Source organism: Sphaerodactylus townsendi, linkage group LG11, assembly GCF_021028975.2.
Source record: "Sphaerodactylus townsendi isolate TG3544 linkage group LG11, MPM_Stown_v2.3, whole genome shotgun sequence".
Classification (NCBI taxonomy): Eukaryota; Metazoa; Chordata; class Lepidosauria; order Squamata; family Sphaerodactylidae; genus Sphaerodactylus; species Sphaerodactylus townsendi.
In genome coordinates, this window is record NC_059435.1 from 19,083,822 (window position 1) to 20,227,394 (window position 1,143,573).

The window sequence follows — 1,143,573 nt, forward strand, 5'->3', positions numbered from 1 at the left end:
GGGGGAATCAAAGGCCCTGACTCTCACATTTTTACGAGTGGAACCCATGTCTAAACTTCCTTTATTTCAGGGATCCATCACCAACTTAACTCCATGTTGATTTCCCATTACTCAATATGAAAAAAACAGTTAATACTGAACAAGTTCATATTGTATTTTTTTCATATTTAAAAAGTTATAAATAATAGTATTAATGAGAAACAGGCAACATTTCATGGCCGTTGCACATCAAGTCTCTGGGAGCTGTCTCTACCAGCTCACCCTGTTCCTTCTACTCCTTCCCAGCCTTGCCGCCCACCTGCAAGAGAGTTGCAAAGCACTTTTGAGTCCCGGCCCAGTATGAGAACCTTCGGGATAATGGGCTTAGTGAAGCATGAAGAAAAAGAGAATTTTATGACACAGAGAGACATTTTGTGCTGGGAATATCACGTGCCTGTTGGGAAACTTGGACGGGCTCGCAGTACCTTTCGAGCAAAGAGCATCTGCAGAAGTTGGGATACAGGCACCTCATTTTCTGGCAATATTTTGAAGAAGTATTACATCTCTCTCTCCCTGCGTCCTTTTTTCATCCACCAGAATTTTGATACAGCACAAACACTGGGGCACACAATAACTAAGCTTCCTAAATTGGGTCACTTCAGAAGACTGTCTAAACTAGGTTAGGACGATCCCAAGAGTGATCGTAAAAGTGATCGAGACCTCTGTCCAAGAACAGACAAAAAACATTAAGGATTGTCTTGCCAGATCATATCAAGTTTAGGGATGCTTGAACATCCACCAGTTTGATTTGCATCCTGTTTACCAGTTGTGAACAGAGATCTGATTTTTTGACGATCAGTTCAACAGTTTATTAACCTGTTCATAGGATTAAGGCAGGTTGTTCCACTATATTCTTTACTATTTGTGAACTACAGCACAATTGGCTTTTTGCACACGCATGTTTGCACGCAGCCAGATTGAGTTCTAACGTCCTTCCAGACATGCTGAATAACTGCTTCACTCTTCAGGCAATTGTTTAAACAGACAATCAGATCATTTGCAAATTATGTAAAAACTCATCAACAAATGGTAAAATCTTGCCCTTTAGTTTTCACCTAAATAGTCCATAGAAACACTAATGGTCAGTGATCAATTTGAACGGGCAGAGTCTTTTTACATTATGTGCAGTTTGGGGAAAACATGATGCAAACCAGTTTGAACAACAGGATCATATCATATTGCTACCTTCCAATAGGGTAGGTTTGACGGCTGCACAGGTTTGGGGCAAAATTGGCAGCATCCCTAATCAGGGTTGATTTCGCACAGGAATCTGTATCCAACAGCAGTCAATCGGTTACCTCTGAAGGGTCACAAAGACAGGACGAAGAGAAAGGCCATCTCACAAACATTGCTTCCTGGAAATGGTAGTTGTAATTGGACCTCATCAGATGATATATTACTTCCTTCATGCGGCTGTGATTTAAAGTGAAGATGCAATGTGTTTGCAGCAAGAAGCAAGTGAAATTGACCAGAGAAGTTGCTTTTGCAGAAGGTAATTGACAAGGGACTGCTGAAGTTAGCTCCATGCTGTGCTGGAGCAGCTCCTTGTCAATTTCCTCCAGCAAAGGCAACATCCCTTGTCAATTTCACTCGTATAATCTCATGCTTAATCTTGCATGGGGGACTACTGAGGTACTCAAACACATCAACCTGAGGAGTATCTAGTCGCAGACGGTCTTTTTAAACCTGTAATTGGTAAAATTAGTGACCAAGGACCGAATGGACCTAAATCTTGGAACTGGTAAGTAAGTCTTAAGAAAAATCACATCCAAAACTGCCCCAAATGAGCACTATCTTCTGAAGAGATTGTAATTGTGATATTTTTGTATTGATTACCCAACCCAAATTGATTAACATTTGGGAAGCCAAAAAGAGGACACATTTCAAAGGTAGGAAAAATCCACAAACAGCCAGTTTCAGATAATGATACACGGCATAGTCCTTTGATGTTACGAGTGTAGTTGGTTAAAATATGAGGAGCTGTAGCTAACTTAAAAGGTAACACATTAGACTCATAGTACTTACCCCATATTCAAACCTTAAAACTTTGTATGTGATTTGTGGATAGAAACATGAAAATATGCATCCTGGAAATTCAGGACCTCAAACCATATGCCTTCAAATAACAAAGGATATCTGAAAGTGGCAGCTAGGGTTGGTCAATACTAAAAAAATTCGGTAAAATTCGGATTTGGGTATTTGGGGGCATAAAATGATTTGTATACCCAAATCCGAATCATAGCCGATTCGGAAATGCCCGAAATTTCGGGTAAATCTGAAAAATTCGGGTCCGTTTTATTATTTTTTTTAATTTTTGGTGTTTTTACACGTTTTGGCCTGCAGGGGACGCAGTTTTAAAGCTAGCGGCACTAAACTTTCAGGATATCATATGGGGACTATCCTGATGATTCTCCCCAAGTTTGGTGCAGTTTGGTCTGTGGGGCAAAGTTATTGACCCTCAAAAGGGGTGCCCCATTCCCCATTGTTTCCAATGGAAGCTAACAGGAGATGGGGTTACACTTTGAAGGTCCATAACTTTGACCCTGAACCAAACTGCATCAAACTTGGGAAGTATCATAGGGACAGTACATTTATGATACCCCAAAATTTGGTGACAGTAGCTCTAAAAAAGTGCACCCTCACAAGTCCACCCAAGCAAAGAAATTTCCCCAGATTCTGTGCTCTGTAGCGGCTGGTTGGTTGGCTTCCATTGTTAATGGGCTTTGGAGGGCTGTGGAGTGCACATTTCTCATGGTAAACCCACAAAACTTTCAGGGTGTCTTCAGTGTAGCCTCTTCATGAAACCATCCAGGTCTGGTGACCTGCTTCCAAGGGTTCATCGTTATGGGTAGGTCCATCTCCCACTGCCCCATAAGCAAAGTTCTCAAACCTGATGGTGTCATTCGTGAGGCTCCCCTCCGAAGATGTATTCTGAACGTTTTGTGACTGTGTACCTGATAATTGCACCCCACAGCCCTCCACCAGAAATTACCCATTGACAGCAATGCAGAAGTCACCGCAGAAAAAAAAAAAACAATATTGGGCAAAATTTTGGGGGGCAGATACTCGTACGCGATTTTAGACATATCAGCACCGGTAAATATCAGGGTATCATCACAGGTGATCTGTCCTGATGACACCCCCCAAGCTTGGTGAAGTTTGGCTTAGGGGCCAAAGCTATGGACTCTCAAATGGTAGCCATCTCCTTTAGCTCCCTTTGTAAAACAATGGGATAGAGGCTAGGTCTGATAATTTGCCTTCTCTGAACCAAACTGCACCAAACGTAGTGTCAGGGACAGTCTCCCTGATGATACCCTGAAATTCGAAGTCACTAGCTTTAAAAATCTCCGGTTTTCATGTTTCACCGCCTCCCGCACATGAAGCCTGCTGGAGGAGTGAGGCCGGTGAACACGAAAACCAGCATTTTAAAGCTATGACACCAGCCAGGGCATCATCAGGAGACTGTCCTGATGATACCCTCAATAGTTTGGTGCAGTTTGGTTCAGGGGAGCCAAAAGGCGGACTCAAAGGTGTAGCCTCATCCTCATCATCTCCCATTGTCGGGGGATAGTTGCACCCCTTTGAGGGTCCATACCTGAACCAACCACCAAACCTGGTGGCAACATCAGACAGTCACCTTCTGATGATACCTCTTTCTGATAATTGGTGCCGATACATTAAAATGTGTCCTCGTAGGTATTCCTCAGAATTTGCCTAAGATTTTAGTGGATCGAGCATTAGCTAAAATAATGAGGACTTTGGTAGAGGGCTGTGAGGCATATTCTCTGAAGAACACTAGGTATTAGAGAGTCTCTGGATGATTAATTATCCAGGTTTGGGGAATTTTGCTTCAGGGGTTTAATTCTATGGGACCCCAAAAGGTAGCCTCCCACTGCCCCTGAAGTAAAGTTCTCGAAACCTAGAGGGTATCATCCAGAGACTCTCCTGAAGATACCCCGGAAAGTTTTGTGGGTTTTACCATGAAATGTGCACTCCAATAAGTCTCTATCAGAAATTCCTTATTGACAGCAATGCAGCTAAGTCACTGCAGAACAAAAGAATCTTGTGCAATACCTCTTTAAAATTTCGTAGGTGCATTTGTAGATGTATCAGTACCAATATTTCGCGTATTATCAGGAGACTGGTCCGATGATGTTCTCTGTTTGGTGCACGGTTTAAGGGCAAAGCGTGGACCCTCAAAAGGGTAGCCTCATCTCCTTAGTTCCCATTGGAAAGAATGTGGGATAGGACACCACTTTGGGGTCTCATAACTTTGGCCCCCCCCCTAAACCAAACTGCACCAAATTGAGGGTATCAGGACAGTCTCCGATGATACCCTGAAATTTTAAAAGCCGATATGTTTAAGAATGCGCCCCCTGCAGGCCAAAACGTGAAACAACACCAAAAAAAATAAAATGCATTCGAAAGCAGGATCCTCAATCCCATGATTCGATCTAATAGATTCGGACTAGGTTAATAATACTAAAAAATTCGGTAAAATTCGGATTTGGGTATTTGGGGGCATAAAATTATTTTGTATACCCAAACCGAATCATAATGATTCGGAAGGAAACGCCCGAAATTTCGGGTAAATCTTGAAAAAATTCGAGGTCCGTTTATTATTTATTTTTAATTCTCCTTGAGATACTTTTACACGTTTGCCCTGCAGGGGACGCAGTTTTAAAGCTAGCGGCATCTGGAACTTTCAGGATATCATATGGGGATTATCTGATGATTCTCCCCAAGTTTGGTGCAGTTTGGTTCAGGGGGGGGCAAAGTTATTGACCTCGTCCAAAGAGGTGCCCCATTCCCCATTGTTTCCAATGGGAAGCTAACAGGAGATGGGGGCTACACACTTTTGAAGGTCGCATAACGTTGGACCCTGACATCAAACTTCACCAAACTTAGGAGCATCATAGGGACAGTACATTTATGATACCCCCAAAATTTTGGTGACAGTAATTCTAAAACTGCACTCCCTACCATTGTCACCAAAGAAATTTCCCCAGATTCCCATGCTCTGTAGTGGCTGGTTGGTTGGCTCCATTGTAGCCATTGGGGAAATTTCTGTGGGAGGAGCTGTGGAGGCACATTTCTCATGGTAAATTCATTAAAACTTTCAGGGGTAGCCTTCAGGAGAAAGTCTCTTCATTGTGACATACCATCCAGGTTCTTGGCACGCGTTACTTCAAGGGTTCCAATAAGCCATGGGTAGGGTCCATCTCCCACTGCCCCCCATAAGCAAAAGTTCCTCAGAAACCTGATGGTGGTGTCAATCCAAAGATTTCCTCCTGAAGACAATTCTGAACATTTTGTGACTGTACCTTGATAAATGTGCGCTAACCCCACAGCCCTCCGACCGAAATTCCACATTGACAGCAATGCAGAAGTCACTGCAGAAAAAAAAGAACCTTGGAGCAATTTACAGAAGGGTACCTATGCAGGGGCACGGACATATCAAGACCAAAATATCAGGGGTATCATCAGGCGACTGTCCCGATGACATACCCTCCCATGCTTGGTAAAGTTTTGGTTTAGGGGCCAAAGTTATGGACTCTCAAAATGGTAGCCACCACTTCCTTTAGCTGTCATTTGGAAACAATGGGGGATAGAGGCCCCTTTGAGTGGTCCACTTAACTTTGGCCCCCCCTGAACCAAACTGCACCAAACTTGGGGTGTCGCCAGGACAATTTCTGATGATACCCTGAAATTTGGATGCCAATTAGCTTTAAATACCTCTCCGGTTTTCTTGTTTCACCGCCTCAAGCACATGAAGCCTGCTGGAGTGAGTGAGCCGGTGAAACCACGCCAAACCAGCATTTTAAAGACTAGTGACATGAAACTTTCAGGGGGGTGATCATCGGGGAGACTGTCCTGATGATGTTCTCAACAGTTTGGTGCAGTTTGGTTCAGGGGAGCCAAAAGTTATGGACTCCTCAAAGGTGTAGCCCCCATCCCCTATCAGTCTCCCATTGGAAACAATGGGGGGAATAGTTGCACTCCTTTTGAGGGTCCATACCTGAACCAAACTGCACTGAAGCTTGGTGGGCAAACATCAGGACAAGTCACCTGATGATACCCCCCCCTGATAATGTTTGCCAATACATCTCAAAAATGCATCCCCTGCAGGCACCCCCCCAGAAATTCTGCTCCAAGATTCTTTGTTCTGCAGTGACTTAGCTGTATTGCTTTGTCAATGGGGAATTTCTGGTAGATACTGTGAGTGCACATTTCTGGAGGTATGGTCACAGTCTTTACCGGGGTATCTTCAGAGAGCGATTGACACCATCCCAGGTTTGGGAATTTTGCTTCAGGGGGTTTAACACTCTATGGGGACCCAAAAAGGGTAGGGCCCATCTCCCCACTTCCTTCGAAGTAAAAGTTCCCCAAACCCGGATGGTGTCATCCAGAGATTCTCCCTGAAGATACCCCTGAAAGTTTTGGTGGGTTTACCATGAAAAATGTGCACTCCACAGCCCCTCTCAGAAATTCCCTTATTGACAGTTAAATGCCTAGCTAAGTCACTGCAGAACAAAGAATCTTGTGCAAATTCTGGGGTGCCTGCAGGGGGGTGCATTAATGTAGATGTATCAGTACCAATATTCTTCATTTCAGTGTAATATCAGGAGACTGTCTTGATGATACCTCCAAGTGCGGTGCAGTTTGGTTCAGGGGCGCCAAAGTTATGGACCCTCAAAAGGGTAGCCCTCACCTCCTTAGTTCCCGTGGGAAAGAAGGGGCGATAGGGCCCCCCCTTTTGGGGGTCCATACCTTTGCCCCTAAACTGCAAAACTGCACTAGAATTGAGAGTATCATCATCAGGACAGTCTCCTTGATGATACCCCTGAAAATTTGGTGCTGATATGTTTAAAAATGTCTCCCCTGCAGGCCAAAATGTGAAAAAAACACCAAAAAAATAAAACGCAATTAAAACGGTGCTGGTAACTGAATCCCATGGATTCGGATCTGTTAGGATTTCGGACAGCTCAGATTCGGCCCCTCAGCCTCGTTCGGAATCCGTCCGAACTGCGTGCAGATTCGCAAAAAAATTTGATTAACCGTCTGGAATCTCCAACCCTACCGATACGATTCGACCTGCTAACCACTGGCCCAATCGAGATGCAGATTCGGTAAAAATCCAGATTCGGACTGTCCGAATCTCCAACCCTAGTGGCAGCATCCTAAATTTTTGAACTTTAAATACTGTTCTGAATGATGAAGGAAGTACCTCTGCTTAAAACCTCCAGAACCCTGGGAGGTGATGCTTGAAGATTTTGCAGTACATCTATCTTTTCCATTCCTATCAAGGACAGCATCACTGAAGATAGCCTCTCGTGCTGCCCCACTTCATACGGGCCAAAAGCAGCGGCCCGGCCTGGGGATGGCAAAACGCTCTCAGGGCCACTGTTACTGCACAGGCGGCACTGCTGAAATGCAGCAGCGCCGACCACAGCTGGCTTCCCTTCCTCAGGCGATGCAAGGCCAGCGTCACCCTCAAAAAACACCCGGGCTTAAAGAGGTTATGAACGGCACCGCTGGGAACAGCTAAAGCTTCCCCTTCCTTTTCCATCAGCTTGCATCGCTAGTCAGCAGCCAGTTGGCTCGCTCCTAAGCCCTCCCACGCTGCCCTCCGGGAGGCCCGGAGGGCATGTGATCGGGCTTAGGAGGCCAGCAGGGCTTTCGGCTCCAACAGCCACGCAGGTGCGGGTGGGAGAGGCTGCCCGCGTGCGGAGTCGCCTTCTCTGGGCGCCGCCTCTGCTGGGGCCACTCACACGCTTGCGTGCGAATGGCCTCCACCCCCACGCCGGCAGAATTCTTGCCAGCGTGGGGGCGCATAGAGGCCCATGCGGAAAGGGCCAAAGAGAAAGTATTCAACTCTAGCCCTAGTGTCAGGGGTAAGGAGGAAGCCCTGAGTCAAACATGTCTTCTGGAAACCACTCCAGATGCCACATCTCTGCTAGCTCTTTCAGCCATATGTCTGCTGTTTACCCTTCTCAGCTATGGGGAAGCAGTGCATGCATAAAGGGCCCTCATCTATCTCCTCTGGCTTCTCCTGTACCCCATTTTCCCCTCTGCAACCTGATTTTACCTCTTAACGCATACTCTTAATATGCCTTTTAAATGCTTCCATAAGAAGCACTCCTCACCCTGCCTGGATTCTTTATTTGAATAAGCCATATATTCCAGACCCTGAATCCAAGAGTCAGTGACCTTGCTCTGAATCCCAAATGTACAACACTTCAGGTAACTCAAAAGTATCTACAAGTCCTTACCCCTCCCCAGAGGCTTTGAACAAGGAATCCCTTCTCTGCGTACAAGTAAACAATCACAAATGCTCAAAACATTCCTGGGCACTTTTGAATTTTTCTGGCCAGAGAACACCCTCTTATTTTCCCAATCATGAATAATGCTACAGTCTGTCCAGAACATGGCCTTCTAGCTAGAAGGCACAAAGGGAGCTGCTTCCCTTGCAATACTCAAATCGTTGGACTCCCAGATACTCCAGGATCTCAGACTTCCATGCAGTTTTGGCTCAGATTTTTTCAGCAGAGCGGAAAATCCAGGAGTGGAGCCAGCTGCAGTCAGTATGAATTTTTCCAAGGCATTATCTGTAATTCCACATTATATGTATAAAAAAAGCATTATGTAAAGATCTCATTAGTGTTAGTTACATTTGCCATTTTTCCCACCTTAATCGTTCTAGATTAAATGCCAACTGGTGCATTCAGCGTTTTGTCTTGTTTTTACATCAAGGATTATTTCAGAAGTGGTCAAGACAAGCTACCATGGTAGTTTGGATGCAGTACACTGTACTTACATCACTCCATAAACTCTGTATTCAAGACTGGGTCTTGGATCTAGATTCATGTTTTCATGGGCACAAGGACTTCCAGCTGTGAAATGTAATGTCCCCTCCTTGCCCCGACAGTGGCACAAAATGCCTCCTGAAATCCTGTTCCAGAATAGGGTTGCCAGACCCCCAGTTGGGGGCAGGGAATCCACTGCTTTGGGCCTACTCTGCCCAGCACCATCCAGCTGCCCGGAGGGGGTCTAACCAGGCTTAAAATGAAGAAGAAGAAGAAGAAGAAGAAGAAGAAGAAGAAGAAGAAGAAGAAGAAGAAGAAGAAGAAGAAGAAGAAGAAGAAGAAGAAGAAGAAGAAGAAGAAGAAGAAGAAGAAGAAGAAGAAGAAGAAGAAGAAGAAGACGACTTTATTTACAGTCAATGACCAAATATATTACAAATCTACAAAATATCTACAACAAAACAAGAATGCAGATCTCTCTCCCGTATTCCAGCACTATCCATCTATATATCATTATACTTTGTAGACACACCAAACAGCATAAAATTACTAGACAAAACAAAAATATCTAGGGCTTAAAATGAGGCCCAGGACTTGACATCACCAGAGGTGACATCATCATCACACATGAGACAACAGGGGAGACACTCTGGTATTTGGGCAAAACTCTATGATAAAAACAGCTTTTACCATGCAGGTTTGGCCCAAATGCCAGAGTGTCTCTCTCACTGTTGTTAACGTGATGGCTTCACTTCTAGATATGAGGTCATCCCAAAGGTGACATTGAAGTGTAGTCCCTCTAAGCCTGGTATGATCCTCCCAGCCTGCCTCCCTGGCCAATGGCCAGAGGAAACCTGGCAACCCTACTCTTAAAAATCTGCTGCTTTTTTTGCCCATTGGTTTTAGGTTGCTGCTACCACCCTTCTTTATGTTTTCTCTTACACAGAAAGTTATGAGTAAGAGCCTTCCATTGGCCTATTTCCTCTCAAATATGGTTCATTCCTGTAGGCCTGCTTCTGACAGGAATTAGCTGCCTTTCAAGTTGCTCAACAGTATCTACATTTCCTGCCATGACATTCCTGGCTCAGCCTAAAGGAAAGAGTTGTCTCACAAAAAGTAATCCACTGCTTCCACTGATGAGCCCTTCCCTCTCTATTGTTTTGTTTTCTCACTAAACAACAGTTTTTAATATCTACATCACAGTCCAAAATTCCAGGGGTACGGCGGGAGGCCACGAACGTTTGTCTGAGGCTGTACTGACATATGTGTTTGGAGAGGCCTCCATCTTTATAACTTCTTCCACCTCACACTTACTCAATCCTGCCAAGTAGGGAAGGTGAAAACATAACTGTGGTCATTTGTGTTTGGGAGGAGATAGAATATGATAGATTTATCATCAAGGAGCTGTCATAAACAGTCATCAAATTTCCGTGGGGACTGGTTTTGAACCACACATCCTCTGGCAGCAATTGTACAAAGAGCGATCTCTTTATTTCAGCTCCCCCCCACCCCAATCTTTCCATCCCCCCATTAAAAGTATTCAAATTCCACTAGGGAGGAAACTCTTACAGACTACCCAGCATTCCCTGCTCCTACAGGCAGCATCCTATAAGTAGGGACTAGGAAACAACAAAATAAAAGTATTTCTGGCACAAACAGGCAAAATCAGAGAATAGAATAGCTGTTAAATATTTCATACTTTTGCATATGCTTTCAATTATACAATGTCAAGTCATTTTATTATTTGATAAAACCAGTCCAAGGAATAAGGCTTTATTTCATGCCTTGAAATCTCATTAAAACACATACACACATGGATGCATATGAAAATAGTCACCTTTTCCGATTAATATAAATATATGTTCGCCTTTTGGAGTGAAAAAAGGACCGAAATGTTACCAGGTTTCCATTAGGCACTTCCCAAGGCTCTCTGCACAGCACTGTTTTTGGGAAATCTGAATTTCTCTAGAGAGACTATCAAGAGAACTACAGCTGAGAAAAGGCAAAAGAACAGGAGGAGAAATAAATGGAAAAACGGACCTTTCTCAAGCTTTAACTGATGGAACAAATAAAAATGCTTCACTCACAGTCATATGGCAGTTTTCATCAGAATATTTATACTTCACATGTATTATCTTAGTAATCTTCACAAAAACCAGTTAGGGTAAATCAGTAGTATTATCCCCATATTACAGATAGAGCACTGCAATCGCTTCCATGTCTAAAGCCGTCTGCTGAATTCATTACTCAGGTGAGATTTAAACGTCATTGTCTTAAAATGCCATCCTAAACAGAATTATATCCTTCTAAGCTCATCTGAGAATATATAACCAAATATGTTCTTTGTGGCAGTGTGATATACTTCATTTCTCCCCAGCCTTGGTAATCAAAATGGAATAACCTTGTCTACTCAAGAAGAAGAAGAAGAAGAAGAAGAAGAAGAAGAAGAAGAAGAAGAGTTGGATTTATCTCCCCCCTTTCTCTCCTGTAAGGAGACTCAAAGGGGCTTTTAAACTCTTTTCCCTTCCCCCCTCACAACAAACACCCTGTGAGGTAGGTGGGGCTGAGAGAGCTCCGAAGAACTGTGACTAGCCCAAGGTCACCCAGCTGGCATGTGTTGGAGTGCACAAGCTAAGCCTCCACAGCTCTGGCAGCAGAGCAGGGAATCAAACCCGGTTCCTCCACATTAGTGTACACCTGCTCTTAACCACTACACCATGCTGTAGAACCAAGGAGACAAGAGATAATGAAACCAATAACCTTTTGATGTTAAAGATTAATCCAAAGACTGGGGAAAAGTTTTATTTTAGAAAATAAGTTCTAAGCTAGAACATAGGACTACTTAATCAGGATGGAATCTGGTGAACAGAATCCAGAAAACCGACAACTCCCCTACCCTCCTGGCTGAGGTGATGTGACCAGAAAGGTAATTTTATAAACAAAAGGACAAGTCAGACATTGGCACTGACTCAAAAAGTTTATGATAATATAAGATATAACCAAAGATAAGCTCCAACCAGGGAGAAAAAGTTTAGAAAAAGGCAGGGAGTTAAAACACAACCTTTTTTTACCCGTTTGGAATTTATTTCGAATAGTAATTGGCCTAAGTTGTTGCAGTGAATGCAGCAATCAAATTCCAGTTGCTTGCTATCTAGGCACATTTATGACACCATTGTGCCCATGCACCCAACAGAAACTAGCTTTAGTGTACTATGGCTTCATAAAAACAGAAGGGATGGGCCTTTCACAGAAATTTATGTTATTGTTGATTTATTTAAAGCATCGTTTAGCTGACTTTCTCCCATGTGGAACTCAAGGTGGCTCACAATACAATAAAATGATTCTAAAAACTACTATAAATAAATAGGATAAAAACAACATAAATTCACAAGAACAATTATTAAAATATTAAAAGATGGTTCTGGATGTTGAAAGGCAAACTCTGTACTCTCACGCATGCAGGGTTTGCTTGCTGTTGAGTCTTGGAATAATCCCTGCTCATGGAACTCTTTCCTCTTACTTTACCCATCTTACATCCCCTCAGCTCCAATGATCTTTTACGTTGACTAGCCTTAATATCCTCCATACAGCCATCCTGTGGGATCGGTATCTACACAAGCTGAAACCCCAGAGCATGTGCTGTTCCATTTCAAGTTTCATGTACCCCTGCATGGAACATTTATAAGATCTCTGCTTAAAAGGGGTACCTCACTCACTGATAGGGCAATAGCATGCCACCTTCTAGGTGATCAGCATTCCCCTACAATGGTGGAGGTAGTCAAGTTTCTCTCGATTGCTGTGAGGATATGTGTCTCAAAGTGCAATACTCTGTAACTTTTAACGTTCAATGCCAATAAAGGTTGTTATTGTTGAGAGGAGTTTAAACACAGGGACAAGGTTTGTTAGATCTCCCAAAAATCTTTTGGAGTCCGCCGCTGAGAAAAGACAGCCAGAACCAACCGGAACACAGAACACAGAAACTGCAGCAAAGTGAACCTTGATAGAAGTAGTGACCAAACCAGTATCTTTTAAATACAACAAATACTGAAAATGGCAGATAAAGGACAGGCATCAGGGTATAGAGCCTGGGATTGTGCCCAGTGGACAAACCACACCCACGTGGAGTTATAAGACTTTCGTGTGGAGGATTCGCAGGATGCTAGTAACACTTCCAGAAGCCTACCTAAATCTGGTGTTTGGGCTGGGATTAGCCACACTGTCAGGTACAGGGAGGGGAGGTTATGATGAAGAACGGTCCCTATTATGAGGAGGTTGTTCTCTACTGGAAGGGTCATGAAATTCCCTTGAGATATCTTTCACCAATAGGGGACTATGATGATCCTTGTGGACCAATCTGAGACTATCTTTGCCATGGTTTTGTGAATGAGACAGAAAGGAGGGAAATCATGATAGAGGCAGCCTGATCAGTGGAGCTGAAAAGTATCCTTCTACGAATTCCTGCCCATATCTGCCCTAGAGCAGAACAAAGAACACTTTGCATTGACTCTAGTGGCAAGCAGATCCACAAGAGAGAATCCCCATTATCTGAAAATAGGAATTAAATATTGAGGGTTGAGGGACCATTCATGAGTGGATGACACCCATTTGCTCAGGACATCCATGGTAATGTTGCTGTCTCCCAGCACATGGATGGCTGAGAGAAAAACATTACGTTGCATGGCTCACTGCCAAAATCAGGACGTCTTGGCACAGGAAGACACGGAACCACAGCAATAAGTAGATTTTTATTGTGCACGTGGCTGAAAGAGATGCAAGAGAATATCTGATTGTCCTGATTTCTAAAATGTTCATATGCATGTTAGAGTCACTCTGTAACCAAAGACCCCAAACTTGCAAGGATGTGTAGGAAGTCCCCCAGTCTGATAAAGAGGCATCTGCGTAGATTGTAAGATCATAGGGAATTGTGCCCAGGCCAACACCTTTAAATAAATTACCTGGAGATGCCCACCAACTAAGAGACCTGAGAAATCTTCTGGATATGGACAGTTTATAATATTAGGTTTGAATTTCCTAGGTTTGAATTTCCTAAGAAACCAGTTTTGTAAACAGTCTGGTGTGAGGAACTACAGAGGTAGTTGAAGCCATAAATTCCAGAAGTTTTTGAATGTGGATGGCCTTCTGAAAGCTATGAGAAGAGAAAAAGTGAATAAGGACTGAATGGCCTTCAAACTGTAAAAATTGTAAATAAGATTTTTGTGCAGCGGAATCCAAAACCTCTCCAATGACCTTGATATTTTGTGCAGGATGTCAATTAGACTTTTCTGTATTAATTTCCAACCCCAGGCTAGTGTTTAGAAGGTGAAGGTCAAATCACGCTCCAACGATGGATAGGAAGGAGTGACAAATAACCAGTCATCTAGATAGGGATGCAGCACAAGCTTTTGATATTAAGAAGGGATACTCCCACATGACCCTTTGGGTGGGAAACCAGCCTGCCATTAGCTCTGGATGGGAGGGGGGGAAGCACTCTAAGCACTAACTTCTTGAAGTCTTCTTGTCAGTTCTCCACAACCACCCTGTGACTGCCACCCTTCTCAAATTTTAGCTAGATTTTACTGGACCTAATAATACACACAGTCCTCAGTATGGTTTTCTCCTGCTGCGGAGAACTGAATTCTAGAGCCTCACAAGTGAAGACAGAGCTGAGTCTACACTCCACAGTTTCCTGAACCACACTCCACTGAAGAAGGGGACCATGCCCTAGAACTGATATTCACCCTCTCCCTCCCTCCCCGCCCCCCAGAGCTCCTACTGCTGCTGCTGCCAGTGGAGGAGAGAAAGGATTGTTATTTCAATATTCCTTAGTATTTCAATTTGCCTGTATTAGATCTATCATTATTTCAATAAATCTAATATGGTACAAATGCTCAAAGTTGACATAAAGTTTTAAAAAGCACTTCCGGTTATTGGGGAGTGTGGAATTAGAGGAAGGGAGGTAAGGTGGAGCAAACAAGCCTGAAGCAAAGAAGAACACAGGGCCATTTGTTACATCTTCCCTGCGAAGTAGGGAGGGAAAGTCGCTCAGTGGAGATTATGGGATCTGCTTTGCATGAATGTGAGAGCAGAGAAAATGCATCTGTAACAGAAGCTCTGTCCTGAAGAGAACCTCCATTCAGCATGGGGCAAAAAACCAGTGAATAATCAACCAGAGACGGACCCAACATATTTCATGATTGAGTAGGCCTTTGAACCTGAGTCTCTCCTATCCTAATCCACCACTTATATAGAGACCATTAAAGCTGCACCATCAGAGGGCAGAAAAGTTTGGATTTATACTCAGTTTTCTCTCTTGTAAGGAATCTCAAAGCAGCTTACAAACTCCTTCCCTTCCCCTCCCCATAACAGATACCTTGTGAGACAGATGAGACTGAGAGAGTTCAGAGAAAACTGACTGGCCCAATGTCACCCAGCAGGCTTTATGTGTAGGGCTGGGGAAATAAACCTGGTTTTTAACCACTACACCATGCTGGTATGGTTATTAACAACACTGATTAAATTTCCTCAAAGTTAGTATCCCGAAACTAGACAATTTAAAAACTGGCATGACAAAGACAAGAAAAGGCAGACATTGCAACCCTAAACATTTTTCTAAGTCCACTGAAGTTGATGGTCTTAGATGGTGTTTAGGATTACACTAATGTCATGACCCAAATCCTTATTATTAAGTATGACAAGTCACTAGGATGTTGTGGGTTTTCTAGGTTGTACGGCCATGTTTCAGTAGTATTTTCTCCTGACGTTTTGCCTGCATCTGTGGCTGGCATATCGAGATGAAATACTACTGGAACACAGCCATACAACTCAGAAAACCCACAACATCCTAGTGATTCCGGCTGTGAAAGCTTTCGGCAATACATGACAAGTCACTGATTTCAAAGGGATTTTGGCACGCTTCACTTTCTCTGGATTGAGCCCAGTGCTTGTAGAGTTCAGACAGCCGAAAGCAGCCGCTCAGGCATTTCTTAGACACATGGAACACTTGGAAAGTGTTTACAATAGCCGATCCTTTCCAGTTTCAAATATGCTGTTAGTTTCAGCTGGAAAACAAGAGGAGGATAATTATGTCTGCTGTGCTCTCGCAGGGTATTATCCTTCTGGGTCAACTGTCCCATAAAACGAAAAGGAAACCAAGGCAGAGCACAAGAACTGGTAAAGAGGTCAAGTCAAGGATGTCTCAGTTCTGAGAGTCTCAGGAAGGTACGCGTGTGTTGGCCTGCCAATGTCTATATGAGAAGCAACCTCTGAGGTAAGAAATGGGAAAGCTTGGCCTTGGCCCATGGCATTTCTCACCTCATAAAGAGATGCCCTGGAGAATAATAATCCTATCATTACACACTGGGCAGCATGACATTTAAACCTCTTCTCAAACAAGTTAATAAATGCTCAAAGAAGAAAGCTGCTTGAGGGTCTCGTTCCAATAATAATGGAGATGAAGTTCAGTAAATAACAAAAAAATCTCACATTTGTTCATCGTTACAGCTAGAGATCCCACATCTTCTCTGGAATGAGATCTTATTTATCATTCCAGATCTTGAACCATAAAGCAGTCAGACAGTCAACACATGCTGGGTCTTCTAGTGGAAAGACTACAATAAACTGGAATGAGAAGTGATTCATTTATCATGAATTATGATAACAAAGATGCTGGGGGTGGTATTTAAAGGGTCATTTGTTTTCCCTCTTTTGCTGAAGCACAGATGCACAGCCCCAGTTATTTCAAAATAATCACCCCCAGCCATCATCCAGTGGGAATTGAGAGGATGATCTAGAACAAGGTTTTCCAATATGGTATCTGTGGCCACTGTAGCACCTGCTGGTACTTCCTGTGGTGTCCACCAAGCTTTTCAGAATGTAGGTGGAGTCACTATGAGGTACAGCTTATTATTGGCTTGTTTTGCCATCAATTCACAGCTGAATAATGGAGTCCAGGTAGGGTTTTCAAGGCAAGAGATGTTCGGAGGTGGTTTACCATTGCCTGCCTACACATCATGACACTGGTATTCCCTGGAAGTCTCCCATCCAAATACTTGCCACAGTCAAGGCTAGGAGTGCATGACCATCCCATGGCCACTCAGCAAGTTTTCAAATGGGGATTCGAACCTGGGTTTCCCAGATCCTAATCCGACACCTTAACTGCACTGGGTCTCTGTTACTGACTGCCCTCATTCAAATGAAATGACTATCCACTAAAGCAGTGGTTCTCAACCTTCCTAATGCCACAACCCTTTAATACAGTTCCTCATGTTGTGGTGACCCCCAACCCTAAAAAACCATTTTACAGATGGGGAACACTGATGAAGAGAGTCTTAGGCGACCCCTGTGAAAGGGTCATTCGACCCCCAAAGGGGTCCCGACCCCCAGGTTGAGAACCACTGCACTAAAGGATCAGGAGGTCTAGTAAGTACTTGAGTTTTCTGTAGAGGTTCTATTATCCCTACATGCTTTTCTTCTTTCCAGGAGGTGTGAGATGTTCCATTCAGCTCTGCCACCTGTGGCAGACATTTTGAATTTGGCTCCATCTCTTGTGGCAGTCATTTTGGAATGGTGCTCCCGACCCCCTCCAAATGTGCCTGCAGTCTCAAAAAGTTTAGGAACCCCCAATCTAGAACATACTGAGCACCCTTCAGTGGTTACACATCAACAGATATAGTTACAGGGCTTTCAGGGAAGCGTGCCACCCACACGGAACTGTTCACTGAGGAGCTCCTGGTAAGTTTCTAAGAAAGCTGGTTCACTGTTCTAAAATAAAATCTGGATATTTACAACACCAAATATAATATATGAGCAGGTCTGATATGTATTTAAGATTCTGAGTAGTATTACTTGGAATTACTCTAGACCAGGGGTCTCCAACCTATGGCCCTCCAGATGTTCATGAACTACAATTCCCATCAGCTTGGCCAATTAGCCATGGTGGCAGGAGCTGATGGAAATTGTAGTCCATGAACATCTGGAGGGCCATAGGTTGGAGTTCCCTGCTTTTGTTGTTAGATTAGTTAGGTGCTGGAAAACGAAGGGAGAGGTCAATGCTGTACAAGACATACAGGCTCCACTGCTGGCATTCAATATGAAAAAAATCTCAGAACAGCTTTTAGCTAACATAAAATTAAGTCGCTGGGTCCAGATGGCATATACCTGAAGATTCTTGAGCAACTCAAATGTTAAGGGGCTTATGCCCTAACAATACTATGCAATTTATCACTAAAATCAGCCTTCCTATCAGAGGATTGTAAAACAGTAAATGTAATGCTGGTTGGGGAGGAAAAGATCTAGGAAATTACACAGGTCAATTAGCCAAACATCTGTTCTGTTCTGGGTAAATTGGTGGAAACCATTATTACACATAGAATTATTAAGCATATAGAAGAGTTTGAAGAAGAGTTTGGATTTATACTCTCCTTTTCTCTCCTGTAGGACACTCAAAGGGGCTTACAATCTCCTTTCCCCCCACTCCCCACAACAAACAAAGGTGGGTGGGGCTGAGAGAGCTCCATACAGAAGTGACTAGCCCAAGGTCACCCAGCTGGCGTGTGCTGGAGTGCACAGGCCAATCTAGTTCCTTACATAAGCCTCCACAGCTCAAGTGGCAGAGCAGGGAATCAAACCCGGTTCTCCAGATTAGAGTGCACCTGCTCTTAACCACTATACCACTGCTATTCCTACTGTGGTAGTATCAGCATGGTTTCTCTAAACAGTCATCTCACACCACCAACCATTTGGAGTTCATTGTCAAGCATGTAGTTAAAGGAGAACTGATAGACATAGGCTTCCAAAAGGTTTTGTCAAATTCCCTCATACAAAAGCTCCTTAATAACCTTTGCAGTCAAAGGGGACAGGTCCTCTTGTGGATTTGTAATGGGTTAAACTTTTAAAAAATAAAGGACAGGAGTAAATTGACAGTTCTCTTTATGCAGGGAAGTCATCTGTGAGGTCCTCCAGGGATCCATATTAAGATCTATTAAATTTAATTCATTTATAAATTATCAAGAATATAGGGCACAAGCAGTGAAGTGGTCAAGTTTATTAATGACATCAAATTACTTAGGATTTTGAAAATCAAAGATTGTGAGAAGTCTAAGATGATCTTTCCAGATAAGGCGAGTGTAACCCCCATGCTCAGAATGGGTTGACCCAGTAAGGGGTGGAGACCCAAAGCAGGAGGAGGCTGCACACCTCATGTAGTTGGAGGAGACAAGGCTACCAGACTCGGACCTTGGTTGTATAAGCCCTTAACACCTTGTTAAGGTAACTGAAATATTGTTGGGAACTACTGGGAGGGTAGTTGTTTATTTTTGCTATGTTGTAAATGTTGGAGTTTATTGTTTCAGGGTTTCTTTTTGTGTTTGTAATGGGTGAGAGTTCTCCTGGAACCCTTCATCATGTTGAATCCTGTTCATCAAGCCCTTGGAGTCTTCAGGAGCCAACTCACTTGCAAAGAAGAATTGGACTTGGCAGTATCAGTAGACTGTAAATATAAGGACTTGAAAATGCAACCTGAACAGGACCTTGAAATGTGATGTTAAATGTTGATGTTATATGTTATGTGTTAAGAAAGTAAACCGTATTGTTTTTAAAATTTGGTGTTGCAAACTCATTCCAGGTTCTGCCCCACAGAACCCACAAGCTGAGGTTACACGAGCAGGCAACAGCATAGCAAATTCGGTATAATAAGTAAGGACAATGTATGGCACATTGAGCTAAAAAGTTAAAAAATTAACCAAACTTTGCACATACAATGATAGAATCTGGTCTGGTAGTTACAGACTGGGAAAGAGATCTTGAGATCACCACAGATAATGGTGTGAAAATGTCGTTGCTCACTTTACCTTTTGACCTCTTACCTCCCTTCAAAAGTAGAATAACAGCACCATGTCTGAATGCTTGGAGCGACTGACTATTGAGATGGGCTTCAATGAAGGCATGGTATTACTATGACTATCAGAGTTTGCTACTTTTCCAGATAGTAGTATCATAGTTCCTCTCAAAAACTCTCAGTAACTCTAGTTTCTGATTTCACTCTACCTGGAACTTCAGTATTCCTTCAGAGTTGCATAGGCACCTCACTACTTCATCCAAGACCTCTTCCAGCCAGCACTCTCTGTATGCTGTAGGTATGTATGGCCACGTGGCTGCCTTATTGGTGCCATATAGATAAGGGGCCACCTGACAGAGAGAGCTCTCCTGGGCAGCTCAGATCTGCTCAGATCTGCTCAGCCATGCAGCACCAGGGAAGGATTAGAGGGTAAGTTGCATCAAGCTTTTGTGTAGGCTATTGCCTAGAATTGGAACATTCCTTTATGGCAGGTATACAGCCTAAGCTAGCAGCTTTCTAGGTTTGGACTGACAGATGATGGGAGGAAGATTTTTAGACTCGTTGGCACAAATTTGGACCTAAATTGAAAAGTTCACACTGACAAGTCTTGCAATCACCCAATACTACTTCCTAAAAAGTAAAAGCTACAGAGTTTTGGTTTTTTTTCAGATTTAGGAAAAATGTTCAGGAAAAGGTCCTGGTGGTACAGCTGTCAACATTTGGTGGAAAATACTGCCCCTCCTTTTCTATGAAAGACTGGAGGAAGAATCACATTTGATGGAACTGGCTGAAAAATTCATTGTTAGCTGGCTTAATCAACCATACAATTAATCATCTTCAATTTCTAGCCGCCCACAAGCAATGTTTTTAGAGCAAAAGATGTACGCAATTCCCCAAACTGAAAACTGAAAGGGAAAATCGATAAATTTTTATATCAGTCATATTTAAAATTTATGCTCAACCCATCCTAATAGCATATTCATCTGACTTAGAGCAATGAAAAGAGCTCAAACGCCCTTCATACCAAATGCAGCAGCAAAATTGTAAAAGATTTTTCATATTAATCTGGTAGGATCCAGCTTTTATGTCACATTAGTTAATGTCGTAGAATTTCAGCTGCGAGGACGGATTCCACATTTAGTTCTAATATTTGCTTGTTTGTTTACTTATTGATTTATTGCATTTCTTTCCAATGGGGCCCCAGTCTACATCGCTCTCTTCTCTTCTGTTTTATCCTCAAAACAGCCCTGTTAGGTCCATCAGATCAAGAATGTATGACTGGTCCAAGGAAACCCAGCAAACTTTCGTGGCAGAATGAGGAATCTACCAAATTCTAGTTCCAGATCCTAGCTCTAACCACTACACCACACTAGCTCTTGGCCATTTAGACTGATTGATTTCTATTTATAGTCCACCTTTTTCAGTGGGAGTTCAGGTAGACCAGTGGTGGCGAACCTTTAGCACTCCAGATGTTATGGACTACAATTCCCATCAGCCCCTGCCAGCATGGCCAATTGGCCATGTTGGAAGGGGCTGATGGGAATTGTAGTCCATAACATCTGGAGTGCCAAAGGTTCGCCACCATGGTGGTAGACTATGAGTACACAAGGACTAATCAGTCAACTAGTAACCCTCTTGCAAAATGAATGATAGCAACATATAAATTTAGCAGCAGAGATTCCCAGAAAAACAAGGATAAGCTTAGAACCACTTTGTTATGTGAAATAAATTCTTCATTAAATGGCACAGCTAAGTTGCATGTGGCATCAGAAAGGGAGAAAAGCCAGGTCATGAAGCTGACTGCCATATTTGAAATTGTGCATGAGCAAAGGTTCTTGTAAAAAGAATTATCTAAATTGTTTTATTTATGCATGCCTCATTTTCTCAATTTCATTCCTGTACAAAACATTCCATGTTTAATGGACAGTTTGGGCGCTCTTTCAGTGCATTAGGCAAGTATTTGAAAAATGTGTTAACTTCCTGTCTCAGAATTAAACATTTTTCGGGTGACCTTGGACAAGTAGCATTCCATCAAAAAACTACATGATAACATTCTTCCACAGAGAAAAATTGGAAAGGGCCTGAATCAAGCTACACCATAAGAGACTAAGAAGGGGAAAAAATACAGCTCTTCTTATTCTGGTTACAGCACTTTTTATTTTAATTAATTTTTAAATCTCCCCAATAATTGAAAGAACAAAGAGCAAGGAACCAAAGACACTTCAATATAAACATTGTCTATTCCACTTGTATCTTACATTTTATCCAAAGAGCTTAGGACACTGTACATAATCTCCCTTCTCAATGTATACTGGTAACAAGCATGTGAGTAGCTTAGGTTGGAAAAGAAGGGTTACTTCAAGGTCACCCAGTGAGCAAAGTGGGGTACAATACTCAAACTACTAAACCATACTAGCCACTGTTATGTTAAAGAAGAATGCAAATGAACCTGCATGAACCCATCATGTTAAAGAAGAATGCAAATGAACCTGCATGAACCTGCATGAACCCATCATGTATCCATCATGTGGAGCCAGCATGGCGTAGTGGTTAAGAGCGGCAGACTCTAATCTGGATAATCAGGTTTGATTCCCCGCCCCCCCACACACACACACATGAGCAGTGGACTTTAATCTGGTGAACCAGGTTTGTTTCCCCACTCCTACATATGAAGCTTGATGGGCTAGTCACAGTTCGTTCAGAACATTCTCAGCCCACCTACCTCACAAAGCGTCTGTTGTGGGGAGGGGAAGGGAAGGTGATTGTGAGTTGCTTTGAAATTTCTGAGAAAATCGGGGTATAACAACCAACTCTTCTCTGCACCATTCTAATATATCCTGGTTACCTTTTCTCTCTAAAACAATTACAAGAAATGGCTGCCTTTCAAATGTTTGTGCTTAGCAGATGTCATTACAGAAAAGCTGGATGATGACGGGCAGGAAGGGCACTAGGCAAGGCCTTAAGTAAACAGCGTCAGCTGTCACTTGGTTGGCTCCTCGTGGGTTGGACGACACACGTTATATCAACATTGTGCATTGTCCTTTACATTAAACATACAGTAGGTGTTTTGTATTTAATTTCCCAATAGTTCCCCCCCCCAAAAGGAAAGAGAATGGGAGAGATTCATGGAAGGTTATAAAACACACATTGTGTATGAGAGAGACTGGAGCAGCTCTTTCGGAGCCTTTGCAGTCTCCTGGGAAACTACGTAATTAGGCCGTTTTTTAAACATGTGTATTATGTACTGAATTACATGTATTTATACATTTCTCAAAGGAGTATTGCTTACACAATAGCCTGGAGCAAGTCTTTTGGAACCATTTGGGTCTATCATGTAATTATGCACTTACAAGCCATTTATAGTAAAGTTTGTCCTGCACACATAGGAGAAGGCTTTTTTAAAAGGTGAATTTCAGTGCGTTTTTTAAGGTGCTAGAGTGACAGACCAGGAGACAGAATTCTTCCGATTTTTCCACAGAACAGGTAATACAAAGCTAAGAACTGTAAAGTGTCTCCCCAGAAAGTCTCCTTGAATGCAACTTGAATAAGGGCAGCCACGGTGGGTGAGATCATTGCTTCTACTAATTCAAGTACGTAACCTTCCTGGTAATAATGAAGTCTTGTAATATCCATTTTAAAATGCAACACAAACTTGGAGTGTGTATATATATATATATTAAACCATGGTTCTGAATTATATTTGACTTGCATCAAAAACATATTTTTATTTCACACTTATATTTCGAAGGTACTTTGTGGCCTGGAGAGGGTTTCTCATATATGAACCATGGTTTAATTTTAACTGTGATGCCTTCCACTCAACAACAATTATAGGTGGCTTCTCCATTGACACTGTAGCTGCTACATCTGTGCAGTGGCCATGGGACTTCCTTGGAGCAGCAGTGGCGTAGGAGGTTAAGAGCTCATGTATCTAATCTTGAGGAACCGGGTTTGATTCCCTGCTCTGCTGCCAGAGCTGTGGAGGCTTATCTGGGGAATTCAGATTAGCCTGTACACTCCCACACATGGCAGCTGGGTGACCTTGGGCTAGTCACAGCTTCTCGGAGCTCTCTCAGCCCCACCTACCTCACAGGGTGTTTGTTGTGAGGGGGGAAGGGAAAGGAGATTGCAATTCCTTTTGAGTCTCCTACAGGAGAGAAAGGGGGGATATAAATCCAAACTCCTCCTCCTCCTCCTCCTCCTCCTTCTTCTTCTGGCAAATTTCTCCAGATTTTCCCAGTCCCTGGCAGCAACCATTCTTCTCTCCTAAGCCATCAGTTGACTTAAAAAACCCATCATAAATGGTCATTATATGTCAGTTACCAGTTTTTATAACTCTGAAAAGCACCCCCGGTGGTGCAGGTGGAAGAGGGGGGTGCTCTCGGTTGACTGAGGCAGGGAAAAAGGTGCTGAAGTTGGGAGCTTTGGAAAGATCTGGACTTTCCTAGCAGTCCAAAAGAGATGAGTTGGGAAAGACTGCAGCAAAACCTGGGAGAGGCTGGGAAGCACCACGATGCTACAGGGAAAGTGGGGAGCCAGGGAGGGTGACGTGGCTTCACAGTAGCTTCCAAGGCAGGGCAAACAACCAGTGTGTAAATGACACACGCTTATTTTGTGAAACTAGATTTCAGCTCACAAATGATCACTCAAATCCTGGTTTTCATTGACAAAAAGTGGTTTCATTGCCTTTGTTCTGGCTGGGGGGTGGGGGATGGCTCTACTCTTAAGGAGTGAATGGAATGAGCGTGATGACAGGGAATGGACCAGGATTATCTGTCTTTGCACATCACACAAAAACATTGTTAAGACTACCTGTGGCCAATAAACTATCTTCAAAAGCTGCTTTATAACTCCAACTGTCCATCCTGAATAGACTGACTCATGTTCTAACAGTCATACTGACTATCCTTTGGTCAATTAGACCATGGTTTCAGGTTATGTCAGTCCTCAGTCGTGGTCTTACCAGATCTACAGTGCCATCCCAAACAGAGTTACTCCTTTATAAATCTATTGACTTCAGTGAACTTTGAAGGATGGAACTCTTTCACACACAGCACTAAGGGATCTCTCTCGTACTGTATGTATGTGTGTGTTCTGCAAACAGGCAAAAAAACCCTCCATTTATGCCTACTTCATTGGGACTTTGGGCGTTTCCCCACTCACCACGACCCCCCCCTATGCCGTGTGCAGCTCTCAGCGCGCGTCATTTCTGGCACACGCCCGGGCGTCCCCACGACCCCGCACTCTGCGTGGGGTCATCAAAAGGTGCCGTTTACAAGAGCGCCAGGAATGACGCGCGCTGAGGGGGCGCGACAGCAGCAGCGTCGGGGCGGCTGCGTTGTCACCGCCCCTGTAGTGGGGAGTGCCGGGGGACCCCGCGCTACTTGAGGAAAGTAGCGCGAGGCTCAAGGTAAGTGGGGAAAGGCCCTTACTCCCACTCAATTCAGGGAACACAAAGTTTTGACTTAAAATCATGCTTGTATAAAATCAGGCTGCCTAGCATCCCTGAGAACTGAGTTTTTAGAAACTGCTGAACGCTCTGGATCCGGACCATCTATTACATATCTGGTTTGACCCCCAGAATGAACAACGTGCAGCTAACTGCAGAGTACTCTCTGCTACTAAATTATAAAAGAAAGGGACAAATAATTATCAGGACACTGGAACGAATACCAAAGAACACCATTTGTTAACTCATGACAAATCTCATCATCCTCTGTTTCAAGCCATTCCTTATAATCCTTTCATTTCCCAGCCTCTATCTCTGTGAAATTTTTCTAATGATGCCAGCATAACTGCCATGTAAAATGAGACACTTGGGTACCAACATCAAACTTCATGGTCAAAAAGATCTAGAGCTGTACCATGAAACTCTGAAATTGAAGACCGAAATGTATTAAGGAGGCGCCTTTTCCATGCAAGAAAACTGTGACACAATTATAAGTGTCCTTTTTTTTTTTTTTTGGATTTCACTTGTTTGAATCCAACTTATTGGAAAAAGTCGACACTTTTGCTATCAACTATTGAGCCAGTCCATATGGACAACAGTGACCTGAAAGCCTTCCTGAAAACCTAATGTTTGCCCAGCTGCTGAAACACGGAGAAGTAGCAGACAGTCTTCTAATGAGAGGGCACTCCAGACAGGGAGAGACATTCCTTCATTCATCCAGAGGTTGCCCTACATGGTATTCTACTCCTTGTTTCTTCTATTTTAACTAAAGGAATTTAAAAAAAATAATTTTCAGATTGGCAATTTGCAGTTTTTGGTTCTGTCAATTCATTTGCAGCCCTTTTCACTTATTTCCAAAGGGCACATGCACACATTAATAAAACTCTCTGCACAGAGCAATCTTGATGCAATCAAACATGCAATCACATTAAGATTCTGCTAAGTTCTTCTGACCGGATTGTTTAATACAAGGAATTTTGATGCTTAGAATTAATAATGAAATTTCCTCCTTTGAAGAAACCTAATTAGATTCTGACAGTCAGCAGAACCTTTTTTAAAAACTATGTGACTAAGTTACGAAAGATAGTAAAAGGTGGACAATATTGTAATCTTTTTTTCCTTTTTTCCTTTTTCTTTCCTTGTTTATTATGGAAGACTAAAACCGGTCATGTGTATTACTTTCCGTGTTACTTTTGTATTATATGAAAAAAAAATTTATATACTTAAAAAAAAAAGATTCTGCTAAGTTGTACCAACCCAGCATAAAGGCACATGTGCAACTGGAACGATTACATCAAGATGGGGGGGGGGGGGGCGTGTTTTCTCTATGTGACATTTTCAGATGGGGAAAAGAGAGAAAAGAACCAATGGGAAAGAGCAAACCATGGAGAACAACACTTTATCCAAATTTGGCAGTAAAATGAAACACTCAAGGATTCCTAATGCACTGATTGTATTTCAGGGAATGTGAAATGTACCCAAGAGATTCTGGGAAGCATCCTGGAATGCATCCAGAGGAGGGCAACCAAAATGGTAAAAGGTATCTGGAATCCATGCCCAACAAGGAGAGACTTAGGGAGATGGGTACGTTTAGTTTGGTGAAGGGAAGGTTAAGAGGTGAACATGCTAGCCATGTTTAGATATTTGAAGGTATGCCATGTTGATGAGGGAGCAAGTTTGTTTTCTGTTGTTCCAGAGACTTGGACCAGGAGTAATGAGTTCAAGGTGAAGGAAAAGAGATTCTACCTAAACATCAGGAAAAACTTCCTGACAGGGCTGTTCAACAGTGGAATGAACTACCTCAGAGTGTGGTAAAGTCTACCTCCTTGGAGGTTTTTAAAGAGAGGCTGAATTACCATCTGTCAGGAGTGCTTTGATTGTGAGTTCCTTGTGCATTGCAGGGGTTGGACTTCCAACTCTATGATTCTATGAATTCCAAATGGCTCCCATCATAAAGAAAGTGCAACTCCATATTCTTACAGATTTTATATCTGTGAGAGCTGTGATATGGGGCATTATATCAAGGTGGCAGCAGGGAGGAATTTATTAAAGGAGAGGACTCTAAAACCATATGAACATAATCTCCAGCTCATTGAACTGGTCCTGAATACATACAGATGGCCTGTGCAATTTGTCCAGAAATAAAAATGAGATCCTGCCTTCCAAGCTGGGCCCCCATGCTAAAGAGATGACCTCCTCCAATGTGTCACTGTGGAATTAAAGCTCTTTTAAATACACCATATATGTATCACCTCTGGTGCATGAGATTGAACAGAGAGGCATTCTTGGTTCTCCATTTAGAAATTCTTTTCTCCTAGACACTTGCCAAAGGCCAAGCATGTTTGTCTTCTGGAAGCAACAGAAGTCTTTAAAGAACATGGCTTTTGATAACTAGAGAAAAGGAGAAATAGGAAAGAGTAATTAGCATAGTGCTATCTAACTCTACAGCTGCCTAGATAGCATGGTGTAACCCAAGCTTGTCAGAGCTTGGGGTGGACTACTGTGAGAAGATAATGGCAAACTGTCCCAGCAGCTGTCTTGTCTGGAATGCTTCAGGACTGGGGGTCACATGAATGTGGCCCCTTCTGCACATGCAGAACAATGCACTTTCAACCTGTTAAGGTGGTCCAGAAAATTCAACAGTTCAGCATTAAAATTCACAAACACCAAGACAACCTCAACAGGAAAGAAGAGACTCTGAGAATTAACAAAGGTTGGCTACCAGTACTTAAAAACACCAAAAGCAAACCCCAAGGGCATGCTAAGTTCATGAACAATGGACTCCACCCAAACACAGGATTTGCATTCACCAATGCTGCTGCTGCTGCAGGACATGAAAAGGTGAACCACTTCCTGGACTGAAAAACCCCACCCGTAATACAATACTATCAACCACATCTTTGCATAGCAAGTTCCACCCAAACACTTACTGATTGGTTCCCCACCCTGGGACATGGACAATATATACCCCACTAAACATTCCCCTCTCACTGGACACAGTGTGTAACAGACTTCCCTCTGAAGATGCCAGCCACAGATGCAGGCGAAACGTTAGGAACAAGATCCACCAGACCACGGCCACACAGCCCAGAAAACCCACCACAAACAATTATGAAACTGGATTGAAAATGCATTATTCTGCATGTGTGGAAGGGGCCTCAGTTCTGATTTGATGGTACATTTTATCCCCTCTGAGCTATTGGGATGGGGAAGACTATTATGCCAATCTCTAACAGGTAGAATGTCCAAGGATCAGACTGAACATGTATGTATGCTTTCTGCATCTTGATAATACTGAAGAGTTCTCAAGGATTTCCAATAGCAGGACACCAATGAGTGTCAATGCAGATAGAAAACAAGCACATCTTATTTGAAAAATGAACACCGAAAAAGGATCTCTGAAAATTCAGTTGAAGACAGAACTGCCATTTGCTGAAAAGTCAGGAATTAGCTGTAGCTTTAAGTACTTAATAGTTAAGTACTTTAACCACAATACTTACTTTAGTACCTAATCCTTTAGTAGTGGCAATTAATAATTGAAGTACTTAACATTGCAAGCAGTTGAGTAGATGGATGGGCCGGTAGAGCAAGCTGCACAATGCACATTTCACAGCAAAGGGGAGGGAAAGCCTGAGTAGTATAATATCATTCAGTTATAGACGGAATGGCCTGACCTCTTGAAACAGATGTTATTTATGCTTTTGTTAGAGGCACTAAATAACCATAATAACCAACATTATGTACAGGGTCTTTTTTTAAAAAAAATACCAACCCTCAGTGACTCAGAATTGCAAGGGTGCCTCTTCATTTATTTAAGAGGCAGAAGGAAGTTTTAAATGACATTAGTTATGCACTCAGGAAACTACCAAATCCTTTAATCTCAAGTACTACATCCAGATATCCACTTGATTGCAGGTCCCTACATTTGCAGTATCAATCTTAAGGTCTGGCAGCTACTAAAGCACAATTATTCTTGAAGGCTTTCATGGCCGGAATCAATTGGCTGTTGTGGGTTTTCCAGGCTGTATGGCCTTGGTCTGATAGTTTTTGCTCCTAATGTTTCACTCATACCTATGGCTGGCATCTTCAAAGGCATGTCACAGTAAGGCCCCTTCCGCTCATGCAGAATAATGCACTTTCAATCCACTTTCAATGCACTTTGCAGCTGGATTTTACTGTGCGGAATAGCAAAATCCATTTGCAAACAATTGTGAAAATGGATTGAAAGGGCATTATTCTGCATGTGCGGAAGGGGCCTAAGATGTGTTTCTTTTCCACCCATCTTATTGTGAAATGTCTCTGAAGATGTCAGCCATAGATAAAATGACAAGAGATAAAACTACCAGACTATGGCCACAAAGCCCAGAAAACCGACAACACAACTATTCTCTTCCTAAGATAGCTGTGTATTTTTACAGATTGTGCAGCAAATCAAATCTCTGGGCGGGGAGGGGCATAAAGATGGGAATGAAATTTCTGGAATGTTCCTGCAGAGGGTGCATTTTTTGATGTATCGGCACCAAAATTTCAGGGTATCATCTGGAAACTGTCCTTATGGTACCCCCAAAGTTTGGTGCAGTTTGGTTTAGGGGGTCCAAAGTTATGGACCCTCAAAGGGGGTACCCCATCCCACATTCTTTGCTAAGGAGATGGGGGCTACCCTTTTGAGGGTCCATAACTTTGGACCCCCTAAACCAAACTGCACTAAACCTTGGGGGTGCCATCATGACAGTCTTCAAATGATACCCTGAAATTTTGGTGCTGATACATCCAAGAATGCCCTCCCTGCAAGAACATCCTGAAATTTGCCCAACAATCTTTGTTCTGGATTGAGTTTTCTGCATTGCTGTCAATGGGGGTTGCAGGCTGGGAGGGCACATTTGTGAAGGCACAGTCCCAAAACTTTCAGGGTCTCATCAGGAGACTTCCCTAATGATTCCCCCCAAGTTTGGTGCAGTTTGGTTCAGGGGGACCAAAGTTATGGACCCTCAAAACTGTAGCCCCCATCTCCTATTAGCTCCCATTGGAAACAATGGGGGATAGGGGCACCCCATTTGGGAGTCCATAACTTTGGACTCCCTGAACCAAACCTCACCAAACTTGGGGGGTCGCATAAGGACAGTCTCTTGATGATAGGCTGAAAATTTGGTGATGCTAACCTAAAAACTCCGCCCCCTGCAGGCCAAAAGTGGAAAACCACTAAAAATACCCAAAAACGAACCCAGCATTTTGATGCCCCCTACAAGGTGATGCCCTGGGCAGCTGCCCACCTTGCCCAATGGGCATTATGCCAGTGCCTGGACTCTAGTGGTTGGGGTGGAACCCAGAGACCACAGTGGTGCAGTTCTGTGCAGAGCTGCAAGTTTGGTTGGGCTGAGCTGGGCTGGGCTCACACCTCTGCATCTGCTGTGGCCTTCCCGTACAACTCGAACACTACTGCAGGGAAGTTCTAAGCACAGCTGCAAGCCAAACTTGGCTGAGCCAAGCTACATCCACCAGAGAGGGGAATTGAAACAAAATGGCAGTGGGAATTGAAAAAAAATGGCAGTGGTACCGAGGCAGCCCAAATCATGCAAAAAAACCCAAAAACCGGCATGATCTGGGAAAATAATATAAGAAAGAGCTGACGTTTGGAGGTGAGATCATTCTGCCTCCTGGTGGTGTCCAGAAAGAAGAAGGGCCTCTAGACCCAAAAGGTGAAATATGTAAATAAATCTGCTGAGTTTTTTTCTGGGAACCTGGAGGATCTTCCTGAGATCAGTCATTGTAACACACACGTGCCCATGTGACTGAGGATCATATGGAAGAGGGGAGGAGTCAAGGGTGAGAATCAACAGAAAATACAAACTCATCTAAGGTACACTGCAAAGTATGCCTACAAACTGCACCCCACCCCCCAGCTGAGGAGATGGCAGGAGGAAAGGGGAAGACAGCCCAAAATAGCAGATTTAGAGATGCTGCCTTAGAGATGTTACTATTGTGGCACAGAAAGCCTGAGTATTAATACTGTTTTCTGTCTGTACAGAGCATTTAAAATGTTTTAGAAACATTTTGAAAATAATAGTTTTGGAAATGTTTTGGAAAGAATGGGTTTTGTCCTCATAGCTCAGAAGAACAAAATGTTTCAGTTAAAAATGGTTTTTTAAAAAACAAACACACACATTGACGTATCTTTGAAGCCATGGAGATTCGAAATACATGCAGCCTTGCTGATTGTGATACCATATCTATGTAGTTTTGAATCTACTTCACACAAAACAGAAAAGGACGGGAAATGGCACATTTTCATATAATCAGCAGGCAATAGTGCACAACAATAACTGACTTAGCAGGCAGCTGTGATGCCAGTTTAAAAAAAGGTCCATATGAAATTTCAGCCAATGGTGGACAGCATGGAAAATCTCTGAAGCGGCACAGAAAAGAACATGAGAAAAAAATGAAATGTTTTCTGATCTCCACCCAGCAAGCAGGAAACGTTTTGAGAAAAACGATTGCTAATTATCGTATCCAAACAAAATGTTTTGAAGCTGAAAAAAGGGGGTTTTTTGGAGAAAACCGTGCAGAACTCCTTCAGAAAACACTTTAATTTCTTACCTCAAAACATTTTATTGGAAACTAGCGGGGCCCGGCCACACGTTGCTGTAGCAATTGTCCTTCTCATCACAGTCCGCAACCCACACAGTTGTCCATGCAGGTCCAATGATCCGCAGCATAGCCTTTTGGGGTGGTCAAATGGAATCCCTCTTTCCCTTTTCAATTCACTTTGTTATATGATGGTGTCTTGTTTTTTTTAGTATAAGGTAACTCTTTCCATTCCACAATTGAACTGTCCAGAGTGCGCATCCTGCAGTCCATGAGGCTGGTTGACACGCACAGTCCTGGCTTGGGGAAGGCAGAACTGGGGCAAGGAGGCTATCCCAGTCAGGCAGCAGAGGCAGGGTGGTGAGGCACTCAGATCGAGGCCAGCTCCCTGGGTTCTTAAAGGGCCACGTGCAAAAGAAGTGGAGCCGGTAGTGTTGGTTCGCCCCCACCCTGCAGATTTTCTTAGAAGAAAAAGGCAAGCTCCAGCTCGCTTTTAGTAAAAGAGAGGTGGGTAAGTGGTGGAGGGAGGGCAGAGTGAGGTGTGTGATGATGAGCTGGATGTGTATGAGAGTATGTGTGTTGTGTGGTAGCAGTGGGTGAGGCACAGAGAGTGAAAGTTACCTGCGTGTGGGGGGGACCCCACCTGACGTCTCACACGGCAAAGTGTGCATGTGTTTCACTTCCACTTGTATTACCTAACAGTATTACCCATTTATTGTTTTCACTGCTCATCTGTGGCCATCTGCACAAACATTCTAAGGGCATACCAACCCCTCAGGCCACAGACATGCTGCGCGAACATTCTGAGGGTGACAGTTAAACACAGCCAGCTTCATGGCCTGGTGTGCTAGGAAAAAGACGTTTTACTTGGCTCAGGTATGGACTTTCGGCGATTTGAAGATCCGATTACCTGCCTGCAATGGGGAGGAACGTCAAGTGAAAATTTGGGGGGGGGGGGATCCGTCCAGCCGTTTCGGCGTTAGGGCATGACTAACAAAGTCACTGTTAGCTTTTTATATATATAGACTATGGAAAGTGTCACAGGCCCCAAGTCTAATGCTGCAATAACCTTAAAGGTGTAGAATAGCAAATACTTTTTTTTCCTTTAAAAGCCTTAAATCGTTTTAAAAGCCTCTCTTCTGTTTCTTCCACGACACAAAAAAATGCCAGTCAAGTCGGAAATGGAAAACTGACCAGTTGGCAACACTAAGCGTTTTCATGGAGCTGTATGACATTTCAGGCAACAAATTCAAGAGGGAGTGTCATTTACCATCTTGATATGTCATTGATAAAAAAAAGAAGCTGCTTTTTTTAAAAATAAAAAGTGTAAGTCTAATGCCACTTAGTGCAGCCTACATTTGTAAAACGCTGGACTTCGATGCAGTCAAAAGCAACCCCTACCACCAGCTCATTTGACAACTCCGGTCCGGCGGCCTCTTTAATTTCAGTTCTTCCTAGTGACCCATCTCATAGGGTTGTTGAGAGGGCAAGCGCATAAAAAAGTTATCTGCCCCTGGAATACAATAAATAACGAAGAGTACAGTAACCAGTGTTCATGGCTCAGTGAGAAAATGAAAAGTGACTTGCAGAGTTTAGCTTGTCTCCTTCGGAAAGAAAGGCCTCGATTCTTGCCAAGACAAACTACATTTCTCCTGAAGGAATTGCTTTGCATTAGTATTGTCCAGGAATCACTTCTTCTTTTTTTTTAAAAAAAGAATCTGAAATACATCAATAAATTTGACTTGAAGTGACTCGTGTATGCTTAAAACTCCCCTTCTTTTATGAGTTAAATGTGCCTGAATGTTTAGGACACTCATATCCTGTGCCTTCAGCAGACAATTGGACATGTTACATATAATTCTGGCATAAACAGTGAAGTTTCTGGATCTTCTCCCTAGGAAAAACTGAACTATAAAAAGGTTCTTTAACTAACTTGTACAAACCCCATCATGTCTAGAGATCCAAAGGACCCCCTTTCAAATCTCCAGTCATTCGCTGAGAGACAGGAATGTGAAATTTCCTTTATCACAGGCCTCAAATTCTTTCCCCATTTTAAATGGCATAATTTTATAAGAGCTTGATTTTATAAGAGCTAGAAAATACTTCCCTATTCTCCTGGACTGCTCCAGCAGTCTATAACCTTCTTCCTTTTAGAAACTGCTCTTCCAGCTGCCTGGTTCAAACTCACTTCAAACTTGGCCAAAGTTTCTGTTATTGGCTGAAGACCATTTCATACCATCCTGATTGTAATTTCTTAGACTTCCTGTTTAATAATTCTGATGATCAAGGAGAGTTTGGATTTATACTCCGCCCTTCTCTCCTGTGAGGAGACTCAAAGGGGCTTGCAAACTTCTTTCCCTTCCTCTCCCCACAACAGACACGTTGTGGGGGAGTTGGGGCTGAGTCCAAGATCACCCCGGAGGAATGTAGGAGTGGGGAAACAAATCTAGTTAGAGCACTGTCTTGCAGAATGAAGGTTCCAGGTTCCTTCTCTGCTATCTCCAACAGCCCCATCTGAAGCGGGAGCGAAATTGTCACTGGGAGTGGTGCTGGACCTCACCAGCAGATTTGCCACCCAGAGGGCACTTGCCCGAGTGCAGGGGCAGATCTGTCAGTGGGCAGCTGCTGCAGCCGTCCACAGTGGTCAAATGTGGTGCCCTGCCAGTGTAGCACAGGCTGTCTGGAGGTGTTGCTGCGGGAAGAACCAATAGTGGTTTTTAAAAATTATTTATTTATTTATTTATTTATTTATCTATTTATTTATTTATTTATTATTTCGATTTTTATACCGCCCTGTCCCTGAGGGGCTCCGGTCATTGCTTCTATTACACTGGTACCGGGGGGCTTCGGACTTATACCACTGAAAAGGTGGCAAAAGTTAATTAAGCCCAATGAAGCCTTTCTGGTGGCAGGGAGACTATTTTGTGTTTTTGCCTCCCCATGCCATCGAAAAACACCCGAAAGGCCCCTTTCTGGCACCTGTTACCAGTAAGGGTAAGAACATAAGAACTCGCCTGCTAGATCAGACCAGAGTCCATCTAGTCCAGCACTCTGCTACTCGCAGTGGCCCACCAGGTGCCTTTGGGAGCTCACATGCAGGATGTGAAAGCAATCACCTTCTGCTGCTGCTCCTGCTCCTGCTCCTGAGCACCTGGTCTGTTAAGGCATTTGCAATCTGAGATCAAGGTGTATCAAGATTGGTAGCCATAGATCGACTTCTCCTCCATAAATCTGTCCAAGCCCTTTTTAAAGCTATCCAGGTTAGTGGCCATCACCACCTCCTGTGGCTGCATATTCCAAACACCAATCACACGTTGCGTGAAGAAGTGTTTCCTTTTATTAGTCCTAATTCTTCCCCCCAGCATTTTCAATGAATGCCCCCTGGTTCTAGTATCAATGGTTTAATCAAGTGTAAATTTCATAAGCTTACTGGATCAATATAACAAATAAAACCATTTTCCAAAAAAAGCAGAGATCAATTGGTACTTCCAGGATCATTCCCTGACTTTGAGTCTTCCAACTTATAAAATGACGCAAGACAGACAGCAGTGTAAACCTCAGCCAAGATCAAGAGCTTGGAGGATTTGTTTTCAAGCTTTCAGTAAAAGAATACAAAGAGCGACGTGAATCTTCCTCAACGTAGCCTTTCCCAGAGATCTCACATATGAATAGGAATAGAAGAACAATACTCCCACTTAGTGACCTTAAAACATAGGAAGATTTTCACTTTGGTGTGCCTAGACCACAGCATTTAGCCTTCCATAGGTCCAAACTAGCACCACCAAAACATCCCAAAAGCTAACTGGCAACTAAAGCAAGTAAATTAAAATTGAATTAATATGTCCTGTTTGGGAACGCTTCTGAATTTCTCCTCACCCAAATTTCTCCTCAGATTTACTCCTGTTTCTAAATTGGTACTGATACACTAGCCTCCATTTTTCATTTCCCCATTTCTGACTTCAGTACAGAGTGCTGCCCATTTGTGCTTTATGAAAGTATTCGGCTCCATTCATATATTTGTGGGTTTTTTCTCCTTCCTCAATACCAAATGAACCCATTATTACAAGACTACCTCCATCTTTATTTTCTTCCACAACTTTGCCCTCTTGGTGCTGAAACATTTTTTGCCCCCACATTTAGCATCAAAGCAGTCAGCAAATCTATGGCCATCATACAGATAAAAGGCAGCGTTTGGAGGAATTGGGATGGCACCTAATTCCATCATACTAATTGGAGTAGAATAATTATTCCAGAGAGAAGCCTGTGCTTGCCCAGTATCTAGGAATCAGACTATTAATCAAGAATCTCCTTGTAATTAATCAGCGTGCCTGTCGCCAGAAGCTGAACCTTGTCACATTAGCATTTCCCATTACTTAAGTACAGGATCCGTGCCCAGATCAGGACAAGCCTCTTTCCATTTCCAGCCTGTCCCAGTAATTCAGTTTCGGCTATTTGAACTGCATGCCAAAGTCTCACTTTATTGATCAGGCCAAGATTTCTTCCCAGCTACCCCTGCTTGTTCTTGTGCTATAGAGAGTGTCTTAACCTACTGCATCTGTCTATGGTTCTCCAGTTGCACAGTGGCAGATAGGAAAGCGCTCCAAAGGGTGATCACTACTGCACAGAGGATTATCGGCTGCCCTCTCCCCTCCTTGGAAGAACTCTATAATTCCCGAAGCCTAAAGAAAGCCCAGAATATTCTGAGAGACCCGTCTCATCCAGCACACTCTCTTTTTGAACTGTTACCATCCGGCAGACGATACAGGTCTATCAAAACTAGGACAAATAGGCTTAGAGGCAGCTTCTACTCTAGTGCTGTGGCTATGCTAAACTCCGCGGCTTTGTGTTGATGTGTGTGGGGCTGTGTAGGGATGGGTGGAGGAAGGGGAAAGTGAGGATGGGGAATGAGTCTGAAATTGTGTGCATCGAGGAATGCTGCTGTAAATTTCGTTGTGCGTGCACAATGACAATAAAATGCTTATGCTTATGCTTTCCTTTCTTCTAGGTTATTCTCAGGACCTGCATTGCCCCTTCCTATCTGACCACTCAGGTTACACACCTGAGCCCCCACCAGGTTGCCTTCCCATATTTAAGCTTGGAAAGAAAAGGGGATGTTATTCTCGGCTATGCCTCCTATAACTGGGACCAGAATCTGCCAGCACATATGCACTTCTGCTGACTTCACACCACATGGTGTTGCATTGAGGCAGAGCCTCCCATTCGGACCACTCCCATTCGGACAAATCCTGCTTCCTTCCTCTGCTAACTGGCAATTCAAGGATCTGTGATGGGTAGATGATACACAATCCTGCAAATTACGGCCGCCCCGCCCCCAATATGAAAAAAGTAAAAATTGGAATAAGTATAAAATGCAGCCTAATGAGGAAGCCAAATTTCCGTCGGTGTTGCTTTCTTCCCAAGATATGCATGGAAGGAGTGTCAGAGGGTTGAGCCAGGGTGGAGACTAGTGTCAAGCAGACCTGGAGGCAAATACAGTGAGAGAGAGAGCCCACCAGTGAGATCTGAAGTGATTAGATTTTTGAGCCACTCTTGCCAAGCACTAGAAGAAGAAGAGTAGAAGAAGAGTTTGGATTTATATCCCCCCTTTCTCTCCTGTAGGAGACTCAAAGGGGCTGACAATCTCCTTGCCCTTCCCCCCTCACAACAAACACCCTGTGAGGTAGGTGGGGCTGAGAGAGCTCCGAGAAGCTGTGGCTACCCCAAGGTCACCCAGCTGGCGTGTGTGGGAGTGTACAGGCTAATCTGAATTGCCCAGATAAGCCTCCACGGCTCAGGCGGCAGAGCTGGGAATCAAACCTGGTTCCTCCAGATTAGATACACGAGCTCTTAACCTCCTACAACACTGCTGCTCCTAGAAGACTTAAGCAAGGATTAAGTTAACATACAACTTTCATATGTAACAGGATTCCTTGGGAGGTGGAGGGCTCTCCTTATTTTTAAACAGAGGCTAGGTGGTCATTTGGCAGCACTGCTGATTCTGTGAACTTAGGCAGATTATGAAAGGGAGGCCAGGAAAGGTTGGGCCAATGAATCCTTGTGGCCCTTTTGTACGTCCAAGTTAATGCTGGTGGCAACTTTGGGAACAGGACACAGATTTCTTCCAGGCCACATTGGTCAGGGATCCTGGAGGTTTTTGCTATGGAGCAAGGGTCACTGGGGGTGTGGGTATGAATGTCTAGCATTGTGCAGCGGTTGGACTAGATGACCCTAGAGGTGATTTGTAAACCTACATCAACAAAAAACCTGAAAGAACTCTTATCAGGTTTTCCAGGTTTTTTTTAACTAAAAAAAAACATAAGGCTGTTTGGCTGAGCCAAATTAGCCTGGTGTCTTAAAAACTGAATAGGTTTCGGCTTTTTCAGCTTTTGCTTGCAGAGAGTGGAGCTCTCTGTTCTCTGCAAGCAACCCTCCTCCCCAATCCCAAAGCCGGTTACCAACTTTGCGATTGTGAAGGGGATCAGGGTACTTGCAGAGAGCGCAGCTTTGCCCTCTCTGCAAGCAACCCCTACCCCTGCATCCCAAAACCAGTGGGGAGGGAAACGGGCGGCTTTCAGAAGGTGGACTGCTTTCCCCACCATCGCTTTTCAAATCCATGTGGACTTGATGGGTATTGGCTTTATTCGGCTTTACCGAACATTTCTATGTTTTAAAAACCCGAACCCGAAATTTACCAAACACAATTTGTGCTCAGCCCTATTTCCAACTCCATGCTTCCATGAACTAGGGCCAGTAATCCAACTTGAGATTCCGGTTTGAGGGATGCTAACTAATAGTGCAGTGGGCCAGAGAATCAGTTAGTTCAGCATCAGTTAACTAAATTAAACCATGGTTTTGCATCCAGTCTGATCCATGACTAGGAGAGGCATGACCAAACCCAATGCAAAGCATTGATCTTTGGGACTGCCTTTTCACATATGCTCTACAGAGAGCACCATGCTCTGCAAACAACTTGTTGGTGGTCCCTGGCGCTAAAGCTATCTGGCTGTCCTCAACCAAGGCCAGAGATTTTTTCAGCTCTGGTCCCAGCTTGGTGGAATGCTCTGTCAAATGAGTCGCAGGCCCTGTGAGGCTAATCACAGTTCTGCAGGGCCTATAAGAAGGAACAGTTCTGCCAGGTCTTAGGTTGAGGGCAGCAATAGTTTTCATCTGGCTGGTCTCCCTTCCCTTTTTTTTCTTTTATTACTGTTTGAGGTTTTTGTCTTATACACCCAAACTGAGACACATGTAGGGCACTATGGTTTTAGAAACCGAACAGTTGTATATTGTTTATTGGAAGTCGCCCTGAGCCCAGAAGGGGAAGGGCAGACTAGAAATTCATATTATTCATTTTGTACATCTTTTATATTTCTTTGAAAAAACTAACTTTGAATTTTAAATTATTGCTAGGATTTATATTTTAATGTTTATCGTTATGGAATATTAATATGTTGCAACCCGTCCAGAGCCCTTCAAGGATGGGGGAGGATATAAATCCAACAAAATAAATAAATAATCCCAATGGAACTAGATTTGTAAAAGTAGACAAGTCTGTTTTATGATTGTTGGTCCATCTTCCACAATACTGTCTATGGTAGCTGGCAACTGTTCCTCAAGGCACTTATTCCTGCAACTGGAGATTCACTTTGGCTAGGCCATGCCAGAGAATGAGCCTGGAGACCTGCAAACCAAGTGCTTGTCACTGAATTATGGCCTCTTTGGAACGACATTTGGGTACAGTTGACAATGAGAGCTTGTGCGTGTTGTAGCGCTTGTGGTTTCTCCGATGTTAACATTTGAAAAGATTGGGAAATGGTGCTTAAATTGCCCTCTTTTCAATGATTCACAGAAACCAGCTAACAAGTGCAACCTTCTTACTCCCCCCGCCCCCCAGGAGATAAGTCAATGTTTAATATTTCCTGAAACACGAAGGGCTGGACCCATTTGCCCACCTTTTCATCCCCTTTACGTGGCCGTTTTAATAGGTCTATTAGTCAAGCACTAAAGATAAAGGAACATAAGAATGTCATTTGGAAAACAGAAGAAGTCCTCCCGTCAGCTGACAAAAATCCCCAAGGGAGATGTTTTCAACATCTATTCAAAAAGCGAATGAAAAGACTCTGTGAGCAACAGCTGAACCATTCAATTCCTGGTTCAGCCTCTGGTCTGGCTTTCTGTGCTAGCCCTCCCCTCTTTCTGGGTCACTAGTAACAACACAGGGTTTTTCCCCCCTAAGCCTCATATATGGTAACTTCATGACGTGGGATATTTGTCCCCAGGATTGCAGCAACATCCTGAGTCATGAATCCCCCAGGTCTTGGCCTGCTTCCTACACCGTGGTAATTTAGCAGTGTCAATACACAATTGGGGTTGTGTTTGACGCCTTATTTCGCATGCAAAGAAACTGGATTTCTGGTTAAATTCCCAGTTGCTTGCATTTGGATTTGGTCATGGCACTGCTACAGAAAACAAATGCCCTCCTTTTTTTTTTCTTTTTTCATGAAAAGCTAATTCCTAGGATGACGGCTGCCAGAGGAACTCCTGCAAACAAAGAGGGAGAGGTTAAGGGTAACCTTGCACAGTCAAGCTTGGCACACAACCCAGTGGTTGCTCAGCATTCTTCTGAGATCACCATAGGAAAGCAAATAGGGGGCATGCAATGTCGTCAGAGCGAGGCAGCGGTAAACCATTTCACAAGGGACTTGCTCTGCAGTGAGAGAATCAGACCAGCCTGGAAGTTTCTGCCAGGAGGAACGGGATCACATTTCCATTGCAATCAACATACCTCTGCCAGTTTGCATCCAGTTGAGCTGTGGGCCATGATCCAGACCTGCACAGGCCTCTGAGGGCTTTTGATTAGTTTCCTGTGTGGAAACTAATTGTAGAATGATTTTAACCTCTTCTCGTATTTTAAGAGAAGAATCGGAGGTTTTTAAAATTTTATTTATCCCTATACATAATTGAGTAAGAGCCTGGCCGGGTGGAAATGATGAACTTCTAACCAATCACTCTACACCGGTGAGGCGCATGTTGGTGGTGAGGCACACGATGGTGATGGCTTCAACTGCTGAGGTGCAGGACGACGCTGACAATTCACTCCCCGTTCCCAGTCAATCACTGCGACACGATCCCAGCCAATTGCTGCATACACGGATAAGACACACAATGGCTTCACAACACGCAGGTTGGGGGTGAGGCGGGTGCCTCAGAGCTGACAGTTGGCTGCTTTTTCATTCCTTCCGCCTTTTCTTCCTCTGCCCATTTGATCAAGATATGGGCCTAAGCAGGGCTGGGGTGAGGGGGAACTGTGCCTGAGGCACACATGCACCCTGCGCCCCTGCCACGACTCACCACGCCCCTGCACCGGTGCGGGCCTGGTGCGTCGAACCCCCGTCCCCTTGGCACTACGCCACTGGGTCTGAGGCAACATTTCGAGCACAGGAGACAAACCAAGTGCAGAGCCTGCATACATGGAGGGAGGGACGAGGACAGAACTCAGAGCAGCAAAAGAATAAAGTGGTGGGGAAGAAGAATCCATTGGTTTCCCAATGGACTGAAGTCAGTAACAATGAAGGCAACCATATTTAAATCTGACTTTAAATCTATTTAAATCTGATATTTAAATCTAACTGGACTTGGAAGGTTCAGTTTCCTGGGTATTTCTTTCCAGATCAAATTCTGATAGAGATAGAAGAATATAAGTTTAAGAAACAGCTAGTCTCCTGAGAATGCTGATGCAGTTGAATTCACACTTCTGAACCCACCTTTGCCCTCTGCTTGAAAGCACTGCCTTGTATGTGCATTCAGCCCCTCATTTATGATGGCACTAACCCACACACCTAGACATCCTGATTTAAAATCGAAATTTAAAAAAATATCCAAATATTTGGTGAAATTCGTTGCTCGCTCATCAAGAAACAAGATATGTTTATCAAAGCAACCAGAATCTGTAGCAGGGTCATGTCCAATATTGAAATGTAAATATTTTTACTGCTACACAGTGCTAAAGTTTATAGATAGATTCTTGGCTATTAAAAACGCAGGAGCTTCTGGCAATATGAATCTCTGACTGCTGTTCTCTTGGTCCTAATCTCACTGAACTGTTAATATGGAGAAAATGTTACGATTGCCAATCTGGTACAAGAGAAAGAAAGCCAAGACGTTCCCACGCTGGAGCCTGTTCACTATCTGAAAGACACGTCTCTTCTCAGAGGGTACTGCTTTTGAGGGTGAACTCTATGGCATTATATCCCACTGAGGTTCCTCCCCCCCTCAGCCTTTTTCGGGCCCCGCCCCCAAATCTCCAGGAGTTTCCTAACCCATAATTGGCAACCCTAAAACAACAATATCCAGTCGAAGGCTTTCACGGCCGGATTCAACTGGTTTTTCCAACTGCAAGGAGTCTCAAAGCAGCATACAAACTCCTTCCCTCCCCCTCCCCACCACAGACACTTTGTGAGTGAGGAGGGGCTGAGAGAGTTCTAAGAGAACGATGACTAGTCCAAGGTCACCCTGTGGAAGAGGGGAGAAACAAACCTGGGCTTTCAGCACAGCTGAAGGGAAGGCCTGATACCAAGCCAGAGTAAAAATCTCTTTCCTGTTTAGGTACTTCAAGATTAGTTAATAGCAGAGATAGAGTACCTATTGAATTTCCTTAGCAAAAAGGATATGCCGCATGCTATTTAACTGCTTCTTTGGCCTGTTCATAGCCCGTGCTGAATAGGAGTTGTGGAGAAAGGACCAAAGTCATTTTATTTCACCTCTGCTGTATAAATTCCCAGGCCACACTGAACAATTTTATATTTCCATGCTGCTCACAGATACCAATCCTGACATAACATAGAATGTGGCCAAGTTCTGTGCAGCAGCACTTAAAGGATGATCCATGCAGTAAAGTGGGCTCAACCAGTGGTGGGATCCAAAAATTTTAGTAACAGGTTCCCATGGTGGTGGGATTCAAACTGTGGTGTAGCGCCAATGGGGCTGGGCTGGGCTGGGCACGATGGGGGCGTGGCCGGGCATTCCGGGGGCGGGGCATTCCTGGGTGGGGCTGTGGCAAGGGCGCAGCCGCTGTGCCGGTCCTTGGGCAGGAAACGAATGCACACAGGCGCAGGCTGCCACACACGCCGGTGCACCTCCTGCTAGACTGCTTCAAGTTCTGCGCACTACTGCTGAGAGGAGGGGCGTAACTAAGGCAAAAATCACGTGGCAAAATCACCAATTAGTAACCCCCTCTCAGCACACACAAATAATTAGTAACCTACTCTCGGGTACCTGTGAGAACCTGCTGGATCCCACCTCTGGGCTCAACAATTTGATAGTTATGGCCTTCAAACTACCAATGTTATTATTTAGCATGTCTGTCCCCCTTTTATCTTTTTAAAGCATTTATTCTCCTTTAGTATTCATGCTGTGTCTTATAATGTCTTGCAAATACAATATTATATTATAATATATTGACATATAATACAAAATTATATGTCTTACAAATAGACATGTGTTCAGAACAGAGGAAATATGGGAGACCTTTCCTATGTCCTATACTTGGTTGATTTTTTTCACCCCCTCAGAACTATAGGGACTACTTCCCCCTAGTTTCTTTCTTTGCTGTTTTTCTATATGCAAGTTGGAGCCAGTGAGAAAGTTCCATCAGCTCTATATTCAGCTGTAGCCTCTATATTTATTCACAATCCATTGTATTGCAAACTAATCTCATGAAGATATGAAAATTGCACCACCCCCTATTCCACTGTATCCTCAGAAGCTAAGGTCTGATTGCTCTGTTTGTCCAGGAATTTCCTCTTTCCTCTGCTCAGCAGTATTTCTGTGAATGCTAAGTGCTACGGTTGGCCTTTTTCACAGTGCTCCTTTGAACATCTGATCTAGCTTTCGGGGAACTAAGTGACCCGTGAGATGTGTGCAGTGAATTCCTTGTGAACAGTTTTGAAACATTCTCTGTAAAAGAACCCTGCAAGTGTAAAACAGAGCTAGGTGAATAATTAGTCACATAATATTTATCTGGCAAGCCTTACCTTTTTGGTGCTCGAGAACTGATTGAGACCAGATCGCAGCCTTCTCCAATGTATTCGTTATATGTAGTTACTTGCACCATCAGCAAATAATTCTAGATTTGCGGATCACTCATGAATTGGGAATATTCATAATTCATGCTGTGTTGCTTACCAGGGGATTTAGGCAAGTCTCATTTCTGGTTTTGAACTTACTGACCTATGGAATAAGCCAACTAGACCTGTGCAAATTGGCCATTTTGTGAACAGTGCATCCCAACAGTGAAATTTACTTCCAGCCTACACTAGAAAGAACCCTTTAGAAACAGAGCACAACCCCTTATGATACACACATCCCTCTAGGAGTCTTTCAACCTTACATAGACAGGTTACGAGTGGTGGACTCTGATCTGGAGAACCGGGTTTGATTCCCCACTCCTCCAAATGAAGCCTGCTGGGTAATCTTGGGCTCGTTACAGTTCTCTCTGAATTCTCTCAACCCCACCTGCCTCACAAGGTGTCTGTTGTGGGGAGAGGAAGAAAAAAGGACTTATTTGCTGGCCTTTGGCCGTATTAAACTATCTATTAAAAAAAAGACTTTGTAAGCTGCTTTGAGACAACCTTCAGTTGAGGAAAGTGGGTGTAAATCCAAACTCCTCTTCTCTTCTTTATGCAAATTACTCGGTGGGTCAAAGAAAGGCACATTGTGATTCTTCTTCCTCTCGTGATAAGAATTACTTTAATGACCCAGGTCCACAGAAGGATCTCCTCACTCAGCAAAGGGCTTCCCAAAGAATAGGGAGCGATGTAGTCTCCTCCTTTAAACTGGCAGGTGAATATTTGTTGCAAGTGGACATTTTTGCCTCTTATTGAACCAGGTGATGGGAATGAAAGGACTAGTCAAAGGAGGCTTCCTATTGTGATTAGCATCCATAGTAATCCATAACAAATCGACTGTGTGTTGCTAAGGCCAGACATCCTGATCCACAAACCCTTAGAGTACTATTATGCAACACATTAACTCAGTTTAAATGTGTGCAACAAGGCTTAAATAATTGGTTTGTTTACCTAACTAGGACTCCTTAGTCTGGAAGTGTAAAGAGAAAAACTGTGCAAAATCCTTATATTTTGACAGCTCAGCAGCTGCTGGGTACAGGAATCACATGGCGAACTGATGTTGTGCAGCCATGTTTGGATGATCGAGGGGAATTCCTTCATTTTCTGCCAAATTCATTCACATAACTAAACTCAGCTTGGTCCGCATTACTATCACCAAGGAGGTTTCGTGAGACTTCAGAATCCTACTCAGCTGTATTAAATGTTCTTTGCGCTCTTAGAATTGCACTGACAGCCATTAAATTGCACCATTAAAGACTTGTATTACTGAAGACAGATTCTCCCATTATTGGCAGTAAATCATCTGATTTCATGTTTTGTTTTGCACATGAATGTCAGTTTCCATCACACTTCAGAGCCGGGGAGCGACAATAGGACTATCAGCAGCCAGAGTTTGAGGCTACTGTGGGGTCAGATCTTTTTTTTTTTCAATACTAATTTGACTTCTGTACTGTATAATAGATTTATAATGGCACCCCAAGCTGGCATTATGCTTTAGAAATCCAAACAGTGCTCTTCGTACTTTGTAAAGCAGAGAATGTCGCTAATAAATATTGTACACAAACAGACAAATGCTGGCCATCATTATGAGCATGCTATTTTGCCTTGGTGTTTTCACTTTTCTCCAATTTTTGGGGGGAAGAATGGTGTTGCAATATATATTTTTCATGGGTCCAATAGGAATTTTGATATTTTTAAAGTACTGTGTGCAATCTGAGTAATATTTGCGGTTGAACAATTTCTGGAAGTCTTTCACAATGTAGCAACTGAGATGGTTATGCTCAATTTCAGTAGACAGAAGGTTTGAAACCTGAGGTTTCTGATGTTTGGGGTTTGAGACCGTGAGACTGGGCACATACTGAGTAACAATTTACCATCTGGGCAGGCATTGCAACTCTATGTGTTGGTACCAATTTTAAAAATTACCTAATTTTTTCCAGACTGTGACATACTATTCTGTACCCGCTGAGAGTCGAACCAGACCTTACAGTAAGATTTCACTTGCTGAAACTGACTGAATATTGTGGTAGACTTTTGGGGTGGTCTCCAGTCATCCCTATCTACTAAATGAAGGATTCCCCATTGGAGGAAGTTTCTTCCTCTTGGAAAAAAGAATCCTTCTGTTGTTGGAAGACTCCTCCTGTTGGAGGAAAGTCTTATTATTCCAATGGAATTAGACTCCCTCCAACAAAAGATTCTTCACATAGCAGAAGGGCATTATTGGATCCAAACCCTTGGCCCTCTCTGAAATGTCGCCTCTATGGGTTGAATCCAATCAGCTCTTCAACTAATGAGAAAGAAAGAGGCATCCTCTTTAAGCAGTCGAAAATGCTGTGGTGAGAAGAAGCACAGGACCTGCATGGACAAAAGCTACATATTGCCCCGGTAGGCCCCTCCGCTCCTCAGAAGAGGACCTACTCATGATCCCTGGCCCAAAAATGATCAGGCTGGCCTCGACGAGGGGCAGGGCCTTTTCAGCCCTGGCCCCTACCTGGTAGATCAGGCTCCCTAGGGAGATCAGGGCCCTGCAGGACTTACAGAGTTTCCGCAGGGCCTGCAAGATGGACCTGTTCTGCCAGGCGTTTGGCCAGCCTGGTTAAAAATATATCTACCATGTCATCTGGCCTCCCGTGAGCACAAGGGGGGGGGAAGGGGGTAGCCAGACGCCAGCCACATTTTTAAATGGGTTCTGTTTTTAGGTAACTGATATTTAAATTGTGCTTTAATGTATGTTTTAACCTTGTTGTGAACCGCCCTGAGCCTCAGGGGGAGGGCGGTATATAAAATTAATAATAAATAAATAAATAAATAAATAAATAAATAAATAAATAAATAAATAAATAAATAAATAAATAAATAAATAAATAAAGGGGGCCAGGGCTGTAGAGGGTACAGGAATTACATGTGATCGAGCGAAAAAAGCCAGCTGGGTCCATCCCACGGCATCCCTTCGTCAGATCTCACATGCACTCCCTTACTCCGCATTTTAGGTCCCATTCTGACTGGGGTATGAAACTGAGCCTTGGATAATATATATACAAAAACCTTTATTACGCATCAAATAGATACAAGGTGTAGCAAGTAGGATAAGTAAAACAGTATAATTTTAAAAAAGATGTCAGGAACATACATACATTGTTCAATTGGACCGGGGGAGGCGCCCAGAGGGATGCTCCACAATTTGTACAAAAAAAATAATTAGCCACTATTTCCAGCATCTTAGGGTCCTGGTTGTCCAGAAGATAATTTATTTTGGCGTTGGAAAAGAGCAAGCTAACCATAATTTTTTCCAGTTTTTCTGGAAAAAAACTAGGTTTAAGTTCTGTGAAATTAGGGCAGACAAGTAGAATGTGTTCTAAGGGTTAGGGTTGGGCAACACATAGAAGCATGCATCTGATGTAGTGCTGACTTAAATCTCTCTGGTGATAGGGAGGGAGGGGAGCCTTTAATAATACTACTTTAGGCAGCAAGGAGAAACTTCCATGACAGATTTTTTTAATTAAAAAATCCCTCTCCATAGAAAGCTAAATGACAGGAAGAAGAGTTCCATCTTAGCCTTCCATTTCAGACGTGAGAGGCTAGGAAAGTAACTGACTTCTCTTTTGGTAGTGGCAGTAGGACCACAGGCAAAATGAAGACAATGGGTTTAATGCTCTACTGCACAGGTGTCAAACTTGCGGCCCTCCAGATGTTATGGACTACAGTTCCCATCATCCCCTGCCAGCATGATGCTGGCAGGGGATGATGGGAACTGTAGACCATAACATCTGGAGGGCCGCGAGTTTGACACCTATGCTCTACTGGGACACACATTCACACCAACTCTGTTCAGAGAAACTGGGTTTTTAATCTGTGACATGATAGCTTCCACTGACCTGGACTCTGGGTAGTATTTGGATGGGGGACCTCCAAGGAGGTCATGATGCAAACCACCTCTGAAGGTCTCTTGCCTTTAAAACCTTATGAGGTCGCTGCAAGTCAACTGTGACTTGATGGCAAAAGAAGTAGAAAAAAGCTCCCGCTGAAGCTGTTTTTTGAACACAAAAATATCTGTCTTAAAAAAAAATTAACCTTGCTGGACGCTCTCCACCTAAAGAGACAGTGCTTCATGCCGCCACAAAACCGACCTACCCACATCCGCCCACCCAAAATTCCCTTTGGTAGAAGGTGGACATTTCTTCAAGGTCACTATCATTTTATCACACTTCAGTGATCCCGGAAAAAAAATCCCTCTTTAGTTACCATGGGCTGGATCCCACTTGCTTTTCTGCTGGGGAAGCGGTGGGTGGAGTCCTCTTGGAGCACAAAAAAGGCTATACTGAAAATCATGGAAGCTGTATATACAAAACCCACGTGGGGCAGAGGCAGTGGTGGGATTCAAATAATTTTACAACCGGAACCAGGATTCAAATAATTTAACAACTGTTTGTTTGCAAGCACCATTTTTACAACCGATTCTGCCGAAGTGGTGCGAACCTGCTGAATCCCACCTCTGGGTGAATTCCCACTGCCTCCTTAGCACGGTTTCGGGCCACTTACTAACACGGTTTCATCGACGTCCTCCCCATGGCTTCTGTGGCAGCAACCGTTTCTGACGCTCGTTCGCCCTGTTAATCCACATTCTGGCAGAACCTGGATGCAAGTGGTTCAGGCCCCGTTATCACAGTTTACGGCTGTTCCGAGGGGAGGAACAAGGTTTGGAACCTGGAGTTGTTCCCCGCCCCAGAGCGTGACGTGCATTTTGCGCAGCCAATCAGATTGATTTGACCCTTGCGCAGTCTACTTCCGGGTTGATGGAACGATCATGTTTCTGAGCATGTGCAATACAAGTAAACGGTCGCCTGGTAACCGATTTAACAGTAAAACTTTCAGAAAATAGTTGCTTTACAGTAAATGACAAGTATTCATAGTGGTTGCACTTCAGTGTTCGCACAGGTTTTTTAATGGGTAAAAATGGGTAGTGTTTCTGAAGTGGCTAACAGGTCCCGCCCAACTGAAAACCGACCAATCAGATTAGGGCAATGAAGCACGATCACATGGCTGTGGGGATTGCAACGATGCCTGCACCCGGGAGTGTCTGCTGTGTGCTCGCTGTGGTGGGGAGGGAGAAACTGCGATGAGGAGGACACGGATCCACAAGGAACAGGTTTGGATCCGCTTGCAATTTCAAGTGGGGATTCGCCCACTGAGACTGAGCTGGCAGGATCTAATCTCACTGACTCTGGGAATAGCAAAGGTGCTTAAGGGTGGGGGAGAGGCAACGTTAAAAAGTAATTATTGATTTCAAGAAGCTATTCATTATAAGCAGATAATGTTTTCTGAGCTTCAGTAGCTTAGTAGCTTATTCAACATTTACGCTGCTAAAGATTTACAAATACTAAAATACATAGAGGCGCTTGGGACAGCTGCCTGTGTTACAGAGGTTTCTTTTGGTTTTATGAGGAAATCACAGATTTCTACCTAATTTATGTTAAGCCTCACCTGGAAAAATGTGAGCAGAAGGCTGGATTTTACCATGACTGGCAGTTCTGTTTTCCCACTCCGTTTAATCCCAAACCTTCATTTGATTAATGGTAATGGCCAAAAAAGATATTAATGTAAAAATAGAAACTTTAGTATCCCAACGTAAAGAGGCAGTTTCATATATTAGTCATACGTTTACTTTGACAAGCTAAGTGGGGTTTGTAGACCACCATTCCAGATGTTCAGAACTCCCAACTGTGCACCAGGCTGCTAGGTTATATTGGGAGGTGAATTTCTCTGATTTGCTCTCCTATGGCAGATCCTATCACAGCCTGCGTAATTCCACGAGGGGGTTTCCTGACCCCTGGGGCAGTGTTTGGGGGTGGCATGATGGGCTACAGTGAAGAATGAGCCAATAATTTCCATACTAAGAGCAAACCTCTACTTTTGGATCATTTGGTTCAACCCACAGTAATTATTTTCTTCTAGCAGCTAATTTTCCAAGGAGTGGGTATTAAGATCATGCTGAGGACTTCTTGCCAAGAAAGACATTGTTTTGCAAAGAATTATCAAAATTATTCTTCCACATCCTTCAGTACACCCCGGTTTCCCTGTGTGTAACCTGAGGATGAAGTAAGAAGGGGCTGTGGCTCAATGGAAGTGCCTCTGATCTGCATGCAGAAGGTCTCAGGTTCAATCCCTGGCATCTCCAGTTAAAACGACCAGGCAGAAGGGGACATGAAAGACCTCTCCCTGAGACCCTGGACAGCTGCTCCCAATCTGTGTAGACAATACTGACCTTGATGAACCAATGGTCTAGTTCAGAGGTCTGCAACCTGCGGCTCTCCAGATGTTCATGGACTACAAATCCCATCAGCCCTTGCCAGCATGGCCCATTGGCCATGCTGGCAGGGGCTGATAGGAATTGTAGTCCATAAACATCTGGAGAGCCACAGGTTGCAGACCCCTGGTCTAGTTCAGTAGAAGGCAGCTTCATGTGTGGCAAAAGCAATAGCTGTTAGAACAGGGGTCTCCAAACTATGGCCCTCCAGATGTTCATAGACTACAATTCCCATGAGCTCTACCATTTGGCCATGCTGGCAGGGGCTGATGGGAATTGTAGTCCATGAACATCTGGAGGGCCATAGTTTGAAGATCCCTGTGTTAGAAGAATGATGACAAATTTGGTAATTGTTTCTTGATGTGTTTCAAACTTCAGTGTCCTTCTCAGGGAAAACTACTCAACACGTACTAAAAACTGAAGCAAATACAGTCAGTCCTTCAATATCAAGTAGATCAAGGGTCCCCATTCTCCAATGTTTTTAAGCCTGTGGGCACTTTTGGAATTCCGAGACAGTGTTGTGAGTGCTGCCATAAAAAAATGGCTGCCACAAAATGGCTGTCACGGGAAATGGAACCACAAAACGGCTACTGCAATTCAGTTACACAGTGAAGGTTTTTCTTCACTGGTGGCAGCTTCTAACAAACCACCTTTGAAAAAAATCTGCACAGCCAATGAAATCTTTAAATCTCAACTCTTACCCCTGCTCATCCCCTTTGGCACTCACGAAGGACTTCAGATCCATCAGAGGCATCTTTCTTTGTAATGCTATGTTCATGAATGTCATGCTATGTTCAGCATCAGGGTGAAGCGCTATTGACTCTGGTATGGAGACTGCAATACAACAAACACATACGCACATGTGCAGGGAGGGGAAAAAAAGATTAGTAGATCAGAGAACGAGAATGCACAAAGATACACTAAATAAGCTGACAAAGGAAACCCTCACCACAGAACTTCAAACACAAGCAACCGCAGCACAGTTCTATTTCAACATAATTATGTAATAATTTTCTTTCCCTCTCCTGGAATGTAATCTATAGCTGTGAAGTTCAAATCTAACATGGAGGATGTTGTTTGTTAAGCTGGAAACAAAGTGACAGGCCATTTAGAACGGCAGGCCTGTTTCCGATCCTTTGAGCGAAATATGTTCGTTATTTGCAGAGTGTCAGTTTGGGTTAGTTTTATTTAGTTTCATGGAAAGGAGAGCATTACTCCGCTTTAGCCAGATGCGCGCGCACACACACATGCACACGCACACACAGAGTTTTGAATAATCTGGCTCAGAATATATTTTTGATGTAAATTATATGTCTCTGAGATTAAGAATCATGGGTCTCCTTTCCCCAACTCCGCTCCTAAAGAAATGGCACGATATTTTGCAAACATAAAGTGGTTTATTTGTGTCATACAACCCAATTCTCCTTTCCATTGTCTCACAACAAGTATGAGAAAGTGTGGGGAGAGGGCAGTAAAACCCACTCTGTTGTGCCAGTCAGGAAAAAAGGTAGAAAAAATTGCTTCCAGTGTTGCAAAAAGAAAATTTTCAGCAACGTAAGGAAGCAAAGCAAGGCCGAAGGAAAGCAAAGGGGGAAAAGTAGGGAAACAGCCTCCAGAGCTAAGAAAAGAAACCACTATAACATAGTTCCCTATCCGTTGCCATATAGAGATCCAAGCACTATGTTGACAGTGGCCAAGTACCTCTCTTCTATATTTTCCTTAAAGAAATAAAGGCTTCCTAGCTGCTGCTAAAGATCACTCGATCAAAGGAGCCTGAAAGAAAGGAAAATAAACCACTTCATATAGCAAACTGTACACCAGCAACACCAAGAGGAGAGCCAGAGTGGAAAACGCTAAAATCTCCACAGCTATTCTGCAGTGTCTGCAAAGAAATGGGCAGAAAGACAGCTTCGTGGCTGCAAGAAAGGGGAGGAAAGCAGAGAAGTTCTACTCTAGCACTGTGCATAGCATACTTGCTGCAGGGGGAAAATATGTGCGCTAGGTACTTTGCAACTGTCCCCACACCTTTTCCTAAAGCTATATGAATGTCCTACTTACAAGTCTGCAATAAAAACCCCTGGGACCCAGCAACTATGGTTCCAGTTGATGATCTCAGCTAAGCAGAGGCTGAGATGGCAAGCTGGATTAATAAACCGGAAAGGTGGAAGCAGAAGGAGGACTAAGAGTGCAATCTGGAGTGGGGGCTGAAGCTGCATTGGAAGTGGTGGGCATCCTACACTGACACAGAGGTGTAACAAAGGGGGGAAAGTGCTCGGTGCACTCGTGTGTCCTACACCCCTGCCCCCCGGAATGCCCTTGCCACACCCCCACAGGGGTGTGCACCTGGTGCATCGCCCCCCCCATTCCCTTGGTGCTACGCCTCTGCACTGACATCCATACCCACTGATCCACTTACCTAGGTGCTGGCGGCCAAATCCAGAAGTTGCCCCCTGTGATGACGGCCCTCCAATGCAACTGTCTGTGCCGGCATCATGGGGAGGGGGGTTCTTGGGATGTCAGAGGGAGGAGGGGGTCAGAGGGCAGCTCCCAGGTACAAAGAGAGGAAAATCCCACTAAGAGATAACATACACTCAGAGAGATATAGCATCCCCACTGCCCCCCCCCCATGTCCAAGCATGTTGAATCACTCTCACTCCAACATGTTCAACAAATGAAATGGTTCATCAAATCTACAAGAACCAGGTTCAAAAGACTGGAAGAACTTTGGAGCAATTCTGTCATTACAGGAGAGGAATATTCTCCATTTAGAAAACTATGAAACCTGGAAAGAACTTAAATTGCACTTATCTAAAAGGGGGAAAAAAAACCAATTGATATTAACCAGCATAAAATCAGGCAAAAAGAACAATATTGGCTACAAATCTGGGAACGCTTGATTGCTTTGGGCAGAGTTCTTGGCATGTAAAACTTGGTATTCTGTGAAAAGTGGTACAATACTAACAATGGACATTTTTGAAATTTGTATAATAGTTCTTTTTGCTCTACTTATGAATGAATATTAGTGCAGTTAAAGATGAAGAAACAATTGTCCGCTATTTAGAAAAAGATAGCCAAAATGAGTTTATACAACTTCTAGCAGATGCTATAAAGCAGAAAAATTTAGCCCATGCAAACTCAGTCAAATACTATTCAGTTATTCTGGATGGCACATCTAATGTTAGCCATATTAAACCAATGCCAACGATTGTATGTTATATCAGTGTAATCAAACTATTAGATGAGCTTCTGAGCCTGAGGTTATGACAGAAGAACATTTATTGGGATTTGTTTCACTTCTACAGGTGCCTTTATGAAAGAAACTCTTCCTGGGCAGCTTGAGCAATGGGAAAACCACTTGAGAAGCTGTTTGGTTAAGGTTACGGTAGTGGGAGTAACATGAAAGGCAAAGAAAATGGCGTACAAGAGGGAGACGTATCTTTTTTGAGCCCTGCAATGCAATTTTTAAACCTTGGTAGCCAACGAGGCCACTAAGTGTTGTCTGGAAACAACTAGTTTCTTCAGTTTGGTTCAGCAGAACTATAATTATTTCTCTGCATCGACTCAGCACTGGCAAATTCTAACTAACCATGTTAAGCCATTAAGTCAAACAAGATGAGAAAGTTGGACTGACACTTTGAAACCACTGAGATATCATCTTGGTAATATATAGGATGCTTTAACAGAGATCTTTACTGAAACAAGCTTAAAGGGTTTATCTTGAAATGCTTCCCAAATTGAAGCTAAGACCCTTAATAATGCCATTTGTAAGTTCAGGTTTGTGGAATCCTTTGTTACATGGTAGAACACCCGTTAGGACATTAACGAGCAAACTACTACAAAATAAGGAAGCTGATTTAAATTCAGCTGCAAGCTGATTTCAAGTGACCGAGGGTCACCTTGTGGGCTGCAGGTGCGATGAGAGTTTTCAACAAGTTTTGATAAATGCTACTGAGATTGCAAAGGAGCTAGAAATGCTGACAAACTTTGAGACAGAACAAGTTAGAAAAAGGAGAAAGAAACAGTCATTCGAGAATGAGGCCCAAGAAGAGGCACCAGAAGATTCAAGGTAAAACTTCAAGGAAGTTTCTATTATGCTGTCTTACAGCCCCATCCAAAGCGGGACAGAAGGCAGGGACGACACCACTTTGGTGCTGCCCTGCCCTCTCCAAAGGCCTTTTCTGTGGTCTGGGGTGCCCAAAGATGTAAAAAAAAAACCAAGAATCCCCCATAGGGGATTACAGAGATATGCCACAAAAAGACATTGCATATCTCCATTGTCAGCTCTGCCATTCAGTGGAGACTGGGTAGGCAGTGGAAGCCAACTATGGTTGGCTCCACTCCCTAGCCTGCCCCTGAAATGCCCCTGGCCTTGCTGGTGCAACATTTTGACCTGGCTGACCTGGGGACAAGCAGTGGCTTTAGGAGCAGGTGCCACAGAATTGTGCAGTGCCCAGCCACCCTGGTAAGTAACCTCCAGCTGGTGCATTTGCCCTTTGCACCAGCAGGGTGGGCACCCGTACCAGCACAGGGGTATGTTGGCTCCAGAAAGGTATTTGTCCCCTCCCCTTCTGGATGGGACTGTCTGACATGGCTATACAATCTGTAGGAGAGAGATTCAAACAGCTGCAACAGCATATGTCCATTTTTGGCTTCCTGTATGATATATACAATATGAACAAAAAAATCTAGAAGGTGTGTGTAAGGCCTGTAAGAATTTGGACAAATCATTGATGCACAATGGAAACAAAGGAATTGATGCTTGAGATCTGTGCTGTGAACTTATAGAAATAGCTCAAAGACCTCCCCCATGAAGGCCTTTTGACAGACAGTATTTCAATTACCAAAGGGGTCAAACAGGGCTGCGTCCTGGCCCCCACTCTTTTCAATCTTTTCTAAAGTGACCTCCCCTCTGCTCTCTCAGCAGTGAACAGCCATGCTGTGTACATCCCATGTATCAATTCTGCTCTATGCAGATGATGCTATCCTTCTCTCTCGATCCAGAGTTGGCCTCAGACGCTTAATGAAGCGCTGTGTGGATTAATGTGAATCCAACAGACTGACAATTAATTATGAAAAAAACAAGGTTTGGGTCTTCTCTAGGCACTTTAAGAAGCTCACTCGGGCAATGAATAGTACCCTAATTGAACAGGTTAAGTGCTATAAGTACCTCGGCCTTTCATTCATTGTGATACTGCTCACAAAAGTGCAAAATCAATCCCATACGTAATGAAGGAGAGAATTTAGCAGCTCTTAGGGCTTTTTAGCTCTCAGCTGTGATTCAAATGTGTTCTCTTCTTCGCAGAACCACAGAAATGCAACACTCTGGCATTATTACCACAACGCAACTATAGCTTATCATTGACAGGAAAATACACATTTTCAAAATAGAAGCTAGTTAATTTAATTTAAAAGTGGTTAATTTTATGACGGGCTCTTTCTTCAGGCTTACATTAGTCATCAACAATGTGCTCAGCATCATATTAAAATTAATTGTGAAAAGCATTCAATTTGTTCACCCTATTAGTTTCATATAAGAAAAGTGTTAAGAAGCAGATAGCAAAGAAGATACAAGTTTTCCAAATATTTGATCCTTTCTGTGTGTCTTTACGGAAAGCTAATACTAGGGATAATTACAATTCTGGTACAAATTACATTCTCTAAAGTGATTAGCTATATAAGCATTTGGTAACTGAATATTACCAAAATATACGGTGGTACCTTTAAAGCAGCAAAATTGGATTCTTTAAAGGGGGGACCCTTACAGACTGATATTTTATGCCAAACGTTATTCAGATTATAAAATAGGACAACTTAATCATCCTTAGGTTGTCATAGTGGAAGAGATCCTTGTAGGATTCAAGCAAGATTCTTCTCTATCAGAAATGCAAGCCAAATCCATTTATGTGAATTCATGTTGAGTTATTACTCTGGAGTTGAGCAGTTCTTGTATGGCATCATCCTTATATTCCAGAACAGTCTTCAACACATCCACTGTATGTTGACCAATAAGAGGAGGTGGCTTTGGTTTGGAGACTTCAAACTGGCTGTACCTTACAGCTGGGCCTGTCAAACAAGAAAGATGAAAGGAAATAATTTATTGTGAATTGTGTCCTCTTCCTGTAAAGAGCAGTCCTGACCCATTTTATTCATACAGCTATTTTATTTAACTAGTATTAACTACTCCATTTCTAACCATGCTGCCTTCCAAAGATCTCCGGGTGATATACCCAGTCCTGCCCACTTTCATTTTTATCTTCACAGAAGTCTTTTGATTGGCTGAAGAAAGAATGACTTGCTCAAGGGCACTCGGTAAGTTTCACAACAGAAAGAGTTGGGATTTGAACCTGTGTTTTCCCAATTCTAGTCCAACTCTATGAGGGCTCTTATTTAATCAAGTAATCCTTCAAAGAGTTCACATGGGCATTCATGAGGTAATTCTATTTCGTCTTCATAGCAACTGCATGAGGCTTATTCAGCGCAGAGTAGCCCAAGCTACAGCAAGAGGCTGCAAGGACTGAGAGAGACGACATCTTTCCTCTTCCTGTGCTATTTTCCAGGTCAGTCCTCCCATATTTCATCACAGCTGAAACAACACAGCATTTTGTTGGGATTCTAACGTTGCAAACGCGGCAGCAATCAAAAGTAGACAATCTATTTATACAAGATGTACAGTATCACACAGGTTTTTTTGCCTACCAGCAACACACTTAAATTGAGTATTGGTTAAGGGAATGCACTCTTGCTCTGGGAGACATTTGCCACCAATGTCCAGCAGTACTGCAAAGAAGGAAGATTTTAGAAGCCACCATCTAAACATTTAAAGTCAACATACAGTTACTTCCTTAGTGGGTTTGAAGGCATTGCGTTTGCTGAGTCAGTCACAAGTTATGAGTTTTCAACGGATCCAGTCAACTGAGACGCCGAACTGATCTGAAGATGTTCCAAGCACAGCATAAAATGAACCAAGTGGAACAACACAATTCTGTTCTGTTACCCAGCCCAGAGGATGAATTCATTACATGTGTGTTTTACTTGTCACTGCAACAGCCAATGATGACTAGCTTGTGTGAAAACAGCTTTCCCAGGTTACAGCACTACATCCAGACATTTATACTGGCCATCATCACTGCATTCCTTCCACAAAGGCAGTTCACGGATTCAGCTGTGAATTTTTCACGTGTAACGCATGAACTGGCCTTATACTGAGTCAGATCACTGATTCATCTAGACCAGGGGTCTTCAAACTCTAGCCCTCCAGATGTTCATAGACTACAATTCCCATGAGCCTTAGCACTTGGCCATGCTGGCAGGGGCTGATGGGGATTGTAGTCCATGAACATCTGGAGGGCCAGAGTTTGAAGACCCCTGATCTAGACAAACATTATCTGTTTTGACTTGTAGCTGCTCCACAGGTTGTGGCTTAGAAAGCACAGTGCAGGACTTACCTCATGCCACTATTGCTGCCCTGGGAGTGAGGAGGCCACAGGCTGCCATCTGCAACAGCCATATGGCACCTGGAGGGCAAGGCCAAAAGAGGCTGGTGTGGGTTGATAAGGTGGAGTGGGGGCAGAGCCAGAGAGCATGGGACCATATATGGCCAGGGGAGGCAGCACCTCTGCCTCTTCTCCCTATGCTCGATGGCCAGCACCCTAATGGCACCCACTGACTTGCTGCTTCTGGTTCCCCCAGCACTGGACTGGAGGAAGGTGTGCATGGGGTTCAGCAATCAGGATCCGTCCCCTATGCTGTGCTCTGCTTCCTTTGCCAGCAGTCAATAAAACCAGCAGTGGGCAATTTTATTACCACAAAAGGGTTTATGGCCTATTTATTTTGCGGAGTGGTTGCCGCCCTCCCCTCCTTGGGTGGCAAATGCCTTTTCCAACACTTGCCACATTTGATCCTTTAAATGGAGATGCTGAGGATTGATCCTGAGTCCTTCCAAATGGAAATCAAATGTTCTACTGCTGAACCAATTGTTGAATATGTTGAATAACGAGGTGCATGCAGCAATCAATTGGTCCTAATAGAACACCAGTAATGGAAAGTTGAAGTCGCCAATGCTAATGTATGGTGCTCAGACTAATAGCTACGGCCAAACTACCAACATAGACAATCCTAGAAGCTGGTGGAGTTGCTCCTGCTTCTCTGGCAGTTCATACAATCAGGCCTTCCGAAACAAGTGCTTGCTTACATCAGTCTGGAAAATGCTGCACACTTATAATATCAATATACACATCTATCTTCAAGCCAGAGCTGAAAGTTTTGGAGCAATTTCCCTAGTTCCTGTAGTAGTTTATGCGTCCTTCGGAGAAAGTTGCATGCTTTCATCATTGCAATCAGAGCTTCGTATTTATGTTCAGATAAGGAATTAAATTGCAAGAGCGCCCTTGTGTTTGTTTACAGTGTAAAATGAAAAACAGTCAGTGATCATTTAGTGAAATGTTCATATCCTTCCTTCCTTCTTCTGAATTTTCTCACAGAGCCTTTCTGGGCTCATGCATATTATACAAAATTCCTTATCTTTCTCTCTGCTGCCATACAATATTGAAATCAATGTACAGATTTGCTGAGCTAGGATCCCTTATAGAAAACTGTTCAACACAAATGGCATGGCTGTGGAAACGCATTTCTGCTTGTGCTTTCCTTCCTTCCAGCGAGAATTGCAGAAGGACATTTTGTACACAGATTTATGAATCAGATGTGCTAAAAGACGGGAAATGTATCGGTCCACAGAATTCCAACATAACATGCTCAGTTACCAGCTTTATTGACTATTCTCCTGCAATACAGCATTAAAATCTCAATAGTCCAGTACTACTTCTGGAGCAACTGAAATTTCTGAAAAGCCAGCAGGTAAACTATTGCAACAGATTCATGGAGACTTGGGTATATGCTCTTTGAAGGGTGAAGAATATAACAAATCATAGATTTGTCGAAGGCTTTCATGGCCGGAATCACTGGGGTGCTGTGTGGTTTCCGGGCTGTATGGCCGTGTTCTATCAGATCCTCTGAAGATGCCAGCCATAGATGCAGGCGAAACGTCAGGAGAGAATGCTGCTAGAACACGGCCATACAGCCCGGAAACCACACAACACCCTAAATCATAGATTGCCACAATGTTATTACCCATATTGGTACATCAATATTATTGCTAAAAACAATGGGATAGCTTATGGGTTGGATCATCAAAAAAGGCCACTCTGAAAATCATGTGACTTGCATGTAAAAAAGCCATGAGGAACAGAAGCTGTCCTACATATGAAAGAGAATTATGGCAGACTGTGTGCTGAGTCCAACCTCAGCTATAACCATTCCATTTATCCACACAACTGTGAACTAGGTTGGGCTGGGTGAAAATTATCTGTCCAAAGCAGTGACCTTCGTGGCTGCATAAGGCTTTGGATCTAGGTTTTCCTGTGTCCAATTGCAACAACTGTTCATGGCATCACACTGGGTCTCATATGCTTCAAAAGCTGTGCATAATGATCAATATGAAAAAGACTGGTGTGTGTGTGTGTATGAGAACCAGTATCAATCAATCAGTCTTTATTTGTTAGCCATAGGCCTTTCAAATTACATGATAGATCCACAGATTGAGACACAAGCCATTTTAAAACCAAATTATATACACGAATGGTAAAAACATGACCTTAAGGAATTTACAAATTTTCAGAACTTACATCTTATAACTTATTCCTTAAACTACAACCTTTCTGTGTTCTAAGTTTGGTAGAAAGAAACATAAATGTAGCTACCCTATGTGTAACTTCCTCAAAAACATCGGCCATCATGAAACACACTTTATTCCCTTCAGTACCAGATAGTTTATCAAAAATATTTTTAAGATATATATACCTAATATGATCATACGTAGGACAGTGCAAAATGTAGTACTTGACATCTTCTATTCGGTTTGAGCCACAATCACAAATGCGTTGTTCCTTAGGACTCTGATTGTATCTACCAAACAGATAGTTTGGTGGAAAGGTATGAAATCTTAAACTGGAGAATGCTTTTCTTAAATTTGAGTTCATTAAGTATGAAAAATAAAGGACCTGATTACTATTTTTTTTTAATTTTTGGGAACCAAGGGATGAGAACCAGTATTCCCTCCTGTAACTATGTCCCACGCTCTCTTATTGGAACTAAAACCACATCAATTAGACTCTGACTTGCATTACTCCAGACTGCTTTCCAAAATATTTGTCCAAAGTATAGTATTGAGACAGACTGCCATTTCAAAACCTTTTCTCTTTGTGTTGTTTAGAAGTTCTAATCTTCATTGACAGGCAACTGAACTCTTTTTTTATTATTATTTTAAAGCTTATCTTGGTTACCTTAGTTGCAAGATAAATCCTTGCCTGGAACTTTGGTAAATGTCACTATTCTTTGTGTCTGAAAAATTTGGGACTTACATGCTCGTTTTGTTGAACTCAAATACTGTTATCAGTGTTAAGGCTTTTAACAAAGAGACAAACCAAATAAACAGTGATTTGGTTTTGCCTTCTCCATCTCACTTTCACTTCTCAAAGACTCTCATTTGGGATTGCTGGAACCCAAATTGATATGATATCTTCTTGCTTTCTTCATTCTTTCTTGATTTCCTGAGAAGATACTCCCCCAGTTTGGGCAAAAAGCCACCACAATATTGCCAGTTCAGCTGTGTATAGCATATGATCAGTAGTAATCCTGTTTGTCTTTCTATGGTTTAGTAGAGAGCTCGGCTTTTGATTACTGGGGCTCTGAGCTAAGCCACATGTTAAAAATTAGTGAAGTTCATCAAGAAGACTAGTTCTACTGCAGCCACAAGTTCCTGACAACAAACAACAACAACAACAACAGGCCTTTATTAGGCATACAAAGTTCCTGATAGCAAGTACACTTAGTAGTACCACAGGGGCCCAATTCTGATTGGAACCACTGCATGTGGGGAGGAGGGGCTCTGCCTTCACCCCACAACATTTTCCCAACCTTAATGACAAAGGGGGCATTATTTGCCAAATTGGGGGAGGTCTGTGCAAGCATTAAGGGGCTCCTCAGTTGTGAATGTCTCCAGCATGGTGTAAGGGTTAAGAGCAGGTGGACTCTGATAAGGAAAACCAGGTTTGATTTTCCACTTCTCCACATGAATGGCAGACTCTTATCTGAACCAGATTTGTTTCCCCACTCCTACATTCCTGCTGGGTGACCTTGGGCTAGTCATCGTTCTTTGGAACTCTCTCAGCCCCACCTCCCTCCCTCGCCTTGAATCTCCTTACAGAAGAGAAAGGCAGGGTATGAATCCAAACTCTTCTTCTTCCTCCTCTGTTGGGCTCAACTACTGGGAAACTGACTGTTCAAACAGCCCTCAGGGCTGGGCTGAAGGGAGTGGGCACCTGCGTAATTATGTGAAAAGGAAACACAGGCTTGAAGGCTGGGTGATGCAGAGAAAGAAGCAGACTGGGTGAGGGAGTGCGGAATATCTCTCTTTCTCTCAGGATCTAATATGGGGATTTGCCTTAGAGCAGCGACTCTGTGGGCCATGCCAGTGGTGTATTTGCCTAGGGACAGGCTATACCCTCTGTTCCCGGGTGCCACTGATCTGGTCACGCAGGGGGCGCAAAATCACCCCCCATGTGACCAGGAAGACGACAAGGCAGCAGAACTTGTTGTCTTCTGGCACCCTCGGCCCCGTCCATGTCGTCATTGACATGGGCAAGGTCAAGGAAGCCAGAGGACCCCCCCAGCCTTGCCTCCTTCCTGGCTGCTGGCTCTCCCAAGCCCCACCCCCTCCTGGCTGCCAGCTTTGAGCAGATGTCTCCGGGCACCATTTTCCCCCAGTACGCCTCTGGGCCACGCTAAATGTCATGGCATATTTGTGGTCACCACGAGGACATGACTGCCATCTTAAAGTCATTTAAAAGCTGCAAGTGCAGGTCATGATTGGACCACAGCACAATGTTCCTGTTCCCTTCCCCCATGTGTCTTCAAGTGCTGAGACAGCCATGGAGGATGGGGTGGAGCCATTTCAGCACTTGAGAAAGTGCAAGGATAGAACAAGAGCACCTCAGTCAGCAACACTGCTGGAATGATCAGGATATGGCCTTCATGGCCTTTATCAATTTATTTAAAATAACAGCTGTGCTTTTTGTGGGGACCTTGAGGATGCCATCACGTCTAGTTGAACATTCTCCCTACATTTGTGTTCTACCTGCATATTTGTGCTGAGGACCTGAGGAATCTACGGGCTCCCTGTCTCTGAACACAGCTAAGGACCCATGCTAGATGTCTATGAGCCAAAGCAGCAGCACATGGGGCACCCATAAGGCAAGGTCTACTGCTCCACTGCTTGATAAGGAGTGGCTTTTTATCAGTCCACTGAGCAGATGGGATGCATCCTTGAGTCAGTGGTGTGGATAAATGAAGATGAGTCGCAGCTGGAATGTGGGGTCCTCAACTACAGCTTCCCTGCAACAATTGCTCAGACTCTAAGGGGTGGAGCCTCCAAATGGGCTGGCCCCAGAATGAGCCAGACCATTCATAAAGTAAAAGGAAATAGGTCAGGGAAGACACATAGACCATTTATACACTTCTGGTCTCCTCTGCATTGAGAGTACACCCCCTTTGGATTGGATTCTCAGTTATGCATACTTTCCCCATCTTCAGAACTCACTCAGATCAGAGAGTCTTGGTAATTTCAGAAAGACCCCGAAGTGCAACTTTTCCTCTCCCTTCACAGGGAATGCAAAGGAAATGAGCATGCGTTTTGCTTTCTTGCTTGTCTCACTCTTCTTTGCCTTCCTCCACCCACATAGCAGCAGTTTCTCCTGCTCTTCTGGCCACCACTTCAGAAGGATCAAAAGGACTATTTATTTCCCATGCTGACGGTCTATCACTGAAGCAACAGACCTTTGAAACTGAGATAAAAGTTACATGGTCTAGTGAATTAATGCTATACCAAAGATGGCACACACACACATACAAAAGGCAGTAGGAAGCCTTCTCAGATGGAGGTTGCATGGGAAGGACTAGGAAGCGGGGGCAGGCAAAATGGTGGACCAGCTCAGCTAGGGACACTTTGCAGCAGGAGAATCCCTATGAATTTTTTTTAAGTAATGCATGCACAAATGGCCACGGGCTCCAATTCCTGCATTTGAGAGGAGCAAGGTCAAGAGAGAGCTGAAGAACCAGAATGATGGAATCCTCCTTCTCTCTTAGGTCTGAAATCTGGGCCGTTAAGACACAAGTGTCCCCTGCTACCATGGATCTGCCAGGACTTTCACTATTTGTATATAAAGCAAATAATCCAAACTCATCAGAATTGCTCTCTCTTCCAAACAGAACCAACAGGTATATCCTAGAACTTCTTGCTGCTTGGAGAAGTGAGGGACGTGTGATTTGCAGGAGAGATGCAGGGGAGCAGCAGGTTGTGGATGTGACCTGTATTCAGTGTACATTTCAAATCTTCTGTGGAGTGACTCCAGGAGACAATGGCCGTCATGTATCTAAAAATGCAATTATGCAGCTCCTCATCTCCTAGACTGGACACTTTTGGAAAGAACAATCCAAATTTAAATGTGATCCTAATTAGTGGCGAGATCTGACTCCTCCTTTCAGATTTCTGCCTTCAAATTGCTTTCTCTAATCACCGGACTAAATCCTGAAAAGCATTTGTATTAAGTATAATTTTCTCAGAAAAGCATTGATTGTTAATATCTTATATATTTCATATAGTTTTAATCACACCCCCGAAATCTAGCCCTGCTGTATACTTAGAACAGCTTGTTAACTATAAGTGCAGATGGATCAAGACAAGAGCAAGGTGCAACTCATTCCCCTCTGTCTATCTTCAAGGTCGTTTCCTTAACATCCCACAAAGTGAGCGTTGCTGTTGGTACTGTCCCAATGCTATAGACTCAATCCCTCATATCCTGCTTTACTGTTCGAGGTATAATAATATTAGAACCGATCTGGGAGCTTTACTACCTCTAGAATTTATGTTTCTCTCAGACAAACTAAAAATGTCTAAGCTATTGAACAGCCCTAATGTAGAAATTTCTGAAGCAGTTGCTACATTTTTAATCCATGTTCTACATGATATATAACAATGATCCTGTTTTTGTATTTGGAATGTATGGTACTTCTGGTTTATGCCTAATAAAGGTTTTTGGATTGGATTGGATATAGTTTTAATGTATTTTATATTTATTTATTGTTTTATTCAAATATTTTATACTATTAAAAATTAAAAGAAAACAAAAAAAATTACATTTAGTTTAATTCTATTTTATATTCTTGCTCCTTCCATGGGAATTGAGATTCTCAGGAGAAAGAGGGGAATATATATATTTAATGAATAAGCTAAATAATAAAACCTAACATCATATGCGAGCAATAACCAACAGCAATTTTCCTATATGTAAAAGTTAGTGCATTGAATGCTTCTATTTGACTTCCCTGTCAAGTTGTTATGATACACGCTTTATCGCCAAGGTGTCATAGGGCAACTGGTTGGATAAACATTATTTCAGTTTCAGATATAACCAAACTGTCTCCGAGTTTTCCTTAGTACTTGAACTCCACATCATCATAATAAATTCTGTTTATTTGGCGCCTCTCTGCCATAACATCTCAGGCGCCGAACAAAGCCATAAAGTTAAGGCACATAAAATACATTAAAACATAAGATACAGAAGACAGATAAGACAGTGGAAACATCATTTTGTTACATGAGGACCCAGGAAGATTAAAAATTATTTTTTTTTAAAGCTTAAACAATCTTCAGGAATTTATGGTGCATTTCTCAGATGAAAGAGTAACAAGGCAGAGAGGTACATATGGGAGACACTTCCCAAACATCAACAGATGCCTCACGGTCAGGATTAATGGCTACTTTTGCATTCACCCTTAAGCCTTTCTAGAACAAAAAGGGTTAAATGTTACAATATGTAACAGAAATCTTGTTCACACATTCTGGGCCTGCAAGCCATTGTTGTTCCCCACTGCAACCAGCTTGATCACAGCTCGGAGGGCAGAATCATCCTGTGCCTCTTCGCCGCTCCGTTCCGATTGGCTACTGTTCTACGGCCATGTTCTGTCTATCCCCACACATGTTATAAAAAAAACTGCCACAGGAATGGAGGGACGAAGGTGGCGTTTTTTGATTGGCCAGCTGTACGCATGCCCGAAACACTCAGCTGTGATTGGCTGAATGGGGGACTCCTGGGACCAGAGATTCTGCACTTTACTGGAATCGAGCTGTGTTCGAGCGTGGTTCCCTGAAAAAGTAGTAGTTCCCAGCTGGAGTCGGAAATTTGACCGTTACATGGGGCGAAGCTGGTACAAAACCACGTCAATCCCAGTGGTTGTGCGGAGCACTTAGGTCGAACGCAGCTTGAATTTAGGTAGATAACGCAAGTGCGGAATCGACCCCAGTGCACCATGCGGTTGATGTTGTGCCCACAAGTCAGCAATCTTGTGGAGGCAAGAGACAGAACCAGTGTGCTCATACTTCTCTTCTTCAGTATACTCTGACTGAATGTGCCAAGGGGTCATGTGTAAAGGGTAAACACTGGAAATCTGCGCTTTTTAAAACTTATTTGGTTTCTCGTTATATTCAGATATTGCATCTGACAGCTGGAAATGGGTACTTCTAAAAAAGCACAATGTGCTTGCATTTCTCTTAGCATCTCATGTATTAGCACAGAGATAAGGCTACTGCATTCGTCACTGAAGACCGTAAATCGCCCAGTTTTTGTCTTTTTCCTGAGTTTTTTGAGTATTGGTGGTTTTGGGATTTTGAAGTGTGGACAAATTCTGATGACACAATGTTGCCAGACGTTCCTCATGACCAGTGGCTAATCTACATACTACTCTACCCATGACCCAGTTCATTCCTCACGGTGAGTTTCCACCAGCCCAATATAGTATAAAGAAACACCATGTAGTTGCATTATCATCAGATAGTGTGTTTCTCCACCATTAGCAATAGCTGTCTTTGATGTGAAGCGTGCCTTTGTTCCTTGAAAGATAGCTCCATATCACAAGGTTTCATTTATACACATTGTGATAAAGACATGGAAACTCATCACAAGGGACTGTTAAATGTACTGGTAAATTTATACCAAGACCAAAATATTTCATCAAGGTGAGATATTCATGCTGTTCACTTGCTCACCTTTTCAAAGATACGCTATATAGCCATTTTGTCTTAAATTCAATGACAGAAACCGTACCCTTCTATAAAGATGCAACACTTCTTTTAATCTCCAATTTCTATTGGTTGTAATTGATTTGTTATTGGGTTTAACACTCTGGATGCAGATACAATCCTTCACCAAAGAAGCGTCGCTACAAATCAAAGAGCTATTAACAAAACATCAAATGGATGCACATATACGCACTAGCAAAATAAAAGGTAACACATGATTAATTTTCTTATTTTCAGTATAAGGGGTGATTTGTATTTCTTGGTTCTTGGGACTTGCAGGTGGATATGTAACTTGCTTTCACTGAAAAGCACTGTTTTTGACATCATGTTAGGAGACGTGAACATTTTATCTTTTGCCTTTGATATACAACATTATTTCTGGCAGTTGCATAGTGGATAATATGTCAAAAAGCTTTGTGTTCGTACTGCAGTAATCATCATTTACCTGTGAAGTAAGTCATTATTATTACGTTAAAGCCTATTACAGCCCAATAGTGCTAGGCAAGGGAAGGAGTTGGAAGGACCTCTAACATTCCCTACACTAACATTTTGCAAAGTGTTGTCAAGAGAGCCTCTAGCCCCAGGCATGTCAAGAGAGCCTTTAGCCCCAGTCACTGTATCTCCTGTGCCAAGAAGGCATGTAAAGTGATAGTGCATCAAGCAACATGCTACCACATGGCTATGCCACCATTTTCTTAGCACAGGCCGCCATTTTGTTTGCAACGGTGCAATCCCTTCCCTGCCAGTGTGGCAGCTGAAGCCCTACAGTGCGTTTGACTGCCCATCTGTCAAGCTGCTGCTAGTCTCCTGCAGGTTCCTGTTCCAGAAAATCATCTGTTTTGTTTTAATTTTAAATTCTTAAAAGACTACTCAGCATTTGGATCTGGGCAGAATAATGGAAGGGCAAATTCCACATTTGGACCCTATTCAGATGAGTTTGCAACTGACAATTTGATCAATACCAATGCTGTATGAAGGGCAAGCAATTGCTTTGGCTTTTCCATTGTCTGTTGCCAATCCCTGTCATGTGATATTCCGTTCATCTAAGCTGGGAAATATCAAAGCAATATGGGGCATCTGAACCTTGTAAACCAAGCAGCCTATACGTTGAGTCGCTTGGGTGTGCGTGCAGAAGCCAAATAAGAGTAGATCCTGCATCTGAAGTCCTTGCGGCTGCAAACATTTGCCAGTCTCCAGTGGGGATTTAAAACAAAAATTCTATTCCATGAAAGGCGAAGAAGTCAGAAATTGCCTTCCTCTGCCCGTAAAGGAAGACTACAAAACTGAACTGTAAGAATCAAGACACGCCCAAGAAGAGGAATGAAGTATAAGGCTAGGATGCTCTCCAAAAACCCCTTTTGCTTTCCCCCCCTTTCTAGACAGAGAAGACTTTGCATCCAAGAAGACAACTAAAAAGCTTGAGAGCATAAATTAGAATCAGATTGGAACCAGCCATGCATAAGCAATATTCCATCTCAAATGTGCACAGATCAGTTTCATTAAAGCAATTCCCCATTCTCCCTGACTTTTTTCCACCTCCTGATGCTTTGGAATAATTCCTTTTTTATTTTTTAAGATGTTCCCTTTAACGGTGGAGCAAAGTGCTTTTACTTGCTCGGGTTCGGGATTTTGAAGTCCTAATCGTAAGCAGCAGGTGCTTGGTTTAAGTGGGATTTTTCCATCATGACTGTCTGGGATCATCAGCAGCACCTTCCTCCCACACTCCCCATCACCTTTGATCCTTTGCCACTCGCACTTGTGGGTTTCACATTTGACTGACTTCTTTCTTTCCAGTTTTCTTTCCCTTCTGCATTATCCACTAATGCGTCTTCCTTTTGCCATGACAAGAGAACCCAGCCTTTGATTTCTACACAAATAAGACTGGGAAAAAGTTTGAACAAAGTGTTCTCAAGGACTGTGAAGGTGGTCATACCACCCTGGAGCTCATTCCCCTGCCCTCTCCATAACAATGCAGTGACACTTCATGTCCTACTCCTGCAAGCAGCAGCCGTTGATGCAGAGGAGAGACAAGGAAATACTAAATGCTATTATATTACAGTGTAGGAGCAGCAGTGGCGTAGGAGGTTAAGAGCTTGTGTATCTAATCTGGAGGAACCGGGTTTGATTCCCCGCTCTGCCACCTGAGCTGTGGAGGCTTATCTGGGGAATTCAGATTAGCCTGTACACTCCCACACATGCCAGCTGGGTGACCTTGGGCTAGTCACAATTCTTCTGAGCTCTCTCAGCCCCACCTACCTCACAGGGTGTTTGTTGTGAGGGGGGAAGGGCAAGGAGATTGTAAGCCCCTTTGAGTCTCCTGCAGGAGAGAAAGGGGGGATATAAATCCAAACTCCTCCTCCTCCTCCTCCTCCTCCTCCTCCTCCTCTTCTTCTTCTTCTTCTTCTTCTTCTTCTTCTTCTTCTTCTTCTTCTTCTTCTTCTTCTTCTTCTTGGTTAAGTGATCCCACATTTTATGGGATGGGAAATCTTGACACAGGGATGATTTGGGGGGGGGGGCAGCACTGCATTTTCTGTAAAGCGTAGTTCTGCTCACAACCATTTCCTATATATTTTAGAGTTGTATCCAGCCATCTCTTCCATTCAACCTCACCCATTTCCCCTCTTATCCTACAGCCCCCACTGCGCATGGCGTTTGTCCATGTAGTCAGCCCTGCTTTTTTTCAGGTAGTCAGAAGACTGCTCCTTCCTTCATTCGCCTGCAGGAAAGCTGAGTGAATCCCACCCTTTTCAGTTCAAAATCAGCAAGTAGGTATAATAAATTGATGAAACTGCACCTTTAATCAGCGGTGGGATCTAAAAATTTTAGTAACAGGTTCTCATGGTGGTGGGACTCAAACTATGGCATAGCACCAATGGGTCGGGGCGGGGCACGAGGGGGGCGTGGCCAAGCATTCCAGGGGTGGGGCATTCCTGGGTGAGGCTGTGGCAAGGATGCAGCCACTGCGCTGGTCCTTGGGTGAGAAACGAATGCACACAGGTGCAGGCTGCCACGCACACGGGTGCACCTCCTGCTAGACTGCTTCAGGTTCTGCGCGCTACTGCTGAGAGGAGGGGCGTAACTAAGGCAAAAATCACGTGCCAAAATCACCAATTAGTAACCCCCTCTCAGCATACACAAATAATTAGTAACCTACTCTTGGGAACCTGTGAGAACCTGCTGGATCCCACCTCTGCCTTTAATATAACAAAGCCTGGATATAATGTCATGTCAGTTAACCTATGTTAAGACAGTTAAAATTCACAAACAATGAGTTATTTCTTTGGTGCAAATAACATTTTCTTTGCATCCCTTGCCAATGATTGGAACTGTCCATAACATCTGAAGGGCCGTGAGTTTGACACCTGGGCTACGGAACAGAACAGGGCAAAGAAGGGACATCAGTGGGAGAAATACAGCATTGTACCTACCTGTAACTGAGGAATCTGGTCAAAATTGGCCAGGGCAAAACATACTTTTGGCTTTCGCTTTCAATTCAACTAGGATCTTCTGAATTTTAGCTGAACAAAACATGCCCAGGTTCCCAGTAAAATGCTGTTAGTATGTGGCCTGGCTTCCTACAGTGCTTTCACACATGCTGAACAATGCACTTTCAAACTAATTTCAATGCATTTTAGAGATCATTTGCAATTGGATTTTGCCAATGCACACGGGAAAATCCACTTGCAAAGTGCAGTGAAATTGTGTTACTCAGCATGTGTGGAATTGCCACTAGAATAAGACTTTTCAGCAAAAAAACACAGCTTGCGCTTTCTACCTGATTCATCCCATTTCTGACCCAAAAAACCCAATGAGTGACAACTTCTTTTCAAGGGGACTGGACAGACATTATCCTGGACCCTGTCAGAAATGTTTCAAGAAAGAAACACAGGCCCCTTCCGCACACGCAAAATAATGCGTTTTCAAACCACTTTCACAACTGTTTGCAAGTGGATTTTGCCATTCCGCACAGCTTCAAAGAGCACTGAAAGCAGTTTGAAAGTGCATTATACTGCATGTGCGGAATGAGCCACAGAAAATTCCACAAGTGTAGCAAGATGACACCTTAAATAAGAGAAATGCATATTATTGAAGCATAAGTTTTCACAAGCCAGAACAGAAGATGTAGGAAAGATTTTTAATGTCTAATCTGCTCCTCCTCCTAAGAATTCACAAATACGATACTGTGAAGCAGTAAAATTACTCCCAAGACCCCAATACAGGTTTGCACTGAATGTCTGATTCAAACATGGCTGCCGGCTTGTAGGTAGTTAAGAAAGACTACTTCCACCTGTACAAATATGTGCTTTGTCCAGAGCTGCTCTTCAACCCAGCCAGGGTACAAAAATGTTTAATGCGAACTTGAATTCCTTTCCCAGATTGCTCTGATTCTCATGCTGATTTCTACACCAGCTGTTTTCTGCTCAATTCAATGTACAGACTTTATCTTAACGTTCTGGCTATTCCCTAGTTACCTGCCATATAACAGGATCTTACAGGTGGAGGGCATGTTTGTAATGCTTGTTCATCCACTCGCAGGAGAAAATGTCATAAAATAAAACACTTCGGGTTGTGTTCCCGGATTCAAGTGTGTTCCCTCCAACTTTTCAGATACTGTATCAATCCAAGAATGCCAAGAATTACTTCACCCTTTATAAATGTACCTGTTGCAGATTATATTCATTTGAAAATTAATTTTTAAACCAGCTGTTGTTGTTGTGTGTGTGTGTGTTTTTGCATTGAGAAGTTCACATTGCTATGTGTGTCAGACCAATTCTGACAAATGCATTGTTTGCTATAATATGTTTGCTAAATTTATATCTATCTGGATTTTTAAAGCTCTGTTCTTCCAGCTGCTTTTTGGGCTCTGTCTACTCTCCCTATCATATTTTAGAAAGTAATTTTAATAAAGAGAAAGAATGCTTCAATGCTACTCCTTACTTCCTGTGACCCATGAGATAATTGATGTCATAAGTGGGACCTACAACGAACAAGAAGAATGGAAAGGACAAGTAAAAACTGAACCCAGGTTGAGGCAATCCTACCTGAGTTTCTGCCAGCTCCACCCACACAAATCTCTCAATTCCCGCTGCACCCTCTGTCCATTTAAGACCCTCTTACTAAATGAAATCTCCATGTTTGGAGGAAAACATATACCTCTGAACCCCAGACACCAGGGAAAAAGGACACACCGTTGCCCTTTTGCCATGCTTGTAAGTGTTGGAAGAAAGGGACTTTACGCTGTTTCCTGCCTCATCCTACAGAGGGGTTTTTTTACTAGCGAGTTAGTGGCTAGATAGGGACTTAGGAATTTGTCACCTTTACTCTATCATGCTGACTCTATCCCTTTGATGTAGACTGATACTCTTAGGGACTTCCTCCCTTGCTTCTGCCTTCTTCTCTGACCCTCTCCATTTTACCTTCACCATGCCTAGGGAGAGGATGTGTCTCCTACGCATCCGCCTCCATCCAGCTAGATTAGACTAGATAGTGAACCTATCTCTCCACCTTTCTATCCAGAATGTAGTTCACTAATAAATACTCTTTTCATTAGATTAGAAACTACAAATGACTCTGACTTTCTTTTGTGTCTGAAGTTCTCTCTAGCAAGCTCAGCCACGCATGTGTGCTCAGGTAAGCTTCCCTGTGTTCAGCCTCTGTGCCGCTCTGCTACTTTTCAAGGGAAACACACGCACCAGGTGTGGTTCTCCCAACAGTAAGCTGGCCACTGTTGGAAACTGAATGCAAATCAAGATGGAGACAAGACCACAAAGTACAAGGCAGAAAATTTGACACACCCTGCTTCAGTGCCAGAGTACGTCAGAATCTGAATAGTTTCTCCATCTCTCAAGTATCCCATGAATTGGATGCTGCAGATCCCTCCATACCGCTACCAGTAATGCACTTTTTCAGTACAGATTGCCTTCCCCTGATTCCAGAGTCTTTTGTTTCAGGAAGAAGCCTTGCACCAGAAGAAGGATCTATGCATAGTAGAAAGGATCCATGGAATCCAACCTTGTGTTTGCAGTTGAACATACCCAAGTATCAGCACTTGATCTGAAAGAATTAGTGACAACATTTGCAAAGGAAAAAGGAGATTTTGATGTGCTTGAAATTGAGACATTCAAGAGATTTAAATTTTAACATCACAATTAATAGGATCATTCAAAATGATTTGTATGCTAAAACTGTTTTGTATTTGAGAAGGAAAATCAAAGTTAGCTGTATTGCTTATTCTTACAATTTTAAAAAAAATAGCAATTTTAATTTTTGTGCTAGAGGGAGAACAGCAGATCCAGACAGCCTCAGAGAGCTATGCTGCACACAGTACTTCTTCAAACATTTCACAATTAAATATGTGGAATTCACTCCCACACAGTTTGGTAATAGCAGTTACCAGTGGCGTAGTGCCAACGGGATAGGGGTGTGTGCGATGCACTTGGCGCGTGCAGGTGCAAGAGTGTGGTGGGGGCATTCTGGGGCATAGCAGGGGTGGTCATGGGCATGGCAGGGGTGCAGGGTGCATGTGTACCCTAGGAGCAGTTCCCTCTTACTCCAGCCTTGTAAGTTATCTTCAATGTCTTGAGATAAGACATGGAGGGTTGGTCTCTCCACAGCTGTTACTTATGGTAGCAAAATGGATCCTCCATGTTCAGAGATGGTGCTGTTGAATCCAACCACTTTTTAAATGGTGGGGTAAAAGGAAGGAGGCATTCTCTCAGAACCATCCAAAAAGGCTTTACTGAATGTGGTGTGACTTGCATATACAAAAAAATCATGTGGGGCAGAGGTTGTAGTATGGATAGTAGCAAGATTGAGTGAAAAAGATGGCTGGATCCAACCAGTGCTAGGGACAAACCATGAAAAACCATCAATGATGTCCCCTGTTTGTAGGTCTGGACTTTTAGAAACCATTTTGTTTGGGGCAGGGGTAGGGAACCTGCGGCTCTCCAGATGTTCAGGAACTACAATTCCCATCAGCCTCTGTCATCATGGCCAATTGGCCATGCTGGTAGGGGCTGATGGGAATTGTAGTTCCTGAACATCTGGAGAGCCGCAGGTTCCCTACCCCTGGTTTGGGGGAAACCCAATGGGGAAATTACTAGAGGGAGGGAATCAGTAAGATATTTGAAAGGATAAATGAATTAGGGGGGGAATGGAACAGGTTACCAAGGAGGGAAATAAATATCTAAAGACAGGAAATATTTTCAGGGCATGTGGGGCAAAAGCAGTATCCACTGGATTTGGTTCCTACTAAAGAACATCAAGAAAATCTGGCTGGGTCAGACCCAGATCCATCAAGCTTAGCCTTCTGAGTCCAACCATGACCAAATGGGAGGGCCCTCCTCTTCTCTTCCTCCCTGGAAAGTGCAGACCCACCCTCTCCCCACACAGCTGCTGCATTGGCAAAGGACTTCTGACCGTAGAGGAAGCCATTGCCCTCTGAACAGTCCAGATGAGCACAGCTGCACCTGGCTGAGCCAAGGAAAAGCAGGAACACAAAGGGCTTTCACTTGCCAAAACAGCCTGCTAGGAAAGCACAGCTTTATTATTTTTTTGTTTTAATCTGGAACTTTCCATGCAGCTTCCCACACATTCAGCAGCTTCTGGTTTAAAGGAAAATGAGAAATATGCATTAAGTGATGGTGGGAGCAGAAGGAACCCAAAGCAGGTAGGACTTACTCTTTTTTTTCAGAAAGTGAGAAGGTACAGGTCATATTCTGCTCTGCCAAAGTGATAGCAACCATCTTTGAAGTCTGCTAATGACAAACTGGGGAAAACTCACTGCTAAGATTATAGGCAGTTAAACCTCAGGGTAAACTGGAAGGCTGTGTTCATCGCCTCGGGCTCCCGCAGAAAAATGGAAGAAGCTCAAACAGTGCAGACCTTTTAAGGTCAAAAAAGAATTTTAAAAATGGAGCTGGAAATTGGGTAATTTGGACATTGTTTTGTATATTTGGAAATATTAACATGTTTAACTATGTTTACATGGATAGAATGGAAAGATGCGGGTTGGCAACGTAGCTTACCTGGTTCATTGTTTCATGTGTACATGTACTGTTAATTTTTGTGTACTGAAAAAAAAAGAAAAATGGAAGCAGCTGGAAACAGCTGGAAGGCACATGACTGTGGACCAGACATGGATAAAAAAGCCAAGTTTTTATCCTGAGGTCCCAGACTTCTTCCCAACTACAACTTGCACAGCTCTGCTTCCTTCCACGTACAAATGGCTTTGAAGTATGAGCACAGTGTCCCAGGGTCCCCAGTTTTAATGAGCTTGTCAGAGCTTTGGGATGTGGAAGGCTGGGAGCAAGTTCCACTACAAAATGCCTTCCATGGCAGACAATCTCAAAATTGGAGATGACAAGGCAAATATCACAGCTGTTTCTGAATGGATACTTCCTCAAGACCCCTTGATCTCTCAGTGGCTTTTGATACCATAGTCCATGGTGTTTTGCTGGACCAGCTCCAAGGAATGGGGTTGGGGGGGCACTGTGTTACAGAGGTTCTTCTCTTGCTTTCAGGGTCAGTTCCAGAAGATAGTGCTGCAGTCCTGAGAGCTCTCTTGTGGGGTTCCCCAGGGCTCAGTCATGTCCCTTTTGCTATTTAACATCTACATGAAGTTGCTGGGTGAGGTCATCAGGGGATTTGGAGTCAACTGTCATCAATATGCGGATGACGCCCAGCTTAATCTCTCCATTTCATCAGAGTCAGGCGAGGCACTCCATGTGCTGGACTATTGCCTGGAAGCAGTTATGGGCTGGGTAAGGACCAAAAAACTGGGGCTGAATCCGGACAAGACGGAGGTTGCCTGTGTTCTCGGCTCCCAAGTCCACGAGATCAGAGGGCACCCAGTTCTGGATAGGGTTGTATAGCCCCGGAAGGACTGGACACAAGATTTGGGGGTGCTCCTGGATTCATCATTGTCCTTTGAGGTTCAGATGACAGCGGTGGGCATGAGGCCTTCCAGCAGCTCCTTCTGGATTGCCAGCTCCACACAATTTTGGACAAAGGGGACCTGGCTACAATGATATATGCTCTGGTTACCTCTTGATTGGACTACTGTGATGTGCTCTACGTGGGGCTGCCCTTGAAGATGGTTCGGAAGTTGGAGCTGCTAGGCTGTTAGCTAATACATCTGGCTGAATGCACATCACATTGGACCTTAAGGAACTACACTGGCTTCCAATTTGCTTCTTGGCCCAGTTTAAAGTATTGTCATTGATGTGCAAATCCCTAAACGGCTTTGGCTCGGGATAGCTGAAGGAGCTCCTGCACCCGTGTGTACCTGCCTGACCACTGAGGTTACAGGGGAGGTGCTCCCGGTGGTTCCTCCCCCCAACCATGATGCAGGGGACAGGGGCATGCAGGAGAGTGTTCTCCAAGATTGCCTCCAGGCTCTGGAATACTCTTTCCTTAGAGGTGTGCCATGTGCCTACCTTTTATGGATTTAGGCGCATAGTGAAGATCTTTCTTTTTGCCCAGACATTTGTGGGTCTGGGGGGTGGGAGTAATAGAAAGGTGGTTGGGTTTAATTTTATACTATTTTTATTGTTTTGTATGAATCATTATTTATTTATGATGTTTTAATTGGGATTTAAAATTGTTTTTAACCTACATATGCTGCCTAGTGTGGGATGGGGCATAAATATTTGTAAATAAAATGTGAAGCCCCCTTGGTTTATTTTGTTTGCTTACTTATTTGGAAAATATGTATACTGCTTCTCGGTACCTGCTCTGAGAGGCTCACTACACTAAAACAATACAGAACCCCAAAGTCATTAAAAACAATACAGAATCCCAAAGTCATTAAAAACAAAGCAATAAAAACATATCACACTAATAAAATCAAACCACGCCAACAAAATAAATGTGAAAAAACAAGTCAACAAAACACATTAATAAAAACAAGCTGAAGCATGAAAGTGCATGAAAAGAGCAGAACAGTCTAAAACAATGTTGATTAAAGAGTGTTAAGGCTAGAAGCCCCCCCAAAAGCTACAAAAGATAGAATACCCCCCCCCCCATTAAGTCCAATGCCTGGTCAAAGAGAAATGTTTTGACTTGGTATCTAAGGCCGTTTCCGCATGGGCCAAAAACGGCAGCCTGGGGGCGGTAAAAACGCCGCCCCCAGGCCGCCGTTCGCACAGGCAGCGCTGCTGAAACGCAGCAGCGCCAACCTGGCTGCCCTTCCCCTCCTTCAGGGCGGCGTCAGGCCGCCCTAAAAACAACCCTTTAAAGGGTTGTTTTTGAGGGGACAGTGTCTTCCCGGCAGCGCGGTGCAAACAGCACCGCCGGGAACACGCTGTTTCCCCTTCCCTCTCCCACTTACCTCTCGCTGTCGTCGTCCTGCTGGCCTCCTAAGTCCCTCCCTCGCTGTCCTCCGACCCCTGGAGGTCGGAGGGCAGCGTGGGCGGGGCTTAGGAGGCCAGCAGGACGACGACAGGGACGAGGTGAGTGGGAGAGGGAATTACGGGCCTCCACCCCCACGCCGGCAGAATTCTTGCCGGCGTGGGGGCGCATAGAGGCCATGCGGAAACGGCCTGCGGAAAGTGAAGTAGGTTCCAGGTGAACATCAAGAGGAAGGTCAGTATCAGAAGTGAGGTGCAGCCACCAAAAAATCCCTGCTTCTGGCTGCCACTTGATTCATCTTTGCAGACAGTGCTTGAGAAGAGGTTCTTCACTAGTAAGCTAGACAATATCAGAGGATGAGGTCCATTCACTACTTCACTATTTGAGGTGTTACAGGTAAGAACTAGCAATTTAAATTGTTCTTGGAAACAGATGGAGAGTCAATGTAGATTTTTCAACAGAAGGGTGTTACGATTCCTATAACATGTCTCCTTATAAAGAACTTCTTGTTTCAATTATATGGAGGAAACATTCTACACTTTGAGTTGAGAAAGATAGTTATGTTGAAGAAGCAAAGAGGTGCCAGCAAACACGCTGATAGGCACCTCACAGGGGATTACTGCCCCATGAGGTCATGATACCTAAGTCCCAAAATCCCCGATACCATGCCTATTTCTAGATGCGGTGCAGAGGTTCAGGACATGCTTCATGTTATACAGAAAAAACCCCAAATTCACCACTGAACTTCTCAGAGTTTCCTCACATACTTCTCCCTGTTTCTTTTTTTCTGATGTCCTCTCTATGAGAGAATCTCAACCCAATTTTGGATCCCAGCCTACAGTTTGAGGACCGCTACTTTAAACAACATGATCCTTAATACACAAGTGAAACAAAATGGCTACTGAAGAAGAATCTGGGGAAAAGTAAAGTTGATAAATGGAATATATATATAAATCTTCTTAAAACACACACACACAAACACACATTAGATAGTCAGCTCTGATGTTCAGTTACACAGTCACCTCCTTTGAATTGCTCATAAAACACCCCCTCCCCAACAAACCCTCTGTCACATTTTAAATAGGCCAAGTAATTATACATTGTGCAGTCAAGCAATTCTAAAAAGCCAATCATTTAGGCACAGCCAATTCTTGTCTTCTTTGTTCACTTTTATTTGTGGCCCAGAGAGATCCTTGCAGTGTGGACCTAGCCATAACTTCTGCTACACAGTCAGTACTTTACAGGATGTGCTGTAACTCACATGTTTTCAAGCGTCTGCTGGAGTAAGCTTGGCAGAAAAAAACTGAGTAACCCTTAAAAGTGTCAGAGCAGTGTGAATTCAAGCTGGAAGAGGCAATGCCTGCTTAATTTCTAAAGCATGTTCTTGAGCAGATTGGATGGCTGACCACACACAAAAACAAGAACACATTTTGGAGCAAGAAAGGAAAATATTAAGACACACACATAGATTTTGGAGGGCTCAAATCAAGACAGAATGCTTTCACACCTCTGGACCAGATTTTATGCTATTCACGGCATTCCAATAATAATTAGTGGAATTATATTATTTTGTTTGGTGATGAGAGCAGTTAGCAGTGGTGCTAATCACATTTTAATCATTGCTGCACTGTCTAGCTTGCTCAGTGAGTTTAGTTATCCAAGAGACATTTTCTTACGGCTTAGCATAGGAGTTCTCACATTTGCAATTTGTTCTAATAAAAATAATAGACACAGTAGGCCAGGACAACAGCCTGTATGACTCAACCTCCCTATGGTCTACTGAAAGCCACCAAGAAGTTCACAAGCAGGACATGATGTTATTATCTGACCTTCTAGCAGTCAGAGACACAGGGCTGCCTGTGAAAAGCCTTTCCAGTTTTCAAGTAACTGTTTAAATTTCTCCCACTGAAACAGCATAAAGTAAACTGCTTAAATTTCTCCCACTGAAACGAATCATACGTGCCACCCACTTCTATCCATATTTACTTGCAAACATCCCATCGTTTTCAAAGGGGTATGCCCCTGCTACAGATGGACTCTTAAAGAACTTAATTTTATTTGGCTGATGATCGATACCCTTCATGATTGACAGCTGTGTTAGTCTGTCTGCAGCAGTAGAAAAGAAATGTTGTTAAAGGGTTTTTTCAAAACAAGGGAGAGTGGGAAACAAAGGGGAACTCCATGAAGGAAATGTTTTATTTCCAGTCTGAAAATGTTGTAAGTACCTTGCACAGAAAAAAAACTATATAAAGCAAGTTTATATACTATATATATAAGTGTACACTTACACTTGGATAGGATTGTATTGCCTCTGTATTGCCTTTTAACTGATTCCTGGATTAATCAAGTATGTTGCTCTTCTTGTGTATGTTCCCAAAACTCTTATCCTTTAGGGGATGTTGAAGGCCATCAGAGATAAATCACAATTATCGCTTACATCTTTCTTTGACGTTTTAGTCCTATACTTCCACCAAGGAATTCAGGGCAACATAGACAGATCTTCCCTTTCACCGCTCAAGTAAAAAGTAAGTAATGTAGTAAAGTAAGTTACTAGCAATATCTTTATTATTGCTAGCTACAGAGCTGCCAGTTTTGGTAGACACAGTTACAAAGGCTTTGAGATGCCAAATAAAATGTTGGACACAAAATCATTTGCAAATCGACATCCTACGTTTGAAATGAAGGTTAGCAATATAGATGACAATGTGTGGAAGCAATCTCAGACTGAATCCACCATACACTCAAAAATTCTGTTTATAAACCAGTTAGAAAAATCATGTGTATGTTAAAAGTACAGTTTCCCTTTAAGGGATGAAATCACCTAAACCAGAACCTGCTTGTAATTTGGTATAGTAAGCTACCTTGAATATGGCTATAGAAAGATGGGATATGAATACTTGTAATAAATAAAATCAAGTTCTTTAAGAGTCCATCTATAGCAGGAGCATACCCCTTTGAAAACTCCTCACTAGTCAATTTCAACATGCCACTAATATGTATAGGACTGAGGAAGTGCTCCCATTTAGGAAAGGGGAACACATCAACCTTTCTCCCATACATTATGCTTATTCCAGTTATAAATGTTGGTTGAAGGATATTATTGCTCTGGGAACAGTAAAGGGGAAGTTGGCGCAATCCTGTGCAGAATTATTCCATCCTAAACTCACTGATTCTAATAGCCTTCAACCGGAGTAACTGCATAGGATTACACTAAGCAGTAAGCAAGCAACATCCAATGTTTTGCAAGGAGTTCTTCTGAACAAGTACAGAGAACTGTACTTTCTAGTGCAGGTACATTGTATTAATTTCCTACGCAATACTTCCACTATACTTTTAAAAACAAAGGCTTCATGCAGGGATTTCCTAAGATTATTAAATACTCTGCCTTAATCCCTCACTGCTTTAGTTTGACAAAATTAATAACCTACAGGATACACAACTCCGTAATCCCATTGGGATTTCTTTCTTTCTTTCCATTTATTTATTTATCAACTGTGTTTGACAAACTTTACAGAGCAGTGCTTTCAGAGACATGTTTGAGTGCTATAAAGCTAATCCTTAGCAATTTCCTCTTTTCTCAAATACCCCAAATATCTTATGACTAGTGAGGAGTTTCATATATCAGAAGAAAATTGCCTTCTTATGTATTGGACATTCTTGAGGAAATGCATTTTAAGGCAGCCGAGGGGCTGGGGGGTGGGAGAATCCAACTGTTTACAAGCAATTCATGGGACACTCTTCTAATTACAACAGCTTGCAATTAGAGTCAGGGAAAGGCTGAGTGGCAGGAGATCTGGCTCCTGTTTCCATTTCTCCTGCAGATTTCTTTTGTCACCTTGAGCAAATCAACTCGGGCCTGATTTTTAGTGGCGCGAAACAGTCACTGCGCAGAGGTCCACAGACTTCCCTTCCATCAGAGACCACGCTGACAATTCCGAGGGATAAAGAAAAACGAGGGCTGTCAGCCATTGAAATACTTTTAAAGGATTGATCACCTGCCTTTTAACTGATTCCTGGATTAATCAAGTATGTGGCTCTCCTTGCGTACGTTCCCAAAACTCTAATCCTTTAGGGGGATGTTAAAGGCCATCAGAGATAAATCACAATTATCGCTTACATCTTTCTTTGACGTTTTTATCCTGTACTTCCACCAAGGAGCCCAGGGCAGCATGCACAAGCTCTTCCCTTTCACTGCTCAAGTAAAAAAGACTTCTCAAAAGGCAACAAGTGAGCGAGAACCAGCCAAATCTAAGTCAAAACAGAAAGGAAAGGAATTACGCTGATGCTGAACTCCCACCATTGACATCAAACAGATTTAAAATGATTTAACCGATATAACTTTGGCTGGATTGTACCCAGTTACTGTTAGAAGAGAGAGACCATTGTTGGTATTTTCGTTTCAATATCCTATTCAGATGGGGGCCAGTCCAGATGGGGAGGGCTGTGGGAATTGTGCTGAACTGAGCTGTTGCTTTTTTGGCCTCCACTGGCACAAGGGGCACTCCTGCTGGTGAAGAGGGCAGAGGTGCCGGCGACCTGGCACCCCTCAACTCTGGAAGTGGGCAGTCTGCCATGGAAGAATGCTGGCATCCAATTGGACACCAGCACCGGGGGGTGTTCCTGGAGGTGGAGTCTACTTCAGTTGGTTTCCACCCAGGTTGTAGGACTGGGAATGTCACAGCCAAGGCTTTGAACTCGGTTATGCCCTATGGAGGGTTTGCAGGCAAGCAGGATTTTTTCCCCCTATTTTCTGCAAGCCACACCACCTGGAAGCACTCTGGAGGCAGCACAGTGGCACAGCAGCAGTGTCATCCCTGGCCGCCTCTGGCTGTAGATTGTGTTGTAACACACATACTCCTTTCTGGCAATAGATTAGCAGCACATGAGATACAACAGGCTACGTTCACACTGCACCACTCTGGCAATGTTGGATAATTAGCATGGTGCACTGGTGCTTCCCCTGCCCCATCCTGTCCTGGAAGACCCCTGCCCCGGAACACCCCCCCCCCCAGAATGCCCTCGCCACACCCTCACAGGGGCGCACGCCCAGTACATCGCGCACCCCCTAGCCTCTGGCATGGTGTAATGGTTAGAGCATGAGACTAGGATCTAGGAAATGCAAGTTTGAATCCCCAATCAATCATGGAAGCTTGCGGGATGACCTTGGGCCAGACACTCTCTCTCAGGTTAACATACCTCACAAGGCTGTTATTATGAGGATGAAAGGAAGTAGGGAAGAATGATGGAGTAAGCTGCCTTGGGTCCCCAATGGGGAACAAGCAAGGTATAAATATCTAAACAAATTCATGATTAATAATGTACTTGACTCAAGGGAATCCACAAAGATCATCCTTCCCTGCCTTTTAAACAGTAAGGGGAGAATGTCCAGAGATGTTCCTGTAAGTATTCCTCGGATACATTAGACATTCTTATGGAGGTTTTAAAAATACGAAACAGAAAAGAATCCCCCTCTGCCTCTGGGTGGAGGAGAGATATTGCCTCAAATTAATTAAAAGAATGGATCCAGAATCCTGAGGGTCACATGAGAACATATTAAGGATGGGGGTGAGGGGGGAGAGCCAGTGTAATGCAGTGGTTAAGAGCAAGTGGACTCTAATCTGGAGAACCAGGTTTCATTCCTTACTCCTCCACATGAGGCACACTCCCCCCCTCCGCCCCCCCCCACTGCAGATAGCCAGCAGGCCAGCAGGAAAGGGGGCCGCAGAGAGGCTTCCTCATGGTGCGGCTGGACACGCTTCTCCCTCCGTCCCCATGAGAATTGAACAGAACAATGGTTGTGACTCCCTACTGCTCTACTGTTCATGGGGCAAATATAAAAGACCCGGGTTGTGTGGAAAAAAACTGGAGTATTACCTCCTAGTTCCGTGGTGGCGAACCTTTGGCACTCCAGATGTTATGGACTACAATTCCCATCAGCCCCTGCCAGCATGGCCAATTGTAGGGGCTGATGGGGTGTAGTCCATATCCTGGAGTCTCAAGGTTCCCTCCTCCCTAATTTCTACCTCGGCTCCTGGGAAGAAGCGGGGACCCGTGCGGAGGCAGACAGATAAAATAGTCCCAGTATGTAAGTTCCCGGTTCTACCCAGGGATATTTTGACCGTGCGGAAACAGCCCTGGTGTGGAGACAACCTTGGTGTTTGTACCTGATGTGGCCAATCCAAGGGTTTCCTACATAGCCCACGAATTGCCAGGGATGATCACTGCACACCTCTGATTGCCCCCTGCTCTTTAAACGGGGCTCTGCTCAGTTCATTGTAGATTTCTAAGCTGGGTCTGATTTCTGTTCAGGCCAAAGAGTACCTGCAACTGGGGCGGGAGGGAATCAGCTCCCAGAGTCAGGCTGAAGCCCCCTGCCCTCCCCAGCTGCCCTCCACTGGCTGCATATAGCAGAGAACTGGATCTGACTCCGCATCATATTTTCCCACAAATATGTACACATATTTTGGTTTCTGCCATTTATACTCATGGACAGTCTAGTTTCAGCCGGAACAAATGAGAATAATTTTCTCAATTCTCTCTCTTTACATATGTAAAAGCCCTCATCATTTCTAATGTTATTTGACCAGTAAATAACATAACTTTTTTTTTAAAAAAAAAACCATATTGTTTACAGCTGGGGGAAAATGAAGAACAGTATTTCAGTCTGTGTCAAGGCCATTCAAAAACATTCTTTGGAAGAGGGAGAAAATTTTCTGAAAGCACCAAAACAAAACCATCACCACTGCCACACAGAATCATAAACAGATTAGGTTGTTTTAAAATACCTGTATAGAGATGGGAAAAAACAAATCTTTCCAGGCTTATGTAGCATGTGCAACCTTATTTTGGGGAAATGATGGAAGGGAGACCGCCCTCCTTTCCAGTTTCTTACCACATGTGATTATTCACCTATATTTTTGGTTGATTAAAGATATAAAATGCCACCGTATCAAATGATTGTAATGCTTCTTAAGAATTTACAGTGCAAGCCTAAACAGAGTCACACCCTTCAAAAACTTTTAAAACCCTTCTAAAAGGGATTCAGAAGGCTGTTAGTGCTTTTTAGGACTGCCTTGCTAATCTTTAAGATATCCAAGAGTGACTCATAGCCAGAGCCGTAGCGAGGGGGATCTGCGCCCGGGGCACGTGTGTGCCCTGTGCCCCTGCCACGCCCCTGCCTGCCCCCGCCATGCCACGCCATGCCCATGCCTAGGGCAAGATGCCCCCTCCCACTGCTCACAGCCACATCCAAAGAGCCAGCTGTTCTGTCCCACCATTCCTGAGGGGGCTTTCTGGTGGCGTGTGAGGTATAAAATGGAGAAAAGCCTCCTTGCTGCCAGAAAGCCCCCATTGGGCTTAATAAAAAGGAGGAGTAAGTCCAAAGCCCCAACTGCTGGCATAACAGAGGGCATATATAAGAATATATAAGGATAATCCGCTTCTCCCATCCAACTACAGACCGATAAGTCTCCTCTCCATGGCTGGCAAGCTAGATGCCTCTCACCTATTAAATAAATTATGGGACTGGACCATTCCAAATAGGATTTGTCAAAGGCCACTCCACATATGACCATTGTCTGGTTTAAAACCATCTAGCTGAGAAATACAGTCACCACCATGAGGGGAAACTTTACAAGGCCTTCCTTGACCTCAAAAGTGCCTTCCATCTGCTCTCCAGGGATCTATGGGACAAGTTGCTACGTATGAAAATAGATCATCATTTTTATATGCTCCTACGCAGCCTATACTCCAACACAGTACGGTTCGTTGCAACCCTGAAGGTCATTTAGCCCAGGAAATTCCATCTAATAGAGGGGTTAAGCAGGGATGCATCCTAGCCCCCTATTTGTTTAACCTATTTGCTAGTGATCTGATAGGTCATCTCCTGACAATCAACGGACACTGTCCCATCTTGAATTCACAAAAGATCCCAGCATTACTTTACATGGATGATGCAGAAACAAAAATAGGTCTTACCTAACTTCTTCGAGCCTTTGCCACCTACTGCAAACAGAATGCCTTGGATATAGATCAAAGATCTTGGTTTTTGCCAAGTCCTGGAAACCTGGAAGATCAATGGACCTGGAAGATCAATGGACACCCCATCGAACAAGTGCCCTCCTTTTATTATCTTGGGGTGACATTCCATTTCAACCTAAAATCGTCATTCCATTTAAGGCAATTAAAACACTCACAACCTAACACCAATGCATCAAGCGGTGGTTTTTTTTTCACAAAAGGGAGCCAATTAGTTCCATCTGCAGCCAAAATTTTCAAAACTAACCTACTTCCTAAGATTCTATACGGAGCTCCCATTTGGTTTGGTGGCTTCATCACAGAACTCAAGAAAACCCAATCCAATTTTCTCCATCAACTACTGGGTGTTCCCAACTGCGTGGCATATGATAGTATCTGCCTGGAGCTTGGCCTAAACCTTGTTACATCTAAAATCTGGATTCTTACTCTCAAATACTGGTTATGTCTCCATTTCAGAGCTAAGCCAGACAGTTTGTTATTGATTATGCTGGCCGACACCTTCCGCTCCACATGGGACCACCTAATCATCAACAAAATCAAATCCCCAGAATTCTCCTTGGACTATTTTATAACCTCGGATGTGCATCAAATACTCAAAACCCTAAAACAAAGAGTATTTGGCAGGGAGTACCAAACACTCCTATCACAGGCCAACAGAGTTTGTTCACCTCTGAGATATGGCATTCTGCCCCTAAGAGGAACACTGCCAACTTATCTCATTAACCTAACCTCACCAGTCATGCAACGTGCCTTTATGCAGGCTCGCCTAAACATTCTTCCCTCGGCGGTCACAAGGGGAAGATTTTTCTACATTCCCTTGTAAGCACATTCATGCAATTGCTCCCTCAAGCAAGTCGGGACCACTGAACACATTCTGTTGTACTGCACCAACCACAAAAAGCAGAGAAGACTATTATTGAGCCTCATATCAACAGATGCTTATCTCCAACTCAGACAAGATTAGGCTGCTTTTAAATTACTGTAATATCAGACGAACCAAAGATGTGGCTAAAATTCTTTTCTCTATTTTACCAAATGTATATAAACTGAACAATTGATGTTAATATCCTTGATCTTTACCTATGCCATTAAAGGTTAATGAATGAATGAATGAATGAATTGACTGATTGACTGATTAATTAATTAATTGCATAACAGAGGCAACAACTGGGTAGAAGCCAACTGTTAGCTCCTTCTCTGACCATGGCTCTGGACCATCTCCACTATGTCATCAGTGTGGATGCAGGGACATTGGCGCAGTGTGCAGCACCATGTTTCCCCACTATGGAGGGCTACTACAGCTGCCTGCTGGTGGATCTACTCCTGTCCTAGGGAGGGCAAATTCACTAGCACGTCCCCGCACCGCTCCCAACAGTGGATTCAGCTCCCCACTTTGAATAGGGCTGCTGCTTATTAATCTCATCTGTTCTCCTACAATTACATTTCATTGTCAACCACCTTTCCCAAGGAAAACTGAAAGGGCACCAATATATTCAGATGCGTAGCAGCAATGGGGACATCCAGGGCAGCTTGTCCCGGGCGCCGTCATTGCTGTCATGTGTCGGGGCAGGGGTGTTGAGGGGGCGGAAGGGAGCACGTGGGCAGCTCATGCCTCAGGTGCAGTTTTATTTATTTAATTTATTTATTATCAGTTTTTTTATATCGCTCCTCCCCCGGAGGGTTCTGGGCAGTGCACAACATGGAATATAACAAAAACACACACACAAAAACACATAACCAAAATACAAATTATAAATAATTGGCTCCATTAGCCATAAATACTAAAAATCCCATTAAAATACAGTGTTCAATACAAAATTTGCGGCATCCAACATTCAAACCCCCATAAAAACCCCTCCCAATGGGGGAACGCTGGGCCCCTCAGATGTTAACGGGACCCAAGATGTATGTATTGCATCTGAATTTTACATAAACGTCTTTAAAATTAAGCTTCTAAAAGCACTGAACACATGAAGCTGTCTTACCTGATTTGGACCATTGGTCTATCAAGGCCAGCCTTGCCCTGGGTCTTACATACTACCTGAACTCTTGCACTGGAGATGCTGGGGACGGAATCTGGGGCTTTCTGCATGCCAAGCAAGTGCTCTGCCACTGAGCCACAAACCCTTCCTCAACATCGCTAGACTACTACATACGTGATATTCAACCACCGGATCAAACTGCAAGTCTGTAAAATGATTTTCAGTCATAAGGTTGCTGTTCACTGAAAGATACGGGCCATCTACTGATGGAGGTGCACCACTGTGAGCACTGAACTGCTTACACCTATCTATCCAGCCATCAGCCGTTTGGCTTGGTCTGTGCAACCCAATTGTGCAAGAGCCTCACCTGTGTGGCATACAGTTCCTGGTAGTGACTCTTTCAAATGGAGAGGCTCAGGTTTTATGACCACCCTGGTAGGGCCCTGATTTCATCCTGGGCCCTGCCTCTCCTCCCTTCTCCTTTGGCCTTTAGACCGGGCGCCTGTGTGTGTGTTTTTACACAACCTTGTTGTTTAATCTGTATTTATTGTTTTAATTGCTGCTGAATTTTAATGAGTTAGATTTTATGTTATATTGATTTACTGTTCTGGAAACAGTGATGTTGTGAGCCGCCTCGAGCCCTTCGGGGATGAGGCGGCCTATAAATTTAATAAATAAATAAATAAATAAATAAATAAATAAATAAATAAATAAATAAATAAATAAATAAATAAATAAATAAATAAAAATAACTGGAGGAGGAGACACATTTACAGAGGGTTAGCTGAGGCCTGGTTAATTAGTTGGCTGTTGTGTCCCAATAAACACACTTCTACCTACTATTGTCTCCAGCACTAATGCTTTTTTCCTCCATAAAGGCATAACAAGCTGTCTTTTGAAGAGGTAACTGCTGCTCTCAAAAATTACAAGGCTGCCCAGGACTGGTAGGAACATAAGAACATAAGAACTAGCCTGCTGGATCAGACCAGAGTCCATCTAGTCCAGTATTCTGCTACTCGCAATGGCCCACCAGGTGACTTTGGGAGCTCACATGCAGGATGTGAAAGCAATGGCCTTCTGCTGCTGCTGCTCCTGAGCACCTGGTCTGCTAAGGCATTTGCAATCTGAGATCAAGGAGGATCAAGATTGGTAGCCATAGATTGACTTCTCCTTCATAAATCTGTCCAAGCCCTTTTTAAAGCTATCCAGGTTAGTGGCCATCACCACCTCCTGTGGCAGCATATTCCAAACACCAATCACACGTTGTGTGAAGAAGTGTTTCCTTTTATTAGTCCTAATTCTTCCCCCCAGCATTTTCAATGAATGCCCCCTGGTTCTAGTATTGTGAGAAAGAGAGAAAAAATTCTCTCTGTCAACATTTTCTACCCCATGCATGATTTTATAGACTTCAATCATATCCCCCCTCAGATGTCTCTTCTCCAAAAAGAGTACTTAGTGAGTTATCCCCAGTAACTTTGAGTGCTGGACGATTTCACTACCAGGAACTGTGTGCATTCCATTCTTTTGAATACATGGTTTGCAATCCAGCAGGTGATGCGAACATACAGGATTTTATTTTTTTAAAATAAAATCTAAACCGGGCTTTTCTGAAATAATAGGTTTCTCGAAGTCTAAAAAGAACTGACCAAGCTGAGAAACCTAGTGTGATCTCTCTGGAGGAAGGTGTTCTGTACACAGTTCACAGTGTTCCCAAATATCAGACTTAGAAGACATTATCTCATTTCCATTTCATTTGTAGGAAGCGAAGCAAATCCTCAGTGCTTTCTGTTTTCCACACTGTAATATCTATTGGCAACCATTCATAAGGAAGCTTTTGGAAGTAAAAAACAAAACTGATTCCACATGTATAGAAAGATTCTTCTTCTTTATCCTTTTAGTCGTGTCCAACTCGTGTCCAGTCCCCTCCATGCTTCCCTGTTTGCCACAACTTCTTTCAATTGGTTGATGCTCATGCCCATGTCCCTCTTAATGGTGTCCAACCAACGAGTCATTGGCCTACCCCAGTTCCATTTGCCATTGACCATTCCGAGTAGCATCCCTTTTTCTAGTGAATTTGCCCTCATCACATGTCCGAAGTAGGTCAGCTTCTGTCTAGTGATCTTGCCCTCCAGGGCAGCTTTGTTGGTGACTCTAGCTGTCCATGGGATTCGTAAAGTCTTCTCCAACACCACAGCTCAAAGGCACCCACTGTTTTTGTCAGTGTCCATGTCTCACAACCATATATCATGATTGGGAACACGATGGCTGTTACCAGTCTTTGTTTGGTGGTGATTGAGACATCTTTGCACTTCCATAGTTGGTCCATACTCACCATAGCTGTGTGCCCAAGGGCTAAGCATCGCCTGAGCTCTGCTGTCGAGCCGCCATTAAGATGAATGAGGGATCCAAGGAAAATGAAGCTGTTAGCCACTTCTATTTCTATGTTGTTGATTTTAATACTGACTTCTTTGTTGGCAGTGGTCATGATCTTGGTCTTTTTGATCTTCAGCTGAAGTCCCATCTTTTTGCTTCCTTCTTCTAGTTTCATTACCAGTTTCTTCAGGTCCTTCTCACTCTCAGCCAGTAGGGTTGTATCATCTGCATACCTCAGGTTGCTGATGGTTCTTCTGCCGATTTTCACCCCAATATTTAAGACCAGCTTCCTCATGATCATTTCTGCATAGAAGTTGAACAGGAGAGGATGCATCCTTGTCTAGTACCCTTTTTGATCTCGAACCAGTCTGTGTCCCCATACCTGGTTCACACTGTGGCTTCTTGGTTATCATAGAGTGATTTGATCAATTTGATCAGGTGTATAGGCACTCCTACCTCTCTCGATGCTTCCCAGAGTGTGTTGTGCTCAACACAATCAAAAGCCTTGGTGTAGTCAATGAAGCATAAGTAAAGCTTCTTCTGGTACTCCCTTGCCTTTTCCATAATCCATCTCAGGTTTGCCATGTGATCCATGGTTCCTCTGCCCTTGCAGAATCCAGCTTGGACATCAGGAAGTTCTCGTTCAATGATGTTGGCCAATTGCTTCTGTATGGTCTTTAAAAGTATCTTGCTGGCAGGGGGGATTAGGGCAATTGTTCTATAGTTGGAGTCGCCTTTTTTGGTAGTGGAATGAAAACTGATCTTTTCCATTCCTTTGGCCATGCGCAAGTCCTCCAGATCTTCTGACATAATGCTGTAGCTCTTGGGACTGGTGTGAGCAACTCAGCAGGAATTCTATCAGTACCAGGTGACTTGTTATTTTGCAGCTGCCTCAGAGCCCACTCCACTTCACTTTCCAACAGGTCTGGTTCTATTTCCTCTTGATCCAGTTCCAGTTCAAGTCCCTCTGATCAGCATTGTTGCCAGCATATAGTTCCTCTGCATATTCTCTCCATCTCTTCTTGATCTCCTGCTGGTCGCTGATCTCCTTCCCATTATAATCCTTCATGGTTGTCTGATGGGCAGAGAAAGGCTTCCTCATCTGTTTCACAGTCTTAAATAATTCTCTGGTGTTGCCCTTCTTATAATTTTCTTCTTCAAGAAAGATTACTATATTTCAATTACAATCATCCTGCAAAAGATAGGTGAACTCCTTCAAGTTTTAAAAAAATAGAGATTAAGAGCATGGTGTAGTGGTAAAGATCTAAAGATCTGAGTTTGATTCCCCAGTCCTACACATGAGTGGCAAACTCTAATCTGGTGAATGGACTTGTTACCTTGCTCCTACACATGAAGCCTGCTGGGTGACCTTGGGCTAGGCACAGTTTTCTCAGAACTCTCTCAACCTCACCTACCTCACAAGGTGCCCGTTGTAGGGAGGGGAAGAGAAGGGAAGGTGATTGTAAGCCACTTTGAGACTCTTTAAAAATAGAGAAAGGCGGGGTATAAAAAAGCCAACTCTTTTTCTTCAAGAAGGGAGGAAAAGTTCTTGAACAGGAATGCAAACTCCAGCTTATTATATATGACCACACTGAATTGTGGCCATGGGGTCAATCTGTGCTAATTTCAGCACACAGAAAGGTCAAAGGATCTATCAATCATAGGCCGTTTCGCCGCGGCCGTGGCGCCCTGGGGGCCGGGATGTCACAGTCCCCAGGGAGCCATTACGCTGCGGCGGCGCTGCAACGCAGCAGCGTTGACCTGACTCTGCTCCCCTCTCCCCAGGGGAGGCGATTGTCAAGGCCGCCCTGAAAACAACCCTTTAAGGGTTGTTATTCCCTTCAACAGCTGATGTTCCGGCGGCAGCGGTGCGAACAGCACGCGGGAATGCCGCTGTTTTCACTTCACTCACCGTGTCCCGTCGTTGGCCTGCTGGCCGTCGAAATCGCCCGCGCTGTCCCTCCGACCCTGGAGGCCTGAGGAGGGGCAAGCGTGAAGCGAGCTCGATAACCAGCAGGCGGCTTTGGACACGGTGAGTGGACGGGAAGGGGGAAGAGGCGGCTCCGTGCGGAGCCGCCTGCCGCCTGCCGGCCTGTCTGGAGGCCGCCCGCATGCTTCCATGCGAACGGCCTCCGCCTCCACGCTGGCGAGAATTCTGCCGGCGTGGAGGCGCCTCCACGGCCGTGTGGAAACGGCCATAGTTTTATTTTGCCTTTCCTCCAAAGGGTTTAGGACAACATAACAGATCCAGATGTGACAAGTGATCACGTTTGCTAGTTGAAGTCTACAGCTTGTTTTATCACCTCAGAGATTCATTCTGCTTCATATCTCTACCAGGCCTTAGTTTAACCTATGTCGCAGGGTTGTTGTGAGGGTAAAGCAGGGAAGGCAGAACCATGTATGCTTATCTGAGCTCTGTGAATGAAGGGTGACATAAAAATGGACCAGACAAACAGATGCAGGTAAAATGGGGAGTGGGGAAGCTCCGTTTTGTGCCTCTGCTTTGTTGGGAAAACGAAACCTTGCTCCCTATTTAAATCACATGTAAAACTAGAGTCTTCTCCCATATAGATGGGCTCTTAAATCCTACTGAAAGCATAATCTTAACAGTCTATTTAGAGATCTTGATTTATTTATTTCAGTTCTATTTATTTGTTTTTCATTGGCCTGGTAATAATTTTTCACATATATACATGCCCTCCCTTCACTTGCATTTACTTAAGGGTTGTCAGCTGACTAAAATACAACCTCAAGCTCAGATATCACCAAGTCATGGAGGATAAAGTCTTTCCTGGAATTAGTTATTTAAAAGCAAGAATCGCTGCCCAAGATCAGCACAGTAACAAATCTCATGATGAAATCCTAGTAGTGCCTATATTTAATTTGAGAACAGTAACCTATCACAATAGTTAAATGGAGTTTTTTGACTGGAATTGCTCAAACAGCACCCCCACGCTCTACATGCAAACCTCTGCTGGAGTTGAGGGGGGGGGTGTTTTGAAAGCAGGAGGGGAATCATAGAAAGATGGCTGTTGCTTTATAGGAACCAGGCTGAGTGGCTCACGTCTGTTGTAGGGGCCTAAGCCTGAGCATGACTTTGGATACAAACTAGTGGGTGAGACCCTAAGGGCTCTTGGCCCTTGCCTGTGGCTCTGATCCCTTCAGGGGTATGTGGGTTATAAAATGTTTCAAAATAAATAAGTAAATTTTCGTTTCCAAATATAGTTTCAGCCTTCTTAAAAATCATCCAGTTTGGTAGTGTCACTCTAAGCCAGGGGTCGGCAACCTTTACCACCCAAAGAGCCATTTGGACTCATTTTCCATGACCCTAAAGATCTACCGAGCCAGAGAGGCAGCTCCGCATGGAGCTGCCTCCGGTTCGGCCCCTCCACTCACCTTTCCTTCCAGTGCTGCTCTGGAGGGCTGGAGGAACACGCCCACGCTACCATCTGACCTCCAGGCCATGCGGAGCCGCAGTATAAGGCTGAAAGAGCCACATGCGGCTCCAGAGCCATGGGTTGCAGACCCCTGCTCTAAGCAGAGCTACATCCAAGTCCGTTGACATCAGTGGGCTTGAAAGGATATAACTGCTTAGGTTGGAACTTTATGAGTCCTAGTGCTTGTTTATATTCAGAAGAGAAGACAACTCATCCTTAGAAAAGCTGTAGCAAAGACAGCAGGTAATTCATGGGAGGTAACACTAGCCCCAATAATTGGCGCCTGATAAGGTTAATGGTAACAGCCTGAACCTGCTTGGATATCTCCAGTGGTCTCTTTGAACCAACTATACCATATTGTCCTTTTTAAAAAGCATGCTGTGCTGTTACACAATTTTGAAAATTTTGTTTCTTTTTCATATTTAATTTTTTTAAAAAAACTTTCGTCTCGGAATCTGCCTGCCAATTGCTCCCGAAACCTCGTGAAAAAGAGCAGTCAAGCCCATCTCCTGCAGCAGCTTGTTACATGCAGTAAAACAATTCTCCAGTACCCCCTCACAGCCCTTGTTGCTCTCAGCCTTGCAGACACTAAGCATGAATGAAATGAGTGCTGCTACTATGAATGAGTGCGGCTACTGTGAAGCTCCTGTGGCACATCAGTGTCAATGGAAACCATGTGCAATTCCCACTTAAGTCAATAGAACGTTTCCTATTTATATAGGGTCATTTCCACAGTTACAGTTCCTTCCTTGTATTTTTAAAACTTTGACCTTTTCCTGGCTGTTTTCCTACACGTTTTTAAATTACTATCTGGGAAACACAACAATGAGAGCATGCCAGATAGATTAGACACTGTAATATGGCCTTGGACTTAATCTGTTGTAAGGCTTTTGCCTTAGAACATTCATTACTTTAGTCCCATGATCCGCAACATGATGCACACAGATGTCATAGCCAATGCCAATATGTTTCCTGGTGCTCATTTGTTTCTTTGATAAAGCTTCTTTTCTGCAGAGCAAAGAGCCCTGGTTTCCTCCTTGTCTTTGGTGCAGGACATGCTTCAGAGAAACCAAGGAGCACTCATTTAAACAGTTGCCTCCGTTGTAGAAGGATCCTTGGTTTGCAGCCTTCTAACATGGTTCCAGAATCCCATGCAACCAAGACTTCCCTCTATGATACACCTCTGAAGATGCCAGCCACAGATGCAGGTGAAATGTTAGTAACAAGATCCACTAGACCATGGCCACACAGCCCGGAAAACCTACCAGAACCATTATGTGACTGTCTTCTGTGGCAGCCATTTTGTGGCGGTGCCCAGTCCTTGTTTGGAAAATTCCAAAACTGCCCACAGGCTGAACCAAATTGGGGACCCTTTTTTATTCAATGGGTCTCAGTTATGATGATGCAGTTCATATTGGCCCTTCCCGCACAACCAAAATAAAAGGTTTTGAAGCAGGAAATAAAACATTTCCTCCAAAGTGTTCCACATAGTGTTTACCCCGAAATGTTTTATTTCCAGCCTGAAAACATTTTAAATGCCTCCTCAACATTAGTGATTCTTTTGCTGAAAATATTTTCAAAACGTTTTCACTTGCTGTCTGATCTCTTTAAACTGTTTCCCTGAGTCTCTGCAGTCCCTGGACTTCCTTCTCAGAGCCATTTTCTAAGCATGCGCTGCCGTCTCACCTATTTATTTTCATCATTTAGAAAAAAATCAGGGGTGAAATTTGAAGCTTCAAGTGGGGAATCATCCCACTTACCGAGCGATGTTGCGGGTTTTGCCCTCATGTAGCTGATTCACTTTCTCATGTCTTGCTCTATTGCCCAAAATATAACATAAGAGCTGATTTGGCTGCTTTATTACCGCCAGATTCTCTCAGATAAAATTATCTCAGATAAAACAAAAATGACTACCAGTAAGTTATTGAACAACCCTAATATCGAAACGTCTGAAGCTGTAGCCACATTTTCAACGCGTGTTCTACATGATGTGCAATAGCGCTCTTTCTATTGTAATTTTGATACATGATGGTTTTTACACCTAATAAAGGTTCTTGATTGATTGAAGTGAGGAATTGCAGCAAGAGGTATTGAACCATGGAAGCATCGAATCACTAAGAATTAAAATAAACCCACAAGAATCACAAAATGGCGATCAGGAAGCGTTTCGAAGAGGTTAGTGCGGACAAATGGAGAGGATCAAAAATGTTTTCCAAACATTTTCAACGACTTGTGTGGAAAGGGCCATTGTTGACTGTATGACCGGGGGACAAACATAAGGGTGCCAATGGTAATCTTTTAAACAGAATAATGTTATATGATTTCCTTATAAATTTATGTAAACCCATGTAAATTTGCAATGATGCTATCCTCTTCGTTGCTCAATGTTCTCCTGTAGCAGTATTGCATGAGAAATCCATATACAGTCTCGTTATGCACCCTGAGTCTGCTCTCATGAGTAACTGGTCAAGGCCAATCCATGAAATAAAAGAAAACTTGTCACAGGAAAAGACAGCAACAAGAAGTTTCAAAATTAGGGGAGATACCCCCCCTCCAAATAATTCAGCAGCTATTAAGATCAAAGTATTAAGGCCCGTACCAAAATTTGGGTTGGCTCCAGTCAACATTTTTGTTTAATAATACCCATGACCCTTCCATATTAAAGCCGCTGTCCTACACATACATGCTTTTGTATATGAAGATCCCATAAATCTCAGCAGAATTTTATTGGGTGGTCACAAGGTACCTCTCTTTCCATTTTTCAACAGCTGATTGGATCTAATCTGCTGAGTAAGTGAAGGGTACAGGAGGATAAAATCCATCCTAATATGCTGGCAAGCGCATTGTTTGGTCAACTTATCAAAGACATTATATCCTATCCTCCCATTCTGAAAGTTACACAATTAACTGGCAATCAACTCAACTGCATGTGTTCTTCTGATAACGGCTTCCTCAAAATGCACAGAAACTATTGTAGTTTCTGTTTTTCAAAAGCAAAACACCATGAACTTCCAGTCCTGCCAAATCTTCTTCCCTGCCAAGTCCCATTAGCATAAGCAAATGGTTTATTTTAAGAAATGTCTGATAAATTACTTTGCACAATCAGTAATGAGGATACTGTCGGCAAAGGAGAAGAATTTCCAAAATTTACTTGGCACCATCGTGTGGTTTACTCTACATTGCAGTCATATTATTTGAACTTGGTCTTGCTCTGTTGCAGAAATCTGCCCGACCTCTTCTGGGGGAAAAAATGGCAGCTTACTGAAAGGGCAAATTTGCATCTTTTGCTCTTCTTAAATACAAAAAAACTTGATACATTCAAATGTCTTTTCCAAAAACACTCACACATAGGCCTAGGTAGCAGACTATTGACAATTGGCAAAGTTATGTGCACTGTACAAAAAAATGGAAACCAGGAGAAAGCTAGGACCCAGGACTGTTCTATAGAGGAGGCGGGGCTCTGGCTTTGCCTTCAAAGCTGTGTTCCTGAGGGAGAGCTTCAGCAGAAGGTACTGGAGACTGGGGGTACAAGCTCTAAGAGTGCAAGAAAAAATGCAAGAAAAAAAGAGCGCAAGAAAGAGTAGCCTTACTGAAGATACTGTGCAAATGCTAAGGAATTCCAATAAAGAGAGAATAAGTTGTTAATATTTGTTTTCACCCACTTTTTGAAGGGCAACAGGTATATTTGGTATACAATCCTGTCAAGCAAAATAACGGGCGGAAATGTGGATTGTGCGGCATGTCAGAATAGTTATCTGTCAAAAGACCAGCCGTTTCACCTCAGAAGTTCATGAAAACATAAGCAGAACTTTACTTAACCTGAGAGAGAGATATACATTATATACACAGTATCACAAATAATAGTTACATGCTAATGGTTTGTTACATTTTGGTTGCATTACAATATCTTTTAGTCAGAGCACTATATATATATCATTTGGTTTACAGCAATATACAGAGCATCTTTCTTTTAGTTAGTCAGTCAGGCAGTACATGACGCCGACCCAACCCCCACAGGACCGTTCGCATGAATGGTCCCGGTAACGACTGGGAAGACGGAGCTGCGCCGTCGCCCGATCGACTTACCGTCCCTGCGACCGTCCGGCAGTAAGTCGATTGGGCAAGGGGGGAGGGATGGAAGCCGCCGTTTTCCAAAAACCTCGCTCGGGGAGCGAGGTGGGAAAATGGCGACTTTGCGCCGCTGGGGAGGAGTGAGGGCGGCGCAGCTGCAAAGAAGCTGCGCCCCCCATGTGAACAGCTCCCTCGGGACGGTGTTTTTGCCATCCCCAGGGTGCTGTAAAAGGCCCGTGCGGAAAGGGCCTGTCTGTGGGAACACAACACTACCAACAGATTTTAACTGTCACCTTTAGAATGTTCGCGCAGCTTCCCAGAATTCTATGCTTCTCTTGCTGCTGCTGCATGCAAAGCAAGGCTGGAAATTCCAACACTTTTTCCTTAATGCTGTTTTAATTTTATCTTGAGGGAGAATATTTACTTTGTTTTGCCTCTTTATGTAGTTCTTGCCTTCATGCAAGTAGTATCTGCAGAATCATCTTGCTTTTCAAATTGGTAATAGGGCCTGTCATGTTCCTGATATGTTCAATATGCTATAAATGGAACTGCTGGCACCAGTTCAGCCCTGCTAAAAACTTGCCATCCTTCCAAACTGCAATCTATTCATGCCTGGTATCTCTGTGTCACGCCAGAAGAGTGTTGAGTTTTGATATTTTATGTTATTGCACAGGCAAAGAGAGTTGCAGTGCAATCCTAAACAGAGTTAAGGCTAGCCTGGCTTACCCAGCTGCCCTTCTTATGGGACACCACTCAATAAAGCAGTGGAGGAAGAGAAGGAGAGAAATAGACATCATGTCAAGCTCATAACATCACTTCCAGTGCAAATGTGGAAGTGATGTCATTGTATTGGCATGATGCTGTAGGATTCCCCCAAAACTCTATAATGAAAAAATTTGAAACTTGGTGGAATGCAAGAACATTGTGCCAATGTGATGATGTTGATTTCAGGTTCACATTGGAAGAAATATCACAGTTTCAATATGAAGGCTTTTAACATATCTCCACCGCACTATCCCTCAAGATAGTTTCCATTGCTTGGCCTGGCAACCCTAGTTATTCCCATTGACTTAGAAGGGAATAACTCTGTTTATGATTGTACTGTAAGTCGAGTCAGTCTTAAGTACCAAGATGATAAGCCAATATAATACGGAGGTTTGTATATTCTTTGGCTACATTAGATGTCCATTTTTTTACAAGAACACCTGTGCTATTGCCCAAACTCTCCGCTTAAAAAATCAGAATAGCTCATGACCTGTGCTGATTAAATTTCTCTTATTAGTTAGGGGTGCTCAGCCTGCTACAGAAATTAAATGTAATAAATTTAAAACTCAACTGCCCATTGCCAATAAACCATTTATTGTGTTTTTAGTCATTTATCCCATCAAGTTCCCACCCTCCACAAATAATGGCCTCTTTCAGATATCCAATCCCTACAGACCTCTAATAAGGCCTACATCATGCTTAATGCTAACGTATTTTTCACTTCCCTAAAATATCTAATGCGATTTAGATTAAGTCTGCCCTGTTTTTAATATCCTTAACACATAAGGTAAATTGTATACTTCATCATTTAAGATTCAGGGATTATATCCTTACAGGCCAGTATACAGTACAGACGAATGTGAAATTTTGCTGTGAAAGGATATGCTCTGATCTTTCCGGAGGGGACCACTGAGAATCCCACCTTGTTTGATAACAACAAATGCAGTATGGTCACTTAAAATCAACACTACTTTCCTCTCAACAGCAATGAGAGCGTGGGGTAGTGCAGAATGAATTCTGGAACGAAAAGGCCCTGCTGGTTGACAAACTATGAACAGTTAGGGGAAATGCCCTTGATTTAATGCATGTTATAATTATCGTAATCACCTCAAAGAAAACCAAGTAAAGTATATGAAAGAACCAGCCCTAAATCAGAAGGCAAACTTGCAGCCTCACTTTAAACTCTTGCAACACCGTGCAGAGTCTACAACGTGTCTGTGAGCCGCAACAGTATATTTATGCCTATGTCAGCATTAGGGATGTTCCAATGCCTGCCAGTTCACCTCAGTTCCTGTTTGCCAGAGGTGATCAGGCTGCCAGTAAATCAGCAGGCCTTTCCAACCTGTTTGTGAGCATCTGCAGCCATTAGAAGCTGCCTCCCGAGTCATGAGGGATCAGCTGAGACTCAGTTTCTGATTTCCCGCTGGGAAAAGTTTTGTTCTGTACCTAGTAAAGTTTGCAGGTCCATCTGACCTCCTACCCTGAAAACTTTACAGCTTCCCGAACTTGCTGAAATGTAGCAGGTTTAGTGGATAGGGGGTAATCAGAAGCCCAGCTGATTTCCCTTCCCTTCTCCCCACTGCAATCTTGGGTTGCACAGAAAGGGAGAAAAACCATCTCTCTCTCCTTTCTCTTTTGAAAATGGGGAGCTCAGAAGCATTCTTTCTGTCCCCATCCACCTTGTGTGATAGTTGGGGGGTGGGCTGTGATTTAAGGGAGTTCTTTCTCCTCTCCATTTTGCAATACAGATTAAAAACACTGCATCTGTTCTCTCCAGCATTGGGGGGGGGGGGCTGTAACTCTTTCTTTGAATTTTGTGATACTGAGATCAAAAGCATTGCTTTTATCCCCACCAGTTTGGAGGGGAGAACAAAGCTCTTTCTACTTTTACTTTTGCAATTTCACTGCATAGCTGTTTTGCTAAAGGCGGGCCGGGGGGGGGGGGGATCAGAACCCAACTGTCAGATGATTCCCCCAATCAGCTAGGAATTGGCTTCTGACCAACAGTGAGCTGCAGGCTAGTTGGGCATCTGTTTGAGATCTTCAATGCAATCTGAACATATGCCTGATTGGCTCAGGATCTGATCATGAGTGTTGAATAAAATACATTGAACTGCCAAACATGTCAGCTGAGAAACTCACGACATGGCTAGTCTGCATGTGTCCCATAATTACCTTTGGAAATGACTCTAGCAATGCCAAAGTAACTGGGTTCTATTTTGCTTGCAAGGCCTGACATATGCCTTGGGAATAGAACGTAAGCCTAGCCTTGACCCAGGAGCATGCTCAGTCTGCTTTTCTAAACGAACAGAAAATAGATTGGAAGTGACTTGGTCGCATTATTTTCCTCAATGAAATTTTTTTACTTTACAATGACATGAATCAATTCAGCCTTTCCCTCCACCCCCTTTTACTACAGCTTTAAGATTACATAGTGGGAGAGCGTTGCTGGCAGACAAACTATGTATTCATTATATCAGGAAGTTTAGGACAAATCTGTGTTTTATGCCAACATGCTTCAATCATTACATTTCACAGTTGCTGTATTTAGAAAAGATTGGAAATCGGAGACCGGTGGAATAAGCCAGAACATAATCAAAACTCATAAGTCTTTCAGAGGCTGTTTGAATGGAACACAAATTACATCTGTCTACCCAGGAATAACCATAGTATTAAATAAAACTGCCTGCCTGTGATCGAATGATTGGCTAATTTAAAACAGCGTTTCAGGGCAAAATGGACATTGCTTTGTAAACATTTGCAAACCATGCTGGTTGCGCTTACGAGATCAGAATTTTTTCTCTTTCTACCAGGTATTAATAAACAACTCCTATAAACTTCTATAAAATGAGAATGCAGAAATAAAAAAAACAAAATCAGAAAGAAAGGGCGACTAAGAAAGAAAGGGCGACTTTAAGGAACAGGATTATATGAAAGTCACTTGCTTACTGTCAGGAAATCCTAAGAAAAAGGAGGATTTGAAGAGCAGCCTATTAAAAACGTTTTCAGGTTTAAAATGAGGCAATGAATGGATCCTACAGCACAGTTTATAGGGACTTTGATTTGTGGAGCAAATGAAAGCCAGGAAGTAAAAATTCTCTTTCAGGAATTAAACCTCTAAACTTTGACTAGCAAGCTAGGAAAGTAGCAGGAGTAAATATATTGCCACTATTAAATCCCATGCCTCGTCCTTAGCCTCTAGGTTCCCAGGAGTAGCCACAAGCACAAAAACCTGAACACTAGCCATGATAACCCTTACTTTTCAAACATATTGAGTCCAAATGTGACTTTGTCTGTAATGTGTACAACTTCTTAAACTATCTGCAAGTACAAATGAGATCTCCGTTGACAGAACAAATACATTTCCATACCAACAGATTCCCGGAGTAGAAGCCAGCACCAAAGCCGCCAGAAACCCCAGCCCTGAGAAAAGTTCAGCTTGCCATCTTCTCTCCCAAAAGGGCCATGGGTCTCCATTACTGCTTGGAGATTGATTGTCATGGTCAAATAGGTGTGAATGCCCCATCCAAGCTTAGATTGTGTTTTGGGAAAGGAGGGAGAGGCAGAAAGCTACAGTTGAAGCCCTCGTGTTTTCTACTTCGACCAGAAATGGCAGCTCTACAGGATCTCAGGTAGAAAAGTTTTCAATATCAGGTGGAAAAGTCTTCCGCATCCCCTGCTTCCTGAGCCTTTTAATGAGAGATGCTGGGATCTTCTGCATGCAAAGGAGATGCTCTGCCACTGAGTCACAGTTCCTACCTGGCAAATGGCAATGAGCCCTCTAAACAAATGGCAGTGTGGCCTCTGATGGGCTGCTTGGCTTGCTATATGTACCTTACATTGGTTAGTGCTATATGGCTAGCAAGAAATCAAACCGCTGGGTAAAGGAAAAGTTCAACCAACCTCAACAGGAAAGCGCGGCAAAAGGGGCTTAACCCACTTTACTACGGTTCAGTGCATCCAATTCCGTACACTGACTATAACATTATGGCACCGGCTGAAGTCGTTACGGGCGACGCAATGAAGAGACGAGACGCAGCAATAACATCCAGTGGAGAGAAGCCAGCAGCAGGCTAATCTGCCGAGCTGCGGTCCCTGGCACCTTTTATTAGGGTTTTGGGGAAGGCAGGAGAGCGGGAGAATGTTGCACAATACATGACTCATAGGGGCTGCGTACGTGCGGGAGGAAACGTTCCTGTCTGGGCCTAATCTATACCTGGGGGTATGTACCTTTTGTCCCTTTGTCAAGGGCATCTTGTGACCCGTGAGTCACGGGGGTCTTGTGACAGGTGAGTGTGTGCACCCAGAAGGCAACAGATGGCGTAGGCATTCCTGTGCTCTGTCTGAGGCTCTGCTGGGTTCGCTGGCTCACCCCTACAACAGGTCAAGGCCTGGACCAGCAGTCAAGGCTTCTTTGGTTTGGGAAAGGAGGCATGCGCGGGCACGACCATCTGCCCACCTGACGGAGCAAGCTGGAAACCTTCGCTCCACCCCATTTATTTATTTATTTATTTATTGTTGCATTTTTATACCGCCCTCCCCCGGAGGGCTCAGGGCGGTGTACAACACTAACCAACAAACAATAAAACAAGATAAAAATAAATTAAGATTTAAAATGCAGCATTCCATTCCATTCCATGCGTTGGTGATTCAGCTGGAAGAGAACGACATCCCTGCAGTGAGGAGCGTGCAGCTGCTACAATCAATGATATCAGATTTGGACTCCACCACCTGCTGCGGGAAATGATAATCTTTTGGTCTCACTTCTTGGAGAGACGTGTCTGGAGGGGAGCTTTGGACCTGCATCGGATGAATGGAGCCAGAGAGAGGACTTGCCAAGCAGTGACGCGTTTTGTTTGGGGTTTTGGGGGGCGGGAGGTTTCACATCGGGACATCTCATTTAAGGAAGAGACTCTGTATAGACAGGATGGGGTTCATTTATTTTCTCAGGGCATGGACTTATGGTTGCATAGCCTTAGAGCGGCATTGTGTGATTGGCTGAAAGCATAGGAGCCATTTGGTGGGAACCGGGGGAAGGGTTGCGCATGGGGGTGGTGGGTTGCGCATGGGGGTGAGTAATCCGCTGGCAAGGGGAGCTGGAGGAGCTCCCCTGTTCATTACACCTCCTTAAGAGGCAGGGGTGGAGCAAGACCACGGTTGGGACGCCCCGCAGGGGGCTAAGGAGCTTGCGGCCATAGTGAGGGTTGGAGGGGGGCTCCAGTCATGGGCACTTCGCCGTTCTGGAATGTCTCACTCCAATCTTTTGCTTGGTTATATTCCTCCAGCAGGCGGGCTGGAGGAAACGGTTTAATCCGGGGGACAGCACTCGGGCTGCCCAGATGCCTGGAGCACACCCCATGCTGCGCCAATTTGCGTTCCTGTGCTTTCTGTTAATAAATTCTTTGGCTATGGCCGGTTTCTTACCCACACTATATATGGTCTGGTGTATTATTATTGTGAACTAGGTTTTACCCGGCAGGAAGGGCCACACCTCTGCCTGCAAATGTTTTCTACATATGCTGGAATGTGTTTCCATTAGCATTGTATGAGAAATGTCTACTTGCAGACAAGAGCTGATTTCGTTCACATCTTGTGCAGAGCAGAACAGCACAGCTGCTTACTGATTTAGGCAATTAGGTTCATGAGCAGATTTAGTATAGAAGGAGGTACGTAGGGCAGTGGTGTGTGGTGGCTACAGCACAGTGTAAGGCCAGTGTTCAACCCCCAACTCTGCCATGAACCTGACTTGGGTGATCTGTGCCTGTGAGCCAGCATGTGTAGTGGTTAAGAGTAGGTGGACCCTAATCTGGAGAACCGTGTTTGATTTCCCACTTCTCCACATGAACAGTGAACCAGATGTGTTTCCCCGCTCCTGCATTCTTCCTGGGTGACCTTCGGCTAGTCACAGTTCCTCCAGAACTCTCTCAGTCCCATCTCCCTCACAAAGTGTCTGTTTTGAGGAGAGGAAGGAAAAGGAGTTTGTAAGCCACCTTGGGTGTCCTTAGAGGGGAGAGAGGTGGGATATAAATCCAAACTCCTCCTCCCCCTCTTCTTCTTCTCTCTTTCATAGACCGTGTTGTTGTGTGGACAAAATTGGGACCTTTATAGTACTAAAAATATTCTAGAAAAATAGTAAGTGAATCAGTTAAGAATGGGAAATTCCATACTTCAGAATTATAATAGTCTGCTGAAACAAGTATTTGTTTCATTTCAGATCCTTCTCCTCCAGCCCCATCAGCACTATGGGGTTTATAAAAGTGGCCTTCCTTACAGTTCAGTTCAGTTCAGTTTTATTATGGCCATTAGGCCAGCAAAAAAGAGTAGAGAAGAACAAGAAAAAGGAAGAACAATAAACAAAAGAAAAATCGAATTTGTACAGCATCATCAGCATACATGAGAATGGCTATACTCTTATCAGCGGTAAGGATAGGTGCATGAGTATCTTTCGTATGAAACCCTGTTATTAATGTGTTGACATAAAAGTTAAACAAATGGCCTTCCTTACAGGGCTACCGTAGGCAATGGAAGGTATTATTGTCACAGGGGGGTGAAGTAAATGTCAATAGTCAAGACAGCAAGCAAGAAAAAATAGTTTGGGCTCAGTCCAAATAACTGTCTCTTATTTGTTTACCATGCAGAAGAGACTTTTTTTGCATAGATTTTTATTGGGAACATAGGTTGTTTTTAAACAGCTTAAACATTATAAGCTCTCTGCTTTATTATGCCCTGCTTACATTTAAAAAAACCCCAACCATTAGTGAGCAAAGGAAATAAGGTGGGAATAAAACTTTAAGCCAGTGCAACATTTTGTAAACGCACAAAGATCTGTGTCCTGTAAATCATGTTGGGTGATTTGCCTTCTTAGGGGAAAGAGAGACTGTGATGAACTCCATTAAGAAGAAATATGTGGGGAGTGCATGAAAGAATGCACAGAGTCAACCTCAAGTGTCTTAATACTTTAGGAAAATTATCTAAATATTGAAAACATGTTCTTACTTTTATTGGAATGGAGTTTCACTGCAGCCAGTGGAAAACATTTTCCTACCCCACTAATTATGAAAGATCATAACAATGCTTTAAATTTATGTGTGCTGAAGGAATTTGGTCATTTTACAATGCACGGGAGACACACGTGCATGTTGTACAACGGCCCATGGAGGACCATACAAGCACCTGCTAGAGCCAGTCACAAGGAAATGGAAGAAAGTACTTGACAACAGGAAAACAGAGACCAAAATCTAATGTACGAGCAAAAAGATGAACTGTGATGGCCAAGAGGCAGCAACATCACACAATTCGTTGGCTGGGAATACAGCGAATCTTTTTAATATTCAAGGATAGCTATACTGCAATGCTCCTTATGTAGATGGTTTCAAACCCAATACAATAAAAATGTTAACAGTATTTCAAAAAGTCAGCGATTCATGTTGCTGACAGCGACGCCAGAGCAAATGTTTAGGATCAAGGTGCTAGTCTATTACAAATGTTTACTTCTGAAGAACTTGATTCCAGAGGATAAACATTCCTATTGAACTCGTCGTCTTCAGCGGGAGTGCACCTCCACTTGGAAACCTGTCAAACAAATCCAGCTTGCTTGGTTTTATTAAGATATAGAACCCAGCAAACCACAACAACTCTTCTATCCTAATCTGCATCACTGGAAATGTGGATAGTTCAACGCAAATGGTAACGTTTCAGGGATTGGCAGAGAGATGGCATATGAAGCATATGAATCGTGAATGGCGATTGGTGAATCCAGCTTAGGCAACTGACAAACACACTGCAAGAGAAAGTGTCATCAACTTGCGCTCTTTCTCTGCCTGCTCGTTTAGAATTAATGTCCTACCAAAATGTGAGGGGAGAATGGTCCTTTTTGCCTAACCCAAATTAACTGTCTTGCAGACATTTTAAAAAGAACCGGTTTGGCCTTTTTTTTTGGTCCGAATAGTACAGACAAATAAAGCGTTGGCAGGGAAAGCGGTTCTTTATTCCGCCTGCCTCCCACAGCTCTTCATTTCAGTTTCTGAGCAGCTCATGTCCCCTGTTTTCTGCCCGCTTCAACAGCTTTCATGCCGCCCAGCTCCCATCTGCAGAGCCATACGTGTTAGCAAGACTCTGGGGGTGCATGCAGTGGTGGGATCCAAAAATTTTAGTAACAGGTTCCCATGGTGGTGGGATTCAAACTGTGGCGTAGCACCAATGGGGCTGGGCAAGGCACGACGGGGGCGTGGCTGGGCATTCCGGGGGTGGGGCATTCCTGGGCGGAGCTGTGGCAAGGACGCAGCCACTGCCCCGGTCCTTGGGCAGGAAACGAATGTACTCAGGCGCAGGCTGCCACGCACGCCGGTGCAACCTCCTGCTAGACTGCTTCGAGTTCTGCGCACTACTGCTGAGAGGAGGGGCGTAACTAAGGCAAAAATCACGTGGCAAAACCACCAATTAGTAACCCCCTCTCAGCACACACAAATAATTAGTAACCTACTCTTGGAAACCTGTGAGAACCTGCTGGATCCCACCTCTGGGTGCATGTATGCCTGCCTGCGTAACTGTGCATTGGTGGGAGGTAAGTAAAAAAAAATACACGCCTCCACACGAAGGAGCGCTGGTGACCCACGTTGGCTTCGGGGTCGCCCACAAGGAGGTGTCCGAATTGCCCAGGGCTGCACCAGGCTCATGTACCCCTGCTGCACCCTGCTTTGCTTTGGCCATGTGGAAAGGGCCAGAGTCTTCACAAGGTGAAGAGTAACATACTGAAAGATACTATATTAAGCAGGTTCACAGATCATAACGGCCTGGACACAACGAAGCACATTACTGTTGCAACCCTTCCTCTGACTTGTTGACTCTGCGTATTCTAACCCTCGGATCAGACCTCTGACACTGAAATTGCTTCACGGACTCTCCGACTAGACTCAGCTCTCTGCTGCAACTTGATACCTCTGTCTGGCAGTCTAATCCGGGATACTTGGGTTCAAGATGGAAAAATGGTTGCAAAACAGAAGGAAACGAAACTCTACCACAGCTAAAGCACAGCTGCAAAGCTGTTTGAGTCAGATGGTGGAGAGGTGAGGAGCGCCACGGTTCAGCTGAAAAGTAATTGCAGATGTCAAACACAGTATGTTCGCCTACACAACATATCCAACACAAAGCTTGTGCATCCCTGATTAGTATCTTAGTTTAGAGGGACATGGTTTGGAATCTGAAATGAAATTGGCCAAAGCTTCCTTAGCCACAGAGTTGGCCACCGACACGAAATGTATGTATATGCCATCAAGGGACATTCAGAGGAAGTAAGAAGCAGAGTTGGTTTCCCATCCAAGTACTGACCCTTCTTAGCTTCCAAGATCTGATAAGGTTGAGCTACTATACCATCCAACCTTCTTTCTTTGGGAAATATAGAAACTAACAAACCAAAAATGGACACCCAACCCATTCCATGAATTTATTTTTCTGCATTGGATAGAAAATAGTTTTGGGAAATAACAACTGAAGCAAAGACCCTGCAAGTACGTGCATACGCAGATTATTCATGATCCAGATAGGCCCTTCCTATTAATGAAATGGAGAATCCTAAAGGAACACAACTCTGTTAACGGTGTATTTTCCTAAAAATTAAACAGGTAGTTCTTCAAGTTGAAATACCAGATGTTTTACAATATTTTACTGTTTTCTTATTGTTTCTCAACCAAAAATGTTCCAGAAGCAGCTACAAACGTGTACTAAATATTAAATAAGCAAAGAATTTTTAAAAATCCATAATTAACATCAACTAAAAAATCTGAAGATGGCAAGAAGAATTTTTTTTTTAAAAAAATAGGAAGTTTAATCCTAATTTCTCTCTGAAATGCAGGATCACTAATCAATGTCAGTCAACTTATTACTTCTTTATTAAAGTTCCTTTCCCCACCAACTTCCTTCCCCCAGCATTTAGAGCCCTGCCAAATGAGTTGACATGCATCATTTCTGCCGTGTTCCTGAAAAGGTACTGAATTCCTTAAAATTGAAATCAGCCCTGCGAATGTAAAAGACATAAGCAGTCAGGACTGATGACTAAAAAAGATGAATGAAGTAATGGTTGCGCTGGTGAGCCTGTTTGTCTCCAATGTGCCATAAATAGTGGAGCGAAATTAAAAAATTTCTCAGGCAACTTCAGCTATGCACTAAAAGAGAGACAGGGAATGTGTGATGAGAAGCAGACAGGATCAGAAATTCAGGCCGAGGAGCTCACTGTAAATGGAAAGGAATACAGAAGAACCCCCCACCCCCCCCCCACCCCCCAACCAAACTCTGTTGTTGTTGTTGTTCCTATTGTGTGAGATCTCCAAGCTGCAGGAAACTGTGTCATGGAGTGCAGATTTCCTTAATTTCCTGCAAAATCCCTCAATGGAAGGCAACATTTTTCAAGCGACATTCCTCTCTGTATGTATATCTCATTCTTCTGGGCCTTTCCCCCTATTCCTTACCGTAACCATTCTGGCCTCCTGCTGCATTTGCTAAAAAGCTGATAAAGATGACCTACCATGCACAAACGATGGTCCATTCTGCACCGCACAAATAAGATATCCTGAGGATGCAAAAAAAGGTGTATCGGGGAGGAACTCCGCACAGCTTTTCCCCCCAAGATGTCCTCAAACTGCATTATTTCTGCACTAGCTGCTCTATTTTGAAGACGCTTAAAGTGCACCGTTTATTTCCTAAGCTGCCTGCAAGACATCCCCTGCCTGGCTGTGCAGAATGCAGAGCTCATGAGGTGTCTTATTTTTCCTGCCCAACCGTTAAGCTCTCTAGTCAGTTTCACCCTCCACTTGTATCCGACATTTTGTGTGCTTCTAAGAACATAAGAAGAACATAAGAAAGAGATTCTGAAGAGATTCTCCCTGCCTCTGTTTAGAGAAGGTTGTCCCAGGATATTTGCTCTGCTGGATCTAACCCTGGGCGCTTTTCCAGCCTGAAAAGTACATAGTTGTATTCAGCTATTCCTGTCGATTTCGGCAATGTATGGTCTTTCTTTTTTTAATTTGGGGGGGAGTTGTATTCGAAAAGAAGAAGAAGAAGAAGAAGAAGAAGAAGAAGAAGAAGAAGAAGAAGAAGAAGAAGAAGAAGAAGAAGAAGAAGAAGAAGAAGAAGAAGAAGAGGAGGAGGAGGAGGAGGAGGAGGAGGAGGAGGAGTTTGGATTTATATCCCCCCTTTCTCTCCTGCAGGAGACTCAAAGGGGCTTACAATCTCCTTGCCCTTCCCCCCTCACAACAAACACCCTGTGAGGTGGGTGAGGCTGAGAGAGCTCAGAGAAGCTGTGACTAGCCCAAGGTCACCCAGCTGGCGTGTGTGGGAGTGTACAGGCTAATCTGAATTCCCCAGATAAGCCTCCACAGCTCAGGCGGCAGAGCTGGGAATCAAACCCGGTTCCTCCAGATTAGATACACGAGCTCTTAATCTCCTACGCCACTGCTGCTGCACTGTAACCAGATACGCGTGCGAGAATCTTAGCCCCTCTAAGGACTTCCACTGAAAAGCAAATGCTTTTCAATGGGAGTCCTCTGAGCGGCTAAGATTTTTGCATGCATGTCTGTGCACCTCTGAATACAGCTGCTCCAAAATAATTTTTAAAAGGAAAACTACATATTGCTGGAATCGGCAGGAAGAGCTGAGTACAACCACCGGTATGATTGGAGCCTGCAGAACAAATGTCCTGGAGCAACCTTCAGCAAATGGAGGGAGGGAGAATCCCTTCAGAAGCACGCAAAATGTCAGGCGCAAGCAGGGAGCTAACTGGTCAGGCAGGAAAAAGCCTCTTCCCTCCTCTGATGCCTGTGCTGTCCAGAAAACAAATGAGAGGTGTCTTTTTAAAAACCGTCCTTGGATGTCTTATTTTGTGCGTGCAGAGTGAAATTAAGAAGTCTCCTCTTTTTAAGACGTCCCCTAAATGCCTTATTTGTGCTGTGCGGAACGTTTTTATTAAGAATATACCTCATTAAGTTCAGTTTCTCTCCTCTCTTTTTCAATCTACTTTAGCTATCTGGGGACGAATAATTACAGCTAACAACTCTAGCAGGCAATAATAATTTTAAGTGTAGTGTTAATTAACCTTAGTAGAAATCTCATGAAGAGCTCCCAAAGTGTGTCAACATGTCATAATTCTTTCAGATGTGCAGACAGGAACTGGATTTCGAGGGACTTTGGATGAGAAAAAACCCACCATGCTGTAGCTGAGGGGAACAGACTCTTGTTCCCTCAGTAAAACAAAAACCTAGGATTCTTCTTTATGGGCCTTATTGGCATTTCCTCCCTCTTTCTAGGCTTCTACTGCCTTGAGGTGAAGTTGCAGCCTCTGTCTGCTTTTAATATTAGAACCAAGAGCTCATAGGATCATCTGTGGTAATCTGATGTTTGAAAGAAACCAGGTGCTAGATCTGCTTGCTTTTAGTAGAGGGATGACATAGTCATTCTGCAGATAAGGCTTTATTCTCCAGCAGGTTCACTGATCACTTGTTTAACAATTCCCTAGTCAACCCTACAAACTTGCCCCATAATTGAGCATGTTCCCTGAGGGGGAAGGTGAATCCTGTTACTTGAGACTCTTTTGCATACGAAGTTATTAATCTTCTCCCTTCTTTCTAATTTGGAGTCAGTCAGCAATGACTACGTATTCTTTTTACAAATCCCTTTCCAAGGATAAATTTATACACATAGTACTATGGAACCTGCAAGGATTTGGGGGCATACCTCACTATCCTATATCTTTCTCTCCATACTTTCCCGCCCTCTTCCTGGAAACCTCCATATGTTCTTCCCTTTCTCTGCTTCTCTGCTTCCTGCCCACCCACCAGTCTACCTTTTATCCGCTCCCATCGTCAACATTTATTTATTCCAGTATACCCAGCTTTTCTATGCAATCCAGACCCAAATCAGCTTACAGCATTCTCCTCACCTCCATTTTATCCTGACAATAACCCTGCAAGGATTAGGCAAGGCTAGAATTATGTTAGGCTGATAGTATGTGTCTGGCCCAAGGTCACCAAGCCAACTCCCATAGCAGAGGGAAGATTCAAACATGTGACTCCAAAATCCTGGACTTAACTGAGCCCTTCGGGGATAGAGCGGTCTATCAAATCAAATAAACAACAACAACAAACTCCTCTAACCACTACAGGCTTTTGTGCAGTGGCTCCTGCTGAATAGCAGCAAGCAACCAGGACTGAGTGAATCACGCTAGTTGTGTGACATAAAAAGCCCATATAAAATTGGAGCCTGCATGAGCACAAAATGATGACAAAGAGTAAAAGAGGAAGCCCACAGGGCACAAAGAGTGTGCTTTTGCTGCTTGGTTTCCAAAAATCCTATTGCTGCAGGAATCCTTCGCAAGAGGCTCATTTTATTCCCAGACCCTGTTCAAGATTAGGGACTTTACACCAGAAGCATGTGGGTCAACTCCATTTTGGCATGACCAATTTACCTTGAAGGCAATTCAATCTCATGGTTGGGCGATCAGGTTCTCCTGAGAACTGCAATACTCCTGGCCTAAGGTGCTGTCTTGTGCCTGGCATTATCACCAGTGGTGGGATCCAAAAATAACAGGTTCTGATGGTGGTGGGATTCAAACAGTGGCGCCGCCGCACACACGCACCTCCAGTCCCTATTGGGCAGGGAGGTTGCTTTAGTAAGCCCTTCTCGGCACTCAGAAAAAATTAGTAACCACTTCTAGAGAAGTGGTGAGAACTGGTTGAATCCCACCTCTGATTATCACCCTAAATTCAATTTAGAGGACGACCAGAGCTCGTCAAGCAATTAGCAAACATTACAGCATACTTAAAAATTCAAAATAAATAACTATCAGGATAATCTAGCTGTTTTCTTGAGGCATCAAAGATAGGTCGTTTCCTGCCGTAAGTTCTGGAGCTGTTGTTGGTGATGTAATTTTTGAATCTTCGTAACTGCCCTGGACCCAAAATCCAAAAATTAAACAGACCGGCTCTTAGCCAAGCCAATTCATATCCCAGCCTTTCTGCACATATACTCCTTATCCCCTGCTATGGTTTTCTAAATCCCAACAGATCCATCCACTTCAGTCTCTTTACTCCATCCCCACTCCCTGACTTCCCTCTGAAGGTTAGCAGAGGGCCTAGCCCTCTTCACTTAATCTCACATCCCTTCGCCCCATGCGTCTTCTAACTTCTGCCCCAGTCCTTGTAGCCATCTGCTTCGATACAACAAGACCCTCACAGAAGTCTCTCTAAATCAGAAACCATCAGAGACAAAAATGATTTATTTCAGTTTCACCTTGCTGTCACTGATTTTGAGTTTTAATAAAGTTTAAAATAACTAAGGTTTGGGCAGCATTGCTGCTTACCAATGTGAAAATGGACTTTGCTGCTAGTTCTCCCTACCTCTGCTGACAGCCATTAGAACATTCATTTCATCTCCTTCCTCTCTGGGCAGTTTAACCGTATCCCATAAGGGGTATTTTCTTTCACAAAGATAGATTGTGGGCTGTATGTAACAGGAAAACTTTATGTCTCTTTCCTGTTGCCATCTGAAAGGTATTTTTACTTGATATATAAAATGTACCAATGCTCAGTTTTTTAGTTTACCTTATCAACTCTAAACATGGATAATATAAACAATCAAAATATATTCCGCTCTTGATGCAAAAAGCATTTTACTTGCTGGAGTAGATAAGTGCCCCAAACATACAGCAGCTTTGCACCTATATTAATTGTTTTAGAGAAAGAAAAATGGATGGTTTTGGGTAACACAGATCACAAGATCGAAGCACAGAAGCAGAAGTTCTGGACTCTGATACCTGCCCAAGTTATCCATGGTAGTTACAGGCAGAGAACAAGAACCACAAGGGACATGAAAAGCCAGAGAAGCATTCAATAAACTCCGAATGGTATAAAGCATACATTACTGCTCTGCCTAGAGTTCAGATGGCCTAAATACATCATATGTACATTATGTTGTGTGTGTGTGTGCGTGTGTGTTTTAGCTTGTTGCTTTTTTCAGTCAAGTCAAAGCTGACTTATGGCAACCCCGTAGGATTTTCAAGGCAAGAGATGTTGAAAGGTGTTTTGCCATTGCCTTCCTCTGCATCACGCCCCTGGTATTCCTTGGAGGTCTCCCGTCAAAATTCTTGTCAGGGTTGAGCTTGCTTAGCTTTGAGATCTGACAAGATCGGGCTAACCAGGGCTATCCAATAATGTACATTATTATTATTATTTATTAGATTTATAGGCCGCCTCACCCCCGAAGGCGGCTCACAATACAGCTGTTCCAATAACAGCACATAAAATACATAACTAAACTAACCACATTAAAACAAATTTCCACAGCAGCAATTTCTTAAAATTTAAATAACAAAGTTAAAAGTTAAAAGCAAGCAAAATTAAAGACAGGCGCCCGATCAAAAAGGCTGGGAGGGGAAAGGCAAGGCCCAAGATGGAATCAAGGCCCTGCCAAGATGGAAAACTGGCAGCCTCAGTGGGGGGCGGTAGATCTGCGGCCAGCCTCACCAAAATTGCGCACCAGCTACTGTTTCTCCAACACTCCACAGCATTCAGTATTGGACAGTGGAGTGCAAGGGAGTGATGAACATTAGATGCAATTCCCAATAGATTTCTTGTCCTACGTTAAGCCACTGCACCTAAAATTTCATGAAGCAGTTCAGGACCAGAAAACACATACATACATACATACATACATACATACATACATACATACATACATACATACATTCATTCATTCATTCATTCATTCATTCATTCATTCATATTTTCGATTTCTCAACCACCCTCCCCCTAAGGGTTCAGAGCAATGCACAGCATAATTATAAAAACATTAAAACTATTACAATTTAAAACCATTTAAAACATGGTCTACTCCCACCTATTCTCCCTAAAAGAGTGCATGTATTTAAGAGGATGATTTGCCATACTCTATCCAGTTATTAAATGATAAATATAATTATGGTTAGTACTAATCTGCTCAATCAACAAGAAAGGATGCAAAACACTGTTTACATCTGAAGTAACTGTTTCCTCGTTCTGCTCCATATTCCATGTCTATTTTCTGTATCTCTTCAAGTAATCTCGAAATGTAACAATGTAAAAACACTATTTTCAGAAGACCAACCTCAGTCCTTTTCTTCCCTGTAAATACCATCCCTGTTATCCAGCTATATTTTGCCATTTCATTCAAACACATCAGGGCACCGTTTATGTAAGGTTCAAGGTAAGCCTAAAACAAACACAGATGTGCATATATGCACTACTTTCTCCCCCGATTAGTCCAACTGACTCCAGGGTAAGCAATTAACTTCAAAGGGACTAATGTGGAATAAATGGTTTGAGGATTGCCATCATAGATGGTTTAACAGAAACATTTGTAAAAATAAAGAGCGACCATTTCATCAAACTTATGCTCAGATTTTCTTCCCAGATAAGGGTTCCAATATGTTGTAAAGGGGAGCTTTTCATAAAGCCAAGAAGTTAACCTGGTAGGACTGGCATTCCCCTCTCCTCAGCAATTAGGAAACTTGGCCTTATAAGAAGAAGATACCCTGGAATGGAAAGGAAGCTAGACTATAAGACAGTGATGGCGAACCTTTTTGAGACTGAGTGCCCAAATTGCAACCCAAACCCCACTTATTTATCGCAAAGTGCCAACCTGACAATTTAACCTGAATGCTGAGGTTTTAGTTTAGAAAAAAACTGGTTGGCTCCCTCTTCCTCCGTCCCACCCGCTCGAGCAGGGGCCAGCCTTCCCCAACCATCAAGTCATGCGCACACCTCTCTGTGCCTCTCTAGCATCTCTGCCTCCTCTGTGCCCCCCCCTCGGGCAGCAGCTGCCCAGAGCACAGGCACCAGGCCCGTCAGCCAAGTCCTTCCTGCTCACCACGGTGCGCGCACATCGTGCTCAGTGGCCAGGCTAGCCTAGATGTGTGTGTGTGGGGGGGTGATTTTTCACCCCCATGACAACCTTTGTGTGTGCTTGCCCACAGAGAGGGCTCTGAGTGACACCTCTGGCACCCGTGCCATAGGTTCGCCATCACTGCTATAAGACCTTTTCCTCACACTGGGCTTTCTTCTACTTGTGCTGAGATCAGAAGCCCCAGCTCCAACTTAGCTGCTGTCATTCTTCACGGCAGCCTTTTTTATGGGTTCAGGTTGGAGCCACGGATTCAAGACTTCCCTGCTAACCATCCTGAAAAAGCGAGGGATTCAAGCAAAACCTCCAAACCTAAAGCAGAATCAGCCAAGTCAAGTCTGGATAGCTGACTGAAGCCTGCAGTTTTAAAGAACCAAACTCGTGGACTTGTTTTAAAACAGTCTAAATATGGTTTCATTGGAGCAGCAGCTGCAGTATTCTTTGGCAGTCATGACTATATAGATCCAATTGACTTCAGAGGGTATAACTGTAAGAGTCTGTTACTCCAGTCAACAACAAGATTCAAGGAAGGTTCAAGAACTTTATTGGAACTGAGTCAGCGCAATGGCCAGATAGCCGAAACTGGGGTTTGGCTCTCTGGCCCCTGGTATATACCTGTGGGTTACAGTTAGACTCAACCCATAATCCCCCCACCCTCGTATTCCCCCAGTATCAGCATGTGAAAGGACAGTGGGAAAGAGACATTGTTTTGGGGACAGGGAGTTTACTCCCTCAGGAAGTCAGATAAGGAGAAACAGTTAAGCACTATTGAGCTAGTTACTTGCAAGCAATAGGAAGAGGCCCCATGGCCTTGGGTGATGATAATAGCTAGGCCATCTGCATCAGAGCTGTGGACGTGCGAGCTGCCAGGCCAAGCATGGCGCAAGTCTTACAATAACTGCCTAAGATAGTACTATAAATGTTTTTCAGGAGGCATAAGAGTGTGCAGAGTATAGGAGCCTGACAAAAGATGACAATGGGTCACTGGGAGGACTCTTAACATACGTTATGTTCCAAATACAATTCCAGTTACTGTGACCGCCACGTGTTATACCTGAGGCAAGGTTTGTCCACCAAACCTCTTTTCCGCCAACACTCTCACACTGCAACATATGTATTCATGTCCCATATCATACAGGTATGCACAACTGCAATACACAAATAAGAGCACTGATATCTTGTTTTCAGAGGGGGAACGGATCCAAATCTTTGTGTTGTGTGTTTCTGCAGTGCTGCTTCCACAAATGCCTTGTCCTTCACTGAACAAGGGCAGCAGTCTCTGAAGCTGACTTTCACAACATACTGTTTTGAGGAAAGGAACTAGATAGGCCTACCTGGGACCGCTATCTCACCGGCTGTTGGATGAGTCATCTTCATGATAAGTCTGTTGTGAAGAACCTAAACAAAAACAACAATAGCAACATAAACAACTCTGGTTTTTGGAAGCATTACACTAATTAGAATAATAGAGTCCAACCCCCTGCAATGCAGGAACACACAATCAAAGCACTTCTGACTGATGGCCCTCCAGCCTCTGTTTAAAAACCTCCAAAGAAGGACACTCCACCACACTCCAAGGTAGTGCATTCCACTGTTTAACAGCCCTGACAGTCAAGAAGTTTTTCCTGATGTTTAGATGGAATCTTTTTTCCTCCACCTTGAACCCATTACTCCTGGTCCTAGTCTCTGGAGCAGCAGAAGACAAGCTTGTTCTAAACTAAACATACCCAGCTCCCTCTCTCCTCGTAGGACATGGATTCCAGACCTTTTACCATTTTGGTTGCCCTCCTCTGGACCTGTTCCAGCCTGTCAATACCCTTCTTGAATTGTGGTGCCCAGAACTATGCACAATATTCCAGGTGTGGTCTAACCAATGCAGAATAGAGAGGTACAATTACATCCCTTGATCTACTTCTATAGATACAGCCCAGAATCGCATTGGCTTCCTTGGCTGCCACAATGGATAACTAAAATCTTAGAATGGCAGGATGCATTAACAATGTGCTTGGAAAGAAGTTAGTGAATCATCCAGTAATCTACTCTTATAGCTGGTGTGTTTAACTGTTTTGCCACTAATACCAAAGTACATTTGACATATCTGTAAATAATGGTGGAAAGATTCTTATACCATTCATCCCACAACATGTCTCTTTGCAAATAATATGGGTTGAATAAACTCTGCCCTGAATGATATTCTTACACACTTCTGAAAGACAATTAATGAAGGTCTAAGCTTCATCTTATCCATTCTTCAATGCTCTTGTGCTTTGCTTATCCCTTTAATTAGGTAGGAGGTAGAAAAAATGTTTAACATTCAGTTCTGGCTTTTAAAAAGCCCTTTATTTCTAGCAAGAAAATACACAACAAATATTGCAATCCATAAAGTAGTCATCCAAATTCAGTGCAACCGGGCATGGTATCCCAAAATGTTATATATTTGCATTGTTACTGTATTGCTGAGTGTCCCTGGTATAAATGCTAATAGCCATACACGTTTCCTAACTCATTTCTTTTAAGATATTTTAAAACATCAGTTTATAAAAGGAAGAAAACTAAGGCCGTTTCCGCACGGCCTTTTTATGGCGCCCTGGGAACGGTAAAAACGCCGTTCCCAGGGAGCCATTTGCACAGGCGGCGCTGCTGCTAAGCAGCAGCGCCGACCTGGCGTCGCTCCCCCTCCCCCAGGGCGGCGTCAGGCCGCCCTGAAAAACAACCCTTTAAAGGGTTGTTTTTCCCGCAACAGCGTGTTCCTGGCGGCGCGGTGCGAACAGCACCGCCGGGAACACGCTGTTTCCTCGCCTGAGACATTTTCTGTCCGTTCAGCCTGTTGGTTGCCGCTTGGCCATCGCCGTCCCTCCGACCCCTGGAGGTCGGAGGGCAGCGTGGGCGGGGCTTCTACGGCCAGCAGGCCGATGACGGGGACACGGTGAGTCGTACAGGGAAGGGGGCAGAGGCGGCTCCATGCGGAGCCGCCTGCCGTCCGCCGGCCTCTCCTGAGGCCGCCCGCACGCGTGCGTGCGAACGGCCTCCGCCTCCACGCCGGCAGAATTCTTGCCGGCGTGGAGGCGCATCGACGACCGTGCGGAAACGGCCACACTCAGTAGAGACAGCATGTATAGCACCTTCCTAAGCAGATCTACACCCTTCTCTGCAGGTTGACTTTAATGGTCTTAGAAGGATGAATTCTGAATAGGAGGGTGCTGTTAAAAAAGGCAAGCAGTCCCCTCCAGAACAGACCAAGTCATGTTTATTTCACCAAAACACTTATATCATGAGTCAGATAACATGCTCTGCACAGTGGCCAAGGATAAAGAAGTGTGTGTGTGTGTGTGTGTGTGTGTGTGTGTGTGTGTGTGTGTATATATATATATATAAATTAAATATATATGCAATTTATTTAATTATTTATACACCACTTTTCTCCCCTCTGGAGACCCAAAGTGATTCACAAAATCAATTTCTCCTCCTCCATTTTATCTTCAAACCTTGAGGCAGAGTGCCTGGCCCGAAATGAGTTTTCATAGCAATTTGAGCTCGGGCCTTCCAGATTCTAGTCTGACACACTAACTGCTATCACATTGGCTTTCCACTAAATTTGATAATAAATTTATCCAACAAATCATAAATTTGATTTGCAACAATGAACTTTCATGGTCAATACTCTTGTCAGAAAATCAAACCAGGAGTGAGAATGTGGTAAGAATGCAATGTGTAGGTCAAGCCCTACCTGATTATGTTACTTCTGATGTGGAGACATTAAAGCATGTTTTGTTTGACTGTAAAAATTACACTTGGGTAACAGAGGGTCTTATTACTTCTATTATAACCCATTTCGCAGGAAGAGAAAGGATTATTATCCTTTCAATTAGGTTAAATGGAACAAATCAGGAAATTACTTACAACGCAGTTGAATTTGGATAAATAGTGAGCAAAATTAGGAAAACATGGGTCAGTGCCTTATAGATAGGTACATCCATTATAATCTGCACCGGTTGATTATATTTTAAACTTACTATTTATGATATAAATTTTAACCTACTGTGTAAATTTTTATATCTATTTTATATCTATTTTGTACTGTTTTATTCTTAAGTATCACTTATATTGATATTTTAGGTTCTGGTCAAGGACCTTACAAATAACTGATTGATGATGATGATGATGATGATGATAATGATGATGATTTTATTTATTTATATTTTCAATTTATTGGCCGCCCTCCCCCAAAGGGCTCAGGGCGGCTTACAACATAATAAAATCATTATTATTACAATCAGACAAGGAAATAATCTAAAACCAGAGTAAGGTCCACAACAGTTTGGCTGGCGATAAAATCCCACTCCCACCCCCACCCCAAGCCCGCCCGAGGCCGGGACGATTTAACCGCACTCAGCCCGGCTGGCCAAATGCCTGGCGGAACAGGTCCATTTTGCAGGCCCTGCAGAAACTCACTAAGTCCCGCAGGACCCTGGTCTCTCTAGGGAGCCTGTTCCACCAGAGGGGGGCTAGGACCATAAAGGCCCTAGCCCTAGTGGAGGCCAGCCGGACGTGTTTTGGGCCAGGGACCACTAATGATGATGATGATGATGATGTGGTAAGAGATACTGGTATAAGAAATAGCAAGGTGGCCATGACTTCCCGCAAGAGTATAGTCTCCCAACACTAATGGAGATGTAGACTTAGACCACCAGGAGGAGTTGCTTGTATTTATTGTGTGTGTGAAGTGCCATCAGGTCACTTCTGATGTATGGTGTCCATATGAATTAATGTCCTCCAAATGTCCTATCACGACCAGCTTTGCTCAGGTCATGCAGACTGAGGAACGTTGCTTACTTTACTGAGTCAATCCATATCATGCCGGGTCTTCCTCTTTGTTGTACCACCCCCGAAACAAATGAACTGGGTCTGAAAGTATTTTTCCAGATTATGCGAATCATCACTGATCCATGAGATTCCCCGCTGCTCTCATTAATGCTTGCAAGTTCTCAATTCGCACATCGGTGTATCAAGTGAGAGTAGTTGGGTCATGCTGGGTTTCAGATGCAGGGCTGTCTGCTGCGTGCTGTAGTTGGGATGCACTAGAGGGGAATCAAGTTACTACTTCCAAAAGGTATTTCCATTGCTGCAAAATTTATGCATCCCAAGTTTGAACCCTAAGCTTTCAGAAGGCTGGTGGGCAGCCAAATTGCCTCTCAGTTCAGCATGGGCTTATTTACATGTAAAACATACAAAAGAGGCTAATTCAAACATCATTCATAACATGAAGGAGCAGTGTCCAAAACTAAAAGTCCAGTTCCATGCTCGTGGGACTGGTTGCGCTGTATTAGGAAATTGAATTACAGGGCCCTTTGCACAACTGTAATTTTACATGACATACGCCTGTCTCTTCGTGTCAGCTAGAACCAGCGTTTGGTTGTTAACCTTGAAATATCATGCAAAACCATGTAATTTTTCTTTGTTTTTCCTCGTGTTATTTTCTGTCTGTCTTCACATTATCCACAACAGTTCTAATTTAAAATGTCCTCCTTGGCCTTTCCAATTAGAAAATAACAATTCCCCAAAGCGTAACGTTTTATTGTTGACATCTGCCACATTAGCAAGGTGAAGAAGAAAACTTTCAGGGATTATGAACCACAGAATCCATTCCAAATGGACGAATGCCACGCTGTTCGGTGATTTGCAATCGCAGTGAAATACTCCAAGCCTTCATATTTAACAAAATCTGAGAAATACAACATTCTTTTCTGATTAGAACATCTCATCCAGGTTAGCGCATCCCACAAAGCACAACACAGAAGAAAACCAGGCAATCTTGCTATCAGTGTTATAACTATAAGAAACATACTGATGACTCTTCGGGGCAGTTTACTTCAGTTGTATCCCATTTTTCTCCACCATGGGGACCCAAGGAGGCTTACATCATTCTCTGCTCCCCCATTTTATCCTCACAACAACCCTGCAAGGGAGGTTAAGCTGAGAGATTGTGGCTGGCCCAAGATCACTCAGCGAGCTTCCACAGTACAATTGGTGATTCGTGCACAGGATTCCCAGATACCAGTGGGACCCTCTTGATCACTGCATCACCCTGGCTTGTCGGCCATTAGGTAAACTTGTGGGGTTAGGAATAAAGCACCACTGAGAAAAGCCCATAGTTGGGTCAAACACAATACTGGAGAGGACATGTGGTGGAGTGATAAAAGGGAAAACAGGGTTCGAATCTCCACTCATGCCATGTACGCTTGCTGGGTGGCCTTGGGCCAGTCATACACTCTCACTCTAACCTACCTCAAAGTATTGTTGTAAGGACAAAATGGAGGATAGGATAACAATGTGAGCCACTTTGGGTCCCCATTGGAGAGAAAGAAGGGGCATATATGAATTAATTAAATACAATTCTCCTAAAGTTTTCACTATGCAGGATGTCCTGATGGACACCTACTGAAAGACAGGAAGCTATGATTGGGAAAGTAGGACAGGGAGCTCACTCATGCTTCATCACCTGGGCCCACAAACTTTTGGAAGTAGCATTGTGAACCAAGCAGCTTAAGTAAGTTATCATACCACCTTTCACAAGTGTGAGTGCCCCTCTGCTGGCCACCCCTGGAAGGCAGGCCAATTTGGTCTTGTAGGGACTCAGCCACCCTTCCAAAACAAACAAGATGCAATTCTGGCTTCTACTCATAGGCTCTTTACTTTCATCAGGCAGTTAATAGCACCCCTGAAATCCTGAGCCCATGAACCACACCAACCTAGTCTCTCTTGCCCTACAAGTTCCCTCCCTCCTGGGAGGTTCCCTTACTCCCTGCTCCAGTCTGCTAGTGGTTGGCGAGCTATAGGATGAGCCCTGCTGGCCTGGGACTGACTCTTCAGTTTTCCTGGCCCTTCTCCTTGATTGCAGCCTGGCTGGGGCTGTGTTGGCCCCACACTCTACGGCTGCAGAGAACTTCTGATTACAGCTTGGTCAGGGTTGTGCTGCCTTCACCCTGTTACCTGGAACTGTAGAGGCCTGATATTTCTGCTTAGACCCTCCTGCCATTTCTGAAGTTTCTTCCAGCTTCTGGCTTTTTGGTGGTCCCTGCTCTTTTTGGTAAGTTCAGGAGTGGAGCTGTTGGTTTTGGGTGCTCCAGGATCCCTGGGAGGGTCTTTGTGATGAGGAAGGGGGGAGTGGAACAGCCTGCTGTATGCTGAGAGACATCCCTGTCCCTGGACAACAAGAACATTCAAAATCATGCCATAAACTACAAAGGCATTACCCTACTGCTCAGTTACTCAATCAGAGGTGTCCAATTTTTGAACAAAAAGGACTGTATGCTTCAGAATACATTTGCCTAGAGGGTAGATCATTCTCTCATCCTACAAAACGGGACTCTGCCAGCACCAAGACAACCTGAGATTCTTTGAAGAACCTAGAATCACTGTGAATAGTAAGAGGCTAATCCTTCAAGTTTGGGAGAAGACATTATTCTTGAAGGAAGAAGTGACTTTTCCCAACATGGAATAAAAACAGTGCTGCCCAGAAGCTCTGGATTTTCCTAATTGAGACAAAACCATTTTTAGGATGATGCAGATTTGACCCGGGCCCAGGCTAGCCTGATTTTCTAGATCTCAGAAGCCAAGTGGAGTCAGCCCTGATTAATATTTGGATGGGAGACCACCAAGGAATACCAAGGTCACCATGCAGAGGAAAGCAAAGGCAAATCAACTGTGTTAGTCTCTCACCTTGAAAATCTCAATGGGTTGCCATACGTCAGCTGTGACTTCACTACACTTTAAGAACATAAGAACATAAGAACAAGCCAGCTGGATCAGACCAGAGTCCATCTAGTCCAGCTCTCTGCTACTCGCAGTGGCCCACCAGGTGCCCTTGAGAGCTCACATGCAGGATGTGAAAGCAATGGCCTTCTGCGGCTGCTGCTCCCGAGCACCTGGTCTGCTAAGGCATTTGCAATCTCAGATCAAAGAGGATCAAGATTGGTAGCCATACATCGACTTCTCCTCCATAAATCTGTCCAAGCCCCTTTGAAAGCTATCCAGGTGAGTGGCCATCACCACCTCCTGTGGCAGCATATTCCAAACACCAATCACACTTTGCGTGAAGAAGTGTTTCCTTTTATTAGTCCTAATTCTTCCCCCCAGCATTTTCAATGAATGCCCCCTGGTTCTAGTACTGTGAGAAAGAGAGAAAAATTTCTCTCTGTCAACATTTTCTACCCCATGTATAATTTTGTAGACTTCAATCATATCCCCCCTCAGACGTCTCCAACGTCGTGCATTCCTCTACGCCTCTCAAGCGGGGCAGAATCTAGTATTCAGAGTTATCCAGAAGCAGAAGTTTCCTATTCTATATCAGAAACTTCCTTGAAACCTTTATAGCTAATAGCTGCTGATGCACCTACCCGCTCCACAAATCTGCATGATCCCTTTTTAAAAAAAACAACAGAAAGCCATCGCCTACATCTTGCGGCCACGCATATGACAGCTAACAACGCACCATCCCGTGACGTAAGGACAGCTTTTCCGTTGTGCTTTTTGGCCAATCTTATTTCAGAAGCGCATGTAGGAGATCTCCACATATTTTATATCCCAGAATATTGTCCAAACGGCACGTATACTGCTGCTTTGAGCCCCTATTTGGATTGAAAGGTGGCATATAAAGGTTTTCAGTGAAATTTTTAAAAAGAAATTCAGCATTTAAAAAAAATATAAACTATCATTGGCTATGAATGTAGAAATGAAGAGATGCCACTCTTGCAAGGCTAAACTCCTTCATCTTTGCTTTGGATTCAATGCATGGATTTCTAAACTGCTGACTGTTTGGAGACACGCTGACGTATATCGTATGATAACCCAAGCGCATATATATTTACTTTGGCTTAAAAAAAAAGAGGCATGCATTATTACAGGTGATACTAAATATGCAATGTGCAATTGGATTAAAACTCTGCGGGGCAGTCAGGTTCTTTACGCACACAGTCCATGGGCTATCCACAAATTAGACAATAATCCACTTTTGTTTTTATAATATGGAATATAGCAATGAATGTACTTACTTTGTTTGTTGAACTTTGCAATTTACTTGTGAGTATTCCCTGGAGGCAGTATTTAGCTTAATCTTCCTATCTGGACTTTCCCACCCAATCAAATGGTCACCGATTAATTTACCGCAAAGAATACATCATCCAATATTACCTACAACCTGACTTGCACAATATTTATTTCACTGAACCTTACAGTTGATTTAAATAAAGCACAAAGGGAAATCTAATCTATTTCACCATGCATGTTATCAACTGTTTCATCATTTCTTCTTGGCTTGTGATGAAAACATCCATACGGATATATTACTTCAACTGGAGTGAAACTAAGAGGGAATGACTAGGGGATAACCACGTCAAAGGCTAATTTTACTGTTTCCCTGGACAAAGGTAACGATTGTATTTTTAGAATCTTGCTACTTTTGCTTTCAAAAAAACCATGGAAGAGAAGTCTCATGGGCCTGTGGACATTCATGCATATATAATAAATATTTATTGTAACTTCTTGTTCTCCCTCATTCCTCATCTTTGTTGACAACAAAGAACAACACTCACCAAGGGCGATTCCGCACATGAGTAAAATAGGTTTGACCCAGTTTCCTGAGAAGGGTACTAACCTAGGTCAAAGCCATTGTTGTTCCCCACTGCAGCCAGCTTGATCCCAGCTCGGAGGGTGGAATCATCCTGTGCCTCTTCGCCGCTCCGTTCCGATTGGCTACTGTTCTACGGCCATGTTCCGTCTATCCCCACACACGTTATAAAAATACTGCCACAGGAATGGAGGGACGAAGGTGGCGTTTTTTGATTGGCCAGCTGTACGCATGCCCGAAACACTCAGCTGTGATTGGCTGAATGGGGGACTCCTGGCACCAGAGATTCCGCACTTTACTGGAATCGAGCTGAGTTCGAGCGTGGTTCCCTGAAAAAGTAGTAGTTCCCAACTGGAGTTGGAAATTTGACCATTACACGGGGTGAAGCTGGTACAAAACCACGTCGATCCCAGTGGTTGTGCAGAACACTTAGGTCGAACGCAGCTCAAACTTAGGTTGATAACACAAGTGCGGAATCGACCTGAGAATGTTAAAGCTGTTGTGTTGTATCCAGTCAACTTGTTCAGTGAATTTCACCTACTTACCCTTCTAACTACAGCCCTGACCTATAGGTTTTCTGTGGATGCTGGTCCCAGCATAGCCTTTTTAGGAGGTAAAATGAGGTGTCTCCTTCCTTTTCCACCTGCTTAAAAGCTGATCAAATCTAACCCAATGCTTGAGATCTATTTGGTAACAATTGTTATTCAGCCTGTATAATATGAATGCCAGCCCCTTTAAATGCATATGGTCCACTGGAAATAATTCATTTTATAGATCAGCTACATACCATATTTCTTTTTGCAGAAGCAGAGTGCTATGAGAAACATTCTTATGTGTATAATATAATATTGTGACAAAGATCTTTTTCAAAAACAGTTCTTTGCATTCTTATGCCAAACTTTTAAACTACCGGTACATTTTCAAGAGGTCCTGTAAATGTGTGGTGCTCTGAGAACACTGTTTTACACCAGGTTGGATATAGAAATCAGTAGCAGGAGCTGGAAGATAATAGATTTTGCTGAATTTCCTCCATGCAGGCAAGCCCTTCTGATCCTGGGAAAGTTGATTTCTGTGTTGCAACCATCTCAATCATGGGGATTAAGAATGAGGAGGGGACACAAATTGCCCCTCCTGCCTCTTTCATCAACTGAGCAACACTTGTGGAAGAGGGGAGGAAGGAGGTGGTAAACTCATACCTCTGTACTACAGCCTCTCAAATCATGTGGCTGCTAGGCACATAGGTCCTGTGATCCCAGGAATCCACTTTCCTGTGGTCAGGACTGCTGGGAGATGGGAAAACAGCAAATTTCTTCCACTGATCACCACACTGGATCTCCATCAGTCTGTAAAAGGGAAATTATGCACATATGCAGTTGCAATGTCTGAAAAGGAAGGAAGATTTAACTCTTCCAACCTTGCTTAGTTTTGATAATCAAAACTGATCTCTCCAAGTGGTTATTTGTCTTTTAAAGGAGAAAAAAGACTTATTTCTGGGGGGAGAGAGTATCTTTTCTCTTTTCAAATGCTAATAACTCAGTTATGATTAGCAAAACCAAATCTGGGATTGAAGGGTTAAATCTCCACTCACTCCCGCACATAGTCCCAATCTGAGTCCAGACTACATGTGTAAATTGCCTTTTACAGATGTGCCGAGAATCACAGCCTTCCTCGTGTCTGTTTGTGCTTTCAGAATTCTGCTATAACAGCTGCGAAAGAAATCACATGCAACTTTTTGTATATATGTTTGCTATAAAAAACACCCATTTGCAAAAGAAATACAAATCTCAATAGTCAGGAAGTCTTGAATACTCACCAACTTACTGCCTGACCTGGAGAGATATCTGTATTTCTTGTTGCGTTGTAGATATTTTTGCTAAATTGGAGATTTGTAATATATTTGGTCATTGACCGTAAATAAAAGTATTCTATTCTACTGCCTGACCTAATAGCAAGCGAAGGAACCAATCACAAAAGCACTGCAACATTTGTGTGCATATTTCACTGGATTTTTGACAGTCCACAGAGGCCTCACCTGTTCCTCCATACAAATAGTTTATATAACCAGTATACATTATCCAATGCTGCACACTGCAGCACGTTCCCAAGGGCCTTTTCTTTAAGTACTCCAACCATCTTTCACCTGCCAAAAAAGCATTGTGGTTCGCTTATATATCATTTATGGTGCACTAGAGCCAGTGTGACAGATTCAGGGTACCCATGTTGTCTCACTATGCTGAAAACGAATGGGAAGTGGATCAAGCCATCACCGTGCCTAAGATTATGGAAACAGAAAGTAGGATCCAATGAGCAGTCCACTGAGATTCTGCACGGATTCCGGGGCTTCTGAGGTCCTCTCCCCATATTGCTGACAAGTGAAAAAAACAGAGAGCTCAGATGGATAAGCCGCAGAAGCAAAAGGGGGCACCAGTTTCCTATATCTTGGCTATGGCCGTTGTCTCAGTTACTCTTCGGCTGATTCCGCATGGGCCAAAAACAGCGATGTGAAAACAGTGTGTAAACCCTTGTATATTGTTTTAAGTCATTTTACACCAGTTTCACATAGCTGTTTTTGGCCCATGCGGAATCCGCCTTCCATTCTGCAGTGGTCTCCAAAGCCTTCTTGGAAATACGCAGATCAACCTAATTCGGCTTACATAGGCTGATTCCGAATGGGCCAAAAAAAGCAGTGTGAAAATGGTATGAAAATGATGTAAAAAATGTTTAAAATGGTGTAATAGGGTTTATACTGTTTTCACATCGTTTTCACACCGCTTTTTTTTGGCCCATGCGGAATCAGCCATAGATAAAGTAAGACAAAGTAAGACAAAGTAAGACAAATATTCTCTTCACATACTTCAGTGTATTCTGATGACAGTAATCCCTGGCAGTAGCTTACAGTTGTTTCATGCAATCCTAATTCCAGTTTTCAACTTCATTTGCAACATAAACTTCTGGCTGAGGCCTGGTGACAACATCATTATTCTTTAAGTGTCATATTAAAACCTCTTTTTAAAAAAACTTGAAATTTGTTTTCATAGTCTGCTTCGACTTTCAATGGATGCTTTTTTTTTTAAAGCTTGCTGTCATTTTATTCTGTTTCCTGGCTGGTTTTAACATGGGCAGTTTTTATGGTTGGCGTTCGTTATGATCACATTGGCACCATTTTTAACTTCATTGGGCTATCTTGAGTATGTCTCTAGAGAGGTGGCATATAAGTTTAAAATAAACAAATCAATACAAAGTTAAACGTATTTTGGACTTCTAGTGTCAAGCGTCATGACATGACATGCCTCCAGAAACAGGGGAGCCACTGTGATGCAGCAGTTAGACAGCTGGGCTAGGCAGAGCCCTTGACAGCTGGGGCTGGCACCGTTGTCCTGATGTTTCCAGAGGGGTTTTTGGCAGTGCACAGTAAAACATCCCTGGCACTGAAAAGCCCTCCATTGGGTTCAATGAACATACGCCACCCAAAAGTGCGGCATATGACCAGTGGTGGGATCCAAAAATGTTAATAACAGGTTCCGATGGTGGTGGGATTCAAACAGTGGCGCCGCCGCACACATGCACCTCCAGTCCCAATTGGGCAGGGAGGTTGCTTTAGTAACCCCTTCTCGGCACTCAGAAAAAATTAGTAACCACTTCTAGAGAAGTGGTGAGAACTGGTTGGATCCCACTTCTGCATATGACTAAGCCTGCATAACCAGAGGCAAAGCCGGGGTGGAAGCTGACTAACCTTGGCTCCACTCCAGCCAAGCCTCTGGAACACCCCCACTTGTGTTGGCAGGGTCTGCAATGCCGCAGGGATGCTGACATGGCACTCTGTGCCACATCTGGCAAGTCTGACCTGTAAATCGTAAGGAATAGAGTATCTACCCAACTCCCGCTCCCTTCAAGTTTCTCCAAACTTTAGGATCACTTCACAGTGTTTGAAGCAATTCCTCCTTAGAACTAGGGATGGGTACTCTTCTCTCACACACAACGTAAATTTCCACTCCTGACCTGAGAATGGTCCCTCTCTCACTTATTCTCACAATCTTTCACTTTGCCAATTCATTCACTCTGTCCAGAAGAAGAACTAGCCCTGTTCATAGAACCTGGGCTAGGAATTCTTCTCCCCTTAATAGATAATTCTCCTCTATGGCTACAGTATGGTCCTTTCCCACCCAGTACTCAATTCCTGCCAACAGCACATGTCTATTCACAGACACTGTTCATGGTTGAACACTCTGGATATCAGAGTTCAACTCCTTACATTCCTGTAAGAAGCTGTGACAACCTTCCTAACTCCACCCCACAGGCATATCTACCAGAGGGACATGTCTAATTCACATGTCCCCAGGCACACACCACCTAACCACATTTTGGGGGGGGGGGGCAGATCCAGCCCATGCTCTGGGCGGTAGACCTGGGCACCTTGCTGGCTCTGGGCAGTAGGCCTGGGCGCCTTGCTGGCTCTGGCAGGAGACCTGAATGCCTTGCTGGCTCCAGGTGGTAATCTGGGTGCCAGTGCTGGGCAGTAGACCTGGGCACCTTGCTGGCTCTGGGTGGTAGATCTGGGTGCCGGGCAGTAGACCTGGGTGCCTTGTCCAGGCGGTAGACCTGGATGCTGGGGGGAGGGGGAATTCAGATTTTGCCCCCAGGCCTCATTTTCACTAGTTATGCCTCTGCTCCACCCACTGAGGCTCTGTGAGTGATTAACACTTTACAGTCAACTCTTCTGCTTCTGCATGCTGATTAGATCTGTCACAGTGACCTTGAGTCCCACAGCCTAGCCAACTTCACAAGATCGTCGTGAGTATAAAATGGAACGAAGAATTGTGCATATTGTCCTGAGCTCCTTGGAAGAAGAACACTGTGCACTATTAAGAAAATAATGCACTCAATGCCAATACTTTTAATCCAAAGAAAACTGAAAATCCTCGGTAGCGTTCAACGATACCTGAACTGCATCCGTAAGAATTTTCATGAAGTTCTGCTACAAAAAATCCTTCAGTCTAGGAAGCCATTCCTTATATTCTTGAAAAAGTCTAAAATCATAATTTATATTAACTGAAGGTAGTCTTCTCTACTCCTGAAAGAGTAGTGAAATTCCAGTGAAATACAGTCATATTCTGAGATTAGACTTTTCCCTGGCTTGCAAATACCAGAAATATATCAATTTTTTGCTTTCCTGGAAAGTCTGGAAGGGAGTAAAAGTTGAGTGCTATCATACATTTTGAGGAAATAACTGCTTACATATGATGAGTAGTATATATTTGTTTATTGCCTGCAGTAGTCTAGACATTACACACATACCCAACCCCGCTTCCCCGCTCCTCACCAGATAAGTTATGGCCCTTGCCCTATTTAACTCTCTACAGTTCATCAGTATGTGATCTTGAAGAGCCAACACATTATCTGCCCGTTTTATTGTCTCCCATATGGAGACCACATAGGAATATAGTCATTGTACCTGTATCTGTATTTCACAGCATGACACATATTACATTTGAAGTCCATATATTTTACTGAACCAATTTATTATTGTTGTTGTTGTTTGTTTGTTTCATATACCGCCCTCCCCAAAGGGCTCTGGGCGGTGCACATAAAATACAATAGAGCAGATAGAGCACATAAACAAAATACAAAATATAAATATATAATATAGGCTCCATTAACCTTAAATACTAAAAACCCATTAAGATACAGTGTTTCAATATTGTCGGTGTCCAACATTAAAACCCTCACAAGAGGCGGGTCCCATTGATGTTAAAGGAACCACAAGATTTAAGGAGAAGAACGAAAGGAGGGGGTGCACCAATCAGTGGCCAGCTTCCCCACAAGCCCGGTGGAACAACTCAGTCTTACAGGCCCTGCGGAACTCGCCAAGATCCTGCAGGGCCCGGACAGCTGGACGGAGAGTGTTCCACCAGGCAGGGGCCAGGGCTGGTGGAGACCAGCCGCATTATCGAGGGGCCTAGTGTTCGATCCCATATTCGCTCAGCAGGGCATATAAAATATTGTATAAATGCAAAAGCACATGCGGTTACACATGGCATGTTCTTTCTCCATCCCCAAACATGCTTATCTCTCCTTATTTCCTTCTCTTTGGATAGACTGGCTGCAATCCAAAAGATAGCTTCCTGAATGACAGAGAACTTTCTTCTCAATAGACATGCTTAGGACTGTTCCAATACATGCTAGAAATTTATTTGAAATGGACATCGCTACTGCTAAAAAGCCTTGGAAATCCTGGTTTGCCATGAGTGCTATGATTTCCTTTATAAAACACCGCATTTTCTCTTTCAGAAAAGGATAATGTCCAAATCTTTACATTATTAAGTAGTATAGATATGTAGCATCTCCTTTTTCTTGTATTGTGTCATAAGATTTTAAGAGCTCCCATGGCATGGTATTCACCCAAAGTGTGAGCCTAGATAACTGTTCCTGGAATGAAATCATATGTTGAATTAGCTATCGGCCTCGCCCAGCCGTTTGTGTACAAAATAATATAAATTATATAAAATAATATTAATTTATATTAAAATATTTATGCTACCTCTTTCCCTTATGAGAGCAGCAGTGGTGTAGTGGTTAAGAGCGCGTGCACTCTGATCTGGAGAACTGGGTTTGATTCCCTGCTCTGCCACTTGAGCTGTGGGGGCTTATCTGGGGAACTAGATTAGCCTATGCACTCTAACACACCTGGGCAACCTTAGGCTAGTCACAGCTCTTCAGACCTCTCTCAGCCCCACCCACCTCACAGGGTGTTTGTTGTCGGGGGGGGGGGGAGAAGGGAAAGGAAATTGTAAGCCCCTTTGAGTCTCCTTACAAGAGAGAAAGGGGGGGGTATAAATTCAAACTCTTCTTATGCCACAGGTGTCATGGGGGAGGAGGAGAACTGGTAGAATGACCCAGTTACATCAAAGTTCCAGCTGGCTGAGCTCCAGGAGCAATGTGAAGTCTCACAGGAAGGAAGAGATGCACATCCACAGAGCGGCCAAGAGCAAGGGACAAAGGGCTGACAGAACCACCCCCAGCTATAGATGCCAGAGCCAACAGACCACCCAGCTCACCTGAATTGGTTAGGCAACTCCAAGCCCATAGCTGTGAGCTAAATGATGCAGTGGAAGACTAAAGGCTCAGAGATGCCTTAGGCCAGGAATACTCTTAAGTTCTCCCAGGAGCCAGACTGAGCAGAGGAAGAGACTCACAAAAGATAGATGAAGGAATCTGAGGATTGCAGGAGTAACTTGGTTAAAAGTCTGTGACTTTCTGCTGCACCTGCTCTCAGACAGCTAGCTCTGGACCGGATTGCCTGACCTGAACTATGTTTGACCCTCGGCTGTGTCTTCTGACATGCACTAGACTTGTTCCTCTGGAACTTCCAGTAAGCCTTTACTTTCCCTCCTTCCTGGCCGTGCCTGCTTCCAGCTGTAATTTGACACTCCCTGAACTCAGCGGGCCAGGACATTAGGCAGCTTACCACCAAATCACATTAACCCCCAACCCCCCCCCCCCCCCACACACACACACAGCCTCAAGAAAATACCTGCAGTTTAATCCCCATTGAAAGTCCTTGTAAATGAGATTTCTTATAACCTCCTAAAGATTGTAATGGAGAAGTAACTCCTGAGATAAAGCGGAGAATAGCATTAGGACATAGCGCAATGCTGAGCATGGATAAAATTTGGAAAAGAAGAGACATCAGCATCAAAACCAAGCACAGGCTAGTCCAAGCCATCATCTTCTCCATAACCATGTATGGGTGTGAAAGCTGGACTATAAAGAAAGCTGACAGAAGAAGAATAGACGCTTTCGAGTTGTGGTGTTGGCGAAAACTACTGCACATACCACGGACAGTTAGGGTGACAAATGCAGAAGTCTTGAGCCTCATAAAACCAGATACATCACTAGAAGGAAAAATAACCAGGCTCAGACTTACATACTTTGATCATGTGATGTGATCAAATTCGCTAGAAACATCTATGATGCTCGGACTTGTCAATAGTGGGAGAAGACCTAGACGCCAAAGAACACGATGGCTAGATACCATAAAAGCTGATACAGGCATGAGCATCAACCAGCTGAAGGAAGGAGTACTTAATTGGAAAAAGTGGAAAGAGCTTGCATATCGGGTCGCCAAGGGTTGAGAATGACTGAATAGATAACGACATCAAAGACTGTCCCCACTCACATCCTCAGGGTACCTATCCCACAAGGTGGAAACCACCATAGCAAAGGAATGAGCTCAGGTAAGTGGCAAGAGGACCAGCTTAAGTGGGGAAATAGCTAGAAGGTGGCACAGATGTACATTTATTTATGTCATGCAAAACCACACACACACACAAATATCATTGCAAGTATTTTCCAAACACTGGCCAACAGGAACCCTCCATAGATACATTTTCACACTAACATATACCAAGAGGCAAAACTGGCTTTTCGGGGCTTGCCCTTGGACAGAAAAGTGTATGGTTCCACTCAATGCACTGAAGATGCTTTCAAACAGGCTTCTCTGCTCCACAGATGTGATGTATGGATATGACCTTTATAAATTTTACCTTACGCCCCCCCCCCCTTATGCTGCAGTGCCAAAATAGGCCTGGTCATTGGTCAATCAAAGCATGGAAATGCAGAGTTTGTGACAGTTCTAGGTTTAGTTTTAGCGACAAAAATAAACTCGTGCAACGGATTAATCTTGCTGATTCAGTATACTTGTTTATAAGGGTTGCTACCTTCGGAGTAAAGATTTTAAATTTCAGCTATGTATAGGCTTCAGAACAAAGTTTTCCGCATCTCATTCCCCATTAATACATCTAGCTTTACAGAGCTTTGTTGACAGAAAGATGACAAATGAGCATCTTACAACCTGTGCCAAAAGGATAGTGCTGGAACATGCTTCTGTCCAGGAAGAAACGGGTACTTAAAATCCACCCTAAAGTACTACTTCAGTAATATGCAGGTAGTCTAGCCAATGTAGAGCATCTGGGTGTTCACTCCAGATGTTGTTGCACTTACTGGACTTCTGTAAAGCCCAGGTTATAGAACAAGGGCCCATTTAAACGTTCTTCGCTCTTTTTGCAGTACAAATGAATTGAGCATATGCTCTTGACCAACTTGTGATATTTACGGAAAATAAATGCTCCATGAAAACAGAGCCAATGATATCTCAACAAGAACTTCACATGCTAAAAAAAAAAATCCTTCAACATTATCTCAGAAAAGAGGGAAACAAAATTAAAAACATTCACTCTCTTCTTCTTGATGGACAGTTTCAGAAAGAATAGTCATATTATCCTGATTTTTCAATTTTTTTTCTCAGGGATTTTTGTTTCTTCTTCATCTACCTTTACTCTCATTATTAATCTATAAATAATATGAACACATTTATGTTAAACCTTTTTTTCTTCCTTTGAGGTCTAATACTTTTTTTTCTTTTTCACAAATGGACTGAAGAAGAAGAAGAAGAAGAAGAAGAAGAAGAAGAAGAAGAAGAAGAAGAAGAAGAAGAAGAAGAAGAAGAAGAAGAAGAAGAAGAAGAAGAAGAAGAAGAAGAAGAAGAAGAAGAAGAAGAAGAAGAAGAAGAGTTTGGATTTATATCCCCCCTTTCTCTCCTGCAGGAGACTCAAAGGGGCTTACAATCTCCTTGCCCTTCCCCCCTCACAACAAACACCCTGTGAGGTAGGTGGGGCTGAGAGAGCTCTGAGAAGCTGTGACTAGCCCATGGTCACCCAGCTGGCGTGTGTGGGAGTGCACAGGCTAGTCTGAATTCCCCAGATAAGCCTCCAGAGCTCAGGTGGCAGAGCCGGGAATCAAACCCGGTTCCTCCAGATTAGATACAAGAGCTCTTAACCTCCTACGCCACTGCTGCTCCACTGCTTAGAAAGGCATAACTCTTTCTCTGTATCTTTGTCATATATCAATACGGGGTATCTAGATCTCATGATAGCTGCTGGACTCAATGAGAAACAGTGTGTAGATCAGATTATTCAATATTCTAAATAATGAATTGTCTCATCATTGAGTCTTCTCTTTGCAGTTATACCAGGATTTATTGTCTGAGAGTGAGAATGAAATTTGTGCTTCCCAATGTGACATACTGTCTTAAGAACTACCGGTCCAAGATTCATGAGTCTTCCAGTTTTAACTGGAACCACTGTTGACAAATGAAGACAATTTCTCATACCATTCATGTAAAATTATAGGGACTGATTTATGAGGAAAGAACACGTATGTGTTTGAACGCTTTAGCATGGAAAAAATTGTAGCTTGCAGATATTTAACAGCTGTCAGTACACAGGCAGAGAGGAAATATTTGGTTTGATGCATAAGGGTATAAATAAGATAAGTAAGGTGAATGAGTGTAGAAAAGGCCAGAATATCAGAACACTATTCTTTTGTCTGTAATGTATTCAGCTTAACAGATAAAGCCTTTGCAGGAAGGTTCATTTAACCCTCTCCACATTGACTGTTTAGAATTATATGACATAGAACATAAATCCTCCATCCCCTCCTCCAAAGACAGAAAAACTGTTCTGTGAAGGAACTGCCAGCTATGCAGACAGAACAGCACCGTAGGCTCCAGGACTTTGTTACCTTGGTTTTACACCATGACTGTTTTAGGAACCTTTATTCAATATTCATGAAAAAAACCCCCACTAGTTCAATATCCTTCACACCTACCTTTATATTACCAAAGTCCTTTCAAAGGCATTCAGTTTTGATACATAAACCATCCATAAAGGGATCATGCGCTACACACAATCACTTTCCTATGTGGAGTCTCATTTTTGTTTTAACAGAGCATTTTCCAGCTGGGTGCTGGAATCATGAGGGTGTGCATTTGGGTTCAGCAAAGCTATCCACACATGAAAGAACTATGCACATTGCATTAGTCAAGTAAAATGGGAACAGCCAATATCAAGAGGACCATGAGTGGCCTAGTATACCACTAGGCATGGACAGAGGTGGGATCCAGCAGGTTCTCACAGGTTCCCGAGAGTAGGTTACTAATTATCGGTGTGTGCCAAGAGGGGGTTACTAATTGGTGATTTTGCCACGTGATTTTGGCCTTAGTTATGCCCCTCCTCTCAGCAGTAGCGCGCAGAACTTGAAGCAGTCTAGCAGGAGGTGCACTGGCGTGCGTGGCAGCCTGCGCCTACGTACATTCGTTTCCTGCCCAAGGACCAATATCAAGAGGACCATGAGTGGCCTAGTATACCACTAGGCATGGACAGAGGTGGGATCCAGCAGGTTCTCACAGGTTCCCGAGAGTAGGTTACTAATTATCCTTGCCACAGCTCCGCCCAGGAATGCCCTACCCCCGGAATGGCCAGCCACTCCCCCATCGTGCCTCGCCCAGCCCCATTGGCGCTACGCCACAGTTTGAATCCCACCACCATGGGAACCTGTTACTAAAATTTTTGGATCCCACCACTGGGCATGGATGGTGGTAGAAAGTGATTTATGGCAATCCCATAGGATTTTCAAGGCTAGAGATGTGGGTTTGCCATTGCCTGCCTCCATGCATTCTGTGAGATTTCTGACAGAACTGTGACTGGTCCAAGGTCACCCAGCAGCCTTTGTGTGGAGAAGTGGGGAACTGAACCTGGTTCTCCAGATTGGAGTCCAACAAAATCAAGCATCTGAAAAGGATTCATGTTACACATTCATGGCGAGTAGAACTGGCATGGACAATCTGGCTAATATAAGATGTGACATCACATAACATTTTGCTCCTGAAAAACTCCAGAGTTGGACAAATAGTGATGGCAGGACAGATTGTACCTCTTCAGTTTGGAATCCCTGAAACAGCACAGTCCATTACAATATTGGCTTGGCACATAACTGACAAATCACAACATCTACTTCATAAAAATGTGAATGGCTGCAGACTGGTTCGTTTACAATGCAACATCAACCCCCCCAGATAGGTGTTAGTGCAAATATATCCATGCAGCTTTAAAAACAACACGTTGTTCAGCATCTTCTGGGCTAATGGGACGAGAGAGACAGTTATTTAAACAACTGACAATAATCAAGAACTGGTTTGAAAACCTGAAGCGGCTGCCTCTTCCTCCCCACTCCCTGGTCATGGGAAGCCAGCCAAAACTGCTAACGGTTCATTTTTCAGAAGGGGGAAAAACATATCATTTTTGATGGATTACAATTTGGAGAAATGCTACAACTGTATTTTGAGAATGTATATGTTTATACAGTGTAACACAACACACACTAATACATCAGGCTCATGTTACCTCTCTCAGCCTGCGATGACTTTTGAAGGATGTTTTTTTTCCCCTCCTGTTAATTAATGCCAAAACTTTTAGATGAGCTAAAGCGTGGACAGAAAACCATATGCTATTACTGGAAAAAATTACAATACGTACCTGTTCGTCTCTCGCCATTCTCTTTTTTTTTCCAGCTGCATAACTATCTGTTCAAATTGTTTCCAAAATCATCTGACAGATTTAGCAAAAGAATCCAATGAAGACAAGGGGAGTGAGTCCAAAAATTGACATTAACAAGTTCCGCAAGAAATGAAAGGTGAACGGCTGATGGGGAAGCAGCAGCCTCCAGCCGAATGAAACGGAAGCACGAGCCATGCATCAAAAAATCAGCAGTAGAGCTCATCCATCCATCTCAATGATTAAAAATACAAAGGCAAAACAATCACTTCGTCTCCTCCATCTTTCCTGAACTCCCATTTTTAACACATCGCTGCACGCTGCAGGAATGGATGTTTATTGTTGAATGTTTATTTTATGTTTTTTATAGGTAGGCTAGAGCATGCTGCCCTGACCTGGGTAGCTCCTGATCTTGTCAGATCTCCAAAGCTAAGCATGATTGGCCCTGGTAAGGGTTTGGATGGGCAACCTCCAAAGAATACCTGGGTTGTGACATGGAGGCAGGCAATGGCAAAAACCACCTCCAAATATCTCTTGACTCAAAAACCCCACCAGGGGCTACCATAAGTCAGCTGTGACTTGAAGGCACACACAAGCTAATAATTTATCCTTGCCTTTCCTGGTTTGGGATGATAGACATGAATTCCTTGCAGTTAAGGTGTTCACCAGTGAACACAGAACACATTTATTTGGATTGTTAAATGATTTGCCAAGTTCTAACCTCCGCACTATTAAAATCTTCACAGAATAGGTAGCTCCAATACCAATTGCCCAATTTTAGACGTAACTAAAAATCGTGCGGAAGGCTAATTCTGAGAAACCCCATTTCATAATATCTCCTGACTTCCCTGCGAACGCTCCATCACCTAAAAAGCTTTTCAACTTGGAAAGATGCTAAGAACTTCAGTAACACCACCCCTCAGTATATCTGAATGCAAGCATGCCAAAGGTTCTTGAATTACATGTCTGGATCTGTAATCTGCAATCTGTATGGTTTCATCAACTCGTATACATACAAGATACTGCTGGAACCTAGACTCGATTCCAGTAGCACCTAAGAGACCAACCAGAGTTTCAATGTATACACTTTCCAGAGTCAAAGCCTCCTTCATCAGACCCAAAGAGAGTCTATATGGAGATGTGATTCTTTTATCCTAGTCCTTTTATCCTAGTCAGAAGGTGGAAGGGATTTTGTGAAGAATGCTGTAAAGGGTGCAAAGGTACAATGCATATTGTAATTGGCTCCTTCAGAGCAGCAGGGGAATGCCTGGGGGTAGAAAATCAGCATCTGTGGCGAGATAAGAATCATATGTCCCTATTCAGCCCTGGGGGGTCCATTGTTCTGAATCTGTGAATCATCTCAATCTCCGCAATTTTATCTAATTTCCCCTTGGAATTTCTTTGTTTGAGGACGACCATGCTTAGGTCAGCGATGGAATGACCTGGCAGATTAAAATGTTCTCCCACTGCCTTCTGAGTGTTGCGTTTTTGCAGAGAGCTGGAACTGTCCAGTGCCGCCAAAGGCACAAACAACCCTTTCAACCTCACTGACTCCGATGAACTTGGTAGGATGTGATTCTGTTTAAACCTGCACTGACTGCTTACATGAAACGGGCAAGGTATGCCAAGTTTATAAGGGACAGAATTTTGAAAAACTACCCACACAGATTTTATACACAGCGTGATGTAAACTTTAGGTCTTGAAAGCTGGTATTATCATAACATTAGTATTTGGATGGAAGGAACTGTGTTTGCACTGGAACAGCTTCATGTTAAATAAGAGCTGTTAAATCAAGAATCAAGTGACCAAAAAAAAACATCTAGCCAAGAAAACAGAGAAGGTGACACTAATTATTGAATTGTTCACTACGGCTTGTTTTGCAACCTGTACTTATTACTGTAAAGGTAATTTTCATCAAAGCTCTGCTTTGGAGTTCCAAACAGGGAAGGAAGATTCTATGGCTATTCAATAAACTAACATTACAAGGTAGAAACCCTTTTTGACAGTTGAACACTGCCATCTCCTGAGCATCCAATAGCAGTATGTTTCAGCCAGACTTGATACCCTGGTGACCAGGCTCCCATGATACAGTAATCAACTCATCAGAAAGTATGAAGAATCCACCCATCCATCTATCCTAGAAGGGCCTTGTTCAACATTCTTTGGACTTATTAAAATTTGGGACAAAGAATGCAACTTGCCCTGTGTCTGAGCACGTATTACATTAGCACTTTAAATATTCTGACTATGAATAGGCCCTTTGAAATTGGAAGAAGAGGAGTTTGTATTTATACCCCACCTTTCTCTCCTGTAAGGAGACTCAAAGGGGCTTACAAATTCCTCTCCCTTCCTCTCCCTACCACAGATACCTTGTGAGGTAGGTGGGGCTGAGAGAGTTCTGAACTAAATGTGGCTAACTCAAGGCCACCCAGAAAGTTTCGTGTGTAGGAGCGGGGTAACAAATCCAGTTGATCAGATAAGAGTCCACTGCTTAGGTGGAGGAGTGGGGAATCAAACCCGGTTCTCCAGGTTAGAATCAACCTGCTCTTAACCACACCACTACGCTGGCTCTCACTGAAGACAGATAATAGGTTCTCCCTACCCCCTTCTCCAGGAAAGAATGATGGAGACATAATGTATTTATTTTATTTAAATCCCACTTTTCTGGCTTAAAGTGTATTTAAAACAAAGCAAATAAAATTGCATTTTAAAACTAAATTTAAAACTGTGATAAAATACAATTCTCGGTGTTAATGATCTGGTTAAAAGTTACAGTTGGATCTTACTTGTGAGGAAGTTCCACAATATGGGTGGCAACCCCCCCCCCCCCCAAAAGAAAGCTCTGTGGGCACCAGTGATGGTGGCAAATGAAGTAGAGTTTCTCCTGATTATATTAATGCATGGAGCAAAGTCTAAGCCACAGAGGACTTAGAAGCTGAAAGGTATAAATTATGTTGGGAAGTCCACTGACTGTGTTGTGCTCACTCACACCACTATAATCTCTTCCACAGATTTTTTTACAAAACAACTCCAACCGCTACCCCAGCCCACCCACCCCCCGGCAAAAATAGGTTGGATCAGAGAAAGAAAAAGAAAGAAGTACAGACATCATGGGCAAAGACATCTTTATCATGCCATCTTCAGCTCCCCCTGCACAAGCTCTGATGTAACTTTCCTCAATCTTTCACCTCCTATAGCCTTTTGCATTCCCTGAAATTGTGCTCCTCCAAGTTGATGGGGCCCCCTGAACAGTGTGAGGGCAACCTGGAAGTCTGCAGCAGGAGAATCAGCAAAAATCACCTCTCTTTTTCTGCAAACAGAAATCCCACTCTATCATAGGGTCTGTTTTTGTGCCAACGGCAAAGCCACCAGACTCTTTCAGTACTACCTCTGATTGAATGTGAGATGACGGGCAGTGCTATTTTATTTCACCACACCTGAGAACTGGACTGCCTGTTACAAAAAGCAAACCACCTGTGTTTCTTTCTTTCTTCACCTGTAATGTTCAAAGTGGGATCCACCCATGATTAAGACCCGTGAACTCCAGTGCCTAGAGCTTATATGTGTTACAGATCTTACTATGAGTATCCCATTAATATGGGAAAAGTCAACTCACAATTCTTTCTCTACCTTTTCCTAGCATATGGAGTGCCCAAATAGAATATCATCCATGAAAGCTACTGTTGATGAGAGCTAAACATGAATGTGGGTGATACTGACTTAACAACATGCTTATAATATCATCGTTACGGGAACACCAAGACCTTCAAAACAGAGAGCACCACGACGGCCTGCAGTTGGAAATAGCCAAGCATTTGCTACTAGACATACTTACCATCTTGACACACCTGCTCAGCAGCCTCCTCAGAAAACAGACCTCACAAGGTTTTAGCAATATTTTCAACACCTGTAAAAGTGTCACTATACAGTAATGGAATATTTTACCTCTGCGGATCTAATTTTGCGAATTGTACAAAAGTCCTTAAAAACTAGAGAAGAAATAAAGTAGCAGCTTGAAAGAAAAGAAAAAGGCACATGGTTCTCATTTCTGCCCGCCCCCCCCCCTCCCCCACACACACATATACTATGAAATGTACTTTCTGCTGCAGGCAATACTGATGGATTAAATGAAAACTATATGAACTTTAACATATAGTTTATAAAGAGCATACACTCTATAAAGTTTTCTCATAGCACCTTTCTCAATAATGAGCTTTAACTAAATCCTGTCAGCAAGGGAAGTCATTCATATGTTTTAAGATGTGGCTAACTTTTACAAATCCAGAAGCTTTTCCTCAGATTCTTCCAGTCAACTTCCAGATGGACAGAGAAAGAAAGCTATTCATCCTCTCAGCTTCTTATGACTCCTGGCCATGGGCTTGAATAGCATAATGGCTCCTGAAGAGAATTACTGGCCATTTTGATTTTGTGTACACAAACTATTGCCCATGCAGATGCATCATGGCTGGTGTTCCTCTGATATGCAACATCCAATACAAAATGTATAAAACAAGAAAAAAAACTTTTAAAAGTATTGCATCATTTATTATTATTATTTCTTTATATTTATAAGCCGCTGTCCCCCAAAGCCGCTCAGGGAAGTGCGAAACATGATAAAACAGCATAAAACAGGATTTATTCAGAATTACAAACAGTCCCCCTTGCTATGAGGGGCCACCATATTTTCATGTGAGTGGTTTTTTTTCTAATCTGCAGAAGCCGCATTTACTGAGTTGGATAATCATTTTTATGGTCGTGGTCTTCAAATTCTCCTTTAGTGAGGGCAGGAAATGTAAATACGAAACATACACGATGCCTACACAGATGTTCTTTCCCTCAGTGGTAATGCTGATTAAGACTCTTCCCTTTGTTCGCATGATATACAGGGAAGGAGGAAGGGTTTGGTGGAGTGGAAGTCAGTCAGTGGGAGACTGCATTTCCCCACCTAATCTAGAACTGCTATTTATCAGAAATATTTTTATTCTTCCTCCTGCAACATGGCCTAAGATGGCTTACAATAATTGTAAAACAAATAATGAAAACCAGCACAAAAATATTAAAATCCAATAAATGACATAAGTGGCCCACTGCTGTCACCCTAGTCCAGGGGTGGCCAACCTATGGCACCCCAGATGTTCATGGACTATAATTACCATCAGCTCCTGCCACATGGCCAATTGGTTGGCCACCATAGGTTGGCCACCCCTGCCCTAGTCTATAGCAAAAGACAATTGTGCACCCTACAAATGCTGAATTTGCCACTCATGTCAGGCTCCAGCAATTTTTCATTGCTTGTTCTACCTCACCATGGTATAGTGGTTACGAACGGTAGATTCTAACCTAGAGAACTGGGATTGAGTACCCACTCCTCCATATAAGTGGCACAATCTAATCCAGAGAACTGGGTTTGACTCCTCAGTCCTTCACATGATGCCTACTGGGTGACCTTGGTGACCTCTCTCTATCCCACCTGCCTCACAAGGTGTCTGTTGTGGGGAGAGGAAGGAAAGGTGACTGTAAGCTGTTTTAAGACTCCTTAAAGATAGGGGCAAAATGGGGTATAAAAGCTAACTTTTCTTCTTCCCCATTCTCAGCCTGTCCCCACTTCTGCCTCCAAAGCTTAGTGGCCACAATAAAATGTCCTAGCTGCAGTGGCGTAGTGCCAAAGGGGTGGGGATGGGGGTGTGTGATGCACCGGGTGCACACCAGTGCAGGGGCGTGGTGAGGGCATGGAAGGGGCACGGCAGGGGCATTCTGGGGCATGGCAGGGGCGGGCAGGGACGTGGCAGGGATGCAGGGTGCATGTGTGCCGTGGGTGCAGTTCCCCCTCGTTCTGGCTCTGCCTAGCTGCATCACCCATATTAAATAAACCATATAGAAACAGAGTTGCCCTTGTGCAAATAGAACTCTGTATGTAAGTGGAAATACTTCTGTGTGTACACAGAAATCACTGTGCGTACATGGAAGGCAATGCATTGTTTCAGTATTTGACATTATATTGGCACTTCTGCTAGGAAGGGCTTGCTTTCACCTAAATGTTAAAAAAAGGTATTTTTCTATGTCAGTTTCTTTAGCACCAAACAAATACCATATCTACGTGAGGGTTACAAAAGAACTCATCTAGTGATAAGCAAACACCACCAATACATTTAATCCCAAATAATGTTACCAATTTTTATTGCACGCAATCAGTTATGGAAATACTTCCTTCTTGCATGATAAAGGTCAAGACAGATTACTGAGATTAAATGGCAATAAACTATATAGTATATAATATATAATACATAGTTTATAATATATAATATACAATAATATAGTTTATAATATATAATACATAGTTTATACAGCTGAAGTTTGATTGCCTACAAGGATAGGTTCTTACGATGCATTAATTTACAATGCAACCCTAACCAGAGTTTTAAGAGACCGTTTCAAGTCTCATGAATTGTTTAAGTCCATTGAAATCAGTAAGTGTTTAAGGAATACACTTTAGTTTCGATGGAAACGGCCTGGCTCTAAATCATCAAGAAGAGGCACAAGTACTACCAGGAATCAAAGTTTTGAGAGTATAACAAAAGCCAGGCTGGGGTCTAGATTTAGGCTTCCAAATTATTAGCCTTCTGTTCAAGTATGTGGTGAGCCTAATAACTCTAAATGGAGTCCTTTCTGAAACCTTTATTGGCTGTTCCTTGAGTGTTAAAATGCTCTCCAAGTTCTCCCCATTCCCAGTTTGTTGCCTTCAACTACATGTAAGCTCTTTCAGAGTTCTGGCTATCTTTAATTTCTTCAATATCCTTCACGTAGGTAATGTATAGGCATTCTTACTAAGTCATGAAAACTGAGGAAAAAGATACATTTACAGGAAAAATCCCTAACAAGGAATATACTAATATAATTTTTACTATGGTAATAGCAGTAAAACAAAATAAAATAGGACCGCTACTGAATCTAGTTCACTCCTTTATAATTCTATTAAACATCTACATATATCATGACCAATAGGATTCCTTCAGCAATGAAACACGCAGAGAAATCTAAGTGCATTGAAAGATGACCAGATTCCTTATACAGACTCATAGTTACTTGCATACACCTTACATACATTCATAGTTACATGCTTATGTTGTATTGAGGAGAAATACATAGATATAGATATAAACAGGCAAAATTCCAACCCAGGACAAGACTGATTGGGTTATACAAAAGATCTCGCTAATTTGAGCTGGGAAACCAAATGAATGCATATATTTGCACTCAAATAAATAGGAAAGCTCATGTAAATGAGAAAATCCACACACCCATTAGAACATCTATATTCATTAATGATTATTGAACAAAAGGTAGTATATGAAACTCATGGTCCAATCTGGGGTAGAGACAACTTCTGAGAGTGGTGAGCCCCTGGGTACTTTCCGGGACTCAGAGGACTCTGATACAAAACTGGACAATGCAGTGCAGCCAGAGTTGGCTGCTCCTGAGGAAGACCAGGCAGCAAAGCCAACTCCCAGCCCTTCCCTGCCTGATGTTGTGCAGGTAGAAGAGCTTGCAGATTTCCTAGGGCCTATGGAACCCAGTAATGAGGCACCTGTGCACAGGAGGCAGAAGCAGAGGCAACTGCTGCAGGAGCAAAGGAGAAGTGCTCGCATTGCAGAAAGATATGGGAAGATGATGAGGATTAACTCCTTGCAGAATCCCAGCCCCACGGACAAGGCTCTGTATATAAGCCTTGCCTTGAGCTTGGTTCTGCTTAGGTGCAACAAGTGTGTTATCTGTCCACGTGGCTGATTTATTGCTGATTCCCAGCCTGCTTATCAGTTCTCCTGTACCACGACTTGCGGACTGACTCTTGACTGTTTTTGCCTGCTGCCTGCATCGACCTATTGGACTGCTTTCTGACTATGCTTGTGCCTGCTGCCTGCCTTGACTTATTGAATTGTCTTCCCACAACACTGTTGCCTGCTGTCTGTTTGGCCCTATGAGGCTGGACCTGACCATCCCCTGCCTGCTGGCAGCACACTCACACTGACACATTTGCCCCTTGCACAGGCTGAGAAGGAGAAGGTGTTGGTGCAGCTCTCCATCACTCCCTATGGCAGTCAGCCCCATTTGGATTGGGCTGTAACCTTTATTGCTTAAAGAGAGGATCTGAATAAATGATTGGGTAACTGGAAACCTCTAATAGATTATACAGGCAAAATAGAAAAAAATTAACTTATGACTACTGGTTTTGAAGCCTAGTGAATTTTAAAATTAAGAATCAAGAGAGAAAAGTGTGGTTCATCAATTCATCAGTAGCTAGCACTAAAGCCCGTTGTGCTGAACAATACAATGGGCTCTACACAGCTGTTGGTGGCAGGATCTATAAAAATCTTTAGTGCACATTGTAAAATTTCTCCGTATACAATAGTTTTTGTGAAGATTTTTTTCAGAATGGGGAAATAATACCCCCTACCTTGCTTCCCAAGGCCCGCAGGCTGTCTCCTCTGCATTTCTTTCCAAGGCCCACAGACCTTGGGAGGCAAGGTGTGGGGAGCAAGACATACTGGCCCAGCTTTCTAACCAGCCTCTCATTAGGGGAGAAGGCGGCCAGTAAATGGCTGTTTGAGCAGCCCAGCATGTACAGCCAGTACAGCCAGTACAGCCACTGGAACCTTCCCCTACCTGTGTGTGCTGGAGCCTCGTTGGGGATTGGCTGGGAGTGAAACGTCACCATTCCAGCTCAATTTGCTCAATTATAGATGGAGGTGTTTATAGAGATATAATTTTGATTCAGTTATTAAAGAAAAGAGGTAGATTTGTTGGGATTAATACTTGATACAGGCAAAAGTGGGAGTCCATATGATAGATAAATATACCTATCGATATTTGCAATTGTTGTAACTTTGTTAAGTTGTTTTTAGGTATGAATTAAAAATTGTTTACAAATTGGTTACTACTAAAAACTGGTAATATTTTATACAATTTGAATGGCTAAAGGCTAAATATCCTACCTGGCTTGCATTAGAACACAGTCTGTCCCAATGTTTAATGATTTTATTGAATTTTTAAAACTCTGTGAGCTACCTCAACCAGTTGTCAGAAGTGATATAATTTTTTTCCTGACAAATCTATTTGCAGACAAAATTAGGAAAAATGAGCAAAATTTCCAAGCGTAGTACCTAGAAGAAGAAGAAGAAGAAGAAGAAGAAGAAGAAGAAGAAGAAGAAGAAGAAGAAGAAGAGGAGGAGGAGGAGTTTGGATTTATATCCCCCCCTTCTCTCCTGTAGGAGACTCAAAGGAGCTTACAATCTCCTTTCCCTTCCCCCCTCACAACAAACACCCTGTGAGGTAGGTGGGGCTGAGAGAGCTCCGAGAAGCTGTGACTAGCCCAAGGTCTCCCAGCTGGCGTGTGTGGGAGTGTACAGGCTAATCTGAATTCCCCAGATATGCCTCCACAGCTCAGGCGGCAGAGCTGGGAATCAAACCCGGTTCCTCCAGATTAGATACATGAGCTCTTAACCTCCTACGCCACTGCTGCTCCCAGACTAAAAGGTCCAAAAATGGATCCCATTATTCCTTAGCTCTGCAACTGAAACCATAGTACATCCCTCCTTTTACATCCCTAAACCAACCGGACAATGAGGGAAAACACTGAAACAGAACAAATAAAATCTGGTTGCTCTGCAATGCAGTAGGACTTCTCACCTCCAACGTAAGACGAAAAGGAAGCCACAAGGGACGCTGGTTGCAAAGCCCAACTTACACCTTTAAACACAGGATCATCCAATCTCTGATCACGTCTCGTTTTATTTTCAGTAACAAACTGGACTTCATTCACCCTCTAAACTCATTAGTGCTGCATGCCAGTTTCCCACCCATCTGTAACGGGCAGTCCTTGCAGCCCTGAAATCATTTCAGATGGCACTTTTTCAAGCAACTGTGTTCAGAGAAACCTTTCAATTAATAACACCCCCCCCCCCCCGCAACCCTACATTCCAAGGCACTTTTCACTAATTGATAATTACATGCTCATTCTGCTGCACAAAGCCTGGGGCAAACTGGATAATTTTAGAAGTTGTTTTACTTTGATTGTGCCTAAATTAAATGTGGGAAACTCTTTTTCCAAAAAGGAAAGCTACTCGGAGCCATCTCCACCTCCCCACCGCTCCTCTGTGGGTTTCTCAACAGAGATAGAAGATCAGTGGCCCCACTCAAGGGTTATCTTAGAATCACCTCGTGTGATTCTAATTCTCACCACCGTGAAAAGGTACAAAGTAGAGCAGCACCAGCCTGGGGGACCTTCTGGATGAGGAGAAGATAAAGATATGAAGAAGAAGAAGAAGAAGAAGAAGAAGAAGAAGAAGAAGAAGAAGAAGAAGAAGAAGAAGAAGAAGAAGAAGAAGAAGAAGAAGAAGAAGAAGAAGAAGAAGAAGAAGAAGAAGAGGAGGAGGAGGAGGAGGAGGGGAGGAGGAGGAGGGAAGAGAGAAAGAGGAGGAGGAGGAGGAGTTTGGATTATATATCCCCCCTTCTCTCCTGCAGGAGACTCAAAGGCTTACAATCTCCTTGCCCTTCCCCCCTCACAACAAACACCCTGTGAGGTAGGTGGGGCTGAGAGAGTTCCGAGAAGCTAAGACTAGCCCAAGGTCACCCAGCTGGCGTGTGTGGGAGTGTACAGGCTAATCTGAATTCCCCAGATAAGCCTCCACAGCTCAGGCGGCAGAGCGGGGAATCAAACCCCGTTCCTCCAGATTTCAAGCCACACTGAAGCTCTTAACCTTCCTGACGCTATTTCACCTGCTGCTCCTTTTGAGCAGCTTTTCAGTTTCAAGAAAAGGTAACTGAAGGGGAACATCCAAACCCTAGAACCCTATTCTAGGACCAACCAAATAAGACATAATAATGTGCAAGATTTTGAGTTCATCAAAACACTTAATTAGGCTAGATGTTTGTTTGTTTTTTAAGGGGGAGGAAAACACAACAACAGATGCCTCAGACCATGATGTTAAGTCCTGTTTATATCAGCTGCTGAGCTGGCTTGCAGATTCAAACTGCTGCTGCAACAGATTACTCCCTTTCTCTGAGCAACAAAAGGATTTTCTTTCCATAGGTAAAACAAAGTCCAACCAATGCTTCCATTATTCCTCTAAAACCAGGTGAGTTATACAAATACCTTAGAGTGAAGAAAATACTCGATAGTCATTGAATTAAATCTGGAGATTTAAGGTGTTGCACAAGGTGTTGTTAATTAAGGTCAAACTGGGTAGTTTTACCTCATGTTACATTCTCATATGCACGGTCTCCAGCTGGTCACAATGTCTTCCAGTTGGCACATACCTCTATGCGTTAACAGAAATTTGTAAAAAAAAATGCATAATGAGGACAGAGTAAATGGACAGGATTTCTCCCTTTCTTACAATACCAGAAGTTGGGAGCACCCTTTGACGTTGATAGCCACTATCACTAGGACAAATATGAGAAAGTGCATCTTAATGGTGTGGATTTCACTGTCAGTAGATGCTGGGATAGCACCAGAACAGCACACAGTCTTCAAAAGAGGATTGGATAGATTCATAGAGGGTCGATTCATCATTGTGTCTTAGGCCGTTTCCGCACGGGCGAAATATGACGTCGTGGAAACGGGAAAAGAAACGTCAGAGCGAGAGCATTCACACGCATAGCGGCAGAGGTGCGCAGTCGCAGTCGCGTCGTCGCGAAAACGCTTAATCGGCGCGAAGACGCCGTATTCAAAAAACGCTTCGAAGCACTCTTTTCCCACAGTCGTGAGAACCGCCGCCACGGAGCCGTTCCCAACAATGGCGACTGCCAAAAGGCCAAGCTTGGTCACCCCCCCCCCCACACACACACACGTTTGTCCCTGGTGATTTCCCTGTATGGTCAAGCACCTTTCCCAGATCCATGTCGCCTGTGCAGATGGTGGCTGCCCATACACACTCTGGTCTCACAGGTAACATGAACTGGGACTGACAGTAGCTGGGAGGGGAGGCAATGACAGATGGGGGACGGGCAGGACATCAGGGCAGTCACATCAGCCAATTGCGCTGCTTCGCGAGTGCGCAGCCGCAGCGGAGCGTGGCGAGACGCCGCTTCCGCAGCGCCTCCGTGCGAACCGGCACATTTCTGCGGGACTGCAGACGCCCGCAGCTCCGCCTGTCTGTGCGAACGCTTTTTTTCAGAGGCGTCGCAATTTACGACGTCATCGCGTCGCTCCTTTTGTCCGTGCGGAAACGGCCTTAGCTAGGATGGTGCACATTTACCTTCTGCTGTCTTAGAAGGGAAATATCAAAAGATACCTTATGCTGCAAGGTTATGTTCTTGCTCTCTGAATTCTGTAGAAACTATAGAGCATATGTTATAGAGCATAAAGTGTAGAAACTATAGAGCATATGTTATAGAGCATAAAGTGTCCCCTTTATGAGGAGGCATGGAAAAAATGCCTGTCACATCTACTACACAAGATGACATATTGTTCTGATAAAGTTTGTTGTGAAAAACTATTACAAGATAAGAAGGAGAATATTAATGGGTAGCAAAATTCTGTCTATTCATTATGAAAAAGAAAAAATGATCTGAATATGGCATCCCCCTTAGATATTTTTGTTTTGTCTAGTAATTTTATGCTGTTTGGTGTGTCTACAAAGTATAATGATATGATATGTAGATGGATAGTGGTGGAATACGGGAGAGAGATCTGCATTCTTGTTTTGTTGTAGATATTTTGGAGATTTGTAATATATTTGGTCATTGACTGTAAATAAAGTCTTCTTCTTCTTCTTCTTCTTCTTCTTCTTCTTCTTCTTCTTCTTCTTCTTCTTCTTCTTCTTCTTCTTGTTGCTAGGATGACTAAACAGGACATCCATGTTCCTGGCACCTAAATGTGGATAATGATGGTGCCAGACACATCTCAGATGTTACAAATAAATGGCACTACAACCAAAAAGGCCCTCTTCACTAGTCACCTCTCATTTTGCCTCAGATGGTGGCATGATCAGGCAGGGGGTCTCCACAGATGTAATCTGATGAACAGGCTCATGCTACTTGCAAGCAACCTGACCTGTCTACTGAAATATCAGCTCTCTTCTCTTGATGGTCAAGCAGATGTGAGGCGAGCTGGCTCAACAACTCTAAACCCACTGAATAAACTCAGGAACACAATAAAAAAGAAGAGAGCAATTCAATTGGCATTGACTGATCATGCCTCACCCCCACCCTTTCTCCAATCATCCCCATTTGGTGTGGAGGGCGGGTGGGGAGAGACACAGCTCCGAAGTTTAAATTTAATACCTTTATACCGTATCATGAGCACATGATTCTGCCTTATCTTATAATGGTAATCTCAAAAATGCTTTTGTCATTGCAGGGCACAGCTTGAACGGGCTTTCATCTTAGCAGCTGCCCAGCACAAAGTTCCTGGGAACAGTAATGAAGTGAGGATGCTGTGGACTTCCCTGAGCTAGAGATTTTCCAGCCTCAGACAGGTAACTGCAATATCCATCACATCCATCACATCAGGGCAATTACTTTTCTGAATGGAAGGAACCTTCTCCCTCCCTCCTTCCTTTCCCTTACCCCTCCCAGCTAAGTTTGCACTTTACAATCCAGAAATTTGCAGATAATATTGTGACTGTGATTCTCAGCCTAACTGGTGCTACAGGAAATTGAACTGCAAGACAGCAAAGTATTTTTTTTTAAAGGAAACTATTTGCAAAGCTAAGTCTGGGAAACAGATCACGGAAAATGTTATGAATAAACTTTTAGTTCTTTATGTGGGGAGATGGTACTCCTATCCCAGCAGAATAAGCTTTCTGAAAGAGTCTTTAAGGCATGTCAAAAAATTAATGTCTAAATTTAATACCCATATACTTCCCTTGCAAACGATAGGGAGGGGAGTGAGGGACACACTGCGCATGCACAGATGGAAATTCTGAAGGCCCAGGACTGAAAAACACATTGCTGCCTGTGCGCTAATTGAAGCTGAAATAATAAAAGAGTCTGGTGGCACCTTCAGGACTAACACATTTCTTATGGCATAAATTTTCATGAGCCTCTTCATCAGATTTTTGAAGACAGACTGAAAATCTCCAGCATACTGCAGTGTTTCTTGTGCATCCAAATCAGATGGAAACAAACACTTTCTGAATTATCATTTACAATGCTCCTGAGTACTAAATAAAAATATGAACCACTGGGTCTGACCTCCTTTACCCCTCCATGCAAATAGTCTTAACCTCTAATTGTAACAATCAACCATAAGGAACCTGTTTCACCCTGGTTATGGACAAAAACAACATTCACATAAAGGTGAAAAGTTAGGTGATCTATACTGAACCAGTGCAAAAGTGCAAACAATTCTAACGCTTTAAATAAACATACAAAGAACAAACCATCTCACTGTCACACACATATATACAAAGCCCAGAAAAGACACGCACAGAACACAAATGAGGATGAAAATAAATGCTGCAAACATCAACTTGTGAAACAGGCAGTTATTGGAGACCCTGTCATTTCTAAGGACTCCTGGCCGCAACGGTATCCTTTCAGTGCCTTTTGGATTGGGTTCAAACATTTGTGGCACATACAGAGATTTTGATTGCAGCATTTATTTTTGTCCTCATTTGTGTTTCGTTTGTGTATTTTCTGGGGTTTGTATTTGTTTGTATGACAGTGAAAAGATTTGTTCTTTGTATGTTTATTTAAAGCATTAGAATTGGTTGTGCTTTTTGCACTAGTTCAATATAGATCACCTTACAGCTTTATGTGAGTGTTGTTTTTGCCTGTAACCAGGGTGTAACAGCTTCCTTGATTGTTACATTTTTCAGTTACTCCCAACATGTAGTTGGGCATATATTCATGTGAGGAAGGGAAAGGGGCGCACACTGAATAGTGCATGCATACCATCATAGTGATGTACCTGAACAGGAGAAAAACAGGGCCTCAAATGTCATAAACAAATAGTTATAATAATCTCACAGCTAGGTAAAGTGCTGCTGCACCTCAGAAAACATGTCTGGCTGTCATGAATTCATACAGGCACTTAGCTCTTTCACATGTCTGTTCCTCAGTGAACTTGTGAGAACTGGAGTTCACACTGGAGAAACTTAAGAAGCCAGTTTGGGGAAGCCGGCATGTAACACAGCAATCTCCAAATCTCTTTAGCCAAAATCACTTAGCAGTTCCAGGCAAGTTGGCTTCAGCAAACACCTCTTTCAGGTGGGTCTGATTAAGTTACGTCCTATGATGCTTGAGACCAAGGAGTTCTTGCTGCCGCTAATTGTTCATTCATCAGTTGTGATTATTCTCCATTGACTAGCAGGCAAAGCCAACTCTCCAGAGAGGAGGCTATCTCTTCACTTCGTATCGTAGAGCAACTTGAAGTCAGGAACAATATAACAAGTCGGGAATTCTTTATAACTACATGAGTACAAAATAACTATCAGATACGGTACCAAGAGAAATCTTGAAATATCAGACATACGGCCAACTGCTGTCCTAATATTCTGGCTATGTTATCACAAAACAGATTTAAAATGAACCTTTCTTGCACTGAAAAGGCTGTCTCCATGCCCTTCCCACCTGAGACCTATGTCTTTTTGACACCTAAAGAACCTCTGACTTTGCTTGGATGAAGCTATCTTTTGAAATCACATTAGAATCCTGCAGTTACATCAGTATTTCCCTAGATCAGGGGTAGGGAACCTGCGGCTCTCCAGATGTTCAGGAACTACAATTCCCAGCAGCCCCTACCAGCATGGCCAATTGGCCATGCTGACAGAGGCTGATGGGAATTGTAGTTCCTGAACATCTGGAGAGCCGCAGGTTCCCTACCCCTGCCCTAGATGTTTTCAAGTTACTTGGTTGCCATAAGATTTCTAGGAATACATTCATAAAGGTTCTTTTTGTGAGCCTCTGACTCTTTACACTCTGTCAATGAGTAAGGAACCATGATTGCAGGATAATAATTGACCTTCCCAGAATTCTCTTTCACAATATCGATTTCTCTGGGAGTCTAATCAAATGCTCAGGAAGGACTATCCGCTTATCTCCTGACGATTGTCAACAGGTCTGAGCCACTTCTGCCACCAAATTAGCCCAATCATTTGCTACCAGACATATCTTCCCTTACCATTAGAACACCTACTACAGGGGTCTGCAACCTGCGGCTCTCCAGATGTTCATGGACTACAATTCCCATCAGCCCCTGCCAGCATGGCCAATTGGTGTCCTTTTAGTGCCTTTTGGATTGGGTTCAAATATTTGTGGCACATACAGAGACTTTGATTGCAGCATTTATTTTTGTCCTCATTTGTGTTTGCCAGCATGGTTACGGCAGCAGGTTCGAAATTATCCAACAATTGCTTGCATTTTGACCATTGCACCAATGGGGAATCAGATACTAAATTTCTATCATCAATCAGCTAGTAATAACCTAAATTTTACCATTGGTTTAATAGGAGGTGGAGACTCTCTTATATCTCCAGATGTTATGGACTACAATTCCCATCAGCCCCTGCCAGCATGGCCAATTGGTCATGCTGGCAGGGGCTGATGGGAATTGTAGTCCATAACATCTGGAGTGCCAAAGGTTCGCCACCACAGGCCTAATGGATCCTGAAATTTGACCCAGTATCATTGTAAACATTCTGTACTAATTTTGGCCAAAAGCACTGTTTCCCATATTCATACCTGGTTAAATCCAGGTGCATAAAAAGTCCCTCCATTTTGCATTTTTATATTGCTCGTAAGCAGCCCGTGAATCTTGGGTCTAGTGAAACTGAAGAGTCTGACTTTGCATAAGATCCCTACAGTCAATGACTGTTCTCATCAGCTGCCATCTTTAGACTGAATTCACATCTGCTTTGTGCCCACACAACAAACTGTATTTTATTATGATGGAAAAGTGGACAGATGTAAGTAAAAGATGTTTTACATCTGGAAACCCCCTCCTGGGGGCCATACCTTATTCACACTGCAGACTCTGAGATGGATTGATCTGCATGGGAATGAAAGAGAAACTGGACAATATCATCCACAGAAATAGCTCCTATTTTCTGTTCCAACTATCAAAAAGATGCCTTTGTCTTGAGCAAATGCAAAAATGAACAAGTGAATTATGAAGGAAGAAAAAGATCCCTCACTTAAGATTCACGAACAGGCTATGACATAAAACGGGGGACATGAGGCACTCCGGCCTTGCCAAAACCCAGAGACATGGGGAAAAAGAGGATCGAAAGGGGGTAACGAAGAGTAGCAGCCTTACTGGGGAGGAGATGGACATTTGGCTCCTATCGTCATCTGTTTCCACTGAGCAAAAGGAAAGGCACCTCACAAACAATAACTTACCTGGGAGTAACATCCTGTGATGTTTACTCATGAGCAAGGGACTAGAAGTTGAACATGGGCATAACTGGGGAACTGCAAATTCAAAGAAAATTATGGAGGACTGTGGTGTTTCCTAGCCTATGTGGTTTGAAAAGGAACCCATAGCTCAAGAGGAGAAGGGACAAAGCATAGTTACCCATTTTTCTCTAGCTGAGAGACCAAAAGGGGAAATGATTTGCTCCACCACTCTTCTACACAAACAGAAATTGCTATTGTGGAATACCTTCTAATTTAAAGAGGGAAACAGCATGGACCCAAAAACTGGAAAGACAGCTCAAGATGCCATTAGCACATGTTGTAGATAGGTAGCCCCAGTACCACAAAGTGGTTTTACTCAGTCTCACTGAGTCCAATTTAAATGATCCTAGGAACAGTTAGGCAGGAAAGTGGGTCTGAGACTGTACTACCACAGGCTTAAAGGTCCTGGTAAGGCATATCAAGTTTTCACTTGCCTTCACAGCTTTATTCAAAGGCCCATCTCAAATGTAATGCTGTATTTACTATTTGCATTATCATTGTATTTACTATTTCTCATTTAAACTAATTCTCATTTTGAGAACTACACTATATATAACTTCGAATCCCATGAGTAAATTCTCCAGTAATGCCAGGATTATCCGGTCAGGGCTATATCATACCAAGTTATCTTGTTTGTTTTTTACTAGAGCATGTTTACAGTTGCAACTGTAGGTCATGATGAAAGCAATAGAAATCTGAAGATACCAAACTGCAATGAGCTAAATGAAATAAACTGGACTTCTGAGAGAACTGGGAAGAAGATTTCTAACCAGCCAAATTCTGTTTTGAACAACTGAAGTCAATGGAACAACTTCAATTTACACCAAGGGTCTCATACTTGCAGGGGCGTACCGGGGGTAAATGACGCCTGGAGACAAATTGTCTCCAGATGCCCCCCCGGATGCTGTCAGCCCATGGGCCCAGCTCCTCTTCACTGCTGCCAGGTATGCCTTGACTCCTGCCTCCATGTCGACATGACACACATGGGCGGGCATCTTGAAGACTATGCGAGGAAGCAGTGGGACTTCCCTTTGTCCCACGCGAAATATCGCTTAACTGCATACTTGCAAGTTGCAAATGTTTTCTAGTGAGATAAAGGATATTTTAAATCATATGTGAGTAAACTGCAATTCTAGACTGCACCTGAATTTTTAATCATATTGATAAGAACCACCATTTGGCCAGACCTCTGGGGCCTTGGTTTTGCCATTCAATTTATGGGATTATCTTGGGAGAAATTGCCTTGTATTATTATACAGTGGCCTGCATTCCAATGAACTAAGCAAAGTCTAGCTTAAGGAGTCTAACTTCAATTTAGGCAGTTTTTCCTTCAACAGAAAAACGCTTTGAGTTAGAGGAAATTTTCTTAGCCTTCTGGAACTTCCTGCAACTCAAGGTAAGATACCATCCAGTGTTGTTGAGGGGAGAAAATGGTGTAGGTCAGTGACGGCGAACCTTTTCGAGACCGAGTGCCCAAATAGCAACCCAAAACCCACTTATTTATTGCAAAGTGCCAACATGGCAATTTAACCTGAATACTGAGATTTTAGTTTATAAAAAAATGGTTGGCTCTGAGGCGTGCGTTACTCGGGAGTAAGCTTGGTGGTAGTCGGTGGCTTTGCTTTGAAGCAACCGTGCAACTCTTCCAATGGGTGAATCATGACCCTAGGAGGATTTACTCAGAAGCAAGCCCCATTGCCAGCAGTCAAGCTTACTCCCAGGTAAAGGATCGTGCTTTAGTTCTTTGCATGAAAATCAGTGGGGTTTAACAGCACTTAACAGGGTTACCTACAGTGCTTCCCCAAAACTAGGTCTTAGGTTTAATGCTAATAATCGAGCCCAGTGGCACAGGCCAGCCTAGATGTGGGGGGTGGGGGCGGCTCTGATTGTGTGTGCCCACAGAGAGGGCTCTGAGTGCCACCTCTGGCACCCGTGCCATAGGTTCGCCACCACTGGTGTAGGCTGTCCTGAGTTGCTTGGAGAAGGTCAGAAGAAAGGGAGGGGAAAAAAAACCTTGCTGATATTACTTTTCAGTTAGTATAAGTACAAATTCAATCCAACAATGAGCTTGCAGGTCAAAGCCCCAGAAGAATATCACGAATACTGATGAAAGCTGCATGTGCTGGATTTTGCATTTGGAGTTTTTGAATGGGCTAAAGAATGTGCAAAAATCACATGGCGATCAATGGCTCCCCAATGAATGTACATCTGACAAGTCTCCTGTGCGTTGTTTATTCCAGCGAATGCTGCATATGGAATGTATTGCGCGGTTCCAAGCTCTCTTAATAACTTCAACGAGGACTACAAGGGGCTAACTTAAAGTCGGCTGAAGACAATGAAAATCTTGTTAAGTGCGCTGGATCATGGGCCCTGTGCGAATAAACAGAGTGTTGGTTGAAAACCACAAGTACCTGCGTTTGTATTCTTCTGTTTAGAAGGTCGTTGGAAATCTAGCAGTCCTACATTTTTTGACCTGACAGTGCTGTCAGTCCAGTGGAAACATATGTTTTCCCATAAATAACAGATGTGAAGTTGGTAGTGAGATCCGATAAACAGAGCACAGTCCACAGACCATGTTAGCATCTTGGCTACCCTGAGACTTTTTTCCTATGAGAAGAGGTTCTCTCTCAATGTGAAGGGTTTAATCAAGATCATATTTCAAAAGACAAAAAAGGAGCCCTCCTCTCAACATTAACTAGACACTTTCTTTGACACACCAAAAAAAAAAAAGGAGTTTAATCACCCAACATGTAACAAGGGCCATCATTCACATGAATGGTGTTCAGCCAAATGTAACTCTGCAAACAGAGAAAAGCTTAAATTACACACATATTTTTTTTCCAGAAGAAATAAACCCAGCTTCTGGCAAAGTTGTCTAACACAACATTGTGAGTATCTGTTGATGTGCCAACAAGGGCATTTGGATGCCTCTTGTCTGATCAAGACTGTCGCCTTTCGGGTCCTTAGGGAGAAGACAACTGCCATGCAATACAATAAGTGACGTTTGATCAGACAAGGTGCTGTACCTTGTCTATTAACATCAGTTGGGGTATCTGAAACAATCTGAAATAATCTTTCCATTGAAATGCAGATGCTGTCGTAATGGGGAACATGATGGTTAAGACAGGACCTAAGTCTAAGAAGAATATTACATAACAATAAGTAAACATAAATATACTAAATACAATGGACTGCCCTATGGTTGATCATTCAATCTTTTGTAAAGAAATGGCATATGGACTTGTGCCAATGTGGGTGCCCACCCCACTGGTGTAAAGGGCAAACATGCCAGAGGAGAGCACAAACACACAGGTAGGCAGGTATTGTGCAGCTCCGTGGCACCTGGATCTGGAAGAGCCCACTGCCCTGCAGCTCTGCCAATGCATGAGGACAAGCCAGCACAGCGGGGGTGGGCCGGGGGTGCTGTTGACTGTAGTGAGCTTTCATTGGGCTTTCAGCCAGGAACATGCCCCTCCCCGGCCGCAGACTTACACCACCAAAAAGTGTGGCATAAATGTTTTGGAGCAATGTGTTTTTTCAGCTGATTTTTTTATTTATTTATTCCCTTAGGACAGTGGTGGCGAACCTTTGGCACTCCAGATGTTAGGGACTACAATTCCCATCAACCCCTGCCAGCATGGCCAATTGGGAATTGTAGTCCATAACATCTGGAGTGCCAAAGGTTCGCCACCACGGCCTTAGGAGGTGGTGCAGAAGCAGGACTATCTCTCGCTGCTGCATGCCCTGGATTGGGCTATAAGAAAGATGAATCATGCAAGTAATACAAAAGGGAAATGGCTGAAACTTAAATTTGAGTTCAAGATTAGTTTAGTGCACAGCAACATAATAAACTTCAGCAGGATACTGGACTTATCTGTTTAAGTCACTGTCTCAAAATGCAGCCGTCAATATGCACTTGCAATAGTAAGCAGTGGGAAACGTTTCAGCATTGTCAAGATTCAGTATATTGCCCTGTATCCAGTAGTGGGATTCAAATAATTTAACAACCGTTTGTTTACAAGCACCATTTTAACAACCGGATCTGCCAATGTGGTACAAACCTGATGAATCCCACCACTGCCTGTATCCAACTCTACTGTTCAGTATATTGCCCTGTACTGTTTCTCTGACAGAACAATATTTCCATTTGTAGAAGAACAGAAATGATTTCCAAGGATTCTGTATGCCACTGCAGATCCCTGATTTGCGGTCTATGCTCTGCCTGAGGGTTTGCTGATCCCAATGAACATCATTTGGGGGGCTCCATGGGCTGCAGAGAGGAAGAAGAGGAAGTAGGAGAAAGTCTTGCTCAGCAAAATCCACAAAGGATTGGATTTAGAATCACAGTCCAACCCCCTTCCATGCAGGAACACACAATCAAAGCACTCCTAACATATGATTATCCAGCCTCTGTTTAAAAACCTCCAAAGGAGACTCCACGCTCTCCGAGGCAGTGAATTCCACTGTTGCATCCCTGACAATCAGAAAGCTCTTCCTAATGCAGTGACGGCGAGCCTTTTTGAGACTGAGTGCCCAAACTGCAACCCTAAACCCACTTATTTATCGCAAAGTGCCAACACAGCAATTTAACCTGAATTCTGAGGTTTTAGTTAGAAAAAATGGTTGGCTCTGAGGCGTGCATTACTCGGGAGTAGGCTTGGTGGTAGTTGATGGCTTTGCTTTGAAGCAACCATGCAACTCTTCGAACGGGTGAATCACAACCCTAGGAGGGTTTACTCAGAAGCAAGTCACATTGCCAGCAATCGAGCTTACTCCCAGGTAAAGGATTGCACTTTTAGTTCTTTTCTCGCGATGAAAATCCAGTGGGGTTTAACAGCGGCTTAACAGGGGTTATGTCTAAGCACTGCTTCCCCAAAACTAGGGTCTCTCAGTTTCAATGCTAATAATCCAGCCCAAATTGGCCCAGGCCAGCCTAGGGGATGTGTGTTATTGTGTGGAGATTTTCCTCCCCACATGATGAACTCTGTTTGTGCGTGCCCACAGAGAGGGCTCTGAGTGCCACCTCTGGCACCCGTGCCATAGGTTCGCCATCACTGTCCTAATGTTTAGGTGGAATCTCTTTTCCTGCACCTTGAATCCATTATTCCGTGCTTAGTCTCCGAGGCAGCAGAAAACAAGCTTGCTCCCTCTTCGACGTGACATCCCTTCAAATATTTAAACGTGGCTATCATGTGCCTCCTTAACCTTCGCTTCTACAGACTAAACATCCCCAGCTCCCTAAGTCTTTCTTCGAAGGACATGGATTCCAGAACTTTTACAATTTTGGTTGCCCTCCTCTGGACACATTTTGGCTTGTCAATATTTTAAAACACAATGCACCCCAACCACATAGGAAAAAAAATTAGTGGAGGTCTTTTTGATAGCAACAGAAACGTGCAGGTGGAGAGTTATCCCACTACCACACTTCAGCACTCTATGCCCCTGTAACTGTGTCCAACTACAAATACGTCTTCCTAAATAAATTCTAAAGTTGCCTACTGTTCTGCAATGGTGAAAGGATCTTTCTCAGATTACAACAAAAGCAAAACTAAAAGAAGTTTAACAAGCTCCTCTTTTTATGGTGAACTTTTTAATATCTTATTAACAGCACAGAAACTGACCAAGACTTTTATTATTTTTATTTATGTACCACCAAGCAACGATTGAAAGCTGTACATGCCTGTGCTACTGAATAGGCAAAAAAATTAAGCCTTTTTTTCAATTAAAAAAAATCATACTGTACATCCACGTCCAAAAGATACTCTTGGCAAACCGAAGGCCACTAAACCTTAGCAGGGGATGGAGGATGATAGATAGTTCTATTAACATGATTTATAAGACATATTTTTTAAAAATTGCATCAATAAAAATAAGTTGGTTAAATAAACAAAAGGCCAATGAAAACTGTGATCTAAGAAGAGAGACAACAATTTAACAGGGCACAGCAGAGCTATGAAGGAACAGATTCTCATATATTCAAAAATTACTTCCACGTTTCACTGTGCACACACCAATCATATGTCTGTCCCCCTCCTCCAAATTCCTGAAAAGAAACATTATCTTCTTGTTTGCATGTGTATAGTGGGTGGGAAGTCCAGGTCACAGGGGACTGCAGTGTGGAAAGGCAGGGTGTTATTAAAAGAAAATATAAGAAAGAGGGCCAAAAAGAAGCAATTCCATGGAGTTACAGCGCATTCCTGTGCAAAGTTCCTCCAGTCAAGACCGACTGAGAGCAACAGAGTTTGACCAGAACAACTCTGTGTAGGATTGCAGGCACTAAATAGCCAAGATCCTATGCCAAAATATAGACCCCTCCCCTACTTCTGGCAGCTTGCATGCATTGAGGAGTGTAGAATTAAATGTTATTGTTCCTCTACTATGGCTCTCCCCTAAGTAAGTAAAAGTATAAATCCATTTATCAAAAAGAAGATGGGGGGAAAAACGGGGGGGGGAAATCACAGGTTAATATCGTGACCATATGCAGCAACTTCCACCCCCACTCTTCAATGGCAAGAACATTAAAAAAAATAGGAAGCAAAATATTCATTTCCTTTTTCTGTTGGAATACTTTCGATTTCTGACATAAGGAACCGTCCTTATTACGCAGTAATTTACAGTGCCAATTTATCGTGCAAACATGAAAAAGCTGAAGGTTAAAACGCAGGCATTTTCAAAATAATGTTGTCTCAAGCAACGAAACCTGTACAGTGAGTCCTAACAGTTTCACAATCCAGCTTTCGTCTTCCCCTGCTCTTAAACAAAGGATATCAGAAATGAGCCAATCGTGTTTGCTTTGTAAATCTAGTATGGAACAGAAAGCACCTCTCTTAAAACATGGGGTCTGCAACCTGCGGCTCTCCAGATGTTCATGGACTACAATTTCCATCAGCCCCATGGCTGATGGGAATTGTAGTCCATGAACATCTGGAGAGCCGCAGGTTGCAGATCCCTGAATCACATGTTTTCCAAGGCACAATGGGCATTATTTCATTACTTTCTTGCTACACTTGCCCTGAGTTCAGAACCACACATCACAAGAACTGCAGAACTGTTGTCAAGCTGATCTCCAGCACCATCACAGACATACCTATGTCTTAAAATGCAACTAACCTATAGAGCTGCCACCTGCAGTTGGCAACCTTTCAGGAGAAACCTGGTGGAGGTGCTAGAGTTGTGTCAATCCATGATATCACTTCCAGCAGAAAACTGGAGTTGTCATCAGTACATAGGGAGGGAAATCCGACAGCAGCACTCCAACATGATGATGTCACCTCCAGTTTTGCTCCTAAAGTCATATCATATGTCAGTGTAATGCTGGCAAACCCTCTTCATAACTCACCCTTCAACCTGTGAAGTAAGGGAGGTAAAAAAGAAGCTACTGCTAGGAGGCCTGATTTACAAACTTATCTCATGTTTTGATAGCATCATGTTATTTCCCTGTTCCCACCAGTCAGCAATTTTGGAGGCAGGGCAAATAGTCAACGTTAGGGTTCCCCAATCTACTTAAGTCTGTCGTCACTCTTGGAATCTTGAGGACAGGATGTGGGCACCAGCCCAAAATGGTTACCATTGAGCAATCATAAAATAGCTGTCATGGGTTCTTTTTGAACAGCACAAATAGGATGTCCTGGGAACACCTTTCAAAAAGCTGCCAGCTAATTTTTTTTGTCTGGACAGCATGGGGGGGGGAGCATCAGAGGAGAAAGAAGCTCCCCCCCCCCACTTGCCATTGCCTTCCACCCAAATTTAAAGCTCTCATGCTTGACATTTTATGACATCTTATGGTGCTGCAGTGATTCTCTGTGCCTCCAGTCATTTGCTGAAGGTCTCCCCGGGAGGTTTGCTCTGCAGGTTCCGCTGCTGGGTGCCTTTCCAGTCCGAAAAGTACAAAGTTTACTCAGTTTGTCCTGCTGATTCCAGCAATATATAGTTTCCCCTTTAAAAAATCTTCAATGAGCTGTCCTCTAAGACATGCAGACATGATTTCAGAATCAATGCCAATTCTCATATTGTGTGTGTGTCTTCGAAGACAACTCACTGAAAATTAAAAAGAGAAAACTGGAATCAGCAGGAGAAATTGAGTATATAAACAAGTACTTTTCGGGCTGAAAAGGCATCCAGCAGTGGAACCTGCAGTCCAAACGTCCCAGGGATACCTTCAGCAACAAAAAAATGGTGGTATAATAGAGAATCTGAAACTGCAAGCACCATATAAATGTTGGGCGAAAGCAGCAGAGGGAAATTGGACAAGAGAGAGCTTTAAATGGCCCAGCAGGTAGGAGAGATGACTTTGCAGATCTAATTTCAGGGAAAAAATGTCCACATTTTATCAACTTCAAAAAAAGGCACCCTGAGCTGAAATAAGGGAGAAAAGGTGTGCAGAATTCCTCCCCAAGACACCTTTTTTCCATCCTCAGGACATCTTATTTGTGTTGTAAAGAAAGGGCCACGGTTAGCTGAGGTTGTACATGAAATGTTGGGAGACCACAATTGAAGCATCCTTCTACAATACAATACAGGCAACTGTGGCTAAATTAGTGTTCTCTTGAGTTTTTCTGAAGCACCTTTTACTTCAGTGAGACTGAGGAATTCCAGGGCTAGTCTTCGTTTTGGGAAATGATGGTTTGTCAGTTAAGCAAGTGCATGCCAAGAAACCATTTGGTGGGTAAGAATGTTATATTAGAGCTGGGGAGCCTACACTCACCCAGGAAGCTCACTGATTGATATGAGAAGGTGCCATATATATTGAGGCAGATGGTCTATCAAAATCAGTACTATCTACTCTGACTGACTAGTTTGGCTCTTCAGGGTCTTCGACTGAGGTTTTCCACATCACCTACCACCTGAACCTTTTATGTGGAGTTGCCAGAGATTGAATCTGGAACGAAATACAAGCATGTGTTCTATCACTGAGGCACTCAGTTTAACCTATGATACAAGGTTGCTGGGATGATAAAATGGAGGAATGGAAAGCTATGTCACTCTAGGCTTCTTAAGGGAAAGGTGGGGTACACATATCTATATATATAAAAAGCTAACAGTGTTTTTGTTGATGATAGTATAACTCAGTAACTGCTGGGCCAATTCCTCTGAAAATTCCCAGGAACTATAGTCAGCCAGGCGAGAGTGTTTTTAGATGTTCACATACCTGAAATTTCACACCTGGCCCAGGTAAAACGCCTATTTCCTGGCGCTCCATGGTGAAGGACATGCAGCTGCCTGTGTGTAACTGTCACCCTTAGAATGTTCGTGCTGCTTAGAATGTTCGCTCAGATGGCCAAATATGAGCAGTGGAAACAGTACATAGGCAGTAACTCGAGTGGAAGTGAAACACATACACACACATACACATGAGGGAGAGGGAAGGGAGGGAGAGACAGTGAGGGGTGGCATGCAAGGGAGCGGAGGCAGGGGGCCCAGCATCTTGATATGACCCACCCACCCTAGCAGAGGAAAAGGGAAGGGAAGGAGGGGGAGGGGTGGCTTGCAAGGGAAGAGAAGTGAGGGAGGGAAGAGAGTGAGGGGCGACATGCAAGGGACAGGACGGAGGGGCCAGGCACCCTAGATTCCCTGAATACTGCGGTTACAGTTAAGAAAACCAGGCACGCATTACTCAGGAGTAAGCTCGGTACAGCAACCGTGACATACTTTGAATGGCTGTGTCGCGCCCCTCAGAGGGTTTCCTCAGAAGCGACACCCATTGCCACCAACCAAACTTACTCCCAGGTAAAGGATCATGACCAGCCAGCCAAGATGTGTGGGAGGGGTGCCTTTCCATTCCCCCCCTCCCAAGGAATGCGGGCACACACATCAATGACATTGCATAGTATCAGGCTGCATGTTTGCATGAGCATGTACTGCTGGCCTCTGCAATTGATTTGCTACTACTGTTCCTTTCCCATTTCACCACAATAAGCCACAGCAACACGTGGCCGGGCCCTGCTAGTACTAAATAGATTTTCACTGTCAGCCCACTTCTCCTTGTATTGTATACGTTTGCCCTGAGTCTTTCTTCCTCCTAAACTAAGCATTTTCCTGGAAAAAGCTGTCTATTTCTTCCTTCACTGGGAGATCTGTGCTAACTGGAGAAACATAGCAGACATAAGAAATTACTTATTCATCCAAACACTCTTGCCCTTTTCTACCCTCAGACAGAGCTAGATGTTTTTTGGGCACACCACTTGCCACTTGCACACCACTTGCCATTCAAGTGCACATCTGAGGTTTCACTTCTAACAATGAAGCTTATACTAGCAGTAGCTGGATTTTCAATCATTTGGTATGCTGAAAATGAATACAAACAAGAAAAAAATGCAGCATAGATTGATGGAATATGTATTAAAGTAGTTCATGGCCTTCACAAACTGTCCCACTTGCAATGAGTTTTAAAGAAATCTTGAATGTGGATTTCAGCACCATGCAATAAAAACATCTTATTTTTTTTCCTTTCCCAGTTGCCAAACACGCATAAAGCAAATTCCACCTAAAATCATATTTCAGATCCACTGCCCTTTAGACTAAGCTTTTAACGAATTCCTCCTCCCAAAATAATTGGTGCAACTATCACATCGTATCATTCTGGTGATTTAAAAAATTAGCCAAAAAATTAGCCAGTAATTTAAAAAACGAATTCCTCCTCCCAAAATAATTGGTGCAACTATCACATCGTATCATTCTGGTGATTTAAAAAATTAGCCAGTAAATATTATTTATTTATTTATTTATTTATATTTTAGATTTATAGGCCGCCTCTTCCCCAGGGGGCTCGATTAAACTGTAATACAATTGTGCCCAAATGCAGTTAAAGCACATCTTTGTAGTGAAAGTGTAATTTTTAATTTGGTAGAATTAAGATGCATCTGTTGCATCTGTTTTTAGATATCCTTTCACTGCATATGAGTCATCATTACCTGTCCTGTCCAATCACAGATAACAGTAGTGGATTGAGAAATACATATATACACACATATAAGTAAGATATATACCAACTACCTGTGCACAAGGTTTCTGGTATGGCTCGAGGGAGAAAAGCTGTTAGGAGACGAACAGGCTGGCTTCCGAAAGGGACGATCAGCAATGGACCACTGCTTGATTCTAAACCATCTGATTGACAAATATGTTAAACTCCAAAGAGGCTCACTATATGCAACCTTTATCGATCTCAAGGCAGCCTTTGATAATGTGCCACGTGAACTTCTATGGGCCAAACTAGCAAACACCAATATTGGACAAACGCTTATTGCACATAATAATCCAACTGTAATTGAGAACACCTCTCTTTATGCGAGTAAGGGTGACAATAAGAGGGACATCTAACAATCTTCATCTATACCAGTACACAGAAGGGTATAAGGCAAGGGTGCCTTCTAGCACCATTACATCTATTCAACTTTTATGTCAACTCCTTCATAATGAGATTTGCAGTATAAGGGACGCTGTCATGCTCCTACACACTTTCTCAGGGAAAACTACCCATTCTAATGTAATCATGATCTATATTGTCGCCCTCTCACTCAACCACAAAGTAGGGATTAAGAGATTCTAAATGCAATAACCCAAAATGTGCTGAGGAACATCTAATAATGAATTATTCTAAAACCAAAATAGTACATTTTTAAATGCCGACAGGTTCAAGAAGCTGAAAGATGGACAATCGAAGGGCATCCTAATCGATCAGGTCAAATGCTTCAGATACTTGGGGGTAATTTTTCCAGTATATAATGGCAAACCTACAGCTCATATCCAACTCCCTTGTCCAATCTGCTCTCGTGCATTTCCAAGCAATACTGAGATTCTACCTGCACTCCAGGGGAGGATACATTCCAGCTGCTGTTAAATTGTTTACAGCGGTAAAAATCCATTCCACAATTAACATATGGAGCCCAACTAGGGCAAATATCATATATATCCAACTTTACACCTCTGGAAAAAGTTACAACAACATTCCTTAGATCTCTATTCAATACACCAAAATGTACGCCCAACATAGTATTGAGACATGAAGCGGGAATAGCTAAAGTGGAAACCATAGTCTGGAAGAGAGCCGTTAAATACTGGATTAAAGTCCATATACACTCCCAGGGCCTATTACCAGCATTTCTGCTCGGAACATCACCATTGGCCCAATCTCTGGTCGGAGAGAAGATTATCCTTGAAGCTTAAACAGATTGGGCTAGACGCACCTGCATGCTGATGCTTGAATGGGACTCTTGCCCTTAGCTCTTAAGATGGGTATATCAACGATTGGACGGTACATTGACTACCAAAATGATAATGCTCCTCATTTCCTGCTCTATATAGACCATTGAAATCTGGTAGTGGTACAGTAATGGCTCTCCTACATTCAACATATTACCTATAGCCAAATAATCGATGCGGCCTTTTCTAGAGCATCGGTTTTGACGATTTTACCACTCATCTATGCTTATAGGCAGATTTGGGAAAACCCCTTGGCCTTTGAGGAAATGTGTTTGTAACTCTGGGACGTTGATTCTATGATACATTATCTTTGTTACACTGCATGCCGTATAAGGCAGAAAGAGAGCTCTTTATTTCCACTTCTGCTTGTGCAACACAAAGCTTGATAATTGCATAGCGATCCCGAATTCCGCGAGATCAGGAAAATGCTGTTGGAAGACAAGGATGCAACCATCTCCCAGCAGGTAGCAAAGTTCTGTGCATTGGCGTATAAAAAACGCAAGGGCCTACTTAATCAGGGATGAGCTGAAAGCCAAACATTCATGTAAATGGTTAGCTGTAATAATTGTTGTAATTTGCTGTTGTGAATGTGTGCTGTTGTTTTGTTTTGTCTTTGCTGGCCTTTGGCCATATTAAACTATCTATCTATCTATCATGTGTGTGTGTGTGTGTGTGTGTGTGTGTGTGTGTGTGTGTGCAATTTTTTTTAGCTGGGAAGGGGAAATGCTTTCATATAACAGACATAATTAATATTATACCAGAAAATGGACATTTGTAATATTAAAGTAAGAAGGGAGATTAAATTCATTCTTATGATACTCTTTCTACAAAAAACATGTGTATCAACTCTTAACTTTTAAAGGTGCTTGTTGTTTTTATTTCCCGTGCATATATAAGGAAGCATAATAGGTAGGATCTGTTACACCCACTTTATTTAAGTTGAATAACAGACTACTTTTGTGTAATTTCACTGTCTGGTAGCTGGGAGATTTTGGCAGTTGCACTAACCTGAGACACTTTATATGCTAAATAGCTCAGTATTTTTGTTCCTGGCCAATAATGGAGGAGACGACACAGATTCAGTTCTCAGGGCTCACGTCTCACGCCTCACAATACTTACTAACTCAAGATTGTCCAAGTAATGGAAGCACTTTATGTAATTGAAGACAATTTATGACTTTACAGTGGAGTTTTCTGCCTCATCGTATGATTTATTGCACATTATGAAATGAGAGTGCTCATGTTCTGGACTAATTACATTGGCCACTGGTTCACACAAACTTTTTTTGAGGAAAAATGGTCTCATCTGGGTCCCTGCTTGATTGGTAAATGATATAGAGCCGTGGTGGCGAACCTATGGCACTCCAGATGTTCATGGACTACAATTCCCATCAGCCCCGGCCAGCATGGCCATGCTGGCAAGGGATGATGGGAATTGTAGTCCATGAACATCTGGAGTGCCATAGGTTCGCCACCACTGATATAGAGCCATGATAATTGATCCATCCAGATTTAGGACCACCTTTAATTCCCACAGCACAGTATAAGATCTGCTGAGCCCGTCACATGACATATAAGTGAGGAAAGCAACCGTCGTGATCTCACTGGTGTCGAGGCTAGGACCATGAACAACCGACTATGAGACCTAGGGACAACAGCAGCTGTAAGGTGAATGACAAAAGGCTTGGTGGCTGAGTGGGTAGATGGGGAAATGAGGGGTTTCTGCTGGGCCCTGAGGAGCATTGTTGGGTTACTGCCAGTGCTCTGCAGGGCCCAGCTTAGTGTTTGGGGGGGGGGAGACCAAGGGCAGGACCTGCGAAGCATCGTTGACTTACTGGCTGTGCTCAGCAAAGCTCAATTTGGCGTTTGGGAGTCAGTGGGTGAGGGAATTGTGGGGGGGGGCTTCTGCTGGTCCTTGAGGAGTATCATTGGGTTCTGTCAGTGCTCTGCAGCTCGGCTTAGTGTTTGGGCAGGGGGGAGGCAAAGGGATGGGGAATGCGGGGGCTTTTGACAAGCCTGTGAAGCATCAGCAGCTTACTGGTGGTGCTCAGCAAAGCTTGAGTTGGCAATTGGGGGAGTCAGTGGGGGGTAATGGGGGGCTACTGTTGGTCTGTATGGCACATTGGTGCTCTGCAGAGTCTGGCTTGGTGGTTGAGGGGGGGAGTGGGCAGGCAGGGAATGAAGGGGCTTCTGCTAAGTCCTGCGGAGCACTGGCAACTTACCAATGGTACTTAGCAGGGGCTGGCTTGATGTTTGGGGTGAGGCACCTGGTTAGGTTTGAAAGGCTTTGGGTGGTGAGTTGGGAGCATTACAGTGATGAGGGAAAGTTGGCCAATCGCTGTGCAAGACTCACAGGGCTTGGCTGAAAATGAGTCCTGTGTGGCGATTTGCTAGGGGGGTTCGTCGTTGGGACATTCGAAGGTTTAGACAATTATAGGTTAGGATTAATTAGAAACAAGTAGGCTACATAGGGCTACAAAAAGAAAGATTTACAATCCAGCACACTTCATTATTATGGAAATCATTCATTGATTCCTGGCCAAAACCACTCTAACTAAAAGTATGAACCCTATTGCTTTACTTCATCTGGACGTGGAAGAAAAAGAGAGGGGAAATCAGGCTTTTCGAGATGCAAAGACAGTTTCTTGTTCACAATGTTTATGAGCAGCGGATAGTCTTTCAAATGTTCCACAACTTTACTAGTTTTCAGTATTCAGGTATACCTTTGTCTTTTTCAAGGAAAATGCTAGAAAAAAATGTTTCTATTCTTTTTAAAATTGTCTCTCTGTGTGTGAAAGATCTCTTGCAAACATTTGGTTTGCATATGGAAGGGCCTGTGATCTAAAACTGGCTAAATCCATCGGACAGGTTTCCAAGCTTTTAGGCACATCTGAATGGGAATTTTATTAAACTGCAAATGTAACGATTCCTTCCTTTATAGACCTCTGACTTATATTAAATATTTTCTTCTTGGATGAATTCATACAGAATACTGTGCATTTAATAAAGATGCAAGTTAACTCGTTATCAGGTCCGAAATTCTCCCAACTGGTCCAGTCATGAACGTATGAAGCTGCCTTACGATGACTCAGCCAGGGGCTTCAGAATATTGGTCTTTCACATCTTCTATTACTGAAGATGTCATGGATTAAACTTGGGACAAGAAAATGCTTCTAATTAAGGCTAGCAGATTCTCTGTGGGGATATGATAGACAGTGCTTCTTGCATTTTATTGCCATTGGACAAAACAATTTACTTTTCTTTCAAATATGTTCATGTCACATTTCCTTCTTTGGATGAAGCAAGGAATATCAAGTCCATGAAAACAAATTTATATCCAGGATAGGGATGCGATATTCCCACTTATGGTAGGAGATCTCCTGCCCATGGCTGCTGCCTGCAGAGGCGTAGCTCCAAGGGGACATGGAGGGGTGCATGATGCACTGGGGGTGCCCCGTGGGGGTGTGGCGAGGATGTGGCGGGGCGTTCTGGGGCGGGGTGGGGCATGGCAGTGGCGTTCTGGGGCGGGACAAGGGCGGAGGACACACCGGTGTACTGGGCGCTTTTCCCCCTTGCTCCACTTCTGGCTGCCTGGTACCACTCAGTTGGCAGTGGAAAAAAATGGCTAGCAAAATGAAGGGGGAAAGCACAGTGTCCCCAAAGTGATGAGGTGACTTTTGGTGCGACCTAGAAGTGACATCAACAGAGATGCTCTAGTGCCCAAAACACTATGGTTAACCCCTATGGTGATATGAAGTGATGCCATTGTGTCAGGGATGCTAAACGTCCGCCTCTCCTGTAAGTTCCTGCCTCTCCCATCTCCCACCAAGGAGGCCAACTTTAATCCTGGTCTTCTATCTGCAAATAAACACACAGGGCAGGCTACAAAAAAAGTAAAACAGCACTGATAAAATTAAAAACACAGATACACACAAAGCAATGAATCTGTGAGGCACCCGACTTCTTTTAACCATAAAAGTCAATATGAAGCAAGCCTTTATTGGCATAGAAACCATAACAGTCAACAATATTATAACTATCTCCCACTACAACCATCTAGTACAGGGGTCTGCAACCTGTGGCTCTCCAGATGTTCATGGACTACAAATCCCATCAGCCCCTGCCAGCACAGCCAATTGGCAGGGGGTGATGGGAATTGTAGTCCATGAACATCTGGAGAGCCACAGGTTGCAGACCCCCGATCTAGTAAAATCAGCATAATTTTTAAAACACACACAAAAAAAGCCAGTCTAACTGTTAAACCAGTGATTCCCAACCAGAGTTCCGTGGTACCCTGGGGTGCCTTGAGCATGTCCCAGGGGTACCGCGGCAATGCTACCAGCCCCCCTTACTTTTGCAGTGTCTTCCGCTGGTGCCAGCAAGGACATGGAGCTGGCACAGAGGGCAGGATTCTGCTCAATGTCACAGTTACCTCTTCACACTGAGGAGAAGGGGTGGGGTGGCAAAGTAGGCACTGGGAGGGGAAAGTGGTGAGGGTGGCAGGCAGGCAGGCAGGGGCACTGGGAGGGGAAGGTGGGGGGTGGCAGGGGTACCGTGAGATATGAAGAGTGAGGTCAAGGGTACCGTGACGTCAAAAATGTTGGGAAACACTGTGTTAAACTGACGCCAACCAGTAAGGGCACAAACAAACAGTACTAACTTAAGTATGGGATACAATGCTAACAAACATGGAGTAAAGCAAACTTCATGGAGGGAAGCCTAAAAGACAGCCATGTAGCTCCCCTCTAACGCTGCTGTCCTAAGATCCTTTCCATAGGAGCAAACTACTCCCAAAAGACCTGAATAGGATCCTGAGTAGTCATGCTTAGGATGGAATTGATAGCAGTGGATCCCTAACTACTGTCCTTCCACTGTAGAAAGTTTTACTTTCATTAATATGTTTTGAGGGCAACAGAAAAATTCCACTATTAACAACTTAATATACAAATTTAGCAGCCTCCTTAGAATTTGCAGACTGGTTTGTATTTGGATCATCTGGACAGTAATAATTAGGTTCTTGCTACTTTAGGTCAAGGTTAAAACAGCATAATAGGGGTTCGTACCTGAATTTCCGCGGACTACAATTAGCCCCCGCCGTCAGCATGGCCAATAGGTCATGCTGGCAGGGACTGATGGGATTTGTAGTCCATGAACATCTGGAGAGCTGCAGGTTGCAGACCCCTAGGGTTACAAACCAATACCAGGAAACTGTGGCTTGACTTCTGCTCAAACAACCACAGCCACAAGGGAAGCCTGATGTTGCTATCCATTCTAAGGTCAACACAGGCCATCTTGCATTCACAGGGCAGGGGAGTAGTTTCATGGCAGCAGCCAAATGAACTGCACTGTAAATTTTTAGGGAGTATGTCGATCGTTCAGTTCCTGAACTCGAACCCTCAGGAAGCCAATCAAAAGCCCCATGTTCCACTGAACGCCCGTTTGTGCTGGCAGGGGGTCCTGTGGCAGAGAAGCACCAGTGACTGCGATGGAACTTGGGTGACACAGAGTTACACGGTTTCATGGCACTGGTGTCAGTGGCCTCTGCCACAGCATGACTGCCACTTTCAGTGGATGGACTGGTAATGATGCTGGTGCTGAGTTCACACTGGCTCCACAGCCCTTTAGCCCTCCCTTCCCCCAGATTGCACCATAAGCCAATGTCAAAAGATCGGTTAATGTCAACATTGAAATTGTCGAAGGCTTTCACAGCCGGATTCAATTAGTTCTGGTGGGTTTTCCGGACTGTGTGGCCGTGGTCTGGTGGATCTTGTTCCTAACGTTTTGCCTGCATCTGTGGCTGGCATCTTCAGAGGTGTATCACAGAGAGAAGTCTGTTACACGCTGTGTCCAGAGAGAAGGGAATCCGCCACAATCAACATTGAAAGTTTATTTAGCTAAGGTGGCAGCTGAAAATTCTACAGAGGATCCCTGATGAAGCAAATTGTGAAATGTATAGGGATCAAGAAGAGCTAAATAAAATTTCAACCCTGCACCTTGCTTTCCTTTTATCTTCACCTACTCACTGCTGTGGCCCTTTTTTTTCTCCCGTAATGTCAGCATTGACATGTGAAAGCCAATAATGTTGGACAGGTTTAATGAACAGAGGCCCCTTCCGCACATGCAGAACAATGCGCTTTCCATCCACTGTCAATGCACTTTGCATCTTTGCGGAATAGCAAAATCCACTTGCAAACCAATTGTAAAAGTGGATTGAAAGTGCATTATTCTGCATGTGCGGAAGAGGCCAGAGACACACCTCTGAATGCTGACTGCCACCCAAATACAATTGAAGGGCATTTGTATATGTCTGAAGAAAAGTCAAATGTTTTTGAGCCTTTACAATATTAACCTGAGATTTTCACTCACACACACATGAATGATGACATCAACCAAACGCCGAGTGCTTGCTGTAGCTTAATGCATTTTCCTCCTCATTCCTTCCCTGCAAACCAGAATGCCGTACAAGCTGAGTAGGAGAGGGAAAGAGTGAACCTGTTGCACGTATGGCAACAGAGGTTGCTTCATCCTTCTTCCAGCAGGCACAGCAGCAGAGGTGAGTGAGTCGCCTCTCCCCACGTCACACACATTCCATATTCTGTTGGAAGGGGCCAGCACCTCTCTCACCTCGACACACGGCTACTTTTATTCCTCTCATATGTTTTCCAGATTTCTGCTTCTCCCCCACCCCTCCTTTCGACTTCAGTTGTTAACAACTTCTCAGTTCCCAAAAGCCCTGCCTGCGTTTCACACAAAAGAGCTAACATCTAGGATTTGAAGCCACAACAGACCAGAACTTGTGCTCCCCCCCCCCGCCCCCCGGGCACCACTTCCATAGAGAAGGATAAAAAAGCAAGCCCATATGAATAGTGAGTCAATTTGCTTTCTTTTGGAAACTACCAGCAACGAGGGGCAATCAGCTAATATCATTATTAACAAAACCTGGCATGTAGAAAAATATCACAATCAGTCATTCCTTTTTTTAAAAAACAAAAAAGGCGACTGTAAACAAAGAATCTTACCACAGAGAAGGAGGTGGCGGAATGCACCATCCACACCTTCCTATCTGATCTGTAGGTCAAAAATCCGTTCCTTGTTCCCTCACCCAGAGCTCATTCCACCCTATAACAGTGATGGCGAACCTTTTTGAGACCGAGTGCCCAAACTGCAACCCAAAACCCACTTATTTATCACAAAGTGCCAACACGGCAATTTAACCTAAATACTGGAGGCTTCCGCTTAGAAAACGTTGGTTCGAGGCATGCTACCGAGTAAGCTTTGGTGGTTGTGCTTTTGAAGCAACCATGCAACTCTTCCAACAGGTGAATCACCTAATTCTAGAGGGTTTACCGATAGCCCCATTGCTGTGCGCAACCAAACTTACTCCCAGGTAAAGGATCACGCTTTAAGTTCTTTGTATTAAAATCAGCGGGTTTAACAGCGCCATCAGGGTTGGCCTACACTTCCCCCCAAAAACTAGGTCTTAGGTTTAATGCTAATAATCGAGCCCGTATTCAGGCCAGCCTAGGATGTGTGTACATCACTAATACGGAACTCCGCGGCGCAGTTTCCACAGAGAGGCTTTCCTGAGTGCCATCTCTGGCACCCGTGCCATAGGTTCGCCATCACTGCCCTATACCACCTAAATTTTACCTGCTCCTCTCCACTCTTGGCTATTCCGTCTACCTTCCCCCTGGTCTTTCACACTCAGTCTCAAGTGTCGTTCTGTTCACCTGGAACGCTCCACTGAACGACTGAGTCACTTCCTCCCTTTCCGTCTCACCTTCGAGTCATCCTATTTTCTCTAGCTTAGGGGCTGTTTCATGATCCTGCGCGTTAAAAGCATGTGAGAGATAGAAAACACATGAGTCGCATAGCTGTCTGTAAAGAGATTTGTGGGTGAAGAACAATTTACAAATCCGAGGGATAAAAAACCTCACAGGTGTTCTTTTGCAGTCACATGTCACATAATAAACATGAACATTTTATCCAGAATGCTGGGGGGTTTTTCCCCTCAAATGTACATGACTCATAAGGGGCTGACACCTGTCAAGTGGCCTGTAATATCAGTTACTGACATCTATAAAGATGCATGATTCGCATAGTAGAAACCCACCTGATTTCCACTGTCAGTGCTTTGTGAGTCTCTACGGTCCAAAGATTAATTTTCAGGGGGAAATATTTGGAGATGACTTTCTGGAACCTCTGGCTGTGCTGAACATACACGTTACACAGTTTTGGAATCCACACCCACTGGAGATTAAAGATGCTTAACAAAAAAACCTAAACTAAGAGCCTTACTGTACGCTGTTGAAATCTCCTCAGTCTTTCCCCTCCCCAAGCCAGAGTTTGGAATTACCTGTCAAAGAACAAAGTGCCATTTGGGTACTGAAAGAATGCATTATTTACCAAGAGTGACTATTTCACAGGGAAGCTTTCATCACAGGATACGTGCTGTAGAAACACACAGTTCACTTTTGTAGCAGGAGCCGCACCCCTGTTATTTGGTTTCTGCGCAGATACTTAAAAGCACCTTGCAAAAATACGGGACAACGATGACTGTAGAAGCAAACTCTGTAAAGAAATTACTACCACTCATTTCTTTTAAAGTGTACGGAACACAGCACAGCAAAACACGGTTTGGCATATCGTGTACTGCTCTGGATTAATGGTTGCATCTAACAACAGGATTAATGGTTGCATCTAACAGCAGCAACACCAAAAAGTTTTTTTTAAAAAAAGCTATACTTGCAGTAGCAAGAAATTTTCACAGAGCTTCAATCCCATAAGGATTCTAGTAAGTAAGTCATTTTATTTACAGTCAGCGACCATTAGTACAAGATCAGGGTACATCAGTTTCAAGGTACCATTACCATAGTATATATATAGACAAAAGAGCACTAGAAGCACTATTCAAATGTTGCATAATCTATAATCTATAATAAGAGTACTAAAATCACTATACGAAATATTACATAGTCTATGGTATTTACAAGAAGGAATATTTGTGACACTATTATAATTATTATTGTACTTATACATAAGGATTCGCAATGGACTTATTCAAAAACTAGGACCTTATGCGTTTCAAGCGCAGTTCCTCATCTGGCTATCAGCAGCAGGTAGCATATAACCCAGTGGTGTGTCAACTGCACTGGCTAACTTTTTGTGTCTAGGTTCAATTCAAGGCTCTAGTTATTACCTTTAAACTGTTCTTCATAGCCTACAGACCACATACTCATATAACTACAGCTCCTTGTATAAGTTCTGTGCAGAGGTGGGAGCCAGCAGGTTCTCACGGGTTCCCAAGAGTAGGTTACTAATTATTTGTGTGTGCCGAGAGGGGGTTACTAATTGGTGATTTTGCCACATGATTTTTGCCTTAGTTACGCCCCTCCTCTCAGCAGTAGCATGCAGAACTTGAAGCAGTCTAGCAGGAGGTGCACCGCATGCAGGTAAGTGCCCGCGCCAAGGTAATTCGCCCATGACCGGCGAGAGGTCAAGGCCCTTGCCACGTCTCGTCTACCTAACGTCTACCAGGAATGCTCTGTAGCCACCGTCGCGTCTCCGCCCAGTCCCATTGGCACTACGCCACAGTTTGAATCCCACCACCATGGGAACCTGTTACTAAAATTTTGGGATCCCACCACTGGTTCTGTGCCAGTCAGTCTCCTCCTTAAAGTGCCCTTTCTTAAGACTGTCCATACAGCTGAGATCACGGGTTTCTGCCATGGTCTTTTGGAGTATTGGAATTTGAATTTGAAAATCAGACCTCTTGGGTCTATATCCAAGCGTCAACACCTATAGGTGGTTATTAGGGGAACCTTTTTTAACACTCAAAGATTATTTGGACCTCGCTTTTCCACGGAAAAGAAAACAATTCTTGAACCGGGAAATAATTTTGACATTTAAAATAAAGATAACACTATATATATATAGGTTTACCTTTTACCCGGCCATTCTGAGAAGCGCGATGATGCGCCTCTGCTGTCTGGGTAGGTGGGCAAGGATGAAGCATCTGCAGTATGGCAAGGATGTGAAGCCGCCCCGCCGTGGAGCCACAGTGCAGGGCAGAAGACAAGATAAGCTCGAAAGCAGCAGGTTCTACCCCGACCCAGGGACATCACCTTGGACAGTATCTGCATGCTGAAATGCTCCCATTCCAATAAATGCATGCCTCATTCTTTCCTTTTCTCTCTCTCAAGCATTGTGGTATTTGCACCAGATGAATGGAAAGTGCTGTTGTCATCTCTTTTTAAAAAACCTTGTGGCCTCACACCAGATCTGTTTTCTAAAGCCAGGAATACACCTTCAGGGTGTGTGTGTAAGTTCCAAGAGAAAAGAAGTAAATAAATGGTGGCAGGCAATCACACACACATATACAAAAATGAACGATTCCAACCTTTTCCAAAATATTCCCACAACTCTGACCTTCAAGTTGCAGGTGCATGCAGCACAGTTCGGCTATGACAAGGGCAGCATATCTCTTGTAAGCAGCGCTTCACATAATGATGTGTGAAATAAAAGCTAACTGGAAAGAGAGGAAGAAAAGCCAAGACAATCCCAGATGACAGTAATATACAGAAGTTAGGACACTAGGGGCCGCAGGGGAGGGGAAGAGAGCAATTACAACGGCTTCTGTTGCCCGGCGGAACTCACCTCTTCCCCCAAACCTACCCCCTACCCTGAAACGTGTATTGTTATCAGGATGTTAACAGGAGCGTGATCTGCACATGAATAGAATTTCCAGTTCACAAAGTTGTGCTTGGGGGTGTTTGTTAGTTACACAACAGGGAAGCCGGCAGCAGAATTGCTAAGCGAGTAGAAAGGTCTCCGGGGAGTCTAAAAGGGAGTGAGAACACACAGAGAGGCAGAAATGCCTCAAGGACAGCTGGGATGCACACCGAAGAGCACAAATTACCAAACGAGGCTCAAAATTTCACACAGGCCACATAGCCGCGAGCAACATTTCATTAGATATTTCGACAACAGAATACTACTGAGACCTCTATTTCCTCCTCCTAGTCTGGAACAGAAAGCCAAAACTAATGACTAGTACACTGGCGTGCATTTCGAACCTGCTGGTAGGAGGTTAACATATGCATTGCAATGCAAGGTTATTATGATTCGGTCTTCTTATGGTCTTATGTGTCCTAAATGCCCTGCTTAGTAGAGTGGGCTGCCAATTTCCCCTCCAGATTTTCAAGTAGCTCTCTTGAAACACAGAACATTTGCCTTAAACTGTCTGCATTTTCTGCACATCCTTCACAATAAATGTCACCTTTAACAAAGAGTGCCATCGTAAATTCAAAAAAAATGCGTCAGAGTTTCACCTAAAAGCTGGATGAGATCCTTCCTTTAGAACCCACTCCGTTGCCTTTTAGGTAGATGGCGTGCATATTCGTAAAACTCCCACTCACTGACGTTAGAATTTACCACCAGCATGGCCAATTGGCCATGCTGACAGAGGCTGATGGGAATTGTAGTTCCTGAACATCTGGAGAGCCGCAGGTTCCCTACCCCTGACTGGCTGGCATTTTGCATCATCCAGGGGACATATGATTATTTTAGCAATGTTACCAGAGGAGAAAATACAAGAATTTTAGATATGCTATGCTTAAACCCTTCATGCAAGTGTGAGTTTCCAGTCACTTGGGCTCAAGGTATCTTGAGGCTCAAGCACAAATAAAGCTTCTTATATGGGGCCATATCAAGGCTCAGTATCTTGAGGCTCAAGCACAAATAAAGCTTCTTATATGGGGCCATATCAAGGCTCAGTATCTTGAGGCTCAAGCACAAATAAAGCTTCTTATATGGGGCCATATCAAGGCTCAGTTTGGGCTCTTGTGTAAGCCAGTGTTGTGATGAATGGGTAAAAAGGAGCTTAGAGAAGCTAGGCTGACAATTCATCTCTTAGCCCAGGGGTGCCCAACCTACGGCCCTCCAGATGTTCATGGACTATGATTCTCACAAGCTCTGCCAATTGGCCATGCTGGCAGGGGCTTATGGGAATCATCGTCCATAAACATCTGGAGGGGCACTGTTTGGACACCCGTCTTAGCTCAAATGTAGGCTCAGATGAATCAGGAAGGGGCATTTCCCTAGCAATGCTCTGTATTGTTTTAGGAAAGCCTATGCCTCATTTTGATAAGCGTATTCCCAATACTGTTCTTGCCAACTCTATAGTTCAATTAAAATATTCTCAATTTTCTCTACACATTCTTCTATAACCACTTGGAAAATACTGAAGAGCAACAGCTTGTTTGATGGCACCAAATAGAAAAGGTGTTGGATTCAGTGACTTTTCTGCTAGTGAAAAATGAAGGAGGCTACCCCAAGGAGGTCTCTTTGGCCATTCCAAAGGCTATGCTTAGAAACATGGGACCTGTTATGTATAAAAGCTGGGTTTTATACATAACAGGTCCCATGATTCCAAGCATAGCCTTTGGGATGGCCGAAGAGGCCTCCTTGGGGTAGCCTCCTTCATTTTTCACTAGCAAGAAGGTAGAAGGGACTCTAATGAGGGTAACTCTACAAGGGACTCTAGGGCGGGGAACTGGTTGAGAGTGTGTAAAAAACTTGCTTCCATCAACCCATTAAATATTATGTAGCACCATAAAGATATATGATTAAATTGTTGCCTGAACTTTGAGTTCATGCCTTCTTCCTCAGATAAGGTTGACCGGGGGTGTGTGTGTGTGTTGCCTGCAGTGTAACAGGAAGAGAAAGCACCCGTTATCTGAGATACTTTTTTAATGTGGAGATATCACTGGTCAAGTCTGAGATCTCCTACATGAAAGGTCTGTACTATATCTTGAAGCCATAACCTCTCCTCTGAGCAAAGCCATATGGGAGACTCTGAGAAGCATATGGCATTGCGTACTAGAGCACCAAGGCACAGACAGAACGAGTTTGCAACATTAAAAGCATATGATAGTCCTGCTGTGTAGAAGCAGACTGCTTTCAACATGTTTCCTTTTCTCCCAACCAGTGGTTGAAATGGTTGGTTCATAGTTGAGCTTTCTAATTCAATATTGGGCAGCCCAATCCAGAGGCCACCACGGCTGGGGAAGGTTCTGCTACTGTGCAACCTCCAGAGGGCTTTCTGGCAGTATTGGGGTGCAGCAAAAAATAAAGGAGGTCACTTAGAAAGCCCGCCATAGGTCTGAATGGAGCTACACCATCCCTTCAGGTGCTGCAAGTTCAAAGCCCTAGCTTCGGCATTTCCAGCTTGAAAGCCCAGCCAACTACAGTTGGCACCATTCCCAGGAACACCCTGCCCCACCCCTCCAATGCATTGGCATCCACTTAGAAACCAGTGTAGTGCATGGCAGTGCCAACTTCCGGGTTTCACGACGTCAGAGCTTTGGGGCACCTGGAAGCTGGTGTCTTTGCCCTCTTTGCCGGCAGAGGTGCCTCCTACTCCAGAGGAGGGGGTAAATGTGCCAGCGTGGCACTATGCCAGCTCCGTCAGTTCATTCAACACACCCCATAGGATTGAAGAAGAAGAAGAAGAAGAAGAAGAAGAAGAAGAAGAAGAAGAAGAAGAAGAAGAAGAAGAAGAAGAAGAAGAAGAAGAAGAAGAGGAGGAGGAGGAGGAGGAGGAGGAGGAGGAGGAGGAGGAGGGAGGAGGAGTTTGATTTATATCCCAGGAGACTCAGTTGCTTACAATCTTCCTTGCTCTCACACAACAAACAATTCCTGTGGTATTGGGCTGACTAGCCTGGGCATCACTGTGGGCGGTGGAGGTACAGGCTAATCTGAATTCCCCAGATAATAATAATAATAATAATAATAATAGAGGAGGAGGAGGAGGAGGAGGAGGAGGAGGAGGAGGAGGAGGAGGAGGAGGAGGAGGAGGAGGAGGAGGAGGAGGAGTTTGGATTTATATCCCCCCTTTCTCTCCTGCAGGAGACTCAAAGGGGCTGACAATTTCCTTGCCCTTCCCCCTTCACAACAAACACCCTGTGAGGTAGGTGGGGCTGAGAGAGCTCCAAGAAGCTGTGACTAGCTCAAGGTCACCATAAGCCTCCACAGCTCAGGCGGCAGAGCGGAGAATCAAACTCGGTTCCTCCAGATTAGATATACGAGCTCTTAACCTCCTACGCCACTGCTGCTCCTGTTAATGAGCTGTTAATGTACACTCTTCAGCTTGTAGATTTGCAAAATGAAGTTCATGCTTGGGATGCAATGGTGTCGCTTGTTCAAATGAGTTTGAGCATCACACTTTCCCTTATGCTATGCCTTCAGTTCCTCTCTTTATTAGATCCATACAAAGCATCCTTCATCCTTCCTGTGTTTTGGTTAAATGGGATAGTTTCCGAAGCATCCCCCGAAACAGGATTTTTTTTAAAAAAAAAAGTGAACAGAGAAGCAAAAGAGAATTTATATTTTAAAATCCCTTCTGGAGCAACTGTATAAATGTGGCTACTTTCGAGTGACTATCATAATGCATCTGATTAAGTTATGCTGAAATAAAAAGTCTTCAAAGTAACTACTGGAATCCTGTTTAATGCGTCTGTTCAGAATGGCACCGTCAGTATCAAATGGCTTCTAAGACCAACATGCCAACCACACTTGCAGCAATAACATGTGTGTGTGATGTTCACATTGATGACAAATGATTCTGTTTGCATAAATTTTAACAAAACCATTAAGACATCTGGTAAAGGTTCTTAATTTTTTTTTAAGTCCAGGAGGCTGTATGAAATCATCAGCTGCTCACATCTGCTCTTGGAACGACACAGTACAGTAGTATATTTCTCATTTTTATATCAAGGAGAATCCATGACAAGTTTATAAAAGTTAGAAATTCAGCAGGAGGATACACCAGAAATGGCAAAAGGCTTGCACATAGTTCTGACATTATTCACACAGCTGGAATGTTTATAGTCAGAACAGAGTGTAACAAGAGCAAATGCTCGACCACATCAAGCAGTTCCCATGTCGTGCGTGTCATTTAAGTATCAATTCTATAAGGGCGTTTGCTGTGTTCTTCGCGTACAGAAAGACCACAACTAAGTGCCTAAAAATATCCCATGAGTTTTTAAAAAATGTGGACAAACAACCCCTTTCCTTTTGATAATTCCAGCGCATTGTTTTGCCCTGATGGCTTTGTAACATCTGCTGTTCCAGAAGGGATTAAAAAAATGTCACCTCTCCTTTGCCTCTCTGCTTAACCCCCCCCCCCCTTCCTTTTTTTTGGAGTTCACCTTTTGGAGGATGCTTGGGGGGAAAGTCCTGCTTGTACAAAACACAGGGTGGAAGATGCTTGAATCATTCTTTTCTTTGGAGTATGGATCTAATAAAGAGGGGAGCTGAGGGCACAGCGTAAGGGCAAGTGTGATGCTCAAGCTGTGTTGAAAAAAGCAACAGCACAGCATTCCAAACAAGCAACAGAAAAAAAAGGGGGGGGGAGTTACAAAGAGAGGTCAGTATAAACCAAGAATCAACCCAACAGCAATCAATCCATTCAGTCTGGATTAGAACCACTCCCAACTGTTGGAAGGACAGGGCAGGATAAAATAAACATAACATCTAATTATGTCAAATACAGCATAAGACACATTCAATAGATGCAGCAGAGTAATTCAGAGACCATAAAATGCTTCAGCGGAATAAGTTGAAATCCGAGTGAATGAGCTCAGAAGGAAGAAATTCTGCTTTGGTTGGCAAATACTGGCACACACATACTTGGCAGTTGGTTGTTGCTAGATACAGTAATACATCCTACCTGTTGGAATTTGTAACTCAGACATGAAAAGGTTAACTGTGTGTATGTTAATTAGTTACTGAAGTCACAGTTTTATGACCAGTCTATTGATTAGCTATTGGTCAGCAAGTTAGACCCCAGCATCGTGCCACTTATCACGTAGGCAAAAGTTATAGTATGTTTCTTGGTTAGAAAAAAATGCCCTCTTAGACACCACAATGTGACTACACAAGGTAGTCACTATGTAACTAAGCATAATGCTAGAATAGAAAAGTGTTCTTATTTTCTTTCCATGGAACCCTCCCCAAATAGTTAGTAAACTCATTTATATAATCTGCAAGCAACTGAGTATTGGTCTTCTCTTCTGCTGCTCTGCTAAATTTGTACAGCACTAACCCAACATATGCCTTCTGACAATCTATGGCTGCAATATGGGGACCCAGATCCTAAAACAAGCTCAGTCAATCACCCTGTATTTCTGCATTTGTGGAGAGTCATCCCCTGACGATTAAACTCAATATTAGCCCAATCTAGGGGGGTGGGGAATCTAACCAGTGATGGGATTCAGCAGCACCCCTTCAGCAGAACCGGTTGTTAAAATGGTGCTTGTAAACAACCGGTTGTTAAATTATTTGAATCCCACCACTGGATCTAATTGGTTCTTGGAGCTGGCGTGTAGCTGCACAGGCAAGACTGCCCACCCTACCGGCATATGTGGCACTTACACTGGCAGGGAAGGCAAACTGGGAAGAAGAAGAAGAAGAAGAAGAAGAAGAAGAAGAAGAAGAAGAAGAAGAAGAAGAAGAAGAAGAAGAAGAAGAAGAAGAAGCTAAAGAAATAAAGAAGAAGAATGTACGCCAGCGAGGAGGAGAGGAGGAGGAGGAGGAGGAGGAGGAGGAGGAGGAGTTTGATGTATATCCTCTCCTGTATATCCCCGCACCTCTCCTGCAGGAGACTCAAAGGAACTTTTACAATCTTCCTTGCCCTTCCCCTCTCAATAACAACAAAACACCCTGTGAGTAGGTGGGAGCTGAGAGAGCTCCGAGAAGCTGTGATCATGCCCGTCACTCCGAAAAGCCATGGCGTGTGTGGGAAGCTGGTACAGGCTAATCTGAATTCCCCAGATAAGCCTCCTCAGCTCAGGCGGCAGAGCGGAGAATCAAACCCGGTTCCTCCAGATTAGATACACAATCTCTTAACCTCCTACGCCACTGCTGCTCCAGTGGGGAGTGGGGAGGCAGGGGAGTGCCGTGAAGTGGGGAGGCGGGGGAGTACCGTGAAGATCCACAGAGTCCAACCTAGAAGAGTTTGTGCCCCGCAAAGCCACACCAGCCTAAAGCTGTAGGCTGGCATGGCCGGGGACGTTCCAGGAGTGTTCCTGGAGGTGCAGTAAAATTTAGTTGGCTTCCACTGGGTTTTGGCACCTTGATTCAACCCTCAGACTTATGCACAAAAACAGGGTGTAGGTCTGTTTCCTCTATTGGGCTCTTTAAACAGCAGGAAGGATTCTGAATTTATCTCCTGCTTTTGTTGGCCAGACCTCCTTTGGAAGTGGCACGGCACCACCTCCACTGCGCTGTCTCCAGACACAGAGCAACTCCCCTCCCATCTGGATTGTGCTGTAAGTCTTGCATTGTCCTCTTTATACAAAACCATGGTCTAAATTCCTGGATACAGCGTTAGCTGACCAGAATGGTATACAAATAGGTATGCTTCCGCCCAATACTGACTCTTATATCATGCACGAAGTATCGTTTTTGCTCTGGCTGCAAAAAAGATTGTGGCTATATTTGCCAAAAAAGGAATAATTTTAGAAGGCAATTTTATCTTTGCGTTGTTTTAAGTTTATACACATTCTTTTCTTTCTTTAAGATTTTTGGCCCCATCCAAAGGGTGGGGCTGAATCCACGGTTGGGAGTGGCGTGGGGTGCGCTGGAGGACTTGCCCTCCCTGGGGCATTTGCCCTGGCAGAGGGGCAAATCCATTGGTGCACAGTCGCTGCGGCCCTCCCTGGTGGCTGTGCCAGCATCCATGCACCCCCACCACCGCAGTGGGGGTTCTTCAGAGGTATGTCAGGGGAGTAGCCAACACTAGCTGCCTCCCAGCCATCCCCCCTGGTGTGTCGGCAGCTGGGACTTTGAACTTATGTCACTTTCGGTGGCATAAGTCCATTAAGCCCAATGGGTACTTTCTGGTGACAGGGAATAATTTCTGTGTTTGTAGCCTCCTGTCGCCACCGGGAAGCCTCCTTGGGTGCGGTGGGCCAGCACAACCATGGCGTAGCAGCTGGGCACCCACCCTGTAGGATGGGGCTTCCCATCACATATATTTATGGAAATGTTTGTTTTACAGCACTTCCTCCCCTTTCTCTCTCTGTGTGTATATATTTCAATTGACCTGATCAGTCCATAACAACTGGAGACAACTGTACCTTTATTTCCCTCTATAAAATACGGAATCTATGCAGCCAGTTCTATAAATTGGTTCTATACGGATTCTACAGAGATAATTTTTATGGGACCACACCCTCGGTGTTGTGGACCATCAATCACTCTGTAGGAAACAGGAGCTCCAGTTCAAAGCTATTGCCTGGTTTTAATTGAGGCCACTTTGCACATTGCCAAATCCCTACACTGTGTCCCTTCCACTGCACAGTGGTTTTTCTCAGCGTCATGTTCCTTTCCCTTTCATCAAGCCAACTGCTGCCAAAAAAAGCCCATTCTAAGTTTTGTAAACAAAAGCAACTAGAAGCTGCACACACACAAGATCTCATTACATAATGAACCACTTGAAGAATCTGAATTTTTGTGAGGTCCGATTTGGGGTTTAGAAAGAAATAAACAACAGGGCTGCACCTACATGGCTTTTAATCTTGTGCTATTGTTGCACTATAACAGTAATTCACAAGTGGGTTTTTACAGTGATGAACAAGACAATCCAGGAGGTGAATGACTGCTGTAGTGCAATGGTGGTGGAATATCCATTGATGAGTGGATGAGTCATGTGTTTCTTGGAGGACACATCCTTGCTATTATTTATTTATTTATTTATTTATTTATTTATTTATTTATTTATTTATTTATTTATTTATACTTTAGGCTTCTATACCGCCCTGTCCTCGAAGGGCTCTGGGCGGTGTACAGCATATAATAAATACAATCATAAAACCAGCATAATTGACTAAAACTTATAAAAGCAGCGAGACTAACTAAACATTAACATTTAATACAAGCATAAATATAAACGTAGGTGTGGACATTAGTGTGGACATTATTAGTGTGGACATTAGCTGTACAGAAAGATACAGTGCAGTTCTAACCACAACTATGCCTTTGTAAGTACATTGTAGTCCATGGGTTTGGAAGACTATAACTTTGATCGGGACTGCACAGTTGCCTCCTAGTGGATTCTTGTCTGTCCTTGTCATTAACAGAGTGCCACTTTGGATTAAACACTCAACCAAAAGCAACAGGTTAATTCAGATGCTGGAACAATGAAATAATGTGGGGCGTAAAGGCTGCTCAGTAATCAAAGCAACCTAAGTGGAAACACACATTCCCATAACAATGATGTGCACATTGAAGAAACATTTGCTTTGCATATGTTTAAACACGGGCATAACGTGATTTGCAGAACCCTGAAAGAAATAACCTGCATTACCTCTACAAGCTTGGATTAAATTGCTAAAAAGTAAAAAAAAAACACCCTAATTGCAGTAAATGGAGCACATTTGATCTGGATTCTGCTGGAAAATAAACAAGCTCTTATTACAATGCCACTTTTCAAAGGAGTGCTATGTTTTCAATGTATTAATATTTGTGATACCACACTTTGAAAGATGAAACGGCACTGTAGAAAGTACTATTCTCGTCATCAGGTGCTTTGCCCACTTGAAAACAATCTTTTTTTTTTTCCTTTGGAGATCATTTAGTACTTATATGCCAATTGTTTACGTTTGTGGCCATATTTCCACAGCAACTTATTATGAGTGATGGAGCATTAGAACATCAAACAAAGGAATAAAAGAAAGAGCCAATGTATCTTATCAAACGAAAGATTATTCTCAAAGCAGATGCTCCATCTTAATGACAAAGAGAAGAAAAACACATACACAACACAAGCATTAAGAACTCAACTTTCATACGGAGCCAGATTTTCGACAGATCATATATTTATCTAAGGAAGAATGGGACACAGACGCGCTCATGCACGTGCATACACCCTTACACACACACACACACACACACACACACCTCCCTGCCAAGGCATATGTAGCTTGAAGTACAAATGCCATCTGAAAATTCTTTTTATACAAAACGAGACAGTTACAGCAGCTGATACAACACACACAACACACAAGTTCAAACTGGTCCCGTTTGCTGAGAATTTCAGAGATTTTCCACGCTACTGATTTTCAGTCATTCTAACGTGAAGGAATCCTTTCCACATCAAACTGTCAAGGAATTCCTCCTACCTGATTACTGAGAAACTTGTTGCAATTGAAGATTATTTTGGAACCTACCCTCAGCTAGTATACAGATGGAAACGGCCTGGCCTTTTTAGGCATAGCTGTTGCCTCACAGAAACCAAGCCTGACCCAGTATGCTCCAGTAACCATACACTGACAGAAAACAAATATTAATTTATGCCCGTTGAAGGAGATTGTTTTGAGCCACAATCCACATTGGCACTAGTTTAGGTAATCTAATGACAGACACCACTCACCTAGAAATGGTTTTGGGGAAAAACAGCTTTGCCTTTCTGGACACCCTTAGAGCAGATACATTCATTCTCATCTTTCAAAAAGAATTGCATGACTCAAATAAAAAGGAGTGTCCTCCTGGCATCATGGGTATGGAGTGATTGTTCACCCGAGGTCTGGGGATTTGGAAAAAAAAACTCTGGCAGGATCATGTCCTGGGACATATGGAAGTGGGAAACTACCTTAGGCCTAAATTCTGAACTAGGATCCTGAACGTCTGGATGAAATCTTGTGAATGGAGAGTCTACTCAGATAACACCCCTACTCTCCTGGTCAAGGTGATAACGACCAGTAAGGCAACCTTATAAGACAAAAACAACAAGTCAAATGTTACCAGAGGCTCAAAAAGGTTTATGTATAATCTATGACAATACCAAAGAAAAACTCCAAACAGGGCGAGGAGGTTTAAACACAGCACAGGGGTTAGTTTAGCTTCTCAAACTATCTGAATCAGGTACTGAGAATGCAGAATAAGAACCAACAGGTATGCGGAATGCAGAAATTGCAGCATGGTGAACCCTGAAGTGACTAAATCAGTATCTTTTAAGTATATAACAAGTATCTAAAAATGTCAGATAAAGGCTAGGTTTCGGGACCTAGACTTTGGGACTGGGATCAGCAGACAAAGTGTGCACGTGTGGAGAGTCTCGCAATGCTATATCTGCACAACCCTGTCTTTGTTTAATAAACCCCGCTCAAAGGAGGGCTATAATGCTTGCCAGGTTTAATGTTATTCTTTCTTCCTTGTTACACAGTAGATTTAACAATCAATAAAAATCTAATAGGTTGTGCCCGTGTTTTGCTGGCTTAGTCAAACCTTGCCCCACCAATTATTACACTTCCCCAGATTCAAGTAAATCAGATTCAAGTATGTGAATCTTACTCCCTTATCCTCAGCTGATCTCCCTGATTTATTTAGATTACACTACTTGCTGAATAATCCATATCCTTCCTTCTGTGTGACAGTAGCAGACTTCCTCTTGGAAATTATTAAGAGCCAGCAGCAATATTGTACTTAACTTTCTATTCTTTGCTGAGTGTATCCATGTTTTTTTTTACCAATTTTATCCTGTTGTATTTATTTTATTGTTTACCATAATTGCTTGCTTGCTTGCTTGCTTGCTTGCTTGCTTGCTTGCTTGCTTGCTTGCTTATATTTGTAAACCGCCCCATCCCCTAAGGGCTCTGAAGACAAGTCTGGCCCTGTCTAAGGCAGATTCCGCATGGGCCAAAAACAATGGTTTGAAAATGGTGTGAAAACAGTGTAAACCCTTTTACACCGTTTTAAACCATTTTATACCGGTTTCACACCAGTTTCACACTGCTGTTTTTGGCCTGTGCGGAATCTGCCTAAGTCTGGCAGATGGACCAGATCAGTCACACTGTTAGGCGTAGGAAAGGCATACTGTGGTGGAGAACAGACCCTGTCATGAGAAAGTCATCCTGTATTGGAAGAATGACAGATATTCTGAAAAGGAGGAGATTTTGACTGACAGCATCAAGGAGACACCTCAAGGAGACAAGGATTGACATTGGCAGTGGACACTGGACTGCCAAACTGGGGAGTCAAATTGGAGCATTGGGGTCAAACCTGGCATCAAGGCAACTAACAACATTGAGAAGAGACCTCCAGTGGCCAAACAAGGAAGTTTGGATGTGGATTAAATGACAAGTCCCAGACTTGGCCTGAGAGGTACTTTTCAACTTCTTTTCAGCCTTGTAACAAGGGGGCTCTGAAGCTGTATCCCATGTTACTGGGCGCCACCCATTTGATCACTTGGCATGGCCTCCGATAGAGGGGGGGCGGCAGCAGCCGGCACCGGGCCAGGAGCCTGTCACGGGCAAAGCCTTGTTTTTGTGCCCCCCACCTCTATTGGGGACCGTGGGCACGGAGGTGGGGGACGCAAAAACAAGGCCTTGCCTCCAGTACGCCTCTGCCTTGTGCCCAGTAAAGCCACATTAGATGACTGCCCAGACCAAACTGCAGGGTCTGAAGACGCTGAGAGAGTACATGTCTTCTTCAAAGACTTCATGAAGGGAGCATCCACTGAAGTGAGAGACTTTTCCAACAAGGCAGCCTTAATCTTTGAAGCCCGTACCTGTCTGGTTTTCAGAGTGGAAGCCAGTAAAAAGGGCATATATCTGAAACATAATTCTCACCAAGACAGAAGAGGCATTCTTCATGCTCATCTTTCTGAGCCATTTTTGTGTCACATTTGGAATAAAGCCATTGTGAAGGAAAGAAATCTTGAAATAAAAAAGTGCTCAGCAAACAGGTCCTTTCTCCTCAGTAGCGAAGGGACAACTGAGGAAGGAGTGCTCTCCCCACCTCCTTTCACTTAGCTGTTTGGGCAGGAAACCAACCCAGTCTCAGTTCCTGAGGGGAGTGCTCAGAGGCCTCTAGAAGCCTTCTGGTCAGATCTCTCTGGCCGGCCTACACCTGGGCAGTCCCAGATGGGACTTCACTGAAGACACGATGATGAACTGTTGTTTGAACTAGTCCTGAGCATGTGCCAATATGATGAATGCTACTGGCTGACAAATGCTACCTGTTGAACAGGTGCAGAGGCAGGACAGACAGTCAAAACAGCATGAATGTGAAATCATTCTTGACTTGCCCATTATGATCCAGAGTCAGACGTAATCCAAGCAAACCTGTAAATTGTGAGCTTGCACCCACAGAAGTCAGCCAGCCAGCTTCCATATTGCGAGCTGCCTCTGCACAGATGTAAAACTACTTAAAAAGTTGTTTGTTCTGAATTGCAAGTAAAACATCAAAGCAGTCTTTGCTGGACTTGAGGCGAAACAGGCGTTGCAATCAAAAGTAAATTTGAATTTCAAATACTTCCTTTTGCTAATATTGAGTCATGTATATTGTTTCTAGAAATGGGCTTTGAAACTAATCTTTGTAAGCAGCTCAGTGTAATTTGGTTTGAGCCTACAGTTAGGTGGAATTGTAAGGGTAAGTGGAATGAAACCAGGGATTTGAGGGTTTTTTTTTCCATTTCTAAATTATGCTGAGAATAACTATGTTTCTCATTAGAATAGGTCATACCTAAACACCTTATTAGACCAACCAGAATTAATTATGAAGTTAGAAATAACTGGCACTAATATCTAACTCCATATAGAATCTAGTCAGTGCTATACCCTTTTCAGGAGATTTGTGAATTCATCTGCCATTTTCTGGACCATTTTTGCTCTAACTTGCTCCTCCTGGGTCATAGTGCCTTGGGGACAGAACTAGGTAGGCAGTGGGACCCAAGCAGAGTATTCTGGAACAATGACAGTCCAGGAAATGGCAAATGAATTCACAAATCACCTGTCATCTTTATCCTGAACAGGGTATAGTCTAAGACAGTGATGGCGAACTTGGAGCCCTCTCTGTGGGCACACGAATACAGAGTTCGTCATGGGGGGGGGATCACACACACACACACACACACACACATCTAGGCTGGTCTGGGCCACTGGTCTGGGCCACTGAGGACGACGTGTGCGCACTGCGGTGAGCAGGGAGGACTCGGCTGGCAGGCCTGGTGCCTGTGCTCCAGGTGGCTGCTGCCTGGAGGGGTGGCGCAGAGGAGGCAGAGATGCTAGAGAGGCACAGAGCAGTGCACAAGGGACTTGCTGGAGGCTAGAGCAGGCTGGCCCCTGCTCGAGCGGGTGGGGCGGAGGAAGAGGGAACCAACCGTTTTTTTCTAAACCAAAACCTCAGTATTCAGGTTAAATTGCCGGGTTGGCACTTTGCAATAAATAAGTGGGGTTTGGGTTGCAATTTGGGCACTCGGTCTCAAAAAGGTTCACCATCACTGGTCTAAGACCTCATATCTGAGGAGGTTCCAAATGGCCAGTGGGAATTACTTTGATTTTCTATTATGTTAGGATCCAGTTCTGCTGAGGTCAGGGATAAAACATATGATTGGACTGGATTAAACCTTTTAAGAGTATTGTTAATTTTCACCATGCAGTAGTTGTCAAAGATTTCTTATCTGTTTCCTAGATGTCCAAGAGCCAGCATGGTGTAGTGGTTAAGAGCAGGTGGATTCTAATCTGGAGGACCGGGTTTGATTCCCCACTCCTCTACCTGAGTGTCAGAGGCTTGTCTGGCGAACCAGATGTGTTTCCACACTCCTACATTCCTGCTGGGTGACCCTGCGCTAGTCACAGTTCTTCGGAACTCTCTCAGCCCCACCTACCTCTTAAGGTGTCTGTTGTGGGGAGAGGAAGGGAAGGAGCTTGTAAGTCACTTTGAGTCTCCTTACAGGAGAGAAAGGTAAGGTACAAATCCAAGCTCCTCCTCCTCCTCTTCTTCTTGAAATAATGTCCATTCTCCCATAGTTTTGACATCTGGTACCCTAACAGGTACTTGAGGCAGTTGTTCATAAACTGATTAGGCTCACATAGACTCATTCCGCACATGCAGAATAATGCACTTTCATGCTTTCAGTGCTCTTTGAAGCTGTGCGGAATAGCAAAATCCACTTGCAAACAGTTGTGGTTTGAAGACGCATTATTCTGCATGTGCGGAAGGGGCCATAGTTTACAGGATGCTTAGCTGATCAGAAAGGCATTAACACTGTTTTGTCCTGCCAGTCTACAGAGCTTTCCAATGAAGGTGTTAAGTAGGTCATGAGAGGTCCTGAAGCTTGACAGGGTACCCCGGCTCAAACAATTTACAAACAGCTGAAATCATGCAATCAATTACCAAAGTTAGAAGAGCCACTGCATGTCACAGCATCATTCACTTTGCCAAACACTGTGGGGATTTTTTTTTTGCTAAACAACTGTCCTGCATTATACACTCAGACAAGTAAATCAATACACTGAAAACAAGATAGAAAAAGCCCAAGCTTGTAATTTTAATGCAGTGCAGTCCTAAACAGACTCACACCTTTCTAAATCTATTGAATGCACTATTTCACTATTAGTGCAGCATGCACTAATAGTGCAACATGCACTATTGAAGTAAATGGGCATAGAAGAGTATAACTCTGCTTAGGTTGGCAATGATGAACTAGTACAGTGATGGCGAACCTTTTCGGCACCGAGTGCCCAAATTGCAACCCAAAACCCACTTATTTATCGCAAAGTGCCAACATGGCAATTTAACCTGAATACTAAGGTTTTAGTTTAGAAAAAAACGGTTGGCTCCGAGGCGTGCGTTACTCGGGAGTAAGCTTGGTGGTAGTCAGTGGCTTTTCTTTGAAGCAACCATGCAACTCTTCCAACTGGTGAATCATGACCCCAAGAGGGTTTACTCAGAAGTAAACCCTATAGCTTACTGCCAAGTAAAGGATCGCGCTTTAGTTCTTCGCATGAAAATCAGTGGGGTTTTAACAGTGCTTAACAGGGCTACCTACACTGCTTCCCCAAACCTAGGACTTAGGTTTAATGCTAATAATCGAGCCCAGAGGTCCAGGCCAGCCTAGATGTGTGTGTGTGTGGGGGGGGGGGGGACTCTGTTTGCGCATGCCCACAGAAAGGGCTCCGAGTGCCACCTCTGGCACCCGTGCCATAGGTTCGCCACCACTGAACTAGTAGTTCTTTTTGAGAATCATCTTTAAGCCTTGCAACACAAAAAATGTTATCTCACAAAATCTGGAATTTCTGGCAATCCAGAGAAAAAAATTAAATTAATCTACCAAGTCCAATATCATGAAATTTGCCAGCGAAACCCTCCCCTCTTAAAAAAAAACTCCCTTCTCTGACATAAAGTAGTTTTGTGCATTTTATCTTTAGAGCAATGCATTACAGGTGACCTGTACAGACTGGAAATAGGATTACATCAACAAGCCTTTAACTTTAAAGTGCTGGATTCTGCAAGATGAAAGAGTGCCCTCCCCAACACTCTTCGCTGTGCTACTGGCTCAGGTTTAAAGAAACTATGCAACACAGGATTCATATCACATTCCAGTCTCTGAGACTGACATGCACATGAAAAGCATAGTCTTTGAAAGTGATACATTTGTGTGATGGAGTAAACCTGGAGAGCTCTTTACAAATGGAAGTGAGAAATGCACAGATAAGGAGATAAAAGGAAATCTCCACAATGAACATTTTTATGCCATCAACTGTAACTTGTGTCTGCTAAAAAGAAAGTGAGTTAGCATCAGATAAAGTCGATACTGATGTTTGTAGAGCACTTAGTACCTTCTCGTTCCTGGAAAGTTTGCAAAAAAAATCCTCTTTTTTTTTTGCCAGAGGCAACGCATGGAGATGCTATGCTATTCATTAACGATCTGCATGGTTTACTTTAGTTCAGCTTTTCAAGTCCCAAAATTAGGCTTTACCATGACACTCTTTTCACTGTCCTATTTGATCTCGTTAGCTAGCCTAAATGTATGTATGCATCTATGTGTCTACTAAAAGCACTTATGCCAATCATTCTTTAAATGAAATAAATAACTTCCCATTGAGCAAAAAAAAAAACATTATTTAGTTCCATTCTCATACTGAAGTGGTTTGCAAAAGGAACTTAAAAAAAGACAAAAAAAGTTAGAGCATCTAGTTCAGGGGTAGGGAACCTGTGGCTCGAGAGCCGCATGCGGCTCTTCTGCCCTTGCACTGCGGCTCCACGAGCCGAGCCACTGGCCCCATCCTTGCCCGCCCTGCAGGCAGCAGGGTGGGTGCACCAACTGCCCGCAGCCGGCTGGGCCACACCGCGGGCTTCCCCTCTCGCCTGCCCCATTGGAGCGGGGCGGGCGCTTTCCTGGCAGCCGGTGAGGCCGAGCCGCTGGCCCCATCCTTGCCCGCCCTGCAGGCAGCAGGACAGACGCATCCATGCGCTTCTCAGAATGAGCGGAGTAAAAGGTTAAAAAAACCCAATATATACAGTGTTATCTTTATTTTAAATGTCAAAAATTATTTGTGGCTCCAAGTGTTTTCTTTTCCCGTGGAAAACGGGTCCAAATGGCTCTTTGAGTGTTAAAGGTTCCCTACCCCTGATCTAGTTGGAAGCAACTCACCATTACGGATGTGATATTTGAGTCCCTTGAGCTTGTTTGGAGGTTCTAACAGGGGAGCGCAGCTATCGTATACCCTTGACTGAAGAAGGGTACACTCCTTCTATCTGGGATGGTCGTCCTCTTCCACCAAATGCACAGCTTTCGGAGGGACACACATGGAGCGATGAGGGAGGTAGGGGATACCTGCTTAGTCAGCCAGATCAGCCAAATCAACCCTGGCGATCAATGGGGTGACAGATGTCGCAGCCAGATCGCCCTCACATCCACGTTCATTTGCAAGAACCATTATGCAACTGCTCTCTCAAGCAAGTTGGGAGCACTGAACAGATTCTATTGTACTGTCCCAACCATAAAAAGCAGAGAAGACTATTTATTGAGCCTCATATCAACCGATGCTCATTTATCTCCGACTCGGACAAGATTCGACTGCTTTTAAACGACTGTAATTTCAGACAAATCGAAGATGTGGCCAAATTTCTTGTCTCTATTTTACCTAACGTATATAAACTGAACAATTGACGTTAACACCCTTGATCTTTTATCTATGCCATTAAAGGTTAATGAATGAATATTTGAGTCCCAGTAACGGTGCATAATGCCTAGCACAATGTCAGGTTTGCACCTGGTTAACATGAATAGAATGAATATATTCCTGCCACAATTTCACAGCATACAGTGCTGTATCCCCAGTGCTTCAGGTCGCCGTTTCTCAAATTAAATAACAAATACTTGTTTCAGAGAGTTGTTATGCATCGAAACCAGGAAAAAATTGAACGGATCCCGCAAATTAACCACACTGGCCCTTTCTGCACAAAACTTTTAGAACGTTTTGAGGCAGGAAATAAAACGTCATGGAGTTCCAAATTGTTTTTCCCCCTTTATGCCCTGAAGATGTTTTATTTACAGCCTCAAAACATTTTTTTTAATCTCATTTTTAAATGGTTCTTTCATGGAAACATTTTACACACCTCTGCGCCGTCCCTGAACTTTCTCCTTGACACTATTTTCTGAGCTCACTCTGTTCACCTTTGCCTGTTTATTTTCACCATTTCTGTTGTTATCTTTAATTTTGTGGGGTAATCTTGGAAACATTCTCTACATGAAATATAGAGAATTGCAGCAAGAAGCTGTGAAGCGTGGAAGCGCTGATTCAACAACTACCTCAAGAAAAGGGGAAGGGAATCACATAATGGCGGCCAGAATTGTTTTGAGGGGGAGAATGTGGCCGTACATCGTGGTGAAGTGCGGGCATTGAAAACATTTTAGAAATGTTTCAGGTAATTTGTAAGGAAAAGGGCCACTGTCTGCTATCATCCTACAGAATGTGTAAAATGGAATTGATCAGGAGGGCACACCTACAAATGGAACCGGGTTGTCATTTATTTCACTGTCTATTGTATATGCTTGTTCTTAGCGGAGTGGGGAAACCTTCAGGGAGGGCAGCAGGGCTCAAGCCCCTTCTGGGATTTCCCAGAGGGAACGATGCCCCGCCCCAAGCAGCCAGGTAGCATCATGAAGCTCCACAGGCCGTCAAGTTCAGTCAGTTCTGTTTGTCTTAGAAGAAATTTAGTGAGTTCATATGAAAAACAGGGCTGCTTTTGAATAATTGTTTTTGTAAGGATAAGAAAAGGAGGGACCTTCAGTGGATAATACTGCCTGTGAAGAAACAATAAAGAGCGAAAGAGTGGGCGAAGGGAAAGAGTAACAGAACTGATGGAATCCATCTAGCAATCAGAAGGCCTCCACTGACTGAAGAATGTATTCCCATAGCCAGCAACCCAAACTCTGAAGTAATGGATCAACAGAATTATGCTATGCCTTAGCAGATGGGATAGTAATAATTGCAGTATTACTGTATATGGGTGGTCCCTGCCTTGGACAAATTTGATTTTATTATTATTATTTTTTGTTATAGGTATGGGAAGAGAAACTACTACCTTGGTCCTCCTTTAAATCAATAAATGTTTTCATCTTCATTTTATACTTGGCCTAGTAGGTCTGTAGGGTGCAAATCCTGTTGCTCAAATGTTGGAAGTTGTGTGTTGGAGGGGGATAGGTGAAAGCCTGTGGCCGAACAATGGAAATTAAGTTTATTTTGGTAGCCTGTGACCTGCCTGAGTGAAAAAAAAAGGAGGAGATCAGACTATCTCTGCTTCTGGAGGGCCCAGAGAGCAGGATGTAGATAGAGGATCACCACCACCACCACCCCTGAATTACATGTTTGAAGAAGAGGAGGAGGAGTTTAGGTTTATACCCCACCTTTTTCTCTTGTAAGGAATCTCACAGCAGCTGACAACCTTCTTTCCCCTTCCTCTCCCCACAAAGGACACCTTGTAACATAAGTGGGGCTGAGAGAGTTCAGAGAGAACTGTGACTAGCCCAAGGTCACCCAGCAGGCTTTGTTTGTAGGAGCAGGGAAACAAATCCAGTTCACCAGATAAGAGTCCATTGCTCATGTGGAGGAGAGGGGAATCAAACCCATTTCTCCATATTAGAGTCCACCTGCTCTTAACCACTACACCATGCTGGCTCTAAGATTCTTCTAAACCTAATACTTTTCATAAGAATTAAATATAAGAAAACAGTGAGCAAACTTCCAAGTTAAGCACAACTCTCAGGCTTTGATTAATACAAGATGTGTGTGTGTGTGTGTGGGGGGGGTGTTTCAGGGGTGAAAAGGTGCTTCCTCCCCAGCTTGCTGTGGTTCTCATCACTCAGAGCATGTATGCGGAGAAACGAACAAGTCTCCCTTCCTCCCTCTTTCCTCAGAACTGAGACCATCATTGGACTTTATCACATACCATCAGGACGCAGCTGACTTCAGAGGTTTCAGAGGTTTGGAGGGGTTTGCCAATGCCAGCTACCGTGTCATGACCTGGTATTCCTTGGAGGTTGTCCATCCAAAAATTAGCCAGGGTCAGGGTTCAAAGTGTGTGAGTGGCCCAAGGCCACCCAGCAAGATCCCATGGTCCAAGTGGGAATTTGAACCTGCATTTCCCACATCCTAATCTGACATCTTAACCACTTATACCAGTGATAGCAAACCTTTTCAAGACCGAGTGCCCAAACTGCAACCCAAAACCCACTTATTTATCGCAAAGTGCCAACACAGCAATTTAACCTGAATACTGAGGTTTTAGTTTAGAAAAAACGGTTGGCTCCGAGGCGTACATTACTCGGGAGTAAGCTTGGTGGTAGTCGGTGGCTTTGCTTTGAAGCAACCATGCAACTCTTCCAATGGGTGAATCACGACCCTAGGAGGGTTTACTCAGAAGCAAGCCCCATTGCCAGCAACCAAGCTTACTCCCAGGTAAAGGATCGCGCTTTAGTTCTTCGCATGAAAATCAGTGGGTTTAACAGCGCTTAACAGGGTTACCTACACTGCTTCTCCAAAACTAGGTCTTAGGTTTAATGCTAATAATTGAGCCCAGTGGCCCAGGCCAGCCTAGATGTGTGCATGGGGGGGGGGGTAATTTCTCCCCCACATGATGAACTCTGTGCGTGCCCACAGAGAGGGCTCTGAGTGCCACCTCTGGCACTCGTGCCATAGGTTCGCCATCACTGACTTATACCAAGGAAACAGCTCCATGTACTTGTGTGAATGAATATAGAAGACATTACGGCATGGATGTTTGACCAGTGTTGCCTTTGAAATATGGTTTAACATACAGCTTAATCCAGTCCCGAGAGGAAAGCCATAGGTTCTCTGTTAGGACTCGGAATAGGTGGCAGCCTAGCTCTTGAGGCTAATTTAACGCATCACATTTTGAATTGCGTTAGCAAAAACATCAGGTATAACAGCATCAGTTAAGGGAAAAGAATACGTTCAACAACAAAATATAGCAAAAGGGGAAATATATACAACCAGTGAAAACACAATCCAGTGTGAGTTGATGGGACCGGCCTTTGGTTTTCTTTTTTGGTTTAACAGTCCAGTAATATAAAACTGCTGCTAAAGGTAGAAAATCATTTTTCAATTTCAGGAAACATCATTACTAGCTGCCAAGAACCAAGCTATATAATAACAACTATTTGCTAAAACTGAACACCTGCAATTTTATAGAAAACCTCTCAGGACATCTGCAACTAAGTACTTTAGTCTTCTGATAAAGCAGCCAATCAGAATCTTAATCTTTCGTCTAAGAAAATAATACATTTTGCTGCCCTCTCCTGCTAGGAGGGGAGGAGGTTTTACTTCACAAGACAATATCAAGGATTGGAATGGAGACTTTGTCTGACAATATGGTTTCCCACAATTTTTTTTGGGGGGGGGAGGGGGAAGGCTCTTGAAAGCATCCTAGGATTCTTGGAGTTTGCCTGTGGCTGAGAGTATTACAACAGATCCCACTGCTAAATTGGGATGTGATTATTTTCAATAGTTTGGATGAAATGCATCTTCTTATCCCCATGACACACAGCTTACAAGCAGTCACTCTCATTAATTGCTCAGCCGAGGCTTTCGCCATTAAGACCTTTCCGAATCTATTAGCGAGGCGATTTGTCTTACTTCTGGGTAGAATACAAGGTGGAATCCAGTTATTTGCGGCTAACTTTAGATTCCTGGGAATTTCACATTTGGTGGCCTTTTCAGACAGATTGATGTTTGCAGATGTAAAGGCAGCGATGACATAAGTCCTCCAAGATTATTCATTTCATTGGGTTTTTATCTCATCCTTCCTTCCAAAGCTAAGAGGTGCATACATGGTCTGCTCCTCATTAGATCTGCATAACAACTGTGTGAGGTAGAGTAAGCTGAGAGAGGGAATTTCAACACAGGTCTTCCCATCATATCCCAGCATTCTAACTACTACACCATAGTGGCTGTCAAGGCAGCAATTTCTAAAAACATTGTCACCTTCTTTTTCTCAGTGTTCCAACTCCACTCTGATTCCCACGTAATGCTTCCACATAGCTCACTGAACACCATAGCTACTACCATCACTACTCTGGAGGAAGATGTACCATTAGGTTTGGTCTAGGAAGCTACCTTAGGCTTTTTGTAAAACTAAAATATTGGATTAAATATTTCAACACACGAACACAAGGACTAAAAAGCCTAACAGTCTAATCTTACACATACTGATTCAAAAGTAAGTCCCTCAGAGTTCAATAGGAGTTCCCTCTTTCTAAGTACGCTTAAGACTGTATCAAAAGGGTGTAATGGATCAGCAAGATTTTTCTATAGTTTAAGAGATGGTTAACAATGATGGAAGAGGAGCATAACTCTCTCACAAAAGCGGAGGGCAGGTCCAGACAACAACAGCCCGTGATCGCAGTCAGATGGCACAGAAAATAATCAGAAGAGGGAGGAATCAAAAACCAAAACAAAACAAACCCCAGAAGTTATTCCTGAAAAATCACAAGAGGAGGCCAACAATACCAATGGTAGAGCACACATTCAACACATCGTCTTCCCGCCAATTAGGAACTTGTAACAGAAGCTTAACATAAGCTTACCATAAACTGCTGCCTCAAGGGAGGCAGGAGGGCATGTTTTGAGTTCTCCCCTTCCATCTAGTCAGGATCACTTTGTTATCATTGCAGGTTCTAAGATTTGGGTCTCCTCAGCAAGATACTATATATATAGGCTGACCAGACGTCCTGCTTTTGGCGGGGCAGTCCCGCCTTCAAACAATTTGTCCCGCGTCCCGCGGGTTATTTCAATTGTCCCGATTTTTGGGAGGCTGCCGCACTGCCTTCTGGGGCGCAAGGCAGTGCGGCAGCCTCCCGCGCGCGTGGCCGCAGAAGCACAGCCTTCTGGGGCACTGCCGTTTCCCGCCCTGTCACAGGGCGGGAAACGGCAGCACCCCAGAAGGCAGTGTGCTCCTGCGGCTGCGCGCGCATGCAGGCGCGCCACACGGCCGCCTACCCCCCGTCCCGGTTCACAAAGGTGACCATCTGGTCACCTTCTATATATACCCCATGCTGCAATCACTCCACACTGTGTCACTGTGTCGGCAAGCATGCCTCTGATGCCAGACATAGGTGCGGGCAAAACATTAGGAGCAAAAACTACCAGACCACAGCTACACAGCCTGAAAAACCCACAACAGGCAATACTGTCTATCTATTATAATTTAATCCTGCTCTTCCTTCCAAGGAGCTTTTCTGTTACTCCTTGTGCTTCAAGAACGTGTCACAAAGGTAGGTCAAGTGTCAGGCCATTGTATTGTTGAAGGCTTTCATGGCTGGATTCAACTGGTTCTGGTGGGTTTTCCGGGCGGTGTGTAACACAGTGTGTAACAGACTTCCCTCTGTGATACACCTCTGAAGATGCCAGCCACAGATGCAGGCGAAACGTTAGGAACAAGATCCACCAGACCACGGCCGCACAGCCCGGAAAACCCACCAGAACCTGTCAGGCCACTGTTCAAACTTTTGCTCAGTCTCCTAAGTGCCCAACATCCCATGAGACTCCTCTTCAAAAATGACTAGAACAGCAGTCATTGAGATAGAACAATTACACTGCTTCAGTAATGGCTTCGGAGGACACAGTTCAAGACAGAGTCAGTATTATTATTTTTTTGCAGCTCTCTAAGTTTCCCATGGTGGTCTTCCATCCATCATGTACTGACCAGCTCATCCACCAAAGCAAATGTTAACCCAGCTGCAGCTTACTTAGTAATGTTCGTTTTGGAAAGCAGAGCTCTCGGTGGAGAGAAAGAAATAATAGAGCTGTTCTTTCATCTCTGAAGGCACTGCAGCACTTTCTAATGAAAACTGCAAGGATCCATTGGAAAAAGCATGCACAAAATCCCCCCAGAATTTTTATTCAGAGGTCTGGAGTGCACACAAATTTGATACATGTCTTCCTTACACGTTTGAACGGAATTAGGTTGTATCCTGAAGTTTCACATACTCAGCACACAACAACAAGCAAACTACAAGGGAGAAAACAAATATGAGTTTCAATAAAAGGATTAACAAGGATACAGGTGACTGAAGGCAAATTAATCATATGGAACCAGGATTTAGAATTTGCTTTCCACTGCTGTTGCAACTTTGTACAGAAACCATGTAGCAAGGGAAAAAGTAATTCAGCTGAAAAAGTATCTAGGAACTATACAGGGTAACTCAGATCCAAAAAAGAAAGAAATGTCTTCGATGGAAACCAGTATTTCCTTGTACATTGAACAATATATTTCACGGAACATGTAAAGCTCTTTGTTTCATTCTGCCTTTGGTTAGTGTTACGAACTGGGGAGCTGGACAGTTGTTGTAATCTTCTAGATTGCCTTTTCAAGTTGATGTTTTAATTGGTTTTATTTGTATTTTATTGTATTGTATTTTAAATTCTGAGTCCCCTGTGGAGAGAGGGTGCGGAATATAAATAAATACACACACACACACATACATACAGTGGAATTGGCAGGATAGAATATAAAAGTTGCTGACAAAATGAACCGTATTGTCATGGGTTTATTGATAAGTGTGACTTCTGATATCACCCTTGCTGTTACTTGCCAGCAACACCTTTTAAAAGTTGACAGGAACCATTCAGGAAAGGTCTCACCCAAAGTAAATGAATGAACACAACTCATAATTTACAGATAGAATGGGGAATAACTGAATCTACTTCTACTTCCACTTAAATAAACAAGCAAGTCAAAGAATAGTGGAAAGATATTAGTTCCAATTCATTACCAAATTCAATCTGTTTCTCATGGTTTGAATAAAGTTTATGGATAGTTTTCTCTTGATGATACTGAGTTCTATTTTTCTTATTCGGCTCAGTGGGTTGAGACAGTGGAGGCATTAATTCCGTGCCAGGAGTCAACAAAGGCCAACAAATTGAAGCTCAGTCTACATGAACCCATGAAGATGCCTCACACTGAGTCAAATCCTTGGTCTATCAAAATCAGTATTGTCTGCTCAGATCCCAGCAGTTCTTTAGGTTTCAGTCAGAGATCTTTCACATCACCTGGGCCCTTATGAATTTAACTGCAGATGCTGCGAGTTAAACCTGAGACCTTTTGCACTGAAATCAAAGATGCTCTACCATTGAATCACAGCCTTCCCAGATGGGTCTGAAACCTTGTTGATCAATAACAATGTCAAACACAGATGGGCAGCCTAATCCAGAGCCCCCGGCGACCAGGGACAGCACCACTGCCACACCACTCTGCTGCCTCTAAAGGGCTTTCTGGTGGCATGGGGAGGCAGAAGAATCAACCCCTCCCCCCATCAGAAAGTCCTAAATGGCCTCATTACTGGTCACAGTCATATCGTGTTTCCCCGAAAATAAGACAGTGTCTTATATTAATTTTTGCTCCCAAAGATGCGCGAATGTCTTATTTTCAGGGGATGTCTTATTTTTCGGTGTTCTGTTCGTTGGGCATGCTTCCAAACAAAAACTTTGCTAAATCTTACTTTGGGGGGATGCCTTATATTTCGCACTTCAGCAAAACCTCTACTATGTCTTATTTTCAGGGGATGTCTTATATTTGGGGAAACAGGGTAGTCTCAGGCTGTGGCATGACTGGCTGCAAATGGGGCCACCACTGGTGGGAAAGGGCTGAAGTAGTGCTCGGTGGCCCATCTGAGCATGCCAGAGGGCCACAGCATTTGCCTGCTGGCATGTTTGCCCCTCCACTGGGCTAAAAGCCTCAGAAAGGGCAAATCTGCTGGCACAGGGACATTTATTTATTTATTATTTATTGTTGTATTTATAAACCGCCCTCCCCCGGAGGGCTCAGGGCGGTGTGCAGATAAATAGGTAGAGCACATTAAAATCAATAAAACCGAATTTAGATAAACATTAAATAATGGCTCTACGTCATTAAAACCAACCCCATTAAAAGCAGCGTTCTAACAACAAAATATCAATGGCGTCCATCTACTAAATCCCCTCGGAGGAAAAGGAAGGGGGGGGGGAAGGGACGGCATGGTCCATAGATGACATAAGAGGAAGGGGAAGGGGGGAAGGGGGGGAGCCATCAGCGGCCGGCCTCCCCGAAAGCTCGGCGGAACAGCTCTGTCTTGCAGGCCCTACGGAAATCATTAAGATCCCGGAGGGCCCGCGTAGCTGGAGGTAGAGCGTTCCACCAGGCAGGGGCCAGAGCTGTAAAACATGCCATTTTCACAAGTGGACCCCCCCCCCCCACCATCACCTTGATTGTGCAGTCATAGAATCAGGCAGGGTGACACTTAATAAAATGATAAAGGTGCGGTTGTAGTGCTTAGAGTGCCAGACTAGAATCTGAAGGTCCAGGTTCAAATACCCACCTCGTCATGGATGCTGGCTTGGATTGGTTTTGGACACCAAAGCATTGTTGTTACGAAGATAAAAAAAGGTTTTGAACCCACTTTTCTCAACCATAAGGAGTCTCAAAAGAGCTTACAAATGCCTTCCCTGGCTCTTCCCAAAACAGAAACCTTATGAGCTAGGTTGGGGCTGAGAGAGTTCTGAGAGAACTGTGACTAGCCTGGGGCTGCCCAGCTGGCTTCATGTGGTGGAGTGGGGAAACCAACCCAGTTCACCAGACTAGAGTCCACTGCTCATGTGGAGAAGTGGGGAATCTTCAGATTAGAGACCACTGCTCTTAACCACTACAACACTCCTGGGGCCCAAAGCAGGTTATGATATTGTTTCCCCCTCCTCTCTAAAATGGAGCTGGACTGGTTAGTCATAAAAATTCCACTTTATTGCATATGGAGCAAATATTTGCTTTTTAAAAATCAAATGAAGTAGAAGTAGTGTCAACAACCTAAAATAAGTTTGACTCACATTTTCTAGTTTTGCCGTTGCTTTTTAAAACCACTTAACACTGAGAAATATTAAATGCACGGATTTTGAGCTTGAAATGCTTCGTAAACGATGATGTAATTACAACCGTAGAAATGACTGGAACATTCTTATGGAATCTGGACAAATATCACTCATGACTAGTAACTTATTCAAGCAGCTATGCCTCACCCACGTTCTATGCATGTGTCACCTAATTTCTCCTCTAATGTTCCCTTCAGCGTAGAAAAATCGGTTGTGATCCTCTCACAGTGGCTTTAAAAGAAAAATAATCCAAGTTTGTTTTGACCATGAAATGCCTCACTTTAATTTCAGTTCCCCCTGGTGTGCCTTAGGGTTATGAGTCATTATTTTATTCCATTTCCAGTTTCCTACCATTCATTCCCGCCACTTAAATTTATGGATTATTCATTATTTACATGACAATAAATCAGCCTTACACACATAAATCACATACATGGTATATAGTGTAGATAATAATGCACTGCGCACATATAAAAACCATGTATCATGAATGCGCAACACAAATAAAGTCAACAGTGGAAAACTCAGAACAGCACCATTCACAAATATTATATTATCAAATACCAAATCAAACATTATATGATCAAATAAAATTGAGCTGTTCCAACCGGCTTTTGGGAAGGCTGGCTGCAGACTGTCATCCTCCTCCTCTTGATGCCCCGTATAGAAGAAGAAGGAGGAGGAGGAGGAGGAGGAGGAGGAGGAGGAGGAGGAGGAGGAGGAGTTTGGATTTATATCCCCCCTTTCTCTCCTAAAGAAGACTCAAAGGGGCTTACAATCTCCTTGCCCTTCCCCCCTCACAACAAACACCTTGTGAGGTAGGTGGGGCTGAGAGAGCTCAGAAGAACTGTGACTAGCCCAAGATCACCCAGCTGACGTGTGTGGGAGTGTACAGGCTAATTTGAATTCCCCAGATAAGCCTCCACAGCTCAGGCGGCAGAGCGGAGAATCAAACCCGGTTCCTCCAGATTAGATACACGAGCTCTTAACCTCCTACGCCACTGCGTATACCATCTATGTTACCATCTTTGGCAAATTGCCGGTCCCCTCCTGCCGAGAGTACGGGAGTTGGGGTCCGGAAGCCTCCCCAAAATGTGGGTTATAATGTTGCTGCTGTTTAATAGGATTTTAATCTATTATTTGTTGTACTGTTGGATTTGCTGTATATTACTCTGTTGCTGTTGTTTTACTGTTCACTGCCCAGAGCCCTTTGGGGAATGGGCAGTATACCAAATCCAATAAATAAATACATACATAAGTATGCCCAAAATTCATAGATCTCAGACCTAGTTTGTTTTTTTCAACACCGGCTTACTTATGCCCTCCATATTCCAAATTGAACCGCCTCTTGAACAATGAGGATCCCAGGCAGCTGAAAATGGTGGCCAAGTTCCTGCTCGATATTGTGAAATAAGTCTCCTGCTCTCCTTTTATTCACTTATTTTCTTGAAGTTTGTAATGTATGAACTATGAGCAGTTGTTTTACTCCGTTAAACTCTGGATCATACTACTGCACAGTTTTATCTGTATTTTCTCTTGACGCCTAATAAAGGTTTTTGAATTGAATTGAAATTGAAGTATTTATAAATAAATAAGTATAGTCCAGTCTTGCCAGATTTCACAAGCTAAATAGGTTGGTACTTGGATAGGAGCACATCACGGAAGACTTGGTGGAGGAGGCAACAGCAAACCACCTCTGCTTCATCACCTTCTACGAAAACCCCTTGATGGTGTCACCATAAGTCAATCACAATCTGACAGCACTTGTGTACCCATGAGTACATGCCAAGTCCGCCCCTTCCCCCCCAAACATACACAACACTATGATCTAGTCCAGTTATGGTGATGCTTTTGGACATGGCATGTCAACAATTCAGAAAATGCTAACTTGATTCTGCTGGGGTATCAACTCCCTGCCCCCTCCGCTCCAAAAGAAAGAGAAACAATTCTTTACATGACGATTTGTATTTAGAAATACAGTCCAATCATGTGTTGTGCTATGTATTATAAAAAGGAACGTCAAATAATTACAAAAAACGGCTCAGACGGAGGGAACAGTTGTTGTCAGATGTTGGTGAATGGTGGTGTATCACCCAAAACATCATGGCACGTCACCTTTGACATGCGTGTCATAAGTTTGCCATCTCTGATCTAGTTTATTGTTTTCAGAGCAGAACATCATGCCACATTTTAAAATTTTAAATAAAGGGGGAAAACCCTAAGCCCCCATCCCTTCATGTTAATTATCAGCTGTAAAAAAAAAAAATACAGTCCTAAAGGCGCTGACCCTGCTTTGGCACAGCACAGAAGCATGTGCTTAATGTATACATCATTTAACCGCTCTGTAAATTTCAAATTTACAACACCAAACCCCTCACAGGATGGAGTCTGTGGTGAATAAAATGATATTAAAGCACAGTTGAACTGAACAGCTGTTTGGAATATGCACAACGCTCGCAGATACTTTTCAAACCAGTAACAGTTTAGACAAAACCCTTTTAATGCATATCATTACAAAAATTTATGGTGGTCATTGTTCTTTAGCAATTTATTACATTTCCCTCAACATTTTTTTTTTGCTCTTTTAAAAAATCAGCATGGATTCCTCATAGATGCTATAAATATATTTAGAATGATGTATCATCTTTATCTTTCCTATTTTTCCAGAAAAAAAATCTATGCTTTTGGCTTAGATATTATATCTTCTTTTTCCCTGTGCTCTTTTTGGCTTCTTAGCTGTGGAGTGCATGTTCCTTGGGTATTTCCAGTCTTGCCTTTCGAAGAGCTGAAAAGCCTTGAACATGAGAGGAATGCATTTTGCAGCAGAAGCCTGCCTCCACAACAGATGAGCAGGGCAAGAAGAAAGAAGGTATAGGACCCAAGCCTTTATACTAAATTGCAACCACAGAATGGGAATGCTTTGTGGGAATGCTTTGTGGCCACAAGGCAAGGTGTCGACGGAGAAAGAGGCTGTCACATTCTCTGCTGTGGCCGTGGGTATTTGGCCGGCCACAGCAATTCTTGGGGCTTTCTGGGTAGCCTTCTCAGTAGCCAGCCAGCCACTGACTGCCTAGGAATATTTCAGAGCAGAGAGAGTTTAGAAGCAGACCTGGAAGCCCAGGCTTCATTCTGGTCTGCTCCTCCGCTTCTCCAGCTACTCCTTCTCTTATCCTTCTTTCTTTGGGTTCCTACAAGTCACCTATAAGTCATCTGCATCATCAGCCAGAGCACTGTGCACTGGACAGGGTGCTATGCACCTTCTACAGTATGGGGGGGGGGGGCTCTTTGGGGCAGGAAAGCCAGCTGTGGATCTTGTGGATAGAACCAAGAGGAATGACTGGGAGGTCTACCCTGCCAACTATATTGTTCACCTTTGCTTTCATGGGCCCTCCAGATGTCCTCACTATTTAACTGGGTAGGAATAACCTTCTCAGATGGAAAGGGTGACCATTTCTGGCCATGGTTGTTAATTTGCAGGTTCTGTGTTCTCAGCTCCAGCGCAGGCAGTTTTTCTGGTCAGAGATGCTTCAAAGGCAAGTTCAGTGGGTTGCTTCTTCCCCTGGCAATGTGAATGTCACTAGGAAAAAAGTATGATGGCTGCAGGAAGTGGAGTTGGTCAGTGACTTGGTGATTCAGCCCTAGACTTTTCCTTCAGGCAGGTGGTCCCTTTCAGGGCTGATGTAGTACACTTGTCCTGCTGGGGCCAGGACTTGTGGCTACGTGGGATTTGTGATGGCCTCCTTTCTTGGTCGCAGCTGTAGGAGCTTTGGCAGAACTCCTGTGGCAGTTTCAGGCACTGGGCTGGATCCATTTGAGGGGAGGCTATTCCAGCATGGTTGCCTCCTCCAGGTGGGGACGTGTTTAAAAGGTCTTAAAGTTTGAGCCCTGCTGTGGTCTGCCCGGCCTCAGGAGTGATTGCCCAGCTCCACTCCCAGTTGGGAAAGAAGCAACACACAGGCTTCCATCCATATAGGACCACCAGTTTGCCATTCCAGGTTACCCCCAGGACATTGGTTGGGGAAGGGTCCATTGGCCAACAGCTGGGTTGCCTAATTTCTGGATAAATGCCCTCTGCCATACCAATGCTCATTGGATACAATCAGTACAGCTGTGAATGTTTCACTTCATGTGGTTTCTTGGTGTGTTTCACTGTTCTTCCTTTATATCCCTCTTCTTGACCTTTGGAGGCAAATACTGCAGGATTGGTACTGGGAAACTGTGGGGCAGAACATGTGTTCCAGACTCCTCTATAGGGCAAACTGCAAATCAGCCTACCACTCAACCCTTAGGCCTCCCCCTTACTTTCCTCTTGGGCACAAGAACCTGCTAACATGAAACATAAACATATGTAAAGAGAACAAAAGTGATATTAGAAAGGCAACAATATTCTATTCTGGGTTTTTTGTCCCATTGTGCAAAGAATACTACCTTTCCGAGTCAAAAAGATAAAGGTAGTCCCTTGTGCAAGCATCAGGGCATTACTGACCCATGGAGTGACAGCACATCGCCGTCACCACATCTCATCACCACCTTTCCAAGTTAGAGAATGAATTTCACCTCTTTAATATATATATATGTATATATGCACAAATCCATTAATCGAAACCCAGAAAAAATCAAATTAAATCGAGCTGAGATTTTCACACAACTTACTTCAAGATGATACAGATCCTCTGCTTTCACTATGTTTCTAGTCTCTAGTCATCTCATGGAAAATTGTGTTCATTTCAGAATGCAAGTCATACAGAAAAAAATGGCTCAATAAAACAGCTCATGGAATGGAAAGGTATTTACAAAAAAAAGTGAGCAGTTACTTATTTACAACTACTGGTTATTTTTTCAAATCCCATTAAGTAAATTTAAATGTTCTGTTCAGGAGGACACTATAACAAACCCAGGTTTAGTCCAAAGAACTGAGTGTGGAATAAAAATATCCATTTACATTGCTCTGAAAACATTTGTGCAGCTGTAGTGGACAGAGTTTATTTGCACTATTACTAAATAATACAAGGTACAGTCCTACACAGAGTTACTATAATCTTCTAAACCAACAAAATGGGCTTAGAAGGATACAACTCTGTTTAGGATTGAACTGACAGTTTCTTTTTTCAGTACTGGTGTAGTCAATTACATCTCATTTCTCTCTCATTCCATTTGAACCAATGTGTTTATCAGGCTGGAACATTTAAGTGATATTCTTTAATCTCTTCATCCTGATTGAAGGCAGACCCACCTTCCTTACATCACCACAACCATGCAGTAGAATCTGTTTTTCTTAGAAGAACCCATCATGTTTTTGTTTAAAAGAGAAGAGGATCCCTCTACAACATGTGCACGCATAGTGCATCAATATATGAGGTATCCCACACACTGATATGAGATGTCCGTGGCATACCTGTAGGAAATAGTGGTCAGGGGCAAGTATTGATTGTGCAACTCCCCCAAAATTGAGGCAGGCCACCAAGCAAGCATAGAGGGGGAACGGCAGACAGGGCGGGCGAACGATGAGCAAGCCAAGCGGTGGCAGCTGAGTGGCAGCAGGCAGTGGCCAAATGTGTCCCTCACATGACCCAGGTGAGTGGCACCTGGTCTCAAGCCCCCTTATGCGCCCCCCAGTACGCCAATGAAGGAGATATAAAAAAAGAAGAGGAATGATGAAATCCAGTGTTATTGTTTTTAAAGATGAATTAATCTGATCTGGAGAACTGGACTTGTTTCCCCACTTCACCACATGATACTTTGGACTGGTCACAGTTCTCTCAGAACTCTCTCAGACCCACTTGTCTTGCAGATTGTCTGTTGTGGAGAGAGGAAGGGAAGGCGTTTGTAAGCTTCTTTGAGACTCCTTACAGTTGAGAAAAGTGGGTTGTGAATCCAAACCCACCTTCTTCTTGTAGTCTTTACTACAACTATGACGAACTAGGAAACCACTGGCTCTACATTGTGTCTGCAAAGCAGTCTTTCAAAAATTCTAGTACTCTATTTGAATGCTGCAACAGAGCAATCTGGATATTTGCAAGAGAAATGACTGAATGCAGTGACTGACTTTTTTAGGTAGGGGAAATAATTTTACAGATGCTTTTCATTGCACAAAAGAGCTTTATGAGTACTGTATGCTAGGTATCATGGGATGCTGTAGATTTTGTTCTTCTCTTTTCATCCTTTCCCAGGGTCAAAGATAGAAGACAGCAACATTCTTGGAATAACATTCCTCAATATAATGCTACTTATTATAATACAATGTGGGCATATAAACAGCCCCTTGAAAGCAAATGGAATTTGCTAAAAATTAACATTAATCCTACTCAACTAAAAACTATATTTCTGTTTTCAGATTTCTAGTATAAAATAAACTTCTTATTTTATATTTTATGTACTCTCTAAGGAAAAGCGTTTTGCATCAAAACATATGGGTATTCAAGAGACTTATGTTCAATTACAATGCACAGAGCCCATAAAATTTAACTTGTGATCCAAGGAATTCAAAACAAGGTGTGTAACAGCAGGGTTTTTAAAAAAATGTCCGCAGTCTCAAAGACAGATTAAACTGCTCGTATTACTCAGCATATATCAAATTGGGAAAACGGTTGCTATTTAAATTGATATCAGGGCTTTTCCACACAATTCATTTAAAATGTTTTGAGGCAGGAAATAAAAAAGTTTCCTCCATGGAGTTCTGCATTGCTCTCACCCCCAAACATTTTATTTCCAGCCTCAAAACGTTTTAAATGAATCCCCTTTTAAAGCGATTCTCTGGCTGAACAGTTTTGAAAATGTTTTCAGTTGCTGTGTGATCTACTGACTATGTTTTCCACACTCCTCTGCTTCCCTGAACCTCCTCCTCGGTGCCATCTTCTGAGCTAATTCAGTTCTCCTTTGCTTGTTAATTTGCAGCATTTCGTTGTTTGTTCTTTTATGGGGGGGAACAATCTTCGAAACATCAAGTAAATGAGAAGTACAGAATGTAGCCCAAGGCTGTGAAGCATTGAAGCTTCAATTCAACAGTCACAAAATGGCAGCCAGGAATCATTTCAAGTGCAAACAAAAGAGGGTGGGAAAGACTGAAAATGTTTTACAAACGTTTTGCAAACATTTTAGGAGATTGTGATCTGCTTTGGCTGTTTGTATATTGGGAAAATGCCAGTGTTTCCAAAGCTAATCGATACTATTTTAATACTCTGCTTCATGGGGTTTATTTATTGCATGGGGATAATGTGAAAGATCTACTGGAAAGATCCAGTATATTAACAGATCTACTGGAATCAAAGTAGTAGTTTTATCCACTGATACTTTATTTTCATGCTGAAGGATAAAGTGAGGAGTTTTTTTAAAAAAAAATGCACTTGCTGTATAATCATGAAAGCTGTGCAACATCTTATGGCAACAAACAGGGATTCCACAAATGTTGTGGTGAACGCATTCAACAAGCAAATGCAACAAGCAAATTTGGCTGCGTTGGCCAGATGCTACACAGTTACCAAGCATGCTCCATTTCGCATTGGACATTTGTGAAATAACCTTGCACTGGATTTTTGCAAAAATGTTCATGCACAAAAAACACTTTTGATCCAAACAGCAACCCTTGACATTTCTAAGTAATACTTAAATGGACACAGAATTTATATAGAACTGATTTCTATGACTGATTTCACTATATAATCTAATTGCCAAACAATCACAGTAAAGAGGGAATAAAGCAGAACACGACACCAGGGTCTTTGATGCTTGTATGCTGAATCATTCTGAATGGGTCAATGAATAGATGAACCATCTATCAAAAAACTAGCTTCCTGTTAGCAAAAAGGACATGAGCTGAACTGATAGATGTTCAAGCATCTCTAGCAACAATAAGCCTAACATCTTCCTAAGGTCTGTCTATCAAATCCACAAAATCAAGCAGAAGAAACTCCTCTCGACCTCTGAAACGGGCGAGGGGGGGGGGCAGTCAGTCGGATTCTAGTCGCCATCATTTTTAATAGCTATTTATTCTACTGTTTACGTGGCCGACGTTTTTATAGTTTTAATGTTTAATATTGCATTATTTGTTTGATTGTGCTTCACTTGTTGTAACCCGCCCTCAGCCCTTTGGGATGGGGTGGGATAAAAATGTAAATAAATAAATAAGAGTCTTTTTCTGACTACATGTGTGACTTCAGGTTGCCACTATATCTGTATGTGCAAGAGTTGCATATTTAAAATACTCTGCCATGAAAAAAGGCATCCAAAAAAATTGGCCCATGAGGAAGGAACTGAACCCTACTCCTGAGATGTTGAGCAGGGCCATCTTAACGCATGAGTACACTGGGCAGTTGCCTGGGTGTTCCATAAGCATAGGTGCCCTTTGCTAATATATACATGTAGTAACTTGCTGTCAATAAATATATAAATGTGATACTAAAGGTTTTTTTTCTTACCCGAATCACAGAAATTGAGTGGACATTTACAGAAATATTGTTTCAAGTGAGGCAGGGGAGAGTGTGACCTCTGACTACTCAAGGAGCAGAAGTGGCATAGTGGTTAAGAAGAGGTACGTTCTAATCTGGAGGAACCAAGTTTGATTCCCAGCTCTGCCGCCTGAGCTGTGGAGGCTTATCTGGGGAATTCAGATTAGCCTGTGCACTCACATGCCAGCTGGGTGACCTTGGGCTACTCACAGCTTTTCGGAGCTCTCTCAGCCCTACCCACCTCTCAGGGTGTTTGTTGTGAGGGGAGAAGGGCAAGGAGATTGCAAGCCCCTTTGAGTCTCCTACGGGAGGGAAAGGGGGGACATAAATCCAAACTACTTCTCCTCCTCTTCCTCTTCCTCTTCTTCTTCTTCTTCCAGAAGTAGATCACTTTTGACGTTTCAGCACTCAGGGCTGCCCTGTACAGCATCTCAATACCTCCGCAGAGTCCTGATTGACAATTTGAGAACTCAAGAGGACTACTGGAGTACTCCTTTGAACTTTTACAAAAGTTACAGAACAAGTTGCAAAGGCTTCTCTCATCCATAGAACAGGCGCTGGTTGCTTAGTGGCTATGGGGCTACCACAGCCTTCCAATTCTGTGGCAATGTCCTACAACTACAGCTGCATGACATTAAGGCCAACATGATTTCTGTAATCAAGTTTTACTGACAGGACTTCCTCCCCATTCCTCTCTCCATGTCCAGTATCCTCATTATGAAAATGGGGATGCTTGGCTGTTTTCTCAATAGCAGCAACACTTGCCATTTCTAGCTTAGCCCAGAGAGGTAGAAGGCCCAACATTGCTACCCTAAGCTTCAAAATGCTTGTAGAAAGGTTCCTGAATTCAGCTTACTGCAATTTCAGCCAGACACAGTGGGAGAGAGCTGTTAAAATGTCACTTTCCTCTTTAACACTCAGTCCCTTCTTCCGCTGCTTTCCTGCGACTGACTCTCCCCCATTTAACCTTCTCTCCCGCTCCATGATTTTGCTCATTTTTTAAACCATGCTGGGGATAGGATCCCTTGCCTGCCTATTCAATTGAAAGCCCCAAGCAGAGTACAGCTGAAAGGAAAATGAGAGCTTTCCCCCTCAATCCTCTTCAAACAAAATCCTTTATTGTTCTGCTTTCAGCTGCTTTTGATTGTATTGTGGCTATTTTACATTTCTGAAGGTATATACATATGGCTACCACACATTACCAACTGCAGTAACTTTGGGGTTTTTTTAAAGGTAATAATCACTGCACTGGTCTATTCCCTCTTCAGACTCTGTGAAGGGCATGTGTCCGACTGCCAAAACTACCTTGAAGCTTTTCAAATCCCTAAAGCCATCCTAGGGGAGACATTGACATAGATCCCCTCAGAGCCAGCTGACTTAAAAGGAACATCTAAAGCTGAAAACAAGAACCAGAGATTTAAGAAATGCATTATCTACTTGAGGGTCTTCATGATTTTTGGCTCTGGAAATCTGGATTTCTATTGGGAGATCCTGAGTTTTCACATTTGCTGCTCTGTTCTTGTGCTGTGACCACAACCGCTGCCTTTTAACCTCCGCTTTGCCGCTGCCGAACTCCCATTTTTCTCCAATATAGCTTCCCTAGTGGTAATGAATTGATTTGTTCATTAACATTTTATTCCCGGACATTTCATTGCGACTCAAAGTGGCGTACAAATCCAAATTTAAAATACTCAAAGTACAACAAAACCAGTGGTAGGATCCAAAAATTTTAGTAACAGGTTCCCATGGTGGTGGGATTCAAGCACTGTAATGAGCGTGATAGCGCCAATGGGTCTGGAAGCGGAAGGAACACGACGTGGGATGGCCGGGCATTCCAGGGCTGGGGCATTCTGGGGCTGAGGGGCTGGTGGCAAGGACACAGCCACTGCGCCGATCGCTTGGGCGAGGAAACAAATGCAGCGCGAGGCGCAGGCTGCCCACTGCACGCTGCGTAAGTGCACCTCCTGCTAGACTGGCTTCAAGTTCTGCTGGGCTGGCTACTGCTGAGAGGAGGGGCGTAACTAAGGCAAAAATCACGTGGCAAAATCACCAATTAGTAACCCCCTCTCGGCACACACAAATAATTAGTAACCTACTCTCGGGAACCTGTGAGAACCTGCTGGATCCCACCTCTGAACAAAACCACAAACAACTCCTACCTTCCTCTAACAAAATGGCTGCAGCCTGCACCTCACTGAAAAAGCTATGAAATGAATGGCCTTGAAGTACACCCGAAACATCATTACAGACATCCCCCTTCTGCAGGGACATCATAAGGCTATTTCAGAGAAATCATGGAGTCTCGTCGATGCCAGCAGGGAAACAACTAGTAGGTGGCAGTAGGACCCTAGTTGGCACACAGGATGTGCCAATAGTGAAGACTACAAGCAGAGAGGCACTGAGGGTAGGAAGCAGGTGACAAGGTGAAACAATGGAATCTACAGCCACTTTCAGCTACAGAACATCAATAGAATCTGCTTGTGTTTCACCTGAAGCATACTAAAAAAGGAACAGAGGTGTGCACAAAATACACCAAAAGAAGCTACTACACTGTGACTGCAGGTTACAAGAAGTAAGCCACAACAGAACAAAACTAAGCAATAACATGCTGTATTTAACAGTGTCTAATAACCCTTAAATGTGAGCAGAGTGCATAACATACATACAGAGTCACAAAAAAAGACACAACGTGCAATAAAAGTCCTGGTACTATAGTCTCAGGCAGAATACACAAAGCATTCACACATGCAGAGTTCTCATGTGGTACAGTCTTCTCAGAATGTCTGAGGCAATGGTTAGTTTCTCCTTAGGGGAGACTAGCCTTCCTATTTGAATCTCCTCTAAATTAATAATGAAAAACTTGAGCTGCTGGGTCAAAGCACAGCTTACTCCATGAAGAAATGTCCATATTAGAACTTTTTTTAAAAAAGGAACCGGGTTTGATTCTCAGCTCTGCCGCTTGAGCTGTAGAGGCCTATCTGGGGAATTCAGATTAGCCTGTACACTCCCACACACGCCAGCTGGGTGACCTTGGGCTAGTCACAGCTTCTTGGAGCTCTCTCAGCCCCACCTACCTCACAGGGTGTTTGTTGTGAGGGGGGAAGGGCAAGGAGAATGTAAGCCCCTTTGAGTCTCCTACAGGAGAGAAAGGGGGGATATAAATCCAAACTCCTCCCTCCTCCCTCCCTCCCTCCTTTCTTCCTCCCTCCCTCCCTCCCTCCTCCCTCCTCCTCCCTCCTCCCTCCCTCCTCCCTCCCTCCTCCTCCTCCTCCTCCTCCTCCTCCTTCCTCCTCTTCTTCTACTTCTTCTTCTTCTTCTTCTTCTTCTTCTTCTTCTTCTTCTTCTTCTTCTTCTTCTTCTTCTTCTTCTTCTTCTTCTTCTTCTTCTTCTTCTTCTTCTTCTTCTTCTTCTTCTTCTCACCATTAGCACAAAGAGTGCCAGATTTAGATGAAGAGTGGCCCTAGGCTATTCCACTTGTGAGGCTCCTCCAAGGACAAAATCAATACAGAAATCAATGCTAGAGTCGAGTTATCAGTTTCAGACAGTATTACTCTGAAACAGAGTGCAAGAAAAATTACCGAAGGGTTGTTTTGGAGACCACAGTGTGTTACGACAGCATGTGTAAGAAAGGCCTATGACAGTGTCAAAAATACTATACACCTTGGCCGTAGACCCTGTAGATTTTGAGTTGCTAGGCTTCAGCCTGCCAAGCCTATAGGCAAATCTGGCACTGAGCACATATCCCTAAAAGCCACTGGATGTACAATAAATGTGAATAAATCAGGCCACCATTGGCCAGAAGGGAGCTGTATGCATTGCTCTTTCCAGTAGAGGGAGTTCTGCCACTGAAATCCACACCACCAGCTGATGCTCCCTAGTAAGTAAACCTGGCTGGAGTTGTTACACTGGCTCAACAAACTAATCTGGGTCACTGCACAGACTTTCTGTCCTCCAATGCTCTATGTTCCCTTTGTTGCGAGATTCTAGCTTACACTGAGGTTTTGGTTGACTTCCAGATCTCGGTCATGCCAACTCTGTAAAGAAAGGCGGTCAAAGGGACAGAAGGATGTATTATTATTTCATCCCCAGTTAGGCGACAAGAGTGTGGCTGCTCCGAGGGAAGCGGAAGAAGAAAATTTAACCCTGCTTCTTGTGAGACCTGACAGGCAGCTCCTGAAATACACCGAATGATCTGTTAAAAAGACAGCAAAAGGGCTTGATTGCAAAAGGAACTTTAAAAAAAAGTGCACCTGCTTTAGTTGACGGAGAGTTGTCATACATTCAAATAGGCAGCAGCAGTATAACATTAATGCCATCAGATCACACGGTTAATAAAGCTCAGCAAGTCAAGAACTTTTGCAAACAAAAATTATCCTTAATGGCCTCTGATTATTAGAAGCACGGGACAGAATCAGGAACGGCATCATGCCCGAACACCGATCAGATTCCTACGATCAGGTTTATGAGCAGCGCATCCTGCAGTTTTTGCCAGTTTGTTGTTCCGCCTTATCTACTACATCAGGCCTTCCGCAGTCGTCTCACAATCTTGTCTGCACTTTCCTGAAACATCCTCATAAAGTTTACGAGCAACGGTAATAGGATTGCAGAAAGCAAGCGTGGCTACCCTGGCTTACCTGTAACTTGGCTCATGTTGTCCACATCTGTTTTGGCTCAGCAATGCGAATGAGATATTGGCGTTAGCAAAAACAGAAGGAAGAGATGAAACAGCCGCCACATGTGCTTCCAAGATTCAATCAGTCGGATTTAAATTTTGAAAAAGTCATAAAGACAAGACTTAAAATTCAAGCAGTTTCATTAAGTAATTGAGGCATACCAAAATTAACAATGTAGATTTAGTTGTTAATACCATGGATAGGATACAATACCTAAACCTGCACAGAACATATTGTTGCCCAACCCATCTTGGAAAGCAGAGGTAAGTCTTTTCCTTAGTTTATCTTCTCCAATTATACTCTTCCTACTTCTTATCCTTGGCTTGCAGCCCAATCCAAACCCCTTGGGTGGTGGGATGCAGAACCGCTGCAGAAGCGCTCCACCACCTCCAAAGGGTTTTTCCATGGTACAGAAAGCCCAAAACAACAAACCCAAACCCAGCCAGCCAAAATCTCCCTAGCGGATAATGGATGTATGCCATGCAAAACATGGCATACATCCCAGGCTGGATGCGTCAGCGCGTGGGGACAGGAAGGCCGGTGGAAGTTGACTAAGGTCAGTTCCACCCCTTGGCCCACCCCCAGGACGCTGCCAGCCATGCCGGCACTTTTCTGCGCCAGCGGGGCTGGGGAGTGGCAGCAGCTTCCAGGTTGAGCAGTACAACACTGCGCAGCACCTGCCTGCACATCTCTCCCCATCCACCAGCACATTTGCCCCTTGTACCAGTGGGGTGGGCAGCTCCACTGGCACACGGCTGTGCTGCTTTCTTAGGTAGGCTCTGTTGGAATAAGCGACTTCTGCATGTCTGGACACTGGGGGGTGCTGTGTATATTACTCTAACTGTGATGTTGCCTCTCTTGTTTGCCCTCCTTGTCTGGGCCAGGAGACCGCCCACTAACTTCCTTTCTTCCCCATACTGGTTTCACTTCTGTTCTAGCCTTTGACCTGAGCCTGTTCAATGGGGCTTTCCCATTGTAGCATTCTCTTACCTGCACACACGTGATGGCGCGTTAGTTGTGCCCACTTGTCGTAGGGAAAGTAATCTCTTTAGACTAGGGTTTCTTTCTATCTACCTTTTTCCTGGAACAAAACTGTGAACTGGAGATGCTTGAATAAATGTAAGTTTTACCTTTTACATTTATCTCTTGGGAAGTTTCTATAAACTGCACTCACACACACTACTGGGCAGATCGATGACTCTAAACTAAATCTAACAGGCTCCTCCCCCCCAGGATCGGGCTGTTAATCAGTTGTCTGATCTAGCTGCTCTCTGGCCAGGTGTGTCCTGTTATTTGTTTCTAGTGTTACACAATATCATCAAGATTTGCTCAGTGACAGCCAGTTATGGTGGTAGTAATAACTTTATAACCAGACATGGATTATCATGCAGATGATCTGAAGGCAGAGTGTTCCAACACACAAGACTATTTAACATCCGACAGCTTCTCGCGAGGGGCCATGCCAGATGGAATACTGGGAACTGCATGATCGTAGCTCCGCAGCATGATTTAAAGTTTAATTTTCAGGGACATAAAGGCCATATTCTGACTGGGGCCACAAATGGAAGGGAGAAGCATGTGAGCTTTTCTCCTGTGCCATTTTCCTGATTTACTGTTGGGGCAAACATATTCTGTATGCCAGGTATTTTTAAAAAAAATGCTGGGACCACTGAAAAACAGAACTCCAGCTGTCTTATCTGAGAACACACAGGCAAGAATCTGTGTATGAAATGTCATACTATATCTTATTCAGTTCTGTTGGGTCCTTTTGCCCATTTTCATTATTCTTCAGAGAGCAAAAACTACTGTATTTATTTATTTACATGATTATAGCCTGCCTTTCTCACTGGGATTCCTGAAAGAGTAATTACAAGCAACAGGATGGAATATCCAGTAAACAGTGCAATAGGATTTGGATTGTAGAAACCTGAAACCGAGCAGAAGAGTAAAACAAAACTGAAGCAAACTGTATTACCATGACAAATTAACCTCTGCAGAAATTACATAGGAGGATCATATAGCAACAAATACTATAAACCAGCGTTTCCCAAACTTTGTTTCCGTGGCCTAAATATTTTAATACCTCTCCTCCATGACCCACTAAAATGTTTATCATCTAACACAGTGGTTCCCAAACTTATTTGGCCGACCGCCCCCTTTCCAGAAAAAATATTACTTAGGGCTCCCTGGAAATTAATTTTTTTAAAATTTTAATAGCAATTAAACAGAAAGATATATGTATCAATGTTTCTACCTGTGGCCATCACCGCCCCCCTGGATCGCTGCAGCACCCACCAGGGGGCGGTGGCGCCCACTTTGGGAATCACTGATCTAACACAACGGCATCAGAGAGGCTCTCCGGGGTGACCCTTCTGCTTTCACCTCCCTTGTGGAACCAGCATCTGACATGAGCTGTGGCTCCATCCCCAGCCCCGTTCTGAGTGGTCAGCTGGCCGGGGAGGAGCCTCAAAACTGCTGTAATCCCAGCTGGTCCGGCTCCAGGTGGGTGGTGCCCTCTGAGCAAGGACGGGGGTGAGGTGGTCAGCCCCAACCCTGGACATTAGGTGACCAAACATTTTGCTTTCATGACCTGGTGTTGGGTGACGACCCACCATTTGGGAAACGCTGGTGTAAACTATACACAGCATAGACCACACTCCCTAACCATTTACCCAAGTATCTTTCTTAACCATTTTGTTACAGAATGGCCCTATTACGCATGTAGAAAAGAATTCAACAACATCCTCAGACAACATCCAGGATTTAAGATTGGCATTGGTATAATCTCCTAGATACTCAGAACTATTACTGGGGGAGAAGGGGGGAACTTCCATCCTGTTTGATAAATCTCTGACTTTTTGTCTAAACTACAAGTCCAGCAGTTGTTCTGATCATTTATCCACAGAAAAGACAGCTCAGTTCTTTAGATGCTCCACAATGGCTTATTGCACAATAACAATGCAATCCTATTCAGAGTCACTCCAATCTAAATTTATTGCAATCAATATTTGGAATCAATAAGTTAGACTGCAGCACTCCTACACAGGATCAGGTTTAAGCCTGTTGATCTGTGAGGTGCCGTTTGTTTTTCCTGGAATGAGTTTGCCCATACTGATAAAGAGACCACAAGGGATATAAATTAAAACCTAGATCAACACTATATAGCTTTTCAAAGATCCATTATTTTGAAAACAGAGGATTGTTCTTTAATCTGCCAAACTTGTTTCTAGCCCTGGAAGCTTTCATAAAGAGGTCACACAGGAACATTTTTGACCATCCCCTTATTTTCTTTGCAGAATAACAGAAGTGACGATGACCAGATACATATCAAACTCTTAGGAAGGGAACACAGCTGAAACCCCTCCATAGGGATTCTGAGTTTTCCAATGTAAAAAAAAAAATCCATTTGTAACATGAATGTACTCTGCTTCCTCTCACGAGAATTGCCACAGTTAAATTGTTCAAAGAAGAGGAGAGAAGGGGAAAAAATTACACTTTTCTGAGAGGAGAAATGGAGAAAAGGAAAGAGTAAAAATGTTGTGGACTAATTACTGAAAAAAAGGATCACAGAGTTGGGAAAAACATGATGGTGCTGGACCCCAACTGTCTGCCCTGAAATGGGATATTCTATACCAAATGAATCCGTGACAGACGCCCATCCAAACTTTTCATTAAAAAGCTCCAGGAAGGGGAATAATCTACCAAATTCTCCAGGTAGTTCATTTCAGAGCTGAATTGCTTCAACACTGAAAAATTCTTCCTCTTATTTAACCCTAATTACTTGTAGTTTCATTCATATATATGCAATTTACATGGGAGGTGGAGTGCCATTTCACTAAGGGCCTTTCCCCACTTACCTTAAGCCCAGCACTACTTGAGGAGAGTAAAGCTGGCAGGGGTCCCGAGAGCACTTTCCGCGATGACAGAGCAAGGCGACAGGCGCCAGCCACCTCCGTACGCTGCCGGGCTTGTCGCCCCTCAGCACACAACATCCCTGCCGCTCTTGTAAAGGGTGCCTTTTGATGACCCTGCGCAGAGCGCGGGGTTGTGGGAACACCGGGCATGTGCCAGGGATGCCACGCGCTGAGAGCACTGCGAGGCATAGGGGGGATCGGGGTGATTGAGAAACGCCCTAAGTTACAGGTAGCCATGGTGGATTATTACGGGGAAAAAGTCCACAAGCAGTAGTGTTTACACCTCTCAGTGCAGCGTTGATACCTTTTATCAGGACCAAAAAATGTCAAAAGGTAACAATTAAGCTTTTGAATTCCTTTGAACTCTTCTTCTGGCTAAATTTCAATAGAAAATGGGATGGAAGAGGGACAAAGAGATGTTGCAGGGGCTGGTGGAACTGCCCCACAGCTCATACTTTGCAACTGCCTTGAAGATGGGTGTACAAGAACTGAGTTAGACTATCCTAGATACAAACCATAGTTCAGGATGAACCACAGTGGAACGAAAAAACAAGCTTGTCACTTTAACCTTTAGACTGCTGGGGAGTCTTGATAATGACTGAGTTAACGGTGACAATTTTAAAAAAAAGGATGATGTATTGTCGAAGGCTTTCACGGCCGGAATCACTTGGGTGCTGTGTGGTTTCCGGGCTGTTCCAGATCCTCTGAAGATGCCAGCCACAGATGCAGGCGAAACGTCAGGAGAGAATGCTGCTAGAACACGGCCATACAGCCCAGAATCCACACAACACCCAAAAAGGATGATGTTTTAAGGCTTCGATGGAAAGAAATTATCTTTGCAAGAAACTGATGGGGAAAGCTATGTGTCTGCTGGCTTCCTTCCATTCACACTTTCAGTTTCTTTAGAAATTTCTCCCCAAGCTAGGGAGCTTAATTTTAATTCACACTTAATTTTGAAATATGTTTTTAGGGGGTTTAAACCAAGCCTTACAGGTATGTAAATATAACCACCTGCAGCACTGAAGAAATTATAAATGATGTTCTGATGCATTACCAACTGGGATTGTCACCAGAAGAACAATGCCCGTTGCTAAGGTTTTGCATACTATCAGTTCATCTAAATTCACTAAACACCAAAAACCCCTTGAAAATGAGTGAAGCACAGCTGTTACAACATCCATCCGTTAAGTTTGCCTAGCCTAAAACAACACCAACTTTATTTTAAAAGTATGTAAGTTTCCCTAACCGATATGAATTTATTACTTTACATCAAAGAGGATAAAGCAAATAATGCTACTTGTTGTGAAAGAAAGCAATCAAGTGATTCCCTACAGGCAAGTATTCCTGGCTACATTTTAATATATAACAAGTTTCGGAATACTATTCACACAAAATGCACACTCAGCATACACAGAGCAATTTGGTCCCAATACCACGGTCATTCACAAGCAGGATTGGCCACAGTCCTGTACAACATTATTTATTCACAATTCTCTTCTCAGACTCAAGGCCTTATCTTTTCAGACTCAAGGCTGCTAGCAGAACAGCTGTGAGAACACAAATGCATCATAAACACCCAGCAACAAGTTGTAAACTATTAAAACACACACTTAAAACCAACACATATAGTTACAAATGCAGCTGGATCTGCAAAAACTGTTTTTCACTAAATGCCCTCTGGAATAAAACCATCTTACATGCCTTCTTCATAAACATGGCAAGCAAAGGCGCTCGCCATACCAAGAGGAACCAATGTTAAGATAGGAAATGTCTGTAACCTAAATGTTGGCAGACAATCCGAGGCGAACCTGCAATCAGGCAAGGTGATCTGAAGAGCGTAACTGGTACACGGGATAGGGGTACGAGTTCGTCAATGCCGAACTAAAAAAACCTTCCGAAAAATAATTTATTGGTATTTTTCGAGGTATGGGGTTCTGCCAAATCTAAAAGGAGCCAAAAAAGCAGATCTTGAATCATGCCGAAAAACATGCCCTGTTTGGTCCAGATGGAGCCAGAGTGCAGCTCTGTGGCTGTCACCTCTTTCTGGATAACATGTGGGGCTCAGAGGAGGTGGGCAGAGTACAGCAGCGTGCCCAGTTCAGCACAGCTGAACCTGGTGTACAGCTCTGTGCCAGCCACTGCCTCCAGATTCCCCGTGGAGCTTGGATGCTGCCACTGCCACCATTGGATTCAAGATAGGCAAGGGAAAGGGGAGATGGTGATGGGGAGAAGGGGTGGTAAAATTCAAATTTAGGTCTAATGGACCTGAACTTTGTCAGGAATGGAGATATTCCTGATATGCGGGTTCAGAAATACCTGGGTTCCCTAAAAAATGTCAGGTCCATTAGACTTGAATTCAAAATTTCCAAAAAAGATTTGCACACTCCTAGCATGGAAGTATACAGAGAGATGAGTTTCAATAGGAACGAACCTTCCAAGTCATGAAGGGAATGAAAAATGATAACTAATACTCTGATTTGGGCTGGAAGCAAGTAGGTAACACTGACACAGCATTAGAAGAAGAAAAAAAGTTCTGTGCCTTTAACGGAGGCTTAATGTATTTGCAGCGGACTTGAAGTTCTCCATGGCAAGGAGGTAACTTCCATCACTTGTTCAATTATATCCCACCAAGCCTCTATCAGAGTGGCAGGACCCCCCCTCCCCCCGCACCAGTTAACCTTATGCAGCACTGGAGTGATACCTCCAAGATATCCAATAAAATCAACTGACGCATACGCATACTTAACTGTATTGTATACAAACTCATACATAAAGGTTCCTTACCTTTCCTACCCTTTTATGATTAGAGTTACCAAAAAATATTATCTGAAATAAGATGGGAGGCCACGTAGGCCAGAACTTTATCGATGGTGACACCCAGTGGTGGGATCCAAAAATTTTAATAACAGGTTCCAATGGTGGTGGGATTCAAACAGTGGCGCGGCCACACACACGCACCTCCAGTTCCTATTGGGCAGGGAGGTTGCTTTAGTAACCCTTTCTCGGCTCTCAGAAAAAATTAGTAACCACTTCTAGAAAAGTGGTGAGAACTGGTTGGATCCCACCTCTGGTGACACCTCAGTTGTGGAACATTATGTTAATATTGTGGATTGTTTCAAATGTTCTTCAACTCTATCAGATGCAGGAAACTGTCTAGGGAGGTAGTTGGTCTGTTGGATGATAAAAGAATGAAAGGTTTGCTTAAGGAAGACAGAAAGATGGCAAAGAAACAGAATTAATTCTATCTGTTTTCACTGTGGAAAATGTGGGCCACAACCCAAACTCAAGCCGCTAATTGGGGAAGGGTCTCTGAAAAGCTAAATCAATGAAGGTTGATGAAAGATGAAGCTCTAGGACTACCAAAGAAATGAGAAAGAGTCCCACCTTGTGGGGGGGACATGAAATCACCCATCGGAATGGCCCATAGCTGCGCCAGCAGATTTGCCCTACCTAGGGCTCCAGTGGAAGGGCAATTTTGCCAGCATGTGGCTGCTGTGGCCCTCCCTGGCACTGGGATGCAGCACTGGACACCAGCACCAACATACCAGTGCCCCTGCTGCTGCTGCTGCTGCTGCTGCTGCTGCTGCTGCTGCTGCTGCTGCTGCTGCTGCTGCTGGCGTAGTGGAGGTGGGCTGGGGGAAGAGCTGACATTAGCCAGCTTCCCCCTAGCCATTTGCCACATTACACAGGTGGTCAGGGCCTCAGATTTACAAGATCAAAAAGGGTGGTATAAGTCTATTCCCGCCAAAGGGGACTTAGCAGCAGGGAGACTCTTTGCTGGGAAACCTCTTTGCAGGGGGTGGGGGTGGGTGCAGCCTGGCATGGTCATGGCACAGCGGTTTGACACATGGTCCCTTGAATGGGGCTGAAAGTCTCCAGGTCCAGATGCCATCAACCAAAGTTTTAATGAACTCAAACTTGAAATTGTTAATCTACTAACTTGACATTGTTAATCTATCATTTATTTATTTATGATATTTCTAGTCCACCTTTCTCATTGAGGCTCAAAGCAAATTCACAGTGTAAACTGATACTATCAATATGAACAGACATCTAATAAGCAATGGACCAGAATTACAACTTGCCTCTAAAATCAGCCTCTGTGATGGGCAACTGAACAGTAGAAAATGTTACACTAATTTTTAAAAAGGGGTACAGAGGGGATCCAGGAAATTATCGGCCTGTTAGTCTAACAGATAAATTAGAAGAAATTGTTATTGAAAAGAATTATTAAGCATATGAAGGAACAAAATTCGCTAAGGGAAGATTATCATGGTTTCTTCAGAGGGAAGTCCTGCTTTGCCAATGCAGTTCTCTGGGCAGGTTAACATGTATGTCGATGTGGGAGATTCAGTATATGTTATATACTTGGAGTTCCAAAATATATTTGACAAAGTTCTCCACCAGAGGCTCCTGAGACAGTTTAGCAGTCATGGACTAACTGGACAGATCTATTTCTATTGTTCTATTGAATATTCTCCTATCAGTCAGAAGGTAAAGATACTGGCCACATATTCAAGATTTACCCGGATGTGAATTTCCCTCTCTCTTAGGTTTCAGAAGGACCAGCAATTTAGGGGATGTATTAATCCATGTAGACATCAAGAAGTCCCAAAAGAAACCTAGAGTTACCACTGGCCATTTTAGATGCAGAAGAGGCGCCGCTTTCACAGAATGGAGGAAAGTAGCAAAAATGTGGCAATGTACTGATTTGATGGGTTTGTGTGACTGCTTTTAAATCATATGTTAAATTTATTTGCAGTGCTGTCACATATAAAGTTACACCCACTGAAATAAGTGAGCATAAACGGGTGCAGCTCTTTTTAGGACAGATAATTATTGTAATGTTGCTTTTTATGGTGTTTACCTTGTTCTTATTTATATTCTACCTTCATATTTTATTATTTCTCTCCTTTTTGTAACTTGCATTGGTCTTTAGACAAAAATAATAAATCCTTTCAAGTCCTAAAAAGAATGTGGCATTACTTGCGTTTATCTTATGGCCAACAATTACCAATTATAAATAAGAAAATGATTTTGAGTAAGGACAAGGACTACTGTTTTGTTGAATGAGGAACAGAAAGGAAGAAACCAAGCATCAATGTGCATGATAAAAAAAAAAGTGGGATTCCTAAAATTTAAGAATACCAAATAGAAGACTTGCACAAATGTTTTATAATGGGCAACAGAACGCTGTGACGAACTATGGAAGCAATTCTAACAGACCTACTTGGAAGGACGTCTCATGTAATTCAGTGGAGCTTACTTCCCAAAAAAGGATTATCAAGAGTGCAAACTGAAAGTCCTGCCTGGAAACTGAGCAAGCAATAAGGGAGGACAGTTTCAAGCCTTGGTGTGATCTGAGTCAAAGTATTTGAAGGAAGAATGGGACAAAAGTTATGTGATAATCTTTTAAAGGCATGGAGGAAGTAGGGTACCAGGTAAGCTGGATGATAATGATATGGTAGCAGCTCTGAAGGTCAGGTTTTCCCTGGAAGGGAGATTTTCCTGGGATCTTTTGTATGTAGTCTTGAGTTCTATAATGGAAAAAGTGAGCCATAAATGTAATGAACGGAACAGGCTGAAGCCAAATTTTCTGCTCCCTTAATAATGGTGCCTTTCTTACATGCAGAAGCCTTCGTCTGGTAGAAAAGACAGGTTCTACTCAGAGATGCTTGCATTAAAGGAAGGTTCTGTGTTCAGTGGAACAGAAAGTCTGGATCCAACCCCATTAATCTAGCTCCGTGGTGGCGAATCTATGGCACTCCAGATGATCATGAACTACAATTCCCATCAGCCTCTGCCAGCATGGCCAATTTCCCTTCCAGGGAAAACCTGACCTTCAGAGCTGCTACCATATCATTATTGTCCAGCTTACCTGGTACCCTACTTTCTCCATGCCTTTAAAAGATTATCACATAACTTTTGTCCCATTCTTCCAATTGGCCATGCTAGTAGGGGCTGATGGGAATCGTAGTCCATGAACATCTGGAATGCCATAGGTTCGCCACCACTGATCTAGCTAAATCACTGCTACCCATAGTATAATATACATTTAAGGCCACAAAAACAATTAGATTATTTTCAGTTACAAAGAACCTCTTCATGACATTGATATAAATATCTTTTCTAAGAAAATGTAATTTATCTCAAAGCAATATTAAAGTATAGAGAATCAAAATCTACCTTCAATTGAATATCTGCAGTAGACATCTTATGCAGATAAATGAGGAAGAATTAAGAATCTGATTAAAACATGAATATGAAGAAAAATCTGTTAAAGGCTATGTTCTGGAGGACTCCTCTTTGAGCTCCCAAAAAGGCTATGCTGTGAACATGGAACCTATGTATCAAAAACTGATATAGTCATGGAGGTTAATTGGGGGAGATTGATCGTAAAAGCTGGCTAGATCCATTTCCTCCTGTTTCTCCTTCCAAGGACCACAAGGATGTTCAGTTATCATCAAACTGTTTTTTTCGGGGGTGAGAGGGGTGTCTTCTCTTATTTTTAATTTTTTTAAAATATTGATGGATTCCTCCAAATATGCAGAAATTAACTTTTTCTGCCTGTATCTCCTAGTCATAAATGTCTAGATAAATTTATGGAGTCTAACGGGTGGTTTTTGAGCTTCTAACAGTCAAGAAACCAGAAACCATTTAATGCCGAAAAGATTGAGCGAAATTCCAACGAAGTTTGTGGGAGTACTTCAGGACAGCTTGATTTCTAAGTGGTTTGTGGACTGAAGTCACTAGGGTTTAACAGTTTCTGCTTATTTTCCTCTAACCCAGAAACTAGTTCCTTTCGCGGATTAGGCTTTTTATGTTATTAGCTAAATTTCAATCACGCCTAAGGATTCATTCTTTTGGCACTGCATTTTCATATCCTGTTTAGTTTAGTTTTTTCACTTTTTTTGGTAAAGTACTACAAGATGTTTGCAAGAAGGGCATTCAGTCAATGAGTGCCTCTAAAGCATACATCTACCGTGATGTCTATAACCACCCTTCCTAGAAAACCCAAACACATGAGCGAGTTTTTCAGGTTCTCATACAACATTATACATTGCGCTTAAACATGGAAAAATTACCCATCACACTATAAATACTCTCTCAAATTCCCATCTATTTTTATGTTATAAAACATCTAATACTTCCAGATGTATACATGGGAGGGGTAGAAGGGTCCCTTTAAAGAAAGCAGCTCCACAAAGCTATAAAAAAGAGGAGATAAAAGTGACTAATTTAATACAGAGACAATAATTTCAACTGGAAAAAAAATCCCATCCTGGCAAGGAAGAAGTCCCTCCTGCTTCAAAAGTCTCCCGAGAGAGTAGCCAACGGATCCTGAGCTACTTTTTTCACAAAGCACAATTTCCTCATTGTTAGCAGCTGTTCATTGGTCAGAATTGCACAACTGGCCAGGTGCACAAGGAAGGGAGTGAATCTGGAACGGACAGCTTCCTCTTAAGCATCGGATTTAGTAACAAGATAGCTTACACACGTCAGTCACTGGCCTACATGTTGGGCTGTGTCTCAACCATGTTGTGAACTAAAGACATCACTGTAAGGTTGAGGGTTTCTCCCTCTCAAGCACCTGTGATGTAACTGGTGTTCTTGCCTACTCTTGCCCTGCAACACCAAAATGCAGTTCTGGGACTTGTTTGCTACAAGAAAATGGACCTTGAGAATCCACTTCTGTGGGAAGAAGGTTCATTCACTCAACACAAAAGCAGCTGGTTCAAAAAAATATCTGATCTCTCAGCTAAGGATAGGTTTGTGTAGGAAAATGTGGAAAAAAGAGATACACACCTTATGGCAAATAGTTGCTGTTGATCTCTTCTTCATAATAAAAAGAAAGACAGTGAGAGGAACCAATAATAATGGGCAGAACTAGATGCAATGTTCAGTACTAAGCCCTCATCCTCTTCCCTTCTCCCGCCTCAGTTCCACATAACTGGCTGCTGAGAGCAAAGAAATAATTTGGGTACGCCTGCCTTAACTACTCAGTCCTTCCACAGAACTGGCTACTCAAGATCTCCATTCACTATAAAAACAAGCTCTAAAAGGATTTTTAGCAGACATATAGGTGAATGGACAGACTACAGCAATGACCTACTTGGCTACCAATCTTGATCCTCCTTGATCTCTGATTGCAAATGCCTTAGCAGACCAGGTGCTCAGAAGAAGCAGCAGCAGAAGGCCACTGCTTTCACATCCTGCATGTGAGCTCCCAAAGGCACCTGGTGGGCCACTGTGAGTAGCAGAGTGCTGGACTAGATGGACTCTGGTCTGATCCAGCAGGCTAGTTCTTAAGTTCTTACTTTTTAAAGTAACAACCCTGTATCAAGTGTGACATGTACTCCATTTTAGCACCATGACTGAAAGGAAGATCTTTAGAGTCGGTACAATGTCAAACACAGACAGTTTTGCTTTGTTGATCAGCACGTCTTGAATTATTCATCACTTACTAGCATGGCTTTGGACGCAAGTCAGACAACACTCCTATTCTGCTGCAGTTCTTCCAGTTTACCAAGTCTCCCCTATTCAGAGGAAGAGAACAATGTAGTAGGAATCAAAAGAACATATAAAATCACTGAGCCTGCTTGTTCTGACTCACTCCCTCATCTCTCCATTGGGGATCTTTTCCATCCATGCCACCCATTTGAAAGAGAACTGAGGACCTAACGTACGCAAGATGTGTCCTCTACCACCAAGTTATGATCATTTTAAAAAATCTATTGTTTATGTAGAGCAAAAGTTCAAACCAGTAATGGCGAACTGACTGCCCATCAGAACAGCCTGGACTGGGAGTCCGACCAAACTTCAATTAACATGTAGTATAAAATGTTGCAGGGGAAAAGGCACTCAACATCTGTATATTTCATGTACATGCTATTGTACGATTATCTCAGTGGGCTTCATGGAAAGGCAAAACACCAATGCAGATGAAACTTGCTGGATCACATCTAATTAGCCCAGCATCCTGTTTTCAACCATCACCAGCAGAAGTTTCTGAGAACATAAGAACATAAGAACAAGCCTGCTGGATCAGACCAGAGTCCATCAAGTCCAGCACTCTGCTACTTGAAGTGGCCCACCAGGTGCCTTTGGGAGTTCACATGCTCCCAAGCCTATAAGAAGCTTATAAGCAGGGCAGGAAAACAAGATTCCTGTTTGATTGTCTACAGTTGATTGTCTATACCACAGGTGTCAAACTCGCGGTCCTCCAGATGTTATGGACTACAGTTCCCATCACCCCCTGCCAGCATTGTGCTGGCAGGGGATGATGGGAACTGTAGTCCTTAACATCTGGAGGGCCACGAGTTTGACACCTACTCTATACTATAGCAGTTAATATTCAGAGGTATGCCTCTAAAGGTTCCATTTAGCTACCATTTGGGGTGGGGCTACAGATTAATGATATACTACTTACTTTGCATACAGAAGGTCTGAGGGTCCTACTCGGCATCCTCAGTTAAAAGGAACAGGTAGCTGGTGATATACACTACTTCAGCATGGTACAGTGGATAAGAGCAGTGAACTCTAATCTGGAGAATCAGGTTTGTTTCTCTCCTCCACCACATAAAACCTCCCCATGAAACCTTGGGCTAGTCACAGTTCTTTTTAAATTCTCTCAGCCCCACCTACCTCACAAGGTGTCTATTGTGGGGAGGGGAAGGGAAGGTGATTGTAAGCTGCTTTGAGACACCTTAAAAGTTGAGAAAAGCGGGGTATAAAAACCAACTCTTCTTCTACCTGAGATCCCAGAGAGCCACTTCCAGTCAGAGTAAACAGCATTGACTGACCACTGGCTTGACTCAGTCAGTATAAAGGATTGCACATATACCACAGATTTACAGCTATTTGAAGAACCATTTAAATGGGTTTGGAAGTCCACAAACAACATGACACACATACATGAAGCCTGCGCTATCATAGTTCAGCCATCCCACTGTTCCTCACTGTTTTCGGATGCCAAAAAAAGCCTCAGGACAGTGAGAAATGGCAGCTCCCCCTCAATCCAAGTGCCAAGCTGTCTTTCCTTGAGTCAGACCTTATCTTGTTCACAACAAGCTCAACTTCCAGTGGACGTTCTGCCCTTTTCCCCTTCAGTCCTTTTTCCACACTGTTTTCAGGATGCCAAAAGCATCAGAACAGAGAGAAACGGCCGTTCCCCCTCACACCAGGTGCCAAGCTGTCCTTCCAAGTCAGACCTTATTTCTTTCCAGCAAGCTCAGTTTCCAGTGGATGTCCCACCCTCTTCCCCTTTCAGTCCTTTTCTGCTCTTTTATCCTCCTAGTGACTACACCAATTACAGCATGGAGTACTAATCCACCTCCACTGAATCAAACACACGAAGGATGGAAGCAGGAGAGAGAAAATACGAACTGTGGGCTCGTTTGCATTCATGTAAAACAATTCAGTTCTCTCCCTATTTATCTTTCATTCCTGAATTAACATGAATAGAAGTGGCGTAGGAGGTTAAGAGCTCGTGTATCTAATCTGGAGGAACCAGGTTTGATTCTCCGCTCTGCTGCCTGAGCTGTGGAGGCTTATCTGGGGAATTCAGACTAGCCTGTACACTCCCACACACGCCAGCTGGGTGACCTTGGGCTAGTCACAGCTTCTCGGAGCTCTCTCAGCCCCACCCACCTCACAAGGTGTTTGTTGTGAAGGGGGAAGGGCAAGGAGATTGTAAGCCCCTTTGAGTCTCCTACAGGGGAGAAAGGGGGGATATAAATCCAAACTCCTCCTCTTCTTCTTCTTCTTCTTCTTCTTCTTCTTCTTCTTCTTCTTCTTCTTCTTCTTCTTCTTCTTCTTCTTCTTCTTCTTCTTCTTCTTCTTCTTCTTCTTCTTCTTCTTCTTCTTCTTCAATTAGTGCTTTGGTAGAACAAACTTTTTTTCAGTTAATTGTTGTGGGTTTTCTGGACTGTGAGGCCGTGGTCTGGTAGACCTTGTTTCTAATGTTTTGCCTGTATCTATGGCTGGCATCTTCAGAGGTGTATCACAGAGAGAAGTCTGTTATACACTGTGTCCAGTGAGAAATGTTAAGAACAAGATCTACCAGACCAGGGCCACACAGCCCGGAAAACCCACAACAACCAGTTGAATTCGGATGTGAAAGCCTTCGACAATACTTTTTTTCAGTTAATTCATAACAAAAAAGCAAAAACAAAAGATTTGCAACTCGCTACTTGTTTTGAAAGTCTGTTTGCTTTTATATATTTTTCTGTCCTGTGTGTGCAGAATTCCTCTAAAAAACTTCCAGTGTAATAATAATAGTAGTATGATTAAGAAAAAAACAATTCTTCTGAAAAGAACCAGTAAACAGCTGGAAAAGCAGCAAGGAATTTGTCCTTCTAGTAGCACCAAAACAGCTGATGACTAGCCTCACAAAAAAAGGCAATTCGGAAACTGAGGATTAGACCTGTTTACATTTGGGTCTGGTAGACCAAATTCACTCTTCACTAGCAAAAACACTAAAGGAATGTTCACTTGGAATGGACATACTGCATTGTCAATCAGCCAAATAAAGAATGCTACGAAAGCCTTCTCCAAATAAACTATACAACAGAGAAACTGATAGAAAAGAAATTGTAATGCATGCAAGTGTGACCCCCATGCTCAGAATGGGTTGACCCAGAAAGGGGTGGAGACTCAAAGCAGCAAGAGAAGGCTGCAGAGCTCATGTAGTTGGAGGAGACAAGGCTACCAGACTCGGACCTTGGTTTGTATAAGCCCTTAACACCTTGTTAAGGTAACTGCAATGTTGTTGGGAACTACTGGGAAGGTAGTTGTTTATTTTTGTGTATGTAAATGCTGAGAGTTTTCTGGGAACCTTCAACACCTTGAATCCCGTTCACCAAGCCTCTGAAGTCTTCAAAACCAACCACCAGCAAAGAAGAATTGGACTTGGCAAGATCAGTAGACTGTAAATATAAGGACTCGAAAATGCAAACTTAACAGGACTGTAAAGTGTAAATGTTAAATGTTTTTAAAGTGTTATTTGTTAAGAGAAGTAAACTGTTTTGTTTAAACTTAGTTCTTTGCAACTCCTTCCAAGTACTGCCCAACAGAACCCACAGAAAGAGGTTACACAAGTATTACGTAAAATGAGCATAATGTTCATAGCACTGAGCAATCATGGGGCCAACATCTTAACATCAACCTCTTCATACGAGTTCGCTAAAATATCAACATTTGTCCACTCAATTGTACATGTTGGATTAACAGAGTTCTTTCCCCATTCATGATCTCATTTCAATGGTCATGTAAATTATTTCATTCCATTGATGCAGAAAAATTTTGCAGGCTAATTTTAGGCATACATATTGGAAAATTCACTGTGGAGCCCCTGCTGTGTTTTCTCTTCATTTGATCTCATACATAGAACATCAACTTTTAGGGACATCATTCTCTACCCCAAACCCGAATGTTGGTAAATTCCAGGAAAAAAGTGAGTGAATAACCTGCTGAATTCTATTGGAAGTCATTCATGTTAACTTCACAACAAATTTTAAACCATGTTCAACAGTTTTTAAAAGCAGAGAAATACTTAACCTGCCTGGTTTCACTGAACAATCAATTATTAACATTGAGATTTAAAACCCAATCAGAACATTGGCGCGTTTGCTATTGTTATTAGTCATGAAGCAAACTGTATACATCTTGAATTTTGTACTGCTTATTACCAAGTCACCAAGTTAAACTATTTTGAACTTCCCTGCGGTAACCTTTCCAATCCTACAGCACTTTGGGGGATTTAGGACGTAACTCACTAGACGTGCTGGCTTCCACAAAGTTGTGTTTCATTTATAGAGGCTACAAATGTCATAGAAGTCTGATTACCACTCGACATTAATTTTTGTCCGAAAGCTGAGTACAATTTCCTTGCATTGTAGTTACTACCAAAAATTACCCCTCTGAGGATAATCTATTTAATGATCTCTTTGCCTCACCTAGAGAGAAATAACTGCCCCCAAAGCACATGGTAATCAGAATAAGGAAATGAAAGTGATGCCTGGTCTCTCATAATTTGCTTTTAAGGAAGACCATTAAAGCAATAATCACTCTCACAAACAGGAAGTCAGCAAAAATCTCTTTATTGTTGCAAAAGCCACAGCCCAACCCTTATATCCAAAAAAAATCAGAATAAGTTGTACAGTGTTCACCAAATTAATTATGGGAAAATATGCTAGGTAAAGACCTACCGGGTTATGGACCGAAAACTATTTGAGATGTCTGCAGAGTTCATTAGTACCCAATAGCAAATTATTCAAAGCTGTCACTGGCGTTCATTCAAAACATTGCTGAGTGCTGCAACATGACGACAATTCAAAAAACCCCTTAGGTGTATTCGAGCAAATGCGACTGTTCTATCAATTACAGAAATAGCAAACATGCTAAAGGGATTCTTGAGACACCAGAGCATTTAAGTGCAAAAAAGGAAAACAGACTTTAGAACTCAGCAACTAAGGAGACAGATGGAGAAATGACCAAAAAAACCCCACCAAAACACCCCAGTATCTGTCTCGTACTTTTCACTTCAGAGGTGGCCGCAAGTTGTTGCAAAATCAATACTTTTGTATGCGCCAAGGCAACGGGTAGGGCTGTTTAGCAGTCGCATCCCCGCACCCAACTTGAAAATGCCTCACAATTTGAAAGCAACATCTGAGAATGCTTGGAAAAAATTCAGCATTTCCAAATGATTTCATTGTTTTGTGTACATGCATGTTCACGCTGCCCTGACCTGCTTGCCCCAGCCTAGCCCACTCTTGTGAGATCTCAGAAGCTAAGAGGAAGCAATCATCAGTCCAAGGTTTCTACCCAGAGGGTGGCAATGGCAAACTACTTTTCATGCCTAGAAGACCCTGTGGGGTCTGTATAAGGCGACTACAGTTGACAGCACTTTCCACTTCCATATTCACACTGCAGTTTCAAAACTGTAGCGTAAGAGTCAAGGCAATTGAGCAAGTTGCCCAGGTAGCTTCTGGGCTCACATCGCCTTTTTAAAAAGCAACTTGTGTCTTTAGGTATTTTTACATTATTTAGTTGGTTTGTTGTTCACAACAAGGTTTTCAGCTTCCCAGATAGATCAGACTCTTGTTTTTCAAGTCACATTTACTTAATTGGAGATAGCGTGATGAAGTAGTCAGTGTTGAATTCCAGCCGCAGAGACCATGGTGTGGCCAATTATGGAAATTGTCTAATTAATATGTGAGATATAACTGTCATTTCTGCCAATGTAGAGGGGAGGAGTAGCTCCTCATCTTCATTTGCTTAATCAAAAGGTCATTGTGCAATTCTCAAAAGGATACAATGTTCTATACAAATCAAAATGTAAATACATCCGAACAGAGTTAAGCCATGATGCTTTGTATGCTGCCACTCAGCTCAGCTGAGTGCAAAGTTACCTTCCTCCAGAGGAAGACCCTCTTCCATTAGAGAAAGTCTCCTTGTGACGGATAAGTTCTCCTAAGAAAAGAAGAAGATAGGGTACAACCAGCATTTAGATCAGAGGTGTCCAACTCTGGCGCTCCAGATGTTCATGGACTACAATTCCCATCAGCCCCTACTGGCCTGGAAATTGTAGTCCATGAACATCTGAAGCACCAGAGTTGGACACCTCTGATTTAGATAAACCCATTTACAACATCTGTGTGGGGAAAAAAAGTTTGTTTAAGCTACTGTGTGACGTGTAGAAAAGAAGAGCCATCTTGGCAAAAGGATGCATCATTCATTTAATCTATCGGCATGTTTTCCTAGGAGATACGTACATTCAGCAGCATGAACAATTACAAAAAGTGACCTGGGTCGTGGACTGCTCAGAATCACAAGATCTAGTTGTAGTGGAATTTATAATCAAAGGTAACAAATGGCTAATATGGAACTTCCAACTTTAAGCAGATCTCCAGAAAATATTGTGCCGCCTCTCAATTGCTCTCTTCTTGTACACCACTGGCTACAGAAAGCAGGCATATGGGGTGCAGAACTGAGCTCAGTCCTGCACCCTAAATCTTGCCCAGCTTTTGCCCATAGCCCATTCCTGTCTCCGCCAATCATGACTTTTGTCTACAAAGGTCCCTTGCATAGCCTTTAGAGGTAGTCAAAGAGGATTCCCTCCTATCGTTTCTGTCACAAGAAAGGAGTGCTGGATCCCACCCACTCATCTCATAAAGATGCTTTATGCATACATCACCAAGTCAAAATCAACTATAGCAGCCCACCATATCTGCAAGCCAGCAACAAAACCCATGACCTTATAAAATCAGCAAATATGAGATAGTCATTACGTTATTTCCACTGACAACAACTTCTATAACATTGCAGATAGCATCTCGGAAGTGTAATAGTTACAGCATGGCCAGGAAATGAAAAGCAAAGCATGGTGTTGAATCATTTCAATTTTAGATACAGCAAAAAAAGTGTAATAATTACTTCCCCTCCCCCAGCCATTTAAAAACAGTTTAAAATAGAGTCATGTAACCTAGACACATACCCCTTTATACAACCATTAAGGCCACAAGTAGTTTTGCAAGAAAAATAGTCAGCTCCCCCTCACCATGCCCAAAAGCCCAAAGTGTTAACTTGGGTCTTCTTGAAATCAGAAACTCTCCCCTGAGCACTGGTTCAAAAGCCTTCGATTTAAGAAGATGGCAGCTAAGCCAAGATGCTTTTATCGGATGTCAGTGTTTATAGAAGCAATACAAAACAGGCTTTTTGCTGAATGTATATATTATGCCAGATCAAACTATAAGCTGAAACATCTGTGTCCATGTTAATCTTAGATACAGCACAGAGATTATCTGAATTGTGTTTCCTTCTGTGATCATTGTTCGAGGTGGCTGATTAAAATCTGGGAGAAAGGGGCGGGGTCAGGGTTTGAAAGGAAGAGATCATTTTCAAACACTTTCGTTATCTACTCAGTAATGCTAGCCGTTTACGATTACATACATGCACACACACATACCCACAGACACACAGAGAGAGAGACAGAGAGAGGAGAACAGCAAAGATCCTCAGTAATTTCCCAGGGATACTAAGGGAGCTCTTAAAAATGGAGTCATATAACACAGAGGCGTGTAGTTTTCTACAAGCAACAAGGCGACTTGTGAAATGAATGTGAACTAAAGCTGCAATTTATGAGTATTTTGTCAGACAAATCAAGCCAAACAAAGCTTGCCAGGGGATGGGGGCATGTCACCTGGAAGGCAACTGGCACAAAAGTGCGTGCACCTTGGTTTGCACATGGTGCTCATAAAAGATTGAAGGACTGTATCCAAATCTGAGAGGCATAAAAGAAAGGAAGCAGAACATTGGCTGAAGATTTTATATACTTTTGAGAGATTAGTTTTTCCATAAATACATGTCACGCTTAACCAATAGAGCTGCAGTTGGGAGACTACGAGCCCAGGCCAGTGGTCCAAATGCATATGGTTTTGCTGTTCTTTTCTGTGCTCTTCGCATGCACAGGGATCGCCCACTGTGCTCCAGAGGCACAACAGATGAGAATGAAAAGCAGAACCTACAAATGAACGAGCCACTCTCGAAAAGCAATGAGCAATAGAAAATCCTGCCCCGTGTCTAACAAAGCATGGGGCAGCTATCCACTAGACTGCCTACTTGGAAGCACATGACTCCCTTGCAGGATAGAAGGTACCAAGGGCGAAAGGAAGAGCCTGAGCCATTTCCTGATCTCTTGGCAGAGGGCAGCACTTTGGCACTCAATGGAAAAAGGTGTCTCTGGAGCAGCTGAGAATAGCAGAGAATTCAGAGTAAAGGACCTGAAAATGGTGAATGAAGGTTCACACTCTCCCATGCTACTCTTGGGACCAATAAGGCAGAAGAAGGCTCACAATATTCTCCTACAAGTGCCAGAATGCAGCCTATTAAAAGGCAATTATTCATGGGGTTTGTCATAGTAGCCCCTTAAATTAGACTAGCTTGGGTTGTTTGGGAAGTAATACCAAACCCCAAATCCTCTGGCTCTGAAATGCCATTTCACATCTACTGAAAGTCTTTGGTGGTCACCGGTTGATGCTTGGTGGTCTCCATCTGGATCCCAGAGAAAAGTATACCTCTGAGGAGAGGGGCATTGCCAGGGCTGGCAGTGAACTAGAAATGTCCTCATTAGGTAACAGGCCACAGACCCCTGGCTCTGGACTGAAGTGTGCTACAGCCAATATCCATATATCAATTATCTCTGTTGTAAAGACAATTGCAACTGCTTTTGCCTGGACATGTTTCAGTGAAGCAGATGAGATTATTTATGTGCGCAAAGCTTTTCCAGATGTGGAAAGATCAGCAGCCTAAAAATAGAGAGTGGATTGCAAATCTCCCTATCGGAACAGGAGCTCTGTGGTTCATTTCCTCTCAGTAGTCTCCTCCAGAAGATACATCCCTGCTGGAAAAGGGAAGTATGTGGCCTACAGCTCCCTTTTCAAAGGTAAGCCAAAGAGGTCTTCTCTCCAAGGCTAGCAGACAGTGCAAGGGAGCCACCCATGGGCTTATTGGGTTTCATATAAATTTTGGTTCAGGGAATGCATTCTTTGACAGGAGGAGGATTACAGCACTCCGCCCTTCAACTCCCTTTGTTGTTTGGAGAAATAGGTATGCATGCTCTGAAAGTCTCTGGCATCATTTGACAAAAAAGAAAATCACCTCCAACCATGCTCCTGTGAACTCTGTTTTATGTAGCTAGAAGGCTGGGGAAAGGAGACCTACAGATTCTATTGCATGACTATTACATCATGACATCCATTGGACCGTGTGAGAAAATCCTAATATAAAATACTCCAGATGAACCACTTGATTATACATCAGTTCAAATTTTTATGTGTGCATATAACATGGCAGATGTTTTATATCTCCTGTTGTACTTCCACGTTGATCAAAAGGGGGTACAAAGAAACCAGATCGCAAATCTTGAACAAATTTAGCTGGGGGGAGAAAAAACTGATGGTTCTTAGTGGAGACTCACCCCCCTCACACACACATTTTTTTTTCACTTCTGTGTGTGCCAAGCCTTGAAAATGAAAGTTGGAAGTCAAGGAAAAATTAAGTAAATGAAGGAGAAACTAGTGGAAGAATGAAGAAGCCATGAGGGTCAACTCTGTCATGTCAATTAAGACATAGAAAAAGTCCCCCATTGTTGCCATTAATGTAGACAAGGTTTAACAGAATTAGCAAGAGAGATCTGTCATAAAAACAGAGCGACACAACCTTTTTGGCCCAACCAATCTGGTGCAAAGAGTACCTGTGAAGATGATGGGGTTCTGTCAAACAAAGGAGGAGGAGGAGCATGGAGGTTGAACTTGACCAGACACATTGCATATGTTTTATATAGTTCTAATTTATTATTTTGGATGGGAGTACGGGACTAAAATTGCACTGCTTAACAAATGTCACTAGGAAACGTAAGGGGTTTTGGCAGAGACTTTGGGATGTGATTGCAACGATACCAGTGGGTGACAGTTCACATGAAAATTTCCGATTTCAGAACTACCAGTCACCCAAATTCAGATTTTGAAAATTATTGCTCAACGGAAGAGGACTACTTCTCCAGGTCCTGTTGGCGTCTCGCCTTTCCTCCACCTATGACCTGAGCCTGGCCTTGAATATCTTTCCCATGTCCCATCAGCCCCCATTTCAGGAGTGTAACACTGAAGTGAAATTGATTATGGGAAAGGCACACTTGCATTTCCAGACCTCCTTGTGTGATGCTTCTTTGGAGGCGAGCAAGACTGTGTTTTTCCAGTGTTACAGCTGAATGGTTACTGGGTGGTCAAAGATGGCAGCAGTTAGAAGTGCTTGAGAGCTGTGGTGGATGGCAGATGACCACCTGGACTGAGGTTATACCTAACTATGTGTCTCTGAAATGGATGTTTAGCTAGACGGCACTGGCCTCGGGGAACAGACAGCTCTCCTGTTCCTGTATATTTTAAAGGTGGTCTTTGGGAGCTGTAAAAAATATATATTCAAGTCCAGTAGTACCTTAGAGACCAACAAGAAGGGAGTTTGGCTTTTCAAAGCTATACCTTGAAAATCTTGCTATTGGACTCAAATGTAACTGGCTGTTGTGTGTTTTCCGGGCTGTGTGGCTGTGGTCTGGTCATTTTTGCTCCTAAAGTTTCACCTGCATCCATAAATGGTGAAATGTTAGGAGCAAAAACTACCAGACAATGGTCACACAGCCTGGGAAAACCCACAACAGCCAGTTGATTCTGGCCATGAAAAGCCTTTGCCAGTACAACTGTTCTATTGCAGTCCAACATGACTATCTAAGGGCGAATTCCCACTTGAAAATTGCAAGCGGATCCAAACTGTTCCTTGTGAATCCGTGTCCTCCTCATCGCAGTTTCTCCCTCCCCACCACAGCGAGCACACAGCAGACACTCCCGGGTGCAGGCATCGTTGCAATCCCCACAGCCATGTGATCACGCTTCATTGCCCTAATCTGATTGGTCGGTGTTCAGTTGGGCGGGACCTGTTAGCCACTTCAGAAACACTACCCATTTTTACCCATTAAAAATGGGTAGTGTTTCTGAAGTGCAACCACTATGAATACTTGTCATTTACTGTACAACAACTATTTTCTGAAAGTTTTACTGTTAAATCGGTGAACAGGCGATCCTTCACTTGTATTGCACATGCTCAGAAACGTGATCATTCCATCAACCCGGAAGTAGACAGTACTGATTGGCTGCGCGAAATGCACGTCACGCTCTGGGGCGGGGAACAACTCCAGGTTCCAAACCTTGTTCCTCCCCTCGGAACAGCCGTAAACTGTGGTAACGGGGCCCAACCCACTTGCATCCAGGTTCTGCCGGGACACACATTAATGGGTAAAACGAGCGTCAGAAACGGTTGCTGCCACAGAAGTCATGGGGAGGACGTCAATGAAACCGTGTTAGTAAGTGGCCCGAAACCGTGCTAAGGAGGCAGTGGGAATTCGCCCTAACTGTTCTATTGCAGTCCAACATGACTACCCTGAGAAACTTCTTCATAATTGTACTTTATATCTTGCTGTTGGCAAAACTGGATTTGAAATTTGGAAAAGATACCACAAGAAGATTGAATAGATTCAATGATACTGTCACAGCCGTACTAATACATTTAAACTTAGAGATGAAAAATCAGAACAATGGAATATTTATTCCATAAAGCCAAGGAAAGCAGATCCAGCAAGCTTTTCCATCCAGAGACTGAGATTTCAAAGAAAAAGAAAAGAAAAGAGAGTTTTATGGCAAGAAAATAACGAGGGATTACAATGAAAACTCAAGCAAACCTCAGTTGAAAAACACCACCATACAAACTCTTCAGAGTTATTAGGTGTTTTGGTTTTAGCACATATTAAAATATTTTCAAAAAGCTCAGAAAAACATCCAAAAGCACTTCTGGAATGTGTTTAATAATACATAAATTCGGTTGCTCTGGTTATCACTTTTTATGTAACAAATGTTGTTGGATCAGGCTGTGGAGTGCTACACAAACACACTAGCAGAAGAAACTACAGGCCTGTCCAAACTATTTCAAAGTCATGTTATATCTTTTAAAAATCCCAGGGAACAGAATTGGAGGGTTACAGCAGTCGATCAAATAACACTCTGGTTGCTAAGCAGACTTGTATTTTATTTTTCCCAAACATTTTTATTCTGCCTTTCTACTTGATCGGGCATGAGGGTCATGCCCGATCATGACAGTGTGCACTCAGGAAGATGGAGTGTGCAGCCAGATCCTATATACCAGGGGTCTGTATACACCATATACTATATACTATATAAACTATATACTATATACAAGTTGGCCATGCTGGCAGGGGCTGCTGGGAATTGTAGTCCATGAACAGCTGGAGAGCCGCAGGTTGCAGACCTCTGCTATATACAGTCGATTCTTCTGTGCTATTAAAAAAAAGAAGGCGCCGTCTATCTCAGTATGTAACCTTTTCTTAAAGGAATCATTTTACCTCATGATCATCTTCCTTTCAGGCCAGTGCAGTAGAAGACTAGTTGATAGATCCACAGGGACAACGGGAGATGTAACATGTGGATTACACTAACTTTCTTCTCAATATTTCCATGATTTCAAAGCACTATAAACTTCAGTCTTCTTATTTGTTCCTTGGGCTAACGCTAACCATTTGGCTGGCTGATTTTATTTTTATTTTATATTTACTGGTATATCCCACTTTTCTTCCTGATAGGAACCCAGAGTGGCTTACAGCACTGTTCTTTCTTCCTTTGTTTTATCCATCCAACAATGAACTGGTGAGGCTGCAAGTGATGGGCTCCAGGTCACCCAGTGAGCTTCCATGGTAGAGTTGGGATCCAGACCTGGGTCTCCCAGATACAAGTTCAACACACTACACTATGCTGGCTCTAGGTGGAAGATGTATAGAATCCTAATGTGATGGGATTTGTAGGGTCACAGCTCAAGAGGTTCCATGCCAAAGGAAGAGTGCAGAAATCACACTGAAGGGGCAAACTAATTTGGAAAGAATAATGGGTACAGAGACTTCCCCATCCAGCCTCTGATGTCTGGAGAGCTCTTCCCCTCACCCAGATAAAATCCCAAAAGTGATTGCATGATTTGAGCCCACTGAATTTGGCTCCATTTGCACTTGATGCACAGGGCATCAGAGAAGGTACAGACGTACCTAGTGAGTGAAGAGTTCAGGAGCGCGCTTACTTTCTGCCTTGCTCCCAACCTAGAGTTGGACACATTGTCTGAACTACCCCTTTGCTTCACATATTGTGTAACATGAAACTATGAAAGAAACATATAAAGGGCCGAGTGGCAGAGGCTTATCTGGTGGACCAGATTTGTTTCCACACTCCTACATCCCTGCTGGGTGACCTTGGGCTAGCCACAGTTCTTCGGAACTCAACCCCACCTGCCTCACAAAGTGTCTGTTGTGGGGAGAGGAAGGGAAAGGAGTTTGTAAGCCATCGTGGGTCTCCTTACAGGAGAGAAAGGTGGGATATAAATCCAGACTACGACTACGACTCTTCTTCTTCTTCTTCTTCTTCTTCTTCTTCTTCTTCTTCTTCTTCTTCTTCTTCTTCTTCTTCTTCTTCTTCTTCCTCCTCTTCCTCCTCTTCCTCTTCCTCTTCTTCCTCCTCCTTTTCTTCCTCTTCCTCTTCCTCTTCCTCTTCTTCTTCTTCTTCACATCTCCAGTTAAAACGACCAGGCAGCAGACGAGACTCTGCCTGAGACTCTGGAAAGTGACTGCCAGCCTGGGTAGACACTACTGGCCTCGATGGACCAAGGATCTAATTCAGTGTTAAGGCAGCTTCATGTGTTTCAGAGATTAGTTTTGGGATTTCTGCAGACTATGATGAAGAGTTGGTTGCAGTTCCAATAGTACTGGATTCTTTGGCACCAACTTTTCTAATAAATCTGTTTGCACTTGATCATTCATCCTGGGGTTTTATTGTTATTTTCTTTTTAACTTCAGCAAAGTAAAGCAGCACACTTCCAGAGCGGTGAATTCTTAAGAGGATATCTAACTACTGAACCCAGTGTGGCGCAAAAGTTAGATTGTTAGTCTAGGAGCCGGGAGACCTGGATTTTAAATAGAGCTTACACTGGTGGAAATATTTCTTTCACTCTTATTTGAGATTTCTGTTCTTCCTTCCTTCGAGAGAGAGAGAAAAAAAGATGTTGGAATGTTTTAAAGTTTCAGCTTCCAGTCTACACTATTTGATCAGTGGGGCCATATATTAAAGAAAATTCTACAAGGATTTCCCGTTTTTGTTTAGCAGCACTGCAATCACAAGAATTATTTATGTGCATGGAAAACTCTGGTGGCTGAATTGGGACTTTCTAAGAGAAGAAAGAGTAAGAGAAGCCAACAACTATCAATTCATCCTTCCATCCACAATAAATACTAATTCATGCTTTGAAAAAAAACCACTAGCTCTTCTCCTTCTCTTCTCCTTCCAGGTACGAATGATAAATTCAAGGAGTTAATATACAGAGCTCAGTGAATATGCAGGGGAAGTTAGACAAGGGCCCTTTCCCCACTTACCTTAAGCCCCGCGCTACTCTCCGCAAGTAGTGTGGGGTCCCACTGCACTCCCCAACAGCACAGCCGCCCCGATGCTGCCACTCTTGCGCCCGCACAGTGCGCGGCATCCCTGGCGCTGACGAAAACGGTGCCTTTGGATGACCCCGCGCAGAGAGCGCAGGGTCGTGGGGACGCCTGGACGCGCGCCAGGGATGCCGCGCGCTCAGAGCAGCGCGCAGCGGCAGCAGCAGCAGTGGGGAAAGGCCCATAGTTGGTTCATTTGCACGTAGCGCTTCAAAAAGGAAAAGGTGAAGGACTTTCTGTGATAGATATCACACACAGAAAATTATCCTCGGATATGGGGGTTACTGAGAGCACCCTTCTGAGCAGCTCCACAAAGACAAACAAAGCATCTGTGATTGTCGCCATCGATTCGAAAGCCTTTATTGGCATACAAAACTGACTAATTTAAAATACAGTTAAAATAGTAAAGATAACTTCACATTGATCAAGAGTTCAATTTACAGACCTCAGCCAGGAACTTTGCCACTGTGATACAACCATTAAAATCACTACAGTTTAAAAGAAGAATTACTTTATCAGACTCTAGGACAGTGGTGGCGAACCTTTGGCACTCCAGATGTTATGGACTACAATTCCCATCAGCCCCTGCCAGCATGGCCAATTGGCACCTTTATTGTATTGTGGTTGATCTGTAAATCGACCCGAGTCAGTTCTGCAAGGGGCAATTAAGAAATTTGATAAACAAATAAATATGTGGCCATCACAACCAGGAAAGCCAAGTGAACAGTGGGCCTTTCCCCACTTACCATAAGCCCCGCGCTACCTGAGGAGAGTAGCGCGGGGTTCCTCCTCCCTCCCCACGGATGGGCCGCCACAGCTGCTAGCCACCTCCGGGACGCTGTCAGCTTGTCAGCGTCTTAAGGTGCAGCATCCCAGGCGCTCTTCCGAACGGCGCCTTTTGATGACCCCGCACAGAGCACGGGGTCGTGGGGACGCCTGGGCGCGTGCCTGGGATGCCGCGCGCTGAGAGCAGCGCGCGGCATAGGGGGGATGGAAGGGAGTGGGGGAAAGGCCCAATGACTTTACGACCATCCCAGCTAAAAATCCTACACACCCTTCACATTAAAATCCTTGTTCTTTTCCCTTTCAAAGATTTTGTGGCATAATCTATGGCTCAGGGACTGAAATATAGCAATGTCTTGCCCAATTCTTCTAGAGCAAAAATCCATTTGCTCCACATTATAAAGATTTTCTGTGACTGAGGCATAGGTTTTGCCCTAGCAGAATTGGGCATGATTAGCACATTGTATGACACTTTTTAGGAGGAAATAACTTTGTGTGGAGGACCTGGGTGCCAATCTGAGCATCTTTCCAACAATTTATCTGAGTCATAACAACAGTTTTATAAATGTTGTTTGTTGTCTGGAAGCTTGATGCCACATTAACTTTGATAGACTGTTCGTTAGGGTCAAAAAATGCCCTACTGGATCCTTGTATTATTTTGTATGTATGAGGTAGGCTATTGTAGACTTTATATGTGTAGATGATTTAGCTATGTAATAAATACATATGTGGTTTTAACATTCAGTGATTTCACATTTTTTTTTAAAAAGGTAAAGTTTCCCCTTCAGTCGTGTTTGACCCTAGAGTACCACTGCAAGCAGTGCTTTTACAGGCAAGCCATTTTTGTGGGGTAGTTTGCCATTGCTTTCCCTGGCTGTTCTTTACCCCCAGCTAGGTGCTAGGTGCTCATTTACCGACCAAGGAATGGATGGATGGCTGAGTTGACCATGACCCAGCTGCCAGGATATCTGACCCACAAGGGAGTCGAACTCCTGACCGTGTGAGTGGCAGTGCAAGCACTTAACTACTACGCCACATGGCTCAATGATTTTACATTTAGTGGCCCTTTAAACATTTTCTTGACCTTCTAGGTACATTTTGCAGGGTTAAGTCTCAGCTCTTTTGTTTGTTCAGTGGCAGACTGCCAACTTCACATGTAGTGACTCCCAAGTTCAATCTCTGGGCTCTCCACTCAAAGGATCATCTCACATAGCTGGGAAAGACCCCTCTTGCTCTCCTGAGCAGCTGCTGACACAGGAGACACCGGGGACAGATTGGTCTTATTTACCTTTGAACTTACTGGGAAAATTCCCAGTGAGCCATTGCTTTTGAAGAAAAACAGGTGAGCCGTTTGGCTCCTGTGGTGCTGGACAGCTGAAGGGATCACTTGTCTTAGAACCATCAGGTGAATGTCTACACCTTCTGCCATTACCAAAGCACACGTTCAAGCCGAGGAGACCCCAGGTGGTACTGCCAGCAGCTAGTGGGGCCATTTTGCTTATTTTGCTCTAGGGCTATTTTAATGACCCAACCTGCCTCTGGGAGACAAAAACCAATTGGGATGGATCCATGCTTGGTATATGGCCACATCACATGTCCACATACATTTATGAATGAGATGAGAAAAGAGAATAACATGTCCAGCAAAAACCGTATCAGCTGCAATGCTTCATTATGTCCATTAAGTAACTGGTTCTCTATGTCTAATAAAGGTTTATCTATCTAAAAAAAAAGTAACTGGTTCTGCTAAGAACATAATATTTCGTTAATTCTAAATATCTATATCTATCCATATATAGCATACTGATAAGATACTATGTCTTTAACAGAACCAATTTCTCATTGGATATTTCCCTGATAAAATAATGCAACCCTCCCTCATGTTTTCTTTATGAAACAAAAGAGAATGAATGGGATGTTTGGAAGAAGAAGAAGTCTTAGCCAATATATGACCTTAGCAGATGTAATCCTGTAAGAGTCCCACTACATTAGCCTAAGGATGCTTATGCAACCGTTTAAACATAGCCACTAAAAGACAAAACAATAGATGTTTTAAGTTTTATTTATTGCTGCTCCTCAAAGCATTTCAAATGGCATCAGACTTCCACAGCCAGATTTAAATGAGATAGGGTTTTTAAAGGGAAAAAGTATTCTTTGGAGGAAATGTTAGAGCTCTATAGAGAGGTAGAATCTTAGAAAGATGACGGACCTGGCCGTGGATCAACTTGTTTGAAAATCCAGACCAAGAGGACCCAGAAAGAGCTTTTAGTAAATCATAAAAATCCCGTCTTCCATCTTTTGCCTTTTGTTCTGGCATTCAGAATCCAAAGAAGTGCTTCTTTGCCATTAGCAGATTATAGCAAATTCCAAGCAAATCCAAACAATTTTCACAAACTCTAATCGTTGCATTATTTACTCATGTTTATCCCTCTCCTTTTCAGCTGCAAGCAGTTTGATATGAAGAGAACATTCCGAAGACCTTCCTTTGCTGCTTGTTAATGGCCCAGAAGCAGGACATAACTCACTGCTTGCTAAAATCCCTTCACTGATTTAAGAATCTGCTTAAGGTTAAGGTTAGTTAGCACAGTAGCTACGTTTTTTTTAAATTTCATGATAAAGCCCATAAAGATGTGTCACGTTGACCACTGCAATATTCTACTTGAGCAGTAGCTTTCCAAGGACTTTGGTCAACCTGTCAACCTGCAATGGAAAATGTAACAAAATGTGCCTTGGACTTTGTACACACAACACTGTACTGATAAGATATGGGCCTTCCCCTCGAATAATCTAGTAAAGGAGTATCAAATTCATTTGTTATGAGGCCGGATATGACATAAATGTGACTTGGTTGAGCCAGGCCAGCTTGCGAGGAGGGGGGGCTGCCTTGGCTGGTGAACCCCCAAAAGGCTCATCAGCCCAGATAAGGCTACAGCAGGCTCGCCAGCCCAGAATAGAACTGGGGAAGGTGATGGCCCTGGGAGGGGTGGCTGCCTCAGCTGGAGTGTCCACAGCAGGCTTGTTAGCCCAGCCCAGCACTGGGGGAGGTGGTCAGCACTGGTCCGCAGTGGACTCACTAGGCCAGATCAGGAGCACGGGGGGGGGGGATGCCTCAGCTTGCTCATGAGCCTGATAAACCCACTCAAAAGGCCAAATCCAGTCCAGTACATAAATCTTTTACATAGTCCAGTAAATCCTCTCAAAGAACCAAATCTGGTCTAGTACACATTGATAAAATGAGTACTCCTCATTGATAAAATGAGTACTCCCCACTGCTCCTGCTTTGGCACTGATACAACAGAGCTCCTCATATTGAGGGGCCTGCCGTCCCCCCCCTTCTTGGGGTGGGTTTTTAAATTGAGCCTGGACGCCTCTTGTTTAATTTGCTAATTGTTAGCCGCTGTTTTTATGTATTTTAAGATGTTTTATTGACGGAGCCTATGTTTGTATTTTACCGGATTTGCTCCTTTTTATTGTTTATATATTATGTTGTTCACCGCCCGGAGCCCTTTGGGGATCGGGCGGTATAGAAATTGAATAAATAATAATAATAATAATAATACAAAATGAACACATCATCATGGCTTACAAAAATGGCACACTAAGTCTGAAACAGTAGCATTAGCCAGGTTGAATCTCCTGTCCTATGTCTCTGTTACCTTTCCACAGGATCCTGGCCATGCAGTCTGTTACTGGCCAGTCCTCACAAGCCAAAACTGCAGGTGTGCCAATGGTATGGATTCAGTGAGCAAATGTTTCATGAGTACCTCACAGATTTTTACAATCAGAGAGAGCAGAAAAGGAAAAGAGTTATGCAAACCATGAAAATATGCTCTTGCTGTTATATACTTGTTCATTTGGAAGCCGTTCTGTTGCAAGATCATTGCTGTATGAATGAACCCCCCCCATAACAGACACCCTAAAAACCATAACACAGACAGGAAGTTGTCCATGATGTTCTCCTGTTCTTCTGTAAAATGCACTCAGACAGAATTATCTGAATTACCAAGATGTAGATGATGCTCAGATCTATTTTAAAGTTTCCAGTCGATCCCAGGAAATCTATAGAAACTCTGAATCAGTGCCTGGAGGCAGCTCTGGGGTAAATTCTAGGTCCTCTTCCTCCATGTGTGAACTGTTCTGTAAAAAGATATTACCTCAGTACATCAGCTAAGAACCACTAGGAGACTGACTTTGGGACAAGGCTCTCAAATGAACTGACAGAGGAAAGTGTGATCCACCATAGATATTCTTAATGAAAGAGGAAATTAATTATATGAGGATACTAAAACAACTTATCATTTTGATAAAGTGAAGTCAGGGGAAGAGCGAGAGAGAGAACAGGCAGCATAAATCCTAACAGTGAGGCAACGTCTGAGACAAAGACAGACACATTCTTTAATTTTATCTCTTTTAAAGAGACTCTCTGGAGGGTTGGCCAAGGGAAGGGAATAGAGTACAAAGCCCTGACTCAGGAATATGATTTGGCATTCTGCAACTTCAGCTGAGCCAGAAATTCATTCTAAGCCTACAGCTAAGGGTTAAGTTCTAGGTTATCCTTTGTGCATCTTACCACACTTGGAATCATTCAGCCATGCTGACAATGAGGATAAACTAAGCAAGTACAAAAGGCCCCTTGAAAATTCTAAATATGATGAATGAACAACGAACTGAACACTTCCATCTGGACTGGAGTGTTATCTCTCTGTAGTGCAATGTGTTTGCAAAAGACCAAGGGCTGCTTTGGACTTTCAGTGTGACCCCTCCCCTCTCTTTTTTTAAAGGAGTTTGATAGGTCAACTTGTTAGCAATTATCAATGCAAGGAGCTGACACACATCTGCAACATGTGCTGTAGTATCCCACAGTACTTTCCGCATGAAAAATATAATTCCTGTGTTGCTGCCATTATAGTGGGTGCCTATTATCATCCAGCTACAACTGAAGGGGCTGCTTTTGACCTACCAATCTCTACACAAGCTTTATGTGGCTAAAGGGCTGCCTTGAATCACATTGCCTTCCCTTTGCATTAATATCTTCAGCGATGTCTGATTCTTTGTCTCCCACAGATCTTCCATGCACTGTGCGGGAAGCTCTAAATTCTTCCTTCCACTCAGAGCCATAGTGAGGGACAACTGCACACGGGGCATGTGTGTTTCCTGTACCCCTGCCATGCCCCCACCTGCCCCTGCACGGGTGCGTGCCCGGTGCAAGTTGCCCCCCTTTCCCTGGGTGCTACGCCACTGTTTCCACTTCATGCTTAGCCTCAGATATGACGGCAATTGTTAGTCACCCTGAGCAATGGCACAGAGCTGTTTTTCCTCAACGACTTCCCTCTTTTGTTCAATTACTGTATGGAAAGTTGTGCTGACCCCCACTCCAAAGCCTTGCTTTCTCTCAGACAGTGAAGCATGGGTGCTACTTCAGTTGCCATAATAATCTAACTAGGATGCCACGAGGTCTGGACCTCAAGCTTTTTGGTCATCACTGTAGCTTTGGGGCAACATGTGTCTAACTGAGGAGTGAGTTGGCTAATCTTCAGCTGGTTCATATCTCAGTCCAGGCTGCAGGAAAGAGATCTACTCCAAGTTCATATCATTAGGGCATGAAGCAAGACTCAATCAAGGTGAAAATATAGCTACAGCAGTACAATCGCATATGAATTTGGTCAGGGGTTATGATTGTTAGACAAAAGGGGCTCTCCTGACCATCTAAGCCCGTGGTGGCGAACCTTTGGCACTCCAGATGTTATGGACTACAATTCCCATCAGCCCCTGCCAGCATGGCCAATTGGTTCGCCACCACTGATCTAAGCCCTCTCCTACCTGTCATTGGCTTCCAGCCACAGGGATTTCTCCTCCCCCATGCAGCCAGTACTGGAAGTGAGCTTGGATGAAAAAAGGAAGTGAGAAGAGGTTACAAAGAGGCCAGTGTTGGGTTCAACTCCCCCCCCCCCTCCACTCTAGCATCCCTTTTGCTTCAAACATTGGACCCCTAATTTATTCCTGGCTGGGTTTAAATACCATCACAACTATCATTGATGGCTTTCATATTGTGAAACTCTCTCTTTCCAAAGGCCATTTGAGCTGTATAGATTGAGCTGTTCAAAAGCAATGCAAAACATTTTTTTTCAATTATACTTCTTTCTTTCTTTTCCTCAATGGATGAAACATCAACATGTAAAATAGTCAGATGGTCTAAATACACAGCACTGAGGGCACATCAGGCTTTGTGTTATAACTAGAATTCCACTATAAAGCAAAATATCCATTTTACATTTAACTCCCCATTAGTGTTAGTTAGTATTGGTCTGCAGCAACAAAATTAAAGACTAGTTCAGTAGCACTTAAAGATGTATTGTGGTTTAAGATTTCATAAGTCAGAGTTGCAAAAAGCTTATGCTGCAGTAAACTGTCTTTAAGATACCACTGAACTCCTGTTTAACAATTCTGTTCCGAAATTCTTCCTGCAAATTTCTCAACAGTTTTAAACAATTTTGATAAAATGTTTTATTCTTTTCACCTTTAAATCAGTGTATTTTCTTTCCAGTGCTAGGCTAACAGAGGTCTGGCAGCAACAACGATATCTGGTACCAAAACTCCTCATTATACTAAATAAAAATAATTCAGAACAGAGTGGCATGCTAAGTTCTGTCTTTATTGAAATAATGTTCCTAAAATACTGATGAACCATACGGAATATTCTTAAAACATATGGGGAAAATATCTTTATTTAACCCACATTTCCAATAGATATCCAATCTGGGATCATTAAATATAGTTTGTTGACGGCATAATGATATTTCCATATAAAGTAATTCAAGTAATTTGAGAAACATTCTCAACATTCTCTTATTGTTAATATTTTTTTTGCACATTGTTAACAACAAAAAGATTTTTTTAAAGCTGGAACAATAGAAAACATCTGCCTTCAGGACATCAAACAATTTCTTTACATCGTTTGATACCATTTTGCCCTATTTTATCATAATATGTATCCATATTGTCTTCTCTCCAAAGACTTCAGTTCCAAAGAAGTCTGTATTATAATGAGTCAGCGGGGAAAACAACTTGCATTTATCCCAGAAACCATATACATCAATTATCAAATGATGCTGGATGCCCATGGAATTAATAACAAAAATATATTAGGAAATCCTACACCTTATCATTCCAAATCATCCCAGTAATTGGTATTGTTAATTTTATTGCCCCCTGCTCTGATGCATGATCATTTGACAATACTTGAAGCCAGCAGGGGGATGGGGGCTTGCCAGTGTTTTGTACTGAGTGTCACATGTATGACTATCTGCCACTAGGCCAGAAGTCGTGGGTGTGCCCTCGCTGCAATGAGCTCCTGGCACTCAAGGAACGTGTCCGTTCTCTTGAAGCCAAGGTGGCAGACCTGGAGAAGCTTAGAGAGGCAGAGAGGGCAACAAACAAGGCTTTCAGGGACCTAGCAGCCGGGTCCCACTCCCAAGGTGACATCTCTTCAGATGTCATGGAGAATGAGAGTCTGGGTGACAGAGGGTGCCAGTCTGAGGTGGGGGAAGATGTTCCCTTAGATGGGACCCCTCCTTAGCTAAGGGTCAGATATCCTCTCGCGACTGAGGATACCCCTCGGGAGGTGGGGGCCTTGTAGTGGGTGATCTCGATCATCAGGAATATAGAGAGTTGGGTTTGTGATACATGCGGATGACCGTGATGGTGACTTACCTGCCTGGTGCGAAGGTTGCGATGTCACACTGGGCCTAGATAGGCTGTTAGACAGTGCTGGGGTGGAGTCAGCAGTTGTGGTCCACATTGGTACCAATGACATTGGGAAATGTAGCCGGGAGGTTCTGGAAGCTAAATTTAGGCTGCTAGGAAACAGGTTAAAAATCCAGGACCCCCTAAGGTGGCATTCTCTGAAATGCTACCTGTTCCACGCTAAAAGAGGGCGAAGCTAGGCAAGCTGGAGATACAGGGTCTCAATGCGTGGATGAGAAGGTGGTGCAAGGCAGAGGGTTTCAGATTTGTCAGGAACGGGGAACCTTTTGGGATAAGGCAGGCCTGTACAAAGGGGACGGGCTTCATCTTAACCAAAGAGGGAACTTACAAGCCAACATTAAAAAAAAAAGGTGGCAGAACAGCTTTTAAACTGATCCCTGGGAAAAGCCGACAGGAGCTGAGGTGACTTCTGGTCTGGAATACAGAGTCCATGGGGATGCAGACAGAGAAGGAGGTTCTTCTAAATCAACTACATACAAGTGAGGAGCACAGCAATGTGATAAGTGATAGTGTCTACAAAAAGGCTAGAGGGCAAAACACATAAATCCCAGGTTAGGGACAGAGACAGAGTATACAAGTGTCTCTATGCTAATAGTAGAAGCTATATCTGGACCTAAAAAATGGGGGAGTTGACAGAGTCTTTGAAGGAGGACATTGATATAGTGGGTGTCACAGAGACATGGTGGAATGAGGAGAACCATGGTGTGGGATACTGTTATCCCAGGTTACAGGCTCTACAGGAAGGATAGGACAGGCGTAATAAAGTGGGGTCTCTACATTAAAGAGAGCATAGTGTCACATAATAGAAAATGCAGGGGGGAGCTGATTCCTCTACAGAAGCACTGTGGATATCAATACCAGGGGTGAAGCATAGTTTAACGTTAGGGAAGGAGAAGCTATCATTCCCTGACCAAAGCGCACAAGAGGATTCTGAGATGGAAAAAAGAAATTAGAGAGGCCAACAAAAGCAAAAAATGTCGCGGGTAATGGGAGATTTTAATCCATCCCCATATAAACTGGAAAATGCATGTTCAGGTCATAGTAAGGAGAGAACATTCCTGGATATGCTAAATGACTGTGGCTTAGGAGCAGATGGTTGTAGAACCAACCAGGAGAGGTGATCCCCAGATCTAATTCCTATGTGGGACCCAGGACCTGGTGCGCTGGAAGTCAGTGTTGTTGAGCCGATAGGGAACAGCCACCACAATGCTGTCAGATTCAGTATCTCGCATGGTCAAGTGACAACTACTAATGTAGTTACATTTGCCTTCAGAAAGGGAAATTTCTCAAAGATGAGGGGGGGATAGTCTTAGGAAGCTGGAAAAGGGAAAATCAAGAGAGTCAAAAATGTCCAAGATGCTTGGAGGTTATTTAAAAACACAGTCTTAAAAGCTCAGCTGGAATGTGTTCCTAGGTTAGGAAAGGCAGCTTCAGTCCAAAAAGAAAGCCACCATGGTTAACAAGGGACGTTGAGGAAATTAGGGAAAAAAGATGTCTCTTAGAAAATGGAAGTCCAACTTAACTGATAAAGAATACCAGAGAGAAACACAAATGGTGGCAAAAAGAGAAGCAAGTTAGCTGTAAGGGAGGCAAAAAGGATTATGAGGGAACGCATGGCTGTGAACATCAAAACCAGCAACAAACAGTTCTTCAAGTACATCAAAAGCAGGAAGCAAAGCAGCGGTAGGCCCGTTAGATGACAAAGGAACAAAGGGTGTGCTAAAGATGACAGGGAGATTGCAGAAAAGCTGAATGAATCTTTGCATCTGTCTTCACCCAAGAGGAGGTGGTGAGGGAAAAATTCCTGCACCTGAACCAAGCTTTAGGAGGCGGAATCCGAGGAACTAACGAAGATAGTGGTAGACAAGCGAAGAAGTTCTGGCAGCCATTGATAAAACTAAATGCTTACCAACCCTGGCCCAGATTGCATTCACTCCAAGAGTTCTTTAAAGAGCCTGCATGAAATTGCTGATGTTCTCACTTTAATATGCAACTTATCCTTGAAATCAGGGCTCCATCCCTGAAGACTGAAGAAGATGGCCAATGTCACACCAATCTTTAAGAAAGGGAACTAGGGGACCCAAGGTACCATAGGCCAGTCAGTTTGACATCTGTTCCTGGCAAATTAGTAGAATCTGTCATTAAAGATAAAATTATAAAACATGTAGAAAAGCAAGACCTGCTGAGAAAGAGTCAGCATGGCTTTGCAGAGGCAAATCCTGTCTTACAAACTTACTAGAGTTCTTTGAGGGATGTAAACAGGCATGTGGATAAGGGGAACCAGTGGACATTGGTTCTACTTGGATTTCCAAAAGGCTGTTGACAAAGTTCCTCACCAGAGACTATTGAGAAAACTCAGCAATGAAGGAATAAGAGGGGAAGTCCTCCTATGGATTAAAAACTGGTTGAGAAACAGGAAGCAAAGAGTGGGTGTAAATGGGAAATTCTCACAATGGAGAGATGTAGGGAGTGGTGTCCCCCAAGGATCCGTATTGGGACCAGTGCTCTTTAACCTATTCATAAATGACCTGGAAGTAGGGGTGGGTAGCGTGGTGGCCAAGTTTGCAGATGATACCAAATTATGTAGGGTGGTGAGAACCACAAAGGATTGCAAGGAGCTCCAAGAGGACCTTGATAAATTAGGTGAGTGGGCTAAGAAATGGCAAATGCAGTTCAATGTAGCAAAATGCAAAGTGATGCACGTAGGGGTAAAAAATCCAAACTTCACATACACGCTACAGGGGTCAGTGCTATCAGTCACAGACCAGGAAAGGGATTTGGGCGTCTTAGTTGATAGTTCCATGGGAATGTCAACTCAATGCATGGCAGCTGTGAAAAAGGCAAACTCTATGCTGGGGATAATTAGGAAAGGAATTGATAATAAAACTGCAAAGATTGTCATGCCCTTATATAAAGCCGTGGTGCGACCGCACTTGGAGTACTGTGTTCAGTTCTGGTCGCCACATCTCAAAAAAGATATTGAAGAGATAGAAAAAGTGCAGAGAAGGGCAACGAGGATGATTGAGGGACTGGAGCACCTTCCTTATGAGGAAAGGCTGCAGCGTTTGGGACTCTTTAGTTTGGAGAGGAGACGTCTGAGGGGGGATATGATTGAAGTCTATAAAATTATGCATGGGGTAGAAAATGTTGACAGAGAGAAATTTTTCTCTCTTTCTCACAATACTAGAACCAGGGGGCATTCATTGAAAATGCTGGGGGGAAGAATTAGAACTAATAAAAGGAAACACTTCTTCACGCAACGTGTGATTGGTGTTTGGAATATGCTGCCACAGGAGGTGGTGATGGCCACTCACCTGGATAGCTTTAAAAGGGGCTTGGACAGATTTATGGAGGAGAAGTCGATTTATGGCTACCAATCTTGATCCTCTTTGATCTGAGATTGCAAATGCCTTAACAGTCCAGGTGCTCGGGAGCAACAGCCGCAGAAGGCCATTGCTTTCACATCCTACATGTGAACTCCCAAAGGCACCTGGTGGGCCACTGCGAGTAGCAGAGAGCTGGACTAGATGGACTCTGGTCTGATCCAGCTGGCTTGTTCTTATGTTCTTATGTTCTTATGTTCTTACTTGGAAAGCAAAATTGTCCTTTAACTAAATTGTATTTTGTATTTTCTGAGACCAAAGATGCAACAAAATCTGCAACTTTGCAACCTAAATGTATGTAAACAAAGCAAATATATACCGGTACACAAAGTAAGAGCAAACAAAGGGAGTAATGATTGACCCAAGTTGTTCACTAACTAAAGGATTTTCCCTGATCCCCAAACTGTCCTCTTGCTGAAAGCAACGGGTGTGGGGTTGTGTAAATATGCCCTGTATCCCAGTATTTTTTTTAAAAAAAGGTTTACTATAAATGGGTCTATTATTATTTATTTATTTATTTATTTTTATTGTTTAGTTTTATATACCACCCTATCCCCGAAGGGCTCTGGGCAGCGTACAAAAAAGTTAAATCATAATACAACTAAATACAATCAAAAACTAAACAATTAGATTCCAATATAAATTACTAAATCCCCATTAAAACAGCAGTTAATACAAAGTTTAAAGTCTACCCTTTGCATAGAGGTTAGTAGGTACATTCTGCTAGGTGACAGGGCTCAAGAAGTGCAAGTCACAAACACGCGTCGCTAAATAAAGGAAATAAAGCCCCATCCTTAAAAAGAGGTATGAACCAAGACGGTAGTAATTTCCACAGGAAAACAAAGCCTATCCTTACTTTAACTTCTTCTTGATAAGTAAGATCAGAAGACTTTTCATTTCAATTGTTGCTGTGTCTGCTTTATCAAACCCTTTTATAAAGGGAAGGTTGCTAGTCTGGTTGCTGTAATCATTCCATGACCAGTTGAGACTCAATTACCAGGAAGAAACAAGATGGAGAAGGGAGAGGTGATCCGTCCAGGGAAGCAGAGAAGGGGAGTGAACCCGAATGGCTGGAGGACTTTTTCTCCTCCGCATGTACAGCTGGCAAGAGCCATTTTGCCACAGATATAAAAAGCTTTTGAGTAGATGGTGGACTTTTCTAGAAACTGGGAAGACGGGTAAGAATCCAAATGCTCATCAAAAGGGCTTGGACAGATTTATGGAGGAGAAGTCGATCTATGGCTACCAATCTTGATCCTCCTTGATCTGAGATTGCAAATGCCTTAGCAGACCAGGTGCTCAGGAGCAGCAGCGGCAGCAGAAGGCCATTGCTTTCACCTCCTGCATGTGAGCTCCCAAAGGCACCTGGTGGGCCACTGCCAGTAGCAGAGTGCTGGACTAGATGGACTCTGGTTTGATCCAGCAGGCTCGTTCTTATGTTCTTATGTTCTTATCACAGCACCACCGTCAAACATCACCATATTTGAAATTGTTCTATTAAATAATTACATAATACAGTCTTGAAGCAATAATTGGGGAGCTCAATTATTGGGTGTCACGTAAACATTCTCCAACCAGAAGTCCTCCATCTGGCTGTTCAACATAATGTTGGTCTCTGGCACAAAAACGTTATATCCATTGTAACCAAAAAGCTAAAAAGAAAATTAAGCATTTTTCTCCCAGCATCTTTCAAGGTGCACGTGTTTTATAAAAAGGCAAATATTGCTCAGAACAATAGTGCCTGGGGATTTTCTGTTTGAGAAAAAATGAATATAATTACAAAAAGTTGAAGTTGTGTTACCCATTTTAGTGGCATACCACCGTTTAAATTTTATTGAGCGCTGGCAGCTAAAAGACAAGAGGAGGAGAAGAAGAAGAAGAAGAAGAAGAAGAAGAAGAAGAAGAAGAAGAAGAAGAAGAAGAAGAAGAAGAAGAAGAAGAAGAGAAGAGTTTGGATTTATATCCCCCCTTTCTCTCCTGTAGGAGACTCAAAGGGGCTTACAATCTCCTTGCCCTTCCCCCCTCACAACAAACATCCTGTGAGGTGGGTGGGGCTGAGAGAGCTCCGAGAAGCTGTGACTAGCCCAAGGTCACCCAGCTGGCATGTGTGGGAGTGCACAGGCTAATTTGAATTCCCCAGATAAGCCTCCGCAACTCAAGCAGCAGAGCTCGGAATCAAACCCGGTTCCTCCAGATCAGAGTGCACCTGCTCTTAGCCACTGCTCTTAGCCACTACGCCACTGCGAAGAGGGAAGAGGGAAAAGAATGCTTAAACACACACACACACAAAACACATACATTAGTAAAAAAATTCTTAAGAGATGTCATTATTCTTCATTACCAGCCTACTTACAGCTGATGTTGGTGCAATCAGCGCTTGACACCTCTATGCTCCAACACATGTGTTTATGTATATATTTAAACACACAGCCATATACCAAGCTAGAGAATCTAATATTGTTACGGCACAGAAATTTTTGCTGTGTTTACTGGTTTGCTGTACACACGATTCCTGATAGAAAATAGACCATGTCTCCTGTTTAAAGGGATGATGAAGACCATCTGTTTTCTATATCTTATGCATCTGAGAACTTAGCTTACTTTCCTCCCCCAATCCCAAATAGCTGTATTAATAGCACTGAACTGAATATACCTTCCCAGCTAAAGCTGCTAGCAAATCTGAATGTGCTCATCTCTGAATGGGCAAATATTCATACCAGAGCCACATATCTGTAATGATGCTGAGAAGGAGAAAGTTCCATCTGCGAACAGAATCCCTCCTGTAATCAAACGGCTTTGTTTACCAAACGAATCCAGCATTATGTCACTTTTCTTACAGAGAGAAAAGCTTTGAAGAGGTAGTTTATTTAACATCACCACTCTGCCCTGTGTCTTAATGAAAGCTGTGTGGAAATTTATTCATAGCAAGCCCTCATGCAAAGCAGACCCTTTCCAGTCTGGGTCACAGGGTGTGTCTGAAGGAAATACCTATCTCCCTGGCCTTCATGTACCTATTTGTTATTTGTCCAGGCAGCCAATGCCTTGCCCCTAAACCCAACCTTTCAGCAATTTTCCTGTTGTACACAATGATCTGAGAGGTGCATACAAAACCAGCCAGGTTTCTCTTGCAGAAAACAGATATGAGTGGCATAATCTTTGATATGAAACATCTACTGTTATTGGTTCCCTCTTTTTATTTATTTTTATTAACCACTCACTCTGAAGGAGCTGTGGCTAAGTGGCAGAGCATCTGATTGGCAAGTTCCTTCAGTCCCCGGCATCTCTGCTTAAAAGGACCAAGTGGTAGGGGATGTGAATGGTCTCTACCTGCTGCTTTACCCAGAGACCCTGGACAGCTAGAGCAGTCAGTCAGAGAAGGCAAAATGACATCAACAGGCTGATGGGTTGTCTTCATATAAGATGTGTTTTTGTGAAGAAGTTTTCAGAAGAAAGCTTGGGCTCATTCCGCACATGCAGAATAATGCAATTTCAAACTGCTCTCAGTGCTCTTTGAAGCTGTGCGGAATGGCAAAATCCACTTGCAAACAGTTGTGAAAGTGGTTTGAAAACGCATTATTTGTGTGTGCGGAAGGGGCCTTGGTCATCGCTTTGCGACATTATAGTTGTATCTATTAAAAGATTCTCTAATATTGCTTTTGGATGATATGACACACTGAGTCCCACCAAATTTTCTGCACATATAGCAGGGGAGGGATTCTGAATTCCTCATCCCATGGTGGACATAATACTCTCCAAACTATTTTTAGGGTTCCCCATTTCCTTGTGGCAAAACCTGGAATTCGGGACTGCTGTAGAGCAATACTGGCATCCAATCAAATGCCAGCCGGGGGGGGGGGGGGGGGCCAAGGCATTCCCAGGGATGAAATCAATGGCAGACAGCTTCTACCTGGGGTTTAGGGCAGCAAGGCACCCGAGCCCTTGGACTTACACCACCCAAAGGGTTGCATGTCCATTTAGTCTTATGGAAGGTTTTCTGGCAGCAGGGGGCTTTTATTTTAGTTTCTCCTGCCTCTCTGAGCTGCTGAAAAGCCCTCTGGAGGCAGTGGGGCAGCAGCACCATTCCCACCCACTTCAGGCTTTGGATGGGGCTCCCCAAAAGATAGCATAGCTCAGAGCTCAAGAAATACAACAGAGTATTTTAAAAGGATACAGCGCATATGTTGAGCCATGTGCCAATATTGCTACTGTTTTAAAATGGGCTGCTCTATTACTTTCAAGTATCTTGGATCGATCCTCCTAACATGGGGTGGTTGTTGTTGCTATTGTTGTTGTTATTGTTGTTATTATTATTATATTTGTATACCGCCCTACCCCCGAAGGGCTCAAGAGCTTTTGGACTGTGAGTTCTGCAGCTGCTACCCCATACTTATACCACTCATGATGGCCTTTCAGCAGAATGTGAAGTTTTTTTGTTTTTTGATGACTCTCTGCGCCACCTGAAAGTCCTCCGGAAGCAGCGGGGTGGCAGGGCAGCAGTTCTGTCCCTGACTGCCTCAGACTTTGGGTTGCCCAAGTTGAACTGCATACTCCAAAATATATTGTTCTTATATTTTAAGTAATTGTTAAGTAAATTCAGATAAGAGCTGATCTTTCAGAATATCTGAAGACTCTTGACTGTTGTAAGTAGGGAGAAATTGACTCAACATCCTGAAAACGCTGCCATTAATTATGCTTTCCTAAGATGAAACAGTATAATTCCACAAGCTGCGGGAAACATTTAATGATGAGATGAAAAAATGACGGCTACATTTTAGCCTGGAACTATTGAAAAATATTTATGGTCCTTTACACTGGGATGTGTAGTGGAATAAGAAAACAATGAAAAGATGTAGATGAAAGTTCACTGGGATCCATGAGGGAATGAAACCAGAAATTTCTCTTTTTTTCCCCCACATCCAAATCTGTCTTCAAACAAAAAAGGGATTGCAAGAAAAGCCACTCCCCATGAAGAAAAGATTTCCTGCATTCCTGTTTACTATTTGTTTGTTCAAGTTTCACATGGTGGGGGTTTAATGTTCCATCAAACACACATTCTTCTATTTGGCATCAGGCAGTTCTTCAGTCCTCTTTTACAGGATTCTAATTGTTTACAGAAGTAAATTAAAAGCTGATCTTCCACACCCTGTTCCCATAAAAAACATCAGCTGAAGTGTGCAGGGTTGCACTAAAACAGAACTGATGCAACAGGGACGCGGACTGTGAATGAACACTTAAAACTGACAATGTTTTGAGCAAGTTTGGCTTCGACTTGATGATCTACATAAGACTTGAAACTGAGGGATAATTTTCATAATCTCCTCTCATGCTGGACTACAATGTATTTGCTTTAGAAGATATCCTCACTTCAGAAACCATGGGAGAATCTCAACAGGGAAACAGTAGCAATTAAGTGGTTAATAAAAACAGCATTCCCGGAGATAAGCCTTCTAAAAGTTTGCATCTGCAAGTCATAACATAACTTTTTGTTCTGAGTGTCCCCTTAACAGAAAGTTTCCAGGGCAGAATTCTCAAAACCACAGGATGTCAAACAGATGTATCCCAACCTCAAGAGTTAAAATAAGGAAGTATGCACTTGCAGCCTGTATATTGTATCCACAACATGTGTGTGTGTGTGTGTGTGGATAGAGTCAGAGAGAATATGCCTTAAATGTTGTATATCTTTGTGAAGAAAGGCAAGCTCTGGCAAATCAAGAAGAATAACTTTCTCCACACAGAAGGGTGATACCTTCAGAAGTCTAGTAGATCTCAAAATCCCTATTGCTGACATGAGCACAGTGGGCAGTAGCCAACTGTCCATTCACGCCATTTTCCCCAAATTCCTCTTTGTTCCTGCAGCATTTTCTTTGGGTCATGAGATCCTTTTTGGGGCACAGGATCTACATGGATACTGACATTGTGAATGATGCACTTTTTGTGTTTTGTACCTTTATGCACTGCTGCTGATGTTATTGTTGTTTTTTAATTGTGATAATTGATTATATGTATACGCACCTTCCTTGCCACTGAGGCTACACGCAATGAATTCGGGTATCCTGTGTGTGTAGCAGAATTTTATGCAGAAATTTTATTGTAGGAATACTGGTAATTTCTTAATCGCTGATCTAAGTCTGTAAATAAAGTCATTTGCTTTGATTTGAGGTTGCCATCTAAGGTACTTCAGCTTCCCCCAAGTCTACTCCAATACATAGTACTGCCGGCCATATGATATTTCTGTCACAGAGGACTGCAAAGCCAGAATGATGCTTCCTAGCACTGCTTGCTGTCCGAGGGTGGAACTCCCTGAGCAACTCTTTTATCCAATGATCACACCACACTCCTGGCTGGGGTAAATTAATTGGCCATAGCCATTCTTTATTAACTATGCAGAAGCGTGAGGTCAAGCAGGGGTCTTGATCTGGACAACTAAAACATCATAGCGAAGCTCCCGCGGGCGGATGCCCCATACAGGTGCTTTGCTTTGGTGTGGGGCTCTGCCGGGTGGACACTCCTGGCAAGAGGTGCTCCCCAGACGCCCTGTTCGGCAGGGTGGTTGCCTCTTGCCGCTGTCTGTCATTCCCGAGGGGAGGGGGTAGCTCCTTAGCTCCCTTCCTCTGACCCTTCCAGATCAATACCCATGCGCCAAAACCGCCGATGGCCATGACAAGTTAACATGCATTAACAGTTTCTGAAAATGGGGACAGTTGGGTGGGCAAATCGCTAGCCGGCCAAAGCACATGGCTGGCACAAAGGATAGCTGGTTCCTTTAAAGGCTTGGTCTAACCCTCCCCGCTCTGATGTGACCAGCCGCTGCGCTGTTGCTTGCCCTCACTTGGCATGGCTACTTGCCTGCTTCCGCCCTTGCTGAGGCCGGAATCAGCTCTTGCCCTGTCCAACCCGAGCAGCAACCGTGGCCCGTGGTGACTCACAGCCGTCTTTGCTGTAAGTTTCTGACTCTCTCTATCCCAGACAGAAGCATCTCAGGGAGAATGATGTTGCTCCCTACTATGTGCCCTCCAAGTTGGCTTATGGATATATTAAGGTTGGACCCCCACAGAAGTCAGTGAAGTAGGATTTTCTTGCTTTACTTCTTCTTCTGTAGTTCAACAAGCTCCCTGAGATTCTGCTCATGAGGGCCAACGGAGGAAAAGCATGTGAAGCCAAGTCGGGATCTGCATGGGGGAGGAATTGTCAAACATCACCCTCCTCTCCCCTCCAATGGAAGTGCCATTCAGCTGGCATGCTGGAGCATAATAATAAAGTAATGCATTGTTGCATGGTTCGGCATGAAGCAATGACAATTTATAGCACACACACTCGTAACCAGGCATATCCCAGTCCCAGATTTCTCAGTGAAGTTAAATTTACTTGCACCCTTGTGTGTGTGTGGGGGGGGGGGGGGGGGTTGTCCTGAAGGAGGAGGGAAGGCATCTACCCATCACTGCTATGCTGAAAGCTGAATGTTATTTAAAACAGCTGCAACACCTTTTCTAAATTTCCTGTATTGTGAAATGACAGCAGTGTCTGATTTGGCAAAACCCACCCAACATTGTCTCCTAGTCAACTTGTAAAGAAATAAACCATCCCCAGATGCATTATTTGGTGTTTGTTTTTCCATCAGCTGCCTATAATGAGAGGTAGAGAAAGTTTGTACAGCGAGAGGAACAGTGCCTGGGTTTAGCTCCAACGCCATAGGACAATGGAGCGGCCTGCAAAAAAAAAGCGAGAGAGCTGTGGGGCCAGACACTCTCTTTCAATGAACCAACTATTTGCCACTCTTTTGATGAGCCAAGAGCGACACGTGGGAGAGAGCCACATATTTTCTCCATTATGAGCTGTTTCTTTTGTGCCTTTGATTTCAATTAGAGGGACGAAGTTTACTTGATCACATTGCGCTCTTTTTTTCAACATCATGAAAAGAGCCTATTTAGGGACCAAAGACATGAGTGATTATTACTCTGAGAACCAGCTATTTTCAACTTTCATAACGGCAGCCAAGTGCTACGCTGCTTTGATTCGTTCCAGGTGCTTTTATAACTGACACCATTTGCAGCTTAAACTTAATTACTGGGTATCTCTGAGACCGTGAGAAGAATAGGTAGTTCAAGGAGCCAACGTATCCTTTATTACGTACATCAAAATAAAGAACGTGTTTGTATAATCAGAGTAAAGTAATTATTCCCAAACCCTCGATCTTAAGAACAACATTACATTTCCAGTCTAGTAAGTTTCGAACTCTTATCTACAAGTAGAAGCAAAGCCTCTTCGGTCCCTTACTCTGCTCCAGTCTTTTGGAGTGATCAGAAGCGACATAGAACAATTTTCCTGCAGAAGGAGGATTTTCATTAGGTGCACATGAGTTCATCAGTGTGTAGGAAGCATCACATGCCAAAATACTCTCTTCTACATAATTGTTAAAGGGAGCTCCATTCTCTGGTCTAAATGGTCACCCTATGAATGTCCCAATGCTGACAGCATTGCAAACCCTCGTAGAATTCATAACCATTCTCATAGGTTTCTGTAGTTTATTTGGGAATCACTGCCCTGGAGTCTGTGATAATACTGAGTATTTTTTTCCTCCTTAAGATTTATATTTTGTTTTCTGTTTTTGATCAACAAGTAAATGAGACAAAAATAGTCCATCAAATATAAACCTGCCATAATCCAAAAACCTCTTTAAAAAGCATATAGAAGAAACTGGAAGAACATCTGTTACGGTAGAAGAGTTTAGGGTTCATAGAATTAAAAAATGGTCCATATACATTCTGAAACTTATCCTCCATCTCTCAATAAGCAAATGCCACTCTCTCTTTTTTTTTTGGCATCAAGATCAAGGAGATCCTCCAGCCTTTGGGTGGAGTTGATGATTTTCAATTTCAAAATACAAATTTTGGGCACAAATTTTGGGTACAAAATACAAATTTTGACACTAAAATAATTGGTGCACTCATCATCTACTGTTTTTGCGCTGAACGCAAAATGAATTAGATGAATTCACATAGCTGCTAAAACAAAGACGTTCAAGCAACCACTTAGTTCTCCTCCCCTACTGAAGCCAAGGTTAAGTACTGAGATCCTACAGGAAGGCTGAAAAACACATGGTTCACTGGCAGAGCATCAGCATTATAGCAAGAAGGTCTCTGGTTCAATCTCTGGTCTCTACAGGTGAAAGAATCAGGTAATCAGTGATGTGAAAGAACTCACTATTTTTTTTTACCACCAAGTCACATCTGATTTATGGTGACTCACTAGGGCTTTCAAAGCAAGAGACATTCAGAGGTGATTTGCCATTGCTGCCTCACTATATAACAACTTTAATCTTATCAGAATTCTAAGGCCATTGCTTTCATCTCCTGCATGTGAGCTCCCAAAGGCACCTGGTGGGGCACTGCGAGTAGCAGAGTGCTGGACTAGATGGACTCTAGTCTGATCCAGCAGGCTAGTTCTTATGTTCTTATGATAGGAGCTGATCTTTCTCAGCATTTCCCTTCCCCCAGCTCTTTCCTTTGAGGCTACAAAAAGACATTTTTGAGGGACAGAGGACCCTTGCAGAAAAAAAGAAAAGAAAAACTACACAGCTATGGTAGTTGTGAGGCAAAGAATCAGGTGATCTACCCCTCCTTCCTCTTTTATCAGCAGAATGCAAACAGGATCCATCCCAATGTGCACATGAACCTGTCTTAAGGGCTAATTCTAAAGTCTTGTCAAATCCATAAAAAGTACTTATCTTTAACACCAGTGGGCCACAGCATTATACAAACTGAAAAACAGTAAGGCATAAAGAGAACAACAAATAATGTCAGCACACTCAGTGGTGAAGACATCTGTTGCATGTTATGAAATATGACCTTTTTAGCCCAACCACAATTGAGGCTGTTTCATAACTAACATTTAAGAACCCCACAGAGCTCTGGACCATTTGTCAGTATCATTTCTGGGGACTGATTCTGTTGGAGTTTCTACATGAAGAGCCAATGGGTCCAGATTTTTGCAACTGCCTACATTTGGCCACTCCTCTGTGCAGCAAGGTAGGAGTAGCCAAAGAACTGCCCCCAATCCAAAAACCCTTTACAGGGTTAAGTAGGCAGCGTTACAGAAAAAGAACGTATAGGAGACCAAAGTAGAAAAACTAACATTATTTCCCCAGCTGATCTTGCTCAGCTTCAAACTCCCCTATTAGACATGGAGGCGGGATAAGGAAAATTAGGAAGAGGATTAAAAAATATTTGTATGTCACCCCCCCTCCCCCAATGCTTCAAATCCACAATTCTAAACTTTCAAATCCAAAGAATATATTATTATAATGGGCCGGCAGTGATACACGGCGACTGTATCTGGAGGGACAACACAGCCATAGATATACTGGCCTTGTCCTTTTCCTTAATGGCAGCTGATTGGGAGCTAGACTAGCCGTGCTGAGATACTGCCGGGCTTTTCACAACCTTGTAATTACAACCATCCTGGCACGGCTTTTTTGTCCCCTCCAAACAATATCATGGGCAGCTTATGATCCCTTTGCTTTTCTTCTTGGGAGGATTAATCATGTTCTTCCCACTAGCAGGTGGGATGGATTATTGTAACTCGCTCGATGCTGGCCTGCCCTTGAGACTGCTCCGGAACCAGCGGTGGGATTCAGCCGGTTCGCGCCACTTCGGCAGAACCAGTTGTTAAAATGGTGCTTGTAAACAACCAGTTGTTAAATTATTTGAATCCCACCACTGTCCGGAAACCACAACTGGTCCAGAATGCGGCAGTGAGAGTGCTCACTGAGACTCTGGTGGGGAAGTTTATAAGACCTGTATTCTATCAGATGGACTGGCTATCGGTTGATTCCGAACTGTCTTCAAGGTTCTGGTGTTAACCTTTAAGGCCTTGAGTGGTCTGGGACCATCGTATCTTTGGAACCTCAATGTCCCATACTGCCCATGCGGGACCTTTTGGTCCTCTGACAGCAATCTCCTGGTGATCCCTGGCCCCAAGGACATTCAGCTAACTTCCGCAAGAGCCAGGACCAAAAAGGCTGACTTTCACTAGAACCAGAGCCGAAAATTCCTCCTTGGTGGAATTCGCTACAGATGGACATTAGGGCTCTGCGGGATATTAACCAATTCCACAGACCCTGTAGAACTGAGATGTTTCGCTGAGCTCACAACTGGAACCTTATGGGCCATATTGTATCACGCTGGCCCCCAAGATTGTACCCCCTCCTCTTCCGCCCACACAGGATTTTATAAAACTGGGGTGAGGGCGGGGTTGACATATGGGCAATGTGTTTTGCTAAACTGCCATCTGAGAAATTATTTCATATGCTGGAACGTTTTGACTATTAAATTATTTAATGTTTTTAAGATTGTGACTTAATTATGTGTGCTAACCACCCTGAGCCCAGCCTCGGTTGGGGAGGGCGGGGTATCAAATAAAATAAAATGTGCACTGCAAATAGCACAGCTGTACATGGGAAACCACAACACCTGGCAGAGTCCATCCCCCCCCCTTGCAAGTTACAATATACCTCCTGTGTCATCCCTAACCATGTGAAACTAATTTGGATCATCTCAAAGGTCTCTTTAATCACAGATCAAGTTTTTTTAAAAAAAATCTATGAATCACATTTCTGTTTTTTATTTTTAAGGATTAAAAAGCTGCGCTTCAAAGCGCAGTTGATACCCCCAATATATCATTAATAAAGACCTATGTAAACACAAATAGAACCGAAGGAGAAGTATCAGAATGAAAACTGCTTCCAATTTAATTTAGGCTTGCCAAGCAGTCTGTGGAAGTCGGAGGGAGAAGATTTCAACATGTGATCAAGGGTGTTGACATATGGAAGGCTGTGGGAGGGTGAAGGTCTCTTCATGTTTTGCTGCATAATTTAGTAATGTTTCTGGCACCAGGGTCTAGCTGCATGCTTCTAGTGAGAAACAGTTTCCTGTCTCCATATAATTCATCAGCTGTGGATTAGAACAGAAACACAATTTTGAACAAGCACTACCAAGACTTTCACAGGGCCGATGTGCCGCCTTCAGTCCCCAAAAGTTTTTCAGCTTGACAATCTATAGCCGTGGTGGCGAACCTTTGGCACTCCAGATGTTATGGACTGCACTTCCCATCAGCCCCTGCTAGCATGGTCAATTGGCCATGCTGGCAGGGGCTGATGGGAATTGTAGTCCATAACATCTGGAGTGCCAAAGGTTCACCACCACTGATCTATAGGGATTGAATGTAGCCTGAAAGGGAAGCAAGAGGAGAATTCACCTTCAACTTGCAACATCTTCCCCATGTTTTTTGCATACAGGTGAGTTTCGATATGCGTAATTGCAAAAATGCACTGATACTCAGCGTCCCAGGAGCCACTTATGGCTTTTCTGAGCACTATTCCCCAACATAGTACCTGCCCAGAGATGCCAGTTGCCTGCTCTGTGCAGGCATTCTCCTGCCACTGGGCCTTCCCCACCTGCCCCAACATCTGAGTGTACAGGCAGAGAAATGTAAAAAAACACAACAGCAACACTGCATGGGAGTAGCCAACTTCCACCTATGTTTACTAACCACCCTTTGAAGGGAAAAAAGCGTTTTTTCCTTCTTGTCACAAACGTGGTAGGCTGTGAGAAGGATCAGCAACCACTACATCATTTACAACAGAATTCCTTCCATTTTCACTATTCCCTTCTTTCTCAAAGAGGTTCAGGGTGACACATAGTCCTCCTAGTAGTGACTGGTTCAAGATAATCCAACTTGCTTCATGGCTGATTTGGGATTTCAACTCAGGTCTCCCTGTAAACCAATCTAGTCAATACTATTCCACAATATTGGAAAGGGAAATGCTAGCTTTGTTATACTCTTCTCACAGAAAGATGAAAGTGAGGTCACTAGTGGTGCGGCGGAAGTGAGTGCTTCCACAGTAGAAAATAATCCTGAAGGACTATGAGCAGGTGAGCAAGCGAGCAGTGAGTTGGGGAAAGAAACGGGGGAGGTGAGCAGGCCTGGTTTGGTGTTTGGGCTGGGGGGAGGGGGAGAAGGAGGGGGAAGCTGTTGCCAGGCCCTGCAGGAGAGCAGCAGCTTGTCACCATTGTCCCTGCCTTGGAGTTTGTGCTGGGGAGCAGCGGGAATGAGGACGCTGTTGCCAGGCACAGTGGGAGAAAGGTGGTTGCTGCCGCTTTCTGGCTGGTCCACCTTGGTATTTGGGCTGGGGGGGGGGCGCACACTAGGCACTAGGACCCAATGAAAGCATTCTATAAGAAAGGAGGTCAAAGAAGTGATGGTGAATGAATTCAAAATCTCCTGAGACCTTTTGGTGAGACACAAGGACGTAGGTAAGGGTGGGTTCTCGGGTTTAACTCCCACATTCATGTCCGAAGCTCTGCCCACCCGTTTGTGGGTTTTTAAAACATTTTAGTTTTTTTGGGTTTTGGCCTGCAGGGGGAGCATTGTTTAGGCTAGCAGCACCAAACTTTCAGGGATTGTTTAGGGGACTCTCCTGATGATACTGCCCAGGTTTGGTGAGGTTTGGTCCAGGGTGTCCAAAGTTATGGACTCCCAAAGGGGGTGCCCCATCCTCCATAGTTTCCAATGGGAGCTAATAGAAGATGGGGGCTACACTTTTGAGGGTCCATAACTTTGGACACCCTGAACCAAACTTCACGAAACCTGGGAGGTATCATCAGGAGAGTCTCTTACTGATACCACCCAGGTTTTGTGAAGTTTGGTCCAGGGGGTCCAAAGCTATAGACTCCCAAAGAGGGTGTCACCCAGCCTCACCCCCGAACCCCCCCATAAAAAATCTATACCTATGTCCCTGGTGAGACAGAGTATAGCTACCTTGGGTAGCAATATAAGTAGAAAGGTGAGATACAAATGCTGCAAACAAACAATAATCTTCACAACATCAAAGAATTCTAATCTAAAGTTGACATAGCCAGCAATGTGCCTAAAGCAAGATGGTACCAAAACAACTTTGAAATACTATTCAATAATTTCCATCTCCGGGAACCAATTGAAGAAATGCCAAGGAAGTTTTTCAAACAACCTCTTATAAGAGTTTCACCCCGATCCAGAGAAGCAGACCTGTCATGCGAACTTCTGAAAGCTTCCTGGCAATTTCCCATTTTTATTTGAAACTCTGGACGTACAAAAATATTTTTGGTGGCCCCCCAGAGAAATATGATAAATATTCTTTAAAAGATATTGTTTTCTAGGAAGGAAATTTATGAGCAATTACCAAAAACAGAGGAATGCAGGGAAATATCCTGTATTAACAACACATTCGCTTCTTTTTTTAAAAAAAGTAATTTCTCCCCCAAAGCCTCAACTTTCATACTGTGATCAAAAACAAATGATACGATAATGGAAAACATTCACAAGAATATTGTGTATATGTATTGCCACTGATGTATCATTTTCCTCTAGTGTACTCATTTTAAAATGCGGGCAGTGATCTACCATACAACACTAATCCCATGCATTTCCATAGGCTTGAATTACTCTATACTATGGTGGAACTGGCTTATTTTGACCTGCAGGCCCTATTCCACCCAGTCCACTACCCAGCTTCTCCTGAAAGGGGCTTCCTTTCTCTCTCTAGGGCAGGGGTCTGCAACCTGCGGCTCTCCAGATGTTCATGGACTACAATTCCCATCAGCCCCAATTGGCCATGGTGGCAGGGGCTGATGGGATTTGTAGTCCATGAACATCTGGAGAGCCGCAGGTTGCAGACCCCTGCTCTAGGGTAACTGCTGCCACCCCTGACCTTTGTAAGAACTTCTTACTGGGGAGGGTAGCCCCCCCCCAGCTTCCTTTCCAACTCTGAAGCCTAGCCTCTGTGTCTCCCACTTGCCCTCTCCTGGGTGCCACAAGGACGGTTTATGGCCCAATGAACTCCTGGTAAAATAGCTGCCTGCCAACTGTCAGCCTTCCTCCTGGCGCCCTCCTTTTCCAATAGCGTGTCCAAGGCAATGGAGGTTTATGTGGTACAGAGGACTGCTACCAGTATCCAACATTAAAAAGGTATTTATTGAAAAGAAAATGTTTACAAGCAGACTTGTATCGCAGCACCAGATTGAGTAAGGGATTCCAAAAGGAATGAGAGATGAACCCAATTCCTCTATCCCTTTCTCTGGCCAAATCCCCACTGAAAATTTAATCTAGATACAACCACGTTTCAAAAGAATCGACACCTTTTCATCCAGGTTCCAACATCCTCACTGCAGCATGTTTGTAGTGAAGACATCCAGGCCTGCCCCTTGGGGTGCAATTATCTAGTGAAGACATCTAGTCCTGCAATCAGGGGTGCAATTATTAAGCAAGCAGCACCAAAATTTCAGAGTACCTTTAGGAGACCCTCTTGATGACACCACCCAGGTTTGGTGAAGTTCAGTTCATGGGGCCCAAAGTTATGGACCCTCAAATGTGTAATCCCATCTCCTATTAGCTGCCATTGGAATGTTTTTTCTCTCAAAAAGCTGCATATATAAGCAGCTTCAGGAAAATCCTGTGATATGGGGGGGGGGGGGCGCCAGAAATGGGACTGATCTGTGTTCCGCGGTTCAGCTGTGAGGAGATCTCGAGGAAACCTGGATATTTCGGGTGACTATCCCAGGATTAATCGCCAGCAGGAATTAGCCCTAAGTACATACCCCATTAGTTGTTAAAGTAGGGCAGGTTCTTAAACTTAGAATATTACTGATTTCACAGATTGTGCCAGCTCCCCAATCAAGCACATGGTCAAAGGAGGTGCCCCCTTCCAGATTCCAGTAAGAGATCTGCCTCCTTCAATGATCCAGCCGAAAGGGAGAGTTCCTCTTTGCTCCCAAGGGGTTCCCACTCCCCACCCTCTTGAGCTGGTCAGTCTGGGTCAAGAAAGCTTTTCCAGCTTGATCCAGGTAGCCTTTTCCTGAAACCCTTCTCTTCTTTTTAAAACCTCCAAATCAGAGACACCTGCTTGGAGAAGGAGGGGGGAGTGAACCCATCCCATTGTCTCTTACTTATCTGTATTAGCAACTCCAAAGGGTGGCTGAGTGGGGCTGGCAGTCTGTTTTTTTTTTTAAGTTTAAAATGTTCCCTCAGAAAGAGGGGGGGGGTGCCATTTCTTCACATATGGATCAAGCTTATGTATTTAAACAGAAATCCCAATAGCAATAAACCGTGGCTCATCCAAAGCGAGTCAGGAGAATTTATAAAGATATCAGACACGCATGCAGTTGATATGGTTGTTTTTCTGAAAATCTGAAAATGAGCATATCAAGAATTATGAGGATCAATGCTAAGGCATTATATTAGGCGTTATATAGGGACATACATATGGGCAGAGTTGTGTCTCTGACTAGAGCTACCAACTCTGTGTCAGCAAATTCCAGGAGATTTAGGGCAGTACCTGGGAACTGTGAACTATGGGAAATGGACCAAGTTCAGCAGGGATGCAATCCCAAATAAAGTTCACCCTCTGAAGCCGCTATTTCTTCCAGAGGAAACGATCTTTTGGTCTGGAGAAATCCAGGCTGGAAGTTGGCAACCAATATTTCACACACAGAGAAGGGATGTGGAAGTAAGCCTGCTAAATATATTTGAGTCATAATTAAATGAAAAGGGAAGTGGTAAGTTTTTGTTCCCCTACCTACAAGCAATCTTTTTGATGATTTATATAACTATTGTCAATTCTACCCTTTATTTTCCTTTTATCAATCTAATCCTCTGAGGGGGAAGAATACTTTATTGTAGATGATTTGCGGATTCCTTTGATGTTTTTGGAGTTAACCATTACAATTAAGGCTGTGGCATGTTTTTACAACTGTGTTTTGCAAGCGCTTTAAGATTACTGGCGCTCTGAATAAACAATCTGAATCAAGTTAGAACCGCAAAGGAATTCCATGAGCGGGCCACATCAGATGAGATGACAAAGGGACATATGAACTGTACAGTCAGAGGAGACAGGACCTCTCAATCAACCAATCAATTCATCAATGCGATATGACTCTCTAGCCAAAAGACTTGCCCAGACAAAATATTAGTATCTGAAAACCTAATAAATAACGGGGTGGCATTTGCCTTCATACAGAGTTTTAAAAACTGAATTTGAGAACAGAAAAGTATACATCAAGATAGTTTACATCAGCAGACAACATTCACCTGGACAGCAATTTTGCAAGTGATCAAGCAGAGACATTTTCTAGGTCACTAATCCTGGTTCTGCAATTCACCAAGTAGTCAATCTTTTGATAGACCTACAGGTGATTTTATCAACAATGAAGCCAAGGGGTAGAAGACAGGACCAAACAGACATGTACAGACATGCAAGGGAGGGGAGGGAGGGGGCCTGGCATATGGACATGGCCCGCCCACCCTAGCAGACAGAGAGGAGAGGGGAGGGGAGGGAGGGAGGGGGGAGGGGGAGGGGTGGCATGCAAGGGAGGGGAGGGAGGGGAGGGGTGAGGGGTAGCATGCAAGGGAGGGGAGGGAGGGGTGAGGGGTAGCATGCAAGGGAGGGGAGGGAGGGAGGGGTGAGGGGTAGCATACAAGGGAGGGGAGGGAGGAAGGGGGGAGGGGTGGCATGCAAGGGAGGGGAGGGAGGGGAGGGGTGAGGGGTAGCATGCAAGGGAGGGGAGGGAGGGAGGGGAGGGGTGAGGGGTAGCATGCAAGGGAGGGGAGGGAGGGGTGAGGGGTAGCATGCAAGGGAGGGGAGGGAGGGATCAGAATGAAATGTTAAGAGCAAAATAAAATGTTCTAGAGGGAGAACAGCAGTCAGTGGAGTCCCCTCAGAGGTCCATATTAGGTAGTATGCTGATTAGACTGCCAGGTAGGGATCCAGGAGACAGTTCAAAACTGCCAATAAGCTTGCTAGGTGACCCTGGACCAATTTTCTTCCCTCTCTCTCTCATCGGTCATTTTTTTTTTCTGTAAGGGCTGTATTCACACAGAATATATTCATTTCATGCTTTATTACCTGTCTTCCCATTTTATAAAGTCCGCAAGTCAAAGATTTTTGGCAATATTGTAGAGAAAAGGCTAATTTCCCTTGGATAAGAATCAGCAAGTATTCACTAATAACAATGATGCAAAGGGTAGTCTGCAGTTCCAGAAAGAAAGAAACTGTGTCAATTATTTGCAGCTTTCACCGAGCATCCTTTGAATATTCCAAACACAACATGGGGTACACCTCCCTCGGATACATTATACAGGACATGCCATATTTGGAATACTTTAGAAAACAACTACAAAAGGAGCAGAAAAAAGGGTAAACAAGGATTTGGAGAATATTTTGGCTTTTAAAGGACAAGGTTCTTCCGCACATGCAGAATACTGCCCTTTCAATCCACTTTCACAATTGCTTGCAAGCGGATTTTGCTATTCCGCACAGTAAAATCCAGCTGCAAAGTGCACTGAAAGTGGATTGAAAGGGCATTATTCTGCATGTGCGGAAGGGGCCCAAGTCCATCAGTCGCTTTAGCCACAATGACTAAGTGGAACCTCCATGTTCAGAAGTACTAATGCCACCTGAATACCAATGGCTGGAGAGCCAACAATGGTGGCGGGAGGGAAGACTGGATCCCCCACTCTGTTTACAGGCCTCCTGGTTGGCCAATGAGTGAAACAGGGTGCTAGAATATATAGACCCTTTGTCTAATCTAGCACAGTTACTGCCATGTTCTCTATGACAGAAGGCATTTGGAATATTTCAGGTTGGCAAAAAAAAGTCAACCAGTAAAGGCCATGTGACAGAAGTTTAAAAAACTATCCACAGTACAGAGAAAACAAAGATTTTTTTTCCACTCTTTTCTAGAATTACTGAACACATAGTTACGCCCTGACAGGCGGTAGATTTGGGACAGACAAAAACAAAATATTCCTTTGCACAACACATAATTAATGTACACAGATGACTGAGGCAAACTATATTGATGGCTACTAAGCTCAGGTGGCTGCAAAGGGAGATGGAACATATAGGGCAAAAAGGCCTCCATTTGTTTATTTAGAGAGCTATATCCTGTGTTTCTCCCCAGTTGGAATTATTAGCCATGATAGTTAAATGAAACATTCATCTTTGGAGACTGTCAACATGCCACTACTAGCAGTTGCTCAGCAGCAACAGTAGGGACAAGCACACATGAGGAAGGCAGGATGACACTTCTGTCATTTTGCAGCATGTGAAAAACAGAGTCCGAAGTTAGTAGAACTGGTGAAAACCCCAAAAGCTTTTGTTGCTAATATAATGCAATAGCATTGTGGTCTATTGCAATGCATACTGTATGTATCACCTTGCTTTTACTGCGTGGCCTTCCACCTCTGTGACCCAGTTTCTGCACTGTCATGCCGTTGAGAAGTTGCTTGTTTGCCTTTGTCTGAAAATTCTGTTAATCACAGTCCTACTGCATTGTTTATTGGATGGCTTATGCTGTCTGGTTACCTTTTAAAAAATATTTTGTAATCTGCTTGAGTCTTGTTGAGAGAAGCCGACCCTATGTGAAGCAAACACGTACATTGAGTAAATATATCTCTGTCCAGCTTGTAGGCATCTGAGTGGTCACTGTGATAATGAGAACATGAGAACATAAGAACAAGCCAGCTGGATCAGACCAGAGTCCATCTAGTCCAGCTCTCTGCTACTCGCAGTGGCCCACCAGGTGCCTTTGGGAGTTCACATGTAGGATGTGAAAGCAATGGCCTTCTGCGGCTGTTGCTCCCGAGCACCTGGACTGTTAAGGCATTTGCAATCTCAGATCAAAGAGGATCAAGATTGGTAGCCATAAATCGACTTCTCCTCCATAAATCTGTCCAAGCCCCTTTTAAAGCTATCCAGGTGAGTGGCCATCACCACCTCCTGTGGCAGCATATTCCAAATACCAATCACACGAGAATGTTGTATAAGGCGGATGTTCCTTCAATCTGACCCCGTAGGGCTCTTCCTGTGGTTGCTTTGGCACTTACTGCTCAATGTTCCATTGAGCTTTGGCAGAACTGAGAGGGCCAGGCTTACCATGAGTCAGTCTGGATAACAACATGCATTTCCACTTCTGTCCTTTATTGTGGTGTGACATTAAAAATCCGTGTGGGAAAACACGGAGCTGCATTGAAAGCCAGAATGGTCTAGTGGTTAAGGCTGGGGGCATACACTGAAAATGCTGGGGGGAAGAATTAGGACTAATAAAAGGAAACACTTCTTCACACAACGTGTGATTGGTGTTTGGAATATGCTGCCACAGGAGGTGGTGATGGCCACTAACCTGGATAGCTTTAAAAGGGGCTTGGACAGATTTATGGAGGAGATTTATGGCTACCAATCAGATTTATGGCTACCAATCTTGATCCTCTTTGATCTGAGATTGCAAATGCCTTAACAGTCCAGGTGCTCGGGAGCAACAGCTGCAGAAGGCCATTGCTTTCACATCCTGCATGTGAGCTCCCAAAGGCACCTGGTGGCCACTGCGAGTAGCAGAGAGCTGGACTAGATGGACTCTGGTCTGATCCAGCTGGCTTGTTCTTATGTTCTTATGTTCTTATGATGCTAATCTGGAAAACCAGACTCCTCCACATGTACAGCAGACTCTAATCTGGGGAACTGGATTCAATTCCATGTTCCTTTACATGAAACCTGCTGGGTGAGCTTGGGCTAGTCACAGTTCTCTCTGAACTCTCTCAATCCCACCCTACCCTACAAGGTGTCTGCTGTGGGGAGAGGAAGGGAAGGTGATCGTACCCCACTTTGAGACTCCTTATGGTTCAGAAAAATGGGGTATAAATCCAAAAAGTCTTCTTTTGACGGAGAACATGGGTCTATCTAAGCCAGCACTGTCCGTTCTGACTGGCTGTGGCACGCCACGGTCTCAAGAAGAACACTTTCATATCACGGGTACCCAGTGGTAATGGTATGGATTGAAACCAGAGTCTTCTGCATGCTCTTGCCCTGAGCCACCGGCATGTGCCTGTGTATGTGTAGTGGGGATTGCTTCCATTCCAGTGCAAAAATGTTGATGGCTGTCCCTGTCATTGTGAAATACACCAATACACTCTGCCTACACCAAGCTCATATTTGTTTCCATTTCCTTCCACACAGCCAAGGAGGAGAATGATCAGGCCAGCAAAGGCTGTGCTCTTGTTATGTCTGGCTTTCCACTGTCAGGATGAGGACATCCAGAGGGGTGGGGAGAGTAGCTTCCTGCCTTTCCCAAGGACACGTTCCATACTTCCCCAGATGTGCAGGCCACCGCCATACAGATGTGCCCTGACAAAGCAACAGGTGATGCAGACGGGCTTAAACCCAGCCAACTCACTCCAGAACTTCCCAGGGATAACACAAAAGGAAAACAAGAGAGACTTTACAGTATTCAAAAACTTTACGGCTTCAGCTGCGTGGTTATTTCTGGAGTGTACTTAGCCTCTTTGGTTAAAGGAACTGAACTGGACTTCTGGGAGAGGAAAAACACGATTCCTGTACTTTAAAAAAAATGTTAAAATTAATTTTTATGGCAATGCGAAGTCAGGGAAGTGTTCTTAAAGACTGGCTGCCCGCCACAGGGTGGAGCTTTGTTTTGGTATCCTTTTAGAGCTTGCAGGTGTTTGGCATGAGCTGGAAATCAGGACAGCTGTGATGGTTCAGATCTGCTATTTCCCTCCCCATATTTCTCAGAAGTGATGCAGTTGTGGTGATGTCTTACACCTGATAGCCTCAACTTGTGTGGTATGTCTAACCGAGTTGCTACAAAAAAGTCTTCCCCCATTTTACGGGCTTTCATTTTTATTTTTACAAGCTCGCGGCAGAAAAGTGAGAGCGAGCGTCAAAAGGCTTAGATTGGGGGGGGGGGGGGGGTTGTTGTTTTAAATCTGGAAAGGACCCAAACACAATCCATGTATCCAAAGCACGAGGCCCTGTCAATCCACTGTGTCATTTTCTTATTTTGTTTTCCACCCTGGCCCTCCACAAATGAACGCAATTGCAAAATGCCCCCCCCCCGCCCCACTTCTACAGAGATCAAGATATCTGTTTGCATTCCACATGCTTGAAAGTTAAACATCTTGATGCTGCAATGGTGCACAGTACCTGCTTTGTTTGGTTTCTTGTTCTGTTACTACTTTTGGAGAGAGAAAAAAAATGGAAGAATGTCTATTTTAAATTGAATTTTAAAAGGACACACACACATACACACAGAGAGTTTGTTTATGTTCTGAAAACCTGAATTCCACATTGTATATCATGCACAAGTTCCCACGAGTACACTGAACAGGCCCATATTGAGATCATCTAACAAGTGTTTAAAACTTTTAGGGAATTCTTTTAATGCAACACACAATCTTGGCTTGATTAAAAGGATCCCCCCCCACCCACCCCCAAATGAATGAAAGCTTGGAAGTTGTCTGGCTATAAAAAGCTGTTTGAAAATGGCCAACATTGCTGTAATTTTCCTGATTGCAAAAAGTTCTGCAAACACATTGTCTCATTTATATGTTAACCAAAATAAGTTCTCTTCAATTTGTTGGCTTTTTTCTTTGATATTTTCCCCCTTCCAACACTACTATGTCACTGAACCTTTTTTTAAAAAAATGCCTCTTTTAAAGTCACAACTAGAAAATGCATTTCCAGTTTATTTACAGACCCAAATAGGGTTGCCAGCCCAGAGTTGGTAAATTCCTAAAGATTTCACAGCAGAGAAGAAGAAGAAGAGTTTGGATTTATATCCCCCCTTTCTCTCCTGCAGGAGACTCAAAGGGGCTGACAATCTCCTTGCCCTTCCCCCCTCACAACAAACACCCTGTGAGGTAGGTGGGGCTGAGAGAGCTCCGAGAAGCTGTGACTAGCCCAAGGTCACCCAGCTGGCGTGTGTGGGAGTGTACAGGCTAATCTGAATTCCCCAGATAAGCCTCCACAGCTCTGGCGGCAGAGCTGGGAATCAAACCCGGTTCCTCCAGATTAGATACACGAGCTCTTAACCTCCTACGCCACTGCTGCTCCTAGAGCCTAGGGAAGGTGGAGTTTGAGGAGGGGACAGACCTAATTCTGGTTATGATACCAGCTGAGTTCACCCCTTGAAGCTGGCATTTTCTCCAAGGGAACTGATCTGGAGATCAGTTGTAATTTCATGAATAAAACCAGTACATATTTTGGTATTTTCACTTCACTAACCATTACACTAAATCACAACCTCTTTTTTTTAATTTTTTTTTTAGTTTGGCTGCTTGGTAGGAAGAGATTGTCTGTGTGGTCCTTGAGGAAAGCAGCCCTTCATCTGCATTGTGCATGGCCTCTCGCCAGACATCTCTCTATTTCTGTGACATTCTCTAGGGGGGACACATTCAGAAAGTATTCATAATTTTATAAATGGAACTTTTCAGAGTTTCGCTTAGAAAAACAAACAAGTCCTGCGACGCCATTTAGATGCCAAGAATATTTTTCTTCTACTTTTTATGATAATTATACCCAAAAAAAATTCAAAAAGGAAGAAAGCATATTCCAACTTCAGTGCCCCAGCTAACAGCCTTAGGCTTAGTTGGGGTCAGGGGAAGAGAGTAAGACAAACAGATAGGGAATTTAACCCTCAGGCAACATTGCATTTGGAATATAATTTCCACCCCAAGCCAAATTCCAAAGTATTTTGGGGTAGAAAAATTATCTCCAAACATTTTTGTTTTGTTTTTGTGTTATTATTGTTAAGAGATTGGACAGCAAGAAAAGAAACAGTACACAGAGCCCCCCTAAGGGGATGGGAGTGTGTTTTAAACAATAAATAAATAAATGATAGTAAATAAATAAATAAATAAATAAATAAATAAATAAATAAATAAATAAATAAATAAATAAATAAATAAATAAATAAATAAATAAATAAATAAATAAATTATAATGTTTGCATGAAGTCCAGAACTCCTGAAGGTTTACTTTCAGAACCCAGTTTCCTCCCAGTATGATCTTTAAGTATGAACTTTCAGAGTATTACAGATGCTTGTGTTTCACAGCACTTTGAAGTCACGCAAGATCACAGTTTTAGCACCAGCGTGTGAATAAACCACTAACGAAACTCTTGTAAAACTAATATCCTTTAAGTATTCACAACCAAGGCTTGAATTGCTATGAAAGTTCTGAAATGAGAAAGCTGGCTTCCCTACTGACCACAAGCAATGCCAGAAATGTGCTGTCTTATTCATTACTTTGCTGTCCTTTTGACTATTTGCATGGACACATGAATAACATTTCTTTCCATATGTCCATGTGAGCTAAACACAGCCTCCTAGCTGTGACCTCCTAGCTAGTGTGGTGTAGGGCTTAAGAGCAGATGCACTCTAATCTGGAGAACTGGTTTCAATCCCCTGCTCTGTCACTTGAGCTGTGGAGGCTTATCTAGTGAACTAGATTAGCTTGTGCACTCCAACACATGCCAGCTGGGTGACCTTGGGCTAATCATAGTTCTTCTGAGCTCTCTCAGCCTCACCTACCTCACATGGTGTTTGTTGTAAGGGGGGGGAAGGAGTTTGTAAGCCCCTTTGAGTCTCCTTACAGGAAAGAAAGTGGGGATGTAAATCCAACTCCTCCTCCTCCTCCTCCTCCTCCTCTTCTTCTTCCATCATAATCATAATCATCATAATCATAAGGCAGCCCCACTGGAATCTATCAGAGCCTGTTCCTTCTCAGTAGTGGGCCACATTCTTTCGTTGGCTTTGTTCTGTTGCTGGGTCTTTTCTCCTTATCTGCTGGCCATCCATAGAGAAGGGGAGAAGTCTTGGGGCAGTGACCAAATTGGAAGCTGATGATTGGCTGTACCTGTGCATGCCACTCACAGGTGAGTCACCAGCTGCCATTATCTGATTGGTGGGTGTTGTCTGGATTGCTGTGGACTCCCATGTGCTTACTATATCATCAGTGCCTTGCTATTTGTTATTTGTTTGGTATTCACCAGAGCAGACTATCCACTGGAAACAAACAATTGCAGCCACTTTTCCATTGGCAGCTGGCCACCACTGTCACAGTAGCCTTCAGGACTGAGCTGCCAATGAACTTTGACCTATAGACACATCCTTTGAGGGTCAGATAATGAGGTTTAATTTTTTGTATGGATGACTTTAATTTAACATTCTAAGCTGCCTTAAGCAACAAAGGAAAAGCAAAGTCTAAATATTTACATAAATACATTTATAACAACAATAAACTGGCAAACATCAGAGCTATAATTACTTGTGTTGATTGATTCTACAATCAACATGATTTACCCTAGCTGTTTTTACTGTGTACTGAGTATTCTACCATATAATTGACCAGAATATTCCAATTTATATCCTAGTCAGACTTTGCTGAATACTTGTATTGTATTATGTGCATTATCTACAAAACTAGCTCACTTTGTATCGTAATACAATCTGCATAATTTGGGATAGTAATTGTTTTAGAATAATTAATGCAATTAGCTTCAGAGGAAAAACCTCGGTAATGTTCTGATACTTTTAAAGGGGTAATTTTGAAAAATGCCTTCATTAATGCAAGCAATTTTAATGTTTCAAACTGTATGAATAATGCAAAAAAATGCATTAAAACTCTTTATTTATTTGTGAAATAAATTAATATTTTGTAGTCTAAATGGGACATTTTAGCATTGAAATAATATGCAACATCATGCAACAAATCAAAGGATAACTCCTTTTAGAAGAGTTTGGATTTATATCCCCCCTTTCTCTCCTACAGGAGACTCAAAGGGGCTTACAATCTCCTTGCCCTTCCCCCTTACAACAAACACTCTGTGAAGTAGGTGGGGCTGAGAGAGCTCCGAGAAGCTGTGACTAGCCCAAGGTCACCCAGCTGGCGTGTGTGGGAGTGCACAGGCTAATCTGAATTCCACAGATTAGCCTCCACAGCTCAGGTGGCAGAGCTGGGAATCAAACCCGGGTCCTCCAGATTAGATACACGAGCTCTTAACCTCCTACGCCACTGCTGCTCCCTTTTAGGATATCTAAATATATTTGCAGAAGCCAGCATGGTATAGTGGTTAAGGCAACAGCCAAATTCAGTTCCCCACTCTACCATGTGAAGCCTGCTAGGTGACCTTGGGACAATTACAGTTCTCTCAGAACTCTCTGCCCACATAGAGACAAGCAATGGCAAACCACCTACAAATGCCTCTTGCCTTGAAAACCCTACAGGGTCACTAGAAATCAGCTGTAACTCGATAGTACTTTCCACCACTAAACATATTTGCCAGTGAAATTCTGCATACAAATTTAAATTAAAACCTGAATCTCTGGCCCCTTCCGCACACGCAAAATAATGCATTTTCAAACCACTTTCACAACTGTTTGCAAGTGGATTTTGCCATTCCGCACAGTTTCAAAGAGCACTGAAAGCAGTTTGAAAGTGCATTATTCTGCATGTGTGGAATGAGCCTCTGTTTATACTACTGTAGTTGATGAGCTTTTACACAGATTCAAGTTTTCTCCATTTTAACAACATGAAAACATTTAATTAACTCAAGAGGAACTTTTGGAACAGAACTAGAGATATATATAAGCAACAAAAAGAATCTCAAAAATTGGCCATTTTTGATAACTGAGTCCATCATCCAGCATATCACAAGCTCCCAAGGTAAGTAATGTGGAATGGTACTGATCCACGGTCATGGAGCACACCAATCCAAGGTTTGCAAAGCCAATCCCTGTGCTCTAAAGTTTTTTCCTAAATGCAACCACTTTCAAGCTCTGATGAAAAGTTGTGGTAAATGATAAAGAAAGCAAACAGTCCACAGATCTGACTTTTAAAACACCTCCAATAATTTAACATTTATTAAACTTCTTTGTTAGTTTTATTAGAAGCTTATTTTATTTGTTTGTTGTTTAGGGAATTCATATGCCACTACTCGACACTCTTGCTCAAAGCAGCTTACAAGTAGAAAGTCATAAAAACACCACAGTTTTCACTATGTTATGTTATGTTATGAAAACAAGCTATTAAAAAAGCATAAGACCAACAATAAGCACCCATCGAAGTGGACAGCATTCCAAAGGTAAGGTGTCATCACTGAAAAAGCCATGCATGGAGAACAGGGTTTGGGAGACAGATCTTAAATTGCTTCCGTAACAACATTAATACACAATAAAAGTCCATGACAGCAGCAAGCATTTGAGCATCAATAAATAAACCCAAAGGACTGACCTGAGGATCCGAGAACACCTGCTGCATGCTATTGATTGGACCATATGGAACACCACTGCCTTCAAAGAGTTCTAACCATTTGGCAGTCTCTTTTTCCAGAAACCTGGAAATAAAGGAACATTTCAGCCAACATTTTTTTTTAAAGGCTAGCTCCTACCCAAACAGTCAATAATAAAAATGTTCTGCACATGTTCCTCGGAAACAGTGAGACCAAGCCTTGGGGGCAGAAATCATGGTTAGGCTTACTTACAATTCTATCTGATTTTCTGATGCAACCCAGCAGTGATGCAAACCAAAATTACCAGCAGTTTAAATGTAAGCCAGTGCATTTCCTCCCATTCTTAATTATAGTAACAAGCTTCACATTTTAAAAAAAAATCATGTCTTTATTTCACAACAAAAAGGATAGATGTGATGTGGTGTGCATGAAAAAGCCGTCTTATTTTTAAACACAATGATCCAATTCAAAGCCTCACCAAAGTTTTCTCCACTGATACATCCAAAACACATGTCTCAATTAACAACCACAACTGTTGGTCAGATAACAACATTGATTACATATTTACATGTTGTATGATTGTAATATCTGTCCTGGGGTCATCCGGTTTTGCATATGATATACTATACTTATCCTGTACAAACTGGAATTCCTCGGTTTACTTGGTTGCCTCCTTGAGGCCATTTAGAGAATCCTATTTTACCACTATATTCACATCGTTAGACATACATTTCTTGTTTTTGTTCGTACAATTTTTAGTTCTCCTCACTGGTCAGAATTACTTAGTGGCAGTGCACAAACAGTTCTGAAAAAATACAAACAAGAATCAACTTTAAAGCAAACCATTTATATTATTAATGCTTTTCTCCTCTCTTTTTGACATTCTGAGTCAGAGGCAAAAACTGGGTTGGGATTGTTTGGTTTCCTGCATCATGTTTCAATCAAAGAAACAAAGCTGAAGGGTTACCAAATCCTTCCGCATGTGTATAAGCTACTTCATTATCTTGTGAGCTGAAGATGTAGAACAGGGCAACCATCATGTTACATGCAGTCTTGTACAAACCTGGAGATGTTGTTGAAGAACTTGGCCAAGTTCTTGTGTATAATCAGCGTTTCAGTAAGCAGTCTGGACTGCTGGAATGTACTTGCAAAAGGGCAATAATGCTGATATGTTTATATTCAAGCACCACCACACATCAAAAGGGAATGTCCAGACAACTGTGAGCAAAAACTGTGCACTCATTAAATTTATATTCTGCCTTTCTTCCACTGAACTCAAAGCAGTTAAGACAGGGTGTCCAAACAATCTCTGATCCAGGAACTGCCTAGACCCAGATCTGCTTAGGTCCAGCCAAAGTCTCTGTACAAAGATGTACATTTTCCAGAAAAGTGGAAGCAATAGAGAGGGAAAGTTTTTCTCTGGGGTGGGAGTCTAGAAATCTGGAGAACAATTAAAATACAAAAAAAAGTCCTTTTCTTAACTAAACCTAGGCCCTTTTCTATCTTAAAATAAAATGTACCGTATCTTTCATAACTTCGTTAGCATATAAATGGTACTTCATACCATATTGATGAAATTTAAATGTCGAAATAGCTTCGTTTTGATTGAACAAAATCACAAATGTGTCCAATGTTAAATAAAGAGAGAAAAACAGAGAAGGAACTGCAAAATAGATGCAGCTGGGCCTACATAATAGATATATTTTAGCCTTTGCCATCTAAGAAGTAGGAGGGGGCAGTTTAAATCAGGAACCATAAATTTTATAGTAAACAAAAGGAGATTTATTATTTGGCTTTAGAGACAGTCTGCATACAGTACCAGGATTCTCAGCACATATGGATCTGGAGTTAAATAGAAGACAACACTGACCTCTTGAATAGTATATTATCATTGCACACATTGTATGCCCTATTAATTGTGGACAAAAATTAGTCATATTTGACCGATACCAAAAGATGTTGTATGTTTCAACACAGGAATTGTCTTTACCTACCGTAATTGATACAGATTGTCTTACATATGAATTTTCTTACTGATATGGTTTTTAGAAAATATTTTAAGTAAAACCAACGGCATCTCATTTATTCCAAAAGATAAAATATTTCATCGCAGGGCTTTCATAAATACCCCAGTATTCTAATTGGTTAGAAATAGAGAAAACTGATATTTATAAAAGTTTCCTTGACTGCCCTTCACAAAAAAACTAGGCTTGCCATTTGCCCACTGACAGCAGACAATCCTCTGCCACTGATTGTGATACTCTAAACTAGGACGTTCCACAGTCTCTACAGACCATAGAGATAGGAGGAATCAGAGGTGGGATCCAGCAGGTTCTCACAGGTTCCCGAGAGTAGTTACTAATTATTTGTGTGTGCCGAGAGGGGGTTACTAATTGGTGATTTTGCCATGTGATTTTTGCCTTAGTTACGCCCCTCCTCTCAGCAGTAGAGTGCACAACTTGAAGCAGTCTAGCAGGAGGTGCACTGGCGTGCATGGCAGCCTGCGCCTGCATGCATTAGTTTCCCGCCCAAGGACTGGCGCAGCGGCTGTGTCCTTGCCACAGCCCTGCCCAGGAATGCCCGGCCATGCCCCCGTCATGCCCTGCCCAGCCCCATTGGTGTTACGCCACAGTTTGAATCCCACCACCATGGGAACCTGTTACTAAATTTTTTGGATCCCACCACTGGGAGGAATTCCTAGAAATGGTGAAAGTTCCAGAAGCCTGGAACTGATGCCATATCTCTCCAATACTCAATCTGCAAGTGATATCACATACTCCGTGTCATCACACCTCTGAAACTCAATCACTGTCATTCTTACTGTCATTCTTACAGCAAAGAGCCAAGGCCAGTTCTGTTTCCTGGGCCCTCTGAGCAACCTGAACTGCCCACAGCAACACAGGGAGAAGCCAGCTCTCAACTTCCCATTGGACTTTTATGCACTGCTTTGGCATAAATGCACTTATGCAGAGTGACCAACGGGAACTTCCATTTTCTGGTTATGCAGGTGGCAGTGTTTTGCTGCGTTCTCTGAAGAGTTGCACTTTATAAATTTTATTTTTTGATCAGCTGATTTGGGTGTCTTTGTTTCCTGTCTCTAGATAGCAGCCTTGGTAGGCTTGAGTTTCTTTTTTACCCGCGAAGGCGTTTTTCTTAGTGTTTATCAATGTTTGCTTTGCTAAGATGCTGATGTGCTTTAATTAGCTTTGTTCTAGGGGAGGGTACAGCTGGGATATAAATTAGTAGAGACAGAACTATTTCCTCTACTCCATAGATGCAGGCTGTTTATTATTTATCCATTTATTATTACTTTAATTTAGTTAATTATTATTACTTCTGAGTGGGGCTTAGCTGATTTGTCAGGCTGAGAAGGGTGTTATTGAGCCAACTGAAGCCCTCTCAGGCTTCACTTCCTTTTAGTGAAGATATCTGATAAGATGCTGGATGTGCCTTAATTAGCTTTGGTTCTGGGGTGGAAACAGCTGGGGTTAGGCAGAGATAAAGCCTTCCAGTATATTCTGTTTTATCTATTTATCTATTTATTTACTTATTTTATTTAACTGTTATTATTTTAAAGGGGATCTTCGGTGGCTAGCCTGGCTCAGAAGGGTTTTCTCTGAGCTTCCGTCTTTTCCAGACTTCTTCTCTCTTGTGTCTCCACTTCTTACAGAGAGGCAGGAGGTTTCGTTATGAATTGAGCACAGAACTTTGAAATTGATAGATGATTACTTTTTATTAGTTTAAGAACTATGCTGATTGAAAAGAATTGGTTATTATTATGGGGAGGAAAAGAAATCGCCCTTTAGAGGAAGCCTCGGCACCCCAAAGAAAACAAAGCAGAATGAACAATTTCCTAGACATTAGTTCTCCCACTATCTGCTCAAATCATTATTTAACTTTGCTCCCCAATGATAAAGCTACTATTAACAGATACAAGCATTATTAATGAGACTAAAGTATCTGCTTCCTCAAAACCTAAACCAACAGAAACTGATTTAACAATATTTAAATATTCATTCTAAGGACTTCGAATTCTTAGCTTCCTGAACACCTCTAATAGTTCAGCCTGTGAGTAAAATCTATGAGAGCTTGACCCATTACTCCTGTGTTTTTGTAAACAGCCTGGTGCCTCAGACTTTGTAGTTTCAGAACCAGAGGAACAAGGAGACTTGCATCCTATAAACAATTTTTGGAGTCAACCCCCTTATTTATTAAAAGAGAACCAATCTAGAATAGCATGCGTCCCTGAATTTTCCACCTTATTGACCTTAGTACCAAAATTTATAGTCCTTGATATACATTTCAGGAATAATGGATGCAATAGATGCAGTTGTATAATGCAAATGTACTATTCCAGCTTGAACATACCGATGGAACGGCAGAATTGAAATTTTAATCAGAATCCCTTCCATAATGACAAGTAAAATAATATTGAATCATGAGTAATGACATCATAACCCAACAGATAACAATGAATTAACAGAATGCTAAAAAGGTACATATTAAAAAAGTAAAACTGACAATCAAATTATGATGTAGCAGTGAGATGTCAAGGGAATTACTTTCAATGCGCAGCTGTTTATTTATAGTGATTTGACATGAACACCCTTGGTCCATCAGTCGGTATTGTTTTATACTGGTGGAGGTTCTCCAGTTTGTCAGACAGAGCTCTTTCACATTTTTTAAAAATTCCATTTAAATTTTTAAAATCTAGGGGGTTTAATTTTTTTAATTGATTTTATCCACCCTGTAGATAAGCAGAGGTACATTCTTCAAAGTCCCCTGAAATCAATGGTCATAGAAGGTCTGCCTCTCATGTTTGATTGTGACACACTGTAAATGATGTAAATGTGGGACAAATTGTACTGCCTGTTTCGGACAAAAGAAATAACCGTTGCAATCAAAGCTACTACACAAGACCAACTGTTTGTTTAAATAGACTTATTTGTCTAACAATCATGCAACATAAATTTACCACAGAATTTCAGAATGTTATTCAGATAAAAGATAATATGCACAAACATTAAAAAGTGTGAAACACATTTGCACATGTTGAACCACTTTCCATTAATTTTGGTGTACAGGAAATAGACTTTTCAGAAGGCTAGTACGACATGGGAAGCCCAATCCAGAGGCTGCTGTGGCTAGGGACGGCTCTGCCACTGCACCACTTCCAGAGGGCTTTCAGGCAGTGCAGGGGTGTAGCCAAACCAGCCATCTCAAAGCTGTCCATAGGCCTATGCCACAGCATTCTCACTCTAAAAACCAACGATAGTTGGCTCCACCCCCAGGAACATCTCTACCCCACCCTTGCTGCACTGACAGGGCTATCTGTGGTACGGCTGATGCGGTGCCCAGTGCTATGCTGTCTGCTTGCTGGAGTTTTTGCCCCTCTATTGAGGTGACTGCCCTAGAAAGTGCAAATTCGCCAGCATGAGCCCATGATGCATCCAGAAATCAATTCCTTCCCACCTCCGGATTGGGCCATTATTCAATTTATCCTCCTGGGTGAATATCTAACTAGATTTATGGCTACTGAGGTGGATCCAACCATTCTTCAAGCAGTCTCCCTCCAATATCGTGCCTCTTCCTTCTGTTTAAGTTCATGAAAAGTTCCTTATGCTGAAGGAATGTTTCAAACTTTGGCTTAGTAGAATGATCACAATTAGAGCAAGTAGTAACTTCTTTAATTAGTGGAAGCCCACTTGAGTCAATGTAGTCACTGGCACAATTGCAGATGAACTTGAGCACATCAAGTTCTCTTATGGAAACAATAATCTTATTTTGTTTGGCCTCTGAGATACTTGTAAGAATCATATGCCAATTTAGCAGATTTTTCCACAAGGAGCCTTGTCAGATGTCTACGCTATAAAGGATATTTAATATTTATTAATCAACTCAGCTGCTTTCCTTGTGACAGTTAATTTGTTTTCCACAGTGATTCTGTTTTTGATACTGCGATATGGACTCTAAGGAATATTATTTTGCTTGTACCAACAAAGAGTAACAAGTCCCATGCAACCTGTCTTTCAGAATTTACCATGTAAAATGTGATCACTCTACAAATGATGTCTATTAGTTACTACAAGCCAAATTACAAAGCAAGGGAATGGAAACATATGACTCTAAGATCATAGATGAAGATTTATATTACAATTGGTCTTTCTTTATTGAGTGCCAGATTCATTCAAGCTAACATGACACTCAATAAAACATGTTTTGCCATTAGCATATGAAGTACAGAAAGGCTCTATTCTCAGAAAGGGTCTGTATAGATAGCATCTGCAGTTCCCCCGGGATTTCATGAAACCTCTGCTAACATATATTTAGCAAACAAGCTGAAGCAGAACTTGAGACAGTAACTAGGGCCACCAAATATCAGTTCCTATTTATATAAAGTGAATAATAAAAGGTTGTCTTTCACTAAAAAATCTAGCTGAGACTTTGCCAAACAATTAGATAAACTTGTACCACTTTCCCTAGAACAACTTGGGGAAATAAAAACTGGACAAGGGTGGGCATATGCAGGAAATGAGACAGTATTCAGCACAAATGGCAGGTAACCCCTAGAATCACTGCCCAAGCAACCGAAGTGAGATGCAGGCAGTGCCAAGAGGCTGTTGGTGAGGGAGAAGGCAATGGGCATGGCTTATGCCCATCATCATGTCCTGGTCCCATGCAGGATCTGAGGTGCTGGCTGGATTATGAGGGCTCAGCTTGCTCCAATGATGTCCGAGCAAGCATATCCAGTGGTGGGATCCAAAAATTTTAATAACAGGTTCCAATGGTGGTAGGAGTCAAACAGTGGCGCCACCGCACACACACACACCTCCAGTCCCTATTGGGCAGGGAGGTTGCTTTAGTAACCCCTTCTCGGCACTCAGAAAAAATTAGTAGCCACTTCTAGAGAAGTGGTGAGAACTGGTTGGATCCCAACTCTGAGTATATCCTCCCAGCAGACCCAAATCTTCACAGATAAACACTACATACCCCTGACCACTGAAATCATCTAAGAAATTTGAGTTGTATAATAACCTTGCCCAAAAGCAAATTATGTCATTCCTTGACGGTCACAATAAACACACAGTGTGGCCAACAAAAAAGTCAGGAGAAAACTAGGACCCTGCACTAAAGATAGAAAGTTTTACAGAACATTTATGCCCCAGTTCTAACTGTTGAATTGCCAGAAATAACTACAGAGAAGTCTAAAGTGCAAGCTCAGAACAAATGCAGTGCTTTGATGGCATTCACGGAAGGGCAGCCACATCCACAGCCCTCAGTGCTGAGACACGGTGCCACTGCTCCACCACCTCCAAGAGTGCTTTCTGGCAGTGGGGGAGCAAAAAATTACATACACACCCCAGTCCTTGGAAAGCTCTTCATAGGGCTTAAAGAACTTATGCCACCCAAGTGTAAGTCCGAGAGCCAGGGCACCATGCTCCCAGTCCTAAAGCTCAGGAGGAAGCTGACTAATGCCAGCTGTGTGCCTGGGAATGCCTTCCCCCCACACCCCCGCTGATGCCAGTGTGGCCCTCCAGCAACCTAAATGTTCAGGTTTGCTGCTGGGTAGCAACCGGTTGCTGGCACGTCTGCCTCCTCCACTGTGGTAAGTGCCCGGGAAAGCAAACATGCTGGTGCAAGGTTACTCCACTCCTCCAAGCCCTTTCACCTTCTCTTAGGCTCATTCTGCACATGCAGAATATTGCACTTTCAAACTGCTTTCAGTGCTCTTTGAAGCTGTGCGGAATGGCAAAATCCACTTGCGAACAGTTGTGAAAGTGGTTTGAAAACGCATTATTTTGCATGTGCGGAAGGGGCCTTAGTTAGTATTACAAGCAAGTGTTCTGTTCTAAAGGTTTCAGACCAAGGTGCCAAAAATGAAGGACACAGAAATTATTTTCTCTTGGAGATCCTATCTCTGCAAAGCGTGAAAGAAAAAAATGCAAGCCACCTTCTCAAAAGAATCCCACCCCTTTGCCTTCCCATGAAATATTTCTTACACTGAATAGCTGAAACCTTGTCAGACTATTAACACAAGTAACACAATATAGTTCAATTGATCCTATAGAGAATTCTGTTAATGGAATTCCCCCTTACTGCTACAGTTACAGACCTTATAAGGTTTCTAGGGGTCCTCAGGAACCAGCGTTCCCAGAAACATTACAAGTAGCAGCAGTAAAATATTACCAGACAGACTCATGGTGGTTAGAGGAGGCCTGTTTTTAAGATAGCAGTGTCTCTACCGATCCTGCCAACCTTAAGGGGTGGCCTAGGAATGTGATGCCAAGATGGATGCCATCTACTATATTGACTCAGTGTCACCCATAAGGATAGAAAATGTGCCTGGACTAGTCTCCCGCCAGCATCAACTTGCAAAAGAGCCGCCTTTGTCCAGGGAAGATTAGGGTCACTTAGCATAACCTGAGGCCCAATTTTCCCCTATTTCTAGCCTGCTCACCCAGCCCCTAGTGTTCAGTACTTCCTGTCTTTGTGTTCAGTACTTCAGTCTTTGGTTTAGTCATACTGTTCTGTTCAGTATTTTCCTGGACAATGCTCTGTCTGGTTAATACTATTCCCAATGTGTTGCCTTCAGTTCTTCCCCATTCTTCTACAGGAGCTTAGAGTGAGTTGCTGAACTCTGCTGAACTCTCCTCTTCTAGATGAGGTAATTATTGCCTTTATTCCTCCCAAATCCCTTGCTGTTCCAAACCTCTCCCCTCACACTATCTATATCCTAGGACTGTGTGAATTCTCTGTGTTTTGACCATTTGTGTGTTTGTATTTTTATTATTTTACTTTTCTAAATTGTTAAAGTTTTACTCCTAATTCCTGCGGATTTCTTGTGGAAACCACCTCTATAAACTACAGTGGAAAAGATTCTGCTTACTCCTCCTCTTGTTCAGTCTGGAATGACCCCACTAATTCCCCACTATAGGGGGCAGACCCCAACATTTAGGGTAACCAAAGCAAGAAGACTTTGTTCCACCAGCGGAAATCCTTTCAACCAATGGAGATTTACCATCCAATCGGAGCCAATTAATTCTCTAGTTAAAGAATAGAAAAGGCACACATGGGAAAATACACCTCTGTATAAAATCCGGAATGGACTTTGCAAAAAGCTAATACACAATCACAACTGTTAACACAAAAAGTTAAAAATTAAATTTGGAAAACATACCTGGCTGATAAAACTTCAATGAGTTCCTTCCTGTTCAGCACACGCTGGTTGTTATTTTTATATCGGGAATCATGGCTGATGTGAGACAAATTCAGGATCTAAATTGAACAGAAGGTACTCATTAACACAATAGTGTCAGAAAGAACAAACCCTATAACTCCAATTCTGCAAAGTGCATATAGTGAGTATCTTCTGTCCTGTTGCTCATACCTCTACATTAGCACCTGATGGCTTTTAAAGCTTTTATATGCAGTTAAAATGAAAGCAAGAATTGCAGCTAAGGATACAGAACTGAAAAACAACCTAAGCAGTTAATTACACATATTCGCAGAGCTCAATGGAACCTGTGAAGCAATTCACATAATTATAGTATATGGTTGTCAAAGCTATGAACAGAAAGAATCTGAGTGGAGAATGGCACATAATCTAAGCTGGGAATTCAGTGAAGCTGATTCATTATGTCATAATGACATAACAGTGCAGCTGATTAAAAAACCAAATGAAAACAAAACCAGTGTCCCTATGAGGGAAATGCAGCACAGTGGCTATCTCGCTGTTTTTGTTGGCATCAGTTTGTGGTGGCAAATGGGGGTGTTCCCAGGTTGAAATGACTCAAAAAGCTGACTAAAGCCAGCCCTGGCCCCAGAAATGCCTCCTTCAGCGATGACACAGGCTCCTGCACCGGAAGAGCACTGCCACTGTGGATGCATAGGCACACAGGCATTGTGCTACTAGGCAGCTCCCCAATGCCAGTATAAGTGTCCTGGCACAACTGTCCCTTACACCAACGCAAGTGACATTTCTGCCAGCACTGGGGTCATACTGCCTCCTGAGCGGCTTATTTATTTATTCATTCATTCATTCGATTTGATAAACCGCCCTACCCCTGGAGGACTCAGGGCGGTGTACAACAACAAACAACAACACAATAAAACAAATCGAATAGCCCCGGTTAAAATAATACAAAACCTTAAAACTATAAAACTATAAAGCTATAGCAGCAGTAACCATCAGTAAGTGATTAATAATAAGAGACGTCTGGTATCAGACCCCAGTGGTCAAACCCTGGGAGGGAGGGGGTTGGCAGATGGTCAAATATAAAGCCAATGCGCAGGGCAGCAAGAGGGGCCGGCTCAGCGGCCAGCCCCCCCAAAAGCCCGGTGGAACAACACAGTTTTGCAGACCCTGCGGAACTCTCCAAGGTCCCGCAGGGCCCTAACTGCTGGAGGAAGAGCGTTCCACCAGGCAGGGGCCAGCCGCATCATGGAGGGGCTGGGGAACACCAGCAGATTTGCCTTCGCTGAGCGGAGGGCGCGACTCGGGACATATGGGGTGAGATGGTCCCGTAGATATGAAGCCCCCTTAGGCCCCCTTCTCTTTGGATTGCTCTGTAACATGGGGGTTTTTTTAAGATGGAAATTTATTTTGAAAACAGCTGTTTTTCAGGACAGTCTTTCTCAAATAAATGATATCAAGCAAGCAGAATGGATGGTCATATGCATGATAACCAGCAGAGATTGAAATTCGATTCTATAGGAATCAATATGTAACACTGAAATATTTAACAATTGGTCATCAGTGAACGTCTCCTGTCAATGATCACAAAGCCCCAAACTTTTCCCGATGGGGAAGTATTCTTTGAGTGTTCCTACCTTGCAAACAGTAATAAACTGTTGATCATTTCCAGCTCCCACTACAATGTAGCCATCCTTTGTTTTGAAAGCCTAGAAAAACAGTGAAAGGACATCAAATTGTAATGAAATAAGCATCGTGATACTTTCTTAGTAAGCCTTCTTTCCCCTCAGGCAATGGCAAACCACTTCCACATGTCTCTAACCCTGAAAATCCTATGGGGTCACCATAAGTCAGTTGTGACTTGACAGCCAAAAGCACACAAACTTGTAAATGACAATGCCAGGGGCCGAACTTGATACCTTCTATATTCATAGTATGAATTCTATCACTAAGATACAGCCCCAACCCTAAATTCTAATTTTGTTCTGACATTCTCAAACCACTCTTCCTCCTCTTCTTCTCCCTTGCCCTTGTGTGTCTTTTCCCAATTTGAGTTTCTGAACCTCAAGTCAGGGCATGCCTCTCTTTTCTTGATGTAAGTTTCATTTGGAGGCAATAGTCTGGAAAGCAGCCACTGTATATATTCAATAAATAAGAGGCAAATGAGTGTTTTTTTAATTATCTTTAGAGTATGCGTGGGAAAATCTAAAATGCAATTTGGAAAAAGCAATAACCATGTCACCTTTGCTAAATAGTAGAGTTGTAAAAAGCACGGCAGTGTTTCTCTGCATGAAATTTACTCCCTTCTACAGCAAAGTAGATATTCTGGGCTCCCCCAAAAACACACATATGCAAACTCCACAGCTGATTACTTGCCAGTCATTGCTGCTGATAAAAGCAGAAACCTCCAAACATTATTAGCACAGCAATGCCCCCAACATTTACAAGCGTTAACAATGATTTCATTCATCACACAGAGATGTATATAGACACCAAAAGTACTGTCTGGTCACAGAAAGCACTGCTATCTTTTTATACAAAAGGAAATACAGGGTAAAATGCAGACAGATTTTAATGAGATTTTGTTTTGGCAAAACTGCTGTCTGTCAGTGAATTGTTTTAAAATAGTGCATTAAAATCTGTGTTCAGTCAAGGCAAAAGTCCTTTTTTGTGGATAGCTTTTTGTTTGATAAAGAATGAAGGCTTGCAATAGGAGGAAGACAAAAATTGAGGGCAAGATCCTCTACAATGTTGCTGTTTGTGAGCTCTTGGGGTACAGAGTAGGTGAAGACAGGAAGCACCATCAGAAAACAAAGAAAATAATGTCAACACGAGTTAGGGAGAATCAATGGAGATGAAAGATGTTACATCCCAAACATAGCTCTGTGACTGGCTAGCCCAGGGGCCTGCAATTGGTCATGCTGGCAGGGGCTGATGGGAATTGTAGTCCATGAACATCTAGAGAGCCACAGGTTGTAGACCGATGGGCTAGAGAGATACAGGAGGTTCTGCTGAAACAATCCAAATACGGTGTGTAAATATGCTCCTGAAAAACATTTTGGATAAATAAAAGAGCAAAGCCTAGCGAACGTAAACAGTTGGCTTGGGGTAAATATTATAGTACTTCCCCAATTATCAGCATGTAAATGGATGGGAACAGCTCAATGCCATTCCTCTTGACAAATGGCTAAGGAAAGCTCAATGCTATTTAAACACTGAAAACAGTGCTGCTGAAAACATAATCCCACTGTAATGTCTCTCTTGGTAAACTGATTCCTGATGTTAAATTTCTGATGATTACCTTACCATCACCAGCTGATAGGTGCCTAATGTGAAATGTTCCTTGGAGCTGAAACGAATCTCACTAACAATAGAACACACCAACTCCCAAACACACTGCAGAACAGAGTTATTTTGTGCCCTCCGTACGAAATCACAGAAATCACAGCAAAGTACAATGTTTAATTATGGAATGACAAGGAACACAATAGCAGCAGGTTGTCAGAATGCTGACTTGCCAGATTCTGCAAATCAATGCCCCAAATTGCAAGAACTCAGTGGTGGGATCCAAAAATTTTAGTAACAGGTTCCCATAGTGGTGGGATTCAAACTGTGGTGTAGCGCCAATGGGGCTGGGTGGGGCATGACGGGGGTGTGGCCGGGCATTCCGGGGGTGGGGCATTGCTGGGCAGGGCTGTGGCAAGGATGCAGCCACTGTGCCGGTCCTTGGGCGGGAAACGAATGCACGCAGGTGAAGGATGCCATGCACACCGGTGCACCTCCTGCTAGACTGCTTCAAGTTCTGCACGCTACTGCTGAGAGGAGGGGCATAACTAAGGCAAAAATCACGTGCCAAAATCACCAATTAGTAACCCCCTCTCGGCACACACAAATAATTAGTAACCTACTCTCGGGAACCTGTGAGAACCTGCTGGATCCCACCTCTGCAAGAACTCATGGTCAGAAGAGGCTAACAGGGAAATGCTGTACATTGCTGTGAGCAGTAGAAGTGAAATTCTCATTGTGGGAATGGATACATAGTGGAATTCCAAAGCAGCCTGGTCTTTAATGGAAATAGGGAAGCAGCAGATGGGCAATAGTTACACCAGTTCCTCCTTTACACTGCACACCTTTTTTAAACAATGGCATTGAAGCTCTACCGCTGGAGAAATGTACCCTCTGTAATGTAGTGAAACAATACATCAAACATGATAGATTAAAGATGATGAACAAAAAAAGGTGCCAAAAGGGGGGTGGGGTGGGAGGAAACAAGCTAGGAAGTGGCAGACAAACAAAATGGTGGATCAGTTTGGATCAGCTGGGCAAGGGTCGCTTCACAACAGGGTAATCCAAACAAACTTCCACTGCAAAGCACAAAACCATGCCACAAACAGTAAATAACCGAAGAGCCAGGGTTACAATTGGAAAGATATTTAGGGCGATGGGATGGGGAATATTGCTGAAGGTGTCTACTGAGTTCAAGTGGAAGGCATGTGGTATAAGCTAGCTGGTAAAGTTAAGTGGATCTGGATCTCAAGAGAATCTAGATGAAAAATCTCTAGGAAACCATATGTATGCTGGATGGGAGACCTCCAGGAAACCAACCCAACCAAGCAAGTTGACTTAAACAGATCTGGATCTCAACAGAAACTGGATGGGAGACCTCTAGGACACCATTCATCATCTCCATCGTGGAAGATGGGCTACGCATATATTTAAAATATATAACACAGTAAGCAGTGACAGCCCTGATGAGGATTATATCCCATGCCAGAAGAATCCATAGTGTTAGAAATTTCACACTTTGGAAGCAGCAAGGATTAAAATTATTGGAAGAAATCCACACAGAACTGAAATAATTAGTGGAAGAACCATACAAAATATGAAAAATAAACAGCACATAATGTATATATCATGTGGAAAGATTCATGCTATTTCACTTGTGGATCAAGTTGTTTATAAATCCCAGAATTTTGCCATATATTATGACATTAACATTTTGACATTTATCTTTCTACCAGGGGCTTTAAAATAATATATCTTCTAAGTATTAACTTCTGGAATAAAATACTTCCTGTCCCTTTGCCTATCAGCTTTCATGGCTTTCCCCCCACAGATACATCTATATACCAGTTTAATCCATACTAGTTGACTTTAGGCAAAAATTTTACAGCAAAAATTGTATTATCTGATTTGGTGATAACTATGAAGAAACAGAATACACAAAGCTTGCATCTGGATAAAACTTATATGCTGACAAAGCTTGCATTTGCAGAACATTTTGCAGATAATCAAGACTGGTATCGCCAATTGGTTAAATGCATTGAGAAAAAGTTCTTCCACCAGAAAGAAATTGTTTCTGGGTTCTATTTTTCCATTCAACAAGGCTTGTACACAGCAGCCCCTTCCCTCCATACAAGTTATTGACATTTTGATTGAAGCAAAGGTAATTAAAGCTATGGAGTTGTGGTGGTTAATACAGCCTTGCAAATACATTTATAGCCCAATCCAAAGTGGGGTGCAATACAGTAGTGGCAAGGAATGATGTGACAGCGGCACCCCCATACTACCTCCAAAGGGGTTTCAGGCTGCGCAGGAAGGAGAAAAAACAAAGAAAGACCTGGCCACCTGAAAAAATCTCATAGGGAAGACTGGCTTACATCACACTCTTGGGTGGCATAAGTCAGCTTTCAGTGTAGGGGTCTTCACAGGCTGAAAGTCCATTGGGAGACACCTAACATCAGCTCCAACTCCAGAAATGCCCCCCATGACACTGGCGTGAGCAGTTGTACCAAGGACCCACTGCCACAGGGGCCAGCTTCTCAATTTGGCTGCCATACATCTGCATGGCAGTCCAACGCTGAGGTAAGTGTCCCAATGCTGGCATCCATACATGGCACAACGGCCGTGAACGTCAGCATGGGGCTCCCCCACTTTCAGTGCAGTTTCAGTCCGTCCGTCCCCCGCCCACCTTGGATTGCACTCTTATAGTAGTTACTAGCCTAGCGAAATGCCCACCTGCCAGTTAATTCATGAATAAAAGAGTGAAAGGCAACATTCTAATTTCAGATATTAGAAAAACTGATAAAAGCACACAATAAAATCTTTAAAAATGCTAATACTGTAACTTTATCATCACAAGTAAATTTGGGGGGGGATTATAAGTGATTTTAAAAATTTAATATTTCATTTTTACATTTTGTAATAATGCTTTCCTTTTTGCAACGGATTTTGCCACCCACCCACCACAAACATCAATGTACAAGAACAAGACTTTGTAACTAAAGCTTGGCATCTACCCCATATCACTATTTTCTCACAACATGTCATGTATGCTCTTAATCTGTGCCACATTTTATCCCTAGAGCAATTCTGATTTCAATACCAAACTGAGTCACTAATAATACACGCTCTTTGGACCTTCTAAACATATTCAGCAAGCAGGCCCTCCACCCTCCACAGAGTAAATAGCCACAGACCTCTCCTGTTGATCAATTGAAGAAGCAGGTCTTTCAGGAGATGTGGCATGATTGGCAAGATCTTCAAAGAAGATTTATGCTTTTGAGCTCTAACATTTTCCTTTGGAATTAAGCCCTGTCATCTTGAGCATATACAGAATTTTCTTCCCACGTCACACCCAGAGAAATATAACCCTAATTAAAAGAGAAAATTGAACACAATAGTTTGTTTCTGGTTCACTTTTCATATATCAGATAATCACTTACTAGTTTAGCAGACAACAGCTTGGGAGGGGGTGACTATTAGTGACAAACTTGGGAGGGTGACTATAAGTGACATAACTAACCATGAGTAAACCACCTATGGCATTAACATAAGGAGGCTTCCAAAGAAACTTACAGATTCAACTTGCTGCTATTCAACACTTAAGTTATCTAGTGTCTAGAGCAGTGTTTCCCAACCTTTTCAAGGTCAGGGTACCCTTGACCTAACTCTTCATATCTCACGGTACCCCTGCCACCACCCTCCCCCTCCCCCTCCCATTGCCCCTGCTTACCACACCCCCCACCTTCCCCTCCCAGGGTGAAGGGAAGCACTGGGGGTGGTGGTGGCTGCTGACCTTGTGGCAGGCCCTGCCCCATGGGCCAGCTCCATGTCCTTGCTGGCGCCGGTGGGAGACACCACAAAAATGAGGGGGGGCGGTAGTGTTGCCACGGTACCCCTGGGACATGCTCACGGCACCCCAGGGTACCACGGTACCCTGGTTGAGAATGGCTGGTCTAGAAGATGGCAGTAGAAGCTCCACTGTGCTCTACAAAATGGGACGCCTGTAATTTGCCCCCTGGACAAAAATATATGTGACTCTTAGCTCTTCTTATTCTGCTCTCAGAGACAAAAATCCCTTTCCCTCCAAGAATACACCAGAAAAGCATAATTTGTAGTGTTGAAAAGGTATTCTCCATCGATAGAAAAACACTGAAAATCTGAAGTGTTCAAATCTGAGTGACTGGGACAAACAAAACAAAAAAGCAGAAAGATGTTCAGAAACAATTCAGCAGCAGAAAATGAGCACACCGCCCTACTGCCGCTGCCTCTACAGCACAGGTGTCAAACTCGCGGCCCTCTAGATGTTATGGATTACAGTTCCCATCATCCCCTGCCAGCATCAAGTTTGACGCCGATGCTCTACAGCATCTAAGTCAAAATCAGACACACCATACCACAGTTCTTCAAGACACACTTCAGAGAAAACCATCATTGCTGCAGCTTCTTATGATCGCCACAGGCAGGAACCAAAGCCTTATCAGTAGCAGTTCAATGTAAGAACGCATAGTGAAGCTGCCAAGATATATCAAAAGGTTGGATTCTGGAAACACCCTGAAGATCGTAATGATCATGGATTAATGACAGTATGGCACTGTTGTCATCAATCTGACCATGAAACAGTGCTTGACTTGAAAATGGGTGTGTGTGTAAGTGATGCCAAGTTGCTTCTGACTCATGCAGGGCCGGAGCAAGGGGGAACTGCGCCCGGGGCATGCACGCGCCTTGGGCCCCTGCCACGCCCACATCCCAGAATGCCCCCTCCACGCCCCTGCACCGGCGCACACCCAGGGTGTTGCTCCCCATCCCCATTGGCGCTACGCCACTGGACTCATGGTGACCCTATGAATCAATTTCCTCCCAAACATTCTATTGTTAATAGCCTTGGTCTGAGCCATCTCATTTGGGGTATTCCTTTTTTCCTGCTGCCTCTAACTTTTCCTAGCATTATTGTCCTCACCAGTGACTCTTGTCACCTAATTTTAGCTTCTAGGGCCGTGGTGGTGAACCTTTGGCACTCCAGATGTTATGGACTACAATTCCCATCAGCCCCTGCCAGCATGGCCAATTGGCCATGCTGGCAGGGGCTGATGGGAATTGTAGTCCATAACATCTGGAGTGCCAAAGGTTCGCCACCACGGTTCTAGGGAGAGTTCAGGCTTAATCTGATGAATGATGAAAATATGGCTAAGCAACCTTCCTGACACAGAGACATATTTTCAAGCTGCTCAAAATTAAAACTCTAAGACCAACTTTTTCCACCATGCTTTGGCTTATTTCACAGATGAAAGAAATCCCACTGCTGACTTGCTGCATAAATCTTCCAGGATGCAGAAGTGATTGAGTTCAAAGATTGAGTTTAAATGAAAAATATTCCACCATTAGACATGGACCTCAAAGCCACAGTAAGTCATTTTAACAAGTCTGATGGCAGATATAACATGTCCATGAATTGCAAGAAGTGTTTGAAGGAGCAACTTAAAACTACCTGATATACTAGCTGGGAAAGATCACTCTGAAGCTTGGACTGGACGGCTTTCTAGCAGTTTTGTTTATTGCCTCTCCAAGCCACTGGAGGGCTCTTGATTGGAGAGTTGCATCACATTTCCTGAGGTGTAAGAATTAATCCCAGAAGTAGAGTCAATCAACTGAATCCCAATCTAACCCTACCTACCAGGTGTCTCCATCCCACCTCCCCAGGTCTGCTTCTGCCCTCCCCAATAACCGGGAGGCCTTTTTACAACTTTATTTCAAACAAGACTGAATTGTAAAACAATTTTTCTGGCTGCAGCAGTGGCAGGAAGAGAGAGAGAAAGAAAGAGCGAGTGTTGAGGGGGAGGGAGGAGTCCCCTTCAGCAGCAGCCTGTGATCCAGGGAATAGCTTTGCCTCTTTCTTTTGAGGGCAGCGTTATGTTGGGAAGGAGGCTACAAAATTGATATACCTGCTCTCACAGGTATATCAATATAAATGTGATTTAAAGGGCTTTAACAAAGCACTTTATCTTGCAACTACTGGTGTGATGAGATCTGTGCCTTTAAGAAGAGTTGACAGGCAAGTTAAGAGAACCCATGAAAAGCTGCAGAAGCCCATTCAAATCACCAAGCTAGCTTCGAGGCATATAGAGAATGGCTCCTTGTGTGTAAACGGAAAAATGCGAGGAGACCCCTCTGCAAGCCCACTATGCACTAAAGAGCCCCAACGTAAGAGATGCATACACAACGGGCTTCAGTACTTGGGAATCTAGAAACTTGTGACTGCAATGCAGATCAGCTCTATCCCATGCTAAAGTGCTAAAGAAATCTACGAAACTTACACACCAGCAGCTGAGGGCTGCCTTGCCTTCCTTTTTTTAAAAAAAAGAAATCCCATTCCCTTAAAGGTGGAAAAGGTCTTATTTTTATACACCCTCATTTTGGGATACCTATTTCCATAGATATATTTTTGGTAAAGGTGAGAACAAATTTCAGTCAAATAAAATTAGATTTGTATTACTTCATCTAAAAAGCCAAGCAGGTTGTCCTTGTTCTTTACATTTTCAAATGCAGCAGAAAGAAAAACAAGACCAGGCTGAGGGTCCCTGTGGGCCTCCCTTCCAAAACTGCCATCAATGCTTTATGTTAGTGTGTGCTTCAGCTTCCAAAACACGTGATAAATATGGATGGACTTGAATCACATCTGGACCATCCCAAAGGCTGACAGCATTTTAGTCTGGGATTCTTAGCTGAAATCCACCTTTGGCAATGAGAGAGATGAAATGTGGTGCCACCGAGACAAACGGTTGCCAAGAAAAAGTGGAAGTAGGAAGTGAGACAATCGTGCTGAGTTTAGCAACAGATGCTTTAGTGACAAGTTGTGTTTTCAAGCTTGTATTATAAGCACAGAAAAGAGACCTATTATAATAAGCAGCCAACTTGTTTTTTAATGTAATTGCCGGCCAAATCTTCAGCAACATAAACTTCATAGAGACTCTTGTTATTATATCCAGCAGACATCTCCTGTCCTTAAACCCTGCCCTTTCCAGCCCTCCTGCCCACCCTACAAATAATATCTGGCCTCCTGTGGGGGCAGGGAAGAGAGAGAAGGGGAAAAAGAAAAATTTCTGATGCCATCAACAAAATAGGTTTTTAACTTTATGGGGGTGAAATGTTTTAGTAGTTGGTTAATGTTTTAATATATTTATTGATGTGAACCGCCCTGAGCCCCTATGGGGAGGGCAGTATATAAATTGAATGAATGAATGAATGAATGAATGAATGAATGAATGAATGAATGAATGAATGAATGAATGAATGAATGAATGAATGAATGAATGAATGAATGAATGAATGGGCTCACCCAAATGACTCCTTCCTCAAAGGCCAAAATATGCTTGGAAAACACTCTGCCCCTCTCCCTGCCTTTTACTAACAGAACCAAGACTTGGGATGCTTTGGTTGCCTAGTAACAGCCACTGAGGGAATTCACTGTTTAAAGCTTCAGGCACCCTTTTATCAGTTTTGGTTGTTTTTTTGCTTTGTTTTGTTTTAATTCCACATTTCCCACAAACATGGCACCTTTATCAGGTTTGTAGAAAGATCCATCTTGTCCATTCACAGATCTAGTCACCAGATTTAAGTGTCCAAAGATTTAGCCAATGTCAATATTAGGATACAAGATGATACACCTGTATGTGAGTAGAACAATCAAATGGCAGAATTACATGGGTCTTTCCCATCCTGTCAGACAAAAGATGTCAATCACTTGGGAAAGATAAAGTTCATCAGTTCTACCTACAGGACAGGATCCAACAGTTCGTTACACTGCCACATAACTGGTGTCACATGTTGGCAGTTCAGTGGGTCTCAGGCATGAAAGGCTGAAGATAAAAGACAGCTGTGAATTACCACAGGCCAAAGTTGCCGAGCAAGGTGGGCAAGGCAGAGTTTCTCTGTTCCGTCCACATTGAGGGTGGAAGCAGGGGGTTGGCCATGTTGGGGCAGGAAAGGGGAGGGTAGCTCGAGACTTTAAAAGGCCAAGCCATCCTTTGTGCTGGCCTGCCCACCTCACCCTTATTTTGCTTGGCTTTGTAAATGAATGCTAGATTGTCATAGCCTTCAGCGGTTTGGCGCATAGGTATTGATCTGGAAGGGCCAGGGGAAGGGAGCTGGCGAGCTAACCCTTCCCCTCAGGAATGGCCAACAGCAGCAAGGGGCTACCGCCCTGCCAACAGGGCGTCTGGGGAGCACCTCTTGTCAGGAGCGTCCGCCCGTGGGAGCTTTGCTGTGATGCTTATATGATCAGATCAAGACCAATGTTGCGTCTCACGCTTCTATTTGATTAATAAAGAATGGCTATGGCCAATTGATTTACCCCAGCCAAAAATGTGTGGTGTGATGATTGGGCAGGGACTTTGTCCTGAATGAGTTCCACCCTCAGACGGCATAACAAAGCACCCCGCAACTCGCACGAGGCTCAGTGAAGGGGGATAAGTATTACTAAACAATCGCACTAAAAAAAGCTCCAGTTACAAAGTGAGTAACCATCATAATGTCAGCATTCAAAAAAACAGAGTATGCTTCAATTACACATCATATACATACATAAGCCCCCCGCAAGATTGAAAACGTAGTGTTTACAGCAGATATAAAGTGTCGCATACAGATTCATATTCTCCATTGCCACATTACTTTTCCATTAGTAACAATGAAATTACACACACACACACACACAAAGAGAGCTGTGCAAAATAAACAACTTTTAATCACTGTATCTTGCTGGAGCCAGTGCAATTAAGTTTGTGTCAGTGTTTCCATTTAGACCACTATGCTCAGGAGGTTTATGACCAACTCATAAAATTTCAGTCCCACTGAAAAATTAAGCAAACAAGGTCTTACACATTAGGCAATATTTTCAGAAGAAAAGCACGCACACACAGTATAGCCATTTGCTACTTACAGGAGAGGTAAAATCAGAGTTTACGGGTTTTAGAGGGCACCACTGAACTATTTTTAAAGCATTTCCCCCCCTCCAGTATTCATAACAATGTACTGAAAGTTTGAAACCAAACTTTGTTTCTTTCCCCTTTTATCTCTACACAGTGCTTATTGTAACAGCCCTTGTGATTGGAGACTGCTGGCATTATGTTTGTGTTGATTTGAAAGAAGAAAGAGCAATGGAACATTCCCTTTGGAAAATCAAATACACACCATGAGCCACAACTCTTGAGGGCTGGAGACCGTGTGCTATAGAAATCATAATAATTACATAACTTTGCAGACATTTATACTTGAATTTGGCTGGCCGCACTTGGATGGTAAAAGCAAAATTCTGCTTCCAGCCACATTAGGGCGAGTTCAGTATACTTTTGTTAAGTGTATTTTGAGGTGGGCTACAGCAGAGTAACAGATTAGAATTTCGACCATTGTGGAAGCCTCTCTTTTTTCTTGGCTCTCGATATTCCCCATGGAATCTGTTATAAGTGCCTTTCCAAACAACCTGTGTGTAGTCAATTAGAATAGCATTTCAAGATGCGGAACGGTGCTATCCAGAGTATGTCCTCCAAAACTTACATCACAGTCAGCCAATTTATTCAGCTTCAAGGTCATGCTCTAAATTCAAAGAGATGGAAGTTATATTTCTGTCAGCTTGAAGAATAGATACCCTCAAAAAGGGTAGACCTAGACCCCAGAAACCTATGTTACATGAACATACAAACAAACTGTGTATAATATATTCTCACTCAAATTTAAAAAGCAGTTTAGGTGTTAGGCACGAAATCTTCTTAAATGGAAACTGAATTCAATATGTCTATGATTCTTTCCCCCAAGTTTCCGTTTAAACAACTCCCACACTAAACTCCTTGCTTGTCAAATAAAAGAATTAAAAATACAGATTCAGGAGTTGAAACCAATTCTCCAAAAGCTTTGGACAACATGTGGTCTGGATTAACCTTGTTGATTCAGTAAAGCTGAATCAGTAGGAAAAAAAAACAGAAAAAGCCCAATTCTGCCTTTTTCGTGCTTTATTCTGCCCAGAATACAAGCCATGACAACAGCACCACCACCACCACCCCCGGAGCCAAATGCTTAGAAAACCCAATAAGCCGAATCTCTATTTGGCTTATTGGGTTTCGGCCATTTAAAGTTTAGTCTTCCACAATGACTAACCACTTGGAGTCCCTTTAAACTGGCTTGAAAAACATTTTCTTTTTTCAAACCAGAGAATCCCCCTCCCATTTTACTTACCTTTGCTGGGTGACTGTTGGGCTTTCTGTTGGAGTCTGGGGGTTGCTTAAAGCCCACCCTTCCTGCACTACTGAAGCAAGGTTGGCTGTAGCTACTCTCTCATCTCCTTCCCTGGCTGCACTCTTTATGCCCTCAGTGTTGGTTTCCAGGGCAACAAATGGGAGAGCTCCCTGGAGAGTCTCGCCTAGCCGATGACTGGCATGCATTTCTGCTGGGAGCTATTGCTCCCTACAAAGTTTTCACACCTTTCGATAGAGGAGAAGGGAAGGGAAAAGTAAGCTGCAGTATAACTGCAAAGTGCAAACACTACTGTTTGGATAATCAGGGAAGGTTTTATTCCCTGGAATATTTTAAGTCTCTGGATTTTGGGTGCCTGGCTGGCTCAAACAGTATACAGTGTGGGTTCCAGGCCTGCCCACTGTGTTGCAGACTGAGGTAAAGTGATAGTTCAAGATTTTCTTTGGCTCTTGAACGTTCTCCCTCTGCTTGGTCTTTAGGCAACCTGTCTTTGTGGGATACCACCAGTTCTACAGAGAAGACATGCCTGGAGAAGATGCTGATGGGTCTGACTGACCCAGATTATTTTTTTAAAAAATGTTGACTTTCAAATTTTTCATTGCTGTTTGTTTAGTTGTGCTTTGTGGTGGGTTGGTGTGGAGGGAGGATGAGGGTTTAGGCCCAAAGGCTTAGGGCCCAACACCCAAGCCAAGGGTGGAGTGTGGGGGAACTGTGCCCGGGGCACGGGCGTGCCCTGCGCTCCTGCTGCGGTGGCGGCGCCCATCCCCATCCCAGAACGCCCCTGCCACGCCCCTGCTGCAGCACCACCCAGGGCATTACCCCCACCCTCACCCCATTGGTGCTACGACAGCAGCCCAGGCTAAGCCTACACAGGCCTAATTTGAATTGTTTATATAAAATTTACTTTAAGGGAGCAAACTGCTTGTTTTTATTTGTTCTACCCCTTCTGTAAAAGTTTGATAATTGATTGTTATTGCATTTTTAGGAGTTCTAAACATTTTTTTATTTAAGATTGCTGTTGTTTTGCTGTTAAATTTGTGGGGAGAACTTTTAAGCTTGTTTATTTATTTATTTATTTTTATTTATTGTTGTTGTTAAATCTTTCCTCTCTCTCTCATTGCTGCTGTTTCGTTCTGTGTTTGAGTCTTGAATTTTGGTTGGGTTTGTTGCTGTTTGAATTTTTTTGATTAAGATTCACCATGTTCTACAGTTGAATTCCCCTCCTGTAGAATTCCCCTGCTATTTCTGTGTTCATTGGTTTTATGGTTGGTTATGTTGCAGTTTTTTTTAAGGATTACCTGATATTACAGCTTAATATCTGAATTGTCTTCAACAACCCATTTGGTATTTTTCCTTCCTATTTGTTCTGTGTTTGTCGGGTTTCTTTGTTTACTTTTGAGGCTGCTATTGTTGTGGTCTAGGTGGGCCTGTGGGTCTCCCCACATTAGTCTATAGGAGTTTTTTGGAGGGGTTGTTTCTCTGATAAGAAAGGCCCCCACCAGAGCCCCCAATACCATCTCCAGCATATTGCAATTGAAGCAGAATAGAAAGCCCCATATAATTCTGTGGTAGGAAAAAAGTAATCATTTTCCCCACTCATGTCTATGGCGGGAACTTTTCTCACCATAAATAGTTTCTGAAGTCTGCCACATTCTTCAATCTTGACTTGGCTCCATTGTAGCCAATAGGGAATTTTGGGGGGATGTCTGTAGGGGGTGCATTTTTAGGTAGAGGCACCAAACTTGCAGGGTGGCTTTGGGAAATTCTCTTGATGAGAATAGCCAGTTTTGGTGAAGTTTGTTTCAGGAGGCAATGGTGGATGGGGACCCATCTTTGAGGACCCATAGCACTGCCCCCCTGGGGGGGGGGGGGGGGCAGGTCTCACTAAGAACATTTCACGAGGTTGAGGCCAGGCCCAAAAATGCCCAGGCCCTGATTGAGTCAAGTCGAACATCTTCCAAACCAGGGACCACCAGCAGATTTTCACTTCTGAATACTTGGGGAATGCCCTATCAAATCTTGAAAGCTATACAGGGTTGGCCCTGGTTAGTATTTGGATAGGAGACCACTACAGAATCCAGGGTTGCTAGACAGAGGAAGGCAGTGGAAAACCACCTCTGTTCACCTCTTGGATTTATGTAGATTTCATTATTTCAATCCATCTACCCTTACGTGCTAGTGTTACTTTTAACAGTCCAACCCTCGTAAGGGACCAAAATAGATCACTGGCAGCCATATGACAATCCTATGCTAGGTCACTCTAGTCCAGGGGTAGGGAACCTGCGGCTCTCCAGATGTTTAGGAACTACAATTCCCATCAGCCTCTGTCAGCATGGCCAATTATTTCTCACTGAAGAGATAAACTTGTATCTGGGGCTAAGACCAAGTGTTTCTCCATACAGAATACCCCCACCAAGCATATGACATTAGAAATTTTGGGCACCACACCAGGATGGAGGCCAATGACATTTAAGCATGACATATGAACGAGGAAGAAGGACTATGCATGCAAACTATTCCCTTCCTAAAATCATGCAAGAGCCTAACTGTATGTAAGTAACTGTATGTAAGTATGTAAGGTATATATACTCCACTTGCTTTCTTTTCCTACTATCAGTTCCTCTGAAGATGCAAGCCACAGATGCTGGCAAAACGTCAGGAGAGAATGCTGCTAGAACACGGCCATACAGCCCGGAAACCACACAGCACCCCAGTGATTCCGGCCGTGAAAGCCTTCGACAATACATTGTATGTAAGTCGGTTTTAGACGTATAACCGCAGCCCTAGAAAAAAAATCAGGGTCTCTTCTCATTCATACTATGGAGACATCTTGTAGAAGTTGTGCTGAAATGTATGTTTAAGGAGTGGGGCCAATCCCAATGGGCACAATTCTCTTTCTCATATGTACACTGACTGTATACAAAACAACAACTGTGTCATTCACAGATGTCAAAGGGAAGGGGTCTATCCTAATCCCTGTCATCTACTTCATTATCTGGAGGGTCTTTTTCTTTCTTTTTTAATGGAAGAACATTCAATTCTGTGAGCCTTACTTCCAAGACACACATTTACCACTTCAGCGAGAAGTAGGCCTTTGTTCAAGGCATTTATTGCTGTAGGAAACAACCTGTTTGAGTAATTTTCTGCCGATATAAATTCTAAAGATATAAAACTGTCCAAAGAACTCTCAGGCAAGTCAGAAGAGTTATGCTACTTTAATGCGAAGATGTAATTTCCGCCCCCTAACCCCCGCTCCCCTCCAAATGTAGTGGCAGTAATTCAGAAGCTGATTCAGGCTGAAGGTTTTTTTCAGCATGTGAGATCTTTATTTATGATCGGGGGTTACTACTGTAATCTATTACTGAAGATCTGTCAGACACTTTTTGGTGCAAATTATGACAACTGGGGAGGCTCTGAAACTAGTTGGTTGTTGTTCGGGTATCAATTCATCCTGCTGGCCAGCGCAGTCATCACCCTGAAGTTCTCATGTGGCCTTCCCCACCCCACATATTTTTTGGGAGGGAAACTGGAATTCAACTGAGCCACAGTTTTAATCAGTCTTACAAAAAAAGCCATGCTCTGTTGCCCCATTTCTAAAGCAACAAACTCATTAACTTGCATTTTACCTGAAGATTTTGAGGTGGGAAAGCCTGCCATACTTTACTGACCACTTTACTGATCTTTCTAGTTGTTATTTGTTTTCTTTAGAACTATCCCCGAATGAAGGATACCATCAAAAGCAACCGAACAATCACAGCAGCAGCAGCAGGAGGAGGAGGAGGAGGAGGAGGAAGAGGAGGAAGAGGAGGAAGAGGAAGAAGAGGAAGAAGAAGAAGAGGAGGAGGAGGAGTTTGGATTTATATCCCCCCTTTCTCTCCTGCAGGAGACTCAAAGGGGCTTACAATCTCCTTGCCCTTCCCCCCTCACAACAAATACCCTGTGAGGTAGGTGGGGCTGAGAGAGCTCTGAGAAGCTGTGACTCGCCCAAGGTCACCCAGCGTGTGTGGGAGTGTACAGGCTAATCTGAATTCCCCAGATAAGCCTCCACAGCTCAGGGGATTCAAACCTGGTTCCTCCAGATTAGATACACGAGCTCTTAACCTCCTACGCCACTTTTGCTAAGCAAAAGTGCAGGACCTCAACTGTTATCTCCTTTACAAGCACTCACACTTCTCTCTTTCTAATTTTTGATAGTGTCCAATGAGCATGTACTTTCCACACTGTGTGGGTTGCTAGTATTTATTCAAACCCTCACGGCTGAGAATTGGGCTACTATCCCCTACATCAAGACAGGAGCCTATTCCATTATTTTCTGAGCAAAATGGAATTCGGGATGCACCCAACCTAAAAAACACAACCATCAATGGTTTGCATGGAGTTGCCACCGCCAGGTTGGGAAATTCCTTGAGATTTGGGGACAAAGCCTGAGGAGGCAAAATGGGGAAGGGCGCTCAGCAGGAATGTGATACCAGAGAGTCTACCTTCTGAAGCTACCATTTTCTCCAGGGGAACAAGGGAACAATTTGTACAAAAGCAGCTTTGAAATCAGCTCCATAAATGACACTGTGTCACTCTGAACTGCAGTCAACTCATTACTCATGATCAGGGGTAGGGAACCTGCGGCTCTCCAGATGTTCAGGAACTACAATTCCCATCAGCCCCTACCAGCATGGCCAATTGGCCATGCTGACAGAGATTGATGGGAATTGTAGTTCCTGAACATCTGGAGAGCCGCAGGTTCCCTACCCCTGATCATGATGAACAGATGAGCTAGCAAGCCAAGGTTTACCATGCAGAGGCCCTGCTGTTGAACCTCTAAAGAGAATGTTAACCACTCTGCACTTTTGTCTAAAAAAACATTTACTTCTGGACTGGCAACAAAAGGTTCCGGGAGAGAAAGCCAAGTACAGCATCCAAGATGTTAGAGGGTGAAATGGTTTGACTGAAACTGCTACAGTGCATACAGTACAGTAAAACTGTACGAGCAGCTATAAAGTCTTATTTCCTCCCTGGAAAGATATGCCCAAGTCAGCAACCATTAGGTTTCGTTTCATTTTATTTGGTCTCCCACTTTCCCAGCACAAGTTTCATGCAGGCGTGTTTCCGTCTCCTGAAATCGTAGGTTCAGTTTAAAAAAAAATCACAGAACACTGCTTAATGTTCCCAGGGACATTTGTATGATCCAACTACACCATGATGGAGTGTGGATAACACAAATAATCCTTAAAAATAAATTCACAATAATAACTAGCCTGAAAACAAATCAGGAGCCAAAATACTGATAACAAACATGTACTTCAGAAGCACAGCAATCTCAGACTTCAGGTAAAAATCTGTCCAAAGGCAAATCAAAATTGTTTTTGCCCAAACTACACCCATTTCCAGAACATTCCTCTCCATCCATTTTGAGCAGCTGACTAGATCACAACTTGCTCTTACTACCAGGGTGTCATGAGCCAGCCCCTCGGTACTTACCACGACACAAGGGACTCTGAGGCAGAATCTGAGGACACAGTGCAGCTGGACTTGGCTGCTTCTGAGGAAGATCAGGCAGCAGAGCCAATGCCCAGCCCTTCCCTGCCTGATGACACACAGGGGGAGGAGCCTGCAGATCCTCCTAGGGAACCCAGTGGTGAGCCAGCTGTGCATAGGAGGCAGAAACAGAGGCTGCTACTGCAGAAGCAAAGAAGGAGTGCTTGTTTGGCAGCAAGGTATGGGAGTTTAGAAGTCTCTACATCTGATGAGGATTAACTCCTTGCAGAATCCCAGCCCCTTGAACAAGGCTTTCAATATAAGCCTTGCTGTGAGCTTGCTTCTGCCTGGGTGCAACAAGCGAGTTACCTGTCACCACTGGTGCCTGGTTCTTTTGATTCCCAGCCTGCTTCTCAGTTCTCCCATGCCTTGACCTATTGGACTGTGACCTGACTATGTCTTGTCGGCCACCAGCCTTGATCTATTGGACTGTGACCTGACTACACCTTGCCTGCTGCCAGCCTTGACCCATTGGACTGTGACCTAACCACATTTGTGCTCGCCATTTGTTTGCCCCTGTGGGGTCAGACCTGGCCACGCCCCTGCCTGCTGGCAGCACATAGGGCTCAGCCAACAATAGCATCCATAGTAAAATGCCCATCTTACTCACTGAATAATCACAAGCAGTCTGGCCTAAACTGATAAATAGAACTGCATTTATGGACAGTTTCCAAACTGTTTTCTCTTAAGGTAAATACAACAAATGAGAATAGGTGATTAGAATTCACACCTTTCTCCATGATTCAGTCTCAGGACTCAGGAAAGGTCGGCAGAAGCAAAGAGAAAAAGCTCCTTCTGAAGACAGAGACTACACTCACAAAGCACAGACAGTCTGTAATGAGAAGTAACGTTAATGTACTTGGACTTGAACAAAAACGTACAAGCAGGAGAAAGATAAGAAAGATAAAGCAGGAGACTTCTAGCATGAAAGCACTGGCACAAAAATTAACAACAATTCAGTCAGCACTAAACTCAGTGGCCAACTTTTAAAAAGAGATTGGCCTCTTCCATGCAAGAGGTTTACATCGTTCCATGTCATGAAAAGCCTTGTGTTGTTGTTTTTTTCATTTCCGCACATGTTTTCCTGAGTTTGGTTTTCAAAACATTTTTTCTCTTTGTTTTGCTCTGTTTCCTCCAGTCTCTTTAACCTCAATGTCTTTATTTCACCCATTTTTGAGCCAGCTTTCAGTGCTCAATCAAAATTCCTCTTTTTTTTGCTCCAACCCACCAAATACCCTGCCCTTGTTCACGCCCCCATGTTTGGATTGGTTCTGTGAGTGAAGGCTACACTCACCATTCATGCATACAACATACACTCAACATTCACTCGTTTTCCTCTCCCCTCTTTTTATTTCTTTTCCCTTCCCTCCCTCTTTCCCCCTTCCTTCGGTACCATCTCAGTACCCCATTCAAAAATAAACAGTTTTCTACTATTGGGCATAACATTTGTCATGAATACAATTTTGCAATACTGGAGAGCAACATAGTGCTAGGAACCTTGGAGGCTGAGCCACCATAATTAAAAATAAGATTACGAATATATAGCTATTATTAAGTCCAATTACACTTTGAAAGAGCTAAAAACATAAACCTCAAAAGGTAAGCTTCATACACATGAGGAATCACATTAAATAGTTAAACTGGTTGCACAATAAAAACCACCAAGATCATGTGCATTTCTGCCCATAGGGCCCTCTTCAGTAGTCATGCTACAGCGTATACACACATCTATATTCAATAAATAACATAATCTTTGTAACAGTGAATGCAGGTTGCATGTGAAACCTAGGGTTGGAAAAAATAATATAAGAAAACATATGTTAGTAATATGGTTATAACCAAATTGGAACCTTTGTTGTACCAAAAAAAAAATTTTTTTAAAGTGAAGGATGCTACTCACAGTTCATTATTGGATATAGAAAAACATAAAATCAGGCCGGAACTCATCCTGGAACTCCCATCGATCACATAAATAATTGAGATGCAACTTTGCAGCGCTGTAAGAATTTATGAACCTTCAAGGTTCATAGTTTGTTTTATGGGTTGGGTACAGCTCCCTTTGTTTTGTTGGTACCAACATAGCGCAATAGAGTTACGATAATTTTGTGAATGAGCAGAATGTATGCGATAAGCAATCCATCCTTCACATCACCAAAATGAACAATTTGCTGTTCAAAAATCCTCCATTTCAAGATCTCAAAGACAAAATTCAAGTTTGCAAACTGCAGAAAGCTTTTCTATAAAAAGCTCTTTGCTTGTCAGTTACAAAAACAGCAATTCCATGCATGAAAATGGGCTGCATTCGCTGTGGATGCTGGAATTTGGAGAAATGAAGCAGCCAGGATCCAAGGTAGACATCTTATGTTGTATTCAGAAACAACAACAAAAATTACTACTGGAATATCCCGCCAGGTCAAATTACATCATTGGCAGTGCTGTACAGCGCAGACTTTTCCAAAGTACAAGTAGAGAAGGTACTTCATTCTGTAAGGCTGTGAAATGTTTAGCATTATGAGTCCTGAAACTTAAAATCTGACACAGGAGGAGGAGGAGAGGAGGAGGAGGAGGAGGAGGAGTTTGGATTTATATCCCCCCTTTCTCTCCTTGTAGGAGACTCAATGGGGCTTACAATCTCCTTGCCCTTCCCCCCTAACAACAAACACCCTGTGAGGTAGGTGTGGCTGAGAGAGCTCCGAGAAGCTGTGACTAGGCCAAGGTCACCCAGCTGGCATGTGTGGGAGTGTACAGGCTAATCTGAATTCCCCAGATAAGTCTCCACAGCTCAGGCGGCAGAGCGAGGAATCAAACCCGGTTCCTCCAGATTAGATACACGAGCTCTTAACCTCCTACGCCACTGCTGCTCCTTGCAAGTGGTTCCGGCTCTGCAGAATTTGCTAAAGCTGACTGGAGTTCTGTAAAAAAAATTTGGCAAATGGTAGAAATAAAGACCCACTGCTTATTCTCCTTGCAAAAAATATCACTGAGACAGAAATTCTCCACAAGGAAATATGCTGTGCATATGGAAGATCTTTCTTAACAGAAGTATCATATCTCCTTCATCAGATGAAGACACCGACACAACACTACAGCTGTGTGGGTTTCCATGCTGTTAAGAAAAGAAAATTTCCATCTAATGATGGATGCAGCTGTGGGTGATAATAGTGCTTTATGTGTTCTTTCATCTATGACGTATTGAGACATTACAGACTGAATCTGTCAATGGGAAAAATACTGCCCATCGCATACACTCTCAACAGCTGCTTCAAGAGACCACCAACCTACTTCTGTTTTTCTGCTCTCTTATGGGATGAGTCAGTTTCATATTTTGGAAAAGGATGAAGAACGTTCAGAACACATGGATGTTGCTCAGAGACATAAATATGGCATTAAATTCATGATCAACCCTAGATGCATGATGCTGGCATATACTGAGTCAAATCACTAATCTATCAAGGTCAGCACCATCTGCTCTACTTCTTGAGGGTCTCAGGATGAGGCCTTTCACATCATCTACTATTTGATCCTTTTAACTGGAACGGCTGAGGATAGAACCTGGCACCTACTGAATGCCAAGCAAATGTACTCTTACTGAACTACAGCCTGCACTCTGACCATAATATCAAGTGCACCAATCAGTAGTTGTAGTAGTTTATTAGATGTTGTAACCATACACCTTAACACCACTACAATACAGCCTGGGGCCCTCATACCTGCAGGACCGCCTTACCCCATATGTCCCGAATCGACCTCTCCGTTCGGCAGAGGCGAATTTACTGGTGGTCCCTTGTCCCTCCATGATGCGGCTGGCCTCTACCCGGGCCAGGGCTTTGCAACCCTGGCTACGCCTGGTGAATGCTCTTCTCTCCATCTGTTAGGGCCTCTGCGGGACTCTCGGGGAGTTCTGCAGGGCCTGTAAAACCGAGCTGTTCCACCGGGCCTTTGGTGAGGCTGGCCGCTGAGTCCGCCCTTCTTTGTTGCTCTTTACAGCTCCAAATGTCATCTGCTGATTGAATATCAGCCGGTCCTCTCCCGGGGGGGGTTAATGCCGGACATCATCTACTTATTTTAATTGTGAATGATTACTGCTGCTAGTGTTTTTATGTTGAATTTATTTTTTGTTTTAATTGAAACTATTTGATGTATTTAAATGTTTGATTGTTTTGTGAACCGCCCTGAGCCCTTCGGGGGTAGGACGGTCTATTAAATTGAATAAATAATAATAATACAATAATCAGTGATTCTTTCTTTGCCCTAATTCAACCGGTTGATTAATTATCATTCTAACCCTCTGCAAGTTATGAACTTCTGCAAACAGTCACTGAAGATCGCATTTTCTAATAAACAAGTGAGTAAAGTAGTATCGGAATGCACATTTCAGTAAGCAAGGTTGTTCCTTAAATCGACACACACTACCACTGCCACGTTGTCTGAGCACACATTTAGTTATGACATCTTCAAATGCCACATCTGTAACCAATGCCTCATGGAGGACACAGCTGTTGACCTTATCAAGTGGGGAATGTTAAAGAAGTGTTCTGAACCCTTAGTACAACCTGTATAACCTATCGCACATCACATGGAGCTTATATACTGAATGCACTTTGACAGCACACTATGAGAAATAATAAATCAATTCTTGTTGGACATACAAAAGCTCTTGGATGCTCCAAAAGAAATATTTGAATCATGATTGAAATTAAAGCAATAGTAAGTGCTGAAAAGGGTGCATGCCTTTTCCTTAATACATTTAGAACTTGATTAAACTATGCATTTAAATCTTAAGCAGAGTCTTTGCTTCAGGACCACCAACCGATAGTCATGAGCCTTGGTAAAAGCTTTATTGGATTATGATGACTTTGCCATGAATTCTTTCCCTAGGAAAACTCACCATGCCAGCCCAATCCTGGCCCTTGGAAAATCTTTCTACGTAGAAAGGCCTGCGTTCTGCTAGGGATTTGGGAGAACTGATGGTAAATTGTTCTGCGGATGGAGCTGATGGCTGTTTTAGCCCCATCTGCCTTAATGCTGCTGCAGATGTAGAATTTCAAAGATGGAATTTTCAGTGTCTTTTTTCCCCGAAGGGTCAACATTCAATAAACCAATAAAATATTATGAACTCTAAACTTTTTTGACAGTTGCATCTGAATACACGAAAACAAATACAGAACTCTTCATTATTATGAGTGTTAATTTTCTTCTACCAATGTAAAATATTCTTTTGATTAAGATTACAAATATATATTTCTTAAGTAAATATAGACTTAAGTAGTCATGAAAAACAGTCACAAGCACTAAACATATTCAGCAATAGATTAACAAAAGCGCTAAGTGAGACAGTCTTGTATTTCCTATGTGATGCTGTGCAATTAAGACTCACAGCTGTTGCTTTTGTTCGGCACGGAACATCTATTTTCCAGCATTTGACACTGTGCTGGTGTTCTATTGAGGTTTCTCATAATATGAATCAAATTATGACTGGTCTTTTCTCAACATATTCAGCTGACTTGATTTCCTGATGTTTGGTTTATATCAAAAAACCCAAATTAAAAAAAACATAGAAATTATTCTGAAACTGATGTGTTTTATTGCTGGAAATATTAGCCAAAAATCTCGACATCAAAGGAAGACAATCTCTCTTGGCAAGCCAAGTGTACTGAATGTCCTTTAGACTAAATAATGAAAACCATAATCTTTACTTCGTTATTAATGGATAACAAATACAAAGCACAAATCACAGCGATAACCAAGCCCTTTAATTAATGAGTCAAACAAATGCAATCCATTAAAATAAAACAGCATGATTCCCAAATTTACATGCCTTATTTGATAGATCTGGTCTAGACAGCGGAGGAAAAAAAATACGAAATGTTCCAGGGAGTTAAAATCTGAAAGAAGTCTAGGTCACAGTTTGGATGGTACTGAAGATTATGTTCAGGGGGGTTCATTCCTCCAAAACACATATTGAAGTACACTTAATGTCATGGGCATAGTTCTACTTGCACAAGAAGATCTAAGCCAGGGGTCTGCAACCTGCGGCTTGCCAGATGCTCAAGGACTACAATTCCCATCAGCCCCTGCCAGCATAGCTAATTGGCAGTGCTGGAAGGGGCTGATGGGAATTGTAGTCCTTGAACTTCTAGAGAGCTGCAGATTGCAGACCCCTGATCTAAGCCAAGTGAGAGGAGCCCACAACATGGCTGCTTCACACCAACATTCTTGTAGTTATTATTAGTATTGGGGGGATCTATCATATCCTATATCAGTGGTGGCAAACCTTTTCCAGACCAGGTGCCCAAATTGCAACCCAAAACCCACTTATTTATCCCAAAGTGCCAACACGACAATTTAACCTGAGGTTTTAGTTTAGAAAAAACAGTTGGCTCCGAGGCATGCATTACTCAGGAGTAAGCTTGGTGGTAGTCAGTGGCTTTGCTTTGAAGCAACCGTGCAATTCTTCCAACGGGTGAATCATGACCCTGGGAGGGTTTACTCAGAAGCAAGCCCCATTGCCAGCAAATCGAGCTTACTCCCAGGTAAAGGATCACGCTTTAGTTCTTCGCATGAAAATAAGTGGGGTTTAACAGCGCTTAACAAGGTTACCTAAACTGCTTCGCCAAAACTAGGTCTTAGGTTTAATGCTAATAATCGAGCCCAGCAGCCCAGGCCAGCCTAGATGTGGGGGGGGGGCACTATGTTTGCGCGTGCCCACAGAGAGGGCTCGGAGTGCCACCTCTGGCACCCATGCCATAGGTTCGCCACCACTGTCCTAGATTCATGTGGTCTAAAATATGCCAATGCTAGGTTAGTGGCACAACAGAGATACTAACTGCAGTAGCATCTATGTTGCCTTGGGATCTCTAAGGTTTAACCTCTCAAGCAGTCAATGCCTCTGCTTACCTCCATTCCATCTGCTACTTGTATGAAAAGAAGATAGAAGTGATTACTTGCTGCAGCTTGGGGTTTAGTAAGCACAGCAAAAACAGCTAGAACGACTTCATATGCAAGAAAGCTTGAACCACAAGCAATTACAATCATGGAAGCAATACAGACTTCCCTTTAATGCTAATAGTTACTTCCTTCAGTGTACCATGGTAGGTGCTTCGGTATTTTACCAGGAGCAATAGGAGAATCTTTGTACTTTTGTAGGAACCTTGCAGTTGGGTACCATTATCAGCAGAAAACTGTTCCATGACTCTTCTCCATGTTCCATTGAAAGTACAAAACTGTCCCTTGATTCTTAAATTCAAGGTTTTGTAGGAACCTTGCAGTTGGGTACCATTATCAGCAGAAAACTGTTCCATGACTCTTCTCCATGTTCCATTGAAAGTACAAAACTGTCCCTTGATTCTTAAATTCAATAAGACGTACTTCAGCACTGCAGCATGAGATCATAGCATCATACCTATAGAATCTTATGAGAGTAATAGCAGATGACATTAAGCAAGTTAAACAAATAAACTGATATGTCAGAAAGGCTGATTCTGCATGGGCCAAAAACAGCAGTGTGAAAATGGTGTGAAAATGGTGTAAAAGGGTTTATACTGTTTTCACACCTTTTTCACACCACTGTTTTTGGCCCATGCGGAATCAGCCAAAGTTTCAAAAACTAAACTTCTAAATTTAGAGATATTAATAAATCAACCACTCATTGTTCATGCTCGCATCTCCTAAATCATGAACTATAAAAAGGGAGGGGGGGGGGAAAGCTACCAAAATGTAATGCCCAATTCAAAGAACAACGACTAGCTAAACATATGGTGACCAAAACATGGAGTAACTTCCCACAAAACTATTCAGTTCACCTTCTTTAAATCCTGATCTGGGCAACAGTTTACCACATTGATTCAGGGGAAAAAGGTTTGGCTATATGCAGAACACCTCTAGGGTCTAGTCTGTAACATGTTCTGGAGAGTGACATAAGGTCTGCCTAGGATATTTTGCACTATTGTTGGCTGCTAAAACCATTAATATGCATTTGGTGGTGGCAAATTTTTTTAATTGTAAAATTGTGTTCCTCCACGGAGGGCTCTGACAGTTCCTTATACCCTGAGACATTGTTAAGTATCTAAGGAAGTTGCAGATGCCATTGTTCTGAGAGCGAACTATAGACACATAGATAGCTAGATAATGCCCTTCTCCCCCAGTGGTTTCCAACCAGGCCTGTGAGGTCAACAAATACTAAAAAAAAAACACTCTTATAATACAAACATTCGGACTGCCTCAGGCCAAAAAGATCATGTGAATTCACCACAGAATTCCTGAGATGGATTCCTGAGGTGACGAGCTAACAAATCAATCACATGTGGTGACCTTTCAAAATGAGCAAGTATATCACATCACAACAGAAAACTGAAGATGCCTTATAGTAAGTCTGATCATTAGTCTGTTGGATTCACTGGGTTATCCAATGTGGTTGGCAACAGCTTTCAAGGGTTTTAAGAAATGATCTTTCACATAGTCTAGCACCTGTTTCTTTTAACTGGAGGTGCTAGGAGTTGAATCTAGAAATTTTGAAACCATTTGCAGGGTGGGGGTGCTACTGAATCCCACTGCAGCCCAACTGGCATTAAGACGTCAAAATTTCACCATTCATCAACAAGCAGATGTAACGCTTCAATATGAGTTATTAATCAACAGAGCACTGAAATGTAACATACAAGTTTTGTGTCAGGCATTCTAGAATAATTGAGTTTCTAAGGCCAGCTCCACACAAGAATAATGTATCCCATCTAAAGCTAATTATCTTGTTACAGCCTGCTATTCAGTTATTGACCAGAAACACAAGTTGATGGTCTGTTTTGCAAGAGTCCACTACAACTGCTTTAAAGGGCAGCAATTACTCATCACCAACAACACTTTTCAGAAGTCTGCAAGCGAGCCATTAAAAAAAGTAAAGAGATGAAACCACGGAAGGCTCCCTTCAAAAGGTTCAGCCCCCAAACATTTTTGTTTAATTTGATTTAAATTAGACTCTTCTAAAGTTGTAACATGAAAACATAGCAAGCTGTGTGATTTATTTATTGTGTTAATCTTTGCAAAAGAATCCTTTCTGCTAAGAAAAATTGCAAGACCAGTGAAAGAAAGAGCCTGCTCAAGCTGAGGTAGCCCCACCCCAGTGCCAGTCTGGCTAGGGAGTCTGCTGGGGGCTTGCCAGCCAAAGCAGCCACCTCCAACCCTATTCGGGGCCTGGCCCCACCCAATCACATTTACGTCATATCTGGCCCCCATAACAAATTAGTTCAACATCTTTGGGTTAGAATGTCACCTTATGATCTGGGAGGGTCAGGTTCCAATCCCTGCTCTGCCATGAAAGTTAGTTAGGTGATTTTTGGGCAGTTTCTCTCAGTCTAACCTACCCCACAGGGTGGTTGTTGTAAGCATAACTGGTGGAGGGGAGAATGATGTTGTAAACTGTTTTGGTCCTCATTGGGGAGGAAAGGCAGATATAAACATCTAACATAGGTTAATTAATTATTATCTGGGAATTTGGACATTATCCAAAATGTGTTTTTGAATGTAGTATTATTTGATTTCCATATTTGCTTTTAGGTGTTGATATCTGACAGTATTTAACTAGTGAATGTGTTAACGCTGTTTAGTTTTTGACAATACTGAGTACAATACTGCAAATGACACTACAGCAGGTTCCCTACTTCCTACGTTCAGGAAACATCTTCCATATTAACAATTACCTGCGGTATTACTTTCAAAGTGAATCCATTTCAGTGTCAATGTGCTAAGGAATCCATCCATATTGCCAAGGAAATGGGGTTCCCAACCTACAAGTGAAGGCTGGAGTCCTTCTGGAATTTCAATTCATCTCCAGACCATCCACGAAAGGGGTTACAACATATTAGTAGCATTCAAGCTCAATATTTCTAACCACATATTTTTTCTTAACTACCCCATATAACTAAAGAATACTTCTGTCCAGAACCAAAAGTGGTCCTGAAGCTCCTGGGCTCAGTTACTCCAGCACAGCGTGTCCAAGCACACAGGACCAGAGTCCACCAGCATGCCACAGATGGTAGAGGTTGGCTGAGGAGGGAAGCAACAGACCAGAAGAAGCCAAAGAAGACTTACCTAAGGGAGCCAGGGAAGAGGACTTCCTTCAGCCAGCACAGCAGAGGCCAGACTGGGTAATTAGGGGCAGGGTTGAAAGCCCAAACTGACCAGAGCTAGATTCCACCCAAATCAGCAGAGCTATCATGTAGATTATCAGCAGCTGCACTTACACAGGTGAAAGGGGGATTTGCAAGAGGGCTTTATAGAAAGCAGCACCTGGGGTTCGGAGAACGGATAGTAAGAGAGATAAGGCAAAGACAGACAGGAGAAGGACCTAGTCCCAAGGTGAGCTCATTCCTGGCTTAGGCAACCCAGGGAACCAATGAAGGGAAAGGCAACCCCCTTAAAAGAAGCCAGAGTCTGAGACCTAAGAAGAAGTAGCTGGGTTTCTCTGTAATAACCAGGGAGTCTTCCAGTCAGAGAAGAGATCTGCCACCATCTCTTCTGATTCCTCTAAGGCAGTTTAGAGCTGGTTAAGCCTGCCAGTGAAGTCTCCATGGGTGAAGCCAGGGTGGCAGAGTCACCCACACCTTCCCTTCTCACCTCTACTCCTAACACTTCAAAGTTCCTTTGCTCAGGCCTCCTCTGCATTTGTTTCCTTTCCCTTTCAACTACCGGCTCCTTTTCCTTGTTCTTGTTAATCTTGGTAAGGTATGTAGTCTATTTTTAGAAATGAGCCCAGGTGAAGTGACTAAGAAACAATGTGCAAATGTTAAAGAATATTAACCTTTTTATTAATAATGAGGGCCATTGTACACTCAATTTGGTTCCCCCATTTACCTGGAAGGATACTTTCTGTAAATTTTGCCATAGCATTGCTTAACAGGTTGTCAGGGTTTAACAAAAGACTACTGATGTCCCTTCATGAATGAGATGTTCTCCAACTCTGAAATATCTACCAGGCATTAGGGAAAGTGACTGTCAAGAAACTGAGTTCCACTATACCGTTTCCTCTTCCTTTAAATATTGGTTCAGGCTTTTCAGCCCACACTCAAAATATTAAAAGTGGAAATTAACTGTGCTGAACTTCAATGTTAACAAAGCCCTGACCGTTTGAAATTGAGATAACAGACCAAGTACTGAGAGTGAAACATGGATTCAAAACTTGACTCCCGATGTCTCCAAGGCCACAGAAAGGTGGAGTCACATTCAAATTAATTAAACTGATTGAATTATTGCTTAAGGTGAGGGTTTATGACTGAAGATAAATCCTACCTTGCTGTCTCACTCTGACCCTTTAGGTTACCTGGTTAGCAACTGAATTGTGTGATGAACTTGCACGATCAGGCATGGATTTGATTGATCAGTGGGCCCTGGCCCCCTTCAAATCTTCTGCTCATAAAGTTTAGGATCTTCAGTCTAACAAGTGTGCATCTTTGTACCTGGCTATGGTTCCTTGATCTACCATTTGGTCCTGGAGAACCGTGTTCTTGGTGCCTTCCACTGGAACACCATGGCTTAAGAGCTAGACAGAATGGCCTTTCCTGCACCAATGCTATTTTTACCACATAATCAATCCCTTTCCAGTTCAGGTTTCATTATTTTAATCCTCACTACTTTTTGCTCTCTTGATTATATTCTTACACAATTCTAATAAATTCCTTAAATCACATTTCAGTATTTTGTGTTTAGTTGGCTCCAGTCTAATTCCAGTCCTAAACCCTCATGGCTATACCTATCAGGTTAACTGTTTAGTGAAACTCATACTGTAAGTGATCTATCTTGCAGGAGTGATGTTCTTAATCGTAATCCCAGGAAGGCTGGAAGCTTGCCCCATGGCTTCTGGCTGTTTGGGTAGACAAAGAAGTGGTGGCAGCTACTGTCAAAGCTGGGGTTTGTGGAGTTAGCTATTTGGCAGTGACACCCTTTAGTTGAAGGGGAGAACTGTGTGTTTATAAATGTTCTAAATAATAAGTACATTTTCTACGTTAAAAGACAGATAACATTTTGAAGATATTGTCAAAGGCTTTCATGGCCGGAAACACTGGGGTGCTGTGTGGTTTCTGGGCTGTATGGCCATGTTCTAGTAGCATTTTCTCCTGATGTTTTACTTGCATCTGTAACTGGCATCTTCAGAGGATCTTCAGAAGATGCCAGCCACCACATTTTGAAGATAGATGTACAAGCTGAATATGGGAGAACTGTATGATTCTAGTCAGAGTTAGCTAAAACAGAGGTAAGGCCTTGAGAGGAAGGTACTATCATACTGCCTTCTGTGGGTCTAATATACAATTAGTCAATTACCTATGTAGGAATGTATGTTTGCTTACATTATGCTCTGCTTATACATTTTTAAGAAAAGCAAATATTACAAAGAACCTGATTCTCTGATGTTCCCTTATATAAAGGAAAGGAAACAGCATTGTCCTTAAGACTTTCATTTGGGGAGGTAGGGAACTGTATCAAAAAACACACTTCAAAAAAAATGAAATTCTAACAGTAAGAACAAGTAGCAGGACCATAAAAAGGCTCATCAATTACATTAAAAAATATGATTGGATTTTTACAGACTCATTGTAATGCTAAAGCTAAATGGGATTTATTTCCAGGTGAATTCTGTTAGATCTATCATAATTTTACAAGCCATTATCATTTCCACAGGGTTGGACCTAGTATTTTTTCCACAAGAGAAAGATTTCATACAATTCTATCCTCATGGTAGTTCTTCAAAGATGCTTTCTTATTCATATACATCGTGCAATCTTCAGTATGGTTGGGTGGGGCAGGGGGAGCAGCTTCTTGTTTCTGTTTTCCAGTCTCTTTCCTTATGTGCTATGCCTCTCTACTGTTGTAGCTAGTGGGATCCAACTCAATGGGCTTTTATGCATGCAGCGCTTACCCCGTGGTTTTCAGCTTCACAGTGGGTTTTCCCTCCTTTTTTATTTAAATAGGATTCTTCTGCTGCAAAGTGTCCCCAGCTGAACCTGAACCCATTCTCCCCATGCAACCCATTCCCCCCATGCAAGATGGGGAAGTTTCACGTATCCTTCACTTTCCCTGCGAAGGAAGAGAAAAAGTTGTGCTTTCAGAGGTTTTGGAACCATGGGGATTCTTTGGTTCTGAAGGTGGGGTGATTTCAGGAGAGGGAGAAATGTGTATGTTACAGAGACTGCCACCCAAAGGGAATATATGCTCAGTGAGGAGGAGACCACAATAGACCTGGTGATTCTGTAAATCCAAATCATAGAAAATCCCCCTGAAAGCCATATCAGCTTTTTTCAGCTGTTTTTATAGATTGAAAAAAAAAACGGTGATTTGAAAATCTGGGGCTTTTAAAATCTCTCTCCCCTCTGCCACCATTTTCCAAGAACTGGTGGGTTTGAGAGATAGTGGAGGGGGGTGGGGCAGAGAGATCTCCATAAGTGAAGTATCGAATGGAGGATCTGTCCCATACTAGAGCTTTTCAAGCCCTGTGGGATTTGAGAAGCAAGAAGGGGGGTGGGGGAGAGAGTCCAATCATGGTTCCAAAACCCTCTGGGAAAGCAATGCTGGGTGCAGTTCTCCTTCTCTGCCATTTCCTGTTTAGGGCACCAGGTATCCAGAGCTTCAGGCTCAGATGCTGGACTACAGTTCCCATCATCCCCTACCAGCATCATGCTGGCAGGGGATGATGGAAACTGTAGTCCATAACATCTGGAGGGCCACGAGTTTGACACCTGTGCTCTAGGGGGACAGCACTGAAAAATTTCTGGTTTGGGATTTTTTATCCCGAATATTCTCAGAAATATCTGAATAAAGCCGATGGCTAAATGGTCAAAGTGTTTCTTATTCTCAAGAGCACGTGAAGATCTTTATTTTGTGACTGTCTGAATGAGCTAGAAAAAGCTGATCAGAATTCTGCATCTTTTCCATTTTTATAGCCAACAATACTTGCATAAGCACCTGTTTGCAAGGTCACTGTAACATTGTAATCTAATAATTTTTTTAACTGCCATATTAGAACAACAGGTCTGGCCACATTTATCACTTTGGGTTCCAAATTATGCAACCTCATGATCTTTCATATAAGAATGTTTTGTTTCCTTCTTGGATACGCATACCATTGTTGGAAGCCAAGGGAACTGCCACATGCAAGAATAATTTGTAAAGGGAACTGTGATACAGCCAAATGTTATTTTTAAACGTTTTGATGAGAACCACTTTGCACCTTTCAGAGTTTAATTGATATTCCTAATCAGCAGGGAAAGATAAGCAGATGTTAAATGCATAGATTTCCAGATGTTGAGTTCATTTGTAATATAAATTTGGGAAGGGAGAGTATGGACCGATTCTTCCGCAATCCATTGGTGAGAATTTTTCCTCACAAATTTTCTTTTCGCTATAATAACACACGAAAACGTTCAAAGAAAGTTCTCACTGACTGCATGCCACCAATGAAGTGGGCTCTACAAAAACAAACATCACAATAGATCTTTTATGCTTAAGATGCTATAAGACTCCTTGTGTTTCGTAGTGCTTCCCCTCTGGAATTTGTGGGCAGAAATAATTGCTGCAAATTTCTCAGGCACATGCTCTTCCCTCTCCCAGACTTTCCAACTCAATTTATTATTTTATTTATTTAAAACATTTATTAGCTGCCTTTCTCCATTGTGGAACTGAAGGCAGCTTACAACATAATTAAGTCAAATACAAAAAAATAAAAACAACACAGATAAAACAATATTTATTTTATAAAAGTCACAATTAAAAAACTCCAGTTAAAACAGTCAGTACATAAAAAACCAAATCAGTCAGATACAGTCTGAAATAGGACTGTCATCAATTGTCTCTTGAAGATCAACAGGGATCCGTTGTTCCATAATGGTGTTTCATAATTGTAGGACTGCATTTGAGGAGGTTGTTCCATAGTTGTGGGGCTGCACTGAAACGGCCCTCTCTTGTCTAAGCACCAGCCAAGTTTCTTTGATTGATAGAAAGTCAGGAGGGCCTCTCCCTGTGATTTTAATCCCAGGTAGGAATGCATGGGAGAAGACAATGCTTTAGATAAACTGGTCCAAGCTATGTAGGGCTTTAAAGGTCAAACCCAACTCTTTGAATTGTCTTGGGAGTAGATTGGTAGCTAGTCTAACTATTGGGTCATATGCTCCCGACTGCTGGGCCTGATCAGCAGTCTAGCCACAAGCGATCTGTACTAGCTGCAAGTTCTGAAGACTCTTCAATCTGTACTGGCTGCAATTAGAGCCCTTTGCAATAGTTCTGTCTAGATGTAACTCAGACATGAATCACTGTGGCTAGATCTGACTGAAAAGGAATGGGAATAGTTGATGCACCTGCCAAAGCTAGGCAAAAGCATTCCAAGCCACAATAGCCACTTGTTTTTCTAAAGTGACGACTGTGTCAAACAGCACTACCAAGCTGTGAGCCTGGCTTTACAAGCAGATTATAACGTCATCCAAGACAGGAGAGGTGCCGAGGGCCTGGTCTGCCTTTCTGCTAACACAGAGAACTTCTTTCTTGCCAGAGCTGACTTTCAGTTTGTTCACCCTTATCCAGTCTATCACTGACTCGCAGGCCTACTACTCATTCACCTTTATTTATTTCAACAGTGTTGAAATCAAGCAAATACACTCATGCTGGAAACCACACATATGCTACCTGCTGTGCAGAACTATACAAACTCTGTTTTTTTAACAAAGAAGGGGAAGCAGTTTTTTTTAAGGAAACACAAGACAGCTCATTTATCTATTATATTTGTATATGGCTCCCCCACCCCACCCCCAATCTGGATAGCCCAGCCTAGCTTGATCTCATCAGATCTCAGATGCTAAACAGGATCAACCCTAGCTAATATTTGGATGGGAGACCTCCAAGTAATACCAGGGTCATGACATGGAGAGAGGGCATTGACCAGACATGCAGCTAGACCAGACAAATTTGGTGAAATGTCACCTTTCTCCCTGCTCCCCAACCCCCATGGGCCTGCAAATGGGTCCAAGGTACGTCTCAGGCCCCTGAGCTTCTGCTGGTGGAATAAAGGCCCCTTCCACACACGCAAAATAATGCGTTTTCAAACCACTTTCACAACTGTTTGCAAGTGGATTTTGCTATTCCGCACAGCTTCAAAGAGCACTGAAAACAGTTTGAAAGTGCATTATTCTGCATGTGCGGAATGAGCCATAGTTTTTGTTGGAGGAGGAGGGAAGGCTGATTTTTGCTGATTCCTTTCTCCCAGTGTAGACTCCCCCTGTGCAACAGCAATCTTCCTAAATGTCCCATGACTTCCATGAGGTGGCCTCAGTCAACTGCAGTAGGAATGGGTAGGTGGGGAGGTACCACTCTGCCATCTTTGCTTTACACATTAGTGGTTCTACTTTGGATCCAGCACAGTGTGACTCTACCAATGGTGACACTCTTTGGAGTACATCTGAGCACTGGAGAAGATGCTTTTTGAGCACTGTTCCCTCACTGGCCTGAAAGAATTTCTGAGGTAAAGAACGATGAGTCTTTGCTTTAAGCCATTCGTGTTTGGAATACCAAGCTGAAAAGATGCAGATGTTGAGTTATGATATCAAATATTTTTTCTATTAACTGTAAATTTCTCTCTGTGTGTGTGAGTGAGTGAGTGAGAGAGAGAGAGGGGGGCGGGGGAAGACTGCCTTAAAAATCAAGATTTTTTTTAATGAAGAAATGTTCACTAGATAGAGCCAGTGGTGTTTGTATTGCTATGCTGCGTGTACACAGAAACAAATTAGCACAACGAACAAAGCATCTGTGACATATGGCTAGATATCAAGAAGACACCTCAATAATTTCTAAAGGATAGAAGACTGGAAAGACAAATCTTTGGTGAGTCATAGCAGTGGATATATTAAGACCTTGATGCTAAAAAAGGTAAACACATTTTACATTGTCTAATTGCCATTTCAAAAAATATGGAACATTATATAAAGGATGGGAAAGGCCTAACCATATATCATTATGTTTAAGGAAGGGAATAAAATTATAATGAATGAGCTCATATTTCATCTGAGTCTCAACATTCAACATTCATATTATTCATGTTTAGCAGACATGTATCTTATACATATTCTAATATCACAACAATGTAATGCTAGTAGGATAAAGCCAGGCTAGAGAATGCAACAGCATGACCCCAACCATAATTGCTACAGCATTAAGAAAGACCCTAGTGCTGGGTCTAGTGCAGGGGTCTGCAACCTGTGGCTCTCCAGATGTTCGTGGACTACAAATCCCATCAGCCCCTGCCAGCATGGCCAATTGATGGGATTGATGGGATTTGACGGGGTTGATGGGATTTGCAGTCCATGAACATCTGGAGAGCCACAGGTTGCAGACCCCTGGCTAGTGCTTTAGAAATCATTCAGACAACCACGTTTATTCTTCACTGTGGATGCACAGGGTTGGATCCAAGCTAAATGTTACATCAGCAAAACAGAAGTTCCCTTCCTCCTTCCCCACTACTATGCAAAGATTTCTTCACAATGCTGCTCCTGGGAAAACAGGAATCTGAAAAATGACATGGAAGGTCTGCAGCAGAGCAAAATATCTGTTTAGTCTGGATCCAATCTAGTCCCTAGAGAGCACAGATCTATTGTCTGCTACAGTGACTACTTGTTCAGCTGGGATACTGGGATGGGGATTTAAAACATAGGGGTGAGGCCACAGATCAGAGGTCTGCTTGGAATGAAGAAGGTACCATGCTCAGAACCCAGAATCTCCACTAAAAAGAGTAGATGAAGACCTCTTCCTGAGACCCTGGAGAACCACTGCCAGACTCACCTTGGTGGACAGATGATCTGATTCAGTACATGGCAGGTGTACGGGTACATGTATACAGCAGGGAGCAGAGCCACATTTTCTAGGACACAGCAATAGATACCCAAGGTGCCAGTCACTCCTTGCATTTGTATAGCTCTTACCAGCACCTGTGGAAGGGTCTCTGCAAGAGATTGGAGTGCTGGGACATGGGAGGTGCAGCATCGTGGGTGCCATGACATCACATCTGTGGAAACATGGCAGAGATACCTGGCAGCTCGAGGAATTGCCAGAAACTCCTTGGTAAAACAATAGAGTTTCCAGTGATTCCTAGAGCTACCCAACATAATTCTAAGATATTCCTGGAAATGGTATCACAGCACACACAATGCCATTTTTTTTTTAAAAAAAAGCTCCTGCTGCTGCTCCAAGCAGTTGTGGGTAATGAGCCCTGCTGGCCGGAGGCCTGGCAGACCAAGTGAACACAACCATCCTGACAGAAAAGTTTAAGAGAGTGAACACTGAAGAAAGGAACTGGAGATTTTTGAGGAAAATACTTATTACTTTGTTTTGGGTGTTGAACTTGCAAAGAGCATCCATATCGCTGTCCTCTAAAAGCTTGCTGTACTAACTGAGTCCTAGTTTAATGTGATAGATTTCCTTTACAATGATTAAACAACCAATGTGGTGTAATGGCTAGAAGGCTGGACTAGGGGCGTTTCCCCACTTGCCACACCCCCCTATGCTGCGCGCTTCTCTCAGCACGCGTCATTTCTGGTGCGCGCCCAGGCTTCCCCACGACCCCACGCTCTGCGCGGGGTCATCAAAAGACGCCGTTTGGAAGAGCGCCAGGAATGACGCGTGCTGAGGGGGTGCGACAGCGGCAGCGTCGGGCCGGCTGCGTTGTCATCGCCCCTGTAGTGGGGAGTGCCGGGGGACCCCGCGCTACTTGCCTACAGTAGCGCGCAGCTACTGGTAAGTGGGAAAACGCCCTAGGATCCAGGAAACTCCATTCTGCCATTCACTAAGAGACGTGCCTAACCTACTTCATACGGGTTGGTCTGAGGATAAAGTGAAGGAAAGTTTTAACTATAAACTGTGCCCTGAACTTGTTGGAGGGAAGATTCGATTTTTTTTTTAATGATAATCTTTGCAGTCCAAATATTCCTGCTTTTCAACATATGTGTGTATAATGTTCATGGGATAAATGATTATGGCAAATTGTCTGGTAAATCAGATTTGTAGTATTTTACAAACAAGTCAAGAATACATTTCTGCCATTCTTGCTCTGAGGCTACAGTCCTATAAAATAATGTTCTTATTTAGGAAATGGAGCTATCCTTTACAAATAAGTCATGCCATCTGTCTTCGGGCTGGATACTCTTTTTAAAAACTATGTGCTCACCATTTACATGATGGATAGATTTTATTAAAAAGGAATTTAGTGATTTATAGAAAACTGCTGTTATAAAGCTTTTGCAATTTATTATTAACAGAATATAGACCTTATTTGAAGAACTGTATTTTATTTCTCTTTTATCTCCCAATTCCTTTAAAGCCTTTTAATGGGCACATGTGAGGAATGGAAAACCAGCATCAACTACAGTGCCAACATAAAACTAGGCAAGTGATGGGGTAAAGTTGTGGAAGTATTTAATCCTAGTGTTGGGAGTTTCTGGGAAATATGCCAGCCTTACAGTGACGTATGACATTTGGGAGAAAATACACTTCCTCAGATTCAAAGTAGCCAAAACAAACTTTCTATAAAATTATGGAGAGAGTTGAACCAGAGGTGTTTTTTTTTTAGCTCCCAAAGAAGGAAGCCAAAGGGAGTACAGTTTCATTAGTTTCAGTGGAAATCAAGCCTGAGTATTGATCCATTTGCTAAGGTTCTATTTCCCAGACTCAAACTCAGAGCCCTGGGTCAAGAGTTCCAAGTTCATGTCGTAGAGCTGTCTCCATGCAAAGGCAGCTGCCAGGATACACAAAAACAAAAAGAGGGGAAAGTGTAGACATAAAACAACCAATTGCTGTCCAAGGGTGGATCACTTCTTGTGCGAAGCCCCTCTATAATGACACACATCACACCATTGCTGGGGTAATAAATTGGCCATAGCCATTTTATTGAGCAGAAGCGTGAGGCTAAGCATGGGTCTGGATCTGGTCATGCGGGTACGTGCTACAGCTCAGCAGGGCGGGTGCCCTGTCCCGAGCTTCGATTTACTGTGGGGCTCTGCCGGGCGGTCGCTCCTGGCCAGAGATGTTCCCCCTTTCGGCCCGGTTCGACAGGGTGGTCGCCTCTTGTCGTTGTTGCCGTTCCCAAGGGGAAGGCGCGGCTCCATAGCCCCCTTCCCCTTCCAGATCAATACCCATGCGCCAAACCACCGTGAACTAGGCTATGACATAACAGCATGCATTTAACATATAAAAGTAGGGTGAGGTGGGTGGGCAAATCGTCGGCCGGCGAGCACATGGCCTGAACAAAGGAGGGCAAGCCCCTTTAAAGCCTCGGCTCACTCCTCCTTTCTTCCGGTGATGCAGCCCCTTCCCACAGTGGCTCCCTTTCCAGTTCCACCCTTATCTGGGCAGTGTCAGCTGGGCTCGCTCTAACCCCCACCCCGATCAGCAACTCCGCCTCGTGGTAATTCACATGAGCCTTTTAACAATGTAATAAATGAAAATTAATGAATAAGTGAACAAAAACTTTTCTCCACTGGCTCAATGGTACAGTCATATGCAAAATGAAGTCTGAAATTCTAAATCATTTAACCTCTTCTTGGCACCTTCCCTCAACTTTTTAAAAAACATGGCATTTTAAGAAAAAGTTTCCTTTTACAAATATATCACTTGCAGACAATTTGGTATTGAATCAGAGGTGGTAAAATGCTGCCTTGAAATGGTTGACAATAAATTCTCTAAAATTTCAAGAACTGTTATATAAAAATATGTATTTGTATATATCCAAATTGGGCAGTTCTTTTTGCTATCTACTTTTTCAAGTGCACAGCACTATAAAAAGGTGCTTCCTTATTCCTACAGTGACATCCAAAACACAGCTGCTACAGTAAGCCAAGTGAAATCAATCGGCTTACAAAGGCCTAACTTTGTTCAGGATTGCGCTGCTAATTACAGTAATGCCCCCCCCCCCATTTATTACCACAGCTTTGAGTTATGACAAGCTGTACCTGCCACAATAATCATAAGAACATAAGATCAAGCCTGCTGGATCAGAGCAGAGTCCATCTAGTCCAACACTCTGCTACTCGCAGTGGCCCACCAGGTGCCTTTGGGAGCTCACATGCAGGATGTGAAAGCAATGGCCTTCTGCTGCCACTGCTGCTCCTGAGCACCTGGTCTGCTAAGGCATTTGCAATCTGAGATCAAGGAGGATTAAGATTGGTAGCCATAGATCGACTTCTCTGCCCTGCAACTTATAAAAGACAAAAGATCAATCAGGAAAGGAATCCTCCTTTGGACACTGTATTTACAGCCTTTAGTCAACAGCTTCTCTGACACATTTCCTTTCAAAACTTATTTCATAATTGCAGCACTTCAAAACATATTTTATTTCATTTTAATCCTGACCTTCCTCCAAGGCAAGGATCATCATTAAAGAGTCAAACAACATCAAATTTCAAAACAAAGAACGAAGTATAAGTTCGTTTGCGTAACTGAAAATATACATCTTAACATTACTGAAAATGGACATGTTCATTATTTACCTATTTTATTTACTCCATTTATGCTTCACTTTTCTCCCCAATGAGGACCTAAGGTTGCTTAGAACATTCTTCCCTCCTCCATTTTAACCTGACAATGACCCTGTGAGGTATGTTATTCCTGAAGCATGTCACCAGCCCAAGGTAACCCAGTAAGTTTCTGTGGTAGATCTATTATGCACTTGTGGTCTGCCCTGCAGTGAACACATATTCCCTTCAGGGAAGATTCTTGGTTGCAAACAATTTTTCCCCTTTCGGAATTCACTGTGAGGCAGATCAAAGAAACCTTGCAGCTTCCAAAATCTCTTTCCGTACAATTTTGCCGTTCTCTTTTCTGAAAAAGTATCTGTTGTGTGAGCTCAGCCCACTGCGGCTTTAATCGGTTCTCCCACCTTCTTCTGCTTATCAAACAGAAGTTCCTCCCACACTCAGTAAGCACAGCAGCCCAAGGAGTGTTATTAAAAAAGAGGGAAAAAAGCAGCAGGCAGAAGGACAAGTGGTGGGTAAAGAAATGGTGGTTGGCTTGGCTGGGTTAGGAGAACCCCTGGTTAGTACTGAAAACCAAAGGGGAAACCCACTGCAAAGAAAAGAGCCACGGGGTAAGCCCTGCATGCATCATAGGCCATAAAGTCAGGGTTCAAACCTGAGATGCCCAGATTTTAGTCCAACACACTAACCACTACACCACTGGCTCTCCATCAAAGGACATTCTATAGTGGAGGTTTAAGTTGGCTTCACTGTCAATCCCACTCTCTAAGGCTGATTCCGCATGGGTCAAAAACAGCAGTGTGAAAATGGTGTGAAAACAATATAAACCCTTTTACACCGTTTTAAACCCTTTTACACCATTTTCACACTGTTTTCACACTGCTGTTTTTGGCCCATGCAGAATCAGCCATAGTAATTCTGGAAACTACAACTCTGAAAGGAGGATTAAGAATTTCCAACAGAGATATTTCTCAGCATGCTAATCAAGGTAACATTCCTGGAAAAATGATACAATATATAATGATATAAATATAAAATGATATACTATATAATGATATAAATGATATAAACTGGCTCAAAACTGATATATTTGTAGCCTCGTTTGAAAAACCATATATGCTCCTATGGATATGCTATATATAGCTACAGAACCTTCTCTAAAATGCACGTATGTACAATCAACAGCTATATTTGGATTTTCTCCAGTGAATCATCATTCAATTTTAAGATTCATGCATTAGAAATAAGGTTCATAAATTACTGTATTAATACTAGTGAAGTATTTTGAAACATATGACTAGCAGATAACACAATTTCAGGACAACTCTGATAATAAAAGGGAAAAAAGGCATAACATTTCTCACTTTACACAATTTTTCTGAACACCTTTCACATAAAGACATCTGCTAAAGCAATTACTGTTTCTAGTTACACCCTTTAGTTAGAGCTGTTGAAGGCCATAGTTTGTCAGCATGATATATCAAATTCTAAACTTTTCTGAAAATGCCACAAACATGACTAAAAAACACACACCTCACCATCCAATTTAAACTGTACACCTGCTTTCACCCTATGACATATCATAGGGTGTCAAGCATTATGCTGACCATTAGTTTGAATCACATCTAGATATGAATAGAATGTTTTCAAACTTGGCTTAAGCTGGGTTTTCAACTTCCTAAATTCATTAAAACAATAACATCTGAAGATCTGTAAGAAGTTTCATTTGTTCCACAAAACCATCTTAAATGTCTTTGCACAAAATCAAAATTACAGGTTGGATCCAACCAGTTTTTCTGTTGGTGGAAGAGGGAGTTCCCTTTGACTATCAAAATGGATATTCTGGGGATCTTATATGTAATGGGAGGAGGTATAGTAAAGAGGAGAATTAGGTGGTATTGAGTGAGGAATCTGGCTTCCAGAATAACCCACACTAGAATAACATGCTTCTAGAACAGGGGTCTGCAACCTGCGGCTCTCCAGATGTTCATGGACTACAAATTCCATCGGCCAATTGGCCATGCTGGCAGGGGCTGATGGGGATTGTAGTCCATGAACATCCGGAGAGCCGCAGGTTGCAGACCCCTGTTCTAGAATAACCCACACTGAAGGTTCTGCTACTTTCTCCCTCCCATTTCAGTTCGAGGTGATATGATTTCTGTGGCATACATGTCGTGATCAAACATGAGATGATCAAAGCATCTGTTTGCTTCAACACAAAATGAGTTGAAAGGCTGCTGAAAAAGTTTGCATCAGGTTTGTACAAAACTGAGCCTATGTGAAAATACATGGATCCAAACAGAGCAGCAGCAATTAACAATAGGGGTATGCTCAAAAAAAGGGTAAAATTTAGATTTAAGTTTAATGGACCAGAAATTTTTCAGGAAGCCTAGATATTTCTGAACCTCCCCTATCAGAAATATCCATTATTCCACACACAAAAATTGGGTCCATTAGAGGTGAATCCAAATTTTAGCCTCCCCCATCTCCCCGTCCCCTCACTTACCTCGAGTCCAGAAGTTCAGCACGGCAGAGGTCATCCTGAGTCCCATGTGGAGCCAGGAGGTGACGGTGGCAATGAGGGCCAGCACAGGGCTGCACACAGTCTAGCCTGCAGCTTTGCACCAACCACCACCTCCAAACCCCACGTGGAGCCAGGAGGCTGCAGAGGAGGCCAGCACAAGGCCACAGACCAAGCCCAGCTTGCAGCTCTATCCTGAGTACCATTTACAAGCCCCACACGGAGCCAGAGGCAATGGCCAGCACAGGACTGCAGATGAAGCCCAGCTTGCAGTTCTACGCCAACCATCACCTCCGAGTCCCATGTGAAATAGGGAGGTGGCAGGGTGGCCAACACAGGTCTGCAGGCTCTGAATGCCATCTGGAGCCTGGAGGCAGGAGCAGTGGTTAGTGCAAGGCTGCATGTCAAGCCCAGCTTGCAAGTCACCACCACAATATATTCGTAGGAATATTGGCTGCATTGAAAACACAGGAATTTCCTGAGAACAGGTTAGGTGGCAATAAGTAAGCATCATGTAGATCCATCACGCCAAGCCATGTGTTAGGAACCAATCACCTGTCAGGATAATGTATGAAATCTGTGGACCTTCAAATAGTAATTTCAGTTGCAAAGATAAACAATGTTTGACTGACCAAAAAGTATCAGGAAAACAGTCCCCTATGGGCATGCTGAGATGTGACTTTAACCACCACCCCTTTACATAAAAGCTCCTCCAATTCCTCCAGTAGCAGCAGTACTTAATTGAGCAGAAATAAATTGAGACTCCGAATGAGATGGGATAGATTCAAGTTCCAGCAAATAACCCAACTTTATTATTGAGAGGACCCAGAAGTAATATTCTGCCATACAGGAAAAACTGGAATAAAGTGCCAAATTGGGCACCGCTAATCACGCTGGGCATTTCTGGACTGGGAAGATGAAGGGGACCAGCTCTGTCATTTGTTTTTTTAGAGCAAACCCCCTGCCCCCTCTAGGTTGATTAAAAGAGGGTTTTTGCTGCTGCTGCTGCTGCTGCTGCTGCTGCTGCTGCTGCTGCTGCTGCTGCTGCTGCTGCTATCTACCCATTGAATAGTACAAGGATGAGCGTCCATGGTAAAGCCGTTTGAAAAAATACTTGAGCTTAGTGATAGGGGCCACAATGCATTTCAACCAGCACCACATCATCATTCAATATCTGATGGATCAAAGCTGCAGCAAAGGTAAGATGGGCTCTGCAGACGTTCTTTGGTGCTGAGATATGCTGACCTCCACATCGACACCAACTGAGGACCCCAAAGATGAGTGCAGGACCAGATCAGAATGATGCAGCTCTGGACCTGGTGGGACTCAATGAGAATCTGCTCCAACAAAGGCTTTTCACAGATGGCAGCCAACATTTGAGTGTCAGCCGCACATGCGCCAGAAGAAAGTTGTACCACCTCAACTTGGGATCCTACCAGTGAATGACTGTGGTTCCCGGCACTAAGAGCAACCATGCTGAGTCAACCACAATGATGTCAGTGAGGAAGTAGAAGGGGACCAGGGTCAGCACCGCATCGGTTGGTCCAATGGATATCATGTGACTGGCCTTGATCTCTTGGCTTTGGCTTTGCCATTTGCCAATGCTCCCTTGTCCACCACCGAAGAAGTAGAAGGGCATTGAACAGAATGGCTAATTTTCACCTCCAGATCAGGAGCTAGAGATTTCTCACAGAGGACAGCTTTTAAACGTCACACCCTCATAGTTCTCTGGGATGTGTGCCTGCACTCAGTTTGCGGCAGCGAAAAGAGAACTGAGGGGAATGGTCTGCCCTCCCCTCTGTATCTCATGACTCCTGGGCAAGAAGTTTTCCCGCCTTGGAGATGAGCAATGGGTGGGGGAGAATTCGGGAGAACTCTAAAGAGTTTGAGAAGCTTGACAGTCTTCGACCGCGGGAGGCTCTCCACAGAAGGCCATGAGAAAGATGGTGTGGTTACTGCAGCTCCAGACAGACAAAGAACTAGACTTACTAAACAGTGCTCCTGTTTGAAACTATGCTGCCTCCTCATTTTGATGCCTAGCATTAAGGACACAACACGGGGTTACCATTTTCAGTGGCAGTCTGTGCCAAGTGATTTACTGAGTCTTGCCACAGTGAGAAAGCAGAATGTTTCATAACATACTGTAAAAAACATATGAGGAGGATTCACTAAAAGCATTTAAAGTGAAAAAGCCAAATCATAATAAAACCTTCAAGTATTAAGATCAACATCACTGACAGAGCGAACTTTTATTCAAACCACATTTTTCATTCCCCTTAGATACCCTTTCTCTAACACTTCTAGCCCACATTACTTTAAACATGCACCCCAAAACAAATGACCAGTTTTCTTGTTTACTTAAAACAATGACAGTTTATCTGCAAAATACAACTTTTAAAGAAAGAACAAAGTGATCTGTAGATTCTTCTTTTCTTTAGAACATAAAAGGCAGTGGGATTTGATTACACAATTATTTTATATGCAAATAAATTGGGAAAGTCTTATCTCTGATGGCGTTCTAACAATTCGAAAACTGGGAGCGATTGTGGAAGGTAAAGCAGTACTTTATCTTTGGGAAATGTTAAATGCGATGGTTCTCACAAGCATGGCTTCATAATAATTTGCAGAAATATGTAATAGCCTGGCAACATCCCAAACATGCACATTTAAGCAGTGGTAGAAGAAATAATATCTAGCAAACGAATATGATGCCTTTGCCATTATGATTAATGTTATATAAAACTTTATCTACGAGGAAAACTTCAACGGGTTAATCTTTATCCTGTTTCTGCTTCCCAGAAACTTTGTGACTTTGCTGCACTTCTAGAGCATCCTCTCCTAGTTGCCTTCACCTGAACTAACCAATTATTTTACATGTGTTGACCAGCTGTGAAATAGAGGAGGGGGGAGCACGCAGGGGAAGAAGGGAAAAGCAGCAAAGCTTTCAAGTTTGAAAGCAGAAAGCTGAATTTTCTCATTCACCCCCTTGGCCTATTTAATGTCTACAATTAGGTGCTCAGGAGAGACAAGTAAATTACACAGGAGCATACGTTAAACTTCAAGCCACAGATTACGTCCATACTCGGATACTGGTCCTCTGGCGGGGCAAGACAGTCTTGATTTAGAACCACATTCTAGGTAGACAAGCTTTCTCATTTTTAGTTCTCCCTGTGGTTCATGACTGTAGAGACTTGGGTATCTCGCCAGTAGCTTTCAGGAAAACATTCCACAGCAGTAAGCTGATACTCTCAGTCTCATGGATTATGAAGCTGACACTTGAAATTGCTGGGAGATAATGCTGACCTCAAAGCACAGGGTTTTTTTTCTTATTCACCTTCAATTATTCATTTTTTAACCTTACTATTCAACCTACAAGTGGCTACTGAGACAGTTAACAATAAAAGTGATTAAAAATTGCAGATATATTGGACAGATTCAGGCTTGAAACCCAAACTGTTAAACTTTTGGAACTGGAACTATCATGGTCTTCTTGTTGAATGACCTAATCTTATTGGATGAGATAAATAGTTAAATCCAGTGGAACGATCTGCACAAGTAAGGGGTAAGAGAGTGGAATTTCACCCATCCCCCCCCCCCCACACACACACACACCAGTTGTAGTCCTTCAAACTGTCCTGTCCCTTGGCATTTGTCCTTTGGGGAAGTACCAGATTAACTCTTGCATCCATAAATTCTAATCTAACATCTCCTTGAACCTATTGGGAGAGGGTATCCAGAAATATGGGATGAAGTTTCATTAGTATGCCGACAACAGCTTTATTTCTCATTTTCAGGAAACTCAGATGAGGCAAGAGCAATGTACTGACGAGGGTGAATTAAAAAAAACCACAATACAGACAAGATGGAGATATTCATGGTGGGGGCAGAGACTAAGGATCTTTTCACTAGTTTCAGTACTGCCTTATCCACCTACACATACAATTCTATAACCTTACACATACCATATATAGTGTATAACCAGAGGTGGGATCCAGCAGGTTCTCACAGATTCCCGAGAGTAGGTTACTAATTATTTGTGTGTACCGAGAGGGGGTTACTAATTGGTGATTTTGCCACGTGATTTTTGCCTTAGTTACGCCCCTCCTCCGCTCCTCAGCAGTAGCGCGCAGAACTTGAAGCAGTCTAGCAGGAGGCGCACCAGCGTGGGTGGCAGCCTGCACCTGCGTGCATTCGTTTCCCACCCAAGCAACGGCACGGCGGCTGCGTCCTTGCCACAGCCCCGCCCAGCAATGCCCTGCCCCCGGAATGCCTGGCCACGTCGTGTCATGCCCCGCCCAGCCCCATTGGCGCTACGCCACTGTTTGAATCCCACCACCATGGGAACCTGTTACTAAAATTTTTGGATCCCACCACTGGTTACACCCCACCCCACCCAAAAAATCTTTTTCAGATTTTAGGCATCTCAACAAATATTAGTTTCAGTTGCAGTCATTAGTGCTTTTAAATACTGAACCTGGGCTAGTGTAGCAGCTATGACTATTTTAGAAAATCATAATTTGGATGCAGTTTTATATAACATCTGTTGTAGGCTACCATACAGGGTTGCCAGTCCCAAGCTGGCAACCAGTGGGAGACAAGTGGGGGCATCAGCAAAGATGTGATATCGCTTTTAGGAAAAACATATAAATGGCATCATATATTGTTGGGGAAAAGATACTTATAGAGCAGACATGTAATAGTCAAGCAGCAAGCTGGCTGATGGATCTAGCTAGTTAGAAAGATATTTCTTGTTTTCTTCCAAGTTACCCTTCCCTGTTAGTAAGTAAACTTTATTTCAGTAAAGCAACTGTCTCTGACTCCTTATTGCACTAACTCTGCTCTATAAGTATATTTTTCCCAACCTATATCTCTAGGAATCATGTAAATATTATGGTAAAACCACAGAGTTTTCAGTGGTTCCTAGGGAAAACCCAGAAGTGATGTCACTCCGTTGGCCTGGCAGTCTTTTTTCCCCTTCCCACCACCATCCAAAGCATGCATCATGACAGCAGATTGGCATGCCCTATGGGAAGTTGATTTTAAAGACAGTCTCAAAGCTTAATTGATTCAAAATATGGCAACGTCAGAGGTGGGATCCAGCAGGTTCTCACCAGATCCCGAGAGTGGGTTACTAATTATTTGTGTGTGCCGAGAGGGGGTTACTAATTGGGTCTGCTTTTCCGTTAGAAATTCCATTAGGTCCAAAAATCATAAAGGCCTGTTGTTTCCTATGTGGCTGGTTAGCGAAGGTAGAAAACGGGATCATTCTCCCTGTTGGGCTGTTTTAAAAACATGTTTTAGAAATATGGTAAAGTTCCTTGTTTAAGGAAAGTATCCTTCTTTTGATTTCTAGAAACAAAATTAAGTATTTGACAGGCAGTCAATTAGAGGAGAAGTAGTTGTTTCTGTTGGCAGTAGACGATAGGACTTGCTATAATGAGTTTAAATTATGGACAGAAAGATACCAGCTGGAAATTAGGAACTTTTTTTTTACAGTAAGAGTTTTTTACAGTAACAGAGAAATTATTAATGCCCCGCCCCTGGAATGCCCGGCCACGCCCCCATCATGCCCCGCCCAGCCCATTGGCGCTACACCACTGTTTGAATCCCACCACCATGGGAACCTGTTACTAAAATTTTTGGATCCCACCACTGGGCAATGTATTTTAATTGTAGGAGGAAGCCATGGATCTGAAACAGCTACATTGGCTCAATGCATTTCCAGCAGCAATGCAAAACACTAGCTTTTATTTGAAAGCCCTAAGCAGCCTGGGTACAGGTTAGTTAGGGAAGGTCTACTTACTAACCAGCCTGAACACCAAAATCCTCAAATGATGCCCTATTCAAAGCTCCTTCTTTATATGAAGAGTGGAAAGAAGGAGAAAGGTTTTTCAGTAGTGGTGTCTCTTCACTGAAATTCTCTCCCCAAAGAATTTACCAGGGCACTTCTATCTTCACATTCTGGAAACCAATTAAAATGTTTTTTTTTTAATTTTATCATATATTCACAGAGTGAGGCAGACTACTGTACTACAAGTCTGATTTTTTTTAAAAAATACTGATTTAACCATGGAGTCTGCTTTATTGGGGAAAAATGTGCTACCACTTTAAAAATTGATTTTATTGATATTTTCTGCTCGACTATGGTTTTTGTAAGTCTATTGGGATCTGCAGGCAAAGTAGACGTACAATAAATAAGTATGTAAAACCACTTTGTTAAGTCACGTAATCATGATTCGAACACAAATAAAACCTGCTTAGTCAATTAAAACAACCCATTTTACACAGCAGCTGCCTGCTAAAATCAAAACTGGAGTCCTAAAAGCCTTTATCCACTTTCCAGGTCTTTGAAGGAACAGAATACAGGGGTGCTCGCTTATACTCAGGGCAAACATTATCAGTGGACAACTTGGCGTGGTCCAGGGTAAATAAACTCTCACTGCCCTTAGCAACTGCTCGCTTATACTTGAAAGAGTCTGTCACTCATTTTAAGAAGGAGCATAGAAAGTCGTTGAAATTCACAGTAACCTCACTATGCTGTGATCAGTGGTAGTACAGTAGTGCTACAACATGTTTAAAATTTGTCATTACCAAATTGAAGAATAATTGTTTGGTCAATGTTGGCCCATTTAGGAAAAAAATGTTTGGCCTTTGTATGGATACAGAAGAAGTGGTGTTTGGATTGACGCCTTGCTTTTCTCAACTGTAAGGAAACTCAAAAGCGGCTAACAAACTCCTTCTCTTGTTCTCTCCACAACAGGCACCTTGTGAGATAGATGGGGCTGAGAGAGTTCTGAAATAACTGTGACTGGCCCAAGGTTACCTAGAAGCTTCCTGTGGAGGAGCAGGCTATCATCAAATTAACCTACCTGTGGTTAATGTACCTACAGGATCTATCAAGGATGCTACTAAGAACATAAGAACATAAGAACTAGCCTGCTGGATCAGACCAAAGTCCATCTAGTCCAGCATTCTGCTACTCGCAGTGGCCCACAAGGTGCCTTTGGGAGCTCACATGCAGGATGTGAAAGCAATGGCCTTCTGCTGCTGCTGCTCCCGAGCACCTGGTCTGCTAAGGCATTTGCAATCTGAGATCAAGGAGGATCAAGATTGGTAGCCATAGATTGACTTCTCCTCCATAAATCTGTCCAAGCCCTTTTTAAAGCTATCCAGGTTAGTGGCCATCACCACCTCCTGTGGCAGCATATTCCAAACACCAATCACACGTTGCGTGAAGAAGTGTTTCCTTTTATTAGTCCTAATTCTTCCCCCCCAGCATTTTCAATGAATGCCCCCTGGTTCTAGTATTGTGAGAAAGAGAGAAAAATTTCTCTCTGTCAACATTTTCTACCCCATGCATAATTTTATAGACTTCAATCATATCCCCCCTCAGACGTCTCCTCTCCAAACTAAAGAGTCCCAAACGCTGCAGCCTCTCCTCATAAGGAAGGTGCTCCAATCCTTCAATCATCCTCGTTGCCCTTCTCTGCACTTTTTCTATCTCTTCGATATCCTTTTTGAGATGTGGCGACCAGAACTGAACACAGTACTCCAAGTGCGATCGCACCACTGCTTTATATAAGGGCATGACAATCCTTGCAGTTTTATTATCAACTAGTTCATTAAAGATGCTATTGCAAGAATGATCTGAATCATTACACAATATTTTTAAAAGTCATAGCATGCTCAGAATAAGTCAGTGCTTAGAGAACATGGGAAAGTAGGCAATTCCACCTAAGCTGGGTAGACTTCAGGAAATTTAACTGATCCAATACAGGCTTTCTTGGACTGGAAATAAATTATGCTCAATCCAAATATTACTAGATACATCCCCGGCAAAAAAATCCACAGACAGAAAGATTTATGCCTGCAGGGAGTGACTTTCTCATCTCCATGTTCCAGTTACAGGACAAATTGCCCTTCACAAATTCTACTCATAGGAGACAAGACACCCCAAGCCCCCAATATGGGTCCAATATGTGTTTCCATTTTCTTATAAGAAGGGCAAAGAACTTCTTAATGTAGTGATTTGACTATAGATAAGAGAGTGCTATCTGGGAATATTTAGTCAACCCCCCACCCCAATACACAACAAAGGATGGATTCGAAATGAGTGAGATGAGATTAGCAGATGTTGCAGAGATGTTTCAGAGAAAGGAGAATATAGATATAAAATGGTGATTAGTAATTTCAGGGTGGAAAGTAGAAAGACATTTCTGAGCACTGTTAACAGGAAGTTCATTCTCTACTGTTTGTAGAGGCAGAACCACAAATCCAAGTCATTTAAGAGGAAGTATGCTTGAAAACAGTCTTCTATAGGTCAGAATCCCGATATTTTTAAAAGCATAAACGCACCACTGAATAAGAAGAGGAGCAGACAGTAGGCAAGTGAATGTGCAAAGATGCATTTATAAACTGGAAAAAAATTAAAAGATCACCGAGCAGAGTAAACTATGTTTTTTAAAAAATTACTTTTTAAAAAACAGATAGTTCCTTAAAAATAAAAAGTCCTTACATTACGAAAGGCAAAACACTAATTCTACTCACAGGCACTTAAGAACTGCCTCAAAATTCTCTTCGCCGGTAATTTAAAAACCCCTAAATGTAAGAACAAAAAGGATAACCAAGGTCTTAACATGTGTCAGCACAATAGTTTAAAAAGGTAACTCTGATCTAAGCTCAGCATAATAAATGTTTCAAAGGAACCCAAATTAAAAGGAGCCCGATTAAAACTTTCCGTCACAGTCACAGCAGTTCATTCATCATTCATGTGAGACAGTTAATAAATATGCTATCTTGTATATAGTGTGATATAGTGGTTAGAGTATTACAATAATGACATGAAGATCTGGTTGAAATATTCTGAGATGCGGCTCACTGGGTTCACTCTCTCACTGGGTTCAATCTTTCTCTCTCAGCCTAGCCTACCTCACAGGATTGTTCTAAGGATCAACAGGGAGAACCGTGCATGCTGCTCTGAGCAAAAAGACAGGGAAAAAAATGTACTAGACAGACGTCAGAGCTAAATTTCAATGGCTTTTATCTTCAATTTAATGGAATTTAAATTAAACACATAGCCCACAACATTCTGCTTATACTGTCTGTTTTAGCCATTATAAATCAGACTACCTAATGGGCATACGTATACCCTTTTCAGGACAAAGATGACTCCAGATCTGAGAATCCATCCACCATTTCCTGGACCATCTTTGTTCTAGAATGCTCTGCTTGGGTCCTGGTGCCTACCTAGTTCTGTCCCCAAGAGGACCCAAGCGGAGCATTCTAGAATACAGACAGTCCAGGGAATGGTGGATGAATTCTCAAATCTGGTGTCATACTTATCCTGAAAAGGGTATAGCTGCCTCCATTCGTCTATCTACATCAGTACTGTCCACTCTGACTGGCAGTTTAAGCCACATTTCACATCATTTATTATCTCATACTTTTAACTGGAGATACTAGAGACTCGCCCTGACCTGGACACCCTAGGCCAGTGGTGGCGAACCTATGACACTCCAGATGTTACGGACTACAATTCCCATCAGCCCCTGCCAGCATGGCCAATTGGGGCTGATAGGAATTGTAGTCTATGAACATCTGGAGTGCCATAGGTTTGCCATCATGGCCGTAGGCCCGTGGTGGCGAACCTTTGCCACTCCAGATGTTCATGGACTACAATTCCCATCAGCCCCTGATGGGAATTGTAGTCCATGAACATCTGGAGTGCCATAGGTTCGCCACCATGGCCCTAGGCTAACCTGATCTAGTCAGATCTCAGAAGCTAAGCAATGCTGGGCCTGGTTAGTATTTGGATGAGAGACCACAAAGGAAGTCCAAGATCAGTATGCGGAGGAAGGCAATGGCAAACCACCTCTAGACATCTCTCACCTTGAAAACCCTACTGGGGTGCCATAAGTCAGCCAAGACCTGACAGCACTTTCCACCCCCACCCCCAGAGATTGAACCCTGAATCTTCTGCATCAACATCAGACCCTCTACCCCTGAGCCACGGTCCCTCCTAATTTTCTTTTCACACCAGTTCTGCATCTGATGTCCAAGCTGAGCCTTTCAATAACCACTCTAAACATCAAAAAATGAAGTCTTGTCTTGTATTTCAAGCTGAAGTTCCTAGTACAATTGAGGACGCTTCTGTTCAATTACCTAACATCATACTATTCAATATTCTCAGGCTGAGACGAAATAATTAGTGGAATGATATTCATTCGCTCATAATATATCATTTCAAATTTCAAGTTGCGTTATAAAAAGCATAACAAACAAACAAAAAACCTCTGGTAAGTCTGTCATTGCCTTGATTTAAAAAAAAATCACAACCCTGAAACATGCTACAATACCAGATTACATGAATGACATCTAGTGGGCACATTGCTTCATGACAATTAAGCACACGTTAAAAAGGAGGCAAATTGTTTCCAGATCAAAGTTAAAAACATTTTAAAAATTGGGGAGCAGATCTCTTAATAGTCCACCTGTCCAACCACTTGAAAAAGAAAGGCGGGTTTCTTCATGTTTAACGTTAACAAGACATGTTTAACGTTAACAAGAAAATGAAGGCAGTCGGCTGCCCATATAACTGTTCCTCTTATTCAGGCACTGGTATCACAGCTATCTACATTTGGATCTCAGATAAATGTTTATGTTGTACAACTCAGTTTGTTTCACTGTTAATTGGACTGATCCACAGCAATCCATCCTGTATCATCTCTGACAGCTAGGATGGGATTTCTTCATCAATAGTTATCCCAGTTTGAAAGATTGTTCCAGCACTTCAGTTACATAGAGACAAACTACAGCAGCAGAATAAATATAGATGCAGCAAGGCAATCCAACAAAAAGGGGGGAAATTTACAAAATATTTGCACTTAATTTATAATAAATGCCTGTTTTGAAAGGTATTGCTCTTCTCAGAGCAGTAGGCAGTGGTCTCCTGCCTTGACAGTGTTCTAACATGACCACCTGGTTTGGATTAAGAGACTTAATAAATGTCCACCCTTTTGATACGGGTGGAAAACAGTAGTTTAAGCGTAATCTGCAACCTGGTAAAGCCACATAAGTTTGGCAAGAAATCACACCCATCCACCTGGTCTTTATTTTTGGCCTCGTAATCCTTCTCCCCTGACATGAACCAGATTCTAAAAGCCCTAGGCTTAAAAGACGGTGAGGAAGAAGAGGAGACCATGCCAAAAATAAACACCCTAGCCATGCATATGCACTTAGCAGGGCCATCTTAACAGCATTATAGGCCCCCAGGCAAAGCAGTGCAGGAAATACATACACATGTGATTGCAGAGGTGACCATGATACTAAATCAGAGGCAAATGCCAATGTCCACTTGTTATCATAAAAATTAACATTAATATTGTTCATTATCTTTTGTAAAATACATGCTAAATATGCATTTTCCCATAACAAATATTTAAAGTTTAGTATTGCATGGTATTTATTTATATATCAACAGCAAGTCACAACACACATAGATTAGCATGGGGTTCCTATGCTCATGATCCCCCCTCCCCGGATAATTGCCCAGCATGCCCATGTGGTGAGACAGCCCTGGCATTTAGAATATACAAGACAGTAGCTTGAAGATTTGGTCTACTTACTCTAATGGCCTTACATAATACTGAGCTGACAGCCTAAGTTTGTTACAAAAACAAGGGGTGGGCAATTCCTCAGACAGTCATCTCTTTGCTGATCCCTGACACCCAACAAAACAGTGAAGGGTGAATCTGGAACTGACAGGAACCTCCAAAAGCAGTTTGCTGCTCAAAGTCTGCTGTTCAAAGAAAAGAAGAAAGCAAAGCCACTGATCAGGACGAAGCGTCAAGTCTAAGATTGGGGGCCCAGCAGAGGTGGGATCCAACCAGTTCTCACCACTTCTCTAGAAGTGGTTACTAATTTTTTCAGAGTCCCGAGAAGGGGTTACTAAAGCAACCTCCCTGCCCAATAGGGACTGGAGGTGCGTGTGTGCGGCGGCGCCACTGTTTGAATCCCACCACCATCGGAACCTGTTATTAAAAATTTTGGATCCCACCACTGGGTCCCAGCCTATGTCCAAACCCATAGCCTGACCCAATTCTAACTCTGCAGGATGAAAATGAAAGTGTGGAGTTTATTTCTAGAAGAAAACAAGACTTCTGCCCTCCTAGGAGAAAAAGCAACTTCCACACTGAGCGAGAAGACTTATCACTCTGTTTTTATTCTGTTCTTTGTTGAGTCTGGCTTGAGAAAGTACTAACAACCATTGTATCATATGTTAATAGCAATCCCCTGGGATCCACCTCAAGGCAGAATACAGAAACAGCCAAGCAGCTGCGATCTCTGGTGGTGCACGCAACACTACAGAGTGTAAAGTTTCTAAATGGCTGACAATACTTTGGACATTCTTTATTTAGCCAGGAAAGTCTTCCCTAGTACAAAAAGATAACCCAAAACAAATAAAATCCTGGGGAGCGGTATGAAATGGATCTAGAATTCAGGACACAGATGTTTTCCTCAGCTCAAAAGAGCTACCATGAGCAAACTAGCCAATGTGGAAGATTACTGCTACTTCACGGGAAATGGAAATAGAGAAGGTTGCCATAAATTCTGCAATGGAAAATGCTTCTGATTATTTAAAAAAATCGAGAATAACTACTGGTTGAGTAGCCAATGCGCTGTGTCTTCCACTGGTCATGCTGATCATAATGGGAACACAAAGTCCTATTCTTTTGGCAACACCTCTATACGTTGTATATTTCTTCCACACAGTAGTTATAGCAGCAGGTCTGAATGGCTTCAGACCCTTTCAAGTAGGTTGTGGAGCCACAGCTACTGGGCATGAGAGGACTACAGAACCCTGCTGCTGGTGTAAAGACAGCAAGGCGACAAGAACTCTTTCCTCTCCCTGAATCCTCTCTGACAGGAATAGCAGGAGAGTAATGGATAGGAGAGTGATGGATAGGATTCCTTCAAGGGTCCAACCCTTGGCTTGATCTTCACTACAATATATCTCCTGATGCTAAAAATATATTTCCTGTCCCCTTGATCTGCTGCTACGGTCCTAACAGTGACACAAACTCTGGATGCCATCACATGACTGTGATTTTCATGTATTGATGTCATGTGCTTGTAACTCAACAATCCCCTTCTGTAATTTGAGGGATAAAGGTGAGTTCCAGTTCTGGAAAGATGGTAAGCCATTGTCCCTTCTGCACCCAATATTCTTTTATAGGCGCTATTTACTTCCTACTGGAAATTGGACAGTGTGGACTTTAGATGCTCTGCAAACTAAACACCACCAACATTAACCAATGGTCTCCATTATCTTGAAAAAAGTGTTTTCACACCCTTTTAGTCTAATGAAGATTATTTGATGGGAAAGGCTAATGCCTTCTTCCTCTTCTCCAGAGTACACTGTTGGAACCAAAATGTTCCATCTGATGGACCTTTGGTCTCGCTGAACAAGCTGGTTTCTGAAAGGACAGCAAAAGATGGTTTCTGAAACAAACCCTCAAACTCTCCACCCAAAGGATGCTGAAGACTTTTTTTTTTAGAGGGGCAGTTATTTTATAAGTTGTTATAGAGCACATCTTTTCACTCAAAACGTCCCCAGTTAAAAGGATCTAAGATAGTGGTGGGTGTTTGTAAAGAGAGCTTTCACTGACTGAAGCTCTAGGAGTTACTGCCAGTCTAAAGTCAGTAATAATAAGCTGCACCAGCGGTCTTCAACCTTTCTAGATGTCACTTCTACTTTTAACAAGAAGAGGAGGAACTGAAGCCCGTCCATCACTGTCATTCTGCCACTCTTCTTAGCATGTGGAACCCAACAGAGATGGAGAGCACCTTTGTTTCTTGGAGATGCAGAATAGTGGTCAATCCTTCTCAAAATCAACAACAAAAAAAGGCAGTTCTATAAGGGCACACAGCCCTGCAAATGGGGCTCCGCAGCCCACCTGACGGTTCTGACCCATAGGTTGCAAACCACTGCACGAGATGGGTCAGCTTCATGAATCAGCAAAAGGCAGCCTCGTACATTCATAACTGATCACATCACACACGCTAAAACAGGATGAATCCATTTAGGACAGAGCTTTTAGCCTGGAAACAACAACCGTTATAAAAAAAATAATGATATCGAGCCAAGCAGGTCTGCAATATTATTGTGTGAGAAAGTTCCATTTTTATCCCAAGACCACTCGTGGCATTTTGAAGTGATGAGCAGGACTGGAAACACCTTGTAAATTGCTTTGCAAAGAGAATCATCTCGCTGCTAGCCTGACGAGGGAATATGGGATTGCAACTATCATTTTCCCCCCCACGAGAGGGACAAATCATATGGCAATAAAAGGAAACCAGAGGAAGCCTTGCTTGTGAAACGGGGGTCTCGCACAACAAGACTAATGCTCTGCTGGGTCTAAATGTAAAACAAAATTGGGGTGACCATTGAGCAACGGCTCAGGAGGACTGCGATTGTCAGAAAGATTGCAAACAGCTGCATGCCTCACAGCATCTGGCAGCTTAGATCCCCAGCTGATGCACTGTCATTTCAACCATCCTAAGCCCTTCTTCTTCCTGGCTGGGATACGTTATTACAGACCGAGATGGAAATAGGCTGCAGTCGTATATATCCATTTTATATTCCCCGAGTGATATTTGAAGAGCTAATTGAAAGAGCTTCACAAAACGATATTATGCACTGACAACCCCACTTCATCAAAAACAAGTGTTTAACTAAAAGCTTTCAACGGGCAGAAAGCTGCGGTTAACTGTGCAGTCTTAAGCAGAGTTACACCCTTGTAAGCCCACTAAAGTCAATGGACTTTGCACTATTAGCAAGCGGCAGATTTCTTACTGAAATGTTGCCGGTGGGAGGGAGACCCTACGCAAGGATAACAAACAGTTTGTGTACATTTTCCAGCTCTGGCCTGGGAAACTCCAGGAGATTTGGGGAGGTTGCAGAGGGAGTTCATCTAGAATTTATGATATACTTTGCAGACTGCCCTGTGAAGCTTTCCTTTTCTACAGGGGAACTCATCTCCACAGACAGGAGATAAAGTTGCACTTACCTGTAACTGTTCATTCAGTGTCTTCTGTGCAGGCATGCATGGGACAGTGCAGGTGCAGGCCAGCCACAGGGACCTTCAGGAAGCTTCAGCACCTCAGTAGTGCTCCCCCTCCCCCTCCCCTTCGTCCAAAGCCAAGGGATGGACTTTTTCCCGCCTAAATGATCGTGTAATGGTGGCAGGGAAAGCACTTCTTCCTTATTTCTCCAATTGCTGCTCTGGGAACATCAATGGTCAGATGCCCACAGGAGGGATGGGAGACAGGGATGCATGCCTGCACAGAAGGCTCCAGATCAGTGTTTTCCAACCTTTTCGACATCATGGTACCCTTGACCTCACTCTTCATATCTCATGGTACCCCTGTCATCCCCCCACCACCTTCCCCTCCCAGTTCCCCTGCTTGCCACCCCCACCTTCCCCTCCCAGGGTGAAGGGAAGTATGGGGGTGGAGGGGTGGGAAGTGGCTGTTGACCTTGCAGCAGGCCCAACCCCCTGGGCCAGCTCCATATCCTTACTGGTGCCGGAGGGAGACACCGCAAAAGTGAGGGGGGCCAGTAGCATTGGCGCGGTACCCCTGGGACATGCTCACGGCACCCCAGGGTACCACGGAACCCTGGTTGAGAATCGCTGCTCCAGATGAACGATATGTATAGCTAAGTTCATCATTATGTCTTCAGGGAAGTCTCACATGGGGCAGTAGCAAGCAGACTTTCTTGGAGGTGGGTGTGGCACTGGTCAGCAAAAAATTAACTGTAAAACTGCTCTCCCAACAGCTGCTTCGTTCCTTGAATTGACATTTTTCAAGTAGCCCTTCATGAAAATTGAAGGAGTGGACTACGTTGCTGCTTTCTAGAGGTCTTGAAGGTCTATCCGGCCAGAAACGCTGCAGATTAAACCTGTGTTTAGATACAAAGGGAAAAGGGCACTCCTATGTCCTATGGATACCTTGTACTGTGCATCTCAGGAGCAGAAAAGTGAGCACTTGACATTTGTCTATGTTGCAAATGGAGCTATAATAGGAAACTCCCACTCTTGGAATATGGACTGAAGATATTTGCAGGTCAGAAAACACCCATGTTCTGTTACTGTGTCCCTGTTTAGAGCATCTGCTAGCACTTTGTCCAGTCCCAATATATGTACGGCTGATAGGGTGATAATGTGCTGAATGGCCCACAGCCACAGTCTTGTTGCACTGCTGCAAAGGGTTAGAGAACCTCTGTCGCCTTGCTTGTTGACACAGAACATTTCGGTCATACTGTCTGTGGCAACCAGCAGGTATTTTTCTGACAGCAAATCTGAAAAAGAAGTAAGGATATACCAAATCATTTACAATTTACATCGCCACAGGAGGTGGTGATGGCCACTAACCTGGATAGCTTTTAAAAGGGCTTGGACAGATTTATGGAGGAGAAGTCAATCTATGGCTACCAATCTTGATCCTCCTTGATCTCAGATTGCAAATGCCTTAGCAGACCAGGTGCTCAGGAGCAGCAGCAGCAGAAGGCCATTGCTTTCACCTCCTGCATGTGACTTCCCAAAGGCACCTAGTGGGCCACTGTGAGTAGCAGAGTGCTGGACTAGATGGACTCTGGTCTGATCAAGCAGGCTAGTTCTTATGTTCTTACAATTCCAATGGATTAATATGCATATTGGCTTCCCTGTTTGATCATAACCCTTAGGTCAAATAAGAGCTAATTTGTGCTCCCTATTTTGACAGTGAAGCACTCGTGTAAAATATTAGGTCATCTGGAATAGTACCCAAAGCCACAACTTTCAATAAATTTGAGTCTAGGGACCACCGATAAAAAGATCTAAGGATAGACCTTGGTACAGTTGTCTTCTGCCACTATGGATCCACAGTAATGGTGAAATTCCTAATGAACCAATTCTGCAATTTTCTCATATGTAATCATGCATATGGTACAACCGCAGTAGTGGGTGCCATAAGTCCTAATAGTTTCTGTATGCAAATGGATTTTTAGAACTTTTGTTTAGTAAAGAAACGTGTTCATTTTTGTGGCCATTGGTGAAGGAAGATATGGTGTGTTGAACCTGGCTTTCAGCATGGCTCCAATGAAGTTAATATTTCGACCCGGTTGCAACTGAGACTTCTCCTGATTTACTTACAGGCCTCAAGTCATTGTAAACTTTCATGGCCAGTCGTAACAGAAAAATCAACAAAGCCCAAGAGCTGCCTACAAACAGCCAATTATCTAGGTCTAGGTAGATGTATAATGTTGAAGCCTCAGGTGGGCCATCACGGCCAAGGGACGTTTTGTGAACACACAAGAGCCATGGCAAACCCAAAGGGCCATGTAGTGTACTTGTAAAGGCATCCATAATACTCAAACCTCAAAAACTTCCTATCCAGTTCATGAATACTGATATGGAAGTATGCATCCTTCAACTCTTAACACAACAAATCTGGAATTTGAAGGAAGTAGCAGTAAGACTTCTTGTAAGGATAACATCCTAAGGAATGTATTGTCGAAGGCTTTCACGGCCGGAATCACTGACGTTTCGCCTGAATCTGTGGCTGGCATCCTCTGAAGATGCCAGCCACAGATGCAGGCGAAACGTCAGGAGAGAATGCTGCTAGAACACGGCCATACAGCCCGGAAACCACACAGCACCCATCCTAAGGGATGCTTAGGAGTGTTGACTGATTTGTTAAGCTTTCTCTAGTCCACGATGGGCCTTTTGCCACCTAGGATAGAAACCTATCTCAATCTTTTTAACTGAAGGCTAAATAAACACAGACCTGCCCCAAATTCCTTCTGCTACATTTCTAATGTCTTTCATCACCAAATCAGGGAACTACATACACTCATTATCAGGTCCAATGCTTTTGGATACGGGGTGGACAGTCAAGGTTCAAGGCCCTTGGCTTTGAATGGAGAGGAGGGGGAGCTCTCCTGAGGCACAGAAGCTTCTAGAAGTTTGTCATCAGTGCCCTCAGGCTGGTCTATGCCTGCACAGTCCCATGTGCGACTGTACTGAAGACACAATGATGAATGATTGTAACTCCAGGAAAACTCCAAGCCCCACCTGAAAGTTGGCAACCCTAAGCCCAAGCCATCATTCATTCATTCATTCATTCATTCATTCATTCATTCATTCATTCATTCATTCATTCCATTCCATTCCATTCCATTCCATTCCATTCCATTCCATTCCATTTCTACCCCACCCTTTTCCACATTGGGACCCTGAAATTCTCTTCTCTCCTATTTTGCTCTTGTACGTTTTCTTCATATCAAAAAACATGACATCTAGGACTTGTTTCCAAGGTTAGATGGGAGAAAGAAGGAAAAGGAATAGCATCAGGGAGTAACTGACAGGATGGGGAAAGACTTGGTATGAATATAACGTTAGCATGGCCACAAATATGGAACTACTCAGTGAAGAAATTATATTTCAGCTGGAGTCAGTCCTGTCAGTTAAGAGATTTCAGACATGAACTGGCAATTACAGAGTCTGAAATAAGCTGCTCACACCCCTGCCTTGGTGTTACCTTGCTGCCCATACCCAGGAATCAGAGCAGATAACTCTCGTCATTCCATATGTACATTAAACACAACATGGCAAGAAGCACAGGTACAAAAGGGCCCCCAGTAATCTTGGGAGAATGTGATGAGCATTCAGGAAGCCCTAAAGGCAGTGGTGGGATCCAAAAATTTTAGTAACAGGTTCCCATGGTGGTGGGATTCAAACTGTGGTGTAGCGCCAATGAGGCTGGGCAGGGCACAACGGGGGTGTGGCCAGGCATTCCGGGGGCGGGGCATTCCTGGGCGGCGCTGTGGCAAGGACGCAGCCGCTGCACCGGTCCTTTGAGACAGGAAACGAATGCACGCAGGCGCAGGCTGCCACGCACGCTGGTGCACCTCCTGCTAGACTGCTTCAAGTTCTGCGCGCTACTGCTGAGAGGAGGGCATAACTAAGGCAAAAACCATGTGGCAAAATCACCAATTCATAACCCCCTCTCGGCACACACAAATAATTAGTAACCTACTCTCGGGAACCTGTGAGAACCTGCTGGATCCCACCTCTGCCTAAAGGGCTGTGATGTTTGCAACTGCTTGTGAATAGGATCCACCTCAAGGCAGAATGAAGATTAGCTCCTCAGAGGCTGACAGCAGTAGGGAGGAAGGGCTGGGGCAGAGGAGCCTCTGCCCCACACTTTGTTGAGCCTGCCCTGGTTCCATGCCACATTTTGCATCACCCAATTTCTATTACAGTTTTCACTAAGCTTTCCCCAGTTTAGGGAAACTGGAACCAAGACAGCATTTCATATGAAAAATGGAACGTATTCCATCATATCAAGGACTAATTAGAGCAAACACAGTTGCTAATTACTAGCACATTTCAAGAGTTAAACAGTGCTAGAATTGGATACTTTTCTCGTATGACACTATTCAGAGTTGTCATGTGCAGGGACACAGATGTTAAAAATATTGACTTTTTAAAACTCTCAACATCTGTTAAGAAGCCAGTTCCAAAGGTTTGCCTAATCCTCTATGATTTAACGACATTCTGACATTCTTAAAGTACCATAGCAAAGCTGACATCTTTTCACAATTCTAATTTAAAACTTTTCTGAATGCTGAGGTTCATACTCACACAATTTTAAATAGTCTCTAGAAAACAGACCAGTTCTCTTCTGAGTTTCTTACTGTGGAATCCTTTACAGAGTTTTTTCCGGTCTAGCCCCATTAAAGTAGAATGGAAGAATTGTGGATAGACTTGTACCGTTAAATTTTTAAAAAGACCTTTACTGCGACATGTTCTACATAATTTGATTAGTTCATTTGAATTTTTTTTTACCATCTCAAAACTGGAGGAAATAAATGTCTTCCTAGAAGATGACAATCTTCAAACACTATATCATGTTTCAGGAAGCAAAAGATAGTGTGCACTGAATCATATCTTTGGGGATTTTAACTACATTTCTTCTACAGTTCTTTTCCAAAAGGCGCAAGACTAACTCATTACTTTGTCTGGTCACAAACTCATTGAACCTCAGTATAGCCATCTGGTAAAAGAATGCAGAGACATTTTAATCTAGGTCAGAGGAAGCATCTATCTGAACCGCAGACAAGAAACCTGCACATTCTCCTGCAAATTACTGCACCATGCTCAGGCAGTACACACAGCGCAACTTTGGAAAATATGTTCTGCTTCCAAAGTAATTATGTCTTCTTCTCACCTTCAGAATCTATCGACATTCATTTTTATACCAATATGATCTGATAGGATGTTCTTCTCTATGGCCATTTATGTATGCAGCAGGTTGCTTTGTAATAGGGTTTTCCCTTTTTTTGTTTACACAGGGATTCTCCTCTTGCAAAGCATCACTAGGTGGAATTCCGAATCATCTTCAAGGTGTGGGTTTTGACCTTTAAGGCCTGACATTACGTCTGACCTGGGACCTCTCGCACCTGAGAGAGACCGTGACACCCCATATAAGAGCCTCCTACTCTCGGCTCCTAAGTCATGCTCAGCAGAGGCCAATGGCCCTGCTGGTGGTCTCCTTGGTCCTCTCCATGATGCGGTTGGTTTCTTCTCACACGGGCCAGGACCTTTACGGCCCTGGCCCCGGCCTGGTGGAACACTCTCCCTCCAGCTGTCCGGGCCCTGCGGGACCTTGGTGAGTTCTGCAGGGCCTGTAAGACTGAGTTGTTCCGCCGGGCCTTTGGAGTGTCCAGTCACTGAGTGGTGCCCCCCCTTATGCTTTATGCATTTATTTACCATCTTAATTTTGGTTCCATCTATGTTACCCTCCTAGAGAGGAGTCTGGCCTCTCCTTCTTTTTGGGGGAGATTTAATGGACTGGGTTATAGGACGCCTCATTGTTATGCTAACCACTGTTTTAATAGATTTTAATGGATTTTAGCTATTCTATTGGTTGTTGTGTGGTCACTATTGTAGACCCTTATTTATTTGTGTGCGTGTGTGTATATATATATACATATATACATACATATATATATATATTGATGTTGGGCACTGCCCAGAGCCCCTTGGGGATGGGGCGTTCTATAAATTGAATGAATGAATGAATGAATGAATGAATGAATGAATGAATGAATGAATGAATGAATGAATGAATGAATGAATGAATGAATGAATGAATAGGTGAACCGCCATTTTGTCTACCCTCCCACCACTTCCATTCGGGGAGCTTACCTATCACTTGTGCGTGTGTGTGTACCATCTCTGGTCCAGCATTACTTCACTAGACCATGTCAATTTCACAATTTCAGCATTTTTTTTAAAAAAAGAGCATTTCTGTTCATTTTGAAATGGTAGCCCAAAGAGTGGGAGAAACATCTGTTGTGGGGGTGGGGGAAAGTGAGGAGGAGAGAGAAAACTTGAAGAAACTTTAACACACCGTGATCTCCTTCAATTTCCCTGGAAAGAGAGAGAAGTTGTCCTTGAACAAGTTTCAGAAACTGCGGGGATCCTCTGATCTGAGAGTACAGTGAGTTTCGAAGAGGGGAAAATGCAAACGTAACCAAGAATCCAACCCGATGGGAATGTATACTCAATGCGAAGGAGACCCAAGTGCGTAAATGGCCTGTAGTTTCCCTGCAACTTTCTCACCTGCCCTTGAAATGGAAACAACCTCCACAGACAACATTCCAGGTGCACATACTTAATTTATTGAACAATTCTATGGCTGATTATGCTGTGCAATGGGGGTGAATGTCTGTTGCTGCAAGATTACTTGTATGGATGCATTTCCTCAAGTCCCATTTTTATTTTTCATTCTCTCTGCGGCAAGCAACACCACTTCTAGCATGACTTTTAATTTGCTTCACTGCCAATGAAGTGGGCAGATTTGCTAGTAAGCACAGCTTTGCCCCAAAGATTTTCCCTCCCCCTACAACCAACCTATCTAGTCCCACCCTTCCCATTCCCGCACATTGCTGTCCACACCTTCCCCCTCTTCCCCCCTTTTCATGTTGCAAGCTCTTTCCTGTTTCTCTAAATGCTCACATTGAGATATTGATGTCTCAATATAATACCGGTAACAGAAAGTTGGCTTTTCCAAGGAAAAGTACAAGTAGAGTCTTTTTTTTTTACTCCACCCCACCTCCTGTCTCTACATCCACCTTCCCTGAGGACCGGGAAGACTGTTTAAAAATTTATTTCAAACAAGCCTTTTTTAAAAAAACAAGCCTCTCTCTTTTCCTACGACAGCAACAGCAGCTGTGGGGGTGGGGGAAGAGAAGAGAGGAGGAGGAGAGAACTGGAATCTTTAGGCTATCACCTACTCACTGTTCCTCCAGCTGGATCTCTGGGCATTTATCAGAACCTCCAATCATAGCCCCACCCTCTGGAAAAGGCTCCCAGAGGAGGTGAGGGGGGCATTGCCTCTGGATACTGTAAGGAGCAAAACTGCAAGCAAAATTTCATTTACTGTGCTTTTTTAATGCATCAATCATTTGCAGAGAGGAGATTATTTGGTTTTTACTGTACCATGTATGTTTTAAATATAAGTTTGAAAACCATCTTGAGCCACAAAGAAAAGGCCCGGTATGAATATTTTAATGAATAGGTAGAAATATAGCTGTTCCTTGCTATTTGGCACTTCACATGCGTTACAAAACGCATTCCTCTATGCAGCAAAGTTGGTATATTGCACAGGTCTTTTACAGTTGGTGACAACTGAGAAACAATTTTAAACTCTCTACATTTAACCATCTCCTCCCAAGAGCATACCCAAAATATTGTTATGTGATCCAAATCTGCTGCCAGCGCAGTCTGTTTCACAGATGGTCCACCACATCAATCATACGGAAAAGTTCTCATTCTACCTAGAATGGTTTGGACATGGCATCACCTAAAAACTTTGCTGGCAATTACAGTGCCTGCAATGCTCATTAGGAATTGCACTCGAGTGATAACTCAGAGAATTTTCAATAATCTTTTAAAAGAACTAATTCAGTGGTTCTCAACCTGTGGGTCATGACCCCCTTTGGGGGTCGAATGACCCTTTCACAGGGGCCACCTAAGACTCTCTGCATCAGTGTTCTCCATCTGTAAAATGGATAAATGTTAGGGTTGGGGGTCACCACAACATGAGGAACTGTGTTAAAGGGTCGCGGTCAGTGGTGGGATTCAGCAGGTTCGCACCACTTCTGCAGAACCAGTTGTTAAAATGGTGCTTGTAAACAACCAGTTGTTAAATTATTTGAATCCCACCACCAGAACCAGTTGTTAAATTATTTGAATCTCACCACTGGTCATGGTATTAGGAAGGTTGAGAACCACTGAACTAATTGGACTCACCCTGAATAGATCATAGCTCCACTAGTGAACAGAGTCAGGAATCGAAGTCCTAAACACAGGGCTCCCCCGTTGATGATCAGAAAAGAACTCCTGAGAAAGCAATCAGGCTTAGCTATTTTGTGAGCATGGAAGATCCACATGGCTATTTTGCTTTGGTGTCCAAAGTATAGTAGTGTTTTTCAGAGGATTCACACCAGAGGCGTAGCTGGGACAGAGTGCGCCCGGTGCGCACTCTGGCTTTTTCACCCCCCACCCCGCGGCGGCGCCCCCCTCCACTCCCACTCCCACTCCCACTCCCACTTACTTTAGAAAACAGAGCAGGCTGGAGAACAGGCCTTCCTGTTCTGGTGGGAACTACATTTCCCAGGAGATCCTTGCGCCCCCCCATGTGACCCAAATTCGTGCTCCCGGTGCGTCGCGCACCCCCCCACCCCCTGGGAGCTTCATTGCTGATTCACACACAATTAATCATCTCCTGTCTGGGCTTTTTCTCCTGCTTTGCTATGACCTTTCCTGAAAGACTGCAGTTAAAGTGGGTTCCCATGCCACGTGGAGTGGGAAGTGTGCATTTTTTAACAACTCGCCTAGGTCTGCACCATTTTATCCATGCACACCTGTCATTCCCCGTGCCATTGGAGAGCTTTCTTTTAAAACAGTTGCCATATATAGTGGCTATTTTTTAAAAAAAACAAAATCTATGAAAAGCCCTCTGGTGCCATTTCCACCCAGTACCACCAGAGGGCTTTTTTGTTGACTCTTTAAAAAGATTAGCTTTTCAAAGCTATCCAGTGGGTCAGAGACAGGGATGCGCACAGGGATGAACAAGGAAAACTCAAAGAATATCCCCATATGGGCTCTCTGTTGCATCTGTGAATTCATGTTTGGCATTCAAAGGGAACCGCAGTTGTAGTGACAGTTTTTGTACAATGGAGAATCATCACCAAATTGATGCAGTTCTAGTTAGATACTGCCAGAGGATGAAGAATGTTGCACTTCTTTTACCTTCTTGGCTCACAGGAACACACAAAAACTGCTCAGGAATGTATTCATTTAGTTAAAAACTTATGCCCTCCTTTTTGATTAAATAAAATACTGAGGAACATATATCCTGTTTCCCCGAATATAAGACATCCCCTGAAAATAAGACGTAGTAGAGATATAAGGCACCCCCCAAAAGTAAGACGTAGCAAAGTTTTTGTTTGGAAGCATGCCCAACGAACAGAACACAGAAAAATAAGACATCCCCTGAAAATAAAACATAGCGCATCTTTGGGAGCAAAAATTAATATAAGACACTGTCTTATTTTCGAGGAAACATGGTAATAAGTTAAAATCATAGCACAGAACAAAATACAAAAGATCCTCTGAAGATGCCAGCCACAGATGAAGGCGAAACGTCAGGAGAGAATGCTGCTTAGAACACGGCCATACAGCCTGGAAACGGCACAGCACCCCAAAATACAAAAGAAACGGAACCAAAAAAGCAGTGACTGAAAGCAGGGGATAAACCAAAGAGCTATAACAAACCAAAATCCAAACTCACTGCAAACTAGTATTAACAGAATGTCAATGCCACAGTTACTCAAACCAGAATTCCAAAATCTCAGTTATTTGGCTAGCAAGACTCACTCATAAGCGACTGTGTGTCAAACCTCTGATGAGGATCGAACACAGAACAAGGCTTTCTTCAGCTGATGTGAAAGCTCAAGTGTGCCTTAATGTACCCTGCCACGGCTTAGCAGCTCCATCCACAGCTGTCAGGCGGACGGTATGGGATAGCTTTGGCGCTGCTCCGCCCACACCAAAGGGCTTTCCCATGGTGCAGGAAAACAACAACTCACCTTACACTTCCCCATAGTGCAGATTAGAGATATGCCACAAAAATCATGGGATATCTCAGCGAGTGGCTCCACTGACGGAAGGCCCGAACTGGGTCTGGAGGCCAACTATGGTCAGCCTTCCCCCCTGGTCTGCCCCCAATATGCCTCTTGCCAGGCTGGTGCAGCGTTTTGCACCAGCAGGCCTGGGCGACAGATGTTGTGCTGCACCCACCTGGGTAAGCACCTCCTCTGCATTTGCCCCCTGTGCTGGCGGAATGGGCATTTCCACCAGCACAGGGTGCGCTGGTTCCACAGGTGGATTAAGCCCCCTCCCCAGATGGAGCTGCCCAGCTTTAAACACCAAAATCAGCACTTCTAATTTGGACACAGAAACGAACTAGAAACCAGTGAAACTGAATCAATGGCAGGATAACAAAACCGAGGAAAGTTTTTCTCAGTCAGTCAGCAATCATATAACCATATCCTGAACCAATTACAATTTCTCAAAACTTTTGAAAGGATTGTACCACCCAGAGCACATTATAATTGCCCAGCATGGAAATCTCCAAGGCATATATAATCATGGCAAGATTCATAGTTTAGTGAGCGTACTTTCTGCAGAGTCCAAGGCCCCACGGTTGCAAACATTCATTATTAATTAATTCCTGGGGAAAGGCTGTGGTTCAAAAAATGTTGATGCAATTATCTTTGGCCTTTTTGCATACCTAATATGAACTAGAGCAATATTACCAAGACAAGACAGACAAAAATATTTGTGGGATCCAGTGTTATTATCAAAGCATGTTGCTTTTTTGATATTTGACCAAATAACTTTGATTACTGTACCACCAAACTTACCAAAATAACTAGAAAGGAAACAATCCTTTCAAGTGATGATCTTACATAGCAAAAAATAATGATGTATCAAAATCCTATCACCCGCCCACAGATGAATACTTGTCTCAGACAGCAGCCCTTGTATCCTGAGAAGCAGCCCTTCAAGCAATTGCAACTCCAGCAATAAAGCTGCTATCATAAGCTTTGGTAGGACAGTCTGGACCAGTGTTTCCCAACATTTTCAATGTCACAGTACCCTTGACCTCACTCTTCTTATCTCACGGTACCCCTGCCATCCCCCCCCCACCTTCCCTTCCCAGTGCCCCTGCTTGCCACCCCACCCCCACCTTCTCCTCCCAGGGTGAAGGGAAGCACTGTGGGGCGGGAAGCGGCTGCTGACCTTGCGGAGGGTCCTGCCCCCTGGGCCAGCTCCATGTCCTTGCTGGCACCAGCAGAAGACACTGCAAAAGTGACGGGAGCAGGTAGCGTTGCCGTGGTACCCCTGGGACATGCTCACGGCACCCCAGGGTACCATGGAACCCTGGTTGGGAATCACTGGTCTGGACCTTGTCTCTTATATTGTCCCCAATCCCCCCTCCCCCCAAGATATGAAGAAAAAGCAATGGGTGTAATTAAATGAGAAATGATGGATGTAGGAGTAATTCTCCATGTGGCTGTATAAGGACCATAAGAACTTCATGGACTCGTTAAAAGGCTAAGACTGCATCAGGCATATGGCTGCAAGTATTGGTTTGGATAAATGCACCCTGGCCTTGTACTTAGAACTCTTGGCTTCTTTTAGAACTTGGCTTGCATTAACAAGCAAGCAAGTTTATTGAGAAGAGAAGAAACTAGTGCTCCATCTAGTTCATCATCCCTCCCGCCCTCATACCATAGCCAACTATCTTCCCTGGTGGACCAAAAAGAGAACATCAAGGCATTCCATTGATGTTGCCTCCTAGCTCTGTCATCCAGAGATCAAACAGCTTCAGGATTTGGTGGTTCCCTTCAGTCATCATGGCCAGTAGCCATATATGGAGCCTATCCTCCATGAATCAGCCTAAGCCTCTTTCCAAGCCATCTGCATTCATGGCCATCACTACATCTATGAACTATGAATTCCATAATTTAATTATTCATTACTATCCTGCACAGTTATAGAAGAACTTTTTCAAAATCTTTGTGAACCCTCCCAAGATGATGCAGGACTTCATGTTTTTTCCCCCTGTAACCTCTAAGAAAATCAAAGAAGTTCATTCACTTGCAGTCTATGTGGCAAAAGGCCACACAGTCATTAGTACATTTAAAAACGCACATCAGCTAACTTCTTTGATCCATTCAAATGCTATTTCTTATCACTAGTCTGCAGTGTATAAATATATAGGCAAAGTTCAAAAACAAAGAAAGAGAACAGAATCTTTTTTCTAATAGGACAATAAAGGATTGTAGAATGGTGTAGGTCCTGGAAAGCAAGATATTTCTTCATGTAGACATTATTTTAAAATGCACAGCATTAGAAAAGAGAGACGCAGAAAGATTCCTATTTACTTACCTGGTAAGGAACGATACTGGCATGAGCCGTGCCCCATCGTTTTGGTTCTATTTGGCAATTTAGAAAATTGCTTGCTATGTAAGTAAGACAAGCGACCTGCAGGAATATGAAAATGCCCATTAAGACAAGCGTTAGTGTTCTACTGATTTCCAACACACACTCAATCAGCATTTTAAATTCAAAATCGCACCTATGCTCCAGATTCTGGTCAAAAAGCATTAATTGTTGTCTCAGGGAACATGCAAAAAGCAAAACCAGGATTCAGCAAATGCAGAGCTCAATAAATTGTGTCATAGAGAAAGAAAAGCACAAGCACTTCCAACAAGCCTCTATAAAAGAATTATTGTTAACATGCCTTTCACTGGAGTCACCATCAGATGTTGTGTTTGAAGGACAAGCTAGGGTTCGAACCTCTTGGGCAAGCCATGCAGAGAAGAGAAAACAGGAACGGTATTCTCCTCCCGGGCACGGCTCCATTCCATCCACGTGACATATTAGCCTGACTATAAATGCTTCCAGATCGAGCCTGGGTTTCTTCTTGGGCAACAGCTGGACTGATCTGTCTAGATCCCTAGGAGCTCACTAGAAGTCTCTGCTTGCTCATTCACTTGCCTTTCAGGCATTTTTAAAGTATCTCAGGGAATACTGAAGTCTTTCAGGGAACATGCCCAGTTTCACTTGGTTCATAACATTTTTTTTTAGTAACGTGCAGACTCATTCAAGGTTTTTTAGATTTGTGAAACTCTCACAGATCTTGCACTTCTGAGGATATGTTTTCTCCCAAGAAAAAAATTACAAAATATTTTGCCCCTAAAAGTACCTTACACTAACCTGGATAGTTTCAGGCTAGCTTGATCTCATGAAATCTCAGAAGCTAATCAGGTTTGGCCTTAGTTAGTATTTGCATGGGCAACCTTCAATGGATACCAGGGTCCTGATGCCAACGTAGACAATGGTAAACCACCTCTGAACGTCTCTTGCCTTGAAAACCCTACAGGGTAGCTATAGGTCAGATGTAACTTGATGACGCACAGACATAAGGGTGTGCGTGGAAAGGAATAAAGTCAATGGGCATCCTTCACCTTCTGTGTGTGTTACAGGGCTCAGGGGAAGTGCTTTCAACCAAACACTACCATTTTCTGAAACACCTCCCTGAATGAGAAAAGATGGGAAAAACTGACAGGACAAGTCAATGTGTTGTTCCCTGCCAGAAGAAGATAAGAAGGTTTGGGGGGTGGGGGGATGTTACAGTTGCATTTAGATAATTTTGTTAAATTGACCACAAAGAGCACAGTTGTAACATGTTTGATCTTCCATGGCTATTAACTTAAACATTGTGTACATTATTAATATTTTGTTTATTTAGCCGAAGACCTAAATAAAGTGCTGAAAACTCAGTTAAATGCTTAAATGTCAAGAGCTGAAATCCATCTCTTCAAACACTTAATTTGAACCAAAAATTCCGTATTAAGGAAGTAATCAGTCTAGGCTATAATAATAGTATTATTAATCTCCGTATCTGGCTACCTGGCCCTTATATTTAAGACTAAAAATTACTTTAAAAAATCCTTTTCAGCTAGTTCTGTGATGCACAGAATCATCCGCAAATACAAGTCTGTATTCCTTAATTGCTCTATTGTGTCTGCTGCTTGCCACCTACAATGCTGAGAAAACCCGACTGTACATATTATCATGCTCAACTACAGCTCAGTCTGAAGCATTCGCACCTGTTCCTAAGCTTAATGGGAACAGGTGTAGCGATATACATTTCTAGCAAGGTGGGACATGTTGCTTCCTTGAAAGTATAATGAAACATATGTTTATATTATTCTAAAACTGTGATTTTAAAACTGTGCCCTGCAAAATGCAATCAGGGACAAATAAGCTCCCCTAAAGACAGCCAACTCCAACATTATCAAACTCATAATGCAATCCTATGCCGAGTTATTCCAGTCTAAGTTAAACTGAAATCAATGGATTTAAACTGGGGTAACTATCAATAGGACTGTTACCACTGCCAAATGCAGCTACATTAAAATATTTCAGGGTACCCTTATCGCATGTCAGTCAACAGATAGCCCCCTGAAGCCCCCCCCCCCTCCATCCCCCCGGTAAATTCAGAATAAACTCTAATCTTGTTTTACTTTGAAATTTTGTCCTGTTTTGTATGCCAATAAAGGCTTGCTGTTATTATTAAAAACTCTAAATTGCACCAGAATTCTCTTTTAGCATCTGTCATTTCTTAGGCAAACAAGCACGAATTAACTGGAAAGTAGACTGATGGAGCAAAGCTTTCCTTGAAGATAAGACAAAGCAGTTTGAACTTCATTGCTGTGTGTGATAAATAAAAACTGACAAGTAGGGAAGTTATCTACTGATTTATTTACTTCATTTATGCCTCACCTTTCTTCTCAATGAAGACCCAAAAATGGCTTATCTCTCTCTCCTCCATTTTATCTTCACAATAACTTGTGAGGTAAGTCAGGCTGAGGAGGTGTGTGAATGGCTCAAGGTCATCCAGCCAGTTTCCAGGGCAGAGTGGATCCCCCAAGAATTTAGTCTGATGCTACTGAATCTAAGGCTGCTTCCGCACGGCCATGCTGGGGTGTGTGTCGGCGTATACCACGGCGACATCCCCCCGGGGCCCTTCGCACGAATGGTCCCAGTAAAAACAGGGAAGACGGCGCAGCACTGCGCCGTCGCCTGATTGACTTTCCTTCCCTGCGACCTTCCAGCGCATCGCTGAGGCCAGGGGACACACACCCCTGCCCTGCGCGACCGCTCTGGAGTCGCAGGGCGGGGGCGTGTGTCCCCAGGCCTCGGCGATGCGCTGGAAGGCTGCAGGGAAGGTAAGTCGATCGGAAAAGGGGGGGGATGGCGCCTTCCAGCTGCTGCTGTTCACACGGCAGCGGCTAGAAGCCGCTGTTTCCAGAAAACCTCGCTCGGGTAGCAAGGTTTGGAAACAGCGGCTTCGCGCCGCTGGGGGGGATTGAGGGCGGTGCGGCTGCAATGCAGCTGCGCCCCCCATGCGAACAGCTCCCTAGGGACGGCATTTTTGCCATCCCTAGGGTGCTGTAAAAGGCCCGTGCGGAAAGGACCTAAGCCTTTTATTTTCTATGCAAAAAACAGATGTGAAAATAAGTCTTCTTGCTCTTTAGCATATGTGTTCCTCGTGACTTGATTCAAGGCCACTCCTCTAGCTGCTAGCTGCCTCCTGCCATAGAGCCGAAAGACAGCACTGAAGCTCATCAGTATATCCAAATGCTTTCAAGAGAGAAGACAAAATAACACATCTCATTTCCAAACGTTATTTAGTCTGCAGGTAGTGCTGTTTTCTTTAAAGCCTACGAGGCATGTTTTATTTCTGTTTCAAGCAAAAACCCCACAAGGGTGGCCTTCAGACATCAAAACAGATGTTCCCCAAAGATACAATCTCAGCATTCATTCACTGGTGAAGACAGAGCTACCTCCTGTAAATATGTATTATCACATCTGTCTACATTTTCCTAACTTTCTCAATACAGTGAACAGAACACACACATTTGAATTCTTTTGTGTGTGATCACAAAAGATAACCAAGCAGCACACTCAGTTTTATATATCCGGTAATACTAGGGCAATATGAAAGTACAGCTTCACACAATATAAAACTCCTCTTGGCTGAAACCAAAAATCAGCCAAGGTAAGAGGATATGAATTGCCTAAGGGAAGACTGAACGGAAAAGAGGGATAGCTTTCCAAGAGGTTCTAAAAAGCAAAATTACAGTAACCAGATTGATCCCATCAACTTAATAGATATGTAAACCACACCAGTTCCAAAACAAAAGTGTGAAAAACAAGTTGTGAATAATATTACATAGGCTATTTTCTTGTTATTGACTCCATGACCAAAGACTGCCTCGTGCTCCTTCCTGTGCTCACTTGAAATAACAAGGGCTCATTCCGCACATGCAAAATAATGCACTTCCAAACTGCTTTCAGTGCTCTTTGAAGCTGTGCAGAATAGCAAAATCCACTTGCAAACAGTTGTGAAAGTGGTTTGAAAACGCATTATTTTGCGTGTGCGGAAGGGGCCAAGGATTAGATCCAGCCAGCTTTTCCACTCAGCTTCATCCAATTCCCCTCCATACTAAAGCTCCCATTCCACACTGTTTTGTACATGCAATTCTTAACATAGCTGTTAACAGACTGAGTAGTCTCAGATCTGGGGTCCTAGTCTGCAAACCAGGAATTCCCTCCCTAGTTCCTCACTAACTGCCCAGACAAATAGATACAGTCAATCAATATGGAACCTTTATTGGCATATAAGTTTAAACAAGGTTATTAAAAAAAAAAGACTTGAGCACAACAGGTATAAAACAGTCGACATTAAAATAACCATAGTGCTGATAATATAAAATTAAGACCGTTTAAGGATTCCAGAGCAAAGCAATTTCGCTGTCTGTTCGAGAACACCTGTGACTTCATTATTTCAAAGAAATACAGTCTTTTCTTGCTCAGTAAGTTCACTGCTACCCAGAACTAAAGGTTCAAGCAACCCAATCGTAGCCGTGCTGTACAGGGAGCAATGATGTAGGACGTGATCAACTGTTTCTTGACTTTTCATCTTGCAGATGCAGTCTTTCATGGTGAGGGATTTTCAGTTCCCTCCCCTGCATCCTTGTATATCCTCTAGATTTGTCTCAGATACAGCAATCTGGGGATCCCCTAGACCTCTGCGCTTTCCCAGAATTTACACGCACAGGCCTTCAGTAATTGCTTCCTTCTTCTCAAAGTCCCTGGAAAGTCTTTCAGTTTCTCTTGAGTCCTTGCCCCAAAGTCCAACGCCCTTTTCTAATCTAATACGCTTGCACAGTCCTCTTCCATCTGGCCCACGGTCCTTTCTCTTCCCTCCTTGATTTGCCCTCTCTGGAGCTTTCCATCCATTCACACACCTGCATGAGTCTCGGTGGCCCCTTTTAAAGGTCCTGGCCATCTATTGGACCCTACCCTCCCTCCAACAACAGCCACTCACCCCCAATATCTTCAGTTTCACCTGAACAATGGAGAGTGCCCACTGCTGCATGGTCTGTTACAACTGCCTTTGGAAGAAAACTCCCCCCACCCCAAATTTTTCACTAGCAGAAAAGCTGGTGGGCTCCAACCAACTTTTTTTTTTTGCTTCCAGCCTGACAACCACACTTGACAGCACAAAGACATATAAGCATCTATCTAATAGTCACATGTTGCTCCCTTCTGTGGATATCTAAATCTACAAACTGGGCCACACCAATGCTAATTTTTTTCCTCCTTGTAAACCCTCCAGGTTTGCAGAAAAATCTGATACCTTAAAAAAATTGAGGGGATTAAAATCCTCCCAAACATAAAAGATCATTCTCTGCACAAATGCAGAGAATGTTCCTATCTTCTGGGCAACTGTTGTTTCAGCAACTCAGAAACCACACAGGTGGTGGCTGTGGTAGAACTTGAGACCTGTGACACCTGTACTGGAACCTGAGAACCATGGATGGGTCAGGCAGCAGCTAAACTGGACCCCCAAAGGTAAAGTTGTACCAGAACCCAGGAGCCATGGCAGGCCCAGTGAGAAAGTGAGGGGTATTTGTGTGGAAGAGACAGGATTCCCCTCATTGAGTCTCACTGGCCCACATTTCTTGAATGTCACAGTTCTCTCAGAACTCTCTCAGCCTACCGACCTCACAAGGTGTCTGTTGTGAGGAGAGGAAGGGAATGAGTTTGTAAGCCACTTTGAGACTCCTTACAGTTAAGAAAAGTGGGGTATAAATCCAAACTATTCTTGTTCTTCTAGTTACTGACCAGAGTTCTACAATATTGTTTCAATTGCACAAAGAGGACATGAATCATTTTTATTGTATGATATTCTTGGATCATGTCAAAAACTCGGGGTGCCACTCTTAATAATGTGACACTGGGGTTAAATTTAGAATGTTTAACTTAGATCTTCTGTCTTGTGTGTTACATTCTCTTGCTGGTATGCAGCTAATTCAAACAACACTGCAAGATTGCTGCGAAAAACTGCTTACAGATGGTTAGAATTCTGGTCTAGTGGCTGCAGCAACATCTGTATTTGGCTATTGTCAGGATGCCATTGCTAGGAGGTGAGAATTGTTGGGGACTGCTTTCACATTTGCAGGTGCTGCTTTATCTGTTTCCCTGGTCTTGGAGCTCGGCGGCTGGGACGGGCCTTCAGGCTGGACTTTTCTAACTGTCTTGGGTCACATGTGAGGTTGGGGATTTGCTACAACATATTATCAACTGCTTTGGCGCCTTTTCACCAAAACTGTCTTCTTCTGTCTCTCTCATGTCTTCAATAAAATCCTTGAACCCTTCAAGTGAGTTATTGTCTGAATGGGGAAACTGACAGCTAAGAATAGGTGTTTATAAATCATATAGGAAGTACCTATACCAATATCGCCATCTCCCAGGGAATGGCTTATAACTACAGTCTAAAAGAAACTGAATAATATCTAGGTGGTACCAAAGAAGACTTTCAGATTAAAACCAAGATAAAGAAGCATGAAGGTTTTCATGCTCTAGATCAGTGATGAACTTAAGAAAAACTTGTGTCAGCATTTCCATAGCATGTGTCTTTATCAGCGCAGAAATTCAGATTGTTTCCATTAATCTGGCAACGTCTTCCAATAGTTACACATCACCAAAGACCAATGAACCTTCGCTTTAACCTAAACACCTTTTAAGAGAAATATTTCAGAAGACTTTCTAAAGACAAATCTGCTTTCAACTGTCTGCGCCACAGTATGGTGCTACAAAGTCTTGCTTCACACCATAGGCATACAGGAAGAGAGATCAAGGAAGTACAAGACATTCAAGGCAGTCCTACATTGTATTCGCTGAATGAACAAAAAGTAGTTTTATAGCTTAAAAGGCACTTGAAAGTAACCTATTATGGAGGAGTTTTTCTCCTGTTGAGCTGTGGGGTAACACAAAACTTATCTCTGGAGGCAAGTGAAATGTATGAAATGGAACATGCTTTTTTAAAAGTGAGAAATTCAGTTTTACATCTTTGCAGCATTGATGAACACCCACTGTTCAACTCCTATTTCATATTCCTTTGAGTACTTTGTGTTGTCTTCAGAACAAATACAGGGCTCAACCGTACAGATGTCAAAGATAGCACTGTTCAAAGAAAAGTGTCATCTAAGATTCAATTCGATTTGGGAGATAACTGAATAAATATTAACTGTCTGTGCATCTAAAGTCAAAATATATCCATGGCATTTTTCAGTGACATCTCTTTTGCCAAAGCCTCACATTATCAGCAACAAAAACAAAAATGGTTGTCATGCTCCTTTCAAGCCTTAATTTTTTTCCTTGCCAAGGCATTTTTCAGCTGAAAAGATATAATTGAATAATATTTCTTGGAATTCCCTGGATTTCTTTCGGCAAAATGCTCCAAACGCTGCAAAATATAAACTAATAACTTTACATTTGATCCTATTGGACTAATTTTGTTGTTGTTTCAAAGGATTGCCCGAATGAATCATGTAGCCAGAAGTCATGTCTTGCTGTTATTTTTTTAAGCATACTTTTGCATATGTGAATGGGAGAAAGAAGAGAGAACTGAGTTTTGAAGGGATTCAGGAGAGAATGGATTGTATTGTACAGCTGTTCCCCTAGCACAGGGGTAGGGAACCTTTAATACTCAAAGAGCCATTTGGACCCGTTTTCCACGGGAAAAGAAAACACTTGGAGCCGCAAATAATTTTTGACATTTAAAATAAAGATAACACTGTATATATTGGGTTTTTTTAACCTTTTACTCCGCTCATTCTGAGAAGCACATGGATGTGCCTGCCCTGCTGCCTGCAGGGCGGGCAAGGATGAAGCCGGTGGCTCGGCCTCGCCGGCCGCTGGGAAAGCGCCCACCCCGCTCCAATGGGGCGGGTGAGAGCAGAAGCCTCTCGCAGTTGGTGTGCCCGCCCTGCAGGACAAGGATAGGGCCGGCGGCTCGGCTCGTGGAGCCACAGTACAAGGGCAAAAGAGCCGCATGCGGCTCTCGAGCCGCAGGTTCCCTACCCCTGCCCTAGCACAAGAAGGAAAAGGGATTATCTCATTCAATTCTCCTCCTCATTGCAGCCCCCTGTTCTGCATGATGTTTGTTCACGTGTTTGTTCACAATATTTACTGTAGCCTGAAGCCTTTGAGTGGTGGGAGTGTCAACAGAAACTCTTCCTATCTGTTGCAACAGCAGAATAGGCGGTAAGATCCAACCCAAAGGTTCATCTGCAAAGACCCATATATCTGCATAAATATGCAGAAAGACAAGTAAAAGGACTAGAATGCACACACAGTTGTGCATGTTTGCACATATGCTGTATGTTCCCTTTGTGGACCACAGAGTTTTTCAATGTAAAAGAAGAAATGTTTAGTGGAAAAGAAAAAAGGCCAAAGGCTAAGGGGAGAAATGTTTAAGAAAAATATATTTGTTTATAACTTCGTGGTAAAACTGCAGAGAGTTTTGTTTGTTTTACTTTTTATTACAACAAGAAAAGCTATCACATTTGGGGGTTCTATACCATATACCATATATAAGTATATATACCCACACACAAACTGAAACACTGATTAATTGCTTGCAGGATAGATTTCTAATTGGATAAAATATCTTTTGCCAACTGACAGTTCTAATATATACCAATAAAATTCTTAGTAAGGGTAATAAATGTACTGTAAACTGCCAGAATTCCCCAGGGTTACTGTATAACCAAAAGAAGATATTACATATATTTTAATAATGTAAACTTGTTTAGATTCAATAATTAGAAGCAAAGAAGAGGCTTAGCAGCAATCATGTAACACAAACGATATTAACCACGGACTAAAATCTCAAGAGTTCCTTGTGTGTATCAAGGGCCTGTGCATGCCCAGTACTTTTTGATTTTTTTCTCTTGGAAATCCCATACTACACTACAAACGTCTTGCAACATTCACCTGAATTTTAAAAGGCAGCTTGCCTGTAGCATAAGGTGAATGGAGAAATCTGCTGCTTGAAAATTATAAAGTGAACCCACGTGCAAGGAGAGCCCTTACCATTGCGCGTTTTAACTTTATGCCCTCTGCCCTATTAAAGGGTAGGTTCAGCAATTTAGATAAATCCGCAAGGTTATGCAGTTGCAAACTTAATGTGGTTGAAACCCTGACTCACCAACTCTTGCACTGCACCAGATTTGATAACATCAGATCTAAATATACCAACCTACACTTTTTCTTTCAATCTGGGCTGCCTGATCTGATTAGGTTATCTCTACTGTTAAACAACTCGGACCCCGGTCTTTGTGAAGAGATCGCCAATTTCATTGCGGAGATAGTTGAGAGTTCCCAGTAGATCGTATTTGTTGTGCTCCCCGTGGGGCTTTTTATCTATCATGTACCCATGCAATTGTTCCTGATTTATGTAACTTTTTCTGTCTATGCCAATAAAGGCTTATGTAAAATTATAAAGTAAGCATTTACAGGGCATATAAAGTCAGAAGTGTGGATGAATGCCGGAACCTTCTATGTGTACAGTTGAGAAAATGCACAATACGATTACAATCTCATAGGGGTGGCCAGAATTTCAAAGAGTCCTGTGGCACCTTAAAGACAAAATTGCTGAGATCATAACAAGAGCCTTGTCTTACAATCTTATTTTCCATTGTGTTCAACTAGTTACCTCCAGAAGCCAGGCAAGAAGTAATTGCCCTCTAGCTACTGGTAGTCCAATATACGCTGCCTCAGAACATGAATTGTACTTTATGGAAACATAACGTTTCTTGCTTAATGTCAGACGAAGACAAACTAATTTGTTGCAGGAGTTTAGGATAGCGTGGACCTTTTTTTTTTTTTTTTTTTTTTAGTTCATTGGTTCCTCAACTGGTTATAATCAAACGCAGGACTGATGTAAAAACTTCCAAGAGATATTTTCAGGCCACAACAGAAGACATCGATCAGTTTATAATTGGAAACAAGTCCAGAAACCGCTTCCTTCTTATTTACCATCATCTAAAGATTATTGTTTAGATGCTGACGCTAAAAGGACTGGAACTGACTATCCTAAATCAAGTACAAGCAAAAGGTTTCAAAGGAACTTTAAGTCAAAGGGTAAAAGTTCATAGTCAAGAGACCATGAAATGTCGGTGCCCCTTGAAAACCCATAACTATTCATTTAGGATGGACCTTTTTCTAAAAAGGATCTTGATTTCATTCTTTTTTGTAGATAAGGTATTGACCCTTAGTAATTAGCTACCATTCAGCCATGTTTTGATTTACTAAATCCACATAAACCCAAAATCTCTTACAGACTAGTGGCTTGTACAGATATTTTTGAAAGCTGAAATAAGAATTTATTACCTCTGCAAAAGGCAGTTAAAATTAGCAAGCAGTTTACACCTTACTCTAGACAAATCTTCAAACAGCAAGATTGCCATTCACTTTTACATACTTATAGTTAGCTATTAATGTTAAGAAAATACACACACAAAAACCCCCGACATGAAATAAAGTGGCTGTAAGGATCTCACATGGAACTCTGGTAAATCTTAAAATACTAAAACTTTCAGACTTCAACCGAATATCTGATGAAGGGAGCTTTGACTCTCAAAAGCTTATACCCCAAAATTTTTCTTGGTCTCTAAGGTGCTTCTAGACGTGAACATGGCTGTTCTGATGCCAACTAACATGGTTACCCTCTGAAAGGATTGTTACTATATCCACTGAATACATTCAGAAGAACATTCCAGAGAAAGTGAGATTATTCTATTTGATTTGTTTTACCCTGTTCTATCTCTGTAGGCCAGTGGTGGCAAACCTATGGCATGGGTGCCAGAGGTGGCACTCAGAGGCTTCTCTGTGGGCACGCACAAACAAAGTGCCCCCCCCCCACACACACACACATCTAGGCTGGCCTGGGCTGCTGGGCTCGATTATTAGCATTAAACCTAAGACCTAGTTTTGGGGAAGCAGTGTAGGTAACCCTGTTAAGCGCTGTTAAACCCCTCTGATTTTCATGCGAAGAACTAAAGCATGATCCTTTACCTGGCAGTAAGCTCGGTTGCTAGCAATGGGGCTTGCTTCTTAGTAAACCCTCCTAGGGTCATGAGTCACCCATTGGAAGAGTTGCACGGTTGCTTCAAAGCAAATCCACCAACTACCACCTAGCTTTGAGTAACTCACGCCTCGGAGCCAACCGTTTTTTCTAAACTAAAACCTCAGTATTCAGGTTAAATTGCCATGTTGGCACTTTGTGATAAATAAGTGGGTTTTGGGTTGCAATTTGGGCACTCGGTCTTGAAAAGGTTCGCTATCACTGCTGTAGGCTCATAGTAGCTCAATTATTTTAACAGGCCATCATCTTGGGCTTCTCTTTTTCTCCCAACCACTTTGGTTCCCTTAAAATCTGTTTTTCACAAACCAACAGTGATAGGGCAGGACTACCTCCTCAGTCTCCTGAACAACTAGAGGCAATGGGGAAAGCCATGCGAGATACACACTCTACTTGACTCCTTAGTCTGAACAGACTGTTCATGCCATACCTTCCCCTTTCCAACAACAACAACAAAGGCCGGGCTGGCCAGAGAACATGGTCAGCACAAAGGCCAGGCTGGTCTTTTGTAGGCACTGGCCGGCCTCTCCCTGGTGACGCCGCACATGCCCTCAAGGGCCTGGCTGGGAGGACCCCCATCCGCCCTTACTAGGGCGGATGCCAGGGGCTTCCTCCTGCCCTTCCCGGGCAGCAACTCCCTTCCCTGCCCTTCCCGTAATGGCCAGGCAATAATGAAAATGATGCTGTGGATTGATCATACATAAGGTGACCAGATGGTCACCTTTGTGATGCGGGACGGGGAAGCGGCCGCGCGCACATGCGTGGCCGCAAAAGTGCACGGGCTTCTTGGGCTTGCCGTTTGCCACCCTGTGACAGGGCAGCAAACAGCAAGCCCCAGAAGCCTGTGCGCTCCTGCGGCCGGGCGCACGGGAGGCTGCCGCACTGCCTTGCGCCCCCAAGGCAGTGCAGCAGCCTCCCAAAAATCGGGACAATTTGTAGAACCCGCGGGACGCGGGACAAATTGTCCAAAGGCGTGATGGTCCCGCCAAAAGCGGGACGGCTGGTCAGCCTAATCGTACACACTGTCAGGGGAGAAAATGTGCTTGGGTGATTTTGTACCCTGTCAGGCACTCAGACAATCTGCCTGCTGGGTGACCTGCACAGAATGGCAGGTGGGCAGATTATCCCTGAAAGTGGACAGCATAGAACTTAAAGTGAAAGGGTGGAAGGGTGGAAGGGAGGGAAATAAAGCATCTCCTGTTTGTTGTGTTCACGCATTAGTGCCTCCAACGCAGGGCTGTGCAAAACGATTGCTGGTTTGAGATTTTTGAAAATCCCAGGTTGAGGGGAATAGAACAGGCCAAACTTGTTTTGGGAACGGGACCTGAGAGAAGGTTCCCATTTACGTAATGTCCCACCCATTTACATAATGTCCTATACCCGTGGTGGCGAACCTTTGGCACTCCAGATGTTATGGACTACAATTCCCACCAGGGCTGATGGGAATTGAAGTCCATAACATCTGGAGTGCCAAAGGTTCGCCACCACTGTCCTATACCCGTCATGTTTGGCCTGTGCAGAATCTATCAGAGTGTGGCAAGAGCAAATTAATGACTAAGCTCCTGAAAAGCATCCCAGTTTCTGAGGAGGAAACAAACTCCACTTTGCTCGTGCACTTGCATTTGAATGTCACAGATCAGAAAAGTTTAATCACTCTAGGCTCACAAGGAGAGGAGGGAGAGAACACATTGGTGGAACACCAAGCTTGGTGAGACTAAAAATCCCATCAGTTAGCATTCTGATAGAGCATGGGTTTCAAAACTTTCAAAATATATATATGAAATGCCTGCAATACTTTCACACAATGTAAATATGTGGTTGATTGATGCATAGGAGAGGCTAAAATGTTCTTATTTTTTTCTTTTTGTATCTTTTTAATTAACCCCCCCTGCAGACAAATGCAAACTCTTTATCTTGGGTGAATTTCACGGCATGTTCCAAAGTAGACAATTGCAATACTGTTGGGGCAATAGCAGTGGCAGAGCAGCATTTCTATATGTGGAGCAAGCAGGGCAGTTTCTGCTGATTTCCCTTCTCACTACAGGCTCCACTTTGCACTGCATACTGTTCCTTGGGATCTACTGACCCAAAGAAACACAATTTGAGGGGGATGCGGAAGCCTGTGGTGGGAGAAGGGGGGCAGGGGAATTGCCTTCACTGAGTTTGACTTTGCTTATGTTCAGAGGTGGGATCCAGCAGGTTCTCACAGGCTCCCGAGAGTAGGTTACTAATTATTTGTGTGTGCCGAGAGGGGGTTACTAATTGGTGATTTTGCCACGTGATTTTTGCCTTAGTTATGCCCCTCCTCTCAGCAGTAGCGCGCAGAACTTGAAGCAGTCTAGCAGGAGGTGCACCGGCGTGCATGGCAGCCTGCGCCTGCGTGCATTCGTTTCCCGCCCAAGGACCGGCGCAGTTGCTGTGTCCTTGCCACAGCCCCGCCCAGGAATGCCCCGCCCCCAGAATGCCCGGCCACGCCCCCGTCGTGCCCCGCCCAGCCCATTGGTGCTACGCTACTGTTTGAATCCCACCACCATGGGAACCTGCTACTAAAATTTTTGGATTCCACCACTGCTTATGTTATTTCAGTCCTCTGCATTAAGATCCAAACAGCTAAGTAAGCCCTTACCTGAGAGGACAGCAAATTGCAGTCCACATGCATCCCCTTCCCTGTTTTATGGCTCTGAAGAAGTGCAGCCATTATTGCTCCATACACATAAAGGCCTGTAGCAAGATCAGTCATAGCTACTCCAGGTCTAACTGGCTCACCGCCCTAAAAGATGCAAACAAGAGAGGAAAGAAGAATCGACATTTCAATGCTGTCTATCGTTTCAGTACTCTTTACTGCTCACTGTAATAAAATCTTACTAATACCATGTCAGACACTGCCATGATATCAAGAATTGAAAAGGACTACATTGTACCTTGAATCATCTAGGAGTACAAACAGTGGCCTCAGTCATAACTGTAGTGATCAGAATTGCCAGAATAAGTTCTGAGGGAGGGTGAACAAATAAATAATTAAATCTCTCCACATGTTTATTATACATCTGGCACATTTTTTTTTGCATCTCCCACATCCAGTAAGTGTTCAAAGTCCAAATAGGAGGACAGCTTGCGCATCTCCTGAGCACAGGGTGGCCAACACTGGATTGGGAAATTCCTGGAGATATGGGGGTAGAGCATAGGAAAGATGGGGTTTGGGGACAGGAGGGGCTTCAGTGGGGTATAATGCTGTGAAGTCCATCTTCCAGAATAGTCATCTTCCCCAGGGAAACTGATCTCTATCATGTGGAGATCAGCTGTAATTTCTGGAGATCTCCAGACCCCACCTGATGGTTAACAACTCTATAAAACTGGTTGTTAGGTTATGGTGGCGACTTTGGTACTTGGACTGATACTATCAGTTCCCTGCCAGCATGTCCAATTGGCCATGCTGGCAGGGGCTGATGGGAATTGTAGTCCATAACATCTGGAGTGCCAAAGGTTCGCCACCACTGTTGTGGGCTTTTCGGGCTGTGTGACCGTGGTCTGGTAGATCTTGTTCCTAATGTTTCGCCTCCATCTGTGGCTGGCATCTTCAGAGGTGTATCACAGAGACAAGTGTGTTCACACTTCTGAAGATGCCAGTCACAGATGCAGGGGAAACATCAGGAACAAGATCTACCAGATTATGGTCACACAGCCTGGAAAGCCCACAACAACCAGTTGAGTCCGGCCGTGAAAGCCTGTGACAACCCTATACAACCCTATAGGTGACAACCCTATAGAACATTCAGATTTACTGCTCCCTCTGAAATTGCTCTCACTTTATTTTTTGTTCAATTGATACCACATTTTTCCTATTAATTATTTACTGAAATATCGTTTTTAAAATACCAAATTAGACAAGAACAATAGCCCCCTTTCCCAGCCCATTAGAAAATAACCACTTTGTTTTCAGTCATCAAACTCCATTTACAGCACCTACAAGCTCATCTCCAACTATATATATATATTTGTATAATGGCATAATAGGCATAATGGCATAATATATATATATATATATATATATATATATGTATAATGGCATAATAGGACTATAGATCCATATAATAGGGGGGAAAATGTCTATTTAATTTTTAAAAACCAAGGGACACACACTCACACCCTAGCAGAAAGCACGATTGGGATGTGCATAAGAGAATTTTGTTGTCTGAGCAGCTATTAATAATAGCCAAATTCCAAAAAGGGCACATATTAGATTAGATTGGATTAGTGCACATATACACACGTACACACTTGTTTATACAGCACTAAGGCACATTTAAGTCCATGTAATAAACAAGAGAGACCAGTCCATTCAGTTTCAATAGATGCCATGAAACTCAATCTAAATTTTAAAAATTGAAGTAGATAGAGGAGGTAAAAAGGGGGGGTAGAAAGAAGAGTAACAAAGACTGAAAGTAAGTCAATGCTTACACAATGCTTTACACATACTTAGGGTTTCATTCAGATAGTTGATAAGAAGCACGTTGAGCAAAATGATTTTGTGGATAAGGTAATCTGCACTTTGCTTCCCTGTCTTACACTCGAGTCATCATTCAGGAAGTCAGATTTAAAAGCCAGTTTCATCTCAATCCCAGCCCTGTTTGCTAGCCAACAACACACATGGAAAGGAAAACTAGTGCAACATGGGAAGTCATGATTGTTGAGACTGGAGGACTTATTACTACTTCAAGTATATGGTATCATTCAAGTCGTATTCCTGTGAGCTGTTCTTAAATGGCCAGGTACCAAACAGAGGCATCTGCAGCAGTAATGTGGTCATCTTCATTATTAAACAAGACTAATCATCTTAAAAAGAAATGATGAACGTTGCAACCTATTAGTTATTCATACTGTGATTACTATAGGGTAATACACTCCTAAGTTAATAACCTCCTAGTACCACTAACAATAAAAAGCGCAAGAAAGGTAACCTTAAAAGAAGAAGACTTGGAAACTGTTAGTAATTTTCTCTTCTGGATTCATTGCAGTCTCAGTGTGCCACCATTTTTCTTCTTCATGCATTTTAGACTTGGACTTTAATCTTTATCCAATTTTTTTTGGCCCAAGATCAAAGCTTTGCAGAGAAGCTTGATAACCAAATGGTAATTCCAGATGCAGCATCATCTGCACTTCACCTAGAAGTCTCATCCAATTCAATAGGGATCAGTTCTAGTTGTTTTGCATTCAGAGTTGCTCAAGATTTTTACCCTCTTAAAAAGTTCCCTGCGCTAGCAAGATTACGTGTGGCATACACACAGAAAATTGTATTACATTTTTTCAGTGGAAAACCTCTCAGCTTCAAGATGTACAAAAAGCACAAGATACATAATTTCATAGTAATGTTTTTACATTTTTTTTCTAAACGGCGTCAAAATTACGTATGATTAGATGGGTTTCCAGCATATAGAATGAACTATCTTCTCTATTCTTTTATAAACACTGTTTAGAATGCCACATGCCTTTGTTAAACGTAGATCATCAGTAATCATCTCCATATATGCATGAACTACATTTCTAAACAATGAGATGCAGGGAAAAAAGAAGGGCTAGTCACTGTACAAATACTTTCAAGTTGGGTTGCTGTCGAGGGTTGCCTACCTGCAGAGGCCCACAGCTGGACACAGAGTCAATGCCAATACTTGACACACAACCCAGAGCAAGAAACACAGCTGGTGATGCAGAGGAAGCAGAACTGGGTTCAGTGGCATCCTCCAGGTGCTGAGAATTGAAAAATGGCTCCAGAAGTCCCTGCATCATTACCGGGAGGATAGGAGGAACAGCACACAGAGGATAGTATGACTCCTCTTATACACATTTTAGTTCTGTTGAAATCAGCAGAACTAAAGCAAGCATAAAACGCTTGCTGCTCCACTGCCATTCAGGGCTCCTCCTACCAGAAAATGGGGGATTCTAATAGGGTTTCTGTGCTGGCTTTCCCACTCTTTGAGGATTTCCTCTATGTCACAGGCCAAGGGCTGCCTCTGGCGCTGGGCATGGGCAATTCCTTCTTAGCACGTGGGCCTCTGGAGCAGTCCCATCGAATTCCCCACTTCGCGCTGCGCCAAGGTCACCAAAAGGCACATGCTTCTCCTTAGCTGGCTCAGCGGCAATGCTCAAGGCGCTGCTGGAGGGGGGCTGGGGCAGAGAGCGGCATGCCGGGCGTGCCACGCTTGTCACGCCTCTGTCATGGGGGAGTGTTAGGGACCCCGCGCTACTTGAGGAGAGTAGCACGGGGATTAAGGTAAGTGGGGGAAGGCCCCAAGATAATCTCCCATTTACTTATGAAAAGGGAAGCTGGAGGAATCAGAATACAACTTCTTTAACTCCTTTTTGACTAGTCAATGGTCTTTTCCACATGGTGGGGTTTTTTTTCCAGCTTCTACTACTTTGGTTTATCTGCTGATTTCCACATACATTTCGGAATCTTTAGTTTTCATTGAGGGTTTCTGCTGTCACACTGGCTGGTCCTTTTGGGATCACTTTTACCTCAACCTTTTTCTGGAAGAAGAAAAAGAGTTTGGTTTTCGCTACTGTAGGAGATTCAAGGCAGCTTACAAACGCTTTTCCTTTCCTCTCCCCATAACAGACATCTTGTGAGGTAGGTGGGGCTGAAAGAATTCTGAAGAACTGTGACTAGTCCAAAATCACCCGGCAGGAATGTAGGAGTGGAGAAACAAATCTAGTTCACCAGATAATAGTCCACCGCTTATGGGGAGGAGTGAGGAATCAAACCCAGTTCTCTAGATTAGAGTCCACTTGCTCTTAACCAGTACACACAGCTTTCCCCGTAATGTGTAATGTTTCTGTTGATTTTCTTTGTCTCACCCACTTCCACTCAACTCCAGCTCATTATTCAGTGATTGGACTACTGTCATTTCAACCATGCCCTCTCCTCTCCCGTACCCTGACGACAAGTGATTTCAAATGTTTATATTGCAGTCCTATGCAGAATTACTCCAGTCTAAACCCACTGAAATCACTTTGCACAGAACTGCACTGTGTCATGACAGCATGCCAAAATTATCCTTGCCAAATGCTGTTATTTTAGCTCATCCTTCTCTATCTCCAAACCATCATATAGGCTGCCTCCTGCCCTGCACTGTGTAATCATGCGCCACAGCAAGGTTTTAAATGAGAAAGGGTGGACCCCACAAAATTTGCAGTAGTATACCTCAGGCCCTGTGATATGCAAGAGTCCGGAAACAGCAGCTGCAACAGAGTCATAGCCTGCTCGTTGAAACTTTGGACCAGTTTGACCGTAGCCTAAAATAAAAACAAGGACACTATTAAGGTGGAATATACAGAAAAAGAAGAAGAGTCGGTTTCTTTGCCCCATTTTTCTCTACCGTAAGAAGTTGCGAAGAGAATTGCAATCGCCTCCCCCTTCACACACACAACAGACACCTTGTGAGGTAGGTGGGGCTGAGAGAGTTCTAAGAGAACTGTGACTGGTCCAAGGTCACTTATCAGGCTTCACGTGAAGCAGTGTGGGATCAAACACAGTTCTCCAGATTAGAATCCTTCACTCTTAACCACTATACTATGCTGGCTCTCAGAGTAGCGATAACTAGACTTTTCAGTAAACATGTCTCAAGTCAACTAGAGTGGATGGATTTAAATCACCAGGGGAAGGGGGAAGGTAGATTTAGTTTCCCACAAAATAGCTTTCCACAGTGAAATTCATTAATTTCCTGAACCAACATGGAAAATTTGTAACTATGTTTTAATCATTAATTTAACTGAAAGAGGAGACAAAATTTGCTTTGATCAACACTGTATGCATTCAGGGAGACTGAGGGAAGTCACTGATTTGTACACTAAGACTGCAATCCAACGCACACTTATTTGGAAGCAAATCTAAGTTAATGGGGGAAAATGAGATTTATTTCTGAGCAGCACTCAACGCAGCAATCCGAAAACATTGAACATTACTGAGCCATCTAGGAAAGTTCTCCCCTGCTGGGCAGCCACTTATCTGCACAGCAGTAATACAGTGGCCATGCAGCTCCACACACACGCAGCTTACATGAAATGTTGCTCCTGAGTTATCATGGCTAAGAGAAAAAGAAGAAGAAGAGAAGAAGAGTTTGGATTTATATCCCCCCTTTCTCTCCTGCAGGAGACTCAAAGGGGTTTACAATCTCCTTGCCCTTCCCCACTCACAACAAACACCCTGTGAGGTGGGTGGGGCTGAGAGAGCTCCGCAGAGCTGTGACTAGACCAAGGTGACCCAGCTGGCGTGTGTGGGAGTGTACAGGCTAATCTGAATTCCCCAGATAAGCCTCCAAAACTCAAGCAGCAGAGCGGGGAATCAGACCCGGTTCCTCCAGATCAGAGCGCACCTGCTCTTAGCCACTGCTCCTAGCCAGAAGCAAGAACTGAGCAAAACAGTGTTTCAAATGGGAAGTTTTTATGCTCCCTGCTTAGCAGGGTCATAAATATTCACAATGTGATGTTGAGTGCTACTCTAGATATTGTGTATGTGAAACCCCTGCATGCTGAAATGCCTCTGCCTCTGGCTTTCTGAACAAAAGGGGCAGACAGCAGCCCACTGTGAGAAAGAAAGACCTAATGCTGCCCGCACTGCCTGCAGCGAACACTGAGAGGTTTTGAGGGCATTATTTCAGAAGGATGGAGTTTGGGCTGAAGATAACTTGAGTGATGTTCTAGAGATTTCCACAAATAGCTGTATTGTTCCCCATGGAGGATGGGGAAATTCCTACAGTGTCACTGTGGAGGACTTTTCCAGACATTTTTCTCCTGTTCCTCTGTTTCTCAAGGGTGGAGGATTGGGGCCAAAGATTGGGGTTTACCCACCATATGCAAGTAAATACCAAACTTGGCACACAGGAGTGAAAATCTGATTCTGTATCCAACCTTTGTTTCTCCTGGCTAGAAGGAACAAGAGCAGGCTACAGAATCACTTTACATTTCTACCACTTGTGGTCCTCCTGTCACAAACAACATCCACAATTTTTCAAAAAGTCCTTCTGAGCAAACCCCATAAGAATGAGCAATGACCTCACAAATGTGCACAAATGTGACCAAATTGCTTCCTACGTACAATTTTGCCTACGTAGCAAGAGAGACTGGAGAGATGAAGATGGGTTTGGATTTATGCCCTACCTTTCTCTCCTGAAAGGAGACTTATGGTGGCTTACAAACTCCTTTCCCCACAACCAGGTGCATAATGGCAATTGGGACATCTGAGATGGCTTGTCCAGGGTGGCGCCATTGCAGTCACGTGGGGAGGGGAGGGGTGTCGGGGGTGGGGAGGGTGCACATGGGCAGGGTGCAGTTCCCGCTCCCTTCGTCACTGCCCACAACAGACACCTTGAGAGGTAGGCGGGGCTGAGAGAGTTCTGAATGAACTGTGACTAGCCCAAGGATGAGTGGCAGGAATGTAGGAATACGGAAACAAATCTGTTCACTAGATAGGAGCCCACCACTCGTGTGGAGGAGTGGGGAATCAAACCCAGTTCTCCAGATTAAAGCCCACCTGCTTTTAACCACAACACCATGCTGGCTCTACCCAAGGGCAGAACACATCATTTGTAAAGAAGCAAACGCATGCATAGTTTGCAACTGTTAACAAAATGGCTGGCCTAGCCCCTTTTTATTCACAGCATCCGTGTATTTTTAAGAGAGGTGACCGGACATTAATTAATACATGGACACTACAGTTGATGCAACACAAATCTATTTTATATTGTGGGATCATTACACAAGTAGTTACACAAGAAGATATTGGACATCTAAAGGATATTTTTCAGGGCAAACAAATTTGATGCAGATATTTCTGCAAACAGGCATGTGTGTATCATCCCAGCTTTAATCCACATAGCTAAATAATCCTGTTTAATACTAAATTAATACAAAACACCTTTAAGACCTGCTCTGCAGAATATCATCCTTATCCTTTATGAGCAGACTACATCTTTCTTCAATAAAGATTAATAAAATAAGGAAAAACTCAAGCAATGGATCCCTGATGAGGGAAACCATATTCTAAGTAAAGCATCACATGCATCTTTATAATTACAGAGCTGCCAAATACGTTGAAATGAAAAATTGCTTTTTAAAAAATGCGGGTCACATCTTGATCTCTACAAAGAACACGCAGAATGTTCTAGAAAGGCAGGACTTAAATATCACCAAACAGACACAAGCACAATGAACCAGAGATGAAGTAATGAATAAAGTGTAACCTATGGAAAAATTAATCTGGGTTTAATTTGAACTAGGGCAAAATCAATGATATGCTTTAAAAGCCAGGCCTCAGCCTTGTGATACCACAGCTGGCGTGGTGCATATGAGCTGTGACGGGTTGGTAGAAAGTCACTCTGAAGGAGTAAACAGGTTCCAAGCAATTTAAAGGAGTTTTCCTTTCCTATCCTGCTCTTTAAAGGTACTGCGACATCTTTTCTCCTCTTTTTCATTGGGCCTTTCCCCACTTACCTAAATTACGGGGCTACTTGAGGAGAGTAGCTGGGTCCCCCCGCACTCCCCACAACAGCGGGCGACAATGCAGTCAGCTTCACGCTGCCACTGTCGTGTCTCCCCTCAGTGTGGCATCCCCAGGTGCTCTTCTTAAGGCGCTTTTGATGACCCCGCGCAGAGCGCAGAGTCGTGGGGACGCCCGGGCACGTGCCTGGGATGACGCGCGCTGAGAGCAGCGCGCGGCATAGGGGAGATGGAAGAGAGTGGGGAAAGGCCCATTAATGCAAAGAGGGCATATGCACAAATCTTTGCTTCGGGAAAACAACAGCATCTCTTCTTTATGTGAGCACACGTACAATCTTGCTCTGGAAAGGAACTGAATGTACTACTGACACCCCTACCCTCCCATCAAAGATGCTATATGCTTCTTCCAGGGAAAACAAGAGCCCTGGTGACAGGTCACAATGAATACACATACACGCCATACATAGTACAACTTGCGTACAGTGTACACTTGACTGTTCTTTATTAGGATTTCTACTCTACAGGTGGTGGCTAGAGATCTCCACTATTACAACTCATCTCCAAGAGACAGAGACCAGTTCACCTGGAAAAACTGGTCATTTTGAAAGGTGGACTCTATGGCATTACATCTCCTACTTCAGGTGGTGGGAGCACGAGACACTCAGATAATGGATTGCTGGCCTTTATCAGCCCCTGCCAGCATGGCCATGCTGGCAGGGGCTGATGGGAATTGTAGTCCATAACATCTGGAGTGCCAAAGGTTCGCCACCATGGCCCTACCCCATTACACTCCCCTCTCCAAACCCCATTCTCCTCAGCTCCACCACCCAAACGTCCAGGTATTTCTCAACATAGAGCTGGCAATCCTATGTTTTATACATGCACTGAGTAATTCTAACGTTAGTCAATGCATTATACAGCTAAAAAAACAAACACATTTATCCATGTACTGGTCCCTGGTTTCATTTGAAAAGTGGAACAACTTTGCCGCTTTCAAATACATTTTGTAAATTAAAATAAAGTACACACGCACAGGCAGGCTGTACGCTCGCTGTGTAACATCCTCAGAGGGCAAGTTACAATTTGGTGTATGAGCAGTTTGCTCAAAGGAAAGTTTTTTTTTTCTATTCTGAAATGCTGTAATTCTGGGACAAAGCGCCATTTTGTGACTAACTCCACCCACTGCGCCCCCATTTTGTGACTGGTAGCTCCTGAGCCTCTTTGGGGGAAAATTAAGTAGCTCCCAGAAAGATAAAATGTTCCCTTTCCTGGGCTACAAATGCGGCAGAATGAGGTGACAGAATTCTGAGATAGCAGAATGGAATATACCACTTCAGTTGGGGGGGGGGGTCACATTACAAATCTGTTGCTCCCCATGTAATTACACCCTGCAAATTAAAAGACTTGCTGGCTCTAGCCCTTTATAGTGCTGCAGTAGAGAATTACTAACATGGAAGAGCTCTAAAACATTTAATCCCACCCCTGAATTCTAAAATAGTAGCGTCCATTCTATCACCTCAGCACTCTCTGGGGCAGACCTGAGGAAAAACTACCATTTGTGACTTGATTTCTAGTCAGTGCAATAAAGAAGAGCTAGCTTTATTACCTTATAAATTGTATTCCCTCACGCATACACAAAATAATATAAAAGAAAGACAGACACTCCCCTCCCCCCACAAAGAAATCTAATTATAGACCTTGGCACGTGAAAGAAACGCTGGAAGGGTGGCCAGAATGAAATTCTTCATTTTGCAATCTATGTATTTACTGAACGTTTGGCTGCTGTGAAAAAATGTTGCTTTTCAATTAAAGAGAGCCCCCTGGGCAACCCAGGGGCAGAGTCTGAAACAACCGGCCGTGCACATCACACGCACTGCAGAATTATTTCTACTTAGCAAGCCCTGTGGCACAGAGCTGTAAACTGCAGTACTGTAGTCAAAAACTCTGTAATTCCAACTGTAATTCCAGGAGATCTCCAGGCTCCACCTGGAGTTTGGCAACCCTAGCCTTTCCCATCCCATTCCGGGAGCAACCATGGGCTGCTTCCACATAGAAGTTATTATCTGTGTAACTCTTGTTGTAAATGTAGAGGTGTTTGCAGTGGCATGGGGGTATCGAGAATGGACATAGCAGATTCTCTCCCATTTTCCTTGTTTCAGCCTCTCGCACCCCAACACCCTTTCTTCCCTTTTTTAAAAGTGCCTTTTTAAAAGAAGGACTTTTTAAAAAGCGGGAATTGGTTGCTACATCATAACTACTATATGGTGGCAATAGATCATTGGGCGTTTCCCCACTTACCTTTTCTGCCCTTTGCTGCGCACTACTCTCAGCATGCGCCATCTCTGGTGCGTGCCCGGGCATCCCCACAACCCCACACTCTGCATCAAAAGGCGCTGTTTCGAGAAGCGCCAGGGATGCCACGCGCTGAGTGGGCACAAGATCGGCAGCGTTGGGGCGGCTGCATTGTCACCGCCCCTGTAGTGGGGAGTGCCGGGGACCCCGCGCTACTTGAGGAGAGTAGCACGCGACTTAAGGTAAGTGGGGAAAGGGCCATTATTATAGTGCTACAGTGATCTTTTCAAAAATATTATGCCATACTAGGGTTGGGAAAGACTGCAACAAAGCAGGAGGGAAACACAGAAAGAGGACAGAGAACCATTAATGTCGTATAGATCCTCCCACAAACAGCACTGTTGCAAGAAAGCCAACCTTGATGCAGGAATAGCCCAGTACTATTCTCTTTCCCTTTACTCACCAATGAAGAGGAAGGAGGAGAGTTTGGATTTATACAATTCGTTTCTCTCCTTTAAGGAGACTCAAGGCGGCTTACATCTTGAGAGGTAGGTAGAACTGACAGCAATGGAGTAACTAGGGGGGGCAAGAGGGGGCAGACGACCCAAGCATCACTCGCCTGGGTCCAAATCAGTGCTGGGATACAACTGGTTGTTTACAAGCCCCATTTTAACAACCGGTTCTGCCGAAGTAGTGTGAACCTGCTGAATCCCACCACTGGTCCAAATAGGGACATTTCACTTTTTTTGGCATTTGCATATAGCTTCAGTACATATGAACCAGAACCCTGAAAAATCCAGTGGTCAGTTTGCTTATGCCGAAGTGCACTGTCCTGGTTCAGGCAATATGACAACCAAAGACGGATGTCAGCATCCTGGTGGGACTTTGGGATCCCCCAGGATTACAATTAATCTCCAGACTCCAGAAATCAGTTCGCCTGGAGAAACAGATGCTTTGGAGGGTAGACCAGTGGTGGGATCCAAAAATTTTAGTAACAGGTTCCCATGGTGGTGGGATTCAAACTGTGGCGTAGCGCCAATGGGGCTGGGCGGGGCATGACGGGGGCGTGGCCGGGCATTCCGGGGGCAGGGCATTCCTGGGCGGGGCTGTGGCAAGGACGCAGCCGCTGCGCCGGTCCTTGGGTGGGAAACGAATGCACGCAGGCGCAGGCTGCCACGCACGCCGGTGCACCTCCTGCTAGACTGCTTCAAGTTCTGCGCGCTACTGCTGAGACTAAGGCAAAAATCACGTGGCAAAATCACCAATTAGTAACCCCCTCTCGGCACACACAAATAATTAGTAACCTACTCTCGGGAACCTGTGAGAACCTGCTGGATCCCACCTCTGGGGTAGACTCTATATTACTACATTGTACCCCACTAAGATTCCTGTCCTCTCCTGGTTCCATCCCCATACCTCCATCAGTTTCCCAATCTGAGGGGACCTAACCACCCTACAACCACACATATTGGAAGGTTCTACACACAGCTGGGAAGTTCCTGGTATGCACTTATGTAAATTCTGAAAAGGTCACATAACATGACCGACTATTAACTTTCCCCCTAGGTCCTATATGAAAGTGAACCTCAACATTTGGTCAGCAAGTTAAAGTTTTATCTGTGGAACTCTTGAAAAGCACAAGCTGTAAAAAAATGCCTCTCAGCAGCTTTGCGAGCCATTCCTTATATTCCTCTGGAAACTGATGCTGCTTATCATCAAAAATATCAAAGCACATTTGGTTTCTAGTAACCCTGAGAAGCATCATCTATATTAAAATCTACTGCTGCGTGCCAAACAAGTTAGCTCCTTAGCAGAACAGGAACGTTGTTTATCTTTCTCTGCCAATATGCATTACCAGATGTAGGGTTTCATTTAACAATGAGAAGGAGCAAATCAATACAAGGAACGAAAGCAGCAGGGTATGATTCAGAGTTCATTCAGCTTATAGTTCCCATAATCATCCTTTACTAGTCTCTCATAAAAACAAAATGCACAACGTTTATCTGAAGTGTAGACAAACAAAGCTGTATAAACGCTTCAAGATAAAGACACTTTTCTGCATCATCTTGTACGCCAATCGTTAATTGCTACGCACTGCACTACTTTACTGCAAGCTGGATCCAAAGACTCTTTTTCCCTCTAAGCATGAGCTTTCTTCTGTCTAAACATGACTCTTCTTCCTCTCACTTAAAGTGAAAAGAAGAGCTCAGTCTGTGCACACATCTGGAATTCTGACACAGCATGGTGGCCGCACAACAAAATGGCTGCCATAAAATGGTTGCCACTGGTGATGGGCCCAGCCACAACATGGTTGCCACGGTTTAGCTTCAGTAACGCACTGCAGATCCTTGCTCTATGGTGGCAGATACTGTCAAAGCAACAGTTTTAAAAAATCTGCACAGCCAATAAAATCTTCAGTAGTCAGTCAGAAGACATGCTGCACAAAAGCCCACTCACTTCCTAAAAACACTTGGCAGGCACTAAAGAAAATATTTGGATTTAACCTATAACAATCTCTTTTCCATTGTTTGATAATCCCATTCACGCCTAAAGTTCCTTATGTCTCAAAAGAGAGACTTTAAACAGTGGTCAGGTCGTCTCTTCCAAGCAAGATTCATTTTGTTCCTCGCAAATCTGGTATTTCCCACATTGTTCGTGGTATTATAGATATTAGGAAACCATCCTGGGACACGGTGTTACAAGCCCACTAGCCCTTGTTTTTAGAGAGCTTCAGACATGAAATATGAGAGTGGCAGTTCTGCCTGCAGACACTCAGGATGGCAGGGCTTATCACCACCCTCAAAATGGCAATAATAGTTGCCAGCATCTCCCCCTACCCCCCAATCCCCTCAACGGGGCTGTTTTCTGGCTGTTGTGGGTTTCCTGGGCTGTGTGACTGTAGCCTGGTCGGGGGGTTTTTCCTCGTGTTTCACCTGCATTGGTGGCTGGCATCTTCAGAGGCATACCATGGTCAGGTGTGTTTCTCTCCATGGCATTGGGGCAAGCCTTTGACAATACAGGGCCTTTTTTCTTTAACAACTGAGCCATGGTTGAGTTGTGATTTATGGGTTAACAGTTGGGTGAGGGCGGGATTGCTGGGCTACCAGGAGGCCTAGGGGGCCTGTTCTCTAGTCAGTGCTTTTTCACTCAACAAACAGGTAGGGGTTGGGGAGAAGGTTGAGGATGGGGCACGTGGAATCCATCTCTGCATGCCCCTATCCCACTCACTGCTATTTCCACAGCAGGGGAGACTTCTCTCACCCTTGCATGGATGCAGCTGTAGATATAGTTCCTCCAACCAAATCCTGTTGCAAGTTCTCACATACCTACTTATTTATTTACAGTTGGACAGAATGGTAGACTTGTATGGTGGAGTCTTGCCAAACCATTAGGCCCTGGCTAGAGAGGGGATGTCCTAACCTAATGGCCCCGGCTAGTCCAATCTTGACATCTTGGAGGCTAAGCAGAATTGGCTCTGGTTAATACTTGGAGACAACCACAGAAGTCCATGGTATCTGTGCGGAGGCAAGCAATGGGAAAACACTTTTGTTTGTTTCTAGCTTTGAAACCCACCAAAGATGTGACAGGTCAAGAATGAGTTTGAACGGCACTGGTGACCACACACTGTCATCAAATGGTATTTTGCACAGAGCTACTACGGTTCCGAAGATCTTACAGGGATCTCACAAAACCAGCTGTCCTGTGCTTATTATTCCTATGGATAAGGGGAGTGGTTTTGTCTTCTTTTCTTCAAACAGGTATTACATCCCGCTTTTTTATGGCTACAGTGAGAACTTTCCAATGTATTAATGCTGATAAAGTCAAGAGGACGCTTGGTAATGTCTGTCCTTTATGTGAAATATTTCGTATTGTCTGTTTTTAAAACCTAATAAAAGTTTTAAAGAAAGAAGAAGAAGCATATGACCCACGGCATGCTCACAATCCCCAAAACATGAATCAGAGACAAAGGATTAACACTGCCAATGACTAAGAGAAGTGTGGGACACAGAAACAGGTTATACATGTGAAAAAGCAGTACTGTTCTCATCTAGTACGTATAGTTTAGGACAACCACAGCCATGTGAAACCTTCCCCATTATAATATTAAAGCGATAGATATTTGGGCAGGTCAAATCTTCCTGGTGCTGTATTCATCTTTGAAGGCTTGAAGCCATCACCAATGCTTTATGCACATGAAACGCTCACAGCCCATCCACAAAGGAGACAAAAGAGTCCCTCCTGCGTCTCTTAAGTTTTCAGCTGAGCTCCATGCCAAGGGCAGCAGGAAAAGATGAAGAGAAGTCTTCTTTTGGGGGAGAAAGGAAAGTCAGGTTCTTATCTGCGCTCAAAAAACAGCTTCCCCCAAAAGAATTGTGAGATACTTTCATAGAAATAAAAAAAGACATGACTTCCAAACTATATATAATTCTAATTTTTTTCCCAAAAGATAAAGTCAAGATGATGTGTATTGAATCTACAGGACAACATGTAATGTGAATGTTGACCATAGTGTACAGGGAAGGTTGTACAGGAAGGTTGGACTTCAGATGCCTCCTATCAAAGCACTCCACAAAAGGGAGATGAGTATCTGCAATATTTCTTGATCCACAAAGAGACGAACAGAAGGAGAAATGGCTTAAAACAACTGCAGTAAGAACAGCAACTAAAAGATCTGGTACAGCAGACCAAACCTTGTTCTGGAACTATGCCACATGATCTTAGGGTAGTCCTCAAAACTACCAGTTCACTTACACTGTCATCTATCAGGAAACATCTCTAAAGTATAAGCCACATGGTTACAGTATTACCATTATATATCACAGGTGGGGGATGATGTAGACCTGAGAGCATAGTTGTTTTCCCAAGCATTCCTAGTGAGATCGTAACACAGGTGAGACTTAATCTAGAGAATTCCAGGCTCACAGAATCTAAGTCCTGGACATGAGATACTAATTATTAGCTCTGGAGTAACACTTGACTCCAATTCGGTTTGTGATCCACTTTACAACTTTCTTGTCTGTCCTGAAGTCTAACCAGTTGAGACTTCCACATTCCTCCAACCATGCGCTAGTTTTTTTATGTATTTATATTATGATTTACCTAATTTTATGAATATAAACACACATACCTTTTAGAGATCCTGAATTGGATAGAAAAGAGGCAACAATTGTTTTCTATAAACAAATAATCTATACAACTTCACTTGTTTTAGTTGGGAGCATCATTATTTGAAGCTGTCCCTCTACACTTTATAACTAAAGATTATCCCCTATTTTTAGTACACAGATTTACTTTCCTTCCTTAGTTTCTAATTAAACCAGATCTTACCAACTAATTCCTTGGCGACCATCTGTGGGTTATTGTATCTGGACAAACAAAGCAAACTCAAAACCAACTTCAGCAACTGTCATATGATATTAAACTAACACTACTTCTAAGATTACTCCTAACTGAGCCAACCGGTGAGTAAAAATAGGCAGAAAGAGCCCTGAGAACATTCACAAAGCTGGAAGACTGCCGGGAAAAATCACAGAAATTCTAGCATTGGAGCAATCATCAGTGCAAGGGAATATGGAGATTCAATCAGGCTTATTTAGATAAAGCATTTAAGAGTTTACTAATCAAAATTTCCAAAATTCCAAAAGGAGTTCATATTTGGGTTACCAAAACAAACTATTTTCCCACACATGATTTCCCTACGTATCTTTTAGGTGGTCAACAATTACCACCTTAACTCTTACAGAGCAAATAAAGTAGAAGTGAACCTACCCTAAAACTTCGTTAATCTTGTTCAGTTGTTACTTGCACAAGCAATCCTTCCAAATGTATGCTCACTGTTTCTCCCAAAAGGTGCAATATGCATATATTTCAGATTCAGAGCACATGTATCAGATCCCAGTTTAGGAATCTACTATGCATGTGCCAAGGCAAAAATGCACACATTGCCCCTTTCAGAAGAAAATGTGATCCTGCCTATTGGAAAGATCATGTGTGACATACCTATTCTGAAGTACTGGGAATATAACAACTAAGAAGGGCTATTGGTCCATTCTGCACAGGACAAATAAGACATCCTGAGGATGCAAAAACAAGACCTCTTGAGAAGGAACTCTGCACAGCTGTTTCCCCAAGACGTCCTCAAGATGCCTTATTTCAGCTGGAGTCATCCTGTTTTGAAGATGCAAAACTATTGGTACTGCAACTACATTTTTTTTGGCCATCAACAGCTGACTTCTGGCAACCCCATAGGCAGGAGTGGCCAACCTATGGCACTCCAGATGTTCATGGACTACAATTCCCATCAGCCCCTGCCGGCATGGCCAATTGACCATGCTGGCAGGGGCTGATGGGAATTGCAGTCCATGAACATCTGGAGTGCCATAGGTTGGCCACCCCGCCATAGGGTTTTCAAAACAAGAGATGTTCAGAGGTGGTTTCCCATTGCCTGCCTCTGTGTCACCACCCTGATAGTCCTGGGAGTCGCCCATCCGAATACTTGCCAGGGTTGAGGCTGAAAGTGTGTGAAGGGCCCAAGGTCAACCAGCAAGTTTCCAGCGTGTGAGTGGGGATATGAACCTGTGTTTCCCAGGTCCTAGTCCAGTGGTGGCGAACCTTTGGCACTCCAGATGTTATGGACTACGATTCCCATCAGCCCCATCAGATCCATGCAATGGTCACCTCCAGGTTGGACTATTGTAACTCACTCTACGCGGGCCTTCCCTTTGTGGCTGATCCGGAAACGGAAGCTGGTCCAGAATGCGACAGCGCGACTGTTGGTGGGTGGTTCTTTTTGAGAACATATCACCCACATGTTGCGTCCCCTACACTGGTTACCAGTGGAATTCCGGCCATGCTGGCAGGGGCTGGTGGGAATCGTAATCCATAACATCTGGAGTGCCAATGGTTCACCACCACGGTCCTAGTCTAACCCCTTAACAACTACATGCTGAATCTCATGCAACTGCATTAGAAGTCAGAAAAATTGCCATTAACTGGGTCTTAAAAAGACAGAAAGTCAGCAGGGATAATATTGAGATGCAACGATTTGGCAGCAGTACTCTCTGAAGTCTTTGTAACAACTGAGTGAGTGTTGTCAACAAAAGAAGACAACTGAAGGGAGATTAGAGCTCATACAAACCTAGCTTAATACTTAATGAGAGGGATTCCCTGGGTCCCTTTAAAATTCAGACACACAGGGGATTTTGCTCTAGCATTAAAGATAATAAGTTCTTGCCTCCACCAGATCACTATCTTGTTTTTTCACAACCATATTACAAACAAGAACTGAGGCATTTTTTGAAAAGTTGAAAATGGGGTTTTAAAGGCGGATTTGCATGCCTAAAAGCTGCACAAGTTCTTTTGCTATGACATGAGGAATCCTGTTCTAGTAATCAGAAGAATTCTTTGGGCTGGCACAGCCTCTACGGGATAACCACACCCTTTGAAGCATCAAAGCAGTAACTGGACCAGACTCCTCGGCACCAGTTCTTCTCCCTACATACATCTGCCAGAGTCATGCTGACTGCCCAAGATGAGAAACCTCCAAAGTTGAAGCAATAAACAACAGACATGCACCAACAACTGTACACATGAACGGGAAGACGTCCAGCCCAGAAGAGTTGTCAAAGAAGATAGATGAACGCTAAGACACATTTTCCTGCTTTCATACATGGCACTAACTTTGGAAAGGAGGGCAAGCAGCTCCGGGCTGGAATAGAAAAGAAAGAACCAGGCCAGGCATTCAGCGTGATATAATACACAGAAACCAAAATTAAAGGGGACAGACAAAAGCAATGTGCCTAAATCTTGGCTTTGTTCATCTTCTGATGGCTCCAACATCATGATTAAACAACAATAATGGGCTGATACAAAAAGATCTGCATTGCGCCTCTACTAACTGGAAAGGGAAATGGGGGGAACATCAGTTGAACAGACTTGTATGCATTATGAAGTATGTTTACAGAGCACTGGTACACAAGATTCCATGATTCCATAAAACACTTGTGTGTATTGTTTCCTTTGATTTAATACAGCAAAAATGAAGACAAACAGGGCTCAGGCACTTGAAAGCACTATGGACTCTCAGGCCAAAAGCACCAGAGGGCAGAGAAGCAGTAAATGCTTCCACAAGTGCCTTGGAGAGAAACACATCTTGCTGTGACATGCCTCTGAAGTAAGGTGACCAGATGGTCACCTTTGTGAACCGGGATGGGTGGGTTGGCAGGCGGGCGGCCGCGCCCCAGAAGGCTGCCTGTCACAGGGCGGGAAACGGGAGCGCCCCAGAAGGCCGTGCACTCCTGCGTCCGTGCACAGGAGGCTGCCGCACTGCCTTGCGCCCCAGAAGGCAGTACAGCAGCCTTCCAAAAATCGGGGCACTTGAAAAAACACGCGGGACTAATTGTTTTAAGACGGGACTGTCCTGCCAAAAGCGGGACGTCTGGTCAGCCTACTCTGAAGTCACCAGTCTTAGAGGCGGGTGAAACATTCAGAGCAAAAACTACCTGCCCACAGCTACACAGCCAGAGAAATCCATCACAACCATCTTCCACAAGTACTTTGCCGTTAGCGATCTCACACTTTCCATGGATCAACTGGGATATAGCAAGATCAACACAACGAATCTGAAGATTGCAAAGGACTGAGGGCAGGCTAATGCGAGAAACACTGCCTTGTGGATACCCCACCGCCGATGTGAACGCCTCTGCATTTGCAGCAGCAGTGAGAGCTACAAAAAGAATAATCTCTCTGTGGAAGAGTCCTCAGATTCTCCTCCTTTCCCCAAGTCTAGGAAAAAGAATTCTATTCCATTCCAAAGCCTATAACTGAAGCCAGAATCTATCCCCAAAGTGCACTCATTCTCTGTTCTGCTGCCACGTGCCCCAATTTCAGCTCCCTTGTTATGATCAGTCCTGCCTTGTATGACAAACTCCAGTTCCTTCCTACTCTCCATTATCTTTGAATCTATTCTTGATTTTTTTTTTCTTGTATCTCAGTTAGTGCTGAATTAAGATGAAGAAAGACCATATCACAGGTGTCAAACTCACAGCCCTCCAGATGTTATGGACTACAGTTCCCATAATCCCCTGCCAGCATCATGCTGAACTGTAGTCCATAACATCTGGAGGCCGCAAGTTTGACACCTATGCGCCCCTCCCAATCCCCCACTCTCACAACTAGGGGAAGATGGAAGAGAGTTTTAACAAAATTGAGCAAATCCAAGGATGAGAAAAGGTGTTTAAATTCTGCAATTCACAATTTCTCTTCTAAAGGACATGAGGAATATTGTGGACGCCTGGAATATTGTGTTCTGAGCATTGCAATTCAAGAAGGATATTGACAAGCTGGAACGGGTCCAGAGGAGAGCAACCAAAATGGTAAAAGGTCTGGAATCCATGCCCATGAGGAGAGACTCAGGGAGCAGGGTATGTTTAGTTTCGTGAAGAGAAGGTTAAAAGGTGACATGCTAGCCATGTTTAGATATCTGAAGGGATGTCATGTTGGTGAGGGAGCAAGCTTGTTTTCTGCTGCTCCAGAGACTAGGACCAGGAGTAATGGGTTCAAGGTGAAGGAAAAGAGAGTCCACCTAAACATCAGGAAAAACTTCCAAACAGTAAGGGGTATTCAACAGTGGAACACACTACCTTGGAGCGTGGTGTAGTTTCCTCCTGTAGAGGTTTTTAAAGAGACGCTGGATGGCCATCTGTCAGGAGTGCTTTGATTGTGTGTTTCTGCACTGCAGGGGGTTGGGCTGGAGGGCCCTTGGGGTCTCTTCCAACTCTATGATTCTAGTGTTATTGTTAAATACCATAGTATTATTATGAAATGGAGTGCAAGGAAAATTGCTAAAGGGTTGTTTAGAATTCACAGTGCACTATGACAGCATGTGTAAAAAAGGCCTATGACGGCGTCAAAAATATTACGCTTTTTGAGGCCCTACGCTTCAGTCTGCCACACCTATAGGTAAATCTGGCACTGATCTCAGACTGCCTCTTTCTCCCCTGACTACACCCAATAACAACATTGAAGAGTGTTCCAGTTGATACTTAAGGCTTGCATTAAGGTTCTAATTACAATTTATTACAGTGTAATAAAAATATAGCCAAACTCCATCTTTAAGCTCATGTCAGAACAAAAGCTTCCCCGCTAATTGACTGTAAGCTTTCCTGACACTGGTTTTCTGTGCAGGTAAACAGAAAATGAGTAAATACTTTATCATTGAGCCATTACACAAGTTAAAATACCTGTAATTGAACAGTAAACAATATGAGGGGCAATCTTGTCAACGTCTTCGTACCCCAAGCCCATTTCAGCCAGTTTCCCAGGGACGTAGTTTTCCACAAAAACATCACTGACAGCTGCGAGCTAAAATAAAAGGTGAAGATGAGTCAGACTCTTAATGAACTTCAAAAGTTCAACAAGTTCCACACATAACTTAATTTAAAAATTTCAGTAAACAAGATTGTTCCAGCATAGTTGTGGTGTGCAAGTCAAATATGTCTGACATAATTAAAATTTACAGTCTTGAATAACTGTGTGTGCATGTGTTTTCACAACCTAGACAATTACACAGCAGACACAGTGTCTGCCTTTGAGGGGGGATCCTACAGTTAAAATGTGGACATTGTCAAACACACACTGTCTCAGTGGGACAACTGTGGCAGCATGCCATGGGGCTGTCTCCAGCTAACAAGGCTAGTGCTGACATAATTGTCAATCACTGTACCAGGAGCAGGTGGAAAGAAAACAAAGCATCTATTAATGCGCCTTGCTGATTAATGAAAAGGCTATTATTAGCAATAGCTTTTTAAATAGCACAGCTAGCATTTTCAAAGAAGATAATTTTACCGTTGTGTAAACTTGGAGATAAGCTGCTCTGAGTGCAAAACTGAGTAGCTGAACGCTTAAACAAGCCACAGACACAAGATTGATGTTTGAGACGTCAACAGTCAGATCCAACCAGTTTTTTTCCCCTCTATCTACCTCAAATCTCTTGCTTTTTACAGCCTCAATTACACAGGCTCTTTGTTCAGGCAGCGTCCACATGCTCCAAAACTGGCTCCCTTTTTCACCAGCATAAAAGCTGGTTGGATCCAACCCGAGGCCGTCTGAATCCAGGCAACTTCACTGGCAAACAATCAAGCCACATCGTAGTGCTAGCATCAGTAAGGTTAACAGGTTCCAAAACCTCACGGAAAAGCACAGGTGGGTCTAGTTCAGATTAACACAATGCAGATGGTGTTCATTGCTAGTAGGTAGACATGGCAGGGGAGATACCACAACTCTAGGGCATGCTGGGACAGAATCACCATAAGCCTCTGACGACTTATACTGAAACCATCTTCCAGGTTGCTTCAGAGGGACTGGTCTCCTTTGAAGCCAAAGAAGAAGGTGCTGAGAAGCAACCCTGTTCATCTCACTTTTCCATCTGGTTTCAGGCCTGGGGCTGTGACTATGACGGCAGTTTGAGGAACTTGTGGATAATTTCCATCATCATATCCAAGCACATAGGTAAGGGGGGGGGGTTCTCGGGTTTGAACCCCCCCATTCATGTCCAAAGCTCTGCCCACCCGTTTGTGAGTTTTTAAAACATTTTTAGTGTTTTTTGGTTTTTGGCCTTCATGGGGCGCATTGTTTGGGCTAGCAGCACCAAACTTTCAGGGATTGTTTGGTGGACTCTCCTGATGATACTACCCAGGTTTGGTGAGGTTTGGTTCAGGGGGTCCAAAGTTATGGACTCCCAAAGCGGGTGCCCCCATCCTCCATTGTTTCCAATGGGAGCTAATAGAAGATGGGGGTTAAGAACATAAGAACATAAGAACAAGCCAGCTGGATCAGACCAAAGTCCATCTAGTCCAGCTCTCTGCTACTCGCAGTGGCCCACCAGGTGCCTTTGGGAGCTCACATGTAGGATGTGAACGCAATGGCCTTCTGCGGCTGTTGCTCCCGATCACCTGGTCTGCTAAGGCATTTGCAATCTCAGATCAAGGAGGATCAAGATTGGTAGCCATAGATCGACTTCTCCTCCATAAATCTGTCCAAGCCCCTTTTAAAGCTATCCAGGTTAGTGGCCATCACCACCTCCTGTGGCAGCATATTCCAAACACCAATCACACGCTATGGAAGAAGTGTTTCCTTTTATTAGTCCTAATTCTTCCCCCCAGCATTTTCAATGAATGCCCCCTGGTTCTAGTATTGTGAGAAAGAGAGAAAAATTTCTCTCTGTCAACATTTTCTACCCCATGCATAATTTTATAGACTTCAATCATATCCCCCCTCAGCCGCCTCCTCTCCAAACTAAAGAGTCCCAAACGCTGCAGCCTCTCCTCATAGGGAAGGTGCTCCAGTCCCTCAATCATCCTTGTTGCCCTTCTCTGCACTTTTTCTATCTCCTCAATATCCTTTTTGAGATGCGGCGACCAGAACTGGACACAGTACTCCAGTGCGGTCGCACCACTGCTTTATATAAGGGCATGACAATCTTTGCAGTTTTATTATCAATTCCTTTTCTAATGATCCCCAGCATAGAGTTTGCCTTTTTTACAGCTGCCATGCATTGAGTTGACATTCCCATGGAACTATCAACTAAGACGCCTAAATCCCTTTCCTGGTCTGTGACTGATAGCACTGAGAAAGGGTTACTCCTTTGAGGGTCCATAACTTTGGACACCCTGAACTAAATTTCACCAAACCTGGGTGGTATCATCAGGAGAGTCTCTTACTGATACCACCTAGGGATTGTTTGGTGGACTCTCCTGATGATACTACCCAGGTTTGGTGAAGTTTGGTCCAGGGGGTCCAAACCTATGGACTCCCAGTGACCCATCCTCCATTGTTTCCAATGGGAGGTAATAGGAGATGGGGCTACACCTTTGAGGGTCCACAACTTTGGACCCCCTGAACCAAACTTCACCAAAACTGGGTGGTATCATTAGGAGAGTCTCCTAAAGATACCCTAAAAGTTTGGTGCTGGTAGCTTAACAATTGCACCCCTGACAGCAGGCACCCCCCCAAATTTCCTTTTAAATCCACCCCCTTCGGCATGGATTTAAAGGGAGACTCTGAGGTCCTCAGTTCAGAAGAAGAAGAAGAAGAAGAAGAAGAAGAAGAAGAAGAAGAAGAAGAAGAAGAAGAAGAAGAAGAAGAAGAAGAAGAAGAAGAAGAAGAAGAAGAAGAAGAAGAAGAAGAAGAAGAAGAAGAAGAAGAAGAAGAAGAAGAAGAAGAAGAAGAAGAAGAAGAGTTTGGATTTATATCCCTCTTTCTCTCCTGTAGGAGACTCAAAGGGGTTTACAATCTCCTTGCCCTTCCCCCCTCACAACAAACACCCTGTGAGGTGGGTGGGGCTGAGAGAGCTCTGAAAAGCTGTGACTAGCTCAAGGTCACCCAACTGGCATGTGTGGGAGTGTACAGGCTAATCTGAATTCCCCAGAGAAGCCTCGACAGCTCAAGCGGCAGAGCAGGGAATCAAACCCGGTTCCTCCAGATTAGAAAGCACCTGCTCTTAACCACTACGCCACATTGAAAGTTATGCTATTTCACGGTGGGGGATAATCCACCCCCAAACAACATCACTTTCAATGTTATTTAACCGGGGACCCCAGATTCTCCCTTTAAAGTGGATTTAAAAGGAGAATTTGGGCTCTCCAGTTTAAACACCATTGAAAGTGATGCTGTTTGGGGGTGGATTCTAGCATCACAGCAGCTGCCCGGGGGGCAGGGTGGGCGGGGACTCAGATTTTGCACCGGGCTCCATTTTCCCTCTACGTTTCCTCCCAGAGGGGAGGGCAGAAGGAACTGCCAGCTGCCGGCTGGGAGCCCAGCTGGTGGGGGGCAGGGGAGGCAGGGCGGGGGAGTCTGCTGTCCCTGGCCTTGGAGAGCTGCTTTTATAAGCGCTAGGCCGTGGGCGGGGCTTGGGGAGGCATGGCCACGCCCTAGGGGCGGGTGGGGGTGTGGCCCTACCCTGAACCCCCCCTAAAAAATTTATACCTACGTCCCTGATCATATCAAGAAAGAGAACAAATCCCTAATGTTGTTAGATTTGTCAGCAGCCTTTGATGGGGCAGACTCTGGTATACTTCTGAGACACCTGGAAAAATTAGGTACATTGAGTGGAGCCATCTTGAGACAGTTATGGTCTTTTCTATCAGGCTGTTCAGAATACATTTGCAATTCTGATTCCGAATCATCTTGTTGGGAGCTGCGTAGGTGCCACAAGGATCGATTTTCATGTTGATCAACCCATGTTGATCAATATCTATATAGAGTTCCTTAATGACATCATCCAAAAATCATCCAAAAATCTGGAGCAGGTTGACATCACCACTTGCTGCTGAACGCATTACCAACTTTCCTGGCCCAGTGTCTCAATATGGCAGCCAACTGGCTGAGGAAGAACAAACTGAAGCTGAATCCAGATAAGATGGAGGAGATGTTGCTGGCTGGAAAGCCCACTGCTTTAAATGGAATTGCACTTTCTTGCATCTATTTGACTTTTGCGAAAAGATTCTATGAAGGGCTTGGTCTCCTGTCAGAGAAACTGGTGTCCAGGGGAGTGACAAAATGTTTCTTTCCACCTACATCTAGTTAGGAAGACGGTTCTCTATTTTTAGGCATCTAAGGTGGTCATGCTTCTTCATATTTCTGCAACCTTGAGGCTAGATTACTGTAACATGTTCTACATAGGTCCACTCCGCACGGGCCAAAAACAGCGCCACTGGAACGGTAAAAACACCGTTTCAGGGGCGCTGTTTGCACAGCTGCTGCCTCTGCATTGAGGCAGTGCCGTGCTTTCCCCCTCCAACCGGCAAAAATGCCCATGTGTTTGAGCCTTTTCTTTGGCTACCCCATGCCTCTGGAACAGCCCCCTGAACGAGGTTAGCAGGGCTCCTACTTTCCTCACCTTCAGGTGAGGTTGCAAAACAGAGCTGTTGCAGACAGCTTATGAGGCAGTGTGAGCCCAGGCAGAGAGGAGAGACCCACTGGTGAGGGTCCTGAGATGCTCAGGTTAAAGACAGGTATACTAATCTTTTAAATAAATAAAATAATATCAGAAAAGAGGGGACTTATAGCTGAGTAAAAAATTCCTTCTCTTCCTCTTATGCTGCTTCAAAGCTCTGATCTTTCTGGGGTTCTTCCCTGGCTGTGTTCCCTTTGGTATCTGACATAGTAGCCCCAGGCACACATGCTCTTCTGGGTTTTGCAAAAGCTCCATCCCTTATTACTCTGAAAACATCAATGCTTTTCTTCCCAAAACAGTGATCTGTTATTCTAACATTTCAAGGCAATCCTTCCCACTTCTCAAATACCTTTTCTATTCAATGTATGTGCACGAACACACACACACACACACACACACACACACTCTAAAGGTCAGACTTTGTTCAGTAGTTACATGTTTTAGATTATTTTAAATTGGCCAAGGAATCATACTTTTTGAAAATATCATATATCTGGCTGATTAGTATGAATGAATTGGAACTGGTCCCCATAAATTCATGTCATCGTATCAGCAATCACAACTCTTATTATTCTAGCTAGTGGACTGCATTGCTGCCCTTAAGACTAAAGAACATGTTTGGTTATCAATATTCAGAGGGGCAGAAACAAGTCAAAAGCAGGGTATAAATTAAACATATTATTATCATTGTTTAGTATCATAGCTGCCAGTTCTTTAGCTGGTTGTTGCTGGCCTTTCATTACACCTCAAGCCTCGCCCAGAGGCCTAGGACGTTGTAATGTATTGGCGTAGTATTTCTGTGGATCCCAGCAGGGCTGCCTTCTGAATCTTACAGATGTTAATGATGATGATGATGATCAATATGTTTAATTTATACCCTGCTGTTCCCACTGCAGCAGGCTCAGAGCAGTTTACAACATAAAATACATCATAAAACATTAAATATACAATAATAATATAGAAGAAGAAGAAGAAGAGGAGGAGGAGGAGGAGGAGGAGGAGGAGTTTGGATTTATATCCCCCCTTTCTCTCCTGTAGGAGACTCAAAGGGGGTTACAATCTCCTTTCCCTTCCCCCCTCACAACAAACACCCTGTGAGGTAGGTGGGGCTGAGAGAGCTCCGAGAAGCTGTGACTAGCCCAAGGTCACCCAGCTGGCGTGTGTGGGAGTGTACAGGCTAATCTGAATTCCCCAGAGAAGCCTCCACAGCTCAGGCGGCTGAGCTGGGAATCAAACCCGGTTCCTCCAGCTCTTAACCTCCTACGCCACTGCTGCTCATAATACATAATAAACATAATACATAATACATAATAAAATATTATATGCTCTAAAATCTGCATATATGGCACATAATTAAATCCTGATGGAACTTCTGGATGTCCCAATTCTACCTCAAAACCCACAAAACAACAGAAAGGAGGGGCAAAAAGGAAGGACAATAATAACCACGTCTTTATTGGCATTATAGGACAATACAGATAGGATACAAAAAAAAAATTTAAAACAATCCCCAGAGAAAATAATGATAGAGAATTTCTTAATAACAGAGTGACACAACAAAATTAAGAAGAACAGAGCTATCCTTTAGGGTGTATACTTTCTAGTAAAAACTTGGCCACCAATTCACAAACCACAAGAACAGAATTATTGAGGAAGTATAAGATCTTTTGAGTATCTGATATCCTATCACAGGAAAGGGAAAAAGGAGGCTAGCTACGATGGAACCGTAACCCGTTGCTGTCCTCGACTATAGGCCTGGTGGGACAGCTCTTGCTTACAGGATCTGCAGAACTGAGACAAGTCATGTGGGGCGCTGGTTTCATCTGACAGACCATTCCACCAGGCCTATAGCTGATTTAAGACTAGCTTAGCTGCCTCAAGGAAAACAGTACTATCCATGAAGAAGATTTATATCCCCCCTTTCTCTCCTGTAAGGAGACTCAAAGGGACTTACAAGCTCCTTTCCCTCACCCCCTCCCTCCAACAAACACCCTGTGCAGTAGGTGGGGCTGAGAGAGCTCAGAAGAAGTGTGACTAGCCCAAGGCCCCCAGCTGGCGTGTGTGGGAGTGTACAGGCTAATCTGAATTCCCCAGATAAGCCTCCACAGCTCAAGTGGCAGAGTGGGGAATCAAACCCGGTTCCTCCAGATTAGAGTACACCTGCTCTTAACCACTATGCCACTGCTGCTCCTTGGATGAATACATAATTCCAGTATTCAGATGTCATGGCCAAACAAAAGGTATGGTCATAATGGACACAAACAGAGGTTGTTTCTGTGTTTTAGATACACAAGTTGGTCCTCTCAGTTCCTTCTTCCCAGTGCACAAGGAGTACAACTGAAATCTTCCTAATCTGCGGAGGCTCAAATCAAACTCGTTTGCATGGCTGTCCAGATAGAAGAACCAGCGTAAACTAGTATCTGAGTTCCCACTCCTCCACTAACCAGAATTACACAACCTTCAGAACACTGATACATTGGTGCAGCTCAGCTATATCAACATCTCAGATGGAAATTCTGAATGTTAACACAGTTTGCAAATGAAAGTGTTGTTTTCTGCTGTAGAGGTCAACAAATGCCTGTGGTTAATATTTGAGCTAAGCCTTGGTTCTGGGTTTCATAATTGGAACATCTGAACACAGCTTGGGAAGAAAAGTTCCAAAAGCACACATTAACCATCCTCAGACCGCCAAATTGAACAAGTAGAAGAGTGACTAATAATTCAGGAGAAGGCAATCTTCCATAGCATATTAACTAGATGCTGCTTGGGTCATGAGCAACCATTTCGTAACTGAAAAGGAACTTCAGCTACAACAGGATAAATATAGGAATTTTTTAAAAAACATCCAAATCCAAATCCAAAACCTTTATTAGGCATAAAACCGGAGTGTGTCATGAATTCCAAATACAATAAAAAGATCATTATTGCACAACTTGCAGTACACAGAGTAAAAATGTAGCAACAGCTTCAGAGATTTCAGCATTAGAGTTATTTAGAAGCTTAGCCATTTTTATCTTATCAGAAAAGAGCATAAATCCTGTTGGTAATACAGTTCTCAAATCAGTTCTGATGTTGTTGTATTTTGAACAGTGAAGCAGAATATGAGAAAGTGAATCAGTTGTATTAGGACAGGAACGACAGCAACGCTCATTTTGTGGGATATTAGAGAAGCGACCTTGCAGATGTACTGACGGAAAAGAGTTACCCCTTGCTCTAGTCATGACCCATCTGCAATTGTAATTAACAAGATGTTCCAGGTATATAGCAGGGCTAGATTTCTGAGGGATAATCCCAAAGAATATTGGAGAGCAAGAGCTTTGCGCTTTGCTCAGGAGAAATTGATATTCTTGATCGAATAATCTAGACTTTAAGCGATGGTAAATCTCAGGAGCGGTGAGCATTTGTAGGGCCTCCCAAGAGAAGCCCAAGGAAAAGATCTTTTTTTTCAATATGTAGCCACCATTTCGAAAGCTGAAGCTCTCTCATTTCTAACTGGGACAAACTGTTAGGGTCAGTGCAGAAACAAAGACGCAGCCAAAACTTAAAAGTAACAACCCATGACCTTGTTTCTAATAAACGTTGCCCTGATTCCAAACAAAGAACACCATAGGGGACACAATACGGGGTTCCAAAGATCTTATATAGGAAATTGGATTGAATGCGTTCCAATTTCTGGTACAACAGGATAAATATAGGAATTTTTTAAAAAACATACCTCTTTAATTATCTTTGCTCCTTTGGGGTTCTTCATGTTAACAGCTATGCTCTAATAATGAAAAAGAAATCCCATGTTTTTGTTATGATAACAAGTTCCGCCACCAGTTATCATTACAACAAGAAATCAGTCCTGGCACATGTTTAAGATGCAGCCAACCATTAATATCTGTTCTTATTAATGCTTGTTTGTAATTCTATAACAAGGGCTGCACAAACAAAGTTTTGAAATGCTTCACACTATCAGAAAACCATTTTTTACCTTTTTATTTCTGTTCACGCTGAGAAAATAAACACTTTCCGTTCCAACGAAAGGTGGCCCCCAAGATCTTGTGTCATCCCCAGACCCTGGAAATGATAAAGGCACATTTTCAGTAGGGTCCTGAATAGAGTTCTGAGGCACAGAGTGGGAAGCTGCCGTACTGCAGTCAAAGCTCTTCTCACAGCCTGAATTCGATCCTGATGGAAGTCAATTTCAGGTAGCCGTCTCAAGGTAGACTCAGCCTTCCATCCTTCCGAGGTCGGTAAAATGAGTACCCAGCTTGCTGGGGGGATTGTAGACAACTGGGGAAGGCAATGGCAAACCACCTCATAAACACAGTCTGCCCAGCAAATGTGGTGATGGGACATCACCCTATTTATTTATTTATTGGTTGGATTTATAGGCCGCCTTATCCCCGAAGGGCTCGAGGCGGCTCACAACATACTGTGCACCAACAATCCATAAAATGCATAATAACAATCTCATTAAAACAATTCATTAAAATAGTCAATTAATTTAGGAATAGCAGCAAATTACTTTAAAACTATGGGTCAATAGTGGGTCAAAGGAGACAACCTTCACCTTTTACCTCAACTGCAGTTCAAACTTGTGAAAACCGCAGATGCCATGTTCTTATTCCAACCTTATATTTAAACATTTTGATTATCCATCTATATTCTTCCCTAAGCAGAATTGTGCCCTTTGAAGACCACTGGATTGGATCCAGCCAATGTTTGCAAATGATCTTCTCACCCAATTGCCTTCCATAACACAACCCCCATTCTACATAGCTTTTGTACATGCAGGTCAGATGACTGTCACCTTCTGGTTGTCAACAACCTATAGAAAAAGCACCTAGCCCCCTTAATAGAGACTTCATGTGTAAAAATGGGCAGCTTAAGCTATTCTCAGAACAGAGGAAATAATATTGCCTGGTAAATTATCCCCCTTAAGGGCTCTGTTAAAGGGGCAAGACATTTTTTTCATCAGGTTGCTGGCAACCCTACATCACCATAGTCTTTTGGGGTATGGATCTCTCCTTTCCCACCAGCAGAAAAGGTGGCTGGATTCAACCCAGTAATTCCCATCCCTCCACCCACCCCCCAGCTGAGCCCCTTGTTACAGTGGTTGTTGACTTCCATTCAAGACATGGTGCTCCAACATTCAAAGGCCCAAACATGTTCCAATAATAGAAGTGAGTGTTGTTTGATGCATTATTCTGATAGACTAGCACCAAGAGCTAAAAACAAGGATGTTCGAAGCTACTATTTCTTCTTACCTTGACCTCACAAAGAGACATTTATATTTATTTAATAAAATGGCAGCCATTTTTCAGGAGGTTTATAGACACACACCTAGCCCCACACCTCTCAGTTTTACAGGGTTTCTTGTATCCTACAGTTTGGAGTTTTCCTCTGGCCAGAGTTACTTCGATTGAAAAAAGAACAGAAAGGGATTTTGAAGCTGGTAAGGGAGCATACAAGAAAGGATTTTATATAGCTAAACTGCTTTTCTACTTTAAAAAACTTGAAACTGCTTTTCGACCTTAAAAACTGCTTTTCTACTTTAAAAGCATTCTAAACAGTCATGAGTATTAATGACACAATAATATGTAAAAAACAAACAAACTTGTAACCAGAATACTGAAGAAGCAATTTAGTACCATGGGTTTCGTACAAAATATTTGCATATTTCTGGCTGCTTGTATTACATTTTAAAAGTACAGCAAGCTCACAAACAGTTTGTTTGCAAGGAATCTGCTCTACAGTATACAGGAAAGATAATCTCTGACCCTACTCATGCATGAACACTTCTGCTTATAGGGTTATTTTCCTAATATATCATCGAGGGGAAACACCTGCTTCCCCCTAAATCATAGTAATGTGTCTTACAGCGTATGGGCATATATTTTATCAAACTGAAATACATGTTCAGATTTATATTCTTTTATTAACAAAGCCAGGAAGAAATCAGACACAGGTGGTTGCGGGAGTATGGCATTATCTGTACTTCCTCGGATTTGTCAGGAAGGGGAGGGGGTGGGTGGATATGGCTGATTTTTACATCTTTCAGGTAATGCCTATATATTATTTTATTAATGCTTCCAAAAATATACAATTGCCAGAACTTTAAAAAGAAGGGTAAGGAAGAAAAAGAAACAAACGTAGCATATCAGTCCATTTATTAAGAAAAACATTAAAGGCACAGTTACGTGACAGTGAAAGTCACATTGGAGCCAGGAAATAGGCACTGGTAATGCTTGGTTTAAAAATCATGATTAATTGGATACCAAACACAGAAGGAAATTGAAATACATAATAACAATAAGCAAATGGTTTAAGCAGTGGTGGGATCCAAAAATTTTAGTAAGGCTTTTCTGCGCATGTCCGACAAGGATTAGACGCTTTTCGACACCCTCCCGGCAAACAACAAAGATTTAATGGCATAAAAGAGAAGATAAAGACTAATAATCAACTTAAAACAGAGAACTCAAAAGAGAGAACACCGGACAGCTTTGAAGAGACGAAAAACAAACCGGTGAGTCCAATTAAAATACTAAAAAGATAAAGGGCGAAGCAAAAACATGGCGCCCAAGGAAACTTATGTAACTAAAACAGATTTGTCAGAGCTAACAAATCAGATAAAGGCTTCCTTTGATGACTTTACTAAGACAACACAGATCAACCTGATTGCAATTGATAAAGACATACAAGACATGTCAAAGAAACTTTCTAACACTGCGGAGAGAGTGATTAAAAACGAGAAACAAATAAAGAAAAACACTGACGATATTGACTTCTTGAAATCAAAAATAGCCTCTCTCTCAGATAGACAAAGACGCGCAAACCTTCGTTTAATTGGAGTCCCGAGAATGGAGGACGAAACAGATATAAAACCAATTAATCACAGTGGCTCAATTCTATAAACATTCCAATGACACCGGAATCGATAGATAGAGCCCACAGAGGATTTTCTCAGGGAAACAGAATCCCAGACATTATTTTCAAATGTACCACAGAAGAGATCAAAGAAACACTATACAAGAAGCTGAGAAATGCTCAGCCTTTGATGTATAAAGGCAAGAAAATTTTTGTGAGACAAGATCTCTCACCAGAAACGCTGCAAATCAAGAAAACACTAATGCCATATGCAAACGCTCTATTTAAAGCAAATAGAAGATTTTCATGGATATTACCAATGGCGATCCTACTTTTTGAAAACAATCAGAAATATATAGCAAGAACCCCAAGAGAGGCACAACAACTTCTGGATAAACTGGGTCTCTCCTTGGAAGCTGCAGAACCTCAGACAGACAGTGATTCAGAAGAAGACGACATGCAGGACCAGGCTGCGACTTCACAAGATACCAGACGTTCAAAGCGCCAAAGAAAAATAACATAAGCCAAGACTTCTTCAAAAATTCTTTTAAATGGCTATATAACATTTCACTCTAAGTACTAATAGAATCTAACTGAATAACAATCACTAACTAAAATAACTCTTGTATGTAGTTTTTGGAAGATATTAAAACAGTAATCTGCTCTAACATTGTTTACTTTAACAATCTGGGAAAGGTTCCCAGACATTTGTTTTGAATAGTATTATCTAGCTTTAACACTGTTTCAGTAAACATCAAAATGGGCGGAATGCCCAGACAGAAAACTCTCTTCTGAGGGAAAAATAGGTTGTAAGATGCAATTTAGTTGATATGTATGTATTTAGAAGTATCTTTTATTGGAATGTTATAAGAATTTTTAAACTGATTGATTGCCATTAACAGAGAGAATTGACTAAGAATATATGCTGGAGAGAAGACCGCAGAGGCCGAAAATCCAAGATGTGGGAGGGAGGAATCTCTCCTCAGAACATCTGGGAAGGGGAGAAGGGGGGAAAATGAGGGGAAAAAAGAATGAATATGAAACAGCAGCAGGCCCGAAAATAGTAGACAAAAATCATTACTTATGGCAGGAGATTTAAAACTTGTATCTGTAAATATTAACGGATTAAATTCCAATTTCAAAAGATTTAAACTAGCCAAACTAGTTAAGAAAGAAAACTGGGATTTGGTTTGCATCCAAGAAACACATAAAAGAAAGAGAGATATTGCTCCTTTAATAAAGCTACCGGGCTGGAGAACCTTATGTGAATCAAGGGCAGAGGGAAGGAAGAATGGTGTTGCTATTTTAGTGAAAAATAATATAAACATACAAGTGCAAAAAATATTGAAGGATCAAAATGGGAGATGGATTTTGTTACAAGGTTTTCTTAATGAGATACAAATAACACTAATGAACTTATATGCACCTAACACAAGCAAAAAAGAGTTTCCTACAAAAAAACAATTTAACAGAGTACAAAGGGAATATAAAGGAGAAACATTAATAGTGGGAGACTGTAATATGGATTTGAGAACTTATAAGGGCTTTTAAACAATGGAATATAACTAATATGTATGAGGAGACGGGAAAACCACAACAACCAACTTTCTATTCTAACAGACATAAAAAATTTACATACATAGACTATAATTCTGACAAAGAACATGGAGTCTATACAATGTGTAGAGATCCAGACACACAAAGAGTGGGTTTCAGACCATGCTCCGTGGTAGCTACACTCAGACTGGCAAAAGAGGACAAACAGTATAGATGGAGATGTGACAATATTATGATGAAGAGTGGAAGAAGTAAGGAGATGTTACAGGGAGGGCTGAAAAACTATTTTAGAAAATAGAAACACCGCCTCTGACGGGATGTTGTGGGATGCCTCGAAGGCAATAATGAGAGGGTATTGTATAGAAATACAAAAAAGACAGAAAAGGCATTAAATAAGGAAAAATATCAATTAGTGGAAAAAATCAAAGACTGCAGAGACAAACTACAGAACAAAAATAATATAACTGACTATAATGAATTAAAACTACTAAATAAACAACTGGAGGAATTGGATCAATTAGAGTTATGGAAAAAAGACACATGGGTCAAAAATCAATTTCAAAGAACCAATATAAAGTCAATGAAACAACTAGCCAATTATTTAAAGAAAAGAAAGAAAAACAAAGAGTTAAATCAATAATAAGTGAAAACAAAGAAAGAATAACAGGAAACATAAGAATTAGACAAAGGTTTGCACAATTTTATCAAAAAATTATTTAAAAGGATAGACACAGAAAGGATAGAGGAAATACATAAAAAAGATCTAACACAGGAGGAGAAACAAAGTATGGAGAAAGATATAACACAAGAAGAAATAGGCTTAGTAATAAAAGAATTAAAGACCAACAAGTCTCCTGGTTTAGATGGATTTACAGCAGAGTATTACAAAGAAATGGCAGAAATATTAATACCTGAATTACAAAGGTTATATAATAAGATATTAAAGGGACAGAAAATACCAGAAACATGGAGAGAAACAGAAATAATCACTATATTAAAACCAGGGCTAATCCAGAACCGGCTGACTCATACAGACCCATAAGCTTATTAAACAAGGATTATAAAATATTTACTAAAATATTGTCGAACAGAATAAAGGCAATATTACCAAAAATAATTGGTCAAGATCAATACGGATTCGTGAAGGATAGAGATATTAGCTATCCCATAAGAAATGTATTGAATGTGATGGAACATGGTAAGGATAAAAAATATGCCATGATAAAATTAGATGTCTATAAAGCATTTGACACAGTTAGCCACGCATATTTATTCCAAATAATGGAACAGACGGGATTTGGAAAGGGATTAATAATGATATTAAAAGAATTATATAAAACAATAAAGCAAAGATTATGATAAATAATGGATGGTCGGAAGAAATTAGGATAGAAAGAGGGGTGAAACAAGGATGTCCACTTTCTCCATCATTATTTGTAGTAGCAATGGAATACTTAGCGGATAGAATTAGAAATAATGGTAGGATCAAAGGCTATAAAATCAATAAAGAAGAAATAAGATTAAACTTATTTGCAGATGATTTATTACTTCAATAACAACTAACCCTGTAGAAACTTTAAAAGAATTAAAATAATATTAGAAGACTTTCAAAAGCATTCTGGTTTGGTGGTTAATATGGAGAAATCTGAAATCCTGGGAATAAATATAGAAAAAAAACTACTAGGAAAAGAAATGGTGAAGAAGAAGATTAAATATTTAGGTATAACATTAACAAATAAGAAGGAAAAGATGTTTAAATATAATTACGAAGTAATATGGAAAAAAATAACGAAGCAATTAAAGGAGTGGCAAGGGAAGAATCTATCTATTTCTAAGAGAATAGTAGCATTAAAAATGTGTATAATGCCAAAACTCTTCTATCTATTTCGTACTTTGCCGTTGGAGATTAAGAAAAAACAATTTGAAGAATGGGATAAGAAAATTAAACTATGGGCATTTAATCAAAAGAAACCAAGAGTGATGAATAAAATAGTCTATATGTCTAAAAAACTAATGGGCTGGGGGCTCCCAAAATTACAGGAATATTACGAGGCATTTCAAATAAAAAAGTTTGATGGGAATTCAAATAGATAAAAGAGACAGATGGATGAAGTTCGAAAATGAAATAAACTTGAACACGGGTAGCTTTGGAATATATTCAAGTTGTTCAAAATAGAAAGACAAAAATTAAAAGGCCCTAGAAAGGTGTTAATGGAAATCTGGGAGAAATGGAAGGGAAAATGGATGCCAGGGCTATTGGTGCACCACTCGCGAAAGCATGGTTGGACAGGAAGGAGCACAAACAATAAGATCCCTACACAGACAAGGAATATACAAAGTAGCACAATTGTACAATGAAAGAGAAGTATTAATACCGCTTCCAATTTTTATAGAGAAAGGAGGTAAAGAAAACTGGTTACTATTAAGAGGAATCTGGGAAAAGATAAAAGCCTCCAGGAGGGAGGAAGAGTGTATAATGAAAAGTTGTATAAAAATATATGAGGAAAAGAAAGGACAAATATTAGGAGTTATATACAAAAAACATGATAGAAGATCAAGAATTCATGATAAGAATCATAATGGAAAAATGGCAACAAGATGGAGTGAAAGACATAGACCTTATTAAAAGGATTATAGATAATATGAATAAAATAAAAATAGATAAATATGCAGAACTAGAGAAGAAATTAATATTAAAATGGTATAGAACACCTAAAACAGTTGGCATATATGATAAGTGGGCTCAGTCCGAAATGTTGGCATTGTGGAGAAAAAAATGCAATATATACCCATATGTGGCTAGAATGTATAGAAGTAAAAAATATGTGGGAAAATGTGATAAAATACATAGAAAAATATGTAAAGGTAAAAATAAAGATAAATATAGATTTACTATTTATAGGTATAGTGGATTATACTATAATAGAACAAAGAAAAAGAAAACTTTTCAAATTCATGATTAGAGCGGTCCATGCAGTAATAGCATTGGGGTGGAAGGACAAAACACCTGGACCATGCAGAAATGGTTGGAATATCTATGGGAGCAAATACAATTAGAAATTTTCATTAACACAATGTCAAGAAATCAAATACATGGCAAGAAAAGCAAAAAAGGATATGAAGGAGATTTGGATGGAATTCAAAGCACTGAGCTAAACGTAAATTGGAATTACAGAAGAAAAATGGACAAGAGAGATTAGAAAAGAATGGACCTGTTAAGCCAAGATCTAAAAGAGAGAGAAGAAGAAGAGAGGGTGGGGGGAGAAAGGGGGAAAAATGATATGGAGGATGTATATAAAGTATACAATATAAATCTGTAATAATTCCGAAATATCAATAAAAATATTTAAAAAAAAAAAAAAAAAAAAAAAACAAAAATTTTAGTAACAGGTTCCCATAGCGGTGGGATTCAAACAGTGGCGTAGCGCCAATGGGGCTGGGCGGGGCACGACGGGGGTGTGGCCAGGCATTCCGGGGGCGGGGCATTAATAATTTCTCTGTTACTATAAAAAAACTCTTACTGTAAAAAAAAAGTTCCTAATTTCCAGCTGGTATCTTTCTGTCCATAATTTAAACTCTTCATTATAGCTTAAAGTCCTATCGTCTACTGCCAACAGAAACAACTACTTCTCCTCTAATTGACTGCCTATCAAATACTTAATACTTTCAAATACTTAATTTTGTTTCTAGAAATCAAAATAAATATACTTTCCTTAAACAAGGAACTTTACCATATTTCTAAAACATGTTTTTAAAACAGCCCAACAGGGAGAATTATCCCGTTTTCTACCTTCGCCAACCAGCCACATAGGAAACAACAGGACTTTATGATTTTTGGACCTAATGGAACTTCTAATGGAAAAGCAGACCCAATTAGTAACCCCCTCTCGGCACACACAAATAATTAGTAACCCACTCTCGGGAACTGGTGAGAACCTGCTGGATCCCACCTCTGGGTATAAATAAATGCAACCCTTCCTCTTCTACTATGTACTACAGATGGGAAAAATCACGATGGAAACTTTTAATGGCTAGTTGTTCAAACAGAAACAAGCCCATTCTGAGATGAAAAATATACTCTGAAGCTTTAAAAATCTTCATATCTATATTTAAGATTCCATATTTAAGATTCCATCATATTTAATATTCCATCAAGACTGAGAATCTCTTCTACTTTTCTTCAACTGTACAGCATTTTTTAATTCTCCCTTAAGCCATCTGAGACCATTCAGCCTCAGTAAATCACATGGCGTTGCACTATGTCACAGCCTATAAGATGGACTATGACGAATATATTTTACTTCAGTAACTTGGTGTACATAAGTTCATCAGAATCAACACGTTTATCTCGTAGTCAAAGCACAGGATCAGTCATGGGTGGTGTATAGAAAAGTTAAGAGCTCGTGAATGTTTTCAGAGTATCAAGTGGTACAATCCAGATTTAGTGTTCAAGGGCACCTGTGCATGTTCTGCGTCATTGTCACACACACACACCCAAAAAAACTTCTGTACTTTCTGGATGAATGAAACCATGGTGTTATGAGATATTCCAAGTGAGAGATGAAAGGCAGATATATATATATTTTTTTACAGAACATTTCCCAGAGCTTTATTTTTCTACGGAATTTTTCCTATTTCTAAAGATTAATTGTTTCATATAATGAAGAAAAGGAAGAATTATTTTTATACCACACTCTTCTCTGCCTTTAAGGAGTCTCAAAGCGGCTTACAATTATATTTTCTTACAACAGACACCCTGTATGGTAAGTAGGGCTAAGAAAGTTTTGAAAGAACTGGGACTAAAGGTCCCAGCAGGGTTCATGTGGAGAAGTGAGGAAACAAACCCAGGGCCTTTCCCCACTCACCGTTTGCTGCGCGCTACTCTTGCCAAGTAGCGCGGGGTCCAGCGGCACTCCCTACTACAGGGGCGGCGACAACGCAGCCACCCCGACTCTGCCGCTCTCGCGCTCCCTCAGCGCGCGTCATTTCTGGTGCTGCTGAAAACGGCGCCTTTTTATGACCCCACGCTCTGCGCGGGGCAGTAGGGAAGCCGGGAAACACAATCCCCGCACTAAAAAGGTCCACGCCGGATGAAACCGATGTCATTTTTAAAAGTGGGGAAACGGCCCCAGTTCTCCAAATTAGAGTCCACCAGTCTTAAGCACTATACCACACTGAATAGATGTCATAGCCAAAACAATATTTGGCAAGTGTGGCTATAACAAAGTATAATTCATGATGTTTCAGTTAATTATTCTCAGGAACTGTGTGATAAAAGTTGTGTATGTTTCACTGATTGGTAAAAGAGAGGAGTAGAAGCCCCATAGTCCAGAAAGACAAGCTGTAACGTTGAAATCAATGCTCTGCTCACAACCTGAGTTCGACCCTGACAGAATTCAGTTTCAGGTGGTCAGCTCAAGGTTTACTCAGCCTTCTGTCCTTCCAAGGTTGGTAAAAGGAGTTCCCAGGTTGCTGAGGGTAAAATATAGAGGACTGGGGAAGGCAATGGCAAACCACCATGTAAACACAAGTCTGCCTATTAAATGTCATGATGTGACAAGTCTCATGGATCAGTAATGACCCAGTGCTTGCAAAGGGGACTATTATTTCCTTTAAAAGGGAGGGGGAATTAAACCACAAAAATATTTAAAGTATCCCCCCCCCCCCCCCAGACAAGTTACAAATTCACTTGACTGAGTATGCTGGTCAAATCAAAGCTAAATTCTTATTCGTTTATTTTTTCTCCAAGAAGAATATTATGTATTTCTCTCCTGTATTGTAATCATCAAGCTAATATTGCATTAACATGTAAATGATGAGGTGCTCCAGTGATCTCCGTGGATGAGATTTAAATTCCTTCACATTAAATTCCTTCAATATTAAGAACATCTTAATATTAATATGGAGATCTGCTTTTTTCCTTCTCAACAAATTTCTCCCCATCTTTATCCTATTCCCCTGAAAAGTTTAATGAAATTCTAATGTTTTATGGTTGATCTCTGAAAACCCTCTAGTATGATAAACTCTGAGATCAAACACAGGAGGGAAAAAGAGGAGATCATCTCAGTTCCTTAAGTCGATTCAGTTGTACCTTTACTTTCATGAAGTACGAAGTAAGACAATTGAATAAAAAAACCCAGAAGATTTTATATATAGTAAGGTTAACCCACAAGAAGATAAGAACAACCAAATTTCAGAAGAATAAGGGAACATTCCTTCCTATGGGTACAGGGGAAGCAGATGATACCCCAGCGTGACAGATGTTTCAGAAAGTGTTCTGATTTTAATATATCCAGAGAAGCCACATCTCTGATGTTGTCTGGCCCCCATAAAGTTCTCCTTCTTGAAAATGACATTCAAATCATGGTTTGCAATTTGGAGGGGAGCCACAAAATACAATTTGCCAAATGTTGATTCAGATGAAAGCAACCAGAGGTACCACAGGATGAGGAAGGGAGCAGAAAGCATGTGAGCTTGAGGCTTACGCAACCCTTTTACAGATGCAGAAAAAAAATACTTTCAGTGCACTTTAGCAAGTCTTTACAATCGGTGCCCTTTACAAGAGGCTCGCAAACAGATTTCATCATTTCACACAGTAACCCCTCGTTGCAAAGTGCGTCGAAGGTGGTTTGAAAGTGCATTAAATAGTGAATGTAAAAGTGGGTGTAGTGGTTAAGAGCAGGTAAACTCTAATTTGGAGGACTCGGTTTGATTCCCTACTCCTCCACATAAGCGGCAGGCTCTTATCTGGTGAACTGGATTTGTTTCCCCCCTCTAACACATAAAGCCTGCTGGGTGACCATGGGTTAGTCTCAATTCTTCAGAACTATCTCAGTCTCACCTACCTGACACGGTGTCTGTTGTAGGGAGAGGAAGGGAAAAGGAGTTTGTAAACCACCTTGAGACTCCTTATAGGAGACAAAGGTGGGGTATAAACAGTGGTGGGATCCAAAAATTTTAGTAACAGGTTCCCATGGTGGTGGGATTCAAACTGTGGCGTAGAGCCAATGGGGCTGGGCGGGGCACAACGGGGGCATAGCCGGGCATTCCGTGGGCGGGGCATTCCTGGGCGGGGCTGTGGCAAGGATGCAGCTGCTGCGCCGGTCCTTGGGCAGGAAATTAATGTATGCAGGAACAGGCTGCCAAGCACGCCAGTGCACCTCCTGCTAGACTGCTTCAAGTTCTGCGCGCTACTGCTAAGAGGAGGGGCATAACTAAGGCAAAAATCACATGACAAAATCACCAATTAGTAATCCCCTCTCGGCACACACAAATACTTAGTAACCTACTCTCGGGAACCTGTGAGAACCTGCTGGATCCCACCTCTGGTAAATAAATGCAACCCTTCCTCTTCTACTATGTACTACAGATGGGAAAAATCACGATGGAAACTTTTAATGCAAAGAATCCCTCAAACATGCGATCTTCGCTCTGCAGTGATATAATCCCAAGAGGCCTCCCCAGGAGGATCTTTTTGGAACACACAGATCAGCCCTTCAGATGGTAACTGGAAGACCAGGATTCAGTAAAAAATATATAATGAGCCAGAGACAATATCTAATTTACAGAAGGGAGAAGAACCTGTCTGGCTCTAGTGCGAACGTTAAAACTCTATTTTTAATTAAAATAATTAAAACATTTATACAACAGACCAGGATATTTATATAACAGACCCTGCTGTGTCTTTGAACTTTGCTGAATAAAGGATAAATAAATAACAGTTTATATTCTAATACTGTTCAAAAGACTTCTCCTGTAGTAAGTGGAGTTACGTATTGATGTACATGATATGAGATGTGCCCGCAGTGACCAGTTAGACATCTGGAGAACCAATAGGTAACATATGTGCAATTAACATGCCGGAGCAAGAACTTCATTCAAGGCAGATGTAAGCACAGGTGGTGCATTTGGTTTCCAGAGGTCACAAGAGTGTTTCTGCTGTATTTTCTGGCCAAGGAAGGAGTACTGGAAATACAGCAAGGATTTCTGGGACAATAAAGCACAAATGAGAGGATATCGGCTCATATAACCTAACAAGGTAAAAACAGCAACAATAATTTATTACTAGCATGATTAGTTTTGCCTTTATATTTGTAAGCCAACCAACCTAACATTTGTAACCAATTTTTTGGATTTGTAGTTAGATTTGTCAGATTCCAGGGCAAAACCAATAGCAACCATCTGAATTATGTCACTGACATAATGTGTCAAAAGACGGCTGGATTTCTTTCTCCTCCCATGTTAGTTTTGTTATAGATGTTATAAAACCAGTAAAAAGACTTGGCTGAATGACAGCTGAGGCAGCCCCACAATTATGGAAAACCCTCCCTAGGGAGGTACGCCTGGCCCCCTCACTTTCAGAGGCAGCTAGCAGTCATACATCTGTTCTGCCCAGCACAGAAAAGATGTCTCCATTTCTCCGGAACCAAACAGTCATTCCATAAACCATGCAGCACTGAAGAAGAGTAAACGACATAACCTTACCGGGTTTTTCCACTTTAATAACTTCAGCTCCGAGATCTCCCAGATTCATGGTAGCAAAAGGTCCCGCGAGGACTCTGCATAAAAGAACAATCACTTTAATGTCATCACCACATCAAGATACTTTAGTAATCGTGCTCGTCACACAAATCAGAAGACAAATGCACCTACCTGGTTAGATCGAGAATCCTCACACCATCAAGTGGCTTCACAGTATTCACACCTGGTTATCAAACAGAGAAAAGGTAAATCAATCAGTTCTAAGGCTGAACTTTCAGCGTGACAGTCTTCCCAATTTCCTTAACAGAGGAAGAACAGAAAGGACAAAAACGAAGTGCACGAATACAAGAACATACGTCAGAAACAAGGGGTATATCATAAACTGCAAATTGAGAATACCACCTGAACCCACAATGCAAACTAATCAGCAGGGGTTACTTTTACTTATCAATTTTTTTTGTTAAAACATTTATAGCCCAACTCTCCTTGTGGCTCAATGTGACTTTGTTTTCTTTTTCTTCTGCATCACATATAGCATGTGCAAGAGACCTTTCTTGGATTCTTGTTTTGAACTGGAGGCTGTTATGAAACCGAATTAGTGGGATAACTGAGTTTTTTTTTTTATGAAGATGCAATCGAAACAGAGTTTGGCTGGCAATCTGTAATTTGTCATGTGTGCTAACTCCTTTTCGATGCAATAAGCATTCATGGTGTTTGTTTTTCTGTGTGTTTACACACTTGTTATTGGTACAATTAATATTGTTTAAAACTGTATACTTATCACATGTGTTCATACTGTGGCTCAGGTCATGTTTTCAATGTGCAGCTTATAATGCACCCCAATTTTTGAAATACTTTCTTTTATATTTTTAAGTAATATTTTTTGCTGTCAACTCACAACCAACTTAGGGGATCCCAGTGGGGTTCCAAGGCAACAGATGTTCAGAGGTGGTTGGCTGTAGGCCTGCTTCGGCTTGACTTTCTTAATGGTCTCCCATGCAAATACAGAAGAATAGGAAGAAAAGTTTGGATTTATACCCCCTTTCTCTCCTGTAAGGAAACTCAAGGTGGTTTACAAACTCCTTTCCTTTCCTCTCCCCACAACAGACACCTTGTGAGGTAGGTGGGGCTGAGAGAATTCCGAAGAACTGTCACTAACCCAAGGTCATCAAGCAGGCTTCATGAGTAGGAGCAGGAGAAGAAATCCAATTCCTCAGACAAGAGTCCACTGCTCATGTGGAATCAAACCCAGTTCTCCAGATTAGAGTCCACTGCTCTTATATATAAAATCATAGGTGTCAAACTCGTGGTCCTCCAGAGGTTATGAACTACAGTTCCCATCATCCCAGCATCATGCTGGCAGGGGATGATGGAAACTGTAGTCTGTAACCTCTGGAGGGCCACGAGTTTGACACTTGTGAAGTAGTTCTTAAAACTAGAATGTTGAATCTATCCTGTCAAGAAAGATTTCTTTAAAAACATTTGTCATGTTTTTGTTACACTCCCTCATGTAACTCCTTCACCTGACAGACACTGCTGTATATATCCATTCCATTTCACTTATACCCCACTTTTCTCTCCAATGGAGACCCAAAGCAGCTGACATTGTTCTCCTTGCCTCCATTTTATCTGTGAGACAACTCTGTGAGGTAGGATAGGTGGAGTGTGCCTGACTGGCCAAAGGTCACCCATTAAGCTCCCATGGAAGAGTTTGGATTCAATTCTGGGCCTTCTAGATCCTAGTGTGACACTCAACCAGGCATGCCAACCTCCAGGAGGGACCTGGGGATCTCCCAGAATTACAGTTCATCTCCAGACAGTTCTCTGGAAAAAAATGAATGGAGGGAAGACTCCATGGCATTATACCCCAGTGAGATCCTGGTCCTCCCCAGGGTTAATCACCAAATCTCCAGAAGTATCCTAATCCAATCCAAAAACCTTTATTAGGCATAAACCAGAAGTACCATACATTCCAAGTACAAAAACAGGATCATTGTTATATATCATGTAGAACATGGATTAAAAATGTAGCAACTGCTTCAGAAATTTCTACATTAGGGCTGTTCAATAGCTTAGACATTTTTAGTTTGTCTGAGAGAAACATAAATTCTAGAGGTAGTAAAGCTCCCAGATCAGTTCTAATATCACTGTACCTCGAACAGTAAAGAAGGATATGAGGGATTGAGTCCATAGCGTTGGGACAGTACCGACAACAACGCTCACTTTGTGGGATGTTAAGGAAATGACCTTGAAGATAGACAGAGGGGAATGAGTTGCACCTTGCTCTTGTCATGACCCATCTGCACTTATAATTAACAAGCTGTTCTAAATATACAGCAGGGCTAGATTTCGGGGGTGTGATCCCAAAGTATAGAGGGGAACAGTAGCTTTGTGCAGCACTCAGGAGAGACTGGTAATATCCTAATCTAGATATAGCATCCCTACCCCTCCATTCCCTTTCAGTGACCAGGGGGAACTGGCAACCCTACTCTTACCATACTAGTTCTCATAAATGATAGTCACTAAGGAGGAGTAAAACTGTTTTCCTGTCAGTGCTACCAGAGCATGCAGTATTCAACTGCTTCACAAAAGAATGGGAATGGAATCAGGATAAGCCTCCGGAAAGGCAGCACAGCAATCAACAACCCAAACCTTAAATGACGTAAAAACCACAGAGGATCAAATATAGCCATTGCTTTAAAAAACAACAACACAGCACCACAAAAGAGAAGTAGAGAATAATTATGCTAACATTTTCACATTATTACATATAACAACAGGTACAATTCACAACACAGCATCTTCTCTCAGCCCACAAGTATTTCTTCAGAAGGCTATACTGTTTTATTGCAGATAATCCAGTCCAGAACAGAAAAGGTTCTGAATCAGACCAGTGGTCCATTTAGAACAGAGGCTAACTAGATCCCTCAAACAACTCAGAAACAGAAATTGACCTCACTAGACAGTGCCCCCAGTAATCACCACTTACATCTATATTACTATATTTCTGACAGCCAGCATGGTGTAGTTCAGTGGTGGCGAACCTATGGCATGGGTGCCAGAGCTGGCACTCAAAGCCCTCTTTGTGGGCACGCGAGCTGTCGCCCCAGTTTGGCACTTGGCAGTGGCATAGCGCCAAGGGGGTGAGGGGTGCACAACGTACGGGGCGCATGCCCCTACAGGGGCGTCGAGAGGGTGTTTTGGGGGCAGGTGGGGGTGTTTCGGAACATTCCGGGGGCATTCCAGGGCAGGGTGGGGGCATGAAGGGGGCACAGGGCACACACGTGCCCCAGGTGCAGTTTCCCCTCGCTCCGCTCCTGGCACTCGGTCTCTAAAAGGTTCGCCATCACTGGTGTAGTTGTTAAGAGCAGGTGGACTCTAAACTGGAGAACCAGATTTGTTTCCCCACTCCCACCCTGGGCTAGTCACAGTTCGTTCAGAACTCTCTCAGCCTCATTTACCTCACAAGGTGTCTGTTGTGGGGAGAGAAAGGGAAATGAGTTTATAAGCTGCTTTGAGTCTTGTTATAGGAGAAGAGGGCCGGGTGTAAATTCAAATTTTATTTCTTTTAGACATGGAGGTTCCATAACAGCAACCACATCCAATAGCTGTTGACTGACCTACCCTCTGTGAATCTGGCAACACTCCCCCATTTTTAAAGTCACTATTATAGGAGCCATCAGTGTCAGGTGGCAGTGTGTTCCACAAGCTAATTATGCAGCAGGTGAAGAAGTGTCTGAACAATTACCACCATTTACTTCTTTGCTCACAACCATGAATGTGTTAAAGAATCCCCTTTCCACATTGCACAGAAAGAGAGCAAATCCCTAGGGGCCTTAGACCCAAAGCAAGATTTCATCTCTGTATATGAATAGGGGCACTGAAAGGTTTTGGAAAGAAATAGTCTCCCTGTGTAATTTACGGCTTTAGATGTATATTTCACATGCAATTTACGAGCTAGGCTCCAAGTGTTTATTTGGAAGTGATTCACACAGAGTAATTTTCTTCTAAGTAAGTCTACTCAGAAGAAAATATCACTGCATTCAAAAGGACTTACTCTCAGGTAAGTGTGTTGCAGCCTATGCACAACATAAAGGAGAGGATTTTATTTTTTACTTTGGACTTTTTCCAGCAAGTAGTAAACAGGGCTACAATCCTATGCACACTTACTGAGGAGCAAACAGCGTTACTTTTGAGCAGACATGCACAAGGCAGTGCTGCAACTGCTCAGCAATCCTAAACCGAGCCGCCCCCATCTAAACCCACTCGAGTCAATGTCCTCAGCAGGTTCTCACTCCTGGGTTGCAAGTGTGGCTAAAACTTGAGCGAAGCGTTGACTTTCCCCCGCTGACCCAAGAGCACACTGGGCACGTGTGAATGTGTTTGGTACCCTCCCTACAAGCATCTGACGGTCTGGGTGAATGGAAGAATGGTAAAAGCGGCTACCTGCACGGGGGCTGCTTTCCTGCTGCAGTCCCCTGAAGCTGCCCAGGAAGGAGGGAAGTCTCGGGGACTGGGGGCACCAAAGGGGAAGGAAGAGGGAGTGGAAGCTCCTGAGTAGAGCCGGACACAGACTCTTTCCGAGACCCACGTAGCGGCTCCTCCTTCCCAGCACAGCAGTCAGCATTTCTGCAGCTGACAGGAGCCCACCAGCGAACGAGACCCTCCAGGCAGCCACTGGCATCAGCGCGACTCTTGGACTCCTGGACTCAACAACTTGAGGCGCGCACGCGCGCTAAGTTAGTCTAATTTATCTCTCAACTCGGCGCGGGGGGGGGGGGGGCTATTAAAAAAACAGTGCGCAAGCGCAAATGTCGATGCTGTTGCTTTTGGAAGGTGGTGTCAATATGTCGATCCGGCTTTTCCCCTTCCCCCCCTTCTGTTGGATCGTATGGTTGTCGGGAGTGTGTGCTCTAGCTAGCTGAATAGATGCAAATGTGGTCCTTGAACTACAGGAAGGAGCAACAAAGAGGTACATCCTCCCTGCATACAGTCCAATCCTATACTCTTACTGCTCTGCAGCAATTCTTAGGATTCTGTTAATAGAAATTTTCCTCTGTGTACCCACAATTCAGAATATGATACGTGCCTTACAGATCTCTGCCTTTGCTTTTTAGATCTGTCTTTGTATACATACGTCTCCCTTATAAAACACTGATTCTGAAATTACTATTTGATTTTTGTTCAGGTTGCCATCATTTGCAGGAAAAGAGGTCCCAGGGCTTTAATCAACTGTATGGCAAACTGAAACCAAGAGGATTCCTATATCTAGAAAAGCTTCAGGTTAAGAGTTTCCAGATGTTAAAAGGTGGGGCTGTTTTCACACTTGTCACCATATCTAAGCAAGAATGGTCTGCAAAAGACAGGCATGAGTAATTTTTTTAATTGATGGAAATGAGATGCCAAAATATGCCAGTCTTATGCACTCCACATGTATTTGGAAATGAATCCTAACAAGTTCAATAGGATTTACTCCGCTTAATATTTATTTAGCTCACTTATAATGCTGTGTTGTCACAGAGACTTAAGTATCCCAGACTGAGATGTGCAAAGGAGGAAGAAGTTCATGCTGGACAGACAGACCCTTTCTGAAGTAATTCTAACAGCAGGTGTCCCCATCCTGTTTAATTTGTAACAGTACAGCATGATTTGCATGCTCTCTTCAGCTTCTGTATGTGTGGTGAGCAATTCACAGTACAACTGTACTGGCAAGAGTAAAAGGAGTTTCACTTTTCCCACTGAAACAAATAGAGTACAAATTAGCTGCCAGTGTTTAATACAGTCAACCAAGTATCTGGCAGCCCAGCTCCAATCCTACACAATGGGACTAATCCGTAGAATCAAACAAACTTCACAGAGGAACACTTGCAAGTGTGGCAAAACAAAGTCGCAAACATGCAAATGTTTATTTATTGACAGCCACATTGGTGGACAAATTATGTGTGTTGGTGATGTACAAGATGGACTTTTTAGTATGCTGTTTCCAAAGCAAACTTCTCTCATCTTCGTTGTTTTATTCTACTGATGTTGCATTTTTGAAGATTTTATTGCTGGGTGGATGTGTGGTATGTAAGCCATGCTGTAAATATTTGTAGAAACAAAAAAAAACCTGAACTCAGTGTGAATACTGAATGAACCTTTAGGGATGCAGCTGCTAACTGAAAACACCATGTTTGTGAAAGCCCCATCAATCAAACCTATCAACCCAGCCAAGTCAGAAACAAACAAACAAAAAAGTCCTGTTGCTCTGTAGCTTCTAGTCCAGTAGCATATCAGAGACCAACAAGATTTTGGTCTTGTTGGTATAAGCTTCCCAGCTATCAGCTTCTCAGTCAATCTCATCGTTTGAAGGTAGCCCTTCTGCACCTCATAACAACTCCAAAGGGCATCAAACACTTTAAAAAATTAGATGCGGCCCAAATATCTCATAATTATTTGGCAGGGTCAGTTTTTAAAAGGGGGGGGAGGAAACTGAGGCTTTTGCTCCCCCATTTGCCGGTTCTTCACCAGCCCGTCGCCAAAACAGCCTCTGACTTGAGATTCCGCGCAGCAGATTTATAACGAAGTGCGACCGTTCTACGTGGACTCGTGTTCCCTTTTCATAAATGGAAAAAAGGAACTCATTTTTAACCCCTGCAATTCGTTATGCCTACGCTGCGCAGGACCCACTTGCGTGTTCCCGTTTTTCTTTCCGCCCGACTTCACGCGATGTTCGGAAACGTTCCGCGCGCGTTTGTGACGTCAGGTGCGCGGGGCGGAGGGGCTTTCCGAGAGTTCCGACACCCACAATCCTTTGCGCCCTCGCAGTGGAAGCGCGACGGTCGTCGAGAGTGCCGCCGCCGCCGCCATGTCTCGCCCCGGCTTCCGGCCCCCGACGCCTCAGTCCTTGGCCGGCGGTGGGTTCCGGAGCCCTCCATCCGGAGGCGGAGGCCCTTCGCCGACCTCTCCGCAGGCCTACGGGAGCCCCCGCCACACTCCCCCCTACGGACACCGCCCGCGGCCATATGATAGTCCCGCCAACTTCCAGCCATGCGGCGAGCGGCGCAGGCCCCACAGTGCCAGCCCCAGGTACTCGGCTCCCTACAGCGGCGGCTGGTCGCCCGGAGGAGCCGCCCACCAGTCGCGGCCCTACAGGCAGCCCCACTCGGGCGGGTACCAGAGATACAGCCAGGTATGGGCAGGCGGGGTGGAAATAGACGATAAAAGATCTGCTTACTCGCAAGTAAAGCCAGTAGGGGCAGATTCAGCAGAGTCGCTACTGTGGTTTAGTAACAAATCCTTTTGAACCTACCGTAGGATTCTGTAGAGCAGGGGTCGCCGACCTATGGCCCTCCAGATATCAATGGACTACGATTCCCATCAACTGGCAGGGGCTGATGGGAATCGTAGTCCATGAGTATCTGGAGAGCCATAGGTAGGAGACCCCTGCTGTAGAGGCTCCTGCTGCTGCGTCCAAATACACGTGGTGCGCATGCCTACATGCTACATGAGTAGATAACTTTGTGTTGTCTTCCTAGGAGTAAGTTCTTGCCGAATTCAGTGGGCCTTCCTGGGAATCGTGTGTAGGAATTGAAGGCTGAATTGGGAATGAGTTCGGTTATTATTAAGTTCCTATTACTGACCCTTCTTTTTTGGGCTCAGGGAGGTTTACATCAATAAATAAAACAACAACAAAATAACTACAGAACAATCTGAAAACCAGAAAGAAAAAGCAGGGAAGACACTTTAGGATGAAGAAGCTTTGGTGAAAGCAGGCAAGCACTCTAGAGATTAGAGTGCACATTGCACTGAAATTCTAGCAACTAAATGCTTTTTGGGTGTTTGGCACAAGGTTCTGCGTCTGATTTTACTGTGGGTGCACAGAACCATGCCCTATGAATATCAGTTACAGAATTCTGCTCTGTGCTCTGTAAAGCCTGCCCCAAAGGGATTTTCTATATGTGATTTAGGCTCCTGTGCATGTTACAGTGGGTGTATGTCAGTGATGGCGAACCTTTTCAAGACCGAGTGCCCAAACTGCAACCCAAAACCCACTTATTTATCGCAAAGTGCAAACACGGCAATTTAACCTGAATACTGAGGTTTTCGTTAAAACGGTTGGCTCAGAGGCGTGCGTTACTCGGGAGTAAGCTTGCTGGTAGAAGGTGGCTTTGCTTTGAAGCAACCATGCCACCTTTTTGAGCAGGTGAATCATGACCCTAAGAGGGTTTACTCAGAAGCAAGCCCCATTGCCAGTAATTGAGCTTACTCCCAGGTAAAGGATCGCGCTTTAGTTCTTTACATGAAAATCAGTGGGGTTTAACAGCGCTTAACAGGGTTACCTATACTGCTTCCCCAAAACTAGGTCTTAGGTTTAATGCTAATAATCGAGCCCAGCGGCCCAGGCCAGCCTAGATGCGTGTGCGGGGGAGGCGCGATTTCCCCCCACATGATGAACTCTGTGTGTGCCCACAGAGAGGGCTCTGAGTGCCACCTCTGGCACCCGTGCCATAGGTTCGCCATCACTGATGTATGTTAAAGCCTGAAAAGGACTATGGTGTAAACCTGTTGCCTTGTAGAAGTGGAGGGGATAACCCATTTAAAAATACACTACAAGTTTGGATGTTGGTTCACCTAATTTTTGAAGTGAAAGGCAGAGAAATCCCTGTTTTGGTAATGAAATCTAGCCACAAGGCAGCAGAATCCATTGTTTTAAAGTACAAAAAAAGTGAATGGCAGGCTGTTTGGCCTAGATCATGCCATGCTACATGTTTTTGTCATTCAGAAGTGTAATTTCAAACTGATTGTATTTTTTCAGGTTTGCTTTGGCTCTTACTACACACACTATATTGCTGCTGCCAATTAAAAACGAGCTAGATTGCCTGCCACTGTAGTCATTTAAACAAGTCCAGTAGCCCTTTAAAGATCAACGGGAATTTCAGGATATCTTTTATTGGTTCTGGTGGGTTTTCCAGGCTGTGTGGCCGTGGTCTGGCCACACAGCCCGGAAAACCCACCAGAACCAGTTGAATCCAGCTGTGAAAGCCTTCGACAATACATATCTTTTATTCGTTTTAGTAAATTTATATTCTGCCCTCCCCAACCAGAGCCATACTGGACCTTTAGTAAGACAATTCAAGGCTACTGAGATTACATGCTGTTTTTCTCAACTGGAAAAGATAACTCAAACACAGCAGGTAACTTGCAGGGCTGCTAGCTCAGTAGTACCTCGTTCTCAGTATGCAGTCTTGTTAAACATAAGATGGTTTTTGGGGAGGAGGGTTCAGGCCTCTGCATTTCCCTTCTTCCAAGAAGTGAAAAATCTGATAGACTTAGGAAGAAGTATGGTAAGTGGATAGAAAGTGCATTATCCTGCATGTGCAGAAGGGACCCCAGTTGGTCAATCGGGGACGCCAGGGTTACCCAAAGCATGTGCTTTAAGGTTCAGTGGGTTAGCACTGTTAAGGCTTCCATACATATTCCAATGTTTCCAATACTTTATTCTGGAGTCCCTTGCATCTCCAAAAATGGAAGTACTACTGTAAGCAACTTCAGAGTAGAAGCTGTAAAATTTTACATGCATGCTACAAACAAGCATTTGGATTTTTAGAAACCAGTCATTTGGTTCTGGAAGGCTGAAAGATGCAACTATATATACCGGTAACCCAGACTTGCTTTAGCATAGGCCTGCTTTGAACATATTTGTTCTAGTACAGGGGTCACCTACCTTTTGAACCAGTGGGCACCTTTGGTATTCTGACACAGGGCAGTGGGCACAATTACAAAATGGCTGCTGCAGGAGGCAAAGCCAACCATAAAATAACTCTAATATTACCTCTGCAACATATTAGGCGGAAGATGTTTAACTGGAAGCCTTTTAATCTGCTTAGCCAGTCAGAAGCCCGGCTGGGTAAAAGCCCAAATTAGCCCTGCCTGCTTTCTAAAAGGACATGGTTGGAACCAGAAAAGGTATTGGTGGACCCCATGGTACCCAGAGGCACAATGCTAGGGACCCTAGTATTTTTATTTATTAGATAAATAAAAAGCAGAATACTTGTACAACTGACATGGCTTTGCAGAGAAAGCTTGTGATGAGCCTATAGACCACTGGTGGCAATCCTATGGCACGGGTGCCAGAGGTGGCACTCAGAGCCCTCTCTGTGGGCACATGCGCACAGAGTTCATTGTGGGGGGGCAGAAAATCCCCCCTCCACACACACACACACACATCTACACTGGCCTGGGCCACTGGGCACGCCGTGTGTGCACCGCAGTGAGCAGGGAGGACTTTGTTGGTGGGCACGGTGCCTGTGTTCTGGGTGGCTGCTGCCTGAGTGGGGGGGGGGGGCAGAGGCAGAGGAGGCAGATATGCTAGAGAGGTGCAGTGTGTCTGGAGGCTAGAGCAGGCTGGCCCCTGCTCGAGGGGGTGGGGTGGAAGCACTGGAGCAGCGCAGGGCAGAGCTGCAGGGGGAGTTCAGACATGCAGGGGGGCGTCTGTACATGCAGGGTGTGTACAGACACGGAGGCGGGCCGTCTAGATACACAAGGAGGCCGTCCGGACACGCAGGGGTTCCTGGGCCATCTGGACATGCAGGGGGGCATCCGAACATGCAGGGGGTGTCCGGAGGCCCCCCTGCATGTCCAGACACCTCCCTCAGTGTCTGGACTCCCCCCGGGTGTCCAGACGCCTCCTTGAGTGTCCGGACAGCCTTGCTGTGTATCTGGACTATTTCACACAGGGGGGCCATCCCTGCATGTCTGGATGCCTCCCTAAGTGTCCGGACACCCCCTGCGTGTCCAGATGCCCCACTGCATTTCCAGACGGCCTCCCGTGTCTCCACCCCCCGCGTGTCTGGACAGCCCCCTGATGTTTCCAGATGCCCCTCTGCGTGACCGGATTCTTCCCTGCGTTTCTGGATGCCCCCCCTGCATGTGCGGTGCCCCAATACGTGTCCAGATGTCCCTCCGTGTCCGGACCGCCACATGCGTGTCCAGATGGCCCCCCTGTGTGACCAGACGCCTCCTTGAGTGTCCGGACTCCCCCCTTGGGTGTCCGGATAGCCTCCCTGAGTGTCTGGACGTCACTCCTGCATTTCCAGATGGGCCCCCTGCATGTCCGGACACCCACTTGCATATCCGAACGCCCCCCTGCATGTCCAGACATCCCCTGTGCATGTTCGGATGGCCTCTCTGCGTGTCCGGACACCTCCCTCAGCATCCAGACTTTCCCCCTGAGTGTCCGGACAGCCCCCTGCCTGTCCAGACGGCCCCTCTGCATGTCCCCAGTGGGGGAGTGCAGACACTGAGGGAGGCGTCCAGACACACAGGGGCCATCGGAGCACATGCAAGGGGGCATCTGGACATGCAGGGGGGCAGTCCGGACACGCATGTGGGGGTCCAGACACGGAGGAACATCTGGACACGCATTGGGACACCGCACATGCAGGGGGGCCGTCCGGACCTGCAGGGGGGCCTTCCGGACCTGCAGGGGGGCATCCGGACACTCAGGGAGGTGTCCAGACACCCAAGGGGGAGTCCGGACACTCAGGGGCCATCCGGACATGCAGGGAAGCATCCAGACACGCAGGGGGGAGTCTGGACACTCAGGGGGGCGTCTGGAAATGCAAGGGGGGTGTTCGGATACAGAGGGAGGGGTCTGAATACCCAGGGGGAAGTCCGGACACTGAAGTAGGCATCTGGACATGCAGGGGGGCTGGAGCAGGTTAGCGGCTGCTGCTCTAGGGGTTGAACAAACAAAACATGTGCCTTTCCAAACACTGGGGAAACGCTCAGACTTAAGTTTTTTGCAGATCGCCTGGGCAGATCAACCCTAGGGAGGAGAAACCGAGATGTATTTAGGATTTTTTAAAAAGCACACCAAGGTCTTTGCTAGAACTGCTTTTATTTTTCTGATCCTGTTGCATTTTTGTGGGACGTCAAGTGCTGTGATGAAATGTGAAGGACCCCTCCCCCTTCCCCCGCCAGGCCCCCAGTGTTATAATAGTGTAATTATTTCAGGGAGATTATTAGCATTAAACCTAAGACCAAGTTTTGGGGAAGCAGTGTAGATAACCCTGTTAAGCACTGTTAAAACCCACTGATTTTCATGGGAAGAACTAAAGTGTGACCCTTTACCTCAGGGGTGGGCAATTATTTTTTCCATGGGGCCGCATAAGAAACAGAAAATATTGTGGAGGGCCAGGCCAAAAGGCAGGGCGGCGAGGCGCTTTTAAAAGCCCTGCAGAAGCCGGCAGCCAAGGCAACCAGCAAGGCAGGGGGGCGAGGCACTTTTGAAAGCCCCGCAGAAGCCGGCAGCCAAGGCAACTGGCTTCTGCGGGGCTTTCAAAGGCGCCTTGCTCCCCAGCAAGGCAGGGGGGCCAGTCAGGGTCAGCCAGCGGGCCGGATGTTGCCCACGGGCCGTATAATGCCCAGGTCTGCTTTACCTGGTAGTAAGCTTGGTTGCTGGCAATGGGGCTTGCTTCTGAGTTAACCCTCCTACAGTCGTGATTCACCCGTTGGAAGAGTTGCACGGTTGCTTCAAAGCAAAGCCACCGATTACCACCAAGCTTACTCCTAAGTAACATGCACCTCAGAGCTAACCATTTTTTCTAAACTAAAACTTCAGTATTCAGGTTAAATTGCCATGTGGCACTTGTGATAAATAAGTGGGTTTGGATTTGCAGTTTGGGCACTCGGTCTTGAAAAGGTTTGCCATCACTGCTATAGACATTAAGCCTTTCAAAAGAGAAAAAAAGTACATGATTTTACATGATCTAGAAGATCTTGAACACGGGGGGGGGGGGGGGGAAAATTGACATTTTAATTATGTATTTTCTTTTGCCTCATGACTTCCTTTCCCCCAAAGGAATCACCCAGGACATCGACTCCATTTGGCACACCACGTGGCAGAGACATAAGAGTATCTAATGGTGTGGAAAACTATTTCAAACCTTCAATGCTTGAGGACCCATGGGCTGGCCTAGTGCCAGTATCTGTTACTGATGTTAATCAGCAGTTTGGCAAGGAGCAAACCATATACACTGGTAGAAAGGGGAGGTATTTCAGCTAGCATGTCCAGAAGTGAAATAACACCAGCTGTGAGAGACTAGGTCAGAAATCTTCATACTTCAGGACCAGTGATCAAGGACAGAAGCGATGCTTTTATAAGACCTCTTCATTCTTTTATCTTACAATTTTTTACCACATTGTGTATTTTTATGAGTGCAAAGAAAGGCGTAAAGAGATATCTTTATACTCCTGGCCGTGTGGAAGGGGCCTTCCAGCTGTGAAGAACAAAATATTCTTTAGTCACCAGCAAATTAATTTGCAACTGTGTTTAATATCTACCTTTTCTGTTCCGGATTGTACAATACATTTGTTATTGTTAACTCCTTTAGAAAGTAGCATTCTTTTATGTTTCAACATTTTTTAGGGAAAAAAGGCATATTTGAAATAAAACAAATGTTTTATAGTATGTTCAAATATTTTACTATTTTTGTTAAGTCATGTTTCAAATAATAGAACTGAAATTGTGTTTTCTGTAAACTCTTGTAGGCTATGGTAAACGTTTTTATACAGCTTTGAACATTCTAGTGTTAAATAATTTTAACAGTCTTGGCAAATGTATTCTCTTAAAGGTTTGTAATTGTATATATTTGTATTTCAAAGTTGTATTTAGAAACTACATGTTCACTTACAGCAGGATTCTGAATTGTACGAACAGTTAAATTCAACCTGTATCCAATTATCCACGGATAAAAAATTGTTAAGTTTTAACATTAATTAAACCTCCTGGTAAATCAGTATACATTTTACCTGGCTGAATTAAATAACTGCAGGTTTATTAAATAGTAGTTTTGTGGGCATTTTTTGGACAAAGCTATTAAGAACGAAGTGTCTACAGACCTCTCCATCTCTGTATTGTCGAAGGCTTTCACGGCCGGAATCACTTGGGTGCTGTGTGGTTTCCGGGCTGTATGGCCGTGTTCTAGCAGCATTCTCTCCTGACGTTTCGCCTGCATCTGTGGCTGGCATCTTCAGAGGATCCTCTGAGATCCTCTGAAGATGCCAGCCACAGATGCAGGCGAAACGTCAGGAGAGAATGCTGCTAGAACACGGCCATACAGCCCGGAAACCACACAGCACCCAACTCTCCATCTCTGTCAGGCAAAAATATCAGCTGAGATAATTGCTCAAAAGGGTAAGCCTATGGTGAGCATATAATTTTTGTATAAGCTTCATTTGAAAAGGTGTTTTCTAAGGAAAAATTAGTTAATTGGAAAATAATGGGAATTATGTCATTTACTTAAAAATTTAATTTACAGTAATAACAAGCTTTGTATTGGCTCGTTGGCCCTCAAAAAAGTAGACTTTGCTGTGGTGAAATATTGGCAGTATACACACCAGAAATCACAGTTGGTTCATGATTCCGGTAGCAACCAGCCTTTAGGTTTTCAGGCTCACACAGCAAACTGAAGGTTTCTTCGACCAGAACCAGCCACAGGTGCCATCCAAACATGCCAGCTCAACAGTTAGCGGTTTGTTGATTGCCTGGGTATATTCCTTGTTCAGAATCCCAATTTGTAGGCAAGGAACAAATAGCAACTTGTTGACTGGCACAAAAGTTTGTGGTTCTAACCAAGACAGTTCTCGATTTTGACACGGCTTGCAAGAGAAGGAGGAAGAGGGCACTCAAACCCTGAGAATTGGAATAGGGGTTCCGAATGAAATCCAAAGTCTTTCATACGTCTGTGTTAGTTAAGTCTCGTTCTTTGCAGTTATTCCAGCCTAAACCCACTGAAATAGTTCTACTGAGGATTGTACTTTGCGTGTGTGTTTATATATATATATAGAATTTGGGGGGGTTTTACACATACCGAAACCTTCCATTCTGTGATGCACATTTTCCACTAAAATGTGCCATGGCACATTGCCTTTTTTGATTATGTGCACTTGCAACACAGGTCACAGTCCTCAGTATAAAACATGCAGACTTTACTTAAAACATTACCTTCTTATGGAGTATCTACCATGAAAGGAAAACTGCTTAAAGTTTTAACTTCTTAAGCATTTTATTTACTAGTGAACTCATTACATCTATCAGACAACTTCAAAGTCCGTTTTGGCATTCTAAACTGATCCTTAAGAGTAGAAACTACATTTAACACTTAAAGGACTCACTATTTTAAAGATATTGTAGCATTCATTGTACTTCATTCTTCCTTTCTACTTCTGCATATTCTAATTCTTGCATAGTCTCCATTTAAACATTAGCCAAACATGCGCATTTACATTATTCCACCAGTTTATATTTGGACAATGGACCAAAATTCAATGTATTTTCCAACATAGTTCTCAGTGTTGCAAAAAATGAGCCATGTTAATTAAGCAAAATAATGGTCTTATTAAGCAAAAATAGTTTTGCAATTAAGCAAAAAACTGCCTAAGTTAGTTTCTAAATGCCACCTACCTGCATCTAGTGTTTGCAACAAAAAAGCTAGTCTTTGCATTGAAGCAACAAAAAATTCCCAATGCAGCCTTTTAAGTCTGTTGAAAGAAGGGAATATATGAAACTTGCATACATAAGATCTACTTTAAGTGTAAAGTATTGGCATATAATTTTTTTAAAAATATTTTGTTCCATTTCCCCCATGTTAGTTTTAATTTTCTATGGCCGTTTCCGCACGGCCCAAAAACGACGGCCTGGGGGCGGTAAAAACGCCGCCCCCAGGCTGCCGTACGCACAGGCGGCGCTGCTGCAACGCAGCAGTGCCAACCTGACTGCGCTCCCCCCCCTAGGGCGGCGTCAGGCCGCCCTAAACAACAACCCTTTAAAGGGTTGTTGTTGGGGGGGAAGCGTCTTCCCGGCGGCGCAGTGCGAACAGCGCCGCCGGGAAGACGCTGTCTCCCTTCTCCACCCCACTCACGATGTCTCCGTCGTCGCCTGCTGGCCGTGGAAGCCCCGGCCACACTGTCCTCCGACCTCCAGGGGTTGGAGGGCAGCGTGGGCGGGGCTCCCACGGCCAGCAGGCGACGATGGAGACATCGTGAGTGGGGCGGAGAAGGGGGAAGTCTGCTTGGCCTGCTCGCACGCTTGCGTGCGAACGGGCTTGCGCCCCCACGCCGGCAGAACTCTTGGCGGCGTGGGGGCGCATGGCGGCCGTGCGGAAACGGCCTATGGTTGATGCTACATAGCAGTGCAGCTTGTTACCTTGTTTCCCCGAATATAAGACAGTGTCTTATATTAATTTTTGCTCCCAAAGATGTGCTATGCCTTATTTTCAGGGGATGTCTTATTTTTCTGTGTTCTGTTCGTCAGGCATGCTTCCAAAAAACTTTGCTATGTCTTACTTTCAGGGGTTGCCTTATATTTCGCACTTCAGCAAAACCTCTACTATGTCTTATTTTTAGGGGATATCTTATATTCGGGGAAACAGGGTAGTAACAACGAAGATCCTGAGTAAAAAAGATTTTGAAATGGACAGAGCAGCCATTGAGGCACTGTCCAAAGCAAGCTGCAAAGAAAAGATGGGTTAAGTGTTTGACTTGCAAAAATGTACACCATTTCTTAATTATATTACTTTGAGTCTTGGGTTAAATATGGGAACTATAAATCATGCGTGTTGCTTCATGGTTTTAATTGACTGGATTAGATCCAATGTTTTCCCTTCTGCTGAGTGTAACAGTGGCCTGAACTTTTTCTCCCTTCACATGTCTTATTTGGGAGGGGCCCAGTGAATCCAACCTGATGAAAGGGTGAAGCAACTTCAGGTCTTCTAAGCAAATTGATAGCTATCAAAACCCTACTGTGGAATGTACAGTTGCAGGAAGTCCACACAGCCATAACGGACCTTATTTGCACGTCAGCCGTGCGTTTTTCCAAGCGGTCGCCAACATACATTGAGTTCAAGTTAATTTGACAACTAAGGGATTTTATTCTAAACTAGTATATTCAGAGTTCTCATAGATATCTAGAATACTTACCATTGCACTTACCTGCTTTATGCAGACTTGGACAGTTCTAAGGACAGTAAAATGTGCATTTGACTAGATTGTGAACCAGAATCACCATGAAAATACGTTTCCATGGTTGGTTGTTTAACATGGAGGTCATTACTCCAACATTAAGAAATGCTGAGAGCCTTACTCTCCCATCTGTGCTCCTGAGTTCAGAGGTAACCTTGCTGAGTCTCTTGACGTGAGAAAAAGCATTCAGAAGAACTGGACTCTTTATTCGCCCCTTTAAGAGTAAAGCAGCTTGATTCAGCCACTCGATGCAAGATTGCCTTTTGACTCTGCAGTGTTCTGTGATTGAAGGAGTTAAAAAACTAAAGGCAGAGGATTTGCATATACTCTAAAATGCCCCTTCCTACCAGTCTTTGTGCTTCAGGAAAACTCACCACAAAAGGTCAGGAAATCATCGGAAGTCAGCTGCCATGCTGCACGAAACTGCATTCCAAAAAGGCCAGAACATTGCAGGGTTGAAACACACTGGATGCAGGCTGTATTTTGGGGTGGGGTGTGGGGTGGGGTGTGTTTCTGATCCTATTCCCTTTGAGTTTTAATTTTGGCAAAGAGATGTTGATGCTGCTCTCTCAAGTGGGCCTTAATCATATGTTACGCAGGAAAGTTAGAAAACGAAAGGTGAAATGCCAACACAAGCCGGTCAGATGACATTTTCTTCCAGTTTAGCTGTTTTTATTTTCAGTCAGTATTCTCTAAATGATAGTGATGGCGACATCATGTCATTTACAGGGAAGTTTCAACAGAACTGATACCCTACAATGCAATATCCACTTAGAGTGAAGAATTTGAAGCAGACAATTTTAGGCGCTCTTTTGGAAGATTCAAGTCACCGCCAACAAGACTACAGTTGTGATTTAGTTAATAGAAACATTACATGTTTTAAAAATAGCTACATATGCACTAGCTTGTCAACTGGATAATCAGTTGGGAAACTTTTTCCAATATGGGCATTTAAAAACATTTCAGTGCATGGAAAACATACCCAGCGCCCTAAACTCTGCACGCAAGACATTCTCGCAAAACAAGTTTGCAATGCTGGAGAGCATCATCCTCAGAGCCACAGTGATATTTTCTGGAACCATTTTTGCTGTTAAGATTGAACATGTGATGGAATTGTTCCAAAACAAGTTATCAAGTAGCAAATTATCAGTGGAATAATTTAATACAGAATTGGTTGGCACAGTTTCCCAAAAAAATTAACTGCTGCTTACACCTCTGTTCCACTAAATGCTGGTTATGTAGCCTCAGTTAACATTATTTGGAAAATAGCAATTTTCTAACACAAAACTAGTTATTGTTGCTCGATGTGTAACAAAATGCTGCTCCTTTATAAATAATAAGACTGCGTAAAACAGGACACTAAATTTTATTTGGTAAAGAAAATTGAACAAGCTCATACAGAAAATTGAAAGAAACCTACTTTTCGTTATTTGTCCACACATTCTCTATTTAGTACGGGAAGGTAATCTGAGGAAAGAGAAAGCTAAGTGTTTCTTAATTGGACTCACCTATAAACAGTGGCATGTGAGAAGCCATAAAAATGCCATCTATCCCATTTGTCCATATATTACTATCAGTGTAGTGTAAATATTACTTCTTTGTATTAAACTACAAAGTACCTTTTAAACAGCTTTTTTTTTAATTTAATGAAATGTTTTTTCAGACCTTAAGCTTACATTAAGGCACTTACCATTCAAGTAAAACAGTTTTTTTTTATACAAACACTGGGAAGATGGACAGGATCATTTACTAGATGAATGACGGACTTGGGAGTAAATCAAATCAATGCCAAAATATGTATTAAAACGGCTGTGTCAAGAGAGACAGTTTTATTGTCTGAAATGAGCACAAAGAACACCTTCCACAGATAACACTGAAAGCAGTGCAAAGACTGACAGTTTTTGAATCAAGGTAGTTTTGTAAAAAGAAATACCAAATAAATCAGTGCCCTGCTTTGATTGTTGTAAAATCTTTACATAAAAGTTGGTCCAAACTTACAAAAGAAGCACAAGTGTGTGCATAGTTCAGAACTGACAAGAGTGCCATAAAAAGCTGATGTCCCTAAATTTAGCATTGACTTAAAACTGCCAAAATATAAAAATTCATAGCTAGGATTTGCAAAGATGTACAATCAATTAATCTGGTTTCCTCAGAACAGCATGAATTGTAAGCAGTTTTCCTATTGTACGCAAGACCCTTTCCACATAAAAATAAAGCTGTTGAATTAACATTATTCAAGTCTGTTGGGTGCTGCTTTGAAATGGCAGCTACAAAGTCTTTCCAGGTAAAAACGATGTGCCTGAGGGGAAACAGGGAGAAAAACAAAACGGGTGCTCAATAGGGCAATCCTCGGCCCCGACCTCTGACTGTTGATGTGCCAATGTGTCCCCTGTATCCTTGTGAATATCCAGGTCCTTGGATGGGAGAAGTCCAAGCTTGTCCATGCAGGTGGCTGACACTGCCCGGGGGCTCTTGTAAATTACTTCCATAGGTATAGTTCTGCATCTTTGCGGACAAAGAATGAGTACTTTCTGACCCTGCAGAATTGTCACCACTGTTACCCAAAACTGCAATAGGACCATGGCTATATTCAAATCTGTGGTCCTTATCACCACTAAACAGCATGGGACCAGTGTTGAGGTAAATGTCTCCATAACCAGTTACTGAGCTGTGAAATGGTTCTGAGAAGGCAGGAGGCGGAGGAGCACCACTCGAGTGAGATGAAGCAGCGCTGTAGTTCTCTAAGGGCTGGACCTCCGAGTTTGCGACAAAATTCCCCCTTTCTAGTGCCCCAGACGACCCACTCCCTATTCCGTCACTACTACGGTAGTACGCAGAAGAGAATGTAGATGATACAAAGCTATCCTTATAGTCTGGAGCTGCTATAAAGGAGTCTCTTGGCTGGAAATCCACAGTGGAGGTTGCTGGCTGCTCAGTTGTTGTTTGAGCCTGATGATGAGCCAGCAGCTGCAGAAGAGCCGCTTTTACTCCAGCGTGAGGATCCATCCCTGAAGAGCCACCCACAGAAGACAAGTGTTGGTTCTCTGTCCGATAATCAAGGTCTTCTTCTGTGATAGGTGGCGGTTCTGGCGGCTCAGGAGGTCGCTGGTCTGGGGGCAAGATACGAGGCCGTTCTTCCGGGGTCTGAGGCCTCATCTCAGGCTGCCTGATCAGCTCGTCTTGTCCTAAACGGATTTTGAAAGGCATTAGAGCAAGACATGAAATCAGGAATTCAGACTAAAAACACTACATTAGAGCGGGGAGGGGGAGGAGTTTGGATTTATATCCCCCCTTTCTCTCCTGTAAGAAGACTCAAAGGGGCTTACAATCTCCTTTCCCTTCCCCTTCACAACAAATACCCTGTGAGGTAGGTGGGGCTGAGAGAGCTCAAAAGAACTGTGACTAGCTCAAGGTCACCCAGCTGGCATGTGTTGGGAGTGCACAAGCTAATCTAGATTCACCAGATAAGCCTCCACAACTCAAGTGGCAGAGTGAGGAATCAAACTTGGGTCTCCAGACTAGAGTGCACCTGCTCTTAACCACTATGCCCCTGCTGCTCCTTGTCATGAAGATCAATGTTCACTCGCAGATACATAATTGGGATAGCCTGTACTATAATATAAGTGATAGTCTTCTCAAATTACTGTAGCAGAGAAAGTTGCATCCAAAAGTTTCCCAAGATTAACATTCGGTATCTCTTCCCAAGGCCTTGTTCTTTGCAGATTTGTGGGACCCTGCCAATCATCAGAATATGCATGGTATTTGACTACAATGATAAATTACACTATGCCTAAGATCTGAGTTTTTTGGACATGGATGGGGAGGGGGCTGTTTTGGCCACCTATGCTGCCTTCCAAGGCTTTTTAATGAAAGTGGAGACGCTCAAAATTGGCTAGCAACAGAACATGGGGTTCAAAGTTTTTTAAAAAATCCCACAGTGACAACTAACCTTAATTAACTCCCTGAGCCTCAGCCTTAGCTTGTCAAGCTTACACAGTTAGGGTCACATTTAGCTTTAAAAGCAGCAGCAGAAACAAAGAGGAAAGACATTCTCAAGTTGTGCACATTTTCCAGTGCCAAAGACCATCGTACCTGCACATCCATACAACGAGTTGATTAGAGGGGGATAAATGGATGCTGGAGATTCTGGCCCCTCCCAGTTGGTAGACACAGGTGTACTTGGCTCTGGCGGCTGCAGGGGATGTAACCCCATTTCGTTTCCCGACCCGTTCTCCTTTTCTTCCAGCGCATTTTCTTTTTGCTTCCCTTGCTGAGTCTTTAATAACTGCGATAACAAAACAGCAAAGGCACTCTGCACAGCCGCTTGAGTGACCTCAGTGTCAACTTTCGCTTGGCTCAATGGAGCAGGCTGTGCAGAAGGCTGAGGGGCTGCCACTTGTTTTACAGGCTCCTGGTCTGGGGATGGAGTCTGTGGTGGTGGTGGTGGCGGCGGCGGCGGCTGTGGCGGTGGCTGTTGCTGTTGCTGCTCCGGCTGTTCTGCTTCCAAAATGCCAGCTGGAAGGTTTATTTTATTCAACTGTTGCTCAGTCTCTGGATTCACCTTAATGTTCAGTACTTGAGCAAACTGTGCCATGTTCACACTGGTTTTAGACTGAAGCAGGTTCAGGAGAAGAGCGACTTCGTTTTGATTAAGCGGTTGTCCACTGCCTCCTTTCGCTAAAGGCAAGCAAAGAACGATTAGTATGCTTCTACTTAAGGCTCACAGCAAAAAGTTAACTGATCATCAGGTGTTTGGGTTGCCTTACTAGCACAGACCTTTGGCAATAAAATAAAGTATTTTTGCAAACTGACCATGAAAAATGTTTTTTATAGAGAGAGAAAAATGACCCAGTACCATGGAAATTAATTACTGTCAGATTCCCCGTTCAGACAATAATTTACTTGATGAGTTCAAGGCTTTTATTGAAGACATGTCAGGAACATAGAGAGGTCTGGCAAAAACCGCACCAAACTCTTGATAATATGTGTGCAAGATCCCCACATGAGAAGCAAACAGTTCACACTGTCCCCACATGAGAAGCAAACAGTTCACATTGTCTAGCCTGGAGTCTACTCCCAGCCGCAGACTTCCAAGGCCACAGCTAGAAATAATAAAACTGCACCTGCTAAAGCGAAAGTGAATCCCCCCCTCCGCCCAACAGCACCATCATGACAATTATACATATAAAGGTCTACAGAATAAAAAGGACACCTACATTCAAATGGGTTTCCACTTTAATACGTACAAAAAACCCTTTAATATTTGCTGGTCTAGGGGTAACCATTTGCAAAGTATACATTCCTAACCTCAAAGACGAGAAAGAAATAGCTCCTTGAACTGAAAAGCCAGCTATGAAAGTTAATTAGTTTCAGGAAAAACATAAAACAAATTTCTAAGGGGTTACTCGCATATTCTAAATGAAAAATGGAGTTTAATGTGGATACCCAATATTTGAACCAAAAGTATTCATGATCAAAAATACTGAAAAGTATCTGAAATCAGTTAAAACTCTGGCCCAAACAGAACAATGCTTGGGAGCCTCAGCAAAATAATCAGTTAAAAGTTTTTGTGGCTAAACAATAAATCCTACATTTCTAAAATGAGGGTCGCTTTGAAGTTGGGAAAAGCAGCAAAACATACAAGATTTTTTTCCAGTAAATCTTTTGATTAAGACAAGGATGACACTTCCAGCTCCACAGCACAGTTATGACTAAACAACAAAAACTTAATAGTGACTCAGACCCATCTGCCGTAATTTATTTACACTGGAGAAAATACCAAAAATATTTGGGGTCAAACAGACGTAATCTTCACAAATGTCCCAATCCTTTAAAAAAATCATCTGAATGTAATGGAATATGCAGTATCATACATAACCATGCAATAGAAGACTACATTTAGTAACCCTCCAGAAAGCCAAACTATATAAGTATCACCGAAATATACTTAGCAAAGGAATATGCAATTAAGAAAAAAGAGTGTTACTGACCAAGTGCCATGTTAGAATTGCCTGGCATCTTCAGCTGAGAAGAGGTCTGCATGCCCTGAGGGGTGTTGGTTCTGCTGTCATCCATGCCTAAAGACAGATCCTTCCTTGGAATTTTAGTGGCATCATCAGTCATCCCCATCTGCTTCTGCCTTCGGCGCTTTTTACTCCACAACTCATGACAGTCCTGCCATAATGGGAGGCTGTAATGGAAATATTTATTATTAAATAGGGTTCCATAAAATCCTGGCTTTAGGTAAACCAAAACAAAAATGCACTCGCAGGCTTACAGCATTAACTTATGCTATCTTCTTTGTTAAAGGATCGCAACTATCTGACACAATAGCCACTAGAGAAGTTGGGACTACAACAGGGAGGAAATTCCACCTTTAAGCAAAAGCCAACCGGTGATAAATTCTGCTGATCCTTAGTCTTCTTATTTGATAATCCAAGAAGAAAATTATTGCTCTGATCATGGTTCCATGATTTTATCAGTTCTCTCTTTGGATTGGGGATACAGTAAGACAATTAAAATTATCTTGTTGTAGGAAATATATTTTAAGGTACATCTTCACCTTACTAATACGAATGGGCACTTAATCTGTTTACAAAGATGTTCAGCTGCCAAGGAGGACACTCTGAAAAAAACAACACCTTATGGGACAATAAAGTTACGTAAGAAGCTGTACCACTGATATTTATCTGACAAGAATGCCATTAGTATCATTCCTTTATGAGAAAGCAAAGACTTTACATAAATTATATTCAGTAAGCTGCACCAGAAACATTCATGACAAGTATTTGAAACATACACACAAAAGTTACTAAGCCTCTTTTACCATCTGGAAAATTGTAAACGTGATATATGTCTATCATATTATAATTTTATACTAGCATACCCTTGGCACAGTCACCTGTATATCTCTTCCTAACATTTATTTGCTAGTACACTAACATTAACATCAGGACAAATTCTTACCATAATATGGGATGTGTTCTTTTCCATATGGAATGACCATTAAACTTGGTCTGTTTTCAGGAAGCTTACCAAGATAATTGCATTGTAGCTATACAATGACCTGAAGTTCCGCTGTTCGGTTGTGCTGGCAAAGCACTACAACCTTGTGTAACAGAGGAGATTAAAAAAAGGATACTTACTCTGGTGGAGGCATCTTGGAAGGATCCACATCTCGAAGAAATTCACACTGAAGAGCCTGTTCAGCCGTGCAGCGCTTGCTGGGGTCCAGAGCAAGCATGTAATCAAAGAGGTCTAGGGCAGCTGGGGGAATACTGTCAAGAGGATGGAGAAAGTGAAGCCAGGAAGACATGCTGTTTTTTGGAGCTTGTTTTTATGCATTATCGACACCTTTTTAAAATGCTGCTCTGGAAAGCTTAATTTTAGAATACACTTTTCTGGCTGGCCAACCTTTCTCTAGAAATCGATGCAACATACTTCAGACTGAAATGTTGGTCAGAGATCTGGATTGGTCCTACTTAACGTGAGGAAGTACATGCAAAAGCAAACTTTGTTCTCTCTTGCAGCCTACTGTGTTTCCCGTGAAGGGCAGATACCCAGGGATGGTGTGCAGAACAAAGAGTCGGGGCAGAACTGGCTCAAATTATATAGTACCCAACACAAAAGTTCGACTTCTAAGAATAAAAGAAGAGTTGGATTTATATCCCCCCTTTCTCTCCTGTAAGGAGACTCAAAGGGGTTTACAAACTCCTTTCCCTCACCCATCCACCCCCAACAAACACCCTGTGAGGTAGGTGGGGCTGAGAGAGCTCAGAAGAACTGTGACTAGCCCAAGGTCACCCAGCTGGCATGTGTTGGAGTGCACAGGCTAATCTGAATTCCCCAGATAAGCCTCCACAGCTCAGGCGGCACAGCAGGGAATCAAACCCGGTTCTCCAGATTAGAGTACACCTGCTCTTAACCACTACACCACTGCTGCTCCTTATGCTAGCAAATTCCAACGCTGAGTTACGTTACGAAACCCAAATTCAAAGTAATATGTGGCCCTCTTTTTGAAACTAGTAGAAAGTGTAATAAAGCTGCCTCAGACTGCACACAAAAGCTGATGAACCTGGATGCTCCTGCATATCACAGGACATCAGGGAGGTAGTTCTAAGCTAACCTCCTCCCAGACATGCCAAGCTACAGATCAAAAATTGCAGTTGGGGCCTTCCACATACCTAGCATGTCATCCAAATTAGCTGGCCTTGCTTGAGCAGAGGGGACCTGTTGGCTGGTCTCGTGTTCTCACGCAGCAGCTGGAGGCTTGTCTTAAAAGCCAGCTGTGTGAGAAGCAATACCAGAAGCCTTGGCCCTATACACTGTAACACTGCTTTCGAAGGCAGATTCAAAATAACCGAATAAAAGCAGACCATTTGTAATTTCAGAGTCATACAAGAAGGTCCTGTGACACTATTTAGGAGGCCTGTCTTTAGAAGAAAAGAGACTGCATACATTAAGGCACGTATGTCAAACCACAATCCTCGTTATTAGCAGATACATCAATAGAACATCAGGAGTCACGTTCTCACACGGGAGCCAAACTGAGGAATAAAGCCCTGAACTGCACAAACCCCGCCGATTAAACAGCTCACTCCTTACAAAGCAAATTCTTCTCTCAGTCGTCGACGGTACTGCTTCTTTGGTTTCATGGTGTTGAAATATGCCAGTTTTATCACATCAGGCCATACTGCAGGACAAGGACTCCCACAAATGCGGCTGTAGGAAGAACACCGGAGTCAAACAATTGAATGTATGTAGATATACAGACACCAGGCGGCATTAGCTCAAAAAAAAAAACCCCCAATAACAAACTTGTCAAACCACCAACAGTGCATGAGTTTTGGTGGGTGTCCTCATACATACAAACTGTCTTTTCCCATTAATGCTGGATCTGCCTGATTTGTATACCAAATTTGTATATCTGATTTGTATACCTGATTTGTATACCAAATTGTATTCAGGGAACACCCAAAGGCTGCAGATTCAAACAAGTGTTTAATGATGACCATGCCCCTCAATCATAAGATTAGGGAAGAATCATAAGATTAGGGAAGAAATGTAAAACAAAGACCGAATTTAGATGGCAGCAATATCAAGTTAGCAGGAATCGGTTTTGAATTTGGCCTGATAAGTCTGACATCCAAGTAAGAAACATCTTTTCTTCTGATTGAAAATCTGAATGTGCCGAAGGAAAGGAAAGGAGAACTTGACAAGGGCCAGATAATCAAAGTGGTAATCAGGCAATTGTCTCCCATGCAGAGGAATCGTCCACACCGATGTTGTCTGCTAGATTCAGAAATTTGCACGGTTTTAACAACACACACAGAATATGCCAGGGCTTCCATGTGTGGATTTCTTCCGTATTTAACACTGTGATCTTGGGCACATTGAAACCAATGAAAATGATATACAAGATAGTTTGTTTCTATTAGTGTCGACAGGTATTTTACACACAATCTCATCTAAACCTCCTTTAATCTATGATGTCTTCTGAGCTAGCAGAAGAGAAGACACAAAGAGCAACCAGCTGATCTACCGTTCTCAGATTTCTTTTTTTGGCACTAAAGAGAGTCACTAAAATTAACATAACTACAGTACACATTTAAAGTGGTTTAGGTACATACCTTAACAAAATTGCTAAAATCTGCTCTGGCTAATAATGCAGACACTTTCTATTTTTAGTGGGCGGGGGGGGGGGGAGAATAAGCTGTTTTGAGTGAGAAAACTTACACAGAAAACCAATACATTTTGAATGTTCTGCTACCATCTAGTGGTCGTCGCTAGAATTAGTACTTTCAGATATAAAAGGATTTCATTTCATTTAGAAGAAGTACCCAGCTTGCTTGGGGTAAAGTGTGGGGAAGGAAATGGCAAACCCACTGCATAAACATAGCTGGCCTAGGAAATGTCATGATGTGATGTCACCACATGGATCAGGTATGACCTGGTGTTGGCAAAGCTTTACCTTTATCTAAAGAAGCAACAGGGAAATTTCCCTCTTACACACCAGTGTGAATTTTCTTAATACAGACATATGCACTGGAGCCTAGATTCATATTTCATGCAACCTGGAGAGGGACCTAATGTAAACTGTAGTCGGCAGACAAGAAGTCACTGCTGCTAAAATGCAAAAATAATGGGTCCCTCTTCTGACACGTTTATCAGTCAGTGAGGGGGAAATTATCCCTTCTTCTGCACGAGAAGCCCAAGAACAGTTACACAAAGACCAGCCTCGGACTCTGTTCAGAGTTTCCTTATTTCTAAACATGATCTGCATCTGTGATGTGCTTTCTAGGTCAGGGGTGATGAAGGGCACATATGGGGCATGTTCCCCTCGCTAAAAGATGACTTCAAGCCACAAACCAAGCTGGCTCCACTAAGAGTTTAGTCTACAGTCCCCAAAAATGCCAACCTCCAGTCCTGTCAAAATCATCATGGGATAAAAAGCTGGTGACTATCTGCTTAAAAGGGAAGCTTCTCAGAGAATCCATGTTAGGCAACACCACTGACCTTATCAGTTCCAGCTGAGCAAGTTCCTGGTTTGCTTGAAATATTGGCTTTTTAGTGAACAGCTCTCCTAGGATGCACCTGAAAAAGAACATGCGGCAGTTTCCTCATCAGCCTGCTCTTAACACACCTTGCTTTGTTTCACAACCCCCTCTTGGAATCAAAAAGCTTACCCGCAGCTCCAGACATCAATGGCAGGTGTGTATCGCTCCTCTCCTAGCAACAGTTCAGGAGGGCGGTACCATAACGTGATCACTTTGTTGGTATAGGGTCGACTGGAAAAGAAAACAAAGCTGAATTTTCTCCCAGACAGAACTGCCGCAGGGTTCAAAATATCACAAAAGTGAAACAATATCAGATAGGGCTCCTGACCCCAGTCAGAGGATGGCTGGAGCTGAATGGAAACAGATACATCCTTCACTGAAGACCGTGGCTTTTCTACCACAATCTGTCTTTTGGAATTAAAAGTATAAAATGGCAACTGGCTTATCATGGTTGCCGTTTTCTCCCGCAACACAAGTTTTAATCCCTAAACAAATCACACACAAGGCACAGAAGCCTATCCTGAACAAGGATGGGTCCGCAACATCTCGAGGTTAACTTCTGCTGCTTTTGATTGGCATTTCCTGACACCACTTGGTAGGACCTGTCGCTTGTATTCGAATAATTCTATACACCTACAGGAAACGAACAGAGCTTTCTCTTAGTGGCACATAAACACAGGCTACCTTGAAGCAAATATTTAATTCCCCATGCTGATTATTGATGGAAAACATAAAATTGCTGGACAGGATCACTGTCTGGGGTGGGGGCAGCAGAAAGATAACATTACTCTTATGGCATACAGTCAGGAACTATAAAACTGATTTTAATCATAGTACTGTCTGCAAAAAAACCCCCCTCCAAATGTAACCTGTTAATGACTTGTGCCAGTCACAAGAATGGCAGAAAACATCACAGCTGATCATAATCACTCCCTTCTGTATGCCAGGGTGCCCGTATGCCCACCCAGAGGAGGCAGCCCACTCGCCTACATGATTACAACTCAGTCTTTGTTTCCTTCCACTAAGCCTCCCACTTAAGCGAGAAATTCTGCAGCACCTCTGCATCAAGGGCAATCACAGCTCACTACCAAAAGACACAATACCATTATTTGTGCTTAGAAGGAGGCTGCCTGATACGCCCAGGGACACTCCTGCTCTCAGCTTCTGTCCTTCAATGTGAGCAGACAGGCTCAGAGCAGTGGATCATGCAGAACGGGTTAGTTCATGTTTAAAAAACAGCCTTTTTGAATGCAAGAGTGAACCAGGACCCTAATTTTAATGTAAGGGCTGGTGCTGTTACCAGAAGCTTGGCGAATACTGGCTCAGTTTTAGTGAGGCAATGAAGCCGCGTCTTGATAATACCACATCAGACTGCATGTACGAAATGCTTCGGCATCCACGTTAAAAAAACTGGACATACAGAAAACATGCCAAAAAGAGAAAGGCAAGGCAAGGGTAGAATCCTCCTGCTTGACATTCAGCTGCATCTGGGGATGGAATTTTTGCACAGAACAACTTTCTGTCACATAGTCAGGTATGGTGAAGTCCAGACCCAGGTTAATCACCTCAAGGACAACTATGCAAGGACTTGAGGTCTTGATCAGTGAACAGTTTTTGAGCACTGGCACTCCATTTATGTAACGAACCAAAGATTCAAATGAAATTTTATCCAGAGAACCATGTGATATTATTTGCATCTATTCCCCACAATTCTACTAGAGTGATCTGTTCTATCAATTTCAGAGCTTAAACAGTCTACAAAGCAAGCAAATATTAATTCTGTGCCCCTGCAAGATCCTTTGTTTTAGTTTTACAAAGGTAACAACTCAGAATACAAAATATCTCCAATCTTAATGGAATTGTATCATTGCTTCACATAGAGAATAGGTTAACTTGGTGTGAAATTAGCCAGCCTACGTCTGCTGTTAAAATCATGTACATAAGCAAAGCACTTGAAGGGATTAAAAATTTAGTGATTAGAACAGAATTTTAAATATGTTTATGAAATATTCCTCAGGGAATGCCCACAAACTGCAAACATATTGCTTTTTAATAACACTTGTCTTACCTCTCCTCTGAGCTATACAGCCGGGCAAGCCCAAAATCTGCAAGTTTGATCTGCCCTCTAGTGGAGAGAGTAAAGATTTTACACACTTTTTAAAAAAATAAAAAGAACAATTAGATCAATTGTCTGCTGTCAGGACATAATTCTTAATTGTGTAAACAGCTATTTTGTATGCTTCACAGTGTTTAGCTAGGCATGCAGAAATTACATTGGAAAATAAAGGATGTAAGAAATCTCGCTTGCTAGTACAAATGTTGTAAATTAAATGCAACATTTATTTTAGCACACAACACAGTACAGGGATTAGATGCCATTCTGAGCTACTCTTTTTACTTCTCAGTGTGTATCTTTTTTGTGACATTAACTAAGATTTTCATTAGCGCATCTGCAATTTAATGTATTAAGTGTATAAATTGTTTTTCAAATTTGCTCCCAAAGCAAGAGTGAAACAACTTTCAGAACAATGAATTTTTTCTTAGCAAAAATAGTATGAAAAAGCAAAAAACAGGATTAACTCCAGAAAACAAGGCAAAACAAAACCACTTTTGCTTCCACAAAAAATGTTTTCCCAATCCCAAAGTCTCCCAGAATAAGATGTGGGGCTGGCTATGGGAATAAAGAGAGCTACACAGGATCCCACAGTGCACAGAAGGGAAAGGAAGGGGGAAGATCCACTTCCACATGCACCCCATTACCACAAGAAATCTGTGTGAATTGAGAGTTCCTCTGTAGCACTGCCAAATGCCCAAGAATATGCACATGCTACTTGACAATACACAAGGCATGCACACCAGAGTAGGTCCCTTCTATTAGGCACCAAGCAAGGCTCCTAACTTTGCTGAAGAGAGTTACAAGATCCAGCCTGTTAACAGTGGAGGAAAACCTAAGGCTTGCTCCTGTATTCCATTGTTTGTGGACACTGAATGCAACTGAATCTAAGCAAAGAACGACCCATTGGATACTCACCGTGAAGGGGTCTTCTCCTGGGTGGATGTAGGCCATCTTGTTTGGGTTTGCTTCCAACGGTCTTTGAAGAGGCAGGAAATATCTGTCGGTCACTTCCTGTTAGCTGAAGCGGCCATCTTAGACCCCAGTATCTGACGTAGCCGAGTAATAACTGACACAACGTTAACAACAAACAGATAGAACACACATACAACACCAACTGCTAGAAGTGACCGAACCATTAAACTGTAAAAACTAAGTCATGAGCTCTGTCAAGGTCAGTTCACCCACTGACATCTGCTGAACTACCGAGAACCACGGCCTCCTCGACCAGAAGAAGGCCACGAGGATCATCTCCCTGCGCTGTTGCTGGACCCGTCTGACCAATCTGGACAACACCGGCAGGGGAGGTAAGGCATAAAGCAACCCCGGTGGCCAGGGAACTGCGAGGGCATCCGTGTCCCAGGCCCGATGGTGATGGAACCTGCTGATGAAAACTGGAACCTGAGCATTCTCCGGGGTGGCAAAGAGGTCGATGACTGGAGAACCCCACCTTGTCACCAGGCATTGGAATACTTCCCTGTTGAGAGACCACTACGAGTGTGATATTCTGTTCCTGCTCAGCCAGTCCGCTTCCATATTTAGACACCCCCGGACATGCTCGGCCCAGAGAGAGACCAGGTTGCTCTCGGCCCACCGCAGGATCTTGAAGGCCTCCCTGTGAAGATTGGATGACCGAGATCCTCCTTGGTGGTTGAGATAGCACTTTGCCGACATGTTGTCTGTATGGATGACTACGTGGGAGTTGTGAATCGTGTGCTGGAACTGTCGAAGCGCTAGGAATATTGCCTTGACCTCCAGGAAGTTGATAGGAGCTTGGGCCTGTAGGTTGGACCAGAGACCCTGGGCTATACGTGTGTCGAGCTTGGCTCCCAAGCCGCTGAGGCTGGCATCCGTGTAGATGTGAAATTGTTGCGACGGTGCGAACACCTTCCCCTTGGAAAGATTGTTCTGACAAGTCCACCATTTCAGGCCGAGGCGTACGGAGGGGGAGATGACCAAAACCTGAGGATTTGAAAATTATCTGCCTGGCAAAGGGCCGAAGAAAGGTCTGCAAGGTTCTCGCATGCACCCTCTCCCACTGGATGAGATCCATGGTAGAGAGGAGGAGGCCCAGGAGACTGGCTAGTTGAAGGAGCGTGGCGGAGCGGGCTGCTAGCACCTGCAATGTGGCCTTCTGGATCTTCTGCACCTTGGGGCTGGGGACGAATAAAGTGCACGCCGTGGTATCAATCGAGGCTCCCAGATGTTCCATTCTCTGAGAAGGGGTGAATACGCTCTTCTCCTGGTTGATGACGAACCCGTAGGACGAAAGGAGGTTCTGGACTAGGACGACATCCTGGGCTGCCTGGCTGTGAGATCTGGACCAAATCAGGATGTCGTCCAGGTGCCTGCAGACGGAAGAAACGGTGGATCCCCTGTTGCCTCAGGAATGCGATGGGAGCCACAAGGACCTTGGTGAAAACCCGGAGTGCCGGGGGTAGGGCGGTATACAAAACCCAATAATAAACAAATGCTGGTCCAGTCCTCTATCGAGAACCGAAGGTAGCGGCAGTGGATCAGGTGGATGGGGACGTGCAGGTAGGCTTCTGCTAGGTCCAAGGAGGTGAGGAAATCTCCCTGCTGTATGGCAGCAACCGTGGACCGAAGGGTCTCCATGTGGAACCGGAAACGTCGAAGAAAAAGGTTGACATGGCGCAGGTTGAGAATGGCCCTGACATCCCCGTTCTTCTTCAGGACCGTGAAGAAGTGTGAGTAAACTCCTCTGCCCCTCTAGTCCCTGGGAACTGGTTCAATGGCTCGGATGGAGAGGAGGTATTCCACCACCGACTGCAATCGATCCCTCTTCTCCTGCTGGGAGCTGCCTGCAGACAGAAGAAATCTGTCCCTTGGCAAGTGACGAAACTCCAAGGAGTAACCGTATGAAACGATCTCTAGTGTCCAAGAGTCCACATGTAGACCTGTCCTGAGATGGCGAAAGAACAACAGCCGCCCGCCAACCGGAATGCTCTTGCAGTCACACCTTGCTGGAGCCTCCGTTGTTTTGGTATTGGATCCAGCCCAGAAGGATTTTCCCTGTCTGCCCTGGCTGCAGAAGTCGAACCTCTTCCAAAAGGAAGACGGCGGTGCCCAGTTGGATCTATTGTCATCCCAGCTGGGACAAAAGGAGGAGTGGAATTTACGAAAGGCCGGCTTGGGTGCGAAGCGGGGTTTGTCAGACCGAATGAGCTAGGCATGGTCTTCCTAATGTCCTTGGTCTGAACCAGGATGCGGTCTAGCTCCGTGCCAAAAAGAATTCCGGCCTGGAAATCGAAGCCGGCCACCACATTCTTTGACTGCGTATCTGCGAGCCAGGGTTTGAGCCAAAGGACCCTGCAGATCACCGAAGAGGTGACCATGGTTCTGGAGGATGTAAGAAGTGCGTCTAGGGAAGCATCGGCTAGAAAAGAAACTGCCATGAGCACCCTTTCTGTTCCCTCCCTGACCTCCCTGTCCTGGGGTGGGATGATGGAAAGGAGCTTCTTAAGCCAGACAATGGTGGCTCTGGCCACCGAGGCAGAAGGGGCAAGGATCCTATGTAACATGGCTAGGCCCTCATGCACTCTGCGTAGCAAAACCTCAGATTTTTTGTCCATGGGACCCTTGAGATTTCCCTGGCCGTCCCTGTGGACAAGACCCTCCGAGTGCAAGGCCGAAACTGGACCATCAATTAACGGGGTCTTTAATAAATTGGAAAGGTGGTCGGGACCTACATAAAGCTTTTTGTAAGCTGAGGGAAACCCTTTACCGGAGGCTGGGTCCAACCACTCCTTCTTGATCTTTCTTTCAATGGATTCAGGGAGGGGGAAAAAAAATTTTGCGCCTCCTCTTCCACCGGAAATATGGAAGGAGTCCCTTTGGGCAGCCCTTGATGGGCTTGGTGAAAGAGGAAGCCTCCTTAGCACCAGGTTCCTCCGTTTCTGCAGAGTCTCTGAGGTCCAGAGCCAAAATGGTCTTGGCCATGAGGGTGGCTAGGTCCTCTAGTTTAAACAGGTGTTGGGAATGCTCAGGGGCCTCTTTAACTTCCCCCTCTGGTTCTGAAAAGTGTTCAGAGTCCAGATCTACCTCGCCCTCACTGACATCGCTTATGGTGGAATATGGGGAATCATAACAAGACCTGTCCCCGAAGTCTCTCCTGGGAGACCTGGATCTGGCTCTAACCAGGGAGGAGGATTCTACCCCGGCGTATCTGCCGACCTCCCTTCTAATGGAGGCATTCATGAGAGCCACTAGTCTGTCAGGAGTGAAATTTGCCCATTCGGAGGGCAGGCCAACCACCCTCCCTCCAGCGCTCCCAGCCATATCGGCCTCTTGCCTGCCAGATGGTCCCTCTGAATGGCCGCTGTGAACCTCCGTGGAACTGCCCACCAGAGCGAGGAGTCCCGGGAATGACACAGCGACTGGAGAACACGGTGGGGAAATCTCCACACGGCGCTCCAAAAAGTGGCTTTCCGCGCTGCTGCTCCAACTGCCATGGCGTCGCACGCTCGGCTCCGCCGAGACCGCGCACCTTCGCCTCCTTCCTCTGGGCAGTTTGTCCCTGCTGCCAGATGCACAGCCGGACTGAGGGCGAGACGGAGAATCGCTCCTTTCAGCCCTGTGGCTGCTCGTGGAGGAGTGGAAGAGTCTAGCTGATGCCCTGGTATTCTCAGCGGCAGAGTGGCAGAACTCTTGATGGGAGGGCGCTGTAGCCATATTCCCTCAGGAGCGGGCTGTTTTGGCGGGAAGGGGAAAGGAGCCACAAACACCAAAAACGCCACAAACGAAGACTCAAAGAGGGCAACCAGAAGACAAACTAGACAAAAGACGCTCAATCACACACTGGTCACAATAGGAAGCCCAAAAGTGAGCGAAGACTCAGAACTCACGACGAACACTGCTCTCTTCGACAAGGCAGGAAGGTACTGGGGTCTAAGATGGTCGCTTCAGCTAACAGGAAGTGACCGATAGATATTTCATGCCTCTTCAAAGACCGTTGGAAGCAAACCCAAACAAGATGGCCTACACCATCCAGGAGACTATAAGAACTACCCTGCTGGATCATAACAACAGCTCGCCTAGTTCAGTAAGTCTATAAGCAGGATATGAAAGCAACATTTTCCCCATACAGTTCCCTTCCCTTCCCACCCCTTCCATTCTTCCCTGCATCCGCTACTCAAGTTGTACTAATGCTGAATGGAGAGGTTCCACTTAGGTGCCACAGTTGCTCAGAGTCAGATCATGTGCTTTGCTTTGAAGAAAACACTCCTACAACAGTGATTTCCTGTTTTTGTTGTTGTTTTATATTACTCAACTGATAGCTACAATAGCTAAAAATGTCACAGAATGTTACACAAACAAAACTTTTAAGTCATTTTACTAGGCTACAGCAAGGGCCAATTCACCTCCTACGTTTCTTGCAATAATGTAATGGGTTGAAAAGTATGTTCACACCACCTACTGTATCACTGGCTCACTGGCAACAAGACAACCTGAACTGCTTTTCAAATGAGACAAAGTACATTTTTAAACAACAGACTTTTCAGACAGAGGGACTGCTCTCTGTGCAGGAAATGCTAACCTGTGAAGCAGACGTCAAGGAATGGCACTTGGGGAAAGCAAAATCTGCCTATTAGAAAGAAGGTGTGAACTATTCTGAACTGCTGAATCGGGACACATACCTGTTGTTTAGTAAGATATTGGAGCACTTAATATCCCTGTGCAAGAAATTCTTCTTATGGCAATAATCCAAGCCTTCCATCAACTGTCTCATGAAGGATTTTATATGATTTTCATCAAAATGAACCAAGCCAGATTCCAGGAGTCCCATCAGGTCATGATCCATATATTCAAATACAAGGTAAAAGGCGCCTGGGGGGACATTTGAATACTTGATTTTAGAGTACATCCACAGTGGACTTCACACATTTACCATGAATTAATGAATTCCCTGCATCTAAATCAGGGGTCTGCAACCTGTGGCTCTCCAGATGTTTATGGACTACAATTCCCATCAGCCCCTTCCACCATGGCCAATTGAATTCATATAAAAACATTTTACTGAATTAACACCAAACACACAAAACATTTGCTATTGCAGTATCCAGAAGCTGAGTCCACTCACAGAAACACATTCAGTGCAGAAACACATCAGTTCCATCAGCAGCCTTTAACTAGTTACAGAAAGCGACGACTGTAGCTTGGCTGTTCAACTGTACTATACTGAGAAAGAAATTCTGAATACTTTCTCAACCTGCTTTTTAAAAAGTGAGTTCAGTCTCCCATTAGCTGTCCTGAAGCAGCTACTTTGGATGGACACTCCATGGCACTGATGAAATCAGTTCTGATTCACAAAAGCTTATGACGGAATAAATTCTGTTAGCCTGTCACGATGCTACTGGGACTCTCATGTGATGCATCAATTGTGGATTCTACAATTAATCGATTTGAGAAGTTCTTCCAGTCCTATAAATTTAAAGGCTGCCAGTTGTAAAATTGTTTAATGCATACTGTAAGCCAATCAAGGGGGGAAAAACCAAGGGGACCGAGGCAGTGGTACAATTCATGCAGCCTTGAGAACACAGAACGTTGCCAAGGAACACAAGAAATGTACATAATTCCTTTAAAATTAATATAACCCTTACAACCCTTTCCCCCGATTATTTATAGCAGTTATCCATACTGTAAATAGTATTAAAATTAATATTAGACTTCCACAAATACTCTAAAAACAGCTTACAAAAGATTTTACAATTGAATAACATTAACACACACACAAAAATAAAAGCCAGCATAGTGATACAAAGCACAACTGATAAATATAGAGCGCATCAAACCTAGAAGGTGCAATTTTACATAAAGTACTGATGACAAAGGCTCACAATAAGGCTTCTGCTGAATAAATATAGGGTTGGAAAAATGGCCACAGCTGGTGCAGAGATATTATGACTAATTCAGGATTCAGAGCTCTTCAATCTTCAGCAAAATAGACCTCTCTCATGGTTATTACATTTGGAATTTGGTTTACCGATGTCTTTGCAAAAATGTGACTAGTCAAGCTCATGTTTTGATCAACTGAAGAATGAGTTTGCAATTCCAGATGAGCAGCATTGCAAATAATTTCACGTATGTGCAGTGACTATATTTGACACGGTATCTGGTCGCATAGCTGCTAATTACTATGTTATCATCTTCAGATGACTCCATGAAAAGTTAGGTTGTATTTCCTGCTTTTGCGCCTGCATAGCTGGGGGCAGTCACCAGCCAGCAGCCCAAGCGCCTTTCCTTTTTCTTTTAATGTTCATTTCTCAACAACGCATTCTTCAACGGCTAGAAGAATCTTGGTCAAATTCATTTCGGTTTCTTCGGCTTGAGAATTTCATCTCTGAATCAACACACAAGGAGTGCTAACTGAGAGTAGGTTGAAGATGGAATTGACAAATGTTTTCTAACGGTTACGAAAACCTTGCTCAGTTTCATTTTGAGTGCAGGTCTCCAGGGGAGCTTAGAAATTTGAAATGATCAGGCTATCTTAGCCACTGACGTGCTCGTCGTTGAAGAATGCAGAAGCCAAAGGAAAGCAAGGATTTCTGCCTGCAGAAGGCATATCTCTAATTAAGTAGCAACCTGTTTTGTAAGTTAAAATGTGTGTGTGTGTTTTTTAAGACAGAATAGTTTTGGGGAGGGAATACCCATGTCAAAGTTTCATGTAACATGCTGATCCAGTTCTGAGTTGTTGTTTTTTGTTGTGTGCAGGAGGCTTTGCTTAGTGTTTGGGGGTGCTTATCACAATCTGTGATCTGCTTGTGATCCAAAGAACCATCCTTATATGGAAGGTTCCTTATATTGGAAATCCATGATGTTTGAAATGGTTCAAGATGTCTCACTGACAGTGGCATGTGCAGTCATCTTCATTGCTGCAACTATTCATTAGCTGCAGGCAGAAGAAGAGCTGACTTGTGTTTCTTGGAGAAATCTCTTGTTCATAAGGGGAAGCGGCTTGTGCCCTGAACTGGCTAGGCATTTTGCATTTCTGAAATGGTGTGCTTTGATATTGTTTGTGAGACTGGCTAATAGCAGAAGGATAGAGATCGTAGGTCGAACCAGGGGAGCGGATGGTTAAGTTTTTGGAAGAAACAAAAACTTTTTAGTAGATGTTTTGGTTGCATTGATGGCATATTTTTCATACTTTTAATTATCTTAATTTTAAAAATATATTATTTATACCCTCTTTCTGCTTGTGGCTCAAGTCAGCTTACTATTCCAAGACAGAAAAAATACCAAAAAATTTTTTTCAAACCTTTTAACTGCCCTCTCCAAGAAAACATTTGCAAAGTAAAACAGCTTTACAGAGCCCTACTGCAAATGGTGCCCCTTATTATCCCAGGAACTTTGTTGTACTATAGAGGGAGAACAGGTTCTTTTGCATGCCAAACAGGCTGCCTTAAGCTAGAGAATGGTAACTGCAAAATGACATTTGGTGCATGGGGAATGTATGGGAAACAAATGGTCCTTCTGCTATGGAAGTCCTAGACTCTGAAGGCCTTTACAGATCCTAACCGGTACCTTGAATGGAACTTGGAAACCAACTGTCAGTATAGCTGTTACAAAATAGGTGAGATGTTTTCCCATTCTTTAGATTGTAACAAAACTTGGGCTGCTGCATTTGGAACATGTGGTAATCTCCCAAGTTGTCTTCAAGAGCAGCCCAGCATAGAGCAGGTTACTGTAGTAAACTGCTAGGTCAGCGGTTCTCAACCTGTGGGTCGTGACCACTTTGGGGGTCAAACGACCCTTTCACAGGGGTCGCCTAAGACTCTCTGCATCAGTGTTCTCCATCTGTAAAATGGATAAATGTTAGGGTTGGGGGTCACCACAACATGAGGAACTGTATTAAAGGGTCGCGGCATTAGGAAGGTTGAGAACCACTGTGCTAGGTTAAAGTGTGGCCGGATCAGCTGAGTTTGAGAAAGGAAAAAATCAGCAAACCAAGCACAGATAACATACATGCCATCAACCTGCTTTTCACATAGCAAACCTTGTTGATTACTCTTATCGTTTTTATCCCAACTTTACCCTGGAGGCCAGATTTGGCCAATTTCTAGCAAAATGCTACAAAAATGAGAATGGCCCAGAGATTGAGACCCTACCAGAAAGAAAATTAAAAACGGTATTGTTAAAAAGCCTCATTAGTGATATCTGCAGCTTCTCCCATCCCATAAAACTGGTTTTAACTTCAAACAGGAAGTCTGTCGTAAGCACAGAAGTGACCCCTTCTTCGAAGTCAAGAAAACATAAAATGGGAAAGTGTTTTACATCTTCCTTCATCATCAAATAAATGTTTAATACACATTTTTTCTGTACCACTTCCAGAGCAGGCACAGGGGCCGACAATGAAACTTAATGGCAGACAGAATATTAGGCTATAAACATACATACAGCGTTGAGTCCAAGGAAAAGCTTTCTCCCTCCAAAAGGACACTATGAGATTTCAACACCAAAAAAAGCTATGCCAAAAATTGTGTGACTAAAACCACATGGGACGGCAGCACCAGTAAAAAAGAGAAATCCAGCAAGATTGAGCAGAAAGGTTGGCAGGGAACAAACTCAGCTGTGACACCATCTTAAAATGCTCAAAGAAAATATCACAATAAACCACCATTTCCACAACAGGCACAGATATGGCTTGTTTCTTACCCTCACACCCCAGCACCATTTAAACCAGTCTGTGAAAAAGTTTTAAAAGATTTCACAATACCAGAAGTTTGAATTAAAGGTATTATAAAGCCAACATGAACGACAAAGGAAAGCATCAGTGATGATTAGCCACTAATGCAGCTGTTTTTCAGGGGTTACTCTTCTTACCCCTAAGCATACATCTAAAATGGGGTACGCCCACTGTTTGAATCAACTTACCAACAATTTACATCTCACATTAATGCGCTCCTGGAACAGCTTCTGTCCCACAGCATCACACAGAATGGTATAAAAAAGTATCCTAGCGACATAGTATTCTTCTGGAGCTGTGTTAAGCCCTAGATGATTTTATGTATACCAAATGAGATGTATAAGTGACTGTACTCTGGGGACATTGTTTACTAATGTATTGGAGCCAATGTCCTATAAGGAACAGATTGTCAAGTCACTTTGTTAGGCACCTCCCCCGCAAAAGTACACCTAGGATGAAGCCTTTCCCATTATTTCCAAAGTGCCTTTAGAACTCTAGTTCTGACACCTATGACTATGGCTTTATTTGGACTTTGTTCTTTCCTTACAAACAGTAATGGTAATGCAGGGTCACAACCTGGTGGCTACAGTTATATGTCCTCTCATACAGCTAGCAACTTAAAAAAAATCTCCTCTTCTCTACGTGCCACTTTTGAAACTCTAAGGCATAGGTGTCAAACTCGCGGCCCTCCAGATGTTATGAACTACAGTTCCCATCATCAGGGGATGATGATGGGAACTGTAGTTCATAACATCTGGAAGGCTGCGAGTTTGACACCTGTGCTCTAAGGAGTCTCAAAAATACTTCACAATGCAGCCTAATGTGACATGGCTAGGGAAAAGTAAAAAATTTGGGTCGATATGTTAAAAACACTATATTCCCGCCTCCATTCATGTTCGCAGTACTACTGAATAAAAACATCTTAATGACTATCCAACCGTCAGTGACCGTGCATTCAACAATCTCCAACAGATTTTCCAAGAGTTCTGAGAGACCTGAATAAAGTAACCCATGAACGACAAGAAGAGAAAGACAACTCAGTAATGAAGTGTGTTCTCTGAGGGTTACATGACTGCTGTCAGAGAACCTTTCCTAGCTGCAGGCTTACAACACCCCACTACTAGAAATCTGCTTGATGGCAGAAGAAAGCAACGCATTAAACAGGGACCAGCTTCCACTTCGATTCAAACAACAAAGACTGAAAAACCCTTTAAGGAGTAAAGGCACAGAGTTCCCTTCAAAAACTGCCAAAGATATTCACTTCACTACCATGATGGTAAGCTTGACGCTTTGGAATGAAGTTGAGATTCGCCTTCTGCGAACAAGAAGGGATTGAAGATTTTTATGGCAAATGAAGCAACGACTGACAGATCTTTCCCACAGCCCAAACACACAAAAAGTGCATGGAACATGGCAAACAGACAAGCTAGACCAGAGTTAGCTTCAAAAGCAGCTCAAGAATGATGGCCACACTGTCCTTAAGTCACACAAGGGAAGGGGCAATGTAACTATTCAGATCAATAGCTTTGGTCAGACTGACATTTACACCATTAAACCTTCATGACGATATATTAAAAAGAAGCATTCAAGGAACTGCTTGACAGCGTAATGCTGCCAGTTCTGACTTTATCAGCTCACATTATTTTGATGTGAAATAAAAGCACTAAAAGACTACCACTCCACACACAAAAATTTTTCCCAAATAAAATAAACTGATTTCAATGTATTGTCGAAGGCTTTCACAGCCGGATTCAACTGGTTCTGGAGGGTTTTCCGGACTGTGTGGCAGTGGTCTGGTGGATTTCCACCAGACCATGGCTACACAGCCCGGAAAACCCTCCAGAACCAAACTGATTTCAGTTTATTGATAGAAAATGCAAATATTATTAGACACATCTATACATACTTTTTTCATCCGGGTCTTTGATAGGTTATGTTTGATATGATGCAGCACAGACAATGTTATTTTGTGCAGTAATGCAATCAAGGATTCATACAACTTCATTTTATAGGGGGTAAAATTATAAGGAATTTATTTACTTCTGTTTACTAATTAGAAGGAATTTGTTTACTAATACTAATTGCACCCTTTACACTTGTTAACCAATGCAAATGGTTCTTTCTCCCACCCTGGACATTCCACAGGTATATATGTATATATTCCACTTGCTTTACTACCATCAGATCCACTGAAGATGCCAGCCACAGATGCAGGTGAAACGTCAGGAGAAAATGCTACTGGAACACGGCCATACTGCCCTGAAACCCCACAAGTTATTCTCATTACAACTCTATGAATTATCCATATTTTTTTCACAGCATTGTTTAAAATCACTCATGAGCCTACCTTTGTCTTTCTTGAAATCTAAGGCATCTTCCTTATCAGTCACTATTTCCTTCATATTGATTATGCTTTGGTGAGTAAGTTGTCGAAGAATCTTAATTTCCCGAATAGCTGTAATTGGAAAACCTTCCTTCTCGTTATCCAGTCGTACCTTCTTTAATGCCACCATTTCCCCTGGAGAAGGAAAAAAACATTGCCAAGTGACAGAATGCACTCAAATGAATGTCAGGATATTCTGCAGTTTAATTGTAAAAAAGTATAAGACTAGCAAAGCTCTCTTTCAAACCAGAATATCATTATTAGTTATCATAGCCACTGAATGTACAGCACAGAAATGAAGTTATGAATACTTGACACACCCAAGTTTCAACATTACAATTTGCAAATAAGTTTAAAAAAAAAACACTCAGCCTCTGCAGAACTTCTTCATTTTCTTTTAGAATCTCTGGTATGTTGTAGATTACTATGCAATAAAGCATAATAAAAGAAGCTGTTTTACACACCACTGTCTAGAGATAACCATAATTCCAAAAATCCCTTTAAGACCTGTCTGCTTTCGCTTGATGTTGTGCCCACATTTTTATGCATCCAGTAGAAAAAGCCAGTTTATGGTGTGGAACAGGAACCCAAGTCATTTTAGAGATGAAAGCCTTTGCAACAATGAATCATGTATTCAGAAAGCAGGCTCACCATCACAGTTCCTTCATCAAATCCAGGATCTGAACCTGGTTTCATCAGATCCCGTTTTTGGTTAATGGCCCACAACACGATACATTATTTTCCCCCTACTACTAGATTAATTTTAGCTGAGGTGTTTCTCTGTGCCTTCCATCTGCGTCTCTCACATAAGACAAACCATTAGCCAGTTTTACTCAGATAAATAGTTTTCCATGTGTCACTAAGTTCTTGAAACTATATTAGTTCTACAATTTGTTCTTTTTGCATCATGTCTTTGTACTGGGAAGCCAATGCCTGGGCCGTGTGGATCTGAGCATTTATTTGACCTAATTATATATAGCTTCCTGCCAGAGCATCCAAAATGGTTTGTAATTTAAAAGTGCACACAAGTGCACACACAAAAAATAGAAGAGATCATGCAGGAAAGTGAACAACAAGCAAACACTGTTATAAACTAGGGTTCTGTGGGTTTTCCGGGTTGTATGGTCATGTTCCAGTAGCATTTTCTCCCGACATTTTGCCTGCATCCGTGGCTGGCATTTTCAGAGGAAAACCCGCAAAACCCTAGTAATTCCGTCCGCGAAAGCTTTGATAATACACTGTTATAAACTTTTAGATAATTTATAGAACTGTACCATGGTGACCGGATGGAATTGCCTGTGCAGCAGAAGAGGAAATGACACTGGGTTCCAGAAATTTCAATGGAGGGAACAGTTAACGTATGGATTAATCTTCATATTGCCTTTCCAGAGCCCTGAACTCACATCTGCTCCTGGTGGAATACCAATGCCCATACACACCTTTCTTGGAAAACAGTGGCCTAGCTTGTTGAGGGAGACACTTTACCCATGCTCAGCAACAGACCTGAGGGATGACTTGTAGCTCTGGAGATTTTCATGTATGTTATCTCAACAACAAGAAAAAAACCTGTTCAGCTCCAGTGCTCCAGTGAAAACCACATTTTTTGCGCTTACCTGTATCTTTATCTCTTGCTTTGTAAACTTGTCCGTAAGTGCCTTCTCCAATAATGCCAATGATGTCAAATTTATCGACACAACGTTTCCCCCAGTCAATCTCTTTTTGTTTTGTTTCACCATGGCGTGGTCCACAAATTCTAACAAAGCAATTAACAAAACACTATTTTTATGGCTGGGTTTTCATATTTTCTCCATATAAAGCATGTTCTGTCTTACAGCCCAAGCATCTGTTCAAAAGCAACATGCACTTTCAGTCTAGGCCACAGGTGTCAAACTCGCGGCCCTCCAGATGTTCATGAACTACAATTCCCATCAGCCCTTGCCATAATAGCCAATGCTCATGTTGGGAAGGACTAATGGGAATTATAGTTCATGATCATCTGGAGGGCCACGAGTTTGACGCCCCTGGTCTAGGCAAATATCATTCACAACCTCTCCCACTGGTGATGTCTTTCCTGCGAGATAACTTCACGGTTCTCATAGAATGAAAACAGTACATTAAAGCTTGCATTTATGATACAGTAGAGGAAGAGAGGAAGAGAGAAGAGAGGAAGAGGAAGAGAGGAAGAGAGAAGAGAGTCTGCATGTGAGACATAAAGTGTATCTACTCTTACTGTAAATATTGCTGTAAAGAATGTATTTACTCCTACAACTAATTTCAGAAGGTTATTACATTTGAATCCTTTTTAGTACAACACTGAAAGTCTTGCTGCAAAATTCTAATGATGTCCAGCAATTCATGACCCCAGAGCATGTTTTGCTCCAAAACCTTCCCCCCCCCCCCCATTAGCATGGCAAATAATTTTTTGAAATTGAGGGGATTTTTAAAAAATGATGTGTGATAGTGAACAGAAATTTGCTTTACAGACAAAAAGAAAGTAAGTTTTCTGAGTATGGCTAACCACTTGGACATATAACCAAGCAGCTCCTTGAATCCCAGTCACAGATTTTGAATAGTTCCATTATACATCTGCCAGATGTCTCAATCTTTGTATCTCTCCTATTCTTTCCTTCTTATCAAAAAGCAGCCAGAACCATACAATGTTCTGGAAGAACAGAAAAAGAAAGAAGTGATCTCACAGTAACAGGCATTTTAACAGGCCAAACACACAGTGAAAATGACAGAGCTGGAAAACATTTTGTTGAGAAAATTTACATTTCCAGAACTAAAGCTCAACAAAACAACACACAGCTATAGATGCAAAACAAAGAGGAAAGCCCTGGCATGATGAAAAGCAGTAAATGGAAGAGGACAGTAAAAGATACACGGTAAAAGTATGAAATTATCTTCTTTAGAACTTAAAATCTTAAAAGGTAACTTCAGTATAGGTGGACCTGAGGTAAATAACTAATTTACCTTATTGATTCCATAGAAGACTTTAGTGACTTTAAACTTATGCTATGGTGTATACAACTAGTGCAAAATAGCATGCAAAAGGAAGACACACACGTACTTTGGCCTCTTTTTAATGTGGGGCTGCGTTGGTGTTTTCTTCTCTTCAGGGCTTTGGGACAAATCGTCTCCTCCTGGCAACTCAGGGGGCAGTGGCAGGTCTGCGAGCAGGTAGCGCAATTTCTTCTCCACTTCCTTTTTCACGGCTTTCACAGAAATGCTTCCTTGCAAGCTGCACAGACAAGGAGAAACTTGAAAATCAGACCGGAAAGCCAAGCCAATACGCTTATGTTCTCACTCTGTATGTCTCAATTAGTGTTTTGAAAGACACTGATTTTGGACAGTACGAGGGCTGTACATGGTACTACTCAGTGGCATATTTGCCTAGGGGACATGGGGACATGTCCTCGGGCGCCCCCCAGTGGAGGGCGCAAAAATTTCAGGTTTGTGGGGTTTTTTGTTTCTTTTAGTGTTTTTTCTGTGTTTGGAATGCAGGGGTGCAGTTTTTAGGCTAGCAGCACCAAAATTTCAGGGATTTTTCAGGAGACCCTCCTGATGATACCACCCAAGTTAGGTGAGATTTGGTTCAGGGGGTCCAAAGTTATGGACTCCCAAAAGGGGTGCCCCCATAAAGATACCCTGAAAGTTTGGTGATGCTAGCTTAACAATTGCACCCCTGATAGCAGGCACCCAGATTCTCTTTTTAATCCACCCCCTTCAGCATGGATTTATGGAGAATGTGAGGTCCACAGTTTATATATTGAAAGTGATGCTGTTTCAGGGTGGGGGAGAATCCACCGCAAAACAGCATCATTTTCAATGTTGTTTTAATTGGGGACCCCAGATTCTCCCTTTAAGGTGGATTTAAAAGAAGAATCTGGACTCCCTAGTTTAAACACCATTGAAAGTGATGCTGTTTGGAGGTAGATTCCACTGGAGGTGTTTTGTGAGAGATGATGCTGACATTTGTTTGGTAAATATTTTTGTGGGGGGTGATTTGTGAGAGATTTACATGCTTAATACCCACTCGGCCTGGCTTGGTGCTGTTTCTCAGGCTAACAACCTACCTCATAGGGTTGGTGTGAGGACATAATTAGGAAGGAGACTTGGTGAGGAGAGAGTCATGTATTTTTGCTGGGGGTGGGAGGTGTTTTGTGAGCTGGTGCAAAAAATCACTGTTTGGTCGTGGTGGGGGAGGGTGGCCGCCCATACGGGGGCAGGGGTGCCAAACTCAGGCTTTGTCCCCAGGCTCCAGTTTGCCTAACACCTCTGGTACTACTGGCTGCAACCAGGCGTCTGGGGACTCCCAGAAACATTGAGGGTCAGGATTTGGAGTAGGAACCAGTACAGGTTTTTTTAAAGCCTGCATAAGAGAAGTACTCTTTAGTTACAAAGGAGAAAATATCCTTTCTTTTTTTTAAAAAAAGTCAACCCATTTAGTATTTTCTTAAAAACAAAACAAAATAAAGTCTACAACTTGAATCTGGGCTTTGAAATGTTACGACTCACTTATCTGTGTCTTTATCTTCAGGCAGCATAGGAGGAAGGGGCAAAGGAGGCAGCGTGGAAGTCACCAGTGTAATATTCCGCTCCTTTTCCTTGGGCACTGCACTTTGCGGGTGGGGCTTGTTCTTCTCTTTTACAGCAACAGGCTGTGGGGGCGGCAGAGGCAGGGGCTGCTTTACCGGGGCTGGTTTACTCTCCTTCACCACAGAAGTTTTTTGCTTTACCGTTTTCTCTACAGCCAAGCTGTTCTCTCCCTTTGTCTCTGGAACTGGGACTTTTGTCTTTGTTTTGTCATTTTTCAAGACTGGAGCTCCTGAAGGGGCAGGTGTGTGCTCCGTTTTTAGCTTCTTCTGTTCCTTCAGGTTGTTGGCTGGTGGTTGGGTCACCCCAGCATCAGCATTTCCCTTAGTAGGCGTAGAGGTGTTTGAAGCTTTTACGTTGGCTTTGGCGGCCTCGGCGGCCCTTGCCTTTTTGTTCTTGTTCAACTCTGCAGCCAGGCTACTTTTGAAAGTCAGAGTACTCGGAGAAATACTCGACTGCCGGCTCCTGGATCTTGATAATCTGTGCCTGCTGCGAGATCTGGAGTGCCTTGATGTGTAAGGGCTTCTACTTCGGGATTTTGCTGATCTTCTGCTTAGAAGAGTAAAGATTGAGTCAGAGATTATTTTCTTAAAGCCTACTTCATATATAGCTGACTTACTCTTTGGTGTCATTAAAATCCTGCAGGATAAATAGATTCTTTGCCAGAGTCATTTAGCTAGTAGGAATTTATTTGTCATCAAATCTACCCAACAACTGGGGATATTTAAAAGTTCTGGACTATTTTAAAATCTTGTTCACTATAAGCCTCACTTGGGAGGGTTTCACCTCTAGAACCAGTGCAGCCTCGTGCCGGAATGGCTGCCCACCCCACAGGCAAATGTGCCAGCGAAGGGGACAGGTATAAGGGTGCCCAGGAGTCACATGACCCCAGAAGAAGTTGCAGTTTTCCAGCCCCGGAAGCCCAGGCTGCTGCACTAACATGGCCAGGGACGTTCTGGAGGCATTCCCGGGGGTTACTCAGCTTTCCCTCTGGCTTGGCCTCCTGGGATGCCAGCCCAGGACCTGGACTTACACCATCCTTTTGGGTGGTGCAAGCTCACTGAGCCCAATAGAGGGCTTTTCAGGGGTGGGGAAGGTTTTGTGTGCGTTTTGCTTCCCCGTGCAGCTGAAAAGCTGTCTGGAAGCAGTGGGGAAGCACTGCAGTGGCGCAGTTCCTGGCCACCCCAGGGCTCTGATTTGGGCTGCTCATCTCACATATTATAAGTTTGACTGAAAATTAAGAGCATACCTCAATTTGAAAACCTTATGGACAGAAAATCACCTAAGAAATTGACATTTGCTTCACAGTTGTTTTTAGTACTAAGAGTTTTCATTTTTCATGGACTGCAATTTCAGACTATTTATGTAATGCAATCTTTTAGCTCCCCCCCCCCCAAGATAAAATACTTCAACTTTTGAATAATTGCTGTAACTTCAACTTCAACAGACCTTTATTAGGCCTATCAATAAAAATAAAACAAAATACATGACAGAGCGGGTGTTAAAACAAGACATAAAACTGGACAAAGCATGTAAGGCTGGTAAGGAAGAGGTGATCAAGCTTCCAGTAAGTCTTTGACTTGAGCACTTCTAATAAAAATTCAGCGGTTTTTCCAGTTATCCCGCTGTCGCTTTTATTCAGCAGGTGAATAGTCTTTGTATGCTCCGAACAACTTTTTTTATTCCTTAGATCCGGGACAAGTAGGGAGAGTCTAGGTAACGTGTACCTCGGGCAAGAAAACACAATATGCTCGAGGGTCTCAACTGTATCCTGACAACATGCACATGTTCTTTCTAGAAGTGGAATATTCAACTGTCGGCGCTTAAGAACGGCAGAGGGGAATGTGTTGCATCTAGCTCAAGTAGTGATCCATCTCTGCCTGGACTCTGACAGTTGGGATAGATATTTAGCTGTGAGGCTAATTTCAGGATAGATTCCAAAGTGCAAGGGAGAACAAGATATCCTGACTGCACTCAACAGCAACTGGTATTCCTGGTCCAGTAGCCTTCTTTTTAGGGATAGCCAAATTTAATTTGCAGATTGCATAAAAAAGGTTTCAAAGGAGAGACCTAAAGAGGTTATTTTGGCCTCTATAGATTTCCACCATTCGGAGGATTGCAATTCAGAGAGGGCTAAATAAGTGAGGCTTGAGAGCAGAATTTTAAGGTAATCAGCCACGCTCTGGTTTCCAACAAGTGCTGTCCTGATTTGAGACACAGAACAGCATATGGAACACAGTGGGGTACCCCAAAAATCTTGTAAGGAAATTTGGATTGGACTCTTTCTAATTGCTGTAACCTGCAAAGATTTTTATACAACAGCAAATGAAAGCTATTCACACAAAAAAGAAGGCAAAAAAATCTGGCAGACACAGCAGTTTTATTTTCAGCTGATTTTAAATTGCTTTTGTGTTCAGCCATAAACTTTTAAAAAATAATGTGCATGAAGCTAATAACTATCTAACGAATTAAAGTAAACCTTATAATATTAAAACAATCAATCACTCCAAGGTGACCCAACATCATAAAAGCTATTTTTCTACATACAAGAAAGAAACAAGCAAGAAATTCTTTTTATTTTGAAGATGTAGCTACAAAAGATCACCCACTGTATTGTGGACTTGATGCTGAGTGCCAACGTTTGTAAAGTCTTTACAAATGTTGGGATTCAAACCACAGATTATATGATATAATCACATCTTAAGACAATGTATGTACAGAAAATGTATATACATGTTCTCATAGTTAACAGTTGTAAATTTCCATGGTTGTAAGTCATCACTGTTTGGTAGTAAATCATCACTGTGATGCGGCATATCAAGTAATTAGTAAGTAGTTCAAAGAGGAATAAGGTTGGTAGACTGGTCAGCTGTCTTTGTATTATGTAAGCAGGAGCAAATATATAATGGCGTGATCTTGATGGCCCAGGCTAGTCTGATCTCACCAGATCTCAGAAGCTAAACCAGGTCAGCTGTGTTGCCGAATAGTGGATGGGAAATCCTCAAGGTTGTCCAGGGTTGATAAGAAGAGGGAGGTAACAGCAAACTACTTCTGTTTGTCTCTTGCGTTGAAAGCCCTGTGAGGGATCGGCTGCGACTTGACTATAGTTTCCACCACCAGATGTACAATGACATCAAGAATGCGGCTGCATAAATGGCAATTCAAAACAGTGCCAATAAATATAAAAACAAATCCATTAGGTGTGCAGGCTGCCATTTGAGGGTTTTTTTGTTGCTCTGGAAAGACTACTGCTTTTTAAAAAATAAAGGGCAGGGGATAAATGCAAGCAAATAAATAAATAAACAATACCAAGCTTTTCCCAGAACTGGAAAAATCCTTTTGGACCAGTCAAATGCCCAACCCGAAGTAAAAAACCTGGTTTAAATCAAAAGCTATTAAAATCACTGTTCTAGAGCAATCCACGATGACTTAATGACAGTTCATTCTCAAACACCTTTATTCTCTTCCTTATCAGGAACCACCTCTTTATTGAAATACAGTTACAACTTGATTCTACATTAACTAAAATTTGATTTATGAAAGATTTGTAACAAGGACTATATGTTTCAAGTTGTTGCTACCGTGAGATATTGACACGTATCGATTAACAAAACCATAGACCTATGCAAGACATAACAATAAATTACATGATCAACCATTTTGGTCAACAATTTACAACTGCACAACACATGGCCATCTCAGATCAATTTGTATATCCTTGATTTCTAATATTGCACAAGCACAGAGCAAAAGCCAGCTGATTCAAGGGTTCAGCCAAATGATCTGCATATTTATCTACAAAGTATCTGCAGGTGTACATTTTAAAAGGGCTTAATCATGTCAACAACCTCAATTGTCAATGTCTTCCTCATCTAATGCCTTTAACATTTACAGCTTACTCAAAATTCCTTCACTCAGAAACATTAAAAATTGCAGGTGGCCTCGTTCATCTATAAAAACCGAGTCAGAGCACTGGTCTCTCTAGTTAAGTACTGTGAACTCTGAAGGGCAGCAGCTTTCCTGAAGCTCAGTCAGAACTTTTCCCAACACTGGCTACTCGTGGTCCTTTACCTAGTGAATGGGGTCATCTGCCGACACACAATATGCCCTTTCAGGGTCTGCAACCTGCGGCTCTCCAGATGTTCACGGACTACAATTCCCATCAGCCCCTGCCACCATGGCCAATTGGCCATGGTGGCGAAAAATGAACTGCGGAACATATCTGTGAGCGTGAACCCTTCTACACTAAACTATGGCTTGTCATCCGCAGAAATAGTATAATACCTTTTATTAAGACCAATGTCACAAAATAGCATGTGTTCACGTTTTCTAGAATTCTTTATCAGGTTGGATGTTGCAACACAATAGTAGGATAGAACGTGTCCTTTTCCCAGTCTCAGCCCCACTTTTCTGAACCAAAGCAACCTGATAAATGGAGGAAAGAAATGTGTCAGGACATGATTCCCTTCCCGCCCACTTGCTGTAGTGAACAGCCAACCTGAGGAAGATTTCTGAAGAACCTGTAATAGTAGCTGAGCCTAATAAAATAATGTTAATTATTGCACCTTTTGGATTACCCCATCCAGAGCTTATTCGGAACATGTATGTTGCAACATACTTAACAGTAATCATGAACCTTTTTGAGATAGTGGACACCTGTGGAATTCCAATACACTGGGGTGGGTGCAGCCACAAAATAGCTGCTGCAGTAAGCAGAGCCAGCCATAGAATGGCTGCCAAAGCCTACCTTCAGTCACACAGTGAAAATCTTTGTGCTGTGGTGGCAGCTGTTGCAATTAAAAAAAATTGCAAAGCCAATCAAATCTCCAATGGCCAACCAGAAATCATGCTGGGCAAAAGCCCCACCTACTTTCTAAACACACTTGGTGAGAACCAGGAAAGGTGTTGGTAAGGGTGACACCCACAGATATCGCACTGGGGAATCCTGCTCTATACAGTATGAGGCTAGGACATTTTAAGGATCATCACTCTCACATGGACATGCCTAATTATGTCTGAAATTTACTGGAGGCGATTATAAGCCATGCAGGAGCTATGGCCATACACTAAGAGAGCTTTACGGGACATAAAGGAAGTCCTGTTCTCTTCCTTCCCTGTCAGCACACTACACTATTATGAGAATTTTGAGGACCTGTGCATACCTTCCCTGTAGATTTGGAAGGAGGGACCTTCAGCACTTAGGCCTCCAATTCCACATAAAGTGCTGGTGCATGCACCAATGGAAGTGAAGGAGTTGCATAGTGTCTCATCTTTATGGTGCTCTTCTAAATGTAGCAGTATCATGTATGCAGTTTTAACGCTTTGTAAATAAAGAACTTTGTTCTTGAGAACTTGTGTTATAATGTGGAATATAACATTTAAAAACAAAAGCCGTTGATATTTAGCAAACAAAACTGAATATCATGGAAGATCAGAACTATACTTATCTGGCCAAAAGCCTCCCTCTCCCTCCCAAATATAATTTCTGAAAAGCAAAGCTGCACTGCCGATCAAAAATAAATGCAAAAGGTAAGAACAATTTTAAAACCTACTACTTCTTTTTAAAGAAAGACTAGTGTGGGCTTGTTAGCCATTTTAGTTCTGTTTGTTTTTAGTATACGGAGGCAACTCAGATGGGTCAAATTTATTAAAACTGAAATCATAACTTCCACTACTTTGGCAATACGCTCTAATTTTATTTTATAAAAATCAAGCTAAACCACTCTGGCATTATAATATAATGCGTTGTAAGAATGGGACTCAAACATGTGTACATGGCAAAATCAGGATACAATGCAGAGATCAGTTCCTACAGCATTCGTTGTGACTTGCGTAAAATCAGATTCCATGTGACTGAGAGCTATTACACTGAAATCACTGGGAATTGGTTGGACGGTGACCAACACTTGCAACGCAAGCTAATATTTCAACAGGAAGGGCTGCAGAGGAACAACTTTCCTGCCTTCCCCAGCAGCCACTTATCACGGAAATGGTGATGCCACAGGCTGAGACACCCACATGGACTAGAGCCACGCAAAATGAGTACTGCTTTTTGCATCCGAACAACCCCTCCTGCCAACGGAATGCTTCTAGCTGTGGCAGAAAGGAGGCGTATGATCCAGCCCAAAGTACTTTATACACTTGTGGGCTGATTCATATAGACGTAAGCAATTTTAGATTCCAAGCTGTCCTTTAACCAACATGCTCAAGAACAACGCCATTCTCTTTCGTAAGGCAAAGCTAATACGCAAATGATTTTCAAAAATCAAGTTCACAAATCAGATCAAGCAGATTAGATATAACAATGTTAAATCAACATCAGCAGAGAACAACGACAAGCACAGTACTGTGCTAGTACATCAGAACACTTCTACTTATAGCAGTGATGGCGAACCTTTTTGAGACCGAGTGCCCAAATCGCAACCCAAATCCCACTTATTTATTGGAAAGTGCCAACCCGGCAATTTAACCTGAATGCTGAGGTTTTAGTTTAGAAAAAACTGGTTGGCTCCCTCTTCCTCCGCCCCACCCACTCGAGCAGGGGCCAGCCTGCTCTAGCCTCCAGCAAGTCCCACGCGCACCGCTCTGTGCCTCTCTAGCATCTCTGCCTCCTCTGCGCGCCCCTCCCCCCCCAGGCAGCAGCCACCCGGAGCACAGGCACCAGGTTCACCAGCCGAGTCCTCCCTGCTCACCATGGTGCGCGTACATCATGCTCAGTGGCCCAGGTCAGCCTAGATGTGTGTGTGTTGGGGGGTGTTTTTCCACCCCCCCCATATGACGAACTCTGTGTGCGCGTGCCCACAGAGAGGGCTCCGAGTGCCACCTCTGGCACCTGTGCCATAGGTTCACCATCACTGACCTATAGCAAGGATCAGGTGGCCAAGATACAGCCTTCTCTTACATTATTGCACCAGTTATCATCCATGGGAATGCCCCTAGTTCAGGGGTAGGGAACCTGCGGCTCTCCAGATGTTCAGGAACTACAATTCCCATCAGCCCCTACCAGCATGGCCAATTGGTCAACAATGAAGAGGTAAAGAAAACAGATTTTTCAAAAGTAGAACACTTTTTTTAATGCACTACAAAGCATCTCTGGGTGGGTCTTCCCACTAGAAACTCAATTTATGACTGGAATATGGTTACCTTAAATGTTACAGAACTCTATACAAATAAACACACTATCATTCTAGTTTTGATACTTTAAGATACATCCTGTGTATTGAATAGAAACAGTGATGTAGTTATTTATGTGGGAGTTGGGAGTTGCCCTCCATTTCATTCCAACAATTCACCTTAGATGACACAGCAGAAGGACAATCGATCTGGCACACTCAGGGCACTCCCAGGTGAACTTCAGCATCAGTGGTGTAACATTTATTGCCACCAATTGCCACCCACAAGTTTGGGGATATGGGGAGAATAACTGAGGGAGGGCAAGCTGAAAAGTACACCTACCGAGAGACCACTGTTGGTAAAGAATGTGACAAACCCAAAGAGACTGTTTGCAAGAATTCAGGGTACAGAGAAATCAGTTGTCATGGTGAATCCTCTACCAACCGCCAAATGTGAGACAGAAACATCAAACACTCTCCAACCCACAAGCAAAATTCCTGAGTGACAGCCCCACCTTCATAAGTGTGAAGGCCCCTCAAGATGTACAGGTTACTGCTGAGTGGCTGAGTGGACTGTTAAGAATCACTTTCTTAGACAACAAAGTTGCACTTACCTGTGGCAGTTGTCCACTGAATGTTCTTTTGAGCAGGCACACATGAAATTGCACAGGTGCAGGCCAACAAGGGAGATTCAACCTGTAAACCTCCTGGAAAGATGGAGTGCTTCCTTCTCTGCCCAGCCTCATGCCAGAGGCACTTCCCACCCAAAAGGTCCTGTGGCAGAGGGGGAGGGAGTGCTCCTTCCTCAGCTCTCCTTTTGGTGCTGTGGAGCAATAAATGGTTTATATACAGGAGTCCGCAGCGGGGAAAGGAGGGAGGGGCGTGTGCCTGCACAGAGACCACTCGATGAACAACAGTTACAGATTAGTGCAATCTTGTTTTCTTTGTTGTGGCTTCTCTGCAGCTCCACATGGGAGAGTAGCAAGTTCATTTACCAAGGCAGCAGGTATGTGATGGTTCAAGGAAATAATGGTTGGAGATCTGCTCTTCCAACAGCTGCCTTGTTCCTGAAGGCCATGTCAATAAAATAGTGCCTGATCACCATGGAAGGTGTTGAGGAGGTTGCCGCTCTGCAGATGTCTCAGGGATCAATGCTGGAGCTGAAGGCCGATGAAAGTTTGTGCCCTAATAGAATGGGCTTTGAGCTGTACAGGACACTCTACACTCATACTACAGTAGGCTAGTCTGATAGGAGAGGTCACCCACCTAGAAAGGGATTGAGCTGAAACCACCTTTCCTTCATTTGGATCCCTAAAGCAAACAATGAGGTTGTTGTCTCTTCTGAATGATGCTATACCAAACATCTAATGAGTTCAATGCTGTTTTAGCAGTAGATTTTGGTTGTAGGAAAAAAAATTGGTAATACTATGTCCTACGATACATGGAATTAGGATACCACTTTGGGAAGGAAGTCTAAACTTGGAATAAGGCTAACTTTATCTCCATGAAATTTTGTGAATGGAGGATCATGCTAGAGGGCGCAAAGATGTACTCTGCATGCTGACATGACAGCTACAAGAAAGGCAGTCCTACATGATTGATGAGATAGGTTGCAGGAGGCTAGTGGCTCAAGAGTCTATGACAATACACCAAACAACATACATTAGTTGAGATAAAACCAAAGACAATCTCTACTAGGGCAAAAGTGGTTTGAGGGTGCAAATTATTTAAGCCTTTGAAAAAAATTTTGAATGAGAATCGGAAAACAATGACAGAGTCAGTGCCAACACAGAATGCCAAATGTACTTCAATTTTAATTGAAGCATTTGAGTGTCCTGTACCATTAAGAGTCAGTAGGCAGCAAAAAAAATTGACAATGAACAGTCATATTTAACATTTCTGAGATGCCTACAGAGTAAAACAGCACCATTTGGCAGCGCAGGATCTTCGAGTAGCTAGTTTATGGAAAGAAAATAGAACATTGGCTACCTTATCAGACCAAAGGTTGAAGGTGCCATGCTGTGAGATGGAGTTAAGCCATGTTGAGGTAACAGAGAGGCCCTATCTCTAACAAATCCTCGTGAGGAGGAAGGTGCATATAATTCCCCTTGACTAAATTCCAGAGTGTAAAGAATCAGACCCTTCTGCCGAATAGAGGGTTTCTAGAAAACAGCTCATTCTCCTGGAGTCTGTTGTATAGTGGAAAGAGGATGCCGAGCGTAGTCAGACATGCATTCTTGATTTTAAGAAAGCTGATTTCAATAAACTTAGCAAACTACTGGGTGTGATCCCATGGTTAAGAATACTAAAAGAGAAGGGGGTGTATGATGGATGTAAGTTTGTTAAAAGTGAGATCTTGAAGACACAATTTCAAATAGTTCCAATGAGGAAGAAAAATAGGAAGTGTCTAAGGAAACCATCATGAATATCTAAAGACCTTTCAACTGACCTAAGATGTAAAAGGGACATGTACAAGAAGTAGAAAAAGGGGGAAATCACCAAAGAGAAATTCAAACAAATAGCCAGAATGTGTAGGGAGAATGTCAGAGAACTTAAAGTGCAGAACGAGCTCAGGCTTGCTAGAGAGATTACAACAATAAAAAAGACATTTTTGGTTATGTTCGTAGCAAACGGAAGAAAAGAGATATGTGACTGAGTGGAGAAGATGAAAAAATACTAACAGGGAATGGAGAAAAGGCAGAACTACTCAACCCCTTCTTTGCCTTGGTACATGAACACCTGGAAACTTTAAATAAATTCAAATCTGCAAGGTCTGATGAACTACATCCCAGGATATTAAAAGAACTGGCAGAAGTAATCTCAGAATCACTTGCAATGATCTTTGAGAATTCCTGAGAACAAGCGAAGTCCCAGCAGACCGGAGGAGGGCTAATGTTGTCCCCATCTAGAGCAGATCATTAAACAGTCAGTCTTAAGAACTTAGAAGGGAATACTGTAATACCAGACCAATCTTATCTTTTTTTTGATAGTATGACAAACTTGGTAGACAAAGAGAATGTTGTGGATGTAGCATACCTTAACTTCAGTAAGGACTCTGACAAGGTCTCCCATGGCATTCATGCACGGAAACTGGTAAAATGTGGGCTAGACAATGCTACTGTTAGACGGATTTGTAATGGGTTGACTGACGGAACCAACAATATGCTCACCAATGGCTCATTTTCATTCTGGAACAGGGTGTCCCAGGGTTCTGGCCTGGGCTCAGTGCTATTCAATATTTTTTATCAATGACTTGGATGATGGAATAGAGGGCATGCTAATAAAATTTGCAGATGACACCAACTTAGGAGGGGCAGCTAATACCCCAGAGAACAGGGTCAGAATTCAAAATGACCTGGACAGATTAGAGAGCTGGGTCAAAACTAAAAACAATGAATTTCAACAGATATAAATGTAAAATACTACACTTGGGCAGAACAAATAAAATGCACAGGAATAAGATGAGTGACACCTGACTTCACAACAGCACATGTGAAAGGGATCTGGAAGTCTTGGTAGACCACAAATTGAGCATGAGTCAGCAGTGTGATGCAACAGTTAAGAAAGCCAACACAATTCTGGGCTGCATCAATAGGAATGATAGTGTCTAGATCGAGGGATGTAATATTGCCACCCTATTCTGCATTGGTCAGACCTCACCTGGAATACTTTGTTCAGTTCTGGGTGCTACAATTCAAGAAGGATATTGACAAGCTGGAATGGGTCCAGGGGAGGGCATCCAAAATGCTAAAAGGTCTGGATTCCGTGCCCTATGAGGAGTGGTTTAGGGAGCTAAGTATGTTTAGTCTGGAGAAGAGAAGGTTAAGGGGACACACGATGCCATGTTTAAATATTAGAAGGGGTATCATGTAGAAGAGAGAGCAAGCTTGTTTTCTGCTGCCTCAGAGATTAGGACATGGAGTAATGGATTCAGAGTGCAGGAAAAGAGATTCCACCTAAACATTAGGAAGAACTTTCTGACAGTCAGGGATGGCCAAACAGTGGTGGAGTCTCCTTTTTTTGGAAGTTTTTAAACAGAGGCTGTCAGAAGTACTTTGATTATGTGTCCCTGCATAGCAGGGGGTTGGACTTGATGGTCCTTGCAGTCTTTTCCAATTCTATGATTCTAGGAGATTGTGTCCCTTCCTATCGTTATGTCTAGATTGGCATTTTCTCCCTTGCTGGGAAAGGAAAAACAAGAGCGGTATTGGTTTTACTGTAGATAAGGAAGGTCTGGTGCCTACAAGGCTTCTGAAATTGATGCTCTTGTCTTTGAAAGTATCTCTGTTTATAGTGATCAGTTGATGTAAACCCAAGTGCTCTTGCAGTAAATGTGTTCTTCCTGACCCTGTCTAACACACCATCAATCTGATCACTAAAGAGGGTTTTGCCTTCCAAAGGCAGATCTTTGATCCTTGCTCTAGTCTAGTGCCAAGCATAAGGGTCAAGGCCCTCAACCAAAGGTGTCTTCCAAGTGCAATGGATTAAGCCATTGCTGAGATGTATTTAACTGCTACTTACCCAGACACATGCCTTCTGCCTGAAGGAATTTTGATAGGGGCTTCTTTTCCTCTGACAGGAAATCTATCTATTAGGTCCCATGGTAACACTTGATATCTATCCATAATGGCCATGAAATTAGAAATTCTAAGGCAGAGGACTCCAGATAAGTGGATTTTTCTACCACGTGCATCTAGTTTACACCGTTCTTTGTCTAGAGAGGGAAAGTGAGTGTCTGCTCTATGTCTTGAAGACAGCATGTCAGTCACTGTAGAACTTGCTAGAAGGTGACTGAACAAAAAAAAATGCAACCCTCCTGTTTTATTCTATAAAGGTTTTCAACCTTCCTGATAAAAGCATTTTCTGATGGTGGTCTAGACCAACTGTTATATACTATATCTAAAATCACTTTAGTCAGCAGCATACAAGACATCCGTAATTGAACCTGATGGCCCTAAATTGAAAGCCTCATAATTAATATTCAGTGCTTATGAATGAGTTCTTCAGAATAGAGTCTGGCATTCTTCATTGGTGAAAGCAGGATAGGGTCAGGGTTCCCCACCACATCATCTGAGTATGGCTCCAAGTCCAATGGTGGGAGCTCAGAACAAAGTGGAGGCAGTAATTGAAATGTTGATGGACTTCTGGGATGGATGTCATGGGTGAAGATGCAGACTGGCAGTGCAGGACAGGGTGAATATGGTCCCAGTAGGCCAAGGTGGAATGCAGAACTGACAATTACAAGGACTATGAGGATACCACTGAGCGCTCTACATGTTGTCTGGGAATGTCTGGAAGTGTTGGTGAGAAACTCCTTGTCGAAGAGGATTAGCCAGCACTGAGAACCTTGACAATGTTGTTGTTGGATGCCATAGAACATGGTTCTCTAAGAGATGGAGAGAGTGTGTGAGGTTTCCTCAACGTTGAGGCAAAGGGCTACAGAGATGGGATGCACCCTCAGTGTGAAGATGACTGACTTTGAGAAGGAGAAGGCATCTGACACCAAGACAATAAAGGTTGTCAGCATCAAGGAGACGGCAGACTGTAAATGCACAAGGAGCCTTTCTGATGCTGAGGAGAAAGTGAACATTGGTGCCAAAGATGAGGATTGGTGCTGACCCAGAGCAAGTGAGGTACTTAGGGGAGAGAATGACCACTGGAATTGTTGCAATTTTGAAGAGGGGGGGGGCGTGCCACAAAGGATTTTGCTTTAGGCTTTTTCTTTGCCTTTTTTGACAGCAGTTCCACTGTAACCCTCGATTCTGAGACAGGCGGGACTGAGAAAGATGTTGAGGTGACAGGGGCTGAAGCAACCAAAGGCATTTAGGCCCTGTGACAGGCCAGACTGGCACAGTAGTTAAGAGCAGATGGACTGCAATCTGGAGAATCAGGTTCACCCAGTCCTCCACATGAGCAGTGACCTCTTCTCTGGTGAATCAAATTTGTTTTCCTCTTCCTCCATTCCTGCTGGGTGACTTTGGGCTACTCACAGTTCTTTGGAACTCTCTCAGCCCCACCTACCTCACAATGTGCCTGTTGTAAAGAGAGGAAGGGAAAGGAGTTTATAAGTCCCTCCTGTCTAGCCTTCAGGATGAGTAACCCACAAGCGCAACAAGTTGACAGGATATGTCCTTCTCCAACACACATAAAGACAGCCTGAATGCTCATCATTTTGTGCCATCTTTGTCACATTTTTGACATTTTAAAAATGTAGCTGTTTTCTTACTCTCATCTCTCCTCACAGATACACCAGAAAACAGTCAGAAGTTGGCTCTATACGTAACAATAGGCAGGAAATAATTAAGTGGAAAGGGGAACTGGGTCACAGCAAAAAAGTGAACGGTGCCTTAACCGTGATGCAGATGACCACTCTCAAATCCAACAAGTTTTGACATGGTCAACACTGATTGAACAGCGTACTCAAGGCTATAACATTACAATCTTGACAGCAGCTGTTGCTGCATTCCTTCCATCCATATCATGCCCCATTCATTAGGTAAAAAGACTTATACTAACAGCAGCTATCCTCACTCACATGTAGTAGATCAGTAATGTAACACATTGAATGTGGAACACAGAACTTAATGATAAAAGAAAGCACCTTGCTAGACAGCTACTACCTTTTTCAACAGAACAACAAAAATTAACTAGAAATTACATAGGTTTTACCACATCAACCATAAGCTGAGGTTTAAAACTAGCTATAAAATGTGGTCAAGCAATAAAATACACAAAAAGAAAGCACAAATCAACTTTGAAGTATTAATTTTTAAGACATATAGAAGAGCTTGGAAGATCACAAGGATCTAATTCTCAGGACTGGTGATCGTTAATGAGTTGAAATGATTGAGTACTCCCTAGGAAAATTTAATTACAGGCCTACATGAAATCAGTTTAAATATCCAAACAAAATATTGCACAAAGTTTACCTCTATGGCTGTTCCGTAAAAAGAAGAAGAAAGGTGATTCCTAGCACAGTTACAATGCACAGTTTTACCGAAGTCTGGAAAAACTAAAAAGCAGGGGGGGGGGGGGGAGCAGGCAAAGGAGCAAATGGCAACCACAACAAAATCTCTTCTAGTCATGTCAGAATATAGGAGAAAGATCAAGAGGCACTTAAGCAGCATCAGTTGGAAGATTAGGCAGTTAAAAAATCTTTCAAAGTCAAAGCACCTGCTGGATTTCCAATATAGGAAATCAACAAGTTACTGCTCTACAGGTGTGGCTATCTCAAAGCCTGTTTAACTGAGGCTACAGTCCTATGCATATTTACTAGGGAGTAAGATCTATTCAACTCACTAATACTTACTTTGAAGTACACATGCACAAGGAAACACCACATTTTTTTAGAAAATTTCTTGCCTTGTAATTGCTATCTTCATCTTATGAAGCCACTGAGACTTTTTTCTATATAAGCTATCAAACATAACATAGTCAAAACTGCACATTAATCACAGACTGTTATCATAATCCCTTAGCTCAGAGAACTTCCCAATTCCAATACATCTATGAAGATATGTCGTCATTATTTATGCTCTTATTCAAAGACTATGGTATTACTATTACAAAATATACTTGGGTCATTCAGATATGACTGAGAAATTTAAAGTTAAAAGCAAGGAAGTGATTTGTAAAGCAGTGAAATCTGAACATCAGATGCAAAATCCACCTAGCTGTTTGTTAAAAGTCCCAGAATATCAGTAACATCAGTAAATATAATATTTAAATAAATATCTTAGCCTTAAAGCCTTCAAGTTTTAGGATAGTAATTTTTAAAATCAAATTCTAAAACATCAAACAACGAGTGCATGCTAGAGCACTTAAATAATTTCAGAAAGCCTTATTTTTAAACATCCAATTACTAGACTGCATTTTTCCAAAATCTGTCAATCCAAAAGTTTGAGTTTTCAAAGGAACTTTGCATATTTTCAGTAACATCATTACAACATGTTAACATTTGCAAACAACCCAAAATGAGATCTGCTTTACCAAGACCCTCATGCTAATTGTGGCAGTTTGTAACTGACACATCAGTTTACCTGTCAAGAGTCAGGGGAAAGTCACATTTGTTAAGCAACACTGTAACAAACAATGGTTCAAAGATTAGAACGACAATGATCAGTTTTGCCCTCTTTCCAACTAAACGTTCCCCAGAACTACAACAGGGATGAAATAGTCTCAGTACTAAAAGCATGAAACAGACACCTGAAGAGTAGCCCCACTGACAGCAATTGCTTTAAACTGGTTTGTCCATCTCTCCTGCTGGGGCTGGAGGACAGGTGTAATCAGCTACAACCTTCAGGAAAGATTCCTCCCACCCCCACCGGGACTCACCTGACGGCGGGGCTGTAGGGGCTGCGAGACCTCCGCCAACTGCTGTAGGGGCTGGGCGACACATCGCCGCCTCGCTCGTAAGAGCTGTGCCGGCTGTAGCTGGGCGATCGCCGCCGGTAAGGGCTGAGCGAAGAGCGGGGGCTGGGCGACTTGCGGCTTCGCTGGCCCTGCGAGGCCCTGTGGGCAGGGGGGCTGTCATCCCGGCCAGGGCTGGCGGAGGAGCGCTGCCGCCGGTAAGCCCGCGGCTCCGCCTTGTCTTCGCGGTAGGCTTTGGGCGGGTCCTTGTAAGCCGAGGGGGTCTCCTTGGCCGCTTTCGTCCGGCTCCGGTGGGCCTTGCCGTCCCGCTCCTTCCTTCCGCTGCCGGGCGAAGCAGCCGAGCCCTTCCTGCGGCCGTCGCTGCCGCCGCCCCGGGGGGCCTCCCGGGGGCTGTGGTTGTGGCGGCTGCGGGATTTGGCGGAGGAAGAGGACGAGGCCTCGGCTCCCCCCCTGGCGGCCGCCCCCTCCTGCTGCGCCGCCGCCGCTTTGTCCTTGTCCTCCCCCCGCCGCCGGTGCTCCCGGTGCCGCTCCCGGGAGCGCCGGCCGCTACTGCTGCGGTGCTCCCGGCGCGTCCGGCGGCTGCCCCGATCTGTCTCGGAGCGCCCGGGCCGCGTCTGGCTCCCCCCGCCCGCCCCGGGAGAAGAGGAGGAGGCCGGGCTCCCCCCGCCGCCGCCCCCCAGGCCCTCGGACTGCGAGCTCACGTCGTCGTACTCCTCGGCCGCCGCCTCCACCAGCGGCGCCAGGCCCCGGCGCTCGGAGCCCCCCGCCAGGCCGCCCCCCGCCAGGCCCGCCCTGCCCCGCCGCCGCTTGTGCCGCGTCCCCGAGCGCCGCTTCCCGCGCGGCCGCTTCCGCTCCCCCCCTTCCCCGCAGCAGGACGAGGCGGCGCCGCCCGTGGCCGCCAGGAAGAGCAGCGACTGCGGCGGCAGCGGCGGCTGCAGGAGCGACGGCTGCAGCAGCGGGAAGAGCAGCGGAGGCGCCGCCGCGGGAGACGCGGGCGGTGCGGCCGAGGCGTAGCGCTTCCGCCGCCGGTGGTGCGGCCGCTTCTTCTCCGTCGCTGGCGGGGACTCCGAGCCGGCCCAGCCCCGCACGCCGCTGCCGCCGCCTCCGGACGTCGCCTCCGAGGTGCTCGGCATCGGGAAACCAGGACCCGTCAAGGCGCCCGCGTGGAAGGAGAAGACGACGGGGAGAGACGGAGGAGGTGGGGCGCCATCCGCGGCGGAAGGCCTTCTCCGCGCCCGGCAGGACGAGTCCCGGTCGCCTCACATGGAAGGAGTCGCCGAATCCGCTCCGCCTTCAAGGGCTCGGTCGCCGCGGCCTACCAGCCGCTCCGGAGGCCGCCGAGTCGCCTGACACAAACGCGTCCCATCGCCGGGTCGCGGCCTGCGGGCCCAGCGTCTGCCTCCGACGGCGCCTTAGTTTCTCCCGGCCGCCCCTTCTCTTCACGATCCGCGGATGGGGGGGGGGGGGAGAAAAGAGCGCCTGTCGAGCCGCCTCCGCCGTCCGCGCTTCTCCCTCACGCGCACACAGAGAGCGAAGGGAGACGGCCGGCGCAGCTGCCACGACTGCGCCTGCGCGAAGGAGGACGGCCGGCGCAGCTGCCACGACTGCGCCTGCGCGGCCGCGCTGAGCTGAGCAGACAGAACCCTATCTCCGAGCTCCAGGCCTCGCTTCGCTCCTTCCCCGAGCGCAGCGGCAACGTCTCGCGAGACTTCTCGAATCTCGCGCTGCCCCCCCTCCCACCGCGTATCGGAAGTTCCTAAGTCGACTTCCTGCCCTAGCCTGACGGTTAGAGGTCACGGCTGGACGCTTAATAATGTCGGTAGGGAACTTCCGCTTCCCGGTGAGTAGATGCTTTCATGCGCGTGGCCCAAACGGTGGCCGCACAGACCTGACATATGTATATTAGTACCTTTTTAAAAATTAAGGACAGCTAAAATGAGAAATTTTGCCATAAATATTTCAAAAAGGTATCAGCATACCTTTTGATTTTCTCCCCCTTTTGGAATAATATGGCTATCTGGAATAGGTATAAAAATGAAAGTAAACTGTTAAATGAAACTAACAAAGTGAAAAAGTTTCTCATTCTTTGGAAGAAAGAATCAGAGATGGTTTTGTTAAACTACAACCTCAATGAGAGTTATTCCAGTCTAAGTCCATTGAAATGAAGTGAAACAAAAGCAGCTGAGAGACAACTGACTTGCTGGACACTGGGTGTATCCCTCCTCGACCACATCACCAACGACATGGTCCAAAAACAATTTGGCATCACACCCATCAAGACAAAAATGTGAGAGGCGCGTGCACTGATTCGGCCATGTCCAATGAGCAACCCCAGACACTGTCGCCAGCATCACCTATCACATTGAGGTAACTGGTCGGCGGCCACATGGATGGCCAAGGCAATGATGGCAAGATACCATCAATGTGGATCTGACAATTACAGACCTGCAACCAGACATCGCGCTTGATCGAGAGAAGTGGCGTTTAAACATTTGAGCAGCGCACCCTGCATTAGTGGGACAACACTAGGAAGAAGTCCATTGAAATGAATGGGCTTAGACTGCAGTAACTCTCCTTAGGATTGCAGTGACTGTCTTTTGCAACCACAAATAAACAGGATTCTTACATAAGGTTGCCAACCTGCAAGTGGTGGCTGGAGATCTCCTGGGATTACAATTAATCTCCAGGCACTAGAGATCATTGCATCTGGAGAAAATGGTAGGGTGGACTCTATTGGATTATGCTTCACTTAAGTCTTTTTCCAAACCTCACCCTTCTCAGGCTCTACCACCCAAATCTCCAGATATTTCCTCACATGGAGCTGGCGACCCTATTTTTACGATACTTCAAAGGCTAATAAGATTTTAGTCCAACCATTGTCCATAAAAGTTGGTGCCAGAATCGGGGAAAGTTTTGCAGAACATATCATAAGAATGTTGGATTAGATTTAGAAGAAGGTGGTGCGAAAAGTGCTGCAAGGAACATTAGTTTGATATATGCTGATGATGCCACATTAATGGCAGAAAATAGCAAAGACTTGAAACGACTACTGGCGAAAGTTAAGGCAGAAAGTGCCAAAGCAGGACTGCCACTAATCAAGAACACAAAATTAATGACTACTGAAGAATTACTCATCTTTAGGGGTAACAATGAGAAAATTGAAAATGTTCAATACTTCGTATTCCTTGGCTCTATCAACAGTCGAAAGGGAGGCTGCAACCAAGACATCAGAAGGAGGCTGAAACTGGAAAGGGCAGTCATGAAGGAGCTAGAAAAGATTCTTAAGTGAAAGGATGTGTCACTGGCAACCAAGATCAAGTGTATTCATGCTGTAGGTGTTCCCTATTAATACCTATGGGTATGAAAGTTGGATAGTGAAGAAAGCTGACAGGAACAAAGTAGATTCCTTTGAAAGGTGGCAATTGGATTAGAGTTTGACAAACATCATGGACTGCCAAAAAGACAAATCAGTAGGTTATAGATCAAATCAAGCCTAAAGTGTACCTAGGAGGTAAAATGACTAAACTGAGGCTATCATATTTTGGTCACATCATGAGAAGACAATACTCACTGGGGAAAAAAGTAAGGCTAGGAAAAGTTGAAGGCAACAGAAAATGAGGAAAACCCAACATGAAGAAGAATTTGGATTTATATCCCCCCTTTCTCTCCTGTAAAGAAACTCAAAGGGGCTTACAATCTCCTTTCCCTCCCCCTCCCCAACAAAAACCCTGTGAGGTGGGTGGGGTGAGAGAGCTCTGAAGAACTGTGAGTAGGCCAAGTCACCCAGCTGGCATGTGTTGGAGTGCACAAGCTGATCTGATCCACCAGATAAGCCTGCACAGCTCAAGCAGCAGAGCAGGGAATCAAACCCGGTTCTGCAGATTAGAGTGTACCTGCTCTTAACCACTACACCACGCTGGCTGGATTGATTCTATCATATAAAGGAAGTTTGCAAGACCTGAGCAAGGCTGTCAACTGTGGGATATTTTTTATTCATGGGGTCACCATGAGTTGGAAGCGACTTGTCAGCAGCAAAGACGCAAACATTGGGAAAGGCCTCATCCAGCAAATTTCTTCCTTGGCTAGCCTTTTAACGGCCATGAGAGCTTCTCAGCTGAAGCCTAATATTATTTTGAAGTCCATGAATAAATATTTGGTGGGCCTTCCCTTGCAGCTCTCTATATAAATATTTCAGTTACAGCAGTATATATTTAACACACACCTCACTCATTTGTTCAGTAATTGCATTTTCTGGTCAAGTCACCTTTTTGTTCATACAACTCCTTTTTGTCTCTTGGGAAAAATCTTTGTCTATTTTTTTTGAAAAAATATCTGTGCCTAGAGTATTTTTTACTACTTTATTAACTATTTTTGTTTGCATAAGCTACTGCACTTTAAATTTCCCTCTTTAGCCCTCCATGGGTGATCTGTGAATGGAAAGATGGTCTCGAAATTTAAATGAATTTGCATATCACCAATATTTCAGTATCTGGTTGAGGTATCAGAGATGTAAAATAAGTTACAAGTTATATTCCAGTTCAATATGTATTGTAAAAAAGTCATAAGTAAAACTTTTTAAAATTGATAACTGAAACATTTTAAATTACCCTTCTATTAATCTACTGGCGTTCTCAGTAAAATAACATGGGGAAACCCTGTGCACATTTAAAATATGGTATTAATAAAAAACTAATTATGGGATCACTTCTAGTTGTTAACCATCATGTTATTCTAATTTCTCCAGTGCTTAACTCTGCACATTCCAAGGAACCTACAAACTCAACCACTGGTCAGAAGTCCAGTGGTCACTGGTTAGTTGTGCCCTGCCTTCTCACTTCAGCTATCACATCTGGTTCCTTCAATGCTATAAGAATTGTCTCCCTATGCCGCTCACTGATCTCCCTTAAATTCTCTTCCTGTGGGAAAGGGACTATTTTGAAAAGTCCAGGGGTTTGCAGGAGGAGGACGAGGAAGGCAGAACGGTCCATTGGTTCACTTACCGTGAAGAGGCCTTCTCTTGTGAGGCAGAAAGGCATCTTGTTGGGTGCTTTCCACCCCGGCTCAGGGAGGCAGGAAATAGAATTATGTCACTTCCTGTCGAGGCTTGGAACCCGCCCCTTGCCAGTATTCGACTGACTGAGCAGGTGGAGTAGAAGAAAAACTTAGAAATAAACAACGGCCAGACAGAGACCAGAACATGTATAACAGCTCTCTACCCTGAACAATGATAGGCCCTAAACAATTAGCCCTTAACCGCATAACAGGCGTGAGAAAATTCCCAACTATATATACATGACTCCTCGGAGTCTGACTGATGATGATGACTGGAACTAATGACACAGCAGCGGCTAAGGGAGGGGTCAAGATGCCTTTCTGCCTCACAGAGAGCCTCTTCACGGTAAGTAGAACCAATGGACACGCGTTCTCTTGGAGGCAGGCATCTTGTTAGGAACTACTCAAAAGCAGTGTCCCCAGTAGGGAGGGCTGTCACGTTCACGGCTTCTACCTATGATGTGTTCAAGGACCCTTTGCCCGAACACAGTGTCCAGCTGCCCCCCAAGACTGTAGTCTATAGTGATTTTGACAAAGGAATTAGGGGTAGGACCAGATCGCTGATTTACAGATCTGTTCTACAGAAGCATTATGTCTGAAAGCAGCATTGGTAGAAGCTGATCTGGTGGAATGTGCGTTGATTCCTTCTGGTACAGGGAGGTCCTACAGAGGCCCTGTAAGCCTCCACACATACATAATCTAAGGTTGGAACTAATGGAGAAACTTTGGACATGGGAAGACCAATCTTGGGATTGGAAGTGTTGATGAAAACAGTGTCTGTGATTTTCTAATGGACTCTGTTCAGAATTATGAAGCATAGTAATGGCCCATCCTAGCGTCCTAGTGTGTTAGCCAAGGCGTTCTCTGGGGTTGAGCAACGGGCCAGTGGACAAAAAAAGAGGGTAGTACAATGTCCTGTTATTTGCAGGTGAGGAGAGCCGTTTTAGAGTTTTAAAGGTAGGGTCCATTCTAAGAACCACTCTGTCATCTATGGAATATACACAGGTTGGGGTCAATGGAGAGTGAGCTGAGTTCGAGACCGCTTCTGGCTGAGGTGATGGCTATCAGAAATAATGTGTTTTCATTCTGAGCCATCTCCAGATTGATGTAGTTTGGATATGGGCTCAAAGAGGCTGACTTGGTGAGAGTGCGAAAAAAGAACAGTGTGTGTAGTCTCTCCAAGATTGGAAGGCGATGACAGGTGGGAGGATTGTGATTGTTGGACCCCTTTTAGAAAGCGGATAGCGTCCGAGATGTTGAGTTGCTGGGGAGAACCGTGGAAGGGATGCCACCATACACTGTGGATAGAGGCAGCGAGCCTGTCTCTTAGCAAGAGTGTGTTGCTTTCACCGGAGTCCGACTCAAAACCTTCCTGAAGGAAGTCTAAGACCGAAGATAAGGGGTGGATCTTCTGGGTCAATGTGTTTTGTTCCTGGCCCAACTGTGAGATTTCTTCCAGGTGTAATTATAGATTCTGATGGTGGGCCGGACGTCTAGATGCCATCAGGGTGGAGAGTCACTTCCTTGGAGTAGCCTTTGCTGGTTAGTTTTCTCCACTCAGCAACAACCAGGCGGTCAGTTTGACGCCAGTCTGGAGTTGGGATGCAGAGATTGAGCCTTGATGGAGAGAAAGATCCCAAGAGACTGGGAGAATCTGGTACCGCAGGGGCCTATGGCCAGTTCACAGAATTATAAGAGAACCAAGGACGCCGAGGCCAGGCGGCGGTGCCACCCTAAAGATCACCAGCGCCCTCTCTGTATCATGATCTTCGAGGAGAATTTTGGGAATGATTGGAATGGGCGGGAAGGCAAATAAGAGTTCCTTGGGCCCACAGGACTGAGATAGGAGGCATCTATCGCTTCAGAGACCTTGTGATGAAGGTAGAACCGGGACATGAATTTTGGAACTTGGGCGTTCTGTGCAGTGGCGAACAAGGTCCACTTCTGGTCTGCCGAACCCGGCGTTCGATGTCCTGAAAAACTCTCCTGTTCAGGGAGTCCCTCCGCTGAGGTGCAGCCTTGGTTTGCCCGAGCTCAGCCAGTGTCAGCGTTGAGGTTCAGAGATCCTTTGATGTGTTCTGCTCCTGATGCCCTGAGCACGTTGAGAGTTCCTTGCCCAGTCCAATATCAGGGGAGGCCTCACTTGTGCCCAGAGCAGGAGAGAATGCGTGGAGCCTCCCTGGTTGTTGATGATATCGCAGACTTGACTGTGGTGTTGTCCGTCCAAATCAAGATGTGATGTCCCGCTATGAGGTGCTTTGCTTGAAAAAAGCTTGTGAAGAGCTAGGAGGATAGCCTTCACCTCCAGCACGTTGATTGGCAGATTTGGATAGAGTGTTGTTCCCACTTGCCTTGGGCATAATGTTGGTTGAGGTTGCCCCAACCCCCCTGGAGGCTGGCGTCCGTGAAGATCTGTAGCTGGTTGGGGGTACAGGTAAGGTTTGCCCTGGGTCAGGTTCTGTTGTTGAAGCCACCATGGCCCGGGAGTTGTTGTTTGGTGGACTCTAGCGGTACCCCATGATGGGATGGTCCCGTTTAGGAAGATATCCCGTTGGAAGGGCGAAGAAGTCACGTTGGGAGGGGCAGCGGCGTGGAGATAAGCCCCCACTGGACCAGATCCATGGCAGCTGATCATCGTTAGCTCAAGAGGCTTGACTAGGAATAGTATAGGGGAGGCTTTGTTCTGGGGAGCATAATAATAGAGGTGAGGTCATTTTGGAGTTTTTTGGATATCTTCTCTTCTGGGAGAAAAGAGAGGGGCATTGTTCCTGGAGTCTATTAGGGCTCCTAAATGCAAAGATTACCGTTAGGAGTTGGAGTGAGAATGCTTTTCTCCCTGTTGATTAAAGGAACCCATGGTGCTGAAGGGTTTTGCATCACAATCCTCGAGGTCCTGTATGGCTTGCTCCTTGGACTTGGACGGAGTTATCAGGTTAGATCCAAGTGCGGGTGTATGTGAATACCCCGTTGTCTTAGCAAGGTGACTGGAGCCAAGAAGAACCTTGGAGAAAATGCGAGGGGGAGCTGGGGAGGCAAGCCCGAGAGGGAAAAGAGCCCTGAATTGGTAGTGTTGGTCCGCTATGGAGAATCTTAGGAACGCTTCCTGTCGCGAAGGCCTGATGGGGAATGTGCAGATATGCTTCTGCCAGGTCAGGGGAAGTCATAGAAAGAATCTCTCCTGGTCACAGGGAGTGCCTCGAGATGGTAGTCGGAGGGACTCCATCTTGAACCTTCGAAGCTTGAGGAATTTGTTCAGGGTCCTGGGAGGGTTGAGGATTGCTCTCCAGTCCCACGTTCTTTTTTTTGGGGGAGGCCGGTGAAAAAAAGTGTAGTAATGCCGGAAAATGCCTCTGCTTCGAGGGAACCATCTCTATCGCTCTGATAGATAGGAGGTGTTCCACCGGCCGTAAGGTTCGTGCGGCCTTGTCTTTTTGCTTGCTGAGGGGGAAGGAAGAAATTTGGAGGGGGGAACCGAAATGAATTCTATGGCGTAGCCTTGTGAAATGATCTCCTTAGGTCCAGGCGTCTGAGTGAGTCTTGATTCCATGCCTGTTGGAAGAGGGGGGCGACCTCCCCACTGGGGAGGAGTCAGGACTTAGAGGCAACGCCCGGTCCCTATTTGATTTGCCGAACTTTGATCTCTGAAGTTCCCTCTGCCACGAAAGGAGTGAGATTCTCTGTTCGTCCAGGAATTATTCTTGTCATATCTGGGGTTCCAGGAAGTCGATCTGCCATCTCTGGAAGTCCTGGGAAGCGCCCTATGGGAACGAAAGGTAGAGGGCCTGGACCAGGATTTGTTACTGTCCGAGCGAAAGAAATTTTGGAAGGACCTTTTTTCTTTGTCCCTTGGTATGCCGACAAGGATGTGTTTGTAGATCCTCACCAAACAAGGATTTGCCTTGGAATGAGTAGCTGGTAAGCAAGGTCTTGGAATGTGTGTATCGAGCCTGCCAAAGATCTGACCCATGCATCGTTCTTGGCGTGCCACCAATGAGGAGGCCATGGCAGCGGGCAGAAGGGATCACCAAGCATCCCTAAGGTAGCATCGGTGATGAAGGCTGCGCTACCCTGTTTTGATGCAGTCTAGTCCCTCTCTGACAGCGACTCAGTTCAGGTGGTAGGAGTTCTAGGGCGGTCTGCCAGCCCCAAACTGAGGAAAGCTCTCAGCGACGGGTCGATGCGCTGGGCCAGGAGGCCTTGATGGAAGCAGAAATGGGATTCATGTGATCTTTTTCAGCATAGCATCCGAGCGCTTTGTCCAGGGGATCTCTGATGTTTCCTTCACCCTCCTTAACCAGTAAAGGCCTGCTGGATTTGGATGGCCATTGGCAAAATCTGCCTGCCCGGGACTTGAAGAATAGAAGTCCCACACATACTCCTCGTACTACAAATAACGCTTCTTAACTGAGGCTAAGGTATGTTTGTTAGCCGCTGGTGCTTCCCACTCCTTCATAATCTTTTTTGATGAAGCATTCTGGGATGGGAAAGACCAATTGTGGGTCTTCATCCTGAGGTAGGAAGTGTGTGCTTCCTTTGGGGCATCCCTTAATGGGCGGGAGCCGAAGCTGCAGCCCACCTGGGGACCTGGGCATCTGCTGCGTCGTGTAGGTCCAAAGCAGAGATGGTTTTGGATATGAGGAAGGCTAATTCCTCATCTTTGAAGCACTTGGGAGAATTGTCTGGGATAGTTGGCACTTCCTCAGAGTCTGAAAAACGTTCTCTGGAGGGATCATCCTCCTCTGCACTGTCTCTCTCATCTCCAGGGAAATGGAGGGTATCCAATGTCGGAGATGGGGATCTGGATAGAGATCTAGGGTGTTCATGTGGAGGATGGTTCCTCCTGGAAGATCTGGTTCTACTAGAAGTAGGTCTGGGAGAAAATTCTTCTGGAGCTGGCGATGGGGAGCTAGGGTAACCCCTAGACCCATGCGTTGCTAGCACAGGTTGAGAATTGGGCCCCTGGGATGGACAGGGTGGAAGAGGCAAGCTCCCCAGCCCTGTGGAATTGCTGCAGTTTGTCTTCAATTGCCTTGTTGAGGAAATTGGCAAAGTCTGAAGGGGTGAGAGACTGCCAGTTAAAGGGGGCCTCAGCATCCACCAAAACCTCCCCGTCCTCCATATTGCAGGGAGCTCCTCCCTCTCTAGCGCGGTCTAGTCTGCTGGTGCCTGGGGAGGGGTCTGAGCTAGAAGCGTCGTTGGATCCCTGCTGTGGCGTTCCGTCGGGAGAACGAGCCTGAGAGCGTTCTCTGGGCCGGCGGGAGGGGGAGGCATCGCCAGAGCGACTCGATGTGAGGACGGGAGAATTGGTAACGACCGGTGGAGCGCTCAGGGGGCGCTCGGAATGCGTCCGCGCGGGTCGTATTGTTGGCGCCGAGGAAGAGGGGGCGGAGCCGGAGCTCTTCTTTCTGGCCGGCTAGTTAGTCAGGGCGCGTTCCTTATCGGTGCGGCTGTAAGCCGTTCCGCTGATCCCGCGGTTCAGGTCTTGAGTCTCTAAGGACCTGGTGGAGTTGGAGCGTTTGCGCGCGGACCTGGTAGCTTCGGCTGCTGATTTATGAAAATATCCCCTGGGAGGGGAGAAGCGTTGGTCGGCCATATTGGTGGCTTTTTGGCGGGAAGGGAAGTGAGGGGGGGGAACTCCGAGGGAACCCTCTATAAGACCCCCTGGGACCCTTAAACACTTACCCCTGCCAATAGAAGTAACAGACACAAGACAAAGGTAAGACAGGAAGACAAATAGGTTGAATAAGAATCGTCAAATGGAATTCTGTGCAGAGAGCCAGAATTTCGTGCACTCCCTGGCGAAGGCAGGAAAGAATACTGGCAAGGGGCGGGTTCCAAGCCTCGACAGGAAGTGACATAATTCTATTTCCTGCCTCCCTGAGCCGGGGTGGAAAGCACCCAACAAGATGCCTTTCGCCTCCAAGAGAAAAACTCCTTTCCATTAACGCAAAAGAAATGGAATTTTGGAAGGCAACCCTGCGTCTCTGATTAACGTGAGCCGGATAGAAAGACACTTGAATGTAAAATAGGATATAAATAGATCATCTAAGCTCTGTAAGTCAGGGCTGTTATTGAACAGAGATAAGTAAAATTTCTTAGGGTAGCCATGTTGGTCTGTGGTAGAAAAGCAAGCTTCTAGTCAACACCAACAATATTTTTAAGATATGAACTTTAAAGAATCAGTGTTCTCTGTCAGCAGTGCCCCATCCCCCACTGTTTCCAATGGGAGCTAATAGAAGATGGGGGCTACACCTTTGAGGGTCCATAATTTTGGACCCCCTGAACCAAACTTCACCAAACCTGGGTGGTACCATCCAGAGAGTCTCCTAAAGGTACCCTGAAAGTTTGGTGCTGCTAGCTTAACAATTGCACCTCTGACAGCAGGCACCCCCCCCCCAAATTTCCCCAGATTCTCTTTTTAAAACCACCCCCTTCGGCATGGATTTAAAGGGAGAATCTGAGGTCCTCAGTTGAAACACTGAAAGTGATGTTGTTTCAGAATGGGGGATAATCCACCCCCCCAAAAGCATCACATTCAATGTTTTAACTAGGGACCCCAGATTCTTTCTTTAAGGTGGATATAAGTGATGTTTGGGGGTGGATTCCAGTATCACATTGGCCGCCCATGGGGGGGGGGGGGGCACAAAACTCAGATTTTGCACCAGCCTCCATTTTTCCTAGCTACGCCTCTGCCCAGAGGGGAGGGCAGAAGGGATTGCCAGCTGCTGGCTGGGAGCCTGGCGGGGGGGTGGGGGGGTTGGAAGGGGAGTCTGTAGTCCCTGGCCTCAGAGAGCTGCTTTTATAAGCACTGAGGCCGGGGGCGGGGCTTGGAGGTGTGGCCACGCCCCAGGGGTGGGTGGGGCATGGCCTCACCCCCGAACCCCCCATAAAAAATCTATACCTACGTCACTGAGAGCGTGTATCACTGAGCCACTACACACATTGCAGCCTGAGAGCCAGCTTGGTATAGTAATTAAGAGCAGGTGGTCTCTAATCTGGAGAATGGACTCTTATCTAGTGAACTGGATTTGTTTCTGCACTCCTACACATGAAGCCTGCTGGGTGACCTTGGGCTAGTCACAGTTCTCTCAAGTCTCTCAGCCCCACCTACCTCACAAGGTGTCTGTGGTAGGGAGAGGAAAAGAAGAAGTTTGTAAACCCCTTTGAGTCTCCTTGCAAGACAGAAAGGGGGATATAAATCCAACCTCTTCTTCACCCTTCACAGCCAGGAAAATTAATCATAAAATAAATTCCACAGATGGGTGTTAACTTTAAAGTCTTTGCTGTTGAAACCATGTGATCCAAAAGGGATGAGTTCCATTTAAATTCTGATTTGTTGAGAACTGACAGATTTGGCTGCAGTATAAAATACATAGTTGAGTATATATGCTGTTTTTCTGTCTTCAGCATTGTAGCACAGACTCCAATGTCATATTACAAACCGTTTCATAAACGACAGTCTGCTCTTTTCCTGGCCGTAGTACAATCCTAGAGCCACCATGCCCCCAAGTAGGAACACTTCATGTTCTAAACAGGTGGCATAGAGAGAAACTGGGGCAAATAACAATACAGAACATTGATGTTTTGCAAGAGAGAGGCGGCCTCTTTTTCTTTCAGTAGCCCAATGAAATATGCAATGGAACTTCAACAAGACAAGCTTAAGTGAGATCTTAATAATTGGCAGCACATTCCTAAGGAGAGTTACCGCTATCTAAGCCCATTCATTTAAGTAGATTTAGACTGGAGAAAACGCATACGATTGCACTGACTCACACTGCCTGTGTGGACTGTGCTGCGCGTTTAATTTCTTCCCCAGAAGCCTAACTGGCAAAGTACATGTATTTATTTTGGCTTATAGAGAACTTTCTTGCCAGCTGCTTGAACCAGTTGTTTAAAATAAACAATAAGAGGATTATGTTCAGGTCTCTTTGTAACACAAGCAGATGTTGAACCATTGTCTGTCAAAGCTGACTGCCAGTCTGTTACTTTAATCACAGTATTTCTCAGCAATGGGTATCAAGACAGTTATAACTCACAATGGCCAGCAGGTGGCAGCGTATTTTAGTCTTATTAATAGTTAAAATATATTGCCAAAGGCTTTCACAGGCGGAATCAACTGTGCTGTTGTGGGTTTTCTGGGCAGTGTGGCCACGGTCTGGAAGTTTTTTCTCCTAAGATTTTGCCCGCATAGATGGCTGTGTTGGCTTCTGGATTTACTAGTAACATACATGCAAACAAAACATTAAGAGCAAAAGCTACCAGAGCACAACGACACAGCCCAGAACCACTACATCAAACAGTTGGAATACTTCTTTTAAACAAGTGACTCTACAGACACCCCTTGTTTCATGTCTCCAATTTCCATCCCCAGGGCCAGTCTTCTCTGGAGATTCATGGTAAGGAAGTTGGATCTAACTGAATGCAACCCTGGAAGCCTCCTTCACAACAATCTGTTTGCAGACCTGACACCATTGGTGTTTGCCGTGGCCTAGAAAAAGCACATTGGTCTCAAATAAGCCATCGGTGTGGCTCTTCAATCCAGACTAGCTGCGTCAAATTCTGAAGCATAAACTCTTATCCTACCAAATTTCTGTTCAAAAACCAAGGGATTAAACCTAAATTTGACATTCTGCTGGTACATGCAAGGTCACTAGATGGCTTCTGGATTTCTAGTAACATTCATTGGCAGATATGCTCAGATACGAAGGACAAGCTCTCTCAACTAACAGGCACTAAACTATGAAATTATTTTTTACTTCTCCATAGGAATTATTTTACTTCATTCAAATTTGAGATGGATTTCTGTACTAAAAGACACACTGCATTGGATTACTAGATCCAAAGCATGGCACTTGCCACATTTTGGGGCACAGAGGAATGGTTGATTTAGCAAAACCTTTGTTGAATGGATATCTGCATGTAGGTTTGAAGCATCCTGTGTGTATAAGTGAATGCACGTCCAGCCAGTGCCATCTTTGTGCTCCCTTGGATGTCTGTAGCCTGCATGCAGGGACAACTGCAGAATTTGTGTCAACAGATAGGGAGGGAAACGCCTGCCAACTTAGCACTGAAACAGTATATAAAGTAAAAAGTAAAGTTTCCCCTTCAGTCGTGTTCGACCCTGGGGTACCACTGCAAGCAGTGATTTCATAGGCAAGCCGTTTTTGTGGGGTAGTTTGCCATTGCTTTCCCCGGCTATTCTTTACCCCCTAGCTATGTGCTAGGTACTCATTTACCGACCAAAGAATGGATGGATGGCTGAGTTGACCATGAGCCAGTTGCCAGGATATCTGACCCACAGGGGGCTCGAACTCCTAACCGTGTGAGTGGCAGTGCAAGCACTTAACCACTACGCCACGCGGCTCCTCGAAACAGTATATACGCTTTCATAATTGTGCCTAAGGTAGGTGTCATTAAAACATCTGGTTAATATAGTTCTTAAAACTGTACCAGTATAAGAAACACATCTCTGCTCCCAAGGCTGCTGTAGCAACAAGACACCTAGGTTGCTCTTTTCATCTCCACACTAAAAATTGAATGGACGTCTGCAGGCAGGGCCCATTTGCATAGACCACAGATTAGTTTGCAGATGGTTTCAGCTGCAGTACGGAACAATGTTCAGTTATTTTGGCTGGGGAGAGGGCCTAGATGGAACCTCAAGCAAAATCATGAGCTATACAAGGCAACATAGCTGTCTGCTGTTCACTGTGCTGTTAGCATAGTATTTTGCCATGTGTTAGCATGTGTTACTTGTAGACTGACTACCTCATAAGTCTGTTGTGAAGATAAAGTGCAAAAAGGCCATTTTGGGTCTTCACTGGGAAGTGGGGGGGGGGGTATAAATTAAATAAAAACTAGTTTCCACAGACACACTGCCAATTAAGGGCTTCCCTCTTCAGTCTCCAAAGAACCAGTGGTACAACCTCTGCCATACAACCTCCCGGCTATCAGATTCAATACAACTTATGCCCTGGACCAGTTTAACCGAATCTGTGACGCTGTTCTACTGGAATAGAAGGGTTATAATTAGCATTCCACAAAACATTTTTTAAAAAATGAAAGTTTATTCATAGTCAATGGCTCAAATAGCAAATAAAAAGAATCTTATAAGGCATCAGCCTATGACAATTGCTTCTGTGTGTCCATTGGCTTCATAACACCTTGGTTCCCATTACACAAACAACATTACAATGTTAGTGGTTAAACTCCCTGGTTAGACAGACTGGAAATGGATACACGCTAAAAATGAGGACCAACCTGCTTGGCCAGGCACGTCAAGAAACTAGTTCCGCACATGGTAGCATCTACTGGAGAATGTACATACAAAAAATCCTGGATAAATATTAACAAGAGTGTTTTCTAGAGCCACGTTCCTAATCTCTACTTATTAGCATGTTACATACATGTGATGGCAAGTTCACTCAGACACACTTTCAACTGTCAGTTTAAGTTTACGCAGGTATATAAAAAGTAAGGTGTTTTGGAACCGATCTAACTTTCCTCCAAAGAGGCTTCAAAGTCTCAAAAGATAGTAATGTCTTTAGGTCAATTCCACACACTAACAGTGTGCTAGTATTTTCAAATGCACTAGAGTTTTGATGACAAATGAATTTTCAATGTACTGATGAGGGGTTTTGGAAGCACACTGTAAATCTTTCTGTACTGATGAGCAGGATTGATTGTTCAATATTAATGAGAAAGATTTTTCTCCACTAAGAGTTGAACAGGTAACATTACAACAGTTTTAGCATTGCTACACTGTGTTCTTAAAGGCTTAGAACGAAGGTCCTAAGGAAGGGAAACAGCTTGTCAGAATTTCACGAACATCCCTAAGACAACCCCGTTTGCGAAGACTGAAATGTCACACTGAATATCCAGCCCTAGAGAAATAATCTTGCCGAATATCTAGGCATTAAATAATTGCGAGAGGACAGGTTCTTAATATTTGCACATTAGGAGAGACATGCTCAGTTCAGAACGAAGTGTGCTGTATCACCCTCTTCATTTTCAAATTAAAAATGTCAGATGCATATGGGTATGTCGGCCCTTTAAGTTTAAGCTCTGTTTCACTTATCACAGGTAACAGTATGCTCTGGATTGCTTCCAAGAACCAGAGTATGGCACACTTTTCTGATCAGAGATACTGCTAGCAAACCGCTAGTTTGTAAGATTACTCACAAACTGCACTCCATCCAAAAGGATATAATTTCACAGCGTGATGCAGATATATCAATGCATCACAATGAAGTTACACCCGTGACATTAATATATTTTTTTAAATTAAGGCATATTCAAATATCCTCACATGAATCTACATACTATTTGCCTTAGCTAATTCCATGTATACATGATTCCCGATAGAAGCATCAGAGAACAGAGCCCGGTTCTCTTCTCTAATTTGCATAATCTTATAACAGCAAAAGAAAAAGTTATACTACCTTTGCTTAGTTTTGACCACCGCAGTAGTTTTCAAGGCAGTAGAAGACAAAAGTGAAGATTTGGTGATGTAGGTGATGTACACTTTAGGAGAAGCCATAAAAAGAAATGTTTTGTTTACAGTTCAGGACAGACTGCCCATATGGGAAATACTCTACATTCAGAAGAACCGTGATGAGAGGCAGAAAAAAAATATGAAAAGGGGTGAATTTTGCTTCTCTTGAAGCCACATTAAAAAAAAACCTTTCAGGGAAATACCTTCAGTGCTGTCCCAATTCATGCTTTAAGTGGTACAAGTGGTACCCTACAATTCCCAAACTGTTAAGAGTAATTTCAGTCATAGGAGCCTTCAAATGGCATGCTTATAAGTTATGGATTTTATTAGGATGGTGAAAATAGGAAAAGAGTTTGGAGCTTTGATTATAAAATGCAACATCTTTCTCTGATCCTCTTGGCTAGGCTTTTTCTTTTCTTTTTCCCGTTCTTCTCTTTGCTGTCTTCCATTTTTCTTGCTCTAATTTCTCGCATTAAGTCAAAAAATACCTAGAAAGATTAGACAGATGTCAGTACACATGCAAGAACATGACACTGCATGGAAGTCAGGCCTCCAACTGTGATTTTAACAAGTTAGTAAGTCAATCAGAAGTCAGTTAGACAAGAGGGTCTTCCCTGTCCCTTTCCCCACAGTGCCTGGGAAGCTTGAAACTCTTTCCCGGTTCCTCTAATATAATTCCTTAGAAACCACGAAAAACTCAAAAGTGTGGCTGGATTGTCAAACCGTTCTACTGCGGTTACAGAGATGTGTGTGTGTGTGTAAAGTACCACCAAGCCACAGCCAGCTTATGGTGACCTGGCAGGGTTTTCAAGACAAATATTAACAAGGTGATTAGTCATTTCCTTCTTCTGCCTAGTGACCCTGGTATTCCTTGGTGGTCTCCCATCCAGGTACTAACCAGGCCCAATTCTGCATAACTTCTGAGATCTGACAAGATCAGGCTAGGTTGGGCCATCCATGTCAGGGCAAATACAGATATGGCAATATCCGCTGAAGCCCACCCTTCTATGCGGCTATTTATCAAATCCCCATGAGCCCCATTCTATATTTATTTTGGCATTCCTGCTCACGTTAAGGCATGTCACAAATCTTTCTCCATTTGCTGAAAGTAATATAGTATCTACTTGTGTTAGAATCCTTTAACATTTATTCATCTATACCTGTGTAGCCTATTCTGCATCAAATAAAGCATAAAAAGATGCAATGCTTCCATGAAAACTCAGGAGATGTGAGTGCTTGCAGTATAGAAACAAGTATGGTTCAGGATGGTTTCACTTATTTGCCCAGTGAGCTGGCACCATCTAATACAAGCTTGAACAAAGGAGGTTGAGACTTAAGAACCCGTTGCTCCAGTTACCAGTTTAAAAACAATTTCTAGGAAACAGTGGTTATCACAATACAGTTAGTCACAATTCAGCTGGGCAATGTTCAGAGTAACTAAACCAAGTTACGTTTTGCTGACCCAGTTTCTCACACGCGAGTTTTTAAAAAGGACTTTCCAGTTATGCAGCCAGGTTTGTATGTAGGTCAGAAAGGAGAGGTTTGCATATTAAACCACTAAGCCCCTTAACCTTCTGCCATTCAAACAGATTTTCTTCAAGGCAAGAGCTGGTACGTTGAACTACAGAATTATGGCGATTCGAAAGATCTGTAGTTTTTAAAAATGTAACCGAAAACTTTGTGCTTGCATTGAATAAGCAGATTAAATTCCAGTTCCATGTATCTCTAAGTCAATGGCACTATACTCTGCCTCACATAAATATGTTAGTCAGTTAAGGTCCAGCAGCTGAGAAAATTGTATACTTCCGTACTGGAATATAGTCCTGAATGAATAATGAGAATTATCATTCATTTTTACGTGCTGTCTTTGTCAAAACCATTATTTTGTACATTATTGAATATGGTACTTTGACGCAAGAGCATTTATAGTTCATTGAACAACTATAATCAAACTTTCAAACAGATGGGGGAGCAGGGCTAGGTAGGCATCAGAACCCAGGCAGGGCACACGACAACAAAGAAGGTCCAGCATGTTGAGTTCTATGGCGGAAGAATACACAATCTACTATAGTCTGTCTCAGGGAAAGATGACAGTGCGGTCTGTGATCTGTGGCAGAAGTTACAGCAGCGTGTTTCCACTGCTGAAAATAGTTCAGATTCTCTTTTTAATCGTAGACCTTTGAAAAAAAGGGCACGTATGTTGCCCCGGACGGCTATTAGCAAGACTTGCCTTTTTGTAAAGTTGTGTCATCTGGGGCAATATAAATGCTCTTTTTTCAAAGGTCTATGTTTAACAGTGCAGGCAATAATGGTTTTGACGGAAGCAGCGCTTAAATAAGATTCTTCAATGCAAAAAGAGAACTGGAAGGGGGGGAGGCTGTCACTAGGACCCTGGGAAGCACTGGAACACTGGAAAGGTCCAGGAGGGTGTAGTGGATTAATTCACACCAACTTAGGGACAGACTACAATCTTTCTGTGAGACGGAGTATAATATTCTTAATGGGGTCAGTACTCAAATTATTTAATTTTAGAATGTGAATGCTGCAGGGTAATGGATGAGTCCACAGCTCCAGCCCAGTTTACTTATGCTTTAAGTCGTATTTCAAGTGGCTGAAGAAAATCAGAACCAGTCCTGTGGAGAACTGCCACTAACTCTGCAACTTCAAGATTAGGGCTGATATTGATATCACACCCATATCAGACGCAAACAGCCGGGATGGCATAGTTGTTTGAGTGTTGGACTAGGACAGGGATCCCCAAGGTGGTGGCCCTGGATGCCATGGCATCTGCCAGCTCCTTTCCTGGGGGCCCCCAAATGTTTTTAGTGAGTGGGTGGGGCTTTTGCCTGCCAAGGCTTCTGACTGGCTACTGAAGATCTGAATGGCTGCACAAATTTTTATAAAAATGTTGCTTTGGTGGCAACTGCCATCTCAGAACATGAATCCTTAGCATGTGACTGAAGGTAGGCTGCAGTTGTTATTGTATGGCTAGCTCCGCCTCCAATGGCAGCCATTTTGTGGCTGCATTCATCGTGCTGTGCCAGAAGTTCAAAGGCGTCCAAAGATTAAAAAAGGATGGAAACCCGTTAGACTGTGATCTGGGAGACTCAAGTTTAAATTGTCACTCTGCTGTAGAAGCTCACTGGGTGATTGTGGGCCAACTGAATATTCAGCCTACCTCTCAGGGTTGATGTAAAGCTAAAATGGAGAGGAGACTGTCATAAACTGCTTTGGGTCCTCACTGAGGACAAATATGAAGCGCAAACAAATCAATCAAGTCCATAGAACATGGAAGAAACTCACGGCTGAGAAACACAAAGTTTACCTATTGCTTATGTATGCTACGATTTGCAATTTGAAGAATGAATGATCCGTAAATTAGTCAACTCAGGAGTTGTTCGTAATTCATTTGTCTGGAAATCATCACATAAATCACTAGCTTTACCAAGAACGATGTACTTAAAGAGAAAGAAATACCAGAAGTTTATAAAAATATACTTGGAAAAGTTCCAGTTATACCTTGTCAACATTAGCCCGTGTTTTAGCAGATGTTTCCACGTAGTTAACATTCCACTGATCAGCTCTGTTTTTTGCTTCTTCTACAGAAACCTGCCTTTTATCTTCCAAATCTGATTTGTTACCAACTAGCAAAAACGGAACGTTCTCATCTTCTTTTACTCTTAAAATTTGCTCTCTGGAAAAAAAAGAGAAAGAAAACATTTCAGATGTATGCAATTTAGCCCTCTCTGATCAGAACATGAATAAGCAAGATGACAACTTTATTACAGCCTCACTGAAGTAAAAAGACTGTCCTATTTATCATGAGTTTAATGTCAACTTTGTGCTTGACATGCACAGTAAGTGGCACAACTGCTCGCTACAGCAATTATAATCCAAGACCATAAGACAATAATGGAAAATTACGATGAAAATATGGAAAAATATAGATAAGAATATGGCTGTCTAAGTAAGGAGACATTTAAAAGAATTTGATTTTATGGATACACAAAACCCATCTATGAAGTCATGGGCGCTCCAGGAAAGGCAGCGGAAAAGCAGAGGTGGAGGGCAATACTTCTGCTAAAACAGGCATCTGTTTGGCTGCTGCTTGCCTCTGAAAAAATACCCCACATTCACTGGGTAGCTGATACCACCTGACAATTTGAGATCTGAGGCACAATCTGACAGGCCCACTTCTGCATACATCACATACATGCTTCCTATTCTGTTAAACATGCAGTCTGGCTCACTTAAAAGATCTGGAATTCACCAAACTTCTGGTTGCACAAGCCCACAGAGGAAGAGATGGGCAAACTTCTGGTTGCACGTGCCCACAGTGGAACCTTCAGTTCCTTCCAAAACAAGAATCTGTGGCAGCAAGTTAGTCGCCTGTAGTAGGCAAGGAGGGCAAGTCATGCGAAAGCACAGATGACCCCTCTGAGAACAACAGTTCCAAGTAAGCAACCTGCTTTAACTTTGTGGCCTCTGTACAGAGCTGGGTGTCTGCTCCACAGAGTTCAGGAAGAGGAATCCTCCTGCTAAAAAGGAAGGATGTGGCAACAGCTCAGGTAGACTCTTCCAAGTTCCAGGAAGAGGTTTGTAAAGCTTGATCCAGGTGGCTCAGGCACTGCAAGGGCACTGTTGCCCTTTATTTTAGCATGAGAAGAGCTTTGGGTTTTGTCAGGAAGGAATTGTGCTTAGTGTACGAACTGAAGAATGGAGAGCCTTCTCTGCTTGTGAGATTGCAACTGGGACCATGACAAAGCCCTGGTTTCTATACAACCCCAAATCAGCTTTATGCAGGGAACTGGTAATGGGATGCAGGAACACCTTATCCTTGCAGTTTTATGGGTAAGGAGGGTCTAAGCAAGAAGTGCAAAGTTCACTGGCCCTCTTTGCCAAACAGACTGCCTCTAGGAACAGTACTTTTCAATGGCTTTCAATGGCTTGCCCATCAGTTTCAATGGCTTGCCCATCAGCTAAGTCAGGGCAAGCTGTAGCTGTCATGCCAGTGATGTTGCCTGACTGGAACGCACAGGTGAACAGGACCCTTGAATTGAATCACTGTGTGTGAAGACTGAATGATTCAACATGAGAAAATGAGAAGCAAAAATGACAGCCAGATGGACTGTAAGAGATAAGCATGCTGACCTACAGAGCAGAGATGGATGATGTGCTCTTCTGATGGTGGTCAGAAGAGTGGTTTCCATCTCTGTTGAGAAGAAAAATAACTTACATTTGCACTCATTGGACTGTAGGGCAAAAGGCTTCCTGGAATTCTTGTAGAATTTTGGGTTCTTTTAGAGAACACTGGGGACTTCGTATGGTCTGCAGAAACTAACCCAGTGGTGGCGAACCTTTGGCACTCCAGATGTTATGGACTACAATTCCCATCAGCCCCTGCCAACATGGTCAATTGGCCATGCTGGCAGGGGCTGATGGGAATTGTAATCCATAACATCTGGAGTGCCAAAGGTTCGCCACCACGGAACTAACCAGTCTACTTGTTGTTTGTTGCGGTGCAGTGTGGTTGTTTGTGTGGTGCAGTGTTTAAGAGCAGGTGGACTCTAATCTGAATATCCAGGTTTGTTTCCCCACTCCCAACACATGACTTTGGACTAGGCACATTTCCCTCCTTTCCTTCCTTTCTCAGCCTTACCTACCTCACAAGGAGTTTGCAAGCTGCTTTGATACTTAGAGGAGAGAAAGGCAGGGTATAAATTCAAACTATTTTTCTCTTCTTGTAGGTGCCTGTTATTCATTCGTTTGCCATAGCCCTATAGCCACTGACAGAATTTGACAGAGTGTCATCCACATTACTGGTGCCACAATGCTCTGATGCATCAAACACATCATCTGTTCCATATACATCAAGGGAGGTTCAGGGTGACAGATAAAGTTCTGCCATGTTTTGTTCATTTAATTCATAGGGCCTGGGTTTGCCTGACCACCCACGATATTTTGCCCTGCAGCCTGCAAAGAAAGGCACTAAGCCACTTGTAGACAACTAGCTGCAGGCGACTGAAGTTTTCTTTCTTGTAGAGAACATAGTTGACTAATGGGCACCCCATCTCCAGAGGAAAACTTCACTCATGAGTATCAAATGTTGCAGAGGCAGAGTGAAGGGAATACTGTAGCTCAAATGATCATAGCTACAGTATCATCAGATCATAGCACCATCAGATCATAGCACCAGAGTCAATGTTTGCAGACTTGGATCTTGCGAGCCCTGCAAAGGCTGAACCAGCCCTGTACAAATCTCTTCTGCAATCCTGCAAAATGCCCCATGACATTAGATGTTGCTACGAGATGCAAAAGTCACTGAAACAGTCTTATTATCTGTGCTGGGCTGTGGAGAAAGCAAAATGCAATGTTTACAATGGTGCCGATTCTGTCGGGGGTGGAGGGGATCACTATCTCCAAAATGGAGTCTAAAGCTGCCCCAGCGAATTGGAAGAATTCTTCACCCAAAGGCTTAGAAAGGTCAGAATGTGCTGAGTATTTCCCATGTAAAAAAGGTGGGCAAAACAAGAAGGCTGGATCAGAAGCCAGGTTATAATCCCTTGACGAAGATGTGCAGCAGCCACCAGCTAAAACCCTCAGGATGACAGAAAGCCTGAGCAGCAATGCCTTGAACCAGCAGTGGCCATCTCTCACAGCAAATGGGACAAATTTGCAATGATGAGGCCAAACAGAGATGTGCAAATAGGTGACTCTAAGGTAAAAATGAACCAGGCCCCCAGTGCCAGAAAAAGAAGGGTAGATGCTGGAATCATAGTCAAGAACTTCTTTGGTTCAATGTACCTGTTGATGCTATCTTCTTGTGGGACAGTGAAGAATTTGGAGTAGAACACCAGGTCCCTTTGAGGTAATGGAACAGTTTCCATCACCTCTTCCCACAGGTAAGAGTTCATCTCATGCAAAAGACTCGGTTTGGGTTCGTCTTGAAAAACAGGGGCCATCCGCTTGCATCATTTGATCCGTGGTCACGCGCAGATGATATTTTCACCTGTGAGAGCACCGATGACATGGCATACATTCTACCTTGAAACACACGGTAGCAAATGATACCCATCTAGCTTCCTGCCTTCTGGGACAGAGTGAAGCACTGGCTTGTCCTTGCCTTTGGGCACTTCTGCCGTGACACAATTTGATGGGCGGGTGGACAGAGAAAACTCTGTAATCTTCCTCCTGCTGCATTCTACGGAGATTGTCAATCTCATTTCAAGGCAATCAGGGTGAAGGCCGGTTTTTGTCAAGGATCTTTAGCCAATTTCAACACCACAGAAAACTCAGCAAATCCTTCTGAAACTTGTGAGTCAGAATCTGTGAGTCTGAAGACTAGATGAGATTGATGTGTGATTCACAATTCTAAACATGCAGTGAGAGAGCTGGCCTCAAATATTCAGTTGATGAAAGACTGCAGGTCTAGAAGGGTGACGAATCCAGAACACGATGACAGAACGAGAATGGACATTCAGGAATCCACGAGAAATCTGGTACAAAGACCGAAGCAAGGTAATCATTTAGATCAGGGGTGTCCAACTCTGACCCTCCAGATGTTCATGGACTCCAATTCCCATCAGCCCCTACCAGGATGAAGCTGGTGGGAATTGTAGTCCATGAACATCTGGAGGGCCAGAGTTGGATACCCCTGATTTGGATAATACAAGAGAATGAACCATGGAACCCAAAAACGAACCTGGAATTTATGTGCCTTCAGAGTGACATGACATGGAGTTCTTATGGGTCAAGGCCTGAAAGACTGAAAAGGCGTCACTAATGGAAAAGTTGCCAGTGGAACTTGTGATGATTTTGAGGCCTCAACCGTCCCCATTGATGCTACGAGGGTTTTCTCCTAAAGTGTAGCACAAAAACTAGAAGCACAATTCTATGTTGTCAGTCTCGTAGATTTTTGGCATAAACGAACTTCATGCTGTTTGTCAAGGCAATAGAAATTATTGTCCTTAGAAGGAAATTTTCCTCTACTCTAGCAATAATATTTGAACACAATCTTCTGTGTCATAAACAGCTAGAGCATAAAGAATGATGAATGAACAACAAAGCAGAGAGCAAAAGGGCAGAATTTTTTTAAAAAAATCTTCTTTTGGTGTGAATACAAGAAGAAAAAAGCCTACCTACTCAGAAGTAAGTTTCATGGAGAAGTCCCCTCACACTGTTGCTACAGACAAAAGGACTTACACTGGGAGGCACAACTATCCCCTAGGACAGGGGTCTGCAACCTGAGGCTCTCCAGATGTTCATGGACTACAAATCCCATCAGATGTTCATGGACTACAAATCCCAATTGGCCATGCTGGCAGGGGCTGATGGGAATTGTAGTCCATGAACATCTGGAGAGCTGCAGGTTGCAGACCCCTGCCCTAGGACAAGCACAATCACAGCTGCATCTGCCTAAGAGCTAGTTCTAGAAAATTCCCAACTGTGACACTGCACAAAGCCCTCAGAGTGATGCACCAAGACCACAAATAGGTAAGATGGGGAGGTATTCTCCAAACACACAAAGCACAACGATTTTCCCATTTATGTCTTACTAATTTGTATCAATGCTCCAGGGCCACTGAAATCTTCTATCCGTATATTGTCAAAAGAAATAAGTTCTAAAACATGACTAATATCACAAGTATTCAACCAATGAGTTTTGGGGCATTTGCTCACAAATGAAGAAAAAGTAACTGCTAGAGTGTCACAGAGTTTCAGCAAAACAGATCCTGCCAAATATCTCTATTAGTGAAAAAGGAGGAGTTTTGACCATCAAAAAACGTTATGCTGTGGATCATGGGACCCACATTTACAAAAGCCTAGTGGATGGGACGTATTATAGAAGGGAACTGGGTGAAACTGAATAGGAAAGAACAGGCTAGATCCAACCCAAATTGACTCACTATCCCTCCCTCCCCTGAAACTTTGCTCACAGTATTTATGAAACACTTCAGCAAAGATTACCAGGAAAGTTTCTGTTCAAAGCTTAAAATGTCAACCCTTCACTCCAATGCACTGTTTCCCATTTTTTGTCTAGCTGCCAATCCAGCAATTCATTTTTTTCCAACCTACCATTACGAAATAACCACATCAAAAAGTGGTTCAGCGTAATGTTATTTGGGGTGTGCCTTTTCACAAGGTATGTACCTGCACACCCACTGAAGTAACCGGGATACTACTGTGTGTCCACATATTGAAGCTAGGTCTGAGCCAAGAACAGAACATTCTAATTTGTAGCACAGTGGAATTCTTTCCACTAAAGCTCCGCTGGTGCCAAGCTGACTTTTAGGTGCTAGGTATTGTCACAGATATTTTAAACTCCACTACAGTTTTGTTTTTATACTAGCAGGCCTACATTCACGTTTAAATTGTACACAAATGAGAAAAGAGGGTGGTGCGATCAATGTATCAACAATACACAGTTCGCACAAAAAATGGCTTGCAGCCCAAAGACTGAGTAATCAAACAGTTTACTAGTCAGTGATGTGAACCAGGTTTACTTTGGGGCTACCACGTGCGAGAATAGATACACCACACATCATCAAGTTGCTTCTCTAAGCTAATCTGAAAACCCACTCACAAGTGACCAGAATCTGGTACTTATCTGGTTTCAATAAATCTTTGATGGCTCGTGTATTCCTTAAATGAATGCGCGCACACAGCAACCTCAAGGACATGTTGTGGCCAAATATAAACTGTGCAGAGATAAGCGTGGTCTAATTTGAACAGTATGAATGAAATCATTTGGAACGATACTGAGGAACAGTGGAAATACCACAAGTACTTGAGCCATCAAAGACTTATTGAAGCCAGATTAATACTGGATTTTTCCTTTGACCATGCTCATGGTGGGTTTTCAGTAGGGAATCTTGTTGATGACGTAAGATTTATCTATTCACATGTCTGGTGAAGGGCATGATTTGTACCATAGCCCCATGGTAGACCTGGTTCACATTGCTAACTAGTAAACTGTTTGATTACTTTGTCTTTGTACTGCAAGTCATTTTTGTGCAAACTGTGTATTGTTATGTCCAATGTTGCAATTTTAGTCTTTTAAGGCTGACTTCACAAACCTGTGATTTTATCTATTTCACTTGATAAGTGTTACTGTTCGCAGTTTTAAATCCAAACCACGCCATAATGTTATATTGGTTTTATAAATGATATAAAATGGATTTTCATTGTTACATTAATAAGTTGTAAGGCACCTCAGTTACCAATTTGTGAAGGGAAAGGACAGGTAACTGATATATTCTACATTAAGGAAAAAGAAAAGAGACTGCCTGCCATAAATTGGCCACCAGTCTATTTCCACAACACTAGGTGTAGCTCCCAATTCCTGCTGTAACACAGGTACTTAAACTGGCTAAAAAGTGAGTCACCACATAAAGTCTGTTTCTGTAATTATTGTTGACTCAGTAATTCTGGTCAATTACTCACCAGCATATGGTTTCTCATATCTGCCCTTGAAAAATGATCCACATACAAGAACTGCATTATTCAGCAGGCACCAGCTGTATGGTAGTTTTGATGAAAAAACTAGAGATCAGCTGTTGAATTTCAAACTATGCAAGGACATTATTGTCAAGGTGCAGGAAAGCCCAAATGCTGATTGTACGCAGAAGTACAGCCATCAAGGTACACTGTAGTAACATGAAACTGTACAGTTTAAAAATCAAGTTTCCTTGATTTAACTATTTTGTCACTCAAAAGGAAAACCAGATTGGCATGAAGCTTCAAATGACTGGTTTCCATTAGAAATGAAAGGGGAGGGTTTGCTTTAATATTAGACTATTTCAGCATCAAAAAACTTTGCATATACTCTCTATATCTAAACACAAACAGGGAAACTTTTCCTCTACATGCTCTTCCACTACCAAAATAATTTTGGCAAGGATAGGATGGATACCTTCATGGAATCTTGCAATGTGCGAACTTGTATAACAAGCTAAAATGGAAGGATGACCAAGTAACTTTCCATTATATCTGCTGAATTTTAAACCTCGAATCTGCTTTCTAGGAAGAAATATGACTTTAATGAGCAAGAGCCATAAAGATTTTATAAAGGATGAATGAGACTCATACAGATTGTATCATAAGCCTCACATCCCTATCAGGCTATAAACAGATTCCCATAACAGTAAGATCCCAGGAGATTTGTTTCTTAGGCTCCAGTTGAGACCAGTGCCTCACCCAAAAATAAGCTATGGATAGATCAAAGCCAGGAATTTCTCTCATATTAACATATGCCCTTCCTTTAAAAAAAAAAACCCATACATAAATACTTCAGGTTTAGAGTAAGAAAAAACCCCAAAGCTTTCAAAGATCTTTGAAACTGATTTCTGAAGGCCATCTTTTAAATAATATCTATGAAATCCATAGTTGTGGTAATACCTTATCTACATCTGAAACACCGGTGTGCAAAAGTTTTATTTGTCCTCCCACTGAGGAATGTCTTGACACAGCTGACCTCTGTACAGCCCCCCAGGGAAAGAATTTTTACAGCATAGTTGAACATAACAGAATGGTTCACAGAATGTCAGAGTTGGGATCCACTCCTTGCAAACAGTGCCTTTCCCATCTAGGGTAGTGAAATGGTTCAGGAGTAGTGTACACAGACACTGAAGATGTTCGACACAACTGAAAGTCTGCTCTTTTGAGCAATTCACAACAAAGATCCAATTTAGAGAATGAGATTTCTCTTGAGATCTTCCTCACCTCCCTTTACCATGGCCTTCCTCCTTAGAACGAGATTAGGAATAAGTGAACTGAATTTATTGTAGTTTTAACAATAGCCTTGGGTATTAAGAGGTTGCAATTTAGATTATTAAACTAGAACACTCACAGGCGAGCTCACTAGAGAAAAAGTGGATACACATTTAAGAAATCCAGACAGTAATGTCATCCATTTCATGGCAACTCAGGACTCACTGCCAACAGCAAAATACCTAAACAGAAGAATGGAAGAAATTCCGCATACACATGGCTTGTAGAAATGACAGCCTATGGCCGTATATGGGTAGAGGCATTTTAAGAGATAGCAAAAGGCAAATCTGAAATGGAAAAATGGTAACAAAAAGTGTCCCAGCCCATAGGGAAAAAAATGAACAAATCAGAGTCATTAAGATGAACTAGTTACCCTCTAATTACCTGAAGTCTGCTGTAGCTGCAAAAGATTCAAGCTCTGTAATGGAAAACACACAGAGAAAACCCTCTCCGCTTCGGAAGTAGTTGTCTCTAATTGCGGCATAATCTTCTTGTCCTGCTGTATCCAATATATCTATCTGGACTTCTTCTCCATCAAGGACTACTTTTTTCCTGTAGCTGTCTGCTTTGGTGGGTTCGTAGTCTTCTACAAACTGGCAAGGAAGGAAAGAGTCAGTACTCTAGGTACAGTAACTGTGAGATTACCAATACAGAATGTTGGATCCAGAGTAGCACATATTGTGCAACGTTTGCAGGACTCCCAAACATTGCAGCCAGAGGCATAGCTGGGCCATACTTTGCCTGGTGTGCACCTGTGTTTTCCGCCGCCCCCCTCCGCAGTGCCCTGCCCCCCCCCCCACCTTACCTTAGTGAAACAGTACAGGCTGGAGAAGCGGCCTATTCCTTTCAGGCTGAAAATGGCCTGGTGGGAACAACACTTCGCATGAGACCTTGGGGCTTGCAAGGTCTACTGGGAAGCATAGTTCCCACCAGGCTGTTTTCAGTCTGAAGGGAATAGGCCGCTTCTCCAGCCTGCACTGTTTCACTAAGGTAAGTGGGGGGGGGGCACCACAGGGGGCAATTTTCTACCCTCCCCATACCAAAAAGATTGGGAATCACCGATCTAATGCTCCCACACTAGGTTCCACTCTCCCATTCCTAGTATGCTTAGCTGTGTAATTACCATGAATGCAAAGCAAGACAACATTATACTATTTGGATGTCATCACATTTACATTTCAAAGTCAGTAATGTACAGCAGTACTGACAGTGATGTAGGTATAAAATGTTTATGGGGTGGGTTCAGAGGGCGAGGCTCAGGAGGTGGGGGTCCGCCCCTGGGTTTGGCCACACCTCCCCCAGCTCCACCCCCGCCCCCCAAGCTGGAGGGAATCGCTTCAAACTCTATGAAATTTAGGCCAAAAGAATTTTGCATCAGATTTCCCAAAGCTGTACCTGGACTAAATCAAAGCATCAAGCAGTTGAAAGGAACTGGCTGCATCTCTGCCCGTCCTCTTTCAGCCTTCAAAAGCTTTCTTTAAAGGGTGGGGTGGGGGCTCTTTGATCTCTTTTCTGTTGCATTTAGAAGGTTACTGTAAAGTGGATTTTAAATAACTTACTACTAACATGTAATTAGTTTTGCTAGCCTGAAAAATCACGACTCCCTCCCAATCTATTTGGAAAACCAGGAAAAGAAAAGATGAACCTTCGAACGTGGCTGTTTGGCCCACCGCGAAACATCCCCATGTTTTTTAGGGAATCATGTCCACGGTCAGAGGCATACCGGGACCAAATGGCACCCGGTGACAAACCCACCTCCGGGCATCCCCATGTGTGGAGCCCTGTTTACTTGCGAGTAAGCGGGGCTCCAGCCCTCCTCCCTGCCTAGCAGGCGGGGAGCGAGTTTCCCTCGTTCTCCAGCTGCAAGGGAGGGAGAAGGCGGAGGCGGCCCGTCTCCGTCACCACCACCTCCGATTCCCTGCCAGTGCCTAGCAGCAAGGGCCAAGTTTCCCTCGCCCTCCAGGCAGGCTGGTCTCTTGTGAAGCCTTCACATATTTTTTAAAGGGGCAATTCCCCAAAGATTGCTTAAAGGGGAAAGTACTGAAACTCAGTTTGAAGTCCTTTCCCCTAAGCAATCTTTGGAGAATTGCCCCTTTAAAAAATATGTGAAGATATAATGGGGGAGTTGAACCTGTGAAAACCACCTTTCCCTACATCCATGAGTGCTGACATGCTCCTCTATGAACTTTACAGCAAATTAAAATTCACTAAATAAAGAGGAATATGAAATTAACTAAAATTAAAACTTGATCACCTCAAGTTTCCTATAGTTTTTAAATCAGATTTTAACAGCAATTTCTGGTTCATTTTTAATTTCCAAAAAAAAATGGGTTTCTACTAGAATATTACTGCTCATAGTAAGAAATACTGCGTTCTGTACTGGAGAACATACATCCAATCTACGTACATTTCATTTTTAAAGGTTTTTTAGTCCAAATCTCTTAGTCTTAAACCAAAATCACTTCAGTCATTACTAAAACCGAACAAACTGTAACAGAATTTGCTTGACTCCCTGGTTCACATACAACTTGACAGCATAGTCAACTTATTAACTAAAAATACACTTATGGAAATTAGGTTCTTACCTCATCATACATGAACTGCAGTGTTAATGCAGATTTTCCTACACCCCCACTGCCTACCATTATGACCTTGTGCAGAGCCAAAGAATTTTGACTTTTGGGCTTATTTGCTGCCATTTTTGGACTGCAGGTATTTCACACAAGCCGAGGAAGAACCTGGATAAAACAAAAGTTTTATTTGCATTAATGAGGATTCAGTTCAGCAGTCCAAACACAAAATGCTAATAGCCATGAATTTTTATACCACATGTCCTTTGCATTTTCTTCAATTATAATGAACCTAGGCACAACCTCCTGTTAGTTTAATGTGCTGTGGACTCAACTTTTTTCCCAAATAAGTGTTTTCAGCTTGCTGGATCTGAGAAAAATTCTCAGGCAATACAGCAATAACGAGTAAACCTCTTTCCCATACTTAACATCAGAACTACTGAACTGTGTCTTACAAATAAAGCTGAAGGATGCAGTAAACCTTCAATTATAAATGCATAAGTGTTAGTGTATATGATGTATTTAACTAGAAGTCTAGCAATTCTGGAATGCTGAAGCAAAATACGCCTCATCCTGAAGCTTGTTATTTATTTATGGCCTAATTCTATTACATGCTGCAATCACATGTTGATGAAGCAAGACGGTTCAATCAGTACAGCGATTTAGGACACTGTATCTGCACTATGTACAGCCTTCCCCTAACTAGACCAGGTAGAGAAGAGGGTGGGGATCAAAGAGGCCGTCGCAAATACCAACCCCCACCCCAAATGGGAACAAGGGCTCCTTGTAGCAGCAGAGTATTCACAAGCAGCAAGAACTGATACAAAAAGATTAACAGCAACATCGATGCCCATAATTCAAACGGAGCTAACGTTGATACAAATAAGGGTCCTGTATGGAAAGGCAGATCTAATCTGTTAACGAAGCGCTTGTGTTGCAAGTAGCACTGAACCATTTAGGAAGCATAACAATTTTGGGAAGTTTCAATCAGACTATAGACCTACTCAGACCAGCCTGGGAGTAAGCCCTACTGAATTCTGAGGGACCTCACCTCTGAATAAACATGCTGAAGAGCATGTTGCAGCACACCCAAGATAAGCAAATTAAATTAGGAATAAAACTATTACAAATAAATGAATGAAAACCAAGTGGCTCAAAATTACCTATTAAAGAATGAACAATCTGAGCTGTGCCAAATACAGACACCCAAAGCATTCATTTCTAAACCTTCTTTCAGATGATCAAGAATGATCTATGGACCTGCATGCTCTTAGGATGGCCTGTTTTCTTTGTTTCGTACTAACCATAGTTAGCACTTGCTCACCAATTCCAGAAACCGTCATTTGAAATAAGTTTAGAAGATAGAGTGAACGGAAATATTCCTTTAGAAGTAGAAGAGGGACAGTGATTTTTATTTTATTGGTACAGTTAAAGCAATCCATTGCAATACCACCCCGGTGCACAAAAATGTTCAACACAGGTGTTAAGGTTCAGTTTTATTTGCTACCATGTAATTCTAGGGAAAGGAAAAACAAATGATTACGGGTTCAATCTGATTCAGTCAGAATCAGCTACCTTCCATTGTTCCAACGAGGGAGTACTTCGTTAGGTCGTGTTCCATATTATTTTAGTTCCATCCACAGTTTTATTTCATTGACGTTGCTGCATATTTAGAGCATGTGAGGATGGGCAACTGCAACGTCACACCGTTTTATTCATACAAGCATCACTGTATACAAGCAGTAGTGATGCATTCCCAACTATCTTCGTACAACTGGCATCGCTTGAGTCAATTTGCATCCTAAATAGTTCATTATATAAATACATTTAATAAATGCTGTTTAAGTAAACGCTGTTTAAATGCTTGTAATGTGCAATGACATGCGCCCTTGTACTATTTCTCCTGCCTGGCTCCCTGAGGAGGTTTTTTTTGCACGGCTGCTGCTTGAAAGTAGCACTTCTTTTCCTATGTGAGTGATGTGTGTAGACCTCCTCAAAGCTTCTGTCATTCATTGCTAGCACTGACAGCCTTAGCGTCAAGCCTTGCACAACTGCTTATAGTGAGATTTTGTGCTAGATCAGGGGTAGGGAACCTGCGGCTCTCCAGATGTTCAGGAACTACAATTCCCAATTGGCCATGCTGGTAGGGGCTGATGGGAATTGTAGTTCCTGAACATCTGGAGAGCCGCAGGTTCCCTACCCCTGTTAGATGAACCATTCCTTCAGATGCATTCCAGGGATCTTACTATGATGTAGGCACACCTAACTCTTAGCCACCTATTTCATAAACCACACACAAAGATATAATGTGAAGATGGGTATTGGAATATTTTCCCTAAATGCTACCTGGATAGAATTGATAGGAACAGAGGCAGCTAGCATTTGACATCAGCCATTGCTTACTGAAAGAAATAGACTGAGTAGCACAAGAGGTTACTAATAGCATTTTCCAGGCACTTGGCTGCTAACTTCTGTTTCCTGTTAATCATTGGGAATTCTAAATTCCTAAGAGGCCTTAGAATATGCACATATGGCTGTGAAATTACTGATAACAGATCTGTGACAAAACGGAAATATTTCTGTAATCAGTAAAGCATTCACTAAGTTATTTTGAGAACGCAGGCGGCTAAATATTGGCAATGTTTAAAAGCTCTTATGCTATTACATATTCCCTCCAATTCCACAAGAGAGAACACTACCAAGATTAGAATTAACTCACATAATGTTAGACAGAGAGGAGCACTGAACTGAAAAGTTCAGTTATCGCATTTGTAGACTGAGTCCATGTGAAGTATTTCTGTCAACCACAGAATATAGCATCCTGAGAATTTTTCATTCTATACAGAATGACTCTCCATTTGTTAAAGTACATTAGCTTACCACACACATTACACACACACACTCTCTCCAACAGTACATGCATCTCCATTTCATGAGTCAACACAGTTGTTTTTTTAAGGGGCATTTTTACCAAATTGGTCCATTGCACCCAAGAGACTTTTATAACTTTGTAAGAGCTGCATAAAGATCTGTAAAATATTTCAGGTGCCTCGTAATATGAAGCTAGTATACATGGGGGAATTTTTATTACCACCTGGAACTGGCACCTAAAGCTTGGATGCTTGCAAATTTAAACTATTTTCCCAATCCTAGCTAGGGTGCGAACAAGCAATCAACAGTATTTGTTATGAGTAGTTTTGGTGAAGGCAACTTATGTCAGCAAACATTCAGCAATGGCAGGAAAAAAGCAGGTAGATGTATGAACTGCTGACCAACCTGATATTCTGTGACCACAAAGTATACGCTTATCATTTTAGAAGATTAGTTAAGCCTGGTTGAATATCTAGAAATTGGTGCACAGCCCAATTCCGAGTATATATTAGTGTTCAGATCTTGCTGATTAGCAAAAATCACAGTCAAGCAAAACATTCAGTTATCACATTGCAAGTGAATAGCAAGGATGAATGCCTACGCTCCAGGAATGCTTCAGAGTGCCAAATATCGTCAAGACCAGGCAAAGAGAGAACTACCATCAGACATCTAGTGATTAAAGCCTATACTGTAATTCTCCACTATCCGCTTACTTTCCCATCAGAGGCATCTAAATACTTGTGGCAATACTGTGAAAGAACTATACGCAGATAAAAGTGCACTCTATACAAAAGATCACCATTATGAACAACGTAGTATGATCTGGGTAAAATACAACAACAGATCCAATGATGGAAGAGGAAAGCCCATAGAGAAACTACTTATTTGTCGTGCTTGACTGTGCTTTTTACATGTCCCAGCTGGTCTACTGTACCTCTTGACTTAACAGTAATTCTCATGGACAACTCAATCTAAAAGTTGCAGAAAGAAGGAATCTGAAGGACCACCTACTGGAAGCACAATAAAGAGTAAGGAAAACATCCTGCTTCCAAGGCCTAAAAAAGGAAATATATTTTGTTTCACGTCATGGAAGCTAAGGAAGTCAGCATTCAATTTCCGTCCACTCCCCCCTCCCCTCTACTTTAAATGAGCATTATTATTCAAGCAAACAGAAAATAAAGATGACCCTCAAGTGCGCTCCAGCTAGAAACAAATCAGCCATTGAATTTCTGCGGCTTATGTAGCCACTCATCAATGAAATGCAGTACTTCAAGGAATATAAAAACACAGCACAAACTGCCACATCAAGAATTATGTTTATGAACTTTGTGCTTCGAGAAAATCTGACAAGTCAAGCACAGCATGCCACTACACAATCAGCATGCCATTACACACAATCAGCATGCCACTACAACTTTAGCCATCCTACTTATCTAGCACAGATACCTCTATAATACAGATATGTCCACCTATCTGCCCAGTGCAGCCTTCTCTGCTATGAAAACCTAGAACACTATCCGGAAAAGAGGAAGTGCGGTGATACGGCTATCAAGCTACTCCTGTTTGGCAACAAGTCTGAAATACACATCTGTAATTTGTTTAGGACAACGCTCAACAAATGATTATACCCAGTGCTCCAGAAGGAAGGTTCCAGAGACACAGAGCACGTAATATTCATTAGCATGAATATAGCTTTTTCAAGTACTCAAAGCGTCTCACATAACATTATCTTGCTAAAATAGTTATAAACAGCTCTAAGCTAAATCAGTGTGATTTCCATAAAGCACATGGGAAGCTTAGAGAGGAGCTACCTAGAGGCCACACACTGAGTTTATGGCAGAGGTGAGAACAAAATCTGAGAATCCTGAGTCACCGTGCAGCCTTGCACACTATCCAAGAGAGATGAATAAAAGTAAACCAGAGGTCAAATTTATCACACATTTATTTGCCAGCAGCTTAACAACTTACCAACCACTGAAGTGATAACCTCAAATCTTCTGAGTAGTACTTTGAGAAGGAGTGAAGCAAACTACTTCTGAAACCTCACAGATTAGCTCTTACAAAGACAGTTATGACCCCAAGTAACTGTGCTGTTTTCTCACCAAAACACTCCAATCACATTACTGCTTTGATAAACGGAAGTAAAATTACAGGAGACGTTTACTGATCAGATTAAGTCTGTCGCTCATATCCTGCAGCTGAAGATCCACGGTGAATCATTACATCTATGTTGATATGAGCGTGCCCTAGGCAGGGGTGATCACTATGACAGTTGTAAAAACCATCACTTAAGTAACATGTTTGGTAAATTTACGCCAGGACTGCCGTGCTGTACCTGACATTAAAATCATTGAAAGAGGATATCCTTCACACACATTTTAAGAACAAGATGCAATACCAAAGTCAGCAGCTCATGAGGGAATTACCACGAGAGATTCTAGCAAAATTGGAAGGAATATAAATTCTTTACAGATGTGCTGAAGAAGAAACATATTGTTGGCTTATATGGAAGGGATTAGGTTTCACTTTTAATGGAACATATCAGAAGGAAGAAAATTCTCCCACAAGAACAAAAAAACTAGTCAACAGGGAAATGCTAGGTTGTTTTTTTTCATTTAGTGTTATACTAAAGAAATGGCAAGAGGTTAACTAGAGAGGTGGGAGGGAGGGATAGTAGAGTATATGAAAAAATAAAGAGATAAGAGGGGTAAATGGGAAAATAAAACAAATATAGAATTTAAAGAAATGGAAGTATGGGGGAAATGGAAGGGGTATATTAGAGAATAAAAAGCAGTGTATAAAATATATTAAAGGGCAAGAGAGAGAAAAACAAGTTTGAAATAGCTAATATAAGAATAAAGGGAATAAACATGTTTAGATTTGTTATGTATAGGTTGAAGGCGAGATGGGAGTCATGCAGGTTACTTTTTTCTGGTTTGTACTTTGTTTTTCTCATGTATTCATTGTCACTATATGGGTTTTGGGGGGTATTTTGCAGGGGATCAAAGTTGATAACTGTATCTTCCGTGTTTCTTTTTTTGTTCACTGGTTCTTTGTAGGGTGGCAGGCCCACCACTGTTATAGTTTGGTAGAAAATTAAAACACAAAAAAACCATAGCTTAGGAATCACATCACAATTGTCACGGCAGCACGAGCACCCCCAATATTTATTAAAGCAAAATGGAAAACATGAAATAGCACCATGCATCCCAAACATTCAACATATTCTCACTGTGAATCTCCAACTCACTGAATGTTTAGAGATGTGTATCCTTCTTTCACACCCTGACCACAACGAACACTGCCATGCCTGGACTTGCCATATGAACCATCAAATACAACCCATGCCTACGTTCTTAGAATCCAGTTTCTTTGTTAACTGCCATTATCAGAATGGAAAATATTCCTGCAACTGAAAGAAGCATGAGAACAAAATAAAAATATTCTTCACAGAAGATTACAATGGCAAACCTGCTCTTAAGATCAACTGAAGGGGCTAGAATTTTAGAAGTAGGGGTTAGGAAACGGGGGGAAGACAGACAAAGAAGCCTCGGTAGAAACAAAGTACAAAAGTTTGGGACAACTGGAATATTTACTGCGTACCACAGATTTATGGTTCTATAGCTCTAGCTTGCATACTGTCACAACAACAAATCCAAGCATACACTCATACACACATGTGTTAAGTGTTCAAATGCTTAGAAAAAAAATGTCTTTATTGTTGCTAGCAAGTATAGACGTTGACAAGTTTTGTCCCGGTCTGCATTCAAAGCCAAGCATAAGTCAATTCACTGTAAATGCAATTAAGTGAAACTATTTATAAAGATAAGCACTAGACCTGTTTAATGTGCATTTTGAAAACATCAGCAGAAACTCTTAATAGAGAAACAATGCTGTGGGAGACTATCAAAAAACCATCTAGTTTGCTAGTTAACAGCGAACATACTTCAAATTAGCCTTCATTTCCTCTGATTCAAAAGACCACGTATGTCACAAGATACATTTGAGATACGGTATTATAACCATTGCTGTAATGTCACAGTGTTCCAGGACATACTGTGTCAGAATGGCTTTTTGACATCTAACCAATTTTAAATGCATATAGACAGAATCATTTTCAAATGGAGACAATTTTCTATCTTGAGAGTTTCTGTATTTTATTATGTTCTATAGAAACACACCTCCTAAATAACAGTGATCTGACAGATGGGTATAAAATAGAAGTCCGATTTCAAATCCATGTGAAGCAAAAATGCAGATGTGGGCCTGATAATTCTCAGCTGTCACTCTATTTCTGTCCTCCTACCATAGAGCAAAGACAGATGTAATGCTACTATGAGAATAACAGGGATTGGTTAAATGATGCAATATTAAAGTAGAGTGGGCTGCAACTCTAAATTTCCGCAAACAAAATAGTACCAACCCACCCTTCTTGCTGTTACTCATCTCCCAAACTGAAACTTCAAACCAGGATGACAACTACCGTATATACTCGTGTATAAGTCGACCAGCATATAAGTCGAGGCACCTAATTTTACCACAAAAAACTGGGAAAACTTATTGACTCGCGTGTAAGTCGAGGGTGGGAAATGCAGCATCAATTGAGGCATCAGTAGGTTAAATGTTTTTGAATATTTATTTCAAAGAAAAACAGTACACTGGCTCTGTAAGTGGAAAAGAGGGTCAACAAGAACAATATGGTATCAACAATAACTTTAAAAGTACAAAAACCTTAGCTCAACCAGCAACCAAGCTAAAACACAAGAGTTAAAATCCTTCAAAACTGGATTCCTCATCATCATCTGTATGTCCAAATGTAACCCAACTTAGATTTTAAGAGGGATATTATCAGAAATGAAAATCTACTATTAGCTTCCATTGTAAACAATGGGGATGGGGACCCCCTTTGGGGGTCAATAACTTTGGAGCCCCTGACCCAAACTTCACCAAACATGGCTGGTATCATAAAGAGACTCTCCTGATGAGACCAGCCAGGTTTTCAATGGATTTGGTTCAAAGAGAGATAAGGGCTATCAGACCCCTCAAAGTAGCCTATAACTCCAACAATGGGGAATGGGGACACCTCCTTTGGGGGTCCATAACTTTGGACCCCCTGAACCAAACTTTACCAAACTTGGCTGGTACCATCAGGAGAGTCGTCTGAGGGTTAACTGAAATTTTGGTGCCTCTGGCATAAAAACTGCGTCCCCTGCTGGCCAGCAAAGTAAAAACACAAAAAATTTTAATGACCCGCATATAAGTCGAGGGGAGCTTTTTCAGCATTAAAAATGTGCTGAAAAATTCGACTTATACATGAGTATATAAGGTATCAGGAACCCTACAAAACATTGTTTTTGCCCACACACACACACACACACCCCTCCTGGCAGAAACCACATCTACAAAACATTAGTCCTTTTTCATACTTCCCCAGCACAACATACAATGTCTGCCTATTTGTAATATAAAGACTGAAGGTATGGAAGCAATGTTTTTCAGGAGATTTGCGACTCCACAAAGAAGCTTTTCTTGAATTCTATGAGACAAAATATTGGGAAGCTCAGGATGCAAGGAAAAAATATGCTAAAGAATCACAGAACTTATCACCCTATAACCCACCCCACCCCCAACAATTCATATTAATAATGATCAACTCAGTGCCTTCTGTGAAGTGGTGACAAAAACCATGCGCAGACAAGTAATGGGTCTCCTGCTGGATTACTCCAAGAACATATGCATATGGCAAGAAATCAGAGGCGTACGGGGTCCAAGGCACCTGAAGACAAAACCATCTCTGGCCCCAAGGAGTCCCCCTACATGACCAGATGGTGTGCGCCCAGAGACATGTTCCTGGGCAGATACGTCACTGCAAGAAATGTGACTTTGTAAACTAGGAAAAGCTCAAAAAACAGTATATGAAGACTGAATGTGCTCCAGAACAGACAAAATAGTCTGTTGTTCAGAGAGCTTATAAAACCCCTTCCCCTCCCTCCCCTCCCTTGCATGCCACCCTCCCTCCCTCCCCCCCTTTCCCTTGCATGCCACACCTCCCTTCCCTCTCCCTCCACTAGGGTGGGTGGGCCATGTCCAGATGCCGGACCCCTTTCCCTACCTCACTCCCCCTCCCTTACATGCCACACTCCCTCCCTCCCCTTCCTCCCCTTCCCTTGCATGCCACCCTTCCCTACCTCTCCCTCCAGCTAGGGTGGGTGGGCCATGTCCAGATGCCGGACCCCTTTCCCCTCCCTCCCCTCCCCTTGCATGCCACCCCTCCCTCCCTCCCTCCCTCCCTTTCCCTTGCATGCCACCCACCCTCCCTCCCCTCCCTCAGGGTTGGGTGGGCCATGTCCAGATGCCGGGCCCCCTTCCCCTATATAAGATATTTGGCACCCCACATTGTGTCCCTTACGGTGTGTTTTGTCTGGAATCAGGGCAACATCATTTTAAACTATAAAGTTTGACCTTTTTAACTACTAGCTTATCTCAGATAGGGCAATGTGGATCAACCTGCCATGGCTTTACAAGAGTTGTAAGAAATGTAAGAATCCTGGTTGTTGTTTTTGAAAAGTTCAATCCAAGGTAGTTTGAAACTGTCAGCAGCACTAGAAGTTGATCACACACAGAGAGAAATTTAAGCAATAATAATAGCTCAACATTTGTTGAAGTGTCATATTTTCTAACCCCATTGCCGCCTGATGATAAATACTTTGAATGAAAATACCAGAACTGGTCACTCAAATATTTACATATGAAGAGTTCTTCAACAGATGCCACAGAACCCATAAAGGAATTCACAGTGCAACTCAAAGTGGATGTAAACAAAATTTACTAGCTGTGTCAGTCTCGAATGAGGTAATCTCAAAATCTAAATCATTACACAAAGCAGTAACTGTTTTGTATTTTCATTTGGCTAAACGAGAAAATGAAAAACAATGCTTAAGGGGATACTTACACATCCTAGGCTTCAAACAAAATGATTCTTGGTGATTATGAGAGACAATTTGCCAAAAGATACCCAGTGTGATTAATGTGAGAACCTTAACAGACTTACTTAAATTCTAGTAGCAATCAAGCATCCAAGTATACAGTGTTCAAGTCAGGCTATGCTTTTTTCCACCAAAGGATGAAGATGTGGTCAGTAGTGCTGAGGTGGGAGAGAAAGTAATTGTGCTTCACAGCAAAAATAATCTCAAACGACTATCCTTATACATAACTGCCTATGGCATAGGTGTCAAACTCGCAGCCCTCCAGATGTTATGGACGACAGTTCCCATCAACCCCTGCCAGCATGATGCTGGCAGGGGATGATGGGAACTGTCGTCCATAACATCTGGAGGGCCACGAGTTTGACACCTGTGGCCTAAGGGATGGAATGTCTAACAATAAATGTCCCAATGACAAACCCCAGCCAATGAGCGTGTAAGGCTCACAACATTCCATTCAGTGGTGGGATTCAAATGATTTAACTATCGGTTCCGGTGGTGGGATTCAAATGATTTAACAACTGGTTGTTTACAAGCACCATTTTAACAACCGGATCTGCCGAAGTGGTGCGTACCTGCTGAATCCCACCATTGATTCCATCCCATCCCCACCCCCTTCCTGCAACCCAAGAGCCTCCCCCGCCCCAAACAATACGGAGGGAAGGAGAAAGAGGGGGGATTCCCCACCCTACTTCCTTGAGTCCATTTTATTTTAATTTACAATTGACTTTAGTGCTAGTGAACGCTATTATTCATTTTTAAGCGTAGCCTTTGGCAAAACCATATTTCTGTGCAGTATTACTCATGGTACTTTGGTATAAGAGCATTTCTAGCGTATCGAACGACTATCAGCAAAACTTGCCTTTTAAAAAAGCATCTGCAAAATGGCTGACGGAACATCCAATGGCCGTTTCACCATAAAAAGTAGATGAATGAAGTTTGTTTTTCCTGGCGATCCCATGCATGTGTTGCTTTTTCCTCTTTTTTTGTTTTTGAATGAGATTATCTTCAAAGCATCACAGCTATTCAGGGGGCTGGTCTACAACCCAGTAAAGCAGCAATGGGTAGACCAGGCATCCACATAAGTCAAATCTAATTACTTTCAATTGCAGGTAGACCTGTTCTTCAGAGGGCTGGACCACCCATGATTGAAAGTAATGTAAGTAATGACGACCCGTTGCTTCCTAATGGTAGCCCTGCCCTCCAAGCAGCTGCAATTCTCATATCGACTCTGTGACGATTCAAAGATAATCTCATTTCAAAAGAAAAAAGGGAAAAAACGCAGGTGCGCAGGATCGCCAGGAAACCCAAACTTCATTTATCTTCTTTCTATAGTGAAATGGCCATGAAATGAGCTGCAAGCAGAGGAAACTCCTGAGAACATTCTACAAACGGCAGGGGAGCACAAAGGCTCCTGAAGCTGGCACAGAATGGTGGGTCCCACAACAAGGAAGATAAGAGCTCTAAGGTGGGGGAAGGGGAATAATGAAATGTTACTTTGTGTGTACCTCCCTGGGCTAATCCTCATTAACCTACAAAGTCATAATGACAAGGGGTTTTTTTGTAATTTTTGCATACGCATGGAGGGGGTGGAAACAGAACAAAGCAGGCACTAGGACCCAAGCGGAGCATCCTGCAACAAAGAAGGTCAAGGAAGTGGTGGAGGATGAATATACAATTCTACTTCAATCTTTTGGTGAAAAAGAGTACGGTTAACAAACAGACTCTTTCTGTTCAGCAATGACAGCAAAGGACTCCTTAAGATGATGGTTCATTCGCTTGTTCACTTTCCATTGTTCACATATGTTGCTCAAATGCCAGCACTGCCCTTCCACTTCTCTAAAACAGACAAACTGGTCAGTTCCCACGAAAGAGAATGTAAATCCAACATTTAAAAACTACAACACTCAAAAACCAGTGGGAGAACACTGTACTCATCCAGGTAATTCCATTGCTGACCTAAGAGAAGCAGTTTTCAAACAAGGAAGCTTCAAAGGGAAATTACAATACCCAAGTCCTGAGGTTGAGTTCATTCACAAGTTTAGAAGAATGGACCCCCACTTCCCACTGCTGAATAGGGACATAGGATTTTTTATCTCACTACAGTTGAGAATTTTCAGCTCCCCAAGCATTTTCCCTCTGCTTTAAGCAAGCTGATTAGTATATGGATTGTATGTTTGCATTCTCTACAGCACCCCTCCCGCTGTCATCCTATGACTCTGAGATTTCCATTCCTACTGGTGTTTGACAGAGAGTTTTGAGTCTCAAAAGCTTATACCATGAAAATCGTGGTACTGTGCCACTGGACTCAAAACTAAGTATTCCACTGCAAACCAACACAGCTACCCTCTAAAACCAACTTTACGAAGGTCTATCCGCTATATCCCCTTATGGAGCTTTATGATAAATGTTAAAAGCCTCTCCAAAATGAAACAACAGTCCAGTCAAGATGCATCACAACATACAGATACATTTCAGATGGCATGATATACAAATCACCTAAAACAAGCATTGCCCTTTATGTCTAGGGAGTGATACTTAAGGTCCCCGTGTGACATGTCTTTACAAACAGTAAGTGTATTACAAGCAACCCTTGAGAGCCACATAAATGTTGCAAATTCTTATATTTAGATCCGAGTCATCCTGTTTTCATGTCAGCTTTGGATTAAGTGAAGTAGCATTAACCAAGTTAAATGGTACAAGTGGGATTTATAGAAACACTGAAGCAATCTGGGCCACTGGTTATCTTCCTGTCCTCAATATGAAGACCTGAATGTTGTCTTTAATTTACGAAGCTTCAAATGCATGATATTCTTAGGGTGTTTTTTACTGAGATATTTACCAGATATAAAGCTCGGGAGTGATTTCAGTTACTCCATACCACGGGACAGATTCTGACTGAGAGACAGCCTGCTCAAACTCACAATATTTATCAGGCAATTAGAAATTACTTATTAGACCCTTCAAAAAGGAGACCAGACAGACTCAGACTATCAAACAGAATCCCTACATTGAGAGGGATACTACTTTTGGAAACTAGTTACTCAGCCAGGACAATTGCAGTGATGTTGCTTTCATGTCCTGTTTGTGGATTGCTATTCTTGGAAAAAAGGAAAAAGGACTAGACTAGTTGGCCCCTTGGGCTGATGCAGCAGGGCTCTCATCAAGCAGGAGTGTCATCCATCACACTGACTATCCTTGACCTGGGGCAACCAAGCCTAGGTATCTTGAGTCAGGTGTGCCGACAGCTTCTAGGAAGCTCCAGAACTAGGCTAGTCAACTATCGGAAACAGGAAAAAAGGGCCACAACAAGGGCTGTTTCCTTCATGTCTTCCTTGTGGGTTTCCCGGAAGCATCTTGCTATTCATTCCGGGGAACAGCAGGCAGGTGGCATCAAGGTGGCTCCTGGGGCTGATCCTCTCGGTTGTCACCTACCACGATGCATACCGACCACTGACAACCAGACACCTCGCCTAGAGAGTGCCCTCTTCCCCACCAGCGAAGGGCAGGCGGTTGACCATGCAAAAGGGCCTGCGAAGGAAACAGCAGAGGGAGCGAGCATCCGGAGCTTCCCCACCCACGTTCACACGACCCTCGGGGAAAAAAAAATGCGGATTTTGCAGCCCCTGCCCCCGAGCAGCTCATCCCAGACGCCTCTGATACAAACCGGTGGCGCTCACCCAGGGACAGGCAGGAGGGAGCGGCCCCAGAGCGAAGAAGCCAGCACAAGAGGGCGGGAAAAGGGGGGACACGCAGACGCAGGGGAAGGGGCGAGGAGCAGAGGCGGGGGGGGGGGAGGGGAGGGGAACGAAACCGCAGTTGGGCTGCCTCTGCACCCCCCGCCCCCCCCCCACGGGTTTCTCCTTCTCCCCCGCCCCGTCAGACTCCTCAGTCACACCCCGAGGCAGAGAGGCGAGGTCCGGCAGGGGCGCAGCTCACCTGCCGGGGACAGGCCGGAGGGAAGGCGACCGAGGAAGCGAAGCGGCGGCCAAGCGCGGAGCCGGTCCTGGGGGAAGCTCACGCGGGGCCTGCGTCGCTCTCGTTCGCTCCGGGCTGGGCGCCGCGAGACCCTCCTCCTCCTCTTCAGGCGGTTGGTCCCAAAGGCGCGGCGGCGGCGGGGAAGAGACTCTCTCGCGCTCTCGTCAGGCGGCGGCGCCTCCTCCTCCTCCTCCCTCCGGGAGAGAAGAAAGGCGGGGACGGGGCGGAGCCTACAAGTCGGCCCGCTCCTTCCGGGGGGCGCCCCTGGAGAGGCGGGGCTTAGAGAGAAGAGGGCGGGGCCGGCTTTCGGGCGCGTCCCGGAGCGGGCGTGGCCATAGAGGCGAACACTAGAGCGGTCGCCAGCAGGATTGCGAGCCGAAAGCTGCCATTGGCCGTACGGCTGTGGCAACGATACGCTCTGCGGGTGCCGTCTCGATGGTGAGTCCCCACCCCTGGACGTTTACAGAAATGATTAGTTGGTCTTATAATTGTAGAATATTTACTCTCTCTGGATGTGTGTCTATATCTAGACAAATAGGAACATAGATCTGTGAATACATACTCATATAAATGGAACAGTTGCTCTTCCTGTATTATCTGTATTATTTAGTTTGGTCCTATTTGGGGGGGGGGGGGGGGGGGGGAGATCTTGGTTCCAGTTCCCAGTTCTTGCATACTAACTGAAACTGATGGTTGTAAGACTTGCTTCTCTTGTAAATAAAAATAATATTCCGCTTTTCTCTACCTTGAAGAAGAAGAAGAGTTTGGATTTATACCCCCCTTTCTCTCCTGTAAGGAGACTCAAAGGGGTTTACAGTCTCCTTTCCCTTCCCCCCCCCCCAACAAACAACAAACACTCTGAAGAGCTGTGACTCACCCAAGGTCACCCAGCTGGCATGTGCTAGAGTGCACAGGCTAATCTGGTTCACCTCATAAGCCTGCACAGCTCAAGTGGCAGAGCAGGGAATCAAACCTGGTTCTACAGATTAGAGCGCACCTGCTCTTAACCACTACGCTACTGCTGCTCAAAGTAGCTTACAAACTCCTCCTTCTCCCCACGACAGACAGCTTGTGTGGTAGGTAGGGTTGAGAGAGTTTAGAGAGAACTGTGACAAACCCAAGGTCACCCAGCAGGCTCTAACCTCAGACAGTGCCTGAGTGAGTCTATATAGCCCAGGGGATACAAGAATGTCTCAACCTCAATCTAAATGGATGGAATATTATCCCATATGACACCTTTGCCTGTTGGTTGCAGTAAGGTTGCAAGGTTGCTGACGTTACCAGCCTCTGGTCTTGGGTCTTCAACAGTACCTTGATCTGCAGACACTGGTGGTGGAAAGAGCCAAATTAATGTAATCCCGTGGGGTTGCCAGGACAACCAATGAGATGGTTTGCCATTGCCCATCTTTGCATAGCAACCCTGAATTTCCCTGGTAGTCTTCCATCCAAGTTCTTACCAGGGCCGCCCCTGCTTTAGCTTCTGAAATCTAGTGAGAGTAGGGTAACTTGGCCCATCCAGATCAGTGCCTGATGACACTCCCAGACAGCAGTTACTCATCCCCATGCCAAGAGATTGCACTGACCCTGGATAGTCCAGGCTAACCTGATCTTGTCAGATCTTGGAAGCTAAGCAGGATAGGCCTTGGGTGGTAGTTGGATGGGAGACAAAGTATTAAGGTCGCTACAGAGGCAGGCAATGGCAATTCTCAGAGGCAGTCACTTCTCAATTAGTATCAGACTAAGATAGATGCCGAATCTTAATTCTAGACTTTGATACTAATGGGGGAGGTCAGTTTTACCATTGCCATCATTATGTCTAACACCTGCTTTCTAGTGTAGCCTGGTCCTTTATATGAAAGGAAGCTTTTCTTGCTTTAGTGTTATTGTACTGATTTATGATGTTTGATTTTTTAAAATCATTAGTCAGACAGGTCAGTGAGAAGTGGCATGTGTATTTTCTAAATCAATACTAGTCTGCCCAGAAGTTATTCCCACTGAGTTCAGGAGCTACAGTCCTAAACCTCCCCGACAGGACTTTCAAGGCAAGAGATGAGCAGAGATAGTTTGCCATCGGTGGTCTCCCATCCAAGTACTCACTATGGTTGGCCCTGCTTACATTCTGAGTTCTGACAAATTCAGGCTATTCTGGACTATTCAGACGATTAAAACCTCTATTTAGTACCTCCTAATCCCACCCTTCCCTTACTCCAAGAAGCTTGGGATATCCACAATTCAGACGAAGTACAGTTTCTGTTGTTCTGTTTCATGTCTTTAAAGAGAGAGACAAAACGGAATTCTTTTTCAGTAAAATAGCTGCTAATTGGTTCGCCCCATTGCAGGCAGGAAAGGCAACAGCTAACAAGTACAGCCCTGTCCAGTTCCAGCCTTCCTTTGCAGCATCAGACTCTTGCTATTACTGGAACTCAGCATGGCATTGTATAAACACAGTTGTGTGCTAAGTCATAAAAAAGAGTGAATCATAGTGCTAGGAAATGCTGCTCACCTTCTCCCCAGCAATAATAGACTGCATTGTAACAACACCGTTCTGTAGAAATGCCTCTCCACCCACAGAAACAGCAGATGTCTAATTTATACATTTGCCGGTAGGACAGGAGCATGCTGCCCGCTAAAAGTGGCTGCTCCCTTTATCAATCCTGAAGAGGGGGGAATTCTACATAGCAATGCTGCTATGTATCTAAGCCACATTTTCAGTGAAAGATCTTTTTTTCCATCTATTGATAATGCTGCAATACACCCAGGAAAAACCACAATCTTTAATTTATCCATGCCTTTTTGTGGGTTTCAAGGACAGAGGTTTCTAGAGACAAAGCCCCCCCCAGAGACTTCTGACTGGGCTTTGTGGAACAATTTATACAATACTGATAAAATAGTTATTCCCCATTCTAAATGCTGCATCATTTGCTTCTTTTTATGGCAAGATTTTGTATTCTACCTTTCGTTATAAAGGACAGCCCCGCGGGTGCACTGGACAATATTTCCCACTGCTGAAGCTTCTTGGCAGCAGGAGGTGGAAGGTTCCTCTGTGTCCCTTATTGAAAGAGGAGGATGCTGCTTAGGAGCATCCCATACAAACAAATTAATTCCCTCAAGGCAGAAGGATGGTATAAGCAACTTGTGAGCAGAGGTCGTATCAGACTGTTGTCCTGGTGTTCTGCTATATCACAGGATTTGTGGGGCTAGGGCAGTGGTGGCGAACCTATGGCACGGGTGCCAGAGGTGGCACTCAGAGCCCTCTCTGTGGGCATGCGCAAACACAGTGCCCCCCACACACATCTAGGCTGGCCTGGGCCACTGGGCTCAATTATTAGCATTAAACCTAAGACCTAGTTTTGGGGAAGCAGTGTAGGTAACCCTGTTAAGCGCTGTTAAACCCCACTGATTTTCATGCGAAGAACTAAAGCGCGATCCTTTACCTGGGAGTAAGCTCAGTTGCTGGCAATGGGGCTTGATTCTGAGTAAACCCTCCTAGGGTCGTGATTCACCCATTGGAAGAGTTACACGGTTGCTTCAAAGCAAAGGCACTGACTACCACCAAGCTTACTCCCGAGTAACGCACACCTCTGAGCCAACTGTTTTTTTCTAAACTAAAACCTCAGTATTCAGGTTAAATTGCCGTGTTGGCACTTTGCAATAAATAAGTGGGTTTTGGATTGCAGTTTGGGCACTCGGCCTCGAAAAGGTTCGCCAATACTGGGCTAGGGTGTCTGCTTTCCTAAGAGAGGCTTGTCCAGAGTGCCTCCATTTTGGAAGCGAAAAGCCCGGAAAAATCTTTTGTCTCCTCTCATGAGTTATCAGAGTTCAAATGTGCAGGCACTGTTTGTTAAGCAAGTGCTTCTCAGTTCAGGGTTGTGAACGTCATGGTGTCAACCTAGTTAACTGGTATCCAGCTGAAACCAGTTATTCTGCAAACATTGGAAGAAGTTTAGTTTCGGGGGGGGGGGGGCACACTCAAAGTTAATGAGGCCCAGAAAGTGTGCCCTCATTGGTCAATCAACGATCGCCTGTTGTGTTTAGCTAAAACCATATATTAGTATTCACCAGTTACCCTCTCCTTAATTCTTTCTCCTTACCCTCCACTCCGCATGCACTGCAACTGGGATGCTGCACATGTCCTCGAGACGTCTAGTACTTCCTGCTTGTGACAGTTCACTGTAATATATAGAATCGAGTCTTTGTTGTTCTTTTCTATTTAACCGTGCAACTTTTATGAATTTCACTGTTGTTTTGAGTTTGTATTTCAATCGTTTTACTTGGACAATTTTAAAAATAATTTTGGTGCTTAGAATTTCTGGTTTAGCGCCCAGAAGTGCTACCACCCCGAGGACCAAGTTAAGTCCTTGACAGTCAATTCACAGCCATTGCCAAGTGAAAGCACGCTTCCCCACATGGTAGAAGTAGCAGAGGCTATTGTAACAAGATCAGTTTCCTTATGAACTGGGACTGCTTGGAGCACTCTTGTCAGATCTCAGAAGCTATGTAGGGTCGCTGTGGTTAGTACTTGGATGGAAGAACATTGCTACACCAAGGCAGGCAATGGCAAGTCACTCCTGTTCACCCCTTGCCTTGAACACCCAATGGGGTCACCATAAATCGGCTTCAATTTGACAGCACTGTCCACCCCTGGACGATTACAGTGTTTCAGCAGCATGCATTTGTTTCACTTTGTCTCCCTGAGAGCAGCTACCTGAAAAAGATTTTACCCTAGAACTGGCTACCTGGGATCCTGTTAAACCAAGATGTTAGATCTAACCTGAGGTGTTCTCCACACTAAGCATGCCCTGAGCTATGAATTCTCCTCTAAATCTTTTCCATGCCAGAATTTTGAAAAGTATGAGCTAGTTCCATACTCTTGACATGTTTTTCTTTATGGAGATCATTTTATTTCCATTCTGAGGAGTCCTGCTTTAAACCGGACCTTCCTTTGCAACAGAAGATTTTGCTCCACTTAAGTTTGAACATAGGTGCAGGCAAGCATCCAGAGCAATACTGACAGTCTGTAAAGCTGTGTATACTTGTAGACCCCACATCTCCATCAACATACAAGACTGCCTTAGATCTTTGGTCCAGTTAGCCTTGTGTCTGGCAGATACTTTGCAAGATCCCAGGCAGAGAAAGTAATCTGAGTCAGGTGGTGGCAGCACCACAGAAACCACAGCATCATTTTAAAAAGCTCCTTGGAAAGCCAGCATGGTGTAGTGGTTAAGAGCAGGTGCACTCTAATCTGGAGAACCGGGTTTGATTCCCTGCTCTGCCACTTGAGCTGTGGAGGCTTATCTGGTGAACCAGATTTGCTTGTGCACTCCAACACATGCCAGCTGGGTGACCTTGGGCTAGTCACAGTTCTTCAGAGCTCTCAGCCCCACCCACTTCACAGGGTATTTGTTGTGGGGGGGGGGGAGAAGGCAAGGAGATTGTAAGCCCCTTTGAGTCTCCTTACAGGAGAGAAACCGGGGATAGAAGTCCAAACTCTTCTTCTTGTCTTCTTTCTTCCCCCCAGCCTAGGTGTAAGGTGTGTTCTCCCCCACCTTTTTGCCACAGCCTGGGTCTTCGAATGGCTCCTGTGATAATACCAGAGACACAGGCCATTTGAATATCCCAGTCTGCTCCTAGCCAGGCCAAGATGCTCTGTAATTGGGGCATCACAGCAAAGGGTCCACATCTGAGAGCAATCTACCTAATCTCTGAAAGTGGGGACCACGTTTCCCTTTGGAGAAGTAAAACCAATTGAGTACAGTGAACAATTGAGTGCAGTTGCTTCTGAACAAACATGCATAGGGTTGGGTTGGGCTGTATGAGTTCCAGAGTAGCAAATGCTGTAACGCCTATAGACTTAGCAGCAGCTGCTGATAATCACCGTCTGCTGGCCTTTATAAATACCCCATCGTAGGATTTTGAGAAGAATTCATCAAAACGATGTAATTGGCACTAAAAAAAAATCAATACCGATTCAGATGCTCTTCAGTTGTTGCTAGGGAACCCTAATCCTTTCAGTAGACTCTCGCCAAGTTGCAAGGAAATTGTTCCTGAAATCCCTGCTGCTGATGGGGGGAAAGTCTTAATAGACTGAAACAACTACCAGATATTGAAGAAAATACTATTTTTCCACTCTGCTGCACTTCGTTAAGTAGAAGCGAGCCCTTTTTACCTGTAACAGTCAATTGAGCCAAGAAGAAGCCGGGCTCAGGAAAGGCTGAGAACGATACGCTTACCAACCAAACTAAAACCAGCCAGCTTTTAATCAACATCTGCACATATTTTTCTCCATGCCTGCAAATTAACTTCCCTATAGATTTCTGACTGCACCTGCGGGATATGTTTTTAATTTTTAAAACAAATGAATATGTAAAGAATTGTTTCGGTTTTGTTCAAGGTGGGGGCTGTGACATGCCAGAAGAGTCCAGTTACCGGTAGAAATTTTGGATATTTTTGAAACGCTGAGCCCAAAAGGTTCACCATTACAAGATGAAGGTCCGGGTTCAGATTTCCCCTGTGCTGCGGAAGCTAGCTGGATGACTTTTGCTCAATCACCCACGTTTAGCCTCATCTGCCTCACAGGGTTTTGTGGAGAAAATGGAGAAGAGGAGAACCTTGGAAGCTGGCTTGGCTCCTCATTGGGTAGAAAAGTGGTATCCGTTAGGTAAATAATGTGTAAAACTGGGATTACAAAGCTGACTAGAACCTTGAAGGCCATCTAGTCCAGTGATGGCGAACCTATGGCACGGGTGCCAGAGGTGGCACTCGGAGCCCTCTCTGTGGGCACACACACACAAAGTTTGTCATGTGGGGGGCGGAAAATCACACCCACCCACCTACATACACACATCTAGGCTGCCCTTGGCCACTGAGCACGACGTGCGCGCACTGCGGTGAGCAGGGAGGAGTCAGCTGGCAGGCCTGGTGCCTGTGCTCTGGGTGGCTGCTGCCCAGGGGGAGGGGGGACGCAGAGGAGGCAGAGATGCTAGAGAGGCACAGAACAGTGCGCACGGGACTTACTGGAGGCTAGAGCAGGCTGGCCCCTGCTCAAGTGGGTGGAAGAGGGAGCCAACCAATTTTTTCTGAACTAAAACCTCAGCATTCAGGTTAAATTGCCGGGTTGGCACTTTGCAATAAATAAGTGGGGTTTGGATTGCAGTTTGGGCACTTGGTCTCAAAAAGGTTCGCCATCGCTGATCTAGTCCAACCCCCTGGAAACCCAAACTGGAGGATTCTTGGTAGTCCATCTTTGGAGTTAATACACCTTCCTTAATAAGGGAAAACATTTACAACCTTATAATTCAGCTGATAAATTAAAGAGGCAAACCCATCTGGCCTCCTGTCAGGAGCAGATTTAAATGTCCCTTCAGGCCTCAGATCCAACTCCGAAGCCTGCTGTCAGTTATTCCTGTGACTTCTCGGGTTTACTAGGTGACTAGTTGATTTTATTATAATGAGCAACTTTTTCCACTTACAGAAAAACAATCTGCTATATTATCAAGTTCTTTATAAATTATCTGCAGTGTCTCTGTAATCAGATTTGTCTGAGCTACTAAAAGACTTGACTGATCTACCATGCTGATGATAACTAACGCAGATCATGATCCACTGTACGGTTGTTGATGGTCATTAATTCCTCTGGAGTGCCAAGAGTTTCATCCTGAGATAGACAATCAAATCTATGTGGATGCTTAAAAGGAGCAGATCAGTCTTCTGGCTTTGTTTGCTTGCTCAGAGGCATTGGACATTCCTCTTCAAATGGATAAGCTCTTTTCACCTTCATAATTAAACAACTATATTAACATAAAATATGAATTAAAATAAACCAAGCAATCAAGACTCTTGCCTTTTCTTTTATCTACGCGGATGCCATTTGTCGATTCGAGGGAAGAGCTCTTCCAGGCAACACCCAGCACAGCTACTTTGGCTAATTATCCCCTAGTTAAGATTTCCTGGCGAAAACAAGGCTTCAAAGTCAAAACTTCCACCCAGGCAAAATGAAAATTACCCCCCAACCGTTAACAAAACATATTTGAAGGCTCTGCATTAAATTCTTTTAGATAAAAGTCAAAAATATTATCTAAATTAATCTAAAACAGGTTAAAAAAAACAGAGCTCTAGATGCATGCTTCCAACAGACAGTCGCCATTTTCCCGAGTGCAAGATTTTTGACAGGTGGCTGTCCAGCATCAGCTTGTAAATTTCCAGAAAGGGAGACACCACCGCCACCCCCTACGTAATTGGCTCTACTGTTGATAGTTGTCTGTAATGCAAAAGGTAGTTTGCAATTACAGTTCCATGGAAAAGGGGACCCACCTTAATCCAAGGATCCTATGGCAAGCTTGAAGATATGTGTTTATTGGCAATGTTTGTTAGCTGACTCTCTGTTAAAAGTGCTTGAGGAGACTTACAATATTAAAAACAAGATAATGGTCAAATTTCAACAAGCATCCTAAATCCATGAAAATATAGTTGGATTCCACACAGGAAAGACCTGTATGATTCCCCTGGTACTGCTGCAGCTGGTAGTACAGCACAGTGGGAACAAAGGCTTCCACATGGCAGGTTTTCTCACCTCAGTCCCCCAGCAACAGGCATAACCACTCCTGGCCACGGGGGCTTTTTCATTTTCATTGGCAATTTCATACAGTTATAAAGCTTTACTGTTACAACAGCAAGTGTAACAGTCCAATTCTATGCAGAGTTAACACCAGTTTAAGTGCATTAGACTGGGCTTAGACTGGAACTTAGGATAGCCCTGAAAAGAGGTTCTATTAATTCGTAGCTTTCATTTTTTTAAGAGTTAAGGATGGAGATGAGAGTCGGCGTGGTATAGTAGGTGTATTGACTAAGGTGTTGGACTAGGGCCGTGGTGGCGAACCTTTGGCACTCCAGATGTTATGGACTACAATTCCCATCAGCCCCTGCCAGCATGGCCAATTGTAGTCCATAACATCTGGAGTGCCAAAGGTTCGCCACCACTGGACTAGGGTCTGGGAGACCCACATTCAAATTCCTAGTCTGCCAGGGGCGAGCCTTGCTGGGTGACCTGGGGCCAATCACACGCTCTCAGCCCTGACCCTGGCAAGTATTTGGATGGGAGACCTCTAAGGAGTGCCAGGGGCATTGTGCAGAGGCAGGCAATCAGAAACCATCTCCCTTGCCTTGAAAACCCTATGGAGTTGCCATAAGTCAGTTATGGCTTGATGGTAAAAAAAGGGAGGAGATACGTTTTTCCCTGTATATGGAGTCACCATGAGTCAGCTGTGACTTGACAGCAAAAAAGGAAGGAAGGAAGGAAGGAAGGAAGGAAGGAAGGAAGGAAGGAAGGAAGGAAGGAAGGAAGGAAGGAAGGAAGGAAGGAAGGAAGGAAGGAAGGAAGGAAGGAAGGAAGGAAGGAAGGAAGGAAGGAAGGAAGGAAGGAAGGAAGGAAGGAAGGAAGGAAGGAAGGAAGGAAGGAAGGAAGGAAGGAAGGAAGGAAGGAAGGAAGGAAGGAAGGAAGGAAGGAAGGAAGGAAGGAAGGAAGGAAGGAGATATGCCTTTCCCTGCAACAGACTTGGCTGGCAACTTTTTAGAATGAAAGCAGGAAGTCCATAGAGCAATGGTTCTCAACCTTCCTAATGCCACGATCCTTTAATACAGTTCTTCACGTTGTGGTGACCCCCAACCATAAAATTGGTATCTATAAAATATAAAAAGACCGTTTTCTGATTGTCTTAGGCGACCCCTGTGAAAAGGTCGTTCGACCCCCAAAGGGGTGCCGACCCCCAGGTTGAGAACCACTGCCATAGAGCCTCTTACACTTACTGTTGTGGAAGTATTTGAAGAACTGGCTGCGGTGGAGCAAGGCCAGGGAAAATAACCTATATGCAGATAGGAAAATTCAAATTTCTCCACCCACACAGCAGTCCTCTGGGCTTTACTACAGTCTTTCCCAAAACATCTCAGCAAAGCAAGTTTAAGAAAGATTGGAGAAAAGCAGGGAAACCCTTAAAGATGCACAAATGCACCAGAATGCTTTTTTTTTGGGGGGGGGGGGGGGATCTCCTTCTCAAGAGCACTCAACATGGGAAATAGTCACAGTCTTAACAACTGTGAAACAAAACTGAGATTTTTATTTTCAATTAAACATTGTTTAATTCTAATCCCCTCCTTATACAAAGGGAGCCCTATGCCACTAAGTCGCAAACTGCGGTACTGCAGTCAAAAGCTCTGCATGCAATGTCAGTCCAATCCCAACAGATGTCGGTTTCAGGTAGCCAGCTCAATTTGACTCACAACCTCTTCCAATGGGCTGGGCACCCGGCTGCAGCGTGCAACTGCGCCAGCCCGCCACTCCCCAGAAAGGCTAGTTCCCATTGGCATGGGGCTTAAAATGCAAGAAAGCTTGCCTGCTGCCAGATGCTTCCATTGGGCTTAATTACACCACCATAGCCCCAGCTGCCGGCACAGTGGGGGCAATGGCTGGGAGGAAGCTGACTAACACTAGCTCCTCCCCCAGCCACGCCCAAACACCACTTTTGCATAGCAAATTTTAAAGGACTGAGTCATGAACACAATACACCTTTTTTTTGGTCTGAAGCTATTTTGAAGTAGTAAAACAACTGGAATTTCTTTTAATTTTTTTAAGGGAGCAGGAATTTAGAGGGTTTTCAAAAGTAATTGCCAGTTTAAAAGCTGTACGGTCACCAAATATGTTGCACTCCACAGTTATTTGTAGGTAGATTTTAAAACATTATTATCAGTGCTGTTCCAAAGAATGGTCTTTGCATAATGGAATTTTCCAGTATTAGCAATTTTGCGTCTGGCCAGAGTCTCCGGCATGCTGCACCAAGACGCACCTAGAAAACATTTAAATACAATTTGAAAAAAGTAAACATACCATTTGAATACGTGAAAATGGAAGAAAACAGATCTTGCATCATTTTTAAACAATGATTGATAGGTTTTCCCCAATTAAACTAGTTACTTTTCATATAGAAATTTAAGGTAAAGTCTATAACAAAATAGTGAAACGCTTAATACCGGTTGGTCATTAAGTCTCTCTGGCTGATTCCACATGGGCCAAAAACAGTGGTGTGAAAACGGTGTGGAAACAGTATAAACCCTTTTACACTGTTTTAAACCCTTTTACACCATTTTCACACCATTTTCACACTGCTGTTTTTGGCCCATGCAGAATCAGCCTCTGTGATAGTGCTGCTGGAGTGTCTTTAGAATCCACAGTAATACTTAAGGGATAAGAAGGTGGATTTTAAACTACACATGAAAGGGCCTTCCTAAGGTATCATTGAATAGCCAAGTTTTGTTAATACTTCATTAAATATAGTCCAAGCAGAAGGTATGCCAGATACTTCACCCGGACTGTTTTTGGACTACTTTGACACAGTTACTGTGATCGACATTGGCTTCAGTGTGGGAGCTGTTTTTTTAAAATATATATACACAAAACTTTATTAGGTTTTCAATATCACAAACAAAATAAAAACAACAAACATTACAGACTGGAGAGAAATAACACACACAAGCTAATAAAAGAAAAACGAACCTCCGGGAGGAGAAGAAAATAGAAGAGTGAAGAAGTACGCATCAGAAAGAATGACTAAAGAAAGAATAGCAGAAGAAAGAAACAAAGGGTAAGAAAAGTTTAAAGGGGAAAAAAGGATGCATTACATTAATCACTACATTGTCAATTCATAAAATATAATTAAATAATACAGGAATTATGTCATACTTTTAACATTCCCATCTACGTTGTTCTAAGTCACAATACTACATGGTAACTACTAATGATTCTACAAAAGGTCTTACAGGGTTCACCAAGGTGCAGTCATCCAGCATACTATTCAACTTCTCTGTAAAACCTTTAGGATAAATCATCCATAGCTTTGGAATTAATGTCATCAGTATGCAGATTATTCTCATATCTTTCTCTTCAAATCTTGCAGTGATGCAGTAGAGGTCATGAGCAACTGCCTAATTATATTTTATTGTATGTTTTAATTATGATGTACACCGCCCTGAGCCTACTGGGGAGGGTGGTCTAAAAATATAATAAATAAATGAATAAATAAATAAATAATTTCTCTGATCAAATGGCTGAAAGTGAACAAAACGAGAATGAACCCAGAAGTGATGTTGGTTGGGTGGACATCTTGAAGGAGATATTGTGCTTCCCACTTCTGATGGGGCATAGCTAACTCTCACTAACTTAGTTAAGAGCCTACCTAGGAGTTATACTGGATACAGTTAGTTGCCAACTCTGGATTAGGAAAGTCCTGGAGATTTGGGAGGTAGTGCCTAGGGAGGGCAGGGTTTGGGGAGGGTAAAAACAGCCCAGTATGATGCCACAGGGTCTACCTCCAAAGCAGCCATTTTCTTTAGGAGAACTGATCTTGGTCATCTGGAGATCAATTGTAATAGATCTCCAGGTGCCACTTGGAAGTTGGCTACACTGGATGCAGCATTACTGCTGGAGAAGCAAGTTAATGCAGCTGGGGAAAAAAACCACTTCCGATTCAGTCTAGTTCACAAATGGCCTCCTATTTTGACACGTCTGATCCGGCCACCAGGATCCACACCACAGTAACATCAAGACTAGACTACTGCACTATGCCCTACATGCAGCTCCTCACAAAGTCAGTTTGGAGACTCCAGTTGCTGCAGAACACCATGGCTTGATTATTATTCCCATTCACAGTCACTCTATCGATTGTCCATCAGTTACTGGGCTCAGTTCAAGGAACTGGGGTCACTGATCACTCACACATGGATCTGACCTACTTACCTAAAAGGTGACTACAATCTAGGTTTATAAATATGAAGGCCTTGCCTGTCTAGCAAGGAGTCCAAATCCAAGGCTTGTGACAAAGCTGTCTTCCCACGACACAGAACCTTGAATTGGAATAACTACCTCCTCCTCGCTTTTGTTGAACGTTCGCACACGCTGGATAACGCACTTGCAATCCACCTTAGTGATCCTTTGCAAGTGGGTGTTCCTATTTTGCACAGAATGCAACACTGCATTTTGCTAAATGCGTGGAAAGCACCCCAAGCCGTCTTAGAAACTCGGAAACTGGAGACAATCTCTTCTCTGACAGGCCCGGCCAGCTGCTGACCGCACAAACGTTAACTGCCTTGCCCATCCCCAGCGGCCTTTCATGTCTATTAACCCGAAGTTGGGAACGGGAGCGTCAGCAACTCATGCGCGCATGCGTAAGGCTCGCCGTTCTCTGTTCCGGAAGTGCCGCTCTCGACCCGCCTCTTCCGCTAGGATGCTTGGAGAAATGGGGGGCTGACCTTCCGTGCAGTTTTATAACGACCGGCGGGTGGATCGTAGCTCGGCTTGTCTTGTCTTTATTGCTTTGTCCGACGTAGGCGCGATCTCCCACCTTACTCCCTGGCAAATGGAGGTGTCACTTTGTGGGACTACAAAGTAACGTCAGAATCGTGCCCGGGGGGGGGGGGGGGGGGGAGCGAGTCCTTACCTTTAGAAAGCGTTTAGAGTTCCTTCATTATCGCTCGGCGATGTGGATCTGCAGCTAGGCAAAGCCACGCGTCTCCCAGAGCTGTCTTTTGTTCTGTTGTCTTAAGTGTTGGCCTGAATGTGTAAAACGCGACTGGCAGACACGTGTCTGCAAACAGGGATTCATCAAGCGATGCGCTTTCCGGGAATTTAAGAATGCCACTTAGAAGAAGCCGTCTTTTCCCCTCTGTCGTTGTCTCAGGTGAGATTGTGGTCAAATGATCATGTTTTATTCTGAAGCCTGATTGTACTTTAAAATTCATCCCTATTGGTAGATTGCTTATTAAATGTTTTGAGCCACTACAATACAATTTGTGTAGATTAAAAAATGTAAATCATATCCATGTTGATTTGATACATCTCATCTGTGGTTCTCAGCCTAGGGTTCGGGACCCCTTTGGGGGTCGAATGACCATTTCACAGGGGTCGCCTAAGACTCTCTGCATCAGTGTTCTCCATCTGTAAAATGGATAAATGTTAGGGTTGGGGGTCACCACAATGTGAGGAACTGTATTAAAGGGTCACGGCATTAGGAAGATTGAGAAACACTGTGGAAGACGAATTAAGAGGAACCAAAAGAGAGGCTTGGTTTGCATGCCCATTCCCTTCAACACTGCTGGTATTTCACAAGAGTTTGGTGTAGAGAAGACCTTTCCTTAAAATCTTCCTACCTTTTGCAGAAAGTTGAGCCTATTCAATTTTGAAAGAACAGAACAAGAGAAGCTGTGTTAAAATCTCCCCTTCCCCCAGTCCTAGCAACTGCCCATCAAATTTGTTCTTCTGCATAACAATGTAACTGCATTGCTGAATTGTTTCGCATAAGAATGTGATCACATGGCTAGATCCAGTCAAGGATTAGCTAGTACAGTGTTATGTTCTAGTTAGTGGCCAGACAGATACTTCTGGAGGTTCACAGACTTGAACCTCCAGCATGTCTTTTGGAAATAAACCCAGAGGGGCCAATGTCCATTTTTCAAATGCATTTCAAGTACACTCAAACAAGTAACTTGAAGGCAAAACGTTTGTTAATTTTACTTTCAGAAAAATCAGTATTTCACAACAGCAGTGTTTTAAAAAAATATTAAACTGGCATTTTTTACTCATTTCTGTGAATTAATGATCACTGTAAATCATCAGAACCTGCTCTTGTTGAAGCTATTTTCTTCCATCAGTATTATTTCTCTGCAGGCTTTCATCGCCTCCTTGGAGTTTCCATGATGCTGTTTTTTAAAACTCCGTGTTAAAAGCGCAGACAAAATGTCCTGGGTACAGTCAGCGGTGAGCCAGGCCAATGAGGATGTGTTCGATGAAGATGCAGATGAGATGGGCATTGCACAGAAAGAATGGAAAAGCGCCATGGAGAAACGAGTCAAAGTAAGTATAGCCATTAAACTTTTATCATAGCTTTTTATTTACAAATGTCCGCATGGTGACCACCTGCCTGTTCAGTTAGTTGTCAATCGATTCTGTATGGTATACTTTCGAGGTTGCTGCGTGTCACCTAATGTAACACATGTGCACTTTTCCATGATCAAGGCAGGCTTTCTTTTAACAACCACATTATCAGCTCAGCCACTAGATACAACCATTTTTAACAGTAGACGAAGATATTTCATTCATTTGCATAAAGCAATAAGATACTGATGTATATTTGCTTTTAAGTATTAAACTAAACTTTGTCTCTAAAATTGCTGTCCCTTGGCTATAAGGAAGGCTATCGGGAAGGAGTTGAAGCTGGGAAGGAGCTGACACTTCAGAAGGGTTTTAATGAGGGGTATGAAGAAGCAGCAAAGATTATGTTTTCCTGTGGCCAACTCAAAGGGAATGTCAGGTAAGTTCTAAAGCTTTTTTGAAAAATTGACAAATCTCATAGAACAAATTCTTAAATTGAAGACAAGCCTCCACAGTGTACTAAATCCATGTGCCTATGATTATATAGATGGCTATTTAAATCAGGAGTACGTCTATCCCTGTGCTGATTATAGTTGCCTCTCCCTAAACACTCCAGTGCCCTGTTGAACATAAGCTGGTGGAGAACAGGATTGCTCCGCTTCATGGAATACTCAGGTTGCTGCCCTGCTTACAGCTCCAGCCTACCTTTCTCTCCGCTAGGAGACTTTTCCCAAGGTGGCGACTCTGGAAAGAGCCTGTATCTTTTTTGGAGCTGATATAAGTGGGATCTATCCCTAATGCAAACCCACCTGCATTGAGCTGTTAAAATGCACTGAATGATGTCATATTTTCTGCTGGTGAAAGCGGGAGGTGGGGCCCTTTCTGATCCCTGAAAGACAGAGCTGGGGTTGTGAGATTCACTCAGAGAAAAGTTGTTCAGTAGAGAAGGCTGCACTGAAAAGTCAGGTATCTTCTAGAAGAATGCAATAGAGACCATGATAGTTTCAAAGCTATGTGTCTAGAGCAGGGGTAGGGAACCTGCGGCTCTCCAGATGTTCAGGAACTACAATTCCCATCAGCCCCTACCAGCATGGCCAATTGGCCATGCTGACAGAGGCTGATGGGAATTGTAGTTCCTGAACATCTGGAGAGCCGCAGGTTCCCTACCCCTGGTCTAGAGCGAGCGTGATGTAGTGGTTAAGAGCAGGTGCACTCTAATCTGGAGAACCGGGTTTGATTTTCCACTCTGCCACTTAAACTGTGGGGGCTTATCTGGTGAACCAGATTAGCTTGTGCACTCCAACACATGCTAGCTGGGTGATCTTGGGCTAGTCACAGTTCTTCTCTCTCAGCCTCACCCACCTCAGGGTGTTTTGTTGTGGGGGGTGGGGAGGGAAAGGAGATTGTAAGCTCCTTTGAGTCTCCTTACAGGACAGAAAAGGGGGATATAAACCCAACTCTACTTCTAGAAATTGAAACTGGAATATGGAACTATTTGAGGCTAATAGTCTGTGTGCTCTAGCAATTTAAAATCTGAATAAAAATGCACACACCATTTGTTACATTTGTGTCTTGAAGCCTTGTTTTAATTTTGCATCTGGTCTCAAATGTCCATGTTTTAATGTTGTTGTTTTTAGTGCTCTTTTGTCTTGGTGTCACAAGAGCCCCTGCGATTCTGCAGTGCTGAACACAGTTACGGATTTGCTGAACGACATAAACAAATACGAAGAGGCTACTATTAAGGATCTTAGCTGTACCCACCCACAATCCTCTCTTGCGGACTTAATGGATACGGTTGAGGACATGGACCTTGGGCATGAACCTTCCCCAGAGGAACAGGCAAATGGAATTGTAGAACCACCAACTGGTTTAAATGGTACACAGTTTTGTGGATGCCATTGCACCAATGGTGGGACTGATCCTCCAAAAAGTGAATGTTGTAGGAGACAAAGAAACCACACAGCTGGGGTGAAGCCAACCCTTCCTTGGCTGAAAGAAAGAACTGTTAATTTAATGGAACAACTCGGCTTGTCTCCAAGCACGCTTGCACATATCTAGGAATTGCAAAGTTAATTTATCACAACAAGTAGGCTGCATTTATTGAGAATAACGTGTAGTCTTTAAAAGAAGCTATTTTACATGTCCTGAGATGTGTGGAGTCAGTGCAGATTTGTGAGAATAAATATGGCTGTTATAACCAAACATTGAGCCTTTATACACTATAAAACGTTCATCTTATACAATCTGTGTGCCTTTTGTAGGTCAGAATTATATCTGCTGGGAGAACAACATGTATACCCTTGATAGTGGAGGATATTGATCCCATCATGTTAGAGCTAACCCAGATCCCTAAGTAAGGAGGCAAGGACTGCAGAGCTATTCACCTTCATTCAGAACTGAGATTTACTTAACAAAGTAGGATTTAAGTACAGGGTCAGATGAAGTGTCTAGAATTTTCAGAATAAGGATCTCCAGCATCTGCACAAGACAGGAGATGGACAGTATGTCCATGTGGGGTGGTATATTCATAAACTTCAAGCCAGCCAGCTACAAGACATTAGTGAAGGGGAGGCATAAAACAAAAAGCCCAGATCACTCAGGTGGTCCCGGCATTAAGTACAAGAAGGCAACCCAGCACCTGTGGCCCCAAAACAAAGCCTGCTGTCTGACGGACAGTTTTAACGCTGCTGTATTTAGTCAGTTGAAAACCTTGTGATGCAGTAAAAACACGTCGTGTTTAGCACATTCTGAAAGGCTTTCTAGAAAAAATGGGCTACGACCCGGATAGACCCAGGCTAGCCTGATCTCATCAGATTTCAGAAGCTAAGCAGTGTCTGCTCCGGATGGGAAGCTCCAAGGAATGCCAGGGTCCTGACGCAGAGGCAGGCAATAGTAGACCACCTGTGAATGTTCCTTGCCTTGAAAGGCCTGCGGGGTTGCTCTAAGGCTCATTCCGCACATGCAGAATAATGCACTTTCAAACTGCTTTCAGTGCTCTTTGAAGCTGTGCGGAATATCAAAATCCACTCGCATCCAGTTGTGAAAGTGGTTTGAAAACGCATTATTTTGCGTGTGCGTAAGGGGCCTAAGTCAGCTGTGACATGATAGCATTAAAAAAGAAACCAGGATGTCACCATATGAGGCATTTTCCCCTTTGTTCCATACCTAAGAGAAATAGGATCCAGTGATCCGTGGCTACAGGACTCTGTTCTTGCTCCCCTTCCCCATAGCCTTGCCCAATCCAGGAGGTTGCAGGTCCCACGTAGGTTGAGGGGGTCTGGTGAGAAGGGGGGGGATGACAGAGTCAGAAAGGACTGCTAGAGGAAAACCAGGGAAAGAGCTACATCTGTCAGTTACTTCTGCTAGCAGATTGCTACATGTAGCAGTTAAGATGGCATCAGTTGCAGTACATTTTGAATGGCTTTTGTCTCCTGCTGTGTTCTGTGCATGTGGAAGTGTTTAAATTTGATCAGCACGCATGATTACAGTTGATTGAAAATAGTAGGACTGTTATCTGTAGTTTGATGTTAGAGGGTATACTCCCCTGATCTGTGGGATAACATCACATCACTACATTTACAAAGCAGGCTGTTTTTAAAAGGTAGTTTGCCATTGCCTCCCCCAGTCGTCTACATTTTATGCCCAGCAAGCTGAATGCTCATTTTACCTACCTCGGAAGGATGGAAGGCTCAGTCAGCCTTGAGCTGGCTACTTGAAACTGACTTGTGGCAGGATCGAACTCAGGTCCTGACAGAGCGTGGACTTGAGTGCTGCATCTCACCATTCTGCATCACAGAGCTCCTAAGTTTGTGGCGTAGTGGTTAAGAGCAGGTGTACTCTAATCTGGAGGAACCAGGTTTGATTCCCAGCTCTGCCGCCTGAGCGGTGGAGACTTATCTGGGAAATTCAGATTAGCCTGGCACTCCAACACACACAAGCTGGGTGACCTTGGGCTAGTCACAGCTTTTCGGAGCTCTCTCAGCCCCACCCGCCTCACAGGGTGTTTGTTGTGTGGGGGGAAGGGCAAGGAGATTGTAAGCCCCTTTGAGTCTCCTATAGGAAAGAAAGGGGGGATATAAATCCAACTCTTCATGTTGGATAGTTATAATTTAGGTAACTTTCAACTTAATTATAACTATCCAGCATACATTAGTGAAATACATCAAATTAGAAATGTTAACAGGTTACCTTTTGAAAAGCTACATGTTCAACTTTAAAGCTACTTTCTTTTTAAAAAACTTATTCTCATTTTCTGGACAGCAAAGTAGTCTCAGTCTAGTGTCTGAAACTTCATGCAGTTATAGTTCTGACAACCACAGTTGAAAATAAATTATACGTATTCAAGAACACACAAACAGCCATGTAGAAAGAGCCGAGTCAGAGTTAAAAGCTAGCTAAATCTTAAAACAGCTTTCCTTAATATCCATATGCTTATCAAGAAAAAGAAGTTTGGATTTATACCCCTCCTTTCTCTCCTGTAAGAAGACTCAAGGTAGCGTACAAGCTCCTTTCCCTTCCTCTCCCCACAGTAGACACCTTGTGAAGTAGGTGGGGCTGAGCGAGTTCTGTGAGAACTGAGTAGCCCAAGGTCACCCAGCAGGAATGTAGGGTTGCAGAAACATCTGGTTCACCAGATAAGCCTCTTCCACTCATGTGGAGGAGTGGGGAATCAAACCCAGTTCTCCAGATTAGAATCCAAGAGGTAGATTCAAATCCAGTGGGACCCTGGAGATTTAACGCGGTTTTGACTCTCAAAAGCTTACACTCTGAAAATCTTGTTTGTCTCTAGACTCAAATCTAGCTGTCCGGTGAAAGTATGGTTGTATCTGCTGCACATAAAACTACAAAACTATTTTGCAACATGTACATGCTTTGGTATTTAACATTCATATAGCATTTAGATGAAAGACACAATCTTCTGTACCTTAAAACATTATATTGTTTATAACAGCAGCCAAGAAAGTTTGAAATGGAATAGCTCCTAACTGAAATGCTTTCACGTAGCTGGCATGGACATTCTTGTTGGCTAGCTTCGATATATAACCGAATCACTCACGCATAGTTGTTGGTTGACGATCCAATTAAGAGTCTTAGTTTATACGCCTGTTGTGCCAAGATGCTGGAATATTAATACTAGCTTTAGCAGATAAGCTTCAGATTTTGCTTTGAATGGATCCTAGACCAGGGGTAGGGAACCTGCGGCTCTCCAGATGTTCAGGAACTACAATTCCCATCAGCCTCTGTCAGCATGGCCAATTGGCCATGCTGGTAGGGGCTGATGGGAATTGTAGTTCCTGAACATCTGGAGAGCCGCAGGTTCCCTACCCCTGTCCTAGACCTTAGGTAGCTGGGGAAATACTTGAGACCTTGGACAGCTACCACACTCCAAGCAGATAACTGGATTAAGCCAGATTCCTTTTCTGCTGTAACACATTAACACTTCAAAGTTTTTATACAGCTCAAGATAAGCAACAGCTGCACAAGTATGGATAACCTCTTTTTCCATTTTGCAGTGCCTAACTAAAGCACTTTCTTCTGGCAGTTATTCCTGCCTGCAATCTCTTCTGTGAACAAAATTTAGTTGGATCAGGGGCAATTGAGCATTTATCTTCCCATAAATACTCTGCTTCAGCAACAAATGGTAATCCCCTCCTGTAAATCTGTACAGATTATATAAAGAAATAAAAGTTTTTAATCCTTTGAGGCAAGTGACCTAAAACTAACCGGTTTTTGTAATCACATTCCGGTTTGTGCTCCCAAATCGTCTGTTTTGCTACAAGGAAGTAAACGAGGATAATGACACAGCAGCCAAGATTGTATCTTTCTAATAGCCATGGGTAGCCTCTGAGAAGATCTTCACAACTGGATTAAACAGGGCTAGGACACAGGTTTCTGCAAGTCCAGGGAAACCCCAGTATTTGCACACACACACACACACACACAAAAGCTTTGAAAAACCAACCCAAAAGTGTATTTAAATTTCATCCCCAAATAGTTGCAGCAATGTCTGTACATGCAAAGATGTTGTGAAAAGACAATAGGACCAATATGATTTTGGGCCAAGGATGCCACTGAGAGATGAGTAGGAAGAAAAGGATGGGGGCTTTGAGCGGGAGAGAAAAGAAGGAGATTATGCCAGCAAGAAGAAGTAGAGACAAAAGCAGGGAAAGCTGAAGGCAGCCAGCAGGGGGAAGAATACGTTTTCCTCTGCCTGCAACTCCTCACAGGTCTCCACTTGTTATACATGTGGTCAGAAAACCAGACTAGTAAGTTGCTGAGGTACAAAATCAACCCAAGAATTCCTGTAAAGAAAAAAAATCTCTTTATTGTAACTTCATGCCTCACCAAGTATTAAAAATCAGGCTTAAAGATGCTAAGCCTTCTCACTCGTATCTCCTTCAGAATGGTTTTCTTCTGGGCTGTGAAGAAGTCCACAACTTATCCGTGGTGCTTTCTTCCGCCTTGTCTCCTGAAGAAGTAGCCTCGCTAGTGGAAAGCTAAATTATATCCATGTCCCAAAAGGATGTCAGCAAGCTACTAGAGGAAGTGTTTGCTTCTGTGCTGTCATCGGAAGATTCCACAGACGGGCTGTTTTCTTCTGTGGTGCCACTCACTGAAGCTTGGCTGCTTGCCTCGGTAAGACTTTCTGCAGTGCTGGGGCTCCAAGTTTCACAAGAAGTTTCCTCATTTTGCAAGCTATCCCCACTGCCTTCAGAGACAGCCAACTCGGAAGCCTCCGGTGAGGTTTGATCAGACAGTTCTTCCAGGTCTTGCACGGTTTCATCAGGCTTTTGTTTAGGAGCTTTCTTGAAAATGGCTCTCATAAGAATGGGGATAGACATGCACCTGAAAAGGAAGGGTCAAAACAACCATAAGAACATCAAGGAACTCATTAGTATATCCTGGCGGTGTCATTGGTGGCCTCCTGGCTTATAGAACATTTCACTGTTTGCCACCATCCCTAAATTAACTGAAGTTTGGTGTCTCTTCTGCAGTATCTTTCCCACTGGGCAATTGCTACCTGGCCTCTCCCACTGAGACTCCAGAAAATGGCCAGCCATTCCATAAACTGAAAAAAAGGTAGGGATGCAAAGAATGAACAAAGTCATTTCCATTCATTGACCTGGGTCCAATTTCTAGCTGTCTGTCTATCAGTGGCCATCTGGTTTCTCAGGAAGGAGAGGAGAAAGTCAACGAAGTCCCTTCCATTACCCAAACCATTTATGGTTCACACTGTTATAAAAAGAAATTCAAAGTAGTATATACATAAGAACATTATAATTCTGTGCCAGGTAGAGTGGCGTTCTGCTGTCTATTTAGTGCAGAAATTCTACATGCCTTTACCTGGAAGATCCAGATTAGCCTGATCTTGTCAGATCTTGGAAGCTAAGAAAGGTCTTAGCATTTGGGTGGGAGATTCTCCAACTAATATTAGGGTCATTACCCAGAGGCAAGCAATGGCAAACCACCTCTGAATGTCTCTTGCATTCAAACCCCATGGGAGCTCCAGATCAGCTGTTTGTACAAGCTGAGAAGTTTCCAGGGCATTAAAGCCCCAAAACCCCATTTCAATTTCCAGACTGATGATATTTCAGCAGTTTGTGGGGTCAGCATGGTCCCATTATACCCTGAGCAGAAGACAGGTGGCTTCAGCTTCTCTTCTAGTAGCCCATGGAAAAGTGGGAGATGAGAGACTACCACAGTTTAGGCATCAGGAGTTGGCATGGTCAGACATCTGCCAAGGTTTGTCATGGCAATGTGCCCACCACAATTGGAAATACTGAATTGATCTCCCAGTTCCCAATGGAAGCCAAGGTTCATTACCACTTCCAGGTACCCACCACAGTTGAACACATGAAGCTGCCTTATATTAAACCAGACCATCAAGATCAATGTTGTCTTCTCAGGTGTTCTCCAGGGTCTCAGACTAAGATCCTCCACATCGCCTTGTACCAGTGGCGGAGCGGCAAGGGGAGGGGGGGAGTGCGTTGCTCACCAGGTGCACGCCTGGGGATGGAAAATCGCACCCAGCCCCTCCCCCTTTTCCTTGCCCCCCCCCCCCCCCCGCCCCCTTCCCACATTTACCTTAGTTCCTTTTCTTTTTCTAGTACTTTTTCAGGCTGAAAAAAGCAGCCTATTTACAGTTCAGGCTCAAGAACAGCCTGAGGGGTGTGCGTTTCCATATTAAATTTGCAGAGCTCCCAAAGAGTAACAGCGGCTGGTGCCATTCTGTGAATTTGGCCATTTGCTTGGGAGTCAGCCTTTGACTGTTTGATGGGATGTCACCTACCGCTTCAAAACTCTGGTAAGAAAGTCGTTGCTAATGTTTAAGTCACAGTCTTCAGAAATTGTACGAAGAGTACACCGAACTTCCTCTGAACTGAGAACTTCAATCACCACTGAACAGGAGAGAAAGTGACCAGAAAATGCAATTAGGATCTTCTGGTAACAGCAGCTTGGAAATTAAACAATACAGTTGATTTAGAAATGTTAAAGAATGAGTGAAATCACTAAACCATGCAGGTAACTGCTTGATATTACAGTCAACAAGTCATGGGTGTGGGTGTTCCATCCAGAGAAGAAAGGTAGGCAAAAAGAAGTTTTAACAGCCCTTGGGAGAACAGATCTGGTCATATGTATGTGTCCAGGCAAGAGAATACCTTAACCAACAGTAATCAACCATGTGGTTTTCAGAACAGAAGTGGCAATCCCCTCCACCACCCTTTGCTGTTTACACATACCACAGGCTAGATTTTGATCCCCAGGCTGCTGAAATGTAACCGAAATGCTAGAGGCTTTCTCTGGACGAATTTCAAAATGAAGTAGATCTGAAGAAACTGGAAGGGAGTCATTTGTTAAAGATTAGATTCCACAAGAAAAAAAGGAGAAAGAGAGAGAGAGAGCAGAGAGAAGTACCAAAGAGTGAACCACTAAAAAAAGACATGAACAAAATGTTGTTCGTTCAAGTCAAGCGCGGCTTGTGCCGGGCCCGGCTGTCCCGCAATGGCGGGCTGCGGTTGAGCCGTGGCTGTGAACAGAAAGCCTTTATTGGCATGTTAAAAGAACACCGCAGCTACAAAACAAACCAATACAGCAAAACACATCCAATACAAACCCGCAAGATACAGTCCGTATTCACATCTTCAACAAAAAGAAGGCCACCAATTCACATTACACTGAGCCCGAACCACCCAACAACGAGCAAATTCTGTCTGCATCACACTGGCCATGTTTGTTATGATTACTATTAGCAAGAGACAGAAATTAAGACACATATTAAATCTAAAATTAATATCGCAGATAAACATTTCAGAGCTGCTACAGAGGCATGCTAAATTCCAAGGTTAATATATTGTAGTATAGGAATAATGTAGTAAAGTAAGGTGGTGTAATAAGGAAGAGAGAAGTTAATTGCTTATGCTCTTAACATAGACCCAATACTGGATTATTTGCATTCAATTATTTCAAGGAGAAAGTTTGCCACAATCTCAGGGTTGGTATTATTCAGGAGAATTGGAATTGCAACCGAGTCAGCAGGGGCCATGGTGAGTAGTGGTATGGAATGTACATATCTATCTCTGACTCCCTTGGTTCTCAAGCAGTGAAAAAGAGAATGAGCTATTGGTTTCAATCTGGGTTTGGTTGCAGGAACATAATCTTTGAGTTTTATCAAGATTATTGAACCTGCCACGCAAAAAAGCGGAGGGCATAACATTAAATCTGGCAAGCGTCAAGGCTCGCCGTTGTGTTGGGTTAACCAGAGTAATTAGATAGTGGGCCATTTGGCCTTGGATCGGGGGTATTGCTAGATTAAGGGGTGAGCATGTCCTTTTCGCTGCCTTGATCAGTGTTTGAAATTCCACATCAAGCAGTTTCCCTTTCAGGGTGTTATAAGCCTCAGTTGAGCCGTGGCTGTGCTTTAATGGCATACATTCAAATGAAAGAGAACACACACACTACAGTCACCAAACATGAACCTACAGTGACCAGGCAAAAAATGATTAGGAGCGCTTACTTATAACAATACTAAGAAACCTAGCTGTTTGCTCTAAAGCTGCACCCAAATAATTATTCAGAAGAAACAATGTCTTTTGTTGATCAGTCCAGCCTACAGAACCAGCCAAAAAAGGTAGCAGAAGCTTTGATCTAGCTGTCTTGCCTAGAGGGCAGTGTAACAAGACATGGTGTATACATTCCTCACTATTTAACCTGCATATACAAAGTCTTTCATGATGCGGGATATTGGTACCTCTTCCTTGTCTCACAGCAGAAGGTAAGACATCGCAGCTAGCTAAAGTTAGTGCACGGCACAGCTTGGGGTCAGGAAGTAAGAACAAATATTTGGCCATGGCCCAGGAGTCGTATGGAATACCTAGGAAAATTGGCAAGAAGAAGAAGAACAAGAAGAGTTTGGATTTATATCCCCCCTTTCTCTCCTGTAGGAGACTCAAAGGGGCTTACAATCTCCTTGCCCTTCCCCCCTCACAACAAACACCCTGTGAGGTGGGTGGGGCTGAGAGAGCTCCGAGAAGCTGTGACTAGCCCAAGGTCACCCAGCTGTCATGTGTGGGAGTGTACAGGCTAATCTGAATTCCCCAGATAAGCCTCCACAGCTCAGGCGGCAGAGCGGAGAATCAAACCCAGTTCCTCCAGATTAGATATACGAGCTCTTAACCTCCTACGCCACTGCTGCAGTACTTACTAGCATGGGCCATCAGGCAATTTTCTTAGCTTGCCAAATCAAAGTGTAAACTTGACACAGAGGACTTAGTACTGTTTTGAGTTTGTTCTCTTTGAGTGGCTTCTGCTCCATTACTAATCCAAAGTTATGATGTTCCAGGGGAATCCCCTTTCCTCAGGAGCACCATTTTTGGTCGCAGAGGGAAGGGGATACTGAGGAAGCTCTCCAGCAACAATGGAAACCCAGTCTGCCAGTAGAGGTTAATCACACAGTTCGAACCCTAAATATATTCCTTAAGGACCCCATTTGGATCCCACATCTGACTATGGCCGTGGTGGCGAACCTTTGGCACTCCAGGTTCTCCAGCATGGCCATGCTGGCAGGGGCTGATGGGAATTGTAGTCCATAACATCTGGAGTGCCAAAGGTTCGCCACCACTGCTCTATGGTATTTTACCCTGCTGAGGTACTTCTCCTTCCCAAATTCTGCCCTCCCCAGGCTGTACCGCCAAATCTCCTGAGACTTCCCAACTCCAACTTGGCAATCCTGTGCCTTTCCCCTAATATCTCTACAACGAAAGGAACTAGAGAATTTTTTAAAAACAAAAGCCAGGAATTCAGAAGAGCTGAAAGAATGATATGATAGTCAATTAAAAAAACACTGGAAAAAATAGCTGATGCAGAGGACTCAGACAGAGCAACCTGTCATATGGAAATTCCTGCCCTGCTGCTGTGTATGCTGATAGAGCAGTGTTTCCCAACCTGTAGGTCAGGACCTAAAAGTTTCTTAGAATGAGTCACAGGCAATCTTCCCTTAACAGCTGCTCCAGCCTTTTGAATTGTTTTTTTCCTTCTTCCTCCTTGCAAATTTCTCAAATTTTCATCTCCTCTGTCATTATCAACAACAACAAGAAGGGAGGAGAGAAAGGCACAAGCACACATCGGCTGTATCTTGGTGCTTAGCTCCCCAGTCAATGGCTGGAATCTGTCCTCCATGTGCAAAGCCTGTGAACTTCCGAATACCCTCTGTGTTAGTTTCTGGCTGGCTAACTGAAGGTCATCATATTAAAAAGGTTGGGAACGAATGTGATGCAGAACAATAGGAGAGCCACAAAAAGTCTGCTCCTGTGCAGGAGATTCCATTGTATTGGCCCTGCATGCCACTAAGCCAGAAGTTAAATCATTTTCAGCATTTACATGTTGGTCTTAACCATTACCCTTAAGTTTCACGGCCAGTAGTTAAGAAGATCTTTAATCCCCCTCCCCCATCCCATCCTCCCTCTCAGCACTTGACCAAAAGAAGTACGAATGAGTTACCTTCACAGTTAGTATCCCCAGAGATGCAGCTACTAACAAGCGTGTTATATGCCGCTTGATGCCGGAAAACTTTGATCATATCAGGCACACACTTGGGGTGAGTGAATGGAAGTCTTCTGACCATGGCACCGGGAAAACTAGCGCCGGTATCGTGGCCTATATAATAACGGTGCTTTGGGCAATCTGGAAGAGACTGAATAGGCCGTACATGTTTCAGTCACAGAAGAATGTCAAGGCTCACTTCCAGCGAGCAAACAAAATGACCCCCAGCTTTTAACATAGTGCAAGCAATAAATAGAAAGTGGTACAGTAATGGTGCATCACTACCTCTCTGTCCCCTCCCCTGCAAAGGAAACATTCCTTCTAAGACAGACTTGTGGTAACTAAGAGTCTCTTTGCCTTTGTCAAAGCAACACATAAACAACTAAACTACAGGGCTATAAGAAGCTGATTAGATTCTTCAGTAACCAGGCTTTATAGGCCATTTGCTCTTTGAGTGAAGAGATGTCAGAAGTTTATTTATTCCAGATGTCCAGTTAAAACTTTGTATCCCAGCCAAATAGCCGTCAGGTTATCTTTTAAGATGTTTATCTATTTAAAATTAATATGGAAGAATCACAATGATACAAAAATATTTGCATATGCAAATGAAATAAAAAAGAAAGACACCCCTATCACCCTTATCAGTCCCAGGTAGGGGCAGCATAAAAGTTAAATTGTGTACAGAATTGCAGCTGTGTCTAGAGTCATGGTAGATCCTGCAAATGTAGAGGATATGGTTTGTCTAAGTCAGATGTTATGACACTGTGCGGTAAAAATCCATTTGCCAAAACTACGTCTGATTTTGTACAATGTGCTTGCTGCACAATAGGGGCGAATGTTCATCGCAGAAAGATTTCTGGTATAGATGTATTTCCTGAAGCCCTGCTCTCACTTTCCATTCTCTCTGTGGCAAGCAAGACCACTTTTAATTTGCTTCACTGCCAGAGCAGGGTGATTTGCCAGTGGGCACAGCTTTGCCCTGGAGATCTCCCCTACAGCCAGCCTTCCCTCTCCCTTGCGCCGCTTTTGACACCTTCCCCTTTATCCCTCCTTTCATGTTGCTGGCGGCTTCAACTAACAGAAAAGAAGCTCACTCACTCACACAACACCAACCTCTAATTCTCTTGATACTTCCAGATATCAATATAGAGAGAGTTTGGAAATAACAAGTCTCTGACTTTCGTGGCAACAGCACCAGCAACAGGAAATGTTGTGCGGAGGGAAGGAGAGGGGGAGCAAATATCTGCTACAGGACGGTCCCCTTCTTTAGCAACCTGTAGTACAGGGAATTGCTTTGTCTCTTTCATGGTGTGTGTGTGTGTGGGGGAGGGAGGAGGATTACTTTTGGAACAGCAATATCAACATAAGCACAGCTTAAAGAGCTGACCCAGCAGTCTTGGCTACTGGGTGTAATGAGATCTGTGCCTTTAAGAATAATTTGATAGGCAGAGTTAAGAGAATCAGGCCTGGTGAGCTCTCAGCAGAAAATCTATGGAGAAAGGAGGGAGTATCTCCTTGCATATGAACAGAGAAATGCAAGGAGACCCCTCTGCAAGCCCACTGTGCAGAGGAGAGCCCCAAGGAAAGTGTTCCATGCATAATGGGCCCATATGTGGCTTTCCAAAACACAACAAAGTCAACCCCAAGCCTATCTGATTCAAACTGGTAAGTCTCTGGTAAATTCAGCCAGCTCTCTGACCTTATGAGAAGTCTACTCACCACATGAAAATAGTTGGTCATTGTTGGATCTTCTTTATGTTTTTCAGAAAGGGCTTGTTGAACAATCAATTCATGCAGAGGAGCTAAATTCAATTCATTTATCATAATCCCTGAAACAAGATTATTTGCTCATGACTATGTTTAGGTCATAAAATAACATGAAATCAAGTGCACCTTTATTAGAGTTACTAAGAAATTGCAAGTGAATGGTCTGCCATCATTCAGACCAAAAGCAGAAATGTATACACATCTTTCAGTGTTTCTTTTCCTTTGTCTATTCTCAGGACTGCAGCCTGAGGCTCAGGTCCACTCATCAGTTCCTCTATCAGCATGGCCAATTGGCCATGCTGGTAGAGGCTGATGGGAATTGTAGTTCCTGAACATCTGGAGAGCCGCAGGTTCCCTACCCCTGGTCTATCCTTACAGATAAAGTTTTAACTTGTCTCTTCTATAAGCATTACCTGGTTCTTCTCCTCTGCCTCTCCCAGATTTTCTTTAACAATATTTAGCCTCATGTCCCCTTCTTCCATAATTAAAGCAAATTACTTCATTAGCACAATCTAGTCAGAGCATCTGTATGTCTTAGATAATTCAGAACATAACTCAGGTCCAATGACTCTCTGGCCTCAAGCACAGATACTTGGTTTTCAAAACTTTCAGGTAGAAACCCCAGAATTACAGAAGTCACATCTTCATCCTCCGAAACTTTTCCAGCTGCCCTGATTTGCATAACCATGTCAGCCATCCATTTTAAATGCTCATTCAAATTGCCCCCCTTTTCATCCTTGCACTGTAGAACTTCCTCTTTTGAAGTCTTATTTTTTAACTGATTTTCCACAATATGTTTCTTCCAACCCTTTCCAAAAACCATGAGCAAATTTGCAGCTCATAATAAAGGCACCTCCCTCATCCCTTTTGTTGAAGACAGGAGATAGCATGCTTTGGAATCAGCCATTTTAAACCATTCCAACTCATGGGGATTTGGGGCCATTTCTTGCTCAATCACATGGTAGAGATTCTGAACAGCAAGAGCATGCTTCATACAAAATTTCCATATCAAAACATTACACTCATCCAACCAAGGGAGAGCATATTGGTTTGGGGTTTGTACTGCACTCACGTTTGCTGAAACAGTGGTCACTGGGTTAGAGGCACTGACTGAGACTTCTTCATCTGATATCTTGCTTCTTTAAGAGCTTCCTTTATATAAGCAACTCACTTTGCATCAGGGAGAAAAGTAAATGCAGGGGAAACTCCTATGCCCATAACCTTTTGTTGTATTGCAGTGAATATTAGGATATATAATATAGCAGAGTTACAAGTGAGTTGTTTTGTAGAACTTTACTGGATAACAAGTGAAGTTACGCTAAATATAGGAACAGCAAACTATCTATGCAAGTGCTCAGTCTGGGTGTCTGTGCAAACTACATGTATCTGTGTGCCTGTCTCTCCTCTTTTGCTGAAAGAAGCAGAGATCTTTCCAGAAGCTCATGTAATTCTAAGCATGTTACTTCAGCAGTTAACTCTTGCTTGACTGAATGAAGCAGGCACTCGTAAACTCCTAACACTAGGACACGATTGTTTCCCCACTGTAAGCAGCATTTATTGTTGCTGTAGAAACTGCTAGTTAGGTTTTCCTGGGATAGTCTTATAGGCAAAACACAGGTCCTCCCCACATACCAACATTTGGGTTAAGAAAGACTTCATTAAGGAAGCATTGACCAAGCATGGTACAACCTGCTTCAACATCATCATGTAGGAGGGAAGGTGGAGAAGAACAGTTTAAAGTACTAATTAAATCAGCCTGCCTGTAAGTTCCTGTAGCTGGTGGATGTTGGATGAAGACATTGGAAAAGGCTGGTGGAACTTCAGGAAGAAGCAAGCCAAGGATTTCATGCAGAGCTTGTCAGTCAGGGGCAAGAAGACAGGGTGGCTGGAGAGCAGGGGTGAAAAGGGAACAATGGTCAAGAGGAAGCTGGTCTAGTAAGCACCTGCGTAGCACAACCTAATGCCATGATACTTTGAAGGATGCTTGCAGAAACAGGACCTTTACCTCTGGGAAATATGTTTGCAACAATGTGCAGAGTGAGGCTTAAAAAATAACTCTGACAGAAAACAGCTTATACTGCACGGGCCCTTTCCCCACTTACCGTTTGCTGCACACTACTCCCCCCAAATAGCGCAGGGTCCAGCGGCGCTCCCCACGAGTCTGGGCAGTGACAATGCAGCCGCCCCGACTCTGCCGCTCTTGCGTCCCCTCAGCACGCGTCATTTCTGGCGCTGAAAAAACTGCACCTTTTGATGACCCCCGTGCAGAGCACGGGGAAAGCAGGGGAACACGACCCCCGCGCCAGAAATGACTCGCGCTGAGAGTAGCGCGCCGCAAACGGTAAGTGGGGAAAGGGCCATGCTGATCTCCAACTACAGAGACCACTTAGCAAAGACAATTGAAAATGCTTAAGGGTATGCCACTCACTATAAAAGTAGACAGCCCATTATACAAACACAAAGCTCAAACGCTGCCTTCCATCAACGAACCATTGTTAAGAGATCTCTTCAGGCTTATTGAGATGTTCAGTTAAAATAACAGCCCTATCATATATTAGCATTGGCAGGATACTACTGTCAGTCCCAGGTCAGGCTGTCCACACTGATAATTTCCCTTTTCATGGCTTTGTCACAGTAACGTTGTTTGCAAGTTGTACAGATTTTGGAGTGGACTGGCCACTGAACATATAGGGAAATTTCCTGGTGGGCTGCTAGTGGCCGGGGGCAAGCAGAACAAACCACCAGCAACTTGCCAGCACCTCAGGGGTCACGTGGCTTTGACCCTTTAGCACTGATACTGGGTCACCAATTGCTTTCTCCTGCACTGCCATCAGTTTGCAGAAAGAGGCACTGGGCTGGGTGAGGTCATATCCCTTGCAGGTGTCATTGAACTGAGTGGCCCCATCAGTACTACAAGGGCCACTCAGCTTGGCTTCTCCTAGGACCCTTTTCACTTCCCAGTCTGCTCCCAAGTCAGATTTGGAAAAGCTTAGCTGTACCCAAGCATCATAACATCCTCCAGTCTTACCCAGCCTCTTCTGTCCAAGAATCCACAATCATTGGATAGAGAGGGAGTCTGTGAGTTATATCTGACCCTCCAATTGTTACAAACGCCTTCATGCCAGGGATTTGCAAGCCTGGTGGAAAAGAGAACATAAGAACATAAGAACAAGCCAGCTGGATCAGACCGGAGTCCATCTAGTCCAGCTCTCTGCTACTCGCAGTGGCCCACCAGGTGCCTTTGGGAGCTCACATGCAGGATGTGAAAGCAATGGCCTTCTGCGGCTGTAAACAAGTAAGTAAACAATCAGACCAGTGCATACTTCCTTAATTAGGCACAAAAACTTTGAAACCTATGGCTCAGGGCAAATTCTATTTGGAATTTTTAAAAATCCAAGTTTTGCTTAAACTTCCAGTCAAAGGTTGCAAGACAGAGCCATCTTTGCCCATATATTTTGTGTATTCAGTTAAGTTTTTTTAAAATGACTTGTCTGGGGAAAGGGGCAGTAGTAGAGCATCTCCTGGCATGCAGAGGATCCCAAGTTCAATCTTAGCATTTCCAGTTTTTAAAAAGGGTAGAGTAGGAGATGATGGGAAAGAGCTCTACATTTGACTCGGGAAATCTGCTGCCAGTCTGAGTGGACTGTATTGACCTTGATAGATCAATGGTCTCATTCAGTAGAAGGCAGCTTCAGAAGTTTTTTTTTTTTGGGGGGGGGTACACACACACTAGAACAGGGGTAGGGAACCTGCGGCTCTCCAGATGTTCAGGAACTACAATTCCCATCAGCCTCTTTCAGCATGGCCAATTGGCCATGCTGGTAGAAACTGATAAGGGGTGTTCTAATTATCTGAGCTCACTGAGTCCCACTAGAAGCAAGACAAAAGTCAACATAAAAGGACACCTGACACAGATATGAAACATGTGCATTCAGTAAAGTCAAACTGCAAAAACTTGAAATGTAACTTATCAATATTTTTTAGGGTTCTTTTCTCCTGAAAAAAAAATTGACAGATTTCAGGGAGCCGAAAAGTGGATCTTGAAAAATGGCAATTAAAAAATGGGGGATCTCCTCTCTCCCTTCCCTCTCCCCCCTGATTTACGCTGCCTGATTTACACTTTGTGCTGATGCTCTTGAGGTCCACATGGATTTCAGTGATGTGACAAAGTTGAATACTGGGCTCAGCCTGTCTGGGCCCTGCATTTAGCTCTGTGGCATCTTTGCTGAAGTCCATGTGAACTTTGGTGGTGGTGCAGAGTTGGATGCTGGCCTTGGCCAGATTCAATGTTCAGCTCCGAGTCACTGCCTCTGAACTCCATGTGGGTCTCAGAGGCAACAGGTGACATATATTCAGCTTTGCTCTGCCTGCTTCCTGTAAAGGAACCCTGTGAGGAATTCAAAGGCAGCAGGAATTTCTCAGGTTTGGGTTTAATAGATGCCAAAAAATTCAAATTCCTGAAAAACTGGCTTTTTTTTCAGTTTTGTTTTTTAATTTCCAGGACTATTATCTGATATAGACCCATTTATTTCATCCAGAGCTTCACCTTTTCCCCTGACTGCTAGAAAATTATGATCCAAATATAATATCACTAAAAACTCTAACTAGATTATTTTTAAAAAAAATGCTTTTTACTAACTGAATACTATTTATCATGTTTTAGTGGATTTTGTTATATCATTTCTTTGGATATTTTGTATAATGTATATGATTTATATTTTATGTATTTAACTTTATATTTACTTTGTTATATTTGTATTTTATCTATTATGGCAGCCTATTGCAATATACAATTCAATAAATTCTACTCTACTCAATTAAACTCAAACCTGAAGAATACCTGCCAAAATGGCACGCTAATACTTAGCAGCTAATACTTAGAACACCTGTACATCATTCATACCAAATGAATACAGGAGACACCACTGACAGCAAATTTGTTTTGACTGCAGTTGAGCTTCAGAATGAAAGAAAGCAAATGTAAGTACCAATGGATGTATGCACAAAGGTCAGTACCAACTCACTTCACAATTTTCAGCTAGTCATTTGGCATAGTTACCAGTCTGGACCCACTTTGTGTGGAAGACTCCAACCAGCTGTGATCAGGTTTTTTTTAGAAGAAGAAGAAGAGCTTGGATTTATATCCCCCCTTTCTCTCCTGCAGGAGACTCAAAGGGGCTTACAATCTCCTTGCCCTTCCCCCCTCACAACAAACACCCTGTGAGGTAGGTGGGGCTGAGAGAGCTCAAAGAAGCTGTGACTAGCCCAAGGTCACCCAGCTGGCGTATGTGGGAGTGTACAGGCTAATCTGAATTCCCCAGATAAGCCTCCACAGCTCAGGCGGCAGAGCTGGGAATCAAACCCGGTTCCTCCAGATTAGATACACGAGCTCTTAACCTCCTACGCCACTGGTTTTACTGTTAAACCTCACATCCTTCATCAGATCAAGCATAAACCCTTAACTAAGAAGGCAATCTGAGATATAATTTAAATAGCTACATTCTGATACAATGCCAAATCATGGTTTGGCCTCCAGGAGAACTAGTCTCTTCCTGAGCTGTAGTAAACTGCAGTTGGTCATTGCACTGAAACAAATTACAGTTTTTATCCAAACCACCACCTATTGATTTGAAATAGTGGCCAACTATTTCCTGCAAACAAAAATCTGTCAGTTGCCAAACCACATGCAAGGGTGTGGCAGGGAGAAGCACGCAAGAACAAGGACTTCTAAAGGTCATTGTTACAATGGGAAGCCATGGATCACCATTGTGTCTGAATGCAACTTGTCCTCAAATGGATGCCCCTCAAAAGTAGCAAGATGAGAGGGCTACCAAGGAGATCAGCACTACTCTGCATGTTTCAGTTGGTTAGCAATTTTCTCCAGCTTTGTCTTTAACTTGTTATAAATCCAGCTATGATACAACCTGCTTTTTTTCACGGGTGTTTTGGTTTTCATAGAACCCGGAAAAACCCACAACACCCTAGCGATTCCGGCCATGAACGCCTTCAACAGTACTACTTTATTTCATTTACCATTACCTGGAGTGAGCTGTTCTTCCAAGATTTGGGAGGGTGACAGATAAAATTCAAGACTCATAGGTGTACCTAAAAGATTTGTTTAAAAAATGGAGACTGATAAATCATGGATGCAATAATGCAGCTGTGAATAATGCGACAATAACGTATCTGGGAAAGTCATCCCTGCCAAGGTCCCTCTCTTGGTTCACTTTTATAAAGGTAAAGGTAGTCCTCTGAGCAATGGGTCATCAATGATCCATGAGGTGATGTCACATCAAAATGTTTACTAGGCAGACTATGTTTACAGGGTGATTTGTCATTGTCTTCCTTAGATCTACACTTTCCCCCAGCAAGCTGGGTACTTATTTTACCGACCTCAGAAGAATGGAGGGCCAGGTCAACCTTGAGTTGGCTACCTGAAACTGACTTCCTTTGGGATCAAACTCAAGTTGTGAGTGGAGCTTACCACACTACATCACAGGGCTCACTTATATAGATTCTGGGAAATAGCCCTAATGCAGGGTTTTGAGTATCTCAATATTCAGTCAGTTCATTAGTATTTGGACACTCCCAAACCTACAACAGAGAGGGTAACCAAAGAGAACATGCATACCATGGACAACAATGTTTTTATCTACTGCCATGGATTAATTCACTGGACCATCTACTCCTACAACCCCCCTCAGATGTTTGTCTTCAAATTACATCTGATTTTGCTTGCTTCCAAGATTTGCTCAAATCTACCTTTTAGAAGACTTTTTAGCCCTGACCCCTGGTTTTGTGAGATCTCAGCTGCTAACCCTGGTTAGCACTTGGATTCCAGAGCTGCTACACAGAACCAAACATTGGCAAAACACCTCTATTCAGCGCTTGCTATCAAAGCCCTACAGGGTCACCATAAACCAGTTGCAACTTAACGGCACTTTGCACAACCTCCTTTTAGTTCTGAAGTGGGTGGGGACATGTACCTCCAATTCTTGACCTGAGGTAGCCTACTTTTCCACAGAGTATTTTGGTGATTCTCTTCTCATTCGGGACCCTGTTTTTAAAGAAAACACAGTGAGCAGTGAACAGTGAACTTCCCAATTTTATTCTGCAAGGGCAACGTTGGGCTTTGGCCGTCTTCAAGAAAACTGCGATTTGGGGCTCAGCCCAGCTGCTCTGCCCCCTCCCCTTAACAGTATGCATCAGGCCCTTCAACTCCTCATCCCCCCTAAAAAGCAGGGAGAGAAGAAACCACCCAGAGGTCTGTGCATGCCATTCTTTGAACCCATAAATGTAACTACAGGTACCTTTAAAAATAAGAGACAATTAGATTTGGGCTATGGTCCTGGGGAAGGAGGGCTTAATGTTTGTCTCCCACTGCATCACTTCCTCAACAGGAAATGCCCCCCCCCTCAAATTAAAAGCAACTGGAGTGGCAAGATATATGCTCATATTGTGTATGTGTTGCCTTCTATACTGAGGTTTAAAGTAGCGGGGTGGGGGGATTTTTGATCAGTGAAACTGCATAGAGAAGAAAAGGCTTGGTGAACATCCCTCCCCCCCCCCCATATCATGGTTGTTTCTAGTGCCCCAAAACACATTTGGAGTTCCAGTCACAGCAGCTGAATGTCACATATATTAAATTAGCTGCAAGGCAGCAACAGAAAGATCACATTATACACACTGGAAGCAACCCAAAGTTTTGGCAAATCCAAGAAACCCTATACCCATGGTGGCGAACCTTTGGCACTCCAGATGTTATGGACTACAATTCCCAGCAGCCCCTGCCAGCATGGCCAATTGGCTGCTGGGAATTGTAGTCCATAACATCTGGATTGCCAAAGGTTCACCACCACTGCCCTATACAATGTAGGACTCCATTGCATACCCACTCACCCTGGGAAAGAATTTTTTGGCTTAGCTCCAGCCCCTCCCCATATTGTGCTTAGCTCCAACCCCTCCCCATATTGACTGCAGGCAGAGCATCCATGTGGACATTTTGACTGCAGTTTCTTTGACCCTCCTCCAAAAGAGAAAGCCCAGGAGGCCCACAGGAAACATGATTTCATGTGGAAGCTCCCTTTAAGTATGGAGGCATGTCGCTTTCCAACTGGGGAAGTGCCCATTGGTAAGAATAAAATTAGACTTTCAGATTTCAGGTCAGCATAACAAATGCTTGGCAATCAGCAGGGGACCAGGATAGCGGAGGACATAGAGAAAGCACCATCAGTGATGCTCTGGGTTTTTCCTGGAAGTGACACCACAGCTGTGTAGAAACCACTAGAACATGGGTCTGCAACCTGCGGCTCTCCAGATGTTCATGGACTACAAATCCCATCAGCCCCTGCCAGCATGGCCAATTGGCTGATGAGAATTGTAGTTCATGAACATCTGGAGAGCTGCAGGTTGCAGACCCCTGCACTAGAAACTCTTTGATAGAACCATAGAGTTTTGATGATTCCTAGAGAGGACTGAGGTCATTTCTAACTTTTCCTCTGGAAGTAGCATCACACTTGTCTAGGAATCACTGGCAATTCTAAGGTAAAATCATGGAGTTTCTGGTGACTGACGTAATCTCTGGGTTTTTCTCTGGAAGTGTTTTTAGATTAATTTCCTCCTGCTGGCTGTAGTGGTGGCTGGAAGGAACAGGAGTCAGGGAGGGGATCTGGCAACTGTAATAGCAGCTCATGGCACATACTTGCCTCCATTTTAAAGGTCCAGGAAGGTGGCAACACACCATAATAGAATATTCTCATTGACCAGAGATGAACCCCAGTGGGCAGTTGGCATTTAAAATTGAAGACATTTCTTCATTTGAAATGCATCTGCAATTCAACAGCTGTTGAAAATGAGCGTGTAGAACAGCCATTCTCAACCAGGGTACCGTGGTACCCTGGGGTGCCGTGAGCATGTCCCAGGGGTACCGTGGCAACACTACCGCCCCTCCCCCCTCATTTTTGTGGTGTCTCCCACCAGCGCCAGCAAGGACATGGAGCTGGCCCATGGGGCAGGGCCTGCCACAAGGTCAGCAGCCACCACCACCCTCAGTGCTTCCCTTCACCCTGGGAGGGGAAGGTGGGGTGTGTGGCAAGCAGGGGCAATGGGAGGGGAAGGTGGAGGGTGGCGGCAGAGGTACCGTGAGATATGGAGAGTGAGGTCAAGGGTACCCTGACCTCGAAAAGGTTGGGAAACACTGGTGTAGAAAGCTGAAAAAGAGTAGTAATACACAATCTGGATCCCCACAAACACCTTCGGGGGTGGGCGGTTTATCAAATTTAATTAATAATAATAATAATAATAATAATAATAATAATAATAATAATAATAATAATAATAATAATAATAATAATAATGACCTACATTTCCAGCCAAGTGAAGCTTCTCTGTCTCTACATACATTTCACCTGCAAAATCCAAACATGTATGATGCCATTCTCTACCACCCAACTTACCTGTCCAAAAGAGAAAGTGAAGTGATATCTTTTTCCAAAGACTGCAGGGCAAGATACATTCTGGCTTTGGTTTCTCTAACAAAGAAAGAGAGACTTCGTAAGAAGGGGACAGCTTTCAGAAGAAAGATAATGCATGAAGTAATGAACTAACCTTTTCCCTGAAGTCTGGTAAAGATTGACAAGTTCTTCCAAAACTTCTCCAAAGGCTTCATAGTTTTTCGTTCTTAAAAAAAAGCCTGACGGTTAGTATTAAAAAAGTCAAAGAGCTGGCTTGTTCACATCTTAAAAACTATGAAGCAAATATAATTTGACACTAGACTAGCATATGGAGGGATGGTCATTCTCTACTTGATTCTTTAATTTAAACATCTGCCTTGGACCTGCCACCATGGCTCTAGGTAAAGGTCATGGAAAAGGATGTTTTTATGATTCCTTCCCAAATTATGGCATCTATGGAGGACCACAATAGAACAGTTTATTATCTCTGTGTGTGTGTGTTGGGGCGGGGGGGGGGGGGGGGGGTATCCTGAAAATGTACAAAGAAGTTCTTGTTATATACCACCAGAAATAGTCTGGCAATGGACGCAGAAAAGATTCTTTGGTGTCAAATATATACGACGGCAAATGCAAGAATCTACCTGACAGGAACACACATACCTTAGAATCAGCAACATATCTTCGTAGATCTAGAGAACAAGAGAATAGAAGTTGCACAGTAATTCTAGAAAATCCAATAACAGTTATTGATGCACAGCAAAAGGGGCAAACTGCACAAGCTAACGTTAGCTGAACAACCTGAATGGCCTAGCCTAGCCTGAGCGTGTTGGAGCTGGAAAGCTAAGCAAGATCAGTTATGGTTTGTACTGGAATGGGAGCTCACCAAGTAAAACCAGGATTGCTACGCAGAGGAAGGCAAAACTTCTACTCATTTCTTCTACTCATTTCTTGCCTTGAAAGGTGGCTATAAGTTAGCTGTGACTTAGCTGCACTTAATAAACAACAACAACTGAGATGGAGGACAAGAAAGTGACCATCGTCAACATAGCAATACCAGGTGACAGCAATGTCATTGGAAAAAAAACATTAGAAGGTCACTATATATCATGATTTGAAGAACGAGATTCAGCAACTGTGGCACAAATCAACTGAGGTTGTCCCAGTGGTAATTGACACTCTGGGCACCATTCTGAAAACACCAGGACTGCACTAGAAACACCTTCAAATTGACCAAATCAACATTTGTCAGATTCAAAAGGCAGCCCTGCTGGGATCCGCACATATCCTACGCCAATACATCACAATGTCCTAGGCCTCTAGGTGAGGCTCGAGTTGTAATGAAAGGCCAACAACGAGCAGTTAAAGAACTGGCAGCTGTGATATTAAACAAAATTTTATAATAATAATAATAATAATAATAATAATAATGGTTAGCTTAAGAACATAACATAAGAACAAGCCAGCTGGATCAGACTAGAGTCCATCTAGTCCAGCTCTCTGCTACTCGCAGTGACCCACCAGGTGCCATTGGGAACTCATGTACAGGATGTGAAAGCAATGGCCTTCTGCGGCTGTTGCTCTCGAGCACCTGGACTGTTAAGGCATCTCCCTGAACCAGAAGGAAAGGTGAGGGATAAGTGTTAATGTATAAATTTAAGAACCCTTGGGATACTGGTCTTTGTGGCTAAGTTACTACATAGCTGAATTGTTTTGCTTTAGGTAGATTTCCAGGAATTTGCATTTTTCGAGCTGTGAGTAGGAAGCAGTGTGGGTGTGGTCTTCCAGCTCCACTCTTTCCCAATTTTGGACTGAATCATTGTGGGTAGAACTGTATGTGGGGAGAGCTGAATGAACAAAGAGCAACTAATACTGTCCAGGGTTGCATTGATACAAAAATGCAGCCCAGGAGAACCACCGTGGCGTAGAAGGTAAGAGCAGAGGACTCTAAGCTGGAGAACTGAGTTTGATTTCCCACTCCTCCACATGAGCTGTGAACTCCTATCTGGTGAATTAGTTTTGTTTCTCCCCTCCTACCTTGGGTTAGTCACAGTTCTTCAGAACTCTCTCAGCCCCATCTACCTCACAAGACGTCTGTTGTGGGAAGAGGAAGGGAGAGTAGTTTGTAAGCTGTGTTGAGTCTCCTTGCAGGAGAGAAAGAAGATGACTTTGTTTATACCCCACCTTTCTCTCCTGTAAGGAGACTCAAGGCAGCTTACAAACTCCTTTCCCTTCCTCAAGGTGGGGTATAAATCCAAACTCCTCCTCCTCCTTCATTTTCACTACCAGGTACCTTTGAAGAAAAATGACTGGTTTTGAAAATATGTTTAGCAACTGTGGTATATTTTCTCCCTATACCTACAGGGAGAAAATGACTGATATGACATGCCATAGCTGAAATTTAGGCCCTACCTACACTGCACAGTATCTTCTTATTTTGCCCAGCAAGCACATATCTGTAAGCACATCTCACAGGGGGGAAATCAGACTGTTCACCATGTGTAAAGGAATCACAAATATGGTAAACTAAAGACACAATTATGTTCTTAGACCCAATGTACATATTCAGAACAATGAATGAGGTGGTTTTAGAGTTGCCAAGCTCCAGGTGGTAGCTGGGTATCTCCTGGAATTACAAGTGATCTTCAGGCAACAGAGATCAATTCCCCTGGGGGGGAAATGGCATTATACCCGACTGAAGTCCCTCCCTTACCTAGATTTCACTCCCAAATTCTCCAGGAATTTCCCAAACCAGAACTAGCAACCCTAGTTCATTCTCAAAATGTATTTTGCAAATAGTGGTACAGCAGTTTAGCCAACTGTAGTAATAGCAGCAGAAAGCCACCATGGTATTGTGGTTTAGGTGTTGGGTTGGGATCTGGAAAATCAAGGTTCACATTTCCACTCTCCCATGGAAACTTGCAGGGCGACTTTTTTTTTATTTATCTCCCCCCTTTCTCTCCTGTAGGAGACTCAAAGGGGCTTACAATCTCCTTGCCCTTCCCCCCTCACAACAAACACCCTGTGAAGTAGGTGGGACTGAGAGAGCTCCGAGAAGCTGTGACTAGCCCAAGGTCACCCAGCTGGTGTGTGTGGGAGTGTACAGGCTAATCTGAATTCCCCAGATAAGCCTCCACAGCTCAGGCGGCAGAGCAGGGAATCAAACCCCGTTCCTCCAGATTTGATACATGAGCTCTTAACCTCCTATGCCACTGACCTTGGCCAGTTACCCACTCTTAGACTCACCCTGTCAGTATTTGGGGGGGGAATACCAGAGATGTGATGCAGGAGGCAGGCAATGGCATACCACTTTTGAACATCTCTTTCCTTGAAAACCAATAAATCAGCTGTGACTTGATGCTCTTCCCAAAAGTAATAGTGGCACAAGGTGGATGACCTACATAAAAGTAGCCATCTCTTATTTTTATTCCTCCATGGAATTTATTAAATCAGAACACCGTTACTAATATGTAATTGTTACCTGAGGAGATTCTCCAGGTTGAATCAGTTTTACCTCCAAGACGTCTCCGTCTGCTTTAAATTGAATCTCTATGCAGAACATTTCAGATGTTATATAGAAAGTTGTCCCATCGGGGCTAACACGAGAGTGAAGTCTAAAGAAAGAGTTGGGGGGAAGAGAATGGTGTTGTTTTGTCAAAATTTATGGCACATGAAGCAGCCTAACTTGTTTCTTCGTCTTGGCTCCTACTTTTCCAGTTGCCATCAGAGCTCCTGTATTAAACTTCAGTACCCAGGTATTTTGTTTCTGTACTGTTTGAAATACCACTTCAATGAGGAACATGCTTAGTCATTTTTGCTTTTAAGTGAAGTTGTGTTCCATAGTGTGTGCAGAGTGCTGATGGTTTTGGAAAGGACATTCCAGCCAACACTTTGTACCCAAGAGATGGAAACACATTCAGCTCCCAAACTGTTCACATTGTCCTTTTCAAGGATATTACAATAAAGAATTCTGGATCTTTCAGCTGTAATTTAAATATTGAATATTACCCAGTTAATGGGAGCTTATACAGCAACAGGAACACATTTACCAGTGACAAGCCTTTAATATTCCACATTCCCAATCCACATTCCAGTATGCCCCTAATAAAGGTAAACCTTTCTGCTCTGTCTATTCGTCAGTCATTGTTTTGTTCAAGTTTTTGAATGATGGGTTTGGGAATTAGTGTTGCCAACTGGGAAATTCTGGGAGATTTGGAATTGAAGTGGGAGCCATTTTCTGAGGAGAACTAATCTCAATCTTCTGGAGATCAATTGTAATTTTGCAAGATCACCAAGTTTTGGGTGGTTGGCAACACTGTATAGGAATCTTTGGAAAATACTGCCATTCTCAGTCATACTGAGCACACATGAATGCTGGAAGCACCATGAGCTAATCTTTTGTTTGCATGCCATACCTTTCACAGGTAGAAAGGTCCCTATAAGACAGTGATGGCAAACCTTTTTGAGACCGAGTGCCCAAATTGCAACCCAAAACCCACTTATTTATCACAAAGTGCCAACATGGCAATTTAACCCGAATGCTGAATTTTTGTTTAGAAAAAACGGTTGACTCTGAGGCATGCGTTACTTGGGAGTAAGCTTGGTGGAAGTCGGTGGCTTTGCTTTGAAGCAACCGTACAACTCTTCCGACGAGTGAATCATGACCCTAAGAGGGTTTACTTAGAAGCAAGCCTCGTTGCCAGTAACCAAGCTTACTACCAGGTAAAGGATCACACTTTACTTCTTCACATGAAAATCAGTGGAGTTTAACAGTGCTTTACAGGGTTACCTACACTGCTTTCCCAAAAGTAGGTCTTAGGTTTAATGCTAATAATCGAGCCCAGTGGCCCAGGTCAGCCTAGATGTGTGTGTGTGGGGACTCTGCTTGTGCGTGTCCACAGAGAGGGCTCTGAGTGCCACCTCTGGCACCCGTGCCACAGGTTCGCCACCACTGCTATAAGACTACCATTCCTTGAGGCCCACAGAACCCTGGAGCTGGCACTGGGCATTGAGGCCCCACTTGATTAGTGGAATTGGTTCTCCAACAGATTTTTCTAGGAACTGGAAATACCAGAGGTAATCGAGGACAATTGTGTCAGTTCTAATTGGTATTTGAATTGGCTGTGTTATGCAACAGCACTAGAAGGTTTGATAAAGCATGAGTTGAAGAGTGGCCAGGTCTTCCTTGGCCACCAGGTGGGTGGGGTGGAGGAGGTGAGGTGAGGGTTACCAGATCCAAGAGATTTGGGGATGGAGCCTGGGGAGGACAAGGAGCATAGTGGGGTACAATGCCCTGACTTCCACCCTGCAAAGCATCCATTTTGTCCAAGGAAACTGATGTCTGTAGTCTGGGGATGAGCTATACTTCTGGGAGATCCCCAGGTCTCATCTGGAGGCTGGCATTCCTAGTTGAGGTTGATCAGACAATAGGCCTCTCATGACATGTAGTTTGGTTTGTTAGGTTTGATGCACATTAAAAATAAACTTACCGCTTTTGTTTAGATATGACTTCCAATTTGTTCATCACAGCAAACAGAGATTCATCTGCACACATGAGAAGTTATTGAGTTGGATTCCACAGTAATATATTTCATCAATCCAGAATGCCTCATGTATTCTGGAGTAAGCTTTTGGCAATACCCTCTCTTCAAGCACTACTTTAATATAAAGACTCACCTAGATGATCAGAGAATTATGTTCTAAACTGCTATAGAAACACCAGCTCCATTCAATTAATTTTCCCGGGGTTTTACTGGACATCATCCACCTAATTTATTAATTATGGAAGGTAATTGCTGTTACTGTTTTTATTGTATTTATTGTTTTAATTGGGATTATTCGATTGTTTTAGTTGCGATGTATTGTGTCTGGTTGCCTGTAAACTGCCCTGAGCCCTTCTGGGGTAGGGTGGTCTAATAAATTGAAATAATAATAATAATAATAATAATAATAATAATAATAATAATAATAATAATAATAATAATAATAATAATAATAATAATAATAATAATAATAATAATAATAATAATAATAATAATAACCCCCCACCGGGTGCCGCCTTGTCGTTGGCGGGGGGCTTAACTGCTTCTGTGATGTTGAGAGCTGTGCTGGCAGTAGTGCAAACTACCGGCAGGTTCAACCATGCCAGAGTGGTCTCAATTGAGGAGAAGGACTAAGTGCACCCAACCCATTAAAAATATGGTGAAACAAACTCAAAAGAAGTCTATACTGGCCCGGTCATTTCCCAGGATAATATGGACCGCAGAAGGGCGCTTGGTGAACCTGGGCATCCGGCCGGTCAAGTGGGTTACAGGAAACTTGGTGACCCATTGCTGAGAATCCAGGGCATAATTCTGCAGGGCAACTGGAAGCAAAACAACTACCAAAGCGTACTTTCACGTCAGAGAATCGAACTGTCGCGAACTGCTACCATAAATCGGAACCCCAAAAGCGCATACCAAAAACGGATGTAATCGCCAGTGGAAACTCTCAATATCCAGATTCAACTTTAACTGCACTGAGAATTGCTGACAAGAGGCGACTCATAACCAGGAACAAGGTAACGAAAGTGAAGCTCTAACTTGAAGAAATAATGAAAAATCATGAAACAGCAGAACAGGCAACTGTGGAGACAATTGCAGGAGTTCTAATAACATCTGAGAGTCCCCCGAACAATTTGAGCCAGAAGAAAATGCAGAAATTTGGCATGAAAAACTCTGTGGCCATTTTTTTTCGCATTACACCTGCCACATTGACCACAAGGCAACAAGAACTTAAAGAGAAAATTTTGACCTATGCTGCATCAAAGGAAGAAAGGCAAAGACTGCCAACATTGAAAAAACAGTACCAAGAAAACATCTGGCACCTCTAATGAAAGATGCAACGCTGCACTCGCAACTATCCAAATAAATATCAATGGAAGAAACTAACTAGCTTGCATACAGTGCCGTTATGATTGTAACACAAGAATTGGGGATACAAAAACTGAAGCCCGCAAGAAAAAAATGACTGGAAAACCAAAATGGAAAATCAGGTTGGAGTTAAAAATCAAGAACCTATGATCAGATGCAAGCAATCTGAAGAACACGAAGGAACAAAAACTGAAAAATGTCAAAATAAAGAACAACTCGATTAAAAAATACTGGCTGAACACAAGAAAAATTGAAGAAGAACTTGAAATTGTGAAACAACAAATCACAGCAACAGCCAGAAAAATTGAACGATATGATGCTAGAGTCATCCAGTACAAACAAAATCAACTTTTTCAATCTGATCAAAGGCGGTTCTACCAGAGTCTGAATCAGCAGGCAGCTAAAAGCAGAATGAAAAACCAGAAAAAACAGCTACAAATTACACATTCTGGAAAGATTTGTGGGAAAACAGAAAAAGGCTGAACAAAAAATGCTGGGTGGATAAAAGACTTTGAAAAGAAATTTTCAAAGAACAAGATGAGAAACTTCGAAATAACAACAGAAATGGATCAGTAAAAGAGTGAAGAAAGTCAAAAATTGGACATCACCTGGCAAATGATCAGTTGCATGGATTTTGGCTCAAATATCTGACCAGCCTGCACTCAGTGATGTAATAACTCAATGAAATGCTGCAACCTGGAAACACTTCAGTGAATGGATAGTAAATTAAAAAACATATTTGATACAGAAAGATTCAGCAAAAGGGACAATACCAGGAAACTATTAAGGCCAATAACGCATTTGCCTACAATGTTCCGGGAACTGCTGACAGGCATAATTGCTGATCAAATCTAAGATTACTTGGAGGCAACAACATCTTGCCAGCAGAACAAAAAGGTAATAAAAAAGAAGAAGTAGGGGCACCAAAGATCAGCTTCTGATTGATAAAATGATACTGGAGAACTGCAAAAGCCGCAAGAAACAAAACCTGCATACAACGTGGATTGATTGAGCAAAAAAGCATTCGACTCACCGCCACACAGCTGGATCATCAAATGCCTGGATGTCATTGGGGTCAGTGAAAATATTAGCAAGTTTACTCCTCAAAATGCAATGAAACACTGGAAAACGGAGTTGTTCATGGGCAACCAAAGCTACGGAACTGTCAACATCAAAGGAGAGGAATTTTCCAGGGTGACTCACTGCATCACCATTGTTGTTCATCATTGCAAATGATCCCATCGTCAACAATTCTCACAAAAAAACAAACCCTGGGCTATCAAACTGGCAAAGAGAAATTCACCTCAAAAAATTTCCCTTACTTTGGCTGTACATGGATGATCCTAAAGCCATGGAAAATCAGAAACTGAAATCTCAGTCACTGACCAACACAGTCAGAAGGTCTTCAGCAATGACATTAGGTATGGAGTTCGGCTTGGACAAATGCGCCACAGTGGCATTTTGAAGAAAAGGAAAATTACTGACAGTAAGGGCATAGAGATGCCTAATGGAAAAACCATAAGAAGTTGCAATCAACCTAAGATCCTATAAATCACCTGGGAATACTACAGCTGGACAACATCAAGGCATGGACATGTGAAAAATGTGGTCAGCAGAGAATATGTCCACAAGAGGGTCAGAGAAAAAAAAAAATTTTGAACAGAAACAAATTAAATGGCGAAGGAATACGATCAAGGCTATCAACATTCCTGGGCTTATACCCGTCATCAAGATACACTGCTGGAATTGTGAACTGGGCCTTAAGCAGAGCTGGGATTGATCTGGACAGGAAAAAAACAAAGAAAAAAATCTGATGACAATCCACTGCTGCACCACACCCGCCAAGTAGTGATGATGACAGACTTTACCTACCCAGAAAATCAGGTAGAGAGCTTCTGCAAAGTGAGAACAAACGGTGGAAGAAGAGAAACATGCACTGGCAGATTATGTGAAAAACAGTGAAGAACCAACATTGATGGGAAGTCAACAGTACAGAGAAAACTGCTCAAAGTGCAAGACAAAAAGAGTGAATACCGGTAAAAAAATACCACTTTTTGCAGAAAGCAGAAGAGAAACTGGCAAAAGAAGGCTCTCCATGGACAGTTCCTAGAAAAAATTGAGGAACAAAATTGACAAGGAAAAAAACCTGGTTGTGGCTCACAAAGTAGGAACTTTGAAAAAAAAGGAGACTGAGAGCTTGATTCTTGCAGCCCAAGAACAAAGCAATAATTCGAGACAAAACCATATCAAAGCCAGCAATTGAAAAGTCAACTAACCTATGATCCCAAGTGCAGACTCTGCAAGGGGAAGCAGACAGAAACAATAGATCATACATACTTTAGCTGCTGCAAGAGAGATCAGCTTGCGATGAGGCAGGATCTTCACAAGCAGAGAGGGCATAATACTGTTGTCTCCAGATGATTCACTGGAACTTGTGCTTTACAACTACAATCTGCCTGCTTGACAAAAGAGACTGGGTGGAATCCACAAACCTGAGAAAGGTCACTGAAAATGAATGCACGTGAAAACTACTCTACCGGGACTTGCGTAATTCAGACTGACAAAGTTTTGGAACACAATAATACTCCTGACCTCCACGTATTGTGGGAAAAAAAAAGAAAGTGTGGATGAGTTGATGTTGCAATTCCTGGTGACAGCAGGATTGATGAGAAGCAACTGGAAGAAACTTTACATGATAAAGAGGATTTAAGGATTGAACTACAAAGACTCTGGCACAAACCAGTAAAAGGCATCCCAGTGGTGATGTCGGCGCACTGGGTGCAATTACACAAAAGATCTTGAACGGCACTTAAAAACAATTTGCGCTGACAAAATCACCACATATGTCAGCTGCAAAAAGGCCACCCTACTCGGCTCTGCACGCATTATTAGTACCGATACATCACACAGTCCTAGATAGTTTGGAAAGTGTCCCATAGGCGTGTGATGTAATACAAAATCCAGCATATTGATCTTGTTTGCTGTGTACAACTGTTTTGTAATAATAATAATAATAATAATAATAATAATAATAATAATAATAATAATAATAATAATAATAATAATAATAATAATAATAATAATAATAATAATAATAATAATAATAATAATAATAATAGGCCAGTGGTCCCCAAAGTTTTTTCACTCGCATTCCCCTTGGCAACCCATTTCCCTAAAATTTTACCCCCATATTAGCAAAACCATTATGTAGTTTTTCTTGTGTACCTCCAAACTCTCTGGTGCATACCCATGGGGGTAACACGTATCCTAGATTGGGAAGCACTGAATTAGGTCCACCCATAGGCAATTTATGCAAGCAGTGTTTATCTAATGGCTATGTGATTCTCAGTGAGTCTTTCCCATGGCTTTCTATTTTGATGAGTTTCTCCGACTGCAAAGTGAACACAGCTGAGCCAATCAACCCTTGTGCCTGTCCTTCACTTCCTTATTCTATCCTTGTGAGGAGGAACGGCTGTTATGTGGATGGGGAAAGCCAAGAGGAGAAAGGAAACCCAAAGAGAGCAACATTCATGCTAATTTTCCTGCAAAGGAGTGGGGGGAGAGGTTTCCTGTTTTCCCAGGTTTCAAAAACCACAGGACTTCTCCGATCTGCAGTATGGTGAGTTCGTGGGTGTGGGTGGGGGGAATGTGTGCACAACCAAAGAATCTGACCCGAAGGGAATGTATGCTTTCTGTGGGGCATACCACAAGTGCATAAATGGCCCCAGCGGGGACCTAATGGAGCAGGACTTGCTTGTTTTTTTGCTTCCCATTGTAGCCCCCTGGAATTTTGTTCCTGGGGCAGTAGACTTCCATAAACAGCATTGGAACAGAGTGGGGCTCTGCAGTGGGAGGGGAAATCAGTAGAAATTGCCACCCCCACCCCCCTCACTGCAGAAGCATCCTAAAGTCTCTGGAACAACATGGCTGCATGCAATCCAGACTGGAAACTATCTGGATGTCATGCATAGAAAGTGACAACAGCACATATATGAACATGAAAATGGCCCAAGGAAAGGCTTATCATATTCCATGGTCAACAGAATAAAGTACTCGCTAGGACATTTCTTTAATTCAATTACCTTTTATGGCTCTTTGCAGTTTCTCCAGGCAAGATGTTATAGGACTCTTTGATATGGTTGTTGAACCAGTCTTGGGTTTATCCTTGGATAAGAGTGCATGAAGGAGGTAACAACAACATCAGATTTTTCACCTGTCATACAAGAACTGTACCACAAAAGCCTGCAGTAAAGAAAACTAGTTGGTTCAGTCAAATTTAGCTGTGTTTCCGCAGCATTTCTAAAGGAGCATAGACCACCAGAAGACCCAAAACACAAGTGTTCAGTTATCTTCAGCATACTTTCTGAACTCCAAAATGAGAACAAAAACCATTCACTCATGTATACACACTTCAGAAAAGTGGTTACATTAAACTTAAAGAGCCTTTCCAATAAATCTATGTCCCCTGTCTGTATAGTCTTTCTCCAGTTTTAGTTTTTGCTCCAGAGGTTTTTTTAAAATCTTGCATTCCTGGAAAGTAAGCACTCAACCTTAATTCCCAGAAGAAAAAACAGAAAATCACAATCATAATTATTTTAAAGTGTCTGAACAGCAATATACCATGAAAGTAACTAAAACATCAGTCTTATGTCTTACAACATGAGACTATGAGAGTCAAAGCTGCTCCTTGATACCCATTGTGTATTTAAGGTGCAGGACGTCTTATATTGAGACATCTGGGTCATCCATAGGGTTGCCAGCTCTTGGAGATTTGGGGGATGGAGCCTTGGGAAGGACCTCAATAGGATACAATGCCGTAGAGCCGTGGTGGCGAACCTATGGCACTCCAGATGTTCATGGACTACAATTCCAATTGGCCATGCTGGCAGGGGCTGATGAGAATTGTAGTCCATGAACATCTGGAGTGCCATAGGTTCGACACCACTGTCATACAGTCTATCCTCCAAGCAGCCATATTCTCCAGGTGAACTGTTCTCTATAGTCTGGGAATGAACAATAGTTCCAGGGGAAAGGGTTCCCGTTCACCCACTTTGAATCCTTCTAGAGCAGGGGTCTGCAACCTGCGGCTCTCCAGATACTGAGGAATTATTACTCCTACTTAGTCTGCCTAAAGAATGGCCAAGGCCATGCTAGCAGGGGCTGATGGGAATTGTAGTTTCTGAACATCTGGAGAGCCGCAGGTTGCAGACCCCTGTTCTAGAGCAGTGATGGCGAACCTTTTAGAGACTGAGTGCCAGGGGTAGAGCAAGGGGAAACTGCACCTGGGGCACACGTGCACCCTGAGCCCCTGCCATGCCCCTGTCCGCCCCGCCCCGCCCCGCCCTGGAATGCCCCTGGAATGCCCTGAAACACCGCCACCATGTCCCCGGAATGCCCTTGCCATGCCCCCACAAGGGTGTACTCCCAGTGGATCATGCACCCCTCACCCCCTTGGCGCTATGCCACTGCCAAGTTCCCAAACTGGGGCAACAGCATGCGTGCCCACAAAGAGAGCTCTGAGTGCCACCTCTGGCACATGTGCCATAGGTTTGCCACCACGGTTCTAGAGCATTTTCACAGTCTGCTTTGGTGTCTTTGGCAAACTTTGCTACCTCTTTACTTATGCCCAACTACAGTTCATGTTCGCTGCACACTGGAGTAGCCATATGGATGTTGTGGGAGCATGAGAAGCTACACCACACAATGTGATCTTAGTTTAGATATTGGAAGCACATGTCCCCCACCACCTTATGACAATAAAACTGGGGGACCTTGACATCAGGTTGCACACAATCTTTTATCAGCTTAGCCAGGGAAATTTTTTTTGCTGAAATGGTGAACTGTGTTTAGTTCACACATTAACAGATTCCCCAGTCTATTCCTGTCATTAAAGCTTCGCACACGTCTACAACACTAGCACTTCCTATTTGGCAATGAAGATATGACTTTATAGACGGCAGCAAATTCATCTGTTTGCTTCTACCTCTTTTCAGCTAGCGCTATAGCAACCAACCAACAGGAACTGTCTTTGTTAACATTAGCCAATCATGTCTACTTAGAGAAGGCGTCATGGAGGGGAAAAAAATCCCAATTTATTTTTTGCTAGATCACGATGTATTAGACAGGAGAAACTGGCAAACCTACAAATGGTTTTGTAGATTCTTTCATCCTCCTCAGTCATATAGGTATAAAAAAAGAAAAGACATCTATCTTTATATGTTGCAAAATTAATTCTCACTCTTAAGGCCCACAACAGAGCTTAGTTTGTACCACTTCTTACCATGCAGGCACGAACAAGTTTTCCAGTTTCACTCCACGGTTTCTGTGAAAATTTCAGACGCAGCCTTTTCATTACCGCTGCTGTAGAAATAGGTTCAAAAGAACCTGGAAGAGTTAAAGAGCATCTCTATCACCAAGTGAAGCACAGTTAATGCTTTTCGACAGCTATACATGAATACTGCCTACAACAATGCTGTTCTTTTATTTAATATAATTCATTCCCATATAATTTGGGTACCTCAGATTAAGCAGGTTCAGTGCATGGCACCTTCAGTGAAAACATCACATTTAAGATATGTTGGGTAAGATCTTTCTCTGCCCAAGAACTACAGCCAGTCAAAGTAGGGCATGCAAAGATAGACCAGCGATAGAAGGTGGAATCACTTATAGTCATAAACTGCAAATGGAGTGCATGGAGAAGGTCATTCGAACCTTTAGGAGGAGCTGTAATGCTATTTTAATGGTATGTAAGTTGCAGGCATTTTGCAATTTGTGTGTGTGTGTGTGTGGATGGGTGTGGGTGTGGGGGATTGCAGGTTTGTTGTTATATGATGTGGTTAATTACAGATTACAAGGACCTTGAGTTTTGAGGAAAGGTGGGATAGAAAAGTTTCAAAAAATAAAATTGATCCTATTCACACTCCAACTGCCAAATCTCTTCTTTTGTGTGTATCTTGGGTTCCGTCAAGTAGCTTCTGACTTATGGTGATCCTATGAATGAATGACTTTCAAACATCCTATTGATAACAGCCTTGCTCAGGTCTTCTACACCGCCGGCTGTGGCTTCCTTTTTATTGAGTAAATGCATTTCATGATGGGCCTTCCCCTTTTCTCCCTGCCTTCAACTTTTCCGACATTTGTCTCTTTCCAGTAATGCTTGTTATTTAGCAGTCTTTTCCATTCTAGATCTCTTTGGAGCAATAATATTGAAATGATACTAGAGACTCCAGAAATATCTTAGATCCTCCGTGAAAAATTTACAGCCTAGGTCAGTGATGCTCCGCAAAATGCCACTTGGGGCTCTTCTAAGCACCTTTTCCCCATTGGGGCACCTGGCCCATGTTTCAGGAAAGGGAGCAAGGCTGCAACCCCCTTGTCATATGGGATTGTTGAAAAAGCTACTAGAAGAACAGGAAAGCTATGAGCCTCCCTCATACCAGGGATGAGAGTACGCGTGGCTGTTTAGATTAAAGGCAATTGAAAACATGGCTCTGTGTGAGCTGTAGAATGAGGATCACTGGTCTAGCTTCCCATGCCGTACTGGATTGAGAGTTCAAAAGAAAACTACTTGTCTGTAGTGCCACAGTGGCCTGAAGATAAGATTGCCAATTCTGAATTGGGAAATTCAGGGACAGAACCTGCGGGAGGATGGAATGTGAAGAAAAAGAACTCAGCAGGGATGTGATGCTATGAAATCTACCCTCCAAAGCTGCCATTTTTCTCCAGGGGAACCAATCTCTGCAGTCTGATGTAATTTTAGGCCTTACCTGAAGACTGGCAACCATACCCCCAGAGGTGACCACCTTAAAATCTTAAAATAGCATAGTACCATAGCATAAAATAGTATAGAACTGCACCCAAGAAAGCACCACAAAACACAAGAGAAACCCACCCCTTAAATATTGACCTGTTTTAAGAAACTCAGAGCTTAACCTGTATAAACTCCTTAAATAGCCTCCACATTTCTACTAGCTTCTTAGTTACCCATTTCTTGCCATTCCTCCAAGGCCTGAATCTCAGACACAGAAGGGTGTATGCTACCGTCTTCCTCTTTCATAGGTACAAACAGTGCCATCGCTGTTCTCTCACTCTGTCCCCCAAGGATAGCAGCATCCACACCTAGCCCAGCCCTGATTACTAGGAATTTAAATGTAGAGAAGTCACATGACTCTCTGAAAGTCTTTTTGGTTGCCAACTTCCGTTTTATTGCTGTTGCTCCTGTGTCTTCTCACAACAGCTTGAGATACAGAAGACAAAGAGCTGATGTTTTCTAGGCATGCAGCATAAATACTAGGAAAAGCCTTACCAGTTTGATACTGGAATGCCAAGTTGCTGCTAAAGGCATGGGGGCAGTAAAATGCAGCTACTAGGGTTATGACCAGTGCGTTGTAGTCTACACCTATATAGCCAATACGAAGGCAACTACACAAGCTGCCAATTGGTTTCCTGATTAAATTGTAAGTGCTGGTCTTAACCTTTAACACTGTAAATGGCCTGGAACCATTATGCCCAAGGGCTGCCTCTCCCATTACAACCCCACATGTTGCCTGTGAACTTTGGCACACAATCATTTGACAGTGCCTGTCTCTCAAGTGGCTCACCTCTCCTTTACCACAACAAGGGCTTTCTCTGTGGTGGCCCCAACCTGGTGGAATGTTTTATCAGAAGAGACACATGCCTTGTGGGACCTTGTTAGCTTCCACAGAACTTGCAAGACAGAACTCTTCCAACAGGTTTTAATTAGTCGTTGCTTATGTCTTGCAATTCTTGTATTGCTTCCGCCAGATCATTTTCCTATTGGGTTGTTGGATGCAGCTATGTTTCAATAGAAGATTTTTTACAGCTGGTTTTAAACTGTGTTGTATATTATGCTTTCATTTTGTTTATTATCACAGCTGCCAGTTCTTTAGCTGGTCGCGGGCTTTTCATTACAATTCGAGCCTCACCCAGAGGCCTAGGACGTTGTAATGTATCAATGTAGTATTTGTGCAGATCCCAGCTGGGCTGCTTTTTGAAACTGACAGATGTTGATTTTGTCAATTTGAAGGTGTTTCAAGTGCAGCCCTAGTGTTTTTGGAATGGTGGCCAGGGTGCCGATTACCACTGGGACAACCTCAGCTGTTTTGTGCCACAGTCGCTGTATCTCGATCTTCAAATCATAATGTTTAGTGACCTTCTCATGTTCTTTTTCATCGACCCTGCTGCCCCCAGGTATTGCTATATCGATGATGGTCACTTTCTTGTCCTCAATTACTGCGCTGTTTGGTGTGTTATGTGCCGACACTTTGTCCGTTTGGATTCAAAAGTCCCACAAGATTATTGTCTATTGACTTGTATTTTACTTTGTTTTAAGTCACCCAGAGTATTCCTTGTCAATGGAGTGGTGGGGTATACATTTGACAAATAAACAAAATAAATAAGTAATAAATAAATAAAAGCAACTCTTCTCCATTAGGGTTGCTAAATTGTGTGGAGAAGAACACCCTGTCCCTTCAGATAAAGCAAACAAAAACCATGGCTTCCATTTTCACAGACACAGTAAATTTTAACTGCTCACAACAGATGATTAATAACTGGAAATCTTAAGGCAACCACACTCTGAGGCATGTGTTGTTTATGGTTGCTACTGGTTTTCCGGGACAAACATACAGTGCCTTTAAGAGTTGCCTGGTAGGTATAACACAGGTGCAATCTTACCTGCCCAGACAATGTTATGGTAACTGAACCTCTTCACTTTGGCCTATCATGCAGTTGTAAAGGCAAAAACTCCTTACAAGGATAAACACACGCACTCCAGCTAGGGGTACCAACACCAGGTGGGGCTGGCACGCCCCCAGAATTACAACTGATCTTTGAACTACAGAGATCAATTCCGATGGAGGACATGACCACTTTGGAGGGTGGACTTTACACTCTGACTCACATAGCCCAGGCTAGCTGATCTTGTAAGATCTCAGAAACTAAGTAGGATTGTTTCTAGTCAGTACTTGGATGGGAAGCCACCAGGGAATACCAAGGTCACTTCAAAGAGGCAGGCAATGGCAACCTGCTCTGAACATCTCTTGCCTTAAAAATCCCTACGGGGTTACAATAAGTCAACTGTGACCTGATAGCAATAACAAGACCCTCTATGGCACCATATATCTGCTGAGCTCCTTCCTTCCTTCTCCAAACTCCACCAGCCACAGACACTATGCCATAATCTCCCATAAAGCCTTCTTATTCTCAAAGCTTCTTGAATTGCCAATAAACGTTGGGCTGAGTCCCTGTGCCTTTAAGGATAGAATTCCTTTGAGGGCCGAAATTCTCTTCTGCTTCCTTTGTATAATGTATTAAGTGGATGTTATTTTGTAAATTATGTATATTCCACCCCCCCCCCCCACCTCTCAGCTAAATGGCTCCTAAGGCAGTACATGCATTATAAATAATAACTCTGCTATGTTATAACTTTAGGTAATTAATATGAGAGATTAAAAATTCATTGGAGGAGGGAGACATTTTCAAGTGGCCTGTAGAAAAAATGTTTTGTCCCTTTCCTAGTGGATTAGCAAGATGTTATTTAATCAGTGATGTTATTCACCTTCATGTCTTGAAAAGCTTCAGCTGCCTGTTCCATACATCAAGCTTCTGTTAAAGAGACAGGATGTTTTCCTCCTGGCCATTAGCAACCATACTGTCCATACCTGCATGTTAGGAATTTTTTTACTGTTGAATTTTTGCTTGTCCTTCACATTTCTGCATTTTGAAAATGGAAACAAGACATGATGCAGTAACTTGGCATTGTTATGATTTAAAAACTGTTCTATTTGGTGAAAAACAGGCTAGAAAAATATTGTTGTCCTGCCTGCTGTTATCAGCAGTGTCAACGAAACTTCACTGGTGTGTAAGATCACTGACTCTGTGCTGCATCATGGTTCATGCATGTCCATTTATACATATGTGCATAAAAGATACAATTGCCATTCTCTGCTTAGGGCCAAGGCTATATCCACATGGAGGTTTTTGCTCAAATGTGGTTCCCAAACCAGCTTTTTCTTTCTTTCTGGAGCATCTCCGTATGACCTCATGCTGTAATTGCCCAGTTCCCATGTTTTTGACAGCTTCAGAAAGTTCTTTCTCAAATTGGGTCTTGTTTCTAGAAAGTATGTTAGCAAGCTGTCTGGATGGAGAACTGCACATTTTAGAGGGTTTAACTCACCTTGGTACCACCTGTTTTGTCTCTGCCCTGTGCCCAACATCTCCTCCCCCGACTCTGTCCCACCAGAAGGGGGTTTTTGGGGGGCTGTGGGGAAAAAAAGGTTATTCCCATATTATATAATGTTAGTTCTATGATGCGACAACATTGTAATGACCTGCTGCCCTGACTTACTAGTTCATCTGAATTCTGAATGTTTTTTAAAAATGTAAGCATCCCTTTTCATTGGAAAGACACAAGGGGAAAGGTAATTGGGGAATAGAACATTATAGCATTATTGTGCTACAGCCGTGGTGGCGAACCTTTGGCTCTCCAGATGTTATGGACTACAATTCCCATCAGACCCTGCCAGCATGGCCAATTGGCCATGCTGGCAGGGTCTGATGGGAATTGTAGTCCATTACATCTGGAGTGCCAAAGGTTTGCCACCACTGTGCTACAGTAATTACCAGTTAAATTGAGCCCTCTAATGATGGAGCCAGGGCAAAATGGTAGTTGACACAGAAAAGCATGCACAAAAGTTCTGTGTGGACATTCTGTGATAGTGACAAAGAAACGAAGAGTCTTCAATAACTTCATGAGGCTCACCCTGCAAAAGAAATTCAGTCTCAACGAATGACAACTTGTGCTAAAAAAAAAAGCACTGTTGGACTGTATGTCAATGAAGAAGTAACTCAATTTTTTTATTCTTTTATTTCATCATTGTTTCTCTTTTTCCTTCTACCAAGGGAATTCTCTTTGCTTAGTAAGTATTTGAGGTTGTTTTTATTTGGCTTGCATATCAGTTCAAAGGGCATTATTTTATAGTTGCCTGTGAAACTTTCTCAGAAACCGAGAAAAGACTCTTTAGAACACAATTTTCTCTCAGGACATTTATACTAAGAGAGTCTGCAGGTGTTTAGAGACATTCACACTAGTGTCTCCCCATTAAAAGTCTCTACATACAAAGAAAAACAAAGGTCTTTCTTCATAGAGAGTCAGCCAACTTGGGTTTCCTAACATGGCACTGTAAAATAATTTAAGACTGCAATTCTATCTGTATTGTATCTGGGAGCAAGCCTGTTGAACACAGTGGAATTGACACATAGGATCACCCTATAAATTATTTTTCTAAGGATGCAGCAGGTGGCCAACTATCCCATTAAAATAAATAATCATTTCCTATTGAGCATTTTAAAAAAATAATGACGTATAATGCAATTAAATTGCTCAGTGTATTGTCGAAGGCTTTCACGGCCGGAATCACTTGGGTGCTGTGTGGTTTCCGGGCTGTATGGCCGTGTTCTAGCAGCATTCTCTCCTGACGTTTCGCCTGCATCTGTGGCTGGCATCTTCAGAGGATCCTCTGAAGATGCCAGCCACAGATGCAGGCGAAACATCAGGAGAGAATGCTGCTAGAACACGGCCATACAGCCCGGAAACCACACAGCACCCAAATTGCTCAGTGTTTATCCAAAAATGTCCATATTGGAGGCAACTGAACATGTTAGTACACAGGCAAGAAATTAAAATGACATCACTATGGCAATAATACCATCATTCTATGACAGATTTGAATAACAATCTCATCAGAGTACAAAATGCATAAGGCCCTGAAACTCACAGGCAATACTTCCAAGGTTTACAATTTGGTCTCAGAATGAACACACACACACAAGCTGATTCAAGCATTTAGTAATATTAGTTTACAGGACAGGAGTTTCTTCTTGTAGTTGGCTCAGGGTTATGGGGGTGGGGCTTGGGGAGGCGTAGCCATGCCCCCAGGGCAGGGTGGACATGGCCACACCTTCCCAAGCCCCACCCGCCCCAGCCACAGTGCTTATAAAAGCAGCTCTTGGAGGTTGAGGGACAGCAGTCGCTTCTGGTCTCCCTGGAGGGGAGGGCAGAAGGGAATATCGGCTGCCGGGGTGGTGGTGGTGGTAATGGTGGTGGTGGCAGTCGGCTGGGGGGGGGTGTGTGGAGCCCCACCCCACCCTCGGGGCAGGGGGGCATTGTCTCCTGGTGCCATTTCCCCCAGTACTCCTCTGTTTACAGCCTGCCTTTCTCACTGATTCTTAAGGCAAATTAGAAACTATCAAAATCAATTCAATCAAACAGCAAAGACCTCCAATAAACAATGTAGTAGGACTTAGATAATAAAAATGGGGGAAAATGCAAACAAAAAACTAAGGTAGGGGTGTCAAACATGTGGCCTGGGAGCTGGAGCTGGCTCCTTGAGAGAGATTATCAAGACCCTGAGGAAACCCCGAAGTGGCGGGGCTTTCCTCAGCTGACTCATGGGCCTGATAAGCCCTCTCAAGGGGTTCTGATCTGGGCCTGCTGCGAAGTGCACCTGTGTTTGCCAATCCTGGATTTCCTTGGTGGTCTTCCATCCATGACAGAGACCAGGTCCCCTGGAGAAGATGACTGCTTTGGAGGGTGGAGTCTATGTAATTATATTCTTCTAAAATTGTTTTCCTCCCCAACCCTCACCCTACCAAGACTCCACCCGTAAATCCCCAGGAATTTCCCAACCTGGAGCTGGCAACTCTAAGGGAGACTTATCTGTTGGGATTGTGGGAAAGTCACTGCTGCCACTGCTGCTGTAAAGAGGGGGAAGAAGCAAGCGGGGGGCTGGGACCACCACTGTCACTGCTGTGGGAGGGAGAGAGGAAACAGGTGGGAGGCCAGGGGGCTGATGTGGGCCAGGAAGTGACAGCGATGGTATGGGGGACAGCATGAAACAGAAAGAGTGATGCAGTGGGGGCAGAAAGAGAGAAAAATGTACAGGTATGGAGGTGAGAAATAATAAGATACAGGGTGTCAGGTGGGAAAAAGAGCGAGAGACTGAGAAAAGGAGGGGTACAAAGGGGAAGCGAAGGTACGGGGAATAGGATAGCTGTTCCCACAAGCTTCTTGCCGATCCCCGTTCTATATATTAGTCAGTCCAGATAATTGGACGGAGTAACATTGTTTTGGTAAAAGTACCCTCACCAACAATGGCAAAAAGCTATCTGGGCAGTTGCTGTCACTTACCACGAGGCCCCTCCTAATGAAATCCGAGGTCAAAAAACTGCCCTGTAAGGAATAATTTCTCGTTAAGCGAAAGAGAAAATTTATATATTCAGCGTGCTTCAGGCCACCTGTTACTTATGAATCTAGTTTTGTCTTGATCTCTGTTCATGTATCTCCACATCCATACAGAGTGTGAGTATTCTAGAAGCTGCGAGCTCTCTCTGGGGATTCCCCTCCCCCAATTATTATTATTTATTTAAGGGGTTCCTTCAGTTTGATGATGCCCTCATTGTTCTACAGCATACTTCCACAGACTGAGTTTCAGCCTTTATTTTTCTGACATGCCGTGTCTTAGTAGTATAAGAGAATCTCATGTTTCATTGGCTTGTTTGGGGGGGGGGGGGAACTCCCTCCACCCTGAGATAACAAAGTCCATTTCTGCAGAACATAAAACACAAATCTATATTATTTTCATCATCTGTGGCTTGGTTGTGGTGTAGATTCCTTGCAACAAACATCAGAGCATGGGAAAAGTTTGGAGCCCAGCTGATTTTGAGTGTGAAGAATAGACAGGATTATAGATTTTTAAATTATTTACGTGGCTGCGGTATCTGTGACTTTAAATTATTGATGCCAGCGATAGCAACTGTCTACTAGACAAAGACTCCTCTGAAGGGAGTGACAGCAGTGAGCCATACATACCGGAGACTAGTTCAAATCAGTCCTACTCATCTTTTCGTACGCAAGCAGAAATTGTGTTGTTCCTGCGTGTGTGGAGGGGAACAGAAGAGAAGAAGCAGGTCACCATAGTGGAAGAACTTTCTAGTACAGTCTACAAAGATGCTGCCTAGTTGCTAGATGCCCTGGACTTGTAATGGGCTGCTAGTAATCTCAAATAGGAAGAGAAGGAAATTGGTTTCAGCATATTCTACATTCCCTCTAAAAATGAGTTCAGCATCAGGGTAATAGGATAAATTATTGTGTAACATAGTGTCACACAGTAGCAAAAGGACTAAGCTTATGTACCTAGGAGTTTCCAATGCAGACCTTGCCTTTGCCATGTATTCACCTAGGGCTGGGGATATCCATTAAGATCTAACTAGTTCATTAACATAGTTATATATATTTTTTAATTGGACTGACTAATGAGAGCAAGTGCCTGACCTGGATAGCTGAGGCTGGCTTGATCTTGTCAGATTTTGGAAGCTAAGCAGAATAGGCCTTGGTTAGAACTTGAATAGAAAAAAATCTACCCATCAAGGAAATCCAGGAATACTAAACATAGGTGGCAGTGGCAAAACCTCGTCTGTTCATCTCCTGCCTTTAAAACCTTTCAGAGCCATCATAAGATGACTGTGACTTGATAGCACTTTACAAACATACACAGCTGGAGATGTTCAGATGTGGTGTTTGCTTTGCTGCTTGGCTTGGCGCTCAAGAAGATTAGACGGAGCACAAAGAGTGAAAGGAGAAAGGAGATAAGCATCTGACAGTGGTGTTGACCAATCAGCAGTGTTACACACTTACGTCAAGAGGGTTATGCTATTATGTCCAAAGCAATGCTTATATCAACCACACTGCCAGCTCACTGGGTAGAGAGCTTGGATTTCATTCTGTAAAACCACTGTTTTCTATTTACTTGCTGTTTCATTTCCCTGGGGCTGTGGATGGTTGGCTCAGCGGCAGACTTTTTAGTTGTAGGCACCAGAAACAAGGAAGCAAAACAGACAGGAGAAGGGAAGAAGGTAAATATTACTTCCCCCACAGATATCAGGAAGCATTTGCCTTCGTATGTATACATTGTTACTTGCAATTAGTAAACCAAGAAAGGCAGACACACAGCCAAACAAACCCCCAATGAGAAGTTAGTGACAAAGAGCTGAAATCTCCCAAAATCTTTAATTTTCTTTAGAAATCTGGCAGGGGTAGATGAAGGTTTTATTTATTTATTATTGTTTTATTCACAAAATTTGGTATCTTGCTTTTCTGTCTTTAAAAGAGCCACCGTTTAAAACATTGATGATAAAATCACATTTGAAAACAACTGAAATCAACCTTTCCTCCAAAACGTACAGTATTGAAACAATTTAAAACAGTGTCATATGTTAACATTCAAGGTAGGTCCTGAATTTGTAAAGGTGGAGCGGGATTTAAATCAGGACCTTGCTTAGCGTCTCAAACTAAGGCTGCTGTCTGCACTCTTCAACTTGGAGAAAGCGGGTGAATTTACTCCCAGAGAACAATTACAGTCTAATCCAGGGGTCTACAACCTGCGGCTCTCCAGATGTTCATGGACTACAAATCCCATCAGCCCCTGCCAGCATGGCCATGCTCGCAGGGGCTGATGGGATTTTTAGTCCATGAACATCTGGAGAGCTTCAGGTTGCAGACCCCTGGTCTAACCAGTTGACTTTTTCCTCTGTGGATAGACTTCCTTGGTGATTATGCTTCTGAAGGGGTTCAGACAAGGAACAGATCTTCACTGCAAACACCAGATGGCGCTGGCGTCCTTTGGATGTAGTACTGAACTACAGCTAGACTCCAAGACTGCGTTTCATTTTCTTTTTTCTTTTCAGAATAATTTTTATTATGTATTTTCCAATCAAATAACATCAACAAAATAACACACTTCAATTGCAATGAAAAATCACGAATTCATACTTATTGTCACATCAGCATTACGTGAACCAATCAGATTTCTATAATCTGTTCAAATTTGTATAGAATGTTAATGACAGGAAAATCTAAACTCTTCGTATCAAGTACTGTCCTAACGATTCTTTGACCTATGCAAACTGCGGATGGGATCCCACACCTCTGCTCTGTTAATAGTTGCGGCTTGTCGCCATTCACTGAACAAATGGGCAGGATCAAACCTTTCTCAATGCATTCCTGTCCTCAATCAGTAGTGTGTTGACAGTATTACTAAAAATTTTTTTGCAAGTTTCATTATAACTTCTTGAGGCCGAATTTCTTCCTATTCACTATAAAATAGCAGAATAGGCTGTGTGTGTTTTCTGTCTTGAGGAAATTAATCTTCCTTGCACATTGTTAGCATGTAACAATATACATTGTTGGGAATCTCTGAATGGCTGATGGTGCTGGTGATGTAAAAATTATGGGAATTTTTGAAGCCACAGAGGAAAAGCTTTATTCCTTTAAAGCCCCCTCCCCAATTAAAAATAATTTTTCATTTAACATTTCCAGGAGCATATACTTTAGTCCTCAATATTCCTGGTATTCCCAATGTGTACATGCCTGGGGAGGGGATTTACATGGTTATTAGATATATAGATAAGAACAGTGGTGGGAGCTGAAAATTTTAGTAACAGGTTCCCATGGTGGTGGGATTCAAACAGTGGCATAGCGCCAATGGGGCTGGGCGGGGCACGATGGGGGGCATGGCCGGGCATTCCGGGGGCAGGGCATTAATAATTTCTCTGTTACTGTAAAAAACTCTTACTGTAAAAAAAAGTTCCTAATTTCCAGCTGGTATCTTTCTGTCCATAATTTAAACTCATTATAGCAAGTCCTATCATCTACTGGCAACAGAAACAACTACTTCTCCTCTAATTGACTGCCTGTCAAATACTTAATACTTTCAAATACTTAATTTTGTTTCTAGAAATCAAAAGAAGGATACTTTCCTGAAACAAGGAACTTTACCATATTTCTAAAACATGTTTTAAAAACAGCCCAACAGGGAGAATTATCCCGTTTTCTACCTTCGCTAACCAGCCACATAGGAAACAACAGGACTTTATGATTGTTGGACCTAATGGAATTTCTAACGGAAAAGCAGACCCAATTAGTAACCTCCTCTCGGTACACACAAATAATTAGTAACTCATTCTCGGGAACTAGTGAGAACCTGCTGGATCCCACCTCTGGATAAGAAATATCTTCACAGCATTGATTGAGATTAAATTAAAAACCCTCCCATGGTTCTGTGGAATTAGCTCGTTCTGCACAGATCACCTAAAACATTTGTAAAATGTTTTCAATCCCTCCCTTTACCATGATATATGTCTGCACTCACCCCCTCAAAATGATTCATGGTTGCCATTACGTGTTTTTACCCTTTAAAAAGTTGGTGAATTGATGCTTTAATGCTTAACGCATAGGTGTCAACCTCGCAACCCTCCAGATGTTATGGATTACAGTTCCCATCATCCCCTGCCAGCATCATGCTGTCAGGGGATGATGGGAACTGTAGTGCACAACATCTGGAGGGCCGCGAGTTTGACGCTGTAATTCTCTACATGACATATTCAGGTGAGGGGTCAGCTCAGCGATGGGATAAAATGGTGCCGAAAATGGAAGTTTTAGGGATGGCACAGAGGTGTGGGAAAAAATATAAATAGATCGTACAGCAAGTGACATTATTTTAAAAACATTTCAACCAAAGAATCGTTTTAAAAGGAAACGTATTGAGGCTGGAAATAAAGCATTTTCAGAACCAAAGGGGGAAAGATCATTGCAGAACTCCATGGAGGGAACATTTTATTTCCTGCCTCAAAATGTTTTTAAAAGTTTATGCAGAAAGGGACATTGTCATAACAAGGTTTTGTTCATGTGGGAAATCAGGCTTGTTAGGTTTTTGTCTGTTGTGTGGCCTTCTAAAGCAGAATTTGCTGTCCCTGGTCCTGACCAGATTTTGTCATTACCGGTCAGAGGCGTACCTCCCATTGGGCAAAGTGGGCAGCTGCCCTGGGCGCCACCTTGTGGTGGGCGACAAAATTGCAGGTTTGTGAGGGATTTTGTATTTTCAGTGTTTTTCCGTTTTTGGCCTGCAGAGGGCGCAGATTTTAGGCTAGCAGCACCAAAATTTCAGGGATTTTTTGGAAGACTCTCCTGATGATATCACCCAGGTTTGGTGAGGTTTGGTTTAGGGAGTCCAAAGTTATGGACTCCCAAAGGGAGTGCCCCCATCCCCCATTGTTTCCAATGGGAGCTAATAGGAGATGGGGGCTACACTTTTGAGGGTCCATAACTTTGGACCCCCTGAACCAGACTTCACCAAATCTGATTGGTATCATCAGTAGGGTCTCACGAAGATACTCTGAAATTTTGGTGCTGCTATCTTAATAATTGCACCCCTGACAACAGGCACCCCCTAAATTTCCCCAGATTCTCTTTTTAAATTCACTCCCTTCCCACCAATGCTTGTTTTCTTTCTTTCTTTTATTCTCTCAGTGCCTAATAAAGGTTGTTGTTGTTGTTGTTGTTGTTGTTGTTGTTGTTGTTGTTGTTGTTGTTATCAAATCTACCCCCTTCGGCATGGATTTAAAGGGAGAATCTGAGGTCCCCAGTTTAAACACCATTTAAACTGATGCTGTTTGGGGGTGGATTCCAGCATCACTTGTTTAAACTAGGGAGCCCAGATTTAAATCCACCTTAAAGGGAGAATCTGGGCCCCCCCCAGTTTAAATAACATTGAAAGTGATGCTGTTTCCCCCAATTGGGGGGACTGGATACAACACCATAAAATGTTTTCATAGCAGTAATAAAACGTTTTGAAAGCATTTTGAAAATGTTTTCCAAATATTATTTCGGCTGTGTGGCATGGCCCATTGCTATGTTCAGATTTGTGAGTTGGGGGATGTTCTATAATGTGATGGTGACTTTGAAACGACCTGGTGGAAAAAATCATTGTTTGGTCATGGTGGGGGAGGGTGGCCACCCATGGGGGGAGGCATCAAACTCAGGTTTTGCCCAGGGCTCAAGTTTGCCTAGGTACGCCCCTGTTACCGGTACTTACTAATGAAAACCTGAGCCTTGATTTAAGTGCAGTTTGAGAGTAGAAGAAGAGAAGAAGATGGGTGCTGTGTGGTTTCCGGGCTGTATGGCCGTGTTCTAGCAGCATTCTCTCCTGACGTTTCGCCTGCATCTGTGGCTGGCATCTTCAGAGGATCTGATGTTGGAAAAGCAAGTGGAGTATATATCTGTCCAGGGTGTGTAGGGAGTGTCCAGGGTGGGTGGGGAAACCTTGTCTGTGAGTAACAAAGGCGGCAACCAGGTCAATAGTTGAGGGCATCTGAATAGAAGTATGAGTAACAATGAAGACTATAGCCTGGGAGTAACCCTGTAGATAGCAAGGTCACTGGTGGGAGCATCTGAATAGAAGTATCCTGGTCTTTGTTTCTTTGTCTATGGTCATCCTGTGTTTGTGTGGAGCTGGTTTGACACAGTCTTAACCCTAGTATTTTCTTCAAACACTGGCAGCCAAGTTGCCGCCTGTTCATTTCAGAGTTTCTTCCTTACTGTTAAAAATTGTCCATGTGCTTATGTAAGTTCTCAATTGTTAGCCTCTCTGTGTAGTCTGGACGTAGTGGCTTCTCATAGAGTGGTCCAGAATTTCTGTTTTTTTCTCAAATAATATTCTATGTCCAGGTTGGTTTATCATGTGTTCTTGCTATTAAGCTGATTTTTTCTGGCTGAAATAGTCTGCAGTGCCTTTCGTGTTCTTTTGGATACGTGTCTGCAATGCAAAAGGGCCATGCGTTTGAGTGGTTCCTATGTAGATTCTGTTGTTGTCCACAGCTGCATGGTATGCGATAGACTCCTGCAGTAGCTAAAGGATCCCTCTTATCCTTTGCTGAACGTAGCATCTGTTGAATTTTCCTAGTGGGTCTGTAGATTGTTTGTTGGTTGTGCTTCTTCATCAGTTTTCCTATGCAATCAGTGGTTCCCTTGATGTATGGTAAGAACACCTTCCCTCTAGATGGCTCTTTATCTTTGTTCATGTGGCTTGTTCTTGGTCTTGCAGCCCTTCTGATTTCTGTATTAGAGTAACCATTAGCCTGTAGAGCCCTGTTTAGCCTTCGACAATACAAAGAGAAGAAGAGTTTGGATTTATATCCCCCCTTTCTCTCCTGCAGGAGACTCAAAGGGGCTTACAATCTCCTTGCCCTTCCCCCCTCACAACAAACACCCTGTGAGGTAGGTGGGGCTGAGAGAGCTCCGAGAAGCTGTGACTAGCCCAAGGTCACCCAGCTGGCGTGTGTGTGAGTGTACAGGCTAATCTGAATTCCCCAGATAAGCCTCCACAGCTCAGGCGGCAGAGCTGGGAATCAAACCCGGTTCCTCCAGATTAGATACATGAGCTCTTAACCTCCTATGCCACTGCTGTAGAGTACTTTCTAGCGGACCTATGCAATCGTGTGGGGTCTCTTTTCAACCAGGCTGCCCAGTTTAAAACATGATGCTGTGTGAGTTCCACATTTTCCACAAACTGTTTGTCCCCTGGTTCAAATTGTGTTTAAATAAAGCTTGAACTTGCTTTAATGGGAGAGTCAGAAGATCAAGGGACAATGTAGGCTGCTTTTTCTAACCCAAGCCCACCCAACTGGTGACCCTCCAACCTCAGTGTGCCTCCAGCCATGTATTGTGTCCTGGCAGATACATAACAAGTCACTCTGTTTTTGTAATCCCAAAAACCAACTGTCCCTACCAGAGCTTTATCAGCCTCTGGACTCAGAAGCCATACAGTTTTGCTGTGACTAAAAAAAATTAAAAGAGAATCTGGAGTCATGACTAGATAGTTCCCCTCCCTGCAAATAGACCTTTTCAGTAAGCACAGTGTATAACCAAGTATAAACCTGTGGTATCTTTGAAATGTGACAATGTACATGGTTTTTCTTATATCCTCAGGGCAGTATTCAGTCTTTCTCACTAGGTGGGGCTGTCATGTTTCCAGGTGGAGTTTCAAAAAGATGAATGGAGAATCGGTGATTTTTTTTTGTACCAGCAGAAGCATATGTCATTGTACCGAACCCAAAGACCTATGTGTCCCTTGAACTCTGTTGAATTGTTGCTGTCAGAATTTTTTTTTAATTTTAAGTTCAGAAGTGTCCACAATGAACTTGTTCCTTAAAACAACAACAAAATCAAGTTATTACATATTCCAAGGCACAGGAGAACCTGTGTGTGCGGCTCAGGGGAAGTAGACTTAATGTCACATATCTTACTGCATTGCAAGTTACATGAAGGTGAAAGGAAGCTGTTGATCCAACCATTGTTAACTCGTCATGTATATCCATTCATAGATAACTCAGATACGAATTCTTTAAGAATATTATTAGAAGATCGTGTTTCTGCCATTTCACAGAAGGTAGCTAAATTTTGTATATTGGTACACAACAAGCGTAGTTCCTTATTAAAACAAAGAGCTGCACTGTGTGATGAGGACTGTAATAATGCCTGAAGCTAATGTTATTTATTAATAGATTTTATAATGGATTTTAATTTATATTATATTTTTGTATAAGTGGAGTGCTATGTATTCACATGTACTCTGATTTTAAACTATTGGCCAAAAGGCCGTAATAATAAATATCTATCTATCTATCAAGTTATTACTACCGCCTAGTATCATGCTATGCTCAGAGTTGCAGTAAGTGAAGAAGGGCTTGTTTGGGGATCATTCAAACATAAGGCCACGAGTTATTTTGAATCTATTTTGAGCAAGATAAGTCTTGGTGGGTAAATTGGATGGGGGAAATTTGAAGGGGGGCAAAAGCTGTCCGTGATTTTTTCCCACTGTTCTGAAAAGTGGGTCTTATAAATGCAAGTTGTAACATAATCATCCTAGTCTTCATTGCATCAACAAATACGCCGTAGCAACAACCATGATTCCAGCAAAATAAAACCAAGTTGTAATATAATTTCACAAGCATATGTTTCAAAGATGCTCTTGAGGTGAGCTGTTCCTGGCTGGGTGATACATGTGCTAGCCCCATTCTGACTATGGTCTGCCCTGGAAGGAAAATACCATGGGTTACTTTTGATTCAATCCCCCCCCCCCCCCCCAACTCGGCATTAGAATCTTAAAACACTTAGACCAGTATATAACAATAAAAATGCACAATGGTTCCAACCAAACTCATGTAATAGCAAATATGTTCATAATAATATACTCTGAGCAAAAAAGACCTGTGAAACAGAATCAATAAAATTCTTTTTAAAGCCATCAGGCTGAAATTATCCAGCATTTGTTGTTTTGCTGAGGGCAAAAAAATGGAGGGCAAAAAATACTTTCACTGGTGACCTAATTATCTCTGTAGAATCAGTAGACAATATGAATTCACATTGTTTAGGGTGGTGATCAACCTGTCAGCCGTTTCAAGTTTGGCAGAATCCAGCACATTCTTATTGACTCGTTAAAAACTGCTGTCAGACTGCTAATGCAGTAAATTTTCAGTTGTTCCAAGGACAGATATGAAAATGTCCTTACTAACACGAGCAATCTAGTGTGGTCAGCTCTACTTCCAACTTTTAAAGTAATAGTGAATGGTTGGAGCCAGTGGACTTAATCCTTGTCTCCTACTTAATGCTGCACTCCTAGCAGACAGCTGTTTGTATCTCATATCTTTTTCGATTACTTTTCCACCCTACTGTTTATCCCACAGTTCACTACCCTCGTCCCTGTATCATTCTTGGATCCAAGCAGAGCTACTGAGGCCACCAGTGATCCCTTGACAAAGATGCTCTCTATCATGTTCAGGAGAATGTTCTCAAGATGTTTAGAACAGATATGTCACTTCTGTCCCCCAGAAGCATCTTGCCTGATTCCCTCCAACTCCAAATCTTGGGATCTAGTTTTGTGTGCCCCTAACCCATCCTCTTTGTTATGATGGGGGCAATAATACAGAACATGATGTGCCTATTCTGCCGTTTTCAATGTGCAGATGCAAAAACGCTCACTATGAGGTGTTTTGGAGCCTCTTCCTTCCCTCAAAGCGGAAGGAAGCACATTGCATCTGGCCAAAGTGAGGGCACATCGGTGCTCCAGATCAAAAAGAGCAAACAAATATCTGGCCACGCCTAGGCAGCCATATGGGATGCCAAGGGAAGTGTGCTGTAGTGATTAAGAATGGTGCACCAAGTTTGATCTGAAGAACCAGGTTTGAATTCCCACTCCTCCACATGAGCGGCAGACTCTCATTTGGTGGATTGGATTTGTTTCCGCACTCCTATGCATGAATCCTGCTGGGTGACTTTGGGCTAGTTACAGTTCTCTCAGAACTCTCTCAGCCCACCTACTTCACAAGGTGTCTGTTGTGGGGAGAGGAAGGGAAGGAGTTTGTAAGTCACTTTGAGACTCCCTACAGGAGAGAAAGGTGGGGTATAAATCCAAACTCCTCCTCCTCCTCCTCCTCCTCCTCCTCCTCCTCCTCCTCCTCCTCCTCCTCTTCTTCTTCTTCTTCTTCTTCTTCTTCTTCTTCTTCTTCTTCTTCTTCTTCTTCTTCTTCTCAGATCCTTTTAAGAGTCAATGTTGAGAAATGAAGCTGGACCCTCTGCATGCTAAGTAAATGCTCTACCACTTATACATTGGACCCATTTTAACCTACTTGAGAACCAGTGTGGTGTAGTGGTTAAGAGCAGGTGGATTCTAATCTGGAGGACCAGGTTTGATTCCCAACTCCTCCACTTGAGTGGTGATGGCTTATCTAGTGAACCAGATGTGTTTCCACACTCCTACTGTTGGGTGACCTTGGGCTAGTCACAGTTCTCTCAGAACTCTCTCAGCCCCACCTACCTTACAAGGTGTGGGGAGAAGAAGTCTCCTTACAGGAAAGAAAGGTGGGGTATAAATCCAAACTCCTCCTCCTCCTCCTCCTCCTCCTCCTCCTCCTCCTCCTCCTCCTCCTCTTCTTCTTCTTCTTCTTCTTCTTCTTCTTCTTCTTCTTCTTCTTCTCCTCCTCCTCCTCCTCCCTCCTCCTCCTCCTCCTCCTCCTCCTCTTCTTCTTCTTCTTCTTCTTCTTCTTCTTCTTCTTCTTCTTCTTCTTCTTCTTCTTCTTCTTCTTCTTCTTCTTCTTCTTCCCTGTTTCAAGTCTGCCCTGCAACACAACCCCTCTCAAACTCCTGCATCCATTCTCTTAAAGACAGGTGAAGCAACGAGTTCCTTCCATGCATCGCTAAAGAGAAGAAGCAATAAATGGAACCCTATCTTGAATGTGCTCCATCCAGAAAATGGTTTACACAAGGACACTGACCACAGTGGACTGGGGGGGGGAGGGGTTGATGGAGAAAAAGCAAACTTCCATCTCTAGTGTTTCCCTCAGTAAATTCCACCCCCTTGGTGTCCAACAAATGTAATCAAAGAGGTCTACAAGATTATCACTTTGGTGGGATTACATGCAATAGGCAAAGCAACAGGAATTCACTTCAGTGTAATTAAGGTCATGCCCTGACCTGGATGCCCCAGGCTATCTCCGTCTCATTAGGTCTTGGAAGCTACAAAGGGTCACTCAGCCTGGTTAGTCCTTGGATGGAAGACCACTAAGGAAGTCCATGGCTGCTATGCAGAGGAAGGAATGGCACACTACTTCTGCTCATAGCTTGCCTTGAAAACTCCATAAGAAAATGCCACGATTATGACTTGATGGCGCTTTCCACCACTGATTAAGTTCATAGATTCATGTAGACCTTCTGACCCAATTACAGTTCATGTACGGAAGCCCTCAAGAGGCACAGAGCATTTCTTGTTTTGTTTTGTTCCTTCTTCTTCTGATAGTCTGGAAGATTGTCAATATACTTGGTAGGCCTTGACCACTGGACTGATTTCACCCTGGTTGGTCACCAGTTCTGCCAGAGATCAGTTCCATTGCTTTCAATGGATAGGTGCGCCTAACTTTGTGTCTGTATATGTGCTTCAATAAAGCTTCCTCTAATCTGAACCACAATAGACCTAAGTGCATGTTTCCCCCCCATAAATTAAACATGAAACAACAGATTCTGATTAGGGAAGGGGAAAATATCGATCAAAGTGGAAACAACACTTCAGAAAGCAGGCAGGAAGACACCACTGAGTGCTACTATCTGCTGTGTTTCTTATTATTGCATATTCTGTCAAATGCGCTCTGCAATGGTATAAGGGAAGCCCCATAGATAGCACTGGTGCGCTACATAGCAGTAGACTGATGCACTGATATTGCCAAGCTGCGTTAAAGATGGCTGGGAATTAACCTGGGCCGCGGTTGCTGCTCGGGGTGGGGGAAGGCAAAACCAGCAGATGCCGCCCAAGCGAGGGCGGAAGGGGAAGGAGAGCCATGCCTGGCGAGGGCTAGCGTCACCGGAGGAAAGGAGGGGCGAAGCAAGGCTCAAAAGAGCTCGCCCTTTTTTGTCTTGGCCATGTGCTCGCCAGCTGACGATTTGCCCGCGCACCCTCCCTAATTTTCTTATGTGTTAATGCATGCTTCTTTTGTCATAGCCTGATTCACTGGCAGTTTGGCGCATGGGCATTGATCTGGAAGGGCAAGGGGAAGGGAGCTAGGGAGCTAGGCCTTCCCTTTGGGAATGGCGACAACAGCAAGAGGCGTCTGCCCTGCCAAACAGGGCCAAAGGGGGAACACCTCTTGCCAGGAGCGGCCGCCCAGCAGAGCCCCGCAGAAGAGTGAAGCTCGGGTACGGGATGCCTGCCCTGCGGAGCTTCAGCGTGTTATTGATTGATTGATTGATTGATTGATTGTTTAGATTTTTATACCGCCCCATCCCCAAGGGGCTCTGGGCGGTGTACACTATAAAATCTCAGTACAGTTTTAAATATAATTGCTAAAACCTTTAAAAAACAGCGATAAGAACAGTAAGAGGCGTCCAACAAAACGCCATGTTTAAAATCCTCCCCAAGAGGGAGGGATGGCGAGTCCCCTTAGATAAAGAGAGGGGCCCAGATGTAAAGAGCCACATGACCAGATCCAGACCCATGCTTAGCCTCACGCTTCTGCTCAATAAAATGGCTATGGCCAATTTATTACCCCCGCAAATGGAGTGGTGTGTTTTATTGGGAAAGGGTTTCACGCAGAATAGGTCCACACTCGGACAGCAATCGGGATTATGTGGTGCATATTTTTATGAGCAGGTGCAGCATTACACTCATACACAGCCTAGCAAAGAGGATAAGGAAAAGGGATAAAGATTCCTCTGGCTGCAAATTGTTCTGAAACCTGAAATGTTCAGGTCCTTAGAGATCTTTTCATGTGTATAGGAATAGCCAGTGCATCAGTTAATCTCAAGTTGTTTAACTTCACCTCTGGTGTCCGCAGCTCCCTCCTGTTATAATACAGGTAGACTGCTGTGACTCTATTAGTTGTTCTGCCTGGAATTTCACTACAAAATGATTGCCGGAACAAGCTGTCTGTGTTGCAGGGGGGTAAAGAGAGAACCTGGTGTGGATGCTCTTGCTGCTAAGATCTGCCCAGGTTCATCTCAAATCAGCAGCCTCCGAATTTCTCATTTCCCCAGCTGAAACAACACAGCCTGGTTCAGATATTCATAAGGCCTTTGTGGTAATGGTGAGAATAAAGCAGAACTGGAAGGGATTCTCTTTGGAGTTCAGAGGTTATCCTTTGGGACTGGGTAATTCTTGAGGTTTGCAGCGTTGGCTTGAACTCCCTGTTCAGTTTAGTCTTTTGGTGCCATATTTTTTCAAAAGAACAAAAGATTGAAGCGACCTGTTAAGTTATATTTTGTGCGTCCCCTGAGTACAGAAATTTTTTTTTATGATAGTGATGGTGGTTGAAGTACCTTTGGATTATTTTTTCTCTCTCCAGGAGTTGGAGCTAATGAATAATTCCTACCAAGAGTTTGCTCTGTTGCCCAGTATTTTATTTCTTGTAGCTTCTCTCTGAACCACTTCTTCTTGACCATTCTCCCCATCTTTTGTGTATCTGAAATTACACTTCTCTCCAGTCATCAAAGAGACCCTTCTGGTAAAATACCAAAGCAACTTCTCTCTGATCTCACTATCTTAAATGTTTCCTCTGCTGAGCACATGGGCCTGCTAAGTTGCATCTTTCGTAGGACAGATTTGCTTCCGGTCTTGTTCCTCCAACAATTCCTCTGACTGGTACCTGCTACCCTAGCCTAGCTCCATTTACCCTCAGAATTCTGCCACTTGTTTCCTCCTTTTTTCCTTTTTGTAGATGACCACATTTAAACTCCAGCTCCGTATCTAGACAAGCAGTAATGATGGTTTGAATCCAACCAGTTTTTCTACCGGTTAAAAAAAAAAGTTTGACTTTGGCTATCCAGAAAGACTACAAAACAAAACCATTCTGGAACTCATGGGGCCCCTTATCTTGAAGAACCACGAAGGATGGATGTTGTAGTAGGGAGAGGAATTGAACAGGACTGAAAGATGGCTGGATTCAACCCAATACTAGCCCTAAGTTAACTTGTGAAGAGGTGTTGGGTGAATATATTATGTCATTAATTGACATCACCAACCATGGATCTGATTGGCCAGTGGACCCTGACCAACTCAGACCCTGGGCCCTGACCATAAAGTTTATAGTTTCCAGCTTAGTTTTTGTGCTGTCTTGTTGCCTTCACCATGTGTTAGGATTTTACAAGCACCTGGCTTCATTCAAGCGAGTGAGTCACATTCCTGGAATCACACGAGCTTCTGGAAAGATCTCTCTGCTTCTTCTTTCAGCAAAAGAGGAGAGACAGACACCCAGACTGAGCACTTGCACAGATGGAGTTTGCTGTTCCTATATTTAGCGTAAATTCATTTGTTATCTAGTAAAGTTTGACAAAACAACTCACTCTGCCGTATTTGCTCTACAGGATTTTAGCTGAAATGGTAACAACAGTGATATTCAACCAATGCTGTTTACTGTGTTGTTAGTCCTTTGTGGGTTAGCCTGCATTGTTTTAATTCTTTATATATATGTGTCATATAAAATTTATATATATATTATATAATTTTATTTAGCTTAAAATATTACATACATTTTTGATATCATCACTTTCAACCAGTGGCATACCTAGGCAAACTGGAGCCCTGGGCAAAACCTAAGTTTGATGCCCCCCCCCCCCCATGGGCAGCCATCATCCCCCACCGTGACCAAACAATGATTTTTTCCCACCAAGTCGTTTCAAAGTCACCATCACATTACAGAATATGCCCCAACTCACAAATCTGAACACAGCAGAAATATTTTTCTGAAAAAAAAATCAAAATGCTTTCAAAATGTTTTATTACTGCTATGAACACATTTTATGGTGTGGATTTAAGGTGGATTTAAGGTGGATTTAAAAGGAGAATCCCCCCAATTGGGGGAAACAGCATCACTTTCAATGTTATTTAAACTGGAGACCCCAGATTCTCCCTTTAAGGTGGATTTAAAAGGAGAATCTGGGCTCCCTCGTTTAAACAAGTGATGCTGGAATCCACCCCCAAACAGCATCATTTTCAATGGTGTTTAAACTAGGGAGCCCAGATTCTCCTTTTAAATCTACCTTAAAGGGAGAAACTGGGGTCCCCAGTTTAAACAACATTGAAAGTGATGCTATTTTGGGGTGGATTCTCCCCCACCCCGAAACAGCATCACTTTCAATGTTTAAACTGGGGACCTCAGGTTCTCCCTTTAAATCCATGCCGAAGGGGGTGGATTTAATAATAATAATAATGATAATAACCTTTATTAGGCATTGAGAGAATAAAAGTCAGAAAGAAAACAAGCATTGACAGGAAGGGGATGGATTTAAAAGGAGAATCTGGGGAAATTTAGGGGGTCCCTCCTGTCAGGGGTGCAATTATTAAGATAGCAGCACCAAAATTTCAGAGTATCTTTGTGAGCCCCCACTGATGATACCACTCAGGTTTGGTGAAATTTGGTTCAGGGGGTCCAAAGTTATGGACCCTCAAAGGTGTAGCCCCCATCTCCTATTAGCTACCATTGGAAACAATGGGGGATGGGGACACTCCCTTTGAGAGCCCATAACTTTGGACTCCCTGAACCAAACCTCACCAAACCTGGGTGATATCATCAGGAGAGTCTTCCAAAAAATCCCTGAAATTTTGGTGGTGCCAGCCTACAGTACAGTGTTATTAAAATACTGTAATTATATTTTGTGGTGTTGCATCTTCAGTTCCAGTATCTAGGCTCATGTGGCTACACCTACCAAGTTAATTGTTTCGTGAAACTCAGGCTGCATATGCCCTACCTTGCAGGGGTGACTTTCTTGATTTTAATCCCAGGAAACCTGGAAGCTAACCCTTGGCTTCTGGCTGTTTGGCTAGAGAAAAGGGGCTGGTGGTAACTACCAAGACTGAGATGTGAGGGTTAATACTGCAGGGTTTTTGCAGTTTTGTGTTTTTCTAATTCCCAAAATCTCTTGGACTAGAGGTTTTGACAATAACATCACTGTAATACCACTGAATTTGCCACCTGGGCTTGGGGGCACATGGCCCTTGTGGGTACATGTAGTGACAAGTGTACACCCCCTCCCTTCAACCCAGCAGAAATTAATAGTAGACCTTAAACTCTGCCGCTTCTGAGAATTTGTAGTTTTAAATAACCAGTTATTACAGTGAGCAGACCGAATTTTTAAGAGAGTATGTTAAACCCTTATCGGACTGAAATCTTTCTTTGGCATGTCTTTTCTTTGTAGATGTCATTCCTGTTTGAACCACCTGCTAGTTGTTGTATTTAAAATGGCAGAAAGTGGTTAAAAAGGAAGAACTCCGCAGCGGTGAAATGTCCCAGGCTCTGTTTGATATGAAAATAAAAGTATGAAAAATACAGATCCAAAGAAAAGTTTTTTAAAACTGTCAGCTAATAATAGCACATTCTTCAAGACATCCCTAGAATTAAGTATTTTTGTCAATTATTCAGTAAGTGCCTAATTTGCTGGTGCTTGGGAGGAAAATGACATGGTTGCTTCTAAATTATTAAACAATATTTTGATAGCATTGACAGAACAAGCGGCGAGGTATTGACTGGAGCCATCACGCTATAGACAAATTCTCTTAGCGTTTCTTTCTAAGTGAAATTGGAGAGAAGAAAAATATCATTAACTTATGAACTCTTATGCACAAGCTGTGATGAGAAGGTTTACTGAAACGTCACCTTTCTTGAGGAGATGGTGTTGAAAATTAAGCACTCTCAAAAAAATAATGCAGAGCTAGTCCGAAAGCTCGCACATGGTCGATTGTCTGCTAGATTTGTATTTTTGTCCTAATTGATGGCTTTGGGCTCTATTTGAACCCACTGAAAATGTCCCCCCCCCCCCACACCAGCACTGATAGCATTGAAATAAATGGGTACCTGGAAAAATAGATCAATTTTAATTCAGAGCGGTAGTTCCAGAGGTGGGATCCAGCAGGTTCTCACAGGTTCCTGAGAGTAGGTTACTAATTATTTGTGTGTGCCGAGAGGGGGTTTCTAATGGGTGATTTTGCCACGTGATTTTTGCCTTAGTTACGCCCCTTCTCTCAGCAGTACCACGCAGAACTTGAAGCAGTCTAGCAGGAGGTGCACCGGGGTGCGTGGCAGCCTGCGCCTGTATGCATTCGTTTCCCGCCCAAGGACCAGCGCAGCGGCTGCGTCCTTGCCAAAGCCCTGCCCAGGAATGCCCTGCCCCCGGAATGCCCGGTCATGCCCCGATCATGCCCCGCCCAGCCCCATTGGCGCTACGCCACAGTTTGAATCCCACCACCATGGGAACCTGTTACTAAAATTTTTGGATCCCACCACTGGGTAGTTCCCAACCTTTTTGAGCCTGGAAGCACATTTGGAATTCCGAGATGGCATGATGGGAGCAGGAACAAAATGGCTGTCCCAAACATGGCCGACAAGGGATACGGAGCCAGCCACAAGATGATCCCCCCAGCTTAACTTCGGTAACAACCCTGCAGACGGTTGTGCTGTGGTGGCAGCTGCTGCTAAAGCAACATTTGAAAAAAATCTGCTCAGCCAATCAAGTCTTCAATAGTCAGTCAGAATCCTTGCTGGGCAAAAGCCATGCCTGGCCATCAGTGGTGGGATTCAGCAGGTTCGCACCACTTCGGCAGAACCGGTTGTTAAAATGGTGCTTGTAAACAACCAGTTATTAAATTATTTGAATCCCACCACCGGAACCGGTTGTTAAATTATTTGAATCCCACCTCTGCTGGCCATGCCTACTTTCTTGGTGGGCATCAGGAAAAATGTTGATGGGTACCATGGTGCCCTTCCCATGTATGCGCAGTTACCACATAGGCAGACTCTCCATTGATTTCAACAGACAGCATAACTGTATATGTGGACTGTTTTATAAACTCCTCCTCTTAAGGCATGGGAGAATTCTGGGAAGTTGAGTGAGTTCCATGGATTTCTTGCCCTGTCAAGGTGGAACTTGACCATAGTGTTTGTCTTAGGCATCAAAGCAGCTATATGCTGCCAGTCACTGATTTATCTTTTGGGGTGAAATGTATGATTTCATCAAATAGAACAATTCACCTCTGACAAGAGGCTGCTTACAACGCTAGTTTTGTAGGTGGGATTATAAATATGAAAAAATGTAACTATGATGTGTTAGAAGCAAGACTGGAGTGTTAGTGTGGAGAACTACAAAGGAGAGGAGGGAAAGAAGGAGACATTGGGGGAACAGAAATATGACCAGAAAAAAGAAAGTCAATTTGGTAACATAGGCATGGATGCTCCAACAACTGGCCAGTTAGGTCTGTGTCCTGTTCTCCGGTCGCAAAGAGGGAGCTGATTTTTCAATTAGCAGTTCAACTGTATGTCTGCCCATTTGTGACCATTTGGCAGGTTGCTTCACTGTATTCATTCAGAGCAGTTGGTCTTTTGCACGGGAGCGTTCTCAAGCACCTCAACTGCATTCTACCGTCCCCCTGTCCATGCTGCATCACCGTTTTGCTCAGCAGGCAGCTGTTTAAAGAGGGAATTAAATCTGTCACAAATCATATAAGTCAGTCATAAATAAATCATGTGCTCTAACAAAATGAACCCTCGGGTGTTAATCGAAAAAGTCCCTGGAGATGGTGATGGTTAACAGTAGGTTTGAATCAGCACTGTCTTTGCATATGCGAGGTTTTGCTAAAACCCAGCACAAATCTGCTCAGCAGACATTCGTGGGTGTTGGCGTGAACTGGCAGGATGATCTGGTCATATCTGATTGACGCCTTTAAACGTGTCAATCAAGCATGTCAGTGGTGAAGTCTGCAGCTTGCCTTAGTGGTAGATGGAATTTTAGGAGGGAATTCTTCCACTGGAAAGTGCAGTGGATGAACATGGACCATGTGGATCGTGGTATTCATCTTGCTGTAAAAAATCTCTGTATTGGAGTTGATACTTTTTGAGGGAGTATTTGCACTTTCCAAAACTGATTTAAGGAAGTCAAATGGTGGCGTCCTCAGTTCTTGTGTGAGCTTCGTGATAGGCAACATGTTAGAATTTTACAAGTCCCTGATTCTTTCAGTCAAGCAAGAGTCAACTGCTGAAGTCACTGAGCTTCTGGAAAGATCTCTCCTTTCTTCTTCCAGAAAAAGAGAAGGAGATACATAGACACTTATAGACTGCACAGACACTCAGAATGAACACCTGAATTGATAGAGTTTGCTGTTCCTATATTTAGTGGAAATTCATTTGTTATCTAGTAAAGTTCTACAAAACAGCTCAGTAGCATCTCTGCCCTATTATTTACTCTGCGAATGCATTGCAATACAACATATTTGGTTTGAGTGCCAAACAACCAGCGCCAATGGGGATGGGCGGGGCATGATGGGGGTGTGGCCAGGCATTCCGGGGCAGGGCATTCCTGGGTGGGGCTGTGGCAAGGATGCAGCCGCTGCGCCGGTCCTTGGGCGGGAAATGAATGCCCGCAGGCTCAGGCTGCCACGCATGCAGGTGCACCTCCTGCTAGACTGCTTCAAGTTCTGCACGCTACTGCTGAGAGGAGGGGCGGAACTGAGGCAAAAATCACGTGGCAAAATCACCAATTAGTAACCCCCTCTCGGCACACACAAATAATTAGTAACCTACTCTCGGGAACCTGTGAGAACCTGCTGGATCCCACCTCTGCAAACAACCCTGCAATATCCACCAGCTTACAAAGAAAGGAGGGCAGGGAGAAGCATTGCCAGCTCTGGGTTTGGGAAATACCTGATGATTTTGGGGGTGGAGCCTGGGTAAGGGTGGGGGTGGAGCAGGGGAGGTCAGTTCGAGATAAATCAATAGAAAGAATATAGAAGGGCAAGCCCTGCTGAACAAAATCCAGCATGGCTTTGGCAAAGGTATGTCCTGTCTCACTAACCTTTTAAAGTTTTTTTGAAAGGATCAATAAGCACGTGGACTGATCCTGTGGATATTGTGTATTTGGGTTTCCAAAAGGCTTTTGACAAAGTCCCCCCAACAAAGACTGCTAAGCAGACTTCATAGTCTTAGGATAAGAGGATAAGGCCACTTATAGATTGAGAGCTGGCTAAAAAAAAATGTAGGCAGTGGAGGATAGAAATAAATGGCCAGTTCTCCCAGTGAGCAGGGAGTGCCTCAGGGATCTGTGCTGTGACTGGCATTTTTCAGCCTGTTGATCAATGACCTGGAGCTGCAGGTGAGCAGCGAAGTGGCCAAGTTTGCAGGTGACACCAAATTATTCAGGGTGGTTAAAACAAAAACAAAAAACAGACTGTGACTTGCTCCAAAAGGATTCCTCCACACTGGAGGAAAGGGCACTAAAATGGCAAATGAGATTCAATATGAGCAAGTGTAAAGTGATGTGTGCTGGGGCAAAAAAATCCCAATCTCATATGCCTTCGCAGGGACAGATGGGAAGCTGCAGTGGGGACATCTGGGGTGGCTTGCCCCGGGTGCCGCCATTGCAGTCATGTGTCGGGGTTGGGGGCATTTGGGGGGGGCATGGTGTTTTGGGGGCGTTTCGTGGTGTTTTGGGGGCGGGGCAGGGGCGGGAGGAGGTGCGCGGCCAATTCATGTCCAGGGTGCAGTTTTCCCTCTTTTCATCACTGGGCAGGGTGGCCAACCTATGGCACTCCAATTGGCCATGCTGATGGGAATTGTAGTCCATGAACATCTGGAGCACCATAGGTTGGCCACCTCTGCAGGCCTAAGGGGTTTCTATAAGTCAGCTTGGACTTGACAGCAAAAAAAAGGTACGTATGTAGCTGCCTGATACTGATACAGACCCCTGGTCTATCAAGATCAATATGGTCTACTCAGAGTGGCAGCAGTGCTCTGGGCTTCAGGCAGAGACCTTTCACATCACCTACTATCAGATCCTTTTAATAGCCAATGTTGGGAATTGAAGCTGGACTCTCTGCATGCCAAGTGAATGCTCAACCACTGAGCCATGCCCCCATTTTAACCTACTGGAGAGCCAGTGTGGTGTAGTGGTTAAGAGCAGGTGGATTCTAATCTGGAGAACTGGGTTTGATTCCCCTCTCCTCCACTTGAGTGGCGGAGGTTTATCTGGTGAAGCAGATGTATTTCCGCACTCCTACAGCTGGGTGACCTTGGGCTAGTCACAGTTCTCTCAGAACTCTCTCAGCCCCACCTACCTCACAAGGTGTCTGTTGTGGGGAGAGGAAGGGAAAGGAGCTTGTACGCCACCCTGAGTCTCCTTACAGGAGAGAAAGGTGGGGTATAAATCCAAACACTTCTTCTTCTTCTTCTACTTCCCAGGGTTTGTGAGGATAAAATGGGGAGAAGAGAACCATATTTTCTACCCTGAAATCGTTGGAGAAAGGTCAGAATAAAACTACTACTTCATGATGATTCTATGACCCTGGTTTGGTTATTGTTTACTGCTGTACAACCATTTTCAATTAGTCTAACACAAGAATACAAGCAGATTCTACTTGATTCTTGTATATTGCATTCAAACAGGAAGCTCCCTCAAGTGAAAGAGAAAAGGTGGCAGTCATTTGCCTTGTTTGCCTACTCCAGGACCCAGTTCTGATTCACAAAATCACAATTTGGTTTATCCCCAGAGTATTCCAATAAAGCCACCATAAGTGACAGTTCTCTGTGCTTCTTAATACAAGGTCTAAACACGCTTGCCCAAGATTCCCCACCGGGTGAATTGGATGTCTTTCTCCACCTGCAAAACATCTCGGCACCAAGAGGTTACATTCACCTTGGTAGATCTGTATTAGACAAATAACACATATCTAATGCCACGACCCTTCTGTTCCACACATTCAGCATGTTTTTACACCAGGGGTGGCCATAGTTCATGTCCAGAATATATAAACGTAGAGATTAAAATGCCCTTTTTTGTCCTAGAGGTCAGTTCCTTCTGTGGAGGAGATGGGGGCAAACATTCCCGGGAAACAAGAGCAAAGCCTACCAACGAAGTTCTTGGGTGAATTGTTATTGAAAACATGATAGGAAACCTGGAAATGGTAAAACCATAACTTGAATGTCTCTCTTACAAGTTTTTCTAGTGGGGGAAACAACACACCAAACAAATTACGCTTGTCATTAATATTGCAAGCCTCTTTTTTACTCTGAAAAAAAATTGCCTGCTTTATTTTAAGTTTTTTTTTAGTGTGGTTTATTCTGAGATTCAGAAAACACAAGAGAATCAGGTCTTCCAGACAAATGCATTTGCCTTGACTGAGTGCATTTGCAATAGCTTTACAACAATGATCCAGAGAATACTTGCAATTCACATTGGACTTATTTTTATGTTTTTTATGTGCTTTTTTTTTTGTTGGTACTCAGAAAATGGACCTGGTTCACAGGCCTAATTCTCAGTTACCACACCTACTTTTTTCCTGCCCAGAGAGCTCAGAGAATGAATGGGTCAATCACCTGACATATTTCCATCCAATTTCAAGGGTAGAATGTGTTCATTTTCTAACTAATGGCATGTCATTTCGCAAAAGCCTTTGGTCGCGAATTAATCCTGGAATCAAAACAGATTTTCCGGGGAGCAATCTTCCATCAAGTATTGATTTTTTTACACTCATGGAGCCTGTACTCCCTAATTTAACCTGACAACGATTCTGCACAATGGTCTGGGAGCACCTTGGCAACTCGCAGAAGGAACTTTTTGCTGTCTGTTCTGTCTTTGAGGAGAAAGGGGAGGGGAGGGAGGGGAAGAGGGAAGACAAAAGAAAGAAGCCGCCCAAGTGCCGAGGGAGAGGTGGGGGGGGGGGCCTTTGCTGGTTCCTCTTCCGATTACAGCAGGAGGGTGTGCAGGAGTGGGTGGGAGAGGCAAGGATTGCACATCACTTGGTGAATTCCAGCTTCCAGGTGGGAGTTGCAGGCGGGAATTGAGCCGTGCCAGGCCAGACAGGACTTCCTGCTCTTCAGCAGAGTCGCTTTGCATATGTTTCTCCCTCCATTCTTTGCATTAGCTGTTTGCTAAGCAAATAAATTAAAAGAGGTGCAATGATTTTTATATGTTTTTCTTACAACAAAGAACCTTTATTGGCATAACAACATTATATACATGCACCCTCCACTTAACCAAGTAGAGGGAAGCTAAAATAAATGTACAGGCAGGGAGGCTGATGTTCAGGATTTGCTCCTAAAGCGCTGTTTTATATACAAATCCAAAAATTTGGTGACTGCATCGTTTGCATCACTACTGGGGCTGTCCAACAGAAAGGTAATCTTTTGCAAGTCAGATGCATACTCTTTTTTGAGTAGCAGGGGTGACAAGTATTTGACTCTGGGTACTGTGTAAAGTGGACAATAAAGTAAAATGTGGTCTATAGCAGTGATGGCGAACCTTTTCGAGACCGAGTGCCCAAACTGCAACCCAAAATCCACTTATTTATCGCAAAGTGCCAACACGGCAATTTAACCTGAATACTGAGGTTTTAGTTTAGAAAAAAATGGTTGGCTCCAAGGCGTGCATCACTTGGGAGTAAGCTTGGTGGTAGTTGGTGGCTTTGCTTTGAAGCAATTGTGCAATGCTTCGAATGGGTGAATCATGACCCTAGGAGGGTTTAGAAGCAAGCCCCATTGTCAGCAACCGAGCTTACTCCCAGGTAAAGGATTGTCTTTTAGTTCTTCCCATGAAAATCAGTGGGGTTTAACAGAACAGGGTTACCTACATGTCGTGCCCAGCGGCCCAGGCCAGCCTAGATATGTGTGTGTGTGTGTGTGTGTGTGTGTGTGTGTGTGTGTGTGTGTGTGTGTGTGTGTGTGTGGCAAAAATCTGTGATGAACTCTGTGGATGCGTGCCCACAGAGAGGGCTCTGAGTGCCACCTCTGGCACCCGTGCCACAGGTTCGCCATCACTGGTCTATAGCAGTGATGGCGAACCTTTTCGAGACCGAGTGCCCAAATTGCAACCCAAAACCCACTTATTTATAGCAAAGTGCCAACACAGCAATTTAACCTGAATACGGAGGTTTTTGTTTAGAAAAAACGGTTGGCTCTGAGGCGTGCGTTACTCAGGAGTAGTCAGTGGTAGTCGGTGGCTTTGCTTTGAAGCAACCGTGCAACTCTTCCAAAGGGTGAATCACGACCCTAGGAGGGTTTTTCTCAGAAGCAAGCCCCATTGCCAGCAACTGAGCTTACTCCCAGGTAAAGGATTGCTTTAGTTTAACAGTACTCAACAGGGTTACCTACACTCAGTGGCATACCTAGGCAAACTGGAGCCCTGGGCAAAACCTGAGTTTGATGCCCCCCCCCCAACAGCAACAATAACCTTTATTAGGCATTGAAAGAATAAAAGAAAGAAAGAAAACAAGCATTGGCAGGAAGGGGGGGGATTTAAAAGGAGAATCTGGGGAAATTTAGGGTGTGCCTGCTGTCAGGGGTACAAGATAGCAGCACCAAAATTTCAGAGTATCTTCATGAGACCCTACTCATGATACCACCCAGGTTTGGTGAAGTTTGGTACAGGGGGTCCAAAGTTATGGACCCTCAAAGGTGTAGCCCCCATTTCCTATTAGCTCCCATTGGAAACAATGGGGGATGGGGGCACTCCCTATGGGAATCCATAACTTTGGACTCCCTAAACCAAACCTCACCAAACCTGGGTGATATCATCTGGATAGTCTCCCGAAAAATCCCTGAAATTTTGGTGCTGCTAGCCTAAAAACTGCACCCCCTGCAGGCCAAAAACAGAAAAAAACACTGAAAATTAAAAAAAATCCCACCTGCGCCCCCCACAAGGTGGCGCCCTGGGCAACTGCCCACTTTGCCCAATGGGAGGAACGCCTCTGCCTACACTGCTTCCCCAAAACTAGGTCTGAGGTTTAATGCTAATAATCGAGCCCAGCGGCCCAGGCCGGCCTAGATATGTAGAGGGGGACTCTCTGTTTGCGCGTGCCCACAGAGAGGGCTCTGAGTGCCACCTCTGGCACCCGTGCCATAGGTTCGCCATCACTGGTCTATAGAGTCAACACAATTCCCGTTGCATATGCATAGCCGTTGATGGTAAGGGGTTTTAGTGAATCTCCCTGTTGATACGGCTGATGGAAGGGCATTGCAACGGGCCAACATCATTGCTCTACGGAGCCTGGGCACGGTTATCTGGTGCAGGTATTGAGCCCCCTTATTACCAATGTAGGTGATACCTAGAGCCAAAGGAGAACAAGTCCTGGAAGCCTTTTCGAGTAGGATCTGATGTTCCTGGTCAAACAGCCTTCTCTTCAGAAGTTGAAAAGTCTCTTTAGATGGTAGCATGGCCAGATAATCCAAAGAATAGCCTAATTTGTTAATTTTTGTTTCTATAATGCCCCACCATTCCGAGTGACAAGAAGTCTTGAGGGCTTTTCATGACAAGGAGGCTGCATCGCGGTTGAAACAGATGCGCAGCAGCCAAAATTTGAGCGTGGCAAACCATGCTCTTGTCTCTAAGAGATGTTGCCCAGTTTCGAGGCACAGGGTGGCGTAAGGCACGCAGTGAGGCATGCCCAGAAGTTTAAATAAAATATGCTTTTCTTTTAAACCCCCTGATCTTAAACCGAGGTCTTGAAGAATAAAGCCATAAAACTTAAAGAAGACCTATGTGTAAAAAAACACCTCTCTGGGAGATTTGTGCATACCTGAGAGCACAAATGGACAAACTGCGGTTGCCAACCTCCAGGTAGGTCAGGAGCTCTCCCAGAATTATAGTTTCTAGACCTTGGAGATCAGTCATATGGCTGCTATGGAGCTGTATCCCCCGCCCACCCTCCCTCCGCAGGCTCCACCCCCCCAAATCTCCAGGAATTGCTCAACCCAGAGTTGGTAACTATAGTATAGGAGGAACCCTGCTTCAGTTGTAATGGCTAAGGTGTGTGTTTTTGTTTGCTCTTCCTGTCTCCACACATGACGTTTGGGTATAGTCACAGGCATAATAAGCTCTTGGGTTCAAGTCAAACATGCACCCTCATATCACAGGCCCCTTCCGCATGGGCCAATAAACACGGGTTAAGGATGGTTAAAAAAAACATTGGGGGGAACTTTGCATGGATCCTGCCCCCTAAAACAGGTCTGCCCCATGTTATTTACCCCAAACCAGGTTTTTTGGGAATCGCACTATTTGCAAGTCTTTTGAAAAATCCCAGGTTGCAGCCACTTGCGAGCGAATGTCTGGGCAGGAAGTGCTTTATTTGCCTCCATTTTCCTTTTTTTTAAAAAAAATCGTGGCTAGCATCTGGGTAGCTACGCAGGTGCAAATGGTTGTATTGTGAGATCTCAACATGCTGTAGGGGGGGTTATTTGTGCATCCTACGCATCTGTGGGAAGTAAATTAAAAAAAAGAGATGCATTTCCGTGCGAAGGTGCGACGGCAACCTGGATTGTTTCCGTGGGCTCAAATCGCACAGATGCATGTGTCCACAAAAACAGGCAAACTCTATCCTGACTGCAACCTGCTATACATGTGCAGAAGGGGCCATATATATGATATGCTGTGTCTGGAAGAATACAGAATTATATGTAAAAACAATCCTATTATATCAGAGCAAGACTATTAAGTTCAGCTTTCTGTTTCCCACAACTCATACTCAGATGCCTCCAGGAAGCCTACAAGAAGAACATAAGAATAATCTCCACTCTTGCCTCCCTTAGCAAATTATTATTCTGAGGCCTCTAGAGAATTAATGTAGCCATCATGGCTAATACCTGGTGATACATCTATACTCTATGTACTTGTGTCCTTACACAGTCTTCTAAACTAGAAGCCAGCACTGTCTCTTCTGGCAGTGAATTCTATTAATTTATTAATGTTGTATGGTATGTGCAAGTGATTTTTTTCTTTCCCCCAGATCTACTGCACAACCATTTGATTGGATGTCCCCCAAAGACAAAGCTGGGCCTGGTGGGCCACAGGCACCAAGTCACCCTCTCCGCCAAACCTGGCACATGCCTCCCCACTCCCCTCACCCACTCCAAAGAGCAAGGCAAAGACTTAACTGGCTGCAGAAACAGGTAAATTGAGGGGCAGTGGGAGAAACAAAGGAGGGGGCAGAGAAGGTGGGTGGCCAAGAAAACTCGCAATCCTCCCACCAGTCCAATCACTCCCCCACCCAACCTCCGCCACCCCCTATCGAGAGCCCATTTTATTTTACTTTAAGATGGGCTTTACTGCTAGTATGGGGATAAATCCTCAACATTAGACAACAGCTATGATTCTCAAGTTTATTCTTCTCATCATTCTCTGTAATGGGTGAAGAGTTAGCTTTAGATGGATGCTCAAGCACCAGGGATGTAATATTAGATGCAAACTAAAAGTCCCAATAAATACAATCAACAATAGTTCCCTAGGAATGCGAACGGTGTCATTCTATCTCTTTGATGACACTGTTTTATTTTTGTCAGAAATACCAGGATGGCTGCTGTGTCAAAGTTTCTTCCCCTCCTCTGCTTCATCTGAAAGGTTGCCATTTAAATGAAGGGCCCTTGTATGAACAGGCAAGAATGGCAGACTACGTTTAAATTGTTACAAATGTTTATGGAAGTGCTTGTAAGTAGAAAGGTGATGCCTTTAATCATGCATCACGGCATTTTAAGATAGCTCTTCGTATTGTTAAAGAACGGCTTTGCAACCCTTAAGCTCCCCCCTCTCCCCCCCCGACTTTCATCTCATTTCCCAAAGACATTTTGAAAACGGGTTGCTTCTGTCTTACCTTGTTTTGTGAAAGCGCCTCAGTGCATTAGCAAAGTGCTTTAATAACATGCACTTTATAGAAGTCAAAAGTGCTCTATTATGTGTAAGTGCCATAGAAGTAAATAGTGCTTGTCTTAATAGAAAACTTCAAACTTCTACAGCTGCCAGCATATCAAAGACAATGCTATGCACTTGTTGTCAGGGTTTGTGAAATCAGACAGGCTGCTTTGGCTCTTTGAAGAAATTTCAAAACCTACCGTTGTTTGATCTTAAAGGCACTTTCAAATGAGGGATGCCTTCGAAGGCCTTCGTCTGGTTAAAATACACACGATGTTAATAAACCTCTACACCTGGGAGTATCAGAGAAGTCTTACTGGGTCAGAACAATCTAATCCAGTGAAACAAACTTCAGAGTTTTCTTTCTTTATTGTCCACAAATCATTCCCAACTCCCTCTGGCCGAAACCTTGGTGATTCACTTGGAGATTCTACATATATTTAGTCCCTTTCCGAGAAGGTCAGAAATGGATATTTAAAAGCAAAACAAAAACAATTCTATTCCTTGTTTACAACCCATTTCTAAATGTCTGCCCCGAAAGGGTCGGCCGGAGCGGGGGAGGGCTGCAGGAAAGAGGGGGAACCAGGTAAAATTGCTTCCTCTTTTTTCTTAGAGTGCAAGAAATTACATTTGCACAGAAGTGATGCTAAGCTGATAACTCCTCCTTAGAGAAGCCCCTCCCCCCCGCCTACACAATTTTTTGTCCATATGAATCCTCTAAACACTAAGTTCAATGTTTTGGAGGTCCAAGATCCTTCCAGGGGAAGAGGGAGGGGAGAGATGCATCCACAGACATCGTTACCCGTCCATTCTATAGGATTTGTGTACCCCAAACTAATGGCCAACTTGTGACAATGATTTTCTCAAGTTGATTTTGAAATATTGCTGTTTGTTCTCAGTCTTTGTCAGTTTAATTGGGTGATTAGCCCCCTCCCCCCCCCCTGCTCTAGTAATACATGACAGAGAATAAATTTTTGTTGACTGGTTTGTATCTTACCAGCTTTTTCCACTAACAAAAGCCAGAGGAGAAAGACTGGCAATTTAAAAGGTTATTTAAGGCCCCTTCCGCACATGCAGAATAATACACTTTCAATCCACTTTCACAAAATTTGATTACAAGTGGATTTTGCTATTCAGCACAGCTTCAAAGTGCATTGAAAGAGGACTGAAAGTGTATTGTTCTGCATGTGTGGAAGGGGCCTAATAAGAGATCACGGGACCCATGTGGACAAAAGTCACATAGAACTGAGGCCACACTGAGGAGGTGATTGGGAAGAATCTGAAGAGAACAAGCTTGGTAGGGTCGATCCAACCTTTTCTCAAACAGTCATCACTTTATAAATATAAATAATGCTTACTTTAAAACTGAGGAACCCCCCCCCCCTCCCAGTTTGAAAACAGACAACTTTTCCCCATATAGAAGCTGATTCAGTCACTTGGTCATTTTAATTTCCTCTTTGGTACCCTTTCCAAGTCTTCAAATAAGCAAGTACTATTGTTTAATTCAACATGGTCCCTCTTTTCCTATCATGTGATTAAAGAATAATCATCCAACTTGAACTATGGAAAACGTTACAGTTTTTATTGAATAAGGATTATCCCAATCTTTGTGCAAATAATTATCCTACAGCAGTACAATTATCCCTTCTACACTATGACTTTCCCCATTGTGGTTTTGATATATTGTGGGTCAGAATAAGAAATTGAACAGGAATTTTTGGTGTGTTCTGCGGAAGCCGCAGATGACATGCAAAGGCCAGCAGACAACACAGGAAAATTCTAAGTCAGGGATCCTAACTACAATGTTCAGGGAGTGACATTTTGTAAGATAGGGCCAAGAGTCTAAGCTTATCCCAGAGTTCCTGTCTTCCTGGTTGACAGGGATCTCCTGCTCCCAGCTCCTATGTCTGCCACTGCCCAACTAGATGGTGGAAGAAAATGCCAGGATGAAATGGGGATGCATGACCAGTATCTACTGCATGACAATGTTGCTTCTGGTATGACCTGGAAGTGGCAATGTCATGCTGGAAGATGTTCAAACATTCACCTCAAACTCTATGGTTAAGACATAGAGTTTTGGGTGAATGCTAAAGCATCATCCTGGTATGATGACATCACTTCCAGATTGGGTCAGAAGTGACATCACGGCACCAGCAATGCTGAAAAAGTTTAGAATTCAAAATGAAAACAATAGTAAATTGTTATTTTATATATAAATATATACATATATATGTATATTTTATATATAATATACATATATGTGTGTGCGTATGTATTCTAATGAATAAATATAATCATTTGTATGAAACAAAGCACCTATTATTCCATTGCTTTCTTGCCTTGAAGATACATACAGTTTTAGCTTACATGAATCAAAGATGCAAAATAATGTTTATTGTTGCTTACTTATAACTTTATTGATACTACAAAAAGTTTTCTCCTGCATGTTTTAATTGCAAAGTCTTTGATCATATCCTCAAAATTAATCTGACATAACAAATCTGTTTCAATACTTTGCAATACTTAGAACCCCCCCCCCCGCCCCCGGCATATGGGGCCCTTTTTACTTGTGGGCCTAAGCATGTGCTTATTTTGCTTAATGGTTAATCCAGGGCTGCTGTCTAGTTTACTAAAGTGACAATAGGTCTCCTTGCTGCTCGTTTTGATAGAGTGAAGGGGAAGGGTTGCTTAAATATGGGGTGGGAGACAGTGGTGGGATCCAAAAATTTTAGTAACAGGTTACCATGGTGGTGGGATTCAAACTGTGGCGTAGCACCAATGGGGCTGGGCGGGGCACAACGGGGGCGGGGCGGGCATTCCAGGGGCGGGGCATTCCTGGGCGGGGCTGTGGCAAGGATGAAGCCGCTGCACCGGTCCTTGGGCAGGAAACAAATGCACGCAGGCGCAGGCTGTCACGCACGCCGGTGCACCTCCTGCTAGACTGCTTCAAGTTCTGCGCACTACTGCTGAGAGGAGGGGTGTAACTAAGGCAAAAATCACGTGGCAAAATCACCAATTAGTAACCCCATCTCGTCACACACAAATAATTAGTAACCTACTCTCGGGAACCTGCGAGAACCTGCTGGATCCCACCTCTGGTGGGAGACATGATTCAGCCCATACAGTACAGGCATGGATTGTACATGGCTGCCATCAAAGTCCATATCTATGATGTCATCAATTTTTATATTATACTTTCCTTCCCAATGGACATCCAAGGCAGCTTTCCATATCATTATCCACTTCTCCATTTTGTCATCACAACAATCCTGTAGAGATTCAAACTATACTGGGGATTCAAACCCCACAGCTTACATTATGCTGGTTTCCCTGAGACATCCTTGGCACTGTGAGGTACGACTCTGTGGAAACCGTATCTTCTCCAGCCTTCATTCTGTCTTAGGAGTAATATCTTTTCAGCTCCTGTGAACCTAGCTTTCTAACTAGTTGTTGGTCTAAACCAAATTTCTCCTCGCAAGTAAGCAAAAAGCCACAAGAATATGAAAACATGCCAAACTCTGTAAGGCGTAAACAGCAACAAAAATGCCCATTAGAACTTTATTTCTAAAGAGTCCTGAAATATATATGTCAGACTTGGAACTGGTATGTCTGAAATGTCAACATTTTAACATCTCCAGAAGCCATCCACGTTCAAGATGAGAGAAGACCTTACTGCAAATGTATTTGAAATGGCAGCATTCTGTTACCTGTAAATGTTTAAAACATTGTCTAAGAGCTGACAAAGACAATCAGTAGATGGATGTTTTAGTTTGTTAGACGTTTGGCCCCTGAAGACCTGCTCTGGATCACTGGCTTTGTGTTCATCTGAAGCTTTTGTTCCGGATGCCAAGAGCTGAGGTTGGGCATGAGCCATTAAAGACATGCACCCCGGGGGGGGGGGGGGGGGGGGGGGGGAGAGAGAGAGAGAGAGAGAGAGAGAGAGAGAGAAACCATGAAAGCCTCAAGACAATCCATTTACTCCAACTGTGGGTGGTATTTATGCCTGAGTTCAGGGGCAGAAGAAACTGTTGTGGAAGTGGATCCATATTTGCCTTTCCTAGGTGATGCATTAAGGGTTTCACAAAAAGTAATCCTTTTTTTGTGTGTGTGTTCTCATTCCAGTCTTATAAAAAGTAAATGCAGCATCCAATCCAATGAAAAGTCCAGCAGAAACAAATAAGGGTGAAGCAGCCACATCTGTGAATCCCCATCAACCAAACTAAGCAAAATAAAAAAGCAGGAATTTTCAAATCCATATTTTAAACGGCTGGTGGTATTTGATGACAAGTATCTCATGGAAATGGATTTGAGGAATGTGGCATCAAAGTACAGTCAATTCCGACAAACTGGCATTATTTTAGTAGCAATGAAAGGTATTGGGCTTGCATTCAGATCAGAAGTCCAATATGCAATCCTATGTATGTGATAACAGATAAATACATATTTATTTATTTGTTTGTTTGTTTGTTTGTTTGTTACATTTATATACCGCCCCCCCGAAGGCTCAGGGCGGTTTCCAACAAGAATAAAAGTTTAAAACATCGTATATATAATTTAATAAAATACATAAAATACTAAACTATAGATGGCTTCAGCTATTCTGTTCCCCTTTTTATGAACCCACAATATATATGCCTCCCTCTTCCATTAGTGGTCAAGTAGGGAACAAAGCAGGGTTTTTGGGGTGGTGACCCCTTCACTATGGAATTATTTGCCAAATTATTTATTTCCTGCCATAGATTTTGACTTGCAATAAAAATAATTTTAAAAAGTGCCTCCTATTGCATCTAGCTGCTGCCCCTTAATCCTGAGCCACCTTCATCCTCAATAGATGGTCCATGAAACACCTCCCTTACCTTCATATCAACACAAAATTAGCAGAAAGGGAAGAAGCATGTAATATGTAATTTCAGAAGGTAGCCATGTTGGTCTGCAATAGAACTGTTAGAGCCGAGACCAGTAGCTCTCGGTATGTGTGTAAAATGCCACCTTTGAAACCAACAAGAATTTCAGCGTACACGCTTTTGAGAGCCAAAGCACTCTTCATCAGTAATGCAATGTGTAATTTATCTGAACATCCAAATTTGAAATTTAAATGCCCAAACAATGTGCACAGGTGTCTCCAGAATTAGAACAAAGTCGTGAATTGTGTCGAGCAAGCTGTCGTAGACAGGCCCTCAGGAACCAAGGATAGTCCACACACAGGTCTTAGCAGGTTCATATGTTCAATGTGCACAAAGCAAGGAATCAAGTTAAGACAAGAAACAGTAACCTGTAAACTTAGCCACAATGTTGCTGCCACAAGCTAACTCAACTGCAACCTCTCTTTTATAGCCAGCCTCCCATTCCCTTGTGCAATAACCTCTTGCAGTTGGGTTACTCTAGTTTGGCTCCTGAAAAGACTCTGCATCTACTCTAGCTCACCCCATAGCTTGTTAACCTGCTGCTGCGCCTCCTTTGTTGAATGCTAGCACATAGTCTCCTCCTGCGTTGCTCCTGGAGCTCTGGAGACAGAGCGGACATGGGAGGGAGGGAGCTGTCAGAGTCCCCTCTGGCTGTGTATCAAGGGGCTGAAGAGTCTCAGAGCTCAGCTCTTGCTGGGGAATCTCAGGCCGTTTCTGCACTGCCCATTTATGACGGCCTGGGGGGCAAAGGAAAGGCAACTCCCCAGGCCGCCACGTTCCACCTGGCCGCTGCTGCTTGCGAGCAGCTGGCGGCAACCTCTTCCCTCCCTTCAGGCGTGGCGTCAAGCCGCTTCCTGAAAACAACTAACCCTTTAAAGGGTTGTTTGTTGTTGGGAAGGAAGCGTCTTCCCTGCGATTAGCAGTGCGGGACAGCTGGCAGGCAGCTGTCTCCGTCTCGCCAGACCACGCTAGCCGCCGCTTGCGGGTGTCCCGTCCTGCCAAATTCGCCTGCGGGCGTGCGCAGCCCACGCCACACTGTCCCTCCCGACCTCCAGGGGTCCAGAGGCGTATGGGCGGGGCTGCTGACGCCTTAGAGGACGAACCGTGGAGCTGAAGCGGCCACCCAGGGAGGGCGCAGAGCGAGGCTCCCGTGCGGAGCCGCCTGCCGTCTGCCGGCCTCCCCTTCGCCTGCTCGCACGCTTGCGTGCGAGCAGGCTCCCGCCCCCACGCCGACAGAACTCCTGCCGGCGTGGGGGCGCCTCCTGGCCGTGCGGAAACGGCCTCAGGACTTGGACCTGGTTGTGGATCCCAGCCTGAATGCTCTGCCTGAGCCTGGGGACCTGGTCTTGCAAGAACTTCTGGCTGCTCGGACTCTGCAACTACAGGTAGTGCCTGCGAATCTGGAATCAACACTGTTCTCTATCTGAGTCTTCCTTCCATTCAGACCAGCCTCATTTAATCTAAAACTGCTGTTGAGTCTGAACTAATCTAAATACGTTATTTTTGCCTCCAGTCCACCACGTCATGTCAGTGAGTTGAATCCAAAGTTGCCATTCTGCTGGAGGGGAGATGAGTTTTGTTGATTTTCCTCCTTCCCCTAGACGCCCTCTCCTGATTTTCCTCTCATTCTAGATCAGGGTGGTTTCAGATACCAGAACTAACCCATCAAGCTCGTCAGCATGGCCACTGGCCATGCCATAGGGGCTGATGGGAATTGTAGTCTGAACATCTGGAGAGCCGCAGGTTCCCACTCTGCCCTAGACGCAGGGTGAGACCTGCAGCTCTCAGATGTTCCAGGACTCTGATTTCTCAGCCTCTGTCAGCATGGCCAATTAGCCCATGCCTGAGTAGAAACTGATGAAATTCTGAACATCTGGGCTCCTGATTCTATACCTTTACTTCCATGCTAATCCCAAGGGCCCCTTGACCTTAGGAGCAGAATTGGGGGGGGGGGATAATGAGCAGTAGCAGGAAGGAGGAAGCTGAGAAGCAGTGGCGTATTTGCCTAGGGACAGGGGGTACCCTCTGTCCCCAGGCACCACTGATCTGGTCATGTGGGGGGCAATAAATCAGCCCCCCATGTGACCAGGAAGATGGCAAGGCAGCAGGAAGTCCTGCTGCCTTGTCGTCTTTTGGCACCCTTGGTTCCTCCCATGTCGTCATTGACATGGGTGGGACCAAGGAAGCCAGAGGACCCCCCCCAAGCCTCACCCCTCCTGGCTGCTGACTCACCCAAGCCCCGCCCCCTCCCATCTGCTGGCTCCTGCCCCTCAGGGGCATGGTCCCACCCCTAAGCTTATAAAAGCAAAGACCCCACCACGGAGCCTTGCAGTTGCTTCTTTCCTCCCCTGAGAGGAGGGGAGAAGGGACTGCCGGCTGCCGGCTCAGAGCCAGCAGCCGGAAGGGGGCAGGGTTTGGTGGGGAGGGGCAGGGGCGGGTGGGGGTGGGGGTGGGCCCCACCTCATGCGTAGAATGGATGTCTCCAGGCACCATTTTCCCTCAGTTCACCTCTGCTGGAAAGTCCTATCCAGCTTTGGGTCTAACTGTCCCCATGCTTTGAAACCACTCATAGCAGCACTATTAATAAAGGACTATGAACGCATCACCTGTGACACTGTAGGTCTCTGGTTCAAATCTTGGACTTGCCATGAATTCACTATGCAATATGGGGATACCTTGTAGAAATACCAGCCAACCTTACTGGACTATTCTGACAATAACCAAGATAAAAAGTGTGAAAAGATTTGAACTCTTCAACACAAGTATACTACTTATAAATGCCCCTTTGTGTGGAAATCATTCGATGCTACCCCCCCCCCCCCACCTCTCCTTTTTGGCATGGGAAGTATTCAGTTCTTTTCTTTAGGAAGTAAAGAATTCAAGGACTTTGGGGAGGGGGGCGGAAGGGTTATGTGGTTTACTTTATGAGCTAATTTCTTTTTGCCACAGGCTGTGCCTGGTAAAAACCCATCCTGTGTTCATGTGGAATAAAAAGGAGAAATCCCTAAAAACAATTAACTGTTTTATTGTGCTAGTTACCATTTTTAAACACACACACACACGTAATGCTTCAAAGGGATACTGACTGATTTTGTTCTGAAAAGTACTTATAGTTTGCGTTTTATTCCCCAAACATCCAGGGTTCTAATTTAAGAGTTTAGTACTTTGCAAATGCAACTACGCCCAAAAATAACATAGAAAAACCATTTCTTTTAAACAAATAAGTGGGTCAGCCATCAATTGAGGAATGGATTTCAGACTTAGCCGGCCACATCTGAAAAGGTCATATCTCTCTCACTGCCTGTTGGTCTTGTACAGTGTATGTTTGTGCGTGCATATCTCTGATAAAATGTAAAATCTATTTCTAAAGACTGTAGAGACTATAAAGATGGGGAAGACTTTGGCTCAGTTTAAAAATGCACAGCACAAATAAGATGACCTGGGGACATCTTTTAAAAAAGCCTCCTCATTTTTTCTTTGGATGGCAATGACAAAAAAGGCCCCAAACGTTTTGGAAACATTTCATTTCACCTTCAAAACATTTTATTTGAATCCACTAAATAATCTTTTCCCCGCAAAACATTTCCTGCTCGCTGTGCAGAGATCAGGAAACGTTTTATTTCTCTTGCCTGATTTTGAAGTTCTCACTTTCGTTCTCTGTTGCCTGCCATTTTCTGCTGCTTCTGTGATCCTCTTTGCCATTTGCTGAAGTTTCCTACAGATATTTTGTCATTTGGCGCCACAACTGCCTGCCATTTCCATCATTGCTGTGTACTAATAAAATCATTTTGCTTGCCGATTATGCTGATGTGCTGGTTTCCTTTTAAGATTTTGTTGTGTGAGTCTGTAGTTTTGAAGAAACATCTCTCTGTGTATGATTTTTAAGGACCTTTTAAAAAGAACCTTTTTAAAATAACCATTTTCAACTGAAAAACTTTATTTTTCTGGGCTATACAGACAAAAACGATTCTTTTCGAAACGTTTCTAAAATGTTTGGCAAACATTTTATAGGCTTTGTGCATTAACAGCCATCATTTCTAAGGTATGTTTGTTTATTGTTTGGCAACATTTGATTTGACTATATACCTTAAAATATTTGTTGAAGTTAAATTAGACAGTGATTTTTTTCCCGTTTCAGTTTTGCCAACTGTAGTTTTGAAAATCCCTGGGGAATTGGAGCAGTGTCTCGTAAGGGTAGAGCAGGGGTCGTCAAACTATGGCCCTCCAGATGTTCATAGACTACAGTTCCCATGAGCCCTACCACTTGGCCATGCTGGCAGGGGCTGATGAGAATTGTAGTCCATTAACATCTGAGGGCCATAGTTTGAAGACCCCTAGGGTAGTCTTGGGAGCAGAAGGTGCTCTGTGGAATGTGATGCCATAGAGTTAGGTGGACATTAATCTGGAGAACTGGGCTCAGTTCCCCACTCCTTCACATGAAGCCTGCTGGGTGACCTTGGGCTAGTCATAGTTCTCTCAGAACTCTCTCAACCTCATGTACCTCACAAGATGTCTATTGTGGGGAGGGGAAGGGAAGCAGATTATCATGCCCCCAGAGACACCCTCACTACTTTCTTCATTTAAGCCTCAGTTATACCCTTAGCTAGAATGGGCTTAGTTGTTTTTTGTACAGTTTTCTATGGAAGGGAACCTTAGTTAGATTCTGTCCCTTTAAGAAGCCCTCTAGAGGCAAAGTACCATAGCATTCTTATTGGTTAGCAGTTTCTGTTTTACAGTTTTGTTTTTAGTTTAGGTGTCTGGGGAAGGCTGGAGACAGCAATATCTCAGACGTTTAAGGTATACCAGTTCCATGATATTTTAAGTAATCCCGTTTCAACAGAATTGCAAGGAAACAGAGTCGAAGCAGAGGGCACCGGGAGATCTCAGAAGCAGTACAAGCAGCACAAACTTCCTTAGAAGTAGTTAAGGAAAGAGTTGATGTCTGCAAGTTCTTCAAACCATCTCCAAACGTTTCCAGCATTGCAAGTATTCTTTATTTAGATAGACTTCATGGAAGGAGTCAGAGTCCTAAAACTGTTACTGATTTGTCTGAGGGTCTCACACTCTTTTCTGGCCAAGTGCAAGGCACCTGATTTTTAGTTTGCTTGGGGAACAGAGCACAGATTGTAAGCCATTTTGAGACTTAGATATAGAGAAAAGTGGGGTGTAAAATCCAATATACTTCTTCTTGAACAGCTGGAGGAAGGGAGGCGAAAAATGTATGAGATAAGTTCAGTAATCCTTAGTCATTTCCAAGAAGGTTACATCTCATACTTGCGTTTCATATTTAATAAATGTAGGCCAGGGAGAGAAACCCAGCATGTTTAGTCTTTACTCAGGCTCATTTTGCACATGCAGAATAATGCACTTTCAAACTGCTTTCAATGCTCTTTGAAGCTGTGTGGAATGGCAAAATCCACTTGCAAACAGTTGTGAAAGTGGTTTCAAAATGCATTATTTTGCGTGTGTGGAAGGGGCCTCAGACAAAGGTTCTTCCATCCTTGTAGCACTGTGATGGTTAAGGTTGCCAGCCTCCAGGTGGCAGCTGGAGATCTCCTGGAATTACAACTGATCTCCAGACCACATATATCACCTGGGTATTTATTATTTGTTCATTTAAAACATTTATTCCGCTTCTCACGGCATTGGACCCTCCCAAGGTTTCTCCCTTCTTTAAACCCCGCTCACTCAAATCTCCAGCCATTACTGAATCTGGGGAGAGATGGCATCACATTCTTTTTCCTGGGATATGACTCTAAGAAAGGCACTGGAGCTAAAGATCAATCAAAAACTGGCAACCATGTTTGTATGTCCCTCCTCCTTAGGTATATAGGATCGGACAGACTGTGTATTATATTTTAATACACTTTTAATAAGTCACTTTTATGTTACCTCCTTTTGTAAAGATTACAGGTAGCAATACAAATTTCCCATTAAAGGCATTAAAATTGGGTTGCTGACATATCTCGGGGGAAAATCCCTGTCCTTTTAATATAGGATTAATGAGTGGAAATGAACAGTTGATGTTTTTCATGGCATGAAGGTAAATAACAGCCTATGAAGCCTCCTTTAACAGGACAGAGCATCCCGCCCCCTCCAACAGTCTACCCTTAAATGGAAAAAAGTGAGGAAGTTCTACAAATTACATACGATTCTGCTGTCTGGCAAATAGATATCCTTTTCCAACTGGTTAAGGGGGAAAGGCTTTTGGTTCAGGGGCCACAGAAAGAATGAGTTCTATGTAGAACGTGTGGGTACGAGTATGAGGAGAACCCATTCCTCCCACAATGCCTTGGGAGACAACATGGCGGCTTCACTGTGGTTCTATAGGTTATCTCTGAGGGCCTAACTATATATCACCATGTGTAGGGGTCTGCCCTGTGTCCTGGCAAGTGCTGTGAGTTCCCTATTGAATCATACATCCTCAGACATGTTGCTGGGGGATCTAATTCAGATTAGAACCATGGCAGGAGGTGAGAGGGCAGCTTAAGCTTTCCCCTCCCTGTGCCATTTTTCCACCCTGGAATGGCCCCAAGGCAGTGCCGGATTAACCCATAGGCTTGGCACCAAAGACTAGGGTCTCAAAATCTAGGGGGCCTCCATACAAAATGTATAATTTTGGACACTGTCATAGGCCTTTCCTACACATGCTGTCTTAGTGCACTGTAGTCTCTGCCCTTCAGTAATTTTCAATCATTGTGATATTTAACAATAGCATCTTATGTCCTCTAGAGGAGAAATTGTGGATTATAGAATTTTAAACACTTGCCATCATCCTTGGCATTATTCAGTTTTGTCTTCCATCTTCCTCGAGTTGTGGGGGTGGGGGATTGGGAGAGGCCTCACAAATGGAATAGCCTAGGGCAGTGGTGGAGAACCTATGGCACTCCAGATGTTCATGGACTACAATTCCCATCAGGCCCTGCCAGCATGGCCAATTGGCCATGGAGTGGCATAGGTTCGCCACCACAGGCCTAGGGCCTCTCTTCATCTAAATCTGGCACTGCCCCAAGGAGCTTCTGTTGTTCCACAAAACTTATGTGCAGCCCTTCACACATGCGCCATCAGAATGCCTTCAAAATGGCAGGGCTAAGACTTATACTCTTTCCTCTTCCAATCCTTTAAAGGCCTTTTGTTTAAAAACAGAGAAACTAAAGCATGGCTCGAAACGTTAGTGGGGAAGCCCCTTAAAGATATTTAAGGGGGAGGGGATTCTCAGGCTGTGGGGTCTGCCTACCCAATGTGCAGGCATAAGAGGAAAGAGCTGGTGCTGTGGGAGGGAGGGAGGGAGCATTGTACATGGTGGCAGAAAGGAGTGTTTAGACTCTGGGCCTTTCCCCACTTACCTTAAGCCCCGCGCTACTCTCCTCAAGTAGCGCGGGGTCCCCCTGCACTCCCCACGACAGGGGCGGCGACAGCGCAGCCGCCCCGACGCTGCCGCTGTCGCGCCCCCTCAGCGTGCAGCATCCCTGGCGCTGGAGAAAACGGTGCCTTTTGATGACCCCGCGCAAAGCGTGGGGTTGTGGGGATGCCCGGGCGTGCGCCAGGGATGCCGCGCGCTGAGAGCAGCGCATGGCATAGGGGGATCCTTGTGAGTGGGGAAACGCCCTCTGTCACCACATCCCAATGCTGGGGACGGGTCGGCAATGGCCACATGCCGGTGAAATCACCCCCACCCCCACCAGGGTAAGTGCCCCGGGGAGGGCAAATCTGCATCCATTGGTGGATTCACCCTCCCCCACCCGAATGGAGCTCTTAGTTACTAATATTTATTTGAAGAAGAGAAAGAGGAGGAGTTTGGAAGAGTTTGTCAGTGAGCAGCAGTGGCGTAGGAGGTTAAGAGCTCGTGTATCTAATCTGGAGGAACCGGGTTTGATTCCCAGCTCTGCCGCCTGAGCTGTGGAGGCTTATCTGGGGAATTCAGATTAGCCTGTACACTCCCACACAGGCCAGCTGGGTGACCTTGGGCTAGTCACAGCTTCTCGGAGCTCTCTCAGCCCCACCCACCTCACAGGGTGTTTGTTGTGAGGGGGGAAGGGCAAGGAGATTGTAAGGGGGGATTGTAAGCCCCTTTGAGTCTCCTGCAGGAGAGAAAGGGGGGATATAAATCCAAACTCTTCTTCTTCTCCTCTTTAATTTTTAAAAAATGTTAAGCAATCTGTGCAACCCATTGTCAACTCTTTTCAATCTGTCTCCAGACTCACTGTGGAAATCTGACTTTAAATTTTTTCCCTCACATTTTAAACTTTCTTTCTTTTTTTTTGGTTATCGAACAGGCATAGAATTACAGGATCGCCGATCGCATGAATCATTCATGAGATTTGAGACAAACCGGGGGAGGAAGCTTATTTTTCATGTCAAACAATTCTTTATTTCTTTTAATGGTACAAATTAAAAGTGACAGATCTGAAGCTGTTAAGAAATACACAAAGTGCAGCTTTACTGACCATACAGATATTGCTCTAGTTTAAGTACAGTTTTTTTTGTCAGTTTTTGTAATTATTTTTTTTTAAACGTTACGCAACCTGTGCAGGTAAATCAGCTTTGGTTTCAAAGTCAGAACAGTAAGGAAGCTTGAAGTAACCAGGTCTGGGGTCTTGGTCCTCCCTATCAACTCCTTTGATTCTTTTTTTCCTTTAAAAAACAAACAAACGCAGAACACAATACAGCCAGTCCGTTTCATACTCTGCCATCTTCCCTGCCACATGTGCCATCCATGGAAAAGCAGGTCTCTTTTGCAGTGCTTCATCAGTGACCCTGGTGCCCATTCTGTCGATTACGGGAGCCAGATAACCCAAGCGCTGCTGCTGCGCGACCCTTTGCATCCTCCAAAGAGGCAGCCGTTGGCGGGAACTGTGTGCCGGCCCCAGTGAAGGGAATGGAGCGGGCACAGCAGCAGTGATTGCGGACTGCACCCTGTAGCACATAGGACCAAAATATATTTATATATAGATATAGATAGTTATTAAAAAAAAACAAAAAACAAAGTTAAGAAAGGATCACTTCCTCAACCATAAATAAACAAATGTGCCCCACATAATCTCAAGTTGGAAACGAGCAAACTACATGACAAAAAGGCTCAGTACAAAAATGTTACTGAAACGGATTTCTTTTTACAGTCAAAACATTTACATGGAAATTAGTTTCCTTTTTTCCCACCCCCTCCTCTTTTAAAATTCCTTAATTCAGTGTTCTCATGAGCTGGGTACAAGTAGAGCGCTGAGGTAAAACACTGATGAACAGTTTCGTTCTGTATTTCTTCTTCTTTTTTTCTTAAAATATTAACAGTTTAGTATTGCAAGATTGTCAGCAACATTTAGCCATATCTATACAATGTGCATATACCTACATACATTGAGCTTTGGTCCAGCATCGAGAAGACGAGCAAAGGCATTATACATATTTCTTTTTGGTAATAGCTTGAGTACTTTGACACGCCTCTACTTGTTCCTTCTTAGCTCCTTATTACTTTCTTGGTCTACTTCCTTTTGTGTGTGTGAGTGTGTGTGTGTATATATATAGTGATGTCTTTGTATCATTAGCCCAAATGTGTAGGTTGTTTTCTCTGCTTTGATATGAGGATACAGTGAAGTGGTTTGTGATGGACAGCTGTTTCAGTGCTTTGGTGTCTCCGTAGTCTTTTTCTAGGGCAACAAACTGTAGGATCAGACTATTAGAGGGGTAAGAGGAAAAGGAAAGATAAAGGGTTGGATTCCAAAAGACCTGTTCCTCCAGCATGAGAATACTTTCCCCTGCCTCAAAGAAGACCCTTTGTACAAGAAGAAAATGCTTACCAACTATATCCCGTCTCTCAAAAATATAAAAGTAGCATTGTAACTTTACTTGCCACATGCTGGACCGTCTTTGTTTTAGAATGCCCTCTTTGGATCCCAGTGCCTACCTAGTTCTGTTATGTTGGCATCAGGACTCAATTGGAGCTTTCTAAAACAAAGGCAGCCCAGCACATGGCAAAAGAAGTTACAATTTTACTTTTAACTTTTGATGAGACAAAGCATAGTAGGACAAATATTTGGGATCCAACCCAAAGCCAAAAGCTTACTCCATTTGACACAGATGGTAACATTGATTTTTTTTTGGTTGGGTAATACTGACATGTTGAAGATGTGGGTTTTGTCCTTGATGGATCACTCATGATCTATTTTTTGGTCACTTGGAAATGTCAGAGGTGGGCACTGGTATCATGAATAAGTATGTGGTTTGGCGCTCGCTCATAGGGAAGCTAAGGCGTTTCAAGGCGCATCTTCTTATGCTGCTGCTAGAATCTTCTGGAAGACCACTCTTGAGGGTTGGAAGAACCTCACGAATGGCACCCAGTGTATTATAAGAGATTATAGTGAAAAGGGAGAAAATGTCAGAATCCCTATTACATGTGTGGTAATCCTTTAGGTGCATACATGAATATCTTTGGAGCCAAGCTCATAGTTACAAGTGGAAACTGTACGCATTGTTTGAGGAGTTAGCCTGCACCCTTTATGAATTTCTTCAGGCACTCCCTATGCCTCTAGGAAAAAACATTTTTTTTTTGTCAAAATGAACATAACATCTTTGTCTTTTATACATCACCTATAAAAAAACATAATGCACAGCTAGAAAACTCTTAAGTCAAGACTATCACAACATGTGAATGGTTTCAAGAGTTCACGGGTGGAGATCAAATTCGTTCCACGCTGGCAGTTTGTTTCATTCGTGTTATCACTTGTCACCTAACTGCTGCTACCACCTTTTTAAGGATTTTCAGAATCCTCCATCCAGTCTTTGGTTAATGTTCCATATTGGAGATTTCTTTTTAAATTCCATTACAGATTTTACAGCAGTTCCACAGAGACTCTCAAATCGGTTTGGAGCAGCAAATGGCTGATACATTTTTGCTTCCAGGAAGAGGTGCTGTTTGAGAAAAAAAAAGTGTGACTATCGAGGAGTGTATTCATGACAATGTGTGTAAGTCGCTCATTTTTTTAAAAAAAATCATATTGGAAGGAGGTTAAAGCTGTTTGGAGCTTGAAGTTCAAAATTCTTTCAGGAAATGGTGCCTTTTCTAGCTGCAGCCAAACCTCTTGGTCATTGCATGGTTTTAATTTTATCCACAAATAACTAGCTAGAAGGAACAAATGCTAGGTGCTGAAGAAGAGCGTTTTCCCAGTTAACCTGCTATTGATAGATTTGCATTATGGGTCACATCAGGAGTTTGGGTTATTAGACTTAAACCCAGTACTAACCACTGGGCTCTCTGCTACTCTTTACTAGACCTGCAAGGTGGAGCTCTGGACGGGGACTTAAAGTGTGGCAAGCAATCTGTCAGATCAGCAAGGATGAAGATACCATTTCTGGTTCTGGGGTGAATCTAGCAAGCATTTTCAACCAATCTTGCCCTGTACTCGTTAGTACATAGCCTATCCCAGGTGGATTTTGTACATGCAGGTCCCATGATTCTCATCATAGCCTTGTTTAGTGTTGAGGATCCTTTCTTCCTTTTCTAGCTGTCAAAAAACTGATTCGATCCAACCCTTTATACATGCTAGGGCCCACCAAAAACACCAGGGTGCTTGCCACCAGCAATAGGATGGTGATCAGGTAATGACTGTGAAGATCCACCTGCTCCTTTTTTTGTGCTTGAATGCCCACTAGGTAAGCTCAGTGGGTTATAAATCCCATCCACAACCCATTAAGTTACACGCTGAAACTCTAAAGTTGTATATTAACAACAGGAATAGTCATTTCCATGATCTGATTTCTAAATTATGTAGAAATCCATGATTACCGGCAAAAACAAAACAACCTCCCCTCAATGTTTTCCAGGCTTGGTGGATATTGACTTGTTAGACGTCCAAGCTATAATGTGCATTCGCTTCTGTCATAACTATTTCTGTGGAGAGCACAAGTGTCTTGGAATCCTTCCTTCCTTCCTTCCTTCCTTCCTTCCTTCCTTCCTTCCTTCCTTCCTTCCTTCCTTCCTTCCTTCCTTCCTTCCTTCCTTCCTTCCTTCCTTCCTTCCTTCCTTCCTTCCTTCCTTCCTTCCTTCCTTCCTTCCTTCCTTCCTTCCTTCCTTCCTTCCTTCCTTCCTTCCTCTATACTTTTCTGAATACAACTGAATTCACACAATCATATTATCCTTTCTGGTTATCCTGCAACAGGGCTCCAGAGAACTGGTCTTGTGAGTGGGAGTCAGCAAGTATTCGGCCACCAGTCAAGAGTGCGGTAATTGAAAATGGCACATTAACGGTTTCACAGAATCTTCCGATCTCAGGTGTTAATCTCTCTGGGAAGTTTCCTGTGCAAGCTCAGTTGAAATGACTGGTAGATTTGCCCTTCATGAGAATCTAAAGTTAACTGCTTCTGGAAAAATGAAGGGATAAAACTGATGCCTGTTGAAGTCTTTGTTGCATTAACTCAGATTTAAGAGCTGCTTATGGCATCAAGCTGCAACCAACACAGGGGACTTTTCAAGGCAACAGATGAGCAGAAGTACTTTCCCATTGCTTGCCTCTGTGTAGCAATCCCAGTCTTTCTTGGTGGCCTCCCATCCAGGTACTAATCATGGCCAACCTTGCTTAGGGTCCAAGCCCTGGCAAGAACAGGCTAGGGTGGGCCATTGGGCTGGTTCCAAAGCAAGAGATGTTCAGAGGTGGTCTGCCATTGCCTTCCTCTGCATCACACCCCTGGTGTTCCTTGGAGGCCTCCCATCCAAATACAAGGTTGAGAATGTGTGGCTGGCCCAAGGTCACCCAACAACCTTCCACGGCAGAACGGGGATTCAAACCTGGGCTTCCCACCACACTGGCTCTCTATCAGACTGGTTTAGCTAAGCAATATAATTAATTCCTCTTACATTCTGGTGAGAGAGGGGACAACCTGTGAGAGAACTTGATCCACTGAGGTTACAGATTCTGTGACTAATTTAACCCTTAGATACACCAGAAGACAGAGTTATTTCAGATCAGGCTCAGGTAGAGAAGTCTATTGCCGTGGTGGCGAACCTTGGGCACTCCAGATGTTATGGACTACAATTCCCATCAGCCCCTTTCAGCATGGCCAATTGGCCATGCTGGCAGGGGCTGATGGGAATTGTAGTCCATAACATCTGGAGTGCCCAAGGTTCGCCACCACTGGTCTATTGTATGGATACAGCAAAATCCTGGATTCAAAACTCATTTTAGGAAAGTTGATTTATAAAAAGCGGCATGAAGATTCTGGTATGAAACACTGGGAGGTGTTTGGATACAGATATGGATTTTATGGGTCTGGCTTCCCTCTCTTGCATACAAGGAATCAGTCACTTTATGTATGTGACACTTTATGTACCTAGGTTTGCTAAGAGACAGGGATTTCATAGGTGTCAAACTCGTGGCCCTCCAGATGTTATGGACTACGGTTCCCATCATCCCCTGCCAGCATCATGCTGGCAGGGGATGATGGGAACTGTAGTCCATAACATCTGGAGGGCCACGAGTTTGACACCTGTGGATTAGAGGGTCCAATTCTGGGGGCCCTGGCCATTCTGGGTGGCATGAGCTCTCCTTGGAGGGCTTTGCCTGAAAGTCCCTGGTGGCTCTGACTGATCCTATATGCCAAATGGCCATGATATTAGGTAACAGCTGAGCTGCATGTTGGGTGATCCCTGATTCCAATTCCAAAATCAGGTAAATACATTGTTCACAAATTCTTATTCTTAGCACATCCAGTTCTGGCAGTACACAGCCCTGCAAATCATTCTCTGTGCATGCATACTCCTGAAAGTAGCAACTGAAAAGTAGTAGGAGAAAGGAAAATAAATAAAGGTTATCAAGAGCCAACAGCAAAACAAAACAGGTGCCCGAGCCGAAAAAAAGTCCGTGTTACTTTAATCCGTTTGCCATTAGCTTGCTTTTCATTAGAATCCCAAGAAATTTCTTTGGCTATCAGACTTTGGAGAGAAATTGCTTCACATAGAACCATAAACACGGATGCGGAATGTTGGACCAACTGTGCAGTTTATATTTATGTTACAGAAGTAGCTTTGGTAACCTTTCCCAGTTCGTGGCCGACGGACATAGAAAGAGGCAAGATGCCCACCGAAAGCGAACATTCCAGTTGCCTGCCATGTCCTCGTAACGTGATTGTTATCCTGTGTATTCAAAAAAAGGTTCACAGCTTTCTAAGGAAACGTAAACGGTTTTGAGATGGAGAAGGCAGTCAAGATGAAAGATGAAAACCAAACCACAAACTAATGAACTCTTTTAGTTAAAAATGGGGGAAGCAAAAACAAATCCCACAATCCACAGTTTAGAGAAACAGTCATTTTGGCACACAAACATCTGAAGATCACAAAACGGTGTATGGCAACCGGAACGGTTGAACACTGTAGAATGAATCAGGAGTCGTTACTCACGTGCTGTGAGAAAGGATGGGGGGCGGGGGGGGGATTTCTGTATTTCCCCCCCCCTCTTTGCAAAGTACAAATGTAAAAATTCATAACGCAACATAGCACTTGTAAAAGAGTAGACTAACGATCTAGTTTGCAATCCCTTGTTTCTGACTTTGGTTATAGTTTTCGTAGTAAAGAAGCACTTGATACCTGAAAGACTACAATCGCTCCTCCAGGTGGCAGGCTTGTACTCTCTCTTTTTTGTCCCTTTCAACAGTTAAAAGGGTCTTTGTGTTTGTGTGTGAGTGTGTGTGTATGTGCTGGATTCTTTTCCCATAAAACATGTTCACATTTTTATAATATACAGCAAAAAGTGAGCAGTTATTTGGTTTACTTTCAAGTCCATTTTTTTTTAAAAAAACAACTGGCATATTTTGGAACTAGTTCTATGACACACACACACCCTAAGTGCTGTGTATTTTTGTGTTTTTTTTCCTCAGTTTGTTTTTATCTAGGAAAACCCACAGAGTTGTCTAAATAGTCCTGTCCATCTTGTAGGTTTCCCAGTCTTTTACTTACAAGGGTGACGAAAGAGCATCTTTACAGAGTTCAAACGTTTAATTGTGTTTTGTTTTGTTTGTGGTGTTTGGTTCTTCCTTCCAATATATCCGTTTAAGAGTTTTCTTCCAGAGAGTCTGTTAAGGGCTCCATCGGGACTGCTGAGCCAGGCTCGTGCTGTTTTAGGCGTTTAATTGTGTTCTTCAGTGCTTGCCTCTTATTGCAGAACCAGACTCTAACTACTTCCCGGTCATAGTTCAGTTTCTCTGCAATTTCTGTCATTTCCTGCCCAGAGGGATGCGTGTTCTTCTCAAAGTGGGCATTCAAGATCTCAAGAGCCTGTGGCGTGAATGAGGTGCGCCTCTTGCGCTTTTTGGATGGTTCGCTCCCAATAAATTCAGTCAGGTTCTGCATACCTGCCCGATGGCGGGCCTCAGCCTCAGCCATCCACCGTTCAAGCACCGGCTTGATCTTCTGGGCACTTTTAGGGGTGATGTCCAGCTTTTCAAACCTGGCAGGATACAAAAGGCCAGGGTTCAGTTTGGCTGTCAGACTGCTAGCTATAGTGTTCTCTTGGGCTTCCTGTGGTAGGAAAAAGTGGCTTCTCAGGATGGTGTGTCTGAGGGGAAAATTGAGAAAGAAGAGTCTTACACTGATGCTCTGCCAGGGTGGGACTTCCTGCCTACCTGACTAAATTGACTGGCAGAGGTAATTGACAATGGATTACAAAAACTGTCATGTCTACACACACACACACACACACACACACACACACACACACACACACACACACACACACACACACAGTCATATTTACACACACACGCATGCACATATTTTAGCAAACAAAAGGCAATCAAGTAACACATTTCTGTCAGAAAGCAACTCAGTATAACCAATTGCTCCAAAACGAAGATCCAGGTTCATTCTGAAGCTAGCATGGATCTTTGGTACACGGATCTCCATTCACTTCAATGGAAGGGCACCGGTCACATGCACGAAGGAATGCATATGTAGATTCTTTTCCTCCATTCAAGGGAACAAAGCTCTCGTTGTGGGAGCCTTGTGCATGCATTGAAGCTACTACTCTTAGAAGACATTACGGCTAAGAGAACATTTTCCAGATTTCAACGTTTCTGTTTTCCAAACCCTGCATAATGATAAAGCATAATGCAAATGCTAAAAAACAGGAAATGACATCAACAGCGTTACTGGGCTCTTGTTCCCTTTCTGTAGCATACTGCTCAAATGCCTCTATTTTAATTTCGCAGTGAGCTCTGAAATCCAGGTTCCCTTTTCCTTTTTAAGCAATTTTCACTGTATGCAAGTGGTCCCTTCTGTGGGTATTGGGGGGGGGGGGATCCCCAAAGCTGCAGCAGTCTTCGGTTCAAACAGCTGGACACATGGTAATTACCTTGACTGCCCCCACAAGTAGAACTGCTAAGAAGAACTCATGCCTTTTCAGATGAAACCCAGCATAATAGTGCACTAATATGCTGTGGCACCAAGCTGGGCTTATTGTGGGATGTCTGCACACTGTGCCGAATGATATCATTTCCTGTAAATGAGGTCCTCTACGTATCATTTTGCCATCAAAAGTGCTTTGCTATACCAGATTTTACAAATACTGTACACTATCTGGAGGGGAAAAAAATCTATACCGGGGTTTTATTCCCTTCAAAGCAAAGCCCGTTTCAAACATTATCCATTGACTTAGCAAATGGACCCTTTTTAAATTTCATATATATATATATATATTTTTAAATGGAGTTCTGTAAAATATCCAGCTTACATTTCCAAAACACTTTTGCACAATGCAGGGCTATCAAAAATCATGAATAGTCTACAGGGGTCAAAAATAACTTACATTTCTCACCAGTACTGTCAGTCATGGGGGGGGTTGAAGTAGAACATGGAAGATACTACCCTGACCACTTTGTTACCTGTCCTGCAGGCCAGACCATACCGATTTCGTTTCACCATTGATAGCCTTTTAGTTCTCTGGCTCAATCCATGCTAAAATGTCATTGCTTTAGGGCACAGGTGTCAAACTCGTGGCCCTCCAGATGTTATGGACTACAGTTCCCATCATCCCCTGCCAGCATGGTGCTGGCAGGGGATGATGGGAGCTGTAGTCCATAACATCTGGAGGGCTGCGAGTTTGACACCTATGCTTTAGGGAGAGCAAGTGACAAGAAACTTTTGCACGCTTGTGAGAATTCTTGCTTATTTTCTCAGTGACAACATCCACATAGAGGCAAACCTTCAATGACTAGAGGGCCACATCATTTATAATTCCAAGCATTCAAACCCTTCATTAAATCCAGCATCATAAAAACATGCAAGGGGGCTGTTTTTGACTTCAAAGGGACGGGAATTGCCCCCCCCCCCCGTGTGGGTTACCTACAACAAAACCCCTGGAGAAAACTGTTCCACGCTCATGCAAATCTAGCGGTGTTAATTTAAAGTATTATGTAACAATGCAATTCAAAAATACTATGCACCAACAATTGTGTGGTTTTTTTTTACACATAAACCCCCCTCTGTTTAGTTAAATCCCTTTTAACAAATGATCACTCAGATGAAATAAAACAGAAGTTAAATATTAAGAGCTGGGGAAAATAGTATTCATCGCATTTACACGGCTTGTTAGCGCTGGTGCTTCAGTTTGTGATGTTTGGTATAACAATATACAAGCCCTGAAACAAATTTCTCAGCAGTGGTATCCTTGTGTCGGCTGAATAAAGGTTATTTTCTACAGGGAGGTATCTTATAAGAAAAAACAGTAGGGGAGACCATAGAAATGAGAGGATCCTATGGAGCCTTTTTGTATTTAACAACAATCAATGGGTTTTATGGAAAATCATTGAGCAAAATGTGAGCTGCAAGTCCGCTACCCCATACTGATGTTATTTATAACCTTAGTCTTAAACTGCAGGAAAAGTATACTTCCGTTCTATGGGGAATACATTAAAAGTATAAAGAGCAGATAAAAAGACAGAGCATTTCATGGATCACCAAGAACAAAATCCACTTAAATAAGCTTAGAGTTGGTTTCTTGGCTTTCGCAGATGGAGGAGGACTCCGAGGCATATTGCCCAAGAGGGAAAAGCTGTTTCCTAAGTGTGTCTCGCTATCTCATGCATAAACATGGGATTAGTGTAAAACACATACATGAAGACACAGTGGCTTCGCTCTCCAGACCTTTCACTCTATCACGGCTGCCTTGTTTTCATTATTTTGTCAGGCTGGGGGTATGACGCTCCCTGCTCTGAATACATCATTCCTGCTAAATACTAGAGAGGGATGGACAATTAATCCTAGAAAGTCTGTGAAACAACAACAACCCGGCGTGGTGGCATTTACCGATGTTTCCAGCCCCCTTCTTAGCATCGCCCAGGGGATACAAAAATCATTGTTAATATCTTCGGTGTGAAGTGGAAGCAATGCTACCAAGGCTTAAAACTAGCAGGGAGGCGTCCGTGAAATATTCGTTCTGCTACCCCATCTGTAGAAAATGGCACAGTATGAAGAGGGTCAGCTAGCGCTTATGCGACAGCAGCAGGGCCTCCAGGTCCACTGCTGAATTAAGTCTCAAGGACAGTAATGTATTTATTGTTTTCCTACTTGTTACAAAAAAGGAAAGGGATGAGGGAAGAGATGAAAGTTATTTTAAGGACGTGGGGTGAAAAAATATTTTACCAGCTGCACACCAATCACATTCACTCATCTTTGTCTTCCATACAAAGGGGCTTTCCCCCCCTAAGGGCATGTAATTAAAATACTTATCAAAACAGCAAGCAGTAGCAATGAACTCCATACGTGCAGTAGGGGGTACAAGTGGGTACAGAGTGAGCATTTGCTATGCCTTTTGTTACCTGCAGATGGCAGACTGGCTGTACGCTGGACCTTCTGTGGCACTTAGAGCTTGACCAACTTGCGTCTGGGTGAGACCAAGGGACAGGCGTCGGATTTTAAAAGCTTTGGCAAATTCCCGGATTTCCTCGAGGTTCACCCCATCCACCTCGCTGGAGGCTGTCTGGGGATCTGTTGAAAGGGGAGAGGATGATTTAAATTAATTATAAAATTGAATTGAGCATGTGAATTCCCCTTCCCCCCCCCAAAGGACTGCATAATCTCCTTGGCTAGATGAGTTTGGATGAAATGCCTAGCAAGTCAGATGTTCTAATAGAGTTTCCAATGGCTGAATACACAAGAAGGCTTAAAAAATATTCCCTGGACTGAAAGAAACTGTTCTTGTGCTCCTGGAGCTATTGAGACCATCTCACATGTGTTGCTACACTGTCCTCTACTCATAGTAGCTAGGTGTGGTATATTGGGACCTCTTATTAACTCTGCTATCTTATGCTCCGGTAATTACATTATTTTGAAATGGTTGTTTTCAAACAACGTGGGCTGGCTGAGAGCTGTATCCAAATTTCTTGCACATGTTTTTAAATGAACAGTATTTATTGTTTTGTTGTATTTTTTCATTTTTGTTTTATTTCTAAACCTACCAACCTATGGCCAAAGGGACTGAAAATAAAATAAAACTGGAATTTGATAGAACGGAGTGGCAACTTGGCCTGCCTTGTCTCCAATCCAGATGGGTATATGAAAGGAGTGAAACTTTTAAAAGTTAGATGGGCTGGTAAAATAAGTTGTGAGTGGTATAAGAGAGCTGGGACCACTCTGGGAACTCTTCCCTAAAGGGGCTATTCAGACATTTCTGCCCAGTGTTGTAGGTTCTAGCATTCTGTTTGTTTGTGTGTGCATGAGCTTAAAAGCTGTCCAACTGTTCTTAATTTTGGAAAGGATATATTTTGGAAAGGATATATTTCAGTAAAGACTCTTTGAAACACCTGTATTTTAATTTTATGTTTTCAGAACTGTAAATAGGATCTCTTTCCTTGTTTTCATGCCGCATCCTTCCATGTGGTTGCTAGCCAAGGTGCTGAATATCGGTACACTCATCCTTCCTACCGTATGCTAATATTGAGGTGGGTTTTATTTTATTTCTTATTGGACCCTCCAAAGATAACGCTTATGACGATGAAAGAATAAATGGGTCTTTTTTCCCTTGGTTGCAGGGCACTGATACTACTTTTATCCCCCAAAGAGTGTATAATGGATTTATCTGCCACAGGAAGGCTCCATTGGTGCTGGATAATGCAGTCAATTTAGGACTTATGAAGGGAAATGACACAATAGCTGGAAAATAGATTCCCTTCCCCTCCTCTGCATTGCTGATCCCAAGCTAAATGAAAGCATTCTCCAAGCTAGTGGAGACAGCATGGGACTGGGATGGTGGAAGATTTCAGCGTTGTTCAATCCTTCAGGTAAAGAAGCCATTCGCCTGACACAATATCTCTACATTAGGTATGGCTATTCATACTGTACACACTCCAGAACTCAGAACAGAATTTCCCCCATGATATCTCTGGAGTTATAGGAGAATCAGCAAAAACTGTCAAGAAAATGTCATTTCAAAATATCATTCCATTTAACAATAGAAGAAAGAGTGTTGTTGTTTTTATACCCCGCTTTTCTCTGCCTGAAGGAGTCTCAAAGGAGTCTCCTTTCCTCTCCCCACTGCAGGGGCCTTGTGTGATAGGTGGGGCTGAGAGAGTTCCGAGAGAACTGTGACTGGCCCAAGGACACCCAGCAGGAAGAGTGGGGGGATCAAAACTGGATCTCCAGATTAAATCCCACCACTCTTAATCACTATACCATACTGTCTCAGTGCAATCCTAAACAGAGTCTGTTCACTTAGAAGGCTGTGAAATCTGCTTTGGATTTTAGTCTTGTACCTCACTCTCCCTCCAAAGAGCTCAGGAAAACTAAGAAGCCTGCAAATGATACTCTTTCTCTGATTCAGGCAGTCTGTAGGGGTCTCACCAGCTTAGTTTGAGCAGTAAACCTTTAGCCCATTCTTTAAGCAATTGTGCCTGGTAACCTACCATTTGTTTCCAATGAAGGAAGAACAGTTTTGTCATTGGAAACAGGTATGAGGTGGGGAAAGCAATTTCTGATGATTGTCCTCTCTGCCCTCTCAGTTGTTCCTATCCCACCCCCCACCCCCCACCAGGAACCAAAGGTTCAGAGGGCTCAGGGGGCTGCAATGGGAGGACAAGCAGAAAGTCCCTCTCTGCACACTGTGGTCTCCGAGGGGATCTTACAGGATACCAGTCTGTGATAATAATAACTATAATCCTTCCTCCCAAATGTGTGAACTATGGTTTTTATCTTTTGTACTTATTTTAAGCTTCAATTTCAGCTTTTTCAAATGGCGGCTTTTCCCGCACAGATAATTTAAAAACATTTCAAGGGAGGAAATAAAACGTTTCCCCCATGGAGCTCCGCATTATTTTTACCTCAAACTGTTTGTCTGCTGCCTCAAAACACTTTCAATGAATGCCCCTTTAAAACAATTCTTTAGTTGAAACGTTTTCAGAATGGCTTCATTTGCCTTTATGACATTTGCCAAGCCTCTCTGCCTTCTCTGTGCTTCCTCACCAGTGCCAATGTTCCAGTTCACTCCTTGCCCTTCGCTTGTTTTTCCTGCAGGTTTCTTTATTGGGGGGGGGGGGGCTACTAATCAAAGAAAGGACTCTAGAAAGTGCAGAGTATTGCTGCCCAGAAGCAACATTATCCAACAGAAAAGGAGAAGAAAGGGGGAAATCCCAAAATGGCAGCCAAGAGTCGTTTGGAGGGGATGAGTATAGACATACAACATGGTAAGAGGGGCAGAACTGAAAACGTTTTACAAATGTTTGGGGGGATTTGTGCACAAAGGGCATCAGCATCTTTGTGTTGGTTTTAATGGCTTTAATGGGAATATTTTAATGCAGCCATTCTCAACCCGAGTTCCGTGGTACCCTGAGGTGCCGTGAGCATGTCCCAAGGGTACCGCAGCAACACTACCGCTGCTCCTCATTTTTGTGGTGTCTCCCACCGGTGCCAGCAAGGACATAGAGCTGGCCCATGGGGCAGGGCCTGCCGCAAGGTCAGCAGCCACCCCCTCCCCCCAGTGCTTCCCTTCACCCTGGGAGGGGAAGGTGGGGGTGTGGCAAGCAGGAGCAATGGGAGGGGAAGGTGGGGGTGGCGGCAGGGGTACCGTGAGATATGAAGAGTGAGGTCAAGGGTACCCTGACCTCGAAAAGGTTGGGAAACACTGTTTTAATGTATATGTTTTGATTTGTTAGTCACCTTGATGGCTCTATGGGGGCAGAAGATGGGTTAAAATATTGCTAATAAATACATACAATAAATAACCAAATATCGAGTATAATTTTGATTTTTAGATTGGGGCTTGCTGGCTTTTAAATAAACAAACAAACAAATAAATAAAATAAACAAATATCAAGTATAATTTTTCCTTTAAGATTGGGGCTTGCTGACTTGTAACAGATCGTTTTGAGATTCATTTTAAATTGTTGGAACATGCCGTACAGGGGTTAGGGTCTGACTAGGACACCAGATTTGAATCCCCACTTTCAAATCTAGTCTACCTCACTGGAGTGTTGTGAAAATAAAATGGAGGCCGGAGGAGTGATGTAAGCTAATTCATTCCCCATTGGGTAAAATGGCAAGATACAAATAAAGTAAGTAAGTAAACACTGTAATTAATTAATTCTATCTTTGAATTGATTGTTAGTTACGTTAATGCCATCTACAAAAAATAAATATATAAATGCCTATACTTTATTTTTTCAAAACAATGGCGGGAGAGATGTAAATTAATATGATGCATCTTCCTGGACCTTTTTGTGGAAGAATGCTCTGCTGGGGTCCTAGTGCTTGCTTTCTCCCCTTTCCGATTTTTCAGGAAGACAAAAGCATCATATTTAAGGGCCGGGTCCTTCAAGAAGAAGAAGAAGAAGAAGAGGAGGAGGAGGAGAAGAAGAAGAAGAAGAAGAAGAAGAAGAAGAGGAAGAGGAAGAGGAAGAAGAAGAAGAAGAAGAAGAAGAAGAAGAAAGAAGAAGAAGAAGAAGAGGAAGAGGAGGAGGAGGAGGAGGAGTTTGGATTGATATCCCCTCTTTCTCTCCTGTAGGAGACTCAAAGGGGCTTACAATCCCCTTGCCCTTCCCCCCTCACAACAAACACCCTGTGAGGTGGGTGGGGCCATTATCTTTCGTAATGTGAAACGTAGCACTTCATTAAAAGAGCATTTATAGTGCTTTGGATGGCTATCAGCAACACTTCTGCTTCTACAGAGTTGCATCCACCATTTTGTTTCTCATGGCAGTATGGAGCCTACAAAATGGCGGGTGCAACTGTACAAAAGTGGAAGTGTTGCTGATAGCCATCCAGAGCACCATAAATGCTCTTTTAACAAAGGGCTAAGTTTAACATTGCAAAGGATAATGCTTTTGACAAAGCTGTTGCTTAAATACAATTCTTTAGTCCTCACAGAGATTCGGAACCCCTTTGACATGTGGGGGCACACGCGTTCGGCTTCTGCTGAAGCATGCACAACTGAACTGTCTCCTTTTGGTAGAAAAAGTTATAACTCAATGAATAAACAAAGGCAATAAAATAAACATCTGACATGGCCTGGAGCATACAGTTGCAATTCACTACCAGAAATGGCCTTGTACTGCAGCAGAATGGGGGGGGGGATGTTTGGGGAGGGCTGAGTCTGGGAAGGGTCCAATGTTTCTTCTGGGTGACATTCTACGTGACACCCAGGTGAATCAGGGAAGGGTCCAATGTTACTTCTGGGTGACATGTTAGAGACCACAGAAGTTAGGGAAACTTCCATTATAGAGGACATTTTTTTCTCCTGTTCCTCAATTTGTCAAGGACAAGAGTCTGGGGCTCACGGCACTGGGCCTGGGAAGTCTACCTGTAAAACCACCATCCAGAATGCAGTCCTACAGTTGCCAGTTGTGTGTTGGGAAATACCTGGATAATTTTTTTTGTGGGGGGGAGGAGGGTGGAACCTGAGAAGGAGTTAGGGAGGGGAGGTATTTCAGTGAGTTCTAATGCCATTAGAGTCCACCTTTCAAAGCAGACATTTTCTCCAAATGAACTGATCTCTATTGCCTAATTATTTCCAGCCACCACTTGGAGGTTGGCAACCCTAAGTTTTTAACTTGTCCATACTGCACATCTATCACTACTTGGTCCATTCCCAGCAGTCTTTTCTTGATCTAAAGTAGATCAAGCAGTATAATTTCTCCAGTTTAAGGAGCAACCCTTCAACTTCCATCGGTGGAAGAGCCACTTAAATTGGAAGAAGATTCCTTAGGCTGGAGGAAGGCTTCAAACTTTGCTGGTGAAATGGTAGTACCTGGGGCACTGTTTTGTTTTGGAAAGCTATACTCTGGGACACCTTGTAATTGCCCCATTTCCTCTCCAAACCATGTGGTGGTGTCTGAGGTCTAATTCACATATGTACAAGTATCATTTGATAACTTTTTCAATTAATGGCTCACTACTCAATGGCCTATTCCGCACATGCAAAATAGCGCACTTTCAAACTGCTTTCAGTGCTCTTTGAAGCTGTGCGAAATGGCAAAATCCACTTGCAAACAGTTGTGAAAGTGGTTTGAAAACGCATTATTTTGCGTGTGCGGAAGGGGCCAATGGCTCACAGAGGAACATGTGAACTTCCTCTGCTGAAAACTTTTATGTGACATGAAATCTCTGTCTGATGGTATTGAATCTTGATGTCAGCTTCACACATGACTGCAATAAGCAAGCAATGAATATGCACATATGAACTTATCCAGAGATGTACCATGTTAGGCCACAGTGAAACGTAATAGTTATTGTTAAAAGATTGTTGAACTTGGCCTAAAGTTCTCTTACAGGGTGTTTGTCTGCACCCTTGTATTCTTTAGAAGTCAATGGCTTTTTGAATAAGAAGAGGAGAAGAATTTATATCCCCCTTTCTCAAAGGGGCTTACAAACTCATTTCCCTTCCTCTCCCAACAACAGACACCTTGTGAGGTAGGTGGGATTGACAGAGTTCTGAACAAACTGTGACCAACCCAAGGTCACCCAGCTGGGATGTAGGAGTGGGGGAAGAAATCCAGTTCACCAAGTAAGAGTCCGCCACTCAGGTGCAGGGAATCAAACCCCATTTTCCAGATGACAGTCCACCTGCTCTTAACCACTATGCCATCCTGGCTTTGTTGACGTTTTTAGCAGAATTTCTTCAAGGCAGACACAAAAACAGGAAACAAAAATATGAAATGAAAAGCACAGGAGGGCAATACTTACTACTGACTAACTGGCCAACACTCAGAGCTGAAGACGAGGAGGAGGAGGAGGAAGAGGAGGAAGCTTGACGCACTGGGCTTTGAGACATCGATGCCTGACTGTGAGCCAGATGGAGAAGATTGGACTGTGGAGCTGCTTGTCCCACTTGCGTCTGTGAGGGTTGATGAAGCTAAAGTAAAGTTGAAAAAAAATGAAAGCCACATAATGTGAACAAAGAGATAAGTACAAAGAGATATCTTCATCAGACATAATGCATAAGAGATTGTCCAATTGGCCATGCTGGCAGCGGTTGATGGGAATTGTAGTCCACGAACATCTGGAGTGCCATAGGTTCGCCACCACTGTCATAGACCCTATGTGGCAAGGATCTCTCTATGGGGTTTTCCATGTCATGAACTAGATCTTTACTATCACCACAATGGCGCCCTCCAATTGCAGCACTTGACCTTCTTAAAGGTCTGCTGGAACGTTTTGATCATGGTGGATCCAATTCCATGCTAGAAAGAGAGAAAAAAGCTTTGCCCCGCCCCTAACATGGCTGCCAATTGTTCATTTACCTCATGTCCTAACAGGAGCCCAGCAGAACTGAGCCACCTTCTATCTGCACAGTTATGTCTTCGGTTTTCTTTTTTGATCACACCAATGCATGATGGCGGAAGAAGGGAATGAAACGGAATGTTGCCAACTGGCACATATGTGTCTTTTTCAAGTTTCCTTGTCTGCAATTGTCGATAATGGCAGCGTTTGAGGTAAAAATTAATATGAAAGACAGTACTGATGACTCTAGCAAGGTTTTGATCCTACATTCTCATCTGTACAGCTGGAGTAAATGTGAGGTTGGAAGAGCAGAGAGTTCTTTCCACGTGGATGGTGTAGGCTACGTCAAGGTTTGAAGGATGAGCAATCCAAAAAGGAATCAACTGAAATTTTCTAAGCAGATTATTTATCTGGATGCTTTTATACGCTGGAAAAATTTTCTCGTTGTGATATCTGAAAACAGATCTCACACAAAGGTACTAGCGTGTTAAGTCACAGAAGTGCCCCTTCAGTTTTCAGAAGTCATCTCTCTCAAACTTGCTGTTTGCCGGTGTTAAAACTGGCTCTTCTTTTGAACATGGCAGGTTTTCAGACCCATTCTTGAGACTTTAAGGTACCTCATGTTTTCCTATGGTATGAAAAACTGCTACAAGTCGATTCACAAATCACCAAATCAATAATCTTCTACAAGTTGCGAGGCAGTGGGTTTTGGTCATGTCCCCAACTAGCATTATTGATTTGGCCATTTGTGAACCACCTCTTAGTCATTTTTCATTCAACAGAAAACCACAAGTATCCCCGAATGCACACATACATGCCCAGTATTTGCAAATCATTCTGGTTTTTATCCTGAGGGTTGACATTGGGACATTTGAGTGGATGTGGATGTATGAAGCTCAGATCACAGGTGATGTCCAGGTGTAAAAGAATGCAGGCTTGAGAACTCTGTGAGCTGGCCTTCTTAGGGCATTTCTTGAATGTGTCTAGCTCAGGGGTAGGGAACCTGCGGCTCTCCAGATGTTCAGGAACTACAATTCCCATCAGTCCCTACCAGCATGGCCAATTGGCCATGCTGACAGAGGCTGATGGGAATTGTAGTTCCTGAACATCTGGAGAGCCGCAGGTTCCCTACCCCTGGTCTAGCTGCACATAATATATAGTATTATACAATTGAGTAGGCAGCAGGGTGCAGACCATGGGTTGGATCCAATCAGCTTTTCTGCTGGTGAAAAAGGAAGGGGGAAGTGATATTAAGACTCATGAAACCTTCTTGTGCAAGCTGTGACACAAGTGGCCGTAGTGAGTAGGAGAACTGGGCGAGATCGAGGCCCTTTCTGCACAAACCTTTTAAAATGTTTTGAAGCAGGAAATAAAACATTTCCTCAGTGGAGTTCCATATTATTTTTACCCCCAAATGTTTTATCTGCAGCCTCAAAATATTTTAAATGAATCATCTTCTAAAATGATTCTCTGGCTGAAACGTTTTCAATATTACACCAGAAATGCCCGTGTGGCATGGATTCTGTGGAAACAGTATCTCATATGCTGTTGGATTGTCCTTTTTATGAGATAGGTAGGAAGAAGCACATAATCCCCTTCCTGCATGGAAGTGAAGGCATTACAGATAAACAGAAGGTTATATATCTTTTAAACAGCCACAACTAAAAGCTGTTGGAAGCAGTGGCTAAATTTTTTTAATGGTGTTATTTTAACTCGTCAGAAGTTGTAAAGTCGTAAAGGCTGTTATTATCTTGCTAACTTAATCTTAAACTATTTATATGCCATTAAAGGTATTCGAAATCGAAATATTACACCAATGTGTATTCCAACTCACTAGGTGAGTATCATTTCAACATTATCTTTTTATCACAAATATACAAAAAAAATTCACTGGTAAGTACACCGTCAGGTATGGCTGTAAAATGGTATGGCTTGACAAAGGACTGCCGAAATAAAAACCTAATCTAGAGGTTTTGTAGCCATACCTGACGGTGTACATACCAGGGAAATTTTTTTGTATATTTGTGATAGAAAGATAATGTTGAAATGATACTCACCTAGTGAGTTGGAGTACGCATTGGTGTAATATTGTGACAGTACCTGTTGTACACCTGCCTTGATACTTATGGTGAAATGTTTTCAAAACATCTTCAGCTGCTGTGCAATGTACTGTCTGTTTCCCATGCTTCTCCCGAACTTCCTCCTCGACACCATTTTCTGAGCTCACCCAGTTCCCCCTCGCCTGTTTTTTGCAGCATTTCTGTTTTTGTTTTTAATGCTGGGGGTGGAATCTTTGAAGCATCAAGTATACGAGGAGTAGAGAATCTCAGCATGGGGCTTTGAAGCATCAATTCAACATGGAACTATTAAAAAGGGGGAAAGCATGTGATGGTAGCCATGAATCATTTCAAGGGGATGACTGCGGACATACATTGTTGCATGGGGGAGACTGAAAACATTTTAGGAATGTTTTAGCTAATTTGTGCAGAAAGGGCCAGAGTGAATTAATTTTGGATTTGAAAATGCAGTCTTTATATACTTGTATGTTTGATACTTCTCACACCGAGCATGATCCAGCCAAAGTTAAGCACTTTTAAATTTCATTATTTTAAAAGTTAACAGGACTATCCTAAACATAGTCACACACTTCTACATTGGGCTTAGAAAGGCATAACTCTGTCTAGGGCCCCTCCCACAGATGCAGAATGATCCACTTTCAATCCACTTTCAATGCACTGGATTTTACTGTGCAAAATAGCAAAATCCACTTGCAAACAATTGTGAAAGTGGATTGAAAGTGCATTATTCTGCATGTACGGAAGGGGCCTATGCTTGCACTATAAAGCCTCTTCCAGTTAAATCAATAGAATTCAAAAAGTGGGAAGTTTCAGCTAAGTCTTACCTTGCTTTTATAGATCTCTATAACTATCTTTGTGCTGTTCCTAAAGAAAAACTTGTGCAAACTGTTAGCCTTATGACTTTCCAATATGAATGGAACAAGAAATGAATTCAGACAAGGGCTTCCTTCTAGCATCTCTCCTTCTGCCCGAAGAATATGACTATCACAACTAAAGGATGATGGATTGTAACCCGAGAGACAACATACGGTAACATGCACAGACAATTTAATCTGCGTTTTACTAATTCAATATAATCCAAAGTGGCTAACTGGTTGCTGTGGGGGAAAAAATGCCAGCTTTTTAATGCATTTCTTGAACTGCTCGGATATGGACTTATTCAAGCACAGCTAGTCAGATTACTTTGCGAATGTTTTAAAACAATAAATACAATTTATCGAGTAATCAGAACTCAGAGTTCAGGATAGGAATCCACAATTCCCATCAGCCTCTGTCAGCATGGCCAATTGGCCATGCTGGTAGGGGCTGATGGGAATTGTAGTTCCTGAACATCTGGAGAGCCGCAGGTTCCCTACCCCTGGTGTAAATGAATCTGGATGCTTTTTAAGGTGACAACGTCCCCTTCTGCACATTTTTGGTTGATTCCCTCTCCCCAAGGAGCAATGTTTAGGGGGGCAGATATCTCTTTTATATTCAGACCTCTCTGGTGGATTACGCCAGTAAAAACAGTGAGAGCCAACGAGAGTATGACACATGCTCACGAAATCAGGAAAAGCGTGAAATGCGTACTGCTTCTCAGGACCTCCTTGCTGGTGGAGTAGCTACACAAATAACCCGAGTGTTGTCCTTGCTCCATATAATAGAGGATAAAACACAACTGTACTACCTGAATATTCCCCCAAGTTTAACTTGGTTAGTTGACAGTGTTGTTGGTGAGTAAAAACATGGTTCTTTCCATTGCTTTCCATTGCTTTTCAGATTATAGGGTCAAATTTTACCTGTTGGCCTGGTTTGAGTGGTGAAAGTGTGATTCCCTGGGTGTTGATCACTGGCAATATCTGGTTCCCAATGACGGTTGCGATAATTTGCCCGTGGGCATTGGTCAGTAACTGCGGTGTAATTGGCTGCACTTGAAGGCCCTGAGCTCCTCCGGCTGCCTGATTGGATGAGACTGGATTAGGCATCAATGGAATTGTTCCAATAATCTGAAAGAAACAAAACATGGGAAGCCTGCAGGTTACAAACATAAATAATGAATTTAATTCTTAAAAGTTGTAGAAATGGGGCCAGTATACTTTTTTTTTTACTCAAAGCACATGTTTTGTCCAGTACAGAAGTTGGACAGTGTCATCAATAGTTCTGGTTATGGCAATGTAAATGCATTCGCCAGGAGTTTGCAGGCATTTTTCAGATGTGTTTGGGGAACCCTGAATTCTTTGGATACTCTCTTCTGCACTATTTGCGAAAGAATATTTGGCATACTTTAAGCGCAGTCACTCAGGTTAACTGAGTACGCAAAAATTGTTTCCTGAAGACACATGCTTGAAAACCAACAACATGGACCATAAGATACTTTGGTTACATCTGCTGGGTGAAAGAGAGCACAGAGGTATCATACTATTTATTTATTTATTTATTGCACTTATATCCTGCCAATCTCCCAAAGGACTCAGGGCGGCTCACAAGAGCAAATAAAAACAATACAATACAATAAGCATAAAAATATAGCATTATAAACTTTAAAAACAGATTACAACAGATGGTGTAAAAAGTCTATCTGGGGACATAAAACAGATGTGTGCACTGCATTCAGACGAGGACCAGACATGATTTTGGAAGAATTTCAGAGGATGCCAGTCACAGATGCAGGCGAAACATCAGGAGAAAATGCTACTGGAACACGGCCATACAATGCAGAAAACCCACAACACCCTAAAGTAAAGTAAGTTTGGCATTTTACACAGGATTCTTTACCAAGATGAGGGCCTTAACTTAAGGACCTGACAGGTCTCCTTTTTGTTTTTTAACATCCAGCTTGATGAAAAGTTCTACAGAAGTTACAAGCTGTATTTTGTTGTTTTGGTCAGTCTTAACCAATAATGGGATCATACTACCAGTAAAAGGGATTACACTTTTTTTGTTGTTATTCATGTTTCATAGGGTATAAACACTTTATTGATAAAACTTAAGGCTAAAAGCTCATGGGTTTTTTTAGCTTTCAGGTTCAAATAGGGTTACCACTTCCAGGTTAGGAAACTCCTGGAGATTTGGGGGTGGAACCTGGACAGTTTGGACTTTGAAGAAGAAGTTTGGATTTATATCCCCCTTTTCTCTCCTGTAAGGAAACTCAAAGGGTTTTACAAACTCCTTTCCTTTCCCTCCCCACAACAAACACCCTGTGAGGTAGGTGGGGCTGAGAGAGCTCCAAAGAATTGTGACTAGCCCAAGGTCACCCAGCTGGCATGTATTGGAGTGCACAAGCTAATTTGGTTCCTCAGATAAGTCTCCACAGCTCAAGTGGCAGAGCAGGGAATCAAACCCGGTTCTCCAGATTACAGTGCCCCTGCTCTTAACCATTACACCACGCTGGCTTTGGGGAGGAAAGAGAGCTCATGGGGTGTGTTGCCATAGTGCCTGCTCTCCAAACCTGCCATTTCATCTACAGAAATTGGTCTCTATAGTCTGGAGATCAGTTGTAATTCCTGGAGATCTCCAGGGCCCTCCTGGAGGTTGGCAACTGAAGGGTGAAAAAATTGTCTATTGCAATCTACTATTGTCTGCAATTGTCTACTGCAGTCTACTGCAATAGATGCAAACATTTCAGAAGGGAGAACAGAAATTATATTTCTGGCCACTGAAACTATGGCTAAGAGCTGTTGAACATAGTGGGACTTACTTTTGAGTAGGCAGATTGCGCTGTAAGTTTTTCAAACCTTTGTTTAGAGGACTGAAGCTGTGATCCTGCTCACGCTTATCCAGGAGCAGTGGGGCTTACATTGGAGTAGACATGCCTGAGATTGAACTATTCCCTTTCCAATTTGGCTTCAGAACTGAAATAACCATGATGAAAGAAGTCCTGAGCCCTCCTTTTATTTCCATAACACTCAATAAAACACTTTATTTGAGACTCAAATGAACAAGTTTCTTCAAAACTGTGAAAGGGTGAAGCTCTTAGGGGAATCGGACCCATCCTTCGTATTTGCAGTCTGCAGCTTCAGCAAAAAAAGGACTTCTACGGGAGTAATCCTATCATATGTCAATTAAGGGAATTCTGGTCATCTGGAGACCATCATAACCCACAGAGCAGAGCCTGAAGCGTGAGGGCGAATTGTGAAGTGGGAGGTTGAAATGGCAACACTGAGGCGTGGCGCTTATATCCAAGGGGATCATGCAATGAGCTTCTATAGTGAAGATAATTGGTCTGGGGCACAAGGACAGGCCGATAGGCCAAGAAGTTTCAGGTAGAAAGGAGGGCTCTTAGCCAAAGGAAACCCAAGGTGCAGGCTGTATGGATTATGAATGAAAATACACAGCCTTAGGAAAAGGGGTAGTGGTGGGGAAACTAAGCCTATCACTGACCCTGAAGTAGTATAAACAATTCCTTCAGGATTCCGGCTCTCTAAATAATTTTGGAGGGAAAAAACTCTGTGCTAATTCGAGAGCATGGTATAGTGAACATGGAGGTGCTATCTGGTTAACATCTTGGGGTAGATCCCTTTTCTGGTTAGTTATTTCTACAAACATGGATGGTGGGCATGACTTTCATGGATTCGGGGAGGCCCATTTCCAAATTAGTTTCTGGTAAGAAACAGTTAAACGATGATAACAAAGATAAAGTCCATCTGTAAGTTTAGAGCTTCAGAGCTTCTGAAATATGAACAAAACCAAATATTAGAAGTGAGCAGTCGGCAACCTGACCTATTTCGTGCAGCACATATCTGAAGCCATTTTAGGGGTCAGTAAGGGAAACATCAGGATCAAGCAAATCTTAAGGAATGTCTGTCTGGTATCTTTTTATCATGGTTAATTTAGACAGCTCAGCTGATACCAAATTTAAATTATCAGTACCACTTAACTTGGAGTTCCATTGTGGCCAGTAATAATCAGAAAGCCTCTGGAATATAAGACAGTGTCTATATTAATTTTGGTTCCAAAGATGGCCATAGCCGGTCAGGGATGTCTTATTTTCTGTGTTCTGTTCACGGGCATGCTTCCAAACAAAAACTTTGCTATGTCTTACTTTCGGGGGATGCCTTATATTTCGCACTTCAGCAAAACCTCTACTATGTCTTATTTTTTCGGGGATGTCTTATATTAGGGGAAACAGGGTAGTATATGAATTCTGTATTCACTTCAACAAATGCTACTGAACAGAAAGTATCATTATTATTATTATTCTTATTATTATTATTCTTTCTTTCTACACCGTCAGCAGAAGCTTTGCTTGTTTTTTTTAAAAAAGGATCTTTGCTTCACAAGTTGCAAAGGACATGGCCTTGAAGTGTCACTTCTGGGCCTTTAACTTTGGCCCAACAGGGCTCCCATCCCCACAAGGCAAAATATTGCTGTGCTAGTTGCTTTTATCAGTAATAGAAATGTTTGCATCCACATTGAAAATGCATTTCTCGGATTGCATTTGGGCATTTTTGACAACGGCTCTGCTGAAGTGAACAGTTTGTAAGGTCAGAAGCAAAAGAGTGACCTCCTGTATTGATGAGTGTGGGTTTTTATTAGGAGTGATTTAATTGTATGCATATGTGCCGTGGAGGGGTGCCGGGTGCCTGGTTGTTACAGCTACAAGGTCATACCTGCAAATATATAATGGATATCTTTTAGGCTAACAATTTTCCCCTCCCGCCTCAAAATGCCCTATCAAAATGAATGGCACTTGGAGGAATGGCGAATATATTAATTCAGACAAATGTTATACATAACTTAAAATAGGTTTGGATGATTTCCGATATTAAAAACAACAATGGCTTCCTGTATGTAGGAAAATGAATCTGGGGAAGACATTTTTTAATGTGGTGGCTTTTGCTATTCATGGGGAGCTTGCCACTACAATAAAGTGGTTCACTCCAAGAACAATGGTAGTCTGGGAAATATTTGAATATAATTCAGCAACATTATTATAACCTTTCTGGCTGACTTTCACTCTATCAAAAGCTGTCTCTGTGCTACAATACGCACACGGGCTGCTTTTGTGCATCTACATTGCTTATTAATTTCACTAGCAAGACCTGTAGTATTTTTTTTTACTCTATTGAAGCCTTTAAATCTCATATTTCTTTCCATACAGGACCCCAATGGGGGCAATAAGCTGTCTATTAAAAGCCAGTAGAGAAAGATTTTTCAAAATTGTCAGCATTGTACTAAACTATGGCCCTGTTCTGCCCCCCCCCCCCGTGAATCTGTTTTTGGTGCCCTGTACTTGGCTAGGACTGAGAGAGACACAAGCCAGGTTCAACAGTTCAACAATAGGTTTATTACTTACGAGAATAAAGACCCTAACTCCTCACTTGGGTTTGTCTAAATCAGAGTACTTGCTTGTCTTGAGCACATTTGAAGCTGTAGACTGTGTCTTGTCTTGGCTGCTTGCAAGAAAGTCCACTGTGTCTTGCTTCCTTTCAGCTCTTTCAGTCCTTGTCTGGTCCTAATTGCTGTGAACCTTAGCTTGTGCTCTATATATCACCGTAGACTACTATGGACCACCATATACATCACGAATATTACAGTCTCCAGCTACCCTTGGCACCTCGCTCTGACTGACTGGCTAGAGCTAAAACAGGGGATTGCTGGGAAAAGAAGGAAGACTGCCTCTTGGGAAATGTCTTAAAGAGATGGGGGCTAACTAACATTCCCTCCCTTAGAAGACTTTACAATGAACTAAACCCATGCTAACTATGGGGAAACTGAAGCTTAATGGGGAAATAACAAAAGTCTCTGTGGGGACATGACAGGACCTTTCCACACAAGCCCCTGAAAATGTTTTGCAAACATTTTCAAAAAAACCCATTTGTCCACTCACTCCCTTGAAAACATTTCCTGGCTATTATTTTGTGCTCATTCCATTTTTTAAACGTCTTAGATTCATAGCTATGAAGCTTCAAAACCTGGTGCTGTGATTCTCTCATGTCTGTGTAGCTATGTAGACACGACCACCCAAAATAAAAAAAAAACCCAAACAAATGCAGAAAAAGATGGCCGGCACAAGCTCAGAAAATGGGGCTGATGGTGCCCTGTACTTGAGAAAATTCAGGGACTTGGAAAATGTTCTAAAGAGATCGCATAGCAAGCAAAAACCCTTTCAAGATATATTCACAAAAAGAATCACTAGGGAACAGCATGCAAATAAAATATTTTCAGGCTGGAAATAAAATGTTTGGGGCTAAAAATCATGCATAACTCCATGGAGGAAACATTTTATTTCCTGCCTTAAAATGTTTTATTTGTGTTGAACGGAAAGGGCCTATACCGTATGGATTACTAGCCACTGACATTAAGAACAACAAAAGCAAAACAAAACAAAAGTTTACCACATATTGACACAGCACTCTGCCGCAAATAAATTAAATGCTGAATGTAACAAAACCTGCTGTCTGACTGTAACTCACCAGTTCCCCAGGCAGGTAAACATCCAACTGGGAGCAAAGCCTCTGAGGCTGAGCCCTCCCTCTCAAGCTCCTTTTCAGGAACTACAGGGGCACAGTCAGGACCCAATGAGGCAGACACTCCATTACAGGTAAGCTGGGCAATGGGTACCACAACCACCTTCCACCTTCCCTCCCTCCACAGGGGCAGAAAGCTCTTGTGGGCCAGGTGGCTCTTGTGCTGTTCTATGCTCTACAGCAGCAGTAGTTCTGAAGCCTACATGTTGCATGAGCCCTCTGTACCTACCAGCAAGGGGATGTGATGCTATGGGGCGTGGGCAGAATGGGGGGGGGATGTAACAAATGGTCAGCTGCTTCCATCCCCTGCAGTACTGGGCCATTTCTAATGTCGTGGGGAAGGTGAAGGGGTGAACAACAGTGCCCCAGTGCTAACAATCAATACTAACAGGTCTATGTATCCCCCTAGCAGGACTCAACAAAGATCATTGGCAACTGTAACAGCACCAGGCATGAGTTGGAGAGATCACTGTGGCCAAAGCAAACCTGTGGCACCAGTGCCACAGACTCCACCCCAAAGTCAGCCATCTGGACTGGGTGAGCCTCCCAGAGGAATTCTCATGTGCCCATCAGGAAGCCCTAGGTATCCTTCTGTGGCTGGCTATGCATGTTCTTTTTCCAAGAGAAGCCAACCAACAGGTGAAAGGTTGCATGCAGCTGGCAACCTGTCTATCCATCCTCAGGCATCCCTCCCCCCCCCCCCCAAATGGATCAGGCACTGTAAAATCCATTGGAGACCAGCCTATTGGGAAGACACTGCAGGTGTTAGTGATATGAGAGCTCTCAGCAGATCCAAAGATGGATACAGTGGAAGGAGGCTTTCATGGGTGTTGAACACCACCCTCTCCCTCCAATGAAGCGCAGTTGGTTGTGGCAAACATACATTTGAATCTATGTCAGGATGGCTGGGTCAGTTCATGGAGGGATCTAAAATGGTTTGGCCTACATAGGGCACTGCAGTGGCTTTGCCTGTAGGGCTCCTATCCTTCTCCAGAAGGTGCTGTTTGAGAAAAGCACATGGCCACCCCTGATGCCAACAAAACTTCACCAGTGGGATGGCAGCTCAGGCTTGGCAAAGCCCTGGAGCATGTGGGGGGTTGAGGCTGAAATTGGCAGCGCTTGGGGATTGGAGAATGTAAGTCCATGGGGTCCCCTTCAGCAAGAAGTAGATAAGTCATGATTGTCTTCATAATCTCCTCAGATCATTAGTCTCACAGGGTGGCTGAAAGTTTTGTTTATACAGTACTAACCTTTTTTTTGTCCCAAAAAACCAAATTGTAAACAGTCAAGATGTCTGTGGGCTATTATTTGTACAGTAAATTATTCAGGCATAGCTCACAGTAAAGACTTTGTTTTATATCGTTGGGTTCCTTGAGTTTATTTAATAATGAAGGCTTGAGTCTTTAGCTGTACACACAGGTATTCAAGAAACACATTCTGAAAGAGGAAAAATTATGAAGTGCGAAACATGAAAGTGATGTGGGATTAACCCAAATACGTATTTTATCGCTTAGTGCTCTCTTAAAAAAAAAACAATTTAGCTTGATAAGTGAAATTCGGCACGATGCGACTTGTTTGAACTGGTTGATAACATTTTAGACCATAAATATGAAGCATAATAATCCATTTGCTTTCTCTGAGGCCCAACATTTCAAATTAATCTTCTAATTAATGAGAAAGCATTGATTACTAATGATGGCTGGAGACCATCATGGGAAATAAGTATGAGGCATAAGTCATTACTTACATGATTTTCAAGGCAGGCCAGATTGTGCTCAAAATAAATAAGTAAATGTTCTGCACTGAGGAAAACATTCTAAACTCAGACTAAAATTGTGCAAATCGGTGCTCAGATTACAGAAAGGCATCTTCTCTGCTCCTAAATGAATGAATAATCCACACCCCAAGGTAGCAGGGGATGGCGCCACTGCTCCACGGGGCATTCTGGTGATGTGGGGAAGCAGGAAATACAGAAAAACCGTCCCACCATTGGTCTTAATGGGCTTCTGTCACCTGAAAGGTCCAAGTCTCGGGCTGTGACGTGCCTGCCCACAAACCCAGGGTGGAAGCTGACTATCTTTGGTTCCACCCCCAGGAATGCTTCCGGCGTGCCCCCACTGTGAGACAGGGCTGGCAGTGACAAGGGAGCACTAATGCAGTGCACAGTTACTTTAGTTTAAGTCTGATAGGAGCGGTTCTTAGCACTCCAGGATGTTGACATTCATCAGCCCCTGCCAGCATGGCCAATTGGCCGTGCTGGCAGGGGCTGATGGGAATTGTAGTCCATAACATCTGGAGTGCCAAAGGTTCGTCACCACTGGTTTAAGTCAATGGATTTCAGTGGAGTTGCTGGAGGATCTCTGCAGAGGATTATACCATCACCCCCCCCCCCTTTTAGGGCTGTAGGGGCAGAGCACAATCCCTCCTTCCATAAAATCACATTTCTTCGATTTAGCTGCCATTATTTATAGCAGTATGTCATTATAACCACGCAATGCAACCTACAACATATTTTGTTAACTATAACTTAGAAGGTCTCATTTAGCATAATGAAAGCTTTCTGCAATTCACTATACGATGGGCTCAAAATCACCGGGATTAGATAAGAATTACTGGGTTTATGGATTAGGGGGTTGTGAAATCAGCAAGCTTCTCTTTTTATTATACCCATCATAGCTGTACCGCTGTTCTGATGCTCGAATAATAAAATGAGTCTTGGATTATAAATGGGATTTGATGGTTCTCTATGGCAGGACTTGTGTGGGTGATTATGAAGCTTTACTCCTAAAACAGATGAGATCAAACTTCATTTCCCTGATGTAGCCTTTTTTAAACAAATAGCCCATGTGCATGCTGGTGTCTACTGTGGTAAGTAAGGATTCCATCATATAATCCCAAGCAACAACATCTTTATTGGAGAGATTTCACAATAAATAGTAAATGACTCTTGACAGCTCACAAGCGTATTTCTTATGCTGTGGATCTGAGTCATGTATGCTTACAAAACACTGAACTAGTGATGACGAGGTCAGATGGCTATCCAAATTGACAGAACCCATTTTTGGAATCTTTCTGATGATGCCATCCGTCCTCATTCACTGCACCATCCCAGTTGGCCAAGCAGCAAAGTGGTTCTCCCGATACAGGTCTATCAAAACTAGGACAAAGAGGCTTAGAGACAGCTTCTACTCTAGAGCTGTGGCTATGCTAAACTCTGCGGCTTCATGTTGATGTGTTTGGGACTGTGGAGGGATGGGTGGAGGAAGGGGAAAGTGAGGATGGGGTATGAGTCTGAAATTGTGTGCATCGAGGAATGCTGCTGTAAATTTCGTTGTGTGTGCACAATGACAATAAAAAATGCTTATGCTTATTTTCTTTCCCAAACCCTTTTCATCTTGGTTGCACACAATATTGGGACACAAAACAAAATTATTGTAATGCAGTCTTTGTGCGGCTGCCGCTGAGGCATCTGGAAACACCAGAAGCTCACTGGGTATAAAAAAAAATAGAAGTACATTAGACATGGTCTGAGAATCATACTGTCTTTTGAGAGCCAGTGTTTAAGAGCAGTGGACTCTAATCTGGAGAATAGGGTTTGAATCCCCACTCCTCCGCAAGAGCTCCTCTAATCTGGTAAACCAGGTTTGTTTCCCCACTCCTACACATTTGTTTTCTGCTGGTTTAACTACAATTGATAATATAATGTAGATTTAAGCTAAAGTGGTCCCACTGTCACAGTCTCCAGCGTTCATAAGTTATATTGTTCAAATGTTCCCATGCGTTGACCTAGGGATTTGTCCTAGTTCCTGTATAAAACTGCAAGCATGTAGAATGGCCAACATTTCTCACTGCTCCAGCAAATTGAAGTTTTAGCCTTGAATGGACCACTTTGACATAGGAACAAATCAGATCCATTAGTTTTTCTTCCATTGGGCAGCTAGACAGGGGTCTGTAACCTGCGGCTCTCCAGATGTTCATGGACTACAACTGGCTATGCTGACAGGGGCTGATGGGAATTGTAGTTCATGAACATCTGGAGTCGCAGGTTGCAGACCCCTGAGCGATGGCTCAATGCTCAGAAGAACATTAAAATGCATGGAACAAGATTTGACACAAGTATTCCTTGGTACAGTATCACTGTACACCCAAGATACTCCCTAGTTCTAATCTGACACTCTACCCATCCCGCCAACTTCATTGTGACCACTATTTTCCTTCAGATTTTTCCAGCCCATCTTTATATCAACAACAAACATTTAAGGAATTGACAATAACAAAGAGCCAGGAGATGAGGGAGGCAGGCAGGAGGGGATAGTTTAAAAAAAAATAAAAGTAGGTTATCAAATATGCATTTGTTTATCACAGTCAAGTTTTATGATTCAAAGCTGATTCATATATATTTTATGAAGAGAATATCCATTGTGGTGGCAAAATTAAATATATTTTGAAACTTGTAGGTGACATTTATCTGTCTGCTCTATCAGAAAAAAGTTGTCATATTCACTCTAACATATATTACTTTTTCAATTTCCTGCTGGTAATGTTTCTTTAATGTTCTTTAGGGCGAGACCACAGGATTTCTCATTTCTCACAACAAAGACCATAACTCATTATAATGATGCTAATGGGCTTTACTCATGAAAAACTGTATCACCCTTTTCATAGGTGAACAATCTCTTATCCATGGCCATCGCAGCATTTTCTCAGACTCACACACACGCACACACCCTGACAGTGTAAAGGGAGCTCCACGCATCCTTTAAAATCTCTTACACTCTTGCACTGTTTCTCTAACCCTCCCTTCAGATGTTCATCAGATTAAAAAAAAAGTTTCTGTGATGATTCAGGCTTCTTTGGGTTGTGTATGCAATGAGATAATAGAGATAGCCAACCTATTGAAGATGATAATCTTCCATCTTCCTTTGTGAGGTTGGGCTCGTGACTGCATATTTACGGAAACCTGAAAACTGAAGAACCAGCTACGCCTTTTGTAAGGGGCATGATCCAGCTCGATTGAGGTGCACTTTCCTCCCTGATTTCCTGGAGGAGTTAATCTCATGCTTCACTCTCATGAGCTAAAACCAGTGAGAAGTTCAATATGAAGAAGGAGGGTGGGTTTTTATACCCCGTTTTTCCCTCCTGTAAGGAGTCTCAAAGTGGCTTACAATCGCCTACTCTTCCTCTCTCCATAACAGTCATCTTGTGAGATTGGTGGGGCTGAGAGAGTTCTAAAAGAACTGTGACGAGCCCAAGGTCACCCAGCAGGCTTTTTGTGGAGGAGTGGGGAAAACAAACCTGGTTCACCAGATAAGAGTCCTTTGTCCTTGTAGAGGAGCAGAAAATCCAACCCAGTACTTCAGATTAAAGCCCACTCCTCTTTATTGCTACACCACACTGGCTCTAAGGCTGAAACAAGTTAAGCATTTTTGCCTTTAGAATAATTCATCTTTCTGAAAAGGCCAAGTATATGGTAGTCAAGGGGAAAAATTATGTCTGAGATCATCAAAAGTCTAAAGACTGATGATTAAAAATTAATTGGAGCACCCAGATAATTGCATGGGAACGTCTTATATTGACTCGTCAGGAATCTGTAGGAACGTGTAGAGCTTCATGGAAAGGGCAACTATTTTTTCCCCCTGACTTTAAAATTGTAATCTGTTAACTGACACTCAACACTATAAAAAAAAGATGAAATAACCTTAAGGATAACATTTTCTTCTGCTGTTTAATGAGTCCTGCTCTATTAACTTCAAACAGTTTGACGATGTTTGCTTTCCCCATAGTTAATTTTTAATTTCTTGATATTTGGGGTGCCGTGACCCTTCTAGGTCTCTGTCTACACAGGAAAAAAGAATTACTCTGAACCATTTTGAGTTTTATCATAGTGATCACAGAAGAGAAGAAATCCTTTCCTCTTCTCGAAAAGAAAATTTCCCAGAAGGGAATACTCTCCATACAGTTCATTCTTTGATCAAAGAACAATATGGAAAACACACCCCACATTCTGGGGACATATTGGACCAGCTTGATTATAGCCATCATGCCTATATTATAGGAAAGATTCCTGAACCCGTAAATTGCACCACATGAACTGGTTGTGAAGGGAAAGATTAACAGACAGAATAGACCAACAGCAAGAAAGAAAATTTTGATTGGTAGTGTAATGGGAATCAATCAGTAGGACAAACCCACTGTACAAAGAGGCTATCCACTGCCAGTCCAGATATTCTCAGTGCTAAACTATGTGAAATCATTTTTATTATTATTATTATTATTATTATTTTGAACTTTTATACCGCCCCATCCCCGAAGGGCTCTGGGCGGTGTACAGAATAAAAGGAAACAATATAAGCAGTAAAAACATTTAAAAGCAGCAACGACCATAAAACATTTCTAATAAATATAATAAGTTACAGTAAAATAGATGGCATTCAGCAGTCTACTATTATGGTTCCCTCCCCTCTCCTAAAGGGGGGAGGGATGGCGTCCTATATTCCAGTCTAAAAATTCCCTCCCCCTTCTAAAAAAGGGAGGAGTGGCGAGTCTGAGATGGCAGCTGGCCCAGATGTCGGGGGCCGGGGAGGGGGCACCATCAACGGCTGGTTCCTCCAAAGGCCCGGCAGAACAGCTCCGTCTTACAGGCCCCATGAACTCAGCCAAGGTCCCGCTAGTGAGGTCCGGACAGCTGGGAGGAAGAGCTGCCCACCAGGCCGGGCCACAGAGTCAGAAGGCTCTGGCCCGTGTGGAGGCCAGCCATATCGCCGTATGGGCCAGGGACCACCAGTAGATTGGCCTCAGCTGATCGAAGAGGCCTTGTTGGGACGTAAGGGGTGATGCGGTCTCGAAGATACGATGGTCCCCAAATCTATCCATCCATCCATTCTGTTAAATAAATCATGTCACAGCTTAATAGAAATATTTGTGGGAGGACCAGGCCTCCAACAGCTATGACTAACAAGTTAAAATTAAACTTTTCCCTCCCTCCATTGGGGCTGCAATGCCCTATTTATACATTTTTTCCCTTGCCGGCTTCATCTATATATTTTTTATTTTAATGTTTTCCCTGGTAACTGGCCTCTCTCTCATCTCTCTTTAAACTGTCTCCCCGATGTCCTGATTCCTCTCTGATCTATTTCTCTTTTCTTATCTCCTGGGTGGATGGTAATATGACACATCCAACCTCTAAAACAAACCATTTATTTTGAGAGCTGGCGATGTCACAGTATTTGATGTATCAAACATTAAAATGGATGTTTATTTGTATATTGGGTACATTGTGCCTGGATAAAAAATTATGTGGGATTATTTTTTTTTTGAAAGATGGGGAGCTGTTTTTCAAATGCAGAGTTTCTGTGTTCTGTTCTTTACTGTAGGGTTTTGTTCTGTACTGCTGTTAAGAGGGATTACGAAGGCAGGAATGCTTTGCGGAATGGGAAAGAGAGACAGGATCGAAGGGGATGGCTATGGGGTCAGTATATTCTTGACAATATACAACAATATACACAACGTGGGGCCTGTAGGCACCACGGCATCTGCCAGTGTATTTCCTGGTGCCCACTTCGTTCTTCCCCAAAACATCTTTTCCTCAAATCAAACAGCCAACCTTGGCTTTTCTTCAATTCAATGGCCTAGGAGGGATTTCAGAAGACTCTGGAAGGAATCATCATAATATCTGCAGGGAGAACCCATTTAGAAACAGAATGGTCCCCCATAAGGGGATACCTTTCTTGGAACTTCCCAACATTCTGTCGTTGGCCCTGTGGCAGCCATTTTGCGCTTGATTTCAAAATTCAAATGTGTCCACAGGCTCAACCAAGTTGGAAACACCTGGTATACACTCTTGCTATGGGTCACATATGTGGAACTGACTTCTGTATGTGTATCCCTAGCTTGATCACACAGGCAAATGGCTGCTGCTCATGTGGCTGCCCTAAAGGTAAAGTAAAAGGCAAAGTTTCCCCTTCAGTCGTGTCCGACCCTGGGGTACCACTGCGAGCAGTGATTTCATAGGCAAGCCTCTTTTGTGGGGCAGTTTGCCATTGCTTTCCCTGGCTATTCTTTACCCCCTAGCTATGAGCTAGGTCAGTGCTGGCGAACCTATGGCACGGGTGCCAGAGGTGGCACTCAGAGCCCTCTCTGTGGGCACGCCCCTGGGCTTGATTATTAGCATTAAACCTAAGACTTACTTTTGGGGAAGCAGTGTAGGTAACCCTGTTAAGCGCTGTTAAACCCCACTGATTTTCATGCAAAGAACTAAAGTGCAATCCTTTACCTGGGAGTAAGCTTGGTTGCTGGCAATGGGGCTTACTTCTGAGTCGTGATTCACCCGTTGGAAGAGTTGCACAGTTGCTTCAAAGCAAAGCCACCGACTACCACCAAGCTTACTCCAGAGTAGCGCACGCCTTGGAGCCAACTGTTTTTTTCTAAACTAAAACCTCAGTATTCAGGTTAAATTGCCATGTTGGCACTTTGTGATAAATAAGTGGGTTTTGGGTTGCAATTTGGGCACTCGGTCTCGAAAAGGTTCGCCATCACTGAGCTAGGTACTCATTTACTGACCAAGAAATGGATAGATGGCTGAGTTGACCATGAGCCAGCTGCCAGGGTATCTGACCCACAGGGGGATCGAACTCCTGACCACGTGAGTGGCAGTGCAAGTACTGAACCACTAAGCCACGCGGCTCCTACCCTAAAGGTACAGCTGCATATCCAAAGCTCTGGACAGATTCTCTAAATTCTGCTGCTCAGCCATCTAGGAAGGAGAGCAGAAGTTGGATATACAGCAAAATTCTAAGCAGAGATATGCCCTTTACCCATTGTATGTTAAGTTTCCTCACTTTACTGCAGCATCCAGGTCAGCAGTGTATATGCTGGGTCTATGGATGCATGCATTTGGATCTGCCTCAGTGTTTTAAGCATTTATTATCTGTTTACAAAATTTATATCCCTCCTTTCATCCCTAACAAGGGCCACCAAGGCACCTAACATGCAAGCTAAAACATACAAGCTACAATACATTACAAATCTATTAAAACAAATCTCTGTGTTTATCAATGCAGAGAAAATAAGTACTCAGTTCAAGGTGACATCTTTCATGCCTGAGTTTCCACCTTTCTCACCAGAGGGACATGTCTTTTTAATCAGGAAATTAACAACTGAGATTAACATTATGATACCAGGTATATATCATTTGTCCATGGATGCTGTACTAGGATATACATTTGGCTATGATTACCAGGATATGGAAACTAGGTAAAGGTATTCAAACCGTATTAGTTACTAAAAAGCAATCAGCCAGTAATGCTGCTATGGAAGCAAAATGGAAAAGTACAGAGGAGAGCTGGGAGCTAGTTCTGGGCAACCACTTCTACTAGGAGTAATTTAAGGAGAAGAGAAAACTTTAACTTTAGGACTTGTTAGGAACGGCGGAATCATAATCTTCGATTCTGTCCTGTTGAGCAACACGAGAATGGTAATTGGCAGATGCCATTTCATATGGAAGGATTAAATCAGTGCCCCTTAATTTACCAGTTGCAGTATATATTTGATTTCTCATCTAAAACCTCTCCTACATGATGAACAGGAGGCACAAAAGACATGAAACCCATTGACAGTATTTCCAGACTGCAGACTGGCAAGTGCACTCAAAGCTATGGTGTACAGAAAGATGCGGGGTCTGAGTCTGCTAGGTCCTAAAGTTACTCTACTTCTCTTCTGTTGATTTCTCCTGGCCTGATCTGGCAGTAAATATTTCCTGGCCTGGGCAAACAGATTCTAACCTTTCTTGTGTGACTTCCAAAGTTTGCTGCCAGGCTTTCGGTCTATCAGTCTGCCCTTCTGTTCTCAATCAGTTTCGCTATCAACTGGTCTGCCCTTCTGTCTGCATACCACCTCATTTGTCTGGATAGATTGCTTGGTTCACGCTATGACTTGTCACTGACTCTGTCTTCAGATGGACCCTTGGTGAACCTGTCCCAGTTCTCCATGCAACAAGTTTGATCCCTGCTCAGCCAAGATTTGAAACTTAGCTGTTATAGGTCCACAGCACATCCATAAAATGCAAGAGCTCATGGATGCTTTTTATGAGTCTTGTGGAAATGTGCACAGATTCAGTTTCCTACAACAAATATTACAGTTCTTACTGTGTTAGTCAGTTCTAGAAAAAAAAAGGCATCTTATGGCATGTTAAAGAGAGGCTGGATGGATCCATAGGTTCCATTCCACTAATGTTGGAGCATTCCTCCAATACAAAAATCCTTTCTCTGGCCTAAGCAGCCTTTTACCAGAAGAACATGTTTCTCCCACTAGACACATACCTCTTAAATCACAGAAGCCTCCATTGTTACCAAAATATATCTGGATCCAGTCTAACAAATTTATCATGTCATAACCTTTCCTGGACTAAAGTCCATTTTGTACTTCCTTACCAAACTACAATTTCATTTCTTACAGCCATGAACGTCACTGGTCCTGTTCTACATTTTATTGTGTTCGTCATGTTTGAAATGCATAAGCAATGGCTAATAGGGGTGTGTGTTCGGCCGAACCCAAACTCAGAAACACCAAATACCTTATCAATATGTTTCAGATTTTTTTCATCTGAGAAAAGGGAGCAATTTAAAGGAGCTGAAAAGTGGATCTCAAAATATTCGGCAAGATTTGGGCCGCTTTAGATCCAACACTACTACCTCCCAGCTCCACGTGGAGCTCAGAGGTAGCAGGAATTTTTCAGGTCCAGATTTAATAGACGTGGAAAAATATTTTAAATCCCAAGAAACCGGTATGGAGATTTGGCTTTTTTCAGGTTTTCTGGAAATTTCCAGGGTTATTAAACCCAAACCCGAAAAAAACCCCAAAATGGTGCATAACCCAAGTGGCCAGTTTCCCCAAGTGTCTGTCAGCTCTGTTTGGCCACATGAATGTTCTTGTACAAATTGCCGTGTCTTCATTGTTCACGCTTCTTCTATAAACAACCTGGGTGGAAGCTAACTGCTAGCAATAAGATAGACAAGCCTTTATTGGCATTCCAAAATACAATAAAACAATTGTCCATAAAAGACAGATAAATACAACAACCATTCAGAGTCTTATCAATAGTTTAGTCCAAATGGACTCATCAAAAGTGCCATTCCCATACACCTCTCCACAGACCAGACTGAAGACCCACCAACAGAGCCCAGGCATCACAACAGCATACAGTATCAACACTCAACTATAAAACACAGAGTTTTTTAGAGTGGCATCTAACACAGAACAAGGGATAGGGGGCAAGGAAATGGGCGAACAATTGATTTTACTCCAATAGGTTGCCACAGCCTTCAGTTGTCACACCATCTGGCAATCAATAACAAAACTACGACATCTCTCAATGAATCACCCAAAGGTTATTTGACTTTGGGTGGCCGTGAACCCACAGGTTACTGGCAGAGGTAGGTACAGTATACCAGTAGCAAATAGTTAATGTAACCAACATTGTTGTTGTTGTTGTTGTTGTTGTTATTATTATTATTTATTGGGTTTATAGACCACCCTCCCCCGGATAATGATAGCAATCTAATGCTTAGTATCCATCTAGCATTGCATCTATAATCTTTAAAATATATTTTGCTACACTTTCGCAAAAGTGAGGATCAAGATTATCTAAGATTAAAGGAATCCTAAGAGCATCAGTTAAATGATTGTATAGGAGTGAAGCAATGATGGGTTGGGTCATTCTGATCTTGGCAAATCTTGCACAATGAAACAGAGTGTGCTCCAGTGTCTCTATGCTAGCAATAAAATAGTTAGTCAAGGCCAAGCTGCACATTCATGTGTTCTCTGAATTATAAAATTTGTTTAGCATTGGGTTTTAAATAATGTAATAACAAGAATGGTCTAAAACACTCTGCCTTTCTTCATCTTGTGGCTGGCTCCATTGTTGGGCATTGAGGCGAACACCCAGCAAACCTACTATTTCAATTATCGTTCCTACCAGAATGAAGACATTGTAAATGACCTGTTTATGAGGAGAGATTCAAAGACTCTGCCCCACTGTGGAAGCTGCCCAAAACCACTCCAGAGCAATGCTAGTTATATGTTAAAACTTTGTACTGTGTGTGCTGCCCAATCTGGCAGGAAGTTTTCTAATGAGTGTTACTTCTAATTAGTAACCATTGACCGTTGTACAGTGGCTCTTTCAGTCCCATCCAAACACCCTGGAGGTGGGCCCGAGTGCTGTGCTGCTGCCTCAGAAGGGCTTTCTGACAGTGCAGGGGACAGGAAAAGGCCCTGGTGCTGCCGAAAAGCCCCATAGAATGGAAAAGACATATGCTTCCAAAAGGGCTGGTGCACTGTGCAACCAGGCCTCAACCCTGGGAACACTCTGGCCCCGCCCCCTGCCCTTTGGCATCCAAGCAGGATGCTAGTGCAGCCCCGCCACGGACCAAACTTCTGGGTTTTGCAGCAATGGGGCTGTGTCTGGGGGATGGTGAATACACCAGTGTGGCCACACACCATTTCCACGGGTCCTTTCAGCACCCCCCTTTGGATGGGGCTGCCCGTGTCAAGACTCATCCATTGGCTTCCATTCAGAGCACTATTACACATAATTGTTTGGCTTCATCTTTCCAGCTGAGTACGCCAAGTTTTTAAAAGAGCAGGCTAGCTGAATAAGTTCTTCAGAGATCTAAACAGGGTCTTCATTCTGTTCTCTTGGAGCAGTTGCCTACTATCCATTGAAGACTGATAGCATAATAGATTATGTTCCAAAGGTAAGTTACTCATTTTACTGTCAACACTATCAACACTGATGTTGCTCTGAAACAATGTTGGCCCTTGTTTTTATCTGTGCGATCCTTCCAAACAGAACTTACCCAAGGGGTAATAAAAAGAAATCAATCTCTTACAAGAATTCTTCTCGATACCCTTAATGTCTATAGACACAAAATCAGCGCAAAAATCCCAAGGCTATTCACAAACACCAATAGACAGTGTTAATTGTAAACTATCTTCATCTTGAGGAACCTACTAATAAACACATAAATATTTATGGTAAACGACAGGCAAGTAAAAATGGAGAATTTTTTGCTTAACTTTGCTTAGGATTGCGCCATCAAATGCTTTAAAAACCATCATCTAGTGGTGCAATTCTAAGCAGAAATCATGGCACTAGATTCAACTAGGCCAGGCATGTCAAACTCACAGCCCTCCAGATGTTCATGAACTACAATTCCCATCAGTCCTTCCCAACACGAACATTGGCTATACTGGCAAGGGCTGATGGGAATTGTTGTTCATGAACATCTGGAGGGCCGCAAGTTTGACACCTGTGAACTAGGCCCATAATTGTGACAGGGGGCAGAACATGTGGTAAGAGCTCCAGAGGAGGAGCATGCGTGTCTCTGGGCTGGCCGGGCGGCTAGCGCACGTGGGCATAACAGGGTGGCGCATACTACCTATATAAGGCAGCATGCGGTGGCTTCAGCTCCTTTTCAATGCCTAGTAGCGAACTGACCCACCCGCCCGCCCTGAAACAAGGAATGGGGATTTTAGCTTTATTGTCGCAGCCCTTGTGGGGCGGTTTTGGGCAGAGGAGTGCATCTTTGGGGGGGGGGCAGCTTGCATGCTGGACCTCCCCGCCTAAGGGGGCCTCCATAAGAGGCTTGGGGAGGGGCGAACTCGGAGTGCATGCCGCAGAGGCCTCTGCTAGTAAGCCCTACACCCCAGCAGGGTGGGGCCATGAAGAAGGGGCAGACGCCCCGTGGCCCTGTACCTCTCTGTCCTCCCCAATAAGTTTGGTGTTGAAGCCAGGATCAGCCATGGATTCTGACTGGCAGATAAGGTGTGCTCCTCTTGCTCGCCCAGCTTCGGTATAATAATTATATTAATAAAGGGCTGAGGCCCATTTCAATCCAAGCCATGTCTGTAGTTATTACAAGAACATAAGAACTAGCCTGCTGGATCAGACCAGAGTCCATCTAGTCCAGCATTCTGCTACTCGCAGTGGCCCACCAGGTGCCTTTGGGAGCTAACATGCAGGACGTGAAAGCAATGGCCTTCTGCTGCTGCTGCTCCTGAACACCTGGTCTGTTAAGGCATTTGCAATCTCAGATCAAGGAGGATCAAGATTGGTAGCCATAGATTGACTTCTCCTCCATAAATCTGTCCAAGCAGCTTTTAAAGCTATCCAGATTAGTGGCCACCACCACCTCCTGTGGCAGCATATTCCAAACACCAATCACACGTTGCGTGAAGAAGTGTTTCCTTTTATTAGTCCTAATTCTTTCCCCCAGCATTTTCAATGAATGCCCCCTGGTACAAAGTAGCCTCTGCACATCTGGCCGCAATTAAACTCTTCTAAGACCACTATGGGCTTATAAGGGTGTAACGGTTTAAGATTGCAGAGTAGGTTCGTGATTCTTAACAGCAGGTAGTCTCCGTTGGTTCTTATCTACCTATTCAGATTAGATACTTAGAGCATTGGAGAGCAAATGAGGGCATTTGGAATTTTAGGCAGCTCCCTCTCGTCACTTTCAGTGGCTACTAGATACAAATTGTTTGATACTCTCATCCAATACTGAAGATCAAATTCAAGATTGTAGAATGGAAAGGTTTCCTCCTTACCTTTATGAATATTGCCTTAGATCCCAAGCTGCTTTAGTGCTTGTGGTAGCCACTTGGGCTCACAAAAGAGCAGCGAGGCAATTTTGCTAATCTCTCCCTCTCACTGCACATCTCCTATTTTGACTACTGTTGTGTTCCCAGGAGCCAAATGACTACAAGGGACCAACTTTATGGATCACAGAGAATTGCTGTGGAAAAGGGGGAAGCGGGAGCATCATGATACACGCAAAACAGCTCTGCTTGTACAGCGTAGGATCCAAGCTGTGATGTTTAAGAATGCAGTAGCTCTTGGAATTTCCTTGGCCCTTGACATGACTTTGATGTTCATGCCACGATCCAGACTGGGCATGAGGAGGCTGTCATGGAAACACCCAGTCATTAGAGTACTGTTGATTATCCCATCACTACATCTACCTGTGGAATTTAACTGGTGGCAGCGGTGGGGGGAAATAAAATAAAAATAAAAGGCCAGTGCAGAGATTGCCTAAGGCAGGGACGGTGAAATGGGACAGAGTTGCCTTTAAGGCATTTCTGTGAGGAACTCTGCCTGAGGTGGGCATATTGATTTTAGTACTCCCTGAAGGACAGAAAGAACATGGACACTGCTAAGCTCCTAAAGGATATATTGCATGTTTTCTTTAGACATACTATGTGATTCAGTAGACGGTGGACCACGAATGAGTTTATTCCTCCCCGCATATTAAAAAAGAAGCTAACTCATAGCCTTTGAAATGGCACCAAACAACCCTGCTATTTTGGGGGCATGAAAAAAAAGGTTGTCTTGCTTGACTGACGAAACGACAGATTTTTCTCCTAACTGCTCTTGTTTGTCCCAGATTCATAGAAAAAGAACTTCTTATCGAGACTTTCTCTAGGGATACAGCATTCATTTTCTTTAAACTACCACTCCATTATGCTCCAGTGCTTATGAAAACCAATTAGTTACAGAAAAAAAGTTTGTGAAAGGTCACTCGTATACATTTAGTTTGATGAGGCGTTCTGGTGAACCTGAAAGCTTGCACACTGATTTGTGTTACTTTGACTGGTCTTAATAAAAAGAGTTTTTAAAGCTTACCCACTTTACTTTATTGGTTCTGCTTTGCCTTTCCCAAGTGTTGACTTGTGCCTCTGTCCTTAACTATCATGTCTAATAGCCATGGATACACTTATGCTCCATCAATTTTTCTAATCCTCAAAGCCATTTATTCTCTACCCATGCCAGCATCTATGACAATAAAGGTATTTAAGTGTATTCTGAAGAAATACTTTTGTGTATCCAGAACTTAGATGAATACATCCTCTCTCAATTTTGTCTGTGGATTTTGTTTTCAGATTTTTCCGTTGTTCTGTGAATACTTGAATATTCACTGAAAATGTCATCCTATGGTATTTGTTGTTCTTGAAATTTGATTTTGATATTTTTATGTAAGACAGTATTTTATAATTCATATGCAGTTGTATTTAATATTTGGTTGGCATGCAACAGTATTTAGTATTTGACAGTAGACAGCATATAATATTTGAAGTTCACCTAATCAGAGACCAGGAAGTCTTAAGCACCCTACATTTATTAATACATTATATTTCAACATTAATTTCACTTATTTAAGGTATTATTTCATTTTAAATTTTATTTATAAAGGTAAAATTTCATATTCAAAATATGAATTCAGATTACAAATTGGTTTCACATAAGGAAATCGGGCTAATTTTTAATGTATAATTAATGCCCCCCCCCCAGATAATAGGTAGAATCCTCTGCTAAATGAGAAATCTTGTTGAGTGGAAGGGGTGTTTCTTTGGAGGAGTGTTTCTGTGGATTCCCCGAAGATTCCTTTATTCCAAATTCACTTCTTGATTCTGTTGATATTCTACCTTTCCCCCAATAGAGGTTCAAGGCTTCCTCCAGAGCAAAATTCCTAATTGCAGTGCATCTGTTCTTTATCCTATTACTTGGGGGGGGGGGGAGAGTCCATGTGGTATTGGCCAAAGCATCAGCCTTCTCCACCATGGCTCTTGCTCTATGGAATCGACACCCTGAAGAGGTCAGAGGACCTCCTCCTTAGATACCTTCCACAGGCAATGTAAGGCCTTCCTGTTTTCCAGGATTTTTAAGGGGGCTTGAATAAAGGGATCTTTTAAGGGTGGGAGAGGGAGAGATCTGGTGTTTACTATTTTATTTTTGGTTTTAACTGAAAAAGTTTTTAACTATTATTGTAAACCACGTCGAACCATTGAGGAAAGGTGAAATATAAATGTTTCAATAAATACGATAAAAAAAAATAAGTCAACACTTTCTGCGGAGTAAGCCCCACTGGACAGAACTGAGTAGGATTCTCAGTTAACCCGCTTAGTATTGTTCTTAGGATTGGATCTGGACACTTTCAAGTATGGAATTTTAAATATTATTCATTTGGTTATTCATTTGGGCAGTAGCCCCCTTAGAGGTACAAATAAATTATATGACATTAACAACAACAACACTAGGGCAGCACTTGAAACATCTTCAAATCGGCAAAATTAACATCTGTCAGATTCAGAAGGCAGCCCTGCTGGGATCCGCACAAATACTACATCAATACATTGTAACTTCCTAGGCCTCTGGGTGAGGCTCGGATTGTAATGAAGGCCAACAACCAGCTAAAGAACTGGCAGCTGTAAAATCAACAAGTAATAATAACAATAACAAACAACAACAACAATAATAATAGACTCGAATTGTAATGAAAGGCCAACAAACAGCTAAAGGGGATGGCAGCTGTGAAATCAATCATAACTATGATATAATTAAAAACAATAATAACAAAAGTACACCAGACATCACAGTGATTGAGGACAAGAAAGTGACCATCATCAACACAGCAGTACATGGTGACAGCGGGGTCATTGAAAAAGAACATGAGAAGGTCACTAAATACCACGATTTGAAAACTGAGTTTCATCGTCTATGGCACAAACCACCTGAGGTCATCCCAGTGGTAATCAGTACCCTGAGCGCCAGTCCGAAAACGCTAAAGCAGAACTTGAAGCATCTTCAAATCAACAAAATTAACATCTGTCAGATTCAGAAGGCAGCCCTGCTGGGATCGGCACAAATACTATATCGATACATTACAACTTCCTAGACCGCTGGGTGAGGCTCGAATTGTAATGAAAGGCCAACAACCAGCTAAAGAACCGGCAGCTTTGAAATCAACCATAACAATCACAATTATTATTTCATATGCCTGGGGAAAATGTTGCAAAGTAGCCCTTAGAGTTGCTTCTCACACTATTTTTTCCTCACCATCACCAAGGTCATCCACTGTTCAGATGGCAGGAAAACATGGTACTTGTCATGAGCCAGCCCCCTGGGGACAAGGAACTAGATGCAGAGCCTGAAGCCACCATATGTCAGGAGATGGCTGATGGATGAAAGCGGCAAAGCCAGGTCCAAGCCCTTCCCTCCCAGCCAAGGCAAAGCCAATGACAGAGCCAGGTGCCTTGCAGTTGGGAGAACTGTCAGCAGCCCCAAATGAGTTGATTAACGAGTCAGGTGCATGAAGGAGGCAAAAACAGAGAGAGCAGATAAACAGTAAAAAGAGAAGTGCCCGCATTGCAGTTCGATATGGCATAAGGCTCTGTGAACTGGAAACATCAGCATCAAAGGAAGACTGAGTCTTTTCAGGATTCTGACCTCATTCTTATATAAGCCTTGTCTTGGGCTTGGTTCTATCTGGGTGGAACAAGTGTACTTCACTACATCAGCAGTGGCCTAGTGTCTAAGAGCAGGTGCACTCTGATCTGGAGGAACCTGGTTTGATTCCCCGCTCTGCCGCCTGAGCTGTGGAGGCTTATCTGGGGAATTCAGATTAGCCTGGGTACTCCCGCACATGCCAGCTAGGTGACCTTGGGCTAGTCACAGCTTTTCGGAGCTCTCTCAGCCCCACCCACCTCACAGGGTGTTTGTTGTGAGGGGGGAAGGGCAAGGAGATTGTAAGCCCCTTTGAGTCTCTTTCAGGAGAGAAAGGGGGGATATAAATCCAAACTCTTCTTCTACTCTTCTTCTTCACTGGGAAGCTCCATGCACCTGGTTCCCTGCTTGGCTCCTAAAAACTTCTGCTCTTAGCTTGCTTGCTTGCCTGCCTGCTTGAACTCCCAGACTGCTTTGACCTTTGACTGCCTGTGCCTGTCGCCTACCTTGATTTTGGACTGCCTGACTACACCACAGCTGACACCTGTCAGCACAAAGTACCAGTGCATATGTGGAAGAAGCTGACTTTTGAATGACTTCTCTTTATTACAAATATGCATGTTTTCTGACATACAAAACAGACACAGATGTAGTATAGTACAAATAAGAAAAGCAGCTCTGCATCTCACTGACTCTTTGATGAACAGTATGAGAAGGGGATTACATAGGATTTCTTAAAAACCCAGACGCTTGAATCAAGCAAGCTGGACTTACACATTGGGAACTACATCTACCTTTATCTAAACTAGATGGCGAATAAAGTATTTTGTGAAGAAACCACTTCATTGGGAAGGAAGTTTTGTTGGGTTCAAACCTATTCCTGAGTCAACAAGTCAAAGATTATTTGAGTCAGCATGCCTAGGTTTAGCTCAATTTACTGCCAATTAAATGGTTTGCAACTGTCTGTCTTGGTTGGAAGAGCATCTCTCCATGGAGAGAGTTCCAGAATTTGGGTGCCACAACTGAAGTCCCTCTGCCTGGTTGCTGTGGGCTGGAATAACTGGCTGCTATTTAGTTATGTTCCACTCAACTTTAAAAGCGCTCTCAAAATCACCTTCAGGTTTTTCTCAATGTGAAGAAGAGTCCACTCTGAAGACCCCTAGGAAGATACCAGCCAACAGCAGCCCCATCGTTCTCTCAATTCCTAGCAGGCCTCAAGTGTCTCTATAGGTAATTAAACCATAGAAGAAGATGTTCTAGGGATCCATTGTCTGTGGCCACTCTGGAGCTTCTGTTTCTCCTAGGCTCCTAGACTCTATGGTACACCAAAGACTCCACCCAACAAAGCTTACCATTTTCTCTAGGAGTAGATCACTTGTAATTTTGGAAAGATCCATGCAAAGCTAGTTTATTTTTAGAGGGTACAAGCTGGGCCCCCACAAAGAATCACTGCAAGAGGATGACCCCCCCTCCCCAATTTCTCCCTTTTCTTAGGGATTAGGGCAGGAAGATTTATTTCTCCACCACCCCTTCCTTCAGCTAATGCTCAACTGCTGTGAACGTTCCTGAAGTATATTCTGTCCATAAAATGCTTTGCTTATGAGGGATATGTGCTTGTATCATACCATCCTTTAAGATGTGGGAAAGTGTCACACAGGGATCAGGGATATTATTTTTCTACACACAGAGTAAAAGTTGCCCTTAATTGTAACTTAATCAACAGATTTTACTCCAAGGATGTACCTGCCAGAGGGACATGGGGTAACCATGTCCCCAGGTGCCACCTATCTGGTTACATGGGGGTGCAAAATGCCCCCCCAAAGACTGAAGCCTTCCACAGCCTGCTGGGTGCCCCTCGGCCCAGCCCTGCAAAAGACCGAAGATGAGGCAGCAAGGGCACCGCCGATGGGGGTTGGAGGGCCTGCAGCAGCCAACGGGTCACGGGAATCTGTGGGCCTGCCGGCTGCTGCTTCCACTTCCCCTGCTCGACCTCCATAGGTGGTAGCCCTACTGCCTCATCTTCAGCCTCTTGTGGGGCCAGGCCGAGGGGTGCCTGGTGGGAAACAGAAGGCTTCGGACTTTGGAGCAGGTGTTGTCCCTGGGTGCCATTCCCCTCCCTCCCGATATGCCTCTGTTTTACTCTAAGGTATCTGTTCTAGGGATGCAAGTCATTTTAGAACAAGCACTATAACCTAAGTAGTGTGTGGATTGAAGTGTCAGGGTGTAGTCAAACGGTAGTTTTTAGGGCCGACAGAGGCTTTCTTGATTGATTGGTTGGTTTTATATGCCACCTTTCACCCTGTAGAGCTCAGGGAGGCTTCCACCGCGCATAACAATAAATGCAATAAAAACAAATTAAAACCTAATCTAAAACAGATGGCAGAGTGGCAGCTCTTCTCATAGCACACACAACAAACATACCTCTTTCTGTCCTGCTGTTTCATCTGGTCAAACAAAACCTACAGGTTTAAAAAAAGCTTGTTTCACTGATGCAAAAAAAAAGGGTGTTTAGTGTCTGCACCGTAAGCGCTGATAAATTTTTCACATTTGCTTCAACTCTGAAAAACAATTACGGGGGTTCCCTGTAATGGTCTTTAATACCTTGAAGATGTCATCCGGAGTAGTCTCACACATTTTTCTGGGATGACTCCATTGTTGAGGTTGTGTTCTCCTTTATCCAATAACAAATGTTCGGAGCGTGATGAGAAATAAAGCAATCGCCAGGAAATAGTGGGCCTAGGTACATTAAAGAGAGGCAGCCCTGTCCTTTTTTTCAACAGAAACGCACAGTCGGTACTTTACAAATCAATCCAGATCAAGAGTCGGATCCTATTTTTCTAATTCCATCCACTCTTTTTTTTTACCGCACATGACACGCTACGTTGCCCCACGCGAAGCATGGTGACAAAAATCCCCAATCTTATTTAGTGGTGATCCCTTTGCTGGATCCAAAAGGGGCTGCTTTATCTCCAGTTCTGAAAGGAATTTGCTAGCTCTTTAGCTGATGAAATATTTTATTTTATTAGCCAGAAGTTGACGCTGAACCAAAGAGGAGCAGAATGGGGGGCGGGGGGAGACATTATATATATATATATATATGAAAAGGCCTTTGGCAGTGTTATGAAGGCCTGAGACTGAATAATACACTTTAATAATGAGGGATGGAGTTACGGCTTTCGCTGATGGCTGTGACCGGCTCCGTGACCTGATTATGTCGCAGAGTATCAGCAGCTGAGACACTACAAAAGCGAGTGCATCCCATCAAATCTATCTCCATTGTAATCACTCTTGCCGCTGAGAGGCTTGTTAGGTGCACAGAGCCCATCAGGCCTTATTAGCACCATTTACCATCAAGATGCTCAAAAGAGCCAATCGGTGCCCTCTCATCAGAATAATGAGGACCAAAGGACTCCCATTATCAAACTCGATCAACAACACCACGCTGCCTACTTAGCCGGCCAAGCTAATTGTGGATTAAAAGTCTTGGAAGATAGCTACGTCGGTTAATTGGTGGGAGCTGGGTGTGCCACTCTCTTCTCTCTGCAGAAAAAGATTGTCCTTTCTCTGAAGGAGGATGTGTGTTTAATGCCAAAGAAGCCCTTCGGCTGGTTCTTTTGTTTGTCTGTTTGTAGTAGTGGAGGGAGGTCAGAAAAATACCTGGAAAGGAGCCATCATAATTAACACTTCAGTTGTGATTTATGTAGAAGTTTTAAGATCTGTTGAGCCCCCCTTACCAGAAAAACAAGGAGGGAAAACCTGCATGGAAGCAGATTGAAAGCACAGAAAAAAAACCTGTTGAAACTTGGAAAAGTGTGACTGAGAAATCCTAAACAGACTCACAAAAGAGCAAACTCCTAGTGCTCCCTTTGGCAAAGTTACACCTGTTACAAACCCATTCACTTAGGTGTATATGATATCTTTGTTTAGGGGAGCACTATGAGTTTCCTCTGTCAAATGCTAAGAAGAGTCTGGACGCATCAGCGCTTGCTTTAAATTGCCTGGGTTGGTTTGATTTTTTTAATAAGTAAAAGAATAGCGTCATCCTTTGGCTGGTTATTAAACGATGTCCCAGTCCTGAAAATTCACTGTGCATATTGTAAAATATATTTCATTGATGACTTTTTCTTTCTGTTGATTGTTAATTACAAAATAAGGGATTCTAACAATACATAAACTGCTATACTCTGTCCCACCAAAAGGGATGGGGCAGCCCTACTCTTAACAGCTCAAAAGATTTTAAAGATTAATATAGAAATGAAACCAGAGCTTTCCTTTTGGGACTTATGCACAGATATTGAGAAGAAAACATGGAACTTTTTGGGGGGCAGCCCTACACTTAGCAGCTCAACATTTTAAAAAGTTTAATATAGAAATGTAATCAGAGGCACATACTCAGATATCGCATAACATGGAACTTTGCTTTCGTAAATGACAGCAGCGGCAAGAATATTATAAAGTGGCGTAGCTTCCACGGGGCAGGGTGGGGACAAATGCTCCAGGCAGGTGAAAAATTGCCCCCTTTCCCCTCAGTCAGACCTGGTCCCACCAGGCTCCTCCTTCAGCCAGCGGGGCGGTCTAGCGGGCCCGCCGCAGGGCCCCCCTCAGCCTGGCCCCGTCCCACCTGGCCCAACGGAGGCCGCAGCCAAGTGCCCCTCAGCCCTTCCCCCCAGTCCCACCCCGGGTGCCATTTCTTCCCACTATGCCTCTGATATACACAAAATGAAAAAGTTCTTCTGTACCTACAATAGAAGAAGCTTGTGAAGTTGTTAGAATTAACTGAGGTGGCCCAGCTCACTTTGTTGCTCAGAGAAAATAACTTATCCAAATTTCTGGATAATTGGAAACCCTTGATAGACTTTTTGGGTAAAACAGAAACATTATTAGTTGAGGACTTGTGGATTTGAGGCATAAAATATCATAAAAAGATAAGAGTTAACAGAGAAAAGTGTGAAGTTTATCAGTAATAACGACCAAGAACTAATTTTACCTAAGTTATCAAAGGCCCCTTCTGCACAGTAGTTGCTGTCATGATAAAGGAACCTGTTTTCCTGTTTCCCCGTTCACATGCGTCCGTGCAAGCGGTGATTGGAAGCCAGGGAGACAATCCAGATTGCTGTCGTACCTTCACACAGAGATGCTTCTCTTTTTAAATTGTCCTGCAATTGTCCCCTGTGCTTCTCAGCCGCCTCCATCCCCCTAGCCTCCACTCCTCCAGCACTTCCCGGCTTGGGAAGTCTCCTCCCCGCTTGGGGAACCCAGGGCGGGGAGGAGAGCAGAGCCGGAGCTCTCCTCCCCGCCCTGGGCTGGCACTAAAAGCCCTGTCACCGCTCTTTCTCCCAGGGTAGGGGGAGCGAGGGGGCTTTTTAACAACAGGGCAAACCAGCTGAATCCCACCTCTGGGTGGAAGGGAGGGAAATAAGGCTCCTCCTGCTCGCTTGGAAGCAGCTCCAACCTGGGATTTTTCAAAAAATATTGCTTGTTTAGCAATTTTCAAAAACCTGGGTTGGGGGAAATGAAACGAGGTAGATTTGTTTTGGGGGTGGGACCTGTGCAAAGTCCCCACCAGAAATGGGTTATATAGCATCCTACACCTGTGTTTCTTGGCCTGCATGGAATGAACCAAACAGTGATATCTTTATGTGTCACTACTCACTGCATGGGAAATGGGAACCCTTTTCTCCTTGGCGATGGTGAGCCTTTAAAAGGGTAAAAAGTGCAGGAGGAAACCATACTCCCATCCTTCCTCCATGGTGTGCTTCTCCCTACCAGGGCTAGGTCCCCGTGGTGAACTCTGAGGAACTTTCTGCCTGGGAACATGGGACAAACTCTGTGAAGCCACAGCTGAGCCACTTGCAAAGTTGGGGGAGCCTGCTTCTGAGTGTGTGGCAGGGATATGTAAGTAAGCTTTATTCATTGGATAATTAGGCTAGGTTTTCATCATTATCTGTGATAAATTGTAGGGCCAGCGGGAGAGAATAGGCTGAAGGGGTTGGCTCTCTTAGTGGGTGCTGTTAACCCACCAACAGTTTTTGATGAGCTGTCGTATTTGTTCATACAATGGGCTTTACTGCTAGTGCTTTAATAAAAGCTTAAAATGGAAGCACAGATTCTCTAATAGTGTGTACTTTTCCTTTAACAAGCCTAAAATGTTCTTGAGGGATAATCTCTGGCTAGAAATTACAAAATTATCTGATACAGGAAAGCTAACAATATCTTGAGCTTCTCAAGTGCACACCTAAATCTACATCAGGCCTAATATGAGTCCTCCAGGACACCTTCCACCACCTTGAGGAGTCTTCCACAAGTAGAATATGCCACCAGCAAAAGGCTTCTCATTCTGTAAAAAGTCACCACTATTACTGACACAGAATATTTAGGTATAACACTAAGTTCTTAGTTTCTGCATCTCTGCAATTATTGAAATTCAGAGATATTCCTTCTGTCCAGTAGAAATTATTCATGGTATGACTGGATTTATTTTTGAAGCCGGGCCTTCTTTTTTGTATTTTAAAATGAAGCTAAATCTGCAAATTAATTATCAAAGGAACTACAGCAAAGTATCTCCTTTAAAAGCCACAGAAAGGCTAAAACGCAAGTAACTCTGGCACCTTTTAATGTAGCTTTGCAACCCCTTCTCCATTGCAACACATCCTAGGGAGGTAGCACTGTGCAGCAGGCTAGGGGCTGTGATAGAAATGTTCAAACCTTCCCCTGTCAACCATTTTTTTCCCTTGAAACTGGTATAAACTTAACACATAGTTGAACACTAAGATTCTTCTTTTGCGGAAGGTACTCGAAGGCTGAAAAAGAGTGAACGTGGATTTCTGTTTTAGGGCTGTCTACAACTTTGCCGTCATAATTAGGATGGGAATTTTTTTGTGTGATTTTAGGGTAAGGAATTACGTTTTAATTTGATGTTTGATTTTATTATCGTTGCATTTTATTCTTTTGTAAGGCACTTTGAGAGGTGCGGTAGAAATGATTTTTAATAAAATGAATAAAGATGTAAAGTATTGGCCAGCTTTACACATGTTCACGCGCATACACACAAAGAGTCATTGCTGTATCTTTCCTTTGGGGCTGCAGAAACGTGAGGGCAAACAAAGCAGAAACCTTCACATTCTAAAGAGGTTTTTTTTAAAAAAAAAAAACCCTTCACATGTATAGAATGTGTGTTATGTAGCGTGGACAGCATCCTGTTCCATGTTTTGCTGAGATACTGCAAGACGAGGAGCCTGTGCTCCCTGTAATTGGACTTGGTATACAAAATAAATATTCAGTTCTGCTGTGGAGTCCGGGGTGCCTTTTTATTCTTGCAAAGAACTGATGTGTTTGGCCAACAGTTTACCTACCCAGACCAATTACTTCCCTTCTTGGGAAGTCAGAAAGAGGTGGGGGAAAACTCCCTTCTGCTGACAAACTGTCATGGTTTTATATCTCAGAGGCTTAAATTTACGTCCTACGCGTCTCATGCCTCCTGTAAGAGGAGAGTTTGCACTATTTCTGAAGCACAGATATAAACAAGCAAGCTTTCTAGATGGAGCTGATCTGACTATGAGTTATAGGCATTATAACCAACTTTTCTTCCATTCCATCCCTAACAGAAATCTTAATGGGCTTTTGAGAGCCTCCATTTAAAGCTCGCTGCATAAAATGATCCTTTGATGAAAAGGGATTGAAACAAGGGTTAAAGTAGACACTGAAAGGTTATTGTAGAGGGCACGGTGGTCATGCAATCCTCCTTTAATATGTGTGGTGTGCACCTGCGATAAGATGATTCATTAGATAAGGCCTCACTTTGACAAGCTCCATCGTTCAACCCTCGGGGTGGTGATGGAACAATTCTGTACCCGCCCAGTAAATATAACAAGGTCAGCAATTTTTCCCCCGTGGGACTCAGATGAAGAGCACGAGTTCAGATTGCATCTTTGTTTATGCTTTATGTTAATGACGACGACAACAACAACAACAATTTTATTAGTGTTATTTTAAAAATTAAAACCCCAAATAAACATTATGTGATCATCCTTTGCAAAAATGAATCACTAAAACGAAGAATAAAACAAGTGCTACCTGCCATCTCAACTACATGTTTTGGCGATTTCAAATCATGGAGAGGTGAAGAATTTATAGTTTCTCCAGTTTTGAATTATATGTCAAAAATGGAGAGAGCGCATATTTCAAGAATGATGCCCGTTTATAAACGGAAGCTTCTTATTTCAAAAGATTAATGTTGCTGCTTTCCAATATCACTTTTAATAACAGGCTCGAGAGGCTGTGGGGTATTGGTGACTATTCCTTGGTATGGGCGACAGAACATTTTAAAGTTTAATTGGTTGGCTTCAGTATTCATGTGAATATCTTAGGTAGTGAAATAAAGGCCAGAGTTATATGACAGATTAGGGTTACCTCCTGCTGATTGCTGTGGAATAGTGGTAGGATTTTTTTTTAAAAAACCCTGCTGGGTTCCTCTGTGCTGGTATATCACTTCTGGATATAACCTGGAAGTGACAGTGGGGAGCTCTAGGAATAGCTGGAAACTCTATGGTAACACCACAGAGTTTTTGTAACTTCTTAGAGCTATGTATTGTTGCTGATGGGTTAGACCCAGAAGTGATACAGTGACACACATTGTCACTGATGTCACATGCCTCCCATGTTCCTACCCCCAACCTATGTCAACCATGAGGTCCCTTCATGATTCCTGACTCCACCTGCTCCTTCTTCTCCAGGTTTCTCTTAAGAATGGGAGTGCACTTATGGGAGTTCAAGTGGAACAAAATCCGATGGATGTCCTGCAAGGAGGAACAGGAGGACTTTGCTTTAAGCACATGGCCAGGTCACAGCGCTATACTAACTCAAGAGGCCATCTTGCAAAGTGGGGTCAACCCAGACTTCCAGCTCATCTTCAAACTACGGTATACTAAAGAATCATATTTGATATCTACAAATCTACACACCTTCTCATTTGCTTGAAGGACTGGTAGCATCACTGTTTTGTTTCTGAATTCTTATGATTAACAGGAAAAGCTAATTAAGGATACATATTTTTAAAATTAGCAGATAGAATCCCACTAAAGCAAGGTACTTTCAATAGCTAAACTTCAGACAATGGAAGTAGTACCACTGAATTTCCTATAGCCCTTGCTGAGAAGCAAGCCAACTCCCTAGGGCTGGAGACCTATAGGAGTAAGTCCCATTGATCTCAGTGGGACTTACTTCTGAGTATTTCAATGGGAGAGTTCAGAAGAGCAACGGCAGGGCTTCAAAGTGGTCAGGCTTTGCCAGATCCTGCCTATTAGTAACTAGTTTTCAAAGCACTTCAGGGCTAACGCTAATTTCAAAAGTTCTAAACCTGCACGGTGTATTCCCAATAAAGAAAGAAACACTGCCTAGTTCCTTTATGCTATTACAATGATTCATAAGCCCAAATTGTCAAGTGCCAACACTGAAAATCCTGATGCCCATTTCTGAATTTCTTTGCACATTTTGATTTTTTTTAAAAAAAGGATTCTTCCAATTTCACCTCAGCAAGTCTTTGTTCTTCTTCCCTTTTGCCAAGAAACATTATTTATTTATTCCCTCTCCCAATGTATGTGCAGCCACAAATTGCTGTCATGCATAAGGTATTTGCTCCTCAGTCCAAGATCAATATGCCACAGAAATTCACTCTTCCTCTCCATCTTCCACTCACCTGTCCTTGTGCATTAGTGACTAGTTGACCTGTGACCCCCTGAAGGCCGGAGAGTGCATTGCCAAAGGCCTGCGAGCTTGCTATAGACCCCATGGCTGCTGCTGCCGCTGCCGCTGCTTGACTTGCTAGGGGATTATTAACCAGCTGGAAACAGGAAGAAAAGAGCAAAGAGTCAGGGCTGTTGATAGCCAGTCAAGTGCTACACACTAACAAACTGCTATACTCTGTTCCACGTAAAGATGATAGTAGATCTTTTTTTACTGTACACCACCCTGAGCCCTTCGGGGATAGGGCAGTCTATTAAATAATAATAATAATAATAATAATAATAATAATAATAATAATAATAATAATAATAATAATAATAATAATAATAATAATAATAATAATAATAGGCACACTGGGTGCAGTGCCTAAAGACCTTGGACGGCACTTAAAAACAATTGGCGCTGACAAAATCACCATATGTCAGCTGTAAAAGGCCACCCTACTCGGCTCTGCACGCATTATTCGTCGATACATCACACAGTCCTAGATGCTTGGGAAGTGTCCGACGTGTGATGTAATACAAAATCCAGCATATTGATCTTGTTTGCTGTGCATAACTGTTTTTGTATCAATATAATAATAATAATAATAATAATAATAATAATAATAATAATAATAATAATAATAATAATAATAATAATAATAATAATAATAATAATAATAATAGAGCTGGAAAAGATCACAAAATACAAGGACCTACAAATTGAAGTTGAACGATTGTGGCAAAAAAGAACAACAGTAATCCCACTAGTAGTCGGTGCTCTAGGAGGAATCCCAAGAAATCTTGAAAAACATCTGGAAAGCCTAAACTTGGACAGAACATCAGTCCACATGCTGCAGAAAGCAGCACTTCTAGGAACTGCACATATTCTACGCAAATACCTCTAATATCCTAGGTCCTAGGGAAGGACTCGATATTCAGAGATGAATTCCAGACACTTGTGCTGTGCTGTTATGTGTATAATAATAATAATAATAATAATAATAATAATAATAATAATAATAATAATAATAATAATAATAATAATAATAATAATAAAGTGGCCAAAATGATCCATTGGAATTTATGCAAGAATTACAACATAAGAACAGCTAAGAACTGGTAGGAACATTGTCCAGAGAAAGTAATGGAAAATGAGAAGGTCAAGTTCCTGTGGGACTTTCGAATCCAAACGGACAAAGTGTTGAAACACAATACACCAGACATCACCATGATCGAGGACAAGAAAGTGAGCATCATTGACATAGCAGTCCCCGGCAACAACAGGGTTATTGAAAAAGAACACGAGAAGGTCACTAGATACCACGATTTGAAAATCGAGCTTCAGCGTCTATGGCACAAACCAGCTGAGGTCGTCCCAGTGGTAATCGGCACGCCATCCCGAAAACACTAGGGCAGCACTTGAAACATCTTTGAATTGACAAAATCAATATTGGTCAAATTCAGAAGGCAGCCCTGCTGGGATCCGCACGAATACTACGTAGATACATTACAACTTCCTAGGCCTCTGGGTGTGGCTCGAATTGTAACGAAAGCCAACAACCAGCTAAAGATCTGGCAGCTGTGAAATCTACAATAATAGATTGCACATTCCTCTGCCACAGAACAAAGCATGCTGGACTTTCTTTGTTGTAGAATGTACTGCCTGGGCCCTAGTGCCTACCTAGCCTTGCTCTACCCACCCATTTGAAAGTCTGAAAGTAAAAATCCATTTTGACATAAATGCTCTTTGTATCAATGTACCGTGTTCAATAATGCACAAAATAATGGCTTTGACAAAGGCTGCGTATAAAAACGAACGATAAATCTCATGTGTTCGGAACTATATTCTAATGTGGAAGCATACAACTTTCTGAACCACTGCACCTTGACTGACCGAACTATCATCTTTTTGTGAAACAGAGTATAGTTGACTTCAAACTATCAATAGAACCAAAAGGTACCAATGAAAGCACCAGTCATTTTCGAAAGCCTTTTTTGTTTGAGTGGAGAAACTCCTTTGATGTGCAGAGTGGGTAGCATGTTCCTTAAACACTTTAAGAATCCCTCTGATATCAAGCCAAACTCATTCTGTGTTCAGTGGATAATGGGCAAAGTTAATTTGGCCAAAGAATCCTTTCCAGTTGCAGGGAGTTCTTTACAAGGGAGTATTCAGATGTGCAGGCTGTCAGATGGAACCCACAGTGACAGAGGTCCAGGCTGGAGTGTACCACATACAAAGAGCCAAGAGTAAGTGGTGAAAGGGTCAGCCCAGAGTCAGAGAAGCATGGGCCAAAACTAATTAAGGGCAAACCATTTATGCTGTTCTGAGCTCTCCAGAGGAACAGCGAAGTAACAATAAAATGGATGACAATTGCATTAACTCAGGAGACATAAATACTTTGAAAGGTTCTTTCTTACTGAATAATTGTATGCTTGTTATAATTGAGAAATCGGCAAAATTTCTGAGAGGTGCTATAAAATTAAATCATGGAAAGATCTGAGAGGCTACTACTAGAACTCTCTCAGCCCCATCTGCGTGTCTTTGCAGGAAGGTGTTTCGCAGACTTTTAAAGACATTTCTTGGTTGCGCCTGTGTAGCTACACAGGCACAACAAACGGAAAACAAACAAAACAAAAAACTCCATGCGGGGCCGTCTGGCTATCACCAGCCAGCGGGGACTCTGCTGCCAAGCCTTGGGGTGCACCCTTAGGCTCCTGCAGAGCCAGGCGGCTGGCAACCATGCCTGCAGGATTGGCAAGTTGGCTGTGAGCTGCTGCTCACAGAAGCACCATTGCAGGAGGAGGGAATAACAAACCCATCTCCTGCCTGGCCATTTGCTTGGTGGCGGTTCACAGCCGGGTGTTTTCCGAAAGAGTCACATTTTCAGCGACTTTAAAAAAAACCCGGCATGGCCGTTCAAACGCAGCCTGACTCGTGTGGGCAGGAACTGTGCAAAGTCACCCCCAAACACTTGAAATAGTGGCCTACAGCCGTGTTTTTTGGCCTGCGCAGAAAGGACCACTGTTTAATTTTCATCTTCTGAGCTTCTAATTTTCATCTTCTGAGTTTTCCATCCAACTATCTCAGTGTTATCTGCAAATGAGATGTTTGTACTAGCCTTCTGCTTCTTGCAGCCCGCTGAGATTAGGAAAAACAGAAAACAAGGAGGAGGTGAAAGATAGAGAATGAGAGAGTGACTGATCGGGTGATTATGGAGGAAAATTTATTTGGAGTTGTTTCAAATTATTTTTGCAGGGGTAGCTAATGGAAGTAAGGAAAACTTTGGTTAGGGAAGTACTCGGTTGCATGCTAGGCAGGTCCCTCTTCCACAGTGCTGAAAAACATCTTTTGAAAAGAAATGAATCCACTGTTGTGAAGGGAAGGCATTCTGCACGCGCAAAGAGGTATTTTGGGGCGGCGGGGGTGTGTGTGATGATGCTTACTTACAACAAGAAAAAGGGGAGACAATTGTAGAAAAACCAGGTTTTAATGAAAATGTTGCTAAGAGGAAACGGGGAGGCATAGAGGAATTGATCATTATGTGGAGGGAATGCAGTACTCCTGATCTTTTGTTGTAGTCTGAAGTGAATTGCAACTCAGAAACCTCTTTAAGATGACACTGGATATTGTTTTGTTTTGTTGATATCAATAACCCCTCCACAGTTCCTGGTCTGGAGAGTGGGGGAGTGAGTGCAGGGTTTAATTTTATGATATTTTTATTGTCATGTTTAATTTTTGTATTTATGTTGAACTTATTGGTATGTTTTATTTTCAGATTTTATTGTGAGCCACAGAGGCATTCCTCCCATTCGGCAAAGTGGGCAATTGCCCAGGGCGCCCACTTGTGGGGGTGCGCAAAAACTGCAGGTTCATTTGTGGGATTTTTTTGTATTTTCAGTGTTTTTCTGCTTTTGGCCTGCAGAGGGCACAGTTTTTAGGCTAGCAGCACCAAAATTTCAGGGATTTTTCGGAAGACTCTCCTGATGATATCACCCAGGTTTGGTGAGGTTTGGTTTAGGGAGTCCAAAGTTATGGACTCCCAAAGGGAGTGCCCCATCCCCCATTGTTTCCAATGGGAGCTAATAGGAGATGGGGGCTACACATTTGAGGGTCCATAACTTTGGACCCCCTGAACCAAACTTCACCAATCCTGGGTGGTATCATCAGTAGGGTCTCACGAAGATACTCTGAAATTTTGGTACTGCTATCTTAATAATTGCACCCCTGACAGCAGGCACCCCCTAAATTTCCCCAGATTTTCCTTTCCTTTCCACCCCCTTCCTGCCAATGCTTGCTTGCTTGCTTGCTTGCTTGCTTGCTTGCTTGCTTGCTTGCTTGCTTGCTTTCTTTCTTTCTTTCTTTCTTTCTTTCTTTCTTTCTTTCTTTCTTTCTTTCTTTCTTTCTTTCTTTCTTTCTTTCTTTTTCTCTCAATGCCTAATAAAGGTTATTATTATTATTAAATCCACCTCCTTCGGCATGGATTTAAAGGGAGAATCTGAGGTCCCCAGTTTAAACATTGAAAGTGATGCTGTTTCCAGGGTGGGGAGAGAGATCCACCCCCAAACAGCATCATTTCTTTCAATGTTAGCGCATTGGGGACCCCAGATTCTCCCTTTAAGGTGGATTTCAAAAAGAGAGATCTAGGCTCCCTAGTTTTAAACACAATTCATTAGAAAATAATGCTGTTTGGGGGGGTGGATTCCAGGCATCACTTGTTTAAACGTAGGGAGCCCAGATTCTCCTTTTAAATCCACCTCAAAGGGAGAATCTGGGGTCCCCAGTTTAAATAACATTGAAAGTGATGCTATTTCCCCCAATTGGGGGGACTGGATACAACACCATAAAATGTTTTCATAGCAGTAATAAAACATTTTGAAAGCATTTTGAAAATGTTTTCAAAAAATATTTCTGCTGTGTGGCATGGCCCATTGCTGTGTTCAGATTTGTGAGTTGGGGCATGTTCTGTAATGTGATGGTGACTTTGAAACGACCCAGTGGGAAAAAAATCATTGTTTGGTCACGGTGGGAGAGGGTGGCCGCCCATGGCGAGGGGGGGGGGGGCATCAAACTCAGGTTTTGCCCAGGGCTCCAGTTTGCCTAGGTATGCCACTGGTGAGCCACCTTGAGATCTTTGTACAGTGTAGGGTAAAATTCTTCTTTCTTTTCTCTTCGTTCTTTTTCCTCCTCCTCATTTCTGAAGGGAGGTAATGCTGGATTCTAATCTATGGATTTAATCTTGCTTGGTCAATCCTGTTCCTTAATTCAAAATTATGCCCTGTTGGGACAAAATCTTTGCCCATGTTAAAAGGCGCATTATTATTATTTAACTTGTTTCTACAATTACGCAAGGGTAGTTCATGGCACAGCTGTGGCTTCGGAGTTGCTCAGCCTTCCTATCCTCCCTCCTCCCAGTGAACTGGACATAGGCATTGCCCTGTCATCAATTCAAACTGATGGAAAGAGGAAACAGGGGAGAGCTCTACTACCTGTCTGAAACTGAGACTGAACAAGTGTGGGGGGGAAGCAGGCAAAAATCTCAGAGCTAGAAATCTAGTCTCCCCAATATCCAACCAGAGTCACCTGAAGACCTGAAGATCACCATCACCAAACTCCACTCAACGGAGAGGCAAAGAGGTTTATGATGTCAGAGCTTTCTGCTCTGTTCAAGACCTCAGTGAAGTGCAGCATCTGGTGAAATAAGCAGTCTGCCTTGGAACTAGATGATGTCCGGCAGTTCTGTTTTCATCCAAGCCTGTGTTTTTTGTGCTGCAGCTGAAAACTTGTCTGTCGTGATGCTGCTAGGGTCTGCTTCTGAAAAGACTTGGAAAGCTGATACATCAGATAGAAAATTAGGCCAGAAAGATTCTCTGCTTTCCACGTTACTGACACGCATGGAAATGTAGACTTTGGTGTGCTTTAAAACTATGCCCTTTCCCACATAATGATTAAAGTAGACTTATAAATTCTTCCACCAGATGCTGGACCTTCTTTGTTTTAGAATGCTCCGCTCGGGTCCCAGTGCCTACCTAGTTATGTCCTTCACCCATTTGAATGAAAAAATAAAAATAAAAAACCCACCAAGGAAGAGGACATTCTGGAGTTTCTTCTTCTAGCCCTGCAAATCAGAGCCAGAGAGAGAGAGAAAGAATGCCCATGGGCTCTGGAGAGGCACCCAGCCTCTGGCGCCAACGTGGATGGGGAGGGGGACCTGGTTTTTGGCGTGGGGCTGCGTGTGGCCTCTCTTCTCGTTCAGCATCTGGGGGAATGCAATGGTGCTCCAGCTTATCATGGGCACCCCTCCAGACTTGAGGGACAGAAATTTGTATCCAACAGAGAGCTGCTGCCCAGAGACCAAACGATCCCCTCTGACAGCCTTGTAGGATGGAGAATTGGATTCCATGTGATGTGACTCTTCTCGGCTGCAGAGTGACCCAGAGCCAGGTCAGCTGCTGCCATTGAAGAATGATGCAAAGGCAGACCCCTCAGCTAGTCCAAGCCTCACAGGGGCCACAATGCCCGCCCAGTTGGCAGCCCCTTCTGTCCAGCAAAGAGAGGCCTCCAACCCAGCTTGCGGTAGAAAGCAGCCTGCCGCATCCAAGCTGGGCTCGGTCACTCCCAGCTATTTTAAAAAGCCAAGATTTTATGATAGTCGTTCAATGCCACTATAAATTATCTTTTATCAAAATACGTTTAATTCTGTGAAGAATAATGATTTTGACAAAAGCTAGGCTTAAAAATGGATTATAAGGGCAACGAGGATGATTATAAGGGCAACGAGGATGATTGAGGGATGGGAGCACCTTCCTTATGAGGAGAGGCTGCAGCGTTTGGAACTCTTTAGTTTGGAGAGGTGACGTCTGAGGGGGGATATGATTGAAGTCTATAAAATTATGCATGGGATAGAAAATGTTGACAGAGAGGAATTTTTATCTCTCACAATACTAGAACCAGGGGACATGCATTGAAAATGCTGGGGGAAAGAATTAGAACTAATAAAAGGAAACACTTCTTCACGCAACGTGTGATTGGTGTTTGGAATATGCTGCCACAGGAGGTGGTGATGGCCACTAACCTGGATAGCTTTAAAAGGGGCTTGGACAGATTTATGGAGGAGAAGTCAATTTATGGCTACCAATCTTGATCCTCTTTGATCTGAGATTGCAAATGCCTTAACAGTCCAGGTGCTCGGGAGCAGCAGCCGCAGAAGGCCATTGCTTTCACATCCTGCACGTGAGCTCCCAAAGGCACCTGGTGGGCCACTGCGAGTAGCAGAGAGCTAGACTAGATGGACTCTGGTCTGATCCAGCTGGCTTGTTCTTATGTTCTTATGTTCTTAATGCTTGTAGTCATTTGGGACTATTTTCCTACAGCGGAAGCATGCTACGTTCGCTTCTGCCACACCACAATTGACTGCACTTTAATCTTTATGAGGAAAAAAGTATAAGTGATTCCCCCACATGCATTTGGAAGTGGTACAGACTGTACTAGGAACCCTTCTGAAAGTTTTGATCAACTGTAACAACACATCTGTGAAGACAAAATTCAAGATAAGAAAAAGCAATAAAATACGATGGAATCATCTGGTTTCTCTTCAGATCGTATAAATATTTCGCCTTTTACTAAAGATTTCCGTGGAGAGGAATCTTTAATGTTTGTGAAGTGAACAGTGTTTCCTTGTAGACATTTGTGATTAGCTTCAAGGATTACAATGACCAGCTCACAAATGAGTTAATGTTTTCCTACTAAACTCAGGAAGCCTACGTGTGTGTCAAATTCAATAATATGACTCTGAAATACACACACCGCTGGATCAAATGGTGCTAACTCGTCAGGGCCTTTAAAAATAGCTGGTTTTTCAAAGCTATCTGCTCATTACATACATTTGTCGTGCTTGAAATATTGGCTGTCCAAATCTACTTAAAATCAAATCTACTGGTCTCAAGAAGAAGTACTGATATGGATATTGCTGATGGAACCTGACTTGACTCAATTCGAATTGACACAACCTGAGGTGATGGGAACATCATATCTCCTCACTCGCATCCTGGATTCATTCATTATGTAGCATAGATTATGGATTGTCTCATGCCATTTTGGTAGTTGGTATGATCAAACGAGGAAATATAACCTTATTGTTCTCAAAATAGTAGACATAGTGAAGGCTTATCAGTAAAATGCAGTTAAAACAGGAAAGAGCAGCCGCAATATATATTTTTTTAAAATGTATTTTTCCCTGACTGCTTTATGAAGATAAAATCCCTCAGATGAAAGAAAGTTAAGGAATGCGTTTGAGATCCAGTTCTGTCTCTCTGTGGGCGATTTCCCACTGGCCATTAATCCTGGGATAGTCACCCAAAATATCCAGGTTTCCTCATGATCTCCTTGCTGCTGAACTGCAGAACACAGATCAGTCCCGTTTCTGGCGCTCCCCACCCCTCCCCACCCCACCCCACCCCACCCCATCACGGGATTTTCCTGGACCTGCTTGTATGTGCACCTTTTTGAAAAAACACTCCAATGGGAGCTAATAGGAGATGGGACACATTTGAGAGTCCATAACTTTGTCTCCCATGAACCAAACTTCACAAACCCTGGGTGGTATCCTCAGGAGGGTATCCTAAATGTACTCTGAAATTTTGGTGCTGCTAGCTTAACAATTGTACCCCTGACAGCAGGCACCCTCCCAAGGGGCAGGCCTAGATGTCTTCACTAGAAACATGCTGCAGTGAGGATGTTGGAACCTGGATGAAAAGGTGCTGATTCTTTTGAAACTTGGTTGTATCTAGATTAAATTTTCAGTGGGGATTCGGCCTGTGTCCACAGAAAAGGGAACTTGATAACCAGGCTCGGGCATGTTTGCTGGACAAATATATAAGGTGGTAAAATGATTAGGAAAACAATGATTTTTTTCTTAGACTTCTATAACAATCTTATAAATGACAGTCCAGTAAATAAATAGCATAGTAGGTAGTAGGAAGCTGTTCTTATTGTGCTGTATGTCATCCCCCCAAGCCTTGCAAAGTACAAGTATGGGATCTTTTTCTTTCAAGCAATTAGACTGTATCTTGATTTATCTGTTTCTATCATTAATACACTGTGTTTTTTTAGTGTATACCTGAGGGTTAAAATAGATCTGGCACAGGAGATAAATAAAAGGGGGTGTTTAACTCTTTCCCTCGTCCTGCTTCCTCAATCTAAATTGTTTTCTCCTCCAGAAAATGTTCTTCGGCCCCATGAGAGAAAAATGTGTACGTTTTGTATATACCAGCTAGCAACACGGGGTGGGCTAAACTGAGATGGGGAACTCCAGAGGTGGGATCCAGCAGGTTCTCACAGGTTCCCGAGAGCAGGTTACTAATTATTTGTGTGTGCCGAGAGGGGGTTACTAATTGGTGATTTTTGCCACATGATTTTTGCCTTAGTTACGCCTCTCCTCTCAGCAGTAGCGCGCAGAACTTGAAGCAGTCTAGCAGGAGGTGCACCAGCGTGTGTGGCAGCCTGCGCCTGCGTGCATTCGTTTCCCGCCCAAGGACCGGCGCAGTGGCTGCATCCTTACCACAGCCCCGCCCAGGAATGCCCCGCCCCCGGAATGCCCGGCCACACCCCCGTCGTGCCCCGCCCAGCCCCACTGGTGCTACGCCACAGTTTGAATCCCACCACCATGGGAACCTGTTACTAAAATTTTTGGATCCCACCACTGGGGAACTCCCTGGGCACATTTTGGGTCTGGTCTCTTCTGCTTTTCCTCTTTTCCCTTCCATGGGCTGTCTCTATCCCTCTTGCTAGGCTGGCTCTCCTTCTAGTTCTCGTTTCCATTCTTTCTCCTGCCAGTTTATTTATTTTATTTTATTTATTTATACCGAGGGGCTCTGGGCGGTGTACAACATAAAACATGAAAATAAATAAATTATTAAAACTTTTAAAACAGCGATAACAATGGCAGTAATAATAATAGTAATAATAGAGGCGTCCGGTCAACCCCACCTTTAAAATTCTCCCCAGGAAAGAGGGGGAGGAGGGCGGCGAGTCACATTGGATAGTAGACCCAGATGAAAAGGCCAGTTCTTGCCTGAACTCTCTCTCTCTCTCCTTATTTTTGTCTTCCTCCTTCCTTTTCTTTCTTCCTCTCTGTCCCAGCTTGCACAGAGCCTTCCCCTAGTCCCCTAACGGCCTGTGGGTAATCAGTTGGGCTCATCCAAGCCCTGAATGGGCCAGTAGTGTCTTGGGCCCACCCTTCCACTGGCCCCAGAAGCTGTGGGAGAGGATGGTCAGTATCAACTGTAAGTTGTGGTCCACACCCCATGTTGCCTGGCCAGCTCTCAGTTGGCCCTCTGGCCAAACTGGGTGAGGCCAGAGGCCTTGGTAGCAATGGGAACCTGGGCAGGGTGGGTGCAGTTCAGGCTCAGCTGAGTGAAGCTGGAGTCTGGGGAGACAGCTGGAGCCAGGAAAGGGCAGGAACCGCAGAGGCTGCTGGAGCCAGCAACCTGGTCGCCTGTCTTGAAGGGCATTGAGGTCCACACTTCCTATGCAGTTCAACTGACCCCTGCTGACTCTTTTAAGAGCCTCAGGCTTAGACTGGACCCAACATTATTGCCAGAGGAACAAGATAATGCAGTTGCAAAAAAGGAGAGGCTTTTTTTCCAACTGAGCCTAGCTTGAAAAATGGTCCCCTACTTGATACAGCTGATTTGGGTCACTTGGATTCATGCCACAGTAACATCAAGACTAGACCACTGTAATGCCCTGTAAATTCGTCTCCCATCAAAATCAATTCGGAAATTTCAGTTGGTGCAGAATGCTGCGGCTCAGCTATTATTGGGAGCTAGACAGAGCGTGCATATTACTTCCATCATGCAGTCACTCTATTAGCTGACCTTGGACCGTTACTGTCTCTCCTCCTATGCAAGATTGTCTCTCCCCCTATGAACTGCCATGACAGCTTCGCTCACCTGCATAGAGTCTTCCGCAGGTGCCAACCTACAAATGGGCAAATCAGCAACTGCCCATACATATGCCTTCTATGTGGTGGCCCCCACCCTGAGGAATGGTCTTCCTGAGAAGGTCAGTAAGGCTCCCACTCTCATGGCTTTCCTCAAACTTTGCTAAACTGAATTATTCATGAGGGCTTTTCTACCCAGGCAACTGGGTAGCACAGTACAAAACAATTCACAGAGTTACTTGGATAAATTATTAGGGACTGCAGACTATAATACTTTGTATAGTTTCTGTAAGTTGGATCTGCATATGTAATTTTGCCTCATTTAACGTGTTGGTTGGACAACACACGTTCTATTTCATTGGTTCTTGGATATCCCATCCTGTTAATTGTAACGACTTGCTTCAGGTAATGTTCCTTGAGTCCCAATGAGAAAGGCAGACTATTAAAAATGTAAATAAATAAATAGCATAACATAATGCATCCAATTGCATCATAATACCAGGTGGCCAATCAGAACTGGTTACATGATAATATCAGTGAAGGCAAGTGAGGTCACTGTAAATGAATAAAGGACTAATTTCCTCAGCGAGGGTTGAAAAATGCCTCCAAAGCATAGTATGGAATAGTTGTGGAGAATCCCAAAATATATAATGGGTTTTGCAAAACCAGAATATAACATTTGTTTTGGTTTTACGTTGTCACAGGCTGCTTTTATTTTGTCGTACGCTGGAGGACGCACACCAACAGGGACTGAGTGCCTACGGCATGCCAATGATCCTGCTGCCCTAGCATTGTATATGAAAAGAATGTCAAAGGATTAATACTGTAAGGCAGTGGAAATTGTTTTCGCCGAGAGCCTCTCTTCCCTTTCTACACACTTTCGTGCGATTCAGTGCCAGCAAGCCACCTACTGCCCAAATGAGCGGCAAGTCCTGATATAGATGCATCTCTGTCGGGGTCTATTAGGGATGCTAGAGAGGGCTGGGAGAGGGGGGCAGTTCAGTTTCAACCCTTAACAGCAAGATAATTTTAGATACAGTTTTGTTAAGCTCCTTAAAAAAAGACAGCAAACAACAAAGCACTGGAATTCTGGATGCTATTGAAACCTTGTCATTATCAAGCCACTGCTCTTCAAAATGTAGCAGAGGTTCCTGGGTCTTTCGCTCCTCCATATTTTGTTCTATTCTATTCTACTAAATTTTTGTTCAGTCAAAGCCACTCATTAGACACTAATGGACAATTTCAACAGAAAGGAAGAAACCATGAAAATGAACAAAACTTGGCTACCAGTGTTGAAAAACACTAGAGTCAAGACAGTGACTAATCAGCTCCATACAAACACAGGATTACTATAGACAGTAAACAATCAAAGGGAACAAGGGCCAGGCTACTTCTATTCAGGTGCCCTCACCTATTGACCTTGCTATCTTCATTGTTACTCACATGCTAATGGGTGGATCCCACTCAACACATGTAAATCTAGCTTGCTAATTGCACCCTTTACTTGTTAATAGACAATGGTTCTTTCCCCCACCCTGGACACTCCAACAGGTATATATATTCCACTTGCTTTCCTACTATCAGATCCTCTGAAGATTCCAGCCACAGATGCAGGCGAAACGTCAGGAGAGAATGCTGCTAGAACACGGCCATACAGCCCAGAAACCACACAGCACCCCAGTGATGTCACACTGTTTCTCAACACCACCTTCCAAATCCCTGCCCTCCAGTTTCCTGCTAAGTGCCAGCTGCTAGCACGCAACCAGAGGTGGGATCCAACCAGTTCTCACCACTTCTCTACAAGTGGTTACTAATTTTTTCTGAGTGTCGAGAAGGGGTTACTAAAGCAATCTCCCTGCCCAATAGGGACTGGAGGTGCGTGTGTGTGGCTGTGCCACTGTTTGACTCCCACCACCATTGGAACCTGTTATTAAAATTTTTGGATCCCAACCCTGCACGCAACTCTAGGCATTAGCGATGTGGGCATGTCTGATGTTAGTTCAGCTCCTATCTTCCCAGGAGCAAATGCAAATGTTCATTCCCTTGGTTTCAAAATATCTGCTATGATGGCAGCATCCCCTGCACTGGCAGAGGTAATTAGCTACTGAGTTGCACAGACCTGGTAGTGAAGAGGATAGTTGGAGGGACTGACTGATTTTGAGGGTTTGGGGATGGAATAGGGCCTGCCTGGCCTGGGGTCAGTACTCTTTTCTGTCCCCAACTCTATCATCAAAGTGGCTACTTATATAGCCTTTAACCAGGTCTTGCAGAATCTTGGGCCACTGTTTTAGAGTTCGTTGTTCCAGAAATGCTTGCTAATCCAGGGTTAGCTAGGCCAGCAGGAGGCCCCCCTGGAGCACTTTCTGTGCAGAGAGGACAAAGCTGGCTGGGACAGCCCACCCCCCACCCCCAACAAACCAGCCACTGCAGTCATGTTCTTGAGTCCTGCTCATTCTTTGGCAGAAAAGAACTCTGATAGAGGGCACCTCGGCTTGCCCTCTTACTCTGCCTGCTCTCACAGTGTGTGTTTGTGTGATGTCACGGATGTGGCCAAATCACTTCCCATCACTGCATCTGTGACTCTCCCCAAATCTCTATGGTCCCAGAAGTGACATCACTACATCATATGATTCTCCCATGACCCTTCTTCATATACTTCTGGGGTCAAGAGGGATTAAGCTAGACTACCCCCACTGTTTGGCAGGGATAGGTTGGGTTGTTCAGGTGAGGTAGGGAGAATGAGCAAGCAAGCACCCTGAGGCATTGGCAGAGGGTCATTTCTTAAACAGTCTGTCACATTTCTTTCAGCAGGATGAGCTGGGATTGGGAAGGAGCAGCATTACCCCAAACCAGGTAGTGCTCATGGCACAATAGGGCAGGGAGATGAAATTCATGTTGTGGTGAGGATAAATAAAGCTGGAGGAGTCACTGGCCAAGTTTATAGCCAGCGTAGATTTGCCCAAATAATGGCAGCCATGATAAGGCTGCCTAGCAATGACATCCCCTTAAAATATTAGCATATTTTAGTAAATCATGATACAAACCAGCCATTTAAATAAACTAGTTATACCAAGACTTTTGCCTCATGTCTTTATCTGGGGCGCGTGTGTACCTAGGACAACATCTTTTTCGTCAGCAAGTGTGCTAACAACCTGAAAAATCTGTAAGTTTTTCATTAAATCCTACATTATTGCCTCCCGGTACACAGAATCGTGCCCTTCCATAAGGCATTGTTGATAGATGAATTTCTTCATGTATCAAAACCTTCTCTACTTTTATCTGTTGACCAGAATCACACAAAATATTTATAGAACCTTTAGGCGATCTTTTTCACTTTATAAAACAAGGATTTTTGGGTGGTAAAAATAATATGAGGTCTAAGCTTCTCTCAGGTCTGATTCTGATCTCTTTTCAGACGGGAGGAAACATGCAGCAAACACAACAAAGCCAGTGTGTTTTTTCCCCCCTTTCTTTTAAAAATTGCTTGAGTGTGTACTGAACGAGGCTGCTTGGTCTCATAAGTACTATAGATAATAGCACAGCAGAGCCATTTAAAATCCTTGATGAGTTTCACTTTTTACTGGCATGTACTTGCTATTTGTCTATGCTCAGTGTGGTTCCTCCACCTTTTGGTGTACCTCAGAAATAACTCTTACTGAGACACCAGTCTAAAGCCACCAACAACCTAGTAAAATGTTAGGGCTTTATTCCGCTTATTAAGGCCTTCACAGTACTGTAACTCCATGGACTTCAGTGGAGTTAAATCACTTGGATATGAGCACAAAGGGAGATAATTTTTACTGTGTGAGGTGCTGTGAGGGAAATCATTTCTATCTCAACCACAGTGATGTTTTTCTATGGCTCGTGGTCTACATGGAAATGGCAGTCGGCCCATGCACTTTTGCCTTCCCCTCTGAACTCTTTTTCACTATGATGTGTGGCCACGTATTCAGACCTGAGGTGTTTTAAAGACTTATGTTTAAGCAAGCCATGGATTTTTCAAGAAAGGAAACCACATAGCAAGTGGTGTACATGTAAACATTGTTATGCCATTGTCTACATCGATTTCAGGTTCAGAATCCTTGACACACAGTAACTTGTACAGCCTCAATTATGCTGGTGAGAGCTCACTAAAGGCAGGCTTTTGCAACAGAAATTGCTTGCTTGTACAACAGTTCAAATTCTTTCCTTGTAATGCAGAACAAGAATCAAATTTTATCCTCTGAAATCAGAGGAGAACATGACCCTGTGCAGTTAACTGAGGGGGGTGGGGTGGATTTTGAGGTAACACTCTGAAAACAATGCAGAGATTCCTGTTGAGAACAGCTTCTGCCTTAGATAAATTTCCTTTTTATCTTCCACAATTCTGTCTCTAATTATAGCTTTCTGTAAAAGTAAGGCTGATTCCGCACGGGCCAAAAACATCAGTGTGAAAATGGCGTGAAAACAGTATAAACCATTTTACACTGTTTTAAACCCTTTTACACCATTTTCACACTGCTGTTTTTGGGCCATGCAGAATCAGCCTAACTGACACAGAGGCTGCATGTTTACAACCAGCTAGAGTTAATCATAGTAACACCTTTTTATGCTAAGGCTCTACTTGACAAAAACCTTATCCCCAAAATGGCTGTTGATTTTGGTCAATTATGCACGTGTTTGCTGTAAAGTGGGTGAATGTCAGTCACAGCAAGATATCTTGAATGAATTTATTTCTTTGCACCCTGCTTTCAGTTTTTATTCTCTCTGTGGCAAGCAAAACCACATTTAGCATGGTTTAATTTTGGTTTGCCGCCAAAGTGGGCAGATTTGCCAGTGAGCATAGCTTTGCCCTGAACATCTCCCCTCTGTCCAGAGCCAGCCTTCCCACTCCCTCCCACTGCCACCCAATGCCTTCTCCCTTGCCCCCTTCCATGTTGCCAGTTCCTTCAAGTGAAAGAAAAGAAACTCACTCACACAGGCTTAGCCAAAGCACACCGACTTCTGCATTCTATTGAGATATTGAGATATCGACATACCGGTAGTAATAACAGAGGGTGATTGGAAATAACAAGCCTCTCTGTGCTTCCATGACAGCAGCAGCAGGGGGTGGTGGGGGTGAGAGAATATTGGCTCAAAGGCATGGACCCCTTCTTTAGCATCATGTGGTCAAGGGAGTTGCTTTGACAGGCTGATATTCAAATACTGACCCTTGGGTTCCAGTTCTTTTATTTTTTTAATATAAAAGTAGCATTCAAAATTCCAAAGCATTATTCCATTATCCAATAAAAGCCTCAATGTGATCAGTCTTAAGCACTCTTTCTTAGAAGCAATTGACCTTAGCAGTGTAAGATTAGGAGTAGAACTACTTGGGGCTGCTCTCACACTAAAACTTCCCCTTTTTGCTGATAGAGGTTACACAAAAAGCTTACACCTACTGGTATATTTGTTATGGGGATCATAAACTCTTTTCATTACATATCACCAAGCCCAGAACAGAATAAAGTTTAACCAGAATTTTATAATCTGATAATGGAAGGAAAAGCAGGGTTCTTTGAAATATTCTAGAGCCCTCCAGGGAAATCCAAATAAATACGGAATCCAAATAGATAGACAGACAGACAGACAGACAGACAGACAGACAGACAGACAGACAGACAGACAGACAGACAGACAGACAGACAGACAGACAGACAGACAGACAGACAGACAGATAGATAGATAGATAGATAGATAGATAGATAGATAGATAGATAGATAGATAAATATTTTTTTCCACTTAATGCCAATGTCCTATAGGTGTAGCCACATAAGAAGAATCCTGAAATATTGTTCTTTGGTGACGGTGCTGAAGATTAATTTCTAATGACATTCCCACCTCATTAATTGAATTCATGTACCCAAGGTATACTTGAAAGATGTAATCTCCTTTATACTAATTTTACAAACCCTTTGTTTGTTAGTTATTTGTCACAATTAAGTCTACATTGTCTGGGTGTCCAGTTCTGGAAACAATGCCACTGTATGCACTTGTTTTTAACCATTGTGTACTTTAACTCCAGTAGATTGTGTGTGATGGGGACACTGAAATGTCCTCTAGGATTGGAACACTGATGTAGATATTTTGTTTCTGAGTGGCGGTGGTAGAAAGTGCCATAAAGTCACAGCTGACTTGTGTCGACTCGGTAGAGTTTTCAAGAAAAGAGACATTCAGAGGTGGTTTGCCATTGTCTGCCTCCATGTGGGTTGTGTGTATTCTGAGAGAACTGGGACTTGCCCAAGGTCATTCAGCAAACTTCATGTGGAGGGGAAGGGAATGAAACCCGGTTCTCCAGCTCAGAGTCTGCCGCTCTTAACTGCCACATCATGTTCACTCTCTGTTTTTGAGTCCTACCTAAAACAAAATCTTGCAGACAATCATTATTATGTGGTGTGGCTGAAGAGACATTGTTTACACTGATCCCAACCCATGTAATATTCATTTGTTGCAGTTTAAAAAACTACTATAATCTATTAGTCCCATTATTTTTAATATGGAAGTTAACTAGATGCTACTAAAATTAATGGGATTTCCAAGAAAGTGGAACATACCTAAATTACAGTAGTTTCACAGTATGAACCTGATGCATTAAAAAAAAAATTGACCTGTCAGCTAAATGTTTGGTAAACAAATTTTTCCAATACCTGCTTCTACAACAAACAGTGGAACCTAAATATATCGTTGAAGGCTTTCATGGCATGAATTGATGCTGTAGGTTTTTGGGATTGGCTAATGTACCATAGAGACAAAAACAACTTGCCATGGCATACCTCTAGCTAGTCGTAGATGTGGACACAATTTTAGGTGCTAAAGCTAACAGACCATGGCCACACAGACTGGAAAATCCACAATAGTCAGTAGACCCCACACTTTTATAAACAACTTGGAGATTATTTAGCAAATTTTATATCGTTATTTTGTAAAAACAGAATGATATCTTCTCTCTTTATTGCTTCCACAGGAAGACAATACAATTATGCCAAGCAAATAAGTCAGAACCTGATGAAATCAAATCCTATTCCAATAAAAAATAATCCTGCGATCTTCTGAATGTCTCCTTAGTCAACACTTTGAAGAACTTTGCTAACTATCATTCAAGCAACAATAAACCAAAGTACCTTGTAAACAGCTTATTTTGGAGAGAAATGTCTTTACATCTAAAATCGGATTCACATTCTGCCCAGTAATCAAGTTGAGAGAACCTACTGTGTAACACTAGCGATTTTCCCTTCTGGTTTTTCTGCTTTTCCTAGAGGATTAAGGTCTGGAAACTCAATTTGTTCTTCTAAATGTACGATCAATAAAAAGTGGCCTCTTCCTTGTAGGAGCATCGTTTTGCCAAATGTCAAACCTTTAAAAGCACCCATTCATTTACTATGTGCAAGTTATCAGTGCCAATAGGAAATAAAATCTACATTCAATTAATCAAATAAAAAAGTTTGGTTTCATCATTACTTTCTGAAACAGTGGTTGAAGCTCACTACATTATAAAAGGAACTGTTTTATTGTGCACTAGTGAGAAACCATTCATCAATTTGAAAGGTAAAGAAATTGCATTTTACTTTTGTAACATTTTAATATGAGGACTGATAATTAAGAAATATAGCCTTGGCTAATGCTTCGTACATAAGGCTTGGTCCTCATTTAGAGATTTACGTCCAGATTTGCAAAGGAATTTCTATGTGACCTTGGAAAAATCCCTGATTACCTTAGCTTTCCATTTTATGCAAGATGAATAGCAAAACTTTTTTGTCTAAATTCTCTGCATCAAGATCTTTCATTTGGATTCTTAGGGTTGGCAATTAAACTATTATAAGTGATAGTGATAAACTCCAAGAGGTAAATATTGTATAACTCTGTACCCTTTTCAACAAAAAATACCCTAAGTAGAACTGTAGCTTCATCTATTACATACTGGACCCTCTTTGTTTTAGAATGGCCCGCTTGGGTCCTAGCGCTTACCTAATTCTGTTAGGTAGGCACTGGGACCCAAGCAGAGCATTCTAAAACCATGTGGTAGATGAAGTTACAATTCCACATCGTTCTTTTTGTTGAAAAGGATACATCCAGCCAGCGCAATGGTTAAAATGGCACTGCTTCGCCAGACTTACAATTGAGGCAGCAACGGTGAAAACCAATGACTTTCCATCCATCTTGGCCTCCTCTCCCCCTACTGTCAAATTGTTTTGAATTTTAACTGGCATCTGAATTTTAATTGCCATCTGTTTTAGGGTTAGGAGTTACTAGTTTTAATTCAGACAGATCGTATTTATTGTTTTAAATGATGGAAGCTGCTCTGAGTCTGTAAGGGAATCATACAAATAGAAACGAATGAATGAATGAATCAAAAATGAATTCCAGTGGCAGACTCTAATCTGGAGAACCAATTTGACTCCCTGCTTCTCCACATGAAGCTTGCTGGGTGATCTTGGGCCAGTCACAGTTCTCTCAGAACTCCCCCAGTCCATGTGGAGGCAGGCAATGGTAAACCACCTCCGGACATCTGTTGCCTTAAAAACCCTATGGGTCACCATAAGTCTGCTGTGACTTGACGGCACTTCCCTCCATCACCATTAGCAACCTACCAACAAGATTGTTTAATACACTTGAAAAACTAGTGTTTACATTATCAATTGCTATTCCAGTCCTTAACAACTGATCTGCTATGTAATGGCTCAGGCAACTAGTTGGAACATAAATATTATCCAGTGGCTCATCCTTCTACATTCTAAAACAACTACTGTTATAAGGGTAGCGTCATATCGGGATGAATAGAGAATAGCGTTTTTAAAAAAATGGAAGGAAAATCTGGATGTTCATATATTTAGAGAATAATTAATTTTAAAGGAATTTCCTTTGGATGCAGTGTATGTATATATTTATTTCAAGGGGCTTTTAAAACCATGCCTTTGCATCTTATAAGGCCTTCAGGGCAGTTTACAAAAGCCATAAAAATGACTACAGATTAGCAGTTGCAATATTTGCAAGCTGGTGGACTGATGTTCTAGTGTGTTCTCTCTTCAGTTCTCATGATCTTTCAGTCATTTTCATTAAGAGAAAGAAGTCTGGTTCTTTTATGCTTTGTGGCAGGAACCTCTGACCCACAAAGCTACATGTAGTAAATGTGAGGCACTTGGCTTTGCAGCTCTACTGACTCCACCGGTTCCACCTATCACAAGCTCCTCCAACCTGCTGTAGTCCCCACCCAACTAATGGAAGACTTCCTATATAACACGACAGCAAGATAGTTCTACCATGTTCAGGAGTGGCATTCCTCTGAATACCAGATGCTTTGCCAACCTGCAGAAAAATGCTGTTGTCCATATGCCCTTGTTGAAAGTTTGATACACAATGCTGGCCTGGAAGGGAGAAATGTGATCCAAGGTCCACAATGAATATGAAGCAAAGACCAGATCCCAAAGATCAAGGCATTCCATTTAAATTGTTAAAAGAATTAACATTAGAAAAATATGAGAAAATAGTCTACCTGGTTAGAATTTATGAAAGAGTAATATGGCTCAGATTTACTCGCAGCTGAGTTTAAGTTTCAGAATGAAGAGGATATTGATTCTAGAGGATGTCGCATTAGTTCAGTTTCCTTTCAGTTTTTTACTGTATTTTTGATTTTGTATAGGATACGAATTCATTATTGTAAAGACATCTATTAGTCAGAGAAATGGAATATAAGATAGCTATTGTTTGGATGGATGTGGAGATGGAGGTCAGAACTAGTATCGACTAACTTATTTTTTGTTGTTCTTCTTTTACACAATTATATGTAATTTTATTGAGAATTAATAAAATTTGTATAAAAAAAGCCATTCCATTTGACGTCACCTTTGCATGTGTACTATTTTATTTATCAGAGCCAAACTATTTATACATAACTTCTTTATTATAAGCTCACCGGCTTTTATGTAACAGAAGCAACAAAAATTGCAAGCTTCCCTTGCAATCTAAGTGATAGTGTCTAGGTTGAACTCTGGCCGTTCCCACACAGACCTTTTAAAATGTTTTGAGGCAGATAATAAAACATTTCCCCCATGGAGTTCTGAATGTTTTTTTTCTTTACCCCCAAACATTTTATTTGCAGCCTCAAAGCATTTTAAATGGATCTCCTTTTTAAAACGATTCTCTGGCTGAAACATTTTGAAAATGTCTTCAGTTGCTGTGCGACCTATTGATTATCTTTCCCATGTTTCTGTTTCCCTGAACTCCCTCCTCTGAGCCATTTTCTGAGCTCACTCAGTTCCCCTTCGCCTGTATATCTGCAGCATTGCTCTGTTTGTTCTTTAATTTTTTGTGGGGGAGGCAATCTTTGAAGCAGCAAGTATACGAGGTGTATAGAATGCAACATGAGTTTGACAAGCATTGAAGGAGCGATTCAACACAGAAGTAAAAAAAGGGGGAAATAACTTAATGGCAGCTAATAATTGTTTTGAGGGAGTGAGTGTATCAATCACAAGCCTTTATTGGCATAAAATAAACATACAAAATCAGCATACAAAATTTGCCCATTATTGCTCACAATTATAGACACTGGTACTAAAATACTAAATACTAAAATATATACATGGTCCTTCTGTAACTATAGGACATTCCTTCAGCTAAGTTAACTCACTTAAACGTCATCGGATACTGACAGAAGCTAGAAAAATTACTGCTGGCTATATGTGGTCATAATACATAGACTTTGGTTGGTATTCATCTAGACTTCACGCCTATTATTAGTTAGGCAAGAAATTTTGCTACATTCTCACACACACCTCGTGGGAGCCATGTTGTTCAAAAGCATACGTATCTTAAGAGCATCAGTTAGATTGTTATACAGAAATGGGATAAGTAGCAGCATTGTCAGACATGGCCTCTGATTTTTGCAAACCTTACACAATGAAAGAGGGTATGATCGAGTGTCTCCACCTGACCCATATTGCATGGACATAGCCTCCTCTGTTTATCAATTTGTTGATATCTGCCATAGAGCAGCATAGAAGGCATTAGATTGAATCTGGCCAGTGTTAAAGCTCTTTCCTTTAATTTAGGGTTGGTGGATCCACTGTAAACAATTGGCCATGTGTCCTTTGTTCAATTGGAATAAGCAGGGTCAGGGGAACACGTTTTCCTCAAGAGCTGCTTATCATATCCCCGGGACATACTCTTGTTCTTAATAGCTTAGTTTTCAAGGTAGCTATATGCTTCTGATAGGGGAAAGAGGGACTAACGACTCTAATGAAAAAAGCCAAGAGTGTTGATTTTTCCCTCAACTAAGGTTTCAGCCACCTAGAATTTGCAGGCCAGTCGGAAAGCATGAGGTGTAAATTAAACTGGAGTGATCCTGCAAATAGTGGGATAATGTGAGCCAGTATCTCGACAGTTCTCAGGCCAGGCCATCGTGGCATATGCGATATTTGGGTTCCCTCGAAGTTCTAAACATAGGGCTGCATATGAAGCACAATTTGGGTAAGCTCCATAATTTTGTGGAAGAAACGGACTGGCTGTGTTTATATTTCTTTTGTTTCATAGTTCTTATCCAAATAGGGTGCTCCATAGAGGAGCTGAGAGCCGCATTTAGCATTGAACACCTTCAATGCGGATGGTATATACTGGTGGCCCACAGTGAAAAAGAAACGCTGAATTGCTAGGGCACTGTTGTTAGCTGCAGCGAGTGCTAATTTCCTATGTACTGCCCAATTAAGGTTGCTAGTAAGAGTTATGCCCAAATATTTGAACTGGTTAACTTGTTCTATGGGTCTGTTATTGATGGTCCATGTATGACTAGGGGGTCTTCTAGCGAAGACCATTATTTTGGTTTTTTCATAGTTAATTACCAGTTCGTTCCTCTTACAATATTCAGCACAGCAATTTAAGAGACGAGTGAGACCAACGAGGGAGTGAGTGCAGACATACATCATTGTAAAGGAGAGAGATTGAAAACGTTTTAGAAATGTTTTAGAGGGTTTGTGTGGAAAGGGCCTCTATCACCTCATTTTACTCAATGCGCAGTCCAATTCTCTGTAACATAGGAGTGACCTCTGTAAGTCACGCTCAAACTCTTGGAGACCAATGAACAATGGAGATTGCCTTTTTTTCCTAAATGGGTGTGCAATTGACAGATTTATATTCCTTGTGTCCCTTGGCTGTTACAGTAAAAGTTCACCAGCACAACAGAGCGATGGCAAAGTAGCAGTGGATTTCTGCAGTCCAGTCCCATTATGTGTTGGGGTTTACTCCTGGAGTTGTAAAGATTTTCAGGTTTCTCAAAACTATTGGTTATCACCTGAGTTAACTGCAGGAGAGTAAATGAAAATATTCCTCCCCAAGAGAAGAGAACCATGTGTCTACAATGGCCAGAAGCAAAATGCCATTGCTGTGATGATAACAAAAGTTTTAAAGTACATTAATGTCATTTCTCAATACACTTGCCTCCTGACTACAGGTCAGATGGTGCCAAAGTCCATGTAATCTCCCGAATGGGAAAAAAAATTAGATTCAAAGTGTCAAGTAGATGCCCACAACATAATCTCCAGTAAAACAAACACAGTCCCTCTATCTGCCTCCATCCCAACACCAAATGCTTTGAGAAATAAGAGAGAAAATTCCAGTCATTTCTTATTACTGTGAAGGTCAGCCTAGCTGGGAAAATTGTTTCGGCTTTACAATTCTCCAAACTGTAGAAAGCAGTTAGATTTCTGGACAAAAACTAATGTTGCATTCAAAGGGAAAAGAGGCTGATATGGCATTGCTGCAGTAATAAGAGAATTTTTTTACTCTTTCCACTTCCCTGTGAACCTAATCAACTGTGACATGAGAAAATACACTGGGCTCACCCAGCTAGAATCTGACTGCCACCTGAAAATGTCCTCAATATTCCACTGTTTGGGCCTTTACAATGATCCTTCCGACATCAATTTTGTACATGTACATCAAAATGCCATTAGAAATGCTTACAAACACCTCTCTGCTCACAGGCCTGCGCTCGGATGCCAATCGAAGCTGGGCTGTAAAACGCTCCCCAGCGGTTGGCAAAAGGTTCCGTTCGATTACTGATAGGAAAGGATTTGGTTATAGGGAAGGCGTAATGGGGACACTGGGAGGAGATCTAAGGATCTTCTGCCTGAGCCTCTGTGATTTCTTTGAAAGCAGCAGATAAGGAGCCTTGAAAATGTGGTTTATGCACTTGCTCTTAACTGCTGACTTATGTTCTTTGTTTCCCTCAAGATACATCAAGCAGGTTATATTCATTAATGGCTAAGAATAAATATTGCTGATGAGTAACTTTGTGTATGACACCAAGTTTGATGACAATAAAGAAAGAGGTCCTTGTGACTAACGTTGTTGAGACACGTGAACCATGTGTTTAAACAGCTGCACATGTGTCTCCAACATGTGTAGGGCAGACGTATAAATGAAGTTAGACTTCCTTCATAAACGCATGGCATGCTTAATAAAACTTTTGATGACAGTTTTATTATCTTTTCCGTGATGAAAAGCTGGACCACTCTAACTTGACTGCACACAATAGTATTATGAACCTCTTCTAATATTTACTGGAAATATTACAAGTGTTTGACATATAAATGGGGCATTTGGCTGACTTTAATAACCATGTGATCAATAAGAAGTGATATTTTTATAGCTTAAGCTCAATCTGTAAAGGGCCACGGGCGGCAAATCATTAGCAAAGCAATAAGGCTAAAAAATTTGTATTGAGAGTCCAAATTTTTTGGGGAAAAACATTTGATTGTAGGTTTAGGATTTTAAGTGTAATCAAGATGTCTCAGGTGAGGCTAGATATCCCCAAAGTAAAGGTTTAACAATGTTTGTTTATCTACTGACAACTTATTTTAAGTACAGCATCTATATGCTGGTGTATATGACAAAGTACAACAAACATGTGATATAATTTATTCATTTATACATTACTTTCCTGTTTCTTTTTACTATTTCATCCAGCTATCCTATATACATAGCTTAGCTGTTTACCTTTGTCAGATTTCACTTGAACAGTTTCATTTAAACACCTTGAAACACTGTAGCTATGGATTATTTTAGTTGTGATCACGGGTTTGTTCCTACTTTTGACTTTTCTTAGCAAAGTATCTCTGGTCTTGAAATTCCCCTCCATTTCAAATGTGGACAGCCTTGCAGCCTGACAGGTGGAGGACCCTATTCAAAAAACACAAGAGACCTACTGAAGACATGGGACTGGTTGCACAGATATTTGAATTTTCACCTACAATATGATATAGATTTAAAAGGGGCTTGGATAGATTTATGGAGGAGAAGTCGATTTATGGCTACCAATCTTGATCCTCTTTGATCTGAGATTGCAAATGCCTTAACAATCCAGGTGCTCGGGAGCAACAGCCACAGAAGGCCATTGCTTTCACCTCCTGCATGTGAGCTCCCAAAGGCACCTGGTGGGCCACTGCAAGTAGCTGAGTGCTGGACTAGATGGACTCTGGTCTGATCCAGCTGGCTTGTTCTTATGTTCTTAGATTTATTCCCCACCCTTTACAGCAATCTCAGGGCAGGTTACAACTAAAACCATCATTAGGTCCTTTCCAACACAATAATAAAATCGCTATACAACCCATTCCTAAAACCATTAAACGTTATAAAAACTCCCACCCCAACCACCCCTAAAAGTGTGTGAAATAGACAGGACACCTCAAGCACCCTCCCGCCTCTAAAATCCCAGTATGGAGGGAATTAAACAAATGCCTGGACAAAGAGGCCTGGAGGGGAGGTGCCTAGCAGACCTCTGGGAGGAGGGTATTCCACAGAACAGGGGCCACTGTTGAGAAGGTCCTCCAGCCCCCCCCCCCTCTGACAGCCAGGTGAGCCTTGCCCTCCGATCTCAGCAGCCAGGCAGGAATATATGGGCAGATGCAATCTCTCAAGTACCCAGGACCGAAACCATTATTACGTGCATCTTTTACCTCACATTTTTACAGATATGACTGAAGGAATCAGCCCTTCTGAATGTTCCTTCTTAGAAATACAAGAGATTTGTAAAGCAACTGGCTACAGACATTTTCTGCCTGTCCATGAAAAGAACTTAGGGCTTAACCTGTTGGACTGACATGGAGATATTAAGAACGGAGTTGCTATGTTCCTAGTGTATAATTTCAGTCGAATGGAGCTCCTTCATCCAAAAAAGGTTTCCTGTGACATCTCATAACCTGACTTTACTGAGGGCAAGTTCCCATTAAGGGGAATATGGATCTGGTCTGTTGGGCAGGGGCAACTTGGACTAAAAACTCATTACTTTCATAAAAAGATAAGGTCCATTATCTTGAGAAACACAATGATTTTTTTTTAAAAAAAATGACTATCATCTAATGGGTTCACGGTGGGGAAACCTACATTGCAAGTTTCTCCTGGGCCCAAACAAATAATGTTTGGCCCCTAACTTTGGATAAATTCCCCTGAATCTACTCTCAACATGGGGGGATTGGATAGTAGCCTTGGATACTAATATTTGCAAGCAAATTAATTTTTACTATACTTTTAAACCAACCCAAATGCAGAACTGATTTGTTCCCTCACAAATTTGATATAATTGGAATGAATTGACTGTAGGCTGGAATTAGGGCTGTTTTAGGCTGGTATAAATGCACAGGAGTGCTATAGTCAGTAGAGCTGTCAATTCCCTGGTGGAGGTGTAACCCCCATGCTCAGAATGGGTTGACCCAGAAAGGGGTGGAGACTCAAAGCAGCAGAAGGCTGCAGAGCTCATGTAGTTTGGAGGAGACAAGGCTACCAGACTCGGACCTTGATTTGTATAAGCCCTTAACACCTTGTTAAGGGATTTTTATGTTTGTAATGGGTGAGAGTTCTCCTGGAAACCTTCATCATGTTGAATCCTGTTCATCAAGCCCTTGAAGTCTTCAGGAGCCAACCCACTTGCACAGAAGAATTGGACTTGGCAGTATCAGTAGACTGTAAATATAAGGACTTGAAAATGCAACCTGAACAGGACCTTGAAGTGTGATGTTAAATGTTGATGTTATATGTTCAGAAAGTAAACCATTTTTTCGTTTTTAAAATTTGTTGTTGCAAACTCATTCCAAGTTCTGCCCCACAGAACCCACAGATAGAGGTTACAGAGGCAGGGGTTGCCCCTTTTCATGTCCTATTGCAAGTGGTGACAGGGGGAAAATAAAGGGGGAAAAACAGCCTTGTGTACTCAACAGAAGCTGATAAAGAAAATGACAAGGGTAGCTGTAGGCATCACTGGAATCTCTATTGAAAACCATAGGACTTCTGGTCATACCTCAAGCTCCAGAAATTGTGAGAAATTCCAGTGCTTTCCACACAAGATATCCTTCTCATTTTCTGCATCAAATTCCGGTGAGTCCTCGAGGCTGTATTTTTACAAAAATTTCTTCCATGACATGGTGCCCCTCCCCACAATGCTCTACTGTAGTGTGGAAGTTGATTTCAAAACTGACGACAATTTTCTACTGATGTAGACACGTGTCTATTTTAGTAGCCATTTTGATTCCGACGTGTTACTGTAACAGGGCCAGTGCCGTGGGTCATGGTAGGGCATCTGCTTTGCACGCAGAAGGTACCAGGTTCCATTCCCAGCATCTTCAAGTTTAAGTAGCCTTTAATTCCCTCCTCAGGTCATGGCTGATTTTTAAATAATCTCCCTCTTGAACAGTGAACATGTTTGTGTATATACAATAAAATAAAGACATGCAGCTACATAAAATGCTGATGTTTCAAGTCAATGTCTTTTTGTTTTGGAATAATTGTACTTTCATAGGCAACTTCAACTTTTTGCTGACACCATATTCCCTTTGACTTGCAGTCCCCTTGGATAAATTACCCAGGGGATGTTTTTTTCTGTTGGCCACTGTTGGCTAATGACTTGTGAAAGTGCATGTTTATGTTCAGAAGAATTTACATTTTACTACATTCCCTTATAAAAAGGTTCTCATACTAGTTCATGCAAGTTATGCCTGCAATAAAGTAATACCACATATATCACAGATCAAGAATGCAACAAACTCAAATTATAAGCACTTATTGTCTTTTTGACATGCCTGAGTAATGTCATTAAGTTGCAACCATGATTGTATTACTCTGTGATCACTATTGATCTGTACTGTTTACTATGCCAATAAATGGTTTTAATTTGAAATATGGTCTGAGAGTTAAATGTGTTCATGGCACAATTTTCATCCTCTTAATTAAGATGCTAGTCATGAGCGAAGCACCCATTACTACTACTGATTGTCTCTAGAACTGAACCGAAAGGGAAACTTGATTTTTCCCAAAAAAATTTCAACAGCACAAAAAAGTGTTTTTCACTCCCCATGATGATTTTTTTGGGTAACGTTGCCAAAGGGATATAAATATTTGCATATTTGGACTGCAAAGCTCTGAATAGACTTTGTTATTGCAATCGTACTATAATTAGAGAGAAATAATGAGAATGTAGATAATGTTTCCTGCACTGATCCTATCAGTAACAAAAGCCAGTTAGAAACGTAACAGTTCCATCCTGGGCATATTTTTACAATTATTTTAAATCTTAGTTCACATACTTTTTTGCAAAGGATATGTTTTTTAAAAAAAGTATCCAGGAATGTGGCTTTCTTTAAATAATAACAATACAGCAGGCAGTTATCAATAGACAAAGCTCTCCTTGGCATGGAAACAAAAGAGTGTGATTTATACTCCAGTATACTGACATGCAGTGCTGCTGTCAATGGTGGAAGATCTAGTGAATGCTAATAAGAATGAGGTGCCTTGGATAACTGAATTTCGCAAAATGAGGTTCTGCAGTCATAATTGTTTTGGATGACCCGCAAAAATAGCTCTGTCCACAATTGAATAAATAAGAACATAAGAACTAGCCTGCTGGATCAGACCATCTACTCCAGCACTCTGCTACTCGCAGTGGCCCGCCAGGTGCCTTTGGGAGCTCACGTGCAGGATGTGAAAGCAATGGCCTTCTGCTGCTGCTGCTCCTGAGCACCTGGTCTGCTAAGGCACTTGCAATCTGAGATCAAGGAGGATCATGATTGGTAGCCATAGATCGACTTCTCCTCCATAAATCTGTCCAAGCCCTTTTTAAAACTATCCAGGTTAGTGGCCATCACCACCTCCTGTGGCAGCATATTCCAAACACCAATCACACGTTGCGTGAAGAAGTGTTTCCTTTTATTAGTCCTAATTCTTCCCCCCAGCATTTTCAATGTATGCCCCCCTGGTTCTAGTATTGTGAGAAAGAGAGGAAAATTTCTCTCTGTCAACATTTTCTACCCCATGCATGATTTTATAGACTTCAATCATATCCCCCCTCAGACGTCTCCTCTCCTAACTAAAGAGTCCCAAACGCTGCAGCCTCTCCTCATAAGGAAGGTGCTCCAGTCCCTCAATCATCCTCGTTGCCCTTCTCTGCACTTTTTCTATCTCTTCAATATCCTTTTTGAGATGTGGCGGCCAGAACTGAACACAGTACTCCAAGTGAGGTCGCACCACTGCTTTATATAAGGGCATGACAATCCTTGCAGTTTTATAAACAAACATGCCTTCATTTTACATGGAGGTGGTAGACAGTTTTAACAGCAATTAGGTGTTTAGAGAAAATATGAAGTATAAAGGCTTACTATGCAAACGAGGGAGGAGAGGTCTCATGCAAACTTAATTATATTAACTGGTTTGGTCTAATCTGGTACTATCAAAGTTGGAGGTGTCAAACAACCTTGTCTTTGATGTTAAATGATTTTTTTGTTTCCTTTCATTTGGAAAAGGTCTTAGAAATCCTAAAAGCCATTCCAGTAATATGGTTAGAAGTCAAAAGAGTGCTCTATCAGTTCACACCCATTTCTGAGAATGTAGTGTGTGTTAGGAAGTTAGGAATGCATCTTAATCACCTAAATACTGTCCCCCTGACATGTAAAAGGTTTCCCCAACCAGCCTGTGTAAATAATCTTTATGGTTTCTTTACTGTTTTGATCCTGCTGTTGCTTGGTGGTATCTCTCTGAAGGCTGCTAGGGGTAGAAGGCACTGAGGAACAGAACGGGATTGCTCAAAATTTAATCTTTCCAGTGTTCTGACATTTCATCTCACTTACGTGCTTCATGGCTCTGGAAAGCAGTTAATTTCAGTAGTTTAGCATGGGAATTATAGTGGTGGAATTAACTGGGCCCTAAACTGATCCAGTCACCTCAACATAACCTTCTTATTTGGACACTCGGTCTAATTTAAGCAGACCCACACAAGGGCATTAACTAGATGTAGCTCAATTTTCAATCTGATTTCACCAAATGGCTCCCAATTCTGTATATGCTTGCGGCCCTTTAATAAATTGTATTGTCGAAGGCTTTCACGGCCGAAATCACTGGGGTGCTGTGTGGTTTCCGGGCTGTATGGCCGTGTTCTAGCAGCATTCTCTCCTGACGTTTCGCCTGTATCTGTGGCTGGCATCTTCAGAGGATCTGATGTTGAGAAAGCAAGTGGAGTATAAATACTGTGAGGTCAAAAGGTGAGGCCCTCTGAATAGAGTAGCCTGGTATGTGAGTCACAAAGAAGTCTGTAGCCTGGGAGTAACAATGAAGATAGCAAGGACAATAGGCCAGGATACTTCTATTCAGATACATTCACCTATTGACCTTGCTATCTTCATTGTTACTCCCAGGCTACAGACTTCTTTGTGACTCACATACCAGGCTACTCTAATCAGAGGGCCTCACCTTTTGACCTCACAGTATATATACTCCACTTGCTTTCCATTCCTACTATCAGATCCTCTGAAGATGCCAGCCATAGATGCAGGCGAAACGTCAGGAGAGAATGCTGCTAGAACACGGCCATACAGCCCGGAAACCACACAGCACCCTTTAATAAATTGTTCAGGAAAAAAAATCATTCCAAAGCATGCCATTTAGCTGAACCTGCCTTTTACCGTTCTCATTCACTCATGGAATTCCACAAACTTCAACCCTTACTGGGCACTGGAAAAAGAGTGGTGACTTGTAAACCATGCAGAGTAATGTTGTGCACATCAGGGCAACGTGGTTCACAGACTGTCAGCAGGAAATGCCAATTCCTAAACCTGGACGTGAGCATTTCCCAAGTACTGATGGCAGAGTTAGTGAGATATATGCCTCTGGACTGAGCCCACGTAGCCCGATCCAGCTAAAGAGCACGCACATGGAAGCAGGCATCTACGTGCATATCCTTAGCTGGATGAGGAAATGAACATGCAAGTGTGTGTTGCTCATCTAGTTACAGTGCAGATGCAGGGCTGGTATGCATTAAACAACACTGTGGCCCCTTCCGCACACACAAAATAATGCATTTTCAAACCACTTTCACAACTGTTTGCAAGGGGATTTTGCCATTCCGCGCAGCTTCAAACAGCACTGAAAGCAGTTTGAAAGTGCACTATTCTGCATGTGCGGAATGAGCCTGTGTGATGTTAAGTCACAACTGACTCATGGCAAAGGCAGAATCGTGGGGTTTTCAAGGCAAGAGACGAGCAGAGGTGTTTTGCCATTGCCTTCCTCTGCACAGCAATCCTGGCCTTCCTTGCCGGTCTCCCATTCAAGTACTGACCAGGGATGACCCTGCTTGGCTTCTAAGCTTTGACAAGATTGGACAGGCTAGGCCAGGGGTAGGGAACCTGCGGCTCTCCAGATGTTCAGGAACTACAATTCCCATCAGCCCCTACCAGCATGGCCAATTGGCCATGCTGACAGAGGCTGATGGGAATTGTAGTTCCTGAACATCTGGAGAGCCGCAGGTTCCCTACCCCTGGGCTAGGCTGAAATTTAAGGCCATTATAACTGCACATAAACCTTTCAACAAAAATGATGATGGCTATTCGGAAATGGGTGGAAGTAGGTCCTTTGCTTTCCTCTCTCCATTGAAGTGCAGATGAGCATGTCTACAAGTTTACTGAATGGGGTATATGAATGCATAGTTGGGCAGGGAACCTGTCAATACATTAAAGTTTACAATAGCAGGAGGGGGTTATAATATTGATCTGTAATATCTCTTCCAACAGTACTTATTTTATAGGGGTGAATCTTATTTTCTGTTTTCCACCGACCTTTAGAGAGCAATCCTAGTCAAAGCTTCACTTTTCTATGCTCCTTAATCAATTTAGGGTATAACTCTGTTTGGGATTGCATTGTTATTCAGTTTGTAGAATATTCCTTGATGTATTTGGAAAGTAGAAACTAGATCTTGTAATCTTATTTGTGATCAGCAAATTTTAACGTACTAGCATTCTGGGAATAAGATACATAGTGGAGTGATACTTGATTCTGACTCACATATTGGTTCATGGGTGTGTCAAAATGGCCACTGTACCTCCACAGGAAGCTGAAATTTGATTCTTTGAGTGTCCACAGCACCCTGATGAGAAGGAAAATCTGATCTCAAAATAGTGGCCATCATTTCAGAGCAAGCAAACTGCATGTATATTAAGGAGTGAGAGGTAAAATAATAAAAGGCAGGAGAGTTCCTTTCCTATATTTTTCCATTCAATTCAATCTCACATTGAGATAAGGCCATAAGTAGTGGCAGACAAGATTGTTAAATCTGAGATAGAACATGTGGTTGGATGGAGCTGCTCTGATCTCCCTTCATGCATCTTTACAATTATGAAATTGGAGGGCCACTGGTTTTGAGTGGTAGCTGGGAAGGTATCTATGGCTCATTCCACACATGCAGAATAATGCACTTTCAAACTGCTTTCAGTGCTCTTTGAAGCTGTGCGGGATAGCAAAATCCACTTGCAAACAGTGGTGAAAGTGGTTTGAAAACGCATTATTTTGCATGTGCGGAAGGAGCCTGTGTTTGTGGATTTCATATTTTTTTGCCCTGCTATGCATTATGATTTCTAAAGATATAAGTCTTTATCTGGGGGAATTATGGGGAAGTTTATGTTGAAGCTGTTTGGAAAAATTTGACTGCATGCATGAGTCTCATCCATTTGACCTGCTCATTGTTACTCTGTTGATAACTGAATGCCAGCAAGTTGATCCATTGGAAGACTTATTCCAGAAAGATAGCATATCAGTCTATTACAATAAAAACAACAAGTCTTATGGCACTTTCCAGATTAACAGAGTGAGTGTGGCATAAGTATTTGTGTGAACTAGAGCCCATACCGTCATATGGAAGGTTGGCATAAAGACAGATTTATACAAAAATATGGTAAACAGAGATGCTAGAATTCCATGAAGTTCAAAAGTGGCATAGCGCCAAGGGTGCAGAGGGTGCACACAATGCACCGGGTGCGTGCCTGGGTGGAGGCATTCCGGGCTGTGACGGGGGCGTTCCAGGGCAGGGCAGGGACTCGGGGTGCACGCATGCCCCGAGTGCAGTTCCCTCTTCCTCCGGCCCTGGATTTCATGACCTCTGGGACCCATCATTACATTTCTTCCTTTATATATATATAATATGTATATGTATTACACACACACACACACACACACACACACACACACACACACACACACACACACACTGTATTAGATCCAACCAGCTTTAACACAACCTCACCCAATTCCCATCCATATTACAGCCCTTATCTCACATGGCTTTTGTTCAAGTAGGTCCCATAATTCTCATCAGAGAATTTTCAGGAAGTGGGGATCTATCCTTCCTTTTCACCAAAGGAAAAGCAGGTACAATCCAACCCGATGCATTCATCTATCAACCAATTAACACTCCTTGCTATGTCAGGAGAAGGGTTTATTCTTTGACAGCTTATGCTACAATAAAATACAGTAAAAGTGTCAGTCCATGGGCTTTTTCTGCACAAGTCCCCCAAAACATTTGCAAAGTATCTGTGTGGAAAAAGCCTATAAAATGCTGCAAGACGCCTTCTCGGGCCTCATTATTTATTTAAATTCATTTTGACCTTTATTCCCCACTTTTCTCCCCATTGGGGACCCAAAGCAACAAAGAAGATCATTGTCCCCTCCTCCGTGTTACTCTCACAACAACAACCTTATGAGGTAAATTAGGTTGAGAGAGAGGGTGACTGTAAACTTCCTGGCAGAGAGAAGCCTGAATTCTGAGTCTCCCTGATCCCAGTCCTATTCTGTAATCATTACACCACCCTGGATCTCTATTGTGCAGAGGGGTTGTGGTTTCATAAAGGAAGGATGTTAGAATTTTACAACTGCCTGCTTCATTCATTCATTCATTCATTCATTCATTCATTCATTCATTCATTCATTCATTCATTCATTCATTCATTCATTCAAGCAAGAATTAACTGTTGAAGTCTCATGCCTGGAATCACATGATCCTCTTGAAATATCTCTCCCTTCTTCTTCCAGCAAAAGAAGAGAGGCAGACCCAGGGACATATAGACACCCAGACTTAACACTTACATAGATAAAGTTTGCTGTTCCTGTATTTGGCATAAATTCATTTGTTATCTAGTAAAGTTCTACAAAACAACTTGCATTTCTGCTCTATTCTTTTGCTCGGCTAATGCACTGCAATACAAAAGGGCACAAAAGTATTCACTGCATATAGTTTTCTCTCTGATGCAAAGTGAGCTGCTTATTTAAAAGAAGCTCCTAAAGAAGCAAGATGTCGGATGAAGAAGTCTCAGTCAGCGCCTCTAACCCAGTGACCACTGTTTCAGCAAATGTGAGTGCAGTACAAACCCCAATCCAATATGTCTTGCCAAGCAGTCCCTCTCTACCTGCTCTCCCTCTTGATGAGCAAATGTTTTGTTCTGGCAATTTTGTGTGAAGCATGTTCTTGCTATTCAGAATCTTTCCCAAGTGACTGAGCAAGAAATGCCCCCAAATCCCCATAAATTGGAACTGTTTAAAATGGCTGATTCCAAAGCATGCTGTCTCCAGTCTTCAACAATAGAGGATGAGAAGAGTGCTGCAAATTTGCTCATGATCTTTGGAAAGGCTTGGAAGAAAAATACGGTGGGTTAAGAAAATAAGACTTCTATAAAGGAAGTTCTACAGTGCAAGAATGAAAGAAGGGGCAATTTGAAGGAGCATTTAAAATGGATGGCTGACGTGGTTATGCAAATAAGAGCAGCTGAAAAAGTTTTGGAGGATGAAAATGTGATTTCTGTAATTCTGGGGTCTTTGCCTGGAAATTTTGAAACCAAATGTCTGTGCTTGAGGCTAGAGAGTCATTGGACCTGAATTTTGTTCTGAATTATCTTAGAGATACAGATGCAGAAAGGAAAGCATCAAATTTAATGAAAGGCTTATCTGTAATTAGACTAGATCCTGCCAGTGAATTAATTTGCTGTGGAAAGAAGGGGACATTTGTTTAAAAATTGTTGTGAAAGAAAATCAGCTAGGGGAGGCAGAGGAGAAGAACCAAATAATGCTCATAGAAGAGGTGGTGTTAAGAAAGACAAAGAAAAAGAGAATGCCACTTCAGTTAAGGAAAAGGGGGAAACAACAAAAAGATGTGCATATATGATTGCAAATGACTGCAACAATAAAATAAATTTGTTTCTCTTGGACTTTGGATCTTTTCCACATGTTTGCAATAATGAAAAATATTTTAATGAATTGAAAGAAATTGAAGAACAGAAACTTTTGCAAACTGATGGTGAACCACTGAAAGTATATGGAAAAAGTACTGTGAGAATTGATATTTTGAGTTGTACTGGAGAGACGGTACAGTGTGACCTAATAGAGACACTGTATGCATGTGATGCTAGTTGAAATTTAACATCAGTGCCTAGATTGCTGAATGGTGGAAACAAGATTATAATGGATGGAGAAATATGTCGCATTGATAATCCAAAACTTGGCATGCAGTTCAAAGCTGAAAAGACTGGAACCTAAAAGATGTTGAAAGTACTGAAAGAATCATTTATCACATTAAAAAGGGAGACTGCTCTCACTCCAGTTGTGTTTATGGTCGGCATGTAAAATTAGGTCATAGAAGAATGGACTCAGTGAGAAAACTTATAAGAAGGACTGTGATTTAAAACTAATTGAATTTGACAAAAGTACTGAATGCTGTGAAATATGCATTAAGGCCAAATGAACTGTTCTTTATCATTCAGGGCATCAAGGAGCAGAAGAAAAGGAAGTACTAACACAAGTACATTATAATTGAACCTAATTGGGTTATTCTTAGTGGAAACAAATACGTGTTCAGTTTTTGGATGCAGCAAGCAGATTTGCCCTGATGTATTTTCTTAGATCAAAAGATCAAGTATTAAATAAGTTTAGAGTTTATGTAGCACTTGCTAAAAACAAGCATGGAAGAGCTCTAGGAATTTTATTTTCAGACAATGGGACTGAATACAGTGCTAGTGAATTCCAAAATTACTTAGAACAAGAAAGTATGCAGCATGCAAAATCAGTAATATACTTGCCTCCTCAAAATGGTCTAGCAGAACGCTTTAATTGTACAATACTTGAAACTGGACACTGTTTATTAATGCAGGCTGGACAACCTGATACCTGTTGGGCAGAAGCTGTCAATACAGCTGTATATCTCTATAACAGAACACCATGAAAACCTATTGGAATGATTCCTTTTGAAATATGGCATAAGAGTAAACCTAGGCCGTTTCCGCACAGCCACGCTGGGGGGTGCGTCAGCATATACAACGCCGACACACACCCCTGGGACCATTCGTGCTGTAGGGGCAGGGAAGACGGTGCAGCGCTGCCCCGTCGCCCGAATAATGTACCTTCCCTGCGACCTTCCGGCATGTCACCCAGGCCAGGGGACATGCCCCCCTGCCCTGTGCGACTGCTCTGGAGTCACAGGGCAGGGGGGCGTGTCCCCAGGCCTGGCCGACACGCCAGAAGGTCGCAGGGAAGGTACATCGTTCAGGAAAGGGGGGATGGTGCCTTCCAGCCGCTGTGTCCAGAAAACCTTGCTCAGGGAGTGAGGTTAGGAAACAGCGGCTGGGGGGGAGCGAGGGTGACGCTGCTGCGATGCAGCTGCGCCCCCATGTGAACAGCTCCCTAGGGACGGCGTTTTTGCCATCCCTAGGGTGCTGTTATTGGCCCGTGTGGAAGTTTAAAACACTTGAAGCTATTTGGAGCAAAAACTTCCCAAAGACAGAAGAATAAAACTAGATCCAAAAGCTGAAGTTGGAATATTAGTTGGCTATAATCCAAATTCAAGAGGTCACACAGTGATGGATTTTAAGGCCTGTGGTGTCCAGATATGCAATGATGTCCACGTAGATGAAAGAAACATTCTACATGCTTCAAAACAAGATGACTCCACAAAAGAAAGCAAACATGATATTGAAGAAGTCACATTAACAGGGTGGATAACAGCGCTGCCTGCCTATATGGCAACCCGACAAGAGACTTCCCAACCCGAAGGGAAAGAAGATGGAGCCAAACCACCAGAAAGAGAAACTACAGTAACTTTAAGATGGTCAGAAAGAAGCACAAAGGGGGGGTGGGACCAAAAAGATACATATACTACATGAATGTGCGAAGCCATAATGGAACCTGAAAGCTGGGATGAAATGATGGAGTTGCCTCCACGTAAGAAAGAAAAAGGGTTGATGGCAGTAAAAGAAGAGTTAGACTCTTTGCACAGGAAAATGATAGTAGGCATACTGATAAGACCTCTTACCAAGATGAAATTTGGGGATCTCGATCAGAAATGATGCCTGGTTCACTTCAGAAGCTGACACTTGAGAAGAGGTTTGTTAGAATTTTACAAGGGCCTGCTTCATTCAGTCAAGCAAGAGTTTCGTTGAAGTCACATGCCTGGAACCACATGAGCTTCTAGAGAGATCTCTCCCTTCTTCCAGCAAAAGAGAGAGGCAGACACCCATGTAGACTGCACAGACACCCAGACTGAGCGCTCGCCTAGAGTTTGCTGTTCCTATATTTAGTGTAAATTCATTTGTTAGCTTGTAAAGTTCTACCAAACAACTCACATATTGACCCTATTATTTATATGCAGCCCATGCTTTCCTCAGATCTGGACTGGATGGAAGAAAAACTGAGAGGATGTAGGAGAAACAATGCAACACTAAGCAGAGTCTCATCCTTCCAAGCCCACTGTCTTCGCTGGTTTCGGAAGGGTATAATTCTAATTTCAGTGGCCCACATTAGTCTGATCTCATCAAATCTTGGAAGCTGAGAAGGTCAACCTTGATAGGAATTTGGAAGACCACCAAGGAATTACAGGGTTGTCACACGAAGGTAGGCAATGGAGGACCACCTCTGTTTGTCTCTTGCTTTATACCCTACAGCAGCGATTCCCAACCAGGGTTCCATGGTACCCTGGGGTGCCGTGAGCATGTCCCAGGGGTACCGCGGCAATGCTACCGCCCCCCCCCCTCATTTTTGTGGTGTCTCCCACCGGCACCAGCAAGGATATGGAGCTGGCCCAGGGGGCAGGGCCTGCCGCAAGGTCAGCAGCTACTTCCCACCCACCCCCACCCCTGCTTCCCTTCACCCTGGGAGGGGAAGGTGGGGGTGGCAAGCAGGGGAACTGGGAGGGGAAGGTGGGGGGAGGATGGCAGGGGTACTGTGAGATATGAAGGGTACCGTGATGTCGAAAAGGTTGGAAAACACTGCCCTACAGGGTTGCCCAAAGTCAATTGTGACTTGACAGCACTTCCCACCACCTGTTCTGTTTAGGACAGCACTGCTATTTGACAGCAAACAGTTTATAGGCATACACTACCCACATCTGCCATAACATAGGGCAGTGGTGGCGAACCAATTGGCCATGCTGGCAGGGGCTGATGGGAATTGTAGTCCATAACATCTGGAGTGCCAAAGGTTCGCCACCACGGACATAGGGGATCAAGATGCTTATACTGGGAAGTTCTCTTGTCTTTTGTCTACGCAGACACTGAAATGTTTGGGTAGAGTTAAAATCTTGTCGTTGGGAAAATGGGTAAATGGTTGCCTTGCCTGCTTTTTTTTTGAAAGCAAAGGTGTTAGCAGACCTTGAATAAAAGGACTGAACAGTTCAGTGCAAATACATCTTGCATGTAAAATATCATGTTGCATTTGAAATCTGATAAATATTTATTATCAATGCTGTTTGCTTTTAATCTCTTCTGGATATCATTCCTCCAGCTTTTTAGTACTTAAACAAAAATGGCATTTACATTGCAATATTGCTTGCCAACAATCTCATTTTCTGGTTTAGGCAGCAGCCTTCATGCTTGATTAGTCTTTAATTATACAAATACCTACATATTAAAAAAAAGTTTTCTTTTTTTCCATACTTTGAACATGTAATTATTTTCTCTTGCATGCAATAACCTTTAATTTTAGGATTAGGCAACTGATTCTCCTTAGTATGGATGGGTTTTTTCAAGTGTTAAAGTAAATTTGTTTATTGTGCCACGAGTGGGGAAATTAACTTTAGGAAAACCTTTCATTAGCACATGTGACAGCGATCAGCTCTTGAGAGAAACTTCAAAATATTAATACAAGGGGAAACAAATTACGGTCTGATCCTGCTTCTAGACAGAGACTTCCAAAGATACTCCTTTCCTATCCCAGTCTGAAACTGCGTCTACATGGAGATGCTCAAAAACATAATGTTGGATTGGTTGGGTCATGTTAAAACTTGTTAACCAAGGAGAAGGCCCTGCGAGCCTTACAAAACATATCGAGATGCTGTTGCAGAGAATCAAAATACCCCGCATCATGGTTTTATTATTTAGATGCACGCATTTACATCAATTTTTTTCTTCAAGGAGATCCGAAACAGGTCAAAGCAATAGCAAACAAATGTAGCACAGATAAACCAAAAGCAACCAAAAGCAACAAGCATGGTTCAAATGAGCTGGGAATCAACTGTTGGTACAACCACATGTACCATCTGTGAGCCATGAGTCAAGAGCTGAAGGAGGAAGAGAGCCTTTTGGGGGAAGAGAGCCTCTTCAGAGCTGAAGGGGGAAGAGAGCCTCTTCAGCTCATGGTCAAAGGTTTGTGGTACAAACCTTTTTCCATGCCAAGTTTAACAGTACCTCCTGGAAAAGAAAGCCAAATTTAGTCCAAATAGAACTCAGGTGCTCCCTCCCATCCTGCCCAGATGTTGTACCCTCATTCTAGAGATACAATATAAAACAAGGGTCAAAATAGTGACCATATATCAGCATGATGCAGCAGGAAAAATAGGCTAACGCAGTTATGAGGTTCTATCAACAGGGGCATAACATCCAAATCACAAGATGTCATAGTTCCTCTGTACACCTCATCAGTCAGGGCACACCTGGAGTACAGTGTGCAGGTCTGGAGGTCTCACTTCAAAAAGGACGTGGACAGAATGGAGTAGGTGCAGAGGACAGTAATGAGGATGATCAGGGGTCTGGAGACCAAGCCCTACCAAGAAAGGTTGAGGGACTTAGGAACGTTCAGTCTGTAGAAGAGGAAGTTAAAGGGGAGCATGTTTTTGCCTCTTTAAATGTTTGAAATGCTGTAATTTAGAGGAGGGCAGGGAGTCAGAGCCGTAGTGAAGGGGAACTGCACCCGGGGCACGTGTGTGCCTTGCACCCCTGTCATGCCCCTACCCCACCCTGGAATGCCCATACCCTGGTGTGTGCCTGGTGCAAGACACCCCTCCGGTCCCCTGGGTGCTACGCCACTGCAAGGAGCTGTTTCTGTTGGCAGTAGAGGATAGTACTCACAATAATGGGTATAAATTACAAGCAGAAAGGTACTGGATGGGCATTAGGTATTTTTGTTTATATAGTACGATTAGTTCAGCAGTGGAACTGGGTACTTAGGGAGGTGGTGACTGCAAGAGGAGGGAGACTGAGACAGCAAGAGAGCTGCCCTTAACCAGCAATCTTTAAGCTAGCATTTCTAATTTGTATCCAGAAATGGTGTCACAAAGCTTTACTAATTTCCCCATCATTAATGAAAACAAAACAAAACATCGACATGAGCAAACTCCTAGAGCCTCGTGATGGTGCTTCTGGGCTCAAACCAGGAGTGACATTGTAATGCTGAATGACACAGGCCCCTTCTGCACATGCAAAATAATGCACTTTCAATTCACTTTCAATGCACTTCAAAGCTGGATTTTACTGGGTGGAATAGCAAAATCCACTTGCAAACAATTGTGAAAGTGGGTTGAATGTGCATTATTCTGCATGTGCAAAAGGGGCCCTAGTGCAACATTGCTCCTCACCCACCTCAGCTCCCAGTGCTGGCAACCCTATTTGAAACACCACTTGGAATGGGTCATTGTAATTCACACGTCTTTTTTTAAAAGCTTGAAATTAACTCCAGATGTGCTGCAAGTCCAATATCCCCTATGTCTACTCACATGTTTGTTTGTTTACTTCATTTGTACACTGCCTTTCTCATCAAGGGTCAAGGCAGATTATGCAATTAAAAAATTCAATAGGAACAGTATAACACAATTAAAAACAGTATAGTGTTAAACAAATGAACGAACAAATACAATGCAATGAAACCAGATATCAAGGTTAACAACACACTCCAAGCAGTGTAGTAATGGGAACGTGGTTGCTGCCCCTGAGAGGATGAAAACCCTAGCCGCAAATCAATCTTCGTTTCAAGATCCTGGCATATATGGTAATTTTCATTTCATATTTTTATGTTTGCCACAGAAAATACACTACAGGCATGGGCAGTGGTGTAGCGAGGACGGGAGCAAGAAGGCTGGAACCCCTGGTGTCACTTCTTTGAGGGCGCATTGCAGGGCTGTGCCCCCCTGCAACTGCATGGGAGGTTAGGATAGGTGTGCAGCTGAATGATGATGAGAAAGGTTTACTCCATCTCCAATCCCCACATATGGAGGCAGTTTGGGGCAGGCCTGTTTGATGCGAGCCTCATCTTGCCAGCCATTTAAAGCTGGACCTGGGCAAGCATCAAATGGGTCCACTCCACCCCTGATGTGGAGATCAAGGGCAGAGTGAGCCAGCTGGCTCCATTCCTGAACTAAGTGCAGCTGGCCTACTCTTGAGCTCCATATGAAGTTCAATGGGGCGCAGCTGTGCAGGGGGTCATAGCTGTGGGGGAGCATGGCACCCAGGATTTGTCCTGGGAACCATTTTATAAAGCTACACCTCTGACCATGGGCTCAGAGAGAAGTGAGTTGCTAGCTGCACATGAGCAGCTAGATGGCTACATGCTATTTGGTGACGCTGCAATACGCGTAGGAAATGAGGGTTCAATGCAATGCCCGCAATTACTTCCCTTCCTAGTCCTAGCAGAATGTTTGTATCAGTGGTTCCCAACCTTTTTGAGGACAAAAACTCCATTTTATATCAAAAAATTTTGAAGAACACCCCCACGCCAGGATTGATTGACTGATTTATACTCCACTCTACTTCCAAAGGGCTCAGTGGTTGTAGTATTAGTATCCATTGATAGAGAAAATGCATAATGACAAGAAAATCAAAACGGCAATGCACAATCAATGCTGATTGTTACATGGGCACAATCGATTGTGCCCATGTAACGATGGCTCAGTTGAATCTCTGGCCCACCAATTACTTCACTGTCTCAGTTTCAAGGAAATCAGATCCCAAGTATGTGAATCTCACTCCTTTACATTTACCCCATCTCCCCGATTTAATTAGATTACACTACTTGTTGGACAACCCTGATCCTTCTCTCTGTATGATAGTGGCAGACTTTCTCTTGGAAATTACTAAATGCCAGTAGATTTCCTAACATGTATATCCTGTATTGTATATGCTTTTTAATCTGTTCTTATTATTGTTGTACTGCTGTCCATGTCAATAAAGGCTTGCTTAAAAAAAAGGCAATGCTTAGTGGACAAATGTATTTGAGGAGCCCTTGCAATCATTCTGTGCCCCCCTCAGTTGTCCCCTCCCCCCAGAATGACAACTACTAGTTTACATGAAAATGAGGCAAATGTTTCCAGTGACTTCTTGGATCACACTCCTCTTGACCCCTGGGAGAGACAGCGCTCACATCATCTCCCCCCCCCCTTCTTTGTACTGTGATGGAGTACATGACAGATCTATGATTTCACAATGAATTTTAGAATCAACCAGCTGCATGAGATGTCAGATCTGATTATTGATCTATTATCTTCCAGAGGGCTCCCATGCATTATTTTATTCATTTCTAGTACTCCCTGTTAGTTTAAAAGCTTCGGTTCTGAAAAGCTTCGGTTTCTTCACCAGGGCCACACATCTTGTCACTGTGACATTTTGATCTTTGTACAAATGTGCGCTCTTTTATGGAGTGTACATTAGGTGACTGTGTGTTGTATATTAAGAGTATGTTTAAATGTGTGGGTATGTGTAAAAGAGTACCAGATTTCATATTTGCAGTATGGCCAGGGGGGTAAAAGGCTATTTCCTTCTCTCTCTCTCTCTCTCTCTCTTTATTTATTTATTTTGTCCTTATTTGTTTCTAGTTGCTGCACTGAGGTCAGACTAAGCCAAGAGAACGGATAGACTAAGCGTCCTGATGGGCAGCCCGAAGCAGGCTGGTGTTACGGATCAGCGTAAAACCAGCTTTTTTCCCTGGGCCGGGGCCGATGTAACTCACTGGAGTGGCAAATTACATCAGACCTACAGCTGTAACCCGACATTATGATTAATTTGATCAGTAATTTCTCCTGTTTTTCATTTTAATCGGTGTGACTAGTCTGCTGTGGCAGGTCTTTCAGATCTAATTAAGATAAATTTCAGAGTAAAAGACTTGGCAGAATTTTCAAGTCAAATCCGAGCGTCAAGTGTGAAAGACCTCCAGCGCCAGTCAATCAATTTCTGGGAGGGAGCGAAGGCAGGCTCTAAACTTGGCAATCAACCCATTAACACTTAAGCAAATTTCATGAACTCCTAGAGCACTTGGTCACTCTTTCAAAATATCCGGGCTTTAAGAAAATTATATGAGGGCCATAATTAATAATAATTTCTTCAGCATTTATTAATCAGATAAAAAAGTAATTGCACCAGAATCCACAAGTGAACATGATACATTACTTCTATCAGTTTGCTGAAAACAGTTTTCCCTACAGATTTTGGAGCAAAGCAATGTGTCTCTTGGAGTCACAGGAGAGTCACAGAGTTACCAGCGGGCACATTCTGGCTCTTTGAAGAGTCTTCAGCAGAGAGAAGTGTTACATAGTTCATAGTGTAATTCACAGTGCAATAGATGTTCATACTGCAGTTCATAGTGCAATAGAAAAATACTATGTGATTTTTTCCCCTGACCCCCGCCCCCCTTCACTGATTGACAGGAACTGCGTAAGAAATGTTGTTCCGATAGAAATTTTTTCACAGCACATAAAAACAGAGGGGAAAATTACAAGGGACCATTAACAAAGGATACTTTGCTACTGTGAAAATATATGCACTCGGTAGAAAGGTTCTTCAAGCTCATCTTCGCTACGTCATGGAGCACAGTCCCCAGGGTATACCATTATCACCTGTATCATCCTTAACTAAGTGGTAAGGAGGATTTCATCAATCCTAGACAGAGTTATACCCATCTAAGCCTGCCGACTTCAACCGCTTTGTAACCGTGCTAACTCTGTTTAGGATTGAACTGATAATGTACAGGTGAGTGGTAAAATTGTCCTTTGTAACCACAACCACAGCAGGCCTACATTTTATTATGGCCATTTATGCACTTTGCGGTCTGCTTTGCAGTGAGCATTCATACCCTTCGAGATTGATTCTCTCTAACACATGTGTTTTAGCCTCTTCAGAACTCACCGCGCCTCAGATCAGACTCTTGTTGGGATTTCCAAAACCTGGTAAATCATCACTTTCTCCCCAGCTTTGTAGGGAAAGCGAAAGGAATCAGTATATATTTCTCTTTTCCCAGGTTTTCTCACTCCTCCTAGTTTTCCCCGCCTGCCCAACAGCAGTTCCTTCGGCAATGATAAGGAAGGGGGGGACATAAGAACATAAGAACATAAGAACAAGCCAGCTGGATCAGACCAGAGTCCATCTAGTCCAGCTCTCTGCTACTCGCAGTGGCCCACCAGGTGCCATTGGGAGCTCACATGCAGGATGTGAAAGCAATGGCCTTCTGCGGCTGTTGCTCCCAAGCACCTGGACTGTTAAGGCATTTGCAATCTCAGATCAAAGAGGATCAAGATTGGTAGCCATAAATCGACTTCTCCTCCATAAATCTGTCCAAGCCCCTTTTAAAGAAGCTACGCCCAGGTTAGTGGCCATCATCCACCTCACTGTGGCAGCATATTCCAAACACCAATCACACGTTGCATGAAGAAGTGTTTCCTTTTATTAGTCCTAATTCTTCCCCCCAGCATTTTCAATGAATGCCCCCTGGTTCTAGTATTGTGAGAAAGAGAGAAAATGTCTCTCTGTCAACATTTTCTACCCCATGCATAGTTTTATAGACTTCAATCATATCCCCCCTCAGACGTCTCCTCTCCAAACTAAAGAGTCCCAAACGCTGCAGCCTCTCCTCATAAGGAAGGTGCTGCAGTCCCTGCTGATCCACACAACTGGGGGATGTTTAGCAGCTGAAGACTTCCCTAAAATTGGCAAACCATGGGAAAAAAACCAATATGAAGCACATAGGCACAAGGGAAGTGATAAGTGCACAAAAAGCCCTTTCACCTTAGATTTGTACCTAACATGATAAACAACCTCCTCTACATTTGGAGTTTCTCATAGATCACCTGCATGTTCTCTTTATTGGAGTTTCTCATAGGTCACCTGCATGTCCTCTTTATGTTACCATTCCCTTTGCTCTTCCATTTTCAAGTCTAGTATGGTAAAAATATCTTACACGACAGGATGGTGTGGATTGTTCACAACTGCACATATCTTTATAATCTTTATAAACTTGCTCCTTTCTGTAATGTAGGCTGAATTTATTGTGGGCAAGGGAGACAGTCAACATTTGCACAGGAACAGTGTTGATATGTCTTTTTCAGAGTCCTGAATTATAGAAGTAGGATGTGTGTGCGTGGGGAGGGTGGGTGGGTGGGGGGAAACCAGAACACTCCTTTCCTTCCACACTCTTCAGAAAATTATCTAGCAAATGCTTTTTGGTATTAGATTCAAGGTGAACCTCTTGGGTGTTAATAATGCCAATTGTTTTGCTAGAAGATTAATTTCTTTCACTTTAAATGTGACTCACTCCAATTCTCGCTCGCATCTAAAAATAGCAGGACCTGCAGAGAATATACTTGGATGGAGCTGGCAGGTAGAGAGGAGATTTCCTTAGGGAATGGAATGATTCTTATACACATTCCCTTTCCAAACCCCTTAAACATCATTTTATTCTGTTTAAATGCAGGTTTAGAACACCTTGCAGTGAGATGATGTAGTAGACAGTGAACCCAAACAGCAGCATGGAAGAGGTTTGCTGACAGAGATAAGGTGGTCCTTTCTTGTTCTTTTTTTTGTTCAAGAAGAACCTTTTGCCACCAACACAGGGCAGGATCTAGATTCCCTGGATCATACTGAGGTAGTCTGAAAAAGCATGGGAAAAACTGGGTTTGGGGGATGTAGAGCAGTGGTGGGATTCAAATAATTTAACAACTGGTTGTTTACAAGCACCATTTTAACAACCGGTTCTGCCAAAGTGGTGCGAACCTGCTGAATCCCACCAGTGATGTAGAGTAATGGACAGCACACAATGCTAAGTGTAGGGGAGGAGGAAAAAACATGCAGTTAAGAAGTGAATGTACTGCAGAAACCCAGTGCAGAAAATTCCACTGATAAGACGCAGATAGTGGCATCCTATTCAGATGTATTCAGTTAGGCTTAGGTCCAGGAAAGGGTTTGCACTATACCTTATTAGGTTGGAACCCACATTGACAAAAGCTATATGAGACAGAGACTGTTGTAAGGAGAATTGAAGAAGAATGTTCAGAAAGTAGTTTGGGTCCAACCCAATACTTAGAAAGGGGAAACTGATTTCAGAGTAATTTTTTTTGGTTCTGGTGGGTTTTCCAGGCTGTGTGGCCGTGGTCTGGTGGATCTTGTTCCTAATGTTTCGCCTGCATCTGTGACTGGCATCTTCAGAGGTGTATCACAGAGGGAAGTCTGTTACACACTGTGTCCAGAGAGAAGGAAATGTTTGGGGTATATATTGTCAAATTCTCAGGGTGGGGAACCAATCAGTAAGTGTTTGGGTGGAACTTGTTATGCAAAGATGTGGTTGATAGTATTGTATTGCGGGTGGGGCTCATCAGTCCAGGGAGTGATTCACATTTTCATGCCCTGTAGCAGCAGTAGTATTGGTGAATGCAAATCCTGTGTTTGGGTGGAGTCCATTGTTCATGAACTCAGCATGCCCTTGGGATTTGCTTTTGGTGTTTTTAAGTACTGGCAGCCAAGCTTTGCTAATTTTCAAAGTCTCTTGTACCAACCGGGCTACAATAATTACTTCAAAAAATTTTCGTCTCCCACTGGAGTAGCAATTTATTTATAAGTAACCCAAATAATTTTACAACACAAAAACAAAATGTTTGGGAACAATTATTACATCTCTCCCACTGGAAATTAACCAAAAAAATTATTTTGGTTACTTATAAGTAAATTGCTACTCCAGTAGGAGACAAAAAATTTTTTTGAAGTAGTTATTGTAGCCCGGTTGGCACAAGTTTTCTTCTTTTCACACATCATTGGGGATGCCACAAACTTTGTGCCAAACAGTTGAATTGATGACATTTGACTATGGCCCCTTCCGCACGGGCGGAATATGGCGGCCTGGGGACGGCAAAAATGCTGTCCCCAGGGAGCCATTCGCGAAGCCAGCATTTCCCAACCTCGCTTCCCCAGCGAGGTTTTTGGGAAACGCCGGCTTGGAGCCGCTGCCGTGCAAATGGCAGCGGCTCCAAGGCGCCTTCCCCCCCCCTGCACTTATCTTGTCTCCGGCTGTCCGGCGCGTTGCTGAGGCCTGGGGACATGCCCCCTTGCCCTCGCGGCGGCTGGAGCAGATCGGCGGCGGATGAGCCTGGCATGGGATAATGCGGTTATCTCCAGGCACTCGAACGATGTCACCCGAAGAATAATAGCGACATCACCCGGGGTCAGCTGGGGCGTGAGGCGCTCCGCCGTCTTCCCGGCTCTTTCTGGGACCATTCGTGCGAACGGTCCCAGCGGCATTGGGTCAGCGTGGAGTACGCCAACCCAAGCCCTTCCGCCTCCATGCGGAAGCGGCCTATGGCAATCAGACAGGAGTCGACAGCAGGTCTATTTGGTTTGGCACCAAATGACCTCAGTGATTGCAGTACTTTTGCAATAGTTGCAATAGTTTTGCAGAGCTGCAAAACTAACGTTGTAAAGGATTACTCGGACAGAAATGGAATGACTTTTTAAACACAGTATTTATTGATGACTGCTTGATATGATCTGCGACTGATTTTAACTGCCTATTTAAACAACTGCCTGCTGAGTTGAGCAGGGACACAGCAAGGATTGGGAAGGAGTACAACTTCATCAGGTTGTGTGAGAATGCACATATGCAGAAAGACAACTACACTGTACTGTACAGTTGGAAAGGAAGACACCAAAACAACTGGCAGAACAGTTACGAAGGTCAACAAATAGGCAAACAGTCACTCGCTGATTGATCATATCTGCTGGACATAGGATTGCCGTTCCCCCAGGGCAAGGGATCCCCTACTTTGGGTGCCCTCCCTTAGTACTGTCCAGCTGGCTGGCGGGGTTCTCACCAGGCACAGAATGAGGCCTAGGCCTTGACATCACTGGCATGATATTACTTTTGGAAGTAACGTCATCACATCGGCAATGTCAAGGGAGATGCCAAGGTGTTTGGGCAAAACTCTACAGTAAAAGCAGCTTCTACTATAGAGTTTTTGCCCAAATATCAGAGCATCCCCTTGTCATCAGCAGCATGATGATATCACTTTCAGAAGTGACATCATCAGATTGGCAAAGCTGAGGTCTAAACGTCATTCTAAGCTTGATAAGAGTCCACAATCCCTCCCTGCCAGTGAGTAATGACAAAATGGACAGGTGTCAATTGTGCGCTTAATGTCTTAAGGTCTGGGGTCCCTCTGGGTTGCTGAATCTTGCTATTCATTGCTTCTTTCTCTCTGTGTTTGCAACTATAGATAACAGCAGCATCTCTGGCCTTCTACGCATTGGGAGAGGTGGCCAGATGGCTCCATATCTTTCCCTACACCTTGGGAAGGGACTTTGGCTTTCCCTCGCTTTCCCTGCTTTTACTTTGCATAGTTGGGGGCAGGGGATGGATTGGACTGCGGGAGTAGTGAAGCTATTTTGGGTGTGGGTGTTTGGGGTGTGGGTTAGAACTGGCTTTGCCAAAGCCAGGGGTTCAATGTTTGTTCCAATAAAGACTGCTGACTGAGAAAATCCAAAGCCTATCATTGAATGAATCATAGACCTGACAACGGGATGGGAGCTGAACCAGTAGGTGCTCAAGTATCCCAATTCATGTTCTTTAAATCACCCCCCCCCCCAAAAAAAATTCTGATCTGCTTTATGAGGCCCTCTTTCACCTGCAAGTAGCTACTGAGACACTATCGAACCCAGGTTGAACCCAGGTCGATTCAGCAAGTGGGGAATCCAGCCTCCCCTGATACTTCAGGTATTCACTTGACAGAAGAAGAACCTGGACATCTCTCAGGTCAGCCTCAAAAATACTATATTCTGAAAAGCTGGGCATCTAGCCACCCTCACTGAACCGTGAATTTTCCAGAGCAGCTCTTAAGCTGCCTCAAAATTGATTAGGCATAAGTAAACACAGAAGGATGCAGCCTTCAGACAAATATGGACAGAAAGAAAAGAAAAGGGGTTGACTGTACACAGTAAATTAATTTTTACCTGCCACTCTCAAAGCAATATAAACTTTGTTGTTCCTTCTAAATTTGAAAGGTTTGTAGTAAATGCCTGGAAATGTCAGTAAATGTTGAATCAAGCTTTTTAGAAAGTAGTTTATCTTCAAAACAGAAGAAGAAGAAGAAGAAACATCAGTCCTTGCATGCAGGAGATTTTTTTTCTTCTATTTTACTTTTATGAAGCTCCTGCGCTCCTTGGGCATTTGTGCAGGTGCTGCTCCTCATTTAGGCCCGCGCTTCCCCACATCTATCTTCCGTTGCTATAAAATATCTAGGTGCCAGATATATTATTTAAGATTAGCATGAAAATTTAATCTGAAGTAGAAGCTGATTTTTGCCATCCAAGGCCTTGCTTTTATTTGGAATGTTTCTGTTGTTTCTGTCTTAATGTCCCCCATCTCTCTGCATTCCCCATCCACCACCCATCCCCATTGCCTTTTCTTTTTATTTACCCATCATGATCCGTCTTTGGTGTTGCTTATTTTGTGTAGATCTTGACAACAAAAAGGTGCTTTTTCACCTAGTTCTGAAAATGGTCAGAATATTTCAGCAGTCAAGGCAGCCCTGGGGGAATCTCCTGTTTTTCTGTCGATCTTTGCAGGTGAATAAAATAGCAAAAAATCATTTCTTTTGCTGCCTGCTGTACAGATTTCTCTTCGTGCAGCAGATTTTCCTGATCTGTGTGGTTCAGACATGTGGATGGAACTGAAATGGAAGCTAGCGTGGTATCAGGTGCCGGGGTATGGCGGTCAAACAATACATCCTCATTTCCCACCCATGGATCCACACATTTCATTTTCTAGACTTACACTCCATATAAAATATTTCCAAAGCCGAATAACTCAAAAAATGGTGTCACAGAAAACCCGGGAGCCATGATTGACTGACAGCGCTGTATGTAAATATTCTAACTAAATAAAAATAAATAAAAGCCTGACAAGATATTGGATTTTTATATTGGCCATTTTCGCACAGATCCCCAAGAACATTTGCAAAACATTTTCTATCCCCCTCTGTTCGTCTGCACTCACCCCCTCGAAACAATTCCTGTCCTCCGTTTTTTTTTACAGATCTGTAGATCCAGTGCTATGAAGCTTCAAAACCTCTTGCTCTGTCGTGTATTCAAAGCCTTGTAGACATGATCCCCCCAAATTAAAAAAAAACACTCGTGTAAGATGTAAGATGGCTGGCGTGAGCTCAGAAAATGGTGCCGATGAGTGATATGTTTTACAGAGCGCGGCACAAGTGAAAACAGTTCCACAAAAGAATTGCTAACTTGAAAATGTTTTCAGAAAAGAACTGCTAGAGAAGAGGATTCATTGGGCGTTTCCCCACTTACCTTTGCTGCCCTTTGTTGCGCGCTACTCTTAGCGCGTGGCATCTCTGGTGCGCGCCCGGGCGTCCCCATGACCTGGCGCTCTGCGCGGGGATCATCAAAAGGCGCCGTTTTGAGGAGCACCAGGGATGCCAGCTGCGAGCGCTGAGGCGGCTAGCGTCGGGGCGGACTCGTTATGCGCCCGCCCTGTAATTAGGGAAGAGATGCCGGGGGACTTACGGCTACTTGAGGAGAGTAGCGCGGGGCTTAAGGTAAGTGGGGAAAGGGCCATTTAAAACATTTTGGGGCTGAAAATAAAAACATTTTGGGGGGAAAACCATGCAGAATTCCATGGAGGAAACATTTTATTCCTGCCTCAAAACGTTTTATTTTGGTTGTGCAGACAGGGTGATTGCTCCTATTCTTGCTTAACTGTCATGGTATCCTGAGAACCATAGTTAGATTAAGAGTGTTAAGAATTCTCTGTTAAAGTTCATTAGCACCTATTTGTCATGATGTTCTCAGGGTTCCCTGATGAGAAGGAAAGAACACTTCAGGGACACTTTAAATACAATCTGCATTGAGCTGTGATATGAGATGCAGACCTGAGAAAAGATTGTTATTCTGTTAATGGCACCATCAAACAAGCCGCTTTACAGAATAACCAAAGTAAAAATCATAGGTTTGGAACGAGCTTACAACCAACATTTTGGCAGTGTGATAGGCAACAGAAAGAAGGGATGATGATGGCGAACAAACAGTAGAGAGAGCAGTGGCGTAGTGCCCGTGGGGTGGGGTGGGGTGGGGGCACGATGCCCCGGGCGGAGCAGCAGTGGAGGTGTGGCTGGGTCATCGAGGGTGTGTGGCAGGGGCGTTCCGGGGCATTCCAGGCTGGGGGTGGACAATGCTGCAGCAGGGGCACAGGGTACGCACGTGCCCCGGGGCAGTTTCCCCTCGCTCCGTCTCTGAGAGACAGTAAGAAAAATTGGGAGACGCAGTAGTAGCAAAGGGAAGGGTAAGGCACACTCAGCTTCACAGAAAACAAGCAAGATACAGTGCCAGAAGCTTGAGAAAAGATAGTGGGAACCACCACAAGATTACTTGTCATGGAGGAATAATCATCCAGAAAATGGCTGCCAGGGCGTTAATGCCAATTAAAAAAAAGTTGGTAGATTCCAAGCCAAATGTCTTCCTTGATGAGGTGGCTGTTTTGAGGGGGTACTCCCTATGCAAACATAAAGGTGACGCCTTCTGGGTTCTTCTGAAGAACCTCCTGCTCTGTTGAGGAATCAAGAATTGGCTTTTCACTTTGGGGAAGAAAGTTGTGAACACTAACACACTGATGGGCTTCTACACCCATGGGCACCACACTTCAGAATACTGCACAATATAGACAGAGTGAACAAATATAGCGATGTTTATTTACATTTTGTATGAATTAGGGATGAAAACTAAAGAATTACGTTAGACCCTTCATGAATTTTTGAGGATGGGTTTAAGGGAGTAGAAAAAAGTGAAGGTGCTGGAAAGGGGATTCTAGTATAAAGATACTGGGCAGAACCACTGAGGAGAGGAGATCTGAGGGTGAAGTAAAACCAGATTCCAGGAGAGTCATGATTTAGGGTCATCACAGGTGTAATGAACATCAGGGATCGTTATCAGATTACAACAATAGATTTTGCAGATGTGCAACCATGGTTTGGACTAGAGCTGCATGGGAGGGGACAAAGAGATTTAACCCTTGAAGTCCATGTTACTTTCAGTATCAAAAGTGGGTTCCCCACACAGTTATTAGCAGCTTAATGGGAAAAAGATGTGTCCTTGAAAAACCCGTCTTTCCCTCTATTAAAATGGTAGCAATACCACGGGGAATTCAGTTCTGATTGGCAAAACTGGGCAGGACTTGAAAGGTTAAATCTCCCCTTCCAAAGCAGCCTCAATCCAATTTGTGGCTGTGCAGGCACTCCATCTACTTCTTACAGACTGACAAAAATCCACGGTCCTTGCCAGGTCTGGGCTAACCCTTTGACATCAAAGGCTCAAGGCTACCTATGATGTTATGTTTTACTGATATATAATTTGAGTCCCTCTAGTCCCTCTAACTGTGTTGAGTCCCTCTAGTCCCTCTAACTGTGTTGAGTCCCTCTAGTCCCTCTAACTGTGTTAGGGAACTGTGTGGAAATTGCCTACCTCTGCATGGAACTGAGCCACCTGTGGGAGCTCCGCCTACAGGTGACCCCCTGAACTGTGGTCTGTGTGGCCATATGGTTGTTTGAGACTCATGCCTTTCACTACCAACACACATATTTGGCACAGTGGAAAATGACATTTTTTTGTATCTTGGGAGTGAGTCGGACGTGTCGGGATCCATTCTTCTGTTTCATTTATGTGCATTTTAGTGCATGGTTCCTGACTTCATCTCTGTAAGTGTAACTTTACATGATCCCTTGAATCTGCCGCCATCTCGTCAACAAAATTTCCCCTATCTAAATCTACCCACATGAATCTATGACTAAGAGTGACTCACTTGTGCATTTAGCAGACTGTGGAAGCAGCCCCTTGAGTAGCATACTACGGCAAGGGCTCTCACAGATTTCCTATATAACAAGTTCCATGAGCTTGAAATTCTGGTTCCAGAGCTTGCACAAAAGCCCTGCTCCATATATAATTCTGTGCTCATAAGCAAACTATTCACATGAGTCATTTAAATGTGCAAGTAAGCCATAGAAAGGTAACACATCATGTCTAGTATTTAATGTATTTGTTTTTCAATTAGTGCAGAAAATTTGAAATAATTCCACTTGGCTCAAGGAAAAAGTCCAGCAGAAATGAACTGCAGCCAATCTTTCTGGAGTCTAATCCCAGGCCCACCTGACATCACATTCTTTTAGCTTCATCATTTTCTTTCCTGCCACACTGCCTTATAACTAAAAAGAGGAGGCTCTGTTTTTTTTAGCTTTGGTGGACAAACTGGTTTTAGAGTGAATCTCTTTCCTCACCAATTCATGTGGATCATGAATTTATGAATCATAAATTTTAAAGTGCAGACTGTACTCAGATTTTGAATCAAGGTAGGAAACAATGTACTGGTGGTAGCTGTAGAGCACATTAAGAACATAAGAACATAAGAACAATATCCCCACACATAAGAACATATCCCCACACATGTTATAAAAACTGCCACAGGAATGGAGGGACGAAGATGGTGTTTTTTGATTGGCCAGCTGTACGCATGCCCGAAACACTCAGCTGTGATTGGCTGAATGGGGGACTCCTGGCACCAGAGATTCCGCACTTGACTGGAATCGAGCTGAGTTTGAGCGTGGTTCCCTGAAAAAGTAGTAGTTCCCAACTGGAGTTGGAAATTTGACCGTTACACAGGGTGAAGCTGGTACAAAACCACGTCAATCCCAGTAGTTGTGTGGAGCACTTAGGTCGAACGCAGCTCAAACTTAGGTCGATAAGTGCGGAATTTATTGGTCCAAGTGCAGAATCGATAAGTGCGGAATTTATTGGTCCAAGTGCGGAATCGACCAATAATGGGTTTAAATTTTGGGTGAAAAGGTACCAGCTGGCCATTAGGAAAACTTTTTTTTTTTGCAATGAGAGTTGTTCAGCAGTGGAATCAGCTACCTTGGGAGGTGGTGAGCTCCCCCTTTCTGGCAGTCTTCGGGCAGCAGCTGAATGACCCCTTGCCAGCAATACTTAAGACTGATCCTTGCACTGAGCAGGTGGAGGAGTGGGTTGGATTAGATAGCCCACATGCCCCTTCCAGCTCTACAATTCTCCTTGCCTGCCTACATGTTCATCAGATTGCTCCAATATGTGGTTAGTAGATTCTATGGTTCTATTCCATGATTCATGAAAGGTCCTGAAAATATCACCAAAGTAACTGAATCATTGTAAAGTTCAAAATGATGGCTAATTGGTGAGAAAACATTTAATCCGTTGACTTCCATCAAAAGAGATACACTCACAGCTGCCCAAACACAGCTGCATTTATCATGGTATAAACTGCCAGCCGCTGTTATATGGTAATAATTTTAAAGTACCTACTAATTTATATCTGCAGCAGATCCATATATTTGGACAGAGTGAAAAACTAAATCTATTCTGAAAGGAAGTATGGGCAATGCTGTCTAAACTAATAGGGTAGGCAACGCCACCGCTACCTTCTCTGTGTTTGCTGGGCTTGCTGAAAAGATTGCGCTAGTTGTATTGTTTTGAGTGAAATTTAATTACTGTAGCTGGATTTTTTACAGCAACAAATTGAAAATAAGGTCTAGCCTCTAAAACCCAAGTCCGGTTAAATAAATCATGGGAAAGTAAAGTAACATCCCGCCAAGTTAAGCACTTTTTAAATCCCATTATTCCATCTGGAGGGCTTCATCACTTGTTTAAATGGCTCCCACTTAAATCAATGGGAATTAAAACTGTTTCACTATGGCAGCAGTATGCCCCATGTTTGTGAATAAAATCAAACAATTGAGAGACTTGATACTTGAGGAAGACAACACTAACAGCAACTTAGAAGTTATTTATTTGGCTTTGAATCAGTATATGTCGATTCTTTTGTAGCCATCTTCTGTCAGCGGATGACAACATTTTTGTTTTGTTTGCCATTTCCACAATGATCCCTCCTTCCTTGCCAATGTCGTAATTGTTGTTTTGTGTTTGCATGTGTTTTAACTTTTTTTAAACTTGTTTTGAAAATGTGGGTTGGGGGGTTTGATTTTAATGGTACTCAAATATGATTTTTTATGCTCTAAATTTTTAGCTGCCTCGGTTGCAAGGGTCACAAGACAGGAAACAAATATGGCAAATAAGTAAATAATAAATAATCAAAAGTGTTGGAAACCTCAAAGCATATCAGGTGGCATACAGTGGGGCAAGGCGGTGCTGCTACGTCTCCTTCCAGGGTTGTGTCCAGTTCGCCACATGTTACCAGAAAGACTGCAGGTTGGGAAATACCTAGAGCAGTGGTGGCGAACCTATGGCACTCCAGATGTTGATGGACTACAATTCCCATCAGCCCCCGCCAGCAAGGCCAATTGGCCATGCTGGCAGGGGCTGATAAGGACATCCATCAACATCTGGAGATATATAAGAACATCCATGAGCACCTGGAGAATAGGTCCGCCACCATGACTAGAAATGGGCTTGAAATGCAAGCCTTTGGGAAGGGGAAGGACTTCAGTGGAATATAATGTCATAGAATCCAGTTTCCAAAGTAGCCATTTTCTCCAGCTGAACCGATCCCTGTCACCAGGAGATTTCTAACTACGACTTGGAGGTTGGCAACTCTGTTCTTCAAAAGGGGATGCCCTATAAGTAATATGGCCCAGAAAGGACCACTTTTTCAATCCCAGTCACAGACAGGCAAATTCTGAGCCAAGATTTTGCTCGGGATGGGCCTTTCGCCACTGTGTACTACAATGTACGAACAGTTGTTTTTAGAAATAAAATTATTGTTGGGTTTTGAGGATCCACGTGAAGAGTCATCTTGAATTGCCTGGAGGCCTTTTTCAGGGGAAAGGCAGATGAGATATTTAAATAAATAAACACATCAAAAACAGGCCTACTAAATGAGGTCAAAAGAAAAAGTATCATTCAGACGTGGAATGAATCAGGTTATGAGGTAGGCCCAAAACTTGGTTACAGGAAAAAATGAGGAAAGGCGACGTTCTCCACTGAACTGAGTACAGACTAGTAATAAAATCAAAGTGTGATGTAGAGAAATCTGACACAAACCATTCTGAGAATTTTTGTAGCTACGTTTGTAATCCAAAACCGTTATTAATTTTGAATCAATCCAGGGAGATAAAATACCTCAGTTAGGTATATGTAACGAAGTTGGTTTCATTTAATATTCTGTGTGAAGGCATGACAGCCCCTGTACATTTTAAGTTATAATTGTTGTTAGCCTTTAGCGCCTTATGAAATAAACACAATCATCCTGTATTACCAGCTTCTCTGTGACAATCTTTCTAAGTTGTCCTGTTCTAAACCAATATCTCTCGGACAGCCGCTGAATAATGTAAGAGGATAAAGCCCACATGTAAAATCAAGAATTCAGAAATGAAATTTAACCTGTCAAATTTTTAACTTAGTTGATCTTTATTCCCTTCATATCCTTCCCAACCAAAGCTGTTTTGTTCCAGTTCATAAAGACCATTTACCTTGGAGGCTATTATTTCCATGAATTTAATTCCAAGTCAATATTTTAAACATCAGACAAAAAACGCTCCTTGTGTTCTAAAAAGTTTTTTTTAAAAGCAACTTGTGACAAATGCCCATATTTGGGAAGTGGTTTCCAGTGAGAGACTGCCCTGAAATAGTTAAGTCCTGCCCAGTCCTGATTGGCTGGAGGAAATTGCCTGGGAGAAGAAAAGGAGGCAGTAGGAGTGCTGAGAGGTTCTTTTCCTCTGGGGAGAGTTGGAGTGAGGGAGACTCCAGAAAAGGGGTCTGAGCCCAAAAACCTGTCAGGGCTTCTAAAAATATAAAATTAGGAAGATTCGAGGCAGGGACCCACTGCTGGCCATAGGACCATTTGAGCAGTGGTGGGATCCAAAAATTTTAGTAACAGGTTCCCTCGTCAGCCCCCCCCCGCCAGCAAAGGGGGCAGAGGCGTACCTCGGCAAACCTGAGCCCTGGGCAAAACCTGAGTTGGATGCCCCTCCCCCATGGGCAGCCACCCCACCATGACCCCCAAAATTTTTTTTGCATCAGGTCATTTCTAAATCATCATCACATTATAGAAAATGCCCCAACTCACAAATCTCAACACAGCAAACACACAGGTTCTTTGATAGAGACTGGTGAGATAAAAGGTACGAAAGGCTGAGAATCAATGAATTGCAGTACCTGAAAGGGATTAACCCAGTTCATGGAGTGATATTATTAGTCGTAATTGCTATATGGAACCTTCACGTTCAAAGGCAGGACGCCTCTCGGGAAGGCGAGGGCGTGGAGACGGAAAAGCAGACCCAATTAGTAACCCCCTCTCGGCACACACAAATAATTAGTAACCCCCTCTCGGGAACTGGTGAGAACCTGCTGGATCCCACCTCTGCATTTGAGAGTTTAAAAGAACTGTCTGAATGACAATACGTACTTCTGTGTTGTTGTTTTTTGTTTATGTTCTGCAACCCTACCAAAGAAATGTTTGATGTTACCATTTATTTTAAATAAAACCTTTTGTTGTGGAGCTGTAAGGCAATATGGGCTCTGGTGCTTATTATTAGGGAGATCCTTAAAGTCAATAGGAAATAATTCCTGAGGGAATACCATATATACTCGTGTATAAATCGACCCGCATATAAGTCGAGGCACCTAATTTTACCACAAAAAACTGGGAAAACTTATTGACTTGTGTATAAGTCGAGGGTGGGAAATGCAGCAGCTACTGGTAAATTTCAAAAATAAAAATAGATACCAATAAAATTACATTAATTGAGGCATCACTAGGTTAAATGTTTTTGAATATTTATTTCAAAGAAAAACAGTAAACTTGCTCTGTAAGGGGAAAAGAGGGTCAACAAAAACAATCTGGTCTCAACAATAACCGTAACAGTACAAAAACCTTAGCTCAAACAGCAACCAAGCTAAAACACAAGAGTTAAAATCCTTCAAAACTGGATTTTTGGTCAGGGGAGGAATGTTTATGTTAGCAGTACCAACATTTCAGAGTATCTTTAGGAGACCCTCCTGATGATACCACCCAGGTTTGGTGGAGTTTGGTTCAGGGGGTCCAAAGTTATGGACCCTCAAAATGTAGTCCCATATACTATTAGCTCCCATTGGAAACAATGGGGGATGGGGCACCTCATTTGAAAGTTCATAACTTTGGACCCCCTAAACCAAACATTACCAAACCTGGCTGGAATCAGCGTGAGAGTATCCTGATGATACCACCCAGGTTTGGTGAGGTTTGGTTCAAGGGGTCCAAAGTTATGGACCCTCAAAATGTAGCCCCATCTACTATTAGTTCCCATTGGAGGTCCATAACTTTGGGCCCCCTAAACCAAACATTACCAAACTGGTATCATCAGGAGAGTCTCTTTAAAATCCCTGAAAATTTGGTGCCGCTAGCCTAAAAACTGCGCCCCTGGCGGCCGACAAAGTGAAAACCCTAAAATATTTTTTAAAATACACCTGACTCGTATATAAGTCGAGGGCAGCTTTTTCAGCACAAAAATGTATTGAAAAATTTGACTTATATGCGAGTATATACGGTAGCTCCCTGAGGCTTGGAACATGTGAAAGGGGAATCCTTTCCTTCCTTCCCCTCTGTTTGTGATTGTGTTACACAGCTATGTAAAGCAGCATTGGGGACTTGCCACATGTTGTTAGGACTCTTCTTGAAAGTAGGGATCGGCAACTGGAGAACCCAGGGCCAAATCAGGCAGCTGAATGGCCGATCCAGAAGCTATAGAAGCATATAAAGGGGGTGACTGCTTTGCTAATAGGATCATGAATAACAGTGGCTGATCTCCTTACCTTCTGCCCTCTCTTCAACATGATCTTCCCATAAAACTAATCTCTGATCAGGATGCTTAAGGGAACAACGAAAACATGATCTTGTCTTGCAGAAACAGTTGATTTCATCTAATATTCTGTGCGAAGACATGGCAGCCCTGTATATTGTAAGTTATAATTGTTCTTAGCCTTTAGCGCCTGAAAGTTTTCATAGATATGTATTTAATCTTGGGATTTAAAAAAAAGAAAGAAAATTAAAGATACAAAAGCTAGACTGGTCGTTAGCAAGCATTTTAGCATAGCTTAGTATCAAATGCACTCAGCTCTGCTGGCGTGGCAGCAGCATTGAGACGTTAAAATGTGACAGACGCTCCTCTGAATCTATTTTTGCATCAATAATCTACATATTAAAGAGTCCCTGAGCTATCGCTAACACGATAGACTGCTCACTTAGCTTAAGTAGCCATTGACACTAGAAACGGAAAGTGCTGCTCAGGGAATCTCATTCAGGAAGCAAGGAGCTTTTGCAAACTGAAGCCTGGTTTTTGATGAGCTAAATAAGGAACCACCTTTGCAGGTGACGCAAGAGGAGAGCTGGTGAGAGGAGGAGGAACCATGTGTGCTTGAACCGCTTCCCCTCTCCCTCTAGAGCACAGGTGTCAAACTCGCGGCCCTCCAGATGTTATGTACTACAGTACATAACTGTACTGGCAGGGAATTATGGGAACTGTAGTCCATAACATCTGGAGGGCTGCGAGTTTGACACCTGTGCTCTAGAGCAGCGGTTCTCAACCTGTGGGTCGGGACCCCTTTGGGGTCGAACGACCCTTTCACAGGGGTCACCTAAGACTCTCTGCATCAGTGTTCTCCATCTGTAAAATGGATAAATGTTAGGGTTGGGGGTCACCACAACATGAGGAACTGTATTAAAGGGTCACGGCATTAGGAAGGTTGAGAACCGCTGCTCTAGAGCCACATGGGGGACAGACCAGGACCAAAGCAATAAGGAGGATGGGGCTGGGTTCAGGGACCCAGCGGCACCAGAATGACTGCTGTATGTGCCATTATTTGGGAGTAAGGTCCACTTGAGTGTCATGATATATAAAAAAGAGAAAGGTTCACAAAAAGGTCATCTTCTAAGTTAGCAGAAGTTTGCCAACCCAAGGATGGAGACAGTCAGTCTAGGGGCAAGAAGTAGCAACAATTGACCTTTAACATGATTGGTGGGTTCAACTGTAACTCTAGACCAATGAGAGGCTGTTGCCTGGGCCGGGAAAAGTATCCTTGTTGGATGTATGCATTGTATATGCTATGCTAAGTGCAGAGATAGAGATAGAGTGAAGTTCAGTGTGTGCTGAACTTTGTTCTTGCTGAAGAGTTCTGTATAGCTTTATAGTATTGTATAGTATAGACTGTATAGACTGTATATTGTATAGTATAGACTGTAACCTTGCAACTGCTAAAGTAAAACCGTCCTATGGAAATAACATCTTGTGTGGAGAGTATTCTTTTCCAAGTGTGATAGAAGGTTGCAGTGAGTACAAGAAGAAGACCAAACCTTCTCATCTTACCAGAGTTACTCCGCTTCAAACTCTGCTGATATTGAGAGCCCCATGAATTCTCTGAATAGTTATCATAAGATAAAAGCTGCATTGCAATAGGTGTCTGAGTGCATTTGAGGTAGCTTTGATTTCCCTAACAGATACTGGAGGTCCTGCTTATAAAACCATGGGATAGGTATTTTCCTGCCTTCTCTACATTTGTGCCTTTTCATTTTGCAAATAGTGCTGTCAATGTTGGCCTCATTTGCCAGGAAAAAAGAGAGGCATGTTTCCCTCTGCAGCAGAGAGCAACATGGGAATGCCCACTGTCTGTTTATGTTTTTCCCTCCTTGCTTGTGCGTAATGCTGGTTTGATTCAGCCTGCATAGAAAAGATTGATTTAAATTAGCTGACAACTATCAGCATGCTTTTGTAGCACTCTCTGCAGGGTTCAGTTTGCTTTCCCTGTAGAGAGTGGATCATTGTCTTCTGGAAGAATCAAATTGACTCCGTATCATCACTGAATGGACACTTCTGGTGTCTTCCTGCTGGTTATGTTCACACGGACTGCTGCTCTTAAAACTTTGAACTTGGCGCAAGCTAGGGATGAAATGGAGACCATTCCCACAGCAGAAAATCACGCAATAATTAGGTGCAGGGAGCCTGATCCTCTGCAGGGCTGGGAAATGATTTTGGTGGACCTCATGGCCCTTGGGAATCACTACAAAATATGATAGGCTGGATCGCCTTCTCACCTAGGGAGGGTCACAAGGCAGTTGACTCCAGTACCCCAGACCTCTTAATAATCTGAGCCTGTTTAGCCCCTACTATACAACACATCTTGGGTCAATGAGGTACAGTGACCACTAGACCCATAGCGGACAAAATCTCCAGCTTGTCTTAGAGTCTACTTTGCAGACAGTGAAAAAAAAGACTGCTTCCATAGCATCTACTCCAGTGATGGCGAACCTTTTTGAGACCGAGTGCCCAAATTGCAACCCAAACCCCAGTTATTTATCGCAAAGTGCCAACCCGGCAATTTAACCTGAATGCTGAGGTTTTAGTTTAGAAAAACCCGGTTGGCTCCCTCTTCCTCCGCCCCACCCACTCGAGCAGGGACCAGCCTGCTCTAGCCTCCAGCAAGTCCTGCACGCACTGCTCTGTGCCTCTCTAGCATCTCTGCCTTCTCCCCGCCCCCCTTGGGCAGCACCCACCAGGAGCACAGGCACCAGACCTGCCAGCCGAGTCCTCCCTCGCGCACGTTGTGCTCAGTGGCCCAGGTCAATGGTGTGCGCGCGTTGTGCTCAGTGACTCAGGTCAGTCTAGATGTGTGTGGTGGTGGTGGTGGTGATTTTCCGCCCCCCACACGATGAACTCTGTGTGCGCATGCCCACAGAGAGGGCTCCGAGTGCCAAGTTTGAGAACACCCTCGATCTGCTGACCGTAGGTTCGCCATCACTGATCTACTCAGAAATTCCAGCAGAGAATTTCCATGCGGTTAAGAACCTTTGACAGATGCCTGTAATTTGCTGCAAATTGGAGGATGTAGGGCGTAATCCTAAGCAGGTCTAGTTGTAAGTAAGTCCCATGTTATTCAATGGGCTTATTCCCAAGAAAGTGCCCATAGCGTTGCAACCATAATTATTCACACATGCCCTGATTGTGATGCCACCTCGAAACGGAAACACAACTTGCTGTTACTGGACCAATACTGTCGTTGCTTGGATGAATTTCAGAGATTGCAACTCCAGGAGGCAGACCTGGTGACTAGAGAGTCTTGAGGCACAGTTTGCTCGCTCAGTAGTTGCTCCCCTCAGTTAATTACACCTAGTGAAAGGGAACCAGCTAACTGGGTCCAGGTGGCTGCACATGCATCCTTGAAAGAGGATGAGCAACTTGAAAAATGGCTTCGAAATTTCAGCTGGTTCAAAATGTTGTCTTGGGAGTAGTTATGATGCAGGCAGCATATTACTCCTGCAGTGAAAGATTTGAAAGACCATTTAAGATCTTCCCAAGAGGCTTTTCTTTCGGTATTCCTGCCTGCTGAGATGAGGTGAACGGTACCTTTTTTAGAAGTGGAACCATGTTTATGGAATTTTTTCACCCATGACGGTTATCTAATTTATCATTGCTTGCATTTAGATAATTTTTTGGTTGCCTTTGCAATTGGTTTCACCCTGATTTTGATTCTGCAAATCACTTAGGATTGCTTATCCATTGCTTGTGCTCACCCTCGATCTGCTAACCGTAACACTGTTATCTATTTTGGGTATGTATATGACGCCTGTTCTTTTCCTTACAGGGGTTTAAAGCAGTCTGGAGAATGGATGGTCTTGTGGACATACAGTTTGAAGAAAGATATGGAATTTTGTTTTTATATCTGACACCGGCAGTGAGAATATTATAGGTGCAAACATGGAAAACTTCGTCTATACCTCCAATAGAAGAATGGCTTGTGAAGATACAGGAATTGGCTCAGAGGGCTATGTTTGTTTCTTTGATTGGAGAAAAGAACTTTTCTAAGTTTATTGATAATAATAAACCTGACAGACTTTTTGCTTAACACAAAGAAACAAACAAATCAACTGGGAAAAAAAATCATAAATGAGTGACAGCAGAAAGAAATTTGTGTTTTAACTTCCTATTTATAGGGACAGTCAGATGGAACTTATTTTTATTTACTTCATCTGTACCTTTTGTGAAATGGGTTAGACCACAGGTGTCAAATTCACGGCCCTCCAGATGTTATGAACTACAGTTCCCATCACCCCCTGCCAGCTGTCACTCATTTATGATCCCTCTCCTTCCACATGGTGGTGGAGGGTGGGTTGTTTTAGCAGACATGAAGCATCTGAACATTGTTTTTACCTGGATAACAATGTACACAGAGATCATGGGATGATACATATGTGTTGGGTGTCAAGGCTCAATTGATTTATGGCTTTCAAGGCAAGTGGGAAGCAGAGGTGGTTTGCCATTGTCGTCTTCTGCAGAGTCTTCCTTGCTGGTCCTCCATCCAAATACCAACCCTGCTTACTTCCGAGACCTGACCAGATTGGGCTATACTGTGTCATTCTACATCCTCTTGGGATGATACCAAACGAAAATAGTGCATCCTGGTGCCTTATTGTTATGCACACAGTACCCCGAAGAGTTCTGTAGCACTGGGGGGAAGCTCGCACTCACTGTGCAGGACTGAGCAGCAGTGAGAGCTCCCCCTGCTGGGTGGCTGCCCAACCTGTGTGGTACCAATATGGTGCCTACGTGGCTGTGCGCCTTAGAGGGAACGTTGCACATGGATATGTGCCACAGATAAGCTACTCTCACCGCCACAGCTCTGCTTTGAGGGCCCTTACTGAACAATGAAGAGACACCAAAAACATTAGAATCAGTGGTGACTTTTGTCAGATGCTCAGGGGTCTTACCTGGAGTGGATTTGGTGGTGTGAGAGGCGAGGGAAGGCCATGTCCTGGTGACTGGTTGGGCTTCTGAGGGGAGTTTGAAGGTGGCTGAGCTGGTGGCGGTTGACTCTGGTTCTGGGACGGGGTGTGCTGCTGGGGCTGCTGCTGGGGCTGCTGCTGCTGGGGTTGTTGCTGTGGAGGCTGCTGTGGCTGTTGCTGCTGCTGAGCTTGGTGGGGCGGTTGGCTCGCTTGGCCCTGCGGCTGCTGGCTTGTTTGGCCCTGTTGCTGCTGCTGCTGCTGCTGCTGCTGCTGTTGGTGTTGGAGCTGTTGAAGATGCTGAAGCTGCTGAAGCTGGGAATTCAAGGATGAGGTAGCTGCAAGTGAAGAAAGGCAGACTGGAATTATCAAGGGTGACAGCACAGTGATATACAGCTGCCAACCCCCATTGGGGGATCTCCAGAAACATTGTGGTTTTACCACAGAGTTTCCAATGATTCCTAGAGCTACCCTGTCCCTTCCAGTGAACACACAAGGCTACTTTTTTAAAAAAAACTCCCATAATGCTATGCCCCCCTCTACAACCTTCTTGCCAGTTGCCAAGCAACCTTTATGATAGACAGTGGGTCCCTATTTGAAAAACAGAATAAAGGCACCAAGGATCTCTCAATTTGGCTTGTGGCTAGGAAGGAAAAGCTTGAAAGCGCCCATACAGTACTGTCTCCCCCTCATAAATACATCCATTTTGGGTACACACGACACAAAGTAAAAAGAGACCTCTCAGGAGATTTGGTCTTCTCCAGTTTAGCTTCTGTAAGTGAGGAAAGGATTCCATCACAAGGAAAATAGATACTGGTGATCAAGTCTATTGAAGAAAAAAATCTGGGTGGCATGAAGGTCAATGGAGTCAGGAGGCATACAGAAAACCAGAAGCCAGGCCTGTGAAAGCAAATAGCTTAGCATCTATCACATTTTTATTCTGTTCATGATACAGGGTTGCCAACTTTGGTTTGGGAAATTTCTGGAGATTTGGTAGAAGAGCCTAGGAAGAGGATATATCGTCACATAGTCTACCCACATAGTCTACCCTTGTCATTTCCTCCAGGAGAACGGAGCTTGGTCATCTGGAGAGCATCTGCAATAGCAGGAGATCTCCAGGGGCCACCTCCACGTTGGCAACCCTACAGACTACATCCAAGCTTCTGTTGCATTCCACACCTGCTCATGAGCCCCGTCACTTTGTCTAGGATTGTCAGTTCCGGACCTGGAAATTCCTGGCGATTTGGGGGTGGAGCCTGGGGAGGGTAGATTTTGGAAAGGGGAGGGACCTCAGCAGGGTACAGTGCCATGAAGGTCATCCTCCAAGGGAGCCATTTTCTCCAGAGAAACTGATCTCTGTAGCCTGGAGATCAGTTGTAATTCTGGGAGATGTCCATCTCCCACCTGGAAGTCTCATCAGGGTGGCACATTGAGTCTGTCTGTTTTAGCCCCTTTCCACACAAACCTTTTAAAAAAATCGAAGCAGGAAATAAAACGTGAAGTACTGCATTGTTTTTACTCTGGTTGGTTCCCAAAACATTTTATTTGCAGCCTCAAAACATTCTTTGGTTGAAATGTTTTGAAAATGTCTTCAGTTGCCTGTGCGATCTATTTATGACATTTTCCACACCTTTGTGCCATCCCCAGACTTTCTTCTTAGAGTAAGGTGACCAGATTTTTACAATCGAAAAGCGGGGCGTGTGCCTTCTGGGGCGCTTCCCTGTTTCCTGACGGGGAGCGCCGCCGCAAAAGGCAGTGTGCTCCTGTGGCAGCGTGCGCGCTGCCACAGGAGCACATTCCCTAACCGGGACAATGTCAAAGCCCGGCGGGACGCGGGACACATCGCGCAAAAGCGTGAGTGTCCCACGAAAATCGGGACGGCGAGTCACCCTATCTTAGAGCCATTTTCTGGGATAATGGAATGGTGGCCAGTGCCATAGATCGTTTTGAGGTGGTGAGTATGGACATACATCACGGAAAAGGCCGGGGCCTTATTCTCACAACAGTATGATTCAAGTTAGGCTGAGAAGCAGTGGGGCTTTGAATCTTCCCAGTCCACTTGAATCACTACTGTACAATCCCTCCTCTCAAGCAGCATCTACTTGTGAAGATGTTGGTGTGCTAGCAAATGGAAGCAGAGAGGTTGTACTTGGCTAGACCTATATAGAGGAAGTCTATAGATTCACCTTCAGCTTGGCTGGTGGCTGTGTACGTCTGGGTGGTGGTGGCAGACATACCATATATACTCGTGTATAGGTCGACCCACATATAAGTCGAGACTCTCCTGATGAGACCGGCCAGGTTTGGTGAAGTTTGGTTCAGAGGGTCCAAAGTTATGGACCCTCAAAAGGGTAGCCTCATCTACTAATTGAAAACAATGGGGAATGGGGGCACCTCCTTTGGGGGTCCATAACTTTGGACCCCCTGAACCAAACATTACCAAACTTGGCTGGTATCATCAGGGGTGTCCTATGAGGGTACCCTGAAATTTTGGTGTCGCTAGCATAAAAACTGCACCCCCTGCTGGCCGGCAAAGTAAAAACACACAAAAAATTTAATGACCCACATATAAGTCGAGGGGAGCTTTTTCAGCATTAAAAATGTGCCAAAAAATTCGACTTATACATGAGTATATACGGTAAGTCAGATTGATTGTCTTCTCTCATGCCTCTGGTCAAAACAATGCCTGGCTGCATCAGCAGAGATTGGGTCTGAGTACTTTCTCTTGCATCATACCTTGCTTCTCTTGCATCCTGGCCCTCATCTCTTGTGGTATACCCAAAGCTGGCTGCTTTTGCTGCCAACTTTGCTCTAGAATAAGAGGTGACATCAAACATCCAAAGGGCCATAATACATGCTTGATGGGCTTACATTTGGTTCACAAGATACAAAAACTGGCCATGAGGGGACTTGAAGAAAGTCACTTTCAAAGCAGGAAAGTTGTGCTTTAAATTGCATGGCAGTGAGTTTTCAGCAGTCTGTAGTCTGCCAAATAGCACAATGAAGCTGGGAGAAAGATGTAGGTTCTAATTCCAGCTTTTTAGACTAGTTTGTGCTTCACATGGTAGCTCTTGGCAAGCGGGTATCTTTCAGCTTTAGTTTCCCATATGTAAAATCGAAATGCCAATGCTTCAAGTTTGTTTTGGTGAAGGGATGACTTTTAAGTACTTTGTAGAAGTCTTCAAAGTAGTATATAAATGTCAAGAATCAACCGCAAGGTGAGAAGGTAATTCCTAAAGGCCTCGTTGCACAAATGCATTGAACAGCCTAAACGCGTTACGGCTGTTTTATAGCGACAGAGCTCTGCATGCTGGCGGAGGATATTAAAAGGAATAAAATAAGAGCCAGTGTTTAAATTGCAGAGTTGCCCGGAGGTCCTAAATGATTATACATGAGAGCATATGCATGGTGCCAAAGAAATTAAGATGCACGTCAGAAGGAAACAAATTAAGACAGGGGCTTCAGCACAAAGCAAGGACCCAGGAGATTAGCAAGCAACTGTAATATCATCACTGGACACAAAGGCAAGCTCTTTCAGTTCCTGTTGACTTCAATGGGAGAAAATTAAGAATGTACTTAACTCTTCCCCCACTGAAATTGATGGGGTTTAGACATTCCGCTCTTCTGTAATTGAAAGCATACTCATATTTGCCCCCAGGAAATGCTTGAGACATTTCATTTTCAGCATGTTTGCAAAATTTAGGAATTTCCCCATTATAAAAAAAAATTCTGTGCATTCTATAATTTTTCAGTACTTTCCATACGTCCCATGTCTGCAGCCCTCTGAGTCCCAATTCTGTGGTACCCATCTGGGCCTAGGGTTGCTATTAACTTTAGATTACTCTGAACAGCATAATTCGGGTTGGGATTGTACTGCAGGAATGCACTTTACTAATCAGCTGTGATCCCTTACCCCAAACTCTTTGAGTTATAGTCTACTAATCTTCATCTGCCAGGAGAATTACAGACTTCAAGCCAAGAACTTTAGGGATACAATCCTACCCCAGAGGGCCCTTTCTGGGAAAAGTGATAACTAGTTACCTATGTCAATAGCTGGGTCAGGATAGCATGGTGTAGAGCAGTGGTGGCAAACCTATGGCACGGGTGCCAGAGGTGGCACTCAAAGCCGTCTCTGTGGAAAGAGAGTCCCCCCCCCCCACATCTAGGCTAACCTGGGCCGCTGGGGTCGATTATTAGCATTAAACCTAAGACCTAGTTTTGGGGAAGCAGTGTAGGTGACCCTGATAAGCGCTGTTAAACCCCACTGATTTTCATGCAAAGAACTAAAGCATGATCCTTTACCTGGGAACATGCTCGGTTGCTGGCAATGGGGCTTGCTTCTGAGTAAACCCTCCTAGGGTCATGATTCACCCGTTGGAAGAGTTTCATGGTTGCTTCAAAACAGAGCCACTGACTACCACGAAGCTTACTCCTGAGTAACGCGTGCCTCGGAGCCAACTGTTTTTTTCTAAACTAAAACCTCAGTATTCAGGTTAAATTGCCTTGTCGGCACTTTGCGATAAATAAGTGGGTTTTGGGTTGCAATTTGGGCACTCGGTCTCGAAAAGGTTCGCCATCACTGGTGTAGAGGTTAACAGCTGGTGGACTCTAATCCATAGAACAGGGTTTGATTCCTCACTCCTCCACATAAGTGGCAGACTCTTATCAGATTTGTTTTCCCACTCCTACATTCCTGCTGCATAATCCTGGACTAGTCACAATTCTTCAGAACTCTCTCAGCACCACCTGCCTCACAAGGTGTCTGTTGTGGGGAGAGGAAGGGAAAAAGAGTTTGTAACCCCCTTTGAGTCTCCTTACTGGAGAGAAAGGGGAATAAAAATCCAAACTCTTCTCCTTCTACCCACATCCCCAAGGGCAAAGATCAATAATTCTTGACAAGATTAAATTATCGGGCCTCAGCATCTTGAGCTTCATCTCTGAGCAGGGATCTGAACTCTGCTCTCCCGAGTCCAATTCCAGCCCTACCTGCATTTCTTCTGCTCAGTGAAGATGGAAAATATTAAGAGCCAGCAGTAATCAGCACTGGCACACGGCATAAAGTGGTAGGCAAAGATGACGGAGCCAGCCAGGCTGGATTCAGGCTGTGGATCTGGGTCTGTCTTTGACGTAGTGACCAATATACCAGACAGCTACATACAAGATAAGGAGTGAAAGTCTGAGGAGATATACATTTATCTCATTACAATCGATAATGTGAAACCAACACCACTGTTTGTAATTTCTATAAAGCTTGTCAGAGGCACTTTGATCGAGTAACCTGAGAACTACATAGTAAATAAGGCCCAGAGATTGAAATCGAGCATTTATTCAAATGTACAGTGAGCCACAAAGCTTGAACAATGCAAATGTGGTAGAGCCATATACCAAGATGGCAGACCTGGTCTGGCCATGTACCAGGGATGACCTGAAGCATTTTTCTGAACCTGAACACAAACAATTGTCCAGAGGCTGTGCGCTTAAGGAAAGTTCGAGCAAACTGACCCAGTCAGGGACAACTCATTATCAAAGGCCCTTTCCCCACTCAACGTTTGCTGCGCGCTACTCTCGCCGAGTAGCGTGGGGTCCAACTGCACTCCCCACTACAGGGGCGGCGACAACGCAGCCGCCCCGACTCTGCTGCTCTTGCGCCCCCTCAGTGCGGGTCATTCTGGCGCTGCTCAAAACGGCGCCTTTTGATGACCCCACGCAGAGCGCGGGGCAGTGGGGAAGCCTGGGGAACACAATCCCCGCACTGAAAAGGTCCTGGACCAGACGAAACGGACTCATTTTAAAAGTGAGGAAACGGCCAAGGACTCTGTGCCACATTTTGCAATCTTTAGCATCAGCACCCTTAATTATCGTATTATCAAAAGCTATTTCTTAAACCAAGGAAAATGGGATCAAGTTTCCTAATGGGGATCAGCTCTGGAATACTTAACATGCTACTGCTGAATAACTCTGGACCACTAACAGCACAGTCCTAAGTAGGGTTACCCTGAAAGAATGGCCAAGGTTTGTTTGTTTTTCAGAACACAGACGTCACCGTTTTCTGATCTAGCAGCACACATTTTATTTTATTCCTTATTTTTTATTATTTAAGATATTTTTATTCTGCCGTTCTACCCAATTAGGACTTTTAAGGAGGCAAACAATTTCTCTGTCTGTCTGTCTGTCTGTCTGTCTGTCTGTCTGTCTGTCTGTCTGTCTGTCTGTCTGTCTGTCTGTCTGTCTGTCTGTCTGTCTGTCTGTCTGTCTGTCTGTCTAAAGGATGGCCTGTAAAGCAATAGCAAATAAAACAGCAAAAAAATCTTAGAAAGGAACAGATGAATCTCTCTGGGGATGGAATTCCACAGTTCTGGGACCATAACCTTTGCCAGGTTGACACCATTTTAGCCTCAGATGAGGGGGGGCAGGATCCCCAAATATTAATGGTTGGGTAGGCAGGGCTGCCAAGATTAGGGGAACAAAATTCTGGAAGCCAAGGTCTCAATGGAGACCCACAGAACTAGGCAAGGTGTGACTGCAGAACAGTAGCAGCACATGTATACTAATCAAACATTTTGTGTGTATTCTTCTGATGGGGAGAAAATGATGTAAAGAAGGGCCCAGAAGGAATCCTGCCCTAGCACCTCTTGATGACTCTCAGCAGCCTTGTAAGTAGGTGGGATTGGGCATCCTTAAGGCATCCTTTTCCAAAGTTGTATCTTAAAATTATTTATATGGGTTAACATTTTGAGTTAATATAAATTGATATTCTAAATTAATCTGGACTCAGATTGTCCCAGTTTAGTCAATTTATGATCCACTTAGAAAAAAATATGAATTGAAACTTTTTAACAACCAACACAAACCATATATGTACTTTAAGGTGATACTACTAAGGCAATTATATTAATGTGCTTTGTAATCCACTGTTAAAAAATATTTATAGACTTCTAATGGTTCAGTGATGAAGAGTGATTCACTGTTACAGCAGATTATATAAGTCTCCCAACTTGCATATGTCCTTATGTTCGGGGGAACTCCAGTCTGAAGACTATTGTAAACGTTTACAAAGTTTTGACAAAAATCAGAAGGAACCTCAAAGATTTCTTTTGAAGCAGTGGAGTCCCTTCAGTTCTCTTTGAAAATCACATCCAACTTCTGAGGAAGCAGAGAGAGAAATGAGGATTATCAACTATGGGACCTTGTAATGGACCTTTTCATAATTGGACTATATAATTTGCTTTAACAGTAAATAGCTCTTTATTGGTAGACTAATAGAAGCCTATAAATATTTTGTTTAACAGTGAATAGCAATGCACAATAGTAGTATTGCCTTAAAGGACATCTATGGTTTGTGTTGTTTCAAATTACATTTTCATTGTGGAGCATGAATTGAATGCATTTGGTGATATAAACAGAATAATACACTGGTAATTTTTTTCTTTTCTTTTACCCAATACTTTCCCCCAATTCTTTCCCCCAATATCCAATATTTCTTGGGTACCACTCCTCACCCTTCTTTTTGTGGACCTCTTTCCTTGCTCAGGTTTGCCAGCTGCTGAGACTGAACAACAGAAGAAGTCCATCAGCTTCATACATAGCTTGTGAGAGGCACCTGGCTGAGACATAGGATGCTGAACTAGACAGTCATCAGTCTGATCCAGCAAGGCTCAAAATAGGCCCAAACTAGATTGTTTTGCTCCTAAATTGCTACACATAAGTCAGCCATATTCTGTCTGATTGGGGTTGTATATGTTTGGCAGTGGGTATAAATAATACGGAAGTGATATGTCAAGCATGTGAGGCAACCCTGTTCCGTGTACTTTACTGTGTCACTTGTCTCTGCCATAATTGTATAGATGTTGCACAATAATGCCTCACTATGAAATAATGCAATATACGATGGGCTAAAAAAGGAGAAGAATCATTCATTAAGCCTATTCATATTTGACTGAGCAGAGAATTTGACTCTTGCTGTTTCAAGAAGACAAACCCCCTTTTCCACCTCCCTTCCCAGCAATGGGCAGTGGGTTTATATATTTGCCTCAAACTGAAAAGTGTAACTAACTTAAGCATCTGGGCCTGTGCGTAGATCGGCATGGCCTGCTTTTCTGATCTTGTTTATCTTTTAATGAGCTATGCGCCTTTTCTTTTCCTTGAAGTAGATTTCTAGAGACTGAGTGCACACGATGAATAGGCTAATGTATGGCTGCATTTACACTGTCTACCATTATGTAATGAGGCTTCCAGCAATGGCTTTCCCTGCTCAAATATCTGTTTTAAGGGGTGAAATGAAAGTTGCTGGAGTGTTTTGTTTTTTTTACAAGCTTTAGCGCCAAACACAAGAAAGAAAGAAAAAACGCAAGGATAAGGATGAAACTTGATGGCTAAACAGACTAGAAATGGGATATAGAACATATTAGTTTTAAATCACCGATTTAAATCCAGTCTAGGGCCTTTATGCATATTCACCTTTTTTGTGTGTGTGTTCGAACTGCAGGGTTCAATTTTGGATGTGTCTCAGATTCACTGCACTCGTTTTCCCTTCCATGACTGAGAACTCCACATTGTCTTGTTTACATGTAGTCGTTTGAGCTGTGTTATATTCTGCAGGCTGTACACCCCAGCAAATTGTCATTCTACGTCAACCATCATCCCTCCTTTTATTTTTTTTGCGCATGGGCGCTAATGAACCAGCACAGTAGTGCTAATTGTTGAAGTGGTGACCCTGTTATGCTTCCCCGCCCCTGCCGATGCTCTTGCACTACAGTGATTTCCTGCCTGCACTGATGTTTCCTTATTGGCTGATCACTATTTGTTATCTTGCTGTGGATTCTTTATTTGGCACTTGTTATTTTGTAAACCAGACCACCACCTCTGTACTACTGCAGGCATATCTCTGTCAGAAAGCCATGGGTCTGGAGCAAGCTAGCTGCATTACATATCCTTTGCTTTTAGAAACTCCATAATTATATTTTAATTGCACATGCATCGGCTGGCTGATGATAATGATTCATCCTCAAATCAGTGCTTCAGCAGGTAATGAGAAAACAACAATCACAGCCAGGATGCAGGGCTATGCACTCTCACTGTCTTCGCTGGCATGCCCTAGCACAGTGGTTCTCAACCTTCCTAACGCCGCAACCCTTTAATACAGTTCCTCATGTTGTGGTGACCCCCAACCCTGACATTTATCCATTTTACAGATTTTACAGATGGAGAACACTGATGCAGAGAGTCTTAGGTGACCCCCGTGAAAGGGTCGTTCGACCCCCCAAAGGGGTCCTGACCCCCAGGTTGAGAACCACTGTTTCCCTGTGCCACATTGGTATGTGGAGTTACCTAGAAGCAGGGATTGGTGGGAGAGCTGTGTGACAGAACTCTGGGGTGATGAGCAATGGCTGTATAATGTATTGTCGAAGGCTTTCAAGGCCGGAATCACTGGGGTGCTGTGTGGTTTCCGGGCTGTATGGCCGTGTTCTAGCAGCATTCTCTCCTGAAGTTTCGCCTGCACCTGTGGCTGGCATCTTCAGGAGAGAATGCTGCTAGAACACGGCCATACAGCCCAGAAACCACACAGCACCCAAATGGCTGTATAATTTCTGCATGATCCATCAAACATTCTATGAAATTGTTGCTGCAGTTGAATCTTGGCTGTGTCAGAGGACCCACGTGTGAGTCAAGTTGTGCAGACATGTGCATGGGGATACCTTGAAATGATAATACATACCGTGAACTCCGGGAGCAGTTTGGTGTTGGATTGACCACCATCACAGACAGATGTTTGTTTTGCCCTTGAGATCAAGCTCTGCTGGAGAACTGCACCATATAGGTCCCTTTCGCACAGAATAATGTGCTTTCAATCAACTTTCACAATTGTTTGCAAGTGGATTTTGCTATTCCGCACAGCTGCAAAGTGAATTAAAAGTGGAATGAAAGTCCATTATTCTGCATGTGCAGAAGGGGCCATAGTCTGCAGTGGCTAGGGACCCCCAAGTGGCCGGTTACACCCACTCTCCTGAGCAATGCAGGATCAAATTCAAATGTGTTCATAACTGCTCCAGAAGCTTGGCAAGGCATCCCCAGGGAAAGTGATCGCCTACCACATTTTCCCCTCCTTTTGCAACTATGGGAAGCAGTGTGAGCCCAGGAGGGGAAGAATGCAGGTATGAAGGTACTTGTTGGTATAACAGTATTAAGAACTATCCGCTTTGATTTTTTTAAACAAAATACTCCTACACAGATTTTTTTTTAACAAATTACTCCTACACAGTGACACTGGTTAAGAATGTTTTCTGCAATGGGGAGAAATTCCCTCAGTAGCCCAGTATTTATTTCTTTTATTTATTTTAAAAAATTGGATTATATCCTGCCCTCCCTGACTAGACCTGGGCTCAGGGCAGTGTATAAACTTATTTAAAAACAGCTTAACGAGCACATAAAAGAGAGTTTCACCTGGCTGGAACCAAGGTAGAAAAAACCCTGGCTCTGGTTGAGGCCAATTGCATGTCCTCGGGGCCAGGGATTACCAGAAGATTTTTAACAGAGGATCTGAGCATCCTCTGCAGGCAACATGGGGTGAGGCAGTTCCAGAGCTACAAGGGACCCAGAACACTCAGGGCCATGAAGGTTATAACTGAAACCTTGAACCTAATTCAGAATTCTGCTGGCAGCCAGTTCAGCTGCTGGAGCATAGGTGACCTCCCTCACATGCTCCCTCTCTGATGCATTGATGAGAAGTCTAGCACCTGCATTCTGGACCCGTGTTAGTTTCTGAGTGAGTCTCAGGGGCAGCCCACACAGAGGGAGTTGCAGTAATCTAGCCTGGAGGTGACTGTCACATGGATCACTGTAGCTGAGTCAAGGCGGGATAAATATGCCCATGTTTCATGGGTTTGGTCCACTGTAGGTAGCAAGAGGCAGCCATTCAGTTTGATTTAACTAATCACAAGTTTGATGGATCCCTACGATGGACAGTCAGTTTATCCCCAATGTGGTTTACTGCTGTGTTGTTGGCTTCAGTTGTCAACAGTGATGACTTGTCCTGTCCTGTCCTGAGAAGTCTCCTAATGCTGAGTTCCCCATGAAAATCATAAAACAGTGTTTCAGCACATATCAACGATGCCCATTTTTGTCTGAGAGTCACTGTGGTGCAGTGGTTAAGAGCAGGTCAGCTCTAATCTGGAGAACCAGGTTTGATTCCCCACACCTCCGTGGGAAGTCTGCTGGGTGACCTTGGGCCAGCCACAGTTCTCTCTGAACTGTCTCAGACTCACCTACCTCACAAAGTGTCTGTTGTGGGGAAAGGAAGGGAAGGAGTTTGCAATCCACTTTGAGACTCCCTTACAGGAGAGAAGAGGGGTATAAATCCAAACTCTTCTTCTTCTGATTCTGTTTCAAATGGCAACTGCCCACAGGGTTGAAACTAGCTATCAAGAGCAGGAAGAACAAGAGGAACAAACCTTGCAAGTGGGTTCCTTGGAGGAGGAGGAGGCAGTGCTGGAGGGTGATAGCGAGGGAGGAGAGGCATCTGCAACTACAACAATACAGACACCTACAGCCACAAAAGGCTGCATCTGCAACTACAACAATGCAGACACCCCTAGTGGCTAGTAAGTTATGTTCAAATGGTTCAGACAGTCACATTCAATAGGAAAGGCAGCATCCCAACCACCCAACCACCTTTCCATGCAGTGTATGCACACCAGCAAACATTAACCGGTCCTGAGGTTTTGCTGTTCTTAAGGTACACTCACACATTAAATTATTTGCAACTTTTACTGTCTGTCTCATTTTACAGCCAACCAACATTCAATAAGCTTCGTTTGACAATAAGATGGCTGACACAATAAACCGCATCGTAAACGCTACAAGTCCAAGCAAGGCCTCTTAAGGCCTGCAGATGCATTCTTGATATTGCCCAACCTCATGCTCAGCCTTGATTTATAGGGATTTTCCTGGATATTGTAGAGGAGTCTGCATCTGTGTTACACCTGGTGGAATGATCTTCAAGGGTCTGTACTTTGGACTGCCTTTGGGGCAGACAGCATGGCACCTGCAGTGCTTTTCAAAACATCTACAGGGGACAGCATAACATCTATGTTCTTCTCCATGCTCTGCTGCAGTCCCTCCAGCATTTCGTTGTGCCTCCTCTCCTGCGTTTCCAGCATGTCTTTGTGGCACTTTCCCCCCCCTTCAGCCGTGCTTTCATGGTGGCATCTTCCTCACTGTTGGCCCAGGGCTGCGTCATCTGCTGAGCCACATTGTCTCTTCCTGCTCCTGGCTAAGGTGGTGCATCTAGCAGGAGACAGCTCTTCCAGTGGCTGCTCCTGCTGCTCATCAGTTGGTTCTCCTGCAAAGTGCAGTTTCATAACTTAACAAAGGAGGCAGGATAGGGGAAGAATGGCAGTAGTGACAAGTGCTAACAGAAGCAAGAGAAAACTCCCATGTCTAATTTAGTACTGACAAGCGGTTACCCAGCAATGCATGCAGCGTTCCGGCTATGAAGGGTAGTTCATTATCATCGCCATGTTACTGAGCACCATTCATTTGATTGATATGAACCAGGATTTATCCGATTGCAGATCATGCAACTCAGCTCCCTTATTACCTTTGGTCATTGTGTCTTCAGAACAATTTTCTACTCTACCCTAGAGTTTACCAGGCTATTCCTTTCTCTGAAGGCTACTACAGCTTACAAAGCCGCCATTTTGCAGAGGTGAACAGACCTTATTCTTAACTGATGTCTTCTCCAGCAATCATCTGGCAATTGTCATCCTCCTCCCTCCCACATGGCATCCTATATGAACCACAAAGAGTTAGAACATCTTGAAAATCCATGACAACCAACTCTTTTGCTTTGTTTCACCTTCATCTTGCGAGATTGGTGGACGTCCAGAATCTTCACTGGACAATTATGTCTGTGCTGCTGGCACTCCATTTTCACCTTGAAACAGATATAAAATGTATATTAGTGCTTCTGTTTTTGGAGGTGGTTCTTGAAACTAAGGGGAATAGTTATTTGCATCAATGACAGGTTCGAATAAGGTTGTTCCTTGGGTTCCTCACGCATTGACATCTGCTAAAAGTGACAATAAGACCGTTTGAGCAGGGGTTTGTTGGCCATAGGCCCCTTTCAAATGAAGGAATGACTCCCTAAATATGTTCCTCCAGGTGGCCTGTCCGCTGGCATGGAAATATTGGCACCATTTTTTGAGTTGGTCACCAACAGACACCATTTTTAACTTAATAGTGACGAATATGGTGAGATCGTAACATAGCTCAGTTCTCTAAAGAAAAAATATGTGTAAATTGCTTCCCCTAAAACATAGGTGTCAAACTCGTGGCCCTCCAGATGTTATGGACTACAGTTCCCATCATCCCCTGCCAGCATCGTGCTGGCAGGGGATGATGGGGACTGTAGTCCATAACATCTGGAGGGCCACGAGTTTGACACCTGTGCTCTAAAAGCATTAATTATTATCAAACTCGTCAAAATCTACCTGAGACCTATTTTGGGGGGTGCAAATGTCTTCAGTGGATTTTTGAAGGCAAAAGTAGGGGAAAAAAGAAAGCTAACCTTAACTTAACCTTTCCATTCCCCTGAACTTGCACAAGCGCACTTTTGCTAGCAAAAGGAATTCAAAACATTATTAACGGTGTTGCAGCAAATGCCCACAACACAGTGTGGAGGTGGATGGTTGTATGAGAAAAAAAATAAAGGGTGGAGGAGGAGAGCGTTCTTTCCCCTACCATGAGCCACAGCACAGCACTGAGATTTTCACCACCCAGGGAGAAAGCTAACATTCCATCCACCCAAGATATAGAAAGGATGAAAGAGAAGCAGAAAACCAACCCTGACTGGTGTTTCATCAAGGCCCTCAGAAGACACACGGTTGCTCTCCCCTGGAGTTGATACAGCCATCAGAGAATCTGCATGAGACCAAAAGCATAGAAGATTGAACGACAACGATCAAGCGCAGAACAGATTCTATTTTAAAGAGCACACTGAGAAACACTAACCAGCAACAAACGGTGTTCAGCACTGGATGTAGTCTCTGTCGATGGTGAGAAGATCGTGCGAGCCATAACCTCCGCAGGGGCTCTCTGCTCCTTCACTGCCACTTGCAAATTGAGGCTTCTGGCCTTGGTTGAACATGTGTATCCCCTTCCAGAATGGCTTGTAGCTCTTGGTAAGTAGGGGCATGTACTGGAGGAATTTCCAGAGCAGCTGTTATGTGCCACGACATGCTTGTACTGCTTTGTTTTTGTCCTGCACTCCAAGGTGGTGCATTTGTGTCCTCTGGGAACCATCTGTTCTGCGATCCATTCAAGAGCATCTGTTTTTCTATGTGAGGCAGACACAGCAGTTCCTGGACCTTCTCCTCACCCCAGAAGAAAAGCAAGTTCTGTGTTTCCTTCTCCCTCCTAGACACTCCATTTCTGCCATTATCATTGCGGCTTCCATTAGATTTCCTATTTGCGGCTGTGAGGTTCAGTGTCTGCAGACCAGCCGCATAATAAGACTGATAATCTCAGTTTAAAAAGGGTGTGCCTGTATGGGTATTTCTCCTGCAATTAGGGGTTCAAAGTTGCTGCCAACAAGGAATATTTGCTTTTAACTGGACACTTGATTGGCGAGACCGCAAGGAGAGGAACTACGGGTGGCTTCTCTAATTTGTCATTTGCTTCCCAGGACACTGGGGCAGCTGGTGAGCTCCCAAAGGCACCTGGTGGGCCACTGCGAGTAGCAGAGAGCTGGACTAGATGGACTTTGGTCTGATCCAGCTGGCTTGTTCTTATGTTCTTATGTTCTTATGTGTAAAACCGAACATCATTGGAAGAGAATACAAAAGTGCTCATCTGGCCTGATCATGGAGCATTATCACTGTGTCTCCATTTTTACACATTCGCAGCTGATTTACCCTTCTTGGTAACCTGAGCAAAATACAAAAAGCCTGCCCTCTGTCCCTGCATTCCTATTGCTCTCACCCAATCCTGCCCTCAGCAAAAAAGTCCGGAATTCTATCTCTGAATATGGAGGTTGGAATATGGTATTAGAAAATGCTTTAGGATGGCACTGTCAGTAACTTGGAAGTAACTCTGTTTTGGATTGTGCTGTAAACTCTTCTTGTACCCAAATTGCCTGGTTTCCGAAACCTAACAGTAAGTCAAAGACTTGAATTCATGTGGACAAATCTGCTTCCTCCCATTAATCGCGTAAAAATTAACGGAAACAAAAAGGAAGCATTCAAAAGACAACCATGCTTTATAATGAGTTTGGTGTGCTTTAATGTTGTGAAGTCGGTGTCTGTGTGTGCTCTATTTAAAAAGAGGAACCCAAAAGCTCCACAAATATGTTTGAAGCTACTCCCACTTGGATAACTTAATTGTTTTCTTTTTTTCCTTTTGGTTTAGGACAGTATTTTTGATTCAGGCTCCCTGTGTGCGCTGTAAAAACGGTACTAACTTACTTTAAATGTCCAAATGCAAGAAAACAGCAGAAGAAATTAGATTTTAATACAGTATTTGCTTCCTCAGTGCAAAAGGGAATTAAGGCACTGTATTGTATAGAAGGCTATAACATAATTCTCTAGATTGGTTTGGCTCATAAAAAAAAGGTAAAGGGAAAATATTTGGGGGGTTTTATGACTGTCAAAAAACACAAACTCACGTTTGTTTAGTTCAGTTGATTCCATCTCAGAAGCAGGAGACAATGGTTCAAGGCAAGAAGCATACAGTAAAACAGATTACTGAATTAATATATACATCATGTATATATTAATTCATGACTTTCATTCAGCCACATCTGAATAGCATCCAGTCTACGGTTGCCAGGACCCCTCTGGGGATGTGGGGTAGGGCTAGGAAACTTGTGGAGATTTGGACATAAAGCCTGGGGCGGAAAGGGACTTCAATGGGGTACGACGCCATAGAGCCCACCCTTCAAAACAGCCATTTTCTTCACGGGAACTGATTTCTGCAGTTTGGAGATGAGCTATAATTCCTCAGATCCCATCTGGAGGCTGGCATCCCTAATCTGGCCCCTGATAAACCCCAAATAGGCATGCATGCAACTATTTCAGTGGGCCTAGCCCAGTGGTGGAGAACCTATGGCACGGGTGCCAGAGGTGGCACTCAGAGCCCTCTCTGTGGGCACACGTGCACAAAGTTCATCATGTGGGGGGCGGAAAATCACCCCCCCCCACACACACACACATCTAGGCTGGCCTGGGCTGCTGGGCACGACATGTAGGTAACCCTGTTAAGTGCTTTTAAACCCCACTGATTCTCATGGGAAGTACTAAAGCACAATCCTTTACTTGGGAGTAAGCTCGGTTGCTGGCAATGGGGTTTGCTTCTAAACTCTCCTAGGGTTGTGATTCACCCATTTGAAGCGTTGCACGGTTGTTTCAAAGCAAAGTCACCGACTACCACCAAACTTACTCCTGAGTAATGCGCGCCTTGGAGTCAACTGTTTTTTCTAAACTAAAACCTCAGTATTCAGGTTAAATTGCCGTGTTGGCACTTTGCAATAAATAAGTGGGTTTTGGGTTGCAGTTTGGGCACTTGGTCTCGAAAAGGTTCGCCATTACTGGCCTAGCCAAACATTTCAATTACAATAAAGGTAAAGTGTCCCCTTCAGTCGTGTCCGACCCTGGAGTACCACTGCAAGCTGTGATTTCATAGGCAAGCTGTTTTTGTGGGGTAATTTGCCATTGCTTTCCCCAGATATTCTTTACCCCCTAGCTGTGTGCTAGGTACTCATTTACTGACCAAGGAATGGATGGATGATTGAGTTGATCATGGGCCAGCTGCCAGGATATCTGACCCATAAGGGGCTCGAACTCCTGACTGCGTGAGTGGCAGTGCAAGCACTTAACCACTACGCCAAGCGCTCCTCTCAATTACAATTACAATAGTCACTATGTATCCAGAAGGGCATTCTTGTGCAACTTAGCTGTACCCATGGAAGCCCGTCTCTACCCATTGTTGAACTGGAGTGCTTTCATGTGGCTGCTAATGCCATTTCAGACAGAAAAGCTTATAGTACTTGCAGAAGGCATTCCTGTTCCTGCAGGGGAGAGAACTGTTCAGGAAATTCCACAGCTGGGGTCCAGCTAGGCTATCTGTGCCTTTATTGTAATGATTTGGAGAAGATGTGCAGATTTCTTGTTAGCTCTCTGAGCCCTGTCGGCATGGTGGGAGAAACGTTTTAAATAAAAATAAATCATACAAAGAAATAAAAATGAGTTTTGAAGTATATCGAATGTAAGCCATTAAAGACATGACAGAGAAAAATACACTAGATAAATCTGAATAGTGAGCAAGCTGTAAAGAAGTTCCTCTTGCCAACCACCACAATATTTTTTTAAGCTGGATTTCTGGTTTGTGAATTTCTGGTTTCAAGAGCTCTCGGGAAATCCAGTTTGAACAAGACAAACACATTGGATCAGTTAGTATAGGTGACACAAACAGCACACAGCATACAGATGATGTACTAGTTCTGAACGCTCCTCCCTCTCACTGAATACCATCTCCTCATCCCATTTGACTGTATGGGCTGACCAGTGCGATCTTCCCAAATTATAAACATGCCCACCTGTGTTTTGTTTTTATTCAGTGCCTTCATACCACACAAATCTTTAGGACCTTTCCTTCCCTCTCACAGTTCCTTCTGGAATATTATCTTTGTGGTTTGGGTTGTGGCTTGAGGAACAAATCTCGTCCTACCTGCACAGAGTGGCTAGTGACCATGACACATTTTTCTTGTTCTATATTCAGTTCTCCTGTACCATATGACTTGGCTCATGTGCTTCAGTAATCAACAGCTAGACCTGATTCAAATGACACATTGTGGCCTATTCCACACAAGTGCCCGAAAACATTTGCAGAACGTTTGCAAATTACTTTTGATCTCTCTCACCCCCACCCCGTTTGTCAGCACTCACACTCTTGAAAGGATTCCTGGATGCCATTTTGTGTGGGGTTTTTTTTAGTTTTTAAAAATTCTCTGTGGAATCAACGTTCCAATGTTTCAGTGCCTTGTGCTGCAATTCTCCACAGCTTGTGCAATCAAAGCTTCGAAGATTTAACCACCTCAAATTAAAAAACCCAGAAATTGTGAAAATAATCTGTCGAGAAGGAATGAAACGAGCGCAGCAAAGTGATAGAAAATGGTGCCGAGAAGGAAGTTTGGGGATGACAGAGAGATGTGGAAAACCTATTAAATAGATCACACAGCTCTGAAAACATTTTGAATGTTTCAGGCTAAAGAACTGTTATGAAAGAGAATGCATATGAAACGTTTTGAGGTTGCAAGAAAAATGTTTTCCAGGATGTTTGGGGGTAAAAAAAAAACATGCAGAACTCCATGGAGGAAGCATTTTATTTGCTGCCTCAAAATGTTTTATTTTGGTTCTGCAGAAAGGGCCTGTGTGGATATGTGAAAAACGTCTGTGTTGGGTACTTGGAGTCATGGCTAAGTCAGGTTGCTATGCCCTGCATGCATTACCAAGTCCCCAAATCTTTGGCATGCTAACACAGGAGCTGGTAACCCAGTTTATAAGGGATGCAGATATTATGTTGCACAGTTGAGGTTTTTTTAATGCACACCCGGCATGCTTAAATTGGGCTCAGTTTTGCTCCAATGGAAGATGTCAGTGTGATGGTTCAGTTTTGCTCCAATGGAAGATGTCAGTGTGATGGTTCAGTTTTGCTCCAATGGAAGATGTCAGTGTGATGGTTCAGTTTTGCTCCAATGGAAGATGTCAGTGTGATGGTTCAGTTTTGCTCCAATGGAAGATGTCAGTGTGATGGTTCAGTTTTGCTCCAATGGAAGATGTCAGTGTGATGGTTCAGTTTTGCTCCAATGGAAGATGTCAGTGTGATGGTTCAGTTTTGCTCCAATGGAAGATGTCAGTGTGATGGTTCAGTTTTGCTCCAATGGAAGATGTCAGTGTGATGGTTCAGTTTTGCTCCAATGGAAGATGTCAGTGTGATGGTTCAGTTTTGCTCCAATGGAAGATGTCAGTGTGATGGTGCAGTTTTGCTCCAATGGAAGATGTCAGTGTGATGGTTCAGTTTTGCTCCAATGGAAGATGTCAGTGTGATGGTTCAGTTTTGCTCCAATGGAAGATGTCAGTGTGATGGTTCAGTTTTGCTCCAATGGAAGATGTCAGTGTGATGGTTCAGTTTTGCTCCAATGGAAGATGTCAGTGTGATGGTCCACGGCAGCCTGTGACTTGTATAAGCTGAGTCGGGTGGAGCAGCCAGCAGCTGAAAAATGTTCTACCTTTTATGAGCATAGTTTCAGTGGTCTGAAGTAGAACAGCTACAATAGAGTCCTATAGCCCAGAGGCGTAGCAAGGAAGAAAAGAACCTGGTGCGTCCTTCACCCCCGTCCCGCCCTGGAACACCCTCGGAATGCCCCCGCCATGCCCCCGGAACGCCCCCTGCCACCCCCCCACAGAGGCGTGCACCTGGTGCATTGAACCCCCCCTGTCCCCTTGGAGCTATGCCTCTGCTATAGCCTCTAAGAGACCAACAAGACTGTTGGGGTATAAGTCTAGGTCCGTGGTGGCGAACCTTTGGCACTCCAGATGTTATGGACTACAATTCCCATCAGCCACTGCCAATTGGCCATGCTGGCAGGGGATGATGGGAACTGTAGTCCATAACATCTGGAGGGCCACGAGTTTGACACCTATGCAATAGACCATTCAATCTTCCCATTTTATTAAATTAAGGGTGCTATTAAATGGTGACAAATGGCAGCCTAAACAGCTTTGCTTATAAAGTGCTCTCAAAGTTCCTGGCTGTGGAAGGCCTGGTGAAATATGTTACTCAAAACATCACTGCTTTCAAAGGGATGATGGGAATTGTAGTCCATAACATCTGGAGTGCCAAAGGTTCGCCACCACGGCTCTAGGTGTTAGACTCGATTCTAGCTATTTTGAGCAGGATCTTGAATGAGATGGGGCATTATTTGCTCTTTCTTCCTGTTCCTAGTAGAGTAGAAATATTTATCCAGGAGTAACAAGTATTTGCTTCTTTTGAACATCAGTCATCATTACAAGTGTCTTCAAAGAGACACTTTGAAGTGAATCATCTTTCTCCTTAAGTAAAAGTGAAGTTCCTGTGAGCAAAAACATTGTTTTCAGCAATCCAATGAGATGGTGGATCAAAGTGTTTTGAGGCACAGGGGAAAAATTGAAAAGGGTGGCCTCAAAGTCCAGTTTACCTAAGAGAGAGCCCTCCCCCCCCCAACAAATGACAAAGAACGCTGTTGTCACATAATAGCAGACCAAACACCTTCTTCAACAAAGATTGAAATGCAGGGAATTGTGCCTGAGAGATGATTTAGACTGGTGAAATGATTGATTGAAGAGTCCTTGTTATGTTTGCGCATTGACTCCTTTCTTAACGTCAGGCTGCTAAGCATCTGAATAAAATCAAGAACCCACTTTATTTAAACATGTGCATTTTCGTTTTGTTCTCGTCCCCCCGCCCTCATCTCATGCGTGTTAAAGTGGCTTTGAAATCACAAGCAATGCTCTTCAGACTAGGAAGTGCCTCATGCCATTAATTTGTACAAAGAACAACACAATGGGTCCTTATCACGACATGAGCCATACATGTGGACACAATACAAACTCGTAACCACCGCAGCATAATTGAGAGGGAGTCTAGCACAATGAGTTGTCTCCCATGCCCAAAATCAATGGTATGTCATACATCATGCCGGTGTATAGATATTGCTTTTGCCCTGCTCTTTCCCCCAACTTTTGAAAAGGTATGAATATCTACAGCTGTGCATGAATATTATGTGTGGGAAAGAACTCCTCTATTTCACTTACACAGTCAGCAAAGTATCTAATTAAATGCAGTAGGATACTGCCCGTCTGACAAATTATTCTGCATCTCCTGAAGTTCAGGGCCGCAACCAGGATTTGTGTGGCATTCATAGACAAATTTCCTTGTAGGTTAATCTAGAAATGCCTCTGAGAGCAATTAATTAGATGGTCTTTAAAAGGGAGAATTGACACAAACATGTTCACTAGTGGAATAGCAATTGTGTGGATGAAGGACAGGTATACAAAGGAATAATGCAAATGCAAACATGTCATTAAAAACAGCCACTATTACTGTCATATAATTATTTAGGGATTATTTGTTAAAGATCACACATTTTTAATGACCACAACCCCATAAAGGAAGCAGGGTGACAGTCTAAAACCCCGATTTAAACCAGACTAATTTAGATGAGGGGTTCTTCAATTTTGTTTACCAGAGACTACTATTGTTTTTTTGATGAGAGCTACACTTTCTTACCTTACAGCACTAACTGTGGGAGAATGTTGGAATGTTTCTTTGGGCATCTGCTGAAGAATTTGATTCCCTAATACAGGGGTGGCAAACCTATGGCACGGGTGCCACTCAGAGCCCTCTCCGTGGGCACGCGCAAACAGAGTGCCCCCCCCCCCCCACATCTAGGCTGCCCTGGGCCGCTGGGCTCGTTTTTTAGCATTAAACTTAAGACCTAGTTTTGGGGAAACAGTGTAGGTAACCCTGTTAAGCACTGTTAAACCCCACTGATTTTCATGTGAAGAACTAAAGCACGATCCTTTACCTGGGAGTAAGCTCAGTTGCTGTCAATGGGGCTTGCTTCTGAGTAAACCCTCCTAGGGTCGTGATTCACCCATTGGAAGAGTTGCACGGTTGCTTCAAAGTAAAGCCACCAGCTACCACCAAGCTTACTCCTGAGTAACGTGGCCTCAGAGCCAACTTAGTTTTTTAGTTTTTCTAAACTAAAACCTCAGTATTCAGGCTAAATTGCCATGTTGGCACTTTGTGATAAATAAGTGGGTTTTGGGTTGCAATTTGGGCACTCAGCCTCGAAAAGGTTCGCCATCACTGCCCTAATAGCTCCAGTTCAGCATGGATGTGTCCTTCACTCTCAACATATGGCAGAGAGGGAAAGATTTTAGGCCCAAGCTTACGTGTTTTGCCCTTAAGAACACAATTCTTTCTCGTTGGGTTTCATCCAACATCCTTCTCCTATGGCTGACTCGGGACATTAAATGTCAAAGATGCTTGGGCAAGCAATGTCCCTCAAAAAGGAAACCTTATTATTAGGAAATAGTGTTAAACTAATTATTCACTGCCATTTTTCACAATCATTTATAGCATCTCTTTGAAATGAAAACTTATGCCAGTTTGCATTAGGAATAAAACATTTGTAAAAGCCCCTTTGTACTTTGATCCTAAACAGTTTTGCTCTTCAGAGCAGGACCCTGAGGAATCAACACAGAAATAATCTAAATAAAGAAATAAAAGTAAAGCCATTTCCACATTTCTTGGGCTAAGTTCAGTGCTGTTGAAAGCAGGTTATATTTCCTAATTCCTCACAGCATCATGGTACATTCGTGGGTCTCTCCAACTGTTCTCCCATCTTTCTCAAACCTGTTTTGCTGAGAAAGATTTCAAAATAGCCTAGATGACGGCCATGCAGGTGGAAAAGTTTGGATTTTCCATGCCCTAGTACAGAGCAACCATTGCCTCAGTCTCCTGTTCCCAAAGGACCTTACTTCCTCCCCTTTTCTAAGAGGCTTTTAAAAAATTGACCGGGACTATTGTTACATCATTATAACTATATTCTTTTCCATGGAAAGATTTAAAGTAGAATTGTATTATCATCCGCCACATGCAGAACCTTCTTTGTTACAGAATTCTCTGCTTGGGTCCTAGTGCTTACCTAGTTCTGCTCCCCCTCTATTGAAACACAAAAATAAAACAAAAAACCCCCACCCCAAGGACCAGTGGTGGGATCCAAAAATTTTAGTAACAGGTCCCCATGGTGGTGGGATTCAAACTGTGGCGTAGCGCCAATGGGGCTGGGCTGGGCATTCCGGGGGCGTGGCCGGGCATTCCGGGGGCGGGGGCAGGCATTCCTGGGGCGGGGCATTCCTGGGCGGGGCTGTGGCAAGGATGAAGCCGCTGCACCGGTCCTTGGGCAGGAAACAAATGCACGCAGGCGCAGGCTGCCACGCACGCCGGTGCACCTCCTGCTAGACTGCTTCAAGTTCTGCGCACTACTGCTGAGAGGAGGGGTGTAACTAAGGCAAAAATCATGTGGCAAAATCACCAATTAGTAACCCCCTCTCGGCACACACAAATAATTAGTAACCTACTCTCGGGAACCTGTGAGAACCTGCTGGATCCCACCTCTGCCAAGGACTTTGTTAATTCTAAACATGTGATTGGAGTCACCAGCAATGACGGCAAGAAGGAGTGCAAGCCTTTATCATGGGTACATGATGAGGGCTGTGCAGGCAGCAAAAGAACATGTAATCCATGACATGCAATGAGGCTCCACAAGTTTGCTGGTGAGTGGCCTCTCAGCCACTCCAAGACATTCCCCAAGTGTGTAGCGGAAAGAGGCGGTAGATACAATGGGGTGGGTAATCCAGCTCTCCTCTCCCGGTGCGCAACTTGTCCAGCCTGTGCCTGGCCTCACTCCAGTGACCGAAAAGCCTAGGCAGAAAAGAAGGTGGTCCTGCACAAGTGCTCTGAGGGGGAAGAAGCTCGCTGAGGTTATAAATACAGAAGCATGTAATATGAGGGGGGCTGGCTTAACGGCACGGTGTTGACCACATGTGAGCTGCCAAGCAGCCACTCCACCAGCGACCTGTGTCTCCCCTCACCCTGACCCCAGCTCAGTCTTGTCTTGCGATGCTCCACAGGGGACAGTGAGGGGCTCACCTGAGGGGAGGGGGAGAGAAGAGTCAGCCATGTCCCCTCCTGTTCTCCTACCAAGCGCTTCCTGTTCATTTTAACTCCTCTCCATAGGAAGACATGCCTGCTCCCGCTCCGTCAGCCATTTTGACGTAGATTTAAAAAGGCAAGTATTGCTGATAGTCATTTGACACACTATAAATGCTCTTTTACCATGTTTAATAAGGCACAGAATAATGGTTTTGACAGACAGCACTTAAAATTAATGTTAATTCTCATACTCATTCAAAACTATTTTCTAATATGGAAGCATACTATTTTCTTTTCCACTGCACCACAATGGTCCACGCTTTAATCTATTACCACAACTTCCCACACTTTAATCTATTGGTGGAAAGTATATCACGTTCCCTGAATTCCCCCTTCCATTTTTTAAAAGAATAAATCTCTATCCCCTTTCATTATGGAGATAAGGCAAAAGACATATCTCTGCTCTGAAAGGGTCTAAAGGCTTTAAAAAATGAAAGTGGGGGATTCAGGGAATCTGATAAATAGATTGTTATAACGTAGCAGTACTTAATGTTGATTTTTTTAAAAAGACCTGGAAAAGGCCTGGTGGCCTGGAGAAGAGAAATGGCCACTGGTAGGGGTGCGAGAGAATGGATCCTACGAAGAGCTTTGCCACATGAAAGCCCTGTTGCTGCTTTGCCATCATGTCAAGAAGTCCCTTAAGCCCAAGGGAACTCCTGGTTGCCAAAACAAAGCAGCCAAACAGCTTTGTCAGGTGGACTTAGTTTAAGGTGACCAGATGGTCACCTTTGTGAACCGGGACGGGGTAGGCGGCCACGCGTGCGCGCGCGCAGCCGCATGAACGCACTGCTTTCTGGGGCGCTGCCGTTTCCCGCCCTGTCACAGGGCGGGAAACAGCAGCACCCCAGAAGGCAGTGCGGCAGCCTCCCAAAAATCGGGACAATGGAAATAACCCGCGGGACGTGGGACAAATCGTGTGAAGGCAGGACTGTCCCGCCAAAAGCGGGACGTCTGGTCAGCCTAACTTAGTTGGTTAACTGGTCAAGTGGTTCTAAAAGGTCCATTGAATTTGTACTGAAACAGCAACAGCAACAGGAGAACAATTCATATCTGATTTCAGTGGCTCTTACTTCCGTGCAAGCAAATTTAATATTGTATTTGCATACGATTTAGCTGTCTTTATTACTGGAACTTGATGCTGGTAAACATTTTCTCAATTCTATCTCTATTTTGCCTTTAAGGGCTTTTGGGGATTAAAATAGTTAATGAGAATTGCTATTGTTGCTACCCTTCTTCACAGATTTTCCACTGTTAAGTCTCTTGGTAAGGCAGGGATGCAACTTGACTAATATTCATGGACACATGCCTCCGTATTTCTTCCCTTCCATCTCCCCTTCCTTTCAAATATTCTGATTATGGATGGCAACCCACCATTTTGGAAATGGGGACAATTTCAACAGCAACACAGCCATGTGTGATGTCACTTTCACCACAAAACTGGAACAGGTATCATCATGGCAGTGCAACATTCTAGGATTCACACACAACTGTATGGATGAGGTATTAACGTTTGGGTGCATTATAGAATATCAGTGCAACACAATGGACGGTTTTACATGTCGAAATTGCTCTGTGGCTTATCCGGGGAGCGTACCTGCTGCGGGGCTTCTCACCCTGCTTGTGGTTCCCCACTGCTGCCCAGCTCTTTTCTTTGCTTGAGTCAGGGCTGGTGAGGGAAGCCCCAAATGGTTCCCCACAAGCCTAGGGCTTTCCCATAAGCACCGCTTAAGCACCACGAGCTCCTCCGCAGTCTCTTTCACGCATGCACGGGCAGCCTCCATTTCCTGCGTTCAGATTGGCTGAATCTTGCCCCATTCCCCCCACTCACTTTCACTATTTTAGTTTTAAATGGCTCTAAACACAAAACAGGTGTTGAGAATCGGTGCCCTCACCCCCACCCCACTCCCCGGTCTAAAATCCTTGCATGTGCGATGGGATCGCCGTCCTCCACCCCCTCCATTTAAAATCTAAATCTTAAATCCTTTCATGTGCGAGAGAATCGCCGCCCTCCTGTTTTGCGGCACCTGCACATGCCGCTTTTCTGCCCAAGGTTTCTCTCTCCTTTCCAAAAATCAAGTGAATGTAGAGGTGTAAGTAGTATAAAGGGCCTAGTATAGTATGAAGAAGAAGAAGAAGAAGAAGAAGAAGAAGAAGAAGAAGAAGAAGAAGAAGAAGAAGAAGAAGAAGAAGAAGAAGAGGAGGAGGAGGAGGAGGAGGAGGAGGAGGAGGAGGAGGAGGAGGAGGAGGAGGAGGAGGTGGAGTTTGGATTTATATCCCCCCTTTCTCTCCTGCAGGAGACTCAAAGGGGCTGACAATCTCCTTGCCCTTCCCCCCTCACAACAAACACCCTGTGAGGTAGGTGGGGCTGAGAGAGCTCCGAGAAGCTGTGATTAGCCCAAGGTCACCCAACTGGCGTGTGTTGGAGTGTACAGGCTAATCTGAATTCCCCAGATAAGCTTCCACAGCTCAGGCGGCAGAGCTGGGAATCAAACCCGGTTTCTCCAGATTAGATACACGAGTTCTTAACCTCCTATGCCACTGCTGCTCCAAGTGAATGTAGAGGTGTAAGTAGTATAAAGGGCCTAGTATAGTATGAAGAAGAAGAAGAAGAAGAAGAAGAAGAAGAAGAAGAAGAAGAAGAAGAAGAAGAAGAAGAAGAAGAGGAGGAGGAGGAGGAGGAGGAGGAGGAGGAGGAGGTGGAGGAGTTTGGATTTATATCCCCCCTTTCTCTCCTGCAGGAGACTCAAATGGGCTTACAATCTCCTTGCCCTTCCCCCCTCACAACAAACACCCTGTGAGGTAGGTGGGGCTGAGAGAGCTCCGAGAAGCTGTGGACTAGCCTCCAAGGTCACCCAGCTGGCGTGTGTGGGAGTGTACAGGCTAATCTGAATTCCCCAGATAAGCTTCCACAGCTCAGGCGGCAGAGCTTGGGAATCAAACCCGGTTCCTCCAGATTAGATACACGAGTTCTTAACCTCCTATGCCACTGCTGCTCCAAGTGAATGTAGAGGTGTAAGTAGTATAAAGGGCCTAGTATAGTATGAAGAAGAAGAAGAAGAAGAAGAAGAAGAAGAAGAAGAGGAGGAGGAGGAGGAGGAGGAGGAGGAGGAGGAGGAGGAGGAGGAGGAAGAGGAGTTTGGATTTATATCCCCCCTTTCTCTCCTGCAGGAGACTCAAAGGGGCTTACAATCTCCTTGCCCTTCCCCCCTCACAACAAACACCCTGTGAGGTAGGTGGGGCTGAGAGAGCTCCAAGAAGCTGTGACTAGCCCAAGGTCATCCAGCGGGCGTGTGTGGGAGTGCACAGGCTAATCTGAATTCCCCAGATAAGCCTCCACAGCTCAGGCGGCAGAGCTGGGAATCAAACCCGGTTCCTCCAGATCAGATACACGAGCTCTTAACCTCCTACGCCACTGCTGCTCCAAGTGAATGTAGAGGTGTGAGTAGTATAAAGGGCCTAGTTTTAATTTCTGAAGTATTGTAGATAACTACAGTGATCATGTACAAAGGTTGGAAAGTTTGGGTGGGGGTTAGAAACTTCCAACCACTTTTTTAAACCGTCGATGTGAATTTTGCTCTGATTGATTTTTAATGGGAAAAAAGCGAGAATGGTGCCGTGCCTTTCAAACCGTCAGAACCATTGCAGCAATGCAAGAAGCGAGGATTTCGCCAATGAGCGCACTGAGAAATCTGAAACCACTAAAGTTGGGTTTGTTTTGCCAAGTTTTAACTAAATAGATGCAAAACTGTTTTCTTCGGGGGACACTGCCAAACAGTTTTTCTTTCCTCTGTTGAGCTTAATAGCCTGCTTGGAAATGAAAATTTCTTCCCTCATCAATTTTCCATTTGGCAATCATGGATTTCTTCCCCCCCTTCTGTCATGTTTCCCATGAAGCTGAAATTAATACAACTCTTGCTGGTTTTGTTTCACAGCACCACAGAGCAAGGGGGCGACCCTCCCTGCTCTTTAGACAGTATCAAGCCAGGGCGGATTTTTTTTTTTTTTTTTTGCAGACAAAAACCCAGCAGGCCTCTGAATAACTTAAATCACTGCTGTGTCAGAAAGCTTCAATACTCTGGCACTGGAAGAGATTTTAATCTGGAGAACCGGGTTTGATTCCTTGCTCTTCCATATGAAGCCAGCTGGGTGACTTTAGGCTAGTCACAGTTCTCTCCCAACTCCCTCAGCCCCAGTACCTCACAAGGTGCCTGTTGTGGGGAGGAGAAGGGAAGGTGATTGTAAGTCGCTTTGAAACCCTTTAAAGGTAAAGAAACATGAGGTATACAAACCAACTCTTCTTCGTAACTATACTTTTTATTGTCGTCATGAATTCTTCAGAGAATTTGGAAGACATCTAGGTAAACAAGGGGGTGAAAACAGCTGGCCGTTTACAACAGGGTAACCTGGCATAGTGTGTAAGCTAGTTGGCTGAATGAATGCAAGGGATTCTTGTTATTACCAATTCTAGTATGTTACTATACAGCTGAAACTGATATGTGGTCGAATCCCTGCAGGAGACTCAAAGGGGCTGACAATCTCCTTGCCCTTCCCCCCTCACAACAAATACCCTGTGAGGTAGGTGGGGCTGAGAGAGCTCCGAGAAGCTGTGACTAGCCCAAGGTCACCCAGCTGGCGTGTGTGGGAGAGCACAGGCTAATCTGAATTCCCCAGATAAGCCTCCACAGCTCAGGCGGCAGAGCTGGGAATCAAACCCGGTTCCTCTAGATTAGATACACGAGCTCTTAACCTCCTAAGCCACTGCTGCTCCAAGAACAAGAACACTAGGTAATATAGAACAAAATCAATAAAATAATGATATAATAAAACAACCATAAAATCACACAGAACCTGCAATGCTAGGCAGGATTATACAAATAATCAAGGCATTTTGGAGGGACAGCTTCCTCTTGGGATAGCCCAGTTATCTCCATGGGCTCTTTCACTGTGTCAAGTGGTATGGAGGATGTATTGCCCCACCCACCTCACAGGGGTGAAGGGCAAGGAGGTTGTAAGCCCCTTTGAGTCATCGTCGTCTACTACTACTACTACTACTACTACTACTACTACTACTACTACTACTACTACTACTTCCTCTTCTTCTTCTTCTTCTTCTTCTTCTTTTGGGGTGGTCAAATGGAATCCCTCTTTCCCTTTTCAATTCACATTATTATATGATGCTGTCTTGGCTTTTAGTATAAGGTAACCCTTTCCATTCCACAACGGAACTGTCCAGAGTGCGAATCCCGCTGTCCGTGAGGCTGGTTGACACGCACAGTCCTGGCTTGGGTAAGGCAGAACTGGGGCAAGGAGGCTATCCCAGCCAGGTAGCAGAGGCAGGGTGGTGAGGCGCTCAGATCAAGGCCAGCTCCCTGGGTTTTTTAAGGGCCACGTGCAAAAGAAGCGGAGCCGGTAGTGTTGGTTTGCCCCCACCCCGCAGATTTTCTTAGAAGCAAAAGGCAAACTCCAGCTCGCTTCTAGTAAAAGAGAGCTGTGGCAAATATAGCTGAGGAAGTGGGTAAGTGGTGATTGGATGTGAGGGAGGGCAGAGTGAGGTGTGTGAGGATGAGCTGGATGTGTATGAGAGTATGTGTGTTGTGTGGTAGCAGTGGGTGAGGCACAGAGAGTGAAAGTTACCTGTGTGGGGGGTGGGAACCCCACCTGACATCTCACACGGCAAAGTGTGTATGTGTTTCACTTCCCCTCGTATTACCTAACAGTATGACCTATTTACTGCTCATCTCTGGCCATCTGCACGAACATTCTAAGGGCAAACCAACCCCTCAGGCCACAGACATGCTGCACGAACATTCTAAGGGTGACAGTTAAACACAGCCAGCTTCATGGCCTGGTGCACCAGGAAAAAGACGTTTTACCTGGCTCAGGTATGGACTTATGGCGATTTGAAGGTCCAATTACCTGCCTGCAACAGGGAGGAACGTCATGTGAAAATTTGGGGGCCATCTGTCCAGCCGTTTCAACGTTAGGGCATGACTAACAAAGTCACTGTTAGCTTTTTATATATAGATAGATTGTATTCCCCTTTACCCCTTTCCCCTTTTGGGATTCTGTACTTTTCCCTCCCCTTCCCCACCCCAATATAGAAATTCTTCTTTTTTAATCAATAAAGTATATATATATATAAAAAGAAATGCCAGAAACACCTGTGCATTTACCAGTCGTTGCTTTTTAAGAAATCCAGTATGAAATGATACAAAAGTATTACATTTACTGTAAAAAGACATATGCTTCTGAGTAATGGCCAAATATCATCCTTGTTTCTATCCTTTATTGGTAAATGTCAACATTTACTAAGTCAGATCCTTGCTTGGCAGAAGAAGCAAGCGTGACTACTTTGCTGAGCTGATCCAGCCTCCACTAATATCATTAATACAGATGAAATTAATTTTGAAAAATCCTTAATCTTACTGCTAAGTCTCACAAGCAATTTACTTTTTCATAATTCAATCTCCTTCCATACAAGTAAATTATGTAAACGAGAATGAACTTACTAGTACATGCCAGACATGGAAATATCATCAAGTTGGTTCTTGACATCTGTAACATATCACTTTAGCCACACACAAAGGTCCCTTTTGTTTTTGACACGAGCTTTTTGACGGTAGTGATTGTCTATACCACACAGTGATTGTCTATACCACACAGCTGTGATCATATGTCAGACCTATTATGCATGCAGGGCTCTCCCCCATGGCTCTTTTCTTCACAGTGGGTTTCCCCCACAGTTTTCAGTGCTAACTGGGGATTTTCCCACTATGGAGCTTCCCCAGCCAAGCCAGTCGCCATTTCCCTTACCCTAAAGTGACCAGATGGTCACCTTTGTGAACCAAGACGGGGGGTAGGCGTTGACTCTGCAGCTGGTCTGCTAGCCGCATGTCTTGGGCACCCAATGCAAGTCAGGAAGCGACTGCCAGTTTTGGGGCTTGCCATTTCCCACCCTGTGACAGGGCGGCAAAATGGCAAGCCCCAGAAGGCCATGCTCCTGCAGCCGCGCGCAGGAGGCTGCCGCACTGCCTTGTGCCCCAGAAGGCAGTATGGCAGCCTCCCAAAAATCAGGACAATTTGAAGAACCCGCGGGACGCGGGACAAATTGTTTAAAGGCGGGACTGTCCCGCCAAAAGCGGGACGTCTGGTCAGCCTACCTTACCCGCCACTTGTCTTGCTGCCTGCTGCTTTTTTCTCCTAAAAAAAGAACACTCTTTGGGCCGCCCTGTTGGCTGAGTGTGGGAAGAGCGACTGCTGGGTGCGTGGGGGAAGGTGGGAGGAGCAAGCAAAGTCACAGCAGACTGAGCACATACAACAGAAGTTCGTTTTCTTGGTGAAGAGAATGGATAAATCATTCTTGGCCCTTTCCGCAGAAACCCTTTAAAATGTTTTGAGGCAGGAAATGAAACGTTTCCTCCATGCAGTTCCACACTGTTTTTACCTCCAAATGTTTTATTACCAGCCACAAAACATTTTAAATGAATCCCCTTTTAAAACAATTCTCTGGCAAAAACATTTTGAAAATGCCTTCAGTTGCCGTGCAATCTATTTACCACATTCCACACACTTCTCTGCTTCCCTGAACTTCCTCTTTGACGCCATTTTTTAAGCTCACTCAGTTCCCCTGGCCTGTTTATTTGCAGTGTTTCTCTGTTTGCTGTTTAATATTTGGGGGGCCAGTCTTTGAAGCAGCGAGTATACAAGGAGTATAGAATGCAGCCTGAAGCTGGGAAGCATTGATTCAACACAGAACTCAAAAAAGGGGAGGTGGGATCATGTAATGGCATTTCAAGTGAGTGAGTGCAGACATACATTGTTGTAAAGAGGATGATTGAAAATATTTTAGAAAGTTTTAGGTGATTTGTGTGCAAAGGGCCACTAAAAGAGGTTTTGAAAACTTCAGGGTTTCTCTGATCTGCCTCACACTGAGTTCCGAAGAAGGAAAAAAATATGTGTGCAAGAATCAGTCCTGAAGGGAATATATGCTCAACACGGGGCCATAAGTACATAATAGGCCTAGGTGTTCAGGAAATGACTGTACCCACATACTCTATTCAGCTGAAATTACTTGTCCCATGTCTTTCCAGATTCAGTATGTATGACAACTGGAATTCACTTCAGCGTCTGAGATATTTTGGATGAAAACATAATTAAATATATAATAAAAAATAATTGGCGATGGGGTGCCTCCTGCTTTACTTTACCTCATAGCAAGGCTAGATATACCCCAAGCATGTTCATTTTCTGATTTCTTCACACAGAGCTCTGTGCATTCATGAAGAAGCTTAGTGGGTGATCTCTCTCTCTCTCTCAACCTGATCTACTTCACAGGGATGTTTTGAAAACAAAATGGAAGGAAAATCCTTGTATGCTGCTTTGATCTCCACAGAGGAAAGAAACAATAAAAATTTGACAGATGAATGGAACCAATAAGATATCACTTGCTTGTTTATTGTATTCTTGCTTTCCTCTGGGACCAAACACTCAATAGCTTCCACTGAAGAACATTTCCAAGGAGATCTGTGAATGATTTTTGTTTGGTTATTTACTTTAGTGGAATTAACCGCCTTCCCCAGACACTCAAATATGTCAAGCACTTTCCAAAAGCTCTTAATAATTAGGCTGTCCTTTAAATCTGACGCAGTGTTGAGAAACACCACGTGGACCTGAACAATCTGAGGTTGTAAAAGGTATCAACCAACGATTCAAAATTAAAACCTTGCCCGAGTCTGCTAATTTACCACATACGACTTTTCCTTCAGGCACTATTCAAGATTGCTAAGTACACTCAACTCTTGATAACCACTTTCAAAAATACATGGGAACTTCTCTTTCTCTCTTTCACTCACATGTACACACTTCACTTACACCACCCCCCACCCCCGGCTGCTATCACAGCAAGTGCAGCTGGAGAAAAGCCAAAGATGAGAAAAATAACAAAGAGACAAAAACAAATTCAAGGGGAATAACTATGAGCCCCAAGTGGGCTAATTATATCAACAGACTGAGGGTAACTACATCCTTCGACTGTGGTAGTTCATAAATTTTGTCATCTTGTTAAGACTGTAAAGACCTCTGACCTCACTTCCTCCATTAATAAGGCTGCCCTGCTTTACTCTTCTTTAAACTTTTTTTGTTACAAACAATGCACACTGTATCAATGTCTTTTATCCCAGGCCATGAAGCTCTTTGCTACAAAAACCACCAACTCAGGAAGAAATTGACATTCACACTACTAGAAAGCTCTATGGAAAAGAATGAAGTTGAGAAATATGGGGGCCAGTGTACATTATAGGCACCATGAGTGTCCTTTTCAGTCATTATGTTTTACCACACACATGGCCAGAGCAGGAAGGGGGTGATTTGGCTAGATTTCCAGCTAAGAGGAGGCCTCAAATTTAGACACTTGTTAATGTTGATAAGTTCCACAACTTTTTTAATGCACGTCCCTACTGGACCACAATGGGACCCACGGTCTCAGAGCTGCACATTGAAGCAAATTTCAGGTGGATAGCCATGTTAGTCTCTAGCACTAGTACAAAATTTGAGTCGAATAGTACCACAAAGACCAACAACAATTTTTTTCCAAGGTACAAAGTTTTGTGAGGTAAAGCTTATTTTGTATTGTCGAAGGCTTTCACGGCCGGAATCACTTGGGTGCTGTGTGGTTTCCGGGCTGTATGGCCGTGTTCTAGCAGCATTCTCTCCTGATGTTTCGCCTGCATCTGTGGCTGGCATCTTCAGAGGATCATGTTCATCATCTTCATGTTCATCATCTTCAGAGGATCATGATCCTCTGAAGATGCCAGCCACAGATGCAGGCGAAACGTCAGGAGAGAATGCTGCTAGAACACGGCCATACAGCCCGGAAACCACACAGCACCCAAAGCTTATTTTGTGAGATTCATGTCTGATGAAGTGAGCTTTGACTCATAAAAGCTTCTGGAAATTTTTGATGGTCTTTAAGGTGCTACTGGGCTTAAAGTTTAAGCACATATGCAATGAGTTTTGATAAAAGAGATAATTTTTTTGGTTAACTGATATAGATTTTATCACTCTTCTTTTGGGTGCATTATTTTGTTTTTATGTGATGTCATTTTAATTTTTTTCTGATGACTAGGGACTTCAAATGCTGGAAGTAGCCTGGGCTTTCTGGACCTCCGAGAGGGCCTAACCACCAATATAGGGAACATGTTTTACACACAATCTTCTTGACATATCCAATTGCCATTTTGTCTGAAATGAACAATGTGGGTATTTGGCCTATGTGTTGGTACCAGAATTCTGATTTTTTTTTCAAGATTTTGGTTTGGTTGTATGGAAACTAAAAATATATAAACTGTCACTTTCACATAACATGGTGATCACATATAGGATGTTCTTTTCATATGTGTGTTAAAAGTTAACTGAAAAGGGCTGTGGAGGCTACCACAAGTAATTGCACAGGACAACTATAATTGTGAGACCTTCATAAGCAATGATTTGTCACAGAATAAGGGTGATTGGTCCATGCCAACTAAGGCAGAAACAATTGTCCTGCCTTTTCGAACAAGTGTGGTCATTTGCCATCTTCTGAAATGTTTCCTAGACAGGTTTGTGCTGGCGAGAAGCTACTTCTGCCAAGGGTGACAGTATAACAGCAGCAGGTGTGATAGCCAAGACATTACAGCCATTCCCAGCATTATAATCTTTCAATCTTTACAGTTCTGCCAAGAAGACTGAACTGAGTATGCGGGTACAAAAACAATGCAGGGCAAATATCCTAAAATAAAAATATGGGGAGGCTGATGTGTGAAAACATATCACATCAACTGCCCCAAAAGACAGTGAATTCTGGAGAGGGCTTGAAGGTGTCACTTTACCTTTAATCTCTCCCTGTGCTCCTGGCAATGGAAAAAAACCCTCGAGGTGCCGCTTTCTGATCCTCAACAGAAATAATTCCTTGTGAGGCTATCTCTTCCCTTGTGATGACACCTTTTCCTTCTCTCCCTTTCTGTATTTATGTCTGATAGTTGAATACGGTTGAATACACCCCAGGCTCTCCTGATCTCATCAAATCTCAGAAGTTAAACAGGGTTGGCCCTGGTAGGTTATCTGGATGGGAGACCACTAAGGAATACCCGGAGACTACTAAGGAATATTGCTATGCTGAGGAAGGCAACAGCAAACCATCTCTGTTAGTTAGTCTCTTGTCTTGAAAACTCCAGAAGGGGTCAATGTAAGTTGGCTGCAACTTGACACCACTTTTCACATACACTTAGGCCCCTTCTGCACATGCAGAATAATGCACTTTCAATCCACTTCCACAATTGTTTGCAAGTGGATTTTGTTATTTCACGCAGTAAGGAGACTCAAGGTGGCTTACAAGCAAGTGGGTTTTGCTATTTCACACAGTAAAATCCAGCTGCAAAGTGCACTGAAAGCGGATTGAAAGAGCATTATTCTGCATGTGCGGAAGGGGCTACAGAGTTGTATAAAACGCTGCACGAAATGTGGATAGCACATGGGCTGGGCACATACACTCAGGAAACATGGAGATGGCTTGTTCTTTTGCAGCCCCATTTGAAATCTCTCCTTCCTCTGTTCATCTGTTGTGGTTGCATTTTATACTGTACATGGATGGGTGAATAAACTTAAAATATATATTGGTGTTTATTTTTTCCTACCAAAATACTACGAGGGGTGATGGTGATGGTACACAAATGCTTATATCAGCAACAACCACCACCACAACAACTGTACACAGACACTTGTTTCCAAACTTTCTCTTATCTTAACATATGTTGATTTATTCTTTCATGTATTTTTTTTCAAATAAACATCTACTTATCTAAACTGTATTGATTCATTCTTTCACATGAAAATTTCTGTAACAAAAATACATTTTTCTCCCTAGTGAACCACAAAGTTCAGTAGCTATCTATTAAGTGCAAATTTTCCACAAAATGCCAGTGTGGTGTAGTGGTTAAGAGTAGTGGATTGAACCGAGAATCTGGAGAACCGAGTCTGATTCCTCACTCCTCCATATGAGCAGCAGACTCTTATCTGGTGGACTGGATTTGTTTCCCCACTCCTGCTGGGTGACCTTGGGCTAGCCAAGTTCTCTCAGAAGTTTCTCAGTCCCACCTACATCACAAGGTGTCTGTTGTGGGAAAGGAAGGAGTTTGCAAGCCACTCTAAGACCCCTTACAGGAAAGAAAGGTAAATTATCAATCCAAACTCCTCCTCCTCTTCTTCCTCTTCTTCTTCTTCTTCCTCTTCTTCTTCTTCTTCTACTACTACTACTACTACTACTTGGAGAAATGCACTTTCAGATGTCCAGCTCGGATTCAGTGTCTTCGGCTTGTTTCTCCTAAACAATAATCTTGCGATCTTAACATGATCACAGCACCAGATTCTGTACATTGTTTCTGCTACCACTTGTTTCTGCTACCATTCATTGTTTTTGCTACCATCCATCTATTCACCATAAAGCTGCAGTCTTCTGCCAGCAAATGAAGACTTTTTTGGGGGGGTTGTTTTATTTGGCATTCATAAGAACATAAGAACTAGCCTGCTGGATCAGACCAGAGTCCATCTAGTCCAGCATTCTGCTACTCGCAGTGGCCCACCAGGTGCCTTTGGGAGCTCACATGCAGGATGTGAAAGCAATGGCCTTCTGCTGCTGCTGCTCCCGAGCACCTGGTCTGCTAAAGCACTTGCAATCTCAAATCAAGGAAGATCAAGATTGGTAGCCATAGATCGACTTCTCCTCCATAAATCTGTCCAAGCCCTTTTTAAAGCTAAATTCCCTCAATGATCCCTCCTTTTTAACCAATGTTTTATTTTTTGTTTTTATGTTTTGTATGTATATTTTAACACTTTAAAAATGTTTGTTGATGTGTGTTTGGGAGGGCTGATTTTAACAGTTTAAAACACAGTTTCATTATGTTTGAAATTGTTAGCAGCCTTGGTGGTTTTTGTAAAGGCAGAAAGGCAGGATGCAAACTTTGTAAATAATAATAATAATGTGCTGTACCAATGTCCCATAAGTAGCGTTTTTATTTGATTTCATGGACTTTGAATAGTTACGTCACCAACACTCTCAATAAAAAGGCTTGCATGAACAGGTACTTAAGACTCCAGGAGCTGTGCGGGATACCTGCAGTTTCTGACATCCCTTGAAATATTCCCTGCCATTTCTGAATCACACCTATAGACTGTTTTATTGTTGTTCTCCTATCGTCCACTAACCATGGCACCTGCTCCTCTGCTCTCTAGTTTCTCCCTCCCTAATAACATTCTATCTTTTTTGGTTCTCAGTGCCCCGAGCTCATATTTATCTTCTTTGGCCCAGCATTCACAAAGAGAAAGGGGTTTTTTTTTTAACGGGAATAGTAAAAATCTGGAGTCAAATGTGAGTGGCACAGCTATAATTCTTTATGAAGCAGCAGGTAAGATTGATTGTCAAGGGTCAAAAGGCTAGGTCAAACTCTGCTCATTCGTCAGCTGAATGTCATTTTTGTTTTCCCCGTCACCAGATAGCTTGAAAAAAATTGCAACTCCTACCTCATTATCTGGGACTTGGCTCCTTCGCTGCCATCCAGTATTAATGAAACTGTGCTTTAAGCTTGGCCTTCATCTTTGTGGCTCTCCTTCATGTACTCCTTTCCCCCTTTCTTCAAGCACTTCAGAGCGAGGACAATTTTATTTTAAAAGATAGCGAGGGTTTTTGTTTTGTTTTGCAGGGCGAAGTTGGAAAATTGCCGCTGCAGTGTAAATGATCTGAGAACATATATATATACAGCAGCAACGTTTGAATGAGCAAAAATGTAATTAAATCATAGCAGGTCCCAAGCCCTTACGACAGTGAAATGAAACGGTGGCTGCATCTGTGATCTTCATACTGAATCCGTGAAAGAAAGATCCCGGTGATAAACATGCGCATTCTAGAACAATTAAAATTGTTCATTGTGCAGACATAGGGTCATACTGCTAACCAGGATTTCCTCTATCAGTTTTACTTTAAGCATACCTCAAAAGAAAGCCAGACAGTCAGAATTTGTTTTTTTTAAAAGCCTCGGTTCTTTGATCATTCTTCCAAATGGTAACTTAAGAAGAAGAAGAAGAAGAAGAAGAGTTTGGATTTATATCCTCCCTTTCTCTCCTGCAGGAGACTCAAAGGGGCTTAAAATCTCCTTGCCCTTCCCCCCTCACAACAAACACCCTGTGAGGTGGGTGGGGCTGAGAGAGCTCAGAAGAGCTGTGACTAGCCCAAGGTCACCCAGCTGGCATGTGTGGGAGTGTACAGGCTAATCTGAATTCCCCAGATAAGCCTCCACAGCTCAGGTGGCAGAGCTGGGAATCAAACCCGGTTCCTCCAGATTAGATACATGAGCTCTTAACCTCCTACGCCACTGCTGCTCCTTAAGGTTTGAACATGTCCCACCTGACACAATTCTGAGATGGAAACGTATTTAAGTATTGGGAATAGTTATCTCAATACATGTCTTCTGTTCGTAGAATTATCATATGCACAATTATTAAAAAGTGCACCAAAAATACACCAGATTGTTCCATCTCGTTTTGCATATAAACAATCATCTTCTCTCAGTAGCAATATTTAGAAAGGATCTGAGCTATACTGAGATGTTTATTGGCACATCAATGTACAGAATAGGGTCTTCTTAGTGCTGGCCCCCACCAGAAAAAGGCAGACCATTTCAAATGGCAGATTTGAGAGCAAGAGAAAATGACCACAACTTTTCTGCCACAGTCCTAAAAATATCTTGCCATTCCTTTTGTCCATGCTATACAACTCTCTGTTGAAGGAGATCCATTTATTCCAACATCTTCATTTTGTCCCCATCAGAAACCTCTGTTCACTGGGGCTTTTATGGGAGAATGCTGATCACGGATGGGCCTTGAATGGAATGGATCAGCTGTTATTCTTAATTTTGTTTCTGTTGGTTTATGGGTTTTGTTCTTTAATGGCTTTATTATGGTTTTACAATACTGGGTACTTGGTTGTAGACATGCGACTCAAACATTTTCAATATAAAGAAATGCAAAATTGGAACAATGGGTGTTGAATGTGCAAGATTCCACTTGCTAGGATATGCAAGATTCCACTTGCTAGGAACCTGTGCCAGCACCTGTGCATATTTACCGGTACATGAAAATTTCCCACTATAATTAATTATTAAATTCAGGTCAGTGTAAATAGGATGGTTTCTTTGCAGATTTGTTTGAACTACTTAACCTGCATCTGAATCCAGGTTCCCAGTAAGGCTTGTGAATAACCATAATGAAGATCAATCAATATAGTCACAAAAATAAAACAACCGGCAAATAAATTGTCTGCCAATTTTTTGTTTGCTTGTATATTTAAAGCAAATTACCAGGAGGATGCAAATAAATGAAACAAACAAAAATTCCAATTATTTGGGACAGAAAATGAAGAGGAATAGTAAGTGAAGGAAGATACTATTTGCTTGTTTGATTCATCTTTCTCTTCTGTTGCACCCTCATGCTCTGTTCCCTTTCCTTCAACAGCTCAACAGATCCAATGGCTGCTCTCCCCTCCCCACATGCCTCCTCCAGCACCATGGATTCTGTTTCTGATGTCTTGAAGGCTTTAAACCAGTTGCACCCTGGGAAATGTAGTCAACTGACTGACTGTGTCAACTACCTATATCCGTGGTGGCGAACCTTTGGCATCCCAGATGTTATGGACTACAATTCCCATCAGCCCCTGCCAGCATGGCCAATTGTTCACCACCACTGACCTATATTACATCCCCAGAGTGCAGAAGGCATGAAACTTCACACTTATCAGACACAGGGTCAAAGCTGGCCCAAGCTTCATGATAGTGTGCAAACCTGGACCTGAATTCTCACATGCTTGTCCAACTCTCTAACTGCTACATTATGTTGGCAGTCACAGAGGCATGTTCTTCACTCAGCAGTTATACCACCCGTCTTATCTGCTGTCAGAACCTTCCTATGAGACACGTTATTTCCCCCCCCCCCCATCGCAAAACCCTGACTTACATTCTAAATGGGAACAATCCCATGAAGTCTACATCGTCCATTTTGTTTTCTAAACATGTAGGTTGGACCTTAATAAGAGAGTAGTGTGGATCAAATAGGAATGACTGCTGATTTACCAAAGGCAGATCTGCTTTCACAGATGAACGTGTGCACAAATGTTATTGCTGTTGTTGTTTTTAGTGTAAGTCAAAGGATGATGGGCAGTTGGGCGTCTGGAGTTCTATTCAGCCATGAAGCTCTCTGGAAGTTTCTAGGGAAATGTTTCATAGGGATGAGATGAGGAAGGTAGTGAGAAGAGTTGTGATGTACTTTATATATTGAGAAACACAATGGTAATGATAAATAACAATTCTTGCAATATGTGTCAACTACTTATCTTTCCATGCTGAGAAAAATACATTTTGGTGATGGTACTAAGATGAAGAAGCTGCTAAGACATGTTCTCCGTTTGCTTCTGGGCTCAGCAGAAAGGGGAAGTAGACCCAGGTGGACTCAGGGATGCACATGCTGATGGTTGCCCCTGCTGCGTTGCGAAGAGCACGCATTATGCAACAAGAGCTCATGAACTGCCAGACAACTGCATGAAGGCCATTTGGAAGAGACCGCCAGCTGAAATGATTTCTCAATCTGGGATAGTAAAGCTTAAGATGCCAACATTTAAACTATCCATTTGCCACGTTACATTTTCACATTAAATCTTCATTTTAATGTGACTCTTTTCATTTGCTGCAGAGTAGACAGGAAAGACCAATATGTGGAGATCTGAATGGGCTTCTTCAAAACGAGGCTTTGGATTTTTGCATGGTACCCCTGTTCTTGGCAGTGGGAATCAAATTAAATGTTTACCGCTGCAAAATACCACTGCCAAGAATGTCAGCAAATGTGTGCCCAGTTTATATTGGTGACCGTCTTCCAGACAGTGGGCTGTATATGCATTAAAGTAGTCATAATAACCTGTCAGTAAGATTTTCTTACAGCACATTTATTGTAGAAAAAAGTCTGAAAACACAGAATTCTTCAGGCCAGTTTCCCTTATAAAGTGAAAATGGTATCACTCTAAAATAGAGCACCACAAACGGGACGCTACTATTCCTTACGAGTTGTTAACTTGGCCCGCATCAGTGTGTAAAAGCAGAAGGAGTTGAAAAGTGGCTCAAATATGTCAGGCAGTCTCTATGGCCTGATCAGCTAAGCTTCAGAAGTAAAGCTGCTTCGTAGGCATCCAGATCATTCTGAGAAAAAGACTACTGAACACATTATTAAAAGGGAGGAATGATGGATGCTTGCAGGAACGTTGGAGTGTGGAAACACATCTGGTTCACCAGATAAGCCTCTGCCACTCAGGTGGAGGAGTGGGGAATCAAACCTGGTTCTCCAGATTAGAATCCACCTGCTTTTAACCACTGCACCCTGCTGGCTCTCTTGAGCTGGTTTGAGTTAATAATTTCCAAAGCCAACCAAACATAAGGCTTTGAGGATTGTGGCTGGCATCAAGAAGAATTCGCCTAAAATTTAGAGAAGCCCTCTTATTTCTTCTTTTCCTCCATCCTCTCACTTCCTATGGCTTTCCATGAAAATGTCCTAGCTAACCTTTTAACTCACAATCTTCAAGGACTGAAAAAGTCACCCTCCCTTTGGGCTTACAACTGAGGGCTCCATACTGGCAGGACTTAGCTTGTGCTCTAAGCATGTCTGCTCAAGTATAACTCCCACCAAGTATAACTCAAGCATAATTCCCACCACAGTCCCCCAGTTTGGTGTACTGCCACACCAATATCTTCACAGGAAGAAGGTGTGATTTTCAGCACTTTGCCCAAAATTACCTACTCCTGTACATATCGTGTAGCTGTTCTTGTATGGTACTGCTGAGAAAGTAGGGGCAAAGAGAAAACGCTGATGTAATGCCACATACATACAGTAATGCAATGCCATATACGAACAGTATAACTTCTACTCTGCAGTAGGAGAGCCAGCGTGGTGTGATGGTTAAGAGCAATTGACTCTGGCTTCTGGTGGGAGGATAGATGGTATGTTGCCACCTCTGCAAATTGTGGAGGAGCTTCACAGCTGGAGTGGTGGTGAACCTTTTTCACTCCAGATGTTATGGACTACAATTCCTATCAGCCCCTGCCAGCATGGCATGAAATTGATAGGTTCGAATTTGGGGACATCTGTTTTGTTCTCTCTTTTTTTAGAAAGTTATTGTGCTCCCATGGGTAGATGTGGTTACTTGGAAGCTAAATGTTCATCGTGCAATTGGGATTCTTTCAAAGAGCTTCACACACCTTATGATGCCACTTGTCAGACTACTGAAGTCCACTAGTCTTTCCCCATTCTATGTCTCCCAGAAAATCATGATTCCAAGATCACACCCATGTGAAAGATGGTATTAGAATGCAATAACAAAAACCTGCTTTTCTTTAGGCCACTGTAAGGCATCTTACTATGTAACTGAACAGTGTGTTCCCAATGATGAATTAGAAAAAGTAACTGATTCTGGGAGACTCTGAAAGATGTAGTCCAGAAGGTGCCATTTCTAATGCACAGAGGGACTCACAGGACTACAACTCCTAGATTCTGGGGTCCTTGCAGGGCTGTCTTTTTTTTTGTCTGAGTCAACTCTCCAGTAGCTCCCCATCTTCACCGGCACCCTGCTGGCTCCCCCCTCTCTTAGCAAAGCTGGTATCCAGCTTGGGAAAGGGGGAGGAGGGTGCCTATCTGGAGAATTCTTCTCATCTTCACAGGCACCCTACTGGCTTCCCCCAGCTTTGCAAATGGGGGTGTGCCTATGGAGATGGGGAGAACTTTCACCATCTTCTACCTTCCTTGGCAAAGCTGGGATGTTTGGTGGACGTGCAATTTCAATGTTTGCGCTGGGTGTCAATTCCTATAGATATGCCCCATCCACATCTCTTGCCCTGGGAGGATTAGTTTTCTAGAGCCCATAGTATTTTTTTTTTGCACAATGGGCTTTATTGCTACTATAAGACATTTTTTCCTTGCACTCAGAGCTTCCTTCTGCTCCTCCAGACAGAAACTGTAGTATTCCCTGTAAGGATGAAAGCACCATTCACAAACCACAGGCATTTCAGTTCCTACTCACGAAGAGCTTTATCCAATATGATATCACATAGCAGAGCATTGAAATCTTAAATATTATCCATCAATCATTTTTAGCTTCACTTGTCTGTCCTAGCAGGTCATGCCTCCAACCAGGTCAGTAGCTATAAAAAAAAATCCACAGTGTTTGCTCATGAAAACAGAGCTACGAACCTATATTGTTTTATTTTTACAACCTTTCAGACCCAAGGAACAAAATCTGAAAACATGTCTTTTTGCTATCCCTTCTTCACTATAATAGCATCTATAGCGTATGTAGTATGACCTAGGCACATCCCTTGACAGTATAGTCTTTTAATCTTTGTGTCACTGTGGGGGGACATCTGGGGACTCAGAGAGCCATTACAGCTCTAATTCTTTGTAACAGATCATGAATTCACGTTTTCCAAAAGAATTTAAGCTTGGATTCCTAAGCTCATCGTAGCTACTTCTGATTGAGGAACAGGGACAGTTGATTTTCATGCCTTCCCCTCTGACCCTATAGACCCCTACTATGACCGCCGTGAAATTCTTGACTGGCAACCAACTCACAAAGGAATAATTTTGACAGGCATAAATGATTGCAGTGGGAAGGAGAAAGTGGGGAAATCATTCCTCATGCAGCGCACCTCTGCTTTCTCTGCCCAGGACCCAAGCCATAGGCTCTAGTTCATAATCTTTTTTGTACTCCCACTCAGCTTTTTTCTGGAGCAAACCCCTCACAGATTCCAGAGGAGGTGCCTTGAGCCTCTTTCTTTGTATATGATTCAATCAATAAGTGGATGTTTAGCGGTTTTATCCATGTGGCCCTTTAGGGTAAAAATATCCAGAGCAGTATCATTCAGTAAGATGACTCACTTTTTAAGAACATAAGAACATAAGAACTAGCCTGCTGGATCAGACCAGAGTCCATCTAGTCCAGCACTCTGCTACTCGCAGTGGCCCACCAGGTGCCTTTGGGAGCTCACATGCAGGATGTGAAAGCAATGGCCTTCTGCAGCTGTTGCTCCTGAGCACCTGGTCTGCTAAGGCATTTGCAATCTCAGATCAAGGAGGATCAAGATTGGTAGCCATAGATTGACTTCTCCTCCATAAATCTGTCCAAGCCCTTTTAAAAGCTATCCAGGTTAGTGGCCATCACCACCTCCTGTGGCAGCATATTCCAAACACCAATCACACGTTGCATGAAGAAGTGTTTCCTTTTATTAGTCCTAATTCTTCCCCCCAGCATTTTCAATGAATGTCCCCTGGTTCTAGTATTGTGAGAAAGAGAGTCCAAACATTTTTGCTCCATTTGTGGTTTGCCTGTCAGGGTGATAAGAGGAATGGTGATAAGAGGAATGGTAAATCATGGCATGTCTGCATGACCCCCTACCAGAAGACAGCTAGATAGGAGGTAGGAGCACCAACAACCCCTTGTTGAGCAGCCAACGGTTTCCCCATTCTGGAGAGGTGCTCTATTCTGCTGCTATCCTCTCCTCTGTAGCCATATTTGTTCTTCTGCAAAGCAGAATGAGTTCCAAACAGCGGACAGCTGTGATTGGTGGGGGAAAGTGGCATCAAATCAGAGATGATTTATGGGGACCCCATAGGGTTTTCAAGGCAAGAGACATGGAGAGGTGGTTTGCCATTGCCTGTCACGTCTGGTATTCCCTGGAGGTCCCCCATACAAATAATAGCCATAGCCGACCTTGCTTAGCTTTTGAGACCTGATGAGATTGGGCTAATCTAGGGCTATCTAGGTCAGAGCACACCTGTTCTTACACATTTATCACAAAAAAGCCCTGTTTTATATAAGGATATTTTAAAGGATTGATCTGACTTGAACATCTTACTTTGAAATCCAAAGAGAAGGGCAAAGCCACACTGGAAACAACAGAAGGGTTACACAGGCACCTGTGCCACCGGTGCTGTGAAAAATGGCATGGATACTGGCACAGGAACCAGGAAGTATTGCTCAATGCCATTGTCCCAGTCCAGGGATACCTCCTATACCAGCCACCAACTTACGCCTCCAAAAGGTATGGCATAAGTTGGTCTTCCCAATGGGAATTCTCAGGCGGCCAGGGTTTTTTAATATCCCCCCCTTCTTGTGCCACTTGTAACCCAAACGGAGGTGGCTGCTGCTCTAACACCTACACCCGTTTGGATTGGGCTCTTCCCATCTTTACAGGCACCCTGCTGGCTTCCTCCAGCTTTGAAAATGGGGGTGTGCCTAAGGAGATGGGGAGAACTTTCACCATCTTCCCAGGCATCCCTCTGCCTTCCTTGGCAAAGCTGGGATGTTTGCTACTTTATTCTGACTGGTTGCTCACTTAGTCATCGTGAGTTGTTTTGTTTCTCTGTTTGATCCTTAAATGAGAAGCTGCAAAATTACCGTTCAGGCAACGCTCATTGATGCACCATGTACCAATAAGTGCCTTTCTAAGCAATTTTTTTAAAGGAGGGAATGTGAAATAACTTTAAGATCTCAACATGGTCATAAATATTACTTCTTAACACTTTCGAACACTATCAGTATATCCTCTTGCAATTCATTGTGTCCCCTTTCTGTTGTGAAACGCTGAGATCAGAGTTTAATTTGTATAGAGGAGTCTCCTTATCATATCAAAATGATTCAAAATCAAAATTCAACTGAGAATAAAACAAAGACTGCATATCTTTAGAAAGTGGATTGTCTGCTTCAGGTCTGGTGGCTTCCTAAATAATGGAAGGATGTTCCAGGCTTTGAAAGCAGTGATGTTTTGAGTAATGTAGGGCCTTTCCCCACTCCCTTCCATCCCCCCTATGCCGCGCGCTGCTCTCAGCGCGCGGCATCCCAGCAACGCGCGACTCCAGGGCGTATCCCCACGACCCACCGCGCTCTGTGCGCGAGTCGATCAAAGCAAGTGCCGCCTTCGGAAGAGCGCCTGGGATGCCGCGCGCTAAGGGGGCGCGACAGCGGCAGCGTCAGGGCGGCTGCGCTGTGGCCGCCCCTGCCGTGGTGAGGGAGGAGGAACCCCGCGCTACTCTCCTCAAGTAGCGCGGGGCTTACGGTAAGTGGGGAAAGGCCCATATTTCACCAGGCCTTCCACAGCCGGGAACTTTGAGAGCACTTTATAAGCAAAGCTGTTTAGGCTGCCATTTGTCACCATTTAATAGCACCCTTAATTTAATAAAATGGGAAGATTGAATGGTCTATTGCATAGGTGTCAAACTCGTTATGGTGCTGGGAGGGAATGATGGGAACTGTAGTCCATAACATCTGGAGGGCCGCGAGTTCGACACATGTGGCTATCGTATCTCCTTTTAGGCTCCACAGCAGATCTTGTTTGGGTCAGGACTCCTTGCCTTTAGCAGCTGCGTGACAAGAAGAAATGCCACAGGTGAAGCTTTTTTGGCATGCAGGTGTGGGGCTCAGAGAAAAGCTTTATCAGACAGATTTCCTTCTGTTACACAGCTGTTAAAGTCACAGATGTCCTGTCTCACATGAAAACAAGCAGCCTGAATCTTCCATTTCCTCGTCTCTTGTCAGTCCTGATGCCCTTCTCTTTCGCAATGGAATAGTTCAGCTTTCTTCACATTATGTGCAGGACCCCAGTAAAATCTGCCCAGTTTTTCCATGCCCCTCATGCACTGTCAACTGTTGTAGAGCTTTTGTCAAGTTTCTATCTCCTGCCCCCTTCCATGCAGTGAGTGACTTGGGTTAATAGTTGTCAAGGAATCCACCATTCCTCCTTCAAAACGGCACTTACAAGTTAACATACTCTATGAATCTTTTTCTGTGATAACATCTCCACGTAACTCTGGGGACTCTCTTCTCTTCTCTTTGAAAGTCAAAAATCCCTAGTCCTTCTGTGGTTAACAGACACTGGTTCCAGTTTTTCACATATGATTCTATGGTTTTGGTTTGAGAGTTAACAAATAAACACACATGTAAACGTTTTAAGAATATCAACCCTCACCAAACAAGTGCAAAGTGGTTAGAGAGGTAAGGGTGAAGGCAAAGATAGGACTATAGAATGAGAAAAGATAAACAGGAGGGTTGTCAGCCCCTTCCCACAATCTCCTAGTTATTTTTTCCCAAGCTGGACTCCAAGGACTAAACCTCCTGGGAAGAATTACAGCTGGGGGGGGGGGCAAGATTTTGGAGGAGAGCGGCAAGAATGAAATGACCTAAGGAAGGATTTAGAATGAGGTTTTCCAATTTCCAAGCTGGCTCGGAGATCTCCTGGAATTACGATTAGAGATGGTTTACCCCAAATCTCTCACATACATTCACAAACCTGAAATGGCTTTGGGACAGGGGTGGGGTTAATTTACTGATTAAAAAAAAACAAGTTTATTCGGAAGAGCCGAATAAACTTGGTGTCGAAAAATCCAAATCTGAATATACCTGGTGCCGAAAAATCCAAATAACATTTGGCTTTTGGGGATTCTTCAATTTCCCTGTCAGCAGTGGAGGAAGGAAAGAGAGCCCCATATCACAATGAACAGGCTCACTGAGGCATGCGGTTCTGTCCTTCACCGATGATTTCCAAGCCCTCCTGGAGGAGTAGGGAGAGTATCAGCTTTATCCAGCTTTACCAAAAATTTTGGGTTAAAAAACCTGAACCCAACATTTACTGAGAATAAGACATTGTGCTCACCCCCAATTATCTCCAGACTGCAGAGATTAGTTCCCATGGAGAAAATGGGTGCTTTGGCGAAGGGACTCTATGACATAATACCCTGCAGAGGCCCCTCCCTCCTCAAACTCTGCCTTCTTCAGGCTCCATTGCCAAATATCCAAGAGTTTTTTGACCCAGAGTTGACACCCAGATTTAATCACTCATAAACAGAGAGACAGAGAGAGAAGAGAGAGTTGGATTTATATCCCCCCTTTCTCTCCTGTAAGGAGACTCAAAGGGGTTTACAAACTCCTTTCTCTTCCCACCCCCACAACAAACACCCTGTGAAGTGGGTGGGGCTGAGAGAGCTCCAAAGAACTGTGACTAGCCCAAGGTCACCCAGCTGGCATGTGTGGGAGTGCACAAGCTAATCTAGTTCACCAGATAAGCCTCTACAGCTCAGGCGGCAGAGCGGGGAATCAAACCCGGTTCTCCAGATCAGAGTGCACCTGCTCTTAACCACTACACCACGCTGGCTCTATGCCTTAAGCCACCTTCCCTCCTATTTTCCCCAGCTTTCATGCAAGGTCCACATTCTCCTGCTCTCCTCCCTCCAAGAAACCCTGATTACATTTCAGTTCTGTCTTGCTTGTCCAGCACATTCAGCAAATGGGACTGCAGACTTACATATTTTCCCATTAATACACGACAAAAGGATCTTTCTAGAGCAGGGGTAGGGAACCTGCGGCTCTCCAGATGTTCAGGAACTACAATTCCCATCAGCCTCTGTCAGCATGGCCAATTGGCCATGCTGGTAGGGGCTGATGGAATTCAATTCTGAATTTATCCTGAGAGTCAAGAGGTTCCCTAAATTCCCTAAACTGCAAATAATTTTTATCTTTGATTATTTTGGATATTGCTTTCAAAGAACCATACCTCATCAGATCTTTGAACAATTAAAGGTAGTCTTTATGCAAGCACAAGGTCATTAGTGACCTATGGGGTGACAATTACTGTGTTTGTTTACTTCTTTTCTATTCAGTCTTTCTCCTCATTGAGGCCCCAAAGCAGGCTTCTTCTCATATCAAAACTGTGAAGTAGGTTAGGCTGAGAATGTGTGACTGGCCAAAGGTCACCTGGCTAGCTTCCATGGCAGTGGGGATTCGAACTTGGATCTCCCAGATCCTACTCCAGCACTATACCATTCTGGCCCTCCAATTATTATATGTTAATGATTCTCCTTGTCTGTAAGCATAGCTACTCCACAGTTACTCCATGGGTGATTCCGCACAGGCAAAATATAATGGGTTAAGGGGTGTGAAAAAAGCATTATGGGGGAGAGGTTCCCACAGAACTTGCCCCCCCCCCCAACGCTTCTAACTTACTTTATTTTGCTGAACCCAGGTTAAATGAAAGTTGCTAAATTAACCAATTTTCCCTTTACCATGGGTTTCAAACTAAGACAAGCAAGAAACTTTCTCTCCCCCCCTCCCTCCGTCCAACATTATGGTGGATTCTGTAGGTAGCTGCCATTAGAGTGGATTCTCTAGGTGGCAGCCATTTTGTGCCAGTATGCTTGAGGGGGCAGTCTCAGGTGGGTGGATTCCCAGATGGGAGGGGGATTCTCAGGTGGGGGGATTCTTGGATGCACATTTTACAGGGAAACAAAGTGTTTCCTGTGTGAAACATCCTGCATCCTGTTGCCGGGCTCCCAGCGAACCCAGATGGCCCCTGCACCAACCATGCAAATGGTGAGACAGGCAACACGGGTTCATTTAACCAATTTTGAGTCACTTGAGCAGCAGTGGCGTAGGAGGTTAAGAGCTTGTGTATCTAAACTGGAGGAACCGGGTTTGATTCCCAGCTCTGCTGCCTGAGCTGTGGAGGCTTATCTGGGGAATTCAGATTAGCCTGTACACTCCCACACATGCCAGCTGGGTGACCTTGGGCTAGTCACAGCTTCTTGGAGCTCTCTCAGCCCCACCTACCTCACAGGGTGTTTGTTGTGAGGGGGGAAGGGCAAGGAGTTTGTAAACCACTTTGAGTCTCCTACAGGAGAGAAAGGGGGGATATAAATCCAAACTCGTCTTCTTCTTCTTGTGCAGAAGGGATCAAGGTCAGAGACTTAAACCAGTTCAACACTCATTCTCTCTTTCAAGAAGCGGTTAATCTTACATTTAGGATCACCTTCCATTTGAGTGACTAGAGCATTTAAAATGTTAGCTCCCCATGACAGGCACCTGTTTTTTTTAAAAAAAATGAAGATAATAAATCATGAATCTTGATGATGAAATATATAGTTTAAAAGACGCAAAGTAATGTCATTACAAGAGAGCTGTATCATTTTTTCAGCACGCATCGCACAGGTTAGATCTGGACCTATAACTGTTTATTTTTTGTTTGCTTTCTTTTAAAAAGGAACCCGAGAAATCTTTGAACTCAGCAATGGAAAGGTTAACCAACCTTTTTGCTAATAAGGGGTAGTTCTTCCCCACAGGTCCTCAGAGACACTTGTAATTAATTTGATCTTCTCCAGTCATTAACTCAAATTCATAGTGAGCTCTCTTCACACTGCTCTATTAATTCACTAGAGATCAGTTCTCAGGATTCATTTAGTTAAGCAACCCTGTTGGGTTACATTTTAAAAACTTTAAAATGGGCCGTAATTGATGTCTGTTTATAAAAGCCTACTTTAATGGAGTCCAGCTGAGATGAAAACCAAGCATATTACTCAGAGGGTAGAGCCTTTGCTGTTTAGAAAGCCTGTCTCCAAAGGAATCCTGTTAAATGAGAGACAGTGCAAAATAAAATAAATCCCCTATTAATCACTAACCAGTCCTTGATGCCTCTAAAAATACTTCTCAGCTCTCCTGTCTGTTAATACCTTAGCAAAGGTAACAAAACAAATCCACTGCATGGAAAGAAACTGAAATGTCTGAATTCAATCTGTAGTATTATGGTAGTACAATATGGGTTTTTCAAACACAACAATCAATTGCCTAATAAGAACACTTTCTGTAAACATTCATTAGAGCCAAAACACTGAGGATGTATCCACACATTGTCGGATATTGTGTTATGGTTTCATTTAGGGTTTCCAGTTTCCAGGTGGTACTTAGAGAGAACTCATAATGGCATTGACCACCAGCCCAAAACGGAGTTCTCCTAAATAAAATGGCAGATTTGGAGTAGCCGACCTACCCTACCACCATCTCCCATCTATCTATCTATCTATCTATCTATCTATCTATCTATCTATCTATCTATCTATCTATCTATCTATCTATCTATCTATCTATCTATCTATCTATCTATCTATCTATCTATCTATCTATCTATCTATCTATCTATCTATCTATCTATCTGCCTGCCTGCCTGCCTGCCTGCCTGCCTGCCTGCCTGCCTGCCTGCCTGCCTGCCTGCCTGCCTGCCTGCCTGCCTGCCTGCCTGCCTGCCTGCCTGCCTGCCTGTCTATGGCAGTGGTGGCAAACCTTTGGCACTCCAGATGTTATGGACTACAATTCCCATCAGCCCCTGCCAGCATGGCCAATTGGAATTGTTATGGAATTGCCAATTGGAATTGTTATGGAATTGTAGTCCATAACATCTGGAGTGCCAAAGGTTCACCACCACAGATCTATGGTATACCACCCCATCCCCTAAGGGCTCTTGTGAAGATTTGGTTGTGAATGACCACTGTAGGTCAAGGACAACACAATGGCCAGTGATGTGCAGAGGCAGCCCTTGACTGCAATCGCACACCATGGGAAAACATTTTTTTTTGCAGTGAACTGAAGCTGGGCTTATTCTGGGGCCTGTCATTCTTCCCCTTGTGAACAGAGATGTGACTGAAAACCTCTTGGTTTGGGATGTCTCCAGTCTTTATGGTGTCAACTCCAGGCGGGTGGCCTTGACAAACCAGGGTATGTCTTTTTTCCTTGATTGAGACTAGTGGACAAATGTTGACACCTTCTATGCCTTTTGCAGTGCTTTTCAATAATGCGGTAAATGTGCATGCACACACACATGCACATGTGCAGTTCCCTTTCCTGGGTCTCAGGAACGTAGTCTTTGCAAATGGTTGGATGCATCTTGGTTCTACTGCATAGATATGTACATGCTGGATTTGCCAACTTCCAAGTATGTCCTGGATTCTCTTCCAGAATTACAAATGATTTCCAGAGCTTGTTTTCCCTGGAGAAAATGACAGTCTTGGAAGGTGAACACAATGGCATTACAATCCTGCCAAGTTCTCTCCTCTCCCCAAATTCTGTGCTCCACAGGCACCTCTCCCCTGTCTTCAGGAATTTTCATGCCAGAGTTAGATGGTATGTGCATGAAGGCTGATGGACACCAAGTTCTTTTCCACAAGCCTTCCAAAATTTGGCAGTTGACAACAGAAAACTCATTGCCTTTACACTCTGTTCTCCCACCTAAACCCACTGATTATGTGTCCCCCCTTCCCATTAAACACAGCTGAAGATTTTCCTCTTCACCTTTGGTTAGTCTTCTTGGATGTCCCCTCTATGATGTTGTTGGTTGGGGGAGGGGGCAGGGTTAGGATTGTAACTTTTGTATGCTGTGATGTTTTAATGGGGTTGTTCTAATGTTATGCTGTAGTATTTTAATGGGGATGTTTTAATGTGACACCCAGAAATCTGGGTATATAGGCAGGGTATAAAATTTAAAAAACAAATAAATAATCAATAAATAAACTGATCAGAAGTAACCACATCAATAGCCGTTGCAGCTGGTTTCAATGAGAAACACACTTCTGATTAACCTTCTTCTCATCCACTCCACAGGGATTTCATCGTCAAGGATTTCACACTTCACCCGGTGCGTTTAGATGGATCTGAGGATATTTGTCTCCATTTCATCAGCCATTAATATGCTTAACTTCAAAGTGGAAGAGGCAGATACATATATGCATCCAAGTAAATTTGGCCCTTCCTTCCCAAGCTCCTCAAGCAGCCAGTGGGGGCTCTGAGTCTTCTCCTTGCCCCCTTTCTTGTAGGGGCAAAGGATGCATTATAGTTTCTGCAACCAATATATGGGCGGGGAGATACGGGATCGGGTACCTTGCTAGGAATGGCTCTGTAACTAAGTGCATTCCATTTCCTTGGTATTAAGAAGGTAAAGCGTGCCAATGAATTGCAGCCAACTCATGGTGATTCCATGCAGTTCCAACTCATGGGCTGTTTCCGCACGAATGTGGAAGCGGCCGGGTCGGCGTTGGAAACGCCGACCCGACGACGATGGGACCATCCTCACGGACGGTCCTGGAAAGAGCCAGGCAACCGGCGCCACGGAGCGCCGGCGCCCGGCCGACCCGGCATGTCCCCGGGCCTCTGGCGCGTCGCCGAGGCCTGGGGACATGCCCCCCTGGCCCTGCACGCCTGCTCCAGCGGCGCAGGGCAGGGAGGCGTGTCCCCATGCCTCGGCGACGCGCCGGAGGCCCGGGGACAAGGTAAGTGCCGGGTGGGGGAGGCGTCTCGAAGCCGCTGCCGTTCGCTCGACAGCGGCTTCGCGGTGGCGTTTCCCCAACAAGAGCGCTTCCGAGCGCTCTGGGGAAACGCCGGCTTCGCGGCGGTCTGGCGGAGCGAGGGCGGCGTGGCTGTGATGCAGCTGCGCCCCCTGTGCGAATGGCGGCCTTGAGACGGTGTTTTTGCCGTCTCCAGGCCGCCATTAAATGCCCGTGCGGAAACGGCCATGGGATTTTCAAGACAAGAGATGAGCAGAGATGGCTTGCCACTTCCTTCCTCTGTGTAACAACTCTGATCTTCCTCACTCAAGACCTCTGCATGACAAGGCGATTAAAAGGACCAGATTGAGCTTTCAAGTGGAGACCTTTTCTACAGCCTATAAGGCAAAGCAGACCGGTTTTTCATAACCGTTCCCAAACTATTCCACCAAGATGGGCTTGATTTTTTTGTCTGTGTCAAGCTATGATTACTTTTTTAAACACAAACACTAAGAAGCACTGAAAATGCCAGCTGAATCTTTTATTATTACATCCTAATTGGAGCAACATATTTACTCGGGCTGCTTCAGGTCCACTCAAGCCTCCATGGTAAAAGTATAGCTTGAGTGCATGGAATACAGTGTCTGCTTTTACAACAAGATGAGACAAATTGCCACAATCTTCCTTAATGTGATCTCATACCAGATGAGCTGAACAATGCGCTCGAGAAGGAGCAATGGCAAACTTGACTCTTTTCTGCCAAATAAAAGTGAGGGAGAAATGGAGGTCGGTGATTTTCTTGGCAATAGCGTTCTTCTTGTCAGAACAGAAGTGAAAAGAAGTTAGGCACTGCTCACAGCAAATGTACTGGGTAATTTTGTTAAGTATATGTTATTCACTGTGGCTTATAATATACCAAAAAAAGAAGAAGAAAAGAGAAAAGAGAAACATCTTGCCCGGCTCTCAATGGCAGGAAAGAAACACAACACAAAACACAAACTTTTGAAACTTGCAGCAAAGAGACAGGGGGGGAAATGGTTAGGTGACAACTCGGTATCTGGAGAAAATGTCTCACTGAGCATTCAGATATTCTGAAGAAATTATGCTCAGGGTCTCACTGTACTTGGAGATGCTTTTGTGGGTGAAAGGGGGAAAGCATCATATTTGGAGTGGGATCGTGTCATTCTTACATTTGATTTTATTGCCACCCGAGGGTGGGGCTGGCACTGCTCAGAGTTCCTAACCAAAATAAAGACACAACACTCTTGTCTGTGGGTTAAAATTTTGGCCATAGCCAAACCATTTTATTGACAAAGGATGGAAAGAAGATCTCCAGGGAGGGGCCAAGGGCCAGCTCAAAGCCTCATTTAGGCTCCTGGCCGCCCCTCCTGCTGATGCCCATATTGGCCGTGGCTACCGCCTGCCTTCCGTCCTTCTAAGGGGAGGCATGGGGGGGCCACATTGCAGTGCCCATCCCGGGCAGCAATGGCCGGCCCCGCTGATTCAGGGCCGCTCTATATCAGCAGTCAAGGCAATTATCTTCAGAAAGTCTGACAGTCGTTGCCCGTTGGTTTAAATCAGAAGGACATTTCCAAGTATAAGGTCCCTCCCGAGGCACTTCTGTATCTCACGCAAGAAAGCTTCCCTTCCAAATTTCAGAGGGATAGGAGTAAATCTTCCTGCACTACTGGCAATTAAAATTAGGCGGATTCCACATGGGCCAAGAACAGCAGCGTGAAAATGGTATGACAACAGTGTTAACCCTTTTACACCCTTTTAAACCCTTTTACACCGTTTTCACACCACTGTTTTTGGCCCGTGCGGAATCCGCCTTAGACAGGAAGGTGTCGACCGGCACACGAGTGGAACGTCAGCTTTCTTTTTCAGGATCTCAAGTGGCCACTGGTAGGTTTGTTATACCAAAATGGAGTATGTGGTAGAGATGGTCTAAAGCCTGCCCACCTTCACCTGACCTAGCTGCAACCCATTTTCTTTCAGCATAATTCTCTTAGCCTGGTGGACTATCCATATTAGTCTAGTTGGAAGAAAAGGTGCTTCCATGATGGGAATAAAATGCAAGTTGGAACAGGGATTAATATACCCCTGACCTATGCATTCTGATTTTATTTTGAGGAATACTCATAAGATAATCTTGCCTGTACCTTTTTGCTACAGCAAAATCACTTCTTACACTGCTAAGTGCTTTAAGGAATAAACTAGATGAGATTAGATTCTAGGCTTGCCAACTTCCAGAGATCTCTCACTATTAGAACTGATCTCAAGGCAACAGAGCTCAGTTCATGTGGAGAAAATGACTTCTTTGGAAGGTGGACTCTATGGAAGTATACCCCATTGAAGTCCCTCCCCTCACCAGGCCCTGCCCTCCTCAGTCTCCACCCCACAAAATCTCCAGGTTTTCCCAGTTTGGGCCTGGCAACTCAAGATGCTACAAGATCCATAACTGGATCCAGAGGTGGGATCCAGCAGGTTCTCACAGGTTCCCAAGAGTAGGTTACTAATTATTTGTGTGTGCCGAGAGGGGGTTACTAATTGGTGATTTTGCCATGTGACTTTTGCTTTAGTTACGCTCCTCCTTCGCTCTTCAGCAGTAGCACGCAGAACTTAAAGCAGTCTAGCAGGAGGTGCACCGGCGTGCGTGGCAGCCTGCGCCTGCGTGCATTCATTTCCCGCCCAAGGATCGGCACAGCGGCTGTGTCCTTGCCACAGCCCTGCCTAGGAATGCCCCGCTCCCGGAATGCCAGACCACGCCCCGTTGTGCCCCGCCCAGCCCCATTGGCGCTACACCACTGTTTGAATCACACCACCAAGGGAACCTGTTACTAAAATTTTTGGATCCCACCACTGACTGTATCTTCCCAGTCATGGAGCCCCCACCAATTTAATTAACACCCATGGAAGAAGGGGCTCTCCCCTCGCACTGTTTAGCTAATCCAAACTCCTCCTTCCTGATTGTGGTTCACCTTGAATGGGGAAAAAAGACAGAGAGTTTTCCTACCTTCTCCCTGCCCCCACTCCAAGGGCTAGTAAAAACTTAGGAAATTGATTTTGTTTGACAGAACTTCACACAGGGGAAACATATTTCCAAATGTAACCTTCCTGATATTCTCCCAATCTGGATGGAATTATTAGGGACTTCATGCCTTGACTCAAGGAACATCTCTTTCTAAATTTCAAAAATTTCAGAAAAGAGGACATGTCTAAACTTATGCCAGGGCCTTACTGGGTCTTCCAGAGCTGCAATTTCCATTTTCTTGAGGGAAGATCCCTGCAGGGCATCACGGACACAGAAGGAACCCCCCAACAAAGGAAAAGAAGAAAAAAAAGTCCCTTCCCTTTCCTTAGCAACAGAATCCTTGCAGGGATCCCGAATCGGACTCACTGCGAAGGGCGTAGGGGGGTCTTCAAGGAACTTGTGAGATAGGTGAGTCTGAGAGAGTTCTGAAGAACTGTGACTAGCTCAAAGTTACCCAGCAGGCTTCATAGGTAGGAGTGGGGAAACAAATCCAGTTCGCCAGACAAGAGCCCTTTGCACATGTGGAGGAGTGGGGAATGCAATTTCCATTTTTTAAATGTTCCATTCATGGAATCTCCAGCATCACACCTGCCTCTCGCATCTGCTTTCTCAGTCCCAAATCATGCAAGATGGGTACTGTTTTTCTAGTAGGTGGGTCACCCACAGAGTCTTCCTGTTCCTTGCTCTCTTCCTACTCTTCTCTCTCTCTTTTTAATTTGCTCAACTGGGCAAGTCAAATTTAGCCTGCAACTCCCCCGGGGTAAGCACCTGCTGTTACATTTGTGCATATGTTATAAGACTCATCTGTTACATAAATTATTCCCCCCAGAAACAAGAGAGCACATCAAAACGTTCAGTGGATCAGAACCCCCAATGGAGCATGGCTGGATCCAGAAAGTTTGGGTTCTTATAATTATCAAGGGACAAATTCAACAAGTCAGGACTTGTGAAGAGAGACAAAAAGAGGATCACCCTGAAGGAGGAACAATGCCCTATAATTGCTTTTGGGGAATTTTGGTGGGGGGTTTTTTTTTGGGGGGGGGAATCAAATACATGTAGGACAATCTGTTTATAACAATTTTCTTCATTTATTAGTGATGTGAACAAGCAACATATGTGGGGAGAGGAATGGGTATTTAGGATAGGAATTGGTTTAGCTGTTCTTTTTAATTGTTGCAGTGCCAAATTTAAAAGAAAATGAGGAAAGTTTGTTTTAAAGTGCTTGGTAGATAGAAACCCCACTGAAATACAGTTTCAAAAATATTTCAGGAGTGGTGGGATATACAAGAAAAAAAAGCAGAGAATGAGAGTATGAGAAACACTGGGAATGCTCTACTAATAAACGAAAACCTAGAAATGGTTAAAAAAAAATCCCCAGCTACTATGTGGAAGGAAATCTATCCTCGAACCACCCCATTATTCTCCATTCATTGCCTTCTGCCTCCATGGACTGAGATTTCATTTTGTGGAGGGGGGTGAAACACCTTGATGAATGCTGTTTAAATTTACCCAATGTACTCCTTTCTTCTGGTAATTTAACCGGAAAGAAACACTTCATACCTTTTGTCAAACTACATAACGCGCCTCATTGATTCTAGATAGTTATACACAACTTTATTCCCCACTGGGAATCCAATGCTGCTTATAGCTCTGGCCCTTTCCACACAAACCTTTTAAAATACTTTGACGCAGGAAATAAAATCTTTCCTCCATGGAGCCCTGCATTGCTTTTTCTCCCTTTATGTCCCAAAAACATTTTATTTCGAGCCTCAACGTATTTTAAATGGAACATTTCTCTGGTTGATTCTCTGGTTGAACCATTTTCAAAACACCTTCAGTTGCTGTGCGATCTATTGACTACATTGCTCACGCTGCTCTGCTTCCCTGAACTCCCTCCTTGGCACCATTCTCTGAACTCACTCCATTCCTCCTCACCTGTTTATTTTAGTCATTTCTGTGTGGTTTTTTTTATTGGGGGGGGGTGTTAATTCTTTGAAGTGTTGATTATACCAGTTATAAGAATCCTGCACAAAGCTTTGAGGCACTGAAGCTGTTGTGTATTGAGCTATTGAGGTTTCCGTAGTTGTGGGGGTGACGTCAGCTGACAGCATGACAGTTAAGTGAGTGTATGTGAAGTTTCCCTCTCTCTGCCTGATATATTACTGTGGGAGCTGTCCGTGTAAATAAACCTTGTATTTTACCTTGCTGCTCGCCTGATGATTGAGATATAACGCAAGCATGATTTTTAAAAAGCAAAAAACCACCTAATGGCAGCCATGCAATTGTTTCAAAGGGCTGAGTGTGTAACATCGAGGTAAAGGGGCACAATTGATAAAGTTTCACAAACATTTTAGATATTTCATACGGAAAGGGCCATTGTCTCCATCTTATCCTCTCAACAACCCGGGAAAACTTGGCTAGGCTAAGAGAGTGACTGATGTCTTGCAGATCCTAGTCCAACCCTCTAATCCAGTGTTTACCAACCTTTTCGATGTCGCGGTACCCTTGACCTCACTCTTTATATCTCACGGTACCCCTGCCATCCCTCCACCTTCCCCTCCCAGTGCCCCTGCTTGCACCACCCCCCACTTTCCCCTCCCAGGGTGAAGGGAAGAACGGGGGGGGGGGGCAGGAAGTGGCTGCTGACCTTGTGGCAGGCTCTGCCCTGAGCAAGCTCCATGTCCTTGCTGGCACCGGCAGGAGACACCACAAAAGTGAGGGGGAGGTTAGCATCGCCACGGTACCCCTGGGACATGTTTACGGTACCCCAGGGTACCATGGAACCCTGGTTGAAAATCACTGCTCTAATCACTGCCCCACACAGGTGACAGCAATGAGTATCCCAGTTTTGAGCAGCCAACAGTTCTGGGTTGCTGGCAGATTAAACTGCTCCCTGTCACTGGATAATCAAGATCTAGTCAGAGCGATGGTTGCTCTTCTGAGACCCAGTTAGATTACTATAAAAAGACATATGGGGCCTTCTTTGGAAAACGTCTCGAAATTTCAGCTGGTGCAAAACAAATGCTGCCGGGTTCCTCACTGAGGCAGGCCGTAGAGCGGAGTTTTGTAGCGGCTTCAGTTGGTTTCCCAACCCAATTGAAAATGCTGGCATTGTTCTAAACAGCCTGGCCAGGAGACATCAAGGCCTGCCCTCTCCCTGACCACCTTAGATCTTCCCCCATTGCAGAGACAGGCTATACATGAATCAAAGTTAAAGTACATCCTCCTCAGAGACGTTCACTGTGATCCCACGATGACTGATCTTCCCACGGCAGGCTGGCAATGCAATTCTAAACAGAGTTACATCCTTTCAAGCCCATGGACTTCTGTGGGCTCAGAAGGGTGTAACTCTGCTTAGGATAGCACTGTAAGCCTTTAATTCTTTTTGGCTGTTTGCTGTTTGATGTGCATGGGCTTCTGCTCACTACGCTACTAATTGGGCTCAAATGTACCTTTCTTTATCTATACGGCGTTTGCCTGGGCTTTTATATGGCTTGTCTATCATGTATAGTCTTTTAGCTTAGAAAACTGTTTCCATACCTGTGCTTGGATTTTACATTAATGATATACAATTCAAAATACAAAGCAGATACACAACAATTAGTCGTTTATAAAAGTTATCAGCATAACTGTCACATCCCACAACATCAAAGGATGGGGAGAGAAATGAGGTGCCCAGTAAACAACCTCTCAAGTTCTCTTACTTGCTGCCAGGATGGGAAGGCAAGGGCAGAGGCCAGATGAATATCACACTAGTCCTTAATTTGCACTGGCTCCCAATTTGCTCTGAGGTCCAAGTCAAAGTGTTGCCATTGATGAACAAAGCACTTGGGCTTGGGCTGGGCTGTGCCTACCTGAAGGAGCATCTGTGCCTGCACATACCTGCCCAGACACTGAAATCACAGAGGGAGGCACTGCTTTCCCCACTGAGGCAAATTGGGGGCTTCTGGTCAGCATGGTGTTGGCTGTTGAGCCCAGGTGTACGATTCATATGCTTCCACAAGGACCTCGGCTGCTCCCTTAGGGTTTGATTGGCCAGGATGAAGGGAGATGGAATATCCTGGCAGAGAAGCAGCTCACAACCCCAGGAGCTTAGCAATAATTTGAAATTGGAGATGGAGGTCACTTGGTACATTTATATGCTATCAGTTTAGTCAACTCCCAAGCCTTGCTTAGCCCAGTTCTTTTAAGAGCCCTCTCAGGAATGTATTTGATAACCATTAGAATCCTGGATGGGGTTGAGTACACAGAGGTAGGCAAAATGTCCTTCTGTATTATTAATATATTAAGACAAATACACTGTCTTAGTAGGAAAAAAGAAGAAATAATCAGGGATGTTCACCTCATCCCCAGCCATGTTGCCATCTTCTTAACTTGAGTTGGTGTCTGAGCGGCCAAAACTCCTTTTCTTCTTGTTCTCAAATTTGGTAAGGGTTTGGGAGCCCTACATGGAACTTTTCACTCTGTGTTTAAAAATGCCCAGAAAACAGAGAAGAAAGGAACTTCAAGTCCTGGGGGGAGGAGTTAAGGTAGCTGTGATCATGATCATGGCTGCCGGGGGTGGGAGGAGGTAAAGTGGTTGTTACATACCCCTCAAATCCACCACCTGAGACCTCACTGTATATCTGGGGAGGGTGGCTAACCTACATGTATAAAAATAGTAAAACAAAACCCTGTAAAAACAGTAAAAGTTTACATCTACTGTATCAAGTGTCGCTGGGAGATCACAGTGGAGCACCAAGACTTTATCTGCAAGAAAGCTCACAAAAGCCTTACAGCCAACAGCTGAATCGCTAATACTTTAGGTCCCATAGGAAGGGATGTCAAGGACCAAATTCCCCAAAACAATTGGGCTGGATGAGAGTTAGTGGGCTCAATGGAGGCTGCACAGAATTGCTCCTTTATGGCCTTCATTGCCATCTCAAAGGTTTTCATTTTATAAAATACTCTTGTAGCTTCGTCGTGAGTACGCTGCCAACCTTGCTCTCGACATCTCACCTCCTGCTTCATCACCTGCAGCTCTTTAGTATTCCAGGGAGCTTGGGGAACATGGGAACAGAGAGGACGCTGGGAAGTGAGCTCCTCAATGCCTTCAGAGAGCTGAGCATTCCAGTCCTCCACCAGCTCATCAAGGGAACCACCACTGGGTCTGGGATCCCACAGAACATTCCAGAAACCAAGTGGATCCATAAGTCTCTGCAGGTGAGCATAAATTAGCCCACAGCCTAAGCAGGATGGGGCAGCAGTGTCCATCTGGGTCTTCAGGTAAGGTGGTCAAACCACAGCATCTCCTCAGAGGAAAGTAAGTCCACACTTATCTCCATGCCAAAGATCAAATCCAGTGTGTGTCCTGCTTGATGCGTGGGGTCCGTATTAGGGAGAGTCCCAGTACTACCACGGAGGACACCAGGTCCACTGCTTGAATAGAGGTGGCCGAGCCAACATGAATGTTGAAATCCCCCAAGACTATAAGTCTGGGAAACCTCAAGGCCAACTCCAAAATGACCCCTAGCAGTTTCAGCAGAGCCTCTGCTGGTATGCTTGTCAGTTGGTACACCAGCCGAATGCTCAAACTCTCCATGGTCTACTGCACCAGGCCCACACAATCTATATTAGAAATTGTTGGAATGGGGACAGACCTGAAGGAGAAAGCCTCCCAGAAGAGGAATGCCACACATCCCCCACACCCCCAGTCCTTTGTCCGGGACTGGTGCAGGACTGAGAAGCCTGGCAGAGCTAGTTCTTTCGGGGCAACGTTTTCACCCTCCCTAGTTCAGGTCTCGGTCATGCATCCCAGGTCCACATTTTGTGATGCAGAATAATTTTGCAGCATCATGGTCTTATTATTAATGGACCTTGTGTTACACAACACCAGTGTTGGAGAAAGGAGCAGCAGTGGCGTAGGAGGTTAAGAGCTCGTGTATCTGATCTGGAGGAACCGGGTTTGATTCCCAGCTCTGCTGCCTGAGCTGTGGAGGCTTATCTGGGGAATTCAGATTAGCCTGTGCACTCCCACATACACCAGCTGGGTGACCTTGGGCTAGTCACAGCTTCTCAGAGCTCTCTCAGCCCCACCTACCTCACAGGGTGTTTGTTGTAAGGGGGGAAGGGCAAGGAGATTGTCAGCCCCTTTGAGTCTCCTGCAGGAGAGAAAGGGGGGATATAAATCCAAACTCTTCTTCTTCTTCTATTTACTCCCAGACCCTTTACTGTAATGTCTCGGGATGGGATAAAGGTCAGAAGGCGAGTGAGCCTTAGTGTATCTCAACTGTCTTCTCTCATATGGCCTTTTCTCACCGCTATATCCTCCCCTCCCAATGATTACTGGGATCCCCAGCCCCATACTGGTCAGTTACTCTTCAAGCAGAGGTCTTTCTTTCTCAGTCCTGCTACTTTGGAGACTTTTAAAAGGAAGGATTCCAGAAGCTGAAACTGGGATCCGCTGTATACATGGCACATGTTCTGTCAGCAAGTTGTGGCCTCTCCACATAGCCTGGCTCAGTAGCTTCCCAAGCTGAAAGCCAATTTTCCATTCTGGCTCAAGAGAGCCTAGCTACAATTGATCCCTAAATGCTTTTGACATCTGGGATATAGAAATCACATGCAGATTGCAGATTTATTTCTCTGGCTGTTTTGTATATTTGGGTTTGGGCACTGGGGAAAAAAAAGCTAATTTGTCAAGTCGACAAACAACCCTGGTGTGCAGGAAGCTCTTTTGACAGCTTTAACGACCTCACAACAATATTTCAACTGCGCACACACACACACATACAGAAGGAATAATATATCAGGAGGAGAACAGGGAAAAATAATTTTGGTGCTTAAGAGTCATTTTGCCATTTCAGGGGAAAAGTAATTTGCGGCGTTTGCGGCCCTTCTGAAAATACAAAGTTTACATTCTTGACCTAAATTTGACATGCTATTCAGACTCCATTATGGTGAATCTCTATTCTTTATTACACCATTTTATTCTGTACATAAATTGCCCTGGTACTTCACGACCCCTGTAACCTGTTTAATCATGACAGGTCTTTGATAATGTTACACCAGTAATCACTTCACCAAATGGTAGTGATTATCCAGTCCCCAGTCTGAACAGAGACGCTCCTAATAAAATGTGTGTGCAGAAGACAGAACTATATACACAACTGCAGAGGACTTGTGTTTTTTCCCCAGATTTGGAAGATTAGCTCTAAAACAAAGAGTGGACACTCTGTCCAGGCACCCTTAAAAAGCTGCTCTCACAGTGTTTATGTTCATTATGTTTCTATTATTGGGTGGAAAAATAAGTGATACCTTGCTAGATCAAAAAGAGGTCCACATAGTCCACTGTTTGGCTTCTCACAGTTGCCAGTGGTTGCATGAAGTCCTCACCTCACACAAAGTTGAAATTGTCATTGAGGTGTAATGAGCCTAGGTTTTTGCAGTTTTATGGCTAGTCAGTGATGCTTCAGATTCCATCTATGGGATCATCAGCCATGGTATGCTTCTAATACACTCCAACAACTCATCTTCAGAGGTGCATGGGGTTTTTATGTGGCCATCATGGCTAACAGCTCCAGTAGATCTATCCTGAACAGATTGGTCTAATCTATTTTTCAAGCTATTAAAGAACCACCAAAAAAACACAAATCAGTGTGTTCTAGAACAAATCAAGCTTGACTTCTGCCTAGAAGTTAAAAATCACTGGACTATCGTACTTTGGTGACATTATGTGAAGATCAGCAACACTAGAAAATACAGTAATACTAAGAAAAGTTGAAGGTAGCAGAAAAAGAAGACCCAACATGAAATTGATTGACCTTTTACAGGAAGCCACAGTGCAAGACTGAGCAAGACTGTTAATGATAGGATGTTTTGGAGGACTAATTCTTAGGGTTGCCATGAGTCAGAAGTGACTAGACAGCACTTGACACATAAAGCTAGATTCCATCATTATTTATTGTAGCAGTAACTTCCATATCTTTTAAAAAATCTCTGTTTACTGCTTTTATCATCTACTCTCCTTGCACTGTGTGAAGGGATACTTTTGTCTGTCCTGAATATGCTGTCTATCAAGTTGGTTGGTTGGCCCCAAACTTCAGTATAAGGCCGTGGTGGCGAACCTTTGGCACTCCAGATGTTATAGACTACAATTCCCATCAGCCCCTTCCAGCATGGCCAATTGGCCATGCTGGAAGGGGCTGATGGGAATTGTAGTCCATAACATCTGGAGTGCCAAAGGTTTGCCACCACTGGTATAAGGGGAAAAGGTGCTTTGTGTTGGAGCTGCCTTTAAAAATGTTTGGGAGACTTCAAATGGTGCAAAATCCAGATTGTTTATCAGGCCTCATAGTGGGGGTTATTTCATCCCAAGTTTACAGCAACAACTCTGGCTTCATGTTTGTCTGCAAACCCAATTCACAGTACTTGTCATGACCTTTAAAGCCCTAAATTGCTTGTTGCTGACATGGAACGAAAACACATTTTAACTTTGTTCTGTATTTTTTTTTGTAAGCTGCTGTAGGCGCTCCAGCAACACAAAGGTGGCATAAGAGGTTGCCCCAGTACACTCTTTCCCTTTTTAGTTGCCAATGAACCTCATTTGACACATTGTTGCCCACTCATCCAGTCTGGAGAGATCCACATTGATCTCTTTGCAATCTTCTGCAGTTTCCACCAACCTGAATATTTTTTGTTTTGACAAACTTGACCAAGGAGGGGAAATGGCATGGTCTGTAGCAATCTAATCAGATCTACATCCCCATCCAATGTGGGGGGAGGGTTTAAGGGAGTGATGCAGCCTTGTGCCAGCTTGTTTGCGCTCCCTGGGCACTTATCCTAGCAGAGGAGGCAGACGCGCCAGCGGCCACACGCCCCGCAGTCCTACCACTGCAAAACCTGGAAGTCTGGGCTGTGGTGGGGTTGCACTGGTGTCTCGATTGGATGGCAGCATGTGGGGAGGGAGCCTGGGAGCATTTTTGGTAGCAGAGCTGACATTTGTCAGCTCCTTTCTGGAGTTTAGGGCTGGGAGCGTGATGCCCTAGCCCTTGAACTTATACCACCCTTTGGGTAGCATAAATCTTGTCAGACCTATAGGGTGATGAGAGGGTTGGGCTGTTCTTTGTTCCCCAGGTCACTGGAAAAGCCTCTTGGAGGTGGCAGGGTACTGGCAAATTGGTGCCTTATCCCTCAGCCTCCAGCTTTGGATGGGGCTGCCCAGAAACTAAGCAGAGTACTCAGTACTTGGATGGGGAGACCACAAAGGAAGACTCTGTAGAGAAAGACAATAGCATATCAACTCTGCTTCTCATTTGGCTCAAAAGACCCTTTTGGCATCACCATTAGTTGGTTATGAGTTGACAGCATGTACATAGGTACAAACCTAGCCACCCAATGTATTGTCAAAGGCTTTCACAGCCAGATTCAACTGGTTGTGGTGGGTTTTCCAGGCTGTGTGGCCGTGGTCTGGTAGATCTTGTTCCTAACATTTTGCCTGAATCTGTGGCTGGCATCTTCAGAGGTGTATCACCTCTGTCTGTATGTATGTCTGTTACACACTGTGTCTGGTGAGAAGGGAATGTTTAGTGGGGTATATATTGTCCACGTTCCAGGGCAGGGAACCAATCAGTAAGTGTTTGGGTGGAACATATTATGCGAAGGTGTGGTTGAGTGCATTGTATTGCGGGTGGGGTTATCAGTCCATTTGCATTTTAGTCACATTTGCATTCCCAGCAGCAGCAGTATTGGTGAATGCAAATCCTGTGTCTGGGTGGAGTCCATTGTCCATGAACTTAGCATGCCCTTGGCCTTTAATTCTGGTGTTTTTAAGTACTGGTAGCCAAGCTTTGTTAATTCTCAGAGTCTCTTCTTTCTTCTTGAAGTTGTCTTGGTGTTTGTGAATTAGCCACCCAATTCCAGATAATTTATGAACAAGTTAATTAGCACCAGTTTTAATACAGATCATCAGATGACCTCATCACTTACTTGCCTTCATTGTAAAATGGTCAGTAGCATCTATCCTCTGCTTCCTGTTATAGTTGCTATTAAAAAGCAGCCCACTACACATTATTTTCCATACCTGAACTATTCTGAAATCTTGCAGATCCAATTATTGATCTCTAGAGATCATCCACATTCATAAATATCTAATTTATAATTAACTAGTTGTTTAAAATGAAAAGGGTAAGCACTGGAGATGCTTTTTACTGAAAAACTGATTAGGTAGCTTCAGCCTAATAATGTAATTGGGATATTTATGTATTTGTTTGTTTATTTGGTTATTTATTTATTATGTATATACCCCATCTTCCTTGATGAGCTTCAATAACTCAGCATAGCTTCCATGTTGTCTCCAAATGTCATTGATATGAGTAAAATAGAGTCATACCTACTCAGTATCCACTTCAGAAGAACATCAGGTGCCTTCATACGATTGTCCAGACCACTGTTATTAACCACTGAAGGGATCACTGGTAATAGGTCATCACTTTATAGATTTTGGATGTATTTCTATGCTAAACCTTTGTTTAATCTGTACTTGCCCATCCTTCAAAAATGATTTACTACCCAACAGAGTTAACAACAGTACTGAAACTCTTTATCGTTCTTCAAAGCCCAACTTATGACTGTTGGATCTTTGCAGGGGATGGTCGACAGGGAATGGCAGAAACAGACATAACATTTTACAAGAACTAGCGGTGGTTTGATAATAGATGCTTTCCAGACCTTTTTGTCCTTGCTGAGCTCTGAAAAATTATTAGTTCTGCAAGATTTTGGTGGAGTTCAGTATGAACTAAAGAAAAGTCCAATATCACGAGTAGCTATTGACTGATAACTGAAACATCACCAATCCTCCCCCTCCCCCCAAAAAACCTGTGGGCTGTTAAATGTTTGGTAATTTTCTTAAGGCAAAGTGAAAGTGGAAAATACATATGCATAAAATCACTCTAAAATATAGAACAAGAGGGTGACGGTGTACTGATTACAGGTGAGACAAAACTGAGGGTGACAGAGGCCCCTTCTGCACGGGCCATTTAGAGCAGTGAGGGGCCAATAAAAACGCCAATGTGGGGGAAGTGTTCGTACCACTGTCACTGCTGGTGCACAGTGGTAGCGGCGAATACCCCCCCCCCCACACACACACATTTTCCTGACTCGCTCATTGAGCGGGTGTTTTGGAAAACACTGCCTTCCACTCAGTACCGAGCAAATGGCAGCAACTGGAAGGCGGCGTTTTCCCCGTGCTGCTTTTTTCTGCCTCTTACCTCCGCTTGGCTGCCCTCCTCTACAGAGGCCAGGGGACACACCTACTGGCCTCTGTCCCCGGAGGCATGGCCATGGCCATGGGGGTGTGTCCCCTGGCCTCTACTGAACAATGGCAGCCAAGTAGAAGTAAGAGGGGGGGGGGAAAGCAGTGGGCCCTGTGCGAAGGCTGCCCCATGGGACATTATGGCACTGGGTCTGTTCACAGGACAACATGTGAATGGCCCCGAAGGGTGCACCAGCTGCAACTATGCCGGTGCACCCCCTGCTCACGAGACCCGTGCGGAAAGGGCCATACAATGAATTTGACCTGAAACAGGCTGCAAATACAGACACTAGGAAGAAGAAGAGTTTAGATTTACATCCTGCTTTTCTCAACTGCAAGGAGCCTCAAAGCAGTTTACAAACTCCCACCCTTCCCCTCCCCACAACAGAGACCTTGTGAAATAGGTGGGGCTGAAAGACTTCTGAGAGAACTGTGACTGGCCCAAAGTCACACTGTAGGCTCATGTGGAGGAGTGGGGAAACAAATCTGGTACACCAGATTAGAGTCCACCTACACCACACTGGTAGAATGCTTTGTCTGAGAAGACCAGGGCCCTCTGGGACCTTATGCAGTTCTGCAGGGCCTGCAAGACAGAGCTGTTCCACCAGGCATATAGTTGAGGCAGCTACAGTAACATCTAGAGGCCTCCCCCCCCCACATCTAACAACCTCTGTGTACTAAACTGTCAGGGTTGGAATATGATTTATTGCCCCTTGTTGTGCCCATTTAAATGATGTTCTAGGAGCTGTTGTCTCTTGTTGTACTGCAAGCATTGATTAGATGTTAAATGTTTTAAATGTCTTTAGATTGTTTAAAAACTGTTGTACGCTGCCCTGAGCCTGAAAGGGGAGGGGTGGGATATCAAAACAAATAAATAATAATTGGGAGATGAAAGCCAATGTAGTGCATAGTGAGTCTAAATGAGCAGGAAGACTTCTATGAGAGGCAGGATAGTGTAGTCAGATCAAAAAACCGGAGCACAGGCTGATCAGGACCGTGGACAGCTCCAATAAACTCCAGAGGTGAGAGCTGTTTCCCTATGGGTGATTTACCTGGTGATTTTTCTACTTCCCCCAAAGCATCATGGTACTTCTGTGTCTTTCTCGGATTTTAACTGAATTTCTGCAGTCTTTCCTAAACCTGGGAAAGCATCTTCTCTACAGGATAGCCTTTCCCGGTACAGACAGACAGACAGACAGACAGACAGACAGACAGACAGACAGACAGACAGACAGACAGACAGACACACACACACACACACACACACACACAGAGAGAGAGAGAGAGAGAGAGAGAGAGAGAGAGAGAGAGAGAGAGCGAGGATTATGTTTTACTGGAAAGAACTTTTCTGTAGTTATTAGCCCCAGGACTATTCAGTTGTTCTCAACAAGTGCCAGGGATTTTCTGACTACAGCTCCAGCCTAGTGGAACCCTCAAATCAGTGATACCCATGCCCTATAGAACTTTGTTCAGCTCAGTTCTGAAGAGCCTATAATATGGAGATGTTAAGCCAGGCATATGGTTGAAAACAGTGATGGCTTGTAGACTAGCTGGCCTGCCTTCTCTCTCCAGTTCCCTTTCCCCCACTCCTGTTCCCTTCCCTCCGGTCTCTGTTCCTTTGTGAATTCAGTGGCAGGGGGTCAGTGTTGGGTTACTGCTTTAGTCTGGGGTCATGAGAACCAGTGTGGTGTAGTGGTCTCCTCAGACAGAGCGTTCCATCAAGCTGAGGCCAGGGCTAAAAAAGCCCTGGCCCTGGATGAGGCAAGCCTTTAGGGACCTTAGCAATGCAAAAGGAACAGAAGGAAGGTTCTAACTTTAGAGATGAGGTTACAACCAGTTTATCAGTTCCCACCAGTGGTCCAACTATCAAACCAGGTTTCAAGAGGATGCTGAGATATCCCATGCTCAAGCTTCTTTTATGAAGAGTGCAATCCCACCCAGATCAGACAAAGAACCCAACTTCACATTTCCAAACACACTAACAGCAGTTGGGAGCAGCAGTGGCATAGTGGCTAAGAGCAGTGGCAAAGAGCAGGTGCACTCTGATCTGGAGGAACCGGGTTTGATTCCCAGCTCTGCTGCTTGAGTTGTGGAGGCTTATCTGGGGAATTCAGATTAGCCTGTACACTCCCACACATGCCAGCTGGGTGATCTTGGGCTAGTCAGAGCTCTACAGAGCTCTCTCAGCCCCACCCATCTCACAGGGTGTTTGTTGTGAGGGGGAGAAAGGTAAAGGAGATTGAAAACCCCTTTGAGTCTCCTACAGGAGAGAAAGGGGGGATATAAATCCAAACTCTTCCTCTTCTTCTAACCACCAGCAACCCTGTCTTTCAGGATTGTTTCAACTTGCTTAGCTGTCTTCCCATCTAGGACTGGAAATAAGGACTCCTTAAAGACCTTAAAGACCAGTCAAATGTGCACCCTCCTTGGCCATTGGTGCAAGCCACTTTTCCTGGAAAACCAATCTTCTTTCTTCTCATTCCTCCATCTCTTTCTCCCCCTCGCTACTTCCCCCCACTCCTCCTGTTCCAGGAGACACTCAAAATCTTAAGAAAAGACTCATTTCTTTAAAAGTGAACTTTGCTGATCTTAAATTGGACGTCTATATTATTTCCTGAAAACCTGCATATCCTTTCTGAGGGACATAAATTTCTGTTTTACGACCATGACAATGCAAAGCAATTTTAAATGCCCGGAGGAGAGAACAAGAAATGACGAATGGAAAGCAATTGAATGATTCATTAGGCTCCGTGCATGATTGGATGAGGAATTCTATAATTGTGGACTTCAATTTAATTTGGTCAACCTTCCTTTAATTATCTTTCTCTTTGCCTACATGCACCTTTGTATAAAATATGGTTTTGGAGGACCATTCACAGAAAGAAATACAGCACTATGTTGGGAAGAATACATGTGGCTATACAACATTCTGGGAGTTGATCATTATAAAGCCTCAAACAGGTCAGATAATTTCAGTGAAGGCTGAGTTTCATGTATCAGCCATTGTAAGTTAAATGTGCATTCCTAATCTAGAAAAAATGGGATAAATTCTGTTCTTTCACATCAATTGGAAAACAATTTTTTTCATGTAACTGGTGGGGAGATTTTGGCTGTATATAAACATCAATACAAAATGGCACCACCTGTTAACATTTAAGAAGCCCAAGTATTGGGCACTTAAAATGATTGAGAAGTATAAATCTGCGCCACAAATCCAAACCCAACAATGGAGCAACAACACTATGCAATCTGCATATTTCCACAATGCACAGCACACATTCCTGTGGCATGTCCGTGGCATAAAACATGAATGGAAACATGGTGGATGGCACAAAAGACTCCCTTATGGCTTGTTAGTGAGTTTCTATTCTATGTCTATTTTCTGATTATCTAGGATTTAACACTAATTATACCAAGGCTTGACAAATCCCAGGTGCGAGGCCTCCTAGACATTCACTGTGGTGCCTACTGCTTTCATCAGTAATTTATTTCAAGCGTCTCTTGGTGATTCTCAATAGAAGTAAAACCTTACATAGGTGAGGGATAGAGTTAAGTGTCTCATTGTGATGACAAGTGGGATCATCTTGCATTCATTTATGTGCTGCAACACTTTACTTCTAGATTTAGAAATGACAAGAATCTGTGAAGAGTTTAGGATTAGGTTATGTGGTAGCTATCACGAGAAAGCACGGTCATTAAAATATAAAAGTATGAAGGGCAAAAAATAAGTCATGCTCCTAATTTTGAGGGCGGCACCAAATGCTGACAAAATGGTTTGGATGATATTTTTCCAGAAGACTAATGCTTATTGTCGAAGGCTTTCACGGCATTCAACTGGTTGTTGTGTGTTTTTAACTTGAACTTATATTAGGGTATGGACAAACAGTCTTTGGAAACAGGTTACCTCAACTTTATTTTGTATTTGGTCTGGAAGTGTACAATGTGGATTTTATATTCTATATTTGATACCTTCTGGTCTTTGACCGAAATAAAAATACTGATTGAACTGGTTGTGGTGGGTTTTCTGGGCTGTGTGTCCGTGGTCTGGTAGATCCTGTTCCTAACATTTTGCCGGCATCTGTGGCTAGCATCTTCAGAGGTGTATCACAAAGGCTGATTCCGCATGGGCCAAAAACAGTGGTGTGAAAATGGTGTGAAAATGATATAAATCCTTTTACACCGTTTAAAACCCTTTTACACCATTTTCACACCGTTTTCACACCGCTGTTTTTGGCCCACGCGGAATGAGCCACAGAGAAGTCTGTTACACACAGTGTGTAACAGACTTCCCTCTGTGATACACCTTTGAAGATGCCAGCCACAGATGCAGGCGAAACGTTAGGAACAAGACCTACCAGACCATGGCCACACAGCCCGGAAAACCCACCACAACTAATGCTTATGTTTTAAAAAGGCCGAGCACATTCCAGCCAAAATGCGAGATGATGAAATCCCTGATATTTCAGTGTGAGTGTCCTTAAACAGATGAAGCTGCCTTCTATTAGGTCAGACCAATATTGTCTCTTCTGGATAGCAGTGACTCCCTGAGATCTCAAGTGGGGGTATTTCACGTCACCCACTAGCGGATCCTTTCTGCTGAAGACTGTCAGGAACTGAACTGCCCCACCACTGTCAGGAACAGCAAATGCTCCACCACTGAAGTATGGGCCCCTTCCTTGAATCTCTTCCATTATTTTAAGCAGCTTGCTTTGAAATCATTGAGATGTTCAGTACAATCCTCGGCATGTCTACCCTGAAGAGCCACAGAATTCAAGATAACTAAAGATTCATAAGGTTTTAAATTTGGTTGGATCATCATTCCAATTAATTTTTAACAGTTCGTTGAAGTTGCACATCATTCTACCATCTAATTTCCCTTCATAGAAATGCTTTAAGGTAGATCACTGTGGTTTTACCCACGGAAATATCAAGGCATGGATTGACTTTCCCCATGAAGCCATGGCTAACAGATTTTTAAAAACTCAAACAGGTGTGTGTAAAGTGCTATAAAGTCGCAATTGACTTAGGGCAGCCCCATGGGGTTTTCAAGGCAAGAGACTTCCAGAGATAGTTTCTCACTGTCTTCCTCAGCACCACAACTCTGGACTTCTTGCCTATCTCCCATCCAATTACTAACCAGGGCCAACCCTAGTAAAAAACCTGGGTTGGGGTGGGAGAGCTTTGCACAAATCCCAATCCTAACGCTGATTCGATCCACATCCCCCGCCCCCTGGATTTTTGAGAATTGCGTTATGTGCAATTCTTTTGTTTTAACATGGCTCACAGCTGCGGCTGAGCTGCATGAAAACAAGAGAATCACATTATGAAAACCCCTTCCCTGGCTCCCATCTGGGGAGTCTGGCTGGGGAAACAGGCTGTATCATGACCCGGGGGGGGGGGGGGGGCAGTTGAAGGCAGGGGGGGGGGGGGGAAGGCAGGCAGGGAAGTTTTTAAAAAGTGCCTTCATGCAAAGACACGCGCCCCGCCAAACACGCTGGCTGTCCATGGGAGCGAGTGCGGGTTCATGTAACCTGCCTTTCCCCTGCTTTTATTGGCCTGTGTGGAAAGGGCCTTAGGTTCTGATACTTGATAAGATTAGGCTAGCCTAGGCCACAAATATAGCAGCACAAACACTCTGTTCCCTGGACTCTACGTGTTCCCATTAGATAATTGATCATTCCAGTCTTTCCCTCACCATATCAAAGCTGTTCAAAATGCACAGGGCTGTAGAAAAAAAGGGAAGTCTGGCCATCATATCCTGTGTCTAATCCTCAATGGATATCTTTAGTGAGATTCAGTTATTAGCTCTTTTTGTTTAAATCCTGTTAAAAATGAGTCACATTTTACCAAAACAATTGATTATTTTACGATGTCTCACAGCATTTTAATTATATTAATTACTGGATTTGAGGCTCTTTGTGGAAGAGACAGAGAAGGATATAGGGACTCAAGGAACACCTGCACTTTCTCAAGATTAATCTATCAAAACCAGCTACTATTCTTCCTCTGGTTCTGGTCCCTTGGTATTCTGAACTCACGTACATCCTTCCCTCCAGGAGCTATGTGTCGCAAGTGTCATTACGTTCATTGTCCTTCTGGAAAAAGCTCATTTTGGAGAGCACAGCTCACTGTAATAGCTTTGGTTTTAAATAGAGAGCTCTCCTGTAACACACACCGAACTTGAAATAAATATAATAATAATTTTGCAACTCCGTCCCAATAAGGCAAGGGCAATATTTAGAGAGCAACCATGCTGTGAAGGCACAGTACATCTTCAGGAAAATAAAAGGAAATAAACAAAGAGAGTATAAAATAACCCCACTGGTAGGAGAAACACTATTTTTTTTAATCATTCCAGGGTACATAAGAAACCTCCCCATCAGTCTCTGACACCCTCAGAACTAGTTCCCATTATTTACACATTTTACTTATAATTCTGTATAAATATGATGACAGCTATATTGTTGTTTATGACAATGCGTCCTGCCTGAAGGATGCTTTCTGTTATGTGGTGGCTACGCTGAGGGGAAAAAAATATTCTTTTTTGCAAAATGACAACGGAATTCATTGCAATTACTCTCTCTAGTGCCTACTCGCCTCTGAAAATGTCTCGGGATGGTTATAAGAAGTGAAACAGCCTTCACCTTTTCAACGACGACAACTGGATTAACCAGCATAGCTTTTGTTTACAAATAAATCCTCCCCCAAGCCCATTTTAGCTTAATTTGAAAAGGCTTCATTCCAGGACACTCAAAATTAATTATATCAAACGGCTGTACTTAATGCTCTTTAAACAATGCTTAATGCACTGCTGTGCCTTTTATTGGGGAATACGGTATTCCAATGCTCACGTTAGTTAGGTTTTTAGTGACACAATCATGATCAGGAAACAGGATTGCTACAGAACATTTAGACAATAAAAGTAGAGAGGGAGGGGAGTGTGAGGATATTCATGAGAAGTAGAAACTCATTTGTGGCTGGGCTGGAATGTACAGGATGTTGCTTTTAAGTAGTGAATTTTCACTCCTTCTGTCTATCACGGGGTAGAATCTTTAGATAAAGAGTTTTTCCCCAGCACTGATACCAGATGTTATCCAACCCCACTGTACAATATTTAGTCTCAAGGGCTGACTTAAAAGGAATGGCATATACCGAAAAGGAAAAAAAAACACCATACATACACACACACAAACAACAAAACAGAAGGAAGTAGAGGAAGAGCTTCCGATACCAAGGCTGATATCAAAGCTTTTTTCTTACAGTGAACAGATTATCATCTGAGGGGGACACACTATTGAGATATGTGTGTGTGAGAGAGTGTGTGTGTGTGTGTCTATGTCGCACACACAAAAACTCAGAAGGACATGTATATATTTCCCACTGAAAGGGGCTAAGGAAGTGTAGGAAAGAAAGAGAGAGACACACAGAGAGAGAAACTGAAATTGAATGCTTGCTGCCAACATGGAAATGATATTTGTTTTCCATCCCACCAGAGAGGCCCCATTCCAGCTTTTGTCCTTCAAAGCTGTGAGCCAACCACACTTTAATGCCTGCAGGTTGGCCATGCATTGTTATTATCCAGTCTTCATGTTCACATCATGTGTCATCTGACCAAAGGAGAGTCTACAAAGTGAAAGCCTCATGCAAAATTTATGCTTATATGGCTGTTTCAGTCAGTGGAAAAATCAATACCGCAGGCTTGATGCACCGAAATGACTGAGTGCTCTCTGACTGACACTAAAAGCACCGGCAGATTGAGGGGCTGCATTTGCCGTTCCAAGGAATCGAGTGTATTAGAGCTTTCATAATAGTCTGCTCACCTTATATTAGCCTTTCCTTGGGATTATTTTTTGATAACAATTATGATTGTGGGGTTTAAGGCAATTACACTATTACAAAGGGTGGGGGAGGGGGGGAAGCAGCTTTTTATGTCCTGTAAAGCTGTCATATATTTCACACCACAACTGCCTTCCAATTATTTTTGCTACAATGCACTTTGGAAGCAAAAAATGTCCTAACAGATATATATTAGGCCTTTCTGTTTTATAAATAAAAATCAGAGCCATAATGTAATCCTTCAAAAGAAGCGACTCACTTGCCCTGGTGTGATTTTTGAGAGTAAAATGCAATGGAAGTCTAAAAAGAAAGACAGAGATATCTGTGGCTATTATTTTTTTTGTGACAGGGTAACACACACCAGGGATGTTTTAAGCTTCAGATTTAGCTTAAAGAGTTAAGGCAACATGTAAAGATGGGATTCCCAAAAGCGGAGTTGAATAATATAGGGTGAATAATAATCAAATACTCCTTGGCCGTTTCCCCACTTTTAAAATGACGTCGGTTTCGTCTGGTCCAGGACCTTTTTAGGGCGAGGGTCGTGTTCCCGAGCTTCCCCACTGCCTTGCGCTCTGCGCGGGGTCATCAAAAGGCGCCGTTTTGAGCAGCGCCGGAATGACCCGCGCTGAGGGGGCGGAAGAGCAGCAGGCAGAGAGTCAAGAGTTGCTCAACGTTGTTGCCCCTCCCCTGGAGTGCAGAGTGGACCCTCCTCTACTCGGCGAGTAAAGCGCCAAGCACTTGAAAACGTGCAGGTGAGTGGGGAAAGGTCCCTTATGTTATACTACTACCAGTGTATTCCAATGGAGTGGCGAGCCCAAGAGAAATATGGCATTCTTTGTTTGGAACATACCTCATAAAAACTTATTTATGTGATAGGAATTAGTGATTGTTGAAGACAACTCTGTTTGCAAAGTCACACACAAGTATTTCACTTCTCTAAAAAGGATGCTTTTAAAACAATGAATCTAGAGCAGTGGTTCTCAACCTGGGGGTCGGGACCCCTTTGGGGGTCGAACGACCCTTTTATAGGGGTCGCCTAAGACTCTCTGCATCAGTGTTCTCCATCTGCAAAATGGATAAATGTTAGGGTTGGGGGGCACCACAACATGAGGAACTGTATTAAAGGGTCACGGCATTAGGAAGGTTGAGAACCACTGATCTAAAGCAATGAATCCAGCCCAATGTTAGGTAAGTGTGCCTAGCTGATTCAGACGTTCATATACACTTCAGAGGCAGTGGGGCAGAGGTGAATGCTGGACCCAGTTTAGCCAAGCCCAGTGTTTGACTCTGCCCAGCCAAAGTCCATGCAGATTTTGCCACCTCTAAAACTCAGGTAAACTTTGGAGGCTTGAAATTTTTCAGGATCAGAAGAGAAGAAATGCTTGGATTTATACCCTCTTTCTTTCCTGTAAGGAGACTCAAGGAGGCTTACAAACTCCTCTCCTTTGCTCTTCCCACAACAGACACCTTGTGAGGTAGGTGGGGCTGAGAGGGTTCTGGAGAAGTGTGATTAGCCCAGGGTCACCTAGTGGGCTTCATATGCAGGAGTGGGAAACAGACCTGGTTTACCAGATTAGAGTCCACTGCTCATGTGGAGGAGTGGGGAATCAAACCCGGTTCTTCAGATTAGAGTGCACCTGCTCTCAACCACTATACTATGCTGGCTTTCAAGTTTAATAGACCCAGGGTTTTTAAAAAAAAACCTGGGGAAAAAGATGGGAAAGCCCCCATACAGGTATGACTTTTTTGAATTTTCAAAATTTACAAGTCTTTTAAACCAAAACCAGGTCTTTTAAACCCAAACCTGAAAAACACCAAACAAACAAACAAACAAAACAAAACAAAATGGTGCACAGGCCTAGTTCTTTTGATTGCTATTTTAGTAGTCTTTCTAATCCATGAAATATATTGTCTTACAGGCTAGGAGGATTGAATTTTTGTTTTGTGTTAACTGTAAAGATATATAGCCTAGATTCTTGAGCGTAAGATTGACCAATCTATTTAATCAAAGTCCTAGAAGATGTTATTCATTGTGTGTGCATCCTCCTAGTTTGTATATCTGAAATGCTATACAACCCACATTTTGGGTAGAATATGGCAAATGGAAAATAATACATGGAGGAGATGCCAATCCTAGCTAGCCTGTAAAATGAGTGGTTAGTTTTCTGCCAGGTATCCTTTGAGATTCTAAGTGGCCCTGAACCCTTTTCATAGGGTGGAAACGAAATGTATAATCTGAGTTCCTCCTTGCTTCACAGATAGTATTGTTCAGACTCTGGAAACCTTTAATGAGATGGCACAGAGAGGTAAAAAAAGGAAATCATAACAAGGCTTTGTAGAACTGTTTTTTCAAAAGACAAGGGGTCAAGAATGCCTCAATATTATTTCAAAACCAAAAAGGAATGTTATGCCACCTATGATGGCTAGCCAATTTATCAAGACATAAACTTGCTTGAAAGTTAGTCTGTTTTATGAGATGTACAACATGTGTGTTCAGTTAGTAGAGAAATACCAATTGATGAGAAGAGAGAGAAAATGCTGTAAACAGTTAGGTTGAAGAATAATGAAATACATTGGGTGTGGCCTATGATGTTTTCATGCAAGACTCAAAGGTGTGCCAGATAAGCACAGCGATAAGTGACAAGAGTAGCCAGCTGAGAACACCCTTCATGCATCTGATGTGTTTTTGCTGCAACAGGCTAAAGTGACTACCTCAGTGCAACCTGGTCCAATGTTATGTTGTTATCCATTAGCAGAGGGAAATGGGGGCATGGGTCCTATATTCCCTCGTCAGTCTACAGGGAGCTTGCTTGAGTCCCAAGCACATGATCTGACTGATGACCAGACTGCCAAAGAGAAAGGAAGAAATTCCATGATGCCTTATTTGACAAGAGGATTTTTCCCCATCTGGCTATTTGGAGAAAGAGAGTGTGAAAAAAAATAGTTGGTGATAGGATCAGAAAGCAGCTGGCTGATTGATGCTGGGTGGGAGCCGCTGAACAGGAGAGCTACCCTGTCGCTCACTAGTAGGTGGCTGTCAAGTTGCAAAGACAACAACTGGAAACAAATGCCAGAACTGACTTTTCCTTGCTGCAGAAAGCAAACTAGTGCTGGTGTCAAATAAATCCCAGCCTTTCTAGTTTATGTGCTGTCATGGATGAAGGTCACCCAGACACCCGGGATAATAGACGGATAAGTCGGAACTAATGCAGATTGCAAAGGTGATATTACACATTCACCAATCATAATACGCCTTTCTTGAAAACAATTCAGACATTCTCAATGAAGTCAACTCTTCCTAGGAGCTCATTTTACTTCTACATCTTTTTCTTTGTTCTAAGAGACCAGTCTCTCTCTCTCTGTGTTTCTCTCTCTGTGTGTGCGTGTGTGTGTGATGCAAAAAATAGTTGGCTCCTAACCAACTTCCAATGCATTCTGAACAGCCTATCAATACCAGATACTATTGCTTACCAACTGTAATGAAAAAATTGATTCAGATTATACCACGAGAGCAAACACTTAGCAAACTTTTTCAAATTTAATTAGTCTGTTAATTGACTATTCATAAAAGGTATGTTAATTATTAGTTCTGTTCTCTCACAGAACTTATAATACAATGCGAAGAGTTCAGAATGTTGTAAGGAGAGATGGTTCAGTAAGGGAATGAAGACCAGGGTAACACCACTTAGTATGAAAATACTCAACGTTTGCCCCATATTTAGCAGGAGCGGAAATGGATGTCTCTTGATTTAAACTATACATAATGTGCTGTGGAGTTGCAACCAACTCACAAAAATCCCGAAGGGAAGAAAATCAACGCCATTGACTTCCTCTGCATATCAACCCGTTTTCCTTGGTGATCTCCCATCCAAGTTCTGACCAGGACAAACCCTGGTTCATTTCCCAGCTCTAGCAAGCTTGGCCTAAACTGTGCTGTTCAGGCTGCTATATTTAAACTATAAATAATATTACTATATTGTTTAAAATATAAAATAAGTTTGTTTCTCTTCCTAGCATCATGGTCTCAGTCAAAACTGACCTGTGGAAAGATACATTTCCCCCAAATTCAATGTAAGGAGAACGAAATAGAACCTCAACAGATTCATCCTCCCCAAAAACATAAGAGATCGGTTCTACCACTTGTAGATCCCAAGACAGATGTTCAACTCGGCCCTACTCACACAATTTTGAACTTCTGAAAAAAAATTATTGATATTGTCCATGGGAGCTGTACTCTCTCTTTGCCTTTCAAGCCCACCTACTCTCTAAGTGGCAACTTTGTCCTTCCTACACCTAATGGACTTACAGTCCTATCCATGGGAGGGGGCAGAGGTGGGATCCAGCAGGTTCTCACCAGTTCCCGAGAGTGGGTTACTAAGTATTTGTGTGTGCCGAGAGGGGGTTACTAATTGGGTCCACTTTTCCATCTCCACACCCTCGCCTCCCCGAGAGGCATACTGCCTTTGAACGTGAAGGTTCCATATAGCAATTGCGATTAATAATGTAACTCCCTGAACTGGGTTAATCCCTTTCAGGTACTGCAATTCATTGATTCTCAGCCTTTTGTACCTTTTATCTCACCAGTCTCTATCAAAGAACCTGTGTGTTTCACCATTGCTGTGTTCAGATTTGTGAGTTGGGGCATTTTCTATAATGTGATGATGATTTAGAAATGACCTGGTGCAAAAAAAATTTGGGGGGTCATGGTGGGGTGGCTCCCCATGGGGAGGGCATCCAACTCAGGTTTTGCCCAGGGCTCAGGTTTGCCTAGGTACGCCTCTGCCCCCTTTGCTGGGGGCGGGGCTGGCGAGGGAACCTGTTACTAAAATTTTTGGATCCCACCACTGGGAGGGGGCACTAAATGCACTGCTGAGAATGGCATATTTGCCCATCCTGAGGCACTTGCCCCTGCGGAGGTGCAGATCTGCCGCCGGGCAGCTGCTGTGGCCCTCCATGGCATTGGGATGCAGTAGTGAATGCCCTGCCGGTTTCCCTGTGCTCCTGCCATTGCCAGCATAGTGGGGACATGACTGATAGAAGGACTGATGCTAGTTGGCTTCTACCTGATCATTGCCCCCATTATGCTGGCAGCCGAAACTTTGGACTTTTTGTGTTCGCTGCCTCCCCACGCTACCAGGGAACAATGGGACGACATGGCCATGGCACTGCATCCAGGCACCCCAGCTTTTTGGATGAAGCTGCCCAAAAGCTGCTAATCAATGTGTTCCCTTCTTCACAAAATTTTCAACCGATCATCGCTATGACTGATCATCGCTATGCCCTAAATACAATAAGATACGCATGAAATACATGAATTCCATTTTCTTGCAATGTTCTCAGTGTCATGAGTGTTATAAGATACCCAATCTCCTGAACAGCTCTGATGTGCTCTTTTGTGAAACTGTTGCAAATTTTATACTAGAAATTAGTAATTTTAGCAATTTTAACTGTATTTCTTAACCTTGTTTTGTTTTAAAATTTTGTCCTGTTTTATATGCCAATAAAGGCTTGTGGTGTGGTGTGTTGTGTTGTGGCTATGACTGATCATCACTGGCTGTTTCATGTGGCAGGGGGAAAAAGAAGATGGAGGAGTTTAGATTTATACTCCACTTTCCTCAACTATAAGGAGTCTCAAAGCGGCTTACAAACTCCTTCCCACATTAGGTACCTTGTGAAGTAGGTGGAGCTGAAAGAGTTCTGAGAGAATGGTGACTAGGCCAAGGTCACCCAGTAGGACTCATGACCACAACACGACACTGGCTCTCTACTATACAACACCAGCAACGCAATTCCCTTAATTAGCCTCAATAGGGTCAACTGCTACTTCCCAGAACAGCATTTATATCAGTAGCCATGCTCAATCTACTTTTCCATGATGAATGCACTCCCGCCATCAGTATCTTTGGGGCTATCCATTTAATTCTGGTTGTGAGAACAATTTTACAGATTATTTTGGAAATCTGGGTTGGGAGGGAGTCTTTGAACATAACCCAGCCTGTGCAAATAGTATGTTCTGTCACAAAACTAATAGTATTAAATTGAAAGAGCTTCATCTCTCACAGCTTTAGAGGGTTTGTGCAATAGAATTCTTTAGAAGAGCTTTTGGGGGTTTGGTCTGTCAAGATGGTGACTCTGTGAGTATCTTAAAAGACAGCAGTCTCTATCAGATTTTAACTTTTTTTCTGCCAATTGTTTGAATTCTGTGATGATTTTATTGTTTTTAACCACCTTATAAAGGGAGCTTTTAAATATTTAAATATTTTAAAATAAATAAAATATAATACAGTATGTAGATCTCCAGTAGTTACCTTTTTATCATGAAGAGACAAGATGATCTATAGATATACCTTTAAAAAGAACAGTATGGTCACATTTAGTCTAAGTTATCTCACATTGAAATTATGGTTTTGGATTCAGTATTCTAAACGGAACCCCTTTGCAAGGTGGGGGATACTTTATGTAGCATGTAAAATAAAAGAAGTGAAATATAATAAAACACCATAAAGATTCTATTAAATCAATGGCGAAAATTGTTTGAAATTAAAGATTTTTTTCAGCAAACCAAATAATGACAGACTTACTACATGTAGTCACTAATCTTGGAAAATATTTATCTTCTTGCTGAACTGAGGGAATTTCTGTTCCCCGACCCCCTGCTTTTCACCTGATTATTTTAGTTCAGATACAAGCAAAAGGCAAACTAGAGAACACAAAAAGATAGGAACATTTTCTGACACTACAGCATAGATCACAATTGTGGCTTATTTGAAAATGCAATTCGGTTATTTAGAAATAAGTAACATTTTTATGTCATTCAATGCTGTTACATCCCAAATCACAAACTTCAGATATTTTTCTATTTTTGTTTGATAGCCTGTAGTTACCAAAGCTATAAAAATGAAATAAAGTGCACTTTTGAGTGTAAACCATGATTAATTTTTATTAGGATGATGTACTAATGTATTGTAAGCAGGCACATTATTTGTATATTCCTTCCTCTCGCAAGGATGATTCCTGTGGTATAGAATGCAGAATTGTATATAAGATATTTGAGTGTCTAAAACGATGTATGATAAATGAAGTAGCACGCCACTTATACGCTTATCATGTTCCCTGACTAGCAACAGGTTCAGCAAAGGGCACAGCCAGTAAATGAAATTTTCCACCAGGACAATATATCATCACGAGAAATGTATGCACTGGAAACGTACAAGCTCGCTCGAGATGTGGACAAGGTGTGAAATGGTAAAAAATGAAAAGCAGAAACAGCATATAGTAAATTTCAGATTCAGTTGTATTTCCATATTGGCTGAGGCGGCGTTTTAACTCTTTGAAGTGATGCAGTTTGTGTGCGTGTCTGTGGATATGGGTGGATACATTTGCAGAGTACACAGACCACACACCCTTCTGCATTTGCATATCCGCATCTACATAATTAATACTCGTGTGCATTGTGTTTCTGCTGTTAACCTATGGTCACCTACCCTGGATACTCAAATGACAACAGACTTCAACTGAAAAAGTGCAGAGAAGGGCAACGAGGATGATTGAGGGATTGGAGCACCTTCCTTATGAGGAGAGGTTGCAGCGTTTGGGACTCTTTAGTTTGGAGAGAAGACATCTGAGGGGGGATATGATTGAAGTCTATAAAATTATGCATGGGGTAGAAAATGTTGACAGAGAGAAATTTTTCTCTCTTTCTCACAATACTAGAACCAGGGGGAATCCATTGAAAATGCTGGGGGGAAGAATTAGGACTAATAAAAGGAAACATTTCTTCATACAGCGTGTGATTGGGGTTTGGAATATGCTGCCACAGGAGGTGGTGATGGCCACTAACTTGGATAGCTTTAAAAGGGACTTGGACAGATTTATGGAGGAGAAGTCAATCTATGGCTACCAATCTTGATCCTCCTTGATCTGAGATTGCAAATGCCTTAGCAGACCAGGTGCTTGGAAGCAGCAGCAGCAGAAGGCCATTGCTTTCACCTCCTGCATGTGAGCTCCCAAAGGCACCTGGTGGGCCGCTGCGAGTAGCAGAGTGCTGGACTAGATGGACTCCAGTCTGATCCAGCAGGCTCTTTCTTATGTTCTTATGTTCTTATGTATGAACAAATGAACAAACAAATGATAGTGCCCCAAATAGCTCACAATATCATAGTTGAGAAAGTTCTTGATGCATACGTTTCTGTGTTGAAAAAGTTCAAATGTATGAAAGACTTCCTCCCAAAAGTCTTCTACACTTCAGTTGCTAGTTATACATAAAGAACTTTCAATGGAACACTGCCAAATGATGGTCTCTTGTAACCCAAGTAGCAGAATCCAGCTATTTTTCTCTCTGTCTTAAATAAAATAAAGGGCACTTTTTAGTGTAAACTGTAATTAATTTCTGTTTTGACTCTCAATCATTGGGCATGGGGGAGGAGTTCTTGCATGCCAAAAAAGACTTGAATCCCCTTATTCCCTGAGTGATTTCTGGACAAAGACCAATGGTTGCAACAGAACAAAGAAATCTGCGCGTGTTCACATCTTGGAATGTACAAACATTTGATTGTATGGCCTTTGAAAATTTTGCCATCCATAGAGGACAGGGCAGTCCAATCTGCACCGGGGGGAGCATTGGACTTACTTATGCAGCCTTGCACTCATGAGGGCGTCCACCCTACGTGTTCAAAGGGAAAATGCACTGGTGGAATGCCTGATATGCAGGTGGCCGGATGCCCCTCAGCCCCACTGCTGTAAAATCCAGACGCTCTGGTAATGGCAGAGTTGCAACGGCATCCGAAACAGATGCTGACATGAGGAGGGTGCACCGGAAAATTCCCAGGGGCGGAGTCAACACCAGTCGGCTCCTACCTGGGGTTTGGGGCCAGTTGTGCTACAGCTCCGGCCCTGGACCCATTGGCCCCAACAGAGGGCTTTCCAGAGGCGGGGAGGGTTTTTGCTGCTTTGTCCCTCTGGAAAGCCATCTGGAGCAGCCCTGCCACTACCTCCCTTAATCTGGATTGAGGATGGGAAACAAACAGGTATTTCAAAGTTAACTTTTCACAGGAAATGGTTACATTTAATAAGTGGCACAATAATACCCTAAACAGAATCCTATCTAAAGCTGGGTCTTGAGTCAAACTGCTGTCTTCAGCAGAATCGGGGCGAGGTTGCACGACTGAGGAACTTACTGATGTAACAGATCTTTCAACTCAGCTTCCCACCGACCAGGACCCGCTCTTTTGTGGTTTCCAAAGATGTTATCTGATCACAGAGTGATGTCCTTGTGGTTTAGGGAAAGTGGGCACCCTAAAGGTCGTTAGAATTCAAATCTTCTCCCCAAGGACTTTTTGCCCTTCTGACATACGCAGCAATTGACCCCAAAACAGACTCAGCTTAACAGTAATCATTAATTCCTACATAAGCACAGGGGCAAAGGCCTGGGTTATACTAGCTATTAATTAGGATAATTATTCCCAAGGCTACAATTACAAACCACAAGATCCACTTAGCATCTATTCTTGAATTTTTTTTCTTCCTGCCATTCTAATGCTTCTGAGAGATTCGTTTACCACCATTTACTAAATGCATTCGCTGTAGTATATTGTTTCAGATAGACAGGACGGAAAGCCAATACTTAATATTGACCTTTTGACTATCCTGTGATTAGAAAGGCCGCTCCTTTTCATCATTAGCCACATAGCTTTATTGGAAGGCCAAGAGTGCATGATAGATCTGATTTTTCACCTTACTTTCAGATGTGCCTACGACTGAATAGCGCAGGTAGGTTTCAAACTGCTCGTTTTCGAGAATTGTTAAATTATAAGCTTGAGGGCAGAACCCACGTTAGTCTTCCAAACTGATGTATGGCTTGGTACTTTAAGGTGCTTTAGAAATATAAAATGAAGAAGAGGAATCATTACTGTCTAGTTAGGAACATTATCATTTGCCTAAGGCTGCTCAGCATCCTTCAGGATTAGGATCTTGCAAAAAGAGGTTGGCACGGAGTGGTTGAGTCTCATTTTGGCTAGAATGAAAAGGATGGATGTAAAGCAAACATTAGTTAACCAGCTCTTCTCACAATGCAGGCTACCTGGCACACGCATAACAGGGGAGCCACTGAAACTGATCTCTACATGCTAACCTTCCCACTTTCAAGCTGTAATGTCTAAACGTATTCTAAAATTCTCATCAGTTATCGCTCAAAATTCTCATCAGACTCTTCAAGAAATCTCCTCAGAATTTATCCCCACATTTTGGAATTCTGAATGACCTCATATTGCTTCTGAGGAGAAACAGATACATTAGAAATTGTCCATCGTTTCATTTTCTGAATTTTGTACTGAACTTTCTGAATTTTCCAGTCCCGTTTCTTTGTATCTGTTCCTCTCTACGTTACTGATGTCCACATGTGTTGGTAAACTTTGACTTTAATGTAACTGTATGCGGCAATTGTTCACCAATCACAAGCAGCATTTGTAAACACTCAAGAGAAAAAGCTTACTGCTAAAATCAAGAGTTATGCATTGGCTTACTTTATGCATGCACGTGCGCGCGCATGTTTTTACAATACTAGTTTGGTATAATAGTTCAGGGAACTGGCCGTTGAATCCTTCAGCATGCAAAATTTTAAACTGATTGGCTTGTTTAGTGAACTTTTTTTATTTGGCAGCTTAGTTTGTTCATGAGGCAACTCCATCTTCACATCACTGCCAAAGGTCAGATTTCAAATTAGCTTTTAAAAACAAGTCGAATTTACATGGTGCCTGCCCTTGGGTGTATGAGTAATTTCCAGTCATTTTGATAATTCAAGTTATGATTCACAAAAGAGCCTTATTGTTCTGTAAATCTTACCATGGCCTACGCATCACTGAAGCATAAGCACCTTGACGAATGCTGACTGTGCAAAATGTCATAATATTCTTGAGTGGAACACACACAACCATCTAGTCCAATGTCACACGCTGATTAGTTTCATCTAGGAGTGTGCAACCTTTTCCCCAATCATTTTTTTTTAGATAAGCCAAAAGAATTCCCCAATACCCATGGGGGTTTCCAACTTTTTTTCAGGTAACTGAAAATTTGGTGAAGTTTGGATCGGGCATCCAATTTTATGGACCCAAAATGGAGTTTTCAATTGTTTCCATTATGGGGAATTCTTGGGGCGGGGCTCTGCGGGAACTGTATTCCAAGTTAGAAGGACCAACAGCTGCGGGCACCCCCAGAGTTTGCCTCGTGTGTGGAGCTTAGGGAAGACATGCTGTGTGTAGGGGCACAGGAAGAGATGGCCAAAGGGGAAGGAGCTGAGATGGCAGAACCTTGGGGCACCCCTCCATCACTTCCCCTTGCACACCCACTAGTCTCTCCTCCTGTCTTCCCTCAGAAGGCCTGCTGGGCTCTGACAGAAAGGGGATAGTACACCCAGCCCTTCCTCCAGGTCCTCCAGCATCTCCTTGATCCTGGGGTGAGCTCTAGAGCTGCAACCCTTCCCTCTCCAAAGTTCACTCCAAAGACAGCTCAGGCAGTTCCTGCTGCTGCTGCTGGGAAGGCTCAACAACAGCTGGAGGAGTGCTAGATTGAGCAGCAATCACCTCTACAGGCAATTCCCTCAATGAAGAGGGTCTTATGGAGCTTCTTCATTGCACCACTTCAGCTAGAGGTCAAGGTCAGCTTCTTTTGGCTTCTCAGTTTTTGCCTCCTTTTCAATTTGCTGCTTTCCCCCCAGTTCCGCATATCTGAATGCACGCCCCTCGTTTCATGTGTTATTTACCTACAGTTGAATGTTCATGTCTGATGTTTATTTTAGTTAGTTAGTTAGTTAGTTAGATATTTATACCTCTTTTCTCTCCCATGGTGACCCAAAGCAGCTTATAGCATTGCTCTTTCCGTCTCAGTTTTATCATCAAAATAACAATCTTGTGAGTTAGGGTAAGCCAACTGTGTGTAAGTGGCCCAAGATCATCCGGCAAGCTTCCATGGCAGAGTGGAGATTCTAACCCAGACTCCAAGACTCTGATCTGAGGCTGTAACCACTGCGCCATGCCGGCTGGCTGTGCATATCCTCCCACTGCCTCCCATCACATTAGGAATGCACGCAACCAGACCCAGATGCACTCATGAGGTAGTGCCAAAAACAGGATGAGTGACTGTGTATGCCTCTGCATAGTTAGTATGTACACAACAGTGTTGATTTCCACAATGCTAGCTGTTCAAAGGAGCACTGCTGCAAACAGCGTGTGCACTATCCACATGGAGTCACTGGAAAATGCAAACTGCACCCCCCGTTGAGCACCGGCAATGCGACTGTGTTGGGAGTTATCTCAAGTGCAAACTGATCTACAGAAAAATCCTGAATAGATTATATCTGCTTGAGAGTCAGAGTGGTGTACTGGTTAAGAGTAGGTGGATTCCCATCTGCAGAACCGGGTTTGATTCCATACCTCTCCACATGAACAGCAGACACTTAGCTGGTGAACTGGATTTGTTTCCCCACTCTTACACATGAAGCCTACTGGGTGGTCTTGGGCTAGTCACAGTTCTCTCAGAGCTCTCTCAGCCCCACCTACCTCACAAGGTGTCTGTTGTGGGAAGAGAAAGAGAAAGGAGTTTGTAAGCCCCTTTGAGTCTCCTTACAGGAGATAAAGGGAGGGTATAAGTCCAAATTCTTCTTCTTAATCTTCCTTTGTAATAGTCTTGACAACCTCTTATTAGCTACATAATTGATCTGCAAAAAACAACGTACTAGTATGCTGTAGAAGCTAGAGTATTGGGTTAGGATCAGGATTGGGCTAAATTCAGATCCGCACCCTTCCGTAGTACTGGGTGACCTTGGGTCAATCTCTCTCTCAGTCTAACCTAAATGACAGGATAATTGTTGAGGATAAAATGGAGTTAGGAAGAATGGTGTTGTAAGATGCTGAGGGAAAAACAGAGTATGAATATCTACCGAAATAAATGCTATTGGGTAAATGCTTTACAGCAGCGGTTCTTACTTCTCCTCTGGCGAGCATTCTGGAGTCACCCTTTCCCAAATGTCCCTGAACTACATGCGGAAGCAGTAAATGGAAGCCACAGTGTTTCTTTTAAATGTGCTGTTAGATTGTGTTTGTGCACATTTGATGTTCTTCTTTAATAACTTCAAGTACAGGGCTGAATGAATTCAACAACAGCGGCTGAGGAAAAATAGTGCAGTGAGTCATATTATAGGAAAATGGAGAAAAGGATACAGGACTCTCCACTGAACACAATACTATATTGTAGGCAATCTGTGATAACACCCTTTTCATTTCAGTTCAGTCCCATAAAATTACCACTAACATTACAACTCATGCAGAACACAGATAAATGTAAAAATGTCACCAAATTCTTCCAGATGGGACTTTTAGTTCCACTAGATCACCATCTACTTTTTTTACTTGTCTAATATTTCATTACAACCTTCCATAAGTTAATTTTCTTTCCACTGACCATGTAAATCACAAATCAATTTTCATTTAAAATGCCTGACTACAGATTGCTCCTGAAAGCTCAAGGCGTATGCTTCAGTGAACTCTCCAACATTCTTAATGCACATTAGAAAAATGTTGTGGGGTTTTTTTTCTTTAGAAAATCTTTTTGAAGGAATTAATTTTACATTAAAAACAGGAGACCTCAATGGCTTTCGTTGCCCTCCCAGCGTCAAATGCATACACTTTGGAGAAGCGGGCATTTGTGTATAGCTACATATTTGTCAAAAGACAACGAGCCACGATGGTATATTCAACTCTCTATTTCGATTACTCTGTGACCTGAAGAATACGAAGAGCCATTTGTTGAGCCTCAGATAGCATGGCAGTCATAGAGGGCCTAATTCAGCTAGCTATTCACACATACGGGTAAGAATATGCGGTTGTTTCTTATGAGCTGCTTCTGAAGTCTTGTGATGACTAGGGGAGGGAAGAATTGGCAGCAGAAAACTTCTGCATGCAAACTAGAGAAATACATGGACGTGGCTGAGGCTCTTTTTGCACAGCAAATGTTAACAGGTTTGTTTGTTTGTTTGTTTGTTTGTTTGTTTGTTTCTTCAATTTATATACCGCCCGATCCCCGAAGGGCTCCAGGCGGTAAACAATATTATCTAAATATCAGACAGGAGCGGTCATACAAAATATAAATACATAGGCTCCATCCCATAAAATAACTTAAAACTCATAAAACAGCGAATGACAGTAATACATAAATGAGCAAGAGGCGTCCAACCCCAATTTAAAACCTACCCCCATGAGGGGAGAGACGGTGGGGCCCCTCAATATGAGGGGACCCTGATATAACTGGCCCAAGGCACAGAGCAGTAAGGGGGCACCGTATCAGTGGCTGGACACTCCAAAGGCCCGGTGGAACAGCACGGTCTTACAGGCCCTGTGGAACTCACCTAGGTCCCGCAGTTGGGAGAAAGAAACCCGGTTTCCTGTTTTAGCATTCACATGCATCCGCGCAGGCAGCGATTGGAACCCACGGAAACAATCCGGGTTGCTGTCTCACCTTTGGACAGAGACTTGTCTCTTTTTAAAATTTACTTCCCACCCATGCGTAGCTACGCAGGCATGCACAAATGAACCCCTGCAGCCATGCCGATGTCTCACGACGCAACCCGCTGCACCTGCATAGTTATGCATATGTAAGCTGTGAAATTTTTAAGTTAGGGACAGGATCAAAGGGGGGGGGGCAAGTGAAGTTGGTGATGTCACCAGTGTCCCTATGTCACTTCTGGGAGCAGCCTGAACATGGCAATGAGTACCTCTAGGAATTGTCAAAAACATTGTGGTGAAACCACAGAGCGCCGAGAGATTCCTAGAGCTACCCATTATCACTTCTGGGTTGGCACAAAGGTCAGCATTGATTTTTCAAAAAAGTTTTCTCCAACAGAGACGATCAGTGGGAGGTCTCTTGCCATAGCAGGAGGCCTGGCAATCCTAATGGACACATTGAGGGTTAAAGATTTATAGATTTATAGCCCATTCCATTTTTACAGTTTAGCAGAAGTTGCTTTGGAGAGGGTAGATTCTCAGACCCAACACCGAGACACCAGAAAGGCTGGGGAAATGTCTTTGCCCATTTTATAGATTAACAGTAGTGTTAATCAGACACATCAGTGGTGTTAATCAGACACACCATTAGGCAGAACAGCTTCCTGCCTCTTCAGAGGATCACTCTCCGTGAAGGAGTCAAAAACAGGCTAACTTGTAAATTGTTGCACTGCCTTTCAAATGGCTTGGGAGGAGAGCAGTGAACGTTTCCCTGCTTCCACTGTGGTCTGTAGTTAAGGTAGACAGCAATAGTGTCTATCCATTTTGCTGGCCTCCATTTCCCTTCTTGTTGCCTCCACTGTCCCTATGTGCAGTGGTGGGATCCAAAAATTTTAGTAACAGGTTCCCATGGTGGTGGGATTCAAACAGTGGCGTAGTGCCAATGGGGCTTGGCGGGGCATGATGGGGGCGTGGCTGGGCATTCCGGGGGCGGGGCATTAATAATTTCTCTGTTACTGTAAAAAACTCTTACTGTAAAAAAAAAGTTCCTAATTTCCAGCTGGTATCTTTCTGTCCATAATTTAAACTCATTATAGCAAGTCCTATCATCTACTGCCAACAGAAACAACTACTTCTCCTCTAATTGACTGCCTGTCAAATACTTAATACTTTCAAATACTTAATTTTGTTTCTAGAAATCAAAAGAAGGATACTTTCCTTAAACAAGGAACTTTACCATATTTCTAAAACATGTTTTTAAAACAGCCCAACAGGGAGAATTATCCCGTTTTCTACCTTCGCCAACCAGTCACATAGGAAACAACAGGACTTTATGATTTTTGGACCTAATGGAATTTCTAACGGAAAAGCAGACCCAATTAGTAACCCCCTCTCAGCACATACAAATAATTAGTAACCCACTCTCGGGAACTGGTGAGAACCTGCTGGATCCCACCTCTGCCTATGTGAATGTGAATCTTATAAGGAGTTCAATCCTAACTGGCCTTTGTATCCCTCTGAGGCGATGAATGGTGCCAAATATTGTAAATTGTATCTTACCAATTGTACCAATAAAAACATGCAAAAGGCTGTCATTTATAAAGGGCAGGCAGAATCCAGTGCACCACCTAAGACCCTTTCTTCACATGTGGGCTATTTTCACCTGGCGCTACCATATTCGCTGTCCTAAATCTCCCCCCTTCATGCCTGCAGGGTTGCCCTGGCATCCGCACCGTTCATTTCTCAGTTGTGCCTCGCCAATCTGTGTATTCTATTTATTCACAACAGAATTCAAACTGACCAGAAGTCCATCAACTTCTTGAAATGCTCCGAAGTCGGGGCTCTTGCTTGAGGGTTGATGGAGTGGATGTCACTTTAAATAAGGCTGAATACTCATGACAATTGAAAGTACTGCTATGTTAAGTAGGGCTGTTTGCTCTAATGCAGTGTGGCAACGCTGACCACTGAAATTGAATGACGGAGCATCCGGACTGGCCTCGCTGGAAAGCATCCAGCGCATTGTAGAGTTGCTGGCCAAGTCCTGACAGTTTTCTTGCAGTTAACCCTAAAGCAAAGGTTTGTGGAATATTTCTGTGTAGGAAATATCATTACAAAATATATTTTCCTAGGATGTACTGCTCCTTTGCCTTAATCACACATTATGAGTGGTAATGGGCCAGTTGGCTTCTCTCTAGCCAAACATGAATCACATGGTATTGCAATTATTATGTGATTATATTATACTACTTGTTGTTGTGGATTATTAAGGAAAGTTATCATTATGTTATCTTTATAGATGCTATGCTGTTCTGATGTTGTTTTGATATTCCATATTATGTTGCTATTATGTAATGATGTCTGAATCTGCTAATTGATATTACGTAATGATGGCTAAATTGATGTGTAATTGATAACCTGATATTGGATAGTGTCAAGAGTTTTTGAGATTGTATATTATCGCTGTTGTGACAACGAGTTTATTGTTTTAATGCATTGTATTTGCTATGTATTACTGTTATATATTATTGCGTGATGTTGTTCACAGCCCTGAGCCTTTCGGGAGGAGGGCGGCATACAAAGTAAAAATTCCATTCCATTCCAGTCCATGTACTTGACTGTGAATCACAAACCAATAACTACCAATATCACCCTTAGGGTTCGGAAGAAGTCACTGTTGTGTGTGTGCACGCGCGTTCGTGTGTGTGTGTGTGTGCGTTCATGTGTGAGTGCGTTTGTGCGCGCGTGCGTGCGCGTGTGCAGGGGGAAGATCCCTGGGCTCAACAGAGAGGCACCCTGATGCTAGGGAAATGTCGCCATTTACCCGATAGCTGCTGGACAGCATCTCTGGGCAAAGTCTGGAGTGGATAGGCCCAAATGCACCACAAGACGGAACAGCTCCCTACTTCTTGAGAGAGCTACTGGACTTTTAAGCTATTTGATTATTGGCTGTCATTTGGTTTGGTGAAAAACCTGTTAATCTAAATCTATTTTAGTTGGGGATTTCCCCTGCTTTTTTATACAAAGTATCAATCACTCATCTAATGCAACGTTAATATCAGCCACTAAACAAAGACGCGTTGCATCAACTGCGTCCCTTTGGAAATTTGCGTCCCTTTGGAAATTACGGACATAGAGTGTCATTGCAATTAATATAAGAGGACTTCATTGAGACGTATTGGAGACAAATTGAAATGCTGCGATCTTGGTTATTGTAAGCTGTATTGTGGAAATTGCTAAGGAGTGTTTTGCACTATTTGTTTTGCACTGAATTTCACTGTTTATGCACTTTATTGTTGTTTGATATGCACAATATATAAAAGCGGTTGATGCAATGCGTCTTTGTTTAGTGGCTGATTTCCCCTGCCTCCCCAAATCCTGTCCTCGTTATTTAACAAACAACATACTATCACATAACCAAAACCAAAAAAAAGACGCAGGCATTCTTATTTATTTATCTGCAGCATATGTACTCCATCTTCCTCTCCCTCCATGTGGACCCAAAGGAGCTTATATCATTCTCCTTTCCATTTTATCTTCACAGCAACTGTGAATATAGATTGAGGGTGGCCCTTGCTGCACAAACCTGTTAACACGTTTTGAGGCATGAAATAAAACATTTTCTCCATGGATTTCCACATTTTTTTTTACCCCCGAACGTTTTATTTGCAGCCTCAAAATGTTTTAAGTGAATCCCCTTTTAAAACAATTCTCCTGTTGAAACGTTTTGAAAATGTCTTCAGTTCCTGTGTGATCTTTTGACTGCTTTTCCTATACTTCTCTGCTTCCCTGAATGTCCTCCTCGGCACAGTTTTCTGAGTTCACTCCATTCCCTCTGGCCTGTTTATTTGCAGCATTTCTGTTTGGTTTTTATGGGGGGGGGGGGGGGGGGGGTGGGGGGGGGGGGGGGTGGGGGGGGGGGGGGGTGGGGGGGGGGGGGGGTGGGGGGGGGGGGGGGTGGGGGGGGGGGGGGGGGGGGGGGGGGGGGGGTGGGGGGGGTGGGGGGGTGGGGGGGGGGGGGGGTGGGGGGGGGGGGGGGGGGGGGGGGGGGGGTGGGCGTGGGGGGGGGTGGGGGGGGGGGGGGGTGGGGGTGGGGGGAGGGAGGGGGGGGGGGGGGGTGGGGGGGGGGGGGGGTGGGGGGGGGGGGGGGTGGGGGGGGGGGGGGGTGGGGGGGGGGGGGGGTGGGGGGGGGGGGGGGTGGGGGGGGGGGGGGGTGGGGGGGGGGGGGGGTGGGGGGGGGGGGGGGTGGGGGGGGGGGGGGGTGGGGGGGGGGGGGGGTGGGGGGGGGGGGGGGTGGGGGGGGGGGGGGGTGGGGGGGGGGGGGGGTGGGGGGGGGGGGGGGTGGGGGGGGGGGGGGGTGGGGGGGGGGGGGGGTGGGGGGGGGGGGGGGTGGGGGGGGGGGGGGGTGGGGGGGGGGGGGGGTGGGGGGGGGGGGGGGTGGGGGGGGGGGGGGGTGGGGGGGGGGGGGGGTGGGGGGGGGGGGGGGTGGGGGGGGGGGGGGGTGGGGGGGGGGGGGGGTGGGGGGGGGGGGGGGTGGGGGGGGGGGGGGGTGGGGGGGGGGGGGGGTGGGGGGGGGGGGGGGTGGGGGGGGGGGGGGGTGGGGGGGGGGGGGGGTGGGGGGGGGGGGGGGTGGGGGGGGGGGGGGGTGGGGGGGGGGGGGGGTGGGGGGGGGGGGGGGTGGGGGGGGGGGGGGGTGGGGGGGGGGGGGGGTGGGGGGGGGGGGGGGTGGGGGGGGGGGGGGGTGGGGGGGGGGGGGGGTGGGGGGGGGGGGGGGTGGGGGGGGGGGGGGGTGGGGGGGGGGGGGGGTGGGGGGGGGGGGGGGTGGGGGGGGGGGGGGGTGGGGGGGGGGGGGGGTGGGGGGGGGGGGGGGTGGGGGGGGGGGGGGGTGGGGGGGGGGGGGGGTGGGGGGGGGGGGGGGTGGGGGGGGGGGGGGGTGGGGGGGGGGGGGGGTGGGGGGGGGGGGGGGTGGGGGGGGGGGGGGGTGGGGGGGGGGGGGGGTGGGGGGGGGGGGGGGTGGGGGGGGGGGGGGGTGGGGGGGGGGGGGGGTGGGGGGGGGGGGGGGTGGGGGGGGGGGGGGGTGGGGGGGGGGGGGGGTGGGGGGGGGGGGGGGTGGGGGGGGGGGGGGGTGGGGGGGGGGGGGGGTGGGGGGGGGGGGGGGTGGGGGGGGGGGGGGGTGGGGGGGGGGGGGGGTGGGGGGGGGGGGGGGTGGGGGGGGGGGGGGGTGGGGGGGGGGGGGGGTGGGGGGGGGGGGGGGTGGGGGGGGGGGGGGGTGGGGGGGGGGGGGGGTGGGGGGGGGGGGGGGTGGGGGGGGGGGGGGGTGGGGGGGGGGGGGGGTGGGGGGGGGGGGGGGTGGGGGGGGGGGGGGGTGGGGGGGGGGGGGGGTGGGGGGGGGGGGGGGTGGGGGGGGGGGGGGGTGGGGGGGGGGGGGGGTGGGGGGGGGGGGGGGTGGGGGGGGGGGGGGGTGGGGGGGGGGGGGGGTGGGGGGGGGGGGGGGTGGGGGGGGGGGGGGGTGGGGGGGGGGGGGGGTGGGGGGGGGGGGGGGTGGGGGGGGGGGGGGGTGGGGGGGGGGGGGGGTGGGGGGGGGGGGGGGTGGGGGGGGGGGGGGGTGGGGGGGGGGGGGGGTGGGGGGGGGGGGGGGTGGGGGGGGGGGGGGGTGGGGGGGGGGGGGGGTGGGGGGGGGGGGGGGTGGGGGGGGGGGGGGGTGGGGGGGGGGGGGGGTGGGGGGGGGGGGGGGTGGGGGGGGGGGGGGGTGGGGGGGGGGGGGGGTGGGGGGGGGGGGGGGTGGGGGGGGGGGGGGGTGGGGGGGGGGGGGGGTGGGGGGGGGGGGGGGTGGGGGGGGGGGGGGGTGGGGGGGGGGGGGGGTGGGGGGGGGGGGGGGTGGGGGGGGGGGGGGGTGGGGGGGGGGGGGGGTGGGGGGGGGGGGGGGTGGGGGGGGGGGGGGGTGGGGGGGGGGGGGGGTGGGGGGGGGGGGGGGTGGGGGGGGGGGGGGGTGGGGGGGGGGGGGGGTGGGGGGGGGGGGGGGTGGGGGGGGGGGGGGGTGGGGGGGGGGGGGGGTGGGGGGGGGGGGGGGTGGGGGGGGGGGGGGGTGGGGGGGGGGGGGGGTGGGGGGGGGGGGGGGTGGGGGGGGGGGGGGGTGGGGGGGGGGGGGGGTGGGGGGGGGGGGGGGTGGGGGGGGGGGGGGGTGGGGGGGGGGGGGGGTGGGGGGGGGGGGGGGTGGGGGGGGGGGGGGGTGGGGGGGGGGGGGGGTGGGGGGGGGGGGGGGTGGGGGGGGGGGGGGGTGGGGGGGGGGGGGGGTGGGGGGGGGGGGGGGTGGGGGGGGGGGGGGGTGGGGGGGGGGGGGGGTGGGGGGGGGGGGGGGTGGGGGGGGGGGGGGGTGGGGGGGGGGGGGGGTGGGGGGGGGGGGGGGTGGGGGGGGGGGGGGGTGGGGGGGGGGGGGGGTGGGGGGGGGGGGGGGTGGGGGGGGGGGGGGGTGGGGGGGGGGGGGGGTGGGGGGGGGGGGGGGTGGGGGGGGGGGGGGGTGGGGGGGGGGGGGGGTGGGGGGGGGGGGGGGTGGGGGGGGGGGGGGGTGGGGGGGGGGGGGGGTGGGGGGGGGGGGGGGTGGGGGGGGGGGGGGGTGGGGGGGGGGGGGGGTGGGGGGGGGGGGGGGTGGGGGGGGGGGGGGGTGGGGGGGGGGGGGGGTGGGGGGGGGGGGGGGTGGGGGGGGGGGGGGGTGGGGGGGGGGGGGGGTGGGGGGGGGGGGGGGTGGGGGGGGGGGGGGGTGGGGGGGGGGGGGGGTGGGGGGGGGGGGGGGTGGGGGGGGGGGGGGGTGGGGGGGGGGGGGGGTGGGGGGGGGGGGGGGTGGGGGGGGGGGGGGGTGGGGGGGGGGGGGGGTGGGGGGGGGGGGGGGTGGGGGGGGGGGGGGGTGGGGGGGGGGGGGGGTGGGGGGGGGGGGGGGTGGGGGGGGGGGGGGGTGGGGGGGGGGGGGGGTGGGGGGGGGGGGGGGTGGGGGGGGGGGGGGGTGGGGGGGGGGGGGGGTGGGGGGGGGGGGGGGTGGGGGGGGGGGGGGGTGGGGGGGGGGGGGGGTGGGGGGGGGGGGGGGTGGGGGGGGGGGGGGGTGGGGGGGGGGGGGGGTGGGGGGGGGGGGGGGTGGGGGGGGGGGGGGGTGGGGGGGGGGGGGGGTGGGGGGGGGGGGGGGTGGGGGGGGGGGGGGGTGGGGGGGGGGGGGGGTGGGGGGGGGGGGGGGTGGGGGGGGGGGGGGGTGGGGGGGGGGGGGGGTGGGGGGGGGGGGGGGTGGGGGGGGGGGGGGGTGGGGGGGGGGGGGGGTGGGGGGGGGGGGGGGTGGGGGGGGGGGGGGGTGGGGGGGGGGGGGGGTGGGGGGGGGGGGGGGTGGGGGGGGGGGGGGGTGGGGGGGGGGGGGGGTGGGGGGGGGGGGGGGTGGGGGGGGGGGGGGGTGGGGGGGGGGGGGGGTGGGGGGGGGGGGGGGTGGGGGGGGGGGGGGGTGGGGGGGGGGGGGGGTGGGGGGGGGGGGGGGTGGGGGGGGGGGGGGGTGGGGGGGGGGGGGGGTGGGGGGGGGGGGGGGTGGGGGGGGGGGGGGGTGGGGGGGGGGGGGGGTGGGGGGGGGGGGGGGTGGGGGGGGGGGGGGGTGGGGGGGGGGGGGGGTGGGGGGGGGGGGGGGTGGGGGGGGGGGGGGGTGGGGGGGGGGGGGGGTGGGGGGGGGGGGGGGTGGGGGGGGGGGGGGGTGGGGGGGGGGGGGGGTGGGGGGGGGGGGGGGTGGGGGGGGGGGGGGGTGGGGGGGGGGGGGGGTGGGGGGGGGGGGGGGTGGGGGGGGGGGGGGGTGGGGGGGGGGGGGGGTGGGGGGGGGGGGGGGTGGGGGGGGGGGGGGGTGGGGGGGGGGGGGGGTGGGGGGGGGGGGGGGTGGGGGGGGGGGGGGGTGGGGGGGGGGGGGGGTGGGGGGGGGGGGGGGTGGGGGGGGGGGGGGGTGGGGGGGGGGGGGGGTGGGGGGGGGGGGGGGTGGGGGGGGGGGGGGGTGGGGGGGGGGGGGGGTGGGGGGGGGGGGGGGTGGGGGGGGGGGGGGGTGGGGGGGGGGGGGGGTGGGGGGGGGGGGGGGTGGGGGGGGGGGGGGGTGGGGGGGGGGGGGGGTGGGGGGGGGGGGGGGTGGGGGGGGGGGGGGGTGGGGGGGGGGGGGGGTGGGGGGGGGGGGGGGTGGGGGGGGGGGGGGGTGGGGGGGGGGGGGGGTGGGGGGGGGGGGGGGTGGGGGGGGGGGGGGGTGGGGGGGGGGGGGGGTGGGGGGGGGGGGGGGTGGGGGGGGGGGGGGGTGGGGGGGGGGGGGGGTGGGGGGGGGGGGGGGTGGGGGGGGGGGGGGGTGGGGGGGGGGGGGGGTGGGGGGGGGGGGGGGTGGGGGGGGGGGGGGGTGGGGGGGGGGGGGGGTGGGGGGGGGGGGGGGTGGGGGGGGGGGGGGGTGGGGGGGGGGGGGGGTGGGGGGGGGGGGGGGTGGGGGGGGGGGGGGGTGGGGGGGGGGGGGGGTGGGGGGGGGGGGGGGTGGGGGGGGGGGGGGGTGGGGGGGGGGGGGGGTGGGGGGGGGGGGGGGTGGGGGGGGGGGGGGGTGGGGGGGGGGGGGGGTGGGGGGGGGGGGGGGTGGGGGGGGGGGGGGGTGGGGGGGGGGGGGGGTGGGGGGGGGGGGGGGTGGGGGGGGGGGGGGGTGGGGGGGGGGGGGGGTGGGGGGGGGGGGGGGTGGGGGGGGGGGGGGGTGGGGGGGGGGGGGGGTGGGGGGGGGGGGGGGTGGGGGGGGGGGGGGGTGGGGGGGGGGGGGGGTGGGGGGGGGGGGGGGTGGGGGGGGGGGGGGGTGGGGGGGGGGGGGGGTGGGGGGGGGGGGGGGTGGGGGGGGGGGGGGGTGGGGGGGGGGGGGGGTGGGGGGGGGGGGGGGTGGGGGGGGGGGGGGGTGGGGGGGGGGGGGGGTGGGGGGGGGGGGGGGTGGGGGGGGGGGGGGGTGGGGGGGGGGGGGGGTGGGGGGGGGGGGGGGTGGGGGGGGGGGGGGGTGGGGGGGGGGGGGGGTGGGGGGGGGGGGGGGTGGGGGGGGGGGGGGGTGGGGGGGGGGGGGGGTGGGGGGGGGGGGGGGTGGGGGGGGGGGGGGGTGGGGGGGGGGGGGGGTGGGGGGGGGGGGGGGTGGGGGGGGGGGGGGGTGGGGGGGGGGGGGGGTGGGGGGGGGGGGGGGTGGGGGGGGGGGGGGGTGGGGGGGGGGGGGGGTGGGGGGGGGGGGGGGTGGGGGGGGGGGGGGGTGGGGGGGGGGGGGGGTGGGGGGGGGGGGGGGTGGGGGGGGGGGGGGGTGGGGGGGGGGGGGGGTGGGGGGGGGGGGGGGTGGGGGGGGGGGGGGGTGGGGGGGGGGGGGGGTGGGGGGGGGGGGGGGTGGGGGGGGGGGGGGGTGGGGGGGGGGGGGGGTGGGGGGGGGGGGGGGTGGGGGGGGGGGGGGGTGGGGGGGGGGGGGGGTGGGGGGGGGGGGGGGTGGGGGGGGGGGGGGGTGGGGGGGGGGGGGGGTGGGGGGGGGGGGGGGTGGGGGGGGGGGGGGGTGGGGGGGGGGGGGGGTGGGGGGGGGGGGGGGTGGGGGGGGGGGGGGGTGGGGGGGGGGGGGGGTGGGGGGGGGGGGGGGTGGGGGGGGGGGGGGGTGGGGGGGGGGGGGGGTGGGGGGGGGGGGGGGTGGGGGGGGGGGGGGGTGGGGGGGGGGGGGGGTGGGGGGGGGGGGGGGTGGGGGGGGGGGGGGGTGGGGGGGGGGGGGGGTGGGGGGGGGGGGGGGTGGGGGGGGGGGGGGGTGGGGGGGGGGGGGGGTGGGGGGGGGGGGGGGTGGGGGGGGGGGGGGGTGGGGGGGGGGGGGGGTGGGGGGGGGGGGGGGTGGGGGGGGGGGGGGGTGGGGGGGGGGGGGGGTGGGGGGGGGGGGGGGTGGGGGGGGGGGGGGGTGGGGGGGGGGGGGGGTGGGGGGGGGGGGGGGTGGGGGGGGGGGGGGGTGGGGGGGGGGGGGGGTGGGGGGGGGGGGGGGTGGGGGGGGGGGGGGGTGGGGGGGGGGGGGGGTGGGGGGGGGGGGGGGTGGGGGGGGGGGGGGGTGGGGGGGGGGGGGGGTGGGGGGGGGGGGGGGTGGGGGGGGGGGGGGGTGGGGGGGGGGGGGGGTGGGGGGGGGGGGGGGTGGGGGGGGGGGGGGGTGGGGGGGGGGGGGGGTGGGGGGGGGGGGGGGTGGGGGGGGGGGGGGGTGGGGGGGGGGGGGGGTGGGGGGGGGGGGGGGTGGGGGGGGGGGGGGGTGGGGGGGGGGGGGGGTGGGGGGGGGGGGGGGTGGGGGGGGGGGGGGGTGGGGGGGGGGGGGGGTGGGGGGGGGGGGGGGTGGGGGGGGGGGGGGGTGGGGGGGGGGGGGGGTGGGGGGGGGGGGGGGTGGGGGGGGGGGGGGGTGGGGGGGGGGGGGGGTGGGGGGGGGGGGGGGTGGGGGGGGGGGGGGGTGGGGGGGGGGGGGGGTGGGGGGGGGGGGGGGTGGGGGGGGGGGGGGGTGGGGGGGGGGGGGGGTGGGGGGGGGGGGGGGTGGGGGGGGGGGGGGGTGGGGGGGGGGGGGGGTGGGGGGGGGGGGGGGTGGGGGGGGGGGGGGGTGGGGGGGGGGGGGGGTGGGGGGGGGGGGGGGTGGGGGGGGGGGGGGGTGGGGGGGGGGGGGGGTGGGGGGGGGGGGGGGTGGGGGGGGGGGGGGGTGGGGGGGGGGGGGGGTGGGGGGGGGGGGGGGTGGGGGGGGGGGGGGGTGGGGGGGGGGGGGGGTGGGGGGGGGGGGGGGTGGGGGGGGGGGGGGGTGGGGGGGGGGGGGGGTGGGGGGGGGGGGGGGTGGGGGGGGGGGGGGGTGGGGGGGGGGGGGGGTGGGGGGGGGGGGGGGTGGGGGGGGGGGGGGGTGGGGGGGGGGGGGGGTGGGGGGGGGGGGGGGTGGGGGGGGGGGGGGGTGGGGGGGGGGGGGGGTGGGGGGGGGGGGGGGTGGGGGGGGGGGGGGGTGGGGGGGGGGGGGGGTGGGGGGGGGGGGGGGTGGGGGGGGGGGGGGGTGGGGGGGGGGGGGGGTGGGGGGGGGGGGGGGTGGGGGGGGGGGGGGGTGGGGGGGGGGGGGGGTGGGGGGGGGGGGGGGTGGGGGGGGGGGGGGGTGGGGGGGGGGGGGGGTGGGGGGGGGGGGGGGTGGGGGGGGGGGGGGGTGGGGGGGGGGGGGGGTGGGGGGGGGGGGGGGTGGGGGGGGGGGGGGGTGGGGGGGGGGGGGGGTGGGGGGGGGGGGGGGTGGGGGGGGGGGGGGGTGGGGGGGGGGGGGGGTGGGGGGGGGGGGGGGTGGGGGGGGGGGGGGGTGGGGGGGGGGGGGGGTGGGGGGGGGGGGGGGTGGGGGGGGGGGGGGGTGGGGGGGGGGGGGGGTGGGGGGGGGGGGGGGTGGGGGGGGGGGGGGGTGGGGGGGGGGGGGGGTGGGGGGGGGGGGGGGTGGGGGGGGGGGGGGGTGGGGGGGGGGGGGGGTGGGGGGGGGGGGGGGTGGGGGGGGGGGGGGGTGGGGGGGGGGGGGGGTGGGGGGGGGGGGGGGTGGGGGGGGGGGGGGGTGGGGGGGGGGGGGGGTGGGGGGGGGGGGGGGTGGGGGGGGGGGGGGGTGGGGGGGGGGGGGGGTGGGGGGGGGGGGGGGTGGGGGGGGGGGGGGGTGGGGGGGGGGGGGGGTGGGGGGGGGGGGGGGTGGGGGGGGGGGGGGGTGGGGGGGGGGGGGGGTGGGGGGGGGGGGGGGTGGGGGGGGGGGGGGGTGGGGGGGGGGGGGGGTGGGGGGGGGGGGGGGTGGGGGGGGGGGGGGGTGGGGGGGGGGGGGGGTGGGGGGGGGGGGGGGTGGGGGGGGGGGGGGGTGGGGGGGGGGGGGGGTGGGGGGGGGGGGGGGTGGGGGGGGGGGGGGGTGGGGGGGGGGGGGGGTGGGGGGGGGGGGGGGTGGGGGGGGGGGGGGGTGGGGGGGGGGGGGGGTGGGGGGGGGGGGGGGTGGGGGGGGGGGGGGGTGGGGGGGGGGGGGGGTGGGGGGGGGGGGGGGTGGGGGGGGGGGGGGGTGGGGGGGGGGGGGGGTGGGGGGGGGGGGGGGTGGGGGGGGGGGGGGGTGGGGGGGGGGGGGGGTGGGGGGGGGGGGGGGTGGGGGGGGGGGGGGGTGGGGGGGGGGGGGGGTGGGGGGGGGGGGGGGTGGGGGGGGGGGGGGGTGGGGGGGGGGGGGGGTGGGGGGGGGGGGGGGTGGGGGGGGGGGGGGGTGGGGGGGGGGGGGGGTGGGGGGGGGGGGGGGTGGGGGGGGGGGGGGGTGGGGGGGGGGGGGGGTGGGGGGGGGGGGGGGTGGGGGGGGGGGGGGGTGGGGGGGGGGGGGGGTGGGGGGGGGGGGGGGTGGGGGGGGGGGGGGGTGGGGGGGGGGGGGGGTGGGGGGGGGGGGGGGTGGGGGGGGGGGGGGGTGGGGGGGGGGGGGGGTGGGGGGGGGGGGGGGTGGGGGGGGGGGGGGGTGGGGGGGGGGGGGGGTGGGGGGGGGGGGGGGTGGGGGGGGGGGGGGGTGGGGGGGGGGGGGGGTGGGGGGGGGGGGGGGTGGGGGGGGGGGGGGGTGGGGGGGGGGGGGGGTGGGGGGGGGGGGGGGTGGGGGGGGGGGGGGGTGGGGGGGGGGGGGGGTGGGGGGGGGGGGGGGTGGGGGGGGGGGGGGGTGGGGGGGGGGGGGGGTGGGGGGGGGGGGGGGTGGGGGGGGGGGGGGGTGGGGGGGGGGGGGGGTGGGGGGGGGGGGGGGTGGGGGGGGGGGGGGGTGGGGGGGGGGGGGGGTGGGGGGGGGGGGGGGTGGGGGGGGGGGGGGGTGGGGGGGGGGGGGGGTGGGGGGGGGGGGGGGTGGGGGGGGGGGGGGGTGGGGGGGGGGGGGGGTGGGGGGGGGGGGGGGTGGGGGGGGGGGGGGGTGGGGGGGGGGGGGGGTGGGGGGGGGGGGGGGTGGGGGGGGGGGGGGGTGGGGGGGGGGGGGGGTGGGGGGGGGGGGGGGTGGGGGGGGGGGGGGGTGGGGGGGGGGGGGGGTGGGGGGGGGGGGGGGTGGGGGGGGGGGGGGGTGGGGGGGGGGGGGGGTGGGGGGGGGGGGGGGTGGGGGGGGGGGGGGGTGGGGGGGGGGGGGGGTGGGGGGGGGGGGGGGTGGGGGGGGGGGGGGGTGGGGGGGGGGGGGGGTGGGGGGGGGGGGGGGTGGGGGGGGGGGGGGGTGGGGGGGGGGGGGGGTGGGGGGGGGGGGGGGTGGGGGGGGGGGGGGGTGGGGGGGGGGGGGGGTGGGGGGGGGGGGGGGTGGGGGGGGGGGGGGGTGGGGGGGGGGGGGGGTGGGGGGGGGGGGGGGTGGGGGGGGGGGGGGGTGGGGGGGGGGGGGGGTGGGGGGGGGGGGGGGTGGGGGGGGGGGGGGGTGGGGGGGGGGGGGGGTGGGGGGGGGGGGGGGTGGGGGGGGGGGGGGGTGGGGGGGGGGGGGGGTGGGGGGGGGGGGGGGTGGGGGGGGGGGGGGGTGGGGGGGGGGGGGGGTGGGGGGGGGGGGGGGTGGGGGGGGGGGGGGGTGGGGGGGGGGGGGGGTGGGGGGGGGGGGGGGTGGGGGGGGGGGGGGGTGGGGGGGGGGGGGGGTGGGGGGGGGGGGGGGTGGGGGGGGGGGGGGGTGGGGGGGGGGGGGGGTGGGGGGGGGGGGGGGTGGGGGGGGGGGGGGGTGGGGGGGGGGGGGGGTGGGGGGGGGGGGGGGTGGGGGGGGGGGGGGGTGGGGGGGGGGGGGGGTGGGGGGGGGGGGGGGTGGGGGGGGGGGGGGGTGGGGGGGGGGGGGGGTGGGGGGGGGGGGGGGTGGGGGGGGGGGGGGGTGGGGGGGGGGGGGGGTGGGGGGGGGGGGGGGTGGGGGGGGGGGGGGGTGGGGGGGGGGGGGGGTGGGGGGGGGGGGGGGTGGGGGGGGGGGGGGGTGGGGGGGGGGGGGGGTGGGGGGGGGGGGGGGTGGGGGGGGGGGGGGGTGGGGGGGGGGGGGGGTGGGGGGGGGGGGGGGTGGGGGGGGGGGGGGGTGGGGGGGGGGGGGGGTGGGGGGGGGGGGGGGTGGGGGGGGGGGGGGGTGGGGGGGGGGGGGGGTGGGGGGGGGGGGGGGTGGGGGGGGGGGGGGGTGGGGGGGGGGGGGGGTGGGGGGGGGGGGGGGTGGGGGGGGGGGGGGGTGGGGGGGGGGGGGGGTGGGGGGGGGGGGGGGTGGGGGGGGGGGGGGGTGGGGGGGGGGGGGGGTGGGGGGGGGGGGGGGTGGGGGGGGGGGGGGGTGGGGGGGGGGGGGGGTGGGGGGGGGGGGGGGTGGGGGGGGGGGGGGGTGGGGGGGGGGGGGGGTGGGGGGGGGGGGGGGTGGGGGGGGGGGGGGGTGGGGGGGGGGGGGGGTGGGGGGGGGGGGGGGTGGGGGGGGGGGGGGGTGGGGGGGGGGGGGGGTGGGGGGGGGGGGGGGTGGGGGGGGGGGGGGGTGGGGGGGGGGGGGGGTGGGGGGGGGGGGGGGTGGGGGGGGGGGGGGGTGGGGGGGGGGGGGGGTGGGGGGGGGGGGGGGTGGGGGGGGGGGGGGGTGGGGGGGGGGGGGGGTGGGGGGGGGGGGGGGTGGGGGGGGGGGGGGGTGGGGGGGGGGGGGGGTGGGGGGGGGGGGGGGTGGGGGGGGGGGGGGGTGGGGGGGGGGGGGGGTGGGGGGGGGGGGGGGTGGGGGGGGGGGGGGGTGGGGGGGGGGGGGGGTGGGGGGGGGGGGGGGTGGGGGGGGGGGGGGGTGGGGGGGGGGGGGGGTGGGGGGGGGGGGGGGTGGGGGGGGGGGGGGGTGGGGGGGGGGGGGGGTGGGGGGGGGGGGGGGTGGGGGGGGGGGGGGGTGGGGGGGGGGGGGGGTGGGGGGGGGGGGGGGTGGGGGGGGGGGGGGGTGGGGGGGGGGGGGGGTGGGGGGGGGGGGGGGTGGGGGGGGGGGGGGGTGGGGGGGGGGGGGGGTGGGGGGGGGGGGGGGTGGGGGGGGGGGGGGGTGGGGGGGGGGGGGGGTGGGGGGGGGGGGGGGTGGGGGGGGGGGGGGGTGGGGGGGGGGGGGGGTGGGGGGGGGGGGGGGTGGGGGGGGGGGGGGGTGGGGGGGGGGGGGGGTGGGGGGGGGGGGGGGTGGGGGGGGGGGGGGGTGGGGGGGGGGGGGGGTGGGGGGGGGGGGGGGTGGGGGGGGGGGGGGGTGGGGGGGGGGGGGGGTGGGGGGGGGGGGGGGTGGGGGGGGGGGGGGGTGGGGGGGGGGGGGGGTGGGGGGGGGGGGGGGTGGGGGGGGGGGGGGGTGGGGGGGGGGGGGGGTGGGGGGGGGGGGGGGTGGGGGGGGGGGGGGGTGGGGGGGGGGGGGGGTGGGGGGGGGGGGGGGTGGGGGGGGGGGGGGGTGGGGGGGGGGGGGGGTGGGGGGGGGGGGGGGTGGGGGGGGGGGGGGGTGGGGGGGGGGGGGGGTGGGGGGGGGGGGGGGTGGGGGGGGGGGGGGGTGGGGGGGGGGGGGGGTGGGGGGGGGGGGGGGTGGGGGGGGGGGGGGGTGGGGGGGGGGGGGGGTGGGGGGGGGGGGGGGTGGGGGGGGGGGGGGGTGGGGGGGGGGGGGGGTGGGGGGGGGGGGGGGTGGGGGGGGGGGGGGGTGGGGGGGGGGGGGGGTGGGGGGGGGGGGGGGTGGGGGGGGGGGGGGGTGGGGGGGGGGGGGGGTGGGGGGGGGGGGGGGTGGGGGGGGGGGGGGGTGGGGGGGGGGGGGGGTGGGGGGGGGGGGGGGTGGGGGGGGGGGGGGGTGGGGGGGGGGGGGGGTGGGGGGGGGGGGGGGTGGGGGGGGGGGGGGGTGGGGGGGGGGGGGGGTGGGGGGGGGGGGGGGTGGGGGGGGGGGGGGGTGGGGGGGGGGGGGGGTGGGGGGGGGGGGGGGTGGGGGGGGGGGGGGGTGGGGGGGGGGGGGGGTGGGGGGGGGGGGGGGTGGGGGGGGGGGGGGGTGGGGGGGGGGGGGGGTGGGGGGGGGGGGGGGTGGGGGGGGGGGGGGGTGGGGGGGGGGGGGGGTGGGGGGGGGGGGGGGTGGGGGGGGGGGGGGGTGGGGGGGGGGGGGGGTGGGGGGGGGGGGGGGTGGGGGGGGGGGGGGGTGGGGGGGGGGGGGGGTGGGGGGGGGGGGGGGTGGGGGGGGGGGGGGGTGGGGGGGGGGGGGGGTGGGGGGGGGGGGGGGTGGGGGGGGGGGGGGGTGGGGGGGGGGGGGGGTGGGGGGGGGGGGGGGTGGGGGGGGGGGGGGGTGGGGGGGGGGGGGGGTGGGGGGGGGGGGGGGTGGGGGGGGGGGGGGGTGGGGGGGGGGGGGGGTGGGGGGGGGGGGGGGTGGGGGGGGGGGGGGGTGGGGGGGGGGGGGGGTGGGGGGGGGGGGGGGTGGGGGGGGGGGGGGGTGGGGGGGGGGGGGGGTGGGGGGGGGGGGGGGTGGGGGGGGGGGGGGGTGGGGGGGGGGGGGGGTGGGGGGGGGGGGGGGTGGGGGGGGGGGGGGGTGGGGGGGGGGGGGGGTGGGGGGGGGGGGGGGTGGGGGGGGGGGGGGGTGGGGGGGGGGGGGGGTGGGGGGGGGGGGGGGTGGGGGGGGGGGGGGGTGGGGGGGGGGGGGGGTGGGGGGGGGGGGGGGTGGGGGGGGGGGGGGGTGGGGGGGGGGGGGGGTGGGGGGGGGGGGGGGTGGGGGGGGGGGGGGGTGGGGGGGGGGGGGGGTGGGGGGGGGGGGGGGTGGGGGGGGGGGGGGGTGGGGGGGGGGGGGGGTGGGGGGGGGGGGGGGTGGGGGGGGGGGGGGGTGGGGGGGGGGGGGGGTGGGGGGGGGGGGGGGTGGGGGGGGGGGGGGGTGGGGGGGGGGGGGGGTGGGGGGGGGGGGGGGTGGGGGGGGGGGGGGGTGGGGGGGGGGGGGGGTGGGGGGGGGGGGGGGTGGGGGGGGGGGGGGGTGGGGGGGGGGGGGGGTGGGGGGGGGGGGGGGTGGGGGGGGGGGGGGGTGGGGGGGGGGGGGGGTGGGGGGGGGGGGGGGTGGGGGGGGGGGGGGGTGGGGGGGGGGGGGGGTGGGGGGGGGGGGGGGTGGGGGGGGGGGGGGGTGGGGGGGGGGGGGGGTGGGGGGGGGGGGGGGTGGGGGGGGGGGGGGGTGGGGGGGGGGGGGGGTGGGGGGGGGGGGGGGTGGGGGGGGGGGGGGGTGGGGGGGGGGGGGGGTGGGGGGGGGGGGGGGTGGGGGGGGGGGGGGGTGGGGGGGGGGGGGGGTGGGGGGGGGGGGGGGTGGGGGGGGGGGGGGGTGGGGGGGGGGGGGGGTGGGGGGGGGGGGGGGTGGGGGGGGGGGGGGGTGGGGGGGGGGGGGGGTGGGGGGGGGGGGGGGTGGGGGGGGGGGGGGGTGGGGGGGGGGGGGGGTGGGGGGGGGGGGGGGTGGGGGGGGGGGGGGGTGGGGGGGGGGGGGGGTGGGGGGGGGGGGGGGTGGGGGGGGGGGGGGGTGGGGGGGGGGGGGGGTGGGGGGGGGGGGGGGTGGGGGGGGGGGGGGGTGGGGGGGGGGGGGGGTGGGGGGGGGGGGGGGTGGGGGGGGGGGGGGGTGGGGGGGGGGGGGGGTGGGGGGGGGGGGGGGTGGGGGGGGGGGGGGGTGGGGGGGGGGGGGGGTGGGGGGGGGGGGGGGTGGGGGGGGGGGGGGGTGGGGGGGGGGGGGGGTGGGGGGGGGGGGGGGTGGGGGGGGGGGGGGGTGGGGGGGGGGGGGGGTGGGGGGGGGGGGGGGTGGGGGGGGGGGGGGGTGGGGGGGGGGGGGGGTGGGGGGGGGGGGGGGTGGGGGGGGGGGGGGGTGGGGGGGGGGGGGGGTGGGGGGGGGGGGGGGTGGGGGGGGGGGGGGGTGGGGGGGGGGGGGGGTGGGGGGGGGGGGGGGTGGGGGGGGGGGGGGGTGGGGGGGGGGGGGGGTGGGGGGGGGGGGGGGTGGGGGGGGGGGGGGGTGGGGGGGGGGGGGGGTGGGGGGGGGGGGGGGTGGGGGGGGGGGGGGGTGGGGGGGGGGGGGGGTGGGGGGGGGGGGGGGTGGGGGGGGGGGGGGGTGGGGGGGGGGGGGGGTGGGGGGGGGGGGGGGTGGGGGGGGGGGGGGGTGGGGGGGGGGGGGGGTGGGGGGGGGGGGGGGTGGGGGGGGGGGGGGGTGGGGGGGGGGGGGGGTGGGGGGGGGGGGGGGTGGGGGGGGGGGGGGGTGGGGGGGGGGGGGGGTGGGGGGGGGGGGGGGTGGGGGGGGGGGGGGGTGGGGGGGGGGGGGGGTGGGGGGGGGGGGGGGTGGGGGGGGGGGGGGGTGGGGGGGGGGGGGGGTGGGGGGGGGGGGGGGTGGGGGGGGGGGGGGGTGGGGGGGGGGGGGGGTGGGGGGGGGGGGGGGTGGGGGGGGGGGGGGGTGGGGGGGGGGGGGGGTGGGGGGGGGGGGGGGTGGGGGGGGGGGGGGGTGGGGGGGGGGGGGGGTGGGGGGGGGGGGGGGTGGGGGGGGGGGGGGGTGGGGGGGGGGGGGGGTGGGGGGGGGGGGGGGTGGGGGGGGGGGGGGGTGGGGGGGGGGGGGGGTGGGGGGGGGGGGGGGTGGGGGGGGGGGGGGGTGGGGGGGGGGGGGGGTGGGGGGGGGGGGGGGTGGGGGGGGGGGGGGGTGGGGGGGGGGGGGGGTGGGGGGGGGGGGGGGTGGGGGGGGGGGGGGGTGGGGGGGGGGGGGGGTGGGGGGGGGGGGGGGTGGGGGGGGGGGGGGGTGGGGGGGGGGGGGGGTGGGGGGGGGGGGGGGTGGGGGGGGGGGGGGGTGGGGGGGGGGGGGGGTGGGGGGGGGGGGGGGTGGGGGGGGGGGGGGGTGGGGGGGGGGGGGGGTGGGGGGGGGGGGGGGTGGGGGGGGGGGGGGGTGGGGGGGGGGGGGGGTGGGGGGGGGGGGGGGTGGGGGGGGGGGGGGGTGGGGGGGGGGGGGGGTGGGGGGGGGGGGGGGTGGGGGGGGGGGGGGGTGGGGGGGGGGGGGGGTGGGGGGGGGGGGGGGTGGGGGGGGGGGGGGGTGGGGGGGGGGGGGGGTGGGGGGGGGGGGGGGTGGGGGGGGGGGGGGGTGGGGGGGGGGGGGGGTGGGGGGGGGGGGGGGTGGGGGGGGGGGGGGGTGGGGGGGGGGGGGGGTGGGGGGGGGGGGGGGTGGGGGGGGGGGGGGGTGGGGGGGGGGGGGGGTGGGGGGGGGGGGGGGTGGGGGGGGGGGGGGGTGGGGGGGGGGGGGGGTGGGGGGGGGGGGGGGTGGGGGGGGGGGGGGGTGGGGGGGGGGGGGGGTGGGGGGGGGGGGGGGTGGGGGGGGGGGGGGGTGGGGGGGGGGGGGGGTGGGGGGGGGGGGGGGTGGGGGGGGGGGGGGGTGGGGGGGGGGGGGGGTGGGGGGGGGGGGGGGTGGGGGGGGGGGGGGGTGGGGGGGGGGGGGGGTGGGGGGGGGGGGGGGTGGGGGGGGGGGGGGGTGGGGGGGGGGGGGGGTGGGGGGGGGGGGGGGTGGGGGGGGGGGGGGGTGGGGGGGGGGGGGGGTGGGGGGGGGGGGGGGTGGGGGGGGGGGGGGGTGGGGGGGGGGGGGGGTGGGGGGGGGGGGGGGTGGGGGGGGGGGGGGGTGGGGGGGGGGGGGGGTGGGGGGGGGGGGGGGTGGGGGGGGGGGGGGGTGGGGGGGGGGGGGGGTGGGGGGGGGGGGGGGTGGGGGGGGGGGGGGGTGGGGGGGGGGGGGGGTGGGGGGGGGGGGGGGTGGGGGGGGGGGGGGGTGGGGGGGGGGGGGGGTGGGGGGGGGGGGGGGTGGGGGGGGGGGGGGGTGGGGGGGGGGGGGGGTGGGGGGGGGGGGGGGTGGGGGGGGGGGGGGGTGGGGGGGGGGGGGGGTGGGGGGGGGGGGGGGTGGGGGGGGGGGGGGGTGGGGGGGGGGGGGGGTGGGGGGGGGGGGGGGTGGGGGGGGGGGGGGGTGGGGGGGGGGGGGGGTGGGGGGGGGGGGGGGTGGGGGGGGGGGGGGGTGGGGGGGGGGGGGGGTGGGGGGGGGGGGGGGTGGGGGGGGGGGGGGGTGGGGGGGGGGGGGGGTGGGGGGGGGGGGGGGTGGGGGGGGGGGGGGGTGGGGGGGGGGGGGGGTGGGGGGGGGGGGGGGTGGGGGGGGGGGGGGGTGGGGGGGGGGGGGGGTGGGGGGGGGGGGGGGTGGGGGGGGGGGGGGGTGGGGGGGGGGGGGGGTGGGGGGGGGGGGGGGTGGGGGGGGGGGGGGGTGGGGGGGGGGGGGGGTGGGGGGGGGGGGGGGTGGGGGGGGGGGGGGGTGGGGGGGGGGGGGGGTGGGGGGGGGGGGGGGTGGGGGGGGGGGGGGGTGGGGGGGGGGGGGGGTGGGGGGGGGGGGGGGTGGGGGGGGGGGGGGGTGGGGGGGGGGGGGGGTGGGGGGGGGGGGGGGTGGGGGGGGGGGGGGGTGGGGGGGGGGGGGGGTGGGGGGGGGGGGGGGTGGGGGGGGGGGGGGGTGGGGGGGGGGGGGGGTGGGGGGGGGGGGGGGTGGGGGGGGGGGGGGGTGGGGGGGGGGGGGGGTGGGGGGGGGGGGGGGTGGGGGGGGGGGGGGGTGGGGGGGGGGGGGGGTGGGGGGGGGGGGGGGTGGGGGGGGGGGGGGGTGGGGGGGGGGGGGGGTGGGGGGGGGGGGGGGTGGGGGGGGGGGGGGGTGGGGGGGGGGGGGGGTGGGGGGGGGGGGGGGTGGGGGGGGGGGGGGGTGGGGGGGGGGGGGGGTGGGGGGGGGGGGGGGTGGGGGGGGGGGGGGGTGGGGGGGGGGGGGGGTGGGGGGGGGGGGGGGTGGGGGGGGGGGGGGGTGGGGGGGGGGGGGGGTGGGGGGGGGGGGGGGTGGGGGGGGGGGGGGGTGGGGGGGGGGGGGGGTGGGGGGGGGGGGGGGTGGGGGGGGGGGGGGGTGGGGGGGGGGGGGGGTGGGGGGGGGGGGGGGTGGGGGGGGGGGGGGGTGGGGGGGGGGGGGGGTGGGGGGGGGGGGGGGTGGGGGGGGGGGGGGGTGGGGGGGGGGGGGGGTGGGGGGGGGGGGGGGTGGGGGGGGGGGGGGGTGGGGGGGGGGGGGGGTGGGGGGGGGGGGGGGTGGGGGGGGGGGGGGGTGGGGGGGGGGGGGGGTGGGGGGGGGGGGGGGTGGGGGGGGGGGGGGGTGGGGGGGGGGGGGGGTGGGGGGGGGGGGGGGTGGGGGGGGGGGGGGGTGGGGGGGGGGGGGGGTGGGGGGGGGGGGGGGTGGGGGGGGGGGGGGGTGGGGGGGGGGGGGGGTGGGGGGGGGGGGGGGTGGGGGGGGGGGGGGGTGGGGGGGGGGGGGGGTGGGGGGGGGGGGGGGTGGGGGGGGGGGGGGGTGGGGGGGGGGGGGGGTGGGGGGGGGGGGGGGTGGGGGGGGGGGGGGGTGGGGGGGGGGGGGGGTGGGGGGGGGGGGGGGTGGGGGGGGGGGGGGGTGGGGGGGGGGGGGGGTGGGGGGGGGGGGGGGTGGGGGGGGGGGGGGGTGGGGGGGGGGGGGGGTGGGGGGGGGGGGGGGTGGGGGGGGGGGGGGGTGGGGGGGGGGGGGGGTGGGGGGGGGGGGGGGTGGGGGGGGGGGGGGGTGGGGGGGGGGGGGGGTGGGGGGGGGGGGGGGTGGGGGGGGGGGGGGGTGGGGGGGGGGGGGGGTGGGGGGGGGGGGGGGTGGGGGGGGGGGGGGGTGGGGGGGGGGGGGGGTGGGGGGGGGGGGGGGTGGGGGGGGGGGGGGGTGGGGGGGGGGGGGGGTGGGGGGGGGGGGGGGTGGGGGGGGGGGGGGGTGGGGGGGGGGGGGGGTGGGGGGGGGGGGGGGTGGGGGGGGGGGGGGGTGGGGGGGGGGGGGGGTGGGGGGGGGGGGGGGTGGGGGGGGGGGGGGGTGGGGGGGGGGGGGGGTGGGGGGGGGGGGGGGTGGGGGGGGGGGGGGGTGGGGGGGGGGGGGGGTGGGGGGGGGGGGGGGTGGGGGGGGGGGGGGGTGGGGGGGGGGGGGGGTGGGGGGGGGGGGGGGTGGGGGGGGGGGGGGGTGGGGGGGGGGGGGGGTGGGGGGGGGGGGGGGTGGGGGGGGGGGGGGGTGGGGGGGGGGGGGGGTGGGGGGGGGGGGGGGTGGGGGGGGGGGGGGGTGGGGGGGGGGGGGGGTGGGGGGGGGGGGGGGTGGGGGGGGGGGGGGGTGGGGGGGGGGGGGGGTGGGGGGGGGGGGGGGTGGGGGGGGGGGGGGGTGGGGGGGGGGGGGGGTGGGGGGGGGGGGGGGTGGGGGGGGGGGGGGGTGGGGGGGGGGGGGGGTGGGGGGGGGGGGGGGTGGGGGGGGGGGGGGGTGGGGGGGGGGGGGGGTGGGGGGGGGGGGGGGTGGGGGGGGGGGGGGGTGGGGGGGGGGGGGGGTGGGGGGGGGGGGGGGTGGGGGGGGGGGGGGGTGGGGGGGGGGGGGGGTGGGGGGGGGGGGGGGTGGGGGGGGGGGGGGGTGGGGGGGGGGGGGGGTGGGGGGGGGGGGGGGTGGGGGGGGGGGGGGGTGGGGGGGGGGGGGGGTGGGGGGGGGGGGGGGTGGGGGGGGGGGGGGGTGGGGGGGGGGGGGGGTGGGGGGGGGGGGGGGTGGGGGGGGGGGGGGGTGGGGGGGGGGGGGGGTGGGGGGGGGGGGGGGTGGGGGGGGGGGGGGGTGGGGGGGGGGGGGGGTGGGGGGGGGGGGGGGTGGGGGGGGGGGGGGGTGGGGGGGGGGGGGGGTGGGGGGGGGGGGGGGTGGGGGGGGGGGGGGGTGGGGGGGGGGGGGGGTGGGGGGGGGGGGGGGTGGGGGGGGGGGGGGGTGGGGGGGGGGGGGGGTGGGGGGGGGGGGGGGTGGGGGGGGGGGGGGGTGGGGGGGGGGGGGGGTGGGGGGGGGGGGGGGTGGGGGGGGGGGGGGGTGGGGGGGGGGGGGGGTGGGGGGGGGGGGGGGTGGGGGGGGGGGGGGGTGGGGGGGGGGGGGGGTGGGGGGGGGGGGGGGTGGGGGGGGGGGGGGGTGGGGGGGGGGGGGGGTGGGGGGGGGGGGGGGTGGGGGGGGGGGGGGGTGGGGGGGGGGGGGGGTGGGGGGGGGGGGGGGTGGGGGGGGGGGGGGGTGGGGGGGGGGGGGGGTGGGGGGGGGGGGGGGTGGGGGGGGGGGGGGGTGGGGGGGGGGGGGGGTGGGGGGGGGGGGGGGTGGGGGGGGGGGGGGGTGGGGGGGGGGGGGGGTGGGGGGGGGGGGGGGTGGGGGGGGGGGGGGGTGGGGGGGGGGGGGGGTGGGGGGGGGGGGGGGTGGGGGGGGGGGGGGGTGGGGGGGGGGGGGGGTGGGGGGGGGGGGGGGTGGGGGGGGGGGGGGGTGGGGGGGGGGGGGGGTGGGGGGGGGGGGGGGTGGGGGGGGGGGGGGGTGGGGGGGGGGGGGGGTGGGGGGGGGGGGGGGTGGGGGGGGGGGGGGGTGGGGGGGGGGGGGGGTGGGGGGGGGGGGGGGTGGGGGGGGGGGGGGGTGGGGGGGGGGGGGGGTGGGGGGGGGGGGGGGTGGGGGGGGGGGGGGGTGGGGGGGGGGGGGGGTGGGGGGGGGGGGGGGTGGGGGGGGGGGGGGGTGGGGGGGGGGGGGGGTGGGGGGGGGGGGGGGTGGGGGGGGGGGGGGGTGGGGGGGGGGGGGGGTGGGGGGGGGGGGGGGTGGGGGGGGGGGGGGGTGGGGGGGGGGGGGGGTGGGGGGGGGGGGGGGTGGGGGGGGGGGGGGGTGGGGGGGGGGGGGGGTGGGGGGGGGGGGGGGTGGGGGGGGGGGGGGGTGGGGGGGGGGGGGGGTGGGGGGGGGGGGGGGTGGGGGGGGGGGGGGGTGGGGGGGGGGGGGGGTGGGGGGGGGGGGGGGTGGGGGGGGGGGGGGGTGGGGGCGGGGGGGGGTGGGGGGGGGTGGAGGGGGGTGGGGGGTGGGGGAGGGGGGGGGGGGGGGGGGGGGGGGGGGGGGGGGGTTGGGGGGGGGGGGGGGGGGGGGGGGGGGGTGGGGTGGGGGGGGGGGGGGTGGGGGTATGGACTACAATCCCATCAGCCCCTGCCAGCATGGCCAATTGGCTATGCTGGCAGGGGCTGATAAATTGTAATGTAACATCTGGAGTCGCAAAAAAATGCTCCTGGTGTCTGGAAGGCTGAAATGGGCAGCCCAATCCAGACCCCCTGATGGCTGGGGCCAGCACCACTGTGGTGCCGCTCTGTGGCTCCAGAGGGCTTTTTGGTGGGCAGGGAAGCAAAATACAAAGAAAACAGTCCCCACCACCGAAAACCCCTCCACCGGGCTCATGATCTACCAGACCGCGGCCACACAGCCCGGAAAACCCACAACAACCAGTTGAATCCGGCCGTGAAAGCCTTTGACAATACAACGTTTTGGACTGTCCTCTCTATCTCCTAAGTCACAATGCTGCAAAGTTGCCACAAATAACTGCCACAATGGCAGCAAGATACAAAAGATGGACTTCAATCTTCAGCATTTCTTTACCCAAAGGCATGCAACCAGTGATCTGGCCCAGCGCCTTGTTTTCAAGTCTTTTCGCCCTGCTGTCCAGTTTAGCAAAGCAGAATGAAATCATGACGTAATGCGGGCATCAGCTTATGTTTATTTATAATACTACATCCAAAGTAACCAGAAAGCTAGTACACTCCAGAGCCGAGGGATACACTTTTATAATGTCTGTGTCTTCATTAAGATTTCATCATCCACCCCACACTAAAAAGCCTCTTCCTCCGCTCTGTTGTATCTGCTTTTACCCAGATCCTGGTTCCGCCATTATTTTTTTTAATCTCCCGTTCCCTACTTTACATGCACTCTCAAATTTTAAACAAGCAAAATTTGTGCATTAGTGTGTCTTTTTCATCTATGATTTATGAATGACAGGTTCCTTGGTGCAGCCTAATGGCATGAGAGGGAGACATTATTTTAAACATTAAAGTGAAAACCATTTGCAACTATGATAAGAGAGGTCTGTTGACATTAAAGTTTAAAACTGGCGCAAGGTAAGAAGCGAGCTGCCGTGCCAACAGGTGAGGGCCCCGTGCGTGCTGTACGTAACAGGAATTTGTTCGACACATTAGCTGTCTCTCCTTCTCACTGTTCCACAACCTGTAGTCTCTGGTGCGTCAAACAATACATCAAGTCATCAGCAGCAACTGGAGTTGAATCGCTTAAAAACAACTTAGAGTGCTGTGCGGAGCATTCACTTAATCAAAGCCCCATTTTATCTGCGGGAAATTTTCCTTCGCATTTATGTCAGCAAAATATATTTTTTTTAATGGAAAGGTCTACGGCGGAATTTGTTTCTTTCATACTTCCCGTATCATTTTTCATTACAGTTATCCTTCTAGATTGTGCGGTGGATTTACAAAAAACAAAATAAAACAAAATATTGATCAGTTGTACTGTATGTTGCATACGAGATGCTAGCTCAGAAAATAAAAAAAAATACTGTAAAGCTCAAAGACAGAGGCGTAGGAAGGGGGAAAAGCTCCCGGTTCACTGGTCCCCATTCTGCCCCATCCCGCCCCCAGAACGCCCCATCCCATCCCAACCACGCCCTAGCCACACCACCACAGGGGCACGTGCCCGATACGTCGCACCCCCCTTAACCTCAGAGCTACGCCTCTGCTCAAAGATATGTTATTTCATCCCTTATTTCATCCATGACCTCAAAGAGTTGCACTGTCAATATCACATTCTGGGACTGGTCACCATTTTGCTTTGTACTCCCTGTTTCAACATGCAAAAGTGCACACCATTAAAGAGGAACCAATATTGAGATAGTTATTACCCCTCCACACACACATATCCTAGCCATTGGGTCAGTCCTTCTCCTTCATTATCAAGGCTTTAATTAATTTTGTAATCCAAATTCTCTGTATTGCCTCATTCCCTTCTGTTCTAGGTGCACAGGAGCAGTCGGTTAAATTCAATATTGTTCAAGAAGCAAAAATGAAAGCCAGGGATAGGCTAGAAGGTCAAAAAGACCCTAGAAAGGGCCCCAGACATCCCTCATCAAACTCCCCAATGGAGTGTATGATTTGCCTGGGCCAGCCAGTGACAGTGGCCACACACAACTCACCCATGTCAAGCCAGACCAGACAGTGATTTCTCACAACTCATCTAGGTGGTTGCAGCCACTTGCCCACATCAGGTGGTGGCTGTGGCTGCCATCTGGTCTTCCCAGCCAGCCCAGTGGCAATGCTGTAGCCAAGCCAGGTGCTGTAGCCTCCACCTAGTGGAAAGCTTGGCCAAGGTTTGGCCAAGTTGCTCTCCTTACCTCTCTAGGCAAGATCATCGGCCCACTGGAACTTTTTCTGGTGGCCATAATGGCTAACCTGCTGCTTATGGAAGCCCAAGGCATTAGTATGTAGAGTTCCAGAAGTTCTGACTGGTTGCTGTAGAAGGAGAATACTGGCATAGACAGATCAGCCAAGGCAAGGTTCAAAAGATCTCATGCATATTTATTAATTTCCTACATTTATATCCCTTCTTTCCTCCTCAAAGGATACCCTCCTCAAAGTGGCTTACAACATTCCCCCTCCTATATTTTGTCCTTACAACAACCCAAGTTAGGCTGAGAATATGTGTCTGGCTCAAAGTCACCCAGTAAGATTCCATGGCAGAATGGGATTTCAGACTGGGCATCTCACTAGTCCAACAACACTAGTCCAACAATAATCAGCACTACCAGTCTGGCTCTATTGTTAGTAGACCATAGCAGTGTCCTTGCACTAACCAGTTTATAGCAGGCATTGTCGATTATTTCCCATCCCACGTACCACACAGTGCCACTGTTTTTGAATATTTGGAGCAAGGCCTGTCCCACCTAATGACAAATCAGGTGGAGACATGACATTGATGATCTTCCACTGTTGCACCATTATTGCATCACTATAATTGTCAACGGCTTGCCCAGTCCTCTATGATTCTGGTTTTTTTAAAAAATATTTATCTAGCTATTGACCATCATTGTGTCTTATGGCAGTGAATCCCACAAATTAAGGGTGTGAACTTTCTTTCATTGGCCTTGAATCAATTACAGCAAAATCCTAAATTTAACTGGCTGACTAGATAAATTTGTGTAGACTTGCAATATCACTTATGGAATCAGAGGATAGTAACCACTTGAGTCCCATTTCCATTATTATTTATTTTATCTATCTCTTGTGTACATTCCATATCATCACAGTCTGTGTATGCAGGTGTGTGTACAGTTCAGATATTAACCCCACTGATATATTCTATAGCAACTGGCTATTTGTGCAAGCAAAGCACTTAAATGACTAGTGCAATTTGGGGGGACAGATGCTATCAGAGGGCAGCATAAACTCAAGGCCAATCACAGAAACAGTAGCTGTCTCTCTATATCAGAGGAGTAAACCACATAACAGTATCTGAGGCTGGGGGATGGGAAGTCAGTATCCTTTGCCCCTCCTATAACTAGCAGAAACGGAATAATTTTTGGAAAGTAGAACTCACTGCAGTGTATATTATGCAAAATGTGATTATGTCTGTTTCCCCTGATTGCTTAATTTATATATATATATATAAACCTTTAATGGCATAATTAAAACAGCAGCAATATACCAGAAAAATGGCGACCTCAGTGTAATGATACAATCTCCAGTACAGTTATAACCGTTTGCTGATGACAGAGCACAAAAAGTTAGCCAGCGCTTCCAATACACTTGCAGAACCACAATCCAACATCGTTACCACAATTGATAGATTAATATTATCAATGGGGGGTTTTAACCACGGGTTTAGATATTTATTCCTGGCTAAACTGTGTAACGGGCAGTGTAATATCACGTGTTGGATTGATTCTTCGTAAGCTGAACTGCAGGGACAAAATCTTTCATTAAAAGGCACTTTCTGTATTCTGCCCTGAGTGGTAGCTGAAGGGAGAATATTGCACCTGGCAAGGGTCAGGGCTCGTCGCAATTTGGGTTCTAAGACCAAATGGAAATACTTGGCCATGGTATAGGGTTTTAATGGTATACCCAAGTGCAAGGGAGAGCAGCGTTTATTAGCCTGCTGCTTAATTTGTTAATGAAGTGCTATCAAGTTGCAACTTATGGAGACCCCCCCCCCCTTCCAGGGCAAGGGGAAAGCAGAGATGGTTTGCCATTGGCCTCCCTCTGCATAGCAACCCAGAGCTTGATGGTTTCCCATCCAAGTGCTAACCATGTCCAACCCTTTTTATCTTCCAGGCTCCAATGAACTTGGGTTAGTCTGGGCTATTCAGGCTGCTTGTTTATCTGTTTATTTGATTACTTTAAATTAATTCATACCAGCCTTCCATTTTTCTTGGTGCGCAATTTGTATGTGCATCAAAATAGTGCAGAGAATACAGTCTTGATTGTAAGGCAGATCGGAACAGCTTCTAATATGAGAGAATTCTGGTCCTAGATGCATATCAGACTGCAAACTCCTAGAAGCAGCAAAACAGATCGGTACCCACTCCTACAATAGAGGAGCACAGCGCAGCGCAGAAATACTTTTCTGTGGTCTTCTTTGAGAACTGTGGCATTCTGCTCTAGCTTGTCGATACCTTTTCAAAGCTTATCATACAAACTGTTTCCTCCCAAGTTTGATTCTGGAATCCGTTCAGTAGCAGTTATATTATCCCTCTCACCCAATGATAATGCACTTTTTTTTATTTTCCTGGAGGCAAATACTCGAAGTAAATCCCAAATACAAAGTAGCAGCTACTACTGTCATATGCTAGCTGGCAGCCAGCAGTTCATATCCAGAACCTGTTAAGTTTTATCTGGTTTCTGGTGGTTTATCAAACTTTAATCAGGTTGCACTTAAAAAAGAGACTCACCCAGAGTTTCACTTGTCAGGAAGGGGAAAAAATTAATAATGTCAAGTTGTAAGAAAATTGAGATATTCCATGCTTTAATGCACCCTTGAACCTTCCTTTTTTTGGACACATGTACAATGTGCGAAAGTATACATTTGTATATAATGATGTATCTCCATGCATATGTTGCACAACTGCAAAGTGCTTATTACTAAATTCTGGAAGCCTGGCTATTTGGGGTGGCGGAGAATTAGCTACAAATGAAAAAAAAGCAAAACAAAAGTAGCAAACAGCCACTGCTTTCAGGGCAGAGTTACCTCTGAGAATGCAGGTTAAACATCCCTGCTCCACCATGTCCAAAAGCAGTTTGTTTTTACCAGTATTTGAGCACATGTAATAAACATCTGAGAACGGAGTCTGAGATTTATGATACATTTGTCCTTTCGTGACAGAGACAACTGAGCAGTAGCTAAACTGACTTCTCAAAATTTGCACAATGTGACCCCCCACCCCACGCCCCAAAATTCCTTTTGGTCACAAATTAAGGGCATCAGCCCATTAAAGTCATTATGAGATAGAGAAGATCCTTCTGTTCTAAGTAGCATGAACACTGTGGCAGAGAGACACAGATGGAAATGGCCAACATCAGACTGAATTGGAACACAGGTGTCATGGAAGGTGGGTTCAGAGTATCAGAGTAACTGTAAATGCAGGTTGCTGTAACATCTATGAAGGTTTACGTAGAGGCTGAGATGTGTAATAGCAGTGGGGGATAGTCACACAGCCCTTCTATTTCAGTGTGACCTCTTCTCCTCTAGGGGTGCCATGCACAATAGAAGAAGTGGTGCGTAATTCATCTGAACAGCAACAAAAATGAGCATCAGTCAGGACCATGGCATATTTTCTCTGCACACACACATTTTGTGCAGCAAGTACAGACAATGATTGAGACTTGAGGTATGCATATATCTCTGTTCTCCATGTCATTAAAGAACACATCAGCTGTTAGGAAGGATGACTCATTCCCCAATGCAGTCCAGCCCCTATGATTCAACAGACATGACCTTTTCACTAGTAGCATTATTAAACTCACAATAATGTTGTCTTTGGATCAGGAATTTTGTCACCTGAAACCTCGGAACCCAAGAGAACATAAGAGCAGCCTCACCGGATCGCAGCAGTGGTCCATCTAGTCCAGCATCCTGTTTCATGTGGTTAGCCAATCAGAAGTCACTGTGAGTCCTACAAGGAGGCTATGGAGACTATTGCTGTAGCACCACCCAGCCCTGGTTTCCTTTGAATGTGAAGAATGGGAAGACCCAGTGTCCTTCAATTTGTTTCATCCCTTTTAAAAGCTGACTGAGTAACTGGTCATCATTACCTCATGGAATGCAGCAAATTCCTCAAGTTCCTTCTTCATTCAAAGGATAATGGATTACTTTTGCCTGTCCCCAGTCTACTGCCTGTCACCTTACTAAGATGTCCCTAAGTCCTGGTATTATGGGGAAGGAAGGCAAACATCACTCTGCACACTTTCTCCATGCATCCATAAGCAATGACCCCTGACTTACCTGGGGTTGCATTTGGAGCCCAGGGCCAAGAGCATGGAGGGGAGGCCAAGAGGCCAATGTGCCCCAGTTGCATGGTTCCTTGTTCTTCCAAGGGTAGGAGGAGGGGTGGGAATGTCGGGTGGTCCTGACAAAAGGGGTCATTGGCTGAGTCTGCCCTGCCCCCACATACTTAGTTATGCAGTCATGTGTGTCTCGCCCTCTTGCCCACATTCTTAATTGCCTGTGAAGAACTTAAGTACTAAAGTTATATATTTATTTAATTTGTATACTGCCCTCCCCCGAGGGGCTCAGAGCGGTGTTCATATTCATTTCCAGTTTGAATATGAATTTTGGATCCACCCCTGCAAATTTACAAATAGCTCCATTTGCAGGACCCAGTGGAAGGCAGATCCCACCGATCCTACTTTTACCTTGTGCCCCAAGATCATCATTTTGGGAACCCAGCGGGCTACAGAGGAGGTAGAAATTGACAACAAAAAATGCCCTCCAAGTGATTAGCTGACATCCAATGACCTTTGAATGCAAGAATGTTAACCAACAAATATTGTACATACGTAAAACGAGCTTCTGCCGTGCTTTACCTTGTAGATTTTGCAGTGGCAAAGTCATAATGCCTCCTGCTGCAGCTGCTGCCACCAGCCCTTGGATATTGGTGAGATTAGCTGTCGGCAAAGTGAGGACCAGTCCTTGCTGGCCCCCTAGCTGACCAGCCATGTTGAAAGGAATAAGGATAGGTTGGTTCAGTGCTGGAGTGCCTCCTGGCATCACCCCTGCGACGGCCGAGGCTAACTGCTGAGCTGTCAGTAGTTGCTGTAAAGAAACAGAAAAACCAGAGCTTAATGTAGAATAAACACATAGGCAGAAGAACAGATTCAATTGCATTAGCAAGAGCCTGGGAATTTCACCTGTTTCCCTCTATGGACACACATAAGAACATAAGAACAAGCCTGCTGGATCAGACCAGAGTCTATCTAGTCCAGCACTCTGCTACTCGCAGTGGCCCACCAGGTGCCTTTGGGAGCAGGATGTGAAAGCAATGGCCTTCTGCACACATAGTCAGTGAACAAGGGAAGGGGAATTGGTGGGGGCCATCTTGTGTTTTTTTTCTAATCTCCTTCCTGACTGCAAACAGAAGATCCTGGGCATTGCCAGAGGTGCATGCCAAAGAGTAAGAGCCAAAGAGCCAAAGAGTATTTTGCCGTTTGCCTCTTAACCTGTGTCGTCAAACTAACCAAAGACAAGGTAAAGTTTTGTGTGTATTTGGTTTATATTATCTTTCCACTTTGTTGTTGTAAGCTGCTTTGAGTCCATTTGGGGATAAAAGTGGAATATAAATATGAAATGAATAAAAAAAATAACAGTAAAATACAATAAATGGAGGGTAGAAGATAATGTGCCTGATCCCAGACTCCAGGCTCATGTGGGGCTCCCACAGGCCCTTTCTGCACAAATAAAATGTTTTCAGGTAGAAGAAGAAGAAGAGAAGAGTTTGGATTTATATCCCCCCTTTCTCTCCTGCAGGAGACTCAAAGGGGCTTACAATCTCCTTGCCCTTCCCCCCTCCTTGCCCTTCCCCCAAACACCCTGTGAGGTGGGTGGGGCTGAGAGAGCTCCGAGAAGCTGTGACTAGCCCAAGGTCACCCAGCTGGCGTGTGTGGGAGTGTACAGGCTAATCTGAATTCCCCAGATAAGCCTCCACAGCTCAGGCGGCAGAGCTGGGAATCAAACGCGGTTCCTCCAGATTAGATACATGAGCTCTTAACCTCCTACGCCACTTCTGCGTAGGAAATAAAGCATCCTCTTCGAGGAGTTCCACATTGTTTTTAGCCTAAAATGTTTGATTTCCAGCCTGGATTTTTGTGATTCTTTTTCTGAAAACGTTTTCAAAACATTTTCACTTGCTTTGTGGTCTTCTTAAGATGTTTCCCGTGCCTTTCCGTAGTCCCGGACTTCCTCCCTAGCAACATTTTCTGAGCTCGCTTTGTCGTCTTGCCTGTTTATTTTCAATGGGCTTTTAAAATTTTTATGGGGTGGTGGTGGTGGTGATGTCTTTGTAGCCACGAAGACACCCCCTCTGAAGAATCAGCACGAGGTTGTGAAGCTTCAAAGCATCAGATCCCCTGAGCTTTACAAAACGAAACAAGCAGAAAATGGCAGCCAGGAATTGTTTTGAGGAGGTGCGTGCAAACCAACTCGGGGGATTGAAAACATTTTGCAAACATTTTCAGGGACTTGTGCGAAAAAGGCTGTTGTCAGCTATTTCAGATGCAGCTCTGTTTTCCATAATCGGAAAGGCCGAAGCCTCACATGAATACAAGCACTGTATTCCTGGTTCATGCTCAAACCCTGGAGACCCAGATGATGAGCTGTGAATGATAAAAATTTAATTTCATTGAAACTTGACAGAGAGCACATCTTCATTGCAAAGTGCTTGGCCTCTTCTAAGCTGTTTCAAGCTTTTGATTTCAAGGATAAGTCTGCAATTGTAGGTCGGGTATATGTTAGGAGTTCCCCACTTTTTTGAGCTTGCAGGCACATTTATTTATTTATTTAGATTTACTCCCCATCCTTTATTACAGTCTCCGTGCGGGGTTACCATAAAACCCATAAAGAGATCCTTCCAACAATATAATAAAATCCCTATAAAACCCAACCATGAAACCATAAAACATGATAAAAACTCCGACCTAAACCACCCCTAAAAATGGGGGAAGCACAGAGGAAGGGAGATGGAGCCAATCACGGAATGTCAGGGAGCGAGGTTCTATGTAATTCTAATAGTGCCTCTTCAGGCAGAAGCTCTGCATAGCCAATCAGAAGCCGACTTGGCAAAAGTCTCACTTAGCCCCACCTATTTTCTCAAAGCACCTGGCGGGCATCAAGAAAGGGTGTTCCTTTCATATTCCCCATGTTGCAGCTAGATAAAATAATGGAAAAGTATAACTATTCATTAACAATTCATAGAGGTCAACATAATTCATGCCAATGGTGGCAAACCTATGGCACTCCAGATGTTCATGAACTACAATTCCCATCAGCCCCTGCCAGCATGGCCAATTGCAGTTCATGAACATCTGGAGTGCCATAGATTTGCCACCAGGGATTTATGCTGTCATTTAAAAGAGTAGTTGATTATATATGTTGATCACACACACACACACACACACACACACACACACACACACACACACACACACACACACACACACACACACTCATTGTTAGGGCATCCCTAACAATAAAGGAAGGGCAGGATAAAAAAAATACAGCTGAGAGAAGGGATATACACAACCAACTTCACCATCATTTTTGGGGAAGAAAATCTGGTATTTGCAGAAGTAGTGGTTTAGAGCTAAAGGTTTAGAACTCCAGACCACCCTCCCCCCCCCCCCCCGGAACTTCCCCTTCCCCTTCAATGTGCAATTCTGTGCCAGATGTGCACTGTGGCATCCCACTCTTATGAGTGCAGGTGCTGCAGAGCTCCATGGCACCAATTGGAGGCATGGATGCTCTCTTCACCGATGGGGGTGCCCCTTGCACTGGTGGGGTGGGTACTCCCATTGGCATGAACCCATGCCACATTCAGTGGGGGATTCGCCCCTCCCACTCTGGATTGGGCTCTAAAGGTGTTTATTTATACCTTTTAAAATGGCATGTATGGCAAGGATTAAGGTTTATACTTTAAAGCCTTGTTAACCAGATGGAATATAATTACAGTTGTGTTCAGATATCACATTCAGGCATCATAGCATGGTTAAGAGCAGGGAAAACAAACCCAGTTCTTCAGTATAGAGAACTGGAGAACTGTGGTTTGTTTTCCCCACTCCTCCACATAAACCTTGCTGGGTGACCTTGGGTTAGCCACAGTTTTCTGCATACTCTCAGTCCCACCTACCTCACAAGGTGTCTGTTGTGGGGAGGGGAAGGTGATTGTAATCTACTTTAAAACTCCTTACAGGAGAGAAAAGTGGGGTATAAAAACCAACTCTTTTTAACCAGCATTAAAATGACATGTGCATAAAACAGTCATAGCTGGATCTCATCTACGCCTGGCTCCTGTTACTCTCTCTTCCCATGATGAGTGCATATGAAGGAATGCCGGTGGTTACTCATGACACACATTTGCAAGTGAATGAATTCACTGCGTTCCCATACAGTAGGATTCTAAGATGGCACTGAATCCCGGTTCAGATTCCTGGTTTGTGAGGGGAAAAGCAAATTCTGATTATTTCCCATGAGTCTCTGCGAAGAGAGGCAGACAATAAACAAACAAACAAACAAACCCATGTGCCAGAGTTCCTAAGTCACGGGCAGCCAGACTTGGTTTTTAACTGGGATTCTTTAATTGTACTGAGCAAGAAGAGGAAAGAGAAGAAGGGAAAACAACTTGTGCATGTGACTCCAGCGACAACCCAGGTTTGTGCACGTGTCAATTGCATGTTGGTTAAATGTGACGTCTGAATGGAGCTCAGACATCTGCATCTGCTTTCTGTCCTGTCTTGGAAGTGAAGCAGGTTGCCCATGTTACCCAGGTTGCCTTTTTCCATCTCCGCCAGGCTCGACGGCTGGCCCCCTATCTCTCCCAAGTCGACCTGGCCACTGTGATCCATGCAATGGTCACCTCCAGGCTGGACTACTGTAACTCGTTCTACATGGGTCTTCCCTTGAGACTGATCCGGAAACTGAAACTGGTCCAGAATGTGGTGGTGCGACTTCTGGTGGGCGGCTCTTTTAGAGCCCATATCACCCCGGTGTTGCGCCGCCTACACTGGCTTCCAGTGGAATTCCGGATTGTTTTCAAGGTGTTGGTGTTAACCTTTAAGGCCCTTCACGGCTTGGGACCCTCATACCTTCGGGACCGTCTCACCCCATATGTCCCTTGTAGGCCTTTGAGTTCTGCTGAGACCAACTTGCTGATGATCCCTGGCCCCTCTGAGATGTGGCTGGCCTCTACCTGGGCCACGGCTTTTACGGCCCTGGCCCCTGCCTGGTGGAACACACTTCCATCAGCGGTGCGGGCCCTGCAGGATCTTAGTGATTTCCGCAGGGCCTGTAAGACTGAATTGTTCCACCGGGCTTTTGGGTAGGCCAGCCTTGTGTTTTAGGATTGGATGTCCCTGTGTTGCGTGCTGTACCATCATTGGCACTACCGGTGTGACATCTTTCGGTATTGTCTGTCCCCTCCCGGCCTTGGGACTGGGAGCCATCATTAGTATTATTAATATTCTTTTACTGGGTTTTAGAATGCTGCTTATTCTGAGTTATGTATTTTAACTATTTATCACTTATTTATTGTGCACATTGTTTTAGTTGTGGTTTTGTTGTACACCGCCCAGAGCCCTTCGGGGGTGGGCGGTTTATCAAATTTAACAACAACAACAACAACAACAACAACAACAACAACAACAACAACAACAACAACAACAACAACAACAACAACAACAACTTGGTAACTGCCTGGATATGGGGCTACCAAGCAAGTCCAGCAGGGTTGCTTGCAGAGGCAGGCAATGGCAAACCACCACTGAGCATCTTTCGCCTTGAAAACCTTACAGGGAAGCTATATGTCTGCTGAGATTCAATGGCACTTTCTACTACCACCATCTATCCTGGGATAGGTCCCGGAAGTGGCTTGTGAGATCTGCTGCATCTGGGACTGCTTATGGCACCCCATCTAGGTCTGACTGCAAGGAGGCTGAATACTTTCTTGAAGAAAAAAAAATTGACCAACTTCCGAACAGATGTGCTTACTCACAACAAGCCACAAGCTGGGGGTGGTTATGTAACCCCCATTCTCAGAATGGGTTGATCCAGAAAGGGGTGGAGACTCAAAGCTGCAGAGCTCATGTAGTTTCGAGGAGACAAGGCTACCAGACTCGGACCTTGATTTCTATAAGCCTTTAACACCTTGTTAAGGTAACTGCAATGTTGTTGGGAACTACTGGGAAGGTAGTTGTTTATTTTTTGCTATGTTGTAAATGTTGGAGTTTATTGTTTCAGGGCTTCTTTTTGTGGTTGTAATGGGTGAAAGTTCTCCTGGAAACCTTCATCATGTTGAATCCTGTTCACCAAGCCCTTGGAGTCTTCAGGAGCCAACCCACTTGCAAAGAAGAATTGGACTTGGCAATATCAGTAGACTGTAAATATAAGGACTTGAAAATGCAACCTGAACAGGACCTTGAAGTGTGATGTTAAATGTTATATGTTATAGGTTAAGAAAGTAAACCATTTTGTTTTTAAAATTTGTTGTTGCAAACTCATTCCAAGTTCTGACCCACAGAACCCACAGACAGAGGTTACAGTTACGCATCTGCTGGCAGAGAAAGTGACACTTTCCTTTCTTGTGATGCATTCAGACATCACAGGAAGTGAGTCCCTCATTCATGAACCTGGGGCTGATTTCAGCCTCTTTTCTTTAGGACAAATGTCTCCAATGCCCTTACACTGACAGCATGTGGCAGGCTTTCTGAACAGAGGCCCCTTCCGCACATGCAAAATAATGCGTTTTCAAACCACTTTCACAACTGTTTGCAAATGGATTTTGCTATTCCGCACAGCTTTAAAGAGCACTGAAAGCAGTTTGAAAGTGCATTATTCTGCATGTGCGGAATGAGCCAGAGAGTCTGTTGGTTGCTGTTGATTTCCTCTGATTTTTTTTCTTTCTTTAAATCCTTCCTAAATATGGCAGCGAGGCTAGTGACAACCCCCAGGTGTGTTTTAAAATTGTGTTAAACAGACTGGATATCTTTGACACTCCTGGAAGAAAAATCAGATCAAACCCATTCACCAAATATTTCCTAAGAACCTTAATAAGGCAGCTTCTGAAAAATTAACAGGTACTTATCTTATCAGAGGTACACACAGTGGGTATTTCTGGACTGTAAATTAATCTGGTTTAATAACTATTTCCTCTTCCCAGGGAATTCTGGGTTCTGTGGTGGTGGTGGGGAAATAAAAAAAACTATCTAACTGAATTCTCAGCTCTCTTGTCAAACTACAATTCCCAGCATTCTTTGGAGAAGCTAATTTTTAACTATCAAAACCATATAGACCATATAGTGTTAATACAGGCAGAAACTGTGGGCCAGAACAGTTGCCAGATCTTCCCTAATAGTTGACTTGAACTGGTTTACAACACTTTCTTAAATTTTCTTACAATTGCAATATAACCTGCATCAATATTTATTGGTGCCAAATATTTGTTGGTGCCAAATGAAAAGAAAGGTAGTTTGAAGTGAAGTCTGTACATGAAACCTAATCATCTAACCCAATAAGCTAAATTGGCATCAAAATTACCCAATGTTCTTGCAACAGTTCTGTCTAACACATACATACTTATGTGTATATCTAGATATCTACATCTATACTTATAGCTGAAATTAGACTCAAGTAACTTAAATTTGGGAAAACCTCAAGTTTAGCTTGCTTACAAAGTATACAGAATGATATGATCATTAAAGAAAAAATGCCATGCAAACACTTTCTCATCTCACACACATACAAGCACAACTGCTATTCACAGAGTCTCTACACAGTTTGAATTAAAGCATGCAGCCAATCACTTCTGTTTCATCCACTTAGCTGACTGTTGTCCATTAATATTTGTGTTCAGAAAACTCCATTTATATATATAGGCTAAAGGCAAGAAACTAACCTGGGGCCCGACAGAGAACGCTGGGTGGGACTGACTGGGTTGGTGTTGATCAGCTGGGCTGGTGTCAGACAGCGTTGCGTTTCCTCTGGCTCCTGGAATTCAAAGAGAAAGCGCTACCTTAATATCTTTGCCTGGGGACCAGCACGTTACATTTTGCTGTGATGTCACATAGCATCAAGCTGAAAATGATATGCTAAAGCGGTTTATCAATAACTCAGGCGCTCAAATCACTTATCAGCTGCATAAATTATGCTAACGCTCATTCAGGCCTGGCTATTCACTCGCGGAAGATACAGAAATCTGACAGCAGTGAAACTGAAGCTATCATCAACACAGTTGATGTGGGGCTGCATTATACACTCATTTACATAAAAGCACATGAGCTTGCCGGGTGGGAGGAAGAAAGGGTACTTTTTTATGTTAAGGTCTCGTAATTTCACACAGCGAAAATCATCTGAGCTGAAGACGCGTCACTTCTGGTTTATGTCTCTGTGAAGGGTGGTTGTTTTTTTTAAAAAAAACTTGCTTAGTAAAATATGCAGCACCTGCAGTTGAAGCCCTGTTTAACTGGGAGATCTGAGCCAATTAGGGAAACCATGGACAGAGAGGTGGAATTTGGCCAAAGAACTCATCTACGCACTCGAGGAGTACTATTCTGTTTTGTTTGGCATCAGACGTCTTTGTTTTGTCTGCTGTTCCCTTGCTGATTCTCCTTGACCCTCCTCCTCCTCCTCCTCCTCCTTCTTCTTCTTCATGTGTCTTTGCTCATCTTAATTACTTTCAATTATTTTTGTACATTCTGTGTTTTGAATTTGTACTAAAGTTTCATTGTTTGCGTTTCTGGGGATTCTGTGATGAGTAGAGAGGCAGACTAAAATTTTACAAATATTCTAGGTGGAGGAACATTTTCCTTAATGCTTCTCCTTATAAAAAATCTCTCTTGAGCTTGCAACACCACTGTCCTGATTTAAGCTTTGGCAACGCTACAAGGGCTTGGCTTTGATCTGGCTAGTGTGGACATGAGTAGGGTTGACAAGCTCTAGGGCATAAGTGTCAAACTCGCGGCCCTCCAGATGTTATGGACTACAGTTCCCATCATCCCCTACCAGCATCATGCTGGCAGGGGATGATGGGAACTGTAGTCCATAACATCTGGAGGGCCGTGAGTTTGATATCTGTGCTTTAGGGGGTGGCTGGAGATCTGCCAGAATTACAGTCTACAGAATTACAATTTCCGTGTATCAGTGCCCCTGGAGCAAATGGCTGTTTTGGATGGTGGACCCAATGACATTATAATCCACTGAAGCCCCTCCCCGCCTTAGGCCATGCCCTCCCCTGGCTCCATCCCCCAAATCTTCATGAATTCTCAACCCTGACCCCTTCCACTGATACCCTGTTTTCCCCAAAATAAGACATCCCCTGAAAATAAGACGTAGTAGAGGTTTTGCTGAAGTGCTAAATATAAAGCATCCCCCGAAAGTAAGACGTAGCAAAGTTTTTGTTCGGAAGCATGCCCGATGAACAGAACACCAGAGCATGCAGCTGTGGAGCAGAAAAATAAGACATCCCCTGAAAATAAGACCTGCATCATTTGGGGAGCAAAAATTAATATAAGACAGTGTCTTATTTTCGGAGAAACAAGGTAGCTGGACGTGCTTCTGTACAACTCCTCACCATGCTGCCTCGCTTAAGTAGCCTGGCCAAAAGAACTGACTCTGGCAGTTACCCATATGAATGAAAGTGATCACACAAACAGTTCTCATTCTGTTTGTGTGAGTCATGTAAAAGGGACCCGCAAATTCACACAGTATCGCAAGTGAGTCGTTCAGTCATTCATGGGAGCAGCCATCTGCCACAAAACACATCTTAAGATCCAACTCCTCCGCTATCCTTCGAGCTAGATCAACTATGAGAGGTTCTCAAAGGCTATCGCTGCCATTTTTTCCCCTGGCCTGGCTCATATGTTGAAAACTGAACAGGGAAAGCTTCTCCTGGTCCTTACATCAAGGCTTTGAACATTTCACCAGCAACATTTCTCTGTGTTGGGGCTGCTGACGCAGGACCGGGAAAAAATGGTAGCAGCGTCATCTCTATTTGTGCAGGAATTATCTCAAAATCAAAGTTCTCCTTTAAATATCCAAAGTCCAGGTTACCGAAAAGTGTTGCCACGTCCCCCTTGGCCACTGGTGGGAGATGGAGTGATGGGGCTGCCAGCTCAAGGTTGGGAAATTCCTGGCTATTTGGGGGTGGAGCCGGGATAGACCAGAGACTTCAGTGGGGTAAAATACATAGACTCCACTCTCCCATTTTCTCCTGGGGAATTGATCCCAGTCATCTGGAGATGAGTTGTAATTTCGGGAGACTCACAGTTTCCACCAGGAGGAGGAGGAGGAGGAGGAGGAAGAGGAAGAGGAAGAGGAAGAGGAAGAGGAAGAGGAAGAGGAAGAGGAAGAGGAAGAAGAAGAAGAAGAAGAAGAAGAAGAAGAAGAAGAAGAAGAAGAAGAAAGAAGAGTTTGGATTTATATCCCCCCCTTTCTCTCCTGCAGGAGACTCAAAGGGGCTTACAATCTCCTTGCCCTTCCCCCCTCACAACAAACACCCTGTGATGTGGGTGGGGCTGCGAGAGCTCAGAAGAGCTGTGACTAGCCCAAGGTCACCCAGCTGGCATGTGTGGGAGTGTACAGGCTAATCTGAATTCCCCAGATAAGCCTCCACAGCTCAGGCGGCAGAGCTGGGAATCAAACCTGGTTCCTCCAGATTAGATACACGAGCTCTTAACCTCCTACGCCACTGCTGCTCCTGGGAACCCCTGCTTTGAGGGTTGTACAGGATAAAGCCATCAGTCTGTATGGTGAGTGGGAATGAACCAGATTCGCACAGAGACCTTGTCAAAGGAACATAAAGGGTTTATTATGATATGTTTCTATCTATTGCTTTACTGCTGTGCATAGGCCTGCTTTGTCCTGTATATGCCCTTCTAACTAGATTGATTTACTTGTGTTGTTTCCACCTGAACATGAATGTGAGCAACCCCACAGGCACCGCAGACTCACGCCTGTTTATGAATGAATGCATGTGCCTAAAAAGCATTAGAAGCACTGGTGTCTTAAGAACAAAGGATCTCAGGTATTTTTACTAGATGGTTTGGTATAGATTTTGTTCTATTTGTGTAGTTGGGTGTAGAAATGGAATTCTAACTCAATCTTAACAAGATCCCCTTTCCCCCAATGTTTGTCCTATGAATAGCAAGTGCAAGGCAATTCAGAACCACTTTATTGTCATACCATGGTCTGTGGAGGAAAAGAAAAGGATATGATTCCGCCATACTTATAAATTTTAAAGAAGGTATTATCTACTCATTTAAAACAAATTCTTCTATATATTCTCCAAGGGGACAGACTTATAAATAATGGAAATGTGAAAGAAATACCTCACCCACATTAAAGTACAAATAAGATAGACTGCTACACATTATTCAATTGACTTCTATCTCTATAGCAATGTGTCAATCTTAACAGTATTTTATGAGGGGATTAAGCAATAAATGCAGGGAACCATTAAGCAGAAACCTGGGAATCTGATTAATTTGTAATTTTTCGCCAAAGAAAAAAAAGCAAAAGGAAGTCTGAGATTCACATTGGTTTGGGAATACTTACAAGTGTATTGAAATTTTAATATTGATTTTGAACAGGTTAATAAAAGGATGCAGATGTTCTCATATCCTTCTGAAATGATTCCCTGTCAAAATATACTTTCTATTTAATGTTCAGTGCTATCACTGAATAGAGAAGGTAGAGTCAACTTTATAATATTTGCACGGGATTGAATAGTTGGTCATTAGAAGCCACTCCATCACTGAATATTACTTTTTAAAAATTTAAATCAGGTTAGGGGTCCATTTCGGTTCAGGAGATGTGGAATATACAGCTTTCAACATGGTACGAGATGGTGCGCTGGAGAGAGGAGTAGCCCTGACAGTGCTGTGTTGTATGTGTGTTAAATCCAGAATAAATTGTGAATCACAGCTTATAAGTACATGCAGATACAAAAAGTATGGTCACTTTTTTGTACAAATCTATTAACTACTGGCATTGTTACAACCCGTCCTGTGAGGTACAATAATGGTGCAATGCATTTAGAGGTCCCTTCTATTGTTTTCTGGGATTCATAAAGGTGTTTATGAACAATATGAAAAGGACAATGCGTAAAAATGGAAGTGTGTTCCTTACTGCTATTTTAATAAGTTCAAGATAACTGTACACCGCACCTGCTGTTAAAGGAAATGTTTGTTTGGTTGTTTTAATTATTTTTGTTTAGATGGAGGATAATCCAGCATGAAGGAGGAATAATACAACAGAATGCTTTCACATGGCTTATGTGTGTTGTGAGGATGATAATATAGACATGTCGAAACTGACAACAAAACAAGAACCAGTGCAGAAGCGGAAAGTCTCAGTGAATGAGAACTTTTATGGTTTGAATCTTGCCTTTGCTATCAGGTAGCCGTAGGGAAGCAATTCAGCCTCATATGCGCACACCCATATGCAATAGGGGGATAATGATGTGAACCATCTTTACAGCATTGCTGCAAGGATTATAAAGAGATATATGAAGAGCACTGAACCCTTGAAAGCACCAAGTACACGCTAAGCATGGTTAAGAGCCTCCACTGTGTCAATAAACATCTGCTCCCATTTAGTTAATGTGTGAAGACACAGTCCTTCCACGTGCATATAAGGAGGAGCTGCAGTGGAGGGTGTAACTATCCACTGGTTAAAGGACCCTGATGAAGACAGTCAATATGCATTGATATTCAATTATAATTGCATCATATTGGCCTTGCTTTTTCACGACTGTACTTTTCATTAATGACCAGTAGATTTCCCCCTCTCCTTTCTCAAATACCTTTAATGGCATATAAATAGTTTAACGTTAACATTGCAAGATAACAACAGCCTCTACAACTTCTGACGAGTTAAAATAACACCATTTAAAAATTAGCCACTGCTTCCAACAGCTCGTAGTTGTGGCTGTTTAAAAGATATATAACTTTCTGTTTATCTGTAATGCCTTCACTTCCATGCAGGAAGGGGATTATGTGCTTCTTCCTACCTAACTCATAAAAAGGACAATCCAACAGCATATGAGATACTGTTTCCACAGAACCCATGCCACACGGGAATTTCCTTTCTTTATGTGGGATTCCAAGGTGGCGTCCAAGGCTAAAGGAAGAAGGAAGATTTCCCCCTCTCCTTTCTTCACTGAAGTGTGATTGGGATTTTGCAGCAGCACAATGTTTTGTGCATAAACTCCCCATTAATGGGTGTCCTAGACACATCGCTGATGTTATGCAAATCCAAGTTGTAAGAAGATCGAGAGGCTGAGGCCTCTACCCAACTTGGGTTCCTTTGGAGGAGAGACCACTAGAAGCTTATGGGATTTTTGCAGCATTCGCTTTGTTTACAAATTCACAGGGACGGAAGGACTCAAACAGGACAGATCCATCATCTCACATTAGAGCTCCAGAAAGAGAGAAGAGAGATCTTGCGCCTTATGGTGCTTCACCGAACTCATAGTAGGAGGCTATATCCAGACTAAAATTTTCTATGACTGGAATTGAACTTTCCTGCCTCTCCCCTCACAGTTCAGTTCACTGGTCTCCACAATAGGGAGACAACCTGAGGAACAACCCGAATAGGGGTCTGAAGCACAAAGGAAGAACCAGTGAAAAATACTAGTTTAGCCTAGATTCAACCCAGTGTCTCTCTGCTTCTCTTTCAGTCTCTCCAGCATCTAAAGTGCCCTATCTTTTCGCACACAAACACCTGCTTGTTCCATCAGCCCAACATGAGAGATCAACTTCCCCAAGAGATGATGGACCACTTGACTAAAGCCATAAGTTCCACTGAGAAGGATATCTACAGTCACTGAGCCATAATGATCAGGCTCCAAGTCTGCTGCAGCTGATATTTGATGGAAGTCTTGAAAGAAATGCATGCTTGTATAAATCCACACTTGCTGAGGAAGAAACCTGCTAGCAGTAAGTGTGATTATTAAGTGTAAAATCCCTTTACTGTCTAGTTGTTTGAAATCATTCTCAGAAAACTGACTTTGCAGAACATGTGTCTAAGATACTTCAGCATTCTTCCTTCTATTTGGCCTTACCATAGCAATATTTCAATGGGAAAGCGATGTTTCAGATATCACAGTGGGGAGAAAATGCAGATCCTGTACAAACAGCCGATAGCTGTCTGGAACATTTATGTCTATTATAAACACCAGCAGGTTCACAAATGACTCTCATGACATTAACTGTTGAACAATAACATGAATTGCATGAATATGTTAATTGGCATGTATCGTTGAAGGCTTTTATGGCCGGAATCAACTGGCTCCAAACATTTTTTGTTTTGCTCCAAACATTTCACCCACATCTGCTTTGCTCCAAACATTTCACCCACATCTGTGGCTGGCATCTTCAGAGGCGTGCCATGATGATTTGTGTTGCTCTCCATGGTGAGAAAGCCAACACAGTCCAGAAAACTCACAACAGCCACTTTACTCAGTACTTTGAGAGAAGTACTGATCCTTATTAGACCTAGACCATGCCCAATGAAGCAAGTCATAGTATTATTCACCATGTATAATGATAGAACCTCTAATTTGGACTGCTAATTCAAAGTGTGCATTCATGGGTACTTCTTTTACATTTTAGCGTGGGGACACGATTCATAAGAGAGTGTTACAGCATTAGCTAGGATTCCTCATGATAACCAGAGATATAAACATTGACCAGGAATAGTCATAGAAGGGGCCACCTACATATATCACGATATGGACTTGCAGGTATTTGTTGCGTACAAGCGTCTAACAGACACATCACCATAAAAGATAATGGATTCCCACCCCTCAAGTGCTTTCGGACATAATTCAGCAAAATCTCAAACCGTTTTATTTGCCGGTTCAAGATGATGTTCTAGTTTATAATGAAGGGTTTGATTAGTCCATTTTTCCCCTGAAGCCACTTTAGCAATGTCTGTGAAACAGCATACAATTTCATGTGCATGAATGAGGCTTTACGCGGTCTCCAGATGAGATTATTCATGCTGTCTTTTCAGGATCAAAGGGAGATGATGTATCCTCTCATGCCCGTATCTTTCCCCTCAGATGCTGGCACTTCACTTAGCCTTGTAGGTCCTCTACCTAATCTACCCACTATATAGGAATTGCTCGGGAAACATGCTTATTTTGAAAGCCAGAAGGGAAATCGAAGGATTGTGTGCTAAGCACCAAGTAAATGCGGCAGGGTGAAAATTTCAAGCTGGCTGGAAGTTCCATTGCATCCCACGGTCCAGCAGAATTTATTCGTGGCCATTTATTACTGTCAGGGAGAAGCACAGGTGAAAACACCCAGAAAGGAAAAGAACAGCCACAAAAGATTCAGAGAAAGGCTACGATGCCATGTTTTTCCTACCAAACAACAAGAAAGAATTTTCCATATTAATAGTGACTATTTGTTATTTTAAATGTATCTAAAGTAGCCAATTACTGTACTAAACTATTTAATTTAGAGAGAATTTACCACAGGAACTGGTAGGATTCTAGGTAGGCATTATTAAAGTCCTGGGGGCAGTTCAGACATCCACCTCAGCTTACATCCTCGGAGGCCCCAACCGGAGTTGGGTCAAGCATGGGCTGACTGAATCAGGCTGCCGGACAGAGGGGATCATGTTCATGACTAGCACATATCCCTTGCTCTGGGACAACACTGTAAGGGACATTTATCTTCCCTATTTAGTGAACCTTCTTCCTTGAAGTGGAATCCATGAATCCTGTTGTAGGGCAAACCACAGGAAATGCTTTTATTAAATTGGGGTGCTGTGTGATTTCCGGGCTGTATGGCCGTGTTCTAGCAGCATTCTCTCCTGACGTTTCGCCTGCATCTGTGGCTGGCATCTTCAGAGGATCTGATAGTAGGAATGGAAAGCAAGCAGAGTATATATGCTGTGAGGTCAAAAGGTGAGGCCATATGAATAGAGTAGCCTGGCATGTGAGTCACAAAGAAGTCTATAGCATGTGAGTAACAATGAAGATAGCAAGGTCAATAGGTGAATGCATCTGAATAGAGGTATCCTGGTCTTTGTTCCCTTTGATTGCTATTGTCTATAGTTGTCCTGTGTTTGTGTGGAGCTGATTAGTCACTGTCTTGATTCTAGAGTTTTTCAACACTGGCAGCCAAATTCTGTTCATTTTCATGGTTTCTTCCTTCCTGTTGAAATTGTCCATGTGCCTGTGAATTTCAATGGCTTCTCTGTGTAGTCTGATGTAGTAGTTGTCAGAGTAGTCCAGAATTTCTGTGTTTTCAAATAATATTTTGTGTGCAGGTTGGTTTATCATGCTATTGCTGATTTTTCTGGCTGAAGTAGTCTGCAGTGCCTTTCGTGTTCTTTGATTCATGTCTGAGAGCTGCGTTTGGTGGTTCCTATGAAGATTTGTCCACAGCTACATGGTATGCGGTAGACTCCTGCAGTAGCTAGAGGATCCCTCTTATCCTTTTCAGATCCTCTGAAGATGCCAGCCACAGATACAGGCGAAACGTCAGGAGAGAATGCTGCTAGAACGCAGCCATACAGCCCGGAAACCACACAGCACCCCACTGATTCCGGCCGTGAAAGCCTTCGACAATACATTTTTATTAAATTTATGTTCCAGCTTTTTCCTGTACACAGAAAGATCAAGGCAGTACAGAAAGTAGTACATTACAACAAAATGACAATATTACGGGTTGGATCCCATCCGAAAGAACACACAATAGAAGAACCAATCCCCTCCCCCCCCTCCTGTGGCAATTCATCAAGTCCCTCCCATGTTGTTCTGCGGGGGAGGGGGTCCCCTAATTTTCAGGAGCAGCATTTTGGGGGGAGGATTTGGGACCGGCTTTGGAGGGAGAAATAGAAATTTTGTGAAGGGAATTTAGATCCAGTCATATCTGATAAATGATGTCAACCTTAATGATGACAACAACAAAATCTGGGGAAACTTGAAATCTTCCACAATCACTTGACAGAAGGATAGGAATGGCTCAGCAGGCTGTTATTTTTAAAGAGCACATCCAAAATATTTAGCACACAGGATCTCATGCTTTTTGGCTTATTCAGATTAGCCTGTGCAGTCCAACACACGCCAGCGGAGTGACCTTGGGCTAGTCACAGTTCTTCTGAGCTCTCTCAGCCCCACCTACCTCACGGGGTGTTGTGAGGGGGGAAAGGAGTTTGTAAGCCCCTTTGCGTCCCCTTACAGGAGAGGAAAGGGGGATATAAATCCAACTCTTCTTATTTCTCCCCCAGTGTTTTGCTCAGGCCCCTTCCGCACACGCAAAATAATGCGTTTTCAAACCACTTTCACAACTGTTTGCAAGTGGATTTTGCTATTCCGCACAGCTTCAAAGAGCACTGAAAGCAGTTTGAAAGTGCATTATTCTGCATGTGCGGAATGAGCCTCATCTTCACATTTGTGATCAGCTTATCAGTATTCAGCAAGATTTATAGCACCCTTGTTTTTAAAAGCGAACAACGCATCTTACTGATCGAAACATACTAAATATTTCTCAAGAGGTTTTTGGATATTACATATTCTCAAATCACGGACATCCTGATTGAGTTAGTATCTTCAGTTCGTAGACATCCAAACAGTGCCATTTTGAATAGGTTAATTTTTTTTTCTTTTCACTTCACACATTATGTAGCAACATTCTTAGGTGTCATATCTTAAGAAGCCTCATCAAAGCGATTCAGCCAGTTGCTGCTCTTTGACAAGCGCACCTATCTGAGATACATTTGCAAACACACTTCTTTGCATTCACACTTCCTGGTGAACACCTTGCAAATCTAATGTGTGAAGTGGCCCCTTCTCCCATTCATTTATTTTTCTTTCCTCACTTTCATACTTGGATTGATAATCCCTCCCCTCTTCTCTTCTCCCTATCTGTATTTTGCAAAAAAATATGCTTGCATGCTCATAGGGAATCTCAGTATATGATTACTTCCTGCACTGCATTCTGAAGGAGAGCCGAGAAGCCAGGATGCTACATGAAAAGGTAAAGAATATCATCGTAAAAACACATTCTTTATTTAAAACAGGCTAACTCCGCTTGCTCCTGCCCGGCCCTTGAAACTGTGCACAAAGATCCCTCTGTTAATGGTCCATGCATCTTTTATGAACTGGACCCTTCCCATTGTGAGTTCTGGTTTCTTTTCTGCTGAATACATTAGCACACATATAATCACATTAAGGTCACAAAGACCCTATCAATTTTCTGCGAATTCATACAATATTTCACTTGCCGTTAGCCCCGCTGAATATAGTGGTGATAAAGGTTGCCTATTAGAAGATGGACAGTTGAACGCATTATTATTTTATGTTAGGCAGCTGATCCCTAACTAAACAGGGTAGAAGAGTCTCTAAATTAAACTTCCTTTCTTTCTGTTCTTGCATGCTTGCGAAATGCCAAAGGCAGGGTCTGATAAAAGAACATATGTTAGTTGGAGCAACTGCTACTGTCTGCCTGCCAATTTTCTTTAATCACTCCCCATCAGCTCCTTATGATAGTGCTTGCATAATTTAGGCATGTTTTCTTCTGTCCAGAAAACAGGAGTATCTTTATCTGCAGGCCCAAGGTTAATCTACACTGTCCATCTTTGCAATGTCTGCTAACTGCACACATTGACAAAATTCACCCCTCTCCAAAACGAGATTCACTTAGAAGAAGAAGGGTTTGGATTTATACTTCACTTTTCTAAACCATGAGTCTTAAAGTGGCTCACAAACTCCTTTCCCTTCCTCTCCCCACAATAGACACCTTGTGAGGTAGGAGGGGCTGTGAGAGTTCTATAGAGGACTGCGACTAGTCCAAGGTCACCCAGCAGACTTTATATGTAGGAGTGGGAAACCAGCCCAGTTCTCTAGATTAGAGTCCGCTGCTCATGTGAAGGAGTGGGGAAAACTTAGTTTCTCCAGATTAGAGTCCACCTGGTCTTGACCCCTACACCACTTTGTGAACCACTGACTTGCTCCCGAGTTTGCTTCATGAACCTATCTTTTTTTTAAACCGCTGAATTTTTATTAAAAGTGCTCAAGTCAAAGACATAATGGAAGCCTGACCACCTCTTCTGTACCAACCTTCCGGGAGATCTCCAGGTCTCACCTGAAGATCGAGAAGCCCACTTGGAACCTTAAAAAAGCACCATGGGAGTCAGTTCTTCAAAACCATGAGGACTAAAAACTGAGTGGGGGGAGAGAGAAAGGGCGTTTTCCCACTTACCTCGCCTCCGCTTTGCTGCGCGCTTCTCTCAGCACGCGTCATTCCAGGCGCGCCCCCCGGCTTCCCCGGTCATCAAAAGGCGCCGTTGCAAAGAGCGCCTGGAATGACGCACACTGAGGGGGCGCGACAGCAGCCGCGTCCGGGCGGCTGCGTTGTCGCCGCCCCTGTAGTGGAGAGGCGCGGGGGACCCCGCGCTACTTGCACGCAGCAAAAGGTAAGTGGGAAAACGCCCAAAGTAAGCCTGAAATCCTTTCCAGAGCTGCATTCTGATCTCACAATAAATCAGTTTGACTGTGGTTTGTGCAACCTACTCTGGATCATTATTCTCTGTTCAGCTGTAAGCCACAGCTTGTCTGCATTTTGCCTCCCTCCAGGCTCCCAGCCTGGACATCCTCCTTCTACTGCTGTGTCTGTGGCCAGACAGCCACAAGGGGCAGTTCTACTCAAACTGTGATTTGTGACAACAGACGTCTCTAACAAACCACAATTAGTACAAATTATTAACTAACAAATCAGCTATAAACCCTCCTTTAAAACGCCGGTTTGATGACAACCCAGAAGCCCCACTTTCATCCAACCACAGTTTTTATTAACTAGGTTTTGATCATGATGTCTATATTGTCTCCCCAGCAGCTCTCAGGTCATGGTTCTCCAAGTGGGAGGGACTATCAGTTTTGCAACTGGCTGCCTCCAGACCTGCCTTTAGGGAAAGGTAGCTCAGAACTAGCATGAATCATCCATAAATATATACAGCATAAGCATTTATTGTCATTGTGCACGCACAACAAAATTTACAGCAGCATTCCTCGGTGCGCACAATTTCAGACTCATACCCCATCCTCACTTTCCCCTTCCTCCACCCATCCCTACACAGCCCCAAACACATCAACACGAAGCCACGGAGTTTAGCATAGCCACAGCTCTAGAGTAGAAGCTGTCTCTAAGCCTCTTTGTCCTAGTTTTGGTAGACCTGTATCGTCTGCCGGATGGTAACAGTTCAAAAAGAGAGTGTGCTGGATGAGACGGGTCTCTCAGAATATTTTGGGCGTTCTTTAGGCTTCGGGAATTATAGAGTTCTTCCAAGGAGGGGAGAGGGCAGCCAATAATCCTCTGTGCAATAGTGATCACCCTTTGGAGCGCCTTCCTATCTGCCACTGTGCAACTGGAGAACCATACACAGATGCAGTAGGTTAAGACACGCTCTATAGCACAGCGGTAAAAGGACACCAGGAGTTTTCCATTCAGTTGTTGTTTCCTTTAAAGTCTCAGATAGTACAGTCTTTGCTGGGCCTTCTTAACCACCGCAGCAGTATGTACGCTCCAGGTCAAGACCTCTTTAATCATAACACCCAGAAATATGCCAGGGTTGAGGACTATGATCTTAGAAAGACCAGCTATGGACCACAGCCAGGTTCTCTCTCATCCTGAAACAATGCACGAGTCTTTACATCTCCAGCAATAGTTTGCCATCAGGTAGCAGGAAAGCTATAACATGTTACACATGATAAGCTACCTGGGTCGTCTGAGGGGGGAGGGCTGAAAGTGAAGGTATACAGCACAGGTGTCAAACTCGCGGCCCTCCAGATGTTATGGACTACAGTTCCCATCATCCCCTGCCAGCATGATGCTGGCAGGGGATAATGGGAAATGTAGTCCATAACATCTGGAGGGCTGTGAGTTTGACACCTATGGTATACAGTTTCAAATCGATAAATATAGTAGCTCACATGCTCACAATGAACCAATCCTCCCTGACAATCAACATGGCAAACTCAAGCAAGTTACTTATTTTTTTTTTTTGCTATTCTGGACAATACCCACAGGTCTCCCATCTGCACCCCACAGTCATTATCAGGCAAACATGGACTGTTGACGTGGAAAGTTGCCCATAGACCTGGGGAACATGTTCTGACCCTTCAATACAGGTATAATGTGTAGCAAAGAACATGCGTGGAAGAAAATAAAATCCCATCAGCTCTCTATTAAAGGGATGGGGCATTTTTTGCAGGCTGTTGGTAACCCAAATTGTTAACTGAACTGGTCCTGGGGCCAATGGTCAGTTTATTTAGAACTGAAGTTCCTACTGAGCAAAGCTGTCTTCAGTCTCAACTGGACTGGTGAGCAAGCAGTGGAAAACAGTGTGGTGATGAAAAGTGCCATCGCTGCAACCAACTTATGCCCACCCCATAGGATTTTTAAGTAGGAGACTTTAGTGTGGTTTTCTACTGCCTGCCTGTACATAGCGACCTCGGGCTTCTCTGGGGGTCCCCCATCCAAGTACCAACAAGGACTGACTCTACTCAGCTTCCAAGATCTGACAAGACTGGGCTAACCTGGGCCATCCAGGTGAGGGCAGAAAACAATGTACCTACTAATAATTCTAGTTGGGTATCTGTTTAGTCACCCATTTCTGTCTTTCTGTGGCTTGGGATATCAAGTCTAAATATAAGTGCAATGGGTGTATTCTTCATGCATCTGATGATGTGCACTCGGGCTCATAGAAGCTTACGTTGGAATAAATATGGCTAGTGTGTAAGATGTCGCTGGACCTCTGATTAGATTAGCAGCACCCCATATGTCCCGAATAGGCCTCTGAGCTCAGCGGAGGCCAATTTGCTGGTAGTCCCCCGCCCCTCATCTATGCGGCTGGCCTCTACCCGGGCCAGGGCCTTTACAGCCCTGGCCCCGTCCTGGTGGAATGCTCTACCATCTGCTGTCCGGGCCCTGCGGGACCTTGGTGAGTTCCGCAGGGCCTGCAAGACCAAGTTATTCCACCGGGCCGTTGGGAATGCCAGCCGCAGTTTGCCTGCCCCCCCCTCTGAAGCCCCCGCAATAGCTTGCCATCTCCAGCATTGCCTGGTTACTGATTCCATCTATTTTTGGACAATGCTGATCCTCCTGGCCTTTGGTCAGAGAGCCATCAGTATTTGGATTGATATATGAACTGCTGCTATAATGTATTTTAGTGTTTTTATTGGTATATTATTTATGATTTTACATTGTAAATGCTTTCTACATTTATTGTATACCGCCCAGAGCCCTCCGGGGGTTGGGCGGTCTATCAAGTCTAAGTAAATAAAATAAAACGATAAATAGTATATTTGATAGTAAGTCTTACTTTGCTGGAAAGTCAGCTTGTGGATTTCAGCTATGTTCCTCACTGCACAGAGTGGATAGGATTCCTGGAATAACTAGGAACAGAATTGGGACTGTAGCTGAAGAAGTATAGCAGGTACATGAGAGGAAGTGTGGTGCACCCGTTAGGGTGCCGGACTAGGATCTGGGAATCTTGGGTTCAAATCCGCATTCTGCCATGGAAGCCCTCTGGGTGACATTCAGCCAGTTACACACTCTCAGACTGACTTACATCACTGGGTTCTTATGAGGATAAAATGGAGGAGAAGATAATGATGTAGGGTCCCTGCTGGAGAGGAAGGTAGGGCATGAATGAAATAAGTACATACTGAAGTTTGGACTCGCCGTGGTCAATGAAAACAGGGATAAAGGCTGCTAGGGAAATATGTTCAAAAGACATTCACTTTGACCCTTGCTGGGTCAAGTGATATATCATTTTTTCCCATTGTAATATGGACAGAAAGCTTAGGAGTGTTTCTAACACCAGTAGTTTGCTTTCCCTGAAATAGATTGATATCCCAGCAGAGCCAATGTGCATGTACACCTTTGCCAAATCTCGTTTTTAAAAAGATAAAAATATGAGTTTCAAAGAACACATATAACATACACATGCAATGTGTCACGCGCGCAAATGTATACCGGGTTGCATAGGGATAAAGGAACCAGTTTGCCTGTTTTCGCGTTCACATGCATCTGTGGAACCCATGGAAACAATCCGGGTTGCTGTCGCACCTTCGCACGGAGACGCATCAATTTTTTAAATTACTTCCCACCCAGGCATGCACAAATGAACCCCCACAGCCATGCTGATGTCTCATGATATGACCATCTGCACCTGCGTAGTTACGCAGATGTAAGCCACAAAAAAAGTTTTTTAAAGGAAAAGGGAGGCAAATCCAGTGCCTCCAACCCAGCCGTTCACTCGCAAGCAGCTACAACCCAGGATTTTTTTAAAAGACTCGCCAGTTTGGCAATTTAAAAAACCCAGATTGGGGGAATAACACAGCGCAGACTCATTTTGGGGGCAGGATCTGTAAAGTCCCCCCCAAATGGTTTTTTAGCATCCCCCGCCCGTGTTTATTGGTCCATGCGGAAGAGGCCTAAACTATATTCATACTGCCTCTCTGTATGCTTGCTTATTATTTTAAATACTCTTGTGACTGGGGTCCCCAAAAATTGTGTCTTCTTATCCAGGAAATCCTACTGGGGGGTGGGGAGGAAGGGTCAAAGGAAGGACAGACATTCTAGCAGGCAACTTCAAAGTATTCTTGAACCAGAAAAGGCGCTCAACGTCTTTCAAAAATGTGAGTTGTTTTTTTTTTAACTGAGATGAATTTCTTCTGGACTGTGTTAAGCTGAGAGATGGTGGTTTATGAAACTACAGCTCTTGGTACTTAGTCCACTATCCTGATCTTGCTTCCTGCAGTGATTTTGACAATTTCCCACTCCACTCTATGGTTTTTATGCAGCCCTACGGGGCGGCTGAATCAAGAGTCTCATTATAGGTTGTTCAGCTGCTCAGATTTTGCTGAGAATCTTGAAAGAGTAGCCCCACAGAGATGCATACAGCAGGAGCCAAGGGCAAGCCTGGAGAATGAGAACAGCTGCCTCTCTGTAGGCACGCGGCCTCTGTTTTGAGATCAGACCAAATTACAAGACAAAAATCTGCGCTACAAATAGGCACACATATCATATGCATCCCAAAGCTATCATGGTTGCAAAAATTCTCGCACGCCGTTCCCGCCTGCCCCCCGAACAAGGAATCCTCAGCAGCACGGTACCATAGAGAGATCTCATGACACATCTCAGCAGGGCAAGCCATTACTGCAAATGAGAATGCCGGTTTGTATCGGCAGCAACTGTTGGAATATATGCGGTGGAAGTCTGCGTGTGTGCTTTTGACTAATATTAACCTGCAACTTTGCTGCTGGAGAAACCCACAGAAGCAAATGGCTGCAGATAATTTCAATTTAGCTGCTCAAGAGAATGCACTTTGTGGGGAAAGACTTAATATGACTAATTTGAGATAGCAAAGCAGGCATTTCAACGGACAGCAAGAGCCGCTTTCTTCCCCTGATCTCTCCTAAGCCCAACATGAAAAACAGTACAGAATTCAATGCAAAACTGTGCTTAAAGGAATTCTGCTAAAACTGAAACATGGAATTGACACTCTGGCTCATTCCGCACATGCAGAATAATGCACTTTCAAACTGCTTTCAGGGCTCTTTGAAGCTATGCGGAATAGCAAAATTTACTTGCAAACAGTTCTGAAAGTGGTTTGAAAACGCATTATTTTGCATGTGCGGAAGGGGCCTTAAAGTCCACTGTCTACATTTAAGAACAGAAACAGTAATTTATGGCTTGCTGAAAAAGAGAACAAATATGTAGGAAGATTTATGGATCAATTTATGTTTACTCAAAAGTTACTTCCATGAAGTTCAATAGGCCTTGAGTCCTAATATACACAGGTTTGTAGCCATAGATCAATTCATTCTTATTTAAAATGCCTGAAACCTGCTACTGACAAATTAGTAGACCTCTGAGACACACCCTTTTATGGCAAAATAATTTTATAATAACATGCAAATAAGTAACATGCAGGTGAGACATACTGAGAACAACAAACCATACAAAATTCCAGGCTGATTGATAATTTCTTGTTGGAAATGGTCCGGCTGTATATGTTACAGGTATGCAAAAAAGGGGCAGAGTTGGATTTGGGAATTGGGTCACATTTTGTCACAACCTGAGCTGAACTCTGTAATATCGGAAGTTTAAGTTTCAGAAAATAAATCCAATCATGACCTTAATTTTTCCAGTTGTAGCATCCCCAAGTCAACTGAGCCAAAATTGTCAGGGACTGCCTGTGTCATTCAGCCAACGGGCTCCTCTTTCCAAATTACAAACAGATGGGGCCAAGGTCTCTTTTCTATAGGCAATTAAAATTCTCACGTAATCAGCTGGACAACATCCCTCTCATACAGTTAATCCGTGATACTTGAGGTGTCAACCTGGGCAACTTACCAGGAACATACTATGAACATACCATGGGATTTTCTGCTAGCAATAGTCTCTTTAATTCAGAGGCAGAGCAAGGGGGAACTGTGCCCAGGGCGTGCGTGCGCCCTGCTCTCCTGCCGCAGCGCTGTCCTGCCTTGGAACACCCTGCCCCCTCCACAGCCCAACCACACACCCTCCACTGCTCCACTTGGGATGTTGCGCCCCACCCGGCCAAATTGGCACTATTGCACTGCTTTAATTATTTCCCACCACTGCGTGGAGCTTCCCAAAAACTGATTGGAACTGAGCCACCTGGGAGAGCTCCCCTTGCTGGACAGCCCCTTAGCTGCCTAGCACAATATGGTGACTATGTGGCTGCCCACCCATGTGGCTGCCAGTCACTCATCTTTGCTTTCCCACTCCCACCAGTCTTCCTCTGCCTATGATACTAGATAGTGAAGCACCAAAACAAAAATGTCAGATTGGAAGGTTTCCGATGCTTCAAGGATGCAAGAACCATTTTTGAGGAACACTTCTCATTTTACAAATAGGTATTGTTGAGATCAGAATTTCAGTAGTACATTTCTGACTAATAAGGTAGTTCAACCTTTTCCTCCTGTATTTCACAGACTGGATACATGTGCGTGTGTTTACACCCAGTGGTCATGCTAAAGGTCACATTCCGAATCTTCCTTTCCCCGTTTTCTGTATGCAAGTTGTTTCTTAAAGCTTGATCGTCCTGCACTGTCTTTGTAAAAAGAGTGCCTTGAGGAAGAGTCATTTATGATCATAACGGACCTGGTGCAGTGGTAGGATCCAAAAATTTTAGTAACAGGTTCCCACGGTGGTGGGATTTAAACAGTGGCGTAGCGCCAATGGGGCTTGGCGGGGCACGTGACAGAAACTAGTGGCCGGAACTGCACGACGGGAGGCGGAGGCACGTTAATAATTTCTCTGTTACTGTAAAAAACTCTTACTGTAAAAAAAAGTTCCTAATTTCCAGCTGGTATCTTTCTGTCCATAATTTAAACTCATTATAGCAAGTCCTATCGTCTACTGCCAACAGAAACAACTACTTGTCCCCTAATTGACTGCCTGTCAATTACTTAATACTTTCAAATACTTAATTTTGTTTCTAGAAATCAAAAGAAGGATACTTTCCTTAAACAAGGAACTTTACCATGTTCCTAAAACATGTTTTTGAAACAGCCCAACAGGGAGAATTATCCCGTTTTCTACCTTCGCTAACCAGCCACATAGGAAACAACAGGACTTTATGATTTTTGGACCTAATGGAATTTCTAACGGAAAAGCAGACCCAATTAGTAACCCCCTCTCGGCACACACAAATAATTAGTAACCCACTCTTGGGAACTGGTGAGAACCTGCTGGATCCCACCTCTGACCTGGTGATAGTTCTAAGGGCTGTTCCCCTCCCTTGCCCCACCCTGGAGCGATAAGTCACACCAGAAGTGCTCTTGCTTTTCCTGTAGAAAGTAAGAGGCATGAACGGGGCAAGAGGAAGCCCATTGGAACAAGAAATCTTGCCCTAACCTTCTCTCTGGAAGTGTGTCGAGACAATATTTCTTGCCCCGATGTGCTGCCGGTCCCACTGCATGCCCCAGCGCCAGTGGATAATTGGCCTTCAAAAGCATTTACAATTAAGAGTGAGGAGTAGGGGAGGGGAACAGAAGGCAAGGCATACAATGGTGTGTTGTGGTTGTGTGCGCACATTTAAAAGTATATATACAGTGTTACAAATATATGCCATGCACTCACAATTGACACTTTCTTTGAAGAAAAGCAGCTGTTGTAGTGGTAAAATTGGAGCAGAAATATGGTGGATGGAGAAGGGGTACTTATCCCTTTCCCTACCAACCATTTTCAGTTACAAATCAGACACACCATACAAATGTTTCCCGCTATAAAGTTCCAAATGCAGGCAAGCATGTGCTTGTGGCGCTGTTCTGTGGAACAGTTTGTGAGAGGAAGTCCACCAGTCATCACACTTTTCCTAATTATCAAAAGACCTTTCCTGACTTAATACACAACGTTTTAGTTTCTTGATGCATTTTTAATGCTACAAATATTTATTAGGAGATTTATATAAAATCCAGGAGCTGGTACAGATACTTTGAACAAAAATCCAACCAAGGGTTCTATTATAATCACTAATACCGACATTTCCATCTATACAAACACCAAACAATGAACACTGAACTATGAACACCAAACACCAAATATGAAACCACCTCTGGAACCTAAAACTGGAAACATTTTTCTGGCTTTACCTTCAAGAAGAATATAAGTAAAGGTGTTAAACAAAAATTCACAGAATTCTCCAAGGCCTTATATACTTTGCCAATTAAACTGAAACCTTTTGGGGTCCACTAAATTTACTTAAACAATTTAGCTGGTGCAAATACACCACTAATTACTGACTTCTTTTGTACTGGATTATGCAATGTATTAAATTCCGGAGGTGTCTGCAGGGGCATTATAGTCTCTCGTTGCTTTCGATGTTTTAGTCATGGGCTTGTTGTTTCTATTATGGTTTTTCTAGCGTCACTGCTTGTTATTCTGAATTGATTTCAAATATCGGTTGCTTTAACAAGATTCTGTCCTGGTGCATTGGCGTAGTGGCATAGTGGTTAAGAGCAGGTGCATTCTAATCTGGAGGAATCTGGGTTTGATTCCGCGCTCTGCCGCTTGAGCTGTGGAGGCTTATCTGGGGAATTCAGATTAGCCTGTGCACTCCCACACACGCCAGCTGGGTGGCCTTGGGCTAGCCACAGCTCTACGGAGCTCTCTCAGCCCCACCCACATCACAGGGTGCTTGTTGTAAACCCCTTTGAGTCTCCTACAGGAGAGAAAGGGGGGATATAAATCCAACTCTTCTTCTTCTTCCTCTTCTGCATTGCCTTGAGATTCTGGGAGATGATTATATCAAATTAATTAGCAAATAAATAATTGCAATGCATTTAAAATGTCTAAAGAGAGTTTTAAACTAGCATGCATAGATACCTGGAATGTGTTCTATAACTAAAAGATGACTATGGTGCATCATAATACTTTCAGATTTCAGCCTGGTAATTGAATACATGCTCACTATACTAATCAGCATGTTAAATATACGTTATTAGTATGTTTAACATACGATCCTATATATCATATACAATGATTTCATGTTTATGAACTGATATTCTTGTTGCCTTTCCTTTGAAAATCATCTGTGGACACCACAACTCTCTAAATACCCACAATGGCTAAGCACCAGCTGGAGAAATCCAAGTCTATATTATTTATGAAGCCGCAATTCTCCTGTAAATAACCCAGTTGTTAAAATGATATGTATCTATGTAATTGAGTCTTCTGTATACAAATAAATAAGGCTTTATTGCAATGTCAGAAGTTAACAGACCAGTCAATAAAATCAATAATTCACTTTTTCTTGCTTATATATCTACCTTTTCTCCACCTTTCCTACGTCCTCTGTTTGTTCATGTTATATATTAACACTCAGAGGATATATAGCGCTTACATTAGGGTTTATTAAATGGAAGAATGGAAAAGAATGCTTAGGTATCACCACCACCACAATTTAATAGACATCCTCTTTGCTGTGCGATTTCATGTACACCTATTAGACCTATACAAGGAGGAGAGAAACTGTCTCTTTCGATATCTCAGAGTGCATGATATTTTTAATACGAATGACTAGATGAAGGTCTAAGTAAATTAGGTCCATGTTGATACACTTAGCTAAAAGTGCTTCAGGGCTGTATTGCATTATCCCATAACTGCTGTCAAAACAGCGCTGCCGGATTATAGCCCAGCGCCTCCACAGCAAGGTTGTGTCAGCATTTCTCATTATAGCTCCATTTTTTTCCTCCAGAAGTTTATCACTTGACTGTAAAAGAAGAAAGGGAGCGAATCATTCTACAAAACCTTACGTGTGTAAGTTCTCTGTCCTCATATTACACTTGGCAATGTAAGGCCTAAGAGGTATACATCGAAGGTTTGTGCAGGGCAAGGGTTCGGAGGCTGTTTGGGCATTCCCTTTCTTTTTTTCGCAATGACAGCTGCATAGTTTATATTTTCAGCATTCTATCAAGTGAGAAGACTTTGTAACACTAAAAAAACCACAAAAGCCTGGATCAGATGAAAGGTACATTTAGTCCAACACTCTATCAGCAGCCAGTAAGCTGCTCCTGAGAACCAAGCCATGCAACCATGAAAGGGGAAAGTTAATAGGCATCTACCCCTGTCACCTGATACACAGAGGCCAATTGTCTGCAATGGTGGAGGTTCCGTTTAGTATTGCAAGGTCTGGATCTGGCCTTCCTTTCTTACTAAAAGTGAACAAAATTCTGTGATAGTGGCAGCACTGTGGTCGAGCAGGCATTGTATTACTGCCCTAGCCATGGTGTTCTGAGATGTTTCGATGGTCCATTGGCCCTCTCTGCACAGCCAAAATAAAACGTTTTGAGGAAGGAAATAAAACGTTTCCTCCAAGGAGTTCTGCACAGTTTTCCCCCAAAGACATTTTGAAAACATTTTATTGCCGCCTCAAAACATGTTATATGATTCTCTGAACTAGCGATCTTTTTGCCTCCTTGCCTGTATGGAGAAACAGGAAATGCTTTATTTCTACCCACCCAAATTTGAAGCTCCACACCCCACTTAGACTTGCTATTTTCATTTCTCTGGCCTTCCGCCATTTTCTGCTCCTTCAGAAATTCTCTGGCTGTTTGTCATTTTCTGAAGTTTCCTACGGGCATTTTCTCATCTGGCATTGCTTCTGCCAGCCATTTTCATTATTGCTGTACATTAATAAAATAATTATGTGAATGTACCATTTTTCTTTCTTTTTTAATTTTTGGTGTTGTAGATTCGATGCTACATACATTCGAAGTCAGAATTGGCAAGGTTTTGGATATTGAGTCTGCGTGGCATCGAAGCAACACGGGCAGGTGTGTATGTTTTTTTTAGGAACTGTTCTCACCTGAAACATTTTATTTCTGTGGGCTATGAGGACAAAGCCCCCAAAAACACTTATTTTCAAAGCATTCGCAAAACATTTGGCAAACATTTTAAATGCTTAATGCAGAAAGGACCATGGACTCTTATGGATTCTACTGGTTATATTTCAAATTAACCAATGAGTAACTTCTTCAAAAGGACAGTTACAAAATTTCCCCTGTGAGATTATTCTAGAAGCATCTGAACTGCTTAGGGAGCATGGTGCATAGGGTCATGTACTTCAGTTGGACCATACTGTATTTGTCCACAGCAATGGTATAGGGGGAGAAAATGGCGCCCGGGGCAAAATGGCACCTGCCCCTGCCCCCTGTGTCCCCTGTGCCCCCTGCAAGACCTTGGGGCTCACAAGGTCTCCTGGGAAGTGTAGTTCCCGCCAGGGGGCTTTTTCAGCCTGAACTGAGCAGGTCACTTTTTCTAAGGTAAGTGAGGGGGGGTGGGGTGCAATGAAAAAGGGGAGGGGTTTGGGGCAATTTCCCCCCATGTAACCCCAATGGCGCACGCCTGGGGTGTGGCACCTTCCCGCCCCATTGTAGTTCCGCTATAGTCTACAGAGATAAGTAACTCATTAGGTTGCCAGTCTTTGTGTACTGGCTGGAGATCTCCTGGAATTACAACTCAGCTCCAGGTTACAGAGATCAAGTCTACCGTGAGCTTGCTCCACCCCCACCTCTTCAGGAGGTGTGCAAAACCGGGAAGCTCCCCCAGCTCCCCTTTCCAGCAGATCATCCCCCATGCGCAACTTGCCAATGGCTATGACAATAACAACATTTTAACATTCACAACATAACAGGGAACGGGTGGGCAGGAAAAGCCTCGATGTCCCGGCTCCAAATGGGGCATGACCAAGAAGCAGGCCCAGCCGCATTCAAACGACGAGTCCACCAATCGCCGCCCGTCTTTCTTGCCCTTCCCAGGGCAATCCAGTCTCATTCAGCCCTCTGCGCATGCACCCCAACTGGTGCGCCTGCACAGAGCAGGGCCTGAAGCTGGCCACCTTCACCAGGCCAGGCAAACGTCCTCTCTGCTGGGCCCCTTCCTCCTGCAATGGCGGCTGCATGTAAGGCGCGGCCGCGCTTTCTAACAAAACGGCATGTTCTACTCATACCAGAAGCAACTCTTACTCCTCTTGAGTAATGTTGCATTTGGCCCATCCATAGTAAGCATTTCCATAAGTCTGAAACCGCTGTGAAACAACTCCAGATAAATACCTGATCCTCAAAGTGCTTCAACCACACAAGCCTTTAAATCTATAGCATGATCAACTCTTAGTTTTATTACTTCAAAAATTGGTAGGAAAAGTTTCACTGTGAATTCATGATTTACAATCTATCTGAAGGGCATCTGCACTAAATTTTTATTCTTCAATTATATTTTCTCATAGATTTTAATTCTAGATACCGCTCATCTCCCAAATGCTGAGAAAACAGGACATCTCCTTCTGATCCATCCCCCAATCTCAGGAACACCAATATACTCTACAAAAATGTCTAGTTATCTACTCAATAGTAAGACACCATGTTTAAAACAGATAGCTAAGATTCCATCCTGGTTAAATATCAAGATCCATATCAGACCTATTGATGTTCCACACATTCTAGATACAAATCTGAACAGCATTGCCACAGTAATTAATACCTGCCCTTTAATCCTCAGTTCTACAGACTTTTGGTAACCAGATTGACTTCTGATGGTACCTTTCACACTGTGTGGACAACTACATGGCCATACTACTTTCAACTACAATTGTTCAAATGGTCTATTTTACCATCTTGGAGTGCCAGGCTTCTTTAAGGCACAGTCTACTACATGCTATATTCATCATAAGGAACCAGCATTCCTGTGCCATTCCTGTGCATTCCTGTGCCAGTCAAAACAGCACTGATTGTGTGAACTGGAGCCAAAATGGTGAGAGTTCCCCATCCCATTTCAGTGACATGTGCAGCCAGCCATAGATAGTGTAAATATAGACCATAATATAGTGTCTCCTTTTCCCACTCTATGCTGTTGGTAGTGTGCACATGGGGATAGTGATGTGGGGATATAATCCTAGGGTTGCCAGCCAGAAGTGGCAATTGGAATGAGTCTGAGGAAATGGGGACATGAGGGGCATGCCAATAAATAACATCACAACTCTCTGGGAATTTCTGGGAATTCTATGGTAAAACCACAGACTTTCTAGCAATTCCTAGAGTGGACTAATATCACTTTTGGGTTTTCTTCAGAAGTGAGGTCACTCCTTCATCTGACTGCAATTATAATTTATTGATGACCCTCCTTTCCTTCATCATGGAATGCAAGGAAATACACACAAGTTTCCTTGGGAGCTGTCATCCAGGCACTGGCCCAACCAGATTTGTGGTTTGTTTCAGCAAGGTTGCTATACCATGTGTCTTCCAACCGTATCCTTACAACTCTTCTAGACTTTGTATTGTCGAAGGCTCTCACAGCCGGAATCACTGGGGGGCTGTGTGGTTTCCGGGCTGTATGGCTGTGTTCTAGTAGCATTCTCTCCTGACGTTTCGCCTGAATCCTCTGAAGATGCCAGCCACAGATGCAGGCAAAACATTCTTACATACATATTTCCTAAACCTTCTTCAGGATCACCTGTAAAACTTAGCTAAATTCTATTGTCCATTTCTAAACAAAAAATCTATCGAACCCAATGGCTTTGCTCCCTGTTGGAATTGAGGGAGGTATTTTGCCTCTGTGACGGAGTCTTAAGGAGAAACTGGGATTAAACATTTAACCTACTTAACCATCCAATCACCAAACCAAGTAATGACCCATGTTCTGGAATAACTTGTGTGTTGCTCTGGACCTACACTTCGGCAATATTTATAGCATAAAGTCAGTAGACTAGAATTTGATTCCAATACGTTCGAGATTCTCTTTAATATTCACATTTATTGTACATTAGAAGATGTATAACTGCTGAGGTTTCTGTTTCTTTGACTCCGTCCTTTTTAACTTGTAGAATTCACCTTCCACCTTTTGGGGGGCGGGGTCAGATTCTTGGTTATATATATCAAAAATGCTTGAAGGATTGGTTTAAACTACAGGGTGTAAAATTTGTAAATACAAGATTATCAGGTTTTACAGATAAAACAAGAAGCACTTATATTTCTGTTCTGTAACATAATGTTCAGTACATCTCTTTTAATGACTCTCTGTTCACCTTACCACTTTTCCCTGATTACACAGAAGCTAAAATGTCTTTGTGAGACCCAGCAAGAAGAAGATACTTAGTTCTGCAGAAACCTTCATTGATGCAGAAAATAAGTAAACATTTCAAAATAATTAAACATGTTCCATGAGTAAAAATATTCATTGGTCAGGGATAGAACAGCAACTACTCCCACTTTGTGGGACTATACTTAGAACGTAATGTGGTGGCTCAATTTCTAACACTGAGACCAGAGGTTATCAGCCCAGAGGTTATCAGTGTTCCAGTGCCTACATTAATTATCTGCAGTCTTCAGACCATAATTCAAGGTATTGACATTCATTCACCTTCAAAGCTCTGAAAGCTCTACATATCTTACAGAATATGTCATATCCCTGTGATTCATTGTGACCTCCACAGACAACCATCACCACCCTCCCGGCTAAGGACATGTTCCACAGATAGCAGAAGTTGACTCATTATTATATCTCTTGTTGAACACAACCTGAGGCTGAGCCAAGAAGCAAGGCTGGTCCTGCCATTAGGCAGAGTGAGGAAACCTCCTCCATTGGTATACATTTGTGAACAATTGGATGGCTGTCATCTTCATCCTCTTGTTTCAACTATTTAAGCCAAAGTTCCTTGGTTCTTAGCTGACCCCAATTTACCAGCATGGTCGATCTCCGACTGGTCCAGGATACTGTTTTTGTCTCTCTTTCGTGTTTGCTTATTTAAACTGTATGTTTGTATACTGTATTTTCATAAACAACTATGGGTGCCTATCAGGGAGAAAAGTGGGACAGAATGCTTGCAATGAATGAATGAATGAATGAATGAATGAATGAATGAATGAATGAATGAATGAATGAATGAATGAATGAATGAATGAATGAATGAATGAATGAATAGGCATGTAACACTAGCCGTAAAGTAGGCTAGTAAAGAGTAAAGAGATATAATAATGAGTCAACTTCTGCTACTTTAAAGATAGGTTTCAAATCCTAGCTAACATGATCAGGATTAACATTGGGGCAGTTGGTTAAAGACACCAAGAGGAAGAATGGAGAGGAAGAATGCTTAAAGATAGAGGAAGAATGTTTTTTTTAAGGCATTCTTAGGAGATCACCACTCTCACATCTGCATCATCCTTAAGATGCACCATGAAAAGAGCAAATTTTCTGGAACATTCAGTCAGCAAGCAGAAATCGCTTTCATTGAAAAAGAATTACCTCCATGGAGAATCCTTCTGTACATTATAATCGTTTCAATAGCTACAAATTAGTTGTGATTCTACTGCTATAAGAATCAGAAACAAAAGTCCCGAAGATGCTAATGGTGTAGGAATGCAGCTGTAGATGAGAACAGTTGAGGTTGAAAATGGAAAAACCAGAACGGGAAGTGTTCACTTAGGTTGGTTGACTTAGCGTGAAACATAAGAAGTTGTGACTGGGGCTGGCGACAAGCCCAGCAGAGGGATCAAAATACAGCTCTGATTTCTATTTCAATATGACAAATAAGATAATCATCTCTTGAAATGTAGGGTTATTTGCGATATTGCCTTGAAAATAATTCCAGTCGTCATGTATGAAAAGAGGATTCTTAAGGTATGGGGGGGGGGGAGATCTTGTCTCTAAGGCCCTTTCCGCGCGGGCGCAAGCGGGGGTGCGTTGGCATAAACAATGCTGACGCGCACACACACACCTGGGACTGTTCGCACGACGGTCCTGGTAGGGGTGCAGGTGGCGGTGCAGCCTTCACACAGGCTGCGCCGTCCCTGAACACCATACCTCTGTCTCCTGGCACGTCGCAGAGGCCAGGGGACACCCCCCCACACACACACACAGGCTGGAGCGGCGGCTCTGGAGTCACAGGCCAGGGGGGTATGTCCCCTGGCCTCTGCGACGGGCCAGAAGCCAGGAGATGGAGGTACGGCGTTTGGGAAAGGTGGGGGGAAATGGCGCCTTTTATCCGCTGCCGTTCGCACGGCAGCGGTTGGAAGACACCACTGTTGAAAAACCTTGCTCCTTGAGCGAGGTTCAACAATGGCGTCTTCATGCCACTCGGGCATTGCCAGCACAGCGCGCCCGTGCGGAAACAGCCTTAGAGACAAAAACAGATTTTCCCCCAAGGGGCTTATTCCTTTAGAATGGAAGATACTCACCAAACTGCAAATCCATCCCAGTGGTATGTAAACTCACCACTTTTCACTTGATGTAATATACACAACTTCTGTCAGATAAAAATAGCCCTGCTGGGTCAGATCAGTGATCTATCAAATCCAGTAGCCTTTTTCACACATTTACTAACCAGTTATCCTGAAGGGCCAAGAACAGAACATAAAGGATAAGGCATTTCTCTGATGTTGTCTCCTGCCAATTTAAGATTGGAAAATTCCTGGAGATTTGGGGAGGGTGTGGTTTGGACAGGAGAGGCGGGACCTCAGCAGGGTACAATGTCATACAATCTACACTGCAAAGCAAGCATTTACTCCAGGGAACTGATATCTCCAGGTGGGGCCTGAGGATCTCCCAAAATTACTCTGGGACATCTTCAGGCCCACCTACTCCGAGCACTGGCATTCTAAGGTTGGTGCATCTGGATGGAGGTTCCCTTTAATCACCATGGTAAGATTATTTCTAAACCCCTTTCCAGGTGATGCATGCTTATGGTCATCACTGTGTCTGCCGACAGAGAATTCCATAGTTCAATGATGCACTGAATAAACAAGTATTTGTTTTTGCCCATTGTCACAGGATGCACCCAGGTTCTAGTATTTTTGTATAACTTTATAAACTTTTGTCCTGTTCCTCCCTTCTCAGTCATTCTTTTTTTAAATGGCAAACTCCTCAGCCTTTCCTCATAGGAAAGGTGGACCAACTCCTTAATCATCTTGATGCCCTCTTCTGGACTTTTCCCAGTTCTGCAAAATATCCTTTTTGAGATACAGGAACCAGAATTGTACACAAATGAGTCCACGCCACAGATCTATACAGGAACATTACAATACTGATTGTTCTATTTTGAATTCTTTCCTGATATTCCACAGCACGGAGTTTGCCTTTTTCAAAGCTGCCACACACTGATTGCATCAAGCTATTCCAAGATCTCTTTCCCTCTCAAGTCTCAGCTAATTCAGACCCCATCATCATACATTTAAATTGTTGGACTTGATGGCCTTTGTGGTCTCTTCCAACTCTACAATGCAATGATTCTAAGGCCCCTTCCGCACACGCAAAATGCGTTTTCAAACCATTTTCACAACTGTTTGCAAGTGGATTTTGCCATTCCGCACAGCTTCAAAGAGCATTGAAAGCAGTTTGAAAGTGCATTATTCTGCATGTGTTAGGAATGAGCCTTGGTCAGGTTTTTTTGTTCCAATGTGCATCAACTTACATTTACCTATACTGAATTTCGTTTGTCATGTTGTTACCCACTCACTTAATTCAGAGAGATCCTTCTGGAGCTTTTCACAATCTGACTTGCTTTTCATCATCCTGAATAACTTTGTGTCATTTGAAAACTTGTCCACTACAGTGCGCCTCACCCCCAGTTCCAGGTGATTTAAATGAAGATCACCCATCCAAATACCGATCCTTGTTTTGGGACCCCACTGGTCACTTCTCACCATTGCAAGAACTGTTCATTTATTCCTAGACTCGACATTCTGCCCTTTAACCACATTTTAATCCACAACAGGATTATCCACTTATTCCGTGACTGCTAAGCTTATTCGAGAGTCTTTGGTGAGGCACCTCGTCAAAAGCCTATTGGATGTTCAAGTGTACATTTACTGGTTGATTCTTACCCACATGTTTGTCGATCACTTCAAAGAAAACCAAAAATTTGGTGAGGCAGGACTTCCTTTTTCTGAAGTTTTTCTGATGTTCTGAGGAGCAGCAGTGGCGTAGTGGTTAAGAGCAGGTGCATTCTGATCTGGAGGAACCGAGTTTGATTCCCCGCTCTGCCGCCTGAGCTGTGGAGGCTTATCTGGGGAATTCAGATTAGCCTGTGCACTCCCACACACGCCAGCTGGGTGACCTTGGGCTAGTCACAGTTCTTCTGAGCTCTCTCAGCCCCACCCGCCTCACAGGGTGTTTGTTGTGAGGGGGGGAGGGCAAGGAGATTGTAAGCCCCTTTGAGTCCCCTACAGGAGAGAAGGGGGGATATAAATCCAAACTCTTCTTCTCTTCTTGTGCTGATTTTCCCTCATCAGGCTTTGTTCCTCTGTGTGCTTAACACAGGTGTACTGGCAGGAAATGGCACCCAGGGGGCAACTGAAATTGTGTGATGCCCCCAAAATAGCAGGGGTGGGTGGGAGAGCAGTGGCAAGCAATAGGGGGATTGGGTAGGTGGGAAACAAGTAGCGGGGGTGGGCAGTCACAAGGGGAGCAGTAGCAAGTGGGAGAGGGCTGAGCGAGCGGGAGAGAAGCGGCAGGGGTGGGAGAGAGTGGCAAGCGGCAGAAGGGGCTGGGTGAGCAGGAGACATGCATTCACTCACCAGCCACAGTCCACTTCCTCTTCCTGGCCTGCAGTGGGGAGGGGTGGCCAAATGTGCCCCTCACGTGACCTAGGTGCATGGCACATAGGTCGTGAGACTCCCCCAGGCCCCCCAAGAAACGCTCCGGCTTAACAATTCCATCTTTAATAGCAGTTTCTACTAATTAATCTGGAATAGATATTAATCTAGCTGGCCTATAATTTCTTGGATTCCTTCTATACCAATTTCTAAAAGCTGGTGCTAATATCTGTTTGTTTCTAGTCCTCTGGTAGGAAGGCCAGTTTCAGGGACGAGTGACATATATTGGTCAATAGAGGAACCATTTCACATCTGAGTTTCTTGACAACACCCATCCTGACTTGAGGCTTATTAGTTTTGCAATTGACTAGTAGTCCTAGAACTTCATATCTTGTTCCCTCAATTTTCCATTCCGAAACACAGTGCCTGTTGCATGGGCACCAAGCGTATTTCATACTGAAAATTGCTACAAAGAGTTAATTCTACCTGTCTGCCATCTCTCCATCTTCCGCAAGCAATCCTTTCATTCCTTGGTCTTCCAAAGGCCAAACTTTTTCCTCTGCCCAGTTTCCTGCTCTAGATATATTTGAAAAAAAGGCTTATTGCTTGTCTTAATGCTCTGAGCAGGCATCTGCTCATAACTCAGATAAAAAGACTGTGAGGACTAGGGGAACATTAGGAAAGGCTAGAGTGCTAACCCAGAAGTACTGCCAGCTGTCATTGGTCAGTGCTTTGACCAGAGTCAGGTCCAGTAACAGCACAAGGGTCTACTGGGACTGTTGTGCTCTTAAGTGACTCAAATCAGCCCACAATCTGCACCATTCAATACCATTTAAATTAATAAACCAAAAATATTCACGTAAACCACACAATTATATCAACTATCTGTGGATTTCTGTATGTTGGTGTCACTGCAGAAACTGCCGTGGCCATATGGGTTGCTCCCCTGTGGCTATACTGTTTCACACAAATGGTGTCTTCTCATAAACCACCCTAAGTACATTTTACATCGGACCTTGTCAATAAATTATGATGAGCATAACCTGTCTGGAAGCATAATGGGTTGGAGCCAACCAGTTTTTCTTCTAGTGAAATGGAAGGAGGAGAATCCCCTTTGACTTCTAAAAGGGATACAATGAGGCCTGCATATTCAAAAGACCATGAATGGAGTAGGGAGAACTGGATGAGTGAAAAAGCCTGCCTGGATCCAGCCCACTGGAAGACTTATGCAGTCTCAACTGCAACATCAGAGCACTACTTCAGGTTCTTACGTGTGTCTATTTATTTTATTGAAATTGATATATCGCTCTTCCCGAACCTAATGGCCAGGCTCACAGTGACTACAAGGCCCTTTCTGCCCGGGTACCAAGTGGGAGGGTGTCAGCGTAAACAATGCTGACGAACACCCCCCCCCCCGGGACCGTTCACACGGATGGTCCCAGCAGGGTGGCAGGTGGCGGCGCAGCCTTCACACAGGTTGTGCCATCATGGAACGCCATACCTCTCCTGGCTTCCAGCGCATCGTAGAGGCCAGGGGACACACCCCCCCCTGCAGGCTGGAGCGGCGGCTCTGGAGTCGCAGGCCAGGGGGGCATGTCCCCTGGCCTCTGTGACGCGCCAGAAGCCAGGAGGAGAGGTACAGCGTTCCGCGATGGTGGGGGGGAAATGGCACCATTGGAAAACGCTGGTTCAGAAGCAGCGCCTTCGCGCCGCTCGGGGGTGGCGAGGCTGGCCGTGCGAACCCCTCCCCAGGGATGCAGTTTTTAGCATCCCTGGGTCGCTATTATCCCCCTGTGCGGAAACAGCCCAAGAGTCAAAGATACATCAGTAAAAGCAACAAGCAAGTTAAAAACAACACTGAAACATTAAACTCCTATTCTAGATGGCAATTAATTTTTTAAACAATTTAAAGTGTCAATGAAACATCTCAGTTATAATAAAATAAAATGACATGTTATATTAAATTTATATTAAATTTATATCAAATCATACCAAAAGTGTGTCATACCACTTCAACACTGTAAGGGTATGTCCTGAAGTTTTTGAAAGTAGTCACACTTTTTTTAACCCAAATGACACACCCCATCCTCAATTAACATGAAGACAAGTTTGCTCATTTCCACAAACATTCAGGGCACAGCTTACCCAAAATTAATACCACTGGAAAGCAGTGTTATTTGTTTTATGTATTTAAAACATTTGTTAGCCACCTTTCCACCTTGCAGAATTCAAGGCGGCTTACAATATAAATAAAACAACCATTATTTAAAAATACACGCAAAACACTGTGGCTGAAAATCTCCAAGTAGGACTGCCACTAAATAGAAACTAACCGCCCCATCCAAACTTCCCAGCGGCGAGTGGCAGCGCCATTGCAGCACTACCCTGCCTCCTCCTAAAGGTCTTTCCGGTGGTGTAGGGAACAGGGAAATGTGCGGAAACACACCGCCACAATAAAACTCCATAGGGTTGAAAGGCCATAGGGTTGAAAGGGACATAGGGGCATAGGGTTGAAAGGACATAGGCCGCCAAAAGGGCAGGGGAGGGTGAATGTGCCAGAGCAGCTGTGTGCTGTTTCCACGGGACCTTTGGATGGGGCTGTCAATTAGTCGTAATACATAATGCAGCCCTGTGCTCAGTTGCCTCCTGAAGATGGAAAGTGAGGGTGCTAGGCACAATTCCCTGAAGAAATTGCTCCATCATAGAACTTACTCCCCAGTAAATGTGTTACCTGACGGTTATGTTGAAAGACTTGTTGCCCAAAAGAGAAACTGTTAGATTCTGGAGTTTGTTTTAATGGAACCATTTGCAATGTGTACATTATTAGTTATAACCAAGTGGTCTTCTTGGACATGAACACATTAGTGAAATACAATAACCGCTGGTGTATATTATTGTCGACCATCAGATGTTATGATGATGGACATAAAAACTCAACACAATTCAAATATTTGGATTTGTTCAATTCTTCCCAGCAACAGTTCCAACAAGGTGTTCTACTACTCCCTTGGAACAGTCTAGGTCGGATCTCTACATTGACCTTCCATCAAGTAAGAACTGTTTTATATCCAAACACACAGTGAGTGCTATTTTTTTACTCACCTGTCATGGCGATGGGTCATTAGTCTAACTTTACAATGCTATGGATGGTAGTGTAACATTCTAATCTTCTGCATGTTTGCTTGGTAGCAAGTCCCACTAAGTTCAATTGACCTTACTCCTACGTGAGAGGAGACTAAGACATTACTAACTTGAATGCACATGACCCTGCCTAATACAAAATCAGGCTCTTGGACCATTGAAGTCAATATTGTCTGCTGAGACTGGTAGTGGCTCTCCAAGGTGTCAGATGGAAATCTTTCACATCACCTACTACTTGATGATGATGACGAAGACGAAGATGAAGGAGAAGGAGAAGGAGGAGAAGAAGGAGGAGGAGGAGTTTGGATTTATACCTGACCTTTCTCTCCTGTAAGGAGACTCAAGGTGGCTTACAAACTTTTTTCCCTTCCTCTCTCTACACCAGACACCTTGTGAGGTAGGTGGGGCTGAGAGTGTTCTGAGAGAACTGTGACTGGCCCAAGCTCACCCAGCAGGAATGTAGGAGTGCGGAAACACATCTGATTCACCAGATAAGCCACTATCACTCAGGTGGAGGAGTGGAGAATCAAACCCAGTTCTCCAGATTAGAATCCACCTGCTCTTAACCATTACATTATGCTAGAGATGCTTAACTGGAGATGCTGGAAATTCAACCTGAGACTTTCTGCATTCCAAGCATGTGTTCCACCACTGAGCCATAACCCTTCACAAACTTACTCAGTGGCCCCAAGCAACAAGTAACTTGGTTGTACTTTGCCAGTTCTGTAATGCTACCTTTTTTTTCTCATTCAGAGAGATCTGTTTCCCTCTGCAATACAACTCTATTGTCATGGGTATGTCAATTGCTGTCAAATATCTTCTGCCGTACCTTATGTATGGCATGTGGAATAGCAGCCGAGAGACAGGGTAATTCGCAAGTCGCTGAAGTGATTCGCCAAGGGAATCTATTTAAATATGCATTGTTGTGCAACAAAGGAATATTGCTATGAAAAGTTTCCATTGGAAAATTAACTGCGGCTTTAAATTAATTTCTGTAATCACTGGTCATTAATATTTAACATATTCTTATAAAGGATACATACCACCGCAATTCCCCGTGCAGCTAACATTTAATAATGTGGAAATACTTCATCGTCTTGCCATCCCTAGGACTAGATTTGCAATAACAAGTAATGTTAAATGCATTTTTGATAAAAAAAATCAATAATAAATAAATACATAAGCACTTCCCAGCAGATTGCTCCTGATGTTATTTACAAAATTAAAAAACAACAGCGGAGCAACAGGGGACTTTATAACCATTTCATTACTACCTCTTTAATTGTATATGGTGGAACTGCATAATCTGTTTATTGAAAATGAAATCTCTGGAACTGATTCTCCCTCAAGACATTTACCATAAGCATCCGGTGCAATAGCCCAGCATGTAACGTAATATTAACATTATATGCATCAGCCTTTAAACATCCCTGTGGTTTCCCTGCTGGAACAGAACATTTTCCAACACTCTTGTGTTTTGCCCCTGCATTAAATCTCCTATCTAATTTACAGACTGTAAAATACAATATTCGCAGATTACGTTAAATAAAGAAAAGATACATTCTGAAAACACACACACAATTGATACTTGGACAAGCGAGACGATATTTAATAAAATGGAAATAAAGGAGAGCCAGGAAATCTGAATGAGGATGAGGCTCCGACGGAACGAGATGGTCTCTTTTCCGCAGGATCTAGCATGGAAGCCGATGTTGACGAACGGGGACTATGCGGGCAATTTGTTCTCATTGTACTGCCATGCGGGGTGGAGGTGACAACAGCACGGCCATTTGGCTGCTCATCAAGTTCAAAGGGGGCCTTGGGTTTAAACACTTCTTAATGGGGGGGATTTGATTAGGCTGACCAGATGTCCCGCTTTTGGCAGGACAGTCCCGCCTTAAAACAATTTGTCCCGCATCCTGCGGGTTTTTTCAAGTGTCCCAGTTTTTGAAAGGCTGCCGCACTGCCTTCTGGGGCGCAAGGCAGTACGGCAGTTTCCTGCACGCGTGGTCGCAGGCGCGCACGGCCTTCTGGGGCACTCCCGTTTCCCGCCCTGTCACCAGGGCGGGAAACGGGAGGCATGAAGAGCGATGCTTGCAACGGCTTTGTCAAATCTTGGCGCCCATACCCGCCCATCCCGGTTCACAAAGGTGACTATCTGGTCACCTTAGTTTTGATAGTTTTGCTACTTAACTTTGCTACACTCAAGACAGGACTAAAATGTAACACACTTAGGCCCCTTCCGCACATGCAGAATAATGCACTTTCAATCCACTTTCAACGCACTTTGCAGCTGGATTTTACTGTGCGGAATAGCAAAATCCACTTGCAAACAATTGTGAAAGTGGATTGAAAGTGCATTATTCTGCATGTGCGGAAGGGGCCTTACTGTTGCCAAACTACAAGTGGGGCCTAGAAATCTCCCAGAATTAAAATTAATCTCCAGACTGCAGCAATCAGTTCCCTGGAGAAAATGGCTGGTTTGGATGGAGGGTTTTATGGCATTGCACTCCACTGACATTCCTCCCATCCTCAAAACCCACATTTCCCAGGCTTTCCTCCCAAAATCTTCAGGAATTTCTCAACCTGGAGGTGGCAGCTCTAACCATCATCTTAGAACTGTCAAATTAAGTAAATAAGAATCACGTTTTGGTAAAACACATAAGGTCCACCTTTGGGAAGAGAGTGTTGGAATGGGTTTCCCATCTCTAATATCAACTGTAACGCTCCGTGAAAACTAGACACTTTCCCCTCAATAATCAGTGGGTTTATATAGAAAAAGGCTAGAACATTTGTTAAACATGTTTAAAATTCAAATGATATCTCTGTGCATGTTTCTTTGATGCCTTGTTTTGTTGTTACGGGCATCAAAAACTGAAGCAGCCCAGGGCTTATTGGACCTCTGAGAGGACCCACCCAATTCTTATATTTTACTAAGAAAGCTCCCCTAGGTATAATCCTTCTTTCTTTAAAGCACACAGGATGATAGTTGTGAAATGGAGATTAGGGTTTCTTCTACCACCTCTGTTGCGAACATTCTCTGAAGTCAAGATGTTGATGTATTTGCCTATAGAATCCCCACAGGATTAATCAAAAGAAGGAAAAGCTTACTTGAAGAATCCATATCTGGATCCCATTGACTATGTGAACATTGAATTTTTAAAAAAGATTTTAAAATAGATTGACATTACTTTGCAGGACAGGGGCTAAAACAATTTGTTAAAATCTTTTAGTACCAACTGAAGTTGCATTTGATTCATCTGGCTATTCAGCAAGTAAAAGGCAGTGAGCGTAACATGAAGAAAGCACACTGGAATTTTCCTTGCCATATAATTTGATAACCCTCACTTCCTGGCAGGGGTGGAGTGAGGGGGAACTGCCTGGGAGACATGCCTGCAGCCCTGTCATAAGGCCTCCACGCTTGCCCCAGGCGTCCCACTTCCATCCCCTTGGCGCTACGCCACTGCTTCCTGGCAGCCTGCCCTCTTATTTTAAATTTTTATTTATATTCCAATTTTCTTCTTAATGTCAACCCAAACTGACTTATCACATCCTTCTCTCTTCCACCATATCCCCACCAACCAACCCTATGAGGTAGGCTGGACTGGGAGATTGTGGAGGGCCCAAGGTCACCTGGCAAGCTTCCATGGCATAGAAGATATTTCAATCCAGTTGTCCCAGGCCTACTCCAACATTCTAACCACTGTAACCATACCACCTCATTCTCAGAAGTTAAGCACTGTTTATAGTCCATATAAGAGAAATTGTTATTAATCATACAGAATGTTAATTATCATACAAGAGAAATTTTAATGATCATAAAAGAGAAATGAATTATTTCAAATCATTTTTGTGCAATCTGTACTTCTCTCCTACCGTGCTATATTTGATCTAATAGAATAATAGAGGACTATATATAGTTACTAAGCAAATTAACATGATTTACTTTGAAATTAAGAGTACTTCGATGAGAAAGTTAGGTATGCTTAAATATCATTGATGGGAAAGTGATTTTAATCACCTAGCTTTGAGCTTCAGCCTGATTGGCTTTGATGGGTCTTGCCTAATATCCTTTGGATCATTTCTTGCTTAGCTTAGGACAGATCTTACACTACCAGAGAATCAAAGAACCCATTTCACATGGGTGGACTGGCCACTTCATTAGTCATGCTTGTGAAGAACCATGTGAGGAAAATACCACCATCCCTTCCATTAACTGCTGGAAGGTTGGTGTGAAAAGGAAACATGTTATTCTCTTACCTGGTCAGGTTCCCTGACCAGGGATGGCATTGGAGTCAGTCACCTGGAAATGGGTCCCACATAGCAACTCATGAAGTAGTACCTTGTTACCCTTTGACATGCTTCCAGAAAGGCAGTACTCAGTAGGCTTACTTAGGGGCTTTCCCCACTGACAGAGTTGAACTGGTTTCTACCTAGGTTCGCCTCAGTGAATCCCCACTGCCACCGAGCTCAACACTGTTTTGTCTCAGTCCCCCCCCTCCCCCAGAACTGCGACATCCTTGTCACAGTTATGAGCTACACTTTTCTGCTGGAACAAGGTCGATACCACTTTGAAGCTTCACCTCATCGAAACGACACCTCATCTGTTCAACCAATCACGAGCCGCTTTCGTGGCATGCGCAGAATGAGAGAGTCGTGGCAGGCAGAAAGCGCATGTAACAGTAAACTGTAAACTGTAAAAACTGTAAAAAAAAAGAACGCTCCTGTTTCCCGCCGTACCACAAGCTGCAATCATGATCGAGGAGCGAAACAGGCACCAAGATGATCCCGCCCACTTAGTTCAGTTCCATGGGGCCAACTCAGTTGCTGTGGGGACAACCTGGAATCGCCCTCTACTGAAGGGAATCGAGTCGACCTTAGCTCCCTTCTGTAGTGGGGAAAGCCCCTTAATCTGGGACCTCTATTTTTGTAGAATGACTCCTGAGACCATCATGCGTGAATCATTGGTGCTATGTATTTATTCATTTTCTTAATTTATACTCCACCCGTCTTCCCAATGGAGACCCCCAAAGTGGTTCACATGGTTCCCCTGTCCTCCATTTATCTTTGCAAAGGACCCTGAGAGGTAGCCTGAGGGTATGCAACTGGTTTGAGGTAACCCAGCAAGGACAACATGCTTTGTGACCTTCTTAGAGGCATCAACTTGGCCAAAGACTCGGAGACTCGGCTGGCCAAAGGAGCAGCTTGGTGGGGCTGGGTCGAGGGGCGGCCCACAGCAGGCTCCCGCCAGCAAAGGTAAGTGGGGCATGAGGGTGGGGGGCACAGGGGTGGGGATGGGGGGCATGGAGCAGGTGTTGCCCTGGGAGCTATCCCCCACACACACCTCTGATCTTTGCACATGGTAAATACTTTTGAGAGGCATTGCCTTGAATGTGAAACATTCATCTGAATTAATACTTTAAGGCAATAGAAGGAGGGCTCCTCACTTTGGGGATTGTGCAAGATGAAACCAGTCTGATTTTTAAACAAAAGTTCTGTGCTTAAATGGGTGAAAGACAAGACTGAGGAAAAGAAAACCTTTGCTTGCTTTACCTTTGAGTTGTAAGAAATGTCAGGATTTTTTCCCCTTTTTCTTTGTCTTTCCCTGACAGAGTTGCCAGTGATACAGAAACCAAGACCAGAAGTCTTCATGGAAGGCAAGAGTCCTGAATCTTTCCCCTCGTAATAGTTTGGGTATGATAGAGATGTTAACAAAAAAACAAAGATTGCAGCATAACAAATGAAAACTTCCCCCCTTCTCAGTACACCAGCTTCGATTCCATTGCTAACCTTGCTGTCCCACCCTTTTCCCTATTGTTGTCAGCAGGGTTTATCCAGTTTTTAAAGAGAGGGCATTCAGTTTGAAATGTTCAAAAAGCACTGAACAGTTTGAAAAAAGCCTTTTAAAGTTTTCTTTCTTTCTTTCCATTGATACCCTGCCTCACACTAGTGTCTCTATGTGGCTTACAAGGGATTAAAAATATAAAAAACATCATAAACAAAATAGAACATTTAAAACAGCAATAAAAATCAGGGTTGTATGCCCCCTGTCTCTCTACTGATGAAAGTCAACCATCAGAGCCACCAAGGCTGTTTCTATGCCATAACCATGCCTAAAACCAGATTGACATGGGTCCAGGAAATCAGTTTCTGCAAAGGAAGTCTGCAGTTGAGCCACCACCTCCAGGACCTTGCCTCCAAAAAAGGGATATTGGCCACCAGGCAATAATCATCCAGCCCCATAGGGTCCAAAGAGGGCTCCTTCAAAAGGGGGCAGACCATCACTTCTTTCAAAAGCACTTTTACTGCTCCCTCCATCAAAGAGGCATTTACCACCTCCTGAATCCAAACAATCATTAGGGACAACTACCAGTTTGCCAGATTACGTGGGAATATTGTGGGATTTGAAAGGCTAAGCAACATTTTATTCCAGTATAAGCATTTGTGGGAATAAGTTTAGGAAAAGATGTACAGTGTAGACCTAAACAGAGTAACACCTTTTTGTACCTTAGGCTGTTTCTGCACGGGCGGAATACAGAGCCCCAGGGATGCTAAAAACTGCATCCCTGGGGAGGAGTTTGCATGGCCTCGCCACCCCCAAGCGGTTCGAAGATGGACCTTTCGAACCTCACTCCTGAGCGAGGTTTTTCAGAAGCGCCATCTTCCACCTGCTGCCATGCGAACAGCAGCAGGTGGAAGCCGCCATTTACCCCAAATGGCTCCTTACCATATGCTGTCTTCCGGCACTCTGTGGAGGTGACGGGACATGCCTCCTGGCCTTCGTAGCTGCAGCCGTCGCTCTGGCCCTGGGGGCGTGTCCCCTGGCCTCCACAGAGCTCCGGAGGACAGCAGAAGGTGAGGAGCTGTTTGGGGACGGTGCAGCCAGTGTGAAGACTGCGCTGTCGGTGCCACTTCCAGTGGAACCATCCATGTGAACAGTCCCGGGTGGTTTCGTGGGCATGAACTATGCGGACACCCCCCCGCTCAGTGCCCATGTGGAAAGGGCCTTAGAGTCAATTCATTTTAAAAGGTGTAACTCTGCTTAGAGTTGCTCTCTCTGTGTGTTTATAACCATTTAAACATTTTTATTACTGTGAGCCAAACTAGATGTTATGGCAACCACAGGTCAGATCTGTGTACCATTGGACAGTGCAATCCATGGGGGAGGCAATTTCCTTGCAGCCAGGAGACAACACAGACTCTGAAAGGGCAGTATGGGAAGCAAGAAAAAATGGCAGTAATCCCTGGCCCTCCTGCAAACCTTCTATGCAGCCCACTGGGCTGGGCCACACTTTTAACTAGTGTAGGTCAACACCAATCAAAAAGGGCGTTCCCAGCCCAAAAGGTAACAGGAAGTCAACAAAAGTTGGCTCCACCCCTGGAAACACCCCTGGAATGGGCTCTGTGCCGAAGCAGCGATGATGCAGCAGCAGCTTTCACATTCGGGCTCCAATGAGCTGCGTGGCATCTGCTGTCAGCACTAGTGTCCCTTCCTAGTCTTTGGAAGCATCTGGGGCACTCATGCCAGCTTGCCCTCACACCACTCCCAGTGTTCTTTTGCTCCTTCCCATCCCACACCATGGATTGCACTGTAAGAGAAGATTCTGGTCACTTAAAAATGCATTAAGGACCAGATCATGAGGACGGGGCGGGGGGGGGGCTGTTTCAGACCTTGAAAAGGTGCGGAGGAGGAATAAATATCATCTGGTCCTTCGATGCCACAGGCTGATGAAGTTTGGATCTTCACAGCATTTTTAAAATGGCCAAAATCTTCTCTAAAATGGTGTCAACGGTCACAGGTCAGACTGTGGCCACTGTGATGTCTAGTCTGGCTCTCAGAACAAGAAAAAAGGTCCACCTTGGGAATGCAAGTTATGTCCTATGAAAAATCAGGATTTTCCCACCTCAGAAAAACCCTACCCCAAGGCAAACAATTGTTTAGGAACGGCATATGGTATTGTCCTCCTAGGATTTCACCATTTCATGAAGTTAAATAGACCATATTATTCTTCATGAAGTTAAGTAGACCATACTATTCTTCATGAAGTTAAGTCGACCATATTATTCTTAATGCTTCCTTGTGTGAGAAAGCTCTCAGCAGGAGTGAGAGGGATTCTAATCCAGACTGATCTCTCTGAAAGACTAACCTTTTTAGCAAATATAGCTGCGTGACAAGGTAGAATTTCACAAATCTCACCCAAATTCTCTCTACCACAGATTTTTATCCAGCTAGTGTCTTCCATGATGATCATTACCAATGGATATTAGATGATGTTAGTATGTGGTTTGGAACCAGAGCTTTGAGGCTGTGGTCCAGTGGCTAAAGCAGAACAAAATGAAGCCGGATCCAGATAATTCTGGTCGATAAGACTGACATTCTCAAGGAACTGAATTGCAAGATCTGAGCCAAGGCTACCCAGGTCAGGGCAAGATTGTAATACTGACATAAAAAAGAGATAACATCCAAGCATGATAAAACCATTAATAGTGATGAGCATAGATTCACTTGATAGGAAAAATAAGCCTCTGGGCTGAGGGGCTTATGTCAAAGTAAGTCAGTATGGTGTAGTGGTTAAGAGCAGTGGACTCTAATCTGGAGGGCCAGGTTTGATTCCCCATTCCTCCATCTGAACAGTGGATTCTTATCTGCTGAACCAGATTTGCTTCCCCTCTTCTACATTCCTGTTGGGTTATCTTGGGCTAATCACTGCTCCTCAAAACCCTCTCAGCCCAACCTACCTCACAAGGTGTCTGTTGTGGGGAGAGGAAGGGAAAAGAGTTTGTAGGCTGCCTTGAGACTCCTTACAGGAGAGAAAGACAAGGTATAAATCCAAACTCCTCTTCTTCTAAAAGATAGTATGCCTACAACATGTTTGGTCCACTAACTTTAGGCAATATGAACCAACATGATGGCAGTCCTTATTCTTATGGGGCCTTAGTGCTGTTTGTCCTTTTTGCTTCCCTCCCCATTCCTGGCTCCACAGGTGCATCGGAGTCCAATGGTGTCGTCTGAGCTCCTACGTATCAGCTGAATATATTTTTTGTCATATTGATTTATAAAAAGGGATACTAATAATTTGGCGAGAACTTTCCCTGTGCTCCAACTGCAATCCCAGTATACCTGTGATGGTTTAGACCCAGGAGGAATCCTAAGGGCATGAGAATGAGAGGTGATCTTGTTAAGCACGAAATTCCTAAAGCTACCTTGACAGATATTCATGACCTTCTCTTACGTGCTCGGTCTTGCCAAAAGCTTTCCTTCCTCTCACTTGAAGGATTAAGACTTTTTCTCGTGATGTGTCAAGCAGAGCTCCTAAGAATTCCAAGAGCAGTTCAGCGGATGATGAAAGATGGGATAATTTATGATGAAACTTCCTCCACATGTCTATATTATGTATTCTTATATACCCTGGAACTTTCACAGACTTCTAAAGAGTTGCCCCTGGTGAGCCAATTGTGTAAGGGAAAAAAATCAGTGCCAGTGAAAGTTGTTAAAATGCATTACAGCTAAGCATTTCATGAACACAGAGAGGCCAAAGACATCAGTCAATCGGAAGCTCCTTTTTAAATTTTATTTTGTAGCCCACCTGCAATTAAGCAGACTTCAATCATATAATACATAAACACTTTTAGAGATAAGCACTGTACCCCAGGGACAGAGGGAGAAGGAACTGTGCTCGAGGCACAACCTGCCCGCGTGCGCCCCCCACCCACCTGCCCGTCCGCCCACACACACCTGGCACCGGCCCCAGTCCCAGCCCCGGCCCTGGCCCTGGGAGGAGGTCTGGGGGGCAATTTTCCACCTCATGTGATGCCAATGGCACATGCCCAGGGTACAGTGCCCCCTTCCTGCCCAGTTGCAGCTTCGTTACTGCTGTACCCTGACACTTGGAGACATTTAATTGCTTTCCAACAGTCTTCTTTTTATGCTGCTGAGGATGGCCGTTTCCGCACAAACTTTTGAAAACATTTTGAGGCAGGAAATAAAACGTTTCCTCCATGGAGTTCTACATTGTTTTTCCCCTAAAACGTTTTATTTGTCCTTGAATCTCCTTTGTCCTTGAATCTCCTTTTAAAACCATGTATTCATGTTTCCCAATTATGTTTTCATTTTGTTAATTTAAATGGGAATATTGAATACTTGTTAATCTGATATTGGAATATTGTCAAGGCTTTGATAGACTGTTTATTGTTGATGTTATGATCAGCTTTATTGTATTGCTATGTTTTATTGTTCTATCTTATGATGTTGTTCACCTCTTGAACAGGTGCATCTATTGCGCATGTGCAGAGCAAGCAGGAAGCAGGAGGACTTTGCGTGGTTATGCCTCCCATCGGCTCTTCCTCAGGAGTCCAGACCCACTGTCCATGATCTCATCCTCTTTTTCTGGCTATGGAACATAGGAGAGTTGTGGCCAGGGGACCTTTTTTTGTCCTTGCTGGACCTTTAAAGACAGACAACTGGAGTTGTCTTCATTAACACTGACAAAAGGAAAGATCTTCATATAACATATAATCAATATAACATACCAATAAAGGTTGTTATTGTTGCTGCCGTGGTTGTTAATCATCATCATCATCATCATCATCATCATCATCATCATCATCATCATCATCATCACCATCACCATCATCATCATCATCATCCCTGTCATCAGGTACACTGCGGGAATCATAACCTGGACACAGGCTGATTTGGATGCATTGGATAGAAAAACTCGGAAGCTTATGATAGCGCACCATGCCTTACACCCAGAGATCGGGTGGCAAAGGCTTACTGCAAGTAAAGCAAAAAGTGGAGGTAGAGAAACATGTGTTGGGAGATTATGTGAATGAAAGTCAAGAACAGGCATTGACTGAAGTGAAGAACAGAAATTTACTGAAAGCCCAGAGAACGAAGCAAGAGTACAGAAAAAATGTGATAAATGTGATTAAAACAAGGACTGAAAGCTGGCACATCAAAGCACTGCATCGTCAATTTCTGGAGAAGATCAAAGACAAGGTAGATAATAAAAAGACCTGACTGTAGTTAACTACTGGAACTCTGAAAAAGGAAACTGAATCACTTATTTTAGCTGCTCAAGAGAAAGCCATTAGAGCAAATTCGATCAAGACCAGAATTGAAAAATCCTCAGATGATGCAAAGTGAAGATTGTGCAAGGAAGCTGATGAAACTGTAAATCGTGTCCTCAGCTGCTGCAAAAAGATCGCTCAGACTGAGTACAAACAGAGGCACAACTCAGTGGCCAAGATGATCCACTTGAATTTATGCAGGAATTACAACATTAGGACAGCTAAAAACTGGTGGGAACATTGTCCAGATAAGGTCATGGAAAATGAGAAGGTCAAGATCCTGTGGGACTTCCAAATCCAAATGGACAAAGTGTTGGCACATAATACCCCAGACATCACAGTGATCGGGGATAAGAAAGTGACCATTATTGACAAAACAGTACCTGGTGACAGCAAGGTTGTTGAAAAAGAACATGAGAAGGTCACTAAATACTATGATTTGAAAATTGCATTACAGCGACTATGGCACAAATCAGCTGAGGTCGTCCCAGTGATAATTGGCACCCTGGGTGCCATTCTGAAAATGCTAGGCCAGCACTTGAAACATCTTCGAATTGACAAAATTAACATCTGTCAAATTCAGAAGGCAGCCCTGCTGGCATCCACGCGAATACTACACTGATACATTACAACTTCCTAGGCCTCTGGGTGAAGCTTGAATTGTAACGAAATGCAAACAACCAGCTAAAGAACTGGCAGCTGTGATATCAAACATAATAATAATACCAAACCAGCTAAGGTCATCCCAGTGGTAATCAGCACCCTGGACACCATTCCAAAAACTCTGGGGCAGCACTTGAAACATCTTCAAATTGACAAAATTAATATCTGTCAGATTCAGAAAGCAACCCTGCTGGGATCAACATAAATACTATGCCGATACATTACAACTTCCTAGGCCTGTAGGTGAGGCTCAAATTGTAAAGAAAGGCCAACAACCAGCTAAAGAACTGGCAACTGTGATATCAAACAAAATAATAATTTGCTGCATTGGATAGAAAAACTTGGAAACGTCTGACAATGCACTATACCTTACACCCACGCAGTGATACTGATAGACTATACCTTCCCTGGAGAGTTGGTGGTAGAGGGTTACTGCAAGTAAAGCATACAGTGGAGGAAAAGAAACATGCGTTGGCTGATTATGTGGAGAAAAGTAAAGAACAGGCATTGATTGACATAAATAACAGAAATTTACTGAAAGCCCAGAGAGCCATGCAGGAGTACAGAAAAAAAATGTGATAAAAACAAGAGCTGAAAGCTGGCACAACAAAGCATTTCATGGCCAATTTTTGGGGAAGATCAAGGAGAAGGTGGCTATTGAAAAGAAAAGACCTGTCTGTGGTTAGCAACTGGAACTCTGAAAAAGGAAATGGAATCACTGATTTTAGTTGCTCAAGAGCACGCAATTGGGATAAGTATGATCAAGGCCAGAATCGAAAAATCCTCAGATGATGCAAAGTGCAGGTTATGCAATGAAGTCAATTAAACTGTAGATCATGTAGTCAGATTCTGCAAAAAGATTGCCCAGACTGAGTACAAACAGAGACACAAATCAGTGGCCAAGATGATCCACTGGAATTTATGCAAGAATTACAACATAAGAACAGCTGAAAACTGGTGGGAACACTGTCCAGAGAAAGCGATGGAAAATGAAAAGGTCAAGATCCTGTGGGACTTTTGAATCCAAATGGACAAAGTATTGCAGGGGCGTAATGCCCATTGGGCAAGGTGGGCAGCTGCCCAGGGCACCACCTTGTGGGGGGCATCAAAATGCTGGGTTCATTTTTGGGTATTTTTAGTGGTTTTCCATTTTTGGCCTGCAGGGGGCACAGTTTTTAGGCTAACTTTTAGTCCAAAGTTATGGACTCCCAAAGGGGGTGGCCCATCCCCCATTGTTTCCAATGGGAGATAATAGGAAATGGGTGCTACAGTTTTGAGGGTTTATAACTTTGGCCCCCCTGAACCAAACTGCACCAAACCTGGGGGGTATCATTAGAAAAGTCTCCTGATGAGACCCTGAAAGTTTTGAGACTGTGCCTTCAAAAATGTGCCCCCCCCAGCCTGCAACCCCCATTGACAGCAATACAGAAAACTCAATGCAGAACAAAGATTCTTGGGCAAATTTCTGGGATGTTCCTGCAGGGGGTGCATATTTGGATGTATCGGCACCAAAATTTCAGGGTATCATCTGGAAACTGTCCTTATGGGACCCCCCAAGTTTGGTACAGTTTTGTATAGGGGGTCCAAAGTTATTGGACCCTCAAAAGGGTAGCCCCATCTCCTTAGCAAAGAATGGGGGATGGGGCACCCCCTTTGAGGGTCCATAACTTTGGACCCCTAAACCAAACTGCACCAAACTTGGGGGGATTCCATAAGGACAGTTTCCCAGATTTGACAAGATCGGGCTAGCTTGAGCCATCTGGGTCAGGCCAATAACCAACCTGTAAAAGAATTAGAAGAGAACTGAAAGAGATGAGGTACAAAATTCCTCATTTGACTGCTCTTTTCCTGCTTTAGAGCTACATCAACACTGTCCATTGTGATCCCACCCTGAGCACTGGGATGTTCAAAAGGACCTGTGATTCAGCAGAACAGCAGCTAGATTTAGTACTTAAGCATGGCTGCAATTTTCTACCTACATTTTTTATTTGATATTCATCATGCATGTTGGTGTTCGGAAGCAGCCAGGAGACGGACCGTAACAAAAATGTTTCTTTAAGAATAGTTTTAATTTAATGCATCAAAGGAAGCCAACATTTGTAACGGCTAACAGAATGGGGGGTAGTGTGGCAAGAGAAATGAACTGTCAGGGAGCCAAAATTCTGAGCAGACGAAGAGGCTGCAATGTTTGACACAGGATTATTTCATTTGCTGTGGGGATGATAATTATGACAAGGATGGCTTGGAATGATAAAAAGGAAAGTCCGGAGTGTTTTCTGTTCTCCAAGAGCAACATTTTGATGGAATCAGAGGACTCCAGCAACAGCTGAGGAGGCAAGAAGTTTCTGTTCCACTGATGGAAGGGCCTACCATGAGGAGAAAATTTAGTCTAGACCCAACTCTGGTATTATATCCTCATCTGGGAGACTCCTCCAGTCAAATCCCAGGAAGACAGGAGGAAATTTATTGACAACTAGCATCAGTGGTGTGTCTGCCAGAGGGGCATGGGTGGTCAAATGTCCCCGAGCGCCATGTGGGGGGACACAAAAATCGCCCCTCCCCGCTGCTGCCAGCCTCTGGGGGCGGGGGAATGACATCATCTTCTTATTTGTAAAGCAGTAGGAAAAAGCATCTGCTCACCTGAAATATCTTGAATCCTCCAGACTCTCCGGCCCACAGCTCAATGGTTTCATGAGGGAGGGGGGATTAGGACACCATTTTTTCTAACACAATGAGTCAGAAGCTGAGGAAAGACAAGTCTTCCCTGAAGAGGCATGCCACCACCAGCCAGCAAACTAGCTGTAGGGGGTAAGTTAGCTGGTGTTTTCCCGGGCACCATTTTCTCCCGGTATGGCTAGGATTCTTACTTATACAGCAGGGACCTTTCACAGGCCAACACAACAGAAAGCAGCACCTGGGGCAAGTACTGAAATTGTGTCCCTCTCTCAAAATTGTGCCCCCCAGGGGAGGTGACAGCCCAAAACCTGCATTTTGAAATATTTAAACTGACTCTCCTTTTGACATTCTGGTTATAAATGTGCCCCCCCCCTCTAAAGGCATGTTTTACTGCGCATGCTCAAGGCAGAATGGCACATTATGAGAAACACAGGGCTGCTGCTGAAAATGGCAGCTCTGTGCTTAGATCTTCCCAATCTATGGGAAAACTGACTCTTGCCCCCAATTCCAAACATTAAAATGTTGTGCATTAACCTACTCCTGCTAATGACTGGAGTGTAGGGAATGGGGGAAGGAATTGCAGCATATCATTTCCTACATGTCATGGAGAAGAGGAAATGACAAAGGGTTTCTTCCCAAAGAGGACGGCAAAACTAACCTTTAATTGCCAAGTCTTGCTTAAGATAACAAAGAGGTTAATATTCTACATTTTTCTTCCGGAACGCAAAAATATGATCAATGGAAATTTTTTTTTAAATGTTGTTAAAAACAGATGGAGCAACTAATTTCCTCAACCTTTGCTGGATCAACACAGAACCTAAAAGCTTCAGGCGACTTTTACCCCTGGACTCTGTTTTTGTCAGATCAATGACAAGTCACGTTAACAGCAGTGTTTAATTCTATCAATATGTGACCAATTGTGTTAGATTGTTTGGCCATTGATTTCACTTAGTGCTACTGTTCAGCTCTGAAAAGGGACTGTTTCCCCCTACATTACCTCATACAGTGACAAATGTTCCTACTGACTTTCTGTCTGGCACTTTAAACGGTATCTGTTTCTGTATCAGACGAATGCAACATGAGGAGAATATTCGTCGGAAATCTAGTCTAGTCGTGGGCATACAATGCCACCTTGGCTTTAAAGAGAGGATGTCGTGAAAAATAGCAGGGTCGTAGTAGGTGCTTCATATAGAAAGAAACAGGCCAATAAACCGTAATATGAGTAGAACGTTTGGCGAGAGAAGGAAAAAGATTCCAGTTACATTATGAAGAAAGGGCTAACAGTGGAATGTCAAGGCCTTTGTCTGTTTTGTTTTATTTAGAGATGCTAATATTGTGTACTAAGGCAAAAATAGTGGAGTTCACATCTCATAAAGCCTGAAGGGTGTATATGGTTTTTAATTTGGTGCACAGCCCTTTAAGATACTTTTACAAGGGGAGCAGGGAAGGATTATATTTCTGCTCCCAAAGGTTTAAAAAAGATAGACACAAAAAATGTGTGTGCACGTTAAAAATCTGATGAGACATGCATAGTGGCTCATAGGTCCGTTCCACACAGCATAAATAGGAAGTCCCCAGGACCTTAAAAAGGTGTCTTGGGAAGGTGTTCCGCACAGCCTTTTCCCCAAGACATCCACAGGATGCCTTATTTCTGCTCAAGGTGTCTTTTTTTGAAAATGCTTTGAAGTGCATCTTTTTTCCCCTAAGCTACCTGCAAGATGTCCCCTGCCTGGCTGTGTGGAATGCAGAGCTCAGGAGGCATCTTATTTTTCCCACCTGACTCTTTCTCTCTCTGGTCAATTTCACCCTCTGCTGGCACCTGACATTTTGTGTGCTGGTAAAGGGATTCTCTCTGCCTCCATTTGCTGAAGGTTGCCCCAGGACGTTTCCTCTGCAGGCTCTGATGCTAGGCGCCTTTTCAGCTTGGAAAGTATGCAGTTGAACCAACTCATCCTGTTGATTCCAGCAATATGTAGGGTTTTTTTTTAATTTTGAGGAGCTATCCTTGTAGCTATGCAGACACGCATAAGAGAATCTTAGCTGCTCAGAGGACTTCTTTACCTCCCACTGAGAAGCACTGGGTAGACTTGCCCTCTGCGGACTGACCCCCCTTCCTTATTATGCCACAATAAAACCAAGTTGTTCCACAGAGGGCAGATCTACCCAATGCTTTTCAATGGGAGGTAAAGCAGTCATCTGAGCAGCTAAGATTCTCTTATGTGTGTCTGAGTATAACTCCTCAAAATAAAAGGAAAACTGTATGTTGCTAGAATCAGCAGGACCAGCTGAGTACAACTATGTATTTTGGGGGGCTTAAAAGGCACCCAGGATCAGAGCCTGCAGAGCAAACGTTCCCGGGGCAGCCTTCAGAAAATGGAGGCAGGGAGAATCCCTTCAACAGCACGCAAAACGTTGGATGCAAGTGGAGGGTGAAAGTGACTGGAAAGCTGAACAGTTTTCCAATCTGAAACCTGAGGAGCAGCAGTGGCGTAGGAGGTTAAGAGCTCGTGTATCTAATCTGGAGGAACCGGGTTTGATTCCCAGCTCTGCCGCCTGAGCTGTGGAGGCTTATCTTGGGAATTCAGATTAGTCTGTACACTCCCACACACGCCAGCTGGGTGACCTTGAGCTAGTCACAGCTTTTTGGAGCTCTCTCAGCCCCACCTACCTCACATGGTGTTTGTTGTGAGGGGGGAAGGACCAGGAGATTGTAAGCCCCTTTGAGTCTCCTACAGGAGGGAAAGGGGGGATATAAATCCAAACTCCTCCTCCTCCTCCTCCTCCTCCTCCTCCTCCTCCTCCTCCTCCTCCTCTTCTTCTTCTTCTTCTTCTTCTTCTTCTTCTTCTTCTTCTTCTTCTTCTTCTTCTTCTTCTTCGCTGTCCAGAACCGCACCAGCAGCTGCTTCTTTTTAAGATGTCCCCTTGACATTTTATTTAGGGTGTGCAGAGTGAAAAGAGGCAGTCACCTCTTTTTAAGACATTCCACATTTTTTGTGCTGTGTGGAAGGAAACATAGGTCTTTTAGTGCCAAATGGGAATCTGTGCTCTTAAGCTAAAACAGATGCATATAAACAAATTAAGGATGGCTTTGGATAGGGATTTTATCATTTTTCCCATTTGTACTGATCCCCCCCCCCCATTAGTATTGAATGCATAATGATAAATATCTGCATGAGTCACTATAGTGCTGGCTGCAAAGTTCATGACTGGAAGGAGGGGGATGTGCTTTTCAAGGAAGTAGTATCTTCTGCTGGAACCACACAGCGATGCATGCAAATTTCTGAGTTACAAGGTGTTAAGCTGTAGATACATCAGCTAAGAAATCTGGGTTGATGTTTTCAAACGCCTGTCTGCGAACATCAATGGGACAAAGACAGTTTCAGGGAGCAGTCCTGTTAAAGTTTGATTTGGAGAAGTTCATAATGCTAACTCCACCAATCTGACCTTCCTCACCACCAGAAGCGTACCAGGGGTAAATGGCGCCCGGAGACAAATTGTCTCCAGGACGCCCCCCAGGCTCTGCCGGCCCCCCTCTGCCCCCCACCACCCTAGATCCACCCCCTGATTCCCCAGGCTCTATCCCCACTGTCCTAGATCCTGCCCATGTTACCATGGACATGGGCAAGGTCTAGGGTGCCCACCTTCCTCCCCCAACAGACTCCCCCTGCCGGCTGGGCTCCCAGCCGGCAGCTGGCAGTCTCTTCTGACTTCCGCTCTGGGTAGGCCAGAAGAGACTGCAGTCCCAGCCTCGGAGACCTTCTTTTATAAGCACTGAGGCCAGGGGGTGGGGCTTGGGGAGCAGGAAGGGGTAGGACGATGAGACAGGGGGACTTCCTGGTCACGTGGGGGGCCGATTTTGTGCCCCCCACATGACTAGAAGAGCAGATATGCCACTGCTCACCACAACATAAAGTGAATCCAGGCCTTTAAAATCACACGTGGTCTCACATGGACTTGCATTGGTTCTCCCCCTACCCCTAGCATATCTCTCCTCTTCCTCAAATCTGGCTTTCTCTTCCTTCCAACTTTTGTTGTCCAGATTCTTTGCTCTTGAGATACTACTGTTTTCTACATGCCAAGACAGGTAGAATGGGTGAATCAAATCCAGTTCTCCAGGTTAGAGTGCACCACTCCTAACCACAATGCCACCAGTATAATTAGCATTTTACAATCGACTTTTAAAGAGCCTGCCTTTTTTTCCTTTTAAAAATGCTAACAGCAGGGGGAGCCCAGTTTCATCCTGCAAAACTGAGAGGGACTTCAAAGATTTCTCTGCCCATACATTTGTGATTTAAATTGCAGCCACATGTACAATTTACTTTTGGTGGACTGTGGCGGGGGGAGGGCGGGATCTATGATTTCTGTAACAGGATCATTCTGATTAGTACTTGGATAAAAGACCACTAAGGAATTCCAGAGTCACTACAGAGAGGCAGGCCATGGCAAACCACCTCTGAATGTCTTTCGCCTGAAAAACCCTACTGGACTGCCATTAAGTGGGCTGTGAATTGATAGCCCTTTCCATCACCAACAATGGAGTAAACTGGTAGGTGAGCCACAGTGATTTTGACGAGGCACAATATGATCAGGGTTGTCAGCTCAGTGGGAGCTTTTTTGGGATGGGGGGGGGGGAGCAGGAGCATGTTAATTACTACTGGTGCAAACCCAGAAGTGACATTATCACATCAGGGCAATGCTTTAGGATTTCACTGAAACTCTATAGTAAAAACTATAGCATTTCAGTGGAACCCTGGTGTCATCTCAATATCTCTTTGGCATTCATCTGGTATTAGCATAATGTCACTTTTCCCCATTTTCCTCTATGCCCTGCAGGGTGGTGGCAGGGGCTCAATGCTGCTGGGCAAGAGATCTTCCTCTGCAGAAGAGACCTGGCAGCTCTAAATATGATAGAAGAAGTGGTTAGGAACAGCGAACTCTAATTTGATTCCCCAGTCATCTATATGAGCAGTGAATTTTTAACCAATGAACTGGATTTGTTACCCCACTCCTACACATGAAGCCTGCTGGGTGACCTTAGGCTAGTCACAGTTCTCTCCAAACTCTCATAACCCCATCTATCTCACAAGGTGTCTGATGTGGGGAGAGGAAGGAAAAGGAGTCTATGAGCCACCTTGATTCTCATTACTGAAGAAGAAGGTGGGGTATAAATCCAAGCTCTCCGTGTTCTATATACACTTGTTTCTTGTCTCATTTGACCTCTGCTCATTTTGAAAACATTACCCAAAACCTGCAGCGAATGATAACAAGGAGTATGAGAACATGTAGCATGAGCAATAAAACCAAATTCAACTGAAAAAAATAAGTCTAGTTCACAGCTACAGGCCAATTGTGTAGTAACTACAATATCACACTGTCTTGCATATGTGAATGAACTACCCTAGACTCATCACTATGGAGAAAACTTTATCACCTGACGTCAGATTAAAGACAACAGTTTTCTAACAGCACCCACCCAAATATGCAGCTGATAGTAACATGGGGAACAATCAAATGTTGTGTGTGTATCTCAGAACCACTCTAAAGAAAGGTTGTCTCCTTAACCGTGGATAATCTTTCCATTATGCTGCAGAATTCTTACTGTAGCTTTCGATGGCTATTTTATTACAATTAAAATACATGGTACTGCCTTACAATACTCTATCCCAGAAAAAGATGTTAGTAGGATTGTATATCCTTCCACCACAGAAGTCAACATGCCAGACCTTTTTTGTTGTTGTAGAAATGCTCTGCCTAGGTCCTAGAGCCTACCTGTTTTGCAAAAGGCAAGCATTGGTGACTGTCATTCAATGAACTATAAATGCTCTTGTATCAAAGTACCATATTCAATAATACACAAAAATAACAGTTTTGACAAAGGCAGCATGTAAAATGAATGATTATTCTCATTTTCATATGGGACTATATTCTAATGTGGACGTGTACAATTTTCTTGACTGCTGAACTTCAACTGACATATTTTTCTGAGACAGAGTATAAGTAGACTCCACTTAACTGTCTAAGACTGTTCTACTAATTACATCAACATAAAAATATTTTGACAACCACCTGTATAACTGTAAATTCCCTCCCTGCCACACATAGAAATAACATTCCGAAAATTCGCTGAGCCAAAATAAGAAGGCCTTACACATTACTGAATACAGAGAGCATACTCACATAAGCAGAGAATTCACAGTTACCACTTCTTTTCAGAAAGATCTATCTTAGCCCATGGTACTGCTCCTTATGCATTTTTGAAGTCACTGTTAGATATATAAGGTTGGCCTCTTAGAGTCAGTTTGAAAGGGACACAAATTTCGATCTCGCACCTCAAGAAACCTTTGTTTGGATACTTGTTACAAACTGGTGTAATCAATTTGAAGATTATCAGTGGTATTCCTTAATCCCTTCCTAGTGTGTTGTTACTATTAATACAAAGTACAGCCATCATAAGCAATGGGAGCTCTTAATCAAATGCAATGGATGTGGGAGGAAGGGACTCTTTGGGACACTCAGGTACTATATAGACCATTCTTACTGTTTAGCATTCTCACAGCAGGTGGGAGGTAAGAAAGCAGATGATGGTAAGAAAGAAAGGAACTAGATCTTTACTGTTATTACTCCAAGATGATGGAAGAAAGTACTGGGCAAAGTGCATCAAAATGCCTCCGCTACACTCTTTCATGTACTGAAACGATGCAAGATACATCATTTTAGCACTGATTTGGATGTTTAAAAATAGAGGGGTTAGGGAACTCAATCCATAGGGCGGTAGTTTCATAGCAGCTGGAGATGGCGTAGAGGTGCCTCCAAAGAGGGATGGGAGAGGTGGGGCAAGAGAAGGGGGAAAACCCTTACCTATGGCTCAAAACACCCTGTTGTATGTCAATGGGCTATGCCTGCATTTTTACAGTCACTAGGAACAAAAGGGGGCGATCCCAGATTGAAAGCCCTTAGAAAGCTGACTAAAGTTGGCTATAGCCCCGGGAACACCTTGGGAACACTTCCATAGGTGCTGGTGTGGGCTCCTGTGACAGAGGACTGTAGGTGTACTAGCAGCAGCAGTCACACCTGAGTACCACAGAGCTACACAGTATTCCTCCACCAGCATCAATGCTCCTCTTGACAGGAGCCACTTATGCCATTTGGACTGGCAGTGATGTTGGCCTCAGGGTTGTGTTGGCTCCATAGCCCTTTCCCTCCTCGCACCTATTCGGTTCTCTGTTGGTTTCATATTGCCATTGTTTTTTAAACTGTTTTTATGCTTGGAGTGTTCATGATTTTTTTAAGCCCCCTGAACACAGGACGAAGCAGAATATGAAGGTATGTTGCGAGACCAGAAAACTCCTGAAGTGCCTGAGACAAACTCATTCCACCTAACTAATCTTTTTAGGTTACATACTAACTGTCTGAATGAAACATACTATATGTGATTGGCTTTCCTGACATCTTTTTTTGCTAAAAAAACAGCCATGTGGAAGGATTTGGATCAAGGTCACAATGCTAAGGAAGCGGGGGATAATACTCTCCTCCCATTGTTTACCTGATCAAAACTGGGCCCGACACCTTTCCCCCTATTTCCCACAGAAAGGCCCCTTCCGCACATGCAGAATAATGCACTTTCCATCCACTTTCAATGCACTTTGCAGCTGGATTTTACTGTGTGGAACAGCAAAATCCACTTGCAAACAATTGTGGAAGTGGACTGAAAGTGCATTATTCTGCCTGTGCGGAAGGGGCCAAAGAAACATTTTCAACAAAGAAAGCCACGGATATGGGAAGAGTTAATCCCTTCCTTTGCACAGGAGAGGAAGTCCCACGTATTCAACATAAATTAGTAATTTGGCCCTTTACCCACAATCCAGCCCTTGCACTGTAAACGCTTAACATGGGATGTGTTAGTATTGTGGGCCCCTCGTCAGTAGCTGATTCAGAGACAGGGTGAGAAACTCCCTAATGGGATTCTACTACACTGTGTGGCACGTTCATACAGATGTTGCATGGGAGAGGAAACTCACTATATAAAAACAGCTGGAATGTGGGTAAAGCAAGATGTATATCAATTGCTTTCACATCCTGCATGTGAGCTCCCAAAGGCACCTGGTGGGCCACTGTGAGTAGCAGAGAGCTGGACTAGATGGACTCTGGTCTGATCCAGCTGGCTTGTTCTTATGTTCTTATGTTCTTATAATTCTCCAAACTGCAGAGTAAACTACAGGCGTCTAGGGTGGGCACCTCTTGAAAAGAACAAGCTGCTTCCATCAGACTCTTGAAAAGTCTCAAGCAGCTGCAACACTGCTTAAATTACGGCCTTTTCCACATGCACAGCTTACCACAGTTTTTCCCAGTGGTCAAACCCCGTGTCTTGGAAATGTTCTCTGCAAAATTATTCCATACAACTCCTTTCCCCTGTCATTTTGTGTTCCCCCCCATAGTCTCTTCAGTTGCATTTATTCCACATGCTACTGCTGAAAACATATTATTTCTGATGGTGTTGAGATGCCATCCTGACACGGAAGAACAGCCCTCCCTCCCTTTTTTTTCCCTTTTGTGCAGACGCTCTAGCATTGCTGCGCAGTTTTGAAGTAACAATTCAAAAAAGTCTCAACCTGTCTTTCTTCCATTGAGAACTGCCAGTGCAAAATGGAAGCTGAAGCAACTCCTGGAGCAGGTGCCACCTCCTGAAAAAACCCGAAACACATAGCTCCCACACAAAGAACCATGTTTTTTGGCCAAATTTGACCCACAGTAATGCATGATTGTTACTGTGGCAATTCCTTGTCATTTTCCTACTGCAAAAGCAACTTCTCGTGTCAATTTCAAGCCTCCTAACTGCGGATACAGTGTACAGGAGCAGCAGTGGCATAGTGGTTAAGATCAGGTGCACTCTAATCTGGAGGGACCAGATTTGATTCCCTGCTCTGCAGCTTGAGCTGTGGACTTGGAGGCTTATCTGGGGAATTCAGATTAGCCTGTGCACTTCCACACACGCCAGCTGGGTGACCTTGGCCTAGTCACAGTTCTGAGCTGTCTCAGCCCCACCTACCTCAGAGGGTGTTTGTTGTGAGGGGGGAAGGGGAAGGACTTTGTAAGCCCCTTTGAGTCTCCCATAGGAGAGAAAGGGGGAATATAAATCCAACTCTTCTTCTTCTTCTTCTTCTTCTTCTTCTTCTTCTTCTTCTTCTTCTTCTTCTTCTTCTTCTTCTTCTTCTTCTTCTTCTTCTTCTTCTTCTTCTTCTTCTTCTTCTTCTTCTTCTTCTTCTTCTTCTTCACATCACTAATTACATCATATTGCCTACCATCACCTCAAATGCAGTCTACACATTTTTATTCTATCTTTCCTCCAAGGTTTTGAGAATGGGCAGCATAGTTCTTGCTCCCTTATTTTGCCCTCACAACAGTTCTATGAGATAGGCTGGGTTGAGAGAGTCCAAGGCTACTCAGTTTTGGGTTACGAGTTCAAGGCCACTGCTTCAAAGCATGCCAGAGATGGGATTTGAGCCTGGCTCACCCAAGTCCTACTCTGGTATAATAATCCCTACACCAAGCTGGATTCTACACTTTACAATGGAATCTATTCACATATTAGAAGTGAGATACTGTACTGAAACATCAAATGATGCCCATAAACAAGTGACGTGGCCTCCAGGTTTTGTGTTAGATCTTCTCCCTGGCTCATCTCCTGATCCCAGAAAATTGGTGGTTTATCTCCTTCTTCCTTGACCACTAGCTCAAGTTTTCTGAGAATCATAAGAACATAAGAACATAAGAACAAGCCAGCTGGATCAGACCAGAGTCCATCTAGTCCAGCTCTCTGCTACTCGCAGTGGCCCACCAGGTGCCTTTGGGAGTTCACATGTAGGATGTGAACGCAATGGCCTTCTGCGGCTGTTGCTCCCGAGCACCTGGACTGTTAAGGCATTTGCAATCTCAGATCAAAGAGGATCAAGATTGGTAGCCATAAATTGACTTCTCCTCCATAAATCTGTCCAAGCCCTTTTTAAAGCTATCCAGGTTAGTGGCCATCACCACCTCCTGTGGCAGCATATTCCAAACACCAATCACACGTTGCGTGAAGAAGTGTTTCCTTTTATTAGTTCTAATTCTTCCCCCCAGCATTTTCAATGAATGCCCCCTGGTTCTAGTATTGTGAGAAAGAGAGAAAAATTTCTCTCTGTCAACATTTTCTACCCCATGCATAATTTTATAGACTTCAATCATATCCCCCCTCAGACGTCTCCTCTCCAAACTAAAGAGTCCCAAACGCTGCAGCCTTTCCTCATAAGGAAGGTGCTCCAGTCCCTCAATCATCCTCGTTGCCCTTCTCTGCACTTTTTCTATCTCTTCAATATCCTTTTTGAGATGTGGTGACCAGAACTGAACACAGTACTCCAAGTGTGGTCGCACCACAGCTTTATATAAGGGCATGACAATCTTTGCAGTTTTATTATCAATTCCTTTCCTGATTATCCCCAGCATAGAGTTTGCCTTTTTCACAGCTGCCATACATTGAGTTGACATTCCCATGGAACTATCAATTAAGACGCCCAAATCCCTTTCCTGGTCTGTGACTGATAGCACTGACCCCTGTAGCGTGTATGTGAAGTTTGGATTTTTTGCCCCTATGTGCATCACTTTGCATTTTGCTACATTGAACTGCATTTGCCATTTCTTAGCCCACTCACCTAATTTATCAAGGTCCGCTTGGAGCTCCTCGCAATCCTTTGTGGTTCTCACCACCCTACATAATTTGGTATCATCTGCAAACTTGGCCACCACGCTACCCACCCCTACTTCCAGGTCATTTATGAATAGGTTAAAGAGCACTGGTCCCAATACGGATCCTTGGGGGACATTCTGACTTTGCATAAACTACCTATTACATGGATAATTTCCATTCTGACTTTGCATAAACTACCTATTACATGGATAATTTCACATTCTCTTACCAAGCAGCATGTGCCCATTTTCACCACTGGTAAAAACAAGATCTACTTTAGATCATTCCCACACTTTGGCTGAAGAGATGACTCACACATGGTTCGGTGGTGGAGCAGAAATTCCAGTTTCAATTCCACATGGACTCATGAAGGTAGCTTAGACCCATCAAAGTCAGACACATTAAAGTTGGTATTGTCGACTCCGACCGGCAATGGTTCTCCAGCATCTCAGGCAGAAAGCTTTCACATCACCTACCATCTAACCTGTGGAAGTGAGGATGCTGGGGGTGGAACCTGAAATTTTGTGTATGTGTAACCTCTATCTGTGGGTTCTGTGGGGCAGAACTTGGAAGGAGTTGCAAAGAACTAAATTTAAAACAAAATGGTTTACTTCCTTAACAAATAACACTTTTAACATTAACATTTAACATTTACAATTTACAGTCCTTTTAGGTTGCATTTCAAGTCCTTATCTTGACAATCTACTGATAAATGCCACGTCCAATTCTTCCTGCTGGTGGTTGCCTTATGAAGACTTCAGAGGCTTGGTGAATGGGATCCAAGATGATGAAGGTCCCCAAAAGAACTCCCATCAACTACATACATAGCAAGCCCTGAAACAATAAATTCTAACATTTACAATACAGCAAAAATAAACAACTCCCTTCCCACTAGTTCCCAACAACTTTGCAGTTACCTTAAACAAGGGCTCATTCCGCACATGCAGAATAATGCACTTTCAAACTGCTTTCAGTGCTCTTTGAAGCTGTGCGGAAAGGCAAAATCCACTTGCAAACAGTTGTGAAAGTGGTTTGAAAACGCATTATTTTGCATGTGCGGAAGGGGCCAAGGTGTTAAGAGCTTATAAAGAATTAAATCAAGGTCCCAGCCTGGTAGCCTTGCTTCCTCCAACTTCACCAGTTTTTGCAGCCTCCTGCTGGTTTGAGTCTCCACCCCTTTCTGGGTCAACCCATTCTGAACATAGGGGTTACATATGCACAGTGGATTTGCTACCACGGAGCCATATCCCCCCCCCCCCTCCAAAATCCAGGCATATCAAGATAAAAGGATCTCAGGCCAAAGGGTTGGGAGGAACTGCTCCAAGGCAGAGAAGTCAATGCTAGAAACACCCACAGCTGGCCTCAGTATCCAGCATCTTAGCAGCTTCATCTGAGCTTCATTCAGCAGCCCTGTGATAGATTTGCGCTGGATGGCGGTGATTCACAATGTGGAAACAGCTGCTGGTACCTCCTGCCAGTGACAACGCTCAGTGTGATTTAACCGATACACCAGCCACAAAAGGTACCAGAGGAAAGGTTTCATCCTTCTCGCCGGTAACGGAAAGGCACTCTAAAGTTCTGACCCTTGTTTTGCATGTTTGAAAGCAGCCCTCAGCATGCAGGCCACTGAGGAGGAGGTGGGATGCCACTCTTAATTAAGATGGCCACGGGGCGTGCATACATTAGAGCCTATCCACTTGGCTGGGGCGTGCAGCTGCCGAAAGCCGCTAGAACCTCGCCAGCCCCCTTGTCCCCCTGCCCTTTGGCTTATCAGTTTACTTGCAAATGACTCTCTGAAGTATTAACCCAGGTTAATTATTCGTCAAATATGATTATGCGGCGGTAATGTAAAAAATCGGAAACGTAGGATGGAATTTTTCACTCCACCAGTTTGGCAATTGTGGCAGCTGGTGGAGTTGCCGGAGTAATTACCAGCCCATTCCAGCCGGTGGATCAGCCTTCTGGTTCGGAGAAGGGAGGGGACGGAGGGATGGGGACAGAAGGAGCAGAGAGAGAAGGGAAAAAGCAATAAAGAACTACGGGAGCGGGAATATGAGCCGTGCCGATCGACAGAGGGGGGAAAGGAAATTTCACAGCTGCTGGTGGTGATAAATGAGAGACGGTGGCCCTACTTCTAATCAATACATGTAAATGCTACTCATTACAGCTTTTATACACACTTCTCAATTAGCCTTTCCTCCCACTGGTAACAAGGAATGTCATGCTTTCTGGACTGTGAAAGTGGTTGAGCACTAAGTTCACCTGCATCTGAAAAGACACAGTAACAATGCTCCGGGACTCGGCTCGGCAGCAGGTGGTAGCAGTGGAAGTCTAAATTCCTTCTGTAATGCAAACTAAATAAAAACCCCAACTGCTGCCATTTAATTAAATGGGTACTTTCCTTGGTCTTTTTTTTAAAAGTGCAATTTCCTTTCTCTTACTTCCCGCTCAGACCTACAGCAGAGCAAACCAGAGGCATTATGACTCTGTGTTCCCTTTTAAAAAGGAGTGGGGAAAGAAGACCAGGGCACAAACACGCATATGCTCAGCTGTAGAAACTTCATCTCATCTTTGGGCACAAGGCACCAGCAGGTCTTCTGGCCCCATGACATAAAGGTGAGCTGCACTGAGACCCAAGAGGGCCATTGTGAAGTTCCCATCCATATCAATGGAAAACAGACAGGGTGCCTTTCTAACAGACTGTACGCTCTGTGTGTATAAAAAGGCATATTTTCATGCAAGAGAATAGCTGTGTTGGACTGCAATAGAACTGCTAGATTCGAGTCCAGTAGTGCCTTAAAAACCAACAAGATTTCCAAGGTAGAAGAGTCTGGTATATGGTGACAGCTTATATACCCTCACCCATTTTTGTCTGTTTGTAAGGTGGGACTGGTCTTGAATCTAACTTCAGTACAAGTATCAGAGGGTTTTAACACAGGCTTAAACGATACAATAAACTGCATTTGATGAAGTCAATGTTCAATGTGTCCATCTCAGTACCTGTCAAAGAAGATGGCATTTCCTTTTCAGTACTGTGCAAGCAGAAAAAGGTTTGGTATGCATGGAAAAGCTCCTTCCTTCCTTCCTTCCTTCCTTCCTTCCTTCCTTCCTTCCTTCCTTCCTTCCTTCCTTCCTTCCTTCCTTCCTTCCTTCCTTCCTTCCTTCCTTCCTTCCTTCCTTCCTTCCTTCCTTCCTTCCTTCCTTCCTTCCTTCCTTCAAAAAGAGGAGCAGCAGTGGTGTAGTGGCTAAGAGCAGTGGCTAAAAGCAGGTGCATTCTGATCTGGAGGAACCGGGTTTGATTCCCAGCTCTGCCGCTTGAGTTGTGGAGGCTTATCTGGGGAATTCAGATTAGCCTGTGCACTCCCACACACGCCAGCTGGGTGACCTTGGGCTAGTAACAGCTTCTCGGAGCTCTCTCAGCCCCACCTACCTCACGGGGTGTTTGTTGTGAGGGGGGGAAGGGAAAGGAGATTGTAAGCCCCTTTGAGTCTCCTATAGGAGAGAAAGGGGGGATATAAATCCAAACTCTTCTTCTTCTCCTTCCTTCCTTCCTTCCTTCCTTCCTTCCTTCCTTCCTTCCTTCCTTCCTTCCTTCCTTCCTTCCTTCCTTCCTTCCTTCTTTCCTTCCTTTGTGCAATGACACTCCATATTATAGGAATTCATAGAGGAGTCAAGGGCCACATTGTGACCTCAAAGCACACACAGGAGAGAAACTGATCATCTGAGACAATGAGGCTGCACGTCTAGTGAGTAACTGCTCAATGGTCGGAAAAATAGGCCAATGATCCAGATTTCAAAGAGGCCATATTGCCCGGGACTGCTGAAAACCAGCTTTTGCGGAACAATAGAGTCTCCATGTTCCCATTGAGAAGTCTATTTTCCCATCATCAGAACAAAATGGACTCATTCCGTCGGGTCACCTAGTTCTTTTCTGATCTGACCCATGCTACTACTTCACTCAGTTAGAGGCTATCATTTATCCGTTCCTCAACTAATTAGATGCAATCTGAGTTCTATTTTTCTCTTGGGAGTGACAAAAACTCACCGCCTCACCAAATGTACCTCCAGTAGTGCACCTTAATGCATGCTGTACCGTGTATTTAATTCATCTCAGCAAACAAGAACAGCTGATATACATACACATTCATGTTACTGGTTAAGTCATAAGTACATTGTGGGCTGGATGAAAGCAGCTTTTCAGCTTGTAAGAAAAGGAGGCAGGGTCACTCTTTGACCACCCAAAAGGCTATGCTAGGGATCATGGGACCTGTGTATACAAAAGCCATATGGGGCCATAACTACTACAGGGAGGAGTTGAGTGAAATTCACTGGAGAAACTGGATGGATGCAATCTCATGTCTTATTTCTTAAAAGCATGCTGCCGAGTGTTAAAAAAACACCCCTGTTTTGTTTTTCAATACAGTTGTATACTTCTTCCTAACGTCGGTGGTAACGTCTTACTCAATGCTTTGAGCGATGCACTGAGCTCGAAGGCATATGGTATATTGAGAAATGGAGAGAGTAAATGTTTCTCTGGGGTTTACTCCCTGTCTGGTACGAAAGCTCTGTATTAGCTGTACACAGCATCCCTCAAGTGAAGCCGCACAGCGCTCCCAGCTTGTCAATCATGATGCTTCAACCTGCCCACCTGCTGTGTCGAGGACTTACACCTGTCTATTTTGGCACCCTTTTATCTTGCGGCACTAACTGCTCCATCCGGCACTTGAAAACACTTTTATGAGCCGCCAAAAAAAAAAAAACCAAGGTAAAAAAAAGGCTTTGTGAATGAAGTCTTGCCTCAATGACAAAACATACTTTTGTCGCCAGATCTGGAACTGCAGATCTCTGCCCCTTCCTTACTGGAAGAGCAAAAACAATGTTATCCTCACCATTAGTGATATCTTACCGGCACCACAGGTGTCAAACTCGTGGTCCTCCAAATGTTATGGACTACAGTTCCCATCATCCCCTGCCAGCATGATGCTGGCAGGAGATGATGGGAACTGTAGTCCATAATAACTGGAGGGCCACGAGTTTGACACCTATGTAAGACTTATCCCATCCTACATAAAGCAGAAATGGCCCTGCTTCCAATGAGGTCGTATTGACATGGGAGGATCCTCTTTCTGTTATTTCTATTAAGGGGGAGATGTGTGCCCCCAGATTTAAGAGGAGACACATACATACACATGCACAACATCATGGGCATTGTCAGGCAGTAGCTGTGGTTATCCTGTTCATATATTTAAAATATTTCCTACCCCACCTTCCTGCCACTAACGCACCCAGGAAATTAACAAATACAGAAGCAATAACCTTCAAACCAATCAAACGTAGGAGGCAAGCCAAAAAACAAAGGAGGGAGGTATTATACAGGCGGGATCAAACAAAATCAGGCTCTTCTGATTGGCTCCTGGAATAATAGTGTTCTCCACACATTGGAAGACGAGGAGGGATGGAGAAAGGAAACTCCATCGGAAGGGAATGCCTGAAAAGGGCAACTGCTATGAAGGGTCCCCCTGTCATGTAGACTTCCACCACACCAATGATGATGTTTTCTAGAGTAAACTGACAGATTAACGTGCTCTGCTATACCTGGGTTCGTCTATTGAAGTAAATTGGCTTAGAAGGGTGGGACTCGGTTTAGGATTTCACATCAGCAGGTGCCATAGACTCATTGTTATAGATCACTCATCCAATAATTGTTTGCGCTTAGGGTTGCCAATTCTGGATTGAGAAGTAATAGGAGATTTTGGGTGTGGAGCCTGAGGAATATGAGGTTTGCTGGTGGGGGAAGGGCCTCAGCAAGGTATAATGCCATAGAGTCCACTCTCCAAAGCAGCCATTTCCTGTAGGGAAACTGATCTTGGTCATCTGAAGATCAGATGTAATTCTGAGGAAACGCCAGGCCCCACCTGGCTGTTGGCAACCCTCTTGGACTTGTCGGGCAACTTCAGATACTATATGTTGCTCAGTTTATATAACACTGGATTTCAATTGAATCAGAGTTATAAGGGGGAGGGCCTATAGTTCCAAATAAACAAATAAATAGCAGACCAAAGTTTATAGCAGACCAAAGTTTATGTGTAAGTTAATAACAGAGGAGGTAGCCCTTTCATTACTTGGGTCTCAGACTATTAAAGCTTAAAAGGTTCATTCCGGTATTTAGAACTGAAACTGAAAATAATTGAGGGGGTGGATCCAGTGACACATTAGTAGAAGGTGTTAATAATTACATGTCTTTATTCAATACCCCTCCATCTAGCCAGCAGTCCTATTTGACTTAGGGACAGTTGATTCCTGGGTTGCAGGACATTTGTGGACTGGGGACCACATGTGTTTGGGGACTGCACTAAGAAATATGCAGCTCTGCTGCTAGAAGATGCAGAGAAAGAGCTTAATCCATGTGGGTGTCCATGACCCCACCAAAAAACCATTCTGGAGTTGAGAAGAGCTGTTGGGGGGTGGGGAGATACCTCTTGATTTCTTCTGCACTGTCCTGTGCTCCAATGAGATGGAGGAAAGGATTGACTCTTTGATTTGGAGAAGAAAAAAGTGGTTGCCAGGAAACACATCAGCAGGTGCCCTAGACCCACTGTTGTAGATCACCTGTCTATCTGATCAACAGCGGTCTTACAAGTACAGTCTCTTTTACATGATATCATACTTAGCGGAAAATAAAGTATGAATGGCTTATGCTTCCAGTTTTTTGCTAAATGTTGACAGTTCCAAGAAAGGAACTTAAACTCTCTCACTCCACAGGCATAACTATTTGTTTCCAGTGGCAACACACACATTGTACAGAAAGCAATGAATAATTATCAGGGCCGGAGCGAGGGGGAACTGCACCCAGGGCACATGTGTGCACTGTGCCCCCACCATGCTTCCACCATGCCCCCGCACTGGTGCACACCTGGTACGTCGCACCCCCCTGTCCCCTTGGCAATACACCACTGATAATGATATATTACAACCAATCCTTTAAGGGAGGGATGCAGCAATGTCAGTGAGGAAATTCGTACTGGAACCTCACAGGAACGTAGAAGCAGAAATGTAAAATACCATTTTACTGAGTTTTCTTCTCTAACAATCATGCAAGAAAATATAAAGGTACAAATATGTACGTTTCCTGCACATGAGCATACAAACATGCGCATGCACACACAGTGTGTGTTCTTAACCACAATCATACCCATCAAAGCCCACAGACTTCAACAGTTTTATAAAATAAAACAAGTGAAGTAAGAAGCCAACAACATTTACAAAAATTAAACACTATAAAATGCATTGGCCCTTTCCACAGAAAACAAAGAAGAAGAAGAAGAAGAAGAAGAAGAAGAAGAAGAAGAAGAAGAAGAAGAAGAAGAAGAAGAAGAAGAAGAAGAAGAAGAAGAAGAAGAAGAAGAAGAAGAAGAGGAGGAGGAGGAGGAGGAGGAGGAGGAGGAGGAGGAGGAGGAGTTTGGATTTATATCCCCCCTTTCTCTCCTGTAAGGAGACTCAAAGGGGCTTACAATCTCCTTGCCCTTCCCCCCTCACAACAAACACCCTGTGAGGTAGGTGGGGCTGAGAGAGCTCTGAGAAGCTGTGACTGGCCCAAGGTCCCTCAGCTGGTGTGTGTGGGAGTGTACAGACTAATCTGAATTCCCCAGATAAGCCTCCACAGCTCAGGCAGCAGAGTGGAGAATCAAACCTGGTTCCTCCAGATTAGATGCATGAGCCTCTATTTGATTAGAGACAAAAATGCTTTCCATAGAGGCAAAAATTTGGACTGAGAGCATCCTTTATTGAAGAAGAATGTTCAGTTCAAGCAATGCCTTGATTCGCTTACTGGCAAATGATACATTTGAATCTCAGTGGAAAAAAACAGTCGAAATTAAAATCAGACAGTATGGCCGGTACAGCCAGGGCCTGTTAAATTGAGACTACTGTCAGGCTAAACAAATAATTGCCCAACAAATACATGATATCAAAAGACAGAACAACACTAATAGAGTCAAACGGGGCATGTTTGATTTAGATTCAAAACTGGCCCTGCATCATATATTAGGCAAATAGATAATCCTGAATACCCCTAAAGAATTGCCACATGAATCCTCATATCACCGAATCTACAGATCTGTAAAAAAAATAAAACTTGGAACAAACAGAAAATGGCAGCCAGAACATCTATTCGAGGATATAAGTGTGGACAAACAGGGGTTTTTTAAATTGTTTTGAAAACGTTTGCAAAATGTTTTCAGAAGCTTGTGTGGAAAGGACTATTGTTTAGCTTTGGCTTCCCTGAAATGGATTCAAGGGAAAAAAATCCATCCTATCAGTAAACTTTAAAGTGATACTCCATCAGCTTTCATTGGACTTGAGAATCTCTATCACTCTCTTTTCATCCTGCTTAGCCTTAAGCTTCTTTAAATTTCCCTGCTCTTAAATTTCTCATCTCCCAAGATCTTCCTCACCACATTCATTAGGTACGCAACTGTATTCATTCACACCCGGTCCAAAAGGAGAATGTGACTGGCTTTTAGATATACGGATTGTATTCTATACGGACATTATACGGGTGCAGGGAAAAAACACAGGATCTATTGCCTTGCACGGAAAAGCTGTTAATGAGAGGTACTGAAATGGTAGCTGTCACTTTACATTGGATCAGGGCACTCCGTACAATGTATGGAAATTAAGAGCTCCCAGTGGCAACAGATCCCATTTCAGTCATTAGTTACTAGGGAGTGACAGAGACCATTCAGAGGACCAGACCCCTGTGAGGTTTTCCCATCCTCAGGGGATTCACCGCTAATGCTGTTTTACGCCCCACTTCCTTATGATGTGTAGTGAGCACAAATGAAGGGTTCCATTTATTTATATATCTGGATGCTATATTGTAAAGGGGGGGGGGGGGAGAGAAAAGGCAGACAGACAAAAACCCCAAACGTTAAACCAATAACCAAGCTAGTAAACAATAATCCATTTGGCACAGCTATATTAAAGCACTTGTCTATCTATCTATGTATAGAGTGGGTACGGGAAGCAACACAGAAGTGCATTAGAATACAATGAATACCAAACACAAAGTTTTTCATCCACTAGCATTCTCCTTTGAAGAAGCTTCGACTGAGAACGAATTTGAAAAGCAGAAGCCCCAGTAAGTCACACTCCAGGATCAGAAGCATGAAATATATATTTCTATACACGTTTAACAAGAAGTTTCTTAATATTGGCTTCAGTCCTTCTGTTTCCAAAGCGAACAAATCAGACAGAAGGACAGAAGGTTACCGATTAGTCCTGGTCACTGCTCAAAGAGTGTGGGTTATAAATAATAAAAGAGGAAAGGATGATGGACGCTCAAATATAACTTGGGCCCAGAGCAGAGTGACAAAAAAGACCACAAATCTAATTTTCAGCTTTAAAATACCAAGGATTGTAGAACCAGAGCTCGTACCAACAAAAAGTGTAAATTTAAAAATGCAACATGCAAACCACAAAACTAGACTGGTCAACCATGATAAGGCAACAGTCTGCTAACGACAATATTTCAGCTCTCACTAAAATAGAAATTGAACTGAAAGGTATGAGAAAAGAAGACGAAAACAAGTGTTGTTACAGGATACAATTATGGCTGTCAGCTGCCAGCTATCCTTTGTTTTAAGGAATATTCATTGTTGGAGAAGACTATATATTTCTTGGTCCCCCAAATGTTTCAGCTTTTGAGTATCTTTGGAATTATGAGGGAAGTGAGCACAAGCCAAAAAACGGCTGCTGCAAGAGGCAATACCAAACACAGTATCTCCCTCCTCACTTGGCAAAACAGTGGCAGAAGGGGGAACAAGGAGGAGGAGGAGTTTGGATTTATATTCCACCTTTCTGTTTTGCAAGGAGTCTCAAAGCGGCTTACCAACTCCTCTCCCTTCCTCTCTTCACAACAGATATCTTGTGAGGGTGGGGTGGGGCTGAGAGAGTTCTGAAATTACCCAGCAGGCTTCATATGGAGGAGTGGGGAAACAAACCCAGTTCTCCAAATTAGAGCCTGCCTCTCGAGTGGAGGACAGGGGAATGAAACCCGGTAATACAGATTAGACTCCACCACTCTTGACCACAACACCATGCTGGCTAAAGGAAGACTGGAGGTAGGCTGTAAGAAAAAGAAGGGGGATAAAAAGAAGAAAAAAACTGCAAGGGTGATGGAAGCTCAAACACAGGTTCTTATCAGTTCTCTTGATTCTTTGTTGGCTCTGGCTGCTATTGCACCCCTTCATTGGACTGAAGGTACCCAATAATAATGTCTTACAATGGTCCCACCCACTTTTTGTAAAGCTTCATAGTCACCAGTGGTGACATGGCACTCATGGACATGACATTGAGAAACCCAGGAACATACTATCAAAAATATAGCAGATCGATAAAACAAAATGGATACCAAAATTATCCCCTTATCTCTAGGAGGATAATCTTGCTGAATATCTGTAAAGGGTAAATGTGATTTGACCAACCAAAGGGAGAATACTGCAGTCTAAGCAATCAAACTTCCACCAGGATTTGGCTGGACAGCTTTTCACCCAGAAATAAATCTGCAGAAAATGAGTCCTAGTAATCCTAATCGCTAACAATTTTATTAAAAAATGAGAGTAAGATTAGGAACCAAGCAAATAATAAATAGGTCTAGGAGTCAGTATAAGTTCAAAAGTATTGGCCTATTACTAGTACAGGGGTCTACAACCTGAAGCTCTCCAGATGTTCCTGGACTACAAATCCCATCAGCTGATGGGATTTGTAGTCCATTAACATCTGGAGAGCCACAAGTTGCAGACCCCTGTACTAGATCATGCAAAAAGAATGGTGTGGCAGATGGCAACAAAATAAAACAGAACAAAAACCTACCATACCAATCACTAGAATATCATACCAATCACTAGAACCAAGAATGATCTTCAAGGCATCAATTACTGGAGGAATAGAGAATGGAAGCAAGGAACTTAGAAGCATTGGAGCATCAATTCAACACAGAATTCAAAACATAAGGGAATAATGGCGGCTAGGAATTTTTTCAAGCAAATGAATGCAGACGTATGTCATGGTAAAAAAGGGATTGAAAATGTTTTCAAAACATTGTTGGTGATTTGTGCAGAAAGGGCCAGGGAGATGCTTAGCCAAAAGAAAACAGTGTTGATGTCATATTAACGCTGATGTAGCAAGTGTGCCGAAGTCGGACCATGCAAAAATGCACATCGCTTCCAAAGGAATCTCAAAACCATTTCTTTATCAGCATTTACAGAGATACGGACTTCGGGTGCGTGACGATTTATCTATTTCACAAAGAAGAGTACCATGGATTTAATATTTTGTTTATTGTACATTCTCACACCTTATTTATTACAGGTAATGCAAACACTGCATCGGAGTAGAGGATGATTAATTTCCTTATACGCATTTTTATGGTGCCACCATAATATCTGAGTCTTTCATAAAAATGAATAACTCAGTTCACCAGTAAGCCGAAATGATATTATAAAGATCTGTTGAGGTATATTTGACATACAAACTACCACATAAAAAAAGAAAACCATGTTCACAACAGTGCAAGGGAATGTGATTTTAAGAGAACAAATAACACTTGTTGTCTCCCATTTCTCAAGAGCAACTTGTCAAGAGAGTTTGCATCAAGGCAAAATAGAATAATCATTTTTACCATTTCAGAAAAACTTTCAAGAGTTCAGTGCATTTCACATGCATTTTTTTTGCTGTAATCCTTATAAAAACCTGGTACTGCAGGCCTGTATCATTATTTCACTATTGAAAGGGGGAACCGAGGCTGAGAAGGGATTGCTCAGGTGGACTGACTATGAGAAAGCCAGAGTGACAGAGTAACGTAGCAATTCAAGAGTCAGAGTTGGAACTGGGAGATTCAAGTTGAATCCCAGTTCTAAACTGGCTAGTAGGGTAAATCAAGTGCAGAAAAGGAGAGCACTGATTTAAGAAGAGATGCTCAAACACCCACCGATTCGGCTTTACCAGTTGCGAACAGAGACATAATTCGGCTTGCATCCTGTTTGCTGGTTGCGAACAGAGACACAATTCGGCTCACATCCTATTTGCCGGTTGCGAACAGAGACCTAATTCGGCTCACATCCTGTTTGCCGGTTGCGAACAGAGGCCTAATTTCTCAACAATATTTTGTTGATCTGTTCATGGGCATTTGGCAAGTTGCTCCAACACACTCCTTAACTATATTCATAGCTAATAATTCAGTTCTGTGGGATCAGCTTTTTATGTATTCTCACACAGCTTGATTCAGTTGTACCACCCTCATCCTGCACAACTCCTCTGCTCACCAGCAGTTGTTTAAATAGACAATTAGATCACTCACAAGTCACATAAATCAGTCATCAATAAATGGTGTGTTTCAATAAAATCCTACCTTTGTGTGCTCACCTAAGTAGTCCTTAGTGACACTAATGGCCACTGGTCACTTTGGATTTGCAGAATCATTGCATATGCACACTTCTGGGAAAACCAGATGCAAAGTATTGGGGGCTGCTACATTTGAACTAAAAGGAACAAGTGATTAGCTCATGTTTTATTGCTACTTTCAGGCATGGTAAAGTTTGAAAGTGAAATGTATTTGCAGTATAAATTGCAGCTTCCCTGACGTTAAGCTACTTTGTATCCTTAACTGGGAAGAAAAACAGAATAAATATCTAAGTAAATAAGTAGAATGAATGAATGAATGAATGAATGAATGAATGAATGAATGAATGAATGAATGAATGAATGAATAAGATGATAAAAGAGAGATTCAAATTGATAGCTACCTGAATTGTAGCTCAGTCTTGGAAACATTATGCTATTATCTGGAACTGTGTGTGTGTGTGTGGGGGGGGTGTCTCACTGGAATTTTTGCCTCAGAGGAAAAGAGGTGGTTTCTTCAAAGTGATCCTTATTCAAACTATAACATTAAAGCACAGGAGCTGCATGCCAGTATGCAGAAGTCTCAGCATTCCTCAAAGTTGTGCTCCCTATGCTGTGCCTCATGGGGCAACATTTTATGAACTCTTCCAACTTACAGAGTACATGAAGGTGAAAGAGCACAACATATGCTGAACTTGTTCAAACAAGTTCCCTTTGCTGCTATCAGTCAAGCCAGAGATTGCTGAACAAGAGAAGAAGAAGTTTGGATTTATATCCCCCCTTTGGATTTATATCCCCCCTTTCTCTCCTGCAGGAACTCCAAGGGGCTTACAATCTCCTTGCCCTTCCCCGCTCACAACAAACACCCTGTGAGGTGGGTGGGGCTGAGAGAGCTCCAAGTAGCTGTGACTAGCCCAAGGTCACCCAGCTAGCGTGTGTGGGAGTATACAGGCTAATCTGAATTCCCCAGATAAGCCTCCACAGCTCAGGCGGCAGAGCTGGGAATCAAACCCGGTTCCTCCAGATTAGATACACGAGCTCTTAACCTCCTACGCCACTGCTGCTCCTAAGCCATCATCAGATCTCTAGCATTTTACTTGATTATTTTTGTAATCAGAAAATGTTGTTGATTGTTGTGAAAAGTGATGGGGGTTAAGCCCAGTCTGTTTTTTTCTTTGCAAACAGTCCCCTGCCCCCCAAGCTAATTGTTGAGCTTTCAAGGAAACTCTACTGTTTGCCTCTCATCTTGTTTGGCCCTCAGCACTGATATGAAGTCTCCATCATTAATCTAACAGCAAACTGTCTATCCAATGATATGCCGAAAGAGATTGGTCTGGGATTCAGATCTCTGAGTTTCAGTGGTGTCCTGTAAGATTTTTCATACCTCAGAACTGGTACAATGGTGCTATTGAGCAGTGGTGAGGAGTTCAAACTGAGAGCTCCCACTTCAAATCGTTCCTCAGGAGCGAACTCACAAGGAAAGCGATGGCATCTTAGCCTGTATCCACAATACAAGGAGGAGAGTTGTAAACATTACTGAGATAGGGTATATGAAACATTTTGGATTGGATCCTACCTGCTTTTTTGCTGATGAAGAATTTTTTTTTGCATTAGTATCTGCTTTTTCAGATCTATTTAATCTGCCACTTTTTTCAGGTGAAAAAAAACTCAAAAATACCAATACAGTATTTTTGGGGTTTTTTCTGTTCGGCTCTAGCTGAATGCCCACCCCTGTAAATACCTAAATAAATACATCAATAAGACAATAAAGGAGTGGTTCAAATCCATAGCTACCTAAACTGTAGCTCAGTCTTGGAAACATTATGCTATGCCAATTCTGGAATTGTGTGGGTGGAAATCTCTCTGGAACTTTTATCACAGAGGGGAAGAGGTGGTTTCTCCTAAGTAGCCTTTGTTTAAGCTATAGCACTACAACACCAGCATTAGACCCCAAAGATCACTAGACCTCAGAGCCAAGTTGGTAAGTGGCCCTGTCATTCATCCAACTGATACGTGTCCAACAGATGTTACAAGAGCAAGATTAATCCAGACATATAACAGTCACCCTCATTCAGCTCTGGAACTGTCCGGGCCCTGCGGGACCTTGGGGAGTTCCGCAGGGCCTGTAAGACGGAGCTGTTCCGCCGGGCCTTTGGAGGAACCAGCCGCTAATAGTGCCCCCTTTCTTCGGCCCTTGACAACTGGGCCACCTGTCATCCAACAAGACTCGCCATGCCTCCCTCTCTGAGGGGGGAGGGATTTTTATTACTGGAATGCTGGACGCCACTTTAATTTGTTGAGTTTTATAATTGAAATAGGAATGAAAACTTTTTATCGCTGCCTTAAATTACTACTTATTTTATACTGTATTTTATATGTTGTGCACCGCCCAGAGCCCTTCGGGGATGGGGCGGTATATAAGTCCAATAAAATAATAATAATAATAATAATAACTATAATGAAGTAATGTAGCAAAGCAATATGTGTGTGTGAGTGCGTTAGACAGGGATTACAAAATTTGAAACTAAATGTTTTTGGCTTTCTCTTCTGACAAGTATGAAATCGTACAAATGTCAGTACACGTCGCTGTAAATAAAGGAAACTCAATAAAGGTCAGTTCAGAGAAAACTGAAATTCTCCTTCCCAGTGAGTTCAGCAAATGATCTTCCTCCTCCTTCAAGTCCTTGCACTGTTGGGCCTTGGAACGTGCCTAACCGCTTCCTTCCTGGTTTCTTAGTGTCCAGCTGGCTCAGTATTGGATACTGATCTTCCCTCCAAGGCAGGCTTTCCAGCTGTTTCCATTAAACCCGGGAAATTATCCAGCCATCTAATCTCACTCCTTGATCCTGAAATTCGTTTTAAAAATTCAGTTGCTGCTTAGGTTAAAATCTGATTAACTTCCTTCACAATGCCACCACTTGAAGGAGAATCTTGTAGCACCTTCTTGTAGTTCTGTGGACTTTGTGGACTGCAGCCAAGTTGGTGTAGTGGTGGCAGCAGGGCTGGAGCTAGGGGAAACTATGCCCGGGACATGCATGCGCCCTGAGCCCCTACCACGACACCACCCATCCCCGCCACACTCAGAATGCCCTCGCCATGCCACGCCCCACCATGCCATCACACCGGTGCGTGCCTGGTGCATCGCGTACCCCCCCTTGGCCCTACGCCACTGGGTGGCAGTATCAGACTAGCCTCAGGGCAGGGTTGTCAGATCCGGTTTGGAAAATATCTGGAGATTTGAGGGATGGAACCTGAGGAGGGGAGAGTTTGGGGAGAAACTTCATAAAGTCTATCTTCCAAAGCAGCCATTTTATCTAGGTGAACTGATCTTTGTTGCCTGGAGTTCAGATGTAAATCCAGGAAACCCCTGGAAGTTGGCAATCCTGCACCTGGGAGGCCCTGGTTCAAATCCCTACTCTGACAGGGAAGCTTGTTGGATAACTTTGGCCCAGTCACTTTCTCTTTTAAATTAATGTATCTCCCAGGGTGGTTGTTGTGTGGAGGGCAGTCCCATACGAAGGGCTGAGTGCCCAAACATGTTGCTGAAGCCATACTGCCATAAGGCTCCCAAGGGGGCTTTCAAGAGGTGAGGAGACACAAAAAACCACAAAAAAGCTTCCCTGCCAACAAGAAGACCCTGCTGGGCTTAACAGACTTGTGCCATCAAAAAGGTGACTGACGTCCATCGTGCTGGCTGCCAGGGTAACAGGGACGACTGCTGGATGGAATGTTGACTCCTCCCCCAGCTACGGCTCCTCTCCCAACTATGGCCCCAGACTGCCCCTGCTATGCCGCTGCTGGTGGCGGGGGCACGGGGATGCTGGTACAGCATTCAATGCCACATTCCACTGCCCTGGAGGACTACAGTGGCCGCCCATCAGAAAATCCACCCTTCCACCAGAGCAAGTGCCCAGAGAGGGGAAATCCACCAGTGTGACCCCACAATTTATGGAGGAGAAGTCGATTTATGGCTACCAATCTTGATCCTCTTTGATCTGAGATTGCAAATGCCTTAACAGTCCAGGTGCTCGGGAGCAAAAACCGCAGAAGGCCATTGCTTTCACATCCTGCATGTGAGCTCCCAAAGGCACCTGGTGGGCCACTGCGAGTAGCAGAGAGTTGGACTAGATGGACTCTGGTCTGATCCAGCTGGCTTGTTCTTATGTTCTTATGCTCCCAGCAATGGATTCAGATGGGGCTGTAAGATGGAGGAAGGGAGAATACTCTTCTAAACTGCTTTGAAGGGAAAATGGAGCTTAAAATGAAAATAAACAACTGCACCTGAAGAAGTCAGCTCTATCTCAGAAAAGCTTATGCTGGAATAACACACTGTTAGTCTTTCCAGTGACACTAGATTCTTGTTTACTTTCACTGTGACCAACAAACGTGGCTGCTCCCCTGCAATTCTAGTGTGAAAAGTAGGCTCGGACATTGAGCTGTCCTTTCTGGCCGTCAAGGAACTCTGCAGGCCTCTCTGCGGATGCACGAAGATCAGGATAGAGATGAACGAGTTATCTTCTAGGTTACTTTCTCTCGTGCTGATCTCCAGCTTTGATAGGGGGTCATATTCACAATGAAGACCAATTGAGACGCTCCATTCTTTCAAAGTTCCTTTCTCCAAGATGGATGCCTGGCTGTGGTCTCTGATTAGAATGTCACATCCGAATTAAACCACTCGGCAGTGTTTCAGTCCTTGTGCAGCCTCAATGCTTCAGATACCTTAAGTATAACTCATAGGGAAGAAGAGGAACAATGAGCTGCCACCGCCAAATAATTGCACAGAAGGATGGGATATATCCGCAGATGTATCTTGTCCCTTTCACCCAAAACAAGTGCCAGTTTTATTCACCTTATATTGTACCCCCTATGTTATAGGAATTATACCCCTAATCTTCATATCTAGAATAGATGAACTAGATGAGATAGAGGGATTTTCTGCATTTTTAACGTAAAAAACTACTGGGGTTTTTTTTTTTGGGGGGGGGTTAAATTCTTATCTCCTGTACTATTTTTCCATTTGTATGAACTTCCTACCAGCTGCCGTTTCATTGGTGAGGAAACCATAGAGGAATTCCCCTCCCACCATTGCATCAATCCCTCAGCTCTTTTTGTTACATATGTCCAGTTTGACCCAAGTCTCTTCATCCCTCAACACTGCTGAATCCCATCGATGTGTGCACATTTCTGGTTTATTTACTGCATCCTCTAGAAGAGATGAAGAGTTTGGATTCATGCCTCTTTTTTCAACTGTAAAGAGCCTCAAAGTGGCTTCCAAACACCTTTCCCTTCCTCTCTCCACAACAGGGACCTTGTGATGCAAGTGGGGCTGGGAGAGTCCTGAGAGAACAGGGACTGGCTCATTCATGAGGAGGAGTGGCAATAAAACCCACGCTGATTATGCACAATGGGTCTGCTGCGCTGCACAGGTGAATGTCCTTCACAGCAAGATTTCTTGTACAGACTTATTTCCTCAAGCCCCGCTTTTAAAACTGCCCCAAAGTCAGTTACCAGAGACAGGTCCAGTATATAGGGATGGTTGGAGCATACATTATTAATATTCCACGTAGAGCACCAAAATGTCTATGGCAAGCCCTGACTTTAAAGAGGTTGCTGAATCTCAAGAGAACCTTCAACTTGCCTAGGGCTCATTCCGCACATGCAGAATAATGCACTTTCAAACTGCTTTCAACACTCTTTGAAGCTGTGTGGAATGGCAAAATCCACTTGCAAACAGTTGTGAAAGTGGTTTGAAAACGCATTATTCTGATCCATCAGATCCTCTGAAGATGCCAGCCACAGATGCAGGCGAAACGTCAAGAAAGAATGCTGCTAGAACACGGCCATACAGCCCGGAAACCACACAGCACCCCAGAGATAACTGTGCTCGGGCTTCTTTGCATATCATCACTGCTTCAGTTTCCCAGGATTAACTAGAATCCAACTGCTGGCTCCTCAAACTTCTAGTATTACCAGAAGACTACAAGAAGGAGACACGTTCCAGCATCCACCATACTGTTAAAATAATGCCACCAATGCCTGTGGGCAGAACTACGCATTTCAGGCAAATATACCCAATGAACCTTGAAGACTGTTACTATGAGAATACAGTTTCAGGAGGGAGGCCATGTTAGCTTGCAGTAGAAGAGCAAGTCCCATGACATCTCAAAGGCCCATAAGATTTTCTGAGTATAAGCTTCTCAGAGTTGAAGCTCAAAGGGAGTTTTGATTCTCAGAACCTTATACCCTGTGAACGTCATTAGTGTTTAAGGTGCTACTGGACTAGAATCTTGCCAAATTGGAATAGAGCTACATTTGCAGGACTGAATTGGAGTCAAGAATTGGAGAAGGGGAGAGTAACGCTTTCTTCAACGTCTGTTTTTCTGTCATAACTCCGCTCCCCAGGTTGTTTTCCTTTCCCCCACTCTGGAGTTCCAGGTGCCTTTCTGCTACCAACTGTCCTCTCCAGAAGCTGTGTTTCCCTAAGAAAACCAGGTGCTGGGGTTTTGTGCTTCTAACCTGAATTTCAAATGCTTGGAATATTCAGTTATTGTGGTTTCAGTTTACCCAAAGAAAACGAAATCTCATTAGCTTTACATGCCCTGCCCTGCATTGTATTCAAACGATGTGATACGGAATAAATATTTAAAATTAAATCAGGGAGCATGTAATCAAAACAAATTACTCAGACGTAAAGGTGCTGGGTAAGAATGGTTTCAATGATGGCCAGATGGGACATGTTGGTGAAATATTTATAGGCAATACATTTAGATCACTGGCTTATGACCATAATTAAGAACGTAAGAATTGCCCTGTTATATGCAATAGTGGCCTGCAAAAAAAAGGAGGGAATGCAAGAAGAAAAAAGGGGAAAGGAAAGGCTAGTTTTCTTTTGCAGGATTCTCAACCTATGGGTATATGTATGTTTGGGGAAGTCTATTCTTTTTCTAGCTGAGGTAGGGCTGACAGCTCTGAGTTGGGAAACACTTCCAGGACATCGTCTGGAGTTGCAACTGATCTTCAGACAGCACTGGTCAGTTCCCCTGGAAAAAATGACTGCTTTGGAGGGTGGGCTAGACGGTATTATATACCACTGAGCAGCCTTTCCTCCCCTGTCTAGGCTCCACCCCCCAATCACCAGAAATTTCCCAACCCAGAGCTGGAGGCCCTACTACATAAATATTATTATTCTATACCTATGGGCCACTAGGGTCTTCATGTTACCACCGGTGGATCTTGCCACACTTAGAATGGCATGCCTGGACATAACTTTTCTGTCATGGCTCCCACTCTGTGGAACTGATCCCCCTTAGAGGAGGAGGAGGAGGAGGAGGAGGAGGAGGAGGAGGAGGAGGAGGAGGAGGAGTGTAGTAGTAGTAGTAGTTTGGATTTATACCCTGCCTTTCTCTCCTGTAAGGCATCTCAGAGCGATTTAAAAACTCCTTCCCTTCCTCTCCCCACAACAAACACCTTGTGAGGTAGGTGGGGCTGGGAGAGTTCTGACAGAACTGTGATTAGCCCAAAGTCACCCAGCAGGATTCATGCATAGGAGTGCGGAAACAAAATAAGAGTCCGCCACTTATGTGGAGGAGTGGGGAATCAAACCCAGTTTCCCAGATTAGAGTCCACTGCTCTTAACTACTACCAGAGGCGAAGGTACAAGGGTACCAGGGGGTGAGCATTGCTCCATGCGTGTGCCTGGGGGGCGCAAAAATTCAGGTTTGTGTTTTTTGTATTTTTTAGTGTTTTTTTCAGTTTTTGGCCTACAGAGAGTAGAGTTTTAGGCTAGCAGCACCAAAATTTCAGGGTATCTTTAGGAGACTCCTGATGATACCACCCATGTTTGGTGAGGTTTGGTTCAGGGTGTCCAAAGTTATGGACTCCCGAAGGGGGTGCCCCCAACCCCCCATTGTTTCCAATGGGAGCTAATAGGAGATGGGGGCTACACCCTGAACCACACTTTACCAAATCTGGAGAGGCTCCTAAAGATATCCTGAAATGTTGGTGCTGCTAGCCTAAAAACTGCGCCCCCTGCAGGCCAAAAACTTAAAAACACTGAAAAATACAAAAAGCACAAACGAACATGGGGGTGGTGCACGCAAAACTCAGATTTTGCACCGGGCTCCATTTCCCCTAGCTACGCCTCTGACTACTATACCATGGTGGATCTTTTAACCACTACACCATGCTGGACCCCTTCATTGAAGATCTTGAGGCACTGCAAGACCTGTATGTTTGGTAGAACTATTGATGGGCTATGAATAGCAGGCATCTCTTTTCAATCTTATTTTATGTTAGTGTTCACTTGTAATGTTTTAATTATGACTGTTAAGATACCTTGAATCAAGAGGAAAGGTGAAATTAATTCATCAATTACTCAGTCAATCCATCAATTAACACTATCAGCTCTGCTACTGATACTTGTTAAGAAAAATCAACTCCTTAATGTGCCCCAGCATCAATCTGACGGACAGGCAATTCACCATAGGGTCAGGATGAGAAAACACATCGTTTTGCAGACACGGAAAATCCAGGGATGCGCAGGGAAACCTCTGCAAGTTTCCCAAGCTTTTGAAAACATGTACAGCAATATATAAATATATAAACATCATCTGTTTAAAAGTCTAATGTTTACATCTCTAAGAGAGATCTGCTAAAAATGAGTCTTACTGCTACTGAAGGTGGTACATCCACTCAGCCATTACAGTGAACTGAACTAGACAGACATATGGAAATCATTTCTCAAAGACCCTTGGGAATCGGTGGCTGTCACCATGTCCTTAGAGTTTGATTAAGGATACAGAAAAATCTATTTACCAATTGTCCCTAATCCCTAATCTATTGAAAGTGAGAATAGGAAGGGGAAGGGAGGGGCAGCATTCAAAGTCTAACCAAACACACCAAAAGAGAGGAAGAGTTGAAGTTCATCAAAAATGCCCTCAGTAATCTGGTCTATAACATGATCTGCTAGACAACTCAGAACAAAGAGAATCAATACAATTACAATGAAAAGTAGACCACGTAATTATATTTCATCTATGTAAAATGAAGAAGCAATACTATGTTCAGGAAACAGGAAATAGTCTATACCAAGTACAAACATGAAGGATAAAAATCAACAGCATATGAACTTATAGTGGCTATTTAACATCTGATTTTGATCCTATATGTATGGATTTTATACAGCCACTCTGTGGTGGTATGAAGTTCTGTTCCCTGGTTTTATACCTCTGCACTGAATACATGTGACCAGAGGTGGGATCCAACCAGTTCATTTTTTCTGAGTGCCAAGAAGGGGTTACTAAAGCAACCTCCATGCCCAATAGGGACTGGAGGTGCGTGTGTGCGGCGGCGCCACCGTTTGAATCCCACCACCATCGGAACCTGTTATTCAAATTTTTGGATCCCACCACTGCATGTGACATTTCTTCACTGTTATTTGGGGAGTGGGTATAATAGTTATATTCAATCAATCAAGTACAACCTCTTTAGGATGCAAGGGGGCTTTCAGTTTGCAGCATCTTGTTTTAAGAGGACACATTCACACTTAGCTCTCATAATGCAGGATGGCTAACACATTATGCCAGTGGGGAAAAGAGAAAGAAAAGCCCTATTAGAATAATGTGTCCCTAAAGAGGTTTTAAGACTAACCTGAGCACTGGTCCATGAAGGTTAAATGCTAAATTTGTAAAGACAATACTCATTCTAACCTTTTAAGACAGGCAGATGAGCACTGAAATCTCTTCCCATTACCAGGAGTAACTGCTAAGTATCAACAAGCTTGACTGCTATCACAACTACAACACTGAGTAGTTTTGGATGTGAATTCTTAACACAAAGACCTATTTGCATAGGTTTGAAAGGCTTGTAGTATTTCACTCTTTGGCCGTTTCTGCATGGCGTTGCTGGGGGTTGGGTCGGCACATTCCACGCCGACTCAACCCCAAACAGCCGGGATGACGGCGCCGCGGAGCGCCGTCGCCCGGCCGACCCGGCTTGTCCCTGGCCCTCTGGCACGTCGCCGAGGCCTGGAGACATGCCCCCCGGCCCTGCACGCCTGCTTCAGCGTCGCAGGGCAGGGGGGCATGTCCCCAGGCCTCAGCGACGTGCCGGAGGGCCAGGGACCAGGTAAGTGAAGGGTGGGAGTGGGGGGGGGAAGGCGCCTTGGAGCCACTGCCGTTCGAACGGCAGCGGCTCCAAGCCAGCGTTTTCCAACAACCTCGCTCCCCGAGCGAGGTTGGGAAATGCCGGCTTCGCGCCGGTCGGGCGACGCGAGGGCTGTGCGGCTGCGCAGCAGCTGCACCCCCTGTGCGAATGGCTCCCTGGGGACGGCGTTTTTGCCGTCCCCAGGCCGCCATAAAACGCCCGTGCGGAAAGGGCCTTTGTTTATATGCTTGTATGTGAGAGGATTTAAGCACATGTGCACACAATTTATTGCACATGCGTTGCAAAGGTGTCTACAGTACGGACTCAAATTAACAACAGAGTGTCACAGATTGGCATATTGTAATGCAAACTTTATTTTAAAGCTAATTATCAGGTACATTTTTTTTTAGACACGTGATACTAACTTGGGAATGTGGCAACACCAAAAATGTATTCTGGATGTTTTTATATGGCAATTTATCCTGGGGGGAAATCCATCTGTTGTGGATTGTGGAGAAGCCACATAAAGGAATAGAGTACATGAGTTTGTTGACCTGGTCCAATAAATCTGAAGAACATGGATTTCTGCCTTTTAATGACGCATGCCCAAATATGTGCATATGTGTTCAATATGATGAATGGACAACTGTCTTTGAGATCACAGATTTCCCCAAAAGTCATGATAATAGATTTGATTTTTGGCTCACCATTTGTACCTCTCAACATGACTTAATGTTTTCTCTGCACAATTGTGTGTCTGCATACATAGTTTTGTTGGTTAGTATATGCCAGCCCTAAGATTTCAGAGACAGTGAGGTCTTAGACCTCATCTGATCAGGCCATGCTGATCCATGTTTTTATAACCTTGTGATTGGATTACTCCAATGTGCTCTATGTTTGGCTGATCTCGAAGAGGACTCAGAAACTACAACTGGTTCAGAATACAGAAGTCCGAGGGATTACAAAACAGGAATATATCTTGCCTACCTTAAAACAGCTACAATGACTGCCAGTTCGTTTCTGACTCCAGTTCAAGATGCTGTTTATGACTTTTAAAGTCATACCAAGGACCCACAAACATAAAGGACCATCTCTTTCCTGCATGTCGCTGTACACATGTTGTGGTCCTCAGCCTGCAAGTTCTCTCCCTGCTTTGAGTAACCTGCCTGGTATTAACTACAGGTCACACATTTTCTCTTGCAGCTCCAACTCTGTGGAACAGGGTCCCTGTGGAGGAGAAGGGTAGAATGCCAGCCCCAGAAAATTTTGACAGGTCGTTCTAATTGGTAGGGCTTATAATAGTAGCATAGAGTTCCATTAGATTTTAACTTCAACACGTGCGTTTTAAGTTAAGATTTGTAAGCCACAGTGAACCACAATGACAGGAACGAGATGAATATAAATAAAATAAATAACTAAAAGTTAAATAAATAAAAGTTCCAGATTTTGAGAGGTCCAGAGGAAGATGTCTTCCGGTGTGACACCTTGCCCAAGTTCACATACAGCCCACTGGAGGAGAGAATGAAGTACTCCATTTTCATACTTTTTAAAGCCCCATTTATGCCATGGTGCAATAAAACTGAGTGAGTTGTGCTCCACCCTTTCGTGGCACTCAGCGTGAAATGGGAAACCACCCCAAAGATATCCCAGGAACCTCAGAGATGATCTCCTATTCTGGGGGGACTGAATGGCCAAACATCTGTGGTTGGATAGGCTGTGAGCCTTGGCTGATTTCCCATCATGCCAAAGCTTTGATGACCGCCCAATATGAGAAGAGAAGTACATGGCTGGCTTTTGCTGGGCTAGGTCTACCTGCAGTCCAGTTCAGCAGGACTTTTCTAATGAAAAAGGCATCGTTGACTTTCTTTTTTTAAAAAGCCATAAACTGACAATACTTGACATGTACTCAAAGATCAAGTTTAATTCGGTTCGCGCAGAATGTAATGATTTCCTTTTCTTTCCCTTTATAAATATTGTCCGCTGACAGCGGTATAAAATGCATAGATCAATTCAGACCAGAATGCCTGCGCCGGGTCTTAATTGATTCAAAATCAAGATGTATTGCCACAGTGTGAAAAAGGAAACAGCTTCATAAGCCATCCCATCGCTTCGGGTTTACATTTCTCCCCCTGTGGAGACTCGCTGGGTCTCTAATGCTTTCCTCACCCTCTTGTGTTTGCTCAAAGACTTTTAGACACAATATAAATCCCATCATCAAACCACACAATTATTTCTACTAATCCGTTGAGAATGCCACAAGCCAGAAACATTTGAACGTTGTCAGTCTCTTACAGTAATCTAAGCATTCATTCAAGCACATGCAGGAAGTACTATGTACATTTCAACTAACTTTTTTCTCTTGCTTTTTATGGATGACTCCATCACCTTAATATTCCTCAGGCATCAAATTCATTCCTCTCACTAACTCATCTTAGCTCACCAGAGTAGCATCAGCTGTAAGAACGACAAATAGTACATGTTTCCCGAACTCCTTTACTTAAAAGGGCAATAATCCTAAAGAGAGATCCTGGCTTTTACTTGTACAAAAAGAATTAATCAAAAGCAGCACAGTTGTGTCCCACAATGACTGACAGGCTGGGATTTCCAGGGAACTGCTCCTGCAATTTAACTATATATTGAAGATTTTCTTCTGAAACTGATTGGAAAACCTTTCTGCCAAATATTGGAGAGAAGTGCCCAGAGAACCAGAAAATTTCTGAAGATTAAGGTGGAAATACCATTATAAACACTTTGGCCCAGATTGTAGATTAGCGTCTAGCATGAAGCGTGGTAATTGTGTGTACTTAAAAGAAAGTCAGAAGAATTTTATAGACTTCCTGCACAATCAAATGCATGTCTACTCAGAAGTAAGTCCCACTATGTTCAATGAGACTTATTCCCAGATAAGTGTGCATAAGACTGCGGCCTAAATCATGTCTTTCAAAAACATGTCTTCAATAAATACTCATTTGTTAAATATCAAATTGCACCAGTACAAATTTATCATAAATTATACTATATATCATATAAACCATATATGATAGATTACCCCTTACAAGGCACTTTACATTCAAGAAGGTGGGTTGCTCTGGGTGGACACTCAGTAATCTATTCCTGCCAGTCAAAGAAATGTTAAATTGGCACCAGAGACATGTAGAGTTCAAACAAAAATTTAGATTTATTTACAAGGAAATTGAAGTAAATCAGGAAGGGTTTTAAGCCAAGTATCATGTATATACAAGACGCTGGTTCAGAGAAGATACTTGTTTACAAGATGTATCAATATCTTTAAATTGCTATTACAAAGATAGCACGGGTCACTAACTCCAGTGCCTTCAAGTTTGTTAACAGTCTCTTAAAAAAAAAAAACTATCCTAGTCCTCAGGAGGTGTTTTTTATACTGGTTGGAAATCTCTAATTCCAGTGCTGATAAGACTTAATTCCTCACTTCAGTTAACTTTGGCCCCCCCAAACCAAACTTCACCAAACTCAGGTGGTATCATCCGAACAGTCTCCAGATGAGACATCAAAATTTTGGTGCTGCTATTAGGGTTGGTCAATACTAAAAAAATTCGGTAAAATTCGGATTTGGGTATTTGGGGGCATAAAATGATTTGTATACCCAAATCCGAATCATAGCCGATTCGGAAATGCCCGAAATTTCGGGTAAATCTGAAAAATTCGGGTCCGTTTTATTATTTTTTTTAATTTTTGGTGTTTTTACACGTTTTGGCCTGCAGGGGACGCAGTTTTAAAGCTAGCGGCACTAAACTTTCAGGATATCATATGGGGACTATCCTGATGATTCTCCCCAAGTTTGGTGCAGTTTGGTTCAGGGGGGGGCAAAGTTATTGACCCTCAAAAAGGGTGCCCCATTCCCCATTGTTTCCAATGGAAGCTAACAGGAGATGGGGGCTACACTTTTGAAGGTCCATAACTTTGGACCCCCTGAACCAAACTTCACCAAACTTGGGGAGTATCATAGGGACAGTACTTTTATGATACCCCGAAATTTTGGTGACAGTAGCTCTAAAAGTGCACCCCTCACAGTCACCCAAAGAAATTTCCCCAGATTCTGTGCTCTGTAGTGGCTGGCTGGCTGGCTCCATTGCAGCCAATGGGAAATTTCTGTGGGAGGGCTGTGGAGTGCACATTTCTCATGGTAAACCCACAAAACTTTCAGGGTGTCTTCAGGAGAGTCTCTTCATGACACCATCCAGGTTTGGTGACCGTTGCTTCAAGGGGTTCAATGTTATGGGTAGGGTCCATCTCCCACTGCCCCCATAAGCAAAGTTCCTCAAACCTGGATGGTGTCATTCAGAGACTCTCCTGAAGATACCCTGAACGTTTTGTGACTGTACCTTGATAAATGTGCACCCCACAGCCCTCCACCAGAAATTACCCATTGACAGCAATGCAGAAGTCACTGCAGAAAAAAGAATATTGGGCAAATTTTTGGGGTGCCTGCAGGGGCGCATTTTTAGACATATCAGCACCAAAATATCAGGGTATCATCAGGTGACTGTCCTGATGACACCCCCAAGCTTGGTGCAGTTTGGTTTAGGGGGGCCAAAGCTATGGACTCTCAAAATGGTAGCCATCTCCTTAGCTCCCTTTGGAAACAATGGGGGATAGGGGGCCCCCTTTGAGGGTCCATAACTTTGGCCCCCCTGAACCAAACTGCACCAAACGTGGGGGGTGTCATCAGGACAGTCTCCTGATGATACCCTGAAATTCGGTGCCACTAGCTTTAAAAATTCCGGTTTTCATGTTTCACCGCTCCTGCACATGAAGCCTGCTGGAGTGAGTGAGCGGTGAAACACGCAAACCAGCATTTTTTAAAGCTAGTGACACCAAACGTTTAGGGTATCATCAGGAGACTGTCCTGATGATACCCCCACAGTTTGGTGCAGTTTGGTTCAGGGGAGCCAAAGTTATGGACTCTCAAAGGTGTAGCCCCCATCCCCTATCAGCTCCCATTGGAAACAATGGGGAATAGTTGCACCCCTTTTGAGGGTCCATACCTGAACCAAACTGCACCAAACCTGGTGGGCAACATCAGGACAGTCACCTGATGATACCCTGATAATTTGGTGCCGATACATCTCAAAATGTGTCCCCTGCAGGCACCCCCAGAAATTTGCCCAAGATTCTTTGTTTTGCAGTGACTTAGCTGTATTGCTGTCAATGAGGAATTTCTGGTAGAGGGCTGTGAGGTGCACATTTCTGAAGGTATGGTCACAAAACTTTCAGGGTATCTTCAGGAGAGTCTCTGGATGACACCATCCAGGTTTGGGGAATTTTGCTTCAGGGGGTTTAATTCTATGGGACCCCAAAAGGGTAGGGCCCATCTCCCACTGCCCCCTGAAGTAAAGTTCCCCAAACCTAGAGGGTATCATCCAGAGACTCTCCTGAAGATACCCTGAAAGTTTTGTGGGTTCCTATGAAAAAATGTGCACTCCACAGCCCTCTATCAGAAATTCCTATTGACAGCAATGCAGCTAAGTCACTGCAGAACAAAGAATCTTGTGCAAATTTTCTGGGGGGGCATAAGTTCCTGCAGGTGCGAATAATAGATTAGTATCAGTACCAATATTTCAGTGTATTATCAGGAGACTGTCCTGATGATGCCCTCCAAGTTTGGTGCAGTTTGGTTTAGCGGGGCAAAAGTTATGGACCCTCAAAAGGGTAGCCTCATCTCCTTAGTTCCCATTGGAAAGAATGGGGGATAGGGACACCCTTTTTGGGGGTCCATAACTTTGGCCCCCCTAAACCAAACTGCACCAAACTTGGAGGGTATCATCAGGACAGTCTCCTGATGATACCCTGAAATTTTGGTGCCGATATGTTTAAAAATGCGCCCCCTGCAGGCCAAAACGTGAAACAACACCAAAAAATAAAAATGCAATTCGGCTGGTGATCTGAATCCCATGGATTCGGATCTGTTAGGATTCGGACAGCTCAGATTCGGACCTTGCTCGTCCGAATCCGTCCGAATCAGTGCAGATTCGGTAAAAATCCAGATTCGGACTGTCCGAATCTCCAACCTACCTGCTATCCTTAAAAATGCACCCCTCTCAGACACCCCAAGAAATTTACCTGGATCCTCTGCTCTGCAGTATCTTGGCAGCTCACTGTATCCAATGGGGAATTTCTGAACATGTAAGCAGACTGCATATTTTTCAAGGTAGAGGCATTAGACTTTCAAGGTGGCTCCAGGAGGCACTCCTGGTAATAGCATCCAGGTTTGGTGAACTTTGCTTCTGGGGGTTCAATTTTATGGGCCCGCAAAATAAGATGCACCTGAATAACCAGGGGCAGCCATTGCTGCCGTGGTGAGCAACGCAGCAAGATAAGGGGCATGCATGGCCTGGCGGCAAGCTGCAGAACCGGGTGCAATGATTGGCTCCCACCGAAAAAGGCGGGAGGAGCCTGGGTATATCTAGACGCCTTCCCCGGTCCGCACCCTTCCCGGCGGCGAGAACCAACAAGGCGTGGTCGTGTGTTTGGCGTCTCGGGTAAGGCCTGGAAGGAGACTGGCCTTTTCTTTCCTTTCTTTTCTTAGCTGATTTTCTTCTTCCTCTGCACTCCTCGCTTCTCTCGTTTCAACCTTTCCTTTCCTTTCACCTCTTCTGGGCCGGTCTCGCAGCCGCCATGGGGCTGAAAAGGGCCAAGAGCAGGGAGCCTGCTGCTGAGGCGGCGGTGCCATCGGGCAGAGCGCGTGCTCTGCTGAACAGGGTCCGGGCCCAGACTGGCCCGGGGACGTCGGACGACGGCCCGGTTGTTGGGCGAATCGGAGCAGCGGCAAGGGCGGCAAGGGCTCGGGCTTGTCTCCCATCGGCAGGGGACGGCCGGTCGGCATGGCGGGACAGTCTCCCCTAGGAGGGGCCCTCCCCGCGGTCCCGGGGGGTGCCGGCCCGGCATCTTCCCGGCCCGAACATGTCAGCCATGTGGGCACCGATCCTGCCTTGGTCCGCAACCTGGCGGACACCCTGTTGCATCTTTCACAAGTCCTCGGCGGAGCGGCTGGTGAGTCGGGCCCCACCTCGGGGGTCAGGGGCCCTGAGCCCACCGCACCAGCGGCGGCCGGTGCGGCGCCGGCGGGGGCCTCGAGCGGAGCAGTGGAGGAGCCGCACCTTTCGCCACCGGTTAGCGTGTCCACATCGGTGGATGCGTCCGTCGGCCCCTCGGGGCATGAGGGCAGGAGGAGGAAGCGGTCGTCAGGGCGTTCCCGTTCCTCCAGGCGATCCCCCAGCTCTTCGTCGTCGGGTGAGTCTACTGAGGATGATGACGCGCAGGCTACAGGGGAATTTTGGGTGCGGGGGGGAGAGAGTCCCTGCTCTCCCACCGTGGCTTGCAAAGCGCAGGCGTTGAGGCGGCGGCGCCATCCCTAGCCCGACTCCTAGGCGACTGCGGCGAGCCGCCCGGGTCCCACCTCCCCAGGAAGCTCCGGGAGCGGGCGCTGGATGGGTACTACGTGGACATCTTTAAGTTCCCGCGGCGGGAGGGGGAGTTGGGTTTGTCGGGCGGGAAGGCCGACAAAAAACAGAAGGACCCGGCAGCAGCCGAGCGGAATTTTAACAACTGGCTGCAGGGCTTCACCGAATTCCTGGCCCTCATCGGGGCTGCGTATCCCCTGCGGGCCTGGCACCTGGCAGCACATGGCTCATGTGCTGCGGGCTCCGGCGCTGGCTGGGGAAACTCGCGGCCATCGCTACGACAGAGGCCATCCACAAGAGCGCCTACCAGCGCAAGTGCCTTTTCTGGTAGGACCTCATCCACGACCAAACCTGGATGAGTGGAGTGGTCCAGCCCGCCATGGGAGGGGCGGCGGATCCTCCTGTTCTTACAAACCCGGCAGAGCCTACCCGGGGCGGGTGGGGGCTAAGGGGTTGTGTTGGGAATTCAACAAAGGTGCTTGCCAGCGGCCAAAATGTAGATTTGAGCACTCTTGCTCCTTTTGTTCCGGCAGCCACAGCAGGATCAGCTGTCCCAAGCCGGCGGGACGCCCTCCCTTTCGGCGGGCCCGGTGGCCTGGCGCCGGGCCCTCCCAAAAAGATGCCGGTGGCCAGGCGGTGCTCCGCCCCCGCAAAACACTGAGATGCCCACTCAGCTGCAGTCTCTGGCTCCTACACCCGTTCAAGTGGGGGTGCTGCTGGGGTGGCTGCAGCATTACCCAGCCAGGGGGGCTGCGCGCCTGCGGGGGGATGGTTTCTCTTCTGGATTCCACATCCCATACCAAGGCCCAAGGAGGGCTTACCAAGCCAGCAATCTAAAATCTGTCCGCGATCTCCCTGGAGTGGTGGCTGATAAGCTCAACAAGGAAATCCAGGCCGGCCGCATTGCTGGCCCTTTCAGTCACCCTCCTCTCCCCAACCTCAGGGTCTCCCCATTGGCGTCGTGCCTAAGAAAGCCCCGGGGGAGTTTCGCTTAATTCAACACCTCTCCCACCCGGGCGATTCCGTGAATCATTTCATTGACCCAGAGGTTTGTTCGGTCCGTTTCGCCACCCTGGGCGAAGCCATCCTCTGCGTCAGGCAGGCGGGTTGGGGGGCATCCCTAGCAAAGTGTGACATTCAGTCCGCCTTCCGGCTCCTGCCCATTTCCCCGTGGACTTGAGGCTGCTGGGCATCCACTTCCAAGGAAATTGGTATGTGGACAAGGCCATGCCCATGGGCTGCTCTTTTGCCCGCGCCGGCTTTGAGACTTTCAGCACTTTCCTTGAATGGGCTTTCAGGCAGCGGGTGCCCTCCGGTTTGGTGACCCATTACCTTGATGATTTCTTGTTTATCGGCAGGCAGGGCACCCGGGAGTGTGAGCTGGCCCTTCAGGCTTTCCAGGTCCTGGCCGCCGAGCTGGGGGTCCCCTTGGCTCCCAACAAGACGGAGGGGCCCGCCACTGCCCTCAGCTACCTGGGCATTCACCTGGACACGGTCCTAGGCACGTCGTCTCTCCCGGCTGATAAGCTTTCAGCCCTTTCAGCCCTGCTCCAGTCCGTTCTCCTCCTCCGAAAGTGCAGGGTGCGCCTGGTCCAGTCCTTACTCGGCCACCTCAATTTCGCTTGCAGGGTGGTGGCCCCGGGCAGGGCTTTCTGCTCCCGGCTGGCGAGGTCCTTGTCGGGCTGCAAGTCCCCTGACCATCACATCAGGGTCTCCCGGGGCATGAAAGAAGACCTACAGGTCTGGTTGTCCTTCATCCGAAACTTCAACGGCATCTCTTTGTGGCAATCAGCTTTGGAACCTGGCCTGGAGTTGCAGGTGCACTCTGATGCCTCTGGGGCTTTTGGTTTCGGTGTGTTCTTCCGGGGTCAGTGGGCGCAGGGCCTTTGGCCCCCAGAGTGGCATGCGCAGGGCATCACCAGGGATCTCACATTTCTGGAGCTGTTTCCCATCCTGGTGGCGGTGCACATTTGGCACAACCTCTGGCTTAACAAACGGGTGCTTTTTTGGTGCGACAACCAGGCAGTGGTGCGTGTGGTAAACAGACAGTCGAGCAAATCGGCACGGGTCATGCGCCTGGATTACGCCAATTTGGTTCTCACCTGCCTCACTCACTTAACATCTCTTTCAAAGCTGCTTTCGTTCCAGGTTTGCAGAATGAGATTGCTGATGCCTTATCTCGCCCAGCAGGTGGATCGTTTCCGGCGCCTGGCGGGGTGGAGCCGTTCCAGCGACAGTGCACGGCGTCCCTCTGGAGCCTTGGCATCGAGGCGATCATCACAGGTGTTTTGAACTTCGTTGGCACCGGCCCGCGTGCAGGCAATATCTGACGGAGCTGTCGCGTGATTTCCTGAGCTTCGCTGCGTCCTCCGGGCGCCCGGTCTGCGGTGGGGTGGACACTGGCCTCCTCCTCGAGTATTTGGTCCGGCTCCATGGGCAGGGATGCACCCGGCGCACCATGGGGGTGCACCTGGCAGGCATCGCTTTCTACTGCAAGGTTTCGGTTTTCCTTACGTCACCAAGGCGTTTGTAGTCCGCCGCCTAGTGGCTGGGTGGCGGCGGGTGGGCACCAGACAGAGGGACCTCAGGCGCCCAGTCACCAAGGAAGTGTTGAGGGCGGTCACTGGGGTGCTAAGGCAGGTGTGCGCTTTGCGCTATGAGCGCTTGCTTTTCGCCGCCGCCTTCCACCTGGCACACCACGGGGCTTTCAGGCCTGGGGAACTGGTCGTCCCTACCAGGGATCGACCTTCCAGCACCGCGCTGCAAAGGGAACACCTCGTCCTGTCGGGGGACATGGTCTACGCTTGGCTGGCCCATTCAAAAACCGACCAAGAGGGCCGCGGGGCTTGGGTCACCATGCCAGCCCTACCGGGCGACGCCACCTGCCCCCTCCCCCCCCTTATTGAGTGGCTACGGCACAGGCCTCGGGTGGGTGGCATGCTCTTGGTGCACGAGGATGGGTCCCCCCTCACCAGGTTCCAAATGCTGGCGGTGTTCAGGGCATGCTTGGCTCAAGCTGGGCTACTGGCCGCGGAGTTCGGCCTGCACTCGTTCAGAATAGGGGCCGCCACGGCCGCAGCAGCAGAAGGCAGGGCCCCGGAGGATATCCGCAGTTTGGGCAGGTGGCGGTCGGGGGCCTTTCGGGCATACATTCGCCCACACCTGACTTGTTGATTTCCGTCCTCAGTGCCTCCAGGGACGCCGCAGACTGTCTATCGGCAGGTGTGGGTCGTGGGGCGCAGCCTGCGTCAACAGAGTCGGGGACTACGCCTGCAATTCCAAATGGGGCCGGCATCTCGGACTTGGGGCGCACGTAAGAATTTCCTGGATGGGGCAGGGGCACATGCTTTGGCATGAGCTAGAGCCCAAGGTCATTGAATACATTTTTCAGCTGGCTACACCGGACCTCCTGGTCATCCACCTTGGGGAGGAAGATCTCCCCGCCAGGTCGGGCCTTGACCTGCGTTTTGCGGTGGCCGCCACGCTCAGGAGCTTTGCCAGGCACCGGCCTAATATGACCTTGGTTTGGTCCGAGATGGTGCAGCGGGCCCATTGGAGCGGAGCGTTGGATCCCTCTGCAGTGGACAGGGCCTGCAGAAAAGTCAATAAGGCGGCTGCCAAGGTGGTGCTCTCCCTCGGGGGAGCGGTGGCAGAACACTCCGAAATCACCCGGGACGTCATGGACCTTTTTCAGCCGGATGGCGTCCGCCTGTCCCAATGGGGCATGGACTTGTGGCTTCAGTCAGTTCAGTTTACCCTTCGTCGGTGGTTAAGATAGAGACAGGCTCAGGCTTGAGGAGCTTGGGCGGTGAGCTGCAAGGGTGGGCAGCTCGTGGCGGGTTTGCAACGGTATCGCACATCTGGGGAGAGAACGAGCCTTCCGGCTGGGGCTCCCAGGCTTGCGCCCTATGAGGGCCGGGGGGTGGGGCGGGCAGGCTGGCAGGCAGGCCAGCAGGCCGGGCCGCTGCCCGACACCCCAGGGAGTGGGGTTGGGTTGGGCCGTTAGGCGGCCATGGGCTTAGCCGGTGCCCGACACCCCAGCAAGCACGGGAGGAAGACGGGCTGGGGGCGGCCTTGGGGCTCAGCCGGTGCCCATCTCCTCAGCAGGGGCGGGAAGTGTGGAAGCATTTAGGAGTATGATCTCTGGGCTTCCCTTCCCGCCAGTTTCCCATTCATTGGGATGTGATGTGCGACCCGTTTGCCGCCCAGCTCTGATGTAAATAGTTCTTGTTTATATGTTTGTTGTTTAATAAACGGGCTGCGGCCCATTCCTTTCCAGCCTGTCGTTGTGGTGTACTTATTGAGCGAGGGAGTCTCACCATCTACAGCAAAGGCTTATTTTGGTTCCCCAAGCCTACATATGAAGTCTGCTGGCTGAATTCTCTCAGAACTCTCTCAGTCCCCCTGCCCCCACCGTCCCCAGAAGAAAATTTCATCAAGCCTGGATGCTATCACCGGGAGGGCCTCCAGGAGTCACTTTGAAAGCCTGGTGCCTCTACCATGAAAAATGTGCAGGCTGTTCAGAAATTCCCCATTGGCTACAATGGAGTCACGGCAGAGCACAGAATCTACCAGGCTCCCCAGCAAGTTCTGTGGTTGAAAAAATTAATTAACTTTTACCACCATAGACTTCAATGGGGCTTGCTGTTATGCCCAGCTGGCTCTGTGGTAGAGATTTCAATTGGGAGAGGCTCTGGGGATTGCTCTGGGTAGGGGCACTTATTTCCTGCAGGGCTGCTAATGTGAGTATCCCGAAAGGAACCAGCCAACTTTACTAACGTTTGCATGGGAGTGGCAAATTCTGTGGGCATCCAATTGAACCTGAGGCCAAGTCCCCAGCCATCCAAACTTCAGCAAAGTTAGCTGGTTTCTTTGAGGCTTCATTTCCCCCCACTGCTGCCCCAAAACAACTGCCAATCAGTATGCAGGACACCAGGAATGTTTGCACCTGTGTGGATACACTTGGGGTTTAAATACAAAAGACCCAGGCTAGTGCAAAACAAACTGGAGTATTTCCTTCTGGTCTTCACTCGATTTCTCCACAGAAATGGGCAGCCCATGCGAAGGGAGAAATGGGGATAAAATAGACCTGGATTGTCCATGAACCCAGCATGCCCTTGGGTTTTTATTCTGGTGCCCAAGGGCATGCTATGTTCATGGACAATGAACTCCACCCAGACACAGGATTTGCATTCACTACTTCAGGGAATGCAAATGTGAATACAAATGCAAATGGACTGAAAACCCCACCCGCAATACAATGCAGTCAATCATACCTTTGCATAGCAAGTTCCACCCAAACACTTACTGATTGATTCCCCACCCTGGGACATGGACAATATATGCCCAACTAAACATTCCCTACTCACTGGACAATGTGTTGCACTCTTCTCTCTGTGATACACCTCTGAAGATGCCAGCCACAGATGCAGGCAAAACGTTAGGAACAAGATTTATAGACCAGGGCCACACAGCCCAGAAAACCCACAATAACCAGTTGAGTTTGGCTGTGGAAGCCTTCAACAATGCTATGCCTTTCAGCTTGCATGTATCAATCTAGGCTTCACTCTTCCTTGCTTGCCACATGATGTTGACTGCTTTAAATGAACCCGTCAGCTGACTCCCTCTGACTCCTTCAGTGACATGAATAGAGTTTCATAAGAGAACTGTTTTGAGTTTTCTAGTGTCTTGTCAAAGTTTTTGGAATTTACCAATTGATGTCTAAAGCAATTCACATAATTTGGGGGTTTACTTTGAAATTATTGCATCTTGGAAAAATAGAAGATTGATGTAAATTTACCGTTTTGTCCTTCCAGAAATTGAAGTTTCCCAGGAGAGCAAGCTTTCCTAACATGGACCCTAGTTGGTGGTTATGTGGAGGAAGATAGATACCAGAGCAAGGCTCAAGGGTGAGTTCTCTTCAATCTTTCCAGATCCAGGATCCACCTTTAACGCCCATGTGACACCATGGGATTCACTGACTTGAATGTGATGGGAAGTCGCATGAATCTACAGTCACATGATAGGAAGAGTAAGAGCCTTGCTTTAGCTAAAAATGAATCTTCTTCACCATGAGGATCCAGGCATTCTTTGACCCAAAGAGTCTTCTAGCCTCTGTTGATTCTTCCTTCTTTATCCTCATAGGCAAGTTCCAACTGATTAATTTTAGTGATATCAAAGAACAAAATGTGAGATGGCTGTGAAGACTGCAAATAAAAGATTCTATGCATCCTCCATTGCATCCACAAGCCCTCAGCTAGCACAATTATTTAATGTGGTTTGATTTGTCCACCCCTTTGTATGAGGCTGCTACAATAGGAAGTCACTAGGTTGATATTCTTTAAACAAGTAAAAAAAAGGAAAACAACACTTTGAAGCAAAGTCAGGTTAGGAGACTTTTTACAAAACAAAACATTAGTTTTTTGGGAAGGAGGCTTTTAAAACCTTCAAAACCTGCTAGGTTGCAGTGCAGGACAGGTAGGTAGGCACCTAACTTCCCAGAAGCACAAAGAAAAGTGTTGACCAATACCTGCACAGGGTCCAGTGCCAGGAAAGGCAACATGGTAGTCACCAATAGATTTTCTTTAAGGCTTTCTTAAGACTCAAGAGTAAGATCTTCATCTGCCTGTTTTGTTAGAGTGTCTAATACATATAAGATTTACCACTGATTCCTTTAGCACATAGTTTCTTTACTCGAGAGTCTTCAAATCAATTTGCTGGCTATGGAGGTAGAGCGTTTGGGAGAAAAGATAAAAGTCTAACAATGCAATGCAATGCTAAAAAAAAGTGTCAAACCATAGAAGTATACCCCAGTGAGTTCAAATCCCAGGTAAGTGTGCATAGGATTGAATTCAATTTTAAGCATGTTTACACGGATGTCAATTCCACTGAAATCAGTAGGACTTAACATTAATCCAATTGATTCCTACCAGCTGTTTGCAGCACCTGAAGAACTGTATACACTGGACGAGTGTATACAGATCTCTGATGTTAGTACTGATAATCTGCTTTCTGGTAAACAGACAAAGGAAACAGTATGTGGTTTCCTCCCTTCCCTCCTGAACCCATGACTATCTTTATCAGCGAAGACCTCCCCTGACCTAAACATGCATATGTGCTGTTGCTGGAACGGTTCAAGAACTTCGCACATCCCGTAGCTGTTCTCAGTCAGCTGTTCCCAATGAGATCCGTCTGGGACTTGGAAATGATGTAAATTTTCCAAATCTGAACGGAACTACTTCTGATACTTGGGAGCTGTAGAAACTTTCCCACTGGACCATTACTCTGATAATACTACAAGAGGTGGGAGGGACTTGAACCATAGAAAGACAGTGTGATTCAGTATCAGTAGCCAGTCATATGCTAGAGACACTGTCTAACCACAAGATCAAATACAGATATTTATCAGTATTTCTATGCTCAGGAGACGTGGCCAAACTGGCGTTTTCCACCTTCACCAGGCCAGATTACTGACCAGGCAGCTGTAGTGACGCATGCAATGCTCACCTCCATACTAGACTATTGTAATTCGTTCCATGCAGGACTGCCCTTGAGATGATCTGGAAACAGCAACCGATTCAAAATGCAGCTGCATGGATCCTTACCTGGATGCCATGGTGAGTGCATATCCATTCTGTGCTCTTCCAGCTGCATTGGCTTTTGGTTGGGTACCGACAGCCGATAGCATAATCAATTGACTACTACTAGTTACATCTTGTCTAGCCCACTGCTGGAGCTAAGTCAACCCAGTCATGCAGATCCATGTTTTTGTAATTTTGTGACTGAATTACTCTGAAACACTTTACCTATGTCTGCCCTTAAAGATAAGTCAGAAACTTTTTGGTACAAAATGTGGTGACTCATGTATTACCAGGGACCAACCAGAGTGAACATGTGTGATTTAAACAGCTACACTGATTATCCATCTGTTTCTGAGGTTAATTTAAGGTGCTGATTCTTGCCTTTAAAGTCCTTCACAACCTGGGACACAGGCCCTTTCCCCACTTACCTTTGCTGCCCTTTGATGCACGCTACTCTCAGAGCGCGGCATCTCTGGTGTGCGCCCGGGCGTCCCCACAACCCTGCGCTCTGCGCGAGGTCATCAAAAGGTGCCGTTTCGAGGAGCGCCAGGGATGCCGCGCGCTGAGGGGGCGCGAGAGTGGCAGCGTCGGGGCAGCTGCGTTGTTGCCAACCCTGTAGTGGGGAGTGCCGGGGGACCCCGCTCTACTTGAGGAGAGTAGCGTGGGGCTTAAGGTAAGTGGGGAAAGGGCCACAGATATCTTCCTAAACCACCCCATGCATATCCCTTATCTAAGTTTGTCTGCTTTGTTTCCACCCTTTCTGCAATTGTGCTCACAGTAGGAATGAACTATCAAAAAATGTGAAGGAGATGTCCTTTTGTTCAGTTTTTAGGAGGAAGTGTATAAATGTATTGTTTGCCATGGCATTTAACAGAATTTGATTTACAGTTTGTTGATGATGGATACTTCATTTTATTATCTGGGGGTTCACTGTATTCACTGAATTGTTTGCAAACCACCTTGATGTCATTTATGAGGAAAGACTGTATAAAAGGTTTAAAATACATATGTATTTTTTTAAAACTCCCTACTGTACCTGATGTGGAATAGATAGGTTGGATCTAGTCAATCTTTTTGCTCAGTCTTGCCCAATTCCCCATACCACATGGCTTTTGTACATGCAGGTTCCATGATTCCTTGGAGAACACAGAGATGGGGGTTGTGCACTAGTAATCAAAACTGTGAGTAATGCACAAATAATGGCAAGCCATCAGTAGGACTGAATAGCTTAACACTTTACTAAATCAATAGTGTGAACGAAGTCTACAAAAGGGGCTGTGAAACCGCTAGTGCCCCAATCTCCACAAGCATATGTCAAAGCATGCAATCATTCATATTTTCCAATCAATGTACGCTTCTCTAAGCTAATTAGAAAGCCCACAATGAGTTGCCAGCATCCGGTAATTATCAGGCTTTGATGAATCTTCAAGGCTCATGGGCATGTGGCATTTTCAACATACACAGGATTTGTCCCATCTAAAGATGTTCTTACAATTCAGTTCAGTTCGTGTTATTCTCTGTGCTGCTCTCTCTAGCTGCAAAATGTCCTTTGTAATTCTTCAGATAGTCTTTTTTAGTGGGAGGGTTGCCAGCTGTGTGTTGAAAACTACCTGAAGATTTGGGGGGTGGAGCCAGGTGAGAGACAGGTTTTTTTGAAAGAAGGGACCTCTGCACAGTATGATGCTGGCACCCTCCATAGTCTATAGTCTGGAGGTCAATAATAATAATAATAATAATAATAATAATAATAATAATAATAATAATAATAATAATAATAATAATAATAATAATAATAATAATAATAATAATAATAATAAACCTTTCATGATTAAGAAAAATACGTTGTTATAAATACAGTTATCAATACAGTTAAGACAGTTTGCTAAAACAGAGCACAAAAAGTTAGCCAACGCTTCCAATACTTCCGCAGATTCATTATTCAATAGAGTTACCATGGTTGATAAATCAGTATAATCAAGTTCTCAGTCACAGGTCCAGAAATTTATTTCTAGCTAGGCTATGTATCAGACAATATAATAACACATGTTGGACCGATTCTTCATAAGCTAAGCTGCAGGGACAGGATATTTCATTAAAAGGCACTTTCTGTATGCTACCCTGACTGGTAACTGAGGGGAGAATCTTACATCTAGCAAGAGTTAAAGCTCAGCGCAGTTTGGACTCCGTAACTAAATAGAAATATCTAGCCATGGTGTATGGTTTCAGCGGTATGGAGGTCAGTTGTAATTCCAAGAGATCTCCAGGCCCCACCTGGATGTTGGCAACAAATATTGGTGGTAAAAGGACCGGCCCCCCACCTGCCCTTCCATTTCATTCAACAAAAAAGCTGGTGGGATCCAACCCTGCATTTGTAGCTATTCCAAACATGATAATGTATACTCTTAATCTACAATGTCTGCAGTGTAGCCAGTGGTGGGATTCAGCCAGTTTGAACCAGTTCGGCAGATCCGGTTGTTAAAATGGCACTTGTAAACAACCAGTTGTTAAATTATTTGAATCCCACCACCAGAACCAGTTGTTAAATTATTTGAATCCTACCACTGAGTGTAGGTATGTTGCCTCTTCAGGTCTTTGTTGGAGAGTAGGTAGGTAGGTAGGTAGGTAGGTAGGTAGGTAGGTAGGTAGGTAGGTAGGTAGGTAGGAAGGTAGGAAGGAAGGAAGGAAGGAAGGAAGGAAGGAAGGAAGGAAGGAAGGAAGGAAGGAAGGAAGGAAGGAAGGAAGGAAGGAAGGAAGGAAGGAAGGAAGGAAATGAGCATGCACCATCACTGGCTACAGGATGGTGAACTGAGTGATGGGGAATGCCTCAGGCTGTCCAGGCACAGAAGCAGCACATAAACGTGATGTGCACCTCACTTTTAATTGCAAATGTATCAGCAATGCAAGAGCACTGGAGTGGGCATGTTTCAAGCCAATCATGGCCATTACAACATGGGAAATCTACAAACAGTCTGACCCCTCCCATACCCCACTAGCTCTTTGAAACAGCACAAACGTCTAAAAAGGCAGGAATCGGATACCAGCACAATATCAACCACTTTGTACAGGTTGTGCAAAGTGTAGGTAGCTTAATAGAGAAATGGACCTCTTTTGTAGTCCAAAAGAAAACTATGAGAAAGCATGTTGCTTTAGTTATCTAAGAAACTAAAAAGCTACTTAGCAAGAAAAATGGTAATGATGAGAAATTGCAGGTATTTTATTTCATAGGCATACATTCCATTATTAATTTAAAAGCCAGTTCAATAATTTCAATAACTCTTCCAGGCCAGAATGCCAGCTCCACTTCAAAAAAAGGGGGGGAGAGGGAGATGAAAGTCATGGAACTGGAGAAGTATGACATCTTTTAGTATGGCATGTTTTAAACCCAAGCGAGAGGGATATTTTGTGTTAGATTGTGGTCTTTTCTGCACAAACTTTTCAAAACATTTTGAGGAAGGAAATAAAATGTTTCCTCCGTGGAGTTCCACATTGTTTTTACCCCCAAACATTTGATTTCCAGCCTCAAAACGTTTTAAATGAATCCCTTTTGAACAATTCTCTGGCTGAAACATTTTGAAAAACACCTTCGGTTGCTGTGCGATCTACTGACCACATTTCCCACGCTCCTCTGCTTCCCTGAACTTCCTCCTCCGTGCTAATTTCTGAGCTCACTCAGTTGCCCCCTCGCCTGTTTATCTGAAGTATTTCTCTGTTCTTTTATGGGGGGAGGGGGCAATCTTTGAAGTATTGAGTGTAGGAGAAGTATACAAGGATTATACGAGGAAGCATTGAGTATATGAGAAAATGCAGCGCGAGGCTGTGAAGTATTGAAGCATAAATTCAACACAGGACTAAAGAAAACAAATCCATAATGGCAGCCAAGAACCATTTCAAGGGGCAGAACTGCAGCAGCGCCATCCCTGGCCACCCCAGGGCTCTAGACTGAGCTGCCAGTTTCTCCTTATAGTGCAAGGATCCCAGAACTTTAACCATTTTGGTCGCCCTCCTCTAGACCCGTTCCATCTTGTTAATACCCTTCTTGAATTGTGGTGCCGAGAACTGGATGCAGGATTCCAGGTGAGGTCTGACCAATGCAGAATAGAGTATTACTTCCCTTGATCTAGACACAATACTCCTATTGAGGCAGCCCAGAATCTCATTGGCTTGCCTTGCTGCCACATCACACTGTTGACTCATGTGGTCTACTCGGTTTGTGGTCTACTAAGACACTCAGATCCCTTTCAAGGCTGTTGTCGCCCATTTCTTATCTGTGCATTTTTCTGCCTACGTGTAGTGCTTTACACTTTTCTCTGCTGAAATTCATTTTGTTAGTTTTGGCCTAGTTCTCTAATCTGTCAAGGTTATTTTGAATTCTGACCCTGTCCTCTGGGGTATTAGCCACCCTTTCTAATTTTGTGTCATCTGCAAATTTGATTAGCATTCCCTCTATTCCATCATCTAAGTAATTTATAAAAATACTGGATAACACTGGGGCCAGAACAGAACCCTTTGGCATTCCACTATTTACTTCTCTCCAGGATGAAGAGGAGCCATTGGTAAGCACCCTTTGGATTTGGTTGGTGAACCAAATACAAATTCACCTAACAGTAGCCCACATTTTACTAGCAGTTTTGCAAGAATATCACAGGGAACCTTGTCAAAGGCCTTACTGAATTCAAGGTATGCTACATTCATAGAATTCCCTTCATCTAGCAAGCTTGTCACTCTGCCAAAAAAAGAGATAAGATTAGTTTGCAATGACAAAGTGAGGAATTTGTTGGACCATATACTCTTGGCAGAGTCTGACTTCCAACAAATATCAGAATAATTGAAATCTCCCATTGCTACTACAGCTCTCCTTTCTGAAAATTTGGTCATCTGTTCCAGGAAGGCATCATCCAACTCTTCAGTCTGTCTTGGGGATCTGCCTACAATGACTTTCTCACCCTACAATTTCTCTCCCCCTTAATTTTTATCCAGACACTTTCAACCTGGCTTTCGGAATTTAAATCATGGACCTCCTCCCAAATATAATCATCCCTGAAATATAATGCTGCTGTTACTCCTTTCCTATTTGCTCATGTTCTTTGAAATAGGTTACTCCCCTCAATAATTGCCTTCCAATCATGAGACTCATCTCACTAGGTTTCAGTAATATCTATTCTATCATATTTGCTTGGCTTTGTTATGAGTTCAAGTTTGTCTTATTTCCCATGCTCTGTGCATTACTGTAGAAACATCTAAGACCATGGATCATTCCCCCTGGCTGCCTATTTAAGGTTTCTTTCCTCCTGCTGTTGGGTTCTTAAATTATTAACTCAGTTCTCCCTGTAGCATTCAGACAACTATGTCCAGCACTTGATGAACTCCTGCCCTCAAGAATACTATCTCCTTCCACCACATAATTCAGTTTAAAGCCCACTTGATCATGTTTGTGAGCCTCCTAGCAAAAATGTTTCTCCAATTGCCATGAAGTGCAACTTATCTTTTGCCAGAGGTCTGCTTTCATGAAACCGCAGACCACGGTTCAAGAAGCCAAAATGTTCTTGGCAGCACCATCTGTGTAGCCAGTTGTTCACTTTCGCTATTCTTCTTTCCCTCCCTGGACCATGGTCTTCAAGTGGGAGACAAAATGACAACCTGTGCCTCAAGATCCTTCAGCTTCCTACCCAGTGCCTCATAATACTTTATAATCCTTTGTGATATCCTGAAAGCTTTTTCCTGCATTGTCATGATTCCCCATGTGGTCCACAAGGAAGGGATAAAAGTTAGTAGGCCTGATGAATCTCATAAGCCTCTCTGTTACCTCTAAATTATCTGCCTGGCGTTTGGAGGCTAAGTGCTAGTCAAAAGGAATGGACCCTCTGTGTCCTTGTGTGTGTGTGGGTGTGGATGTGTGTGTGTGTGTGTGTGTGTGCAAGAGAGAGAGAGAGAGGAAAAAAATTAAAAGAAAACATAAAGTACATTTGAACCCAGAACTCTAACATTCAAGCAGCTGACTGCGGACAAAGGAAAAACCCAAATTTTAGTTCCAAGGTCCCTACACAGTTATACATTTACTCATTCATTGTATATGTAGTATATTACCACATACCTTTTGAGAAATGCCTATATGGCCAAATTAAGCCTGATGTGTTTTATGTGTACTCAACTTCTACTGAACAACTCAGTGACACTAATGGTCTTCCTGACATTTTTTTTCAAAGCTTCCTAACTCCCCTGAGATTCCATACCCAGTGAAGAAGTCCGGAGCCTGAGAATTCGTTTCATGTCGTGTGTGCTTCCAGAGCTGTGTGGAAGCAAAGAGAATCCTAGAGCCCTTTCCTTAAGGCAAAATGTCCAGAGGTTCATAGAATAACCTCAACATTCTGCCACAACCCAAAAAAGGGTATGCAGTTAAGATGAGCTTACTGTCCTTAATTTACAAATGCATTGCTTGTTTCTTTAATCTGGGGCATTTTTTCCAGTGATAAGCCCCCTACCTCTTCTTTCCAGAAGTGAGACACAAGCACATAACAACTTGCAAATGCCAGTCTTTTCAATTGCCCTAGAGCTTTCCTTTGGCAAAGATGCCAGAGTCAGCAACTTCTGCTTTTCTTGGTTGTCTCTGCCTGGCGAACAACTGAAGCAACTCTGAAACAAGCAAAGTGTTTTTGTGCCAGTCCCTGCGTCTTGATTACTCTTCCTTGTCACCCCTTTGCCATTCCTTCTTGGGGAAAAGAAAGAGTCGTATAAAATGAGAATGAGATACACTGAGAAGCTGCTTGACAGGAAAACAAGTGTGGCTCAGTAGAAATTCAAGGGAAAGTTTTCTTCACACGGTGTCAGGGGTGTAACTTCCAGAGGGACAGGGGGTATCCCCTGTCCCTGGGTGCCACCCAGCAGGTCACTTGAGGATGCGCGCAAAATTGTCCCCTACACTAGGCTGACCAGCCGTCCCGCTTTTGGCGGGACAGTCCCGCCTTCGCACAATTTGTCCCGCGGGTTCTTTCCATTGTCCCGATTTTTGGGAGGCTGCCGCACTGCCTTCTGGGGCGCAAGGCAGTACGGCAGCCTCCTGTGCGCGCGGCTGCAAGAGCACAGCCTTCTGGGGCGCTGCCGTTTCCCGCCCTGTCACAGGGCGGGAAACGGCAGCGCTCCAGAAGGCAGTGCGCTCCTGCGGCTGTTGCCTACCCCCATCCCGGGTTCACAAGGTGACCATCTGGTCACCTTACCCTAGGCCCCGAGGTCTGCGGCAGGCCTGCCTTGTGTCCCTCAACTCGACTTTGGCAGGCTCGCAGCAGGCTGCTGGGCCTCCCCCCCCCCACCTCTATCAGTGGCCAGCTTCCAATAGAGGTGAGAATGGCTGGCAGAAGCAGGAGCCGGGCGGGGAGCACACAAGGGGCCAGGCAGGGAATGGTGTGGTGGTGGGGGGGGCATCCAGAGCAGGTGTTGCCTTCTGGTGCCATTTCCCCCTGATATGCCTCTGCACTGTGTACACAGGAATCTCCCTCATACTCAGGGCCACCTTATCCATTAGGCACTTCAGGAATAGTGGCTCGGGTCTGTGAATTTTTTAGAGCCTACAAAAACAGGATTAACTAAAAAAATCAGAGAAATTGGGAAGACAAAAAAATCAAAATAAAGTCATTTTCTCATCTACATTATTATTTTTTTGTATGGCACCCTTCCCCACCTGACCATACCTCACATTAAAGTATGAGGGAGGACGGATGGGCAAGGGCTAAGGAATTGGGGAAAAAAATAACTTCTGGTTTTTAACAGATATACCTGTTTTGATGTCCATAGAGGTCAATAGGACAGTTTTTGGAATGATATCTGTCTGTCCCTAGTGGTATGTCGGGGCGAAGCAGGGAGTAGAATACAAGAGTGCTTAGGCCTACAAACACCTCAATACAGTCTTACTTATATTGAGTGAGACCCAGTGGTCTATCAAGGTCAGTACTGTCTACTCGGCAACAGCTGTCTGAGGAACAGGTAGTCCAAGGGACCCTGGGAAGAGTTTAGAGAGCAGAGAGGTCTCAGCAGATAGTGATGCCACAGAATCCACCCTCCAAACCTGCAATTTGCTCCAGGGGAACTAGGGTTGCCAGTTCCAGATTGGAAAATACCTGGAGACTTGAGGAGAAGGCTGTAGCCTGAAGAGGGGTGGGGAGGGGAGGGGAGGGGAGTGACTTCAATGGGACAGAATGTTATAGAGCAGTGATGGCGAACCTTTTTGAGACCGAGTGCCCAAACTGCAACCCAAAACCCACTTATTTATCGCAAAGTGCCAACACGGCAATTTAACCTGAATACTGAGGCTTTAGTTTAGAAAAAACGGTTGGCTCTGAGGCGTGCATTACTTAGGAGTAAGCTTGGTGGTAGTCGATGGCTTTGCTTTGAAGCAACCGTGCATCTCTTCCAATGGGTGAATCACAACCCTAGGAGGGTTTACTCAGAAGCAAGCCCCATTGCCAGCAACCGAGCTTACTCCCAGGTAAAGGATTGTGCTTTTGTTCTTTGCATGAAAATCAGTGGGGATTAACAGCGCTTAACAGGGTTACCTACACTGCTTCCCCAAAACTTGGTCTTAGGTTTAATACTAATAATCGAGCCCAGCGGCCCAGGCCAGCCTAGATGTGGGGGGGGGGGCACTCTGTTTGTGCGTGCCCACAAAGAGGGTTCTGAGTGCCACCTCTGGCACCCGTGCCATAGGTTCGCCACCACTGTTACAGAGTGTATTTTTCAAAGTGGCCATTTTCTCCATCTGAAATAGAAAAGTAGTTTGGAGGCAAGAAGGGGAATTTGATCAAATAAGTCAGTATTCTCTTACACAGAGTTCACTTTTTCAAGGTGAGGTGTGTCTTGCAATAATGGACTTCAAAGAGGGGCTGTCTTCTCACCATCTTTCCCACCTCAGTTTTCCCTCTGATAGTATAGTTTCAGGCTACTTCTTTCTTTGTTGGGCAGATCTATATAATAAATAACTAAAACAACATCTTCCTCAAGAGAGGTGTATCTCTCTTTATATAAACTAGTTTTATAGGCAGTCCTCCCCAGGGAACCTGAAAACTATTATTATATTGAAAGTAAGCTAGTGATATGTAACAAATTCTCCCCCACACCAACCTTCTACTCTCAGGAGTCTTTTGGTGAAGTTATAACTGTTAAAAGGGTACATACCGGTAGTTAGGTGCAGATATATTTCATATGAAAACCAAGAATGACACACAACAGTCACAACTCACAATCTCTTATCTCACTCCTTCCAAGCCTTTAAGGAGTGCTTGTACATGGGCCTAGTAGTTTCAGAGTGAAATGAATTTCAGCATCTAAGTAGAGCTGTACATTCTGGACTAGGGTTACCAACCTCCAGGTAATGGCTGTAGAGCTCTTGGGATTATAGCTGATCTCCAGGCAACAGAGGCTCATTCCGCACATGCAGAATAATGCACTTTCAAACTGCTTTCAGTGCTCTTTGAAGCTGTGCGGAATGGCAAAATCCACTTGCAAACAGTTGTGAAAGTGGTTTGAAAATGCATTATTTTGCGTGTGCGGAAGGGGCCAGAGATCAGTTCACCTAAAGAAAAAAAGGCTGCTTTGGAAAGTAGAGTCTATGGTGTTATACCCCATTGAAATCCTTTCTCTCTACATACCCCATCCTCCTCCGGCTTCATCCCTAAAACCTCCAGCTATTTCCCAATCCCATTCTTGCAACCTGGCCCTGGACTGCGAAATTCATGGACATTTAGCAGTGAACCCTTAGAGGGCTTAGTTTGAGGAAAGAAGGGAGTTCAGTATGTCATAGAGTCCATCCTCCAGAGCAGTCATTTTCTCTAAGGCCCCTTCCGCACACGCAGAATAATGTGTCTTTAAACCACTTTCACAACTGTTTGCAAGTGGATTTTGCTATTCCGCACAGCTTCAAAGAGCACTGAAAGCAGTTTGAAAGTGCATTATTCTGCATGTGTGAAAGGAGCCTAAGGGAACTGATCTCTATAGTCTGGAGATCAGTTGTAATTCTGAAAGATTTTCAGCCCCCACTTTTGGCATGCAAGCCCATAGTAAGACCAGTTTTTCAGATGTGCCCTACCAGTAATTTCTCTATTTGTGTCATAGTAGCCCTAGCCCAACTACTGGACAACCATCAAACTTTACTCTGAACTGGAATACCCTGAGTTGTACATGTATCAAACATGCCTAAAACTTAATCAAGAACTAGATTCTCCCCTGGCTCTGACTCATTCCAGCTGTTTTCCACAGAATTGTTCTCTCCTGAGAACAGAACCTTGCTTTGTCCAGGAAGATTGCCGCTTTTAACATGGCCAGAGGGTTACAATTTCCTATATGTAATCTTCCCAAAGGTGGGTCCTTCGCCCTTTGGACCCTGGGCTGCCTTTGGTTCAGATGCACTGTGCCCAATGTCATCCCTCTCTCTGCATCCAACATGGGCGATGGACACTGCTCCCTCACATCCTCTACTCCTAGAACTGGTAAATATTGCCCGCCCTACGATGGCCTCTATATTCCATGTTTGTCTTTTCACCTCTGTCCAAATCTTAGGCTCCTTGAAACGATGTGCTCTTTATGACAGTTTATAAAGTTGTCACTCTTCACTTAAATTCAAGTTTCCTGCAGATTTCTGAAGGGAGAAAACCGCTGTATAAGCTGGTGGAGATCCCAAAGCCCAGCCCCACACATTGCTGGGTCTGTTCCCTGTTAATTCCACTACTAGTGTTTGATCTGCCTCCTTCCCCCCAACATCCACACGGATCATTCTTTTCCATGCATGGAACAAATTTAGAAGGGTGGCTGGAATGCAGAAACTGTTTTCTACCTGCTTATAAAAATATTTGCTCCCGATATCAACCAAGAGTTCTCTCTACTTTAAAGTAGCTGATCAGCAGACCAGGCATTCCTTATGTCCTTTCTGGAATCATGCTCTGTGCAGATGTTACATGAACAGCATTTCTGCCATCATCCAAATGCCATTCAGTAAAATCCCGTTAAGAATGTTTGCTTTTCTTTTCGCTGCAAAATCCAAGGACGTACGATTTGTACTTTCCTCCCATCTTAAATTACTTTTTTTCCCATATGATAACCAATCCACACTGGCTCACATTCCAATCCTGATGCTACTTAACAGTGGCCAGGCCCAAATCCACTATAATCAGCAAGAGTTTTGCCACTGCCTTTAACAGGCTGCAGACAGCATCTTAAATAAATGTTTAAAACAAGATGCAGATCATAGCGTGTCACCACAAGGCATGATGTTATGTTGTCAGTGCCAAGAGTGCAAGCCCATCACTGCAGGCAAACGTCACAATGTAAATGTCAAGAATTTTGCTGTTAAGAATTAGCAGCAGCTCTCCTCGAAAAGGAGTGACTGAAATATCCAAATTGGCTCCAGTTTTTCCATTTCTACAGATTCTGTTTCTTACTTTCAATAAGCAAGGCCGAAAACCTAAGGACGTGTTCCCATTACATAATGTGGGTTTCACTGCTGAGTAGACCTGCTGAGGAGCATTCTGTCTGAGCGCTGCTTTTATCTCTCTCTATCTCTCTCAGAGGTGGAGCGAAGGGAAACTGTGCCTGGGGTGTGCACACCCCCTGCGCCCCTGCCCCACCCATAACGCCCCCGCCATGCCCCCTCCATGGCCCAGTCATGTCTCTGCCCCCTCCTGCCCCATGGACGTGATGCCACTGATCGATCTATTGACCGACCGACCGACCGACCGACCGACCGACCGACCGACCGACCGACAGACAGACAGACAGACAGACAGACAGACAGACAGACTCCCTGAAAATAAGACAGGGTCTTATATTAATTTTTGCTCCAAAAGATGCGTTAGAACTTATATTCAGGGGATGTCTTATTTTTCCCCATGATTTTGTGCCTCCCACGTGACCAGATCAGCTATGCCAGGGAATCTGTAACTAGGGCTTATTTTTGGAGTAGGGCTTATATTTCAAGCATCCTCCAAAAATCCTGAAAATCATGCTAGGACTTATTTTCGGGGTAGGTCTCATTTTCAGGGAAACGATTAGATGATGATGATGATGATGATGATGATGATGATGATGATGATGATGATGATGATGATGATGATGATAGATAGATAGATAGATAGATAGATAGATAGATAGATAGATAGATAGATAGATAGATAGATAGATAGATAGATAGATAGATAGATAGATAGATAGATAGATAGATAGATAGATAGATAGATTATAGAGAGAGAGAGAGATATGATAGATGATAGATGATAGATAGAGATAGATAGATAGATAGATAGATAGAGAGAGAGAGAGAGAGAGAGAGAGAGAGAGAAAGAAAGAAAGAAAGAAAGAAAGAAAGAAAGAAAGAAAGAAAGAAAGAAAGAAAGAAAGAAAGAAAGAAAGAAAGAAGCGAAGTGAAAACATTTTAATCCAGACAAAATAAAAATAGGGGCGCCTTTCCAAATAAACTGGAGAAAACATATTTGGAAAAACTAACATAAATGTGTCATTTTAATGCTTCCTAATCACACAAATCGATACCCAAGATTTTTGTACTTGCACATGACCTTCCTCAAATTATCCCTCTATTTTGGCTGAATCAGAATGAGCGCTGGCTATTTGATAAAAAAAACCACTAAGTGTGTGAAATGAGGGGCCCTTCTCGCTTCTACCAGACTCCTCTTGACAGCGTGATGATAGAAGCATCACATCCCTGGAACAGTAAATGCAAACTGACAAGAGATGAGCCTTTAGATGTTGAATATAATCTTGAATTGTGCTTGAAGTGTCTTATTATCTTGTCTTTTGATGTCTGAAGGGGTGGCTCATTGTTAGAAAAAGGAAAAAACCCTTGCGCATCTTTTGCCATCTTTTTTTTTAAAAAAAATTGTTTGGCCTTTAACAACTGCTTTTCCAACTAATGTCCATTTCTCCTGACAATAAATATGGCAGGTCGTCAGCAAAGTGACAAACAATTTACTTTACATGCCTGGCTTTTATGGGTTTTGAGAGCTCATGTGGAAGCGTATTTTAAAAAGCACTTAGAATTAGCACCATTACAAATGTTAAGACGACTGAGGTTTCGGTGCGCATGAATGTATTGCGACTTGTGGCTCCGTGGTCAATCATTACTGCCATTTCCTGCTGTTTCTGGTTTTTCGTAAAAAATAATGCCTTCTTACACCACCGTCAGGCTGCCACAGAAGATCTTTATTCAAGTTCAACCTTTATTAGGCATAGATATCAAAAACAATTGGCAGAACAATGTCACATTTGACAAAAATTCTCTGGATGAGAGCACCTGCAATAAATAATTTTGCTGTATTCCCTAAAATCTCAACATCATTTATTATTTAGTAATTTTATTATACAACCTTTGGGGGAGATGTTGCACATAAATTGTGATAACAGAGCTGCTCTCAAAAGCTTATAATTCGGACAAGAACATAAAATATGTTCCAATGTTTCAACCTGGGATGGGCAGAAGATCTTTATTCTCTCTTTGCATACAACAATGGCTAATAGTAAAAAAGGAACAGCCATAGCTTTCTACTTCCAAAATGCCACTTATTATATAGCATAGAACCATATTTTTATCATAACCAATCAGCACTGGAATTAGGATTAGATCCACCCATATTTTCTACTCAACCATTCCCAATTTCCCTCTTTTCTACAGCCCCTATCGCCCATACCTTTTATGCAGGTTGGACCCATAATCCCCAGCAAAGGTTGGACCCATAATCCCCACTTTTGGAGTGGTCAAAGAAAACTCCTCCCTTCTTTTTTTACCAGCGAAAAAGCTAGTTGTATCCAACCCTTAAAGGAGTATTCTAAGTAGATCTACTTGGAATCCTATTCAGGCCTATCCAGCATGACTTACTCCCAGGAGGTTGTTCTTAGAAAGACATGGTTACTTTGGTACAGTTTTACATACATTCTACAGTTCACCTAATCACAACTATATTTCCTCCCTCCAGTCTACTTATTCCCCTCCCTTAAATTTAGAAACTTAATGATAGGTCAGATCAGCACGATTTCCTAATAAGATGCCTTGCAATCCTCCACTGAGTTATGCCAGGGTAAATCCGTTGACTACAATCATCTTAGACCGTAGTTAGTTGACACAAGACTGCAGAGTGAGTCTCGCAAAATATTGCATTTCTATTGTCGAACCAGTTTTGCCAAAGCAGTCGACTTCTGCCCTCCAGGTCTTTGTGACTCTGAGGATCCATAAGAATTCTCAAATGAATCATGAACTCTTACAAGGTTCTGGTTATGGCATCATTATAAAAATGTATTGACACGCTGCATATGACAAGGCATTGCAGGGGCCATAATACTCTGTTACAACTACCACCTGAACAGCAACTGAAAACCCATATATAAACAAACTTTAAAGCAACTGGAAACTTTCTGAAGCCTTTTACAGCACAATCCTAAAGAGAGTTACTTGAGTCTAATCCCATTCTTAGAATTGCGCAGCCAGTGTTTTTTATTAATTGAAATGTGCTCAGAATAGGAACATTTTTTCTCAATATCTCAGGAGGAATCAGGATTGGTAAGAAGGAAAACTGTTCTTTAAAAACCACTTGGAATAAGATAATGTTGCATTCTTGTGGCATTCCTATATTGGCTTTTAAAACAATTAAAGCAAAATGCTCAATTCAATTCCAGTTACTCTCAAAAGGGGGCACTTCAGAGAGTTGGACTCACTCAGTTCCCAGTAATATAGCCAGAGCTAGAATGTACAGTCGAGCATGTAGGACTCATTCACTTCCATGGGACATAAATAGCATTGTGTTGACTTGCATTCTGAGAATCACAGATTGGCCAAACCATGGCTAAACCGGCTTAGCGTCTGAGCTCAAACAAACTTGGGGCTGGTCTGGGCTATTCAGGCTGCTACATACAATGGTCATTTCTACACAGCAGAAACAAAACATCTTCCAGACATTTTTAAAAGATCCATTTGGGCTTTCTGTGTTCCCACAGAGCGGAGAACACAAGTGTTGCAAGTCAAAATGGGTTTCCCCCCACCTGCTGGCAGATGGAGTTCTGGTCAGTTTCAGAATTGTGCCCACCATTTTGTTCACTGCTGCAAAGATTCTCCTACTGCTGCCATTTGGTGAAGGTTTTAAATGGAGGTTTCCTCTGCTTGCAGCTCATCTGCATGCAATTCCTATATAAAAAGTAGATGAATAAAGTTTGTTATGCCCAGCGATCCTATGCACTTGTTGTTTTTCCTTTTTTTGTTTTAAGGGGTATGTCTGTGAAGCTATGATGACACAAATATGTGCATAATTGCAGATTTTCTAAGAGTGACACTGTAGCTTTGCAGACATACCCCTCAAAACAAAAAAAAAGGAGAAACTACTCGTGTGGGGGATTGCCAGACAAAATAAACTTTATTCATCTGCTTCTTACATGAAAATCGCACCCAAATGAACTGCAAGTGGAGGAAACCTCCATAGGGAAGCTTTATGGAGAATCTGCTGCAGAAGAAGAAGAAGAAGAAGAAGAGTTTGGATTTATATCCCCCCTTTCTCTCCTGTAGGAGACTCAAAGGGGCTTATAATCTCCTTGCTCTTCCCCCCTCACAACAAACACCATGTGAGGTAGGTGGGGCTGAGAGAGCTCCGAGAAGCCCAAGGTCACCCAGCTGGCGTGTGTGGGAGTGTACAGGCTAATCTGAATTCCCCAGATAAGCCTCCACAGCTCAGGCGGCAGAGCTGGGAATCAAACCCGGTTCCTCCAGATTAGATACATGAGCTCTTAACCTCCTACGCCACTGCTGCTCCTACGCAGCACACAAAATGGTGGGTGTGAATGGCAAAAGTAAAAGTAAGGTGTTTAAGCAGGAGAAATAAAGCATTTCCTACCTGCTTTTGTTCGCTCAGCAGGCAGAAAACGTGTTTAACCCAGGTTGGGGGGAAAAGATCACTAGTTCAGCAATTTTTGAAAAAACCAAATTAAGAGAAATAAAATGTTCTGAAGGCATTTTGGTGAAGAGAGCTGTGCGAACTTCTTCCCCAAAATGGTTTTTAAAATGTCCTCAAGATGTTTTATTTCTGCTGTGTGGAAATGACCAGATGTAAAAAGGGACATAGAAGAACATAACAACAAGAAACAAGGTGTTGGGGGAATCCAGCATTTATACATCTGTAAAGATGTTTAAAGAAATTGATACACATTACAATCCAAACTGCACATTACATCTATCATATGAACACCATGAGAACTTACAGTCAAATGATAGCTGTGAGTTCCCCATGGGAACTCAATTTAGAAATGCTGAAGGGACTCAAAATATGACCACAATGAGGGGGTGAGAGGAACGTGCCTCCCCCTTGTGTCATTTTCCTGACCCAAAATAGCCCCAAGGGGGCATTATTTGACCTGTTGGAGAGCTACATGGGCAATGAATGCTTGAACATGAAGTACCTAGTTGGGCAAATAATGCCCTTGGATCAGAGGTGGGATCCAACCAGTTCTCACCACTTCTCTAGAAGTGGTTACTAATTTTTTCTGAGTGCCGAGAAGGGGTTACTAAAGCAACCTCCCTGCCCAATAGGGACTGGAGGTGCGTGTGTGCGGCGGCGCCACTGTTTGGATCCCACCACCATTGGAAACTGATATTAAAATGTTTGGATCCCACCACTGCCTTGGAGTCTATTTATGTCAGGAAAATGGTGTGAGGGAAAGGCAAGATCCCTCAGGTTATGCAATAAACAAAATATCGACTTGGCTGAGCCAGGCTCGCAGTTGTTAGACTGTCCTGTCCTTCAAGTCCCAACTTAGAAGTCAGGGCAGTGGAACTCCACACTAAACTGCAAGCCTGGCTCAGCTCAGTCAAACCGAATTGTGTCCCAAAAATTCAGCATGAATTGGGATCTGCTATTTGGCTCCCTTTAACTTGCCATCTTTTTCGAGTGAAAAAAAAAGCCCTGAAAATACCAAGAACGGCTTTTCTTTGTTTCAGCTTTTGCTGAATACATGTCCCTACCTATCCCTCCACACTGTCATCCAAATTTGAATTGGCCTCCTGCAGAATGTCTGAAGTTACTACTGGTGTAAGGGCATTCCGGGGGTGTTCCGGGGCATGGCGGGGGCAGGCATCCTAGCTCCCGGTATGTTGTGCACCCCTCCACGCCACTGGAACAGTGGTATAAATGTTGCTGTTACAAATTTTGCCTTTGGGGTTTGCCACCAAATATTTGAAACATGACACATATGACTTATAGAGATCCACAGTGATGCAGTGGTTAGAGCAGAGGTTCCCAAAGTGTGTGGAGCACCTGCCAAGTTTTTATAGAAAGTGGGTGGGGCCAGGTGGACTTTTGCCCAATCAAGCTTCTGATTGACTATTGGGGATTTGATGGGCTGTGCAAATTTTTTAAAAGTCGCTTTGGCAGTAGCTACCACCACAGCAGAAGGATCTGCCAGTCAGTAAATTCCTTGGGGGGAGGGGGACAAAACACCTCAGGAGGCCAGTATAAATGCCACTTGTGCCAGCAAAAGGGGCATTTGCGCCAGTGCAGAGGTACTTATGCTGGTGTTGGGGAGTCGCACAGCAACATAACACTCATGTGCTAACAATGTTGCGGCACCAGCGCTCCTCCAGTACAGGAGCACATGCTGGCACTGAAGGAGTGTTCCTGGGAGTGGAGCTAGCTTTAATCACTTCCCTGAGCCTGTTCATCCTGGGAAGGCCCCCATTTGCTGGCATAGACTTTGGCCCCTTCCGCACACGCAAAATAATGTGTTTTCAAACCACTTTCACAACTGTTTGCAAGTGGATTTTGCCATTCCGCACAGCTTCAAAGAGCACTGAAAGCAGTTTGAAAGTGCATTATTCTGCATGTGCGGAATGAGCCTTACACTAGCAAAAAGGCAGGCATGGCATCCTGGCCATAGCACACCTACACGCCCCCCCCCCCCGGCCCATGATTGTACTGTCTATTACTGAAATTCAGCTGGGGCTTTTTGTAGCTGGTTCCACCTCCTGTGGCAGCCATTTTTAACCGTTATTTTATTGCTGCACTCGCCATGCCATGTCAGGATTCCAAATGTCCCTGCAGGCTTCAGAAGGTTGGGAACTCGTGGCTTGGAGTATCAGAGTGGGTTCTGGGAAATTCAAGTATGACATGAAAGTTTGCCTTTGGATCAATCATCTTAACATGCCTTACAGGGTTGCTGCTGAGAGAACAAAACAGATGGAAATGATGTTGTAAGCAGCTTCAGATTCTCCCTGGGGAGAGAAACAGATAAGTGCTTGTGTATGTAAATGTCTAAAATAAATAATGTGCCTCGTTTTTTTTGTCTCCATCTCAGTTACCATTACTAGATTTCCAATGATTTTCTATTCCACAACAATTATTCTCTTAGAAACATGTTCACAGATAGGAACAAAAAAGGTGTGCCCAACTCCACCATGCATCATTACAAGCCAACCACTGCTGGAAATATCTAGCTCAGGGGTCTGCAACCTGACACTCCGGAACCGCATGAGGCTCCTTCGTCCTTGTTCTGCAGCTCCGCATGGCTTAGGTCCTCTCAGCCTCCTTTGGAGAGTCACCCTAAGGCAGAGGTGGGATCCAGTAGGTTCTCACAGATTCCCGAGAGTAGGTTACTAATTATTTGTGTGTGCCGAGAGGGGGTTACTAATTGGTGATTTTGCCACGTGATTTTTGCCTTAGTTACACTCCTTTTCTCAGCCGTAGCGCGCAGAATTTGAAGCAGTCTAGCAAGAGGTGCACCAGCGTGCGTGGCAGCCTGCGCCTGCATGCATTCGTTTCCTGCCCAAAGACCGGTGCAGTGGCTGCGTCCTTGGTACAGCCCCGCCCAGGAATGCCCCGCCCCTGGAATGCCCGGCCACGCCCCCGTCGTGCCCCACCCAGCTCCATTGGCACTACGCCACAGTTTGAATCCCACCACCATGGGAACCTGTTACTAAAATTTTTGGATCCCACCACTGCCCTAAGGGTTAATGGGAAAGAGTCCCCGTTCCTAGCGAGGCAGAGCCTGAGACGGCTATCTCAAGCCACTTCCGGCTTCTCTGTCCCAGCTGTCTGGTTGGCTGATGACAGTGATGACGACGTGGGGTGGGATCCTCTTGAACAGGTGAGCGGCGGCGAAGGGCGGCGAAGGGCGGGAAACCGGAGGGAGTTGCAGGAGCGCAGATTTTCAGCACAACCCTAACCTTGAATGGGGGGTCAGGGGTCGACTCTGCTTTGGGTGGCCTCATTTCCCCCTCCCTAGGTCCTTCTTGGGGAGTGAGACCACAGAGAGGATCCCAGCAGCACCACCTTGGGTTGCAGATCCCACAGTAGCCCCACTGAGCTCCAGGGGTTTTCCTGGCAGATGGCAGCCTGGCTGAGTCCAGGTGAGAAAGACGATGTCAGGTTAAAAGGAGTTATTACCTGCAGCCCTGCAAGGTTGCACTCATCAGGGCTGTTTGATGGGGAGGCAAGGATGGGTGGGAATTGTTTGTTTCTGCATTGCCAAGGAGGGCAAAAGTGCATGGGGAAAGCCTTGCACGTGGATCTTGGAAGGTTTACTTCAGAGTAAGCCAGTGGAGGGTAAGCTTGTAGATCGTGGAAGGGAGGAAGGCCGGGATCATCCTCAGCCATGGTTGTCGTGCGTTGCCAACTCCCGGCGGGCAAATCCCTGGACATTTGGGGTACATTCTCAGAAGCTTTGGCTTTTGGGGCCAGGGTGGGTCCCATGCTCAGTGAGGAATATGGCTGTCGAGTCCACCCTCCATGGCAGACATGGAGGTCCGTTATTATTTTTTAAGAGTTCAAAATGCTCAAACTGTGTCCTTTACATAAATAAAATATAATTTTCTCTGTAGCATTTCATGGATTTCATAAGCAACACACTATAATTGTTTATACAAAGCGTAAAGGTAAAAAAAACATATAGAGTGTTATCTTCATTTTAAATGTCAAAAAGTATTTGCGGCTCCAAGTGTTTTCTTTTCTGTGGAAAACGGATCCAAATGGCTCTTTGGGTGTTAAAGGTTGCCGACCCCTGATCTAGTCAACCAATGCTGGACTAGATGTCCCCTCAGCCTGATCTAGCCAAGAGCTCTTACTTTGTTCTTTGAACACTCAGTTATTGCAATCAGATATATTTGTGTTCATCCCTTCCTTCTTCTGGAACTAAGAAGTCTATCTGATTTTGTTTACAAAAAAAATCCTCCTATTCTGGGCATACATTTTCCCACAATGTATTGGAAAGTATTTGGTTTAAACTGTTGTCTCTGGAATTTTTTACAGTTGATTTTACTGAAAGCAGAATCACCCATCTCGCTCTTTTTACATTCCAAGGCAATGATACTCTCTCAGTTGCTAAGGGGCTGCTCTTTGACATTCTACCTGTGGCTTTTACCCAACATGGCAACCTCTCCACATTCCAGGAAAGTGAACAGTTTGTCCTGTTCATATTTTCCTCTGGCCCTTGAGATGCTTGCTATATCCCTCAATATTAGGTTTCATGTGCCCCTTGACATATGTCAGAGGCCTCCATTCATGTTTACAACTAGCCACGTGGTAGCTGCTTCCCTGTAGGGAGATCCCACAAAACTAAACCATTCAATTAAAAAGACGCCTTGTGCAAGGACTATTTCATTGGTCATTCCATGGCCATTCATCAGGGGCATAATGCCCATTGGGCAAGGTGGGCAGCTGCCCAGGGCATCACCTTGTGGGGGGCACCAAAAATGCAGGGTTTGTTTTGGGGTATTTTTAGTGGTTTTCCGTTTTTGGCCTGCAGGGGTGCATTGTTAGACATATCACCACCAACATTTCAGCGTATCATCAGGAGACTGTCCTTATGCTACCCCACCCCCCACCCCCAAGTTTGGTGCAATTTGGTTCAGGGAGTCCAAAATTATGGACTCCCAAAGGGGGCGCCCCCATCCCCCATTGTTTCCAATGGGAGCTAAGGAGATGGGGGCTACCCTTTTGAGGGTCCATAACTTTGTCCCCACTGAACCAAACTGCATCAAACTTGGGGGGTAGCATAAGGACAGTCTCCTGATGATATACTCAAATTTTGGTGGCGATATGTCTAAAAATGCACCCCCTGCAGGCACCAATGACCTGGTGCAAAAAAAAAATTGGTCATGGTGGGGTGGCCGCCCATGGGGGGGGGCACCCAACTCAGGTTTTGCCCAGGGCTCCAGTTTGCCTCATTACACCCCTGCCATTCATTCATCTGGCCATGAAAGAGGGTGTCAAGATCTGGTCAGTTCTTGTCATGTTTCTCAGACAGGATGAGGCATCCACCATCCTGGATTGTGTTCCTAATTGTTCCAACTGTTTCTCAGAATTACTTTTGTTTTCCACCACTTTACCTTGCTGTACTATGCTAACCATGGGCTTCAAGGACAGTGAGATAATGCAGCTGTTGCTCTCTGTCTGGGGACAGACACAGCTTGGGAAATGGCTGAATAAGAGGGCTAGATCGCTTAGCAACAGGAGGGGACCTACGGAGCTGTACATCTGGGGGATTTGAGCACCAAAAGGCAGTCCTGTCAAAGATTCTTACCACGCTGCATTCCTGGGACCTGCTGTTATTCAATAAAAAGGATTTAATTATTACATGAGTCTGATTGTTGGACAATCTAGGGCCACAACAGAGGGTACCAGTTAAATAAGGCACAAGTGCCACTGGACAAACTCAGTGTTTACAACGGGAAGATGAGCACAGATTGATCTTTTGACCCTGCAGCTTTAGAAGAATGAAATGGTGATGTACAGGAAATATGTTTAGACTTATTTTGGGACCAAAAAAAAAGAAATGAAATGTGACAAGTCTGGCCTGGATGCAACATAAGCATTAAAATCACATAGAATTTGAAACAATTCTCCACGAGAATAAAGAGGTGAATGCAGAGGTCCTGAGAGCATTGGCCTTGCCATTCATCACCAAAGATGCATCATGCACAATGGGCATGAAGGCCACAGGTGGAAAGAATGAAATAAGAAGTCAGTCTCACTGTACACACGATCTCTGTTTGCACCGAAGTTCATGTTGTAGAAGATGCTTCTGAATTAAATCAGTGTGTCCACTCTAGTCAAACTGTACACATTGGCCAGCCAAACTACTGACATTAGGTCAGTGCTTTGGGATTTTTAACAGATGTGGTAAAAGTTGTACAGCTCCTGTATTCTAGATCCCAGTACTTCCTTCAAAGGCCCTTATGCTAAGGTGACCAGACGTCCCGCTTTTGGTGGGACAGTCCCACCTTAAACCAATCTGTCCCACGTCCCGCGGGGTTTTTTAACTGTCCCAATTTTGCCTTCTGAAGTGCGCTCCTTTTTTTGCAGGGCGCCCCAAATCTTGTAACCCTCCTCGGCGCCGCAGCCGCAGGACGCACTGCAGCTTTTGGGGCGGCTCAGGTTTACTCCCGCCCTGTCACCAGGTGAAACGAGGAAGCGCCCTCAAAACGTCAGTGCGCATATCTGCTCCGTCGTCCGGCTTAAAAAGGTGACAGTCTGGTCACCTTACCTTATGCTCAGCGAAAAACAATCTGCTGGTGATCCCTGTCCCGAAAGGCATGCGGCTGGTGTCAACCAGGGCTATAGCATTTTTGGCCTTGCCCAACCTGGTGGAATGCTCTGTCAGATGAGACCCAGATCCTGCAAGACCTGATGCAATTCTGCAGGGCCTGTAAGATGTAGCTGTTGCACCAGGCCTATGGCTGAGGCAGCTATGGATTTCCATCCAATGGCCTTCCTCTTTTCCACCCCTCTTTCCCTTCTGTTTTTCTATATATGATAAATCGGAATGTGTGGTTTTAATGGATGAGAGCTTTCAGTTATCATCTAATTCAGGGGTCTGCAACCTGCGGCTCTCCAGATGTTCATGGACTACAATTCCCATCAGCCCCTGCCAGCATGGTCAGTGGGCCATGCTGGCAGGGGATGATGGGATTTGTAGTCCATGAACATCTGGAGAGCCACAGGTTGCAGACCCCTGATCTAGTTTTATTTCGTGGTCAAGTGGAAATGTTGGTTTTAACACATTGAATTTTATTGTGTTTATGTTTTTGTTATATGTTGGAAGCTGCCCTGAGATAAATAAATAAGTAAAATACCTCAGCCATAACCTGAGTTACCAATGGGTTAACCCAGTGGTTTCATTGATTTTGCTGAGGAGTCTGCCTGTTTTGAATGGATACACTGTCCCAGAAGGAGCAGGTTTGAAGGGTGCTGTTAGATTTGTTCTTATAGATGCAAGAGACGGGACCTTTAACCACATTTTGTTGGTGTGGCAACTCTAACCTTTCTTGATGAGCATCATCTGCTCACAGTTATCCATGCTGCCATCATGCTCAAGACAAATTACTGTAATGTGCTCTATACAGAGCTATGTGGGACTCTTGGGTAACTTCAGTTATTGCAAAATGTAGCAATAAGACTATTAACTGGTTTTGTTACAAGGAACATTATCTCACTGGTTCTGAATAAGCTATATTCTGCATAGGCTGAACAACAGTAGGGCTCTTGACGTTAAGCTCTCTGGAACTAGAGTCTTTAAAAAACCACTTTCTGCCAATCCAAGGAGCCCTGTGGTACACAGCGATAAACTACAGGACTGCAATCAAAGCTCTGCTTCTGACCCAAGTTCGATTCCAACAGAAGTCAGTTTCAGGTAGCCAGCTCAAAGTTGACTCAGCCTTCCACCATTCAAGGTTGGTAAAATGAGTACCCAGCTTAGATAGCTCAGGAAGTTAATGGTACCCGCCTCGTAAACATAGTCTGCCTAGCAAATGTCGTGATAGATGTCACCCCAAGCAATAGTAATGACCTAGTGCTGGCGAATATGAATGCATGCTGGTTTATGCTAACTTTAAAGTTAGTTTTCCCGGCATAATTTTAAGCATTTTTAAAGTTTTTACAGACGTCCATCTTTTACTGCTGCTGGTATATTTTATTTATTTAAACTGTTTTATAAATCGTACTCTCAGCCAATGGCTCCCAAAGCCATCTACAAGCACAGACTGAGTGTGTAGTCTATAAAATGTTTAAGGACATTAACGGCACACATGAGCTAGACACTGGACCTCAACAATAAGTGGATTGGAACAAATGAAAAATTACACAGAGTGTAGAATACAGGGATAAAGAAGTCCCTTGACCAACATATGAGTAATTCTTATTTCGGAAGTCCCATCAAAATAAATATATTGCATGTTCATTTTTAAATGGCTGGTTTGTGTGAAAATTTTATGTATCTGGCCTCAGACAGCATCATGACAGATAGAAACATATTTCAACTACTTTCAAAATTCTAATAAAAAATATACACAAAATATTTGCTCCAGAAGAAAAAGAAAGGAGTGGACTAAGAAGCAGAAGATAGTTTCTGGATAAAAGGGCCAAGCTCTGACTTGCAAATTGAAGTCTTCGCAGACTGAAGCAAGTTTACGCATTTCACCAACCTGCCATATTTCTATTCACCAGGTCACTAAGGCAAAAGACCTTGGCCCTCTGACAATGCTGTTCTCCTCTCATGAGATCTCCACAAGTTACCGTATATACTCATGTATAAGTCGAATTTTTCAGCACATTTTTAATGCTGAAAAAGCGCCCCTCGACTTATACGCGGGTCATTAATTTTTTGTATTTTTACTTTGCTGGCCAGCAGGGGGCGCAGTTTTTATGCCAGTGACACCAAATTTTCAGGGTACCCTCAGAAGACACTCCTGATGATACCAGCCAAGTTTGGTAAAATTTGGTTCAGGGGGTCCATAACCCCCATTCTCCATTGTTTTCAATGGGAGCTATTAGTAGATGGGGCTACCCTTTTGAGGGTCCATAACTTTGGACCCTCTAAACCAAACTTCACCAAACCTGGCTGGTCTCATCAGGAGAGTCTCTTTATAATGCCAGCCAGGTTTGGTGAAGTTTGGGTCAGGGGATCCAAAGTTATTGATCCCCAAAAGGGTGCCCCATCCCCCATTGTTTACAATGGAAGCTAATAGTAGATTTTCCATTTCTGATAATATCCCTCTTAAAATCTAAGTTGAGTTACATTTGGACATACAGATGATGATGAGGAATCCAGTTTTGAAGGATTTTAATTGTTGATACCATATTGTTTTTGTTGACCCTCTTTTCCACTTACTGTTTTTCCAGTTTACTGTTGACCCTCTTTTCCACTTACTTTTTCCAGTTTACTGTTTTTCTTTAAAATAAATATTCAAAAACATTTAACCTACTGATGCCTCAATTGATGTAATTTTATTGGTATCTATTTTTATTTTTGAAATTTACCAGCAGCTGCTGCATTTCCCACCCTCGACTTATACGGGAGTCAATAAGTTTTCCCAGCTTTTTGTGGTAAAATTAGGTGCCTCGACTTATATGCGGGTCGACTTATACACGAGTATATACGATATAAGGAAGTCAAAAGAGATGTCTTATGTCTTTACCAGAGCATCTGCTTCCTCCATACCTCAGCAAAGAATAGGACCCCTCCTCTCACTTATAATTTGATAAATGCAGAAAGATTGAGGGAGGAATGGGGGCAGAAACACTTCTTCCTGCTCTTGAGCTCAGTCTGTTATGAGAGACCTCCTCAGCTCTCTGACGTGCACAAAGGACTTGTGGGGAAAGTGGGTGTCAGGGTCTGTTCCCACGCTGTGTCTGACAGTGAGGATGATGGCCTGTCACGCCGGTCTTTTGACTCCAACGTAGGTGAGACCCCCAAAACCAGACCTGGCAGCAGTGACTCATTGGAGGATGAGGAACCAGCTGCGGCCACACCAGCCTCTGATGGCCTTACAGAACCAGGGCCAGCTCAGCAAGCACCCCCAGAACAGTCCCAGCGCTCACCTTCAGCCCCCTCCCCCCGCTTGTAGCCCTCCTGATTCCACTACCCCGCTAGACCAGTGCCGGCAACGGCTGCGGCGGGACCTGACAGAGCGCTGGCGATCAGCCAGACTGGCTGCTCACAAGATGTGAGTGCTCACAGACTCGGCTCCCTATGCAAGATGTGAGTGCTCACAGACTCAGCTCCCTGAAGCATGGCAATCAGTGCCACATGGATAAAAAGGGCTGGTGGCTGCTTCATGCCTTTGCAGATGACAACAGCTCACGTTGATGGCTGCCCTGTTCTGAACTTCTGACTTCTGGACAATGGCATATCTACCTAGGGACAAGGGGTACCCCTTGTCCCCAGGCGCCACTCTTCTGGTCACGTGGGGGGCACAAAATCACGTGACCAGGAAGTCCTGCTGCCTTGTCGTTTTCGCGGACCCGTCCATATCAGTCGAGGCATGCAAAAATGACGAGGCAGCAAGACTTCCTGCTACCTCCAAGCACCCTCAACCGCACCCTGGACTCCCCCCTTCCTTCCCCCCTCCTGCCGACTGGGCTCCCAGCCGGCAGGGAGAGTCGGGGGGGGAGGTGGGCACCCTAGACCTTGCCCATGTCCATGGTGACATGGGCAGGGTCAAGGGCAGGGGGTGGAGCCTGGGGGCATCAGGGGTGGAGCTGGGGGCATCCTGGAGACAATTTGTCTCTGGGCGCCATTTACCCCCGGTACGCCTCTGCTTCTGGATTACAACCCTGTTTAGGGACCTTGCTGAACTGGTTCCTTGTGGACGTCCTTGCATGACCTTTGCTGAACTTGTGGACTTGCTCTGTATGGACTTTGCTGCACTGGGGCTTGTGGACTTAGTTTGAGTGAACCCAGCTGCACCAACGGAGCGATGAGCTTCTGTGTGTTTCTTCGTGCCTACTTTGGGGCCAGCCCGTGACAGCGGGATCTCTCACATAGAACAAAACTTTGAAGAAGGCCAAAGCAATTTCAGAGGTTTCAGCCACTTCAGCTTGTTCCAAACCCAGAAATATATTAGAGGTACCCTCTGACCCCTCCCAACTCTTCTGACGCCCTCCAATTTAGAAGAGAAAGAATTAAAATGGAGGAAAGTGTAAAATAATGTTAATTGATGGTGCTGTATAACTAACTGCAATACAAATACACCAGGATCCTAAAATAAATGCTATTATTTAATTAATTTATAGTCTGCCTTTCCATCTAAGACTCAAGGAGGATTGCACAGCGTAAGTCAATGCAATCAATAGGATAAAACATCTAATAAGCAATGTAATAAGACTAGGACTACAGAAATCTGAAACGAAACCTAAATACTAGACATGATATGTTAAACAATGCAGAACACGGTATTACGTAAATACAGACCAATGATGTCAGGCCAGGATAATTTCTACAGTCAACAGGTAATGCTGTTCCCTTTCCCAAAAGCACCTTTCTGAGCTATTGCATGACAATAATTACCTTTAGAGAAGCACCTTCCTGAAAGATTATATTTTACCCAGTTTGATGGATGCATTTGCTCCAATTTCAAAAGTAGATTGCTTTCGTTATGTAGTGTACTCCAGTGTTAGTATTAGTACAGAGATTGCTCCATCTGTGCAAATAATGAGATTTGCAAAAGTGAACTTACTGTGCTTAGAAGACCCTTTCCCTTGAGGTGGGCACCCCATGATATCACATGAAAGGTTTGTTCACAATTTAAACTGAGTAGTATTTCAAGTACCGGTAGTTTTTGCAAGTGACAGCGTTCAGCATGTAGGCAAACTAGGTAGCCTCTACTGCCGCATGTTCACAGTCTACTGCCTTGCTTGGATAAGCTGTGCCCTACGGCCATCACAGGCACTCAGACCCCACTTAAAATCAACTGCTTCTCAAGGTTATGTGCTACAATTTGCATGTGTACCACTGGCAGCATTCATCAGTCAGCAGCAATCATCATGTTTGGGCATGCTCAGACCTTAGTGGATCAAATTACAGTTCCTGGGCAGCAGAATGCACAAAATAGTTGAAATCCACTTGAAAACACATGCTCTGCTTTGAGAGTCAAGAAAGGAAAACACCTAAGGCAGCTTTTCTCTCACATACACATACACCTCAACCCAGTCGGATCAAGACAACCTGTTTTGTAAAATAATAGCTTTATTAAATATGCAGCATTCTGATAGCTCAATCTTGGTGGAGCTTGGAAGCTAAACAGGGTTTGCTGTGGTATGTGGATGGAAGACCACTAAGTTGCTGGGCAGAAGACAATGGCAAACTGCCTCTGCTCATTTCTTGCCTTGAAAACTCCATGGTCCCGGAGTTGCCATGTGTTGGCTACAGCTCGATAGAACACTGTGGTGGTGGTGGTGGTGGTGGTGGTGGTGGTTAATAATACTTTAGGTCAGATTGGTTGGGTAAAAGGCAGAGTAGGACAGGGACAGCTGCAGGAAAGTGAGAATGCACCTGCATAACCATTTAGAACACTTTTTTTCAAGTATTTGAGAGCATGGTTTAATTGACTCCTGTCACTTTAACTGGGACTCCAAAATACGTAACCAAGTTAAGACCTTAGGTTTCTCTTTGCATTTTTTTTTACAAATCAAGGTGAGACTCAAATTCTCCAAACAATTAAACAAAGAATATTAGATATCGAAAAACAAATTTTGTTACCTCACACTAATAGAACATGTTCACCATTGATCTATGGAATTCCATGGTCACCCCGTGGATCTTTATCAGAGTATTCCTCTAATCTCACATCCCCAGTTTTAAGGCGCCCCTTCATGCAAGCTCATTTTAATATTCTCTCTACAGCAATAACTCGAGGATCCTCCTACCCGAAAGATTTTGTTCTTGCTCCTTCAGTCAAACGACAGAACATGTTTTATTGCACTGTGCTCGCCATACTGATTTATGTAAACAATTCATTGAGCCCTACATCAATTTAAATCTCGCTCCCTCTGATAGGGCCAAAACTCAGATACTTCTCAACAATCGCTGCTCTAAATGACTGAAGATGTAGCGACGTTCTTAGTTCTGGCTTTGTGAAAAGATTAGTCACTTTGACTTTGACCTTATTTTGGTTATCCTTGTTTTAAAAATTTAACTTGTGCCTAATAAAGGTGATTGATTGATTGATTGATTGATTGATTGATTGATTGATTGATTGAATGATTGATTGATTGATTGATTGATTGATTGATTGATTGATTGATTGATTGAAGTATTTGAGAAGGGAAAATGACATTTTTTCAGGGGTGCCACTCACAAATGGTGGTCAAGTTGCGGTTCAGGCGATTCAACATTTCATCCATCAGCAGCCACTACTACCTCAGAACAAGTGACTGGATGTCATTTTATGATTATGTGAGGTTCTATGAGGGGAAGGACTATTGCTACTTGAACAGTGAGCCCCAATATAGATGCACTGACCCATATCCTGATTTGGTATTTGATGGCTTGCAGAAAGCCATCTGTTATTGGAGTAAGCGTTGATGTGGCATTTTTATGGCAACCCTATGCTATTTGGTGCTTCTATTATATAAGTCTGTTGCCTACACATCAGGTGAAAAGTTTGGAGGTGGAACTGAAAGGAACAGTAAGGACCCAGTCTTACTGTCTTACTGTTAAAAAAAACAGGGGGGAATTGTTTCCAAAAATGCCTTTCATCACTTGTATCTTCTGCATAAATTATTATCCATTCAAAACTCTGCACTCAAAAGGCAGGACAGCCCTTCCACTTTCGATACACCATCTTTCCGTCCTTTCAGATTGTTCTATGACATTCTTCTAGCTTCATTTCAGAAAAATACTGAAACAAAGAAAATAGCTAAGCAGAGTTACCAGCGGAAGGGTTGGGGTCGAAGGCATGTGACATTGCCAATAGAGTTGACATCACCAGGACACTTCTGGGACAACAGGTAACTCTAGGGAATTGCCAGAAACTTTATTGTAAAACTAGAGAGTTTCTGACAACTCTTAATGCCTAACCATTGTTACTTTTGGGTTATATCTGAAACTGGTGTACGAACTCAGAGGCTGACAGCAAGTTCTTCTTTATTTTTCTCCCACCACTGCTCGATGTTTTGGTGGGCAATAGAGGTGATTGGCAGGAAGCTTCCTGCTGTAGCAGAAGGCCTGGCAAACCTATCTAAGTGTGCACATCTACGTGTAGGGATTTATAATCTCCATTCTATTTTCAAAATTCATCATTTTTAAAAGGAAAATAAAGTATTAAACCAGTGTTGGCGAACCTTTTAGAGACCGAGTGCCAGGGGCAGAGTGAGGAGAAACTGCGCCCGGGGCATGCGTGCGGCCTGTGCCCCTGCCACACCCCCATCCGCCCCCGCCCTGCAATGCCCCAAAACACACTGCCACGCCCCCGGAACACCCTCACTGCGCCCCCACAGGGGAATGAGCCCAGTGTGTTGCGTACCTCTTGTCCCCTTGGTGCTATGCCACTGCTGAGTGCCCAAACTGGGGCGACGGCGCACGTGCCCACCAAGGGGGCTCTGAGTGCCACCTCTGGCACACGTGCCAGAGGTTCGCCACCACTGTATTAAACTATGCTTTTTTGCTCTCAAGTAACAGCTGACAGGGCTACCCAGTGGGGTTTTCAAGGCAAGAGACATTCAGAGGTGGTGTGCCATTTCCTGCCTCCACATCATACTCCTGTATTCCTTGGAGGTCTCCCATCCAAATACTTGCCAGAATTGACTCTGCTTACCTTCTGAGATCCGACCAGATCATAGTAGCCTGGGCTACCCAGGTCAGGGCAAAATATGCTTATGGCTGCTATACTGCTTGTTCATTCCTTGCCATTCCTGTAACAGAAGTTTAACTCGGAAAAGATGAACATATGGCTAGCAATCTCCCACACACTCCACCACCTCCAGCACCGCAAGAGATTCTCTGGGGTAAATCCTACACAATATTGAGAGGCAATTATAAATAGTTAATACTGTATTATATTAACAATATGCCTGACAAGATATTTACCGTGAAGTAATTAAATGACAGGAGAGAATTAATGCTCTGAATTAGCTGAAATAAATTATTCATAACTGTAAATGGTAAGACAGATCCATGGAAAGAGGGTGGAAAATTCTCAAGGAAGAGAAACTCATTCTCTGGCGTAGATGTGGTGTATGGATGTGTCGTGAGGCAATTTCTCCAGAGCATTCTATGGCTTTTTTCCCCCACACAAAGCATTTGAAATGTTTAGAAAAAGTTTTGAAAATCATTCTTTTTTGTGGTTTTTGTCCGCATAGCCCAGAAAAATAAAGGAAAGCCCAGTTCTTTAAAAAAAAACACCTCACGCAGATGTTTAACATGCTACGAAGACTAAAAATCTGCAACGACTTGTCCGTTCATACACTACATTTACGTAGCATCAAATCTACCTCACACAAAATTTGAAAAATAAAAAATTGCAGGTTCGCATAATCGGCAGGTAAAAATGAATTTATTAGTGCACAGCAACAATAGAAATGGAGGGTGGCCTAAATGCCAAATGAGAAAACAGGATCAGTCAGTTCAGTGCATCCCTAAAAATGTTTGTCCAGTAGCTGCTTGAAAACTGCCCGGAAGAAGAAGAAGAAGAAGAAGAAGAAGAAGAAGAAGAAGAAGAAGAAGAAGAAGAAGAAGAAGAAGAAGAAGAAGAAGAAGAAGAAGAAGAAGAAGGAGGAGGAGGAGGAGGAGGAGGAGGAGGAGGAGGAGGAGGAGGAGGAGGAGGAGGAGGAGGAGGAGTTTATATCCCCCCTTTCTCTCCTGCAAGGAGACTCAAAGGGGCTTACAAAGTCCTTCCCCTTCCCCCCTCACAACAAACACCCTGTGAGGTGGGTGAGGCTGAGAGAGCTCAGAAGAACTGTGACTAGCCCAAGGTCACCCAGCTGGCGTGTGTTGGAGTGCACAGGCTAATCTAGTTCACCAGATAAGCCTCCACAGCTCAAGCGGCAGAGCGGGGAATCAAACCCAGTTCCTCCAAATTAGAGTGCACCTAATCTTAACCACTACGCCACTGCTGCTTCTGCACACTGTATCCGCAGTTAGGAGGCTCGAAATTGACACGAGAAGCTTCTCAGAGCTCTCTCAGCCCCACCTACCTCACAGGGTGTTTGTTGTGAGGGGGGAAGGGCAAGGAGATTGTAAGCCCCTTTGAGTCTCCTGCAGGAGAGAAAGGGGGGATATAAATCCAAACTCTTCTTCTTCTTCTTTTAAAACCCTGATTTCTTGCAATTTTGTCAAACCTTTAATTTGACTTTTCACCTCAGTGAAATCTCCTCTGTACTTTCCTTTTTGCACTGAAATGTTTAAAAAATGTTGGTGGTCTTCAGCGAGTTGAACAGTGCAGTCCTATACGGAATAAAGTTTCACTAAAATCAGTGAGACTTTCTTTCAGGAGCGATTTCAGACATTTGAGCTTCTAGGCGTGGAGCAGAGAAAACATGAGTGATTGGCGCTTCCTGTCCTTTACGCTTCTTGTAATGTAAGCATCGCAGTATCTCCCCACGAGAGATACATGGGAGATCACATTTTAGATGTTACGAGGGGATATAAGTTGGAATATAAGATGTTATGAGCACAAGAAGAAATAGTATTGTTGTGCTTCCTATCATTTCCCAACCCAATGTAAGGTGCCTCTTGCCTGGCCATTCACATGGGAGTGGCTCAAACACTGGATTTTGTAAAAGGACCGCTGGTGTTGTGACTTTTGAAAATCCCAGGCTAAGGGAAATAAAATGGTACAGACTCATTTTGAGGACAGGACCTGGACAAAGTGCCCTCCCCAAATAGTTTGTGTTGCATCCTACACCTGTTATATTTGCCCTGTGTTGGAATCCACCAAAGGGATATATCTTGCAGTTCGTTTGGAAGAAATAAAATGAGCGGAAATAAATACAAATGTAAACCATTGTCCCCTAGAATAGGCTGACCAGCCGTCCCGCTTTTGGCGGGACTGTCACGCCTTTGGACAATTTGTCCCGCGTCCCGCAGGTTCTACAAATTGTCCCGATTTTGGGGAGGCTGCTGCACTGCCTTGGGGGCGCAAGGCAGTGCGGCAGCCTCCCGTGCGCCCGGCCGCAGGAGCGCATGGCCTTCTGGGGCTTGCCGTTTGCTGCTCTGTCACAGGGAGGCAAACGGCAAGCCCCAGAAGCCTGTGCGCTCCTACGGCTGCGCACGCGGCCGCAGGAGCGCACGGGCTTCTGGGGCTTGACGTTTGCCGCCCTGTCACAGGGCGGCAAACGGCAAGCTCCAGAAGCCCGTGCGCACCTGGGGCCGCGCGTGCGCACGCGGCCACCTCCCCGTCTTGGATCACAAAGGTGACCATCTGGTCACCTTACCCTAGAACCAGAGGCATTTTAACAAACCAGAAAATATGCCCTTCGCTTTCAGCCCCATCAGTTAATCAACTAAAGCTTTAAATGATTAATCTGTTGATTCAACAAAACGCAGCTTGTTGTCAACCTACTAAAAAGGGTTAGCACTTAAAACGGTCGCTCAGGGCAATTCAAGCTCTTGAAAAACAAGAAATTTCATTTTTCGGAAAGTCTGTTTTGCACAATCTCTTTTTACCAATTTGAAAAGAAAAAGAAATTGACACTGAACTTACAAGAGGAGGGTTAAAATTAAGGAGACAGACAACATTTCCTGATTAAGTACTTGAAATACTTAGGAAGCAAATACAATTTCAGCTTCTTTAAAAAGGGCAGGCTCTTGAGTCAAACGGAACGGAACATTATTTTCCTCCTGATGACCTCTGCTTTCACACTAAACGGGCTTTGTCCTGTTTCTGATAGCATCAAAACTGTATCACAACATACAAAAGGAGATGTCACAATACAAATATGCCTTTGTTTCAGTGTGTTTTACAGCCTGAGGTTTGCAGAACGATTAAGGGGAAAGCTGGGAGCTCTTCTTTTTTTTAAAAAAAAAATACTGTTTTCAACCAGGCTTTTAAAAGAAAATATTGCTGATGAGGCTTATAAATTAGTAATGCCTGAAACAGGCCACTAACCAGAAAATTGGTGGTAGTGACAGGACAGAGAGATAATCTAAAGAGGAGATCCTCATCAGTCATTGTGAAACGGCCAAAATCTAAATACAAGTAACTGAATATCTTATATTACATTACGGTTACTGTATGCATTATCAATGCAATCCTAAAAAGAGTTACTCCCTTCTAAGTGTCTTCACTTAAATGAACTCAGAAAAATGGGATCTCTCTCCTTACAATTGCCTTACAAATAATTTAAAATATATGGTTTCATTTTAGGTTTTTTTTTTAAATACTGCCAAATGATCTTACTCACTTTCCAGTAATTGTCCCAAACCTTGTGGAGTTGGTGTATTTAGTCAGAATAACTGGCTAATTGCCTGTGCTTTTTTTGTCTAATTCACCATAATGCAAAGAGAGCAATAAAGCTGAAACAAAGAACTTTTAAGATCTGCTGAAATCAATGGGCTTAGACTGGAGTGAATGCATAAGACTGCAGTGCAAATTTTTTCCATTAAGGCATTTTCCCCATGGCCAACATATCCTGGGACAAGGAGGTGAATCATCCCGGTTTGGCCATGATTTCCGCATGGCTTCCGGGTCTACCACAGGCCTGCCCCGCGAGATTTCCCTTATCCTGCACCTTTCAAAAAACAATGAAATTGGGGGTCCTTTTTTAAAAAAACTGCTCAGATCCCACTCCCATGCAGACACCGCAGAAGAAGGACCAGTTTATTTTTCCCGCCTCGCCAGCTGCACCCAATCAGAACAGCAGAAAACAGGACAGTTTGCGTATGCGCGGCAACGTCGGTGAGGAAAATGAAACTAAACCTGGGGCTATGCAAGTTCTTCCTCCCGGCCTAAACGCACTGACAGGCTGCCATGCGGAGAGAGAAACAGAGATAGAAACATCCCAGAATGTCAGATCCCAGTTTTCCCCCGGAATATTTTGGCCGTGGGGAAAACGCCTAAAATCAACGTTTCTTAAACATGTTGATCGGTGGTTGAATTGGAGGTTGGCTTTAAAAAAGAAAAGACAATTAAATGTTCAGGGAAGTGGCTTGAAATTTCCCTGAGAGGGCAGGCAATCCACAGGCCTTCCCATATCTACAGTTCTGTCTTGAAAGAATTTTTGTCGGACCGTTTCCATGTTGTCCTCAGTTGGGTGATCCACACTAGGCAATCTTGCTACATCTTGGAAGCTAAGCAGGGTCATCCCTAGTTAGTACCACCAAGGAATTCCAGAGTCACTCCACAGAAGCAGGCAACGGCAAAATGCCTCTCTTGCCTTGAAAACCTCACGGGATGAGCATAAGTCATGTTATGATTTGACAGCACTTTCCATGACCATTTCCATGGTAACAAACTTTAAAGCTCAACCCTGCCATGCTGAGCCCAGTATCAAATTGAGCCATTGGGCTGACCAGCTCTAGCTTTATACTGTTGGCTCCACCCGTCAAGAAGAAGTGGAGCTTCGGAGTGGAGCAGCAATATAAAGCTAGGGCTCAAAGCCAGCAATTTAAAACTGGACCTGGCCAAGCCAAACCCAGCATCAAAGAAACTCGCCCCCACTCCTGAACTCCACATTGAGTTTGGGGTGAGGTGAGTCCAGGTAAGTTATACTACATATGGTGTTCAGAGGTGGGACACAATTGGAAGAAAGGGGGAAGGCCCACCCAATGTGCCCACTCACAACCTGGTCAAGATGTGCTTGGGGGTAGGCCAGCCATTATGCTTGCACTGAGTACCATTTGGGGCAGTTACGCCTCTGCTAGGCCCCTGGAGCTCTGAAGGGGTCCTTTGTTCAGGATCCAGAGCAGAAACACAAGTTCTTCTCTGTCTCTGCTGTCCAGGAGAGACAATTACACATTCAGCTCACAGACTCATCCAGGAGTGACATGTGCACCTTCCTTTGAAGGTGGAAGAGTCTAGTAAGAAATCTTGGGCTTGTGCGGGGGGTGGGGGATCTCCTTCTGGGTACAGTCCTGAGACTTTCATCCTAACAAGATAGAAAGCAAAATGTTAAAGCCAGAGAAGCAGAGGTGTATGGGGGCCAAATGGCACCTGGAGGCAAAAAACCCTCCGAGCACACCCCCCCACACGGAGCTCACTGACTCGTGAGTCGAGCTACAGCCCCTCTTCCCAGCCCAGCAGCAGGAAGGCACCTGGTCACGTGGGGTGGGGGTGATTTTGCACCTCCCACGTGACCAGATTAATTGCACCTGGGTACATGGGTTACCCCATGTCCCCGGGCAAATACACCACTGCAGAGAAGTGTTGTCTATTGAAATGGACAAAATGGAACCTGAACGTAATAACTACTATGTGTAATGCCAGTCATTACAAATCCTCACTTTTTAAAGAATGGAAACAAACTTACTATGAAAACAAAACAGAACAAATTATGCATACATCTAATACCAGAGTTGGGGAAAAAAACCTCTGCCCAAAATCTTGAAGAATCAATAAGACTAAATAAATCATTAGCCACTCACAGTTTAAAGCAGGATCAAATATCCCTGCTGGTATGGAACTAAGGTACTTGAGTACATCATTTTCTATACAAACAATGAAAATTAGACTGATGAAACCTCTGAATATCCTGCAAATTAAAATACCTAGCGCCCAAATACATGACCAGGAAATTTTGTACAGAAAAGGAGTTAAAATCAAATGCCGCAAGAACATCAGGAAGAAACCAAACCCTCCAATGGAAAACATGGTAACAAAATCTAGGATTATATAGATTACCGTGGTGGCGAACCTTTGGCACTCCAGATGTTATGGACTACAATTCCCATCAGCCAATTGGCCATGCTGGCAGGGGCTGATGGGAATTGTAGTCCATAACATCTGGAGTGCCAAAGGTTCGCCACCACTGAATAGAATATGAGGTTAAACAAAAGACTTGCAAGTGAATAACACATTTTTCTGTTACTTTCTTAAGGTCTTTTAATATATTAAAAATGTATGTGTGTGCCCGTATGTGTGTAGGAGAGAGGACAAGCAAGAGGAAGACAGACAGTGACTTCATAGCCTTCTGCCAAGAAGCCCAAAACACCAGACAGTCCTTTTCTTTAGCATAAGGAAATCGAGGAAGGCACTATAGGGTGCTGTGTGGTTTCCGGGCTGTATGGCCGTGTTCTAGCAGCATTCTCTCCTGACGTTTCGCCTGCATCTGTGGCTGGCATCTTCAGAGGATCCTCTGAAGATGCCAGCCACAGATGCAGGCGAAACGTCAGGAGAGAATGCTGCTAGAACACGGCCATACAGCCCGGAAACCACACAGCACCCAAGTGATTCCGGCCGTGAAAGCCTTCGACAATACATTGAAGGCACTATAATTTGGGCAAAGATTTGGGCAACTCTTACTTTCCCCCTGGCTGATCTAAACATCTCTTTGGAGAGTCTGAATAAATAACTAAGTCCCATTTTCTCTCTTTTCTTTCTCCACATTCATCTCCTTTTTAATGTACAAATGTCTGATGTATTATTAATCTCAAAAGGTAAACTGGCAAGATTCTTAATCAAAGCAAGTACCAGTTTCCTCACAAATTATCTGTTTACTGTCTGCTAAGAAACATGTTCCTTTGGAAACAGCAGGTATTTAAATTGTGTTTTTATAGACACAAATCTCCAGGGGTTCTTTTTTTCCCTAAGTAAAAAAGATGGAATGTAAAAAGATGTTGCCTCACTCTTCAAAATCAATGGAAGTTACAAGTGTTTAACTTTGGGAGGAATATGCCTCAAAATGAAGAATTTACTCCTCTTGGAGGAATAAAACACACAGATTATCTCAATGAGCCAAACTTTTGTGCTAACCTAAGATAATGTAATTTTGGAAATAGTTTCAGAGGGAAGCCATGTTGGTCTGTAGGAGAACAAGAGCAGCCCAATGCCAGCAAAACAAAGAACCAACTCCAAAAGGTTTTCTCGGTGGTGCCGGTAGGCAAAAAGCAGAAAAAGCTTCCCTGCCGCTGGACTCTATGGGCCTTTGTCACCCAAAACAGTGGCATAAGCCCCAGCGCCCAGCTGGAGTTCCGGCAGGCAAAGGCCAGGTGGAAGCCAACTCATGTCGGCTCCACCCCCAACCATGCCTCTGGAACACCCATGCTATCTTGCCGGGGTTGCAGGAGCGCAGATGTGATACTCTGCATCTGGCCAATGTGGAGTGCAATGGTGGCTGCCCGCCAGTGGATTTCCCCCTCTCCCAGGTTGCGAGCCACCTCTATAGGTGATTCAGCTCCCCCACACTTCTGGATTGGAATGTTAGACTCTAGTCCACTAGCATAGACCAACAAGATTTTCAGAGTATAGGTTTTCCAGAGTCAAAGCTCCCTTTTTCTTTTGGAAAGATACTTTCAAACGAATTTTAAGAAAGTAGAGGTTACATCATACCTAAAATACTCCAAGTGATTTCGGTCCATTAAAGTAAGAACCAACATCTTCAACTAATGTATTGTCGAAGGCTTTCACAGCCGGAATCACTGGGGTGCTGTGTGGTTTCCGGACTGTATGGCCGTGTTCTAGCAGCATTCTCTCTGCCAGCCACAGACGCAGGCGAAACGTCAGGAGAGAATGCTGCTAGAACACGGCCATACAGCCCGGAAACCACACAGCACCCCATCTTCAACTAAGCTTGGAAACACTCTGGCGACCACAGTAGCTGTTTCTACCCAGGTGTAATGGGGTTCATATTTGGTACCTCCCAACAACACAGACTGTGGCATTTTACACTATCCATTACACTTTACTTTTTCGGTTAACTTGATAGATGACAGTGAGACTTGCTTTCAAAAGCTTTAGGTTCAGCTTGCAAGAGAAGAAAAACTGCATATGTTTGATAGTAGAAGATGAGTATGTCTTAGATACTGGAGCAACGATATTAGCCCCAAGGCCAGGGTAGAAAACAGTGTTGTTAAGTTTGTCTCTTAATGGTGCAAGTAATTTATTAACTGCAGTGTGATTGTGCTAGTATTCATATTTATAAGAAACACAGTTGATAAGATTTTCTGCCATTTATAATTTAAGTGCACATTTTCACAAAGTCATGTTGTTCACAGGACTTTCCACGGCTTTCATACTGAGCAATAGTTATACCACAAATTCAAGTTTTAAAACTATCTTTTAAATATATGTATGTAGACTACCCACACTCCATCTTCAGTTTGTTAATGTTGAAAAACTACAAGGTATTTAATTGATCCATACTTTTAAGCTAAGGAACTGAAATCCCATCCGTTTCACTGTTCTTAATTTGCTACCTCTTTTGGTGCAAACTTTCCCTACAAAGTGAATTTCATGAGTCGTTGCAAGCTATTTGCCTGGAATTGTCTGCAGGTAGCTCTCAGGAAGACTGCTGAAACTATGAACAGGAGCCTAGAGGTAGTTTTGGAACACATGAGGGCTAATGAGATGAAACCTAATCCCAACTAAAGGAAATGCACTGCAGGAGTTGGGGGGAGCTTGACCTGGGAAATGGGACCTCTCCTGTTCTGGATGGGGTCACATTTCCCCTAAAGGAGAAGGTTCATAGCTTGGGGGTGTTCCTGGACCCAGGCCTCCTGTTGGACAAACAGCTGGCAGCAGTGGCTAGGAGTGCTTTTCATCAGCTTCTACTGGTGAGCCAACTATGGTGCTTCCTGGGCTGGCAAGACCTTTCCACTGTGGTACATGCCCTGCTAACATCTCATTGCATTGGGACACCCCCCACCATAGCAGGAGGCCTGGAAGCCATACATAGAAGCTACATGAATGACCTCAGAAGAATCATGTATAAAAGAAGCAACTTCTTTTTCACCTTTTCAGCAAAACAATACTGAGTTGAGGAACTCTTTAAATCACCCCTTTTATGCAAGTTTAAAGGCCAACCTGATAAGCTTTACATCTTTTATCTGACTGAAATCCTGATATTGAGGGGGCTCCTAGCTGCCATGAAGCTCAGGCCCCTTCCGCACGGATCGGTGTAATCCACGCATGGACGGTCCCAGAACCGGCTGGGACGACGGTGCCGTGGAGCACCGTCGCCCGGCCGACCCGGCTTGTCCCTGGCCCTCCGGCAACTCGCCGAGGCCTGGAGACACGCCCCCCCGGACCTGCGCGCCTGCTTGAGCGTCGCAGGGCAGGGGGCGTGTCCCCAGGCCTCAGCGACGCGCCGGAGGGCCAGGGACCAGGTAAGTGATGGGTGGGAGTGGGGGGGAGGGCGCCTTGGAGCCGCTGCCGTTCGCACGGCAGTGGCTCCAAGCCGGCATTTTCCAACAACCTCGCTCCCCGAGCGAGGTTGGGAAATGCCGGCTTCGCGCCGGTCGGGCGACGCGAGGGCGGCGCAGCTACGAAGCAGCTGCGCCCCCTGTGCGAATGGCTCCCTGGGGACAGCGTTTTTGCCGTCCCCAGGGCGCCATAAAACGCCCGTGCAGAAAGGGCCTCAGAGAATAACTTTGGTTAATTTCCATTAACTTTGGTTAATTTCCTTTGCTCTCCTTTTTAAATATGATTGTTCATTTGGGTTATTTCTTGATGTTGTGCAATCTGATTATGTAATGTGTAATAAATGCATAATAAAGGTTTTTGATTTGATTTGAGAAGGACAAAATGACTCCTCTCCCAACGTCTACCTACTTGTTTTCTGGAGTTTTTTGATATGTACAGTGCAATGAATTGGAGACAATTAAGTTTTCTGTTGGTGAAAAAAGAAAAGAGCGGACTGATTATCTTTGACTACCAAAAAAAGGTTATGCTAAGAATCACGCAACCTCCATGAAGTACATCTATGTGGGGAATGGGCTATAGTACAGAGGGGAACAGAATGAGACTAAGCAAAAAAAGTTGGTTGGATGCAATGTATTACCTCTTATAAACTAAATATTGTGTCACTTTATAGGTTGTTAGAATGGTTTGGCATAACTTTTTGGAACAACTACACTAAATGGTACAGTGTCCAGCCCCAAAAACATAAGCACTGCAGACACATTGCTTATCTGGATATATATATACATTCAAAGAATATGACTAATTAAATCTAATATGTGCTTTAATTCCAACAGATACAGTAACAATAGAAGAAAGAGAATACAATATTCTGAAGATAATATTTTTTCTGTGCCCTATATCAGTGCTAATAGTGGATCTTTTAGATCCTGTTTAGACTTCACCCCACACACATCTGTTTTTTCCAAAACTCTACAAAAACAGAAAAACAGAGTCCAGTGAAGACGTCTAAATTTTCCATTTCAATATGCATGGTGTGGTTTAAACCACCATCAATAATGGGTCCAGTGTTTATATAGATTATAATTCGATCAGGATTAGTTATTACTTTTGTAATCTCCCTTGAGTTTTAGGAAGGAAGAAGAGTTTTGGATTTATATCCCCCCTTTCTCTCCTGTAGGAGACTCAAAGGGGCTGACAAACTCCTTGCCCTTCCCCCCTCACAACAAACACCCTGTGAGGTAGGCGGGGCTGAGAGAGCTCCAAGAAGCTGTGACTAGCCCAAGGTCACCCAGCTGGTGTGTGTGGGAGTGTACAGGCTAATCTTAATTCCCCAGATAAGGCTCCGCAGCTCAGGTGGCAGAGCTGGGAATCAAACCCGGTTCCTCCAGATTAGATACACGAGCTCTTCACCTCCTACGCCACTGCTGCTCCTCCTACGCCACTGCCGGAAGGAAGGAAGGAAGGAAGGAAGGAAGGAAGGAAGGAAGGAAGGAAGGAAGGAAGGAAGGAAGGAAGGAAGGAAGGAAGGAAGGAAGGAGGGAAGGAGGGAAGAGGGAGGAAGGAAAGAAGGAGGGAAGGAAGGAAGGAAGGAAGAGGGAGGAAGGAAGGAAGGAAGGAAGGAAGGAAGGAAGGAAGGAAGGAAGGAAGGAAGGAAGGAAGGAAGGAAGGAAGGAAGGAAGGAAGGAAGGAAGGAAGGAAGGAAACACACCCTTGGTACAAAGTCCCAATTGTGAATGTGAGTTCTTTGTCGAAGCAGCCCAGGCTGACCATAATATCAAAGGGCAAAAGTCAATCTGATTTTCTGATTTTGTACGTGAAAATAATTCTAGTATAATAAATTACAATTAATTTAGAATGATATGAACCGAGAACACAAGTTATGTATGTTTTAGTGCGATTTTTAGGACAGAAATCTGATCTGTATTTTGTTCTTCAGATTTTCAACCCATTCCATAGCCACCTTACAATGAAGATGCATTCCAGAAAGAAGAATGTGCATTCAGTATACATAACAGTACTAAAGACAGCAGCATCTCCAAACTGCACTAGCAGGTGATCAAAAACCAATTTCTTGGTGTTACATAGTTGTGCATTACACATGCTCACATTGGAATAATATTGCAATATGAAATAAAGCAATTGTCTTTTTACAACAGAGATTACTTAGTCTTTTTTGATTGGGACTCCCCACTGACCTGAAAGTCCTTGTAACCTGCTAGTTTCTTTCTACAGAAATAGATATAAGGTTCTTGTGTCTGTGCAGACTGTGTGCTATTTTCTTTTATCATGGAAGAATAAATTTGATTTGATTCGGGGCTAATATGGGTGACCCCACCTATAAGTCTCCTACGATGCAATCTTATGCGCTGATCCACCCTGCATTCGTACAACTTTTATTTCCAGCATCAACAATAAAATAGCAAAACACCTAACTGGATTAAAACCTGACGACGGTCATGATTACAAAGTCTTTTGTTTTACAAGAAATGAAGTGTTATTACTTATTACGCTTTGTTTTATACCTTTGCATTCTTCAAATCAAACAGTTCTGTAACAAAGCTTGCAGAACTGGATTTGTCAGTATCAACTGACTGTTCATTCAAAGTTGCTCTTTTCTTTTTCTTTTACATGCTAACACCACAATCGGGGGGACGGGGAGTGTGTCAGAATTTGCCTATGAAGGTGGTGTGGGGCTGCACCAGCAGCTTTGCCCTCTCTCTGGCACTTGCCCGGCAGGGGGGCGAATCCACCAGTGGGCAGCCATTGTGGCCCTCCACAGCAGCCCTCTACAGCAGCACCCTGCCCCCCCCCACCTCTGTTAGTGTGGTGAAGGCATTTCAGAGGCATGGCGAGGGGTGAAGCTGACACTTGTCAACTTCCACCCAGCCTTTGCCTGCTGGAATGCTGGTGCCAAAGACTTGGGCTCAAAGCACCCTTTTGTGCGGCACAGACCCATAGGTTTTGGCAGTGAGGAAGCCTTTTCTGTTTTTTACCTCTCTGCACCACTGAGAACCCCCCCCCCCCCCCACTTTGGAGGCAGAAGAACAGCACCGAAATGGCACTGCATCCTTCTGCTGGAGGCTCTGGATTGGGCTGCCCGTGTCTTATCACCAAACGACTGTCCAAAACTAGAGTCACTGGCTGCAGTAGTCTCAGCAGCAGTTGGTTTGAACATCAGGTGAAAGAGAGGGATCCATTTTTATTTTCTGTACATCTGAATCCCCTTCTGCAACACCAGAACTTTTGAAAAAGGAATTTTGACTGGAGAGGCCAATAAAATGGAGGACGGGACAATGATGCAAGCCATTTTGGGACCCCCTGGAAAGAAGGTAAGGGTCTAAATGAAGTAAATAAATACATAAACAAATAAACAAAAAGTCAGGAGGCACAAAATTAATTACTATAGATATGTTTAGTCTTCCTATTTGACTTTATGTACATTGACAGGAACAGGAAGTTTGTATAGCAGAGGGAACTAACATTATACAAGACATAAAAATAGTACATAGTAAAATGTAGTAATAGTAAAATATATTAATCTTGCCATTTAAATTTTGTTCTTATTTTGTTCTTATTTAAATTTTGTTCTTATTTAGGTCATGATTTTGCTTGTGAGCAAAAATCTTCCTACAGGGCAGGGACTATAAGATCAGAATAGGGGAGCCATAACCGCTCTCCCCAAAGTTGACTGTGCCATAAAGACACTATATGTATGATCATATGCCATGTATGATCATTTGCCATGTTGTGGCAGGTTGTTGGTGTATGCACAAGGGGATTCTTCATTCTCTTTCTTTCACTGTGGATGACAGGGGCAATCTCTGCCTTAAGACAGCAACAATCGTCAGCACTAGGATGTTAATAACGACTAGCAACCTGTAAGGGTTCCACGAGTGGAAAGGAAGGCAGGACTGCCAGGGCTCCCAATAAAATTGATAACATCAGAGAAACTTTGTCCCTTCAATGCTAGTGTCACTTTGCTCTGCTGGAAGATCTTCGGAAGTTTCAGAAGGATGTCCAGCACAGATGTCTGTGATTCAACAACAAACATAGGAAAAAAGCAACCTGCCTTTGATACGGGCAATGCAATTCGAAGGGGGGGGGGGGTAGTTGAGGCACGACTGGGGACAGCGCAGCCATGCCACCTTCTAAGAGGCTTGCTGTACTGTGGCCAGCAAGCAGAAAAGTGACGCTGCCCCTGTTCCCGTGCAGGTGGCGCATGCAGGTCAACAGTTTTGCTAACGTAAGTCGCCCCCAGAAAAAGGGGGGAGTTACCAGCCTGAAAGGGCTCAGGAAGTCAACTAAATCCAACTTTGCCCCCAGAAATGTCCCCTTGACACCAGAGTGGGCTACTGCACTGGAGGAGTGTTGGCTAACAGTTGTTAGCATCCAGGCATCAAACTGCCTTGTGGCTGCCCAACACAAACATAAGTGCCCCTGTGCCAGTGCAATGTCCTTTACACTGGCATAAGTGGCATTTCTGCCAGTGCTAGGGTCATACTCCCTCCAGAGTTCTGCCCCTTCCCTCGAGGACTGCACTAAAAGTTACTCCATTCTAGGCCCATTGATTTCAACAGACTTAAACTTGATGTCTTTCACTTAACCTGAATGACTAAGGGAAGGGTTTTGATCTTTAATCACCACTTACTATCAAACTGTTATTAGATGTCAACAATCCTACGTAGGTACAGTATTCTGCTGGAAATTGTAGTTCACGGAGTGAAATTAGAATGCCTAATCTTACAGTTAAGATTCATGTCTTGTAATTACGTCATGGATTGGAAACCCAGCAATACCGTGTACACCCCGCTACAGTGTAATCCCATGCAGTTACTCTGGTCTAAGCACAGAACATTTTGTGAGTGTGGTGATACTTCCTAGTACTGAATTGTGTGTGTGTGTGTGTGTGTGTGTGTGTGTGTGTGTGTATGTGTGTGTTAAGAGTTTTCAAGTCACTTCTGACTAAGCCACACATTTTTGAGAGGCTCTCCCAAGTCCTGAGAGGGAAGTGTGGAAATTGACACAACCTTATACACAAGTACCTGCACTACTACTTTCTTTGCTTTGCTTTGCTTTTCATAAGAACACCAAAAAAAGCTCGATCTAAGCAACAGGCTTAGACAGGAGTAACTGCATAGAACTACAGTGTAACTCTCTGAACAACAGAAAGCCTAAACATCCAGTCACTGAGTGAACTTTCTACAAACCTCTTAATATTTTGATGCAAACTAAAACAAAAGATAACTTTTTGCCCACAGTATTAATAAGAATAAATAACGGATAACATTGTGTGTTGTGGACTTCTGTGACTACATGTTTCTCAATGAAATCAGACAATAGGTTTTATAACTATGCAAGGGAAACAAAATGTTGTTTTCGAACGGTATTGTTCCCATATTTGAAAATATTGAGGAATATGGACAGAAAATATTTTAAAATGGAAATGGTGGTAAACACAGAGAGAATGCTGGAGTTAAAGGATCATTACTTTAAAATACCCTAACAGTGGGAAAAGTAGGAAGGAAGGAGGAAGAGAACTTTTTGAATGTAGCAAGGCACAATCACCAAAAAAAAAAAAGAACTTTAGTTTGAGGCACGTAAACAGTTCAGCACCACTTTGTGTTTGTTAAGGATCTGATCCACCAAAGTTATTTACATCTGTTCAAAAGCCAAATAAACTCAGGCTGGGATCCTTGAAGTTCGAAAAGCTGTTGACTTCAATTTGTCTGCAATGATAGCAACATGTATCTTTTGGAGAAAAGCCAAATTGTGTGCTGTATTACCTTCACAATCCACCAAAAGAAGAAAAGAGGGGACTCTCAATCTTAATCCCGACTCTCTGCCACCCAAACTGGAGCTACTACTGACTGCAAAAGAGCCAGTTTCCTGCTATGTCCTATCAGACACTAACACATAAAAAACATCTAATGCCATAATTGCGGGATAACAAAACGTGCCATTTTTGAGGAGAAGCTGTTGTCCTGAGCTATTATTCCATCTCCTTGTCTTTGGTAATGAGAGAGAGAGAGATGTAGCAAAGATTCATGACCTTACACAATAACAAAACACAACTTCACGAAATAATGTAACATATTGCTGAGACAGAGAATTAGCTTTAAAATTCGACCTGCAAGCAATTTGCATGCTTTGCTGCAGAAGAGAACAGTAATTTGGGAAACTTCCACAGAAAAGTGGATCTGAACATTTTTAATTCTGAAGGACGCATAAGTAAACACAAAATCACTTTCCAAAGGGCAGATGTCAGACAGGCAGAGCATTCCCTCTTCCCCACCTGTCTTGATGCACGTCTCTCACCCTCTTATAGCCAATAATACATTCCTCTTTTTTCCTACATTCCTAAAAGCTACAGTTACAGGTATATATAGTCTGAATGCCAAGTACAACATAGATTAAGCATCTTAAGAGATCACACTGATGGGGGAGGCTTTTTCTCAAGTATTGCCACTTAAATCCATGGGACCTCTTCTTCATTCAAGTCTGCTCACTCCAAATTCAACAAAAACTATGGGCCCATCCTAGCCAAAGTTCAGCCCTTAGAAGTCCCATTGATATAAACCAGGCAGTTTTAAGTGCTTAACTCAGCCATTGAAATGAGTGGTATTTAACGGTTCTCACTTAGAACTGTGACCTTATTCACACATTTATTAGCATATGAATACATAATTTAGAGTGATTTCCTTTGTATGTTTTTCTCATAACTTGGCCTGCTGCAATATAGCCCTATTTGCAATTTTGAAAGAACGTATTTAAAAAAAAATTCTAGCAACACTTAAACAGAACTGAAGTTTTCTACTGTGAAAAGGAACTCTATTGAGAGACTCAAGTCCTTATAGTTTCATTGTAAATTGGATACAGAAATATATTCAGAGGTGAAATGTGTTGACTGTTCAACTTTCAAAGCAGGGACACCTTTTTTATTAATCTCTTGCTTTCAAAACACATGAACTTTAAATTGTTTAGCTGTTTTGTCTGAAACCCCAGCTTCATCATTTCTGAAAGTATCACCAGTCATTCCCTGGATGAAATAGATTCAGTCAGATAGCAGCTAAACAATCTTAGCTGAAATAGAAATCCTGCCTTTCTTGCCCCCCCCCCCCTCTTTTCAAAACAGATATCACCAACTTTTACTCAAATTGAAATGACAATCTATAATAGGCATTGTGTAATTCAAATATAATGATCTGGTTGGCTGTGTTATGTAATTACATTATTTTTTGTGTGCATCTACCTATCGCTCTAAAAATGATAGGATGCTTCCTTTGATCAATATTGCATGGACCTTTCGCAAAAAAAAATCATTTTGCAGCTTCAAGCTGCAGCTGAAATACAGACATCTGATCATATCTCAGCTGCTTTACAGATTTAAAAAAATCCAGTATCTGTTGTTGTTTTTTAAAGGTATATTCTTCTTCCAAATAACACATTCCCACCTGACTGTAAAATGCAAAAGACATGCTTTCTTCTTCCAAAGGTGGATGTGGAAATAATTAAAAAGGGGCTTCTTCCAAAGCAATTGATGTAGAATCCAAATGTCACGTTGGACTATGCGGAGCTGCTTCAGTACGGATGTATATCAACATCTATCACTCAAGCACACCCCTGAACACGCTCCGCTCCCTTTTCTGATTAGAGATTACAGTTGCTTGAGTTGTCTTACAGGGTGTCAGTGGCTTGAATGACAGATGTCCAGGCCGAAGTGCCACTCGTTTTATTTTCATTTTGGATATGAAACTAATATAAAGGCAATGTTTTCATTACTTTTTAATCCAACTGTTTACTCTGCACAGGGTTTAAAAACCAGGCATCTTTTGGAGGGGGAAGGAGGGGGAGGATACTTCCTTCTGAACTAACATTTTAAAATACACCCTCTCACCAGAAAGATGTCTTTTAATTTCCTCCGCCCCTTTAAATTACATGCCAAATAATTCTTCAGTTTAATTAACCTCAAAGGGAGACTTTCCAGAACGATGTAATTAATAAAGCAAATTAATTTAAAAAAAAAAAAAGAAGAGAGAAAAAGCACTCGCTTTCTAAAAGAGCGACGAATCACAGGAAGAAAACCCATTTTTTTTATCCAAGATATCAACAAAAAGTTTTCTATGAACAAATGTTGGGAGACATTTTTCACAAGTGATGAGCGAAGAAAATATGAACCTCCGGATGCGTGCCCGTGAATTTCAATTGCCACAGCTAATTCCTACATAACCGCACACACTGAAACAGGAGACCACTTTTCCAAACGATGTGGAAGCACCAAAACTGAACACTCAAAAGATAGCCATCTATGAGCCACTGATGCAAGAGGAGCATTGCTGATGCCCCCTGGATGCGCCTGGGACTCCTCCAGAGCTACTCCGGAGTGTGCGGCATGCAGATTTCAGCTCCAGTCGATAATGCCACGCTCTGTATCGAACCAAACTTTTGTCAGTCGAGGAGCGAAGACTTTCAAGCCGGACAGCAAAAGCTTTGCAGGCGCCCTTTCCCTCCCCTCAGACAAGTTGGCTCTTTCCAAGACAATCGCCTGATTCTACTCTCGCTCCGTCCACCTTCTCTGGCACCCGAGGCAGAGGCGACAACACTCCCCAAACGCGAAATACCTAGACAGACTTACCGAGGAGCTTGCTGGGAGTGTCCTCGTTGTCATTTGATTCCACAGGCGCAAGCAGGGGCTCATTCAGTTCGTTGTCTGAAGCAGCTGCCTTGTCCTCACCTCTCAACTCTGCATTCATTTCACTCCGCAGTGACAGCAAGGGCTTACTGACTTGTCCAGCTATCATTGGATCCTAGGGATGGGGGGGAAAGAAGAGTGAAGGGGGGGGAAAGTGGCAGCTTTGGTGTGCGGATTCTGTCTCCCACTCCCTCTCTCTCTCTCTCTCTCCCTCTTGCACACACATACACACACATGCACTCTCTCTCTCTCTTTCTCTTATCTGTGGCTGCTCCCGCTGTTATTGCTGGCTGCAGTCAAGTGAAGAGCTATTACAGATCCAATGAGTTTTCCATTACTCCCCACCCTATTAAAGCTCAACTAGCATGTGAAAGATTCCGGATGCTTTGGAGGGAAAACTTCAGTCAAAGCGACGTCCCCGACACAGTTTTAATTGTGGGATGCGCTTCTTGGTGTGCATGTGTGTATGTCGGCGGGTGTCTTTTTTACACCTCGCTCTCCGCTTTAATGTGGTAAGGTAAGGAGAGAGGGGAAATTGCTGTGAGGAAGGTCCAGCTGTACATTAAAAAGAAGAGAGCGGAACATCCTAGAGCTTACTCTCTCTAAAATGAAAAAAAAGAGGCATTTTCACTAGTATGACATCCATCACATCAGAAAGACAACAACAATTTTTCCCAGCACAGAAGTGTTTCTGCTACACTACAAAGCAATAATTAAAAAAAATATATTACCATTTCATCACATACCATCGAGAGGAAACAATGAAACCCTTTTACTCTTTTGTCTTTGGGCTACCAGGATCTCAAAAAGTCCATGAACTCGTCACTTATGAGGGAAAAACCACCACAATATAAAAGAGATAAATGCAACAAACATATTAACAAAAGACAACACCAGCAAAGGATACTTACAAAATCATTCTTGGGTTGGGGAAATTATATTTCCGTAATAAATAGGCGTCTATGCAAAATACACACAGGTTTAAAATGTTTCCTGAATGTCTGAATGTGTCTTATCTTCTCATTCAGAGGATTTTTTTTTGGGGGGGGGGGGGGGGGTTGTCAGATAATGACTTCCATCAAGAGTCCAGAATTTGTTTTGCCATTAGAACAGCAAGAAACTGAGAAAGAGAAGGGGGGAAACCAAAAAGAATCAAATGACCTTGCCGGACTAACTGCCAACTATTTATTGCTAAGTTCATGCCTAAATGGTTCTTATGCAGAGAACAGGTGACCAGCGCGCATGTAGGTTGGTTAGCCTGTTCCCTCTGCCCCATCCGCACATTGGTCGATGGTTGCCTATGTGTTTTTTTAATGTATTCATGTCTGAAAAGTGAATTTGATATGACACATGATAATCTATGAAAATGTTAATCAATACAAATAGTTTAAGCTGTCATCAAATGCACTTCTTTAGTCAATACTCATATCGCCGAAAACAATGTCACTGTCACCAGGGTTTAATTTGCACAGCACTTAAATATTGGACTCTGTGCATCAATGCACTCTTCTCCAAATACTGTAGGTAAACACATTTTCTCCCTATTTAAGGCTGATGCACTCAGCGCGCATTTAGTCCAAGCTGAATCCTCCCTTTTGAATACCTTGATAGGTCCACTGGAGGGCAAAATTAATACTTAATTGAATCTCACAGTCATCAAAATAATCAATACTTTTTTATTATTTATTCTTTACAGTCTGTTGACTGTTTCAAACCTCAAAGGGAATGGGGGTGGGTGGGAAAGGATTCATGGCTTTGAAACACTGTCATTTAACAAGGTAATTTTCAGGGGGACATTAGGGGTTGTGAAACATATAATAAAACAAAAATGGTGGCTTATAATAGAAAAAAAAGAAAAGAATTATATTTCTGCCATCTAACAAAACAGGATAAATAAAAAAGAGAAGAAAGTGCAGGGGGAGAGAGAGAGAGAGAAAGAGAAAAGAGGGGAGGGGGAGGGAGAGAGACTGGCTTTTGAAGGGTTTTATCATATCAAGAGCAGAGCTGAGCTTTCATAATGCTGACATTTCTCATCCTGACAATCCTAAACAAGTGGAAAGGATGAGATGGGAGATATCATCTTTCATCACATTCCCTAGCTTAAGAACCGACATGACAGCTTCTCTCCCCTTTACGCTGTTAATTACTAAATAAAATACTACTCTCTGTCAGCATTAGATTATTTCAGATAGGAACCACTAACATTACTCCATGGTTGTTATGTGGTTGTTATTGTTTTTCAAAGAAAGAAAGGCCAGTGATACCTACCTCAAGCTTTTCAGAAAACAAGTTGGCCTTCTGTTGACGTGTTTAAGATGCAATCATTTAAATCCAGGGGACCAATTCACTTTATTTCCCCCATGAAATTGGGGGTATTGATAATGGGTTAATTAGCCTGAATTTGGCATATGGGATTTCTTTGGGAGATGTTTGGGGTGTATAGAGCTAGGTATTCATAAGCTTTGGCTGTTATTTTTTCTTCCTTTTAATAATGCATTTTATAGCACCTACTCAACGATACGCTACACTCAAGTTGTTTATTATTCATCTCATTTGCAATATGGCATTTCTCCAAGGAAAAGGTGAGATCTACACAGTTACCCCATTTCATCCTCCCGACAGCTTTGGGTTCCTGTTGGGGCATAAAATAGTGACTCATCTTAGGCAACACAGGAGGTATCACAGTTGAACTGTGATGTGAATGTCCCATTGAATTCAAAGACCTTATTTATTTATTATAGGATGTGAAATGGTATAGTATAGCCCAGGGGTAGGGAACCTGCAGCTCTCCAGATGTTCAGAAACTACAATTCCCATCAGCCCCTACTAGCATGGCCAATTGGCCATGCTGACAGAGGCTGATGGGAATTGTAGTTCCTGAACATCTGGAGAGCCGCAGGTTCCCTACCCCTGGTATAGTGGGGGGGGGGTGGGGGGGGGGGGGGGTGGGGGGGGGGGGGGGTGGGGGGGGGGGGGGGTGGGGGGGGGGGGGGGTGGGGGGGGGGGGGGGTGGGGGGGGGGGGGGGTGGGGGGGGGGGGGGGTGGGGGGGGGGGGGGGTGGGGGGGGGGGGGGGTGGGGGGGGGGGGGGGTGGGGGGGGGGGGGGGTGGGGGGGGGGGGGGGTGGGGGGGGGGGGGGGTGGGGGGGGGGGGGGGTGGGGGGGGGGGGGGGTGGGGGGGGGGGGGGGTGGGGGGGGGGGGGGGTGGGGGGGGGGGGGGGTGGGGGGGGGGGGGGGTGGGGGGGGGGGGGGGTGGGGGGGGGGGGGGGTGGGGGGGGGGGGGGGTGGGGGGGGGGGGGGGTGGGGGGGGGGGGGGGTGGGGGGGGGGGGGGGTGGGGGGGGGGGGGGGTGGGGGGGGGGGGGGGTGGGGGGGGGGGGGGGTGGGGGGGGGGGGGGGTGGGGGGGGGGGGGGGTGGGGGGGGGGGGGGGTGGGGGGGGGGGGGGGTGGGGGGGGGGGGGGGTGGGGGGGGGGGGGGGTGGGGGGGGGGGGGGGTGGGGGGGGGGGGGGGTGGGGGGGGGGGGGGGTGGGGGGGGGGGGGGGTGGGGGGGGGGGGGGGTGGGGGGGGGGGGGGGTGGGGGGGGGGGGGGGTGGGGGGGGGGGGGGGTGGGGGGGGGGGGGGGTGGGGGGGGGGGGGGGTGGGGGGGGGGGGGGGTGGGGGGGGGGGGGGGTGGGGGGGGGGGGGGGTGGGGGGGGGGGGGGGTGGGGGGGGGGGGGGGTGGGGGGGGGGGGGGGTGGGGGGGGGGGGGGGTGGGGGGGGGGGGGGGTGGGGGGGGGGGGGGGTGGGGGGGGGGGGGGGTGGGGGGGGGGGGGGGTGGGGGGGGGGGGGGGTGGGGGGGGGGGGGGGTGGGGGGGGGGGGGGGTGGGGGGGGGGGGGGGTGGGGGGGGGGGGGGGTGGGGGGGGGGGGGGGTGGGGGGGGGGGGGGGTGGGGGGGGGGGGGGGTGGGGGGGGGGGGGGGTGGGGGGGGGGGGGGGTGGGGGGGGGGGGGGGTGGGGGGGGGGGGGGGTGGGGGGGGGGGGGGGTGGGGGGGGGGGGGGGTGGGGGGGGGGGGGGGTGGGGGGGGGGGGGGGTGGGGGGGGGGGGGGGTGGGGGGGGGGGGGGGTGGGGGGGGGGGGGGGTGGGGGGGGGGGGGGGTGGGGGGGGGGGGGGGTGGGGGGGGGGGGGGGTGGGGGGGGGGGGGGGTGGGGGGGGGGGGGGGTGGGGGGGGGGGGGGGTGGGGGGGGGGGGGGGTGGGGGGGGGGGGGGGTGGGGGGGGGGGGGGGTGGGGGGGGGGGGGGGTGGGGGGGGGGGGGGGTGGGGGGGGGGGGGGGTGGGGGGGGGGGGGGGTGGGGGGGGGGGGGGGTGGGGGGGGGGGGGGGTGGGGGGGGGGGGGGGTGGGGGGGGGGGGGGGTGGGGGGGGGGGGGGGTGGGGGGGGGGGGGGGTGGGGGGGGGGGGGGGTGGGGGGGGGGGGGGGTGGGGGGGGGGGGGGGTGGGGGGGGGGGGGGGTGGGGGGGGGGGGGGGTGGGGGGGGGGGGGGGTGGGGGGGGGGGGGGGTGGGGGGGGGGGGGGGTGGGGGGGGGGGGGGGTGGGGGGGGGGGGGGGTGGGGGGGGGGGGGGGTGGGGGGGGGGGGGGGTGGGGGGGGGGGGGGGTGGGGGGGGGGGGGGGTGGGGGGGGGGGGGGGTGGGGGGGGGGGGGGGTGGGGGGGGGGGGGGGTGGGGGGGGGGGGGGGTGGGGGGGGGGGGGGGTGGGGGGGGGGGGGGGTGGGGGGGGGGGGGGGTGGGGGGGGGGGGGGGTGGGGGGGGGGGGGGGTGGGGGGGGGGGGGGGTGGGGGGGGGGGGGGGTGGGGGGGGGGGGGGGTGGGGGGGGGGGGGGGTGGGGGGGGGGGGGGGTGGGGGGGGGGGGGGGTGGGGGGGGGGGGGGGTGGGGGGGGGGGGGGGTGGGGGGGGGGGGGGGTGGGGGGGGGGGGGGGTGGGGGGGGGGGGGGGTGGGGGGGGGGGGGGGTGGGGGGGGGGGGGGGTGGGGGGGGGGGGGGGTGGGGGGGGGGGGGGGTGGGGGGGGGGGGGGGTGGGGGGGGGGGGGGGTGGGGGGGGGGGGGGGTGGGGGGGGGGGGGGGTGGGGGGGGGGGGGGGTGGGGGGGGGGGGGGGTGGGGGGGGGGGGGGGTGGGGGGGGGGGGGGGTGGGGGGGGGGGGGGGTGGGGGGGGGGGGGGGTGGGGGGGGGGGGGGGTGGGGGGGGGGGGGGGTGGGGGGGGGGGGGGGTGGGGGGGGGGGGGGGTGGGGGGGGGGGGGGGTGGGGGGGGGGGGGGGTGGGGGGGGGGGGGGGTGGGGGGGGGGGGGGGTGGGGGGGGGGGGGGGTGGGGGGGGGGGGGGGTGGGGGGGGGGGGGGGTGGGGGGGGGGGGGGGTGGGGGGGGGGGGGGGTGGGGGGGGGGGGGGGTGGGGGGGGGGGGGGGTGGGGGGGGGGGGGGGTGGGGGGGGGGGGGGGTGGGGGGGGGGGGGGGTGGGGGGGGGGGGGGGTGGGGGGGGGGGGGGGTGGGGGGGGGGGGGGGTGGGGGGGGGGGGGGGTGGGGGGGGGGGGGGGTGGGGGGGGGGGGGGGTGGGGGGGGGGGGGGGTGGGGGGGGGGGGGGGTGGGGGGGGGGGGGGGTGGGGGGGGGGGGGGGTGGGGGGGGGGGGGGGTGGGGGGGGGGGGGGGTGGGGGGGGGGGGGGGTGGGGGGGGGGGGGGGTGGGGGGGGGGGGGGGTGGGGGGGGGGGGGGGTGGGGGGGGGGGGGGGTGGGGGGGGGGGGGGGTGGGGGGGGGGGGGGGTGGGGGGGGGGGGGGGTGGGGGGGGGGGGGGGTGGGGGGGGGGGGGGGTGGGGGGGGGGGGGGGTGGGGGGGGGGGGGGGTGGGGGGGGGGGGGGGTGGGGGGGGGGGGGGGTGGGGGGGGGGGGGGGTGGGGGGGGGGGGGGGTGGGGGGGGGGGGGGGTGGGGGGGGGGGGGGGTGGGGGGGGGGGGGGGTGGGGGGGGGGGGGGGTGGGGGGGGGGGGGGGTGGGGGGGGGGGGGGGTGGGGGGGGGGGGGGGTGGGGGGGGGGGGGGGTGGGGGGGGGGGGGGGTGGGGGGGGGGGGGGGTGGGGGGGGGGGGGGGTGGGGGGGGGGGGGGGTGGGGGGGGGGGGGGGTGGGGGGGGGGGGGGGTGGGGGGGGGGGGGGGTGGGGGGGGGGGGGGGTGGGGGGGGGGGGGGGTGGGGGGGGGGGGGGGTGGGGGGGGGGGGGGGTGGGGGGGGGGGGGGGTGGGGGGGGGGGGGGGTGGGGGGGGGGGGGGGTGGGGGGGGGGGGGGGTGGGGGGGGGGGGGGGTGGGGGGGGGGGGGGGTGGGGGGGGGGGGGGGTGGGGGGGGGGGGGGGTGGGGGGGGGGGGGGGTGGGGGGGGGGGGGGGTGGGGGGGGGGGGGGGTGGGGGGGGGGGGGGGTGGGGGGGGGGGGGGGTGGGGGGGGGGGGGGGTGGGGGGGGGGGGGGGTGGGGGGGGGGGGGGGTGGGGGGGGGGGGGGGTGGGGGGGGGGGGGGGTGGGGGGGGGGGGGGGTGGGGGGGGGGGGGGGTGGGGGGGGGGGGGGGTGGGGGGGGGGGGGGGTGGGGGGGGGGGGGGGTGGGGGGGGGGGGGGGTGGGGGGGGGGGGGGGTGGGGGGGGGGGGGGGTGGGGGGGGGGGGGGGTGGGGGGGGGGGGGGGTGGGGGGGGGGGGGGGTGGGGGGGGGGGGGGGTGGGGGGGGGGGGGGGTGGGGGGGGGGGGGGGTGGGGGGGGGGGGGGGTGGGGGGGGGGGGGGGTGGGGGGGGGGGGGGGTGGGGGGGGGGGGGGGTGGGGGGGGGGGGGGGTGGGGGGGGGGGGGGGTGGGGGGGGGGGGGGGTGGGGGGGGGGGGGGGTGGGGGGGGGGGGGGGTGGGGGGGGGGGGGGGTGGGGGGGGGGGGGGGTGGGGGGGGGGGGGGGTGGGGGGGGGGGGGGGTGGGGGGGGGGGGGGGTGGGGGGGGGGGGGGGTGGGGGGGGGGGGGGGTGGGGGGGGGGGGGGGTGGGGGGGGGGGGGGGTGGGGGGGGGGGGGGGTGGGGGGGGGGGGGGGTGGGGGGGGGGGGGGGTGGGGGGGGGGGGGGGTGGGGGGGGGGGGGGGTGGGGGGGGGGGGGGGTGGGGGGGGGGGGGGGTGGGGGGGGGGGGGGGTGGGGGGGGGGGGGGGTGGGGGGGGGGGGGGGTGGGGGGGGGGGGGGGTGGGGGGGGGGGGGGGTGGGGGGGGGGGGGGGTGGGGGGGGGGGGGGGTGGGGGGGGGGGGGGGTGGGGGGGGGGGGGGGTGGGGGGGGGGGGGGGTGGGGGGGGGGGGGGGTGGGGGGGGGGGGGGGTGGGGGGGGGGGGGGGTGGGGGGGGGGGGGGGTGGGGGGGGGGGGGGGTGGGGGGGGGGGGGGGTGGGGGGGGGGGGGGGTGGGGGGGGGGGGGGGTGGGGGGGGGGGGGGGTGGGGGGGGGGGGGGGTGGGGGGGGGGGGGGGTGGGGGGGGGGGGGGGTGGGGGGGGGGGGGGGTGGGGGGGGGGGGGGGTGGGGGGGGGGGGGGGTGGGGGGGGGGGGGGGTGGGGGGGGGGGGGGGTGGGGGGGGGGGGGGGTGGGGGGGGGGGGGGGTGGGGGGGGGGGGGGGTGGGGGGGGGGGGGGGTGGGGGGGGGGGGGGGTGGGGGGGGGGGGGGGTGGGGGGGGGGGGGGGTGGGGGGGGGGGGGGGTGGGGGGGGGGGGGGGTGGGGGGGGGGGGGGGTGGGGGGGGGGGGGGGTGGGGGGGGGGGGGGGTGGGGGGGGGGGGGGGTGGGGGGGGGGGGGGGTGGGGGGGGGGGGGGGTGGGGGGGGGGGGGGGTGGGGGGGGGGGGGGGTGGGGGGGGGGGGGGGTGGGGGGGGGGGGGGGTGGGGGGGGGGGGGGGTGGGGGGGGGGGGGGGTGGGGGGGGGGGGGGGTGGGGGGGGGGGGGGGTGGGGGGGGGGGGGGGTGGGGGGGGGGGGGGGTGGGGGGGGGGGGGGGTGGGGGGGGGGGGGGGTGGGGGGGGGGGGGGGTGGGGGGGGGGGGGGGTGGGGGGGGGGGGGGGTGGGGGGGGGGGGGGGTGGGGGGGGGGGGGGGTGGGGGGGGGGGGGGGTGGGGGGGGGGGGGGGTGGGGGGGGGGGGGGGTGGGGGGGGGGGGGGGTGGGGGGGGGGGGGGGTGGGGGGGGGGGGGGGTGGGGGGGGGGGGGGGTGGGGGGGGGGGGGGGTGGGGGGGGGGGGGGGTGGGGGGGGGGGGGGGTGGGGGGGGGGGGGGGTGGGGGGGGGGGGGGGTGGGGGGGGGGGGGGGTGGGGGGGGGGGGGGGTGGGGGGGGGGGGGGGTGGGGGGGGGGGGGGGTGGGGGGGGGGGGGGGTGGGGGGGGGGGGGGGTGGGGGGGGGGGGGGGTGGGGGGGGGGGGGGGTGGGGGGGGGGGGGGGTGGGGGGGGGGGGGGGTGGGGGGGGGGGGGGGTGGGGGGGGGGGGGGGTGGGGGGGGGGGGGGGTGGGGGGGGGGGGGGGTGGGGGGGGGGGGGGGTGGGGGGGGGGGGGGGTGGGGGGGGGGGGGGGTGGGGGGGGGGGGGGGTGGGGGGGGGGGGGGGTGGGGGGGGGGGGGGGTGGGGGGGGGGGGGGGTGGGGGGGGGGGGGGGTGGGGGGGGGGGGGGGTGGGGGGGGGGGGGGGTGGGGGGGGGGGGGGGTGGGGGGGGGGGGGGGTGGGGGGGGGGGGGGGTGGGGGGGGGGGGGGGTGGGGGGGGGGGGGGGTGGGGGGGGGGGGGGGTGGGGGGGGGGGGGGGTGGGGGGGGGGGGGGGTGGGGGGGGGGGGGGGTGGGGGGGGGGGGGGGTGGGGGGGGGGGGGGGTGGGGGGGGGGGGGGGTGGGGGGGGGGGGGGGTGGGGGGGGGGGGGGGTGGGGGGGGGGGGGGGTGGGGGGGGGGGGGGGTGGGGGGGGGGGGGGGTGGGGGGGGGGGGGGGTGGGGGGGGGGGGGGGTGGGGGGGGGGGGGGGTGGGGGGGGGGGGGGGTGGGGGGGGGGGGGGGTGGGGGGGGGGGGGGGTGGGGGGGGGGGGGGGTGGGGGGGGGGGGGGGTGGGGGGGGGGGGGGGTGGGGGGGGGGGGGGGTGGGGGGGGGGGGGGGTGGGGGGGGGGGGGGGTGGGGGGGGGGGGGGGTGGGGGGGGGGGGGGGTGGGGGGGGGGGGGGGTGGGGGGGGGGGGGGGTGGGGGGGGGGGGGGGTGGGGGGGGGGGGGGGTGGGGGGGGGGGGGGGTGGGGGGGGGGGGGGGTGGGGGGGGGGGGGGGTGGGGGGGGGGGGGGGTGGGGGGGGGGGGGGGTGGGGGGGGGGGGGGGTGGGGGGGGGGGGGGGTGGGGGGGGGGGGGGGTGGGGGGGGGGGGGGGTGGGGGGGGGGGGGGGTGGGGGGGGGGGGGGGTGGGGGGGGGGGGGGGTGGGGGGGGGGGGGGGTGGGGGGGGGGGGGGGTGGGGGGGGGGGGGGGTGGGGGGGGGGGGGGGTGGGGGGGGGGGGGGGTGGGGGGGGGGGGGGGTGGGGGGGGGGGGGGGTGGGGGGGGGGGGGGGTGGGGGGGGGGGGGGGTGGGGGGGGGGGGGGGTGGGGGGGGGGGGGGGTGGGGGGGGGGGGGGGTGGGGGGGGGGGGGGGTGGGGGGGGGGGGGGGTGGGGGGGGGGGGGGGTGGGGGGGGGGGGGGGTGGGGGGGGGGGGGGGTGGGGGGGGGGGGGGGTGGGGGGGGGGGGGGGTGGGGGGGGGGGGGGGTGGGGGGGGGGGGGGGTGGGGGGGGGGGGGGGTGGGGGGGGGGGGGGGTGGGGGGGGGGGGGGGTGGGGGGGGGGGGGGGTGGGGGGGGGGGGGGGTGGGGGGGGGGGGGGGTGGGGGGGGGGGGGGGTGGGGGGGGGGGGGGGTGGGGGGGGGGGGGGGTGGGGGGGGGGGGGGGTGGGGGGGGGGGGGGGTGGGGGGGGGGGGGGGTGGGGGGGGGGGGGGGTGGGGGGGGGGGGGGGTGGGGGGGGGGGGGGGTGGGGGGGGGGGGGGGTGGGGGGGGGGGGGGGTGGGGGGGGGGGGGGGTGGGGGGGGGGGGGGGTGGGGGGGGGGGGGGGTGGGGGGGGGGGGGGGTGGGGGGGGGGGGGGGTGGGGGGGGGGGGGGGTGGGGGGGGGGGGGGGTGGGGGGGGGGGGGGGTGGGGGGGGGGGGGGGTGGGGGGGGGGGGGGGTGGGGGGGGGGGGGGGTGGGGGGGGGGGGGGGTGGGGGGGGGGGGGGGTGGGGGGGGGGGGGGGTGGGGGGGGGGGGGGGTGGGGGGGGGGGGGGGTGGGGGGGGGGGGGGGTGGGGGGGGGGGGGGGTGGGGGGGGGGGGGGGTGGGGGGGGGGGGGGGTGGGGGGGGGGGGGGGTGGGGGGGGGGGGGGGTGGGGGGGGGGGGGGGTGGGGGGGGGGGGGGGTGGGGGGGGGGGGGGGTGGGGGGGGGGGGGGGTGGGGGGGGGGGGGGGTGGGGGGGGGGGGGGGTGGGGGGGGGGGGGGGTGGGGGGGGGGGGGGGTGGGGGGGGGGGGGGGTGGGGGGGGGGGGGGGTGGGGGGGGGGGGGGGTGGGGGGGGGGGGGGGTGGGGGGGGGGGGGGGTGGGGGGGGGGGGGGGTGGGGGGGGGGGGGGGTGGGGGGGGGGGGGGGTGGGGGGGGGGGGGGGTGGGGGGGGGGGGGGGTGGGGGGGGGGGGGGGTGGGGGGGGGGGGGGGTGGGGGGGGGGGGGGGTGGGGGGGGGGGGGGGTGGGGGGGGGGGGGGGTGGGGGGGGGGGGGGGTGGGGGGGGGGGGGGGTGGGGGGGGGGGGGGGTGGGGGGGGGGGGGGGTGGGGGGGGGGGGGGGTGGGGGGGGGGGGGGGTGGGGGGGGGGGGGGGTGGGGGGGGGGGGGGGTGGGGGGGGGGGGGGGTGGGGGGGGGGGGGGGTGGGGGGGGGGGGGGGTGGGGGGGGGGGGGGGTGGGGGGGGGGGGGGGTGGGGGGGGGGGGGGGTGGGGGGGGGGGGGGGTGGGGGGGGGGGGGGGTGGGGGGGGGGGGGGGTGGGGGGGGGGGGGGGTGGGGGGGGGGGGGGGTGGGGGGGGGGGGGGGTGGGGGGGGGGGGGGGTGGGGGGGGGGGGGGGTGGGGGGGGGGGGGGGTGGGGGGGGGGGGGGGTGGGGGGGGGGGGGGGTGGGGGGGGGGGGGGGTGGGGGGGGGGGGGGGTGGGGGGGGGGGGGGGTGGGGGGGGGGGGGGGTGGGGGGGGGGGGGGGTGGGGGGGGGGGGGGGTGGGGGGGGGGGGGGGTGGGGGGGGGGGGGGGTGGGGGGGGGGGGGGGTGGGGGGGGGGGGGGGTGGGGGGGGGGGGGGGTGGGGGGGGGGGGGGGTGGGGGGGGGGGGGGGTGGGGGGGGGGGGGGGTGGGGGGGGGGGGGGGTGGGGGGGGGGGGGGGTGGGGGGGGGGGGGGGTGGGGGGGGGGGGGGGTGGGGGGGGGGGGGGGTGGGGGGGGGGGGGGGTGGGGGGGGGGGGGGGTGGGGGGGGGGGGGGGTGGGGGGGGGGGGGGGTGGGGGGGGGGGGGGGTGGGGGGGGGGGGGGGTGGGGGGGGGGGGGGGTGGGGGGGGGGGGGGGTGGGGGGGGGGGGGGGTGGGGGGGGGGGGGGGTGGGGGGGGGGGGGGGTGGGGGGGGGGGGGGGTGGGGGGGGGGGGGGGTGGGGGGGGGGGGGGGTGGGGGGGGGGGGGGGTGGGGGGGGGGGGGGGTGGGGGGGGGGGGGGGTGGGGGGGGGGGGGGGTGGGGGGGGGGGGGGGTGGGGGGGGGGGGGGGTGGGGGGGGGGGGGGGTGGGGGGGGGGGGGGGTGGGGGGGGGGGGGGGTGGGGGGGGGGGGGGGTGGGGGGGGGGGGGGGTGGGGGGGGGGGGGGGTGGGGGGGGGGGGGGGTGGGGGGGGGGGGGGGTGGGGGGGGGGGGGGGTGGGGGGGGGGGGGGGTGGGGGGGGGGGGGGGTGGGGGGGGGGGGGGGTGGGGGGGGGGGGGGGTGGGGGGGGGGGGGGGTGGGGGGGGGGGGGGGTGGGGGGGGGGGGGGGTGGGGGGGGGGGGGGGTGGGGGGGGGGGGGGGTGGGGGGGGGGGGGGGTGGGGGGGGGGGGGGGTGGGGGGGGGGGGGGGTGGGGGGGGGGGGGGGTGGGGGGGGGGGGGGGTGGGGGGGGGGGGGGGTGGGGGGGGGGGGGGGTGGGGGGGGGGGGGGGTGGGGGGGGGGGGGGGTGGGGGGGGGGGGGGGTGGGGGGGGGGGGGGGTGGGGGGGGGGGGGGGTGGGGGGGGGGGGGGGTGGGGGGGGGGGGGGGTGGGGGGGGGGGGGGGTGGGGGGGGGGGGGGGTGGGGGGGGGGGGGGGTGGGGGGGGGGGGGGGTGGGGGGGGGGGGGGGTGGGGGGGGGGGGGGGTGGGGGGGGGGGGGGGTGGGGGGGGGGGGGGGTGGGGGGGGGGGGGGGTGGGGGGGGGGGGGGGTGGGGGGGGGGGGGGGTGGGGGGGGGGGGGGGTGGGGGGGGGGGGGGGTGGGGGGGGGGGGGGGTGGGGGGGGGGGGGGGTGGGGGGGGGGGGGGGTGGGGGGGGGGGGGGGTGGGGGGGGGGGGGGGTGGGGGGGGGGGGGGGTGGGGGGGGGGGGGGGTGGGGGGGGGGGGGGGTGGGGGGGGGGGGGGGTGGGGGGGGGGGGGGGTGGGGGGGGGGGGGGGTGGGGGGGGGGGGGGGTGGGGGGGGGGGGGGGTGGGGGGGGGGGGGGGTGGGGGGGGGGGGGGGTGGGGGGGGGGGGGGGTGGGGGGGGGGGGGGGTGGGGGGGGGGGGGGGTGGGGGGGGGGGGGGGTGGGGGGGGGGGGGGGTGGGGGGGGGGGGGGGTGGGGGGGGGGGGGGGTGGGGGGGGGGGGGGGTGGGGGGGGGGGGGGGTGGGGGGGGGGGGGGGTGGGGGGGGGGGGGGGTGGGGGGGGGGGGGGGTGGGGGGGGGGGGGGGTGGGGGGGGGGGGGGGTGGGGGGGGGGGGGGGTGGGGGGGGGGGGGGGTGGGGGGGGGGGGGGGTGGGGGGGGGGGGGGGTGGGGGGGGGGGGGGGTGGGGGGGGGGGGGGGTGGGGGGGGGGGGGGGTGGGGGGGGGGGGGGGTGGGGGGGGGGGGGGGTGGGGGGGGGGGGGGGTGGGGGGGGGGGGGGGTGGGGGGGGGGGGGGGTGGGGGGGGGGGGGGGTGGGGGGGGGGGGGGGTGGGGGGGGGGGGGGGTGGGGGGGGGGGGGGGTGGGGGGGGGGGGGGGTGGGGGGGGGGGGGGGTGGGGGGGGGGGGGGGTGGGGGGGGGGGGGGGTGGGGGGGGGGGGGGGTGGGGGGGGGGGGGGGTGGGGGGGGGGGGGGGTGGGGGGGGGGGGGGGTGGGGGGGGGGGGGGGTGGGGGGGGGGGGGGGTGGGGGGGGGGGGGGGTGGGGGGGGGGGGGGGTGGGGGGGGGGGGGGGTGGGGGGGGGGGGGGGTGGGGGGGGGGGGGGGTGGGGGGGGGGGGGGGTGGGGGGGGGGGGGGGTGGGGGGGGGGGGGGGTGGGGGGGGGGGGGGGTGGGGGGGGGGGGGGGTGGGGGGGGGGGGGGGTGGGGGGGGGGGGGGGTGGGGGGGGGGGGGGGTGGGGGGGGGGGGGGGTGGGGGGGGGGGGGGGTGGGGGGGGGGGGGGGTGGGGGGGGGGGGGGGTGGGGGGGGGGGGGGGTGGGGGGGGGGGGGGGTGGGGGGGGGGGGGGGTGGGGGGGGGGGGGGGTGGGGGGGGGGGGGGGTGGGGGGGGGGGGGGGTGGGGGGGGGGGGGGGTGGGGGGGGGGGGGGGTGGGGGGGGGGGGGGGTGGGGGGGGGGGGGGGTGGGGGGGGGGGGGGGTGGGGGGGGGGGGGGGTGGGGGGGGGGGGGGGTGGGGGGGGGGGGGGGTGGGGGGGGGGGGGGGTGGGGGGGGGGGGGGGTGGGGGGGGGGGGGGGTGGGGGGGGGGGGGGGTGGGGGGGGGGGGGGGTGGGGGGGGGGGGGGGTGGGGGGGGGGGGGGGTGGGGGGGGGGGGGGGTGGGGGGGGGGGGGGGTGGGGGGGGGGGGGGGTGGGGGGGGGGGGGGGTGGGGGGGGGGGGGGGTGGGGGGGGGGGGGGGTGGGGGGGGGGGGGGGTGGGGGGGGGGGGGGGTGGGGGGGGGGGGGGGTGGGGGGGGGGGGGGGTGGGGGGGGGGGGGGGTGGGGGGGGGGGGGGGTGGGGGGGGGGGGGGGTGGGGGGGGGGGGGGGTGGGGGGGGGGGGGGGTGGGGGGGGGGGGGGGTGGGGGGGGGGGGGGGTGGGGGGGGGGGGGGGTGGGGGGGGGGGGGGGTGGGGGGGGGGGGGGGTGGGGGGGGGGGGGGGTGGGGGGGGGGGGGGGTGGGGGGGGGGGGGGGTGGGGGGGGGGGGGGGTGGGGGGGGGGGGGGGTGGGGGGGGGGGGGGGTGGGGGGGGGGGGGGGTGGGGGGGGGGGGGGGTGGGGGGGGGGGGGGGTGGGGGGGGGGGGGGGTGGGGGGGGGGGGGGGTGGGGGGGGGGGGGGGTGGGGGGGGGGGGGGGTGGGGGGGGGGGGGGGTGGGGGGGGGGGGGGGTGGGGGGGGGGGGGGGTGGGGGGGGGGGGGGGTGGGGGGGGGGGGGGGTGGGGGGGGGGGGGGGTGGGGGGGGGGGGGGGTGGGGGGGGGGGGGGGTGGGGGGGGGGGGGGGTGGGGGGGGGGGGGGGTGGGGGGGGGGGGGGGTGGGGGGGGGGGGGGGTGGGGGGGGGGGGGGGTGGGGGGGGGGGGGGGTGGGGGGGGGGGGGGGTGGGGGGGGGGGGGGGTGGGGGGGGGGGGGGGTGGGGGGGGGGGGGGGTGGGGGGGGGGGGGGGTGGGGGGGGGGGGGGGTGGGGGGGGGGGGGGGTGGGGGGGGGGGGGGGTGGGGGGGGGGGGGGGTGGGGGGGGGGGGGGGTGGGGGGGGGGGGGGGTGGGGGGGGGGGGGGGTGGGGGGGGGGGGGGGTGGGGGGGGGGGGGGGTGGGGGGGGGGGGGGGTGGGGGGGGGGGGGGGTGGGGGGGGGGGGGGGTGGGGGGGGGGGGGGGTGGGGGGGGGGGGGGGTGGGGGGGGGGGGGGGTGGGGGGGGGGGGGGGTGGGGGGGGGGGGGGGTGGGGGGGGGGGGGGGTGGGGGGGGGGGGGGGTGGGGGGGGGGGGGGGTGGGGGGGGGGGGGGGTGGGGGGGGGGGGGGGTGGGGGGGGGGGGGGGTGGGGGGGGGGGGGGGTGGGGGGGGGGGGGGGTGGGGGGGGGGGGGGGTGGGGGGGGGGGGGGGTGGGGGGGGGGGGGGGTGGGGGGGGGGGGGGGTGGGGGGGGGGGGGGGTGGGGGGGGGGGGGGGTGGGGGGGGGGGGGGGTGGGGGGGGGGGGGGGTGGGGGGGGGGGGGGGTGGGGGGGGGGGGGGGTGGGGGGGGGGGGGGGTGGGGGGGGGGGGGGGTGGGGGGGGGGGGGGGTGGGGGGGGGGGGGGGTGGGGGGGGGGGGGGGTGGGGGGGGGGGGGGGTGGGGGGGGGGGGGGGTGGGGGGGGGGGGGGGTGGGGGGGGGGGGGGGTGGGGGGGGGGGGGGGTGGGGGGGGGGGGGGGTGGGGGGGGGGGGGGGTGGGGGGGGGGGGGGGTGGGGGGGGGGGGGGGTGGGGGGGGGGGGGGGTGGGGGGGGGGGGGGGTGGGGGGGGGGGGGGGTGGGGGGGGGGGGGGGTGGGGGGGGGGGGGGGTGGGGGGGGGGGGGGGTGGGGGGGGGGGGGGGTGGGGGGGGGGGGGGGTGGGGGGGGGGGGGGGTGGGGGGGGGGGGGGGTGGGGGGGGGGGGGGGTGGGGGGGGGGGGGGGTGGGGGGGGGGGGGGGTGGGGGGGGGGGGGGGTGGGGGGGGGGGGGGGTGGGGGGGGGGGGGGGTGGGGGGGGGGGGGGGTGGGGGGGGGGGGGGGTGGGGGGGGGGGGGGGTGGGGGGGGGGGGGGGTGGGGGGGGGGGGGGGTGGGGGGGGGGGGGGGTGGGGGGGGGGGGGGGTGGGGGGGGGGGGGGGTGGGGGGGGGGGGGGGTGGGGGGGGGGGGGGGTGGGGGGGGGGGGGGGTGGGGGGGGGGGGGGGTGGGGGGGGGGGGGGGTGGGGGGGGGGGGGGGTGGGGGGGGGGGGGGGTGGGGGGGGGGGGGGGTGGGGGGGGGGGGGGGTGGGGGGGGGGGGGGGTGGGGGGGGGGGGGGGTGGGGGGGGGGGGGGGTGGGGGGGGGGGGGGGTGGGGGGGGGGGGGGGTGGGGGGGGGGGGGGGTGGGGGGGGGGGGGGGTGGGGGGGGGGGGGGGTGGGGGGGGGGGGGGGTGGGGGGGGGGGGGGGTGGGGGGGGGGGGGGGTGGGGGGGGGGGGGGGTGGGGGGGGGGGGGGGTGGGGGGGGGGGGGGGTGGGGGGGGGGGGGGGTGGGGGGGGGGGGGGGTGGGGGGGGGGGGGGGTGGGGGGGGGGGGGGGTGGGGGGGGGGGGGGGTGGGGGGGGGGGGGGGTGGGGGGGGGGGGGGGTGGGGGGGGGGGGGGGTGGGGGGGGGGGGGGGTGGGGGGGGGGGGGGGTGGGGGGGGGGGGGGGTGGGGGGGGGGGGGGGTGGGGGGGGGGGGGGGTGGGGGGGGGGGGGGGTGGGGGGGGGGGGGGGTGGGGGGGGGGGGGGGTGGGGGGGGGGGGGGGTGGGGGGGGGGGGGGGTGGGGGGGGGGGGGGGTGGGGGGGGGGGGGGGTGGGGGGGGGGGGGGGTGGGGGGGGGGGGGGGTGGGGGGGGGGGGGGGTGGGGGGGGGGGGGGGTGGGGGGGGGGGGGGGTGGGGGGGGGGGGGGGTGGGGGGGGGGGGGGGTGGGGGGGGGGGGGGGTGGGGGGGGGGGGGGGTGGGGGGGGGGGGGGGTGGGGGGGGGGGGGGGTGGGGGGGGGGGGGGGTGGGGGGGGGGGGGGGTGGGGGGGGGGGGGGGTGGGGGGGGGGGGGGGTGGGGGGGGGGGGGGGTGGGGGGGGGGGGGGGTGGGGGGGGGGGGGGGTGGGGGGGGGGGGGGGTGGGGGGGGGGGGGGGTGGGGGGGGGGGGGGGTGGGGGGGGGGGGGGGTGGGGGGGGGGGGGGGTGGGGGGGGGGGGGGGTGGGGGGGGGGGGGGGTGGGGGGGGGGGGGGGTGGGGGGGGGGGGGGGTGGGGGGGGGGGGGGGTGGGGGGGGGGGGGGGTGGGGGGGGGGGGGGGTGGGGGGGGGGGGGGGTGGGGGGGGGGGGGGGTGGGGGGGGGGGGGGGTGGGGGGGGGGGGGGGTGGGGGGGGGGGGGGGTGGGGGGGGGGGGGGGTGGGGGGGGGGGGGGGTGGGGGGGGGGGGGGGTGGGGGGGGGGGGGGGTGGGGGGGGGGGGGGGTGGGGGGGGGGGGGGGTGGGGGGGGGGGGGGGTGGGGGGGGGGGGGGGTGGGGGGGGGGGGGGGTGGGGGGGGGGGGGGGTGGGGGGGGGGGGGGGTGGGGGGGGGGGGGGGTGGGGGGGGGGGGGGGTGGGGGGGGGGGGGGGTGGGGGGGGGGGGGGGTGGGGGGGGGGGGGGGTGGGGGGGGGGGGGGGTGGGGGGGGGGGGGGGTGGGGGGGGGGGGGGGTGGGGGGGGGGGGGGGTGGGGGGGGGGGGGGGTGGGGGGGGGGGGGGGTGGGGGGGGGGGGGGGTGGGGGGGGGGGGGGGTGGGGGGGGGGGGGGGTGGGGGGGGGGGGGGGTGGGGGGGGGGGGGGGTGGGGGGGGGGGGGGGTGGGGGGGGGGGGGGGTGGGGGGGGGGGGGGGTGGGGGGGGGGGGGGGTGGGGGGGGGGGGGGGTGGGGGGGGGGGGGGGTGGGGGGGGGGGGGGGTGGGGGGGGGGGGGGGTGGGGGGGGGGGGGGGTGGGGGGGGGGGGGGGTGGGGGGGGGGGGGGGTGGGGGGGGGGGGGGGTGGGGGGGGGGGGGGGTGGGGGGGGGGGGGGGTGGGGGGGGGGGGGGGTGGGGGGGGGGGGGGGTGGGGGGGGGGGGGGGTGGGGGGGGGGGGGGGTGGGGGGGGGGGGGGGTGGGGGGGGGGGGGGGTGGGGGGGGGGGGGGGTGGGGGGGGGGGGGGGTGGGGGGGGGGGGGGGTGGGGGGGGGGGGGGGTGGGGGGGGGGGGGGGTGGGGGGGGGGGGGGGTGGGGGGGGGGGGGGGTGGGGGGGGGGGGGGGTGGGGGGGGGGGGGGGTGGGGGGGGGGGGGGGTGGGGGGGGGGGGGGGTGGGGGGGGGGGGGGGTGGGGGGGGGGGGGGGTGGGGGGGGGGGGGGGTGGGGGGGGGGGGGGGTGGGGGGGGGGGGGGGTGGGGGGGGGGGGGGGTGGGGGGGGGGGGGGGTGGGGGGGGGGGGGGGTGGGGGGGGGGGGGGGTGGGGGGGGGGGGGGGTGGGGGGGGGGGGGGGTGGGGGGGGGGGGGGGTGGGGGGGGGGGGGGGTGGGGGGGGGGGGGGGTGGGGGGGGGGGGGGGTGGGGGGGGGGGGGGGTGGGGGGGGGGGGGGGTGGGGGGGGGGGGGGGTGGGGGGGGGGGGGGGTGGGGGGGGGGGGGGGTGGGGGGGGGGGGGGGTGGGGGGGGGGGGGGGTGGGGGGGGGGGGGGGTGGGGGGGGGGGGGGGTGGGGGGGGGGGGGGGTGGGGGGGGGGGGGGGTGGGGGGGGGGGGGGGTGGGGGGGGGGGGGGGTGGGGGGGGGGGGGGGTGGGGGGGGGGGGGGGTGGGGGGGGGGGGGGGTGGGGGGGGGGGGGGGTGGGGGGGGGGGGGGGTGGGGGGGGGGGGGGGTGGGGGGGGGGGGGGGTGGGGGGGGGGGGGGGTGGGGGGGGGGGGGGGTGGGGGGGGGGGGGGGTGGGGGGGGGGGGGGGTGGGGGGGGGGGGGGGTGGGGGGGGGGGGGGGTGGGGGGGGGGGGGGGTGGGGGGGGGGGGGGGTGGGGGGGGGGGGGGGTGGGGGGGGGGGGGGGTGGGGGGGGGGGGGGGTGGGGGGGGGGGGGGGTGGGGGGGGGGGGGGGTGGGGGGGGGGGGGGGTGGGGGGGGGGGGGGGTGGGGGGGGGGGGGGGTGGGGGGGGGGGGGGGTGGGGGGGGGGGGGGGTGGGGGGGGGGGGGGGTGGGGGGGGGGGGGGGTGGGGGGGGGGGGGGGTGGGGGGGGGGGGGGGTGGGGGGGGGGGGGGGTGGGGGGGGGGGGGGGTGGGGGGGGGGGGGGGTGGGGGGGGGGGGGGGTGGGGGGGGGGGGGGGTGGGGGGGGGGGGGGGTGGGGGGGGGGGGGGGTGGGGGGGGGGGGGGGTGGGGGGGGGGGGGGGTGGGGGGGGGGGGGGGTGGGGGGGGGGGGGGGTGGGGGGGGGGGGGGGTGGGGGGGGGGGGGGGTGGGGGGGGGGGGGGGTGGGGGGGGGGGGGGGTGGGGGGGGGGGGGGGTGGGGGGGGGGGGGGGTGGGGGGGGGGGGGGGTGGGGGGGGGGGGGGGTGGGGGGGGGGGGGGGTGGGGGGGGGGGGGGGTGGGGGGGGGGGGGGGTGGGGGGGGGGGGGGGTGGGGGGGGGGGGGGGTGGGGGGGGGGGGGGGTGGGGGGGGGGGGGGGTGGGGGGGGGGGGGGGTGGGGGGGGGGGGGGGTGGGGGGGGGGGGGGGTGGGGGGGGGGGGGGGTGGGGGGGGGGGGGGGTGGGGGGGGGGGGGGGTGGGGGGGGGGGGGGGTGGGGGGGGGGGGGGGTGGGGGGGGGGGGGGGTGGGGGGGGGGGGGGGTGGGGGGGGGGGGGGGTGGGGGGGGGGGGGGGTGGGGGGGGGGGGGGGTGGGGGGGGGGGGGGGTGGGGGGGGGGGGGGGTGGGGGGGGGGGGGGGTGGGGGGGGGGGGGGGTGGGGGGGGGGGGGGGTGGGGGGGGGGGGGGGTGGGGGGGGGGGGGGGTGGGGGGGGGGGGGGGTGGGGGGGGGGGGGGGTGGGGGGGGGGGGGGGTGGGGGGGGGGGGGGGTGGGGGGGGGGGGGGGTGGGGGGGGGGGGGGGTGGGGGGGGGGGGGGGTGGGGGGGGGGGGGGGTGGGGGGGGGGGGGGGTGGGGGGGGGGGGGGGTGGGGGGGGGGGGGGGTGGGGGGGGGGGGGGGTGGGGGGGGGGGGGGGTGGGGGGGGGGGGGGGTGGGGGGGGGGGGGGGTGGGGGGGGGGGGGGGTGGGGGGGGGGGGGGGTGGGGGGGGGGGGGGGTGGGGGGGGGGGGGGGTGGGGGGGGGGGGGGGTGGGGGGGGGGGGGGGTGGGGGGGGGGGGGGGTGGGGGGGGGGGGGGGTGGGGGGGGGGGGGGGTGGGGGGGGGGGGGGGTGGGGGGGGGGGGGGGTGGGGGGGGGGGGGGGTGGGGGGGGGGGGGGGTGGGGGGGGGGGGGGGTGGGGGGGGGGGGGGGTGGGGGGGGGGGGGGGTGGGGGGGGGGGGGGGTGGGGGGGGGGGGGGGTGGGGGGGGGGGGGGGTGGGGGGGGGGGGGGGTGGGGGGGGGGGGGGGTGGGGGGGGGGGGGGGTGGGGGGGGGGGGGGGTGGGGGGGGGGGGGGGTGGGGGGGGGGGGGGGTGGGGGGGGGGGGGGGTGGGGGGGGGGGGGGGTGGGGGGGGGGGGGGGTGGGGGGGGGGGGGGGTGGGGGGGGGGGGGGGTGGGGGGGGGGGGGGGTGGGGGGGGGGGGGGGTGGGGGGGGGGGGGGGTGGGGGGGGGGGGGGGTGGGGGGGGGGGGGGGTGGGGGGGGGGGGGGGTGGGGGGGGGGGGGGGTGGGGGGGGGGGGGGGTGGGGGGGGGGGGGGGTGGGGGGGGGGGGGGGTGGGGGGGGGGGGGGGTGGGGGGGGGGGGGGGTGGGGGGGGGGGGGGGTGGGGGGGGGGGGGGGTGGGGGGGGGGGGGGGTGGGGGGGGGGGGGGGTGGGGGGGGGGGGGGGTGGGGGGGGGGGGGGGTGGGGGGGGGGGGGGGTGGGGGGGGGGGGGGGTGGGGGGGGGGGGGGGTGGGGGGGGGGGGGGGTGGGGGGGGGGGGGGGTGGGGGGGGGGGGGGGTGGGGGGGGGGGGGGGTGGGGGGGGGGGGGGGTGGGGGGGGGGGGGGGTGGGGGGGGGGGGGGGTGGGGGGGGGGGGGGGTGGGGGGGGGGGGGGGTGGGGGGGGGGGGGGGTGGGGGGGGGGGGGGGTGGGGGGGGGGGGGGGTGGGGGGGGGGGGGGGTGGGGGGGGGGGGGGGTGGGGGGGGGGGGGGGTGGGGGGGGGGGGGGGTGGGGGGGGGGGGGGGTGGGGGGGGGGGGGGGTGGGGGGGGGGGGGGGTGGGGGGGGGGGGGGGTGGGGGGGGGGGGGGGTGGGGGGGGGGGGGGGTGGGGGGGGGGGGGGGTGGGGGGGGGGGGGGGTGGGGGGGGGGGGGGGTGGGGGGGGGGGGGGGTGGGGGGGGGGGGGGGTGGGGGGGGGGGGGGGTGGGGGGGGGGGGGGGTGGGGGGGGGGGGGGGTGGGGGGGGGGGGGGGTGGGGGGGGGGGGGGGTGGGGGGGGGGGGGGGTGGGGGGGGGGGGGGGTGGGGGGGGGGGGGGGTGGGGGGGGGGGGGGGTGGGGGGGGGGGGGGGTGGGGGGGGGGGGGGGTGGGGGGGGGGGGGGGTGGGGGGGGGGGGGGGTGGGGGGGGGGGGGGGTGGGGGGGGGGGGGGGTGGGGGGGGGGGGGGGTGGGGGGGGGGGGGGGTGGGGGGGGGGGGGGGTGGGGGGGGGGGGGGGTGGGGGGGGGGGGGGGTGGGGGGGGGGGGGGGTGGGGGGGGGGGGGGGTGGGGGGGGGGGGGGGTGGGGGGGGGGGGGGGTGGGGGGGGGGGGGGGTGGGGGGGGGGGGGGGTGGGGGGGGGGGGGGGTGGGGGGGGGGGGGGGTGGGGGGGGGGGGGGGTGGGGGGGGGGGGGGGTGGGGGGGGGGGGGGGTGGGGGGGGGGGGGGGTGGGGGGGGGGGGGGGTGGGGGGGGGGGGGGGTGGGGGGGGGGGGGGGTGGGGGGGGGGGGGGGTGGGGGGGGGGGGGGGTGGGGGGGGGGGGGGGTGGGGGGGGGGGGGGGTGGGGGGGGGGGGGGGTGGGGGGGGGGGGGGGTGGGGGGGGGGGGGGGTGGGGGGGGGGGGGGGTGGGGGGGGGGGGGGGTGGGGGGGGGGGGGGGTGGGGGGGGGGGGGGGTGGGGGGGGGGGGGGGTGGGGGGGGGGGGGGGTGGGGGGGGGGGGGGGTGGGGGGGGGGGGGGGTGGGGGGGGGGGGGGGTGGGGGGGGGGGGGGGTGGGGGGGGGGGGGGGTGGGGGGGGGGGGGGGTGGGGGGGGGGGGGGGTGGGGGGGGGGGGGGGTGGGGGGGGGGGGGGGTGGGGGGGGGGGGGGGTGGGGGGGGGGGGGGGTGGGGGGGGGGGGGGGTGGGGGGGGGGGGGGGTGGGGGGGGGGGGGGGTGGGGGGGGGGGGGGGTGGGGGGGGGGGGGGGTGGGGGGGGGGGGGGGTGGGGGGGGGGGGGGGTGGGGGGGGGGGGGGGTGGGGGGGGGGGGGGGTGGGGGGGGGGGGGGGTGGGGGGGGGGGGGGGTGGGGGGGGGGGGGGGTGGGGGGGGGGGGGGGTGGGGGGGGGGGGGGGTGGGGGGGGGGGGGGGTGGGGGGGGGGGGGGGTGGGGGGGGGGGGGGGTGGGGGGGGGGGGGGGTGGGGGGGGGGGGGGGTGGGGGGGGGGGGGGGTGGGGGGGGGGGGGGGTGGGGGGGGGGGGGGGTGGGGGGGGGGGGGGGTGGGGGGGGGGGGGGGTGGGGGGGGGGGGGGGTGGGGGGGGGGGGGGGTGGGGGGGGGGGGGGGTGGGGGGGGGGGGGGGTGGGGGGGGGGGGGGGTGGGGGGGGGGGGGGGTGGGGGGGGGGGGGGGTGGGGGGGGGGGGGGGTGGGGGGGGGGGGGGGTGGGGGGGGGGGGGGGTGGGGGGGGGGGGGGGTGGGGGGGGGGGGGGGTGGGGGGGGGGGGGGGTGGGGGGGGGGGGGGGTGGGGGGGGGGGGGGGTGGGGGGGGGGGGGGGTGGGGGGGGGGGGGGGTGGGGGGGGGGGGGGGTGGGGGGGGGGGGGGGTGGGGGGGGGGGGGGGTGGGGGGGGGGGGGGGTGGGGGGGGGGGGGGGTGGGGGGGGGGGGGGGTGGGGGGGGGGGGGGGTGGGGGGGGGGGGGGGTGGGGGGGGGGGGGGGTGGGGGGGGGGGGGGGTGGGGGGGGGGGGGGGTGGGGGGGGGGGGGGGTGGGGGGGGGGGGGGGTGGGGGGGGGGGGGGGTGGGGGGGGGGGGGGGTGGGGGGGGGGGGGGGTGGGGGGGGGGGGGGGTGGGGGGGGGGGGGGGTGGGGGGGGGGGGGGGTGGGGGGGGGGGGGGGTGGGGGGGGGGGGGGGTGGGGGGGGGGGGGGGTGGGGGGGGGGGGGGGTGGGGGGGGGGGGGGGTGGGGGGGGGGGGGGGTGGGGGGGGGGGGGGGTGGGGGGGGGGGGGGGTGGGGGGGGGGGGGGGTGGGGGGGGGGGGGGGTGGGGGGGGGGGGGGGTGGGGGGGGGGGGGGGTGGGGGGGGGGGGGGGTGGGGGGGGGGGGGGGTGGGGGGGGGGGGGGGTGGGGGGGGGGGGGGGTGGGGGGGGGGGGGGGTGGGGGGGGGGGGGGGTGGGGGGGGGGGGGGGTGGGGGGGGGGGGGGGTGGGGGGGGGGGGGGGTGGGGGGGGGGGGGGGTGGGGGGGGGGGGGGGTGGGGGGGGGGGGGGGTGGGGGGGGGGGGGGGTGGGGGGGGGGGGGGGTGGGGGGGGGGGGGGGTGGGGGGGGGGGGGGGTGGGGGGGGGGGGGGGTGGGGGGGGGGGGGGGTGGGGGGGGGGGGGGGTGGGGGGGGGGGGGGGTGGGGGGGGGGGGGGGTGGGGGGGGGGGGGGGTGGGGGGGGGGGGGGGTGGGGGGGGGGGGGGGTGGGGGGGGGGGGGGGTGGGGGGGGGGGGGGGTGGGGGGGGGGGGGGGTGGGGGGGGGGGGGGGTGGGGGGGGGGGGGGGTGGGGGGGGGGGGGGGTGGGGGGGGGGGGGGGTGGGGGGGGGGGGGGGTGGGGGGGGGGGGGGGTGGGGGGGGGGGGGGGTGGGGGGGGGGGGGGGTGGGGGGGGGGGGGGGTGGGGGGGGGGGGGGGTGGGGGGGGGGGGGGGTGGGGGGGGGGGGGGGTGGGGGGGGGGGGGGGTGGGGGGGGGGGGGGGTGGGGGGGGGGGGGGGTGGGGGGGGGGGGGGGTGGGGGGGGGGGGGGGTGGGGGGGGGGGGGGGTGGGGGGGGGGGGGGGTGGGGGGGGGGGGGGGTGGGGGGGGGGGGGGGTGGGGGGGGGGGGGGGTGGGGGGGGGGGGGGGTGGGGGGGGGGGGGGGTGGGGGGGGGGGGGGGTGGGGGGGGGGGGGGGTGGGGGGGGGGGGGGGTGGGGGGGGGGGGGGGTGGGGGGGGGGGGGGGTGGGGGGGGGGGGGGGTGGGGGGGGGGGGGGGTGGGGGGGGGGGGGGGTGGGGGGGGGGGGGGGTGGGGGGGGGGGGGGGTGGGGGGGGGGGGGGGTGGGGGGGGGGGGGGGTGGGGGGGGGGGGGGGTGGGGGGGGGGGGGGGTGGGGGGGGGGGGGGGTGGGGGGGGGGGGGGGTGGGGGGGGGGGGGGGTGGGGGGGGGGGGGGGTGGGGGGGGGGGGGGGTGGGGGGGGGGGGGGGTGGGGGGGGGGGGGGGTGGGGGGGGGGGGGGGTGGGGGGGGGGGGGGGTGGGGGGGGGGGGGGGTGGGGGGGGGGGGGGGTGGGGGGGGGGGGGGGTGGGGGGGGGGGGGGGTGGGGGGGGGGGGGGGTGGGGGGGGGGGGGGGTGGGGGGGGGGGGGGGTGGGGGGGGGGGGGGGTGGGGGGGGGGGGGGGTGGGGGGGGGGGGGGGTGGGGGGGGGGGGGGGTGGGGGGGGGGGGGGGTGGGGGGGGGGGGGGGTGGGGGGGGGGGGGGGTGGGGGGGGGGGGGGGTGGGGGGGGGGGGGGGTGGGGGGGGGGGGGGGTGGGGGGGGGGGGGGGTGGGGGGGGGGGGGGGTGGGGGGGGGGGGGGGTGGGGGGGGGGGGGGGTGGGGGGGGGGGGGGGTGGGGGGGGGGGGGGGTGGGGGGGGGGGGGGGTGGGGGGGGGGGGGGGTGGGGGGGGGGGGGGGTGGGGGGGGGGGGGGGTGGGGGGGGGGGGGGGTGGGGGGGGGGGGGGGTGGGGGGGGGGGGGGGTGGGGGGGGGGGGGGGTGGGGGGGGGGGGGGGTGGGGGGGGGGGGGGGTGGGGGGGGGGGGGGGTGGGGGGGGGGGGGGGTGGGGGGGGGGGGGGGTGGGGGGGGGGGGGGGTGGGGGGGGGGGGGGGTGGGGGGGGGGGGGGGTGGGGGGGGGGGGGGGTGGGGGGGGGGGGGGGTGGGGGGGGGGGGGGGTGGGGGGGGGGGGGGGTGGGGGGGGGGGGGGGTGGGGGGGGGGGGGGGTGGGGGGGGGGGGGGGTGGGGGGGGGGGGGGGTGGGGGGGGGGGGGGGTGGGGGGGGGGGGGGGTGGGGGGGGGGGGGGGTGGGGGGGGGGGGGGGTGGGGGGGGGGGGGGGTGGGGGGGGGGGGGGGTGGGGGGGGGGGGGGGTGGGGGGGGGGGGGGGTGGGGGGGGGGGGGGGTGGGGGGGGGGGGGGGTGGGGGGGGGGGGGGGTGGGGGGGGGGGGGGGTGGGGGGGGGGGGGGGTGGGGGGGGGGGGGGGTGGGGGGGGGGGGGGGTGGGGGGGGGGGGGGGTGGGGGGGGGGGGGGGTGGGGGGGGGGGGGGGTGGGGGGGGGGGGGGGTGGGGGGGGGGGGGGGTGGGGGGGGGGGGGGGTGGGGGGGGGGGGGGGTGGGGGGGGGGGGGGGTGGGGGGGGGGGGGGGTGGGGGGGGGGGGGGGTGGGGGGGGGGGGGGGTGGGGGGGGGGGGGGGTGGGGGGGGGGGGGGGTGGGGGGGGGGGGGGGTGGGGGGGGGGGGGGGTGGGGGGGGGGGGGGGTGGGGGGGGGGGGGGGTGGGGGGGGGGGGGGGTGGGGGGGGGGGGGGGTGGGGGGGGGGGGGGGTGGGGGGGGGGGGGGGTGGGGGGGGGGGGGGGTGGGGGGGGGGGGGGGTGGGGGGGGGGGGGGGTGGGGGGGGGGGGGGGTGGGGGGGGGGGGGGGTGGGGGGGGGGGGGGGTGGGGGGGGGGGGGGGTGGGGGGGGGGGGGGGTGGGGGGGGGGGGGGGTGGGGGGGGGGGGGGGTGGGGGGGGGGGGGGGTGGGGGGGGGGGGGGGTGGGGGGGGGGGGGGGTGGGGGGGGGGGGGGGTGGGGGGGGGGGGGGGTGGGGGGGGGGGGGGGTGGGGGGGGGGGGGGGTGGGGGGGGGGGGGGGTGGGGGGGGGGGGGGGTGGGGGGGGGGGGGGGTGGGGGGGGGGGGGGGTGGGGGGGGGGGGGGGTGGGGGGGGGGGGGGGTGGGGGGGGGGGGGGGTGGGGGGGGGGGGGGGTGGGGGGGGGGGGGGGTGGGGGGGGGGGGGGGTGGGGGGGGGGGGGGGTGGGGGGGGGGGGGGGTGGGGGGGGGGGGGGGTGGGGGGGGGGGGGGGTGGGGGGGGGGGGGGGTGGGGGGGGGGGGGGGTGGGGGGGGGGGGGGGTGGGGGGGGGGGGGGGTGGGGGGGGGGGGGGGTGGGGGGGGGGGGGGGTGGGGGGGGGGGGGGGTGGGGGGGGGGGGGGGTGGGGGGGGGGGGGGGTGGGGGGGGGGGGGGGTGGGGGGGGGGGGGGGTGGGGGGGGGGGGGGGTGGGGGGGGGGGGGGGTGGGGGGGGGGGGGGGTGGGGGGGGGGGGGGGTGGGGGGGGGGGGGGGTGGGGGGGGGGGGGGGTGGGGGGGGGGGGGGGTGGGGGGGGGGGGGGGTGGGGGGGGGGGGGGGTGGGGGGGGGGGGGGGTGGGGGGGGGGGGGGGTGGGGGGGGGGGGGGGTGGGGGGGGGGGGGGGTGGGGGGGGGGGGGGGTGGGGGGGGGGGGGGGTGGGGGGGGGGGGGGGTGGGGGGGGGGGGGGGTGGGGGGGGGGGGGGGTGGGGGGGGGGGGGGGTGGGGGGGGGGGGGGGTGGGGGGGGGGGGGGGTGGGGGGGGGGGGGGGTGGGGGGGGGGGGGGGTGGGGGGGGGGGGGGGTGGGGGGGGGGGGGGGTGGGGGGGGGGGGGGGTGGGGGGGGGGGGGGGTGGGGGGGGGGGGGGGTGGGGGGGGGGGGGGGTGGGGGGGGGGGGGGGTGGGGGGGGGGGGGGGTGGGGGGGGGGGGGGGTGGGGGGGGGGGGGGGTGGGGGGGGGGGGGGGTGGGGGGGGGGGGGGGTGGGGGGGGGGGGGGGTGGGGGGGGGGGGGGGTGGGGGGGGGGGGGGGTGGGGGGGGGGGGGGGTGGGGGGGGGGGGGGGTGGGGGGGGGGGGGGGTGGGGGGGGGGGGGGGTGGGGGGGGGGGGGGGTGGGGGGGGGGGGGGGTGGGGGGGGGGGGGGGTGGGGGGGGGGGGGGGTGGGGGGGGGGGGGGGTGGGGGGGGGGGGGGGTGGGGGGGGGGGGGGGTGGGGGGGGGGGGGGGTGGGGGGGGGGGGGGGTGGGGGGGGGGGGGGGTGGGGGGGGGGGGGGGTGGGGGGGGGGGGGGGTGGGGGGGGGGGGGGGTGGGGGGGGGGGGGGGTGGGGGGGGGGGGGGGTGGGGGGGGGGGGGGGTGGGGGGGGGGGGGGGTGGGGGGGGGGGGGGGTGGGGGGGGGGGGGGGTGGGGGGGGGGGGGGGTGGGGGGGGGGGGGGGTGGGGGGGGGGGGGGGTGGGGGGGGGGGGGGGTGGGGGGGGGGGGGGGTGGGGGGGGGGGGGGGTGGGGGGGGGGGGGGGTGGGGGGGGGGGGGGGTGGGGGGGGGGGGGGGTGGGGGGGGGGGGGGGTGGGGGGGGGGGGGGGTGGGGGGGGGGGGGGGTGGGGGGGGGGGGGGGTGGGGGGGGGGGGGGGTGGGGGGGGGGGGGGGTGGGGGGGGGGGGGGGTGGGGGGGGGGGGGGGTGGGGGGGGGGGGGGGTGGGGGGGGGGGGGGGTGGGGGGGGGGGGGGGTGGGGGGGGGGGGGGGTGGGGGGGGGGGGGGGTGGGGGGGGGGGGGGGTGGGGGGGGGGGGACCCTGGGCAGGGGATGATGGGAACTGTAGTCCATAACATCTGGAGGGCCACGAGTTTGACACCTGTATTCTATGGCAAAGGGTTAGGTGCCACTCAAGATGCAGGAGGTGCCACTCTTACACGCCTATGGACTAAAACAAACTGTAAATATAGCCTGGGCACAAGGCTGCCAATCAATGCAGGTGATGATGCAAAACAGTCTCAATATGATCTATCAAACTGATTCTCTATTAATAATTAGGTTGCCGTATTCTGGATTAACATCATCATCAGGCCACCCAAACGGATCACAGCTAATGCAAAACAGTACAAGCCAATGTCATCTTGGAAGGCGCTCTAGAAGGATACCATTGTTGCTGGCATAGAAAGCTGACCAGAGGCTCAGGAGAATCTGAGATGTATTCCTTCAGATAATAAACAATAACTTTAAAAATATTAACCTTTTCTTCTATGTCTTGGTATTACAATAAAGCACTCCAGTGCTGGGACACATAAGACTGGGGAGGGTCTCAAATAGCAACCAGCAGGAGGCAGGGAGTTGGTAGTGGGCAGTGGCATGACGTCAATTCCAAAAGCCCCCAGAACTGATTCTACCATAGAGTTTCCGATGATTCCAAGGGAGGTGTGACATCACTTCTGGGTTTTCCTCAGAAGTGATGTCATGCCGTCACTGATGGCATTAGTTTTCTCCTGCTGGCCACTGCAGTGCCAGTGGACATTTGTCAACCTTAATCCCAACCTAGGTTTTTAACCAAATTCCAGACCTGCCTGTTCTCTTTGCTGATGTTGCAATAGTAATAATTGCAGTGGAATCTGCAAAACACCACCAAGATGCAGGAGGTGAAAGAAACAGCCTAGCAGCCCCCAATCTGATTGGATTACCCACAGGCATCTTTTAGTTATCAAAATAAGGGATTTTCATTGGCAATGGGGGTGGAAGAAATCTGACATCTCTTTCCTGCTTATCAGAAACAGGGCTTTCTTGCTTGAAGCCTTAGTAACAGAGACCCCTCTGCCTGCTACTGAAGCTAATATTAATAGGATCTGTCTGTTAGTTGTGAAATCAAGTAGGTGGGCAATTACATCAAAACAAAGCCTTCTGGACAGCCGACATCAAACCTTCAGTTTATAGATTGCAAATCAATAAATTATATCGTACCCATTGACAACAGTTATACTTGTCTGGTATCCCGTTTATTACAAGAACAGCCGCATCAGCCACGGAAACAGCTCTGCTTCAATTCTGAGCACCTCCTGCTCAGCACCTCCTCTGAAGGCCTGCTAGGTCCAGACCTGGTTTATATTGAGGCCATTGCCAAGATCTTTTTCTTCTGTTAGACTTCTAATGGAGCCAAGGCTGATTTTACATCTTCATTGCTAGTGTTTTAAATTAATTATAATTGGCTGTTCTATATATTCATATTGGGGGTTCATATTTGATTTTAAATTACTGTGCCGTTGTAATGATAGAGGCACCTTCAGGGTCTTTGGGGGGGTCAAAAGGTGGTTTAAGTTGAAAAATGAATAAATATTAATTTGATACGGTTGCCAATCTCCAGGTGGGTCCTGGAGAACTCACAGAGTCATACCTGGAGAAAATGGATGTTTTGGAGGGTGAAGTTTATGGCATCAGACCATGCTGAGGTTCCTCTCCTGCCCAACGTTCCCCTTTCAAGGCTCTACCCCCAAATCCCCAGGAATTCCCCATCCAGGAGTTGGTAACTCTACTGGGTCAACTTTTATGGATTGAAACTTAAGTGTACTCTTGAGTTACAGAAAGCTCATATTTGGGTAAGTTGAAAATACACTTAGCTGCCAGCTGTACCAGGAAATCATTTTAATTATTTGTACAGATATGTTTGTTACTAAGCAGTGGCCTAAGAACAAATTTTTATAACTTCCATCAAATAAAATGTGTAACAGAGCCCTCCGGGGGTGGGTGGTATAATAAATAAATAAATAACAACAAGAACATCATTGATCAGAGGATGGTTAGAGATCTCTGAAACAGCTTGAATATTCGGATCACACTACATGGGAAGTTACATTGGCTTGGATGGGAAAATTTCCACTAGTGAAAGAGGAGGAATTTTGTCAATTCTCTCCCACTGCCTATCTCCCACTCCCCCCATGCTGTCTGGGGGGGGGGGTCCCCTGTTCCCCAGGTAAAAACATTTCAGCGATCATTTTGGGTGATATCAAAGGAAGGAGGTAAAGGAGTTTCAAGTTGCTGATGAAAATCCACTCCACCAATGGAAGTTCATTAAGGGATCCAATGAGGGCATCCCAGAGGGAATCCAAAGTGACTCACAACATTCTTCTGTCCTTCATATTATCCTCACAGGGGCCGTTTCCGCACGGCCACGCTGGGGGTTGGGTCGGCGTACATGATGCCGACCCAACCCCCCTGGGACGGTTCACATGAACGGTCCCGGTTGCGATGGGGAAAATGGCGCAGCCTCCACGCAGGCTGCGCCATCCCCCAAATGCCTTACCATGTCCTCCGGGCCTCCGGTGCATCGCACAGGCCGGGGACACGCCCCCCCTGCCCTGCACGACAGCTCAGAAGTCGGAGGGAAGGGGGCGTGTCCCCTGGCCTGTGCGATGCGCCGGAGGCCGGAGGACACGGTATGGCGTTTGGGAAAGGGGGGGAATGGCGCCTTCCAGCTGCTGCCATCCGCACATTTTTGCTGTCCCTAGGGCGCTGTTATTGGCCCCTGCGGAAAGGGCCAATGACTCTATGAGGATATGTGATGGCCCAAGGTCATTCAGCAAGCTTTCATGGCAGACCAGGAATTTGAACCTGGGTTTCCCATATCCTGGTTCGACATTCTAACTACTACACCATGTTGACTCTCACAAATCGAGACCTTATCCTAAACTACATGTGCTCTCCATATGTTACAACTGCACTATGGGAGCTGGTTTTCCATGGGTTCATTCCTCGGATCAATAGCTATGTTTAAACTTCATCTAAAGTGTGGAGAAAGCATAACCCAAACACTGAAACTGAACCACAAAATGAGTAACATCTCTAAGAGGAAACATATGTACCTCAGTACCCACAAGTGCTAGCAGTATGTCTCAACTACAATATCTCATGTTCCAGATTCCTTAATTGTCATGATATATATAAAAAAGAAAGGTTCACGAAAGGGTCATTTTCTAGTCAGCAGAGGTTTGCCGAACACAGAGGCCGGAGACAGTCAGTGTAGGGGCGAGAAGTAGCAACAGTTGACCTTTAACATGATTGGTGAGTTCAACTGTGACTCTAGACCAATGAGAGGCTGTTGCCGGGGCGGGGGGGGGGGGAAGTATCTTGTTGGATGTATAAGCAATGCATTGTATATGCTAAGTTGAGAGTATAAATTGAGTCTAAGTTCTGTGTGTGTTCACACTCTTCTTGCTGAAGAGATCTGTATAGCTTTAGAGTCTTGTATAGCATAGACTTGTGTAACCTTGCAACTGCTAAAGTAAAACCTTCCTATGGAAAGGACATCTTGTGTGGAGAGTATTCTTTTCCAAAAGTGCTAGGAAGCTGCAGAGTGCAAGAAGACTACTAGACCATCTCATCTTTCCAGAGTAGCTCCGCTTTAAACTGTGCTTATATTAATTGTATCACCTTATCACTTTATTGGATAACAGAATAGATCCACAGTTGTTCTGAATTATGCCCAAAGGTTACCATTAAGATCAGGAGTTACAACCAGCTCCACCAATACATTTATTTATGATGGGAATCTATTTCAAGAAGGTGGAGATTGATAGCCTAGAATCCTCAATGAAATCTGAAGGAGGTCACATCCATCTTACTTTTAAGCAATCACCAAGTAAGTTATTGTAAGCCAATCGCTTTACAGTCTGCTGTTGCTTTCCTAAGGCCAGGGAGCTGTTGCCCATTTTCTCCCAAGTAGTGAGTCTCATCTACTAAATTTGCACCAGTCTTCTTCTGTGTTTTAGATGGCATAACCTAACTGTTATTCGCCTTTGTCAAATCATTTCAATCCTATTCATTTTTTCTCAAAATGTATTTTGTGTCCGTTTGTAACTTTCTTTGACATCAATCAGTGTGGACGTCACAATAAATTGCCTCTGTGAGTACTTAAACAACACAAGACCATTTTTCCATGGGTCCCAAATTTCAACCTGAGTTGCAACAGCTGAGGACATTACAGTTAGAACAATCTGTCAGACCCGTCCAAATTGGAGGTGACGGACCGTGGCACCAACGTGGTGCTGCCCCACCGCTCCCATGGAGGCTTCTTGGCAATGTAGGGAGACTGGTAAAGGGCATATGCCTCCCCACTGCAGAGAAGCCTCTATGGGCCACAGTGGACATATAACACCCAAAAGGGTGGCTGAAGTCTGAACGGCGGCCACCCAGTGTAATGCTGGCAAAGACCAGGAGGGATCCAACTGAGGTCGGCTCCTTCCCTGGCCCACCCCCCACCATGTTGCAGTAAGTGTCCTGGGGAGGGTGAATCTGCAGAGCCCCTCCTTTGGATGGGGCTCTGTGTTACCCAAAAAGAAACAAAAAGGGAGCATCCTTCAACAAAGCAAAAAAAGAGATAGAAGAACTCACAAGAATAGTAAATTGTCGCCATCAACTGCTGTATTAATCTGTTGGGTTGCTAATTTTAATTATTGTTTTATGGAGAGATTTATATTTGTGAAAGTGGATTGAAAGTGCATTATTCTGCATGTGCGGAAAGGACCTTGGTGTGAAAAGCCAGGCACATTGTCATACAGACTAACTAATCTTAGGATCCGTTGCACCACAGAAAAAAAAATGCCTCAGTTTCTGCTGGCAAAGGCTTAGCAAAGCATGCCAGCATTAATTCTGTTAATTCTTCCTTTAATTAAGGGCTACAATATTGCACCCTTAGAAAATTTCAGGGGTGTAAAAAAAAAAGGCAGAGGTAGACTTTAAATGCTCTGTACCATTTTTTTGTACAGAGTATTCCATCATAAATAAAAGCTACCTTATAGTCTGCTGCTGGAACCACAGAACACTCCAGAGGGATGGAGGAAAGGCACATTTTGGATGAGAATTATCAATCAAAATCTTCCATGGAGTTAGAACTGTTGTTGGAACAGATCGATAAACACTACTTGTTGATCTACAGCAATAGAATCATGACATAATATATATCTTACATAAGAGAATGTGTTGTGTATCTATAGCTGGATAAACGCACATTCACATCCAGAAGATTACAAATGCAATTAAAACAGGGAGAGAATTTTACATACAATAATGTCCCATTCCGATTTATGAATGCTACAGCCTGCAATAAGAAAGGGAACATTACATATGAATGGAAAGTGAGATTTTTCCTTTATAGCATATCAAATGAATACGTCTGAGGGAAGCAAAATTCAGGTTAAAACAAAATGTCTCTTCAAAAAAAGGAAGACTGTGTTGAACATTTGAACTTACATAAAACTGTCTGCAAATGATTCCATCATGTAAATATATACTTCTTGAAATGAAGATCAGTGTTGTCTAGGGAAACCTCTTATTCACAAAGGCACATAGAAAGCTTTTATTCACTGCATATATCAGTATATTTTTCCTAAGATTATAAGCAAGGGGAAAATGAATAAACCAATATTATCATCTACATATGCCATTAATACAGTATAATGCATGTGGCAGGGTAATTAGAATTCCAAAGCCCAATAATGTGACTCACTCATTTCAAAAGACAACCATTGTTATTTTTTTTACATATTTCACCTTGCATCCCAATGTTCTAATACATTCCTTAAAGTGCAAAGCAAACCATTTGAAACCAATCTACTTTAAACCAATGCATAACCTAATTCACAAATGACTTGAATTTCTCCAACTTCCCCAGTTAAGCTCTTAGTCCTATGAATACTTCGTGCTGGACTAAACTGCTTGTAGCTGACAAGATTCATGTTTGATTTCAAATGATGTTTGATTTTACCTGCTCCCTGACATTAACATCTGACTTCAGCATTTTATAGTCCATAGTCCGCAATCTGACAATATTAGGTAATTGACATGCAATTGTATTCAGTGTTAGCTATTATTTGATGGGTTCCATGCAGGCATTTTTGGACAGATAACACGCTGTGCAGTTAGAATTTTTCAGCAGACATGAAATAGAATTTGAACATGGAATGTATGTTGGATGACATACAATATTTAGAATCTGTCCATATGTAACAGTCACCATGACAGCGTATTGTACAGTAGTCCATAGATAAAGTACAATGATAATTAATATTTGACTGTAGCTTCAATCTGAGCTGAAATTTCCAAAAATGGAAAGGGGGTGATTTTTGTTAATACCCACTTCTGGGGCAGACATCCCACAGAAGCAGCATGTTGGGGGACATTTGGGGATATAGTGTAAGGGGAAGGGAAAGTCACCCTCCATGAATGGAAACACCTCCTGTTGAAATCTTAGGTAGGATTCAAGCCAGTATTTAATTGCTGGTACACAATGGAATTTGACATGTATGGACTGCTTTATATTTCATTCATTCATTTCTTGAACCATTCTGTTATAATATAGCTCAGGGGTCTTCAAACTATGGCCCCCCAGATGTTCATGAACTACAATTCCCATCAGCCCTGCCACTTGGTCATGCTGGCAGGGGCTGATGGGAATTGTAGTCCACGGACATCTGGAGGGCCATAATTTGAAGACCCCTGATATAGCTCTATCACCTTTATATGAATGCTCCCCTGAACAATTCTATTTCACACAGTTTGCTAAATGCCAGGTCAGTTAAAGGGTTACCAACTTCCAGGTAGAACCTAGAGATCTCCCAGAATTAAAACTGATCTCCTGACTACCGAGAAAACAGCACTTTAAAAATAATAGATATGCACTGAGTCAATTCCTTCACCACTTCCTCTTGTATCCACTCACCAATTAAGACAGATTGGACATCCAAGTTGGGTTTGAAAAATTAACCTTAAAGCCACAGGTGTTCTGGAGCCACCTTTGAAAGAGTTTTTAAAACTGCTGATTAATCCATGGCCATCTCTAGAAGAGCCGGATTTTGAAAGCTGGAGAGCAGGAAGTAACCAGCTTTGGAAGGATTAATTTAAAAACTGCAGAGTATTTTGTGTCCAGATTGGGCAGAGTTAAATTTTAAGACCTGCAGTCCTCTGTAGCTGGCACTGAATGGGTGAATCAGACCCCTTGCCAAGTTGGTTATTCAAACCAACTTATGTATACATATTATATTAAAAAAACATTTTCAGGGATAGCCTGGGACAGAAACATAGTAATGGTAGCTGAATAAAATGAAACAGGCAAGCTCAGCATCTGAGTGAGTTCAGCTGAGGAAGCTAGGATGCTGGAGTCTAGGGGCAATTTGGTAGTTGGGGGGGCGGGGGTTACAGAAACAGTTAGACTAGCACCTTAATACAGTTACAGTTAATGAAGTTACAGTTAGTAGGGGAGTGGGAGCAACTGGACACCTAACACTACTGCAGAAGGTGGTCTTTGGGACACCACTAGGAGTCAGATTCATCTGGCTTAACCTGGAAAACAGCCTGGTTTTGTAATCCAATGCAGGCAAGGAGACAATGCAAGGCAGGATTCTTATCAGATTTTATTCTGCTATCTCTGGTCGTTTTCCCACTTACCATCTGCTGCGTGCTACCCTCCCCAAGTAGAGCGGGGTCCCTCGGCACTCCCTACTACAGGGGCGGTGACAACGCAGCCGTCCTGACACTACCGCTCTTGTGCCCCCTCAGCGCACGTCATTCCTGACGCTCCTCAAAACGGCACCTTTTGATGACCCCACGTGGGGTTGTGGGGAAGCCCGGGAGCACACCAGAAATGACGCGCGCTGAGAGTAGCGCGCAGCAAAGCGTGGTCGAGGTAAGTGGGGAAACGACCTCTGTTACAGCCCCTGCTTTACTTTCTTCTCCATCGTTCCCTCTTCTTGCTTTCTCTGTCTGCCCAGTGTACGATTGCCACACTGTATTGAGAAATACCTGGAGATTTTGGGGATACAGCCTGAGTAGAGGGGGCTTAGAGTGGGAAGGAACTTCAGTGAGGTGTAATGCCATAGCATCCCCCTTCCAAAGCAGACATTTGCTCCAGGGAAACTGACTTCTGTTGCCTGGAAAGCAGAAGTGATCCTAGGAGATTGACAACTCTGCCAGTAACAGCCAACAGTCTGCTTGGTAGGACACACTTCTAAACATCAACAATGAAATAACTTGCAGATCAACTATTACAGCACAATGCCCTGCCTGCTGACTCAGACTTGGACTCTATTCCCTCCATCCCAGACTGTGCTGTCATATCAACATGTTTCCTCTACTGACCCTTCAAGGCCTGAACCAACTCAACCCCATCGTATTATTGGCCATTGTAACTGGGCATGGCATCTTTACATTTTGCTAGCTTGTTCCTAGAGGAGAGTGGCCTGTAGCTCCATCTCCTCACAGCAGCATTTAAGGCCTCAGTTCACCCTCAACCTCTGTTTGAACAACAGCCATGACGTAGTACTGTCGCCTCCAGCACCAGTCCTTTGATACCTGGACCTCGGCCTTGAGCAGGACAGATGCGGAGGAGGGGGGCAGTAGGACAACAGATCCTTAAAAGGGAACCAATCCTCAAAGGGTGATCTTGGGCTGAGGATGTACAAGTGGTAGGCCCTTTCTGCACAAACCTTTTAAAATGTTTTGGGGCAGGAAATAAAATGTTTCCTCCATAGAGTTCTGCATTGTTTTTTTATCACCCAAATGTTTTATTTCCAGCCTCAAAATGTTTTAAATGAACCCCTTTTAAAATGATTCTCTGGCTGAAACGTTTGGAAAACGTCTTCAGTTGTGTTTAATCTCTTGACTACGTTTCCCACTCTTCTCTGTTTCCCTGAACTTCCTCCATCTGAGCTTGCTCAGTTCCCCCTTGCCTGTTTATTTGCATTTCTCTGTTTATTCTTTTATTGGGGCGGAGGCAATCTTTGAAGCATCGAGTATACAAGAAGTGTAGAATGCAGCATGAAGCTGTGAAGCACTGAAGCATCGATTCAACACAGAACTAAAAAAAAAAGTAATGGCAACCAGGAATCATTTCAAGGGGGTGAGTGCAGACATACATCATTGCAAAGGAGGGGATTGAAAACATTTTAGAAACATTTCAGGGAACTTGTCCAGGAATGGTCATTAGTGGAGAAAAGTTGTAATTTCTGTCAGCACTAATAATGATGGGAGATATAGCTATGCTGCTCTGGATACAAAACTGATTCACTAGGGCTGAGCTTAAGGTAGTATTTTGAGAAATACTATTTTTCCTCCATGCAAAAGGCTCGTCACATAGGTCATTAGGGGTCTTAATGAAAATATGAGTTTGGCGATGAACAGCGTAGATGTGGTAGGCACTGGAGACCATCTTGACCTAAGCATACCCAGTACAAAAGAAGGGGGGGCTCGAAAATGGAACCAGATTACTGGTAATTAATATCAAAAAGGAGAAGAGAATTGCTGAGATCAAGTGTGTAAGGTTTAAAAGGTTGTGCAGCAATGGTTAAGCCAACTCCCTGGAGAAAGCCAGCAGGAGCTGGAGAGAATCCAGTTCAAGGGAGATGTCCTTGAGGAATTGAGTAAGTGTTCTGGGTCACCTAAAATAGGGACAGGGTACAATGTGACTCGCGTAGCAGGAAATGACAGCCCTTTAAGGAAGCCAACGGGCCATAAAGGAAAGTGCGCATGCCGACGACAACACATTCATGACAAAAAGCCATGCTTGGGATAATGACAAATTGACTTGTCATACATTGCAGTGAGGCAGCAAAGTTCCAGCATGCATCCTGAAATCACCCGCCATCACCATATGTGTCATAGCAATAGCACTCAAAAGCTGTTTGCACAGTAAATAGCAGAAAGAAGGAACTGCTGCCTTTCAAAAGTGGTGGCATTTTAAATTTCCTTTCTCAAAAGTGTCCTTAGCTGGAAAAAGTAAAGAGGGCAACCAAGGGGGTACAGCACCTTTCCTTTGAGAAAAGGCACAAGCGTCTGAACTTTTCAGTTTAGAAAAGGGACACGTTGGGGGTGGGGGGAGGCCATAAAGATTGATTAAGGCACAGGTGTCAAACTCGCGACCCTCCAGATGGTATGGACTACAGTTCCCATCATCCCCTGCCAACATCATGCCGGCAGGGGATGGTGGGAACTGTAGTCCATAACATCTGGAGGGCTACGAGTTTGACACCTGTGATTAAGGTTATGCACAGGATAAAGAGAGTGGGAAGAGAGAACCTCTTCTCCCTTCCCCAAAATACTAGAACTCAGGGGCATCCAATGATGCATAGTAAATTCAGGATGGGCAAAAGGAAATATTTCTTTATTCAACAAGTGATTAAAATGAAGTGTGAAGTGATGCAAATGTGAAAGCGATGCAAATGTGAAAAAAATCTAAAAAGTGAAAATGTTCTGCCAGAGGATGGCCAGAGGCATAAATGGCTTCAAAAGGGGATTAGACAGATTCATGGAAGAGAGGTCCACGTGTGGCTACAAGCCATCTGTGGCTACAAGCCACAGTGACTAAAGGGAACCTCCACATTCAGAGGCAATCAGCCTCCAGATGCCAGTGCCAACAGGCAACATCAGGGGGAAACTTCAGTCTCTACGCCACGTGGTTGGCCCTCCAGAGTATCTAGTTGGCCATGATGTGGGACAGGATACTAAACTTGGTGGACCACTGCTCTGGTCCAACAGGGTGGTTCTTATGTTCTGGGCCACACAAATACTTCCTCCGTCTCACATTCATAGAATTCTGCCATGTCCTCAGTTTTCTCCTCTACTCTTACTGGAAAAGGGTCTTGTAAACACAAGTTAGTTCAAAGCACAGCACCAAAGTCCCAAAATCGATCCATGTTTGATGTCAAACTCTGAATCAAAGCAATCTCTAGTGCCTGTCATCCTTCTGGTACTGGTAGGAAGGACAATGGAGTCTAGATTCCTCGCTATGTCCACCACTCTACCGGGCATGAATAGGCCCTCTCACCCTCTGCAAAATGGTGGTTGGTGGCAGCAAAGGCCCATCTTCATACTGGGCCTAAGGTGGGCTTGGATACTATGCCTAGGTGGTCTGGTCATAGCAGTGGGATGTTGTGGGAAGTGTAGCTCAAACAATGCCCAATGACCTTGGCTGGGTAAACTGCGGTATGGGGGGCAGGGATAGTTGGATAGCTACTGGTGGACATTTTAACTTAATCTAGTGATGATGCCAAACCAGTTAGATGGCATTCAGTGAACTGACAGTACTACACATTTATTTCAGTCTGAGGTAGTGGTGAAAAAAATGCCTTAAAAGCTGAAGGACATATTTAAAATCAAGAACCACTTAGAAAATCTCACCGTCCAGATTGTATCACCTCACAAGAGGTATATAGTTGATGTAAAGTTGTAAAGAAGCAAGGAGAACAGAAAATGCTTGATGGAACTCCCAGAGTGTTGGATATGATCCAGACTGGACCCCAGGTCCCTGCGACACAGGATAACAGCCACACATTTGCTATCATGAGTCATCTGGCATGCTATGCATATAGACAAGACACAACTCTTTTCTAACTTTTATCTCTCCCGTTGATCAAGAAGAAGAAGAAGAGATGGATTTATATCCTCCCTTGCTCTCCTATAAGGAGATTCAAAGGGGCTTAAAAAGTCCTTTCTCTTCCCCCCTCACAGCAAACACCCTGTGAGGTGGGTGGGGCTGAGAGAGCTCCGAGAAGCTGTGACTAAACAGTTAACAGTCCAGGTGCTCGGGAGCAACAGCCGCAGAAGGCCATTGCTTTCACATCCTGCATGTGAGCTCCCAAAGGCACCTGGTGGGCCGCTGCGAGTAGCAGAGAGGGACTAGATGGACTCTGGTCTGATCCAGTTGGCTTGTTCTTATGTTCTTATGACTAGCCCAAGGTCACCCAGCTGCCATGTGTTGGAATGCACAAGCTAATCTGGTTTCCCAGATAAGCCTCCACAGCTCAAGTGGCAGAGCGGGGAATCAAACCCGGTTTTCCAGATTAGAGTGCACCTGCTCTTAACCACTACACCACGCTGGCTCTCCTGGAAGCGAAAGGCATTTTTGTAACTGAAAAGCAATGTGCATCAATTGACAGATGTTGCAATGGCCATCTCAAAGGGGCAAAAGTCGATTTCTTATGTTCCGCTAAAGGCTCACACTCAACAGTAGCTTGTGAGTAGCCTCATGCTCATGTCCTGAGAGGGTCTAGGGAGGTTGTACTTGTGATCCACTTTCAATACTGATCTTCCAAGGAGCCACTTGACTTTCCTAAAATAAATTTCTGCGGACAATTTAATAATATATAAATCTACACCACTCTTCTTTTGAGACATCAAATCTTGTTCAACCTCAAAAAAATAATTCTAAGTGCATTAAGTCCCCTTTAAAGAAAGCTTGGGTGTTGTTTAAAGCAAAAATAATACAATGTGAAGTGTCTCCACTCTGGGCACAGATGAAAACACAAACAAATCATTTCAGGTGAGCATACAGTCTGCTGGAATTGCAAATGACCCTGCTCAGAAAAATTATGTTGAAGCAATATTTTAACATTATTCTTTTGCATACCTGTAATGCAGAACACTCGGGGGCATTTTTTCTTCATTTTAGCTAACCAACTTCGACTACCTCCCGAGGAAGGATGACGCTTGCCTAAAAATATGCCATTAATTTATTATTAAATGCTTGGTGGAGTGAAATAGTCTCTTGGTGTTCCTACTAGCCCGAGTGTTATGGGCCAGCTCTGTGTCAAAGGCAAGCAGATTCCCTAAAATAGAAGGGGGTGACTTGAGAGCTCAGCTTTATTTTTTTTTTATACAAGTTTCCCAGTGTTTAAATTACTGTATTAAGATCAGATGATCAGGGCTTTGTGACTCTCATCTGAGAAGAATGACCCCCAAAACACAAAAGCATGTGTGTTTAGAAGCAAGAGGGATGGATTGTTTTTACACAATAACTGCCTTTATCATTATTTTAATACACACAGAAGGGGAAGAAGCAGTAAACAGAGGGTAGCTGTATTGGTCTGCAGCAAAACAGCCAGCACAGTAATACCATTAAAAGCAACAGAAATTTGGGGGTATGAGCAGGGGTGAAGCTTTACAAAACAACACTGAGGGTTAAACCTGGGTGCTGTGCCCTGCAGCTGCACCCCACTGAAATCCATGTGGAGTTTGGGACCAGGGCCAGCTGAGCTTGCTCTGCCCCCTGATCTCCAGCCCCAGCCCCAATGCCCACCCAATGGGGTGGGGCAGACCCATTTGATGCTGGCCTCAGCTCACCTGGGTCCAGCTTCCAGCCTGCAGTTTAAAGCTCGGTTCATGCCTCCCTGAGGATCAGACTGAGCAGCGGGGGCTGATTGGCTCTAGCTTTCTACTGCTGTCTCTGCCCCCAAGTTCCACCTGACTGTAGCTCAACTGGGCCCTTGACCTGAACTCCATGGGAAGTTTGGGGACAGTGCCAGTTGTGAGGGGAGTGTGGCCCTGCAATGCATCCACAAGGAAGTGGTGCCTGGGACTGCAGTTTCCTATACTCCCCTGCTACACCAGTGGGTATGAGCTTTACAGAGTCAACGCTTTGACTGTGAAAAGCTCACCCATCCCCCCCAAAATCTCATTGGTCTCCAGATCCGTAACGAGGGGGAACTGCGCCCAGAGCACATATGTGCCCTGCACCCCTGCCACACCCCCACACGCCCGCACCACGGCCTGGAACGCCCCCACGCCAGCACACAGCAAGACACCCCCATGCCTCCTGGGCGCTATGCCACTGTTGGTCTCTACTGGACTCCAATCTAGCTAAACACAGGTATTACTTGCACAAATCAGAGAGTAAAATTATGTTAAGGGTGCAATAATTTTGACTGACAAAACAATCAAGGCCCCATTTCCCAATGGACATCATCTTTTCCTGGGTCTGATCAAGTCAATTAGGGCAACAATTTTTTTTCTGGTACAGCAGAGTTTCAACCATCGACCTTCTGCTGCTAGTACAGTTTGTGATCTTTACTGAAGGATACGTGGCTGTTAACCTGGAAGTAAGCTCTGCTGCTAAGAGCCAGCATGGTGCATCAGGCTGTCATCTGGAGAACTGGGTTTGATTCCCCACTTGTCCACATGAAGCCTGCTGGGTGACCATGGGCCAGTGATGGCTCTCTCAGAACTCTCTCAGCCCAAGGAAAGGCAGGCAATGGCAAACCATCTCCTGACGTCTCTTGCCTTGAAAACCATACGGGGTCACCATACGTCAGCTGTGGCTTGACAGCACACACATGTACAAGCTCTGCTAAATTTGATGGGATTTTCTTGTTGCTGTTAACAGAGGGTACGATCCAGCCAAATATAAACTCTTCCAATCCCAGAGACTTCCCCACTGAAATTTAACAGAATTTAAAAAGTGACCACCTCTGGCCCATAGCCTTCTCTCCTGTGCACCTTTACATATAAGCAAAATGTTTTAAATAAAATCTTAAAAGAACCAACGTTCTTAATACATATTTGTGTGCATCTGTCATGAGCCAGCCCCTGGGTACTTACCAGGACACAGAGGACTCGGAGGCAAAACCTGAGGACACAGTGCAGCCAGAGGTGGCTGCTTCTGAGAAAGGCAGAGCCAACTCCCAGCCCTTCCCTGCCTGATGACATGCAGGTGGAGGAGCCTGTAGATCCTCCTAGGGAACCCAGTGATGAGCCAGCTGGGCATAGGAGACAGAAGCAGAGGCTGCTACTGCAGAAGCAAAGAAGGAGTGCTTGTTTGGCAGCAAGATATGGAAATTAGAAGTCCCTGTATCTGATGAGGATTAACTCCTTGCATAATCCCAGCCCCTTGGACAAGGCTCTCTCTATATGGCTTGCTGTGAGCTTGCTTCTGCCTGGGTGCAACAAGCGTGTTACCTGTTGCTGCTGTGTGCCTGGTTCTTTGTTGATTGCCAACCTGCCTTGACCTATTGGACTGTGACCTGACTACGCCTTGCCTGCCGCCTGCCTTGACTCATTGGACTGGGACCTGACCACGCATGTGCTTGCTGCCTGCTTTGCCCTGTGGGGTCAGACCTGGCCACGCCCCTGCCTGCTGGCAGCAAATACACATGTTTTAAATAATATATATATATTATATATAAAAATTATATATATAGCCTTGACCCTGGCAAGTATTTAGATGGGAGATATCCAAGAAATACCAGGAGTATGACGTGGAGGCAGGCGTTGGCAAACCGCCATCAAGCACAAAGCCACCATAGGCGTTACTTTATGACAAAAAGTGGGGATGCGGGAGACAGGGCATCTTTCTCCTGGCTGCTGGGCAAACTCTGCTGATCTGTAGTTTAAAACGTTGGTTTCAAAAGGGATCTCATTAGTAAAATACAGTCATAGAATCATAGAGTCGGAAGAGACCCCAAGGGCCATCACATCCAACCCCCTACATACAGGAACACATAATCAAAGCAGTCCCAAAGTAAAGTTGTCTCAGAAGATGAGACTAAAAAATCAGATTATAATCTCAGGGCTATGTTGTTGTTTTATCATAAAGTCACAGCAGATTTTGTGGCAATCCCTTAGGATTCTGACAGAACGGTGACTAGCCCAAGGTCACCCAGCAGGAATGTAGGAGTTGGGAAGCAAATTTAATTTACCAAACAATTCACTGCTCACATGGAGGAGTGGGGAATCAAACCGGGTTCTCCATATTAGACTTCACCGCTCTTAACCACTACACCATGCTAGCTTCCACAATCTGATTATACAGGACTAGCCTGGGCTATCTGGTTAGATTGTTCTGATACAAATACAAACGGCAGTTCCCATTTAAGGCGCAACACTGATTTGTGATTCTGTTTATGTCAGCTGAAATCACCAAGACCAAGTCCGTTTTAATTCTGTTCATTCTATTTAGTCTCAGACACAACTTTCTAAATTGTTCCAATCCATACTTTCCCCTCCCATTTACACTAGTAGTCACAAAAACTGCCCTATCGCATTTCTTAATTTCACATGCATTCGCTAAGTTTAAAGAACAGCCTCATTCACAATTATGTGCTATTATAGCATTGCTGTAACCTGTCATCTCATCAGTTCCAAAAGCTTTCTTCACCCTGAAGAGGCAATGAATTACAATGCAGAAGAAACCCTAAAAGCACTTTCAGGTTGTTTTGAAAACTTTAAAGGAGGGTGGTTATTACTAGAAGCTTCTCCAGAGCTCACTGAAGAGAATTATAGCAACCACCTAACACACTACGGTAATTTTCAGGACCTTGTAGAGACGCAAACATTATCAAGGCAACTTAGCTAGTATTAAAGCAGAGGTGCAGAACATTAAGAAGGTTTTTTTTGAAGAAAAAGCATGGTGGATGGTTAAAAGTTTTTAGACAATAATGTTTTCAAATGTCAGCTTTGACATCTAGGAAGCTGAAGCATGCCTGGACGAAATCCACAGTAACAGGCATGCAAAGTAGCACACTGTTTATGCTGCGCAGCTCTTCAGACTTTGCCCGGCCGTTTTCTCGGTTGACTCGCACTGCTGTGTCCCCACTGTGACCACTCTTGGTTATTAAGAGGAAAACAATGCATTTGCCCAGTCTTTTGCACTCAGTCCACCTGAGCGGTGCAAAATAGCATCTGAAGTCGAGACTCACACCCAGCAGGTTAAAAAAAAAGTAGGAGAAAAATAGGGGGAAAAAAATCTCATTGATTGCTGGGAATACTCCAGTCTCATATTTTTTTCAAGTCCATCGATTCCCCTAGTGACCTTCTGCAGCATCAAAGCCCAGAGTGAACCCGATCTGACCTCAACTTTATGTGCATTATTATATTGAGAGACGGGGTCTACTTACAGTGCACGCCATTGTCTCTGAAGATATGTCACAAAGTATTCTAGAACTGCTCCTGCGGAGAACACTTCATACACTCGGCATTTCTTTTCTCTCTGTCTCTTTCCCTTCAGTGCTCCTCAAATTCTTCTCTTTGCTGTGTACAGAATGTCTTTTCTCCCCTCCCGACCGTGGACAGCTCAAATGAGCAACTTTAGACTTTGACTAATATTCACATAACTCTTGGTAAACAACATCCTTCACACAGATCTATAACTAATAATAATGCCCTTTATTAAGCTCTCCTGCGAAACAATATGTCTAATAAAAGCTGCTCTCCGTGCCATTTTAATTATAATAAATCACCTTCATTATGATGCATACTTCAATATAACATGCCTAATGTTTAGCTACCTAGGATACAACTGTAATGAGAACAGAGAAGAGACGCATCCACAAAGGAAGTTATTTATACACGCACATGCACACGCACAGAGTCAGTTGCGTGCACGGAGAAATTCTGCAGAACTCTCCTGCTTCACAACATGAATTTCAACAACTTTTATCTTACCTTACTCTTCATAACATCGTTGCTAAGAGGGCAAAGGCAAGGGGGAGGCCCTGAAAAATGCTGTATACACAAATAACAGCACCCCAAACACCGTTTGCCAGCACAGAAAAATAAGCCCTTGCAGTATGATCATTTCTCTATAAATGTGTAAAAAGTATTTTATGGCCCCGTGCAACAAATCAGCAAAGAGACGATAGGCGGTTGTGCTCGGGTGCCTAGGGATTTCATGTCAAAGTCAACTTCCTTGGCAATCCCAGGGGACCTGCGCTGTGCACATTCTCATGAAAGGTGTGAAAATCTGATTTTCTAAAATGGATCAGTAATTCTCTATGAAGGGGGGAAAGGATCGATAAATCTTTGCTAAGTAGATTGTAAAGGAAAAATTATTCTTTCAGTGACAGTACATTAGGATCCTCCAAACAATCTCAATAAACTAAAGACATAGCATTTCTCCACCAGCTACTTTTGACTTCTGATATATTTTTGTAATCTCGGGATCATTCTGCAATGCACATACATTTATATTTCCTAAGCAATGTTCCACATTGAGGTTGATTTATGAGGATGTGGCATTACAATACCAGGCTGCAAGCAGGAAAAAGAAAATTATTAGCTGCTTCTAACCTGATAGATGTGATACAAGGAAATATCATTACACCCATGCACACATATATGTTTGCTACTATATCACTGCTTTTCTACAGTCATTCTGCATATATCCCGCATAAAAAGTGCAACCATGTTTTGGTGGTTCGTGGCTTTGGGAATGTTCTCTGATACTTCACTCGAGACAAAAATAATACGCGTGCAAACCTCAAAAAAATGTTATATCCTTCCAAAGTAATTGACTCTGCTTTGGATGGCCCTGTAAGAGTGCTAAATATCTGAGCCAAGTGATATTGACACATCATCGTTAACGTTCCCGATTGACACTGAACCTCATGGGAAATCCATGGTGAGTACTATCTTGTCATCCTCTTCTGCATAAGACAGATCCATTTAGTCCCACCCCTTTTGCATTTTGCTGTGCCCATTTTTAAAGGAACAGAACCAAAATAATATAGACCAGGGGTCTGCAACCTGCCAGTTGGCCATGCTGGCAGGGGCTGATGGGAATTGTAGTCCATGAACATCTGGAGAGCCGCAGGTTGCAGACCCCTGATATAGACCATTATCATTTCTAAACCAGAGAGGAAAATATCTCATTCCTTGCCAGAAAGAAAATGGTGCCCACTGCATCTGCAGCTCTACATTATGGAGTTTAGAGGAACATAAACATCTGTAACGAAATCAGAGAAACTGCAGAAAATCAGCAGTGGAAGCAGTGAGTCCAGTCAAAGGATATGTTTCAAAATGGAGGCCTCCACTCCATTTTTTCAGGTTTTTATTATGCTGCCTTATGTGGGAAAATGCATGTTGTAAACTATTATTAAATGTATCAAGTACTTGCTCTGATTTTGATGGCCCAGATTAGCCCGATCTCATCAAATCTCAAAAGCAAAGTAGGGTTAGCCCTGGTTAGTACATGGATGGAAGACAACCAAGGAATTTCAGGATTGCTACACAGAAGTAGCCAGTAGGCAAACCACCTCTGTTCATCTCTTGCCTTGAAGATTCTAAGTCGTCACAATTTCAGCTGCAAGGTGACAGGATTTCCCACCACCAATAAGAAATAATATTCCTGTTACCCAACAATGATATAGCCATCAAGAAATGGACGAGCACCTAGTGGCAACTCAGTCTTACCTATCATCAACTGATTAAAGCTGGTGTTTTTTTTCTGTGCGTCTCCGTGACGTCATAATTTGTGGTCCTCTAAAAATCTAACTATATCCTTTCAATGATCACAATGGCTGAACTTCAAATGTCCATCATTGACCATGTTTATTAGACAGAAGAATATGATTTTCAGACAACACAAACAGGGAAATAGTAGCACACATTTTGGAGATTTCTGGTAAAATATGGCCAGTGCGGGTGATGTTCCTGGCAAGAACTTTAGCCTTAAAGGATTACACTGGCTGGACCTATACAGAGCTCCTCTAACCCAAGTCACTGAAATCAATGAATTTAGACCACAGTGCAAGATTGCGCTTGAAAATCTAATTTTTCAATTTTCAAATCTAACAATTTTCCCTGCAAGGGCAACCTTTGCAACTGAAAGCTTTTTTTCCAGTAAGAAACCAGATTCACGTAGGTTTTTGGCAAAATGGTTTAGAAGAGCTGACTAGTTCAGTCTGACAGGAAGGGTCATCGATATACCTTCATAGCATCATGGCTAGATACAGAAGCATCTATAAGTGAAAAATGCAGTAGCCTACAAACTGATATGAGTGACTAAGGTCGATTCCGCACTTGCATTATCGCCCTAAGTACGAGCTGCGTTAGACCTAAGTGCTCCGCACAACCACTGGGATCGACGTGGTTTTGTACCAGCTTCGCCCCGTGTAACGGTCAAATTTCCGACTCCAGTTGGGAACTACTACTTTTTCAGGGAACCACGCTCGAACTCAGCTCGATTCCAGTAAAGTGCGGAATCTCAGGTGCCAGGAGTCCCCCATTCAGCCAATCACAGCTGAGTGTTTCAGGCATGCGTACAGCTGGCCAATCAAAAAACGCCACCTTCGTCCCTCCATTCCTGTGATAGTTTTTTTAATAACATGTGTGGAGATAGACGGAGCATGGCTGTAGAACAGTAGCCAATTGGAACGGAGCGGCGAAGAGGCACAGGATGATCCCGCCCTCCGAGCTGGGATCAAGCTGGTTGCAGTGGGGAACAACAATGGCTTCGACCTAGGTTAGTACGCTTCTCAGGGAACTGGGTCGAACCTATTTTACTCGTGTGCGGAATCGTCCTAAATGAACACAAGAACATATCCTGTATGAATCAGACACTTGGTCCAGTATTATCTACTCAGACTGGCAACAGCTCTCCAGAGTCTTGGGTAGAGGTCTTTCATACCACCCATAACCTGATCCTTTCCTCAGGAGATGCTGGAGATTGAACCGGGGACCTTTTCCATGCTGAGTAGATGCTCTAACCACTGAGTCACAGTCCCTCTCCAAAGCTGCATATGTTTATTCTTACAGTGCACCTAACTTTCTACAAATGTCATGCTGCATATTTTAATCTATATAGCTGTAAATGGCTTTCATCCCACATACCTTAGAAACTACTTCCTTTCCATCATGACCTCCATGATTAATTGACAGCGCCCTCCAAAGGATGAATGTAGTAACTCAACCAACGGCATGTACTCAGGATTAGGCAGTGAAGAATTCCTGCAAGAAAGATTGTGAGTTTGAGATGATTCCAGATTAGGGAGCACCTGTCTCCAAATCGGCTTGTGCATCATCTTAGACTTCTCCACAAGTCTTCTCCACAACAAGACTTCTCCACAAGTGTTTCCCAGTGTTAGTAGGAGCTCTTGCAAGACTTGTGATGGCAGAACTAGCAGTATCATCATGTAGCTTGCTGTGTGGCATCAGCCCCTGCCAGCATGGCCAATTGGCCAATTCTTTGGAACTCTCTCAGCCCCACCTACCTCACAAGGCATTTGTTGTGGGGAGAGGAAGGGAAAGGAGCTTGTAAGCCACCTTGAGTCTCCTTACAGGAGAGAAAGGGGGGATATAAATCCAAACTCTTCTTCTTCTTCAAGTATGATTCAGCTTTATCAGCTGAGAGAGCTTCAGCTAAATGCTGGAGTCCGGCATCTAGAGGTAGAATTAGTAACAATAATTTCTATTGGGCTGTGAAGTCAACTGGCTTTTCAGGTCTCAGTCTCATCCATCTATTGGCACATTGTTTTATTGTTTGAGTACTGCACCACACAGCAAGCTGGCAGGGGCTGATGGGAATTGTACTCCATGAACATCTGGAGAGCCACAGGTTGCAGACCCCTGGGCTAGGGCCATCCATATTCAAGACCAGCTGAGTTTTGTCACAAGTCCCAACATTGCAAATGGCTGCAGTTTGTTCAAATATGTTTTTATAATCTGTTATATAGTATACATGCGACTACATAATAAATAACCTATAACACAGATTCTACAATATTAAAAAGTTTTGATACCTTTTTTTGACTAACAGCTCAATCCAGATCATGCCAGCAGGCAGGGATGGCACCGCTCTGGTGCTGTACCACCCTCTTCAAAGGGCTTCCCCATGGCGTGGGGAGTCCAAAAAGGTAAAAACCCAAAAGCAGCCTCAAGAATCTCCCATAGGGGATAGTGGAGATATGCCACAAAAATCATGGTGTATCTTTAAAGCTGGCCCCCTAGGCAGGCAGTGGGAGCTGACTAAATTCGGCTCTAACCCCTGGCCTGCCCCAGAATGTGCCCCCAAGCCATGCTACCACTGCATTCTGCACCAGTGGGCCTAGGCCAGGACAGAGACTTCTGGATTGTGTGCCCAGAGCTGTGCAACACCCACCCAGGTAAACTGCCCCTCCACCAGCTCATTTGCCTCTTAAGCCAGTGGGGTGGGCACCCATGCTGGCGCAGGGCTGTGGTGGGTCCAAAGGGAGATTCCCCATCCCCGGATTGGGCTGCCCATCTTTAGATTTATTTCTATTCCAGAAAGTAATGAAGAAGAAGAAGAAGAAGAAGAAGAAGAAGAAGAAGAAGAAGAAGAAGAAGAAGAAGAAGAAGAAGAAGAAGAAGAAGAAGAAGAAGAAGAAGAAGAAGAAGAAGAAGAAGAGGAGGAGGAGGAGGAGGAGGAGGAGTTTGGATTTATATCCTCCCTTTCTCTCCTGCAGGAGACTCAAAGGGGCTTACAATCTCCTTGCCCTTCCCCCCTCACAACAAACACCCTGTGACGTGGGTGGGGCTGAGAGAGCTCCGAGAAGCTGTGACTAGCCCAAGGTCACCCAGCTGGCATGTGTGGGAGTGTACAGGCTAATCTGAATTCCCCAGATAAGCCTCCACAGCTCAGGCGGCAGAGCTGGGAATCAAACCCGGTTCCTCCAGATTAGATACACAAGCTCTTAACCTCCTACGCCACTGCTCGGCAAGGTATGAGGCACTGACTAAATGTTTACAAAGCTATCTTGGGCATATCCATATCTATCCCAAACGTCTTATATAGAGATATTTTCCCCGTTAACATAGTATGCTATACTTTCATTATCTATCTCTCAATATCTGGTGCTATCTCCTGTCTGCATGTGACAGCTACATTCTGAAATTTTTTCAACATGCCATGAAGTTGGTGTTTAGAAGCATTTTTTTTCCAACTATAGGGACAGAAAACATTGACCCCATCCTATATAAAGAAAATTAGACCATTATATTAAAATCCTACAAACTGGAAGGAGTATGGCTGCTTTTTTATTTTGTTTTACCTTCTGTGCAGAATAAAATGCAATGCCGGGCTGTGCGCAGATGAACATAAAATCAGATATTGGAGAACCTGGAGCTAGCAGTGAGGCTGGCAGTGGTTTTAAAAATAAAAGATGATGCTTGTGGAGAGAACCCCCATGGGAAGGGAAGCATCACGAGGAGGATGCATCATGATGAGGATGCAGAAGTGGGACCCATCTTTTAAATATTAAGAGGAGCACCATACTACGTTTCCACCCGCCATGCTGGCATTAATGTCAATGGGAATTTTGTACCAAAAGCAAGAATGGAATATGGCCTCCGACATCCTTTAATATTATTTTTGAAGGGAGAAGGGTTCAAGAAGTTTATTTAATGCACCAGCCTGGCAGACTCCAGCATTAGCTGCTAACATACTGCTGTCAATGTTTGATCAAGCCTAAAAAAAACTTCAAGCTTAAGCAAACCTTGACACAGCACAGAAGCACAATTTTTTTAACTTTAGAAACTTTTTCTACAGTAAAAAAAACCCCTATAACACACAAGCCATTAAAACACACAACTGGACATATGCAGCATAACATTATTGGTAAAACAGAACCAGACTGTTAAAAAGGTAAGATAAAATCCCAACTCAAAGCCTAGGTAAAAATAAGGGTTTTGGCCTAGCCCCCCCGCCCCCCCCCCCAATAAATGAAGTGCCAGGCAAGTCAAAAGGGGGAGTGTTTCAAAGATGAAATGTCACCACAGAAAATGTTCTGTCTCTAGTTGCTACAAACATTTTGAACACAACGTTGCATTCTGACCATGTGGATTAAAACAGGGCTCAACAAATCCCAGGTGCCTGGTTGCCACGGTGCCTAGAAATTACATTCTGTATTTGCCAACCTGGAACTGCTTAGAAACTGCATATTTGACAAAATGTGACCATCAGAAGAAGAAGAAGAAGAGTTTGGATTTATATCCCCCCTTTCTCTCCTGCAGGAGACTCAAAGGGGCTTACAATCTCCTTGCCCTTCCCCCCCTCACAACAAACACCCTGTGAGGTAGGTGGGGCTGAGAGAGCTCCGAGAAGCTGTGACTAGCCCAAGGTCACCCAGCTGGCGTGTGTGCGAGTGCACAGGCTAATCTGAATTCCCCAGATAAGCCTCCACAGCTCAGGCGGCAGAGCTGGGAATCAAACCTGGTTCCTCCAGATTAGATACATGAGCTCTTAACCTCCTATGTGTAAGTTAAATCATGAACATCAGTCTCAGTGCCTGAGTGCCCACAAAATCTATGAAAAGCCCCCTCCCCCCAGTTAAGAGCTCAAGAACAAAAAAGTGAGTCAGTGATCATGTAACTGTTTCTGTGATGATGATGCAGAGTTCTGGGGTGTTGATGATCTGATAAATTATCTGCAGGGTTTCACTCAAATTTGAAACCTCGGTCTTTCAAAGTCCCCAGTCAGGGCTGAGCTTCTCCTGCCTTGAGCTCCTGTTGCGGTGGCAAGAGAATTTAAAAAAAAAAAACAACCCACCAACATCACTAATATTGCTATGTCACTTTCAGGTGAATTGCCAGAAACCATAGAGTTTCCAGAGATGTTTAGAGCCTCCCATAACTTCTTCATACAATTGGATGAAGTGTTGTTACTGATATCGTGCCCCATGGCCCCGCCCCTTGCCAGGCTCATGTAACCCCCATGCTCAGAATAGGTTGACCCAGAAAGGGGTGGAGACTCAAAGCAGCAGAAGGCTGCAGAGCTCATGTAGTTTGGAGGAGACAAGGCTACCAGACTCGGACCTTGATTTGTATAAACCCTTAACACCTTGTTAAGGTAACTGCAATGTTGTTGGGAACTACTGGGAAGGTAGTTGTTTATTTTTGCTATGTTGTAAATGTTGGAGTTTATTGTTTCAGGGTTTTTTATGTTTGTAATGGGTGAGAGTTCTCCTGGAAACCTTCATCATGTTGAATCCTGTTCACCAAGCTCTTGGAGTCTTCAGGAGCCAACCCACTTGCAAAGAAGAATTGGACTTGGCAGTATCAGTAGACTGTAAATATGAGGACTTGAAAATGCAACCTGAACAGGACCTTGAAGTGTGATGTTAAATGTTGATGTTATATGTTATATGTTAAGAAAGTAAACCATTTTGTTTTTAAAATTTGTTGTTGCAAACTCATTCTAAGTTCTGCTCCACAGAACCCACAGATAGAGGTTACACTCACACTAGCAACCATATCAAGTCCCAACTCAGTGGAAGTGAACCTCTGTTATAGATGCCTTGTGCATGAACACAGGTGGGAAGTTCTCTGGGTTTTCACTCCACAGGGAGGTAAGATTTCTCCAGTGGCCATTTCATGTAGCAAAGTTTCAACATGGAGGTAATTGCTCATGAACCAGCAGAGAGTGCTTATCATACACTGTTTTTTCTCTCGGTTAGCCTTTGTCCGGAGAAGGGGGGGAAATGCAGGAAGCTAATAACCTGACAACCAGAGCACATAAATTAAATACATAAATTCTTTAGAAATAGGGCTCTTGGTAGCACATTTAAAGTATAACCAGTACTTCTACAGCAGGCCCAGGGAGTTCATATTTAAAATGAATGAAATACTCCCCAGAAGATGACACTTTAGAATTATTTCTCCCACTGCCTCACTCTTATTGGCCCTGCTATTTTCAACATTTTGATGCAGTAAGGTTACAAGCTTAAGCTGCTAAAATGAGATTTGTAAACTTCACAATGCTCAGGAAAATATGCATATAAAATCCATTACCAATGTATACACTGGGGACTGGATTAATTTTCCATCTGCTAGCTGAGAAGGAAAATTCCACATTCTCTCCAGATTCACATACTAGATGCTGATGAGGGGCTTTTTCTCCTCTCTATCTTCTGTCACAATAAGTGATACATTTTTTTCCCCAACGTTTCCCTGTTTTCCAGCTTCTTTCCAAAACTCAATATATTTCAAGATGAAATTTTGCTATTTCCTGTCCAAACACCACAAGAATGTTTTTTTGGATGGTAGAACAGAGAAGTAAAGTTAACAACAAATCTCTCAAAGGCTGATTCCCCACTGGCAGAGTCGACCTAGGTTCGACTTAGGTTCGTCCCAGCAACTCCCCACTGCCGCTGAGTTCGACCTGGGTTCGTTTCAATTCTGCCCCCCTCAGAACTGGAATTTTTGATTCCAGTTCTGAGGTACAGCTTTTTCTTTGAACCTAAGTCAAACTCAGTTGGAAGCTAGACAGTGGGGAATCGTCCGTGGCGACTCTCCCGTTCAGCCAATCAAGAGCTGTGTTTTGGGCATGCGCAGAATGGGAGAGTCGCAGTGGGGAAAAGCGTGCCTTTAAAAAAATTTTAATTGCTATTTTCGAAGCTACGATGATGCAACCACGACTCTCCCATTCAGCCAATTCTACATAGCTGCGACGTATTGACATTTTTTTAAAGGGTGCACACTCATGTTTCCCACCATAAAGCAAGAGCCAATCAGGAACAAGGAGCAAAAGAGGTACCGAAGATGATCCCTCCCTCTGAGCTTGGTTCAAGTTGGATGAACTGAGTTGAACTCAGTTGCTGTGGGGAGTTACGAGAGTCGACCCTAGGTCAGTAGCAGTTAAAGGAACAGTGTCGAACAAACATTGACTTGGATCTTGTAAGAATCAAAGCATATGAGGGAGACTTGCTATCTGTAGGAATTGCTTCTGCCTACACTATCTCTTGTATGCCTTCCATGAGTAGACATATAGATGTGATGTAGATGGTCAACACTGTGTGAACAACTTTATCACAAAAAACTATCATCATCTGCTGTTCAGTTCCCAGGAAATCAGATGCAATCATGATGGGTCTGGTTGTGGGATAGGGGTCCATATTACTAAATTCAAAAGTATTGGTAGTTCCCATAGGGGTTGAGGACAGGGCTACTAGACTGGAGAACCATGGCCAACTGGGAGTCACAAATGTGACTTCCATGTTTTGCTTTTTGATTTTGCATAGCATTTTGAGAATGACTGGAATAGGAGGGAAGGGATAAAGGAGACCTGGCAGCTATGGCAGGCACTATCAAACATTCACAGGTTTCACTTAAGGTCACACGTATCTGGAGAAGAATCTTGCTACTTTGGCATTATTTCTTGATGCAAGAGGATCTACTTGAGGGCAACCAAGGTGATTCACTATTGAAATAGGTCTGAGTTGAGTGTCCAGGCTCCCGGATCTAGCTGGTTTCTTCTTAGCCCTCTCTGCTTGGACATTTGGTGAGTTTCGACTGTGTTCTACTCTTACTTAGGTTATATGGATTTCTGCCTACATCATCATGCATGCTGCTTCAATGATATATGCTGCTTCCTGCTGTAATGATCTCAATTTGGTTATTTCTATGTGCTTTAACTCTGTTCTTATACAGACATTCATGATTTTTATTTTTCTTCTTTTAGGCAAATTGCTCTTAGCTCCAGGTTATGCTGTGTTCATGCTGTACTCTGATTCCATTTTGGTTGACATGCCCTGTACACGTCCCAGAGAGAAATGGACTCCACAGTCCATTGAGAGGCAGTATGGTGTAGTGGTTAAGAACAGGTGGACTCTAATCTGGAGAACTGGGGTTGATTCCCCACTCCAGCACATGTGTGGTGGATTCTTATTGGATTTGTTTCCCTGCTCCAACACTTGAAGACTATTGGAACAAAGAACTTCATAAATGTTCTTGAAACCAACGCCAGACCAAAGGGCATGGCTTTGTATTGGAAATGAAACTTTTCAAAGGTGACTCTGAGGACACGATGATATGCTAGAAAAATTGATACATGGAGATATGCCTCTGTCAAATCTACTGATGTCATAAATTCTTCCTTCTCAACGTTTCCATCTTGAAGTGTCAGTACCTCACACATTTGTTCAAGAATTTTAGATTGAAGACTGCTCTCTAGTCTTCATTTTTCTTTGAAACTGTGAAAAAAAATGAGTAAATTCCTGAGGACCTTTGTGGTGATGATACTGGCTCTGTATCTCTGTCCAGAAAGTGGTATATTGCATTGAGGGCACGCTGTCATTTCATTGCTTCACATTCTTGATGACCAGCTGGCTGTCCAGCAGATCTGGGCTGGCAACTGGAACAACACTGACTTATTCCACGAATTTCTTCTGAAGTCTCCTCCGAACCTAGGTGAAGTTCTCTTGGTCTGAACGGGCTCAGTTCCATAGTCATTGGAGCATTTGCCATCTTATTTATAGGTGGAAGTCATAGCCTTTTTCTTGTCCATTATATCCATGAGCCTATTATTGTGGCTGTCTCTGAAGAGCTTGCCTCTGAAGAACAGTAAACTGGCCATATTTGATTTAGAGAGTGTATCCACTGACCAGGACTTCGCTGGAGGAAGCTTTGTCTTCCCTTCTGTGTCCCTTCTGTGGTCCTTCGTGGACATGGGGTCTACTGAGATAGTAAGCAAAAACTTGATTGGTCTGATGTAGCGGGGTTCTTCTTATATACATCAATTTCATTTTCTTTGCCATGTGTATTTCTTCTGTATTTGGCATGTTCCTTATAGTGCATACGTATATTGCTATTTATAATTTGATGGTGGCATTCATGTTCATATTATTCCCCCCCCCCCTTTTCACATTTTAATCGCATCTATAATCTCCATTGAGGTCATTTAGGACATAATTCAAGCTATTTAAACTCCTTTTCAGCCTTTTCATCATCTCAGTAAATCCTAATTCTTATTCCGAACCCCCTCTCTCCTAAATAAGAACCAGGGTTGTAAGTATTTTGTTTGTTTGTTTGCATTTATTTCACACCCTTTACGGAGGTCTCAGGATGTGTTACAATAGAACCCCGAAAATAATCTTGCTAAAACCCCGAAAATAATCTGAAACCTCGCCCACCTACAGGAACATATGGGTGGATGCGCACTCTCAGATATCCAGAACCAAAGCTGTATAGTATAGTACTAGAGCTGATAATTTCCAAGTGGGACCTGGAGATCGTGATGAATTATAGCTGATCTGCAGATAACAGGCTTCAGTTCCGCTGGAGAAAATGTCTGCTTTGGAGGGTGGACTGTATGGCATTGTCGTCCACTGAAAGATCTCTCGTTTCCACACCTTGCCCTTCCAAGGCACTGCCCCAAATAACCAGGAAGTAATCAACCTGGAGCTGGCCACTCTAGTTGTGAGCCACCAGCTGGCAATCAGTAGGAGGGAAGCAGTGGGGCTGGGATATAATATTGCTTTGAGTATATACCTGAAAGTGTTGTCAGACCCCTCAGATGCTCCAGGATTTGGGTGAAACTCTAGGATTTTGGGAAGAACTCTTTGCCTTAGTTTTGTCCAGACCATTCAGCACTGGAGATTGTACACATCCCTCTCCCAATACATGAGAAACAGGCAACAACTGAGAGGGGCTTTTGTAACAAGGTAATCAAACCAAGAAAGTAACACTACATGCTATGCTGCAGAGACGAGGACATGGAGTAATGGATTCAAACTATGGGAAAAGAGATTCCACCTAAACATAAGGAAGAACTTCCTAGGGGTAAGGGCGATCCAACAGTGGAATGAGGGTGGTGGAGCCTCCTTCTTTGTAGGTTTTTAAACAGGGGCTGGATGGCCATCTATCGGGAGTGCTTTGACTGTGTGTTCCTACATGGCAGGGGATTGAGCTCTTGTAGTCTCTTCCAACTCTATGATTCTATGTTCAGCTTTGCTTGCTCACAAATAGGGCTACTAACTTCCAGGGGAGGCCTGGAGTTCTCCCAGAATTACGACTGACCTCCAGATGACAAGAGATCAGTTTGCTGGAGGAAATAGTTGCTTTAGAGCCGTGGTGGCGAACCTTTGGCACTCCAGATGTTATGGACTACAATTCCATAATTCCAATTCCAATTGGCCATGCTGGCAGGGGCTGATGGGAATTGTAGTCCATAACATCTGGAGTGCCAAAAGTTCGCCACCACTGCTTTAGAGGATGGACTCTATGGCATTATACTCCAGTGAGGTCCCACTCTCCCCAAATGCAGCCTCCTCAGGCTTGGCCCCCATATCTCTGGAAATTTCCCACCTGAAAAATGGGACAGCCCTCTCCCTGGAAGCAAAACCAAATCTTGCATGTGACTGCTGTACAGACAGTCCATAAACTCAACTCCTGAGCAAGCTCCCTTCAGATAATTACAGATGGTGCCCCAGAACCAGTGGTGGGATCCAAAAATTTTAATAACAGGTTCCGATGGTGGTGGGATTCAAACAGTGGCACCGCCGCAGACACGCACCTCCAGTCCCTATTGGGCAGGGAGGTTGCTTTAGTAACCCCTTCTCGGCACTCAGAAAAAATTAGTAACCACTTCTAGAGAAGTGGTGAGAACTGGTTGGATCCCACCTCTGCCCAGAACTCCAAGGAAGCAAGCTGTTCAAATGGGCTGCAGCTGGTGCCGTAGCTGTGCAGTTTAGATGGCAATTGTGGTACTGACTGCTGCCAGTGAAAGAGCATTCTGGGAGCTGCCGCTCTCAGAGAGCGGATAAATATGAATTTGGCTAGCAATATCTCTTTTTGACAATGTGTCATTTGAGCCCCAATCTCCAAGTTGAGGGAGAATCAAGCCAATTTCCTTTGAAGTAAATTATAACAGCAAGTAGCATTGAGGGGTAGAGAAGTGCTTCCTGAAAATAAGCTCTTTCTGGCATCCTTGTGAATGGGCAGATCTCACTCAATGAAAATTCAAAGGAAGGACTGGGAACAGAAGGAGCCAGTATACTATATCTGTGTATTCCCATTTACACTTGGTAAAAATCACAACTACCTTTTTTTTCTTCTTCTCTCCTCGCACAATGAATTAATAGTATGTATGGGTCAATACAAAATTATCACTGGCTTACCGCACGCGCGCGCGCACACACACACACACACACACACAAACCCCTTACCCAGAATGGGAGGAATAGTCATCATGCATCGAAGCAGAACCCAGAGTAGAATAAGGACGAAAAGGCCTATCAGGGCTTTTTTGTGTTTACGGGAAGAAACAGGGTTGACTGGGCATGCATCATTGAGCGCTTGAAATAACAGCTGGTGGGGCTGAGCCTGGCATTGCCGGATCATTCCAGATGAAATCAAACTCTGAGAAATTTCTGAGAAATTTTTTAAATGTTTTCAACAGATCAGCACGAAGCATCGACCTAGACGGAATCACTTAGATCTCAAGCAAATGCACTGATTGTTTTCACAGCAGGCTTTTCTCCTTCAAGCTGCAACAGGCAGGCCGGCAACTGCTGTTCGGAAAGGTTTTCAGCCCCCTGCCTTGGGCTGCTGTAGCCGGTGACACGATCAATAGCGGGGTGAGGAAGCAGAGGAAGCGGCGGAAAGATTATGAACCATGGGGTGACATAGAGGTACTGTACAGGATTTGTTGCTCTCGCTCACCTGGGATCAATCTGTCTCAGAACAAGACTCAAGAAAACCCATAAGAGCTGAAAAGTGTATACACAAGAAAAGGAGGGGAGGACAAAGAGGCCCTGCATGTTGTATGTTCGTACCCAGGCTGTTTATGAAGGGAGGGTGAGAAGCAACTCCCAAACAAAATATTTCGTTGGTCTGGTTAGTGAGAGGTGATTGCTTGGTTAAATAAATCCAAGTCAGTGAATCATTTGCTTTTGGTCAAATAACTAACTGGTTAAGTATGTCTGAGTGAAACGCTTGGGGTTTTCAAAATGAAAATCATAATTTTGCTGTTTTTTAAGGGATGTGGGTCATATTGTGAGCAGGCCGCAATTTAGGAGTGTCCCATCATAGAAGGAAAAGAGTGCCTCTCCTAAACACTCTCTTGGCTGGGAAATTCTTGGAGATTTTGGAAGTGGAATCAGGGGAGAGTGGGGTTTGAGGTGAGGAGGGAAGTCCTCATTGGATTATAATGCCAGCGAGTCCGCCCTCCAAAGCATTTTCTCCAGGAAAATTGATCCCTATCGCCTTCAGATCATTTATAATATCAGGAGATCTGCAGGCCCTACCTGGCAGCTAACAGACATCTTTTTTTAAAAAAAAAAATAATGCTAGAGATAACTAGCATGATGGCATAGAAAATAAGGAGCTGGACATAACAATGACATCATAAACAGAGTTACAGCCTTCTAAACCGACAGAAGTCAAGAGCCCAGAATGGTGTAACTCTGATTATGATGGCAGTGATAGACCCAGGAAGTAGTTCAAATATATGGGCTCATTTCCTGTTGTTCATCTATAAAACAACATGACAATAAAACATAACAACAAGGTTGAAGATAGAAGGCTTGCTAAACAGATTCACCTTGAATTCCTGACATCGTTTAGTTCAACTATTATGAATTTTGTTTTTAAAAAATTATAATATGCCTTCATGGAACACTTTTATTGTCCTCGCAACAAGAATGTAAAACAACAAAGCTGCACTGAAAACAACTGGGGAAACAAATCACCAGGAGTAGATGGGAATATTAATAGAGCTATTCCAAGCCATAGAAAGAGAATCCATCAATATGTCAACAAATATGGAAAACAAAACAATGGTCCCAGACTGGAAACACTCAATCTACATTTCAATTCCAAAAAAAGGAGACATCAAAGACTGTAGCAACTATTGAACTACCTAATTTATTTCTCATGCAAGCAAACTGATGCTCAAAATTTGACAACAGACAGTTACCATATATGGAACAAGAAATGCCAGATGTTCACACTGAATTCAAAAAAGAAGAGGCACTAAAGATCATATTGCAAATTTACATTTGTTACTGGAGAATACAAGACAATTTGAGGTGGGGAAATCATCTTGTGTTTCATAGATTATACTAACGTTTTTACTTGTGTGGAATATGAAAAATTATGGTTGGTTTTAAAAGAAATGGGTATACCATAACATCGGAGTGGTTTGATGCACAACCTATACTGTAGACAAGAAGCTACTGTTAGGACAGAAATAGAGGAACAGAACAGTTTCAAATTGACAAAAATATTCTACAATGATATATTTTATCTCCCTGACTCTTCAATCGTTCTTCAGAACATATAAGGAAATCTGGATTAGATTTAGATGAGTGAAAACCAATGGAAGAAACATTAACAGTTTGAGATATGCAGATGACACCACGTTACTGGCAAAAAATAGTGAAGACTTGAAATGACTACTGATGAAGATTAAAGCATCAATCAACCAATCAATCTTTATTGTATTAGCAAAAAAAGCATCATAGCAACCATACAAAATAAAATGAATTCCACCAAAATAAAATTAAAAAATAATAAAATTATTTTTTTTTAGATAAAATAATTAATTTTTTTACGGCCAAAGCAGGATTACAGCTGAATATCAATAAGGCAAAAGTAGTAATTACAGGGAAACTACACAGCTTTAAGATTAACAACGAATAAACTTTAGTTGATCAGGATCAGGACCAGGACCAACCAAAAGGGTGACTACAAATAAGAAACTGGAAAGAGGCTGAGACTGGAAAGGGCAGCCATGAAGGAACTAGAAAAAATTCCAAAGTGTAAGGAGGTGTCACTGGTGAACACGATCAAGATAATGCGTTCCATAGAATTCCCCATTACTATGTATGGCTGTGAAAGTTGGGCAATAAGGAAAGCTGAAAGGACGAAATTTGATTCTTTTGAAATGCGGGGTTGGAGGAGAATTTCATAGATAACATGGACCACCCAAAAGTCAAATAAGTAGGTTCGAGTGGGACTGTTGTACTTTGATCACATAATGAGAGGACAAGAATCGCTGGCAAGGTCTATGATGCTGGGAAAAGTTGAAGGCAGCAGGAAAAGAAGACCCAGGATGCGATGGGTTGTTCACTAAAAGTTCACGGAATGTTCAATAAAGAAGTGGGCTTCCAAATTTCCACCTTCAAGAAACACTTTTAGCCTCACCTTGTCTGCCACGGAAAATCTGTATTTGCAGATAATTCTGAAGCGTATTCTGGAGTTCATGTGATGGTTCATGTGCCATCAGTCCTGTATGGTGTCACCATTGTTTCATGTGAACTGACAGTGTGAACTAGAACAAAGACTGCCAAGACCCTAAAGGGGGTATCCCTAACCCTCAGCTCCCACTTCCCCCTGCTTTTCCAAGAGGCAGTGGGATTTAAAAAAATCAGCACTTTCAGTAAAAATCTGAAAGTGACATAGGGTAGCTCCAGTGATGGGATCCAAACATTTTAGTAACAGGTTCCCATGGTGGTGGGATTCAAACTGTGGCATAGCGCCAATGGGGATGGGCGGGGCACGACAGGGGCGGGGGTGGGCATTCTGGGGCGGGGCATTCCTGGGGCGGGGCTGTGGCAAGGACACAGCTGCTGCGCCAGTCCTTGGGCGGGAAACGAATGCACACAGGCGCAGGCTGCCACGCACGCTGGTGCACCTCCTGCTAGACTGCTTCAAGTTCTGCGCGCTACTGCTGAGAGGAGGGGCATAACTAAGGCAAAAATCATGTGGCAAAATCACCAATTAGTAACCCCCTCTCGACACACACAAATAATTAGTAACCTACTCTCGGGAACTTGTGAGAACCTGCTGGATCCCACCTCTGGGTAGCTCTAGGAATTGCTGGAACCCCTAGAGCAGGGGTCTGCAACCTGCGGCTCTCCAGATGTTCATGGACTACAAATCCCATCAGGGGCTGCTGGGAATTGTAGTCCATTAACATCTGGAGAACCGCAGGTTGCAGACCCCTGCCGTAGAGTTACCTGTTGTCACTTTTTTTAAAAAGGAAGAGATGCCATCAAACCTGTGATACAACTCACCACCATGTTTCCACCCCCAGCTTTCATACCAGTTGCCAGACTCTTTTTTTAAAAATTATTCTTTATTAGGTTATTTAAAAATTGTTTGACACTTAACATAACATTTATGACGTCACATACATAAGTCCATCCATTAAACAAAAACACATTATCACACATCACTAAACCTAAAATGTTTCTATATCCTCATTGTTATTTTCTGCTTTCATACATTTCATATTATATTACATTACATACAGTTGCCAGACTCAGCAATCTAGAACAGTTCTAATATCGCTCTGCAGCACCACATTACAAGGGAAGATTGGCAGTAGTGGGGCAGGTATCTTTCAGATAAGCTAGTCTGTGTTAATCTTCTAATCTGGGGGTCCCTGATAAACATCTGATGGAGTTCACGGTTCCTTGGAGCAGTGTTGGAAAACTATTGCACCACAGATCAAGAAATGAAGACAAATTTGCCCAGGTTCAGAAATGTTAGCATTCCGAAGGATCACATTTAGGGAAATGAGCTGTGATTGTTTAACGACCTTAACAAATCCCAATTATATCAAGCAGCCATTGTGCAGCCAATGTGACACAGAAGTAATTTCCTATATTTTAATGAGAGGTTTTAGTGGGAATCATCACGTGAGTGGCTCCTTACGCGCACACAAAGAGAGAGTTCTGCCCGCGCTCCCTCACTCAGGCATTTACACTAATTACACTGTCATTTTGAAACACTGTTTGCTTTACGCAAATGACTCCTGTTTACAAACCACTCAACATCATCCAAGTCATCTCAGCTTTCCTGTCTCATATTTGCAGAGCATTGACTGGCAGAGAGAGGCCTGTTGTCAAATTGCCATCCACACTTCAAAACACTCTTGACGTGAGGCAGAGAATGCAAACTATTTATTCAGTCTATGGTTCTGAGGGTTTTTCTTTGGGGAAGAAGTTCCCGATAAGTCTGGTCTGTCACTTCAGAGAATTGTTCATGTACTGCAACATGTTTGGTAATTGTGTCAAACTGACACATGAGGTTTCAATTAATCTCTCCTCAAAGGGAAATGGGCAAAGTTTTGCACATATGCCAAAGCTCTTGTTTTCTTAAATTATCCTTAACGTGTTCTTTGGCAACGACAAAAGCAAAGCAAAACAAAACTAAACTGAAAAAAAAAACCTCCTACCACTTTAAACGTGATAATATGGAGAAGATACATGACACTATCAAGGAGACACTTTCAGGAAATGAAATCTATGCACAGATTTAAAGATCTTTGGACATGATGTTGTATGGAGTTGACAGTGTTTACAATATGCAGATAAAATAAATAGGAGTGTTGTGACAAAATTTTTGCTGGAAAAAAGAGCCAGTGTGGTGTAGTGGTTAAGAGCAGGTGGATTCTAATCTGGAGAACCGGGTTTGATTCCCCACTCCTCCACCTGAGTGGCAGAGGTTTATCTGGTGAACCAGATGTGTTTCTGCACTCCTCCATTCCTGCTGGGTGATCTACCTCACAAGGTGTCTGTTGTGGGGAGAGGAAGATAGGAGCTCGTAAGCTACTTTGAGTCTCCTTACAGGAGAGAAAGGTGGTACATAAATCCAAACTCTTCTTCCTCTTCCTCTTTTATTCCAGCATAGACTTTTGTGGACTGGAAGCCATTTCTTTCGGTGCAACAATATTTATATTTATTTTATATTTATATTATAAAATCATTATATTTTCATTTTATATAGAAAGAGGTAAAACATATGAAAGGATCTGGAATATTCAGACCATATATACAAGGGTATCATAGTTCATTGATGACAATATCACTGCCTTGGTGTCAACTGATCATGCTCTTTCTGGTGTTGATTATTGCCAAGGGTCACATGCTGACCAAAACAGTATGAATGTCCACAAATTTTATGAAATCTTTCCTCCTCCTACAAACTGTCACCATCTCCCTGCCTGGAAGAGATTGGGTGTTAAACCATATGCAGTAGCAGCCGTAGTGATTCTGGGGCTCTGGGGAAAGTCCAGGATGGGTTCCCAGAATCACTGTGCTCCCAATTGGGTCCAAGCAAAGGATGACTCCCGTTGCATGTGAGATGACAGATTACCCCCCCCCCCCCCGGCACTTTACATTCACAAGGTGGGTAACTCTGTGGGGACACTCAATAATCTATTCCTGTCAATCAGAGAAACATTAAATTGGCACCAGAGGCATGAAGAGTTCAAACAAAGATTAAGATGTTTATTTATTTACAAGAAAATTGAAATAAATCAGGAAGGATTTCAAGCCAACAATAAGATGGTTCAGAGAAGATACTTGTTTACAAGATCTTTCAATATCTTTAAATTACTGTTACAAGGGTAGCACTGGTCACTAATTCCAGTGCTTTCAAGTTTGTTAGAGTCACTTAGAAAAAGCTATTGAATCCTCAGGAGGTGATTCGTTTACTGTTTGGAAATTTCTAATTCCAGTACTGATAAAATTTAATTCTTCACTTCAGTTAAGTGTAATGGACACAAGTTCTAAAACATTAACTCCTAGACTATCTCCCTTATCTGAAATGTCTGATGCACCTGGTGCTTACCAGAGAAGGACTTGTGGTTTTCCTCCAGAAAACCTAATCATTTTTCTATTTACACTTCCACCACTCTCAGGGGTTTCACTGCCCCATATCTGGGTGAGTTCTCAGAGAAACTAAATCAGGTCACCGGTGTGATTAATCAGGGTTACTGTGTAATGGTTGCCATTTCAGATACTACAAAAAAGAAAGACAGCTTGAACAGAAATAAGGCAACCTGAGGACATCTTGGGGAGAAAGCTGTGTGGAATTTCTCCCCAGGACGTCTTATTTGTGCTGTGCATACTTGGCCCCTGTTCCTCATTGGTTAAAGCCGCCACAGACCTTGTGTTTATTTACTTTATTTATAGTACCCTTTCTCCTTGTGTTTATTTACTTTATAGTTCTAAAATTACATTTCTTTCTAAAATTACATTGTTCTCCTCTTTTCTGTTTTATCCTCACAACAATCCTGTGAGGTAGGCTAGGCTGAAAGGTAGGTAGGCTAGCCCAACATCACCAAGCAATCTTCCATGGTAGAGCATGGTACAATGGATTTTCCAGTTCCTAGTCTGACACTCTTAACCACTTCACCATGCTGACTAAGTTATGTGTGTACAACCAGATGCAGTGGCGTATTTACCTAGGGAACATGGAGTACCCTATGTCCCTGCCCCGCCCCCCAGTGGAGGGCGCAAAAATTTCAGGTTCGTTTATGTGTTTTTTGTATTTTTAGTGTTTTTTCAGTCTTTGGCCTGCAGGGGGTGCAGTGTTTAGGCTACCAGCACCAAAGTTTCAGGGATCTTTCAGGAGAATCTCCTGATGATATATCTCTTGTTTGCTGAGGTTTGGTTCAGGGGGTCCAAAGTTATGGACTCCCAAAAAGGGTACCCCATCCCTCATTGTTTCCAAAGGGAGCTAATAGGAGATGGGAGCTAAACCTTTGAGGGTCCATAACTTTGGACCCCTTGAACCAAGCTTCACCAAACCTGGGTGGTATCATCAGGAGAATCTCTTAAAGATACCCTAAAATTTTGGTGTTGCTAGCTTAACAATTGCACCCCTGACAGCAGGCACCCCCCCCCCAATTTCCCTAGATTCTCCTTTTAAAACTACCCCCTTCGGCATGGACTTAAAGGAAGAATGTAAGGTCCCCAAATTAAACATTGAAAGTGATGCTATTTCAAAGTGGGGGAGACTCCACCCCAAAACAGCATCACTTTCAATGTTGTTTTAACTGGGGTCTCCAGATTCTCCCTTTAAGGTGGATTTAAAAGAAGAATCTGGGATCCCTAGTTTAAACATCATTGTAAGTGATGCTGTTTGGGGGTGGATTCCACTGGAGGTATTTTGTGAGAGATGATGCTGACATTTGTTTGGTAAATATTTTGCTGGGGGTGATTTGTGAGAGATTTACATTCTTAATACCCACTTGCACTGGCTTGGAGCTGTTTCTCAGGCTAACAATCTACCTCATAGGGTTGGTGTGAGGAGATTAGGAAAGAGAGTTGGTGGGGAGAGAACCATGTATGTTTTGCTGGAGGTGGGAGGTGTTTTGTGAGCTGGTGCAAAAATCATTGTTTGGTCATGGTGGGGAAAAGTTTGTGTGATTGACCCATTTGGGGGGGGGGGCAAACTCAGGTTTTGTCTCCAGGCTCCAGTTTGCCTAGATACCCCTCTGAGGAGATGATCTGTGGAAAGGTATTGCTCCAGTAGTTAGTAAAGTAATAGTAAAATAGGATGGCAAGCTGGAGGCTCACAAGGAATTGCAGAAAACAGTAAAGAAACAATTTTGAAGCCCCACCACCCATTCCAGAATCATCCCCTTCCAAAACATTCTAAGCACTTGAACAAGCTGTCGTCTCACCTCCCGCTTTAACTGAGGTACAGCTGCCCTCAGAGAGAGTAAAGAAAGGCATGAGAAACTCAGGTTCAAATCCCTTCTGAGGTATGAACGCCACTGGGAGTCCTTGGCTAATCTCTCTATATTTAATTCTATCATTCTCTTGTTTTTTATCCAAGAAAATCTGCATGACACACAGGATTTTAGACAAAATAAAACAACCACGGTTGAAATACACGAGAAAGGAAACATTTCACACATTATGCTATTTTCCTTGGAAAAGAGGAACACAAACGAATACTATAAATAAAGCATCTCAGCCCAAACATATACACCTCAGGAAAACTATAGAATAATGCATGTTTAGAAAGGTGTCTAGTAAATTATATTGCTATGTTCATTTTGTTAACCCTAGCTAAATTCCCAAAGCGGTTTCCGAGGTTCCTTATACATCCCAATTCTGGTTTTCTTTCTAGTTATTTCAAATGTGCTAGAAAGTAATGGAGTATTCAGAGCTCATTGTATCAGAAATTAACTCCCTGAACAATAAAATCAATAATATTGAAGACTGAAACTTTGATTCTATTAATGCGCCTGTCTTGTTTATACTCCTGTGTGTCCTCCTCATCATGTAATGTTTTCTCTACCAACTGCTTATCATCTGCTCATCTTACTCCATTCAACGTGATGCAAGGCCATTTGTCTTCTGGCCACTGATTATAAGTTACTCTGTGAAATACTTTAGCATGATCATTCTTCCTGTTCATCATAATCTCTCACTGTTTTTCCAAGGTTAAAAGTTGAAAATAAAGCTCTTCAGAATATCACAGACTTCTGCCTGTAGGTTGAGCAGCAGCAAACATAAATGGAAGTGAGCGTTTTCATAATTACCTTAACTTTATTAATTTATTTAAAATATGTACATCCGAGCTTCCTCCAGACATTGACTTGAGGCATCTAACAACCAATCCAACGAGTCAACAATAAAAAACATGCATTAAAAAACCCACCCAGTGACTTCAGTCAAAGCTCAAACACAATTCCAATCATTTGCTCTGAACCTCACAAACCAGACACTTTAGGAAATGTTGATGGGTTGGAAACAGCCAGCTTCTCCACTCAATTCTGCCCAACCCTTCCTCTGATCACAGTCCCCATTCCACATCTTTCGTCCATGTGTATACCATAATCTCTACCATAGTTTTTTATCAAAGCGGACTGTTCCTTTATTTTTCAACAAAAGAAAAGCTGGTTGGATCCAACCCAATATGCCCAAATGCACTACTTCGCCCTCAAAATCGATCTGGGTAAACATTAATCAATGTCTTGTAGAGCACACTCATTTGAAAGGAAAAGTCCTTCTAAGGAGCAGTGTAGTCGACCCACGTGGTCAGCGCAAGAACGAGACGAGACGCGGAGTGGGGGGGGGGAGCGGGAGAGCGGGAGATCATCATGTGATGCATGATCTCACCTGGCTGCTACGTGCGGAGAAGAGCGTAAGCGTCTGGGCCTAATCCTCACCTGGGGGCAGATCATTGTCCCTTTGTTTGGGACGCCCGGTGACTGAGCCAGATAGTTCATGACCCGTGACTCATACGGGGTTGAGGAGTGGGGGTGCAGTGCGACCAGAAGGCCGTAGGTCCGTTGGTGTGCCAACGTTCTACCACGGTGCTGCTGGGTCAGCAGTGCATTACTACATGGGGGGGGTGGGGGGTGTGTGGGTTGGGGATGGGGGAGGGTGGGTGGGGGGGGGGGGGGGGGGGGGGTGGGGGGGGGGGGGGGGGGGGGGGGGGGGGGGGGGGTTGGGGGGGGGGGGGTTGGTGGGGGGGGGGGGGGGTGGGGGGGGGGGGGGGGGGGGGGGGGGGGGTTGGGGGGGGTGGGGGGGGGGGGGGGGGGGGGGTGGGGGGTGTGGGGGGTGGGGGGGGGTGGGGGGGTGGGGGGGGGGGGGGGTGGGGGGGGGGGGGGGTGGGGGGGGGGGGGGGTGGGGGGGGGGGGGGGTGGGGGGGGGGGGGGGTGGGGGGGGGGGGGGGTGGGGGGGGGGGGGGGTGGGGGGGGGGGGGGGTGGGGGGGGGGGGGGGTGGGGGGGGGGGGGGGTGGGGGGGGGGGGGGGTGGGGGGGGGGGGGGGTGGGGGGGGGGGGGGGTGGGGGGGGGGGGGGGTGGGGGGGGGGGGGGGTGGGGGGGGGGGGGGGTGGGGGGGGGGGGGGGTGGGGGGGGGGGGGGGTGGGGGGGGGGGGGGGTGGGGGGGGGGGGGGGTGGGGGGGGGGGGGGGTGGGGGGGGGGGGGGGTGGGGGGGGGGGGGGGTGGGGGGGGGGGGGGGTGGGGGGGGGGGGGGGTGGGGGGGGGGGGGGGTGGGGGGGGGGGGGGGTGGGGGGGGGGGGGGGTGGGGGGGGGGGGGGGTGGGGGGGGGGGGGGGTGGGGGGGGGGGGGGGTGGGGGGGGGGGGGGGTGGGGGGGGGGGGGGGTGGGGGGGGGGGGGGGTGGGGGGGGGGGGGGGTGGGGGGGGGGGGGGGTGGGGGGGGGGGGGGGTGGGGGGGGGGGGGGGTGGGGGGGGGGGGGGGTGGGGGGGGGGGGGGGTGGGGGGGGGGGGGGGTGGGGGGGGGGGGGGGTGGGGGGGGGGGGGGGTGGGGGGGGGGGGGGGTGGGGGGGGGGGGGGGTGGGGGGGGGGGGGGGTGGGGGGGGGGGGGGGTGGGGGGGGGGGGGGGTGGGGGGGGGGGGGGGTGGGGGGGGGGGGGGGTGGGGGGGGGGGGGGGTGGGGGGGGGGGGGGGTGGGGGGGGGGGGGGGTGGGGGGGGGGGGGGGTGGGGGGGGGGGGGGGTGGGGGGGGGGGGGGGTGGGGGGGGGGGGGGGTGGGGGGGGGGGGGGGTGGGGGGGGGGGGGGGTGGGGGGGGGGGGGGGTGGGGGGGGGGGGGGGTGGGGGGGGGGGGGGGTGGGGGGGGGGGGGGGTGGGGGGGGGGGGGGGTGGGGGGGGGGGGGGGTGGGGGGGGGGGGGGGTGGGGGGGGGGGGGGGTGGGGGGGGGGGGGGGTGGGGGGGGGGGGGGGTGGGGGGGGGGGGGGGTGGGGGGGGGGGGGGGTGGGGGGGGGGGGGGGTGGGGGGGGGGGGGGGTGGGGGGGGGGGGGGGTGGGGGGGGGGGGGGGTGGGGGGGGGGGGGGGTGGGGGGGGGGGGGGGTGGGGGGGGGGGGGGGTGGGGGGGGGGGGGGGTGGGGGGGGGGGGGGGTGGGGGGGGGGGGGGGTGGGGGGGGGGGGGGGTGGGGGGGGGGGGGGGTGGGGGGGGGGGGGGGTGGGGGGGGGGGGGGGTGGGGGGGGGGGGGGGTGGGGGGGGGGGGGGGTGGGGGGGGGGGGGGGTGGGGGGGGGGGGGGGTGGGGGGGGGGGGGGGTGGGGGGGGGGGGGGGTGGGGGGGGGGGGGGGTGGGGGGGGGGGGGGGTGGGGGGGGGGGGGGGTGGGGGGGGGGGGGGGTGGGGGGGGGGGGGGGTGGGGGGGGGGGGGGGTGGGGGGGGGGGGGGGTGGGGGGGGGGGGGGGTGGGGGGGGGGGGGGGTGGGGGGGGGGGGGGGTGGGGGGGGGGGGGGGTGGGGGGGGGGGGGGGTGGGGGGGGGGGGGGGTGGGGGGGGGGGGGGGTGGGGGGGGGGGGGGGTGGGGGGGGGGGGGGGTGGGGGGGGGGGGGGGTGGGGGGGGGGGGGGGTGGGGGGGGGGGGGGGTGGGGGGGGGGGGGGGTGGGGGGGGGGGGGGGTGGGGGGGGGGGGGGGTGGGGGGGGGGGGGGGTGGGGGGGGGGGGGGGTGGGGGGGGGGGGGGGTGGGGGGGGGGGGGGGTGGGGGGGGGGGGGGGTGGGGGGGGGGGGGGGTGGGGGGGGGGGGGGGTGGGGGGGGGGGGGGGTGGGGGGGGGGGGGGGTGGGGGGGGGGGGGGGTGGGGGGGGGGGGGGGTGGGGGGGGGGGGGGGTGGGGGGGGGGGGGGGTGGGGGGGGGGGGGGGTGGGGGGGGGGGGGGGTGGGGGGGGGGGGGGGTGGGGGGGGGGGGGGGTGGGGGGGGGGGGGGGTGGGGGGGGGGGGGGGTGGGGGGGGGGGGGGGTGGGGGGGGGGGGGGGTGGGGGGGGGGGGGGGTGGGGGGGGGGGGGGGTGGGGGGGGGGGGGGGTGGGGGGGGGGGGGGGTGGGGGGGGGGGGGGGTGGGGGGGGGGGGGGGTGGGGGGGGGGGGGGGTGGGGGGGGGGGGGGGTGGGGGGGGGGGGGGGTGGGGGGGGGGGGGGGTGGGGGGGGGGGGGGGTGGGGGGGGGGGGGGGTGGGGGGGGGGGGGGGTGGGGGGGGGGGGGGGTGGGGGGGGGGGGGGGTGGGGGGGGGGGGGGGTGGGGGGGGGGGGGGGTGGGGGGGGGGGGGGGTGGGGGGGGGGGGGGGTGGGGGGGGGGGGGGGTGGGGGGGGGGGGGGGTGGGGGGGGGGGGGGGTGGGGGGGGGGGGGGGTGGGGGGGGGGGGGGGTGGGGGGGGGGGGGGGTGGGGGGGGGGGGGGGTGGGGGGGGGGGGGGGTGGGGGGGGGGGGGGGTGGGGGGGGGGGGGGGTGGGGGGGGGGGGGGGTGGGGGGGGGGGGGGGTGGGGGGGGGGGGGGGTGGGGGGGGGGGGGGGTGGGGGGGGGGGGGGGTGGGGGGGGGGGGGGGTGGGGGGGGGGGGGGGTGGGGGGGGGGGGGGGTGGGGGGGGGGGGGGGTGGGGGGGGGGGGGGGTGGGGGGGGGGGGGGGTGGGGGGGGGGGGGGGTGGGGGGGGGGGGGGGTGGGGGGGGGGGGGGGTGGGGGGGGGGGGGGGTGGGGGGGGGGGGGGGTGGGGGGGGGGGGGGGTGGGGGGGGGGGGGGGTGGGGGGGGGGGGGGGTGGGGGGGGGGGGGGGTGGGGGGGGGGGGGGGTGGGGGGGGGGGGGGGTGGGGGGGGGGGGGGGTGGGGGGGGGGGGGGGTGGGGGGGGGGGGGGGTGGGGGGGGGGGGGGGTGGGGGGGGGGGGGGGTGGGGGGGGGGGGGGGTGGGGGGGGGGGGGGGTGGGGGGGGGGGGGGGTGGGGGGGGGGGGGGGTGGGGGGGGGGGGGGGTGGGGGGGGGGGGGGGTGGGGGGGGGGGGGGGTGGGGGGGGGGGGGGGTGGGGGGGGGGGGGGGTGGGGGGGGGGGGGGGTGGGGGGGGGGGGGGGTGGGGGGGGGGGGGGGTGGGGGGGGGGGGGGGTGGGGGGGGGGGGGGGTGGGGGGGGGGGGGGGTGGGGGGGGGGGGGGGTGGGGGGGGGGGGGGGTGGGGGGGGGGGGGGGTGGGGGGGGGGGGGGGTGGGGGGGGGGGGGGGTGGGGGGGGGGGGGGGTGGGGGGGGGGGGGGGTGGGGGGGGGGGGGGGTGGGGGGGGGGGGGGGTGGGGGGGGGGGGGGGTGGGGGGGGGGGGGGGTGGGGGGGGGGGGGGGTGGGGGGGGGGGGGGGTGGGGGGGGGGGGGGGTGGGGGGGGGGGGGGGTGGGGGGGGGGGGGGGTGGGGGGGGGGGGGGGTGGGGGGGGGGGGGGGTGGGGGGGGGGGGGGGTGGGGGGGGGGGGGGGTGGGGGGGGGGGGGGGTGGGGGGGGGGGGGGGTGGGGGGGGGGGGGGGTGGGGGGGGGGGGGGGTGGGGGGGGGGGGGGGTGGGGGGGGGGGGGGGTGGGGGGGGGGGGGGGTGGGGGGGGGGGGGGGTGGGGGGGGGGGGGGGTGGGGGGGGGGGGGGGTGGGGGGGGGGGGGGGTGGGGGGGGGGGGGGGTGGGGGGGGGGGGGGGTGGGGGGGGGGGGGGGTGGGGGGGGGGGGGGGTGGGGGGGGGGGGGGGTGGGGGGGGGGGGGGGTGGGGGGGGGGGGGGGTGGGGGGGGGGGGGGGTGGGGGGGGGGGGGGGTGGGGGGGGGGGGGGGTGGGGGGGGGGGGGGGTGGGGGGGGGGGGGGGTGGGGGGGGGGGGGGGTGGGGGGGGGGGGGGGTGGGGGGGGGGGGGGGTGGGGGGGGGGGGGGGTGGGGGGGGGGGGGGGTGGGGGGGGGGGGGGGTGGGGGGGGGGGGGGGTGGGGGGGGGGGGGGGTGGGGGGGGGGGGGGGTGGGGGGGGGGGGGGGTGGGGGGGGGGGGGGGTGGGGGGGGGGGGGGGTGGGGGGGGGGGGGGGTGGGGGGGGGGGGGGGTGGGGGGGGGGGGGGGTGGGGGGGGGGGGGGGTGGGGGGGGGGGGGGGTGGGGGGGGGGGGGGGTGGGGGGGGGGGGGGGTGGGGGGGGGGGGGGGTGGGGGGGGGGGGGGGTGGGGGGGGGGGGGGGTGGGGGGGGGGGGGGGTGGGGGGGGGGGGGGGTGGGGGGGGGGGGGGGTGGGGGGGGGGGGGGGTGGGGGGGGGGGGGGGTGGGGGGGGGGGGGGGTGGGGGGGGGGGGGGGTGGGGGGGGGGGGGGGTGGGGGGGGGGGGGGGTGGGGGGGGGGGGGGGTGGGGGGGGGGGGGGGTGGGGGGGGGGGGGGGTGGGGGGGGGGGGGGGTGGGGGGGGGGGGGGGTGGGGGGGGGGGGGGGTGGGGGGGGGGGGGGGTGGGGGGGGGGGGGGGTGGGGGGGGGGGGGGGTGGGGGGGGGGGGGGGTGGGGGGGGGGGGGGGTGGGGGGGGGGGGGGGTGGGGGGGGGGGGGGGTGGGGGGGGGGGGGGGTGGGGGGGGGGGGGGGTGGGGGGGGGGGGGGGTGGGGGGGGGGGGGGGTGGGGGGGGGGGGGGGTGGGGGGGGGGGGGGGTGGGGGGGGGGGGGGGTGGGGGGGGGGGGGGGTGGGGGGGGGGGGGGGTGGGGGGGGGGGGGGGTGGGGGGGGGGGGGGGTGGGGGGGGGGGGGGGTGGGGGGGGGGGGGGGTGGGGGGGGGGGGGGGTGGGGGGGGGGGGGGGTGGGGGGGGGGGGGGGTGGGGGGGGGGGGGGGTGGGGGGGGGGGGGGGTGGGGGGGGGGGGGGGTGGGGGGGGGGGGGGGTGGGGGGGGGGGGGGGTGGGGGGGGGGGGGGGTGGGGGGGGGGGGGGGTGGGGGGGGGGGGGGGTGGGGGGGGGGGGGGGTGGGGGGGGGGGGGGGTGGGGGGGGGGGGGGGTGGGGGGGGGGGGGGGTGGGGGGGGGGGGGGGTGGGGGGGGGGGGGGGTGGGGGGGGGGGGGGGTGGGGGGGGGGGGGGGTGGGGGGGGGGGGGGGTGGGGGGGGGGGGGGGTGGGGGGGGGGGGGGGTGGGGGGGGGGGGGGGTGGGGGGGGGGGGGGGTGGGGGGGGGGGGGGGTGGGGGGGGGGGGGGGTGGGGGGGGGGGGGGGTGGGGGGGGGGGGGGGTGGGGGGGGGGGGGGGTGGGGGGGGGGGGGGGTGGGGGGGGGGGGGGGTGGGGGGGGGGGGGGGTGGGGGGGGGGGGGGGTGGGGGGGGGGGGGGGTGGGGGGGGGGGGGGGTGGGGGGGGGGGGGGGTGGGGGGGGGGGGGGGTGGGGGGGGGGGGGGGTGGGGGGGGGGGGGGGTGGGGGGGGGGGGGGGTGGGGGGGGGGGGGGGTGGGGGGGGGGGGGGGTGGGGGGGGGGGGGGGTGGGGGGGGGGGGGGGTGGGGGGGGGGGGGGGTGGGGGGGGGGGGGGGTGGGGGGGGGGGGGGGTGGGGGGGGGGGGGGGTGGGGGGGGGGGGGGGTGGGGGGGGGGGGGGGTGGGGGGGGGGGGGGGTGGGGGGGGGGGGGGGTGGGGGGGGGGGGGGGTGGGGGGGGGGGGGGGTGGGGGGGGGGGGGGGTGGGGGGGGGGGGGGGTGGGGGGGGGGGGGGGTGGGGGGGGGGGGGGGTGGGGGGGGGGGGGGGTGGGGGGGGGGGGGGGTGGGGGGGGGGGGGGGTGGGGGGGGGGGGGGGTGGGGGGGGGGGGGGGTGGGGGGGGGGGGGGGTGGGGGGGGGGGGGGGTGGGGGGGGGGGGGGGTGGGGGGGGGGGGGGGTGGGGGGGGGGGGGGGTGGGGGGGGGGGGGGGTGGGGGGGGGGGGGGGTGGGGGGGGGGGGGGGTGGGGGGGGGGGGGGGTGGGGGGGGGGGGGGGTGGGGGGGGGGGGGGGTGGGGGGGGGGGGGGGTGGGGGGGGGGGGGGGTGGGGGGGGGGGGGGGTGGGGGGGGGGGGGGGTGGGGGGGGGGGGGGGTGGGGGGGGGGGGGGGTGGGGGGGGGGGGGGGTGGGGGGGGGGGGGGGTGGGGGGGGGGGGGGGTGGGGGGGGGGGGGGGTGGGGGGGGGGGGGGGTGGGGGGGGGGGGGGGTGGGGGGGGGGGGGGGTGGGGGGGGGGGGGGGTGGGGGGGGGGGGGGGTGGGGGGGGGGGGGGGTGGGGGGGGGGGGGGGTGGGGGGGGGGGGGGGTGGGGGGGGGGGGGGGTGGGGGGGGGGGGGGGTGGGGGGGGGGGGGGGTGGGGGGGGGGGGGGGTGGGGGGGGGGGGGGGTGGGGGGGGGGGGGGGTGGGGGGGGGGGGGGGTGGGGGGGGGGGGGGGTGGGGGGGGGGGGGGGTGGGGGGGGGGGGGGGTGGGGGGGGGGGGGGGTGGGGGGGGGGGGGGGTGGGGGGGGGGGGGGGTGGGGGGGGGGGGGGGTGGGGGGGGGGGGGGGTGGGGGGGGGGGGGGGTGGGGGGGGGGGGGGGTGGGGGGGGGGGGGGGTGGGGGGGGGGGGGGGTGGGGGGGGGGGGGGGTGGGGGGGGGGGGGGGTGGGGGGGGGGGGGGGTGGGGGGGGGGGGGGGTGGGGGGGGGGGGGGGTGGGGGGGGGGGGGGGTGGGGGGGGGGGGGGGTGGGGGGGGGGGGGGGTGGGGGGGGGGGGGGGTGGGGGGGGGGGGGGGTGGGGGGGGGGGGGGGTGGGGGGGGGGGGGGGTGGGGGGGGGGGGGGGTGGGGGGGGGGGGGGGTGGGGGGGGGGGGGGGTGGGGGGGGGGGGGGGTGGGGGGGGGGGGGGGTGGGGGGGGGGGGGGGTGGGGGGGGGGGGGGGTGGGGGGGGGGGGGGGTGGGGGGGGGGGGGGGTGGGGGGGGGGGGGGGTGGGGGGGGGGGGGGGTGGGGGGGGGGGGGGGTGGGGGGGGGGGGGGGTGGGGGGGGGGGGGGGTGGGGGGGGGGGGGGGTGGGGGGGGGGGGGGGTGGGGGGGGGGGGGGGTGGGGGGGGGGGGGGGTGGGGGGGGGGGGGGGTGGGGGGGGGGGGGGGTGGGGGGGGGGGGGGGTGGGGGGGGGGGGGGGTGGGGGGGGGGGGGGGTGGGGGGGGGGGGGGGTGGGGGGGGGGGGGGGTGGGGGGGGGGGGGGGTGGGGGGGGGGGGGGGTGGGGGGGGGGGGGGGTGGGGGGGGGGGGGGGTGGGGGGGGGGGGGGGTGGGGGGGGGGGGGGGTGGGGGGGGGGGGGGGTGGGGGGGGGGGGGGGTGGGGGGGGGGGGGGGTGGGGGGGGGGGGGGGTGGGGGGGGGGGGGGGTGGGGGGGGGGGGGGGTGGGGGGGGGGGGGGGTGGGGGGGGGGGGGGGTGGGGGGGGGGGGGGGTGGGGGGGGGGGGGGGTGGGGGGGGGGGGGGGTGGGGGGGGGGGGGGGTGGGGGGGGGGGGGGGTGGGGGGGGGGGGGGGTGGGGGGGGGGGGGGGTGGGGGGGGGGGGGGGTGGGGGGGGGGGGGGGTGGGGGGGGGGGGGGGTGGGGGGGGGGGGGGGTGGGGGGGGGGGGGGGTGGGGGGGGGGGGGGGTGGGGGGGGGGGGGGGTGGGGGGGGGGGGGGGTGGGGGGGGGGGGGGGTGGGGGGGGGGGGGGGTGGGGGGGGGGGGGGGTGGGGGGGGGGGGGGGTGGGGGGGGGGGGGGGTGGGGGGGGGGGGGGGTGGGGGGGGGGGGGGGTGGGGGGGGGGGGGGGTGGGGGGGGGGGGGGGTGGGGGGGGGGGGGGGTGGGGGGGGGGGGGGGTGGGGGGGGGGGGGGGTGGGGGGGGGGGGGGGTGGGGGGGGGGGGGGGTGGGGGGGGGGGGGGGTGGGGGGGGGGGGGGGTGGGGGGGGGGGGGGGTGGGGGGGGGGGGGGGTGGGGGGGGGGGGGGGTGGGGGGGGGGGGGGGTGGGGGGGGGGGGGGGTGGGGGGGGGGGGGGGTGGGGGGGGGGGGGGGTGGGGGGGGGGGGGGGTGGGGGGGGGGGGGGGTGGGGGGGGGGGGGGGTGGGGGGGGGGGGGGGTGGGGGGGGGGGGGGGTGGGGGGGGGGGGGGGTGGGGGGGGGGGGGGGTGGGGGGGGGGGGGGGTGGGGGGGGGGGGGGGTGGGGGGGGGGGGGGGTGGGGGGGGGGGGGGGTGGGGGGGGGGGGGGGTGGGGGGGGGGGGGGGTGGGGGGGGGGGGGGGTGGGGGGGGGGGGGGGTGGGGGGGGGGGGGGGTGGGGGGGGGGGGGGGTGGGGGGGGGGGGGGGTGGGGGGGGGGGGGGGTGGGGGGGGGGGGGGGTGGGGGGGGGGGGGGGTGGGGGGGGGGGGGGGTGGGGGGGGGGGGGGGTGGGGGGGGGGGGGGGTGGGGGGGGGGGGGGGTGGGGGGGGGGGGGGGTGGGGGGGGGGGGGGGTGGGGGGGGGGGGGGGTGGGGGGGGGGGGGGGTGGGGGGGGGGGGGGGTGGGGGGGGGGGGGGGTGGGGGGGGGGGGGGGTGGGGGGGGGGGGGGGTGGGGGGGGGGGGGGGTGGGGGGGGGGGGGGGTGGGGGGGGGGGGGGGTGGGGGGGGGGGGGGGTGGGGGGGGGGGGGGGTGGGGGGGGGGGGGGGTGGGGGGGGGGGGGGGTGGGGGGGGGGGGGGGTGGGGGGGGGGGGGGGTGGGGGGGGGGGGGGGTGGGGGGGGGGGGGGGTGGGGGGGGGGGGGGGTGGGGGGGGGGGGGGGTGGGGGGGGGGGGGGGTGGGGGGGGGGGGGGGTGGGGGGGGGGGGGGGTGGGGGGGGGGGGGGGTGGGGGGGGGGGGGGGTGGGGGGGGGGGGGGGTGGGGGGGGGGGGGGGTGGGGGGGGGGGGGGGTGGGGGGGGGGGGGGGTGGGGGGGGGGGGGGGTGGGGGGGGGGGGGGGTGGGGGGGGGGGGGGGTGGGGGGGGGGGGGGGTGGGGGGGGGGGGGGGTGGGGGGGGGGGGGGGTGGGGGGGGGGGGGGGTGGGGGGGGGGGGGGGTGGGGGGGGGGGGGGGTGGGGGGGGGGGGGGGTGGGGGGGGGGGGGGGTGGGGGGGGGGGGGGGTGGGGGGGGGGGGGGGTGGGGGGGGGGGGGGGTGGGGGGGGGGGGGGGTGGGGGGGGGGGGGGGTGGGGGGGGGGGGGGGTGGGGGGGGGGGGGGGTGGGGGGGGGGGGGGGTGGGGGGGGGGGGGGGTGGGGGGGGGGGGGGGTGGGGGGGGGGGGGGGTGGGGGGGGGGGGGGGTGGGGGGGGGGGGGGGTGGGGGGGGGGGGGGGTGGGGGGGGGGGGGGGTGGGGGGGGGGGGGGGTGGGGGGGGGGGGGGGTGGGGGGGGGGGGGGGTGGGGGGGGGGGGGGGTGGGGGGGGGGGGGGGTGGGGGGGGGGGGGGGTGGGGGGGGGGGGGGGTGGGGGGGGGGGGGGGTGGGGGGGGGGGGGGGTGGGGGGGGGGGGGGGTGGGGGGGGGGGGGGGTGGGGGGGGGGGGGGGTGGGGGGGGGGGGGGGTGGGGGGGGGGGGGGGTGGGGGGGGGGGGGGGTGGGGGGGGGGGGGGGTGGGGGGGGGGGGGGGTGGGGGGGGGGGGGGGTGGGGGGGGGGGGGGGTGGGGGGGGGGGGGGGTGGGGGGGGGGGGGGGTGGGGGGGGGGGGGGGTGGGGGGGGGGGGGGGTGGGGGGGGGGGGGGGTGGGGGGGGGGGGGGGTGGGGGGGGGGGGGGGTGGGGGGGGGGGGGGGTGGGGGGGGGGGGGGGTGGGGGGGGGGGGGGGTGGGGGGGGGGGGGGGTGGGGGGGGGGGGGGGTGGGGGGGGGGGGGGGTGGGGGGGGGGGGGGGTGGGGGGGGGGGGGGGTGGGGGGGGGGGGGGGTGGGGGGGGGGGGGGGTGGGGGGGGGGGGGGGTGGGGGGGGGGGGGGGTGGGGGGGGGGGGGGGTGGGGGGGGGGGGGGGTGGGGGGGGGGGGGGGTGGGGGGGGGGGGGGGTGGGGGGGGGGGGGGGTGGGGGGGGGGGGGGGTGGGGGGGGGGGGGGGTGGGGGGGGGGGGGGGTGGGGGGGGGGGGGGGTGGGGGGGGGGGGGGGTGGGGGGGGGGGGGGGTGGGGGGGGGGGGGGGTGGGGGGGGGGGGGGGTGGGGGGGGGGGGGGGTGGGGGGGGGGGGGGGTGGGGGGGGGGGGGGGTGGGGGGGGGGGGGGGTGGGGGGGGGGGGGGGTGGGGGGGGGGGGGGGTGGGGGGGGGGGGGGGTGGGGGGGGGGGGGGGTGGGGGGGGGGGGGGGTGGGGGGGGGGGGGGGTGGGGGGGGGGGGGGGTGGGGGGGGGGGGGGGTGGGGGGGGGGGGGGGTGGGGGGGGGGGGGGGTGGGGGGGGGGGGGGGTGGGGGGGGGGGGGGGTGGGGGGGGGGGGGGGTGGGGGGGGGGGGGGGTGGGGGGGGGGGGGGGTGGGGGGGGGGGGGGGTGGGGGGGGGGGGGGGTGGGGGGGGGGGGGGGTGGGGGGGGGGGGGGGTGGGGGGGGGGGGGGGTGGGGGGGGGGGGGGGTGGGGGGGGGGGGGGGTGGGGGGGGGGGGGGGTGGGGGGGGGGGGGGGTGGGGGGGGGGGGGGGTGGGGGGGGGGGGGGGTGGGGGGGGGGGGGGGTGGGGGGGGGGGGGGGTGGGGGGGGGGGGGGGTGGGGGGGGGGGGGGGTGGGGGGGGGGGGGGGTGGGGGGGGGGGGGGGTGGGGGGGGGGGGGGGTGGGGGGGGGGGGGGGTGGGGGGGGGGGGGGGTGGGGGGGGGGGGGGGTGGGGGGGGGGGGGGGTGGGGGGGGGGGGGGGTGGGGGGGGGGGGGGGTGGGGGGGGGGGGGGGTGGGGGGGGGGGGGGGTGGGGGGGGGGGGGGGTGGGGGGGGGGGGGGGTGGGGGGGGGGGGGGGTGGGGGGGGGGGGGGGTGGGGGGGGGGGGGGGTGGGGGGGGGGGGGGGTGGGGGGGGGGGGGGGTGGGGGGGGGGGGGGGTGGGGGGGGGGGGGGGTGGGGGGGGGGGGGGGTGGGGGGGGGGGGGGGTGGGGGGGGGGGGGGGTGGGGGGGGGGGGGGGTGGGGGGGGGGGGGGGTGGGGGGGGGGGGGGGTGGGGGGGGGGGGGGGTGGGGGGGGGGGGGGGTGGGGGGGGGGGGGGGTGGGGGGGGGGGGGGGTGGGGGGGGGGGGGGGTGGGGGGGGGGGGGGGTGGGGGGGGGGGGGGGTGGGGGGGGGGGGGGGTGGGGGGGGGGGGGGGTGGGGGGGGGGGGGGGTGGGGGGGGGGGGGGGTGGGGGGGGGGGGGGGTGGGGGGGGGGGGGGGTGGGGGGGGGGGGGGGTGGGGGGGGGGGGGGGTGGGGGGGGGGGGGGGTGGGGGGGGGGGGGGGTGGGGGGGGGGGGGGGTGGGGGGGGGGGGGGGTGGGGGGGGGGGGGGGTGGGGGGGGGGGGGGGTGGGGGGGGGGGGGGGTGGGGGGGGGGGGGGGTGGGGGGGGGGGGGGGTGGGGGGGGGGGGGGGTGGGGGGGGGGGGGGGTGGGGGGGGGGGGGGGTGGGGGGGGGGGGGGGTGGGGGGGGGGGGGGGTGGGGGGGGGGGGGGGTGGGGGGGGGGGGGGGTGGGGGGGGGGGGGGGTGGGGGGGGGGGGGGGTGGGGGGGGGGGGGGGTGGGGGGGGGGGGGGGTGGGGGGGGGGGGGGGTGGGGGGGGGGGGGGGTGGGGGGGGGGGGGGGTGGGGGGGGGGGGGGGTGGGGGGGGGGGGGGGTGGGGGGGGGGGGGGGTGGGGGGGGGGGGGGGTGGGGGGGGGGGGGGGTGGGGGGGGGGGGGGGTGGGGGGGGGGGGGGGTGGGGGGGGGGGGGGGTGGGGGGGGGGGGGGGTGGGGGGGGGGGGGGGTGGGGGGGGGGGGGGGTGGGGGGGGGGGGGGGTGGGGGGGGGGGGGGGTGGGGGGGGGGGGGGGTGGGGGGGGGGGGGGGTGGGGGGGGGGGGGGGTGGGGGGGGGGGGGGGTGGGGGGGGGGGGGGGTGGGGGGGGGGGGGGGTGGGGGGGGGGGGGGGTGGGGGGGGGGGGGGGTGGGGGGGGGGGGGGGTGGGGGGGGGGGGGGGTGGGGGGGGGGGGGGGTGGGGGGGGGGGGGGGTGGGGGGGGGGGGGGGTGGGGGGGGGGGGGGGTGGGGGGGGGGGGGGGTGGGGGGGGGGGGGGGTGGGGGGGGGGGGGGGTGGGGGGGGGGGGGGGTGGGGGGGGGGGGGGGTGGGGGGGGGGGGGGGTGGGGGGGGGGGGGGGTGGGGGGGGGGGGGGGTGGGGGGGGGGGGGGGTGGGGGGGGGGGGGGGTGGGGGGGGGGGGGGGTGGGGGGGGGGGGGGGTGGGGGGGGGGGGGGGTGGGGGGGGGGGGGGGTGGGGGGGGGGGGGGGTGGGGGGGGGGGGGGGTGGGGGGGGGGGGGGGTGGGGGGGGGGGGGGGTGGGGGGGGGGGGGGGTGGGGGGGGGGGGGGGTGGGGGGGGGGGGGGGTGGGGGGGGGGGGGGGTGGGGGGGGGGGGGGGTGGGGGGGGGGGGGGGTGGGGGGGGGGGGGGGTGGGGGGGGGGGGGGGTGGGGGGGGGGGGGGGTGGGGGGGGGGGGGGGTGGGGGGGGGGGGGGGTGGGGGGGGGGGGGGGTGGGGGGGGGGGGGGGTGGGGGGGGGGGGGGGTGGGGGGGGGGGGGGGTGGGGGGGGGGGGGGGTGGGGGGGGGGGGGGGTGGGGGGGGGGGGGGGTGGGGGGGGGGGGGGGTGGGGGGGGGGGGGGGTGGGGGGGGGGGGGGGTGGGGGGGGGGGGGGGTGGGGGGGGGGGGGGGTGGGGGGGGGGGGGGGTGGGGGGGGGGGGGGGTGGGGGGGGGGGGGGGTGGGGGGGGGGGGGGGTGGGGGGGGGGGGGGGTGGGGGGGGGGGGGGGTGGGGGGGGGGGGGGGTGGGGGGGGGGGGGGGTGGGGGGGGGGGGGGGTGGGGGGGGGGGGGGGTGGGGGGGGGGGGGGGTGGGGGGGGGGGGGGGTGGGGGGGGGGGGGGGTGGGGGGGGGGGGGGGTGGGGGGGGGGGGGGGTGGGGGGGGGGGGGGGTGGGGGGGGGGGGGGGTGGGGGGGGGGGGGGGTGGGGGGGGGGGGGGGTGGGGGGGGGGGGGGGTGGGGGGGGGGGGGGGTGGGGGGGGGGGGGGGTGGGGGGGGGGGGGGGTGGGGGGGGGGGGGGGTGGGGGGGGGGGGGGGTGGGGGGGGGGGGGGGTGGGGGGGGGGGGGGGTGGGGGGGGGGGGGGGTGGGGGGGGGGGGGGGTGGGGGGGGGGGGGGGTGGGGGGGGGGGGGGGTGGGGGGGGGGGGGGGTGGGGGGGGGGGGGGGTGGGGGGGGGGGGGGGTGGGGGGGGGGGGGGGTGGGGGGGGGGGGGGGTGGGGGGGGGGGGGGGTGGGGGGGGGGGGGGGTGGGGGGGGGGGGGGGTGGGGGGGGGGGGGGGTGGGGGGGGGGGGGGGTGGGGGGGGGGGGGGGTGGGGGGGGGGGGGGGTGGGGGGGGGGGGGGGTGGGGGGGGGGGGGGGTGGGGGGGGGGGGGGGTGGGGGGGGGGGGGGGTGGGGGGGGGGGGGGGTGGGGGGGGGGGGGGGTGGGGGGGGGGGGGGGTGGGGGGGGGGGGGGGTGGGGGGGGGGGGGGGTGGGGGGGGGGGGGGGTGGGGGGGGGGGGGGGTGGGGGGGGGGGGGGGTGGGGGGGGGGGGGGGTGGGGGGGGGGGGGGGTGGGGGGGGGGGGGGGTGGGGGGGGGGGGGGGTGGGGGGGGGGGGGGGTGGGGGGGGGGGGGGGTGGGGGGGGGGGGGGGTGGGGGGGGGGGGGGGTGGGGGGGGGGGGGGGTGGGGGGGGGGGGGGGTGGGGGGGGGGGGGGGTGGGGGGGGGGGGGGGTGGGGGGGGGGGGGGGTGGGGGGGGGGGGGGGTGGGGGGGGGGGGGGGTGGGGGGGGGGGGGGGTGGGGGGGGGGGGGGGTGGGGGGGGGGGGGGGTGGGGGGGGGGGGGGGTGGGGGGGGGGGGGGGTGGGGGGGGGGGGGGGTGGGGGGGGGGGGGGGTGGGGGGGGGGGGGGGTGGGGGGGGGGGGGGGTGGGGGGGGGGGGGGGTGGGGGGGGGGGGGGGTGGGGGGGGGGGGGGGTGGGGGGGGGGGGGGGTGGGGGGGGGGGGGGGTGGGGGGGGGGGGGGGTGGGGGGGGGGGGGGGTGGGGGGGGGGGGGGGTGGGGGGGGGGGGGGGTGGGGGGGGGGGGGGGTGGGGGGGGGGGGGGGTGGGGGGGGGGGGGGGTGGGGGGGGGGGGGGGTGGGGGGGGGGGGGGGTGGGGGGGGGGGGGGGTGGGGGGGGGGGGGGGTGGGGGGGGGGGGGGGTGGGGGGGGGGGGGGGTGGGGGGGGGGGGGGGTGGGGGGGGGGGGGGGTGGGGGGGGGGGGGGGTGGGGGGGGGGGGGGGTGGGGGGGGGGGGGGGTGGGGGGGGGGGGGGGTGGGGGGGGGGGGGGGTGGGGGGGGGGGGGGGTGGGGGGGGGGGGGGGTGGGGGGGGGGGGGGGTGGGGGGGGGGGGGGGTGGGGGGGGGGGGGGGTGGGGGGGGGGGGGGGTGGGGGGGGGGGGGGGTGGGGGGGGGGGGGGGTGGGGGGGGGGGGGGGTGGGGGGGGGGGGGGGTGGGGGGGGGGGGGGGTGGGGGGGGGGGGGGGTGGGGGGGGGGGGGGGTGGGGGGGGGGGGGGGTGGGGGGGGGGGGGGGTGGGGGGGGGGGGGGGTGGGGGGGGGGGGGGGTGGGGGGGGGGGGGGGTGGGGGGGGGGGGGGGTGGGGGGGGGGGGGGGTGGGGGGGGGGGGGGGTGGGGGGGGGGGGGGGTGGGGGGGGGGGGGGGTGGGGGGGGGGGGGGGTGGGGGGGGGGGGGGGTGGGGGGGGGGGGGGGTGGGGGGGGGGGGGGGTGGGGGGGGGGGGGGGTGGGGGGGGGGGGGGGTGGGGGGGGGGGGGGGTGGGGGGGGGGGGGGGTGGGGGGGGGGGGGGGTGGGGGGGGGGGGGGGTGGGGGGGGGGGGGGGTGGGGGGGGGGGGGGGTGGGGGGGGGGGGGGGTGGGGGGGGGGGGGGGTGGGGGGGGGGGGGGGTGGGGGGGGGGGGGGGTGGGGGGGGGGGGGGGTGGGGGGGGGGGGGGGTGGGGGGGGGGGGGGGTGGGGGGGGGGGGGGGTGGGGGGGGGGGGGGGTGGGGGGGGGGGGGGGTGGGGGGGGGGGGGGGTGGGGGGGGGGGGGGGTGGGGGGGGGGGGGGGTGGGGGGGGGGGGGGGTGGGGGGGGGGGGGGGTGGGGGGGGGGGGGGGTGGGGGGGGGGGGGGGTGGGGGGGGGGGGGGGTGGGGGGGGGGGGGGGTGGGGGGGGGGGGGGGTGGGGGGGGGGGGGGGTGGGGGGGGGGGGGGGTGGGGGGGGGGGGGGGTGGGGGGGGGGGGGGGTGGGGGGGGGGGGGGGTGGGGGGGGGGGGGGGTGGGGGGGGGGGGGGGTGGGGGGGGGGGGGGGTGGGGGGGGGGGGGGGTGGGGGGGGGGGGGGGTGGGGGGGGGGGGGGGTGGGGGGGGGGGGGGGTGGGGGGGGGGGGGGGTGGGGGGGGGGGGGGGTGGGGGGGGGGGGGGGTGGGGGGGGGGGGGGGTGGGGGGGGGGGGGGGTGGGGGGGGGGGGGGGTGGGGGGGGGGGGGGGTGGGGGGGGGGGGGGGTGGGGGGGGGGGGGGGTGGGGGGGGGGGGGGGTGGGGGGGGGGGGGGGTGGGGGGGGGGGGGGGTGGGGGGGGGGGGGGGTGGGGGGGGGGGGGGGTGGGGGGGGGGGGGGGTGGGGGGGGGGGGGGGTGGGGGGGGGGGGGGGTGGGGGGGGGGGGGGGTGGGGGGGGGGGGGGGTGGGGGGGGGGGGGGGTGGGGGGGGGGGGGGGTGGGGGGGGGGGGGGGTGGGGGGGGGGGGGGGTGGGGGGGGGGGGGGGTGGGGGGGGGGGGGGGTGGGGGGGGGGGGGGGTGGGGGGGGGGGGGGGTGGGGGGGGGGGGGGGTGGGGGGGGGGGGGGGTGGGGGGGGGGGGGGGTGGGGGGGGGGGGGGGTGGGGGGGGGGGGGGGTGGGGGGGGGGGGGGGTGGGGGGGGGGGGGGGTGGGGGGGGGGGGGGGTGGGGGGGGGGGGGGGTGGGGGGGGGGGGGGGTGGGGGGGGGGGGGGGTGGGGGGGGGGGGGGGTGGGGGGGGGGGGGGGTGGGGGGGGGGGGGGGTGGGGGGGGGGGGGGGTGGGGGGGGGGGGGGGTGGGGGGGGGGGGGGGTGGGGGGGGGGGGGGGTGGGGGGGGGGGGGGGTGGGGGGGGGGGGGGGTGGGGGGGGGGGGGGGTGGGGGGGGGGGGGGGTGGGGGGGGGGGGGGGTGGGGGGGGGGGGGGGTGGGGGGGGGGGGGGGTGGGGGGGGGGGGGGGTGGGGGGGGGGGGGGGTGGGGGGGGGGGGGGGTGGGGGGGGGGGGGGGTGGGGGGGGGGGGGGGTGGGGGGGGGGGGGGGTGGGGGGGGGGGGGGGTGGGGGGGGGGGGGGGTGGGGGGGGGGGGGGGTGGGGGGGGGGGGGGGTGGGGGGGGGGGGGGGTGGGGGGGGGGGGGGGTGGGGGGGGGGGGGGGTGGGGGGGGGGGGGGGTGGGGGGGGGGGGGGGTGGGGGGGGGGGGGGGTGGGGGGGGGGGGGGGTGGGGGGGGGGGGGGGTGGGGGGGGGGGGGGGTGGGGGGGGGGGGGGGTGGGGGGGGGGGGGGGTGGGGGGGGGGGGGGGTGGGGGGGGGGGGGGGTGGGGGGGGGGGGGGGTGGGGGGGGGGGGGGGTGGGGGGGGGGGGGGGTGGGGGGGGGGGGGGGTGGGGGGGGGGGGGGGTGGGGGGGGGGGGGGGTGGGGGGGGGGGGGGGTGGGGGGGGGGGGGGGTGGGGGGGGGGGGGGGTGGGGGGGGGGGGGGGTGGGGGGGGGGGGGGGTGGGGGGGGGGGGGGGTGGGGGGGGGGGGGGGTGGGGGGGGGGGGGGGTGGGGGGGGGGGGGGGTGGGGGGGGGGGGGGGTGGGGGGGGGGGGGGGTGGGGGGGGGGGGGGGTGGGGGGGGGGGGGGGTGGGGGGGGGGGGGGGTGGGGGGGGGGGGGGGTGGGGGGGGGGGGGGGTGGGGGGGGGGGGGGGTGGGGGGGGGGGGGGGTGGGGGGGGGGGGGGGTGGGGGGGGGGGGGGGTGGGGGGGGGGGGGGGTGGGGGGGGGGGGGGGTGGGGGGGGGGGGGGGTGGGGGGGGGGGGGGGTGGGGGGGGGGGGGGGTGGGGGGGGGGGGGGGTGGGGGGGGGGGGGGGTGGGGGGGGGGGGGGGTGGGGGGGGGGGGGGGTGGGGGGGGGGGGGGGTGGGGGGGGGGGGGGGTGGGGGGGGGGGGGGGTGGGGGGGGGGGGGGGTGGGGGGGGGGGGGGGTGGGGGGGGGGGGGGGTGGGGGGGGGGGGGGGTGGGGGGGGGGGGGGGTGGGGGGGGGGGGGGGTGGGGGGGGGGGGGGGTGGGGGGGGGGGGGGGTGGGGGGGGGGGGGGGTGGGGGGGGGGGGGGGTGGGGGGGGGGGGGGGTGGGGGGGGGGGGGGGTGGGGGGGGGGGGGGGTGGGGGGGGGGGGGGGTGGGGGGGGGGGGGGGTGGGGGGGGGGGGGGGTGGGGGGGGGGGGGGGTGGGGGGGGGGGGGGGTGGGGGGGGGGGGGGGTGGGGGGGGGGGGGGGTGGGGGGGGGGGGGGGTGGGGGGGGGGGGGGGTGGGGGGGGGGGGGGGTGGGGGGGGGGGGGGGTGGGGGGGGGGGGGGGTGGGGGGGGGGGGGGGTGGGGGGGGGGGGGGGTGGGGGGGGGGGGGGGTGGGGGGGGGGGGGGGTGGGGGGGGGGGGGGGTGGGGGGGGGGGGGGGTGGGGGGGGGGGGGGGTGGGGGGGGGGGGGGGTGGGGGGGGGGGGGGGTGGGGGGGGGGGGGGGTGGGGGGGGGGGGGGGTGGGGGGGGGGGGGGGTGGGGGGGGGGGGGGGTGGGGGGGGGGGGGGGTGGGGGGGGGGGGGGGTGGGGGGGGGGGGGGGTGGGGGGGGGGGGGGGTGGGGGGGGGGGGGGGTGGGGGGGGGGGGGGGTGGGGGGGGGGGGGGGTGGGGGGGGGGGGGGGTGGGGGGGGGGGGGGGTGGGGGGGGGGGGGGGTGGGGGGGGGGGGGGGTGGGGGGGGGGGGGGGTGGGGGGGGGGGGGGGTGGGGGGGGGGGGGGGTGGGGGGGGGGGGGGGTGGGGGGGGGGGGGGGTGGGGGGGGGGGGGGGTGGGGGGGGGGGGGGGTGGGGGGGGGGGGGGGTGGGGGGGGGGGGGGGTGGGGGGGGGGGGGGGTGGGGGGGGGGGGGGGTGGGGGGGGGGGGGGGTGGGGGGGGGGGGGGGTGGGGGGGGGGGGGGGTGGGGGGGGGGGGGGGTGGGGGGGGGGGGGGGTGGGGGGGGGGGGGGGTGGGGGGGGGGGGGGGTGGGGGGGGGGGGGGGTGGGGGGGGGGGGGGGTGGGGGGGGGGGGGGGTGGGGGGGGGGGGGGGTGGGGGGGGGGGGGGGTGGGGGGGGGGGGGGGTGGGGGGGGGGGGGGGTGGGGGGGGGGGGGGGTGGGGGGGGGGGGGGGTGGGGGGGGGGGGGGGTGGGGGGGGGGGGGGGTGGGGGGGGGGGGGGGTGGGGGGGGGGGGGGGTGGGGGGGGGGGGGGGTGGGGGGGGGGGGGGGTGGGGGGGGGGGGGGGTGGGGGGGGGGGGGGGTGGGGGGGGGGGGGGGTGGGGGGGGGGGGGGGTGGGGGGGGGGGGGGGTGGGGGGGGGGGGGGGTGGGGGGGGGGGGGGGTGGGGGGGGGGGGGGGTGGGGGGGGGGGGGGGTGGGGGGGGGGGGGGGTGGGGGGGGGGGGGGGTGGGGGGGGGGGGGGGTGGGGGGGGGGGGGGGTGGGGGGGGGGGGGGGTGGGGGGGGGGGGGGGTGGGGGGGGGGGGGGGTGGGGGGGGGGGGGGGTGGGGGGGGGGGGGGGTGGGGGGGGGGGGGGGTGGGGGGGGGGGGGGGTGGGGGGGGGGGGGGGTGGGGGGGGGGGGGGGTGGGGGGGGGGGGGGGTGGGGGGGGGGGGGGGTGGGGGGGGGGGGGGGTGGGGGGGGGGGGGGGTGGGGGGGGGGGGGGGTGGGGGGGGGGGGGGGTGGGGGGGGGGGGGGGTGGGGGGGGGGGGGGGTGGGGGGGGGGGGGGGTGGGGGGGGGGGGGGGTGGGGGGGGGGGGGGGTGGGGGGGGGGGGGGGTGGGGGGGGGGGGGGGTGGGGGGGGGGGGGGGTGGGGGGGGGGGGGGGTGGGGGGGGGGGGGGGTGGGGGGGGGGGGGGGTGGGGGGGGGGGGGGGTGGGGGGGGGGGGGGGTGGGGGGGGGGGGGGGTGGGGGGGGGGGGGGGTGGGGGGGGGGGGGGGTGGGGGGGGGGGGGGGTGGGGGGGGGGGGGGGTGGGGGGGGGGGGGGGTGGGGGGGGGGGGGGGTGGGGGGGGGGGGGGGTGGGGGGGGGGGGGGGTGGGGGGGGGGGGGGGTGGGGGGGGGGGGGGGTGGGGGGGGGGGGGGGTGGGGGGGGGGGGGGGTGGGGGGGGGGGGGGGGGGGGGGGGGGGGGGGTGGGGGGGGGGGGGGGTGGGGGGGGGGGGGGGTGGGGGGGGGGGGGGGCGGGGGGGGTGCGGGGCGGGGGCGGGGGGGGGGGGGGGGGGGGGCTGGGGCGGCGGGGGGGGGGGGGGGTGGGGGGGGGGGGGGGGGGGGGGGCGGTCGCACCCGGGGAGGGGGGGGGGGGGGGTGGGGGGGCTGAAGATGCCAGCCACAGATGCAGGCGAAACGTCAGGAGAGAATGCTGCTAGAACACGGCCATACAGCCCGGAAACCACACAGCACCCAAGTTGTGAAAGTGGTTTGAAAACGCATTATTTTGCGCGTGCAGAAGGGGTCCTAGTTATTGGTTGTAGTTTTTGTCCATATTTATGAAACGAGGAGCCATTTCTAGTCTACTTCTATATCGTCCTATTTAAAACGTCTTCCTTTCTTGGGACAAATCAGCTCACTTGTACATAAACAAGTTGTTCACAAAGAAATACTTCTCTGTATCTTCTCAGCTTCCTGGCACATTTCTCCAACATTTCTACAAAATTATAAAAAGAGTATGCAATGGCAATTGAAAATACTGTTAGTTAAATAAGCGTCTCAGAAAATTACACCCCCCCCCACCAGAACTGAAAACTGAATGTGCAACATAAAAGTAAAAAGAGAGTTAAGTGCTGAAAGTGGTAATTATCTCAAGAACTAGTGGGACGCAACATCTCAGTGTTCAGATGGCTTAAAACTTTCACTGAAGTCACAGCAATTACAAAACACAAACCGATAGCTGCTATGGATGTTGATACCAAAGGGATGATATATAAATGTGGTGGTGATTTTACATATTACCATAATCACACAGAGTCAGGGAATATAATATTCAAAATAATATGAAGACTTCTGGTGGATGCATGGCTAAAGCTGATAATAAACAGGAAGAAGGAAAAGTGGAGGGAAAGAAAAAAGGATTCCCTCAGCCCCCTGCCCCGGGAATACCAGGAAAATCTGGTTGACTTGGGGAATACAGTTCCAAGCAAAAGTTCACATGTCTAAGGATACAAGCAGCAGGCTTGTTCTAGCGCATACGGTGACAAAATTTGAAAAGATTCTGGAAGATCCATGAAAGGCCAACATTTTAAACAAAAATAGCAGTCCCGTGGGCATCCAATCTGGACAAGGAGCGCAAAGTGCGGCAGAGGGTAGGTGGGCCATGTCTAGATGGTGGGCTCTCTCCCTTCCCCTTCCTCCCCTCCCTTGCATGCCACCCTCTCCCTCCCCTTTACTTGCATGCCGACCCTCCCTCCCTTACAACCCTGATCAATACCCCAAGCAGTTAGTAGCACAAAAAAGGGACAAAAGAATGCACACCCTGATTTTGCTCCCTCTTCCCCACCGCACAGGCTGCAGACCCCTGTTTTAGAATTACATTTAGCTCTCGTGGAGTTTCATCTCTGATTTTGTCACTCTTCCTATAACCAAAGCACACGTGCCATCAGTGGTTCTGTGTGCTTAAACTCAGAACAGCCCCAATCATGATGAAGGAGGAATTTCTGCTTGAAAAGTAAAAGAAGTCTATGAGGGAGGAACACACAAACTTGTTCCTGTCTCTTGCTTACCCTTCTTCTATAATCCCTCTAACCAGTGGTGGGATCCAAAAATTTTAGTAACAGGTTCCCATGGTGGTGGGATTCAAACTGTGGCGTAGCGCCAATGGGGCTGGGCGGAGCACGACGGGGGCATGCCCGGGCATTCTGGGGGGAGGGGCATTCTGGGGGCGGGGCTGTGGCAAGGACGCAGCCGCTGCGCCGGTCCTTGGGTGGGAAACGAATGCACGCAGGTGCAGGCTGCCACGCACGCCGGTGCACCTCCTGCTAGACTGCTTCAAGTTCTGCATGCTACTGCTGAGAGGAGGGGCATAACTAAGGCAAATATCACGTGGCAAAATCACCAATTAGTAACCCCCTCTCGGCACACACAAATAATTAGTAACCTACTCTCGGGAACCTGTGAGAACCTGCTGGATCCCACCTCTGCCTCTAACCAAAAACTTTTCTACCCAACGTGGCTGATAGGGAAACTGACCATGCAGCTGCTATGAGACATGCATGTTGGGAAACAGCAAAAAAGAGGTTTTTGCTCAATGGTGGGATTCAAATAACTTAACAACCAGTTCTGAAAGGACTCATTGGTGGGATTACAACCACTTCTCTGAACTAGACCAAAAAAAATTAGATACCGGTTCTACCGAACTGGTGCGAATAGGCTAAATCCCACCACTGGTTTCGCTCCCCTCATTTGCCTGCCCCTTTTGCTCTTTACAAAATGAATCTTCTTTCTACAAGCTCTGGGGTATTTCCATGTTTAAAGACCCAGGACTGCCGCAGTTGCATGTAGTTTGGCTCCACACCTTTACACGTTCAAGTGAAACCTGCTACAACGCCTAAAACATGATGCTACGATATCTAAAACAGTACGTGATCAAACTATTTTTTGCCAGAGAATGCAGCAAGACTGAAGAATGTGCATGGAGAACGCAAAAGGGAAACGTCTATGTTTGTCAGGTGTCCAAGTTGCATGTTGGAAGACTTACCCTTCCAGGAAAAAAACCCCACTTCATTTGGAAATGATTTCAGAACAGCAGTTTCAATGTGAAGTATTATATAAGTATACCTATTCTCTCAGATTATTGAGGGATAGGGAAGCAACTTTGGAGGTCTAAAAAACTGCAGCAGAGCCCTCCCTCCCCAGATCTTGGAGCATCAGAGGCTCCAGAGGGATTCGTGTCTGTTAGAAAACAGGTTATGATGATGCATCGGCTCTTGAGGGAGGGGAAAAAAGGTTAAGTAGTCAGATTCGCGCAGTGTCAAAGAGGACAGTCTCAGAAGCTAAAGAAACATCAGAGGGACACAAAGGTTTTTTCATTTCCTTGCTGTCTGAGCTTTTAAAAGGTTTCTCATCCAATTTAGCTATGGCACTGCGCTTAGGTTACATAGACCTCTTTTTCTGTTTCACAGAAAACGAACTAACAAGCTAAGTAAAATACGGAATTTTGCGCGCTTTTATTTATGGTGGCAAATATTTTTAGGTCTTCTTTTCATCCATTCTTATATTCCAGCAGAGGAGCAGTTGAAGCTTTCATAACCAACCACGGCGTCCCTAGATTGTTAAGGGCCATGAGTGAAATTGCCCATCCTGTATCAGGCAAATAAAAAATTACATCCAAACCTCTTAACTTTATTCACAACAGATTTGGGACATTACATACTATCTTCCGCTTGCTGCCCTGCCAGCAACATGTCAGACCTGGCTGCAAGATTAAGTTTTCTGATTCTGAATTCAATATTACAACCCTAAGGATATAAAGTACCAATCTGGTGCTTTTTTTTGTTTCAGCTCTGAGACCACAATTGACAGTAAGTGAAATGAATTTGAGGTGCTTTATTTATCCCCATTAGAAACTATTCTTACATTTGCGGCACTGTTCAACCTCTTCCCCAAAAGGCGAGTTGTGTTCTTACTGTGTACAATCTAACTAATGAGAGTCAGGCCTTTTCTCTACAGGAAAGAACATTTTATACTAACATGTACACCAAGGGCCAATTCTGCACAGCATAATAACGCTGGATTACGTTCGGTATTTTAAAATCCAGGTCTATTTTATCCTGGTTTCTCCCTTCGCATGGGTGCCGATTTCTGTGAAAGAATCGAGTTAAGTCCGAGAGGAAATATTCTGATTTCTTTCGCACGAGCCTGTTTTTTTTTTTTTACAATGCAACACAGCAATGCTGCGTACTGATTGGCTCTTCCCCTCCCCCCCAAGGCAATGCTTCTGATTGGTGGATCCACAGCAACTGCAGGAAAACGAAGAAGAAGAAGAGTTTGGATTTATATCCCCCTTTTCTCTCCTGTAGGAGACTCAAAGGGGCTTACAATCTCCTTGCCCTTCCCCCCTCACAACAAACACCCTGTGAAGTAGGTGGGGATGAGAGACCTCCGAGAAGCTGTGACTAGCCCAAGGTCACCCAGCTGGCATGTGTGGGAGTGCACAGGCTAATCTGAATTCCCCAGATAAGCCTCCACAACTCAGGCGGCAGAGCTGGGAATCAAACACGGTTCCTCCAGATCAGAATGCACCTGCTCTTAGCCACTGCTCTTAGCCACTACGCCACTACGAAGCAGGACACCCAGTGGTGGGATCCAAAAATTTTAATAACAGGTTCCGATGGTGGTGGGATTCAAACAGTGGCGCCGCCGCACACACGCACCTCCAGTCCCTATTGGGCAGGGAGGTTGCTTTAGTAACCCCTTCTCAGCGCTCAGAAAAAATTAGTAACCACTTCTAGAGAAGTGGTGAGAACTGGTTGGATCCCACCTCTGAGGACACCCCCCCCTTTTTTTCCTCTAGCTTCAGAAAGCAGCTGGCGCAGTGAGCAACACAGCAAGCACACTGTGCTACACAAAGTGAAAACTTTTGCCCAGTAGTGGGCAGAGCACTATGTCCCTGCCACATTTAAAGGTGTGCAAGAAACCACAGCATGAGAAACTCATCCGCCCCCCCATGATATACCAAATAATATTTGACTGATCCTTGGGGCTGTTATGGAGTGCTTGAGAGCATCCTGCCAGACAGGTGCTTCCCTGCCCCTCCCCCCAGGACCCCATTGGGAACATGAGCCTGGAGCTACAGTCTGGCTCTCCGGACTGCGGCTTGGCTAGCGAGCAGTGCTTGGCAAGAGCGAGTGGGAACAGGGTAAGCACTCATGCTTTTCCCCATGGGCTTGCTTGCCTGGCTCCCGGAAGCTGTCAAAGGGGAGAAAAAATGCTTGAATTTGCCTCTCCGGTCGGCAGCTCAGCAGAAAGGAAATTGACATGATGTAAGGTGGGGGGGGGGGAATCAGGCGGAGTGAGGGGGAAAATAAGTGGGTTTTGCTCTCATGGTGTTCCCACGGAAGCAGGTTCAATGTGGGATTTTGGAAAAAGATCACAATTTTAGCGTTTTTTGAAAAACAAGGGATGAGGGAAATATCACGGGACAAACCGGCTTTAGGACCAGGAACCGTGCAAACTTTTTGGCCAACCTGGGATATTGGGACTGTGCAGAAGCGACCCAAAAGCATCTATTGAGTTTGGAACAAGGTCTGACTCATTTCAGATTCAGAAGTAAATCTGCATTCACTAATTCAGACGTTTCCTATAATTATCCCATTAAATTGTTTCACAGTTTTATAGTTTATTGTGTTTACATGTTGTTTTTATGGATAGTTCTGAACTGTCCCAAGACCAAAAGGGGAGGGGCAGTATAGAAATTTTATCAAATATATAAATGTTTACACAATCTTTACTTCTGTTGAAGAAAGCATTGTATTTTATAAGCACTCCTGCTGGCATGGCCTTGTGCACACAAAATGGATTGTACATTTGTAGAAAATGTAGCTCTTGTCTCAATAGTCCATGCTAGCCTGATCTCATCAGATCTCAGAAGCTAAGCTGAGCCAGCCCTGGTTAATACTTGAATGGGAGGACACCACTGCGGAAGTCCAAGGTTGCTATGCAGAGGCAGATAATAACAAGCCAGCTCTGGTTCTGGTGGGTTTTCCAGGCTGTGTGGCCGTGGTCTGGTGGATCTTGTTCCTAACGTTTCGCCTGCATCTGTGGCTGGCATCTTCAGAGGTGTATCACAGAGGGAAGTCTGTTACACACTGTGTAACAGCTCTGTTCATCCAGCTCTGTTCAGTTCCTGCCTTGAAAACTGCTGTTTATCTTCTGCCTTGAAAACCCTATGGCCGTGGTGGCGAACCAATGGCACTCCAGATGTTCATGGACTACAATTCCCATCAGCCCCTGCCAGTATGGCCAATTGGTAATGCTGGCAGGGGCTGATGGGAATTGTAGTCCATGAACATCTGGAGTGCCATAGGTTGGCCACCTCTGCCCTATGGGATCACCATAACTCAGCTATGACTTGACAACTGTTTACACATGGGTGGATTCTGCACACCATAAATAGAACACCTTTAGGATGTTCTAAAAAGATCCATTTTGGCATTTTGTGTTCTCACAGTGTGAGAGTACACAAATGTTTCTAGCCAAAGTGGATCTTTTTCCCCACTTGCTGCACGGAGCTCTTGCCAGTTTTACAGCTGTGCCCACCATTTTGTGTGCTGCCTGCAGCAGATTCCCCGTGACTATTCCCCATGGAGGTTTCCTCTACTTGCAGCTGATCTGCATGTGATTTTGCTATAAAAAGTAGATGAACAAAGTTTGTTTTGCCTGGTGATACCGCACACGTGTTGTTTTTCTTTTGTTTTTCTTTGGTTTGGTGGGGATGTCTGCAAAGCTACAGTTACATGACTACAGAAGTTGCAATACGCGCATGCTTGTGTCGCTGTAGCTCTGCTGACATCCCCTTCAAAACAAAAAAAAAAGAAAGCAACACATGTGTGGGATCGCTAGGAAAAAATGTAGTGGGTAGTCAGTGGACCAACTAGATAGGGAACTGACTGTCTTGATCAGCTTGACACTTTTTTTGAAGGATCAGGTTTGCATACTGGAGGCCCTCTCGACTTTGCCTTGCTCCTGAACCTGAGATGCTAACATCTTGGGTCAACTTTGGGTCAACTTTTTGTCATCGTGGGTCAACTTTTTGTCAACTTTGGCTATGTTGGTTATGCTGGAAAACTAAATACTGGCATCCATTCCCTAGTGACTTAGAGACTTAGATGTTACATCGGACTTTCCTTGAACTGAGTTTGGAAATTGCAGCAAGTGGGAAATGCTGTGGCCCGGCCTTTTTTGTGGTTATGGAATGCCAAGAATATATGAAATAAATTATGAAACAATGACACTGGCTGCTAGCTTTTTCCAGTCAAAATTCAAAGTGCTCGGTTTTACCCAGCATCGAAATGAACAATTGTTCCTATATAATCCTCCACCTGATTAGGGTTGCCAAACACCAGGTAGGCTTTGGAGATCTGGAAGATAAAAGAGATCAGTTCCCCCAGAGAAAATGACTACTTTGGAGCTTGGACAACTCTCTGGCATCATACCCTACTGAAGCCTCCTCCTCCTAAAACCTGGTCTCCCTAGGCTCCACCCCAAAACATCAAACGTTTTCCAACCTGGAACTGACAAGCCTACTTTTGAGATTTAAGATTGTTCCAACACACAGTAGCCGTCACACCCCTCCTTTTCTGGGATGTCCACCGCAAACATCAGGACACCCTGCAACTGGTAACCCAACCCCTGGACTTACCAGCGAAGAAAGGCACCCCAGGAAGCCAGAAGCAAGGAGAAGCTACAGGGAGCTGGCAGGAAGGTCTAGGCAGCAGGAGTTCCCAAGAGCAGGAGTTCTCAGCAGTTCCCAAGAGCAGAGCAGGGCTGACACAGCTGAGACCAAGCTGCAAATAGCAGCTGAGACCAAGCTGCAAACAATCTTTCCTCAGAGTAGGATGGGGCTGCCCAGCCCTGACCAGGCTGCAATTGAGGGGGCAGGAGGGCCAATCACAAGCTGGCAAGGCTTGTTACACATTCATAGCCTGAAGTAGGGAGATCCGGGAGGTGGGGGAGGAACCTTTTGAGAGGGATAAAAGGAGGACAGAGAGAAATGCACAAGGTGGTTGGTAGGAGAGATGGGGAGAGAACTGTAACCATTTGAAATGGAAATAAAGGCCTTTTAACCCAAGTACCCTGTGGTCTTCACCTTCTGTTGTTGTGCTAACCAGTCACGAGGGTCTGCGCCTAACCTGTGTGAATGGCAGAGACAGGCGGTGCTCACAAAGGCCAATTAGGGAGGCTTTGCTGTCCATCCAGTGGTGGGATCCAAAATTTTTAATAACAGGTTCCGATGGTGGTGGGATTCAAACAGTGGCGCCGCCGCACACACGCACCTCCAGTCCCTATTGGGCGGGGAGGTTGCTTTAGTAACCCCTTCTCGGCACTCAGAAAAAATTAGTAACCGCTTCTAGAGAAGTGGTGAGAACCGGTTGGATCCCACCTCTGTGTCCATCCCTTCATATATGGAGGCCAGATTGATCCTCACTTGAAGCACATCCTACTCCTTTACTTCCCCAGAGCTTCATGATGAACTCCCTTACAAGGTCTCCCAAGTTTCTTCCAGAAGGAAACTGAAACTATTTTTGGTGGGGAAACCTGATTTCTTGTTATTGCTACAGCTGTAACCATCTTGACAGCTGCCACAGCACTTCAGGACCATCACTGTATGCCCATTTCATTTTGCTACACACGAACACCAGGCCTCCAAATCCTTGTGGATGATTGAGGGACTGGAGGACCTTCCTTATGAGGAGAGGCTGCAGCGTTTGGGACTCTTTAGTTTGGAGAGGAGACGTCTGAGGGGGGATATGATTGAAGTCTACAAAATTATGCATGGGGTAGAAAATGTTGACAGAGAGAAATTTTTCTCTCTTTCTCACAATACTAGAACCAGGGGGCATCCATTGAAAATGCTGGGGGGAAGAATTAGGACTAATAAAAGGAAACACTTCTTCACACAACATGTGATTGGTGTTTGGAATATGCTGCCACAGGAGGTGCATGATGGGCCACTCACCTGGATAGCTTCTTGTAAAAAGGGCTCTGATAGATATTTATGGAGGAGAAGTCGATCTATGGCTACCAGTCTTGATCTGCCTTGATCTCAGATTGCAAATGCCTTAGCAGACCAGGTGCTCAGGAGCAGCAGCAGCAGAAGGCCATTGCTTTCACATCCTGCACGTGAGCTCCCAAAGGCACCTGGTGGGCCACTGCGAATAGCAGAGTGCTGGACTAGATGGACTCCGGTCTGATCCAGCAGGCCAGTTCTTATGTTCTTGTGTTTTTCTTCCAATCTGCTGTACTGTGATAAACTAGGGAGACTTCCAAAAACAGCGTCTAAAATATTAACACAAACACATTTTACCCCATCCCTATTTTGTGTCAGGAAATGCTGTCTTCTTTAGTCAGCTTTCTCTTTTTTCTTTTATTTCCATCAGTCTGATGTTCAACTCAGATCAAGAACTCTTTTTTTTTAAAAAAAAAAAGTCTTGCTACAGCTACAGGTCACTATTAGATAAGAGACTCAACAATGTCTCTTCCATGTCGAGAACATAGAAAAAGTAACCCAGGCTGGTATTTTAGCTTATCAGGAGAGAATCTAGGAACCGCAGCAAAGGCACTTGAATGTAAATGTGTTGCCTGAAGATAAACATCTGCACCGCTGAAAAACTGCAACATGGCCAGCAATTTAAAGGTCATATAGCAAGCATTGTATTTTTTTTTCTTTAAGAGTTAAAATAACTACTTCTTTTTTTAAAAAAAAATACAGTTTGACTTCTTAATTGGCTTCTATATCAGCCCGTTTTATTGAACACAAAATTAAAACCCAGATACAATAACCAAACAATTGTTCCTAAGATCAATTACTTAGAAAAGAGTTGGCAAGGATTACTGTTAGTTAGTGCTATGAGAAGAAAACTTTACATAAGAAAGCAAATTAGATGTTTTTTTTAGAAATCTTCTTCCTGCAGAAGAAAAAGGCCCAGAGTGAAATACATTCTTTAGCTGGAATCTAGGACAAGGACCAAAGAATTACATAGAATAAATTAACTGCATAAAGAACTCTTCTAAAGCAAATGTTTATATTGCCAAATATTCCTGCAACATTCTTGCATCTCCTTACAGTAATAATTTGGAAGAGAATGTATGCTTCGGGATAAAAAAATAGTTTCTCCAGAAATGTTTCCTTTTTATGGTACCAAGTTTTCCTAAATATTAAAAGGTAACCTTTAGACATGATAATGCTTACTCTGGTTTTACTTGTGCTCAAAACTTCATTCACATATGTCATTCCTGAGTATTAATGGTGCATAATTAATTATAGATAAGCTAAGATTTTCCAAATGTATCCAAGTGAGTCTTTACCATTAGACAGACTGAGAAGGCTGTCTCAGGTTTCAAACTGGACATTGAATTGACATTTAATTAATTATTATCTACTTATTAAGTACCATGCTGATATTCAACCCTACGTATCTTGAGCTGAGCCAGCCCCAGCAACCTTGAATAAATCAAGAATTAAGACTTTTCAACTGAAACCAAGTCACTAATTTCTCATACATGGGATTTGCAAAGCAAATGATGAAGAAGGTCTCTTGGTAAGCTTCAAGTTCTCCAAGTGGATCTTTAAATGCAGGAGACTTTTAAAGCCTCTCTAAAAAAGGAAGTTTGTTCATTGACCATCAACAACATCTGTTCTCACAGGTGTTTTACAACCTTGCCCATGGATAAGAAAGTTGCATGTTTGACCTCCTGGCCAATTAAAAAAATAGACTGAGAATGGGTTATTATGGAAAAGTCCAAAGGCACCTTAAAGACTAACAACATTTACTGAGCTCTGACTCACAAAAACACATGCAGGAATAAATGTTGGAGATCTTTAAGGTGCCATTGAATTTATTTTGCTAGAGCAGACAAACACATCTACGTCTCTGGAATGATCATGGAGAAACTCATATATCTGGCAACAAGCACTTGAGCCTCCACCTCACACATTGAAAACATTGGATGTAGGCCAGTTAGTAGACAAACAGAGGGCAGATGTTTGTAAACCTAAGAACAGTTCACGTAGTTAGTCAAGCAGAAACCACATATGCATATTATGGCATGTGCAAATATGTGCATTGGAGGGAAAGGAGCCCAGCATAACTCTGCAGCAGAGAGCCAATGTGGTGTAGTAGTTAAGAGCAGACTCTAATCTGGTGAACTACATTTGATTCCCCACTCATCCACACATGAAGTCGCTGGGTGACCTTGGGCCAGTCACAGTTCTTTCAGCCCCACCTACCTCACAAGGTGTCAAGTTGAGGGGAGAGGAAGGGAAGGCAATTAAAAGCTACTTTGAGACTCTTAAGGTTGAGAAAAGTGGGGTATAAAAACCAACTCTTCTTCTTCAACGACACACCACCTCCGCTTCTCACCTGCCTGGAAAACCTCTTCCTGGGGGTCTCCATTAGCCAGCTGGGATTTCATGGCACATACCTACCTACCTAAGTGTCTGCATTTGTGTACAATATGACAATGGTTGTGTTCTGGTAAATCCTGACACAATTATGGTTTATTCCTAGAAAGTTTGGAGGTACAAAGATAGGAGGAGACATGCATTGTTCATACCATACACATTCATGTATTGGCAAGGTATTTATTATACTTTATACATAGGATCACAGATATACACGTCATCACACATATAAGATTTCTGTGAATTCTCTTGGACCCCTCCTCCTGCTAAAGCAGGGGTAGGGAACCTGCGGCTCTCCAGATGTTCAGGAACTACAATTCCCATCAGCCTCTGTCAGCATGGCCAATTGGCCATGCTGGTAGGGGTTGATGGGAATTGTAGTTCCTGAACATCTGGAGAGCCGCAGGTTCCCTACCCCTGTGCTAAAGGATGCCATGATGGCATGGGGACCACAGACTGGCAAAAGAGCAAGACACAAAATGGATGCCTCTCAGAGAGTTGGGGGGGGCATCTTGTGTGTCAAGCCTGGACAGGAAGGCATTTGGCTGCTGAACTTGTCCTCTGGTCCTTGGACCTAAGATGTGCTTGGCTGGTGTCACTCTAAGGCCGGGGTCTGCAACCTGCGGCTCTCCAGATGTTCATGGACTACAATTCCCATCAGCCCCTGCCAGCATGGCCAATTGGGCATGCTGGCAGGGGCTGATGAGATTTGTAGTTCATGAACATCTGGAGAGCTACAGGTTGCAGACACCTGCTCTAAGGTAATTCAATCAGCGCTCTGAGCTTATTTATCCTATCTGCACCTGTAACCCCCATGCTCAGAATGGGTTGACCCAGAAAGGGGTGGAGACTCAAAGCAGCAGAAGGCTGCAGAGCTAGTTTGGAGGAGGCAAGGCTACCAGACTCGGACTTTGTGGTTGTAATGGGTGAGAGTTCTCCTGGAAACCTTCATCATATTGAATCCTGTTCATCAAGCCCTTGGAGTCTCCAGCAGCCAACCCTCTTGCAAAGAAGAATTGGACTTGGCAATATCAGTAGACTGTAAATATAAGGACTTGAAAATGCAAACCTGAACAGGACCTTGATATGTGATGTTATATGTTGATGTTATATGTTAAGAAAATAAACCATTTTGTTTTTAAAAATTATTGTTGCAAACTCATTCCAAGTTCTGCCCCACAGAACCCACAGATAGAGGTCACACACCCACCCCAGCAATCAATCAGGATACAGGAGAATAGCCCAGCAATTCACTTGGGTCCTGACAACTCATCAAGCCTCTTTTATCTTGTTAATTGGAACCCCAGAAAAATAAAAATTCTTTGTCTCTGGCTTTCCTGTCAGCTTACCTTATACTTCCTCAAGACCCATTTTGGGGAGTAAATATTGGTTCTTTGGACATTCATTGTGTGCTTGTGTGTGTGTGAGTAACGACAGGAGGGAAAATTGCACCCGGGACATGAACTGAACGCGTGCCCCCCCCCGAAATGCCTTGCCCCCGAAACACCCCCAACATGCCCCACCCTGCCCTCGACATGCCCCTCTGCCCCTGCCCCCCCAACATGTGACTGCAATGGTGGCGCCCAAGGCGAGCCGCCCCAGATGTCCCTATTGCAGCTCCGCCTCTGGTGTGTGTGTGTTCATTCTCTTGGCTCTTTCCTTTGCTTCTGGAAACATTGGTCATTTTCCTCTTCAGCGTAGCTTTCCCTGGACATCCCTTCAAGACTGGAAATTATCACCCATCCCTGAAAGCCTGTCCAACTTCCTTCATTTTCTATTAGCTCCTCTATTCTTTGTGGCCATATGCTCATTGCTTCAAATATATTTCTTGTTATACTATTTTTATTCTTAATAAAACTATGTTTTATCGTTATATTGTATTTATGAGACCTTATATTGTATTTGTTTTATGTCCCATTGTACACCGCCCAGAGCCCTTCGGGGGTTGGGCGGTCTATTAAGTCTATAATAATAATAATAATAATAATAATAATAATAATAATAATAATAATAATAATAATAATAATAATAATAATAATGTTTTAATTATACATCTGCCTGCTTGTTTGAGAGTTTTCTCCCAGGACTATCCTGGTATTAATCCCAGTTACCCCACCTTGCTTTCTGTCTCCATCTATTTCCCCCAACTAAAGTGGAGACTGCAAACTTAGGGCAGCATCTGCTTGACCAAATAGAAGAACCAGCTCTTTGCCACACCTTTCAGTTCACATGAGACAAATTTTATCAAGCAAGAGTGTAGGATTTTATGCCCTCAAATGGATAGGCTGTGGGTCTGGAATCTGAGTGCAGAGTCTACGGCTCATTCCGCACATGCAGAATAATGCATTTTCAAACTGCTTTCAATGCTCTTTGAAGCTGTGCGGAATAGCAAACAGTTGTGAAAGTGGTTTGAAAATGCATTATTTTGCGTGTGCAGAAGGGGCCTAAGTTTAAGATCTAGCTCTTCCTGCTCAGTCATCACTTCACAGAGTATCTTCTCCATTTGCAAAACAGATCATAATAGCAACTTACCTCACAGCCATATTATGAAGATCACTGAAAGAGGATTTAAAGTATTTTCCACCACAGTATTAAATCCAGTCCAAATAAAGATGCACATTTATGAGTAAAAGATTTTATTGCATTAGAGTTGCTGAGCTCCAGTGTTAAAGAGACATCTGTACCTTTAGTTCAGCAAGCTGCTGCTGCTTCGGTCGCTGTAGTGCTACAATGCTAAAAGGCTTTTCTATATCAGAGCCTATGATACTTTTATGAACAGCTTAGATAAACATGCATGCGCAGGAAATGCGCCAAGTTATGAATTTTTTAAAAAACTTAACGTGGAACCTTTGTTTAAAGTTACCATTAAGCAACAGAAAGTAATACCTATTTCACCAGCCATCTGTTGTACAGCAATATAGAACACTATTCAGGTAATATCAACCATAAAATAGAGCAACACAGCTACAAGTTTAATTAGAAACTGAAAGAGGACAGAACACCCACCTAGTCAATTTATCAATTGTATGTGTGAATCTTCCAGGTAAAACTCAGAACTCTGTGTGTTTTTTTAAAAAAAATGCACTGCAGAGATTAAAATAAGGAACAGATATAAATCCCCTTTTGACAGATGGCATGTAAATAACTCCTCCAAGACAGTATTTACAAGTTGTGGCTTATTTAAAAGGGGGATCTTTTCCCCCCTAATTCATGCCATCCTTTACTTTTATCGGCTGCTTTAATCTCTTCCATTGTGCTTGTGAAACCCAGCAAACGTACAAATGTACAGCTAGACTTGGGCCCTCAGGCCTGTGGCTCAAGATGGCAGGCTGGCTTTGGTTTCCCTGGGGACAACAGAGCCAGAAGGGTGATTGGACACAGTGACCTGTCTGCATGAGATGAGACAAAAACAGGAGGGCTGTAATACTGATGAACTAACCTGTCACTCACAAACTCAGGTCTTGGGGGGAAAGATGAGGGGGGAGGAGGAGAAGAAGTTAAAGCACAGAACAAAAAGTCAAACGATAACGTGGTGATTAAAATAATTAGGTGACATCGTGAGCGAGAGAAAGACAGAGGAAGCGCCGGGGAGGAAATCTGTTTAACCTGCGTAAAAGGACGGAAAGATGAAGAAACGATAAAGAGATAAGCAGGTATTGCAGCAAAGGTTATGTGAGCGAGGTTGGCGCTTCTGTCATGGAGCAGAGTTTGATTCCAAACATTCTGGTCCTGAACTTCCATCAACAGGAGATGCTAAATCTTGGTGGGCCAGCTGGGGAGGCGGTCCTGATAAATTAGTTGCTTGTTTGGGGTAGAGAGGGGAGGAGAAATCTGGAGGGAAGTTAACACCACCAGTTTGTTCTGCTGTTAGGCCGAAAGGGGTTCATTTTGACTTGCCACTGTCTCTGCAAACCAGTGCCACTTGCCAGTCAAACCCATTTTGGAGAATGGCATCTGGGGACAGCTAAAATACACCTAAAGATGGAAAGATTGGGAAGGGCTTTGACTGAAGGTTAACCTTCTGAGATGGTCCTTTCAGAATAGCCCTGCCACTTGTAACATTTGTTTTTATTGTGCTCAGGTTTGTATGGGAGCTGCAAACAAGCATTTAGCATTTCTGATCTCTGTATGAACTTCATTCTGTATCATACTTCATTTTGGCAACCTTCTGGGTGCCTGTTGTCACCTTGTAACGGGACAGGTATTCAAATAGCTCTTTTCAAGTAGCAGCAACCTGATTTTTATTTTGTATGCTCCAAACTACTGATCAGGGATATACAGTTATAAAGGAAACACAGACTTTTTAAAGGTTTCATAGTTGTAGCAGCCTCAGCTAGAAGAGCAAATCTTTATAGTGAACTTAGTTCCTGCCACAGAGATGTTTGAGAGTCATTTTGGGGGAGAAACAGATGGCCACAAAATATGCTAAACTTTTTAGTTATTTCCAGCAAATAAACAGGTGCCTATATAATTTGGAGGCACACCTCAGGGAACATGGACAATGCTGTTTAACATTGATTCACTCCTGAATTGTAATTCCCAGGGAAATTAACACGATTATTTTCATCAGTTTGACTAAAACTGGGTAGCATTTATTTGTTTGTTTGTTTGTTTGTTTGTTTGTTTGTTTGTTTGTGTATACTCATTACCCGCCCATCACCAAAGTACCTGACTTTTATAACTTTAAATACCAGCAGCATTTTTCATCCAAAACCCATCAGAGAACAAAATCTAATGGCTGAAATCTGATTGAAGTCATTAACTGGATCTACCTGCCTAATTATTCAGTCCTATAGAGATATTCTTGCACCAATCTACTCCTGGATATCTTGGGACAGCACACCTGTTTTGTTCACATACAAGTATGCAAATAAATGAAAAAAAATGGCTCAAACAAGTTTATCTCACTTAAGCTGAATGTCAAGTGATAAGATGAATCACATTTTCACATTTCAAAAGTGTTTTACCCTTCCCGCAAAGTGTATATTGTTTGCTTGTTTGGTTGTAATAAACAAATATAACTGTTTTTTTCCAAGAGCCATCTGGTTAACTTATTAAAACAAAATGTTGCAACATCAAACTGTCTCTCGTGCCGGTAGTACCACAGCAGAGATTCTGTTATTCAAAATGACTACAGGTAAAACAGCTATTTTAAACTTTGTAATAGGTTAAGTAATGAAGTTCTCCTTAAAAAAGAACTCACAAAGCTCACCCATGCTTAAATCTTTCCCCTCAATAAAATGTGTGTATGTGCAAACAACAGTAACGTAGGTGTTTTCAATACCCACAAAATACTCTTTACTAAAAAATAAGTCCACAGAAAAGGACAAGAAAATCTTTTAAAATAGTCAGCTCCACTTTTTGCACTCCCTTCAAATATATACTGCTTATTAACTAAGTCTCCTAACTTAAAACCAAACTGGTCATCATAATGATTATGGATGATTTTGATTTTTTAAAACCCATTTATCGTCTAAAACAAATATTTACCACAACGCAAGGCTGCGGTAATCATTCGCCATCTCAGATGTACTACTGAGAAGGCATAAATTAATAATCCATGTGCTCAGAGAGAGTTCTGCATTTCACTGTAACTTAAGTTTTCAGAAATAGCCAAAGACAGGTATTTTCTTCCATCTTTACACCCCTATTTAAGGAGCACGAATACAGCAGCATCACTTGGAGCAGAATACAGCCGAGTGCCAATGAAACACTGGAAAGATAAACTTTTAAGAACACATAAACCCTTCTTCCCTCCACTGATGCACAAGTCAGTAGTTAATGACAAGATGTAAAGTAGCTAAATTTTTGTTGGCAAATGTAAAAACCAATCCCCCTTCCCCACCTCCCGTTTGCTACTCCTATTGCAATTCACCCCCCACCCCCCGCTGCAGATTCCTCTCTTCACTTCAGGTTATAATTTTGAACCAAATTGGGAGGGTGGGGGAACACCCACACACACACACACACAATTATTCTTTTTTATCATCTGGCCAGGCGACACCAAACGCAACACCCTGGATAGAAAACACTGACGCACAGAGAGACTTCTCAGCAAAGCACAAAACCCAAGGAAACATCGAGAGAAGGACTCACACTGACCCATTTGGAAGACAAAGGCGGCAAGGGGGGGAAAGCTCTAAAAAGCAGCTCCTGAGGCCTCTGGTGAGAGATGTCCTTCTGGCATTTCATCACAGCAGCCCCAGCGCAGTTTCACCTCCCCGGCTACAGTGAAGGGAGAACTAAACAGCGCTGTTTAGGAGAGCTGTGATGCGGGTTTGTGCGAGGCATCAGTAGCAGACCACCTGGACCTTTCTGATTGTGGCGGTGGGTTTAATTTGCAAGCTGCCCCTCTGTGGCGGCAGCAGGGGCTCCTCCATGTACCAAAGCTCTATCTCACATTATCTGGGTTAGGAGGAAGGAAAAAAAGAATGAAAAGGGATGGGGGGGGGGGAGAGAAATCACACGCTGTACACTGTACGAATACAGACAGTCCACAAAGAATACAGAAAACAGCTCCACAACTCCCCAGGTCCACGTTACAAACACTTTTTCGCACTTCGCTGGCTCAACTCCGGTGTATTTGAGCTCAACAAGGAAGGCATCCAGACCACAAACATTTAGCTCAGGCTAACATTCTGGACTGAGCTTTCAAAATAAATAGAAGGACATTTCTTTAAGCGGCGATTCCCTTGGACAGATTAATGCGGCCTTTGGATGCCTTTCCTTCCCCCCCCCGCCGCCCCCCCCCCCACACTTTCAGCTCCACACTTGCTGGTAGCCGAAGCGACCGACAGAAAGATGGTACTGTAAATATGAATTATGTGAATCATATGGTGAGACTCTTGTGGGGGGAAAAAAATAAAAGGGGAGTTGAGAAATGGCTGACTCCATACCTGACCAATTACAGCTTGCATGGTCCCCGTGTCCTGCTGAGCTGAAAGATCGCAATCCATCATATGTAGCCTTTGAAAAAGAGAATGGGGGTTTCTGGCATGCATCTGTCAATCAACTCCTGCACTCCCAACCATCACCAAAAGCAGGGGGAGGAAGGAGAAAGAGAGAGAGAGAGAGAGAGAGAGAGAGAGAGGGAAAAACTCAAGCTGCTCCACCAAATAGGATGAAACCGTCATGTGACCTTCAGCACTCTCTCGCACACATACATATACTTCTGTGTAAAGGTATGAATTTTCTGCAGATACCCAATGACATTGACAAATACCCAATCCCGAATAAATAAAGTGAGACAAACAGCTAGAGCCCTCCAAGACAAAACACTTGCTGTAATCTGCAGCCTCAAGATTTAATAAACCTAACAAGTCTAAGCTTTTGTGGTTTTTTAAGAAAAATCTTGAACTTCCCCAGTAAAGGGATATGATTAATTTTATGCTTGCCATAGTCTAAATGTGCCTGCCTTTCCTCTCCTCCGTCTTTTTCCCTGCTGTTTGCAATACAATATATTTAGATTTCCATTTTTTCCCTGTTTAAGTTTCTTATGGGTATGTACCTGTAATGAGAAACCTGTTTTAAAAAAAGAAAAAGAAAACTGCCAACGTTGGGAATCAGGAACGAGCCGGGAGCTTTCAAACTGTTCTAGTTAACTCAAGTTTAACATGTGCGCTGCGTTACACCTTCCAGTGACAAATGTTTCCTGTCTGAACCTGTGATGAGCTCTCTCTGTATAAAATATTCAAACTATGTAAATCTTGCTTGCAGCATGCTTTCCATTTTGAAGGTTTTGTGGTGTTTTGGTTCATTCGCTGCTCCACTGAACTGACATAAACTGCTGTTACTTATGATGGCAAGCATTACCATTTCTAACACACACACACACACACACACACACACACACACACACACAGAGAGAGAGAGAGAGAGAGACTCTTAATGGGTGCAGTTTGTTTCATCGCCCTTCTAAGCTAAGCTTGCCACAAATGTCTAACACTATTTTTCTTGTCAAAAATGCAACCCAATCGGTCTTCAAAAACTAAGTATGACCACGAACAACACTTCAGAGTGCTGATTGCTGGCTAGTTATTGTCTGTGATCACCAACAGCTGATATCAACATAACCAGTAATAGTAGTAGTTCATTAAGGTGAAATCAATTATCTGGCAAGCTGACTGTACAGCTAATGAACTAAACATGGTCAATGTAGAAAAATCATTAAAAAGCCTTTGACAGATATGCTTTTTGATCTGAACCTCTCATGAAATGGTGACTTAATAATAATAATAATAATAACAACAACAACAACAACAACAACAACAACAACAACAACAACACTTGCTTTAATGTCAATTATCTTGATACATTTTTGTCCAGAGCACTGCTAGTTCCCCCCAGATTCGAACTCAAGTAAGCAGATATAATGTAGGAGCTGGGTGAACACAAGTATGACCATGAACAACACTTCAGAGTGCTGATTGCTGGCTAGTTATTGTCTGTGATCACCAACAGGTCCTTAGTTTCTTAGTTCTCTCCAAACTCTTAAGGTTGAGAAAAGCGCAGTATAAATCCAAACTCGTCTTATTTTTCAAACATGAGTTGCAGGTTTCCCTTAATTCTCACTTGCAGGGTATATGATTTGGATTAGAAACATAACTCATGAGGGAAGAGGCCTTTAGCACCCCTCGCCCCAATCCCCTTTTTCAAATCTGAAATGGTAAGAGTACCACTATTTGACCCAGGGAATACATAGGTTTTCCCAAGGAGCCAAATCTCTCACACACACTCCCCCCCCCCCCCATTTCAGGTTGGGAAAACAGCAATGGAGTAGGAAAAGCCAGCATGAAGTCCCTTGTCTTTGTGTGCTGTCGATCTGATCCAAATTAGGTTTACCACATGAGCATTGAGGAGAACTTGCAAACTCACATCCAAACCCAGAGTATACACTGTGTAATGTGTGAATCAGCTATTGCAGATATCCTAAAAACTTCTGAATGTGGTCCGATAGGGTGTAGGACATACTTCCTGTATAAGGAGGGGGTGAGATAAGAACGGAGGGGAGGAAACCCAATCTCTTCCCCAGTCTGACTATACATGAGAGTGAGCATTGAGGGATCGACCTGCAACTGCATGGGAACTACCACTGACTATCACCATAATAATTGGGTTCAATCTCTTTTTTGCTTGCCCATAACAGTTGGGTTGTATAGACAAAAAAAGTTGTGTGAACTGGCTATGACTGGGACAGCTTGCAAAGGATAAGAAATATATTGCATGAACTATGACAGTTATGAGAAATGGCTTTACTGTGAGGGTGAAAGGTGAACAACTCTCTACAGTCCAGGATATGATATGAGAGGAGTTCATTTTATGGTTCCATTTGTAAATCCAACTGCAAGCTAGAAGAAGAAGAAGAAGAAGAAGAAGAAGAAGAAGAAGAAGAAGAAGAAGAAGAAGAAGAGGAGGAGGAGGAGGAGGAGGAGGAGGAGGAGGAGGAGGAGTTTGGATATATATTCCCCCCTTTCTCTCCTGTAGGAGTCTCAAAGGGGCTTACAATCTCCTTGCCCTTCCCTCCTTACAACAAACACCCTATGAGGTTGGTGGGGCTGGGAGAGCTCAGAAGAACTGTGACTAGCCCAAGGTCACCCAGCTGACGTGTGCTGGAGTGCACAGGCTAATCTGAATTCACTAGATAAGCCTCCACAGCTCAAGCAGCAAAGCAGGGAATCAAACCTGGTTCCTCCAGATTAGAATGCACCTGCTCTTAACCACTGCACCACTGCTGCTCCTTGTAAAAGAGGTGTCATTCTGATGTAGTATTGTCAATTCGATGGGAAATTTCTGGAGATTTAGGGGCAGAGCCTATGGAGGGTAGAGCTTGGGGAGGGGAGGGACCTTTGCATAGTATAAAACCAAAGATTCCACCCTTTATAGCAGCTGTGTTTTCCAGGCGAACTGATCTTGGGTGTCTGGAGATCAGTTGTTATTCCAGGATATTTCCTGGTCCCCCCTGGAAATAGCCACCCCTATTCATGACACTGCAGAAATGTTATGGGTTTGTGCTTGGAGAACCTAAAACCTTTCCTGTGGGAGAAAGGCCCCAAGTACTCATCCCTTCTAAGTAGGGAAAAGCTGGCTAAATATCCATATTTCTGTGTCACTGTGACATCAAAACCTAGCAACCCAATACACTCCCTGTAGCCACATTTTTAAATGCCCCCACAGAAATGCGTGTTGGAACATAGCCATATATTGTAATGGCACCGAGCAGGACCAAAATAACGAGGAGCAAGAGCCAAAGGAGGGTTTGTTCTGAGGGAAGGAAGCAGGCAGTCTTGGAAAAGAGACATAGAGGGAGCATGAGTCAAAGGAAGGGTAGCTTGGACAATACCATTGGGAAGAGCTCGCATAGGTGTCAAACTCGTGGCCCTCCAGATGTTATGGACTATAGTTCCCATCATCCCCTGACAACATCATACTGGCAGGGGATGATGGGAACTGTAGTCCATAACATCTGGAGGACCACGAGTTTGACACCTGTGAAGAGTAAAGGGAAGGGGAGAGAGGCAACAGGACACAAGTGAGGAGTGCCGATGAGCAGTAGGAAGAGAGTAGGAAAAAAAGGAAACTGTTGAATAGTGGAAGAGAAGTGGAATAATGGAAGAGAAGTGGGGGGAGGAAACAGTTGAATAGTAAAAAATCAAGGGGAAAGAAGCCAAGGCAAAACCAGATAAAGGAAGGAGCTGACTTTTCTCCAGCCTCCATACTGGTAGCATTTCTTTTAAATCATATTTTCCTAGACATTCTCACCATTTGATGGACATCTCCTTGGGGCTATGTTGCTGTAACATTGTGGAGTCCACAACGAAATGTTTCTATGGGACCATTCCACTGGGTGGCTGCAAGTTTGAAGAGCTGTTCATCCTCTGAATAGGGCAGGTCGATGTTATTAGTTTATATATGCTTCTCTCTCCTACAATTGAGGTGGCCTTCCATATGAAACATAACATGAAATAACTGTGATCGACTTAAAGTGCAATTGGTGTGTGGGCCATGGGCATGAGTACTTCTTGGTGGCTGTCCCCGTGACAGCTGCCATTAAGAAAGTAGGTGGCCCTGTGTGGGCCTCTTGCCTCACGTCTTCAGGTACCCACCCTGAATTAGTTCTCGAAGCCTTTATTAAGATTTGTTCTAGTATTAGATGTGTGATAAAGGCTAATTTCTGTTAATATGGTAATGAGAATGTTTTTTGGGGATTATTTCTGCTGATTCCCAATCCCTGTGATGGACCTCCCTCATGTTTTGAGGACCCTGTCCCTCAGGGGCAGCATTTGGGGGGCTATTTGGGGTTGCAGCAGCACAGGGGAAATGGAGAAGCTGACAGAATCTGACAGAAACCCTTCCACCAGTGAAGATCTGGGGCAGGATCCAAGCTGCTGTTTATATGTATAGTTTCACGTATTTTATAACCTATCCAACAAGACAGGATGGAATAAAAATTATAACTCTCCAAGCTACATTATTTATTTAGATTTATCCCCTGCCCTTTTAGTACAGTCTCAAGTTTCATTATGAGAATGTGCTTGATTTCATTTAACAACTGGTGTAATGAAATAGTGAACAGGTGACTGAAATTTCTTTAAGAAACGTAAATGTTTTAGGTGCAGTGAACATTTGTGTGTTTTTCAGCGCAGCGTACAACTGTATCCTCTTCAGCTCTCCTCTTAGCAAACCGATGGCGCAATTGCCTCGTTTCGCTGAAGCCTCTTGAAACCACTACTGAAATGCTAACTCGTAACTTCTAAAAGAACTAGTCTGTGTACTCCTCGGTGAATCCAAAGAGATGAGCTCTTGCTTCTTACAGCAACAGTACACTAGGGGGACTATTTTTCCTCTTTCTGCTGAGACGGAAGCGTGGTGTTGTCAGAACAAGCTATTGTTATTGTCGGAACAAGCCGAGTTACGGGTGGTAAGAGGCTAAATGCCTATTGGCATGAGCTTTACATTTTTGAAGATGAAGATGCTCTGCGCTGAGCTTTCAGCTGGCCTCTGTGTGCCGTGTCCCACCCTTTTGATTCCTGACGTTCACGTTGTTTTAGAGACAGCTGGGAAGAGGTTTGCCCTAGAGACTAATCATTTGTACTTCATTCGATGATTGAGAAGCCAGCTACTCCACTGGCTACCTATGATCCGTGTCAAAGTTTTTGGGCTTTCATTAAGTTTCATTAAGTTTTCTCTCCCTTTGAGCTCCTTTCTCTTTTCTGTCGTGCTACTTCTTTTCCGCTGGAAGAAACTCAAGCCTTTAACTTTAGTCTGGTAGGCAGCAATTCAACAACAGACATGTGTCTCAAAAAGTGTCCCCTGTAGAAATCCTGCTTGTGGAGCAGTTGTTTAAAGCACAATAGGTCCGATCTCCACCCACTCAAATGGCAAGAAGTGTATTTTTTTTCTTCTTTCTTACACCTATCCAGTATACTTCATGATGTACTAGTACGGACATTGGACACAGAGCACTACTGATAACAGAATTCTATGATTCATAGAAATGAATTAATTGGATTATTTTGGTCCATTTATGACCTGTCTCTTCAAAAAAATCAAAAATCAAAATTTAATCGTCGTCTAAAATGGTTAAACATCAAAAAAGAAAACAAACTGCAGATGTTTATATGCAAATGTTAGATGCTTCCAAGGTAAGGTGAGAGAAAGTTAACATGGTGCAGTTTTTAGGTTGTGACAAACTAGGGTCTGGGAAACCTACGTTCAAACCCCACTCTGCCATGGGAGCTTGCTGGGTGACCTTGGACAAGTCACACATTCTCAGCCGAACACACCTCATGGGATTGTTGTGAAAGGATAAAGTGGAGGAGAGACTAATGACGTGAATCTCTTTGAGTCCACATTGGAAGGGAGAGAGAGAGAGATCGATCTTCCCTGCTCCTTCCCCCATGCCACCCTCTCTATAAAATGAGGGGTTTTATTTTATCCCTCCCTTCTTTTTTGAGTTTTACCTGTGCTCAGAGAGTAGTGAGTAGTTATAGTTTTATTGTATTTATTATGCAGTGTATTGTCTGCATTTGGTAATTCTGTGTGTCAGAAAGGACAAGGCATAGAATCAAATAAGCTAGAAAAGTTAAGATGCAGAGACAACCCTAAACAGACATATGGAAGCCCCACCTCCAAACACCATGTTGCGCTAAGGGGCCAGCTGTCCCCCCCTCCAATCACGTGAAGTTCAGAGCACCCATTTGCTGCTGGCCCCAAGCCTCACTGAGGCCAGCAGCAGACTGAGCACCCAAAGGTATAACTAGATCTAGTTTTATACTCTTGGCTCTGCCCCGCTCTGCCAGCTCCATTCTAGCCACCTCTGTTCTTGCCTTGAAAATCTGTGGAGTTGTCTTAAATTGGCTGCATCTTCACAGCACTTTACACACAAACAAGGTACTATGGGACACCGGCATTACTTTGCTACTGTGGCCTAACGCAGCAACCCATCCGGAATCATCACCCATACAGTTACGCTCAGTTTAAGTATGATCCCAGCTGCATTAGAAATGTGATCCCTTGGGCAGGATAAAACTCTCCTTTTCAGAAGCAGTTAAGTAAAATAAAGGGAGAGGGGAAACATTCTTAATTTATTGCAATGAAATCAAAGCAAAGTTAATAGGAGGCAGATAATCAGGACAGCTGCTTTGGTAAGACAAAATGTGGAGAACCAATTTAATCCTATTACACCCAACACATGATCTTCCACTTTCACAGGGCAGCCACACATACGCAATCGGCTTTGTTGGGATATCTTTAGGTTTTAATTACTCTGTCAATTACAATTAGCGATATTAATGCCACAGTGAAAGGCTACAAATTGCTTGTGGCTTTCAGTTGCTACCCATTTGCCTTGATCGGCTTTGAATGGAGGGGAAAAGGTTCTCTTGACATGCCTATAGTGGTGCAAATGGCATATAATCTGAGAGATTGGCACAGAAAGAAAAAAAATCAGAGATAATAGCATAATGGAAAACCTCAGCCCAAAGAGTTCAAAACGTACCTTCCAATTACAGTGAGATATGTCCCTTTTTGCCAGCAACAAGGAACTGTGCCATAATTATTGTCTTTATTGGTGAACTGGAAGGGGGCAGGCAAAAATAATTCATCGTATCTTTTTACATTATCTATCATATTTTGTGCTCAGAAAAGAGTCTTTCTATTAAAATGTTGGCCTATTCCTCCTCTGCTGCTAACTGCTTGAGATATCTGGATATGTGCTATTAAACAATCACACAACATTGACTTGAGAATAAAAAAGACTTGCAAATGTTTTGACTTCAGGGGCTAATCTTAAGCATGGCGTCAAATTCTGAAGTACCAGCATCCCAGAGAATACTGGGGATTAGATGCTGGGGATTTTTCCATCCCTGAACAAGTAGTTCTTCACTTACAGCATGCCTAGTTATAATAGTAAGACAGGATCCAGATGTGGATGTATTGTGCTTTTGAAGTCACCACAAATGTCACTGACAGAAGAAGAAGAAGAAGAAGAAGAAGAAGAAGAAGAAGAAGAAGAAGAAGAAGAAGAAGAAGAAGAAGAAGAAGAAGAGGAGGAGGAGGAGGAGGAGGAGGGGGGAGGAGGGGGAGGAGGAGGAGTTTGGATTTATATCCCCCCTTTCTCTCCTGCAGGAGACTCAAAGGGGCTTACAATCTCCTTGCCCTTCCCCCCTCACAACAAACACCCTGTGAGGTAGGTAAAAAACTGAACTTCCATGCGGTCCTTAACATGATGCCACCAGATGCCAAACATGATGCCATGTTTTTGAGAAGCACGGTGTCAGTGGAATACAATGATGTCTCTATCAGGGACATCAAACATACAGCCTGGAAGCCAGATCCCACAGCTTGAGTGGGCTTTTCAGGCCCATGAGCAGCTGAGGCACCTCCCCCCACACTCATGGTCTGAGCTGGCAACCCTAATGCAGGCTCACCAGCTAAGGCAGTCCCCCACCCCCCATGTTGATCTAGGCTGGGGAGCCTGCTGAGGCAGCTGCCCTTCCCAGTGCCAACCGCCTCCCCCAGTGCTGATTTGGCCAGCAAGGCTGCTGTGGGTTCAAAGCCAAGGCAGTCACCTCCACTCCTAGTATAAACTGTGCTGACAAGATTGCTGTGGGCTTGACAGCCACACAAACACACACAAGTAATTTTGGCTGAATTTCATCCACTGTTCTCAAGTACTAGTAAAATGTACTTTCTTACGGGGAGTGAGGTATATTAATTAATAAATTAATCAATCAATTAATTACTTAATCAATTACTTAATCAATCACTCAATCAATCAATGAATTAATATATTAGATTTATGAACCACCCACTCCTGAAGGGCTCTGGGTGGTGTACATCAGACCATAGATCAACAATGATACACAGTAAATAATTTAAAATCATACTAAGAACTCTATAAAAACATAGCAGCATTACATATAGTGCAACAATCGTGCAATAATGGTGGTGCCCAGTCCCAAGGCCATATGTTGAGAGAGGGTTTGCACAGAGTGAGGAGACATTTGCAGGGTTCCTGAGAGCTAGGCCATTTTCCCTCCTATTTGCAACCTATGAGAATATGAATTTACAGTGCTGAGTCGCCATTGAGTTTTTAGGATAATTTGTTGATTGTGAATTTTAATTCTTGTTTTACTGTATTTTTGTATATTTATATTATTATATTTTTGTATGGTTGGAAACTGCCCTGAGTCCATAAGGGGAAGAGTGGCCTAGAAGAAGTAGACGAAGAGTTTGGATTTGTACCCCACTTTTCTATCCTGCCTTAGCAATCTGTCTAGAAAAAGGAGGTGCTAGGAGGAATGTATATGGATTTTTAAAATGTGGGTTTTTTATTATTCATTTATTTGTTTGCTTGGGAATGCTCCCTCTGCTAAGTTTTGAAAAAGGCCTAGGACTGACTATAGCATCAACATTTTGTTGTCATTTAAAAATGTATTTAGACCTTTTAAATAGTGTAGAGATTAATGTTGTACTGCTTTTTATTGCATGGAAGGCCACTTCTCCTGGTAGCCAGCAGCACTATATAATGATTTCTGAACCTAAATGCCTACATGAAATAGGTAAGCTGGGATCCAAGTACATAACTTGATCTTTTCCCCAAATCCACTTATCCTCATTTTACTGTGGTTATGCCATTTTGCTTCTATTTTCTCCCTTCAGTGAAACTGACACCGTGCAACACAGGACTTTGTATTTGATTACCAAATCTCATTCAGAGTGAGTCAGGTCACAAACCTCCAAAGGGCAGATATGTGTGAGTTTTTCAATCAAATCTGACAGAAATTAATTTGAAGCTAACATTTTCCTCTGAGATGTTTCCCTTGTCTGTGCCTGGAAAAAAAATTAGCCCTCCTTGCTGCTCTTCCTTGAATAGACTCCTATATTTAAGGGAGTCGCTTTTTTCTTATTGAATGAATGAATTTTTATGGTTTGTAGCCCGTCGTTACAATTTAAAACCGAAACCAGATAAAATGACTCGAACATACAATAAGTAATATAAATAGTATGATAGATAGTGTACAATAATTCACCCCGACTCAAAGGCCCTTTCTGCACAGCACAAATAAAATGTCTTGCAGACGTTTTTAAAAAAAAACATGTTGGCTTAGCGTGAACCAAAAAAGAAGCATTGCAGGGAAAGCAATGCTCTTGCTTGCCCCACGCCCTGCCGCTAGCTTTCACTCACATCCGCCATCTTCTCCCATTTGTGATTCTCCATCCCATCCACCATTTGCTGAAGGTTTGCAATTGAGGTTTCCTCTGCTTGCAGTTCATCTGCCCGCAATTTCATGTATAAAGTACAAAGTTAGTTTGGACTGGTGATACTGCACATGTGTCGTTTTTCCTTTTCGTTGCTGTTGTTTTGAGGGAAGTGTCTTTGAAGCTATGATGACACGATGTGAGAATCTGCAATATGCGCATATTTCAAATTGTCATAGCTTCGGAAACACCTCCTTCAAAACGAAACAAAAAAAAACCCTGGATGTCTCTTAGGCCCCTTCCGCACACGCAAAATAATGCGTTTTCAAACAATTGTTTGCAAGTGGATTTTGCTATTCTGCACAGCTTCAAAGAGCACTGAAAGCAGTTTGAAAGTGCATTATTCTGCATGTGCGGAAGGAGCCTTAGTTTATACTTTAGTTGCCAGCCTGATTCCACCCCACACCTTCCATGGCAGTTAGTAGATGCACCATTGGTTAGGAAGTGTAATGGATTATTAACATATTTATGGTTTTAATTCTATTTATAAGTATGCTATTTGTTATTGTGTATTGTTACTGGTGTAAGCCTCCTGAGTCCGGTTCATTGTGGGAGGGCGGGGTATAAATAACATTCTCTAGTCTATTCTAATAATAATGCATATTGTTTAATTTTTGTAATAAATTATTCTTAGTATTATTTTTGTTCAAAACAGCATTTTCAGAGCATGGGAACTCACAAACAAACAAACAAACAAACAAAGAACCTTTAATGGCATTACAACATTATATACATAGATCCACTTAACCCAATAGAGGGAAGCTAAAATAAATGGACAGGTAGAGAAGGCTGATGTTCAGGATCTGCTCCTAAAGCGTTGTTTTATATACAGGTCCAAAAATTTGGTGACTGCATCGTTTACATCACTACTGGAGCTGTCCAACAGAAAGGTGATCTTTTGCAAGTCAGATGCATACTCTTTTTTGAGTAGCAGAGGTGACAGGTGTTTGACTCTAGGTCCTGTGTAAAGTGGACAATAAAGTAGAATATGATCTATAGAGTCTACACAGTTCCCATTGCATATGCATAGCCTTAGGTGGTAAGGGGTTTTAATGTATCTCCCTGTCGATACGGCTGATGGAAGGGCATTGCAACGGGCCAGCATCATTGCTCATTTTGAGGCCTGGAGACACGGTTATCTGGTGCAGGTATTGAGCCCCCTTATTACTACAGTGTAGGTGATGCCTAGAGGCTAAAGGAGAGCAAGTCCTGGAAGCCTTTTCGAATAGGGTCCTTGGCGTTCCTGGTCAAACCAACCTTCTCCTCAGAAGCTGGAAAGTCTCTTTTTAGAAGGTGGTATGCATGGCCAGATAATCCAAAGAAGTAGCCTAATTTGTTGATTTTGTTTCCTACTTAATGCTACCCACCGCATTCCGAGTGACAAGAAGTCTTGAGGGCTTTATATGACAAGGAGGCTGCAACAGCAGTTTAGCGGTACAGATCGCCATGGCCAATGTTTGAGCCGGTGGCAAGCCATGCTCTTGTCTCTAAGAGGATGTTGCCGGTTTGGCGAGGCACAGGGTGGCGTTTAAGGCACGCAGTGAGGAACATGCCCAAAAGTTTAAATAAGAAGCGAGATTGTACACAAAGCTCAGCTGTATTGGGACCAGGAGCCTATCCAAAGTGGGACTCCATATAATACGAAGTTGCTGGAGGCCACCTTGGTAAGTTAAAGACTCTTTAATGCGCCGCAGGCACAAATCTGATGGCCCTTTGTTATGGCAAAAAAAAGCGTGGGATTGCTGATACACACTGACCATGGAGTTTGTAACAGCATGGTCTCTGTGGCTGGCCCAACCCCTCTATAATGGAGGTGCACTCCTAAATATTTGCCAAGAACATGATTGACCCTGTTCTGAATTACATTATTCTCTCCTAGCACCCTAACGCAGGATGGCTTCCAGGATTTTGACGGAAACTGCTACAACTTACTTCGATTTTTTTGAGAGTTGAGTGTCAGGCCATTGGTTTATTACAGTTATTAAGTTGCAGCGCGTTGCTAGGGGTAACTTCATGCCGATTTTGGTGTACGACAGCCAAAACTTCTTGTCGCTTCGACATGTAGCAATTGAGAGGGGGGATTGGATGTCCATCTAGAAAGTTTTGGACAGTGTGAGTTCCACAGTAGATTTAAGTTTGCTTGCTAGGTCATTTAAAATAAAGATTAAAAAGAACAGATTGCAAGGACACAGCCTTGTTTACTCCCTTGGATGACCAGTGGATATTATTTTGGGTTGTAAAGCGATCCCTCCTGATTGCATTTGATTTGGCATACTGTGTTATGGGTGTAACACACCTATGATTAGGAGGAGATCAATCTATTCCTCTACACCCATTTTTCCAAGTTTAGCCATCTATAGCCCATCTCTTGGGACAGAGTCTGTAAAGGCCCCTTGATGTCCAGGAATGCCGTGCATACAATGGCCTTTGATTTTATTACAGCGTCTTTGCCGGTTATTAGTTGGTTAATGACCATTATGTGATCGAGGTAGATTTACATCTTTGCAGTGAACCCGATCTGCTTCAGGTCCCTAGAACTCCATTTGAGATGACCCAATTATTCGAAAATCTGGTTGAAGTAAGAGAATTTAGCATAGAATTTTCCCGGTATTGATAGTAAAGCTAATTGGCCTGTAGTTTTCCTGGAACATGATGGTCACCTTTTTTTTGAAAATAGGGACTATTATAGCCTTTGTCCAGGCCTACTGGGATTAAGCCAGTTTTGTTGATTGTTGTAAAAAAAAGCTGGAGGCCAAGAGTGGGGGCCCACTCAAATCCACAATGCTTTTTTAAATATCTCTTGTGGTTGGTAATGCCGCATGGAGACTGGCGTCATACCTGGCTTGAGTTGTTTAATCCATAGAAGCCTTCTATTTTACTTCTGTTGGGGTGACTGTAGAGCCGTAATCCAGTGGGGATATCCGGGATGGCAGGGACTTTGATTGCAAGAGCCATACTCTTCAGCACTAAAAGTGTTATGTGTAATGCCGGTACCAGAGCCTCGAACTGAAATGCCAGCCGGACAGGTTGTTGTTAATCCTAGAGCTACTGGACACTATTTCTCCAGAAAGATCTTTAGGTGTCATTACCGGGAATTGGGTAGCCCTGAAATCTGAGTTTTTCCCACTCTGCATTGATAATGGACATTTTAATGTCCTTTAAATGCCTTAGCCTGAGCTGTTTTTTAATTGAAAAGTATGTAACCGGGAATGGAAGGCTCATTATTAGCTCTCTGCCATGAATACAGGAGCTCCTAAGTTGCTGGGTGTTTCAGATATTTGACATTCCTGGCTCGAGAAGGTGACATCTGCCTGGGGTCTTTACTTTCTTTGTGGCTGATGGGTGGTGTTGACTGCACATAAGGCATTAATGTGCTATTACTAACTCTTCATATAGAGTCTGCAGCAACGGGTCCGGAGACTCATTTTGTATTATTTTGGAGTGTATTTCTCAAAAGGTTTGGCTATTGCTTATTATTTCACAGAGCTGCTTCTCTGTTTGGGAGAAGACCTTAGTTGATTTTTTTAAATATGGGGGAGCCAGCTCGTTATTCTTCTTAAGTGGCAAAGATTGATCCTCGGCGAAGCGCTAATTTCCAGAGGAGGAAGCGGAAGATGATGGTCAGCTAGGCACTATGGTGGTCAATATGGAAGTCTTTTACACCTGCAAAGAGGTCAGGGGAAACTATAACATTATAAGTCTTATCACACTACAACCTCTGCTAGAGAGGGAAAGTATATTCTCCAGAATGTTTACAATTTACAGAGGCCGTTCCAAGTATATCAAGTGTCACAGGAAATCCATGTTTCTGACCCAGCTCCACTTGCCTGAGTGGGTTAACAAGATTATTCCTCTTGAATTAGCGCCCTCGGTTGAGAAGAAATACCAAGAGTAACTCTTCAGCATCTGTAAACCCAATTCTGTAATGAGAGCCTGTTAGGTCCGCTGCTCCCCACTCTAGCATTGAAGTCACCTGCCGGAGAATCATAATAATTAGAGGAGGTGTTTTGTTTTATTTTATCTATATAGTCCAGTCAGTTGCAGCTTCACCTTGTATCCTGCAGCGCTTCGGTCTTTTACTGGGGAGGCAAATAAACATTAACGCTATTACAAAGAGTATAGGCACTTATGATAATAAAAGGCCTGAGCCAAATTAAGATTCTCTCCAACATTTATGGGAGCCATGTCTTGACTCTAATATCAAGAATAGGGAATCCAAAGAAAAGGCCAGCCCTCCCTAAGTTTCTCCCCTCTTAGTTTTAGGTTTTATGGGCTGGTACATCACATTCTCTGAGTATAGCTATTCTCTAACTGGGGCTTAGATAGAGAACCAGGACTCTTGAATTAAGCATGAAAGTTGAATCCTTTAAGGTAAATAGTAACTTCCCATTATTTTTTTATAGCCTTGGACCCCCATCCTGCTATGTTCCATGAAAGGATCTTGATATTAGGGAAATGGGTGAGTTGGGGAGTCTGGCGTCAATCTATTTCCACTAGAAGGTTAAGAGAATTGGTTGTATCATATAGGACACTACCATTGCCCTTTCCAGGGACCTGTTTTCCCGGGTTTTGGTACATTCTGCCCTTAGAGCATGGGAACTCCTGACTTGCACGGTTGTTTGTCAACAGAGGTCCCACAACCTGAAAAGAACAAGGGGAAAATCTGTATCTTCTGGTCCCTTCCACTGTTGGATCACAGGAACGTTGCCTCAGATGAACTTTTGGTGTGACCCAGCAAGGCAATTCATGCCAATAGATTTTTTTTCTCCTAAAGAGTTATTGTGATATATTATCTCCCCACTCCCAGCATGAAGGAAAGGTGGGCCTTCTTGCCTTCTTTCATTTGTGTAGTTTGTGAAGTCTCCCTTCTGTTTCTCAATTGTTTTAGGCGCAGCTAATTTTCTCCTTGGTAAGAAACACACAGTCAGTGGGTTGAATTTAAAAACTGATGCACGAAACTCTTCATTCACAGATGTTAATGATTTGATACCAAGGAAGGAAGGGAGAGGAGGGGAGAAAGACTCAGTTGTTGTCTCTGTGGCTGTATATGTAATCATTGTTGACATCACTGCTACTTCCAGTTACCTGACTGACAGGTTGATAATGATTGGTTTTCTAGCATGACAGCCAGGAAATTCTGCTTTCAATGGAGCAAGGCCCGCTCGGATTCAGACAAAGGCTATCAGTCGAGAGTGCTGGTTTTGTCACTCAGGTATTGAGTTACTTTTAAAAGCGACCATAAACTTAAAAGCCAGGGCAAAGCTGCAGTGTGGACAATCAACTAGCCATTGTTTTCGAAATGCTGCTCATCAGTTGTGTTTATAGCACATCAGAATGAGTTTACAGGCTTCTCTGAAAAGCAGGGGGCGGGGGAGAAGCAGCTGCTCATTATTACACAATGATGCACATCCCGGGATAAGAAAAGAGAGGAGAGGAGAGGAAAGGGCGCTGTGCAAAAAAACCCCTCTAGATGTGCATGCCCATGTTTGTGAGTTCCTTCCCCAACAGTCTGACATGCAAGACAGCATATGTCCAAAATTTAAGCCTCTTTATGGGGTTTTTCACTTCAGATAGATACAGATAATGGCATGATTTTTAATGGCATAAGTTACAAAAAATTAAAATAAAGTACAAAAATTAAAAGGTTGACGTGCAAAGCAAAATTAAGATCGTTTGTTTATGATTATGCATAAAAACCTGTCCATTTGCTCTAGACTAGAGCATCCCTGGAACCTTTGTTTAACAAATAAACAGTCTTCTGCTGTGTCCAGCACTCTAAGCCCATCAATAGAGTTGAGAAAAACGTTGTTCTGGCCGCTTTGTTATGAAGGGGGCAATAATACAGAACATGATGTACAGTTTCTGCAGTTTTCAACATGCAGATGCAAAAACGTTCACTATGGTCAAATCCCCACTACTGTCTTAGCCAGGTTTCAGAACACAAACTAACCAGGTTTGAGGGACAACCTCCCCATTGCTTGCATGGCAGATTTTGTTTCTGGCTCTCGTTCTCCCTGTTAATCCACGTCCCGGCAGGACCTGGTTGCAAGTGGCATAGACCCCATTGACACGGTTCAGAGCTGATCCGAGGGGAGGGATGAGGGTTGAAACCCTGACTCGTTTCCTGCCCTGGAGTGTGACGCAGAATTCAGGCAACCAATCAGCACTGCGATGCACACGCAGCCTTTCTTTGGTTTCGTTTCCGCTTTTGCGATCGGCCAGCAGAAGGGGACGCAAACGTTAAACAGCCAAACGTGTAACTTTGAATCATTAATGGTTGACACAGGTAACGATTAACTGTTTGCACAGTTAAACGGTTAAACGTTAAACTTTTACACATTGGTTTTTTTGATCATGCCCCTACAATGTACGTTTCCGCAGTGGGAAAAGGTCCCGCCCCATGAAGGCACGCCAGCCAATCAGGGGAGACCGGCGAAGCAAGCTTGCCTGGTAATGGGGATTGCTAAGAGTTCTGCAACTGGGTGTGTATGCTGTGTGCTCACTGGGGTGGGGAGGGAGAAACTCTGATGAAAAGGACACGGTTTCACAACGAACAGGTTTGGATCTGTGTGCAAATTTCAAGTGGGGATTCGACCTATGAGATGTTTTGGAACCTCTTCCATCCCTCAAAGCGGAAGGGAGCACATTGCATCTGGCCAAAGTGAGGGCACATCGGTGCTCCAGATCAAAAAGAGCGAACAAATATCGGGCCATGCCTAGGAGGCCATAAGGGTTGCCAAGGGAGATGGGAAAGCAGAACTTTTTTGCATGAGGTTTTTCGAAAGCCATCACTGAGCACCAGTTGGGAAATTCCAGGAGATTTGGGGATGGAGGTAGGGGAGGGCAGGATTTGGAGAAGGACTTCAGCAGGGTATAAAGCCGTAGTGCCCTCCAAAACCCTGCAAAGCCACCATTTTCTCCAGGGCAACTGATCTCTGTCATTTGGAGATCAGCTGTAATTCTGGAAAATCTCTGGGCCCTACTTGGAAATTGGCAACCCTACCTGCTATGCTGACTCATGCTCACATCTCGCTGAATATGAGATAAACATGGGCCATTTATGCATGTACTACATACCCCATAGCTGAGAAGCAATCCATTATCTTTGCTTTGCAGTGGGTTTTTCCTGTTTACACTATTCATTTTTCCTCATGGGGGAACCATACAAAAAGAAAAGAAGAAGAAAACCCCCACACCACTAGGCAGCATGGTTAAATATTGTCCAGCCAGAATATGATGATTTGACTGTTGTCTTACACAGATTCAGTTTCATTGGTTTGTGCTCGTTTGGGTCTTGCAGGATTTCTCTTAAGAGAATAGACAGTTCTTTCCTGGAAGACGGAGTAATTATTTTTGTTAAGCAAAGCATGGTAGAGTTGAGATTTAAATATTTATTTTCACTACAAACACATTCTGGCAGTCTCTCTCTCTCTCTTTTTACATTTTGTATTTATAACAGTTTAATGGGATGTCTCAGAATTGCTTTAAAGTTTTTGAACTCTAGAATTTGGTTAAAGGTTGCAGGAGGAGCCAGTTCTAGCAGTGTTCCTCCAGTGCTAGGTAGAGAGGAGGTACTCTTTCTGGAGGAGAAAACAAATATACCAAAGACATCTAGATTAAAGCCAAAATTGTTTATCGATTGCACAAGGAAACTGACTAATTACTGCCTGTTCCAAACTGGAAATCTCATAGTCCATCACTTTGTTAGCCTGGGATTGCAACGTTGTTTTCATTGGTCCAACTTCTATGGAGTACTGTGTTCAGTTCTGGTTGCCACATCTCAAAAAGGATATCGAAGAGATAGAAAAAGTGCAGAGAAGGGCAATGAGGATGATTGAACAATTGGAGCACCTTCCTTATGAGGAGAGGCTGCAGCATTTGGAACTCTAGTTTGGAGAGGAGACGTCTGAAGGGGGATATGATTGAAGTCTATAAAATTATGCATAGGGTAGAAAATGTTGACAGAGATAAATTTTTCTCTCTTTCTCACAATACTAGAACCAGGGGGCATTCATTGAAAATGCTGGGGGGAAGAATTAGGACTAATAAAAGGGAACACTTCTTCATTCAACGTGTGATTGGTGTTTGGAATATGCTGCCACAGGAGGTGGTGATGGCCACTAACTTGGATAGTGTAAAGGATTCAACGGTGTTGATGGTGAAGTAACCTTGAGTGCATTCCACAGCCCGGGCGATGGGCCAGATGCATCGGCGGAGACTTTATCTTTGCGCGGGAGATGAAGACTCCGTTCCCATGGGAAGCAGGAAGGGGGGATGGGGTGAATGGTGTTATAACCTGTGCTTCTGGCGGGAAGTGCCATTCCTGCCACTGCGTGTACTTGAGCTTTCTAAGATGTCTTAATAAATGGACTTTTACTCCCAAAAGCCTTTTATTTCTGCTTCTATGGAATTCCTTACAGATAGCTTTAAAAAGGACTTGGACAGATTTATGGAGGAGAAGTCCATGGCTACCAATCTTGATCCTTCTTGATCTGAGGTTGCAAATGCCTTCGCAGACCAGGTGCTCAGGAGCAGGAGCAGCAGAAGGCCATTGCTTTCACATCCTGCACGTGAGCTCCCAAAGGCACCTGGTGGGCCACTGCGAGTAGCAGAGTGCTGGACTAGATGGACTCTGGTCTGATCCAGCAGGCTAGTTCTTATGTTCTTATGCCTTGGTACAGTTTCCTGGCATGCAGAACAGGTGAAGATTTTCCCATCACTTTATCTACATGTGAGGAAAGCATCACCAACTAAACTGCAGCAGGGTCAAGGTAGTTAAAGAGGATTCTAAAATCGTTTATAAAATATTATTATGGTAGATTTCACAGTTGCCATATCTTTACCTGACTGTTGGCCTTTCATTACAATTTGAGCCTTATTATTATCACCATCATCATCACAGAGAACAGGGATAGTAAAAGAGAGGTAGACCCTTCAGACCTTATGTCTAAAAATTATATTGATGTAACGGCTGATGTGATTTGTTTGATGTTTACACCTCAATGAAAATGATGCAAGTTAAAAATGTAAGTGATCTTTTATATGCTTTGACAGAACTAAAATATTACAGAATCATTTTCTTTTCTTAGGAGAAGCTATTTATAAATAAGCTTACTCAAATTAACAACGGCATATAAACGGATAAAGTTCCACACTGATTCAAATGGTCTCTGGCCTTTTCTAGCAAAAGATTCTTATAAACCTTGGTGGGCTCAAGATATGGAGAGGTGTCTTAATAAATGCAGCCTTCCATATAACATCCATATGATCACAAATTGGTATCATTTTAAAAGTGAACTTACCCAAAGAATCAAAGATGTATCTCGACAGTCTGATCTGGCAAGATATTCAGATTTTCCTCTCTACTCTACACAGAAATATATCACTGCCTCTGCTCCTTACTTAACTTACCTTTTGTATTTATAAGATGACATAAGATGACATATTGTTCTGGTAAAGTTTGTTGTGAAAAACTATTACAAGATAAGAAGGAGACTATTACTAAACGGATAGCAAAATTCTGTTTATTCATTATGAAAAAGAAAAAATGATCTGAATATGGCATCCCCCTAGCTACTTTTGTATGGTTTAGTATTTTTGTGCTGTTTTGTATGTTTACAGTGTATAATGATATATAGATGGATAGTGCTGGAGTACTGGAGAGAGATCTGCATTTTGTTTTGCGAAATTGGAGATTTTTGCTAAATTGGAGATTTGTATTTGACCGCCAATAAAGTCTTCTTCTTCTACTACTCAAATTAGTGCTATTAATTACTATATATTATAATTATATTGTAAGAGATTAAGGGGAAGTCACCACAGTAGGGGTAAGGTGATTAAGGGCTCTTTTCTTGTCTCTTAATTTCTTTTTTTCAATTTTCCTATTATCTGTTATCTTTTCTTCATTAACTGTTAAACTATCTTTCTATAAATTGTCACCTATTTCATGCTTTTTCTTCACATTGTATTAATTAAATTTAAATAAACTATTTTTAAAAAAATTAAAAGTAAGTGATCTTTTGCTGTTTTATCCCCATTTAAATAGAGGCTATGGGCCAAATGATCTTTTAGGCTCATTCCGCACATGCAGAATAATGCACTTTCAAACTGCTTTCAGTGCTCTTTGAAGCAGTGCGGAACAGCAAAAGCCACTTGCAAACAGTTGTGAAAGTGGTTTGCAAACGCATTATTTTGCCTGTGCGGAAGGGGCCTTAGAAAACTATAGTGTTGGCAGGGACTAAAGCATACTTTATTTTAAAGCAGCTTACATTGTTCTCCCTTTCTCCAAGGTCACCCAGCAACCTTTCACAGCAGGTGTTCTTACAGAACCTAGTTTGACGCTCCAACCACTATACCACACAGGCTTTCAAGTTAGTATCCACTAATTTGGTAATGTTGAGAGTGAGATGTATTGATAAGTGGGGACTTTCTACAAAACGTTGCAGATTGTGTTGCCATTCCCAAACTTTCCTTGTGGCTGCAGATTGCCAAGAGGAGGAGGAGGAGGAGGAGAAGTTTGGATTTATATTCCACCTTTCTCTCTTGTAAAGAGACTCAAGGTGGTTTACAAGCTCCTTTCCCTTCCTCTCCCCATCTGTTTAATTGATTCGAGACAGAGAGACAGAGTGCAATTACACTAAAACAATGCTGTAGCGGAAGGACTTCACTTGGGCACAAACCATCGAAAATATTTTAGCGTTACTATCAGTTTTGCAAAGATCGTTCAGCTGCTTTTTCCCACACCCCGCAAAGGAACGATTGACTATGTCTGCGATTTGAGTCAGTCTGGGCAATCATTTGGAATGTGATATCTCTGGGTGAAAAAAAATGGTTGCTTGTTGTCCTTAGCTGCTTGAATTTGGTTAAAAGCCAAGGAAAGCATTTGCACTCGCAAAACACATCCACTACCATGCTCTGAAAGCAAATAAACGGAGGCAGTGCTCCAAGCGCCACGTGCCCGCCAGAATCCTAAACGACCGCGGTTGCTTCCTGCAGGCCAATATTAATGCTTCAGGGAGAAAAGCCGCAGGTGAGTGATCCCTCATTGCTAGCTTTTATTACCCAATGTATGCCTCTTTCAGTTTTCTCATATAGTTCTATCAGCTGGAGACTTCCTGCACTTGACCTTGACCTTGGAAGGTAC

At 46.3% G+C, this 1,143,573-nt stretch overlaps 7 protein-coding genes, 1 long non-coding RNA gene and 1 other non-coding gene across 12 annotated transcripts; 4 read left to right on the top strand and 5 right to left on the bottom strand.

Moving 5' to 3' along the window:
• The first annotated feature begins 18,261 nt into the window (after positions 1-18,261).
• Positions 18,262-26,190, top strand: LOC125441272. The gene is made up of 3 exons (XR_007245811.1): positions 18,262-18,274; positions 23,296-23,299; positions 26,071-26,190. It is a non-coding gene; the product is annotated as an uncharacterized LOC125441272 (long non-coding RNA).
• Positions 26,191-55,519: 29,329 nt separating this feature from the next.
• Positions 55,520-422,509, bottom strand: SUGCT (succinyl-CoA:glutarate-CoA transferase). The gene is made up of 14 exons (XM_048511745.1): positions 422,261-422,509; positions 417,986-418,037; positions 417,818-417,891; positions 404,898-404,983; positions 404,637-404,687; positions 396,210-396,330; positions 380,384-380,475; positions 375,812-375,955; positions 362,067-362,162; positions 293,070-293,141; positions 291,418-291,515; positions 282,242-282,344; positions 115,596-115,659; positions 55,520-56,197 (listed from the first exon to the last, which is right to left on the bottom strand). Exons 1-14 carry the CDS (start codon positions 422,496-422,498, stop codon positions 56,034-56,036), a joined length of 1,455 nt encoding a protein of 484 aa, XP_048367702.1. The 5' UTR covers positions 422,499-422,509; the 3' UTR covers positions 55,520-56,033.
• A 2,083-nt stretch (positions 422,510-424,592) lies between these two features.
• Positions 424,593-431,641, top strand: LOC125440534 (M-phase specific PLK1 interacting protein). Its single transcript, XM_048510407.1, has 2 exons — positions 424,593-424,985; positions 430,659-431,641. The coding sequence occupies exons 1-2, from the start codon at positions 424,662-424,664 to the stop codon at positions 430,860-430,862; spliced, it is 528 nt and encodes a 175-aa protein (XP_048366364.1). The 5' UTR covers positions 424,593-424,661; the 3' UTR covers positions 430,863-431,641.
• Positions 431,642-435,473: 3,832 nt separating this feature from the next.
• Positions 435,474-481,340, bottom strand: CDK13 (cyclin dependent kinase 13). Its single transcript, XM_048510405.1, has 14 exons — positions 479,616-481,340; positions 464,092-464,718; positions 462,644-462,814; positions 461,187-461,326; positions 459,538-459,708; positions 453,145-453,334; positions 447,443-447,499; positions 445,504-445,605; positions 445,334-445,411; positions 443,423-443,539; positions 441,964-442,095; positions 440,809-441,008; positions 438,911-439,495; positions 435,474-438,003 (listed from the first exon to the last, which is right to left on the bottom strand). Exons 1-14 carry the CDS (start codon positions 480,782-480,784, stop codon positions 437,153-437,155), a joined length of 4,590 nt encoding a protein of 1,529 aa, XP_048366362.1. The 5' UTR covers positions 480,785-481,340; the 3' UTR covers positions 435,474-437,152.
• Positions 481,341-494,747: 13,407 nt separating this feature from the next.
• On the bottom strand, positions 494,748-524,589 carry RALA (RAS like proto-oncogene A). Its single transcript, XM_048511068.1, has 5 exons — positions 524,327-524,589; positions 510,549-510,701; positions 508,348-508,556; positions 499,714-499,888; positions 494,748-496,682 (listed from the first exon to the last, which is right to left on the bottom strand). Exons 2-5 carry the CDS (start codon positions 510,660-510,662, stop codon positions 496,560-496,562), a joined length of 621 nt encoding a protein of 206 aa, XP_048367025.1. The 5' UTR covers positions 510,663-510,701; positions 524,327-524,589; the 3' UTR covers positions 494,748-496,559.
• A 116-nt stretch (positions 524,590-524,705) lies between these two features.
• Positions 524,706-541,478, top strand: YAE1 (YAE1 maturation factor of ABCE1). Of its 3 annotated transcripts, none has more exons than XM_048511581.1 (4): positions 524,706-524,803; positions 539,073-539,258; positions 539,594-539,715; positions 540,914-541,478. In XM_048511581.1, the coding sequence occupies exons 2-4, from the start codon at positions 539,142-539,144 to the stop codon at positions 541,332-541,334; spliced, it is 660 nt and encodes a 219-aa protein (XP_048367538.1). In that variant the 5' UTR covers positions 524,706-524,803; positions 539,073-539,141; the 3' UTR covers positions 541,335-541,478. The 3 variants fall into 3 exon arrangements, with proteins under 3 accessions (XP_048367538.1, XP_048367536.1, XP_048367535.1); XM_048511579.1 differs by lacking the exon at positions 524,706-524,803 and adding an exon at positions 537,625-538,086 and having other exon boundaries at positions 539,057-539,258; XM_048511578.1 differs by lacking the exon at positions 524,706-524,803 and adding an exon at positions 537,625-538,086.
• Positions 541,479-545,581: 4,103 nt separating this feature from the next.
• On the bottom strand, positions 545,582-577,516 carry LOC125440592 (mediator of RNA polymerase II transcription subunit 1-like). The gene is made up of 12 exons (XM_048510457.1): positions 577,426-577,516; positions 575,723-575,826; positions 568,761-568,884; positions 568,021-568,075; positions 566,013-566,145; positions 563,195-563,223; positions 562,689-562,760; positions 562,538-562,612; positions 560,069-560,139; positions 556,111-556,219; positions 547,567-547,731; positions 545,582-546,122 (listed from the first exon to the last, which is right to left on the bottom strand). Exons 1-12 carry the CDS (start codon positions 577,514-577,516, stop codon positions 545,774-545,776), a joined length of 1,377 nt encoding a protein of 458 aa, XP_048366414.1. The 3' UTR covers positions 545,582-545,773.
• A 53,820-nt stretch (positions 577,517-631,336) lies between these two features.
• On the bottom strand, positions 631,337-1,122,670 carry POU6F2 (POU class 6 homeobox 2). 2 transcript variants are annotated; one of them, XM_048511591.1, is made up of 10 exons: positions 1,122,566-1,122,670; positions 1,016,320-1,016,491; positions 871,647-871,738; positions 864,574-864,802; positions 744,081-744,430; positions 679,580-679,723; positions 645,942-646,148; positions 641,549-641,717; positions 635,197-635,365; positions 631,337-631,937 (listed from the first exon to the last, which is right to left on the bottom strand). In XM_048511591.1, the coding sequence occupies exons 1-10, from the start codon at positions 1,122,668-1,122,670 to the stop codon at positions 631,433-631,435; spliced, it is 2,142 nt and encodes a 713-aa protein (XP_048367548.1). In that variant the 3' UTR covers positions 631,337-631,432. The 2 variants fall into 2 exon arrangements, with proteins under 2 accessions (XP_048367548.1, XP_048367550.1); XM_048511593.1 differs by lacking the exon at positions 1,122,566-1,122,670 and having other exon boundaries at positions 631,337-631,829; positions 1,016,320-1,016,488.
• On the top strand, positions 687,187-687,305 carry LOC125441385. The gene has a single exon (XR_007245842.1). It is a non-coding gene; the product is annotated as a U5 spliceosomal RNA (small nuclear RNA).
• Positions 1,122,671-1,143,573: the final 20,903 nt, after the last annotated feature.

Excerpts from the sequence above, each read along its gene's own strand:
- CDK13 (XM_048510405.1), bottom strand. The coding sequence starts at position 480,784 with ATGCCGAGCACCTCGGAGGCGACGTCCGGAGGCGGCGGCAGCGGCGTG. Across the intron at positions 447,500-453,144 it reads AATATCTTACTAAACAACAG|AGGGCAGATCAAACTTGCAG; the intron begins GTATGTGTCCCG and ends TCTCTCCACTAG. Across the intron at positions 441,009-441,963 it reads TCCAAGATGCCTCCACCAGA|CCTCCCATTATGGCAGGACT; the intron begins GTAAGTATCCTT and ends TTTCCATTACAG.
- RALA (XM_048511068.1), bottom strand. The coding sequence starts at position 510,662 with ATGGCAGCAAATAAGCCCAAAAGTCAAAATTCTTTGGCTCTGCACAAG. Across the intron at positions 508,557-510,548 it reads TGCAGTTCATGTATGATGAG|TTTGTAGAAGACTACGAACC; the intron begins GTAAGAACCTAA and ends CTTCCTTGCCAG. Across the intron at positions 499,889-508,347 it reads GCAGCTACAGCAGACTTCAG|AGAGCAAATTTTAAGAGTAA; the intron begins GTAATTAGAGGG and ends TTTTTTTTCCAG.
- YAE1 (XM_048511581.1), top strand. The coding sequence starts at position 539,142 with ATGTCCTGGGTACAGTCAGCGGTGAGCCAGGCCAATGAGGATGTGTTC. Across the intron at positions 539,259-539,593 it reads CCATGGAGAAACGAGTCAAA|GAAGGCTATCGGGAAGGAGT; the intron begins GTAAGTATAGCC and ends CTTGGCTATAAG. Across the intron at positions 539,716-540,913 it reads CAACTCAAAGGGAATGTCAG|TGCTCTTTTGTCTTGGTGTC; the intron begins GTAAGTTCTAAA and ends TGTTGTTTTTAG.
- LOC125440592 (XM_048510457.1), bottom strand. The coding sequence starts at position 577,516 with ATGGCACTGTTTGTACCTATGAAAGAGGAAGACGGTAGCATACACCCT. Across the intron at positions 575,827-577,425 it reads GGAGGAATGGCAAGAAATGG|GTTCTTTTGAACCTATTTCT; the intron begins GTAACTAAGAAG and ends TAACTCTTCCAG. Across the intron at positions 562,761-563,194 it reads GATATGTTGCTGATTCTAAG|AACGAAAAACTATGAAGCCT; the intron begins GTATGTGTGTTC and ends CTTTTTTTTAAG.
- POU6F2 (XM_048511591.1), bottom strand. The coding sequence starts at position 1,122,670 with ATGCATGCCAGAAACCCCCATTCTCTTTTTCAAAGGCTACATATGATG. Across the intron at positions 871,739-1,016,319 it reads CACTCCCAGCAAGCTCCTCG|GAGCCAGAGGAAACGCAACG; the intron begins GTAAGTCTGTCT and ends TTTGAATTCCAG. Across the intron at positions 744,431-864,573 it reads GCCACTGCAAAATCTACAAG|CTACCTCATCCTTGAATTCC; the intron begins GTAAAGCACGGC and ends CTTCACTTGCAG.
- SUGCT (XM_048511745.1), bottom strand. The coding sequence starts at position 422,498 with ATGCCAGTGGCTGCCTGGAGGGTCTCGTTCGCTGGTGGGCTCCTGTCA. Across the intron at positions 396,331-404,636 it reads GAGCAAAGATAATTAAAGAG|CTCGCAGCTGTCAGTGATGT; the intron begins GTATGTTTTTTA and ends CTTTTATTTTAG. Across the intron at positions 362,163-375,811 it reads GCAATTTGCTGTCCTCTCAG|GTCGCTTGTCTTACTTACAT; the intron begins GTAAGGGCTTAC and ends ATATTCCTGCAG.
- LOC125440534 (XM_048510407.1), top strand. The coding sequence starts at position 424,662 with ATGTCTCGCCCCGGCTTCCGGCCCCCGACGCCTCAGTCCTTGGCCGGC. Across the intron at positions 424,986-430,658 it reads GGTACCAGAGATACAGCCAG|GAATCACCCAGGACATCGAC; the intron begins GTATGGGCAGGC and ends TTTCCCCCAAAG.